Raw genomic sequence first — 1,079,143 nt, 5'->3', positions numbered from 1 at the left:
GGCCGCTGTCCGGTACACCCAATCTGATTTCTAGTTAGCTTGCTCATGTTTCTGACAAGAGTTCAAACTTACAATAAGATCAAACTTCTCCTCTCGTCCGTCTGAGAAAGTCAAGGTCGCTGATGTAGCCATATTCCCCTGTGGAGGAAGCTTGGGTCTCTCATTCAACAGAACGCGAATCTTCAGCTCATCTCGAAGTGCAGTCAAGGTATAGTCCTGCAACCTCTTTCCAAAGTAATTCATGAGCTGGCCGCGTGAGTGTATCAGCGTGACGTCCTTGTCTGGATAAAAGCCCTTGGTGTCACTGGCAATCTGAACGCCCACGGCTCCTCCGCCGACGATGGCAATCCTCTGGCTCGCTTTGATCTTTGCTTGTACCCCTCGCATCTCGCGGCAAGCATCTGGAAGTTCGGTTGCAGAGACTTGCACTGGGAGTGGCTGCGAGGAACCTGTGGCGATGGCAAGGTACGTGTAGTCGATTTTGTTCCCCGACGCCAGGATGATCTGATTCTCAGTGATGTCCACGACCGTATCCTGAATGCGTGTCAAAATTCCAGGAGGCCCTCCCCGGCAAATGGCATCGTAGGGGATGAAAGCTTCGTGTTCATGCCCCTCCATGACAGAAAAGCGAGGGAAGTTGAAGGAGTAGTTGAGATGAGAATTCTTCTCAATCAAAACAGCCTTATATCCCTTAGGGAGAGTCTCTGCCAGGCGTTTTGCCAGCTCGATGCCAGCAAAGGAACCCCCGATAATGACGACGTTCTGAGCATCGGGCGTGTCGTGCCATGTCCAGTTGTGATAAATAGCAGCCACGCGCTGAACAGCAAGTGTTCCGAGGTAGGGAATGAAGAAGTTCAATGCCTTGCCGACTAGCCTGATGCTATCCGGTACCATGGCGATGAATTGTGATTCGTTTTATAAGTGGCTTTGGGGAGTCTCGGTGAAGCTCAAGGTCGGGTTGGAGTTACAAGGGCAATGCAACGACGCATGGAGATGGTTCAATCAGATAATAAATCATTTATGGGTTGGGAGATAGCTGACAGGTAGTTTATATATGGTCTAGAGTTCTGTCCGGACTCTTCGAAGTCCGTCTCAGCTCCGCGGAAGCTCCGGTCAGCCTCCTGACTGTTGTTCTATTTACACGTGGAACAGTGATCAAAATTCTGAATATTATATTCACTATACGTAGAGAGGACCACCTCAAATAACGTTCAACTTGAATAGTTTTTCTTTCTTAACTCATATAATGCTGTTATCTGGTCAACGGAACTCTCCTCAATTTCCAAGTCGTGCTCACGGAGTTCCCGCGGAGCTTGGCGAGAATCTCACGATCACGATTGTTGGAGCATGATTGATAAGATTATCTTACACAAGTCTGCGTAACCCCTGCCAGCCCTCACATGTTCCCAAATAAGATTATTTTTCAGCCATCATCCAAGACAATAGAACTCTGATAAAGGGACCTTTGTATAGGAGCGGCGAATGGTCGGTGTTAGTACTCCAGAATCTTGAACTCTACATCATGCTTCCTTCGTGCCAACACGAGTAGAGAACTTTCATGGAAAATATGGGAATATTTCTTTCATCTCAAGTTATTACCCTTTAATTTATCATCTCTTGTCCAACACCGTGCATTCGTTCTGTTCGAGTGATCCTTTCAAGTGGATGCTCAAAGAGGAAATGGCCGAAGCGGTGACCAGATGTGGTTAGCAACACAGGGGTGGGAACAAAAATACACAGGGATTGAACCCCTAACATCAGCAGAACTCTCACTCGTTCTCGTCTTCTGCCTCTGTGAGCAGAGCAAGTCACTCTTTTTTTTTTAACTTTCTCGCTTCATCACTCTCATTAATGGTCTTAATATCACTCTTTCTCCGGGCGGTCGCCTTCACTCTCTTGGCGGCCACCTCCACCAACGCCGAGATTGGAATCGTCGTCCCCTGGAACATCACAGCCGGTCAGACCGAGGAGCTCACAATCAGAACAAGAATCGACGCGTCAGATCACGAAGCTCGGAAAAGATTCAACGCCTACCGCGTCTTCCTCGCGCTAGAGCCACCAGGATGGGGTGCGGGACCGGTATGCTGGCTTGTCTGGAGCGTGCCCCTGGACACGGATCGCGTCAACATCACCATCCCCGCCGACGTGGCGCCTGACAAGACCCGGATCCGCATCTCCGCTAGCCTCTACAAGACAGGCCAGTCCAGAGTCAATGGATATTCTTACAGCAGCCGGACGACACTGCTTGGGGCAAACGGGACTTGGAGCCAGAGAGAGTTGGACGGGTGGGACAGTAGCGATGAGAACGATATATCTTGCTGGGCCTTTGGGTGTACAAGACGGTGCCACATGAAGTATTACACTGGCGATAAGACGCGGTACAGTGATGGAAGCAGTGAGAAGGACTTGGACGCCTGCATTGGCCAGTGTATAAAGGATTTTGAGCCTCGAAGCGCGGGGTCTAGATCCACAACTGTCACGACGGCGATGTGCATGCTGGCGGCGGTTATAGCTGTTGGAGTTATTAATTTGGTCATATAAGGCTTGGTTGTCGTTACTTTATTCTCCTGCATTGGTCGGCGTGTGGGATACTACACTTATAGACATGGATACTTCTTCCTGAATAGAAAACTGACGGACCAGAGTTCTCCCAGCTCAGCGTATAGCTCCAGTTCGTTGGGATCATTTGCCGTGTTTTTTAACTCGTCAACCGTTTAGGTTAGAGAGCCGACTTTTATTGCACGACCTCGCTCAAGCCATGAAAGAACCTCCTGGGGCAAGCTGCATGCTCTGCTCTCCTCTAATCAAACAATACTTATTTTTCAAAGATCAACATCAAACTTTTCTGCAATATCAAACAAGAGCATATTGCAAAGTACAATCCATGGTGTTGAAAGAAAGGTGCAGTACTTATCCAAACTTCCCAAGACGGAGGGTAAAGCAACGATTTGAATCCCAAACTTGCTCAATACGAAAGGCCCGGCACTAGCCAAGGCATGGAGGCGGAGTAAACTCGGCCACCAGTCAAGGACCGTACAACTTGCTCATCTGAGAGACTTTGCTCTACTTTTGATACTGGGGGTCTTGGGGGCCAAGGCCTGCAGCTGATGCTGAGTCACTGTCATGACAGTGCTACGACCTTGGTTCGAGCGGGATGATTAGACTGAAAAGAAATCTTCAATTTTAAAGGAGAAATAATTTAGTCTTTGGTATCAAGGCCAGGCACTCTTTTTGCAGAGACATTATGGCAGGGTCCACGAGCCAAGCAGAACAACACTGTGGTGTCTTGGCGATGATATCTTCAGTTCTTCTCTTTTCTACATCAAGATGTATGTTTCAGAGATTCGACATTCGAGGGTAGGAAATCAGCCCCTCATGAACCAAAGTCTCAGATACACGGAACTCGAATGCAGTTGCTCAAGGCTGCAGCGAGTGGGGTTGGCATCATGTAAGACGAGACGGGCTGTTCGTTGAGAGCGAGATTACGCACGCAGAAAGGAGCCGGGATGGGGGTGCCAGGTGATAGGGCTATGCGAGAGATATTGAGCAGAATGAGACATGAAGAGACATAAGCCGTTCAAGAGGTTCAGCATGGGTAGTAGTCGAAGCCCGGAAATAGAGGGTCTGGACAATGGATCCATGGGAGATCTGGTGGCGTACTTGACAAGCAACTCTATTTCAGCCAGAGTCAACACGATTTAATCAAGCAGTAAATGCCCATCTTTCAGACGGAATTAATTATAATAAACAAGGATGATTAACTGTCAATATCATGTTCAACGTGTCATACCCGGATAATCCCTGCTTGCGGCAGTATGAGCAAGTTTCACCCCCAGCGCGTAAGAAAAAAAAATACAGTGGTTGTGGTGGCCGAGTCGGCGAGGTCAGTGGGCTCTCGGCGGCGAGACAATCAACCCACCGAGACACCTTCATGGCATCATCACCAGTCACGCATCTCAATCTCTTCCAGGAGACCACCTATTAAACGTCCACATGGGAAAAGCAATGCCCCCACTGCATGTCTCTCCTTCTTTCGGGGGATAGCTACTAGTTTTCTTTTCTGCGACACTCTATCCAAACCATGGCCGCCACAAAGGTACCCCTCAGCCTCTTGCTGGTCGAGTTGACCATCGCCCTCATGGCCGTCATCCTCTTTGGCCTCGCGTACCCGGATCGCTTCAGATCGAGACTCTGGGAGAACGGCGGAGAGGAAGGATGGAACTCGAATCCCAACACGCGCATCTACTTTTACGCCAACCATCGAGAGCCCCCCGAGGTTCCCTACCTCTGGCAGCAAAGGTGAGGAGAAACATCAACAAATCAATCACGAGACGATGAGCTGACGATGTCTCAAGACTGACAGAGTCCAACCTTGGCATCGCTATACTCGGCTTGTTCGTTTTTTTCGCCCGCGCACTCTTGTCTTATGTCGATTACCTCTCTCGATACATCAGCGCCTTCTACGACCTCCTCCTCTTGTGGCTTTGGAGCCTGAGCCTCGCGAACCAGGCTTCTGGCGACCTATCCGACCCTGAACATCCGAGCCCACGACCATGGTACCTCACTCGCAGCTGCTCTTTCGCCTGGGATAAGAACCGAGGATACTGCCGCATCGCACAGGCGAGCTTTGCCGTGTCCATCTTGGCGGCTGTGCTCTATGGGGCGAGATTGCTGCGAGAGGCTATGCTGGTGGCGTATGAGAGAGGAAGGAAGCACGAGCAACAGCTGTCGGTTCAAGATTTCGATGAAGAAATGGGAAACAAGTACACGGATAATGATCGCGAGATTGCCGTGGGTTTGACGGTTGAACAGGCGAGCTGGCAGGACCAGGCTCTAAGCCCAGTGTTGGCATTCTTTCCGTCGGGTCATGATCGCTGAGGAGCAGATCATTCAGGAACGGATCACCGAGGCGTCTAAGGAGTTTGAGGATTGTCAGAGTTCACTGATCACATCATAAGCAAACGTTGCAACATGGGCAACAAAGGTTGCATTTATTCATGATCAATCTGTATCTCATGTGCCATCATCATCGTGATTCCCCAGAGGCTGTTCAAAACGAGTGGATCCCATCCGCCCCCCAGTCGATCTCACGCCGCCCATCTCCAGAACAAATAACCCTCAAGGTTCTCATCGGCACCGTAGTTTATTTGTGCTTGATTGGCAACCGTCAGTCCTCGACTTTGCGTCTAAACCAAGAAGAAACAAGACACTTACAGGGCAGCCGGCGCAGGTGCAGCTGGAGCCGCAGCCACAGGAACCGGAGGAAGCGCAACCGCAGCCAGACATGGTGATGATGGTTTTAAGTTTGAAGTTGGTGTGTGTTTTGTGATGTGGAGTTTTTGGAAAAGTTGATGGTGGAGGTTTTTGGTGAAGAGGAAGAGAGAGAGAAGACCAAGAGTGGAGGAATACCTTCTTTTAAAGCCTAGTCAGTCAGCGGCGGCAGTGAATGGGCTTCCCCTTCCATTCCTCGTGGGGGGGGGAGACTACGGGTCCTATTTTTCCATCTCACGCACTACAACACAGCAAGAAGTACCATGACCATGCCCCGAGTGGCTCGTTCGTGTGGGCAAAAAGATAAACGCCCCCCTCATTGGGCACACCACGGCCTTTTGCCCAAGAGAGGAGGGATTCTCGTGCCCTCTTTTGGTCCTTCCAGATGAGGCGTGACGAATGACGTCTCGGGGGGAGGCGTTCAGGTTCATCGATTGGACCGTGATTGGCGCGGCGTGTCGGTGGGCGCTGGGCTGGTGTGCATGTGCATGGCATCATGTTGACCCGAGATCCGTACAGTGGGAATTTTATAACGGACAGTGTCAGATTGACAAGCATTTGGAGAGGGAAGGGTATCTCTGTGTTTGTATGAGGCTTCTCTACTATAGTAATGGCTTTTGTTGAACATCCATCTACAACTGTCCCTTCGTCTTCAAGGCGGGGTATCATGATGCCCTCGGCGGGGTTGAGGGGTAATTTATGGTTCCTCCCCAAGGGTCCAATGACGTCGGAATATTAGTAGGTAGGTACACGCACTGCATCCCCGTTACACCAACAAAATATCCCACGTCAAAAACACGTCAAAATCCGATCCATCCCACTCATTCTTGCTCAAATAAAGCTCCCCCATCCCATCCCGTCTCGTGGCAAGCGGGACTCCCGCGGCTTCCCGCCTTGAGGCGTGCCGGTCCGTAGCCTGTCACTATCCGCAGCCGCCTCACGCGCCCACCCGTGTTCCATGCCAGGGGTTTGGTCTTGTTTGAGTGAAGATTCGAGTTTCGTTGGTATGATGGATGTCGGCTCGTTTATGTAACGGCTCCGTAGAATAGTTACTTCTGTGGGACCGACAGTTGAGGTTCAGCGTAGACGAAGATGGAAGCTATTCGGAGACTCAAGCAACAGTCTAAGCAACAGTCTAAGCAACAGTCTAATAAATCACCACACTCCTTGACCTGCCAAGGCATCCACCCCTATCATCCCTTATTGTGAATCGACCTCCAGCAGCTATTAGGGATCTCGAAAGGGGAACTAGTTGTGGCTGGTCGTTGATCCAAGATGCGTTGGTGAATACGGCGTTGAGCCACATTTCCGACAACAAAGAAAGAGCCTTGACCACCCAGACATGACTACACGGAGGCTTTGTTCTCTATCTCCAGCATCCTTCTTTACTAACCGTAGCCCTCTAAAGGTAATTCCTAGTCTCTTAGTGAACTGCTGCCCTCGTCCATGCGTGTGTTCTGACTTGGCCCCTGGCTCGACCATATCCATCCCCGTCATCCGCCTAAACTGACTCCCAAATGCATCACCACGACTTCCGGAGGGCCCTTCTCCTTTCCTTATGCAAGAATCGTCACGAGAGCGTCTACGTATCACCGATGTGGCATCAGGGTGGCTTTAATGTCTTGGTTGGCGTGGAAATTGCAGAAACGACGACGAGTAAGACGTGTCTCAGACCCAGTACTTGGCAAACATTCCATTTTTACTCATGTCAACTCTGTGTGATGATGAGTCAGAGTTGAAAATCCCTCGAGCACATCTCCGAGCCCCCGTCTTTGGGTCACACCTCAGGGGTTGGCCTTTGACGTTTCGCCGATGACGCCCCAGCTTAGGAAGGCCGACAACTCCTCCGATCGCAGTTTGCACTAGTTCGATGGCTTGACATGGAGCCTTCCTTACAAGCTTTTATGCTGGATATTGAAGGAATTCCAATGGATAGCCTTGTCAACCCAAACTCTTTCTGCTTCGGACCAGCTTTATATCGTGACCTCCCACACTCCAACACCAATTAGGAGCGAGTTCATAGACAAGACCACGCATGTCCATTTCCGTTGCAGCTGAGTTTACATCCCATCTCGAATGGCTACACCTAAACTCGACCCCATCCCGGGCTTGGACGTGGGTGCTCTGGTACAAACCCGAGAGGACTCGAAGAGGACGTCGCTTCGGGCTCTTCGTCGAATAAGAGATGTCATAAAATCCACTCCTCAATATCTTCAACACCGTCTTCTCGCCAATGTGTTTAGCAGTCCAACGTGTGTCCATCGCGTTTGCGAACTCCCCCAGAGTCATCCGATCCACAAAGCGGGAACCCGACAACAAATCCTCAAAACTCGTTCGATACAACAGAGATATAAGAAAGTGCAAACTATGTCATTTCGAGTGCATTATACATATGAGCGTCACTCAAGGCTCAAGGAAGACTCCGCGTCGCAGGGCATCACCCTTGTGGGCTCTATTCAAGGCGAGCGGGAGCCACAGCTAAGACATAAGCCCAACTTACCAAACTCAGTCCTTGGCCATTTCTCACCAAATCTTCACATCGGAAAGGCGATCGGTCTCATATCTTTCTGTTTGACCAGTTCAACTTTTAAGGACGCAAGCTTCTCCATGTAAGACGCCAGTTACAGTTGGTCAGGAGTGGGTTAGGCACTGAAGATCAAGTAGATTCTCATCACTGGGCGAGAGCTCTATGCAGTTGACGCCATCTATCAGACACACCCATACCAAGTATGTTTTTGCAATCCAAGCGCTCTAATGATTTGACAAAATTTATACATGTACCACTACGAGAACCCAAATCCCCGCCCAGAATGAGGGCAAACGCCTACCATATCCAACAATCATTCCTGCTTCATACGGGCCGCCTCCTCGCGCACTTCTCGCACCACACCCATGAACTGACTGGCACCAACAGCCGTCAGGATATGCCACCAACCGTGAAACTCAAAGATCCACGCCCAGGGCAGTCCGACCCTCGCTCGAAGATCTCTGAGCTCGGCGCAAAACTCGAGGTCAATGTTCCAGATGAAGTATCCAAACAGGCAGATAAAGGTCGCCGTCCAGATTCTGACGGCCCACTCGTGTGTCTGCTTCTCAGAAAAGCCCGGCTTGAGCCAGTACAGGAGGTACCGTATGCGAAGGCCGATGAGGATGAGGCTAAACCAGAATCCAATCACCTGGTAGATGATCTTCGCCGACCAGACGTAGAAGACGGAGAATGAGATGAAGAAGACGGGGAGGATTGCTGTGATGAGGCGGACCATTGAGGGAGTCTGTCGCATTATGAGAATGGCCCGGAGCATGGACCAGGAGAGCAGTAGCATCGACAGCTCATCGACAAACTCGAGGGTTTGGCGGAGCGATGCGTGGAACAGAAACGATCCAATGCCAAGAACCAGCAGGGAGACGGACATGAAGTCCCATCTGGCGGGTAGAATCCCCCGTCTACCAGAACCGCCATACATATATCGCAGAGCAAAGTAGACTAATCAAGGTTACAGTCAGCGGAGCACGAAAGGTTACACACCAAGCTTCGAGGACATACCATAGGTGACGTTGGTCAAGGCGTTGACAAACTCTGCCAGATACAAGGTAATGACATAGTCCTCCTCGCAGAAACTAACCGCCAAGTCAGTAAACTCTTGCATAAAAAGGGCTTTCCCGAGGCTGCCGGTTTTACTTTGCCCTGCTGGTTGGCGGGCTCCAAGCTCCGCTGGACGAATAAGGATCGCCATCAAAGCGAAGGTTGTGATGTCCCATCTTTCCAGAATCCAATACTTGGCAATTAATTCCCGTCCGTCTTGGCGGTCTCTTTTTCGATACCTGCTTTCAAAGGGAGTTTGCTGGCATAAAATGGATTGGATTGCAGAGGCTGGAGGAATGTCTAGCAGCCTGGCCTTGTGTCACGTGGCGTTTCGTTTTGCTCCCTGGCTTTTTCGGTATCCTCGGCACGCCTGCTGCAAGGTACGGTGAAGGGCTGATGGGCCAAACCTGTTTAACCCTCGACCTGGTTTAAAAACAGGTTTCATTTTACAGCAAAGCATTCTCGTACAATTTATATCGCCTCGTGTTCAGTTCTCGTCCAATCTCACGTGCGAGAACTCGTAACATGCCCAGGAACAGTAACAGCACCAATCGAGAGTATTCGTCACCCAACGTGTTCAACGAACCATCCATGTCGTGTCAAACCCGCTACGCCTCACTTCTTAATCCATCATCAACATTCTCATTCGACAAACAGGCTGTGATACAGAGTGGACATTTGCTACGCGACAGTTAGCCATGTTCACCTTTTCTAGGCATTCACGATCCTCACTCACCAATTGAACTCGTCCAAGGACTCTCCTCACGCAATCCTTCAAGACGTCTCCTTCTCGACTCCGACAGGCGGCTGAAAGATCGGACGTGGCAACTGTCCAGCCAGCGAATACCAAATCTCGCGATGCGCAAACTGCAGCACCTCGCGGATCAACCCAGAGGTATCGAATCCAAGCTCACAAATTCCGCGCACCTTGGCGACGTGCTTCCTCGTCCGGCCGTAGACCGTCATCGCCCACATGACGCTCCGCTGCGCCTTCATGGCGGCTCTGGGTGCGAGCCAGTCGAGATAGGTCGTGATTTCAGGACCGGTCAAGTCGGTGATGCGCATGAGGCGGATGAGTCCGACGACGTGGTGGTGGAGGCGGGGAGACTGCCTCATCTCCATGCTCTTGAAGGGGTGCTTCATCTTGAGGCCAAGTTGGTAGGTGGGCAATTCAGGATCGCCGGCGCGGTGCATCATGTACCAGGTTCCGTCTTGGTGGCCTCGATGCCAGTAGATTCCCCATTCAAAGTTGTCGGCTCCTTCCATGGGTGCGGCCAGGGCGCCTTGGAGCCAGGTCATGTCGGCATCGTAGATGTGTGCGATGGCGCTCGCGGGCGCTTCAGGTGTTGAGATGGTCAGGTACAGGGTGTTTGGCTGCAAGACCTGCGCCGGGTAGGACATTTCGGCCTCGTTTTCTGAAGATTCGTGATTGATCGAGAGAAACGATGATTCTATCCCGTGTGTAGCAACTGAGAATGGTGGGTTGGTTGTCATGCAACGAACACTTGGTGAGGAAAAGTCATGATGAGGCCAAAGGCTCAATATCGCCATGACGGCTGCCAGTGCCTGCCTGCATGGTAGTCAGAATGATCAGTGTTGACAGCCAGGCCAGTGCCGACCAGCTGTCAGTGCAAATGTGAAGATTGTTTGCTACGAAGCAGTGTTGCATAGCCATTGCCGGTCTGTTTGCATCAACTTGATGATATTGTGAGTTGACTATTCGGGAGTCGGCGGAACTGGCCCCGATAGTTCACCCGCGCATCCCACCACTGGAACCAATTCCATCATTCCACCATTGCCTGACTGAAACCCCTTCCAATCATGAGTTCTTTTCACCTGATTCCCAAGGTATGCCGTTACAAAGAAATGTCATGCATCGGTCGGATCTAGAGCCGACCACAACGCCAACAACCAGCTCAATGACAAACAACCGCGGGACCTCCTCTGCCCATCAACAAGAGAAATCTCCACAGGCTCAAGACCACGCGCCATATTCCACCGAGCAGCGGACCGCGCGATACCTGTTACGGGGAACTGACCATAGGCAAAAAGACCCTGGGCGACACGCCGATAGGTGGGGATATACTCGGCGCAACAAGCTGAGGGGTTGACGAACGTTGAACACGGGGTACAAGATGTGTTGAGACCCGACGGCTCTTCCTGTTCCTTTTCCTGGTACATTTACACTTGATCTCTCAGCTGGACTTCTATTTCTATAGAATTGGCCAAGTATCGCGACGAGCTTCAAAATTGAGCTCTTCAAAACTACCTACGTCATCAATCACAAGCTGCAACCGCGACACATCCCACGAGGGGCAATAGCGGGGCATAGAAACGTTGCAACGCCTACAGCTTCCTCACGCGACGAAACGAACGACACTTGAGACCTTGCGGGTGACAATTCCCAAGATTCTCACAAGTCAAAGACAATTAGAGACAAGCAGCAATTGCCAAAATGTCTCGCTCCGTCCCCGTCGCAAACGCTCTCGCTGACATCTACCCTCCGGCCTCTCTCGCGACCGAAGCACCACGATGGAATCACCTCCTCACCAAGTTTGAGTCCGTATATGGACATCCAGCTACTTTTGTTGCTCGCTCACCTGGCCGAGTCAACATTATCGGCGAGCACATTGACTACTCCCTCTACTCGGTGCTCCCCATGGCCATCACCGCCGACGCCCTCCTGGCCGTGTCTCACACCCCCGTCGCCGACGACGCCAAGACATTCCGCATCCGCATCGCTAATGTGGAGGACAAGTTTGAGGCCAGGGACTTTGAGATTCCTATCGACGGAGACGTGACGATCGATGCGACAAAACTGGAGTGGACGAATTACTTCAAGAGTGGGCTTCGAGGTGTGCTTGGTTTGTTGAGGAAGAAGCATGGAGCTGGATTCAGACCTTGCAATATGGAGCTCCTCATGGACGGGACAGTTCCCGTCGGTGGAGGATTGAGCTCGAGTGCTGCTGTGGTGAGCACCAGTTCGTTGGCTATCTTGCTGGCCAACGGCGAGAAGGAGGTGGACAAGAAGGAATTGACAGAGCTCGCCATCGTCAACGAGCGTGCCGTAGGAGTCAACTCAGGAGGGTACGTGATATCAAGGCTGCACATATATGACAACACAGCTAACTCGGTTCTCATAGCATGGATCAGGCCGCCTCTGTTTTCTCTGAGAAAGGCGCAGCCCTCTTTGTCTCGTTCAGCCCAAGCCTCGAGGCTCGACCTGTCAAGTTTCCCCCTACACACCCAGAGCTCTGCTTTGTTATCGTGCAGTCCTTTGTCACATCCAACAAGCAGGTTACAGGTCCGATTCACTACAACCTGCGTGTAGTCGAGTGCAGCATGGCTGCGGCTTATCTTAATGCTGTCCTTAACCCTCCGGGCACTCAGCTACCAGAGGACGCGGGTCCCTTGGGTATTAGTCTGCAGGGTTTCCATGAGACCTTCTTCTACCATCTTAACGGCTCAGACTACGCAGCTGCCAAGAGTGTTACTAAGGAGGAGGAGCTTAAGAAGTTGATCGAGGTGACAAAGAACACTCTGACACAGGAGGAGGGTTATACGCGAGAGGAGGTGGCCAAGGTGCTCAACATCACGGTCGAAGAGCTTGAAGCCCGCTTCATGTCCCGCCTCCCAGTCCGGGCTGAACGCTTCAAGCTCCGTCAGCGTGCCCTGCACGTCTTCACAGAGGCCCTCCGTGTCCTCCACTTCATGGCTCTCCTCGAGAACCCCGTCCACACGGGCGCAACCGACACAACACCCTTCAACAAGGAACTCGGCCACCTCCTCAACGAAACGCATGTGTCTTGCCGTGACCTATTCCAGTGCAGCTGCCCCGAGCTTGACGAGATCTGCAACATCTCGCTGCGGTCCGGAGCTTACGGTGCACGGGTTACCGGCGCGGGATGGGGAGGTTGCAGCGTGCACCTCGTTCCGGCGGACAAGGTCGAGGCTGTTACAGAAGCGTTGGAGAAGGAGTACTTTTCCAAGCGGGAACTTACAGAGGAGCAGAGGAAGGGGGCCGTTGTCGTGAGCCGGCCCGCGACGGGAAGTGCAATTTACTATATTCAGGACGGTGTAAAGCCATAAGGAGAGATGGGATACAACAGTAAGCACCTTAGAGAAAAGTAGAGTACATACAGAATATCATATTTCTTGATGTTACATTCGCCAACAAGGTTCCAGAACATTGGTCTCCTCTACGAATAGCACCAGGCTTGACAGCTCGTGCTTCTTCGACTGGTTGGAATAGATCCTTCTGTTACGCCATGTCGAACCGAAATCTAGTGCAACACTGATGGGTTACACGACATACGTCTTTTCTTCCCGAGTTTCACCACGAGCCCGTCTTTCTGCGCTCGGGAGAAAGCCACGGTATACGTCCTTGTCGGGCCTACAATGTATACAACACGGCACGGCACGGCAAAGATTTCCTTTTTATTCCCCAAGTGCCGAAATTGAATCTAATCAATCACACCTCAAGTCCCGAGGTTGACGATCCGGAAGGTACGGGAGACAAGGGGGGGAGAGGAATTTCAGGGTCCATGGGGTCTTTGTTAGTTTGGTTATTTGAGTTTTGAAGGTTTACGTAGTATTTCTTGACCAAGAATGTAGTGGCGCAAAAGTTTACGTTGGAGAGTCCTTTTTTTATGCCGAGGTATGAAGGCGATGGACCCAGAAGATTGATCGGCCGACACGAGAAGAAAAAGACAAGGACAAGCAAGCAAACTGGGATCTATAGCGACCCGACCTTCCCCGGACAAAGCTTTCAGAGTTTAAAAAAAAAAAAAAAAAAAGCCAGGGCTAGCAAGCACGGATGACAGGCACAAGCCGGCGTCCCGGTAAAAAGGGGAGACGGAGGAGACACCGGAAGCAGACCGAGAACGAAGCGGACGATGTGTCAGCATCTTCAGTCATGGGTTTTCCTTGGGGTCGGGTTTGGGGTGATATTGAACGGACCTGGGGGTGTGGTGGCTAGAGGTGGAAAGAAAACAGGACACACATTTTCGCGGTGGCTATCACCAAAATCAGTCTCCTGTTATTTTTTTCCCCTTGCTGGGGGTGGGCTTTTTGTGGGCAGGGGTTGGACGATCGAATCAGGGGCAGGGGATGGAACGTGGGAGGGGAGCGGCCAGATGATGATAAGGGAAATCTGGTGTTTGGGGAAAAACCGATGGTTGTTCAAGTCTTTCACGTGTTGTTGTTTTGTGTTGTGTGTTCCCAAGTGCCGTGAGACCCGAGTTGAGAAAGCCATCTAGTGCCATTGCAGGACAAGAGTCGTAAAGAAACAGCCAACGGGGAGATGTGTTTTTTTTGTATAGTAATCTTTTTGTTGGTATCTCGACCCCCAATTGAGGGGGACGAAAGGCTTATCGGCGGGTTTCTTGGGGTTTTTGGTGATTAATGGCTCGACGATGATGACTGGCTGAATGGTGCGTCTCCTATTGGCTGACGAGGGATATGGGACCGGGCAGAGTTCAGGTTCATCCCGTTCCGGTTCCTGGGGGCGAGGAGGGGAGGTTGAAGCCATCATGGGGTTGGTTGACGAGACCGAGTCTTTTTGATCTTTGACTGTTGGTTTGTTATCTTGTCTCGGGTTGAAGGACAAGAATATATATCAATCTCACAGTTGATCCCCCAGAATCTTTCTTCCACCAACCCTCTTTCTCTATTTTCAAGCATCGACCACGCATCACATTTCTTCAAGTTACACAAGAACCACGATCCCATCATGTCTTCCCTCGAATAAGCACGCCAATTCTCATGACGAGATGGATTCACCTAAACCACCTTCCTGGGGTGGCACGGCGCGCCGGAGGCGCCCCACCAGGGGAGACTCGGGGGAAGAAGATCTTGGGGGTGAGTTTTTTTCTCTCCCACTTGGTCTGGGCTTTGGTCAAGAAGCCCTTCTTTTGAGTTTTTGCATCGTAAGTTGGCCAGTCAAGATTACTTGGCCATGTCCCAAGACTTTGGGATCGAATCGAATGCCTGGTTCAACGCTCGTCGGAAGGTCCCTTTTGGCAGGTAGATATTCTCAAATACCTAAGCCCAGGCGCGACGATGACCGGAAACGCTCTGGGGCCTGATCCGAAGCCTGGGGTAGTAGGTTCAAGGCTATTGACTCTTTGAAAAACATCCCATTCTCAATCCATCACAGCAATCCATTAGGTCAGCTCATGACGGGGACAACATGGTTTCAGTGGCGATCCCCAAGTCAGACTGGCTTGCAAGAGTTTGGCCCCCGTACTCTCTCCAGCGCATAAGGTTCTGGTCGAGCCTCGACGCACAAGCCCTTTCAGGGCCTAGATCTCAAACAAAAACTCCACAGCCTGTTCCCTCTGTCTCTCCACCCGGGATGGCTCATCCCACTTGCCGGCGTCTGCGATGCAGGAGAAACAGAAGCAAGACGAGCAGTGACAAATCTTGAATAGAGTTGTAGAGAGTGATTGACCATGGTGATGATCTCCAGGAACTCATGCTCACTCACACTCACTCAGCCCTAGAAAAAAAGGCCGTGGTGTCGAGCGCTGACGCAGATCCTCAAGTTCCAGCCACGTTGACCTCGGCCAAACCGTTGGTTAGTGTCCATCCCGTCATTTCTCGAGTCCCGTCGTCTCTCCTCTGCCTTGATCTCCATTTCTCAAGTCGCCGTCAATCCTGTGTGTCCATGAATTCTCCAACAAGAATACCCCGGCCAGGTTGGGTCTAGGGCCCGGGCGGTGCCCATTCCCCTCTCCCTCAAGAGATCGACCGTCATCCAACACTTGGTCGGTCGGCCTTTTACTCTCGCCTCTCCCCGCTGACGTTTGACCTGCTGCAGCTTTCCTTTTCATCTGCTTCTGCTTCTTCTTCCCTGTCAATCATATCCCATCCGTCTATCCGCCCCCTTGTCTGTGCCCCCTTGGTCTTGGGTCTCGGGGACTCTCTCCAAACTCCATACTACCCCAGAATGCCCGCGTCCTCTCGCATCGCGTAGCGCTATCTCTCCCACCCAGGCCGCTATCAGTACCAACCTAGTGATCCCTGTTCCTCCGGCTTGGCCCTTTCAGTTTCCTGCTTGTCATTTGCGATCCAAATCTCAAAACGACTTTCTTTTTTGGCTTGGCCTCTCTTTTAGTTGTCGCGCTGTCACTGCCACGCTTTTTTGCCTCCTTCTGGCCTTGATCTTCCCTTCTTCCCTCTCTCTCTCCCCTTCTCCCACCCTCGCACATTATCTATCTACTCTCTTCCAACTCCAACTCTCAGCCGCAACAAAAATTCCCCGAACTACCCTACCAACGGGGTCTGACCTGCACTACCAATAACCCAACCCAGGGCTGCTGCTTGGGGCATCGCCTCCCTGGGCTCCACTACTCCCTCGACCGCCCCAATCCCTCTCCCCGTCTCCTGCCAACTCCATCTTCCGACATCAACCATGGCTCCGGACTCGTGGTCCGAGGCCGATAGCATATCTCAACATTCTTCCATGTCGCATCAGGATGATTCGCTCGATCGTCAACTACTCCGCCATCTTATGCGCCGCTATGGTCGCGAAGGTGTCGCCCAGTTGATGGACGAGGAGGCAACCTCGCCTGCCATCTCTCGTGAGTGACCGCTTCTTTCTAGTCGCTAATCTCACCAAGTCGAGACTGCGTCTACCTGGGCCTCGTTGTCGCTAATTTTCCGTCTTCATCAGTCAACGATGGAGCCTCAGTCATCTCTTCAAGTACATATTCCTCGGTAAAGTCCGAGGATGCCGCCAGCCTCTTCGATACCGCCAGCGTGCGAACCTTTTCCTCCGATAACTCTTCTGTCCGTGGCAGCATCATCTCCAATGTGTCAGCACGCACTGCCAAGCTACTTGGTCGCAAATCAAATCAGTCTACTCGCCCTTCTACTTCGCAGTCAACACATCGAGAGGAAGAGGCCGCGACGACCCCGTCAGGTGATTCCGCAACTCCGGCTCCGCACGCACCCAAACAAAAGGGTTCCTTCACATGTGGCTTCTGCAGGGAAGAAGACATTCAAAAGACGTGTACGCGTAAAAATGACTTGAAGCGTCATATCGAGGACTTTCACAACACCAATGCCCAGTGGTTCTGTCGTCATTCGGATTGCAACATGGTTTTCGACTGGCAGACGGCGTACAAGACCCATCTGAAACAGGCCCACGGTGGCTCTCGCATGACTCTCGACGAGGCCAAGGTGAACTTGTGTCCTCAGACCGTTTTTGCCTGTGGCTTCGAAAACTGCCCTCAAGTTTTTGAGGCTCCCAGCGACGACGATGCCGACTCGACCTTTAAGGAGTTTGTGGCCCACGTGGTGAAGCATTTCGACGAAGGATCCAACAGTGGAGAGTGGACATATTCTGGAAGGATGCGAAATCTGTTGAAGCAGTCAGGATTGGTGCGAGCCTGGGCGAACTCTTCATGGCCCGAGGAAGAACGAAATCGTTTGCAATGGCATCCCCAGTCCAGTGGCATCCTGCGGAAACGACTCGAAACGCGGCATCTGGGCGACCTGCAACTCATGGTTCAATATGCCATTGCCCTCGGTTCGGAGCCGTCCTCCATCACCAAGTACCGCGAGGACTTTATCAACCCCGTCAAGGACCAGTGCCGCCAGCCAATTCCAGGACACAAGTCGCGGGCACCTCCTCTTCCACCTTCGGGTCCCTCTCCTGATGCCGATCAGTATCAGTTCCGCATTTCTCGGGGGACAAACCCCAACTTGGCAGCGTATCTGGCTTCTCAACGGCGTGTCTATGTACCACGTCCTGGTCCAGTTCGCTCCGGTCGTTCCGCCCGGCCACCTCGTCATACGATGCCTGCGACAACGGCAGCTCCGGCACCTATGCCGCATCACTTTCAGTATGCAAACATACCCCAGGCGCAGATGTACGACCCTCGGCAGCAGCAGCAATTTGCTATGATGCAGCAGGCCACAGGGGGTATTATCGCCGAGGATCTCCGAAGCCTTCGGTCTATCGCCAACAGCATGCCTGAGCAAGACATCGACATGAACGATGCCGACATGATGGACGCTGGATTCATGCAGGAGCCAGCCTTTTCGGCTCCTTATGACCCCCAGAGCATGACCACCTCGGCATCTGATGCTTCATGCCTTACTCCTACTACCCCTATAAGTCAGCAAATGTCATTTGGAGGCTATGATTCTGCATATGCCTAGATCACGGCGAGCGACGGATTTGGTTGCCTTCCAGATCTGAATGCTTGTTCTTCAGGCCGTCTATTGCCCTTGCAGTCATTCTGATATTGATACGCATGGCCAACGTGAGCCTTTACTTATAACTTGACCCACTCACTCAGGGACATGGTCAATGACAACTTGACCATCCTGCTCATTCCTTACTCGTTACTTTTCATACACGCAAGGTTCAAGATGGAAAAGGGGACCGTCGGAGCGATATATCTTTTGGGACTTTTCTTTGTTTGGTGGAGTCACTGCTGGGTAGTTTTACCCACGAGGCCTATACTTTGCATTGCAGCGGATATGGAAGTCTGGCAACCCTTATACATGATGGGATGGAAGAGCTCGTGGGAGTGCGTTGAGATTTGATACCCCGAATGTGAGAGTAAGAGATGCTGTTTCTGGTGCCTATGGGTGTTTTTGATGAATGGAAAATAAGGATATATGATCGAGTATACGACGACATTAATTTACATGTGACACTTTAGATGTGACAGTTGCTTTGACGCTGACGTTGGCTTTGATGGTGAGGCTATGATCCGAGACTGTCATTCGAACGAGCTGCATTCGTGTATCGGGTTGATAGATGAGGGCTGGCATGTCTGCATGCAGCGGCTGGGCCTGGAAAGCTGCTGCATTTCATGGTGCATTAATCGTGAAGGTCGTGTATCAACCTGCTGCTGATGATGAGTTACCTTAGAGTAGTATGTGGTTTGGAGTGGGAGTCCCTAAGTCCCAAGGCCATGAGATATCGGCAACGGGACGGATAGACGGATGGGGTATGATCGATACGGATAGGAGTAGTACTACGAGGGTGAGATCTTAGGAAGTCGAGAAAGAGGCCGTAGCCCCTGATAGTTCTCGTCGTTATGCCGCCAACGAAGTTTGCTCGATTAAGTTTATCTCATCGTGATTTATACAGCTCAACACAAAATCGCCGACAGATGGATTCCCCCCCAACGTGCCCTACTCGATTACAGCACGAATTGGTAAGAGGTGTGGTGTGTCAGCTTCAAATCTACATCATCACTCAATAACTATCACTTCAATGCCATGGGAGCCTGTGATGTCCAAATTCTCCAAGTCAGACGACAGTGTAGGGTAGCTACGGTTACTGATGGGAACTGTAATCTCCGCACTTCGCCACGGTCTCCCGAGGACGCGATCCTTCCCCATCCATCCAGTCAGATGCGAGCAAAAGAATGAGGCTTCCTGTGAGCTGATTCTCTGCTAGGGTAGCAAAGACCAGGACCAAAAAGAGGGAGATAGATGGTGCGGGGATTGGAGGGGGAACGGACGACTAGGATGACAGTTTTTGATAAGAAGGGCGTGATGGCATGTCCCGTCAGAGGAGAGACTTGCAGGCTTCCCCAAGATATCGACGTGAGAGGCTTGAATATGGCGCGGTTTAATCATCTCAAGTCTGGGGCACGATGGTTTGAGTTCTTTTGCGGTGCGGACAGGGGACGGACGGCATGGTCTCGACCTTGGCCAGATGGTGGCATGCGCTGGATCCATTACATAGCAACTCTGTCAACCTCGTGAGAAGTCGCTGTTTTTGGAGCAGCCTCAACAGCTGACGACAACCCCAAGCGAGTCAGACCTTGTCACGCGCTGGTTGGCTGAGAGCCAGAAAGAGGGTGACAGGATCTGGCATATCGTAACGACACAACCAACCATTTGCGATGGCGTGCGGAGAGGACGAGGCCTCCGCACTTGACTGGGCTTGCTCAAATGGCTCAAAGATTTGGCACGGCAAGGGTGGCCGGATAGCCAAGTAGAGATAAGGCCAGCTCGTTGGAGCCAAGCATTGCGATTGCTCATCACCCCCGCGAACCTAGATTGGGATAATGCCGAGAAAAGAGGCAGTGAAAGGATTACAGTAACAATACCATGCCTTGATCCTGGCTACGCGACTGGCTAGCCCCGGGTGTAGACTGGATGTAGCCAAGCTGGCTGAGTGGCTTTCATACTATGCAGTAGCACTGCGTCTGGCGGCCTGACACCCGAGAGGATGGAAAGGTGCTCTATTTGGTACGGTACTGCACTGTAGAGTTGGGGTGAGAAAGGATGAAATGGCTCGGGAGGATGAGCCATGGAAATGAGGGGATGGTGACATGGTCTGGAAAGGGAGGACCTGCATGACTTCCACGTGGAATGGATGAAGCAGAGTTGCCACCAGCAAGTTGAGAAACGGAGATCAACAGACTGGTGCACTGTGATGAGGGTGCTCTGACTCGTTCCAGAGACGGGAGACCGACACCTCCGTGTTGCCCGCGAGTTGCGATGTGTGTGTCCGTGTGCCTTTTGGGAACAAGGGGTGCTGGGCCGCTGACAAGGGGGGGATAAGAGACAACAAGAAGCTGACTTCGGTATGCTATATCTGGAGGTAGTAAGAAGAAGGGTTTCTGATGACAAGCAGCGACCAAGTTGCAAGTAATGCAGTCTGCAGTTTGCACATCGTTTTTGAGCCAACATCTCGAGATTGTTAACCGAAGAGCCATCGGTTACTCAAGGAACGTCAAGTATCCAGTTCAGTTGGGCCACAAGGATCGGCGAGCGGGTGGGCCACGTGGGAGGGCGTTGAAGAGAAGGTTTCACTTGACGTTGGGCTGCGTTTGATGTTGATCAGTGTGAGGTGATGGCAATGGCTTCCATTTGTGTGACGACTTTCTTCTGTGTTATCCAGGGTGTTGATGAACCCCAAGACACTTGCAGAACAGTAGACGATTGATAGCAAAAGTGGTGACGAGCATGTCATCTCTCCAACAGCGTTGTAGCGTGGCGTGACATTGGGCGGTCTCGACTCGTTTTGGTTTCCCGCCGCGGGGAAGCGATGGAGGAGGGGGAGGCACGGAGGATGGAAGTACGGATATGGATATGGGAGGCACTCTAGCCAACGGACATGATCCTTGATGGGTCTCTTGGTCTTGAGCCCTGGTTGGTCGCTTTGGAGTCGTGGGTTGCTGTGTTGTGCTGACGTGAAAAAAAGCCAAGGGAAAAAAAAACGAAGATCATGAGTGAGACATTGAGAGACTTGAAGCCTGAGCGAGCAACAAATCGGAAGTCATGGGGGGATGGGGAAAGGGAGGGGAAGGAGGGACCGGGGCCCCGGATAGAGGAAGATGCGTAGGAAGGACCACCCAACAAACGAGCAGCGCAGGTATAGGTGGGCAGGCACAGGCGGGCAGGCAGGCAGACAGCACCTACCTAGGTGGGCAAGGTAAGAAAGTCAAGGCAAGGCAAGGCAAGAGACAACCTTGACAACCTCCCGGTCGGCTTGAAAGGAAAAGGAAAGTGCATGGTACAGCCAGTGTCACCTACTCACCTCAGTAACCGCTCCAAAGCAAACTTGCAGGCTCCCTGAAAAGGAATGGGGTCACGCACTTTACGAGGGCGACGAATCAATGACCTCTGCCGTTACCATCTCCATCCATGTTTTTAGCAGGTCTGTTGCTCTGTTCTCTGCTCGCCCTTTCCCCAGCCTGGGACTGGGGTATCATCGTTTCATGCAGGCATGCCCGTCGTGTCAGAGGCCTTCATCCTTGGTGCGAAATGCAACCACAGACGCCGCAGCAGCCCAAGATACGAAGCGAGTGCCAATCCAGGTCCCGTGCCAGAGCGGGAGACCAAGAGATCCAAGCCGTCCAATGCATCTTGCAGTTCCTGTCGTGTGAGTGGGTGTTCGTTTGTCCATCCGGCAGAGCACTTTGAAAGATGATGGATGGATTGATTGATTTGCAGGTTGCAGAAGGAAGCTCAGCTCGCTCTCCGGACGGAAGCACCGTAATTAATTGCATTTCCATCAAATCTCATCACGGCGATCATCAGGATCAGGCGTGAGATGCATCTCGCAGCCAGCCACACTCGTCTCTTGTCAATCTGCGACACGAGATCCACCACTGGCGAAGCTGAAGAAAATTTCCAGAAAAAAAAGCAAAAAGCTTACAGCGGCAGTCATAGGTTGCTTCCGGCGGTGCAGAAGCCCCAAAGGAAAAAAAAAAAGAACAAGCAAAGAGGCGTCAGCCAGAAGCAACCTGCACGAAATAACACAAACAAGAAGCAATCAACCCGAGATGCATCTGGTAATCTGTCATTTCCCGACTCCGGGTCGTTCGGTTGTTTCTTTCTTTTTCTCGTCTTGCTAGCAGCGGATGGCGTTGCTTCCCACAAGATCCATTGACCGACTCATCAACGGCGCATCTCGAACGTGTCTCGTAACGGTTGTATTGGAGATGACCCGTAATCCGTCGAGTTAAATCAGCGAAACGTCGAGACCAACAGCCATTGTGCAGAAATAGCATAGCAGTTGTTTGCCGTGTCAAGCGAAGCGAGATGGGGCCAACAGAGAGAAGCCCTGCCAAGAACTCGCTCCTCTCTCACCGTCTTCTACACCACGACATGCGTCTTCAGTACATTGTACGTACGAGAATAACGCATAGCCAGCGCCACACGAACCACTCACGCACGCCAGCATCCACATTCACCGTCTCGAAGGAAAAAAGGCCACACTCGCCGTCGTTGCCAGGGTTTTGCAAGGGGACCTTGGAGTGGCTTGGAGTGGGCTTGGTCGACGCACCTGGCTGAGTGCTTCTGGCTTGGGTCGTGTCATGACCCTCTTACGCAGCCAATGCCGTGCATTGCTGGCCCTCCAGCTCCGCACCAGAGGTCTCGGCAGCGCCCTTTGTCCCCTCATGCTCACACCAACTCTCGTCTTGGTTCGCTCGACCCTCGATCCTCGCTGATTCGGCTCGCAAGCAGACCAAACAGACGTCGGGCCCTGGAGCAGAGGCCAGAGATTGGCCCATCGTCATTTCCCGCTGAAACAGGGTCGTCTGCTGGCCCGCGTCCAGCCAGAGAACTCGCTGATGCACTAGCAACACTAGCAGCGCTAGACCCTCTCGGGTTCACGTCGTCTTGGGCACATGTACCTGCTAGGCTTGCTCTAGGCTCTCGGGGCACTTGCTCTCCGTCCGCATTCTTGTTTCGTCGGCAGGGGTCAGTCCATTGTGGATGTCGTCGCTGCACCAGTGCGTGATGACCACGGTGGGCCCCTCTGTTCTGGTCTGCTCTGCGTTGCGTGCGCGCCTTTTTGATTCAGTTTCGATTTGGTCAGCGCAATCTGCCTCTGTCCCCAGTGTCAGACCCGGTACTCGGCAGAACCGATTCGATGCTGACTGGGGATTGGACGACGCCTGAAGAGAGATGCGACAAGGTGAAGAAATAGCGCTAGGCTGGGCGTGATGGGGTCGTTTCCCAGTTGCTCTGACTAAGTGACTGACTGATGATTGACTGTTTTTGACGTATTCGGGGTCACAGGTCACAGCGGAAGAGACGATACGGGGTGCTCAATCAATCCTTTGCGTTGCGTTGCGTTGCGTTGCGTCGTGCCGTGTCGTTCGGCACTTGGAAAGGGAGACAAGCAGGGCCATGCTTTCATGCTTCAATGCTGAACCACGCCGGCATCAGCACGGTTCGCCGCCAGCCAAACCCTATTGCTGAGAACCCCGAGATGCTGCGGCGCAACAAAACGACTGCGCACAGTACTAAAGCCTAATCGTCGCTCGGCTGTAACGTCTTCTAGAAGAACGGCAGAAGCAATCCAGGCCGTAGGGGTTACGGTCACGGTTGCTCACCGTCGCGACTCGTATGCTGGGGGCTGCAGGGGAACGAGGTTCAATTTGCGGGCGCAATCACGACTTGCCAGGGGGAAGGGGAAGGCTTGTTCTGTGGCCTATGAGTCGATCACTGAGAGTCGGGCATCACGGGTCAGAACTGTTCTGTTGGGAGGCTTATGCCATCAGTCACAGCTAGGACCTGTTCGTCCACTACGACACTGGCTGCTGGGCCACCACTGCCCAAACAAGGGACATGGCGACGGATTCACCTCACACTATCGAGGATCCAGCAAGGCGCCCCCGAGGAGGCTGCACGCCGCCTGCTGCGCTGGAGGGGAATGGCTGAGTGTTTGACCCTATTGCAGTGGGTGTGCGCGTGCGCTACGAGTGACTGTGGCATCGGTCATGATGGATCACTTCGTCCAAGGCAAGGCACGTCATCTGGACATCGTACTCGGGGCTCATGAGATTGCCGGCACCCGCACGATGAAGACAAACCCGCAGTGAGACCCTCCCCGAGCCGGCTTCGAAAAAACAGAGAGAAAAAAAAGCTTCTTCTGCAAATGACGTTCCTGAAACGGTGTTGGTCGTATACTGGGGTCCCCTGCCTGACGGAGCAACTAGTCGAGGAGCTAGCTAGGACATGGGTGAGCCAACGTGGGCCGACCAAGAGCGATTCACTCCGGCAAGCCCGTTATAATGTCTCACGCCGCGTCCAGGATTCGATGAAGGCTTCTAGAAGGGTTTCCTCTCTCGTGCGTCTCCCCTGTTCCCCTGCCTCTTGGTTGCTGCGCTGCGTACACTCGCCCCGTCCGTCTCCCCTCGCTTCTTCTCGCCCCTCCCATTGTCTCTGCCCTACCCTTTCCTGTCTTCCCGTCTTGGAGCAAGGGCCTGTGTCTTTGATTGACTCTTGTCTCTGGTTTAATCTGCCTCCTCCCGCTACCTACCCGCGCCTGCGCTCATACCTCGTCACACTCAAACCTGTCTCCTCCACATCCATTCACCACAAACCACCACCGACTGTGTCACGACTCTACGACTCGACTCGACTCGACTCGATCTTCACTAATCGTCGCGGGCTGGCGATTTCCTCTCGTTAAACTCACCTCACGCATTTCCTCTTGTAGCGTGCTTACGAGTTCGACTTCTGCAACGGCCTACTAGTCTCAGCCGCACAGCCATCCTCTTCGCTCTCTCCGAAGGACACTCCTGGGATCGATCCGCCACCGCGCACACGACGCTTCACTTTAGAGCGATTAATTCTCACCTGTACCGCCTGCTTCGAATAATACTCGCCTGGAGCCTCATGCGAGTCTCATCCCCGACGGCTGCCTCCCGCACTTGACACACACATCTAAGACGGCAGGCCCTCTGTTGCTGACAGCGACCCGACTCGCTGCAGATTTTACATAACAAGCGCTGAGCGCGCATCAACGTTCTGTCGATTGACACGGACGTTGTGCACTCTTGCTATAATGTTCCCCTTCCAGGTTCAAGACGACCAAGCCGTGAGGCCTTTGAGTGAAGAGGATCAGCAGATCCTTCTGGGTCTGGCTCGTCGCTATGGCGTCTCCAGTCTCGTCTGCGCTTTGAGCGGTCTGGGCACTTCATGTGAGTTTCTGTCGGATAGCTATGCTGTAACTGTACTGACACACGGTAGCCCGGGCCTCGACCTTCTCAGCGACCACGCTTCTTAGCAACACAAGTGCTCCCTCGTTGACATGGAGCAGCTCCGAGGCTTCTCACGGCCGATCCGATGCCGCTTCGATACGCACCCAGTCTACATGGCAAGACACTTCTACCGACGTGCCTTCGATTCATGATGGTGAAGTCGGCAAAATTCCTGACCGGACGTGGCTCGACTCGCCCAGCCTCATGCAGTCGCCTATTCCCTCATGCGATGTCACCTCCCACCCCTCGCCTCGACATGTCGCACCGACTTCCAAGAAATACCAGTGCCCTATGTGCTTTTTGGACAACAACCCCGTGGGTTTTGGTCGCAAGAGTGATTTTAAGAAGCATCTCTACAACTTCCACGGCGCTGATGTGACGTGGCTGTGCAAGACCAAGGGCTGCCACCTCTCTTTTGCTACTGAACGCGCCTACAGCACTCACGCCAAGGAGACACACCGCATGGACGCTCTCCCCAATAGCTCGGCCAAGACTGAGTTGTGCCCTCAGGTCGTGTTTGCGTGCGGTTTCGCCAACTGCAAGGACCGTATCTTCGAGGCCGCGACCAACGACCAGGCGTCGGGCAGCCGAGACAAGTACTTTGAGCATATTGCCAAGCACTTCGAGGACGGTTTCGATGTCAACAACTGGGAGTACAAGGCTCAGTTGCACAACCTCATGCGTCAGTCCAAGGTCAAGTCTATCTGGAAGACATGCATCTGGCCCAAGGAGAAGAGGCAACAGCTCACATGGCGCCCGCGATCCTCTGGTGACCTCAAGCGAATGCTCGAGGCGCGCCACCTCGGCCAGGATATCTCGACTCTTGTCCGCCTCGCCTTCATCCTCGGTACATCGCCCTTTACGAACCCCAATACGCCACCTCCTAGCGAGATCGATCTTCAGTTCTCTCTTCCCGTCCGATCCGAGTGCTTGATGGACACGGTTGGCCATGCTGATGGAGCGCAACCCAAGATGGAGAACAACGTCAACAACACACCGCCAGAACCCGTGGTTAAGCAGCAACCGCCTACACCTCAGGCGAACACGTTCCCCAACCGAAGGATTAAGCAGGAGACTCGACCTACGACACCAGTGGACGGTATCCCCGAGCCCATGATTCGAGACGACCTCGCAGCTGGCCCCCATCCCGGAACGCCATTTCCGATCCCCAATGAGCATGTCTGGCCCGTCGATGCACCCAAGTTCGCCCCTGACCAGATGAATACCTTTGCCGATGCTTCGATGACCTACATCCTGCCGGGACAGGAGCTTCCCCAGCAACAATGGACAGACATGAGCGGCATGCAGCAGTTCCCCCAACAAGACGAGGTCATGACCAATGTCTACATGACCCCTAACCACACCCAACCCCAGTCTGCTCGCCCTGCCACACCAATCCCCTCAAAACGACCTGGTTCCTGGGGCAAGCGACTCAGCCTCGAGAACCTTCGCCCCAAGAAGAAGACCAGCGTGTACGGCAGCCCAGCGTCCAGCACCGACGCTGTGCCCCCTGTGCCACAAATGTACGCTGAGATGATTCCCACATCCGTGCCCGCTGGTTACGAACTGCCAATGCGGATGGGCCACCCATCACAAGGCTACACATCAAACCCAGCTGGCTTCATGCAGCAAGCGCAGATGCAGCAACTCGGCTCACCGACGTCCTTTTACCTCGATGATGGGGACATGAGACTATAAGGCGTTTGTTTATCATGGGAAGGAAAAGCATTTAGCATCATGATTTCAACATTTTTACTTCAACGTTTTATAGCTGTACTAATATCTGCCCTTCATGGGACAAGAGGAGGACAGGAACGTTATGACGACGGGATACCCATCCTCTTGGATCTCTGAGAAGACCATCACTTGTATCTTTCTTTTTGTCCATGTTTTACTGTTTCGGATACATTACCAGCATGTGGGACCGACACATACACACCCCCTTTTCTTTATGTGTGTTTTCTCTAGTCTGCATTTCTTGTTTTTGAGATACCACGGTGTTGAAGAAGGGATGGAATGAGAGAGACGAGGCCAAGGCCTCTCTACGGGTCTTTCTTTTTTTTGCAGTACATTTTGGCTTGTGTTTCTGTGTGAATATTGGCATCTTTCGGGACATCATGTGAGGAGGATATACCGAGACGGGCAGATACCCTTGTGTGCCAGTTGAGGAGACATGTACGGGAAGGAATTGATACCTGTTAGATAGGTGGCGAGGAAGAGGCGGGATGGGAGAGCATTAATGCGAATCTTGATAAGATTATTTCTGGTGCATTCATGAGCGTGACTGAACTTGGACGTTTGATGGTAGAGCCAAACAATGAAGTATGAGATGGTGTGTCATGGATAGAACTTTGTCTGGAGGTGCGGAAGGCTGTTGGTCTGGCGTTGGTGAACTTTGTGTCATATTTATGGTGTTTCTATCTTCTCAACACCAACTCAGCGCTTTGTAACGTCACACGAACGCTTGATCTCGATTGACGTGAGCTTATCGCTGCAATTCCGTTCGAGTCGTCAATATATAGATATCGCTTCTTGTGTTATTATTATTATGTATGAACACTGCTTTACTAGTTGTCCCTGTTGATGAAGTCGTTCAACTACCTGGCAACCTTTCCCCGTGTGACTGACTACCGACCTTTGGGAGTATGGAGCTTGCTTCCCCTGGAAGGTAATACCATAGGAAACTGTAATCTAACAATACTCCAACCCCTTGTTCGGTAGCAAAGCCTACGGCCCAGACGGCCATGCCACCGAGTGTTTTGCGACACCCGAAGCACATCTGTCTGCTTAAAGTGAGAGGGCTTCCCTTGTAAAGTCAGATTTGAGACTCTTACCCCCTGTTTATGTATAGTAGTTCAGTATATGTCAAATGTCTGGTAGTTTGGTGCGGTTTGGTGAAACTCCCCGTTCATGATGCCATCCACATGGGCGTCCCCAACAAACGTATAGCCTCCTTCTTCGCGTGGCCGCAAGACAATTGGCACTTCGCACCCAGACAGGATAGTGACAATATCACCAGGCTTCACGAGAACATGCCCCCGTCCGAACATGGCCTTGTTCGTTTTGAACAGGGTCCTCCCTACGGTGTAGTAGAGGATGTCTTCTGGCCACTCTTGAACGATATGCGTGAGCTGCTTCTGTGGAGTGTCGAGATCTAGTCGGATGGTACTAAGATGTAATGGGCCGTTGTTGATAAACTCTTTCTGGGGCTCTGTGAGATGCTCTGGGTCAAACTGCCCCTGACGCATGATGCTGCGGACTAGGAGCCCTACATCACCATCCATCCAATGGTGGTAACGATCGTGAAAAGCAGGCTCTCCATACTGTCGACCCACGAGAGTGCGCCAGACGTAATCTTCGGCTGGGCCCGAGTCTGGTCCAAGGTTGGCGAACTTGAGAACTGATGCCATGAAATCCTCGACGAGTTCAGCGTAGGGGATGCCTTTTCGGAAGCTGTGTAGATCTTTCGGGATCTCCATGACGTCGGTTATCGTGGAGACGTAGCATCCAAAGCGTCTCAAGACCCAGGGACTCTCGTCGAGAGTCATGTTTTCCGATGTTGGCATACCAGAGGTGGCGTCGATATGAAGGCCGGCGTCCTCTATCAATGTGCCCTTTTCTCCAATCTCTCTCCAATCCGGGACCCAAGAAGGAAGACCATCGGGGTTTTCGGCTCTGGGGGTGACGTATTCTAAACGGAATGAACCTATACCGGCGTCTTGTTGAAGAAATGCCTTTGTCGCCGCGGTAAAGACCTCGGCCATGGACTTGGTATAGTCGGCCCGAAGACCCAACTCCTCACCGTCCTCGATGACACCCAGAAGCCCGAATACAATGTCGCGCGGGTCTGAGGCTGCGTATATTGTATGCTTCGCCCTGAACGAGGGACGTAAGATCTCGGAGAGCCGGAGCGGTCCCTCGCGCCAGTACTGTCTCCGTCGGCGGATGAGCAGCGGGAGGATCCAGTTCCAGGCCCACTCGAAGCCTATTCCCCCGTTCACGCGACTCCCATGACGTTTGTCGAAGACGCTGCAGTCCCAGAGAGTCATAAAGGTTGATTGGAAGTGCTCGAGGGAGGTGGCCTTAGTGCCGCACATGATGAGCCCGACTCTGGCGAGGGCAACTTCTTGGACGATCCATATACGGTGCCAGTTTTCCTTCTTGACAATTTCCGAGAGTCCATCGATTAGAACACCCCGAGGGACCTCGACACCGTCAACGTCCTTCGCAGCCTGTAGTCCTGGATGATCTAGTAGGCCATACATGTACTGGGCTAGCTTCACGGCCGGATCTTCATTAGGACGACCAAGGTCTTCACCTGATACGCGACTCCGAAAGTACGTGTTGACAATGCCGTTTTGATAAGAGCTTAGTATCTCCATGGCGTTCAATTCGACAAGCGTTGGACCGATCTCAGCCATGAACTCTATCGTCTTGTCGGTGGCATCGGAGCCTGGGCCGAGCCACATGTACACGCACTCGGCGCGACTGTAAACGGTCCGCATCTCTTGCACATGCCATCCTTTCTCCTCGAGATCGGTCTGCTGAATGCAGATGGAGTCGATCCAGATCCAAGAGGGGAGGCCATTCTCCCGCAGCTGCTTCAAAGCAGAGTGGAGACTGGGACCAACTGGGAAACTTTGGCCGTTGAGGGTGAGGTCGATTGTTTCGGAGCAGTCGCCCCAGACGTATGAGAGAGCGTTGAACGTGGTGTCGTTCATGGAGGCGTGGCGCAGTTCAAGCTCAAGCTTTGAAGCGTCACTCGGACACTCAACGAAGCGCACGAGACGGATCTCGGATTTGTGACGGTCGAGGGGTGAATAGGTAAACATAGTTTCATTGAATTGAAGCTATGGCGGCTTTAAGTCGTTGTGGTTGGTAAATTGAGCTGAGGATTTGGGTGCTGACGCTGCCTGGAGGTGGGTGATCCTCCAGACCCATGAAACCTCATGGTTTCTGGGCGCTTAGCCATTGTTTTTGCACCAAACTTGGCCCAGGTGGTAGGTGTTTACGTAATGAAAGCAATCTGAATCTCTCTATCTCCAAGACTGATTGCACTTATACCAGCACCAAGTAGATGAAGTTCCAGTTCTAGCCTGATGTCTTGAAAGGTGAACAGGCAGTCGGTTGTCCCCGCAAGATCTTGCACGTGCCAGTTTACAAGGCGGCCAATGAAAAGGCGGCAGCTGACTGGTAACTTCACGCCGTTGTGGTTGCTCTGTCAACACAAAACTATCGCGGGACTGCACTGCATTTCGTGGATAACTCTTCAGCGGCCAATTGCTGTTTCTTGTCGATTCCGAAAGTGTTGGGGCTTCGTGTCTGTGGACTGCTCTGGTATGATGAAGTTGGGATCGTGTCCTGGAAAGAGTCAATGGGTGGATGAATTTAGTGTAACTTGTTCCCCTTTCTTTCTCTTGCACTGACCAATTGGGACATTTCCCCTTCCTATTAGAAAAGATCCTTCTTGATACAAGAGAGTAGTTATCAACCCCGATTTTTCCTTGAATTTGTGATGTTCCATCTCGCCACCAATTGCTCCTCACTTCGGAGACTGACACGTCCAACATCCCAGCACAATCCCAGCCAAGAAGAGGATTACTCTGGGATGAACATTCTCGAAACATCTCATGGAACTGGCTTTGATGTGGTCTAGCTGCGCCTGAACTTTGACAGGGAATGATGACTTGTACGAAGATTATCTTGCATATCTCCGGCCTTTTCAAGGAGCACAGGGGTCACGCTGGACATTTTCTCCTCCTAACTTGGACCTCATATACGGGGATATGCAGTATTGGGTTTTATATCTTGCAGATTATTGTGCTCAGCAACCCCTATCCTATCCTTCTGCCTGCTACTTCCTGACGGTGAAGAGTCATGGAGGGAGTGTTGAGATTTCGGAATATCCATCAGTTTCTATAGAAGAAAACCTTGACCTCAGTTCGTCCTTATAATCCCTTCCTCCCTCCTCTCCTTCCCATGATTTCTCTTCTCTCCTTCACCATCAGTTCACACACACTTGATCGCGAGAGATTCAAACAACAGCTTCCAACAACAACTTCCAACAACAACTTCTCAATTCACATCAACAATTGTCATCAATCTCTCTCATCCTCTACAGATTCGAACCCTTCTCTTCTATTCTCTTCACTCAAACACCAATTGCGTCAACAATTGACAGCAGTCTGTCTTGAACTCTCAAGACTTACACTCTTCTCCTCCTCTTCACCCCAAACATTCATCACATCAATACTCGACAACAATCTCGTCAGCTTGTCGAGATTCACATCCTTCCCTCCTTCTTTCGACCCAACAACCAATCAAGATGCATTTCCGTTTCTCTTCCCGCCTGACCAAGAGTGTCAAGGCCAAGTACCGCACCATCTCGAACCAGTACGCCGACTACCGCCGCAATCGAAAGATTGCAAAGTCCACCAAGTCCCCGGTGGCACCAAGCCCCCAAACGCAACATGGGGCGGCCAACCCTTGGCAGGGCGAGCCATACCGGTTCGCCAACGACCCTGACGACTGGGAGAAAAACCTGGCGTCAGGCGCCGAGTCAGACTATGGCTCGGATTATGGCAGCGACGACGGCATCTCGGTCGAGGAGGAAGACTTGGGATGCGAATTTGATGTCGAGGCTTTTATCAAGTGGTGGTTTCACGAATCAACCCTTTTGAGGTCCTGGTAAGTTCAACCTGACTCCGGACTCTTCAATGAATCTATATTAATAGTTTTATAGATTTCCTCCTCTAGCATTTCAGTATGCTAGCCGGGAATTAAAACTCTTTGCTGAGAATCCCCGTTTGCACTGGGCACAGTCCCCTCTGAGTTTGAAAAATGTTTGTTGGGTAAGGAGTTTTGGCTGGCGGGGCAAAATCGAGGTTTATTCGATCATGGGCTGTTGACTTTTACTTTTATGATCCCATTGGAGTTGGGTGGCGTTTTAATGGTATACGTGTTTCTTCGTTTACTTGGTTTAAGCTGGGCCATCGGATGCATCAATATTCAACTTTGGGCATCGGCCTATTGAGATTCATTATTCTTCTGCTTTCCCCACTGTGATACCTGTAAACTTCCAAAGTCAACGTGAGAAGTCGGAGATGCTGAGATATCCAATCCCTCATTTTCTAACATCTCTACCATACAAAGCACTGCATGTCACAACGTTTGAAATGTTCGCAGTTAATACACTGAGAGCCATTCTATCTAGAAATACAGTCTCTCACCTACACAAGATAGCTAAGGTCTTCGGCTGGTCGATCCGCTCGAGGCGTCTCTGACACAACGGAGCGTGATGATTGACAGTGAGACTTCATTGCGATGTCTGTGCAACAAGCTCCCTCTGCTATGAGACGGCCCAGCCACGCGCGGTTGGCATGGGCGAAGAAGCCGTCTGGCGTGATGGTTCGTTCTTCGGACTTATCCAGCTTAGAATACTGGTATCAGGATATCGTAGTCTCCTTACAGCATCGTGGGGGACATGTGGTACTGAACCCAATCGTAGCCAAGGTAGATGGGCATTTACTAGTCAAGCTCGCACCCGTAGTGTTTTGCGATTAAGTTTTAATACTGGCACGTGTTGATAATTGTGCTCAGCTGGACCCAACCTATCTAGGTATCAAGCATGTAGTCGTTGCCAGGAGCTCCAAGCCAACCACGTGCGTGATGATTGGAGGAATCTGTAGCCCTCTATAACTGTGCCATGCAATTGCCTGAAGAATTGGGCAGCCATAGCATAGAGAGCTCAACTCACCGCTTGGGAAAGCAATACTGTCGTATCCAGTCAGATACAGGCACCTTACGAGAAACGCCGTCATCGGGCCTCAACGGGCGATGCGCATGTGGCTTGCAGATCCGTCAGAGGCAGGTGTGGCGCCGATAGTTGATGGCTGATGTGTGGATGGCGAGTGTAAGAGAAGAGACACCGATTGAGACACTCAACATTGGCGTCATGATGGTGGAGTACTCGTCGAGGGAAGCCCCTGGCCTCGCGTACCTTGAGTAGGGTCAATATGGACATGTTGAACGGACCAAATACGGGTCCTGCGCCGGGGATTAAAGCTAACCATGTCCAGGTTACATTGAGCTTTGCCTGCGCTGCGCCGGAATTGCGGGTTGGGATGCTTGCGAGGAGGGTCGCGAGGCGAGGGTGCCGTGGCGGGGTAATGTCGCAAGTTGTCGGGACGAGTCATAGAGGAATTGATGAACGGAGAGCAATCTACAAGCTTCTTATATCGTGCTGCTATCAGCCAGGGGCGTCGCTTCATGGATGACAGGTTGTCAGAGTTGAGTTTGTGGGGAGCATCGGGGCCAAAAATGATTGCCGAAAGGGGAATTCAGGGACGTGCTACTTTTATTTTCACTTTCACATGGTGACGGGCAAGATCCGAGAGAGCATCGAGGACAAGAGGAATTGCGGTAATTGCAAGGGTCCGTCGCTTGAGATGAGACACGTGATCCGGATGCGTCATAATGGACCGGGCCTCTACGGCATCGTAATGTCAATTGAGAGCGACCAGACGGAAATTTGATGGCCAGTCGGGAATTGCTTCAGCAGAGAGAGACACAGAAATGCCAGAAACAAGTCGCCGCATGCAAACATGTCTGAACTAAAGCAAGGAGGGTATGGAGCTGCTGCAGGAGGAGGTTCCCCGCCACATGTGCTCCGAGAGGCCAGCAGGGCATCACCATCAGCATCGCCAGCATCTTTCCGCGGGCAAATCAAGGTGAGTCAACAGGCTACATGTCAATTGACCTGAAATGACCTGAGCACGCACACAACTGTATAGTACATGTACGACTCATCCGACTTTTGTTCCCTTGGCCCAGCTAAATGCCAGCTAGACCAGCTTCTCTCACAATCCAGCCAATCCAGGCGTTCGTGCTAGTGGCGATATCGGCCATTCATCTGGGCCCTGATTGGTCCGCGCCCCCCGATCCGCCCCCTCACCAGTGGCTCTTCTGGCCGTTCTGGTCTGGCGCCTCCGCGACTGGCCCGTGCTCCTGGCGACTGCCCTGCGCAGTACCGCAAGCCGCCCATGTTTTCGCTGGGGAAAGGAGTCACCATCACCCAATCTGCGCGGCACCTACCCCACACCTACGCCGGTCCCACCCCGGCCACCGGCCGTCCGACTTGCTGTGATATTTTTTCCCGGGTCCCCTCTGCCTCTGCCTCTGTCTCTTTTTAGCGAAACAGACTTTTGACTCTTCACCTCTTTTTTCCCTTCGCCTCCCGGGTTGTTCCTCGTCATATATCTCCCTCTCCGCTTCTCGTTGGGCTCTCAATTGATTCTGCTCCTGAATCGTTGACCTCCTAGACCCCATCTCCCCTCTACCCTTTGAGCCCTCCTCGAGCCTCGTGGCTCCTCGACTCACCGAGCTCCAGCTCCTCCTCACAACCGTTCGCGATGCTCCGAACACGCCAGGCCGCAAAGGCCATCCGGGCTGTCGCCCACACCCGATCATTCACCACCACATCCGCCATCGCCGCTATCCAGGCTCCCAAGAAGATCACCACCGGTCAACGGAATCAGACTACTTCTGCTCCTGCGTGAGTCGCCAATTCCTGATTGCGCTGTTGCGATTGCCCCTCGTGTCCTGTTTGCCACTAGGACTGGGGTAATATTACCCCAATGCGCACATCGAGTTTCCACCTATTACAATATGCATATACTAACATTGCGACTGCAGACCAGCTCGCGATATTCCCAGCCCAGCTTTCAATGCCGAGAAGAACCAGAGCCATGTGCAACCCCTCGTCAACCCCCGGAAGAATGACATGGATGAGTCGTATGCTACCTACACCGTCCCTACATATCCCGAACGCAGTCTCACCAGGTTATAACAGGTTCATTGGAAAGACTGGTGGTGAAATCTTCCACGAGATGATGCTGCGCCATGGCGTGAAACACATCTGTGCGTGTAACCACTTCCAGACACCGCACATAGTACTGACATGAGTCACAGTTGGATACCCCGGTGGTGCTATTCTCCCTGTCTTCGATGCTATCTACAACTCAAAACACTTCGACTTTATTCTTCCCCGCCATGAGCAAGGCGCTGGCCACATGGCTGAGGGTTACGCCCGCGCTTCTGGCAAGCCTGGCGTTGTCCTCGTCACCTCTGGCCCTGGTGCTACCAACGTTATCACTCCCATGCAGGATGCTCTGTCCGACGGAACACCCATGGTTGTTTTCACCGGTCAGGTCGTCACCTCTGCCATTGGCAGTGACGCTTTCCAGGAGGCCGATGTCGTCGGTATCTCCCGAGCCTGCACCAAGTGGAACGTGATGGTTAAGAATGTCGCCGAGCTTCCCCGACGTATCAACGAGGCCTTCGAGATTGCCACCAGCGGACGCCCTGGTCCTGTCCTCGTCGATCTCCCCAAGGATGTCACCGCTGGTGTCCTCCGGAGAGCTATCCCCACCGAGACCGCTCTGCCTTCTCTGCCCAGCGCTGCTTCCCGCGCCGCTATGGAGGTGAGCAAGAAGCAGCTCGAGGCTTCCCTGAAGCGCGTGAGCAAGCTTGTCAACATTGCCAAGAAGCCCATCATCTATGCTGGTCAGGGCATCATCCTCTCCGAGGGCGGCCCCGAGCTGCTGAAGGAGCTGGCTGACAAGTGCTCCATCCCCGTCACCACCACCCTCCAGGGTCTGGGTGCCTACGACGAGCTCGATGAGAAGTCTCTGCACATGCTCGGCATGCACGGTGCTGCCTACGCCAACATGGCCATGCAGGAGGCTGATCTCATCATTGCTCTGGGTGCCCGATTCGACGACCGTGTCACTCTCAGCATCGCCAAGTTCGCCCCTGGCGCCAAGGCTGCTGCTGCTGAGGGCCGTGGTGGTATTGTCCACTTCGAGATTATGCCCAAGAACATCAACAAGGTCGTCCAGGCCACCGAGGCCATTGAGGGCGATGTTGCTACCAACCTGAAGCAGCTCATGCCCTTCGTTGATGCCAAGACCATGGAGGACCGAAAGGAGTGGTTTGCCAAGATCAACGAGTGGAAGAAGAAGTGGCCTCTGTCCGACTACGAGCGGGCTGAGCGCCAGGGTCTGATCAAGCCCCAGACTCTGATTGAGGAGCTTAGCAAGCTCACAGAGGACCGCAAGGATCAGACCTACATCTCCACCGGTGTCGGCCAGCACCAGATGTGGACTGCCCAGCACTTCCGATGGAGACACCCCCGATCTATGATCACCTCTGGTGGTCTGGGTACCATGGGTTATGGTCTGCCTGCTGCCATTGGCGCCAAGGTTGCCCAGCCTGATGCTCTCGTCATTGACATTGACGGTGATGCTTCCTTCAACATGACCCTGACTGAGCTCTCCACGGCTGCTCAGTTCAACATTGGTGTCAAGGTCATTGTCCTGAACAACGAGGAGCAGGGCATGGTGACACAATGGCAGAACATCTTCTACGAGGACCGATATGCCCACACCCACCAGACCAACCCTGACTTCATCAAGCTCGCCGACGCCATGCACATCCAGAGCCGTCGCGTGTCTAAGCCCGACGAGGTTGTGGACGCCCTGAAGTGGCTGATCAACACTGATGGCCCTGCTCTGCTGGAGGTCATCACCGATAAGAAGGTGCCTGTCCTGCCCATGGTGCCTGTCGGATCCGGTCTGCACGAGTTCCTTGTCTTTGACGGAAGTAAGTTAACCTGCTATCATATGATGAGATCAAATAGATGCTAACAGCCTCACAGCCAAGGAGAAGAAGCGACGCGAGCTGATGCGAGAGCGCACCTGTGGTCTGCACGGTTAAGACCCTAGGTTCTCATCAGGCTTCAATCCCGCCTGATCACTAGCCGCCACCTATCTGATACCATATTCCCTCATGTCCTTTTTTTATTCATTTCGTTCTGCTTGCGGAGTTTAGCTGCTTTGCCGGCGGGCAAGCCTACTTGGGTTCTACGAGGATCGACGCCAAAAAAGACCAAAAGTTGGGAAGGCTGGATTACACAGGGAAGAGGATATACATGTGCAAGACAAGACGAGGCACATGACGCACTGGAGCGTGCGACAAAGAGAGAGGGAAAAGACAGCAGCAGAGACGCATTGCACGCCAAGGGCCAGGAGGGCCGTGTTGTATATACCACGTAATGAATGCTGTGCACGACTCCATATTTGGTTCATTGACTGGTGTGCTTTTCGTGATCTCATCAGAGGTTACACTCTGCGACTCACCCATCCTCAGCCTAGAGGCTCATCTGGAGCTCACAGCTTCGACCCCAGATTCACATGAACCGCCTTGCTTTGGGTATACGCATCCAGCGCATACTGTCCAAGTTCCCTTCCGATGCCGGACGACTTATACCCACCGAATGGAATGCCAAAGTGCGAGTCTCCCGACGAATTGATCCACACCATTCCCGCCTGAAGTCTGCGAGCGACCGTATGAGCCCTCGCAACTTTCTCAGTGAAGAGGGCGGCTGCCAGGCCGTACGAGGTGTCATTCGCCTTGGCGACGACCTCATCGACGGTGCGGAACTTGGCGATTGCGACGACGGGGCCAAAGATTTCGTCGCGAACGATGGCCATATCTTCGGTGGTCTAAGCAGGTTAGCCATCGTCTACAATAAAAGGCTTCATGTAAACTTGCATCAGCGAAAACAGTGGGCTCAAGGTAGTAGCCCTTTGACCCCGTCTTTGCGCCGCCGTGCAGGAGACGTGCGCCCGAAGACTTGCCCTGGTCGATGTACGAGACAATCTTTTCGTACTGGGTGCGCGACACCTGGGGACCTTGCCAGGTATCTTTACCAAAGGGATCGCCAATCTTTTGGTTCTCCTTTGTCACTTCTACGAAGCGCTTGAGGAAGTCTTCATAGATGTTCTCGTGGACGTAAATCCTCGAGGTTGAGGTGCAGACCTGGGGTTGTTAGCTTTGGTGGATGATGAATGGGGTGGGTGATGGACTTGTCCCATATTGTCCATGATGCCGACGTGACACCATTTCACGGCCTGCTCTAAATCCGCATCCTCAAACACGATGCTAGGACTCTTTCCGCCGCACTCAAGAGTAATATTCTTGAGGTTATTAGCCGCCGCTTTCATGATGGCCCTACCTGTCGCCGTGCTTCCAGTGAAAGCGATCTTATCGACGCCCATATGGCCTGCGAGCGCCTTACCCGCCACGGAGCCCAGGCCCGGAATGATGTTAACGACGCCTGGGGGGAGGCCGGCTTCGATGACGAGGTTGCCAAAATACATTGCTGAGAGGGGCGTTTGCTCGGCGGGTTTGAGGACGACGGTGTTGCCGCATGCTAGGGCTGGGGCGACTTTCCAGGCTAGCATCATGAAGGGGAAGTTCCTAGGCTTGGTCAATACCCCGTCTTGTTCAATGGTATTGTATTGGGACGATTACCAGGGGATGATTTGACCGCATACTCCCAGAGGTTCTTGGAGTACGTATGCAAGCTTCGCCGGTGAAGTCTCAATCGTCCGACCGGTGATCTTATCAGCGGCACCAGCATAGTACCGAAAGACGTTGTAAGATTCATCGAGATCACCTTCAAGTGCCGCGGTATACGTCTACCAATTGTAAGCTCATGACTCTTTTCTTTTGTCAATTGGGAGTTCATACCTTGCCATTGTCAAATGCATCAATGCTGGCAAGAAGCTTGCGATCGCGGTCAATCAGCTCGGCAATCTTGTACAAGATAGCACCGCGATCGACGGCCGCAAGCTCTGACCATTCACCTTCGAAAGCACGGCGAGCTGCATCTACAGCTTTGTCGACGTCTTTTTCCGAGGCGCCCTTGATAGCGATGATTTTCTCATCGGTTCTTTGACTTGGTCAGCAAAAGCAAGAGAAATAGAGGTGGGGGACGCACGCTGGGTTGTACACGGTAAAGTCATCGCCCGTCGCATCGACAAACTTGTTGTCGATGAAGAGGCCGGTGGGCTGCTTGTACTTGAGGCCGTTGGGCAGAGAGATTTCGACGGTTGAAGCCATTGTTTATCGAGTCTACCTGTGTGTGAAAGGAAGAGTCTTCCCCGCTTCCACGGGCGCCTCTTTGTGAGGGAGGCTGATAAGACATTCTGACGTAGAGGTGTGTAACACGGCGAGGCGGGGTCGCAGACCGGAATGTCTCTTGATAAGTACGGTGCTGATAGGTTGAGAGGATGTTTAGGTTTGCTTCCTATATTGCAGGACTACCAACACAGACGGGGATCATTTATTGTATACTTTTGCCTCATCTTGCATAAGTAATGTTACGTATTGCGCTCAATGTCTTGGGAATACCTTCTCCTCTGCGCGCGGTGAGAGGATGACAGAACTGTAACCTCTCACTTATGATACTATTGCACGATCTAATACTTAGGATAGGTAGTCTCACGATAATATCTAGGAAAATAAAAACAGCCCTTATAAATGCATTATATCTTCCATGTATATGATGTCTATTAGACGATTTTACCTTATAAAAGCCCAAAATAATCACATCTTCATCGCGCAGTTCGGTACGAGCTGTACGGCCAAGTCTGGATGGATGGTTCGCACGCAAGGCGACCCTGCCAGCAACACGTCGGGGCTGAGGCCTCACCTGCAGGCGGTGGCTGCCACAGCCTGGTTCCAGACACATAAACCCGGCTCCGCCCCCTCCACCATCTTTCATCCTTTCTGACCTGTTCATCATCGTACCGAACGAAGCAACACCAAGCCCCGAGCGAACCCGAGCGCGAGACTCTGAGCGACTCGAAGCCAAGGGCACCGGCCGAAGCGAGCCCAACCGACTGAGACAAGATGGGAGACGCCCTCGCCATTGCGACCGCCACAACGCAATTCACCGAACAGACCATCAAGGTTGTTCGACTATGCAAGAAGATCTACGACAAAGTGCAAGATGGGCCTGAAGAGGTGCGAGCTTGGAGGTCAGAGCTTGAACAGCTTCAGACCCTCGTGGAAGAAATCCAATGGTCACCTGCCCGCGGGGCTCCGGCACACGGGGTTCCGGCTCTCGGGAGTGACCCGGCCGTCATCAAAACTATCCAAAGCTGCACATCTGTGACCACCGACCTATGTGCCATTTTCGATCGATTCGATTTCCACGACTCAGACCCTGTCGGTCAAAAAACGTGGAAGGCCATTGGAGGCCTCGCCAAAGAGTCAGACATCCGAGACTTGTTTACACAACTCGAACGCTTAAAGAGCACGCTGGCTCTGCAAATCCAGATAGCCAACTCGTAGGTTATTCCTAATTACCTATTATCCTAACCCAACTCAGAGGTAGTAGACACATGACTGACACAGAACAGGCGCGAAAACCACCAACAGTCGTCTCAACTGAGCCAAGTGCTTGAACAGGTTAGCCAGAGACCTGTCCAGACTGGCACCGAAGAGGAACGTTGTCTCCGGGAATTGTTTGTCACTGATCCGACAAATGACCGAAATGCCATAATCACTGCCAAAGGCAAGAGGACCGCCGGAACTTGCGAATGGATCATCTCGACCGAAGAATACAAGACCTGGGAAAACACACCTGAATCGAGCCTTCTCTGGATATCTGGCCCTCCTGGCAAGGGGAAAACATTCATTTCAATCTTTCTCACTCAGCATCTAGAGGCCAAGGTCGTCTCGTCTGGCTGCACCCTCATCTATTTCTTCTGCGACAACAAAGTATCAACAAGAAACACAGCAGTCAATATTCTTCGTGGTCTTATGTACCAGCTCATTCAACGTCATGAAAGATTACTGTCACTTCTGATGGAGCATTGGAAAGTCCAACAAGGCGGGCTGTTCTCCGAATCTTCTTTTGAGCGCTTATGGGCCATCTTTCAAGCAATGGTTTCAGTCCTGATTGATACACCAATCTACTGTGTACTTGATGCACTTGATGAGTGCTCCGAAGCTTCTCTGGAACCGCTGTTATGCAAACTCAAGGAGCTGTTCGACTTGGACAACAGGGCGAGACACAAGGTCAAACTCACTGTTCTGAGCAGACGACACCCTGTATGTCTTCCTGAGGCACTGAGCACCTTCAACCATGTTCTACTCGACGACGAGAGGCATGACATTGAGTTGTACATTCAGGACCAGGTCTCGGCGCTTGGTGCGAGAAAGGGAATCCACAATGGCGACTTTCTTAAACACATCGGGGCTGTTTTTCACGACCGTGCAGAAGGCACATTCCTTTGGGCCAGCTTCATGGTTGCAGATCTCAACAAGAAATCGGCTTGGGAGATTGAATCTTCCTTGCACCAGCTTCCTCGCGGTCTCGACGCAGTATATGAACGAATATTAGATCAAATCAAACCTGGAGATCAGGCAGTGGTAACCAAATTGCTGACCTGGATCACCCTAGCCCAGGTACCATTATCGGTCTCGGAGCTTTGTGAGGCGCTTCGGATCGAGGGCACGAAATTCATGAATCGAGAAGACGTGTGCAAGAGCTACATTGAAGCCTGTGGCCACCTACTTCAATTCACCGAGATGGATGATACCAGATATCTTGGCTTACGTCGGCTTTGGAATCCCAAGAAAATTCAATCACTACCACGAGTGACCGTTGTTGGTTTCGTTCACCAAAGTGCGAAGGACTTCATGCTTTCAAAGTCATCGCATCCTGGGATGATGAGACATCATATGGATGGGGATCAAGGGCACCTAGCCATTTGCAGACGTTTGATTCAACACCTCATCCAGCAAGTGCCCAGCCATGAGTTCTTGGAGGAGTACTTGCCGCTTGAGTCTTATGCTGCGCTATGGTGGTCTGACCACATGAAACAACTGGACAAGGCGTCAACCCTTGTCCTCATCAGAGAAACCAAGGAGTGGTTTGCCAAGAAATCTCATATCAGGGATCGTGTGCTAGATGACAGGCGTCGATTCCAATCGTATGACCCCGGGATGCCGCTTTTACATCTTGCCTGCTATTTGGGGCTGTACCACCTTGCAGAACATCTTCTTGATGGAAAATTGATCCTTTCTAAATTACCAAAGCAACTGGGAGTCGACAAAACATTCGGGCCATCATGGAGTGGAAACAAGCTGACTCCACTTCACTTGGCATCCGACGAGGGCCATGAACGAGTTGTGTCACTTCTCCTGGACCGTGGTGCGGATCCGATCAAGCCAACTGGGAACCCGTTCTTCAAGACCTCCTTTGAATATGCCCTGGAGAGGGGAAATATGGGCGTCTTTCGTCAATTAGCTAAAACGAAGAAGGGTCAAGGAATGATTCAAGACCTGGTGTCGCGACAGGCTGATGGGGGCCTGCTATATTGCGCTGCGAGGTCCGGGAACGAGGCTCTTTGCGATGAAATGATTGAGAAGTACAAGTTCAACGTCAATGCTACTGGAACTGCGGGGTGGACACCACTGGCCGTTGCCATTGGTGAGGGTAATGTCCATCTTGCGCAGAGGCTGATCCAACGGCACAAGGCTTCGACAGGCAATCACATGATGCTCCTTGAAGCTGCTTGCCACGGGTTTCGATTGCGCTCCGACACTTTCAGCTTTCTTGTTGAGGAATTGCAAGTAAACATCAACGCCGTGGACGACAATGGGGACACACTCTTTCATGCTAAGCCGTTTTTTTATTTCCCTGGAGCCAAGTGGCTGACACTGTTGGAAACCCTCCTTGCGCTGGGCTACAATTTCCGCGCCGTCAACAATGCGAATGAAACAACTCTTCACTATATGGTTTCAAACTGTGGACGTCTTTTTTTTTGGGAGAAGAAACTACCACGGGTTATTGCATTCCTAGTTGGAAGGGTGCGGATTAACGTCAACGCACAGGACCACGAGGGGCGAACTGCGTTGCATTTGGCTGCAAAAGTGATAGTAGAAACTACGTTCTTCGACAAGAAAACTAGGAATGGACTTCGGAGAATGACCAGGGCACTTCTGGATCATGGGGCAGACCGAACTCTCAGGGATAGACGTGGGAGGACGGCCCACGACTACCTCCTGGACTGCTCATCCAAGGGCCGCTACTTCGGCTTCCATGAGACACGAGAGGCAATGTCAGAGATTCTCCGAACCTACTCGACGGTCCCAGTGGACCTGAGGTAGGCACGAAGAGGGTCTAGAGGGTCTAAGACGCCGCAGCTCCGAAGCTACATGGCTATTACCGTGCAACAGTGCCGACATGAATACCTTATGGGGGATGAAGAACTGCGCCATCTATATAATAGTATCTCAAGCCACGATATGTGAAATTTGTCAATCTGTCTACAGCTGGTACTTCAAACCAAGCTCACATCGAGACTGCAACCTTGAGCATCGCGACTCAGACGGCATGACTTCTCTGGGAAGGCTCACCGCGATCCTATTCGTTACAGCGCCATCTGCATAGTGGCGGTACAAGAAGAAGCAGTACTTTGCGTGGCGTCGAGCTGACTGTCTTGGTGTCTCTTTTGATAATGGGCGCTGACGTCCACGCACCTCAAGGCACAAGCCGAGAGAAGCCCCTCTGTGCGGGAGGGGCACTCTCACACTTTACTTGTTACGAATTTGATCCTGCTATGTGGCGGATGTTGCTTGATTTTTGTGCTACCGAGGACGTCAACCGGCTGACTGATATAGGCTTCACGCCCCTGATGCTTCTGGCGACTGCAGTTAGCAATGGAGTTCTTAGGGAGACAGAGGCCAGATAAATGGAACAGCTACTTTTGGACGTTGGGGTTAGTTGAGGAGCCAAAAGGAGTGAAAATATCACAGTAACTAGACTAGAGCGGGATGTTGAGTAGAGAATAGTCAACCACTTTTTCAAAGCTTATCGAAATGTCATTGGTCGGCAGCTTGACCTGGCGAAAGCATGTTTGCAGGAGAAGCACTCACAAGAGCCATTGAAACAGGGCTCGGGAAACTCATGGTAGTGTGGGGAGGGCTGAAAGGGGGCTAAGTACAAGAGCAATCTTCCCATCTTGAGACCGTTGCGAGGACAACCAGAACTACTATTTATCGACTGATAACTCTTCCAATGTCTTCTATTAAAATCCAACAATGCCATGTTATCACCGTATTCTTAACCCCACCAATCACGTCCCAGGACGGAACCCAAGATCCACCAACAATGGTATATAAGACGGCGCTAGTCTCTGACAAACAAGTGATTCTTTGCCAATTGCAACTTTGTATCCAAATAACCGCAACCATGGCAGCCGCTCCTACTGCGCAGCCGCCGCTGCGAATCGGCACCCGAAGGTCTAACCTGGCCATGGTCCAGGCCGAGGGCATCCGTGACAGTCTGCAAAAGATTGCGCCCGACCGCACCTTTGAGATCGAGGCTCTGAAGACACTGGGCGACAAGGACAAGTCTACGGCGCTGTATAGCTTTGGGGCTAAGAACTTGTGGACAACTGAGCTGGAGGAGAAACTTACTTCTGGCGAGATCGACGTCGTTGTCCATTGTCTCAAAGGTATATCAACCATTCCTTCGTAGTGAGTGACGCTAAACTCCTGCTAGATATGCCAACCAAGCTGCCCGACACTTGCGATCTGACAGCCATCCCCCTACGGGATGATCCCCGTGATGCCCTCATCGTCAAGGCCAGCCTGCCATACAACAGCCTGAAGACACTACCCGAGGGTGCTGTAGTTGGCACATCATCGGTGCGACGATCAGCACAACTTCGACGCCTCTACCCTCACTTGCGCTTTGCCAACCTACGCGGCAACGTCGAAACTCGCCTGGCCAAGGTGGACGACCCCGAGAGTGAGTATACCTGCATGATCATGTCTGCATGCGGCCTGCAGCGAGTTGGTCTCGGACATCGCATCACTCAGTATCTGGGCTCCAAGGACGGGGGGATTTACCACGCAGTCGGCCAGGGAGCTCTCGGACTAGAGATTCGCAAGGGAGACACTAAAATTCTAGAACTTATCAACCGATTGGTCGATCAAAAGTCCACTCTGGCATGTCTTGCGGAGCGTGCCCTCCTACGCACCCTTGAAGGCGGCTGCACCGTTCCCATTGGCGTCGAGACGGAGTGGGTTGACGAGTCGCAACTTCTCCTAAGGATGAGAGCGATCGTTGTCAGTCTTGACGGTTCCCAGAGCGTTCAAGACACGATGGATGCAACGGTGCAGAATGACGATGAGGCCACGGCATTGGGGCGGGATCTGGCTGCGAGACTGGCGAAAGGAGGTGCAAGTGAAATCCTCAAAGAGATTAACGCCAATCGACCACCCAAGGACTAAAGTGGCCTAAGGGTTGGATAGAACCAGATCCTGACCCATAACAAGTCTTTGAACGCAGATACATGCGTCGGCATGTTGCTGCAGTCGAGGTGGTGTTGTCAAAGCTCTTAGTGTACTATATTATATAACAAATCATCCCTCTGAATAGAAAACAACACAATGTACTCTAACTTATGCCTTATACCATACTCTAGCAACTTGATCACCGACCAATCCGGCCACTTTAGATCCTCTTCGTACCAGCTATGTATATCTTAACCCCCTTTCTATGTCCCAACTTGCGTTGCTATTTAGTAGATAGCATAGTCTTCTTTCTCCTATTGGGTATTAATACTAGCACCGTGCCATAGCAATAGCTTGGTAGCTTCAGAGGTGTAGAGTTTTTGGTTCTCATGAGTATGGGAGGGGAGTTGGCTGAGTAGCGCCAGCGAAGTGTTGCCTTCAGAGTCTGGTTCGTTTGGATCAGCTCCGAGGTACAGAAGACGCACTAGAATACGGAGACCGATCACTGCATTGGTGCCTATATCGAAGAAGTTGTATCCCCTGGTGAAGAGAAGGTGGATGACCTGCCTCGTGACTGGGGCTTGGCCATGTGAGATTGGCACGCCTGCCAACTGATCAAGCAAGAATATGAATACTCGTTCAATGACTTCGGAAAAATCTTTCTCGCAGCTCAAGAAAATTTTGAGTAGCATGGAACTTTCTCGGTGGACGTCAGGGCTTGCTCCGTGATCGACAAGACTGGAGGCCATTGAGAGATACCGGTCAGCATCTTGGACTTCGTATCCGATTGGAGCATCCCTTGCGTTCAAGAGTAGGCCAATAAAGAGACTAGGTCTTTCTGGAAAGAGATTGAAAAAGGGAGTCCAGCTGTCCCGTGGGGATTTTGGATCATGGGCTGAGGTAGCCGGGGTTGGCTGTCGTGGGTTGTACTCTGGGCTTTTTCCTTTACCAGAGATCTCATGACCCATGAGAAGCCCAACGAGACGAAGGGAAAGATCAGGCGGGTCATTTTGACGACAATAAATTGCCTTGAATATAAGGGAGTTGTTCCCTAACAGCTAAGGGGAAACGTCAAGGCCAGCGTCCAGAAGGAGCTGCAACGCCTCGAGATTTCCCGTCTGAACCGCGACATCAGCAGCTGTGAACCCAAGCCACGTGGCAGCATTTGGGTCACATCCTAGTTTCAAAAAAAAAACATTGAATGGCGCTTAAGTGATATTTTATGGTGAGGACGTATGTCAATGGGGGCACTTCACTCTTCCCAAGAGGATGGAGCTTCCATGCCGAACAAGTGCCATGACGACACCTTCGTTCTTCGCAAAGTGAATCGGACGCAGATTTCCTGCCACGGTTGCTTCAACGTCCGCCCCGTACTCGATGAGAAGATCGACAACATCTGTATGGCCTCCATTGGCGGCAGCGTGGAGGGGTGTCGTGCCAAACGAGCCCAGAGATGTTCCGTGTCCGGAGCTGAAGATAGGCGTGTTGATCCATGGTCCCATATTTTGCATCGACAAGACGCTCCTCACCAATCGAAAATGTCCCTGAGAAGCGGCCCAGATCAGCACGGCGCCCCGGGGGAGTCGGGGTGTAGACTGTGACTCTCCTCCGCTGAGCTTCATAAAATAATGCCTACCCTGTGAGCTGAAAGAGGCTGTGAAGGGGACATCTTGATCCCACTCTTTCATAGGTAGGTACTGACATGGGGCCAGTTTGTGTAGGATGGCTCCTGTGAGTGTTTCATGGTGAACGCGACTGGCTTGCGCCCAGGCAAGAAGAGAGCTGAAGGACAAGTATTGCGAGATCTCGATAAGAATATCCTCTGGGTATTGGAGGGAACTCATGTTTCTTGCTGATGTTTTGGGGAGGATGCAATGGGAAGTCAATGGCTGGCTGATGAGCAAGGGAACTTTGCTCTTGCAGACTGACATGTCGGGAGATCGTGCAACAGGGACTAAATAAGCAAGCGCGCATGAGAGTTAAATAGAGTCTGGATAGCACAATGTTTGTGGAATGTCGACCTTTGTCCTAGCATCAGCACCCTGCCGCGGCTGACTGGGAAGACTCTTTTTGGGCATATAGGGACATTCTTTGAGCCTGCAAATCGCAATGGAAAGGATGACAACCTTTCAAAGCCTTGCTTGATTGCTCGACATGCCGGCCTATGGCAACTTCTATTTAAAGAGGGCACAATACAGATGCAACTGACCATTGAGAACAACGACTTATATCACCACCTAAGAAGCTTCAACTGCTACCCTTTCTAAAGCCCAAACTCTCTTCAAACTTCTTCCATTTCTTTCCAATCGGTTGAATCAGCGTGAACGCCGCCCCCGTCTGATTCATCTCCTGGACCCCATTCGTCATGTACAGCGGTGTCATCTCTCCATCATCACTGAAGAATAACTTGGGCCTCTCTCTGCGCTTAAAAACCTGCCATGAGCCATCCGTAAATGTGACGTTGGAACTGAACGCCTCCTGGAGCTTGAAATGCCACGGCCCTGTTAGCTTGCGAGAAAAGAGATGGGATCCAACTCGCGGCCACTGTTGCCCGTCGTGCTCGACGTAGTCTATCAGCCAGTGGTTGATCGAGTGCCAGTTTCCGCGCTTGTCACGCCAAAAGAAGGGATCTTCGGTCCACCAGGGGTTCTCCCGCTCCGACACGTTCCATGTTGATTGGTATTTGAGGTTGTAGTCACCATCCCACGACTTGGCTGTAAAGATGGAGTAGTCTTTCATGCCGAGAACAATCTCGCTTGTGGGGTTTTTAGGCGTCCAAAGGGGAAAGGCTGAGGGGTTTGTTGCGTGAATGCCGGCTGGGCGGTCGCTATTGACAACTACCTCGAAAGGAGACCAAGGACCGCGAATATCGTCTGCGGTGGAAACGGAGATGTTGTTTGGCCATCTCGTATAGCTGATGCTCTCGCACTTTGTGTACTCTTTGTCATAGTCGACACCTATGGCGTACAGCAGATATTTATCGTCTGCCGGGCTATAGACAACGTCTGGGTTGTGACGAAAGTTGGGAGATATCCCATCGGCGTAGTGATATGGACCTTGAGGGCCGTCGTGTGACTCGGCGCGGATGATATAGGAGTGAGGTCGCCAACCCCTGAGTCCACAGCCACGTGTGAACTGGACCGTTATGAGGTGGAAGATGGAAGCGTTGTCACGATCTTGAACGATTCGACCACCCCAGGAAGCATTGGGCCAGATGTTGAAGTCATCGGGACCTGGAGGCTCATAAGTGTTGTTGTAGCCAGTGTATCGTGTTGCAGGGGCAAGGTCGAGCCGACCGCAATCGTCACCAATCCAGCCAGGATCACAAAGACAGACTTTGGCGTGCCCCTTTGTATTGGATTGGGGTTTGCGTGATCGTGTGCAGATGCCGTTCAGGCTGCAGTCTTCATCCGTCTTACAAGGGCTGGCCAAGGCGATGAGGGAGGCAGCCCATAAGCTAAATACATAAAGAAGACGCATGGTTTCTCTACCAAGGCCCGGTTGACCTGTTCGCGGAGTTCAGAGAATCACAAGGACGGGATCAAGTTGCCTCATATACTTATAACTGGGAAGGATGCTGTTCTATGGCCGGAATATTTAATCCCGAGAAAACCTGGATGTGAATACCCGGGCATCGGAAAAAGGCCTTCATGCCATTTCTCGACATCCAGCATTCCACTTCAGGGTTCCCCGCAACAACCTCCCCACAGATCGGCGAGGCATCTCGGTTCAAGATTTACTGAGCAGGCTAAATGTGTTCTCGGAAGATAACTCAATCTATATAGGAGTATGATCTGTTAGCTCTATGATGGAAACTCTGGGGCTGTGTGAGGACGAGCAGGACTCAAGGGGCAAGCCACGCTTACACAGGGGAGATGGCCACGGAGATTACAGCTGAAAGCGCATGATATGTCTTCAAGATACTCATAGAGGGACTGAAAATCTGCTGTAGGCAATGAGTTACGCTTCTCGCCCACGTGCTGGTCTAGACATGCATTGGGAAATCTGGCAGTCCAAGTGTCTGGAGACTGAGCGATAAGGTCGGCTAGGTAGACCACTTTGGAATGATTTTAGCCTCAAAGAACAGGCACCGAAGGACATAAAAGACAGTCAAAGAATCAGAGGAAAGAATTAAGTCGAGTTTACGAAACAAGTCCATAGAAAAGACGATACCCAGACAGAGAGAAACGTGAGTGAAAAGGGGCAAATGGGATTAAACCTAGCGATACTTACCAAGACAAGAAACAAAAGTAAAATATGAGACATTAAAACTAACTAGAATAGCCAGATCTATCCAAATGATCCTCATACTGCACGCCAAGGTATCTTCGTATGCATCCATTCCCATCAAATCATGTTCTCGTAGCCACACATGCTCCAAATACCCATGTGCCATTGTCGATATCTGGGCACAAAGCTCACCAAGGCATCAGCAAGCCAGCTCCAGCAAGCATACCAACCGCCACCGCAAGAACCGGGGCAATTCTCCGAACTGATAACGTAGAGGCCGCATTTTCATCATCACCGCTCTTGTTGTCATCCTTGTCCTTGTCCTCGCCCTCGCTTCCACCTTGCTCCTTTGCCTTGGCAATGTCCGTTTCTTGATAGACAAGGACAACCGCAGGATACGCCGTGGCAACCACCCAATCGCCCCAAATCTCTTCCTCGCCCGTTACATCGGCAATGGCTACTGTCGTGGTGGTGTATTTCTCCGTCACTGGAGCCACAGAATAGATCCCTTGCGTTACCGGCGCGCCCTCGACTGTGTAGACCGTGGTGATGGCGCCTCTTGGGTAAAAGGCTCTACATACTGACTTGTAGTCGAATGATTCATGAGGGCCGAGGGCGGAATTGCAGGAGCCTCCGACAACACCCGTATATCCACTATGGTTGCATTAATTTAGTTGTAATATTGAAAGCATGATTTTGACTTACCTTGGACAACAGTATGCAAGAGTCTCAGATGGCTTCAAAGCATTGGACCAGACTTCTTCGGGGCCAACCCACGGCTGCACTCTGCCAGCATAGCCATCAAGCGGATCCTTGGTAAAGACACCACTCGCATCAACCGAACTGGTATTCCCAGCAAGAGCAAATGTGCCAACTGTGCTCCAGCCCTGAGGACACACCAATCCGGGTGAGAAGTAGGGGTACCATGCCTGGATGGGGCGCTCCCAGTACGAGGTCACATAGTCATCGTATACCGAACCAGAGGGCATGCAATCCCCCACGTACCCGCCTTTGCACTTGGGGTTTCCGAATTGGATGGCGAGGTTCGTTGCGTTTCCGTAAAATATACGGTCAGTCGTTTCGGTGGCGCATGATGACGGTGCTGTGAATGTTGTGGTGAGGGGGCCGAAGTTGGTGATGGTGTGGCCAAAGTATTCTGTGAGCGACGGCATTGTGGCGGTGGTTTTGGTGTTCCGCAGTTGAGCCAGAATTTGGGAGAAAGTTTGGGGCACTAGGGCTTAAATAAAGAGCCTTATGGCAAGGCCAAGCATTTATCGTACGCTCATGGTCTACTATACGATCCAGACGGTCTAGACGGTCCGAGTTGCCAGTGCTATTTCCAATGCCCAACTCGCCTCGCTGTGCAGGCACACTGCAGGGCTAAAAGGGCCTCGAACCCGGCGATTTCTTCTCAGAGTAAGGCGGAGGGCTTGGGCATTGACTTGGAGAGGCACAGTTGGAGAATATTGTGCTGCCAAGACGTTCGAGGCTCGCAGGGTTGCAGTAGGATTCACGGAGCTGTCACCGCTTTTAGAAGGGTCCGAAGATCATGACATGGGGTGACTGGGTATGAGAATCAAAGAATGGCAAGGTTGAATTTTAGAATCGAGAAAGAGTATCAAATGCAGGGTGTTTAAACTGATGTATCGTAACTTGAAGTAAATAACCTAATCGTGATATTACAAACTCATCAATTTATCCAACTCCTAACCATGCTCCCAAACGCTCCCAATCAATACCCTTGCAAATCAAGTCCGTTACGACCTCAAGTCGTCGCAGCAATTGCTGTCGTTGTCGACGATGTCATCATCAACGCTTGCCACTGGCACATGCAGCTCAAGAGAGCCATAAGTGCCCATTGTGTGCCCAGCTCTCCCGTAAGGCCGCTCCCTCGGAGCTCAAACGTTCCAATCTTTGTCTTGTTCTTCCAGCTAATACTGCCGTCGGCCCATACGGCGACAACCTCCTTCCCATCGCTCGTGAAGCCATCAAGGCGATCTGGTTCTTCGCCAGAAGCTTCAGCGTCGTCGTTCGGGTCGTCCACAATGTTACCAAGGCGTACCAGCTTCCATCCCCACTTAGACTCTCCTACGCTCTTGACTTCGCTGCCGTGGGAACGTCGCCACTCGAAGCGTTCAACATGTCGGTTCGCGCCCTCGCCAACCTGTAAACCGAACCAATATCTCTCAGACTTCTTGCTCGTGTGACGCAGGATCTCGACGCTCTCCCCGACGTCGGTGCCAGGGATGGCGGGGAGTTGAATATTGAAGTCGACCCTCCAGCCGTCTGGCTTTGCGCCGCCGAGGGCCGGGGAATCGGGATCGGGACCGTCATGCATAATCATCTGGCCGTAGAAGCCTTGAGGAAGAGAAAGGCAGTAGATAGGGTCCTTGTTAGGCTCGCCGAGGTGGACGATGATCTTTGTCCATGACTTTTTGTAGGCGGCGCGGATGACGGGAGGGACGCCCCTCTGAGCGGACTCGAGGGACATTTGCGGGGAGGGGATTTTTGAGTCGCCGTGGCCCATTGTGAAGGTGTTATATGTGTAGATAGGTCGAGTTTCTGGTGTTGACGATGGTGAGAAGAAGTCTTCGATATCAATATCTCGATGATGCAAACATACCTTCCTCTTGGCGGGGTCGTAAGCTCTTAAATACTGAGAGCTCGAGATAGCTCTTTAGCTTGAATTCCGATGGAGCGCTCCAAATGACCAGATGTGGTAGGAAGAGTGTCGATCGTCAGCAATGCCCCAGGATCCCAACTCCGCCCCAGGGGATTTTCAGCCCTGGGACAGGGGATGGTGCATTTTGATTGGTCGAGTCGGGGTACGCGCCATTATCCTGACCCTGGTCGATCGACCCAGTGTCTGAGCTCTGTGTGGCTGTGATAGCTTCACCAAGGCGAAGTTGGTTGGGCTGGAGGGTATGACCTCATCGAGCACGATAACGAACAAAAACATGCAGGTAGATGATCACTGTACTGAAGGGTCAGACACGTGAAAGAGGGATGGGCCACAGAGCAGTGGGCTTGATACTGTCATGTGCTGATTACTGTGTTCTTTGATATTGTGCCCGATGCCTTCTTTTGGAGACGTCATTGATAACAACAAATTGATAACAAAGAGCCCGGTTTGTTCGATGTTGGTGTCAAGACCCAGTTCTCCTTCCAAGTCGTGATCCGATACCGTTCAAATCGACAATGCAACAATAATGTGTTCTTTATTATAGTTGAAGCCCGGCCCTCGATGGGATAACTGAGCCGGAAGACCGACAATGTAACAAGTATCCAGTCCGTCAAAATATCCGTATCAACCACATATAGACTCCCGTCTTTAACACCAGGGCCCAACCCGCGAGAGTGACGTGGGAGGAAGAGGGGGCCCTGGGGTTAAGAACCACCCAACCCAAGACAAACCAAAACAAACCAAAAAAAAAAAAAAGAATATCCTCCCTCTCCCCCTTCATGGGCTCAAACTGGGGACCTTGGACATACCCCACCTCCTTGGAAGGTGTGGTCGAAGCTGAAGAGTACCTGGAAGCTGTTAGAGAAGTCATGCTCAAGAATCCCGGATGTACTCACCTCTCCTGAACAGTTTGATACAGAGCGGGTTCGTCCCCTAATGAATGGGGACGGCCGCAGGCAGAAAGAATGGGGGAGACCCGACATGTGAAGAATCGCCGAGCCTGCCATGGCCCTTCTCTTTCTGCCCGCAACCGTCCGAGGCCTGAACGTGAGGCCCTCCGGGGTGTCTATGGTAGAAAATACGGTTAGCTCTCACTAGCTTGGTCAGAGGGGTAGGAGTCATCCTTACCTGCTCACTAGGAGCTCTTGCAAGCTTGCAGAGGACCAAGAACGAGACTAGTGGAGTGAGCTTGATCCACGGGGTAGCTCAGAGACTTTCATGTCCCTTCTATTTTTTCCTGGAGCTGCCCCATGACTGAATGCGACGCTCGCAGGGACGTCTATTGCAGAACATGCGGTTAGTTATCGCTGAGTGAAAAAGGTGGGGGATGTTCTTACCTAGCTCACAGGGAGCGCTTGGCAACTGGTGTGATGCAGAAAACCTGGCTCGTAGAGAGCCTCTTGCAAGCCTGCAGAGGACCATGAGTGTAGAGTTCTTGCAAGCCTGCAGGGGACTATGAATGTGGAGTTCTTGCAAACCTGCAGAGGACCATGAATGCGGAGGTCTTGCAAGCGCGTCCGATGCGTCAAGGAAACGAGGAGTTTGGTGTTGCTCTGGGGGTGCAGCTCAGGATGATGCGGCCTATGAGGGCCATGTGGTTTTATGATGATGCATAGTGCGCGAAAGACAAAGAGAAGCAAATAATTAGAGAGGAAGAGAAGGCGGTGCAGAACTTGATGAGGCCATGTTGATGTTGGGTAGTGGTGCTTGTTTGTGGGGGGAGATGAAGGTGGAAGGAAGAGAGAGCGGGTGATGTTTTTGCAAAGGCAGAGAATTTTGTGTGCGTGGGAGATTGTAAGCGAGGATTTATGTCTGCCCGTATCAACGCTGATTCACTGCCCCTCGGACAGTTTGCTCCGTGCCCAGTTGTGCTGGCCGCTTGCTCAAACGCCAACCGTATTTGCCGATTCCATTTTCTGCCACTGGCCTCGTTTGCCTCTTGGTCCCGTTTTGGAATTATAGAGACTCGCATCATCCCTTTATTTGCCTTGCTCGACATTGAATCACTCATGATGCATTCTTATATACTCGCTTCTTTGCTCCTCTTGAGCTCTCTAGACTTGTCACCTCTTCACACACTCTCTACTTCCCACCGATCGATCAAGCTGCCAAGATGATGTCTTAGGGATGCAACATCTTGCACACAGACGATGCTGAGTACTTTGGCCAAGTCATTGACGATATTGCTCGAGAACTACTCGCCTACGCCGAGGGAGACGAAGACCGGACCTTTACCATCTGGCGCCCCTTAGTCGAGGACAGGGAGCTTGTCGCCGAGATGCTTGGCAATGGCTTGCTCGATGCCATCCTGGAAGAAATCGTTGCTCGCTACATGTCTTCCCCCTGCACTCTTGGAGCTGGACGCTACACTTACGTCCTGGCTGTCGTTGCTGCCATGAGGGTTGGCGCCGTCATTGCTCCTGTGCACTTCGAATTCGCCAAGGCATTCACCCCACACCTCGTCTCTCCCTTTCACCAACTTCAAGTCCTCACCGCCTGCGAGGAGTACAAGAACAACGGCAAACACTGGGTCTTTGAAGCCATGTACGCAAGAACCCTCTCTCGCCACAAGACACGGGGTGCAAGAGGAGATCCCAGACTTGGAAACGGCCTTGGGTAAGTATTCTCCCCCCTCTACTTCTCAAACATGAACGAATCCAAGTCTATGCAGACACTCAGTCGACGAACTTCCAACGAGACATTGTTGCAGCAAGACGTGCATCACCTGTGGGAGTCCGAAGCCCCGTATAATCTGCAAGGGCTGCAGGATCTTTCGGTACTGCAGTAAGGGCTGCCTCGAGCACGACAGGAAGCTTCACAAAGAGACTTGCCCTGCGAGGCCATACGACGGCTCTTTCGGGGCGCAGTGGTACATGGAATGATTCCTCTCGTTTTGTTGTCTGGCCCACTCTTCGGTATGTGATTGATTTTCTCCGATGAACCATGGCAGCCGCTGACAATCAAGTCTCAGCTTCCATCCTGACGAGTAGTTTCTAAAGTACTAAGTCGTGTCTCAGAGCATGAAGAAGGAACGTGGGCGGGATATCCTGAGCAGGCGTGGAGAAGAGGGAACAGACTCGCAAGTTGAGACTGAAAAGGCGGTTCTGGTGACGATATTACGTCCCTTTCCATATTTCAACAGAGCTTTAGGCATATGAGAAAATATCACAGGTTTCAAAATCGAGGTGTGTCAACCCCGATGTTTGATGGAAAGTAAAGGGGCCACATTTGGCACTTTGCGCATGACCCCCATCGCGCAAATCTTGCCATTATGGATGTGACCCAGATTCTCTCTAGCTGTGATAACCTCGACAGACCGCAGGTACTCGGGCGTGTTGCTCCTGGGCAGCTCGACAGATTGCCAGCTCAAACGTGTGCCAGATGATAGCAACCCGATCGACTGCCCACTCGCTATCAAAGAAAGAGGTGTTTCTTTTTAAGTTGAGATCAGCTTCCTAGGTTCAGTGTGCTGTTGGCAGGATTCGATTCTTGCTGTATCCTCCGCATGTGGCCAGGTCTTACATCTTCGGCTGACCAAACGAGGTGGCAAAAGTAGCATTCCGATCGTAGAACAAGGTTGGATCGGGCACGTGGTTTGGAAAATCAAGACAGTATTACTCTGAGAATAAGTCAATGGCTCAGATCATGTATCGATTTTCGACTGCAACGTGTGTGGATGGTTCTTCGATCGTCAATGCCTTGGTTGAAGCTGGTGAGAAAGCTGGATGTTGCGACTTGTGGTGTTTTTACATCACGTATGCAAGGGGGAAATACAGAGCTTGGGCATTTTCTGCCATTGGGTGACAGGGGAAAGGTTTTCCTCCAGCATTCGCACCAATCGTGTTTCAATTGTCCAGCCACCTTCAATTGCAAACTGCAGGGAAGCCGATCGCAGCACCCATTCATGATGTCGAAGAAACAGGGCACTCTTTGTGAATGCATGTCAGGCTGCAACAAAGTTCAACTGTCAAACCAAGATTCAACGCTTGTAACCGGTCAAAGAAACGGTTTCATGGACTCTAATTCGACGTCACCCGCTAACTAACGTCCTTTGTCATGCAGCCACATTCCAAACGATCCGAGCCGAGTCCAACGTGGTAGCATCAAGGCATGCCACCCATTCGCGTGCGTTCCATGCGGTCAATCTCAGACAAACAAGATGTATATCGGATACCGGCAGCGTCCGCATGAAATCTCCCCCCTCCCCTCCCTCACAAGCTTCAATTTAAAGGTCGAAAAGGAACCTCGGGACCAGGGGCACCATCACCAACTTGCGGGGTTACGGGGGCCACTAAACCTCCATTGGCGACTCATCCCGGATGGACCGGCCCAAAAGGTCTCCTTACCCATGCCAAGCTCCGGGGGAGCTTGGACGCGTGGACGAGGGCGAGACCAACAAATAAATAACGAACCCACCCAGGACAAGAACGGCAGCTCGTCTCTCAGCTGCATCTGATCTGCTCAGCTGGCCTCGTTCTGCAAAAGTCTCGTGTTGTCAACGTCTTCTCTCGCCCATCAAAAAGACACGTCCATCGCTCTCTCACGCGACACTTCCAGCCTCTCTCTTCAAAATGCGTCCCTTTACTCTTCCCTCGGCTTTATTTGTCGCCGCCGCTCTCGCCCAGAAAAGCAAAAATGTGGAATGTGCCGATGGCTTGTACATGGTTGTCGCGCGAGGCACAGGCGAGGAGAAAGGCGTTGGCATCACTGGAGAGGTCGCTGAGGATGTCGCCGACCGCGTCAAGGGTTCCATCGTCGAGCCTCTCGACTATCCAGCAACGTTCCTTGATCCAGCCTACGATGAGTCTGAGGCTGCCGGTGTCGAAGCCATGACCAAGCTCCTCACCAACTATCACAGCTCGTGCCCGGATGGAAAGATTGCAGTCTTTGGCTACTCTCAGGTCAGTTTTCTGCTCTTGGTACAACTCGAACGATGTCTAATGCCATGCAGGGTGGTCAAGTCGCTACAGACACATTCTGTGGCGGAAGCGGCGGCAGTTTTCCAGACAACAAGCCCATCTCTACGGATCTAGTCGAAGACAGCGGTGAGCACTCACGCCGAAAACCCGCATGCCGCAGTAACTAATTGAAGCAGTCGTTGCGATCATCATCTTCGGAGACCCGAGCCACGTGGCCAACGCGTCGTACAACCAGGGCACCGGCGAGAAGAACGGCGTAAGTTTGGCCGTGTGACACCATACCATAGTCTCCAATGGCTGACTGAATTACAGGTATTTGCCCGCACCAACATTACGCTGTGCGAGGATCAGTACACCCAGACTGGAATTATTCGCTCCTACTGCGATACGGGAGATACGTACTGCGATCGGGGTAGTGATGAGGATGTGCATGGGGAGTATGTGTCTAAGTATGGTGATGAGGTGGTCGAGTATGTCGTGGACCAGTATGAGAAGGCTGTTAGGGAGGGAACTAAGAGCACGAGCACGGCTACGGCTACTGGAACATCTACAGAAGCGTCTACGGGAACCGCGACTGGAACCGAGACTGGAACTGCCTCGACTGCTTCAGAGACCGAGTCAGCTGCGACTTCAACACCCACAGCCACAGCCGCTCCTGGCAATGGTGCTGCTGGCTTGGCCCCAGGTCTTGCTCTGGCAGCTGTCCCTGTGTTCTTGGCCATTTCAGAGCTGCTGTTTTAAAGTACAGGAGGGAGAATCTTTTGGATATAATAGATCTTTGATTTACATGGAGCACCTGCTAAGGCAACCGCCCCTGAAGGTCCCAATTGCAATGGAGAAGATGTCAAAGTATGGCCCCCGATGATTTCTTTGGTAGTTTCGATGCTGTTTGCGTAATACGGCGCGATGGCCGAGGAGAGGGCTGCTGCACGTTAGGTAGCCCCTGAATATCCGTTCGATCGCTGTTGACGCTAGAGGCTTCGACGAGACAGCGAATTCGTTCAGCGAAGTGCAGTGCAGTATTGATAGGAGGTTTGCGCGCCCCATCGGCAGTCGTTCTGCTTCGTGGTAGAGGTGGTGTCGGCACACCCGATGGATGCAAGGTGCCGCCAGCCTGACGACGTCTGGGCGGTACGGGAATGTTTTCGAAGCCTCTTTCGCATTTTAATTCGCGTCAAGGGGAGAATCTGGCAGTAGAAGAGAGGGGGAGACTCGAAAGCCAGTCAGCAGACAACTGTAGGGGGGTCACAGCGCACAGTAGACCTGGAGCAGCTTCTCCGGGGAATTACATCGGCGAGATACAGTCTGAGGCGCACATACGCCCATGAACAACCCTCAAGGATCGATCAAAGTCCTTCTGGTGACAATGAGGGACTAGCATTCAGGAACACAGTCGTGTTTGTCACGAGTGCGTGCTGAAATGGCATCCGGTGCCCGTACAATCGATCGTAGAAGCTTCGAGCACTTCGACCACAGGGACCAGAGCCTCAGACGAGCGTGGCCTCCCTCAATGTGTGCCCGTAGAGTCCTTCAGCCACTCGGCACATGACCTGCCACCCGTATGCCCCCCCTCTAGCCTCACCAGCCTCGCCGTCCCCTGAGAGGCTCGCCCAGAGAAGATGCCCCGAGGCAGCAGCCCTAATCGTGCGCTGGAGTTAGGGCTATATGACTGTAAACGAGGCCATACGGGTGCATCTCCCTCCTTCCTCCTTCTCACCCACACAAAAATCTTCCCACAAACCTCATTTTCGCACCTCTCACACCAACATCATGGTTTTCATCCTCGACGTGCTGCATTTCACGCTTCTCCTAAAGCCTGCTTCCTCTTCGCATCCTCCTCGCCTACTCCTCTCTCTCCGGCTCTGAATCACTGCGAACACCACGGCCCTGGACATCCTCTGCCAAAGCCAAGCTGGCCACCAGGTCAAGACGATGGTAAGTGCCCGTCTCTCCTTGCCTCGGTACCTCTTGTGACAACACAGGTAGCTAACAAGATAGAAGTAATAGAAATTCTCGTCGCTTGCGCTCATGAAGCGCAAGGGATTTACAGCCCGTTGAAAAGCCATAGCCATGGCTAGAGGCCCCCCCGAGAAGCTCCCTCACAAGGTTCGTCTCGCGATGCTCTCTCTACTCCCTCTGTACATACTCACACCCTATCGCATAGACGGCTGCCTCCGGGGAATGTTAGACGACTTCCCCGTTAGAAGGGTTACTGTGGCCCTTGCGACTGCTCGGCTGGTGTTTGCCCCTTCAAGTCAATCGGCAAGGTCTCCTCCGTTCTCGACCTCGGCAGACTGTCACCACTGAGAATCATCTGCCGTTCCCTCTGGGTCTTCCTTCTTTTTGGTTTGTTTTGGTTTGTCTTGGTTTATTTTGGTGTCGGCAAGGAGCCCCCTCCCATCTCCATCGATCACGATGGAAAACCTTGTGGCGCGCTCTTCTTCCATCCGCCCCTCGCCCATGGGGCCCAACCACCACTCGTTTCAGGGGGCTTCCGCCGGCTTCTTGGGGATCCTCCCCAGTTCAACAACGAGCCCCAGACGACTGGGCGTTTGCTTGCCTTTCGCTCTTCAGCCGCCGGCTTCTTGCCTACAAGCCAACAGGGCATTTCATGATACGGTAAGAGCTCCACGACGTGGAAAGAGTTCTACAGCATTAACTGACAGTCAAAAGCCATCGTCCACCCCCACATCATCTCCCCGCTTGGCACTCAGTGCCTCAGAACACCACCGCTCGGGGCCCGATGTTCCCATCACTGTTCCCAGGCCAGCCGGTTCAGATGACCGCGGCACAGATGGACGCCGCCTCATACGCTGGGAACCTTCCCCAGGCTTCTATGGGATATCCTTACTTCCCAGTTATGCCAGCTCAACAACCCATGGCTGTCCCCGGGTACTACCCCCAGTACGTCCCTATCGGTTATGCGCCACCCAGGGGCCCCAGCTCGGCTACTTTTCTTGGTTTGTTTTGGTTGTTTTGGTTTATTTTGATTTGTTTTGGTTTGTCTTGGTTCATCATGTGTTATATTTCCTGTTTTTTTCTTTCCCCTTTCCTGTCTCCTGTTTCCTGTTTCCTGTTTCCTGTTTTGTTTTGGTTCATCTTGGAGAGGGATCTGTTTCGACTGCATCCCGGCTACGGAGTCCGTGAGGGACTACATTTGGCCTCCTGGCACCGAGAGCGTGAAAGAACAACTGGGATTGCCGCGAATCCACACCTGCCTCGGATGTGGAAACGACAAGACGTTTGAGAAGACGTGTGAGGTCTGCTGGGGATACCAACCCCAGGAGGAAGACGGGCCTGTGATACACTACTCGAATGGGACTCTCGACCCGGACTAGGAAGCCGGGTCTTCCATTGAGACTCTCAACGGGGATCATCTTAGTGATGATATCCGGCCGCGATACCCCACGTCGTCTTTCGGCCCATACCTTCACCACATGGCCGTTCAGCCTGCGATCCCGTACGCAGCCTTCCCTCATCCAGGAATGATGCCCCAGGCTCCCTGGCCTCAGCCACTCATTTTCCCGAGCCGTTCTTATCTCAGTCTTCTGTTTCGATCTTCTGGCTCAGTTAACCCATCAAGGGCCGGGCTTCAGCTATAAAAAAGAACAAATTACCGTTCTCAGCTCGGCCAGTCCAGATGCCCGCGGCGCAGATGAACGCCAGGATCCCGCCACAGTATGCTGCCTCATCGTTCGTTCCCTATTTTTCTGGCAACCAAAGCCAACTTGGCTATCCTGGAGTTGCCACTTATCATAAGACGACTGAATCATCAACCATAACAGCAAAAGACACAGTCATCAATACATGATGGCATGTTCCCGGCCCAGTTCCTATCTCAGCCAGCCACCCTGCCCTGGCCATGTCAACCGACGGCGAAAAGGACGATCCAAGGAGGAAGCAGAATGATCCCTTTGTCAACAAAGACCTTCTCTATGTGCGGGTCAACGGTCAGGCTCAAGCCTACAGAGACAGATCGCAGTACCAGGCAGACCAGAAAGTGTGGCTGCTAGCCTCTTTTGAAGACATCATTGATACTGACGACAACAACAACAATCATTCCTCTCGCAACATCCGAACCGATCTAAAACCAGCCCTTCCTAGAATCTTGTCGGATTCCCTCAAGAAAGAGACACACAGAGATCCTTCTCGCACGGCTACAACAGAACATGAGCACAGTACACATTGCACATCTACCACAAACGCAAAAGGTGATGACCGGGAGCGATGGGCCAATTGCGTTGAAGAATTCAGGGACAGATTCACTGCTGGTCAGGGACAAATGTACATTGTTGGTTTGTCGGAATTGTTGAGTAGAGCACCTCCCTTGTCATGAAGACAGCGAGTGCCATGCATTATAGCGAAGGACACAGTTATCAGCACAAGATCAAAATCAAGTCTAACTGCATTGTACTAGATTGACTCATTATTTCGTTTGTGCTTGCTCGTGTTGGTACCCTTTTCGACCAAACCTTGCCGCAGGTCGGGGAAGTGGACAGGGATAGCTAAGATGCGTCGAGGATCCCGACTGAACCTGTATTCTCCAACTACCTTAGGTCTAGATCACATGGATTTAACAAGTTGGAATTGACCCAAGGTGAGTATCAGTACATTGTAGGGCAAGGCACCGATTGATCTACAACACTCCACCATCCATGATCCGTGGATGGTATCACGGGTCGCATGCTGCAGTGGCAACACTCTTCGATTCCCACCTCATCAAACTCTCTCTTGCAGCCAAAACGATACAAATGGCACTTTTTAATATTATTTATCCTTTCAAGTCCGGATAATTACCATGCAGAGTGATTTTCGGATCCCATCCCCTTGACGGTTATTGCTCAGGGCGAAGGGGCGCTGACACTGGCCAGAGTCTTCTCAGAAGGTCTTGCCCTAATCAAAAGGAAGCATATTTTGAAATTCAGGGTGTGAAAGAGAATGCAATTTGACCTCGGACTACTTTGCTAGTTCTTTTCAAGGTGTACGAGAGATAGAACGGTAGCTGTAGGTGAAAAAAAAAAGGCCAAGTTGTCACGGTGTAGGCTAGCTCGCGTCCAAAAAGAGACCAAGTCTCGGGCAACTTAAATAGACATTCTTTAGAGTCCGGCCATCACAAGTATCCAACTCGACAATCCTTTGACTTAGAGCAACTACATCAAGATGCTCTCTTGAGTCTCCCCTCTACACACCCACCAGGGACCCCGGGAACACGCCAGGTATGGACGAGTTCGAGACCAGCAGCCTCCAGAATCTTCTTGAAACCCTCTTCCGTTCGCTCCTTGCCTCCCATGGTCATAACAGCTTGGTCAAGGACAGCAGAAGCAAAGTCTGCTTCTCCCACGCGTGGAGGTAGGACCATCTCGCAGATGAGGACTCGGGAGTCGGGGGACATTGCTTCGGCAAGGCGGGAGAGTATTTGGGTACTGGTTGGGTCGGCGTAATCGTGAAGTATCATGCGCATGAAGTAGGCTTTAGCACCTGGAGTCTCGTGTTAGTGACGGGCTTGTGCAACTGGCTGGTGCTTCTACCTTTAATGGGCTGTTCTTCCATGAAGTCGTGTTCGACAAGCTGGACACTTTCAGGGAGGTTCTCGTTTCTCCTGGCAAGTTGGATAACCTCTTGGCGTTCCTGAAGTACACAATTCTTGGGTGTGAGGTCAGGGTGAGCCTCCAGAATCTTGTTAAGAACCACTCCCTCGCCGCCCCCGACATCGACAAGCTCCACGGCCCCCTTGGTCTCCTCTTCAGCAGTATTCTTGAGCGAGCTAAAGTCAAAGTGACCAGTAACCGGAATTGCAACGTCAATGCCTGACATACCAGTCTGAAAGGCCTGGAACCGCTCGGGGTGCTGCATCATGATGCTCCAAACAGGGGTTCCCTCTTGCTTGTAGTAGGCAGTGTACGGGTTGTATAGGGGGTCCTGAGGTTCTTGAAACTTGCCTTTCGAGACAAGGTAGTCGTCAAAGTTGTGCATGTGTTTGAACCATTCGTCGTACCTAGGAGGTTAGATGTCGACCATGATGCCCAGGTTTCAGGGGAAGCTTACATGGCGAGGAACAAGTGCCCAGGGGCAGGCTTGTCCAGGATGTATGCTAGGGAGAACTTGGTATGCTTGTACTCTCCGCCATCGGGCTCGGTCTGGTCGAGGAAGCCGGAAGCGACTGGAGTGGGCTGTCAGAACGGGCGGTGAAGAGAGGAGTTGGATAGGAACCGACCGAGGACGCGTCCCATACGCTCTAGAAGAGGGATGTTAGTCGAAGGAACAGTGGCATAGGTATTAAAGAAAATCAAACGCACCAAGGAGCGAATCTTGCACGCCGGTGGCCTGGGAGAGGTCTTTGAGGGATATGGAGCCACTTGCGGGGATAGCGTCGAGGACCTTGAGCCTCATGAAGGTTCGGATGGCGACCAGCTCTGCGATCTAGAGACGGTAAAAGCGATAGTATGCATGTAGGAGACATGTAAAAGAGTAGAATGGGCTCTGACTTACATTGAGGCCATGGTAGTTTGGTTTCTGGTCTGGCGTGATGAGGGCATTTGTGAGTGCCCTGGCTTTTTCCAGAACGTGCACGCGGGACATGTACCCATTAAGGTCCGGAGCATCAGAGTATGCCTGAGCAGCCTGTGCAAGGCCATTCACAAGGTCATTGACTTCCTGTTTGCTAGGGAGGGCCATAGTGACAAGGTAAACGCAGCGAGAATAAAGGCAATGCTTTGTACAGTACGCTCGTCGGTGTAACAATCAAGTACAGGCTGATTTTTTAGGAATTTTATAGGAGGAAAATGCATGGCTAGGGCCCTGCAGTTCACTGAAGCAGGGCTGCTGGGTTTGGCACTGGCAATACTACTGCGAGCGGGAGGGGTTTTCAAAACATCCCCTGCAGGCTGCAGCCCTGGACTCCTCCTCCATCCCGCACCATCTTCCGCCACAACACGCGGACAATAACAATAGCTTCGAAAGCCTCACCATTTCAACCTGATTCAAGGGGGAAATCGCTCGTGAAAACATGGAGCCGAAGAAGCAGCCCGGTGCCCTCCTCCGGAGCGTCTCGCGCATCTTCCGTCGCAAGCGCAAGGAAGATGACCCAAACAGCGACAACAAGAACGGAGAGGCGAGTTCTTCTGCACCTGCTAACGTTGTCTTTGATCGTCCCGCGCACATTCGGATCAGCGAGTTCATGTCGGTGATTCCTCTGACTGCTGAGGTCACCTACATCGAGCCGATCCACTGGGTTGACTACGAGCCTCGAGGCATGTACCCCAACAGCATCATGACACGTCACTTGGCCGAAATTGCTCAGGAAGTTCGCCTGGAGCTCCAGAAAGATGTCAATCATGGCGACACCTGGACTCAGAGCCAGGGATGGGCACTTTGCAACAACGTCGAGGTGAGTGCGCCCTCATTGTTTGTTGACATCGGCTAACCCTCTGGCAGCTGGTCAAGCATGACCTTGGCCACTGCAAATACACGATGCTTCTGGACAACAAGTTGCACCTGTCTCCCTTGCCCAAGTACCCCAAGACCATCCTCGATCTTGGTACTGGCACTGGAATCTGGGCTGTTGATATGGCCGAGCTCTACCCTTCTGCTCGGATCATCGGAGTCGATCTCTTCCCACTCCAGACCAAGATTGTTCCACCCAACGTTCGCTTTAAGGTACGCTGTCCGCCAAGCCCCAAGCCCCTTGTTGGCCCTCTTCATGCTGACCTGACCAAGATCGACAACGTAGAGGTCGAGTGGCGCTGGGGCGAGTCCATCTTTGACTTCATCCACGCCCGTGAGCTCACCATGACAATCTACGACTGGCCCAACCTCGTCCAAGAGGTCTACCGTGCCCTCAAGCCCGGTGCCTACTTTGAAATCTCTGGTTTCATCCCCGACTTTCGTTCCGACGACGGTACCCTTCCAAAGGACTCTGCTTACGTCAAGGTGGGCAAGCTCAACTTCGAGATTGCAGAGCAGCGAAACGTCTCGGGCTAGGAGCCCATCCGCTGGAAGAGATACCTCGAGGAGGCCGGATTCGACAACGTTGTCGAGCGTGCTCTCAAGCTCCCCATGGGTCCATGGCCCAGCAACCCTCATCTCCAGAAGATTGGAAACTTTGAGCTGCTCAACTGGCGTGATCAGGCCATGACCACTTTCAGAAACATGTGCCAGAACGCTCTTGGTGGTGATCAGACCTACTACCGTGAGATTCTCGCCCAGGCCGAGACAGAGGTCTTGAACCCCAACATGCACAGCTACATGCCCTTGTAAGTCACTTGCACTCCTTGCACCACAGAGCTGACCAGATGTCCAGCTACGTCGTCTATGGTAGAAAGCCTCTCGATGCTAAGCCATGCGGCCCACGACCCGAGAAGCCACCCGTCGCCCGCGAAAAAGTCTAGTGGATTGGTTGGGAAGATGGGGAGATCAAGGGGCTTTGCTGGCCACCAGGTGGTAATGACGATCCACCCATGATCTAATGGCAATCTCGCACGGTTGGTTCGGAGAGGCAGAGGCTGCAAGTTTGGCGTTGATCCCGAAAGGCGTCTACATTCACTGCGGACATGGACAGAGACTAACGATCTAACATCGAGGGTCTCCGCCAAGACTCGGGGACAAAGGATCTGATTTTTGGACGACAACTCCCGAATGGTTTCTGCATTCACTGCAGACACAGACAGATACTGACTGACCATCTACGGACGACGGTATCTGTATCTGACTCGGGTAGTATCAGGGGAGGATCTAAGTCTTGGACGGTAACTCCACTTGTTCCGGGAGGGACATGGTCTAGAAGTCCAGGTCGGACCTCGACTGCATTTGATTCCGAGGGAGGAATAGGGAAGTTGACCGGGACGGATTTAAGGCTCAAGGTTTTTGTGTTTGATACTTTTCGCGCCTCATCTGGTCTACGGCGCTCCATGTACGGTACTATATAGCTTGAGGAACAAGCTTTCGAGACCAGAAATGAGTGGCCCAAAAACTGCTCAAGGTGGCGTGAAGTCTTTATGCGGAAGTCGTGCCGAGGATTAAGGTCGTAAAGGAGAGTGGCCTTGACGATGGCTGGCGGAAGGGAGGAAGTAGGCGGGAAGGGTCTAGCCCCATGGCAGACGGAGCTCTGAGCACAGAAGGCTTGAGCTAGCCAGATTTTTAGCGTACAGTGTGGATTTAATGCTATCGATCTACGCGTATCCAGAGCGCCTGTCACCACTGGAGGCAGGCGTTGAAGACGCCAGAAGCAATGGATGCCGCCTACAATATTGGCACGGCAGGGCCACACACATCTCTCTATCCACTCACGGTGTCACTCTAGAAACTACATGGTAGAGCTAGTCGAAGAATATCTTTGATGCAACGGCGCCACGGTTGCACAAGCCGAGCAAACCCTGCAGCCTGCAGCCTGCAGTCTGCAGGCGCCCGGGACAAAGGGTCCAGTGGGGGCTTCGAGAAGCTTCACTTTTTCTTTGGCGCGACGTCGGGCAACCTGGGACTGTTTCAACAGCGAAATGAACTTTGACGACCTTAGATAATTGTAAAATGGGTTCAGGGCGATTCTAATCTTCACAGAGAATTTGGCAAGGCAGTGTCATGGAGTGGGAAAGAGTGCTATTCGGCTGCCTCCTGCAGCACAACGCTGTTCCTTTCGATTGTATTAAATACAGGAACCAATATCATTCCACACGTTCTCCTGAAGCTTCCAGAGGATTCATAGTCCGCCGCTGGGTGATAACAGTGCTCGTTCTGCTCGTGGTCGAGGCAGGGAAATAAAAAAAAACTCGAGAGGTCGAGCGACAATGACGAGGTTGGGGACGGTTTTCTCGTTCGAACCGCAACTTGAAGAAATCCCCTGAATCTCACCAGTTAGAAAATCTTCTTGTTCAACTTTTGAATGAGGTTTCATACCTTGAAGTGCCAGACCTAACGGTACATGGGTCTGGTCATGCGAATGGCTCGCAGGCATGGCAGCCACTCAGGCACATCCTAGATGCCCAGCCAGATCATCATGTAGCACACAAAGAGGAAAAGAGCCCAGGATCCAATACAAAAGTTCTTGGAGGTCCAGGCATACCATTCTTCGTTCTCCTCGGAAGTCATCTTGATTTTTTTTTTTTCGAGTGTTGGGTTGGATGCTATTGTTCTAGTGCTGATGGCAGTGTGGCGGTACTGTTGTGTAGAGGTGATCGCTGCAGGTCGCCCGGCCCCTCTAACAGATGGTACCTTGATTCCGCCTCAGCCACTACCAGCCCAAATTCTCAGGCCTCGACTTGACTCACCTTTTCTCTCCTCCAACGCTGAATCAGTCACGCCGCGAAACATTCTTCCCCTTCAGCGACCACATTCTTTTTCTTTCTGCAAACTCTTCATTCTTTCTCCTCTTCTATACTAGATACCACAACGTTCTGCTAGCGGCCATCTTCCCCGTCTGCTACAAGTCTCGTTGGTTGTTATCTTCCCCTCCTCGAGCATCATCGCGTTCGCAAAAACATCACTTGTTCTCCCTCACATTTCAATCACAAGCCCTCGCACCACCAAGCCCGTACCGTGTTCCTCTTCTGCTTGCCCTCTTTGTCCCGTCACACACTTCTCCCTCCCCCTTTGTTGTTTGCCTATCCGTCATCATGGGTGGCAAAGCCTTCGCAAACCACAATCCTCCCCTGCAGACGCCGCGGATGCCAGGTTCAGTCTACCATGAAGTCAAGAGACGCGTGGAACACCGACTCTCCAAGGCCTTCTCTGTTGTTCGCTTCCCCATCGAGGGACCGGCAAAGCAGGACTTTGGCGACGTCGACGTCTTCGTGACGGGTCCCAGATTCCAGAGCCAAGGAGACGAGTACACCAGAAGGGAGTACCTTGACCACATCAGCGCTGTCCTCGGAGCTACAGCCGTTATTGAAGATGCAGGAGTTCAGGAGCCGTCTGGTCACTTTGCTATCCCTTGGCCTCGCGACCTCGAACACCTTTCCGACTCGCCTAACCCTCAAGAGCCGACCTATGCCGTGGCCGGACCTTCGACTAGTCCCAGTACCTCTGCTCAAATCGACTCTCCAACTCCTCGCAGCTTCTCCGCGCAGATCGGCAATTCACCTTATCCCAGCTTCCCTGCTCAAGTCGGCACTTCTACTCATCCTGGCGCTTCTGCTCCCGCCGTTCGCTCTCCTTACGGCAGTGTTTCTACGCCTAGCAATGCTTCTCCTTCTACCCCTGTCACTGCTACCACTCCCACTCTCCCTTCTTTCCCTGCTGTTCCTTCTGCACACTCCAACGCTGTTACTCCTACCGAATTCCCCCTTCCAAGATCTCGTTTCGACGGAACTCATGCCAAACCGAATCAGCGTCCAGACGTAAGACCTCATGCCTCTCAGACTTGATTGCGTTGTACAGGAAGAACTGACAAGAATACTCGCAGTGGCCTCGTTCAACAGAGCTCGAGATGACCCTCCCTGATCGAGAGTTCAGACATGTCAGTGGTGCCCAGCAACGAGGCGGCAGATCTAGAAGTCTTCCTCCCGTTCGCCAAGACCCAGAACAGATTGCCCCCCGACAATCAAGACGCTCCCGGTCAGGTAATCTTTTGTCTAATTTGAACTCGTTTGTGAAACAGAAACTAATGACATCGGACAGGCTCCGCTCGCCCCTACTCCCGAAGAGGACCGCCGCGTTGGGAAGAACCCACCAATGAAAACAGCAACTCCCAAGAGGTTTGTTATTTCTACTGACAGACTAGACAAAAATAAATGCTGACTTTCACCTTAGGAGTCTGTTTCTGCCCCCTTCTCCCGACTCAGCTTCGCCCCTGATCTCCCGTCCAGCCGTCCCATCACCCCAGCACGAGAGCGTCGTCTTCACATCCAGGTCGACGTCCAAGTCTTCGACTCGTCAAGCCGGTTGCACTACATGCTCTTCCATCACGCCCATGGAGACATATGGCAACTCCTGGGAAACGTGATCAAGCCCTACGGTCTAACCGTAGACGACAAAGGACTCTGGCTGCGCATCCCGGAGATCGAGGACGCCGACAGGAAGAGGTCAAAGGTCTGGGTCACCGGGGACCCAGGCGAGATCCTAGACTTCCTTGGCCTGCCGTACACCCGGTATTGGGCAGGTCCCTTTAGGGACCTGTACCAGATGTACGAGTATGTGGCCAACTGCGTCACGTTCTGGGTTCCCTCCGCCGACGAGACCGAGTCGGCTCTCCGCGCCAACGACCGGCGACGGATGAAGCAGCGTCCCGCCTACCGAAAGTGGGTAGAGGAGTTCAAGCCTCTTTGCCGAGCGCAAGGCCGGTTCTCCGACGAGCCCATGACCCGCGACCAAGTTCGCGGTCGTGCCTTTGCGAGGTTCAATGTACGCCAGACCTACATGACCGAGCGCCGGGCCTTCTTGGTCGAAGACCAGAAGCGCCACATCCTCAAGACCATCATCGAGAGGATTGTTCCGCTCCCAGCGGAGGGCGCCGCAAAGGAGGACTTCCTGTACAGGACAGTCCTGGTCAGGGCTCTGAAGGAGATCGTCCTCGACTGGAACCGGGGGTTATATAGTATTATGGCCCCTGGGAACCTTCGGGATGACGAAGGTTTCTACCATCTTGGTAGAACCGAGTCATTCGTCCTTGAGTACAAGGACAGGATCGGCAAGGAGGCCATGGACCTCCACCACCGGAGGATGAGGGAGAAGAGGTCACATGAGCAGCCAAGCCGGGTTTAGAGATACCCAGGCATGTGTCCCATCCTGGAGGACGAGTAAGTTTACCTTGTTTGACTTGGTATGAAATCTTTCTAACTTGATGATAGCCATGAACAGTAAGTTCATGGAGACCCGACGGCACAGTCACCTTTCCACCTCGCAACTGGGGAGGCTGTGCCGTTGTGGTGCATTAGGAGTTGTCGGTCCGTTGCTGGTGGGCAGCCTGCAGCTCCCTTCCCTCATTGTTGTGAGGAGTTGGTACTGTTGGTGGTTAACTTGTAGCTATCACCCTCGCCCGTGTAGCGGGGGTCGGTTGGCTACTTGTTAACCATCCAACAGTACCTCTTCCTCACTCTAATGGGGTTGTGGGGTTGCTGGCTGCCCACATGAGAATACAACGATGGTGAAGAAGAGGGTGGCTGGAGGACAAGGGGCTACGGCCATCTAATTATATATGTTTGGTTTTTTACAGATAGAGCCAGAGGGAATGTAAAGGGTTGACGATTGCTGAATCATTGTTTTCTTTGCCTGACCGCATTGCCATGATGTTTTTTCAACTTCTTTATCCAAGGAAATTCGAAATTCTTATTCAAGACTTGGTTATGGGAGTGTTGTCTATTGTGCCACTATTAGGCCTCCTCACGCCTCATCACGATTCGCTACGACACACCCAATAACGAAAAGATGACCGTCAATCTTTCATGTCTGCACCGAGCTGGCAACAGGTTCTTTGACTGGCTGCATAGAAGCGAGGCAATGACACTTGGAGACTACAGCCGTCAGCTGCCCGACGTCAACTTCCTCGACATCGGTGTCCTCTATGCTGACGCGCCGTTGTGAAAAGCTCTCCGGCTCAGCAATTTCGAGCAGAAAGGTTCTTTATTTCAGGCCTTACCTTGACCTATTACCAAGCACTGCGACAACACACCAAGGGGTTGGCATGCCCGAAGACGTGGGTAGGGAATGACCCTGTCTGGAGTGTGCCCTTCTTAGGTATGAGTTTATGTAGAGAATTCCAAGAACAGCTCACTTCTTGCGTCTAATCCCCACGGCGTGTGTGCAAAATTACTAGCCTTCGCCCTGGCCGCACACTGAAGAAACTGGCTGCCGTGGAATGATAGCACGGCGGGGAACGACCTCCGGTGGAAAAGCAGTGAGGTATCGGCGGGATCAGGCATCCAGATAGCGGTATCACTGGGTGTTTGAGCACTCTAATGACCGGGCTCATGCAATGCGTAGCCGAGCAGGTTAGCGAGGACTCGGACAAACAATGGGATGTCAAACTGCTACCTACCTACCTATTGATTTCCAGGCACCTACATGCCATCAAGTTACTCATCTTCAACTGTTGAGGCCCCAACAGATTCCTAATGTGCTGTGTGGTGTCTCGATCGATCGTGCACCCCCCTTCGGCACAAGGCCACAGGCAGAGGCACTCTCCTCTCTCGGAAGGGTAGTGGCAAATTCTACGCACCTTCCTCCTCCTGCTTCCTCTGACAAAAACCTCCTCTCCCCTCCCCAACATCCTTTCGTTCCTCTTCTCTCTTCCATCAACAGCAGCTTGCAACAGCCTCCTTTTCGGCTGCGGCCTCCTGGCCGCCCCCCGACAAACCCCTCGTCGCACTTCTCCGAGGCGGCCCCCCTCTTACTCAGCGAAAATATGGGTGTTCAACAAGGGCCCTGCTCCCGTGGTGTTGTGTCCATGGGAGGGACGGGGCAGGGCCCTTCCACCAAGCGGGGGGCCGCCTCCTCGCCGAGTTCGCCTTTGGTGTTGTGAGTTTCTTCTGCTTTTTTTTTTATTTCCGTTGCTATCAGGAGCTGACCAAGACAGTGAAACATTCTGTTCAAACTCTGGCTCGGGGTGCTCCGGCCCAGCACCCTGGGCCCTCTCAATTCACACCCACCATCGGGAGGTGCTCCCTCCTTCCACTGGCCGGCGGCTCTGCTCCCTCCTCTACCGCTCGCGGATTACACTGTTGCGGCGTCGAAACCAACGCTATGGGATAATTCAGATGTCTTTCTTTGTCAGTACACTCCGCGGATGATGTTTGCCAGGAACATCCTGTCCCCTTTGACCACTCCTCCTCCCCTGTTTTGTTTCCTATCACTTCCTTTCCCCTTAGCACAAGGTTCTACAGACGTTCGATTCCATCGATGCATTCTTCACAACTATCCTAAGATCTTTGTTCACTTCCTTCGTTCCCCTGGCTGAGCTGAGCTGGCCGCATTGCAGCAGTCCTGCAACTGCATAGCAACCAGACACTCCCACCACAAGGAACATGCTCTTCGATCTTTCCCCTCCCTGTCTTTCTCCTTCAGGCCTTTGCATCATTGACTTACCAAGTTTGTTTTCAGTTATCCTCGATACCAGAAAGTGGAATTCTGCGTCTTCCCTTGCGGCTTCCTCTGCCTGGTTAGTCTCGATCCCCTTCCAACACTCCGGTCGTTTTGTTTCCCTAGACATCGGCTAACGTGGAGGAAAAGCGGGACATCCACCGGGCTCGCATGCTGCACTAGGCGGCGTGGCCATCGCCCGACGAAGAAGTGGCGAGTCTTCTACCCATGAGCGCAGCTGTTCCATCAAGGGCCGGGCTTCAACTATAACAAGAAACACAATACCAACACATCATAGCACCATATCCCAATGCTAGCACAGTGTTCCTCCCTATTCTGCAACGACGCCTGAGCCGTTACTCCCTGTCAACGCACGCACTGCCGAACACGAGAACCCCTGAGCCACTTGTCCGTCCACTCCCACCTCTCTCTATCCCTTTCTTCTCCCCTACCAAAAGTCACGTCGAATCTCTTCTTCTTGTCGGTCAGATTTCCGTCCTCTGAGGCTCGTCTATCACCTCGATTGTCAGAGTTGGCACCCCTAGCCTTGCTGTGGGGGTTATGGAGGATACCTTCTCCCAGCCTTGAGAAGCCCCCAATACAGTAAGTGTTATCCTCAACCCAGTAAATTCTTTGAGATCTTCCATCCCCTCATAGTTTCTCTTTCTTCAGTGTGCTGACATGAAATTAGATGTGTTCCTCGACGCCGTCCTTAAGAACTGAGAGTTAGTCTATATAACAGTTAGGTTTGTTGCCTGGAACTTGACTTACACCCAACCATGCTAACTTTATGTTAGGATCCCAGAGATCCATCCTGTTAGGCTTCACGAACAATCCTTCTCGTCGCTTGTCTACTTCCTCCCTTAGCACCACACCTTTATGTCGTCCCAAACGCGTTTCCCGCCATTCCTGAGACCTCCATAACTACGAACGACTTCCATCCTGTCGACCCTTCGTTTCTCCCAGAGACGGACCTCCGTCGCGAGATCGCGAGGCTCGATGACCATCAATCGATCAATAAATCAGCATGTGAGTTTTCCATCGGCGTTCTGGGCCTCGAGATTTGACAGAAGTGTGTTCTTTATTATAGTTGGAGCTCGGCCCTCGATGGGTTAACTGAGCCAGAGATTTGACAGGCCTATTTCGTCTACCGATCCAAGGAAATCGACCTCCCACGGGACCTGCTCGACAGTTGCCCTTCCACCAGAGCCCACTTCAGCCAGAACGACCTCGTCAACCCGCACCTTCACATTGTTGATCTCATTGCCGTCTCCAACAGAGGCCATCAGCCACAACAGCAAGAGAACACAGTTATCAGGAAGGCATCCATAGATGCAATATTCGGCCTTTCTTATAGTTGAAGCCCGGCCCTTGATGGGTTAACTGAGCCAGAAGATCGCAATATTCAGCCAAGGAGTACTGGGAGGGCTCCATCTCGCCCCAAGTGCTAAGCGCAGCAGCTCGGGGATTAGGGCGAGATAGAGCCCCCCGAAGTATTGTCGGTGTACAGAAAAGAGATGATGGATTGTCTGCGGAGCGTATTGTGTTCTTTGTTATAGTTGAAGCCCGGTCCTTGATGGGATAACTGAGCGGATAGATAATCTGCGGCCGGTCTTGTTGAGTATGAAGAGGCTATCAGTCACAATCACTAAAAACACGGTTATCAACCGCCTTCCGTCTTCCCCTTCAACTTTAGAACGGTGTCCCTGCCGAATTAATGGAGGCTGTCGTCCTCCTCTGCGACGGTCTCGTATGTGACAGCCTCCCATCCATTTGATCGAGCGATTGTGTTGTTCCCTTCTCGGTGCGCATCAAAAAGTCTCGTTGCTTTGAGCTCCAGTGTTACTTGTTATTCAATCATCCCCTAATCAAAGCAGATGTTATGTTTCAGGACTTTACCCAACATCCTCATGAGCCTACTCACCAGCGGCAAAGTACGCAAACCAACGTATGTCTACGTGAGGAAATGCGCCTCGCCAGCTCGATACATTGCCGCCTAGGAAATCCAAGTGAGGATGATATCGATGCGTTCTCCCAGCAGTCAGCAAAACCACAGCTAGCCACTCGCCCTCTATTGATCAGGAAAAAGCCCCTTTAACGACATAGTGCCTATCAGTTTGCAGTCAGGTCAAGACTTCCCCGGACAGCCCAGGTCATCAACTCGAAGACTCCAGGTTGAGATGACCCCTATTGCAGAGAACTTTGGTGTTTTGAAGGATCTTTTCAGTTATGCTTATTCTATGGGCCTTGATGGTTTCTTTTCCAGCATATTAAGGAGGCTTCGTGTCAGTTGAGACGCTTTCAGCAGCGTAAACTCTGCCTTCTTTCCTCACGCCTTCAAGCCACCCTTCGTCCAGGCTATCCATTATCTCAGGGCTCGGAGAAGCGACACACGAGTAAGTGCCCCGAAGCCTCGAATAGAGAAAAACGCAGTTTGTTGACAACTAACAATGGAAACCAGAGCGGAAACACCGAATCCGGTCAAATCTCGAAAGGCCAGAGAAGCAGCGACATGGGCATCATCGGACACGAATCAACCTTGGATACGGGGAGAACCAGACGGCCACAATCTCCATAATCAATTGCGCCCAAGAGTGAACGAAAACTAGAAGCCCTCCGTCGTAGGTGACCTTGACGAGGCCGCCAACTAGCCATGAACACCCTCCAGCAGAGCGACGACTTTTCACCTTTCCACCACGGTCCAACCCAAACTACTTTTTAACTTTAAAGCTCTTCTCACATAGTATAGAAATTTCTATACAACCCGACATCCGAAATTACAAAAGTATCCTCTTTCGCAGCTAGGAATTATTCCGCGCGCTTAAGGGGCTGGCGGGGCGTCTTCACGACGTTGTCTTTGCGCCGTGAATTTCTGGCAGCTAATCCCCCATCGCATTTCACGACGCCAATTGATAGCTCGAGGCTCAATAAGACGGGCATATTTGTGCAGCCATGGGGAGATCATTTTGGTCAGCCAAGGCTAGGAGTAGCCAGTCAAGGAGCCCCGCCAAGGACGCCTCCCCGTAAGAGATGCGTCAAAGGAGTTTGGTGCCGCCGACTGAGACACCAGTCACAAAGCTTGACTGAGTGTCTATATAACCAGCGGGCTGTCGCTGTTTGTTAATCTTCACAACAGTTCTGCCTGATCTACAACGACAAGATGCCTCTTCCTGACGACGCAAACACCGTCACTGGCGGCTGCTCATGCGGCGCCATCCGCTATCGCATCGCCATCCCCCGTCTTGAAGATCGGCCCTTGCACCCAATGGCACCTCCTTCTTCCAACACACGCCTCCCAAATGCGATTACATGCCACTGCAACGACTGCCGGAGATCAACTGGCGCATTCCTTTCACCTGCCATGGCCGACATTCCAGCCACTATGCTCACGGTATCTGCCATCTCTCCCTCTTCAGAGTCCACCATCGTGAGCGGCCGCTTCCTCGATGTCCTCGCGGAGGACTACGACGCTGAAAAGGCCGACGCGGACCGTCCCCCCTACGTCCCAGGCACACAAGCCTTCCTCGCAGCAGAAGAAAGCAAAACCTGGATCCGCTTCTACCACACCACAAGCTGCGGCAAAGCCTGGTCCCGCAGCTTCTGCGGTCGATGCGGAACACCCATCTGCTTCCACTTCAAGCTTCTCCCCGAGTACTGCCACGACGGAAACCTCCCCAAGGATTTCGAGGACGTGTTTCACATATATCTCGGTACGATGGATCGCGAGTTTCTGGAGAAGGACTGGTTCGCGCCTGGTTCAGAGGTCAACTTCAAGTTTGGCACACCGTTTAGCAAGAGTGTTTCTGCCACGGCCAAGGGGTTAAAGGAGCTTCCAAAGGTTCAGGAGTTCGATTGTGAAGTGGCCAAGGAGGAACTGGACAAATTGGCAGCCTGAGATGTGTACTCAGTGACTCTCTAAGTGGCACGGAAAGGTTGGGTTCGGTTCGGTCGAGGGCGTTGATGTGGCACAGGAGTGGATGGCTGGCATTAGCGGTTGTTTAGCTAGCTGTTGGGTGTGTTTTCAGGGGTATTCTCTTCTTTTCAATGTTGAATCCAGATTGGCTCAGTCCGTCGTGTTTCTCGGAGTGTAAGTCGGGTCACCAGGTAGATGGTTGAACAATGTGTATTCACCAAGCAATCTGCATTATGTACAAAGTACAGGTATCGTATCCATATCAAAATATTTTCATAATTCTATCATCCATGTACATATCTTCGTAACTGTCATGCAATGCCAGTTCTAAAGGACCGTAAATCTATCTAGTTCCAAACCAACTCTATCCAACCCCAATGCTCTTCTCCCAAACACCAGTCTATCCTGTGGAAGAAATTCTACTTCTGCACACTGTACTCGCAGCCAGTAGGCTTCAAGTTCTTGATGGCGCGGGCCGTGAAGGGAACGCAGCCCTTGTTGCCTCCGGGCTGGTTGATACCGACACTGACCCAAATAGACCAAGGGCCATTCTTCTTGCTGCTAGGGCAAGCAATGAGACCAGAGCCCTTGAAGTTCAGGTTTCCATTCTTGTCGACCTTCCAACCGGTCTGCTCAGCATTCTTTGGAAGAGGCTGAGCACCGGTGCTGTATCCAAGAATACCCTGTCCCATACCAGAGCGGTCAACCCACATCTGCTGGCGTCGAGGCTTGTCGTAGAGGAAGAGGTTCTCGCCGAGGAGCTCAAAGATGGCGTGGTTGTCGGCCGGGCCAGCGGTGCAAGAGGCGCCCTGCTTGGCCTTCTTCAGGGTGAGGCGGCTCTCGGAGGCCTGGACGCCCGAGAAGTGGATGGGGCTGCCGTTGCGGAGGGCGAGGAGCTCGAACGAGTTGGTGGACTGCTGGGGAGCGGCCGAGACGATGCCGGCGGCGAGGAGGGGAGTGAGGAGGAGGGCCTTGATCTGCATGGTGAAGGTGGGTTGTTTTGAAAGCGAGTGGAAAGGTTCGTTGTTGAGTGTAAGTTGGAGGCTTGTGGAGGAGTGGTAAGGAGTTGAAGATGCTATGAGTGATAATGAGTCTTGTTGAACATGTCGAACCAACCTTTATATACACGTTCCCATCCACGTCCCAGCCCAACGGAACCTCTTCTCTTGAATGCACTGACAACCCATCACGCGCGCATACCTTGACAGCGAAGCTTAACGGTGGCTGTGGGGAAATACGAGGTCTCGCATGTGGTCTGGACCTGGGGCTCGGGCAGCCCGAGCTGCGGCATTGGGCCAATGTGAGACAGGCGGCACTATTATTAGCACGAGCTATTGGTTTTCGTCTAGGGCTCTGCGATTGGACTATTTCTTTGAGGCCGCTGGTTCCTTGACTTTGTTTGACGGGACTGAGATCTGGTGAAGTGATGTCGGTCCCAGCGGTCTGGGACACGACGGCGTAGTATGACAGCATGTTGTAGGTATCAAGTTCGTCTTGAAGCATGAGTAGCTTTGCACATCTACTGGATTTCACAATGTAGGCAAAGCCACACCTCCAGCCACCTATCTTCCTCTGGGATGGTCATCGTATTCCCAACCGTCCAAGAAAAGAGTCTCATGTACGCTCCCGTCAATATCCATATCCAAATAATCTCTTCTACCAAGCACTCCTCCAAGTCTCGCTCCCACCGGAAAATCATCAGACCATGTCCTCAGCCGCTGCATCGGCTGCCCGTCAGAAAGTGGCGCTGAGGCGCTACGAGCCCAAGATTCAGCAAGCCACAGGTCCGCCTGTTTCATTAGAGACGACCTGCATGACCCAGTCAATGGCATTGCCAGTGGTTTGACAGTGTTGAATTTTTCAGCTTGATCTGGATTTATACGAGGGCGAAAACTGGCGCAAAAGGCCAAGGAAAGTCGGAGGGATATTTCAAGGATGCTTATATTGCCAAGACATGATATGCAGTGAGATCCTTTTTTTAGGTGTGTCTCGTTGGATGTTTATTCCAACTGCAGTCGACAAAAGCTCCAAGACATGGGCCACGAGTCGAGAGAAAATTTCCATCGTGATGTTCTCTGTGCCTACGCGAGAGATACGCCGAGACACTGGTATGCCTAGAGGGGCTTCATATTGCCGCCGGGCTAGAGAGAGCCCGGGGGTGAACTGATGCTTCGGAAGCTACGTAGTGAGGGTTGGGGCTTGAAATCACGGGACCTGGAGCAAGCAAACAGATGTCGAGTACGTGAACATGCTTTCATGTGTGTCTGGGCTCTTGGCATCTCACCGGCGGTCGAGCAGCCAGCTAGTTTCTACGCACGTGGACCAAGCAGACTCGCCAGCTTAGTACATAGAAACGTTGTGCTGCGCATGGGGACTAAGAGACGGCATGGTGATTCTCGGTCTACTGCGAGCACACTTGGGCCAGACAAGCCAGCCCTCACGATGCATTTTAGAACAACAAGGTTGGTGATTTCTTGATTCATTACCACCCGAATTTCGCATAGAGTTGTCAGCTTGTTCTCAAGCCCTTGAAGGCAGATACATGATCAACGTTGCCACCCATCCTCCCTCGTGTATCTCATGTCTCTCAAGTCTCGCTTAAGTTGCAAGCTCCTTGTTGTCGACCATGTCCCAAGTGGGAACCTCATCGTTCTCAAAGTCGCGGCAGAGTTCGAAGCGACCAGACTTGATCTTGGCGTCGACGTACTCCATAGCCTTGTCACGGATGGCGTCCCAGTCAGTGACTGCCTCTCCCAGAGCGTTGTCGTCCTGCATGATGGTCATGAAGGCGTCCTCGACCCATTTCACGCAGTTCCATCCCTCAGTGTCGTGCTTCAGAGGCGTGTTGTGGAAGATGAAGTTGACCCGGTCCATGGACTTCACCTCGCCGATGAGAACGCGAACAAGGAGCTGAGAAGTCCAGCCGGTGGGAATGTCCTGCTCGCAGTACTTCCACATCATCTGGGGCGTGCCGTCGATCATTTCGACACCGTGCGTGACGTGGTGACGAGTAGCACGAGTCTCAGGAGATTCATAGTCGGGACCAGTGATGAAAGCCCAGTGGAATCTGCTCATCGTTAGTATTCAAGTACGAGTGTAGTAGGAAGAGAGAAAGCTTACTTGTCCTCCTTCGTGGCCATTCTGGCTCTGCCTCCGCGGGCGTACAAGGCAACGTATAGACGACCCTCATCCGCCATGTTGATTCGTGTGCTGATGAAGTGTGGTGAATATTAGTTTGTGTGCGATGAGATGTGCGCGAGAAGATGATATTGGTGCTGCTTTCTAGAAATCGATGTGATCTCTAGAAGAAATCGAGCTCGTCTCAAGAACAGGTGTGTTTTTGTTCTGGAGAGGATGCGATTTCTAGAATCGATGCAGGTTTTAGAAATGAAAAAGCGAGAGGGGAGTAAAATAGAGAAGCCAAACGCCTGGGTGTGCGCGAACGGCCTACTGATTTCCGGCAAGAAGTGCCTGGCAGCTGGCAGACCGAGCTCACGAACAGTGGACGAACAATAACCTCTAATAGGGCTAGGCCAGTACGCTCTACAGCGCTGGATTAAACGAGAGCTTGGGTGTTTGAAATTTCCGAGTCCCCCCTCCAGCACAGAGGATGCTTGGAGAACGTGTAACTGAACGCTGAAGGATCTTCCCAAGCCCCATGTTGCCCCTGGTCTCCGTGAGGCTACCTGGGTATACTCTGATCTCCTTTCTTATATCTACATCTATCTTATGTCGACTTTACATAACTTCATGTCGTCATTCCAAACTACACCAAGCTCGCACTCTGATATTGGAGCAAAGGCAGGCATCGTAGCTGATGGGAGTCGTATACGCCAACATGTACCCCTTTGCAGGACGAGGTAAGGGGCCCTTGCAGAGAAAAATGTGTCTCACGATATATCAAGTTCAAAATGCTGCTAACGCGGCTTCTCATCCAGATCTAATCAAGTGTTCAAGTCCGTCAAAAGTATCCCTGATAACTGCACCTCCAAATCACCCACCCAACGAACCCGACCCCAGTGATCCAATGGCCCATAGCCCTCCATCTCAACTCCTCACCTCCCTTGAACCAGACAACGAGACCATCTCCGATCCTCACGACCGATAAGATGGCAGCAAAGGTCGTAACAGCGTCCTCGTTCCCCTGACGCTGCAGTACCATCAGCGTGAGACCATATGAGATCTCGCGGAGCCCCTTGAAGTACATGAGCGGCGATATTCCGCCGGCTTCATGGTCGGCTGGAGTTGCTAGAGATTCGAGCGGTAAACCGACATGGCCGTATTCTTTTCGTGGGGAGTAGATGGCCATCAGGCCTCGACCGACACAGGCGCCGCCGAGGATGTATGGAGGGATGGAAGAGAATGTGGTCATCCTAGCGAGACCTCAACGATTGGTTTGGCAGCTTCTGTTGTGTCTGGATGGATGTTCTATCCAATGGTAACAGGATCAATGGTGGAGGGAACGTAAGCAAAAGGCGCGAGACAAATCCCAGTAAGTGCAGAGGTCGACTAGTCTCAATACGAAACAGGTCCATGACTAATCTGACAGACTCCCAATATCATAGGTACTATAATACAACATCAAAGACAGATCTCAGTACCTACAACTTGACAAGCGGCTATATTCATCTCTCGGTCAGAAAATAGATGCTCTCGAGAGCATTCGTTTTGCCCCTAAACCAACCCATTCCACCATCCGAACCAGACCCTCAAGAATCACTCGGCTCCCATCCCTTCTCGGAGGGCGAACCACAGACGAGATCGAACCATAAGGAAACCTCAGCATGGTCCAGCGTGCTTACACTTTCCGAAACGCTCCCGCCAAAGAGATCACACAGGGGTTGGCCAAGGTGACCATAAGAGAAGGAGAAGGACTTGCAACTAGACTCGGCGTTGGCTCTGTCCTGAACATGCATGTCAGTACTATCAACGGGGCTGTGGGAGAGCTTGGCTTACCTTGCATCTCTGATAGCAACCCTCGATGGAAATTGGCACGCCCGGTCGCTCCTCGTTGAACTCGTCAACCGGCGAGATTGCTCTGGGCGAGCCGTTGACCTCGCAGTGGACATTTCTTCTGAGAGGAGGGCCATCCTGGAAGGATCTCTTGGCCATTGTGATGATAATCTCCTCCTCCGTAGTTGTGGTAGAAGTAGGCGCTGCAGTTGTCGAAGGCGTCTCGGTAGTGCTGAAGGAAGTAACCTTCTCTGTAGTAGAGGCAGTTTCGGTGGCGCTGGAGATGGTGGTTTCTGTGCTAGAGGCCACCTCAGTGGAAGAGACTGTTGTCAAGCTGGTTTCGGTGCCTGAACTTGTTACTGTCTCGGTTGTGACGGGTGACTGTGGGATGCATGGACCAGCAGAAGAGCCTGTCGCAAGGGACATGGCTGCAATGGCAACCAGGAACTTGTGGGATACCATCTCGAGAACCTAGTTAAGAACGAGTGTAGGATTTGTCGAAACCTAAGCGAGGGGGTCGAGGGGATAAGCAAACACTTGCTCAACAGCTGCAGCTGTAACTCTTATAAGGTCGTGCACCCCAACGACCCACAACGTCTCCCTGTGATCGTGGCGTGGACTACAGTCAATAGTCTCGGGACGCAAATTACTTCCAGATGTAACCTAAGCTGGAAGAAGCATGGCCAACCGATGCCAAGGTTCTGGGGACCAGGTTCAGCCACTCATAGAAAGGCTAGACCCGCATATTGCTTCTCTCATTGCTTTTATTAGCAGCAGAACCAACAAACATATCAGATCCGGGCAAATCACAATATCCAAAGGATGCTGATCCAGGAACTCATTTCTCTCCATGACGCAAACCCCGGCAACCAGTCAGGATACTATGAGGTTAAATTACTTTTCAATGAAGCAAACCCCTTTCTCGCGTTACTTCTCTGATATCCGTTCAAAAAGGCAGTCGTCCTGAGCTCCTTGCCACCCAGAAAGGCCTTTCTGTTCTGGAGCATAAGAAATCTGATTCCCCAGATACTAGTTGCCATGCGGTCGTCAACGCTACTGGAAGGGATCTAACTGAGAGAGCCCAGCTATGCAGTCTCTCAACTCTAGACTGCCAAGTTACCAGGCTTATAAGAGCGAAGTGCGACGGCCTGCGTTCTTCCTGAGGATTGATACATTCAAGATAGACTCCAGTTCTTCTATTATTGAAACTCACGTTATTTATCGCCGGTGCCTGCTCTAGATCGCCTACGTTTGTTTCTTGCTCTTGCTAGGCTCTCTACTTGACCTTTTTTCTTAAACTCAATATGGTCTCAAGTGTAATCATTGTGTCAGTTATCAAGTTTAGGGGGCCAACTGATATACACGTATGTTGAGCAGCATAAATGTCCTAATTGCCTCGGTGCCTGTTGAAAGGTATCTTTCACTTTTGCTCCTGGCATAGTGGTCCATTGTGTTCCACAGCGTAACATCACGCTTTATCAAAGTGGTCAGTGAACCTTTCGTCGTTCGACTCCTTCATGGAATTTGCAGAACCTCACGCGAGGTCTTGGCCCTTCTCAAAGGACTCTTTCAGGAGTTTTGTTTAATCGTATCTTTTTTTGTCAGAGATTCTCCCTACCATGCCTGTTCAAGACAAAGATTCAATTGTTCTTCTAACGGAGTAGTGACTAGTTAAGAACCCTACCCGATAGCCCCGTATGACGCCGCGGGTTCATCACACATATCAGTCAAAGGCCTGGCAAACTAGGGTCAGAAGTTCCCTCAAATATATGGAACTGGTTCATTTTACCTTCTTCACCATTTGGCCATGATATCTTCCGACTGGCTGGTCCAGAGGAGGCATGCACCCTTGCTTTGGTCCCCTCTCATCGCGCGAGGGGAGTATTTACCTCGTCAAACTCGACCCAGAGAACAAGCATATCTGTTGAAGATACATCAAGATCTATCCACAATGACTTTTTCAGTAGTTTGTGCCTGAAAATTTATCAATTGACTATGAATTCGGACCAAGATGTGCGCGAGGAGAGCAAGGAGACGCATTTACTCCCATCTATCTACCAACCGACAGACACTTGAACATACAACACCAAGCACGCTATCAAAGTAGCCATAGAAACTACTCTTACACCTTCTAAACACGTCGAGATGTTCCAAGTCTTGAATCTGCTTGGTCCGCTAGAACACAGCCCTCGTAGAGTCTGGACTACACGCTGAAGAGTGAGGATACATCCAGGGGCTTCCAAGATGATATTCTCTGATTAGCATGTTTGGAGTTTCCTATCATAGGATCAATTTCTGCTTAAAAGGTCAAAGAGGCCCCGAGTAGATGGCAGCCAGATCTCCGTCGAAACTTAAACCCAACTTGCCACAGTCTGGTCAAGACATGCGAGAGCTTTCAATACGCACCAGTTACAGGAAAGGCCTAAAATGTATCATATTCTTCTTTCCTCGTAGAGCGAACGGAGAAACTAGAGTTTTTATTCTCCCTTCGTGAAACGATCTGGTTGACCTACCTGTCACTGACTCAAAGACGGTGTTACAGCCCGACTATGTAAAAGGCTCCTTCAAGCCAGATGACGGGAGTGGGGTTTCTCGACGAAAGCAATAGCTACTGATTCATAAAGAGTCGGCCTTTGGACGGTACTTCGAATCTATCAAGCACTGCATCTACCAACGCTTCTGCAGGGGGTAAGTTTGAGGAGCTTTCATAATTCATTTTATTGGTAACCATGCCTAAACTAACATTACAAGATAGATCACATAATCGTTATTTCTAGTAAGCACCCATGGCCTATAGCTCCTTGACCTCGCCTGGGGGGGGCCCTAGAGGATCATGGACGGGTGCCCCGTCTTGAAGCACAGCGATGCCACTGGGGTTAGAGGGCCTCTTTCTCAAGCTATGAATAGTTAACCAATGTACCGACGGCATCAGTCATCTTGAGTAGCAACTTTAGAACTCATATATCCGCATTCTCGCTCACAAAGGTCCACTGGGAGACCGAGCATCGATCGAGTAACCCAGAGGCTTGCATTTACTGCAGAGACAGGGCCATTCGAGAGTCGCCATGCATCAATTCTTTTTAATGAACGACGAGCATCGACTTAATGAGATACTCTGGTTTCTCCAAGACAGTTTGACTTGGCCTCGACACATAACTAGAGGTTTGCCTGGCAAACTTCACAGAGACCTAATCTTCAAGGCGCTCTTAACCAAGATATTATTGTCTAAAATCTTTCCTCAGAAGCAACAAGGTGCCGATAAACAACGGCTGAATCGATATCCTAAGACGTCCTCGCTGCGTTTCAATATTCGGTCGATTTCGGGTGACACGACTCGGCCCTGACCCAGCCGAAGACCCCTGACACCATCTCTTGGCATGAGCTTTCCATCTCGACGTCTGTTTGGTATCACGATATCCCACTCCAATCCCAAAGCCAATGTTCCTCACTCGGTGTTCAGGTTCCATAGGCCGTCGCCCAGGAAGTGCGCGTCCTCAATCACGGGCCCCTTGCCCTTGGCCTTGACCTCCTTGGTCCCCGCCACCAGCGTCCCCACGGCGCAAGCCTCCACCTTGCCCTCAGCCATGACGACCACAGGCTCGCCCTTCTCGAGCTCCCGGCTCCATCTTCCATCCTCCTCTAGCTTCTGCTCCATCTCCTTGCCCTCTTCCAGCCTCTCGGGGACACCATCGGCCGGCAGCCTACCCCCGGGGGAGGTCAAACCAGGAGCCATAAGTGTAGCACCCGAGAGCACGAAGCGGATAGCACCACGATCTATGCGAATGCTCGGGAACGCGTCGGGGAAGCGGTGCACGAGGCGCAGGTGAGGGATAATAATCGACGAGATGTCCTGCTGGTAGAAGAGCGGCGTCGAGTCAAGGACGTACAGCGTGTTGCGGTCCGTCAGCTTCATGCTCGCCAGGGACGCCTTCTTGGGTAGGATCTCGTCGATGTGCGGCGTGAGGAGCGGGTACGTGGACAGGAGCGCCTGTCGGAGGGATCGCTGGACCGACGACTTGAGCTTTTGCTTCGGCGAGGATTGGATCCTAGAGAGGGAGAGATTAGCTTTTGGTGAGGGGCTTTGGATCGAGGAGGATGTACTCTTTCTTGAACATGGCGACGGCTTACGACAGTGCCGAGTGGTAGTCTATAAATACAAAAGAATTGAAATGGATTGAGACGCGTAGCAACGATTAAAGGGACTGGCTCTCGTGAGGGAGAAGCTTCGTCTCGTGTCTTGGTGGGGTGGGCTGTTTTGGTAGGGGGGAAAAGTCGATGCCCCGCGGATCGGAGTGGCGGGGTAAGTCTCGAGATGCAATACGGGGGGGTTTTTGAGCATCACCATGAACTGAATTCACGGCGTCTACGATGAACACGCGTCAGGGTAAGTATTTGTTTGTGATCCTGTTGTTCTCATTTATTCATGCTGTCGTGCCATCCCTTCGTTTATTCGTACAACCTCACACAGACGAACCACCAGCTCATCCCTTGACAACGTGCGACACGGTTCCGTCGTCCTTGAGGTGAACGTTGAGCCGGTTCTCCTTGAAGTCCTTTGTCACCATCATGCCGGGCTCAATGATGCGCGTCTCCTCGGGAAGATCCCGCTTGCAAAAGACCTTGCTGCTCGTCAGCTCATATGAACCGGTTCGTCAGAGTGAAGAGCTTACCGTCTCGTTGGACTCTGACTCGGAGAGCTTCTTGCCGACGAGCTTGTTCTGCCACTCCTCGGCGTTATCGCCAGAAGTAGAGTTGATACCGGGAACGACAAGAGGCATGGTGAAATTGTTGTTTTGTGTTGAAAATATTGTGAATAGTGTCAAATTATTTATCTCGTGTAGATTTAAAAAAGAGAATTAAAATATTGTTCTTGGAAACCTCCGTCGCAGCCTGGTTTTTATACCTTCCTGCTTTACTCGTACAATCAACTTACGAACGGGCTTCGGAAGCTTCTCGCGACGATGACGTAGCCTCACATGGCAATCGGCCGGATTGGCTGCGCGCCCGTTGCCCGGAAGGACTCAAAGCCCATGACGTGCACTTTGTGAGACAGGCAAGCTTGATCAAGATTCAAGGCATTTCTACCATTCAGTTTGTAAGAGAAAACGAGTGATGGATTAGATTGATCCTGTTGTCGGAGATTTTTTTTCGTATTTTTGATTGTTGTCCAGAGAAATGCACTGACCCATCAGGCCCCCTGAACATCCATGGCAAAAAATGATTGCGTGGACAAACCCAATGGTTGACGAGTCGGGAATACCTTACCTTGGAACCTGCCTTGGGAGTCGGCATGTTCCGACAGCAAAACTCGACAGAAGAAAAAAGAGTCTCGGTCTTCTCTTTGCGAGGCCTTGCTCTTTAAACCCCAAAGCGCTTGATGGCGTTCGGCGTGAGCGACAGGGGTGAAGAGACCAAGCTGTAAGCCGTAAGCATCCATCCTGACCGTCTTTCTCACCTCACTTTTGGGTTTCTATTGACAGGTCAAGCTATCCATATTCAGCCTCTCACCAAAGTCCCCCCCAAGAAATAAAGATCCAACAGCCGTAGACAAAAACCCAACCCGTAAAACAAAATGTCACTCCTCTCCACTCAAAGCCCGTTGTCGCACCAGCAGCCAAAAACCCAACAACCCCCGGTCAGACCCATGTGCCGCACCGCCATCCTTCCAAGCTGGATCCCCTCAGCCACTGAGCGCTTGCGGAGGCTTGTGCTTATGCGTGCATAAGGGGATGCCCGCTGCGTTGCCAGCTTCCATCCCAGCCCGAGATGGGTCAGTCCCTGTTTTTTGTCTGAAAACACACTCTCTGCCGAGATGCTCCCGTACGCAGTAAATATTATTAGACCCATTGCCGGACAGCTTCAATCTGTCTCTGATTGCCATGTGGCTAGGATAGTGTGTGGTTCTTGAAGAAAGCCTCCCACGGCTGAACCCATCCAAGCCACCACCATAGAATAGCTAGACTCGATTTGAACGCGGAGGTCATGTCTCACGCTCTCAGCCGCGCTCTCAACGTTAGTTCCACCCAGCGCCACACGCTCTGCCAGCTCATCCATGGGGATGGGGATGGGATAGTTGCAGTGTGCGGCAGTCCAGCCCGTAATTTCCAGCTACTCAGCGGCAACGACACAGTCTTACTGTACCAACAGGACAGCTGCAGAGACCCCCGGTCACCCCAAGGACCCTCCTCATCTCCAAGGCTGACTGCTCACTAGCTCATCTCCCTCCAGGGCTCCAGAGTGGGCGTCTCACTGTCTGTCTGTCTGCCGCCCATTCAGGGATCGATCATCTCCCCTTTTTTTAGCAGGCTGGTCCCCATAATAGTAAGCCCAGCCCCAAAGGCCGCCTCACACCCTGTCCTGTTTGTTCACGTCCAGTCCAGCCATCCATTCCCAGGCAAAGAAGTAATCCCTTCTCCTTTGGCTTTTTCGCTTCTTTTTTCTCTTTTTTTCCCCTTCCTCCATTCTTGCTCCTTCCCCCCCTTGCTGGGCCACATCCATCACCCATCATCGAAAACGCCAAACCCTTCTCCATCTCCGACTCCCACACACCGTCGTTTTCCTCCTCTCTCTCCCTTTGTTCTACTGCAAGGGATTGACGTGTCTTGATTTCCGACCATCAATCGCAATCGACAACTGGAGCTTGCGGGGCATCCTCTGGAGCAAGTCAGACCAAGCCATCCCATACCATCGCCAGCCGATCGTCCTCCCTTCTTTTTCTCGCCGAAAGTCTTCTAGGGTCGAACTCCCCCCCAAAACCCGCCAGCATGCGATTCTCATCCGCCGTCTTCTTCGCGGGCAACGCGCTCGCCATCGCCCAGCAAGAGTGTCTCGCCCAAAACAGTGCTGACCTGGCCGCTTACGCCGACTGCGCCGACCAGTCCGCCCTCGCTGGGTGCCTCTCCAAGCTCGAATCCCCCGAAGAGCCCGCCGTCCAAGGCTGCTACACCGACGCCGGCTGCTCCTCCCAGGAGGCTGTCGCCGAGGCCCGCCGCACATGGCAGCGATGCGAGGAGCTCGCCAAGGGTGAGGACCTCAAGAAGCGCTTCCCGGCCGCTCCTCTTCCCACCATCGCTCCCCGTGTCGCCGCCGCTGGTGAGCCCGGCTCCAAGCGCACCCTTTTCAAGCGAGAGACGGCCGACACCTCGTCTGGCAAGGACTGCTTGACCGCCAAGGTCAAGGACACGACAGCTTGCGACGTCAAGACCAAGAGCGGTACGGCCGAGACGGGATCCTGCTCCTCCATCACCACCACCACGAGCACCTGCCGTGACGATGTCATCTGCACCATGCTCGACAACAGCAACGAAACCATCTGCCTGGTCAAGAAGGAGATGGACACGGCCGGCATCATCATCGCCATCGTCTTTGCCGGCGCCCTCGCCCTCATGATGGGTTACCTGACCTTCATGTGCTGCAGAGACAAGAAGGAGCAGAAGCGTCTCGCCGCCAAGTCCGAGGCCGTCGCTCTCGCCCGTGCCGCCACCAAGAAGCAGCGCGCCGCCCAGCGCCAGCCCCTCATCCGCAACGCCTCTGGTCAGTCGAACCCATCAAACGCCGGAGCCAACCCCTTCCAGGACCAGACCCGAATCTAGGCGGAACGGTCCGTCCGAGGAAGGGAGTCGGGAAGGCTTTCCAGCGTCTGGGAGGAGCCTTCATGGGCACCACAACCCCAACGCTGAGCTGTGTCTTTTTGAACGCGTCGGGGGAGTCTTATACTTGACTCGGTTCAAGGCCATGGGGCGAGGGTTACGTCTTTTTTGATACCTTTTTGTCAGGCCAGGGAACAACATCAACAACAACTTCATGTTTGAGTATTTCGGAGCAATGGGAAAGGATAAAGTCTGCAACTTTGTGTGTGAATGTCATCTACGAAACCAAAGGGGGAGAGCCTAGACGTTGAATTAAAGTATTACCTGTACTTCCATGCCATCGCCACATAATTACTGCTTCTGTCTTTACGTGCTTCCATTGCCTTCCTCAAACGGCCCGGGTGCATCACAGAGGCATCGACGCTGGAGTTAGATTTGGACCCACCGTTGAAACTTGTCCCTTGGCCTCTACTCCACCATGGTCAAACAAATGTAAGCCAATTTTAGCCATGGGAATCACCTCATCCTTGCCATTCATATCCATCAACACCCTCGCACACATCCCAACCACATCAATGCCATCCCACAAGAACATCACCACTTCATTCACAGATACACATCACAAATAATTAGAGACAGACAAAATTGCCAATGCATCAAGCCCGCTTTGACTCATGTTTATTATCCGATACTCGAACAAGATTCCTTTCGGTAATAACAGCGATAATTTCACGCTGGTCCGCTGGTTCGCTTTCTCAACACCTTCCAAGTGGTACCGCTGAGCAGCATCCAGCATCAAAACCATCACCCATGCCTGTCCATTCCAGTCCAGTCCCTGTGAACCCTGCCATAGCCCAACCGAATATGTCCTCTTGTTATCCTGGCTCAGTCCATTCACTTCCGTCTACTCGGGAGAAAGAATCTCGATTGTGTCCGCTGTGACGGATTTTTTTCTTGTCCAGAAAACAAACAAGATTCTCCCAGTTGCGCCTCCAAGGTCGTGGTAGTGGATGACGATGGTGACGCATTTTGTCTCCACGAGTCTTCAAATAGGTTGAATGGTCTCTCTGGAGATGTTTCGGCTCGCAAATTCAAAGGTCTCGGCAAGCCGCGCGTCTCCAAGACTGATTGTGTATCGAACAAGCCAAGGTCGGTTTTGCGCATTTGCAATCCTCTGCTAGAGTTTGGAATCCCAGATAGACTACTATTGCTGTTCTCTTGTCTAGACGACCTGGTCGTGCCAATGCTGGACCACTGGGCGTCTTCATTCCCCGGCCTCTGGATGGGGCCTCCCTAGGACCCTCGCTGCGGCACATGCTGTGACACATGGCCCATCAATGGACTGCCAATTTCACCCGGTGCGCCAACGGCTCGATACTGAGGATTGAATCCGTCGCTTGGATCCGGCTGCCATCGTACCCGGTGTTTTCCAGAACCGTCAACATCCCGTTTGAGGTCAAAAGCACCACCTCCGTTGGACGGGCTTCCCTCCGTCTCGCACAAGTTCAGCAGATCAATTTCCGAGATATTGTCACCCGTCATATCATCAATCTGCGACTTGATGGTTGACAAATCAATGAAGCCTTCCGAGTCACCTGAGCCACCCAGAGCCTTACAGGCTTGGCAGAGCATCTGTCGAACAGCGACATGCCGAGCCGGAGCCGTACTGCGGATGGCACTCATCGAGGGAACCGGAGATCCCATGCCGAAACCCGGAGGCGCACTTGGCGCGCCCCAGCCCGGGTTTCCGAATCCAGGAGGAGGAAACGTGCCGCCAGCAGGAGGTCCCCAGGGGTTATGCGCCATGGGATACCCTGAGGGCATGAAGGGACCTGTGGGAAAGCCCGGAGGCTGGTTTCGCAGACTTGCCGGGTTCACATCAGAGGCAAGCGGTTCGTCGTCTTCAAGAAGCGCCCGACTTCCCAGATGAGTAGTCTCATCATCGAGATCATCAGGCATTCTTCCCATGCTGACACTCCCAGGACGTCCAATAGGAGCAGGCCGTCCAATAGGCTGCGCCGTTGGAGGCGGAATATCGAACTGTCCAGAGCTCTGGCGGGTGTGCACTGGCGGGGGGACGTCCTTGGGCATGGGGAAACCACCCATTCCGAACTGATCGCCGGCTTGGTGGAATCCCGGGGGCGGCATAGACGCTGGTGGGAATCCACGACCGGGCGCGCCGTGTATGCCAGGAGGAGGCATCATCACATTAGGACTATGTCTGAAACCTGGAGGGAACATGGCCTCGTGGGGTATACGGTTCGGGAAACCTGGTGGTGCATGAGTCAATCCTGGAGGAGGCTGAATTCCCATGGGAGGCATCTGGAAGCCAATGGGTTGACTAGCAATCCTAGACTGGGCATTCGTAGGCGATACCGAGTGGGAATGCTGCGACGTTGTTGCTGTCGTGCTTGCGCTACTCTTGCGCTGCCCTATCGGGCCCGGGCTCATGTGAGCTGGTGTCAATGAGTGAGGCGAAGGGTTCTGACTAGTAGCAGAAGCAGACTGAGACGCAGATGAGCTTGTCGGTGCCGTGTCCTGTTGCTGCGACATTGTCCTGGGTCGCATAGGAGTCGGCGCTTTGGGAATCACAGGTGTCGCAACCGGTATCTTAGGCGATGCGTAGCTGTTGGGGTTAGGAGGATGTTGCGGCAGGGCGGTCGGTATCGAGACTGGGTGTTGCTGTCCGCGCTTGGGGATTTGGAGAGGCTGTGATGCTTGGGTGGCCGCCTTGTGAGCTGCCGCCTTTTCCTCCTTAAGCTTCTCCTTGGCCTCACGAGCAGCTTGGGCTTCCTTCTGGGCCTTGGCAGCTCGGGCTTCCTTCTCCCGCTTGTCGCGGTCCTGCTTGTCCTTTCGCTCTTGGGCCTCGCGCTCCTTTTGCTCTCGAGCCTCTTTCTCCCGCTGTCGCTGTTCTTCCTTCAGCTTCTTCTCCTTTTCCTTAGCTTCACGGGCTTTGCGCTCTTGTTCGGCCTGCTTTTCGCGCTGCCGTTGTCGCTCCGCCTCTTTCCGTAGACGAGCCTCCTCTTCCGCCTTCTTGTAAGCCTCCTTTTGCTTTCGCTTCTCCTCGCTCCTTGCCTTCTGCTGAGCAATCCGTTGCTTCTCGGCTTCTTGTCGTGCAGCCTCTTCTGCAGCCTTCTCAGCTTCCTTGCGCGCCCGCTCCTCAGCCTGAGCCTGCTTCTTTTGAGCAGCCTTGTCCTTCTTCTTCTGGGCGTTCTTAGCTTTCTTGGCCTTTTGTTGTTCGACTAGGCGGTTCTCGTCCTCCAGCTCCTCGAGGAGTTTCTGCTGGCGTTCCTTGGCCACTTTTTCCTTGTAGGCTGAGAGCACGCGCTGCTCAAACATGCGAGCGGCAAAGATCTGGAACATCCGACGGCCTTCTTCCATCCGTTGCTCCTCCGTCATCTGGTCCTGGCAGCAACACTCAGTATGGGACTGGGGTGGCATCACAGAGGGGTTCGAGTATACCTCTTCATCCTCATACTCCTCGTCTTGGCTATCGTCATAGTCCTCTTCCTCGTCTTCTTCGTCATCATATTCGTCGTCGTCGGGAGGAGGATGGTTATGAGGATTGGAGTATGAGCCATTGGGGTGACCGCCATAGCCGCGAGAGAAGTGCTCGCGAGCATCCTCTTCCCTGGCCATCCGACGCTCCGCGAGCTGCTCCATCATCTCGATGAATCGCTTGCCGTCGTTCTTGAGGAGATCATCCGCCACGGTGAGAATGCCACCTAAGTCCATGTTACCATATCTGTGGAGAAGTGATTCAAGAAGCTGCGTACCCTTGACTTGAAGGCTGTTGCCAAACGTCAAGAAATCGGCGACGTCTCGATCGTGTGGATTGTGGAATTCTTCGGGAGGTTCGTCGTCGCTATAGTCATCGTCCTCCACTCCGTCTTCGCTATAAACCTCCTCTAGGTCGTCCTCATCCTCGTCATCGCCAACATGTTCAACTATCCGCCCGCGGGATGGCGGTGGATTGCCGTAGCTCGATGGCAGCCCTCGAGGTGGCCGTAGGGAGAAGTCGCGGGGTGTAGGCAGCATGGTAGGCGCCTCGCCTTGGTTCGCGAACTGCTCCAGCTCCAGGTAGTAGGCATCGTACAGACCCTCTAGCTCTTCCTCGATCGCGTTGCGCTTTCTACCGCAGACGGTACAACTGCAGGTGTGCTTCTGCTGTTCCTTCATCTTCTTCAGGACAGCGTCCTTCTCCACCTTGACCAAGGATTTCCGCTCATCTTCACCCAATCCAAGCCAGAACTCCTTGATGCGTTCTCGCTCCTCCTGGTTACTAGTGCTCCAAATCTTGTCGCGAGACATGCCAGAACCTCGCGACATGTTAGGCTGCGATGGAGGGTTTCGATCGGCCGCCAATTGTGGAGAGTCGTTGCTTGCTGCGCCTCCCTTCTTCTTCTTCTTGTTTTTCTTCTTGGACTTGGAATCCGGGAGCGGATGGCCGTTGCTAGTCGGCCCTGATACTTCGCTTGCCAGGACATACTCGTGCTCATCATCGCTCTCGACTTCTTCATGGTCAGCGGGGCCGCGGCCCAACGTCGATCCCGCAGCCGAACCAGCTCCAGATGCTGCATCGTGTCCATTAGCAGTCTGCTGCTGCAGGGCAAGTTTCGCAGCGGCCTTCTGCCGACGCTTCTGCTTCTTGCGGTTGATAGTAGGAGCAGGACCATTGCTAGCATCTGGTGGGGGGGCGCTGGCTTTGGTAGTTGTGGGGGTCGGGGGGAGCGACGACTCGGAGGGAGACCCTTTAGGTACGGTGATGAACTTGGAGCCATCCTTGTTGGTGTATTTTGCAGTATTTCGAGGCGATGCCGGCGTTTGGGAAGCCGGTTTCTGGTTGTTGGCCGGCATCGTAGGTTTACGGGAGCAGGGCAGTCGAGGGCATGAAGATGCTGTGCGCGACACGTGTCTGTCGAACTCGTGGGAGGATGGAGGGGGCGATGTCTGTTGTGCGCGGTGAGCGTGTCAGCAGGAGAGCAGCGTGAATTGCGCGTCGTAAGGCGACAAGGTGGTGGTCGCGAGGCGGCTGCGGAGCGAACGTTGAGAGTGGAGGGTCTGGGGGGCGGCTCAAAATGAGGCACTCACAGTCGGCGAGGCCAAGGTCAGGGTTAGGTCAGCGATGACGCCTGCGGGGGAGGGACCCAGGGCGGAATCGATAAGATGCTTCTGGCCTGCAGACGCGAGGGCAGTGCGAGGCGTGTAATGATGTTGTACGGTGAGGGAGTAAAAGAGTGAAGATGTTGCAAAGTCTTTGTTTGGTGGTTTGGCGTAGGTTGCTCGAGACTACAGTACTTCAAGACTCAAGGCTCAAGGCAAAGCGATGGAAGTCACTCTCTGGTGGAGTTACATGGCACCTGTACTTTCTCATGCAGCCGAACGAGCCAGGTCGCTGTGGCAGGCACGAATCTGATTGACGGAGACGGCCCCGCTCTTTGCCTCGCCTGGTGTGATCGCGCACGTGACGAGGGAGATCTAGCCTTCTGGTTCGTTTGTGCCTTAGGCAGGTGGGGGTGGGGAGCAAACGACCTTGATGTCAACGTCACTTTTCCGTTCCGCTGGCAAACCACCAAGATGCAATTTGGTTACCCTGAACCTGGGGCAAGCAAACATCCATTGGGACAATGGGAGGTGGTGGAATTGAGGAGGGGATTGACAGACAATTGATCAAACTGCAGTAGGTAATCTTGGCATTTTTGCGTCAATCATTGACTTATTTCCCTGGAATGCCAGTAGAAGGAAGCCTTGTGTAGTACTGTGTTTCGTAGTCATGATTGTATCAGCCGGATGTCGCGTGTTATTTCCTCTCAGGAACTGCGGTGCAACAACGACAATTGTAGTATTTTCAAATCAACCCAAATACGACTACAAATACAATAAGAGTCAATTCCCAACTCAATTGACTAACAACGTCATTCACTGGGACCCGATTACCCGAATAAGCCCGCCGTTTGCCCACTCCATCTTCTAGATTGCTGAAACAATCCACCACGCCTATCCGTCTCGACTTCGCGGATACTGTCAAGTCCTTCATTTCACCCATGTCAAGTTGAAACGGGGAACTACATCCTCATAGAGCTCCAAAAGGATTATCATCTCTCCGTTTTTCCACGCAGGACAACCGTTTTGGCTAGACGACCGAGGAAACGGGGTGTTCTTGGATTGTGATCTTCACTCTTGATGCTGATGTGCAAGCGACAAATTTCACTCTAGCCGCCGGCATCACGACAGCTGCCGGTCTCGTATGGCGTTGACATGGCAGGTTTAGCTTGGCACGAGGTGGAAAAATACAGAAATTGACTCGACTGCTGTGACCCCATCCGCCTGGAGTTGAACCAAGCCTCACGTTGTACGAGCGCACAGCCTATACGTCCACGTTGGCGCATGAAGTCGCCTGTGCGACTAGACGCAGAAATGAGACGACACCTTCTTTCGTCCCCCTGTCTTCAAGGTTGGACAAACGGAGAGGACAGTGTCGACGGCAGAGTGACGACAGTGAGATGCTTCGGCTGATTGACCAAACACGGATAGACGAGTCTCAGTTGCGAGAAGTGAGCTGCACAGAGGCCGTTTGCAGTGGCACTAACACGTGAGGGGACAGACGGCACAGGATGAGAGCAAACTCGCAAGGGCTGTTGCCACAATGAACCGGTTCATGTTAAGGTTCCTGCGTGTCTCGCCTGAAGATAAGTTGACACTCGGCCCATGGGAACAAAGAGTGTCGTCTAAAGAGACGTGGTTGTAGAGTTGTCAACATTGGCTGCAGCAAGATGGAGCGTCTATCGTCTATCAAGCATTGTGGTTGCAACCCAGTAAAAGCGAATAAGCGGGTGAGACACTTGACGGTGACGGATTTGGCTATCGGGGACCCCGATCTGCCGTCATCACCAGACGCAGGTAAGAAGCCTCTGTGGGGAGAGAACTGGCCATGTTCGTGTTTGCATGTTAAAATCCAGTGCCAGCCAGCCATGAAGCGTAAGCGAACCGGAGACGTACCGGCATTCCGCCGGGCCCGAGATCTGGGATGAGGCATGCTCATGGACCCGACGGGAGGGAGCCGGGAGAATGGTCAGAGTTGACGGCGGCGACGATCTCTGTGATATTCCGAGACACGGGGGTCTCTCCAAGGCATGGAGGCCGGCCGGCCCTTTCTCTTGCCAATCCAATGCAATTGCCAGGGTTCTTTTTTAGGGGGATCTCTAGTTCATCCTGGCGAGGTCCCTGTGCCTGTTTTTAGCTTACCGGCTGGCGGGTGGGTTTGGTTGGTGCATCTCCATAGTGCCCTTTTTCCTGCCTTGAGGTGCACAGCCTCAAAAGGCGCCCAAGCATTCGGCCAGTGACATGACATGGCATGACGGTGCGGCGCCAGCTAAGCAAAGACCGCGGAGTTTTGAAGTCGAGGATACAGTATAGTACCCAAACACAGTAAACCGAATGCGAAAACTCCGGGATAGGCAGTTAGGGGAGAATCTAGGCCACGAGAGGTGGATATGTCGGCATTTAGATGCCATGGATCTGATGTGACCGTCATCATCGTATTGACCTGTTTTTTTTTTTTTTTTTTTTTGTTTGTTTTGCAGCTAGGCTGTCGATGGTGGAGATTCCTCGCGGGGAACATAATTTATGCCGAAACAAAGGAGTGCGAGCGTGAGGTTTGCTATTCGCTGAGACGGATGACCATGTTTGAAAGGTTAAAAAGTCGATTGCTGGCGGATGTTGATGGGAGCCAACTCAGCTCCGTGGCGACGATACATACTGGCGATAACTAATTGGATCACCCGGAAGGAGCAAGCTTCGCGATGAGCATGTACATATGTGCCTGCAGATCAGCGCACCTAGCAATTTTTTTGCATCCTACTGCGTATTGCCGCGACTAAGAGAGTCAGCGTATCGAGATCGGTCTCTCTGACGCTGACGCTGGACCCTTTAGTTTTGCGGCTGGCTTCACATTGCCTGTTTGGGATAGAGGCCCAGGCTGGAGGATGGAGCCCTTGACGCACCGCCCCAGGGGCTGCTGTTAGTGAGATAGCTCGCCGGGTGAACTATTGCTGTTGCTTGCTTGGTAACCATTCTGCTTTGCAGGGTGGCATGCCCCTGGCTGGTATCAAAGGTGCTTACTGTTATGCAGTGAGCTGGTTGCTAATGCTTGCAATTGCTCAAATATGAATCTTCCAGAGCCGTGGAGATGTCTCTGGCACGTTGAGAATAGAGTGACATCAATGAACCCACAGGACACCTCCACTGCCTGCTCGACGGTTGTAACAGAAGCTGTCTGCGTCTTGCTGTCCACCCAACCTAGGTACCTCACCTCACCTCATCGTCAGCTAAAAAAGGTCCCGGGCCCGTTTTCTGTGTCCATGGCTTCTCCACCTCGAGCGCCAGGGGAGCCGAGCTGTTTCTCTCCACCACCACCACCACCTGCACCCACCGTCGCCGTCGTAAACAGCCCCAAGACAACGCCAACAATAGACCAGAGGCTGCCTCTGAGGCGCACGGAGCTGAAGTGATTGCTTTTCCCATCTGCTATATTGCTCTAGCATCCAAGTCGGGTTCGTCTAGCGCCGGAAACCTCGAACAACTCTCCAATTCCCGTCTCCATCCATCCCTCCTCCATCCCTCCATCCCATCAGCCCAGCCCAGCTGCTTAGCTGTACCTCTCTCAGCGCAGTTCGGCCCAAGCCCAAAATACAAGCCAACCAGCCGGCCCCAGCTCGCAGCGCAGGGACAAGCCGAAAAAAAACACAGCACGCACAGCACAGCACCTCACCACGCCCACGCACCCCCGACTTTACTGTGCCTTGTCTGCTTTACTGACTGGCTGGGCGACTTCTTCCTCAAAAAAGAAGCCCAGAGTCCTACCTACCTACATCCATACCTACATACGTACCTACCTTACCTTGGTACTCTGACGCTCGTATTCCCATTAAAAAGCCCATCTTCTCCTCTCTCCTCCTCCAACCACCGCCCTCACGCTCTCTTTTCCCTCTCTCTCTCCCGTCTTTCCCTGCGTCCCACCGCCAGAAAAAAACGCCCTGCGCACTACCCCCCGGGGCTGAACCGTATTCACTGCCCGCTCCTCGCTCCACGTCCGCGCTCCCCCGACGTCCCTTGCTCACTCATCCAACAACCATCCATCATCCAAAGCCCGTGAGAAAATAGGGGCCCAGACTCGACGACATTTCTCTCCTCTTGCCCAACGAAGCGAGCTCTCGAATCTATCCTGTCATCTTCGTCTGACTGCTCCCATCAACGTATCGCGACGACGCCTTCTTGCTACTGTACCTCGTCGCTGCTCGGCCCATAGCTCAATCCGACGACGAGAGCGGCCGATCCATCCTCCATCCCTAACGATCTGGGGCTCGTAATAGACTCCAGATCCAACATCGCCTCCGATTGCATTCGAACAAGCGTCGCTCGTATTCTTGACCCATATAATTGATTCACCATGAGCGCAAATCCCCAGAACGTTATCCGCAGGTACGACCTCTATTGCGCGCCTCGACCCCGTATTGCCGCTGCCTTGCCCACTCCCGGCGCCCGTCCACGCCCTCTATCAATCACAATACCGGCAATCTATATATCAACTTGATTTCTGACATTCATAATAGGAAGTTGGTCATTATCGGTGATGGTGCCTGCGGCAAGACTAGTCTGCTGAGCGTCTTTACGCTAGGATACTTCCCTACAGTAAGCTCCTCCTTCCACCCTCTGTATCAAGACTTTGCTAACATATATCTTTACAGCACTACGTGAGTCTCGATCGAAATTGCCTTGCGACGACAGCTATTGACCTCCGAACCAGATCCCTACAGTCTTCGAGAACTATGTGACGGATTGCAGAGTGGACGGCAAGTCGGTCCAGCTCGCCCTATGGGATACCGCCGGCCAGGAAGATTACGAGCGATTACGGCCTCTTGCATACTCAAAAGCCCATGTCATCCTGATAGGGTTCTCCATCGATACTCCAGATTCCCTCGACAACGTTAAACACAAGGTGCGGCTCCCCCGGAACGGGTGATGGAACCACCCCGAAGCTGACGTGTGCTCTTACAGTGGATCGAAGAGGCTACCCGCCTATGCAGCGGTGTCCCTATTATCCTCGTCGGTTTGAAGAAGGACCTCCGAGAAGACCCGGTCGCGATCGAGGAGATGCGCAAGAAGTCGCTGCGATTCGTTTCCGAGCACGACGGCGAGGCTATCTGCCGCGAGATTAACGCCAAGCGGTATCTGGAATGTTCTAGCTTGAGCGGCGAGGGCGTCGATGATGTCTTTGAGGCTGCCACTCGCGCCGCCCTCTTGACCTTTGAGAAGGGTGAGGGCGGTGGTTGCTGTGTCGTGCTGTAAACGACTGCAACCTAGCTCTTCGGAATGAGCATACGATGCGAATCCAACACCTGAGCCGAGGGGATCAAGCTCAATATCAGGACGAGTCAGACGAGGCTGACATACGATCCATGAATGCCCTCGTCGGCTCCACAGCCCACCCTCGCTCACCCGGCCGCGGCCATAATATCAGAACAAGTTGGATATCTGGAGATAATTGTAGGATTTGGGACATGGAATCAGAATCGGGATATAGAGGACTTGTTGCTCGGCGCTTTGGAGGGAGGACTTCTTTACTTGACATGCGCATACACACACGCACGCATGCTCATACTCACACTCACACACTCATACACCTCAGGCAGGCTTGAGACCAAAAGGTCCTTGCTTACAACCCCGTCAGCGTTTCGGTCGAAGCCCCGAAGCCATCACCGCCACCGACCGCTACCTATCACTGCGTTGTTTCAGGCGTTATTGCAAACAAAATGAATATTCACTCATTGGAGTTCCAACTCTCGGAGAAAGGAACGAACAACCCAGCCCCCGTCCTCCCTCAAGCCCCATTCTGCTATTTCTTCCCGTTTTCTGATCCTGCAATTTCGCATTCGTCTCATCGTTTTTTAATAATCAGTTGGCTTTTGTTTCAAGGGAGGATCTGGGTATTTCTTAATCTCTTGGCAAGCGAAACTTTCTTGCAACGCCGCGGCTGCGCGGCACGGCACAGCACAAAAAGGGGAAGAGGGGTATGGTATGGCAACGGAGTAGGATTCGAATCCAAGTTGGCGGCAAAATCACATTGACACTCTCTGCGTGTATTGCATATCATTTGACTTGGTAATAGAGCTTGAGTGGGGAGGAAAAAGTGTAGGATAGGATAGGAGATGAGATGTATGGAGGCGAGATTGGTAGTGACTGTCGTTTGCTAGGCTGATATTTGATAGAGAGTGATGACTTTGATGTTTCGCATGCTGTGCTTACGGTCTTGTCTTTGCTTCAAGTGAACATAAATCTCATACGTCTGGATGGCCATGCAGCATAACTTCGCTTCAAGACCCTTTTCACTTCTCATCATAGAGCTAGCCGTGCCTGCTTTTGACACTCACTCAGCCTTGTCATTCAGAACCCTTGAAACATTGGCTTGTTCTAACCCCCATCATATACCAGCTGCTTATAATACATACAGTACACATTGATGCTCATGAAGCTCCCAGCCGAACTCATACACTCAACACTTCATATTTTACCTCTTCCAATCGTGGTTCCACGCCTCCTTGGCGGGATACTCGGTCTGGAAGCGCGAATACTCGATCGGCACAGCCTCGGTGCCCCAGACACCCTTCTTCTCCATGGCCACCCTGTACAGGTACCCCTCATCTCTGTTTCCAGGACCAACCGTCTTGCGCAGCTCCTCGCAGGCATTGTACATGCCGCTGTACATGCGGTGACGCTCCTGCTCAATAGCCAGATGCTGCTGCCGACGGAACAACTGCCACGCGCGGTGAATAGTCCAGTGGCGGAGATATCTCAGACGAGCCATGCGGAGCGGCGGAGGAGCCGGGGAGAACATGTTCTGGCGGAGGGTGCGGATGCGGTAGAAGTTCTCCGACTTGGGGGCCTGGTGCTTGCGGCGGGGAGGCACCTTGCCGGCCGGCTTCTTGGCCGGGGGCTTGGGGGGCGTGCGGGCGAGGAGGCTCGTAGTGGTTGAGAAGAGGCGGGTTGTAGGCGCCGCGGGGGCGGTGGCCTGGCGGGTGAAGAGCCCGCCAAGGGAGAATATCGAGGCCATTGTGAGGAGTTGTGGTGGAAGCGGTTTAAGGATTTGAAGGGGGTTTAGGATCGATTCTTGGATCGCCTTGTTCTATCGTGAAGCGATTCAAGCACCGAGGTCGATTGGCTTTCGAGGGTCGCTAGAAGTTGCTCGTCCGAAGCTTGTCGTCGAAATATCTCGTCGTCTCGTTCGAATGCGCTTCCGAGGCTCGAGGGTGCCCAATTGCGCCGAGGAAGCTACCCGCCTACTCCAGCCGTCTGATTGATCCTATCAACAACGGCCCTGCGGCGACACTGAGCGGACTTTCGGGTTGAATGGGTCGATTCGATATTCGTCCTGCTTGAAGTGGGCGTGGATGCTGAGATGCAAATTGTTAGCCCAGGTTTCGGTCGAGCGGAGAAAGTTTTCTCCGAGGACCGACTTCACCTAGATGCTCCGACTGTGACAACTTTGATACCTATCATCTCACTACCTATTTCATAGACAGAAAGGATTTTCCCTTGACCTAACTAGGGAACTTATCTGCTGAAAGGAATTCATTTCAAAATACATTTTTCAGAAATCCTGAAATCCTACAGTGTTCAATTCTGACACTTCGGAAGAGTGACATCGGACCCTTAAGTAGCGGACTGTGAGTCTTGACGTAATTAGCAGACGCGGAAAGACACAGCTTCAGTAACATTTTAATCGTTATATCCAAGCCATTGTAATTTTTAGTCTAGCCCAATGTGAAGAGCTCCGGGCCTTACCCAAGACCGGCGGATGCTGTCGGAATCCTTCGAGTTGGCGCGCCATCAAAGTGTAGAATCTAGCATTTCCAACTTTGGGGCCTACCTAAGCCGTAGAAGCATCGAATAGGAACGCGTGACGTATTAATTATGAAGTAACTCCTGTGTTTCAAATCGAGGAATCTAGTTTTGATGCTCAAATGCATGCTGGCTATCACTTCCCTTGGTCATCTGTCTGACAGAAGCGATGTGCGTACAAGTATTAGGAACGGAGGTATGCCCAAGGTATAAAAACCTTGAAAAATTCATATGTGGATAGTATTTATGGGTTAGAGAGTTCTTGGGAAGAGTGCCTGCATTTCAACTTTGCTACCTGGAAGGGTGTCCCTTCTTCTCTCATCCAAGGATGAGTCTGAACCTGCGTAACTTCTAGCACTACTCTGGCAATCTAGGAGTGAAAGATGTTATCAATCCTGTGAGATTGCTCTGCCCCTCGGTTACGGAGGGAAACGATCTGTTGTAGCATATAGGTACAAGTAATGCCTCGGGGGTATATGTACGAGCGATTTCGTACTACACTTGAGGATTATATTCATTCCTTAAATTATGATATTCGGTCAGTATAACTATTCCTCGTCCTTCGTATTGGACAAGAGAAGGGCGTAGGTTGGCATCCGGCTGGGAGGATGGGCTGGCTGACGAGACTGATGAGTGTTGACTACCAGAAGAACTTCCGACTAGGGCCCATTTTCTGGTTCCCTGGCGGTTCTTCTTACATGCTTGCAAGATGATTGTATCCCTAGGGTTTTGAGAGTGCGTCTGTGGGAGAAGCGGAGGCTTCGACATCTGAAGGGGCTACGAACAACGAAAATGAAAAACAAACACTGCGATAAGCGCCATGGACTTTCAAAATACCTAGATAGTAGATAATAAACCTAGAACTGCTGCAAATTGCCTTCAAGTTAGCGTGTAAGGTAGGCTTGATTGGATTTTGTAGCCTCTATGATACGCGTTTGGTGCATCTCGGCAAGACACCTAGTACCACACTCAGGAGCTTTTGCCCTACGAGCCCGAGATCTTGCCAAGATTTTCTAATATGGCCCATGAGTTTTAACCATGAATGAGTGGCCATGATTAACCTTTGCAGGGGTGAGAGAGCATAGACCTGCGTTGCCAAAGTTAATCTTCAGCTCTACCGTTGCATGGAGCATCAGCAATTGCAAAGGCCATGTATGACTGGGACTAAACATGACCAGTAAGCCACCTCGTTGGTCCATGTTCAGGGCAAACAATTTCTTCATGAAAAGAAATTCGGCTGTATTGTGAAGCATACTTTGGGCGGCGGTCTATATCCATTCACAGAGAGCGTGAACAGGCATGACCATTCACAGATAGTGTTGAGAAATCAAGGTTCAGACTGTGATTCACCCATGCAGAATGCAACCTTTTTTATTCAAAAAGAGATCGTTTGATTCTATATATCTAGCTCTTTTGCCCAGTTCTTTCACTCAGTTCTTTCGCCTAGTTTTCATCCCTCCCTATGTCTTTCACCCAGACCACCCTTGACAACTTTGTTTCCAATCTTTATCACCCACCATCACAGCAGGCAAGCAAGCAAGCGATTCTTTCCCACTTCTAGTCCATCGTTTGTCATGTCTCGACCAAACCTTCCCGGGCAGGACCTTGTCTCAAGTCCTCAAACAAACCGCCGTAGCCGTCGAAACACGGTTGACAATCCGACCTTGAACGACTCGGAACTGTTTGCCCCTTCTTTGCCCCAGGACCCTCAGGAGGGTACGATTTCACGACTTCGATCCTGGACTGAGGAGCACCGTGAAAACAGCCCGGTCTTATCAAGAAATACAGAGCCCCTTGACCAAAGCATGCAAGATGTGGCTCTCGACGAGGAGGAGGAGGACGAAGAGTCTGACGACGACTGGGACATGGTGCTCGACTACCTAGCGGTAGAAGAATCCGAAGATTGGTATCCGAGGCCAACCACTATGAATCGGATAAGAAGATACCTTTGGTCAAGGGATGAGGACGAAGACCGACACCACAACCACCGACCGGGGCCTCTCGTCTTTGATGACGACGGTATGGTTAGCATCGACGAAGAGGATGAAGAGGAGGACGACCGCCCACATTGGCGAGACCCGGCGTGGGATTATAACATCCCGTTTGGACCCCGGGTCCAGTACGATTACACCTTTGAGCAGCTCTATCCTCGCACCGCCATGGCCCTTGACTTTGCTCAGGCACTCCCAGGCATGCGACGTCTCGCTGTGGCACGGGATGTAGTAGCAGCCTGGGCCCCGACCGTCCAGAACAACATTTCCAGGACGTGCAACACCATGGCCCCTCGAGCTGTGTACACGGCACAGCGCACTCAGGAGGCTCTCGCCATGTCGGCTCAGGTGGGGTGCCATCTTGCTGCAGAGGCGTGGACGGCTGGGCAGAACGCTGCTCAGATGATACAGGATACGTGGGAGGCGGCACAGCCTGCGGTGCGGATGCTGCGTGATGGAAGGGCTATGAGATTGTTGATGGAAGGCGATGTCATGATGATGCTGCTCCAGGATGCTGCGATGGCAGGGTTATCGGCGGTACCGCCATACGATCTTATCCTGCGATCCAGCGGAGGCCGACGCCGACTTTGAGGGATAGAGATCGCTGGAGTATTTGTTTGGGAAGTACACGAATCACTGGGATATGGGCTATAGCGTTTGGGATATTGATCATCTGGTTGGATGCGAAGCGTTTGGAGTTGGTGTTTACCCTGGTATAAGGATATACAGAGACAGGCTGAGTAAAGATAAAAGACGTTATAAACCCAATAAAATCTTTCTAACAACTGACAATTATCACGCGACTGATCTTGAAACAAATGCTTGCATAAACTCTATAAACACTATATATCGTTTGACTCATCTCACATAATTAACTCCGAGCCCGACGCCCTTTGCCTGAACCTTCTAAGTTTTAAACCCTTTTCCATAGTTTGTAACCAATACTCTAGTGCTCGTGCTTGACCGGGTTCAAGTCTCTAAACTCGCCGCGGAGGCTCTCGATGCCCTCCTTCTTGACCTCGTCGACCAGCTTGGCCACCTCGGGCGCGATGACGTTCTCGTCGAAGCCAAAGTACTTGTAGGCGTCCTTGCCAGGGAGACTCTTGCCGAAGGTGGCCATGGAGAAGCCGGCGTCGGCGTATCGCTCCCAGCCGTTGACGGCGTAGGCCTCGATGACGACGCGGGGGGCGTTGGATCGGTAGCGGAGGACGTCGCGCTTGTACTCGAGAGATTGCTTGTTGAAGATACGCTGGCAAGGGAACGACACGATGCGGGCCTTGATGCCGAACTTTTCCTTGAGAACCTCTCGGGTCTTGACGGCGAAGCACATCTCGGCACCGACACCAATGAGAGTAACATCGGCATCCTCCTCCTCGATAAAAACATACGCCCCCTTCTGAGCACCGTCACGGCTAGAGTACTGAGGGTACTGCTCGAGGTTCTGTCGGGAGAGGGAGATGATGGAGGGGGTGTCCTTGGCCTCGAGGGCTGAGATGAAGGCGCCGGCCGTCTCTTCGGTATCGCAAGGGCGGATGTAGAGGAGGTTGGGCATGGAGCGGTAGAGAGAGGGGAGGGCGATGGGCTGGTGGGTAGGACCATCTTCTCCGGTTCCGATGGAGTCGTGAGTAGCGATGTGGATGGCCTGGAGGTTCTGAAGGGCACCCATACGGACACCAGGGGCGGCGTACTGAGACTGTTAGTGAGGGGACTTGTGTTCAGGATGAGAAACTTACAATGTAGAACATGAAGAAGCTGGAGGTGATGGGGAGGATGGTGCCCTTGCTATAGGCGGCGAGACCGTTGGAGATGGAAGCCATGGCATGTTCACGGATACCCCAGTGGATGTATCGGCCGCCATAGTTGCCAGTGATGCCACAGGTGGTCTTGAGATCAGGCTGTTAAGAGTCAGCAAGTGTCACGTCACACTTGTCACTGAACTTACGTGTTGGAAATCAACCTTGTCCTTCCAGATCATGTTGACAGAGGGCGACAGATCAGCCGTGCCGACCATAAAGTTCTTGAGCTTAGCAGCAAGGGGGTTGCAGATGATGCCGGCAGACTTTCGCGAGGCAGTAGGGGCGGTAGGGAAGCTCTCCTTGGCGGGGATGATGCTTCGCCAGTCCTCAGTGAAGCGGCCCTCGACTCGCTTGATAAACTCCTCGTGAAGCTCAGGGTACTCCTTAGCGTAGGAGGCAACCAAAGCCTTCCAGTCCTCCTCCAGGCGCTCACCGCGGGTCTTGACGTCGCGGAAGAAGTTGTAGATCTCGTCGGTCACGACAAAGTGCTCCTCAGGGTTCATGCCAAAGTGCTCCTTGACGGCCTTGACACCGTCGGGAGAAAAGGCGGCGCCGTGGGCCTTGGCGTCGCCGGCGACCTTGCTGCCGACACCAATGACGGTGTGCACGTTGATGAAGGTGGGCTTGTCGGTGCTGGACTTGGCCTTGAGGAGGGCCTTGACGATGCCCTCGACGTCGTAGCAGCCGTCCTCGATCTCGATGACGTCCCAACCGCAGGCGCGCATCTTTGCGTTGACGTCCTCGGTGTTGCAGAGGTCGACGCTGCCGTCGCAGGTGATCTGGTTGTTGTCGTACATGACGACCAGGTTGTTGAGCTTCCAGTGGCCGGCCAGCTGGATGGCCTCGAGGGAGACGCCCTCCTGCAGACAAGCATCACCAATCATGCAGAAAGTAGTGTTGTTAACAAGCTCGTGGCCGGGCTTGTTGTAAGTCGCAGCGAGGTGCTTAGTAGCCATAGCAAGACCAACAGCATTGGCAATGCCCTGACCAAGAGGTCCGGTCGTAACCTCGATACCCTCGTGCTCGATCTCGGGGTGGCCCGGGGCGAACGAGTCGTAGCGGGCAGAGTGATACGACTTCAGCTGGTCGAAAGTCATCTGCTTGTATCCGGTGAGGTGCAGAAAGGTGTACTGGAAGAGACAGGTGTGGCCGTTGGAGAGGACGAAGCGGTCGCGGTTGAAGTAGTCGGGGTTGCTGGGCGAGTACTTCATGACGTACTTCCACAGGGCGAGGCCAATGGCGGCCATTCCCATGGCGCCGCTGCGAATATGTTAGTTAACGATGCCATTGATGTTTTTTGACTAGAGTTTCTCACCCTGGATGACCACCATTGAATTGCTGGCACAGATCGGCAATCAGACAGCGGAACTGGCGCAGAAAGAGGTCAATGGTCTGGGCATCATCGTTCTTGATGAGCTTGAGGACATTGGGCCCAGCCACGGGCTCCGCCTTGGGCTCTGGTGTAATTGCACTGGGCGCCATTCTGTCAAGACTTTTGTGTATAGGTAAGGATAGAGAGTGAGAGAGCAGTGTGCCAAAGACTCGGGGCAATGCCTTATATCACCGCTACCTCTCCCATCACCTTACGCGTAAAAAGTAGACGAAACCGTTAAACACTTCCAGATGCCGAAACAGGAAGTCCTACGCACGAGGGGTGTGGGATTGTGGGTTCGACCCCATTCATGATGATCACGAGGGGAGTCTGGAACCGGGGGAGGGCACATGAGAGCTAAGATTTGGTAGTGTCCCGCCACGTCGCAGAAACCCGAGGCGCTTAGGCTTGCTTAGTTGGTATGGATTATCTGTCAAGTGTTTCTAGGTCAGGTTGGGATTGTTTCTGGAAGAGGTGATTACCCAAGTGGGAGTATGGTGTTTATGCTTGGATAGAGGCTCTAGGGTTTTGTCGAATCATGCACTTTGTCTTTACAATGTTTGTTTCACAAGTAGTGCTTTTGGTGCTACGTAGCCTGTCAAAAATAGTCGATCACTAGACCCTAGTGCCAAGGTTCAGACAGTCTACTCATTTATGTCTACCACGTCGCCAATGACTGCCCGTTACACGAAAAGGTGTGAACACCACATCAAGACACTCCGGCTGCAATCACCATCTTGAACCTCTTTCAGAACATGAATGCTCATCAATTGATCGCATGCAACTTCCTCGAATACCATCACGTACATCCGAAGACAATTGCAATGCTGTCGCCTTCGGCATATCCCAAGATGGATATCCGTCGACAGTATATCTGAGAGATGTTCCTGATGTCGCCCTGATCATCCATACTCTGCACTATTGCACTCGGATCATCGCTTCATCATGACTCCCGCCATCGTCAGCGACATTGAGCTCCCGGCCCAAGTGCCAGAGACGAAAGCGACGCCTACCTCGAAGGCTTCAACTCCCAAGCTCTTCTCCCTCGAGGGAAAGACAGTCGCCATCACCGGCGGAGCTCGCGGTCTGGGCATCACCTTGGCCATCGCTGTTGTCGAGGCTGGTGGAAGCGTCGCTTGTCTCGATATCCTAGACGAGCCATCACCAGCCGAATGGGCACAGCTCAACAAGATCGCGACAGCCAATAATTCTTCCGTGTCATACCGGAAATGCGACGTCACTAATGAGACGTCGGTCGAGTCGGTGATGCAGGCCATCGCAGTGGATGCCGACAAGGCCGGAGCTCCGTTCTGGGGCGCCATTGCCTGTGCTGGCATTCAGCAGCAGATGCCAGCCATTGACTACCCAGCCGCTGATTTCGACCGGATATTGAGGGTCAATGTCACAGGCGTGTTCAACACTTGCAAGTACGCTGCAAGGGTGCTGCGGGAGAGGAAGAGTCCTGGCAGCATTGTCATTATCTCGAGCATGTCGGGTAACATTGCCAACCGAGTGAGTAGACAAGTCCAAGAAAAATTAAGTTTAAACTAATGATTTAAAAGGGATTGTCCTGCACGGCATACAACTCGAGCAAAGCCGCCGTCCAACAAATGGCCCGATCCATCGCCCAAGAATGGGGCCAATGGTCGATCCGCGTCAACACGCTATCTCCTGGTGTAAGTGATACCCCAATTGCCTTTAAACGGGATCTAATAGTACTGTAGTATATCCGAACCGCCATGACGGATCAATTGCTCGAAGAGAACCCCGAGGTTGAAAAGACGTGGATGGCGGGTGCTCTGCTGGGTCGTCTTGGTGCGCCCGAGGATTTCAAGGCCCCGGCCGTGTTTTTGTTGTCCGAGGGAGCGTCGTTTGTGCATGGGACGGATTTGAGAGTTGATGGAGGACATTGCGCATCGGCTTAAAAGAATTGCATAAATACGTGTCGGGTTGAGCAATAGATTGAGAACTGTAGGATCTGTTACAATAGAACATTGCATCAAAGACATAAACCACCTACAACTATTTCATTCCTTTTATTCCTCTATTCTAGCCTCTAAAATATTACTTCATCTTAAATCATGACTGTTTAAATTAAGCAGATAAAATAGCAAAACACGAGGCGCTCACGCTCCCAAACTTTTACTCCCGCCAACCAACGACACTTCCTACTGCTTCAACACCTCTTCGACACCCCTGAGAATGCTCACAACTCCAAGTGCACCAGGGTCAGGAATACCACCCTCCTCGTCGAACCGATCCTGTCCGACGTAGCTCGCCCGTCCAAGAGCAGCTGCCATCTTTCGCGTGCCCTCTGCTCCCTTGCGTGCCTCAGCGATGGCACCCTCGAGGGAACCTTCGCCGGCATAGGCATTGACAAAGGGGATGAGGGCATCCATGAGCGTTCGGTGTCCAACGCGGGCGGGAGTGTATCTGCAGAGCTCCTCAAGTCCGCCCTGCAGGGACTTCTTGATCAGCTCCGACACGGCGGGCGACTTTGAAGCTGTCGCAAGTTCCGAGAGCCTGTTTGCAACGGCGTTGAGGAAAATGGCGTAGATGGCACCTGATGTGCCACCCATGCTCCTCTCTGCGGTAGTCGCCGTTCTTCGGAAGATTTGCCCAATGTCGAGAGACTCGGCGTCGTCCTTCTGGAACTCCTTGACCAGACCTGCACGGATTAGATGGATGGAGCATTAATGATTTGAGGGGATCGTACCGTTTACGCCGTTGAGAAGTGTCTCTCCGCAGTCTCCGTCGCCAGCGAGCGTGTCGTACTCAGTGATCTTGGGCTCGTCTTGTGCTGTCGTCTTTGCTACCGAGTCGATGATGGACTTGACGAGCGCTGTCGGAACTAAATGAGGGGTTAGCTTCATCCACAGCATGTTTAAATACACTTCACTCACCCTTGACTCCCGTCTCCCGTCCATTCGGCTTGGCTGCTGCAACCTTTGTTTCCCTCTTCGACACAGACTCGGCATCTGTCGCCCATCCGTGAATCGAACGAGGCCAAGCGGGTGCAGTAGTAGGAGCATCGAGAAGCTCCTCCAGCTCCTCGTCGAGCTCCAGCAACGTCACCGAGAAACCAGGTCCATCGAGCGAAGTTACAAACGTTCCAACCAAACTCCTGGAAATCTTGATATCCCGCGAACCAAGCTGAGAAACAACCTCATCCGCAATGATATCCAGCTCAAGAACACTAAGGCCACCAAGGTTGTTGACCATGAGAGCCACGCGCTGACCCGTCTTGGGCTGCCACATGTTTGCCTTTTGCGTAAACATGATGTCGAGCGCCTTCTGAACCGTCGTCTCGAGGCTGGGAATCTTTTCGCGCTTGACACCTGGCTCGTTGTGGATGCCCATTCCGAACTCGAGCTGGTCGACGGGGAGGGACTCTTGGTTGGCTCGGCCGGGGACGTTGCACCTGTCGAGGCTCGCGGCGACGGTGGCCATTTGCGAAGCGGCCTTTTTAGCGACTGCGACGACGTCTTCGAGGGAGGCTCTGCAACAGATTCTTGTTAGACGATGTGAGGCAATGGGATTGTCTTACTTACCCCTTGGCTGCCTTGGCTCCAGCAATCTTGTGGCAAAAGACTGTTCCTGCGAGACCGCGCTGACCGACGAGAGTATTACCCTCAACAGAGACGTCGTCTCCTACAATCACCATTTCCACCTTTTGACCCTCTGCCTTTGCCTTTTCAGCAGCCAATCCAAAGTTGAGTTTATCGCCCGTGTAGTTCTTGACGATCAACAAGGAGCTGTATCCTAGTCAGCCAAAACCTCACCATGTCAATTCACAATACGTACCCCTTGGATGACTTTACAGTCTGCAGACCCGTCAAGATCTGCGAAGCAGAAGGAGAGGCAAAGATTTCGCCTGCAATGACAACATCGAGGGCACCCTCGCCGAGGTATCCTGCATGAGCTGGCTCATGGCCAGAGCCTCCGCCAGAGAGAAGTACAACCTTGTCATCCTTAGGATCGCGTCGTCGGTAAAGAACTAGAGAGTCAGCCCATTTACTTCCACCATACTTTCGTTGAACTCACCCTTTTCCGATGCAATGAGACTCAATGAGGGATCGTGGAGTATACAGCTCCGTAGACCTCGCTCGACGGGACTCGAGACCCCACTGATGAAACTCTTGCCTGCAAGCTGTTAGCAAGCAAGTTTCACCAACCAAACCATAATACTCATCATACCCAGAGTCATTGTTGATTAGTTTTCGTCTCTTGATGATAGATCTGACAGTAAAACACTCGCAAAGGCCTCAGACTGGGAATGCTCGTCTTCTTGATCTATCTCGCTGCCAGGCGGTCCAAACTTCCATCTTGGGATAGCTCGCTCACCTTGTGCTCAGGCACCTTTACCCTCGATTTTCCCGCGGTCCCGCGGCCCCGCGTCCATGATGGCTGAAGCGCGGGGGGCTAATCTTGCCCTTTTGCGGATAAAGGAAAAAAGTAAATGGGGGCTCCTGACCACTGTTCCTGTCGTACCACCCCTGAACCTCTAGGCGGGATGTGCTACCCCGGGGAGGGGCTTTGCCGGTGTCCACAGTGATTGCTGAGGGCGTGTGATTGAGAGAGGGATAACCTATTGCTGAGATTAAGCGGTTGTTTAGTGGGTGAAGAGTCGATATTTGGCGATTGGGCAACGATTGGATATGGGTAATGCGAGTCGCTCTCACCAGCTGAAATGGGTGATTGTGTGGTAGACTGATTGTCGCTTGAGCTTACTTGCCTACCCGAGACTCTCACGGGCAAACAGAAGCGCAATTGTTTGCCGTAGGTGCTGGGAAGAAAACATTGAGAATATTCCAAGTAGTGGACTTTTCTCTACGTGTAGTACCAATGAGAGTTTCGTGGTGTCAAGTCACCGATTTATTTACGATTGTTATGTTGAGTTTTACACAAAGTGAGACTTGTGCGCCTGTATTCCCAAGAAGCTCCTCACCTTGATTTCTTCATCGTAACTAACACTGTACATAAGCAAAACGAATTTCCTTTCCACACTGTATACATGTCTCCCACGAGTTACCCGGAAAACATCCCAGACTGCAATGACCTCCGGCCTTGTCGGTGAAGGCGTGATCTGTCTGCACCTCTTGGCCTGTACGGCATTTAGAAGCGGACCTCTCTACCCCGGTCCTTTTCAGCGCATGCAGCTTCCTGATGGACTGGCAAAATGCAACTCTGTCGGATCGGCTCCGTTCATCGGCGCATCTTTTAACGCCCGACTTGCTCGTTTCGGCAGTGCCCCGTAAACGTTTAGCGATTGGTTGGCTATGCTCCGCGGCGACCCACTTCTCCGCGAGCTCTCCTCCGGGTTACCGAGTTCCGACTCCCAGCATGCTGTGGCTTCCTGCGGGCGGAGGATCAATGAAGGGGTGTTTTTGTTTCTCGGCCGAGAAGAGATACGAATAATGTCATTATGCAAACTCGTCTACTTTAAGAGGATCCTGACTCTTCAATGTTTGCTCGTCTTGTCATGATCAGAGCTTCTCTCCCTCCATCTCTACCCGAGTCATACACACCCTCTCAAAGCCGGGGCCTCCTCGTCAGTGCGAAAAAACAAACGGGCAACCGAAGCCGGACCTTGGAAACAGAAGCGAATTCTACATCCTTGGAATCTTGCTGCCTGCGCATGCTTAGGCCCGGTAAATAACGCTTGCAGATGCCCTACAGCTTCTCGAAACCGCAATCGAAACATCTCGCATGGTTTCTTGCTGATCCCCAGACCCCAGAATTCGTTGCGTGATGTGATGGGTTCCCCGCCTGGGGGCTCCGCCCATGGGGAACCGCTGTTAAAAAAAAAAACCTTGATTATATGCGAGTCAAGCAAGTAATTATGTAGATCGCAAAGAGTATATGAAGACGCCATGATCCCGTCGTGAATAGCTTCAATCACACAACACCCACATCCTCTATCAAACTATCTGCCCATCATGTCCACCCTCCTCGTGGGAAAGCCCCTCGACTGGGCAATCACCGCAACCGCAGGCTCAGGCTTCCTACTCTTCGGGTACGACCAAGGGGTAATGTCAGGCCTGTTGACGGGCGAGGCCTTCACGAGGACGTTTCCCGAGATTGACACGACCAACGGCGGCGGCGGGAGTTCCTCTCTCCAAGGCACCGTCGTGGCAATTTACGAGATTGGGTGCTTCTTTGGCGCCATCTTTTGTCTCCTCGCTGGAGAGTATCTTGGAAGACGTAGGTCTATTATGATTGGGTGTGTTGTTTTGAGTATTGGGGCTGCGCTTCAGGCTTCTGCGTTTGGCATTCCGCAGATGATTGTTGGACGGATCGTTGCGGGATTGGGAAACGGCATGAACACGAGTACAATCCGTAAGTCCCCTTTACCCTCTGAAAGCTCAAGAAAACTGACATTTGGGCAGCCGTGTGGCACTCTGAACTCATGAAGGCCAAGAACCGAGGCCGCGGTCTCGCCGTCGAACTAGCCATCAACATCTTTGGCGTCATGCTCTCCTACTGGGTCGACTACGGCATGTCCTTCGTCTCCAACGACTCTCAATTCCGCTTCCCCCTCGCTCTTCAAATCCTGTTCGCCGTCATGACATTCTTCGGCATCCTCGTGCTCCCTGAGTCTCCTCGTTGGCTCATTGCGCACGACCGACATGACGAAGCCAGAGAGATTCTCTGGGCTGTGAGGAAGGATGCTAGGTCGATTAGCAAGGATGACGAGTCTATTAGTCGGAGTTTGGCAGAGATTCAGCATACCATCAAGGAGGAGCGAGAAGCTGCGCAGACGAGCAGTTTTAAGGCTATGCTGAAGAATGGAGAGCAAAAGTTCCTCTACAGAACTCTGCTGGGTGTCGGCGCTCAGTTTGCCCAGCAGCTTTCTGGCATCAACCTCATCACATATGTAAGTCAACCAGTCCCCAAAGCTTTGAGCCAGCTTGCTAACTGGAAACAGTATGCCCCCGTCATCTTTCAGGAGTCGGTCGGCATGTCTCACAACCTGAGTCTCCTCCTGGCAGGATTCAATGGCATCGCCTACTTCCTCTCGTCTCTGATTCCCATCTGGGTCATTGACCGGCTTGGTCGCCGTAAGCTGATGATGTTTGCGGCGGCTGGTCAGTGTGGATGTATGGCTATCCTTGCTGGGACTGTGTCTACTGGAAAGTCTGCACCTGGTATCGTTGCCATCGTGATGCTCTTCATGTTCAGTATGTATAATCTGCCATTAAATGTTGGAATTCTCCGTGCTAACATAGCCTAGACTTCTTCTTTGCCGTCGGTCTCCTCGCCATCCCCTGGCTCTGTAAGTTCCTCTCCTCAACCCTCACCACCACCACTAACCACCCCCAGTGCCCGCCGAATACGCCCCCCTCGCAATCCGAACCCGCGCCGCCGCTCTCGCCACAGCATCAAACTGGATCTTCACCTTCCTCGTCGTCGAGATCACCCCCGTCTCAATCTCGAGCATCGGCTGGAAGACGTACGTCTACTTCTGCATCTTCAACTTTGCCTTCATCCCCATGTTCTACTTCTTCTACCCCGAGACGAGACTCCTGTCGCTCGAGCAGATCGACAAGCTGTTTACTGGCGAAAAGATCATGCTGCACTGGGATCATAGCATGGGTGTGCCGGGTGAGGTTTCGGGCAAGAATTTGGAGGGTGAGAGTGCTGGGTTTGAGCATGAGGAGAAGACTACGCACGAGACCAAGACGGAGTCTCTGTAGGATCACATTCAATGATTGATCCCTGAGTGAGAAGGGGAGGTATTCATAACAGGGCAAGTGTATTCCGTTGTTCATAAGCTATTGCCATAGTGTCCCGTAATCCGGCAAAATGCAGATATCCAAACCCATCCATCAACTCCCGTCCACGACCCAAAGATACCCAGTGAAACTTAATTCCAAGCGAACCAACTTGGCTTCTTCTTCTCAGCCTCTTGTTTCCTCTTCCACTCTGTCTCTTCTTGCGCCATCCACGCTTGCATCATCATGCACTTCTCTTCCATCTGCGCATCCGTCAGGAAACCCCGTCCACCGTCTTCAGCTGTGTCTTTGTCCTGAGAGCCGGAGTAGGTGCCTTTTGTTACACCAAGAATCTCGCAAAGACCCTCAGACTTCTCCATCAACCAATCTCCGTGACGGAGACCATCGCGCCAGTGAGGTGGTAGTGCCTTGAAGCCAAGCAGAGCACCAAGGAGAGCGCCCGCAAAACAGGCGTTTGTGTCGGCGTCGCCACCCTCCATGATGAGGTCAGTGATGAGCTTCTCAAAGATTGCAAGCTGTGATCGCAGCTGGTTGTTGGACTCGAGTTGTCGCATAGCAAGACGAAGGAGCAAAATTCCAGAGCCAAACGTCTTGTAGACGTAACCAATCTTTGTGCTCTCATCAAGCTTCAAGTCCGCCAGAGTCTTGGCTGTGGTATGGTACTTGAAGTCGTCAATCTTCAACCGGGGCTCGTCCTTGCGATCCTGCTTCTTGAGCTCCTTCTCTCGACGAGCAGTGTACCATGCAAGACCCTTTTCAATCATGTCGTCGACGTGACGCTCTTTTCGGATATCGCCAAGGACAAGACCACGGACGAGGGCAGTGCCGATGACGCAAGAGACGACACATCGGGGGTCAGCATGTGTGACGACGGAGAATTTGGCGGCGATCTTGAAGGTGTCTTCGAGGGACTTGTTAAGGCACATGAGTCCTAGGGGATGTGTTCGCATCAAACTTCCATTGGGAGCGGCCTTGTATTTGCCTGTCGTCCAAAAGTTTCGTGCTGTCCCCTCAGGATCGTCCAGGTATGTCTTTGTCCGAACGATGCCTCCCACGGTGCGTCCTAGTCCAAGAGGCAATGTATCGAGTGCACGAAGTCCCATACGAACCCAAACAGACAGCCGCGAGGCAAAGTCTTTAGGATCAAGCTTCTTGCCATCGCTGTGAAGATAAGACATGAGAATCAGGACAGCATGATCAGTGTCGTCTGTCCAATCACCAGGCCGGTGAAAGTTGCGATGGTGATCGCGTCTAAAGGCGGTAGCCTGGTCCGCAGGCAGAAGGGTAAAGAAACGATCAGGATATGCCCCGGCCGACATCTCAGCAGAGAGAAACTCTGTATACAATCCGATCGCATCTCCAAGAGCTGAGCCAAAGAGGGTGCCGATAATGCGATCCTGAGCGACCGCCTTGGCCGACTCGGACGAGAAGGTAGTCGAAGCCATGCTGGGCGTGCTTTTCTTAGAAGACATGATGGGGGAAGCACAGTCGGCACGGGAGCCCAAGTTATATGCTTCTTTCAGGTTGTAGGCATCCAAATTGATTGACTGGTCGAGGCAATAGATCGCGAGACCATTTCTGCGGCTGAAGGGGGCGGTGGAGCACTGCCACACACGGGACTAACTAGCACCGAAGGGGAGATCAGCCGGGCGCATGTTAAAGCGGTTGCCTGATGACACGCAGGAGGATTTGCGAGCTGCATTTGCCCAATGAGATGGATGTTGTTGGAGATATGATTGTCCAGGGTGAGGAGTGGGCTTTGGTGAAGTACAGTGTGGCAGGGGACATTAGGCACACCAGATTCAGGAAACCTCGTCTGCCTGCTATGAACGTCTATCCGAATGTTAGTCTTGGAAAAGCCCTAAAATAATCCAAAATAGAGCACACACCTTATCAAGTCCCTTCTAGCCCCCTTTCCCTTACGCCGAGGCACATGTGCGCTAATGGCTCCCTACAGTATTCATCGAACTGCCTTGCGTTTCTGCACTGTACGGCTTGTCTGCCTCGCAGGGCTGAGGCCATGTCCAAGCGGTCAAGCTAATCAAAATGGCTTCTATTAGTTCAAGATAGCTACTTGGACATGCAGCTATTATTCTTATAGATGGTTCAAATATGCGCTGCTCAGTCTCCCAAGTCTCCCCAAAACTCCCTTAGATCCTCTGCCCTCCACCTCGTGCTCCATCCGCTCTCCCTCTCAATCCTCTCCAACAACTCTAGTATCGCCTTGTGCTCGCTGGGATGACTCATACATCGTCCAGCAATCCACAAAGGCTGAATCCCGTTTGTCCATGCCCCGTGGTGGTCGTTAGACAAGCTTATCCCGCAAGCCTGTCGCGCGTGCCAGAGGATGCTCCTCGGCTTGGCAGGGAGACTAAGTCGTATTTCTGACGGCTGGTTCTGAAGCATGAGAATCGACGCTGTATGGTGAAGTTGGTTGCCTGAAATAGCGGCGGGGTTGGAGAAGAGGATAGTCGGAAAGGGGGATTTGCCGCTGGGGATGGTCATGATGGGGTGTAATGGGGCTGGTCGTTGCTGATACCAGTCGTGGAGATACTCCCAGAGTTGGAGCCAGCGAGCGCGAAACTCGGAGTCGTTGCGGGCTGGAGCTTGGAGAGTATGTGAAGGGAGAGGGGCCAGAAGATCAAGAACCTGGGCTATTAAATAGACGGAATAATTTGCCCACTGTTCAAAGTCTGTCGCGTTTCGAAAGAGCTCGACATCGGCTTCAATCGACCCTGAAGCCCAGTGGGAGACGTCTATGAGCGTCTTGACCGATGATATCAGGCCACCGCAGACGTCCATCCGGGCAAAGCACCAAAAGAGCGCCTGCTCAGTGCCTCCAACGAAGCCATTGATCCCTACAGCCTCCATTAGACTGGCGCATCCATCGAGGTGCCTCCGCCACGCTTTGGGCGAGCAGCTAAGCATCTCCAATACGCAAAGTATGACGCATGTAGCTATAACGGCCGTCCCTCGAGTTGGCAGGTGGGGGAGTAGGAGGTGGATGGCTTCTTGGTATAAGGCGAGGCTTCGGTCGGTCGGGAGAGTCTTTTTGAGCTCGAGCTGTCGCGCCGAGAGGGCTAGCATCGAGTATCGTAGATGATCGTTATTTTTGGTCATTGTTGGGAGGATCTGTTGGAAATGTCTGTCTCTGTCGAACTTGTCCAGCCAAGGGGCAATCTCGTCAAAGTAGTTTTTCCACAGAGCGCATTCCTCCTCTTCTGAAAGGAGTGGTGTTGTGGATGGATGAAAATCGGGTATCTGGACAGTGACGTCTGTTTCGGCTATGGTAGAGCTCCCTTGAGTACTATTGACATCAAGTCGAGGCGTCGTTGACCTTGTTGGCGCGACAGATCTCGTTTCCTGTATTAGATGATTGCGTAGTGTGGAATGAAGTTCGTGGTATGCCGAGCCTGGTAGAAAGATGCCATCCTCGGACATGTCTCCTGGCGTGAATGCCTGTATTTGTTCCATATAAGGATACTCAATGTCCATTGAGACTTGCAGCGCAGGGTCTATTGCGACTCGCGAGTGGCTTTGGGTAGTTTGGCCGCTCTGGCTAAAGTAAAGGAGGTCTGCGACAGCGCTCTCAGTCTGTCGCTGGGACGAGGGCGAGCTCTCAACTGCAGGTGGAGTGAGATAGCTTCCCGGAGCATTGCTCAAGTGCCCCAAGCCTGTAGGTCTCGCATTTGATCCCACGTTTGTTGGTATTGAGCGGCCTGAATCCGAGTGTTAACAATCTCGTGATAGAATCGACACTCACAAACCTACCCATGGGCCTCGCATCAGCGTCGTCGTCTTCCGATTCTAGCAGCGACGACGGGGCATTGTAGTCGCGAATAACCTCGGATGTGACGTCGAGGATCTCAAACTCCCTGGGCCGTCTCCTGGCCATCTTGCGCATCGACGGATGTCGGCCATCCAGACCCTGTGCGTTCTCGGCGCGAAACGTAATCTTGAGCCCCCATTCGCAGTGCTCGCTCCGTCGGCGACATGTACCACAGGCTGGGCGTCCTTCGTCGCATTTTCTCTTCTTTCGGCGGCAGTTGAGGCATCCTGACCTCGTCCGGGTCTTCTTCTTGGGTACCTGCTGAGGACGCTCCATATTGGTCAGGTGTAGCCGCTGATTTTTTAGCGGAGATGAGAACCCGTCAGGGAATTGCAGCTCTTGGGGACCGTCAACCCTGGCGTCTCGGGCGCATAGCTGTGGGGAAAGGTCCAAGGAACTGGTTCGTGATGGGCAGAGGATAAGACAGGCAGAATCTCGAGCTGAAGGATCATGCCTGTCTCTGTTGATGATGCGGAAGACGAAGCCGAATGATCGGCTACGGAGCGGAAGGAGGTCGGTATTACCGCTTCAGGTTTGCCGAGGCAAGTCTAAGCGAAGCATGACGCTTGGACTGGCCCGATGATGGTTTCAGAGGGCAATCGAGTTCTTAAGGAGTGCCAGGTCGGTTGGATATCTATTATGGATAATATTGCCGTCTCCTTGATACTATCCTTTATAATTGAACTCAGGGTTCATTGACTATCGCCTTGTAGGGAATGCTGGCCATCCTGTCCTAGATCTGAAGATATTTTAATGTCGTGTAACCTACCTCTCACCCAGGGAAATGTGTGTGAATTAAAAAGACAGCGTGGTATAATAGGCCTTTGAATACTAGTAATTTTGGCAGAATCGAGCTTTATATGGTGTATTGCTTTCAACAGTGAAGATATCCATCACTGCACAAGTCGGCAGGAGCAAAATATCCGGTCTGTGCCTCGTGAGGCGGGGCAGCATCCAAAGCTGGAATGCTTCAAAATTAGCCCACTCTCAATTTCTTCTCCATACATCGCACGCGCTCCTTTCTCCGCCTCACATACATAGCACCATCGACGAGATACCCTCGTCGAAATCCACATCTCAAAGCCATGCCTAGACCTGCGTCCCTCCGTGACATCATCCGCCAACATCCACGTGAGCGGCTCCTAGTGCAACCTCTTGAGTGGACGGCGCGACATCTCGAGCTGCTGCATTGCTCCTTTGAAGAGGAAAAACCCGAAGAGGGAGACCCCGAGAAGGAGGAAGTGTTGGATAATAACGGAGAAGATGTTCAAGTTCCTGACGCAAACGAGTCAGGAAAAAAGAAGCCTGTTGATCGTTGGGCTCGCACTGCTGAGCGCCTAGCAACCTATGAGATGAAGACGGCGGCCATCAAGAAGCTCTTGGCAGAAGTCGACGGGCCTCTAAAATTCCTGCGGTATGAAAACACAAAGATTCAACTATCCAGTCATCTGACACCTTGACTTCATAGGCCCTTTGGATATTTCTGCTACGGCTTCGACCATGAATTTCGCCTCCACGGCGCCGTCTTTGCAGAACGCGCACCCAGCACACAGGCGCCCGTATTTGCATTTATGCAACGCGGCATGATTAGGATACAGCGTGAAGGTGTCTTTTCTCTGCCTCGACCAAGGAGACCTAACCCTCCCGCTGAGCTTATCAGGAAGATGAGGCTGAAGCAACTGGAGCCATCTGATCCATGGTGTGACCCGTACATCCTGGCCGTGCTCGTAGGATTGGCGCAATCACAGGCACAGAACCAGTCCTTGGAAAAAGACTCGGATGGTAAGGGCCGTTCTAATGTTTTCAAGGTTAGTTTTCTTCATCTTTGTGTAACGAGGCCATTGTGTTTTTTTGATATAGTTGAAGCCCGGCCCTTGATGGGATAACTGAACCAGAAGACCGTGTAACGAGGCCATGCTCGGCTGACAGAGTCTTAGGTTTGCGCTGTGCTTGTGGACGAGACAAACACAGACACGATGGGATTCTACACCGCAAAAATCTCTACCGAGTTTCTCAGCAAGTTTGAGTACCCAGATGGCCTGAAGCCCACGAAAGAGACGTTATCGTCTTCTTTGTCCATCAAACACAGAAAGATGACGTTTCAACCATATTCGACTTTAAGGAAAAGGCTGATCGAAGCAATGTCGCCTTGCTTTGATAATGCTGAGGCGATCCAGGAATAGTGGCGGGGTTGAACTCAAACACCATCCAAGATTTAAATTATGCCCAACAAAGAATGGTATAACCAATGTCCATTGGAGAGCTCGTCAAGGAATGAAGCGGCTCAAGATGAACTAAGCGTCAATATCAATAGAAAGCGAAATTGCAGTCCTATTCATTGCAGAGTTTGATTCAAGGTTGCTCTGCAATTCTTTCGGCTTTTCCTTGTTAACGAATGTTTGATTTGTTGTGAAGCTTAGAAATAGTAAGCAAAAGTCACATATCAAAGTCGACACAGAAGTGTTAGAAAACAGGCGGGGATCTAAGAATGTGAATGTGGTCAGTGGAGGTACCGTACCTGGGTGGTTATTCAGAGTCACAGAGCACGCCCCCACTTTTGCCAGAGACATTTGGCGCCAAACTCGTACATTCCAACTCCCTTCCTCCACATCCCTACACGCAGCCACAACACCTCAGCTTTCACCGCCAAAATGCCTGTCATCCATGTAGAGATTGATCCTGATGGAGACACTCTCATAATTCTCCCTCATCGTAAGTCCTTCTCCCTCGTCCCAGCGATGATATCGCCCTGGCCGTCACCCGACCGGCCACTCGAGGTTCAGTATACTCGAGATGACGGCCAAGAGCCTCTTGCTGACCATTTGACGCAAATTCCAACTTGAAGCTGAACCAGATCCTGATGCCGAAGAGTCTGAGGACGAAGAGGAAAATGACGAGGAACCAGATGCCGAAATGCCAGATGTCGAAGAGCCTTCCCAGTCGTGCTTTAAAGTCTCGATGAAGCATCTCGTCCTGGCTTCGCCACGAGCAAAGAAGATGTTTGCGGGAAACTACGCTGAAGCTCAACCGGGTACCGATGGACTACGTCGATGGACATTTGAACCAATCTTCGATGCCAAGGCCTTTCGGATCGTCATGAATGCAATCCACGGCCATACTCGCAAGATGCCACGGACTATGACACTCAGAAGGTTGGCCAAGATCTCTGCCATCGTTGACGATCTGGATTGCTCTCAATCCTTGTGGTTCTATGCCAAGACGTGGCTCGCTGAGTTGGATACATACATGGACGATGATAACTTTAGAAGGTGGATGCTCATTTCTTTCGTATTTGACGAGCCAGAGCTGTTCGAGTCAGCAACCACGTTTGCGATCCGTAGAGGGGACCGACCATTCGATGCATGTGGCCTCCCAATACGTCCCAAAATCATTGGTATGATAACTATCTGGGATTCTATGCGGTTCCGTCTAACGTCGCAAATAGACACAATAGACGCCGAGAGGGATAAGCACATCACAAGAATAGTCGATGGGGTCGCATCGCTCATCGAGGAAGTCAAAACGAAGGAGTGCGACCCTCAGTGCAAGTCCATGACGTTCGGTGCTTTGACACTATATCTTATATCGGCCAACCTTGTCCTTCCATCTCCATCTAAACCCTATCTTGACCTGAGATTGAGTAGGATCTGCCATCAGTTGAATGATTTTCGACTCCCACTCGCCTACCGCCCAGGCGAGTCGTTTAAGAAAAGTTGGAAGCGCTCCAAAGACTTGTGGGTTTTTCAAGAGGCCCCATTACGAGTGTCAGATCCTAGCCCGCCACAAGGCGTTAATAGTCACAGCTGCGATCTACGGGGTCTAGTCACCCGTTCGCTCTCGAGCTTATCAGCCGCTCCCTGGGGCCTGAATATCTCAGACTTTCGTTAGCGTGTCCAGGGAAACCGCACACTTTTCTCTCTTTTTACGGGACGGAGAGAGGAGAGAGGGGGGAGAGTTGTCTTGGTCGATAAGGAGCTAGTTGCTGGTTTGATAGCTGGAAAAGCCTTGGGGACCCTTCTTGTTCTTGGTAAATGCGGCCTTTATAGCAATATAAATGCCGAAACCCGAAACCCAACTTGAAGCCCAGGTATCTGCCACACTGATTACCCGCTCGGGCAAGATATTGATGATCATCGCCGAACATGTGAACGCAGCTGAGATTACAATCACGTAACAGCAATCTTGAGTGTAACGGGGAAACCGCAGGATGAAGGAAAATTCCTCGTCACAAGTGCCACCTTGGTCGCTACTCGAATCAGATAGCCAACCGGTAAGCATGTCCGATTTTCACTCCTTAACTCCAGGCCGAGGATTGCTACTCTGACGGTGAGCTGAAGACTGACGATTATCTTTCTGCTCGGTAAGCTGGTGTTGTCCGTGACCGAAAAGAGAAGCTCGGCCACAAAACCGGCCACCTCGACATCGGCATCACAGCCCATATGAGTATAGTATCTTGACTACATTCTCAATACAGAATAAACTCTAGGCCGTTCGTAAAATACGAGCAAACATAGCCCATGTCGGCATCACCGTCGGTCAGATATGAGGTGTTTCCCAAGCCGCATCCCCCGCCCATGTTGTCCCCGGAAGGACAGGATAAACAGGCATGGGTTAATCCCACCAATCGAGGCTCGGCCGCAGTACTATACGGGAAACTCAACGGTAGCGCGGAGCCGACTATTGAAACCTTCTCGGGTTTCGGTAACCCCATTAAACATGCTGGGCAAGACACCCTGGCTCCGGGTCGAGATGGTTCGACGGGCCGCGCGGGTTCATCGTCTGGTTTTCATGCAGGAGGGCGGGTGCAGCCACGGTGAACCAGCACTCTAGACGAAACTCTAAACATCTTCCTTCCATCCTCGGATTAAAACGGCCAGCAGGGTGGTCCTTTTGGTTTCAGGGGTTGGGGCGATATGCCGAAGGGTCATCCCTGGTTTCGGCTTTGGGCGACCCCTGCTAGCACCCGCTTGTCAGGCCAATGGGAGATTGGAGGGATTCCCGTGTGCATCAGCCCTAGCCGTGGTCGTCTCATCTCTCAGGTCCTTATTGTTTCAACGAGTTTTGCTATATAAGCCGTGCTCTGCTGAGGGAGTTTGGACTATTCATCCTCAATCATCTCAAGCATCTCACAGCCCAGTACAACTCACTCACCGCACTCTATCAACATGAAGTTCCTCTCTCTCCTCCTTGCCGCCCCGGCTCTTGTCTTTGCCAGAGACCTGAGCACCGAAGTCGTCAAGGGTACCTCTACCCACTATGGCGGTAACCTGAACGGAGGCACCTGCTCCTTCGTGTCTTACTCGCTTCCCGCCGGCATCTACGGAACCGCCTTTTCCGGCTCCAACTGGAACTTGGCTGCCAACTGTGGTGCCTGTATCGAGGTTACCGGTCCTAACGGCAAGAAGATCAAGACTATGGTAAGTTCTGATGAAGCGATTCCTCGGCGTGGGAATGGGTCTTGAGCGAGGCCATCTGAACTGCCCACTGTTCATTCTTATTCGTTGTCTAACACTCCCTAGATTGTTGACAAGTGCCCCGAGTGCGACAAGGGCCACCTGGATCTCTTCCAGAACACCTTTGATGCTGTTGGCGGATCCAACGGTCTTGTTTCCACCTCTTACAAGTGGGTGACTTGCGACATCACCACTCCTCTTGTTCTCCGCAACAAGGAGGGTAAGTTTGCTCACACTCGTCAAATTCAAGTTCAAATACTAACCATCTCCCAGGCACCAGCCAGTGGTGGTTCAGCATGCAGGTCCGCAACAGCAACGTTCCCGTCAAGAGCCTCGAGGTCAGCACCGACGGCGGCAAGTCGTGGAAGGGCACCACCCGCCGTGACTACAACTTCTTTGAGAACCCCAGCGGCTTCGGAACCCAGACCGTCGATGTCCGTGTTACTGGCTCTACCGGCGCCACCATCATTGTCAAGAACGTCAGCGTCGAGCCCATGAAGGAGACCAAGGCCGGCTCTAACTTCCCTTAAGCGAGGATTTGGCTTCTGACATGGTAACGGGTTCTGGATGTATCATGTGTCGGATGACTTGGATGTTATGGTTCATGTTGTATGTATTGAAACGATAAGCACTATAGTACATACCCATATACATTTTACATAAACCTTGATTTCGATTGCATTGCCCTCAACGATTCTGTTTTGCTTTAATAAAACAGAATCGTTTTATTTGCCTCGTTCAAGCGAACGTATAAGGCTGGGGCCGTTTCATGATCTACACTCGCTAGTTTCATCACCCGCCTATCATTTCCATGTTGGTGTTGGAGATGCTTCGCTAAGTAGCATCAACGTCGGGATGATCACCATCCGATAAGCGAATTAACCCTGGTATAGGGCACATTTATTAGCCAAGCCCAAGTGTCAGCATCTCGCCTACGCCGCAATGACATTCTTAGTGCTTATATACAACAGGATATATAACAGTTGTCTATCCCACTATCCAGTCAGACATGTCCTAACCTTTTAATTCATCCTATCCCATCTGTGTAGTTAACAACACATTTATCGACATGGCCTCTCCTGACACCTCAACAGCCAAGTCGGCCAAGTCGGCCAAGCCTACCGACCAAAACACCACCCTTCTCGACACGTTTGATCCTCGCAAGATTCGTGAGCTCTACAACCTCAAGCCTCACCCTGAGACGGGCCGTCTCATCGACTCTCACCCCGGAAAGCGCACAAAGCCTATGCGAGTTCTCTGCCTCGGCCAATCGCGCACAGGTACGATGGCCGTCTTTACTGCTCTCCAGCGACTCGGCTACACTCCATATCACATGACCGTTGCCATTGGAAGTCCCAAGACCAGTCTTGGCCTATGGTGCGAGGCCCTCGACGCCAAGTTCAATGGAAAGGGCAAGCCGTGGGGTCGAGAGGAATTTGACAAGATCCTGGGCGACTACGACGCCGTGGCCGATGTGCCCGCCATCTGCTTCGTTGAGGAGCTCGTCGCTGCGTATCCTGAAGCCAAAGTCGTCGTCACTCAGCGTGATGTAGATAGTTGGCTACGCAGTATGGACTCTACAGCCGGGCGTATCCTTCGATGGCCTCTCTGGGAGACTCTAGGAAAATGGGATCCTGCACTGGCTGGTCCCTTCTGGGAGCACGCACTGAAGGTCATGCCTGCCAACTTCCGTACCCTGAATGACTTTTCTCCTACTTCTCCCGCGCGTCAAGCCTTTATAGACCACTACGAGCTGGTCAAGAAAACGGTGCCTGCAGACCGGATGCTCGAGTTCCGCGTTCAGGAAGGATGGGAGCCGCTGTGCGAATTTTTGGATGAGCCGGTGCCAGAGACAGGCTTTCCTAGGCTTAATGATGCCTCGCAGTTTGTGTTTGCGCATGGCATGATGTGGTGGTTGGCCTTTGGCAAGATGGTGGGCAAGATTTCGCTGGGGGTTGGTGTTCTTGGGGGCGGAGTTGCAGCTGCTTTGTGGTGGAAGAGGTTCAGGTAGAGACTATACAATCTTGTATATATATCAGCTGAATATCTGATAAAGAATAATCGTGTTTGGCTCTGCGTCTCCAAGTTGTGCTCGAGTGTACATAGACATCATAGCGTCTCATAATAAAGATGCCACGTCAGTATGAAACCGCCTCGTTGATCTATCTCTTTATAACTTTGATACTACCTGGCCAGCATTCATCATCATGAAACAAGAAAACCACTTCATCAAACTCACAGTGAAGATCAATTGTTTGCCGAAAATGTTTCAACTCGTGGCCACTTCACTGTGTTACACAGGGCTCCGAGCCCTTGTGCAACGTATTCGAATGAGCTCGGTGCTTAATTTGTAGGAGAACCACAACCTCGTAGTCACGTTTATTCTCCAGGACATTTCAACTTGTGTGAACCCCCGGCTCTAAACACCCGTCTTGACTCAATCATCTATTCTAACTCGGGAGGCTAGATTTAGCCGGCCAGAGGGCTATTCAACTCTCGCCAACCTGGTTGTTTCTTCAAAATCATGCCGTTTCACTACAATTTCCCCTTATTTATGGTATGCGCCGTAAAACTTAACGGCAGAGTGACGAACGACCTGCTCGACGGACAAGTTCCCCCACGTTGGTCCAAAGATCTATGGAGAGGAGTAGCTGTCGCTTTCGAAGGCCCTCACTGGCCAAAGTACCACAAGGAACCCGAGTCACTATCTATACCGGATTCTGCCGTATCTATTCGCCTTGATGACGCTTTCTAGGGCCCTTCTCGGCCGGTCACCATGCCGGATGGTCAGGAGATTGTACCCCGAGCATTCAGCGGCAAGACGAGGCGAGGAAGCTTGGGGATATACTTTGCGTGCCTAGACCTTGCGCTCCGTGTTATGCAGACATCTTGGGTGGTCAAGATTCGCTCAATTGGCGATTTCTGGGTGACTCTGGAACGGCGTTGTACAGAGCGCGGAATCCCGCCGTATCCCGTTCCCCTTCCTCCTATGATCCACGAAGATTTCAACATCCTAGAGAATAATACTAGCTGCTCAGTGATTTTGGGCACTGAGAGATACTACCTCCCTCATTATTGTATGTATGAATACCGAAATTACTACCATTCTGGCAATATTTGGGTAAGCGTAACTGCCCTAAAGCCCCTGGTCACCAGACGACTAACCAGGATGACAGTGGGAAGCTGACCCTCTCTACATTCCAAACTTCACTTCTCACTTTGTTTACAACCTGAAGCCGCATGAACAACAAGACTCTGATCACATCCAATTCAGCAAGTTGTTTCGGGGCCTCCCTCGAGAAATCAAGGACCAAATCATCAATTTGCTCCCACAGAGGTCACTGCCCATAGACTGCACCTACTTGATGCCTCAGGACGAATGGAAACACGTATTCATCAACATCCCATTCCTATGGGATCTAGACCATGAGGCCATCCACAAAAAAACACACTCTGCACCACCAAACACCGAATGGGACTGGGAGAAGCTGACTCGGCAATCATGAGCCCCGTCACGGTAGTCAAGAGGTATTACTACCGCGGTTGGAGCTACAAGCGGGTAGGCCTGAAATGCATTCCCCATGGGTTGAACAATCGTCGGCGGATCTGGCAGATCCTGGAGGAGATGCGTCCCAACGACGTTCGGGTGCTGCACAATCCGTATTCTGACGACGAAGATGAAAACCCTACGTGACGGTTGTGGAACGAGACTGAGGCTGGATATCGAAAGGATGAGGTGTGAGTTCTAGAGTGTATTACTTACTGGAGATGATGGCTCTACCGGAGCTGTCACCATCCCGGTAGTCTTGCGTCTCGGCTCGGAGGCTGGTTCAGTAACAAATTTCTTCTCCATCTCGAGTATCAATAGAAATTGAAATCAAATTTTCGGAGATGATGATGCATTGGCTCAAAGAGCTTTGGTCAAAACATCCGTCCACGTTTTCCAGTTTGATAGAAAGCGCTAGAACCCCCCTTTTTATTTCCCGGATGTTCAGCTCATACGTATTACTCATTCTTCTCGCATCTCAAAGTCTGCAAGTTCTTGTAAATTTAATCTCTCTTTATCCATCCCCTGGGGTGCCAGTGTTGAGGTTCGGCAAAGTGACAAAGGCCGCGGCAAGGATAAACTTTGCCGAAGTGCAACGGCGAAAATGCCCACTTGCCGAGCACGTCAAGTTGGTTCGGCGTAGATTCAGGTTCATATTTAGTAATGGATTTGTATTCGGGATATCATGAATCAAGTCGGCTTCTTGGAATGACAGAATTAATAATTGAAAATTTTTCACGAGATGAGAGTCCATAAATAGCAATGAGAGGTGAAACTGGCCCCCCCGGAGAGGTTGAGTACCAACATCACCGCTACACTTCGACTCTTCCAACATGACGAAACCATCAGCTACTCAGCAACTCATCCGAGAAACATTAGAGCTCTCCATCAATGGCTTAACTATAAGACTCTCGACAGTCCGGCGTGATGGACCCTTGACGCCCATCCTCTTCCTCCATGGCTTTGGCAGCACCAAAGAAGACTATGTCGACATTTCGCTCGAGAAACAGTTTGCTGGTCGTCCATTCATAGCCTACGACACTCCCGGAACTGGAGAATCAACCATGTCGGATCTATCGCAGTTGTCTATGCCCCTCCTCGTCACCATCGCCGAGTCGGTCCTTGCCCACTTCAGTGTCGGTCAATTCCACCTCGTCGGCCACTCCATGGGCGGTCTAGTCTCGACTCTTCTTGCGAAGAAGCATCAACAGTCTGTTAGCAGCTTCGTCAACATCAAGGGCAACCTGGCGCCAGAAGACTGCTTCCTCAGCCGGCAGATTCTGGACTACCCAGCTGATGAGCCGGAGACGTTTGTCGACGAGTTCATCATCCGCACGCGCGAGTCATCACTGTATGGAAACGGGCTGTATGCATCTGCGTTCCGTGGGAGGGTGCAGACCGCAGCAGTGCGGCCTACGTTCGAGTCCATGGTGGAATGTACGGACAACGGTAACCTGTTGGAAGCGTTCGAGGGCTTTCCCTTTCCTAGGACGTACATGTTTGGAGAGCAATACGCCTCTCTGTCATATCTTCCAAGGCTGGTTAGGGCCGGGGTTGAGTTGGCCGAGATCCCCCGGAGTGGGCACTTCGTCATGTACTCTAACCCAGTGGCCATGTGGGAACGGATCGCGCAGTTTTTGAGCCGGGTTGAGCATTTTGACGGCAAGAAGAGTTCCAATTAGTTGCAATCATTTTTGTTAGCATTTATATCGTGGACAATAGAAGACTACTGAGACGTAGAGGCACCAGAGGCGTGTGGCGAGCGGGAAGCACATGTACATCAATTACACTAGGGATAGCGAAGACCTCGAAGTCTCCTCAGGGGCATAAGGCGTACAAAAGACATCATTCTTTTCATGCCATTATGAATAGGCAGCCCAGATTATGTCATCTAAGATCCAGACTCCATGCACTACTGAAACCATACGTCTCCCATTGACTCTTGATCTTTTCTTGGATCTCCTCTGGGTAGCTGTTCCTGAAAGAAGCTTCCCTCCACACCAACTCATCGTGTCCAGACTCGCTCGGGAACGGACAGCATCGCATCACCTTGCACGCATTCCGGCCAAACTTGACTCCATAGCCAACATATGGAATCAGAGGTATGTTGGGGTACTCGTCAAAGAAAAATTCGTTTGCGCGCGGTTGACAGCGCGTGGCAGCAGCCCAAACCACATCCTTAAAGTTGGTAGGATTAATGTCGTCTCCAACTAGGTACAACGTCGGGATATAGAAGCCAGGCTTGGATTCAAAGACGGCATAGCCGACCTTGTTGCAAAACTCTTCCATGGTTAACTTCATAGCTCGGAGTTCGTTTCTGTCGACCTGTAGGACCAACTAGATACAGTGAGACTCAAATGGGTTCCAGACCATCTTGATGGGAAGGCCTGTGTCTTGGCAGATTGTAAGAAATTCAGCCGCTTGCATGAGTCCCCATACAGTCTCATTCTCCTTGGATGCTCTGCCCGTTCTGCAGATGGGAAGAATTGGGTCGTTTCGGTACGTGATGGCGTTGACCTTGAGGATGGGGCATTGCTTGGACTCTACGAGGAAGACATGACTGTGGTACTTGGCAATCCGAATGAATCTCTTGCCGGGAATCTTGCTCGCTCCAACCGGTGCGCCCCAAGATGCCAAAGAGGCCGTTTCTTGGCGACCCTTGACGTTGTTGAAGAGTGGCGCCTTGTCCCCAGTCTCGTACACATTCGGACTATGGCTGCAAGCTCCAGGCGAGGATCAACCTCTGGATCAATGGCTACCAGGTCATATTCATCCTGGAGTTGTCGGGTGAAGCGACGGAAGCTCTGGGCTGAGGACTTGGAGTTTTCTTCTGGTGAGGTAGTGGCCATGTTGTACAGAAGAGATGCTGGGAATGGTTTTCAATATTGAGAGCGTCCTCAGGAGTTACTTCTTTCAAGGTGGTCATCTTATATATTGATTTGAGTATTCAGCTCGGACGATACAACACATACGCAACTAATCACATTAAGGATAAGTCCGTAATCTACGGTCTTCTGGCTCAATTATCCAATCAAGGGCCGGACTTCAACTACAACAAAGAACGCATTATAAACACATCACAGCATCATATCCCAATGCTAACACAGTGGCCCGTGATCTACACCTTCTCCACAATCAACGGGAGGCATTCCGAGATCAAGACGCATATTGTTTGTATACTCGACATCGATTCCGGTTCCAGCCAATGTAGTAAATTTGAAAATTCTGTCCCATTGCGCAATCCGCGTCATTTGAGTCAATATCAAAGTGTCAAAGATCGACGTTGAGTTGATCATAATTCGACCCTCGGCGTGAAGGGTCTCCGCAACATGTCCGCTTTATCTCCTAGATTCGTCGGCTCGATCCGAAACTGAAACTGGGCCTTGTGAACCAAGTTCTCGGATACACCCATCAACTATTTATCTTATGCCCTCTCGGACATTTGTGGATATGGCTAATGCGTCGCGGGATCCCATCCGTTGCCCAAAGCCCAGCAGAATCGAACCTGCTGACGAAACCTGAAAAAGGGAGTTTTTAGCAAATGTGACTTGCGCAGGGGCTAGTAAGCTTATCGGATGCTTCAGTAATAAAAGGGCGGCTATAATGCCCCAAAACCACATCGCTAAACGAACCTCGTATTCACCCACACAGAGCAGCCACCCTTGTCCCATGTCTTCCAACCCGCGGACCCCGAGACGCAAGAGGATCATCGTGGCGCTCACGGGCGCGACAGGTTTCATTCTCGGCATAAAGACGGTCATCGCGCAGCGTCGCTTGAACGTTGAGACGCTTCTGACTATCAGCAAGTGGGCGGAGAACACGCTCAAGTATGAGGCGGATTATGCTGTTGCCAATGTTCGCGCGCTGGCGGATACAGTCTACGGATGTCACGATATGGCGGCACCTATCGCCAGCGGGACTTTTCAAGTCGATGGCATGGCAGTTGTGCCGTGTAGCATGAAAACTCCGTCCGCCATCAGCACGGGGCACTGTGACGATCTCATCTCGCGTTCCGCGGACGTGATGCTCAAGGAACGGCATAGACTCGTGCTCGTAACGAGAGAGTGTCCCTTGAGTGGTATCCATCTCCAAAACATGTTGACTGCGACGCAAAACGGCGCAGTAATCTTTCCACCAGTGCCGGCGTCTTACATAAAGCCATCATCAGTGGACGATCTAGTAAACCACAGTGCTGGGGGGATGCTGGACTTGTTTGGCTTGGATACTGAGGAGTTTGATCGATGAAACGGGTTTCAAGAGTGATAGCTGGGCTCTCTTAGTGGTGGACGTTTAGGAGGGGTTTCAGTTCAGTCAACCGATGGTTGAAGGGGTGCATGTACATATGCTGTTGTTTGAGATTTACGGAGATTAGGCTGAGGTGGGAACAGCCTACAGGGAGTTTAACATACACTGCTTAACCACCCAGTTGGGGTTTCGGATGACGTTGTGACTTTACTTACAAGCCACCTGGACCCGATCAGATCAACTAGGTACCTTGGCTTGTCTTGGCACACGTATCCTCTACGATGGAGCCTATAGGATTACATGTTGAAGGCATCCACCTAGATGGAGACTGAACCGAGGCAAAAAGAATCAAACCATCCATTAAGGGGCTCACCAGTTCACGAGACACCAAAACTCTTAGCTACAATTAGCCTCTGTTTATTGCTATAATTATCAAAACTAGTCATCAAACCTCCCTTGCAATCCATCAGCTCGGCAGTTCTACCGCATTATCCCTGCCAAAGTGCGTGCTCCCCTGCATCTCCTGCGGTCCCCAGCCTGCCAGTTGTTTCGGTTCCTGGTGAGCCCATGTTTGCGACGGCTCTTGTGGAGGCGTGCCCTGCTCTGTCGTTTCTGGTTCGGTACCCTGGCTGCGGTTCCTCCGTAGTAGGTAGAGGGCGCCGAGGGCGGTGCTGCAGACTACCACGAGACCTCCAATGACACCCCCGACTATGGCGCCTGTGTTTGTTGGAGAACCACTTGAAGAGTCCCCTGAAGGCTCCTCGTTTGAAGCTTCAGGGGTGACCTCAGCTGTTGTCTCTGCGGAGGTCTCTGACTCGGTACTTGGCTCGGTGGCCTCAGAGACTCCCTCCGCCGTCTTGGCCGTTGCCTGTGTCGAAAAGACACTCACCGTCCTGGTCAGTTTCATTGTTGCGGTAGTAGTCCCATCGATAGTTGCTCCTTCGGTGGCATTCGGTGTTATTTGATAATAATCGGTAGCAGCTCTTGCGCCGCATTCGATGTTAGTGTAGGTGTGGCCCTTCTGGATAGTAAGAACAGCAAGGGAGCAATACTCCTTCTTTTCACTATCACGACGTCAATTGTTTAACCCACAGCACCAATAGACAGCAGCATACCAAGACACGGCCAGCAACTCTGATTGAGTCATCTTGCCACATCCCTTTTTACAATCATGTTGATCAAAGCACCTCCCAACCATGCCGCAGTGCTCCAGGTCAGCGTTGACGTCGCAGTACGCAAAGAGTTTGTTCTTGGGGTTCAGCAGGCACTTGTGCCCCGGCTCGGCGGTCCTCGGCTCGTCGGGGTCACCGTTCGCGTAGCCGCATGTCGAGTACTCGGTAGTTATGGCTCGCGCTAGCAGACGTTTGCCGATGGGCGGTGTCTCAGTTACTGATGGGGCGGCATGGCTGAGGGACAGGCTGAGGTGAAACACTGTGAGGAGAAGCCAGAACACGCGAGGCATGATTGGATTGAGTTTACCTCCCTTGATAGGAAGGGGATTTGGGTATCAGTATTTTTGAAAATGCGGTAACAACAAAGAATGGGAGTCGGAAGAGGACTCTGGCCATCGGATCTGTCACAGATAAAGCACCGCAACCGATGTCTCCATATATGCCCACTGCGGGTCGATAAATCATGCCTTCTGGTTACAGCCTCATTGTACAACTCATAAATCCTATGTCACGCACAGCCCGGCCAGGGATATTTCATCTGTTGGTAGCATCTTGAGATCAGCATCCTCGCTCTTGATGGTGTTTCAGACGTCGTCTGTCGGGCTTTGATTGGGCTTCCCGAATTGGATCTTCCTTGCAGTGAATCAATGACTTGCACGATCGTGATTGGTCTGTTGAAGCGGCCGATTGGACCCTGGTCAAGGACCCCGGGGACTCGGCACGATGCAGTTAGGACAGCCACCAATGGGTTGCCGCTAAAGTCTCACCTTGACTGCAGGATTGAGGCGGAGGTGGGCGGGCACCAGAAGGAAATGAGAAGAAGCAGGCAGGCTGCCCGATAAAAAGGTGCGTGCCCCTGACAGGCTCGTGTAGTATGCCTGGCTTGGGATGGCGTGGAGAGATACTCCGTAGGTACTAGAGCAAATCTCGTGTAGTGCTCAATAGCCTGTGATAGCGTCTTGGGCTGTGATCTCGCAATGGAACTTCCAAAACAGGTGGGCCTCGGCTGCTGGGAATACAACGCATCGCCTGCTGAAGGCCGCCCTCGTATGGCTGCCAGCCAGTGGCGTTGGGTGTCACTACCCGCCGCCACCCGCTGAGGATGACACCCTAGGAATTAGACACGGGGTTAAACACTACCACGTAGTATCGTATTTATATCGAGAGTCTGATGAGAGCAAGTGGATGGGCTGATCCATTCGTTTCCCGTACCCGTGGCTTATCCCTGCTGACGGGCTGTCACTGTCTGGGCTGTCATCCATTGATTGTCACTGTGGGGCTTCTGTTCGTTCTCATCTCATCTCATCTCAGCCGCTCGACTATACCTACCTCGAGTGCCCATCTTTTTTTTTTCTTTTCTATCGTCAGCAGAACTTCATTCTGTCTGTCCAGTCTTTTATTCTCTCCATGTCATGACTAGATCGAAATGCGTCAAAGGGTTATCCTCCTGTTCATACCGGCCTTGTGCTTCTTGCTGATCGCAACGAGCCTCTATCTTGGCCGCGAGCACCTCACTCGGCTGTCGAATCTTTATCTGCCAATACAGCATTCGACAGACTCGACTGAAGCCCAATCTTTAGAGTCGACTTCGTCTTCATACTCGACGACGACGACACGCCCATATTACATCTCGATTATACCTGATCCCCCAACCTCAACATCAATTTCTGTCGCGACCTCCACCTCATCCACTTCATCTTCTTTCTCAACTCCCACACCGACCCTGGTCGCTACCAAGACAGGCTCCAACAACACAATCGCGACACCTCTCTCTTCTGAACCCCCAAAACCTTCCATAAAAAATGGTGAGCACTGCCTCGTATCTTTCCCCTCGGTACCCGCTAACATCATTTCCAGGAGCCATCCTCTCCGCCAAGCGCATAAGACCGTACATCAACGCCATTCTCGACCCCGCTTCCAAAGAGCTCCCGCGCCTCGAATGTCCCGCCTTGGACACTGAGCGATACGCCAGCCTTCTGAAGAAACAAGACGAGCGGGATGACAAGCCGCACATTGACTACTTCTTCACCCTTAATTTGCGCAATGTCGTAGACTTGCTCCCCCGCCTGTTGGGCAGTGTGGTGGAGGCTATGCGCTTCCTCGGACCAGAGCGCTGCGCCCTGTCCATCGTCGAGGGTAATTCGCCAGACGGCACAGCGGATGTGCTCGTCGCACTGCGACCATTCCTCGAGGAAATTGGTGTCACCTACTTCTACAACAACTCGGCCATCAATCCCTCCGACGGCGCGCGCATCCGAAAGCTGGCGCAGCTACGCAACCTGGCCCTCCAGCCTCTCTTCAAGAAAAAGGCCCCAGTGTCCGATGAGACGACGGTTCTCTTCATCAACGATGTCGCCGCTTGCACCGAAGACCTTCTCGAGCTTGCGTTTCAGCGCAAGAACCTCAACGCCGACATGACGTGCGCCATGGATTGGACCTACGCATCTGATGATCCTACCTTCTACGACGTATGGGTCGCACGTGGGATAGACGGCGACCTCTTTTTCAACATCACCTCAGAGGGCAGATGGGACTTTGCGCAGAACCTCTTCTTTAGCGACCCCAAGACCAAGAGCCGCTACGAGGCCGCTCTCCCCTTCCAGGTGTTTGCCTGCTGGAACGGCGCGACCGTTTTCTCAGCTGCGCCGTTGCTCAACGGCCTGCGCTTCCGCGACTCGCGAAAGGACGAGTGCTTCCAGGGCGAACCGCAGCTCTTCTGCAAGGACCTGTGGTTCAAGGGCTACCGCAAGATCGCCGCCATCCCGAGCGTCAACCTCGAGTACTCGGACAAGAACGCCAGGAGGCTCAAGGAGCTCAAGGGCTATACGAGCCAGGTGGTGGCAGAGGAGGACGAAGCGAGTGTTGGGATCGAGTGGCAATACGAGCCGCCCCAAAAGGTCAAGTGCATGCCCGAGTTTCACAGGCAAAGCTGGCTGCCGTGGGATGAGCACCTGCGTTAATGAATCCTTGATTGTATTGATTATGTACAGTATACCCAAATAGATGATTTCAGGCGTCGGGTTTGGCGTATGGGAAATGGAATCTCGCAGTTTTCGCACTTTATTTCTTTATGGGCATGTTACATTGAGAGGTGGCGCCAGATTGATTCGACCAGGCGAAGCCATCATGAGACGCCGGGGCGCCTCCTCCGACAAGTCGCAACCGACACTTTGAAGGCTGGCGCTAAGAACGGCCAGATGAACTTAATCGGTGAGTCCGTATTTCTCTAACTTTAGCTCTTGGCTGACATATGGCTGAGCCTAGCAAGGCTGTTGCTTACATGAGAGCATCCACTCCGAACACTACAATGCCAAGTCGCCGAAGCTAAACACCAAAGGCTACCTACTTCACGATCATGAGCAAACACCACGACACATGCTTACAAGAGTTAAATTATTTTCGTCTAGTCCATCGTGACAATGTATCGCCTCAAACTTATTTGTGCTAGCAACATGACTGAGGCATATCCCATTCCCTCAACGAGCAATACTTTTCCGACTTGCGGCGATTACAATTGCCTTCCAGTGCGACATCGCTCAATCTTATCAATCAACCTCCACTGTCAAAATCCACTTTCGAAACTTTGACTCACATACCCTTGCCCTGGATGCGCTCCGCAGCGATCCCGTACGAAGCGAGAGTGTCGCCCACCTCGCAGGGGTCAGGACCAAAGTCGACCTTTTCGAAACCCTCAGGTCTGTCCTTCTCCAGAGCCATCTTGCCCATCTGGGCCTGGCACCGGAAGCTTCCAAACTTGTACTCGACGACGGAGCGCCCGCCCTTGTGACGATTGCCCTGGTTGATGAGCTCGATGATCTCGTCCACCTCGAAGACGAAGCGCGCCTTGAAGAACTCGGTCAGGCTCTCAGGGTTGACAAACGTCGTCTTACCAGTGACGATGAGGACGCGAGAGGCGTTACCCGTCAGCGTCTGCGCGCCGTACTTGACGCGGTTATGGGTGACCTTAACGGCGTAGCCGTTGACCTCGAGGCCCTGGGTGAGCGACTTCTGGAGGAGGCGCTGGGCAGGACCGGGCGTGAAGAAGACGACCTTGGCGGCGGCCGTGTTGTGGCGATCATAGTCGGGGGCGTTGATGACGGTGCACCAGATGCGGCCGACATTGCGGATCTGAGCCAGGAGCTGCTGGTAGGTGACGTCGGGGGGGAGGTTGGTCAGCCAGAGGGCGCAGTTCTGCTCGAAAGGCAGGTCGTCAACACTGGCGTTGCGGACGCTATGCTCTCCGCGGTAGTTGGTCGAGAAGGCTCGAGGATCGGCAGGGAGGACCTCACGAGGGTTGATGCGGGCGCCAAAGGCTCTGTCGTTGTGCGAGATGGCAGCCATGGGACGGAAACCACGAGGAGACGAAGGTGACTGCTGCTGACCTGGTGGGCTCTGGAGGATGACGGTCTCGGCCGAGTTGTGATTGTCGAAGCTCTGGTTGTTCCAGATGGGATGGTACTGAGGCTGCTGAGGTGTCTCGGGGGGTTGGACACGACGGGGAGCGGGAGACTCATTCATCGTCAGGTGAGAGAAACGAGAGAGGCCCTCCCAGATGGAAGCGTCAAACTCCTGACGAGTGTTGGTCGAGGTGGCATGGTCCGCGGGAGGAGCAGCTGGCTGACGAAGAGAGGCAGCGGGAGGAGTAGTTGGCTGACGAAGAGGGGCACCGGGAGGAGGGTTCTGGAGGAGGAACTGAGCGACACGAGACTGAAGAGCTGGTTCCTGCTGCTCGACGCTGCTGCCAGCTGGAGCGTAGCTGAGGACGTTGGTGCCAGAGGGATGAGATCGAGGTGGGACAACAGTGCTGGAAGATCCAGCCGACACCCGGTTCCAAGGAGAGTCAGACGCAGGAGGAGAAGATGACTGGTCCTGGCCACCGCTACGAGCATTGTTGGCAGCCCAGATCCGGGCTCCACGCAGGCTGGGGGATTCGTTATTCTGAGACATGATGGCGAGCTGCCTTCCGATGGCGAACCTCGAGGTCCCAGAGTCGGAGTCGAGGCCTCTGAGATCAGTCGGGGGAGTAGAGTGAGGTTGAGAGTCTGGTGTTGACATTCCTGGGCTTGAGCCCTGAGTATCAGGGGTCTCGGGGCGAGGCATCTTGAGAGGTTGTAAAGGGTTGACGACAATGGGTTATTGATGCTCCAAGTTGGTGTGTGATGTGACAATTGATGCCAAAAAGGGGCGTATCGATGCTCTGCCTGTCCAAGTCGGGAAGAAGAATGTGAGGTTGAAAAAGGTGAGTGAGGATCGCGAAATCTGAGGGGAGCAATTTATAGACGCGGCGGTCATTCAAGTTGCTATTGTCAATGCCAAAGAAGAAATCATTTATCCCATTTGGGACAAAGAGATATTCTTCTCAATGCACCAGCATTCTGGAAGCCGTGCCGCCGTCGTCGTCACTGGCAGAAAAACAACACTGCCATGCACGCTTGGGGTGGGAAGTGGGGATGAGAAACACGGGAAGGGGGAAAATGAAAACCACATGAAGAAGAAAAAAAGAGGTTGAAAGAGAAAAGAGGCAAGAGAAGAGAGGTTCATATATCTAGAGGAAAAAGTAGGTGTGTTTCTTTTTATCTTGTGTTGCCGGTGATGCTGCCAAACATGGACAGCTGCAAGTTTACTAACCGTTTGTTTTTAGTCTCGCACACCCCCTTCTCATCGGGTAGCTGCGCGATGGGCGTGAAGACGGTCAAGCAGAGAGGCGGCAAGCGACTTGACTGACGGGAAGTCTATTCTCTTTGGTATGGTTACAGTTGTATGTGCGCCTTCTTCTAGGCTGGTGGTGTTGATGTTTGAGTGCGGTCTGTCAGTGCCAGGCCGCCAGTGATGGGCTTGCACTGCGGGTGAATAGCACCGAACCATTCACTCGGCTCGAGGAAACAACTTGTCACAGTCTAAGTTGGAGCAAAATAACAGCTCTTTGTTCTATTTTACTGAATATGTGAATTGTCATGATGCAAGAGAGATGCCTGAAGCAGTGACGTGCACGTTGCCCCGACAGGTTACATCAGACATGACACTCGTCAAAGAACAAGAGGCTTTGAGCTCCAGAGATACAGACTTCTGTCTATCGGCTGATATTCAAGCAAAGAGATTCAAGGTCCTATGTCACAGTTGTGGTCCATCGAGAGTTTCCTCTTCCCTCCTCCCTCTTTGCCCCCATCTGCAAGTCGCCGTCGGGACGCATACCCGGACATGAAAGAAATTCACCAACATTCTAGAAGGACAGCCTAGAATCCTGTGACGCGACGCTCAAACCGGGGAATTTCCTTGGTAAACCTCTTCGGATCATCCCTCGCCCCGTCCTTCCAGTACTCATACTCGATCCACGCATTCTCGGGCATCTGCTCCTCCATGGCCGCCATCCACCGACCCAGCTCCGGGCTTAGAGGTATTACGCCCGTCTCTAGCACGTACTGGTCCCAGAGTTTGAGGAGCTCTCGCAGACGGTCGGGCTCAGAGTCGGCAAGGTCGTGCACTTCTCCAGGGTCGCGCGCGAGGTTGTACAGTTGCCAACGCTCAGGACCTTTGGGCTTTGGGATGAAGACGATTTTCCAGTCTCCCTTGCGGCAAGCTGCGCGACCACATGTTTCCCATCCGTTGATAAAGTCTTTGTCGTGGATACGGGAGGATGTGCCGGACAGGTAGGGAACCATAGATCTACCACGCATGGAGACGACCTCGCGGCCTTGATAGGCCGGGGCAGGGTGCTTTGCGCCAGCCATGTCGAGGATTGTCGGTGCGAGATCCATGACTGTGGCGAACTGATGCGTGATGTCGTTGGGCTTGAAAGTCTGGGAAAAGGAGGACGGGGGCTTCATCAGGAAGGGAACGCGGACACCTCCTTCGGTTGTGTATGCTTTGTAGAGTCTGCTTGGCGCCGTAGCAGCTTGAGCCCATCGCGGGCCGTACCAGATGAATGAGTTACCATTACCAAGGTTGTCCAGACTGTTGTCGTAGTACTTCTTGAGATGCTGCATCATGGATCCTTGAACAATGGGGTACGCCTCATAAGCCGCACCTTCAGCACCGTTGTCTGAAAGGAAGCACACAAAGGTATTGTCAAGCTCCCCAACCTCTTTCAGGTAGTCCACAACCTTTCCCACATTCACGTCGATGCATTCAACCATGGCGGCAAAAACCTCCATCGCGCGACAAGAGTTGGCGCGTTCCTCGTCACTCATGTCGCTCCACTCCTTGACTTCTTCCGCAACGACGGGGTGAGACTCGACATCTTTAGGTATGAGGCCGAGATCTTTGAGCTTTTGTAGGCGCTTGAGCCGAAGAGCGTCTGGGCCGTCGTCGTAGACACCTCGGTACTTTTTGATGTACTCCTGGGGAGCTTGGAGAGGCCAGTGAGGGGCGGTAAATGGCAGGTATGCGAAGAAAGGTCGCTCATCGCCGTCTTCTTTCCAATCTTTGAGGTATTGCAGCATCTTGTCGCCGTATCCATCAGAAGAGTACCACCCGTCGGGTAGTTTCCGGACGTATTCCCCATCCTCACTGTGCAAGGCAATGACGCTCATGGTCAGAAACTCGGGCGATTCCTCGCCCTTTTCTAGCTGTGGTTCGTATGCGTAGTGGTTACTGCATGCCGGCAAGTGGGCGAAGCTGCGACTGAACCCCCTGGCCTTGGGACTCCTCTCGGGCGTGAGACCAAGATGCCATTTGCCAGCCATGAGGGTCTGGTAACCAGCATCACGCAGAATCTCAGGCAGTGCAACAACCCTCTCGTTAAGGTACCCTTCGTACCCGGGCATGCCTCGCTGAACGTTAGTTGACATGGTCCCGCTGGGGTCATTCTGCCCCGACACATTGGTCCACTCGATGAGGTTGCCAAGGCCAGCAATGTGGTGGTCTGTTCCAGTCATGATCATGGCCCTAGACGGCGAACAAGCAGCCGCGGCATGGAAGTCTGTGAAGCGGATGCCATTATTAGCGAGTTTGTCGAGGTTTGGGGTGTTGATCTCGCCGCCAAAGGAGGCGATGTCTGAGAAGCCCAGATCATCGGCCACGATAACGAGGAAGTTGGGTCTCTTTGTAGCCATGTTCAACTTGATAGCCTTGAAGTGATTGAAAAGGTCAATTGAATCCTCATCATATTGACTCAATGCTGCCCTCTTATACCCGCCGCTCTGAGGAGGTTGACAGTTGGTGGGGTAGACACCGTCGGATTTGTCCTCCAGGCCGAGTTCCGACGTCGACGGTTACATGAGCAGCGACCTATCAATTCATCAACAAGGTCGCAAAGATGATGATCGAATGCGCCACGCGGAATCCTTTTGAGATCGGGTGTTGACTCGGCCCATTCGCATTGGTGCGGTTCCAGGGCTGCGGTCGTGGTGCATCGGATCTCGCTCGCCGATGACCAAGCATTGATGGCATTGCGATAGATGATGGTCGTTTCTTTATAACCCTTGGCTCTATGGTTCTCATGATGAATTGCAGTCCAGTGTCATGAGTGCACCATGCCAAGCAAGTGTCCGGCTGGTCCGAGGAGATGAGGCTACCTTGATGCTACGTAGGTAGATATCTCAATCACCAGTCAGTCACTTAACTCCCAAACAAGACGAGTCTTCAGCTCGAATTCTGTAATTCAAGACCATGTCACCGTTGTACAATGCCCGCTACTCCCAAACGTGGTGGTGACAGGGCTCGACAGATACCGCAGAGCTCAACAGCTCAGCCGTAACACGAGAAGCGATGGATTGAGCCAACAGGAAATTGGGTCATCAACCACATCGATGAGAAACCCAAGTCTTTGACAATGTACCCAGACATAACTTCCAGACAGGGCAGTAGTCGAGGTTCGCAGCGTTGGTTCATGACGACGTTCCATCAACAGTGGGGATGATGGATGGGTCCAGAGGCAAAAAGAGATGCTCCGCCGCGACTAGTCAAGAAGATCAAAAAAGAAACGCTTGCGGTTTGTGTGGATCGAACACACGACCTTCAGATATCGGATGATTGAAGTTTGACTTCAGTCTGACGCTCTCCCAACTGAGCTAAACCCGCTTGTTGGAAACCGTTGCGTTTACATCCGTACTTGAGCAGGAGCTGAGGGGAGCGGCCAGTACTGGAACGTCGTCAACCCGATCACACCAAGCCTACAGTACCACTCAGGTTAAACCCGTCTATGGTCAATTGTGAGTGTGTATATCAGCTTACGATATCTGTGGCAAGTCAATTGGAGGTTTGCATACGATGCACATGATCCTGGGCTCTCTGAATTCCCAATCATAGGAGAGTGGTCTTTCCTCCTCCCACGATGATTCCCCAAACCCGCCGCTGTGTTCTCAGAAGTCAAAACTTCGAGGTGCATGACAAGAGTACTCTTCAACGCGAAAAGTCTTATGCAAGAAGCATGTTAGAGAAGAATCAAACCCCCATTCCGCTATATTCTTCAGAGATGCCGCGATCTCCTGCTGCGACAGGCTCTCATCCAGGGTAAGATGGAGGGAGCGGGATTGAGTTCCTTCCTCCCCGCTTCCCATTGGCCCGTGCCCACAACTTCACCTCGACTCGAGTCGCCATTCAACAACTACAACAGAGCAAGAACATCCATGCTAACGCAAGCCAGTGAAGATGCTCTATCTTGCCCGCGCCTCACTTTCCTTTGCTGCCTAGCGATTTCGTCAGTTATGCCAGTGCGATCAATAAAATGGCTAGACGCCAGCCTCAGGTTGGTCGGCAATACCATGCTAGCTCCGTGATGTCGAGGGAAGCCCAATGTGTCATGACAACATTTAGCAAAGGACGCAGTTTCCAACACAATGCTAGAACTACACGACACTGGTTGAGTTTGGAAGTAACTACCTACTGCGCTATGATGCACTTCCTGTGGTAGGCGCACTACAGGTTGCCTTACTTTCATCTCGTGGCTCTCTACTAACCTCATGCCTCTTCCAGCACGAGACGTCGCGAAACCGAACTTATTCATCCATAATTCTTCATCCAGCATTTACCCACGCCCATTAACATCCATTGTTATTCAGGAAAGCCCCTCGCCATGTTTCACGGCAACTCCCACGATACTCGCCAACGCCTGCATGACGAGGTCCATCAGGAGGATTCGCCTTCGCGCCAGCCCGTTGATCTCGATAGCGACGAGGAAATGCAAGCCCCCGGGAGGAAAGACACCAGGGTACCCGGTTTTGGTGCAAACCCCATCATAAAGACCATGTACGAAGACAAAACTTCAGGCGGCGTCAATCAATGGACGGACGAGTCCCGGAGACAGATCTCGAAAGAGGCTGCCGACGATCAGGACAGTGCCGCCATCAAGCTTTTCAGGATCAAGGACCATGGCAAGGTCGGGCTCAATGGTGATTATCACTGGAAAATCTGCCGTGTCGATGTGCAAAATCTTCGACTGGTTTCTGCCCTCGCCCCCATCCTCAAAGAGGAGAACGTACACCTTGACCCTCGAAGCGTTGCCACTTTCAGGGAGCCCTTTCGTCCCCTTTGGTTTCAACAGAGGAAAATTGTGGACCTCTTCTGCGAAAAGCACGATGACCCGCTTGAGCCCTTCCTCAAGCTGTTTGTTGACATACTTAACGAACTATTCCGGGCCCTAAGTGCCAAGACAGCCAAGCTTCTCCAGAGTGAGCTAATCGACTTCAGCACAGCCTGGACACTGTTTCCTCGCAACTCCAGTGTCTACAGCTACTGCATGGGCTCCCATACTCTCAGAAAGGTTGATTCAGCCGAGTACCAGGGGAGCCGAGGTAACTGCCAGCTTGTCATCACCTGCAAGACCATTTCATTCTCCGGCGAGGGCTTCTACTGGAGCAAAAGGTATCTGGTCATCCCGGGCTTTACTGGCAATAAACCTATTCGCAAACTCGGTTGCTATCCCTTTGAGTTCCACAACGACAAAGACTCGATTACGGAGCGTCTCACTGCGCGAGGCAGAAAGGTTCTTGACCTGCAGGGCGTCGCGTACCGTACCTACAATGGCATCGCCATATATGAGGACGAGCGTGGCAGGCTGAGGCAACATGTCAACGGCCGCATCCTAATCGACGCATGGGGCTATCACAAGTATCACTTAAACATGGGACAGCGAGAGAAAAATGATCCTGCGAAGGAGTGGACGCGGGACCGACCAGAAGACAGCAATTCCAATGACCAGCAACAGAGACTCAGTGACGAGGACCAGGTCATCAACGAGAATGAGATGCTTCAGAAACCCGATGAACTTGTCTTCATGAATGAGATAATTAGTGGCTTTTCCCTGAAGATGAAACTGTGGTGTAGGTATTGTCTTTCTTAGATGCTCCAACGGCTAGCTGACGATTCATTTGTCCAGGCCAATTCTTCGTCGAAGACATTCAACCCATGACTTGGAACTGTGAGGCTTACTCACAACTCGTGCTTGATGAGCAGAAAAAAGACATGGTCCTTTCCGTTGTTCGGAGTCACAACATGACTAACGGCACTTCAACGACCATGCAAGATCTGGATATCATCGCCGACAAAGGACAAGGTCTTATTGTCCTGCTCTCGGGCCCCCCTGGCACAGGCAAGACTCTGATGGCCGAAGCCATTGCAGATCGTCTCCATCGGCCGCTCTATCACCTGCAAGCCGATGACTTAGGCACCGACGTCGCCTCCTTGGGTGCCAAATTTCAGCGCACCTCGAAGATTGCATCGGCGTGGAACGCGATAATCCTGCTAGACGAGGCAGATGTCTTTATTGCTCAGCGGGAGCCCCGCGATGTTGATCGCAACGGGCTGTTCTGCGCTCTTCTTCACGAGCTTGAGTATTTTAGCGGCATCATCTTTCTCACAACAAACTTGGTTTGCATCGATAGTGCGTTCCGCAGCAGGGTCACCATGCACCTCGTGTTCCCCCCTCTCACGCGGGAGGCGCGGGAGAAAATCTGGCACATGTTCCTCAACCGTCTGTCGCAGAAGAGAAGACGTATATCGGAGGGAGGGGTGTCGGACGAGCCCCACGATGAAACCTACGCCATATCGCTGGATGAAAAGGACATCGCCCAGCTAGCTTTATGGGAGCTTGACGGCAGAGAGATCAAGATAGCCACCCAGACAGTCAATACCTGGTGCCGGAACGAGAACTATGCCATGACGCTGGCTCGATTGGAACATGGAATCCGAATGGTGAAGCCAGACTCCAGAAAGAGTGAAGAGAAGAATCGGGAGCTGTACAGCACAGAAACTAACGTTAAGAGCTGGTTAGCGGGCCAGCAGCAGATTGGACAACTGTGACGGAGTTGCTTGAGCGAAGAGATAGCTTGGGGGACAGGAGTCTGTTGATAGTGATTTCGTAACAGCGATTCTGTAGAAGTAGCGTATCTGCTACATCTGGTTCGGTAGTCGGATATATATCAGCCTTTCTCGTTTTCTCGGCATGCCCTCAGGCACAAGTGAGATGGTCTTTAAAATGCGGGAGGGCGAGCGATGGTAGAGAGGAAGAAGCAGCAGAGTGAAGAATAGACATTGACAATTCTTCGGATGATAGATCGACCATGGATGATTGAGGTTAGAATGAGATCACCAGGTTCCGACTCTGAAGGCTTCTCTCTTGTGCGATGCGAGATCCAGGTTGCCCTCTCCACTGAGACACTCTTCACACTCGTTAGCATCTATGGATCCATGGATACCAAGATCGTGTTAGCTGAGCAAGCCGGGTTGCAGCACAAGCACATTACAACTTGAACAGATCATGTCATCTTGTACTCAAGTGTTTGTATTGATTGACCTCAAAGCATTGTTTCTCATGATGCTATTCCATTCCTTGCCATTCCGTTCCTCGTCCATGACAGAACCTTCATCTACCGTAACGCCAAGACAAAAAAGCCATGCCCCATCCAAGCCATATAACCATCCACTAAACAGGTTCCCGCCCAATTTTCAGATACGCATTCATCAATGTCTACTTCAACAGGTACTTAAGCCTTTGATCGAAGTCCCCTCCTCACACCTGTCTGAGCCGCCCTGCCCTTCTTGACAACACCCTTGGGGGAAGCAGCCTTGACAGCCGGCGCCTTTGCAGCTCGTCCTCGCTTTGTCGTAGGGGCATCCGAAGACTTTGTGCTGGGGAGCTCGCCCTTGCCGGACTTGGCCTTGGGTCTGCCACGGGTCTTGGACTTGGGCTCTTCCTCCTCGACGGTGGGCTCAGAGGCCTTCTTTGCTGCAGCGCGACCACGAGGCTTGGAAGCTGGCTTGGCCTGCTCCTCAACAGGCTCCAGTGCCTTCTTTGCAGCGGCGCGGCTACGGGCCTTGGTGGGCTTAACGGGCTCTTCCTCCTCGGTCGCAGGCTCTGCGGCCTTCTTCGCGGCACGGCCACGGGGTTTGACAGCTGGTTTAGCCTCCTCCTCTACAGGAGCAGCCTTGGCGCGGCCAGATCTGCCGCGTGTAGGAGCTGGTTCCTCAGCCGCGGGCTTGGTAGCCTTGGTGGAACGTCCGGTCCGTCGACGGGTGGCTGGTTCATCGTCCTTGACGACTGGCTCCTTGGCCTTTCGGGTGGCACGACCCTTCTTTGCTGGGGGCTCAGCTACCTTGGGCTCAGGCTCGGGCTCAGCGGCAGCCTTCTTGGATCGACCACGCTTCTTTGTAGGAGGCTCGGGAGATTCGGGCTCTGTTTCGAGCTCGGCAGCTGCTCGCTTAGAACCGCGCTTCTTGGTAGTATCAGCTGCAACACCATTAGTCGTGGTGGTTGTGCCAGCCGATCTTCCACGTCGCGTGGAAGTGAGCTCGGGCCCAATCTCAGCGTTCTTGGCCATCTTCTTGGAAACGGCGGCAACTCCACGCTTCTTGGCCGGTGCGGGTTCGGGCGCTGCCTCTTCGGTGGCCTTGGATGCCGCAGCACCCCGACGGGCTCGCTTGGGAGCTGGAGCTTCTTCCGGTGCAGCCTTGGCCGCGCGACCACGCTTCTTTGGCATGGGCTCCTCTGCAGGGGTGTCTTCAGTTGCAGCAGCACGACCGCGCTTCCTGGTCTTGGGCTCTGGGGCGGGTTCTTCGGGCGTTGCGACGTCGAGGTTCTTGGGTGGACGCCCGCGTCTCTTGGGAGCCTCTGCAACTGCAGCATCTGTGGGCTTCTCCTGCTCTTCAGGCTCGGCAGCGGCCCGGCGGCTCCTTCGTGTGGGAGCTTGAGGCTCGGCTTTGGTAGCAGGCGCAGCTGCTTTCCTGCTAGGTCGAGCTCGCTTGGCCGGGGAGGGAACAGCACGTGGCTTCACAGTTCGTGTGCTCTTGGCAGATCGGCTGGTGCTCTCAGGCACTTCAGCTTCAGGAGCCTCAGCCTCAGGATCGGTAGAGGTTGGCTGAGGAGTATTCCTTGGAGGCCGACCACGTCGCTTGGGGGTGGTGGCAGGTGTTGTGACTGGGGTGGCTGCATTTGAAACTCCACGAGAACGGACACTGGAAGTTCGCGCCGCCGCTGTTCGAGGCCTGGGTGCGGTCTTTGGGGATCGTGCGATGGTGACCCGTCGAGGAGTAGGTACGGCCTTGCTGGCGCTAGCAGCACGGCGACCTTGAGCAGATGGGACAGCAGCGCTTGGAACAGCGCTTGGGGTTGCATCCGATTTCCTTGGTCGGCCTCTCCTTCCAGTGCTCGGGGCTGTAGCTGGTGTGGCTGTGACATCGCTCTTTCGCGGACGTCCACGCTTCTTGGGGGTTTCAGTTGTAGCAACACTGGCAAGCATGGACTTGCGTGCCCTCTTTGCAGCAGATGAAGGAGCCTTCTTAACAGCAGGTGAGACAGGTGCAGAGGCAAGGCCACGACGCCCACGAACACCTTTCACGGCAGACCCAGCAGCGCTCGACAAAAGTTCCTGGGTAGTCCGTCGGCCTCGCCTGGAAGAAGGTGGCACGGCAGATTCGTCTACCTCCTCCTCTTCATCAGATGCAGGGATTTCAGCGCCGAAGGCGGCCTTCTCTGGTTCTGTCAAGGACTTGAGCTCGACAACCAGAGATGGAGTTGACAGTGCTCTACGCGCCTGAGGGCGATCTGGCTCGGCTGGTAGGACGACTCCCGGAGGCGCCGACATTCGCTTTGTGGAGTCTGCCTCGATGGAGGGCAGGGCGAGTTTGCTGCTGGCACCCTCCGCAGTGGCTGGTGCAGACTCTGGGGAATCCCGCAGCTCCTGAGAGATATCTTCATTATCGGCAGGCTCAGGCGGCGTTTCCTCGACACGTTCGCTTTCGCCACGTTGACCAGCCTCATCCTGTTGCTCAAATCCCGACTCGGGCTGCTTCTCGGACGACTGGATGACGGTTTCGGTGATTTCAATTCGCGTCTCGATTGTGGTGGGTTCAAGGGCAGTGTCGTCCGGCTCCTCGGCGGTGGTTTGGCGATTGACTACGTCATGTTCGGCCTGCGCAGCCGATTCTTGCAACGGCGACAACGGGGCACGTCCAGGCGACGAGGGGTTGGCGGGTTCAGGCGCATCGGCATCATGAGGAGCAGACTCTTCGGATGGAGTTGAGAGGTTTGCGGGTTGGACGAGTCCGGAAACTGTTGGCGACGCGAGATTATCGACACTGGCATCAAGAACCGACGAGTCGCGCTGCCAAGGCCAGCGACGAGCGGGAGGGTTTGGGCTGATTCCCAGGGAAGCGGCGGGCTCTGGGACGGTCGTGCGAGGCATAAACATGGGATTGAAGAGAGGTGAAGTCTCTGGGCGATAGGACTCGGCGAAAGAAGCATCATCGGCCTCAATGTCGTTAACGGGGCCTCCAATGGGGTTGGGCGCACCAGGCGACGATGATGCGACCATCACACGCTGGGATGAGCCGAAACCCAACCAGCCTGTGGACGATCCAGAGCCAGAGGCGCCATCCTGGCCAAAGTTGAAGTCCATTGCGATGATTGAAGCCGCGGGCGACAGCGCGGGAATATCGCGATGGAACTGTTGTTGTTTGTTGTCGGACCTGGCGACGACGGATGATGGCTATGATGTAGGAGCTAGGACGTGTTAATGGGCGGGCGACGCGCTTCCGGTTCCGTTTACGCGAGGCGCGTCTTTTGCTGGGAACAGTCTAAAAGAGCAGAATGACAGCTTCAACAGATGGGTCCCACTTTACCATCAGCCGAGCTTTAGCTGTCCGCGGAGTCGGCTTCGCGCTGTTCAATTGGTGACATAATTGTCCATTTCGGAAACGTCTCGGCGAACCAGGAACGGCCATTTTCAATGCTTCCAGGAGACCGAGGCTTGGCGCTTGGCATCGACAACGTCTAGTAGCATTCAACGCGGGGGTGGGTGTGATTGTTTAAAGAAATAGATGCGATTCACATTCTTATCAGGCATTTGCCATGTTTCTGCGCATCTTGTCTCTTCCCCCTTTTCGTTTTTTCCCCTCCTTTTTTTGGCTGTCTTTTTTATTTTCTTTCTTTTTTCTTACCTCATGAAATCTCTGCACATGGACCCATGTTACACGAAATGCGCAGGGCTTGCGTTTGCAGCCCCATCATATTGGTCAAAAGCATCAAGTTCTGTCTCCTCCCTTCCCTTGCATGAACTCATGATGCAGCCTGTGACTTGGAAAATACTTTACCAAGGTAGAGAAAAATAAGCAATGGCGCTAAATTCTTCGCTCCCGTACTCCCGAATGTTGGTTGTCTTCAACATGTGATATTCGTCTGCCACTGCCAGGTGATGCCCTCTCAATTCCGTCCTAGCACTGCCACCGCCAACAGGCCGTCAGATCACCCAATTCATCGCCCCTTGAATCACCCATTGTCATCAATATTCTAACCTGTCATGACGTCGAATGCCCCAAACGGGTATCGCGAGGCCTCCTAGGGTCCCCCATCCCCCCGTACCGATACCGCTATTTCCCTGGACGGCAAGCCCGAGCAGCACGCACTGCGCTTCTCATCGGCCGTGCCCAGCTCAAGTGCCGATCCAACCAAGGCCTTGGCTAGATCCTTGTCTCGTTCCCTGGTGTTTTCTCTTAACATGACCATGACAGTCCCTTGTTCTTTGACCTAGCCAGCCCTGCGGTGAGATACACCTTGGCTGTTAGACACGCCGCCCTCGTCTGTTGACGCACCACCTTTGTTGTGCAGATACCCTCAGACCAGGGTCCCGAGCGTAAGTCTTGGCACTAATTCGCTCATTACTGGAAGGTTTTCCTCCTTTTCCTCAATCAGTTAAACTCGCAAACCTCCTTCAGCGGAATCCGGCACCCCAGAGTCGTCTTTACCTCCATCTCTGCGCCCGCAACCTGCGGCGAAGCCCCCTTGCTCGACGTTGAAGCCAGTTTTGGCATCAGCAGCGCAACGCAACCATGTGGCGCCCAGAACTGAACTTTGTCAAGTTGCATTGTAAGTGCCAAGCGCGATCGATCGAGGCCTCGTTGATCCGGGGACCCTGTGGCTGAGATTGATTCTCTTGGCAGACTTGTACATCCTCTTGCTCGGCCTCCTCAGCTTTGTGGTCCTGTACCCTGAGGGCAATATCAGTGCCATCGATGCCTATTTTATGGGCGCCAGTGCCTCGACCGTCACAGGTCTAGCCACGTAAGTCATCCATCTACCCCGTCTTCAACGGTCGCCGAGGGTAAAGCTAATACGAGACCTCCTCTAGTGTCGACCTCAAGGAACTGCGGGTCTACCAGCAGCTGTACCTGTACTTTGTGCCCATGTTCGCGAACCTGGTATTTATCAACATTATTGTAGTCGTTGTGCGCCTGTTTTGGTTCAATCGCCACTTGAAAAAGGCTGGTTTGTCGCGCCTGTTTCTCCCAAACGATGAAACCGTTTGTACTGATACTTCTACCCCAAAGCTCCATTCCTTCTGCGACAGCGCCGCCGAAACGGTAACGGCGGCGGTGGTGTGGTCCAGAAAGAGAACGACCCCGAACTTGGTTCAGGGCTCCCGCGGCCAGAAACACCTAGCCCGCAGTCTAGTCCTGAAGCATCTGGCGGCCCTACACCACCAAGCCCGGCTCGAACGGTTATCGAGGACACCCTCCCTCGCATCGAGGAGAGGAGCCGGACAGAGCCTCCGCCCTCCAAGGCACCTCGTCTAGCTCCCCCGCGTGCGGCAGTAGATGATGAGAAACTCCCCGAAGATGATGATGAGGAGGAGGGAGAAGACTCTAAGCGGGCAAACCAGCTGGAGCCCAGGATCACGTTCGACCCGTCTACCGACCACCATCCCAGACATGAAGCCACACTTTATATCCCTGGCCCCCGTGATCGCGATCGAGGCAAGCTGCAATGAACCAACTTGTTGTGCCAATTACTGACTTTGCGTAGGAAAGCCACTGGTAGAGCTAAACGGGACAAACGGGGACGGTAGAGATGGTAGAGTAACTTGACGAGTACTTGGATTCCCAGACTAACTACTTCTTCAGACGACGAAATCGAGACAATCACTCGAACGTATTCGACGCCTGGCAGTAATCTCCGTCGCCGCCGCAGTGCTGGTCTCCGAATCAGTGAAGCCCGCTCTATGGAGCGCGTCGCCACCGTAGCCTCGTCCATGTTCGTTATTGGCGGTGGTCGAGACCCGCGTAGGGAGCGCCTGGCTACCGCACCGACAATGGCCGCAGGAGACTTTCCGCAGCTCTCGCGCGAGGTCACCATTGGTCGTAATTCCATGTTCCACAACTTGTCGTCCCAGGATCGCGAAGAACTCGGTGGCATCGAGTACAGAAGCTTAAAGTTGCTTCTCAAGATCATCTTGAGTAAGTCTAAGAGAGGTTACCTGCAGGTGAGATTCTGACGAGTCCAGCGTACTTCTTTGGTCTACACTTTATTGGAATGATCTGCCTTATTGGATGGATCCAGTATGCTCCTTCAAAGTACACCGATCACATCGAAGAAAGCGGGCAGAACAAGATCTGGTGGTAGGTTGTCTCCCCATTTCAGGGGCACTGATTCTCACCTTGTTCTTAGGGCCATATATTCCGCTCAAACGATGGTGGATAACTTGGGCTTCACCCTTACCCCTGACTCGATGATGACCTTCAGCGACGCCCCAGCCCCGATGCTCATTATGAGTGTCCTTGCCCTAGCTGGTCATACCTTTTACCCTGTGATCCTCCGATTCATTCTCTGGAGCACATCAAAGCTTCTGCCGGAAGACTCGTCGCTCCACGAGCCACTCTCATTCCTACTCAATCACCCGCGTCGGTGTTATACCCTCCTCTTCCCTAGTGGACCGACCTTGGCACTGTTGGGTATCTTGGCGCTGCTCAACATCGTCGATATCCTCTTCATTATTCTGCTCGATCTCGATAACCCAGCCGTGGCTAGTCTCCCTGGTTGGCCTCGCTTCGCTGCCTCTGTTTTTCAGGCTGTCAGCTCCCGGCACACTGGAACGACCAGTTTCAACTTGGCCGCAGTGAACCCCGCTGTGCAAATGAGCCTTCTGGTCATGATGTACGTGTCGGTGTACCCGATCTCTATTGCCGTTCGATCTTCGAACACGTACGAGGAGCGTTCGCTGGGACTTTACGAGCCCAGCATTCAGCCAGATGAGCAAAACGGCGGGTCCTACTTTGTCACTCACCTTAGGAACCAGCTGAGTTTTGACTTGTGGTACATCTGTCTTGGATTGTTTTGCGTTTGCATCGCAGAATCCAAGAGGATTATGAACGGCGACGATCCAGTTAGTGTTTCCCGGTCCTGGCTCGATTCAATTCTAACACGAGTGTAGGCTTTTACTACGTGGGCTATTCTATTTGAAGGTGTTTCAGCATAGTAGGTCAATCCCTTTATTTTGACGACCATTACTGACTGTTCCCAAGCTGCAATGTCGGCCTGAGTCTGGGCTACCCGACCATAGCATCATCGTTCTGCACCGAGTACTCCACGTTTAGCAAGCTCGTCATATGCGCCATGATGATCCGTGGACGACACCGAGGCCTGCCGTACGCCCTGGACCGCGCCATTGTTCTGCCGGACGAGAAGTCGTTGGGGACCGAAGTTGCAACCGAGGATCACGACCATGATGAATAACGGACTTTTCGACTCTTTTCTTTCTTCTTACTTCTTGACTGGTTGATTGCATACATGCCCGAGGATTCAGCGCGAGTTACAGGATTGCTTTCAAGACGATACAGGCGCTAGCCTTTGCTATATCAAGATTATAGATTTCTTAGATGGTACACGGTAATAAAAAGGGGGAAGATAGACGATGGTGACGAGAATTATGACCCATTCCTACATGTACGATGGTATGACGAAACTGCTCCTTCAAGATGCTAGATGATAGAGTATGTACGAGAATAGGAGAGGAGAATCGCTCGAATTTCAGGCACAGAGATAGACAATATGCGCATGCGAGATCATCTTTTTGTTTCTTTTCTGACACAATATTGCGATTGACTACTGGACGGCTCGGACTTAAAGTGTACTATTGAGCGCAGTCGTTACGCAACTGTGAACTGTTTACGCTATGAATCCCTATCCATCTCTTCTTCTCCCTCCAAGAGAATCTCATGTCCCGATCCCTCATGCATCGCCATGGCCGTGAAGCATCCCAGCACCGCGACTCCCGCAGTCCCCCACCAGCCCCAGGCCACCATCCCTATGTCAAGGCCATACCCATACCACCACCCACCAACAACAGGCCCGACAGTGCGGAAGCCTGCTGAAACGCTCTGACCCAGGCCGTGGATCGTTCCCAGTACGCTTGGATGCGGACTGCAGTTGTTGAGCAGGATGATGGTGGCGGGTAATGTGAATGTACGGGCCATGACTTGGAGGAGCAGTACTAGGATTATACCTCCCCAGATAAAGGGGCCTGATGCTGGTTCGGGGGGTTCTGTCGTCGATGGTAGGATAGATAGGTACGGGCCAACAAAGTAGGCCACGGGAAAGAGAATAAGGAACCATCGGAATGAGCGCATTGTTCCCAGACGACCTTGGACCTTGGGATAAAGGAAGATCTGCAAGAGTATACCAAGCAGACCGAGGAACGAAGTCGCAACACCCACTGTAGAAGCAGGCATACCCAGACCTCCCGTGAAGAGCAACGGCAGCGAACGAGCATAATTGCCTCCAGTCTCAGACGTCGACTTGGGAGTACCATACCTAGGCGTGGACAAGTACAATGACCAGATGTTCGTAAAAGCTCCCAGCTGAAAGTCGTAAAAGGCGCTGTTGATTAGGGTGAAGCAGACGTTGCGGGTCCAGATGCGGTGGAAGGGCAGATGGGCCAGAACCTTGCGCTTAGATGGCGTTGGCTTTTCCGTGACTGTCTTTTCGTCATGCTCGGAGGTAGGGATGTGGATGTAGCCGGCGTTGGACTTGCCGCCGGCGAACCAGTGCTTTATGGAGGAGGCGAGATGGAGGCCGGGGTCATATAGGTTCCGCCTTTCTTTTGATGTCTATTGAGGTTAGTGTACTCAGCTCACGGAATAGGAGGCTTAGCTTACTTCTTCTAGAAACAGGACAGTGATGATGGTGGAGACGGCCAGGAAGAAGGCGTTGAGCATGCTAGGCAGGGCAAAGGGATAATCCCGGATCCATTGAAAGTCAAAGATGGCAGCCTCGCCGAAGTAATTGGGGAGCGTCTTGGAAGGGTCTGCCAGAATGCCACCCAGTACTGGATTGATGTCAGCAATGATAGCTGAGAAGAGTACAGGGGAACAAACCTGGACCGAGCATACTGGCAGCGTTGAAGCTTAGAGGAAGAAGTAGAAATGCCCGAGACTGATACTTTTTCTCAATGGTGATTTCTGATATCATGGTACGGCTAGATATCATCAGTATAGTCCAACTTCTGCTTCAACAGCTCAAACTCACATAATCCCAACAGTGCCGTTAATAGCACCCCCAAACACCCTCCAAAAAGCCGCCCAAAAGAACGTGGTCGAAAACCCATAACCAACACACGAAAGTGCCGTGCCCCCAAGTCCAACCACCAAAGCCCACTTTCTCCCACACCAGCTCGCGTCCGCAATCTTTCCCCAGAGGATAGCAGTGCAGACCTGCGCGCCGGTGAAGCAGCCCTGTAGGATCCCCGCTCGCTCCGAGATGCGAGAGTCAGACAGGGATCCGTCCATGGCTTTGAGCTGGTAGAAGACGTAGGCTTGGAGGGAGGCTATTTGGAGAAAGTCGGCGAGGCGGCCTATGAAGAGGACGAGGAGTTGGTCTTTTCGGGGGAGGGACATCCATGACACGGGACCTTTTTGGATAGGTTTCTCTGTTACGGAAACTCTCTGTTCAATGTCTTCATTGTCGATGCCGTTAACTTGAATACTGGGTATGTCCGAGTTCCGGCGCTCATGGCGGGAGCGCCATCGGTGGTGGCCTCTAGGTTGGCCGATGCCGGGTTCATTGCTTAATATACCAGGCGGCATGATGGCTAGGTGACGAGGTATAAACATGTATAAGACTAGAAAAGAAGGTGTGTAGGGTTTCTTTTAAAGAGTAGGTGATCAGTGCAAAGATAGTCCGAGAGGAAACAAATGCTAGTGCGCCAGGCCAGCAGACGGCAGCAGAACTGGTATCGAAGAAACGTATACGATAAACAAAAGAAACAGGGATAGGGAAACTGAATAAAAGTCTAGCTAGGGGAGCATTAAGCGGGATCAAAAGTAGGGCACGCAGCAAGGTGGACAGCTTTTAGGTGATTGGGGGGTGAGGGAGAGAAGCAGCCGACGAGCCGGGCCGCGTGGCTAGAGGGTGAACGAATGCGTCTCAAAGGGAGCGGAAAGAATGAGAAGAAAAAGTGCCGAGGTTACGCGGTCGAGGACATGATTGTTCACTCGGTAGGACATTGATGTTGAGTTTTCAAGGTGGACGACGACAAGAGAAGGAACACCACAACCATCAGACGCACAATGAGTGTCTCTGATGGCTTGTGCTTTGGTGAGAAAAAAACTCGCCTCACTCCACGCAATCCAGGAACCACTTTTCAAGCCTGACAGGGGAGACACACAACAGCTCAAAGCTCCTGGGTCATGGATTTCTCTTTCATCGGGGAGTGGGAGGTTTTGATTCCGCGCCACTCCACCAGTATGAGATGAGGCGTGTTTCTTGAACACACACTATTCAATGTCTCGTTCGATCACATAAATCTCCTTCAAGACGACGACCTGTATTGGGAAACGGATGTACCGGTGTTTGATGGATTGGATGGATATAGCTTCGTCTGCCCACGCGTCAATCCCGGCCCCGAGATGCCCCAAGCCGGTCGAGTGATGGACCCCTGGACCGCTAAATTAGCGCCCTCCACTACATCCCGGGCGCTGGGCGCCTGTCCCTACAGGGGGTGGGGTGTGCTGAGGGAGCCACGCCATCCAGCTCCATCAATTGATGGTCTCGAGGGGCCAGAAGTTGATATGGTACCAATGTTGATTACAGATGCAGTGATAAAAATACCATCTTCGAGTTATTCGTGAATCGAGAGCTATAATGGAATCGGCCCTGACTGAAGAAACAACCAAGCCCGTGGTGTGGCTCATTCGCGTATAACGAAGATTCTCTCAAACCCCTTCTTCAGAACACTCTGGCGTCTCTCCGACATCCATCGTCAACAATGATTCCACCATTGACTGTATTCAAGCGCGCTATACCCGCTACATCCAGCGGAACATCGCTTCTGCCAAGGCGAGCACGTTTGTCCCGGCTTGTCGCTCGGCTGGTCGGGGATCGGAGCGAATTTCCCTTGTCCTGAGACGGTCTCAAGTTGATCACCATATACAGGCTCAAGGTTAAGGTGAATCCTTTAATTACTGGGGACGCGAACCATTTGCAAACTAATCTTCACTTTTTCTTCTAGCCATATCGCCTTATTCGGGCTTTGATGTTCGTGGCGTCCAAAGCTGACTTACATCCTCTCCCACAACCCGCCAAGGCTGAGCTGATACACGCATTCTACGCGCGGCAGACAAATCTCGGCCGCGTACTTGCAATCAATAGATTGAGTTTCTGCCATGATTAGCGCCGTCGATCAACGATTCATCCTCGTCCAGGAAAAAGACGAGACGGATACAGAGGTGTTTCACCCGTGCACGTCATCCCGCTTACATAGTACACCAATGTAACACTCGACAATATTTCCGTCGCCGTGTCTCGGATCTAGGTCGAGACACCACGCTGTTGACACGATGTTGGCATTTGTCCGGAGGCGGGGCCCATGGAGGTCATGATACGTGGAATAGCGATATTGTGCAAGGCAAGCAGTGCTTAGATGTACAACCATTCAGGGACCATCTCGCAACGATAAATACCGATCTGGTTTGTGTTCCAGGGACAGCTGTGGCTTGCTGCACCGCTCAGGGCAAGGATGGGATCCTCCGGCTGCAACTTGAGCGCTACATGATGCTGTGACGATGCATAGCTGGCACAGTACATCAATGGATTCCCTGCCCTAGACGCGCGTAATCCTCCCACTTATCCGCGCTCTCACGCCGCAGGGAGAATTGTGGTTGATGTCGGGATGTGGATTAGAGGGGCCGATGGTCCGGGCCTCCGACATCCGACACAGTTTGGATATCGTCGGTGGCCAACTATCTGCCGCCGAGACCTGTTTGTACCATGTTGCTTCTTTCTGTGTGCGTGTCCCTGATCAGAGTGTTCTGGATGGTTAAGCTGTAGATTTGTTCCATGAAAACAAAACCATGTACCGCTTGACACAAGATGGCAGTTGGTCCTCCAGTGACCGGTTGGGGTTCCCGACCAGATAACGGTCGACATGCAAGATCAAACACGACCTAGGCGGTTAAGATGTGGCGTTTCCATGAGCTCTGACTCTGCCCTTCTTTGGCTCAAAACCATCAACAGAGGTTGAATGGAGATGGATGAATGTCTGGGCCGCGTAAGCTTCTTATTTAAGTGAATGTGGAGAACATGCATTGATCCACATTCGAAGTCTTCTAATGTTAGCACAAGCTTGTTCGTGCCCGTGCTATCAATCGGAAGAGATGGACATGTGTTACTCGGGTAGGAGGCTCCAAGGGAAACAATCCGCGGTTCCCCTGAAGAGCCTTCCAGGAACTGCAAGGTACGGTTCATTCAAGGGACAGGGAAGATGGCAAGTTGAGTCGGACAATTTGGGTGCTTGGCTGCAGGGAATGAGGAGTGAGGAGTCAGGGCCTTTCAGAGAGGATGATTTACTGCCTGAATACTAAGAGGAGCAAGACGGCGATGACTTGGGATAGCCACTGGCCTGGATACAACGTAATTCCATCCACCTCGAGGCCCATCATGCGTCTCCAGACTGAAGCTGTTGACTTCAAGACTGGAGGCTCTTGCCCTCGCAATGTCTCACTCCTCTACATGGGTCCCTCGCTACAGCCCCACAAGAGCAGGAGCCTCAGGGGGCGTGTCATTAGCAGACGACTCACTTACAACGGTTCCCCACGCCTGGTTCCTTCTCCTGAAGAATCATGATGGGATCGATCAACAAGAGAAGGGCCCGGACTAAGAGAGTGAGGTTGGGTCGGTCTCTGAATTATGGAGACGTTGCTCATGTACACGCACCCAGAGGAGGGATGTGGGAGTTGGATTTGTGTATCTGGTGGCATTACATGTCCTGGGATGGAGGCTGTAAAAGACCATTGTCCTCTTGTTCTTCCGTGTTTCGTCTCGTTCTTTTATACTCGTTCTGTTTCCATCATCGCCGACCTCTTCCTCTTGGCAGAACCACCTCCCTTGATCGCTTCACCTGCAATCCTTCCCGTTTAGCATCTTGTTATCCCTATTGATACCCTATTCCCAACCGTCACAATGGCATACTCGTCCAAGTTCACCCCTCGTCCCGTTACCGACATCTTTACAAATGACACCTGCATCAACCGTCGCAACTGCACCCGCTCGGTGCCCATGAAGGTGCTCATCCTCGGCGTCGGACGCACCGGCACAGCTTGTATGTTCATCTCTCGCCTTTCCGGCTACAGCTAACACTCTCAGCCATGCGCGCCGCCATGAAGCAGCTCGGCTACGTCGACACATACCACATGATGAACTGCTCCATCGAGAACCCCCCCGACGCACTCATGTGGATGGACGCCCTCTGCGCAAAGTACGACAAGCAGGGCGAGCCCTTCACCCGCAAGGACTGGGACCAGCTCCTCGGCGGCGCCCAGGCCGTCTGCGACTGGCCCGCCATCGCTTTCGCGAAGGAGCTCATCGAGGCCTACCCCGAGGCAAAGGTCGTCCTCACCAACCGCGACGTCGACTCGTGGCACGCCTCCACTATGAGGACCGTCTACTGGCGCGTCACTGATCACGAGCTGCGATGGCTCTCACACTTCGACTGGGCTGCCTCCATGTACTACCCCATGCTCCGCAAGTTCTTCGATACCTTTTTCGAGGGCGACTTTCCCAACCGCGGCAAGGATGTCTTCCGCCGACACTACGCAGAGGTCCGCAGCCTGGTACCCAAGGAGAGACTGCTGGAATACAAGATCACCGACGGATGGGAGCCTCTCTGCGAGTTCCTCGGCGAGCCGGTGCCCAAGGGCTGCGAGTTCCCCCGCGTCAACGACAACTCGGATTTTGTCTCGCGATCGCGCCGCAGGAACCGTCACCAGATGTACAATGTCGCTCTTCGCTACGTCTGCACAACTGCTCTGGCTGTCATGATGATCTACGCCGTCGCGCACATGCTGTCCATGATCTAATCGGCCGAGGTGGGAGCATCGTTGGTGCTTAACGAGGGCCGCGATGGGGCGTGTGCGTGTACGATGAACCAAACCGAGGATCTAGTCCGAGAGCAAGAGGGTCCGTCAGTGGGACAATTCCCGCCCTCAGGGGCATTGTATGATGGCCAGGCGCCACTGGAAGTGGTGCCATGTTTGCTTCCAAAGAAAAGTCACAAGAAAGAGGTGACGTAAACTGTTAAGGCGATGTGCTGTGCACTGAGTCTAGTGGAGGCTCATAGTCAGGTTTAATGTGTTATCTCCTTGCCTGACGAAGCGTTGGCCAAAAAAGCAGGGCTTGGGGAATGAGTGATAGAAGGGTTTTCATCTCTTGTTTTCTCCTAATGGATTGGAGTTGCGGGCGTATGTTTATAGATAGGTTTCCAAATACGATTGTCTATTTCCTTCATATCCGAGGGCGAAGTGAGCCATCTTTGCTGTGTTGTGATGCCGATAGTCACCTAGAATATAGGAGAAATATGGCTTGAACCAACGAGCCTTGTAAAGATGTCGCAGATTTCGCCTTGAACTACGTTGCCATCAGCGTTTAGGCCGGTTTCTAACATTTTGACACCAGTACTGACTTGTTCTTCGTCAATGGCTGGTGAGGTTTGACAGCCAAGCTTCTACGGCACAGAATCTGTCAGTGAGGCTGCGTCGTGGGTTTCAATGGACCAGAGACAGCATGAACAGGGTCCAATTAGCGTCTCTAATTCCCTTCGTACGCCAGAGAAAAAGAGCAAAGGTTAGTCTCAAGTCTGAATAGCCGTCCTCAAGAACATGGGTGGCTCAAGTCCTCTGCCGTCCGAATAACCTCAAAGCACCCCAGCCAATCCTACAACACCGTATCTGCACACCCCCTCCCTGGCTCACTCAATCAGCCCTATGGGTCTACCCCAGAGCCCAAGAAAAGCTTCGTGGACACGATCTCGGGTCTGGTAGGATATTCTGCTGCCTGGCATGGATTGGCGCCGCCACGTCATCCAAAGAGGAGTGACGCGAGCGTAGGGGTCTTTCAAGAGCAAATTTTGACCTAATTTACAGATGGCTGATCTTTGGTGGCATTTATTCTTGCGTTCATGTGCACAAGCTTTAAGAATTTGGCGTTCTGGCCGGGTTCTTGTCTTCCATAGAGTTGGGCGGGTCTCTTTGAGGTTCGCCAAAGATGGACTACGATGTGTTTGAACCCTATTTCAAGTGTGTTCTATATTACCTACTTGTAGAATACGTCATGTCGTCAATCGGTGAGCTCATGGCCTCTATAATCACCGTTCCTGGCCTTCTTTCGCGGTCAAGGCATCTCTGCCAATTCCCCAAGGCTCTGCCAATTCGGGGTATTCCAGCCGTTCCGGTTCAGATGCTATTCACTTCCAATCCTGTCGATATTGTGCTCATTTTCGTTTTGTTTGATGACTCGAATCTCGAGTCCAGAGGACGTCGTCTCCGAGTGAATGTCGGCGGCTCCGTTCAATTCGATCACCCATCCCCCAGCCTTCACCGAATAAACTCTCTTTCTCCTGTATAGAGGTTCTATATCTCATAGAAAACCTCATGGGCCCAAAAATCTTTGCTCTTCCGCTGTTTGTTGAGGAATAATCGCCGAGTTCCAGTTTGCCGTATCCAGAGATTGGGATGGCTCACGGCCACAAGCATTGCTGATCTCCTTACCTGGCAATAGCGCCCAATGCAAACAGCTTGATCGTTTGAGGAGATCAGATTCTCTTGATTCTGCCTGCTCATTCACGGACATGCCCGCAAAAAGTGCTGCAGCTTTGCAACGGATGGGACGTACTAAGCTGATGCAGTAGTCATCTCGCCTTGGTCTTATGACCTATTGCGGCATACCGAAATCCACACTGCAAGAAGCCGTATGAGACGACCTCACCAGAGAGATCAAAGAACCAGAAGGCTTCTTGTCGAGGCATCGCCTCTTCTTATACGTGCCACAAACGCGGCGGAGTCGACGCGATCCGTGCCTTGATCCTCCACCCCAGCAAGCGACATGCAGAATACGAGGTGTCCAATCAATGGCGAATGCATACCTCTTTGGCTGTTCCGTAATTAGCTCCGCACTTTGACATTCTAGAGCTGGATGTGATTCGTCCTGTCGTACGTTTGAGAGTTGCGTCTGTATGGCAGCGTGGACCTGGTATTGTTTTTCGCAACTATGCAGATATCGCATGGTGTTGGGATGAAGAGCAACTATCTCATGTGCAGAAAAATTGATAGACAGTCATCATGCTCTTTAGGCCTTTATCCAGGAATACCCACGCCATTGTATCCATAGCTCACGCTCGCTCCGATTTCCCCCCCCCCAACAGGGACAAACAATAGATCACTACTACAAGCCGAAAGGACAATAACCGTTTAGGGACTTCACGTTACAGTAGAGGTCGATTTTATCCGAAATCAATAATCAGCTGGGATACAGTAACCAGATCAGGTCGGTAGGGCTAGATCGCTGTTCAACGTCCGGCCTGCCAAGAATACCCAGCCTTCCCCAAGCCTCAGACATATCTATTCATGTTGGCATTTCAAAATCTCACCAGGGCAAGATATGCTCCTTTGAACCAAGCCTTGCTCATCCGGTTGTACGTGTGAGAGGGATGTGGAACTCCAAACTGTTGCAAGCCGCTTATCAAGCATCGGCTGTCAGCCAAGGGTACACCAACTCCGCATCGTCTGCACTTCTTTACTCAGGAACATCCAAGTGTTTGCATTCTTGAGCTGGCGCAGCAGGAGAGTAGGCAATGACTGCACGACTTTCAGCAGGAGGCTAAACCCCAGCTGGCCATGGCCTCCCCGCCTTACGCTGCACGTTTCCGAGACAAACTTCATGATGAGAAGAGGTCTCTCGATCAAGCTGTGGCTGTGCCATTATCACAGCGAAAGAGATGGCCTTTAGAAAGACTCAAGAATCGCCACATCTCGAACCCTTGTGCTTGTGCTCTCCATCAATCCTCCCCATCCACAATGGCTGATATCGTACTCGGAACCGTCGGCGTCATCCCCGTCATCGGGGCTGCCATCGCAACGTACCGACAGCTCGACTCGCGCCTCAAGGTCTTCAACAACCACTCCGAAGCCCTGGACCGTATGGCCAAGAGTCTGGACCGCAACTATACCATGTTCCAGCTCGAGTTTTACCAGCTGCTACGGTTCGCCTTCTCGGACAGGACTATACAGCGGATGAAGACGGATCAGGGTTGCAAGGAGTGGAAGGAGTGCGAGGTGTATGAGGCACGGATGCGGAGGGGTCTTGGGGGCAGCTACAAGTCCTGCAAGATCTTGGTGGACGATATTGCGGCTGCCCTGAACAGCTTCGCCGAGAAGCTAAACACGTGTGTGACAGTGGAAGAGGAAGACGTGAGTACTATCTAAAGCTGTTCGAGTCCCCCAACAGCTGACACTTGTACGACAGCAGCAATCCAACAAGGGAAGCGAGACAATGACCAAGTTCCTGCTACGCTGCCGAGTGACGCTGCTCGCTCCAGCGCTCGATGGCATCAACAGCCGGCTCCGTGAGCTTCTTCAGGACCTGACGTCTCTGCGGGAGAAGATGGAAGCTCTTAGCAGAGCTCACCCGTCGGGTGGTGCTCTGCGGCTGCTCTCGTGGGTGGTTGCTGAGAGGTTTGATCGAGGTGCTGAGAAGAGCAGCGAGGGCACGGCAGCTTGATCAAGACGTTAAAGAGAGGAGGCGTGATTTCAGAGTTCTTTAACCTCATTCTATGTCCAATCCTCTGGATATGAATGAGGTTGAATGATCATTTAATCATGACCCCTTCCCTTTAGATTCTTGGATCGTAATGATGGAGAGGCTTCTAATTTGCCGGGAGCCATGGTCGTCCAGAGGACCATGCAGGGGGCCGAGAGTGTCGGGAAGCATGCCAACTTGGGTAATATACGGAGATTCGCAGAGGAACTGAGGAAAGGCGTTAACCTGGTATTTCATATGGGTTAGAAATGGTCGTCAGGCGTCAATTGTATCGAACAATTTAATCGAGTATCAACCCACGTGAGAAGCAAGTCAAGAGAGCCAACCCATACTGCTGCCACGTCCATTTACCCACAGGAACTAAAACTGCGTGGCTGGGCGGGCGGCCGATGGATCTCTTGGCGGGCGCCCCGAGGCATTATTTTTGACCAACTGGAAGATGACAGGGGTTTTCCTCATGTTTCAAGAATAGAAGCCAAGTGAGAAAAAGTGGCGCTTTTAGTTGGTTCGTGGATGCTGGTTCGTCGAGGAGAACGTTGCACCATCTGCGGGGACATGGGTTGTTATTTTCTTTTCTTGGGTACGACCGTGCATGTTGTTGACGGAGTTTAACTGTTGAAAGGATTCGTCCGTCCGTCTCCGAGAGGCGAGAGAATACGGGACGGAGATGTTCAGATGAGATAGGGGCTATGAGTGGTTCTCTATGTTTCTGTTGATTCCAAAGGATTGCTGACATCTACAGCATATGGCAACGACTGCGACCTCGGAATGCTCACTCTCCGTCTCTGAATTTGTCTTGTCTGGCGTGATAACAAACCCCTGTAGCTCTCCCCTCCCCGCGGATCAGGGCTGAGTAGGAGGCTGTACAGCTTCTAAGGTTAAATCGAGGTGCGATCTGCATCCGGTGACGGGTACCTGTCTCGGATATGACGAGCACTCCTAGAGGACATGTACCAGATACAGGCGCTAGCTGAGGCTGGTCTTCTACACTAACGCGCCAGTGAACTCGCGGGCCAATCGACGAGATGAAGAGTCCATCACGGGAGGCACCGTTGTGTCGAATGGCTCGAGAGCATAACGGCAGGGTTTTGCTTCCGCCGTAGTGGTTCTAACAGAGGAAACTTGCCCGTCTCGTATTGTTTGAGTGTTACTCTCGCGTACCCCTCGCTACGTCTCGTAATTCTCACTCATCCCCCCATCCTTGTGCCCCCCGTATCCTCCCCAATGCATCATCTATAAACAAGAGAGCTTACGGCCCCCAAAATGCAAGACCAGGGTTCAATGGCCTGACAGGGCTAGACGCGCCTTTGGGCTTACTACCCGAGAAATCAAAAGGGAGGACGACCGCCTGCCTACTGTGTCAGCCTTCTCCCCTCACATCAGGAATACCTTCTGTCGAATCTTACGGTCGGGGAGAGAGACGACGATAAACGAGTCCAACAACTTCAGAGTCGAATACCCTCGAAGCTCAGGGTCAAGATGCGTTCGATATTACTTTCCACCTTGCTACTAGCCGCGTCAGCCGTCAAGGTCCTAGGCGTCGACACATTGTTTACTCACCCGGGCACCTACGATGAAGGCGACGAAGCAATCAACAACCCTGTATACAAGGAGGGCGATACTATCCTCATCAATTGGGTGACGGACCTGAAGCAGATCACCGTCTACGTCTTCCAGCGTAACCCTGGCGACTTTTCCGGAACGACGCAGCTGGGAGAATATGTCCGAGGTAGGAGATCGAGGCACCCAACAACAGTAACATAGGTCTTACAAGAGTAGAAAACGTAACGAGCAAGAGCACTTTCTGGAAGGTCAACCTCGGCGAGGACTCGTTCAACCGTACCGTCCCCAAGGGCGAGATGCCCGTCCTGTACTTCGCCCTGTACAACCCCTCAGACGACGCCGTAAAGATCATCAAGTCGCAAGACTTCAACGTCTCCCTCTCCGACGCCGCCGAGACGTCTTCCACCACGACAAAGGGCTCCGCAGCTTCCACCATCGCCGACGGCCCCGCCAAGACGAGCTCCGAAGCCGACGACGACGACAGCCTCTCCGCCGGTGCCGGCGCGGGTATCGCGGTCGGCGCGACACTCGGTGTTCTCGCCCTCGCGGGAATAGGATTCTTCTTCTGGAGGAGAATGAGGAGACCTCAGCCGCAGTATCAACAACCCCAGCAGTATCAGCAGTATCAGCAATACAACGTCCCACCGCCAGACCCCAAACCTCAGCAGCCGACCGAGCTAGTTGGTCACTACCATCCTCAACAACAGCAGGGCCACATCTACGAGGCCCCCTAATCTTATAAGATCACCTGCAGGAGTAATCGGTAGAAAGGTTTATTGGAAAATAAGGGAGGTTTGGGGATACCCGGAGCAAAACCAAGGTATTTCATTTATTATTTATTTTCTTGTGTATTTTATCTTTTTGTATTAGAGCGTGCGTATGCATTTAGGCCCAATGAGGCCATTCCCATACAATCAAGATTAGCAAATCCTCGTTCTCTGATATATCCGTGAACCGCCGGAACAACGGCTTTTGGCCTCGGGGCTTCCCGTCGATAGGCAGTGGCGAAAACCGCTTTGAGGGTGGTCAGGCTGTGAGGGAGTCGCGCAAGCTTCTGCGCTAGACAGAAACTATTCCTTCAGCCACTTCTGGACAACTACGTGAGATGAATATTGCCATTGGATCAACAGACATTGGTTGGCGAAAGACGCGACGGGACCAACCGAGGAGACCAGGGAGAATCAAGGGCCCAATTAACGGGAATAGCTTGCTTTGTGTATGTCCAAGGGACCAACCGTTCTCGGGTTGAAGCTGTGACAGGTCGAATCTTCAGGGTCTGAGTTGCATACTGAGTTGACAGCCAGGTCAACAGATAGATATATGGCCCTTGCACGGCTCTATCGACGTATATACATTCGACCTGCCCAATCTAGATACTCCCTTCAGGGGATACCAACGGCTTCTTTATCCGCGTCTCATTACAATCTTCCCCATCTTTTGGCACTTCTAGAACGTTTAAACTTTTAGCAACCCAACAGCACTGGGAAAAACTCCACCACGCCATGATCAAAACAGCAACCATGTCCGCTACCATCGCGTTACCCATCGCTGACGGACCGATAGACCCTGGAGAATCCCCAATTGCACCATAGGCTCGAGCAATTGCGATGCTAATATGAATACGAGCCCCGAGAACATCATATCAACGCGGGTGCCTCTGCTCTCGAGTTCTCCTCTTCAGGCTCGACGACAGCAATTCGGAACCATGACCGCCTTTTTCAAGCCGAGTTCAGAGACAGACGTCTCACCCGAGCCGGTGCTCAATGATGCGAATGGCGACCTTGTTACCGCTACCGAGGAGCGCAGTCTGCAGCGCGGTCTCGCGGAGCGGCACCTTTCAATGCTTGGCATCGCCGGCGCCATCGGGACGGGCCTGTTTCTCGGCCTTGGCGGATCGGTGCAGACGGGCGGTCCCCTCGGTGCTCTCCTCGGCTACGCGACCGTCGGCCTCGTCGTGTGCGCCGTGCAGTTTGCCCTCGGAGAGGTTGCGGCGCTCCTCCCCGTGACGGGTGCCTTTGTCCGGCATGCAGAGTTTCTGGTAGATCCAGCTTGGGGATTCGCAATCGGTTGGAACCTCGTGTACGGCAATGTTCTATCTGTTCCCTCCGAGATCACGGCCATCTGCGTGCTGTTCGAGTTCTGGACCGACATCAACCCCTCCGTTTTCATCATCATCTTCATCATCCTAACCGCAGCAGTCGGCCTCGCCTTTATCCGCGTCTTTGGAGAAGTCGAATTCTGGTTCGCCCTGCTCAAGATCCTGCTCGTCGTCTTCCTCATCATCCTAGGTCTTGTCATCAACCTCGGAGGAGTTCCAGGAACCCCTCGGATCGGCTTCAGATACTGGAAGGATCCGGGTCCGTTTGTCGAGCACATCGCCACGGGGAACTGGGGCAAGTTTCTTGGATACTGGTCCGTCATGACGAGCGCCGTCTTCTCGTTTGCGGGTGTAGAGTCCATCGCCATGGCTGCTGCCGAGACGAGGAACCCTGCAAAGGCCATCCCCAAGGCTTGCAAGAATGTCTTTATCCGCATCATTGTCTTTTACATCCTGGCCATTCTCATTGTCGGCATGCTGGTTCCGAGCAACGATGAGCGTCTTAACGATTCGTCTGGACAAGCGGCTCAGAGCCCCTTTGTTATCGCCGCGTCTGCTGCTGGTATCCCCGCCATCCCTTCCGTCGTCAACGCCGTTGTCATCACCTCTGCCTGGTCAGCATCGAATCAGAGTCTTCTTGCGGGCACTCGTGTCCTGTATGGTCTTGCCCTTAAGCGTCAGGCACCTCAGATCTTTCTCCGAACGACTTCGTGGGGCACTCCCTACGTGTGTGTGCTCTTCTTTACCGCTTTCATGTTCCTCAGCTTCATGAGTCTCTCGAATGGAGCCATGACTGTCTTTTGGTGGCTCGTCGACCTGACTGCTGCTGGAGTTCTTGTCTCCTGGTCGGCCATCCTCCTGAACCATATCAGACTGCGACTCGCCATGAAGAAGCAGGGCATCCCCGTTACCAGCTTACCTTGGCACAACTCATGGACTCGTAAGTTCCCACTACCCAGATACTTAACGTGTTGCATTCTCTAACATCAGCAGCCTATTCCTCCATTGTTGCCCTCTGCATGTGCTTGATCATCCTCTTCACTGGCGGCTTCTCAGTCTTTACAAAAGGCAACTGGGACCCTGTTGGCTTTGTATCATCCTACTTGTGAGTGTCACGCACCATCTTATATCCAAGATCTGTTAGCTAACAATCTGGCAGAGACATCCCGCTCGTCATAGCTGCATACCTCATTTGGAAGTTTGTCAAGAAGACAAAGATTGTGTCATTATCCGAGATACCCCTTCAAGACGCAATTAAAAAGTCGGAACAGGACAGGGCCGCGGAGGTATAGACCCGACCCTGGGAACGCCATCCATAGAGTAGAGCATTGTTACAATGAATTAGAAGTTCAAATCACGTCTCGGTCCTGGCTCGCCTCCTACAACGTGAGTGGGGTGTAGGAGTGCCTCTCCTCATCTCAACTCCAACCAAACAGTAGCTCAACCACATGACTATACCACTTAAACCGATAAGCATACGGTTCACTCAACTCACTCAAGTATTCTGTGATGACGAAGAGGGATGGGCAGCCCTCGAGAAGCCGCCTTGGTCAAAGATGGTCTCCTCTTGGGCATGCAGGAGTGATGTGAGCTCAGAGTATCAAGAACCATGTCACAGTCTCGCCTTCTCTTCCCTTATGGCTCATCTACGACGAAACACTATCAATCCGACTCTCCTTCGTATATGTCCCACATAATCATGCTCATTCTGACCCGATGGTCAGGGGGGTGGCAGACAGAGGCGGCAATGAGGGATGGAACATGCAAGTTGTCCCCTAGCTATGGATACAGGCCACAGAAGCCATCTCAGAAGAGCTAAAGAATATAGATACTCGATATCAGCTCTTTTAGGCTATGAAGGCGCCTGTCTTTCAAGACTCTACCGGAGGGTATGCAATTACCTCAAACACGCCGAGAGAGGAACAAGGACCACCGACTCTGTTTAGCATATCCAAGCACCCCGAGTCCCCAATCTTCTCTTTTTTTGACACTCTCTCCGAGACGAAACCTAGCATCACCTTGGGTCAACTCGTGGCCAACTTGTGGTCAAGAACAGTGTCACCTTAGCACATCCTGTGGTCATTCTATGTCCAAGTTGACGTTGCCTTGGATCAGCCCCGGGCAAAGTCCTATAACATGCGCAACAACACCCAGAAGCATCCGTCCCTTCCTGTCCCTCTGCTAGGAGGTCAGAACTCATCCAAACTCACGATTCACGGGCATATCGTTAGCCTCGTCCATTATACACCTCGAACCATACTACAATACTAGTTATACCAGTCCACACATTGAACTATGCTGCTTGGCCGCCGGTCGAGGACTCTGCTTGGCAGGTTGAAACCACATAGCATACTCTCAAGAAGGGTTTTAAAGAGCTGAAGTGTTTCAATTAAGAGCCACGCAACTTCTTCACATCAGGAAGTATGGGTATCTTGAGGTCGACGTTCCCTCCAGCAACACTGTCACGGAATACAACAACTGGACACTCATGTCAAACGGCAACAGATGGCTCTTAAACACTGTAATCACAATAGAAACAGTCACTCATTCATTAGAGAAAACCCTTATCCAGCTCGTAAAGGTGCTTCGGCTTAATTCAACTTGTCAAACTCTACCCGCTTGACGAGGTCGGTGGCCATCAACCAAGCCAAGCACCCAGAAGGATAGCCCTGCCAATGAATGAAAGGGCATCTTTGAGAGATCATGCCTCTGTAACTCAGTATTTAATGAGATCTTAGGGAAATGATTCCCCTTGGTCATATCCTTGAGCAGGAGGTCCCCCTAGAATAGAGTGTTCGTATGATATTAGACAAGATGCCCCTTGAATACTGCGTTCAAGAGGATATGCCGCCTGAGCCCAGTGTCCAAGGCACATCAAGCAACAAGAGCACGCAAACTTCCGGTCAAACCAGCAAACACAAAGCTTCTAGGTTTAGAAACACCTTTGATCAAACTTCCCAAAGGTCCCTCGCTCTACGAGAGTTCAGCTTCAGCTCAAAGCCAAACACATTGCAGCCATCACGGCAGTTCCACAAGGTTACAACGTGTCCCATCTCTAACCATAACCTTTTCTTTCGAAACATATGCTACGTCGCATCTACCCGGAAATGCTGACCCGGTATCTCGGTCCTGGGAAGCAAGCAACACCCTCAAATGTCTAGTCCAGCCACCCAAAACACAATCTTCAGCTTTGTAATCGAACCGCTCGGAAATAATCATCCATGATAAAATAACGATAAACAAAGAAGAACATGACTAGCCAGAGGTTTGAGCTTGATGCTGTGATGACGCTCCCAATAGTTCAAACGTCATGACCAACATCTGTCTTGACTCGGACAACACTAAAACTATCCATCCCCCCCGCCGTGCCGCGATACTCTCCTAGTGAAAAAGCCGCCCCATGCGGCCGGGCTGCCACGCGCAGGGCCGAGAACAGATCCACGGTTCCCTTTCCCCCACCTACGTCAAGATGGTGTGGTCAAGAGAAAGCAATTCTGCGGAATGTTGTGTTATTCGGTGATATTCCTGTTTTTGCTTCTTACCGTTGAGAAGAAAGGAATCAAGTCTTTGACGTTATCGTACATGAGAAAGCTTCAAGGTTAGTTTGACAGCAAGCCCTGTGGCATCATGATTCCCGACGCCATCCGACGATATGGGCTTAGTTAGTTTAGTCACAGCTCGGACCGAGTCCATGGTAAAAAGGTCCCTTTGCTTTCCGTAGTGTTACGGAACTGGGAAAGTTTGGGAGAAGAGACGGGCCTCCAGGGGTGGTGGGTGTGTTGGTGAGTGTTTGCGACACTCATGCTAAACAAAGAAATCTGCGACACTGGGGATGGCACATCCTCTCAAAGTTCAGCCGCAGATGGACAAGACCAAAAATCCATCCTCCTTGGCAAGAAATCTCCCCCAACCCAACTCGCTTCCCCCCTCCGTCAGACCACGGGAGACTGTGCCGCTCACCCACATGCAACGCCGCCCGCCCCGAACTGTGATCGGCACGCTCCAGACCCCCCGGGAGATGAAATGGGCGTCCATTTTGGCGAGATTAGACTCAGAGTTTCTCGCTAAAGAGACAGAAGGACCTCGTGGCACCCCGTGCGGGATGGATGATCGATATTGACAGTCCCGGACATGCGGATTCAATAAAAGTCGCATTCGAAGGGTTCAGGAATGTTTGGCTATCCGTTGAAAACAGCGTTTTCGAAAGCATTCCAGTGTATTCTCGGAATCAGGTCATTCCATAGAAGAAGCATTTTCGCTCGCAGTTTCAGCCATGGACGAAACGCTGGTTCCGTCCATCGTTGCATGCGTGTTGCAGCGGTGAGCCAAGAAAAAGCGCCTGGCAGTTTGGCTATTCATTCTTACTTGTTTTTTCTTCTTCGTTGTAGAGCGGAGAGAATCACTAGCTTGTTCTCCGGCAGAGGAATCGTTCCATTGTCCATGCCTGTCTGTCTCACAAGCTTGTTCTTCATACTAGACGTATCTATCTTGGAGAGAGACAACTACGACGACAAGAGCAGCATCAACGGTCGACGATCCTAACCTCATGTGTATGTTTCGACTGGTCACATGCAGAAACGTCGACCTTGCTTGGCTGAGAATAGCTTCTCTTCCCTTAATAAAGACTTATCATTCAATATCACCTTGTCAACACCATCTTGTCCTGGTCACCAACACCAACACCAACACCAGAACCGTCACACTTCCCGTGCGGTCCATCGCCCCAATGATCGTCTCCGTCCCATCACGCTACCCTCCTCGAGCCCGCCTCACCTTTTTCTCTCTCTCGGCTTCCGGCTCTCCTGATTCGTCTTGAGGTCTCTCCACTCATCCATCTTCTTCATTCCAGACACACAATGCCGTTCGCCCTGCTCCACCCCCTGACCCCATTGGCCGCCACGTTTCCGCCTTGTTTTTGTGACCCTGTCCAACCAATCTCGTGAGCCAAGACTAGCATCTGCAGTAGCTTCCTCATTCTTTTTTCCCGCGTTATTATCGCTTTGCTTTTTTTCTTGTCTCTGCAGCTTCTGTGACGGGGGCCAATGGTGCAGATGCCGTAGCGTGACGCACCAGGATGGAGCACACCGTCGACGATGCCGTGATCCTAGACGATGAGTTCAGGAGTCGTGCATCACTAGACGCATCCCATCGAGGCGCTACTGGGAAGAAGGTGGTGCTGCCAGTTCCCGCCGCCGGTGATTCCGCGTCTTGGTGTTTCACTCCCCCGGGCTGTGTATGTACTGTAGACTTGTTTGAAGCTGTGACGCCAACATCGAGGCCTCTACATCACCGCCATGTACATGTCTGCATGTATCTGTGCCTGTTCACAAGTCAAGTTTCACCCAAGTTAAGGCCAGCCATTGAAGTGAGGTATCTCAAAGTCGTTGTTTGTCATTCATTTGGTTGATCGGCAGATGCACTGTTCTCTGCAGTGCGAGGTGCCGTCTTTCCCTCAGCTCAGCTCAGTAAAACGTATTTGCTTGCTTTGCTTTGCGCCATCTTTTGCGCGAAATGCTTTGGCTATCGAGCCATGTTCCTCTTCTCTAATCTCGATCGACCCTTGCCATTTTTCTTCTTCCCGTCGCGGAAACGAAAAAGCAAAACATAGTCCATCCCCATCTTCTTCCCCCATCCGTCATCAAATAAGAAAAGTGAATGTAGAAAATAAGAAAAAAGGTATCTTTGATCCAGACCAAGTGAATGTCTCGGCCATTCTTCCGTCTCTATCGAAAGAGGGCGCCTCCAGATGATGAAAGTAGTGATGAAAAAAAGTGGTGAGAAATTAGAAAGACATAGTCGTTTCCGTATCAGGCGTTCGTTGCGTCCCAGGAGGAATATTTTCCAGAAAAAGGGCCTTCCCAAGGCATAAGAGTATAAATCGCCGGGTACAAGACAAACAAAGGGGGGAAAGGGGGAATCAACAACTCCATCTCCAAGAAATCTCTTTGCAAAAACAACAGAGTGCCACCCCGTACAAGATTCGCTGCGCCAGACTTTCATGCTTCTACAAGAATTTGATATCTTGCCCCTTCCTCATAAGTTTCCTCAAGAAAATACAAAAACTCCTCGCTTTTTCGAAAAAAGGTGTTTTCCAAAAGTGTTAAAATAGACATAGAAAAAAGTGTAAACCAAACAAGATCTGGTGTCCAAAAGATACAGGGTCGAAAAGAACCAGTCCCGGACTCTCATTTCGTTGGGTCGTTAAACGTTGTTTTTGGTTGGCGTAATCCTTGCACGGCTTTTGGGGTGTTTTTTTTGGTGCATCCAAGTATGTAAAGGAGTCCCTGGGGATGGTAATGTGTTGCCAAGGGTCGATATTAAATGTCGAGTAATGTCCAAGGGAACCTGAAGAATCAAACAAGGGGGGTCCGGGGCTTGTTGGTGTTGGGCCTCGGGGGGTATCTCATCCAGTTTGTGTAAGGGGCGGCTGCGTCGATGCTCAGTCAGACAAAATCATGTCTTGATGACGAGATCTAATAGCAGCCTTGGAACGTAGGCATAAAGGGGACCTGCTGGTGGAAGGGTATGTGGTGCTGCAGGATGGGCACATGTTGAACGTATTTTACCATATCCCAGATAGGGAAGTAGGATTTGTGTTGTTGGCAAGGAGCCTGGATAGGAACGGGAGCCTGGATGGGTACAGGAACCGGCTGGCAGAGCATAGGCTGAGGGGGAACGGCCACCGGCACCTGCACGGGGACGGGGACAGGCCCAGAGTACTTCTGGGGCACAAACTCCTGGCTGTGGTAGATGAGCTGGTGTTCCTTGGGCTCCTCGGGGTCGAAAGCGTGGGGTGCATACTCCGGAGGAGTCTGCGGCATCTGGCGTTCCTGGTCAAAGTCATCGTCCAGGTCGTCAATGGTGGAGCCGCTCGATGTGAGCGAGCCCTCATCGTCAGAGGATGAAGCCGGCGACAGAGGCGAGTCGTAGTCGTAGTCGTCGATGATGGCATCCTCGGTAGAAACGTATTCGGTAGTGTGGTCTGGTGAGGCCGGTGGTGTCGGGAGAGAGACGGCCGGCATGGTAAACCTAGAGCAGGCCATGATCCTGGTTCGGAGCTCGTTGAGAGTGATCCGCTGCTCAGGGTTGGGTTCGAAGATCCGTCCCAGAATTTCGTTCAGTTCATCCGAGAGTGGGAGGATCGTCTTCAGGAAGTCCTTGGATCCGGCATAGGCCCGGTAGGTGGAGTCCTGGAAGGAAGCTTGTTTCCATGGGTTGCGTCCACAGGTGAGGTTGACGAGGATAACTCCAAGGCTCCAGACATCATTGGGGGCGCACATGTAGTAGGGCTTCCTAGCAGAGGGGTCCAGGCATTCTGAAGGAGGGGGAGGAATGTTAGTTGTCTGAAAGGTGAAGGGCATCAAGGGGATCAAAGGGGTCAATCAGTTCGAAGGGGAGGAAAGATATGTACCTGGACTCATGTAAAATGTTGAACCGCATCCGTAGTCCTCGGATCGATCATCTGAAGTAGCAAGGCCAAAGTCGGCCAGCTTGACAGTGTCTCCACGGTCTGTTACCAAGATGTTCTCCGGCTTGAGGTCCCGATGGTAGATTCCCAGGTTGTGGCAGTGCTCCACGGCATCCAGGATCTGGAGGAAAATGTTCCTGGACAGTTCATCCTTACCAACATATTGACCACGTTCAGTAATATTCAGGAAGAGATCGCCCTCGGGGCAATACTCGAGAATAACGTAGATGCAGTCGGGATCATTCACAATCTTGAGCATCTGTACCACGTTGGCGTGGTTGGATGCCTTCCAGTGAAGACGGATCTCTCGTTGTTGGTAGGCAAACTGGCGGGGCTCCAATTGGGTTCCATCAGGGTTGAACTTGCTGAGGCACTTGACGGCGTATTTACCTCCGGTCTTGAGGTCGACAGCGAGGTAGACAACGCCATACGCGCCAGTTCCCAGGATCTCAGTCAGCTGCAGAGTGCCCTCGAGCACCCGGCCTAGCCTCTCCTCCGGAGCAAGTGGCCGTGTCGGGTAGTGTCGCGGCACGGCAAAGGGTTGTTGGATGGTGCACTTGGGGTTGTCGAAACCAGGCGACGCCGGAGGGGTTTGGTAACCGAAGATGGCATGGTGCTGCATTGTTATCTGTTGATATCTAACAAGTCCTAGAACTGGGGAGTGGTGGTCCTGGGGCCAGAGATATATCCAAACGGGAGAGACAGAGAGAAAAGGAAAAAGCATAAAAGAGGATTCTCCAACGGCCAGAAAAGGATCCTGATCCAAAGTCCAACGGGTTGAGTTTAGCTCCTGCGGGTTGTTGTTGAGGGTGGTTGTTGTTGCGTGGTTGTTGTCGTGGGTTGTCCCGATGGCCGAATCAACGGGTCGAGATAGGCAGGGAGGCAAAAGAGGTGTTGAGTCTTTGGCCTGTCGCCTTCCAAGGAAAGTCGGTAGGTTGTCGTGGGGAGGATGGCAGAGAGGGAGGTTTTGACGGGACCGAGGAGGGCGACAAGAGGACCTAGTGGTCACGTCTGCGAGAGCAGGGCCGGTGATGGAAGAAGGAAGTCGGAAGGAATGTCGTGAAAGTGGTGATGGAGGTCCCTCTCAAGCTAGATCCGGGAAGAGGCCAGTATAACAGCTCGCGCAGGATGAACGAGGCGGACGAGCGACACACCAAGGCAGAGTACGTACCCAGCCGCAAGCCTCAGGCTTGGGATTGCGTGGATCACCCACACCAAGGGGGGTCCACCGGCTTCATCAGACCCTGGTCGGCTTGGAGAGATTAATGACATGGGGCCCTGTCTTGGCCTCGTTGTGCGTTAATGCTCTGCTCCGTCTATTCTTGTCGAGCGAGGCGTGGAGCCGGAGGGGGGCGCCATGTACTGCTTCAAGGTTCGCCTGGGATGCGGCGTGCTGGGGCGTCGACTAGCTCGACAGGGGTGGCGCCTTGGTGACGCTGAGCAATATACGAAGAGGCAAGGATCGTTAGCTCTGACACAACGAAATAAAGTGGTCCGCTGTGTGGTCCTCTGTGTCACTGCCTCCCCAGAGGCCAGGCCTCCTCTCATGCTGCCCCCCTCTTTCGGGCTCTCAGCACTAACGCCATCCATCGGCCCACTGCCAGGCCACCCATCCTCGTCCAGTCAGAGGCATCGATGGGGCTGCTGCTGGCTGGCAGATCGCTGGCGACCTGCCTGGGCGGAGTGGTCGGGTGCGTGTGCATGTTTGTGTGCACTGAGCTCTGTGGGCGCCCATCCGTCGGTACGCTCTGTGTTGTGTGCGCTGTGTGCTCTGCTGACACCCCTTCCCTCTCACTGTCTCCCCAGTGAGTGCCTGTGTTGCGTGTCCTTTCACTGTTCCCCCCCTGTTCCCCTCTTCCCTCTCCACTGTCGGGCGAATCGTCATAATCGACAGCCCCGTGACGGATCACAGTTTGGCTCAGCAGCCCGCACCCGCACCCCAAGCCCGCGCCCAGCTTCAGACTTTGCCTCCGTCTGTGACTGACCTGTCCGCCCCGGCCGGCGCGGCGAGGACGAGGCGAAGGAGGCGGCAGAGAGGAGAGCCTCCTCGGAGGCCGGCGTTGGACGAGACGAGACACACACGTTCGTTCTTTGTCTTTGATGGCCGCACACAGAGTTTGGGTGGAGTCAAGTCCGGCGGTGCTTTCGTTTCGTACCTACACATGCTTTTTGCCCGACCACTGGTCCCGCGAGAAGCAGCGCAGCTGGAACGGAGCTGCAAACCTTGGCTGGAATCCTCGATCGAACAGAAGGAAACCGGCCATGCAGCGAGCGATTGGCTCGTGGCAACCACAGGCAGGCGTCTGTGGCGCTTCGCCGACGTGTTTGCGGAAAGGAATGCATGAAGTCATGGAGTTGGGGACCATGCTGAGACCCTTCTGCATCTTTTCTGCGTGCAGTGCAGCATTCGTGCCTCAGGATGTTATCGAGCGCTCCTCTCTTTGGCTTCTTCGATCCAACCAGCCTCTCTCCTGCTGCACAAAGTGCCTCGTCGAGTCGCCCGCAAGGGGGGGCTGAAGGTGAACTGGCACCACTGCTGCAGCTGCCGATCACTACGGCAAATGGGCCGCCCATTCAGCGAGCACCAACGAGACGACGACGGGTCGGCAGCATGCATCTCTGTTCTGGGGCTAGAGCGCCTGCTGTAGGCGGATAGGCGCTGGCCAGGTCTGGGTGTCAAATGTGTGCTCGTCTTGTCTTACTCTGGCACGCGGTCTGAGAAAAAAGAGACTCCAGTACAAAGGCATCACTCTATGCCTGCCTCAAACGAGTCCTATTCGTAATAAAGAATCTCAGGTAATTTCTAGAGCATTTCTAGAGTATTGAGTCTTGTAATCATAATTTTTCCTAAACTTTAGTATATTTAAGCGGCATATTTCGTCACAGAGTAGTGGTATTTCCTAATGGTTAGAGGTACTCTGCCCTTTTGGTCTCATTTTTCTTGGACCACATGTCTGGCCTCGTTCAGGTGCAAGTTGTGCAGGGCACAGCCAGGACAGATCGACATGTCAAGAAAGCACCTGAGTGGCTGGATCCCGCACCCAGTTCGTTTTTGATGCTGAGTTGGTTCAACCAGTGCCGGGCCAGCTTTGAGCTGTGATTGGTGCACGCCGGAGATGATATCTAACTGCGATGTGTATCATTTCGCCTTTGTCAAGGCTGACAAGGAAGGATTTGCGCCTCTGTGAAGCAACTGTACGTTTCACTCGTAAGCGAAGTCGTGTTTGTGTGCTATGAGTGTGCTCTGCGTTGTAGGCGGCAACGTGAGGCTGTCCAGGACCCAGCACAGAGATCTCATCTATCAAACAGACGCCTGTGAAAAGAACGATATGTAGCCCTTGTCTAACACTGGAGCGAGGCCAGCCATCCATCTGGTAGCCATATGGCTTGTCTCTGCACGTATCCTTCTGACGGCGTTTCCTCAGAAGGCCTCAAACGTGGTGTCAAGTCATTGCTGAAGGGAAACGGTGGCAGGGCAGGCCGACCCGGACGGCTACTGGGCGCATGCCGGCATGGGCGACGCAGACCCTAGACCATGGGATTGCTCGAAGCAGACGGGTGCAGAACTGGAGTTGTTCTGATTGGGGTGACCATCCCGGGGTCCAACATGCCGACAACCCTGCCACGACAGCATCCAGTACAACCCCAGCGGTCCCAGAACTCTTGTCGACGATGCATCTCACCGCGAGGGCGAGGCCGTGTGTGTGTCTGTGCCCCCTGTTTGCGAGAGCTGCGTGTGAGCGTGGACAGTCGACGTGCCCCTTGGACAGGCCACTACAGGCCACGACGGGCCGGGTGGGACAAGTGAGGCTGTCAACAAGAAACGGGTTGCAGAGGAGGCGTCCAATCACGGACGGCCCTGGGCAGAGGGAATGCGCCCGTTGTCGTCCACTTTGCTGTCACGCTGCAATCTGGTTGCCCGTTGAAGGCATGGACATGATCCTGATCCTGATGCTAATTCTGATGATGGGTTGAGGGCGAGGATGAATCAATGTGTTGCTTGCTGTTGGTTCATTCACCTGCCCTTTGCCGGGAGGTGCCTCGCCTCCACGCGCATTCCATGATGGCTGGAGCCCCAGATCCGAGCCTTGACAGCTGGGGAGTCGAGTTGAACTCACAGGGCATGCCAGTTGGAGCGTGTCTGTTATTGACATTCGCTCTGTCCTCATGAGCAAGTGACTCTGCCTGTTGTCTCTGCTTCATCCGTCGGCCTCAGCCACGTATGTATTCCGCCGCGTGATGGATGTTATGACATTGAAAAGACGTGTTGGCAAAGGACATGTTGGGTGAAGCTCTCATTGTCGTCCTTCTCGAGCCTTGTCTCACTCGTGCCGCTACCCTATTCCATGTCAAAAGCCGCTGTCAACAGCGAGATCCCCCGGAATACCCCATCTCGCCCACTGAACTGTCGCTAAAAACGGGGACGAGACAATGTCCCATTACTGGCAGATGCCAGACAGGCGCTGGGGAACGGGTCATGATGCGAGAAATGCATGTCGCTGGGCTGCGATGGGGGAGAGAGGTCCCTGGTCTCAGCGATAGCCTGGCATGTTTTGCGCCTGGAGAAAAGGGCGGTCTGGCTTGTCTCGCTGCTGTTGCTCAACTTGACCGTGATGTTCTCAACATGCCTATGCATGGATGGCATGTCAAATCACGGGTGGATCTAGGCCGCGTTGAGACTAGCGCCAAGATCTCGTTCCCCCTTCCTTCCAACTATCTTGCTTGAGCTTCGTGTTCGCAACAACACAGACCAGACCAGCGAATAAACAATAGTTTCAAGAGGAACCTCCACCTGACGAGCATCGATACAGAATGGAGAACGGTTGACGGCAAGTCGCTTGATCCCTACAGTACGAATGCAGCCAGGCCAGGTCTTGCCTTGGGTGCCATGCGATGGCGCCCCCATGGCGCTGCCGTCCAGCAGGGATGTCCCCTGGAATCGACCCATTCTCGCCGCCCTTGCCAACGCCTTTCCAGGGCGTCGAGGCAGATGAGCGAGCACTGATTCCTCTGATGCCAGAGTGCCTCACTAAGGAACCTGTCTCGAATCTCCCCTAAGCGGCCAGTCTGGGGCGTCGATCATACACTCTAGTTGAGGCACGGCGCTCGCTCCAGACATTGCTCAGGACTGTCGGGAGGATCCATTTCACACTTCCCGCCTTTGACGATGGATACTACGTACTCTACAGTGCTCCCTACACTTATCACACCCGCTAAGCAAATCGACGAGGTCCAAGCAGCCCGCCAAACACGGGACAGATTCATCCAGTTCATGCATGAGCTGATTCTGGGCAGCTGGCTCTGACCGAAACCTGCTCTCCGTGACTTGACCGGCGGTGACCGTCACAGCTCTCACCTTTCTCCTGCACGGGAAGCACATCAAGCCGTTCTGATTCGACATGCCGCCCGTTATGCTTGGCCGATCCATCGGGGGCCGAAACTAGACTTGTCGACGTGCCACTATTGGTTGTGACTCGCATAAAGGACATGACAACTTGGGATAGTCGTTGATGATCCAGGAAAGAGGTGCAGATGCAAGCTCTCGAGCTGGTGGCATATCGGTCCAATAGGAAATATCCTCAACCTTGCCGTCACGCACTCACTTACAAGACGCACAACCGTCGATAGCTCCGAGTCATGATCGTGCGTCAATGCCCGCAGTGTGAGCAGCGAAAGACGTCAGCCGGCACTGGGGAAGCACCGTCCGCACGGCACAAGACCCAAGCCTCAACAGCTCGATCGGGAGATGGTCAGAGAAACAGGCACGGCGATGGACGGCGTCGCAGAGCGCACCATCACGTCCCCGCCAGGGCCACCTCCCCGGAGCCATGGCTGCGGTTGTTGAGTTATCACCAAGGCAGGGCTCCAATAGGGAGCAGAGACTGCCAGCATGACACCTGCTTTGAACACAGAATCGCCTGCTTCCCCCCGACCATTAGGCGTTTCTAGCCAGATCAAGCGATCCTTGCGTCTCGGCTGGGGATCTTGCAGAGGAAACAACCCGTAGTCGTTGAGCTTGGACTTGTCAGTGGTCCGAGGGGAGCAGGCAGGTATCCAGACTCGGCAGCAACAGGCTCACCGTCTTGTTCTGTCTCGGTCACTTCATGCACCTGGATCGAGAGGGCAACCTTCTTGCATTCAATTCGCCCACCGTCTTAAACGTCGGACGCAACAGCTGGGATGTCCCGGGACGTTTCGAGATGGGCCGATCGAGGTCGATGGCAGAGCAGATTCACCGCCAAAGGCAGGATGTCCGGGCCTTCCTTACGTAGCGGTTCGACGCAAGGGAGGACAATGCAACGGCGATTGGAGAGCCAGGGACATGATACTACGCCATCACGGGACGATGGAGCCACGGCGGCATGCGGAACCCCGCTGCCAGCCAGAGTCAAACCAAACCGTTGTCTGGGTCTGGCTCAGCGCAGATCTCGCTCGCCCGCTATCAATCTCATTTGGCGTTTCGCCACTTGACGGCATGTCATGGCGGCGGACGGCGATCAGCCATGGCTCGCTTGACCGTGGACCACATGTTCGTCGCATGGACTCTGGGCGTTGTGGTCCCCTACGCAGAAAACGCACTCGCCGTGGCCGAAGTCTAAATCAGCCAGGCAGGCGCAGAGTCGAGACCCCTCAACGGCGCAGGAGGCGAATCGGGCTGCCTGGATTGAGGACTAAGCAGTGGCCAGGCCAGTGTGGTAGGGGCGGCGACGATTGGATTGGGTGGTGTAGAGCTGGCGGGATGACATCCGCGGCGCCTCGAGGGCTCCAACTAACGGGCGGGACAGTGTGTGTGTGTGATGGTGGATGGATGATTTGCATCGAGAGCTTTCTTCAGCCGGAGATCTCTTGGTTCCTTCTTGGACGAGGTGGTTGGTTGGTGGACGGCCAGGAGACGTCTGCGGCATCAGATTCGTGGGACGATCCAAGCAGACCCAACGTCACTTCGACTCTCTTTTGCCCTTCCTAGATGTCAAACCACCGTCTCAGCCTCAGGGATCCGGGGGACCAAGTACCGACAATAGCCTGCGCCCGGGGCATGGGCATGGAGGGAGTGTCATGTGTTTCCACGCGAGCGCAGAGTTTGCTCGGGCACGAGGACGGCAGACAGATTCGGCCGTCTCCTGATCCGTCACCCGGTGTTGCTGCTGCAAGTGGAGATGCCGTCACGGAGCGGGGCCGGGCAAAACACGGAGGCCGGGTGACGGCTACCCTGTACGGACAGCTTGGTGATGCTGAATTGGCCTTTACTGACTGGTTAGGCCCAGGAGCCGGAGTTCTACTGCCGTTGAGCTTGAGATCACGATATGAGTGACGAGTCCAGTTCTACAGTGGATCAACTCGCCTTGAGTTTCTTTGATCGGCTATTCAGACGGGTGAGACACTCAACAAAGTCGTGAAGAACATCACGATCCCAGGCCTGACCCAGCATGATCAGTCATCGGAGCCAACCAGAGTCGAAACTACCCTACTTCATCCACCAGTGAGCGACTACGGACAAACTCAACGTCAAACCCCAAGGACTCGAAGGTCGTCATGGCATAGCACGCCCGAGACAAGACGAAACCACCAAGGCGAGGAGGGCGCACACGACAGTATGATCGCCAAACCAAGTCATGATGAACCTGGTTCCTGGAAAGGGTTCAGGTCTCGCTGGACGAGCAGGCACCCCAGCGAACCAACGCCCTCAGTGGCGCCGATCCTGACGACACACAAAGGCATCCCCGGTCAAGTCGTCCATATCATCCGATCGCTTCCCTTTGCCACGCCCGTCATCAATGTCTTGCCCTGCCTCGCACGTATCTCCCACAGGCCCCTTCGTCCCGCCCCCTGCCTCTCGAACAATTCCCCCAGGGCTTCCATCTCACTCACCGTTTCTGCTGCGCCCAATTGAGGATCCCTCTATCGCAGCCCAACAAGTGAGGCTGAGTCTAAACTAAGCGACCGAGCGACCCCCCCGTTCTTTTCTTTTTCCTTCGTTCGAACTCCACCCGTTGACTCTGCTGGGGCCGGGATGACACGGACGGGCCAAAGTTGCTCGTGCTGGGGGATGATCCATGGAGCAAGCAAGCAAGGCAAGGCAAGCCCTGGCGCTGTGATGTGATCGTCCGCCCTGGGGAGAACCCAAGGTTCGCAATTTCAATCTGACGGGGTCGCCGCAAGTTGCAGGATTGTTACAGGTGTGTATGAGACACGATGTTGCTCATTACCACCTGCTTACCAACAGTAACAACGGGCGCTTTGAATGAGAAGGCACACACAAATCGTCTCGTCTGTCTGCACATCATCACCTTGAGCAAAAAAAAAGAAAAAAAAAAGAAATAGAAAACCCCACATTTCCGGCTTCACCTTGTGGTTGGCACGACTGCTTGCCAGCACAGCACATTCAAGGTGGACCGTCCAACCCGCGAGGGTAATATCGCCGTGCAGGACCTGAAGATCGCTGCAAAATGAACCAGCCAAGTTCTCGGCCCTGACGATTGGCAGTCTCTCAGTGACGTGAATTTTCTTGCTCATTCAATATTAAGGGATTGATCGCCAACGCCTCTCGTGTTGCGCAGGATGAGATCTTTGCCTTCCACGTTGGGGAGGTTGACCTCATCATCGACAACTGATCCATGACATGACACACAGTGATGGGCAATTCAACCCTGGATCCTCAAGTCACACCCGTCAATCTCTTTTGATAACTGGGCCTCCTGGTCTTGCCTTGCAATTCACCGACGACATACGTGTCCAGGTTCTCGTCGCTTGTTCACCCGTGACACAAGTCCGCCGCGTCCTCTCCGAGACAGCAGGGCTACACTACCGTCCTCCCTCTAAAGCTGTCGTCCAACGGCGGATCCTGAGGAATACAGGCTCACACAGCGGTTCAAGATCTCGTCTTGTGCAACAGTGACTCCTCCGTGTGGCAAACGTCCAAACATCAAAAAGTTCCTCCTTATTGATCCTCGCCACGTTACGCCCCCCGGTTCTCGCACCCACAACATCCCCATCATCACCAGGCGCGCGGCTGGAGGCACTTCTGACTCCCCTTCACATGTCCACACGTCGAGGCAACAGGGAATTCTCTCTCGCCCGGCTTTGCAGCAAGATCTCGGCGTAGACCAACGCTCGTCTGCCTTGTCTGCCTATTCCCCACGCTCACGAGGAAGGCCAAGGCAACCGCGCCACCCCATCCATCGTTCCTGGAAGCCTTTTTTTTTTTTTTGCTTCTCAGCCAACGGGTTCCGTAGAAGCCGGGCGTTCGGACGTGCCGGGCGTGTGTCGAGGCTGACCCGATGTTTGATATTCAATCGCCGATTCAGACCGAGACAATATGAGATCAAAGGCCGTCCCTTGCCGTGAACCACCACACAGATCGGCTCGAGATCATGTGGATAGACCTTGCACCTTCTAGCATGCTTCCAAGTCTAGAACCTCCCTTCGGTTCAACTGCAAGACATGAAGCAAACATGTGAGACATAACGAGGCATGACATAAACGGTGGTGACACCTTTCAGAGAGCACTGACCAAGTTGTAACCATTCACTTGTGAACCAAAGAGCCTCCCTTTGTTCGTCTAATATTCTAGCCAAGTCTACCCACCCAGTCTTTGTTTTCCTACGATCCACATGTTTTACAATCGACTTCTCCAAAACAAGCCGTCTTCGTCATTCACGATTCCCCCGTCTGCTTCACCGCCGTACATGCCCCGCTCGCGAGGTAAAGAAGGGATGACGGAGCGCATCCGCAGGTTTGATCCTCTTGTCCGGGTTGAGCGTGAGACAGTGCTCAAGGAGGTCGATGAAATGGTTCAGATCCCTAGTCTCGGCGTCGTTCATCCCTCCCGAGGCGGCCATGAGCCTCGTCCGCAGGTCGCGTGTGGGTTTCACCACAGCCATGGTCCGAACGGTAGTCTGTAAGCGCGACATATGTTAGCCTACTGAATCCTAGCAAACAATAACAACAAACTTTCTAAATCGAGAAGTGACAGGAACCATGTGGGTGGGAATGGGACAATGGCTGAGCGCTTGGACTGAACCTTAGCAGCCGTTGAAACCTGCATGCAAGGGATGGAATGCTCATCGTGGCTGACGCTGAGGGAGTCCGATGTACCGAGACAAGAGGCTGACGATGCATGCGGCCGGATCAGAGACCTCGAAAGGATCATGATGCGTCTTGTCAACACGGCCAGCCATCTCATCTCGTCCCATCCATCCCTGACAGTAGTTATCGCCCGCAAGGAGTTCTAGATCCTAGATCCAACAGCCTCCAATGTCTCTCGATCCATCGACCGTTGGATGGATGGCTGACCAAGACTCATGGTGACGCTTCCCCACACGGACTGGGCGCTTCCGACTGCAAGGGGAGCCAAGCGCTTACGCCCACAGAGCTCCATAGCAAACGGCCCCCAAGCATGGATGTTTGCAAAAATAGAAGAGACATTGCGTGTAAAGACATGGCCGCTTCAAGCATGGCCTAGTGGCGCTTGGAATGGAGGCAAGGGGTAGGAATGGCAAAAACAACAACATGCGTGCATGCATGGGGAGTGAATCGAAATCATAACGTACCTTTCCGAGAACCTTGTCACGCTCGACGCTGATGAATTGGCCCTTGTCGTCAAAATGAACACCCGACAGTTGACCTCGCTTGAACAATTTCGGTGTGAACCTGCCTCGGATCTCCATAATGGCCTTGAGCATCTGGTTGTTGCTGTCTCCGGTGAACAGGATCTTGCCTGTGTACAACTCATACAGGGTGCAGCCGATGGACCACATATCAACCGAGTAGTCGTAAGGGATTCCCAAAATAATCTCTGGCGCTCGATAGAATCTACTGACAAGGTATGGCGTAATGTCCATATGCGCCGTTGCTGCGTCAGACTTGTCGATGGCTGTTCCCAAGTCACAGATCTTGAGCACGTTGCGGCTCTCGTTCACCTACTCAAGTCAGCATTATGTCCACTGAAATCAGTCAGGATAACTTACCAGAATGTTGTCGGGCTTGAGATCAGCATGGATGATGCTGCACTTCCGCATGTGTGCCAGAGCAACAAAGATCTGGTACGCATACGCTCGCGTCGCCCCGAGGTTGATGCCCACGTTGTTTCCAAACTTGCGCAGCACTTCTCGCAGGTTCATGCTCAAGTTCTCAAACACCATGCACAGATGACCCTTGTAGTCGAACTGACGCTCAAACTTGATGATGTGCTTTCGATTCTCAGGGTCGGCGTCGTTGAGCTTCTCGAGGATGGCAATCTCAGTGTAGCCTCCCTTTCGGAGGGCATCGTTGTTGCGCATCATCTTGATGGCGACAAGCTGCTTCGTGGTAATGTCGACAGCCCGGGCCACGCCCGAGAACATGCCCCTTCCTAGTGCAGATTGAATCTGATATCGACCGTTCAGGACCTCACCGATACGAATCTTGTAATATCCGTCCTTGTCGTCGCCTTCGAGAATACCCCCCTTGACAACGGCCTGGACATCAGGAGCTGCACCATCGCCCTGTGCGGGTGCGAGAGGCTCCACGGGCTTTGTTGCGTACTTGTCCTCGTCAAAGTCTTCGGCAAACATGTCAAAGTCGCCGTCCTCGTCTTCATCGGTAGCCTTTTCAGACGGCTTTTCCTGGACTTCTTCTTGTGGTTGTTCGGCTGCAATAGGATGATGCTCACCATGAAGTACGACATGTCCGTGTTTAAGTTCACCTCGTCGTTCATCCTCTTGCATGTCCCCGGTTGGGTCATAATCAGCCGCAGAGGGACCATCCTCGTCATCTAGTTGGGCCTTCCCATGGGTGTTCATCAACTCCTTGTCATCGAGGAGGTTGATACCGCCGGGCGATGGTTCATCGTGAGATCCGGGTGAGCGCGGTGACGCTAGGTCTGTAACATTGGTCAGTCGAATTCCCCTACTGGAACATGTTGACATACTCGATCGGGGAGTGCGAGGACTGGCAAGCTCTGACTGCGTTCTCATGGGCGTGTCGGGCAAAGTCGATGCGGGAGATGATGCGCGGGCCTTGTTCGCCGCAGCACCCACGGCATGAAGGAGAAGAGGAGTCGCCGAGCTGGACTTGGCCAGGATCTCCTCTCGTCGCTTGCGTCGTCGCTCGATCTCGGCCTCTTCGTCAATGGGCTCAGGCTCCTCGTAGTCAGGCTCAGGCTCCGGTTCGGGCTTCCGTTCGGGTTCCGGCCGAGCCAGGGGTTGCCTATTCGCAAGGTTGGCACCGTGCTGCGACTCGTACAGCACTTCAACGCACCTCTGGGAACTCCGGGAGGGGCCATTTCCATTTGAAAGGCCTTTGTCTGGTTTAGCATCATGTCGCTGGGCGCGTGAAGCCTCTCCTACAGTCGTCCTCTTGGACACAGAACCGCCATTCCGCGAGCTGCGGTCATCATCATACTTGAGCTCTCCGGGTGCGTCGTCTCGACGATCGTACTGGCCTTCTCTCACGAAGCGGTCGAACCTGCCCCTGTCGGCGCGGCGGGATCGATGGGGAGAACGGCTCCTGTTTCGCGGGCGCTTGTTCGCATACCAGTCCCGATCCTTGTCGCGATAGTGATCTCGTTCCCGACTCCGGTCGCGGCCATCGTAACTGTAATTGGATGCGCGTGATGCAGGTCGGTCGAGGTCGTCGTACAGGCCGCGAGGCCTTCGATTATCGTCGCGTCGAGAATCCTCGTAGTGAGAGCGATAGTGTCCCGAGTCATGCCTCGAACCGTAGGAGTCTCGGTCCCTCTCCCTTTCCCTGTCGTCGTAGGGTCGCTTGGAACCACGGGGCGAGTTGCTTCGTCGCGAGGTGTTGCTTTGCCTGGAAGCCGAGTCGTGGTCCGGAGTCGAAAGTCTACTTTTTTGTCTGTCTTGACGGTCAACACTGCTTCGTCCAGTGTGCTGCAGTGAAGTTGCCTTCAAATCTTCAGCGCCATTCTCGATGATCTCGCCTTCGTCCGAACTCGACGCCATGATGCTGAGTTTCGGCTGTTGAAGCAAGGACGAGCAGAGCAGAACAGTGTCAGCGAAGAGGACTGAGAAGAGCACAGTGCAATGGGAAAAGAGCCCAACCGGATCAGTAGGTAGTGACTCGTACAGGCTCAATATCGTTGGGGGTGGCTTGAGGGGGGAAATGGAGCCGGAGCGTAGTCCAGACGAGAAGCGACTGAGTATATAGAATCTGGTGGTATAAAGCTCCTCCTTTGAATGAGGGCTATCGGATCGGATCAGGTGCTGTGAAGCCTGGATGATTGTACCGTGTCGTTAGGCCTGGAATATGTCGCTCAACATCTCCAGACTTTGACGTAACTACGTAGTTGTCTGTGACTGCCCGTTTGAAGGCTAAAAAAGGTGGAGGAAAATGCGTGCAGCCAAGCAGACGCCGAGATTAGGTAAGCCCCGAGAGGCTCTTATCGAGGGTCCAGGCTAGGTGCTTATCCCCCCCGCGCTCAGTGGGCTCACCGCTGGAGGCCCAAGGGATGAAGGCCGGACCTGGCCTGGGCTGGCCTGGTCCAGGCGCTGGCTGGGCGAGTAAGCGGGAGGCAACTTTTCTCGCTCCCGTCTTGCGACGTTCAACTTGAACTCTACCACCGCAACTCAACTTTCTCGTCTTTATTCCCACAAGTTTCGCATCTTCTACATATATCAAAATGGGCGGCGGTAACCGAGAAGGTCAGTCCTCTCCTCCAGATCTCCCTCTTTAACCCCTCCAAGAGCGAAGAGCTGACCCCTCCGAATCATCACAGGCGGCAAGGCCAAGCCCTTGAAGCAGGCCAAGAAGGCCCAGAAGGACCTCGACGACGACGACAAGGCCTTCCTCGAGAAGAAGCGCGCTGGTACGAGACCTCTTCCGAACCCCACGAAATGCGCTGCAAGAAGATCATTCACTGACATGCCTCGACAACAGACGAGAAGGCCCGCAAGGAGCTTGCGGCCAAGGCTGGTGGCAAGAAGGGTCCCCTCAACACCGGCGGCCAGGGTATCAAGAAGAGCGGCAAGAAATAAGCGTTTCTCCTCGTTAAACTGAACACGAGACCGAGCGCCGTTGGGTACTCATTGGCGCGAGAGAGAGCATTTCACCAGCCGGCTTTGTTTTGGAGTTTTTAGAACATTTGGCGCCTGCGTGCTGAACGATACACCATGCGCGATGGCTAACGAGAGAAATGAATTCTATGCTGACAATCTACTCAAGACTGACTTTTTAGTTTGACTGTTTCCTGTGATGTTTCTGCTCGTATAGTTTGATTGCTGCGGTCAAGAGTCTCCTGCTTTGGACCCCTGTATTAGTACTCAAACCACTCAAATGCTCCAGCCAACACATTACCATTAAACCTCCAATACTCTTTAAATAAGCCATCATAACTTGCATCTTGAAAAATCAGGGTTTTGAATGACAAGAGTGGGCCTTCTACGACGATTCTAGACGCCTTCTTCCACGTCAGACTAGCCTCGGAAGCACGTTGCGCGTTCTTTCTTTTCCCATGTGCTCGTCCCAACAAATCCACCCCCTGGTCAACAACACAACAAGAAAGGCGGCTCCATCTTGAGGCGACAAGGTGGAACTCGTCACTTCGTCGTGTATAAGTAAAGAGCTGCGTCCCTCATAATCATTAGTATTTGAACCATCTCTCATATGGTCGACGGGTTCCTGCGGCACCTTGCATAAAAAGTCTGGATAGCTTCATCATGGCAGACAACACCGAACCCTCCGGCGTCCGTAACCGGCGCCCATCTTCAGCAGACTCCCTCCTATCCGCCGCCAAGAGCTTCGAGTCCAAGCTCGAGCACTCGCTGCTCATCCTCTGGGATGACCTCCCCGCCTGGCGTCGCGACAACGCCTTCATCCTCTCGGGCTACCGGCAGTCCCGCGGGTCCTACACGCACTCGCTGCGCTCCCTCTTCTACCTCCACAACGAGTCCGTCAACATCTGGTCGCACCTCCTCGGGGCCGCGGTGGCACTCATAGGCGCGGCGTACGTGGACCGAGTGGTCCGCCCGCGGTATGCGACCGCCAACGTCACCGATGTGGCCGTGTTTGCGTGCTTCTTTGGAGGAGCCGTGGTGTGTCTGGGTATGAGCGCTACCTTTCATACCTTGTCGAATCATAGTGAGATTGTGGCAAAGTGGGGGAACAAGTTGGATTACACGGGAATCGTGGCTTTGATCGTGGGGAGTTATGTTCCTGCGCTCTACTATGGATTCTTCTGTCATCCCTATCTGACGAGGGCATATCTTTCTTTGGTAAGTGGACATTACGGGACTGATGGAACAACGTTGCTGATGGGACCAGATTTGTATTCTTGGACTTGGCTGTGCTATTGTATCGTGGGTTGAGCGTTTCCGCACCCCTCGATGGAGGCCCTATCGAACTATGATGTTCGTTGGTCTCGGTCTTTCGGGTGTCGTCCCCATCATCCAGGGCGCTTTCGTCTACGGCATACAGGGTCTCGAGGACCGTATGAGTCTGAGCTGGACTGCCTTGCATGGTGCTATGTATATCTTCGGTGCCTTCCTTTATGCGGTATGTCTTCTCGTCCTGTTGGGTATACGGTTGACTAACTCTGACTAGACTCGCTGGCCCGAGAGAACCGCTCCCGGGATGTTTGATATCTGGGGAAGCTCGCATCAGATCTTCCACGTCTTTGTCATCCTTGCGGCTGCCACTCACTTCTATGGCATGGCCAAGGCGTTTGACTACCACCACACCGTTCTGGGATCTCAGTGCTTCGAGGACTGATTGACCTATTCCTCCGGTTCTGCTAGCCCGAGATCCATGACCCTGACGAGCCCCGATGCCATGGCTGCCGCCGCCCAGCACCCGTATTCTTCGTTTGGATTCCACTCGGCCACCGTCACCCTCGTCAACGGCTCATAAATAATGGCCCTCGTTGGATCCGTGGCTGCGCCTGCGTCATCATCGTCGGCCGCAGCCGCGTCGCTCTCCTTCTTCTTCGGCTTCTTTCCTTTCTTGACAGGTGGCTTGTAGTTTGACTGCTTGTTGAGGTTTCGCTCCAGGATGAACCCTTGTGCTACCCTGGCAACTCCTCGTGCCGCAGCAGGCGAGCCAGCAGGGAATAATTTGGCGGGTCGGTGTTCGTGATGGAAGACCCGGATGCGATCTGTGGGCTCGCGTCTGGTCGTAAAGAGCTCGACCTGGGGATTAATTGACCAGAGAGAACCGTCTAGGGAACCCACAAGGAGGTATGGATGTGTCCGCCCAACAGCGAGACAGGAGGGAAAACTCTCTCCCGTGAAGACACGACGGGCAACCGGAAATTGGGAGTGATGCATGAAGCCAATGTGCGTGTTGAGAACACCGGCCGAGGGATACATGGAGTAAAAGCCCAGCATGTGATCGCTGTAACCAAGCAGGTTTGGCTGCGTGCCAACTGTAAGACTTTGAACTTCGGTGGATTCGTGACTCGGAGCTCGGAGGTCAATGAGTCTGACGGTTCCTCCGACAGGGGTGGAGGCGATGAGATAGGGCATAGCTGGGTATCCTGACACGAGGTCAACGACGATGTTGTGGTGAACGGGATGTCGAGAGAGTAGGCGGTTGGGACGGATTGACCAGATAGATATAGAACCATCTGTGTAGCCAACTACAAGTCGGTTGAAGTTGATCCACGTTAGAGCCGTCGCTTTAATGTCTTCATCAGGGAACCCAAAACATGCCACAGGCTCTTGTACCTTCTCTGGAACTTAGTTAGCAGAGTTATAGTTGAGGGAGCAATAGACTTGCCATAGTCTCCCTCTCCATCGTCACCGGCGTCAACAACGTAAACATTCCCATCATCGCAAAGCACAGCCAAGAACCCACAGGCCGGACTCCATTTGACCCTCCGCGCACGCCCATACTCTAAACATATCGTCTTGCGCAAAGTCGGTTTCCGTGAAGATGGCCGAGCAAACCCGTCTTCTTGCCTTTCGCCCACAAATTCCCAAAGCTGAACGGCACCATACTTCTGAAAGTCGGGCTTCATGGATTCTTGCTCGTAGTCGTAGTGCTCTTGGTCAGAGTGTGGGATAACGCAGAGTGCAAGAAGCTGCGGCGCGTTGGCGCTGTGGAGAGGTGCCCAGTCCATGCTGGTGACGATGCCGCCGGTATCAAACATCCATCCCGCAGCCGCGCTGGATTCGTCTTCCTCTGATATGGGTAGTCCGTCTTGTGAGATTGGGTATGCGTCTCCGGGCTCGAATTTGACCTCTTGCTGAGACGTGAGCGGTCCCATCAACACCGGCATCGCCTCTCGTCGAAACTGATACAGCTGAGCTTCCTCCGGGGGTAGTCGTACTCGCGAATCGGCGTCCGGCAAACTCTCCCTGACACGTTCATACCAGTGTTCAGCGTTGTAAGCCTCTCTCTCAAAGAAGTTGGGCGACCAGACGCCCCTGTTCTTCTGACCGCCCTCGCCCTTCACCTTTGGAGGCAGCGCTGTCCAGTCCATCCACCGGTCCAACATACCCTGCACCATCTTGATGCCATCTTCATGTCGCCCGTACCATGCTTCGATGAGTGGGCGGCCCTTGACGCCGCGGTCATAAGGTCCCCAGTACGACCTCACGATGCGGCCATCCGCCACAGGCTCGACATCAAGATAACCGGTCAGGCCAGCAGCGCGCACATTGAACGGTCGAATGGGCTTTATCCGCTGGCGCGCGAACCTATCGGGGATGCCATCGGGCTCACTGACGAAGCCTTCAGACTCGAGAGCCTCCTCCTCAAGCGCGAGCTCTTCTTCTTCAGCGCTTTCCTCGGCGGCGGCAGTCACGTCAAAGTTGTCATCGTCCTCTGCGTTCGCGGCCCGCCTGAGGATTTCCTCATCGGAACTGCCTTCAAAGTCGTACTTTTCAACAGTGTACCGTTTGGTGCGATTGGATCTGCGGGTTTTCATTGTGAGGTTCGAGGAGGAGCTTGCAGTGTCAAAGTTGAGTTGCGCTGGTGAAGAAGGTTTAGTGGGGCTTGTGTTTTGGTATAAAAACTGCCCAACTTCGCACGACACTCTCGCATAGAGGACGTCGGTAAAGAGGAAGCATCGCCAATAAATTCAAGAATTAAATCTCGCTAAAAACTTGAAAAAATATGGTAGACAAGTATGTCTATTCATCCCGAATAATTCATGCATCATGCCGGCCTTGCAAGGTTACTTGTGGACTCCTCGGCAGTCAAAGTCCAACTTGTCAACCTCAAGACAGTCGAGACACAACCCGACAAAGTTCTCATTCAAGCCTCGCAACCGCCTCAATAACGCCATGTAAACTGGAATGGCATTTGGCGCAGTTCTGTTGTAGGAGCGCTCCGCTGGAAAACTAGTTTCGATTTTTAGGATCTGTGAGGTCAGGTCGCTGATCGAGTAGTCGTTGCCGACGCTGTGTAGGCCGGGGTTCCTCGAGTAGGAATCCAACACCCCTCTGAGTAGTCGATAGTATGGTATAATGTCCGAGGACATTTCATTATCCGAGTGGCCATTATTGAACCGGGCCATCAGTTCGGCATTGATGAACTTTGTAATCCTCCGCATCATAGTTGCTCGCATTTCTTCAAGGGCGCCTGGACAGATGGCACGGTTTAGCATGGAATGGAAAAGAGGAGCGCAAAACTTACATGCTAGCTTATAGATAGTTCCACGAGGAACCGAGTCGCAGATATGCTGCTCGTTCTCAGTAGCAAGGGACATGAATGACCCCCCATGGTTGAGGACGAGAGATCGACTGAAGAGTTGAAAGAGTTCTTGAGACTTAATTTGGTGGCATATGATCATGAGAAGAAAGTGGTTGAGAGTTGGATCGGGGACATATTTTCTGGCCCAAAATTCCATGGAAAGGAAAACCGAGTCGACAAGATTGTACTTGTCGGCGATCTGGAGGACTCGCATAAGCACTTCTTCGGATGGCCAGTACTGTGTGGTGCTGGCTTGGCGATGGATTGCGATGCAGATGAGCTTGAAGGCCTCGAAATCATCACCAGGAAGAGGAATCTCGACTGACTGGCCGCTAGCCGCAGCATCATGGAGCATCTGGCCTTCTCTGAAATGACCTGCCAACATGGCGGAAAAGACAGGAGAGGCACTCTTCATGATGCTCGATTGAACCTGGACCTTGCCGGTTCCCCCACCGAGGACAAAGACGACATCTCCATCGGGAGCGACACGCTCCAAGATAACTTCCTCTCTGCCGAGGCTTCTCCCGGGCGGCGAATCGTCGCCTCGCTTGCGCTTGTGGGCGGGACTAGGCGTGCTCATGTTTAAGAAGAGGTCGTGAAGCTGGGCGATGTAAGAGGTAGCATGAACGGATTGATTGAAGTGGGGGACTGTTAAGGCATTCACGTTGGGCGACGGGATGAAGACAGGTGACAGCTCTGTCAACACCCTGGCCGCTTACTTGCTAGAATTTCCTTCTGTAATCATTTTGACCATTTCACCAGGCAATATCTGTCCGTTTCATCCTTTAAATTATTTCCATAAGAACTGGGCCTTAGCAGTTACATGAAATATTTGTGCCTAGGTTCATAGAGCAGCCTGAAGAAACTAGGTAGACTGTCGGTTACCTGGTACGCAATTGAAGCGAAGTGATCCCTCCCCTTTGCACTTCTCTCTGTCTGAGGTCCAGTCGAAGCAAGGGAGACAAACTCCCTTCACTTCGTTTTGGAGCTTGACGCTGACCTGATGGATGCGCTCATATTCTCTCAATCGAAATTGAGCGCAGTCTTCGCAACGGACAGGGGTAAATGCCTTGAACAACACCCAAAATAGGATGTCAATGGTTCTTTTGATGGAGTGGCCATATTGGGCGGCTTGACTCTGAGCTTTAAGAGCGTGACCGTACTTGGGTTGCAGAGTGCTTGAATGGTACTGACAACAGCACCTTTCAAGGGCCTTGGGTAGGACCGTGTGAAGAACCTCGAGTATTTTAGAGAGCGCTTTGTTCCGTGACTCTTCAACAATTGCTAGACAGAAAGCGTGGGTTAGTATGTAACGTGGGCAAGCGGGAGGAATGGGCTGAGAGTAACGTCTTACCGGCGAGTCTGTATACAGTACGCCCTGCGTCTGGTCCGGGAATGACATTTTCTGTTTCCGCTGCGAGTTGGACGAACGATCCTGAGTGATTGATGATGAGACGGCGAGTGGCGGATTTGAAGGCCTCCGCGTCGTGGGCTCGACAGCAGGCAAGCGACAAAAGCCAGAGGTCATTGGTGTCAGAGTCCTCTTGCCGGTCAATCCAGACTTGGACAGAAATCTGGATTCCCTTCAGGAGGCCGTACTTCTCGGCGATGCCCAAGACCTGGATAATCTCCCTTGGGCTTGGGGACCAGAGGTTTGTGTCGGCCTGAGAATGCAGCACACGGCAAACCCATCCGAAAGCGACTGCGTCGTCCTCAGGCAATGGGACATCGACGGATGCACAATCGCCTGCGCTGAGAGCACGCCCTTCCTTGAAGTTGGGACCCAGCATGGCGGCAAACACGGGCGACGCGTTCTTCATGACTGCCGAGTTGACCCGGACTCTCGTGTTGCCCTCGTCGAGCACGAAGGTGACGTCTCCGTTTGGGGCGATCCTATCGAACTCGAGATCGTCGGCGAAGGCCTCCTCAGCCGGCCGCTTTTTGCCTCTGTTGTCTCCCATAGTGTTGAACGTTTAGTGTTGGGTATACGGTGTGCAAGTAAAAGATTGTAAGAAGGAAACCTAGGATGAAGAGGGAGAGAGAAGATGGAGGAGGTGACTGTTCTTGGGTGGACTTGTGTTTGTGTTTGCTACGGGCGAGGCAGTGACCTGTTTATGCTTCTGGAAAGATGACTTAGGTGGACGCACCTCTTACTTTCGAGGGACAAAGAATCCGCTGAAGAGAGATAACAACCAAAAAGAAAAGGTATTTATATAGAAAAGGGGGCATTACATGAGTAGAAAAGAAACTAATTAAGAGCGTGAATTCCGCCAACCCATCTCAGCCACACCAGAGTGGTCGGCCTTGTTGCTAATATCCAGCATCAATCACCAAACACTACAAACGAAACAGCTTGTTTGGAGGTCCAGAAAGACCACCAATTCTCCCCCTTTGCCGCGGAAGCTGCGGCAGAATCTCCGATAGCCATCCAATGATCTGCGAATGAGATGCGCAACGCACCGCCGCGGACCTCCATCTTCATCGACGAATCTTTGCTGTCCATCTTGAGCGAAGCTCCGCCGCTCAGACCCCATGGTCCGTAGTTGGCCTTGATGGAGCTGTCGGTTGAGAGGTGGGACATGAGCTCCTCGCTTTTGGACTCGGTGCTCTTGAACTCGAGGACTGTGTCGGCTGCCACGATGAAGCTGGTGCTCTCGCTTTTGGCCACAATAGTGAAGGCGATCTTGCTCCAGGCATTAGACCCGGGATTGCCATCCTCATCCGGAGCTTTTGGTGCTTGTTGAGCTCGCATATCGGACTCATCAGCATGGATGATGTTTCCGTTCGCATCGATGTCGATAATGGCTGACGGTAAGCGCCGAGCAGGAATAGAGCTGGCTCCGAGCTGTGCCTGGATAGCCTTGATCTGTCTGTCCAGCTGAGAGATGTGATTGTTGACCGAATTCGACATGTTTTCCCTCCCGGTAATCTCCATTTCTGCCATGGCCTTGCGGCTTTGAGCCGCTTGCAACACCCTCCTCTCCTCGATGGAGATTCTCGTCGGCCGCCTTCTCCTTCGGCGTAAACTCTGTCCTTTTCTGTTATAATTTCTCTTTGGCGCCATCGAGCTTTGCTTTGGCATCGCTCAATTCCTTTTCGCATGCTTCAACAACCTTCTTGGTCTCAGGATCCGTCTCGGAAACTGCAGCGTTTGCTTGATCAAGCTTAAGTTGAGTTCAGTAACCGTGTTATGGCAGTCGGTAACCTCATTCTGAAGGCGAGCAACTTCTCATTCTTCCCCATTCTTGAATCTCTGTGATTTGTGTTGGTACCACATGTTTGCAAAAGTAGTGCGAAGGGCGTGCTCACCGTCTCGTAGGTCGAGTATGCATGCTTCATACGCCTCAGGTTCTCCGGTTTCATGCGCAAGAGATCTGGGTCAATCGGGTTGCGGTTCTTGAAGTCCAGTGCCTTTGCACGGGAGAGATATGCCCTTTGCATGGAGTTGTTAGTGAAGTACACCAAGTGATGGTTGGGGTACCATCAAAACTAACCAGTTCTTAGGCTCGAGGGTAACTGATGCCCACTTTGTACCGTCGATGGCAAGGACCATGGCATCACGAGTCGCTTCCTGTTCTCATGTTATCATGTGGCCTTATTAGATTGTTTATCAGACAAACCTTAGCTTTTGCAATCCTAGCGATGATGGAGTCACGATCCACCAAAGCTATGCTGAATGTCAGTGACTGAGCCCAGGGATGACATTGTGGGTGTACAGACCAAAAGCGTAGTCGACCTTTTGAGCGGTAGCTTTAGCACAGAAAGGTCAATAGAGGCCATGGTCTTGTTATGTTGAACCATCTGAGTTGGCCAAGATATTGCAGTCTTGTATCAACGCTAGGGATAGGCTGTATCTTGAGGCCAGCTGAAAACGCTGGGTTTCATATTTGGCGTTGACTTGCCTCGTAACTTCCGGTTGGGCAATAAAGATTTTGTAAGGAATAGACGAGGACCTGGTACTGTGATATCCTATGATTTTCCGCTCGTCACAGTTTGCACGGTTACTTGAAGTCCATCCAACATTGGCTTCAATGCTGGCTGAGAGACACTATGCCAATCTTGAATCACTCTGCGACTAAATGCCTCAATATCTTAAGTGTCTCCTATCCATTAACTTCTCTGGTTTTTAGCGAGACTGGTTTACTTTGTTCTTCAATGATCCAGTGTTGAGGGTGCTAAATTCATCTGCTGCAGACGACGAGCTAGGGGGTCGGCGAGTGCAGAGTAGAGGTGAATGGTTGATTGTTTGCCAGCTGCCGACAGCTGGCCACCGTAAACTACCTAAGGATTAGCAAATAAAATGCATTCTGGAACCTTCGGGCTTCTCCTTTGTTTATTTTCCTATTGCTCGCAATCGCCAACACTCGCCCTTCACCACTGCACAACCCGAGCACAAGGAGAATACAGAAGACCAAGGTGCGCGGTTAACTACGCACAGGCTTCTTTGATACTAATTCACTCTTAAGGACTCATACTGCACGATGTATGTCGTCATCTCTGGCGGGGACCTGGTCCTCGTCGTCGGCCCCGAACAACGGTGTATTCAAGTTTCCGTGGATCTCCTCCGCACCTCTTCTCCAGTATTCGATGACATGATAAGCGCTGGCCTTGTCAAGACTCCAGATGGCGTTCAGGGTACGATGGAGTTACCCGATGACAACGCGCTAGCCCTTCTGCACGCTCTCAAGATCCTTTACGGTGCCGACCCAGTCATGGGGCAGCTCACGACCAAGGAGATACAGGAGGTGGCTGTCTTGGTGGACAAATACAGGATGGCCCCTCGCTTCCAGTTTATCGGCACCTTCTGGATGCGATCAGTTCCCGTCGATAACGAGGAATGCTGGCACTTGATGACGGCGGCATTCTGGCTTCGACTTCGCTGCTCCTTCTTTGAAATGAGCAAGGAGCTTGCCAGGGCAAGGGATCACATGCTCTTCAAGTATGCCAACGAGACGCCGGACAAGGTTCTTGGCCTTCGACTTGGCAGTAAGTTAAGCTAGAATCAGATGATTCGAGGCAAGGAGCTGACCAAGAACAGTGGCGATTCAACAGCTCCAGATCGAAGGAGGATCGATGGAGATGGGTCTCTGCCTCGACTGCTTCCTGAACGCCGACGAGAACCTGATCGAGCCACGGCCGAACTGCGATTTCCCGGACCGACATCTCTAGGGAGGATATTTGCATCGATGAGCTGTGTAAGAGCAAGCTGAATGAAGGAAGGGGGAGTGTTGGTGCCCTAGGAGGCAGATGAGCAGAGATCTGTTTTGGCATGTCATACTGTCTGAATCATCACATGATTCTTGTTGTACTCCGATTGTTGAGCCATGAAGGAATCATGAGGACATGGAATTCAAAAGGTGTATGGAGGCACTGGAGGAAGATAGGTAGTTGTTGAATGACGGCCCGTCCTATTTCCGTTAGCTCTTTGTTCACCCCTCTTGACTCCATTCCTCGCATATCTCGATCAACTTCAACTGTCTCGACCCCCTGACCTCAGCCAAGAAGAGACTTCTAAAGAGCTTGAAGGTGGACAAGGTTTATTTCTTTCAACTATCACCGAAAATGGCCTTGCCACGGCCTGAAAATATCCTTCTTTTGATACCACCCTCACCTAGTTTGAGCTAATCGAAAGATTGAGCGGTTCACACGCAAATAGAGGAACAAAACGACCGCGAGGAAGAACATTCACGGCAAGTTAATGTACTTTCTTCTAGAAGTTTTCCTGTTTCATCAGTGCTAACACGAAAAGGGATGTGTGACTTTTCGTGAGCGGAAAATCAAGGTAAGTGAAATCTGCGCCTTATTCTTGATCCGTGTTAATAAACTCTGTGTGATGGACGTCGTCCTATTTGCCACAACTGCCAAAGATCAAGACTTCATGTCTGTCGAGGTTTTATCGAGAACTCATGTCGCTTGATTGGAGGAGATGGCCACGATGTCTCAGAGCCACCTGCCAAGAGACGTCGGATCGAAAGTCGCACAGTTTCAGCAACACCCTCGTCCAAAGATGCAACATCCAGGGAACTTGAAATATTAGTCGATAACAGTACCTAAATGGTCCCAGATGCTTTGACTGAGCGTATTCAAGGAGACGGAGTAACTCCCGGTAATCCTTCTCATCGAGATCTCCTGGACTACTACCGCCACATGGTTACTGGTATCATGATGCCTACCATTGATCCTACAAGCAACCCATGACTTCAGATTTACTTTCCACTCGGCCTGGGAGAGCCATCGACCCCTAGTCAGCTTGCTCTACGACATGCTCCAATGTCCGTAGCAGCGTACCAATGTGCATATTGAGAGGGTAGGTCAAAACAAGAGGATATGAAAAAGGGGCTATACCCCCCCTGATCCATCCCCTTGAACACCTCACTTTTTTCCAATATGGCCCCCCAACACCTCAAAGAAACGGTTCCTTAAGTTGACCGTGGAATCAAACAACAAGGTTACCGAGATTGTCCAGGGCGTGGTCCGGGACATCAGAGCGAAGGGCGGCAAAGCAGTGAGGACTTACTCGGGCAAGTTTGACAAATGGCCTCCCGCATCCTTCAAGCTGTCCGACAGCCAGATCCGAGACTGTATTGCCCAAGTCCCCCTCCAGACCATCAAAGACATCAAGACGGCACAGGAGAATGTGCGCAAGTTCGCCGAAGTTCAGCGTGCCTCTACTCACATCTGCACATACGACCATTTCCGCAGCCAAAGTCGCCGGGGTGAAGCAAGCCATTGCCTGCACGCCACCCATCCAAGAGAAACTTCCAAATGCCACTATCGCCGCTGCTCATTTGTGGTAGCCGATGAGATCTTTGTCATTGGCGGCATGCAAGCTATCGCTGCCATGGCCACTGGCACAGAGACGATCAAAAAGGTTGACTTTATTGCCGGGCCTGAGAATGCCTTTGTCGCTGAGACGAAGCGACTCCTCTTTGGAGAGACTGGAATAGACCTGGTTGCTGGCCCGACTGAAGTGTTCATCGTGGCTGATGAAGCTGCTGACCTCTTCACGGTGGCGACTGGCATGCTGTCACAGGCTGAATATGGGCCCGATACTCCAGAGGTCTTGATCACAACGTCGGAAAAGATGGCACCCGAGACCATCAAGATTATCAACAAGCTTCTGGAGACCCTGCCTACTTCCGAGCTAGCTGGTACTTCCTAGAGAGACTACGGCGAGGCCATACTCGTGGACAACATCAACCAGGCGTACAAGCTTGCAGACGAGTTATCGAGCGAACACGTACAGGTCCTGACTCAAAACCCAAGAGAGGCGCTCGAAAAGATATCAAACTATGAATGGTGCGCTCTTCCTTGGCGAAAAGACGTGCATGTACTACGGCGATAAGGTAAGATCTCAGCGAAGGAAAGAAGAAACAGGTCCTGACTGGATGGCAGGGCATCGGTACCAACCACGTCCTGCCAACACGAAAGGCGGGCAACTACACCGGTGGTCTCTGGGTGGGCAAGTTCCTCAAGACACAGATGTACCAAGAGATTGTGGACGAAAAGGCAAGCGGCGAGATGGGCAGGCTCTGTGGGAGGTGTTCGAGGGCCGAGAACTTTGAAGGACTTGCCGGGTCTGGCGACCTGAGGGCGTAAAAGTATCTCGGGGATAATTACGATTTGCAGATCCAGTGTAGACAACAAGAAACCCAAATGTTGATCTGACACAGCGTTGCGCTCTTTCAATGTATGAAGTCTGTTGTTGTAGAAGGAAGGTAGGTATGGCTTTATGGGCGGCAGTGACTGACTCCAATGTCTCCAGAGCGCCTGGGCAAGCCTTCCTTACCTAGTTACACGGGCAAGTCATCAACAGACAGATTATGTCTGTGAGGAAGATGTCTTTCTCGTCAGATCAGTTCTGTTCTTCTCCATACCAACATCTATCCATCTCCCCAATCCACAACATTGATACACAATCACCATGTCAGCAGCTGAGCATAATACCAACTGCATCACTCTCCGTAAGAACCCGCATGCTTTGATAGCTGGTCTTTGCCATAGACGCTGACACTCTTCAGGGCCTGACAACCCGGTTCATCACAAAATCATCGAGAATGGCGACGTCATCCTCGTTATTGGCCGGGACAGGGTCAAAATTCAGCTCTCTTCGTCTTTCCTGTGCCTCGTCTCCCCAGTATTTAAGGCCATGCTCACCTCGCCGATGATCGAAGGCCAAAGGCTCAAGGAAAGAGGTGACAAGCCTGTCGAATACGTGCTGCTCGACGACTCTGCCGAGGCAGCTCTCCACGCCTTCAAATCCCTCTACGGATCAGACCCGCAAATGCTCAATCTCAGCCCGGACGAGATCCTCCAAGTCGCTGTGTTCGTGGACAAGTGGGGTTTGGCTGAGCGATTCCAGTTTGCGGCCATGCACTGGACCATGTCGCCCCGAGCAAACTCTTACAAGCCTTCTACTCGCGATGACGCCTGGAAGCTGTTGTTAGCATCATATTGGTTCAGATATGCCCCAGGATTCTCCAATCTGAGCTTTTGGATGGTAGTAGAATTGCCTGGGCATTCGCTGTGCGAACATGTCAACAAAATGGAAGACAGGGAACTCGGGCTGTCCATCGCGCGTAAGTGGCACCTGTTTGCTATCTCCACGGACGCAAGCTGATGACATAAACATAGTTGGAATCGAAGAGTTGCGCAGGGTAAGGGTGAATCGCATTACAGAGACCGGTAATGGGCTATGTTTGCACTGCTTCCTGACGAAGCCGGACGACTTTATCATGAGGCAACCCAACTGTCCGATTCCGCGCCAGCACATACTGTGATACATGGGTCATCGAGCTTTCAACTTCCCAGATACGAGCGGCCATTCTTGGGTAGCTATGTTCTCTTATCCATGAGGTCAGGGTCTTCTACTGTGGGCTGAGACACGGAGGCGCAACATCACCATGCTTGCAGTCACGAGCGTGTTGTAGGCAAAGTACTAGATCAGAATGAAACTAGTCACAAAAACGACTACTGAACCCGTTTCCGTCTTGAATAGCCAAGTGCCTGCGCATCATGCTTCAACTCTATGCAGAACGTGCTTGTCGTGTCCGAGTAGCCGGCTCAAGGCAGAAAGTGACTGCTGTACCTGGACATACAGTCGGGGTTCTTGATCCAGAATCTTTCCGCCTTGGGATCTTTAAAGCAGCCTAGGCAGATCCCTGATCCCGTCTTTCCATTTGCTCTGATTTGTTCAATCGCTACTGTAACCACCTCGCATTAGCCACGATATCTCGGAGGGACCAGTCTAATCACTTACAGCAGATCTTAAGCCCGAGGACCTGGTCTGACGTTTCCATCCCGTGCCTGTAGAATGACTCTACTTTCGCCTTGATCAATGTCTGGCTTAGGTTGCCAAACCCGAACTCATTATCAAGCCAATATGCTGCCATCATCATCTTCCAGGCCGTCTTAACTGAGCTAAAGAGCTCTTCGTTCGTATCTTCGAACCACAACTCGCAGATTGGCGAAAGCCGGCTTACCAGATCGTACTTGTGGGCTACGATTGATATGTTGTACAACTCGGCCGGCTTCAGATGATTCACGCGAGGATGAGCCCCGTAGAGGGTGCTATAAATATTCCAGAGTGCTTCGGCGTTGTCTTCCGGAAGGACAATTTCGGTGGGACCCTGACTCTCTCGAAGGAGGGTTCCCTCTTTGAAGCTGGGGCCGAGCATGGCAGCAAAGACGGGCGAAGTGGTGCGGAGGAGGTGGGAAGAGAGCTGGATCTTGCTTTTCTTTAGGCCGACGACGAGGATGACATCGCCATCTGGGATGATCTGCTGCGAGGACTGTGCTCCATCTCCCCTTGTGGCTGATTCGGGTCCTGGTAGATGTCAGTTTACAGTACTTAAATATATCAATCTTTCGTCTTGACCTAGTTCTTTCGTCTCGACCTAGTTCTTTTCGCTTTTTTCTCTTGGGGGTCTCGCTGGTCGACATGGCGGCGTGTTACGATTAGAGGGAGGTTGATGATGGAGGAGGAGATGAGGGAGAGAAGCAAGAGAGCAGTAGGTTTCTTAAGACTGAATCTCAGGAAGTGATTCAGTGTTGCAAGGCCAGGCTCAAAACTGGAGGTAAACAAGGTGCCCACCACCTGCCGTCAACTTGTGGAACAATCAAGGGAGACAGCTGCCTCCACTTGGCCTCCCAAGGCATAGAGTTCATCCACTTCCAGGTTGTGTTTAGAATGAATATCGGTTCGGCAAGTGCTACCACTGGTCATGCTCCGTTTGAGCTGTGAGGGTGCGGTGAGCTGGTGAAGTAAGACAGACACTCATTGTGAACATCATATCAATACTCACAAAAAGTTGAGAGAGAAGAGAATTCGAGGTATTCTGTGTACAATGCACATGCCAATAGTATTCACGAAACATGCATTCTCCCACACAAACTTTCACTCTTCACCACCCCCAACCCCGGATGCAGCATCCATGTTTGCTCAACCCTTTCCACAGCACTTTCGCAGAGAGAATAATACTACTTCCCCACGCCCAAGTTGCTATTTGACTCTGGATTGGCCTCCTTCATTTATGAAGCGGGAACGTGCAATTGGCATGTTTGTCCGCAAACCCAAGGTCACTCGCCTCAACCTTGTCGAAGCAGTAACGGCAGATTCCCATGCTGAGCATACCACGGTTTCGGAGCTCCTCTATTGCCACTGTTTGCTTTGATGTTAGCCATAACTCACTTTGTGTGTGTAGGTAGCGCAGTCGGAAGAAGAGGAGATGACTTACGGCATAGCTTCAGCCCAGTAACCCAACAGGACGTCTTGGAGGCGTATCTGACAAGGGAGGAGTTCTTCTTTGCGGCCAAAAGATTGCTGTAGTAAAACAGATCGCGGTCTGACTTGAACAGATACGCAGCTATCATCAAGTTCCACATGGCCTTGGCGGAGAACCCTCGATCCCGTCGGAGCCAGAAACTCTTGGCGAGCGTGAACCGCTCTACCATGCAATATTTGTTTGCCAGAACAGCGACGTCATAGACTTGTTCAGGTGTCAGATAATAGACCGTCTCGTCTCCGCCGTAGAGAGCACCGAAGGCATTCTAGACCGTTTCTGGGCTGTCATCCGGAAGCTTGATCTCGGCCGGGGCACCGTTTCTCTCGCGGAATGCTTTACCCTCCTCGAAATCGGAGTTCAGCATGGTCTTGAAAACTGGAGAGGTCTTGCAGAGCAGATGCGACGAGATCTGGATCTTTTTCTGCTCGGGACCAACGAGGAGCATGATATCGCCATCGGGGATGAGTTGCCGCAACGCGGGTTCAGCGGGTTCTGGGTGATTATTAGTGCTGGTCGCCCCAGAACGAACACGCAAGAATCTCACTGGAGCTTTCGTGTTTATGGTCTTTCAGGTCGTCTTTGGTGATGTCTTTGGAGGCCATCGTGAGCAGGCGCGGTTGCGGCTTTGGGGAGGCAGATTGGTGGGGGGAGTGAAGAGGCGAAGAGAAGCCTCCGACGCGAGGTTGTTGTTGATAAGTTCGAAACGTTTGATAGACGGAAAATGAGAGGGAAAAGAGCCGGAGGTGCGGTTGCGAGGGGAAAGGGCTTGACAGCGGGTGCCAGGTGACGGGCAGTGATTCACTGCACAGCCTGACCCCCCAGATGTCACAAACCCCCAACGAATGAATCAAAGCACTGTGCTAGAGCTTTTCTTTATGGTGGTGATTTCAAAAATTAAATCGTTTGACGGCATGCCGCATTTTGGCTGGCTCTGTGGGTGTCCATATAAGATGAATGTGTTACACTCACACTTATCGACTCGGGAATTAAAGCAAACGCCGGTAATGACACAGTCCCATACCAAATATGCTTCATTAATGAAGTGAAAATTGTCTGTAGCATGAAATATATCGGCTTCGGGCCTGGAAGATGTCACAAGTCTACACAAAGCCCCTGAGGCAACGATCGAGAACTGGCTCCTACGTTCCTCAGTGGTACTTTGGGGACTGAATTTGTAACAGATGTAAGATAGACACTTGGCACGATGCTTGCTATAATGCGACATACCGTGCAAAACTTGCATGCAGCCATGCCATGGATGTCAGTCTTGCCGTCGGGAGGGTGCCAGCTCCCGACGGCTACCAGCGTTGGCCCAGCCATGTAAGGTCTTAGCATATGGCCCTGTCATAGCAGACTTGAAGGAGCCTTGATTACACACCTTGGCTCTCGAGACCACTACCGCACTGTTGAGAGGGAGCTGTGTCCTGATGTGCCCCTGGTGGGAGGTAGGTACGCGGCTTTCTTGTCGCCTTGTCGCGAAAGGACCAACATTCCGGTGTTTTATTTCCAGGTATCAGTAGCTAAAGACTCCACACAAAGATAAACCATTTCCCTTCTTTGATGCGAAACAGCTGGCAAGTCTTGAATCCCATGTAGTCGCGGAGTTGAGGCCGGGAATGATAGCCGATGATTATCCGCCCTGCCCATCATCACACCAAGCTCACGGTTCCAACTCCATCTTCAACAAGATAATCCTCTAAAATCAAGATCATGGGCGAACCACAAAGGACAGGGAGTCAAGGGCACTCTCGGAATAAGTCTGTCACAAAGAGTACGTCCCCAAAATGTTCTCCGATATCGGGTGTTGTCGCCTTCAATCTCCCGCATATCAGGGGGCACGTCATCTCAATCGCCAACTACCCTTAACAGCTCGGCTGTGAAGCCATGCATCTCAGCTAACGCGGCTCAGCTCGGCCACGGTCCTCTACTAAAGGACCTCTCGATGTCGACGAGTGAGACTTATTCTTTAAATACTTGGGCGCCATCTAACTTCTTCAGTGACCCTCTAACATCTCACCAACCCGCGGCTGTCGCTGCTCACCGAGCATCAACCCATCGACCCAGGATCTCATCACCACTTCCTCGATCCTCCACAGGAACCCCTGTATCTCAACTCGGCGAGGCCAAAGCAAAGGATTTCTCTTTTCTCCTTCGGCCAGAGATCTACCACCCCCTCACTCCCCTCAACGTGCCGGTAGCATTCCGCAACTCGCAGAAGCAGCCCAGTCCAGAGGCGCCTCTCGAAGAGCTCCTCGCCAACGGCCACTTCAGAGCGGCTGCTATCGCTGCTGTCCAAGAACTGACAGGCTCAGGTGCCAGCGGAGGAATAGATCCTACGGATTCTGCCAAGATCTTTAGCCTGCTTTACACTCGCCTGGCATGTCTTACCCTGATCGATGCGACACCCTTGGCTGCTCAAGAGGTAAAGGCCTTGGAGGATCTCAACGACATCAGAAAGTATGTCGATGAGACAACAGGAGAACACCTGGTACCCTGGGAGCTCCGCGTCCTCAATGTGCGACTTCAGGCTCTTGGCTTCGGTGATGCTCGACGAGCCGTCATGAGCTACCACGATCTCGCCCGAGAAGCTCGCGACCGCATCGCCAAGGCAGCAGCCCAGCATGACAACTCGGTCACAGAGCTCTGGAAAGCCCGTCTCGGCGACCTCGGCATCCAAGTCGCCGGCGCACTAATCGAGCTGGAGGACCTCACAGGCGCAGCACACCACTTGAGCACCCTGCGGGACCGGGGCGATGGAAGGATGACGCTGTCAAAAGCGTTGTTGTGGCTTCACCTTGGAGACGCCGATAGCGCGAGGGCGTGTGCGCGCCAGGTTTCTGCGAGCGATGAGAATGTTGAGAAGCTTATCACCGCACTATGTGACATGGCAGACGCCGAGTATGAAAGTGCGTTGGAGAATTGGAGAGAGTTGAAGGAGACCATGGACGACGAGATGGTTGGCGTCAACACGGCTGTGTGTCTGTTGTATCTTGGCAGGATCCAGGAAGTAAGTTCTCTGGTGTCCATTGTATCTACCCGAGCTAATAATCCCCAGGGACGAGAGATACTCGAGGAGCTGGTTGAATTGGGGCTGTCATCACACACTCTCCTGTTCAACTTGTCGACCATGTACGAGTTATGTACAGAGAAGCACCGAAACCTCAAGCTGAAGTTGACGGAGAGGGTTGCAGCGATGGAGGTGTCGTCTGCTGGATGGGAGAAGACAAACAGCGACTTTAAGCTGTAGTGACGATTAATATGAAACACTGACTACCTGAGTTCTACACTGTGGTTGTGATGTTCTTGAAGGGGGGTCAGTGGCGAGCTAGACAAGCAGTAACGCTACATCTAGACTGCGGACCACACTGGTAGGCAAGTCGGGCTGTCATACCAACAACTCTTTGCTAACAGGTAATGACATGTACCTTTCATAATGCAATAATTGTAGTCAGTATCTTTACCGTGGTGCTGTAAGCCAGCGCCGTGTCCGAGGCTCCCTGTCCGGGGCTACCCCACATTCCGGGCCGAAGCCGTCTGGAGCCTCGGCACAGATGGTACAATACAACGTCACTCATCAGCTTGATCCAGAAGCTGCTCAGTATTTCATTAGATGCTTGCACGTTTCCCTTTCACAACTATCTTCAAGTCTTTGGAACCTCGTAAACTATATTCAAAATGTCGGATCGCGTCAACCAACTCGCTGGCCACCTCAACTACCCCAAGGGCATGTTGGCTGGCCAAGTGGCCATCATCACTGGTAGTGGACAAGGCATTGGCGCCGAAGCAGCGAGACTATTCGCAAACGAAGGCGCAAAGGTTGTTGTCGCAGACATTGATGCCGGTGAGGTTCTCGCAACATGCTATATTCCTTTGAAAACTAACAATCTCAGACAAGTGCAACGCTGTCGCTGAGAGTATCAAGTCCAATGGCGGCCAAGCCATCGCTGTCCCTGGAGACGTCCTCAAGGCAGACTATATAGACACTCTCATCAAGCGCGCCGCCGACTTTGGCGATGGAAAGATCAACATCATCGTCAACAACGCCGGCTACACTTGGGACGGCGTCATCCACAAGATGACGGACAAGCAGTGGGATACCATCATCGCCCTGCACTGCACCGCACCCTTCACCCTCGTCCGCGCCGCGGCTCCTTACTTCCGCGTGAAGGACGGAGCTCCGCGGTGCATTGTCAACATCTCGTCGACGTCTGGCGTGCATGGCAACGCTGGGCAGCTCAACTATGCACTTGCTAAGGCTGGTGTTACCGGCTTTACAAAGACTATTGCCAAGGAATGGGGCCCTATGTTTGGCGTGAGGGCGAATACCGTTGCCTTTGGGCACATCTCTACAAGGCTGACAGCGGCCAAGGAGGATGGAGCCTTTGTGAAAGGGCCAGATGGCGAGAAGATTGTTCTGGGAATTCCGACCAAACAGAAGCAGGCCGCGGGAGATGCTGCCCATGCAGACATCCCGCTGAGGAGACCAGGAACTGCGACAGAGGCGGCGAGCAGTATTCTAGCTGTAGCTAGTCCCCTGTTCTCGTACGTGACAGGACAGACCATCATGGTAACGGGAGGGAGAAACATGTAGATGAAAACATCCGGCCAGATATCACGACAACAAGAGCAGCTCACATGAAGGCGCTGAAGAAATGTGGTATTAGATTAAACGGTACTATTCTTCCCGCCGAAACGCCCCCATCCAACAAGATGTGCTCCTTTTGTAAATATCATCGATCCTCATCATATTCTTACACCTTGAGCCACAGGTTGAAGACACCCTGAGCGTACTGGACGATCTCGTCGCCGCCCAGCTTGCTCTCGCCGTACAGACGGTCGACGAACGAGATGGGCACCTCAGCGACGGTGCAGCCCATGGCCTTGGCGCGCACCATCATCTCCATCTGGAAGCTGTATCCCTTGCTCTCGGTACTGGAGATGACCTTCTCGAGGACGGATCGCTTGTACAGGCGGAAGCTGCCAGTCAGGTCGCTAACGCCGGGTCGGAGCACAGTATCGGCGAACAGGTTGGCGCCGCGGCTGACAAACTTGCGCTTGAGGTCCCAGCCGTAAACACCACCATCACCAGCATAGCGGGTGCCGGTGACAATGTCGTAGTTGCCCTTCTCCTGGAGGGCCACCATCTGGGGGATGAACTTGGGGTGGTGCGAGAAGTCGGCGTCCATGATGATGACAAAGTTGCCGGTAACGAACTGCAGGCCGTGGACGTAGGCCGTTCCGAGGCCGAGCTTGCCAGTTCGGGTCTTGAGGACGACGTGGGGGGAGTAGGCCTCGACGAGCTGAAGGGCGACTTCTTGGGTTCCGTCGGGGGAGCCGTCGTCGACGATGATGAGTTCCCATTCGAGGTTGCTAGAAGGGTTAGATTGCGCTCTTGCAAGTATAGAGATCATTAAGTGTACGTACTTCTCAGTGAACATGCGGTTCAACAACCAGGTCATAATGGGGAGGTTCTTGCGCTCATTGTAGGTCGGCAGGATAACCGAGTACTTGTTCGCTTTGGAGGCCATCGTGACGGTGGTGATGGGGTGATGAGGAGGATTATCTGATGGGGGAAAAAATTGGGATATTACAAAAGAAGTCTCACAAAGAGTCGAAAGGGTATCGCAAGCGAAAAAAGAGCGTGGAAAGTCGGTTGATCGCGTTGATGGCTCGTTTCTTCGCGTCGAGCCACTCTCTCAGGGGACACCTTGAAGCTGGCTGGCGATGGTGGAGCATGACTAAGCCGCCACGATCAGAGACAGATTGCAGATTCGGAGCCCCTGAGTTTAGATGTGGCTGGTGAGCATCAGCCCCAGATTCTTGTGGCGGTGCAGGTACCTCAGCTGCCCCGATGCCGCTTCGCTTCGCTAACACGGTCGTAACATTCACCATGCAAGCCATGGAACCACCAGCTTTTCCCATCAGAGATGGTCAGCTTGAGATCACACGGGATCATTTCCCGCTCAGCCGTGGCATTCAGCCCTCAATGACCAATACGAACTAACCTTGTCCATCAAACAGAATCTTGACCATCTCCCCAACACCTGGTTCATGTCTGCCAGAGCCGCGAATGCCCGTCATGCCCAGCTTCATCTGCAGCTCCCTCAGCAATTGGCAACAACAGCATAACAGCAGCACATCATCGACGCGTCTCCGTCTCTGACTGGTTCCGGCGCTCGCCCCTCCTCTTTTCCCAGATCGGTGGCTTGGGGTCTCGGGCTGCCGGCCCACCATGCTTTTCCCCGCAACTTCATAGCTCCATCCAACTCCGTCTCGATCGTCAGAGTTCACACCGTCCCTCTCAGCGAACACTCGGGCAGTTCTCACAGTCCGCGGCATCGCAGCTCCTCTGGCTCGTCTCGGTCACGGCACTGTGCCAGGGTTGTCCTCGTCCAGTGACGAAAAGGCGCTGCTTTAGCCCGATGCAGTCATGGAGCAACGAGGGGCCTTGCCTTGTCCGCCCGACTCGGAGAGCTACTCGAGCTGAGCACTCACTGGTAGGTTCCTCGCCCGCGAGTTTACCGTGACGAGGAACCTCTGGGGAGACGGGCTTGTGCCACCCTCCGCTTCGGAGCTCCCCAGAGCTACTGTACCTAGGTAGGTACTGTACAGTAATCTATCCCGGCGCGAGGGTCAAGCAAGTCTCGCCCTCTCGTCCCTTCCCAGCTGTGGAACCGTCGTGACCTCGTGCGCTCCCAGCCAACCTCACTCCCATCCTTTGTGGCTCATCCCAACTTGACCTCTCTTCCTCCATCTTCATCGTGAAGCATCGCCTAGCTCTTGCGACTCTAGAACATCATCCCAGGCATCATCAGTACCCATTGTTAGCTCCCTCGTGTCGCGCGCACTTCAGCTTGTAAGCCAGACTCGAGTTGCGACAACAGTCCTTACGTCATCATCATGTCGGACGGCATCGCTCCAGCTATAGACAAAGGTAGATCCCATCGCCAGCCATCGCAATGGCCTTGTTTCCATCGCGTATGCCTTGAGGCTATGCAATTGGCCTGTCCGCGATGCGACAAGTCCCCTTCATGCCCATCCGCGCTCACTCGAGACCACAACTGACCTCTCCCAGTCGGCGCGCCTGACCCCAAGGCTCCCGAGGCCGAGGCTGCTGCTCCCACCATGGATACCACAACAGCTCCTTCGGAGCCCGCCAAGTCGGAGGATAGCAAGCCTGCTGGCCTGAATGTCCCTGCGCCCAAGCCTGTCGAGGTAATGTCGGTCCCAGAGACGCCCATCAACAACCGGACTCCAGCGGGCGGCACACCGAGACCCGAGCTAAACATTGAGGAGGAACCCAAGGAACCGGCCAAGAACGAGGACGAAGTCGCCTTCATCACCACGGGTGTCGAGACGGGATCCGCCCCAGCTGTCTCGGCCCCGAAGGACACCACTATGACAGACAAGCCTGCCGATGACAAGCCCACCGAGGCGGCGACTAACGGCGCCAGCAAGCCCAGTGCTGACGACGTCACTGAGGCGGCCGCGGGAGAGAAACGCAAACTGGGTGAAGCGGCGCCGGCAACTAACGGTGCAGCCCCCGCCGAGGCAGAGAAGGCCGAGCCGGAGGAGCGCGCCAAGAAAGCCCGGGTCGAGGACGTCGCGGACGAGCCTACGGCCACCGAAACCGCTACAAACGGCAAGGGCACCAAGGCCAAGAAGGAGAAGAAGACTCCTCCTGCTGTCGGCAAGACGGCTCGAAAGACGCGGAGTCAGGGTCCCGTCGAGGCTGAATAAGTTTAGTTTCTTTCCTTCTGGAGCGTCATTGTACCTCAGCCTGTCATGGCTTCCACGTTTCTATGAGTGATGGCTTCATGTACGGTTGAGTTTGGGGAATGGTTGGCGAAAATGGCAGGGTTGGTTATGGGAACAGGGCAATTTCCCGAGGTCTGCCTGCATTTCGGTTTGGCTGTATATTTGCTTTGGTAGTAACCATTTGTTCCACGTTGTGTTTTCAGTCTATGTGGTATGTCGACATTTTTGGCATTGAAAGCGGTTCTGGCGACGACGGCTATTTTCCCTTCACCCTGACCGCGTTTATATGACGGCTACTAGATGAAAGCTCAAGGTTCACAGCCATGGACTAACGGAAATCGAAGGGAACCAAAACTTGGTGATCAGCAGGTGGACGGATCACTGGTATATGGATCTCTGGACCTCTGAAACGACGCAATGGCGGACTCTGCAGGCTACCCTGAGGCCTCAAGTCAGCAGCACCAAATCAATTGGAAACCGGCCACGCTGAACGCCAGATCTGGTTTCACCAAGCATGATGAACTTTGAATACGAAACCCGACCTAATAGATCGGTTCCGTCCACCAATCCGCCGTGTCCAATTCCTCCCGCCCAGGGGCCTCCGACCGGGTTTCTCGGGGCTGATCCAGCGGCCGATAATGCCGTCCCCAGCCCGGTTTCGCATGGAGAAGTGGAGGACCGTGTCGTCATGCTGCTCCCCCCTCCCTCCCTCCCTCCGCAACGGTCTTGTCGAAAAAGAAGTTGGAAGAAATCCTTGGGGTGGAGGAACGTTGCGTGGACACAGCCACGGGAAGAGTTCTACTACGTAGTAGATCACGTCTTGTAACGGAATCGCATCGTTCCGAAGATGTGTGTCATCGGGGTCATTTCACGTGGGAGGAATAATATCTAAGGAACCTGAGGTAAGCTGAGAATGAAGGGAAGCCGACCCTTGCTCAGACGATGTCTTATAGGGAGTTATGAGCTGACGAGGGAAACATCTGACACCGATTACTTATTACTTCCTATGTATAGGGTGTAGGAATGCCAGACTCACAAATACCGTACATGCTCGTCGGCACTTGTAATCATGGCAGAGCCAAACGAGACACCGAATACCAGTATTCTCCATCCTTTACCCACCAGTGTAAAACAGGGTGCAGACCGGCACGAAGAGCGAGACGCTGACGCCAGTCTCCACTGAGACGTAATGGCAGCGCGACTATACGGTTGTAGAGGAAGTGATGCATTCTTTGAGGCGGCTACGTGTGGAATCCTAGTCCTTGGTCCTCTAGTCCTCCACGCGTCGCTTGCTGGTTCGACCATGTCGCCCTGTTACCCCTGGGCCCGGACAGGCGGTCTTGTCAGATCGGTCGAGATTCTAGCGTGACACAGGAGAGACTGAAAAGAGAAAAAGAAAAGGGCCTGCCAAGCGCATCGTCCGAACATGTCCTGCAATTGCGAACCACTGAATGGCCAACGAGTCATGGCCAAGAAGAAAAAAAAGTCCTAGAGGTGTTTTCCCACTTTGATCGTGAGGGCTGTTTCAAGTTCCAACAAGCTTCAGTAGCTCGACGGGTCCCTCTTGGTTCAAACACCCAGAACGTACGAGAACATGGATGTTTCCCGATTTGTCTGGTCTTGTTTTTCTTGGGCGCGATCGATTGCGTGTCTAGGACTCTACTAGGAAAACCCGGACTGTTCTTGTCGGTATTGTGGGATGGTGGCGAAAAAAAAAAAGTGAACTACCTACGTAGTCTACGTCTTTGAAGCAATTGTCGATGCCTGAATGCTGAACCTCGAGGGATGGGGAATTGGAGGCGCTTTGGGCGTCAGCTTCGGAATAGTTTGGAATGAGACAAGTTGCTTTTTTACTCAGGTCCCGGACGGGTTGCGTCTTCCTTGTCTTGAAAGGGGTCTGCAGTCAAAGTTCGTCGTCTTAGACAACAGTTGAACACAAAGAAAAGGGTGCTTAAACCATCGATCGTCACTGTCGAGTCCAACCTCGATTTCCTTGCAAATGGATCTCTTTCTGAAAGAATCCAGAGACCATCCCATCACTTTCCTCATCTGGATTAACAACACTGCAACGCCGGTATGCCCCATGCATGTCTCGCATGGTAGGTCTTCGTATTTCTCAACAACAAAAACAGCGTTACAGCCAATTCACTCTCACCCAGCAGAGACCGAACAGAAAAAAAAAAGAACCATGCAGGGGTAAATGCGTCCAGGGCGTGGCGAGTCCAAGCCAGTGGAGGGCGACGACTGGCTGCGAGGCCATCCCAGAGACTTTCGGGCCCTGAAAGTGCTAAAAAAGGGTCCCCACAACAGCGGGTCTGAGGCGTCAAAAATAGCAATGGGACCCCCCGCCGCGGAGGCCGCGACAAAGAGGGTGAGCTGGCGGGTGTCCATGGGTTGTGTTGTACCTGTAGCTGGCTGGCTAGAAACCTGCTGGCAAGGGCCACAACTGCGCGTGCCGTATGGTGCGAGTAGCGCCGGGGGCGAATCAGGGCCTTGGTTTGCGTGCGAGTACCGGGGGAGCTTGCTAGAAAAATTTGGCGGGGGGTACAGGCTACAGTCCTTGGGCTTGAACCGTTGTGTTGTGTTGGTGGTCTCGGCGGCCCGCGGTTGAATGGCTGGAACTTTGTCCATGATTGAGGGTGTGCCTGAGAGTGAGATGCACTGTGTCATGCCGTGCAACGTGTGGTGCATTATTGGTGCGGGAAACGCCATCTGCACTGTACACCGGTCACGCCAAGCCATCCCGTTGATGGCTTCCCCCCAAAATGTCCCCATGATAACGGGATCCATCCATGGACCATGGGATCCAGATGGATCCATCCTGTCATGGCTCCTGAGAACCTTCCCCAGCCCTACCTTTTCCCTCCCGTCCCCGTATCATCGGACCCTATTCCTATCCATCCCATCCATTCCCTACCTTACCTATCCCATCTTGATCCTCTCGTTTTCCTCCCCTTTCCTTCTTTCATATCCCTTCTTTATACTCCCATCGCCTAACGTTATCCCCGGGTGCTGCCCCCTTTCGGCGCATCGACCTTCGCTCACGGGCCCTCCCCCGAACTTCTTTACAGCATAGCGACTCTCGTTTTCTGGGGACGACCGACAGTCTCTTTATTGTCAGCGAGCAAGTTTGTGTGGCGTATTCCTCCTGACCTGCTTGTCTGCTGCCGCGACGTCTTCTTCCTCTCGCTCATAGACTACGTGCTTCCTCGGCTTTTTGATCTTTCTCCGACCCCCTTCGACCTAGCGAATACGAGAAATACACCCCGGCGGTTTGCGCAAATCAATTCGATAGTCTGTTACGTGGCCAACGACTCCAAAGACAAGCCGAAATCTCCGACAACAATTGAGAGAGCTCTGGACGTGGCTGCGCGAGAAGAGGCTTCTGCAAGCCTACACTTCTTTTGAGTCAAGCCTCGACGTCTTCGCCCGTTGGCGAAGTACTCGCCCATGATGGACGTAGGCAATGTTGTCCGTCTGTTTAGCCGCCAACAAGGCGGAGGAAAGGATGCCGGCCAAGAGCTGCTCGATCTGCTCAAGAACCCATACAACGATCAGGTAAGTCTCTTCTGGCTGTTCCGGACGCGTACCGGCTACTGACGCCTCATGCGTAGCTTCAAGCAGCCTCGATGTACTCAGCGCTGGCGATTTCGCTCCCCGTAACAATCTTTATCGCCTTCTGCTTCTCCCTACTCCGACCATATCACCAGGCCATCTACGCCCCCAAGATGAAGCACGCCGACGAGAAGCACGCACCGCCGCCTATAGGAAAGGCCCCGTGGTCGTGGATCACAACGCTGTGGAAGACCAAGGAGGAGCAGCTTGTGTACTTGATCGGCATGGACGCCACCATCTTCCTGCGCTTCGTCCGCATGTGCCGCAACATGTTTCTCACCCTGTGCGTCACCGGCGTCGGAATTCTGCTTCCTGTCCATGTGTCGCATTGGAAGACTATTGGTGATGACAGCGGCAACACCTGGGTCTCCAAGATCACCCCCCTCCACGTCTGGGGCCAGGCCATCTGGGCGCAGGTTGTCATCGCCTGGGCATTCAACATCATCATCGCCATCTACCTATGGTTCAACTATAGAAAGGTGCTCCAGCTTAGGAGAAAGTACTTTGAGAGCGAGGAGTATCAGAAGAGTCTCCACTCCCGTACCCTGATGGTAAGGTCTATTGAGGTTGTTGATAGAATTCCTCACTCACACTAGCCCAGGTTTACGATATCCCCAAAAAGGGCTGCTCTGACGAAGGTATCGCGAGAATCATTGACACAGTTGCGCCCAATTCGTCCTTTGCCCGAACAGCTGTTGCTCGAAACGTCAAGGAACTTCCCTCCCTCATCTCCCAGCACGACCACGCTGTTCGCAAGCTCGAGAGTATCCTGGCCAAATATCTGAAGGATCCCAACAACGTTCCCGTCGCTCGCCCCATGTGCCGACCATCCAAGAAGGATCGATCGTACGGAACGTACCCCAAGGGCCAGAAGGTTGATGCCATTGAGTACTACACCCAGCGTATTCGAGACCTCGAGGTCCAGATCAAGGAGGTCCGCGCCAGTGTGGACAAGCGAGGCTCGATGCCCTACGGTTTTGCCAGTTACTCGGATATTGCAGAGGCCCATAGCATTGCCTATTCTTGCCGCAAGAAGAAGCCCGTTGGCGCCACTGTCAGACTTGCGCCCCGACCTAACGACATCATCTGGGAAAATATGCCGCTGTATAGTGCTACACGAAGTCGAAGACGCTGGATCAACAACTTCTGGATTACTCTTCTGACCTTCTTCTGGGTCATTCCTAACCTTGGCATTGCCATCTTCCTGGTCAACCTGCAAAACCTGGGATCTGTCTGGCCAGCCTTCAACCGAACACTGACCGCGAACCCCAAGAGCTGGGGTATTGTGCAGGGTATTGCTTCGCCGGCTCTCATGTCCCTCACCTACCTGGTTCTCCCCATCATCTTCCGTCGACTCTCCATCAAGGCCGGTGACCAGACCAAGACGGGCCGAGAGAGACACGTCCTTGCCAAGCTCTACTTCTTCTTTGTCTTCAACAACCTCATCATCTTCTCCGTCTTCAGCGTCATCTGGACTTTTGTGTCTGGCGTCGTCCGAGACACGTCAAGCCCGGGGGCGACCGACATTTGGAAGATCATTGTCAAGAACGATATTGCCAATTTGCTCTTCGGTGCGCTGTGCACCAACAGCCCCTTTTGGGTGACTTACTTGCTTCAGCGTCAGCTCGGTGCAGCCATCGATCTTGCTCAGCTTTGGCCTTTGGTTCAGGCCTTTTTCCTCAAGAAGTTGGGCAGCCCGACTCCGAGAGAGCTGATCGACCTCACGGCCCCTCCTCCTTTCGAGTACGCCAGTTACTACAACTACTTCCTCTTCTACGCCACTGTCACCATGTGCTTTGCCGGTATTCAGCCTCTGGTGCTCCCGGCTACCGCCATGTACTTTGTGATTGATTCCTGGCTGAAGAAGTACCTGCTTCTGTACCGCTTCGTTACGAAGACCGAGTCTGGCGGTATGTTCTGGCGTGTCATTTTCAACCGCTTCATCTTCGCGACGATGCTCTCGAACCTGGTTGTCATGCTTACTTGCTGGGTCCGTGGTGATGGAAATCACCTCCATTTCTACTGCATCGTACCGCTGCCGTTCCTCATGCTCTTTTTCAAGATCTACTGCAACCGGGCCTTTGACAACAAGATTCGATACTACACCACTCAAGATGTGACCAAGAATACCGAGAACGGAATGAACCCCAAGGAGTCCCGCGTACGCAGCGAGCGATTGGCAAACCGATTCGGCCACCCTGCGTTGTACAAGCCCCTCATCACCCCCATGGTGCACGCCAAAGCGCAGAACCTCCTGCCTGGAATCTACAAGGGACGACTGACGGACGGCCGAGAGGTGAACCAAGGCGACATGATGAGTGTCAGTGGCTACTCGGACATGTACGCCCTCGACCCTATGCAAGGTGGAAAGCCAGGCAAGACCGCCAACAGCATCCCTGGCTTCGAGTACGTGTCGGATACTCAGATGGACTTTGAATTCTACAAGAACCGAGCCGAGTTTGCAGAGGACCACGGTGGCGGCGAGATCTACGGCCGCCCTGGAGAAATTATGCGTCCTGATACTCCTGGATCCTGGGATGGAAGCGACACGGCGTCCCGACCTGGCACGCCCGTTGGCCGCTCCGCTTCTCCCTTTAACCCTGGACAGCAGCGTTTGATGTCCATGTCCAGCACCAGCGATACAAGTTACTCGGCATACCGACCAGCTGCCCCGGCGTATGGTGGATTCACCCAGCAAGCAACTATGGGCTCAGAGGTACCCAGCCGTGGCCGCAGCCCCTTGTATTCGCAGAACAACGGCAGCTCCTCTGGGCTTGGACTAATCCAAAATGCCCAGGCCCCTCCTGTGAGCAACCTCACACCAGGAGGTCGTATGACGCCTTCAGTCTCTCCTGGCCCTTCAGTAGGCGCCATGGGCGGCGGACCCCGTGGCTACAGCGGCCTCGCACAGAACGAGGAGATGGATGCGGGCGATCCTTCACAGTACGACTACTTCCGTGGCGGTAGCCGGACAAGACGGACCCCCGGAGAAGGCTGGTAGAACCGCCTCAGAAAAGGGCTTTTCTTTGCATGATAATTTGCGCGGCGTTTGGATAGATTGGGATGGATCTGCAGTTGCTGTGAAAGAGGCGGATTGTGTTGAATGCGAGACGACTCGTAGACCTTTGGAAACGTACGAGAAGAGAAGCAGACCATATTTGCAAATACAGCTTTTAATGCACATCATTCTGTTCAGATGCCTCTTTGGCCACGGTTCTGCTTGCAGATGCGTCAACTGTATGCCTATATCTATTTGGGCCTCCACCTTCAAGCGGTGATATGCGAAATAGCTAGTCTATCTATTTTTCTTTTATGTCATGACCCATAGCTCTTGTAATTCTCCTATCATAGCAAAGACTTAGTCCTTAGCAAACTTGCCCGTCTCGTGCAATCTCGCCGCAAACCCCTCGAGATCCTCGGCCAAACCTGCCATGATGACCTCTTCCACAACATCTTCATTCCATGATATTCCCAGCGTCAAGGCGCCTCCAGGAACACTGGCCACGCTGATGCTCATTGGACCGCCGGCGACCATGATACCATTGGTGAAGAGTACACGTGAGATGCTCCTCTTGCCCTCTTCAGGGGTAGGAATACTCAAACATCCAATGTTGCTAAGCTCCCATGAGTCATCCCGCTCCTTGCCGTCCTTCTTGCGCCAGTGAGATGCCCAGTCAGAGATGTAGGGGAGTAGGCTGGCGTCATCGTCGGCGGGAAGTGTTGCGGCTCTATCCTTGATTTGGGTCTTGAGTTCGCGGGCATGGTGCCAGATGAGGGCGTCTAGATCTGCCTTAGGACTGCGAAGGGCTGAGACATCGGATGAAGCGAATTGGTGTGTCATGGTGGTAATGAGCACGCGGTAGGTGTCTTTGAGGGCTGGGTTTGCCGTGGAAGACATGTATGGCCGCATGTTGATGGGTGTGGAAGATGCGAATGCTGGTGCATCTGGGATGCGGGCTGCAAGAGAGGCAAGGATGAGGGCGTGCAGTAGACCTGTGATGGATGTTCCATGAGATCGGGCTCCAGCAAGGAGGCTCGCTACTACTGGAGCTGAGATGTCGACCGCATGGACACGAGCCTTGTGTGGGTGGGCAAAGTCGATGGGTTTGCCAGCCCAGATAGCAGGTTTGGCAGACTTGAGAAATGAAGGACCGAGTTCGTTCCATAGTGTAGCGGCCCAGAAGGACATGCTATTCGTGTAGGCGAGGATGGCGTCTTGGGGCTCTGGCAAGGAAGGGGGCTCAGGGAATGAGAGGACTGTTTCAGCCTTGGAGGATGACACAGGGGAAAGAGCATTGAGTTCGACTAGGAGATGCTCGTGGAGCTGCTTAGAGCTAGTTCCATCCATCAGAGAGTGATGGAATGAAAAAATGACATCTTCGAAAGAAGGGTTCAAGCCTGGTCTGAGAACGATGATGCGCCAGGGAGGACGAGATTCAACATTGCTCCATAGCTGATCGTGACACCAGGCTTGGACTTCTTCAAGAGTCTTTTCATAGTTCTCTTCATCAGGGATTTCTCGAAACTCGACATGCTCATTGAGGTTAATCTCGCGGATGTGGGTGAAGTGAGCATTGTTGGTGTCTTCATCCGTAATGCCCACTCTGAGCATGGGATGCGTAGTTATGATGTTTGAAAGAGCCGCTAGGATAGCTGTGTTTGAAGGTGAAGAGTTTTGGGGTAGAGTGTATCTTCCGGTGACTGCCACACAGCGGTATAGGCCTAGGGGGTGGCGAGAAGATGAGTAGATCTCACTGAGAAGATGTTAGCAGTTGTAATTGACTGGGAGGGTTGTACACACATTGGGCCTAGGGGCCTGATAGCGTTGGAGAGAGAGTCGACAGTCATTGTGAATCAATTGGAGTTGAATTGACACAATTCGATGTGACTCAATGGCTCCTTGTTGTTGAGTGAAGTTGTCTAAGAGCACTAGTGTTGGTGTCTAGGTGCCTGGACCAGCCAGCTGAATTCACATATACGTTCAATAAGAACAAGGTGAAGGCAATTCTCGAATTGTTTTGAAAGCAAAGAAGAAAGTTTAAAGTAATTGGAAATTTTGCCTTAAATACTTGGCTATCCACTGCTTTCCTTTGGTGGCATAGTCGTTCTGCAAGTCTTGGATGTATGTGAGTCAGTGAGTGACTGGGTATAAGCGGTGGCGCCTCTATAGGAGCAGCACCATGGAGCGGATGATACCAGGAACTTGACAAAATAATTGACACAATGAATTTGACTTGCCAAATCAATGATTCCTTGAAAATGTACTTACAGCATGTAAATCTACGTGATCAATTGCTGCAGCCAAACTGTGGCGGCCGAGTCGGCGGGCCGGATGATTGGTTCTGCCGATGCCACCGTAACCGGCGAGGAAGGCACCATGGAAGGAAGCGGCCAGGTAGCTAAAGTTGACAGTCGCGGGTGCCAAGACGGCCCCATCAGACCCGGCCGCTTCTGCCAGCCTCCAACCTTCCATTCAACGCGTCCAGTTGAATCCACGACCCAGACAAAAACACCTGGTCACACTTTTGCGACTCTGTTTATTGTTGTTTATTTTTCCCTCTTTGCTGCATTGAGAACTTCCTGATACCCCAATCTGTCCACGACATTACCTGTACGACCTTTTTTTACTTGGTAACATCTTTTTTTTCGACCTGGCGCAACACTACTGTCGCGATGCTATGAAACGCGCTCTCGACCATGTACTATCGATCACACTCTAACCACCAATAATACCGCTTGGAATACTCACCCATGGATCGCGACAGGAGCTCGTTTGGAGACCGGTCATTCGGGAGACCGAGCCAGCTTGTGGTGAAGGAGTCTGGGAGGAAGCCTCTCTTTGGGGCACCTGCTTCGGACAGGAACAAAGAGAATGATGCGAGTCGCGCGCGGACAAACATCCCGACACTGCGCTCGAGCGTTTCCGTCAACGGCCTATCACGATCGACGAGCGCCGAAGCCGAGAGGAGAGGGAGCTTCGGCTCCCCTCGCGAGACAAGGATGCTGAAGCCTGGGTTTAGCGGTTCTGCTCGGAAGCGCTTGTCCATGAACGAAGCTTTTACTCTAGCCGCTCAAGAGAAGGACGATGATACCGAGGACCATGTTATGGATGCGTCGCCCAGTCCTGCCCCGCGGGTCTGGCGCGAGCGACGGGAAGGGGACGAGAACCGGATGAGGAAGCTATTGGGACAAGACCACCTGGACACGAAAGCGCCGAGTCGACCTTTTTCGCGACAATCGTTAGCCTCGTCGACAATACCTGACAAAAAGCCTTCTCCCGAAAAGAGCGAATCGCCACGACGGAGGTCTTTGTATGCGACGTCTAGGATAGGGCTTGGGTCTAGGTCGCCGGCCCCAGAGACCGCAACTACAACAAGTGATGTTGTCAAGGAGGATCGGCCAGCGAGTTCGCTTAGTGGGTTGCGCCCACCTTCTAACTGGCTAAGACATATGCCTTCGAAAGACGATCTTACGAACCAGGGTCGGATTCCGGCGCTGGTTCCTGGGATTGAGGATCCATTGCCTTCAATTGAGGGTGGGGGAGAGTCACAGCCAGCTCCCGAGCCCTCGCCTGCAAAGAGTTTTGCATGGGAGGTTGATGATGACTTTACGGCTGGAGATTTGCAAGTTTCCGACAGCCCGAGAATTCGGATGGGTGCCCGGCCGTTTGCGAACCGGATCCATTTCGATGAGGGGAGTGAAGTTGACATCAACTCACGGACGAGAGTGGCACCGCCTGGATCGCGCAACACGAAGCTGGACGAGATCCGGACGAGGGAGGTCAAGACAGGGAGCGATATTCCCCTCGAACTGCCCCGGCCACAGAATACCAAGCTGGATGAGATTAGAGACCGTGAGGAAAAGGTCGAGCACCAAATACCTATACCGGATCGCCACGCGGCGAGACCGAAGAACACGAAACTGGACGACATACGACAGCGTGAAATCAACGGTATTCCCAGGAGGTCTTTTGCTTCCATCAGGCTAGGGGAGATCCGGGAGCAAAATTCCATGATACGTTCGCTGTCGCCAGAAGAAAATCGACCACAGACGAGTGGCGGGATAGTGCCAGAGAAGAAACCATCGCCTGAGCCTGAGAAGAGGGAACTGCCTCGACCAAAGTCTGCATTTGAGATTGCGGGCGAGCAAATACCTGATACCCCTGTGACGATCTACAAGTCACGACGAGCCAGCATAGAGACGCACGAGAAGGACGGGAATGAATCAAACGACGTTAATGTTGTACGACCCAGCTTGTCACACAGACGCACGGATTCACGAGACCTGCTGCGACAGCTGGCCAGGGCTACAAGCTTAAGTCCTGCTCCGGAGGCGGAGCCTCGACGGCCGGCCGACAGTGACAAGCCGGTATCTCAACCGTTAGACCCGAAGCTTGACTCCAAACCTGACACTGCATCGGCGATTCCGTTACCCTCCGCTAACAATGGACTGCGGCATCGTTTCCATCGACCAAATCGCGATCCCGATAGCAAACCCACGGTTGGATTTGCTGGACTAGCCCGAAATCGTTCAACGGATTCTGTCAAGAGCAAGAAATCCATGAATTCGGAGGCGGACCCTACGGACCGGATCACGGCTGAGGCCAACCTGTTTGCGCCGGCAGACAACCAGTCGGAGAAGGGCTCTATGAGGGCTCCTTCACCGGTGCCAGAGTCGGACGATGAGAAGGATGTCGAGGCGACACCCCGGGCTCCCAAGCCAGACCCCTTGACGATGCCAACACCGAGGGTCACGGGCGCATACGTGGAAACACCAGCGACAGTCAAGGTGGAAAAGATCGAGATCAAGGAGGAGAAAGAAAAGGAGGAAAAGGAAGAGGTGCAGAAGGTGCAGGAGAAGGAGAAGCCATCGAAACGAGAAGAACGACCACTGCGACCAAGATCGACATCGCTCCGAAATAAGAGAACGGAGCTTGTGGCGACGAGTGGTAGTGACAGGGACACTGCATCAGATCCCGGGACAGATGAGAAACCCCGAACCAGAACCTCGTCGACGGGCGTGAGAAGACGGCGCCCTCGTTCACTGTCACGGCGCAGAGCACCACTAAAAAACTCGGCAAGGCTACCATCAGTCAAAGACGACCTCAAAGAGCTTCAGCGCGTGCATCACATTGATGACTCCACACTGGATGACCTCGAGGAGGTTCTTTTAGGCCGCAAAGCCCCGTCACAAGACCTGGAAGCTCTCCTCGACAACCTACCCCAGAATCCCTCCCTTGATGACGATTTCGACTTTGACTTGGAGCTTGATACAAAACTCAACACGAGGACCAACCAGATCGACCCGCAAAACGACAACTCTGACCTTGTCCGCCTCACGCGCATGAACAATACCCTCAAGAGCAGCCTCTACGGAATTCACACGGCGGCAAGGGGAATAGAGCGCCTCTCTGATCAGGTCAACATCAAGAACCGGGCAGACGAGAAGAAGGCGAACGAGGAGAAGAAGATCGAGGATAAGCCAGTCGAAGTCAAGGTCTCTGACGACGAGACGATCAAGCTAGAACCTTTGAAGACCGAGGAACTCAAGAAACCCGAGAAGGCTGAGAAGCCCGTGAAAGGTGTTGAAAGCATGGGTGTCCTCCCCGACAAACACATCGCCCCCGCTGTCTACACTACGCATCCCAGCACCGGCACCGTCTCCTACATCCACCTTCCCATCCCACGCCTCTACCATCGCAAGCCTTTCCGTCTATCTTGGCTTGGGCTCTTGGTCCTTGTGCTTTCGCTTTGGTATGCCGCCGAGTCGGCCATGTGCGCCATGTTCTGTCGACCAACTCGCTGCGGCAGCACACCTTGCGTGTGGTCTATCAACGACCCGACTTTTGGCACCGCGATCCCCGTCAAGCTGGACCAGTGGACTACTGGCGGTCGTGGTCGCGTGATGGCCGAGCACTTGGGCGAAGAGCTGCAGGACTGGATCGCCGACGCGATGGACGTGCTCTACGACCGAGACATCACCAAGGTCGACATCAGCGGGTTCTCGTTTGAGCAGAAGCGCCAACACCGCCGACGCCTACGCAAGAAGGGCCTCGTTCAGCGCCGCGTTCACTCGCCAGAGCAGCAGGCAAAGTTTGATGCCTGGCACCAGGCGAGGGTTCAAAGAGAGCGACAGGAGGAAGCCAGGGAGATGGGATATGACATCGGAGGTGATGAGGATGAGGCGATTGGAGGAGATGAAAGGGTTTGGTAGTTGTCACTGGCACGGTTGCTGAGATAATGTGTCCTGTCGTGGAAGCAAAAGGCAGTCTACGTTGCTTATGAAATGGATATCCCCAAGCGAGAGCGTTTGAACTTGGCACTCTTTGTGTAGTTATTTGCTCTGATTGATCATGGTGACATCTCTTCCAGTTGGTATCAACCTCTAAGCCCATGTAAAAAGCCAATACATTTTCCATCCCAACGCCGTACGCCCAATATCTGTTTCCCGTCTAATCATCGAAACCACCCCATTCCTCATCATCCTCGTCCATCGCATCACGATCGCTGCCAGCCTCGGCCCATGGGAGCCTCTCGTCCTCGTAGCTATCAGCCGCGCGCTCCCTCACGGGCTTGACGGGGCATCGCTTCAGAGCCTGCACCAGTTCTCCAACAGCCTTGACGAAATCCGCCGCGGCCTCGTCCTTGAGGGCTTGCTCGCGCTCCAGCTCGTCGACCCAGATGTCGAGCGCGTGCAGTCTAATTCCCACGGGTGACTTTCTCAAGTCTCCCTCAACGTCGAAGGGGTACTCGGCCAACACGCCGACAATGGCCTCGACGTCACCATCCTTCCATCCCCTCTCCCTCGCAAGCCTAACATGCGCAGCAAAAACCCTTCTCACGAGCAACAAAAACTTTTCCAGCCTCAAGACGTCGATATCAGTCCACCCCGCGCCAACCACGAACCAGAACCCTCGCAGCCAGGGGATGGCGCACGCGGGCTTTAGCGTGAAGAGGAGGTTGGCGAGGTCGGCTGCGAGACGTTGCTGAGGCACGGGACGGTCCGTCATCCAGAGCGCGTAGAAAAGGCCCTTCCAGAGCTTTTGGGCGTCTGTGTCGGAGAGGTTCGTGCGGGAGGAGAGGAATGTTGAGAGGGATTCGAGGGATGCGGTACGAAGTTTGCGGTCTGAAGAAGGAGTTAGTTTACGAATTGAAGGGGAGAATGGTGGTGGATGGACGGACCGCTTGAGGCGAGGTTGCGGATAAAGGGCATTTGGGATTCGTGGGCGGCCATTGTAGAGGCTAGAGCTTCGGTGGCTCTTTCAGAATTCAAGTTGTGTATGTTTACGCGACGATTTTCGTGTAGAGATTGTGTGGTGTTGATCGAGAGGTGGTGGTGATGGTTTGCGATTGGTGTTGAAGGTGTTGAAGAGCTCGACAACTTTTTTTTGTTAAAGGTCAAGGTGGGATGCAGGGGCCATGTGGGGGAGAGAGTCTTGACCGAGTTCACCGAGGGTGGGGCCGGGGACGGTGGATGTAAGTTGAATGTCTTGGTTGAAGAACAACACCATTTGATACAAACAGTAATTAAAAACGTTCAAGATTGAAGAATCATGTTCATTTTGAGATTATGCTAGAATTATATGTACAATAATTCCGGATGCACCTTGAGAAGGGTGGTTCAAGTCTCCAAGGGCAAGGGGAATTAGTTCAATAGCTAGGTTGAGCTCATTATGGGCCAAGCATCTACAATGATGCTCCAAAACACACTGCCTGTCCCTGAATTCAAGAGCTATCTAATATGCGGATTGTATAGCAGTAGAAAAAGCACTGAAAAAAAAAGGTCTCCCATCGCTTTACCTCTACGACGCAGCCCTCATAGGACCCCTCAGCTCGGCAGAGTCGGCCTTGCACACTCGAGCCACGACAGAATCGTGAAGCCAGCTCTCAGGTCACAGATATGTCGCCCAAAGCCTTTCTCACTATTGTGTGAAATGAGGGTGACGGTTGAGAAGTCCGAGGCTTTACCAGGGCGCGTGGATGTACCAGAGGTGGACGGAGTCAGAGTGGTCAAAGTCCCATTTTGCGGAGGACAGTGGCTACTGTAGCTAATACCCATTGACGGCGAATGTAATAAACAAGTCAGGACAAATGTAGCAGAGGGGAACGACAATGCTACAAAGGCCGCCAGTGATGGATGTTTGAGAAAACGAACAAGCTTGGTCAGTAGGCCAAAATGATGAGTCAGACTGGCGGGTTGCCATGAGGCGGCGGGCTCAAAGTGGAAGGCCATGGGAGCTGGATGCTTACAAGGGTGTTAGTCAATGGTTTGTCGATAGTCTGCGAAGCGGAGCATGTTCAGTTTGCTCGGCAGAAAGGGAGCTCTTGACAAACAAAGGGAGGATCAGGCTTTCTTCTTTTTTAGATGGTTGTATACATACATATGCCAAACAACTACCTAATGCATCATGGTGGTTGGGTTACCAGTTGTTGGACAAGATGCATCACATCCTTGTTCTTGACCTAAATAGGCAGCTTGACAGCAACTATCTCAACCAACAATACCGAGTGATTCATATGCCATCAGCAACATATTTATTAGCAAACATCAATATCCAATGACCCTTTAGTCACTCCCAGGCACCACTCGTTTCAGCGCTTCCTTCCAGGTCACAGCCGGCCCCACTGTTACTCACCTTGTGCCTAACACACCTACCCCACCATCGTCATAACTTCCCTTCCTTCTCCAACTCTTCTTCTTCTCTCTCTCTTAGCAGCTGAATACACACACCTTCTCAACGAATACGAAGCCAGCGTAGAACGAGACTGACTTAGGCTATTTAAGCACTGCGAGATACGTTCAGACGTTAAGGAAAGAGAGCGTTGATTTGCCTTCTTGAGCTCTTGATTTCTTTGCCCCGCCATCGGACGAGTCAACCCCAAAACCAACACCACACTCCAGAACCACCAACCGTCGCAATGTCTTCCACCAAGCGCATCACAAAGGTACCTTCCCCCTCTGAGTTTCTCCTATGCTGTTTCCGCTAACCATATCCCAGGAATTCGCCGAAATTTCCCAAGAACCCCCCGAGGGCTTCACCGTCTCCCTCCCCCCCAACGAGTCCATCCACACCTGGCACGTCACCCTCCAGCCCCCTCCCTCGACGCCCTACCACCCAGGCCGCTTCGGCATCGTGCTCTCCCTGCCCACCGACTACCCCTTCAAGCCCCCCGTCGTCAAGTTCTCCACACGCATCTACCACCCCAACGTCACAAACGACTCTCTCGGCAACATCTGCCTCGGCCTCCTCAAGCCCGACGCTTGGAAACCCAGCACAAAGATCCGCGCCGTTCTCGAGGCCCTCGCCAATCTTCTCGAGGAGCCTCAGCTTGATAGCCCGCTCGAGGAGCGCATTGCCCAGCAGTACCAGTCCGAGCGGGAGGCTTTTGACAAGACTGCCAAGCAGCAGGTTGAGAGGTATGCCATGGGGGAGCCCGTGTTTCCGCCCGTTGTGTGAGGTGTGAATCAAAACAATCATGGGAGATCAAAAAAGGGAGAGGATGGAACTTGGCATGACATTTGGATAGCTCAATGTGTTGGGCTTTGGCCTGGCATTGGGCATCATGGCTTACGAAGCATGCCTGACAACTTGCAAAATAACGACGAAAATGAAGACAGCACAATCATGAATGGGCGGATGGATTCATCAGGGACGCCTTTTCAGCTGGCTGTCTCGGCTTGTATTTATTTACTTGCACTCATGCACAACAAACAAACACTAGCACAAGAAAGACATACATAATTAGAGACACGCACGCACTCAATCGTTCACCGTGAAATCCATCTTCATTCCATTGGGGTATCAAAAAAGGGCCCCAAATTCTACTCCTCCCTAATAACCTCTATCCAGTCATATATGGCCCCCCTATCTATATCAATCAAAACAAACACCGCTTCGACGGGACTCTGCCACTCGCTCCCGTCCCCCTTCCTGCGGGAGCTCTCCCTCACCTGCCGAGGTGCTCTGGTGTGGTATAGTGCTTTTTTGGTCTTCTCGCAATGCAGCCGTAAGCCATCGTCATTAAGTATAAAACAAGGTTCCTTTTTTGGGGCTTTCCATTCCATCCCGTCCATTCCAAACCGCCCAACGCTGGTCCCTCCCCTCTTTTGTGAGACATAGTAAACACCCGAACAGGGTATTGCGGGTAATAACAGAACATGATGTGAATGAGAACAAGGTAGAATAGAAGCAAACATCAAGTGTGAAATGCAGACACTGTGCCGGCTAGGTCGAATCAAGAAGGAAGCAAACAATGAGTGCCATCCGTCCAACGCCATCCCATGATTAGATTCGGCGGCTCCGCCACCGTGTCTGGTGTGGGATGCAGGATGCCGAGGCAAAAAGGTTGATAAAGTCGTAGGAGAGATGAAGGAGTGTGAATGTGTGAGTAAGTGTAGAAGGGAGGGATCCCGAGTTGAAACATCATGCACCTGTCGGTGACCTCTTCTTCCCGAAAATGCTCCTCTTGCCGCCCTCTGTGTCTGATTGCGCCACGTTCCACGTGTTGAGGTTCTTCCCCTGTCGCACTCGGTCCAGCTGTGCCTTGGCTCGGCGTTCCTGGCGCTTCTCGTCGATCTGGACCTGGCTGAGATGCCCGAAGCCATTCCGCCGCTTGAAACAAGCCTCCATGAGCGCATTGGCGTCAATCAGTCGCCTTGGCATCGATTGCACCACCCCAAACATTTCCATAGGGTCAGCCACAGACTTGATCTCGTTCTCGCCCAGCTTGAAGATAGCCAAGGCGATGCGGAATAGCGTCTTAGAACCTTCGTAGAAGAAGACATCCCACACTCGGAGCGTGGTCTCGATCGGTAGAGTTCCGATGAAGCAGCTCATGAACCATGCCGTCATGCAGAGCGTAATTGGTGGGAGTCGGTCTGTTGGCGTTGACATTCGTAGCAGCTCCTTGCGTCGTGCCCGAGTAAGCCGCATTGACTTGCCAGTCGACGGCCGTGAGTTGGGGTCCGCCTCGAGCTCACCGCCAATCTTGTCCCAGATGGCGGGCATCGAGTTACGCATCTCAGTCATGAGCACGCCGAGATCGATCTTGGAGCCCTCCAAGCTCATCTCGTGTGTCCCTGGAAGGTAGACGACTGTGATGACGTTGAGGAGCCAGAAGCACTGCTCCTCCGTCTCAACAAAGAGGAGCAAGAGGCCAGCCAAAAAGTTTAAGCTCTGGCAGTAGCCGATTCGAGGGTTGTACACGGCAAAGGCGTGAAGCACCCGACGCAGCGACGTAATGATGGGTGGCTCTCCCTCGGTGTTGGGTGGACCCGAGCTTGAGCTGCGGGTGGAATCCGTCATAGTCGTCCGGCTCTCCCTGGCGCTGCTTGACGCCGTCGTCTCTGGTCCACCGGGAGGCTTGAACTTAATGTTGTCCGGGAATGTGCGGTGTAGATCCCGCTCAATAGCTTCGGCGTCAACATCCTTGGCCCTCTTAAAGGTCAGCTTGTCGTAGAGACCCGAGTGCTGAGAGAGGATCGCAGGTCCACCGGCATAGTAGAACCAGGCCGCACCGCGCCATTCCGGGGGAATGCCCTTGCGCACGAACCGCTTGGTCTTTGCGTTGGGAGCTGGAAACCGGTTGGGATGATCTGTCATAAGAGCATTGTCCTTCAGGTACGCGGCCCACTTCTTCCGACGGCGGGCCAGGTACTCGGTATAACCAGCATTCCAGTTGTCGTATTGCTCCCGGGTGACGTATTGGTTCGCCTTCTTGAAGCCGTAGCGATCACGGGAGTCGGGGTCTTCGGGCTCAACAGGTGCGGTAGGTGCGGCAGGTGCGGCGGCCACAGTGATGACAGGGGGTTCGGGTGAGGGTTCGGGGTCTTTGGTAGATTCAGGGGTGTCGGGACGTTCGGCTGGCTTGTGTGCCAGGATAGGTGGAGAGATGGGAGGAGAGATGGGTGTCGAAATGGATGGAGAGCGTGTAACAGAAGGTTCGGTAGCAGAGGGAGGTTGTTGAGAGTTGACCGAGGGTTCTGAGTCGATTGACTTGGCCGAGTCGCGCTTTTCAGCGATTCCCCGACTGTAGTGTTCTTTTTCTGCGATATGGGGTACGGATGATGTGAAGGCAGGAGAGGTAAAGATCATCTTGGACATTCGGATCTCGACATCCAATGTCGAGACGGACTCTGGAATCGGTCGCTTAGGGAAGTCCTCGTCATCGGTAGCATCCAAGACGCTCCGACGCGGCTCCCAGTCCGACGTCAAGGTAGCTGGGCGGGCGTTCATGGCGACGTTGTAGTCCGAGTAGTTGTCGTTGTTGTTGTCGTCGTCTTCGTCGTCGTCGAAGCCTTGCTCGTACATGCCCATAACATCCTCAAGGCTCGGCTCGTCGAGATCGGGGTCGAGCTCGTTGTCGGCGTCACCCTCTGGCTCAGCGTCCGCTTCCGGGCTGGGATAGAGCGAGGTGACGGAGCTGTCCTTTGTAAGAACGCTGCTTCGTTCTGTGACGGCGGTGCCAGGAGCAGTTGATTCTGTGAATTGGGAGCGGAAGCTCGAGCGAAGCTCTTCACCACTCATCCAAGGGGCGACGACAGGGCTCGGGGAAGCCGAGCCGCTGTTGGTGTAGCTCAAGGGCGGCCGTGCGGCGGATGATGTCGCACCATTGGTGGTCCTAGCACGGGGCGCTCGTGGCTCATATAAGTCGTTACCGGGAGGAGAGAGGACCGAGTGGTAGGTCGACGATGATTGACAAGACGAAACAGAAGGGCCGCGGGGGCGTGTCGGAGGCCAGAGAGGATGTTGGGGAGAGGTGACGAGCTCTAAGTACTGGTCGGCGGCATTGTAGCTGGGGGCATTTGAGGCGCTTGGGGCGCTGGGGGCGGCCCGGGTCTTAGCCGCGTCTGTGATTGGCTGACGAATGCTCTGTTTCCGCGGCCGCGAGAAGTTCTCCACGGCCGTTGGAGGGCTGTCGTAGGCGCGCAGATCAGCCAGTGACGAAGCAGATTTCAGAGGGAATGTCGGGGAGGCGTTTCGGGATTCGATAGGCGTGCTTGCGGCTGTGTCGTATGCAAAAGGTGAGGGAGAATGTGGCGGGGGTTCGAATGGCGATGCCGGGGTCGATGCTGAGGGCTGCAGGATAAATTTAGCTGGGTTGGACAACGAATCCCATCGCGGTGACATTGGCAGAGGCGGCAGTTGTGAGAGTGACTCGTCTGACGGAGCTCGTGCATGGCGGTAGGCAGCACCAAACGGCACGATATGCACGCGAGGTGATGCAAGAGGTGATCCGAGGGGCGAAGCCAACGGCGAAGCAAAAGGTGATGCATCGCCGGTCGAGGCACCCGGCACGGGGCTGTTGTCACTATCCCGTAACCGGTCCCCGTAGAGTGAAAACTTCCGACGTGTTGCGCTTGGCGAGCCCGAGCCATCGGGGACAGAAATGGCGAGGGGTGTCATGATGTCGGGGGCTTAGCCGGCGAAGGAACGGAATGCTGCTGCTGGGCGCCAGAGGATCACCAGAACTTTGGTCGCCCAGCGGGCAGAGGCAGGGATGCTCGTCAAGAGGCGTGACGGTTCGTATCGTTTGCGAAGGTGTCGTCGTCGTGGGTCGTCGTTTCGTAGATATTGACGGTGGTATGGTTGAAGATGGGCTGGTTAGTGGTTACCGCCTCATGCAGTGCGCGCTGACCGGTGCAGCGCCGAGGATGAGCGAAAGTAGCGAGGTCTGATTGGGAAAATAGCAACAACAGCTCTTGGCCATCGCCACTGAATCATAACCTGGGAGAAGAAGAGATGGTGCTCGTTTCCGAGGTCGAATCGAGGCGGCCGACGAGGCAGATCTTGACCGTCGGTCCGGGTCTGGAGTCGCAAGTGACGCACGCACGAGCAGTCTACTTTTTTTTCGGATTCGAAATCGGATAGCGCAAAGGACAGACAAGGCCACAGGCAGCGAGAACAGCTGTCGAGGCAATCGGAAGGCTAGGTGTTAAAAACGAAGCGAAAACCTTTCGCCCTTGGAAAGGATCGATTTTGCCCGTGTTGGTTACAGTTCCCTAGGGAAATGACAGGGCTCAGTCGAGGCCCAACGGTGCGGCGGTCGTCAAAGAATGGACGCCGAGTCTCGTCTCAGACAGACAAGACAACCCAGCCGGCAGCCCAAGAAGTGAGCAAGAGAATGAATGAATGACCTCAAACCGGTGCCCCAAAGTGAGAGCGAAAAATCGCACGTACGCAATCACGCACCCTGCACAGGACTCGACGGGGAAGCCGGATAGGTAGGCAGAGCGGGTAGGTTGATTTGACGACCAGGATGAGATGGGGTCCAGGTCATAAGCACCAGGGTCGACTACCAGGGAGCTCGGGGCGATGCTGTAATAAGCACAACACACGAGGCTCTCACGCGCAAAGGGAGTGTGTTTGTTGAATCCGAGGGTCGCCAAACGAGTCGAGTCGAGAGAAGGAAGCAAAGCCCAGGCTCGTGCTTGCAATGGATCGAATTGGAGTTGATGGGGTTATGTCGGCGCAGACGACAAGGAAGAAGAGAGCCTGGATGGGGATTCTTGAGAGGGGATCCAGGGAATGGAAATGAGACAAACAAGAGAGACCCAGGAGTCAAAAAAGTGGCAGGTGGCGGGGGAGAAAAGACAAGGCCAGACCAAACCGAAGGAAAAAGCACGTCAAAAAAGAAGTCGTCCAGGGGAAAGAGGGAGACAAAAAAGAGAGGCCTGCCAGTTTGCAGTAGTGGCTGTCAACGCAACGTCCAAGCGGCGAGCTTTCCGTTTGGCTGAAGTGTCTGTCGTCTCCCGTCTTTTTCGGATATGCTCTCGAGCCAGCAGGTCAGTCGATCAGAGACCACCAAAGAGAGCAAGCAGACGAGCTTGCGCGCCGCTATTGGCCGAATGAGCTCAAGTCGTGCCCGGGGAAGCCAGTTAGAATCAGTCGGTTCGTTTGCTCGCTGGGCCCTTCCTTCAGCTAACCTAGGAGTGCTGTGCCCTTTTTCGGACGGACGCTAGGCTGCTGGAGCAGGGGGGCAATTATTGAGTCAGTCGACCCCAGCCGGTGACAAGGGTATAGGATCTGGCCAAAGGGTTTGGTGGGAAAAAATAAGAGGCAAAGGAACAGAGGCTAGGGTAAATGGGAGAAGCAAAGAGAAAAGGACGCTCCGAGGAGGTGGTTCCAACCAGATGGAACGGTTGGTTGGCCTCTTGGTGTTTGATGCAGTACTGCAGCTCAGCGAGACAGGGGGCGATCTGATCTCGCCATGTATGTATTCGTATGGGGATGCTCGTGAATCCGAGGCTTGGAGTTTTGGATTGAATATGGACAAGGGAGAGGTTCTGGATCAGGTTCAAGAGAGACAGCACGAGCGCGTGTCTATGTCTGTGACGAGTCTCGCAGCCGCAGTCGCAGGGAAAGCGAAGCGGGAAGTGCAGGGGCATCAGAAAAGAGCTAGAGATCAACGGAAAAGCAAGTAAGAAAAAAAAGACTTTTTCATCCTCGCGATCACTCACTTTTCACAAACATCGGTCGAATAGTCTATTCAGACGATGCGCGCCATGATGGATCTCGTCTTTGCGGCCCTATCCTTGCCTCGAATAGGCCTCTTATTCGGTGCTAGTATACCTCCCTCCATCCAATCTAGAACCAGGCAAGCCTCGTTGGGACTTGGAGGAGCAGCCTTTTCCCCTCTCGACTATGGATGGGATGCAAATTAAACCTGCCCCTCTTGTCGTGGTCTCCTCCACAGCCTTTGACATAATTCATGCTCATATGGTGGTGTGTCTGGTTGCACCATTGTGGTACAGTAGCAGTGCAGTCACATGGCAACCCATCCGTCCATTCTCAACAGTTTTATTCTCAGGCCACGAGGAGAAGGGTTACCTTCAAAGTCAACTCGGAAGGACGAGCGAGATCTGAGAGGCACACTTGACAGCCTGCCAAAGGCACAGAAAAAGAAAGGAAACTAATATCAACCCCGTGAGCCTAGAGCTGCCACCATCTCCAGCGCCGCCTCCCCAGTTGGTCAGCTACCCTCGTAGCACATGGCTCCGGAAAGGGAGCCGACCCAGAGGCGCTCCAACGTTTGGGTCCCAGCGGGCTCCAGGGCGGGCTCCTCCCGCTAACGTTCGTTCCAAATGCACACAAGCGGCGCCGCCGTCATGGACGGGCTGGATGCCCGAATGCCATTACCCACATCGGGTAGTCATCTCCCCTTTCTTAGCGTTGCAAGGCCCCGTTAGGTTTCCTCTGCCCTGGACGAGGAAGGGAGAGACAGAGCGGAGGGTAAAAAGCTCAAGGCTTGATGGCGTCAAAAAAGACAGGCACACGTTGGCCAAGGTGGATGAACCCGCCAAGCCGGCCAATGGGATCCGTTCTGTGCCTGGATTATCTCATTCCAACCGTGTGGCTTCGGGCTTGCATCTGCAGGGACATAATGCAACCCTGTTTTATCCCCCATCACGGTCCAAACGCCTCGCAATTAATGAAGCTGCACCCGTATCCAGGATATTACGGCGTATGCTCGATGCATTACGTCGACGGGTCACGGCATTACCAAGGCACAGCAAACATTAGGACTCTGTGCTCCGGTTCTCCATATGTGTTCATGCTCCCCGTGTGTTCCGACTCGCTGGGCCGCATCGCGCGTTGCATCGCGTCGTGACGTACCGCAGCAATGCACTGCACTCACAAGGAGGCGCCTGGATGAGCTGGTCGCTGTTCAATCTCGATTGGTCACGATTCGATGCGTGCGGAGGGAGGAGGATCAGCAAGGCAGGATTCTCACCCTTGCCCTCCGAGGCTTCTGGTACAATTCCTGGATCTACAGTCGAGATGACAAGCAAGGATCATGGGACTGCCCGCTCTCTCGCTTGATGCTCCGTAATCATCTTGTTAACAACTCAACCTTGACAATAGCATCGGCCGCCTGGGACTCGGGCGAGTTCTTGCGCCCTCTCCACTTACCATGAGGCTCGCAAAGAAACACCAAGTTTCCAGAGTCACATCCCGGCAATATTACGCAAAGTAAAGCGAGAGTGACGTCCAGCTGGCAAGCTGACGTGCAAGGGGAAAAAGCTAATGCTCAACAACACGCAGGACTCTCAGCGCCGCCCGAAGGCGCATCAAGACTCCGTTTCAGCGCCTTAGCGCTCTCGATCGCGACCACTCACGCGGGGAATCAGAGGGCATCTCATCTCGTTTCCTCCGCAGCTGGTGGAAGTTTAAAAAAGCAAAAACAAGAATTGAAGCGCGAAAGATCGGCAATGAGAGCGTTGCCTTCTGGAAACTTTTGGCGGACTCATTTTCCGACCTGCAGGAAACCTGAGCTTGCTGCTCCCCCACTTTTGATGGAGACCTCGTGGCCCCCTGTCGGCTGGCTGTTGAGTGAGCCTTGGGAGGACATCAGCCTCGATGGAGCAAACATACGGACGCAGTAAGAAAGTAACAACTGGGCGGAATACTGGCTGGCTGGCTGACTTGCATGTGGGATGGAGATGATGTTTGTCAGCTCCGGTATGATCCAAGGCCGGCGGATCTGGGGCATCATACGGATATATGAGAATGCATCGTCTTTACTTGGCGCTGTCCGCTGATGCAATGGCTTCGCCTGGTCATGATATCAATCGAAATAGCCGAGTAAGTTGGCTAATTGTAACGGCACAGCATGGGGATTCCCATTCCAAACCTGCGAGACATGCACGAGACACCAGACAAACATACGGCACTTGATAGATCGGAGCATGTGAATATCGGAGCAAACAAACTGGCTGCATAACTCGGGCATCTCTGTATGCGGCCTAGGGTCAATGGATGATGGACGTGCATGCTCATCTCCGCAGCCCAGCAAGGATGCCATGAGTTATGCTGACTCCGACTCGCCGGGTCACGATGACATCGAGGTCCAAGGCTAGAATCTCATGCGCCCCGTCCCATCCCCATCTTCATTAGCCGTCACCCTGGAAAGCGGCGTTTTGTTTGTTTAAATGCCAACAAAACATTACAGAACGCGTCGAGATGGTAGAGGCGCGTGTCGACTTACACGGACCGAGGCACCAAAAAGCGCGACAGACCATCCAACGACCATCCCCACGGTTTAAACCTCATTTGATGCTAGCATCCCCCCAACATGAAGCGAGTTTCCTTGGTTGCAGAAACGGTCCGGCTCCCGTGTGCTGGCGGAGCGGCAGATCGGTGTGAAAAGCTTGAGCAGAAAAGGCTGGCCGAGGTGATGCTAGCGGGTTGGCGCCCAATATGCCGGGCTCGGACATGCCCTTTCATTAGCTTCATCTCGACGGGAAGCGATTCGCTCGTTGACTACCGTTTCAACCAAAAATCTGCCTGCCATCTCAACCTTGGTCATCAGTCTAGACTTGCAAGCGTTGGATCTGGTAATTTGCCCCGGTCTTTTGATGAGAGGACCGACAGTCGGAGCAGTCAAGGCATCACCATTGCAAGCCTCGAAAAAAAAGACATCATTGCCGAGCTGGCCTTGGGTCATCTTCCGACGAGGCAGACTGCGCCCCAGCTTCGCATCCGAACATGCATCGTGAGATTTGCAAGCGCTACTGCACCCTTTGGCATCGATCGTTTGTGCCTTGAAGCAGCCAAGAAGACTAAACGGTGAGCTGATGCAAGGCACAGACAACCTTGCGAAAGCGTGCTTGAGAATCGCCAATAGATATGAGCTGAGCCACGGGAGATTGAGACAATGATTCAAACCCCGCAGGACCTTTGCGCTTTCTTTTCTTTTCTTGCCTCTTTTTATCTCCTCTGTTCTCGCCTGAACCTCTCAGGAACTCGGAAGTCCTTGTCGCCTAGCCAGCGAGGAACGCGGAATCGAGCACATGCCCAGCACAGCCATTTGGACCGCGCCTCGAACATGCAGTTGAGAGGCGTTGAGAAGCACGCATCAGTTCAGGTGTTTGCATCGCCTGGTCAACCGAATAACGAACTGCATCGAATACGGAGAACACGAGAACAGCAATTGGGTTGCTCACCTAGCAATGGTCAATGGCCTGAATGCTGAAACTGAAGCTGAAGCTGAGTAAGTTGGGCTTTCATCTGCACCCTCGGCGCCATCGCACCTACCCGGAAGCTGAAGGTGAAGATGCCCGTTCACGTTTCCTCCACGTGATCGGCAAAGACCTTGCAGTTCAGCTCCCAGCTGAGTCCCCTCCAAGCATCTCATCACCACGCACCTATGACGCCAACCTTGGCCCGTCCCGTGCCATCCTCGTCCACAGCCATCTTGGCTTCCGGCTGTTTGTCGGATACGCTGCTCAGGAGTCGTCCAACCGCATCAGCTTCTCCAGCCCAGCACAACCCGGAGAAACTTGAGCCGAGTCATCCGTCCATCACATCCCTCCCGTCTCAGACGGGGGTCCGAGCTCCTAGAGCTCTCGCCTCATGGAGGTGAGATATTACAGAAAGCTCTTCTGTTCCCTTCGCCCTTGCCCTCGGCCACAAAAGTGCAGCTAACCGACACCACGTCTTCTTAACTGACAAGATGAATGGCGGTGCAACCAACGACATGCACGGCTTCCCATGGGGGATTTCATCTGCTCTACGGGATACCTAACATGGACCATGACGGTTCTCGACAGGGCATGACGGAGCTCCAGTGTCAGAGGACAAGCTGAAAGGGCGTCATTTTTCAGTGGATGAGAGCAACGGACTTGTCCCTGCGAGACAATTCCCCTCGAGTGCTAATGTGAAAGTCCTACGTCACCCGCCGTCGCCCGCAGAAGATGACCAAGCAGTCTGTTTGCTTGGTGACGGATTCCGAGTGGGCATTTCCAGCCACCTGGAACCCCAGGTCAGAGGCCCGCGGCCCCAGGCTCTCTGCTCTGTCCCTCTCCCTCGACATCGGGCCCCCGCCCTTCCCCTCTCCCAAGGTCCTCGTCTCGCCCATGCCATGTCATGCTGGCGAGGTCGCGAGGTACAATAAATGATGCGGCGAGAGCGGGAGAGGCGAAAGCAAGAGGCCACCTCGATGCTTTCCGGGGTACGAGCAGCTCTGCACCAGACAGACTAGCTCCGTCGGTAGCTCTGATTGGGCGCCGGCTTAATCTGGTCCATTGCGCGTCTCGAGTCGTCGGTCGCCCTGATCGACCTGGCCTGGCTGTTTGCAGGCAGTCAGTGTGTAAGCTTGCCTGAGCTTGCCCGCCAGCCCAGCCTACCCACCCAATCCATCCTTGGATGACGGGCTCGTGGGCCGGTACCTCTGGTTGTCGCGATGTTTGTTCGCATTCCTATGTATTCCTACCTGAGTCCTGTTAGTGATATCCCCCCTAGTGATCCTGGAGTGTATCCAGTGATGGGATGACTGTGACAGCCGCAATTGGCTGGACTCGAAGCTCCCTCACTTGAGCTCTTGTCTGTCGCCCTCCTCCTCTCGCCCACGCGCACGCAGTCTGCTCTCCCACCCTCTCTGCCGTTCCCACTCCCCCTGACTCTCCCTCTCTCCTCTCTTCTGTTCTGGTCCTGTCTAGCTTGCCTATCTCGTGCTGTGCCTTGGTCAACCTTTAAAACCCTCTCGTTCCCCTCGAGAGAAGCTTTTTATACTCCTGAACTTGTCAATCGCAACTCGCTAGTTCTATTACATCACTCCCATATCCGCAACCATGTCCCGCAAGAGAAAGCAAGACGAGGAGGAGGAGGAGCTCGTCTCCCTGCCTGAAGACGATGATGGCGAGGAGGAAGAGGAGTATGTTCCATTCTCTACTCTCTGCATCTTATCCCGAGTTGTTTTGTTGCGTTTTTGATTCCTCCTTTGACTTTTGGGGCGAGGTTTCAATTGCCCAATCGCGCATTCCCCTCGCGCTGCGCTATTCGTTGCGCCGCTCCCATGTATGCGCGTCGCGCAGTTGTCGCATGTAATGTGATGGGATGCGATCATGGTCATGGTCGATCCCGCCTGCATGCGCAGCTTGGGGTGCCGTGATCGCGATAGCTCACTATCCCCATTTCTTGCGTCGCCTTGCTTCTTTTTGTGGTGTCGCGACCAGGCTGATCCCGCTGTTTGCTTGATGGTGTTGTCTAGTTGATGACGTCGTGCTGACCTTGGTCCGAATCAGGTACATCTCGACCGGAGATGAGGAGGAGCAGAGCGAAGAGGACGAGGATGCCGAGGAGGAGGAAGAGGATGATGAAGAGGGCGACGAGGCTGAAGAGAAGGGTGAGTTTGCTTCGAAGTTGGTCGAGCTGAGCCAGCCCGGTCTATCCACTTCTTCCATCCATCATCACTATCACGGGCAACTGCCCCATCGCGAGTAGGACCAAGCTGATTCCTTCGACACAGTCGAGCCACCCGTAAAGAAGCGCAAGACGACCGAGGCTTCGGGCGAAGAGGTCCCCAATGGTGACGCTGCCGAGGAAGAAGAGGAGGAGGAGGAGCCAGAAGAAGAAGAGGAAGACGCTGAAGCAGAAGGCGAGGAGGACGCCGAGGCTGATGAGGACGCGGCCGACGTCCCTGCTCCGGCCAAGGAGACCATCAAGGCCCCCGAGGCGCCTGCTGCGACCGAGACTCCAGAGCCCAAGGCTGTCACGGCTGGTGGCGAGTAATGTCTCATGTTGTCGTTTTTATATAGCAACTCGCTCCTTTTGACGCGTCTTGGATCGTACTCGTCGGTCATGTACACTCGGACAGGTGCTTGGACAGCGTCGAGTTACCGAAAGGGGTCGCTCTTGATATCATGTTGTCGTCATTCGCGTGGTCGGATGGGATAGGTATAGGTATAGGGTGGGCATGTTGGTCTTGGATATCGTGTTGAGATATATATTGTTGAAGATTCCAAGAAGTGTTCATCCAGAGCAATACATCCATCTGGGTGCCAGGCCCCCTTTATACCGCAAGCATCGTCCATCACCCAAAAATCAGCAACTTTGCCAGGCCATGAAAAACAACGCAAGTCATCAAACGCACAGAGAGATCCGTGTTCCGATCAGATCTACCCGCGCGCACAGAAGAGCCCACTTACCGATCGCCCGAAACCACGTTTTGCCTAGACTGACGCAGGTTCATGTTTAAAATAATCATCAAAATGAGTGATGTATATATGTATGCCCCCCTTGACCCCGGGGTTGGGGGAGGGTAGATAGAAGGAAAAGGAAAAAAAGCCGCAGACGACATGTTCGTGACATGTCCCGTTCACCCCCTGCCCTGAACTTACCCTTGAGGGCCATGATAAATCATCATTGGCTGAGAGGGGGCGTGAAGAAACTCCGCAACGGGTAAGGCTGAAGACGTTGGGGAGATGGGAATATGGGGGAACTGGTGAAGGTCATGATGTTTTGGTATTGTACGTACTCTGTAGAGTTGGAGGGTGGAGAGAGATGCAAGTGTGTCCCGGGAGGATGGGATAGAGCGAGGGTGACCCTTCGGCAGGTGGTCGGCAGTAGAGGTTTGGACATGGTTCTGGATGTCCTGTAGGGAAACGTGGCAATGGCATGAGGTTTGGAGAGCATGGCACAGTTTCTTGTGTGTACATGGGCGATTTACACCGTTGACTCATACCTCAGGTTAGTCTACCTACTTGCCGCGCCGCTGGGCAAAGAGACGACACCAAGAAGCCCATCCATTCTTTCCATCGTATTTCCCAGCTGTTGACCGAACGGACGGAGGCCAATGTCCGCCAACTCGATTACCCCGGATTCGAAAACGGTGAGATCATCAAGTCACAAATGGTCCGATGCAAACACCATGGGGAGAGGAAGGGATCCCGAGCCAAGTCCGCAGTCTTTGGCCTGGGAGATGCAACTCCGGGGGCATGGGCCAACGCCTAGAAAAACAATTACCCTCGGATACAGGCAAAGATCCTATCTGGAGATTCGCGGGCGGGCGGATCGAGAGGTGTCCAACGATGGTAGGACGAGTATCCTACGATGATGCTACGATTTGTCTTGGGGCAGCAGATGGGGGGTGATGGTAACCCTAGGTGCCCTTCCCCTACTTCGGTCAAGAGTAAAGAAAAAAAAAGGTCTTTTCAGTTCGAAACTCTTCCAAGACAATCTCTGGTGCGCCAAGTCTTTCAAGCCCCAGAGATTTCTCATTACCGTTACCCAAGAACCTGAGAACCAACAGGCGGAACCGGACATGGATAGCTTCAAACCAACATCCTAGTGGGGAGACCTCATGTGACCCAGCAAGCATCAAAAAACCACAGGGCGGACATGGAAATCTTACATAGTTCCCACGCTCGTCATCGCCGATCCCCACGTCGGCAGTGAAAAAGGGCATCCATCACACACATCCCATCCCCACGAGGTAGCAAAAGGGCACGTTCCAAGGCAAACGAGATTGAGGTTAGTCAAAGGGGACCCATCCCTGGAGGAGCCGTTTCTGGGCTTGGGCTCGGGGAAAAAGGCCGGGGATAAACTCAGACCACCCACACTTTTCCGCCCCCTCCCTAACACTCTCCCCCAGACCGGTCGTGTTTTTTCATTTGTCCGCTGTCAGATGCGGTCTTGTTTAGACGACAAGCCTTGGGGTAAGGGTTGATGGGAGGGGGGGAATAATGGGGATGGGCAGTTCAAGATGCCGAAGCTGCAGAGTCGGATGAGACTACAAGAACATCCAACGAATTGCTCCTCCATAAGCACATCACGAGGCCAGCACACACAGGACCCCGAGAGGACCGCAGGCCGAGAGCGAGTTTACACACCTCATGAGTTGCTCTTACGTGGCTATTAGGTGTCCCGGGCCCGGATTTACTAAGAGAATGCCCAATCCTTGCCGCCCGCCAAGACTTTATTCCTTGGCTCTCTCTCTGCCTGTGCTTTTCGCGGAGGCGGGCGACGCCCTTGTGTAACTTGTTGCGATTTGTATTGGCCCGTTTGTTCTCTTCTTTTTGACTCTTACGGTATGCCCGTAGAGAAACTCTGTCCACACCCCAGGCTTAAGCGAAGCAACCGGCCGATGGCAGTTGTGATGCATCACATTGGACAGGACAGGTCCTGAAGCGGAGAGTGGTCTCTTTTTCCGGCTGCGCCTCGGCTACGGCTTGATGGATGGATGCCTCTCCTCTGGTGATGGTCCTGTCGTGTTGCTCTGCTGCACTCCGAGGAGCGGCCTGCCTATGGGGGGTGTGAAGGACGACCAACCCCAGTCCTGTCCTCTAGGAGAGGAGACCGTTCCGTCATGACCCCTTGTTTGCGCTCGTCTCTTTTCACATTCACACATTGGCACACCCCTTCCCCATTCGGTTTTGTGCTTGACTCGGTTTATGTGAAGGAGCCTGGTGTAAAAAAGAGAGAAAAGATGGCTTGGCGCTCCGTTCCCCGTGGTTGGGTTTTTGGGGCTTGGGCCTATTCGACACGACGGGCTGTTGTGTATAAAAGGGGACCTGTCCAACCCCGGGAGTCCTACATTTGCAAACGGGAACCTGGCTCTCTCTCTGTTGCCTCTCTCTCTCTCTCTTTTTGTCCTGTACAAGTCTCTTGCTCGATTTCTACAGAAAACAAAAACAGACGATAAAAACAAGAGCGCAGAATTCGAAGTTCCGTGATGGCTTGCGGCTTGTCAACAGTATCAGACATCCGAGCAGCCTCGAGACTACAAGTCTGCCGCCTACTTAACTGCCTATAACAAGAACCCCCCCTTCTTTTTAAACAAACAAGACACATACTGCGACACCAGATAAATCAGCAAAGCCATACTGATACACAAACACACACGACGACATACGTTTCACGCCCCATACGTGATGACGGGGTTCAAGGACAACCTCGTATTACTTTTGGTATTTGCGGATAACCGTTAAAACGGGTTCTACTCTATTACAATGATGAGCTCGACATATCTCGACGCCGCGGAGGGGGAGCGCGGAGGAGCACGCTTCGGCGGCGGCTTGTCTGACAACTGGATGAGCAGCATGGATGCCGCTGCCATGCCCTTCTCCGGTCTGGATGCTTCATACGAGGCTTCACCTGTAAGTTGTCTCCCCCGTCTCAAAAAGCAGGGAGGCATCGACTGACATATACATTCAGCAGACTTCTCTTCAGTCCCCAGAGACGCCCAGTCTCGACAACACCGTCTTCCCCTCCCCCATGGCTGACTTTGCCTACCTTGACCGGCCGTTTGGGGACTTTTCCTCGAGCGGCTACGCCATCCCGCCCGCCACCCCGGGCCAGTTCCCCGTCCGTGCCTCTACCTCGCTCTCCGACGGCTACGACCTGACCGGCGGCTCCTCGGTGAGCCCGTCCCTCGGTACCGTCTGGCCTGCCCACGTGTCCCCCGCGGCGACCTTCCTGCCCACCCCGCCTATGGCCGACGAGCTGTCTGCCGCCGAGTCAGGGGCCGAGGACGACAATCCGGACCGCGACGAGGACGAGGAGGAAGAGGAAGAGGAGGAGCCGGCGCCCAAGAAGCGTAAGCGAGGCGCCGACAAGACAAAGGGAGCCAAGCGGCCTCACACGCAGCTTCGCACTGCGTCTCGAGCTCCCAAGAAGCGAGGAGCCGCAGCCACCAAGCCGCGGCATCCGTCCGAGACTGTTGAAGAGGTCAAGGCTCGGGCAGCTCACAACCAAGTAGAGCAGCAGTACCGCAAGCGTCTCAACACGCACTTTGAGCGGCTACTCGCCGTCCTGCCCCCACCCGGCCGCGAAGGCGGCGTTGCGAGCGATCGCAGGGTCAGCAAGGCCGAGGTGCTCGACCTGGCTCGCGAGAGGATCCGCGCGCTGGAGAGGCAGACGGCTAGGCTGGAGAGGGAGCGGAGAGAACTCCGAGGGAGAATTGGTGGTCTGGAGGGGAGGATGGGTGGTAGATGTTTAGTTTAGAGGTTTCACGTAAAAAAAGGGTACAGGAATACAGAGTAAAGGGGGATGGGATGGAAACAAAAAGGGGATAAGGACAAGGGGCGTATTGGGAGGCAACAAGTGAATGACAAACTGCAAACAAAAAAGAGTAAAAAGCATAAAAAAAAGACTATCTGAAGGAAAAGGAAGTAGTTAATCTCAAGGAAGGGTGGGCGTACGCTTGGACTAGGGAGAAATGCGGTTGCTAGATTGCACCAGGAGTCATGGAATATGGGGTAATAACAAGGGTGGCTTTTGTTATGGGGGAAAAATCCATATTTCTCTTCTTGCTCCGCTTGAATGGTTGTCTGTGTATGGGCCTTCTTTTTTTCATTTGTCAGTTTACAGTAGGAATCTCAACTCTTTTGCCACTATTCAGGGTTGGCTTTGACTCTTTTTTTTTTTTCTTTTGTCTCGTATGTGATGATTGGGTGGCGAGTTTGTTAAAGAGGGGACATTGTGATTACTGAGGTTTGTATGCCTTGGGGTGCATGGGGTCTTTGTTGTGAAGCTTGTCTGTTGGACTTGACTTGGATGAAAGGGTTCACAATGGTATATGGCATCTATGTGACCTCGATATGTGACAAGATCGTGTTGAATGTACATGCTAGTGAAGTGCATGTACTCGGCTTGTGTAGGCCTATCTGGATTGCTAGATGCCTAGAGGATAAAAGGTAGATTGGCCAACAGGCAGTCGGTAGAGGTACTGAATAGCGGCATCATGGATAGTAGATGGGACGAAAGGGTGAATTATCGAGGAGGAAGTTTGGATATATAAACTGCCTTTTGGATCTATCAATAGTTTGAATCCGTCAACAACTTTGCAGCTAAGACTGAGAGCCTGCCACTTCAGTGTCCATCTTGATAGCGACAACATCGACTTCATACCGCACTGACAACTAACCCCATCACCGACCATGGTTCCCCTTCAGCCTGACACGCAAGTCTTCCCTGTATCCCCTCGTGATGGCCCTCAACATGCTAACACACTCTAGCCGCACCTTCACCCTCAACACCGGCGACGAGATCCCCGCCGTCGGCCTTGGAACCTGGCGCTCCAACCCCCGGCAAGTCTCAGCCGCCGTCGAGACAGCCCTCCGAGCGGGCTACCGCCACATCGACACGGCCCTCGCCTACGGCAACGAACGAGAAGTCGGCGTCGGGATCCGTGCCTCTGGCGTCCCCCGCGAGGACATCTGGGTGACGTCCAAGCTGCGCAACAACTGGCACAAGCATGTCCGCGAGGGCTTGGAGACGAGTCTGAACAATCTTGGACTTGATTATGTCGACTTGTACTTGATCCACTGGCCTTGCTCGAGAGATGCGGATGATCCGGCTAACTTGTACCGGGATTGGGATTTTGTTGATACTTGGGCTGAGATGCAGAAGTTGTTGGATGGGGTAAAGGTTCGCAACATTGGTGTGTCCAACTTTGGCATTAGACACCTCGAGGAGCTGCTGAACAGTCCTTCTACCAAGGTAGGTATCTTCCGCCAAGAGGACGAGAGTTCGTAGCTGACAATGCAGGTCGTTCCCGCTGTCAACCAGATCGAGCTGCATCCGTGCAACCCCTCCCCCAACCTCGTCGCCTACAACACCTCCAAGGGCATCCACACCGAAGGATACTCGTGCCTGGGTTCAGCCCACTTGGGCCTGTCCCGCAACAAGATCCTGGTTGACATCGCCAATGCAAAGGGCAAGACGCCACAGCAGGTGCTGCTGCAGTGGGGTCTGCAGAAGGGCTGGAGCGTCGTCCCCAAGAGCGTCACGTCTTCGCGGATCGAGTCCAACTTAGATCTGGACGGGTGGGAGCTGACGGGCGAAGAGATGGACATGTTGGATGGGATCGAGACCCGGTTCAAGGTTGTCGGGGATGGGTTCTTGCCCAGGAGAGTCTTCTTTGGAGATGATGAGTAAAGGTTGATGAAGGTGTGTACTGACAGGACTTACATGACATGGGTATTGGATAGAGATATGAGAATGTAATAAAGAGACCCCAAAATGGCACGCTGATCCGAAGAGTGACCAATGAGACAACAAGAAACTGCTGCTCAACCCGACTCTATAGTTTGGCCTTTCGACTCTCCTCCTCCTCTTCCTTCAGGACGGCGGCGACACTCTGCCTCAGCTCCTCGGCTAGCTGAGCCGCCTCATCGTCATCCAGCTCCTCCCGCTTCCCCCTTCCAAACATGGTGAAGCTCTCACTGAACCTGCCGCTGGCGCGAATTTCCGGTCTGGGGATGACGTGGAAGTGCATGTGCGGGACGACCTGGGCTGCAGCGGCGCCGTTGTTCTGCACCACGTTCCAGTCCTCGACACCTGTGGCGCGAGCTGTAGCCTTGGATAAGACGCGTAGATAGCGACCCAGCTCGGCGGACTCGGAGTCGGTCACGTCGGTGAGCTTGGGGCGATGAGGCCTTGGGCAGAGGAGGAGGTGACCGCGGCTGAGAGGTAGGATGTCGAGGAAGGCGATGAGCGTCGGGGTGGAGAGCACGATGAAAGATGCAGGTGAGACGAGCTCGGGGTCTATGGATGGTGATGATTGGGGAGGAGGGTTGAGAGGATCATAGGGCTTGAAGATGGTGCAGATTGTGCAGAAGGGGCAGCAAGCTGTTGGAGGAGTAGATGGATCGAACATGGTAGGATTGTGAGCTGCGAGTTGGATAGTTATTGAGTGAGAAGATATGAGATTAAGCGTCCGGAGAAGCGTGAGGTTGAAATAAAAGATAACAGGTCCAAGTCACGATGAGTAGAGGAATTGAAAAGGTTCAAGATCATGAGTGTGGAGAGAAACCGAGGTACTCCCCCCCGAGATTTGGGATCTGGGAGCTTGCGCCGACAGGGGTTTAGTGGAGTTTGGCAGCGTGGGGTGCTTGAACTGTTTCTCTTGCTAACCAGAGGCGTCTTAGTGGTTCATTGGTTGGGGAACGGTCGAGATAGGAAAGTGAGCGCGAGGTTTATTTAAAGAGAAGGAAGAAAGAGGTTGTAGAATTGGTCATGTAGGAATGGGTGTTTATCTGGTAGATGATGGAATTTTCTCACGTTGTTATTCTTGCCTCAGTTGCGCAATTACACCTGGAAGGGGAGCCGAGTCACCCCACGGGACGAGCTGTCACAAGGACGTCTACTAGTGTGGACGGGAAGCAATGGTGACTTAGGTGCTCAACTATGATGGACTGAGCCAAGAGATGAAATGCATTGATCGAGGCAGGGGTCACTTGAATAAGCTACCGTAGCTATGCTTTGAAATGATGCGTTCTGAATGTCGGCGTGGCGAGTCGCTGAATTGGGCCAAGAGACGGCTTGATAGTGAATTGGTTGATTGAGAACGAGTAAAACCCAAACACATCATGAGAACAAGCACGGCTCATAGCGGCAGTACAGGTACTGTAATATTGCCTGGCAATGCCGGTACAGCTTATGAATGGTTGCCTTGTCGCATCCATCCTTGACCCCAAGCTCCCTCCCGTGCTGATCAAGTGGTACGTCCCTACCCCCCAAATTCTTTCCTCTTCACCGCCTAAATTCTGCCGTACAAATTCCTTCACCGTCCTCCATGACCAAGCAACTCTTTGCGCATTTCTTTTCCCACCCCCCACCACAACGAGATCATCACCCGTCGTCGCATAAACCACAACAAACACACACTTTCAACATGCCTCGCGAAGAGTACCAGGTTCCTACCTCCGGTTCCGCCCAGCGCGGCGGCACCCGCGAGACGCACGAGACACGCTCCGTCATGACATATCTCTGTGGCGACTGCGGCGGCAGCGTCACTCTCGGCAAGGACGCCCTCGTCGCGTGCCCGCACTGCGCCGGCCGTGTTCTCTACAAGGAGCGCACCAAGCGGTAGGTTTTATTGCTGCTCTATACTTTAACCAAAGCTGTTGCTAACTTCCTGTAGAATGGTCCAGTTCGAGGCCCGATGAGCAGACGGCGTGTCGAAAGAAACAAAGAATGAAAGAAGGGTGTTGTGGCATTTTGACTTTGGAGATGGGAGTTTAGGGGTCTGGGACTTTTGGTTGAACGAAGCCGATAGACAAATACGACACATTTTTTTTGCAACAAGACAACTGCATCTCGATTATTCCATCTTTTTGCTTCAAAGTTGCCTTTGGTATCTAACTTAACTTTGCTAAGAAACCCCCCAGATCGTCCGTTCGGCAATCCATTTTTTGTGTTAAAAGAAACCCTTATCCCAACCCCCTAAACGCCGCCTATGTATGCTGCCTGCTTCTACTTCATTACCTCTGTGTGTGGAGGTACTTTGCGAAACTCGCGTCCGCCATGATAGAGTCTTCGTTGTCTCCCATGGCGGCTTGGTATCGCTCCTGGAGGCTCTGCTTCTTGGCCTCGTCGTCCGAGTCTGTGTCATCATCGTCGCTCGGAACGTCCACGTCGTCGTCGTCGTCCTTCTTGGGTGCGGGTTGTCCGCCAACCGTCATTCCCTGCATCATCTTGTCCAGCTCCTTCTCTCGGGTTGCCTTCTTTTGCTCGTCGCGCTCTGCCCTTCTCCGCTCCAGCTCAGGCAAGTAGTCACGTAGGAACTCTTGCTTCTTCTCCTCGACCGCCTCGAAGAACTCGTCCACTCCGGTACCCAGTCGCGAACTCACTCCAACCACACTCAAGTGTGCGTAAAACTCCTCCAGCATCAGGCTCATCGAGTTGAGCAGGCTGCCCATGTATCCGCTTCCTCCGTGACCACCACCCTCCACTCCGCCGAGCGCATCCGACTCCTCGTCTCGTCGCAGCGCCTCCTGGAAGGCTTCAAAGTCGGTCATCCACTCCTTGGCGAACTCGGCATCCTTGACATCGGTCTTGTTGAAGACGAGAATCATGGGCAGCTTGGTCTTGTAGAGAATGGAGCAGGCGTAGAGCATGTTGGACATGAATGTCGAAGTGGAAGCAGTTCGCGGGGTATCAATAACGTAGGCGATAACTGTAGGGAAAGACGACGCAAGAGACTCGAGAAGAATGGTTCCAGAGGCCGACCAGACAAACACCTCGATCTGGCCGGGTGTGTCAACCAAAATCCTGTCAATGGGCTTGCGCTCGGGCTTCTCGGGATCGGGCTGGGCGCGCTTCTCGAGCAGGTTGACAATCTGGTCAACCTTTGTGGCAAAGAGGTTTAGCGACGTTAGGATTCCGCCGTTGGGGCCGAGGTTGTACTGCTTCATGACCTCCTCGTAGTTGACCGAGTCGCGGATGTCGATGTTGGACTCGAAGGGCACGGAGAGGACGGCGGGGTCGAGGTTGATGACATAGGGAGGGGTCTCCTTCTGGTGGAGGTGAGCATTGATGCGGCGCATAAAGGTAGTCTTTCCAGATCCTGAGTAGCAGATTAGATGTGAAGAGCCAAAGGCATCTGGTGAGGATCTAGCTTGCCTGCCATTCCGACACAGACGATGGCGACGGGCGGCGAAGACGCCGCGGGAGCGTCAGCTGTGGAAGAGGAAGCCATCGCGTCGTGTATGTCGCTTGACTGAAATAGGATATGAGACCGGACAAGTTGTAGATCAAGTTGGCCAGTAAATCAACGGTCGGGGGATTGTGTATGGAAAAGATAGAGTGACGAAATGGGACCAAAAATTTGGGCGTGGTTGAAGGCTGCTATGGTGGATGCCCCGCGCGGGGTCATCCGCTGCGAGTTAGCGGTCGACAGTCACTTACAGAGGTTAGGTGCTGAGTCAGCGCATTTGCTCAACTAGCGAGCGTTACATACCCTACGGATCGGAGGCTTCCTCTTTCACCATATCCATTGCACCCGGAGAGCGCTCGCAATACTCCTGAAACGGGTTGTAGTACTTCCGCTGTCGCTTCGCAACTGGTTCGTCGGCCACGGGATTTCGTACAACCTGAAGGTAACGATATTCCCTCTCCCATATTTCCTGAACCATCTTCTTCGCCTTCGTGACCCATGCTAGGTTATCCTTCTACTCATTCTCAAAATATCCCCATCGGAAAGCCGGGTGCAACGATAGGGCCGCGTAATAGATCGGTGTCTCGTCCAACCTGCTGTAGTATTATTGAGCTTTCCCCAACCCAAATTGATGTTGATTCTGAAGTGCTCCGCATCGGGTAGCGGGGAATAACAATTCCTCCTCAACTCACCTCCTCTCATCCTGCCCTCCATCCTTTTAACTCGGCCACGTCTACACCATCCAATTTACAGAATCTTAGTTAGGTCTTGACATCATCTCTCGAGCCCAGCATGGTCCGAACAAAGACGCGGCCCAGGACCCTGGAGGAGAGGTACCCAAGGACAAGTACCCCAACGGCCCACCCCAGATTCGCTTGCCACCCAAACTCCCACTAGTATCCAACAACCGCATCTTCAACGATCACACCGGCAGACCAGCCTTGATGTCATGGGAGAGCTCGGGGGTCTGTCCCTTGCCTCCCCTTGCCTCCTGGGTCTTCTATATGGTCCATCCAGATGTGCCGCGTGACTTTGACGGGTGCGTATTCCAGCTTGGCCTTGAGGATGGTAAGTCCCAGGTGAGGGGTGGCAGGTTTCGGTGGGAGTTCTTCTTCCTCCCAGGTGCCACGACTGAAGAATGCCATAAGCACTACCGCGGGGAGCTAAAGGCTCGAGGCACCATATGGCGCCATATCCGCAAGGTCAAGAGAGCCATGGAGCTCGAGAAGCAAAAAAACCCCCAACCAGTGGAGGATAATCCGGCAGAGGAGTCCGGTTCTAGTCTGGGCTCCACGACATCCGAGTCCTCTTCTGATGAAGAAGCCACTGCCAACAATCAACAACTTCCTGGCTTGGTCTGGGCCAAATACGATCGCGATTGCTCTTCTGTGATGTACCGCGGCTGGTTTTTCGTGTATCCATATGCAAATATCGATTGCCGAGGTGCCGATGGTGCGGCGCGTGAGATAGATATCGTCACGTTTGACCCCATCGATCAGGAAGACGCATGGGGAGAAGATGAAGTTCGCAAGTTCGACCCGATGGAACACCCTGTTCACGTAACACGGAAGAAAGCCAGAGAAGACTATGAACAGGGGGTTAAGGAGTGGATGTACATGAGAATATGTTCACACTGGGAGCAATCGGCTGACGAAGCCACGGATGACGCGCTGAAGCTAGGCTGGAAGTCTTGGTAATGTCAGACAGAACAATGCATGGGCTGAACTTGTTCGCATGACAAAACAAAACAAACTTGATAACAAACACCCGTGAAGGGATCTAAGTAGCTCAGTATCTCAAGTCCAATAAGGTTATATATCCTATATCCATCACGATAGTGTCCATCAATGTCATTCCTTGCTACCTTAACTAACTCTAGTACAGTTCAGAACAAATTCCCTAAAACGGTCCTGCCGGACCCAAGTCAGACTTCCACAAGCCTTGATAGTTACTCTGTGTCCAAATGTCTGGGTTCGCTCGGTTCGGGCTTCTGTGTTTAACCGCCGCCTGGGGGAACTTGAGTTTTGATGCATTCTGCGTGTTTCCGCGTTCCCCGCTTCGTTCACGGAGGTCGGGTTCTGCCCCTGGAAAAAGACTGTCTTCCTCCCATTCACATCCTTGTGAGCCAGTGCCAAAGTCAGGGACCCAAGCCCTGAACAGAGCCTGGGCGCTTAGATGGAGATGAGGAAGTGTGCATTCTAGGAGCAAGAGGCCAGTCAAGCTATGAGTGATGCTCTGGAGTTGGGCTGGGAGTCCTGGTGATGTAGGGAATAGGATTGATTTCTTTCTACGATAAAACGGTGGGTTTCATATTCTAGGTAGGTTCAAGTGTCATTATTCTCACCAAATACATTCGTGGGTCCCTGAACAGCATCATCTCATCCAATTCCACTTCCAAGAACAAAGATGCAATAATCTAGTAAATCCTCCGCCTCCTACGAAGACTGGCAAAAAAATCTTCCAGCCTCCAATCTGGAATATATGCCGGTTTCTCCGACAGTCCTATCGGCCGTGGCTTACTCCTCGGCCACCTCTCGAAGCAGAAGCTCACACCCGCTGCCTCCATCATTGGCCCCATGGTCTCGTTCCCAAAGGGCCGTAATACAGCGACGCTGATGCTCTTGAGGTTGGGAAATCGCTCTGGATGATGCTGCTTGAGATTGGCTAGACCAATCAGTCCTGCTTCGATGGAGGCAGTGTGTCGTTGAGGGTCGGGACAGACGAGGCAGAACGTCTCGATGGCTTCGGGGAGAATATTTGCCAGCAGTGTCGACTTTTCTTCGCTATTCTCATTGTCTTGCCATCCAAATATCATGTTGGAGCTTAGCAGGACATGGCGTAGTGCCGAGAAGTGCCGGATGTTGACCTGGTCGCTGCCCCCAGTGCCGTAGTAACCAACGCGCATATCCAGGTGTAGAGTTTGTAGAGTTTCAATGTGCCCCGTTTCCAGATGCTCGACGATGTCCTTGGGCTGAGGTTTGGCGTGTTCATTGACGTTTTGGTCGATCGTCCCATCTGGTCCCAGCGTCTCATACACGAAAGTGTGTAGACTGCCCGTACAGCAAGACATTAACGTGTCGAGGTAGTCCTTGTTGATATCAACGTAAGAGACACGGAGTACCTTGAGAGCAGGCATCTTGGGACAACCGTAGAACTGCTGGCAGTGGTGGATGTTGAGCTCCTCAAGGCCAGTTGCCAACACTGGGACCATGCGGCGAGGAATTTCGGTATCGAGAACCCTGAGTGGGAGGTTCGATACGCCCAAGGCTTTAAACGCTGGGTTGGGGAAGCCTAGCTGAGGCCAATGGGTGCCATCTTCAAGTAGACTGAGATGCTCGAGGTTTGGGAGGAGGGCTATAAGCATCGCTACCATTTCGGCTGCCAGCACCCGATGTCCTTGGTCTTTCTGGCTTGACTCCAAGGCTTCCCTAAGACGTCTCCGATTCTTGCTGTTAGGGTTTAAAAATGCTGAGAGAAAGTCCTCACAAGGAAACACCAGTCTGAGTTGGTCCTCGGCCCAGCGTGGTTTCCAGACGGCAGCTAGATCAACGCCGAGGGCTGCAGCGGATCTCTTCAGAGCCATGCGCGCTTCACCAATGGCAGGAGCCCTCATAAGACGAGGGGACTTTGTGGTGTCTTTTGGCTTGTCGAAAGGTTCTAGGAGTAGCGGGTGGATGGAGACTCTTTGGACGCGGGTTGCGAGATCACGGCGCCGACTCATGGTCCTCATGAAAGAAGTCAACCGCCGGTCCCAGCTGTATCTCTTTGACTTCCACGAGTCTCCATATCCGAGAATGAATTCGTGATACAGGATCTCTTGAGCAACAACGTAGAGCCCTCGACAGGTTAAGCTGAGCGCAAAGAGGGCGTGTCGATCCAGTGAATACCAAGATGGAGCATCTGGGTCTTGGGACCCTTGTTGTTGCACTCGTCGATACTCATGTTGTTGCAATGTGCCAAAGGTCAAAGGTCGATCGCTATTCCCACTGCAGTGAACGCAAAAGCACTTGCAAATCTCAAGCAGCGTCTCCGTTCCAAGGCTCGCGAGTGTTGCCATTGCGTGGGTCGTGATGATGCTGACGAGAGATTCCACCATGGACAAATACGCTTACAGGGGAGTGAGATGGCCAAGGCTGGACTCGGTTACTACAAAGAGAAACATTCACATCAGCTGGATCGCCGCCGGGAACAGGGGTATCATTGAACTGAAACTTTTGAACCCTGCCTCGAGGTTTCTTAATAACAATTACCTATCGCTGCCCCTGCGAAACCTGCGACTAATACACCCATCCTACAAATATCTATCCATTCCCATGCCTACAATCGCTCATGAGTTCTACAAAACCCTTCCCTCAAGCTAGAGCCTTGACCTAACCGTCGGTTCCGCTGCTTCGGAACGTCGCGCACAGCGCAGCGTAGTGGTGTGTCAGGTCCAGCACATTCTGGGGCAGGCTGGTTGCCTGGATGATGCTTCGGACCTTGACTGCTCCCTCGTCCTCGATCAAGGTTCGTATCGTGTGTAGCAGCTCGGGGCTGAACTCGCTGTACCACCGGTACTGCCATGTCACGAGTCGGATCACGGATGCAACCGTCTCCCTCGTGCTCTTGGTCTTCTCAAAGACCCGTAGGATGCCCGATAGAGCCTTGGGACTGAATCGGATCGACAAACAAGCCCGGTAGGCCTCGACGGCCTCGTCAACGTGCTGGAGACGCTCAGCAAGAGAACCCAGAATCTCCCACTCCTCTGCCGACTTCTTGTACTGCATCTGCTGAGCGCGGTACTGGGCCATCTGGGTACGCCAGATTGTGTAGACACGCAGGTCTTCGTAGAGGACCATGAAAAGGCTGTCCAGCCAGCGCTCACACAGGCGCTTGGTGTTTAGCTTGGACAGATGGTCATCATTCTTGGCCGCCTGTGTCAATCATTAGTCTAGTTGGAGAAGGAATCTCGTCAAGTACTCACATCGCTGTCTGCCTTGGCCTCGCCAGGGTCAATAGTGTTGGAAGGCTTCTCAATGCCATTCTCTTCGCCGTTGGTGGCCGGGGCGTTGGCTCCCTCAGTGCCAGCTTCAGCACTGACCTCGGCAGACTTCTTTGGGGTTTCGCTCTCCAACTCCTCGCCTCCGTTGGTGGTTTGATCAGGTGTGCCACGCAGACCATCCATACTAGGGGTGCGTTTTGATGTAGCGGGCTGAGTAGCTTCTTGCTTCTCTGTGCGGTACTCATCCTCCATCACAAACACGTTGCTGCGGATCTTCAACAGCTGATCCCAACCAATCTTGGCCGTCATCTCAGTCAAGATGTCGTACGCCTGCTTAAAGGTGCCTCGGTACGACGCCGCTCGCAGGTTGAGTAGGCTGGGATCGACTTGCTCCGAGTATCTGGACTCGGGCTCGCTGTCAATCTCGTCGAGTCTCGTCTCGGGGAGGGTTGGCAGATGGACCTCCTTTGGCTCTGGCATCAAAGGAGTGTCCTTGTCTTGGTAGGTAAACATGGGGCACGAGTTGAGGATGGTGAGAGCGTTGTCCCAGTCCTCCATGGCCACGTAAACCTGCGCGAGTCTCGCCCAAGTGCTAAACTCGGTGGGAGCAGCAACCGTCGCCCGATCCGCACAGCCCAGAGCCATCTTCAATCTCTCTTCCCTGAGTTCAGGGGTGGGAGCGCTGTTGGCCTTGTGCATGAGGAATTCGGCCTGCGTGTCAAGCATGACATAGTCCATTGGGGTTTCTTGCAGGGACTGGTGAAGAGTCCTGACACCTGAAACCTCCTCATGTCCCATGAACATGACCTTTGCCAGCAAAGACGAAACTTCAACACTCTGCGTTCGGAGCTTCTCAAAGAGGTTGATGCCAGAAGCGTATCGGCCGGTCGTTTCGAGGTACTTGAGGAGACCTGTGGTCAAATGGTTGGAAACATTGGTAGGCACCTGAACCACCGAGTCCGAGCCCAATTGCCATCCTAGAGAGTCAGCGTGAGTTATACGTCTGGCGACCAAGAAACATACCTCTAAAGAAGAGCTGTTCGGCAGCATGGAGGAAACGGTGTTCGGTCTCGGTGTTGGTCACAGGGTTGAATCTTCGTACACCCATAATCTTTCGGATCGTATCGCCACTGCCATCGTCGGCGTATGAGTATGCTCGCAGGACGCTGCACAGGTACGTCTCCAACCACAGGTCCTCCGAGGCCTTCCTCTTCTCGCCTCGTTCGTCGACGCAATAGCTCTCCACGGTTCCAGGGATGGAAACATGCACGCGCATGTCTAGACGGGAAAAGGCATTGTAGCAGCTAGAAGGGTTAGTGCTTGGCTACGGAAGCTTGAGAAGCCATGCGACATACCAGAACAAGCCCTCAACAATTTTATTGGTCGCATTAGGTCCTGACTCCTTGTAGGTCAGGGTGTTGATGTATGCGGCAAGACTGGCCGAGGAAGACGCATCGACACCGGTAACATGGTGATAAACACCGGTCTTGGGGAGTCAGCACTTGGGTTCCCATGCGCCGCCTTTGTATTCATACCTGTTTCGCTGGGTTCCGGACGGCATGCTTCAGCAGGTGGACGAGATCAGGAGGACCAAGCTCTCGAAGACCGGCAAGCGATTCGGTTCGGGCGTCAATCGACTCGTGGAGAATCTCCTCGGTGATTCTATATCGGCGTAAGCTATCGCATTGCAAGTAGAGTATCGAATGGTGGGTGCGCTCACTCTGGCACAGCTGGCGCAACCATGGCGGCGACCTCGTTGGAATCGCTGGCAACCTAGGTGAGCAACGGCTAGTGGAGAAGTCGATTCGCCCGAAGCTCCTGAGTGCTGATAGATACGAGACTGTCGTGGGATGTCGGTCGCAACTCGATCGAAAGGTTGGTGGAGCTGGAGTGAGATGTTGAAGCCGACCGTTGCTGTGCCCCTAAGATCTGGCTTGATAGCTGGAGCTACAAGGATGGGCCACGTCTGGGAACGTGCAGCCTTATGCCTGCGCCACATCCCACGTGCTCATCACCAGCTCTTGATCTGGCGCTTGTGGCTTGGCGAGGCTGAGTGGGACCGCGTCTAGAACGCGGTACGGAGCTCGAGTTAATGACTGCCAAGAAAGATGAGCTGTGTTTAAACTCACAACTTTCAATGTCGGGTTTGGCCAGAATCATTTCTTAGCAAAGAATACGGATGTCGGCCACGGCTGCAGGACTATTGCGACCGCCAATATGGTGAGATTTCCGACCTTGTATTTGTTTCTGTGCTAATTCGAACCAGCCGGCATTCCAAGCTATCAACCTCGAGCCCGAGGAGAACGTTGACGAGCAAATCGACACCACCAAAGAGCTTCACGTAAGCCATATTGCGCAAGATTCGCGATAGCATTTGAAGACTGACTTGCTCCCAGGTCGACGAAGCACTCAAGCGCTTCCAACATGCCCTGAAGCTCCATGCGCAGGGAGCCCGATCGCGCGAAGCCGCAGCTGCCGCATACGACGAGCTTTTCGAATCCGAGATATTCAAATACCGTGAAGCGAGAACCGACTATGAAAAAGCCGAGCGACATGCGGAGGGCCAGCCAGAAGTGTCCAACGTAGACACCGTCGAAACAGATGGCGGACTCGACGTGGATGCCGGAGGAGCAGATGGTGTCGCAGCAAGCCTTGCCCAAGCGCTCTATCTTTCCTACAAGAACTATGGACAGTTCTTTGTGGACAAGTACAAGGATGAGCTGGCCTCGAACCCAACCTGGAAGGAGAAGCCTCGATTGAAATACTACGATGACGATGCACGCAAAGTCTTGGACAGCTGGACCACTGCCCTGGACCAAGACCCCTCGGATCCGGAGCTTTGGAGGCGGGCTGCTCGATTTGCTGCTGCTATGAACAGTAATCGTATCAAACGGTACTGTTTGGAGGCTGCGATCGAGCTGGATGACGACCCGGCTGTGATGGAGGTTGAACCCCCTTCGTTGGCAGAGGGCCTAGCGGGTGAGCAGCTGAAGGACCAATTGCAGCTTCTCGGCGACGACATGGCGTTGTCACATCCCGTGATGGCTCCATGGCTCAAGAAGAAGATGCCTGCCTTGCTCAAGCGCCACCTGGACCCTATCCCCTTTCTTCCCGACCCCACCAAATCGTTGACACCTCCCCCTGAACCTCTTATCGTCGAAGAGCAAGCACCAGAAGATGCTGAGGGGAGCAAATCACAAACACCGGGCCGAAAACGCGCCAGCAAGCCTGTGCTATCATGGGCTGACCTTGGAGCGGAACTCATGACTTGTCTGGAGAATGCAGCAGAAGCGCTTGACACGTGTGATGACATTGTTCAGAGCTCTCTCGAAGATGTCGTTATGGCAACACCACCTCCTGAGGTTCAAAACGAAAGCCCTGAAGCCCAGGCTGAGAGCGAAAAATCAGCTGAGCCAGAACAGACTACTGAGAAGGACACGACTGAGGAGGAACCTAAAGAGAAGAATGCAAAGCCTGATGGTAAAGAGGATGGTTCCCAAGGTAGCTCAGAGGGTGACAAAGCAACCGACCAGGCACAAAAGGATCGTAATGGAGCACCTACAAGGAAAAGATCGCAGTCTACAGCAGGCCTGCCAGATCCTGCGGATGAGGAGAACACGGCAGAGAAGCGCAGCAAGCGTGTCCGAAGAAGAGAGACTCTTCAAGCTGAGGAGGCGACTGACCCAAGCACACTCATTGCGAATCAGCTGCAGCCATACCAGGGTGCCGATCAGAACCTTTTCCAAATGACCAAGAGTGTCTTGGAGAACTTGGGCGTGGACGACAAATCGACATTGGACTTCATCACCGAGCTCATTGACTCGTGTGCTACCGAGGATCGACCCAGTAAGATCACCAACCTCGCAGCAAAGGATCTGAGCAGTGTCATTGTCGACTTTCGTGAGGAGGTTGCCAGAGCTCTTCTCAACAAAAACGAGCAAGCCAGTCTCGGACTGTCCTCTTTCTTGGAACACGCCAAGACGGGTTCGCAAGACCAGACATCATCACCACCATTCGACGAGGCACAAGGCCTTAAATCCTTTGCCAGGAAAATAGGGGATTGCAGATCGTGGATGACAGGCGAGGACATCGCATTCGAATGGGTTCGGGCTGTCAGCCAGAGCTACACAGCAGCGAAATGGTCTGACAAGATGAAGCTATCTGTGGTTCAAATGCTCAACCGTATGGACTCGGCACTATATCAGAGGGTCACGGACGAAATGGAGCTGGCCGTCGGTTCCCCCGAAAAGCTGGCTGAGCTTGAGACCATCGTGCCGATGCTTTTCGAGCTTCATATCGACATCTACGAACGAATCACCAACCCTAGCAGTGTTGTCGATTACGCGACTCGGATGGAGACCAAGTACCGACTTGGGAGATGGCTTGACGTCGCCTCAACATATGTTCAGTTGCTGGACCGCCCTTCAAACGATGCCCTCTCGGCCCGTTTCTTGTGGGCTTCTGTCTTTGTCTCATCTCTCTCTGACAATCCAGTGCGAGAGCACATTCTTCTGATGTGGACGTCACTCCGAGATCACTTGACCGACGAGAAGGTTCCGGTCATTTCGTTGCCAAACAACGTGGTCATGCCCACCATCTCACCGGCTGCTGCTGATCGAGAAATATCCAAGTTGACGACAATGGATTTCTTCCTCGGACTCTTTCAAGATGACATGGAGAATCCCGTTCACGTTATCGAGACACTGGAGCCAGTCCTCAACCCATCTTCCGTCTGTGCCCCGACCTCAGAAGCGAACTCGGATTCTGGGGACAAAGATGATGCAAGCTCGAGTGAAAAGCATCAGAAGTCGATTTCCGATTGCGCGAGCCAGGGGCTTCAAGATCTATGGAAATTCCTCCATAATAGTAGCACCGAGTTGAGGCTGTTCCTATGGTCTCGGCTGGGCGATGCGTATGATGCTATCAAGTACTCGACCAAGAAGTTTTCTTGTTGTCTCAAGAGCATCGAGCTGATTGTCTCCGACCTTGAAGGCGAGACATATGCCAAAACCTCACCAGAGTCCCGGAAGCTGTTGTTCATGCGAACTCTGAAGTCACTGGACGAGCTTCTGATCCAGGCGCTATTTTCTGCCCTGAACGAAAGCACAGCATTCGAAATCATTGATGATGAGCACATCAAGTCCACTTCAGCGGCTCTCGCCAAGGTCAACTGTTTGCTTCATGTCGCTTCTCTCTGTGAGGACGAATTCCGGATCGGAATCAAGCCAGAGCCATCAGGAAATGCAGCCACCAAGTCCGCTTTCCAGTCATTGAAGAATAAACTCAAAGAGATGCAAGTCCGAGCTTGGTGTTTGCAATACACCATGTTCAAAGCCGGGATCACCCAAGAAAACTGCATCATTGGGCCTGAGAACGACTTGGCCGATTACCTGGCTGCCATCCATCAAGTCATTGGTATTCGCAAGTTCTGCAAGGCATCAAACAAGATCTTCCTCAAGGTCATGCGGGTGGAGCTTCTCAAGCTCAAGAACATTGAGAACTGGGAAGACTACTTGGGCCAAGTACTCTACGACTTGCACGGCTTGAAGCTTGGTGCTGGTGTGTGGGATGTCCAGGATCACGCGTGCCCACCAGAGAAGCTGGAGAAGCGACAGACCATGCAGTTGGTTGAGAGAGTCACGATTCTTGCCAACCGTATGCCGATGAAGGATCTTCTCAAGTCAGACCTCAAGACGACGATCGACCACATGCAGCAGACTATTGGCCAGACCAAGTCAACACCTCAGATGTACCACAACCTGCGTAACTTTACAGAGTACCTCAAGAAGCCGATCCACCCTCTGCGTCTGTACCAGGCTCTCCTGGGAGACGTCTCTGTGGACGCGGTGTCTGTCAATATCCCTGAGACAGCCCTTGCAAGACATGGTTGGTTCTTCTTGCTTGGAATGATGGCCTTGACCAAATTCAAGGGAGTCGACTTGAACCGTCGCCAAACGCCCGGTGCAACTGACGACCTGCGAATTGGTGCGACCTTCTTGAGGCTTCAGTTGCAGTTCACTGCAGACAGATGGGACGCTTGGTTCCGTTTGGCTGAATGCTTCGACTATGAACTGGACGAAGCTGTTCTGTGGACTGCAGACAAGATGAATAAGGATCGCCCCGAATTGGTCAAGTTTCAGCGCAACGCCATTCATTGCTACACTCTCGCTCTCTCACATTCACGAAATGTGGACGTGGAGACACACGATGGCGACCCTCTTCACGACTTATACCACAAGTTCGCAATGCGACTTTATGCGTCAAGTCGCCAGCCTTTTGCCATGGAACCGTTCCAGCATTCTGACCAGGAACGATTCTTCATTGAAAGCATGGGGGCAGGCACCTTCAAGAGGATTCTTCATGATCAGATGAAGGAGTACAAGGTTTGGAAGTTTGCCGCCAAGCTGTTCAAGATGGCCATGAAGCGGAAGCCCAACGACTGGAAGTAAGTTTTTCGGCCTATATTTGCGATTCATGAGACTAATGTGTGATTAGAAACCCCTATATGCTCGCCAAATGCTACTGGAAAATGTACCAGACTCCTGACGACCAACTAGACGTCAAGGATATGCGTTCAAAGATCAGCCTTGAGCTGCTCGTGGACACTCTCAAGAAGGCAGTACAGGTTGCGCACAACGCTCGGAGATCCAGAAGCAGTGATCCCATCCTTGAGCCGCATTACAAGATTGTGTCTATTCTTCACAAGCTGGTGATGCGAGGTGACATGACTTCAGCTGATGCTGCAGCAATTCTGTCCGAGCAACCGTTTGGCTTGACAGTCCACCCTGACGATCATTTCGCGTCCTTCTCGGAGCCTGAGGATTGGGAAGAGTACATCATCCGCAACCTGACCAAGCTCAGAGACAAGGACAAGTCTAACTGGCACCACCGAATTATCATGAGGCATGCTAAGATCTTGTTCGACGAGGACAACCGGATGGAGGGAAGCGATAGTACCGTCGAAGCAAGGGCGGCATTTGGTATCCTGCGGGAGAGCATGGTCACAAAGACCATGGTCATGAACGTCTGGAAATGTGATGCGGAAAGACCAGGACGACACCATGTCTACACGGAACAATACGTGCGGTTTATGACGAAGCTTCTGATCATCATGGCCGACCGCAGCAACCTGGAGCAGCTTCTGAGGCGGCTGCGCAAGAAGGGTGCGGACTTTTATCACTTTACGGACCTGTGGCAATCATGCTGCATGGCTTATCTCAAACTCCTGCGGGAAGGCTACCACGTGTCCCCGGTCACAGATGATGCCTTCAAGTCGTTGTCGAGTGAGGAGTTTGAGGTGGTTGGCGAGAAGATTGCAGACTGGGCTGCCAACGATGGCGCCGAAGTGCCAGTGTTCAACTGCATGAAGGAAGCGATTGAGCTGAAGAAGCTCAATGCCAATCTGATGAAGGTGGCACCGATCGATGATCTCCTCAACGACTGCTACTCCAAGATCTACTCCGAGATCGTCAAGTCCATGCCAGGCTTCGAGCCAAGCAAGGTTGTTGAGGAACGGCACCATGCCAAGGAGGTGGCAGCCCAGCTCGAAGCAGCACAGGCAGAAGCCAAGGCCAGCAGCTCACTCACTAGTATACTGAACCCGCCCAACGGGATGGAGAGCATCACAGGCACTGTGACACCCCTTGACACAGAGAAGCAAGAAGCTGTACCTCGAGCCAGGAGAGCCGGCGTGAGAAGGCCGGACGTGCTTCGCAAGGCTGAGCAAGCAGTGATTCGCGCAATGGAGGCACCTAAGTCGAACAAGAGTCGGGTTGGCAGCGTGTCGAGCGGCAAGCGTGGTAGCCATACGCCTAATCCACCGGCGAGCGAAGCTGGCAGTGATGATGAGGAGGGACCTGACGCCCAAGTTCGACGCGAAGCTGAAGAAAATGTCGACGGCGACGTCAGCATGAAGGACGTTGGGGATCATGAAGAGGCGGCGGATGAGACAGCTGTTGAGGAGGAAGTGGCTGAGGAAGAGGTTGCCGAGGAGGACCTTGGCGAAGAGGCTGACGAAGTGGATGACAAGGGAGCCAAGGAAGAGGCTGAAAGTGAGCCTGGCAGCATCCACGACTCGGCAGATGACGAAAGCGATCTTAGCGATGTGCCGGAGGGTTATGACGAGGAGATCCCGCCTGGACTGATGTTCCCCAACTTGGGGCGGCACTCAGATGAGTCCAGCGGAGAGGATGCAGACAGCGAGAGTGAAGGCGAGGACGAGGCCGAAGAAAGCGACGGTGAGGAAGAAGCTGAAGAAGCCGAGGAGGCTGAGGAAGAAGAAGAAGAGGAAGAGGAACATGACGAAGCTGAGGAAACTCAAGACGAGGAGGATGATACAGAGATGGCGGATGTCACAGAAGACACTGTCCATGCGGCGTCAGTGCCAGTCATACCGCGACGTGATTCTGAGCGATAGGTCGTTGGGCAATCACTGCGGCTACGGAAACCTGGGGATCGTCCTGGCGTTGGGTATTGTAATATTTGGTAGGGGCAGCTGTGGGGGATTGGAGTTTGGTACTGTAGACATGACTTAAGTATAGCGGTATTGCTAATTGAGACGCGCTGAAGACATTTTATCTTGCTGTCTATTGCTTCTATGGTTCTAGCTCTATGTCTATCTATCCGTACATGGTTCTTTTCCCGGCTACTCGTCATTGGGAGCAATAACGGTGTAGTTTCTCCAGGCGCCATTCTTGGCTGCGTGCTCAATGGCCTCTTCATGCTGCTCTAGGCTGAAGATGGTCACCTCAGTGCCACTCTCGACGCCGACCTTGAGGTTTCCACTCTCCATCATGTTGATGAGTTTGTTGAGTGTCGATTTCTCGCACATCCACTTCCCCATGATCTGAAGGTCCTTATGGACAATGACGTGGTAAGGGATCTCGAGATGCCCTGGTGTGCCGCCACTGAGAACGACTCTGCCTTTTCTCTTGAGAGCGCCTGCCGCGGCTGTGAGGAAGGGAGCTGTTCTGAGAGCTCCTGGAGTCCAGTCATTGACTACATCTGCTCCCGCGCCGTTTGGTGTCTGCGCGAGGATGGCGGCTGTGTCGACTTCGTTGTCGCCTGTCATGACAACGTAGCTGAACCGTGGGTTGTTGAGCTTTTCCTTCATGGCTATGAGCTTGTCCTCTGAGCGGCCGAGGGCAATAACGTTTGCGCCCAATGTGAGGGCGACTTCTACAGCGAGACCACCGAATGAGCCGCCAGATGGACCGATGATGACTGTCTCTGCCACTTTAACGTCTGCTGCCTCAATGATGGCTCCGCCCGCAACGCTGTAGTGCGCAATGCTTTGGAGAATGGCGGGTGAATAGCCCCATCGCTTGAGTAGCTTTTGCTCGTCTAGCTTGTAGACGTTTTCGAGTGGTGCTCGCTGGTATTGCTGTAGTGAACCGTCACGCCATTCGCCTTGCATGAGCTTCTTTCCTTCCTCCCCTTCGCCGCCATGATGGCCCATCATGATCATGACATCAGGGTCATCACGCCCACGGATAGTGGCATCCACGTATACAAGGTCGCCGGGCTTTAGACGGACAGCATCGGGTCCAACGGCGTGTACGCGACCGACGGCATTGGGATTAGGGACAAGAGGAAGGGAGAGATTGAGTTGAGGGAGCTTTCCGGAGTGGACGAGCTGTGTGTAGGGGACAATTGGAGCTGCGAGGATGCGAACCACGACTGTGCCTGCTGTTGCGTCTGGGATGGGTAGGTCGATGAGTGTTGGGGGCTCATCAAAGCTGGAGAGCCAGAGAGCTCGGTTGGTAGGAGAGTAAGAGCCCATGATGTGAGTATTGGAGTGTTTAATGGTGATTTGACTCCATTGTGATGTGAGTGTTGGCATATATACTCGACCATCGGCGGTTCGGTGTATAAACAGCTACCGAACATGAACTGACGTTATATCTCGATTATACTGATCCCAGCAAAAGATCTCCCCGTTCTATCTAAAGTGGTCCCAGATGAAGTTCTGCCTCCAATCGCTTCAAGTATCAGCATCATACCGACAATTGGACCCTGGCGGTGGGGGTCAATCTGATCAATGCGTTGTGTTTAAAGTGGACCGGTGAGTTCTAACCTTATACCGCCTATGCCCCGAGAGTTCAAGTTCTGCGGTTCTCTTGTTTCTTTCGTTGTTGGTGATGTGTGAACTGCGACGGGACACGCCTTCATGATGGCCTGGACACTTGCATCTCTCGCCCCGACACGAAGCACTCGGGGATATCATGGATGCAGTAGTATTTCAATACGTTTAAATTTTATACCTGTCTTAAAAGTAGAATAAATGTCAAAGAGTATGTAGCATGTGTTGATATTATTGGTTATTCTCGATATCATTCGTCGAGTGATTACCGAAATGTCGTGCAGCAGATCCTCCCAGCCGAGACTTAAGAAGCCAACCAACAGGCTAACGCCCGATCGTATGGAATTAGGATCCGGTACATCTTTCCGGTAGTTGATGACATGTCGGCTCAAAAATACCCCTCGGGTTAAAGACTGCCGAGCTGATACGCCCACTGGGTGAAAGAGTAAACCAGCTACCATGAACTTGGCGTGCCACGCAGTGAAACCATGCTTCGAAGAGCAGCGAGGCTACATAGGAATATCAACCATCATGCAACGTTGTAACAAACAAGGCCGGGGTTGGCTTGTGCAAGGCACTTGCGGTAAACCGAACTTTTATGGCTTTTGTTGAATAAAGGGGCCAGATAGAGGCTTGGAGAATCAAAAAGACATTCCTTCCGGAGGGACATGCCATGCTATAGTACACTTTTCATACCCACCATCCCAAAGAATGGCAGGTTCACCAGCAACCGCTTCGTCTACTCAAAGATATCATCCTGAGCACCGTCCATGAAACCCATGCGCTGGTTGTACGTAGGAGTCTTGCCGTTGGGGGGAGAAACGTTGTTACCCTCAGCCTCTGCACGCAACATCAGTATTCATTCTATGCATTATTCCAGGTGCTTGCTTACGGTTCCAGGCCATCATCTGCTTGGGGCCCTTGACGCACTTGGTAGGGTCGTCGCGGCACCAGACGGGGGGCTTGGGCGTGCCGAGCTTCTTGGTGGACGTGCTGCCCGTGACCTTGCAGCGGTGGTTCTGCATGTACATGTTGGGCTGGCCACCTGTAATGTCGTTAGGTATTGTTATCAAATTTGGGCCGAGGGGGCTTACAGCCGTCGGGGATCCAGAGCCAGGCGCAGTAGCAGCCCTCTTCGGGACACGCGGGAAGATCGGCTGGGACGTCGTACCAGGTCTCGCGGAAGAAGGGAGAGCTGATGGAGTTAGTTTCAACTGCGGGTGAGTTAAGAGAGAGGCATACTAGTATCGAACAGAGAACACGACAAGGTTGTCCATGGTAACCTTCTTGATGTCGCTCTCATAGGAAATGGCCCAGGCCGTTCCACCAGTTGTCTCAATACTCCTGGTGTGCAACTCGCCACCAGATCCATCTCCACCGTCCATAAGACATCCGGGAGGGTTTCCAGGTCCCCTCCAAGGCATGGAGCGGTTCTTTCCATCCTGCCAGTCTGTGGTAAGAGTGCCGTCATACGACAGGGTCGTAAAGGCGCGGTTGTTGGCCAGCTCGGTCATAAAGGACTTTCCGGCGGGGAGCTCGAGGAATTCTCCATCCGGAGGAGGCACGAGGTCGCAGCCGCGGTCGGCTTGCATCCACCATTGGCTCTTTGGGAGGTCGTAGAGGGGGTTCACGGCGAGATTGGTATTGGGGCTGTCGACAGAGGAGTCGTTTCCACCCTAAAGATGTGTTAGATTTGATAGAGGTTGTTGGAGGAGGTGGTTTACCTTGCAATACATGCCTGGGTTCCACGAGGCGATGTGAGCGCTCGCAGAGGCGGCGAGGCCAAGTAGAACAGTAGAAGTGTACATGATGAATTTGAATCTAAATGTTTAAAGAGTGTGTTGAAGTTGTATCAATCAATGATGAAAGAATGAAGGGACGATGCAAACTAGGCACCCAAGAAACGAATGTAAAACTGCACAAACAAAAGATGATGTTTCTTCACTTCAAGTTAAAGACATCCTTTCAGTTATATACCTTTCTAATATGGTCTCAAATCGAGTAACACCAAGAGAGGGGATCCCCTCATTCTCCTCCCCCTTCATCTCAAATCGTCAAACAAAAACCCGGGAGCGGCCGCCACTAGGGACAGGGATCTAGATGAAACGAGCTGACCTGCCAAGAAACGGTCGAGGCGTCCATTCACAAAGGGGAGATCTTCGGCATCCCTGCTGAGGCGGCCGCTTTCCTGGGACGATTTCCTGCTGTTTGCCCAGAGTCTTGGGAATGTTTCAAGGTTGTGGGATGGTGATGCGGGCTAGTTTAGTCTGATGTGCTCCGTAGCGTGCAGGTTAAATTGAGGATTGACTCGGGGGCTTTGGTTTCGTCTCATAGATGCCTGATTCAGGAGAGTAGTAGGGCTGAGTTGGGAATTACTAACACGAGATGCCATTCTAGTGGCGATGATTCAGCATAGAGTGCGTGGTTCCCGTGTCCAGGTATCGTGAGATGGGTCAGCGTTGAGATTAAGATGGGCCTTGGTCAATGCGAATAGCGGCGTTACATCACGACTCTTGGACAAAGGCCATTGGCTCTTTATTACGGTCTTACTTCTCTAACACAGCTTCAAACATTGACATAACTTTTCTCAACATAACCTCCCTGGACCTAACGCCTTGAATCATCCCTGAGTCAACTCCCAAGTCATCCTCCAAGTTCAAAGTCTTTAACCCTCCTCCTTGTCCATGTCGTCACGGCGACGCTTGCCATCCCTCTTGCCCCGTTTTCCGTTAAGGGTGCCCTTGCTGCCCTTGGACTCGCTCATGGCCTTCATCTCAATCCTCGCGTGACGCTGCGCCTCTTGTATACGGCTTTGGAACGTCATGACCTCCTCCTTCTCGCTGGGGTACTCGGTCAACTTCTTTCCGAGCGCCGCCTCAATGCGTGCGTAGATCTCAAGGTCGTACTGAGTCACCAGGTTGATGGCGACACCAGACTTTCCGGCACGGGCAGTTCGGCCGACTCGGTGGATATAGGTCTTTGAGTCCTGCGGCATGTCGTAGTTGAGCACCACGTCGACCTTGGGAATGTCCAGACCTCGCGCCGCAACGTCAGTGGCTACGAGGATGTCGCGGGTGCCGGCGCGGAACTTGTTGAGCGCCCCCAGACGTGATGACTGCGAGAGTTGACCGTGCAGGGGAATTGCGCCGAAGCCAAGCGTCCTCAATAGAATAGCCACACGTTGGGTTTCCCACACAGTCCGGGTGAAGACGATGGTTGACTTTCCGGTGTGTTCGTTGACCAGGTAGATGAGATATGTGTCCTTTTGAGGGTGAGGGATGAACATGTAGTGCTGGATCAGGGTCGACACAGTCTGGTATTTGTTGGAGCTGATGCTCACACGGACGGGGTCCCTCAGACTGGCTCGCTGCAGGCTCTCGATCTTGGAGCTGAGAGTTGCGGAGAAGAGATATGTGCGTCGCTCTCGGGGGATGAACTTGAGGATCTTGTCGATGCTGGGACCAAAGTCCATGTCCAGGAGACGATCAGCCTCATCCATGATGAGGTACTTGAGTGTTCGTAGAGAGAACCCCTTGGTCTTCTCAAGATGGTCCACCAAGCGACCCGGAGTCGCAACAATGATATGAGGCTTCTTTCCAAGCGCAATCGCCTGAGGAACCATATCCAGACCTCCCACAATGACAGCGCATCGCAGCGAAATCAGCGATCCCAGCGCCTCAAAGGCTTGACCGATCTGGGTCGCCAACTCGCGGGTCGGGGCGAGAACGAGGCCGAACAGAGGCTGAGGCTTGTCGAGGAGAGCCTGGAGAACGGGGAGGGCGAAAGCAGCAGTCTTTCCACTACCGGTCTCTGCGAGGCCGATAATGTCGCGACCTTGGAGAGCGACGGGGATGGACTTTTCTTGGATCGGGGTCGGGTACTTGTAATTGAGGGCCTCGCAGGCTTCGCAGAGAGCGTCGTTGACACCCTAGGTCCATATTAGCATTCTGTAGTCAAGCGAATAGCCATATTTGTCCTACCAGGTCCTTGAACGTCTTCTTGGGAGCATCGGGTGTCTCCTCAGCGGAAGGTTCCTCTAGAGTAGCAGACTCCTCCTCAGACTCCTCATCCTCAGACTCGGGGGCTGGCTCAGCGGGAACCTCCTTGGCCACAGGCTTCTTAGCCTTGGGCGCATCGTGTGCGACCTTTCTTCGCTTTGCGCTCTTGACGTTGGCCATTTTGCGGTTGCGTAAAGATTATCTCGTCCTGGAAAGGTTCATCCAACCTTTAGCTTGACTTGAGAGCAAAAATTTAGTGGGTCCCTTATCGCACGTGCGCTAGTCTTATCGCGGGTCCCCTCCAACTTTTTTTTCTTTCCCTGCGATTTGCGACGAGATCCATTCGCAGCTCGCAGCTTCATTTCAGCAACTTTCTTTACAACATCAATTCGAAATGGCTCGTAAACGAACAAAGAAGAGAACCCACGTGGGGGCGAACAACCCCGAGGTCGACGCCCCCGGCCATGCCTCGGCACGCGACCCCAAGTCCATGGTGATTCGAATTGGCGCTGGCGAGGTCGGTTCCAGCGTTAGCCAGCTTGCGGCCGACGTGCGAAAAGTCATGGAGCCTGGTACTGCTAGTCGATTGAGGGAGCGGAGAGGAAACCGATTGAAGGATTATGCCGTCATGTGTGGTCCATTGGGAGTTACTCACCTGCTCCTGTTTTCGCGGTCAGAGAGCGGCAACACCAACCTTCGAGTTGCCTTGACGCCTCGAGGTCCTACCATGAACTTTCGCGTGGAAAAGTACTCGCTGTGCAAGGATGTGCAGCGAGCGCAGAAGCACCCCAAGGGTGGCGGCAAGGAGTTTATCACTCCTCCTCTGGTAAGAAGCTTCAGACTTCTGGTGATGCTTCCGCTAACAAATCTCAGTTAGTCATGAACAACTTTAGCCGTCCCGACTCGGATGCCAAGTCAAAAGTTCCTAAGCACCTCGAATCCCTCGCTACGACCGTATTCCAGTCCCTCTTCCCTCCCATCAACCCCCAAGCTACACCTCTCAAGTCGATCCGACGAGTATTGCTCCTGAACCGCGAACAATCAGAGGAGGACGATGGCAGTTTTATCCTCAACTTCCGACACTATGCTATTACAACAAAGTCGACAACGGTCTCGAAGCCCCTGCGAAGACTTAACGCCGCCGAGCAGTTTGTGTCTTCAAAGACCAGCCGAAAAGGCAAGATGCCCAATCTTGGAAAGCTAGAGGATGTCGCCGACTTTTTGATCGGAGGCGAGAATGGAGAGGGTTACATGACGGATGCGACGAGCGGTAGCGAAATGGATACAGACGCCGAGGTCGAGATCTTGGACTCTACAACCCGAAAGGTCTTGTCTGCCAAGGCCAGGCAACAAGCCGCTCAGGCTGAGGCTGAGGCCGGCGTCGAGGAGGAGAATGTGGAGCGCCGTGCTGTGAAGCTGGTTGAGCTGGGTCCTCGCATGCGCCTACGCCTTACCAAGGTGGAAGAGGGTCTATGCTCAGGCAAGGTCATGTGGCACGAGTATGTACACAAGTCCAAGGAGGAGATCAAGGAGCTAGAGAAGCGATGGGAGAAGAGACGGCAAGAGAAGGAGGCGCGAAAGAAGGAGCAAAAGGCCAACGTGGAGCGCAAAAAGGCTGCCAAGGCCAAGAACGGTAACAAGGATGATGAAGATGACGAGGATGAGTTCGAGTACGATAGCGACATGGATGTCGACGAGTTTGACAGTGAAGGCTTGGCTGGGGATGCCGAGTACAAGGTCAATGAGAAGATGGAGGAGGACGGTGAATGGGAGGATGAGGAGGAGGAGATTGCCAACAGCTGAACTGGCACTTCTTCTGGGCTCGTATCTTGGTTGTAATTCGGCGTTGTACATATCTCTGGGTCTCTGGGCAATGAATACCTTGTCGATTCTTTGTGGAATGCTCAGTATTAAGTGTACTGTGAGGACGGTCGCCATTGTGCTGACGAACATTTTGTCTCGAAATGAGGCTGACTACAACTCATTGAAACGGATGTATGGCATCCTAACTGTTGGCTGAGGTCACCATCGGTAAATCCTAGGGCAGGAGGGGCTGTAGAGTCTTTCAACTATTTATGTAATCCTTGCCTGGCCCCGTCAAATGTGAGGCTGTCGAGAGAATAGTGAGGCGACGTTCAATTTCTCACGCTCGCGTCTAGGGTAAACAACTCACACAGTTCATCTCCCTCTTCTATTCAATCTGTGACGAGCGACCGATTAACTCAACATCCTTTGAAAGGCCTAACGCTTATTCATCATCAATATTCTGCTCAGAACATCACTACTTGGGCAATACACTCTTTCTAGTCTCTCATCGATAGGACCTTGACACAAAACCCTGGATCGTGAGTTGTCCTGCCAACTGTGTAACTTGAGACTCCTTGCAGCTCACGCGACTCACCGACATCCCTTCAGGTTGACACGAGAGCACACATCATGTTTCGCATACACGTCAGAACTCTACGCACCTCTGGTCCGGCGCTCAAGCGAGTGTCGGCGCGTTGCACACAAGCACGCTTCTCGTCCACTGCGTCAAAAGCTGGCGGTGGGTATGCGTGGCCTGTAGCCGCCATTGTCGGCACCGGAGGGGCTGGTCTGTACATCTTCAGCGGCAAGGACGACAAGAAGCCCTCTACATCATCCAGATCGAGCGATGTCCTCTCTCTGCAGGACTTTGTTGCCGAAGACCAGATCTCGGTCGAGTCTCCCATCAAGGCATTGACTCTCACGACCGCGAATGCCAAACTGCGCCAAGATGTCCATACCTTTGCCTTTGAAGGACACGGAGGTGTCAAGGGTCGGGTAGATGTTGCGCGAGTATCAAGCAACAACCCCATCGAGGATGACTGGGACCTCAAGGTAGCCAAGGGTATCGGTGGTGCTGGTACGCTGTTCTCTGGCGTCTATGACGGACATGCGTGAGTAGCCCTCGAAACTGCAATCAGGGACAATTACTGATGCGTGAAAATAGCGGTTGGGCAACCTCGAAGGTACTGAGAGGGGCTCTTGTTCCGTATGTATCCGGTGCTCTGTCTAGCATCAAAGCCGGTAGCTCTAATGAGCTGGTCGACGACACCATCAAGAAGGCTTTTGAGCGGCTCGATGATCGCATCTACAGCAACGCCATCAAGGCCATGGAGGCAGGCCACGAGCCAGGTTCAGCTGAGGTCATTTCTGCCATCGCGCCCGCTATTGCAGGCTCATGCGCTCTTCTCTCCATCTACGAACCCCACACCTCAACCTTGCGAACTGCTGTCACTGGAGACTCTCGCGCCGTTCGCGGAGCTTGGTCGCAAGAAGGGCGCAAGTATGAGGCTGATGTCCTGAGCAAGGACCAGACTGGCTTCAACCAGGATGAGGTAGACCGTCTTGACCGTGAGCATCCCGGCGAGAAGGATGACATCCTTAATCCCGACTCTGGACGGCTCCTGGGTATGGCTGTCACCAGAGCTTTCGGCGATCACCGCTGGAAGTGGTCAGACGAATTCATTCGTACAGCGCGAGACAACTTTTACGGTACATCTCCACGACCCAACTTCAAGACACCCCCATACATGACTGCCCGCCCCGAAGTCACGACACGCAAGGTCCAAACCGAGGACTTTGTCATCCTCGCCTCAGACGGCCTCTGGGATGTGATCAGCAACGACGATGCCGTCACGTGCGTGTCACGCTGGCTCGCAGCCAAGAAGGCCGGCAAGCCGGAGCCCTTCAAGGAGACCAAGCTCAAGGGTAAGCCGAGGGATGGGTGGCAGGCTACGCCGGAGCACTTTGTGATCGAGGACCTGGACAGCGCGGCTGTGTGTCTTGTCAAGAATGCGCTTGGGGGGTCGAGGAGGGGGTTGTTTTTGGGGGCGCTCACGACGTATTCGCCCATGAGTCGGAATGTGAGGGACGATATGACGGTGCAGGTTATTTTCTTCAAGGATCCATATGAAAAGAAGTGAGACGGGGAGCCAACTTGATCGAGAAGAATCGCATTTCGATTGTGTATGCCTACACTCTGGGTGCCAATGGTCATTGGCTTTCGGCAGTTTTAGAGCTGCCAAGGTGGAATTAGCTTCTTGACCATTCTCCCAGCTCATTAAATTGCCTAGAGCTTGCTTTCAAAGATCACATGAGTGGCGGCGTTGCCACCCCCTTCGTACACTTGGGCAACACCGTAGCCTGATTCAATCAAAACAGAACTCGCCCGCTTGTCAGCTTCGCTGACTTATGGGACACTCCATACAAGTTATGACCCCAATATCAGCGTGTCACGAATTGATTTGGACCTGATGAACTGTACCTACAACACAACTGGTTGGAGGTCGTATCCCGGTGGACCACCATATCCGGAGCCGTACGACGACATCGAGGGCCTCGGAGTAAGTTCTGCATGATGGCGGTATCGCGCTAACTAATGGGCCGATCAACATTAGGTGCTTATAGGATTCCTTGGAACTGCATGGCTGATGATCGCCATGATTCTCGTCCACTATTTGGTCTTCTTCGACCCAGAACTCGACCCATTCGGCAACGCTGCTTGCCGAGGGCAGTCAGAAGAACCCGAGATGTCTTTCAGGCCGAACCCAATCGATACAATGCTCCTCGGTTTTGTTCGCAGGTGCGGGAGGAGCCGGTCTGGAAAGCGAGGGCACTCCTCCGATCTCTCCAGACTTCAGTGAAGCATGATACGGGTGAGTTCCAGCGAGTATTGTGTCGTTCTCCGGCCTGACTGGCCCTGTCCTTTTTCTATAGTGCATTCTAAACTTTGTCGATCTCCAGCTGATTGCTGGGCTTGGAATCCTTATCAGCGGGTTTCTCTCTCTCAACAACGACCTGTCCGCCTATCACTGGTCCATCCTTGTGTACCTCGCATGGCTGTCCAATATCGCACATCTTTCCGGACTGACAGCTCTCAGGGTCTATTTTCACTCTCGCCGATGGGAGCGAGGATGGCGGCTTGCCCTAGTGTTTATCTTTCTTGTACTTCTGCTTGTCGCCATGGGGCCAATGGCGTTCTTTAACTGGGAGGGCAATGATTCTGGCGATGGTGCCAGTTATACCGTTGCTCTTCCCATATTCCCAGCCAGGTGTTACTTCTCGCCTGGCGAGATTTTGAAATCCTATTACGAACTGACAGCGCCGTACTGCGCCGTGTTCTCTCGGTCGCGAAGTTTTCAGAGCATGGCTACGAGCATGACTTTGCTGGTACTCAACTTTTTTAGTAGGGTCTTGCGTATCTTTCGCTTCGTCTCCAAATTCTTCGTCGGACGCGTGCGTCGAGCGGTACGCGACCTGGCCAAACGAGCTCTCTGTAAACTGTCAACGCCTATATACCCTCTTGACCGGATGCTGAATGAGAGGCAATGGCATTTCATCGTGGTCAAACCCTGTCTAGCGATGTTCCTAAACATTCGCCTTTATGTTGATATCTTAGTTTCTACGCTTTCTGAGGTACGTTTTGTTTTCTAGGGTTGGTCTATTTGAGGCTTGAACAGGCTAACATGGCCCCTGAATAGATCTATTGGCTTCTCATTTCGAGCCTGTGGGCTACAACTCACCTTCATGTAGTGAGATCAGCCTCCTCAAAGCAGAGACCAAACGAGACGAGAACAGAGTGGACGTTTGGCCAAAAATTACCCGTACTGATGCTCCTTGGGCCGGCAATTATAGCCGTTGCAGCCTTTGTTAAAGATTCTGAGCATACCGATACTTCCTCGGGCCGCCACAGGTCAGTGGATTTGGAGTCCGTTGATAGACCTACAAGACAAGACTGCCAGTCTTCAAGTCGGGCCGGTGATTCGATTCCTCGACGAACAATTGCGCGGGGCCAATCTGGGGAGCAGCATCGCAATGATACCGATCGTAGGAGGTTTCCCCATCAACACAGAGAAAGAGTCTCGCCAACTCGAGTCACAATGCAGCTCGGCGTAGATCCAAACAGCCAAGAATTGGAGTGGCTTCAGCGAGATTACTACAAAAGTAATTGGGCCCCGACAATATGCTTCTGGTTTAGTCTCCAGATATGCACTGTGGGAAGCCTGATTGTCACATTGAGTGTTTTAGATGCCCACTATGACACATTCAGCCCTTCGAACAGTAGCCCCCTCACTGTGATACGTATGATGTGGGTTTGGGTTTTAGTTGCTCAGCCAGCAACTACATTCGCCTTGATTCTTTTCAATATCACCGGTCAGGACTTTCGAGGGGCGAGAAAGTTGCTCAACCACCCGCTAATCGGTCACGGGCTTGCTTTCACCCTTTATGGCCTTGGAATCTTGACCTTTCTTGCTTCAGTGTTCCAATATGAGTTGGTTTGGGATTCCGATGTCGGTAGACCTGCCTTGGTACTTTTTTGCGTCACGTTTGTACCGAGTATTCTTTTGTATGGGATCTTGATGTTTTTTGTTGCAAAGTGAAGAACGGGAGGTACACATCATCAAGTAAGGGTTGTCAGTTGTCCTCGCTCTTGTGGGCAGAGTGGAATCCGAAGGGTTGATGGCTGGACTTTTCCGCATTATTCGGCTTCTTGCTATATTCCAGGCGTAGATATTCAACAGACAGTAGAGCTACAGCTGATCTGATTTGGTGTGTCTACTGGTACCTATGCTAAATATTTAGGCCGGCTCACCCGTGTCTACTTCCTTCGCTCACAGTTAAGAATTTGGTGCATCTGCTGATACGAGAGGAGTGTTTCTCAGAGCTCTCTCCCCCTTTGACCCCTCCATGAGGCTATTCACAACCTCCTGTTCAGTTTTCTTCTCTCTCCATCGCCACGCCTTCACTGCCGGTCTATCCAGACCGACACCTTCTAGGATGTCGACAACCCAGTTTCCAATGTTTGGAAGGTACTTGAAGGCGTGTCCACTCCCAGCAGTTGCGACTACCAGACCCTCATGACCAGGCACGTGGCCGATCACATAGTGGTTGTCGAAGGAGTCATTGTACCAGCACAGTCTTGTTAACCAGATGTCAATGCCCTCAGCTTCTAGTTCGGGGAGATAATCAGACAGAAACTTGCGCAAGACACGCAGGGCCTGCTCTGGAATCTTGGTAATTTGGTCGCCCTCGGTCCATCTTGTGACAGGCTCACTGCGCTCTCGGCCGTCTGCCTGCACCTTTGGGTTCGTGTATTTGGTTCCGCGGTAGCCGATCTTGAGGTGACCATGCTCATCCACGGGGAAACCGTATATTCCGCCCTTGGCTCCTTCTCGCATGTTGAACGAAAACGATGGGAAACGTGAAGGTGAGAATCGATCACGGAGAGGTGAGGACTCGGGGATCTTGAGGATTATGACGGAGCCTGCGGTCGTTTCGGCGAGGTTGTCGAGGGATGGTACGAGGGTCGGTGTCCAGCCACCAGCGGCGATGATTGTAATGGCCGATGAGTGGGATTTACCGTCTGCTGTATGGATACCAGTGACTTTGCCACTGGAGTCTTGAATGGTGGATGCCAGACGGCCGGCAGCTGGGTCGAGAATAAAGCGCACGCCGAGAGACTTGGCCTTATGGAGAGCAAAGCGGCACGCTTTATCGGCCACTGCAATACCGCCTGTGGTGTCAAGCACCCCGAGCGCTTCCTTGCTGAAAGGTTGCATCGCCGAACTCCTGCCCTTCTCTGCCGCCAGTTTTAGATGGTTGTCGTCATTGTTGATGAGCTGTGTTCCTTTCTGGCCTGCAGCTTCCATGTTGTCCACGGTGGCTCTCTCAAAGTCCGGGAGGGTTGTTGCATCGGATAGTGAGAGGAAGCCATTGTTGATCCAGACGACGTCGTTGGACGTCATGCCTGGAGGGACTGATGAGCCGCCAGCTTTGAGCTCTGCGTTCCAGGCATCCCAAGCCTTGAGAGCTTCGGCGCTGAGGCCCTGGTACTCTGTTTGAGCTCCATATGCGGAGCGGATGATCTTGTTGATGTCTGTATAGCATTAGTTTCGGTTGTGATGCAGGTGAATCGTAGCACGAACCGGCAGACGCAGCATCACAGCCTTCAGTGTAAGAGTACAAGGTCTTTTCGTACGGCTGCTTGTCAAAGACGGTGACGTCTGTGTATCCTCGGCGAGCAAGATGGATTGCCGTGCTGAGGCCAAAGATGCCGGCGCCGACAATGATGATGGCGTCGGTCTTGGCGGGAGGGGTTGACATGTTGATATGAGTTGCCGGGTCGAGTTGAGGATGTAGAGTTTCCGCGACGGATATAGGTAAGTTTGATGGATAGTCTATCGAGCCTTTGCGGCATATATGGGAGTTTCCGATTCGACGGCGGATAAGCCACCCCGTTGAGGGAGCACGTAATATCAGGCTCGGCTTGCGCCGGACAACACCTCCGATCCCGCAGTTGATCAGCACTGGGATGTTGGATAGGCATAGTTGGACTTCAGCTACTTTTTGGGCTGAGGGTATGCAATGATTGCGAGGCACTGCTTCGTTGGTTTAATCGTCAACTTGAACATCTAGATTCTGAAAACCACGCCCACCGTTGTATATTACAGAGGTCTATCATGCACCCTACGAAGAGTTTATCTGGTTAACCGGCGAGAGCGGCTTTCCAGTCTTGAACAATGCTTTGATGTTATCAAATGCCTCCCTTTCGCCCTTCTGGAACGACAGATCCGTCAAACCCGCAATGTGCGGCTGGATCACTACCTTGTCGCTCGTTTTGAAGTAGTCATTGATGTTTGGCTCGCCCAAAAACACGTCCAGGCCAGCTCGCGTGATTTTACCGCTCTCCAAAGCTTCGATAAGAGCATCCTCGTTGATTATTGGGCCGCGGGCCGTGTTGACAATGAAAGCCCCATCCTTCATCATGGAAAACTCTTTTGTCGAGATCAAGTTTGTAGTCTCTTTGTTGAGAGGGCAGTTGACGGACACAACATCTGATTCAGCCAGCAACTCATTCAAGGACGAGCAATAAGACGCACTGTACTTTGCCTCGTCTTCTGCGCTGAGTTGTCGTCGGTTGTAATACTTGATCTTCATGTTGAAGACGGCTGCCCGCCTTGCGACATACTTGCCGATGGTGCCCATGCCGATGATCCCAAGCGTCATACCCGACGGATCTCTGCTCGGGACTACAACACGATTCCAGGTACCATTGCGGGCATCTCGCTCACCACGGTAAGCGTCTCTGATGACGGCCAGAGTCAAGAAGAAGGACATGTCGGCGGTGGCCTCCGCTACGGCGTCAATGGTGTTGGAGAGGTAGATGTTGTTCCGGGTCAACCAGTCGAGGTCAAAGTCGTCGTAGCCAGCCGAGGCCGAGGCGATGATGCGACAGTACGGAGTAAGCGGCCCGAAGAGCTCTTCGTTGAAGGGGCGGAAGGGAGGTCTTCCCATGCGGATGACAAATGCATCGATTGGGCCATGCTCTGCGATCATGAGAGGGAGCTGCTCCAGGGCTTGCTGGTGGTTGGTCACGTCTAGGGCCTGGGCATGGTTAGTTGTTTATGGTTCTAGAGTCTAAGAACTTGCGATGAGACTCTTGTTGAGGGCATTGACTTACATCGTAGTCGAAATCCTTTTGAAACTCTTCAAGGTAGTCATCCCCGATAAACTTGGGTTTTCCGAGGCAAACAACGCGGGGTTTCCTCTCGGACTTGGGGGCCGAAGACATTGTGGGATAGATGAGCTTGTCTGGGTAGAAAAGGTGCTGCTGCTGTGGTTGAAATATTTTATGAGGATACAAACAAGCAAGAAAGTGCTTGAAAAAGAAAAGATTGTGAAAGACGGGTGAGAGTTGTCGGATTACGATGTGTTTTCCGTTGTGGAGTCGAGGTGAAGCATGAGAATAGCTCCCATTTCGGAGGATGATTGCCGAAGGCGATGATCCTGGTCGTCAAACTACTTGTCGAAAAGGAAGCTATGTAAATCCACTGGTAGAACTATTCCCAATGTTAAATGTGCGTATCTTTCTCACCTTGACCTGGACGGCCAGGGACCTCCCCACGCCTGGCTTCTGCACACATGGATTTAGTGCAACCAGGCCAGTGCACAAGTGACATCAAGTAAGAAGGAGCCTGCAACAATAGAATCTCCGGTCTTGTATCATGGTGTAATCACCATCCCCGAAACAACCTTGCCACTTCAATTTTCAGCATCTCATCAAGGGACTCATTATGTCTGCCTCCGAGTTGGAGAAACATTATCTGCCACTTGACACATCCCGGAAAGAGATCAGGCTACTCGAGATTGTCTCCATCACACCGGGGATCGTCTGCGAGTTCCACACCGTGTCTCTCCTGGATAACCCCTCATTCTGCGCCCTTTCCTACGTCTGGGGAGACGAAAGCGACACCCAAGACATCACGGTCAATGATTCTTACCGCAGCATCACCTCAAGCCTTGGCAATGCCTTAGAATATGCCATCTTTCATTGGAGGGCCATCTTTCGTGACCGCGACGTCGGGTCTTGTCGACTGTGGGCTGACGCCATCTGCATCAATCAGGCTGACAGCAAAGAGAAGGGTGAGCAAGTACAACTCATGAAAGAAGTTTATTCCATGGCTGAAGTAGTCTTTTGCGCTCTTGATTTCAAGGCACCGGAGAAGGAGATGCAATGCGCCTTTTATGCGATTGGGTCTATTGCAACAGGCGCAGATGAAGACGGCTTCGTCTCAGCACCCAATGAGGAACCAAAGAGAGCCAAGATGCGTCGGGTGACGGAATATCTCGCCTTCTCTTGCCACCTGTCTCACCATCTCGGAGTGACAGTTGGCTCTGCTATCGATGTATTTTGCTGCCTGACGTACTGGAAGCGAGCATGGATATTCCAAGAAGTGGTGCTGGCTCGTCGACCCGTCTTTATCTATCGAACCTTGCTGATGGAACTGAGTACTCTTTTGCATGCGCATTCTTGGCTTTCCGCTGCTCAAGTACAGCCTACGCCCGAGGGAACCGACCAATCTGTTCGTGACGCAATAGATGAATTCGATGCCGCCATCTTCTTGTCTATCAATTGGGCGAGAACTCTTGTCGGGGCAGAAAAGGCGTCGGAGGATGCAAAACTAAGAAAAGAACATCAAATGGCACGCAGGGCTATCGTGTCTACTGGCGGGACTCTGGAAGCAAGAGACCCCAAGGACCATGTTTATGCCCTCCTTGGAGTTGCCGACCTCAAGCTCAAGCCAGACTATAGTCCAGAGAAGTCGCTCGAGTCAGTTTATATCGATCTCTGTGCCGAGCTTATCGACCTCCCGTCCGACTTCTCTTTCGAGTTTCTGTTTTTTCTTTATTATGCAGGGATTGCCATGCAAGACGAGCTTGAGCAATCATACGAATTCGCTTCTTGGGTTCCCAACCTCCGGCGGCGTATGTCATCTGGAAGTGATGCCAGCCCTCCTCGTCCTTTCGAACGATTGTGGAAAATTCCCTCAGATACAAGTCCGTGGATGGACTGCGGTCCATCACCCGATGTCTTTATACGAGAGCGGAGCTTATTTGTTCGCGCCGTCTTTGTTTCGACCATCCTGGATCTGGGTCCAGTCATATCCTTCAACGATGACACTTGGTTATCCTTTGTCATATTTGTATTCGAGATGCTCAACTCGCCGCCTTTTTACACACACCATATTCATCCTCTGGTGACCCTCGCAAAGACTCTAGGGGCCGAGTGTCAAGAAGAAAATGTTTGGGAGATGCCAGAGGTCTTGAGAGTCATCAGAGCACTTCAATACCTCCTGGTCAACGGGCAATCGACAAATGAGACAGACGATAGTCCCACCGAGTCAAACTACATGTATGCGTTTGGAGAGGAGTTTCTCTTAAATATAGGGCTTGGAGTATCATGGAGGTGTAGGGTTTTGGATGAACCCCCGAGGCCGATACTTGGCCACGAGCTGATTGACCAAGTCAACCAAGAACAACAATACATGCTGTATAGATCATCCATATCGAATTTCTTGACAAGAATCTCGGATCAGACACAGTTTGAAGTAGAGATGGCCCAAGCTGAGAAGGACGCGGAAAAGCTGTACCGGGGAAGATCAAGATTGGCTCGAGCACTAGATGGCGGGCTCATGTTTGTGCCCTGGAGCGCGGCGGAAGGTGACCACGTCGTTCTCCTCAAGGGCGTCGTGGAGTTTTTGTTGGTTCGCAAGGTGGATGATTTCTATCTCAATGTCGGGCGGTGTTCGTTCTCTACGCTTGAGAAGGAGATTGCACACGAGGTGGGCGTGGGTGAGAGGGAGCTTGTGGGAATAGAGCTCCGATAGGACAGGATATATCGACCATGGTGTAATTAGGCTCGAAGAACGATGGGCTGACCATTTTTAGTACTGAAGAAACGCACGAAGATCATGTCACTGCAAACATAGGCATCGTGGGAGCGGCTAGCATAAATTCTGGGGCGGAGATTACTCCTTAAAACACCTGGTCAAAAGAGGAGGAATACTAAGTCAACGAAAGGCTTTGTTTCCTCTCCAGCATTGTCTAGCTGCATGCCTCTATCTGCTTCACATGTGCTATCGGCCGCCATCTCAGCAGACACTCAGAACCGTAACAGCTTTTCATTCGCCATCATCCATGTGTAGCTCTCCCATCGAAAGTCATCCGTCAGTAGACTAGAGTTATCCCGGAACAAATGTAGTAGCTGTTTCTTGTCGCTCCACTTGGGCCAGTGAGGGTACTGGTCCCTTTTGTTGGAAGAGTCATTGGGATCTAGAGAGTATGCAAAGTTGAAGTAGTAGTGAAAAAGGCTCTGACTGGCGAAACTCTGGGGCCCACTGAAGAAGACCGGAAGAAGGTCAGAGCCATGGAATGTTCCCAGGACGGGTGTGTCGCGGTCGTAGCTTGCTTCGTAGCTCCAGATCGGAACGGTAGGATTTGCCTTTGACGCGTGGTAGAGCATGGAACGGCGAGCTAGTGTGAAGCCGATGTCGCCGAGGAGAGAGGACAGGCGTTTGAAACCTGGGTACACCTCACCGGTAAAGCCAGCGCCGTAAGGTGATCCAGCTGGGATAGATTCGTTGTATGTTTCGACCAAGGCTTTCAGTTGATGCTTGGTAGCTCCGTGAAAGTATAGTGAGGAGAGATACTCAACAATGGCAGAGGTATCGGATAAGTTGCTCTGGGCGAATGAGAATAATGTCCCTTCGTCTTCTTGGCCGCCAATGATCAGGGGCACAGCCGCGTAATTTCCAGATTGCACAATGACCTCGGCACTGTCGTTCAGTACCTCGCCATCAGGCCGCGGGAGGTAGGATAGTGCAATTGAGTTATATGAGATGAATCCGGGAACAGAGTTTGTTGCTTGCTCAAACGTGCCGTAGTCGACGTTACGCAGGCAGGCAAGGGTATCGTTCGCTGAGGAACAACCGGCGTTTTTGACAACTGTATCATAGACGGTCTGAGCCTTGGGACAATCGATAGGGTCTGCTCGGAAGAGGGAGCCAGAGTTCATGATTGCTCCGCGGAAAAGGGGTTTTCCGTTGTACGTGTGGTTGCCACCATATAGCCCCAGCTGATTGAAGACGGACAAAGACCCGGCTGACTCGCCCCAGATGTTGACCTTGTTTGGATCACCACCGAATGAAGCGATGTTGTCGGCAACCCACTCCAGGGCCATGCGTTGGTCACGGAGGCCGATGTTCGCGGAACCATCAGCGAGGATGTCTTTGCCGCCTAGGAAGCCATAGCCGGCGAGACGATAGTTAATGGCGACGTAGATGACGGGCTTGTGGGCTGTAACAGAACTGTTGACTACGAAAGAACCGTCGTACTGGGTAGCTGAGCCGACCTGTATCTGACGGTCAGTGACGGGGTGGATCGGGGTGGAAAAGGAGACACTGACCTGGAAGCCTCCACCGTGAATCCAGAGCAGCACAGGCAACTTGGCATCGGAGTTAGTCCCTGCAGGCCGAACGATGTTGAGTGTAAGACAGTCCTCACTCGAAGGGAGAGAGGTCTGGAAGAAGGTAGTGTTGATGGAGCTTGAGATGAGCTGCGTAAAGGCATCGCTAAAGGCAGGAGGTGCTCCACGGAACTGAGGACAAGTCGGTGCAATTTTGGTAGCATCGAGAGTACCGAAAGGTCCGTTAGATCTCTGAGGGGGCTTGAGGCGAAGTTGGCCTAAGGGTGGTTGAGCGTAGGGAATTCCGTTGAAGAGCTCTACGCCGTCGATGTTGGCTCTGGAAGTGCCGATGATGGTCGAGGCTGGGGCAAGAGTCATAGTCACTTGAGCTGATTGCTCTGCTATGACACCGCAGGTTATCAAAGAGAACCAGGCAACGTGGAGAAACTTCATGGCGGGAGGTGAGGGAGGTTCGTGTTTGGGAGAGTTTGGTGGTTGATGATTGCGAAGCAGAGGCTCTTTATAGCCCTGAAGCAACAGGGCAGCAAACTGATACCCACGATTATCTGCCACTCCTTAAATGGAGTGATCACCGAACGAACCAATGATTATAGTCCATTTTCCCCGAAAGCCTTAAAGTGATAGGGGATGCTGGGTTCGCAATCAGGTCTGTTGTGAGGCCAATTCCCAACATAGATTTCCTTGCGGATGCGCCAGTCAGAGGGCATTATCATTGTCAGCCCCTCTACCAACAAAGGCAACCCGCTAAACCAGCATTGTTTACCAGCTGTTTACGGGTTGGTTTTACTCTGTCTCCTGATGGTTGTTCCAATGTGGCTGCTGACTGGCAAGCTGTGACAAGTAAGCGTTGCGAGCCGGCCAGTAAGGTTCAAGCTATCGCAAACAGGGGCCATATCTCGACTTGCCATAGCTAAGCATACAGGATGAAGAGGGAAAAGTGACGGGTGGATGGGAACTTGAACTGGCTGAGCCCAAGTGTCGGAGAAATCTGTGACTGTCCCTCTCTGGAGCATCAATTGGGGTGTCAGCTAGCCTTTTCACGTGAGGCGACGTTGCTGTATGAGCATATCAGGTAGTGTACAGAGGAATCACTAGCATTTAGATATTCTGTAGGGTACTAGGCTCCAAGTTGTCTGTTGAAGCTGTCTGGAAAACTCGTACTCGGCCAAAGTTAGAGCCCGGCCCCGGCTAGCCCTAGGCCAACTTCTTCTACTAGGCACCTGTTTAGTAAGGTTTGTTCTCTCAAAGACTTAGTAACGAACAACTTGTATTCTGATACAAACCTATGCGTTGATTGCTCTGTTTCTGCTTCTTCAAACTCCTTAGATGGACCAAGGCTCGCCATATAAAAACAGAATCAGTAATGCCTCTTTGTCTCTCGACTCATGGCGATTAACATCGGAACGTTTAACACCTGGGACATCGTGGCTTTGAAAAAAATTCCCAGGATTAGGTATCTCTAACCCAATAACAACATCCTTGTAGCCGTCGAATTCGTCCCTGTGGCCACGGACCATCGCTAATCAATAGGCCGAGTTGGCGAGTGAAAGAGTCCTGTTGTTCAGGGTACCAGCCCATACCACCGTCCTCAACCGGGCCCTTGGAGTGACTTCTATCACTAAGACAAGTTCGGATCTATACCCCGTGGGGATGATCGGGGAAAGCCCCATGGGGTCGGTCCGCGAAGTAACCCTAGCGATGATGACCTCGTGAGCAGATGGGACGATGATACTACCTTGGAGTATGGCTGGGGGCTTTTCGAACAAGGGTTTTCCGACTCGTATTCCGCCGCTCTCTGACTGGTAACTCGAATGTGGAGAAGATCAGGACAGGCAACGTACCCCACGATTCCTCGGGTCATCTGCACCGAAGGAGGGATAGAGTTGTCGGCTAAATAGACTAACCGAAGAGGCGGTAGAGGTTTGCATGGCTATACAAGGTAGATGGCACATGTGGTAAGTTCAACGACGCTTGGCGTACGCCGTGAGCTCATGGCATATGCAAGAAGCTCGTCCGATGGGATACCGAGGGGGATCATGAACAGCGGCCGACTCGGTGCAAAGGAAGCCGAACATGTTCAGTCACGTATTATTCCCCCTCTGTTATGTATTTCACCTTTGTAAGCTTGCTGAATTGTCATCAGCGGTATCTTCCGCCTCACCATGATGGCATCTCCAATAGTTCATTCGGTAGTCTCTCCAGGACTTCTGATTCTCACTTGCTATGATAGATGACATAGGTCCAGAAATGAATAGCTCTCAGATAATGTCCTTCTGGCTGGCCTGTATGCCCTCAAGCCTCACATTCCGCAGGAGAACTGTATGGCAACGGGTCTAGAAGCCAGAGGCTTGGCACATAGACGGGATGGTCAGGCACAAAACCTCAGCTGCGAGTAAGCTATTGAGCGGGGGCTGATACTAAGTAAGGCAATAATAAGTCAGACCGGGCCTGACGTGGTGGAGTTAATGAGTATATAGCGTCGCTCTAGCAGGGGTTTTCCGAATCCCGACTCCTTGGGGTACGCGCTCTCGGATAGGAGCGAGGTATGCGAGGGTAGCATCATTTAGTTTCCGAAACGGGATGAACTATACCAACGATAGGCACGAAGAAGAAAATGTATATATACGAGTGAACAGTCATGTAAGTCGATGGATTAGACACTCGACAGGCCTCTCTCAAGTTCTGCAGGTCCTCTGTCTAGGGAACACTTTCAGCAAGATGCACTTCTTTGACAAAGCGACTGTCTACGCTATCCTCTGCGGTAGCGTGGGCCAGACTGCTCACGCTGCCGCCGTCACTACTCCTCCTGCTTCTGTTCCAAACCCTCCTTCTCCTGAGCCCATCACGCTCAAGCAACTGCCTCTTCCTCCCATCTCGCCCAGCGACGACGTCGGTGCTTGCACGAAGCAGATCAACTCTCGCGGAACAGGATGTCTGGCCAACGGCGTCTTTGAAACGTTCCAGTCTGGCGACTTTTTACCTGATGGAAAGCATGTTATCGCCATGGTCACCTTTACTGGTGCGCCTGCTGCTCCGGCTGCGGGAAGCATCTACTCTGGCCCGCAGGTCATCATCGTCAAGACGGATGGCAAGACGTTTCCTAACGGAGACCCGTGGAAGTGCATCACTTGTGGTGTTCCTGAGGAGAACGCCGTTGGAATCAGCGTCAAGTATGACTATCCTCAGGCCTTCAAGGATGGCAAACGTCTTCTCATCGGACACAACATCCTCGACTGCGGTACCAACCAGTTGACTAGCGAGGCTTGCAAGCCAGAGAACACTTACATCTACCCTCTCCGCTGGAATGTTGCTGCCGACGGTTCTGGCCCGAGCGGTGATATTCGTGAGCTGCGACTGCACCCGGATAATGTTCATCTCGAGTTTAGCTCCTTCACCTTTGCTAGTGGCAGTATTGGACAATATGCTTACTTTTCACGGCTTGTATTCAACCCTTCGCCAAAGACTGGAACCCCCCTGGCGCCGCGATATGACCTAGAAAAGGTTACCATTCTGCACAATCCCAAAGGAGTCGCCCCCATCACGGCCAAGGGCAAGGTTCTTTCTTTGAACCCTCAGGCTATCTCTGTTGGCGAGGCTCGTGGCTTCAATGGCGACGGAACAGAGCTCACCTATGTCGGAAGCAACATTGAGAGCTGCAACAACGATGTGTTTGCTGTTCATCTTCAAACTGGAGTTGTTCGCCGTCTTACCAACCACCCTGAGTATCCCGACCCTCTGGCTTTCTCGCCTGATAACAAGTGGATGGCTGTTATGGATACTCGGGGAAGTGGTCGCAACATGTTTATTGCTGGCATGCGAGGAATTCCGCCTCTGGTTGATATTGTTGGTGGTATTCTTCCAGCGTCGTCTCGCAACAACGGTCTTCGTCGGTTCTTCCAGCCGTATCTGATCGACTTTTACGGTGACCGTGGCAACTACTATGGCCAGAAGATCAACGGAGATAACAACGGCGTTCCCGGAAGTGGTGCCATCAACGACCCTGAGTGGAACGGCATGGCTGATCCGCGATGGTCTCCTGATAGCAGGCAGCTTGTCTTTTGGCAGACTCACACCGTCTCTCCTTCTTGTGGCGGTGCAAACCCTCTCCCTTGCTACCCGTCCAAGGAGCAAGGTGGCCGCAACTATCGCATGTATATTGCAACCTTTACTAGCCGCAGCCCAAGCCCTCCTGCCCCGGTGAAGGAGCACTCCGATACCATTCCCTGGGGCGTCCCGTACGTTCCAGGATCTCAGGTTACTCCTACGCCGGGCTTGGCGGGTGGTATCTACACACTCTACGGCAAGGCTTCCGGCGAGGCCAAGGTCAATATCACCTGGGGCCAGGCACCCGAGATCGGTACCGTCAGTGTCGTGTACAAGAACTATTCGCTCGACGGTAAGAGCTTCCTCAACGGAAACGAGAGTGTGACGGGGTCTGTTGAGAGACTAACCGACTTTTCCTTTGACTGGTATTCGGATATTCGTCAGACGGGAGCTGTCAAGGGAAGCAAGAAGACGAGCCCGGGTGGATACCATGCCAATATTGATGTTATGATCAATGATTTGACTTCGAATGGTACTCTTACTACGACTTTGGATGGTGTTGAGTGGCGTAGCCCTCAGAGCGGTACTTAAGTGAGGTGGAGATCTTGATGGTGAAGGGAACTCAAGAACTTAGTGGGTTAGATCTTTCAACTCACATGCCCATCCGACACCAGATATTTTATTGATTAATTGACTATCAAGTTATGGTGTTGCCTGCGTAATTTCACTCGTGCTCCCTTGTCTTTAGCTGTGTACGTTTGGTGGCATAGAGCTAAAGTGGCTGGCATGCAAGCTGCTACGATAAGTCGCCGACAATCCAATGGTCAATCCTCAGACAAAGACTAGGACTTGAGGACACCAAAGTACAAAACTAACATGATAGTTGCGTCATATGGATGACCTTGCATAGGCCGAAGTCGTCGGTGTCGTCTCACTCGTCGATGGCGATCCAGCCTCATTGGTCCAAACCGCCTCCTTTACGAAATACACAACAGCTGATGCCTAAAGTGAGCCGCCGAGACATTGGGCCGCCACAACAGCTGCAAGGCATGCCTTTGTTAATGTACAACATGCGCGTTTGCCTGTAAGCGCACGCTTCCCCGCAGAGTTGGTTCGCCCTGCTCGTGTGCTTGGGTAACTTGAGACCAGGCTCTGGGCATGAAGCCTACCTCTTTAGGCACGTGCATGCTGAGAGGTATAAAGAAGGAGAGGATCTCTGCTGCCGTGGGGGTTGAACTTCTCATCTTGAGTTGACAACGATACACAATCTTCAACCATCGGTCCACAAGGCTGACAGCAATCTCATTATGGCGAAGAGGAACGGCTCCCTCACATCGCGTCAGATTCGTCCCTGCAAGCCTCAGCCTGGCACGCACTGTATCTGTGCGCTGGCTGGATACGTTGCACCGAATTATGGTCAGATCAACGGAGATCGGCCTGGCGAGAGCAGCAAACCTGCAAAATGATGGAGCTTGGAGATCTGGGCCTTTATGAGGTAATTCTTGTCTAGCCTTTTTTCTATGATAGACACTTATTTGATCGAAAGAATCTTCAACAAGACGATGGCGAGACTGGTCATGCTGGTCATTACTTCTTGATATTTGGTGACTGATTCTCTCCATGCAGGAAAGGCATATGGGGTTGTTGCGTGCTGAATGCGAATGAAAGGATGAGTGAAACATATCAGGACGGTACCTACAACTCTTGGCGTATTTGATCATGCTTGTATCTATGATTCCCTGTCCTCTTTCTCACTTTTCCATTGTTCCGCAACTCATGTTTGTTGAGACATACGAGGTTATCAAGCAGGGACATTACGAGAAAACCAATGACTATCCTTAGAAAAATTGCCAGCTTGTTCAGATTCACCGTTGTATCTGCTAGTCATCCTCATCATGTGCCCATTCTAAATATCTCCCTGAATCCTCATAGTGAAGCTGAAATCCAACCTTGGCTAGACTCCCCCTCATAACCACCCCAATGGCACCCTCTTCGTCTTGAAACCACTTTGCCCGCCCCCAGTCTTGGTCAGGCTCGCCCTCTCGGCGCATTCTGCAATGGCCAAAATCGATCATGCAGACTCGGTACTCCCCGTTTCCTCGAGGCACAGCCATCATGTTGTCGGGTCGAGCGTCGGTGTTGAGAATATTGTTGTCTCCCAGAACATGGGCTATTCGAATTGCTTCATCAACAATGTTCTGCCATGAGGAACGTGGAGCGGATTCTTTGAGGGAAGATAGGGCGAAGCCTTCCAGATATTCGAGCAAAATGCCCTTCACCAGACATATATCCTGCTGCTGCTCGTCGAGAGAGGTGTTGGGTTGGACCACTTGGAGAGTGACTTGGGTAAAAAGGCGCGGAATCAAGTCTCCCTGGTGCTTTCGCAGAGCGGAATATGTTGAAACTTCGGCCCGAAAGTAGTTGAGCATCATATCGGCAAGGAAAGCCTCGTTCTCAGCTGCATCCCAGTTGTCCTCATCGTCATCTTCTTCAGAGTCTTCGGAGTCTTCCTCGGCCTGAAGCCTGCCAAGAAAATCCTGGAGATCTCCTGACTTGAGCTTGTGCAGAAATTCTTCCTCAATGTCGGCGGACCATGGATCGACCCTTTCACACTTGCGAAGCGAGTGTGCAAATCTTCGGTCAAAAAGCTTGAGGAACGCCTGCGTCCCTTCGTCTAGGCCTAGTTGTCGTGCCGAGTCGGGGAGGATTTCCACCACCATGCCACAGGAGAAGGTCCATTCTGGTTCCAATTTCTTGACTCTTACTTGCACCTCTGTTGGGCAATGAGAGGAAGAACCGTCATGGAGGGTTCTGAAGCAAAGAATTTGGTCAACAGAGTATAAGAGATGTTGCTTTTCTTGGGACTTGAAGTCGAGAGTTTCCATGCTTCATCGAACTGCCAGCAACGAGAGGGACAGAGAGCGACAGGTTCTCTAATGGAACGGAGGCAGACTGCAGACGTCTCTTTTGGAGTGGAATATTGACCGAGTTGTAATCTGCTGGAGTTGAGGAGAAAATAGACATATGACTCGCAAATATAAGCTGCGGGCAGCAAACGCTCATTGAGACATCATGAAGGAAAACTACTGCCTATCTAGGTATTCGCCCAGCTCGCTGCCTGGAACGCACGCAACAAAATGAGCCAACGATGCTGCCCTCGCCTTGCCGGTGACTCACACCACAACCAGCCTGGTAGAAATCAAGTCCACAACATAATGGTATGCGCTTGACCGCTGTACCACACAGAGAAATGTCGATTTAAATGTTTTGGGAGTAAAGGAGTGGAACTGATGGTTAAGAAGTGGTGATGGAATGCTTGTTTTGGGAACTCGGTTGTGGAGGCGCTGAAAACGAAACTATTGATTGTGGCGCGCCACTAACGGTTGTGGAAATTGCAATTTCTCGCAAGGTTTTGCGATCCCTAACCTGTCACAGGGTATTAGTCAGGGCCTCAGTGATGATTTGCAAAGGCAGAGCGGTGGACAGAGCTGGAAAAGGGGGAAAGTTGCCTGGAAGTGAATGCAACAATAGTAGCAGAAATAGTCCATCTCGTGGAGTGTTTATCCAGATAATGTAGTACAAATAAGGTAGGAACTAAGCTCGAAATAGGCGCTCACGCCACGCCGTGCTATCATGCAGCCCGTTTGCTGGAATTTCTCCTAGTTTCACCTTGACATCAAAAGCGTGAGGCTTGCAACACTCTGTGGAAGGTCCATTGAGAGAGCTTCCGGCCGGTAGTGAGCCCGGTGCTGGGCGTCCTGTCGCCCCATCCACAGCCAACTCTCTAGCGTTCGCCTGCCCCAGACGCAGCTGTTGGTTCAGCTCCGTACCCCCTGCTAGCTCACGAAGCTAACACCTGCAGACGATAAGGAGAAACGTGCAAGACGTGTTGAAAAAGAGAACCTGTCCGCTTCTTGTTCGACTTCTCTTTGTTCCACTCGATCCGTCACTGTCGCGTCCATCACTGTTACAATGGTTTCCTCCAAGCTCCTCACAAGTGCCTTGACCTTCCTGGTCATCGGCATCGCCCACGCGGCGAATTGTCGTCCATCCGACTCGAGTTCTTCAGCCACCATCACAGAATCCACTACCGCGTTACCTACCTCCGAAACCTCGACTTTGATCACCATCACGACTACTTCGGCAAGCAGCGAGGCATCTACGACATCTGTTGCTTCCACCACGACCTCGATTGTCCCCCCTGAGCCTAACTCGTGCTCCACCGATGCCGATTGTCAGGATAGACCTACCTGTTTCAGAGGCGCCATCTGTTCATGCCTAAATGGTATCTGTTCCTTTTACGTGTAGACCATTTTGCCTATACAGCTTGTTGAGGACACTGGGCTTTTGCGGTTGGGCAGGTTCGGGTTCAGGTTCGGGGATGGGTTTTCAGCACGCAAGGCGTTGGATCATCATTTGGATTCTTCAGGGTGATTTTGTTGGACTATTGGGAGACTTCTCTCTGCCCGCAACGTCTTGTTCTACACATTCTGTCAAGCCCAACTAAGACAGAAAGGGGTTAGGAAAAGGCTTAATAGTGACTGGCTAGTCCGGCTCGTTGAATGAGGATCGAGCACCCGGGCCACACAACAAGCACCAGCGCTGTCTTCTCCCGTCATCAAGAGCATTGACCGCTTAGTTCGGAGTTTATTTGAGCCATCCAGCTGCTGCATTCTCAAATATGAGAAACCAGGAAGTCATCTAAAACCCCATGGTTCAATCTTCCCATGCAGTTAGACAGTGCACTTGGGCTTGTGTGACTCCCAAGTCAGCTACGTCTTATCCGGCACCCCGACTATTTGGCAGACAGAGAGGGCCACTCTCTCTCTTGTCACAGACATTACATTCACCGATGGAATATTATATTGAGTCTTACTGTGTCAATGTCTTTAAGGACTGTCATTCTTGCCACTACGAGGAGAAAAGTGTTTGAGTTGCTCACAGCGTCAGTCTCGCCCTGGCGGAAACCGAGTCGGCGGATGTTCATCACCCAGCCCCAACTTATGGAGTGGAGTAATCATCAAAGAAGGCGGAAACTCACGAAAACGTTTGGCTTAAGCAATAGAGTTGCGGGTTCCTTAATGTTGAATATTTAAGACACTTGTCTAAATATTGAAAGGTGGCGTGCGACAAACATTTGTGGTTGCCGTTGTTTCTTTTTTCAGACGCTTTCAGGCTCTCCCCAAGAGATCAGCCCGGCCTGGCCATTTACTATCGGGTGTGTTATCTAAGAAGAAGGGGTGGTAAAGATCTCGAGAGAAGTCGACGTAATGCCAGGTTCCTGCCAATATATCAACTGAGCAACTCTGCCAATAAATATGCTGGGGAAAGAAACGAGATCATGTTCAGTCCCCGGAACAGGCTCTCGCGCCAAGCCGTCTCCCGTTACTACCATGCAGGTCCTCGGCATGTTTCCCATCCCGCAGCATGAAGATCACGGAGCCTTGAGAAACTTGCAGCGGCCCGGTGATGTTAGCAAGACACTTGCGTGTGGGATCGATCAACCGTGTCACCCTCGGCTCGCGGGTATCTCGCAGCAAAGGCCGCATCTTCACGCAGCCACATGCACCTAGGCCGAGCCCCTGTGCCCCTATCATAGGGAGATTGGCTTATGCAGCTGGATCCGAAGAGCGCGTCACTAACGATCGGAGAACAGGACAATATTGAACGAGTATTTAAGAGTGAGCCCAGCCGCATCTCTATGGACGAATTCGCCCTGCATCCTCCACCTCAATCTCCCACTCGTCTATCTGTCCACCGCTCTAAAGGTTTCGTCTAAGCTTCTCAAGAGCACCTTGACCTTGTTTGTTACTGGTCTTGCTCATGCGTCAAAGTGTTATTCTTATCCCGTTTCGTCTGCGGGGACCAGGCCCTCGGTCTCGCTGCCTACTTCTGATACTTCGACTCTCCTGACTGTCGCCTCTACCTCATCTACGACTAAGGATACCACATCATCCATCTCATCTCTCACCACCTCAGTGACCACAGAGGTGCCAACCTCGTCTTCAGATGTATCCACATCATCTGTCTCATCGTCCACCACTTCAGTTGCCCCTCCTGAGCCCCAATGCACAGATCATCCCGACTGTCTGGTGAACAGCGATGAGGTGTGCCGCATTACACGTCAATATGCCTACATCGACGGTTTCTGCATCTACCAGATGTAGACCGACATTGCCGGCATGGCCTCTCGAGAAGCCCAGGTTTTTGTGGCTGAGAAGATCCAGGTCTGGATCTACGACGGATAATGTTCCGGTGCCTTTGGACATGGTAGCTGTGACGGGTATTATAAGATTGTCCTCTATTCCACTGGGTTCTTGGAGCCTCTGGCTTCTTTCCCAGTATATCATACTTCATTGTTTTAGTTGTATTTACTTCCCTTCACCTGGAAAGATTTGGCTACTGTCCTTAGGCTCTAGCGTTGCTAGACCTTAACTCATATCTACTTCTCCTTGTCCAATCACGGCATATATGTAACGAAAACATGGCCAAAGTTAACAATCTTGAGGTTTCCACGCTTCTGCTCCACCAAGGGCAACTTGCTCTCCTGGAGCCCCCGCTGACCCACGATTAGTTCGCAATATCGAGGCCGAATCGCAAGCAAGGTCGCGTGGCCCAATGGCAAGGCGTCTGACTACGAATCAGAAGATTCTGGGTTCGATCCCCAGCGTGATCATGATCAATTCTTTTTTGGCGTTTTTACGTATTTTTGAGCGGTTTGATGGCTGTAGCTAAGCTTTAGGGCCCAGATGCGCGATGAGAGTATTTGAGATGCTAAACTTTTGCCAGATTCTGGTCTTCCACGCGGTATATCTGGCATGCATGCTTCAGAAACCGGTTGCATACAGGTTGAAGTAGCAGACTCCTTCTGGAAATGGGATGCAGTGTAGACCAGAGCTTGCTTGCGTATGTGCTCGCCGTTGTTCTGTTAGTCACCACCAAGGAATCCTCAGTATCATGATTTACAACGTCGATATGCCCAGGCCTCGGTGGTGTGGGTTAACGCTCAAACGCTTCCCATCAGCGGGCACATACAAATGTCTTGAGTCGAGACACATCAACAGGCACCTGCCATGAAGAAGGTCTCTATTTATAACCCAAAACAACATCAAGGATACCCTAGAACTGGTCAACACCATGTGTCACACGCATATGCCGCTTCCGCTCCTCCGTCTCTCACATACGACCATACCCACTGGAGAATTCGGGATCCCGTCCGCTCTCCCATAGACAAGCCAGTGAGGGGCGGATTAGTAGTTGGGTCGGTGACGACCAGCGAATCCCCGCTGTTGTATGTTTTTTGCTGTTTTTGCTGACCCTCTTACTATGAGGGTAGTTCTTTTTGGCGGACATCGCAGTTGACTTTCTTGGAATCTGCTGGTTGCAAGGATCACCACCCAGCTGAGCGTGAGATAACAAAATCACATAAAGACCGGAGGCTCTGAGAAGGTTAACACTGACTTGAAACTTATATCAAGAATCAAGATAACCATCAGATGACAGTGGGTATAAACTGGGTCGCCTTGGCGTGTAGTCAAAAGAGATGGCCTCAAGCCGGTGTTGTATTTCCAAGAAGTCTCAAATCATGTACTGTTCAGTGAAAATGAGGGCAGACTAAAATTCCCACCCTGAATAAAACGCCTCGACGTTTAGAAGCTGCCTCGGCGCTGATGCTGGTGAAGGTGATGTCTCACATGACCCTTCTCCAATCCCCTTGCAAACCCATCCCGTCTGTACCCCGAGCCTACAGAGAAGGTCGAGTTGATCTCTCCAATCTTGATGTTGCTGAAAGTCACCTCCGGGTTGGGCTGGATCTTGAGAATATTGGCTGGGCTGCCCTCGGTGGCATTGCAAGGTCCGGCCTCGCCCTGGTCAAGCCAGTTCATGAAGCCACCTTCGTCCCACCAGAGACTCATGACGAGAACCATGCCGCGGGTCATGGATTCACCCATTCCTTTCATGCCGCCGAGGCGTGTGAATGCGTTGGCGCCGGTAGCTACGCAGTATTCGTCGTTAATGAAGTTGACGTTGGGGACTCCGGGGAGAGTCACAACTGCGCTTTCAATAATCTTGTTGTCCTGCACATAGTGTCGGTGCAACTCTGTGAGGTGACCATTCTTGTCGGCTAGGAACTGGGTCACCACTGTGAACTTTCGGGTGCTATCGACCTTGAAAGAGCCGCCACGTCCATAGTAGTCAGTGTTATTGTGGCGGTTAGGGTTCCATCCACAGCCGGGCTTGTCGCATACACCCTCAGAACCGCACTCATCGCCGGTGCATTCATAGAGGCCGGTCTGGTTGCATGGGTGAGGCGCAATGTGAGTAGCTCGAGAGTTTGCTTCCCAAATATCGAGCTCATTGCAGCATGACCCATAGCCATCAATGTTACCCTTGTTGCATGTTAGTTATGATTGCACAATGGAAACATTTTACTTACCACTCCGTTGATGAATGGGGTCACAAAGCACTGGGCATCGCAGTAGCCAGTACCATAGTACGCACCAGCCTTGTTGTGTGGGCTGAGGCTCTTGCCACCATCCTTGAGCATCTCAGAGAAGTAAAGAGCGCTGTTCATGCCACACGGCAGCTTTGACATTTCGACATCAAAGGTCAATTCAGAGCCGGTGAGATACATGATGTCGTATTCTTGCTTGTTCTCATCAAGAAGGTAGACTCTGGGAGAAACTGTCAGGTTGTTGTGCATCTGCTGGAGGCGGAGCTCAGTGCCGGATGTGCTGATTCCCTGGACTTGATAATCCGGGACTCCCTCGATGATACAGTTCTTGGCGCAAGATGCAGCATCGGGGCACACGGTGCTGTTTGGCTTCTCTCCCCAGTTACCGCAGCCAAGATTGTTTGTGGCCTGGTGGATCGGGTGCTGGCTTGACTCGGCGACGATGTAATTTGTGTGCTTCTTGCAGCCACCGAGAACAGTGCATCGGAAGGTATCCAGCCTGGGATGCACCTCGGGTGTGTTGCCTGGTGTTTGGCCGGCGACGAGTTGGACGGCCAGGCCAAAGAGGAGAAACGAAAGTGAAGCCATGTTGGGCTATGGAACTTTGAGTCTCTGACTCGAAAAATGATTCTAAGGAGTGACTGCACACGAAATGCTTGCAAGATAGCAAAATAGTCGGTCGATGGCATGAGGTTATGTACTTTATCTTAGGTTACACGGCCGACGCCCAACGAAATAGGGATCGTCCCGTCCAGCAATAGGCTAAAACTCAAGGAAATTAATGCCAGCCAAACAAAGCAATCAACGTCGTTTCAAAACCCTGTCTGCTTACCAACTTAGGCAAGCTTTCAGGAGTTGACAGGCCGGTAAAAAGTTAAAATGGCTCTGCATCCCCCGTTAGGCCACGGAACCAGCGGAGAAGGCTTCTAGGCGCTCCGGGGTAGGCAAGTGGTAAGCGGCAGTTGCACAGAGGGCGGAGTCGCATGCGGCCCGATGGTCCGATGGCATATTGCTATCTCTAATATAGATGAAGAGAGTTTCCTAGAAAGTTTCGGAATGACACGCTCCGCTGTTTCACGGTCCTTGTTGAATCGCCAAGTTTCCACCAACCAGCATCTTGTTCAACCACATGAAACCACGACTTAATTAAAACAGCATCTCGGCATGCAGGTACAGCGCATTAGCAACTTGGAAACAGCGTCTTGAGGTTTGGAAAGACACGCGTTGTCATTATCACGAATGTTTCGGAGGCGGTAACACCACATCGGCATAATCGTTTCTTCGTCTGAGAACTTGCTGTTTGGCATTGCACCTACAACCGTTGAAAAAAAGACGTAGGCAAAAAACTCAACGACTGGGAAACCAAGCCTAGAGGCTATGTCCTGCTTGAGTTGGGAAAGTGCACATAACCTTTGCCAGCAACAAACGTCGCAAACCATGGGATATCCTGCTTCTTCTCCGCGAGCTCCCAGTAGAATTCACCAGCTCCTACACCTGAAAGCTTGTCCAATGGAACACCACCTCCCTCGGAGTTACGTTCGTCAGCGTAGTAGAAGCTGCAGAAATTAGTCACCCGAAAGAACATGGGATGTAAGCCAGACTCACTTGTAACCCTTTTCCTTGTAAAACCCAGAGGCTGAGCCAATCCAGTAGCTTGCCGCACTCTTGCCAGTTCCTAGGGTGACGAAGAGAGGAATAGGCGCCGTGGCGCCCGCAAGGCCATTACCGGTGTAGATGAAAGCCCTAGGGATGTCTGCTGAGATGGCTTCGAAACCAGAAACAGATTCCCTAGCAGCGACATAGGCGCTGGTGTTGAGAACGTTCAGATCCTGCTCAAAGCTTTCGAGCGGGACCGTGAAGGGATTCTGAAGGTCTGTTGGCGGAGTGAGAGCAGCCGCGTTGTAAACCACGACGTTTGGGGGTCCACCAAGCAGCTCTTTGACTGCCCCAAAGATGGCCGTAACTGAAGAGGGTTTGCTAAGGTCCGCCTTGAGGGTCAGGTCGCCATCTGGGTTTGTCTTTCGGTCCTCTGCGCTTCGAGATACAAGGGCGACTCGATAGCCGGCGGATCTGAACTTGTTCGCAACGCCATGGCCGATGTTTTTGCCGGCGCCGAGAATGAGTAGGATTTTGGCTGAGGAAGACATGATGCAGATGAAGTTGTTCAGTGTAGTGTTCGATGGAGTATTGGCAATGCATGCCGCCAGCTATCTATATAGACTCTGATAGCACGCAATCATGATGGTGTGCGTCGTGCAAGACCTTGCGAATATCACGTACTGACAAATAGGCTATCCCAGATGACAAATCAGTATAACGACTCTCAGCATAGTATCTCTGTATACTTTCCAGCCGCTTAATAACATGACCGGCGTTTGAGTGGGATATGCAGGAGGGGTCACATTGTCATGGTGAATTGAAGAGGCAGGATGCTTAAGGCTAGGAAATGGCACTACATGAGTCATCTTACAAACATCAAAGCCATAGTACTAGTTGTCCATATCGGGATTGCTGCTTATACAATACTCGGAGGTTCGGAAAACAGGAAAAGTCCGATAGGTCAGCAAACCGCTCGTTTCAGTTCCTAGCCAACACAATTCCCACTCAAAAACAGAGGCGATGTGTTACAACATTTTCTTATTGAAATACAACATCAGGATGCGGCGTTGTGAAAGGGTTAGCCTCGGATTGACCGCCAGATGAAAATCAACAGAGGCTTGTCGAAAGAGTCAGAGTGACTTCTATTCCTCTTGTTAACCTATTCTTGAGAAGAGCCGTAATGTGTTGATGTTGCAAAACATCTCTCTTACAAGCGGAGAAGTTGCTGCCTGTCTTGTGACATTGTTGGTTTGTGCTTTGCTGCCACTCTCGATACCCACAACGAGGTTGCGTTTGGCACCTTGCTTAACTGATGGTCGAGTGACGTTAGGCTAAATGATCAGACTCAAGTCTCGTGTCAACTTGTAGGCAACAGCGGTGGTGATGACGGAAAGGAATGAAAGCACAAAACGAAAACGTGTAAGTGAGATTGGATGGAGTTTGACAGAAACCAAGTTCCGTTGCTTTTGCGAAGCAAGAAGCCATCTTACGTAGGGTAGGCAGGAAGAATAATAAGACACAGCACGGAATGCAGACAAGGCAATAGGCCAGGCTGAGTTACGGACGTCGTGGTTAGGTGTTTTCGGACTCATAAGTAAGCTAGGCATGGCTATTTAGGCGATTGTTGTCTCTTGATACTAGAGTGACGGGTACTTGTCCATCCTTGGGTAGAAAGCGTGTCGTGGAGGCTCCCCCCCCCCCCCCCCCCCGTTATTCATGGATCTTGCCTTTTTCTTATATTGGCCTCCTGCCATTCAAATGGTTTTCAAAAGATGGGAATGGTTTTGTGAATATATTCAACATGTGGGAGCATGATGCATCCTTCATTGCACGAGAGGTAGTTCCAACGACGAATGACTACGAAAATGGAACAGATATTTCCCATACCAGCTTGCCTGTACAACATACCCTGAGGCCTATCCTGAGAAAGTCTAGATTCTGTCATAGTGTTCTCAAATCACGCCACGACTTAGTCAAATGCCTTGGAGGCACAAGTTATAGAAGCGTGTTGAAAAGCTAAGCTGGTGCGTGAGATATCGGTCCTGATGAAGAACATTCTCTGCATAAACTTATTTGCCAATGAAGGGTATGCCATGGTCTCTTTTCATTTGCTCAAGCTTTTGGAAGACGAATAATGACCTTGATTGAGCAGTTGTCACCAAAGCAATTTCATTTTCCATCCGCTCTCCGTCCATTTCTATTCTTAATGTCTCGGTCAGACTTAGTATCCTACCCGTACTTGCGCAATCTGGTTTCTTATTATTCTGACTGAATCTTTGATCTTTGCTCAAAAAAGTTGTCGCTTGCCCTCAGTCGGTTGTTATGCCGCACGGCTCGACTTTGGCTCAATATGCAGTCGTCTCTTTCATTTTTCAGCTCGCCGTTGCATTCTACTCATGGGTAAATGAATCAAAAGCAATGCTCTCGCAGTAAAAAAAAGATGTTACTACTCATCTGTGTTTGCTATCAGTAGCACAATAATGAGTTTGGGTGTGAGGCTCGTGGCAGGAAAATATTTCTGTTTGTCACAATTGCCTCACATGAGATGTAACTTCGGCCAAATATTGAAAGTAGATTTGGCTTGACTTATATAGTTTCTCTTCCCGTTTCACTGGAATGCGCCTCACCTCGCTTGAACGCGGCTTCTAGAAGACATCCAAGGGCACTGACCAAGACTCCCTGCGACAAGCTTTTCCCAGACAAGCAGCTGCATACGGAAAGTTTGTAGCTGAAATGGATCCTACGAGAATAATGCCGATTTTATCAATCCCATCAAACGCTAAGCAGCGACTCATTACGTTCTTGGGGCTGCGCCAAATCCATCGGGCGTTCTGCTAGCTCCTTGTGCCGGGTGTGCTAGCGATCATAGCGGCCACCACCAGTCTCGAAGGAGAAGTCAAATGGCTAGCGGCCGTGGATTGCCCGTTTGAGGAGGCAAGACTCGATTCATGGTGACTAAAAGATGCTTTGCTTCGCGGTATTCTAGACCGAGGAGAGGCTCGAGCGCGGAATCCACTTGGTAGGGCGAAGGAGACATTGGCCATGATTGACAGCCGGGAGGATTGGATCCATGGGTGGAGAGACTAGGGGTCGGATATGACTAGGGGGGATGTTGACGCGGTTTTTGATGTTTCTGGCACCGAGTGGATACAGGGATGAACCGAGCGATCCGGGGACCGAGGGCGAGACTCGAGATTTCACGTGGATTAAAGAATGGAGGATACGAAAAGAAAGGAAACGGAGACTGACGTGAGGCCAAGTGTTGAACCTGCGGCACAGCACAGTTGACAAGGACCGATATTCCGCTGATAAAGAGGGTGAGTCGACAAAAAGCAACAAATGCAACGGTCGTACATATGTGGCTTGCTTCAAGGTTTCATGGTCTTGAGGCGGCGATACGCAAACTCGAGTGACATGCAAAAAGATGGATGGCAGACGCTGACAGGAACCAAGCAACCGCGGGAAGCAAACCAACAGACCTGAATCCACTTTGTCTCCCAGCGGAATGGCACCGCTGGGGATGATCCTCCTTCGTACCTTGCGCCAATCGCCAGGGTTACCATGGCACTAGACAGGTTCAAGTGGGTAATGTGTCAAGGCGCTCATCATTGTCTGGCATGCAGCCCAGGGTTCTTTTGTTTGTGGGAATGGTCCTGTCAAAGAAGAAATAATGTCGAGCATGAAACGGCTCTTGATGTAACCCATACGGCCATGACCTGATAATCAGCTTGGCAAGCCTTGTACCGGAGAGCTTGTCTGTGCCTCCATCCCTGAGAACTATTGCCATTCTCGGCCTCGCACAGCCCACGGAACCAGTTTCCAATGCAGCGGGATGTTAGAGTTTGCGCCGTTTTTAATTTCCGACCGTCTCGCGCATCCGGGAGAGCGACCAGACAGGTCCTTCTCCTCCACTTACCGTGTGCCGTGACTGTCACTGGTGAAGAGTAAGACATTTTTCGTTCCGCTAGCACTGGTTAGGAAGAAAAAAAGAAGGACAGGCGAGGTGTGTGTGTGGTCCCCCCCTGGTCTTGAACTGATTCGGTACGGTGCGGGAAGCCGCCCATCGAGGGCGGCTTCTAGAGTCGGGTGTGTGTGGGCTCTTGTACCGATAGCCAGAAAAGAAAGGAAAAAAAACTGGACAGGTCAAGCTTGCATTGATAGTGCGCAGCTTGGCCTGACGCGGTGCATTCTGGGAGGTAGTAGTGTTTGAGTGGTCTTGGTATAAGGGTTTGGCGGTCCTGTGTCTCATCTCCTGGGCATTTGTCTCTTCCTGATGGAGACCTTTCTTGGAGTTGGTTGACTCTGAGCAAATATAACAACCATACGCTCGTTTTCTTTCCATCATGTCGGACTCTGATGTGGCTAGAGCCATTGCCGACGGGCGGGTTCCCAAGGGTATTACGGCTGATTATCTCAACCAGACCAAGGATGCTCCGGCCATTGCGGGAATTGTCTTTGTGACGGTGTTGACGAGTCTCGTTGTTCTTGGACGACTCATATCGAGAGCATTTCTCATCCGAAGATTTGGACTCGACGATACATTGACGTTGATATCATGGGTAAGTGTTTCTTCATGATGCTTAGAGGGAGTCGCTCTGGTCGACTTCCTCACCCTGGCTTGACCCACGACCGCCGATCTCTCGTGCCAGTCAAGATGGCTCAACTGACTCGGTCATAGCTTTGCTACATCCCCTTCGTGGGCATGTGTATCAAGCTCATCAATCTGGGATCTGGACGACACTTTGAATACATTCAATATGTTCTCGATATGCCAACGATCGAACTGACCGAAGTCCTCGACTTTGCCGCCCACATCATCTACACGACGACACTCCTCTTCTGCCGAATCTCCGGTCTCGCATTCTACTACCGACTATGCAGCATTCACGACCGACTTCTTCTTGCCATCAAGATTGTCATGGGTATCTTGATCGCCGGATACCTCCCACAGCTGTTCCTCCTCGTCTTCCACTGCATCCCCGTCACTGGACTGTGGCCGTACGAATTTCAGCCGGGATTCGACAAGTACACATGTCTGCAATGGGGACTCGTGTATAGCGTTAACTCGTCGGTTTCGCTGCTCTGCGACTTTCTGCTGTTTGGTATTCCGGTCGTTATGCTTCGGGTTCTTGAGATGCCTCGCAAGCGCAAGATCCAGCTTGCGTGTATTCTCTTGCCGGGTACATCGTGAGTCGCCTTGATGATGGTCTACTGTTGAGACTCTGGATGTTGACGATGGAACAGGGTCATTGCCATTTCGATCACACGTCTCGTTTTCGTTATCGAAGGCCAATGGAATGCCGACATGTCCTGGGCCTGTAAGTACCACCACCAACACTTTATACACAAAAGCTAACAGCTAAAGACAACCCCATGTTGGCAATCGAAGTCAGCGAGATCGGCGCAACACTCATCGCCCTATCCGTACCAGGCCTAAAACCCCTGGTCGACAAGTTCATCCTCCGACGAGACGTCACATCCGGAGACAGCAACGGCAACTCTCGATACGGAAAGCCCACGAGCAACAGCCGCAGCCACGCCCTCCGATCGCTCAACTTTCGACCCGAACACGACGTCCTGACGAGTAGAGATACTTCGGCCGAGGGGATAAATGCGTTTAGGACTAAGAACCAGAGGGATAATCAGAGCGAGAATAGTGCGGATGGTATCTTGGTCAGTGTGGATTTCCGCATAAAGGAGGATAGTCAGCGGGGACAGCAGAGTGACGGAGAGTCGTCGTGGAAAAGCCAGTGATATCTGAATAGAGAGCGATGTTTGTATGATTCATGAGCGTGGATTTGGGAAAATGGATGATCTATTTGTTTGATTGGCAGTCGATATCAACATGTTTACGAGCGTATCTTGACACTGTGCACCCTTCTGTTTGTGGTCCTTGGACGCTGATTGCACTGCGCCGCGATTAATGCGCAGAATAATTTGGCTTAATGCAAGATCAATCCGTACCTTGCAGAAAACATGGCCATTTATCCGGCATGGACAATCCCAAAGCATGCCGAGTCTTCCATCTCCATCACTGTTCGTCAGCTTTTGATCCCTGCAATCGCCACAACCCTTGTCCCTTCAGGCTGAGCAAAAGTTAAAAACCCCACTATCAAGAGTCGTAATGGCCTCATTCCCGATGAGCGCTTCCCGCTAGAGGGACCCTCATCGGCAAGCTCATCCGCTGCGGAAGGGCGTCCGTCAGCTGGCACTAGCTACGTCAGCTGACGGTAGGCAGCCTGTCTACCGACGGATCCTCAAGTTCCCCGACGGCAAGGGAAGGGAATCTCGAGAAGATGCCCCCTGTCCCTGGAATGGAACCCCCGGACGGCGAACCCTTGGCGTGGGTGGGCAAGGGTAGGGAAATCACTCGCTCTCGTAGTGGGAGTGGGTGCTACAAATTCTCTCTGGAACCCGCCGCCACCCGCGCCGACTGAACCTTGTTGTGTTCCTTTGCCAGGGAAGATCTTTAACATCGAACTTCCTTCTCTTTTTTGCATCTTTTGTCGCATCGCATCGTACTTCATCATGCTTCCCAAGTTGCAATTGGCCGCTGGCCTTCTTGCGGCGCAGGCTCTCGCAGCTAAGCCGTCCACTGAGCCTCTCTTCTCGTACGCGCCTAATTTGCTGCCTCTGCAGAAGAATGCTGGCTCTGCGGATTTGTTCCCCATGGGGAAGTGCAATGGCTTCAAGCTGGAGGAGGCTACCATTGATGATATGCAAAAGGCGATGCGATCAGGCAAGCTCACTTCTGTGCAGCTGGTGACTTGCTATCTCACCCGGACTTACCAGACCCAGGAGTACATCAAGTAAGTTTTGAGGTTTGCCATGATCGCCAATGACGTCGCATCTTTTACGTCGCGCAATATTGGTCTCTTTATGTGAAGCAATGCTAACGTCGCCTCAGCTCCGTGATGCAGGTCAACCCCGACGTCTTCGCCATCGCCGCCGAGCGCGATGCCGAGCGTTCTCGAGGCAAGGTCCGCGGTCCTCTCCACGGCATTCCCTTTACCGTCAAGGACAACATCGGAACCAAGGACAGCATGGAGACCACCGCCGGTAGCTGGGCTCTCCTCGGTAGCGTCGTGCCCCGCGATGCGCACGTCGTCAAGAAGCTCCGTGAAGCTGGCGCTGTGCTTTTCGGCAAGGCTGCTCTTAGTGAGTGGGCTGATATGCGTAGCAATGACTACTCTGAGGGTTACTCTGCTCGTGGTGGTCAGGTTCGCAGCGCGTACAACTTTACTGTGAACCCTGGTGGTAGCTCTTCTGGTAGCGGTGCCGGTGTTGCTGCCAACGCCATCGCCTTTTCTCTGGGCACTGAGACTGATGGCAGTGGTAAGTACAAGTAAAACGGATGCACGATCAAGACTAACACTTCTCAAGTCATCAACCCCGCCAACCGTAACGCCCTCGTCGGCTTCAAGCCTACTGTCGGCCTGACTTCCCGCGCTGGCGTCATCCCCGAGAGTGAGCACCAGGACTCCGTCGGCGCCTTTGCCCGCACCGTCAAGGACGCCACCCTCGTTCTCGACGGCATCTACGGAGTCGACAAGCGCGACAACTACACCCTTGCTCAGAAGGGCAAGACTCCCCGGGGCGGCTATGCGCAGTATCTTACTGACAAGAAGGCTCTCGAGGGCGCCGTCTTTGGTCTTCCTTGGGAGAGCTTTTGGGTGTACGCCGATGAGGATATGCAGAAGCAGCTTCTTGAGCTTGTCGATCTTATCAAATCTGCCGGCGCCACCGTCATCAACGGTACCGAGATTACCAACTACGAGACCCTCGTCAGCCCAGACGGCTGGAACTGGGACTACGGCACCGTCCGAGGTTTCCCCAACGAGTCCGAGTACACCTACATCAAGGTTGACTTTTACAACAACATCAAGACGTATCTGTCCGAGGTCAGCAACACCAACGTCAAGAGCCTGGAGGATATCGTCAAGTTCAACAAGGAGTTTGACGGCACTGAGGGTGGATATCCTTACAAGGATGGCAAGGGTCATCCCGCTTTTGCTTCTGGACAGGACGGATTCTTGGCTTCTCTCGAGACCAAGGGAAAGCAGGACGAGACTTACTTCCAGGCTCTCGAGTTCTGCGTGTCTTCTTGCCGCAAGGGTATTGACGACGCTCTGAACTACAATGGAAAGAAGCTCGCCGGTCTTCTCGTTCCTCCTCAGGTCGCTCAGGCTCCTCAGATCGCTGCCCAAGCTGGATACCCCGTCATCACCATCCCCGGTGGTTACTCTTCCGAGTCCGGCATGCCCTTTGGTCTGGCTATTATGCAGACTGCCTTTGCTGAGGCTGAGCTTGTCAAGTGGGCCAGTGCCATTGAGGATCTTCAGAAGAGTGCTGATGCTCCTTCTAAGCGCCAGAGGCCCACTTGGAGGGGATATCTTGAGCGCAATGTCCCTGTTCCTTTCTAAACGGTCCGGGAGAGTTGGAGCTCCTCGAGATCAGACAAGACATACATAATCCAGGCATGGATACTGCCATATTGTAATATACATAGAGAATTACACGTTTAATATCAACCTTTACGAGCAAGTTGGATTCGATCTTGCTTGGCTCGCAACATTTATCTTCTAATATCAACTGTGCATTTGCCTCTCTAAGGAACACGGGCTGACTAGACTGCCGTGAAGCCAGATTGAGAATTTCCTTGCAACATACTTCGACACTACATACAACGCTCCAAAAACCATGTTGCCTCATCAACAATGGTTCCCTTAAGCTGTCTTTCCCTTGCGTCCAGCTCCAAAGCCAGCCAAGAACAGACCTCTAATGACAGCCACTCCTCCCGTCCACAGAACATTCCCCCAATCCTGCCAACGCCACTTTTCCATCTCGAGTCTCCCCTGTCGTTGGAGACTGACATACACGCTAGCCAGGATAGAGACATCGATAAGCAAGACTCCTGCGACAATGATTCTCCACACCTTGATGTCAGATGTGACGCGCAGGATACCGCCGAGCATGATTCCCACGAACGCGTAGAGGGCTGAAAGCTGGTGGTAGAAGAAGCCTTCGATTGGGTTGTAGACGGCCATGCTGGGTGGAATGAGACCTTCGAGCATGAATTCGGGCGTGTAGATGAGCGCGTAGACGGTTGGGATCAGGGTGAGGGGGTCCACGCAGGTGAACCAGACGCGGTAGAAACTGTGGATGCTTTGCTGAGCCATTGTTCTTGATTTGAGCGGCGTTGTATTGTGTAGAGTTTGGGTATGGGATTGACTGAGGCAAGTTGAGTCTTTATCATTCTGCTGAATCAAACAGATCTGAGGGAAGCGGGGCGATTAAGCACGGCCTCGTCTTAGGTAATCTTGTAAGCTGACATCAAACAACAATAGACTCCAATTCGTCTCATCGGAATAGTTACTGGAAGAGGTCTAGCCAGCTCTTACACACAAACAACAGCCTCAATAGGTATCGGGATCAGAACCCAAGGATCGACACAACAAAGGTTGAGAGGGGCTTCACCTTTGCTCCTGCGTCATCAACCTGGTGTAAAAAGAAAGTCTTCCCCTTCGCTTTTAGGCGTGCCTTAGGAATCTGTCAAAGCGAGTTAAGTTGTTTCTTCTGATTTCATGCTAGGGATAGGTTTGTATATAGTTCGGATCCATGTACTAGGTCCACTAGAAGCATCGATTTGCAACGACACCGAATTATTATGCATCAATCCAAGACGTATTCCACTATTCACCAACAGCACCCAGCCGAGCATGGGCCAATCTAGAGCTACTCCTCTTCTTAAGCCTTGCTCTCTCAGGTGGAGGCGACTTTGAGGGGTTGTTCATATCAGTTTGACCAGAGGAATGACTCGACCCTTTGAAGAAATTTGCCAACTTGCTGCGGTGTGATGGTTCCCCTGTATCTGCTGTACTTGAACTCGCGACCACAGGTGGTTCATTGTGAGGACCTTGTACGTACGGGGCTTCATTCGTGTACGGCCGGCTCTCATGGTCTTGCTGCCAATATTCATTGGGGCGAAAGAATCGCATGTTCTCAATCTCGTACCGCCCTTTATCGATAGCTGCCTGGTTCTTTTCCATGGCTTGTGGATTTGAGCCAAAGCGCTTGTCGACGGTCGAGTTGAGTGTCCCACGAAGGGTTTCGCCGGCGCCCTGGAGTGATCAACGGATTAGCATGTTGCCCTCATTGTCTTTTGGGGAACTTACGTGGATACCGGCAGCTGCACATTTAAGATTCTGTATCGTCGACTTTGGTGACGGGTGGGAAAAGTTGACGGGGGATCTAGGACTGCTGAGGGGAGCTGGATACAGCCCTTCAGTGTTGTTTGGTTGGATCTCGGTGGACTTTCTTCTTGCATCGCGTTCTGGGATGACTGGGACGTTCTCGATGGGGCTCGGCACGGGAATTGGCTCGCGAGGAGGGATAACTCGACGTCCTGGTGTCTCGACACTCGGTCGTCGACCCGTTGGCGTCAACATTGTTTGGTCCTGGGGTGTTGGCTCTCGGTCTGGCTGCTGGTCTGGCTGCCTGGGAGTGGCTGTGCGTGGCAAATCCTGATTGCTGACTGTTGGCAGCTCGGAGGGTGGACGAGGCTCCTCGATCGTAGACACAGTCCCGTTGGCATTGCTAACCGTCGTAGTGGTGGTTGTCGTTGTTGTAGTCGTGGTTATTGTCTGCCCAGTGTTGGGATTCGTGTGAGTCTCTCGTCTGATGGTGGGGCTGGTATACGACGAGGGGTTCTGGATCTCCGCGTTGGTATTGCTGGCACTCCTTGGGGCACTCGTCTCGGCTTCTGTCGTGAGGGAGTTGTTGGGTTCACTGCTGCCGTAGGTAGAATCGCCCGAGTTTGCCTCCACGTCGGGTACCGGAGGCTCCAGGCTGGTGTGCTTTTCTTTGTCCTTGCTCTTATCTTTGTCCTTTGAGGAGGAGAAGATCTTCCATCTGGACTTCTTCTCCTTGTCTTTGTGGTTTGCTGATTCTTCATTAATGGACATGCTGGATTGATGATATCAATTGCGACCGTGGAAAGACAGTGATTGTGTATAGTTATGGGATGGGAAGCTGAAAAAAAGTGATGTTGTGATAAACAAGTTCTCGATCCTGAAATCAAGGTCGGTTAGGTGTGGTGTTTACGTAGGTAGGATGACGATGATGAGATCACCACAATGCAGGACCACGACCAATCAAGTTCAGGGGACGGCACTAACGCGCGATGATTGCAACATGACCCAATGTCAAACGGCCAATTACGTTGTAGAATTCTAGCGGAATGGGTGCTTCTATTGCTGAGATAAAATGATAACAGATTGCTGTGGCGTTGAGACCATGATCTGATAGACGTGAAACTACAACCTCAGAGCTCACTGTCCACCTAAGATGGAGGCCTCCGGGAGAAGCAACGGATCCTTGATCAACCGTTCCATATCTTCTGCCCTGATATGGATAGAGATATCGACGCCGTTGTCCGTCCAGTAAGACCCAGGCTTCCCAGGAGCCTCCTTGATGAGAATATTCCCATCCATCTCAGGGACCACACCCTCAGCGTAGCTGCATTCGGATCCTAGCCCGAAATCGATATCATAAATACCTGCCCGGCCCCAGGTCGTTACTAAAATGTGTCGTCGTCCCAGAAAAGCCTGCCATATCCGCTGGGGAGACTTTTCGTATGCTATGCTGTAAAGATGGGCGGCCATGTTGTCCTTGTCGGTAATCACTTTAAGCGTCTGGCGCACTTGAGTAGCGACAGCGCTCAAGTTCGATTCGTCTGCCACTTTGGAACCTGGCAATTCCACGTTCATCATCATGCATGGAGATCCTTGGAACTCGCTCCCCAGCTGGAAAGATGGACGCACCCCGTATACGAGATCGCAGTGTACGGGGCCATCGTCGGCTTGTAAGCCGCGAGCACGTGCGATGCAGGACCATATATGTCCCAGAACTGCATCGTGCCGGCTAAGCTTTTCCGAGGCATTTTTGTTGGCCTTGTTCCAGAGAAAGTCAACTTGGTCTCGGTTCAGATGAACGACGTAGTTGGATACTGGAGAGGCAAGATCCCATTCAACCCAGGGCATCACCTCGCCCGCTGGTGTTTGTTCCTCAGTATCAAACGGAGGTGGGATCTTGAATGGCCATGGGCAAGTTGCTGCCGAAGCCCACCAATCGTATCTATGTATTGGCAGACCCTTGGCCTTTTGAAGAATTCCCTCGTCTGGTTCTTCGGCGTCGATGTCACCGGCTGCTTGGTTGTCAAGCAGCGCTGGATCGAAAAGAGGTGTAAGAGCAGGAAGAGCGCTCTTCTCCAGGACTGATCGGCTGACGGCGGCCCAGTCCTTGAGTAGGGAGATGAAGCTTGTCGCATCTGCCAGAGGATGCGTGCCCTTGACAGTAACAACATAGCCCCCGCAAGCAAGTTCTGTGACCTGAACTGCCATGAGAGGGTTGAGCCGCCCAGCTTCATCCACAATATTAGGCTGAAGAGCATGCGCGAGAGTCGTGGCGGCCAAGAAACTGTGAAAAGTCGCCGTCTCGCACGACCACAAAGGCTGCTTCAAAGGTCGATCCGTAGGATAGATAGAGTCAAGAGTAGCAGAGCTTTTCGCATAGACAAATTCGACTCCAGGGTCCGTGGCCGTTCCAAAGTGCGCGTAGATACGTCCAAATCGTCGCGCATGAGGAGGAAGATGCTGCGCTTCAGGAGGACCAACGCCATCGGTCTTGTTCACGACTTTGAGATGACCTGACCATTGGGGGTAGGCTTGTAAGGTGAGGGCCAAAGACTCGCGGAGATGGTACCCGAGATTGAACTTGTCGGATTCGGGCAGCTTTGGGGGCTGGTATAGCCAAATGGCGCTGCCATAGGAAAAGTTGGCTGTCGTGCAGTCCAGAAGAGAGAGTGCGATGACTTTTTCTTCGCTGGACGAGTTGAGTCTCACCGACTCGATAACCGAGATGTCGATAGCCATGATAGAACAGTGAGTGTGAGGCGGTGGTGTTTTGGTCAAGAATTGAACCTGATGGTCTGGTCACAATGAATAATAGTCAGTTGAGATATGCCGCATTGGGAGAAGTGAAAGATATATAACATTGAAGAGGAAGAAGTTGACGTCGACCCATCCAAAAACCCACAGACGTTCCAAATAAAGGCGTGATTCACGATGAATCATTTTATCCGGCCCAATTGGGCAACCGGCCCATCGCCTCCACCAAAGCGATAAAATTGCGACTTGAGATATGAGCAGGAGGGTTTTTACCACTCTTGTTTCTCTTATTCTATTGGATTGAGTGGAGATACTGTTTCTAGACCTCTATCCGTTGTGGACTTTGTCTTTGGTTCTTGATCTCTATACTGCGATAGCTTCAACATGTGGTGTCTTCCAATCTCATCATGTGCCCTCTTCTCATTTGATGGGGACATCGTTTGTAAGCCATGCGATCAAGTTCTGCAGGGAATCGACCTTGACAACATCGTTCTCCTTGTAAAGCCTCTCGAGTGTGTGATCTGGGTGATCCTCTAGCCTGGGAATAGTGGCAGCTTCCTCTTCGCCATCGAGCAGAACCGATTTCCAACCGGCATTGGCGGCTCCGACGACGTCTTTTGCATGCTCATCACCGACATGAACCTTTTGCCATGATTCAGTGTCCGCCCTGGCTTCAGCTGGACTCTTGCCATTTCGCATGGCGATGATTTCGGCCAGCATGAGCTCAGCGGCATTAAAAATGAGCTTGTCTGGCTTCTCAACACCAACATCATATGACATGCAGTGGAAATCAATGTCATATTCTTGTCCTTCGACTTCTTTCGGATCCACCTCCGTGCCGTATCGCAGGGGGCTCACGTCGAGACCCAGTGATGAGAGAATGCTTGGAATGCGATCGTCAGAGTTTGTAACGACTCCAATTACGACTTCGTCGAAATGCAATTGCGACCTTTTTCGTCTGAGAGCCTTGAGGGCGGACACCAGGTTTGGCTCGGTATCGTAGCCGTCTTTGGTTGCGAATCGATGGAGAAGCGCTGGAGCCAGTTCTTTTGGCAGGGGTTGATTATTCCGAATTAGGGGTGTAAAGGTATTGTGGATGACCTGTTGAAGGAATCAGCTCTAATGACCTCGACCGGCAGAGTTGTGAACCTTTTAGGCACTTACATTGGTCCACCACTTGGTCGCGCCTAGACCAGTCGCCTTTCCATAGTTGGGATTCTTTGCAGCCTCCTTCTTGACGGCCGCCAACAGCGAAGACTGAAGTTCATGATCATCAAAATCAGTCACGCCACACTGCCTCGCAATCTCTGCGTACTGCTGCACAACAGGGCGAGCAGGTCTGATCAAGGTGCCGAAGGCATCAAAACACAAGAGAAGATTGCGTTTCGACATGTCTTCTCCGTTCATCGGGGGCCCGGGTTGGATGCACGAGAATTTGGGTTAGTGGGGAAAAAGAACTTTATTCAAACGTTTCTCGCCCCTTGATGCTTGAAATATGGGTTCGTGGATCCCCACGTGCCGGGTGCCTATTGGCTCGGTTCGGGGAGGGAGGAGGCTGCCGAGGTGGCAGCAGATATTGGCCTCGAAGCATTTTCTTTCATCTTTTTATGGTCCGAGGTTGAAGGCTTCTCTACCTGCCTGTGGGAGGGGCCTACAGGGAGGATCTACGCTGAAATCTGGAGATGGTGGACATCTGCCCCTGCCCCAATTCTCTAGTCGCGCTGATAGGATGAGAATGGGCTCATCCCGCATGTGTTGGGAGAAACCCTTGCACAACAACCAACAGGTCCTCCATCAGCCTCGACAATTAATCCGTTCCGCTCATGTGACTGGTCAGATGCCTGTTGCCTCGGATAGGCATCTCTTGCTGCTTCCTGTTACCGATCTACTTGTCCTCATAACCTCACAACTTCAGAGTATCGACCACCTATTCGCGCATACAATGAACGACCCAGTCGAAATTTATAAAAAAAGATGCCATTACTTATTTCTTTGCCGCTATAAACTACGCATAGACCTCCGTTGTCTGAAGCCGTACCCCGTCCCCCAAAACGCCTCGCACCCATTGGATCACCTTTTGCCATATCTTCTGAATGACAAAGAATTCTACCAAGGCCGACTATATGCCTGTAGCACCCCGCCAAATGCCTGGGATTTTAAGATAAGCGCTATGCTATGGGAAGCCTTGGGTACAGAACCTGATGATTTCATGGTGCTTTGTGACTCTTTGATCAACCCCAAGGGGCGGTTCTGGAACACGTACACCAGTCGGGCTCCACCGAGAGACAGGAACCACCCCAACATACGAATATCTTTGAATGATTTCATGGCGGAGATGAATAAGTGGCCGCCAACGGACCACAACCTGGTTCACAGTACTATTCTGAGCAGCCTGACGCGTTACCGTGTCTTTCTACAAAGACTCAACCTAGGTTCGTTTTGAAATTACTGCTGATGGACGAGTCATATTCTGATCACGATACTATAGAGGATTTATGGTTTATCAGGCTTCCGAAAGCCCAAAGCGCCTACCCACTGGAACTCGGGCTCATGGTATATATGGAAGAGCAATGGGAAAAGCTGGCATGGGCCTACCTGGACGCTGCGATCTCAGACATGCCCGAGATGGCTGACCTAAAGGAAGATTCCTCAAGCTTAGATTTTATCGAACGGTTGCAAAACGACAAGGTTAAGGATCGTGATGAGAAGAAGGAGATGACTCGCGCTGTCCATGTACTGTTTGCCGCTGCTGGCACGGGCAAGACTCGTCAGATATTTGAACTCTTGCAGCGACACTGGGGATTCTACATGCTGTCCCCAAATCTTGAGCCAACAAAGATTACTTCCACCGAGAAAAAAGGGCGAGAAGGCAGCGATATTCTGGGTGCACAGAGATACGCCGCGTCTAGGGATACTTACACCATGTTTGAGCACCATCCTCAGATTGACCCGAATTGGGATACTGAAGACGTCAACGTGTTTCAGCCAATCATAGTTGCTCGGAATGCCCTACTTTGCGAGTTTCTACTTCGCCGCCCCTCAGCAACGCCAACCGAGTGGCTCTGGCTGCAGATATCATGTGCTGCATTTGACCCGTTTGACGCCTTGTACAGGCTCTTCCGGCTCGCCGATACAGGGTACCTGGGAATAGACGCTAAAACCTTTCTCGACGCAGAAATACCCGGACATTTGGTACCAAGGTGTTATTCGCTTCTCGAAGAGCGATTTTGGAAGCCTTCTGGGCTTCCATTATGTTACTGTATTGACGAGGCCCAGACGACCATTGACAACCCCCAAGCCTCCGCAATGTTTGGCCACTTGTACAACTCTCTGACGTATTTTTACGCTCTATCAAGAGATGAACCGCTTGCTGCTAGAGTGGTTCCGGGGAAGCAACAGTCTGATCAGGATGAGGGTGATTCTACAGGCCAAGACGCACCATGGCAGATGGGTGACGATATGCCAACCATCAACCCGATTCTACTGATTTCAGGAACTTCTCTCAACCTGGAGAAGCTAAGAGAAATGCTTGCCCACTTTCTCACAGGTTCTTGGGGTGTCGATGAGCCTCCTGTGGACTGTTGGGAATCATATCTTGTACACAACATGTTTCCACTGGTGTCTTCTGACGAAGAGTTCTGGAGCCTTTACCAGAAACATTTGGCTGATACGATATCGGAAATTTCAAGGACTCAAGGCTCAGCGGATGCCCACAGGGCGTCTCGACTGCCCCTCTTGAGTCGAAGCGGCCGACCGCTACCTCTACAAGACTCTGGCGACGGGCTCGAGCTTGCGCAAGTTCACAAATGGCTCCAGAAACCATTGGACGTCGCTCCATTACTAGACATGTTAAAAATGTTTGGTCAAATTTGTCGGCTTGTTATGGACCGGAAGCCAAGAGAAAGCCCAAGCAAATATGTGCATTTGCTTGCCGACCTGGAGGCTGCTTTGGATTGTCCAGATTCAGAGATGATTGTTTCGGCCCTGGCACTTCAGCTTCTGACGGCTTCCTCTGGTAGCGATTCTGTATCTTTGCAACCATTCTTCCAGCAAGCGATTCGATTACTAGGGGAACCCGGAAAATTCAGTATCGATGAGGTGTCCAGTGCGGTCTTGAACGAAACGACCAATCCAGTGGCCTTGGATAGCAACTTTCATGGCCTGGCGTTGACTTTCCACGAGCACTTGAGAAATCTGTACATCCGGCAACTCATAACATCACGCAGCGTCGGCCATCGTGGCCGTTATCGATGATCGACTATCTACATCGAGGAAATCATGTTACTGTCTCAAAAATTGACTTCTGAGAACGCATCCCTGGCGGAGATTCGAGCCATGATAGACCAAGCAAGGAACAAGACCAACGGAGCAGCAGTGGAGGCGCTCAAGCAACAAATTCGCAAGATGAAGGCAGCTGGAAAAGCGCAACTGGTCCGGGATTTATTCCGGGCCGGTATTCGAGCCGAGATCATGAGCACACCGACAATATTCCAAGATCAAAGCTACGCTGAGCTGGTCACTTATGGATTTGCCTTGACTGAACGAGACGGGGAGACTATCAAGTACACACTCGCAGAGCCCATAGCAGTGCACGCTATTATGGAGTATCTCCGTACAGAAGGCGGAGAGGACTATCATAATCTCATGCGGCAGTGGCTAGTGGATACGCAAGATGACCATGAAGTCCAGGCCATGTTTGGAAAGGCTACTGAATGGTTTGTGGCAATGGTGAGCTTTCATCTCCCGAGATATACCTGAATAGATCTAGGTTTCTTTTTACTGACACTATACTCAGTCTCTCGACCACATGTTTCGATACCAAAAGGACCATGTGTCTACTTTGCCTGACCTCTTGAATGGATCTGCCCGTCGTGAGGCATTATTGAAGATCCTGGCTGGGTCGGTCTCACTCAATCCACAGCAAGGCACGCCCATATCGAAACTCGGGTCAGTCATCAGGACAGACAACCTTACGCTGCTACCCAGGGAGCCAACGGTATATACTTACCACACCCCAAGCACAATTTGGGACTGGATGAGGTTATACCGGACGGAGGGTCACCACTCAATCCCGACCTTCATGTTCCCTAACATCATGGCTGGACCTGATCTGGTGTTCATCTTGGAGAACCGGTCAGCAATAGGGAAAGAAGAGGAAGAGCCTCATGGAAAGTTACGGCAGCCTTTTAGCCCATCAGAAACGATTGTGGTAGCGGCACAGGTATGTTTTAACCTGCTCGATTTGGATTTTCTGAAGTTCAAGTGTTGCTCACACACCCTACCTAGGTCAAAACCGGTCGAAGTGCCAAGTTCGAGGCTGCCATGGAAACACTTATCGACTCAAACTGGCACCGCAGCACCAGGGAAAGCGGCCGAGACGAGGAACTGACTCATTGGACGGGCACTAAATTTCTCCTGCTCTTGATATGCACCGGTATTACAGTCACTCAGGAAAAGCTTGATCAATGGATGATGAAGAACTCGGGGCGGATACAAGGGGGGCGCTTCTTCTGCGTTCTGGATGAGACAGTCACGAGTGATGTATGGGGCCAAGACTTTGTTGCCTTGGCAGACGCTATCAAGACGAAAAAGGTTGAGATGCGAGGTGGAATGATGGCGCAGAGGCAGGGCGGTAATAGGGGCAACAGGAACCACCGTGATGGAAATACGTCGGAGAGTCAACTACCGGACAGGTCGAAAAAGCGTCCTCGGAACACTTAAATACATCTATCAGGATAGCGCATACGCCTAAGTTTATGAATCCATGTTTCCCTGGCGGATGAGACCCAGTTTCTGGCCTTTAGCCTCGCCCAAGGCGCCCTGGCAGCCTGTCTCTGCCTCAATGAACCAGACCATGGCCTCAATCATGTTCTCGGTGATCTCCCTGCTGATTTTCTACCCAATTTGACGGATATTAAGGACCTCCGAGACTTTGAGTGGGTGGCTAGACACTTTCTTCCTGCCAAGAAATATACCTTTTTCCGTAATGGTGCTGCCGGGGAGTGGTCAACCTCGAGTCGTACCAGCACTACCGGTTCCGTCCTCGCACTACGATGGACATGACTGAATTAGAGACTACTTTTCGGAAGTGAGAGCCCTCCGGTGTATCGATAGAGCTAAACCATTCTGGGATACAACATTTCTGCCCCATTCTTCAACAACCCCCTGGGGCAGGGCTGTCTTCAGCAACGATGATACAGAACTCGGTTTTGTCCAGGGAGCTGCTCAGACGGATATCATGTATATGGGCAGACCTTGAGATACCCGGGTATTCTCCTCTACGAGGCCAACTCTCCACAAGCGTCGTGGTACACCTCTCTGGCCCTGGAAGAAATCGCAGCAGCGAAGACAAAGGGTCAAGTCGTCTTCCGGCAGGTACATCATGTTGGCGACATTTTTCTCAACGCAGACTGGTCTCGCCAGCATGGGTTGAGGGATGACCGATTGTTTCGCCTCTCGGGCCGTGTCCTCGCCAAAAAGCTACGCGAGATCACAACCAAGCCCTTCTTCAGGGGAATGACGGACGCAGTGCCGTCTTTTCTGGCTGAGAATCTCGAGAGTCTCTCTGAAGGCGGAGTGAGACAGCGGGCTGAGCAGGGCGAGGACACGGAGAGAGATGAGTAAATGGGGCAGGGATGAAAGTCCTCCATCCCTTACTAGCTACTTAGACACGGAAAGGGCCATCTCGTCGATACTTGTGACCATCTGGATTATGGGTTTTGTTGTTTCATATGTGCTTCAAGAGTTGTATACAGAATTCTATTGGAGTATAGAAAACTCCTTTTGCGCACAACTCGCCCGTCACCTCTCACCCACTAGAGAAACGCCCACAACGCCATCACCAAATGGTGGACGAGCTTCACAATAGGCCTGATGTTGCAGAGGGACAGCTCTAAGCGCTTAAGCAGCACATGGCCAACCCCGCGTACTAGAAGTCTAGCGTTTTAGTCTAAAGATACCATCAAAGGCGTCATAAGCCTAGACTAACTTCTAATGCTTAGCTTTGCAACTTAAGTATGACATTAAGTCTAAGTCGCATAATATTTATGCAAGCCATAATGAGATTCTGCCATGCAAATAGAGTCAATATAAAGGCTGACTTATTTATTTATAACCCATTAAGGCATGTAAAATATTTAAGAACTCGAAATATATTAATATTTTTATGTATATCTACTTAGATATATAGTGAGCGATATATCCTACTTCCATCATAACCCCTACACACGGCTATCTTTAAACGACTTCATGATCGAGATTAACAAAGGGCCGCCAAAGGACCGGACTATAGTCTTCTGGGACGTTCTTAATAGCATGGCGCTTTGCTGTGTCTTGCTACCAAGACTCAATTTAGGTTCGTCCTGAAATTAGCGTTGATGGACGAGTCATATTTGAGTGACGAAATCATGGGAGATTAGTGGCTCATTAGTCCTCTAGTAGACAAAAGCGCCTATTCACTTGAACGCGGGCTCATCATATATATAGACGGGCAATATGAAAAGTTAGCGATCCTTAGCGTGCACAGAGATACGCCGCGTCCAGGGATACTCTCATGACGTTTGAGCACTATGCGCAGACTGACTCGGATTGGAAACTTGAAGGCATCAACTGCTCGGACTGCCCTCCTTTACGTCTTTCTACGCTTCTGCGGCTCCAAGGTCGCGGAACGTACCCAAATGACTGACTCTCCGCCAAGTCCGAGACTGAAGGCGCAGGAGGGGCACTCCCGATTCCTAGAGAAAGGCGGCAAGAGAAATAAAATGGGGTCGAGGCGGTCTCCAAAATACACATGTAACTCTCGGCCGTCTCCAACAAACCTTATATGCTCTTGTCGCACGTTCTCAAGCAACACAAAGCCAATTCCGCCACTATGTCCTCATAATTTTCGATTGAATACCATCACCCAGATGGCTAGATAGTTAGCAATGTTGAAATCGATGGCTGGGAGCTGAAAGCGTCCAGGGGAGCGCTTTGAACCTGCGGACTTAGTTGTATGGGCAGCTGATGCTTGATCTGCTCAAGACATAGATTGAGAAGGTGGATGCCTTTTACGAGCAGCTCGTCCGTGACTCTAATGGACAGTACAAGGTGAACCGCATTGACCTCGAGGCCAATATATATATATATATATAGCTGCTTCATGGAGCGGCAGAAACCGTTAGCAGAGATTATGAAGTCGCCAGAAATCAAGCAAGACTTCTTCCTCGAGAGCGTTGCCACGGCACTACGCGACGGTGCCACCCATCCAGCGAGTATCGTCGAGACAATTGGAGAACACGTAGCTCGCGTGCGGTCTCGCCTTTCACTTCTTTATTCAAGCCGTCTTTGTACTTCTTACTCTATAAAAAGTCATTAGAAGTTTGTTGTCAGATCTTTCGTGTTCCCTTCGTGGGCTTCAGTATAGATGTTTTCTAGTTGCTCCCAGTTGCCGCTACCCTGTGTTATGGCTGGCACAAGAAGTGGGGATTCTGCATACCCTTTGAACTGGGAAATCATGTCTATATTCATATCTAAATATGTCAAAATATTGTGCGCCCTGTTCCTCCCCCTTGTCCTATGCTCCAGTCAACCACACCTTGCAGTCAAGCCATCAACACGCAGAAAATCACCCCCACCACTACTCCAGATTGTCCGGCACAAATTGCAACACTAGGAAGCCCGACAATACTATCATCAAATTGTGTAACCCTCCACCCCATCAGCGACTAGAGGCGCTTCCACACTTTAGCCTCCTGCTCCGGGACCGGACCGCAGAGCAACTCCTTTAAACCATCGACGAACTCGGTAGTGCGCTGATTAGGGATATGATCTAGAGACTTAAGGTCCTTAGCGGGCTTAATAACCTATGTTAGCTAGCCTAGGATTTATATTAATAAAAAGATTATTATATTAATATCTTAAATATTATGTATAAAAATATTATATTTAATTAAGTATTATTTATTAGTAATACTTTTATTAAAATAAATATTTAATTTATAAAAAGCTAATGTTACGTATGCAGCTAGGCAGTGGCTACAGGGTAGCAAGGCCAATTGGCCACTTGACCAAAAGGTCACCTATGACCTCGATCCATCAAGGTCATGACTGCCGAACGCGGTATATCACGGCTACCGTGCACCTCTAGGAATCACGTCCTTAGAAGGCGCAACCGTAACAGCTAAAGTAATTACAATAATAATATAATTATGAGTTATAATTCTCTTTTTATAATAAATAAAAAAATAACTTATTATTAATTAACCCCCTAAGTACGGGATTTAATATAAATTATAAGTAATTTTTTATATAATAAGATATTTATATATTAGAGGTTAATTTAATATATTTTTATAATTTTTACCTTAAGGTTATTTTAAAAAATATAAGTAAATTTTATAATTAAATTATATATATTTCTATAACTTGTGTTAATAGCTATACTATGATAGCCTGTCTACCAGTCAGTTCCTATTTATATAGGAAACATATATAAAAGAGAAATCCCATCTAGGGATTAAGTAATAGATATACTGAGATGCAAGAGTTGGCTGGCTCGACTCAAGACTTAAATGGTGCCAAATCCAGCGCTAGTCGAGAGACCAGTGACAGTCGAGTAAGCAGCAGCAGAAGCGACATTCTTGCCCTTGAAGTTGGCCAAGAAGTCGGTGTCGCTGCCAGAAAGGGTGCCAGAGCTTCCGAAGCCGTTGACCTGGCAAGTGTGGCCGAGGTAAGAAGAGCAGACGGCGTTAGCAGAGGTGCTAGGGCTGGAGAAGAGCTTGCCGGCGAAGCTGGAGGTCTCGATAGGAGCAACGACGTTCTGGAAGACATTGCCCTCGGCGACGACCTGGCCACCGGAACCAATCTCGAAAGCGTGACCGGCGTTGTCGTACCAGTAGTTGTTGACGGCGTGGAGGAGGGTGTTTCCACCGACCTTGGGGGCACGGCCGGAGGTCTTGTAGATGTAGTTGTTCTTGAAGGTGACGGTCTAGTCGAGGAGTTAGCATTAGGTAGACAAGAGATAAGTAAGTATACATACATCAGCAGAGCCAGTGAAGTAAAGGCCCCAGTAGTGGTAACCGTTGCAAGTAGCAGACCAAGAGGTAGCACCGTCGATTTTGTTGTTGGAGATGGTCACTCGGTTGCTGGGACCGTTGCCGAGAACAATGTGCTGACGGCCAATCAGGGAGGTAGTGACGTGGTCGATCCAGACGAGGTCGGTGTTATCCAGGGCAATAGCATCGCCACCCCAGACGTACTGAGGGTTGAGGGTAGTGATGTGAATGTTCTGAATGATGACGTTCTTGGCACCCTTGGCAATGTAAAGACCCTTGCCCTTGATAACACCCTTGCTGCCGACACCAACAAGACTCTTGTTGGATCCAACGACAATAGGGTTCAACGCAGCCTTGTCATACTTGACGCTGACCTTGGGGGCGTTGGGCTGGTAGTTGTTGCACCAGCTGTCCTTGTTGATAGCGACCTGGCAGGCGGAAGCAGTACCGTAAGGAGCGCAACCAGTCTCGGTGGAGGTGCCCTCAGTGCCGGTGAAGTCAAAGGTTCGGTCCAAGATGATGACTCGGGCAGACGAGTCGGTAAGGTAGGAGACCAGCTGTGAAGTTGTCGTGGGGTAGACGGGGCTGGCTGAGCCACCACCGGTAACGCCCTTGGCAAAGCCCTCGGCGGCACCAGTGACGCCAGCGGCCGAAGCAGATTGAACAAAAGCCGCAAGTGCGGAAGTAAAAACGATTTCGAATCTCATTGTGGAACGTAATAAAGTAATCAAGTTGTTAGGAAGCCGTAGACTGATAGTGATCCTCTTGGCAGCTTGATGGTGGCTCGTTCGCTGGTTTTTGTATTAACTGTGCTGCATGGATCACGGAACACGGTATTGGGGCCCACAGCCATGATCGGATAATCGGTACTAAGAGAGCTTGGCGTGTAGATAGTTTCAGGGTCGCGCTCCAGACCCTGCACCACTAGCTTCGGGGTAGTATTTTGAGAAGGGCTAGATCGCCCCTTCTCGAAGATTTGCATCCATGGGAGTAATACCGAGGTTGACATGATAAATTAATAAGGACTGGGCTACGGAGTAGATGACGAGTCAAGACATGGATGCTCGAGCGTAGGTGTTATCTGATTGATGCATAATTAATCGGATATTTTAGTCCCTACGCACGGATCGGATGATTTGAAACATGACGGGATTAAAACCCAATATCGTACCAGTGAAGGGCTCCGAATAGAAAACCCAATCAATCTCAGGGGAGCCGACATTGGTCGGGTTTATACTTCGGGCCAGGCCCCGGCCGCTGCTTCACAAAGGTAAGCCTTGGGCACGCAAGGACAGGAAGACTGGTGAGGATATCGCAATGCCATATTCTAGGATGGATAATCATTGCCAAGGAAGTATCCTCGGTGACTTTCAGGCAGAGTGGCGGGTGACATGGAAACTCGATTCAAGACGACAGATGTAGGAGTTTTCTATATAAACTGTGACTACGAACATATAGATCTCATATCAGCATCGCGGCTACCATGTCGGCTGCCGTGCCCGAGGTGTCGCGTTGCCAGCTTAGCATCGCCTGAAGGCTATATGAGTAAAGCACTTTAGTAGTTAAGATGGGAAACACAGACGGCGTTTTGAACCACAATCCTGATGCCCTCTGGGCAACACAGAAGTATGTGGGACTTATTGCAAGACGATAGCACTATCAAGAGAAGCCCGATAATCGACTGGTTCGTTCTCTGCCGGTGGTCAGCCTAGGCGACCGCCTTCTCACCGGTAGGCTGAGGTGGCTTGGAGCACGAATGCAAGCTGCGCCATGTTGGTACCCGCTGATGGTTAACCTACTAAGAGGCGAGGCTATTTATTATTATAGACCTTCCTACCTAGGTTAATCGATAACTACTCGTCAAACCAAGTGATGCACCATGCTGCGCGATCTACACAAAAGCCTTGAGGACATTCATATCGGTCCCGTGAGCATGAAGGAGTGGATTTGGGAAATCCAGCCCTACATCATTCCTCAATCTTCAGCCCAACAGTGGGCACAGAATCTCCGCTTCATCACCTGCGGCGATAAACCAGCGTCAGAACCAATACAGTTGGACAGCCTTGTGGTTGGAAGGGACGTTTCGTATGATGAAGACTACGACGACGACGTCAACAACGACGAAAGATCCTCAGATGACGCCAAAATACGGCCCTGCGATTTTGTAAAAAGAATCCATTCCCCAGCGACCCAAAGCCGAATGGCCGACGCCAAGCACTGCACCTCACCGCGCCCGGGGATGTAAAGCGCTGCAATGATTATGTTGCAGTTTCATACCGCTGGCCTAAAAACGACGGTCTGCCGGACAAACCGTTGGACGAGTGCTTCACGGTCCATACAAAGACGGGTGCAGGTTCGCGGACAAACCTGGCCCCTACCAACGTCCTCGAACGCGCCATGTCTTTTGCCGGGCGCCACAACTACAAGCTGGTCTGGATCGATCAAGAATGTATTGAGCAACGCGATGACAGCCAAGATAAGGAGTTTGGAATTCAGTCAATGGATCAGGTCTTCCAGAACGCGTCGGCGAGTGTTGCTCTCCTCAGCGGCTGCATTGACGAGCAACGGCAGTTGGATGCGATCTTCTGGCTCAGTTAACCTATTAAGGGCCGGGCTTCAACTATAACAAAGAAGACAGTATCAACACATCATAGCATAATATCCCAATGCTAACACAGTGGCCTTTTTTAAACTTCTGCTGCCTACAGTAGAAGAGCCGGCAACCGCATCACCGAATGCTGGACGGGCTCCACGACAGGCCTGATGTCGCATCGGGACAGCTCCAAGCGCTTAAGCAGTTCATGTTAGGCAACCCCGTGTACCAGAAGTCTAGCGTTTTAGTTAAAAGATACCATCCAAGAGGTCACGAGCCTAGACCAACTTCCGTTGCATAGGTCTGCAACTTGGGGTGTGTCACGTCGAGCCGAAGTATTAGTGCAGACCATAACAGGTTTCTGCCATGCAAGTATGGTCAATATCAAGGCCGGCTTGTTTACTCGTAACCCTTCAAGGCATACAAAGTTTTCATGAACTTGAAACACATTAATATTTTTTTTGAATCCGTCTACTTGGATATATAATGAGCGACATATCCTACTTCCATCATACTACCCCTATCTCCATATGTGTATTTATTGGGGTTGCCGGGCTGTTAAAAACTCGTTAGCGGCTGTCTAACCTTGTCTGGCCGGGGAAGAGCTTACCCAGTCGCCCCCAACGGCGACGTTGAGGATGATGTACAATGGGCTGTAGGCGAGAGCCTTCCACGTCTTGGCGTCGTTGATCTTGGCACCAGTCACCTTGTGGAATACCCTGCCGTCCATGTACCATGTGATGGATTGTGACTTCCAGTTGCTGTTTCGGCGGTCAATTTGCACTCGCCAGACGTGATAGTTGGTGTCGGGTAGAGGAGTCTGAGCAGCAAGACCAGTGGGCTCGTTGCAGATACCACCAGGGGCCTTGTTGCAGTGAAGAGAGGCGTATCCGATGCTTTGGCCGTTGATGTTCTCCATAATGTCGATCTCTCCGCAGGCGGGCCACGCGACGCCTCGTCGGTTGGAGTCGCCGAGCATCCAGAAGGCAGGCCAGATGCCCTGCTTGCGCGTCGCCGAGTTGGTGCCAAATTTGATGCTAGCCTCGATTCTGGTGATCTTGCCGACGGCTGGAGTCAAGGTGTATTTGCTCTCGATACGAGCAGATGTCCAGTTGCTGATTGTTGAGGGAGTGTACTGAGGGACTAGCTGGAGGGTGCTTCTACCACTGAGGCGGAGATTGCGCTGATCTCCGGTGTATCGTTGAAGTTCGTTGTTATAGTTCTTGTCTTTCTTGATGACGTTCCATGTGTTTTGGTTCACTGAGACGCCCCAGTTTCCTCTGAACGGGTCGTACCAGACACGAGTGTAGCCGCTATATGCGGGAGCCTGCCAGGCTGCGGCGATGGTCACCAAGTAGGCGAGGGCTGCAATAATCCAGCGATAAGACATGGTGAAGGCTGAATGAAGGAAAGCGAATGATAAGGAATGAAGTGGGTGCTTGCGCACAAGAATATATAACAGAAAAAGGGTGCAAGATACACCCAAGACCTGCGATTGATGGCTTCAACAATGCTGAATCCTCTCTCCCTCAAGGGATCTGGTCGAGGGGACTCGTGGACCTAAATATTCCCTTCCATGACAGAAACTATCGACTTGGCAACCCCCGGAAGAGGATGGATTGAAGGCGTCAAACAGAAAGGGTCTGGATCATTTCTAACCGCAGCAGCCGCTATTGTCTCTCCCGCCCGATAAGACGGAGCTGAAAGCTGAATTGGAAGGCCTGGACAATTAAGCAAGCGCCCTATCGACGCCACGGGGCAGGTTAACAGTCAATAGCGCGTGCGTTCCTGGCATGGTGGCTGATTTTTATTGCTAGTCGGTTGACGCTATTCCCGTCTTGGGAGAGGGTGTTGGGGCCCTGATTGCGTGGACAGTGGATCTGGACTCTGTGATTCTTTGGCATGAGCAGGGCTTTTATTGAAGAATGACTGGAAGAATTAATTAATACCTGATTCCAGTTCTCGGGATGTGGCGCTGCATTCGTCAGATGCTTGATCCGGGAATGTGGCAATGTCTAAGACAAGGCTGTCACTGACGGAAGAGGGCTCGCTTCGGCTAACTGCAACTAACCCTAGTCAAAGCCGATAAGACGCCCACTTCACGGGAATACTTGGATCGTCGATGTGGCAGCCTCTCCGTTGCATGGCGTTGAAGCTATTCTGAAACCACAGAGGTCCAGAAGACAGGGGTTGTGTGATGCTCTCACAAAGTTGTGGGCTTAGTCATCGGACAGAAGACGTTAAGCGCCCAGGTTGATCCTTCTCAGGCAGCATCGTCTGACCTTTCATCACCCGTCATCACCATGTCTTCCTTCAGCTACGAGCCTCTCGCCTCGCCAGACGAAATCCGCGTCTTGGATTTACTGCCCGGGCCGGGTCCAATATCATGCCGAATCAGGAATGTTCGACTGTCTGACAAGCCACACTATGAGGCATTGTCTTACTGCTGGGGTACAGCAACCGGGCAGAAAAATATCTCTGTCAACGGGCATGACTTTCCTGTTGGACCAAACCTCTACTCGGCTTTGAAGAATCTGAGAGAGGCTAGTCAGTCCCGTTGCATGTGGATTGATGCGGTATGCATCAACCAGACGGACAATAACGAAAAGAACGTCCAGGTTCCTCTCATGCGGGAGATTTATGAGACATGTCAAAGAGCTGTTATATGGCTAGGGCCGTCGAACTTCCTGACTAGGAGAGCGCTTCGTGTGCTCAAGGTTCTTTTGGAATACTCCCATGCATGGCCTCTTGGATTTACCAGGGTTTCGGTGGATTGCTGGAGACATGCAGAGCATAACCTCGGTCAAACCACTGGACGAACAGCAGCGAGCGACAGAAGACTCGATGAGAACTGGTTCTGGGACAGAATCTATGATGCCTTGGCATTTGAGTATCTCTGGAAGAGGCAGTGGTTCTCTCGCGTGTGGATCTTGCAAGAGGCAACCGTTTCCCCGGATGCCATCGTCAAGTGTGGTGAAGACGAAATCAGCTGGTCGCACCTCACTGATTACTGGAGTTGGAACTCCAAGGCCGATATTATTCCAACTCATGCTGAAGCACCTTTCGTTAATCGGGTTTCTTGGAAGAGGGATCTTGCTATGGATCTATTTATTGCGTTTGCGCTGAACGAGGCTTCCTCGGCGACCAATCCTCGGGACAAGATCTATGGAGTCCTTGCCTTTGTTAGAAAAAGGGACTATATCGACATTACTGTGGACTATTCCAAAGACGCTGCCGATGTTTATCTCGATTTTACGACTGCGGTTCTGAAAGCACGGCCTGATCTCGGTGTTCTTGTCCGGAGTCGCGGCGTTCGACCCAACTCAAAGACCAATCTTCCGTCATGGTCACTCGATTGGGAACATGACCAGATGCAACAGTGGTGGTCCTGGACCTACTCTGGACATAACCACAGGGCCAGCATCCCCAGTCCGGCTCGTGCCACCAAAGATTCCAAGGCAGAGGTCGAGTTTATCGAGAACGACAAGGTTCTGGGACTTCTGGGAGCAGAGGTGGATGAAGTTGTGGCCGTGGGATTCGGCATGCCTGATGCTGATGAGTGGGCTTGGACACAAACGTTTCGAGCCTATATCACCTGGCGTGAAGTTGCTCAGCTCGACTCCCCGGGTGTCTACGAACCCACGGGGCAGCCTCGACGCGAGATGTTCTGGAGAACAATGAAGTGGTTCACTTTGTACAACCCTGTTCGTGTGGAAGACGAGAATGCACAGTTTGACGCCTTTGACAACCGTGTTGTCATGCTAACAAGCTTTCTTCCTAAGCGATTGTTTGGCAATCAAGTTGGAGCTGCCCTCCTCACCTTATGGGACACACTTCTTTCTATAGGAGCGACCGTTAGATTCTACACCACAGACCCGTCCTGGCTGTTTGACGCTTCTGCTGGATGGGGGAGAGTCATGTTCAGGACATCAAGTGGTTACGTGGGTCTTGGGCCGCCTAACCTCAAGCCTGGGGACAAGATCTTTCTGGTTAATGGCTGCAAGGCACCAATGGCCTTTAGACCTTCTGGGAAGCGGTGGAAGGTGGTTGGTGAGACGTATGTTCATGGCATCATGTCTGGGGAGGCATTTGATAGCAGCAAGTGTGAGAGGATGTGGGTAGAGTGACATAGAAATTGGACGAGCTATTTTAAGAGGAACCTTTGTGAGCTCGGGTGTTTTTTTTTGTCGATAATCGCGCTTCTCTCTCCAAAGAAAGAGGTGTTGGCTAAGGGCACCCTTTGCTCATATGCTCCGTGTTATTATAGTTAGCCTATTCTCTCTTGTTTCTCGTACGGAAGTTAGAGCAGTTAAATACCCCTGAGAGGTTTAACCTTTTATGAATGCAGATAAGTATAAGTCTTCTATTATAAGCAGTAAAAAAGCTTACAAAAAGCTACTATATTAGCATTAGGATATGATGCTATAAGGTATTAATAATATATTCATTATTATACTTGAAGCCTGGCCCTTGATGGGTTAACTGGGCCAGAAGATCGCGGTTGGCCATTTCCTTTAGAGACATCAACAAGCTCACAAAAAGAATCTTTAGCCATCATCGTGAGCCACAATAACCAAAAATACAGTTATCAACGGATGATGGAATACAAAACCAACTCTGTAAAATATCGTGGACCGTAACCTGCCAAGATGTCCATTACCTTCCAACCCTTCAGGTTTAAAAAGGTAACCGTAATATTGAAATATAAGACCCAACAGGCTTCTGAGTGCTAACCCTTTTTATTCTAACACGCAATCCCAATAGACTAGGTCAGCTAGACTTTTAGCCAATTACATACAGTAGTGTCTTGGTACTTTTTGTAAGCTGGGTAACGCGTCCAAAAGAAGCCGTCAGCCACAAAAACAAAGAACTCAGAGCGCCTTGGTATCATCCTCACGTGAGACAGGCAGGCTCTTTTTCAACCCTCGACCCCGCGTCTCCGCATTCCTGTGCTCAGTTGCCTCCTTCGACCTTCAACACTACCCGATTCTCCATCCTTGCGTTGCCCAGTACTGAGTATAGTGTATTGGTTAAGCTCACGGCTTGTGGATTATTAGACGAGACACGAACATCGTTTCCATCCGAGCCAAATGTCTCCCCAAGACCCACAGCGATTCAACCCACCTGCTGGGACTTTGGCTGGTGAGAGATGAGCAGATCCCATTCCACAGTTCACCATTTCCCATGCTAACGAACCCGGCTAGAGAGGAGTTGTTCAAAATGCTCCGCGACTATTATACCCAGTCCTCAGCGGCCCTGGACTTTAAGTATGGGGACAGTCGAACAGACCAAGAAATCCTCAGAATCAGGATGTCGCCTCTGTTCGGTGATTTTTCGTAGCATATATCCGAAAGTCTACCGCCACACCCGAATTGCAGAAGGCGAGGTCATTACTCTTGTGTATCAGCAGGGTACACTGACCTGCCGAGCGGGCTCGAGGATATCTAGCAAACTCGGCCTCGACTACTCTCCCTGTCAGTTCCCCTTTATCCTAAACCTCTTGAATTGCGCAACTAACAGGTGTTCGCAGCATACCGTCCTCATCACTGGCCTGCGTGGAGATGCAAGCGTCTCTTGGAGGCTTGTGCTGAAAATCATACCTGTGGCAGGATATCATCTCTCAACATTCCAACTAGACTCCTGGATATCAGTCTCCCTGGTGATATAGTAAAGCTCGTCACGTCGGTCAACGATCAAAAGGTCCAGGACATGAAACTCTCAGAGAGGGGCGTCAGATATGTTGCATTGTCGTATTGCTGGGGTTCCTACCTCAATTTCGCCACTACTCCAACCTCTTACAAAAATCGATGCGAAGGGTTCTCGATCAAAGAGATGCCCCCAACCTTGCGGGATTCAGTGCAAGTGGCCAGAGACCTCGGCTGCAGCCACCTGTGGATAGATGCACTTTGTATCTTGCAGGGCGATTGTCGGGAGGCTCGTCAAGATTGGGAGAGGGAGTCAGCAAGGATGGACAGCGTGTATGGAAATGCCTACTTCACAATCGTCGCGGGCAGTGCTCCAGACTGTGGCGGTGGTCTCTTCAAGCCACAGACAAGGTTCCGCCTCCCATTCATACACGAAGAAAATGAACAGGGGCAGAATGAGAGAAAAACCGCCGAAATTTTCTTGCTCCAGCCGGAAATGAGCTTCAAAGACTTGCCCATCAACTCGCGCGGGTGGGCACTCCAGGAGTGGCTGCTCTCCTCCAGGCTGTTGACCTTCTCTACGGACCACCTTCACTTCTACTGTACAAGCATGTCAAAAGAAAGAGGAGAATCGACGGTGGTCAGATGGACACCTACATCCTCGACTGAAGAGCAACTACCAATCGGCCATTTGGTGCTCAAATATAGGCTCCCCCTTCAGGAAGAGTTCGCCCCGCCCTCTCACTGGTTCATCATAGTTATGAGTTATTGCTGTCGCAATTTAACGAACCCGAGAGACAAGCTTCCAGCAATTGCAGGACTGGCGAGACGGTGGGACCTTCTCACAAAGCACAGTGGAGGGGAATACCTTGCCGGACTGTGGAGGAACCACCTGGTGCCAGGGCTTCTATGGAGGCGCGACGAGGGTTTCCATTCATTAATGTGGGGTGAAGCTGACGATGGTTATCATGATGACAGAGCGCCATCTTGGTCCTGGGCGTCAATCGATGGCAATGTCAGATGGCAGAGTACCAGCCTCAGTGGCGACGAAACGTATGTTGCGCAGATCATGGATTGTAAAATGACCCTGGCCACAGCAGACCGTTTCGGCATGGTCAAAGAAGGAAGGCTGGTTATCCGTGGACCAGCAACGGCAGCATATCTTGACCAGCACGATACGCATACTCTATACAGTACCTCTGCTGGGATGAACGACCCCCTTGGCACAATAATAGCAGATATCTGGTTTGACGATTGGGCCTCTTTCGGTGAAATGCAATCGAAGGGGAAAGGACTGGTATATTGCCTCTCCCTTTGTCGCTCGAGCGAAGGCCAAGTGGGGTTGGTATTACAAGAAGAAGATAAGTCACAATGCTTCAGGAGGATAGGGTTCTTTGAGAATCGCCACTCTCCGGACGCACACAAAGACCTTTCTCGAGAGTCAGATCGAGAATTTGTGATAGTGTAGACTGCTTGTCATCAGTCTAAGGTTGGGGTTTCGTCGCGAGATGTGTCTTGCTAAGTGCTGACTGAGCCTTTCGCCGTTTATCAAGACAGCGCAAGGGAATGAGCGGAAGCAACGCCTTGGATAGACGATGGTAGTCTCTGGGCTCGAGGTCTTCAATGTTGGGCTATTATAATATGGTAGACTTGACCCCGTCTCTGAGTTTCGTAGAGCAGAATCACTGAATCGGACATCCTTAACGGCAAACACGCAACTATATTCAAGATCTTGCATAACTTGATCGCCCTTTTCACGAGCCTTTCAATTCCCTTCTTGAACTGATTGTCCCATTTGCTTTCTAATTTGAAGACTTGATTCGAACATCATCCCTCTGCAACCGCAGCTCGAACCACAGCAAAGAACCCCCGCGTCCGGACCAAGAAAAGAACAAACACGAGCACTATAGGTAAAATAATCATGAGGGCACCCACAAACAACCAAGGGTTAGAAAAGACACGGGCAACCAACATTGCGAATAACATCCAGATGGCGACACCTATCATCTCCCTGTCCGAAAAGTCCCTCCCACTGACGTTCTTGAGATAGCCTCCGCCCTCAAAGTTCATCATAGCGATGCACATTATAAGCGATGTGAAGATGAACAGCGCGTCTATCACGAGAACACTCGTTGCCGGGAGGCCAAAGGCTGAGTCGGCAGCTGCGGCTACAATGACGGAGATGATGTTGAGGAAGATAGAGGCGATGATGAACGAGACCATGGCGATGCCTAGTTTTTCGGCTGTGCGGTGGTTGATTGGTTTGTCGATTGTTTTTCGACACTCCTTGATGATGTCGGATGACTCTGCCTCTGAAAGGTCTTCGAGAATGGCTCGAGCAAGGTTGAGAGACGGCGGAAATTTCGACTTGCAGGAAGTCTTGCCGTCTACGACTCTGCATATTCCTATAACAATGTCAACCAGGCCTCTACGGACCTAAAGGGTGCCTCCTACCAGATGTGCCAAGTCTGTATAGGTCAGGCATGTAGTCAGCCGTGGCATTGGTGCACTCTGTTCCCCAGATGAGCTCTATCGTTGACTGTGGCCAGTTGATAATAGGGTAGTTTTTCTCCATGTTGCTCCTGCAGCCCACGAGGACACAGATGGAGAGGGCAAAGATGCCTGTTCAAAAGACATGATTAGCTTGAAGCTTGTCAGAGCAAACGGAGGAGCAAATACCAAGATTTATCACACCCAAGTATGCCACGCTCTTCATTGTGTCTGGAGTTTGCTTTCACTGGGTGCAGGTAGACAAGCAACGCAAACACCCGAACAATTTACGAAAATTCTCTCATCAGCTAGTAGGCATCTATTTGTATCATCACCTTCGTCCAACAGGGTCCAGGCCCTGTGGCTGATAGCTGCAAGGCAGACAATGGGCTGACTTGTGCCAGAGACCCTCGTCACACTGAAGCGCCGCGGAAAACAAAATCCCACGATCCTCGCTTCGCAACGACCAGTTAAAACCCCCATTTCCGACGATCTTGAAGGGGTCAGAGAAACAATCAAGACCCTTCAATTTCACCGCGCATGCGAGTCCCGGTAGAGGCGTCTTGGCAGCGTCTTACCCCGGCCAGCTGAACTCACTGCCAAGCTGTGAGTGGACGGATGCAGGAGGGCGTCTTTAGCTGCTGCGCCAACGTTTGAGAGGCACATGAGAGCGGTAAAGAGGGTTGATCCTTTTGAGGGAATGAAGCCGTTGGCGGAATAAGCTTATCGGGGAAGCTTAATGGATGTCCACAGAAGTGAAGATGGGCTTTAATTTGAGCGCAACTTTCATACAACTCGGGAAGCGCTCAAGCTTGAGTTAGCCACATTCTTAGTGAGCATATTTTGTGGACAAGGCACACAGTCCAAGTGATAACAGGTTCAAGTCTCTGTCTTCGTCCAGTCCCGCAAATAACGCTCCCGCTTCAGACGCCAATAGTATATCAAATGCCGCATTCCCCTCTCCCCTTGATCCCCAATCAAAACCATGCTTGGACACATTTTTCAACCTAGTGATGCATCCTCTACAGTCGACACCTTCACTCCTTCACTCCCAACCACGAAGGCGCCTGCTGCCTATCGAATTTGTCCTGGTACGCAACCTGATGATCGTTCCAGTGCTCCTGTGGGTGGACAATATCGCAGTGCACGTAGAATCCGCCAACGGGCACGTACTTTTCGCAGAAGGGGCAAGCTCGGTGGCGCGTCTCGCTCACGTGCTGACGACGGGCGTCTTCGTCGGGGAGTGAGACCTCGCACTTTTCGCAGCGGTCTGGTGCATCGTAGCCGTTGATGTTGTAGGCTTTGAGGTTGACTGATGTCTCTTTGTCAGACATGTTGTGAATTTGGATTTCCTTCGTGTGAATGTTGGTTGTGTCTCTAAACGAGCCTGTTGTTTGTGGTGAATGTGGAACGCGGGTGGTTGAAGATGGCAATGTGGGTGGTGGGTTTGTTCTTGGAGCGTAGTAAACTCCCGAGGCGCAAAGTCCTTAATATATATACTACACCAGGTATTCGGCATTCTTCTCTTTCTTCCATTAAACTAAATTGCTAGTGATGGGGTTGACGGCCAGGGCGAAGCTAGTCTCGAGGCCTCCGATGCTGTCAGCTTATCTCAAAGGTACCATCGTAAGCGGGCATCAGCATTGCGCATATATCATTCACTATGCGTTCAGCTGAACCATTGTCCAATCAGGGTTCCCTGAGCCGTAATAACTTTAGACTTTTGAAGAACAATCGAGATGCCTGCCATCTCCCTCCCGCAAGCATTCTTCTTATTCCCACTAACCAAGTACGCGGCAAAGCTCCCTACAATACTTGTTAAAGCAGTTGTGTTGTTCAAAAAGCCGTGGATGGCGGGCATGATCTTTCAATCTCCAAGTGCCTAGCTTTCTTTACGAAAAATGAGGCCGCGTGGTTATGAGATAGGATCTGGCATAGATGGATAATGTCTGCCTTTTTACAGAAATGACTTCTAGCGCATCCTACATTCCAAGCCGTGAATGATTGAGTGTCCTCAAGATCGAGTAGCCTGCTTGGCAAACTCTCGCGCGAGCTGAACAACCTGGATTCCAATTATTATTTCCAACACTCTGGGTCCGCGAGGGGGCATACAAACCTGCTTGCAAGTCCCGGCAGCCTTCTCTAGCTTTGTCCCAACCACACCGTAACCTGCACGCTCCGGGCGGGCCTGGTCACTCAGGAGGGAGACAGCCCTGATCATGATTTCGGCAGTTGTATCCATCATGACCAGCGCGTCTATGAGGTGACAGATTAGCGAGTCGCTCAAGAGCAGTGATGGAGGTGTTGCCAACCGTGGATGTCAGCCAGGGCCTTCCTCATGGCGCTGATATGAGCAAGGGCAACCTTGCTGCTTGAAGCCAAGGTATTGACTTTTTCTAGAATGGCATCTTTTATCAGTATTTGTTAAGGATCGTATCTGGAATCGCCAGGCTTACCTATAGTTTGCAGGGCCTTCTGCTTCTCCCAATCATCAACGCCTGCATCCTTTGGCACCCGGTTACTCAATAGCTCATCTAGGGCCCTGAGGACCACTTCATCTTCCAGAATCGTGGTAGCAAACTAGACAACACAAGATTAGCTAGAGTACCTATGCAACCAGATGAGATACATACTATCTCGATCGCCTTAAGAACTAGGGTCGACCTCCTAGATGTCTCGCGGCTGTTATCTTGGAGGAGCTGCAGTATTCCTTTGATATTTTCTCTAGCATCCTCGGCCTCGAAACTGGAAAAGGGAATAGTGTAGTCAGAAATGATGCGGAGCGGGTCAAGTAGCACTTCAATTATGTTGACGGCAGAAGACGCATATTCCGCAATGTGGTGGGCTATCGAAAAGCTTTACCTACCTTCCAAGGCGAAGTTAGGGTATGGCAACTGACAGAGGCCGACAATGGGATAGATGGCTTCGTTGAGAGAGCTCCTACAATGCTGGCTGACGGTAGTGATCCCCTGCCACATTCTCTGGGTGAAAAGAATCAGTTAGCAGGATCTTGATCTCCAAGGTCATCCTCACTCTGTATTCTACATCCTCCTGGAGCCAGGTTTTGAAGTAGGTGGGCGGGTGGACCATCTCAAAGAGATGTTCATCATCGGGGAACTCCATGCCAGTCTTGACGTAAGTCTGCACATGGTAGAAGAAGTCGTCATCGAGGAAAAAACGGGTGATTGATTGCTCATCACCGTCTACCTTGCCCTTTGGGTTTCTAAGCAGTCGCTCGATTGGGGACGAAAGCTCGTCAAAGACCCTCGTGATGGAGAGAATATTAACCTCAACTGACGCCATTTCTGTCAATTTGAAAGAGAAGCAAGATGTATGAGATATAAAGTAGAGCTGAAGAGTTTCCAACCCAGTGCAAACAGAATGGAAATCCGTCTTTTGTATGGGCCATCATCATGAGTCTAGTCGATGGATCTACTATGTTGGTGGTGGCTAGTTGAACTCATTGCCCCATGTTCTAGATCAAAGCGCATGCTGCATTCTAGTCTGTTGAAGCGAGATGTTGAGTAGCAAAGAATATGATTGATCTATTGATATCTCTACCGGGTCAATAGTCATGTCAGATAGGCAATAAACTGCCAAATGAACTTATCCTTCTGGAGATGGTGTGACGAAGAAGAGGGTTTTTGTTGGGTGTCAGAAGTCGCGTTTACCTCTTCCCCTACCCTGCAGACAATAGCGCTGAACGAGGGGCTGTCGTCCCCCAGTTCGTTGAGGGCCGGCCTCGGTCTTTCGACCTGAAAAAGGAATGGGCGATTTTCTGTTGACGTTTAGGGGTGCTCAGGTGCCGTGGATGCCAAGGTCCTGCAGCTTCAACTACCGCACCGCCTTGGATAGACCTGCGATATCCGCCTTTCAAACGGCAGACAGCGGAATAGAGTAGGCCCGTACAAACTGTGAATACGACCTCCCGCAGACCCGGATGACGAATGCCTCGTACCCAGCTGCGATCATCAGGCTACTCCGCCTGATTAATCGCCAGTTAAAAATACCACAGGCGTGACTAAGCTGCGCCCGTGGCTCTTAATGGCCCCTCGTATGCAGGGAACACGCAAGGGGACACGAGACGTGGAGGTGGAATCTTTTTATAGCAGCTTTGACAAAGCAGCTCATGGGAGAAACATGTCGTGAAGATCATAATCTTTTTGATGCTGTTTGTTGGCCCTGGGCAGATGGCATGTTGTTGATCGCTGGCTGCCTATATCAAATGCCATCCCCGACAGAGTGCTACAGTCTTTACTGATCAGATCATTCATTACCTTCAAACATGCGGCTTCTTCCTGCGCTAGCACTGCTCGCTTGGGCAAATGCCCTTGCCGATGCCCGAGGGGAATACCTGGAACGCTACGACACCGATTCAATCAACTGCCATGATTCCAACAAAAACCACGAACCGAGAGGAGTCAGCGCCCTTTGGGACGACGACGTTTGCCCACACTCTTCCGCCGCCTGGAATGACGACGCACGCGACCATGGGCTAGTCAAACGCTTGCGACAATGGGTCCGACGGGCGGACGCTACCACCAACGCTGCGGCCGCCCAGGCGACAGAAGACGATTCCAAGGAATCGGACGACGCAAAGGCACCGGCTGAGACAAAAGATGCAGAGGAAACGAAGGAAGAACCTGCCGAGACGAAGGTCGCCGAAACGACCCAAGAGGAGAAGCCGACCGAAGCCGAAAAAACTACAGAAGTGAAGGAGACGAAGGAGCCCGAGACCACACAAAAAGAAGAGACCAAGGAGGAGTCGACCGTACCATCCGTCACCGTACCATCTCCAACGCTGCCTACCCAGACTCTCCCCACAGAGACAGAGTCTGAAGATTCGGCAACGACCGAACCCTCATCGAGCGATGAAATGACCGAGACTTCATACATCAGCAGCGACCAAGTCACATACTCGACATATTCTAGCGAAAAGATCGGTGCATCATGCTTCAGCACAACCGTCGAGCACACAACATTCTGCTCCACCCGAACACGCAATGGTAACATCGAAACCTACAGCTGCGCCCCCGCAAACATAACATCCAGCGCCTGCGCCCCGGGCATGATGTGCACGATCCACCCTGATTCCGGCAACGACGTGTGCATGAAGCTGCACAACGAGGTCGGCACCGCGGGCATTGTCATCGCTAGCATTTTCGGCTTTCTTGGTGCGGCGTGCACTTTTACCATGGTTTTTATTTGTTACAGTGATAAGAGGGCCGCGGCAAAGTTTAAGAATAGACGGCCGCCTAAGACGAGTGAGAGTACTAGACTTCTGGCAAAGGCTCCGACGCCTCCGACGCCGCCTGCTTTGGGGCACTAAAATGTGGACAGTGGAATTGTTCTGTCAATTTATGGGTTTGACTCTGGTTAGTTGGGGATATTTCGAATTTGTCGTGAGGTTCCATGAGCTATAGATAGGTACTGAGAGGGATTGGTTTAGTTTGCTAGCAAGGTATCATGGGACAAGGCTTGGGAGGTGTCATCTGTTCTTCCCATGCCTTTAATGAGGTAATGCATTTCTTATGTCTTTCTCACAACATTTCATCAAGGATAAAGGACTGCGGGAGTAAGGTGGACTAAAAATGAAGCATTATTAAATAAACTCGAGTCGTCATCCCCTAGGGCAGTGAGCCCTGCTGGTCTACTATTCTCCTTTCAATCTTTGTCTGCACTTCAAATGGCCTATCCAGACTCTCCTTCAAAGATATTGTGCCACTGCCCTTTTCTGATAGAATGGTAATACTCTCGACCTCTAGGCTAGAACGGTATCCGAACGTTCCGTTGGCGGTGAGGATGTTGTCCTCCAACACAAACTTGATCTCTGACGACTTGCCTTCTATACTCTCACCGTCATCGAGATACAAGGATCCTTCCGCATAACCATTTTCATCTTGCGCAACCACGAGATTAAAATTCTTCTTTCGAAGCTCTGCAGTCGTGTTGGCTGACTCATTCCTCAGCGGCACGATGCTTCCACCGCGGATGTATACGGGAATCTCATCGAAGCCGACATTATCCACTGTGACGTGCTCACCCTGACCACGGATAGGTTTGTGCGTCCAGAAATCGTAAAAGAGATCGTCTGGTAGATAGAAAGTAACAGACTGAGAGTCATCCTCGACAACGGGGGATACCAGCAGAGAGTCTCCTAGAAAGAACTGTGTGTCGATGCCAAACGTGTTGCTGTCGGACGTATAGATGAAGAATAATGGGTTGACGCTGGGCACGCCTGTAGAACTGGCGTGGTGTAGTGCCGTATAGATGTAATCCAACAGTCTATACCGAGCGTCAATGGCCTTTTGAGCCACCTTAGTGACAGACTCCCAGAGGTAAAACTCCTGGTTTGTGGAGGCAACATCGGCGTGGTTGCGGAAGAATGGCATAAAAGCTCCAAGCAGAACCCAGCGAGAGCACATGTTTTCCTCTGCCCGTCCGTTGAACCCACAGACATCTGATCCCACCATGGGATAGTTGTGTACAGCCGTGAAGCCGAGCATCTGGGCTATCGAGATACGGTAGTGAGCCCACGAAGACCGGTTGTCGCCGAACCAGTGGGCAGACCATGCACTGGAGTGTAGAAAGGTTGACCGAGTCAAGACAAAGGGTCTCTTGCCGGGTTTCCTCTTGATCATGCCGTCGTAAGTTGCTTTGACCATGGTTAGGCCGTAGAGGTTATGCGTGTCGTACTGCGCGGTGCCGTCGTGGTTGCTGATGTTGGTGTAAATGGTTCGATCGCTTAGCCTTCCCATCGCATTCTGGATAGAGTACGGTGGATTGAACAGATCTCTATGCGCAAGGGCCTTTTCCCATTCACTGCTTGCATCCTGCCGCTTCGCTAATGTGCTGTTGGGCTGAAAGCTGTCCGGGAATCCTGGGATTGGTCTCCCCGTGTTTGGTCGAGGCCTGTGATTCTCGGGAGGTTGAGGAGGCGTGTTTGTATCCTTTGCATGCTTTGCAGGATCGCAGTCAACGTTGGGACAAAAGTTGGACGCTTCGTTCATATCATTCCAAACACCATCAATATCAAGACCTGTCTCTGGGTCAAAGAATCTTTCCATCTCGTCAACCCACCAGTCATGGCCCTCTTTAGAGTGGTAGTCTGGCCAGACAACTTCGCCCGCCCATTGAACACCTCGGTAATTGGAACCATCAGCGGCTTTGAGAAAGGCACCTGCTTCTTGGCCTCGCTGGAAAGACTCGTAGCTGCTGTTGGTGCTGATTCCGGGGTCTAGCATCATGACCAGTTGCTGCTGTCGATTGTGCAGAGTATCGACGAGCTCTCGCATCTTGCTCATGGGAAAGCGCTCGGGGTCTGTGGTAAAGTCTTTGCGCATGTCCATGTAGTCAATGTCACTCCACAAGACCTCCAGTGGGATATTGGCCGTCGAGTAGTTCGCCACGACTTCTGCTAACACGTTGACGTCCCAGTAGCCATACTTGGCTTGGTGAAAACCCAGAGACCAGTATGGCATCATGGCTGCCAGACCAATCGCTTCAGCATGCTGTTTGCTGACTTCTGTCGGGGTGGGGCCAGCAAAGAAATAAAAGTCAAGAATGCCTCCAATCGTGTTGTACTCGAGGTAATGGTCGCCCTCGGGTGTGATATTAAGGTCAATATCCATCCCGTTCGAGTTCATCAACAAAACACCATGGCTGCCGGATTTTCGGTGCTCAAGATACATGGGGTGACTTCCATAAAGGTTCGTGTTTTGCGGGATCACGATTGCCTCTCGATTCCACATGGTCCTTCGGTAGGAGGAATTCGTAGGGAGTCGAAAAGAGTCGGAATGCTCACCAAGGCCATAGATGTTTGGGTCTTTGGGGAGATTTGTTCTCAGCCGAACATATTGAGACTCGAAAATCAGCTTTTCGGCGCTTGTATCAAACAAGACCTCCTTTGAGTCGCGCCGAGACACTGTAAAGGAGAAAGGTTCTGCCTTGAGGTCGAAAACCAAGTCGGATTGTTCGATCTTCTTGCCGCTTTTTGAAGGTCTAGGGATGATGGACTCGGGGATTTGGTAAACTTTTTCACCCGCATCGTAAATCTTCACATGTAGCCGCTTGTCTGTTCAAAATGAGCCTCATGCGCAAGAAGGGAACTGGTGATAAAAATCACCTGTCTGGTACTCAACCACAAGTTTCAACTCGGGCGCGTCTATGCCGTAGACATTGCACGGCTCACCAAGGAGTGTCAAATCAGCTGTGAGCCCATTGGTTGTCTCCTCGACATTCGAGGCGCTGTATCCTGGACAGGCATCGATTGATACCGCGACCGCAGTGGTAATGAACAGTGACAAATAAATTAACAACCCCATGGCCACGGCTGAGAATGTCTGCAGGTGCTCCATGTTGATGTCAACAGCGAGAATCTCAGCTGACTGGTTCCTTGCTGTTGGCTGCTCTGCTTCTGGGAAGGAAGTCTTTTAAGGGAACCACAGTGTTTGCCGTCTTTACTAGCGAACGGTAGGTCATAGAACGTCATGTAAGGCTGTGGGGAACTCCGGCCAGCGCGTCATGCTGCGACACGCTTGGCTGTAACTGACAACTCAGAGGGCAGGACATGGGTAGATATCTTCCAAGGAGGTTGCAATGACGCATGGTCAAGGGCAGAGATACGAATTTTTGAGCTGTAAATGGATTGAAAACAGGGCTCAAAGCTTACAGCGACATCGCGATCTGCCTGAAATCGAGCCTGCATTCATCCTTTAATCTTCAATGCAGGCACACAGCGAAGAGATCAACGCGGTGCCTGAATAATGCCCCTGATTTGATAACCAACGTACGGTGATCGGTTGGCATATGCATTAAAAGATCCACACTGAGTCTATCTATAGGTCGATCCTTCAGCTGAAACAAAACAGCGCTGGGCCTGCAGAGCAAGTGCACGGATTGCCACGGCGAATCGCAACAGGCCATAACCGCCAGCTCAGCAGGAGTTGTTTCAAGTTCTGGTAGGCTAAGAATTAAGGTTCTGCCAGTTGTATTTTTAGTCTTCTGTTTCTGCGTTGTCCTACAACCGAGAAATACTTAGGCCGATAAGGGGGCGGATATTTTGTCTGCAGTAGCAGTCAATTAATGGCCGAAAAACAGTCTCCTCTATATACTCCTAGATATATCCGTTAATCTAGATCACATAATGCTCCTTGTCCTCTGCGACCCGCTGCAAATGCTGCTTCGCCTTTTCCCACGCCTCATCAACATTCTCTTGCACCGAAAAGTCTGCTGGCCGTAAACCGTTTGCAATCTGGTTAATGAGCACAAAAACAAGGGCCATCGCTTGGAAACCCTCTTCATCATATGCCTGCTTCAAAACTCCGGTTGCGCCCTCGTTCTTGATCGCATTGGGAAGTCCAGGGTCCTGGCACGCTGCTCGTCCGAAACCCACGCCGTCGAGGGTGGCGAGGGAGTTGACAAGACCTTCGGTCGTCTTGAATCCTCCAGTTGAAAATACTCTGGTTTCTCCCTTGAGGGATTTGATGATTTCCTCTGCCTGGGTGAGGAAGTAATTCTCGCGTTTGCGGTTCTCCTCCTTAACGTGCTTGAATGCTAGCTTCTCATAGTTTCCACCGGAGATCTCGATAAAGTCGAAATGAGCATTCTCCAACGCGATGCTGAAGTTCTTGGCGTCGTCGAGTGTGATGCCTTCTGGTTGGTACTCGACCGAGTTGATCTTGATGCCTAGGATGAACTTGGGGCTCACGCGTTTTCGGATCTCGTTGGCAATCTCAAAGACGATTCGGGAACGGTTCTCGAGGCTGCCTCCGTACTCATCAGTTCGCTTGTTGGTACGGGGGCTGAGGAATTGAGCGATTAGATAGCCGTGAGCACCGTGAAGCTCAATGCCGTCAAAGCCAGCCTTTTCCAGGTACTCTGCGGCGTGAGCGAATCCCTCGATGATAGCAGAAATATCTTCCTTGGTGGCCTCTCGTGCTTCACCATAGGTACGGCCCGTGGCAGACTGCTTTAGAGGGACCGCAGAAGCGCTGATGGGGTTGGGTTGTATCCAGGATTCGACTTGACGACCTGCATGGGTGATTTGGCCGATCAAGAGGCTGCCTTTTTCCTTTCCAGCAGCTGCTAGTTCCTTGAAGGCTTCAAATCGGGGACCCTCAAAGGGATCGGTTGCCTTGACGATGGCGTTACCCGCTGCTTCGAGATGCACGGCGTCGGTGGCGATGTTGCCCGTGAGAATCTGGCCCCATCCGCCGGCACCCCAACTTCTGTATAGGGTGATCAGTTGCTTTGAGGGAATTCCTCGGGCTGATTCGTCCTTGGGGTCCCATGAAGATAGTCGTTCAGACGTAGCGGCTTTGAGGAAGCGGTTCGGTCCGGTGCGTCCAGAGGGTGTAAAGGTTAGGGGCTCAAAGAGTGGTGCAGGATCAACACCTGGTGAGCCGTATCTTGGTGCAGCCATTTTGAGTATTCTAAAGTTGAAAAGAGAAAACTAATATCAAAGCACCTGCAGTTCCATATGGCAATTGTATCATGACTCCAGGCCCTTTTTATACGAGCATCTCAGAACCCTTGCAACCTCTAGTCCCCACGACAATGCAACACAGACACCGTAAATCTCCCGATCGCCCCAGCGGTCTGTTAGATCGGCAACAGTTAGCCCACTCTTTATCTAATCCATGGCATGAACCTCGGCCCAGGGAAACCGCCAGATACTGACAAATCGAGGTTCGGCCGGTTGTTCGTCCGAAACGCGCGCGGTTTTCCGGGAGACTAGACCAGATCCGGGGAGGGTCCATGCTGGGATGAAACATATATCGATAGCAACATGGGCGATTCCGTGATTTTCTTGGCTTGTATTTCTAAGCGGAAGGGGAATAGCTTCGTGGAGTGGGTTGGAGCGGTGTAACTAAGGTCCGATCAGTAGCTAGCATGATCTAGTGTTTGATGATTCCAGAGCGTGATTTGTAAAAGTGGGAAGAGGATAAACTAGCTTAAGGGGTCTACAGCAAACTGGACCCCTGGGGGTTGCGTTCTGTACTATCTCTTACTTGGCTGAGCCTGGATAATCTTTTGCAGATTTCGATCCCTCTCAGCCAGCGAGTCCGCAGTTGGCCTTCCATAGGCCTCTTCTGTTTGCCTGGAAACCTTTTCTGTCCAGTCTTCACTCTCTGCCGAGATGCTCGGACGTGGAGCCGAGGCCCCGGCAGATGTTCCTTTAAAGGTTATATCTCCGACATCGTCCCAGCACGCCTCCATAGTTCCAGCTAAGTGATGCATAAATGCTCCTATACCGCCAGTTCCTCCGGCGCTGTTGTATGTCTTGAAAGGACCGGCCACGGCCCATCTCGGTGCTAGGCTGTTTTCCATGATGGTGTCTAAATCCTCGACCGAGACCACGTCGTTGGCAACGAGGTGGCAAGCTTCGCGGAAAAGAGCAAAGGCCAGACGGTTTCCAACGAAGCCTTGGGTTTCTTTGTTGATCTTGACGGGGCGATGGCCTGAGCCAAGACTGTTAAAGTAATCCATGGCAAACTGGGTTCTCTCGGGCGCGGTGTGGGGAGACGGCACCACCTCGATTAATGGCATGATATGCGGCTTGTCCCATGTCAGTATCCGATTTATAATCATCCTCGACTCGATAGTACTTACGGGGTTGAAAGGATGAACCACAAGAACTCTTGTCTTGTCCTCAAGATGTTCAACCTGCTTGGAAGCGCAAATACCAGATGTTGAGCTCCATAGGTGTGCATTTGCCGGAGCATGCTTGATGACGCTAGCCCAGTTTGACTGCTTGAATTCGATCTTGTCGGGGCCTTGCTCCTGAACGATAGTTGCGTTTGAGCATGCCTCTTCGATGGTAGAGCATATCGACAGCCGTCCGGTAGATATGAGTTGCTGGACAGAGAGGGTCTCTGTCGCTTCTTTCTTCACTGACTCTAAATATACCGGCAGAAGGGTAGAGATGTGATGCTCGAGGTCATCTCGTACGTCATATAGCCGAAGATTCGCGTTTGAATATCGGAGATGCAACGCGGCGAACGAGAGGCCAATGGTGCCGAGGCCGATGAGGGCAATGGTCTGCTGCTCTAGTGGCTCTGCCATATCGAGTTAAAGTTATGTTTCTAGGATATAAGACCAAACCTTTCTTCAACGTCCCTTTCAATGGTTGTAGAGGGTGATGAGATCATGAGAGCGGGACTTTGTGAGCCCCTCAGTTGAGCGAGTGGAGAAGAGGGGAAACACCCGAGGTTAAGGCTTGAGCTGAGTGCCTTCTTTTTCTTCCAATCCATACGAGCTAAGAATATCATTAAAATCCCAATAGTATTCTTGAATTTTTTTTTGCAACGAATTGTTCTACTTGCCATTCATTGTGCACAATTTCGTTGCTAGAATAAAGACAAACATAGATATTAACGTTGAAGCCAAACTGAAAACATCAAGTCCATTACCAAACAAAGAACATGTACCACACCATCAAACCTCCGGGCATTAATCCTCAGACACTTCCAATTCCGGCAGAGTAACCATGTCTTGGATAGTCTCCATCACAAGCATCCTGCATGAGCCGCAACCGCGCCAGCTCCCCCCATTCAAATGAGATTCCAGTTCCAAACACATTTCAGCAGTGCTCCATCCGTCGCCCGAATCAGGAGTCTTCTGGCCCGTAGATAAAAAAGAGCGAGAGTTGCTTTCACTACTCACTGTTTCCGAATAACCACCCTGATCGGGATCCTCGGGTTCCGAGGTGGGGGATTGATACCGTTCCACCGCAGCCTTCCTTTTTGCCATCGCTTCGAGTTTCTCGGAGTGGTACTTCTTGCGCATTGCCCGGAAGAAAATGATCTTTGTCAGGCTTGAGGAACCGTCGCGCCAAATTTCGCGAAACATTCCTTCTAGATATCCAGAAAAAGATGCCATTAGCAGTTATGTACAAAAGCCTTAGCATCATGACTTGAAACGGAACCACTTACGGTTGCTAATAGCATCCTTGAAAGCTGCGTCCGCCTTCTGTTGTTGGAGATCAATCCGATCCCAATCTCTTTTCGCATTCAAGACGTCAGCCCTTCTATGACTTTTCTGCTCAAGAAGGTTAAGGCATTTCTGGTCGGCCCAGGAAAACCCCAACGGGGTCTCCTCCCTGTCGAGGCTTTTGGACATGAGGGATCTCAGTTCGCATTGTTCCAAGACAGCTTCCTGCTCAATCTCTTTCACTCCTTTCTTTGGAGGCAGATCCGGCGTTTGGAGGAGGGTGACCTCAGGCATCTGAAGGCGTGGCTCGCCCTGCTGTTTGGGTGAGCTGCTTGGACCCGACTTCTCTTTAATCCCCTCCTGAAAGACTCCCACCGTCTTTAGCTCTGCAGCCAACTTCAACATCTTCTCATTCGCAATCTTTAGTTTCTCTACCATCTGGCTGTGAGGAGCCAAGTCTTCTTCAACACGACCTTCCGGGGTTTGCATATCTCTGATGGTCGATTCATGCTCCGGAAGCCATCTGGAAGAAGCCTTCATCTTCAGCAGCCCGCTGATTAGTATCTTATGTAGGTTTGAAGGGCCCAAGACATCAGACGTCATCTTGGTCGCCTGTTCGACCGTGGTGTTCTCCCAAAAGGAGACCATGCGAGACTGGACGTACTCGCCGATCCACGGAAAGTGTGCATGGAAGGGGTCCAAAAAGTGGACGTTGTCGACAACCTGAGGGAAGCTCAACTTGTCACCAGCCTTCTTGACTTCTTCTTGTGCAACGTTGAAGAGGTCCGTCAATCCGAGAGATTCGGCAGCCATGTACACGCGAAGTGCAGTTCTAAACTCCGAGGAGTACTTTCCAGCAGCGGTCGTTCCCCACGGCTCGAGGCACTGGTATTTGCCCGTCACGAGGAAGTTCACAATGACGTGGCCGGCATCGAACTGGATGGATCCCAGATCCAGCTCGTTTGGCGGTTCGCACCGCGCGAGACGAGCGGCAAGCGGGGTTTTCTCCAGGAACTGACGAGGGATGCGAAGTGTTTGGCTGGGACTGAATCTGAGGGCAACTATATCGCTCGCATATGGCCTCAGGATGTTGTTAGTCTGGATTACCGAGACATGGTAGGGGGATAGGACGACTAACGAGCGCTGTGGCCGGTTCTCCATGACCTCGACGTCTGAGTCCTGGCCCGGCTCTTCAGAGTCGGAAGACAAGAGGAAGGGTCTCTCATCATCTTGTGAGTCCGAATTGTCACCACAGGTGCTATCAGCAATAGAGTAGTCGATCTCAAGATCGGGTGCTATGTCGTCGAAAGGCATGCTTGCTGTCTTTGACAGTGAAAAACGCGGAATCGTGGTTAGATATGATCCAAAGGGAGGAAAAGAGGGGGAGAAGCAACATTAAAAGACGTTTAATGAATCATTACCAATGCACTGGTCGGCCTCGGACAAATGCGATGTCACCATGCAAGCCAAGAAAGCCTCATGCAGAGAGACGAACGGAACATAGGCAGAAACTTTGCCCGATGGCAACTTGAGGTAGTTGGTGGCCCATTATTTTGACACCATACATGTGAAACTCTACGGTGCTGAAATAAGCCACTTGAGGCTCAGGCAGAGTGTAAAAAGTGACACACCAACTGCCTACTTCACCAAAGTCCATAGCCTAGTCACCGAGTATGGCTCTACAGATTCAACATAGAGCGACGGGCTCTATGGTTAAACATCCTTGAAAGGTCCTGATGACCGTAGAATAGGCCCTAGACACGGCTTGGTGAGTAAAGTTGAATAGGTCAGTGCGATTCCCAAATAAAGGCCGTAGATGATGGGAGAGGCAAGCTATCTAGGCATCAACTAGGAACTCCAGGGCCATCACGATGGAGTCTCCCGAGTCCGAATTATCTGCATAAATATTCAGCGGCATTTGACAGATTAAAAGAGCGAGCGGACACTCCATGGGTATTTCACCACAGCGTTCCGAGATCAGACCCAAACATAAATACAAATACCCGCCAGTCCCTGCCCAAAACTCTCCCCGACCCAAACTAGCCAAAAACAAGACATCGCCGTCTCTTTAGACTTTCGAGAGCGTTCTACTAACAATCTGATACTATTCCATCTGTGTAAACGCACGGGTCTGAGCTCAGGGGATGTCTGCCTGGAATATGCCTCAGGAGCTTCCTAGAGACTCCAAGTTCCAGAGCTTCTCGACGAAGGCGTCTCCGAGGCTTTGGCCTCCTGAGCCTCCATCTCCACATTCAAGTCTTCAAATGTTTCGGAAGTCGGTGTTCCTTAGCCAGACAGTGCAGTTAGAGGTACAGTGTCAGATTAGCAGGGTGGACAATCACTTACCATCCATGGCCGGGAACGTAAACGACGGATCTACCGTGACCTGTCCTTCGGTAGGAACCACAAGGGCCTTAGGTCTAGGCTTGCAAGAACCTCGGGCTTCGGCTCTTCTTTCAGACCTTTTCACAAGCTCATCGAGGCGATTTTGATCCCTCCTAATGAGTTTGCCCCCCCTCTTATATTTCTTATTCCGAAGCGTTTGCAATTCCGCTTCTTCTTTCAACCACGCCTCCTTCTCTTTGGCCGCTTGAATGGCCTCCTCCTTCTCGAGCGCTCGAATGGCCCCCTCCTCCTCAGCCGCTCGAATGGTCTCCTCCGCTTTGGCCGCCCTAATGGCCTCCTTCTCAGCTTCCTGCTTGGCCATCGCTTCGGCCTTTGCCTCAGCGTCTTTCATAGCCTGCTCTGTGGGTGAAATCCTTTTCCTCGTCAGCTCCTCCTCCGAGACACTTTTAGCAGTCTCGCAAAAGCCTTGCCCCCCGTCCTCGTGGAATTTTTGCGTTTTTTTAGACAGTTCTGAACTTTTCAGGAGCACCATGGCTTTCAACAAAGCCCTGCTCAGAGTTTCGGGCCACCCAAGCTCGACAAGCATCTCGTCGACTCCCTCCGGCGTCGCTTCTTCGCCAAAGGAGAGAATGCGAGATTCAACGTACGCGACAACACCAGGGAGCGTCTTGAGAGATCGACCGGAGTCTTCTATGGCCGATATGATAGATGGGAGGGTAAGGTTGTCGCCCAGTCTGGTGATTTCCCGTCGTGCAAGGTCGCGGAGTCGAGGCAGCTGCAGTGATTCGGCCGCAACATACACATCAAGAGCAGTTCTGAACTCGGAGACGCGTCTCTCCTCTGGACTGTCACCCTGGGGCCTGAGACACTGGTAGACGCCGCACGTAAGGAAATGAACCAGAACATGGCCAGTCTCGGAAGACATTTCGTTAAAGCAAGGCTTGTACCCAGGGATCACGGTGAGACCCAAGGAGATGCTCTCGACTTGGTAGAGAAGTTCACGTGGAATGTGAAGGCTCTTGCCGTCCCCAAAGGAGACGGTGCAAATTTCACCAGCATAAGGTCTACCATAGTTGGTTACCCTCACAGCATTCGGCAAATGGGCTGCTTGATTCTTACGAGTGTTCTGGTCGGGTATCCTTCTCAAGATCCATGTCCGCCGCACCGTTGCGGGATGTCGCGCTGTTGTTGCTGGTCATGACGACAAAGGACATATCTGTGGTTGCAAGACTCGTATGCGTGCTGATGAAGAGGTGAGACGCCCGGCAGAGATGGTTTAGTAGGTAGTCATCAGATATAGACCATTGACCCCTCTATGACCAAGTCCAAGAGGTGTGCTACAATTGCAGGACGCCTGAAAGCGATTGGTCGGCCTCCCGCATAAGTCACTAGGCAATCAACTCCACGTAACTCATGAGGCGCCCGCTTGCGTTCATGGCTGGGCAGTGGCTGCGCTTGCCACGTCAGTACCTGTCTAGGCAGTTCCAGCGATCAGCATAGAATGAAGCCCAGTACCAACCATGAGTGTAGGGAGCCCCTGATCTGCAACCTGCCTGTCTGCCTCCCAGCCGTCGAGGCTAATGGTGAGTCGACCCCCAATAGCAAACGTGCAGCGTAACCTTGCTTTCTCGTTTTTCCGGTTTGTCCTTAGCTTTTTCCCAAAATTACTTTCGGCAGATCGATGCCGCTGGCCGGCTGGCCATACGTTTGATCGCGAACCCCTGCAAACAATTGATCTAATCCTGCGGGAGGCCGACCACCATTCCCAGCCTGACTGGTGTCGCAACCATGATCCAGAAGAACCAACCAAATCATTTTTACAGTTTCCATGGGATTCTACAGGTCTCCCTACGGGGGTGGTTGTCCCTTTCCTCGGCTGGTTGCCATCTGCTGAAACGCCGCCAGCGCTACTGTAGACGGGTAATTACTGCAGGATGAGGCGGTGTCGAGTTTGATCGTGGTGTTGGAAAATAGGCTTTCCGTCGGATAACAGCGCTTGTGATTGGTAAGTGTCGCCCGTGGAAGGGAGGCACAACCAATCTACAGCGATTGCAGGGGACCTCTTTGGGGACTGTTTGCGCTCCTTGATACTACATCATATGTTTGTCCATCCGTCGCAAGAGACTATCTATCCACTACCTGTGTGAGCTTGTGACCGAAAATGCACCAAAATACTCCCAATCACGAATACAGCCCTCAGGTGAGTACAATAGCCTTGGCAACAAGGCGGAGAGATGCCACTTCTTCCTCCATCGCCTCTGTCAGACATCTATCGTAGCGAGTCTCAACCTCCCATCGAGACTCTTCGATCCTCGTGTCAAGTTTATCCCTCGGCACAGAGAATAGAGCCGGAAGCAGGCACAGCTTCACAACACAGCCATCGCTCGACATATCGTCTTTTTCCATGCTTGTCTCGTCAAAGTCGTGCCCAGGCAAGAAAAAGTAGAACTTCAAACGCGTCATTGAAGTGGTCAGTGAGAATTTCAGGCTAAAAGCTTTTCTCAACGGGTTGTCGAGGTCGGGGGGCTCTTGCATGACCATGCCGCCGTCTGGTATCATGTCCTGGCTCTTTGCCGTGATGCAGAAGCTTAGACTCTGTAGCATAAACTCAGAAAGGTGCTCGACCTTTTCTTCAATCATCTGCTCCTTAAGTCTATCCTTGCCATCACTGTCTCTTTGTGTGAGAGACTCCAGGGCGGCGAGATCGGCCATATGGAGGGCCTCAGGTCCGTCTAGAGCATCTGTTAGCCTCGAGCTCCAGCAACATGCGACGCGCTCTTACCTTTGGCCAGGATGTGCCTTCTATAGCCATTCATGAGTGGACTCTCAACGCCCAAAACATCTGGAAAGGCGCGTTCAAAAACAAGGTCGAAGATCCCGGCCGCAACCAGGGCTGCAACAAGCCTTGAGCTAGGGATCTTCTCACTCATGTAGTGACATAAGAGAGGATGAAGGTCCCAGCCAGAGGCTTTGATTGCCCAACCTCTCGCTGGATGTGCATTTTCGTTATTGTTGCTAATCTTTGGGCTTTTGTCACCTCGGGAGAATGCTTGAGCTTCGTTTAGAATTCCGAGGTAAAGATCCTGAAGTTCTTGCATGATGGTGCTCTCCGGCAGGCCAGGCCTTCGTGCCTTGGAATATTCCAAGTTGCCAGAATGTGTAGACATGGCCTTATTTCGTTTCTCCAAGATGGACACCATTCGGTTGCAATAGTTAATGTCACCCTTCGACGACTTGCGGAGGTGACGCATCTCTTCGTGATCCGTTTCCAGCTCAGAGACCCGGTTCTGGAGGGTCAAATTATAGCCCTTGAGTTTCAACACCTCATCTTGAAGAGCTGATATGTCGTCTGAAGGTTGCTCAGTTGGACCGGGGCTTGATGTCAGGCTTGGGCTATGCGGAGCACTTTGAAGGCTAGGATAAAGGGACGAGAGTTCGCTAACTTCGCTTTCAGTATGAAGTACGTCGATCGAATTCACAGCGTTGTCCTCGTCGCCTTCATCATTGACGCTGTAATCCACGGGATAGAGGCTCGCCCCTGGACGTGTCTATCGCTAACTTAGATGCGACACCGACTCTTCAATCAGGCAAGACTTACTGGAGAATTCTTGTTGGTCACCTTCAGCCTGATGGCCGGTCTCTTGGTCGCGAACGTCCTGACCGTGTTCAGCGCAGCCCGAGACCGAGTCCGGGTCTCCCGGGTCTTGTTGCGCAACCCGTGTGGACCATGAAGAAGGCCGGTGAATATGGACTGAATCTCGCTTTGCTCTTCGTCGGATAGGTCGAGGCTGGGCGTCCCCTGGGTAAAGACGTCGTCGAAGTTGTCACATAGCCCATGATTCTTCCATTCGAGCCGGAGCTTCCGACGGATCTGCGTCTGCGTGAAGTCGTTGCCAGTGACTCGCTTCAGGTGATCTTCAGCCGTCGGGAGCAAGTTCTCTCTGTACGTGGCACACCAGTTGAGATAGGCCAGGAGTTGAAGGCGATTGCTGTCGCTCCAAACCCTCCCATTCTTCCGTGTCAGCGTCTTCTCCATGATGGCATGAGTCAAAACAACGGAAGCACATTGGCAGAATGAGAGGGGGGAGATCAGTTTCTTCACCGTCGCGTAACAAACACGCTTGTCCTCTTGGCTGTAAAGTGGCGCTCCCATGTTGCCGTCTCACCTCATGTCTCACAAATGACGGGCAACAATGATTGGTCGGTGGATGCAAACAGTGTGATTGCAATAACACTCTTGCTTTAGAAATGCACTTTGCCGTGATGAAAAAAATTTCATGCCTTGGGAGCCTGATTTCCCGGGGAAACACGCTTGAGGAAACAAGGTGACACCGTTGCAGACTGTTCGACGTAAAATGAGAGCCTTTTCGCCCTCGTGAATAACTCTTTCTCTTACGACTACATCTCTTTGTTCATAGGCAAGTCTATTCAAGCCTCGCTCACCAATATGCCCCTGCCCACCCCTGTCAGTCGTGACAGACCCGGGCGCCGCCCGCGTTGCTCGTTGGGCAAGCCAATCTCCTCCCAGAAATTGAACGAAGAGGATGTGGAGCGACTGTTTGAGTCGACTCATGATCTCACCCTGAATCGCTGTATCATCTCAGTCGATTTTGGCACCACGGCGTCAGCCGTCTCCGCCGTCAAGATACCCCGTGGCTGCTCCCCGGACTCCATAGATCCAAGCTCCATCCGGTCTATTGGGAACTTCCCAGACGTCGCCATGGTCTGTCGCCAGGACGACCCTATGTGGTACAAGGTTCCTACTGAGGTCATGTATCACGCCAATTCACGCTACTACAAGCAAGAAGCCATCGTCCCCCAAGAAGCGACTGACATTGGGGGCGACGTCCTCATGCGTGATCAAAACCATGGTGACTCCGATGAGAGCGATGACGAGGAGGAGGCCAATGACTCGCAGAGATTTCGCTGGGGATACCAAGTCGACCATCTGTGGTCCATCCCTACTGCTCACAGCAACAAGATGACCTGTCCGCTCGCACGCTTCAAGCTCTTGCTTGATAAGAACGCGACTACCAAGCCTGTTCGAGCCCACCTCGGAAAGACTCTGAGGCCACTTTGCAACAGCAAGGTCATCAGAAACCATTACCAGCCTATTACCGATTTCCTCTCCCATTTGCTAGCTCACGCCAAGTCTGAGCTCGCAAAGCAAGGCGTCGATGAGAGCTGGCAGTTTGAAGTCGTCCTCTGTGTCCCTGCCATATGGGACCCCAAGGCCCTTCGCATTATGCAGACTTGCCTGGCGCTTGCCATGGACCGTGCCAAGTTCCCAGGTGTTGACACTGAAAACAACAGCATTGAAAGATTGTTCATTGTTTCTGAGCCAGAGGCGGCAGCAACGTACATGGTCAGCCAGAACTGTGGCTTCAGAGTGAGTTCAGAACCCCTCTGTGAGTTCGAAGTTGGCTAACTCGACTACCTCTGCAGCGTGGGGATACGATTGTCCTCTTGGATGCAGGTATGAGTGTTAGAACCTGTGGGCCGCACATGGCTAACAAGTTCAGGCGGTGGCACCGTCGATGCCGTCACGTATCAAATCGAGAGTCAGCTCCCGCTAAGACTAAGCAAGGAGGTAGTCCCCCATGGTGGTAAGTAACCCCTCGCAGGTCCCTGACCCAAAGTCTCACAACAGCAGGCGGGCTCTGCGGGTCCAGCTACCTCAACGAGTACTTCCGAGAGCACCTGATCAAGCTTCTCAAGGATCAAACCCAGCTGGAAGTCAACGGAGTCACCATTCGGGGTCTTGTCGAGCATATCATGATCAAGATCGAGACCACCCACAAGCGGTGCTGGGACATTTACCTCAACAAAAAAAAGCTTTCTCTCTTTGTCTCCGGAAACCTCAAGCCAGGAAAAGGCCTCAAAGGCAACTGTGCCATTATTTCAGCGCAAGTTTCCTGTCTTTTTCTGATGAAGTGTTCTTTCAAGCTGATGGCTCGCAAAAAGGATATTGAGGCAATGTTTCTGAGACTTTTTGTGCAAATTGGGGATATCTTGGAGAATCAGATAATCCCTGCAAGCAACTATGGATATAATGTCGATGTGAGACAGAACCTCTTTCAAGTAATTGTAATCAAGCTTACACGGTGGTACACAGAGGGTCATCCTGATGGGAGGTTTCGCTGGCTCCCCTTCCCTGCAGAAATGGTTGGAAAGGTTTCTAGAGGGTCTGTGCGAGAGCCGCGGGCTTCGTCCCATCAAGCTATACCGGCTCGAAGAACAAGAGAGGTTCGCATATCTACCTACAGTCCCGCTCATGATACTGACGCGGAGATACAGGAGAATGGCAGTGAATGCCGTCTCCAAGGGCGCCATCCTTCGGGCCCTTGACAAGAAGAACGGGCCAGCGAGATTTGCCCGATCCAGCTACGGACTTTTGCGCTCGGAGCCTTGGGGTGATCACATCGAGCACAGTGGGCAGGGTTACTCTGTTAACAGGGCCACTGGGGACGACTTTATAATGCACACCATATACTGGGTGTTGAAGAAGGTGAGACCATCCCGTGACTCTTGCAAGATTCCTGTACTGATACAATGCCTTTAGGGAGACAAGATAGGGCCGAATTGGGTCAGCGAGAAGCCATTGGAAACGGTCCATTACATCGAGTATGGCAACCCTCTCATCTGCTGCGAGATAATATACGTCTCAGACACGGCTACCGAGTCCCACTATCGGTTGACACACAAAAAGAACAAAGGTACGGCCGATATATCCGGCAAACGCTGCACCACTAACGCAAGACTGTGACAGGTGCTCAAAAGGCTGGCACACTCGAGGTTGATTTCACCTTTCTCAAAGAGCAAGGTCTTATCAAACCCATCGAGCCAGAGATTGGCAAGAACGGCAAGCCGATCGGCAAGAGACACTGGAAGGTGGAATTCCTCATCTATTTCAAGATGATTGGTCGAGACCTGAGTTGTAGGTGTCCCTAAAACACCAAGACAAAGCCCAGAAGCTAAACATTGTGATAGGTATCGTCAAGAGAGACGGAAAGGTTATCAATAGCTGCCGGATCAACATCGCCCCTGGTTTTGACATGGGGACCATGTAGGGGGTATTTCTGTGTGAGCTGTTCTATTGTTTCAGTGGCGCTGTTTTCCGGGGAGAGGTATGAACAGAGCTATGGGAGTTTGTCAATACTCTAAGATGGAACTCAACTGGCGCATGGTACAGTGGGGGCCATGGTGTTTTGGGTCATTGGGCTCCTAAGTGGCCATGATATGGAAAAGTAATTTCTTTACTCCCTCTATGCCCAACACTTTCTTTAAGTCGATGTGAATAGGAATGGAATGGCAGCCAGTCTTCCTCTGATCGGGTTATAAGCCCCTTTCAACACTCACCAGCTTTGCCCCCTTTGGCTAATTGGCAGTCGGCTGTACTGGGTAGTATCCTGCGAAGTCACATTCCAGTTGCCATCAGCTTCCTGGAGCAATTGGTTTCAATTTCTGTAGTATAAGAAAGCCAGACCGTCGTGTTGAACAAAGGAAATCACACCAATCAATCCTAACCAAAAAGCCGAACTCTCCCTTCGAAATGTTCAGGTAGGTCCCCCCCAGATGCGTTCCTCCATTCTTTGAAACTCTTCTCGATCCAGCCGAACAAGTAGCTGGTGGGGGTAAAGTAGGTAACATCCTGAACGTCGAATTCATGGGATTTGTAGCCGTCAAGGTCGCCCCATATCACTTTATTCTGCGTTTTCTGAACGAACATCTCACGCCCTCCCCACATCATGCCTACCAATCGACCAGCTCTGTCCATGATCCACGATCCGCTGTCCCCTTTGGCTGAAAAGAACTGCGTAATAGGAGGCTTGGAAACGATTACAAACGCGCTCTTTATGCCACGGCCTAGGTTGATGACAGATCGGGCGCCGTTGACGACCCCTGCAGTGAGATCTGTGGTTCTCCCCCTTTTGGTGACGTCGATACGGATGGGCTCAGGAAGCTCCCTCACACCGGCGAACTGGTTCTCCGGGAAATTTGGTCGCAAAAGGTTTCTGAACCCGTTTCGGAACTCTTGGTTATCGTCGCGGAAGAGCTTAATCAGTGCCCAGTCCTCCTTCACGAGGAGAGGCGATTCGGGGTTCCATTCATAGTAATGAGTTCCACTTGAAGCCCACACGGTACCAATAAGTCTGTTAGGTGACGTCTTGTGTTCTTTCAGATCTATCAGGTGTTGACGTCGCTGCTCGGTATCTTCTTGGGGCATTGGGGGTTCTCCAGTGACGCTGAGAAGATCTCGCACGCTCCTGATGGCAAACTCCAGGTCCTTGTTTGCTGGGTGCTCGATGATCCTAGTGAGGCTTGGGGGGTTTCTCCAAAGCCGTCTGATATGGATGACATCCCTGAAGAGCGCCATGCCGTCCTGTCCCGTCTCTGTGGAGATCGTGATGATGGCCCGCAGAAGTATTTCCAACTCATAACAATGGAGGTTCAAGAAAGCTCTCATGTCTTCCAGCAAATCAGTTTCAAAGTCCTCCAGTCCGTTGTTTCCGATAGTCAGCCGGAATTGTTGACGATGATGAGTTCTTTGCCCAGGAACCCAGAATTGTGAAATCTCTTGCCGAATTGACTGACGCATTTGCCTTCGTCTCTGTTGGCCGATTTGATGGTCCGTGAGATGCTCGTTCCAATAGTTCAAGAACTGCCTAGCCAGGTGAATGAGGTAGGACTTGCGGTCGTTGCCATACGTTCTAGACACGTTTAGTTCATTATGACCAGTCGTAGATTTACTCATCTCGCTTCCAACCTTTGTGGTATGGGCTTCAAAGAGCCTAGACGTGATAGAATCGCATGAATGCCTGTCCTGTCATACCTATCGAGACCCAGATCCGCCAAGTCCTCACACTGTTGCTCAGTCAGGCCTAGATGCGACTCAATATTCTGTTCCGTCGTCCAGGGTATCTTCTCGTTGTTATCATCGCCTTTGACAACCACATGGTGATTGGTGACTGCGTAAACCGCGGCGGGGTCCGGGTCTCCATCGATGGTGATGAAACCACCGACTGTGCCCGCTCCCAGAACCCCATGTGGCGCGCAAGAGGAGCCGCAGACTAAGGGGGTCTGTGGCTCTAAGACTCCAAACGGGTTCGCGACGTATCTGACGACCTTTCCCTGGATAAGCTCGACGGGGAGACCATTGCCCTTCATGGCCATCTGAAGGTCCCTTCTGAGTTCCTCGGCCCGGTCGGGAAGTTCCGAGAAGCTAACCACTACTGTGGTCCTTATCTTGCTCTCCTTACTCTCTGAAGTCCACCTTCTCCCGAGACAGTCGATACTAATCCACCCGGTGTTGCTTCGCCCAAGGCATGCGACAAGATCTTGAAGGGACTCGTTAAAGCAATCACACTCGATGGATTTCTCAGAAACGGGAAAGCTTGCTTGGTTCGTGAACGGTTGCATCTTTTGAAACTCATCATACTGGGTGTTGTCATCTTCTTGGAGTTTGGTACTGTCGCTTTCGTCTCTGCGATTGCCCTTTTTCTCTTTGTGGTCTTGTTCGCTGTCCTCGGAGTCCGAGTTGTCGTTATCAGTTGGAGTGGTATCATTGCCGGTATCACTTCCAGGGTCCCCCATCACGTCTCGGGTTTTTGACAGAATACTAGACACTGTTGCCTAAAACACACAGTTAGATAGGACATGAAAGAAGGCTTCGTGGGGAGACGCACTTGGAGGGTGGTGCCTGAGAGAGATCCCAAGGGGTCCCTTTCTGTACCGGCACTAGCTCCGGCCTCAGTTGGTGTTGGCTTTGCGCCCTTCCTCTGCAAATGGTTAGTTAGATCTGACCCTTCTTTGACATCAATTCCCCATACCTTAGTTGACCTAGAACGCGGTGATCGGGCCTGGAGTCATTCAGTGACCTGCATCTGCAAAAATCTTCTTAGCTTTGTGTTACCCTTCCCGGTACTGGGGAACGACCACGTCCGATTTGCTACGCCATATTCGGTTAACAAAGCGCTTTGCAAAGCATGTTGAGACGGGTAGGATGAATACCTGCTGTATGCCCGACGAGGGTGTTCGTCCCCTATCCTTGGGTTCAGGACGTTCCGAGCTTTCCTCCATGTTGATGACTGATTATGACAGGAGCCTCAATGATTCTGTTCTGTATATGTAATCAACAGCATTATTTAGAGAAGAATACGGGATAGATCCAAGGCGGGGATACATATGGTTTTATTCTAGGGAGGCCGCATCGTAGACAAACATCAGGCAGCAACATGGTATCAAACAGCCGCCCGTCTCGTACATATGGATGTTTGCACATGCAGCGGGTACTCCACCCAGCTGTAACAACCTGCAGGTATCTATGAGCTGGCGGCAAGTTAATGGGCGTGGAGGTGGTGGTGTGGGGTATCATGTATGCAATCACCACCAGAGGCATACCGAAAGGGCTGGCTTTTGTCTAGCCGATGTAGTATCGTAATGTCAAAAGTGCAAAATATCTTACGAGAGGCACTGACGCAAAATGGTTCTTTATCCTGATGGTGTGTTTAGGTTAGCAATTGTATCCCCCCTCGACATGATATTGCAACATGCTCTGCAGGAAAACAGGCCGCCTTAAGCAATAGCTTTAATTAATTAACTTGTTTACAATGATCCTATTATAAGCATTGCCTTCCGGGGTTAGGAAACTTGAGTCACTTGTATACCTTCTGAGTTTATCTTTATATAACTTAAAATTAAGCAAGATATAGCTACTAACAAGTACTTAGTAAGTCGCAAGTAATAAAAAAGAACGGAAAAGTGCTTAAAGCTAAGTCTTGAAGAAACTTATACCACTTTACCTTCAAGGGTTTAAGTTCAAAGTCAACTCTGGGGACTCCGATGACAAAGCGGAGCTAGAGCGTGGATAGCGTCCGGGGTTTGCGTCCGTTCTATCCCCCTAAATACCGAGCAACGAAGCCGGATTTGCCTTTATGTCATTACTGAGCAATTTGTCATCCCGAACCCCGCCCACCCCTTCTTATAACATCCGAATTAACTACTTCGTGGTTGGCCAATCCGAGGGTATTTAAATGGAAGAAGAACAGTGTATCCTTGCCCGTCCAACTACCTGCAACCATACAGACAGCCTACTTCCCTTTCTCATTATCCAAAATGGACCGCACAACACGCCCCCTTTTAGACTTGACAATTGACAACATTACCGAAAATGTCAATGCCGTCAATTCAACGTGTGATGACGCACGCTTTCGTTTCCTGATGGAAAGGCTGGTCACGCACTTGCACGACTTTGCTCGCGAGACACGCCTCAGCACGAATGAATGGCAAGCGGCTATCCAGTTCCTGACACAGGTTGGGCAGATATGCACCGATGTGCGCCAGGAATTCATCCTTCTTTCTGACGTTCTCGGCCTGTCTCTCTTGGTCGACTCCATTGACCACCCAAAACCCCCAGCTTCGACTGAGGGAACCGTTTTAGGCCCTTTTCACACCCATGAAGCACCAAAGATTGAGAATGGGACACTAATTTCTCAGGACCCCGACGGTGAGCCAATGCTCGTCGTCTGTTCCGTCAAGGACACGCAGGGGAGGCCAATCCCCGGTGTGCTGGTTGATGTCTGGGAGACGGATTCAAAAGGGTTCTATGATGTCCAGCATGCAGACCGGACAGGACCGGATGGTCGCGCTATAGTGCAGAGCGATGATGACGGCATGTTTTACTTCTCAGCCATCACACCAGTCCCCTATCCGATCCCAGACGATGGACCTGTTGGGCGCCTCCTGGCTAAGCTGAACCGCCATCAATATCGCCCAAGTCATTTCCACTTCATGTTCAAAAAGCCTGGCTACGATCCTCTTATAACGCAAGTTCCATGCCCTTGTCTCTCATTTCTCACAACGCTAAACTTTGTCGCAGCGCCTTGTACATTCGCGACTCGCCGTACGAGAGGTCGGATGCTGTATTTGGAGTCAAAGAATCTCTCCTTGTGCGTTTAAAGTCTGTCTCCGACGTCCAAGGCTATGCAGACAAGTATGGTGTCTCACCCTCGACCCGGCTTATGCAATACGATTTTGTTCTGGTGACGGAGGACGAATCCAACCAAATCCGTACTGAGAAGGCACTCGAGGCCATTCAAAAGCAAGGGGTCACAGGAATGAAGGTAATTGATGGTCTTCCGGTGCCGGATGTTGACTAGTGAGCTCCATTGAAGAGTTCCAAAGCATAGAAATCAGCAAGTACATCTCAAATAAAAAGACCAACGGGGCCTTGTGTTCATTATTCTCCCTGGAAGATTTCTCCGTGAATGGGAGTAACATGTGGCTGATTGACTTATTGTGAGGAGTCATAGACAACCCATCGGTCGAATAGGATCCCATTACAACGCGAGCCGAGGAGGAGCGACGTAGTAGTAGAGGGATATTGACTCCAGACACCCGACGGGGCGCAAGTTGCAAAGGATATATGAGCTCCTTGAACTCTAGCATTCTGGTAGTGGCCAATGTATTCAAACAGGCAACATGAGACCCCTCACTCCCAGCTCAGAGTGTACCTTGACCGATGGGATCTTTCTTTTTCCCCGGCTTTTCCCCACACTTTCTTCCTGTAACCCCGCGTTTTTAAGGGTGGTGTAGCTAACCTTCCTCAGTTTAAACAAGCCAAGCCCGAGAACCACATCACGACCTGGCATCAAGAAAAGTCCCGTTGAGTAATCTCTATGAGTTCTACCTTGAGGAGTAAATGAGGTTTATACGGTGTTTTACAGCATTGGGTTAAGATGCTATCATGTGCTTCTAAGTGTGTTCTTTGATCTAGTGAACGACGAAGACGTCATTGAAAAAGAAGGAAGGAGGCTTGTGTGTGCATGAAGCGTTTAATGCAGTGTGAGTATACTAAGTCCGAACAGGGGGGGCCCGGTGTCTATACAAGGATCAAATAATGACCTGAAGTCTTGGGCGTGACACTCCTCCACCTCGTTGTTCACCCTTACCATCGCCTTCCCACTTCGCTCCCAGATTCTCACACGTGGGGAGTCTTACCAGCTTTAGAGGCGCCTACAAGGCCCTAGGAAAGCAAGAGATGGATGCAGATACATACTTGCCCGAGGCTGCAAGTGACTTACTTCTCGAGGTCTGCAGCATCCACCCAGTTACCGTGAAGTCCAGGGCGCAGCCGCAAAGGAAGCTTGACGGTTGCGACCGGCTCCTGGAACATGTTGACATCGATGATGACAAGCTTGCTCCTCATCGCTTCATAATCGTTCACCAATACAATCAGGAATCCGTCACCCTCAGGGGCACCCTTTGAGCGAGGGATGAATGCAGGCTCTTGGAATCCAGCGCGTGGGCCGGCAGACCACTTCTCCAGCTTGCCCGTCTCCAAGTCCAAATGTCCTATGCCGTTGAAGAAGGCACCGGGGTTTGCCTTCATGACGGCGGGATAGTCGGTCTGCAGACTCGGATCCATAAGAATGTTGAAGACGTGGCGATACCGTCTTGTGGCAAAACGATCATCAATCCTGCTGAGCTCGTTGCTGATGTCTAGTAAGATCTTTGCTGGTGGAAGCTCGGCTACGTCAGAATGGGGATTAATTGTGAACCGCTTGAGCGGCGCTTGGAGCTTGGTCATGTCTGGCTTGGTGCCATCCTTTTCAGGGAAGAAGTCAAAGGCATTTTCGCTGGGAATGCTTAGGTCCACCAAAAGATTACCGTTCGAGTCTTCGTAAGCGTTCGCAATATGGCCTGGGAAAGCGTTCGGTGCATGGAAATACTGTCAAACCCGTCAGCTCCTTTGCGCATGACCTTCAGACCGGCGCGACTCTCTACAGTACTTTGACATCCTCGGGCTTTCCGCCCCGTCTGGGCAACACGATGAAATAGATGGGCATGTTTGGATCCCAGTACCAATGTTCCCCTCCGTTCTTTAGCTGCTCCATGTCACAGATGTGAGGAATCAACGGAAGAACGACCTTGGCCGAGTTAGTCATGTAAGTGAGAGCCAGTAACGGCAAAATCGTGGATCATAGACACCTGGGGTTGCTTGAACCAGAGCTCCTCCGTCATGACTCCGTCCGATCTGATGGAGAAGCAGCAGATGTCAGTGGTGGCAAGGCCTTTAGCCTCATAACCAAAACCGATCAGCTCTCCGCTGACTGCGTCGATCTTGGGATGCGCAGTAAACGTCTCACTCTTGAGCTGGCCGTTGAACGTCTCGACTCCTAGTGTCTCCAGTGTCTCCGGGTCCATGGAGTAAGGAGGCGAGTCTTCTTTGCACGCCAGCAACTTTCCATTGAAGTAGATAATGTTAGTGTTTGTCGTTGACCGAATCTTGAAAGGCTCGGCGTCTGTGTACGGGTTTCGATACTTTCCTGTCCATTGTAAGCTGTATGTATTTATTTTCGCTCTCGCCTGAATAACTCACCGATCAACGCTCGCCTCGCTTCTCACTCCCTCTCAAACTTTTCTGTGAGCACGTACCGCTGCTTAAAGTCGACACGGCCATCCTTGATTCGAAAAGCACTAATGTTGCCATCGCCGTTGAACCACTGGCAGCACGTCAGCGTCACGTCTCCGCGACGGTTTGTGGGTTACGCTGGATTACAACGTCATCTCTGGCAAAGGGTGCCACCTGAGGATCCGGCATGTTGCGGTAGAAGGTGCCGTTGATCTCTTTGGGGATCTCTCCAATGACCTCCAAGTCATATACTTCACCCTCGAATCGGCAAGGCTCCATGAACCCCGTGAAGTACTGGGTTTCGGGAAACGTGTTTCCACTGGCTTGAGGAAAGTGGCCGGCCATGGTTGCGTTTGCAGGTGTAAAACGACAAGATTATTTGCGTAGTATGTGACAGGTGGGCAAGAAAACGAGATTATGCTTTGTTTGGTAACGAGTATTCATCTACATTTGCAAGCGATTCATGGGTTCCTTAAATATGCTGCAAGTACCGTATGTCTAGTCATTTGTAATACGCAATGAGGCACTGGATGTTTGACACGATGCGGCGTTTGTGAGCTTCCGCCGTGTCTTCGTATTTCCAGGACTCATGGCCTATACAACAACAGGGAAACCCGCTCAGTCTGCGGCGGCCCGCTTCACGGAGCCAAGTCTGGGCCATGTAGCTTGGCTTCGCTCGGACCCGAACTTTGAAGCGAGCCGTGGTATCGGCAGCGAAATTGGCCGGATCACAACGATATTGACAATTACAAAGGCTGGTCGCCAAGTCTAGTGCTGTGCTCCCATTGTGGAGAACACCAGGGCTTGGGGGGCATATCTTCTACGTCAAGGCGGAAGATAACTAAGTCAGAGGGTTACATTCAAAAGGGGATCTCACAAGGATCTAGAACCGTCGGGGATATCCCGGGCCGGACTCCCTTGCTCACTTGAAAGTCAATGGCCACAAGTTCAGTAAGTTGAACCTTCGATAACAGCACCTTTGCATATACGGGGTTGCCACTTCAGCCTCTGACATACTCTCGCTCATCCCTCTTAGAGGATTAGATGTGTAATTATCAAGTCATATATGTAGTTACATTCCAGTTAACGCTGTCTACTTAACAGAAGCAATAGTATTCAATTTATACAGCTATACAAATATCAGGGGACTATGTTAGAAAAACAATACATATTATGTGAACAGGGTATCGTCTCCGAAAGAAGCCATCACCTGGCCACTAAGCGTTATCGCCATGGGCGAAAGAACTTGCTCGGTGGTCCCCGCAGCAACGATTGCTAGGGTGCTTTTCCAACCGTCAAGTTAGTCGCACTTCCAGGAGGAGGTTACATCGACAAACTTGATGGGTAGCTCTCTGCCCTTCATAGCCATACGAAGCTCTCTTTTGAGGTCCTCCGCCTTGTTCTTGTCAGGGTATTGAAGGAACCCTACCACGAGGGTGTTTGTGATCATGCGCGTGCTCAGGTAGACCCATTTAAAACCACATCGGTCAAGACATGCTCCAAGCGAGCTTGAATGAAAGCATCCTTGATGGAGTCCTCGGAAGCAGGAAATTCTGTTTGGGTTGCGCATTCGTCGTTCCCTAGCTCATCACACTGTGAGGTGTCGTCTTGTTCGAACTCGATGCCGTCGACTTGGTTGCTCTGTTTGTTCCCCTCCTCGCCGTGATCCTGTTTCTCTTCCCTGCTGCTGGACTCATCTAAGTGGATATGGTCGCCGGGGTCGTTTGGCTTCATCGGCTGTTCTGGGGAGCATTGTCCTCCTCGACTCTCAGACTTGGTACAGCAACTATATTCGCACAGGTTGAAAGTTGATCAGAGGATACAAGTTGAATGGTACAGACTAAAGCAGATGCGAACGGGGAAGAGGGTGACGACAACACTCTATATAGTGTTTCTAGACAACCCAAAACCAACGCAATGTTCAGGTAATAACAAGGCATCAAACAGGCGAAGGACTTGTGCAACTGAGTTCACACCGAGCACAATGGATTAGTCCGCATGTGTCTCCGAGTCGGCAGCAAACTCAAAGGGCAAGTGAAGTGTGGGGCATGACTGTCACCAAAGAGAAGCTGAAAGGACTAACTTGTTACAGCCATTTCCTTTGTCCACCTATTCATGTGCTTTGATGGATATTGCGGTTGTTCTAATCTTTCCAAGTCACTCACTCATAGGGACATGTTCACTTGGTATCTATGGATCATTAGACAACGCCTGGTCCTTCACTCCACGACGACAGCCCATCTCCCATGCTGGCCATGGTTGGTACAGCGCTGAAAACCGGGCCCGGCTGCGTCTTCAATCCAATGCCATGAAAAATGCTCGAGATATGAGCTCGAACCATTTCCTCGGGCTGTAATGCGTTTGTTTGTTAGCTGGGGACTCTGATTAGGTTGGCCCTGGGGCATCAAGGGGTCATCAAGTACATGCTTGACCAGTTGTCAAATGAAAGATAAAAGAAGTAATTACCAATATCCTAAAGTATGATTCCTTTGATATGAAGCATTCGGTCATTCTTGGCTCCATTTTGGCCAAGATAATTACTGTAATACAAGCCTAATGCCTCAACATTCCCCCGTTCTCCTTATTCCGATAGTCTCAACTAACGTCACCTACGTTTCATTGGCTGGCTGACGGTACTCCTTGCCATTGATCGTAGTCGTCAAGTTCCCCGTAGCATGGAAGAAGTTGTACTGAATATCAATAGACAGATGAAATCCATCCGGACTCGTCATCTTGGTTCCGTTGTTGGGCCCTGTCTGCTTCAAGTTGGAAAACCAATGCAACTGCTCCATGAACGGTGTTGGGTTCTCTTTGGATACGCTTTCCGAGCCAACCAGTACATTCAGCCCGTCATCGGAAAAGTCGTGGTATTTTACCGAAATCGATGAGATCAAGCCGCGTTCTTTGTCGCCTCCAAGTGACACATCGGCCCATCCTGACACTTTTCCCCTCAGCGTGTAGTTTCCTGGCAGTACTCCTTCTCGCTCGGGGAATGATGACCCGGGAGGAAATGGCGTACCCCATGGGATAATGTCTGGTCTGGGATCCACGACGGGTAAGTCGAAGGGCTCCCGATCTATGAGCGGCGCAACCATGATGCGCTCGTTCCGCCCACCAGCTTCGGTCGACTCATAACAGGGTAAGGGGTTATTTCCTCCACATGCTGGAGACTCCGTTATAGCCTCGGTGTAAACAATGCGAGTGCCGTCTCTCGCCCATTTGGGGTCCGCTCTGCCATTCCATTCAGGATCGTTGATATCTCCGCTTCCAGGAACACCACTGCCGGCGGCATTTAGTTGCTGCCCGATATAAGATCCTCGATCTCCGTATTGGTCAATGAGCCACGGCTTGAAGAAGCGCCGTTGGCCGTTGTTCCGCACAGAAGCGACCGCGGCTGTAACGAGTAGATCGATGATAGGTGGAACTCCTCTGAGGCCTGAGAGGAACATTTGTCGCTCTGATGCACGTGTATCCATAACAACGGACCATTTGTCGTCGGGTGAGATGTCCACTGGATCAACATAGTCAGGATGGCTTGTCAACCGACGAACGGTCCCACCAGCGAGGTCGGCAGCGAAAACATCGATATTACACGATTCAGCTGGGTATCCGATCCATGTGACCTCGTTCCCGGAGCCGCTGAATCCTCTAAGTTCGCCCACAGTCAGCGATTGAGAGTTGATGATGAGCTGATTCGGGTCTTCTGGGTCCGTCGTAATAGCCCGCGAACGCTGTTCATGGTTCAAGATATTGACGTCGATAACATCGTAGCGTGGTGCGAGGGGCTCACCAGTGGTAGGCGACGGGTTGTAGCTGATCCTTCCAAAGAATGAAAACTGGGAAACGCCATTTCCCGTAGCAAATAGAGAGCTAAAGCCGATGTGCACATTGTCGGGGTGAAGGCGAAGCTCTCGCATACTGCCCCCAGACCCAGAGCCATCCACTGTATTATCCCATCGAAGAGGAATAACGCGCACGTTTTCAGGGCCACAGGCTTCACTGGTGAGTCCATCGGGACATTCAACAATGTCGGTACCAGTCAGGACCCTTTTTCCATCGATAAAGGCTTGCGGGTAATCCATGATCTTGCCCCGACCGCGCGAGTTTTCTTCTGACACGCCGCAAGTGATGCATTTCCACGCATCTCCGTTCTCGAATGTTTCGTTATTCGTCTTGATGATGATCAACTGTCGGCCTTCATAAATGCTCGCGGGGTCTGGGGCGGCCGGCGCGCCTGCAAAATCTGCAACGGCGACGACGTGGACATCGTCCGGCAGATAGTTTCCTGATTGCAATCCGCTTGTTTTTGCGATACACCCTGTTCCTCTAGGATTAATTGTAGAGTTGCATGATCCAAGATCGGAACTAGGAGCGACGGGTGGCAGAGGTAATCTGCTGACGGTTATTGGTTCGGGTTTCGGCGGCGGCGGGACCTCGATCGTGGGTTCTCGTTGGGTATCGTGTGGTCGAGGAGAGGGATCCGGTGTATGGCAGATCCTCGTCGCTGAGAAGAAAAGGACGGCAACAAATAAACAGACCAGTTTGGTCGTCGTCGTTGGCTTGGGGTTGGACTGAAAGTTGGATGCCTCTTGATGGTTGTACCCCTGGGGGCAGATCTGAAGTTGATTTCATCTGAGATGCACAGCTGTATGTTCAAGAGAAGATGAAAGAGCAAGATTAAAGCCATTAAAGTAAAGACAGGAGTCCTAGATCGCAAGGAGGTCGTCGGCTATAACGGATCCTGAATGCACGCAATCACACGTATCGACGGCGCTAGCAAGGATCAGCCGTGTTTAAGATTTCCGTATACTCGGACCAGCTCCCGAATACGCGTATGAGAGCGAAGCAAAGGTATGATTGGCTACGCAACACCACCGCCAAGGATATCAAGCGGGGAGCATGACCCATCTCCCTTGTCTGTGTCGTCAGCTCGCGCCTCATCTTTCTTGCAGAGGCTGAGGCAAAATGGGTTAGGATGAGATCATGAACCCTAGCACTCTCTCTTTTTTTTTTTTTTTTTTTTTTCGCAATATCCATGTCAATCCGCGCTTACTCGTTCTCATAGCCCTACACTCGTAATCGGAAACTCGCGGGTTCAAGGGGTGCTCTGTAATCTTGCCATGGGCACCCCATGTAAAGCCCAATAACTCTGGTGGTTATCGGCGGGATCTGACATTGCACTCGCTCTCAGTCGTCGTACATTATCAGAGGGGTGTGTAAGAGGAATCATGCTGGTTTGCGCAAACAAATGCCCAACACATTATCACAGCCACTTGTGTAACATGCATGTTTGAGCCACCCGTTGTGAGACACTCGCATCAACCATAGTCCGAGAAATCAGGCTGGGCCGACTCTCCTCGTTTTCTTCACGTATGCAAATATCCAGCGTTTTCCCGCTTCGTATCAAACAAACATTCATGCTCACTAGTAACATAGAGCCTCCTCACACCGGCAGACTATGTCACAAAACTCTGATATACCCTCTGGGTCAACTCTTTCCCCAATTCCGATAGATAATGGCTTCCTGGGCTCGACAGCCATATTTTTTAGAGTCAAGCCTGGAGTCGTCTTGAAAGCTCCGGTTTGCAGGCAAGAGGATCTAGTAATTCGGCTGAGGCCGAGTGTGGCAAGCGGATTCTCTAATGAAAAGGAGATTTTAGCCAGACTTGGCGATCATCCCAGAATCACAAAGTACAAAGAGGCCCTCTATAAGGCATGATGTTTACTAATAGAGGAGCAGGTATCTCGGGTGGCACGACGAGTTTCCCACGGGCTTGCTGTTTGTCGAGGCCAGTCCCGGCAGCCTTCAGAGTTTCCTAGATGATCCAAGCCGGGACATATCCCTATCTGTACGGAAAAAGTTATGCAGGCAAGCCACCGAGGCAATTGCCTACATCCATAGTCGAGGTGTCATCCACAGCGATCTCCGCCCTGAAAACTTTCTCGTCCACACTACAGGCTCTACAGACTTTGATCTCATGCTCTGCGATTTTGGTGGATCAGCTTGCGGAGAAATCGGAATCCCGGGTGAAAACCTCCCGGATGATGGCTTCTTTGACCCCAACTCGGGCTGGGCGACTACAGTGGCCACTGACATCTTTGCTCTCGGGTCAGTCCTGTACACCATAGTCTCTGGGCACTGGCCCTACAGAGAACCTCCCTGTGGGTTCTTCACCTCGCGAGAAGAAGTGGAAGAGTACGGAGCTCGTGTTAACGGCTTCTTCAAGGAGGGTATCTTCCCCGATACGGAAGGGTTGTACGGGGGAGCTATCATTCTGGGATGTTGGACGAAGCAATACTCGAGTGCCAATGACATCTTGCAAGCGCTGGATGCTTCAGAATCCTCGGCGTCTGATCCTGAGACTTAATAAAGCGGGCCAGTGCATTTTTCAGCTGATTACAAGGCGGGGGCATCTTAGGTAGTGCATCCCTTCGAGCAGTGGAGGGCATCGTAGTTGTCTACCATCTTTCGTCAAGGTCTCCAACAGAATGAGCTTTTATCCTAATACAATTACCCGCACGCGTCACGCCATCGATATAGCCTGCTCCGCGGCTATATCAGGACGGAGAGAAGTCCGAAGGGATTTTTGATTCTTGGTGCATTTAACCGGAGTCTGGGACAACAAGCTTTGTCAACTAGACGGAAACATGCTGGCCATGAACCAACACACTGGAACCTTCTGCTCGCCTGCGCCAATTAAATCCGCTTTCAAGGTATCTACTTGACAAGATGGAAATGTGGCTCGGGGATAAGGCAGCACTCTGAATGGCCAGGAAGGGAAGCTCCTGCGAGTGAGTGTCGGGATATACGGCGGAAAACCCCTGACATAAAATTTGGGGCCAAAAGTCTGCGAACACGCCACCCTAGCCCCCCCCATTACATTTTTACCACATAACTTCACTTGTACACAACTTTGCGAAATGAAGGTCAATTAAGAAGATAATTATACCAGCTTGTAGCCCTGCTTTCGTTCTTTAATATTTTGTATACCAACCCTTGGCTCGTCGCACAGCTGCGAGCCGACGAGGGATTGAGTCAATGAGGGTGGTAATTTGCTCTGGAGTTATTGCATCCCACGCCTTCTTCAGGCATTTGATCAATTCTTCCCTATCAGCCTCATTATCTTTCAATTCTTCTAAGTGAGGGAACATCTTCCTCATGTTGGCCTTGAGAGCTTTCCACACGTGCTCAATAGGGTTGAGATCCGGCGAGTGTGCCGGCCAGTCAATAAACTCAATGCCGTGCTCCATCAACCACGCCTGGGTTGATTGAGCTGTATGTATTCGGGCATTATCTTGCTGAAATCGTCGTGTGCCATCATAAACAGGAAGTAAACCCTCTAATAAAGCTTGTTGATAGCTAAGAGCTGAGTATCCTTTCCGCTTTGCCTGTTGATCGCGCTCCATGATAATAAGGTGCGATTTTCCGCCTCTCCAGATCGCTGCCCAAACCATGATCGATATTTTACTCTTCCCGTGGACCGTGATATTCACAAATCCCCTCAGGAACTTCTCGTGAGGTTTCCGGAAGAGCCAGCCGCGTTTATAGTTAGGTTGCGACTGTACGGTCGATTCATCTGAGAAGATTGTCTCGAAGGTGGGTTAGCTTGGTGAACTTTGACCAGACTAAAATAATACTCCATCTTTACACAGCCATACCTCCATCAATTCGTCTTCTTCGCCGGCCCAACCTTCTGCCCATTGTAGCCGCTGTTTTGCTGTTTCTTTTGATATAGGTATCCGCTGCATAGCTCTCCATTTGCGACCGTAAAATGTGCGGACAATTCGCTTGATTGTCGTACGCGATATTTGACCACCTAACGCGCCAACTAACGCGTCATATGTAATCCTGCGGTCCTTTTTAAGTAAGACAATAACGTACTTAATATCAGATGGCATAAGCTTCTTTGGCCGGCCTTCACGGGGTTTCTTTTTAATCGTGCCGTCTTCTTTCCAGCGCTTTACAATCTTATGCGTAGTCGATGGTGTCGTTTTGAACTCTTGCGCGACATCGCGGTGGGTTCTTCCCTTGCTGATCTCATTGATAATAAGAGCTCTTTCAACCTCATTAAATTCTTGGTTTCGTCGTCGATTTGCGCTTATAATGATACCAAAAGTAGGCTGAGAAGACATAATTTGAACGAATTGTGTAAGGTTGAAGATGCAAGGCGTGTCGGAGGGTGACGCGCCGGATGACGCGGTGTGGGGTTTTGTTCGCAGACTTTTGGCCCCAAATTTTAGTTGCGACCCCATAGTCTGGTTGCATTCGTGACCCATGTTAGTACTGAGCAGACCAACCACTTGAGGAAATGGCCAATTCTGTTCCCCAGATTCTTCGACTTGTACATGCATCAAGCTAAGCATTATGAGACGATAATGCGGGGGAGGGGCCGGTCGAGCCCAGTCTGCTCACCATCCTGACCCGACTTGTTCCATCCTAGCCCAGAAGTGAGACTCTGGGGCCCCGCAGTCTTGTCATGAGAGGCTCAAGGGTATATATATCTTGGCGAATTCCACTGTCCTGTCTTGGATCTCACCAAGGCTCTTCACCCACTTCGATCCAAGCAATTCCTTTACAGATTCCAAAGCCAAGAACTTCCCAAAATGTCTGCAAAGCACAACAACGCAGGCCAAGTCGCCGCTGCCTCCGAGGTCCGCCGTCTCCTCGAAGAGGACAAAACACCATGGTACAAGAAACCCAACCTCTTCAGGCTCTATCTGATGCTCGTCCCGGCTGCCCTCGGCGTCGAAATGACTACTGGGTACGATGGAAGCGTCCTCAACGCTCTCCAAGCTGTCGATTTGTGGAACAAACATTACGGTAATCCTACTGGCGCCACTCTTGGTGTCATCTCTGCTTCTCTAGCCATCGGAACAGCGGCTGGAGTCCCAATCATGCCGTACCTCAATGATCACTTTGGACGCAAGTTCTGCGTCATTTTGGGCTCTATAATAGTGGCTATCGGTGTGGTGCTTCAAACTTGTGCTCACAACGGTATGTTCAACCCCCTAACCCCAACTCTCAATCCCATATTAACATGACCAGTCGGAATGCTCATCGCCTCACGTATCGTCATGGGCCTCGGCTCTCCAGTTTCTCTCGCTGGTGCTGCTCAACTTGTCGTCGAACTCGCTTACCCTAAGGAACGATCTACCATTGTCGGCTTCTTCCAGGGGACTTGGTTTGCTGGAGCCATCCTCGCTGCAGGTGTCACTCTTGGAACGTATGACTGGACCAATAACTGGAGCTGGCGTCTTCCAACCCTCTTCCAGATTCTTCCCTCCTTGCTTACCATCATCTTCATCTGGTCAGTCCTCACTGCATGCTCCCTGCACTCAGACCTAACACGCAGCAGGTTCATCCCCGAGTCTCCTCGCTGGCTAGTAGCTCACGATCGCCACGAGGAAGCATTTCAGATCCTGATAAAGTACCACGCCGAAGGTGATGAGACGTCCGCCTTTGTAGCCGCCGAGTTCTATCAGATCCGAGAGACGCTCCGCAAAGAAAAGGAAGCAGCAAAACAACCCTGGAAAGAGCTTCTTACTGGCAAAGCCAACCGTCATCGAGTTTTTGTCGCCATCTGCGTCGGCTTTTTCACCCAGTGGAGTGGCAATGGTCTCATCAGCTACTACCTGGCCAAGATCCTCGCTCTGGTCGGCATCACCTCCCGAAGGATGCAGAACCAAATCAACCTCGGTCTCAGTTGCTGGAATCTCGTGACTGCGGTCTGTTCTAGCATAGCTGCCAGTTACTTGCTGCGCCGCAGACAGCTCATGGCGGGATATATCAGCATGACTGTCCTTTTTGCCTGCTACACTGCTGGTTCAGCCGTCTACGCCGAAGACAACGAGAACAAGGCAGCTGCCAAGGCCGTCATTGTGTTGATCTTCCTATACAGCGCCGGCTATAACCTTATGCAGCCTTTTCAGTATCTCTACATCGGCGAGATCTTTCCCTTCATCCAGCGATCCAAGGGTATTGCTGTCATGCAAATGTCGACGCGTATTGCATCCGCATTTAACCTATTAGTGAACCCGATTGGAATGGCTGATCTAGCTTGGAAGTTCTTCCTTGTCTACTGCGTCTGGCTCGTGATCGAGACTGTGGTGGTTTACTTCTTCTTCCCCGAGACTCAGGGACCTACGTTGGAGGAGATGGCATTGGTTCTAGAGGGAGACAACGCTGCCGTCGAGGTTGTCAACTCCAAGGCTGCCAGGCTAGAAGAGAAGGAGCATGCTTGAGGGGTGATTGACGATTCTACTTATATAATTCCATCGCAAAGATGTCATGTAGGCCTGTTCTCAACCGTTGCCACGCAGATGGGATGACTAGCAAGTCGAGTTTGGACATGGCCGCGAGGCTCCAAAATACATGGCATATACTGGTAGGGTCTCTTGCCTTTTGCAGGCCTTTGTGAAGCTGAAACACTGGCTTTAATTCGTGCAATTTTGCACAATGTTACGCCTGCATACAGGCTGCAGGCAAGGCACATTGCCAGGCTCTCGCCGCCTTGACGCAGCAAACACAAGGAGAGATCAAGCTGCACCTTTCCCAGCAAACAGATTTCCCCGCACCCAGGAATCTTTCTTCAATTCCCTCCATCTTATATTCCAGTTCTTTTAGCTCATACTCTTCCGGCGCCAAACCATCCTCTGTCTGTCCGAGAATAAGTTCTCGGCAGTGAAAACACCTCTTCCAACCAGCCTTTACTTTGTGAGTTATCCACCCTGGTTCTCGTAAATCTATTCCACCTTACTCATCGCATTGTCGGTAGCAATCATATCGACTTTACAATAAATTGAGTTCACGCAAGCTCAATGGCTCAGGGAGGCCAGATCGAAAAACTCCTTAGGGAGCTAGGCCTTCCCTTGAAGCAAGACGCAAAAGCCCGACAAACACAGTTGCTCACCCTTGACAGTCCGCACTCGTGCGAGCATTGCCGAGACGACTTCGTCCAGGTTGCTGAGGAGCACGACACAATAAACTGCTCCAAGTGCAGATGGTCAGGCACTGGCACCGCCACGAGCCCTGAGTACCGCTCGTGTGGTGGCTGCGGGAAACTCTACAGAAACAATGTGACGAGGAAATTCTCGGGTACACTCAAGGGCAGACTTAGAGATGCCGTAGCGGCCGCGGGATCAGGCTGCCTGCTCTATGCCTACTTTCTTGCCTCTGTTGATCATTTGCATTTGTTTGCTCACGACTTGGAGAGGCACTGTGGTGGAGATGCGGTAGAGTCTCTACTGAGTATCGCAACTCTCCATCTTTCTGGGATTTCTTTTGCCCAAGAAGGAGTCTCCGCTCCTTGTGTTTTCACCCTTCATCTGAGAGCCGGGTCATGTGAGTGTGACCTTAATCCACGGGAATTGCACGCTTGGACAATGCCTGGTGATGGAGCGTCCAGGTTCATCGAGTCTCGTCCCTTTGAGTGCGATGTCGACTCCAACGCCAGTTGGGATTTTGCTCGGCGATGCCTCCATACATGCCGAGCAAATCACGTCCGATGTCGCGAGCGTCTAACAGACACATTAGTTAAGAAACTTCAGCAAGCAGGCGGGGGTATTGGAAGTGAGCGGATCAACCTGGCCGATATCCCGTCTCGACTCCTGGATGTTCAAGCCGGAGCTGGACGTCACATCAAGCTCATAAAATTCGACACGCTATCAGACATTGAACAGGCAATGTTTTGCTCATCAGGCTTCGCAGCGCTTTCCTACTGCTGGGGAGGCCAGCAATCGTTCACCTTGACCAGGTCTCAAAGCCAACATCTTTACGATGGATTCTCACCTTCAGAGCTTCCGAAAACTATTCAGGATGCGATTCGTGTCACCCGAGAACTCGGGCTGCGATATCTATGGGTTGACGCACTTTGTATCCAACAGGACAGCGACCAAGACAAGGCAGCCGAGATATCTCGCATGGAAACGTACTACGGGAGTGCCACGGTCACAATCTGCGCCGCTGCCGCCTCGACTGCTGAACAAGGATTTCTATTCCGTCGGAAGAACCACCCATTCGATGCCGGGCCATTTCGGATTCGCCTAAGGAACAAAAACGGCATCGATGAGGGCTACATTTACTTGTTGAAGGAGGGTGACGGGCCACCGAACCCCACGACGACACGCGGGTGGACCATGCAAGAATCGTTTCTCTCTCGGCGCATACTGATCTACTCTGAAAGGCAATTATACTGGACCTGCACAACTTCCATGTGCGGTTGCGGCGGTAGTTTCATGTCCATGGCAGAGAGGGTATCTGGAAACTACATGTCCTTGGTCAAGTACATCCAGCCCATTGGGGACTTGATTTACCTCCCGACGGCAAACCAGTGGCAGGACCTCTTGATGAACTACACGACCCGTCACATAGGCGTTCCCGGCGACAAGCTCCTCGCAATCTCTGCCTTGGTAGCTCACCTCTGGAACATTTCCAAGGACCGGAGGGAGAAGCCAGCCTACATTGCAGGGCTGTTTGTAAACCTGGCAAAGAGCGCCTCTTTTCTTGAGCAGCTCCGCTGGAACGCAATTGACCCAGCAAAATCACGTCGCGCGAGCGTGTATAGGGCTCCTTCATGGTCGTGGGCAGCCATCGACGGTCCCATCCAGAACCACTTGAGCGGCGGCTACCCCCCTGTCATAAGGCAGCCAGACCAGGCGGTGATTCACAGCTACTCTGTCGACCTGGTGCATCAAAACTTGCCCTTTGGAAGTGTCAGAGATGCACACATAATCATCGAGGCCAAGAAGCGCCGCCTTTGCGAGTGTACCAACGTTCCAGGCCTACCGCTGATTATTCGACCCAGGAGGCCGGACGACGACAACCCAGACACCAGCATTGATCTACACCCCGACACAGAAGAAGACAGCCAAGCGATTAGGGAGATAATACAAAACAAGGGTACCTCTGGCGGCGATATTTTCCTGTTACTCCTCCGCAAATCTCGAGGCCTCATTGTCTCGCCAACCGCCTCAGGGGACATGGTAAGGATCGGGGTTTTTGAGATGTACAAGAAGGGTGAGGATGAGTTTGATCCGGGAATCGTTTTCGATAAATGCGTACCAACTTCTATGCGCTTGGTATGATCCTGGAGGTAGCGTATGCACCACGCAACCGTCGAGTGACGGATGACGAGAACATCAATAAAACAGAAGATGCAAAAAGAAATGACATACAACATTGGGGATTCGCTAGTCGTCACCGACCTAGCTACTAATCCAACTCTTGCCAGGTTATCGATGGGAGATCGGACGGGATCCCGAGTTTTCTAGCAGATGTGGTCGTATGTACTTGGGTTGGGGGCAAGCAGCCTTTTCTCTCACGAGCCCGACCACACTGAACCAGCCGACCGACATATTCTAAGGATTTGGTAGATATTTACAAGGTTATATAAAGATGAGTGATTCTTATGTCTAGGCTTGAATAAGACTTCGTCTTAAGTGTAGATTATATTTATTTAAGATTTGGAAAGGCATGTTCAAGCAATCTCCCAGTGTCGCTGGCCGACCTATTATGAAGGACATCAGTCACCAAAGAGAACTCCATCTCAAATGTTGAAATCTTTTTGAATTAACCATGTTGGGCGTGTGGTTTGCCTCTATCTCTCTAATCTGGGTATATCTCCAGCTCAAGCATACTCGTCGTCGAGTCCATACTCGGCATCCATATCTGGATCATCCTCATCGTAACCACCCTCAAACTCTCCACCTCCAAACTCTTCTCCATCGCCGTAATTTTGTGTCTCGTCGTACTGCTCCTCTTCTTCCTCTTCCTCTTCCTCCTGAGGAGCCTCTGTCTCATCGCCAACCACACTCTCGTTACCTGCTTCGCTTGCGTCGTCACCGCCCATGGTGCTGCCAGCGACGCTCGTCTTTTGGCTTGTGGCTTCTGATCCGGGTCCTCCAACGTTGGGCATGTCGAAAATGTTGCGGATGGCGTCGTAGTTGATCCTCTTGGACCACGCGCGATCCTTGGCAACGTTGACGGCCGCCTCAGCTGCTGAACTGGCTGGGCTGGTCTGTCCCTCGCCCATCCTGGCTCGCTTTCGTCGCTTTCGTGTCTGTTTTGGTCGCTCTGCTTCAACCTTCTTCCGGAACACCTTCTCTTGGTGCTTTCGTAGCCACTCCTTATTTTGGTTGACCCAGATCATCTCCTTGATCTGGGCCTCTTCTGGCGACAACAGACAATTGATGACCTCGGGATCGTCGGCAAATTCATCTTCTGTCACATCCGCCGACATGGAAACTTCCTTCTGGGGTCGCTGTTGTAATGCCCAGACGGTGTGGATCTGCGCTCGCTGCTCGGCATTCGAGTAGGCCATGGCGTGCTCGTATGTCAAAGGATCGTTAAAGATCTCTTCGATGACTCCCTCCAGTTCCTGTTCATCCTGCTCCCACTCCTCGTTAATGGGCAGTTGAGGTTTTCCCTTTTGCTTTCCGTTCGCTCGAGATTCCCCTTCCAACTCCTCTTCCAGCGCGTCGCCAAACTCTTCAACCAAGTTGTCGAGATTTTCCACGTTGGCTTCTTCGCTCTGGTCGTCTGTCGCGTTGTTTCCATTGAGTCTGTTAACCAGCGATGGGTCCTTCGCGATCTTTGAGGGGATGGGTGGAATGATAAATCCGTCGTCGTCGCGACGATACTCCACGACAGGAGCCTTGGACAAGTCGGCACCACCTTCAATCAGGCGGGGATCGATCTTGTCAGCCAGCGCGTCTTCACCCTCATCACCCTCCAAGTCCGCCGATGGTCGCTTGCGCTTTTTGCTCTTACCCTCCAAAGTCTTCTTGTACTCCTCAGTGTTTCTGTAGAATGAAGGTGGGTCGTGTGAGCTCTCCAGGAAATCCTGCTTCAAGAAGTCCTCGACCGACATTCGACTCGACTCGGTGACCTTGAACTCTTGCAGGCGGCTCTGAATGGTGTGATTGGTGACCTTGACGATGTAGACGACTTCTCGCACAGTCCGTCGAAAGTTGTGCATACGCGCAGCCATGAGAAGACAAGCACCACAAATACCAGAGGGTCGACGACCCATGACCATCCAATCCCGACTCATACGCTTCACCAAGCGAACGGCATCCTCGGCAACCTTGGCTGTCTCCTGGTGAAACTCCATCTTTGTCGCGAACCGCCAGATGAGATCTTCAGGGTACACAGGGATGAGACCGTCGTTGCCGATTGGAACCACCTCGTTGAGCTTCTTGAAGATGCGACCGAGCTTGAAGACGTTGAGCTGCACCAGATCGGCCAGATCAATAAGCATAACCTTACATGGCGGCTGTGCTCTGCAAGCGGCGTATAGGCAGACGGCGGCGACACTGGCGAGGGTGCGACCCTGTACAAAGTTGGCGCTCGAGGCGAGCTTGAAGACCTGCGTTCCAGCCGTGATCAAGCTCTCTCCGACGTTGAGCTGCTGTGCGTATCCCTGCATCAAACTCTTGGCCTCTCGAATGCTCTTTTCCCTGTCTTCTGATCCACCAACCCTCCGAAACGCAGGTCCCATACTTCGGACACCAGCCTGATCGGCTCCAATGTAAGAGCCATGAACGACCGCAGCGCCGTTGGAAGACTCTCCAAAGGTAATCTCGGAAACGATGTTGCTGTCGTCAGCGATGCGGCCACATGTCTGACATGTGCCGTCGACGACATTCGGGTTCGGACATGACTTGTTGGGACATTGCGGCCGGGAGGGAGCTGCGAGCGAGGCGTTGCGATTGACGGCGTTGATTCGAAGGGACTGTGAAGTGGTGGCGGCAGCAGCTCGACGTTCCTCTCGCTCGCGCATAGCCCGGACAGGATTTGGCTTCGCAAACCGAGGCTTCACGGTTGGCCGCAGGCCATTAGGCCCGGATTTTGGAGGCGTAAGAAAGGACGACATGTTGAAGATGTGAAGAAACCTAAAGGTTGAAAGATTCAAGATCGATCTCCGGCTGGGGGCTGTGAGCGGCGGTTAAACCGCGGCACATCTTCTACTCGTCACCAACCTCTGCAAAATCAACAGAACAAAAGCTTTTCTCTCTGTTGTTATTTTCTCCGCAATTTGAAACTCCTCAGTAATCAAAATACAGAAACGCCTCGATCAAAACGACTTCACTCGCAGCGCATGTGCGCGTCACGCGAAAAAACATCATCTTCCGGTGTTCGAACCATCATCGCCTCGTGAGTCAGGCCGGGGGGCGACCCACTCGACCATCGATTCCGATTTTCACCTAAAAATACCCCGCCATATGATCATAACCTCTCTGTCTCAGCGACCTCTGCCCGACGTTGCGACGTCGTGGTTGTCTGTTTGCTGGCCGTCTGGCGGCCATCAGACGAAAGGCTGTAGGTCATGATCAGTGAAGCAGCGACAAACAGGACTCATTTTTGTCCCTTCCGTGGTTATTTCAGTGAATATTGTAGTCATCCAAGAATTGGTTTAATATCCTATTCTGGAAGTTCACATTATTTCCCCATCCAGCACTCTGCTCAATCCTCCACATGCATGCCGGCGAAGACACCAAAGCCTAAGGCGCAGGCATGCAGGTCTAAGTCCTCTCAAATGTCACATAATTATTTGTGTAAAAATTCTGTAGTGATAGAAGAATCATCCTAATTGATGAAATTCTCAACCTCTATTCTACTTTTTTTGTGGTCTTTATTCTATCTTCATAAGAGGAGGATAAGCTAACAACCACGTATGTTTTGGTGTTCTGCACGCCGCCCCCCCCCCTCATCCATGTAACAGCGGCATTTCGGCCCGGCACCCGCATCCTCACTCGCTCTCATGTCCGCTCAAATAGACCCTTTAATGCATCGTATTCCTTCAAATGCCCGTGTCGTTACCAATCAATCTCAACATTCGTGGGCCGAGTCACGCAGTGCGGAGAAAGATGGCAGTCTGAGACTCAGTGCTATAATTACGTCAGACGCTGCCCCGCGACAAATCCTCCCGAGTAAAGCATTCACATCTGCACCTCCTCCGTAGACCAAAAGACATTATTGACCTTTTAACGAGACATACCTATAAACAAGGACCTACAAGATGGAATCCCCTTTTACTGTTTCTGCCAAGCCCGGAGGTGATATCTGGAAGCAGCCTCCTTCTCATGATGTTTTTACTGGTGAGTAGCCCCTCAATGCCCCTCACCACCAAGCCCAACATCACCACTCCAGCATTGTTCAATGCTAACATCTCAGCTCCCTCGCGCACTCACTCCTCTGGTCCCCTTCAAAGCCTCATCTCGGCAACTCTCACCTTCACCTTGACCTACACCCACCAGTACGACCAGGCCGGCCTCCTACTCACCCTCACAAAGCCCGGCGCCTCTCAGAAAAAGTGGATCAAGACGGGCATCGAGTACTTCAACAACCACCCCCGTTTCGCTACCGTCGGCTGCGATAATTTCAGCGATTGGAGTCTTGCGCCTGTGCCTGAAAAAGACGAGGCTGCTGTCAAGAGTGGTGACAAGAGTGCTACTATTGTTATTGAGAGGGAGAAGAGTGTGCTTGGGCTGTGTTGGTGGATCTCTCGGCTTGATGATGCTGGTGAAAAGGTGCCTTTGAGACAGCTCTGCTGGCCTTTCGGTGAGGATGGATGGGAGGTTGAGGTCGGTGCTGCTGTGGCACGACCTAACAAGGACGTTACGGAAGAGTTGGAAGCCAAGTTTGAGAACTTTGAGGTTAAGTGGGAGGCTGCTTAAGTAGTCCCCATCCATAGATGAACCTCACAATAGACATCGCACATCACGTATCAGAACAGGAAAACACCAAATTGAGGTGGCCGAATTTCTCATTACCTCGGACCCTGACGGAGCTAGCGCCAGGGAGGATCGCTCAACGATCCTATCAAGTATTGTTGTTTCTAATCATCAAGATCATAACTTCGTTTCTCGGCGAGTTTGTATTGTCCATCGCCCCCAAGACCATGCAGGAAGATCTTCTTTTTTTCTCCATCAAAAACAAAGGGAAAGCAAAAACAGGAGGTTTCATTCTGGATACCAGGACCAAGGGGAGCCCGTAAAAGACGTGCACACGCAATCAAGCGTGTGTGAGTAGAGTGATTATGCCTTTGGGCCCCCCATGCCTGGTGTGAGTAGGAGAGTTTGTATCCGTTTCGCGTCTAAGCATAATGAAACGCCCAACGCAAGAACCGCAATAAAACACGATTAAACTCCAAAAAGATCCATTCGTTTAGAAACCGAGATGGCGCAATCGTTTCAATCTTGGATAATTTGCTCGCGGGTTGAGAAAGGCAAGCAAAGCTCCGGTTCTTCCCAAGTACTCTAAAAGCGAATGTAGGGACCAGACAAACAATCAAGATGCCAGTCCCAGTCGTGTAAGACCGTAAAAACGCCAGAGTAGAAAAACATGTTCCAGTGCCGCAAATGTAATGGGTATCAAAGCAAAAGACGAGCGCAGAAGAAGCAACGCACAGTAAACCAAGGAGTTTAACACACAATAAAGGGAGCAGAGGATGGTGGGCTCGTTGTGTTGCCGGGCGTCATTAGATCCTCTCATGCTCTTGTACTTTCTCAAATCAGACAATTTCGGTCGGCCAACCTCGTGAAAAGAAGGGGAGTTCATGTAGTAAAACAAAAAGCTCCTTAGGACGTCAATCTGATGAGGAGGGAGCGTGAAAAGCAAAAGAATCCAAACGCCGGCTTGAGTAATTCCCATCGTGATACACTTTTTTTTTGGTGTTTTGTTTCCTTTTCGGTTCTCCGTGTTTTTTTGTTGTTTCCGCACTCATCCTCCAGCAGAGATCCAAGTTGGCGAGTTACACTCGCATCTGGAGGCCTGAGTGTTTTGTATGTGTACAGTGGTGGTTCGTTCGTTCGTTCTTGTCGTCACCTTCAGACAGTCTTTGGCGTCCGAGCATTGCTGACGTCAATGACATCGTCCAGGTGGTTGCACATGGCTACAAACAGGTCGAAGAAGAGCTTGCTGCCGCCCGCCTCCATCTCGGCCTGCATGGTCCCGCTCCGCTTGAAGGTCTTGCGACAGCGGATGATCAGGGCGAGGTAGTGAGCGCGCAGGCGGCTGTCCGAGTCTGGGGTGTGGGTGTAGGCGTACTGGGCGGATCGCAGGATGGTGGCGACGTCGATGCCGGCCTGGAGACCCTGCTTGCGCAGGGCCAGGCGCTTTAGCTCTTCGAGGCCGTAGCGGTCGGCGGCGCAGTAGATGACGGTGTCGCGGAGGATTTCGACGCCCAGGCTGGACAGGTAGACGGAGGCTTCGCCGGCGCGGCCACCTCCGGTTTCGGGGTTGGGGGATGACTGAGGTGTTCGACCGTAGTCCTCGAGCTCCCAAGAGTTTCGGTGCCTGTTGTGGAGCAGGCGTGGGTAGTAGTCACCCTTGTACAGGTACTCGAGGACGGCCGAGAAGACCTCGGGTTCTTCGTCGGGGAGGGAGATCCTCTTGCTCTGCGCATCAAAGGGGCTTCCGCGGCAGGCGGCCTCGAAGAAGGGCGACTGGCGGAGCACATCCTCGTGCGCTGCAAAGAGCCGGCCGTCACGGCCCACGGTGAGGGTCACGATGGGCGAGGGGGAGGGCGCGGCGGCGGGAGACTTTTGGTGTTGGTGCTGCTGGGGAGTCGTGTCCCGCTCGTTGAGCGATCTCTGCAGTTTCGACATCTTGACATGGTCCCGGTGGGAGCCCGATCTCTTTAGTCTCGCAGACTTGTCGACGCGGTTTGGGTCTTGCGACCGGACTGAGCGCTTGAACATGGCTGCGGTTTGTTTTCGGGTTCTGGTAATTAAAGAGTGAACTCGTGACGGGAGATTCGAGGAAAGAAAGGGGAGAACAAGGACACGTAAAAGAGTGAAGTTGTTTTTGTCTATTCTCCCGGCTGACTTTTTTTGATTCGATCGAACTTGGCTAGAGAGTGACGAAATGAGCGAAGAGAGGAGAGGAAGAGAGAGAGAAAGAGAGGGAAAAGAGAGTGAAGCGCAACAAAAAAAGATTGACAAAGGAGGGCCCGGGCGGAAGAATATGCCGTAAAACAATATCCTCGTGATGAAGCTTTGCGACCCTGATTTTAGTTGCGAGTGGGGGGGAGGAAGAAAGAGAGGAAGTCGGGGGTTTGGGGGAGGTGAGCTGTATTTAACTATTCTTGGTGGATGGATGGATCCATGGATGCCCTCACTCCCCAGCCATTCACATTGTCTAGTCCACCGCGGGGTTCCAGTAACAGGCAGCCCACTGCAACCACGTCAGTCTCGTCGATTACAGAGCCTCTCTGATAGGTCCAGCTGTTTCATTTTCAAGCCCAGTCAAGTCCCAAATCCCAAAGCTTGGGTTCGGCTCGTCTCGCTAAAATTAAGCGGCGCTGGCCTGGCTTCCTCTCCATCATGACTATCCCTGTAACTTGACCTCGAACGAATTCATGCCTTACTCGTCATCTTCTCTCTCTTACTGTAAAGACGCCCTTGACGCTTCCCAGTATCTATCCCAGTCATATCTGCACAGCCTCATCTCAAACCTGTCTCGTCTCGTCTCATCTCCAATCACCATGGCGGCCATCTTCTTGCCACTCTCTGCAGCCACCTTCAGTGTAACTCGACAGTCCAACTACTCGATAGAGCGCCCGTCCTGTCGCGTCACCGGCTCACCAGCCTGATACCCAATCGTCAGGCTCCGTGAAGACACTACCAAGCCAGATCATCTGTGCAAATCAGGGCCCCATTTCTGATTGGTGACTCGATCAATTCTACCCAACCTGCCGCCGCCCAAGATGGTGTAGACGAATCCCAAGCTCTTGCACATGCCTCACGCAGCCACCATTTTTGGTACAGATTCACGGTCGTCCAAGTACAGTGCACCCGAGCCCCGTCACGTTTGACGCTTCGTTTCGATATTTGACTCATTCCATAAACCTATCTCGGCCATATTCAGCACTCCATAAAGTCGAGCAAGGTTCAAGGATGCAGTAGCCGTTGCAACGGTCCGATTTCAACCGCCATTTCAACTGTCACTGCACGATGCTTCAACGTCTGCAAGAACCGAGTCAATTTCTAGGGGATCAAGAGGATTTGTAACATGCATGCATCCAACACCCTGGCTCATATTGAGCGTACCAGGCCGAGTCCATTAGTCTCCTCCAACAAGTCACCACTGACCATCGTGCATGGACATCCGCCTCTTCACCAGCTTTCCCCTCTCCAACCATCTACCCGTGCCGCACAACTATCAATTCTCAAGCGCCTCCTGCGCAGCAGCGATGGCGCGGGCCTCGGACAGTGATCGTGTCATGCTTTCCCGAATGCCGACCAAGCCTTGCATCAGGATGTACACTAACAGATCGTTAACATCAAGACATGGCTATTTTCAAGAACCACTTACTGATGGGAGCCAAGAATACAAACCCGATGGAGTACAGAGTCACTGCCTCATCCGAGCCAACCTCACTCTTGTCGAGCCAGAAGAAGGCATACCAGTTGGTGACGAGATGACCAAAGGCCGCCCACCCCAGGTAGATAGCCGCATTGACCATGAGACCCAGCAGATGCAATCCAATTGCCTGTTTCATCGCTGTCAGTACTGTCACTTGTCACGGAGGTCGAGGCTGAACGTACATATGGACGTCGAATGCTGTTGAGCCAAAGAATCTCGATCACCATGATGATAGGTGCGATCACGTACAGGGCCAGGATGACAAAGGCGCGAAGTGATCCTTCATCAAAGATGTCGCTCACTGCTCAAGGTTAGCACGAAGCAGAGAGATGCAATACATCATACTTACATGGTGCCTCCGGGGCAGCTCTCACGGCGCCTGCCCAGATCGTAGTGCCATTTGGAGGAGTGGGAGGCTGGGGTTCACCAGCGGCGTCATCGTCATCATGCTGACGGGTGATGAAGAAGTAGATGGCCGAGTTCGCGAAGGAAAAGACCACTGTCGTAGTGTAAAACATGGTGAAGTAGAATTGCTTCCGGAGGCTGGACATGTGCCTCGGCAACGACATGGCTCGGATGAGCATGCCCTCGAAACCATCGATGTGGTGAGAGTGGGGATAGTACAGGTGGGTGAAGGTCCATGACTGGGGTCAAAGGTCAGGAAGGAAGGAGGAAGTTGAGGGGGAAGACTCACAAAGGCGATCAGCTGGTACAGAAAGGCAAAGAAGAAGCTGATGTTGGCAAAGTCGAATACGATCCGCCAGTCGGAGAAGTCGCTCGGTTCATTGATCTCGTAGTCGAGGATCACGATGCCCATGGCAAGCAGAGCTGCCAGGGCTAGGCCTCGGAGGATGACGAGAACGTTCTGTGGAATGAACCGCCAGGGAGAATGGCATGCTCGGAGGAAGGCGGGCTGTCAAGATCATCGAGTCAGCGAAGCGGGCTGAGGTTCCATCATGTCATGGCTTACATGGTCCTGCATCACACCAGGGCCTGGAAGCCCGTTGGCGCCTTGGAGAAGAGGAGCCGAGTCCATGGTGAAGGCTCAACGACAAAGAGCAGGAGAGATGCGAAAGATGCTGCAAATGATGTAGACGAACAGTTGATGTTGATAGCGTGATGATGGATCCAAGAGGAACGACGAGGCCAAGATAGGTGGGTAGTGAGGCGTCAGAGAGGAGAAGACGGACAGTCGAAGAGAGGATGGATGTGTTGAAAGGAGAGAAAGGAAGAGAGTTGAGGTGGTGGTGAAGAGAGCACATGCTGAGGCTGAAGAGAGGGAAGGTGGTGAGTGTTGGTTTGGGAAGGTGCATCTCTGCCGTCCATGGTGCCTCAACTCCCGCCTCAAAATGTTTGGCAGTCGCGAAGGGCAGTCTGAGAAGAAGAAGAAGAATACAACAGAGAATAAAGGAACCCATTCATGATCGATAGCTGCTTGGTTCAGTTCGTGAGGCTGTTTGCGTGAACTCGTTCAAGCCTTTATTGGTTAGGTTGCGAAATGTCCAACTTCATTATCCGCGATGGCACAACAACTCATCACCATCGTCTCGTATCACTATTGTACATGCGTCCGCTTCATCTTCAGTCCTTCCAGCCTACTGCTTCTTGTGAGCGCTGGCGTGGCCTTCCCGCTCCATTCCCTGGCATCCAGTGACCCTGCCCGCAATCTCCTCGGCCCTGCCGTAGCCGTGCTCATGATTAGGGTCTTGCTGCTCCCTCATCTCTCCAACCTTCTTCAGCGCCGCCAGACCTGCTGCCTTGTCTTGTTCGCCTGAAGCCTTCCATGCCTGGGAGCCAGTGAGGACACCGACGGTGGCCTGGAGGTAAGTCAGCAAGAGGCAACACGGAAGAGACGATGGGCAAGTACCTCGGCTGCGCCCTTGGCGTATTGGTAGTGACTGCCAATGAGGCCAGGCTGAGAGCCCTGAGGCTGCTGCTGTTGCTGCTGGTTGTTGTTGTCGGACATTTTGGAGATGTTCAGGGCGATTCGTCAAGTAAAGCTGCTGTATTGATGCTAAGAGTAGATACCAAGTAAAAGAGTAAACAGGTCCCTCGATCACAAGACGTCCTTTAAATACCACACCTCTCACTCGCCAATTGCGCCGATGACATCGCTCTTGTGCTCCTTTTGCTGTCATGACATCACCTTTCTCCAGACGTGCCGTTCTCAAACGTCCCTGGAAATGTGGAGGCCTTTCACCAGCCACAGGATCAAGCCTCAAACGCCCCAGCTGTTCGCTCTCACCCTGGCCCGTGCACCCGAGCTCCCATGAGCCACATGTCCATTTCGCAGCGCCTGTCTGTCCCCATTCAACACGGAGTTGTCAAGCTCCCATCAACCTCACTCATTGACTTTTGCCCAATCGCTCTCCGACCGTCGCTATGCTTTCCAGTCTTGGTAATCCGCGGCAAGCTGCCGCGCAGCTCATGAACTTTGCGCTGATCCTGTCCACGGCCTTCATGGTGAGTCGTGACGATGCGCTTGGGTACACGTGCTAACAGTCGCAGATGTGGAAGGGTCTCTCCGTCATCACCGACTCGCCGTCCCCGATCGTCGTCGTCCTTTCTGGTTCTATGGAGCCTGCGTTCCAGCGCGGTGATCTTCTCTTCCTGTGGAATCGAAACCTGTTGCGCGAGACTGAGGTTGGAGAGGTGGTGGTCTACAACGTCAAGGACAAGGATATCCCCATTGTGCACCGTGTAGTGCGCAAGTTTGGCAATGGGTACGAGGGCACGAATACAAGACTAGCACGCAGCGACTGACGAGTTTACAGCGACACGGCCGAGCTTCTCACAAAGGGCGACAACAACCTTTCGGACGATACCGAGCTGTACGCAAAGGGACAAGACTACCTGGAGCGCAAGGACATTATTGGCAGCGTAGTGGGATACATGCCGTTTGTTGGATACGTGACGATCCTCCTGTCGGAGCACCCTTGGCTCAAGACGGTGATGCTGGGCATCATGGGTCTCTTGGTGGTGCTGCAGAGAGAATAGACGAGCGCATTGGATATGTATGTATTGGTCGTAAGCGAATATGCGCGAGAGCAAAAGATGGTCAAGCAAGCTAGGATTGGGGAGAAACTGCCGTAGATTTGATACCCACACGTCTGGCACTAGAAATCTCGTTACCGCCAGATATCGGCGATTTCCCGATAGGGAACCATCCAACCGTGACGGGATGTGGGAGGTGTTTTTTTATGCTGCGGTCGCCAAGTCGGCACAAAGGATGCGACCACGGCGTCCGTGAGCCGACATGGTTCCAGCTCTTGGCAAAGGCCATTTCATTTGGAGCTAAGAAGCAATCACAGCCACCGTCTAGAATAGAGTGATGAAGGATATTGGTGTTGGTGCTAACAAGACTTCGTATAAGCTGCAGGATGGTTTTGTGAGTCACCGTGGACATACGAGCAGGATCAAAGATGAAGTGAAAGATGCATAGCCCTACGGTCCTCGCCTCGGCGATTTCTCTTCCCAGCCCCTGGTCCAATTTTAGGCCAGCGTCGATCGTTTCCAAAAGAGCACGGGTCGATAGAGGTCTAGGCGATGGTCGGCCGCCGTGCAACCGTGGAAGGAAAAGCTCAGAGAGAGCCCTGTTGGTCTCTAATTGGGTCCTCTAACTGCGACTTGGACATTGTACGACTTTGTTGGTTACACGCTGCGGCTGTGAGTCTGGGACGTTTCAAGAGAGATCCTTCAAATGAGGCTTGTTTGAGCTGCCGCTCAGCAGATGATGTACTAACAACTACACGAGAGACCTCGAAATAGCAGAGAAGATGTCTTTTCTGTCCCGACTGCTCACCTCCTTTTAACAGTGTCATCCTATCATGCCTTAGACCGCGCCATTCCCGCAACCGACAAGCCCCTTGAACACCACCAAGACACCATCAAGCCCCCTTCGAAGCGCTGCGAGCCAATCAAGCACAACAACCAAGATACTAAAATCGCAGGGGGCAAGGGTCCCCGACGCGCATCTAGTTTAATCCTGCAGGTTGCAACACAACGCTAATATCGTCGAAGGATTTGCCTGGGGTTGAGAGGGAGGGGGGCGAGGAAGCATTAAATAAATCTCTGCTCCCGCTGTGTCTCGTGAGAGTTTCTTCTTTGATCACCTGCGTCAGTTGTTGGTCGTATAGTCTTTCGTTTCTAGTCATTCCTTAACTCTTTATCGCTGTGCGTGTTACTTTCCTCGCCCATATCGCGATCAACGTTTGTTTCACGAATCACCCCACGAAACTCTTGACTCCTACTTTTCTCCAGCATCGCTCAAGTCGCTTATCGCAGCTCACCATGGCGCCCGAATCTTCAACTCAGACTGATGATGCCATCGCATCCTCCTCCACTGCGGCTCCAACTCGACCTCCTCCCACGCAGCCACCACCCAACAACGCGCAAACCCAGACGCAGACAGGTTTCCAGCTGTACCCTGGCTCCTACGGTCAGGTCTTCACGCCTTATCAACAACAACCCGCGAACAATGGCCAGCAGCAGCCCATGTTTATGGGTCAGCAGCAGTGGACGCCTCCTCCGCTGGTGGAGACCAAGTATTGGATGGTGTCCAAGATGGGATTACACGGCACTTCCATGGTCTGCTGTGTTGTCGGCATGGGTCTCGCCTTCTCCCTCATCGGACAAGATGAGGATGACTTTATGGGTTTGGATGTCCTAGGCATCACTTCGGGTCCCATCGTGCGTCTCCCAACACTTTCTTACTCTTTATTTTCTTACACTAACCTCTACAGCTCGTCTTTGCTCTTGTTTGCGATATTGTCGAGGTCCTCACGCGCGCTCTGCGCAAGTTCAAGTCCGGAATTCACCCTGGTGTCCAGATCGCCCTCTCGCTCATCATCTGGATCATGACCTCCATCGTTGGCGGCATGCAGGCCACTTACAGCGCCATATTCAACGACGACTACAGCGAATGTTCCCCCAGTTCCACCCGCTATAGTCGTTACGACGACGAGTACGAGTCTTGCAAGACCCAGTACGGCGGTATCCGCCCCAAGATCATCGCCATGACCATCTTCACCTGCCTAGTCTTCATGGCCCACTTCATCCTGTTCGTCTTTGCCTGTATCGACATGTCCAGACGCAACCGCAACAACCGCGCCCCAGTCATGGTTTTCGCCGCTCCGCCTTACTGGGGACCCGCGGCCCAGGGCTTCCAGCAGATGCCGCAGAATGGTGGGCCGCCTGCTCAGAACCAGGGACAGCCCATTCCCATGCAGAACTGGGCGGTGCCTCAGATGAATGAGAAGGGCATCGCCCCGATGGCACCGGCTCAGGCTCCGACGGACCGTTATGCTTAGTGTGGGAAATGGGTCAGAGGCGTTGGGCCGTAATGGTAATCACGGGGAATATGTGTGCTACGTTAATAGATATCCCAAACATTCGATACCCGGAACATTGAGATGTAGTTGACTGCGTGGTGTCTTTCCGAGTTGAGCACAGATTCTGTGATCATTGCTTTTGTGTGCTTGTCGCCGAGTATTCGAGATCGAACGAGGAAGATGTCTTCAACATGAAGGTTCAACTTGCAGTGACTGACTGGATAACTGGGTGCCTGAGTTGTAGAGCATTGCCCAACTTGTTCAGCACGATCAAGAATTGGCAGACGCTGTACTAGACGAAACCAAAGGCAAAACCATAGCTTTCATGCCATAGTCACCACTCAATCAAGAATTGCCCTCTGTCCATTGTATTTAATGGTCAAAAAGTTGACCCTCACCGTGGACCAACCATACCCTAGAGGACTGCATACGCAAGGATCAACAGACCCGCCACAGTCGCAACAAGCCGAAATCCAGCATTCACTCTTATTCAGACTTTGCTCATCTCATCAACAGTCAACTAGGTACTTCAATTTAGTTAGTTTGGCTTAAGGTGGGTTGTCAAGCGCTGAGTGTGGGTTGCCATCCCCACAACACCAAGCAAAAAGATCACCAACCACCAAAAGGAAAGGATCGCGATGTACCCAGGACTCGAACCTGGAGCCTTTGCCACCGGAAAGCAACGCGCTGCCATTGCGCCAGCACACCCTCACGTGCTTTCCGGGCCTCTGAATTGTGCTCAAGAGGTGAGAGAGTTGTGGTGGTTGAGGTTGGTGATCTTGAGGAGGGTTTTGCGCGGGTGTGTCACGACAACTTTCTGGGGAATGGAGAGGATACTACGATTAGGATTAGGGTGAGGCTTAGCTAACTCTTCAGCCCAGGCCACTCAAATTCTGTATTATACTTGTATTGGGTGGTGGCTGTCATGTGTATGGGGAGGCGTCGATAAAGTTGCCATGGCTATAGGCAACGAGACTACGACACGCTATCTCTGTTCCCCTCTCAGACTCAAAGAACTGCTATGAAACGAGAAAGATGGATTCTTAGGCTCTAAGACCCAAATTCTGGTGTTGATGCTGAAAGAGGCTGCCTTTAGTGATGAGCCAACTTGGCCATCTACAACTTGATCAACACTACAACCACACATATTCAATAAGTCACAACAATCACAAATGAACACTTCAAAGAATAATGGAACAGTCAAATGAATCATGGCCGTGGATTTTTATCTATCCTCTAGACCCAAACATAAAAAAACTCCAGTAAACGAGAGACCATAGCTTTTGACCATCTTGAACCATCATTAGCGGCATTAAAACTCTTTTCCCTTCCTGCAGGGCGCTCACAGAGCAGCCAGCTGCGGACATCGATCCTCCAAAAAACACCATTGACCCAGGCTTTCCAGCCGGGATCGAGGCTTGGGGTATCATCTCCAAAAAAGAAGTCGTCCCTATCCCTTGCGGGAGGGGGCTTTACACAGGCACGCTAAGAACGAAGGCTGGTGCGATTCGCTGAAACGGAAGATAAGAAATCAATCAAGGAAAATGTTGTAAAAGAAAGTCCTGTCGAGGCCAGGGATAGCTGTGCCGCAAGGGCTATGCCGTCCTCGCACGTTTTTGGGTGTGTGTCTGTCGGAACCCTGCTCTGCATCATATGCGGAGAAGGTTCACGTCAGAGATGCTTCGGTGTCTCTTGTGGCCACCGCCAACCTCGCCCGATGCCTTGCGTTTCGCAGACACGGTCTCGAGGGGGCTTCGAGCGAGATCACTCAGCTGCTTCTTATGACGGCGGATGGGTGTTAGGGGTACGCGGGCTGTGTCGAAGCGGTCCGATTTGAGACCCTTAATCGCCGTGGCGTTGTAAGGACCGCTGAATGCAAGCGAGTCCTGGGTGGCTTGGTTGCTCAGGATGAGCTGCTGGTTGATCTGATTGCGTCGGAAAGCTCCGACGGTTTCAGAGTTGAGATGCGAGAGAACCTCCTTCTCGCTTCCAGCAGTGCTGGGTCGGGCAGGAGTTGAGGCTGGGCCCCAGTTGTTGTCTCCGTCCTCATCGTTGGAGTCATCGCTTCCCAGATCGATAAAGTCCTCAAACTCTAGCTGGAGGTTCGCCTCGCCATCCTCGTCAGGCAGGCTAGGCGCAGTCGAGCTCTCATCAGCCGTATTGGCATCCGAAGGAAAGGGAAAAAAGGCCTCGGCAGGTCCCATGACTTGGCTGTCATTAACAAAGTCGCCAAATGCTTCGCCAGAGAACATGGCACTGAGCATCAGGTTGGCCGAATTGCTCATGATCGGGGATGTTTGATCCTCAAATGGCCACCCCAAGTTGAACTGCTCTGGCGAGAGGTCAAGGTGTCGCCGGCGGTGGGGGGTAAAGATCATCATCTTCTTGGTCAAGGGGTTCAAAACCGCAATGGGCTTCTTGTCGGAACGATCAAGGTTGTAGCGGCCCACACGGGGCTGGCCACGCTCGGCCTTTACTGGGCTGTCGGTATCCGAGTCCGACATGTCACTCTGGGGGTTGGAAGGACGCCGTGTCTTTCTGCGAACAGGAGGCTCTGGCTCATCCTCTTCGGTAGTGTCACCATCAGCTGGAGGAGACATGTTAGCACTGGAAAGACAACGTGTCCCACATGGTGGCTGGACTCACTCTCATAGCCGTCCAGCTCCTGGGGCTCTTCAAAGGTGGGCGTAGGAGACGTGGGAGCAGAAAGGGCATGAGGTCCCCTTGGTGTAGCAGTAGGGGTCTCATCCCCATCCAAGTGACGGACGATCTCTTCAGCGTCCGAGTCCTCCTGGTCACCATATTGGTAAGTATAATCCCAGAACGACCCTGAGCCCGACGACTCATCAGGGTCGTGTTCTATCTCTCGACGGAATCCAGGGTCGAGAGTGTTTTGGTCAACAAAAATATCGGGAAACATGTCGGCATGGTCATCCTCAGTGTCAGTAGAATCAGACTCGCTGGGAGACATGTCAAAGTGAACATGTCGCTCTACAGGGGTGTCTGCGCCGAAGAAATCGGCTTCTTGGTAGAACTCTGGCAAATCTTGCTCATTCTCTGAGGGGATACCGCCCCAGCTGCCCTCGTCATCATCGACATCCGCGCCTCCCTGCTCGTCATCGTCATCTTCGTCATCGTCATCATCATCGTCGTCCTCTTCTTCAATGAGGGTTCGCGGCCGAGGAGCTGGCTGTGGGGTTGGAACGCTAGCTTCCTCCAGAATGTTTTCCTCCTCGGCCGCAGCGACATCATCCTCGTCGTCGTCCTCGGAGTCGCTAATGTCCTCGACGGCAGAGTAGCCACCGTCGTCAGAGAGGTCCAATGAGGAGGTAGAAGGGGTGTCGGAAACCCGGCGCCGACGGTTGACGGTCTTGGTCTTCTTGACCTTGACCGGGGCGGCGAACTTGCGCTTCAAGCTGCGAGACATGGCTTCTGTGTATATGTAGTAGAGAATCGGTGGTTGGTCTGGAATCTATTGCGTGGCGACTTTGTGATTGTCGCTGAGTATTCTTGGTTTGCAAGATCCAATTCGATGTGGTCCAAGAACCTGAAATTGACGTAGACTCAGAATCTAGGGGTGTGTAGAAATGCGTAGAAAATCTTGTATCCTTTCTGATAGTGACGTGTCGATACTCGGGGGAATGCTATCGAGGGTAAAGAGAAGTGGTACGAGGAGAGATAGAGGAGTCGAGGTAGGTGGAGGTTGGTGTATAACAAAGCCCTTGACAATCGGGCAAATCGCAGAATCGTTGGTTTCAGAGACAGACTCTCGGTTGAGCTTCAGCTCAAGAGCGGGAAAGGCTGTGGAAAACTAGGTCGAGCGAGGAAATTGACTGGTAACTCGGTGAACTGCTGGACTGCGGACCACGGGGGGAAACAGCCATGGCCCGCAGTGGGCGTTTACAGCTCAGCGACGGCCGAAGGCATGATGACTCGACTAAGTTTCGGTATGGGATGTTCTCTGGATGATGCTGGATAATGGCGACTTCGTTGTCTCGAGGGGATGTGGTTTGGGTTGGTGATGATGGAAAGGAAGGAGAGGAAGAGGAGGAGGAGCAGAAATATCCCAAACTTTTTCCGTCTACTAGTGGGGACAGCTCCTGATCGGGGCTAGCGCAAATCTACTGGAGCAGGGTGGAGTCACTGGAGTCTACTGGAGGGGAGTGCGCGGGAGGTGGCGCTAGGCTTGTTCTGGATAGGCCGGCACGCCGTCACCGCTTTTTGGAGCCTCAGATCAAGCTGGCTTATTTCATGGATGAGGCCCAACGAGAGGTCAGTCTCGAGACTGTCTGCAGCGCCAGCCGCTGATCCTGTTTCACTCGGTGCGATGCAGGGCGAAGATTTCATTCTACAAATGGTGTTGTTTGAAGGTGCAGAAGCGAGAGACTGGGGTCTGAATGCTGGCAATTAGGGCTTCGGTCTGTCCTGTCCGTCATCAACCCTACTGTATGGGAATGGATATCTGGAGGGATATACCCCATGCTCCCTGGTCCGTGAGGCGAGCAAACGAGCCATTAGGGGACCACTTAGACGCCCAGGCCAAGGGCATGACAAGGAGGATAAATCCAGACAGGCCGGGGGAGAGACACGGCAGAAGGCAGACGGGCCGCACAACCCCCAGGGAGATGAGGACAAGACGCCCGCCGCGAAGCAAGGAGACACAGAGAGAGGTGGCTTTACATGAGGTGGCTTCATGTTCCACGTCCGAGTTAAGGAGGTTGCATCTCACCAGCAGAAGATGCCAGCTGGTAGGCAGGCAGGCAACCTCCAGTGGTTCCTCTGTGCGGCATGTAATGTGCTTGGGTGCATGCCCGATGCGCCGGTACTTTGAGGGCCCTGACGGTGGCTCTGATATCCATTTCTTTTCTTTGCCGCTCCCTTGAGTCCCGTGTTGGCTCAGGCACTCGAGCCGGGATAGCCATGGTCAAAACGCAAAGCCAGAAAGGACCCCTCAATTCCTCTGTCCAAGCATTTCTTGGCTTCTGGTTCGAGGGCTCCGCAGTGACGGCAACTCCACTGACAAACAGGGGGTGTGTCTCCTCCCATCGGGGCCCTCCTATGTACGTATGTACGGGGCTCGAGATGGAGCCTGTCGAGACGAGGCGGCCGTGTCAGTGGCCAGGCATTGCTGGAACGAATGGTCCCCCCTCTCGCAGTTCAGGAGCTTCCATCAGACGAGGGGATCCAGAAGAGCTGAAGAACGAGAAGCTGCAGAGAATGAAGAGAGGATCCAGAATGGACCCAGATGATGGATCCATTATCCCCCTCTCCCCAAAGACGACGCCTCGGTTGAAAAGAAATGTCTCTTCTGGTTCCATCATCCATGTTACCATGGCCACTGGTGGAGTCTCGTCCTCGTCTTCGCAAAGGCTCTTTTTTATCCCTCTCCAACCGACAGCCGGGATTGACGAAGCAACTAAACTACTAGAGTCCGCAGTAGGCAAGTCTCGACGCCTCACCAACGCGGGCCGGGAGGAGAAACTGAAGAAAAAAAAACTGGTGAGGCAACATGGGAACTCACGCTAACTGTTTCGATTACGCCTCCGCCATACGTGCCTGGACTTTCTTAGTCGTATTCGCCCGGATAGTCGTTGTTGACTCTTTTTTCTCGGCCCCTCTTGAGTCGTTTCACGAGATCCGACGACGAGGTTTTTCTTCCTCTCGCCTCCGAGGCCTCGGGCCATGGTCGGATCCAACGGTTTATTAGGCTTCAGTTGGGGATGGCCTCTGCGTAGTTCAATCTCCAGAATCTGTCCATTCGTGCATAGCCTCTGCATCTCTCAATCTCTCCCAGGCTGAATCTATTCCCCTCCATCCATCCATCCCAGCCCCTCACTATCCCTCCCCTCCCTCTCAAACGGGTCCAACAGGCACTGCCGTCATCAGAGTCGTTAGCGCAAGATTTTAGAGTCAAAACTTTGTAGCGCAACTTGTCAGGTGGGTGGAGGTCATTCCCATTGCCCAGTGGACGCCCCTCTTCTAGATCGTCCTACTGAATTTTTTTTTCTTTCTTTTGCTTCTGCCAATGGCTGCCTCGGCATTACTGTTTGAAGCAGACGACAGACATCCCATCATGACGGAACAAATGACATTGCTGGCACTAGGGATTGACACTGAATGAACCTTCTGCAACATGAGCACATGCAGATGCACTTTTCTGACTCTTCATCAGCCTCTGAGTCAAATGAGGATCATCTCCCCGGCAGTCAGCTGCTCAAGACAGAAACCATTGGCCACATTCTTCCGCTGTCACACACCCATTGGCTTGAAATGCATTAGATGACTCCTCGTGTCTGCTCACGCTGTCACAAACCCCGGCTGCCACGGAGCTTCAATCTCAACTCCATGTCTTGGCTTCCCTTCTACACGCGAGGCCCCAGCTCAGCTCTGTGCTCTGACACCCTCCGCTTCGGTACTACGCAGCAAAGTCAAAACGGGAGGGGGAAATCCTGAGCTATACTACGTAGTAGAGCTTAGCAGAAGAGGACGGACCGACGCTCTGCGGAATCTTCCCACGCGGGGACCTGTGGCTGCATCTTTCCGCTGAAACCTTACGATGCACCACTTCTTGTGACACCACTCAATCGACGGGTTGCATCCTTGTCCCTGAGGTAATGCGAAATGAGGCCTGAGCAGGCATCATCTCCACATCCAACTTTTTTTTCTTGGTGGCGCGGCTGCGGCATGCGACAGCGTTGGCCCGTGCGCATACCCGCGCGCCAGCTGGCGCCTAGAATATCTCTATCTAATCTAATCTTATCGACGATAAAGGCTGGTTGCCATGCCAGCCAGGCTAAATCATTTCCGTAGTAGCAGTAAAGGTAAACATGGGCACCTATGCAACGCACCGAAAGCATCGTTAGCGACCATCTACGACCCATCCATGAACCCAGCCTGACCCGTTTCTACCTCCATATTACACACCCCATCTCGACTTTCGTTTGCTATCGAAGCGGTATCTATCGGCAATCATCATGGACGCCTCGCGCAAGGCATCACACAACCTCTTCGAGGTCTACCTGCGGCTGCGCCCGCCGCCCTCGCATAACACCAACACAGAGCGTATCCTCAATGTTGAGGAAGCGGAGCAGGACTCCCATGCGACGCACATCACACTGAATCCCCCGACGGACCGGCGGAGAGCCATCGAGAAGTTTGCTTTTACTCGAGTGTTTGAGGAGGAAGCGACCCAGCTCGATGTCTTCCACTGCACCGATATTGTGTCGTTTGTTGAGGGCGTGTTGGCTCCTCAGGGAGGAGAGGGAACAGATGCTGTTGTGGCCACATTGGGCGTCACTGGCTCGGGCAAGGTAATTGTTTTGATATTGACTTCAGAGATGCGAGACTGACAGCTACAGACTCACACTATCTTGGGCAACAAGACACAGCGAGGCTTGACCCAGCTGACGATGGATGTTTTGTTCCGATCGATTGGCGAAAACATGGTCGATTCCCACTCCGTCTATGCCGCCCAGGACTCCCTCCAGGCAAGCGACGCCTCCGAGTCGGCTCTGACTGTCGCGTCTCACTTCTTCGATCCTCCATATGCCGAATCTCTCGCGGCGTCAAGGGCAGGCTCGCGCGCCGGCACACCTATGTTTGTACGAACCCAGAACTCGATCCTTTCTTTTGTCAAGTCCCCAGGTCGCCAAGTCTCGAAGCTGGTGGGAAACATGCCCGGCGCGTTCCCATGCGATTCAGTTGCGACAAGTCCGAAAAGTGTACGACTTGTGAGCGAGGCCGAGGACACTCTGCGCCTCAAGGAGCAATAGGATCGCTCCCCAGAGCGCGAGAGACGACCTCTCGGCAGCCTCATCACTTCGACCAGCACTATGAACTGCCTTACTCCCAAGCGGGCTCGAACTAGGCATTTCATGTCCCTAACTGCCGCCAGCCGTGTTAAGAATGTTGCTAAACAAGATCTCAAGGGCGATCATAGTATGATGTCTCCTCCACCTCGACGAAACGCGGCCCGAACCTCGGCACTCCCTCAGTTACCCGACGTTAGCGGAATCAACGTGCCTTGTGACCCATCGGCCGAGTACGTGATTGTCATCTCCATGTATGAGGTGCACAACGACCGCATCTACGATCTTCTCACTCCCCCTAGCAAGTCCGGCGCCACCAAGGAGTTGCGTCGCCGTCCCTTGCTTTTCAAGTCTACTGAGCTGTCTCCGGACCGCAAGGTTGTTGCTGGCCTGCGAAAGGTCATTTGCACCACCTATGCCGAGGCTCTGACTGTTATTGAGACTGGTCTTCAAGAGCGCCGAGTTGCCGGCACTGGCAGCAACAGCGTCTCAAGCAGAAGTCATGGCTTCTTCTGTTTCGAGGTCAAGAAGAGGACTCGCAGCAGGAGACCTGGTCCTTGGGAGGGAAACCGGTTCACCATTGTTGATCTGGCGGGAAGTGAGCGAGCTCGAGAGGCCAAGACAGCTGGTGCCACGCTTGCAGAGGCTGGCAAGATCAACGAGAGTTTGATGTACCTTGGCCAATGTCTCCAGACACAAAGCGAGGCTGCCAGCTCGAGCAAGGTGAGTTACACTCCAAAGAGCGTTTGACATGTGCTAACATTCACAGCCCAACATTGTCCCATTCAGACAGTGCAAGCTCACCGAACTTCTCTTCTCCAACTCATTCCCATCCTCTTCTACTACTCCTCATGCTCATGCTCCTCGACGAAATCCTCAGAGAGGTGTCATGATCATCACAGCTGACCCTCGAGGTGACTTCAATGCCACCTCCCAGATCCTGCGATACAGTGCTCTTGCTCGCGAGGTTACGGTGCCACGCATCCCCTCTATCACGGCCACTATCCTGGCTCATCCACCCCCCAAAACGGCCACCCGTTCGCCCAGCCCAGTGCATCACCATACCCGGCCATTCATGCCTCCTGGTTCGGGTTCGTTTAGAAACTACACCCCTCCCATGAGCTCCGATGAGCGTCAGACCATGGAGATTGCTGCCCTGGAGATCGCCCGACTTAGTGATGAGACCGATCAGCTGCGGGAGGAGGTCGACCGCCAGACGGAAGCACGTATTTCTGCTGAGGCTCATCTGCTCAGCATGGAAGAACGCATGCTTGATATGGAAGCGGCTATTCGTGAAGACTGTGCTGCCGAGTTTGAGCAGCGCCTTGCCATGGAGATGGCCAGGTGGAAGGCTTCTATGGCACTTGAGCAGGAGCGTAATGAAGAGCACTGGGATCGCAAGGTTGAGATCCTTGAGCGTGGTCTTGCTCCTGACGATTCCGACTATGACAAGGAGAACGTTCTAATCGAGGATCTGGAGGAAGAGGTTGAGAGACTTCGCCATGAGAACGGCATCCTGAAGCGTGAGCTCGCCTCGCGCAGCCCCAGCAAGCGGAGACCCCTTGGGGAACGCGAGGACTTTGCCCCGGCCGCAAAGACGTCCAAGACAGACGGCGTCTCTAACCTTGGACGCAAGCTGGAGCGCATGCGCGTTAGCAACGACACTGCGCGCCCAGCAGCCGTCACGAACGGAAGTCCCACCAAGAAGATTCGCAAGTTGGGGGCGAAGCGGTGGGAGGACCACGACGAGCTGGAGTAGGACTTTTAAGCTTGAGCGTGTCTGTCTGTCTTGCAGCGGGTTGTTGTGTGTTACGCGTTTGTCAGGTTGGGTGAACGGTTATAGACTTTGGGATGGACGGCGGTTTCGGTGCCGTTGGGAACGGCTTGGAGTATACCCATTCGTGTGATGCTTTTTTACTCATCTTGTTTTCGGTTGCTTGTAATTGAGCTTTGTATCGAGCGCTTTGCATAATGTGGTTCAGTTTAACTCGTGAGTCCAGAAGCAATATCCATATGCGAGTCCCTTGCATTCCCTAGCTGCCTTCAGTTGACCTTTTCCCCTGAGAATAACGTCCCATCTGCCTTGAATGGCTGAACAGCAGTGACTTCGCGCCTCGATATGTTATCCCTTGGACGTGGGTATCGTAGACTTCGGCTTAATCCGGCTTCATTCCACCTACAGGGAACGAACGCCGGGATGGCTAAACTGCATGCAAGTGCCCTCGCGGTCGATGAAGGCATCGTGAACGCCTTCTCTCTTAGGTAAGGATACTTACAACTATTCTCAAAAGCTACGTCAAGAAATTACCTCTTCTTATGACGCTTTGAGATAATTTCATACTATCTTATTCACATTCAGTTATAATAAGATCCTAACATTTGGGCAGAGTCAGACGCATTCTGCAGTTCTGGTGTCTCGATGCCCTTGCATTGAGGCTTCGCAGTCGTCTGTCCCCCTTTATTGCCATTCAGATTCGAGGCCCCCTCAAGGAGCTCCCTGCAGTTGCTTTCATTCTCCAGATTCCTAAAGTTACTAGTCGTTTGATCCCTCCATGCTTAAGTGCGTCACCCAGAGAAGGTCTTTGTTCTCTTCCCATTCACCCAGCCACAGACCATGCGTCGAGCCCTCTACACCGACATTTCCCGCGATGCAGCTCACCAATAGTTTGTTCCTCCTTTGCACTTGCCTAAATTTCACGGATCTGGGCACCTGCCAAAAGACGTGGACGTTTCAGCCCTAAAACGTTGTGGTCCCCCACGTGGCGGATGAGCATTGCCAAAATAGGAAATTGGTGATACTGGCGAAAAAGATGCGAATGATGTTGCACAAAAACGTTAACCATTCAGCGGAAAGTTCTTGGAAGGTCTTTCCTACGAGTGTATTCAAGCTGTGGGAGTGCTCTTGTCGCCTGAAAATGGGTCACTACGGCCCCAAAAGATGTGCGGTGCGGGAGCCGAGTGAGGGTTGCATCCACCTCCACCACAAGCATCATATCATTTCAATTAACCCAACGAATTAGCATCTTCGCAGGGGTGTGCTGGCGCAATGGCAGCGCGTTGCTTTCCGGTGGCAAAGGCTCCAGGTTCGAGTCCTGGGTACATCGTCTCATTTTTTTGCGAATTTCCCCCATATTTCACCCCGATTTTGGTATTTTCTTTTTGCCAGGTGTTGGATGTTGATGTTCTTTTGCCCCCGCCAAGCTATGAAACCCCCGTTTACCTAAGGCTACGAAGAGGCTCTTGCTCAGGGGCAGGGAGGCGGAAGTTTATTCCCCACACCCTGGCCTGGCGCCCACCTACGCCAGGTCTAGGAGTCTAACAACAACAACTTTGTGTGTACAATGAAGGTCTCAGTTTGTCAAGGCATGGAAGAGCGATATGGTGCACTGTCTGTGCCCTCTCCTTCACACTAACGCTTGCTTTCTTCGTGAGCGAGGAATCGCCCATTGGAGAGCGTGTCAGGGCGGCTGAGCGGGCATAATCCCATGTTCAGCCAACAAGCTGTTGGTGTATGCTATGGCTCACATTGGTGCCTTACATGAACCCATAGAGTACTGTGGCTATTGACACCAATTGTCGTGTGATCTGTGTTTGTTTCACTGTCTGGCTCTCCTGATCCACTACGATGTCCATCATTCTCACACAGACCATACCCTCCGTTTAGCCCAAGTCGAAACGATTCATTTAAATGAGCGCCTTCTCCTGTAGCTCCTTGTAAAGTCACGAGAAAGTCAAACGCCAAGAATGGTTCAACATCAAGGCGTGTCAGTCCCTCTATCACGACCAGGGTGGTGTCACGTAATCACCCATGACCACCTCGAACCTGCCGACGGGAAGATCAGGCTGTAGCGGGCTTCAGCATAGCAAGCGCGCTCATAATGACAGTCAGAACTGATGCCTTCTTTGGAGGAGTCCCTGAGGAGGAGTGATGGTGCTGGCATGGCATGGAACAGTGCACAATAACACAACACCACCATTGAGATTACTGCAAGCCCATTCAAGGCAATTAACGTTAGGTGACGCAAATGGAAGTATTATTAAAAGCAGTGAATTAATCTCTTAATTGGAATATTTCTCGATTTGGAGGTTTTTCGCATTTGCAATCACCATTCTGCGTAAGGCTTGTTTCTGGTCCTACCCAAGTGAACAGTTGATTGGCACTGCCCGAACATGGAAAGGAGCATCAAGCGCACTTCATTGCAAACAGCGCACGGAATATAAGCCATTGAACCCAAACTTCTCGGGACACCTCGTGCAGTGCCTGAGCATCTTTTCCCTCCATCATCAACCATGACCATGTCGCCCATTCCCCTTGCGGACGGCACCATCGGGGTTTATACCCATGATATTGATCCCGATCCCCATATCTGGGATAACTTCGATCGTAAATTGGCTCAATTTGGCTAGTCTTGCTATGTAACATCAATGGGCTAACATGGTTTTCAGCATACATCTCCTTAATCCATACTTGATGCTGATACACTCAATAGTTGTAACCCTCTACGTCAGTGTTGACTCCGACTACCCTCGACTACTCGACGATACGAGCACCCACGACACAATCGAGTCGCTTCAGAGGAGCTCAAGCTAACAGTGTCTTATATCAGGCCGAAAGAACGTGGCTTGCCCGCATCCTGGATATAGAGCGGACCGTGAGGAGAAACAGGGCTCGCAAGGCAGGCATCCCCCGTGCCCGCCTGTGAGGTCGAGGGCAAGCCTAAGGTCAAATGAGAACTGTGTGAGAGGGGGAGAGCTCGAAAGAGCTGGGTTGAAAGATTGTGGTGGCGAAGGCTCTGGGTTCGAGTCCCAAGTAAATCGATTTTTCGCCTTATTTTGCAGTGTCTTCGTGGTGATTTTTTTACGTTTCATGGTTCGCGGTGCAGTTGACTTGTTGCCAAACAACTAGAGCTCTTGACATGCTTTCTGATCCATTGACAGCTATGAAACATCTCCGTTTGACGTCGGCGCCCTCGCCTTTCACTGGCGAATTATGTCAAGGCTGTGCTCCATCAGCGCGCCATTGCTAGACATGTAAGCGCCGTGTTAAAATCAGCATGCAGGGCCGTTCGAAACATTCGTGCATAAAGGATGAATTCTATTCTTTCCTAGAAACGGCTAGGCCACAATATGTGCAGTCGGCTTTTTCATTCTTGGATGTGGTGTGGCTTTTTAGGCATTCCTAGGTGGTTGCGATCGTCTTGGCCCGGTTGACGGCACGATGCTAAGACATCCTTCAAGCATTAACTACCACCTACAAAAGGAACAGGCTTGGCCTTTACACACTGGACTAGAAACTGTATAACATTTGTATGGTATAATACGACCTTTTTCTCTTGCTTTTTTTTTTTCCCTCTTTGGCCCAGAAATGCCTCAACGCCCAAAGATCTACGCCCACCTCTTCTGACATAGGGTAGATATGACACATTGCCTCGGGATTGGTAGCTGCTTTGACCATCCATCCTGGCAGTTTGTTAGGCGAATGGCTCCTACAGGGCTGACAAGCAAAAAACCATCACGGTACATCTAGCGAGCACGGATGGTGGCTCTGTCAAAAAACTTGATACACTGTTGGCTATGAATCCTTTGACTCAGCCTCAAACCAAGCCCGTCTTACACATCACTGTCGTCCAATACCAACACCGCATGGGGGCCACGATGCGACTGTGTTGTATTACCGGAGGATCTGTTGGCTATACCGTTGGGCCTTCCTTTTGGTCGTTGGTTGTATGTTTTGTAGCAGGTAGAGGGCACATTGACGGTGTCTCGGAGCCGGGGCGACTCCGTGAACCGCGGGACCCGGCCGGGATCCCCGGAGGATGATCCACAGCGGCAGGGTTGTCCTTGGGATCCATGGAGAAAGCAAGGGTGTCCGGTTTCGGGGAGGGGAAACAGAAGCCTGAACTTGAGAGAGTACAGTAGAAAACTGTAGGTTGCAGTACAGCAGCGCGGTGCTTTACGAGAAAGGTCTCGTCATGCCTTGTGTAAGAGGCTTGCAGGCAGAATGGCACAGTGTGGTAAAAGTGCATGAAGGCAAACCCAGTCGATGCCTGGCAGAAAGCGCCATGTCAAACGTGGAGAATGCGCTATCCCACACGGTGCGTATGCGGGAGGAGGTTACACTGTCGCCTCCAAGCGCTTGTGTTCTGCTGATGGAGCTGAAGGAGGAGGCTGGTCGCATGACTTGGCTTTCCATGACCCTTTGCCTTTTCGTTTCCCACTTTGTCTTTTCCATCTTTCTGCCCCATCTCGAATATCCTCGTTTTCTCCTGCATCATATCATTTCTCGCCGACATATTCGACCTCGTCTGAGCCAGCCAGAGTGTCCTCTCCGTCTCGCCAAGACCACAAGCCCAGTGTGCGCGCTGGAGCGCCGGACTGTCGTCATCACCGAATCCGCCCTTGACTCAAAGCCGAACACCCGCCTGCCATTCCTTTCGTCAGCGACTCAAACATATTTCGCCTCCTCCCTTTTCTTCCACGTTGCGACTTTACAAAAGCGAACGAGATCCCTTGGAAGCTATACCAGCTCAACATCGACATATTCAAGATGACGTGGGAACTCAACCAGAGGCGGTTCGTCCGCGCAATCAACTCGAAATACATCTATGGGCGCATCGTATGTATCCCATTTCCCTGATTCTTTTTTTGGGGTAGCTTTCGGGTGGCTCTTGTCATGTCCTATCTGCACCACCACCAACAGCCTGTCCTTCGATGATCCGTCGCCACCTAGACTATTTTCTTAACCGACATCATCGATCTTTTATCACCACCACGTTTTTTCTCTTTCAACGGCTCGACATCCTCACCCTTTGTCTGCTCCTTTTTGCATTGTCGTTGCCTACACTCATTTATACTTTTCAATGCAACTCGACGCTGACGACACTTGACTTGGTACAGCCTCTGTTGCACACCATCGTTTTCCTCGTCGAGATGGCCCTTATCGCGAGACTCACGGCTCGATTCAACTCTTACTATGACGAGCGACCACGTACGTACACTCTGCCGACTGCACTGCAGATCCAATTGTCGGCTTGAACAACCAATCAATACTGACTCTTCGCAAGTCATGACCATGATGGTCACCAACGCCATCCTCGGTGGTGTCGCCGATACAGTTGCCCAATCCATCACAGCCATCCGCGAGCGAGCCCTCCGCCAGCCCGGCGGCCTCAAGAAGAACGACGGCATCGCCATCGAGATCCACGAGCTCGACCGCAAGAACCCCTTCTACGACCGCGACCTGATCCCCGACTCGGAGAACCTTCCGCCGCCCTTCGACTTTGAGCGTCTGACCCGCTTCATGGCGTACGGCTTCTGCATGGCGCCCGTCCAGTTCAAGTGGTTCCGCTTCCTCGAGCACATCTTCCCGATCACCAAGACGAGCGCTTTTGCTCCCGCCATGAAGCGTGTTGCGTTTGATCAGCTCATCTTTGCGCCTTTTGGTCTGGGTGTCTTCTTTACTACCATGACCATTGCTGAGGGTGGAGGTCGTCGTGCTATCTCTAGCAAGCTTAGGGACATGTATCTTCCCTCGCTCAAGGCCAACTACTGTGTGTGGCCTGCTGTGCAGATTGTCAACTTTCGCTTGATGCCTGTTCAGTTCCAGCTGGTGAGTCGAGGTGCTGGTCAATACTGATGATGCATAGCTAACTTGTCATAGCCCTTCGTGTCGACGATCGGTATCGCCTGGACGGCGTATCTCTCGCTCACCAACTCGTCCAAGGACTAAGCGAACCTTGCACAACGAGGCGAATCATATAAAAGGCTGCGTGTAGTAGGAGAGATCCACTGCCGAGTAGTCAAGTAGATGCTTTCATGTTGGCCCGCTCTCGATTGAGGTCCGTGCTATCGAGATTAGCCAAGATTCGGGATCGGGCGATTGCATTCCCTCTGGCGTCGACGGGAGGACAATCTCGTCGTTATTTCATTTCTATAACGGCTGATCTGAGAAATGGTATGGCGTTTGAGGAGTGAGTGTTTTGGTAATGGGCATGATCTGGTCATCTGTTCGTCCATGGTCGACGGAATGGATTGGCGAGGGTCACAATGGACATCTTTTTTGTATCATGGGTGGGAGGAGATTATTTCAGGTCATGGTAATCTCATAGAGGTCGAATGCACCGAGGTTAAACAGACTTGGCGTGAATATCTTGTCAGTTGAGATGTGGTGATGCTCTAAACCAACAATGCTTGGCAATTGACCGTCTTGATGTTCCGATCATGTTCTTTCATCTTCCACTAGCCTCTCGCGTCCCACTCACGAATCTCCCTCCTCAGCCTACCACGGCTGCTGCCATTACATACATACTCGAGATCCCGATCGCTGTCATGGGCCGACAGGGTAGAGGACGCATAGTCTCGGTGGCCGGCCCGCATCTCTCCGGGAGGCCGCATCCGCATCGCCAGATCCCGGAGCATTCCCGTCTTCCCGCCCGTTTGGTTACCCGGGTCGACGGTGAGCAGGGCGGCGTGTAGGTAACGAGAGGAAACTAGGTAGGTAGGCTGCGGCTGAGGAAGCCCGTGCTGGCGTTGAGTGATTTTGCTGGGACTCGCTGTTTTTAGCCTGTAGATACAGTGGGCGTCACGTCAACAGGTCGGACCGACGCATCCTGGAATCTACGGATGGAATGAATGCTTGGTCAAAAATGTTCTGATTCTGATGATTGTCCAATGCCACGGCCGCATCACATACAGGTGCTTCCACCGCTAAAACGCGTGTGCCTCCAGGGGTCATCGCGGCCATCTCCCTCATCATCCCACCACCAGCTCCAGGTGCAGCCGCGAAAGCCCCGCCGCCGTCATCGTCTGGCCCCCCACCTTGAGACGGTGCTCCCCTCCTACATCTTCTTCTCCCCCTCCATCAGACCACGGAACTCTCCCTTCTTCCTCTTCTCCTCGACATCATCCGCCTATTCCATTCACTTCAATTTGAACCCTACAGAAGCCGTCAACATGTCGCTGTCTAGCAAGCTCTCCATCACTGACGTCGACGTCAAGGACAAGAGGGTCCTGATCCGAGTAAGTTGATGCCCCGCCATCCAGCTGAAGCTGAGAGCTCTTGTTGCCGCCATCGTCTTGATGATGGCATCATGAGTTGAGTGCTAGAGCTTCAATCCTGCAGCAATTCCCTCTCCAGACACTGACTGACCTCCCAGGTCGACTTCAACGTCCCTCTCGACGCCGACAAGAACATCACCAACAACCAGCGCATCGTCGGTGCCCTCCCCACCATCAAGTATGCCCTCGAGAACGGCGCCAAGGCCGTCATCCTCATGTCCCACCTCGGCCGCCCCAACGGCTCCCCCAACGAGAAGTACTCGCTCAAGCCCGTTGTCCCCGAGCTCGAGAAGCTCCTGGGCAAGCCCGTCACCTTTGCCCCCGACTCTGTCGGCCCCGAGGTCGAGGAGATTGTCAACAACGCCGAGGCTGGCTCCGTCATCCTCCTCGAGAACCTCCGCTTCCACATTGAGGAGGAGGGCAGCTCCAAGGACAAGGAGGGCAACAAGACCAAGGCCGACAAGGCCAAGGTCGAGGAGTTCCGAAAGGGCCTGACCGCTCTTGGTGATGTCTACATCAGTGAGTAAACCCATAATTCACCTCAACACGGACCACCTCGTCTCCTGTTTGATCGGTCCGTCTCGCCATGGCCGTATGATGCTGACGATTGTAGACGACGCCTTTGGCACCGCCCACCGTGCCCACTCTTCCATGGTCGGTGTCGACCTCCCCCAGAAGGCTGCTGGCTTCCTCATGAAGAAGGAGCTCGACTACTTCGCCAAGGCTCTCGAGTCTCCTCAGCGCCCCTTCCTTGCCATCCTCGGCGGTGCCAAGGTCTCGGACAAGATCCAGCTCATCGACAACCTGCTGGACAAGGTCAACACCCTCATCATCTGCGGTGGCATGGCCTTTACCTTCAAGAAGACCCTCGAGAACGTCTCCATTGGCAGCTCCCTCTTCGACGAGGCTGGCTCCAAGACTGTTGCTGAGCTGGTCGAGAAGGCCAAGGCCAAGAACGTCAAGGTCGTCCTGCCCGTCGACTACATCACCGCCGACAAGTTCGCCAAGGACGCCGAGACTGGCTACGCCACTGACGCTGACGGTATCCCCGACGGCTGGATGGGTCTCGACTGCGGCGAGAAGAGTGTCGCCCTCTACAAGGAGGCCATCGCCGAGGCCAAGACCATCCTCTGGAACGGCCCCGCTGGTGTCTTTGAGTTTGACAAGTTCGCCAACGGCACCAAGGCCACCCTCGACGCCGTCGTCGACGGTGTCCAGAAGGACGGCAAGATTGTCATCATCGGTGGTGGTGACACTGCCACCGTCGCCAAGAAGTACGGTGTCGAGGACAAGCTCAGCCACGTCTCGACCGGTGGTGGTGCCTCCCTGGAGCTCCTCGAGGGCAAGGAGCTGCCCGGTGTTGTTGCTCTGTCGAGTAAGTAAATGATGTCCACCATGTTTGGAATACGACGTACATGAACCTGTTGATGACGGGAATGAAAATGGTAAAAGGCCGGGTGGGGAGGGCTAGTCTGTAGGAAGCAAATATCCAAATACCAATAGATCGGCAGAAGCCGTCATGTCCAACCATCGGGGCGTCGTCAATCGTAGAACAGTGCTCGTGTAATTTGTTGATTCATTAACCGACCCAGTCTATGAGTTCTGATGCTCTAGTCCTGCATTCCATGCCATCCCGTCTTATTCGCTTTCCGCCTGGAGAAAGCTGAGTTCCTATCTCCGTTTCAACTCCTCGACCTTCTTGAGCTCCTCCCTGTTTCGAGGTTAGTGTCTGTCTTGTCCGGGAACGGGGGAGCTTGGGGGCACCCACTTGAGCTGTGTTGAAAAGTCGTCGCTCGTGTCGTCATCGTCCCAGCTTTCCTCCCACAGGTGCTTTGTCTCGCCGCTGTTCTTGGCCGCCTCGGTCTGGTCCTCTGGCCAGTCTGTGTTTTGTCAGCTACCTTGTCGTATTGTGTATTCTTGTCGGGGTGCAGGTGGAGGAGAGCTTGTTGGAAAGCTCGAGATGCGCAGTATCCAGTGCTTAGGAGAATCGTACCATCAACGGGAAAGTCCTCAAACTCGTCGTCCTCGCCCAGAGTCGCGGGCTTCTGCTCTGTCTTTTGCTCGAGGGGCTTGTCCTGCTCGGCCTTGGGGTCTGTGGAGGCCATGATGGCGGTGGGCTGTTTCGAGGGCGAGTTTCGCGGGGTATGATGATTCTGCGGACTCGTGGGGGTAAGGCGTTGCCGTGGGAAAGGAGAATTGGGTAATGGGCGATGATGGATGATGATGCGGTGTCTGTGATGAGGTCGGCAGCTGGAGCCTTGCGGGCGAGGCGGAGGATGGGGCGGGGCGGAACAAGGATCGGCCGGTGGTGTAGGGTAGTCAGATTGGCTCGTGCGGTGGAAAGAGATGGAAGTTGAATGATGAGACAACACCATACTGCGACTGTTGGTGAGATGGATGGAGTTGGTTTTCTCGTTATTCGAAATGGATTATTAACTACGTTGATAGAAGCTGCGTGACACAGGCGCATATTGATGTGGCTGACTGGGTAATATAGTGAACGATGAGCCCTGGGCCATGATCCGTTGTGCTTGAATCGACTGTCGGGGGCAACTGTCACCTCTTCCACTCTTAAATTGCCTATGTACCTATCTGCTCACGCACATCCAACTGGTGAGCCAAGGAGAGCCCAACACTTAATCAAGCCATCCCCTGTCATCATCGAGACGCAGACAGAGTCTGCAAAACAACGACCTGGAGATGTTTTGGATGCACCCTTGCGCAATAGACGCGCACCACCTTGTCCGACTCACTCCTTCTTTCGGTGCTCCTGAAGGCACTCCTTCATCAGGCGCAGGCCAATCTCGTCGTTGGACACGCTCGAATTCATTTCGAAACCATCGTTCCAGCCAGCTGTGCCGCCCTGATGGAGAAACTGGCCGAGTGGCATGGCAGCGCCCAGGTCGATGATGATGAGCCTGTCTTCTGCGTCGACCATGACGTTGTTGGGGTTCAAGTCGTTGTGCGCGAAGCCCAGAGAATGGAGATGCTCCAGGCCCGCTTCAATGTCGTTGTAGAATGCCGTCGCGTCATAAGGAGGCTGCGACCAGGCCTCGACTCGGAACTCGAGAGTCATCGGGTAGCGCTTCTGTAGAACCCCGACCACCAGGCCATCCTTCTCGAGACAGCCCTTGAACTTGACCAGATTTCGGTGTGGATGCTCCTCCACGAGCTGGTGCGCTTTGATCTCGTCAAGAAACAGCTCAGCGATCCAAGTTGAGGAATCCCCCTTACTGTAGGCGTGGATCAGCGGTCGCTTGAGCCAGGTCTCCTCGCCAGGAGTGTAGTCGGAAACCGCGATTGTTTGCATGTCTGGGGTGACAGGCGGGTAGATGGCCTTGTCTGGGACTCGACAAAGGCACTCCACGGCCTGTTTAAGCTTGACTTGGGCGTTGGGGGCGTCGACGGTGCCGAGCCAGGCTGCGTGGTTGTCCAGGTCGATCATCATGACAGAGGTACATATGGATATGCGCTCGCCCGCCTCATCAAATCGGCTACACTCGCTGTATCTGGTAAAGTCATTGAAATCATTCACCAGCGGGGGGTGAAGCTCAGTGATCGAGGGTGACTTGCAGTCCTCATCGCCGGTTTGTTGGTCCAGGAGCTTGGATTTCTTGTTTGGCAGGCGAGTATCATCGTCCCTATTATGCTTCGTGGCCAGTGGTTCAGTAGTCAATAGCAGCTCAATGACGACATCGTCTTTCGCAGCCACGGCCGAGTTGGACTTGTTGAGTGGGAGTGTATCATCGTCGCCGTCAAGCTTCGTGACCGGTGGTTCGGTAGTCAATAGCAGGTCAATGATAACATCGTCTTCCGCAGCCACGGCCGAGTTGGACTTGTTTGGCGAGAGGATGTCAGTGGCATTACCACGTCCCTCAGTGGGTGGTTCAGGAGTCGGCGGTTCAGAGGTCGGCGGTTCAGAAGTCGGTGGTTCAGCAGTCGGCGGTAGCTCGACAACTGCATCATCTCCCATACACACGGTAGATTTGGACTTGCTCAGCGAGAGGTTGCTGTCGTCTCCGCCTTCAGACCGTTTGTCCAGGCCTGTGTTTTCGTCTTGGGTGGTCATGATGGGGTCGAAACTATTGAATGACTGGTACTGTTTCTTGCAGGTTGAACCAAGCTTTCGATGAGGTGACCGACTTCAACTGGATACAAGACGTGGACAATCTTAAAAGCCCAATGCGCATTTTCAAACAACCACCAGAGCCTGCACAAAGCAACAAGGGAGGATGTCAGCAGGACTCACCAGGCCGTCTCTGCCAGTGCTGGCCAAGCCAATAAAGCGTGTGGCGCCTCCCTGTATGCACAGTCTACCTAAAAATAGGGCTATGATTGCTTGCCGGAAGTCATGGGTTGTCTAGACAAAGGGGTGCTGGAGGCTTGTGCTTGAATGCGTTTTGGGGCACTTGGAGATGTTGGGAAGCGTTGCCCTGACCCAATTCCCATGCCCAGCCCAAGCCCATCTCCCATCTTGGTAGTTTGCTAATCGTTCGGAAAGAGCGGGCCAAAGGGTGCAGACGACCGCTTCGGTAAAAAACCAAGGTTATTTGCAGTTCACGCCTTGGTTGCCACGTCGGATGAGATCTCGTTGGGCTTAGCCGTCCTGGGGCTGTTGTGTCGCATAACGGGAGGCTGCATGAAGGTGGCTTTAGCCACAGAACTCAAAAGGTACTGCGAGGCGGAGAAGCTGTGCATCCGTTTGGCTATCTACGGAGCAGTTCCTGACCTCAGACGTGGCCTTCCTTGCTTGCTTGCAAGACATGCGGTAGCGGGACAATGAGTAGATTTTGCCTAATGCGCGGACGGCGAATGGATTTCAAAAGATTCGAAGAACGTCGCACCTAACTTGGACATTTGTAATTCTCTAGCAGGTAGCAAGGGTCAAGAAATGCTTGTTGACAAGGTGATATAGCTCTAAAGGAGTTTGATTTGGTTGCAACTCCTTGGCCAACTATTCCAAGAACCCGATCATAGATGGGCATCCAAAGCTGTAGTGAGGAGAAAGGCCGGAGTCAGTGTTGGAAAACCTCACAAAAAGCAACATGCGTGTCGGCTGAAATGCAAGAGACAGGCAGGCATCCGCTGAATAAACATGACACGCTGCTTGGTGGGGAGGCTGCTGCGGGAGTGCAGCTCCGCGCTTGGTTGGGAATTTGGACGCATGGTGAAAGTTGCTGGCATTCATTGCAGCATGCTCAACGGGAGGCCTTGCCGGACCCAGAACTCCCCAAGCAGGACTTGTCACTGCTCAGGTCACCTATCATACAACCGTCTCACACGCACTTTCCGCAGCTTCCTCAAACAAACCCCTGTTGTGCAAAACAACCAAGATGTAAGTTCTTGGACGGATTGCTCCGGTTTGATCCTTCTTCTCTATATCTATTGACGTCTCCTCCACAGAAGAAAGCGCGCAGGTTGGATCGCAATGCCACTCCCGAAGTGGTGACGGCCTTCACGGAGAGGACGAGTGTCAACATGGCTCACCAGAGAGTTGCGGTGACCAAGACAACAAAGAGAATTCGGTTGTCTATGGCGCCCCCCTCCAGCCCACCACCAAGGTCGTGGTGCCAGAATTGCCGGGACATGGCGGCTCGCCGAGACAAAGAACACCACGAAAGCGTGTGCTCTACGTCCATGCGTGTTGGTATGCTTGCACATATTCTGAAGCCGTGTCTTGGACTGATTCCCATCTCAAGGGCTTATCCCTCTCTCCTTGCCAAGTAACGGTCCGGGACTGGAAAGCCGAACGGTGGAGGTGACCAAGTTGGTACCAACCTGTAGCCTATGTCCTTGTTAGATGGGCTTTGTTCTTTGAACTGGGGTGGCAACTCAGCCATCATGGGGCTGCCACGTCGCACAAAGGAGGCTGCACAAGGCGTTTGCGATGCAATCCAAACTGCATTACCGATTACAATGGGATGTGCATACTCAGGAAACAAAGAAAGCTAAGATGCCTACGTCTAGGGGCCGGCCAAAAGTGATGATCTAAGAACGGATTCCATCAACTTCCTCAGAGCCTGATCATCGTTGCGGGTGGAAAATTGCAACTACAAAGACCCGCCACAGATCTCTCTTTTCTGTTCACCATCAGAATATTTCGTACTCTACTACACAATCGCAATGAGTCGTTCGGTCTCACCAGTTGAGGGGGCCTCATCAGTTGATGAGGGCTCGCCAGCTCATGAAGCCACGCCTCACCCATCGACTCCACAGAACGACATTGTCCGGCCCATTCTTCTGTCTCTGGATGGGGGCGGTGTGAAGGGCTTGTCAACTCTCCTCATACTGCAGGAGCTGATGGAAAGGATCAGCCGTGAAAATCCACCCAAACCCTGCGATGTCTTTGACATGATTGGCGGCACGAACACTGGAGGGTAAGCATACTGAGCCTGGACTAAATAGAATGACTAACTGGGGTGTTATGAATAGGCTTATTGCCATCATGTTGGGCCGTCTTGAAATGTCTGTGGCCGACTGCATTGAGGCATACCGACATATCTCCAGGCAAGTCTTTCGACCAACCTTCTGCAGCAAGTACATGCCGCGAGTGATACGCACTATCACCGGTCGGTCAATGTATGATAGCCAGCACCTTGAAGATGCAATCAAAGACATCATCCAACTCTGTGGAGAAGCACCCAACGCGCCATTGGAGACCACGGATGATGGCCAGTGTAAAGTGTGGGGCACTCCTTGGGAGAGAGTGTTTGGAAATCTGTTTGGATGCTGACAACTTTTGCCCGGTCATTAGGTTTGTCTGCGCGACGCAGTGTTTGGACAGAAGCCAAGTTCAATTCCGCAACTACCACGATCCGGTACACCACAACCGTGTTAAGGGCATCAAGATTTGGGAAGCGGCTAGGTGAGACTCCCCTTACTTGGATCCTCTTATATTCCGCAACGCCATGTACTTACTCTCTTCCAGGGCAACGTCGGCCGCCCCGATCTATTTCGAGCCCATCAAAGTCGGCTCCCATTCCCTCGAGTTTGTTGATGGGGGCATCGGCGCCAACAGCCCCGTGTTTCGGACTCGAAGCTGTGCTCGAGATCTGTGGCAAGTACCGAACAACACGAGTTTCGATGAGCAGATTCACTGTCTGGTGTCCATTGGAACTGGGGCCGGACAAGGCTACAGTGCAAAAGTTCTGGATATGCTCAAAAACTTCTCATCTGTGTTGACGGATACAGAAGCGACAGCATCCAAATTTGCTTCCTCACATGAACATCTTGTGAAGACGAACAAGTACTTCAGATTGACTGTCCCAGCTGGGATCGGTAACATCGACCTTGCAGACACCTCAAAGCTCGAAGATATTTCAGGCCGGACCTTCACATACCTGAAGGACAACTGCAGCGAGCAGTTGGACCAGTGTGCCGAAGTCCTAAAGAGGAAGTACAGACCAGAGAGTAAGAAAAAGGCCGTTTCTTCCTGATTTGTCAGTGCTGACAGTACGATATAGAGAGTTCGCACAGCAAGCAATCTCGCATTGACCTCGTTTCTTTCAAGACAGCCGGATCCGGATCTGGATGCGGACGTGGATGTCGGTGGATCTTTCTCTGTTTGACCATCGTCGCCTTGATCATCGGTATCATCGCTGCTAATGTAGGCCCACCTCCGATCGATAGATCTGCTCCCATCGTTGCAGTTATGGGGCAGACTGGGGTGGGCAAGAGTGCCCTCATCAAAGTACTTGGGGGGCGGCACGTATCGACCGGCGATGTACCAGGAGTCGGGCGTGAGTTGGAGTCTGGTTAGTTCCCTTAAAAAGCTTACCCCCTCCAAACACTAACTCAAAGTGACCAAGAAACCTCAAAAGTCTCCTGGTACCTAGCTTCTATCGATGGCAGGAATGTCTACCTCATCGACACTCCGGGTTTCGACGATGATACGCTGTCCGACCTCCAAATTCTGCAGCACATATCAAAGGAACTCCTCAAAAACTACCAGAACGGTCGACTACTCAGCGGTATCATATACCTCCATGATATCTCCCATACGCGTATTCGAGGGACCGGTATACAGGTATGATACTACTCACCCCTTCTGATGGACTGGGAAGAATGCTTATTCATTCTCCAGCAACTGGACTATTTGAAGCTGCTACTGGGAAACGAGGCCTACAGTAATTGCGTTCTTGTCACAAACAGGTGGAATCTGGACTCTCCAGCAGTCCAGGCCGAACAACAGCATCGCCACAACGCACTGGAGCAAAAGTACTGGAAAGATATGATCTCTGGTGGCTCAATCGCCATGCAACACGACGGTAGTTTTTCTTCTGCAAGGCGAATCATTTATTACCTCATCGACAAATCAAAGATCCTTCTTTATCATCAACACGAGCGCGGGAATGAGAAGAAGTCATTCTGGCAGACCAAAGCTGGAACCAAGGCCCGCAGCGACCGGGAACTCAAAGACCCAACCATGGGCGATTTTGGCAAGTCGGAGCCTGGGTCGGGCCTGTGGGACAGGGCGCATGATTGGATCTGGAGGCTACAGTTGAAATGGACACATCCTGTAGAGTGGTGCTCTTTGGCGGAGATGGCCAGCCCTTTGGAAGAGGCTGCCAGAAGTCCGAGCCTGCGGCGAGAATGATGGCACCTGTCAGTTTGTCCTAGGTCAACGAGCGAAACTCAAAGTCTCCCCGGAGCTTTGATTCAGCTGGTGAATGAGATTCAGGGTGCAGATACTTCCTTTGTGTGCGAGCCTCGTCCCGTGAACATGAGCATCTCCTTGGTGATGTCTTGGGACCTCCCAACTGTAGACATGCGACACGAGAGCGGGCTTGTCTTTTCAGTTCCAATCGTCGTCTTGTTCGATTCTTCTCTTCTAGGTGACTTTGGCTTGGCTATTGGTCCTTGTTATACGGGCGCTGAGCCTGGCCAATGTGAGGCTGCCTTCTCATGTCAGATCTCTGTTGAATCTCGTGATCTCTGCTGCATCGAAGCAGAGCCGCGTACAGCTGTAGAGTGCGTAGTTGACAACGCAAAGTTAATAGCACGAGAAATAATATGGCGCCCTCTGTGAATTTTTATTTGTTTGACTCATCTCCATTGACTCTGCTACCCTCACAGCTCATCCTTGGAGGCGCCGGTGCGAGCGGCAAAGATCTTGTTCGTGAAGCTCCAAACTGCCTTGTCCACACCCCGTTCTCTCATCCCTCGCAATACCTTTTCGTTATCGATGGACTCGCCTTCTGGATCAACAATAAAGATTCCCCCACCCGTCTTCTTTGCTGCTTCGAGCCCCTCTGGTATCGACACGAGTCCTCCTTGGACGGAATACCGATCATTGGTGGCAACGAAGAGTGCACGAGCGCCGCTTTCGTCCTGGCTCATTTGGTTCGGCGGTGACATGCCAAACTTCTTGGCTCTGGCCAAACCCGGTGTAGCTACTGGTCCGGGGCACCAATGCACGAAGCTGATGTTGGGGTTCTGCTGGGCCAGAACCTCAAAGGCCAATGTACCCATGGTTGCAGAATGAAGCGAAGAGTTCCACGTCGTCCAGTTGTTGGGGTCGCGAAGGTCGAGGTCGCTCTCGTTTAGCGGGGCCTCAAATCCTCCGGCCAGAATCGAGATGACTCTTGGGCTTGAGGTGGTGGATTTATTGAGCAGGGGAAGAAGCTGCTCGGCTGCCCGGAGTCGTGAGTAGTAGCGTGTCGTCATAGATGGATCAAGACCCTCGCTGGTGTCCTTGCGGCCTTCAAATGCCATGAAGCCGGCTGACAGGAATAGCAAGTCAAGCTTCGTCTCAGACTGTTTGATGGCACTGACTACTCTATCGACCTCTGAGATGAGAGAAACATCGGCCGTGATCAGGTTATAGGTGCCATCTGGGTTGGCCTCCCGTAAAGAGGAGAGAAGTTTCTCGTGTGAGGCAACAGTCTGTGGCCGAGCGACAGTGTAGATGCGTGGAGCAGAGGCATCCTGGGCAAAATGTTCAAGGGCGCTCTGGCCGATGCCTGAAGTTGCACCGATGAACAGAGCCACTAGACCCTTGGGAAGAGTCGCCAGTCGGGCATTGGATTGCTGTACAATTTGAAGCGACACCATCTTTTGTCGTGTTGGAGGAGTTGTGAAGTGTGGTGGGAGGTTGCCGAGTCTGACCACCCTCCATGCTTATATAGTTTGGGAACTCTCAAACTACTTAGACTTCATATCAAGCAACATTGCGCAAGTCATTTCACGGACAATTTGAAAGAGCGAGAAGTCCGTTATTCCCACCCAAGTCGTCACAGACCCATTTGTCAGCTTCAGCGTCTGACCGGAGGCTTCGTCCGAATCTCGACCGAAAGAGCTTGATAAGCGTAAGAACTAGAAACTTGAGAGAAGGAATGCATAAGATTGTAAAAGATATGAGATCAGGGTTTAGTAAGTACCGTTGCTTTGTTTGTTGATGTGGCTGTTCAGGTGAAACGAGGAAACTCTTCGTCCTTCTATTCTATATATGATAGGCTTGTCAGTGGGAGGCTATGTACAAAGGAAAACATGAAGATATGTCTGAAAAGAAAAAGTCTGGAAATCTATCGGGATTCTAGCAAAACTTCATCCTTCATAAAGTCTGCCCGCTTGGCCTGCTTCACAAGCCTACCAGGATGCAAGACGATAATAATCACGGTAATACCCAGCATGAAGCATCCATCAAATATGTAGAGGAAAGCTTCGTTGGACAACAAGGGGCCATCGCCACCCTGATTGTACTCGACGATGCGGACAATGTTTCGGATCAGGAACAGCCCGCTCGTACAGTACAAGCCAACGAGATATCGGCGGTAGGACAAGACTCCTGCGAGGCAGTGGCTCGTGGGGCATGACTTGACTCTGACCTGCAGAACGAGGATGCAGACAAGGAACAAGGCAAAGGCAGCGATTTGGAGAATAAGACCGCAGATGATGATGGTCTTGCCTCGCTTTGCTTCATCGGCGACTTCACTTCCGGACATGATGGCGCCAGCGGTCTGGGTTACGAAGCAGGCGAGATCGACCAACACGAAGAGTTTTGTTATCCATCGGAGGCTGATGAGAGATAGTTCCTCTGCTCGGAGTGCTCGTGTAATTCGGCTGAGGGACATGTACAGCGTTGCGGCGAGGAATGGCGGGGCGACGAGCATGAGTAGATTCTGCAAGAGGAAGGGAAGCGTTTGTCGAAGGTTGTCGTGAGATCGCGATCGAAACCAATAAGCGGCGCATTCCACTGAGTGGGTTAGCTGATGTAAAATGCTTCTGCTGGAGGTTGCTTACTGCCGGATCCTATGATCATAGGGATGGGGAATGCCGCTCGGTAGGGAAACATGAGAATGAAGTGAGTGACAGCTGCTATTCCGAAGAGGGCCAGGAAAGCGTAGGCTGGCGGTTGAGCGGGATTGTAGGAATATAGATCGAAAGGAGCATAGCCTTCGGGTGTGTCTGTGCTGTTGGCCATGATTGCTGCTGCTGTGATGTAATGCCGGCTGCTAATGTGAATGGTTTGACTAAAGGTGGTGATGAGAGTGGCAGAAAGACTATGGTCGGTGGAAGTGTTTGTCGAAGCTGTTCAGATTGGTATGGCTTCGAGAACGCAAACGAAGGAAATTGCTCGGGCTTTTAACTGTTCGATCCTCATCCAACTTGGCGCACCAACCAACCAACCTCTACCAGATAGCGCCGACTGCATCTTTTGACGCGTCATGAGTGGACTCGAAAGGTGGAACTAGATTCAGATTGCTTGGATGTGTGGATTTTCGCATTGGTTTTCGTACTCTTCATACGAAGAAGGGTTTTTCGCTTGGGAATACGTAAAAGGGGGGTCCTCGTCGCGACTAGCAGTTTAGACCCGCTTGTTTTATCTATTTTCGGATAGCAGATGGCGAGAATGACGGAATGGAGTCTTTCGATTTGATGGTGACGGATATGGGTGGGCCGAAGACGGGGGTGCTGAGGCTGCTTTCATATGTTTTTCGGAACTCGGATTTCAAGTCAAGGTGTTTCTGGAAATGACGGAAGAACTTGAAGGCGGAGATGAGGCTTGATCTGACATGGAGCTAATGGGTAGATCTAAACATGCTGGTTCTGGTTGGTGTCATCATTCCAAGAATAGATGAAACGTTGGGTGTTGTCCACCATGACTCGATGCGACGTCTCACACTAGTAATGAAATCTTAACCGTCACTTGCAAGAAAACTTCGAGCTTATTGTTAGAAGTCGATTTCCTCGAGGTCCCTAGCATTTTCTTCTGACAAAGAGTGACTACCTATCGTAACCTTCAAGAACAAGCTACCATAGGTCAATGAAGCATTGCTAGTGAATGTCGTGTTATTGAGTAGAGATTGGTCTCGTCAAACACCCTGAAATAGAAGCACTCCCGTCAAATCTTTGATTCTTCAAACGCACCGTGCCGTCCAGCTCCTCCGCTGAACCTGGCAGCACCCCTTATACTCTCCGTCGTAATCACCTTGACACCATTCCGGAACTCATTACCCAACGCATCCTCGAAAGAAGAAGCATTGTAGGCAGAGTAGTAGCAATTGGCACGGTCGACATTCATGCACTCTTGTGGAAACGCTAGCAGCTGCTGCGCAATCTTTGTCGCCTCGACGAGAGCCTGGCCCTTGGGCACCACGCGGTTGGCGAGGCCCATCTGCAGAGCCTCTTGGGCGCCGACTCCCCGGCCGGTGAGGATCATGTCGAGAGCGCGACCGAGACCGACAATAGCCTGAAGACGGACTGTGCCACCGTCGATGAGAGGGACGCCGAATCGTCTGCAAAAGACGCCAAAGACTGCGTCTTCTTCTGCGACGCGCATGTCACCGATTAGGGATAGCTCTAGACCTCCTGCGACGGCGTAGCCTGAAACAGCACTGATGACGGGCTTCTTGACTTGCATCCTCGAGGGACCGATGGGACCTATGTTGCGACCATGAACTTCATGCTTGACATCGATGATGGGACCCTTGTACTCGTGGTCGCCGGGGTTGAACTTGGCTACCTCATGGAGGTCAAAGCCAGCGCAAAAGTTGCCGTTTGCACCGTAGAAAACGCAGACTTTTTGGGACGGGTCGTCTTCAAAGGCGAGGAATGCTTCTGTGAGCTTTCTGCCTGTTGGTCCGTCGATGGCATTTCTCTTGTGGTGGCGGTTGATTGTTATGGTTGTGATGCCTTCTGGGGTCTTGGTCACTTGAACGGCTTGGGGTTCGGAGTCTGTCATCTTGTTTGTGGATATGGGGTTTGGAGTGGAGGGTGGTTGATGGGATGTGTGAAGGATTGAGTTATGTTCACCAAGGGGATCGCATTTATATAGGCAACTCCCTGTAATAGGATGTGAGCTATCACTAATGTGGTATGTAGCCGAGGTCGGATATGGTTGGTGTTAGTCTTCAAGTTGGTGTAGTCATGTGGCATGTGTTGACAACACAAAATGTCTTGGTACAGCAGGCTAAGCATCACGTCAGGCATTGTTTGGTTACTTCTTCCTCGGCATATTCAATATTGAGCGGTATCGGGTTGGAGTCACAGCTTGGAGAGGATGGATTAATAATACGCAAATGAAGCATTGGACGTGATGTTAGTGATAGACGTCTGTTTTGATGCCAGATATTGGTGTCTTTCAACTGCTATATTTCAACTTAAACACTTGGCAGAAAGCACATCTAGTAGCATCAATCATCAAACTCTTGATAGCTTCTCCTTGATAATAACCACATGCCTTCATGGTGAGGCACTTATACCCCGCGCCGGGAGGTTCGGCCGGTTATGCTCGGATACGACGGGTAGAACGGACCTGGCTCACCATGTCCCAAAGCGGAAGATGCATGATTGCTTGGCGGTCCTTATTTCTACGACATCGAACACACGAGGCAAGCTTGTGTGGATGAAAGTGTGGGGAATAAGTGCCGAGCTTCAAGGATTGGCCTGGGGAAGCGACGTGTGATGTGTTGAGGCTTTTACTGTAAGCTGTGGGTAAACATTGCCCACTGCTAACTGCCCACTTACTCCGTACACCAACGGTTTTTTTCCCCCATCTTTCATACAACATTAAGCTCTCTGTTGGCAGGAGTTATTCCAATGTGAATTACCGGGCTTGTTGCAATTCATTGGCTTGGCTTTTGATGTTTGGCCAACCTTCCAGGTGCTTGTCCAACTTGGCAGCAAGCACGCAATCCTTCCTCTCGACTCTCACATCTTCTTCCATCTGCCTCCCCAATCGCACTCACTTCCGTATTTCAAGAGCAAACACTCAATTCTGCCTTGTACCCGTAGGGCTGACTTCAGCTGAGGTTGGGTGCAATCAGCTCCGCGCCACTGTTTGATCTCGCCGGTGACTCACTGTCAAACGAAGCCATCGTGATGGATAAAAAGTCTTGGCTTACCACTTCTTTTCCTCTTCTGCATCATAGTGCATCGGATTCAACCGCAATTTTCTGTATATGAGAAGCGTTCAAGTCAAATCCAGTAAATGCTCAACTCAAGATGGCAACTCCCGCCTTTGCCCTTGAGCACACACCGCTCAATTCGATCCGCTCTATCCCCTCTGATACCTACATCCTCCACGCCACCAACTGCCTCGCTCAATGGGGAGCCGGAATCGCGGCTGAGCTCGCCTCCGTATTCCCCGCCGCGTGCAGGGTGTACAAGAGATTCTGCAACAGCGCCAAAACCAACCCGTCGGAGCGATGGCCGCCAAGAAGCCTCGCCGGGCGCTGCCTCATCATCCCTCCTCAGCCGTCGGACGTGGCCGCAGGCGCACCGAGCGTCCATATAATCTGTCTCTTCACAAGCTACGGCTATGGAAGACCGAGTGCGGCGACTGGAAAGCCAGGGAGGGACAACGTGGGGAGAATCCTGGCGCAGACTGAGAGCGCTCTCAAGGACCTGCGAGCGCAACTTCCCGCCGAGGCTAGAACAATCATTTACTCGCCAAAATTCAACTCTGGCGCTTTCTGTGTCCCGTGGGAGAGCACAGCCGAGGTGATTGAGAAGGAGTTTGTGGACTGGGATGGAAGCTGGCTTATTATGGCGCCGTCATGAATTCGGGATATTTCAGTATTGGATGGTCTTATCATGGCCAAAAGAACAATTTCACAGCCTGTAGATATGAGAATATGAAACGTCATGATATTACGAGGTTGCCCTGGCATGTTTCAGATCGGTGACAAGGATAATTGACCCAACCTCTTGCATTCACCGCTCAAGCCACCTCTCATGATTCTTCATTTTGACGTCTGCATCATTCCTTTGTCTCAGCTCCATTCCTGGCCTAGCCACCAAAGCCACTTAGTTGACATCGTCTGCATCCTCTAAATTCAAGCCTGTTACATTGACGCGACATTTGCTCCCACTTCGGCTACTGTGATTGATGGCCAACCTCCGAGCATGTCATTCGACCCTCAGCAGCAATGCCTCTTGATCACGCGTCTTCCACGTGAACTCCGAGATGCCATTTACCTTGAAATTTGGCGCCCATATGGCCTTCGGCAGCACATCTTCTGGCATGGTCACCCTGCTGATCCAGCCAACTGGCATTACTGTCGGTGGCAATGCACTACAGACTTCGATGTCATAGATAAGCTGCAAGAGGATCTCGAGCTCCTGCGAATACAGCAGAACATGCCGTTTGGAGAACCCATACGCAGTACGAACTACGAGATGCGGCTCGTTTCACCGTGGCTTAATCACTGGGCATGTGGTGAGCTCTGTGAAAGGGTTTACGGGCAGACTGTCATACAAGGCACTTCAACTGGGCGATACCATTGTTGGAAAGACCCTCAGCGCCCTTTTACCAACAAGATGGCCAGAAGCCCGTATATGCCCAAAAGCCCATATATGTCCATGCTCCTTGCCTGTAAACTCATGTGTGTATGGACGTATTGAGTCGGAAAAGGCTGGTCACTGACTTTCAATCCAGATCTGAAGAGTGTCTCAAGTCCATATACGAGTCAATAACTTTCATATTCACCGACTTGCACAGCTGGCAATCCTTCATCGGCTTCTGCGATCAAGATGCTCGGATGAGGAACTGGCCTAAAGTCGACCTCCAACCACAGGCGTTCCCAAAGTATTGCAAACACTTGGAATTGTCAATGACTCCATTCTTCCCCTGCTTGATCACTTGTTCATCACCAATGCGAGCCCCCCAGACAGACCGCCCACATGATCCATACAATTTTCACTGGTTACGTCTCGGCAATTTTCAGAATCTTCAGAGCATCAAGATTTGGGTGACAGCTCGCTCAACAAAGGTTTTTAGGGGACCTGATGGAAGGGTTACTTACCCAAGCTTTACAAAGATTACCGATCTTGACATTGGTGAGCTGAGACAAGTCTTGTCTTGCTTTGCTGGCGTCAATGAGTTGGTTATCAGCACTCCCCTGAGCAACGACATTGGACCAGAGGACGGAATAGTCGAAGGCGTCACGACGCGGCCACACCACAGGGTTTGGAAAAGAGGGACCGGAGATTTCTTCCATCCTCGCCTTTCTCCCAACTTTGGGAGAGGAGGCCTCAGTGGTCTTATTTATACGAGTATAGTCAGGTATGAAATCACGACCCTTATCTAAGATTCAGTTTCTAACACACTGCACTGTAGACAAATCTTGCTCCCTCTGAACTTTGACTACGTTGCTGTCGATACTTTTCCACCCTCCCGACCCGAGCTGCTTGATCCTATGGATGATCCAGCTCCTGGGGCAGCTTTGATCAACGGCCCTCCACCCCCTGTTATCAAACGTCGAAGAAGGTTCCTCCGGTCAATTGTCAAGATATTGCGAAAGATGAAGCCATCTCGGAAAAGACGCAACAGATGATCAGAACTGCGATGCTGAGTTAACCACCGAAGAATTCTCAGTTGAACCTCGAGGCTGCAATGAACCCCATGCTGGACCAATGGATATAGTGATACTCAGACGACCGTTCTGGAAGTGGTGGTTGTTTATTGCAGCTCACCGCTATTGAGAAAAGACTCGCATGAGTTAGTTGGACGTTCTGATTGCCCCCTGACTTGAGAGAGCGCTTCTCTCGAGGATTTGAATACCCATCCAACCGCCTCTTGTGTCTACTTTGGAAGTTCCTTCAAGCTAACTATACCCTGCGGTAAGCAACCCGCCTCTCTAAGTATCATGGATCATATACTGATTAACGTAGAGGCGGGACCTGTTATGAAGGGACGGACTAAAAGTCCGCTCCACGGTCATCTCATGGGCACGGCAAAGAGTGCAGAGTCGATCCTCATGGGGACAATGAAGCCTCTTCTAGTTGGCAAGCTTCATTGTACGAATCATCATCGAGGTCTAGATCGGGCGGTCGAACCTATCGCCGCTAGGAAAAGCAGCCACCATGACATTCGTCTTAGAATCCAGCGGTGCTTTCGATATTTTCATTCCCATCGCACTGCCCCAGATTCTCTTTATCATCGTCAGGTGGCAGGTAGCTAGGTCTCTCTCCTGGATGGATATCACGTGTTTGGTTCTCGGGCTTCTGGGACACTCGTGGCTGCACTCTTGTATGGTCTGGCTTCTCGATGAGTTGACGAGACCAATGATGTATAAAATGCGGTTGGACTCCTTCAAACCGCAGTGGCCCGAAGATGCAACCTGGAGCTTGAGGCTGTGTTTATGGATTGGAAATAAAGGGTATACGGCCTTGAAGCGTTTAAATGAGTTTGGTTACTCATACTAGTTTGAGTGATGTAGTAAACGACTTGTGCTGAGTATCACGCTCGACTTCCCTTGGGAGGAGAATGTATTTACTGCAACAGTAGTTTTTAATAGTCTGTAGCAATGTATATGCCATACAGTCCAACCTTGAAATTAGCAAATGTCTAATATAGGGCGATACGAGCGAGAATAGGAGGAAAGGAAGAAATAAAGCATCTTGTGTTGAGTATCAAGGTCATGTTTTGCGTATAACCTCTGAACGGATTATCATTATTAAAGTATATGTTCATTGCGAAATTAAAGAGGTAAGGTAAGATATTTCTCTTCCATGGAGAAATGGCGTGCTTCAAAAGGCCTTCAGCGCTCTCAGTCTCGCATCCAGAGCCTTCTTGACAATGGTTGCCTCACTTGCCACTTCATATACATGTGGCAGGCCGGGCCACAAGTGAAGCTCAACCTCGATGTCCTCGGCGGCAATGCGGCTGGCATAAGAGAGATCCTCAGCACGGAAAAGATCCAGGCCTCCTACTTCGACGTATGTGGATGGTAGATCTCGCAGATCTTTGGCGCGACCGGGCGCTTCATAGATGGAGATGTCGGCATCCTCTTTCCCAGCGTCGTCGCCCAGAATGGCATTCCATGCTTGCTTGTTGTCGCCTGTCTTCCAGATGAGGAACGGCTCGAGAGGTGATCCTTTGGGCAACTTGGTTCGATCGTCAAGCATGGGATATACAAGAATCTGCTTGGCCAGAGGCGGGCTGAGGCGTTGATCGCGTGCCATTAGCGCTGCGCCAGCTGCAAGCCCACCACCAGCCGAGTCGCCCATAATGGCAATCCGTTTGGGATCAATGTTCAATTCGGAAGCGTGGCTTGAGATATACTTCAAGCCAGCGAATACGTCGTCGACGGCAGCGGGGGCCGGATCCTCCGGGGCGAGACGGTAGTCGATTGCGAAGAAAGTGATGCCCGTACCGGCGACATAACGGGCAATTTGGGGGGCGTAGACGTCCACGCTGCAGGATATTCCACCTCCTCCGTGGGCGAAGACGACGGCAGGTCCAGGCTTGGTAGCATCTGTGATTTCCTTGCTAGTGAAGCGGTAGAGGTTGACGGTGGTGTTGTCGAGACTTTTGTACTGAAATTTGGTCTCGGTGATGCCTGCGGGAGTCGGTAGCATGTGGATGATGTTGTACAGAGCAGCCTCGGTGAAGTTGCGTAACTCAAACACGTCCGCGAACGTGTCGGGCCGTTCCGTTGGGGGAAGGACCGAGACGGCCGCGAGGTATTCGGGGTCGTAGCTCAGAGCGGCGGCTGCCATGCCGAGCACTTGAGACAAGACAAGAGGTTGGAGTCTCATGGTGAAGAATATCTGCAGTCGGTAGGTAAGGGGGAGAGAGTATGTAGGTTTGGTGTGTGTGTCCGTGCAAGAGTAACTATTCCCCCGACACGAGAAGACACCTTGGCCTTTTTGAACATGTCTCAGTTTGATTGAGGCAACGCCAAGTGAGTTCATTCATACCGATGGGATCATGAAAGTCCTGCTGTATAACTAACTGTATACGGATGCTCGGTATCCCGCTCTCCCTGCCACCCTTGCTTATAAAATGGCGTGGGCCCTTGTTTCTGGGCAAACTTTAACTTTGTCGATGTGCGAATAGGAAGGTGACTACTCAGCTATAGGTCTAGGTTTGTATGCAGGCGATCGGAAATGGTATCCGTTGAGTGATGGGTTTGTCATGCGAGTGGACTCTGATCTTAAAGCACGTGTACGAAGGGACGAAGCCGAATATCCTATCTCGTCTTGGTGTTGATGGGAATGTGAATTGCTTACTACTGCGTTCATAGTGTCGGACCGACTGCACCCAGCTCAGAGTGGAAGTACTGGCTTTCCAGACTGAGTCGAAACTGGTCGTATTCCTTGTCTACCCCGAGCCGAATGAACTCAGTCTCTTCGGAGGAACCGCTTTAGCGACTTCTGCGCCAGAACAGACGTACGATTCCGACGGGGAACCAGTGTCATTGTGTATCAAAGCCAGCTTGAACAGGAATTTTAAATTATTTTTCACGGCACTGCAACGTTTAGAGGCTCCTCTCCCGGTCTATCTTTGCAACGGTCTGAAAGGTCTCGGTCTTGACCTTGATGCCTCGAATAGGCACATTTCGGACTGAACCTGGCTCAACAGCTGCAGCGTTGATAACATCAGCCGGCCACATAGCCACCAAGTCTTCATCTGACCGGTGTCTACTATAACCAATCCCGTCGCTGCTATACTGCCGCTGCATCTCGAAAGTTGCATTGTTATCGTTAAATAGCCGGTCTGCACCACGACCTGTAGACTTGGATGACTTCCCTGGAGTAGAATGAATTCTGCTCCCATGGCCTCCCCTATAACCACCACTAGATCTTGTAAACTTGGAGGCTAGACCTGGGAAGTAACGGACGACGAAGGGCCGTAGTGTTGGGAGACAGGCACAAATTAGGGCCGATGTAAGCTCAGCCATCGACCACAAGTTCGACTCTACGTGTTTCCACGTAAAGTCCTCAAAGTCTTGGAGGTACTCTATGCGAATGGCGGAGAGAATCACTGTGCTAGTGCAATCAGCAATGGTACTCGAGATAAAGGGGGAGACACGCACAAGAAGCCTAGACTGAAGATGCCAGCGAGGATGAACTTTTGAGTCCGAGGTAGTCTCAGGCTTCTAATGGCGGGTATCGGTAACAAAAACACCATGACGTCCGTCACGATGTTTCCGGCCGCGTTGATGTACCATTGTGGCTGATTCGGGATGCATTTCGCGTCCACCGTCTTGTCCCAGAACCCGTGGATCGGACGGCATACGAATATGCCAAGAAGAACCTGGGACAGGGCCCAGCTGCCGACAATGGCGATGGCAGCCTGGTAGACCTTCTTCATTCCCTGAATAGCTAGGAGTCGGTAGTAATGGAGGAGAAAAGTCAACTTGATGAATAAGAGGGAAGCCGCGTAGAGCACCACGGCGACGTAAAAGTTCTTTATTTCGGTCAGTGTCAAGGACTGGAGGCAGAATACTCGTTCTCACCTTCAAATAGAGGGAGGCGGTCTTGAGAATGTCTGGAGAAACATGTTTTCCGAGGCCATAGCGGGTTTCTGGTTTCAACCTGATCAGCCACTTGCTACGACGCCAGGAGACAGCGATCATAGATAGAACATACCTAGAATTATGGCTATTCCGCAGCCAATAACCACCAACTGTTGGATATCCAAGTTAGCTTCTGCCTAGAATAGCTTGAGGAAAGGCTCATGCACCAGAGAAATGAGAGCGAGAAAGTCGTCTGCTCCGAGCTGATTGAGGATGACATATCGAGTCCACAAGCGGAGTACAACAACCACCGTCGTGATGACCAGCAGCATCACAACAACACCGATCAGGGTGGCTGATCTGTCTTGCACTGAACCGGATTCCATGTTTGTAGGCTTGCTAGATGGCACTCGGCCATGCCTGGGTAGAGGGTTGATTCTTAATCACTTCAGACTGCGGAGGTACTTGTAGCAGTCTCAGGTCGGCTATCGGCTTGAAGCATCGACTGACCAACCGTAAGACTACGTGATTGCTCGTGCGCATATCCACATGCCTTTCGGCGAACCTGAACCCTAAATGTGTGACCGAGGCTGGCATTCCCGCGTACCCCCGGTTGTGGCGAACCCGCCATGTATAAGATAGGCGACTATCTTGGGTGGGTACGGGGAAACCGAGTAGCAGCTTATAACTGACAGGTAAGAATGCAACGCCGACGGCTATCCGATATTATCTGACGTGTTTGCTCTTCGTGTCTTCCTTTGATCTTGCCTTGGGCTGACCGGAAGAAGAAGGTCTTGTTTATCAACGCCTTCTTGATCAGCCCATTGTTCACTGGAATTTCATGCTTCCTGTTAACTCGAGCTATCGACAGGCTGAAATTGAACCCTTGACGCCACGATGAGTCTCTCTTACATGATTGGTGCCAAAACTCTGAGTTGGCCCATACATTAGAGTTTCTCTGAAGACACTTTTGAAACCGAGCGTTGAAACCCCTGTCACCGTGCTCACCTCAGGTCACTTCTTGGCCATCCCTGCGTGCTTAAACATAGCACGTGGAGTCCGAGCCCTCAACTAGGACAATAACCCGATGGGCACACCGGTCTTCGGTTGGCAGATCTGCTTTTTATCTCCGGCATGTCCGTCTTGGCTCCCGCTTTGATCCCTCCGGCGTTCTCCCGCAAACCCCCGAGGGGTTCGTCAAGGTGCGGGAATAGGAAGGAGAGAGTTTATGCCGATTGGATGAACCTGAAACTTTGCTGTTTTGGTCAACTACCGTGACCCTTCTCCCTGCGCTGTGAACCTTGTATATCTATTGGTTTGTCAGCCTATACGGCGAACCCGAGCCCGGGTGGCAAGATTTGGTGCAGGAACACGATTCTCACTGTTTTTGGGAATAGCCAAGGACTTATGTATGTCTAAATCGAGAAGGAGGAGAGCTGCCACTTTCTGTTCCTGCATATGATAGCTGGCCGTAATGAGAAATGTCTCCGTTTAGAGTTTAGAAAGACCCTGCAGATAACTATGCCAACCCACAATTCATTGCATGCCGCAGCCGTATGTTCATCGTCCAGGCCCAAGCATTACGTACTGTCCTGCAAAGCCTCCGGTTCCACCATGAAGTCATCGAATCTCGCCTGCATGGCGATTACAAATACTCACTCCAACCGTTCTTTTGAACTTGTTTCTCTAAATACCCGCTTTTGTATAAACTTCGCGGTGCGCCTCCAATCTGGTCTATGTTTTTTGTTCACCTCAAGTTTTTCCATGGTCTCACGCAAATCTATATAACATAGTAAAATGCTCTATTAGATCCCCATCTCAACAATGCGGAAGGTTCTCGTATCCCTTACAAGTCATCATTCGTCCTGGTAGTTGTTATGCCCTGAAAATGTACCCTCACCCCCGTCAAAAAAGTTTGAAGAAATGTCCGCCAGTTCAGACCAACCTTCATCCAAAGTAATAGACCCTTCCCCAGCACCCTGGACCTGCGGACCTAAGCTGGTAACTCCGGGTTGGAAGTTTCCACACATTGCCGGTTGCCCATAGTTAATAGGTAGCTCCATGCGACGCTGTTCGCACCTCTCGACGACTAGTCCTTTCGGGACGGAGATCTCCCATTTTAGAGGGCCGATGTGATCAGAATCTGTCCGCCCTTTCAACGCGATTTCAAAGGCAGGCGGCTCGATATAAAAGTTGGCACAGATCTGGGGCACTGAGGTCGTTCTCGTTTGTAATGGATTACTTGCGGCGGCGGCGCTCATAGCAGGGCCCAGGAGGGCCATGATGGGCGTCTCTAGACGAACATTTCCCGTCATCCCGTCGAATGCCCCGAGATGCTGTTGGTCTCCATTTGGGTCTGCAATGGGGTTTTGATGAAAAGTCCCAGGGAGTGGTGGTGCCGTGGTTGTTGGAGGCGATGGGCCCTGGCTGATGACATGATCGCGGCTCGGTGTTGCCGGTGTCGTAGATCGAGTATCTTTTGTCAATGTGGGCAGGCCGTCGGAGTTAGGCTGGGCCTGGAGTAGCTGTGGCTTCGTGTTGAAGAGTGTAGCAAGAGTGACGGCCATCATGTCAATGGCCTCCTTTCGGGATGGCCGATAGTCCTCAAGAGAGGTAACTTGCCCGGCTTGAATTGCTCGATTGGCCTTTTCGTCAAAGACGGGCTCGAGCATGCGGCGCGCCACCTCGATCAGTGGGTGCCCATCAACAGAGTCCTCGTAGACTATGACCAATAGGTTAGACGCCATCTCATTGTGTTTTGTGCGATCGAAAAGGCACTCACAAGGTGATTCTGGTATAGGTTGGTTGGGAAGGATGATCTTCCAGATCTCCTGATAGCAATCTCTTTCATTGTTGAGCCAATTCTCACTCCCAGGCGTGAAACGCTTCGAGGAGGCACTCTTAAATATGCCCGCGACCTTGTTCCACGAGTCTTTGTCCATGGAGTACTCGGGGTTGATATGCCCATCTGTGCCTTGAGTCTCATCCTTAGCCTTGGAATCCTGGCTGACTTGGGCTCCGACATGCACCCCCTCCAGGTGCCTCCTAGTACAGATGTTAGTGGAATTCGTCTGACAAGGCAGCCATTCACTTACTTCAAATCGTAGCGGTCTTTCAAATGTCCCGGTGGCTGGCATGATCTGAACTTATTTTGAGGAGTCATCACGTGGTAGATTCGGCGGTAGGGACACAGGTATAAAAAGTCGCTTGTCTTCGATTTCTTGCTCTGGCGGTGAGCACTGGCGGACCCGCTTCCAGGGCCAGATCCAGGGCTGTTGTCGGGAGCCTTGCCGAGGGGCTGTTGATTCACACTCGGAGCTCGAGAGGGGCTGCCTCGAGTGCGGTCCTTGGATGACCTGTTGTGTCATTGTTGATGAGACGAGGGACAAAGAGATGAATCGGATCGAGAAGGGCAAGGTGAACCAACAAGAGCGAAGGTGAGCAAGAAGAGGGAGGGCGGGCATTTTTGTGGATGCCCTGTTGGTCCAAAGTGGCTTGCTTTCTCGACGGCCGTAGAGTTAGGTCCCCTGAGGCTGAATGGGCATACACTTTCTTGAACTTGCCTTTTTTTCTGAAATATCGGATTGGCCAATGGAACTGGAAGTTGAATCGGCGTTTGGATACTGGGGAATTGCGTGCTACGTGCTGTCGATTAGATCCCATTCACCAAGCCGCTTCTGTGCAGCGTCGGCGTCCAACTCACCAATGGTAGGGAAATGGGATACAGTGGAGATGGCACAAGGGGATTTGGGAGCCCGTGAACGATTCCACTCAACTGCTTGCTGAGACACTGCGGTAAATTGTACACATACGATGCATTGAAGTACCTATTGAACACAATTACCTGGCCGCTCGTCGTGGACTCATGGACCAGTCGTGGACTCGTGGACCAGTCGTGGACTCGTGGACCAGTCGTGGACTCGTGGACCAGTCGTGGACTCGTGGACCAGTCGTGGACTCGTGGGCTTGTGGACTGGTGCATGCAGAGTGGTACCCTTATATTCTTTGGTAGACGAGGAGCTCTGGACTCTCTAAAATCCTATCGAGATTGATTCCCCCATCTTGCTTTTTCCTTCATCAAGCTCGCACTCACGTTTAAGGTTATAATTAAGGTGCGGCAATCTATGGATTCCAACGGCCTGGTGAACGGAACGGCTACGGCCACGGGTCTCCCCACTGTGGAGGCCCCCGCCATCAACTGCGCGATGGTGCAGATAAGCGAGCCTACGATGAGTAATTCCCCCTTCAACGGCCTTCGTTGGCTATCTCACTGGGGCCATGGGTCGAATTCCACGGCGATCGAGTAGCAGGCGAACGCGAGGCTGGTTCACTTGGCACCCGCCTCACATAACTCGGCCACTCGTTGGATGTGGTCAAGTATGTAAGCTGCCTTGATGGTTCGCGGGCCACGAACCCATTATGTATTCAGCCTCGGATGGTTTACATATTGCCTTGTTCTGACGCAATGCACTTCCAAACGGCGATTCCCACGCCCTCACAAGAGCAGCGATGCTGCCTCCTCATCATGCGTCTGCCCAGTGGGGTGTGTATGTCAGCATACCATCCCCGCCCTACCGGCTGCCTCCCTGCGGGTCTTGAGACACAGGACATTGGCTAGGGTGCATAGGATGTACTACCACGGTGTTCTTCTACAGATAGGTCTTACTATGATCAATATTTTCGAGTAGTTCTAGTGACTCGGTTCCCGAAACTTCCCTTTAACTACCGCCATTTCACCTAAATTTAGTAAGACTGCACTCTTTTCTGCTGGGCTCCTTTGGCCGCTCAGTAGGTCGGCAATAAAAGTGTCGTTATTATCAAAGTCATGATGAGGCGAACTTTTCTGGAATGGATGAGATTACAGACACTGTGGTTCCTTCTTTGGACTTCAGTTTACCCCTGCTTGTGAAGTAAGGAGTACTCACGGAATAATCTAGACTTCCTTGTCAAGAATAGGGCTATCTATCTATAGCTCGGTTATGGTCAGCACAGTGCCATCGTTCTTCATCGTAACTAAAATATCGAAGGTTCTATTATACGCTGTTGGTTGTGAAGTGCGCTTAGCTCGCCCCTGAAACCCAATCTGAATCGTAATGCCACTTCTCAGGGCTCGTGACATAGCGATTCGCTCTTCCGACACCGCCATAGGGGAGGGATCCCAAGCGATCTCACAGAGGCGTTCAATGGAATGTTCAGTATGGGCTTTGGGCCTCGTTTTGGCTGGGTCTAGACCGCATGGTGGACAGAGTAGAGACGCTATCGATGTTTAGGGCCCAGCCATTCGCTTGACGTTCCCCCTTGCGGCGAATCCAGCCCTACGGGGCCGTCGAAAAACGGAGATTTGACTAGGCTGATTCTTTCAGCCCATTGCAGCTATTTAAATCAGCATATAGCACCTGACAGTCCCTGTCGACAATTTCTTGGAGCCATAGTCACGAACGGATACTGCAAGATGCGGTATTCCCTTCTGTGTCTGCTGCCGTTTGTGCTGCTCGCACATGTGGTTATCGCTCAAGGCTCTATTACTGATGTTTGCGCCGGTATGAAAGGCGTTTCTGGCTGCAAAGTCTCCATCACCGTGCCCACCGGTGTCAAAGTGAACACCAAACGCAAGACGGTGAAAGTGGTAGGCTACCGGCAATAATGAGATGCGGCTACCACCAGTTAGCAGCTAACGGAGGCACAGTACAACAAGTGCAAGACCAAGAAGCAGGTCAAGTACAACTGCGGTACCAAGCAGAAGCCCAAAACTTGTACTAAGACCCAATGTGTGCCTGGTAAGCTGCACCCCTTTGCTATCAGGAGGAGGGATGTCTTGCTGACGCCCGTTTAGGTTACGACGACAAGATCCAAAATGTGCCCTCGAGTTTGACCGTCCTTACCAAAAAGATCAATCTTTGCAACCAGATACGCAGTATCCTTGGCAACACCATCGGGAACAAGTTCATCAACTCGAACAATGCACTCTGCTCATGCTTCCCCAAGGTGAAGCAGCTGGAGAGCAGCGGGAAGTTCACTTCTATCTCGTCCAAAGGCGAGCTAAAGTCGGAAAACAGCAATGTCATCAAGACTGCTGGCGAGTTACAGACGGTAAGCTGGCCCTAGCCCACAACTCGACGCCCTCTTCTAACTGATCAAAGTGCATCGCCAATGCCGGCTTCCCTGTCAAGGATAACAAGGCTGCCGTCCTTGCACCCTTGAAGCCCAAGGATGGTTGGGCTTTTGCCCCAGCTGCAGAGGTATAAGTACTTGCGGTCCACCAAGCTCGATCAGTACACTTACGCTCATTAGATTGATATGAACTTGTACAAGAACCTGATTGATCTTACGGTCCCCTGTCAGGCTGGCTCCTGCAACGTCAACCTCATCCGTGATACAATCAAGAGCTACGTGACAAAGTCATACGAAACGATGAAGCAGCCCATTACTAGCATCGTGGGTGACTGGTACGACAAGATATATGAGCTATTGGCAAGCATACTGGCCTATTCTCAAAGCTGCGACAACGTGCAGTTCACCATACAGGATGTCTATACTGAGATCTCCGACCTCGCAACCCAGATCTGCGAGACGCTTCACAAGTGCGACGGCCCAAAAGTTGACGAATTCCTACAAGAGAGTAAGGAAACAGTTCCTTCCTATGCTGGATGCCCAAAGTGTCTAACATGTAGTGCGTAGCCTACGACCTCGTTCAAATGGTTGGTGACCTCTGGGAAGCTCGAAACCCTCTCGGCACCGCCAACACTGCCCTGACGGGACTTTTGGGTCGCTCCAGCAAGCTGAAAGATGAGTGGCCGACAAATATCTTGACCACGAGTCAAATAGTCAACGCCATCCAGCAAGGCCAGTTCAAGACCGTCAACGACATCTTCAAGTTCATGCCCATCGCCACGGATCTTCCGGCGTTAGCCTCGGACATCCAGACAGCCTCATTTGCCCTCTTCGATATCCTTGATCAGTATCAACACGTCGCAGAAGAGGCCTTGGTCCTGGCCAACAAGCTTATCGCCATCGACTGGACAAAGGTCCCAGATGAGGTAACTTTTAACGACGGAACCTACAACCGGCTCGTAGTCATACAGATTTTGATCAACAGCAAGATAAAAACATCTGTCGAAGGCTATGTGGCATCGTGCAAAGCACTGCAAACGGCCCTGGACAACTTCTCCTTGACCAACGGCCGCTACAGTGTTGTCAAGTCGGTGGTTACCTACCAGCGATTCAGCACCGTTTCCATGGACATGCCCTGCTCCAAGATGATCAAGCAGGTTTTCAAGAAATCTGGACTGACTACCTCGTTTACTTATCGAACGTTTTGGAAGTGCAAGTTTAACCAGGCGGCACAATACCCTCGGAACCACATTCCATACATGCGGATCCGAGGCAACGCTTAAAACAAACACGGGCTTGGTTGCGTAACATAGAACTTTCCCCTTGAATAAATTTAAATGCCGTTTTAGTCTTTTCTTATATTGTCCCTCACTTGTCCCGACATATTCTAGACTGTACCTGCATAGAGGATAACTTGCCATTGTGGATATCCCCTGGACGTAATTTCGAGGTTTACGTTGCACATATCAAAGAAACCTTTCTACTCCTTGAAATGAGAACAGCTATTACTCCTGTAAAGAAATTATTCAACGATTTCCGGCGCCGTTTTGCGATGTTGGGGTTGAATGCTGGTCCGTGTTGATAACCATGTTCCCAAGTACTGTAGCAAGTGCCCTCTTCAGAGCTATGACGATTGCAACAAAAGGAATGATATAAATATCTACACTGTTTTCTAACGCTAATAGAAGCATCCAAAGCCGTGCAGTATTCTGGAATATATGGTGAGGATGCCCTACATTAACTAGTTTAATACCAGGTAAATGGCTCGAATCTATGGCTTTCGGTCACCAGGAGTTGCTCCTGCAGTGACTTTCTGAAATCAACAATGAATGAACATGTCAAGTAATTACCCCAACATACCTTACAGACCAAGTTTGGCGCCGGTGGTGGAGTAAGATGCGCTTGTCATGGAGAAATAAGGAATTTAAAAAAAAAAAAAAAAATGAACAATAAGATCAAAGCTGTGAGTGAGGATGGGTGTCGGACATTTTCCCCCGGGGTTTTTCTGGCTAATAGTTCAACTATATTTCTCTGACTGGGCTACCTCGATCTGCCCTCTGGGTATACAATGAGGTTAAATTACTTTAATAATCCAATTGTTTACACGCTAATCCTACTTATGAGATGCTTTGGGGGAGGGCGATCTCAGCTCTCTTTAACCCTCGGGAAGATGAGTAACATGAGACTAAACTTGATTGAAACGTGGTATGACTGGAGTGGCTGCTTTCACAGCCTCATTCACGGCCAGCCCAATTTTGGCTCAGGTGATTCCCACAATCGTGATATGGATCCTGTTTCTCAGAATCATTGATTCTAAGATGGATTGACACGGGCAAAGGAACTAGCTTTCTTCGATTCTCAGCCATATAGATATCTTCCAAGATAGATAAAAAAGAAATCGACAAGTTGATATATAAGGAAATGAACTAAGTAGTCTCGCTTCTCTGCACATTTGGCCAAGAATCAGCCACGTGAGTTGCGTTTCAACCCCTCACAGCCCCCTCTTAACGCACATTCCTTTCCTCTCTCTTTCCTTTAACTTTTTCATCCCGTTTTCACATTGAACCCTCTTCATCGATTCCCAAGTGGCCTGTAGCGCAAACCGACCAGAATGGCACCAAGCAGCGACCCTGCCTGCATCGCTGAGCAGAGGTGTACTCGATGTAGTCGCATCCCCTGGAAATTCGATATTTGGTTCCTGCTGGCAACATTCCGGAAGTCCAGAGACAGTGAACATTTCTCAAACCGGCTTGATGACGACTCTCTAGACGATCTCGACTTTGCGCTCGATGCCCTGCGCCGGGAACAGAACAATCCATTGGCCAATGAGCACAAAGACGAAGCAAAGAGAGGCATAGGGCTGGGTAACTTGAGCCAGAGCCAAGTGGACCGTCTGCATTTTCTCGTTCGACACCCTTGCGATAGTAATCAAGATGAAAGGATCAGCCCCGAACGAGGAATCGACCTCCGGGATACAAGTAAAGGCGACAAAGAACAAATCAAGATCGCTATTCACATGGGGTCCCGAAGAACAGGAATTACAGTCTACTTCAATCACCACCCAACCTTCGCCGCACTAAAACAGGCGGCCACCATGGGTTGCTACCTCTGTCGGACTCTTCAGGCCGGGCTAATTCCTGGGCCTCTGAAGAGGCCACTCATTGAATTGAAGACATGTCCGGGAACAAGGCGTTACGGGAAATCGGAATACGAACCGCCAGCTGGTTGGACGGTGCAGTTGAATGAGTCATCCCTGCCAGGAGAAACGGCAGAGGAAATGGGCTCGTTTTTATTCCCCAAATGTATTTGGACTAGAAATAACCCTCTACTCGTCCCCAAATTAATCATCTACACAGCACTTCGGCGAGAAACCCTCGATGTGGATCTCGAATGCCTTGTCCGTGACGTCGTTCGGCCCTGGGTCGATGATTGCGACGCCGGGAAGAGCGATCACCAACACTGCCAGTCCGTCACAGCAAGAAAACCTGACCACCTCCCCACGAGGCTCATAGACGTTAGGACTTGCCTAGAGGATCCTGTCCGCCTCGTTGTGACCAGCGAGGATATTCCTAAGGCCGCCGAGCTGCCTAAATACTTGACTCTCAGTTACTGTTGGGGCCAGTCTAATAACCCGGCAAAAACCACATCTCAAAACTTCAGGAAACGCCAGGAGAATATCGACACTGAGGATCTTCCACAGACTATTCAGGATGCTATTAGACTCACAAGGGCCATGAAGATTCGTTACCTCTGGGTAGATGCTCTGTGCATCATTCAAAACTTGGAAGACTTTTACCTGGAGGCCACGAAGATGGAATCATACTATGCCGGCGGATATTGTCTCATTTCGGCTACAGGCTTCTCGGACAGCTCTGAAGGGCTATTTCCTGATCGAAAAATCGGAAATTATCACACCAAGACGTGCACATTTGGTTACAGTAGTCGAAGCAAAAGTTACTATCTCCTAAAGAACCCGTCCGAAAAGCTCCTATGGGAGGCCTGTCGACATCAGCCTGTGCAGGAACGAGCCTGGTGTCTCCAGGAGCGCCTACTCTCTAAAAGGATTCTCCACATTACCGCTGAAGCCGTCTTTTGGCAATGTCCTAGCATACGCAAAACTCCTGAATTCTATCGAAATTCCGAATCATGGCCTTCAGAGATGGAGATAGAGAGAAAGATAGCTCATATGGCAGACGACTGGGGTCTCTCTCCCCGCGGCTGCTTGAGGAAGATCGAGCAAGTGAAGAGGAAAAAAAAGGTTCAGAAGGCAAGGAAGGATCTGTCGGGGAGCTATAGTGCTCCCCTGATTATTGGATGTCACAAAATTCTCAACCAGCCCTCTACGACGGACATGTGGCTGGCTTGGACAAGACTGATCCAAGATTATCTGTTCATGGAGCTGAGCTACGAGGACGACCGGCTGACCGCGATTCAGGGCCTTGGTCATCGGTTGGCCGAGCTCCATGAAGACAAATACTTTGGTGGCATATTTCTGTCTCATCTTGCCCATGGCCTCCTTTGGAGGGGCAAAAAGAGACCACAAGGCCGACGATCAACACGCTGTCCCACCTGGTCTTGGGGAGTTGCCAAGCCGATTGAATTTATTAGTTTGGAAAGTTCCCTGGTTTCTAACATTGAGGGTGACTCCATATTTCCGCTTTCAACTAGTATGATTCCGAGGATGGGCCGAGAAACGCGGAGCCTTCATCTAAGGGTGCCGCTGGTGCCAATGGCTAAGTTCACACTCCAAGGCTCACCAGCCCTCAAGACGTCCGCAATCTGGGTGTATCGGGATGTAGAGTTTACCCTCTACTTCGATGAAGAAAATTTGGTGCCTTGTGATTTGCGCCACGTCAAGGTCATCCTGCTTGGATATACACAAGGATGTGAATCTCTGGCTGGCTTGGTTGTTCGTAATAACATGGGGAGTTCTCAGTACGTGGAACGAACAGGATATGCCGAAGTGAAGGCAATAAATTCAGATATGATGGGCACGGCATGGGGATTGGATAAACTGTTCGAGCCTTGGATAGAGAGTGTCAACCTGGTCTAATAGGGTTTCGACTAGAAGCCTTGGTAACATAGCAATATCACAACTGGCTTCCTACATTTTCTCTACAACAACCGCTTCTCGTACAATGACAGCGAAGCCAGTAGGCAAGCACTGGCCAACCCAATGCAAAGTAGGAAAGACACCTGAAAGCTAGAAACATAGGCTCCGACAACTAAGCTGTGAGCCTCCCCCCTTAGGCTTTGGACATAGGTGATGTCAGATAATGCCTTCCGGATTACCTATGTTGATGTTAATTTTCTCCTCCAAAACTTTTATGTACCTTAAAGTAGGAGAACTAACCTCAAGGGTATTGTCAATACCGCCTCCAATAAGGGCCTTGCGCAGGGCTGATCTCAGAGCACTTTGGAAAGCGGCACTTGCAGAGCATAGTCCAGCTACGGCTCCTACACTGCCACTAAGATACAATCCCGAGCTTGCAATAGCCAAGTCGTGTTCTCCAACCCCAGCTGCGAGCGCAACAAAGGTGGTCGAGTGCGCAATGCCGGTTGCGAAACCACCCGGGAACACAAACAGTGACTGTAAAACAGAAGTGTGGCCACGCCAGAAGATGAGGAGAAGAGTAAAACAGAAAGCTGAGCTAAGGGCGGCAAAGACTGTCGGAAGCTTGTAACGGCCATATCGCTTGATGAGAAAGCCAGCAAGAAGACCTCCCGCTGTGTTACCAACGATTGACGGAACCATGTAGGCCCCTGCCTCTCCAGTTGTAGCATTTTTGGTAATTTGGAAATAAAGAGGGATGAAAAACATCAACTACAAGGAAGTTAGTATTTTGCTCGGGTAAAGGGGCGGGGAAAGCGAACAGCAACTTGAGAGGCATTTTGCATTGTGATAATGACAAATGGTGTCAGAACAGCGCGACTGGAAAGAAGGTGGAGAGGGAAAATAGGCTCCGCTACGCGGGACTCTACCATCACAAAGAGCAGCCCGCTCACCAACCCTACTCCCCCGAGAGAGTAGATGAGAATCGATGTCCAAGGGACTTTTTCGCCGCCAATGTCCACGATAAGCAAGAAAGACAAGATGGTCACGCTCATAAATAATGCGCCGGCAAAGTCTATCCTTCGTAGCTTTGAGGCGAGGCTGCTCTTGGTCGCGTCTTCTGAGTCCTGACTCCTCTGTGGGACCTTTAGGTTAAAGGCGACGAGAAGCATTGCAAAGATGGTCAGAGGAGCCTGGCCAGCAAGTGCCCTTGAGCGATATCTGTCAGTCTTATTGACCTCTGCGTCGCTTTGGGGCACTTACCACCGCCAACCTACTGCTTGTGCAAGGAAACCTCCAACAGCACCGCCTGAGGATCTGCCGACAGTTTGAACAACGTTGACGTAGCTTCGATATGTAGCAACGTCTCTGAGAGGTACAAGATCTGGTTCATGTTAGAAATTGCAACGAACAGGTTGTTTGAGGATGTTACCGGTAATGATGATTGAGACGAGGCACACCATTCCAGCACCACCCAGACCCTGTATGGAGCGGGCGACAATCAGCTGTGGCATGGATTGGCAGAAACCACTAAACTCCAAGTTAGGATACTTCAGGATTTTCGACAGTCAAGCGCACCAGAGTAGGCTGCCAGCAGCGAACAAGCCATATGAGAACTGAAGCATAAACTTGCGTCCAAAGATATCACTGAGTTTACCGTACTTATCGAAGTCAGCAACAATTCTTGACAGGCCTGATATAGGTCATACCAATGGCTGGCCCATGCACATGGCTAGCATATAGCTTGATAAAAGCCAACTGGCGTTTTGAAGATCATTGAACTCAGATGCAATGGCTCCATAGGTGGCTAGAACCAAAGAAGTGTCTGCTTGGGAGACAAAGACTCCTGCGGCGTGAAATTAATATTTGCATGGGAGCTACCAGCATCACACCAACCTATGAGAAGAACAGATAGGATCCCGAAAACGGATCTTTGCTCTTCATCTTTTGGTGTTTGTGTACCCGTAGGTGGCTCGGCTCGTTCATTTTCCTCCAATTCCTTTCCATGTAATTATTTAGTGTTTAAAACGTACTCCAGATAGATACAGATTGCCAAGGGGGTATCGATCAGGGCAAATAGGAGGCACTTACATCGTATCGGTCAGTTTCACCGGAAAGTAAGGGCGTTACTTCATCAGGATTCACTTCTGACACAGTCTGGACGGACCTATGCTTGGTTAGATCTTGAGACTTATGAGTCGCCATACTGCTAGGGAACAGAATTAGATAGCTCGAATAGTCATAACCGATTGAGAGCAACTGACAACCCTATCAAGCTTACCTTCATGCCGTGGCGTTTTATGCCCTTGTTTGACACGACGCTGAGCTTGGCGACGGAGTTAATCCACGGAAAAAACCCGACCCAGATGCCCGCGATAACGAGTTGATGCTCATACTTAGGGCCGATGACGTGCGAATATCTCCCCTGGCTAACCCCACAAAAGCTGCACCATCTGTCATGTTAGCTCGACAACTTAACAGCGGAAAATATCCAAGTGAGCTACGGGTTGTGGGGGCGAGATCCGATGTCCGAGGCTATTCTTTCCGTGGTATTCTCACGAGCATGCTCTTCTTCACGGGATAGGTCGTTGTGAGGATGCGGTGTTTGTTCCGCGAAAGTAGATCATCAGACCTAGCGGTTGCGTGCTAGATACAGTCAATTAGATGGCAATTCCAGCTTTTCCGAGTCTTGTACATGAGTCATGTTAGTTACACAACATCCACAACTCCCAAAAGTGACGGGTTGGCTGCGTTGCTCTCTCAGTTGAGCATGGTCCAGATTGCGTGACCAAGCAGGCGTCGATTAAAAGATGCCGAATGCTACGATGGCAAGTAATCATCACTTCTCTGCTCAAACCTGTTCACCCGAGTAACCGGCCAGTTAGCAGTTGAAATGTCAGAGAAGCAATCCAACAGTGTCATAATTGACAGCGATGATGTTGCACGAGACCAGATACCACCCGAGTGGTCGGCCAAGGAGGAGCGAAGCCTAGTTCGAAGGTACACGACCTTGAACCTTGCTTACACGGTGATTGAGGCTGATCTATTATTCAAGGATTGACTTTGCTGTCATGCCCCTGCTGATCATTGGTTTTTTCGTTCTTCAGCTCGATCGGTCAAACATGTAGGTGCTGCCGAGTTTGTTGTCGGGATCTTGGCTTACCAAAGAACAGAGGCAATGCAATGACTGATAACTTCATGGCAGAGGTTGGAATCAATCAGTTTCAGTATAATGTCGGCAACCAGCTCATGTATTTGGGCATTGTCATATTCGAGGTGTGTAGTGTTGTCGCCTACTGGCCGGGAGTCGAGCGAGGCTAACATCTGTCAAGATCCCCTCAAATCTCGTACTCTACCGTGTTGGACCGGCGGTTTGGATAGGATTCCAAATTTTGGCCTGGTAGGTGAATTGGATAGGATGAGTATCAACAGGGCATTAACAACTGTGAACGCAGGGGCCTGGTGGCTACGTTTCAAGCCTTTATCAAGGGCCAAGGGTACGGTGCCTATTTGGCAACTCGCTTCCTCCTCGGGTACGTATTTCCCCTTTTCAGACTCGTGCTCCATTGTCATTAATACATCTTGTAGTATTTGCGAGTGCGGGTACATCCCGGCAGCTTTGTTCACCATCACGAGATTCTACAAACAAGAAGAGACAAGCAAGCGATTTGGCATCTTCTTTGTCGGGAATATGGCTGCCAACGGCGCAGCTGGGCTTTTGGCCTTCGGGATGTGAGTCGTAAGTACTCGAAAAAGGCTTGAAACGATTTCTGACCTGTCGTAGCCTTCGAATGAGAGGTATTGGCGGCTTATCGGGATGGCAGTGGCTGTTTCTCGTAAGCTGATACCGTCTCGAGAACCTTTTCCGTAACTAACAACGCCACAGATTGAAGGAATGTTGACTTTGGTCGTTGCTGTTGCCTTCATCTTGTTCTTCCCCCGATCGACGGCCAAGCCAGTGTCACTTGTTGGACTACGGTACTTTAATGAGCACGAGGCAAAAATCCTCACTGCACGCGTTTTACGCGACGATTCCACCAAGGTCCAGGCCAGAACCAACGTCAGCCGAGAAGAGCTCAAGGCAGCTGTGAGTGAAGAGAGCCGGCGTCTTCATTTCCATGAGTACTAATAGTCTTTCCTAGTTGACAAACTGGAGACTGATCGGCCACGTCTTGACCACCATCCTCTGTCTTTCTGCCCAGGCTTCTCTCTTTGCTTTTGCACCTTCGATCGTGGCAACCTATGGATACGGAAAACTTCAAGCGAATGCAATGACATCAATTGGATACTGGATTCTCCTTGTCACTACGGTGACCTGGGGCTGGATTGCGTGAGTTCTATACCAACTAATCAAAGCTGGATGGAACTGATCGGTGATAGTGATAAATGGGGAAAACGAGGTCCCATGGTCCTCTTGGGGGTCGTTATCGGATGGGCTCTAATTGTAAGTGAATCTAACGCCACCGGTTAGGTCGAGAAGATACTAACACGGGGCCAGATTGCGAACCGAGTTCTTGTGAGAACAGACAAGGTGGATGCAAAGTTTGCTATCCTAACTCTCATCATTGCTTTCAGCTTCAACTGGCGTACGTGATCCTCACAGAAGCCTCTTTTCTCACATATGAACCCGAACAACAACTAACAACTATACAGACCCCGTTCACGCCTCCTGGGTATCACTGAATGCCAAAAGTGCAGGTGAGAGGTCCGTCACAATGGCCATCTTCATCATGGCAGCCAACACATCCGGCATCGTAAGCGGCCAGCTCTTCCAGGCAAAGGATGCGCCACGGTATCAGACTGCTTGGACGGCAACGGTAGCCCTGTCTTGTGCTGGGGTAGCGGTTTGTACTTGGACCAATCTCCAGTACTGGTGGCTCAACCGCAGGAATGCTAGAAAGGGCTACACTACCTTCGTATACTCCTACTAGATTTGATCAAGACAATAAATGGGAACGTTCAGTGCCATAAACGGTTGACGAATACCCTCAATTTTGATCTGTTGAGACACTTGGAAACCTAGAAGTCTCCCATAGCTGTATCGATAAGAACCCATTGGAGCTCATTTCTAAATTCTACAGCTACATGCTTGTCACTCTCTCCAATTAATAAACGGTTCCAAGAAAGGAAACGCCCTACACACTTCTTTACTAACTACCCAGTTCTCCCTCCTTCGAAGATGCGCCTCAAATGCAGGATGCAACATCAAACTCTGCTTATCCGGGGACTCTACAAACGCAGTCGAGTCTGGATACGGCCAGCTGACCGACAGCGATCCTCCGGCTAATCTTCTTATTTCCTCGAAGCGGCTCAGGTCCATGTGCTTGATGAGTGCATCCCGGGCGTCTGGCGAGGTAACGGTGCTGATCCATGCGGCATGGGGCACTGTCCTTTGTAGCTCCGTCGGTCTGAGAAATGGTGGCATTTTTTCGTATGTTTCCTTGGTGCGGCAGACGAGCCAGCGTATCAGATGAGACAAATTGTACATGAATCCAATGCGCTCGGGGAGTGTCTTTATCGGGGACCGCCAGACTTGAGCCGCCACAGTTTCGGAAAAGGTCCCAGGTAAGCCCTGTTCAACGTTGCTTGGGCGGTTGAGTAAAGAGTTGATGCTAGGGAAGGCGGGTTTTTCGAGTTCTTCGTCTTTGTGGAGACGTGCTCGCCAGGCTGCCGCCGTGCTGATGATGACCTCGTCCAACTTTGTTGTGGCCGGAATATAGAGAGGCATCATCTGCCATTCGGGTGTCTGGTTTTGGCTGCTCGTGCTGTCCCATGAGCCTAGGGTTGTGTCGTATGAAGGCAGATCCGTACTCGGTGCCTCCATCGGGGGCGACAGGTTGCCCATGACACCCGCGAGGTCCCAGTCCAGAAAGTTCAGATCTTGAGCTGCGCCGAAGGAGTGGATGGTCATGCCTGTGCCAAGATCCAGAGGGAGGGAGTCAAGATAGCTCTTGATGCTTTCTTCAGATAGGAGTGGCACTGACGTCGATGCCTCAACCTCGCCATCGGTGCTTGTCGGTTGCGTTGAAGCTGTCCAATCGGTCGCTGACGAATGTGACAATGATGGGAGTTGCTCATTGTCGCGTGCTCGATACTGCTCGAGCAAAGCCTCAGCCTCTGCAAGTCGGGCGGTCAGCTCAGCGACCTTTTCCTCAAGCGTCCGTATGTAGGCCTTGTTCTTGGCCCTGTGGTGCCTCTGGTTATCCCGGTCGATCGCCCGCTTCTTCTCGGCTTGCTCGGCCGTCAGGTTGCCCACCCGACGACTCATATTGGCGTTGCTTGCGTTCGTATCCATTTGTACAAGCTTTGTCCCCATCAGTTTGCAATGTGTCATGTTAGTGGACTTTATGGGATCATGTACATCTCCACTCGTCCGCATGGCATGCTGAGGTGCTGGAATGACACCATCGCGGATTGAGACGCAGTGTCATGTTAGCGCCCGATGGGGCCCGCACAGCGAAACCCTTGTCTTGAACTAGCTTGTTAGTCGTGGAAATGGTTACCGAGTATCAAATGATGATACGAATAAGTAGACACTGCCTTCATCTCTCGAAAAGTTTTTGCATCGATTGCTATGTTTGTTGCAGATCACATTCACAGCCATGAAGACTTCAATTGCCCTCTTGGCATGCCTCTCGTCCCTTTGGCGGGAGGCGGTAGCTTCACGTCAACCCAACATCCTCTTTATTCTCACGGATGATCAAGATTGGTGAGTCTCTTTCCAACAACATGTACGTCATCTAAGATTTCATCTGAAGGCACATGGAGTCTTTGAAACACATGCCACTCCTTCAAAAGTACCTCATCAACGAAGGAACACTGTACTCCAACCATTACTGCACTGTGGCCCTCTGCTGCCCTTCTCGGGTCAACCTCTGGACTGGAAGAGCCGCGCACAATACCAACGTAAGTGGAGCTCGAGAAGGTCCACCTAATGCCCAAATTAACTCGTACCCCTAGGTTACAGATGTCTGGGCTCCCTACGGAGGCTACCCAAAGATCGTGCGCGAGGGTATCAACGACAATTACCTTCCCCACTGGCTCCAAGCCGCTGGATACAACACATACTACAGCGGCAAGCTCTGGAATCATCACACTGTGGAGAACTACAACCAGCCATACGCCGGAGGCTTCAACGGTTCCGACTTTCTTCTGGATCCCCACACCTATCAGTACCTCAATGCAACCATGACTCGGAATGGAGCACCACCGGTTAACTACGCTGGACTCTACTCGCCAGATCTCACAGCCCAAAAGGCCTATGGGTTCCTGGACGAAGCCTTGTCGAACGAAGAGCCTTGGTTCCTGGTCCACGCTCCCATTGCCCCTCACGGGACTGTTGATCTGACCCCAAGCTTCTTCTCCGATGCGCCCAAGTACGCAAAACGGCATGCCCACCTGTTCAAGGACTACATCATTCCACGAGATGAAAGCTTCAATCCCGAGGTCCAAGGTGGAGTCAGCTGGGTCAAGGAATTGCCGCGTCTGAACGACACTGTCATTGCCTACAATGATGAATACCAGAGAGCAAGACTGAGGGCGCTGCAGTCTGTTGATGAGATGGTCGAGACTATGATTAAGAAGGTTGAAGCCGCCGGTCAACTTGATAATACGTACATCATCTACACCACCGACAACGGATATCACATCAGTCAGCATCGAATGCATCCAGGAAAAGAATGTGGCTTTGAGACGGATGTCCACATTCCTCTCATTATTGTGAGTCTGTAACAAACCCAGGATTGGTAGTAGCTAACCCATTGAAAGCGCGGTCCAGGTGTTCCCGCAGGACATATCTCCCAGGCGGTCACAGCTCATACCGACCTTGCATCGACCATCATGGGCCTCGCGGGTCGAGCCTTGCCCGATACCGACGGAACTCCCATTCCGCTCAGCATTGATGCTGAAGCCGAGTCAAAGCAGGAGCACGTTACCATCGAGTATTGGGGACTGGCTATTCCAGAGGGCATTTTCGGCTGGTATGGCGAAAACAACATGAGTGATCCAGGCTATGGCGCGCCAGGCCATGCCGCCGACAAAAACACATACAAGGCCATCCGCGTAATTGGAGAAGCCTACAACATCTATTACTCCGTCTGGTGCACAAACGAGAAGGAGTTTTATGATCTCAAGGTACTTGACCTCCTTTCTTCATAAACTTCGTGAGCTAACAAATTTCGCATAGACCGATCCTGGAGAGGTCAGAAACCTTCTCTCTGAAGAACATAGCTCAGCTAGCTACAGCCTTGGTGGACGATCACTCGATCAAATCCTTCCACGTCTCGATGCCTTGATGATGGTTCTCAAGAGCTGCAAGGGGCGCACCTGCGTTGAGCCATGGCGAGAACTTCATCCTTCTGGTGACGTCAACAGTCTCCTAGAGAGTCTTGAACCCGAGTTTGATGCATTTTACCAAGGCCAGCCCAAGGTCAGTTTCTCGGACTGCAAGGTTGCGTATTTTCCCGAGTTTGAGGGTCCAATGGAGGTCAACAAGTTTAAGAAGGACTCTGAGGATGCTTGGTGGTGGCCGAAGGAGCTAAAGAGAGATGTTTCGAATAGTGATCACAAATACCGAGGCCGATGGAGTCACTGGACTTGAAAAAGGTGTATCTGAAGGATTCGATTGAATATCCATGTTAAGGCAGTGACGCCGCGAAGTTGCTCACTAACCTCCAGGGTGAGAGAAAGACTTGGCGGGAGTTTTCAACAGAAAAATGGATGAGATCTTGGCATTCATAGCCTCACTCCTCTTCAATACCATTCCCTTAGCACCATCAGCAATCTCCCTTGTCTAGTTCGCCTTGTTAGTTCTACGTCGAACACAACCAACAACACGTATCATTGATTAATGTCAACGATTAATTGAGCATCTGAGATCTGATTGCGTGGGGAAACGGGTTAGCGAAAAATGCAAGGGTCGATGTTCTGAATCTGCCCAACCCATATCCATGTAAGTACTGTTCGCCTCGCTTGTGAGATACGAGATCGATAAGAGAAGTCCGCCAAATATTGTGTAATAAGCGATAGGTCGGTTCAACCCAGCTGGCAGCACGAGGAAGGACTGCGTCCTCTGGGGTGGCGCTTTGGAGATGTTGGGGCACAAATAATTAATACGACTACCCTACAAGTATGGTCATCCTTATTTCAAGGGGTAAGAGGGCATTCCCTGCCAGCATCGTCACTATGTAGGGTAGCCCGTTGTTGGGGCTGTCAAGCAAGTTATTCAAACGCTTCAGGTTCATTATTCTCTATCCAACTCCGAGCTAGTGTTACAGAAAAGTTGATTTGTTTGATTTGCCTTCAATCAAACATCTTGCTTTATCGACACATTGTTCAGCGAATTTCCATTGTCGTACGACACGCTGACTTCTTGGACCCTCATAATATTCTTTCCTTCACCTTGCAGCAAAATGGTTTCGTCGCTATCGTTCTTGATCGTAGTCGGATCTCGAGATGCCTCGGCGCTGGCAAAGTTGCTGCTGCCCTTGGGATATCCGAGGCCATTGTCCTTGCGTTTGTTCGCATACGAGCTCATGTGGAATGAGCCACCGGTGTTGTAGGCTGAGTCGTCGTGTTGCTGGTAGCCAGCCGAGCTCGACTCTTGGCCGCGGACCTTGTTGTATAGGGGACGAAGAGCGGGGAGGGTGACGCAGACGATGGTTGTGGTAACTTCGCTGGCGGTCCAGATAACCGAGTCCGAGGTGGCATCTGATGAATGCCGATTAGTAATTTGAAGTGGACGAAGCATGATGAGGTATACTTACAGAGATAATCGCGAGAGTTACTCAAAACCTCCAGTCCCGACGTCCTAATGACACCGCAAACACCAGCGCTGGGCATGGTTAGTTGTTGATCATGTGGGGCCTTGCCCTTCACGATGACTTACAAGACTCCAAGACTGAGCGAAACACAGATGGAAATGCGCTCCTTGCGCTTCATCTTCAGACCGCGAAGGGCGACCCAGGGGAAGGCAGCCAGTGCAAAGTCCATTGCCGCGGCGTATGCTGGTATGATAATTAGATACTGGCCAATATTTTTCAAACAAGCCGTTCCAATACTTACCACAGTCGATGAAGGCCACCACGGTGAGGCTGAGATAGCACACCTTCTGGTCTATCAACAAAGGGTTCCAGATGGATTCCACCGGAGTGCATTGCGCGAAAACGGCGATGGAAAGGAAGATGCTGAGTATCATCATGGACGCGATACAGAACCAAAGGAACCAACGGTGCCTGGTAGAGCTATCAGTTAGCGTCCATAGGGCTTCGTAAGCGAGATAGGACGTACCAAGATGCAGTAACAATGCGCAGCAAGAAGACGGCGACAGTCACCTTGCCCATGCCAATCGCCATCGAGACAACAGACTGGGCGCATAGGAGGTACAGCAAAGCATCTGAGAACTGATAAGTCTCAAGGTCATCAACATGCTGACCCATTCCATGAGCACAAGCGATTGTAGTCAAGATGGCAAAGACAGTCATGAGAAGCTGATAGATGTTAGAAACGTTAGACGGTTTCCAAGACATGACCAAGAAATACTAACCGAAGTGATAACCAGACAAAGGTCGTCCCAGCCAACCGAACCTCTGATGTATCGACGAGTGTATACTCGCGCTGCGACCAAGACATAAGTCAAGACATTCTCAAACCAGAGGACTCCAACCACGGTTCCTCCTTTACCCCCAATTCCTGCCATCACATGGGCCGCCATGGTGTTGGTTGACGCTCAAGATGAGATGTCCAAGAGTTGGAAAATTGTAAAGACACGGCAAGCAGGGAGGAACCAACGGCTCGACGGGGTGGCCAGGCCTAAAAGCCACTTCGGGAACACTTGCTGGGGGTGGACGGGAAGTGGAATTCGAAAAGGGGGGGTTTCGAAGAATATGACAGAAACGGGTCTCCCAGCATGGCGGTAGTTGGGCAATTTAAATTGCCAACGGTGTTCATGCGGCCCAAGTTTCATCCCCCTTTCCTTGATTGGGCTTCTCTTTGTGGTTCCCTCATCCGCAAGAATGGGGCTGGGAGAGACCGTTGTCTACCCGCACCTTGGAACTTTCTTTAGTGATGAAACGTGGAGTGCCGGGACCAGAATGGTTTCCTTTTTGGAACCTGCTTTGGAAACATCAACGGTTGCAGGATTTCTCGTCTGACTGATGTGATGAGCTGAACTACGGAGTGGCGTCGAGCCAGTTGAAGGAACGCCTTGCACCAACGAGTCAGACGATTTGTTCACTCATCAGTGAGCGGTACTTTACCGAGGCCTTCCATCACTCAGGGAAAAGGCCGCGTAGTTACTGCACTGGTCCCGGGACTTGCAGCAAATCTGCCAGGTCCATGATTGATGCCAATGGGTGCTTGCTCGGTGCCTGGTGCAACGGCAGATCCACTTGGCTCTGTGATGGGCATAGCAGGCCCATGATATTGCTCGGGATCGGGTAGACATGAGCCAATTTTCCAATGCCGAACCCCGGTGCGTGGAGATAATGGTCTAATTCAGGTTAGGGGATCGACAACAGATGTTACCCCGGCGCGGTTGTTAGTCTGCCGATCACGGGACGGATACGTACTATAGACTTTGCTCGTCTAACCCCCCTGAGATTTCGCAAACGATGATCGCGAAACCCTGGAGGATAGGGACCGGATGGTGGGACCTTGGTATGTCTGGTCCCCTGGCATACTGTTACACTGGACAGGAGGTTGGATGAAGTTGGTTCATGGGCAAAGATACGCAACTCGTATGATGGTGGCTTCAAGTGCATCCACCGCTTGATTCCAAGACGAAAGCCCTCACCCATGAGAACTGACAGCGGTGGATACCATGCAATGCGGAATCTCTTAAAGTTCCGCTCCCCTCGCAGCTCGTTGTAGTCATCAGAATTTCTGTACGCAGTAACCTTCCTTGTCCATCGATCACTATGGGTGGTACTTCCGACGCTAGAGTTCACGAAGGCAAGCTTGCCATTGTCACTGGGTCCGCCCGTGGTAGGTTCTCCCCTGTCGTCTCTTTACGCGATATACACAGATAACCTGATCGTCTTGCTTCATTCTTCTTTTGTAGGCATCGGATCCTACATTGCACGCGCTCTCGCTGCCAGAGGTGCCAACATTCTGGTCAACTACGCCACTGAATCCTCTGACGGTCCTGCTGCAACCCTGTGCAAGGAGCTCGAGGAGAAGCACTCGGTCAAGGCTGTGCCGTGTAGAGCCGACATTAGCAAGGCTGAGAACTGTGATAGCCTTATCGCTGTCTGCAAAGAGCACTTTGGTGGCGACGACTTGAAGATCAGCATCATTGTGCACAATGCAGCTGTGCTTTACCTCGGCCCAGTCGAGAGTGTGAAGCAAGATGAATTCGACCACATTTACCGTGTCAACGTCTTGGGCCCTGCACTGCTTACGGGCGTGTGCAAGCCCTACCTACCGACAGACCGGTCCGGCCGCATCGTCATGATGTCCAGCATCAACCCCAAAATCGGCACCCCTCAAACAACCCTCTACGCAGGTACCAAGGCGTCCATGGAGGCCATGGCAAGGGTCTGGGCCCGTGAGCTTGCAGAGAACTGCACGGTCAACACCATCAACCCGGGACCTGTCATGACTGACATGTACATGACGGCACCTGACGAGATCAAGCAGGCTTTGGCCTTGTGGAACCCTCTGACACCTCTTGTTCCTGTTAGAGAGACAGACGGGCCAGAGGTGCAGGAGCTGGGAAAGAAGTTTGGTGGCAGAGCCGCATATCCAGAGGAGATTGCGAATCTGGTCGCCATGATCTGCTCACCTGAATCTAGCTGGATGACTGGTAGCTTGGTGAGCGCCAACGGCGGCCTAACGTTCAGCACTTAGGCGAAGGAGGATAGTTTCCCCATGTATATAGGTGATAAGGGTTGTCGATCTCATTGACTGAGTCTCAATCACGCCTTGATGTCCCTCGGTGATTCGCAAGTGACTACGAACTTATGCCCTGAACTGGCTGATTGATCAACTGACCTCAGGATTGAGCTGGGTCTAACTGCCACTCTTTGCTTTTTTGCCTTTCGCCTAAATCCCCCAGCCGTTACACTATCCAAAACTCCACTAGGGGGGCCGGATGCTACAGAACTTCCCGGTTCACCCTTGCATCGGGCCGCATTAGAGCGGACTATCTCGAGTTGGATCCTGTCTACCAATCACCACTTGGGGTGATCTTGCTGAATCACGATTGGACGTCAAACGAGCGGGGAAGAGACGGGTTTCGTAGAGTCCCTAGTCGCGACCCATCTCAAACAAGAGATGATCGTCCCGAGGAAATTTGTTCGGCAGAGCTCGTCTAGGGCAAGCGGCCGCTGAGTGACCTTGTTGGGATGTCACCAACAGGGTCTTCTTGTTCCCCGGGTGGCACCCTGGCGCCGGCCATGGTTCCCCGGTCACGCCGGTAGTTGGGTTGTGGAAAAGATTATGCAAGGTTCACGCCGAGGAACACTGACGGTGAATAGTCCGATAGCGGAATTAAGAAATACAACTGGGGAAAAAAGCAAAGTTTCTCGTTTCGAAAACGCAAGGATATGTATGGATGTACAAAGTTCTACAGTTGTCGCGATACCAGCAAGGGCTCCTGCACGCGAGTCATGCTACATACAACATTACTTGGCCATGAAGCCACCGTCCACCGGGAGGGTGATTCCCGTCACATAGGAAGATGCCGGCGAAGACAGCCAGAGAGATCCCTGTGCCACCTCGTGGGGCATGCCGAACCGGCTCAGGTAGCTGACGGTTGGCGCGAACTCGTCGTGTGTCGTCCCCATAATCTCCAGAGCCTTTTCAGCCATGACAGTCTTGTTGGAGTCGGTTAGCTCTTACTCAGAATCGCCACAATTAGACTCATCAACTTACAAAGATGGCTCCTGGCGCCACGGCGTTTACTCGAATGCCATGCGGGCCACCCTCCATGCTCGCGTGCTTTGTCAGACCCACGAGGGCGTGCTTGGCAGCTGTGTAGGCCGGCATGTTGGGCTGTGGCTTGAAGGCGTTGATGCTGGCAATGTTGACAATGGAACCACCGCCTCCCTGGGCGATGAACTGCTTCATCTCGTGCTTGACGCACAGCGCCGTGCCAGTGAGGTTGATGCTGATCAGCTTATCCCAGTACGTCTCGTCAAAGTCGGTAAGCGGTGTCTTGTCAGGAGTCAGCGCAGCGTTATTCACTGCGCAGTCCAGACGACCAAACTTGTCCACTGTGAACTTGACGAGGGCAGCCACATCCTCAGAAGATGAGATGTCAGCCCTGGTGAAGTAGACCTCGCCTAGAGCAGACAGCTCCTTGGCCACCTCCTCGCCCTTGTCTTGCTGCACATCGCAGATGACGACCTTGGCGCCGGCCTTGAGAAAGACCTCTGCAGTGGCCTTGCCCATTCCCTGCGCACCACCAGTGATGAGTGCAACCTTGTCCTTGAGGACGGGAAAGATGGCGGCTTCAGGGACGTGCGGAGGAGCCATGGTGATTGAAGAATGGGGAATAGGTGTAGGATTGGAGAATAATGACTGGTTCGGGTGTGGAAAGAGATGTGCAGAAATGACTGGCCGAGGGAAGAACGAAGAAAAAAAGCAGTTAAATAGAGCTACTCAAGCGAAGATCAGAGACGCATTCGACTGAGGAGAGCTCATACCATGCCCGTTTTGCACCGTTGGGCATCAGACTACTCCTCGAACCATGCAGGTCTTAGCAAAACACGGCTATGACTATCAACGACAAGGATATACGACGAGATGGATGAAGGATCTACAAGACTAGGGTCCATCCTTGGGAGGGAATGTACCGCACGCTAGTCAAGTAATCCGCTGGTTTCGAACATGGGACAGCGATACATGGCAAGTGGAGCACGACCCGATTCGTTCTCAGGGGATAAGTTACATAGTCTCTGTAGGCACATACGATTCATGCCGGAAGCTGAAAGGATCCCCGTGGGCTTCGGTTGTATCGCACGGGTCTGCTATCTCTGTCAGCGCACATGGCAAATGCGGCATGCGGCAAGGTTGCATCGCATGCTGTCTTTCATTATCAGGGCTTCTTCTCTCCTCTTCCTCTAACCCCTCTGTTCTCCTCAAGGCATCTTGTGTCCCCGTCCTCGTCTGTTTTTTGTTCGTGGACGTCTCATTTTCACTTCTTTGAGTTTTTGAAAGCTTGACTGGCTAGAGGACGCAAAGATGGCTTCGGAAGCTGACAAGACTCAGCTCGAGACTAGCCAGGAGTTTACTGGCTCCGAGAACAATGACAACACTGCCAGCAAGTCTTCTTCCGACTCTGGCGATGCAGTCAAGGCTGTGACGCACTCTGTCAGCTGGATTACCTACCAGGTAAGCGATTCACATTTTGTTGAGACGAAGCATCTCTGACAGCTTCAAGGTCATCATCACAGCTGCTCTGGGCGGATATCTCTATGGCTTCAGCGCCAACGCCATTGCTGGAACATTGGCTCAGCCTTCTTTCATCGCCAAGTTCTTGTCGACCCCAGATGCCGCCCAAAGAACCGATGGACTCCTCGGAGGGTGAGTTCTTTACGAAAAATCATGAGAAACGTGCTGACCTCGTTCAGTTTCCTCGCCGGCGCCATGGTTGGCTCTCTGGCCCAGGCTCCCCTCGCGAAGCACTACGGTCGCCGTCTCTGTAACGCCGTAGCCGCCGGCATCGTCATCCTGTCCGGCGCTCTCCAAGCCGCCTCTGTCAACATTGCCATGCTCCTCGTCTTTCGCGTCATCTGCGGTATCGGAGCCGGCATGGTATTTGCCAACTCTCCTGTGTACATGAGCGAGGTGGCTCCTCCTCACGCTCGTGGATCTCTCGTCGGTATGCAGGGCGTCGGCGTTGTCACTGCCTACATCCTCTGCGCCGTCTTCAACCTTGCCTTCAGCTACGTCCACTCGGCTATCCAGTGGCGTCTCATCTTCATTGTCCTGACCGGCATGGGCGTTGTCCACCTCATCTCGCTCTACTTCCTCCCCGAGTCTCCTCGTTGGCTCATGGAGCAAGGCCGTGATGATGAAGCACTCGCCATTCTGGTCAAGCTGCACAAGACCAAGACGGACCCCAACGGCGTGCTTGCCCATGCTGAGGCGACTCAGATCAAGGCCCAGGTCGAGACTGAGAAGAATCTGCCCGGTGGTTTCTGGTACATCTTTACTACGCGACACCTCTTGAAGAGAGCCTACTGCTCTATCCTTCTTTGGGTCATGGCTCAGGGTACTGGTATCACTGCCATTGCCAACCTTGTCCCCGTCCTCATGGGTGGTCTTGGATTTGGCGTTACTCTGCAGATGGCTCTTGGAGTTGTCTGGACTGTGTGCGCCGTTATTGGATGCGGTTTCAACGTTCTCCTTCTCGACCGCGTCCCTCGTGTCAGGCTTCTTGGTAAGTTTCCACAACACACTCATCGCCAGGGACGCTTCTAACCTATCATTTCTATAGTCATCGGTGGCTTTGGATCTGCTGCTATCCTCAGCGTCATGGCCGCTCTTCAAAAGTTCTATCTCGGCACTGACGACGGCCCCGGTCTCAACGCTGCCGTGGCCATCTACTTCATCTTCGGTGCTTTCTTCACCACAACAATCGAGTGTACCGCCTATGCCTATGGATCCGAGATTTGGCCTACTCGTGAGTTCAACCGCCTTCGTCGATATGTAACCTCGCTGACATGTCGGTTTCTAGATCTCCGCAGCGAGGGCTCGACTCTCGTCTTTGCTTCCTTCTTCGGTAACTCCATTGCATACAGTGCCCCCGTGACTGTTGGCTTGAAGAACATTGGCTGGAAGTTCTACATGATCTTTGTTGTCGTCACCGTTATCAGCACCATTGCCATTTGGTTCACCTTCCCTGAGGTTAGTCCCGCCTTCAAGGCCTTGCAGCACACATTACTAACATCAACAAGACTATCGGTCTTCCCCTTGAGGAAATCAACGCCAAGTTCGGTGAAAAGGTTGAGGTCGACCTCAAGTCTGCTGTGGCCGCAGAGGTTGGACAGGAGAAGAGGGGCGAAAACATCACAAGCAAGGCCACGGCCTAAGTGGTACTGCAAACATGGCTCTTAAAACTAGTTTTAACCACCTAGCATCACCGAGACTATTAATGATCACGCGCAGTGATGACGATGGACTTTTAGATTCCTTTCTTTCAGCCAGAGGCAAAAGCAACCAGGCAGCAGCAAGTCTGTCAGACACTGTCATTATATCAAAAGATAACTTGTCTTCAATAGGTATAATCCTAATAAGCCTTAAAGATTAAATTTCTTCATGTGGTAAATCGGCTTAAGACAAGGCCCTGTCCAAATGTCAACATGGTGATACAGATGGCACGCTAGCTAAAATTCCAATGTCGGTAAGTAAGGATAGTGAGCGAGCGAGCGTGTTTGGTCCTGGATATTGGTTTATTCAGTAAGTGCCTCGTATCGGGGTGATCGGGGTGTTCCGGAACTTCTTTTCTTCGGTTCCAATGTGCAGAACCTCTGCCAATCCGCTTGAGCTGTGAGGCGCCCTCGCAGAAATGGCCTCATTTCCCCGCCCTCCGCGAAGGCTCGTACTCTTTTTAATCCCTACTAAGAAGCATCAGTATTCGCGTTAATGCTCTATCACAAAATATTCACTTTTAATTCAGTATTTTGTGCTCCTCGAATGCCAGAATACAGAGCCGCTGGCTTATCTACCGTTATCCCGCGCCTCTAGGGACAGAAGAGATGCCATGAATCAGCTCCCTCAGCCAGAAGAGTTGAAGGCAGTCCCCTCCCAAGACATAACGGTAGTCATATTTTGCGCCCTTGCTATCGAAATTACCGCTGTCAAGTTTACCTTGGATGAGCGATTGATAAGCCACCCAGTGATCTCCGGTGTAGACTCGTTTAACTACTCTTACGGCCGCATAAGGGATCACAATGTCGTTCTCGCTCGAGGAACACAGATGGGGCCCGTAAATGCCGCGGCATGCGCCGCCACCGTTATCCAACAGTTCCCAAACATTCGATTTGCCCTGATGATTGGTATTGGAGGCGGCATACCGAGTCAAACCCAGGATATACGGTTGGGCGATATCGCCGTCGGAATTCCTGGCGGCAGCCACCCTGGAGTGCTTCAGTACGACTTTGGCAAATACGAACAAGACGGGTCATTCATCCTCAAAGGTTGCTTGAACAAGCCCCCCTCGATCCTGATAAATGCATGCCACCGTCTGGAGGAATATGAGGAAGAGATGGGCTGGAGACCACACTATGTCACCCTGACAGCCATTGGCAAGAACCATGGACGCTATAAACGGCCAGCCAAAGATGATGTTCTCTTCAAGGATGAATTTCATCACGTCAATGCAAGCGGAGATTGCAGCGAGTGCGAGGCTTTGGGTAAAGAGAGTGTGGTTTTCCGCAAACCGCGAGATGAGATTGACCAGTCATTGGTCCATCTAGGCCTCATTTTGTCCGGAGGTGGGGTTGTGAAGAACCCAGAGGATCGTCGCCGTCTATGCAGGGGCAACGAAGACGCGATTTGCTTCGAGATGGAGGCAGCTGGCATCGTGGACCAGATCCCTTGCCTTGTCATTAGAGGAATATGCGATTACGCAGATACACACAAGAACGACGATTGGCATCGATATGCCGCAGCGGCCGCGGCGGCATACGGCAAGGCCGTCCTCACGGAGATCACTGGACAGGAAGTGAATGCGGCTATGAGTCTCCAAGATCTTATGCAAACACTCAAGAGCGGTAAGTAATAGAGCCCCCCGGCACCTCTTTGCAGGTTCTGAGCATGCCATGACAGTGGAGGGCAAGATTGGGGAAGTAGGTGAACATGTCGACAGCCTGAGGGAGGGGATTAAACAGCAAGAGGTCCTGGATTGGCTAGGACAGGAGGGCTGGCGACACCCGCAAGACAATTACTTCACAAGATGCGAGCCAGGAACAGGCAGATGGTTCCTCGACTCCCCTCAATTCAACGAATGGCTCACAGGAGCCGAGACAACGTTGTTCTGCCAAGGCCTACCTGGGGCTGGGAAGACTGTGATGGCTTCCCTTGCTATTGACCACTTACGGCGCACCTCACATGAGAAGACATTCGTCATTTTCATGTATTGCGACATTGGAAAACGAGAGCAACAGAAGGTGGTCCACGTCCTCGCAAGTTTACTGAGGCAGTTAATCGAAGCAAGCCCGAGCATGCCAGAATGCGTGCTACGTCTCTATTCAAAGAACAAAGGCAGGCAGCTTGGCTCGGTATCAGCCCAAGAGTTTACAGATGCCTTGATTGAGTCCACCCTTCTCTTCTCGCGCGTCTATGTCGTCATTGACGCACTCGATGAATGTGAAGAGGTCTCAAATCTCTTGCCCGAGATATTCAGAATGCAACAAGAGGTCAAGGTCAACGTGTTTGTGACTTCTCGGCCTGACAAGAGAATCGAGGCCATGTTTGGCCAGTACTTATCCCTCGAGATTCGCGCATCTGACGAGGACGTGGGCCGGTATCTAGAGAAACGCATAGCCCGGCACAGAGTCATCAAAGATGAGGGTGGAGAGTATGCGGCAGCAACAAAAGCAACGCTCCGAGAGGCCGTGAAGGAGAGGATCAGGCAGGTTTCCGATGGAATGTGAGTTGAAAATCCCCTTCCTCATGGCGTTTGCTAAGTCCTTTTTAGATTTCTTCTTGCTCGATTTCACATGGATTCCGTCTTGGAAATGACGTCTCCCAATCGGATGAGAGGCAGCATCGAAATGTTGCCCCAAGGCCCTGCCGCCTATCGAGAGATCTACCTGAAAACTGCCAAGCGAATCGATAATCAACCAGAGGAATATCGTACACTTGCTAAGAAGACTTTAATATGGCTTGTCTGCGCAATGCGGCCAATCACCGTGTCAGAACTTCGAGAGGCTCTGGCCATCAAGATCAATACCTCGCGCCTTGACCATGATGACTTCAGCAGCACCGAATCCATAGTCGAGGCGTGTAAAGGCCTGGTAGCTATCGGAAAGGATGGGGTTATTCAATTGCTTCATCACACAGCGCGGGAGTATCTGGATTCTAACTTTGGCTGGCTCGAGGGGTCAAGTATCAGGGAGCTTACCGTGACTGGTGGCAAAGCGAGGAGTCTTTCAGTTGAAGCAGTTGAAGCGGTTGAGAGACCAAGGGCCACGGCGCAACACGACATCACTTTGAAATTAATCACCTATATCTCATTCGACACTTTCGAAACGGGGCCCTGCACCGGATACCACCATTACCGGGAAAGAGAGAAGTCGAACAGACTCTACCGTTATGCCAGTTGTCACTGGGGCGACCATCTCAAGTCCTGTGGTCCTCATGTTTCTGACATTGTGGACCTTGGGACCGGCTCACTCTTAACTCGCCTGTTTGGAAGTAAGAAGAAGTCGGGATCTTTAATCCAAGCTTACTTCAATGGCGACTCTCCGTCCTCGAAACTGGCTGAGATGAATGGGGACTACCTAGAAGGGTTCACCAGCCTCCATCTCGCGGCATCTTGCGGTGTCGAACCCTTGGTTACCGCTATCCTCAAGAACCATCAAGTAAACGCCAAAGACAGTCTTGGTCGAGCTCCACTGTCTTACGCAGCCGAGAAAGGCCATGTTGAAGTAGTGATTCGTCTGCTTCAAGCTGGTGCGCACATCGAAACAAGTGACCAGGAAGCCCAGGCACCACTTGCCTATGCTGCACAGTGGGGCCAGAAGGAAGTGGTCCGATGTCTTCTAGAGGAGAATGCGGACACTGAAAGGAGGAACCTTGAGCGCAAGACCTCTCTGATGTTGGCCGTCATGGGAGGTCATCACGCAGTCGCGGACCTCCTGATTGAAGGAGGCGCCAACATTGAAGCAAGAGACTCTCGGTACATGACGCTGCTGAACTGGGCGGCCGAGAACGGCCGAGCCAACGCTGTGGAGTATTTGCTTCAAAGGAATGCGAGAACGGACACAAGAGATCTGCGTTATCGGACACCGCTGATTCAAGCAGCTGAAGGTGGCCATATCGACGCCGCGCGGCTGTTGTTCAACAGGGGTGTTGATATCGAAGCGAGGGACTCTAGGAAATACACGGCGCTCCTTGCAGCGGCCAATAAGGGACATACCAACTTAGTTGAGGGTCTTCGATCTTGGGAGCGTCACCAAGGTCGTGAAGGAAACACTTCTTCAGAAAGGGGATGACGATGTTGAGCCAAGGACTGAATCTGGAGAGACAACACTGATTTAGGGCGTTGCTCAGCGGGAACGCCGGCCAATAACTTGTTTAATTCTAATACGACAACGCTCGAGGAAGCGATGGTGATGGAGAGGTTGGGAACGCATCAATCTGGTCCTGCAGACCGGTGTCTATTACTGTACTGAACGCACGAGCCGACATACCCCAGCGTCTTTTGGGAGCGGAGGCGAACCCCAATCTGGGCTCTCACAAGCACCACGCGAGTTTAGACTCAGTCTGTATTTCGAGTCCAGATGCCTACTCAATCTTGTCCTTGGCTGCTACTTTTCCATGGTTTCTATCATAGCTTGCGGGAACCTCAGCCCTCGACGAGCCACCCTTTAGTGACAAAGTCCAGCGCCTCTGAGGCGAATGACTCCCAAGCACTTTCGTCAAAGTCAAACGCATGATCTTGGCCAGGGCAGACATCGAATCTCAAAATTGTCTGCGGGAGCTTCTCGCGGACAAGATTGATAAACTTGTAAGTTCCCCTAATTGGCACGGTCGCGTCATCATCCCCATGCATCAACCATCTGTGTTTATGTTAGCTCGAGTTGATTCGCAAAGTCCATAAGCTCACATCCTTGGAGGCAGCCTCTCGCTAGCCTCGATTCTCTCCAGTGGAAAGAATTCCCTCCTGTTCAGACCCTTGTTGTCAAAAATGTCTGACGCAAAGATGCCAGCATGACAAGCTGCAATTGGAAAGGGAATCCTGTCCAGCCCGTCTTTGGAATGAGGCGCCTTGCGGGTCTCCTCGATCCAAGCCAGTGTCTCTTCCTTGGATGGCATGTCCTTTAGGTCTGCCCGAAGAATGGTGGGCTCATCAGGTCCTGGGCCCTCGACGTACACCTTGTCCCTGGGATCCAAAAAGGGATAAACAATTGCGAGAGTTCGAAAATCGTCAGGGTGTGAGAGAGCGAGCTCTGTCGCACAGTAGCCACTACAATTGAGGTTAGACAATAATTACATGCTATTAATGAAAAGTCTTACCCAGCTGAGCCACCAGCGAGTAGTGTGTGCGAAAAGTCAAGAAAGTGGCCGGTAGCCTTGGTCTCGAGGATGCCGGGTAGCTTCAGCTTTGTCCACTGCCAGCAGTCTTCAAGATCCTCGAGCACATCGGCCACGCCATTTTCAGAGGGCAAGAGGCGGTGATCAGGCGATACAATAATAGCCGAGTGCTTGAGAGCTAGCTTGTCAACCCACTTCGGGAAGAAGGCAGGGAACAAGCCATACCCGGTGACGAGAAATCCACCGTGGAGGTGATAGATGACGGGGTGGGAGCCTGGCTTGAGAGTTTTGGGGATCAAGACAGCAGCCTTAATCTCATGGGACGAGACAATCTTGAAACTTCATGGTGTTAGCTGCGGTAAAGAATGCTCGAGAGTGTTGCTCACGTCTCTTCAAAAATGTTGTACGAGTCAAAGATTGACTCGTCAGTCCAGTGGGTGGCCATGTTGTTAGGGTTGAAGTGAGTTATGGGTAAGTGTGTATGATCTTGAGATTCATTTTCGTCAAATTTGGGATATAATAGAAGTATATATACAATTGTTTATCTCAAGAAACACTGGGCTTTGAGGCGGAACATGATGCTCCGCCTTAGAAATGTGTGGATTAATAAGGCGGATGATGATGATCCGCCACATGCAAGCATCTCTCCACTCAACTCCAACGGAATCCCATGTTCCGAGACACGGCACAGTCGATGAATAAGAGGGGTTCTGCAATAGGATTGAAGTATAAAATTTGGTAAATATTTCCTGTTCTCTCATCATTCAAACAATTCATTCAATCTCGTTTATCATCATGCATTTGGCTTCACACACTTGGATGCGCCCAGAACCTCTGGAAAAGACTCTCGAGCGGCTCAGTCGCCTTGGGTACACTAGCATCGAACTAGCTGGCGAGCCAGATCAGTTCCCCGTCGAAGAAACGCGCCGTCTCCTCAAAAAGTACAACATCAAGTGCTGGGGCACAGTCACCATCCAGCAGGGAAAGCGAAACTTGATCGCTGCCGATGCTCAGCAACGACGGGACACAATCAATTACATGAAAGATGTGGTGACACTGTCAGCAGAGCTGGGAGGACAGATCGTCACCATCGTCCCTGGAAATGTTGGCACAATTATCCCCACCTCAACTCCAGAGAATGAATGGAAATGGGCTGTTGAAGGCCTCCGCGAAGTGGCCGCATTCGCAAAGGAAAAAGGCATTCGAGTTGGACTGGAGCCTCTCAACAGATTCGAGACGTACTTCCTCAACAGGACAAACCAGGCTCTCGCTCTCGCTGACGAGGTTGGATACGATGTGGGAATCGCGTTTGATCCCTTCCACCTGGCGCTCGAGGAGAAGGACCTCTTCGCTGCCATTCGAGCCTGTCGATGTCGCATTGTAGATTTCCACGTGGGAGATAACAATCGCCTTGCTCCTGGCGATGGATCACTCGATTGGCCCAAGATCATGGAAGCTCTTGTCGACGCAGGATACGATGGAGCTTTGTCGGTCGAATTCATGCCGTCGATTGACCGTACGCCGGTTGGAAAGTTTGGTATAGCGCAACTGGAAACGAGCAACTTGGAGGTCACGGCGGATCATCTAAAGTTTATTATTGATCATGGATCTGGGTTGCTCTCGGAGAGCTATTACACTGAGCTGTTGAGACGATCTGCTGAGACTCTTTCCCCTTATATAAAGAAGTAGGCTTTTAGTATGGTAAAATTGACAATGTGGAAATACCTTCAGGTGAGCTGAGTTGAAAAGATACAAGAAGTGAAATTGGAGTTGTGAGTGCTTATATTGAGATCACTGTCATCAGATTACAAATTATTTCAAAGTAGTGATATATCTCTATAACGAAAGAATACTAAGACATTTGCATGGCTCTATTATGATTTTCTCTTGGCACCTTGCCTTATCCGAACACTCACTCTCCCCGCACTCGGCAACAAAGAACACTTACCACTGAGCAAAACTAAACCCGCCGCACCGCTTCTGCAATGTATACGGCTTTCCTATATTGTGCTACTACCCCGAAACGGCAGTTTTCTTCCTCTCTCTGGCAGGGTTCCAGGCTCGCCCGTGATATATTCTTAAACCGTTCGAAATGTCGTCAGCAAATCGATCCCTGGCCAACCATCAGGCGTCGTCACTTGTCCACAGGACAACCGACGGCTCAACAACGGCTTGCAATACCCCAGAATTCCCCGACTGGAGCCCACCTGCGATGCCGCCCTTGCTCTGAGCTCAGGATCAGCCGTCTAATCGAGCTTGCCCAGCAAGCGGACGAGGTTTCGCGGTACCCTTTTCCCGAGAAGAGCTATTACAATCATCACAACTCTTTTCCAGAACTCTACCACTCTGCCCAGTCTGGCTGTGACTTTTGCAAGTTCATCGTCGACTGCTATAAGGAAACCCTGATTGAAGAGGCTGGGCAAGCCGAGGGAACCCTACCCGAGAACGGGCCTACTGGCTGGATAGACACTGAAGATGCCGCTAATCAGTCACTGTTCGTGATGTCAAGGAGACCGGCAAGTTCTCCTGTTAAAATCGCCATTGGTGCGAGCCACTTGATTTTCAAGAACAAATTCAAAGATGCCGAGGTGTTTGATACGCTCATGGTTGAGGTTGATGATTTCCCTTTACTCCAGCTCAATCTAATCGCACCTCGAGGTAGGGCCAGGCCCTCAAGGACACCTGCAAACCCCTAACCAAAGCTTGCTAACACTTTCATGATAGACGAGGCTGCTACGATCAGGGGCTATCGGGTTGGTCGTCACCACATTGATCCTGATCTGGGATCCTCTGCCAATCTTAACATTGCCAAGGGCTGGTTGAACGATTGTCGACATTCCCACGCCGCCTGTCACTCTACTGAGACCTCTTACCTCCCGACGAGAGTCTTGGACGTAGGGACACCAGGGGAGCCACCGAGTTGCCGACTTGTTGAGACAGATGGGAGACGGGGGAGGTATGTGAGTCTCAGTCACTGCTGGGGTGGCGAGATATCGCCAAAACTGACGACGCATACATTGCCTGGCTTCCTCGCCTCAATTCCTATTAAGGCTCTTCCAGCCAGTTTTCAGGATGCAGTTAGAATCACAAGGAGTCTTGGGATGCGCCATCTCTGGATTGACGCTCTGTGCGTATTGCAAGACTCCCAAGAAGACGTGAGTAACCCTACGGGACAATCTGTGGTATGGTATCTGGGGATGCTAATTTAACGCGATATAGTGGGCACATGAGTCAAAAGTTATGGGTGATATCTATCGAGGCTCGGCAGTCACACTTTGCGCTATGACATCCACCGGGAGTCGTGACGGTATCCTCAAGAAGGCAAGCCAGCCTATTCCAACACCAATCTACCTCAGGGTCTTCCCAGACAGAGATGACGTTGCTACTGTTTCGGTAAGCAGAAGAAAAAGCAATGAAAACACGTTTCAGAATCTTTACTACACCTCTGCTTGGAGCCAACGTGGCTGGACCTTTCAAGAAAACGCCTTGTCTCTACGGTCACTCTTCTTTGATGATCGTCAAATTTACTGGAAATGTCCAACACACTTCCGCTCTCTTGACGGTCTCCCGAGCGGAGATGCGCTTTTTCCGTACCTCTCCCATCTCAAGCCCCTAGCACCGGTGTTGCAACCCAGCATACCAAGAAAAACAGACCTTGCCGATATCAACGAGATAAAATCAGGCTACTATCAGCTTGTACGCGACTACAGTGACCGGGTATTCACGTATGACTCAGATAAGCTACCAGCATTCGCCGGCTTGGCCCAAAGATTTCTTCCCGTCTTTTCTGGCGAATATCTTGCTGGCCTCTGGAGCTCTGACTTTGCCCGCGGGCTTGTCTGGCGAGCTAGCAGTGGTCTGAGCTGCCACCATGTCCGGCCATATCGTGCGCCGTCATGGAGCTGGGCTGCTATCAACGGTGCAATGATGTACAGCACAGTCGGTGGCGACTGGAAGGATTTGCTAAGCCTCATTAGCTGGGACATTCGACCCGTTAGCGGCTTCAATCCTTTCGGTGAGGTTTCTGGAGGGCATGCCACCGTGAGGGGTCCAACAAAGCCGTTTCTTAGAGGCTGGCAGGTTACGCATGGTGAAAAGCCACACGTTCAAATGGGCATTGCCATATTTGACGATCCCGTGTCCTCTGAATTCAATCGACGGCCTCTCACCTCCGTGCCAATCTATACCATTGACAGTTATACCATGTGTCCACTCCCCTACCCCAGGCGGCAGGAGATATGGGCAAGGGGATCTGCCGCCCACGGGCCATATGAGTATTTGGCTCTTGCAGTGGGCAGTAGTGATGGAATCATTCATCCTCATATCCATGGGCTAATACTGCGGGCGCCCGGTGGTGCGTTTGAAGACGGGGCAGAGAGAGTGGGGTACTGGGTGATATTTCCAAGCGAGAAGCAAGAGAGGTGGACAGATCGGACACTGAAGCTGATTTAGGAGGCTGAGAAGATAGTATGGATTGCTTTATTTATAGGAGAAACAAATATCCTAATTAACTGACTTCTCTAACCTTTTCGCACGTAGGTATGTGTATTTTGAAGAATCATCAGTCCTGGAGAATTTTGCACGTGCGTTTTTACGAAGCTTAACCTGCACCCTGGTCTCTCTCGCCAGCGGACCATCTTATTCCTTTCACCACACCCGACGGCACATCATTCTCCGCTTTCAAGTGCCAACCACTCTCATACTAATGGCCACAGTCCACAAGCGAGCTCAGCGGACTTCTAATGCCTGCGACTTTTGCCGAAGAAGAAAGGTAAGCCCAATTACTAAGCCCTGCCACCCTCCATTTCGGTCAATGCTAAGTGAGCGATGCTAGCTGGGATGTGACAATGCGAAGCCGAAGTGCGAGAATTGTCAAGGAAGAGCTATTGAGTGCACATACACCAAGAGGATCAAACAAGCTAGGTACGCGTTCTCTTGGTGTGGATTAGTTCATCCGCTGATACTGCTTTCTAGGCCCTCCAACGCTCGCATTCACACCCTTGAAGAGGAGAACGCTCAACTTCGCGAGTTGCTGAGGCTACAAAGCGTAAGCTTGAACAGGGAACAGCCATCGAGAACTTCTCAACCCTCCTTGGACGATCCTATCCTCGTCCCAAATCACCATGATTCCACTTCCGACACTACCCACGTGTCAGAGACTGTCGATGGTCCTCACCACGACGTATCTTTGTCTCATTCTGCAACTCCAGATGAAGCAAACCAAACTCCCTTCCACGGCCCTTCGAGCGTCGTTTTTGAGCCAGAATCTCCCATGCCTGCCCCCGGCGGCACAGTTGAGTCATTTAATCTTGTCGCGAAGAATCAGCTTTTAGCTGAAACGACGAGGCAACGTATGTCACCTGAGAATACAGTAGTGATTTTAGCTAACTCAGACCGTAGGCCAATATGAGATCATCAACTTGAAGTCGGGAAAGCTCGACTTTGGGGGCATCGATCCCGTCCTTGGCATACAGCTCCTTTCAAATTTCTGGAACCGCCAACACTACGCAGGTTCCATCGTTTATCGACCAGCCTTTATGAGAGACATGGTCTGCAAGGGTCCCTACTACTCAGGTTTATTACTCAATGCCATCTTGTTTGCAGGCTCAAAGTATTCAGATGACCCTGCAGTGCGAAGCAACGCCAGTGACAAGAACTCGGCAGGACGACCCTTTCGCGCCAAGTTTGAGAGGATTCTGCACGGTTCACAAGTTTTGTTCAAGAGCCGAGTAACTACCATCCAGGCTCTTCTTATTGTCGCTGATGCGCTCTTCTCTTGGTGTGATGAGACGAGTCTATCGTGGCATTACATGGGTCTCGCCATCAGCATGATTGTTGATCTTGGTATCCACATCGATGGCGCTGCGAGTGGCAAATCAGCAAACTACACACCAGAGGATACAGAAGTGCACCGGAGAGTGTTTTGGGCAACCTTTAGTATGTCATTGCAGTTTTGTGGGAATACCGTGTCACTGACCAGTCAATAGCCCTTGACAAAGTGCAATCGATATATCAAGGCCGACCTGCACGACTACGAGAGGCCGATAACCGCGTGCCAATTCAATTTCTTGACGAGTATGAAGAACTTGAAGAGTTCAACACCAATACTTACTCAGAACGTCCGGCACAGTTGGGTTGTCCAACATACAGCGTCTCGACCTTTAAGCAGCTTTGCAAACTCAGCATCATCATGGATCGAATTCTGTGCAACCTATATTCAGAAAAGAGTTGTTCTAGGGACCCTCAGGAACTTTTCGATGCTTCGAATTCCCTTCATAGTGAGTTGAAGCGCTGGAGGAGTGAGATGCCTGCACACTTGCTTGTGCATCTGAACAACCCTGGCAACTCAACAATCCTCCCCCACACGCTGTCCTTACTGTAAGATAGCCTCTGAAGCGCACATGACAGGTTTTCTAATAATTTTAGGGCCATGTACAACTCTCTGGTCATCTTGCTGCATCGACCCTTCGTCTCCGACGGCCACCTCCAATCTGTCTCATCGTCCGCAGCACGAGACGCGTTCTCTCACTGCGCAGTAGCAGCCCTGGAAATCCACCACATGCTCCAAGTCTACAGACAGCACTTTTGTCTCAAATCAGTGCCTTATTTCGTCTCGTATGCTACATACGTCAGCGCCACCATCCACGTGCGCATGGCCGCGCAAAGAGGCCCCGAGTCAGGGGCCCACAAGTACCTTCGAAGCTGCCTGGAGGTTCTGGGGGAGCATCAGGCTAAGTGCTTCGCTCCAAGACGGACAATGAGGGTCTTGCTTGCGATTATGGATCGTTTGAATGTCCATGTTGGAGACTTTTCGGCTCTCGCCACTTCAAGTTGTCAAGCTGTTGAAGCTGCCCAGCTTGTCGAACCCCCCTCTAGCCAACAGACACTTCAGGCTTTGGACCCCTCAGAACAGCTACTAAACGACCATCAGGGCGACTTGGACCTTATTCTGACAGATTTGGACATGGATGAGATTATGAAGACCTTCAATCTTGCCCCGGAAGTCCAGCCCGTGTCCATCAACGAGGATCTCAGAGCGGAAAGACTCCTTCCGAGCCAAGACGTACTCCCCCTTTCCGATGTATTATTCGGCTTTGATTTCAACACAATTTAACCATCTCAACAAAAGAACATGCCTAAAATAGGATCGCATTTTTGTCGCAGTCTAATCGCCCCTTGAACCCGTCGTCAGTCCCATACCCACACCAGACCAGGATCTGGCTGACATCCCGCCAACAGGGGTCCGATTTCTTGGCATTTCTATTATCCTAATCGGGAATGGCCTCATCCTGTGTTAGTGACGCTGTCGCCGTTCAGGAGTCGTAAATGACGCGTTGCCATGGCTATTTCTGGTTGCGAGCTGTTGCATTTTTGTCTTTAAAATGAGGGCTTGGTACTCTTTTCTTGGAATTTTCTTTAACTCTTTTTGTAGAGCAGACGCTGCGGTAGAAAGACTTCATTGTTTACATTTGGACACACCCGCTGCCATCCACCGTTCCCCTTGCACGCCCCTCACAAGACATCTCCTTTGTGTCACTCGAATTCAAGATGGCTGGTGCTGGAGAGCCTGGTAAGAACTACATTATACTTATCTAGGCTTCTGCTAATGGCCATAGTCCCGTACAGCCTATACGTGTACGCTCCCAACAAAGGAGCCCCAATCTTCTTCACTATTACCTATGCCATCTCGACCATCTTTCATATCTGGCAATGCCAGTGAGTACCTCATCTCCAAACCCTTCAATTCCAACCTCTGATACTTGCTGTCAGTCGCTACAAGGCTTGGAAGCTCGTCGGTCTACACTGCATTTGTGGTGTCATGTTCACGGCCGGCTATGCAATGCGCGAGTACGGCGCCTACAACTACTTGTACAAGACGACGACCAAGCTGCCTTTGGCCATTTTTATCACCAGTCAGGTTTGCATTTACGTGTGTCCGTGAGTGAACCCACCCTCCAAGTTCGAACCCCCTCACTAACAGGCGGTCCAGTCCCCTTCTTGAACTCGCCAACTACCACGTCCTCGGCCGAATCTTTTACTACGTGCCCTACTGCGCACCCATTGCTCCAGGCAAAGTTCTTGCCACTTTTGGAGGGCTCATGGGTCTCGTTGAACTTCTCAATTCTCTGGGAGTATCTCTATCCGCCAACACATCGTCGACACCTGAGAAGCAGGCCCTTGGTAGTCACTTGACCATCGCCGCCATTTCACTCCAGCTCATCATCATCGTCATTTTTGTATACCTCGCCTACTTATTCCAGCGCCGCTGCGCCAAGTCCAATGTCCAAGCCACGGCTGTCAAGACGCTGCTGACTACCTTGTACATGAGTATGGGGCTCATCCTCGTTCGTTGCATCTACCGACTAGTGGAGCACACTGGCAACACCAAGGTAGACATTGACAACGTCGACTCGCTCATGACGCTCAGCCCTATCCTGCGCTACGAAGTCTTCTTCTACATCTTCGAAGCAGTCCTCATGCTCATCAACTCAATCCTCTGGAACATCTGGCACCCTGGTCGTTTCCTACCCAAGGACTACCACATCTACCTGTCTCAAGATGGCACCGAGGTCGAAGGCGAAGAAGAGTCGGATGATCGGCCCCTGCTGGCCAAGGCTGGTAATGTCTTGACGTTTGGCATCTTTTGGCGCAAGAAGGAACAGGCTCAGCGGTTTCAGGAACTTGGCGAATATCCAAGTGCTCACCAACAGGAAGGTTCTAGACAATGTGTGCCCGAGGAGTCCAACTAACCGTGCTTTAGTCTCAAATCTGGCGGGATTAGTAGGCCTTTGATATAGTTGCTGTCCAAGTGATCGGTGAGGAAAGCGAAAAGCCATGTTTGCTTGATCCTGGATGACGGTTTAGGGACAAACCGTGTCGTGTTCCACTTGCCATGATTTCGTCATGTGTGAAGAGAATAGTCTAACTTGTGTTGAGGGGATGGTAATGTAAAGTAGCAAAAATGTGCGGAAGGATTCGGATAGGAGGGTTATCAGGACTCATATAATAATACATTTCCTTTGTTTGGGTATTATTCTAGGTCTAGAGCATGCATAGGGCCATATGACTTGCACACACAAAACTACATCATTCATCCAGAACCTGGCTTGGACTCGCTTCATCCAACAGACCGACATCCTTCTTGAACTGCTCCAACCAGTTGGGGTTATCAGCTGGTGTCTGATTCCATGGATCGCCACTACGAAAGTTAGCAACTATAGATAGCCATGTGCAAATACACTCACTCATCAAACATTATCCACCTTGCCTGGTGCTGCAGCTCCTCATCGGTCGGAACATGGCTCTTAGGGTTCCGCGTGGACATGGTGCTCATGACAAACCGTGTCAGCTCCCGCCCAAGGCGTCGATAGCAGTTGGCATCGAAGAGGTGATATGACGCCGGCACTTCGATACCGCTTGTCTTTAATTTTTCGGTTGGGCTGTCCGTCATATCCCACGCCTCGGTGGGACTCGGCTGCTCCGTGCTGAGAGGTAGTGGCTCCATGCTTGGAACTAAATCACCAACAACCGGTGACCCACCGCCTGCATCCCGGATCGCAGTTGAAGCCGAGTCATCAGCTGTTAAGCCAGCCCGTTGACGAAATGGAATAAGCCATTTAGTCGACCCAAAGATCAATCCGGTTAAGAAGTTGACAAACATGACCGATGGATGCGGCGACGACTCATTCATCGCTTGAACGACAGCACATGCCTCCCTCTGCAGTTCATCATCTTCAACCTTGAGTGCCAACAGCTTGGGAATCTCAGTATACCTCTGCAGCCTTTCCTCCATAGGGCATGCTTGAAAGATATCATCCTTGCCGTTGATCCTCAGCGCCGTGATTCTCGACTTGGCGGCGCTCTTCATCGGGCGTATCCGCGCTTGCTTGACGACCTCTTCGGAGGACATGAGCAAATCTCGCAGCCACGAGGGTTCCGGTATCGCTGACTCCTTGGATAATATCTCGGCGCCAAAGATGATGCAGCAGCTTTCGTATAATAGTTCCTCGTCTGGTGGTGGAGAATGCCTTGCGTTGGTGTAGTAGGCGTTGAAGTACTCCAGCTCCACCTTGATAAGCTCGAATGCGCTCGCTGGTGATCCGGTGAGGCCTTGTTGAGTTGTAAACGGCCAAGGTGAGTTTCTCTCGTAATGAATGAGATCTGAAATCGTCAGCCAGGATAATAATGTGTTATCCGCGTCAATACTCACACGGCGGCATCGAGTTCTCAACCATGTCAAGCATCTGACTCTCAAACCCCCAATCTCCCTTCCAATTCACCATGGTCTGCCCTGCCTTGAAATGCTCCGCCAGATGGTCAACACGGTCAGACCAAAACTTCATGACCATTCCGCAAAAGCCACAGCGTGACTTTATCTCCTCATTCGCTTCCTTCCACGAGTCCATCGGCCACTTCTGGTACTGTGCGTTGTGGACCAACTTGAGATGTTGCTGCAAGTGGTCTTTTCGGTAAAACGTCCTTTCTTCCAGCGCCCGGCCATGACAGGCTCCAAAGTTGTGGCTCTGCAGGTGGTTCATGTCAGGGCTGACAAGTCCACAGTAGACACACACAGTCTCAGACTTTTCGTTCAACACGGTTGGGCCCGACGGTGCGCACTCCCATCGTTCAAGTGACAGATGCAGCGACTTTTCGTGACGCTTCCAACTCCACTTCGTCTTGAACGTCTCTGTGCAAAATGTGCACTGGTAAGGATGGCAGCTATCAAGGACAACGGGTCGCTCGGCGGGCACGCGACGTCTCTTGCGTTTGATGGCTTTTCTGATTCGGTCGAGGGATCTGAGAGAGGTGCCGGACGTGTGAGAGTATGCAGAGCTAGATTTAGAAGCATTTGTGCTGCCGGCAGATGAACTACTCCGTAGAGATCTCCCGGGATCCGAATCTCCTGAGAATGCTCGGTCAGGGCTATATGTCGTCGACGGGAGGCCGCGCATCGCTTGTGCAATGGCCGAGGCAGTCGCGGGTTCGTGCTCGGGGGGTGAGTTCTGCCATCGCTGTAGAGGATCCATGTTCTCGAAGGAAGCCAAGTTATTGATTGATACCGGGGTTGATGATCGTACAAGAGGGGTAGGTGGTCGTTCAGGCTGGTTCTTTAATCGACGGCGCGCATTGGCTAGCCAGGTGGTGATCTGCTGTCTGTTGAGGCCAGTCTTTCTCTGCAGGGCTTCGACGTCGGCTGGTCCGGGGTACGGCTTCTGGATATTCGTAGCAAGCCATGATTTCAGGACTCTGATGGACTCTGAAGAGAAACGTTTCCCGATCTTTGGGGGTGGCCTCTTGTTAGTATTTGGTAGCAATGGTTCCTGAGTCGCTTCCGTACTGTCGAGGGACCAGGGGAGAGACTCTATTGGCCTGGTGTCTTGTAGCTGAAGACCGGGTTGGAAGGTATTCAGGGGATTGGCTTCTTGACCGAAGAAGCCGTTTCCGAGATTCTTGATGGGCTTGGGCTGATGGATCTGACCAGAGACGAGTGGTTCCCGGGGACCCGGACTAGGCTGAACGAGTTCCTTCGAGGTTGATATAGGTTGCAGAGAGTCATGATGCATCAATGATCTCGTCGGAAAGGTTTCGCCAATGTCAATGTCGTCGAGGTCGATATCCAAGAATCGAGTCGCATCCGGATCGTCAAGATACTCAGTAAAGGACTCATTCAGTCCAGCAAACACCTGCTCTCGTTCATCCCTAGGCGAGTCCATACCTTTGCCAAAACTGAAGATGTCGAAGCAAAGTCTCTGCCGCCGAAGTTCGGAGCATTATCATGGTCAAGAGTTGGAGTCATGGGCGCATGGTCTGGTAGAGTGGAGGGCGTGGACAAGGGCCCCACAAAAATCTTGTCGATTTCACCTTGTCATTGATAGCGCGTCATTGGATGGTCTAGATTTCTTACAAATGCTCATTCGGCATTTGTATGTAACTTATGCGAGTCATATGATCTTTTGCGGGGTTTCTTACCCCAATGGTTGCATGAAGCTAATCGCCGCGAGTTCTAGATAGGTGATGATAGATAATCAAGTCTGGTTAGCCATTCGTCCGAGTCAAGATCCCAGTATCAATTCTATCCTTATTGTTCATGCTTCTATTAGACAATTCTAGAAGAATTATATAGACCACATTAAGGCAGAGGCAGTTGAAAATGGCTGGACGCAGAATCCCAATTCCGCTTGGGGTTGCTCTATTCTCGCAATCAAGTCAACCTGAACTTCGGCATGTCTGCTTTCTCCTCATAAATCTCCCAAGTACCGTCAACAAAAGACATAGAAGTCATGTGAGATGATCACAGCTTTCTTCCTTCATCGACTTTCTCAATTGGAGCGAGTATCAATCCATACACCCCGGCTGTGGGAAATCGGAGATATTTCATAATTGCAAGTCCCTATAAGCGAACACAGTCGAGTACAGCATTTGGATTAACGATGCGACTCGAGTTTAACACTATGTAGCGGCTACAAGTGCGCTGTTTCTTACCCGAGACATGCTTCGCGGCGTCAACCACTCACAAGCAACTCGATAGCACTTTCCGATACTTCTGCATATAGCCGTGATGGGTCCCTACTTTCTTATGATTCCGATACCCTTTAATCTTGTAGAACTCATGGTCTCGATAATACCAGACCCGGTTCATTCGCTAATGCCTGCACCGGAAGCATGATGCATGTTTCTGCGAACCGGCCCTCCAGACGCATGCAAGACATGCATTTCCTCGATAGCTATATGAAACCACTGCAAGAGATGCGCTCAGTATATCTCCCCTTCCCGCAATCGATGACGGTTGACCATCTGGATTTGGGCACAAGAATGTAGAGGCGTCCATCGTAAACCGCCAAACAAGCCACACTGTCACGACTGTCTCAGATAGACTCGAGTTCGTCAAAGTCAATTTCTCCTTCCGGAGGAACCATTGCACGGCTTGGTAGGACGGGAGCGACACGGTGGTGCTATCATCTCACTTCAGGTACACTTCAGACTGAAATTCACCAGTACGATTCATTTTTCTATCTGTTTGAATCGTCCGGTTGTTCCCAAAGGCATACCAATGACCCTTAGGAGCTGTCGCCGTGAAAGACGACTGCGTTGCTCTGCGGCGTGCAGATGTTGAAAAAGCATGCTATTATCCAGCAATTACGCCCGCAGTAACCCAAACAAATAAAAAACATGACTGTTAAATCATTAAAATCCAGATGTTAAATCTCTTTCACTCCAACTCATAAGTCGTCAGCACAGCAGCGTGGTCAGAGAACCACTCGTTGTACTTGGTGTCGGGGATCGGCATGGGATGTCCGACAACCACTGTGTGCGAGTCCGTCACCTTGAGGCTCTTGCCCTTGTGCAGGATAAAGTCGATTCGGTCCTGGGGCTCTCGGCGGTTGGCGTTGTTCCAGATGGTGACGGGGGACCAGGTTGTGCCTTGGACCTTGACCGGGTCTGGATTGGCGACTCGGAAGGAGTCGATGAGGCCTGCCTCCTCAGGGAGGACAGAGGTTGGCCAGCGGAAGTTGGAGTAGCCGCAGTTCTTCTCCTTGAGACCGTCGACCCAGTCGAGGTGAGAAGGAGCGTTGAAGTCACCGACGAGGAACACGGGAGTCTCATCAGCCTGGTCAAGGTGGTTCTTCATGCCGCGGAGGGTAGCCTCCATCTGAGGTGTGCGACCAGACTGAGCCTCTCGCTGGATAACCTTGTCGGGGCTCATGTGGCTAAAGCAGGTGTCATAAGGTCCATAAGGAGTGTAGCCCAGGTGAGCAACGTAAAAGTTGAGCTGCTGTTGGTCACCGTCGAGAGCGATCCTCACACCTCCAGAACGGCTGGGTCTGCTGATGACGCCGTACTCCTCAACAATAGGGTACTTGCTGAGAATGCCGACATCGCCGCCGCTGGACCATCCCCACCAGCCCAGAGCATTGGCGAGACGAGGGATGTGACGGCCCCACTGATCTTCCTGGATGCCGATGATATCAGCGCCGGAAGATGCCATGAAGCGGACCTGCTTGTCGTGGTAGTTGGTGACTCCGGTGCCACCGTTCCACATGTTCAAGGACATGACCTTGAGCTCCTTAATCAGAGGCTCACCCTCGGGGACCACAGGAACAGTAAAGACACCAATGGCGGCAGAGTCGGTACCCGTCGCGCGAATGGTGACAACGGCATCCTTAGCCGTACCAGTAGGTGTACCAGCAAGGACGCCGCCTTCAGTGATCTTGAGCCAGCTGCCGTATCCTTGAGTGGAGAAAGTGACATGGTTGCCGCCCTTGACGAGGCCGCTAAGCCGATACGTGTACCTATCGCCGACACGCGCTTTGGGCAGGGTGACGTCAGAGACGATAAACGCGACATCCCCACCAGTCTCACGGGGCTTGACCACCTCGAGAGGCTCAGAAAGCGACTGGTAGCCGCCGCGGGCGAGGAAGAAGGCCGTGTAGTTGCCGGGTTCGAGGCTAGAGGCGGACAGCTGGACGGTTCCCTGGGACTTGGGCGTCCACTTCCACATTATGGAGTTGGACGAGCCCTTCTCCCCATCGACGGGGCCTCCGCCGGCGCTGTAGTAGAGACCGACCCAGTTGGAGCTGTCGGGTTGGGAGGTGGAGTACCGGAAGGTGAAGAGATCCTCGCCCTCAATCAGCGAGAGGGATCCCGAGGCTTCCGCAGACTGTGCCTGCACGGAAGGGAAGAGGGTGAGCCATAGAGCGGAAGTGACCGCTATCAGCGGTGATGCGAATCTCATTGCGGTGTTTTTCCAGGCCGCGCGTCAGAGTTTGAGGTTTAGAGTAAGCGTAGCGGTCACACAGGTCCTCGGAAGCGCAGGAAATGTCGACAAGGCCCGTGAGAGTAGAGACACTCTGAGGGAGAGCCGGGGAGGAATGTGGTACGTTGATATAGAGAGAAAAAGAGAGAGAGAAAGACAGAGTGAGATAGCGTTCGGTGGTGTCGCCAAAGCCGGTTGCGGGTGACGGCAGAAGGCTCCACTCTCCCGGAAGAACCAATACTCGGCGCCGCTCAAGCCACGCCGTGAAGCTCGCCTCGACAAGATCTGCAACACTAGTCACCAGCTACAGGCGGTAGATGAAACCTCGGAGCAGGGCACGTTCCCGAGGGCCCTTGTTCAAGAGGTGTCCGGGGTGGTTTGAGCGGTCAGAAGACGAGCTGACACAGTCTCAACGGTTTCTTTGTGGGGGGGTTCTTTTGCTAGTCACACGCTCGACTGATGCCTTGCAGATTGAGGTTCAAGCCACAGAGGTTCAAGCTTTTAAGCATGTGCGGGAGAAACACGTCTATCGAGCTGCTGCAGATCATGGCTTTTTGTTGATCGTGGGGGTAGAGACCATCTGCCGGGTCTCCACACCCTCAATGACAGCATCGGCCGCTATGAGCATCTTATCGGACTCTGGGTGGTCATGGGTTCATTGCCTGTCGGGAGTCACAGGGCCGAGATGGACGGAAGACGGGCCCTTCAATAAGTTCTCGCACCCAAAGTGAGGATATCTTGTTGCTCCGGTCGTCCGTGACTTGAGACCAGACCTATAACACATCTCATAATTTTGTCCATCTCCGACATGGCGATCTCAAGTCTAGCATGTCCTGTGCGCCTCCGATTCTCGTGATGGTGTGATTTTATTCCGTTGACGGCTATCTACCCAAAAACCAATCATCCTTTTCTGCCCGAGCCACGGCCATATGTCGCACCCCATGATTGGATCCTATGGTTTGTCCAGATAAACAACTCGAATATCCACAGCTCAACCTGTTGATCACTCTGGCCCCATCTTATCAATCCAACGTCTGTGGGGAAGCCCACTGCCGAGGCCACCTAGGAAATCTTTTGACCTGCCTTTTTCGGCTGCCTCGCAGCGAAAACCTGTGTTGCACGAGGTTGAATACAACATTGCCAGCAACATGTCTCTCACAGTCGGTCGATAGTAGCTGTGGGAATACTACAATTGAAACAAGTTTTAGTCCCATGATCCCGGCATATGGTCTGTTGGTGCTTTCTATGGAATTCGCTCATAGGTCTCGGTGTCCTTGAAGGGAAAGGCTTGCTTTTCATAGAATCGGAATCCATACCTTTGTGACTAGATACGAAGATGGCACACTGTTACACAAAGCGACAAGCAACGTGTTTTTCTGCAGAGAGCCGTCAACGACCTTGTTGGCCTCTGTGAAATGCCCGTCGCCCGAATTTCAGAAGAAAATAACCTTCAATTTTTGGTGGAATTATTAGAAATGTGCAAATGGCTCTCTAATTCTTGATCATGCGAACTTGTAGTGCCATAGAAATGCATCACCAACAGCCTCAATGATGATCGCCAGGATGCTCGGATTTAAGCCACGATCTGATATCTCCGGCCGCTGACGTACACTCTTGGCTGTGCCGCACGGCCATGCTCCCCTGACCTGACTTCTCCATACCAGCCGGGGCTTGTTGTACGCGTTTGCTTGCCCTCGTACTATCGCGGTAGGTCAACAGCTAGGGCATCGGCCTTGTGGCATCCGGAAGTATTTTTTAGGTGATAGCTGATGACGCGATTTTTAGTTCACTCAGATGGAGACACAGCACCGCCACTGCTGGGAGTGTCGCAGACGCTGCTTAGTCTGTGATTTCACAGAACCAGCCTGCAAAAGATGCTCGACTGCTGGAGTCGAATGTCCCGGATATAGCCATGTCAAACCTCAAAGGCTAAAATGGCTCGCACCTGGGAGAGTCACGTCTCGGAGCCGGAAACGAAAAGGGTCCCGTTCTCCTTTGGCTCCAGTGGAGAATAATCCCGGCAGCAAAACCAACAGCGCCATGACAGAACAGCCGGAGATGATTGTAGCTTTCAACATGACCATTCCTCGATTCGAGCTAAAGACCGATGTTTGCTCTTTGCCTGAGGCTGCAGAGTATTGTAAGTTTTATGGTCAAGCAGCCTATCTCATGCCATGATCTAACACGAGGCAGTCAACTCTTGTATATACAGAGAGCTGGCTCCTATCCAAGAGCTTGGCAAGAACCCTCACATATATCAACTATCAGTCATGCATATCCAAAGCGCAGCCAATAAGCCAGACTATCTCAACTTTGGCATGCTCTGCATGACCTTAAGTCACCGCATAAACCGCACCAGAAACGATCCTCGGTCCAAACCATTAGCTGAGAAATTCTACTTGTACTGGGGTCTTGCTGTTCGGTCTCTCAATGCGCAACTCGATGTACAGGAGAGGCAAACAAGTGACTTGGTCATGGCAGGAATCATGACTCTTCTTCTCGCTGATGTGAGTCCCGGTTCTTTCAGGTTGTGCTTCCTGCTAAACCGCCGTTGTAGGTTCAACAGGGGACTTCCCTCAACTGGAGATGTCACCTAGAGGGAATTCACAGGTTAATTTCACTACGAGGCGGTTTCCATGCGGTGGCCAGCTCACCAAGTTTGGAGCCCCTTCTCCTTTCCCTTTGGTTGTAGGTACTCCTATTAAAATGCCTAGCAGCACAGGACTGATCTCACAAACAGCGTCGCCGTCATTGGAAACACGACATGTGCTGTCTCGAATCTTATCATGACTGAATCATACTTCGATTCTCTTGAGTTTCTGCTTGAGAAATACGGCGCTGCAGTATCTCCCATCCACATGTGTCCGCTGGCGTTATTCGCTGAGATTATCAAGATCAATCACCTTCGCATGAGAACAATATCTTGCGATTCTGCCCTACTGGAGGATCTTTCGACAGAAGGGCTTGAAATACTTGAGCGCATTCATCTCTTTTCACCAGAGCAATGGGCCTTGTCAAAGCCGTTTCACCAGGAGGACTGGGTACTGATAGGCAAGGTCTACCAAGCCGCAGCAGCACTCTATTGCATTCTGTCGCTACAAAGCCTGTGTGTTATTCCCGAGACATCAGATCTCAGGGCTTGCTGCGCTGCACACGGTCAGACCCTGTGGCTCCTGCTGGATGTAGGTCTTGCATGCCCAAGGACCAGACGATCTCTCATCTGGCCGCTGGTCTTGCTCGGCGTGGAAGCTGTCCATGGGGGACCAAAAATGCGAGCGTTCATTTCAGAGAAGCTGCCCGAGCTAAGCTATGATGCTGGTACTTATGTGCCCTTGATGGCCAAGAGCGTTCTCGAGTCATTCTGGAACTCGGGAGAAACGCGGTGGGATGCCTGTTTTGATAGGCCATATGTTTTTACGAGTCAGATAGCTGTCGACACAAGTCGCTTATCACCAGACTGAACCTGGTGGGTTACGGGGCGGTGATGGCTTGGGTGAGAATCTATGTAATTTGAGCGAGCTTCTTGGAGAGGTGTAACGAAGCTCTGGACGCAATCAACCAGTTGACTATCCCGTGGAATAGAGGTTTCTTATCCTTCAAACTATCTATCTACTGGCGCAGTTATCCCTTCAAGGGCTGGGCTTCAACTATAACAAAGGACATAGGATTAACACATCATATCATTATATCTCAATGCTAACATAGTCCCTCAAACCATATTGGTCGGCAATAATATGCATAAGCTCCAATGCACTACCTCTGTGGTCATTGTCCTTCAACTCAATTTTATAGGAGTCTAAATTACGAGTATTGATTATTTTCGTCATAACGTCTAGTTTTATCATAACACCAACCGCAACACACAAGCTGGCACCGCTAGTATGGACATCGCTCTGAACCGTAATTCTCTTCATCTATCCCTCTCCGCGGGGAATCTAGCCACCTCTTCTCTCTCCCTCCATCTCTCAGACTGCCCCAGACTTCCACCAAGTCAAAGGCTTCACAGGCTTATCTTTGAACCATGTTTCTGCACTCCAACGGCGAGGCGGCGTCACCTGAATAACGCGCTGGAAAGGTGAATAAAGATCGCCAAAATCCACCAGTTTCCCCTGACGCCAATTATCTGGCTTGCAATACGCAAACTCGAAGTCAGTGAGGTAGAAGAAGTCAATGTTGGCCTGTGCGACATTGAGATCGTGTTCCTTGACTTTGGAGCTGACGTAGTCGTATACAATCGCCCAGCGGTAATCTGCTTCTTCAGGGGAGTAAGGGCGTTCTCGCCACTCACATTGGTCATAGTTCCTGGGCCAGTTTTTCTTGTCAAGCTTTAGCCAGCCGTGGCAGCGGTTGATATAGTCAGCTGAACACATGGGAGTAGAGGTCTCGAATTCTGGAGGGCTCCGTTGCCCTTCTTCTGAGAAGCAGTAAAGGTTCTCGAGTTTTTAACTCAGAAGATTTCAGAGACGAGTGTATCATGATCAGGTTCTCTGCATGTTCAATTGCCCTTTGTAATTATAAACGTTTATGGCCCCATCAGGGCGGGTTGAGGGGTCATAGACTTGTATCGAATCGTCTAGTGGGGGTGTTTCGTCTGCGAGTGAGACTGGAGGCTGCTCTAAGAGATGGGGAGAGATGGCTGCAGCCACCCTTGGCGCATCTTCTGTTCTCTCTGCCGGAATCATCTACAGATATCATCTGCTTCTGTAATGCTTATTCGGGAAAAGCTGGAGGCTTTCAAGGTAACAGGAATGAAGGGCTGGATTTTTTTTTTTTTTTCGTGGTGAGTGAGTTGAGGGGAAGAAGAAGGGAATGGTGACAATTGTCGGAGATGTGGACATATGATACATATCACGTGCGTCCTTGATTCCACACGCCTCCTTTATGATAACGAACTTCAGCAGTCGGATACGTGCACAATGGATTTTAGTCTCTGCAGAGCGCACACGCGCGCCGCCTGCAGTTCGTGGTGGTGAGAGCTCACGGCGTGGCGTCCACAGGCATCGGAAGTCGGGCAGCTCTTCCAAGGGCAATGACTCGAAGCGAAAGAAGCGTCGTCGATGAGGTGACATAAGACTAAGGCACACTGATCCGGCAAGCATCATAACTTAACACAGTTTGGGGGGGTAGTCTGAAAACACCATAGCAGCACACATCTTCCTATCTAAACATTCATCCAGCAATCCTTGGCATCAATCGCATAGCATCATCCTCGCGAAGCCTGTCACTCCACAACCTCGACAACCAACTTGGTACAGCTCACCCCTCGCATCAGCTCATCCAACCCATCGTTGATAGCCCCCAAGCCCTTTCCCACTACCTTTGGCTCCGGACTCGGTCTAACGTTCCCCTTAACTAGGTTCTCCCTCAGCCAGGTCCCCAGCCAATATCGAAGCTGAGTCAACCTCTCCTTTTCATCATTTGCCGGCATCACGAAGATGGCTTCCACTCCCTCCACCTTCTCTGCGTCCGAAGGGATAAGCGGCGCAGAACCAATCTTGGCCTTCTGGTTCTCGCTGTTGTCCTCGAGGAAAGCCTTGAGCACGCTTTGGCATGCCGCAAACTGCCCCATGGCAAGATAGCAGTGTCGAATCACCATGCCATCCTCTCTAGCTGCTGAAACAATCGCGTCCACCACCTCCGGGTCTTTATAATCAAAGACACGATCCGCGCCTAGGGAGCGTATGTACTCGTGATTAGCCGCGCTAGCCGTGGCGTACACGGCAGCAAAGGAAGAGTCAGCGTCGTCCCGCAGGAGCCGAGCGGATTGGACGCCCATGGTTCCCACGCTCGAGGAAGCACCCCAGACTAGGAGGGCTTCTCTCTTGTCCTTGTTATCTTTCTGCGTTGCTTCCCCGAGCCGTGGAATTCCCAATGCATCCCACGCGCTAAGAGCTACCTCGGTAGATACGGGCAAGGTCGCAGCCTGGTTCCAAGAGATATCATCTGGGAGAGGCATGGCGTGTTGCCAGGGGACGATGCACTTCTCCTGAAAGAAGCCATAGTCAGGGTTGTAAGACCTCCAGAAAGATGCGGCGTAGGCAGCAACTCGAGTGGCGCCCGGTTGAAAGTAGAGGTCCTCGTTGGGATCAATAGGGACGTTTTCGCCGACCTCGAGGACCAACCCGGACATGTCAAACCCAATGACAGTGGGATATTCGGGTATGAAGAGGCCCGAGGCACGCATGATGTGGTCTGCCGGGTTTAGGGCCACGGACTTGACCTCGATGAGGAGCTCGCCTGGGCCTGGTTTGGGCGTGGGACGGGTTTGGAGTTCAAAGGGCTCGCCTTTAGCGACGGAGACGGCGGCAAGATGGGTGGCCATGGTGGACTGGGAGGTATCAAGGGTTTGGGGATAGGGGATTGAGTGTGGTATTCAGGTTAAAGACTCGGTGGCTTTCCTTCCTAGAATATCGAGGAAAACGCTCCTCTTATAGTGCTCGTTCATCGCCATCTTGTGTCGTCTAGGTACGTAGTATAGGTAGATGACGGAGTTAGAGAGTAAAGCTCCTAGCCAATTAGAGACTCGTGCTCCCGAGCAAGAGCTAGCGTGGATCTGGATATCCGAAAATGGGTTAGCTTATGGGTCCCGATAGCTGTGGAATTCGGGAGGATACCTACATGATTGGCCAAAGCTCTTGTTTCTGGCACCCTGCTTCCGACTGTCATCATCACCTCGTCTCAACCTTTCCAGACAATCCAACCTCATTCATTCTCCGTTAAGTCCGCTCAAGCTCACTACATCTCTCGCATTCAGGCTTGCATATGTTCTGAGCACCCATTATCAGCCATGGCTTCAATCTGTACAACCGAAGTTCGAAAGCGCAGAACTCTGCGGCGGTCGAGATATGGCTGCCGAAATTGCAAGCTTCGAAAACTCAAGGTACCTAAAGCAACCCAACTGTATTTACACTGGGAGCCAATCAAACTAATTCTCATGTACTCGTAGTGTGATGAGAGCAAACCACAGTGCAAGAGATGTTGTTCATTCGGTGTGTTATGCAACTTCATGCCCAACATCCCTGACCTCCACCCTGTCGCCGCCGACACGGCAAAGCCAATGGTTGCTCGAGGAAGAGCAACGCTTCAGCCGGCTCTGACAAATGCTGTATGGACATCTGATGCTTCTTCATGCTATCAATTGAACGCACGGTGTCAGGATTTCATCACCCGCTACCTTGGACGAAGTCTCCTTACACCAGGTGACCCAAACATGTTACAAGTGAACCGCAAGCTCCTGGAACTGGCATTTACTGTAGGTCTTATTTCACTAATTCCACCTGACTCCTATTGAACGACATGCACGCCAGGTTGCCCTTTGTAAACCTGGACTCGACTGACGTGTGCTTATAGCACCCTTTTCTAATGCACGCCTCCCTCGCCGTGGCATTCACGTACGACCGCCATCTGAACAGCCCCTCAGATTATCACCGGACTCGAGAAGAGTGCTATCACTGGTCTCAAAGCGCAGGCCTCTTCCACAAGCGATTAAGTGAACCAATCACGGCCAAAGACAAGGATCCAATCTGGGGTACTGCGGCTGCTCTGGCTGTTCTGACCTTTTCATCTCCCGAAGCAACCTCACCTGAAGAGTCGTGGCCACTCAAGTCATCTGGCCCTTTAGATCTCAACTGGTTGCGTTTGAGCGAAGGGAAGATGGCATTGTGGCACACAGTCAACCCGCTGCGACCGGACAGTCTTTTCCATGTCATGGCGGCTACTTATGCTCAGATGTACGCGCCCTTTCCAGAGACAGGTACGAATGGCGTCCCCATAGACTTGGCTGCCTTGTGTCGGCTCGACGGCTCATCTACGTCGGAAAACAATCCGTATTTCGATGCCGTCCACGGAGTATCCCGGATCCTGGATATCCCAGACGACGAGCTTACAACTGGTCCAACTCAGCTCTTTTTCCGCAGTATTCGTGGCCAGTTCAAAAACCTTCTTTGGACAAGGGATCCTATAGCATTATTGCTACTCTATCTCTGGTATCGCAAGGGAAGTCGTAGTATATGGTGGATTGAACTCAGAGCAAGGGTGGAGTGTCCCTCCATCTATTCATATCTGCGGTTGTATCATGGAGACAATTGCGCTATACAGGCGTTTCTTCCGGGGGGAGCTCTCGCAGATAAATGGAACTAGCTGTTTCTTGTAATTTTGGGGTCGATATCTAGATAGCTACTCATGTTGAGGATGGGTTGTGTTTTTTGCAGCGTTGAGAGGCTCAAGGTGCCTCTCCAGGGTAACTTGCTAGGGACAATTGAAGTGGTCAACAAACCCATCCCATCTCGAAACGCAATGCCGACAGAGCCGAGAGAGGCCAAAGTCCTCGGATATAGAGCCTTCTAGCCTGATCAATGGATATCGGCGATGTTTCGGCTCTCATGGTACCGTATCGCGGCAAAGAACCCTTTGCGATAATGCACAAATCCCCACAGGGATCGTCACCCGCAAACTCCGATTGGAAGTGCCTCATGTGCGTAAGCCCGCCTAAACTCCGCAGGCGGACGGGCCTATGACATCTTTGCTCGGAGGCCCGGGGGTTGAAAGATGCATCTCCAATTTTCGGATACAAAGAGCGGTTTTTATTTCTTCTTCCCTTTATTTCTTCTCTTGTTTATCTCTGGATTCTCTGCGACACTTGTTGAGTGGTCGCGTGAGACAGGAGGATCGCTCTCTGCTTCGTTCTCGGTTTCGCAATCGTGTCGAGGGGAAACCGCCACAAAGAGGGGTCTATTTTTCACGGACATCCATTCCAATTCAGCCTAAGCAAAAGAGAGTAAGACGTCAGCATTTGGGGCTCAGCCTTGAACTTCATCATCGGACACGAACTCTATGAGCATAAAGAGGTCATCTTACGCTCAGATCTCTCTTCTTCCAGCTTCATACACTTTCCCATCGCCATCATGAGTCGTTTAGCGGGCTGGTTCCGCGGAGGCGCCGCCGCCAAGGCTGACGATGCGAGCGACACCAGCTCGACCAGGGACAATGTCGCTAAAGAGATGGAGGATATCGACGATGCCATGAACTCGGCCGGACTCATCATGAACGATGACATTGATGGAGCTTGGGAGCGACTGCAGACGGGCGATTCATCTTTTCATCAGCTGGGTCTTGCTGTGACTATCTTTATGCGATCGGTCCTCGGCTTTGAGAAGGCCGTCATGACGGAGACGACAACCAAGCTGGATGAATGTGAGGCCAGGGCTTGGGCTGACTATAAAAAGGCACAGAAGCATGGAAAGGCGAGGGCTGGAAGCAAGTTGTATCCCCCAGGAACCGAGTATGAGCTTGTGCGCGCTGAGACACAGCTCATGGGCGCCGTCGTTGGTGTTCTCCACGAGAGTCTCATCGACGCCATGAAGAGTTTCCTCAAACTCCGCAAGGCATTCATCACCCTCGACGCAATCATTGAAGCCGAGAACAAGACGCTGGGAAACAAACCCGAGGGACAATCGCAGGCGTCATTATCTGCCAAGGCAACGGATGACGGCTCTAGCAGCATGGAGAAGCTCGAGATTGAGTCCAAGAGCGGCGATGGATCTTCCGGAACGCAAACACCATCAAACCTGGAATCTTCCAGTTCTTCGACAACGACTCCAGGAACCAGCACTGAAGACGAGAAGCTCGACGAGGGAGCGCCGCTGAAGGAGGCTAGGTCAAAGCCCACTGAGTCCGACACTGTTCTTCTCGAGAACCCCCTCGACGTCTTTGTCCACTCGGGCGCAAACATGTGCTTTGGACTTATTCTTCTCATGCTGACCCTCGTTCCCCCCGCCTTTTCTCGAATTCTATCGGTTGTTGGGTTCCGAGGAGATCGCGAGCGAGGCGTTCGTATGCTCTGGCGGTCTACCGCTTACGCCAATGTGAACGGCGCTATTGCTGGTCTGGTTCTGCTGTCATACTACAACGCCCTTCTCGGAGCCGTGGATATCCTCCCTGATGAAAAGGATTTTGACGAAGGTGCTGAGATCGTTGGTCCTCCTCGAGAGAAATGCGATAAGCTCTTGGCATCCATGCGAGCGCGGTACCCAGACTCGAGACTGTGGAAGGTTGAGGAGGCTAGACAACACGGCAACGAGCAGGAACTCCCCAAGGCCATCGAGGTCCTCACGACGGGTGGCGAGTCCAAGATGAAGCAGGTTGCGGCACTCAACAACTTTGAGCTCTCCATCAACGCCATGGCTATCCAGAACTGGCCACTCATGCGAGACTCGTTCCTGCATTGTCTTGAGGTCAACGACTGGAGTCCCGCCCTGTACTACTATATGGCTGGTATCGCGTCCCTCGAACTGTACCGCAACGCGATTGAGGCGGGTGACGAGGGCGAAGCGAGAAGACAAAAGGTCAAGACAGAAGAGTTCTTCCGCAAAGCACCCGGCGTCGCCGGCAAGAAGCGTTTCATGGCGCGACAGCTACCCTTCGAAGTATTCATCCAGCGCAAGATCCAGAAGTGGGAGGACCGCGTAAAGGAGCACAAAGTCGACCTAGCCGATGCGATCGGCGTGAGTCCGGCGCTCGAGATGTGCTACCTGTGGAACATGGTCAAGCGCATGGCACCTGCGGAACTCGAGACTGCTAGACACGCCATGCGATGGGAGAGGTGTACGGCTAAGCCCGAGGTTGTGGAGAAGATGAAGGAGGAGCTTGATGAGATGGGGTCGTGGGCGCTTATTTGTGCGTCGCTGTTTAGACAGGGCAAGAGGTTTGAAGAGGCGAGAGAGCTTCTGGAGACGCATGTTCTCAAGCATGACCGGTAAGCAACACAGTTCTCACGATTCAGCACACCCGCTAATACAAGTACAGATCAGTATTCAAGGGCCCAACAAAAGACGACTACGTCCTCGCGGCGGGAACATACGAAAAGGGCGCCATCGCATGGGGAGAATGCTGCAACCCTCCCGAAGGCACCGTCGAAGAGGTCGCCAAGTACAGGAGGGAAAAGTACGACGAGTGTCTGCGGCAGATGGACGTTGCCAAGGTCTGGGAGGCGTTTGTACTTGATGCGAGAATTGGCATGAGGGTGCAGAGTGGACTGGAGACGTTGAGCTGGTTTGGCAAGAAGATGGGATACTCATAGATATTGTTTCTGGGATATTCACACTGGGATATGTTGGGGTGTGGCTGTTAGACCTGATAGAGATATGGCGGGCATGGAACGAGGCATTTTGGATACATAGGTAGGTATGGTCTCGTGTAAAAAGTCAACTTTTCAACTTCAAAGCTATGAACACTATACTACGAACGGCACAGCAGCTTAAGAAGCTCTCTTTGACCTCAACCTCGAACTCCTCCTCCTCCCATCTTCATTCCCATTCGTCAACTTGTCAATTCCATCCTGAATCGCTCCCATACCACCATCCACCTTTTTCGCAGACCTCTCCTTAACATGATGCTTCTCTGCTTCGGCCTTGACGTCCTCAAGCACATCCCGACCCCGTCCGGTGCCGTTAACCCAGTCGAGGAATCCCCAGGCGCCATAATTGCAATCCCCGCCACTAGCATAGTGTACCGCCGTTCGCCGCGTCATCCCGCCCATTATGATGCCCGGAACAATGCTGTAGCCGGACATGGATAGGGTTTCCTCGGCGGTGCAGAGGGAAAGGAACAGGAAGTAAGTCAAGAGGTGTGGTCGCAATGCCAGAGCAGGTAGGTAGATGGGGACGAAACGTTGGAGGAGAAGAGGAATTGGGTGGTCGGCAAAGAGGAGAAGGCTATAAGGCGCCGCAGCGCGAGCGTGAGCGAAGCGACGGTGGTATTTACCAATGGTCGACGAGGAATGCAGCGTGTAACGGTGGATGTAATACGTGAGCACCTCTCGCGCCGTGAGTAGCAAGACAATATGCTTCGCTAGCTGCCATGGTAGTGGAAGAGTCGACGTCGTCTTGAAGTCATTGTCTTTGAAGACGTAGGAAAACCCCAGACTTGAAGCGCCCTCGACACCCGTCACGAGGGCGAGGTTGAACATGACGAGTGCAACCTGCCGGGCTAGTGTACGGGCATCACGGGGCGGGAGTGATGCACGGCCGCCAAGCTTGATGGACTCAGCGAGGCTGGGGACCGCCGCATCGAACAGAAGCGTGAGTAGCGACGGTATTAGATAGAGGACTATTCGTATCGCGAGAGAGCCTAGGAGGCGGATTCGCAGCGGAGTGTGGGAGAGGACGAGAGTCGTCCATGTCATGTAAAAGAACAAGAGGTTAAGAGAAGTCGACCATGACGCCGAAGCAGGCGACAGGAGGTAGGAGAGTATGGGTAGAGAGAGGAGGACATCCATCTTGTGCTGACGATTGATGTGGTTGGTGATGATGTCGTGGTTGCTACACTCGCATCGCCAGCTCAAAACACGAGAGTGAAGTGTAAAGAAGCAGAATTCACAGAGAATAAACAACAGGATCTACGATTCTTCTACTCTTGAGGGGAAATTCACCACCTTTTCGCGACCATGACGTCGCAAACACATCCAGAAACCGGGAGCTGTGTGGTGGCATCAAGCAGGACTGTGGCTTGAACTCCGATGACGTAGTTTGTGGCTGGTGTGGACCAGTAGCGCTGGGGATGATTGTCGTCAGCAGCCCTACGAGGGGGATTTGGGTTTAAAAGGTGTATGCAGCTAAAGACGGAGAGCACCTTAGTAAACGGTTCAATAATGATCGATTAGATGCTGGAAAGGGGTCATTTGACTTGTTCTCACGAGACGAAGGCGTGTTTCGTCATGGCGTGAGAAGTGTCCCAGGCATTGGCGAATCTGCAGCTGTGAGACCAGACGCAGGAACACCAGACGAGAGCTGCAAGGAGGTCCAAGCTGACGTCTTGAGAGCAATCCATGCGAAATCCACGCGAGAATCTCCTCTTCTCATGGCACGTTGGAAACGCGCTACGCGTAGATCGTGGGCCTGTCAAAGAAAGCATTGGGTCAGGCAACGCAACAAGCACAGACACAGTCGACGGGAGAACCGGATAATGTTTCTTGATGACGGTTTCCAAGGCAAACAGATGCCCAACAAATAAAATTGAAGCTGCTTCCGCTGTGGAGACACCGTAATCAATAGACAACTGGTCCGCATGCAGGTTTAATCAGGTCCCTTGCTTTTCCGGGTCCTCTCCCCTCCACGAACCATCGCCGTCTCGAGTCGCGTGTACTCAGCGAGGAATACAGAGCCTTTTAAAGTTTCGCCATGGTTAAACTCTGACCTGAAAGTCCATTCCTCGTGTGGGCATTTAAATCGAATCACCGCTGGAATGCCAAAAGATGGAGAAACGTACCCCTGGGGGCGCGTGCCAAACGGGCAAGGATGCAAGCTCCAGGGGCAAAAAGCTCTTTTCAGGGGTCCCGCCCCGATTCTTCCTTCTTTTGGTCAGGGGTTCCCTGGACCTATCAATTGTTCTAGTGCGCAATCCCGCTAGGCTGGAGAGATTGTGAATGACGACTGACCCGGGCGGGAGATTGTACTAGAAGCACATGGCCTGCCTGGGGGTGCGCTTAGGCTTCGTCTTGACTCAAGGGGTTCTTGGATGAGGAGACGACGGAGAGAGGATGCAGGCTGCGCGTCGCGTGTGCATTGCATTGCATATCGTTGCATCGCCTTTCGAAACGGTTCTGGCCCCTGTTTGCTGAGAAATACATGTACATGCCTCCTGTCGTGTCCGCACCTTTAGGTACTCAAGCAGAAACACCCGGGAAAAAGAGACCAGAAGACCTGAAGCTCCTCTGGCTCGTATCTTCAGGTAGAGGTCATGCGCTGCCTGCTTGTGGTCGGGGAGCACAAACTTTCCGTGGCACACACAACACACCCCCTTACCATTCCTCTCCCCATACTCTTCCCGGGCACAACTCTTGTCTCTTTACACCTACCGCAAGAAAAAGGAAAGACGAGAGTTTATTTCTAACAATTGCATTTGTTCGTTGATTGCCTTGTCTCGGGGCGAACAAGGACGTGCTTTTTGCTTGTTGAGTCGACGCCACTGGCTGTCCTGGACACCCCCGACCCAGTCCGTCCCGCCCAATTCATCTCACAAATTGCTGGGCCTCGTCAATCAATCAATCAATCACGCCCGCGCGCACCCGCTTCCTTGAACCTCACTCAGCCAGCGTTTGCTTCTTCTTTTCCTCTTTTTTTCTTGCGTCCTTCTGTTTCTGTCTTGTTTGCTCCTCCTGCAGCGCACGTCCTCGCGCAGACGACCTGCATATCCCACCGCAGCCTCCACCATCACCACCGACAACCTAATATCCCCAATCCCCACGAAAAAAGCGACGGAGAGCGTTCCATCCCTTTAAGCCCAGAGCGAGCGCGCGCCAACGCCCGCGCCATCGCTGACGCTGCGAGACAACCCTCGAGACAAGCCCAGGACCGAGCCCACACCTACAGAGCTCGAGACATTCGCACCTGTTGAAGCTTGGCTGGTCGGCTGTTGCAACTCTCGACCTGTGGCTCCCCCCCTTTGACGAGACACCGCGCGCCGCCCATCCACTGTTTCCCACGTTTACGCCCTTCCATCCATCCATCCGTTCATCCCTCCCTCCCGTGGGATCAACTAACCTGCCTACCGTGCAATTCACAGCCCGCGGCACGCGGCGGCCCTCCCAGCCATGGAGTACGAGTCGGCTGACATCCCCCCTATCCCGACCCGCGCCCATCATCACCACGCCCGACGTCGCTCTCTTCAAGGTCCCTCCTCCGCCTCAAACAAGCGTGCCAGTCTCCCTCCCGCCAGCCCCGAAGTCATCTCCAACCTCATCACCAGCCTCAGCGTCATCTCCAAGCCCGCCAACAACCACTTCGAGGTCCCCCCGACCAGCCTCTCTTTGCCTTCTAGCCCGGGTCCCGGCCACGGCAGCTTCGGCGTCGACTACGGAGCCTTTCACCAGCCGAGCCTCGACGAACTGAGACAGGACCCCGTATCCCTCGACGAGCTCGCCGCCTGCCCCCCGGTCATCCGCACCTCGAAGCCCCCGAGCGGCTTCTCCCCCCTTACCGCCGCAAAGTCCCCCAAGAGCCCGAGAAGCCCCAGCCGTGAGAACTCGGGCGGCCTGCGCTCCTTTATACGCAACAGCACCTCGCGACCCTCGTCCAAGGGGTCATCGGCCTGCTCCAAGAATGACGACACCCAGAGCATAGGCAACCTCTCCATCGAACGCCGAAACGCGCCGACCCCCGAGCTGAACCACCAACGATCGCATGATAGCTGGGGCAAGAAGACGTCGAGGAGCCAAAAGGGGCTCATGTATATGAGTTCAAAGGAGCAGCTCCGCGAGAGGGAGGTTGAGAGGAAGCGCGCTTCCGGAGGTGTTTCTGCGTCGTCTTCTGGAGGACTTGCTGTTGAGAGCAGTATTCACAGCGGAGGACGAAGTGATCCCTTCTTTGCCGAGACGGCTATCCACGAGGAGCCGCCTGCACATCAGTTGCCTATTGAGCGTCCAAGCCCGATGGAGGGTCCTTGTGCTATCCCAGCGCGCGACTCGAGTCTAAGGAAGACAGGGCAGGTTAGACGATCGAGCGCGAGGAGATCAAGACGAGAGGATGGACCACTGAGTGATGTTATACCTGAAGCCGAGGAACACCACAAGCCACGGGGGGAAACCGGGAGAAGAAAGCAGGGACATACCGCACATGATCAATTACGGTCGTCTGCCAGGTCACCAGTCTATGGACTTCAAGAACCAGCTCCTTCCAAGACGACGAGCGTAGCTGGTAGGAGTTTCCTCGACGTTAGCCAAGATGACTACGGTTTTGGGGTCGACGACGATGATGACGACGGTGCGCCGTTCCCTGCTGTGTCGCAAAATCGGCGGCGAGAACCAAGCAACGACCGTCACAGTCGTCGTCGATCAGGTCATCAAAGCCCAATTCCTCCTGATGGTGTCAAGATGAAGCGGAGCAGTTCACGACTCAAGCGTTTATCTGGACCGCTGAGCCCTCGACCCGACGACCGAAGTCGCGAATCGCCAAGTCCTCAACCAGTTCAGAACCCAACCCCAGCAGGATATGAGCGTCCTCAGTCGGCTGATTCCGTTGACGATGCTGTCGAATCTTATCTCTGCTCTCCCCGCCTGTCACAAAAGATCCGGCATCCTCAGACTGGTCGCGTCATCTCCTTTTCTGAAGTCGGTGACTCGGAAGGATCGGCTGTGTTTTGCTGTGTCGGAATGGGACTTACTAGATACATCACTGCTTTCTACGATGAACTAGCGTTAACGTTGAAGCTGCGGCTGATCACTCCTGATCGTCCTGGTGTTGGAGACAGTGAGCCATACTCGGATGGGACTGCTACGCCGCTCAGCTGGCCAGGTAAGTTTGCCTTGATAACACTTGAGGGACTGTGACTAACTTGATTAGATGATGTCTATGCTATTTGCCAGGCTTTGAAGATTACAAAGTTCTCTATCTTGGCTCATTCCGCCGGCGCCATCTATGCCTTGGCCACGGCACTCCGTATGCCTCAGCACATCCGCGGTAGAATTCACCTCCTGGCGCCATGGATTCCTCCATCTCAGATGAACGTCTTTGGTACATCGCAAACCCTTCCCCCGACAAACGCTATTCCGACCTCGCAGCGAATCCTACGAGCCCTTCCTACCCCTATTCTCAAAGCCGCCAACAGCAGTTTCATGACCGCGACGAGCAGCTCTATTACAAGCTCATTACCCAAGAACCCTCGCCGGGCTAAGCGGAGGACAAATAACAACGGCGGAAGAGAGAGTACAGCGAGCAATCGGAATGTGACGCCTAGCTTGGACAAGGAGAATATTGGTCACGACATGTACGGCAAGTCCAACGGCCATGGTGATCCTGATCTGGAGCCCCCGAACGCATCAGAGAACATGGATAGGATGCAGGTGCCTCAGGGCACAAGGAGTCCTGATAACGCCATCTTGGCAGCAGCTGCAGATGCCATGGCAGACAAGGAACGCCAGATGACGTACGACCTGCGGTTAACACACGCTATTTGGGAACTGGCAACAACGGGAGCAAATCCAGCCGTGGACCTCCTAGTATGTCTCGAACGACGACACACAATCGGCTTCCGATACGTCGACATTACTCGACCAGTGGTTATCCACCACGGAAGCAGAGACACGCGTGTCCCCGTGGACAATGTCAAGTGGCTCGGCAAGACGATGCGGAGGTGCGAGGTCAGAGTCCTCGAGGGAGAGGGACACGGCCTCATGGCTAGCGCGAGCGTCATGGGCTCGGTGCTCATGGAGATGAGCAAGGAGTGGGAGGACTGGATGAAGGTTACTGGCGCTGACGGACGGAAAGAACGCGGTAGAGACCGGAGGGGGAGAGTTTAAACATTTCTGTGGGAGCATTCTATTCTTTTTGTTATTGGTAGGGATCTTTCAAGTCCCTCTTCTTTTTATTACTCCCCCCGAAAAGACCTGAGAGGTCTGTCTTGATACCCAGAGAGCGCAGCATGATGTGGAGTCGAAAGGAAGCGTCATTCTCGTCTGGTTCTTACTAGCCATTTGGATTGTATGGATAATCTTACGGACAAGCAAGCAGCACCCCGTACTAGTTAGTGTAATGTCTTGTATGTTTCTCTTTGTGAGATGAAATAAAAAAAAAAGTGATAAATCTCAACTCCTGGTCTCTATCCTTCTGCTAGCATCCTTGTCCAGTCAAACTTTCTCCATCCCTTCTTGAATCCTTCGACACGAGGATCGCCTCGTGTCCATCTTCCCTGCTTCTTGATTATGTGTGGTTCAGCATCTACAATACCACCGAGGACCTCACGAGCAAACAAATCTCCCTTAGGCCAACGGCCCGCGTCTTCTACAACATGGCCCAGTCCGCCATCAAGGGTGAACCATGCGTGAAAATAGGGCATCTCTTTTGCGATACAACGTCGGAAGGCGGACCGACCCATGCCCTCGCGCGCCTTGGCACCCGTATCGATGATCTTGCGGTGCTGACTCCACTCCTCGTCCGACGAGAGGAAGGCCTCGCGGAAGTAGGCCGGGGCCGTAGCGCCCTCTTCGTACGGGATCGGCACGGCCACCATCGCGGCGTGCATACGTCGGTGTGGTGCAGCCGCGTTCTCGTAAAAGACAACCTCGCGGCCTTGGTCGTGGTACATTCGTGTCAGGGACTTCATAAAGTTGCGAATCTCTTCCCACTCATCGTCGTCGCACTCGAGGAGGTTGGCGCGGTGTGCTATCGGAGCGAGCACGGCGCCGCCCGGTGACACCTCGGGCTCAGTAGCAAGGGTGAGGAAGACGCGAGTACCAAGGGCGATGATAGGTGCTAGGGGTGGCTGGTTTGTATCTTCGTGGTGGCACAGGGGACACGAGTCGAGGGCGCGCGACATCTTCTGGAACTCGGATACGGCCATATTCTTGAGGTTGAGGTCGGACTTGTGCATGCGACGGGCGAGCTTCTCGGCGTTTTCGTCCATGTATTCCAGGTCGTTGTCGAACTTGCCGTCCTTTGCGATGCGCTCTGCTAAGCGCAGGCCTTCTCCACCGGCCTGGTTCTTTGTGCGACGCTCCTCGCGGACCATGTCCTCGATTGTCATTTCGGTGTTTTCCTCGACGTTGCCGCGTTCACGGCCGCGCTTGGTGGTGATGGCCTTGGCTTCGGCGCGTGTACCGGCGAGTTGTCGGTTATCCATGACGCTGAGGACGACGGCCTCAGGATCCTGACGGCCTGATGCGAATGCGGCTGCGGCCTTGTTGTATTCTTCTTCGAGCTGTGCGGCGTTCGGTGCGCGACGGAGCTTGGCCTTCATCATCTGGGCGCGAAGTCGGTTCAGAGCGGACTGGTCCATAGCTGGCGCAGACGGAGGCTGCGGGTCGGGAATGATGGTTCCCTGCTCTGGCTCGGGAGCAGGTTCGTCTTTGCGCTGGTTCTTGATCCTCTCGCGGTAGAGGTCGCCAGTGGGCTTGTCGTGACCCTTGTAGCCCTTTCCGTAGAGCTTCCTCCGTTCCATCTCCTCCTTTTCTTCCCTTGCATCATCAAAGCCTCGCAAATCTCCAAAGCGCTCCATGGCGACTTCCTCCACTGGGCGACCACTCTCTTCAGCTGCTGTGTAGACGGCCTTGAGCTTGGTCATGCGCCAGGAAGAGCCAGCGTCGCCAAAGGTGTACTCGACATCTCGTTCCTTGGGAATGTCGAGCTCGTCAAGTGTCTTGCTTTCGTTGATATCGTTGATGTGGACGTTGATCTCTCTCTTGGAAACGACTCGCTTCGGCTCGACTTTTGGAGGGGGCGACTTGGCCTTGTCTGGTCGGTGGATGTAGTCGACTTCGAGGGCCGAGGGTGCCGTCATCCAGGAGTCTCGCGTCAGAGGCTCTGATCTATCGACAGTGTCTTCGCTTCGTGGCTTTTCTTCGTCAGGGATGGGAAGGTCTTCTTGAGGATCTGATGTCTTCTGATGTCGCTCGTCACGATGTCGATGCCGTGATCGATGTTCCTCATCGTCGCGCGAGTGTCGTGAGCGCTTGTGTCTGTGCCCATCGTCCTCATCATCGCGATGCCGACGATGCCGATGCCTGTCCCTATCTCTATCCTTCTCGCGATCTCGATCTCTGTCCGACTCGTGTCGATGGTGATGTCTGTGTTTGCGATGCTTCCTCTCCTCGCGGTCGCGTTCTGAACGTTCGCGCTCTGCCTTTTCGGCGGCAAGAGTCTTTTCGAATTCGTCGAGGCCGTCCATTGTGACTAGCACAAGAGGCTACGCGACAAAGAATGGAATGGGGGGGATTGAGTTGTGATTGGGATGTCAAGTTGAAGCTCAACTGTTACGTGAGGTTGGGAAAAGCTTCGTCCAATCATTACGGGGTCACCAAGTGGAGCCTCAATCGCTGAAGCTTGAGCTGGGTATCTCTTTGACTGCGCGGGGGCTACCATCGCGTACCAGACAGGGGCTTAATTTAATAAAAATGCGGCAAATAAAAGGTACTTCTTTTCTCACTTATTTTCTATAGTAATATAAGTCAAAGTAATACGATAAGTTATATAAAGTAATATCACATAGCCTATAACTATATCTTAATTTAAGTACTTCTTTCTTACCCTTATTTCTATTAATCTTAGCTAAGATATACTTTTATACTTATAATCTTATAATATTATAGTGATAACCTAGGTAGGTGTAATTTATTAGAGAAATAAAATATACTATATTATATAGCTAGATCTTCGCGAATTCTTTTTATAACCTTTTAAAAAAGGGATCTTATATATTATCTCGTAATCTTAATAATATAAAAAATAATAAGGGTAAATAATTAATTAATAGTAATACTAATTATGCCGAGGAAGAAAGCCTAAAGCTCTCTTTTCTTATTATAATTAATAAAGAAGATAATAATAATTAGAGGCTATAGCTTTTAATCTTTTTCTATATATAAGAAATTACCTAATAGCCTAAAATGGCTTAGTACTTATTTTCCCTAATTTAGTAATAGCGGCTATTCTTAGTATACCCTTTATAAATAAGCTAATAGTCTAAATAATTAATAGTATTATAACTTAATCTATAAAGTATTTTTTTTCTTTATAACTTAAGCTAAAAGTTATAATAAAAGTATTAATAATAATATACTTGATAAGTGAGCTATATAGATAAGTGAGCTGTATAAAAATCCCTTATCCTATATCTTCTCTATTTAATCAATTGATTCCTTACCACCTAGTATATCATAATCTAATAGAGAGGCTAGGGTCCTTCTTGCCCTTTAAGCCTATCAAAATAACCTAAAACTTAGTCTCCGATGCGCTATATTAATTTATTAAGTTAATTATAATACCCTCCGCGCCTAGCAGAATAGCATCTAAGCCCGAGCTAATATTATCCCTAAATCACGCAAGCTATTTAAACTAGAAAAAGAGATTCTTATTTACTTTATTCTTAATCTAGATTCGCGAGGATTTCCCCCTCGGCTTCGTAGTATAAAAGAAATAGCTAATTAATTACTTATCGACCGCGACGCGCTATTAGTTAGTACGCGTTAGGCTTATAACTTTATTAAGCGGTACCTAGACCTTAAGATATATTTCTTTCGTAAATATAATTATTAGAGAGCTAAGTGCAAAGATCTAACTATTATCTACGATTAGTTTTAGCTTATAGCGAATATAATCGCGAAGTATAGTATCTGATTAAATAATATCTATAACTTTGATGAGACTAGCTTTCTTATGGGCATGATTGCGAGCGGAATAGTTATTATAGGTGTAGAAAGGTATTTAAAGCCGAAATTAGTATAGCCTAGAAACTGGGAATAGATTATAGTTATTTAAGTAATTAATGCGGAAGGCTAGGCGATTTAGCTATTTATTATTAGTACGGGCTAATATTACCTCGCCAACTGGTACCGAGAAAGCAACCTCCCGGGTGATTAGGCTATTACGATGACCTAAAATGGCTAGACTAATAATAAGACTAGTCTTAAGTGGCTTAAGTACTTTGACCGGTATATAACTAATCGATTAATTAGTTCTTATCGTCTCTTAATCCTCGATAGCTATAAAAGTTACTACTTTATTAAATTTAAGAGATATTATAAGGAGAAGAAAATCATCCGGCTTTGTATGCTACCTTATTTATCTTATCTACTCTAGCCCCTTAATATTAGATGCTTTAGCGTGCTAAAGCGAGCTTATGGTTAAGAAATAGAGCGATTAATTAGATGCTTTATAACCTATGTTTTAAAGACCGAGTTCTTTCCGGCCTTTTATGCCACACATAAGGCTACTATGATGAAAAGAAATATTAGGGGGGCTTTTAAAGGAGCTAGCCTTATTCCTCTTAACCTAGAAACTATGGTCTCAAAGCTTGATGTTTAGCTGCGGATGCTAATGCCGGTTAAGGAAGTAGCTAAACTATTAACCCCTTGGGCTTCAAAGACCCTAAAGACTATGCTTAAGGCCTAATCTTAGTCTAAATACCTTGAAAGATAGATTAGAAGGTATTAAAGTAGCTCTTTAGAGTTAATTCTTAAAGTATTAAAGTCTCTTGCGAAGGGAACAAAGGTAGTTATATATGAGATAGTACTCGTGAGGGCAGAGGTCTAAGACCTTCGATAGGTAAATAAGATACTAAGCCGGCGCCGGAGGGCAAAAAGGATTAGATTATAGAAAAGAGGAGTAATAACGGTAGAGGAAGGAAGGTAAGTAATTAATTAGATAGATATAGATACGTAGGTAGTGGCCGAATCGTCGAGGAGTAGTAGTCGAGGAAGGTCGGTTAGGCCGGGCGTTCGGTGATATAGTGTCTATAGTAAGCCCGGGCATAATGTAAGGACCTGTCAGGTAGTGATTAAGATGTCTGGGGAAGAGTATAATAAGTAGATTTAATTAATTAAATAGTTTATAGTCTTTTTATAATGATTTTTATTCAGGGGGGTAAGGAAAAGTATATAGCTTACTTGTCTGTATAGCTCACTTATTAAGTACGTTATAACTTTTTTATATTACTTATAACTTATATCTTTTTTAACTTAGGTTATTATAAAGCTAAAAAAAAAATTATTAATAAGAGTTATTTTAAGAAGGAAAATCTAAGTTAAAGCTTATTAAGAGCTTTATAAAAAGGTATAAGCCTAATTAGTATAATTAAGGTAATATTAGAGATATAAGGTAAGTTTAATTTATTAATTAAATTTTAACTTATTAAAGCCTTTATAATTCTTTAGTAAGAAGAATATAATATAGCCTAAGGCCTATATAACTATCTAAGGATTTCTTAATCTCTTAGTAATAATTAATATATATTTTAATACTTAATATATATTTTAATACTTTTATATTTTAATATATATAATAATTATAACTTAGTAATACCTTTAGTTAGTCTCTTTAATTTATATAATTTATTTTATTATTATAAATAATAATTATTAAAAAAATAAAAAAATCTTTTATAATTTTATTATTAAAAAACTATTATAACGTATATCACAAGTGAGTGAAACACACAAGCGAGTGAAACAAAAATCCCTCAACCTACACCTTCTCTATTTGATTAATTAATTCTCAACCACCCAGCATGTCACAGTCAAATTATGAGGCTAGAATGCTTCTTGCCCTTCAGGCCCTTCAAAATGACCCAACCTTAAAGCTCCGACGCGCTGCAACAATCTATACAGTCAACCCAACAACGCTCTGGCGTCGGCAAAAAGGCATCCAATCTCAACGCGATATTACCCCAAAATCACGTCGACTATCTAATCTAGAGGAACAGATCCTTAAACACTTTATTCTTGACCTAGATTCGCGAGGATTTCCCCCCCGGCTACGTAGTGTGAAAGCAATGGCTGATCAATTGCTTGCCGACCGCGACGCACCACCAGTCGGCACAAACTGGGCCTCAAACTTCGTCAGGCGACACCCAGACCTCAAGACGCGTTTTTTTCGTAAATATGACTACCAGAGAGCCAAGTGCGAAGATCCAACTATTATCCGCAACTGGTTTATGCTTGTGGCGAACATAATCGCGAAGTACGGCATCCGATCAGAAGATATCTATAACTTTGACGAGACTGGCTTCCTTATGGGCATGATTGCAAGCGGAATGGTCGTCACGGGCTCAGAAAGGCGTTTAAAGCCAAAATCAGTGCAGCCTGGAAATCGGGAATGGATTACAGTGATCCAAGCGATCAATGCGGAAGGCTGGTCGATCCCGCCGTTTATCATCGGTGCGGGCCAATATCACCTCGCCAACTGGTACCGAGAAAGCAACCTCCCGGGCGATTGGGCTATTGCAACGACCCAAAATGGCTGGACCGATAATGAGACCGGTCTCGAGTGGCTCAAGCACTTTGACCGGCACACAACCAATCGATCAATTGGTTCCTATCGTCTCTTGATCCTTGATGGCCACGAAAGTCACCACTCCATCGAATTCGAGAGATATTGCGAGGAGAATAAGATTATCCGGCTTTGTATGCCACCTCATTCATCTCATCTACTCCAGCCCCTTGACGTCGGGTGCTTTAGCATACTAAAGAAGGCATATGGTCGAGAAATAGAGCATCTGATCAGATGCTCTATAACACACGTTTCAAAGACCGAGTTCTTTCCAGCCTTCTACGCAGCACACGAGGCCACTATGACGAAAAAAAAAACATCAAGGCATCATTCAAAGGGGCCGGGCTTATTCCTCTTGATCCAGAAAGTGTGGTCTCGAAGCTTGATGTGCAGCTACGGACGCCAACGCCGGTTGAGGAGGCATCTGATCAATTGACCTCTTGGGCATCAAGGACCCCGAAGACTGTGCTTGAGGCCCAATCTCAGTCTGAATACCTTGAGAGACGAATTAGAAGGCACCAAAGCAGCTCTCCAGAGTCAATTCTTGAAGCATTAAAGTCTCTTGCAAAGGGAACAAAGGCGGTTATGCATGAGATGGCTCTTGTTCGGGCAGAGGTTCAAGACCTTCGACAGGCAAATGAGATACTAAGCCGGCGCCGGAGAGCAAAAAAGGACCCGGCTACAGAAAAGAGGGGTGATGACGGTAGAGGAAGGAAGGCAAGCAATTGATCAAATGGATGCTGATGCGCGGGTAATGGCCGAATCGTCGCGGAGTGGTGGTCAAGGGAGGTCGGCGCGACCGGGTGTTCGACGTTGTGGTATCTGCGGCAAGCCCGGCCATAATGCAAGGACCTGTCAAGTAGTGATTGAGACGTCTGGGGAAGAGTATAGTGAGTAGTTTTAATTGATCAAATGGTTTGTGGTGTTTTTATTGCGATTTTTATAAAAGAGGTTGGGATTTTTGTTTCACTCGCTTGTGTGTTTCACTCACTTGTGATGTACGTTAAGTTATTTAATTAATATAATAAATTATATTAATAAAGCTATTTTAGCTATAATTATTTTTTTAATTAAGTTATAATTAATTATATTAATTAAATAACTTACTAAAATATAAAAAGAAATATAAGTTTAATAAGCTTAATTTTAATTAATTATAAAAATAAAAAAATTTTATAATATTTCTTTAAATTATATCTTTAAATTTTAATTCTTTAAGTAATTTTAATTAATAAAAAAGCCTTAAATTTATTTAATATTTCTAAAAAAATAAAAATATTTAAAATAAATAAATGAAAAGAAGAATTTAATTTAATAATTAATATTTTATTTTTAAAAAAAGGTTAATAACTTATAGCTTATTAATTAATTAATTTTAATTAAAAAATTAATATTTTTTATATATTATATTAAGGACTTAGCTATTTAAATTAAATTAAAATAAGTAAGTATTATACTTTTACCCTATAGTATAAATTTTATTTAAACATAAAATTACTTTAAAAAGCATTTTAAAATTTAATTTAAATCTTAATAACTAAAAAGCCTAAAGGAGAATTTTTATAAAATTTATATTATCTTAATAATTTTTTAAAACTTTTTAAAAATTAATAAGTAAGCTATTTTAAAAAATTTTATTTATATTATTTTTTTTAATTATAATTTTATAAAACTAAATAGATTTTTTTAAAAATTTAAAAAAGCTATAAACTTATAACTTTTTACTTAGATTTATAAAAATACTCTTTTTTAAGTATATAGCTAATTAATAATAGTTTTTAAAAGTTTAAAGTTTATTATTTTTAAATATAAAATATATTATAATACTTACTTAGTATATAAATTATAAAAAAGCTTAATAATTTTTTTTTAAATTAAATAAATATATAATTTTTTTCACTTTTTCTAGCTTTATAATTAATTAATTAATTAAATTAAATTATTATATTATAATATACTATTAATTTTTTTTATAAATAATATATTAGTTTTTAAGTAATTTTAATACATTAATTATATTAAAATATATATTTATTAGCTTTTTAAATTAAAAATATTTAAATAAAATAAAAAAGGCCTTAGTTATAGCTTTTTAATTAAATTAAGTTTTTTTTATAAGGATTATCTTTTATTAAAAAAGTAATAAAATTTTAATTTATTAATATATATTTTATTAATAGATTTCTTATTTTTAATTTATTAAAATCTCATATTAATTTAAAAAGCTTAAGCTTGTTATATAAAATATTACGGCTTAGTCCCCCGTAACAGTGCTGTAAGCCCTATAGGCAGATGTTACACCTTCTATAATTGCAATAATAACAATTATAGCCTAATCTTTTGCCCCGTGACGCAGCGGCTAAGGTGCCCGCAGCTATGACCGTGCCGTTATATAAAAGCTCTTTAAAAAAAATCTTAATAACTTAATTAAAAAGTTTTTTTTTTAAAAAAAAAAAAAAAAAAATATTTAATAAGTATAGCTTTTAATTAGCTTACTTAAAATATAAAAAAAAAATTATTATAATTAAGGATATTATTATCTAAAAAAATTAACTTAAATAAGTAAATAATTAAATTATTTTAAATAATTTCTTTAAAAAATAATAATTTTTAATAAGTATATAAGCTACTTATATTATATAGCTAAAAGGACTAAATCTTATATCTTTAAAAATAGCTATAAAATAACTAGAAACTTAGAAAGAGAGTTTTTAGCTATTTAACTAGTAATAAAACTATATAATATTTTTTTTTAAATATTATAAAATATTTTTTTTATATAAAAATAGCTATTTATATAATATGAATAGATTTTATTTAAACTAGCTTAGTAAGAATTTTTTTTAAAGATCTAGAAAAATTAGTATTACTTTTATAGTATATAATAAGCTTAACTTTTTAGACTAGCTATTTTAGGCCTAGTTTAAATTTTTAAAAATTTATTTAAAATCATCCTTTAAGGTAAAAATTTAAGTAGCTTATATACTTAAGTAGCTTATATACTTATTATATATACTATAAGAAATCTTAGCTAGGTATATATATATATTAAGTAATAAAAAGCCTATATTAAAACAAAAATAAGTAAAGGACCTATAAATATATTACTAACAGCTAATTAAATAACCTTCTTCCAAGGGGGGTCTAAAACCCCGAGTTAACTTACGATAGGATCATAATACAAGCGGACCCAGCCGGTCCCATGGCATGTCCCTCAACCGGGTCAATCGTCATACCTCTGCGTCTTTAAATAGACACATTGTTCACCTATCGACATGCTCGTTCCCTAGACTCCGATGCACACTTCTCATTATCTCTGTGCCCACAATGTTGCAGTATTCATTTGCAAACGCTTTGGATGTGCATAGACTCCTTGAATGGGCAAAGCTTCTGGGTGCGACGGTATCTGGAAGCATTCTATCTTTGGTAAGAGATCTTATGAACAATTTCTCTCCCTAGATATCCTTGGGCTGTATACTTACAATCAATTGAAAGATTATCTACACACTGATTTATCATGCCTTCTTCCACCCTCTGGCCAAATACCCAGGCCCCGTCCTCGCAAAGTTCACCAACCTGTACAGTGCCTACCATGCCTGGAAAGGTGATATACACACAGACATATTGAGATGTCACGAGAAGTATGGTTCGTGGCGCCGTTTCCCTGAATGAGTAGGGAACGAGTGGCTGAGTCTTTGGTGTGGTAGGGGTATGGGTGCGCTATGCACCGAACCGCGTCTTGATCAACACCGTGGGCGGTCTTCGAGGTAAGATATGCGAATGAGTCCAGCCGTTTCCCAGTGGAAGCTGAAGAGATGGTGAAATCACCAACAGATGTCTATGGCCACGGCGCACCTGTGACCAAAGGCCACTCCTACAAGGTCCTGTCGGCTAGGGCGCCCAACACCCTGACTATGCAAGACAAGGTCCAACACTCTCGTCGCAGACGGGTTCTCAGTCAGGCGTTCTCCGAGAGCAGCTTGCGAAAATTCGAGCCAGTCATGCAGGCCCGGATTGATAGGTTTCTACGGGTTGTACGTGGTGCCGACCTGCAGGCAGGGCAATGGTCAGAGCCTTCGAATATGGCCCATCGATGTGGGTGACGCACGCGGCCCCCCTGCCAGCAAAGATTTGTTTTCTCTAACTTCCCGCGGCAGTCACACATTTGGCATTCGACACGATGACTGCCCTCACATTCGACATCGACTACCGCACGATAGAAGACGGAGAGTACCGCTTCGTGATGGACACAATCGAGAAGTCAAATGTCCGGCTCGCCGCGCTGTGGCAAATGCCCAACCTGACCTTCGGGGGCCTGGATCGCAAGCTACTACCAGAGTCAGACAAGGCAGCCAAGAGATTTGTGCTGTTTCTCCGATCACTGATGAAGATCCGGCTAGGGGAGGACAAGGCGGACAACAACGACATTTTTTCGTTCCTGCAACAGTGCAAAGACTCAGACACGGGGCAGCATCTGACGCTGAAGGAGCTGAGCACGGAGACGGCAACATTCGTCGTGGCTGGTAATTTTGAGCGTCTTTCCGAGATCTGCTTGCAGGCTGGCTGACTTTTTGGTCGATGGTAGGTGTTGATACCTCATCGACGACGATGGCTGCGATGGCCCACTACCTTTCATGCACGGAAAAGGCCTACCGTCAAGCAGTGGGAGAGGTCCGCGCAGCGTTTGACTCGGTCGAGGAAATCCAACTCGGGAAGAAGCTCAACTCGTGCGTGTTCCTACGAGCCTGCATGGATGAAGCGTTACGCTTGTCCCCGCCGGGAGGAGGTCCGCCGTGGCGTGTCATCGACAACGACAAGGGCATGATGATCAATGGGCAGTTCGTGCCGCCCGGATGCGAGGTCGGCTCGGGGATCTACGCAATGCAGCGCAGTCCCGCGAACTGGGAACACCCCCATCGGTTCATGCCTGAGCGGTGGGCCGACGAGGTGGAGGGCCGGCGTCCGTATTTCCCCTTCAATATCGGTCCTAGAAGCTGCGTTGGGAAACCGCTAGCAATTGCGCAAATCATGCTGACGTTCGCTCGCCTGCTGTTTGAGTTCGACTTCGAGAGGGCAGAAGAGGCAACGAGGAGTAAAGCGAATCTCGACATGTTGGACTCGCAAACGATCCCGTATGTTCTGAGAGACCATGTGACGGGGCAGAAAGATGGACCGATGCTGCGATTCCGCCCGAGATTCTGATGGCTACCGAGGAACCATGGGAACATGTCTGAAGACAATGGTGTAAGAGTAATTAGGAAGAGATAGATAGCGTGTCGCCGTGGCTATCCCTAGCACCGGCATTGCAGACATACTACCTAGCAACAACGAACCAGACGATGACAAACCTAGAGATTATACAACATGGCGGGGCCAGAGTCAGCGAACGTGGACATTTTCGCATGCAACGATCAAGATACCAATACCGTGCAGATAGATGACCCAACCGGGGCCCAGGCATGATCTTCTCTATCGTTAGTCCTTTGTCTCGAAGCATCTGCTCCAGATTACACACGGGAGATGATCCAGCCACTGGACTTGGAAAGGGCCCTTGGCCGTTTGCGTGAGTACGTGCATGTGTAGAGAGAGAAATGGCCTAGTCCATGAGGCTCAATGGTAGCAAAAAGAACACTACTGGCGTTGGCTAGGCTTGAGAGGCAAAACTACATCGTCTCTATGTGCATGTCTCCGTGTGTATCTTATCTATCCTCTAGCACTACAGACGGCTGGGAGTGCTTCTGTCCGGGCCATGCTCCGTGACCTTCCAGCACCATCCTTCAGTGTCCTTCCGGTTGCCTCGTGCTATGTCTGACAGTGTACGAGCCAGTCCCAGCAGCTGGCTTTCGATCTTGTCCGGGTTCGAAGTACCGGGGAACGTGAACTTGTCGCTCGTGGACAAGCGAGAGATGCTTCGAATGGGAACAACAACTGCCACCGTACCAACCGCGACCACCTCTTGGATGGAAGAAAGCGTATGTAATGGGACCTTGAGTGGAAGGAGATTTCAGTATACTCGATCAAGGCTTCTTTTTTGGTTTGTGGGGTCGCGCGTAGCAAGTGACTCACATCATCACGCTGGATAATCCAGCCCTGCAGCTCTGCTATCCTGGTCAACGATGCGCTCGTGACACTCTGCACTGCATTCTCAGCAAGCGGGACGACAAGAGTCTTCTCGGAGCCATCAGACTTGAAGCCCAAGAAGCCGCTCGTGGAGAACTCGTCAATCTTGGTCCGGGTGGCGCTGTCCACGTGCAGCGTGATCCCGTAGCCCTTCTCCTTGGCGGCCGCAGCGTGCTTCCACACGGGCGCGTAGTTCCCGCCGACCTTGAATGGCCCAGTTCCGAAAGGCGCCGTGCGGTCAAAATCCTCCAAGATCAGCGCGTCGGTGGCGGCCGAGCCGTGGTAGGGCAGAAGAGGGTAGACGTAGACTGCTAGGATGGACTCCTCTGACGGTGCCAACGCCAGTTGCGCTGAAGACCCGAACAGCACGGGGCGGATGTACAACGCGCCGTTGGACGATGAGGGCGGGACCAGCTCGGCGTTGGCGGCCACCGCCGCGCGGACGCACTCGATGAACAGGTCCTTGGGAGGCGGTGGGAGGCACACGGCCGCAGCGGACTTGGCCATGCGTGCGGCGTGGACCTCGGGGCGGAAGATGACAATGTCGCCTGACGTCTGTCGGTAGGCCTTCATGCCCTCGAAGCATTGCTGCCCATAGTTCAAGGCGGGGGATATGCCGCTTACAGAGATGTTCGGGTTCGTCTCGAGGACGGGCACACTCCAGGTGCCGGTCGAGGCATTGTAGCGAGCCTCGACGTGACCCTTGACTGGGATCTTAAGGGAGAGGTCGACGCTTGACCAGTCTGGAGATACCGTGTTAGTGGTTGGCTCGAGGAGTTGAATTGACGTTCTGAGGGGGGGCTGCAGTGTTATTCTTACCGATATCAGAAGCTGGTGGAGGCGGAAACATGGTGTATGTAAGTCAGGTCTCTTGATGGTGAAGATCGTAGACGTGTTGTGAATGTGGATTCAGTGTAGTGAGGGCTTTCCGAGGAGAGGTTCCAAGAAACAGAGAGGATGGGATTCGTCGTGTTATAAGTACCACGGCGATAGGGAGCCTCGTGAGGGGGATCCTATACCCGACTATGTCTCCGCTGGAGCTTCAAGTGGGGGTTTATATAAATATGATAGACCTTGAATGAAAATCATGCTGACATATGCAATCCGAGTGAGTTTACCGAGCCGATAAGCATGAGCAGCCTTCCTATCTTCCGAAGAACAAGGGTGTGAATAGTGCTGGCCTAATCTCCACACCAGGGATAGTCGGAGGCAGGGCCCTTGATTACTGAAATCGACTTTCCGGTGCCATTGTGACTTGGCATTTGTCTATCTATAGAGAATGATACCGGAGTTGCGATGATGTGATGATGTTGGTGATCGCAGAGCATGAGAACAGGATACCTTTAATGGTTCTATAGGACAATGGCATGGTTTGTCGATTGTATATTGGATGGTGCAGATTGAATAACAACGTATCCTAACAAATGAATAGGCAGGATGGCCCGTTGTTTGATCGGCCCGATGGTGAGGCTGTATGGCCTTGTCGTCTAGGCAGGCCACCTGGTAGGACAGCCATCAATCCTACACATCACCAATAACAACACATCATTCATGTCATAAATAATAGAGGTCATGTAGTCAAAGGTAGGGTTCTGTTGTGTTCAAGACTGAAGTTTGCTTCCTTGAGCGCTGCCCTCCCAATATCCGCTCCCACGTGCTAGGTCACGTCCCCAAGGACTCTAGGGTTTTCCTTGTCTAGGGACCTGGCCTAGGCCTTGGGATCCGTTACACTCTTGATAGTCGAATGAGGGGGGTAATTTTATAGCCAAGTCGTTTGATTTATATTAGTTTAGCCTTTAGATGGCTGGAATACCTCAGGAGGTCGAGGGTCATGAAAAGCGCCATCACCCGGACGGGCATCGGAAACAGATTGACGAGAATTCTGGGACCATATTTTGGACTGATTCTCAAGGTCAGGATTTACTCGGCTCTCATAGCGGAGGCGTAATGGGACTCATATGTAACCACCACTATCGACAGCAAACCAGTTCTTGTTCTATCTTATATTGAGGGCACACACCTTTGGACGACCTAGATGATTCCTGCCTTGGAAGTCTCATCGACTTGCAGACGAAGGTACTCGACTTAATGCGCTGTCTTCGAGATTCTGGTGTCATTCTCGAGGATTACGCGCCGCGCAACTTTATCCTCAACGGTGAAGCACTATTCGTGGTTGACTTTGAGGCGTGGGAGGAGAGTCCAGCCGTTCAACACAGATGGCCAGATGACAAGAATCTAAAAGAGCTGCACCAGATTCGTGCAGAGACTATTATTGAGAAAGTCAAGGATCTCATAGAAAGCAGAATCAGGAATAGCTAAGTATACGGGACTAGAGAATCTCTTCACAACTCGAGCTCGTTCGATTGCCACTGTTTTTGAGGGAGGTGGTTGATCTACCACCGCTGAGCAAGTCCGAGGCTCCGGAGCTGCTGAAGTCGCTCGCCGACGGGCTACCCGGGAAGAGAGCGCTCGTGGCAGAGTTGATCAAGTCATGACCGACCTGCCACCGGCTGTCGCTCGGGAAGTGGCGTTCCTGAACGAGACGACAACATCAATCATGGAGTATCCTCGCCTCCTGCGGAATACAGAGCGCGCGACATGGGAGAGCTTTTAGAGACGGAGTTTGCGGGTGAGGACTGTGGCGAAGGCATTCTTATGCCCTTGCTCGTTAACTAATGCTCAGTTCATATATGAACAAGCTAATCTGGTATAACCTTTCTTAAGTATTAAAATATCTTCCTAGTGCTAGAATGCAATAGAGGGCATTAGATCTTACCTAACGTTTCTTTAAGTTCTACTACTTTATCTTATATATATATAACTATATCTTTATAAATATTCCTAATAGCTGCCCGCTGGGATTCCTTATTAATAGCATTAAGATACTCTAAGTAGTCACTACTAAATTTAGAGTAAATAAAGCTAATAAATGTATTAACCGCTGCGATTAGGAAGCTACTAGCTAATATTAGCATATCTGTCTGGATGTATGGATATGCCTCGTGAAGGGTGTTATACTCATCTTGAAGTGTCTCGCGGTTGGCCTTCTATAAAATAACAGTTTTGCCGAGGTACTATGCAAGGGTCTCATTCGTAATAACAGGTGCATACTCTCTTGACTCGGAGTTAAAGCCTACATATCTGAACGCCCTCTTAGCCTCTAGCAATGCTTGCTATGGGCGGTGTATTAACTAGCTGCCTTCGTGGTAGCGCACGCTGTAAATCTTCTTAACTACGCGGGGGCTACTATCGCGTACTGGACCTATCTTTTCTTATATAATAATAAGGGTATAAGCAGGGTATAGAAAGGTCTCTTAGAAAGGAATTATTATTAAAATATTATAAAAATTATTTTAAAGAGACCTATGACTTTTTAATTAATTCTTAGCAAGGTATTTAATACTTTTAATCTAAGTAGCTATATTATAGAGAAAAATAACTACTACAAGTAGCTTAATAATATTACATACTAACTAGTCTTTAACCTAGCTATAAGGTATAGCACTTATTTCCTCTCTATAGAGATATCCTTTTGCGAGTCTATTATTAAGTCTTTACCTTATATACCTTTTAAGCTTTTTAAGCTTTTTTTATTTTATTTCTTAATTAAAAAATATATTTAATATATTAATTACTAAGTTAAAAGCTTGCTCTAGGATTATTATTTAAAGCTAATAGCCTAGCTTAAAAGCTAAGTTAAGACTTTTATTATAGAGGTATATATATAGCTTATTATCTTAATTTATATAAGAATTTATAAAGAAGCTATAACTAATAGCTATTAAGAGACTTCTTATCTAGAGTATTATTATTATAGATCCCTTAGCTCTGGCAAGGGGTCGATATACTGCTAAAAGCAGAGGGTAGATAGCTAACTCTAGCAGCTATCTGGTCAAAAGAAACATAAGTCATAATATAAAGAAGGCACATATAAAGGTAATCTAAAGTCTAAGTTACTAATCCTATCTAATAGCTACTAGATCTAACTATTATAGAGTAAGAGTTATTACGTGGGGTACCCCTCTGACTAGGGTATGTAATAATTATATTTTAATTACTTAATTTATTAGCTTATAATCTATAATAAGTCTTAGCTTTTATAATAATATATATAAATCTTTAACTTATTTAATATTATTAATATATATTTTCTAAAAGTATTTTAAGTTATAAATAATTAATCTAAGTATATATAATATATATATCTTAATTTATAAACCTTAGGTATAAATCTCGCTATAAATAAATATATAACTTACTTTATAAAAAGATCTTATAAGATAATAAAAGTCTTAAATAAACCTATGCCTCTTAGCTTTAAGTCTTAGGTTATAGCTTAAGAAGGCTTTTTTTTATAATAAATTTAATATTAATTAAGAAAAAGATATAAGCTAGTTACCTTATTAAAAAAAAAGATTTTAATTAGCTTTTTTATTAATTATATAATTAAAAAAAAAGAGGTTTTATATATCTTTAAATTAAATATAAAGTATATTTATTATCTTAATTAATAAATTACTTAAAGCTAGATATTATATTTTATCAATAACTTATTTTCTTTTATAAATCTCTTTATATATTTATAAAAACTAAGTTATAAGGCTATAAGTATAACTTATTATAACTATAATATTTATAAGCCCTTTATATAACTTAAAGTTAATAATAATATTAATTAAATCCTTTTTTAATTTAAAAAGATATAAAAAGCTCTAATAATTAATTATAATATATATATATATATATATATTTATATTTATATTTATATTTATATATAATTCTCTTAAGTTAAATTATATAAAAAAAATAATATTTTTATATATTTTTTCTAATTTATATTTTTAAGAGAAATAAGTATATAAAATATAAAAAGAAATAAATTAATATACTAAAAGCTTATATATATTTAATAACGTACATCACAAGTGAGTGAAACACACAAGCGAGTGAAACAAAAATCCCAACCTCTTTTATAAAAATCGCAATAAAAACACCACAAACCATTTGATCAATTAAAACTACTCACTATACTCTTCCCCAGACGTCTCAATCACTACTTGACAGGTCCTTGCATTATGGCCGGGCTTGCCGCAGATACCACAACGTCGAACACCCGGTCGCGCCGACCTCCCTTGACCACCACTCCGCGACGATTCGGCCATTACCCGCGCATCAGCATCCATTTGATCAATTGCTTGCCTTCCTTCCTCTACCGTCATCACCCCTCTTTTCTGTAGCCGGGTCCTTTTTGCTCTCCGGCGCCGGCTTAGTATCTCATTTGCCTGTCGAAGGTCTTGAACCTCTGCCCGAACAAGAGCCATCTCATGCATAACCGCCTTTGTTCCCTTTGCAAGAGACTTTAATGCTTCAAGAATTGACTCTGGAGAGCTGCTTTGGTGCCTTCTAATTCGTCTCTCAAGGTATTCAGACTGAGATTGGGCCTCAAGCACAGTCTTCGGGGTCCTTGATGCCCAAGAGGTCAATTGATCAGATGCCTCCTCAACCGGCGTTGGCGTCCGTAGCTGCACATCAAGCTTCGAGACCACACTTTCTGGATCAAGAGGAATAAGCCCGGCCCCTTTGAATGATGCCTTGATGTTTTTTTTTTCGTCATAGTGGCCTCGTGTGCTGCGTAGAAGGCTGGAAAGAACTCGGTCTTTGAAACGTGTGTTATAGAGCATCTGATCAGATGCTCTATTTCTCGACCATATGCCTTCTTTAGTATGCTAAAGCACCCGACGTCAAGGGGCTGGAGTAGATGAGATGAATGAGGTGGCATACAAAGCCGGATAATCTTATTCTCCTCGCAATATCTCTCGAATTCGATGGAGTGGTGACTTTCGTGGCCATCAAGGATCAAGAGACGATAGGAACCAATTGATCGATTGGTTGTGTGCCGGTCAAAGTGCTTGAGCCACTCGAGACCGGTCTCATTATCGGTCCAGCCATTTTGGGTCGTTGCAATAGCCCAATCGCCCGGGAGGTTGCTTTCTCGGTACCAGTTGGCGAGGTGATATTGGCCCGCACCGATGATAAACGGCGGGATCGACCAGCCTTCCGCATTGATCGCTTGGATCACTGTAATCCATTCCCGATTTCCAGGCTGCACTGATTTTGGCTTTAAACGCCTTTCTGAGCCCGTGACGACCATTCCGCTTGCAATCATGCCCATAAGGAAGCCAGTCTCGTCAAAGTTATAGATATCTTCTGATCGGATGCCGTACTTCGCGATTATGTTCGCCACAAGCATAAACCAGTTGCGGATAATAGTTGGATCTTCGCACTTGGCTCTCTGGTAGTCATATTTACGAAAAAAAACGCGTCTTGAGGTCTGGGTGTCGCCTGACGAAGTTTGAGGCCCAGTTTGTGCCGACTGGTGGTGCGTCGCGGTCGGCAAGCAATTGATCAGCCATTGCTTTCACACTACGTAGCCGGGGGGGGAAATCCTCGCGAATCTAGGTCAAGAATAAAGTGTTTAAGGATCTGTTCCTCTAGATTAGATAGTCGACGTGATTTTGGGGTAATATCGCGTTGAGATTGGATGCCTTTTTGCCGACGCCAGAGCGTTGTTGGGTTGACTGTATAGATTGTTGCAGCGCGTCGGAGCTTTAAGGTTGGGTCATTTTGAAGGGCCTGAAGGGCAAGAAGCATTCTAGCCTCATAATTTGACTGTGACATGCTGGGTGGTTGAGAATTAATTAATCAAATAGAGAAGGTGTAGGTTGAGGGATTTTTGTTTCACTCGCTTGTGTGTTTCACTCACTTGTGATATACGTTACTAAAATATAAATAAATATAATTTTTTTTAAACTTATAAAAATTAAGTAATAAAGTATTTAATTTATATATAAATTAATACTAAGCTTAAAGTATATTAAGTTAAAATTTAATTTATAAGCTAAGTCTTTTAATAAATAAATAGCTTTTATTAAATATTAAAACTTATTTTTTTTTTTTATCTTATATTTAATATAATATATAAAAGTTATAAAAAGTATTTTCTATTAATTAATAGCTTAATATAAAATAAGCTGGTTATTAAAAACATTTTTAATAATAGCTATAAGCTATAATTAAGTATAAATAAATATAATAAATAAAATAAAATACTTAATTAAGGCTTAATTATAGCTTAAAAAGTATTAAAAATAAATTATTAAACTTTTAGCTCTTTTTTATATTAAAAAAAGGTAATTTTAGAAGTAGCTCTATAAGTATGTTAATTTAAGCACTTAAATCTAGCATAAGAGTAAGTCTATTACGAGGGGGGTAGCCAGGTCTAAAACCCACGACTTAACTTAATTAACAACCTCACTTAGTTCTATATTCCGGCCTGGGCCTGGGCCTGGGTTATGCTGATCGTTTATATAAGCCGTATGCTTGCCATCCTGGGATGGCGAACCGCTTATAGAACTCTATATATCCGTAAATGCAAGGCTTATGCATAGGTAGGGACGAATTCCTCCACAGTCATCCGTCGGCTTGTTCTTGACGTACCGACACGTTTACCATGACTCCGCCTCTTCTTCTTGTCTTTTCACTGAACACGCCGAGGCAATTTGATCGGATGTGTTTCGAGCTGAAGACTTGGCAACTTCGCTGTGCCGTTAACCACAGCCGGACGTTCTCTCTCCACCAATCCTGGTGCTACCGTTCCTCATCTATCGATGCAGCTACGAGCAGCTTTCGTTGCACGAGCTACTGCAAAGCTATTTAATGTCCGCGATCAAGTGGCATGATCCTACTTTGTCGGAATGCTTCCGAGTGAACAGGGTTAGGCGCGCTTGTAATGCAGGTACGGTATCTACAGAGACAAGTAAGCTCGGACCATGCGTCACGGCGAGATGGTCAGTGCTGGGCCGCAGCTGATCTAATTCCGTGTGGAGGGCAACCGACCTTGTACTTGTACTTACGACTCTCTGCGCATGAGGAGACAAAGTGTACTCTACACGGCTTGTGCATGTTGGCTGCAAGCTGCTCATTGTGTTGAGATAATAGTTTAATATAATATAAAGAGACCAGATACCCTTGTCTTGGTAAAAAATGTATTGGTTCGATCGTGCAGGGCTGTGGCAACGACGGACAGGGGGGTCCAAAGTCCATGCTTTGCGAAGTAGATCTGACACTATCGAGATGGTCTGTATATCAAGTGATCAAGATTCCTAGGTGCTCTGATGCGACCGAGATAGATACATATGCGGCTTGAACAAACATTTCCTCCACAACTACAACTGCTTGGCTGGGAGGAATCTTTTGTCATATCCCGCGGTCAAGTATGTTCAGGTCTAAGCTCATCTTCAACGTCCATTGAGTCAAGAGCCAGTAACTCGGTACCAAACTTGTCATTCTAGGGATAAGACCGATCTAGCCGAGAACAAATCTCCCCAGAACTCCATCCTCTCGTCCATCAAACAGGGAATGCCCAGCATCCAGTGCGGCGAAATGCTCAGCGAGCTCCATCCCCTTGCGACGCATCAGCTCTATCCGCTTCCAGCCCTCTACTGGCTCTTCCTCTCCCTCCAATGACTCGACCTTCTCACTCACATCACCAACCTCGAGCTCACCGCCGCGCCACCCACCACCGGGGCGCTCAGGCAAAAGACGGCTCTCCTCGAGTATGATGGACGGATGAATCGTGAAGCGCCCAAGCTTGAAGACATATTTGGAAACAGCCGTCGCGATGATGCGCTGCGACCAGTCCCGATCGGTGCCAACGCCTCCCGGCGACGCCTTGTCCTTCTTGCCCTTGTCTTTGGCCACAAAGTGCGTCACAAAGTATAGCCATTTACGGTCCCAGGTCAGAACGCGACTCCATAGCTCATAGCTCTCCAGCATCCCGACCTCGCGTTTGTAGCTGCAGAAGACAGAACCAAGCACGAGGCTGAACCCACCGCCCATGACCCTGCCGCTCCTGTCGCGGACTACCTGTGTCCTGGCATTGTCCGTGACGACCTGGATCCCAGGGGTCAAGAGATAGCTGACAAGGCGCGTGCGCGAGACATCGAGATCTGGAAAGTAGGTGCTGTTGCTCTTGTGTAGGTTGTAGTCGGTGTCGAGCGGTGAGTTGCGAGTAGTCGTGACGATATGGCCAAACAGCGCGTGGGGTGGGAGTTCGCCCCGCTTGATGAAGTCGTGGCAGACAAAGCTATAGAAGACGCGAGCCTAGGCGGAAAGGACAAACCACAGTGTCAGTTGCCGTGTCATTACTCCTCTCAGCTCCTCCTGTGTTCCTTGTCGGGGCAGTGTCGTACCGTCCATGCCAGCGGCAGGTTCTTCCAGTTCAAGGCGGCGAACACCAGCAGGCACAGACGAAGCGGCCATCCCGGCGATGTCAAGAAGTGGTAGATGCCTTGCCGTAATTCCGGTGAGGTGGCCACATAGGCAAGACCGCCAATGGTGACGGGCACAGAGGCCGCAACGGCGAATTTGATGAGAATGAGTGGCGTCAACATGGAAAAGACTATGTTCTTCCCGAACGTTTTATGTATCTGCTCGTTTCGTTTCCGTGTAGCTGAAGGAGATTGCGTCGACATCACTCACACCAGATCGCGCAAGGCTGGTATTAAATGGATTGCCTACGACCTGCTCCACCACGAATGGCTGCGTCACTCGACCTTCAGTACGGAGCAGGGGGCTTGTCAATCAAATGATAGATAAAAACGTATTCATTTATATCTGGTGTTTTCGAGCAACGCCTTTCTTGGGACAACACACCAACGTACCGTACCATACTCCCTGGCATTCGTGACTGAACACCAAGATGAGAATGTATCTTTGTATTCTCTTGAGAACAAGGTGGAGCTGACCTTTTTGAAACAAATCCCGTCAATGACAACAGCCAGAATGCTTCGCCGAGGTCTGTTTCCTGTTTCCTTTGGTCAGACAGGGGAACGGCTCCACCCCGAAGGCTTAATAGGCAGGTTGATGTGCTCGAGGAGCTTGAGCAGGATTCCCACCTGGCCCTTGACTAAAAGCTAGCTTGAGCAACAGATGACATGATCAGTGAGAGTTGTTTTCGCACTCTTCTTGTGCATGGAAACATCTATTTACGAGCCGAGGAAACGAGTGATTCCAACAAGATCGAACTTGAAAACCCGAGAGTCTTGGATGTCACTATAACCATAACAGCACCTCTTGAAGCTCAACTTCAACAACACGACCTCGTCTATCGTGCTTAACTTGTGCTTTTTGAACAGCAGGCTGAGAATATACCCCGAAGAATGGCTCCTCATCAAACATCACCCCCCAATGGGACGGCATCCCCAGAGGCCGGGACTCCAAGATATACGTACAGACCAGCTTCACCTGCACCAGAATCGCCGTGGGCAGACAGCGCGGAAGGGCCCGAGTTGGCCAAGCCCATGGCCATCATCGGCATGGCCATGCGCCTCCCGGGAAGCGTACGCTCGGGTGACGACCTCTGGGACCTCCTCTCGAACAAGAAGAGCGGACTCTGCGATATACCCAAGAACCGGTTCAACGCCGACGGGTTCTACGACCCGGCTCGGGGCCCCGGGACAATCCCAGTCAAGAAGGGATATTTCCTCCATGACGTGCAGATCGAGGAGTTTGACACCAACGTCTTCCCCATCCCCAAGATGGAGCTGGAGCGCCTGGATCCTGCCCAACGACAGCTGCTCCAGGTAGCCTACGAGTGCATAGAGAACGCAGGCGGGACCTCGTGGCGCGGGAGCAGAACCGGGTGCTACATCGGCGAGTTCGGCGAGGACTATGCCGACAGTTCTGCACGCGAGTCACAGCAAAGGGGCAACTTGCGGTACACCGGCCTTGCCGACTTCGCAATAGCCAACAGGGTCTCGTATGAGCTTGACCTTCGAGGTCCGAGGTAAGGGAGAACCCCTCAAGCCGGAGCAAGCTCTTGGCAGCAGCAAAAGATTGGGAAACTCACTGCTAGTCTTTCAGTATGGTGGTCAAGACGGCTTGCTCGTCCTCCCTCGTGTGCCTCGACCTAGCCTGCAAGGCCATCCAGAGCGGCGAATGCGACAGCGCCCTCGTCGGCGGTGTCAGCATGCTCTTCTCGCCCGCCACGTACATTAGCGTGACCGACCTGGGCGTCATCTCGCCCAATGGCCAGTGTCGGAGCTTCGACGCCGGCGCGGACGGCTACGCGCGAGGCGAGGCCGTCAACATGGTCATGATCAAGAGGCTGGATCACGCACTGAGGGACAAGGACCCCATTCGTGCCGTCATCCGTGGGACCGGTGTCAACACCGACGGCAGAACCAACGGCATGCTGACCCCAAGCTCCGCCGTGCAAGCGGATCTCATCCGGCACACATACGAGGTGGCTGGGATAGATGACCTGTCACAGACCGCCGTCGTTGAGTGTCACGGCACCGGAACTCCGGTCGGCGACCCCATCGAGACGGAGGCTGTCGGACGGTGCTTTGGCGAGGACGGCGTCATCATCACATCGGTATGCCCCCTAGAACGCCTCCCTACCGATACAGGCACAATCTCTGTCCGTCTGTCCTGATGTCTGACCGCGTGTCCAGGTCAAACCAAGTCTTGGACACGCTGAAGCCGCCGCCGGCCTGTCCAGCCTGATCAAGTGTGTCCTGAGCTTGGAGCACCGGCAAGTGCTGCCAAATATCAACTTCAAGACACCGAATCCAGACAGTAAGTGCAACAAGCCGCGGTTTGAATCATGAGAGATGCTATAGCCCAGGAAATTGACGTATATCCCTCCCACAAGTTCCGTTTGAGAAATACAAGCTCCACGTCCCGACCGAGGTTGAATCTTGGCCGCAGGGTCGAGCAGAGAGGATAAGCATCAACGCCTTCGGCATTGGAGGCGTCAACGCGCACGTTCGTCTTGTCTGAGGCCACGAGAGAGTGCCTCACTTGCTGATACGGTGCAGGCAATCATCGAATCCCCGGCGCAGTTTGGAATCAAGAAGCCTGCCAACGGCGTCGCCAGCCGCGGCGTGCACACAAACGGCGATTCTGTTCCCAATGGTTCTCAAAAGCAGCGTGAGCATGGTCACCGTCAAGACCAAAGCGCCTACGTGAACGGCGATTATATGAACGGCACTGCCGTCAACGGGGCGAACGGCAACGAAAAGTATGCTGAGGGCGGATCGAATCTCCTGGTCTTCTCCGCCTATAGCTCCGAGTCTCTCGATCGGCAGATCAGTGCTTACCGTGACCTGGCAGCAACTCACGAAGCCACCTCGCTCAAGGATCTGGCATATACCTTGTCGAGTCGGCGCGATCACAGGCCCTACCGGGCTTATGCCATCGCCGACGACGCATCCGGTGTGCAAGACGCCTCCGCCACCGTCAACGCCGTCGTGGATGGAGCACCTCCGCCGGTGGGCTGGATCTTCACCGGGCAGGGTGCGCAGTGGCCGGAGATGGGCGCCAGGCTGATCGATACCAATGCTGCGTTCAGGAACAGGATCCGTAAGCTGGACAAGTACCTGCAGACGCTGAAGCTGGAGCCACCGGTGAGCATTGAAGGTGAGAGGCTGGCCCGAGTCCCGCTCCCCTGGCCTCAATGTGGCGGACATGGGAAAAGCCTTTGACGCTATGCTGACACTGATCCGTAGCCGAGCTGCGCAAGACCAAGGAAGACAGTCGAGTGCACCGTCCCGAGATGGGCCATCTCGTATGCGTCGCCATGCAGGTAGCCCTGGTCGACGTCCTCCGCTCCTGGAACATCGTCCCAGACTTTGTCCTGGGCCACTCGTCGGGCGAAACGGCCGCCGCCTACGCCTGCGGAGCCATCACGGCGGAGGCTGCCGTGTACGCGGCAACGAGGCGAGGCATCGGCAACGCCTCTTCCCAGAGGAAAGGCTCCATGGCTGCCGTCGGGCTGGGCAGGGATGAGATACAGCCGTTCCTGCTCGAAGGGGTCAACATCGCATGCGAGAACAGCCAGAGCAACGTCACGCTGTCGGGAGATACGGAGCAGGTTGAGAGCATCGTAGCGACGCTCAAGGCTGAGAGACCGGGCGTCTTTGCTCGTTTGCTCCGGGTAGAGAAGGCGTATCACTCGCGTAAGTTCCAATACTGGCTGGTCGCTATCACTACCGTCGTCCCCGTCGTCGTTCCTGTCTGGAAGATTGTGCACCCGCTGACCGATGTACTCAAACAGATCACATGCATGAATACGGGCCGGTGTATGAGGAGCAGCTGAAGCCCGTGGTTCGCAGTGCTAACCCCGAGATCCCATTCTACTCCTCCGTCACCGGTGACCGCCTGACCGGTGAGGGACAGCTCGGGCCATCGTATTGGCGGGCGAACATGGAGAACACGGTTCTCTTCAACCCAGCGCTCCGCTCCGCCCTCCGAGATCGACCCGGAAAACTGGTCCTGATCGAGCTGGGACCTCATCCCGCCCTTGAAGGACCAGTCGGCCAGATTCTCCGAGATCTGGGTCGCACAGACGACATCTACCTCGGGACCTGTATCAGGGGCAGCGAATGCGATCGCAGCCTGCTCCACCTCGCCGGAAAGCTGTACCAGCAGTCGATACCGATGGACTTTGCAGCCATCTGCCCACCCGGCGCCGTCTTGACGAACCTGCCGCGCTATGCCTGGAGCCAGGACACGACGCACTGGGAAGAATCCAGGGTTGCGCGCGGCTGGAGGCTCCGGGAACATCCACCCCACGAGCTTCTCGGAAGCAGGGTGCTGGAGACGGAGGGCGAGCCGTGCTGGAGAAAGGTGATGGCTCTCGAGGACGCTCTCTGGTTGGATGGCCACGAGGTCAACGGCCAGGTCGTGTTCCCGGCTGCTGGGTACATCTCCATGGTGGGCGAGGCGCTTCGGCAGCTGACCGGCGACGCGACATTCACCGTCAGGAACGTCCGCATTATGTCGGGCCTGGTGCTGAGCTCGGACAAGCCGGTCGAGCTGGTCACTCTACTGAGGTCGACCCCGTCCGGCACCTCGGACGATTCGGAATGGTATGAGTTCACCATCACCTCGTTCGACGGCACGGCATGGGTCCGGAACTGCCACGGCGAGGCCATGGCGTCAAGTGACAAGTCGTTCCACCTCGACTCTGTCTCTCCTGCAGCGGGATCGTTCCCTCGCAAGCTTGACAGGAGGGACTCTTACGACATCCTGAGACGAGTTGGCTTCAACTACACCGGGGAGTTTGAAGGGATGGCGGACATCTCGGTCTCGCCGTCGTCGCTTCAAGCCCACGGTGTCACTTCCCCGGGTCGCCGCCAAGTGACCGATAGGTCGTCCAGGTGCGCCACGTACTCGGTGCACCCGGCGGTGATCGACCAATGCTTCCAGCTCTTCACGGTGGCCCTGTGCCGCGGACTCAGGCGCAGCAACAGGCGGCTGGCGGTCCCGACCTTCATCGAGGAGCTGGTCGTGTCGCCGAGCGCATCGCCCCTGAGCGTCACCGCCAAGATCAACCGCCTGGATGAGGTTGGATCCTGGACAGGCGATTTCGTTGCCCTCGCGGCCGAGGGTCCCGTCGTGAGGCTCAAGGGGATGAAGTCGGTCGTCCTCGCAACCCCGGCGCAGTCAGAGCCGCCTCTATCTACGGAGCTCGAGTGGAAGCCGCACAGCGACTTTGTCGGACTGGAGGCCGGCCTGCATCCGCGTGCACCAAGGAAGAGGGAGTGGGCTCTACTGGAGGAGCTCATCCTGCTGTGCAACCTTGACCATCTCGACCAGATCAAGCCCGATGACAGCACTGCGCCGTATCTTGTCAAGCTCCTGGACTGGATGCGCCTTGTTACGGACCGGTACAGGTCCGGCAAAAACCTGTTCGTGTCTGCAGGCGCTGGCCTCGAACATTTGGATCACGACGAGCGAGTCGCCAGGATTGACTTCCTCATGGCCCAGCTTGCTGACACGCAGGACGTTGTCTTCGCCAGGGCGATCCATCGCCTCTTCATCGAGGCACCCTCCATCTTCGCGGGAGAGGGCCATCCCTTGCACATTCTCATGCCCGACAATGTCCTGAGCGACTTTTACGACGCCACATCCTTCGACATGGCCGATGCCGTCCGCCTGGTGGCCAACACGAACCCTCACATGCGCGTGCTCGAGGTTGGCGCGGGAACTGGCAGCATGACGGCCAGGCTTCTCCGCGCCCTGACGTCCTCCCACGGCGAGCGCCTCTACAGCCAGTACGGGTACACTGATGTGTCGGCCGGCTTCATGGCCGTGGGGAAGCAGCGCTTTGCCGCCGTCGAGAACATCGATTACGATGTGCTGGACATATCCAAGGATCCTGAGGAGCAGGGATTCAAGCCCGGCAGCTACGATCTCATCATCGCTTCCAACGTAGGTCCAAGCAGCGGCGGGGAACTTCCATGGCCTACCGATTGTAGATTGAGAGTGCTAATGATGCGGTATTCTAGGTTCTGCACGCTACCCCTACTCTGGACAAGACGCTTCGCAACGTCTATAGTCTATTGAAGCCCAGTGGACGCTTGTTCCTGGAGGAACTCACTCCAGGTAGGTTGCTGCCCCTTTTGATCAATGCGTATATGCGGATAAAGTACTCACGGAAGCCAGATGCAATGTTCGTAAACTACGTCATGGTGAGTTTGGAATCCCTTTCACCCTCCTTGTTTCCCCAGAGTATGGCATCGCGTGGTCCAAGGTAGTATGTATATGGGCGTGCGAGGGGAGTCTACTCTCAACGACGCTACATCCACCAACGAAAGGATTGGCATCGTTGTTCTCTTGCCATGATGGCCCCTTTACGCAACTATCTGTATGACACGAGCTAACTGCAGTCTTTCCGAAGGGCTTCTTCTACGGCTGGTGGCTCGGTGCCGAGGACAATCGTGTGGAGCAGCCATGGGTCGCGCCCGAATGCTGGGCTGAGAAGTTGGTCGCCGCGGGATTCCAGAAGCCCGAGGCCATCGTTCTGGATAGCGACAAGCCATATCAGATCAGCGCGGGGATCATCGCTTCACGGGGGGTACGATCGACCTTGCCCTCCAAGGTGGCGGTTCTGTGCCATACCGCCGATGAGCCCCATGCGGTAGAGATGATCTCCCGTCTCGGTGCCATGGGCATAGACGTCGAGACATGCCTCTTGGGTCAGCCTCTCCCGTCTTGCGACATCATTTCCGTCCTCGAGCTCGAGAAGCCTCTATTGCATGAAATGTCCGAGGAGACCTTCAAGACCATCATTGCCTACTTCCAGAGCCACAAGGCAAGGGTGATCTGGGTGACGGAAGCTTGCCAGATAGACTGCGCGAACCCCGAGCCTGCAATGATGCTCGGCCTCGCCAGGACGGTCCGGAACGAGTACTCACTACAGATGTACACCGTCGAGCTCGACAAGAGGACGACCACGAGCAGGGCCACCGAGGCGATCATTGACATCTGGGGCCGGGTCGGCACTCCGGACCTAGATCCGGAGTCTATGGATCACGACTACGAATATGCCTTGGTCGACGGCAGGATCCTGATTCCGCGATTCCACTGGGAGACCATGTCGGGTGCGTTTTCAGGGGCCGCGCGCAAGGAGCCACACGATGTCGAGGTCGCTCTCAAGCACCTCAACATGTCGACTCCAGGTCTTCTACGCACAATGAAGTGGATCGACGGCGGCGTTCCGGCCGCTCCCGCCAAGGGCGAGGTGTTGGTCGAAGTGAAGGCCGTTGGTCTCAACTTCAGGGTTCGTGCTCCTCCCACCCCAAGCCCCAGCCTTTACTTTTACATGAACTCTTCTGACACGATCGCCAGGACGTTATTCTGGCTCTGGGCGTAGTCGAAGGGAATCCCAGCGGAATGGGCCACGAGGGCAGCGGTGTCATCCGCGCAGTCGGGCCAGATGTTCAAGACCTCTCCGTTGGCGACAGGGTCATGTTCATCCACGACGGCTGCTTCACCACGCAGCTGACGTTGTCCAAGGACATCTGCGTCAGACTCGACGACTCGACGAGCTTTGTCCAGGGTGCCGCTCTGCCCGCCGTGTATGCAACCGCTCTGGCGGCACTGGTCGATGTTTCCAGGCTTCAAAGAGGACAGGTAAGTATCGGCCGTTTTTTGTCTGTCTGTTCAATGACCAGCACGGTAACCTTTTGAACAAACAGTCCGTTCTCATCCATGCGGCATGTGGTGGCGTCGGTTTGGCCGCGATCCAGATTGCACAGAACATTGGCGCACAGGTAAACAACCCCAAGATACAAAGGCCTCCCCTTCTCTCCATCTCCATTGGATGACTGACGTGCTTGCATGCAGATATACTGCACGGTAGGGAGCGAGCCGAAGCGGAGGTATCTCGAGGACACGTACAATATCCCGGCGGACCACATCTTCAACTCCCGTGACGTGACGTTCCTTCCAGAGGTCATGCGCGCGACCAACGGACGCGGCGTTGACGTCGTTCTCAACTCGCTCTCCGGCGACCTCCTGCACGCGTCGTGGAAGTGCGTCGCCGAGTTCGGTCTGATGGTAGAGATTGGGAAGCGCGACTTCCAGCGCCGGTCAAAGCTCGCCATGGAGGTGTTCGAGGCGAACCGGAGCTTCGTGGGCCTGGACATTCGTGGGCTTTCCATCTCTCGCCCGCAGAGCGCCGCCGATCTGATGCGTCGATGCGTCGACATGATCCGGTCGACGGCCATCCAGGGTCCTGTCGCGTGCACGACCTTCCCGGCTGCCGAGATCCAGGATGCCTACAGGTACATGCAGAGCGCCAAGCATATCGGCAAGATCGTCATCGAGATGCCTGATGACCCGCAGGACCTTGGTGCAGGTGCACCTCCAGAGGGCGAGTCGACCGAGCTGGAAGTCTCTCCCAGGCCCAAGCCCAGCTTCCGCCCTGACCGTAGCTATCTCCTCGTGGGTGGTCTGGGAGGGCTGGGACGTGCCGTGGCGACGTGGATGGTGGAACACGGAGCGCGGGTCTTGGTCTTCCTCTCCAGATCGGCCCGGGAGAACGATGACAACCGAGACTTCCTCAACGACCTCCGCTCCGAAGGCTGCACTGTGATGCTGGTTCCCGGCAGCGTCAGCAACCTCGAGGACGTGCAGAGGGCGGTGGCAATTGCTACGGCTGACCAGCCACTCGGCGGCCTCATCAACATGTCCATGGTCCTCAGGGATGTCACGCTCAACAAGATGACATACTCGGACTGGACCACGGCTGTGGAGCCAAAGGTCAAGGGAACGTGGAATCTGCATCACGCCACTGCAGACTGTACTTCATTGGAGTTCTTCATACTGTTCTCTTCACAGAACGCTCAGATCGGCCAGTGGGGCCAGGCCAACTACGCGGCTGCCAACACTTTCCTCGACGCCTTTGCCCAGTACCGGCACGGGCGCAACCTCGTCGCTTCGGTCATCGATGTCGGCCTCATGGGCGATGTGGGCTTCGCGGCGGAGAACCGCGCGATCCTGAAGAAGCTGGGCAGGATCGGCATGTATATCCTGCAGGAGACGGACCTACTCGATGCCATCAACCTGGCTCTTCTGAAGTCACAGCCCATGCACGAGACGGAAGACAAGAAGACGAGTCGCTACGTCACGCCGGGCTACGTGGGCATCGGTCTCAACACCACGACGCCCATGTCTGCCGCCTCGACCCGCGTCCCGTGGAAGCGAGACCCGCGCATGAGCATCTACCACAACATGGACAGCTCCAGCGGAGACGTCAGGGGCGAGGGCTCCTCCAAGGGCAGCTCGCTCAAGGTCGTCCTGGCCGCCGAGCCATCTGAGGAGAAGAAAACCGAGATCATCGCCAGAGCCCTCGCCGGCACTCTCGGCAACTTCCTGATCAAAGACGGGAGCAGCTTCCCACTCGACAAGCCCCTCAAGATGCTCGGCATGGATTCCTTGATCGCCATGGAGGTGCGGAACTGGATCCGACAGAACATCGGCGCTGAAACAAGCACCTTCACTGTGCTGCAGAGCTCTTCCTTCATGCATCTTGCCGGCGAGATCAGGGCGGCGATGAATGCGGCGAGCGAGGAGTGATGGGGCGGCCTGTGTGTGATGATTCTCAACGGAGATGGATATATATACGATGCTGCTTACGCCACAAGATGTAGATACACGTTTGGAAAATGCTTCACAGACTTTGATAGTAACGCCGACGAGCCCATGTGAGGAATCACCAAATCTAGACAGGACGATGCGTTCAAGGGACATCATCCCCGAGCCCGGTAGGGTAGAAGATACTCTACTCTACTTCTACTTGGACTCTGGATATCAACTACCCAGCAATCGAGATAGTCTCAACAGCCCAGCAAGTGGTTGATTTCTTCTACCCTAAAACCCTGAACTAGCTATGCATTCCCAAGTCGTTTGTCTTTGATGATGGTGTATGGATACGGCAGCGTATTATACCGGTCTCTTGATTCTGTACTCCCGCTTACTCTCTGGTTTCCTCCTAACCGGTGAGAACTGTCAAATATATGCCTTGCCATTTGTTTCCTGCTAAATGTGCAATACATGGAATTGAAGACGACGAGGAAGTAATAGCTGAGTCAGGAGGCGTGGTGCGTGCACATACATGAATCTTGGTATGGATTCCAAACCCCATCCACAGGGGAAGCCGGATCCCTGATTCTTTTTCCTTGATTCCGAGATGATTATGTATCTGTTACGGATAGATCCTCTGCATTACTCCTGATCGCTCGGTGATTGACCAGCATTGAATACCAATACCTCGCGGCAGAATGACAGAGCCGATTTCGCGTGAAGAGCTCGGACAACACAACAAGGACGGCGATCTCTGGATCGCGCTGAACGGGAAGGTGTATGACTTTTCCGACTTCCCATCGAGCCACCCCGGCGGGCCTGAAGGTACGTCAAGATGACCAGCCAGCACCAAGCACGAGAGGCAGAATTCGTTTTAACGTGGGCGCTGAGTGACTGCAGTGATTTACCGCTACGCCGGACAAGATGCTTCGGAAGAGTACAACACGTTCCACGCACCAGAGCTGGTCAAGAGCACCCTTGGAGCTGACAAGATGGTGGGCTATCTCCTCGACGTCGCGACCGCTGGCTCGGATGCCGTCAAGCCAGCTTCCTCGGTCAAGGACCAGAAGCCGCTTCTCGATGAACTCATCAATCTCTACGACCTCGAGGAGGTGGCCAAGCGAACCCTCACGGCCAAAGCGTGGGCCTACATCGACGGCGCCTCCAACGACAACCTCACCTGTCGCTTCAACAACCGAGTCCTCAGGCACATCTGGTTCCGCCCGGCCGTCATGAGGGGCGTACGCTACGTCAACATGTCGACGACCCTGTTCGGCTGCAAGCTCGACGCCCCCATCTACATCTCGCCCACGGCCGCCGTCAGCGTCGCTGGAACGGACGGCGAGCTGGCGCAGGCCAGGGGGGCGGCGAGCAGCGGCATCATCGCGACGATCCCCAACATGGCGTCCCATCCCCTCGAGGACATCCTGGACGCCACTCCCGAGAGGGCCTTCTTCCAGCTCTACGTGAGCAACGACAGGCAGCAGTCCGAAGATATCGTCCACAAGGTGACCGCGTCCGGCAAGATCAAGGCTATATTCGTGACGGTAGACTCTCCCGTCGTGTCAAAGCGCGAAGCGGACGAGCGCACCAAGGGGAACTTGTCCTCGGTCAATCCGTATAAAGGCTCGTCGCCCGCCGCTGCCGCCACCGCCGCCTCCCGCAAGGGACCGCCGCGCGGTGGTTTCGCCCGGCAGTCGGGCCAACAGGTCGACCCCAGCATAAGCTGGAGCGACCTGGCCTGGCTTCGCAGCATCACCAATCTGCCCCTGGTCCTGAAAGGCGTCCAGCGGCACGAGGATGCCGTCAAGGCGATGGAGCTCGGGTTCGAGGGGATCGTTCTGAGCAACCACGGAGGGAGGGCAGCTGACAACGCTCTGCCGGCCATCTTGACCCTGTTGGAGCTGCACAGGAACTGCCCGCAGGTCTTCGGCGCCATGGAGATCCTCGTCGACGGGGGGTTCCGAAGAGGCTCGGACGTTGTCAAAGCCATATGCCTCGGCGCGTCGGCTGTAGGACTCGGACGACCATTCATGTACAGCGTCATGTATGGCCAGGAGGGGACTGAGCGTGTGGTCGACAGTAAGTTTCTCCGCCACTTTCTTCGGGTTGTTTTCCCTTCATTACTTCTCGGCCGCTTTGCTGATTCATTCATTCTTCAGTACTCAAGGACGAAATCAGAACCTGCATGCAGCTCATTGGTATATGCGATCTTTTCGCGGATGCAAGTCCCGATTACCTGGTCACTGGTGAGATTGACCACCTCGTTCGGAGCGGACAACATCCCTATGCGAAGAAGATAACCCGAAGATCCAGGATCTAGACTTGTTCCATCTAAATACAGACCTTCACCAAGTGTCAAGGTGGTTCCCCATTAACCAACGTCACTCACCATGAACCCTCTGAAGTCCTTGCCATGTGTTCTTTTGCAGCCACCGCCCGTGCCCATCATGTCCATGTCGAGCAGGTTGACAACTCCATAGTACGACCTCGACGCTGACCGCCGCTTCTCCCTCACAAACCAACAAGTGAACGATTGATCGCTCGACCGATAACCAGGCCAAGGAAAGTGCCATCATCTTTGTTCTTGGGAGTTCTTCAAGCTATCTGGAGGCTATCGAGCATGTTGAGACCCTCGTTAATGTGCTGCGTCATGGTGTCTGCCTGCAATGAAGGAAGAAGGTTAGCAACGGCGTTGTGGAAGCAGTTCCATGACTTGGTAAGCGGCCAACGAAGGAGACGTGCCCAAGTACGGCAGACCCGAGAGAGTCTTGCTGAGTTTTTGAGGACAAGCTTGGGGCATGGAGAAACACGCAGGAGGGGGAAAAAGGGGGCCAAGGACAAAACAAGAACATGCAACAACATGAGTATGAATACTGATGATGGTAGAGATGGAAGCGGTAACAAACTTGTCCGGCCAACTTACATTGGAAGGCTGGAAGACGTTAAAGTGGTGCTTGTCCACGTCGATGACGGCCTTGATGAAGCTCTGATGTCTCCCCTCCCAACCCAACAGGAGTTCATCACGATACCTGTCCACCTGGGACGGTCCCTGCGAGGGTGCATCGGTGGGTGTGCGTCTCAAGCACCTCACCAGCACCGCAGGTGGCGGCCCAGTGAACTGTTCCGTCACCTCCACACGACCCTCCTCCTGGGGAGTCTTGGTCAAAGAAGCTGTCGTCCAGCCACCGCCCAACGGTAAGTGCAGAACCTGATCCGTCTCCACGGTGAACGTCTTCCCGCCGGCAGCGAGGCGCACCGGCTTGCCCTGGCAGGCCGGGGAGTCCCACGCGGGCAGGTCGCACACGCTCAGCATGGCGTCGAACTTGTCGAACGACTTGCGCACCAGGTCTGGGAGATCGCTAAAGTCCGGGTCCGGCCCGCAAGGCGGCAGCGTAGACGTGGGGATCTGAACTGGAGAGTCGACCATGAGGATCCCCGTGACGTAGAACCTGCAGGGCTTCATGTGCAGCATCCGTTTGGCAATGGCGAGGGACACATAGGCGCCGAGTGACCATCCTTGAAGAGTTTTGCATGAGCGACTGACTAGTTGAATGTCGTAAAGGAGAGGGCCTTTTTTTCCCCCTCCTCTCCCCTTTTCCCATCTACGTACCTCCCAACAGGATCGGGCCTCTGATGCCGGCGCTCTCTATCAGCTGCTGGTAGTGCTCGGCCATCTCGTCGAAACCCCCGTCCCATGGCTTCACTGCCTCAAAGTACGGGTCTGAGATGGCCCAGACATCCCGTTTCAGGTCCCCCAGGCGCAGATAACTATAGACCGTCCCACCGGCGTCGTGGATGAGTACGAGGGGGGCGGCGCTTGGAAATCTTGCCGCCCTCGGGCGAAACTGTAGACGCAAGGGGTTTTCGTCCATTGTGTGGTGGTGGTGGTGGTGGTGGTCGTCGTCGTCGTCGGTCGTGGGGGATCTCGGCTAACTCTGGGGCGGTAAGAATGTGATCAAGACATGTCCAGAGTAATAAATATCTCCGGGAATCGACCGTTTCTTCTATATATTGAACTTTTCAAGTCGAGCAAGTTCAACGAATGATGTATATATGTGTATGTATGCATGTATTTTTACTAGCGAAACTTTTCCTCACCTGCAGGGACCGCATGTTGTCGCTGCTTTGATTCCCAGATACACGACATTACGTACGGGTCAGTGTCCCTGTCTCGGCATATTGTTGCTGCGAGATGATTCATTGAGTCAGCAACTGAATCAAGGAAATTCCGTGAAGAGGAATCGTGGATCAGTTGTTGGATCGATTCACTCCACCAAAAGCAACACAGCCAGTACGGTGTCTTTTTTGTACGTAGTACGGATGTACACACGCGGCACCAATAGCCTGAGAGCTTACGCATAATTCACGAGCCAGGGTCCTCGGATCATAAAAGTGTTAGATCCGATACGGTCAATTCGATCAGAATGATAGGCATCAATACGATGTGGAGCCTAAAGATGATGATTGTATTATATCGGATCCTCTTATTATGAGCCCGAATTCTCTGATGGGTTTAATTAGATGTGTAATTTTTTATAGTTTTAATATATCCCTGCTCTATATTCCTATATATCCTATATACTAGAGTAAGTAGAAGAATATTACTAGAATAGATATATACTTAATTATTTAAAATATATATTATAATATATTCTATTAGTTAAAACTATTTTAAAAGACTTAGCTATCCTTTAACTTATAGCTTTTTAAGTTTTTATAGTCCCTTTTTTAAATATTTAAGTTTTACTTTATTATTAAAATTATTATTATTCTTTTAATATATATAATAAGTAAATATAATAAATAAATAAATATAATAAAAATCTTAACCTTTTTAATAAAAATTATTATAAAAAAATTATAAATTATTTAATTAATAAAATTATTTATTATATTTTTCTTTAGATATTTTAATTATTACCTAATAAGTCTTTATATTATACTTAGGCTTATTATAAATATTATAATAAGCTAAAAGAAAAGTGCTAAGCTGTTTTAAGCTATTAGGTAATTTCCTATATATAGAAAAGGGTTAAAGGCTAGTTGCCTTTAGCTATTATTATTATTATCTTCGTCATGGTTAATAAGAAAAAAGCAGCTTTTAGGCTCTTTCTCTAATTAAATCTTTATTGCTATTAATTAATTAATTGCTCTTATTATTTTATATTATATTTGCCTTACTGAGAAGTATATAAGATCTCTCTTTAAAAGTCTTTAAAAAAAAAGTTATAAGGTATATAATTTAGCTATAATTAGTATATTATATTTCTCTAATAAAATAATACTAAATACCTAATTATATTAACTTTCTTTAGATTTTGAACTCTTTGAGTGGTCGAGAATTGCGATCGGAAGGTTGACGTTGGAGGGGGGAGCTGCTATGTGAAGGGGTTAGATTTTAACCTCTTCAGTTGGTCAAGATGCAAGCTGTTCATTATGAACAGAGCTGGCTTCAGCGTGTCATTGAAGCTATCGATGATTGCGTGGATAAACCTTATTGATTTGAGCCTATTGAGACCTCTGGCTTTGGGTATAGAGCTTTTACTGTTGAAATTACTGAGATATAGATTGAAATACTTTGATCCCCATTTTGGGTGGTATAAAGTCAAGTCATAATATATATTATAATAAGTTTAATTATAATATAAAGACTTATTAAGTAATAATTAAGATATTTAATAAAGAATATAATAAGCAATTTTAATTAATTAAATAATTTATAGTATTTTTATTATAATTTTTATAGAGGAGGGTAAAAAAAATGCAGGGCCTAATTTAACAGAACTTTTGCATGGCTACTGTAAGACTCAGCTTAACCCTACCTTCCGACATAACCAACAACCAACATCCACACGCGTGCATCATTCATTGCCTGCTTCTGCATGCATCAAGCAACTCGCCCCCAACTTCCCCGGGTCCTTGCTTAGGTAAATTTTGCCGAGTCGTAATTTCCTCGATCCGTTGCCTTTGCCACACCGTCCTCGTGCATTTTTCGCGTTTCAACTCCAAACAGCAACAGCCTTCGTGGCCCCCCCCAATTCCAAACGCTGTGATCCGAGAAAGGCGTCGCAACAATAGATCTGAGCTCAGTCCCCATCTTCCTTCCGTCGTCAGGGTCGAAAGACCAAGTGCACCCCCGAAAGACGGTGGAAGCTGCTCATCGTCACCTTGCCCTGGAGCGTTTCTGACCCTGCCTCTCATCACAACATCTCTGAATCACAAGCAGCAGCGTCAGCGCCATCAGTCAGCATGAGGACATTCAACAGGACCAAGGCTGGCCGCGGCGGTCCTCCCCTCGCTGACCCATCGCAAGGCCCCTCGCAAGATAGCGAGCTCAACTGTGTTCGCCTCAGTGGTGATGTCGCCTCTCCTGCGATTGAGGATCCGCCGCGCGAGAGGGAGGCGGGACTCAAGGACTACGTCCGTGTCTTCACCTACGCCAAGCGACAGGACATCATCTTCCTGGTGGCCGCTGCGCTATCCAGCATCGCCGCCGGTGTGACCATGCCTCTGATGGTCGCCGTCTTTGGCCAGTTGGTCGAGAACTTCAGCAGCTTTGATGCTCCGGATGGCAAGACGCAGGATGCCTTTGACGATACCATGAACAGGGGCTCGTTGTACATCACCGGCTTGTTCATCGCCCGCCTCGGGCTCAACTACATCAACAAGGTACGTAATTGTCTGGAATGTCGCATTAAGTCATACATGACCGTAGGACGGTGCCAGGGACTCCACAAACACCGAAACTAACCCGGATGCCAGTTCTGCTTCCGTATCATCGGCATCCGCATATCTGCGGCCATCCGCCTTGACTACATGCAGTGCCTCCTCGGCCAGACCATCCATGTGCTCGACTCCATGCCCCCCGGCGCGGCGGCCACCACCATCACGGCGACCTCCAACATCCTCCAGATCGGCGTCTCCGAGAAACTCGGCACCTTTCTCGAGTACACAGCCACCATCATATCGGCCATCATCATCGCCTTCGTCTACAGCTGGTCTGTAACTCTCGTCACCAGCTCCGTCCTGATCTTCATCCTCGTCGTCCTCGGCATCCTCCTGCCCATAATCATCAAGGGCCACGGGAGGCTCACCGCAGCCGAGACCAAGGCCGGCGCCGTCGCGGCCGAGGCCCTAGGCTCCGTCCGCATGATCACCTCCTGCGGCGCCGAGCACCGCATCGCTCTGAAGTATGCCGGATTGGTCGAGCAGGCTCGCCAGGCCGGTGTGTGGACCAGCCCATTCGTCGCTATCCAGACGGGGCTCGTGTTTTTCAGTTTCCAGGTCGCTTTCGCGCTGGCCTTTTGGTTTGGCAGCAGGGAGTATTCGAATGGCCGTATCAACACCGTCGGCACAGTCGTCATTGTCTTGATGAGCGTCATGCTCATGGTGTGCGTGGCCTCTTCTTCCTCTTCTCCCATGGATCTTTTCTTATTTTCAAGTTTCGTCTGTCATCACGGGCCTTGCTGACTGGCGTTGTGACCTACAGATCCTCCATATCCCAAGTGTCCACACCCCTCATCGTTATCTCAAAGGCCATCGTTGCAGCATCCGAGTTCTTCGCGGTCATCGATGCCCCCAGGCCGGTGGCTGGCACGCTCAGATATCCTTCCGTGAACCCTGGCACCGACATTGTCTTCAACGACGTCCAGTTCGCCTACCCTAGCCGCCCCAGCAAGAAGGTCCTGGATGGGCTTAACCTCCGTATCGTGGCCAACAAGAACACTGCCATCGTTGGCCCCAGTGGCTCTGGCAAAAGCACAATCGTTGGCCTTATCGAAGGCTGGTACACCCTGCAGAGGCAGCACATCATCGCCAAAACGGTAGAGAAGAAACCACCCGCGAAGAAACCGCAGCAAGGAGAAGAAAACGATGCAGAACCGCCGTCAGCAGCAGGTACTGGGCCCTCCATTGAGATGGACGATGTCAGCCCCCCTGTTGAGCTCTCAGGCTCCATCACTATCGACGGGAAAGACATGACGGATCTGGACATGAAATGGTGGCGATCGCAGATCGGGCTCGTCCAGCAAGAGCCATTCCTCTTCAACGACACCATATACAGCAACGTCGCCGCTGGGTTGACGGGAACCCAATGGGCAGACGAGCCGGAAGCAAAGAAGCGCCAGCTAGTCCAGGAAGCCTGCAAGGAGAGTTTTGCCGACGAGTTCATCGACCGCCTCCCAGAGGGGTACGACACCCAAGTGGGAGACTCGGGCATCAAGCTCAGCGGAGGCCAGCGCCAACGGATTGCCATCGCCCGCAGCATCATCGCCAACCCCAAGATCCTCATCCTCGACGAAGCCACGTCCGCGATCGACATCCGCAGCGAGCGGATCGTCCAGGCGGCTCTCGAGAGGGTCTCCAGAGGTCGCACTACCGTCACCATTGCCCACCGGCTTTCCACCATCAAGAATGCCGATCGGATCGTCGTGCTCCGCCACGGCAAGGTCGTCGAGGCGGGAACTCACGAGTCGCTCCTCGCGGATCCCGAGGGAGCCTACTATCGCTTGGTTCACGCCCAGAAACTCTCCCTCGGAGACGATGACGGAGCCGAGGGGCTGTCCGGGACGCAAGAGGAGAAGGTCAGCAGCGAGGAAGAGCGTACCAGGATCGCTTCGTCCTCGGTGGGGGACCTCCCTTCGGGTGCAAACCACGATGCGCAGTGGAAGGACAAGAACATCCTCAATGGATTCGGGAAGCTTCTGTACGAGCAGAGGAGCCGCTTCCCACTATACGTAATCGCCATCATCTTCTCCATGGGTGCGGCATCCGCCATCCCTCTCCAAGCATACTTCTTCGGCAATGTCATATCCATCTTCGGGAAGACCGGTCAGGAACTGAGGGACGATTCGTCGTTCTGGGCGTCTGTATGGGTCGGTCTCGCGATCGGTGTGGGCATCTGCTACTTCGTTGTCATCATAGTGGCCACCAACGTCGAGCACTTCATCGCCTCGGTATATCGGCGCGAGTACTTTGACTCCATGCTCATGCAGAAGACATCGTACTTTGACCAGGACGGCAACTCAACCGGTCAGCTCACGGCACGCCTTTCCAGCGATCCGACGTCCCTCAAGGAGCTTCTGGGGATCAACACGTGCATGGTCCTGGTGGGTATATTCTCACTCCTCGGCGCGGTCATCATATCCTTCATCTACGGCTGGAAGTTGGCGCTCGTTGCTCTTTGCGTCATCCTCCCGCTCACCTGCTTGGCTACATTTTACAAGCTTCGCTACGAGCTGCAGTTCGCTGCCATGAACGAGGCCGTGTTCTCGGAGAGCTCAAAGTTCGGAGCCGAGGCGGTCGGCGCGTTCCGCACGGTCACGGCCCTCGTCCTCGAGGACGCCATCTGCGAACGATATCAGAAACTGCTCCAAGGTCAATTGACCTCGGCGTACCAGAAATCCCCCTGGCCTACATTCATCTTTGCCTTCTCCGACAGTGTCGGACTCGCTTGCCAGGCCCTCATCCTTTGGTACGGCGGCCGGCTCGTTTCTTCGGGAGAGTACGGCATCATTGCTTTCTTCATCACCTACATGGCTGTAATTCAGGGCGGAGAGTCGGCCGGCCAGTGGCTCGGCTTCGGGCCTAACGCTGCCCAGGCTACGGCCGCTGCCAACAGGATCCTCAACCTCCGGAATACTCGACATCAAGACATGGCACTCGGGTCGAGGCCCGTTGTTCCTGAGACCCAGAACGGTATCAACATCCAGTTCCAGGATGTTCACTTCAAGTATCCCACTCGCGACGTTCCCATCTTCCAAGGAATCAACCTCACCATTGAAGAGGGTCAGTTCGCCGCCATCGTGGGAGCGTCCGGCTCCGGCAAGACGTCTATCGTGTCGCTTCTTGAGCGATTTTACGACGTCACCAAGGGCCGCATCCTTTTCAACGGCCAGGACATAAGCGAGACGAGCATCCCCGAACACCGCCGGTTGCTGTCCTTGGTATCTCAGGAGCCGGCCCTGTTCTCCGGCACCATGCGCGACAACATCCTCCTCGGCGTCGACCCCGACCAGACGACCGACGAGCAGCTCGAGCAGTGCTGTCGCGACGCCGACATCTACGACTTCATCAGCTCGCTCCCGGACGGATTCCAAACCGAGGTCGGCAACAAGGGCATTAGCCTCAGCGGCGGGCAGAAGCAGAGGATGTCGATCGCACGCGCCCTAATCAGGAACCCGCGCGTACTGCTGCTCGACGAGGCGACGAGCTCGCTAGACTCGGAGAGCGAGAAACAGGTGCAGGCTAGCTTGAGCCGGGTGACACAGGGTCGGACGACGATCGCCGTAGCGCACCGGCTGGCGACCATTCAGAACGCTGATGTCATCTACGTGCTGGGAGAAGGAAAGGTGCTCGAACACGGCAGCCATTCTGAGCTGCTCAGGCTGAGGGGCGCGTATTGGAGCATGGTAAGTCTCTACTTCTGCCTCTCACTCGCGACCAAGCCATCTCTTGCGTCTTCCTATACTAACACGGGAGTCTAGTGTCAAAGTCAAGCTCTGGATCAATAGAGAAAACGAGGCGCGCGCAATACAGAAAGAACATTTGGCGATGACTATGGGATTGACTTTGAACATCTTGTTAGTCAGACACAGTATCCTTTCGTCGATATGTGTACTGGTTTGGGTGTTGGCACAACACCTGCCTCCTTGCCTTGTCAACTCGTTCTCTTATAACTTGCACCTGGTGTGCTCCATGATGGTCCTCACTTCCCTAATAATAGAATAATCTGATCTACACGACCAAAGGATAGAGCATTTGAATGTGCTATTTTCTACTTCCATTTCTCATATGACTACAAGTATCTTGGATTGGACCAGCGAGGCCTGAGAGCCTGCGATGGAAAGTAGAGATAACACGAACACTGCATCCCCATTTTCCGCATTTCCGTCTTCCATATGAGGGAAATACACTTGGATTGAACTTACTCGATATGCTGCTGTAATGTATATATGGACTACTGTCTTCCCGTGTCCAGTCTGAGACCTCATGAAGCAAATCCTCCACAGTAGTCCTATGAACTGTCTCGAAGGTTTCTCTCCAAGGCTGCATGCACATCATATCATGACGCCGAAATGCGCCGAAACGACTTTCTTTTTCACGACTGACCGCACGCGACAATCAGGGGCCTCTTGCTGTACTGGACAGTACCACTCTCGGAGCCGGTCGCCTCAATAGCCCTGACAACAGCCATTGACTCCTCATCAGCAACCTCACCGAACACGACGTGCCGGCCGTCGAGCCAAGAAGTTTCAGCCGTGGTGATGACAAACTGGGATCCGTTTCTAATCGGGATCTATTAGAATGACGATCTCTTCCTTTTCCTCTTGCCTTACTGGCAGATTGCAGAGGGGGGGGAGCTTTACGTGTGAGGCCCGGCATTGGCCATGGTCAGCATGCCAGGCTTGTGGTGCTTCAGAGTAAAGTTCTCGTCCTTGAACTTAGGCCCATAGATGGATTTCCCGCCTGTGCCCTAAACCAGAGAAAAGAGTTTAGCTTCTTGACGAGAAGTATGTGGCCAGGTATTATCCGGTGGGTGTTTTCGTACATTGCCACGGGTGAAATCTCCGCCCTGCAATAGAAAGCCCGGGATGATGCGGTGTAGGTAGGAACCCTTGTACCCGAAGCCCTTCTCGCCGGTGCAGAGAGCACGGAAGTTCTCGGCCGTCATAGGGGTAACGTCATCGTACACGGTCAAGTTGATTTGGCCAGTCTGCACTGTAGAGAAGTCATCCGTCAGCGGAAGCGGTAGCAGGAGTTGACTAGGTATCGTATTTCATCGATGGTGCAAAAAGGAATCGCAACAGCAACCATGGGTTTGTTGCCGGGGAAGGGAATGAGAAAGGAAGAACGGACAGTAGGAGACACATACTCTTAATTGTTTCGGTGGGCTTGCCATCTTTCATAATAGGGCCTTCCCACTCGAGTTTGAGGTAACTATCATCCGTTTAGGAATCAGCCCTGGATTTTCCCATCACCATACATGACTGCAAAGAGGGCAGGGCGGTTTCAGCTTCACTTACGTGCTGATAACCATCTTGGCAAAAGAACAACAAGTTAGATGGGGATACTTGACATCAATTGGCAGCAGGAGAACGAGAGAAGCGGGTCGCGCAAGGCGGAGGAGAGACAGAGACGCTGGAGAATCTTGAGATGGCCTTTACATGTAAAGGTCAAGATCGTGGAGTCGCGAGAGGGTTGGAAGAGGTAAAACGAGGGCCAAGGAGGGGTATTTGAGGAGGGGTATTTATGGAGGGGTATTTCTGGAGGGGTATTTATGGAGGGGTATTTCAGGAGGGGTATATGAAGGTTGAGCTCGATCTGGCGGCATGCATGCAATCCTGGCCTCGAGGGTGCAGCGATGAGGCCGGGGAGGAGGCTGATGGCAGGTCCAACGCATCCATGCATATATCCGTATGCGCCCCATAGGCCCCGGGTGGCAGTGCTGACTTCAAGAATCATACTTGTAATAGGTAGTCTATAGCGTGGGGGATGGATGGTGCATTGGCTTTGGAGTATTCAATACGGATCTGCTGCTTTGGTTTTTCCACCTTGATCAAGGCTGCAGTTTCCTCATTTTGGCACATGTTCCTGGTTCACCGGGGTTCGATCCCCCGAAGTTGTCTGTCTCTCTGCAGAGAACGCTCTGCCCGTGACCGACCAACGAGAAATGGTGAAAGCCGCATGGGGATACCGTTTCTTACCGGCTGTGTGCACATGCACGCCGTGGAACACGAACTGGGCGCGGGGCAAACAAGATGAAATCATCGGTACCTATTGCACAGCGAAATGGAATGCTGCCTCGCTACGAGTAGTACAACAGATGGTAATACCAACAAGATTCTTGCCAACATGGAACTCTTGACATATGGCGACTTCGGGGGTAGAGTCAGTAACCTGATCAGCGAGGCCTCAGCTATCATGAATGTATGATGCTAGGGTGCTTGTTGCAAGCGACAGACGATAATGACTTCAATCTCAGTGGCTGTTGAACCTGATCCGATGCATCCAGTAGACAATCTTTTTTTTTTTTTTTTCGAAAAAGTCCCTCCCTATCCTTTCTTCAGCAAACGTAACCAAGTTGACGATGTGTCGATGGGCCTAAAACCAGTACTGGGAGGGTTGCAGAGTAGGGTTTGAATACATATCCTACCCTGTACCCATTCTCATTTAGGCCAACGCATATCAACTTGCTCAACGGGGTCGATGGATCAACAATTCATGACAATGTCATACAGGAAGATGCAGCTGTTTGATAAGATAAGTATTGAGTGCAAAATTTAGTGCATCTCAAGTCAGGTTGTGCAGTCTTTCAGTATTCTTGCCAACCAAGACAGTTCAGATACGGTGGGTGGGAATGGGCACACATTTGCCGCAGCTCGATGTAGTACCTTAGACATTTGAACTGTACAATGGTAAAGGTAGTGGCCAACTATTGTTTTTACTGGCCGAAATCTCGTCTACTCATTCGGTACTTCTAAATTATATCCGTTCATTCTATCTGACTTTCTCTTATTAACAACCATATGTGCAAGGAGTGGATGGAGGAGTTTCAGGCAGAGTCACCAGCCACTATCTGAGTTGTGGCTGCGCGTCGTGGCGCGTGCATGGTTGAACAATAGCTTTAGGCCCTGATCATGAACGGGGGTCAAAATGAATCACGTTTTGAAGACGGACATGCTGGCGCATAAAATTAGGTTGGCCAGCGTCTGGTACCAAAACCCCGTTCATTGCACGCGTGATTGGAATTGAATCACCCCCTCACGGCGGGTTCATTTTGAACCACAAGATCATCATCAATTGAGCCTCAAAGAGCAAGTCCGCAACGTGCGGGAGCTCGTGGCGAGATTGATACATATTGTTCTGGGCCGGTATGCACTTGCGACAGCTTATGCTCATGTCGGCTGCTGGAAGTGGTGCTGGATTAAGCCAAGCGCGTCCGATAGGCATCTAACCCGAAAACTCAAAGCAGGATTCATTTTGAACGCCGTTCATGATCAGGGCCTTAATAAGGCATCATTCCGATCCAACTCTGCTCCATCGAAACATCAGAACCTCCCCCTTTTTCTTCTTCTTCTTTTTCTTTTCTTCATTCTTTTCCTATCTTTATTTCTTCCTGCACCGGCAAGTTCCAAGCTCGCCAGAGGAGCGGTGGCTGACCATTCTGGACAAGTCTATTCCCGCGTGAGGCTTGCTGTCACTCCCAAGGGAAAAGGGATAAGTTACGAAAAGGTCGCCGCAAGCGCAACACAGCTTGATCCGTCTTGTGCTTAACGGATCATCCTATTCCTGAGCGCTCACTGCCCCTCGTGCAGATGACTACATGAGTACACATTCCGTCTGGCGAGACGGATGAGGCGCCGCGCTAGGTCCCCGGCGGCAGGGATGCTATGCCAGCCACAGATCAGACTAGTCCGGGAAAGGACAACTGGCCAAAAACTAGCAACATTCATATAACTACCTAGTCGATGGTGTTGACCCTAAAGAAACACCTCGCTGCGACATGTCTCCAGGGTTGCGCGAACTGGCCATCCGTAGAGCGGCTCTGTTCTGTTGTGGAATGAACCATTGTGTCTACCTCCGTACTCGGGGCAGAACCTGCGGTTGACTCTCGTCGATTCCAGACCAGTCAGTGATGAGTTCCACAGGGCGATTATTCCAGGAACCTCGCTGAGAGAGGCATGCACCACCCTCTGAAATGCACACAATAGATCAGCATAAGCGGAAGGCACCTTGTATTTACTCCATGTCTACGGATACACCCGACGCTAAAAAAGAGACAAGCAAAGAGGGACGGGTTCATTGGCGGGGTCTTGCTGATTTAGGCAATATGTTGTTAAGCACGGATCATGTCCCGTGGCGCGATGGTCTAAGCTTCCTGGCCCGATGGGAGCAGTGACTAAAAATAGAAACAAGACTAGGTTATAGCCAATCTTGCCCACAACCAAGGGCATTGAAGGATGGATGAACCCCAGATAGTCAGTAATTACCCCATTGATCCATGGAACATGGCCCAACAGCAATGACCCAACAACTCCAGGTATCTATTTTGACTAAAGGCGTTCTAGACCTGCTCGCTCCGCTCTTGACCGTAACGGACTTTGGCTTGCCTTTTTCTCCAAGACCTCCTCGAACACCGCCTCCAGTCGTCGCATAGCATCGGTTGATATCTGGTGATGCAGGACGATGCGTGGTGCCCTGATCCGTATGTCACGGTGCTGAGCAGCCGTGTCCAGTCTGGACTTGTCGAGACCAGCCCTCCTCAAGTCGAGCCAGACAAGGTTCGTCATGACCGGGCGGAGAAGCAGACCACCTCTGGAGGTCCACATGTTGGCCACCGCTCTCGCCAAGATATGTGTGCTCTGGATGATGCCCCGCGTGTCGACATCGCCGGGACCAAAATTCTCTATCATGGCCTGCCAAGCCGCAGCCACAATGGCCCCAGCCTTGCGGACGCCGCCGCCGATGCTCTGGCGCAGTCTTCTCGCCCTTGCTATAAGGTCCCTCGGGCCCACGATGACCGATCCTATCGGCGCTGCGAGCCCTTTGCCGAAGGAGAGGGTCATGGCGTCGCAGCAGGCCGAGATCTCCTTTAGAGTACCGCCCCCGGCTGCCACGGCGTGCCATACCCGCGCACCGTCGATGTGAATGGCGATCTCCTGCTCGTCGGCCCAAGCCTTCATCTTGCGGAGCTCTTGTAGCGGGATTACGCTGCCGTGAGCCGTGTTTTCGAGGCTGATGATGCTGGTGGGCAACCGTTCTATCATGTTGGTGGTCACTGCGTGTCGTTCCACATCACCAAGGGTGAGATAGTGCCCGTTTGCCGGCCGCACGGGCTGGATGGATGCCCCGGAGAGACCAGCAAGGCCACCGGCCTCAAAATGTACGATATGAGAGGTAGCATCTGCTAGTACACCCGTGCATCGTCGTGACAGTGCTCCCAAGGCAATCTGGTTGGCCATGGTCCCGGATACAACAAACAGAGCTGCTTCTTTGCCACAGATGCTCGCCATGTGCTCCTCGAAGGACCGTGTTAGCTGGTCCTCGCCGTAGACATCATCATTGAGCGTGGCCCCGGAGATTGCTTCCAGCATCCCGTGGGATGGTGTAGTAATAGCATCGCCTGCAACATCAGATAGCTGTCAGCTCTGGTAACAGGGAAGGATAGCATAGGACAACCACAAAGAATCGATTTGATAACTTACTCCTGAAGTCAAAGGCTGAGCCAGTGAGCGTGGGATCTCCCCAATGACCTGCCTTGGAATCCAGTATGGGGCAAGTCTTCATGGTGATGTGAATCTAGCGAGAAGAATGCAGGAGAATCGGCTGGGATGGCCTCCAGATATGAGCCACATGGTCTACACAGTCTGACCAAGTTTCGAATCCTTCATCAGGGATTACTAAAGAGGTAATACGGAGTAAAAGGAGTAGTATAGCTTGGAATTTGGGAAACCCCGACGAGGCGATCCCCTGGGCTGTCAGATTACCTTACAAGTCTCCATCTACTGACCGCAAACTCAACTCTGTTCCTTTCAGTCACTTCCTCTTTCCTGGAACATCTCTTCGAATTTGGAAAAAAAGAAAAAAGCACCAACACAAAATCAGGAGATACACTCTTTATCGGACACAAATAGCTACGTGCCCTCTGTGCCGTGCAACTATACTGTCCGAAAACTCGACCTAGGAGCCACTTACACCTCTGGTGGCAGCACAAAGCTGGACTCGCCGCAACTCAGCAACCAGCCACTCGAAATCGCAAACTACAGCAGCTACACGAACTTCACCAGGTGGTTTGTACATACTGACTACACTAGATTTACTAACAGATAGACAATCGTTGCCAGCTAACCGAGCCCTTTTGCTTTCTTGGTCAACATGGGCGCCATCGGGCAAGACAAGGCGTATGATCGCCTTGCCAACCCGTCTCGGGCGAGTACTATCTCTTCAAACCGGTACTCCGAACCTGTCGAGCAATCCTTTACCCAGGGCAGACTGTGGTTCCTGCACCAGCTGAAGCTCGGTGCGAGCTGGGACACTACGCCGGCCGCGATCCGACTCCGGGGCCATCTCGACATCGATGCGCTGAACGCTGCCTCGCGCGCTCTGACGCAGCGCCACGAGGCGCTCCGAACGACGTTCAAGGAGCAGGATGGCGTGGGCGTACAGGTTGTGCACGCCTCGGGTCTCGAAAAAGGGTTGAGGGTTGTTGATGCCTCGAGCCGCGATTTGGCCCAACTCCTGGCAAAGGAACAAACCATGAGGTTCGACCTAGAGTCTGAGCCAGCTTGGAGAGTTGCACTGTTCAAGGTGGCAGAGGATCACCATATTCTTTCCATTGTTGTACACCATATCATCTCGGACAGCCGGTCTCTCGACATTATTCAGCAGGAGCTTGGAGAACTCTACGCGGCCGCCTCGCAGGGGAAATCGATCTCGGCCTGTCCCTTGGGTCCAATTCCCATTCAATACCGCGACTTGACGACATGGCAGAACCAGGACGAGCAAGTCGCTGAGCAGGAAAGGCAGCTCGGATACTGGATCGAGCAGCTCGACAACAACACACCGGCCGAACTCCTCACAGAGCTTCCCCGGCCAGCTATCCTATCTGGCAAAACTGGCAAGATCTCCTTCCCGATCGAAGGATCGGTACACAAAGAACTCGTAGCCTTCTGCCGCTCCCAGCAAGTAACCGCCTACGCCGTGCTGCTGGCAGCGTTTCGTGTGGCGCACTTTCGCCTCACCGGAGCCGAGGATGCAACCATCGGTGCGCCCGTTGCCAACCGCGACCGGCCGGAGCTGGAGCACATGGTTGCTCCCTTGGCCACTCTACAGTGCATGCGAGTCGTGCTCGATGAGGACGACACCTTCGCGTCGGTGCTGCGGCAGATCATGTCTGTCATGACAGAGGCACATGCCAACCGCGACGTCCCCTTTGAGCGCATCGTGTCTGCGTTGCTGCCTGGGTCGACAGATACATCACGACACCCTCTTGTGCAGCTCATGTTTGCTCTACATCCCGCGGAGGATACGGGCCGAGCCCGGTGGGGGTTGCTCGAGGCTGAGACTCTGCAGAGTGCGGCCCCGACACGATTCGACATGGAGATGCACCTGTTTGAGGGAGATGGCCGGTTCGATGCAAACGTGCTGTTCTCCACGAACCTTTTCGACGCAGAAGCCATCTCCAGTGTGGTTTCTATCTTCCGGGAAGTCCTGCGCCGTGGCATCTCGGAGCCTGCGGTGAATGTGACGACGATGCCGCTCACCGATGGGCTTGCCGCGATCCGGGACATGGGCTTGCTGGATATCGGGACCACTGACTACCCCCGCGAGGCGAGCGTGATTGATATGTTCCAGGAGCAGGTGGCCTTGAATCCAAGCGCCACAGCCGTGGCCGACGCTTCGGCAAGATTGAGCTACTCTGAGCTGGATCACAAGTCAGATCAGCTGGCCGCGTGGCTGCGCAGACGGCAGCTCAAGCCGGAGACCTTGATTGGCGTCTTGTCTCCTCCGTCTTGCGAGACCATGGTTTCCTTCCTCGGTATCCTCAAGGCTAATCTGGCTTATCTGCCTCTCGATATCAACGTCCCCTTGGCACGCATCGAATCAATCCTCTCGGCCGTGGACGGGCACAAGCTCGTCCTGCTTGGGAGCAACGTGCCCCAACCCAAGGTGGATGTGCCCGATGTTGAGATGCTGCGGATCAGCGATGCCCTGAACGGGTCCCAGATGAATGGGCTTGCAGGGAAACAGGAGACTGCAAAACCCTCGGCGACTGACCTGGCCTACGTCATCTTCACCTCGGGATCGACTGGCAAGCCGAAGGGCGTCATGATCGAGCATCGGGGTATCGTACGCCTCGTGAAAGGAACAAACATTATTTCGCCCGTCCAGGCAGCAGTGCCGACAGCTCACCTGGCCAACATCGCTTTCGATCTCTCAACATGGGAGATCTATACCCCTATCCTTAATGGCGGCACTCTTGTCTGTATCGAACACTCTGTCACGCTGGATAGCAAGGCACTAGAAGCTGTGTTCACCAAGGAGGGTATTCGTGTGGCCTTCCTTGCTCCTGCTCTGATCAAGCAGTGTCTCGCCGACAGACCGGCCATCTTTGAGGGCCTGGATAGCCTGTACGCCATTGGCGATCGCTTCGACCGACGTGACGCCCTCCATGCAAAGTCCTTGGTGAAGCATGGTGTTTATAATGCCTACGGTCCAACCGAGAATTCCGTCGTCAGTACCATCTATAGCGTCTCCGAGGCTTCACCGTTTGTCACGGGGGTGCCCGTTGGCCGGGCCATCAGCAACTCGGGCGCCTACGTCATGGATCAGGATCAGCAACTGGTCTCTCCTGGAGTGATGGGGGAGCTTGTGGTTTCTGGAGATGGTCTAGCTCGAGGATATACCGATTCAGCTCTGGACAAGGACCGATTTGTCGTGATGCAGATCAACGGCGAGTCAATCCGGGGCTATCGTACGGGAGACCGGGCCCGATATAGCCTCAAAGGTGGCCAGATTGAGTTCTTTGGCCGCATGGATCAGCAGGTCAAGATTCGTGGCCACCGTATCGAGCCAGGCGAGGTAGAGCACGCTTTACTCAACAGCGACCAAGTACGCGATGCAGCAGTGGTTATCCGGAGACAGGAGGATGAAGAGCCTGAGATGATTGCCTTCGTTACCACGCAGGGTACGCTCCCTGATCACCTCCTCAACATCAACGGCAACGGCCACGGCCACGTTCCCGACGGCAGCAAGAACGACCAATTCGCCGTTCACGTCGAGAGTGAACTGCGCCGGCGTTTGCAGATGTTGCTGCCCTCCTACATGATACCGGCCCGCATCGTGGTGCTCGACCATCTCCCTCTCAACCCCAACGGCAAAGTCGATCGGAAGGCGCTGGGTCAGTCGGCCAAGACTGTGCAGAAGAGCAAGCTGGTCTCACAGCGCGTCGCCCCACGCAATGAGATCGAGGTCGTGCTGTGCGAGGAGTTCAGGAGTATGCTTGGTGTCGAGGTTGGCATCACCGATAACTTCTTCGACCTGGGTGGTCACTCCTTGACAGCCATGAAGCTCGCGGCACGCATCAGCCAGAAGCTCGACATTCAAGCATCCGTAGCAACTGTCTTTGAGCAGCCGATGCTCGCTGACCTCGCCGCCACGATCCATCGCGGCTCGACCGTGTATAGCATCATCCCTACGACAGAATACACTGGACCGGTGGAGCAGTCATTTGCCCAAGGCCGTCTGTGGTTCCTTGAGCAGCTGAACACCGGCGCCTCATGGTATAATGTGATGCTCACCGTACGACTACGAGGCCACCTCGACGTGAATGCGCTGGGAACGGCCCTGCTCGCCCTGGAGAAACGGCACGAGACTCTTCGGACAACCTTTGAGGAACGGGACGGGGTTGGCATGCAGGTCGTCCACGGCAGTCTTATGGGGGAGCTGCGGATGATTGATGTATCAGAGAAATCCGGCACTGCCGCGCATGAGGCATTGATGAAGGAGCAGTCAACACGCTTCGACCTGACTCGCGAGCCAGGTTGGAGAGTGGCGCTGCTGAAGTTGGCAGACCACCACATCTTGTCGATCGTCATGCACCACATTGTATCGGATGGATGGTCTCTCGACCTCCTACGACACGAGCTGGGCCAGTTCTACTCGGCAGCTCTACGCGGCCAGGACCCATTGTCGCGCGTCGAGCCACTCCCGATCCAATACCGCGACTTTGCGGCCTGGCAGAAGCAAGACAGCCAGCAGCAAGCAGCGCACCAGAGGCAATTGGAGTACTGGACCAAGCAGCTTGCAGACAGCACGCCGGCAGAGCTCCTAACAGACTTCCCGCGGCCTTCGATTCTATCCGGAAAGGCTGGAAAGGTCCCCGTTGCCATCGATGGATCTCTATACGACATGCTCCAAGTCTTCAGCCGCACCCATCAAGTCACGTCGTTTGCTGTCCTACTCGCAGCCTTCCGTGCAGCACATTTCCGGCTTACGGGATCTGATAACGCGACTATTGGTGTCCCTAGCGCGAACCGGAATCGGCCTGAGCTTGAGAACATGATCGGCTTCTTCGTCAACACACAATGTATACGTATCACGATCGATGAAAACGACAACTTTGAATCGTTGGTCCGGCAGGTCCGGTCGACGACTACAGCCGCACAGGACAATCAGGATGTCCCGTTCGAACAGGTCGTTTCCAGCCTCATGCCGAGCAGCTCGAGAGATGCATCCCGGAACCCTCTGGTGCAGCTCATGTTTGCACTACATGGCCAGCAGGATCTGTTCAAGATCCAACTGGAAGGGACCCAAGAGGAGGTAATCCCAACAGAAGAAGTGACAAGGTTCGACATCGAGTTCCATCTCCACCAAGGCGCCAGCAAGCTGAGCGGTGATATCATATTCGCTGCCGACTTGTTCGAAGCCGAAACTATTCGTGGTGTCGTCAGCGTCTTCCAGGAGGTCCTGAGGCGCGGATTGCAACAGCCACAGACCCCGATCATGACAATGCCACTCACCGACGGCATTCCCGAGCTGGACAGGATGGGCTTGCTGCACATGGTCAAGACCGACTACCCCCGCGACATGTCTGTGGTGGACGTATTCCAACAGCAAGTTCGTCTCAGCGCCGATGCTACAGCTGTTGTCGACTCATCTTCGCGGATGAGTTACGCCGAACTGGACCAGAGGTCTGATCAGGTGGCAGCGTGGCTTCGCCAGCGACAGCTGCCAGCCGAAACCCTTGTGGCAGTGCTCGCACCACGCTCGTGCGAGGCCGTCATCGCTCTCTTCGGCATCTTGAAGGCTGGTCATGCCTACCTACCGCTCGACGTCAATGTGCCAGCAGCGCGTCTTCGCGCCATCTTGGCCGAGGTGAAGGGCGAAAAGCTAGTTCTCCTAGGAGCAGGTGAGCCAACACCGGAAGGCCAGTCGCCAGAGGTCTCGATCGTGAGGATTGCCGATGCCACGAGCGCTGTCGGCCATGCCAGCTCGCGTGATGGCAAGCCCAAGCCAACCGCAGGCAGCCTCGCCTATGTCATCTTCACTTCCGGATCCACTGGTCAACCCAAGGGTGTGATGATCGAGCACCGCGGAGTCTTGCGCCTTGTGAAGCAGACCAACATTCTATCCAGTCTACCGCCGGCGCAGACCTTCCGAATGGCTCACATGTCCAACCTTGCGTTTGATGCATCGATATGGGAGGTCTTCACAGCCCTTCTCAACGGAGGCTCTCTTGTATGCGTCGACAGGTTTACCATCTTGGATGCTCAAGCGTTGGAGGCACTATTCCTCAGGGAGCACATCAACATTGCACTCTTCCCACCCGCCCTGTTGAAGCAATGCCTCACGGATGCAGCTGCTACCATCAAGTCTCTTGACCTCCTATACGTAGGAGGAGACCGGTTAGACACAGCGGACGCAGCTCTAGCCAAAGCCTTAGTCAAGTCAGAGGTCTACAATGCCTACGGCCCAACGGAAAACACGGTCATGAGCACTTTATACCCGATTGCTGACGCAGAACGATTTGTTAATGGTGTGCCAATTGGCAGAGCCGTTAGCAACTCTGGGGTGTACCTGATGGACCAGAATCAGGAGCTTGTGCCGTTGGGCGTGATAGGAGAGCTGGTAGTCACTGGAGATGGTTTGGCTCGTGGCTACACCAACCCGGCTCTTGATTCCGACCGGTTCGTTGATGTCACTGTTCGAGGCCAACTTCTCAGGGCCTATCGCACAGGTGACCGAGCTCGTTACCGGCCCAAGGATGGCCAGGTTGAGTTCTTTGGTCGGATGGATCACCAGGTCAAGGTCCGAGGGCACCGCATCGAGCTCGCCGAAGTAGAACACGCCTTGTTAAGCAGTGCCGGCGTGCACGATGCCGTTGTCGTTTCACACTCGCAGGAAGACAACCAGGGAGCCGAGATGGTGGCCTTCATCACCGCCCAAGACAACGAGACTCTCCAGGAAGCACAGTCGAGCAACCAAGTCCAGGAATGGGAGAGCCATTTCGAGACCACGGCGTACGCGGACATCACGGCGATTAATCAAGACACGCTCGGCCGAGACTTTACATCCTGGACCTCCATGTACGATGGAACGCTCATCGACAAGAGGGAGATGCAGGAATGGCTTGACGATACTATGCGCACTTTCCTTGACGGTCAAGCAGCTAGCCACGTGCTTGAAATCGGTACCGGCACCGGTATGGTTCTGTTTAATCTCGGTCAAGCTGGGCTGAAGAGCTACATTGGACTGGAACCTTCCCAATCCGCGGTTCAATTCGTCAACAAGGCAGCCCAAACGTTCCCAGGCCTTGAGGGAAAGGCTCAAGTACATGTCGGCACGGCGATGGATACGGGTCGGCTCAGCGCCTTGAGCCCGGATCTGATCGTCATCAACTCCGTGGCCCAGTATTTCCCGAGCCGAGAATACCTCGCCGAGGTGGTTGAGGCCCTGGTCCGGATTCCGGGTGTTCGCCGTATCTTCTTCGGAGACATGAGAACCTATGCCACCCACAAAGACTTCCTTGTTGCCCGGGCGGTCCACAGGCAAGGTGGCAAGGTGACGAGATCTAAAGTGCAACAGGAGGTGGCCCGGTTGGAAGAACTGGAGGAGGAATTGCTTGTCGACCCTGCCTTCTTCACAAGACTCAAGGAATCTCTGCCGGAAGAAATAGAGCATGTTGAGATCCTGCCGAAGAACATGAAGGTCAACAACGAGCTGAGCTCATACCGGTACGGCGCGGTTCTGCACATCCGTAACCACAACCAGAACCAAAGCAGGTCGATTCACAAGATCAATGCAGAGTCCTGGATCGACTTCGCCTCGAGCCAGATGGATAGACAGGGCCTTGCTCGACTGTTGAAGGAGAACAAAGATGCCGAAAGCATCGCTGTGTTCAACATCCCTTACAGCAAGACTATCGTGGAACGGCACATCGCCAAGTCTTTGGCCGATGACCACGACGGCGATGATGCACACCCCTCAATCGATGGAGTCGCCTGGATCTCAGCCGCGCGCGAGAAGGCGAGCCAGTGTACATCCCTTGATGTGCATGACCTCGTGCAGTTGGCCGAGGACGCTGGGTTCCGCGTCGAGGTCAGCTGGGCCCGCCAAAGGTCCCAGAACGGCGCTCTCGATGCTTGTTTCCATCACTTCCAGCCCACCGAGAACGAAAGCCGCGCGCTCGTCGATTTCCCCACCGACTACAAGGGCCAACAGGCTAGAAACCTGACGAACCGACCCCTGCAGCGGGTTGAGAGCCGTCGGATCGAAGCACAGGTCCGAGAGCAGCTCCAAGTATTGCTCCCGGCATACATGATCCCAGCCCGGATTGTGGTTCTCCAGAACATGCCGCTGAACACGAACGGCAAGGTAGATCGCAAGGAGCTCACCCTTCGAGCCAAGGTCACGCCGCAGGCTAAGCCGAGCTCCGAACTCGTGGCTCCTCGGGATGCTATTGAAGCCATCATCTGCAAGGAATTCAAGGATATTCTCGGCGTCGAAGTGGGTGTCACAGATAACTTCTTCAATGTCGGAGGACATTCTCTTTTGGCCACAAAGCTCGCAGCGCGCCTGAGCCGACAACTCAATGCCCAGATCGCAGTCAAAGACATCTTCGACCGGCCAGTTATCGCCGATCTGGCAGCCACAATCCAGCAGGATACCGCGGAGCACAACCCTATCCTACCGACCTCTTATGCCGGTCCAGTCCAACAATCATTCGCCCAAGGCCGACTCTGGTTCCTCGATCAACTGAATGTCGGCGCCACATGGTATCTCATGCCCTTCGCAGTCCGGCTGCGAGGGCCTCTAGTTGTTTCTGCTCTCGCTGCCGCTCTTCTGGCCCTAGAGGAGCGCCACGAGACACTGCGAACGACCTTTATCGAACAGGAAGGTATCGGCATGCAGGTCATCCATCCGTTTGCCCCCAAGGAACTGAGGGTGATCGATGTCTCGGGCGAGGAAGATAGCACTATCCAGAAGATACTAGAAAAGGAGCAGACGACACCCTTCAATCTTGCTTCTGAGCCCGGTTTCAGACTAGCATTACTGAAGACAGGAGAGGACGAGCACATTCTCTCGACAGTGATGCACCATGCAATCTCTGATGGCTGGTCTGTCGATATCTTCCAACAAGAAATCGGCCAGTTCTACTCGGCAATCCTTCGTGGACACGATCCTTTAGCCCAGATCGCACCGCTCTCGATCCAGTATCGCGACTTCGCTACTTGGCAGAGGCAGACATTCCAAGTCGCAGAGCACCGGCGGCAGCTTGCATACTGGGCTAAGCAGCTCGCCGATAATAAACCAGCCGAGCTGCTGACCGATTTCAAGCGACCGCCTATGCTCTCCAGCCGCGCGGGCGAGATCCTGGTGGTCGTCGACGGCTTGATCTACGAGAAGCTTCAGGACTTCTGTCGAGTCCGCCAGGTGACCGCCTTTACCGTGTTGCTAGCCGCTTTCCGCGCAGCGCATTATCGTATGACCGGGACTGAGGATGCGACGATTGGAACACCTATCGCGAACCGTAACCGGCCGGAGCTTGAGGGCTTGATCGGCTTCTTCGTCAACACACAGTGCATGCGTATCACCGTCGATGCAGAGGATTCGTTCGAAACGTTGGTTCACCAGGTTCGAGAAACGACGCTGGCTGCACATGCCAACCAAGATGTTCCTTTCGAACAGATTGTCTCAAACATCTTGCCCGGATCGAGCGACACTTCTCGGAATCCGCTGGTACAGCTCATATTTGCTCTGCATTCGCAGCAGAATCTTGGCAAGATCCGTCTGGAGGGTATCGAGGAGGAGATCATCCCCATTGCTGAGACCACGAGATTTGATATCGAGTTCCATCTGTACCAAGAGGCTGAGAGGCTGAAGGGTAGTATCGTCTATGCAGCTGATCTCTTCGTGCCCGAGACTATACAGAGCGTCATCACCATCTTCCAAGACATCCTGCAGAAAGGCCTCAGCGAGCCCGATATGCCCGTCGCCTCTATGGCGCTTGATGGTGGGCTGGAGTCCCTCCGAAGCACAGGACTGCTGCACCCTCAGCAAACTGATTATCCGTCCGATGCTTCAGTGGTGCAGATCTTCAAACAGCAGGTGATGGTTAACCCCGATGTCATCGCGGTGAGAGATGAATCAACACGGCTGAGCTATGCCGACTTGGATCGGAAGTCGGATCAGGTGGCCTGCTGGCTATCTCGGCGAGGTATCGCTCCTGAGACGTTCGTGGCGATCTTGGCACCACGCTCGTGCGAGACAGTCGTGGCCATCCTCGGTGTGTTGAAGGCCAACCTTGCATATCTGCCTCTTGATGTCAATGTTCCTGCGTCTCGGCTTGAGGCCATCCTTTCGGAGGTGTCGGGATCCATGCTAGTCCTTGTGGGCGCAGAGACCCCGATTCCAGAGGGGATGGCTGAAGCGGAGACGATCCGGATCACAGAGATTCTCGCCGACGCAAAGACCGACGACATCAGCGGGCTGGCCGCGACTCAGCCCACCGCAGCAAGCCTTGCGTATGTGATCTTTACATCTGGATCGACTGGTCGACCAAAGGGTGTCATGGTCGAGCATCGCGGAATCGTACGTCTTACAAAGCAGACCAACATCACATCCAAGCTGCCAGAGTCTTTCCACATGGCCCACATATCGAATCTTGCCTTCGATGCCTCCGTGTGGGAGGTATTCACCACGCTTCTCAATGGAGGCACATTGATGTGTATCGACTATTTCACTCTCTTGGAGAGCACGGCGCTCGAGAAGGTCTTCTTCGACCAACGCATCAATGTTGCCCTGCTCCCTCCAGCCTTGCTGAAACAGTGCCTCGATAACTCACCCGCTCTGATCAAAGCCCTCGACGTTCTCTATATTGGTGGTGATAGGCTAGATGCTTCTGATGCTGCCAAAGCAAGGGGGCTCGTCCAGACGCAAGCTTTCAATGCCTACGGCCCAACGGAAAACACAGTCATGAGCACTATCTATCCCATTGCCGAAGACCCCTTCATCAATGGTGTGCCCATCGGTCATGCTGTCAGCAACTCGGGAGCTTTTGTCATGGACCAGAACCAGCAAATCGTCCCCCTTGGTGCAATAGGAGAACTCATCGTGACTGGAGACGGCCTTGCTCGAGGCTACACCACTTCCTCTCTTAACGCTGGTCGATTTATCAACGTTGATATCGATGGCGAACAAGTCAGGGCATACCGCACAGGAGATCGAGTGCGCTACCGACCAAAAGACCTGCAGATCGAATTCTTCGGCCGTATCGATCACCAGGTCAAGATCCGCGGCCACCGCATCGAACCAGCTGAGGTCGAGTATGCTCTTCTGAGCCACGACCTGGTCACTGATGCGGCAGTCGTCACCCACTCTCAAGAAAATCAAGACCTGGAGATGGTTGGATTCGTGGCCGCCCGAGTCGCTAATGTTGGAGAGGATGAGTCTAGCAACCAGGTCCAAGAATGGCAGACTCACTTCGACAGCATCGCATACGCAGATATCACCACCATCGACCAGCAAAGCCTTGGACGGGACTTCATGTCATGGACCTCCATGTATGATGGCAGCTTGATCGAGAAGAGCCAGATGCAGGAGTGGCTTGATGATGCGATGCGGTCACTTCTGGATTCCCAGCCCCCTGGTCACGTACTCGAAGTTGGCACAGGAACTGGCATGGTTCTGTTCAACCTCGGCAGAGTAGGGGGTCTGCAAAGCTACGTTGGCCTAGAGCCATCGCCATCCGCAACCGCGTTTGTCAACAAAGCCGCCAAGTCATTCCCTGGGCTTGAGGATAGGGTCCGGGTTGAAGTTGGAACAGCAACTGATATCGACCGGCTGGGAGACGATCTGCACGCAGGCCTCGTCGTCATCAACTCGGTCGCTCAATACTTCCCGAGTCAAGAGTACCTCGCCCAGTTGGTCAGAGATCTTACCAAGGTCCCTGGCGTGGAGCGTATCTTCTTTGGTGATATGAGGTCGCACGCTATCAACAGGGATTTCCTTGTCGCTCGCGCAGTTCATGCACTGGGCGATAAGGCAACAAAGGCCGAGATTCAGCGAGAGGTTGCGCGAATGGAAGAGTCTGAAGACGAACTGCTCGTTGATCCGGCCTTTTTCACCTCCCTGGCGACGCAAGTAGAGAAGATCAAGCACGTGGAGATTCTCCCCAAGAGAATGCGAGCCACGAACGAGCTGAGCTCGTATCGATATGCTGCTGTTCTGCACGTCAATGAGCTGACGAAGCCGGCACACAAGGTCAGTCCTGGCGCCTGGGTCGACTTTGCCGCGACGAAGATGGATCGCGATGCCCTGATCCGTCTGCTCAAGGGCACCAAAAGTTCCGACCACATTGCGATCGCCAATATTCCCAACAGCAAGACAATCGTCGAGCGGACCATCCGCGAATCGGTTTACAACATTAGCGGAGGCGCCAAAGACTCGAACGACAGAGTCTCATGGCTTTCGGCTGCTCGATCGGATGCCGTGAAAGTGGCTTCCCTCTCCGCGATCGATCTCGTCGACGTTGCACAAGAGGCAGGCTTCCGGGTCGAGATCAGCTGCGCGCGGCAGTGGTCTCAGAATGGCGCGTTGGACGCCGTATTCCACCACCTTGACTCATCACCACGGTCGTCTCGTGTGTTGGTCGACTTCTTGACCGACCACCAGGGTCGACCAGAAGAAACCCTGACGAACCACCCGCTGCACCGAGCACAGTCTCGACGCGTCGAGCGGCAGATCCGCGAGAGACTCCAGACACTCCTGCCGGCCTACATGATCCCGGCCCAGATCATTGTTCTCGACAAGCTACCTCTAAGCGCGAATGGAAAGGTCGACCGGAAGCAGTTGGCGCAACGGGCTCAGACGGTACCCAAGGCGAAGCAAGTGTCTGCTCCTGTGGCCCCGCGCACAGAGATCGAAAGGGTGCTCTGCCAGGAGTTCTCAGACGTCCTAGGGGTTGATATCGGAATCATGGAAAACTTTTTCGACCTCGGTGGCCACTCGCTCATGGCAACAAAGCTAGCCGCACGCATTAGCCGCCGACTAGAGACTCACGTCTCCGTCAAGGAGATCTTCGACCATCCGCGAGTCTATGATCTTGTTCTCATAGTGCAGCAGGGATCAGCGCCTCATGATCCTATCGTCTCGACCAAATACACCGGGCCTGTGCCTCAGTCGTTTGCCCAGGGTCGTCTTTGGTTCCTCGACCAGCTCAACTTTGGTGCAACATGGTATCTCATGCCCCTTGCCGTTCGTCTTCGCGGTGCCTTGGACGTTCATGCTCTTACCGCGGCCTTGCTGGCCCTCGAGAGGCGTCATGAGCTCCTCCGCACCACGTTCTACGAACAAAACGGCGTCGGTATGCAAAAGGTCAATCCAGTTGTCACCGACACCCTGAGGATCATTGATCTCTCCGACGGCGACGGCGATTATCTCCCGACATTGAAGAAGGAGCAAACTGCTCCGTTCCATTTGGAAACCGAGCCCGGATGGCGCGTGGCTCTACTGCGCCTCGGGCCAGGCGACTACATCTTATCTATCGTCATGCATCACATTATTTCCGACGGCTGGTCTGTGGATGTTCTCTTCCAAGAGCTGGGCCAGTTCTATTCCGTGGCTGTCAAAGGCCACGATCCCCTATCGCAGACCACACCCCTCCCGATTCATTATCGCGATTTTGCTCTGTGGCAGAAGGAGCCAGCTCAAGAAAACGAACACGAGCGTCAGCTGCAATACTGGGTCGAGCAACTTGCAGATAGTGCCCCGGCTGAGCTGCTCACGGATCTGCCGCGGCCTTCGATCCTCTCTGGTGAGGCTGGGGAGATCTCGGTCACGATCGAGGGAACACTGTATAAGAACTTGGAGGAATTCTGCCGAGTCTATCGCGTCACCTCCTTCGTGGTGCTGCTTGCGGCCCTGCGCGCAGCCCACTATCGCCTCACAGGTTCCGAAGACGCAACTATCGGGACACCAATCGCCAATCGCAACCGACCTGAGCTTGAGCAGATAATCGGCTTCTTCGTCAATACACAATGTATACGCATTGCCGTCAACGAGGACGAGACCTTTGAGTCACTGGTGCAGCAGGTCCGGTCAACGGCGACAGCTGCATTCGCCCATCAGGACGTCCCGTTCGAGAAGATCGTCTCTACCCTTTTGCCCGGTTCCCGAGATGCATCCCGAAACCCACTTGTGCAGCTCATGTTCGCGGTGCATTCGCAGAAGAACCTCGGTGAGCTGAAGCTGGAAAACGCTCACAGCGAGGTTGTTCCCACGGAGATCACGACCCGGTTCGATTTGGAATTCCACCTGTTCCAGCAAGATGGCAAGCTTGAGGGCTCCATCCTCTATTCAACCGATCTCTTCGAAGCAGTCTCGGTCCAGAGTCTTCTCTCACTATTCCAGGAAATTCTGCGCCGAGGTTTGAACGGTCCGGATGTGCCCATCAGCACCCTACCACTTCAGGGTGGAATCGTCGACCTGCAAAGAGAGGGCCTGTTGGATGTCCAGAAGACAGAATATCCTCGTGATTCCTCTGTGATTGATGTATTCCATGAGCAAGTCTCGATCAACCCCGATTCCATTGCACTGATACATGGCTCGGAGAAGCTCAGCTACGCCCAGCTCGACAGGGAATCTGACAGGGTCGCCCGCTGGCTCCGTCACCGTTCCTTCAGCCCTGATACGTTGATTGCGGTGTTGGCGCCACGGTCTTGCGAGACGATCATCGCGTTCCTCGGAATCCTCAAGGCAAACCTTGCGTACCTACCTCTGGATGTCAAGGCTCCTGCTGCCCGCATCGATGCCATTGTATCGTCGCTACCCGAGAACAAGCTCATTCTGCTGGGCACAAACGTTACGCCGCCCAAGCTTCAGGAAGCGGGCATCGATTTCGTGCCCATCTGTGATACCTTGACTACACTCACCGACGGCACACTTCAAGATGGGCCTACCGTCGAGCGGCCCTCTGCGCAAAGCCTTGCGTACGCCATGTTCACGTCTGGTTCTACCGGACGACCGAAGGGTGTTATGGTCCAGCACCGCAACATTGTCCGCTTGGTGAAGAACAGTAACGTCGTTGCCAAGCAGCCCGCAGCAGCTCGCATAGCACACATCTCCAATTTGGCGTTTGACGCCTCGTCTTGGGAGATCTATGCCCCGCTGCTCAATGGCGGCGCAATTGTGTGTGTCGACTACTTCACAACGATTGATCCACAGGCTCTTCAAGAAGCCTTCCAGGAACACGAGATCCGCGGTGCCATGCTGCCGCCCTCGCTCCTCAAGCAGTGCCTGCTTCAAGCCCCAGACATGATCAGCAGGCTCGACATCTTATTTGCTGCTGGTGATCGCTTCAATAGCGTGGATGCTCTCCAGGCCCAACGTCTCGTTGGCTCGGGCGTCTTCAATGCGTATGGTCCTACGGAGAATACGATTCTGAGCACCATCTACAACGTTGCTGAAAACGACTCCTTCGTTAACGGCGTTCCCATAGGCAGTGCTGTGAGCAACTCCGGAGCCTACATCATGGACAAAAACCAGCAGCTCGTGCCAGCTGGAGTCATGGGAGAACTGGTTGTTACTGGTGACGGTCTCGCCCGCGGCTATATGGATCCAAAGCTAGATGCAGACCGCTTCATCCGACTGACAGTCAACGGCAGCGAGCAAATCAGGGCATATCGCACCGGCGACCGTGTGCGATACCGACCAAAGGACTTCCAGATCGAGTTCTTCGGTCGTATGGACCAGCAAATCAAGATCCGCGGCCACCGTATCGAGCCGGCCGAGGTGGAGCAGGCCTTCCTGCATGACAGCTTCGTCGAGGACGTTGCCATCGTTATTCGGACCCCAGAAAACCAAGAGCCTGAGATGGTCGCCTTTGTCACTGCCAAGGGCGAGAACTCGGCGAGAGAAGAAGAGGCTGCAACCCAGATCGAAGGTTGGGAGGCGCATTTCGAGGGTGGTGCGTACGCCGACATCGAGGAGATCGAAAGCGAGGCACTTGGCTACGACTTTATGGGCTGGACGTCTATGTACGATGGCACTGAGATCGACAAGGACGAGATGAGAGAGTGGCTGCATGACACGATGCGCTCTCTCCTCGATGGAAAGCCGGCTGGTCGAGTTCTTGAGGTTGGTGCCGGTACCGGTATGATCATGTTCAACCTTGGTAGGTCACAAGGGCTCGAAAGGTATATTGGCCTCGAACCTGCACCGTCGGCCGCCGAGTTTGTCAACAACGCTGCGAAGTCATTCCCGGGTCTCGCGGGCAGGGCCGAAGTCCACGTCGGCACCGCCGCAGATGTCGGTACCCTGCAAGGCCTGACCTCAGATATGGCCGTCATCAACTCGGTGGCGCAGTACTTCCCAACGCCAGAGTACCTGGCCGAGACGATCAAATCACTTGTCCAGGTCCCGGGCATGAAGCGCATATACCTCGGCGATATGCGGTCCTGGGCATTGAACAGGGACTTCGCTGCCGCTCGCGCCGCCTATTCACTAGCCGACAATGTCAGCAAAGACCGCGTGAGACAGAGGATGATGGAGTTAGAGGAGAAAGAGGAAGAATTACTCGTTGACCCGGCCTTCTTCACTGCCTTGGCGAGCCAGCTGCAAGATAGAATCCAACACGTCGAGATCCTACCCAAACGAATGAAGGCTACAAACGAGCTGAGCTCGTACCGATATGCTGCCGTGCTGCACATCGCCGACGAGCCCCTTCCTATCTACAAGATTGATCCCGAAGCTTGGATCAACTTTGAGGCGTCTCAACTGACCCGAGAGGCGCTTGCACAAGTACTCAAGGAGAATCAGAATGCTGAGAGTGTGGCGATCAGCAACATTCCTTACAGCAAGACCGCTGTGGAACGTCACATTGTGCGGTCGCTTGACCAGGAAGACGCCAATGCCCCCGAGGAATCGATGGATGGCACCGACTGGATCTCGGCCGTGCGCACAAGAGCTCAGCAGTGCCACACCCTCTCCGCAAGTGACCTATTCGATATTGCACAAGATGCTGGGTTTCATGTTGAGGTCAGCTGGGCCCGTCAACATTCGCAGCACGGTGCCCTGGATGCGGTGTTCCACCACCTGAAGCCCGCTACGGAGGACAGTCGCGTTTTGATCAAGTTCCCTACAGATCACCAAGGCCGGCCGCTCAAGAGCTTAACGAATCAACCGCTCCAGCGGGCCCAGAGTCGCCGAGCCGAGCTCTTGATCCGCGAGGCGCTGCAAACCCTGCTGCCACCCTACATGATCCCCTCGCAAATCACGCTTCTCGACCGGATGCCACTCAATGCCAACGGCAAAGTCGACCGGAGAGAACTCGCTCGTCGGGCCAAAATCACACAGAAGATCAAACCAGTTGAGGACATCGTTCCCCCTCGGAACAGCGTCGAGGCTACGGTCTGCAAGGGCTTCACTGACGTGCTGGGCGTTGAAGTTGGGATAACAGACAATTTCTTCAATCTAGGCGGCCATTCACTGATGGCAACGAAGTTGGCGGCGCGTCTAGGCCGTCAACTCAATACACGTATCTCAGTGAGAGACGTCTTCGATCAACCAGTCGTTGCTGATCTCGCCGCTGTGATCCAACGCAACTCGGCACCTCACGAGCCGATCAAGCCAGCAGACTACACAGGGCCCGTTCCCCAGTCATTCGCACAGGGACGTCTTTGGTTCCTCGATCAACTGAATGTCGGGGCGACGTGGTATCTTATGCCCCTTGGTATCCGCCTCCATGGATCTCTCCAGGTTGATGCCCTCGCTACCGCGATATCAGCCCTGGAGCAACGTCACGAGCCTCTCCGTACGACATTCCACGAGGAAGATGGCGTCGGTGTTCAGGTCGTACGAGATCACCGGCCCAAGGATCTGAGAATCATCGACCTGTCCACTCAGCCAGAGGACGCCTATCTTGCCGTGTTGAAGCATGAGCAGACCACGCTCTTCGACCTCGCAACCGAGCCTGGCTGGCGCGTCGCTCTGATCAGGCTTGGGGAAGAAGAGCATATACTTTCCATTGTTATGCACCATATCATATCCGACGGCTGGTCAGTAGAGGTTCTGTTTGATGAGTTGCGCCGGTTCTACTCGAGTGCTCTTAGGCAGCAGGATCCTCTGGAGCAAATCTTGCCTCTACCGATCCAGTACCGCGACTTTGCAGCATGGCAAAAGACTGAAGAGCAGGTTGCCGAGCATCAGCGGCAGTTGGACTACTGGACGGAGCACCTTGCTGACAGCACCCCTGCGGAGCTGTTAACTGACCTCCCTCGACCTTCTATCTTGTCCGGCCGTGCCAATGAGCTACCCCTTGCCATCGAGGGGCGTCTTCATGACAAGTTGCGCGCTTTCTGCCGAGTTCACCAAGCCACGCCGTTCGTCATTCTCCTTGCGGCCCTGAGGGCAACACATTACCGTCTTACAGGGGCTGAAGATGCCACGCTTGGAACGCCAATTGCTAACCGTAACCGACCGGAACTCGAGAACATGATCGGCTTCTTTGTTAATACGCAGTGTATGCGCATTGCTATTGAGGAGAATGATAACTTCGAGTCCCTTGTCCGCCGAGTACGATCGACTGCAACATCCGCTTTCGCGAACCAAGACGTTCCATTTGAATCCATTGTCTCGTCTCTTCTGCCTGGATCCAGGGACGCCTCGCGCAATCCATTAGTGCAGGTCATTCTGGCTGTTCACTCTCAGCAGGATCTGGGTAAACTCACCTTGGAAGGCCTCAGAGATGAAGCTGTGGACTCGGCTATTTCAACTCGCTTCGATGTGGAGTTCCATCTTTTCGAGCACGCAGACAGGCTCAGCGGCAGCGTGCTTTACGCAAAGGAACTGTTCGAGCTGCGCACGATCGAATCAGTCGTCTCCGTTTTCCTGGAGACTCTGCGGCGGGCTCTTGACCAGCCACTGACTCCCATCGCTGTCTTGCCGCTGACTGATGGAGTCGGGGAGATCGCAAGCAAGGGGCTCCTTGATGTGCCCAGGACAGACTATCCACGAGATGCAAATATCGTCGAGGTCTTCCAGCAGCACGTTCGCGCTACCCCAGACGCCATCGCCGTCAAGGACGCTACTTCCACACTGACGTATGCTCAGCTAGATCAGCAGTCTGATCGACTCGCTGTCTGGTTGAGTCGCCGGCACCTCGTGCCCGAAACGCTGGTGGGTACCCTTGCGCCGCGGTCATGCGAGACCATTATCGCAATGTTTGGCATTATGAAGGCCAACCTCGCCTACTTGCCTTTGGATATCAACTCGCCTGCTGCTCGACTCCGCAGCATTCTCTCAGCAGTAGATGGGAACAAGCTTGTTTTGCTCGGCAGTGGTGTCACAGCCCCCGAGCAAGAGAACCCCGAGGTGGAAGCTGTCGGTATTCAAGACATCTTGATCGGCACTAGACTGGACAAGACACAAGGCAGCAACGCCCGACCCTCGGCAACGAGCCTTGCCTATGTCATCTTCACCTCTGGTTCAACCGGCAAGCCCAAGGGCGTCATGGTCGAACATCGTAGCGTTACAAGATTGGCAAAGCCCAGCAACGTCATCTCCAAGCTACCACGAGGAGCCAGGGTGGCGCACCTCGCCAACATTGCCTTCGATGCCTCGATCTGGGAAATTGCCACAACTCTTCTGAACGGAGCCACGCTTGTTTGTCTCGACTATCACACAGTTCTCGACTGCAGGACTCTGAAAGAAGTCTTCGAAAGGGAAAGCATCACCGTTGTCACACTGATGCCTGCGCTCCTCAAGCAGTGCGTGGCCGAAATACCTGAGACCCTCGCAAATCTCGACCTCCTGTACACCGGTGGAGATCGAGTGCGTGGTCACGATGCTATGCGGGCTCGCTCGCTAGTCAAGATCGGCATGCTCAGCGGTTACGGTCCTACAGAGAACACCGTCATCAGCACCATCTACGAAGTTGAAGGAGACGAGATGTTTGTGAATGGTGTGCCCATCGGCAAGACTGTAAGCAACTCCGGGGCATATGTTATGGACAGGAATCAGCAGCTGGTGCCTAGTGGCGTGATTGGTGAGCTTGTGGTCACTGGCGATGGCCTTGCTCGCGGATACACTGATCCGTCCCTGAACAAGAACCGCTTCATTCACATCACTGTCAATGGAGAGAGTGTCAGGGCATATCGGACTGGCGATCGGGTGAGATACCGGCCTAAGGATCTGCAGCTTGAATTCTTTGGCCGCATGGACCAGCAGGTCAAGATCCGTGGCCATCGAATCGAGCCGGGCGAGGTGGAGAGCGCATTGCTCAGTCACAGCTCGGTACAAGACGCCGCGGTCGTCGTTTGCGCGCCAGCAGATCAAGACTCGGGCGCAGAAATGATCGGATTCGTTGTCGCCCGGAATACCGAAGACGAAGACGTCCAGGAGGAAGAAGCAGTCGATCAGGTTCAAGGGTGGGAGACGCACTTCGAAACGGCCGCATATTCAGAAGTCAAGGACATTCGACAGTCAGAAATCGGCAACGACTTCATGGGCTGGACTTCTATGTATGACGGCAGCGAGATCGACAAGACGGACATGCACGAGTGGCTCAATGACACTATGCGTATGATACTCGACGCCAGAGAGCCGGGCCATGTACTGGAGATCGGTACCGGCACCGGCATGATCATGTTCAACCTTGCCAAGTGTCCTGGCCTGCAGGGCTACGTCGGTTTCGAGCCTTCAAAGTCGGCGGCCCAATTCGTCAATGATGCAGCCCAATCATTCCCGGCTCTGAAGGATGGCCGGTCAATAGTCCATGTGGGCACGGCAACAGACATCAACAAGGCCGGGCCGATTCAACCACGCCTCGTCGTTATCAACTCGGTAGCGCAGTATTTCCCCACGCCAGAGTACCTCTTCAGTGTCGTGGAGGCCCTTGTACAGATCCCAAGCGTGGAACGCATCGTTTTTGGTGACATGAGAACCAACGCCATCAACAGAGACTTCGTCGCAAGCCGAGCATTGCACACCCTCGGCGAGAAAGCAAACAAGCGCCTGGTCCGCCAGATGATCTATGAGCTCGAAGCCAACGAAGAGGAACTTCTGACGGACCCTGCATTCTTTACATCCTTGCGTACGCGCTTGGGCGAGAAGATCAAGCACGTCGAAATTCTCCCCAAGACCATGAAGGCTATCAACGAGCTCAGCAAGTACCGATATGCCGCAGTACTACATGTGCGTGGCTCGAGAGAGCAATCGACTATACACCAAGTCTCTCCCAACGCCTGGATAGACTTTGCGGCAGACGGTCTCGATCGGCAGACCCTCATCAACTTGCTGAAGGAGCGCAAGGATACCGGGGCCATCGCTATCGGTAATATCCCGTACAGCAAGACCATTGTTGAGCGGTTCGTCAACAAGTCACTGAGCGAGGATGATATGGAGGAAGGCCAGAACTCACTGGATGGATCAGCTTGGGTTGCAGCCGTCCGGATAGCCGCTCAAAGCTGCCCATCACTCGATGCAATGGATATCAAGGACATCGCTCAAGAGGCGGGATACCAGGTCGAAGTCAGTTGGGCGCGTCAATGGTCCCAGAATGGCGCGCTCGATGCCATCTTCCATCACTTCGAACCGCCCAAGGATGGTTCCCGCACACTTATTGAGTTCCCGACGGATTACGAAGGCCGGAATGTGAACACCTTGACAAACCGTCCCCTGAACCGAATCCAAAGCCGCCGTCTTGGGACGCAGATCCGCGAGAAGCTGCAGACCCTCCTGCCGTCTTACATGATCCCATCGCGCATCATGGTCCTTGATCAGATGCCTGTCAACAACAACGGCAAGATTGACCGCAAGGAGCTTGTGCGGAGAGCTGTCGTGGCCCCGAAGCCAAGGTCAGCGGCTACTCGGGTAGCCCCCCGCAATGAGATCGAGGCTATTCTGAGAGATGAATTCGAGGACGTGCTCGGAACAGAAGTCAGCGTGCTGGATAACTTCTTTGATCTCGGTGGGCACTCACTTATGGCCACGAAGCTCGCGGCTCGCGTTAGCCGCCGCCTTGATGCCCATATTTCCATCAAAGATGTCTTTGATCAGCCGGTGCTGGCGGATCTTGCGGCGTCCATTCAGAGAGAATCAGCTCCTCATGACCCGATTCCGCAGAGGTCTTACACTGGGCCGGCTGAACAGTCATTTGCCCAAGGTCGCCTATGGTTCCTTGACCAGCTCAACCTTGGTGCGACCTGGTACCTGATGCCTTTAGCCATCCGTATCCGTGGCCAGTTGAGGGTAGCCGCGTTGTCTGCCGCGCTCTTCGCCCTGGAGAGACGGCATGAGACCTTGAGAACCACCTTTGAAGAAAGCGACGGCGTTGGCGTGCAAATTGTCCGAGAGCCTCGCAACTCAGACCTTCGAGTTCATGACGTTTCTACCAGAGACGACGGGGAGTACCTTGAGGTGCTCAGGAGGGAACAAACTGTGCCCTTCGACCTCTCGTCAGAGCCTGGCTGGAGGGTTTGCCTGATCAAGACGGGCGAAGAGGATCATGTGCTATCCATCGTCATGCACCATATTATTTACGATGGCTGGTCCGTGGACATTCTTCGTGGAGAGTTGGGTCAATTCTATTCCGCTGCCCTACGCGGCCAGGACCCCTTGCTGCACGCTAACCCCCTCCCTATTCAATACCGGGATTTCGCGGCATGGCAAAAGGAGGCAAAACAGGTCGAAGAGCATCAGCGTCAACTTGAGTACTGGTCGAGACAGCTCGTTGACAGCACTCCAGCTGAGCTCTTGACGGATCTGCCTCGCCCGTCTATCTTGTCCGGTCGTGCAGGGTCGGTGGATGTCACCATCGAAGGCTCTGTTTATGGCGCCCTTCAGTCATTCTGCCGCACGCGTTCGGTAACCACATTCGTTGTGCTTCTGACCGTGTTCCGGATCGCGCATTTCCATCTCACCGCTGTCGACGACGCGACTGTCGGCACGCCTATTGCAAACCGTAACCGTCCTGAGCTTGAAACGTTGGTTGGCTGCTTCGTAAACACGCAGTGTATGCGCATCAGCATAGCCGACGACGACAACTTTGAAGCTCTTGTGAGACAGGTGCGTAATGTTGCAACGGCAGCTTACGCGAACCAAGATGTTCCTTTCGAACGGATCGTGTCCGCCCTGGTTCCAGGGTCGAGAAACACATCGCGCAACCCCCTGGTTCAGCTCATGTTTGCTGTCCAGTCCGTGGAAGATTATGACCAGGTTCGACTCGAGGGCCTGGAGAGCGTCATGATGCCTGGAGAAGCCTCCACACGCTTTGATATGGAGTTCCACCTTGTCCCCGGCGATCAGAAGCTTACGGGCAGCGTTCTTTACTCGTCAGACCTTTTTGAGCAAGGGACCATTCAGAACTTCGTCGACATCTTCCAAGAATGTCTTCGCTCCGTCCTGGACCAGCCATTGACCCCGATCTCGGTTCTTCCCTTCAGCAACGCCATTTCAAACCTCGAGAGCTTGGATCTCCTGGAGATGCCGACCACAGACTACCCCCGGGATCGCACAGTCGTCGATCTCTTCCGAGAGCAAGCGGCAATCTGCCCCGACAGCATCGCCGTCAAAGACTCATCGTCGCAACTGACATATGCTCAACTGGATGAGCAATCTGACCGTGTTGCCGCCTGGCTGCACGAGCGCCACATGCCGGCCGAGTCTTTGGTCGGTGTACTGTCGCCACGGTCGTGCGAGACCATCATCGCGTACTTTGGCATCATGAAGGCAAACCTGGCTTACCTGCCGTTGGATGCTTATGCGCCAGATGCCCGTTTGGCGGCTATCCTGGATACAGTCGAAGGCGAAAGACTGCTTCTGTTGGGCGCAGGTATCCCTCAGCCCGGCATCCAGATCCCTCGCCTGTCAACAGCATACATCGCGGAGGCACTGAACCATGCCACGACCGTCGATGTTACTTCCATCCCACAGCCCTCGGCCACCAGCCTTGCGTACGTCATTTTCACTTCGGGATCTACTGGCAAGCCCAAGGGCGTCATGATCGAGCATCGCGGCATCGTGCGCCTGGTCAGAGATACCAACGTCAACGTGTTCCCGGAATCGGGATCAGCTTTGCCCGTCTCTCACTTCTCCAACCTCGCCTGGGATGCGGCGACTTGGGAGATCTACACTGCCGTGCTCAATGGAGGGACCGTTGTGTGCATTGACCGAGACACCATGCTGGACATAACCGCGTTGAACTCGACATTCCGGAAGGAGAACGTTCGGGCTGCCTTCTTCACCCCTGCCTTCCTAAAGCAATGCCTCGCCGAGACGCCAGAGCTGGTCGCCAACCTAGAGATCCTTCACACGGCAGGTGATCGTCTCGATCCTGCAGATGCCAACCTGGCTGGAAAGACAGCCAAGGGTGGTATCTTCAACGTCCTCGGTCACACAGAGAACACTGCCTATAGTACCTTCTACCCTGTAGTTGGTGAGGAGACGTTCGTCAATGGTGTCCCCGTCGGTCGCGGCATCAGCAACTCCCATGCATACATCATTGACCGACACCAGAAGCTCGTACCCGCAGGTGTCATGGGAGAGCTTGTTCTCACTGGCGACGGTGTCGGGAGAGGCTACACCGACTCTGCGCTGAACAAGGATCGATTCGTTTACATCAACATCAACGGCAAAAGCACATGGTCGTACCGCACAGGCGACAAGGCACGTTATCGACCAAAGGACGGCCAGCTGGAATTCTTTGGCCGCATGGACCAAATGGTCAAGATCCGCGGTGTTCGAATTGAACCCGGTGAAGTTGAGCTCACCCTGCTCGACCACAAGTCCGTGCTGGCCGCGACTGTGGTGGTTAGAAGACCACCCAACGGCGACCCAGAGATGATCGCCTTCATCACCATCGACGCCGAAGACGACGTGCAGACCCACAAGGCCATCTACAAGCACCTCCAGGGTATCTTGCCCGCGTACATGATTCCCTCACACCTTGTCATCCTTGACCAGATGCCGGTCACCGACAACGGCAAGGTCGATCGCAAGGATCTCGCACTCAGAGCACAGACAGTACAGAAGACCAGATCTACCGCTGCAAGGGTACCACCTCGTGACGAGGTAGAGGCTGTTCTTTGCGAAGAGTACAGCAACTTGCTTGAGGTTGAGGTTGGCATTACCGACGGATTCTTCGACCTGGGTGGACATTCGCTCCTCGCCACCAAGCTTGCGGCCCGCCTGAGCCGACAACTCAATACTCGCGTGTCTGTCAAGGATGTCTTTGACCAGCCAATACTCGCTGACCTCGCTGACATCATCCGCCGCGGTTCCCAACGCCACGATCCGATTCCTGCCACTCAATACACGGGCCCTGTTGAACAGTCGTTTGCTCAGGGTCGCCTGTGGTTCTTGGAACAACTGAACCTAGGTGCTAGCTGGTACTTGATGCCCTTCGCGATCCGGATGCGTGGGCCCCTCCAGACAAAGGCGCTGGCTGTCGCACTGAACGCCTTGGTGCACCGGCATGAGGCGTTGCGGACGACGTTTGAGGACCACGATGGGGTTGGTGTCCAGGTCATTCAACCAAAGTCAAGCCAAGACCTGCGGATCATCGATCTTTCAGACGCTGTAGATGACACTGTCTATCTCGCCGCGCTCGAGGGGGAACAGACAACAGCTTTCGACCTGACCTCTGAACCAGGGTGGAGAGTGTCACTCTTGCGCCTAGGTGGTGATGATTATATCCTTTCCATCGTCATGCACCATATCATCTCTGATGGCTGGACTGTTGATGTGCTACGACAAGAACTCGGCCAGTTCTATTCAGCTGCGATCAGGGGCCAGGAGCCTTTATCGCAGGCTAAGCCCCTCCCTATTCAATACCGCGACTTTGCTGTTTGGCAGAGGCAGGAGAAACAGATCAAGGAGCAAGCGAAGCAGCTCGAGTATTGGTCACAGCAGCTCGCAGATAGTACCCCCTGCGCGTTCCTGACGGACCTCCCTCGGCCCTCTATCCTGTCTGGTGAAGCTGACGCCGTTCCTATCGTGATCGATGGCGCGGTGTATCAGCTTCTTACTGATTTCTGCCGGACGCACCAAGTCACATCGTTCTCAGTCCTGCTCGCAGCCTTCCGCACTGCCCACTACCGCCTTACCGGGACACTCGATGCGACGGTTGGCACACCAATCGCTAACCGGAACCGGCCAGAGTTAGAAAGTCTGATTGGTTTCTTCGTCAACACGCAGTGTATGAGGATAACAGTCAGTGAGACTGAAACCTTTGAGTCACTAGTCCAGCAAGTCCGCTTGACTACGACAGAAGCCTTTGCGAACCAAGATGTGCCGTTTGAGCAGATTGTGTCAACCCTTCTTCCTGGATCACGAGACACGTCAAGGAACCCGCTTGTGCAGGTCATGTTTGCCCTGCAATCACAGCAAGACCTCGGAAGAATCCAGCTGGAAGGTATGACGGACGAAGCCATGGAAACCCCGCTGTCGACGAGGCTCGACCTTGAGGTTCACCTCTTCCAGGAGGCTGGAAAGCTGAGCGGCAGCCTCTTGTACTCGACAGACCTCTTCGAGGTCGAGACGATTCGTGGAATCGCTGATGTGTTCCTGGAGATCCTGCGCCGCGGCCTTGAGCAACCCAACCAGCGACTGATGTCCATGCCAATTACCGATGGCATCACAAAGCTACGAGACCAGGGTCTCCTAACAATGGCGAAACCAGCCTACGCTCGCGACTCGAGTGTCATAGATCTGTTCAGACAGCAGGTTGCCGCCGCACCGGATGCCATCGCTGTGTGGGATTCCTCCTCGACATTGACCTATGCCGACCTCGATGCGCAATCGAACAAGCTTGCCCACTGGCTGTGCCAGCGCAACATGGCCCCTGAGACCTTGGTACCTGTATTCGCGCCACGCTCATGCCTCACAATCGTCGCATTCCTCGGTGTTTTGAAGGCTAATCTGGCCTACCTACCCTTAGATGTCAATGCGCCTGCTGCTCGTATCGAGGCTATCCTGTCAGCAGTACCAGGCCACAAGCTGGTCCTGGTGCGGGCTGATGGACCCGAGCTTGTCCTGACGATGGCTGATACTGAACTGGTGCCGATCGACGAGGCACTTGCATCTAGTTCATCCGGTGACCATGAGCAGATCTCTGCGTCCGGCCCTTCTGCCACAAGTCTCGCCTACGTGATGTTCACGTCAGGGTCTACTGGGAAACCAAAGGGTGTCATGATCGACCACCGCTGCATCATTCGACTTGTCACGAACAGCGATGTTGTTGCCACTCTGCCTACGCCAGTCCGGATGGCGAATGTATCAAACCTTGCCTTCGACATCTCGGTACAAGAAATCTACACGGCGCTCCTAAACGGTGGCACCCTGGTCTGCTTGGACTATCTGACGCTGTTGGACAGCAAAAAGCTTTACAACGTTTTGGTAGAAGCACAGGTCAACGCCGCCATGTTCTCGCCGGTTCTCCTCAAGCAATGTCTTGGAAACATGCCCGCCATCATCAGCCGCCTGAGTGTTCTCTTTAACGTTGGTGATAGGCTGGATGCCCACGATGCTGTGGCTGCATCGGGCCTGATCCAAGACGCCGTATACAACGCCTACGGTCCCACGGAGAACGGCATGCAGAGCACGATGTACAAGGTTGACGTCAATGAGCATTTCGTCAACGGTGTCCCGATCGGTCGATCCGTCACCAACTCTGGGGCTTACGTCATGGACGGCAATCAACAGCTCGTATCTCCCGGTGTGATGGGAGAAATTGTCGTTACCGGCGATGGTCTTGCCCGTGGCTACACAGACTCAGCCCTAGACAAGGACCGGTTTGTTCGCGTCACGATCGATGGTGAGGAAAACATCAAGGCATACCGAACCGGTGATCGAGTGCGCTACCGGCCCAAGGACTTTGAGATCGAGTTCTTCGGCCGCATGGATCAACAGGTGAAGATTCGTGGTCACCGCATTGAGCCAGCAGAAGTGGAACATGCACTGCTCGGCCACGACTTGGTTCACGATGCAGCTGTCGTGCTTCGAAAGCCAGCAAATCAAGAACCCGAGATGATTGCTTTCATCACCAGCCAGGAAGACGAGACCATCGAGCAACATGAGTCAAACAAGCAGGTCCAAGGCTGGGGAGAGCATTTCGACGGAAGCAGGTATGCTGATATCAAGGATCTCGGCACTTCCACCTTTGGTCACGACTTTTTGGGATGGACATCTATGTATGACGGAGTCGACATTCCAGTCAACGAGATGAAAGAGTGGCTTGATGAAACCACAGCCTCCCTCCTAGACAACCGCCCACCTGGTCATATCCTCGAGATCGGAGCCGGAACTGGCATGATTCTATCTAACCTGGGCAAAGTCGACGGCCTGCAGAAGTACGTCGGTCTTGATCCGGCTCCCTCAGCCGCAATCTTTGTCAACGAAGCCGTCAAGTCTCTGCCAAGTCTAGCCGGCAAGGCCCGGGTACTTGTTGGAACTGCCCTGGATATCGGCTCTCTGGACAAGAATGAGATCCAACCTGAGCTTGTGGTTATCAACTCGGTGGCCCAGTACTTCCCCACATCAGAGTACTTGATCAAGGTGGTCAAGGCTGTTGTGGAAGTGCCCAGCGTCAAGCGTGTTTTCTTTGGCGACATCAGATCCCAGGCCCTCAACAGGGACTTCCTTGCTGCTCGCGCCGTTCGTGCGTTGGGTGATAACGCCAGCAAAGAGAAGATCCGAGAAAAGATCGCAGAGCTCGAAGAGAGCGAAGAAGAACTTCTCGTGGACCCAGCCTTCTTCGTGAGCTTGGGAAGCCAGCTGCCCAACATCAAGCACGTCGAGATCCTGCCCAAGCTGATGAAGGCCACCAACGAGCTGAGCTCGTACAGATACGCTGCCGTTCTACACATCAGCCACGACGAAGAGGAGCAGCTGCTCATACGGGATATCGATCCCACAGCATGGGTTGACTTTGCAGCAACGCAAAAGGACTCTCAAGGTCTGAGAAACCTTCTACAACAAAGACGAGATGCTGTGATGATCGCGGTCGGGAACATCCCGTACAGCAAGACCATAGTGGAGCGACACATTATGAACTCTCTTGACCAAGATCACGTCAGCTCACTCGACGGGACATCCTGGATCTCAGATGCTCGATCAGCCGCTGCAATCTGCACTTCATTCGACGCACTCACCCTCACGCAGTTGGCCAAGGAGGAGGGATTCCGGGTAGAGCTGAGCTGGGCGCGACAGGCATCCCAAAACGGCGCCCTCGATGCAGTTTTCCACCGTCTTGCAGCAACCGATGCAGATTGCGAGCGCAGTCGTGTCCTGGTACACTTCCCTACCGACCATCAAGGTCGACAACTTCGAACCCTGACGAACCGGCCACTCCAGCGAGCTCAGAGCCGCCGTATCGAGTCACAGGTCTTTGAGGCACTGCAGACAGCACTGCCGGCTTACATGGTCCCATCGCGCATCATCGTGCTCCCGCAGATGCCGACCAACGCCAACGGCAAAGTGGACAGGAAACAGCTCGCTCGCCGTGCGCAGGTTGTGGCCAAGAGAAAGGCAGTATCAGCGCGCGTTGCGCCTCGTAATGACACCGAGATGGTTCTTTGCGAGGAGTACGCAGATATCCTAGGAACTGAAGTTGGCATCACGGATAATTTCTTCGACATGGGCGGGCATTCACTCATGGCTACGAAGCTCGCAGCCCGACTAAGCCGTCGACTAGATACCCGGGTTACCGTCAAGGAGGTGTTCGACAAACCCGTCCTGGCTGACCTCGCTGCTTCTATCGAACAGGGCTCGACTCCTCATCTGCCCATTGTCTCATCGGTGTATTCCGGACCGGTGGAGCAGTCGTACGCCCAAGGTCGCTTGTGGTTCTTGGCTCAGTTCAACCTCAACTCGACGTGGTACCACATGTCGCTGGCGATGAGGCTGCTCGGGCCGCTCAACATGGACGCGCTGGACGTGGCCTTGCGGGCGCTGGAGCAGCGACACGAGACGCTCCGCACAACCTTTGAGGCTCAAGACGACATCGGCGTCCAGGTCGTTCATGAGGCCGGAACGAAGAGGCTCAAGGTCCTTGATCTATCAGACAAGAACGAGAAGGAGCACATGGCTGCGCTGGAGAAAGAACAGATGAGGCCGTTCAGTCTTGCTTCAGAGCCAGGTTGGAGGGTTATCCTGCTTCGCCTTGGCCCAACGGAGTATATCCTCTCCCTCGTCATGCATCACATCATCTCGGACGGCTGGTCCGTTGACATCCTGAGACAGGAGCTCGGCCAATTCTACTCAGCCGCATTACGTGGCAGGGATCCGTTATCTCAGGTCAAGCCCCTCCCAATACAATATCGTGACTTTGCGGCTTGGCAGAAGGAAGCTGCCCAAGTTGCCGAGCATGAGAGGCAGCTCGCGTACTGGGAGAATCAGTTAAATGACAGTACTCCCGGTGAGCTTCTGACCGACTTCCCCCGCCCACAGGTCCTGAGTGGGAAGGCTGGTGTCATCCCCGTCACCATTGAGGGGCCGGTCTACGAGAGGCTCCTGAAGTTCTCCAAGGAGCGCCAGGTAACTCTGTTCTCGGTCCTATTAGCAGCGTTCCGGGCCACGCACTATCGTCTCACTGGTGCAGAGGATGCTACCATCGGTACGCCAATCGCAAATCGCAACCGGCCAGAACTCGAGCATATCATTGGATTCTTCGTCAACTCCCAATGCATGCGTCTTCTCCTCGATACCAGCAGCACATTCGAATCCCTTGTCCAGCATGTCCGGTCCGTGGCTACAGATGCCTATTCGAATCAGGATATCCCCTTCGAACGCATCGTCTCGGCACTTCTCCCCGGCTCGAGAGATGCCTCACGAAGCCCACTAATCCAGCTCATGTTTGCCTTGCACTCACAGCCAGATCTCGGGAACATTACCCTCGAAGGACTCGAGCATGAGCGCCTGCCAACAAGCGTCGCAACACGGTTCGACATGGAGTTCCACCTGTTCCAAGAGCCTAACAAGCTGAGCGGTTCAATACTCTTTGCCGATGAGCTCTTCCAGCCTGAAACAATCAATAGCGTCGTTACTGTGTTCCAGGAGATACTTCGACGCGGCCTCGACCAACCACAAGTCTCCATTTCTACCATGCCCCTGACTGATGGGCTGATTGATCTCGAGAAACTGGGCTTGCTGGAGATCGAGAGCACCAACTTCCCTCGCGACTGCTCAGTTGTCGACGTCTTCCGACAGCAGGTGGCTGCCAATCCAGATGCGCCCGCTGTCGTGGATTCGGAGACATCCATGAGCTACACCTCGCTAGATCAGAAGTCTGACCAGATTGCTGCCTGGTTACACGCTCAAGGCCTCCGCCCTGAGTCATTGATCTGCGTCATGGCGCCACGATCTTGCGAAACGATCATCTCCTTATTCGGTGTCTTGAAGGCTGGCTACGCCTACCTGCCTCTGGATGTGAATGCCCCTGCGGCTCGAATCCAATCGATCCTATCCGAGGTTGAAGGAAAAAGACTAGTACTGCTAGGATCAGGGACAGACATGCCTCAAAGCGACCGGATGGATGTTGAAACCACCCGAATTCAGGACATCCTAACGAACACCAAGGTCGAGATCTCTGATCCCATCGGCAGGCCATCGGCAGCTAGCCTTGCCTATGTCATCTTCACATCCGGGTCAACTGGCCGTCCCAAGGGCGTGATGATCGAGCATCGCAGCATTCTGCGCCTTGTCAAGCAGTCCAATGTTACGTCTCGGCTGCCGCAGGATCTGCGCATGGCGCACATCTCTAACCTGGCCTTTGACGCGTCTATCTGGGAGATATTCACGGCAATTCTGAATGGCGGCGCCCTTATTTGCGTTGACTACTTCACTCTACTGGATAGTCATGCCCTTCGGACGACATTCGACAAAGCCAGGGTCAATGCTACCCTATTCGCGCCGGCCTTGCTCAAGGAATGCCTCAATCACGCGCCGACCTTGTTTGAGGGTCTCGAAGTGCTCTATATCGGTGGCGACCGACTCGATGCCACCGACGCAGCCAAGATACAAGCCCTTGTGAAGGGCACGGTCTACAACGCGTACGGGCCGACAGAGAACACAGTCATGAGCACTATCTACAGCCTCACAGATGAAGAGTCTTATGCCAACGGTGTTCCAATCGGCAATGCTGTGAGCAACTCTGGCGCTTATATCATGGACCAAGAGCAGCGCCTCGTTCCTCCCGGTGTTATGGGAGAGCTCGTTGTGAGCGGCGATGGTCTCGCCCGTGGCTACACCAACTCGACCCTCAATGCTGGTCGTTTTGTTGATATTGTCATCAACGATCAGAAAGCCCGCGCATACCGGACCGGAGATCGCACTCGTTGCCGACCCAAGGATGGTAGCATCGAGTTCTTCGGCCGTATGGATCAGCAAGTTAAAATCCGCGGTCATCGAGTTGAGCCGGCCGAGGTCGAGCAAGCCATGCTCGGCAACAAGGCTATCCGTGATGCAGCAGTGGTTGTTATTCAGGCGGTGGATGGCCAGGAAACGGAGATGATCGGCTTTGTTTCCATGGCCAGCGACAGATCCAGCGAAGAGGAGGATGAGGCCACCAACCAAGTGCAGGAGTGGGAAGACCACTTCGAAAGCACCGCCTACGCTGGCATTGAGGCCATCGACCAGGCTACCCTCGGACGCGACTTCACTTCATGGACCTCGATGTACAACGGCAACTTCATTGACAAGGCCGAAATGGAGGAGTGGCTTGACGATACAATGCAATCCCTCCTTGACAAAGAGGGCCCAGGTCGTGTGCTTGAGATCGGAACAGGTACCGGCATGGTTCTATTCAATTTGCCCAAGGACGATGGCCTCAAGAGCTATGTTGGTATAGAGCCTTCACGATCTGCAGTCTTGTTCGTCGAAAAAGCAGCCCAAGATTTCCCAGGTCTGCAAGGAAAGACGCAAATCCTTGTCGGCACAGCCGAGGACATCAAGCTGGTCAAGGACTTCCACCCTGACGTGGTTGTCATCAACTCGGTAGCCCAATATTTCCCGAGCCGGAACTACCTTGCACAGATAGCGAGCGAGCTGATCCACATGACTAGCGTTAGGACGATCTTCTTCGGAGATATGCGATCCTGGGCCACCAACAGGGATTTCCTCGTGTCCCGAGCTCTCTACAAGCTAGGTGACAAGGCTACAAAGGATCAGATTCGCCGGGAGGTTGCTCGACTGGAGGAGAACGAAGATGAGTTGCTTGTTGACCCTGCATTCTTCACCTCTTTGACCAGCCAATGGCCCGGCAAGGTCAAGCATGTCGAGATCTTGCCGAAGCGGATGAGGACGAGCAATGAACTGAGCTCGTACCGATATGCTGCGGTGCTACACATCTGCAGGGATGGGGAGGGTAGGAACAGACATGACAGACGTGTCCACTCAGTGGAAGAGAACGCCTGGATCGACTTTGCGTCGTCTGGCATGGATCGTCACGCCCTCGTTCAGATGCTCGATGAACGCAGAGACGCCAAGGCTGTCGCCATCGGCAACATCCCTCACAGCAACACGATCAACGAGCGACACTTTACGACATCTCTGGACACCGAGGGAGAAGGCATTGCCGAAGATTCACTGGATGGATCCGCCTGGCAATCGGCTACGAAGGCAATGGCCGCGCGCTGTCCTTGCCTATCCGTCACTGAACTGGTCGAGATCGGCCAAGCGGCAGGATTCAGGGTTGAGGTCAGCTGGGCTCGTCAGCGATCCCAGCATGGTGCACTGGACGCCGTCTTTCATCATCTTGAAGATGACAGAGCAGGCCGCGTCTTGATCAACTTCCCCACAGACTTCGAGCGTCTATCCCCTAGCACCAGCTTGACCAGTCGGCCACTGCAGCGCATCCAGAACCGTCGGTTCGAGTCGCAGATCCGCGAACAGCTGCAGACGCTGCTGCCACCTTATATGGTTCCACCACGGATTCTAGTGTTGGAGCGGATGCCTCTCAACGCAAACGGCAAAGTCGACCGTAAGGAATTGGCAAGGGAGGCGAGGACCCTGCAAACCATCAAGCCTTCTGCCACGCGCGTGGCTCCTCGCAACGATATTGAAGCCATCTTGTGCGACGAGTTCCAGGCAGTTCTTGGTGTTGCAGTCGGAGTCATGGATAACTTTTTCGAGCTGGGCGGACACTCCCTGATGGCTACGAAACTGGCCGCCCGTCTCAGTCGCCGCTTCGACACCCGCATCTCCGTCAAAGACATCTTCAACCAACCAATCCTGCAAGATCTCGCGAACGTGGTCCAGACTGGCTCCGCTCCTCATGAAGCTATTCCATCCACGCCCTTCTCTGGTCCCGTGGAGCAATCCTTCTCTCAGGGCCGTCTATGGTTCTTGGATCAGCTGAATCTCAATGCATCATGGTACCACATGCCGTTAGCGAGTCGCTTGCGAGGCCCGCTTCGGATCGAGGCGCTGCAGTCAGCCCTGGCAACGATTGAGGCGCGGCACGAATCCCTGCGCACCACATTCGAGGAGCAAGATGGTGTTCCCGTTCAGATTGTACACGCTGCGCGCAACAAGCACCTGAGAATCATTGACGTGTCGGGCACCGAGGATGCGTATCTCCCAGCATTGAAGCAGGAGCAAGACGCCGCATTCGACCTGACAGCTGAGCCAGGCTGGCGAGTAGCACTGTTGCGCCTAGGACCGGATGATCATATCCTATCCATCGTCATGCACCACATTATATCTGACGGATGGTCGGTTGATATCCTGCGACAAGAACTTGGGCAGCTCTACTCGAATGCCTCATCGCAGCCCGCTCCTCTTCCGATTCAATACCGAGACTTCGCCATCTGGCAGAAGCAGGAGAGTCAGATCGTTGAGCACCAGAAGCAGCTGAACTACTGGAAGAGACAACTGGTCAACAGCAAGCCGGCTGAGCTCCTGGCGGACTTCACTCGTCCGAAGGCGTTGTCTGGCGATGCTGATGTCATACCGATAGAGATTGACGACCAAGTATATCAGAGCCTCCGCTCGTTTTGTCGCGCTCGGCAGGTCACTAGCTTTGTTACACTCTTGGCAGCTTTCCGAGCTGCTCACTACCGCCTAACTGGGGCCGAAGATGCAACCATCGGCTCTCCAATCGCCAACAGAAATCGACCTGAGCTTGAAGGCCTCATTGGATGCTTTGTCAACACCCAGTGTCTCCGAATCCCTGTCAAGAGTGAGGACACATTTGACACGTTGGTTAAACAGGCACGAGAAGCGGCGACCGAGGCCCAGGACAACCAAGATGTCCCGTTCGAGAGGATCGTTTCTTCTATGGTTGCTAGCTCGCGAGATACCTCGCGAAATCCACTCGTCCAGGTCATGTTTGCTGTGCACTCTCAGCACGACCTTGGTAATATTCGTCTAGAAGGTGTTGAGGGAGAGCCCGTTTCGATGGCAGCGTCCACACGCTTTGACGCGGAAATGCACCTATTCGAGGATCAAGGGATGCTCGGCGGCAACGTCGTCTTTTCCAAGGATCTGTTTGAATCCGAGACGATCCTCAGCGTCGTGGCCGTGTTCCAGGAGACCCTGAGGCGTGGCCTAGCCAATCCTCACGCAAATCTCGCAACGCTTCCTCTTACCGATGGATTGCCCAGTCTTCGAAGCCTATGTCTTCAGGTCGATCAGCCTGACTACCCCCGAGATGCCTCCGTGATCGACGTTTTCAGAGAGCAGGTAGCATCGATGCCCAAGTCTATCGCCGTTATCGATGCTTCTTCGCAGCTCACCTACGCCGAGCTCGACGAGAGATCTAGCCAGCTCGCCACGTGGCTACGCCGACAAGATACAGTCCCCGAGGAGCTGGTCGGCGTCCTCGCTCCACGGTCCTGTGAAGCAATCATCGCTTTCCTCGGCATCCTCAAGGCGAATCTCGCTTATCTGCCACTTGACATCAACGCACCCGCTGGTCGCATCGAGACAATCCTGTCATCTCTACCAGGAAACAGGCTTATCTTACTGGGATCAGATACTGAGGTGGTCAAGCTTCACGCAAACAACGTTCGATTCACCCGGATCAGCGACGCCCTCGTCAAGAGCGGCAGCCCCCCTACCGAAGAACTTTCCACGCGGCCAACTGCACAAAGCCTTGCCTATGTCATGTTCACATCAGGCTCAACTGGCGTCCCGAAGGGTGTCATGGTAGAGCACCGAGGTATCACACGTCTCGTGAAAAACAGCAACGTGGTCGCAAAGCAACCGGCAGCAGCTGCCATCGCTCATCTTTCGAACCTTGCTTTCGACGCCTCTACCTGGGAGATCTACGCTCCTCTCCTCAACGGTGGTACAGTCGTCTGCATTGATTACTACACCACGGTCGATATCAAAGCCCTCGAGGCGGCATTCAACCACCACCACATCCGCGGAGCAATGCTTCCACCGGCACTTCTGAAGCAGTGTTTGGTCTCTGCCCCTACTATGATCAGTTCTCTGGAGATACTTTTCGCCGCCGGCGATCGGTTGAGCAGTCAAGATGCCATCCTGGCGCAACGTGCCGTTGGTTCGGGCCTTTACAACGCTTACGGCCCTACAGAGAACACGGTCCTAAGTACGATACACAACATCGGCGAGAATGAGGCATTTGCGAATGGCGTTCCCATTGGCAACGCTGTTAGTAACTCCGGTGCACTTATCATGGATCAAAATCAGCAGCAAGTCTCCGCCGGGGTGATGGGAGAGCTTGTTGTAACCGGAGATGGCCTTGCTCGCGGATACATAGATTCCAAGCTTGGGGTGGATCGATTCATCTACATTACCCTTGATGGGAACCGGGTCAGAGCTTACCGCACGGGCGATCGTGTCAGGTACCGACCTAAAGATGTACAAATCGAGTTCTTCGGCCGAATGGATCAGCAGATCAAGATCCGTGGTCATCGCATCGAGCCAGCAGAGGTGGAGCATGCTCTCGCCCGTGACCCGGCCATCAGCGATTCGGCTGTCATCACTCAGCTCACGGATGAAGAGGAGCCGGAGCTGGTGGCTTTCTTCTCATTGAAGGGGAATGCCAACGGCACCAACGGTGTCAACGGTGTGAGCGATCAAGACAAGATGGACGATGAGCAACATGCTCTGCTGATGGAGAGCAAGATCCGTCACAACCTACAGGCGCTGCTGCCCACTTACATGATCCCCTCGCGGATCATCCATGTCGATCAGCTACCAGTCAATGCCAACGGCAAGGTTGACCGCAATGAGCTTGCTGTTCGAGCACAGGCAACGCCAAGGACCAGTTCAGTATCAACCTACGTGGCCCCTCGCAACGATGTCGAAACCATTATCTGTGAGGAATTCGCAGATATCCTCAGCGTTCGAGTCGGAATCACAGATAACTTATTCGACCTAGGTGGACACTCGCTTATAGCCACCAAGCTAGCCGCCCGCCTCAGCCGTCGACTAGATACTCGCGTGTCTGTCAGGGAGGTCTTTGACACTCCCGTGGTGGGCCAATTAGCGGCTTCTATCCAGCAAGGCTCGACCCCTCATGAAGCTATTCCGGCGTTATCACACTCGGGACCTGTGCAGCAGTCCTTTGCTCAAGGCCGTCTTTGGTTCCTGGACCGTTTCAACCTCAACGCTGCCTGGTACATCATGCCATTCGGCGTTCGTCTTCGCGGACCTCTGCGAGTCGATGCACTTCAGACTGCATTGAGGGCTCTCGAAGAACGGCACGAGTTGCTACGCACCACGTTCGAAGAACAGGATGGCGTTGGTATGCAAATCGTTCACCCGCCCCGAATGAGGGACATCTGCGTCATAGACATCTCTGGCGCTGATGAGGATCTTGCGAAGCTGAAGGAGGAGCAGCAAGCTCCTTTCAATCTCTCTACTGACGTCGCTTGGAGGGTAGCACTCTTCAAGGCTGGAGAGAACCACCACATCCTCTCCATCGTCATGCATCACATAATCTCAGATGGCTGGTCAGTTGACATCTTCCAGCAGGAGCTTGCCCAATTCTACTCGGCAGCTGTGCGAGGGCATGACCCCCTTTCCCAGGTCAACCCGCTCCCCATTCGCTACCGCGATTTTGCTGTCTGGCAGAGACAAGATGAGCAAGTTGCCGTTCACGAAAGCCAACTTCAGTACTGGACAGAGCAGCTCGCGGATAGCACGCCAGCCGAGATCCTAACTGATTTCAACCGGCCGAAGGTCTTGTCCGGCGAAGCTGGCACAGTCCCCATCGTGATCGAGGACGAGGTTTACGAGAAGCTCTCCCTCTTCTGCCGCAATCATCACGTCACCAGCTTCGTCGTACTTCTGGCTGCTTTCCGCGTTGCCCATTATCGCCTAGCCGGGGCAGAGGATGCGACCATCGGCACGCCAATCGCGAACCGCAACCGCCCCGAGCTTGAGGACTTGATCGGTTTCTTTGTCAATACACAATGCATGAGAATCACGCTCGAAGAACACGACAACTTCCTGTCAGTGGTGCAAAGAGTTCGCTCAACAGCAGCCAGCGCCTTCGAAAACCAGGATGTGCCATTCGAGCGCCTTGTATCTGCACTTCTGCCCGGCTCCAGAGATGCCTCCCGGAATCCCCTCGTTCAACTCATGTTTGTCGTCCACTCCCAGCGAAATCTCGGTAAACTGCAGCTGGAGGGCTTGGAAGGCGAACCAACCCCGATCACCACGACGACCCGCTTCGATGTTGAGTTCCACCTCTTCGAACAAGACAAGGGCCTCGCCGGAAATGTCATCTTCGCAGCAGACTTGTTCGAGGCTGCCACTATCCGCAACGTTGTTGACGTCTTCCACGAGATCCTCCGTCGTGGTCTCGACCAGCCAGACATCGCAATTTCCACCATGCCACTTGTCGATGGCCTGGCGGCGCTCAACAGCCGTAACTTGCCCGCAGCTGAGGACATCGAACCTGACTCCGCCGCCGAGGCCTCGGTGGTTGATGTCTTTCAGGCACAAGTGGTCGCTAACCCAGATGCCCTGGCTGTGACCGACACATCCACAAAGCTTACCTATGCGGAGCTGGATCAACAATCCGACCATGTCGCGGCTTGGCTGTCCAAACAGAAGCTACCAGCAGAGAGCATGGTCGTTGTTCTTGCGCCACGATCCTCCGAGACCATCGTAGCGTGCATTGGCATCCTCAAAGCGAACCTCGCATATCTCCCCATGGATTTCAACGTCCCCGAAGCCCGCCGCCAAGCAATGCTTTCGGAGATTTCAGGGGAGAAGTTCGTCTTGCTTGGAGCAGGAGTGCCTATTCCTGATAACAAGACACCTGATGTCAGGATAGTCCTCATCAGCGATATCGTCGCCACCAAGACGGGCAAGTCCTACTTACCCAGCACTCGGCCATCTGCATCAAGCCTTGCCTATGTCATCTTCACATCAGGCTCGACAGGCCGACCAAAGGGTGTCATGGTCGAGCATCGGGGTGTTCTTTCTTTGGTGAAGCAGAACGCTTCAAGAACACCACAGAGTCTGCGGATGGCACATGTTTCCAATCTCGCCTTCGATGCTTCCGTGTGGGAGATATTCACCACGCTGCTGAATGGAGGAACGCTTTTCTGCATCAGCTACTTTACTGTCCTGGACAGCAAAGCACTTTGCGCCGCCTTCACCGATCATCGCATCAACATCACCCTGCTCCCACCGGCCTTGCTCAAGCAATGTCTTGCAGACGCACCATCTGTCCTGAGCTCCCTCGAGGCTCTATACATTGGAGGCGACCGCCTTGATGGAGCTGATGCAACCAAGGTCAAGGACCTCGTCAAAGGCAAGGCCTACAATGCCTACGGTCCCACCGAGAATTCCGTCATGAGCACGATCTATACCATCGAGCACGAGACTTTTGCGAATGGCGTCCCCATCGGCACTTCTCTAGGCCCTAAGTCCAGAGCCTACATCATGGACCAGGATCAGCAGCTCGTACCAGCAGGTGTGATGGGAGAGCTTGTCGTTACCGGCGGCGGTCTCGCACGGGGGTATACCGATCCATCACTGAACACTGGCCGGTTTATCCACATCACGATCGATGGCAGACAAGTTCAGGCATACCGGACCGGCGATCGAGTCAGATACCGGCCTAGGGACTACCAAATCGAGTTTTTTGGCCGTTTAGACCAGCAGATCAAGATCCGCGGTCATCGCATCGAACCAGCTGAAGTGGAGCAGGCTCTTCTCAGCGACTCATCGATCAACGATGCCGTTGTTGTGTCGGCGCAAAACAAGGAGGAACTCGAAATGGTTGGCTACATCACGACCCAGGCTGCACAATCCGTCGACAAGGAGGAAGCCAGCAACAAGGTGCAGGAGTGGGAGGCTCATTTCGACTCGACTGCATATGCCAACATTGGGGCCATTGATCGCGATGCCCTCGGACAGGACTTCTTATCCTGGACATCCATGTACGACGGCTCATTAATTCCCCGGGAGGAGATGCAGGAATGGCTCAGCGACACTATGCACTCACTCCTCGACAACCAGCCGCCCGGAAGAGTGCTCGAGATCGGAACTGGTACCGGTATGGTGCTTTTCAATCTCGGCAAGGTTGAGGGACTACAGAGCTATGTCGGTCTTGAGCCCTCGCGCTCCGTCACTGCCTGGGTTAACAAGGCAATCGAAACTTTCCCAAGCCTGGCAGGAAGCGCCCGAGTCCACGTTGGAACCGCCGAGGATGTCAACTCCATCAATGGACTGCGTGCCGATCTCGTTGTGATCAACTCGGTCGCCCAATACTTCCCAAGTCGAGAATATCTCGCTGAGCTGACGGCCAACTTGACTCGACTGCCCGGTGTCAAGCGTATTTTCTTCGGCGACATGAGAACCTATGCCACCAATAAGGACTTCTTGGTGGCACGAGCAGTCCATACCCTAGGGCCCAATGCATCTAAGGCCATGGTTCGACAACAAGTGGCCAAGCTTGAAGATGACGAGGAAGAGTTGCTTATTGACCCTGCCTTCTTCACCAGCCTGAGCGACCAGTTCCCTGACGAAATCAAGCACGTCGAGATTCTGCCAAAGAGGATGGCCGCGACCAACGAACTCAGCTCTTACCGATATGCTGCTGTCATTCATGTGGGAGGCCACGAGATGCCGAATGGGGAGGATGAGGATCAGCAATGGGCTGTCAAGGATATCGATCCGAAGGCCTGGGTGGACTTCGCCGGCACGGGGATGGACCGTCAGGCTCTCTTGCAGCTCCTCCAGGACCGCCAACGTGGCGATGACGTTGTTGCCGTCAGTAACGTGCCATACAGCAAGACCATCATGGAGCGCCATCTGTCTCAGTCACTTGACGATGACGAGGACGGCACTTCAGATGCAGACGGAACGGCCTGGATATCGGCCACTCAATCACGGGCGAAGGAACGCCCTGCTCTCTCAGTGGCCGACCTGATTGAGATTGGTAAGGGGATCGGCTTCCAAGTTGAGACCAGCTGGGCTCGACAACACTCCCAGCGCGGCGGACTCGATGCTGTTTTCCACCGATTCGAAAAGCCAAGACACTCGGGTCATGTCATGTTCAGGTTCCCAACTGAACACAAGGGCCGGTCCTCGAGCAGTCTCACGAATCGCCCGCTACACCTGGTTCAGAGCCGCCGGCTGGAGGCAAAGGTCCGCGAGCGGCTGCAATCGCTGCTTCCATCGTACATGATTCCCTCTCGGATCATGTTGCTCGATCAGATGCCTCTCACGTCCAACGGCAAGGTGGATCGCAAGAAGCTCGCTCGACAAGCCCGGGTCATCCCAACAATTGCCGCAAGCACGTTGGACTTTGTGGCGCCACGCACGGAAATCGAGGTCGTCCTCTGCGAAGAATTTACCGATCTACTAGGCGTTAAGGTCGGCATTACAGACAACTTCTTCGAGTTGGGCGGCCATTCGCTGTTGGCCACGAAACTGAGCGCACGTCTAAGTCGCAGACTGGACGCCGGTGTCACTGTGAAGCAGGTCTTTGACCAGCCAGTACTTGCTGATCTTGCTGCTTCTATTCGTCAAGGCTCGTCCCGTCACAGGCCTATCCCGTCTTTACCCTACGAAGGGCCCGTGGAGCAGTCCTTTGCCCAGGGGCGCCTGTGGTTCCTCGACCAGTTCAACATCGATGCCTTGTGGTACCTTATGCCACTTGCACTTCGCATCCGCGGGCCGCTGCAAGTTGACGCCCTCGCTGCTGCCCTGGTGGCGCTTGAAGAGCGTCATGAATCTCTGCGCACAACGTTTGAGGAACGAGACGGAGTCGGCATCCAAGTGGTGCAACCCCTCCGCATGACCAAGGATATCCGGATCATCGACGTGTCCGGCATGCGGGACAACGACGCCTACCTCGAGCCATTGCAGAAAGAACAGCAGACTCCTTTCGACCTTGCTTCAGAGCCTGGCTGGAGGGTAGCGCTGCTGAAACTTAGAAAGGATGACCACATCCTCTCTATTGTCATGCACCACATTATCTCCGACGGGTGGTCTACTGAAGTCTTGCAAAAGGAACTCAGTCAATTCTACTCAGCAGCGAAATCCGGGAAAGCCCCCTTATCGCAGGTTGCCCCGCTTCCTATCCAGTATCGCGATTTTGCTGTCTGGCAGAGACAAGAGGAACAGGTCGCCGAGAGTCAAAGGCAGCTCGGCTACTGGAAGAAGCAGCTTGCAGACAGCAGCCCGGCCGAGCTCTTGGCCGACTACACCAGGCCGAGCGTACTGTCTGGAGAGGCGGGCAGCGTGTCCTTCATCATCAACGATTCAGTTTACAAGAACCTCCTCTCCTTCTGCCGGTCTCGCCAAGTAACCACCTTTGCGACTCTACTAGCAGCGTTCCGCGCCGCTCACTATCGAATGACCGGGTCAGACGACGCAACCATCGGCACGCCAATTGCCAATCGCAACAGGCCTGAGCTTGAAAATCTGATCGGCTGCTTCGTCAATACCCAGTGCATGCGCATCACCATCGGCGACGATGAGACATTTGAATCACTGGTACAGCAGGTACGGTCTACCACCGCGACAGCCTTCGAGAATCAAGACGTTCCGTTTGAACGAATCGTTTCTGCCCTCAGCGCCGGGTCCAGGGATACGTCCCGAAACCCCCTGGTACAGCTTCTCTTTGCGGTTCATTCTCAACAAGGCCTAGGCAGGATCCAGCTCGACGGCGTAGTCGATGAGCCGGTTCCGTCGACCGTTTCGACTCGGTTCGATCTCGAATTCCACGCCTTCCAAGAGGCCGACCGGCTAAATGGAAGCGTTATGTTTGCCACGGACCTGTTCCAGCCCGAGACCATCCAAGGCTTCGTTGCGGTTGTCGAAGAGGTCCTACAGCGTGGCCTGGAACAGCCACAGAGCCCCATCGCAACCATGCCGCTGGCCGAAGGCATCGCCCAGCTCCGAGATGCCGGCGCGCTGCAGACGCCAAAGTCCGGTTACCCTCGCAACGCATCCCTCGTCGATGTCTTCCAGCAGCAGGCTGCTGCCAGCCCGTCAACTATCGCCGTCACTGACTCGACCTCCAAGCTGACGTATGCCGAGCTGGATCGACTCTCCGACCAAGTTGCTTCCTATCTGCGTCGGCAGCAACTCCCGGCGGAGACGATGGTGGCCGTTCTCGCACCACGCTCGTGCGAGACCATCATCGCGTTCCTGGCTATTCTAAAAGCAAACCTTGCCTACATGCCTCTCGACGTCAACACGCCGTCTGCTCGCATGGAAGTCATCCTATCGTCCGTCCCAGGGCGTAGTGGGCTCATCTTGGTCGGCTCGGGTGTCCGCCATGCTGATGTCAAAGTACCCAACGCAAAGACGATGCTGATCAGCGACGCGGTTACCGGGACTGATGCTATTGGCACTCCCGAACCTCCGGTTGTCCGACCCGGTGCCACAAGTCTCGCATATGTCATCTTCACCTCAGGGTCAACGGGCAAGCCAAAGGGTGTCATGGTGGAGCACCGTGCCATCATGCGCCTTGTGAAGGACAGCAACGTCGTGGCTCACATGCCAGCGGCGACACGGATGGCCCACCTCACGAACATCGCATTCGACGTTTCACTGTTCGAGATGTGCGCAACGCTCCTCAACGGCGGAACTCTAGTCTGCATTGACTACCTGACCCTTCTTGACAGCACCATGCTCCGCGAGACCTTTGAGCGTGAGCAGATTCGCGCAGCCATCTTCCCGCCAGCACTCCTGCAACAGTGCTTGGTCAACATGCCCGATGCGATCGGCATGTTGGAGGCCGTTTACGTTGCCGGTGATCGCTTCCACTCCCGCGACGCCCACGCAACCCAAGCGCTGGCCGGGCCCTGTGTGTACAACGCGTATGGCCCAACTGAGAACGCAATCCTTAGCACGATATATAACATCGATAAGCACGACCCGTATGTGAACGGTGTTCCTATCGGTAGCGCTGTCAGCAATTCAGGGGCCTACGTCATGGATCGCAATCAGCAGCTTCTCCCACCCGGTGTGATGGGAGAGCTGGTTGTTACAGGAGAGGGAGTAGCTCGCGGCTATACCGACCCAAGTCTCGATACGGACCGCTTCGTCACCGTCACTATCGATGGCCAGCGCCAGAGAGCGTACCGCACGGGTGACCGGGTGCGATATCGACCAAAGGGATTCCAGATCGAGTTCTTCGGCCGCCTGGACCAGCAGGCCAAGATTCGCGGCCACCGTGTTGAACTGGGCGAGGTCGAACATGCTCTGCTCAGCCAGAAGTCAGTCAGTGATGCAGCTGTCGTGCTCCGCACCATGGAAGAGCAAGACCCGCAGCTGGTTGCCTTTGTGACTACTGATCACGAATATCGCTCGGGTTCGAGCAACGAAGAGGAGGAGGATCCGTACGCCACACAAGCAGCAAGCGATATGCGCAAGCGACTCCAGTCACTTCTGCCATACTACATGGTCCCGTCCCGGGTCACGATACTCAGGCAAATGCCTCTCAACGTCAACGGCAAGGTTGACCGAAAAGACCTCGCTCGGCGGGCCCAGATTACTCCGACAGCAAGCAGCTCGGGCCCCGTGCATGTGGCTCCTCGCAACGAGACCGAGGCAGCAATCTGCGACGAGTTCGAGACCATACTCGGAACCAAGGTGGGAATCACGGACAACTTCTTCGAACTGGGCGGGCACTCACTCCTGGCCACCAAACTCGCTGCTCGGCTCAGCCGCCGGATGGGCCTTCGCATATCCGTCAAGGATCTGTTTGATGATCCCGTTCCTGTTTCTCTCGCCGGCAAGCTGGAACAGCAGCAGAGGTTCTCGGGAGAAGATGATGAAAGCTCGGCAGTTGGCATTGTCCCCTTCCAACTCCTCCCCGCGGAAATGTCGAGAGACATCATCCAGCGCGATGTTGTACCTCAGATTGAGAACGGTCACAGCACACCCCTGGACATGTATCCAGCCACGCAGACGCAGATCTTCTTCCTGCACGACAAAGCAACGGGCCACCCACCCACGCCGCCACTGTTCTCCTTGGACTTCCCCGAGAACGCCGACTGCTGTCGTCTGGCAAGCGCCTGCGCCGCTCTCGTCCAGCACTTTGACATATTCAGAACCGTGTTCGTGTCAAGGGGCGGCCGCTTCTACCAAGTTGTTCTTGCTCACCTCGATGTACCTGTCGAGGTCATCGAGACCGAGCAAGAGTTGGACGAGGCTGCCCTCGCGCTGCATGAAGCAGACAAGCAGCAGCCCCTGCGTCTGGGACGTGTGATGCTGCGGATCGCCATCCTCAAGAGACCGGGAGCCAAGGTGCGACTTGTTCTCCGAATGTCTCATGCCCTGTACGACGGCCTGAGTCTTGAACACATCGTCAACGCTCTGCATGCCTTGTACAGTGGTAAGCACCTTGCGCAAGCGCCCAAGTTTGGTCTCTACATGCATCACATGGCTAGCCGACGTGCGGAGGGCTACAATTTCTGGCGATCTATTCTTCAGGGCTCTTCAATGACATCGCTTAAGCGCTCTCCCGGCGCCCTCGAGGCCATGACGCCGTCCGCTGCCGGTACATGGCAGACGTCAAAGTCCATCAGGATTCCTCCTTCGGCACTCAAGAACGGCATTACGCAGGCGACCCTCTTCACCGCCGCCGTCTCTCTCTTGCTCGCCAAGCATACCAAGTCGAGAGACGTCGTCTTCGGCCGCGTCGTATCTGGACGACAGGATCTATCCGCAAACTGCCAAGACATGGTGGGACCTTGCATCAACGAGGTGCCTGTGCGCGTCCGGATCGACGAGGGCGACGACATGGGTGGTCTGCTGCGCGCCATTCAGGACCAGTACACCAGCAGCTTCCGGCACGAGACTCTGGGCTTCCAAGAAGTGAAGGAGAACTGCACGGATTGGCCTGATGCGACCAACGAATTCGGCTGCTGCATTGCCTTCCAGAACTTCAACCTGCATCCCGAGGCCGAGGTCGAAGGGCAGCAGATTCGCCTGGAGGGTTTGCCAGCAAAGCCAGCAAAGGATCAAGCACGCCAGGCCAATGGTCATGGCACGAACGGCACGAATGGCAAGAATGGCACTAATGGTACCCATGCCAACGGTACCAATGGCAGCAACGGTGTCAATGGTCGCGACAGCAACGTGGTTTCAGCCGCTGGCGATCAACCTCCTGTTCACGATCTGGACATTGTTGGCATGCCGGAGCCCAACGGCAGCGTCATGATTGGCATTGGTGCGAGCCGGCGGATCTTTGGAGACAAGGTCGTGGGCAGCATTCTCAATGACCTTTGCGAGACAATGCTCGCTTTGAGCAGAACATAGCAGTTTTTCCAGCAAGATTGACTGGTTGGATGGACAAGATTCTCTTTCAAATTCCGCCGATGTTGGCATGAGGCAACAGGAGGACTACTGGCTTTTCATGTTTTTGCTTTCTTTTTTCCTTTCATCTTTACTTGATGCGCAATGTCTGTTTTTCCTCTAGAATTCTTTTATTCCATAGTTGCTCTTGATTAATTTTGAATCTGCATACTTCACGAACCTGACTTGGGCTCACTTGCAAGACCGTATGGACTCGGGACAGCACGTTCGTAACGGGATCGAGGCATGGCCCGGGCGACATGCATCATTTCGTCGAGGACATGTCCTCACAGTGACGGACCAATTCTTTGACATTTTTCCCCTGGCCTCAGCAGCGGTCTGTCTACGCGTAGTTAGAGGGTGGGAAATGAATGGTCAGCTAGAACCTAAGCGCGACCGCCCACGATTCCATACCAACGCAGTCGACGCGTTTACTAACTACCGTATGCCGCGTGGATAATCCGCCGACATGTTGCGGCAGAGGTGGCTGTAGCCTCGGGCTGAATATAATGCCAGTTGGTTTGTACCCTCAGGATGATTTGAGCTGACAACTTGACTCATTCAGGTAGGGAAGGCCAAGGAAAACCCAACATTTTACGTGAAGCACTTCATTTCAACACACATCATGAAAATACAAGTTAAGTACTTATGCATTCTAATAGTTGCGAGAATTGCGAAACGAACCAATATTCCCAAAAAGCACAAACGCTACTAGCCCTCTATGGAGTCCACACGAGCGGCTCCCAGAGCTCATACTCGTCATTGGCCGGCACTTGGTGTTCGGCGTCGTCGTCGAGACCTTGGATCCACGCCTGTCCACCGAAAACGGGCTTGGCAGCCTCCTCACACCTGAAAACGCTCCGAGTCGCCTCCATAGAAAAGGGTCCGTAGTGGCTGGAGTTGAAGTACGCGTCGTCCCAGAACTCGGCAACTAGGTTTGTGCTTTCGCGGGCGCTTTCATCCTCTCCGGCACCGACGCCGCTCTCGCTGCTTGGTCTCTCACAGGTCAGATCCCACCGGACGCGGAAGAATAAACCGGGTTTCTCCTGCTGCATGGTAAATGACTGTATCGTATCATAAAGCTGTCCCATTGTGACGCCCGTGTCCAAGTCACCAGCATCATTCTGCGGAGGCGTGACCGAGTCGACGAGGAAGCGGTGGCCCGCCGCGGTGGTGGTGAAACAATCCAGCCAAGTGAATCCGAGGAAAGGCGGCGGGGGCTGCGAGACAAGCATGCGTCTCCAACTCGCACCAGCCCTGGTGAAGCTGCGCTGACGACAGGTTGGGTCGACGTCGAGCACGCTGCCGGTACTTGCTTTGAGGTGAGGCAAGGCTTGCGACGACCAGGGTAGCTTCCAGAAGTATTCGGCACGCCGGAAAGGGTACTTATCCACCTGACAGTCACTCAGGTTGAAGAATTGGTCGCCAAAGGCCTCCCGAAGAAGAGGGTTGATACAGGGTCGTTCACCAGGCTTCGTGTGGAGGCTTCGGTCGACCTGGAAGAAAGACGCTTTTCGGAGCATAGACGAGCGACTCAGGGTCTCCAACCAGAAGCTGCAAACTCGTGGAGCAGAGGTGATGCGAGACTTCAGGTCGAGATGAAGCAGAATGAGCTCAAGGAGCTCGGGGGTCCTTAGCACGGACGCCGTCGCTTGCAACTGCGATTGCGACTCGGATTGGGATGGGGATAGTGACTTGGTTGATCGAGGTGCCGAGGCCGAGGCTGATCCCGCCTCGCTCGAGGAGAGACGACATTCCATAGCGTCGCATGTTTGGGCATGATTCAGGGAGCGCGGAGGGTAAGCAGCCTGTATGAGGGTGAGAACCCTTCGGGATGGCAGCTGCTCACCATGCAGGACCACGATGGGACCATCCTCGACGATTGCTCTCTCTAGCAGGAGCGAGTAATTCGCAGCGGTGAGCTCAAACACCTCAATGGCTTGCGCGTCCGGCTTCTCTTCTTCTTCCTTGTTCTTCTTCGAGGCCGTCTCCGGGGCCGTGGTTGTCCGCACCGACTTGGGCGACTGCTCTAGGCATAGAAGCCCTCGAAGTTGATCGGCTTGGTAGATGGCGCTTTCTGGGTCCGACAAGATTGGGAACGTCTCCGCGCGTGACCCCTCCATAGTAGGCGCCATGCCAGCCGTTAGGTCGGACAGACTGTGCGGGGTATAAAGGCCATGCTGCCGATGCGCATCGTTGGCCATGGCCATGGTGAGTCCCGTTTGCAATCCAGGTAAGGGAGATCTCGTAGGGTCGAATCAAGGTAGGATACGAATAAGCAAAAGGGTTCGTCGTGCAGCGAGCGAGCGGTTGCAAGGCGGCACAAACCCGATCAGAAGCATCTGTTGGAACAAAACAGTCACCTGATTTGATGACTAAGGAAGGACGGGACCTTGATCGGGTAGATCTCCCGACTGTGCATAGGCTGCAGTGGGGTCCAGTCAGAGTAAAATGACTGCTCGATACGCCGTACCTCTTTCAGCACTGATTCTCGCTGGAGTGGCGCGTTTCTCAATCATCAGATCCTATTATAGGCATAACAGTGCGTCAGATACCCCACTGCAGCCTACGTAAAATGTCTCAAGGACCCAACAGATAGACAGAACAAGAACAACCTGACAAGATAAGTAAGGGGGAAACGCGCCCCCCCTAGAGGTCCACGCCCAGTCGCAGCGGCAAAAGGTGGCTATACAGAGAGAGTACTTTTGCATAGCTCACTCACTTAGTCAGGCTCTCATAAGGCTGTCACTTTGCCGGATGCTCCTTCTTCAATTGGCTTAGCCTATCTGGTCCCTATTGATTCCACATTTTGATTCAAATCCTACATACCCGTTTACCCGGCCGCCGCTGGTCACGAATCTGACAGGATCAATGCCAGTACCGCAGCGCCATGCAGGTCGCAGCGCCCCACCGCTTAAGAATTCCACCCCATCTCCGCACGGATACAAGGGTTGCCCCTGAGCTCTACTCTCCTCGGCACATTGTCACCCCTGCAGTCCGTCGGGCCGACCCGTGTTAGTCGGTTCGTAAATGCGCCTATCGCGACCAGCCCCAGAGGTCGCGTACAGTGCGGGGTGATAAGTATTCGCAGGTATGCGAAAAAACCCGATCTGCTTCTTACCTTATTCGGTAAGGGCTAAACTGATAATTAGTACTAGGCACTTTAAAATAGGTCATATTAATACTGGTGATTATGTATTCTCGACCTTTAAAGCTGCCCCTTGCTAGCGTTCGGCATGCTCAAGGCTGCGAATACTTATTTCCCCCCACTGTATCATCGAAACACAGAAGTGCCAAGTGTCTTTCGGCCGAGACGATTCTGAGTCGGGCGGATTGGAGGGGGTCGTGCTGGGAACAGACAGCGGTGGAAACCACAGGTTGGCAGAGTGTACGGATACGGATACTTGGGAAGGAGGATGGTAGACAAAAACGGAAGGCTGCGAGAGGGGTAATTCGCTCAGCGGACGGGGGTCACCGGGACCCAACGCGAGAGTCTCCAGATACGGACAGTCTCGCAGTCGCTTAACGTCCGCAGAAGTCGCACGCCGGGAAGCAAGGGGAATGAGACCCTATCCTGAAGAACTGGAAGAGGATTTCGGAGAGGCCCCAGGACCCGGGGGTCCTGCGAGGTCGGTGGGGGGCGTCGACTGCCAGGGCTGGATGGCAGACTCCCGACACTGGGGGAGGGCCTGACTTGGTAGATGAGGTGGGAGGGTAACGATCAAGCTTCAAGGGACCAGAAATAATAAGGGAATGGGAATAGGCCAGTCTGGAAAGGACCAGACTGTGAATAAATACGGGTCGGGATCTCAAGAAAAGGCAGGGCGGCCTAGATTTGTTAAATAAAAGCGAGCTCCCCATCTCACAACACCGAGCCTTGTTCTCTCCTCAACTGAACCCCTACCCCCCCCGTTGAGACATGCCACGATCGTCATGTTACGGGGCTTGAAACTGACTTAACATTTGTAATCCTTACGGCCTGTACGACCAGGGGAGCTACTCCCCGTCTGACCAAGACCGAGCGTACATGGAAGAAGATCCTTGCCATTCGTCATGGCACTGCCACGAAGCGGGAATACGACCACCGTACTCCGTACTCTGTATAAGTAACCAGATGGAGGCCCCGCACACCACGCCGCAGAGGGCGTTTCCACCTGCCTCTATACCTTCCTCAAGCTTCTGGGGTGCCCACCACTAAGTTATGTCCAGCTTGTTACTCAACCAACAACAGGTCGGCCAATAATCGTTCAGACCTAGTGTGTGACCTACCGCCATGTCGTTCAAGAGGCCTTGTCCCGACCCAGACCACGAGTCGCCGCTTGGCCATCAAAGAGGAAAGAAGACAGAGCACGGTCTTTTTCCTCAACGAGCCTATCGTACGTACAGAGAGCTTGTCTTTCACCTCCCGTTCAAGCCCATTTTCCCTTTTTATTGTTTTTTTTTTTTTTTATTTTTTTTTTTTTTTTTTTTTTTCTTTATAAATATTGATAATATCATCCTTAGGTGAACGCCTCAAGGCCAAACTTGAAGGCCTTGAAGATGAAGTGCCGGCCCCGCAAGAGCTCTTCATTGATGCTGCACCAACACCGAGGTCGGAGATCACCAACCCTCCTCTTGACTCCAAGGCGGCTTCGACTACATATCCAGATGTTGCGACACCAGCAGCTCATCACGATCTCATGACTAGCGCTGCTTTCGACCTTGGTGCGTCTGCAGCTTCACATTTTCTGCTTTAGGAGGAGCGGTCTGCTGACATGCGTGAATTGTGTTAGCAAGTATAGACGCAGCATATCCCTCAGAAGGATGTCTTGGCAGCCATCACCTGGACTTTCCGACCGCCTCAGACTTTCACGCTTCATTGTCTCCGCACGGCACCTCTCTCTCGTTGGACCCGCAAAATGTTCTACGGAGACTACAGGACGACTGCTCCGTCATAAACATGCCATCATATTTCGAGCGCAGCAAACCTGGTCCTCTCGAATATGTCCGTCCTGAGATACCTAGCCATTCCGCTACAAACCCGCACCCGCGTGGCGGAAGAAGCATTGACCGTGCTGCTCCCGTCCAGGACCGAATACGCCACATCGTGGATTCAGCCATCGAGGCCGGCTTCACGAATTTTGATGAAGCTATAGAGGCCTACTATACGGAAACCTTTGATGAGACCTCGCCACTAGATCGGGACCAGAGACTGAGCCGCAATCGGCGGCTACCCCGGCTGCTGGGTGCTCTGCGCGATGCTTCCAAGGACTGGAGTCATTGGGAGCGGCGAGGCTTTCAAGAACAGATCACTCAAGGCGCCGAGGATATTCTCGTCGACGAGCTTGAGCTCTTCAGGAAGGAGTACCCAGACACTGCTTTTCTCCGAGAAATGACCAGCTCGGAGCTGGGAGGAGGCCAGACCGCTGGAACAAGTCGAGGGTCGAGAAACAGGCGAACATTCCAAGACAATGTGTGTGCTTCCCCCGTCCTCCCGCCCTCACAGTTCCCATCTCTTTTCCTCCTTGAAGCCTCTTTCCCCGCCCCGAGGGCGATCGCACAAAAGGTAACCTTTAGAACGGCCTGATACTGAACAATATCGCAGCTCCCAAACCTATGGGCTTTGGCTACGACGCTTGTAGCGAGGACAAATGCATCAAGGCATGATTCCGACTGCGAAGCAGTCCTGCGTATCATAGAGGCTTTGTGCGCTTCGCGAAGTAATGGGTCCTGAACAACAGGTCAATGGTGTAATAACAGGAGACGCATCCCACACAGAGGGCCTCTGTAGCCAACGCAGCACGCAATTTTGAAGACTGAAGAACCTACGGCCACACTGCTTGGTTCCAAAGCGGCCAAAGGATCAATTGTGAGTCCAAGGCCTCCGAAGCAGGCAGCCAGCCCCAGCAGAAGAGCATGCCGCGCAAATATCTTGAGAACGGGGTGGTCACTCTCCCAGCGTTACTCTCGGTGTTGCTTGGCAGCCTCCCGGCAATTTTACGTAAACACTCCTACCGCTCGATGCACCTCTCAACATTCAGATCATCGAATCCAAGCAGAAGCATTGCGTTGCCTTGCACACAAGGCCTTGCCCTCATTACGAACGTCAGTCGATCTGTCTCGTATGCTTTGTAGTATGCTCAGATCGGTCTCACATTGAAGCAGCAAATATGCCCATCGGCCCAACCTTCAAGGCTAGCGCTTTTATGATCGACCTATTGTTATCAATCTTCAGGATGCGCAATGATGGCCCCTGCTGCAGGGAGGGACTTGGTTGCTCCAACAGCTCAGGGGAAAGCTATTTAGTCAGTACAGCTTGAGGAAGAACATGTCTTGGAACATGCAACCTGGCTCTCTCACGGGCTAGAACGAGCCGAGAAAATCAATAAAGATACATCACGCTGTTCCCCGATTACATGTGCATCTATATGCGGCAACACGGCCCCTTGGTCTCTGTGAGAACGCAATTCATAGCTCCTCGTTTTTTTGGACAGTTGTCATAGCTTCACTTTTCTTGTAGAATGAGGCGGTGGCCTCATTGCTCCGTCCTCGATCTCCGTGTAGAAGGCTTTCCTTGGGAGAAACTAGTCTTGACGCGGCTGGGCATGCTTCCAGACGAGGGAAGGCTTGAGGGCATTGACGCACGCCTGTCACGTCTGCCTCGGACTTGGGTCTGGATTACTTGTGATAGATGTTAAGCAGGCGAATGACATGGTTCTTGGGTATCGCATGAGTCACACTGTGAGTAGCGGTCTAATCAGTCCTCTCTTTTAGCCTGATAGGTAGGATTTTTCCATGACAGTATGCGTCTAAGCTTCCGAGGATTACATCCTGCAGTCTGATATTGTTGCCTTTTTGAGCTTGCTTAGATGTGGAACCGGCAATTTCTCAACGCATCAAGGGACCTATATAACTGGGCATTGCGTCGCTACCCACCCCCTTTCCCCCATCCCTAATCCCCCTAGCGGCGTTTTCACTAATCCACACGCAGTCAGGGCACAAGCACTTATATTTGATACCGGGTGCAGCTCTTGAAGGATTTCCCATTTACAACTCAATTCCCTCTCTACATCTCAACGCGACTTTACCCTTTACCCAACTGCTGTAGCCCGGGCAATGGAGTTGCAAGATGGCCCCTCCACGAGTACGTTGGTCGGGACCGATGCTATGGACCACACCACATCGCCCGCCACGGCTGCCATGAATATGGCGGCCAACTTTTACCGCGATGTCCAGGCGTGTGCCAACAAGCACGAGCGGCAGCAGTTGCACAGACAGTACCGCGACAAGATCCTCACAATCGATCAGCTCGGTGCCAACATAGCGGCGGCTTTCCTGCCCTTCCTCGGCCCCTCGGGCAGCCGTGAAGGCGGCGCTGATGCTGAGCAATGGTCCGAATTTGACCGCCTCGCCCAGCGCGGCAAGAATATGCGGGACCGGCAGAGCCAGCACATCAGACACCAGTCGGGCGTGATCGCCGCTTGGGGAGGTGAGAGGTTCCACTACTACGGCTGGGAGGCCCTGCCGCTGCCTCTCCTGCGACAGTTGCACGAGCTTGCGGTCCTGGTCCCGTGCTGGACCGACGTCGTCGACCTGCTGAATTCCAAGATGCTTGCCCGGCATGAGCTTCGCATGTTGCACGGCAATAACAAGGCGCTCCTGATCGGGGAGCACTCGGCGGCTTCCAAGGTGCAGAACCGCCACTCCCCTGTTGAACGCTCCGATATCATCTCGGCTCTGGAAGCTGCTCGCCAGAGGGCAACCCCTCTGGACCTTCGGCAGCAGATGGACCTTGCGGCGGAGAAGGTGAAGGGGGCTAGTCTAGGGGCATTCGGCCTCGAGCGAGATCTCTACAGCATGATTGTGCCATCAGTCAATGGTGATGGCTCGGATGAAACCCCCTCCTCCTCCTCCTTCTCCTTCTCCCCCACTTCGCAGCCCCCTGGCGGCAGTGCACCGTTAAAGGTACCTAAGCGAATCAGGTCGGTGCCGAGCTCGGCGCAACCCACGAAGCGTTTGGCTGCTTCTTCGGAACGCCGCTTGACGAGAGTCGCCGTTATCCATAGTGATGGGGAATTCTCTAGTCAAAGAGGCTTGGGATCGCGAGTCCAGGCTGAGCCCCCTTCATACCCCGCCGAGGCTGGTCCTCCTGAGCATGCAGACTCGGATTCTTGTTCGGGCGATGCTGTTGAGGTGACGGAAACCCTGGATGAAGCTGCTGGCGATAAAGGCGCGGACGAGCCAGACTGCAGGCCGAGAAGAGTACAAGAGCCGGAATCAAGAATTGAGGGCAGGCATGAGAGCGACAACGGGGATGATGAAGGAACTACTAGTGACAACGTTGGGAGTAATATGGAAGATGATGGGGCCAACGACAACATAACAGCACAAGGCGAAGAGATGGACATAGAGCCGGCAAATGAGCCAGATCTTGAGGACATGAGACGAGTCGAGCCAGAAAGTCATGGTGCTTTGCAAGACATGGCCGCGCTGTCAGAGGGGTCATATACTGTGGAAGTGGAGGCGCTTGATGCTCTATTCCACATGAGCCGAGAGAACATCTCTGGTCAGATGCAGACACAAGCACACCTTGACGTTACAAGCCCCGACATTCCAGCGCCTCAAGCTATGGGGTCCAGCCCAGGCACCTCGGATCGCAGCAGTGTCGAGATGCCGGATGCTTCTGTCGTCCAAGCCCATCCCGGTGTTGTCGACGAGCCTGGGCCATCGAGGGCCTTTCCAACGCTGCTGCAGACATTGCGAGCGCGGTATGACCCTGAAATCAGCCGGTTCATTGGCAAACTACGAGAGTCTCACACTTCAGATGATGCGGCACCACACCGTCTCTTACAGCTCGAATGGATCGAGGCACAACGCTGGGCCAGCATCTACGTTGAGCCAGAGCATGTCTTGGGCCGGAGCTGTGTGGCTTCCCAGCAGGAGGCGGATGTTTGGTACCTTGACTGGGATACCTTCCGCTCCTACGGCGAGAGTGGCTTTGCCTTCGAGCGTCCTGTTGTCTTCAAGCAAAGGTTCCAGGACAGAGGCATGTATAATATCGCAGAGTACATCGACATGCTATGGCAGCGCTTCCCCGAGCAGGAGGTGCTCATACAGAACAGCATGATGGGCACGCGCAATTCCATGAGCGTCAAGGACTATTGCATTACCGTTGCCGAGGTTGACCTCAGCTCGCCCGAGTCAGCTGCCCCCGTCAGCAACGTCATCAACCTCGGCCGTCTAGCCCAAGCCGACGAACCATTGCTGACCAGGCTGCCTCGATTTGGGCTCCTCTACATGCTGGCTGATCGCGTGGCAGGCGACATGGGCCGGAGCAGTCAGCTCAAGCTCAGTGGGGTCAAGGGCAGCCTTGGCTTTGACATGTTGGGCTTCTCGGGGGCCTTCTCTGGCTCCCGCATGGACCCTCTGGTTGGCAGCTGGGTACGTTGCCTTGCCGGCTTCAGCATCTGGGCCATCGCCACCGACTTGGACGCTGGGGACTGGCAAAGATTCTCGAGAGATGGCCGTGATTGGTCTCCCGAGGGCAAGAGTCGCCTCATCGTCCTGGAGCAAGACGATGTTCTGTTGATGCCGCCGGGCTTGCTCGCTGTCCATGCAAACCTTGTGCCGCGGCGCTGTCTCGCAGAAGGCGGCATGCTCTGGGACGAGTGCAGAATTCCAGAGATCATAGAAGGGCTGCTCTATATTGTCAAAAATCAGCAATGTGTCGACATGCCGCCTGGCATCGAGTTGGGGGCTCTTGTCGATTCATTGGAAGCATGGTTGGATGCTGACGATTGCATCTACCCATCGCCTCACGGCAGCAACACTAGTGAATATGATCAGGCAGTGAGAGCTAACATCCAGTCACTCAGAGAAATGTTATGAGAGCATTTGAATCCGATACTATCCTTTTTCTCTGCGAGTGTGGGTGGCCCACCGAAGAAGCATGTTGAGTGAGCATACTGTAAAGGAGAACCTGGGGTTGTAAACTTTAACATTTGCAACAAGTATGTCCATCTCATCTAATGCGAACCTCCCATATTTCAAAACGAATTTGAGGATAATAAATAGTAAGGATGATGGGTGCACAATGCGAACAAGGTGTATGTAGTAACTATTGGCTCAGGCCGACTCTGTAGTATATATAGGTCGCCGTGTGATGTCAAGCGAAGCCTTCAGGTGACTTGACAGAACTTATTCTCAAGGGTCAATTCCAATTGTAAGGATTATGGTAGTACTTGCTGTGGAGCTACAGCAGCGCGAGTGTACGAGAACACAGAAACACTACTGTGAGTCTTACCAACTAAGATTGGTTGTTATGAGAAGGCTTGGGTTACCAAGGCTAGCCAAGTTCGATACGTATCCTGTCCTAAGAAATGGGCTAGGCAGGGTATATACTATCCCGAAGCGTGGGCTGGCCAATCATGTACTGTCCTTCGGAAAAAGGCTGGCATATAATAAGATACCCCCACACAATGGCACAGTACTCTGTGGCCCCGATCCTGGGACCACCACCAGAGGACAGGAACTGGGACTAAACTACATATAAAAAAGAACCAAAGCCACTCCCGGATGCTGTATAAACTGGTTTCCGTCTATACAACAATTGCTTGCTTATGCCAGCACACAGTTCTGACACGCAAGGCAATACTGTGCCAGTACCCCTGGCACACGGCCCCGCTCCGGGCTCTGGCAGACAGCGTTGGTTGACACCAGTGCCAGCTCTTTCGGTTCCCTGGGCTGATGGCGACGTGCTCGAAGAACGAAAACTGGTCGTGAGGGAATGAACTACTAGCTATTCCTAGCCTCACTCCTGGTCATGCAGTATTGCTTTGCCTGGTAGCACCCCAATGCCCAAAGAGCTCTCGGCCGTCCTTGACATGTTCCTTGGGGCCTTTATCAGATTGGACACAAAGTGCTCATTTCAAAGCAACATCGTCTCGATAGGGGTACTCCTTGAAAAAGAAAGAAAAAAAAAGGAAAGAAAGAAATTAGCCCCAAGGTAGGAGTGTTTTTTCCCAGTTTCACGGCTGAAATCCTAAGGGGAGGATGCCATCCAGAAGCGTGGCATCAGCGGAGGGGGCCAGATCCCTGGGACGGGAAGCAGATACACAAGCTTGAGGTGGCCAGTCCAAAGGACTCATTGCCTTTAACATAGGACGTCATAGTCAACCAAACTGTAAAGGTTTATCGAACTCCCTCTTCGTTTAATTAAACCCAAAATGGCGCCTATTCGCCAATAGCAATGCGGAACGACGCCGAAGACGAGATGAGTGACGCGAGGAACTCGCCCAACATATCAGTAAGCTAGGCCTGACTCTATTCTTAGTAACAGGCTGATGGGCTTACTATGTAGATCACAGGCTAGGCATTATCATAAAGCCTTCTGAAGTTCGCCTCACGCCTCGAGCGACCGACGTTTACTCGTGGCAACCTTTGCAAGGCAAAGAGGAGATATTCTCGGAAGCGGTTTAAGGCCGCGCAGAACAAGTTTCGCAAGGCGGCTAAGAAGGCTAGCCATCCTGTCCCAGATGCATCTAAACATTGGATATCGTTTCATTCGGAGGTGCCAATAAAATTCCATCACGAGTTCCGCCTCAAGCACGAGTGTCACGACCCGACATACACCCTGTCACGTGACATATCCCTCCCCCGCTTTTCCCACCAATGGCTAGGGATCACCTCCTGCATCGTAATCTAAGCTAATAGATTACTTTTCTAATCAGCTCTGCTCACCCCCTTTGGCTGAGCAGTAGCCCAATGGCCTCTCTTATTCCCATTTCTGGGCCCTTAAGCTCTGGAGCATTCCCGACGCCCCGTCTAACTCTCACGAACGTAATAGCAGCCCTAACTAAGAAGTCAGCCTCAGGCCTCCTTTTGGGACCAGGATCCTAGTTTTTAATCCTTTGATTAAAGTCCTAACACTTGGCCGTAATTAAATCCTTCCGCGTCTAGAAGCAGTGGGCTCTAATAAAAGGCTTCTCGCTTCTGAGAACTTACCGCATCGCGTGCTGCACCTTGGGATATAATATATTAGGATATATAATATCCTAGGATATAATGTCCTGGAATATGCTATGTCCTGGGATATGCTACGTCCCGGGATATATAATATCCTAGGATATAATGTCCTAGGATATATGATGTACTAGGATAAAGCATGTTTATTCGTTTATGTTATTTGTCGGATAGAAATATGCCCGACCGTTCGGGCTAATAAGATGTTAGCGTTAGTATCATTGGTTAGTATTAAGGACCTTACTGTGCGAATATTAGCTATCGTGTAAAGGCGCTTTAGAAGCTCTAGTTTATCTAGGCATGTCAAAGTCAACGGGGAGGTATTACATAGAGCCCAAGGAGAGAAACTAGATGACAAACTCGCTAATATGTCCAAGCCTACATCAGAAGCCTTTACTTGGATACTTTCGCGCCAGGAGCGGACCCAAATGATATGCAAACTCGCCGGCTAACTTCGAGGCATCTGGCTGACGTGCTAACTGTTTGAATAACGCCTGCCTCTGTGCACTGCTGCAAGGCGGAGCTGACCTAAACACAGAAGTGAAAGTCATCGATAACATGCATGCGTCTGAGACTTTTCAGCAAGCTCTAGCCTCTAAAGTATCCACCTAATAGAATAGCCTAGCTCAATGGAGGAATATAACGAATTAGAGAAGCTACTGATTATGAAGATGTTGCTCTCCTTCAGCAAAGAATAACAACTCGTATCAAGTAATTAATAGCGACTGAGCCATATTAAACATCTTTTTTCTAAAACTCTATTAAATGACTTTGGAGAATCGTCGGTGTTATTCCTAATGTAAAAGGTTCGTGAATTAGAATAAATTAATACGCCTTTTCCCGGCAGCTATTAATCGCAAGGCTTAATACTTATCTATATCTTCGCTGTAGCCCGTGTCCGACGAAGCGTCTAGTCGGAGTGGCGACTTATCGTTGAAAATAAAATCCATCATCCTCTCCATGCCTTGCATGTCACCCTCTAGTGTACCACCCATATCGTGATCGACCCATCCTCTAGTCGTCCCTCCCTCTAGATCAATAACCGTAGCATTGTTGTATTATTGATGAGCACATTGTCAGATTTTTTGTCGCCCCAGATAACACCCAGTTCGTGAGGTAGGTCGTGACCTTTGTGAGATACGATGTAGGGTGTATCCGAGGCTGACAAGTGGAGGGGTTGCCTGGATGACCCCAAGAACCCCCCTTCAGGTCATCAGCAACTGGCCCGGTGACGGTGGGCAAAACGAGCGCAAAGTGCCAACAGCCCTCATCTACAACCACGACGGCATTACAGTCTCTTCGTGGGGATTTCTCTGTGCAGAAGACAAAGACGTACCGGGCAAGGTGCGTCGCGAATGCTTCAAGGTCTTCCTCGATGACCCAACGTTGGCCGCTGTGCGGCAGAAGGGGTTGGTGAATGCCCCAAGAAGCATGGCCGAAGCTCGGCGCTTTGTAACCGACTATCTTGGCAAGATATACATGCATGTGAAAGAGACGGTGGAATCAAAAATGGGGCGGCAACCCTGGAAAGACAAGACGGTCACCTTCCTCTTCAGCGTGCCGACGACGTGGGAAAATCTGGACGTTGTCAATATCTTCAAGGGCTGTATACGGGACGCCGGGTTTGAATCCGGTGGTTCTAATCACTCTGCACTGGTTGACCTGACGGAAGCCGAGGCTGCCGTCGTTGCGACCCTCAAGACCAGCCCCATCCCCTTTGATATTGGTAACCTGTTTCTGACCGTGGACGCAGGCGGCGGCACGACAGACCTGGCCCTGATGCGAATCACGTCAATGAATGGCGTTTTCCCGCAAATGTCACAGGTTACTGCAGTCAATGGTTGGGGCGTAGGGGGTTCTCTCATCGACTTGTCATTTATGAGATTGGTGCAGCAGCGACTGGCAGCATATCCCGATGCCCATTTCCAGCTCCTACGAGACCTTGCGGCTCGAATGTCGAGAAGTCCCTATTTTCTAAACCTAAAGCACAAATTTGGCCAGCGTGTATGGATGCAGTCCCCCGTAATTAGGATCCACATGGAGGGTGTCTCGCACGATTTTAGCCATGCCGGCCTCGGTATACACAACGGGTGCATGCTATTTGCAAGGTGAGCTGGATTATCGTAGCAACCATAGATAGTCAGGCTGACGGGGAGGCAGAGAGGAAATACAGTTGCTATTTGACGTCCAAGTTCAAAGTATCATTTTGCGCATCGACGAGCAGCTAGGCTGGGTGACGCAGAATGCTCCGAGTGAACAAGTGGTAAGAGTCGCACCTCGCTAGCTAGCATGAACTAAGCCAGCACATCAGAAGTACATGATCCTATCCGGGGGGTTAGGTAGCTCTGTCTATGTGAGGGAGACAATGCAGCGGAGGTATACGAACCACCCACATCACAACGCCACCGAAGTCGTCATAGTACCGTGTAGGGATCCCCAGCTTGCTGTTGCTCGCGGACTTCTTTTGATCACCAGCAGAAGTGGGAGACTGGTAGTATGCCAGTGCTAGCGTCACGCATCGCTCGAGCGAGCTACGGCGTCGTCGTGCAGCAGATATACTCGCCAGCTTACCATTTCGGCGAGGATATCATACATGACCTATATGAGCGCAAAAAGAAGTGGGCGATAAATCAGATCCAATGGCTTATCAAAAAGGTGCGAAATAACCAGTCATGCAAGTGGTTGCTCATCTTGGCAGGGCGATGTCGTCTACCCGGATACGCCGCTGGTGAAGGGGTTTGAGATTCGACTCTCTGAGGGAGAGACGACGAGGTCGTGGAATGCTGAGATTGTTACATCTCAGAACGAGGTATCGTTCCTCCCGCGCAGTTTAAAGCAAAGTGCGTCAAACAAATGATGGAGATGTTGGCAATAAGAGAACCTATATAGCTGATAAGGTGCTCGGCAGCTGGGGCAGTGAAGCTGTGCGATGTGAAGAGCAACCTCGACGTGGTGCAGCAGACGCAGCTGGTGTTCAAGCATAAGAGAGGTACCTGCTTGTCACGGGGCTACACGTTTTATCTCTGCGAGTTTGAGATTCGGGTCATTATAGCGCCGGCAGACTTGCGGTTTGAGCTGTGGTTTGGAGGGCGGAGGTCTTCTGGAAACCATGAGCTGATTAAAGTTACATGGGGCTCGGCTTAGAATACTAAGTTAATAATCACGTTAACATAACGTAAGGAATAAGCAAATGTTGCGGATAGACAAATGTAGCACCTAACCACTAGCTAGAGATAACACTCCTTCTACAATCCACCCTACTGCACAATAACTCTATCAACTTCAGTAGAGATAATTTAAGTGACTGCGGTAAAGTTGATGCCTGGTCCGCTAATGATAGTTCACGTCACTGGACAGGGTTGAGGAACCAGAGGAGGGTTCAAGGAACGGCCACCTACTCACACAGGGTGTGTCTGCATTCTTCCATCCTGTCACAATCCGCTTTACGAAATGGCTAATGTACTCCGTGTATTGATGCAGTATCGGTTAATACTGGGCCGGGTCACTAATTTGCTTAGATTCTGCTTAAATATTTATGGCGGGAACGGGGCCTGCTCCTGCTTTTGTGCCAAACCTGGCTCCAAGAATTTTACCCTCGTTCCGTGGCTTGGCACGGGCCCAGTCCCCAAACTGGATTATGTTTACTAACGCCACGGTGAAATTGATGTGATGTCCTATATGGTTCCTTCTTTCATCTTAATAGGCATGGTTGAGACATGAGCAAAAAGAACGAGCGATGAAACCCATCCTCGAGAGGTTCCTGTAAGCATCTATATCCCGCGAATGACTTTTCCATAAGGACAACTACGAAGGCTTGAACGTCTCGTTTTGTGCTAAAATGGCGTTATCTGCGCTAGCTGGGAATTCCCGTTGAAAGTGGCTGGCGAACCGTGTTGCAGGCCATTTGGGAGAAACACGACGTTCGCAAGTTAACTCGCCGAGGTCCTAGTTCTTCACCTTGTGCCTCCCATATCTCGCCAACCTAGATCTCCTCTTTGGTGGTAATGGGGCAATCTCAAGTAGGCTATGTTTCTACTAGATGTAGACGGGGATAATGTGTTTCCTGATGTACTCGATAATGGAAGGGAAGCTACGAGAGATGGGGCTGGTACTGGGGAGAGAGAAAAAGCCGAGGCTAAAGAATATGGCCCTATTATTATCCGCAGGATTATTTGGGAGAGTCAGCCTGCGGGAAGCTTTACTCTATTCGCTTGATACCTATATATAATACAGTAATATCGTATAAATATAGCAGAAGTATATCGGTCCTTTTGAAAGGGAAAAGAGGCCTTTGTAAAACAAATATTATTACCTCAAAGAGATTACTACCTATTACAAGTCGAGCTAAACAAGACATAAGAAAGCAGTTTGGCAAACTAGTTATCAATAGGGAGATCGACACAGCGGGCATCCATTGATTACACTTGCGGCTGAGGCTGTATAGGATTGACACCTTCTTGGCCGGCTTCCACAGCGGTAGAATCCCTATTACGGCCACTCGGAGGATAGCTGCTGCTGGACAGTTGGAAAACGCAAAGGTTTAGTATGTATTACAATATTTCTAGGTCTTGAATTCACTTACTACGACATTTTTCTCATCTGCTGCCTGGCAGATGCCACCGTGTCCTTGACTCGGATATAGTTATGGAAGACGTATATACCCTGTTCACTAATTAGCTTCCGGTCATTGATTCACAAGGGATATCGGTGTCTTACAAGAATACCGCTGGTTAAGTGAAGAAACCAAGCGATGAATGAAAAGGCGAGAACCGTCCGCCACTGCGCACATCCAGCCCCGTTGATAGTGACTCTACCAACCGGTCCCACGGTCCAATAGCGGCCCCAGTAGTAACCCCAGTAGTCATAATACCAGTTTGCTGAGCAGGTATGGGTTTTTGTTTGCTATCGTTCCACGCATTTAGTTCTTATCCAGAAGATAGCAGAAGGGGTTCTCACCGTCTGAAGCAAGCCAGCTGCCACTATCCACATAATAAAGAGAACGAAGTCGAATGGAAAGCTTAAAAATAGAGAATCAAAAGGTGGGCAGAAGACAATAGAATAGATAATACCTATGCCTGCAACGACCATGGCATAGACAATATCTCCATCTAAATGAACCCCGGCAATACTGATCATGTATGCAAATCGGGAGAGGATGCCAAGGACGATCACGGCAGAGGAAAGCTCTAGAAATCGCAGAATCACCGAGGCGGTCTTATGTGCAGCACCACTGTGCGCCATGTTGGGTAGAAAATAAAGCTCCCTGGCAGTCGGTGGTGAGTAGTAAAAAGACTTGTGACTTGGTTGATACTGGGGATTTTTTCCACTCGAGCGAGGGCGAGGCCGGCATGCGTTTCAATACGGATGCCCGATATATATAGACTGTCAGCAGGTAACTCCCCCCATAGCGTTGAGTAATCGGATATTGCCGCTAGGCCGATTAAGAACATGTCGCGCCAGTTTAGCTTTCCTGCAACGTCATTGTCATTCAGAGGCGTCACGAAAGCTTGTCTAGTGCTCTACTGGCCAAGGAGGGTGACAGCGGCAAGCCATGAAATTGCATGGATAAAGCCGTTAAGAGTGTGGCTAAACGTGCCAACATCAAAACCGCAATCATTTTCTTTCACCTCTCCTCATGCCCATAGATGATATATCAGAGGATCACACCAAGAAAAAGGACACGGTATTCTTCAAACGATTTAGGCATTCTCAATCATCCCATTGCTGTGTAGCACATCAACCTAACAAACCTTCTAGTTGCACGGCCAAGGTTTCATCCCAACAGCATTAACTTTATCCATGACCCCTCCCCCCCCTTGTGCGCTTAGAGTTCAACTTTAGCTCCTCTCTTTATTTTATCCTTATTTCATGGGATCCCATGACTTGTGACTTTCGGCTAAAAGGTGGAATCCTGCTCTCCGACTTTGCTGGTTTAACGCATAAAACACGGGTGCGTGATGCTGCGTGATGCTGCATGATGTTGTCGGCAAAGAGTAAGCTTCCAAGTGGAAGAGCTCTGATAAAAACGATTTGACCATGTTCGGCGCCACTCGGCCGTCCGCGGGCATCCCAAAGGGCAGCCTGCCATGCGCTTGCATCCCGCGCGGTACGGAAGGCATGAGAAGCGCCTCTAGGCTTTGGCACGTATCCGACTCCATCAGTCCCATCGATCTGGAGAGCCAGGCCGCGTATCCCGATCGAATACGTATTCGGCGCCTAAGCAGTGACCCCGGCCAATGGAGTCATTGAGGGTCATAACCTTGGGGTGCATGGCGAATTTACCAACACACCCGACTTGTTAAGCAAAGAGTGAATGCGTCATGTACAGAAGCCTTCGGATTATTACGACCACCAGTACTAGCAGGGCCAGCAGCATCCGGCCCGTTGGCCAGTCGACGTAGCTCCCGAGTTGCCTCCTCAACCTCGGAGTGAGTGAAGACGTTTTCAAGGGTCATCCCCGTGCTGACTAACAGAGTTAATCAGCTCCTGTACGTCAGGGTCGGCCGGTTTTCGGAATTGTTTCTTGTCCGACCTGACGTAATAACGATTGTGTTGTCAAGGGGTTCTTCTAGCTAGTATGACTTGCTGCTTCAGTAGATAGATATTTCTACTTTGAAAGTACGCTAAATAGATAAACATTAGAATCCTTATAAACTTATTTTACTAAGTTTAGGGGATTTAACTTGGAATGAAAGTTCGGGGTGGGAGAGAGATTTAAAGCCTTAATATATAAAGCATGCGTTTTCCCATTCCAGCCTTCAGACCTTCTAGTCTCACGGCTTTTACGGTCTAGTATCTCCGTGATTCAGACCAAACGGGGTCATATATGGCTGCCGAAGCAGTTTAAAATATTAACTATTAGGAAAGTGCACAGGAATAGATTCAATTTACACTACGTGTTTCCTAACCTAACCCCCCTTCATGCCAGTATTCCAGCCAGCCAACCAGTCTACACCTGAACAAGTAAAAGATCTAGGGTGGCCCGAGATTTTAGACTTGCCAGACCCTGGCTTAATAAATTGTTCATACTATGAAAACAGATGAATGAGTGCGAGTCATGCTGGCAGTTGACTGAGTGGCAGACAACAAAGTCAAGGAGAGGTAAAGAGGGAGGCGGTAGGTTACAAGTTCAGATCTTTAATAATGCATTACGCGTTAGAATGCCGTAATTGGACTAATGCACTTAAAGTGGCCGAGTACGTCAGAACTTACCACAATTCATTCATCAAGAGTATGCCCTTGTCGTGGCGGTCAACGTCATCGCATGCAAGATGGCCTTGCAGGCCATAGCGATGGCAAGTGCGTTTGCGACGATGAGGATAGTGTAGGTCTCCACGATCAGCATCGATGGGTTGTCTGGAAGGTATTCGTAGCTGTCAGCGCCGCGGGCCGCATCAGTGAAGGCCGCTGCAGCGAGTAACTCTCTAGGCATTGCATAGGGTGATTTTGCCACTCCTAGTGAGAGAGCCCGCACCTCCAAGACCCGAAAGATTGGTGCAGAAGTATTGAGTCGTTCGCTGATCCTTTCGACCCTGATATATGAGCCGCTTGGGGCTGAGAGCTTGAACTTTTCTTCTACAACTTAGACCTATGCATATTTGCTGACGCATGAACTGGGTTTTCTCCTGGCATATCGGTAATATGGTCTAGGGCAGAAGGGTAATCTATGAAAGTGGCTATATCATTAGAGCCTGGATAGAAGATATTTGGAAGGAAAGGTTCTTTGGAGTCTTTAATCTTCTTTAGATCAAGCCAGGGGTTTACATCTCATAACATTAGCATAAGCAGTTTACAGAACTGAACTGAGTTGCGTAGGCTTTATATAAGGCCAATAGCCTATAATAAGGGTTCTCACGGGGCCGAAAACAGTGCGTTATCCCAGATCTAGGGCCTCACAGGCGCATAGAACCCAAAAGTGGGCTCACGCAGGCACCTCATCCCAAGCTCAGCCTAAACTCAGCCCTCCTCAGTCCGAGCTCAGCACCAACTCGCCTCAGAGCGGCATGAGCTTAGCTCTGGAAATGGAAATGGATTCCAGTCTGCTTGAGTTTCGTCTCCGAGTTAATCGGTATCCTGAGACGAAAATCAAGCGACACGTGAGTCGGCATAGATGACCGCTTTGACGCCCTCTTCGCTAGGGAGGTTGGAAACGAAAGAGAAGCTATATTAAGTCCCTCTCTAAGTGGTTTACATATACAGGGTTTTAAACCTAGTTTCCTTGTATTTTCTCATAGCTACTGCTAGCACATTAGCGGCCAAGAACTTTAAAAAGGTGCCTCCTTCTTATAGTGAGGTCATTATATAGTCAAAGTAGGGCACGGTCCTTAGGCAGTCAAGGGATACGATGGGAACAAGATAAAATAATATAAGTAAAATAACCTATATATTTACTGCGTCATGGTTTCCCTCAGAGCTCAAAGAGCAGCCATCACGTCCTCTCAAACAGCCTATCTAGAGAAAAAGGGCAAGCACTGATAGGCTCAGCCTTGTAGCTATCATCGTCTAACGCAAAGTTGATCTCCATGGCCGAACCAGGCGCCTCGATCTCGATAGGTAGCCTGTAGACCCCGTGGCTCTCCATGCGGGAGATGACGGCATCATCGATAGACCAGCGATCGAGTCTTGGGCTGATGAGCTCGATGCGAGGGTTGCGCAGCTTCCGGATAACCCGGCCCAGGCCCTTGACCGTGTCTGAGCCGTTTGGAAACCGGCACAAAATTTCCCCTGTTTGGTATATCGTCAGGACATGCCTTCTACTTGGGTTTCTTTGCCTGCTTACCTTGAATGACGAAATTGCCGTCTTCGTCCTGGCGAGGCCGTTGAGCAGGTTCGAAGTAGAATGAGGTCGCTACTAGAACGCGGCAAACCTCGGCGATGCGGTCCTTGGTGCTCGGCTCCCGTAGGTAATTGGATGCGATCATCTCGATGGAGCCATTTTCCAGGGCTTCCATGTGATCTTGCGTAGGTAGGGCTTTCGATACCTCTGGATTCAGCCGCGTATACCATTTGGGTTGCATCCCTGAAACGCCCAGGCTTTTATCCCACTTGTCGCCTGAGTCCATGTTCTCACGGAGGTGGTTATGGAGGTCCGGGATCTTGCCACTTGGTAACCAGGTCTTCCTGGAAGCCGCTCCTGGGCTCCAACCGTTGCCTACTGAGAGCAGAAGATCTGGGTAAGTTTTCTCTTTCGTTGGCCAGATACGTTGCCTTTCAGAGACAGCGACTGGCGCAGGGTTATTCAAGGACACACCACCATCCCAGTATTCGACACGTCGCCGATGCAAAGGAGCAAAATAAGACGGAGTTGCGCACGTCGCCCTTGCTGCCTCTCGGACTGTGAAGTCTCGGCCGACCTCTGATATTACTTCATGCGCGTACCGTACAGAGCCGTATTGTTCCTCTAGATAAAATCTCAAGTCAGCATGATCAATGTTGGCGTATTTGGCATGACCAGACTAACCTTCCTCTCCTGATGGCACGTAGTTTGCTATAATGGTTGTCTGTCCATCGTTGCCTATGGTCGCTGTGACAAACACCCTCGTCGACATCTCTGATGATCCGTGTGCCTGCTACGATCGTCTACGTCAGTCCTGACATCTCCCTGACGAGAGCCTCTGAGCTACTACTTACTCTGCTTGTAATCATCCGCTGGTTGCTGAGATCCCCATACGCTGCTTTCACAGCCGCATCGAACGCCTCCGGGCTGTAGAGGCTACTGGTTCTCCACCATTCCCAGAGATTCGTAACAGTCCACTCACTATGGTTGGTGAAGCCCTTGGTCAGTAAGTCCCTTAGACGGGTCTCTGCCTCCTCTAGGCCCCAGCTGCCCATGCCTAGCCCCATGGCGAGCAGTCCGCCGCTGCTGGTGCCCCCTATCAAATCGAAGAAGCGCCGAACTGGGACCTCACAGCCCAGCTCTTCCTCGATGGCGGAAAGGATCCTGATCCCGACGAAGCTGCGTACGCCACCCCCGTCCAGGGAAAGGATGCGGCGACCGACATGATCGGGAAGATCGAGGAACTCGGCCGGTGGCTCAAAGGTATGGGGTAGGTGATGTAGGCCGCAAGAATGAACCACTATCAACCTGTGATCCACGCTCGAGTCTCGCCCGCCAACGACGGCTAGGCAGGCACTGCAGATTCCGTGTCCACAGGTCAGCTGCTCCGAAGGGACGTTGCTGAAACACCAGGCGCATGTGACGAGGTCGAACATCTTCAGGCTAGGAATAGACCTGTAAAGATTCTCCATAGCTGCCTTGTGAATAAGCCAAGCGGCGCCGAGCCTCGCTTTCGGACTGTGCTCGCTCCCGGTGGCTGTGATAACTTCATCCACCTTTTGGTCCAGATTGTTCAATGTTTCCACAAGCTCGTTCTCCCATGTGACGATGAGCTTATCGAGAAGCTCCGATTCGTGCGAACCTAGGCCGATCTTGTCACCTTGGCTGTTCTGGTGACAGAGATGAGCCCATCGCTTGTTCACGCATTGTGTGTTGGTCTCGGGATGTACGAATTGGCACTGCAGTGTGATGCAGGCGAATTGGTCAAAGGCCTGACTGATTCGGGCCTTGTAGGAATGTTTCGCCATGTTCCATGTGTTCCCAGCGGATTGGTTGCCCTCGCCGCTGAATATGTCTACCAGGCTGCCTGGAAGAGTGTTAAATGCCCGCGCCGCATCGAGGACCACAATCGAGCAGACGAGCGGCGCCAGGATGTCGCAGAACCTGACATCTATGTCGGGGCTTTCGTCTTGGACACCCAAAACCTTGAAAGTTTCAATCATCAGCAGCGACAAGCTCGCAACGAGCTTATCAGACGGCGGGTGTAGGGTCATGATCCTCCCGAGGAAGTCGAACGGCTCCCTGACCTGGTTTGAGTAGTGGTCGAAAGCGAGCCTGAAGAATTCGTCCATATCTGGGGCCGAGAGACGCATCTTTCTATCATCCTTCTCTCTTTGTGACTCCTCGCTGGCTTCGCAGATCATCCCGTGCAGCTTCTGCAGCTGCTCAATCAGCCGTGGAGATGGTTGTCCTCGTGGAAGACGGATGAAACGAACTGACGAGTACGACGTCAGGAGAAGATCATGGAGGCTGCTGATCTGAATTCCTGACTTGTGGAACCTGGCTATCAGCGCTTTCACACGGTCGTTTTGCGTTAGAATATTTTTCTGTTGGTCGAATATATCCTGTGTGGTCTTGGCGGGATCCCATTCGGAGTCATCGTCAGATTGGTTCAGCACGATGATCAGATGAGGCAGGCTAATCCGGCACGTGGCAGCCGCATGAGACTCTTCGGCCCATTCCAGAACCTTTTCCAAGTCGACCTCCATCTGACGAGCTGCCTGGCTGAGCATGACATTGACGACAACGTCTGAGGAGTTGTAAAGAAGCTTCGGGAAGAGTTTTATCACGGCATGCTCGCGTTGACCGTCAAACGCCAGGGGTCTCTTGAACCCAGACTGGAGGTAGCTAAAGCCCATTCTCGCCCATCTATTGATCTCGGCAAGTCCCTCGGTGAGTCTACTGACCTTGGCGGCTGAAGTTGGCGAATAGACGTGCGCCGTGGGGCTCTGGCTCCCACCGTCGAAGCCCTCGCAGTCCGCATATAGCAATGGTCTTTCCGCTTCGGTATCATCGAGCATTGCGTCGCGGTAGAGATGGACATCGGCCGAGGTTGGGACGGAGTAATTGCGCTGTCCTACGACAGGCGCCACTGTGGCTATGCCTCGTGCTTTCGCTTTGCGTCGGGTAGTATCATCCCACACGTGTTCGAGGAGCAGTCGGATGATAGCGCTCTTCCCTACCCCGGATTTGCCAGTAAAGGATACCAGCCGAGGAAACGACGAAGCTTTCAGTGCAAACTGCTTGTGGTGCTCGGCGAGGACGATGCTGAAGCGTGGAAACTCCTCGAACTCGAGTGAGCCAGGTCGGCCGCCAATGGAGAACCACAAAGTGTCGTGGTCGTTCTGGTGCAACTCCTTCCGAGCGTCTTCGGAGAGATGGGAGTATAAGGCGCTCTTGATTAATTTACTACATAGGTTAGCTGTGAATCCCTTCTGTGTACATCTCCAGCTTCCTACTGCCCATCACTGAGAGGAGTTCTCTTATGCTTTGTATTCTGTCGCTTGTGTGGCAGGCGGTCCGTGTCGCAAGTGTCACAAAGCCCCCCGCACTTTGTACAATACCAGTCGGGGGGATTCTCTTCACACTCGTTACAGACTGCTTCATCTTCTATCGTCGATAGAGGCTCCTCAGGCTCCCCCGGATGCCCTGAAGACCTGCCTTCGTTGCTGTGGCGTTCTGGTGAAGGCTGGTACGTTGCAGGTGTTGCTGGCTCGCTGGATATGCCCCAAGGAGATTCCTCCTCGGACCCGAAGGCGAGATGATCTAAATGATCCATCTCGTTGTCTTGTTGCGATGGTTCGGCTGAGCGCCGGAGAGTCAAGACTCGGGAGATGCTCTGGAGTCTCGCGGGTGAGGAGTTTGAGTCAGACCCGACTGAACCTCTCAGGTCTGTCCAGAGTATCGGTTGGTTGGGCACCAACGTGCAAAATTGGGCAGATTTGGAGGTTTAGTTGTTGGTTGGTTCGTTCCTCCCGCTGAGTGGTGTAGCCTGCAGCCTGCAGGTAGGTAGTGATGTAACTACCTGGTAGCTCCACGCTGCAAACGGTGGTGGTTTTTGGCATTAATTAGTAGTCAGGTCTGGTATAGAATTTTATCGAATCATCCTCCTGGTCTCCCTCGTTCATTTCTTTCATTGTCTATTGTTTTGAGAAGCGCCTAACTGGTGCTCTTTTATTGTAAATGAACGGATCTAACATCACCCCTGACAACGACTTTGTTAACACTCATGGAGAAGTACTCATCCAAACCGTCCCTAAACTTCCGAGTCCATCTTTGCTATAAGCTTGCCGCTGCTGTTCTCCAGACGCAACTCCTTGGCTTGGTGCGCAAGAACACCCGATCTGAAAACATCCTCATCCGCCCGCTTGAGGCGGTTCAGCCACCAACAGCGAAACCTGGAGAAAACATACCTGCTCTGAGTCTATGTGGATGGCAGTACGACCGAGAGGTAGAACAGGGAGTGACACGTCTAACAGGAGACGTCACGTTTTAGGGCAAGACCTACTAGCATCTAGAACGTTAGTTCCCAACGGCAGATCGCGAGTACTCAAGGCACACGACGTCTACAGCTTGGGCGTCTGCATGCAAATACTACGGTGGGATAGTATTGCGACCTTCTCCTCCATTCGTCTCCCCCGCGTTTGTCGAGACCTTCACACGGCTTGGCTTTCCACCAAAGGAGGCCGACCCTGGGGACTACTACACCAAGTTTCCAAAAAAGAACAAAGCCATCCTTCTTTCCATGAGCGAAAGTCTGATCCCTGCTGAAGCGGTGACAAAGATGACCCGCGTTGTGTGCGAGTTCTTGACGTGTCTAGACCGCAAGGGGCAGGATTTGGATGAAGAGCCGAATGAGTACGTGATCAATGATGAGGCTGATAGGATCAAGGTGGCTATGAACTTTGTCGATACGGCTTTGAGGGACCTGCGGAACATCCAGGCATCCATCTAATATGAGTTCGCATGGGCATGGATTATCAGTGGTTGCGAGCCAGTTAAGCAATGGTGATGGGCCTGGAATTTAAACAGAAGTCGGGGACACTGAAGCAGAGATCTTCACAGTATGACTGGGGGATTGTTTTTATTTTCTCATATGTATTCGAAACTAAATTGTCTTCCAAGTGATGTAAACCATACATTCCAGAAGTGATACCATTGGCGTGGCCGAGATGCCTCTCCCCCAAATCATCGTTTACTCAACAGGAAGCCATTGGCATGCCAGCGCTTTAACATCCCGAGGGAAGTGATCTTCCTTGACCTGAGCACTCTCCCTCTTTTCAAACGCTCCATAGAACCGTTGCAGATTGGGCAAATCATCCACCAAATGAAGGCCGTATAGATCCTTTGCAAAGTGCAACATCGAGTACAAGACGCAATCTGCGATGGTGGCTTGTCGGCCATCCTCCAGAGAATCCCCCTCGTAGTAGTCGCTCAAGAGTCTCAGGTTCTTCTTGCAATACTCGAGGGACAATTTGGCCGCCAGAGCATTGGTGGTTTCCATCGCGGTAAAAAGCGCCGTTCCCTTATGGCAAGCGAATCCAAACTGACTGCATGCTTCATCTGAAAGACAAAGCATGTCGCGGATCCGCGCCTTTTGTTCAGGTGTCTCTCCGCGCATGCTGGACTTTGCCCCCTTGGCTAGTTCTTTCTGCCAGTCATTCTGAGGGTCGGCGCAAATATCCTCGAAATACTCGAGAATAGCGACGGATTGCTTGATGAATGTTCCGTCGGGGAGTTTAAGCATGGGGACAGTTCCCGGAGGCTTCCCTTCGGGGGTGGACATGCCTTGCTGGGTGATGGTTACGGGGGTGATTTTGATGAGTGGCGACGAGAGGATGCCTTTCTCAGAAAGGTAGAGGAGAATTCGGCGAGGATAAACTCCCCAGGGGAGAACAAACAGTTCAAGAGGTGCGGTCATGATGGTGGTGGTTCTGTGCTTTGTGATGTATGTGCTATGTGTGTATTGATTCGGCTGCTGGCTGTGTTGTCCAAAACATTTCCTACTCCCTTTCTTTCAATGTGTCCTTTATATCTCTTAACTCGACGGAACCTTGTTGGTTAATGGGGATTAACGGATACTTCTTTCTATGGTCCCCGAAGTGTGGAGACAAGGCGAATTATTCACGATCCTGGTTTCTCTCCGAGGTGAATATCGGGGACATTCGTCAGGTTCGGACACTTTGCCTACATCAGTCGCCGATGAGAAAATTTGTTACAAATCAAGCTTGGGCTAAAACGGTTGCTCTTTTAAGACCGTCAAATTCCAGTATAGAGACGGATATGCCAACTTTCAAGTAGTCTCCGCCGTTCTTTCACTGGCTTAGTGGTCAGGCACTCGAGCTCTCGATAGAGTGCCCTGGGCTGGTCCGGGTGAGATCTACTATATTACCATCAGCCAATAAGCTCTAGATCTTTGAGAAATCCCCCAAGATGGATCTTTGCGGAGTCTCCAATGTCCGAATATCTTCTCGAAGCGCCTAGTTTCTGGAACCACCCCATCAGGGGCAGAGAATAGACGTTGAAATGCAGTGCCTTCTTAGACCTGTCTTCTAGCCGTTGACGGCAAGCCATCCCGAACTACGTGGTCTGCCCAATGATCACTCTCAAGAGGACGAGAAAGGCAATTGACCCCGGCCGTTCTTTGGAATTACTGTATTAGGTTAGCGCTGAATGCCCTGCTCTGTGGGGTCTTGGCTGCCACTACTCCCATTATAGTATCTTATACCGACTCCTCCCAAGATGCTCAACTTCTCCTCTGCCAACCCTCCAAGGAGCAGTAGATAGTCCTCAATGAAACATGAGATCCATGGGTTCTTCTTACGTCACGGTCGGCTGGCCTTCCGGTATCTAAAGAGTTTTCACTCGGACATGCAATGACCGACCCCGATCTCCTCCTTCATCTTTACACATCACCTGCCTGTCTCCCGTTTTCGTTACTCTCACGCCCCGACACGAGGGACCTTTCTTCTTTATTTAACACCAAGCTAGGGGCTTATGCAGGTTCTTCAACTTCCTGCATTGGTCATCCAACTCAGACCCAGAACCATCGACCAGACAGCCCGAAGGAGAACACGACTTGCATCATGACTTCCGAAACGAGCGAAAAGGAACAAAAGGCGGCATTTCCACCAGACATGACGGAGGAGAATACAGCCGATGATCTTCTAGCCAATCTTGGGTACAAGCCAGAGCTGAACAGGAACCGATCCACCCTGCAGGTGGCGTTCATGTCGTTTGTGCTGGCTTCGATCCCATGGGGCTTGTCCACGACGGTAACCTATCCAATCATTGGAGGAGGACCTGTCAACATTATCTGGGGGTGGCTTGCAGTGTCTCTGATTATCTTGTGCGTTGCTGCATCTCTTGGCGAGATCACTAGTGTGTATCCTACTGCAGGAGGTATGTCGTGATCATTGTTTCTGGTGTCTCAATCTTATATCTCTCCTAGGGGTCTACTACCAAGCTTTCATCATTACTCCTGCAAGGTGGCGTCGCGTCGCTAGCTGGATCTGCGGCTGGCTCTATGTCGTCGGTAACATCACCATCACGCTCTCTGTCACCTTTGGCAGCACAACCTTTATTATTTCCTGCATCAACGTCTTCGAGACTAAGGCTGGTGAGCCTGTGTTCGGAGACGAACCATACAAGACGATCCTCCTTTTCATCGGCATAACTCTGCTGTGCAACGCAGTTTCTGCCCTCGGTAACCGATGGCTTCCCATTCTCGACGTAGGCCGTACTCTCCTACAACTGCCTGGCAGGCACAGCTGACACTCAGCAGACCGCAGCCATCTTCTGGACCTTTGCTGGTGTGATTGCCATAGTCTCTACTATCCTCGCCCTGTCCAAGAATGGTCGCCGCGATCCTAGCTGGGTCTTTACCCACTTTGAAAACAACTCAGGTTGGCCAGATGGATGGTCATTTTGTGTTGGCCTTCTTCATGCCGCCTATGCCACCTCGTCAACCGGCATGATCATTTCGTGGGTGCAGTCCCATTGCTTTCTGATATTTAGCTAATCGTGGCTTGTAGGATGTGCGAAGAAGTTCGCAAGCCAGAAACACAAGTACCCAAGGCCATGGTCGCTACCATTGTTATCAACCTCTGTGCAGGGCTGCTTTTCTTGATCCCCCTTGTCTTCGTTATGCCAGACATTAGCGAACTACTTGCTCTTCCACAACCTGTTCCCTACATCATCAAAACGGCTGTAGGGTCTTCAGGCGGTGCCTTCGGTTTGCTCTTCCCACTCATGGTCTTGTCTGTTTTGTGCGGCATTAGTTGTACGACAGCAACATCTCGCTGCGTGTGGTCCTTTGCCCGCGATGGCGGTATCCCAGGCGCGGTTTGGTGGTCCAAGGTTAACAAGAGTCTCGATCTCCCCCTGAACGCGATGATGTTGGCCATGGTCTGCGAAATTCTACTTGGCTTTATCTACTTCGGATCCTCTGCCGCCTTCAACGCCTTCGGAGGTGTGGGCGTCATTTGTTTAACAGCAGCTTATGCTACGCCTATCGGTATCAGCTTATTTACCGGTCGAAAGCAGGTGAAGAAGGGTTCATTTTACCTTGGGAAGTTTGGAATTTTTACCAACGTTGTTGCCATCGGTATGTGCCTATCCGTTCCCAGCTCCCAAAAGTTCACCGACTCATCTAATCTTCTAGCCTGGTCCATGCTTGCACTCCCTCTCTTTTGCATGCCCTCGATGCTTCCCGTGGACCAAACCACTGTCAACTATGCCCCTGTTGTCTTCGTCGCGGCAACTGCGATTTCGGGCATCTGGTACTGGGTTTGGGGTTACGAGAACTACGTCGGGCCTCCTGATGCAGGAGATCACAACTAAAATCTTTATATTATCCCCCAATACTCCATAGGCACGGCTCTCACCCATTCGCCTTCTGTATATGGCTTGTCTGGCTGAGGCCAAATTACAACGGCCAAAGAGGCTAAAATTGTATCCTCCTCGTAGTTTTAGTCTGTCATGACTTTCTCGATTCAGCCTCAAGGAATGCCTCGCACTCAGCTACGAGCATCGACGAAAACTCTTCATCGATACCCGAGCAGTCATTCTGCGCCTCCTCTAAGCCCAGCTGGCTGAGAATGTCTTGTTCAACCTCACGCATCGAATCGTACTTTCCAAACCAACACTTTTGAATAATCTCTCCAAATAACTCGTCCCCTGAAGCATCGGGAAACCCATTCCTGATGAGCTTGAGGATCTTTTGAGGCTCATCGATCTCGTGCCAGGGCTCATGGCCAAACTGGATAGTGAAGATGCAGGACCCAAGAGAGTACTGTTCGGTCATTGGGCCGGCGTCGGGGAACTGGTGGTTTTCGTACAGTTTGCCGTAAGAACCGCCTCCAGCCTTCAACTTCTCCCCGGTCTTAACTGTGCAGTCGAAATCACCCAGTCTAATGTCTTCTTCCTGGCTCAGAAAGATATTGGCAGGCCTGAGATCCCCGTGGGCGAAACCGAGATGCTCAAGCCAGGATAGCGCGCTTGAAAGCTGTCTGATTCATTTGTTCTTCAAACACTGAGGGATGCCGGGGTTTTCCAAACGAGCATCAAGGCTCATGGCTTGGCGATGCATAAAGATGCCTTCAGGCGCGCACAAGACGGCATGGATAATATGGGGATGTCGGTTCTCCATCAAGACCTTGTAGACCGACTTTTCGCAGTCGATCTGAACTTGACTCATTCCTCCATCTTTACTGCTTGTGTTGGGTGAGGGTTATCGAAAATAATTGGACATTTCAGAACGAGATGCTGGCTGATGGCAAAAACGTGGCCCGCACTTCCCGAGGAGATGGAATCATCAGCTGAAAGCGAAGGGAATGGATGTCGGAGAGTCGTGGCCATTGTGGTATAGCTCAAGACCGCAGCGGGATGGATGTGATTGATTATCGATTAAAGTAGCAGAGAAAGGCTTGCCTCTGGCGTTGAGACTGTTGGTGCAAGTTTGTGCCTTAAATGGGGGACGAGACTTCAAGGTAGTCCCCTTTCTAGAAACTCACGTGAGCTGCGGCAGATCATTTTTGCCATTTCCTCAGTTATTATTGGTGCTCTCTGAAACCAGGCTGTGAACGTTGCTTTGTGCGACTCGCCTGACCTGGGTGAGGCTGAGGACCCTCATACTGTCATCGCTCGGTTCCATAGCTGAGACATCGAGCAGAAAGTGCAACGAGGTTCAGAAAATGCTCTCAACAATTTCACGAAAGTGGTGTAAACGTAGAATTGATTCCCAAACATAACTCCAGGGCAGCTAACACTAACCTATTTCACTCTATAACAATCTACCACGGATGTTGTAATGCAGCAAAATTAAGCCATTAGGCCACCCAAAAGTAGGGGGCCCCCATACTAGGTGAGGTACCAAATTGGGGCTATATTTCTTGTACGACAGATGTAATGTAGATTGGAATAACCGGAATAGTACCTAGGGGTCGAAAGGCATGGGGTCACCTAGCGGGAATACCTGAGGCGGTCTCGGATAGTCGTGCTCGGATAAATCCTCGAAAGAGAGCCTATTGTACACCTCGGGAATAGCCCTAAGGCTTGTGTACAGCTATCTAGTGTCCATCTTGGCACAACCCTCTACAGAGGGGTATCCATTTCGTCCTCGTCCTTTCGGTTTGGCGGTTCTGTCGATTATGGCGCAAACAACATTCTTGAGGGGGCCAGGGGCTCCTTGGTCGACCCAGGTTTCGTATTGATCGACTGTATCCAGACAACGCTGGTCGACGTAGATGCAGTATTTGAATCTAGGCCTGTTCTGGAGCCATAGATCGTCGACGACTGGGCCATCTCTCTCGACAGATCTAGCTGCAGCCCAGTCCGAGAATCTCTCTCGGACGTGTTGCTCGGAGGCGCCGTCGAGATCTGAGGGATCCTCGATAATTGTCCACTCCAAGTGCTTCCAGAGAAGGGTCTCGAGTTCAACAAATTGAAGATATTCTCTGACTGCCTCCTTCAAGAATTCGAGATAACTCGCCCACTGCGAGTCGCTGGCATATGCGCAGCGATACACAACAAAGCCCCAGGTGCGAAACCCGTCTTCTTGCATGTATCGGATTATGGTTGAGAGTGGCTGGTTCTTGAGCATGGACTCGTTGACTTGCGGAATACTATCTAACGTGGGTTCAACTCCGGGGGGGTGCTGCCGAATGCTGGATACGAGGGCGGGAATAGTGCCGAGATAGCTAGCCATCCAGGCCGGGCGAGGGATGGGTCGCATGTTAATTGACTGGAGGTGTTTGTGAACAGGTGGAAAACGGAGGGGATGTCGTGCTTTTCAAGTCCGGAAGAGAACACGGTTTAACGTCTTCCCAAGTGAGGTGAGTTTAACGGTTAAGCTTACATCAGCTCGTCAAGGCCTTGTTAGAACTTTATTAATAGCTAGAAGAAATTTTTAAAAATTGTTCTATAGTTTAGACTTTTTAATCTCACTTTGAGAAGATTATCATCTGATTAAGTGAAGAGATGCTGATAAGGGTTTGCTAAGGATAGCAAGCCTCAGGGACCAAGGCGCAAAAGGGCGAAGCACGCGCGATATTCCCACCATAGCTTCACATCACGTATATAGGAAATTCTACTCTGTGATAAATTTTCTTCTCTTTTTACCTCTAAGTTTCATAAGCCGTCCGTCGGCGCCACGCAGAACTACATCATGAGTTACTCCGAGCCGGGCTGCATGGCATGTTGACACCTAATTATTCAGTCCACGGCATTTTTGGAGCCACGAACCTTATGGAGCTCTTTATGCCGAGTCTGAGCCTTCTGTAGAGTCTAAATTTGGCTTTCGACACGTTACGCAAGGTAGACCTCAGTCGTCTGTGAATGTCTATATATGACCATCATCTCTGCCCATCATCTCCACCAACACCAAGCAACAAGCCATGCCCTTCTCCTCTATACCATCCTATTCACAATGAAGGAATCTCTTCTCTCCAAAGCTGGTATGGCCATGTTGGCCTACCCCCTTATCGTCTCTGCTCAGCAGCTTGAGCCCATCTTGTATCCTTTCGACATTTTTAACGTCACCGATACTTGTTTTATGATGCTTAACACAACTGTCACGGAATGCTCAGGCCTGTTAGATCTGTATCTAGCAACCCCGTGAGTAAATTCACATTCAAAATGTCGTGACAGTTAAATCTAATAAGGCTAATGTAGGGAGGGAGCGTTTGAGCCTGCGAGAAAAGTGCATTTGGATCACATATGCGTCCCAACATGTCGTAAAGCACTTGTCAACTTTAGACCCAAGGTCGAGGCAGCCTGCAACACGACAAAGGATGCAGTTGCATTTCATTACGGTGACATGGTCTTTGCTCGTAAGTGTGCTTCTTCGCTGAGTCGTCATAAACTTCGCCTGACTAGCTCGCCCATCAGCTACCTATCAGACTGATCTGTTGATTGTGGCATATGACGTCCACTGCTACAAAGACCGGTAGGGAATCTCATTCAAGTCTTTATGTGTCTAGCACAGGGCAGCTGACCATCAACAGAGACACTGGGAAATTCTGCGATCAGCTATTAACAGAATGGAGAACTGGTCGTGACACAAATTTCCCCATAGAGTGTGAGGACTGCACTCTCGGACAGTGGATGAAACAACTCCAGGCTCCTATCCGGTACCATGACGAGGGAGCTTCCAAATTCTCCAAGGCGACATCGGCTTGTGGCGCAACTGGGTACGAGTACGTGAAGCCGACGACATCATATATAAGTACAATGGACCTCTACATGGAAACATGGTTGGATAGCTTCACCCCGCCTACGCCTACGCCTACGCCTTGAACATGTGGGTGCTGACTGAGGGACTTGGGATGCGTGTGTGGGATCTCGCGGAGCGGTGGATCGTAGCAACGACGGAATTCAGGATTCATGGTCTCATCACGTTGATGGGAGCAGCCAGCAGATCCTAGAGCTTTGGATCTCAGGTCACTTGGCATCATCAGATGGTAGAAGTAAGTCTTTCTCGCCAGGGGTTGCAGATTGTATGCGAAGCGTTTCCGCTCGAAATTATCTCTCTTCCTCTACAGAGTTTCCCCATCTATCTTCTTTCAATTCATATGGACTCTGTTTCACGCATGCTCGACTTCCTTGGTAAGGGGAACCGACTTTTCCTGTGCCTGAAGCTTTGCGATACCTGCGGCCGAATCGTCGCCGTCGAACAGAACAGCAATCTCTTCCAGAGTAGGGCCCTTTGTCTCGACGAAGAAGAAGTAGATAGTCAAACACTCGATGACCAAGCTGTGAGATGTGTTAGCAAATTCATCACAAAGAACATCCTCTGATACGTACACAGCGATGTAGACAAAGTAGAAGCGCCACTCTAGCTGCTGAAGACCAAGAGGGTTCACCCATTGGTTAAACACCCCGCTCAGAGCAGTGAAGCAGAAGCACAGAGTCAATCCCTTAGCTCTGATGCTATATGGCAGAATCTCAACTGTGTAAGAAACAGTCAAGCCGGGCCAAGCCGCTCCCGCAACACCGTAGAAGAGGAAGATCATGGCCACGACAGCAATGCCGGCAGAAGCAGACTCGGTCTTTGCGTATACGGCGCTGCAAGCTGTCCAGACGCTGAAGGATATGAGCATGCCTACTCCTGCAAAGAGGAAGAGGAAGCGGCGTCCGATTCGGTCGACGAAGAAGGCGGCGAAGAGGGAGACAAGCCAGCACCAGATGGTCAGGCCGCCGTTGATCAGGGATTGGGTGGTCGAACTATATTTGTTAGATAAGCAGATCTGGATGTTTTATCGCTTGACTTACTCGGTAATGCCGATAGTTTCAAGAATAGCAGCGAGCTGAGGACGGTTAGCCAGACGCCCCAACAACGTCAAGAAGAGACTTACATAATATGACACCAATCCATTTCCACTGCACTGAGAAAAGATGGCAGTAGCAATGATCAGGGCACACCTCTTTCGGTTACCCTTCGTTCGCCAAAGCTCAGACCATCCGTTGCCAGATGCCTCGCGCTCAAGCCTAAGAGTGTTGAGGATCTCGGCATACTCCCACCTCACAAACTCATCATCGGGGTCGTTGTTTCCGTGATACTTGACAAGCACCTGGCGTGCTTCCTCTTCTCTTCCCTTGCTGATGAGCCATCGGGGACTTTCGGGGACGAACCAGATAGATAGGAGTTGGATTCCGGGCATCAGGCACTGGAGACCGGTAGGGAGAACCCATTGGAGGTTACCAGTCTGGTTTTTGAGAGTTCCGAAACAAGTCCATGCGGCTACAATGCTTCCAAGGTACCAGAGCGTGTTGTAAATAGTCGTGACGCGCCCGCGGTGCCTCGGGTGTGCAACTTCGGTGATCAACAACGGGCAAGTTCCGTTGGAGATATTCGACCCAAAGCCCATGATAAAGCGGCCAATCAGATATAGAGCGTCTCGGGAGCTGTGATTCTTCTGAGGAAAGCACTGCATCAGAGCTCCAGCAACGACAAAGACGCAGCCGATTGCTGTTCCCTTCTTTCTGCCGAGTCCGTCTGCGATATAAGGAGCGAATATGAGGACGAAGAGACCACCGAAACCGGGCATGGCGCCAAAGATACCGAGTCGGCTACCGGCGGGATGATCGAAGACTATTTCAACATTAACCAAAGGTCGTCGTTGTAATCGAATCACGTACAATTCTGCCAAGAATCCATTGTCTGAAGCCCGTTGAGTAAACTTCCGTCGTATCCAAGGGTTGTAGACCCCAGGAAGAGGAAGAACATCATGCCGTAGAGTTTCCGAAGCTCGGTCTGCTTCCAGAAGGGTAGGGTTGAACCTTGGGGGACATGGTCCTCTAGGGGGAAGTCATGGTCGACCACGTCGGACTGAGTCTCTTTCTGGCCCATTGTTGCAGCTCAGATTCTCAGGACGGCAGAAGTAATGTTGATTATTGTTGTGTTGCCTCGGTATGATGGCCAAGTTGACTGTTCGTGCCTCGACATCAAGGGGATCTCGATACCTTATATCCTCATGACGATGGCGTAACTCGACCCGCACCAACCTGCAAAGACATCAGCCAACAGTTCACAACCGGCTTCTCTCACCCATGACGGCCACTCTGCCCACGCGAGTCTCACCATCAAGCTTCCGAGGCTACTCTTTCATTGGCGCGCGTTTGGCAGACTGTCAAGTCCCATCCCCATGGGGAAGACAGGAGAAATGGAGCCATGCAGGTCACGGGGAGGGTTGCAACAGCAGACGAGCAGAGGCTAGAATCCGATCGGGATAGGCATGGCTCTGGGCTGAGGAGGTTGACCCACCGTGGTGATGGCTTCAATTGGATAGACTGACTCGTCTAGCGGGGATGGATGCCACCTCCTGGTCAAAGCGGAAGGGTAGAGTATATCCGACATTTCTGCGGATCGGCCCATATAGTCGGTACGATGTCTCCGAGGATTCTCCTCGGATGTTTGAGTTTTGCATAGCTTCACGTCTTCCATCAAAGCTTCCACACCGGCGGAGCAAGTTGATGTGAATCATGGAGCATCCGATGCCTCCCGTGACTGAGCGAGAGCCTCATCCCCGCAGGACGACTCCATCAGGCGACAAGACTCGGAATCAGAAGGCCTGCGATGTCTGTCGATCTAGGAAAGTCAGGGTACGTAGTTTAACGCCCTTCTCCAGATTCTCCGTAGCTAACAGCACTTCAGTGTGTGTATGATGTAGGACATCAACGATGTCAAGGCTGCGTCTTTCTTGATGTGAACTGTACACATCAAAGGCCAAGAAGAAAACGAGGGCCTCCAAACAAGTCAGCCGTCATACCAACATGTATAATTCAAAGTGACTAACATGATCAGACATGCCCAACGCCGCCAGATACTACATCCCACCGCCATGGGGTCCCCAGATCCTGGGGTTCAACTGACGCCCTTAGCTCAAAATCATGAGCCTCAGTCACCGCTCCAGAGCCCCGGATTCTCAGACCATGCCGCCGGGACACCATCTGATACCCCATCCTTCCTCCGGAGCCATTGGCTTTCGGCCTTCGCCACCGATGCGGTTATATCCCGCCTCCTCAACGACTGGTTCGACAAGATCCACCCCCTTGCTCCGATCCTCCTCCGTCGGCGGTTCCTACGTCGTCTCCGCAACCGGGAGGCAGACGGAGACGCCATGTTCTGCGGGCTAGTCATAAGCGTGTGCGCAGCAACCAAGGCGACGTTTCCGCGTGGGGAATACGGGTCTGTGACTGTGGAACACTGCGTCGAGTTTCTGGATACTCACGGGTTGCTGAAGAGCCAGTTCGCTCAGGGGTCTTTCTGCTTGGATTGGTGCATTGCCATGTACAACATGGGCATGGCTATAGGCGCAGTGTCCGAGTTGGGGCCGAGCAATATGCGTGCCTATCACGCTTTGAATGAGGCAGCCACGGGGGCTAGGTACCTGGCGTACTACTGCATGCATGAACTGGATGAGGCTGAACAGCAGCTGCTAAGACGGCTATTCTGGCTACTCTTTGCCGCTTCATGGTACGTCCAAGACTCTCGGCTGACCTTCCCGGCGCGTGCATTAACGGTGATCTATAGCAGCGCCGACATACTGGGTAGACTGTCTGTCAGTCTGCTTGCTCAAGACAGGATCGAAAACTTTCCCCGACCTCTTCCATTGTCCGATGATCAGATGGAGCCACGACCACCCTCAGAGCATCACGAGCCACATTGGCACGGAGACGATACGAGTTATGTCCCGGGACTCAACTCTCTAATTGACTTGTTTTTCATCTGGTCAGAGGTTCAACAGGTTCGAAATAACAACGATCCACCTGCTTTGATCTCAAAGTATTTAGGAAAAATCCAGTCCGTCATCAATGGCCTTCCACCAGAACTACGATGGCGTGGTGGCATGTCTCGACCACCAAACGTCACTCAAAGCCACGATGTCCAGATCGCAAATCTCTTTGTAACAAGTCTCGAGATTCGATCAAATATTCTTCAAAAATTCGGTCCAACGGAGACAAGTGGTCTAGAACACCAAAAGATCGTGGATGATCTCCTAGAGGTTCTATACCATCTCCCACAAGCCGTTTTCGACGCCAACGGCAGTAGCTTGGTCCCCAAGATCCGAGACATTGGCGCTGCATATCTTGAACAAACTCAGCTGAGAAATGGTTCGAGCACTGATGCAAGTGATGTCGCCAGGAACAAGCTCGAGCGGCTACTGCGGAAACTAGACGATCTAGACTGTTGGCAGGGGATTGGTGTCATGGACAGTCCACCTGTGAGAAAGTAGAAGGCGTTATTAATATAGCTTATACTCCTCGAAGGATATGTATAAAATTTGATCAATTTTATGATAATGTATTATAACTTTCATTTAAATCTAGGTTTTGTAAAGTTAGAGTATTTGAGAGAAGTTAGAAGACTACTGTCATTCTGGTGTCTCTTCGCCCGCGTGCCCGAAAAAGGAGGAGATGCGTCAATATACGACAAGGATACCACATCAAGACTTGTTTCGTAAACGAGATCTCCAAAGTGCCGAGGAAAAAACGAAGAGGCACATGGCCCGGCATCCAACGAGTTCATCGGCAGATTCCCCGCATGGAAAACAAGAGCCGAGAGAGCGATTATCGTGTAGATGCGACATTTCGCCGGATGGTATATGCGAAGAAAGTCCGATGATCCTTGCGCTGGGGATGGTGGAGTGACGTGGGCCGGCTCTCCTCCGCATGAGCTTGGCCTACATACGAAGAATCTCCGTCATGACACGTCTGAACCACTTCTTCGTCTCATGTGGTCTTGAGACCATATGATCGACGTGGTTTTGACCCATTGTGTTGCTTACTGAGCCACGCGCAGTAGCTATTTCAACTGTGAAGCTCTCCCTCCGACACAATGGCACAACCACCTCAATCCCCCATCCTTCACGCATCTTCTGTCATTCGCAATCGTTCATCATGACAGCAATCGAGATTCCCGCGACCCAAGCCAAGCACGCCCTTCCTCACCTCCGTCGATCCGAGAATGGCCAGATCCAGCTCATCGTCAAGGGCAAGCCCTTCCTCATGCTCTCCGGCGAGCTGCACAACTCGTCGCTGAGCTCGGCGAGGTTCATGAGCGAGGTCTGGCCCAATATGAAGGAGAATCACATCAATACCCTCCTTGGTTCAGTAACATGGGAGACCATTGAGCCTCGCGAAGGTCAGTTCGACTTTAGCGAGCTCGACCGCGTGCTCGCGGGCGCCCGTGAGCATGACATGCATCTGGTGCTGCTCTGGTTTGGCACGTACAAGAACGGCATCTCAACTTATGCTCCCGGCTGGGTCAAGAAAGACCACAAGAGATTCCCCCGCGTTCAGTGCCTTGAGGCCGGGGGCGTCAAGCGAACCATCGAGATGGTCACTCCGCTGAGCGAGGAGGCCTGCCAAGCAGACTCGCGTGCATTCGCAGCCCTCATGCGACATCTCGCCGAGGTTGATTCAGAGCATAACACTGTGCTCATGGTACAGGTTGAGAATGAGACCGGACTACTGGGAGATTCCCGAGACCGATCCCGCAGAGCTGAAAAGGCCTTTGCGGAGCCAATCCCCAGCCAGCTTCTAGAGCATCTCGGCAAGGTCGAGACACACTCGCAATTCAAGAAGCGTTTCCCCAATGCTCCCAAGTCTGGGTCACACTCATGGGACTCGGTCTTCGGTGCTGGACCTTCTGCCAACGAGGCCTTCATGGCCTACCACATCTCATCCTTTGTCGGTCGCGTCGCCGCCGCTGGCAAGAAAGAATACCCCATCCCACTATACACAAACACATGGCTCAACTTTGATGACCCCTCCCAACTAGACTTGCGAGGAGTTCCTATCGTTGTTGGAGGCGGTGCCGACCCTGGTGTCTATCCTTCAGGAGGCCCTTGTCCACATGTTCTCGATATCTGGAGATTTAATACCCCATCGCTCGACTTTTTGTCACCCGACTTGTACTTCCACGATTACGAGACCGTGTGCAAAAACTACACCGAGCAGGGCAACCCTCTGTTCATCCCCGAGCAGCGACGAGACGAGAACGGTGCCCGAAGAGTCTGGCTCTCATACGCCACATACGGAGCCCTCGGCGCGAGTCCCTTTGGCATCGACACGGGCGCCGAAGTTGTCGGTCGCGAATTCAAGCTTCTCGCTCAGACGTCATCATACCTATTAAACGCCGCTCCCGAAGACCGATTCGGCTTCTTCTTTGATGAGGAGCCCTGCGACAAGTTCCCCGAACAATGGACCCGTGTATTCGGCGACATCAAGGTCATTGTCGAACGTTGCTTCGTCTTTGGCAAGCCCGGCCCCGGTGGCGGTATGGTGATCCATCTCGGTGACTCCAAGTTCCTTCTTGTCGGACGGGGCTTCCACGTGCGCTTCGAGAGTGTACGCAAGGAGGCGACGTTCGCTGGCATTCTGTGGGCAGAGGAGAAGGAAGTCGATGCTGAGGGCAAACTTCAGACGTTGAGAATCTTTAACGGAGATGAGACGAGGAGTGGAGAGTTCCTCATGATGCCCAACGATGACCCGGACTATGGTGGTTTCCCAATTGCAGTTACTGTTCCAGCACGAACATGTATCGCAGAAGTCGAGGCTTACTGGATTGCTGAAGATGAAGAAGACAGGTAAAGGGCAAATAGATAGAGGCATTTCATTAGAAAAGTCTGGTAAAGGACGATTTTGTTATGGCATTTGACTAGAATAGAGCACTCTCAATCAACGAGTTCATGAAGCCATTCCCATCGACGATAGGTACATACGACCATAGCTCTTAGAAAATACGGGATCCCGTCCGCTCTCCCATAGTCAAGCTGAGAAGCGGTGAATTAGTACTCGGGTCGGTGACGACCGGGGAATCCTCACTGTTGTATGTTTTTTGCCTTTTGTTTCTTTTTGGCCCTCTGCCATTTTAAAACCGTAGTCATCGTGGTTGTGATGATGGTCAAGGGCACGGTGTGCCAAGGCATGTGGCAATGCTGTTTTGGCGAGCATCACCAATTTCAAGATCGGCCTCAAGGACCCCAGCGTAATGCGCAACTACAAGTATGTGAGACAAACGAATATAGATAGCTATGCTGTTTAATGTGTTTTTTGCAGTAAAAATCCCATCAAGAGAAGCTCAAACTGAAATGCATCAAGCCTCCAAATAGCACATTTCATCCCCAACTCTTCTCTCATGCTGGTATAGGGTAGGTTGAGATCAAAGAACAGTCGGACTTCAACGCAATTCAGCACGGAAAAAGCGGCTCAATTCGATAAGCGGTCCCATAGAAAATGGATCTCCATCCCTTAATCCAATAGTTCGCTCGTCACAATTGGTGCCTGGACCGGCGGCCCCTGGACTGAAGCTGATTGCGGCTCTGCTTCCGATGGTCGGGGTCAACAACCATGTCCAAGGGGCGAGCTATCATGATCAACTGGGTCAGTAATCCATAAAACAACCAGTGAGATGCTCAAAATGCCCCCGTTCAAGAATACTAGAATACCACTGCTCTCCTAGCATGACCGCGGAGCCGCAATTGTCTACGTACGCTGGATGATCGCGCCGCAGTTGCCGCTCGTCAGTGGAATGCCGCAGGTCACTTTACACGTACTGACAACCCAAGCGAAGGATTAGCCAAGACTGGACGAGATGATCCCCTCCATAGCCGGCCGGCTCTTGAACTGCTGACTTTGGAGGCTGTCCTGTTGGTTCATACCAGACAAACCAGGTCTAGCCCTTCCCGGCTGACGGGTGCGCCGAACATCGGCCCAAGCTTGACTCGCACGAGGCTTGCAGGATAATCTTCTAGAAGCCCAGCAGCATGCAGGAGCGGCAGCAACAATTGCTGGTGGAAAAGTAAACCTAACCCAAATCCTGACGCCGACGAACGGTTGGGGTTGCATCCCCTCATCAAAGTTGTACATGGACGGATCAACCACCCCGCGAAAACCTTCATGAGGATTGAGATCCTGCTTGACCACACGAGGAGAAGATCGTCGTGACCGTGCTGCAGGGAGCTAAGGATGCAACATGAGGTAGGGCTGAGGGCTTGAAGCAATCTTGTCGGCGCGATGCGATGTCCATGGGCCCATTCTGTTAGGGTTTCTCTCCGGCTCAAGGCTAGAGGCTGGTGATGAGTTAGTCTTGAGTCTGGGCCAAGACCTTGTCAACACCCATCGTGACCTGTGGCTGGAATGATTGAACTCTGGAGCAAAACTCCGGGACGACACCGGCTCGACATGCCTGACCAGTTGGATTAGCTTTCTGTTAGTTAGCTTTCCCTCCGTTGAAGGCATGGACGACAAGCTTCTTGGATCAAGCGCGGTACATAGGTAAGCGCGGCAGCTCCGTAATCAGGTGAATCAGAACAATGACAGCTCAGGAAGCTAGCAGCCCGCTATCCATCTCCCTAACGCGTCGCCTCTGGACATGGTTTCAACGGTCTGGTTTGGGAACGCCAGGGTTCCGGAGTATTTGTCCAAAACTGCCTACCTGAATGAAGCTTAGCGGGATGTAAGGACCGGCCCGGGATAGGAAGGTAGAGAGTGATGCCATATCTGATGGTGTCGTGGTGGAAAGCCACAGAAGCATGAATGAGGCCGAGATAATGCAGAGTTTGTTATCAGCGCATTCTGGTCGGCAGTGGTGTAGATGAGATGCAGGAACAGCTGATGGGGTGCATCAACCGCTTCCTCTCACATTCAACAATTGAGTCGAATCACATCACCGGAGCATTGCGTCCATCTCATTGGCGGCTTCAAGTTCTTGGGGTGTTCCGGGGCCGGGCTTAGTAGCGGTGGCACCATCGCATCTAGACCCTCTGGGCTGGAGATTTACGTTGCATTCCGGAAAAGGGCTATTAATGGTAGGCAAGTCGATAGCAGACGAGTCAATGGAAGAAAGTGGGTAGGTCAAAACGAAGGGATCAGGGTCTGTGGTGAGATGAGATGAACAAGTTGATGATGGAAGAATGGTCCACGATCCATGGCATCCAGCCAGATGGTGGAGGCGCGTTACCCCTGAGGCACAGGGGACGCGACGACATGGCTAGGGTATGACCCCCCTGGACGACAGGCCTCCAATCCCCTGAGAGACACTTGACCCGACGGGGCCGGGACCACTTTAACGGCCCACCGACGACCGGCGCCAATAGAACAGCGGGGGCAGTCCCCATGTGAGCTCGTGCTTTCGGGTGGCGACGGTCAAAACAACACCACGCATTTTTATCGATTCTGGGGAGAAATGTGTCAGAAGAAACCGTTACGTTGGATTTAGGTAACAGCTTCACCTTTCTATGGCTCGCCTCGTGTTGAATTCCACAATACCCCAGAGTTCACGACACGTCAAAACCTTGCCCCGGATTTGTCTGTCAAAAGATGACACCAGAGATCCATTTTCCCCAGACTGGAGAAATAAGAAAAAAACGTGGCATCTGAGATCGTGATGGATCAAGAAAAGCAACGACATGCGTAAAGCTTCGAGAACCGCTAGAACAATCTGCGCAAAGGATGCGCCGTCGCTTGCTGGGAAACGTGGCATGGGCTACTTCGGGACTGGATCTTGAGCTCATGATTAGAGCCTGTCTCTCAAGAATCCATCCCACGTGCAAACCAACAACACCAAGACCTTGCAGTTAATGAGCGTATCCTCTCTCCTGTAGACGAATTGCCAGGATCATGCGACGCCGACAATGGGCTCTAGACACTTCATTGGCCCAGTCTACCGAGCCTGTCAGCAATATTACCAGTCGACTCGTCGCCTCGGACACGGCTCCGATAAACCTCGAGTTCTACGAGTCAGTGCACGCATGTCGTCTTGCCCACTAACCACACGCAAAACCCAGCTGAAGGTTTCTGAGGGGGAGCCAAGACGGCCAAGATTCTCCAACAGACTCCACGTCCATGCCTCGTCCATCTCCCATGGGACAGGACCCCTGCCGCCACTTTTGCAGCTGTAGTTCCTCAACTGGCAAGACTGGCCGTGTTCGGACTCTACCAAGAATATGCGTCCCCCCTCTACGGTTTCTCCTGTAAGGTTCAGGATACGCTACGGTGCCTGTCTCGGCCATGAACCGACCCATCACACCTGGACCCGCGTGAGCTGTACGCTTTGACGGTCCCCAAGCGCGACAATGGCAGATGGCATCAACTTCATGATACGATATCGCACAAACCACCGAAATGCAGTCCGACTCAATCCCCCAAAGCTAAGCTAAAGCTAGACCTTCGCGAAGCCTTCTCTGCGCAGCGCCACCGCGCCATTTTGTCTGTGAAGCATTCGCGGTTGGCTTGAACCCCTGGCGCGCTTCAAACCATGTCGTTTCTTGACGTGCAGCAATAGCTACACCAGAAGGGAACGGCTCCGAGTAGGCCAAGCTGTGCCTCCCCCCCTCCCGCCATCTCCAATGTCTGGACCTGTCCATTGAACAGGGGCATTGCCCCTCCATCCATCACCCCTTGTCGGTTATGATAAGCTCGCATCGACGACAGCTTGTGCTTTGCCCCAGCTCTCACTGATCCGGGTTGTCCTATCCACCAAGGTCCCGCATGTTTTGTTCTTTGATGAAAAAACTTGGGTCTTTCGTTCTTTTTTCAAGTGTCATACTCTTGTCATTCTTATTGTCGATCCCACTGCTCTCGTGGTTGAACCTCCATACCGAATTGCCTCGACATCTCACTTAGACGGAAGGGCTCATCGCCCAAACGCTTCCCACCATGGGCTTTTACACAGAAGCACCCGACCTACGGCCGTTCAGCGAAGATAAGCCCACGCTGCTGGTGTCGTGGTGGGTGACGGCCTTTTGCTTCGCTGTCATCCTCATCCGCATGTCAGGTCGCTATGTTCGAGTCGAGAAGCTTCTCAAGGAGGACAAGATTGTCGCAGTTGCGCTGCTCCCGCTGGTTCTGCGAGCTGTCTGCGTTCACTTTGTCCTCCGTTACGGCACCAACAATGTGAACCTTGAGGGCGTGAAGCTCACGCAGGATGAGATTGACAAGAGGGTTATGGGAAGTCGGATGGTCCTGGCCAGCCGAATCTTTTACGCCGCCACGTATGTATTCACACCAACACTCGACGGATTATAGCTAACATGATCAAGATTGTGGATCATCAAGTTTACAACACTCGAGTTCTTTGAGCGTCTCGCTGGCGCAACTAGGCGCAGGTCGCACGCTCTTATGATCATCGGCATGCGTGTTGTCTTGATCGCAACCTTTGTCGCCGTCCTCGTCAGCGACCTGGCCGAGTGCCAGCCCTTTCCTCACTATTGGCAGGTCACGCCCGATCCTGGAGGTAAATGCCGTCAGGGCTTTGCCCATATGATCACCATGGGCGCCTGTAACGTCATCACCGACCTCGTCCTGATTGCTTTCCCTATCCCCATTATTCTCTCGACACAGATCGCCACCAAGCGCAAGGTGCTGCTCATCATGCTCTTCAGTCTGGGTCTTCTCACCGTCGGCATTACTCTTTATCGCATGCCTCGTATTATCCAGGCGCAGGGAAGCCAGGTGGTGCGCACCATGTGGGCATCTGTCGAGATCCTCGCTGCCACTGGTGTGGGTAACACCGTCGCCCTCGGATCATTCCTGCGTGACAGCGGTGTCAAGCGCAAGAAGTTCAAGGGCTCCAACAGCTACGAGTACTCCAACTCGCGATCGCAGTCGCAACCTACCAAGCTCACTCGCACAGCGGGTCACAGCAATTGGGAAGAGGAGAGTGAAGATGGACAACCCGTCAAGACAACCGAGGGTATCTGGACAGGCAGCGGGGCGTCGCATACGACTACCGGCTCCATCTCTATCAGCAAAGACGACGACCTGCGCAAGTCTAGCGAGCGACCTGTCAGTCCTACACAGAGCCACGACTCGCTTATCACGCGAGATCAGCTGCAACACTCGGTCGAGATTGGCCGCAACGAGTTCCCCTACAGACCGCCGTCTGCCGTCATCGCGGGTAACTCGAAAGAGGTGCAGCGCAGCCAACGAAGCAATTGATATGTCATGGAAGGAATTTTTTTTATTTAATTCAGGATACCATATACCATAATTCTTGCACAACATGTATTATTAGTTTGAGGGCTACATGACGGACGTCAAAGGGCATGACGAATTTCCTTAGATGTTGTATACACATACCACGTTTTACTTTGTCTCAACAATGACCTTCCACGCCCTTTGCTTACATCTTGGCTTGGCTTACATGTTGAACACACCGGCTGTCTGCCTTCCGCGGTCGGAGATGAGACAAGACGTCTCAGACACTGACGGATGGGACCCTCCTCTCCGCGTTCCCACAATACGTCGAGTACGACATCATCTCCAAAAACCTCCACAACTCGGACCACGTCCACGTCGCGATGGGTCTCCCCTAAATCTGCCATTCACTCAATCACAACGGTCGAGCCAATCTACAATCTCCCCTCGCCTACAGTCACAAGTCTGAGCAATGGGCAGTAAGGCGGACCGCCATCCACATTGGAACATGTTTGTACGTAATGGCAAAGCATGGCGGCTCCAGGGGAGCGTGCCCCGGACCCATTCCCCTCTCTCACCTGTGTGGTCTTCCCCGCGGCTTGGGGAAGCCCCCTTTTTTGCTTTTCTGTTCGAAATGGGAAGTTGAGGTGCATCTCGCCGAGTCTATAGTTTCAACAGTGTACCTGGGTTGAGTGGCTGGCAAGACAAGACACATGTGAGGCTTGACGAAACATTGCAGTGCGACAAGGGTGTTAATGGACCTACCTATTTGAGCCTCGTCGATGGCGTCTGCTTGTCCCGCCGCGCGACAACGACCGGGTCGCCGGTTGTTTTCTGGCGCAAAGCTGGTCCCTGGAATGGATGGTCTGTGACCCTTGCGGGGACCTGAGAAGGCATCATTCAGCAGGGACCACACCCCCAATCATGCGTTGAGCGGATCCTCCCCTGTCAGCCGCGTCTGTCTATTCCCATCGCCACACCCCGGTTGCTGAATGAGCAGCTGCTTGATCCGCTGGTAGCCATGAGCATGAGGGCACATGAGGTGAGGGTATGAGGTAATGGGTAAACTATTACTGTTACTACTGATCTCGAGTGGTTCTAGATGCTCACGCATGTTCTGTTACCTACTCTCTTTCGCTTGGCCTTGTCAGACAGAAAAAGAGTCCGAGTGTCTGAAGTGGAGAGCGCCTCGGTTGCTGATCACCCCGTCATTCAAGGTACATAGACGTGCGGCTCCCTCTCTGCGCTGTCTTTCCTGTACTGGGCATTTCCCATCATCACCAGCTGCTGTTATTGGGAAACAGAACTCTGTAAGGAGGTTTCTGTCCTTCCCCTCTCTTTTTATATACCCATCTCCTCATATACCTGCCAGCCTTTCCCCAACATCTTCTCCAACTGCCGATTGATCACCCGCCGCAAGATTCCGCCGATTCGGCTGTGTGATGATCCCATCCCAATCCTCCGGGACCAAAACGCCACCCGCCGGGTAAAAAAAAATAACGCCCTCGGCGCGATTCTTTCGCAGAGTTTTCTAGAAGACTTTTCGAAACGACCCTTGTCTTGAATTGAACGAACGGGTTTTCGATCTGCATACATACACAATCTATCCGACAGAGAAACAAACTGATGGTGTCTTCTGCACGTCATTTATCAATCCTGGGGGAATAACTGGTCATTCTTTTTCTTTTCTTTTTCTTGTTCTTCTGCAGATCCCCATATTTTCCTTGGTTGCTTTTTGCGTAAGCAAACCTCGGCCGATTCATCCGCCTTTTAAAAAAACCTAGCGCATCCCCGCCACCATGAAGGGCGACATCGTCCTAACACGCGACGTCGAAGTCGTAGAGATGAAGGATCTCGGCAGCGGCTCCGGCGGCGAAGGGCAAGGCACGACATGGAACATCTCAGCAAAGCAACCTCCGCCGTCAAAAGAACCCGCGGACTGGATGGATGGGTTCCGCCGCGCCGAGCGCCGGTCTCTCAAGAGCCGCGACGGGGGTGGTTACCAGCCTACAGACGGACCGGTGTACCCCGGGGATAGGCACTATGACTTGAAGGCTGCGAATGCAAAGACGGCGAATACGGCTTTGGCGAGGGAGTTGAAGGGGAGGCATTTGCAGATGATTGCCTTTGGTGGTGCTATTGGTGAGTTGAGAGTCTCGGATGTCTCCCGGCGTTGGTCGGCATCGTCGGATGTGGCCTGTTTTTGGTCGCGATGCCTTCAAATGTGTTCGGGAGGTTGTAATGAGCTTGATGCTAATGAGTGCGCGTAGGAACTGGTCTCTTTGTCGCTTCAGGCGCTTCCCTGTATAGAGGCGGCCCAGCAAGTGTCCTCATTTCGTACCTCATCATCGGCGCGATGCAGTATTGCACCATGCAGTCTCTCGGCGAGCTCTGCGTCGTATTTCCCATCGCTGGCTCATTTTCTGCCTTTTCGACACGGTTTTTGGATCCATCTTGGGGCTTTGCTATGGGTTGGAAGTAAGTGTCTTGGCGAATACTCGATATACCTCGGTCGCTGACTGGTTGTAGCTACTGTCTACAATGGCTCTTCATCCTCCCTCTAGAAATCATCGCCGGCGCATTCACAATATCGTACTGGAACGAAAACCTCAGCAAATCCATCTTTGTCGCCATCTTTCTCCTCTCGATTGTCATCATCAACCTGTTTGGCGTCAAAGCCTACGGTGAGGCGGAATTCGTCTTTTCCATCATCAAGGTTACGGCTGTCATTGGCTTTATGTATGTTGTACCAATGTCACATCTGGAACTCGGCATCTAACATGTGTAGTCTCCTCGCTATCGTAATTAACATCGGCGGAGAACCCGAAAGCGGCTATATCGGCGGCATGTACTGGCGCAATCCGGGGCCGTTTAATAACGGCTTCAAAGGTTTCTGCAGCGTCCTTGTCACCTCCGCGTTCTCATTTACCGGTACCGAGCTGATTGGTCTTGCTGCTGCCGAGACTGCCAACCCCCGCAAGTCGCTTCCCACCGCGATCAAGCAGGTCTTTTGGCGTATCACCATCTTCTACATCGTCGCCCTCATGCTCGTCGGTCTTCTGGTTCCCTCCAACGACAGTCGTCTCATGAGTGGCTCCAGCGTCGCCGACGCCAGCGCCAGCCCATTCGTCATTGCCATCGAAAAGGCCGGCACCACTATCCTCCCGAGTGTCATGAACGCCATCATCCTCGTCGCCGTCATTAGCGTCGGTAACTCGGCCGTTTTTGGCTCTTCGCGAACCCTTGCAGCTTTGGCCGAGCAGTCTCACGCCCCTCAAATCTTTGCTTATGTTGATAAGCAGGGCCGTCCTCTTATGGCTATTATCTTTGCGTCTTGCATTGGCCTGCTCGCTTTCCTTGCTGATCTGAGCTTCCACGATGCCATCTTTAACTGGCTGCTCTCCATCAGTGCTCTTAGTACCCTCTTCACCTGGGCTAGTATCTGCCTGTGCTATATCCGCTTTCGCAAGGCCTGGGCCTACACATCTCACACGCTGGAGCAGCTCCCCTTTAGGTCACACGTCGGCGTCGTGGGCGCGTGGTTCGCCTTTGCCGGCTACGTTCTCGTCCTCATCTCTCAGATCTGGATCGCGGTGTCACCCGTGCACGAGCCCGACATGGACACGAGCGCTCCCGCGCTGGTGCAGAACTTCTTCCTCAAGGTCATGGCCCTCCCCATCATCCTCCTGTTCTACGGCCTCCACAAGCTCTGGTACCGCACAAAGATTGTCCGCGTCGACGAGATGGATGTCGAGACTGGACGGCGGTACTTCCGTATCCACATCATGACGGAGCAGGAGCGTGAGGAGAGGCTGGGATGGCCCATGTGGAAGAAGCTGTATCGACTTCTCTGCTAAACATTTTCTTGCGTTTTTGACAATTGGATATTGCATAGACCATTGATGGGCGTGTACATTGGATGTCGGCCATGTATATAAGAACTATGCAAAAAGAAATGGCGTTGCAGGAAGAGATATCAGGATTCATGTGTTAGATTAATACCATTGCCGTTCACCGGCTGTTAATGTTGACGATACAGCATTGTTATTGATCTCACTGTGTTGAAGTGTGGCTGCTAACAATTTAGCGCGTTGACGCCATCGCGACCCTTATCTCAGCGCGGGGAAGCACCCGGATTATTCGGCCCTCCACTGCCTGTTCATGTGGCGAACAAGACTGAGGGAATTGCTCAACCTCTGATTGGCGACTCTCAATGATGCCCATCTCAGGTCTTATTCGTTCATCACCGGTGTGATGGAGACTTCTTCGACTGGTCGCAAGCGGACGAGCGTTCGCCGCGCCAATGTCACGGCCTGTCAGCGGTGCAAGTCGCGAAAACAGAGGTGCGACCAGAACATCCCGGCCTGTTCCTCTTGCGCTCGGGCTGGTGTACCATGTGTAAGTGTAGATGCAGATGGTCGATCTGCTCCCCGGAGGTATGGCCCTGATGTTCGGTCCGATTGAATAGCAATGCTGACACACGAGGGCAGTTACATCAAGAGTCTCGAGGACCGCGTCGCTCAGCTTGAGCTTGCATTACGGAGTCATGGAGTCGAGACCGAATCTGTTTCCGATGTTCAGACCCCTCAAGAACCTGGCACAGCCATCGAAGCACCCTCGGAGCAGCCCCAGACAGCTGGAGGGTTAATGCTGTTGAACCTGCTGGTTCCCGACCCAGGTGATATCCAGGACGGAGCAGCAGCTGGCTACCATGGCTTGCTTGAGAACATTACTGTCCCGACCGTGGTAAAGTTTCCACCCAAGCCGACCGCGTTACAGCTTACTGCCACGTACTTTGAGCACTCCAACTTCTTCTCACCGATCCTCGATGAGGGTCGGTTCCGGGCAACGGTTGAGAGGCTGTACGATGCCGAGTCTGGGCCGAGCCAGGGGACATTGAATGAGAGGTTTCAACTCCTTATGGTTCTAGCGATTGCTATCCGGCTGCTCAACAGGACCGACGCCGCGGTTCCCACGACGGGATCAGATTCCTTCTTTGCGTCGGCCATCCACGTCTTCACGGAACGCCCACATGCCATCTGGAAAGGCGACCTGGAACATTTGCAAAATTTGCTACTGATTGTGCAATACACCATTTTCGCGTCCAATCTCCCCGCTGCCTGGCACTTTATCGGTCTGGCGACGCGACTTGCCATCGACCTTGACCTTCTCAACGAGACACAGCGAGGTCTTCCCCATGGTGATGAAACCCCCATCGCTCAGGCTCAAACGAATAAGAGGAGGCGTGTTTTCTGGTCGACATATATACTCGAAACGAATCTCTGTGTTGTTCTCAACCGACCACGGTCTATACCCGATGAGGCCATCTTCATTCCTCTCCCATCGACAAGCGGCCCTGAGGCGTCAACACCGCTGGCCAATCACTGCATCATCTTTCGTCAGGCTGAATACGAGATATTCCATACATTGAACTACAAGCCTCGAATACATGACTCTCTGTTTGACTTTCACCGATGGAAGATTAGCATGAGGGATCGTCTTGTTGAGTGGCACCAGACCGTCCCACCTCTTGATGCCACATCCAAACTGGCACCTCAAAACTTCTTTGACGGCGCGTTATATATGACGCTCGTCTATTTATTCTCACCTTCACCTCATTTCCCCAGTCCTCCGGAAGCAGAATTGAGAGACCTCGCCCAATATGCTTCGCGCAGCATTGAACTATACAGGGCAGGCTTCAAGGAAGGCCAACTGCGATTTTACTGGCGAACCATACCCAATCTCTTTCGGTCAGGCGCGGCGCTCGTTCACTGCATCAAGACTCTGCGACTGAATGGCGCGGTATTTGATGCGAACGAGTTGGAGAAGCGGGTGACCATGTGCTCGACTGTTCTCTGGGGAATGGCTGAGCGATATCCTCCGGGAGCGTCGTATCGCGATCGGTTCGAAGAGCTGGCGGCTTCCATGTCTGAGGTATCTTCTCCGACGAATGGGATGCCTTCGGTTATTTCGCACGAGTTTCTACTTGCTCACGACGTGATTGCGCCGTTGGACTTGGATGATACGGCTACGTTGTGGACTACGACTCCACCGAACCTTGATCCGTGGATCTTTGATCAGTCCTAGGGGCGAGCACTGGGTGCAAGCATAGATAGTTGAGTATTGAATGAACTGGATATGATTGACAAGGTTGTACATTAAACGAAGCGAAATCAATTGGAAGTGACATTGGCAATACACATTTTGCAACTACTAATATATTTTAAAGACCCTTAAGAGGATCCGGAGGCGCGGGATCACTCTTCAAACTCTTCTCAAACTCTGCCCTCAACTTCATGACCGGCTGCATGACCCAAGTATTGTACGCCAGGATATCGGTCTCCTCCTTGGGATCCCGCACAACGTTGAACAAATACGGCGACTCTAGCTTCCCGGACGACTGGTTCACCTTGGGCTCCCAGATTAGATGCAGCTTCCAGTCCTTCCACTTGACGGCGCGTAGCTCGTCCTTGATGTAGAAGAGGAATCCTTCGCGCTGGGATTTTGTGGTTGATGGGTCTTTGAAGAAGGCAACTTGGCTGATTCCGTCTATGGGACGGTCGGAGGGGACTTCTGCCCCGGCGATTTCGAGGATTGTGGTGAAGATGTCGGTTACGTGGACTGTCTCGTTGGAGGTGACGCCGGTAGGAACGTGGCCTGGCCATCTGATGATGAAGGGGACTCTGAGGCTGCCCTCCATGGCGGTGTGATAGGTGCCCGACCATGGTCCGGCAGTGCCCTTGTATGGTGGCCGGAACTCGGGACCGTTGTCTGAGGCAAAGATAAGGACCGTGTTCTCGCGGACGCCGAGTTGGTCGAGGTGGTCGATGAGTTGGCCGACACGATAGTCCATTTCGGCCATTGAGTCGGCAAACTCGCCTTGTCCAGTCTTGCCCTCAAAGTCACGATGGGGAAGAGTTGGGAAGTGCAAATGCACAAGAGGGTGGTAGAGAAAGAAGGGCTTCTCAGCCTTGACTTGACGCGACAGCCAGTCCTTGGACTGGTCAACGAGCATCTCGTCAATTAGCCGCCTCTTTTCTAGGTCGTAGATGCAGATGTTCTCCGAGTCTTGGCCTGCGATGCCCTTCATGATGTATGGGAGCTCGGCGACTTCAGGCGTGTAACCCAGTGCAGAAGTAAACTGGCTCTCGTCGGTCGTTCGTGGGATTCCAAGCCATTCATCAAAGCCACGATCTGAAGGATACCGACCGGGAATGTCACCCAGGTGCCACTTGCCGTGATGCGCAGTAGCATACCCTTGAGGCTTGAGACATTCCGGCAGCGTACGCTCCCACCGCGTCAGTCCCTGAGGGAACCCAGCAGGCACAGATTGGCGGCATCCCGTGCGAATGGGATGACGACCAGTCATCAGGGCCGAGCGGGTAGGTACGCAATCGCTCTCGACGTTGAAGTTGTGTAGAAGGAGACCCTCGGTCGCAAGCTTGTCGATGCGAGGGGTCGCAGCGCCACGGAGAATACCGCCTCCGTAGCAGCCTAGCTCACCCCAGCCGAGATTGTCGGCGAGGATGAGCACGATGTTGGGCTTGGTGGGATCTTTGGACATTGTGTGATGAGACGGGAATGAGGTCGAGATTGAGGTTGCGCGCTCTGCTCATACGACAGAAAGAATGAAAGACGACAAAACACAAGGGAATAAAATACCAAGAATGACGTGCTCGTTCCTATCATGACCTGGACCCTGCATCTTCTCTATCGCCCTCTCATGAAGCTATCGGCGACACCTCCGAAACCCCACATTTCGCCCATCGCCGACGCTCACCTCCGACATTTTGACTTCGCTTCCCCATGATCTAGTCACGATCACCACGCAACAACTCCCTACGGGTAAAGATACGCGATAACGACACTAGATTGCGTGCGAGGGCGTTCATGGTTGTCGATTGATGGTCTGGGAGCTATCTTTGGTGGTGATGGGGATATAAAGAGCTTGGAGGAACTCTGACTGGGGAGCAATTCAGCAGCTGGATACATCAACTTCAGCTACAAACATGTCTTTGGAAGAGAAGTCTACCATGGAGCCTAGCCATGATGCAAAGACTGCGCAGGACTTTGGAGATGGTCAGGTCTCTGAAATCACTTGGACCGAGGCCGAAGAGAGGGCCGTTGTCTGGAAGTAAGTCAAGGAAAGGGAGTCACCAGAATCATCACACTGACAATCACAGACTCGACTTTACACTGATTCCCCTTCTCGTTCTCGGATTCTTCGCTCTTCAGCTCGATCGAAGCAACATTGGCAATGCCCTGACCGACACCCTAACGACCGACCTTGGAATCACAAAGGACGATGTCAACCTCGGAGACCAGCTGATGAGCGCCGGCATCATCATCGCCGAGATTCCTTCCAACCTCGTTCTGCAGAAACTGGGAGCCCCAATCTGGCTGACGGGCCAAGTCCTCGTCTGGGGAACCATCGCCCTGACGCAGGCTTGGATCACGGATATGCCATCGTTCTTGGCAACGCGCTTTCTGTTGGGGTTCTTCGAGGCTGGCTTCATCCCCGGTGGCCAGTATATGCTGGCCTTGTTCTACCGGGAACAGGAGCTAGCTTTGAGGACTTCCATCTTCTACTTTGGAAACTACTTTGCTACTGCCACGGGCTCGTTGATTGCTGCGGGCGTTCTTCAGATGGGAGGCATTGCCGGCTACGCCGGTTGGCAATGGCTATTTATCAGTACGTGCTTCTTCTTAATGTGGTATCTACCTGGCTAACCGATTACTAGTCGAGGGTGCCTTTACCCTTCTAGTGTTTCTCGTCTTCGTCTTGCTCCTCCCCCGATCACCCGCCCACACGAAACCCATTCACGGTCGATTCGATATATTCACGGATCGACAGCGCGAAATCATGCACGGCCGAATTCTCAGAGAAGACGCATCCAAGACCGAAGCAAAAGCTCAAGTCACCTTCCGCGGTGTCTTCCGGGCTCTTACAGACTACAGGCTGTGGCTCCATCTGGTTCTCAACCTAGCAGCTCTTGCTCCCAAGGGTGGTCTCCAGCTTTACGGACCGACTATCATTCGAAGCTTGGGATTTAGCAAGATTCATGCGAACTTGCTCAACTCCGTCAGCAGTTTTCTAGTTGTGTTCCTTAGTTTTGCCATTGCTTGGGCGTCGGATAAGACGAAGCAACGTGGACTATGGTGCATGGTCGCTTTCGTCTGGAGCATCACCTTCGGAGGCGCCTTATTCGGATCTGTGAGCAAAGGGAAGTGGACCAGGTACTCCCTCTTCACCATGTTGAGCAGTGGAAATGCCCTATCTCAAGGTCTCAACGATGCTTGGCTGAGCATCAACGTTCGATCTGCCGAGAAACGCAGCATTGGTCTCGCACTGGCCGTGATTGGAAGCAACGCTGGTGGATTGGCAGGAAAACAACTTTTCCGGGAGAGTGATGCGCCCAAGTATACCCGTGGATTCTTGGCGATTGTGCTTCTTTACGTTGCGTGTTTACCTATTACTGGTGTCATTATGTGGGTGTATCGGCGACAGAATAAGAAGCTTGACAGACAGCAGAGTGAGGTTGCCGAGGAGAGGCCTGCGAGTATCCAGCGATATCAGCTGTAACCCTTAGTAGCAGTATATGATGAGTCGAATGGTGACCTTATTTAAAGGCTATCATGGTTGGGTCTCCTACTCTCCAAGGAATGGAATCAATGGATGCTACCGCCAATCGTTTCCTGCCTTAAGCAACTAGATTGAGACAGTGAACGCTAGCAGACCCTTTCTTGTCTTATAACTTCTTGTCTTTTACAAGGCCACATCTTCAGTTTTCTGCTGAGGCCGCTTGACGGGTCTCAAGATGACGATCGCACACGGGGCATGGAAAAAAGATGACAATAGCACCAGGGTATTTTACCTTATCTTCTTCAAGGTAGCTCATCATATTTCACGATATCTTATTTACGTTTACCCGCAATTATGAGGGCTTGTAGATCTTACTCTTTGCCGCTCTGGTGCATCGTTTGTTGCTTGATCCACCCGACGATAACTACCCATGGGACCATGAAAGGAGATTTCGGCATGTCGTCAAGGCTTAACTAGCCCCGTGAAGACGACCGGCTTATGCAGCTATTTCGAAATGAAAGGACTGTGCAATCACAGGGTTTGTTGGCATCTATGCAAGTCTCTTGGTTGAACAGCAGGCTGTGGGATGGTAGATTCTATTGGTGTTTCAACCACACATTGCAGCCACCACAGGTGCAACCCAATCAGCCCAAACGACACAGCCGCGTAGCTGCATGGTCCTGAAGTGGTGCCTAAAGAGATAAGGGCGCCTCTCACTCCACGCTTTGGCTGCCCAAAAGGTTGTCTTCTACAACCGCAAAAAATTACTTCATCACACTGCTCTAGCCTAAAAAGCGTGGTCTCTGGACCGTTTTGTCTGTTTTTCTGGTGTAACAAAATTCAGAATCAACTAGAACATGCCCAATCATCGGAAATGGATCGGTCTCATTCTCGTCTGCATGGTGGGAGTTGCCCACGCGGACCCTTGGGATGACTTTGCCAATAACCTATTCACGGATCTAGCACCGTGAGTACTTACCCATTTGTCTTTAAAATCATATTGGTTATCTAACCTGGTCACTTACAGGCTTCTTGCTCTGTTCGGCGAACGCGTAACTATGCAATTCATGAGCCAAGCGCTGGGCTGGGAAGACTGTGTTTTGCTTGCCATGGCCCCTCTGGGAATCATCACCATCCTCGTCAGCGCGATCCGGGTCGGTGGGCCAGCTTGGCTGAAAGCCGTCGTCGGAAGGGCTAGGGAGAACATATCGGCCGCCGAAATGGACCTGATGTCATCGACATCCAAAGAAGTCTGCGAGTTGTACAATGGCCAGACAATCGTGCGGTGTCAGGGATCAAGCCCGGTGTGGGAGTTCATCTATCTCATCCCTGCTACTCCGAAAAAGCAGGTCCCGAACAAGAAACTCGACATCAAGGTGGTTACTCTGGAGGAGGCGTGCAAGGTGGACAAGAAGCTGCTGCATAAATTGGATAGTGACTCACCCCAGGGCAAAGCTCCGCCTTCTCAAAGCCCGCCTCCGAGTTCAAGCAAGATGGCGAGAATCTTCCACAAGGGTAAGCCACCCATCTTCAACATCGATGAGAAGCGAGGTAGGATTATAACTAATATCTAAGATGCAGTATTTGCAGGCTCACCGTCGTCGAGCACCAGAGATATCTCCATCGAGCATGGTATCGAGCTGGAGACCATCTCTGAACAGCCTTCCGATGAAGCCATCTATGTCATTCGAAACATGGGCTCTGATGCCCCAAACATCATCTTGAATCTGCAGAACCAGAACAGCAACCGCAAAGAACTACGGGCATTCGCTCTGGTGGGAGTCATCTTACAGTTGTGTGTCTTGCTCTTCTTTGTCATTATCACATACCATCCGACTATCAGGCATAGCTTCCGAAAGGGTGACCAGCGCGTCGACGATTATGCGTGTCCCTTGGCTATTACTGGCACAATCGTGCTTGCTATTGGTGTTTTTCTTTGTGGCACCGTGGTCGAACACAGCACGCGAGAAACGCGCTACAAGAAGAATGAAAAGTACGAAATGCGAATCGTCTGGATCCAACAGAAGCAGACCGTTGGCGACCAAGTGTTCGAGCCCTTTGCGACCTTCCCAGACGCGCCTCGGGAAGTCGTCACCGTGTCTCGACGTTGTGATAAGTCCAAAGCTCGAGCGCTGGAGCCCCTAACGATCACTGGCATCTGCATCGGCTTGGCTGGCTTTTTCATTCAATTCATCGGACTCAGAGGAATGAACTCAGCGGCAACCCTGACTCAACTTGCCGTTATCGGAATCATGGTGTCGATCCGAGCATGGGTGCGAAGAGGGCTTGCGCTTCCTCCTCGACAAGAGAAGCTGACATCAGGCTTCGAGCTTGATATATTGGCTTGGTCACTCACGCTCTTGAATCATTCACAGAACCAAAGATTGGGCCCAGAGGTATCTCCCACAGGCCTCGAACAAGGCGTCGCCTCTACTAACAATGCTAAAAACGGAGAAACACGTCAACGGGCAGAGCGAGGTTCTCGAGATCTGGCACAGATGGGAAGTATGGGAACGTTTATGAATCTTGGAAACCGAAAGCATTGTTCATGGAGTCTCTGGACTGGAGGCAATGTCGACTACCGGCCTTTCCTGAAAACCCGTCTATCATCCGACTCTAGAGCTCAGCAAGTGTTGGGAACGCGACGGGGCCTCAACAGACTTGCACAGCTTAAAGGACCAAGAACTACCGAGGCAATCAATCTTGTCACGGCCATGGAGAAGGTGTTGAATGTCCTCTTTCCCTCCAGATTGGAGAGTGGGGTATTAGTTTGGACATGGCCACTCCCGGTTATTTACAGTGACCACGAGTCGGCTGAATGCTCTAAATGTTACGTTCACATCTATCTCATTCTGAAAGATAGATCCTGGGTAGTGCTGACTGACCAGCTTGAATCGGTTCTGTCGCTCTGCTTGTTCACTGTCCATAAGCAAAAAGAGAGTCAACGGGAAGAGGAACCCTCTGGATCTGACCTGAGTGATGAAAATCACGACTGGCTTCGCCAGGAAGCGATGGACTCAGACATGTGTATCAGACTTTTTGGCTCAACAGACGCAAAAAAGATGAACCAGTTGTTTCGAGACCTTCACATGTGGGCGCCCGACACTTTCGATGCTCTTGCCGAGCTTGAAGAGGTGTTGGATTTCGATGACGAGCGCGAGCTAGAAGAAACATTGGGTGTTCAAGACGGACATTCTAGACTTCTGGCAGAACACAAAATCAGACCAAAGTTCCCTCCAATCTGCGTTGAGAGCCATAGAGTTGTCGGTTGTGGCCCTACTAGCCTGCCGTCTCCACAGCACCAAAGGCAATGGGGGTTTCGCGACGTTTCCATCGACTCCAGGCCGGGGAAACGAAGAGGAATTCTATACACATCAACCAATGACTCTTTGGAAAAGCTCTATGCCAAAGATATTCTCTTCTCCTTCCTCTTCTCGGCTGCAAAAACCCTGCGAAAGCCCCTTCAGAGCGAAGTCACAACAAGGGAAACAACTGTCAAGCGCAGCATGAATCAGCAGTCGATCTCACTCGCAACAAAGGAAATTACCTCTGTAGCTACAGAACTTGTCCGTCTTGGCTACGGGACTGAACAAGAGGTCTGGACTTGCATAATCACACCGATGAGCCTTGCCGGGAAGCTTCCTTTCCCAGAACCCCTGTTCGACTTGGCAAGGGGCAGAGCCGAAAAGATGCGTCGAGAACACAATTGGCGAGACCTAACCAGCGAGTGCTTGAAGTTATGGGAACAGACTCAGTCCCATACTTTGAACTCTTACATCCATGGCTATGGTACTGCGTTGTTTATGGAGCGTTTTCGCGAAGTGGATGACAAGAGGAAATTGGCCGACTTTGAAAACGATTCCATGCGGTTTCATGTTTGCAGGGCTTCACGAAAGCTCCAGTCCGTATCAAGAGGTTCCAAGCATCAGCCAGACTTTTTTGCACACCTCTTCAGACTCTACGAAAAACAAGGGCGCCCAATACAGCGAGAGCGGATTCCCCATCTGACAAGTACAACTCCACAGGACATCTTTCCAGATTATTTTGGCATCACCAAACTGCACCTCAAGGTCATGGAATCCCACGAGGTCGACCGAATCAGAATCCGTGACAGGGAAGTGTGGGACGCTCGGAATCAAAGAGACATTTGCGGCTGGACACCTCTGCACTATTGTTCAGTAAAGGGAAACCTGGAATCCCTCAGCGCTGTGCTGAAATTGGGTGCTGATCCGAATCACAAGGATCTTCGTGGGTTTACTCCAGTACATTACGCCTTTCAGAATGGAGGAAAAGGGCCTATCAAGATGCTTCTGAAGCACGGAGGGCAACTTGAGGCCCAAGGTTTCGACGGAGCAACTCCAATGCACCTTGCGGCAAAACATGGCAACCTCGAGGCTATCAGGATGGGGAAAGGTCCGGAAGAGGCGCCTTTCAAGCTGAGGGACCACGATGGACGCCTGCCCGTTCATTGGGCAGTGATTTATGGCCGTGAAAGAGTGGTGCAAGAGCTCAAGAGCACTGTTGATGAGCCAGACATGTTCGGTTGGACCTCGCTTCACCTCGCTGCCCTGTTTCGTGAAAGCGGCTCAAGCTTGTTACAGACAGTATTCAAGCTATCGGCCAAAAGGGAGATGACAGATGAAGAGGGTCGCACAGCTCTTATTCTGGCATGTGACAGGGGGAATATACAGGCTGCCCAGCAGCTTATAGAAGCAGGTGCAGATGTCAATGCCACGACGCCGAATGGCGCAACAGCTCTCTATTACGCCATGACAAATTCGTTTCGTGGGGACCGCACAACACTGATTCAGGCCCTTGTCGATCAAGGTGCAAAGATCGACGCCCCGCTCAGGGCCGCGCACGATTCAACCGCCCTGCATCTCGCTGTGCACAGCAGAAACATTACCATTGTGGATATTTTTTTAGGCGCACTCAATAGTCTGCAGTCTGAGGCTCGTTCCTTGGCTATCAACATGAGCGACAACAACGGTGAAACGGCGCTACATGTGGCAGCGTCGTTGAGGGTGGTTGGAACCATGGGGCTGCTTCTCTTGGCGGGAGCAGACCCTAACAAGAAAGACAAGAAAAACGAAACTCCCTTGCACTATGTTTTAAGGCCAGGTGAACATAAAAAGGGTGACTGTCTGGAGATGGTCAAAATGCTGGTGGAGAAACATGCGAACATTCGGGCGCAGGACAGACTTGGGAGATTGCCACTGGACATTGCCAAAGAAAATCGGCATACAGATGCCGCAGAGTATCTCAAGGGGATGTCAAGATCTTGACAGACATGAGAATATCTGACTCAGCATGCTGTAGGAAACCGTCAACGGACATGTCTCACACTCCGGGATCTGGGAAGCAGATGATTCAGGACGGGGGGCATATGTCGCCAGCGATGCCAATCAGGAATAATTTATAGGATGGGAGTAATTTACACCGCTAAGATTCAACCATGTCTATCGAGAGGTTGTGTTTCTTTATTATCACGAATTAAGTTTCGGGGGTCGCAAATTATAGTCGCTGTGTGTTCTTGGTCACTCCGAAACGTCTTTCCTGTTATTCAATCTTGCTCAATTCAGAATCAAAGCATCATGTATATGTGTCACTTCGATGCAACTTCCTCTTCCACACTTCTCGTCGCTAAAAGTCCATTCCCTCACTCGTGAAACTCCAAGGATAGGGATGAAGTTTGAAGGCCTTAGGTGTTACAAAGAGTTGTATATGCATTTGATATTGGTATTCAGGTAGTCACGCATACGTAGGTGGGCATAGTTGACAGAGACTGGCTAGCTACACCGAGTCAGCTATTCGTCTTGGTATGCGTACGGGCAAAACGGTCAAGCTTCGTGGCCAAGTATAACCCTTAACTAGCTGCCGTTGCGCCTGGGGATTTCTTGAAAGACATTGCGTTATTAAGTATGATTGAGTAAACGTATCAGCCAGCTATCTTTGCCAGGGGCTTCTGTTGTGGTGCACCGTTGGCTAGCACGAGAGTTGTCGCTCCCCTTCAGATTTCCCTTGGGCAGTGCGCATCTCTTTGATCATGGCAAGCTCAAGTATTGTGTGGTCTGATCCGACGTGAACCATGTCAAACCCAGCATCGATATACTCTTTGGCTCGTTCTCCTGAACCTGAGTAGATACCGCACTTCTTGCCTGCCTTGTGACTCAATTCGAGAACCTTGTAGACGGCTTCACGCAGCTCTGGCCTGATCTCGCCATTGATGATGGGATGGCCGATGCTGTTGCCTATAGAATGTTAGTAAAGCGGATATCATAACACGGGAGTCTGCTAACCGAGATCGAATGGCCCTACGAACAAGAGGTCGATGCCCTCAACAGCAGCAATCTCTTCCAGGTTGTCGAGTGCTGACTGAGTCTCGATTTGAACTAGAGTCAATAGGCTGTCATTGGCCTGTTGCAGGTATTCGTCTGATGTCGGCATGGGGTTGAATCGATCCATGGCGTATGGTGAGCCAAACCCTCTGATACCCATCGGTGGGAACTTCGCTGCCTTGACAATGTCTCTTGCTTCTTGCGCAGTTCGAAGCAGAGGAACCAGTATCTGCGAAGATCATGAGCCACATTTTGCGCATACTAGAGGCGGAAATATTCTTACACCGTGTGCACCGGCATCAAGGGCGCCTGGGAGTTGTTAACAGACGTGGGAGTTAGAAGAGAGCTCGAGTGTCATCTCACGCTTGATAAGCCACGGTTCAGTGCTGGGGATCCGAACAATTGGTGATGCTCCAGCAGAGGCAATAGCAGGAACGCATTCGCGCATGTCTCTGTCTGTAACTTGTCAGTTCAATATTGTATTATTGCTGAACCGATCTTACCGTCAAGATCACCGTGTTCACAGTCGAGCAAGATCCAATCACATCCGGGGACGCGAGCCAGCATCCGTGAGATGTTGGCACTCGGTGTCATTTGCCAGTATCCAAGACTTGACCCCGCACCCTTGTCGAGGGCCATTTTGAACGTGTTTCCGGATGCCATAGCCGCCATGATTGCAGAGTTGGGCCGGATAGAAGGCAAGAGAACAGGATCGTGAATGGCGCAGGGCACGGATGTGGAGGGTGAGGATCGGTAGATTACTCGGGATCTGGTGAAAAATGACAAGGCAGTAGGCTTTAGAGGTGGGAGTAGTCAATCTATTAAAATAGAGTTGCTTGGTTGTTGTTTCGGGTTTGAGGAGTAGAGCTGGTTCATGAGGTCCAAACAGACTTGAGGGGGCCTTTTAAAGAAGCCAGAGGTCAAGAAACACAAGTGGGAACCACATGATTGTAACCGCACATGAAAGCCCAGGGCCATGGTCCTAATTAAGACAAGAGAAGAGAGAAAAGGACACAGATGGAGGCGACTGTTTGAGGGGTCATCCCAAATGCAAGGTTCGTTCAACGTGACTGTGGTTGGTTGACGTATAATACCCCTGACCTGTCTCGGCTTCCTCTCACGTGTGTGCGGTTTGGGTATTTTCCGCTCGTTTGAGGTCCAGAAAGTCCTGTGTTGTTTTTTGCTTTTTGACCAGGAAATCTGGGTGGTCTTGATGCCTATCCCAGGTAGACTGCCCGTAAACCACCCACGAGGTCCCCTTCACATTGAGATCTGAAAACACGTCCACCTTCTCCTCTTGATGTTCTCAGCCAACTCTATGATCTTGGTGATGCGAACTTCCCCGCTTCCCCCGCGTTCTAGGATTAGGAAGTGACGGCAAGTGGACCGAGAGGAACGCCATAAAGCCCACCACAGGCGCGTTATGCGCACGCGGGCAAGAGTCCGTCGGCCCGTGAGTCGGTTATTTCTTCTCGGGAACCAAATTCCATATCAAGGGTCTTGCCTGACGTCAGAGGCTAGACTAAAGGTGGCCAAGTGAGGCTATCTGGGCCGATGTCTCGGGTTCTATTCCCGATGTACAGTGACGTTTTGAGATGAGTCCCGAGACTCGGCCCCCGTTTGGCAGTGACCGAATTGCTTGAGATACTGCCAAAAAGACTTCTCTTAGCAGCGATAAGCGAGGCAATCATGAATATTTATGGATGGTTAATCGGTTTCAGGAATGGTACAAAGTTCATTCAGTTGGGAGAGTGTGCAAGCTCAGTGTCTCCACCCCACCAACAGAACATTGAAAACCGGCAAGCGCAGAGTCTTGGCAGTGGTTTTTGAGAGCAAAAGCTGTGATGCATAGCTTAGTTGAATATTTGCGAGCATTGCCTGGAGTCGAAACTGCTGGTATATGGACCATGGCATTGGAGTGCTACCGCTAATAACCAAAGGACGACAACACCGGCTTATTCTGACTACTTCAACAGCAGCCACTAGGTTGGAACAATTAACAGAGGGATAAAGTATAATTATGTATTAGATAGGTCAGACTAGCATCCGGCATCAACTACATTAGCTTATCAATATGCCCTTGATGCAGAAACTTAGAATAGCAGTCCCTTGGTCTGCTCCCTTTCACTCAGACGGTGGTTCTTCATCAAAGTAATCCATGCAATCGGACCAGCGAGAGCAACCACTGAGGCAATCAACATGACCTTTTGAGTCTCTCCGTAAGCCTTGACAATTGCCTCTCGCTCGGGGCTTCCCCAAGGGAAGGCCAGCTGCTGGGTAATATCGCCGTAGATGGTGAGGGCATCAGCCTGTAGCTCCTCAGGGAGGTACTTGGAGAGCTTGCTGGGCATGAGGTTCGTCCAGATGGCTCCACTAATAGACTGTCCGATGGCACCACCGACGCTAGTGATCAAGTTGAGAAGGGCAATACCGACAGCGACGTCTCGGTGAGGGACAGAAGCCATGACTGCGATTTGCTCGATCATGACAAAGGTACCTCCGGCGACGGAGCCGAGGACTTCGCACATGATGATATAGCCAACGTGGGTATCAGGCATGCGGAACTTGATCATCAGACCTGTCATGAGGATCTGTAGGGGCAGCATGACCATGGCGAGCCACTTGTATCTGTCGGTAAGTCGCATGAGGCTGTGTGTTGTTAGTATTTCAACAAAAGAACTCTTGAGCCGGAAATAGTTACTCACATTCCGACTGGGACGCCCCATCCGCAAGAGACGATGTTGTAGATGTTGGTGATGTATCCAGCCTTGGAAACGCTAAGGTTGTAGACGACCTGAAGGTAGGAAGAGAACTGCAACTTGTAGCAACTATTGCGATTTAGTAACATGGCACAAGGTAATTAAGAGTGTAGTAACTTACTAGAAGCTGATCCACATGTTACCTCCCAGGAGACAAGCAGCAAGGACAGTCCTGTTCTTGAAGAGCTCGAAAGGGATGAAGGACTTGGGCGCGATGTACTTCTCGAAGAAGGGGAAGGCAATGATGCAAAGACAACCAATGACGAGCATCGCAATCACGGAGGGCTCCTTCCATTTGTGCTCCTTTAGGGATATTAGCATGCCTGCTATATGTTATTGACGATCTGTTCCTCTCACCTGGTACCCGGCAAGACTGAATGGCAGAAGAAGAAGAGAGAAACCTGCGACGATGATGATCATTCCTGCGAGGTCAAGTTCAATGGCCCAGTACTTGATGCTCTCCCACACAGTGCGGTTGCTCTTCTCCTTGACGTAGTAGCCCTTCTCCTCTGCACGTCGAAGTTGGATGGTGAAGATGGCGATGAGGGGAGACAGAATGACGGGGATGATGATGGTAAAGGCACCATAGCCCCATCGCCAGGTACTACCCTTGAGGAACGCTTCGGCCGCGGCTGGACCAGCGAACGTGTTGGAGATGTAAGGCGTGTTCGCGAAGCCGAAGAGGATCATTCGGTTCTTGAGAGTCGTCGTGTCAGCCATGAAGATGTTGAGGACATAGCCGATACCGTTCATGCCGGTCCAGAAGAAGACTTGAGCAGCAGCGTAGGTCTGGACGTTATTGCAGACAGCCATGAGAATGAGTGCTAAACAATAGTCAGTTCAAAGCTACAGAATGTTGGTTCAAGGCGACACTTACCCATGACAACACAGAACAGCATGATCAAAAGACCCTGCACTCGGCCGATAACATCAATGATTCGAGCAAGTGGCAGCTTGCTCACACCAGCAACCAAGTTGGACACGATACCGGTAGCGCTCATGAGGCCGTGCAGGCCAAAGCTACTGACTACATACGGCAGTAGAGAGTTGGAGATCTGCTGCTGAAGCGAGTCGGTGAAGAAGACGAGCCAGATGCTATCACAACGTTAGAAGCCATCATTGCACATCAAACCAAGTGAACATACAGGAGATACGCAGCAATGAGCCATGGCTTGGTCCACGCCTGAGTCAAAGCCTGCATCTTCTCAATACCCCTGTAACCTCCAGTATTGGAGTCGACCTCGGTGTCAGACTCCTTCTCGTCATATTGAGGGCGCTTCTCATTGTCGTTCGTCTCAGGGACGACCCTGGGGCCGGATTCGACCTCGTCTCGATTCGCCATGGTGTTTTGAGGCTGAGGCTTGACTTTGAGCAGAAGCAAAGAGGAATGGAGAGCCCTAAAGAGATCGACATTGTCGACAAGTGAGAGAATTTTATACCCGTGGGCTCAGTGTAACGTCTCACCGTCTTGGCCATGTTAATCATTGCCCTACGCATGGCATCCCGAGTGTACAGTAACATTAAGACCATTCGCAAGGACATGGGCCACCCACTAACATGGACAAGACAAAAAGCGCTTTTCCTTCGCGAAGCCCGTTAGTGGTTCGATGTTAGTGAGTGTGGGCCATCGCTTGAATGGGTGGAGCGTCGCTAAGACTGATTGATAAGATGTGATTGGAATCGCCGTATGCTGGAGGAGCCGCAACCTTGTCCATCTGGAGCTTCTTCGGTGCTTGGCGTGGGATGTCTCTGGTCGCGTGGGCTCGTTGGGAGTTCATCGCACCAGCTGCAAAGGGGAACGTGCTCCGCTGGAGAAATGCGGGTGCCTAGTTATGGATACAGTTATACTGATTTTGGACCAGTTTTCCGGATCCCCCCTGGTTAAAAAATCCCCGAGGCTTGTCATGTCCGTAGGAGTTGCCCAAGTTGACCCTGTTACGAGGGCGGGGAGAACACCCCTTGTCCTAGCAAGTTGGTCGAATTGGGTTTAATATTTTAGATTCTCTTACGAATGAATCATGAGTTTTCAGCCTTGTATGATGTCTTGACTCTTGTCCCTGGGTTTAAGTCTAATACCCCTGAGCCAACACCAGCATGGATTGCGGTAAGCTTATTTGCGGACGGTTTCCTCCGTGACATGTGATGGGTACGTGCGTGATTACCTGATTGGATCGGGTATTTAACTGATTATCAGATTATCAAGACCATTAACCCATTCTGGAACTTGCTCAGTAGGATGAATACCCTCGCGAGGATCAGCAAGGATCATAACCGAGAGGAAAGCAGCCGTCGTCTAACAATGAATCCAAAGAGCCAGGGGAATACTGACTAACGAAGGATTCTCGAGCACTAAAAAAAACTCTCCTGCCACTGCTGGGCCAAACGTAAAATGACCACCGCCATGGTCAGATCATCCAACCCCTCACTCAGTCTTGGGCTTCACGTAGCCAAGGTCAATGTCACTCAGTAAGTTGACATGCCTAATGGCATCCCCTGCGCCATCCCACGCCTTCCTCTTGCCCGTCTCGAACACCCGGTAGAGATGCGGCGAGTTGACACCCCACGCCATGAGCGAGCACAGCTTAGGCTCACGCAGCCAGAACCAAATTCCTTTTAGCGTCCAGCTAAGATGCTCATACATGCCGGTTCCAGCCTTGTCGTCAATAAACTTGAGCCAGTCGTGGGCCTCCAGTTGACCCTCATACTGGGGGAGTGGGTTCGTAAGGCATAGGTTCGCAAACCATGCTTGGTGCTGACGAATCCAATCTTGCATGGTGGAGTCTGGCGGGAGAGTGGACTTTCCAGCCCAGACTTGCGCGATGGCCATGCCGGCGAGTTCACGGGCCACAGAAGCGCTTTCCATGATGACGATGTAGTTGAGACAGGCCAGGGAGTCGCTGTAGCCCAGGGGGAACAGACCCTGGTAGAGGTCGGGGATGGGGCGCACGTCGGGATGTGGGCGGGAGTAGTTGATGATGCCATCAAGGACTTGAAGCGAGTTGTTGTATCCTGTGCAAGCGATTATGGCATCGACGTCTTCGAGGATGGTATCGTCATCGAGCTCAACAGATCGAGGACCCAAGATTCGCCGGACACCTGCTGTTGAGGTGACTTTTCCATCACGCAGCGCAGGAACAAGGTGATCGTTAATGACCAGCCCAGAGATGGTCGTCGCATAGAACGCGTTCCTCTCAAGACGCCACTGAGGGTCGAGTTTACCCCAGGACTTGGACACGACCCAGTTGAAGAAGGAGTCAAACATTTTGCGATGGAATGAGGGGAGATGTTTGGCGATCCAAAATCCAATGCGCGTCTTCTTCCATGATGCGAAGGCGTCAAAGCGCTGGCCGTTGACGACTCGCGGGAAGACGAGTGCGCCGCGGCGATGGGACCAGTAGACTTTGGAAGAGGAGGGTGAGAGTTCCTGGACATGTGAGTTGCGGGACTTTGAGGTCTTGTTCAAGTGACTTACAACGGCGCAGTCTCCTGCTGTGTTTCCTTGCCCAATCACAACCACGTTCTTGTCCGCAAAGTCCTCGGGCCTAGCCTTGCTATTAGCAGTTGCGTATGAGTCGGAAAGGTTGGGTCATACTTCTTGAAGGCTTGGCTATGTAGGAATTTGCCCTGGAACAGGTCCAGGCCCTCAATTACTGGAATCACCGGTGTCACCTCTGATCCAGAGGCTATGATGACTTTGTCAAAGGGGCGGGGCGTCTCTTCGCCTGTTAGATGAAGAGCCCACTGTGTATCATCTCCAGTTCTTGTGATAGATGATACGGTCACGTTGAAGACGATCTTATCGAGTAATCCAAAGTGAGCTGCGTAGGACTGGTAGTACTTGCGCAAGTCCTCACCGCCAGGATGCAGAGGGAAGTCTGCGTCAAGGTAAGCCCAGAACAAGCAGAGGGTTTCAGGAAGCTGTTACCATCAGGTACCGGATAATCGGAGAAGGGGATCTGGGAGAACTGTTAGTTATGCTCCGGGTGACCCACAGGCCAATAACTCACAAGAAACTTGCTGAACTGTGCGCGCGTTCCCCTCGTCACAGACGTAAACTGCGGATTTTCTGAGAAGGCCCAGATTCCACCGGCCTCCGATCGTCTCTCGAAGCACGTCACTTGAAATCCCTCTTCCACCAGAGATTTGATGGCTGCGAGCCCAGCCGGGCCTTGGAGATCGGTCAGCAACAGATCTCAAGATGAGATCTGGACTCACCTGCGCCGATCACAGCGATGTGGATCTTTGAAGTATCCATCAAACGTCCTTACAGCAGTGGCCAAACTCAAAGCTGCAGCAAGAAATGAATCGAGTTCCTGCGTGAATATAAGATCTCGTGAGGGTAAGCCACGGAGAGGCACGCGACGCGTCAGCCGCATGATTACGGGCCAATGTGCAATTAAGCCCAATGTCGTGGAATGTTGGCGTCAATGCCCCGAGGGGGGCTTGGGCCCTCTAGTACAACCACCTATTGGCCACACTCAGAGGAGGCTTATTGACTTATCGCATTGTGCGACCCTGGCTAGATTGCACTTGTGAAGCCTTTTTGCTGGCTAGGCTCGAATATGGTCATCTTGAATATGTTGATCGGGGTTTGGCGTGAGTGATGGCGGCCTGGGCCCTTGGCATCGCCGTCGATTGGCGGAGATGCGGCAAACTCGACGGGAGTACCTCCTCTGTGGGAATGGCATTGAAGTTTAAAGACTTGGTTCCTGGTTGATCCATACCATTAGAAATGATGCCCTGAATGTTTAAGAAGTCATTAACCGCCAAGTCTTGGTTCTCCTAGTTTTGTCTCGCCCAGGTTCGTCGGTCTCGCCTTGGTCATTCATTTATTGACGTCCTGATCCCTCTACAAAATGTCCAACTCCAACATCAGCCCGCCCGCACCTGTATATGCCATCGTCTGGTCCATTCAAGGCGAATACGATGTTCCGCCACCCCAAGCCTTCTCTCCGGTCGGAAGTTGTCATACTCAGGGCTGTTATGTGGGTGGTCTTAGGCGAGGGTCCGCACACTGCCTTCAACGTCAGTACCCTTAATAAACATCTCGAGGTCCGTTTTAGCTAACTAAATATTGCAGATACATGCCAAACCACAAAGTGTACCGGATGGAAGAGTCGGACAGACTCGTACTGCAATAATTGCGCCAGAAGCAGTGAGTAACAAACCCCCATGCGTGAAGGAAAGGTTCAACATTGTTGCTGACGAAATAAAGGGTTTCCCAAGGCGACACATATCCGACAGCTCCTCTCCAAGGCCAGAAGGAACACATTGACTTGACAAGTTGCATACGGCCTGCGCAGTGGTGAGGACAATGATGGTTTAAATAGCAGTAATGGGGTTTGCATCATTCGGCGCTGGTGGTTAGACGGCTCGGGGGGCAGTTTTGCGTCCAGCCAGTTAAATTCTTTTATAGAGTGGCATAGACTGCTTTCGTAACATGTAGCTTCCTATCAGGCTTTTGATGTTGACCGAAATCCTGCTCCTCGAGTGGCCCATCTCATCAAACTTGTAGCCTCTCCTTGAACTCGGCGATGCGCGAGGCCACCCTTGCCCCGTTCCACCTCTCAGCAGAAAGGGTTGATGCCGCAACATGTTTTGGGAGACCTATCTGCTCCAGAGCAAAGCTAGCAGCAACAGTTCCAAGAACAGCTGCCTCTCTGAGGTCACACGTTGCCTGAAGCCCAACAGTAAACCCGCCCAGGAAAGCGTTTCCGGCACCAGTCGTATCCACTATTTGGGGAGAGGCGGAAGCGTAGAAAGAAGGAAGCCAGAATGACACATCTTTGGTCATGGTCAAGCAGCCATGCTCTCCGCAACGCACAACAATGACACCTCGGCCTTCTCTTCCAATGCCAGCATTTAAGAAGACCTGGGCGTACTCTTGTATGAGTTCTCTAGAGAATGGTGATGTAGTCTCGGATTTTCCATGCACTAGGGCTTTCAGCTCGAGGTGGTTCGGCGAGAAGACGTCGATGAAGCAACACGCCTGAAGATGTGACTCGAGGTGTTCCTTGTTGCAAAATAGTGGAGCGGGCTCCCATACAATAAGATGCTGCCTCTGCAATCCATGATCCTTTCGAAGGGAGGATAACAACCTAACATGCTTCACCAGGTTATCAGGGGCTGCTAGGAAATGGAAACTTTGGGCGTTGAGTGTCGAGGTGTCGAGAACTGATGGCCACGGTTGCAGAGGTGGCGCAACGTACTGGAAGTCTTTTACTACATAAGGAATTAGCTTGTTCCATCTTGATAGCCAGAGCACTTACGTCCAAAGTTGTCGTCCTTGTATTGTAACAAGCCCTTTGTCGATGGCTTGTCGGGCAGCCTCATCACCTGTAGAGCGAGTCCCCAAGTGTTAAGCGTCTCGACCACGGATTCCGGAAAGTCATATCCTGCGAGAATTAGGCACCCGATTGATGTTGAGGTAAACTGAGACCGAATAATTCGGGCTCCCAGTGTTGCTTTGGCCTCATTAGCATCTACTGTAGAGTTTGGGTTCAACGCCGCGCACCGTAGAGGCCAGATCCCCCGGGCACATTATAGAGGGTTTCTCGTGACGAGAATCTTATTTCGTCTAATACAACCATTCCCAGAGAGACAAAAGTCGGGCTGCTGCTCTGTGGCTGCACACTGCCAGACTCGGCCATGGTGTTCACGTTGTCTCAGGCAGGTGCGGGATTTTAAGGAAAGGTTGGTTCTGAGCCGAGATGAATGGCAGACACACTATTGAGATATAGCCCAAACCAGAGTATTCATCCTAGATGCCGCGAGCTGACATTTTGAACTCTTGCTCTCCCGGTTGATGGCAGAGTCGATGTGACCGGGTATGCAGTGCAAGTCACCTGAGCTGAGCTGCATCTGCCGCTGCACGAGCTGGGGTTGGGCAAGGCGTGTCGCACCTGCTTCAGCCTGATTCTGTGAGACGCCCAGTGAAGCTGACACGTGCCCCGCGCTTCTCATTTTCAACCCTTCAATCTCTTCCACCTCGAAAACTTTCCCTCTTCATTGGAGTCGTCTAGTCGCTTCGCCCCATGTCCAATCCCAGCGACTACACGGTGGGCTGGGTATGCGCCCTTACATGCGAGTATGTCGCCGCCCAAGAGTTTCTCGACGAAGAGCATGACCCTCCGGACTCGCTGCAGCCTAACGACAGCAACGACTATACGCTTGGGCGGATTGGGCGACACAACGTCGTGATAGCTGTCCTCCCAGACGGCGAATACGGAACAGCTACGGCGGCCAGTGTGGCTACGAGCATGCTCAATAGTTTCCCCAATGTCAGGATTGGGTTGATGGTCGGCATCGGTGGCGGCGCTCCCAGTCCCACGAACGATGTCCGTCTTGGTGATATCGTTGTCAGCGCACCCCGCGAGGCCAATGGTGTCACGTATGGCGGCGTATTTGAATACGACTTTGGTAAGACCATACAAGACCAGGCCTTCCAGGAAACACGATTCTTAAACCAGCCTCCCACGACCCTTCGAGCAGCTGTCCGGGGCCTTCAAGCCCAGTACGCGAGGAAGGGTCACCAGCTCGGACAAGCCGTTAGCAACGTCATCAGTAAGAACCCCATGCTACAAGACGAATACTCGCGGCCAAATTCAAGCACGGATTTTCTGTTCCGATCCGACTTTACGCACGGCTCGAGAGGTTGTGCAGAGTTTTGTGCCAAAGATCCATCCAGCCTGGTCACACGACGCCTAAGGACTGTCTATCACGATAAACCGGCCATTCATTACGGCATCATCGCGTCAGCCAACCAGCTAATGAAGAATGCTATCACTCGGGACAGGCTGGCAAAGGAGAGGAATGTCTTGTGTTTTGAGATGGAGGCTGCAGGCCTGATGAACGACTTTCCTTGCCTCGTCATCCGGGGCATTTGCGACTACTCGGATTCGCATAAGAACAAAAAATGGCAAGGTTATGCTGCCATGGCTGCGGCTGCATACGCCAAGGATCTTCTCAATCGCATCGTTCCCAGCAGAATCGAGAATGAACAGAGAATGAGCGAGCTGTTCTCAACTGGTCAGTCAAGTCTCTCATTTGGTGCAATATCTAACAATTTCCAGCACTTCATGCACTTGAAAACACAGGAGAAAATGTTAATGTAATAAAGTCACGCTCAGACAGGGAAATTGAGCTCGAGATATTGAACTGGTTGACGGCTATCGACTACGGCCCACAACAGAGCGACATCTTCAGAAGCCACCAACCCGGAACTGGACAATGGGTGTTGGACTCTGATCAATATCAAACATGGATCGCCACCAAAGGCAAGACCTTATTTTGCCCAGGAATTCCTGGAGCGGGCAAGACGATCGTGGCATCCGTTGTCATCAACCATCTGATGGAGAAGTTGCGAGAAGACCCAGGCAGTGGGCTTGCGTATATATACTGCGATTTCAGGAGGAGGAACGAGCAAACAGTCGAGCATTTTGCTTCGAGTTTGTTGAAACAACTGGCAGAGAAACAACCTACGCTTCCAGATGCTGTGCGGCAGCTCCATAAACGTCACAAAAAGTCAAGAACGGAACCCTCACTGAAAGAGCTAGTTGAATCTCTTCGCTCCGTCGCGCAACTATTCGATCATGTCTTCGTCGTCGTTGACGCTCTCGACGAGTGCCAAGAATCCAACCACTGCCTACCAAGGTTTCTCTCGGAGCTCTTTGACCTTCAGAAGCAACTTGGAGTGAACGTTTTTGCAACAGCCAGACCTCTCGGGCACATCAAGTCGAATTTCGAAAGGGCCATCTCGATCGAAATCCGCGCCCATAGCGGGGACGTAAGAAAGTATGTCAGTGGCAGGCTGGGAGAATTGCCCATGATTGTTCAGAGGAATACAAAACTTCAAGAAGACATCACGGATAACATTTCTCGTGTCGTCGATGGGATGTGCGTGAGCATTCACATATTAACCATTATCCATTTATAGCTGACATTGGCAGGTTTCTCCTCGCGAAATTGCACTTCGAGTCTTTGATAGGAAAGATGACGGGCAAAGCCATCCGAAGAGCTTTGGAATCTCTGCCAACTGGTTCCAGCGCTTATGACAGCGCATACGAGGAGGCTATGAATCGCATCGAGGATCAGAACAGAGACAAGAGAGACATGGCAAAAAAGACTCTGCTCTGGATCACCTGCGCCAAGGAACGTCTCACAAAATCAGAGCTTCAAGAAGCTCTAGCGGTAGAAATCGGCGAACCGAAGCTCGATCAAGACAACCTACCCAACATGGATGATGTGGCGTCGGTTTGCGCCGGACTCGTTACCATTGATGAGGAGAGCGACGTTGTGCGGCTAGTTCACTACACGACGCAGGACTTCTTCGAAAGAACGCGCGACAAATGGTTCGAAGGCGCGGAATCTCATATCGCTGAGGTTTGCCTCACCTATCTTCTATTCGAACAGTTCCGAGGGGGCATGAAGGGTGTTCTACAGTCTGGCCAGATCCCATCTCTCCATCCTGTCACAAGGAAAATAGGGAAGCTTATCATCAAGCAAGTGGAACCCTTTCGTCTCTGGACTAGGTGGAAGGATCATCACCTCCCTTTCTACCATTATGCTGCGGGAAACTGGGCCAGTCACGTGCGTAATGCTTCAATGCAAACGCACGATCAAGTGATTGCATTCTTGGAAAGCGGCGGCCCTTTGCAAATGTCGGTAATGCATACAAGGGAGATACCGGGCTCAATTTCAAATATGACGGGACTTTACCTTGCTGCGTACCTTGAACTGGACCAAACAGTCGAGGCCTTGCTGCGACGAGGCCATAACCCAAACATCGCGTCCGACAGTCGGTGGTTCATCCGTGAGAAGGAAATTCCATTGATTTCCGCAAGTCAACGCGGCAATGGAAAAGTTGTCAAGGTCCTCCTCTCGGGTCAAGCCAACCCAAACCTTTCAGATCACCAAGGAAGGACGGCCCTCTGGTGGGCCGCATCTAAGGGCTACGACGACATCGTGAAGCTACTAATAGATAAAGGCGCGAATCCGGACTACCAAGGCTTTGACGGGGCAACAGCTCTCGGAGCAGCTTGTGCACGTCGCGACTACAAAGTCGCCAAGGTCCTCCTTGATGGTCGAGCCAACCCAAACCTTCAAGATGGCCAAAAAGGAACAGCCCTCTGGTGGGCTGCGTTTAACGGCTACGATGACATCGTGAAGTTACTAATAGACAAGGGCGCGGATCCAGACCACCGAGACCTTCTCGGAAGAACAGCGCTTGGGGTAGCCTGTGAACATGGTTACACGTCTGTAGTGAAAGCGCTACTTCCTGGCGCCCGGATCGACCTTGAATCCTTAGTTTCGACCACATTTACCACGCCGCTACTCATCGCTATTAGGGGAGGCAAGGTTAGACTGGTTGAGGCTCTACTGAAAAGAGGCGACACTGCAAGCCTGGGGAAGGACTGGTCTCAGAGTGCACTGTCTCTTGCAGTGAGCAAGGGCCATACCAAAGTTGTCCAACTGCTGCTGCGTATGGGTGCTAACGCACACCGAGGTTCACCACCACTCGTCACGGTTGCAGCTAGGAAAGGATACACTGACATTGTCGAGATATTGCTGGGGGCGGGTGTTGATCCGGATGATATAAAGGACTGGGGGTATATTTTGTTCCAAAGGGCTCTCAACCGGCGCTGAGGCTCAGCTCGTGTGTAAATAGCCTGTAGAAAAAGCCAAGCTCTCATAACCCCTCTTGCGTGTGCCTCGTTTAGGTCTATCATAGCTGGCAAGCTGCTAACGGCATATATCTAGATCGCACAGGAAGTATCTGAATTCCAATCATCATAAGCCCACTGTTCTCCATTGGCCATACAACTGTATAGATTCCCGAGGAAATTTCTATTCTTCAGGGCCCATCCACATGTCTTAAGTCATCCAAGCCAAATATGCAGCTTTTTTAACTACCTACCTAGAGATGCCCCATGCCCCAACAAACTTTCTCCCCCGAGAGGAAACCTACTTCGCTCGATTCAATACTCTGAATTACCTACTTTCACGTAACATCCCAATTTCGGCTCAGAACAACATCACAGCAACAGACGTAAGTGGCTGTGTCCTCCTCCGCTAGCCCACGGATCTCGAGTCGTCGAGGTAGCATCAGCGCCCACGACTCCTTTTGACTTTTTGCCATGTGCCGAGTTTAATACTGACACCTGTCAATGAAGTACAATCCACCTCGGAGATTTCGAATCTTCCACGACGAGCGCTAGAAGAGGAGCTTGGACAAAAGCCACTGAATCACGCACGTTGCACTAACGACCACGATCATCATGGTGGAACCTAAGCTTATTCCGACCTCTGAGAAACTGATCCTCATTGGGATGTTGGGAGGGCCTGGGTCGGGAAAGAGCTCGCAGTGTCGGTTGTTGGCGCAGACGTTCAAGGTTGAACATGTCAGTGTTGGGGATTTGCTGCGGGCGGAGATGAATCGCGAAGGGAGCTCCCATGCTGTGACCATTAGGGGCAACATGATAGAGGGGACGATTGGGCCGAAGGAGCTTACCATTGGGCTTTTGAAGTCGCATATTTGTCAACGCTTCGAGCAGGGAATGCGGGTTTTTATCATCGACGGTAAGTGCGCCCCCTCGCAGGATTCCCTAGAAACGTTCTTCAGCTGCAACACTTTGAAGTCGAAGTCGGGGCTTTGGACTGGCTCCTTTATCTCGACTTCCCTGAAGAGACTTTGATGCACCGACTGCTGCCTCGGGGTCGGTTCGATGATCACGCTGAGACGATTCAAGGGAGGCTAAGGACCTTCAACATGAGCACATCAGAGGTTATCGAGTACTTTCGAGGACAAGGCAAATTGAAGGTCTTGAACGGAGAGCAGACGATGGCGACGATTCACGAACAATTGAAGGGGGTTATCTCAGAGGTGGCAGAGCTGCGGCAAACGCCGGAACTTGTTCAAGGAGAACTCTGATGAGGTTTGGTTAGACCTTGAGAGGGAATAGAAAATTTGATTCTTTGGATTTAGATGAGATTTTGAAGTTAGCTTCTCGAGTCCCCAGGTAGGTAGTCTGACAAGGAGGCCATCACGTGCCCTCTCCAACGCCTTGGCTTTGGTGTTTAATCACCAACTCCATGGACTTGTACTCCATCTTGAACAGAACCCAAACTCAGTCACCTATTGAGGAAGCCATGTCAGTATCATGGTGGTCAGCGGAAAATAGGAATGCTTACCTCCTCCGCCACCTCCGCCACCTCCGCCACCTCCATCACCACCGCCGCTGTCACCACTGCCACTGGAATCTCCGAACCCGCCATGACTCTCGTCAGCAGTCAATGCATCGCCAAGATCTGAGAAAGCATTCAAGATATCATCCGCTTCTATACTGCATGGTTTGGAATGCTTCGAGTACAGCTCAGCGGTCATGCAATCTGTCGAACGGTACGGCACAGCTCCTACCAGGCATTAGCTCACGTTCAAACGACGTCGACAGAACATACCGTCATCCACATGCCCCCAATGATTACGGGGCATTTTTCGAGATGGAACCGGTCTACCATTCTTTTTGGCCCGTCGACAAAGCTTGTCGTAGCCCTTGTTGAGACGATTAGTACGGTTATCGCGTGCCCATTCGTAATTATATTTCCATCGCCAGTCTTTTTCGGTTGGTGCTTGTATCTTGACCGAGTTGTGTGAAGATATGTGAGGGGATCTGTTGGCTGGGCATGCTTTAGCAAGCCCTGACTCGTGAAACTTGTCATCGACTTGTATCTTGTTAGACTGTAAAATTTGCGAGGTGTGATGAACTTACTTTCGCAGTGAACAGTTGGCAAGCCCATAATTCGGTATAGTTTCTCGAGGCTCGGTGTCAACATTGTTCGGAGAGCTACCAAAGTCAGCAAGTAACAAGGGATCACATATCAATACTCACTCTCACAATACCAGCAGGAGCATTCAGTATAAACCTCCCCATACTTTCTCTGGTACTCCTTGTTTGACCACTCAAACCCTCTACAAAACCTGACCTCGTCGATTTTGTCGGCGTGATCAATCAGCTTCTCAGTCACCTGATATGAATATCGATAATAGGCGAAAGGGCTGAGTAGATGGGTATGCCATGCCAAGTCGATATCAAGAGTCGGTACTGCAAGGTGCTCTGGGTTTTCTTTAACCATGTCAAAGAAACGATTGTACTTGGTGAGAAGCTTGTCCATAATGCTTGTGTTCGATAGTTGGTGGATCCAGTCCAGCCGTGTCATGTCGTCGATAAAAATGCCCTGCCGTAGAACAGCCCCTTCCAACGCGATACCAAAGGGGCTGGAATTATTTTGATACTTGAAAAGTATTATTCGGCAGCCTAGGGAAGACTTTTCGTAGAGCTCCTGAAGTCTCACTTGTTCCCTAAAACGCAACTTCTTCTTTTGGATGCTCTCTTTTCGATGGGCTTCGTCATCTTGGATCAGGGTTTGGATTGTTTCCATGTCCAGTGGAGATGAAGAGCTTCCAGATAGCTGGAGGAGTTGTTTCCCGAGGCCGGCTTTCAATGCGTCATTTGCTAGCACGCGAGGATTTGGAGTGTCGTCCTCTTCGGGTTGTGCTTTCTGAGGGCATCCAGTCTCAATGTCGAGAATGGTTCCCCGAATTGGACAGTCGCTCTCGAGAAGGTGGGCGCAATCCTTTAGGAACCGATCCACGCACAGGACATTATGGTTGATGTTGATGCCGCAGACCGTGCAGTCAAAAGAAAAGTTTCCGTCAGCATAGCCTATACCGACAAGCCCGTCTCGGCTACAAATCGTGAGTACGTTTATGTGTTGTACTATTCGAGGAACTTACTCATTGTCAGTTGGCGCCCCATCCTCCCCGCAAGTCGTCCACGGGATGGCATTGGAAGCTCGGCAAGATGGGCAGTCCATCAACTTGTGCATCGTGTCTTGGGTATTGTCCCAATTTCGAGTACACATGGCACTCCAGATGGATTTTCTCTCTTCAGACTGGATATAGTTGAAGTTTTTATCGATTGCGGCGTTGATCCTTTCCCACGGCATGCCAGCTGCCCAGAACTCTCGGGCGCCGTAACGCATGCAGTCTTCTAGGAACAGCCTGGGGTTGAGCATATGTGTATGCAGAACCATGAGAACGTCTAACGAGGGGGTCAATGACAAAGTACTAGGTGATATTAATGCGATGCTTACCAAGTGGTGGGAGAACCATGTTGTTCCAGTCAAGAACATCGCCCGCAACGGGAAACGCTTCGTGTGCCGGGGAAAGAGCCTCAGACAATTGACTTGTCTTCAATGACAGCTGAAACATGGATGACCACCAAGCTTCATACCTATCAACGGCGCGAGCGACGTAGATGGCCCATCGCTTCTCACGAAGTTTGCTCAGTGCAAGGCTCTTACCGTTGTCGGTAACAATACTAAAGCCCGGCCCTTGATGGGATAACTGATCGAATAGATAGTTTGAGGTAACGGCCCCAAACTCGGCAGTACCGTTTTTGGCCTTGAAGCGATTGTAGCGAGCTCGGCTGTCCCAGATTCCGAATAATCCATCCGTGTAGCCGATGGACTCTTTGAGTTTTGCGATGGCATGGATGAACTTGAGGTGGGCTAAACAAGTGATGGCACTGGGATCTTGGATGGAGGTTTGAATTCCGAGGTTGCTGAGGGTTGATGATAATTCATTCTCAGTTTTATCACCAAGCTGGGAGAAGGGAGAATTTGGTGTAGGATCACCTGACATGGTGGTGCGAGTTGGATTCGAACGTGTGGTGTTGTGGCTGACACTGAAATTTGGGCTTCTGCTGGTATATATCCTGATTTCAGGCCAACTATCCTTCCCTGTACACGTGCCATCATCAAGCTTCCTACTGGCCAAATATTGAAGGATTTGACACAGACGAAATCGCTCAGCTATGTCGGGCGTCTGAGTGTGGTCAGACGCCTTGCCTTGGTGTGGCTGCGCACATCAGCACCGCCACTCGGTGAGAGAAAAGGAACCGTGAGGTGACAGCAGATGCTACTCTGCCAACAAGGCGCAAATAAAAAGCGCACAGATGATGTTGGATGAGTTGAATCCGATCGAGGCGTAATGGCTGAATGTATATCTTTGACAGCATAGCGTGGCTGCGGTTGTGGCGGCAGCATGGTTGATGCCATACACGACGGGGATGCTATTGGCCTCACCTAACAGGCCCTGCCTCTATTGTATTCTATTTCGGACGTTCTTACGTGTGCATCCTCAATTACTATCTACTAAGCAACTAAACTGGATCTATACAACGTCCTAGTAGCAAAATTTGGTCGCATCTGCGTCTGTAGCTATGCGGCTCTGGCAGTTGTCGTTGTGGTGCTGATAAGGCTGCTCGGCTATGCATGTTGTTCAGATACCATGTAACCTCATATTGATAACATATATACAGGCTATATACTACGATAAGAAACGCACCCCAGACCAAAGAAAAAGAAGTCTCAGCTGCCAAGCGTCTATCAAACTGGGCGTATGCACCCTTACCCAAACACTCGGGACCACACCATCACACCATTCCAGCCATGAATCTCGCCACTCAGCGTTCGGTGAGACCAAGGTAAGCTCGGTGAGCTTCCTCCCAATGTTCGCAGATCTATTGCATCTGTCATTATGCACCTTTACCGGCAGTTTGGTTCAAGAACACATGGGCAGTGGGCTTCTTAGACGCGGGTCTGAAACTGAAAGCATGCATCGTCGGCAAGTGGGAGCCGTGGTTGTCGTCAGCGCGGGTGGTTGATGACGCGGCCTGCGGCTCGACATTGGTTGGTATATTTCCCCTCTTGGAGGCCTCTGTCGACGACGACTCAACTTGGAGGGAGTTGTAGAATAAACTCCAGAAAACATCAAATACGCTTGGTGACGGTATCGTCTAGTTCACGGACAAGGAGGCAGGAGTTGGGTAATCCTATTCCATATGAATTATCGAGGAATACGACAGAGCTGCACGTTGATAGCAGTTGATAACGGCCGATAGCGGTTGAATTTCTTGATTCGCCAGTCTTGTTGCCGGTCGTTTCTCAGCGAGCACGACATCCAGCCTCATCACCTAAAGCTGCAAGTAAATGACACCATCGACACAAAACGGTAGCAGCGCAGCAACGGCTTGCGCAAGATGTACCTGATGCTTTTCTGCAAGCCAAATCTGATGAAATCCCGTCCCAGATCTACGGTTGAGGGTGTAGGACAATGCAAAGGCACAAGAAGCTTTCTGCAAACCACGCGTGCAGAGATCTCGGGGCGTGGTGCTTTTTACATACACCATCTACACCAACTTCTCTTTTGAACACCCCCAGGGAATGTGATATGCAAGGTACGCGCGGCAGTGCTGGGTCTCAGCCCTGCTGTGGAAGAAGCATAGGTGCAGACGAGTTTAATAGTTTATTTCAACGTGAGAAGCTTATCTTGACTTGGTGATGGTCTTGGAGGATGGGAATGGTATGGCCAAGACTTTGACAGCAGAGCCTCAATCGGAAAATAGGAATAATCTTTTGTATTGGGTTACACTAATAAGACCAAGAGATACTAAGCGACTGGGCATCTGGATGTTAGTGGTGGTTTTGTGGTGGAAGACTCCGTAGTGATGCAGGCCTGAGGCGAGGCTCCAGTATTACTCGACACAATTCACATCAGCACTTTATCAGCAACAACAATGTCACAAATGGTCTAAGATACATTCATTGACTGTTCATTAATTTCATTGAAACTGCAATCAATTTTTCTTGGCAATGTGATTCTTCCCCGGAACCCACCGATGATTCAGGTGACAAGCAGTCGATCTCAGCATCACCGACGAACCGAAGATCACATCGCGACTCACGCTCACCGACGTCACAGTAATCACCGCCCCTATCCCTCGCAAACCATCCAGTCACTTAGTCAAGATCTACATCCGAAACATTGCGGACTCGGCACACACGGGAGGGAAATCACCCCTTCCCTCCTGATCGACGCAGCCGCCCGAAAAGACACGGCTCGGCAAGACGGAAGTGGGAACCGGACGTTGAGGATTAACGAGCTGAAAAGACAGAACAAAGGGCTCCTACGTCTTTACAGACCCAGATTAGAAGTGATCTGAGCGCCGTGGCTTGAGCGTTTGCGAAGCGCCCGAACCTCGACGCTAATCAAGTTCTAGCCAGGGGGCACACTTTCTTTGTTGATCTTGAGAGTCTAGAATCCACGGATTTACAAGCGCCCGTGAATTATTGATTTCGGATCTTGGGCGGTTAGATTTGAGGCGCTGAATCAATTGAGAGACAATCATTGTGAAAAGTGGCGGATGAGTTTTTTCAGACCCAACCCACATGCAAGGGCGAATTTCGAGAAGGCTTCGGGAGGGGTTTTTTGGACATTGACGGTCTACAAACGTCACTAAGCTGAGTTTGAAAAGTCTCCATGGCAAGCCCTTTTCGGGACAGAGACGGTAAAGTCAAAAGCCGCAGCGTCATGACCATGTGTCCAAACGGCCATCTTCCAACTGATTCTACTGATTCGATTACGTCCATCTCGCAGCCATCATTGACTCGAAGAAAATCAACCGTTGTAGGGTAGCATTTTGGGCATCTACACGAGTCCTCAACGGGACTCTCCCACGGGCAAACATCCTCAAAACCTCTCGGGACCTTGCTTTGGCTTGCTTTTGAGGCTTGCTAATGATACCCAAACAGCAAATGCCAACTCACGATGGCTTATCCTCATGACCTACGCCTGACATGATGATATTACTCTTCTCAATGCATTTTACTGACTGTCCTCAATGTATTGAGGGTGGCATGCTTACCCGACATGACACAGCCTGTATGTACGGGTCGCAGTATTTTTCCCCTCTCGAATGGCTTTCCCGGTGCCTCCGCGGTTGGTCGGTAACCCGGTCTCGTGGCTGTTCCTTATTTTTTCAGCTGTCGTTCTTTTTTGGCGAGGCGACCGGGATTGTTCTCTAGGTGAAAAGCCCTGCAAGCCTCATAATGCTGTCCCTTCCGTCGCGGACCGGAAGTCGGGAATGACGTCCATGAGGTGTTTGCTGTCGCTGTCACTGCCTGAATGAGTGCTCCGTGCCAATGCTAGTAAGACGCCTACAGCACGTGGGGCGAGTCAATGCAGAACAACAGAGTTGCGATCTCACTGCAGACAGACCGTACCTCAGAAAGCATGTTGATCATATCCCTCTGCACGAGTCTACAACAGGTTGGGAGAATCTCACTTGCGCTCTGCACTGCAAGAGGCAGACCACATTCTCTCGTGAGGTGTACATCAAACATGGGCATTACATTACATTACATCCCATGTGGGAATTTTAGAGTTGCACAACGTCCGACGAGAAAGAGTGAGATGAGAGAAAAGCTAAGTGCCACCATGATCTGACCAGGGTCAGGAACTGGGGGAGGAAACAAGAAAAAAGAAAAAGAGGGGGCGTGGTCGGTCCGTCGGATGAGGCAAGGAACTCGCTGACACTGCAAGAACAGCAAATACGGGTTGGCTGCTGCTGGGCTGTCCACGATCCTGCCATGGCTTTTTCCCCTCCTCAGCTGAATGCCAGGCCCTGGTCCTGCAATATTTCCCACAGAGCCGACAGCTGCCAATCCAACCCGCCCAATGCCGTTCAAAAGCCAAGACCCAATCCAAGAGTGCACGTCTGGTGTGGAAATCAGCTGACCGCACACTCCTCACTCTCACTCTCACCCCCTGTGCATCTCCCCAGTTGTGGCATCACAATCACCCCAACAAGCGTCCTTCTTCTCCAGCTCTTAATCGATCTGCCGATCGTGCCAAGCGCCCAGAGACCAGACCCCCCCTTGTCCTAACCCAATCGAATGCCTGCCCTGGCCACCAGGGTCATCCTGGGATTGGACCTTTCCCCTCTCTCTAGACCCGCAGGGCGTAAAAAAACATGGTCGAAACGGTCAACCTTAAGCTGACCCTGTTAACCCGCGTCGCTCGCCTCTTCTGCCGTGTCTCTGGGGATGCAAGGTAAGCAGCCCGGACAATGCAATAATGCGGCATGATTCCCCTTCAGGACTGGAGGATTGGACTCATGCATCGGCTCTCGCATCGTCGTTACCAAGAAAGTGCAGAACGTCACGATTATGAAATGGAATCGGCTGGTTTTGGCTTGGCGAGGACATGGCGATGAAAAAAAGGGTGAGACTACGCAAACTCAATGGGTTATACGGGCCATCAGCACATAGGTTCCTTGCTTCCTGCTGTAGACTTCTGCGATGCCCAATGAGGCATGCCAAGGTCTTGTAATAGCATCATAACCACGTCTTTTTTCCTTCAACTTTGTTGTAGGACGTGCAGGACTTGTTGGATGCTCAAGTGTGTGTGGGACCAGAGAGATCTGCCTTGTTCCCCTTTGCCGACCCTCCCACCCCTGAGGCTCCCCAATCATCTACCGACTTGCCCAGAACCCGTCCACTGGGCTAACGACACGACCGTGAACCTGGGTTCGGGCCCTCGGACACGGGTCAGCGAGAGGAGGATCGCCGGGAGGGTCGGAGAATGGGCGCCTTGTCAATTGTGTGTGTGGCTGCTCTATATTTACCCGATTAGTGGCTCTGACTGGTGCCAACCCCTCACAGACAGGTGTGTGGCTGCAGCCTTCAAGCTGCTATATTTACCAATTAGTGTGTTTCACTCACCAAGAAACGCTGTGCAGGCCCATCGCCAGCGGTACCTTGGCGCGTGGATGAGGGTGCCAATCACTTCCCTTCTCGTATCGCCCGACTTCCCCCATGCGTTCTCCCCGCCCTCGTATTTTCTGTTTCTCCTTTTTTTATTCCGTTTCTTTTTTATGGTACAGTACTCATGCCCAGCTGAAACAGTCGACCAATCACATATCACTCTCAACTTCACTGTATCTCGTGCAAGAAGCAATCCTCAGGTTCCGGTAGTGGCGGTGGCTCCGCACCTTTTTTTTTGGCCAAGAATACTGTGCCGTCATTGGCAATCATGCTGTCTCACTTGAGCACGGCCTGTTGTTCCTGACGGAGAGGCGCCTCCCCCTGAAAAGCCCAGAAGCTGGGCGACCTCCCGAGACCAAAAGTAGAAGCCCGGGTCTCTAGGTCTTGCATTAGCCAGCCTTACCGTTCGGTTAGAGCATCCACCTTGTTTTGTTTTGTTTCTCTTGAGAGGATGCGGGGATGCCCGACTTTGAGCCTCTTTTCCACCACGCGGACCTCGTCCAACGAGATGTTGCATGTTCAACACCATCTCGACCACCAAGCAGCGCAGAGAAAAGAGTGAACTGCATCAAATCTCGTATTCCAGGCCCGGTGTGATGCCTCATGCTTTCACTCCTGCAGCCAGAGTATCAATTGGCTTGAAGCCTTCGCGTCACCGACTGTCAGCTTGGCGAGAAGTAGCAGACACCCACAACGACTGTGTGTGTTACAAGGCTCTCCCGTTGAATGACGGCTTTGAAGACTCTTGACCGCCCGTTGACGGAGCTTCCGGTACGCCATTCAAGCCATATCTCCCCAAAACGAGCTCTTTCACTGTAAATATAGCAGACCTAGACCGTAACCAGCACGTCCTCGTGGCAGTGACATCCTTCCTAGGACGGAACTCGCTCGCATCTCGCTCGTCAATGTAAGCTGTCCGCCTCCTATGATGCCCACTTCTGTCCCGTGCTCCCTTGTGCCGTTTTGGTTTGTCCCGGTGAACCAACGACCAACCAACCTCCCTCTACCTTGCCGGGCCCATGTCTTCTGTCCCTTTGTCCACTTCTTTACTTTGACACCCCCCTGTCTCCGGTAAAGCATGGTTGTCTGCACATCCTGGGAGGGCAGCTGGCATCCACAGTTGGCATCCACAGTTGAGGCTGCTATAGCGCATGCATGTCACACTGCCATGGACAAGCAAGAGGGTGACGCTCAATGGGCAATTAGCTTTCAGACTATTGCCTCGAGCACCATGCGGCCCAAAGCAGTATGAGCTGACTTCCTTTTCGGAAGTGGGAGAGGTGTTGTTGTGTGTCTTACACCAAACCTCAACATCACAACTTTCCTTACTTAAAGCCCATCCCATCCCCCCCTTGAGTCAAACTTTTTCTCGATCACTCCCAAGTCAAGAAAGGCCTTGGGCTCTCTCACCAACAACCTTCCTTCTTCATTCGCTTCCCCCCTCACCAATATCAAACAACCTCACAAGCCCTTCGTTTTTCACAACTCCACCCTCTCTGCTCCAGGGCACTCCCCCAACAGCCCACGATGCAGATCAAGCATCTGCTCTTCAACTTCCTCGCCCTGGCCGTCACGGTCAAGGCTCTCCCTCACGCTGAGGCCGAGGACTTTAGTCTCGAGGCCCGGGAGGATACCCTCGTTGAGCGCGGTGGCTACGGATGTGGCCCCGATGCTACCGAGCAGTACGGTGCCTGCGTCTGCAAGGACTCCAAGGCCAAGTGGGACGATAGCAAGAAGAAGTGCATCTGTCCCTATGGCCTGACCCTCAAGAACAGCAAGTGTGTCTGCCCTGACGGACAGACATACAAGGACGGAAAGTGTCAGCCCAACTGCCCCGACGGCCAAGTCTACAAGGACGGCAAATGTCAATGTCCTCCTGGCAAGGTCTCTGGCCCCTACGGAAAGTGCGTCTGCCCCGAAGGCAAGGTCGAGAAGAACGGAAAGTGTGTCTGCCCTGATGGTCAAGTCGAGAAGTACGGCAAGTGTGCTTGCCCCGACGGCCAAGTCTACAAGGACGGCAAATGCCAATGCCCTCCTGGACAGACGCTCAAGTATGGAAAGTGCACATGCCCCGATGGACAGACATACAAGGACGGCAAATGCCAGTGCCCTCCCGGCAAGGTCCCCGGAAAGTACGGAAAGTGCGTCTGCCCTGAGGGACAGGTCGAGAAGTACGGCAAGTGCACATGCCCCGACGGCCAGACTCTCAAGGATGGCAAGTGTGTGTGCCCCCCCGGCCAGAGCCTGAAGTACGGAAAGTGTGTCTGCCCCAAGGGACAGGAGTACAAGAACGGGAAGTGCCAATGCCCGCACGGCAAGGTCCCCGGCAAGTACGGAAAGTGTGTGTGCCCCGAAGGCCAGGTTGAGAAGTACGGCAAGTGTGTCTGTCCCGATGGTCAGATCTTCAAGGACGGCAAATGCCAGTGCCCTCCCGGTCAGACCCTCAAGTACGGCAAGTGTGTCTGCCCTGACGGCCAGGTCTACAACAAGGAGTCCAAGAAGTGCGAATGCCCCAAGGGACAGGTCTGGAAGTACGGAAAGTGCGTCTGCCCTGATGGCCTCATCTTCAAGGACGGAAAGTGTCAGTGCCCTGAGGGTCAGACTCTGAAGTACGGCAAGTGTGTCTGCCCTGACGGCCAGAACTACAACAAGCACACCAAGAAGTGCGAGTGCCCTGAGGGTCAGATCTTCAAGTACGGAAAGTGTGTCTGCCCCGACGGCCAGGTTTACAACAAGCACTCCAAGAAGTGTGAATGCCCCTCTGGTCAGATCTTCCGCTACGGCAAGTGTGTCTGCCCCGACGGCCTCGAGTGGAACAAGCACAGCAACAAGTGCGAGTGCCCCGCCGGTCAGACTCTCAAGTACGGCAAGTGTGTCTGCCCTGATGGTCAGGTTTACAACAAGCACGCCAAGAAGTGCGAGTGTCCTCGCGGCCAGATCTTCCAGTACGGCAAGTGTGTCTGCCCCAACGACAAGGTTTGGAACAAGTGGCACAAGAAGTGCGAGTGTCCTGCCGGCCAGGTTGAGAAGTATGGCAAGTGTTCGTGCCCCGATGGCAAGGTCTGGAACAAGCACGAGAACAAGTGCAAGTGTCCCGACGGCCAGATCGAGAAGTACGGAAAGTGCACTTGCCCCGACGGTCAGGTCTGGAACAAGCACTCCAACAAGTGCGAATGCCCTAAGGGTCAGGTCTTTGAGTACGGCAAGTGTGTCTGCCCCAAGGGCAAGGTTTGGAACAAGTGGAACAAGAAGTGCGAGTGCCCCAAGGGTCAGGTCGAGAAGTACGGCAAGTGTGTCTGCCCTGATGGTCAGGTCTGGAAGCACGGAAAGTGCCAGTGCCCTGACGGTCAGTACTACGACCGCTGGTCCAAGTCCTGCAAGTGCCCCAAGGGCCTGAGCTGGAACGGACACAAGTGCCAGAACAACTGCGGCCCCGATGCTGAGTACAAGAACGGCGGCTGCGTCTGCAAGAAGAACGGCCAAGTCTTTGACAAGCACACCAAGAAGTGCAGCTGCAAGGGCGGCATGACCTGGGACGACTGGAAGAAGCAGTGCCGATGCCCCAAGGGCACCAGCTGGAACTCTTACGCCAACGAGTGCCGCAAGGGTGGCTACGGCTACGGATACTAAAGGGTGAAGACTCGGTGAGGACGAGTAGTACATGGACTGAGAGAGCGGCCTGAGTTGGTGGCAACTCGGGGGGAGCTATCATGAATATTGAGAATGGTTTGGACATGGATCTTGCGTCTTTTCTTCGCTCAGAACAAATTCTTGTCACTCCTTACATACCTTTTTACTGTTGATAATTTCTAAAATCTGCGAATAAACTTGATGCTTGTCATGAACTTTTTTGCAACCTGAGTCAAAGAGTGAAGTAAGCCATCTTGAAGTGAACCATCACCGAGTTGATCACTTGAAAGAACTAAATGCATATTGATTGTAAATATATTTGTACAGTAATGGCTGTAGCACTATGTACCAAGAATAAATGTACGTTGAAATTTGTACAGATCCATCATTCCACCACAAAAGAACCACTCGTCTCCCTCTCTTTCACATCATCATTTAAGCAGAACGCTTAGCGGCGCGCTTGGCAGCAGCTCGCTTGGCGGCAGCACGGCGAGCACGGCGGCGGCGAGAGCAGTTGCTGCCGGGAGCCTTGGTGGCAACAGGGGCAGCGGTGTTGGCAGTGGGAACAGGGGCAGTGCCGTTGGAGGGAGCGGTGGCAGAGGGGACCAGAGTGGCAAAGGTAGGGGTTCCAGCAGCGGGTGCAGTAGCAGCAGGGGCCTCGGAAGCAGGGCTACCGCTGCTGGCAGCGGGAGCCTCGCCAGAGTTGTCAGACGCATCGCTGCCAGTGCAGTCACCGTCGGAAGCCTGGCCAGCAAAGTTGGCAGTATGGTCCTCGCAGCCGCTGGGCCAGACCTTGGGGCCGGCAGCGGTGTAGCTGGTGGGAGCAGGGTAGTAGAGGTTGATGAGAAGACCGGGCTCAGATCCGTCGTAAGCACCGGGGAACTTGACGGTGTCGGTAGGAGTGCCGGAACCAGAGCCCTCAACGGTGAGCTGGGCGCAGCCGATGTAGAACTGAGCACCACCCTTGCTTCCGGCGGCGTGGAGAGCGACGTGCTCGGCTCGCATGAGGTAAGTACCGGAGGCAAGCTCGTCGGGGAGGGTGAAGGTGAAGTTGTGGATGCCCTGGTTGTTGACGTAGGTAGCCCACTGGAGACCGGCATCGGTGATGGAGCTAGTGGTCAGTTCATAGACCTTGAACCAGTCACCGTCACCAAGGTAGTCAGAAGCCTCAGTGCCGGCGGGAGCCTTGCTCATGTAGACGGCAAGGGGACCGGGGTGACCAATCTCGACGTTGACGGTGAAGCCAACCTCGTCACCGGGAGCGACGGCGTGGGTCTTGGTCTTGGCCCGGATGTCGGCATCGAGACCACCGGCGTTGCAGACAATGTTCTTGGAGGTGACATCCTCGATGGGAGAGTTGGAGTTGGTCGTCTGACGGACGTACTCGTAGGGCTCGGTGGCCTTGCCGTTGACGATGAGGGCCTCGAAGTTGTAGTGGGCAAAGACGCTGGGGAGGGCGGCAGCGACGGCCAGGACGGAGGAGAGAGAGGCACGCATGTTGCTTGTTTATAAAAGGAGTGTTGGATAGTTTGGAGTTGTTTGTTTTAAAGATGGACAGGTATAGTGAATGAAGCTAACCACCAGGGTTTGCAATGAATGTAATGACTCTTAGAGACGAAGAAAAGAAGGACGCAAGCAACAGCTGCAGAACAAGACGTGAACCTGAAAGTGGAAGAATGGGATGAGGAGAGAAGGAAAAGAATCTGAGGAGGGCAGACGGCATCTATAAATCCATCTTGGTCGAGATTGCCACCGCTCTTGGCTCCATGGCATGTTGATGTTCATTGCTGGAATTTCCTGTCTAGACAAGGGGAGTTTGCCGCGATGAGCCTGAAACTGGGTCAACCTAGGCGCCCAGGGTTCAAAGATCGGGCCCTGGGCGCAAGATGGACCACCAATGTACGGACCAAGGGTTGCTGCAAGGGGCAGAGTTGACTGCGGCTCTGGTGTTGATGCCCCTGTCTGTCAGCTACGCGAGACGTCTCAAAGCTCGGGGGAACTAGACTCTTTCGGAACCTCGGCTGGGGGTTTGCATGATGTGATGGTTGGAGTTGTCGTCAATTGGGTTATTTCTAGGCATTGGCTTTCGCTCTTGTTTGTTCAAGACATTGCGATAACTGTACATACAACCACGTCGATTTTTCCATCTTCAAGATGCCACTCAATTGACGATCTGACAGATTTTTCACCCATCGATGGTTCCCAAATGTCGTCTCGTCGACTCAAGCGATTGGTGGAATTAGGCTTCACAGGGGTTGTTGGAGCAAGGGTTGTTTATTGTAACAGGTGAGTGGACCCCGAGATCTGGGCGGGCGCCAAAAACGCTTGGTCAGAACGGAATATGAGCCGAAAGGGAAGAAGGGAGAATTGCTAGAGGGATTGAGTCTTGAATTGGACCTGGTAGGTTATGTCGAGTGCTGTAGGGTTAGGAGGAACATGTATCATTCTGCAAAGAAGAACACCAACGCACATGAATAGATTCGAGTTGAGAGCATATACAGGTTCGAGAAACATCAATGTTGATGTATTCGTCATCATGAGGTGATTCTCAAACAAACATAAACAGCCCCTGACGATCTGACCCTCGTGGTGGTGGTAGATGTTTCAACACGTTCGAGATACCCGATGGCCTGACAGTGACAGCTAAAACACAACATCGGATGATTCTTCAATGTCTTGTTTCATCGAGTGTAAAAAGCTTGGTATTATTGAAACGTTTATTGTACAGGTAATGAAATGCATGGGTGTATCCTTTCGGATATTTGTGTCAAAAAAAAAAAACTAGAGGCAACAATATATCCCCCCTTTTTCTTCTCGCAGGATCTAATCAGTCTTTGGGTTCTCGGTCTTTGGGTCTTCAGTCTTTTCCTCCTTCTTCACTTGCTTGATCAAACTGACACCCGCCGTCTCACTGGCGCCTGCTTCAACCTGCTTCGTCCAAAAGGCGTCGCGTCCGGTTGCGAGGATTGACCTTCTGCGCTCTCTTTGCGCCTCGCTGACGCCAAGACCGGCCCTCTTGTTGGATTCGATCTCCTCTAGGTGTTTCACACGGTTTGCGTATCGTTGGTTGTAGTCTTCTCGGATACGCTCTGATCCAATCTGCTGGAGAACGAAGCGCACAAGGGTTCGGAGGAGGAGGAGGACGTGTTCGCTGATGAAGACGGTGATTGGAAGTGTGACCCATTTGTTGGTTCCGTCTCCAAAGGTTTGGAAACTGAAGAGATGGACAATGGCCGCCGTGCAGATACTTCCAAGCCAGGTCAGTGCCTCAAGTGAGTAGATCCACGGGCCGATACCGTCTGATCGAACCGGGGCAGGTCGCTGATGCTCAAGAGAAATCTTAGCAAAGTCTGAGCGCAGTTCGATCCAGTTGTTGATAAGGAAACCCATGGGAATGATGGGCCAGACCGGGGAGAAGAGAGCCAAGTAACCAAACTGCAGGACGATTTCCGAAATATCGTCTTGGACATTGTAGCCTGGGAGAGTTGCCTGGTTGCGACATTGGGCGAGAAATTTGGCCTCTTGAGGATCATCCTGGACCACGGAGAGAAGCATGTCGCCTTTTGAATAAGCTCGACGGTAGTCTCGATACCAGCCCGAGAGCCTGTGCTTCAACATGGGCACAATGTTTTCTTCAAAGAAACTCGAAATTTGACCAGTGACAGTCAACGCAATGACTTCGTTCCGCAGTCTGTCGGCATCGAGGGTGAATGGTTGATGGACAAACTCCTTTCCAAGGCTACCCAGTGCTTTTCGGAGGATGTTCTCGAGTCGGGGGACGACGTCGTCGCCAAAGGGAATGTAAATGAACGCTGTTAGGAGTATTGGAAGGTAGTTTGTAAATACGTTGAGAAGGAAAATCTTTTGAGTGAGTGACATTTCATGGTGATCGGCTGTTCGATGGTTTTCAAATTCCGTCATCCAAGTTGCTGCGTCCTCGAGAGCAGAAGTGATGTAAGGTAGAGAGACGGCAAGGAGAATAGTAGGAAGGTATTCCTGATATCGTTAGCACAGTTTTAGTGAAAACATGATGACACTCACCAGGTAGTACTTGTATGGCCCAGCATAGGTTTCTGAGATGAGAACCTCGATCCCAAAAACCGCAATGATAATAACCCCCAACGCAAAAAATGCAAAAAGCAAAAAGGGAATCTGCAAGAGCTGCCTCGTGACCTTCTTCCACCTCGGAAAGTAATAGTGTTTACGCCCGCCGCCGTCGATGAACACGCTGTCGTACTTGAACTGCGGCCGGTTGACCTTGACGCCCTGGATGCCCTTGACGTTCCATCGCAAGGAGAGGTCGACCTCTTGGATCTTCCAGTACTCGAGAAAGACGGTGCACCAGATACTGGTGAGGATTGCGTACGCTAGGGAGTAGCGTGGGAGCCAGAGCCAGGCTATTACGCCGGTTATAGCGGGGAAGGTCAGGAAGAGGAGGTAGGTTTGGATAAAGGCAAAGTAGAAGGCGACCTAAGCAGTCAGTAAGTGTTGGTAGCATGTCATGGATGCACTCACCTTTGAACCAAGAATATCTCGAATAGAATCAATGTCTTCTGGGGTAAGGAAAATCCTCTTGCTCAGATGTCGAAGAAGCGCTTGATTGACGCGAGGGTTGTGCAAAGGAAAGATGGCCTTGACATTCTCCCACTTTCCAAGACCTGGAGTGATGCCTGCACCACCGAGGCTCTTTGACCAGTTGATAAGATGATACAAGGAGAGGATGTCTTCGGCTTCATAGGCTCCATCGACGACTGTGTTTTTGTCACCTCCAGGGTGGTTTGGCGTGATTCCATACAGCCAGTCTTTGACCCTAGATTTGTTAGCGGCGGTGTAAAATCTGGTGCGGAGAAGGAATACCTCGACTTGTAAACCGTGTTTCCAAGAAGTTCCCGAGGGGCCTTGACGAAAATCAAGAGGGTCTGCTCATAGCCAGCTCGCACCTCAACATCAAGACCGGCTTCCTCCAGGTCAACCAGTAGTGTCTTGAACTCTTCGACGGCGGTATCACGATCTGAAAGGGTTAATCTCTATCCAAGGCCTTATACTTTTGACACTCACCTATCTCGCCAAAGTCGTAGAGGACGACATACTTGTCATTGTATGTCGTCACATCATCCAGCAAATCCCGGTGAAGCATCCTGGCGGAGCACGCAGCGGGTGCGGGGTGCGTGCCTTTGTTGGTCTAGCCTGGACTCCCCCCTGTTTAGCGAATCACACCCACAGAGCAATGTCGCGATCGAGTGCGGCTGTGTGGTGATGGATGCTCAAGACGGAGAAAAAGATGATGAAGAGAAGAATGTTCGTTCTCGAAAACAAGAGGAACAGCTCGTGTCATCCACGTCAGCAGCTCCACTTGGCCAAGAGAGGCAGTGGCGGCTACGTCGGCACGCATTCGCCTTGGTGTCTCCATCTTGGCAGAGACAGCCGAGTCCCGAAGACGAGGATTAATTGTGGCTGTGAAGCATATGCCAAGATGAGTTCAATTTGTTTCTTGAGAGATAAGATAAGGATTTGCTTGTTTCTTATGCGCGTAAGAAAAGGTGCTTGTTTTTTAGAGCTGTTATATCGGCTCTGGTTTTGAATGTTGTATGTGTTCTGCATCCGGAAATATCCTTTGTCGCTTGGGATTAACCTTTGAGGTCACATTCCAACTATTCGAGTTGGACAGGGAAATTATCAGGCCATATGGGGAAGGATGATCCCGTAAACTAATCATCTGTGCATGCATTTGTGGTGTTGGATCCTCAGGTATCCATTACTGAATGATTGAAAATGAAGATCGCCAGCTACCCTAGCCTTCCGTCTCGGCGGTATACATCCAAGACGCCCAAGGAAGAGGACAAAATTGATCGCAGTCCCTCAAGTCGAACTTGATGCTTGAATCGTTCCCCTTTGGCACTCCTTTTCCATCTGCTGGTGAATTAGGACGTGCGAGAAAGGAGATGTGTGTATTTTGCTGAGAGGAGTTGACGATGGCTGTCGTCAACACCGGGTCCAAAATTGAGATTGTATTCTCGACTCGGCCTCAATATATCAAAAATGTGTTGCCAATATGCCTAGATTTGTCTAATAACTCGGGACCCTAATTGCAACGTGGCACCCGAACGGCCCCCAAGTTGGAGTGAGCTTGGTATGCACTGCAAGGTTGAAGGCCTTGTCATATTGGCAGCAGGGTTCTTCACAACTGCATCACTCATTTGGTTTAATTGACAGACAAGTCTTGATATGAAACGCCAAAGTCCAATCAACCGAATCTTAAAGTAAGATGGAGACGGTATCGTCAAGATAGCAAGTTTAGTTCCGTTGTTAAGAACTTTGGGGGAGTGAGCCCTTGGCCTCCCTCTGAACACGGAGAGGTTCGGTTACGGCCCCGGTGCCTCTTAGTTACGACATTAGTTAGAAATTATGATCATTAGCCTAGAGAGAAGCTTGGATTGAGTTTACAGCTTGGCTTCCATGACGTTGGTATGAGTTGGGTAGGTTGATGGCGAAGAACCGCAGTCAACAGCCCGTCAACAGGAAACGAGAGGATTGGCCTTGCACAGTAATAAATTGAACATGACCATCAGAATTCATTCAAGTCGTCAAGCTCTCGATCATGACAGGGTTCTTCTCCCAGCTTCTCAAAACTAATCCAGGAACGCTGCCTCGGAATGTGCATCCCTGCTCTTCGGGAGCTCGGTTCATCACACCACCAGTTGGCTCACCTCGAATGAGAGTGAGGTTGTGACTCGCGACCCGGAATGTACCTGACGGAGCTTGACATTGACTTTGATCTCAAACAAAAGCTTGAATTTGTTTTAACTTGCGTCAGAGAGCATTAGCGATCCATGCCCTCTGAGTGTCTGCAATGAGGTTGATATTCCATCTGCGGCAGCATGTTCCTCCTTCCGTTGGACCTTGGTTCTGCCTTCATACTTTTGACACTCCCATCGATTGCTGACTTCTCTATGAAGCTCAATGTGCCGAGCTCACGCAATGGAACGGATCGTGGTGAGACGGCAAACATCCTTGATTGCGATTCCTGATGCAACACCGAACTGAAATGTGATATCATGGTCGGCGGGTGCCAGCCAATCGCCAACAGCAGCGATCAGCTCGTCATGTCATTTTTCTCAGCAGACAAACAATGACCTGTCGCATCACGACAATCAAGCTCCAGTTAGCTCCCATCATCCCGTACTCTGACTTTTGTGTGTGGTTGCCAGCACGGTATGGGTGTACACCCGAGACCATGGCGTTGACTGCTGTCAAGATGTTTCTTGTGCGCCACTTGCACTGTGGTGATGAGGGGTCTTGCGATTGTCGTCGGACGCTACCTCTGGAACCCCGCGGATGCTCGGGACCATGACGTTGGAGCAGCATCATCCCATCACGGGGACTGAGGGGTGACGACAGAAGGCACGCGAGCTCACAGATATATCAAGCTTGCCCCGACGTCTGTGGCCCTCTCTTTCTTTTCGCCGCAGAAAACACCAAGACAAACAGCATACACCAGACAAGAATCAATTCACAAGACCATCCATTAGCAACCATGAAGGGCAAGAAGGAAGACCCCAACGCGCAGCCGAGACGGGGCTCGCAACCCAAGGCGCCCACCGGGCTCAGTGACGAGACGGCCGTCGAGACTCACGACCTGATCCACAGGGCCGAGGAGGAGGAGCAGAAGGTGAGAATGGGATGCAGATTCTTGACTACTACGGATCAACTAACACACTTCTAGATGCACGGCTCTCATGCTCTGACGCAGCCCGACTCTGGACCTAGCGAGGGCAAGACTGCCGGCCAGCAGCACCAGTCAACAATGGAAAAGGTCAAGAAAGCATTGCACATGGAAAAATAAATGAGAACGTAGCTGCCCGTGGTTTTTGTTAGGATAATCGGTACCAAATTGTTAAATGAATGAACTGGTTCAATAATAATTACTTGACCAAGATACGTGACTTAGACAATGTCTCAGCCAAATGTCTCGGCTTGTAGTATGTCGTTAAAAATATGTAGCAGCGAAGGATAGTAGGGTATCATCAAGAACAGCAATTCCAGCCTCCCAAGTCATCAAGCGTCCACACAAGCAACCATTGAACTCCGGATATCGCCCACCGTCATCAAGACACCAGTGCCTAGGTAGAGTGCTCAGGTCTATCAACCTGGCTAGACCCCAAAGGCAAGGCAGGTTGTAAGCAAAATGACCAACGCCAACGTCTTCCCGCTCGGTTGGGAGAGACTGGTTCCGAGATCCTCTTCGTCATCTGTTGGTGCTGGCTGCCCGTCCGACGCGCTCACTTTTTCACCGCTCGGATATCTGATGTTGTATACGGGCATGTTTTCGAGCTTGTCTGGGAGTCCGAGCTGGTGTGGGCAGGCAGCTTGGTTCGCGTTCGGGTAGTCGAGGTCGCACGTTTCGTCGCGACCGAGAGTACACAGAGAATCGAGGATGTTGTAGAGGACGTAGTTCTGGCCGACCCAGGTATTGTTCTGCTCGAGACAGCTGGTGAGGAAGTTCATGCTGTTGGCAGCGCTGAGCGGGAGGTGGCCATGCTTCGTATCGATGAGGTCCTTGCAGTTGGAAGCGTCAACGTCTTTGTAGGTCATCTCGACGGGGCCACCAGCGGCGGGCTTGTCGGTGGCAGAGTAGCCGGTGTAGAGGTAGTTCCAGGCATCGTAGCTGACGTCGTAGGCGCCTTCGGACTGGTCGATGCGGAGGAGGTGGAGGGTGCGGTCTTGGTAGGTGAGGGCGATGCAGATGTTTGTGCAGTCGACCGAGTTGGGCCAGTAGGCGACGCGATTAGTGTTGACCTGAGGAGTCAGTACAGAGTCAAAGACAGGTGAGACATATGTCTACCTTGCATCCCAAGACGCCTATCGAAGAAGAAAAGGCATCGTGGGGCGTGGCCCAGACGGTTCCGCTGTCGCGCTGGCGATTGCGCCCGACAGGCGAGGCGGTGGAGACGAGCGAGATGAGTAGAGAGTGGATGAGCAGCGACAAAAGACTTGGCTGCAGCATGACGAAAAGAGAGAGAGAATGACGACGCCTGATTCGAGCTCAGACGTGAAAAAGCGACTTAAAAACCAAGACAATGAGTGACGACCAACCGCATCCTCGCGGTGCCTGAATGAGTGTTTGAGTGTTTGCAGGGTGAAGGAATGTGCGCAAAAAACCTGGGGAGAGAGAAATTGGGAAAGGGGCGCGCGTTGTTTCTTGATGCGGTTGCCTATTGGGGATTAGTGTCAACGGTCGCCATGCTGTTTGTGGGATGATGCTGCGAGAATTACAGGGGTTGCATTAGTTTAGGCAGAGGTCACGAGGAGGGTTAGAGTGGTTTTTGTCACTTTTTGATGAGAATTTTCACAGTCATTGACAAGGCGGCTCTAGATACTGTCGCAGACAGTCGTGGTGAGCGAGACACGGCTCCCAATAAGACATTACCATCCGCTACAACACGAAGTAATAGACATAAAATTACAGAAACATCGGCCTACCAATTAACTAGGTACACATGCATACACTGCCGACGTCAATTCCCCGTATCCCTCGCTTTCATCCGTAGACACGTAAATTCTCCACTCTGCCTCCCAGATTGTGTCGATCCCTCGCAGGGCTGAGCCATCTACAAGCTCAAGTACGAAGAATACGGTCACTCTGCCGTGACATCAATGGCTGCCCCCAAGCCACAGTCGCACCCACAAAATTCTTAGTCTCGGGACATGATGCCCCCTCGAGTGATGTCGGTAGTAAGATGCCTTGCATCCCGAGATACGATACACTCAAGTATGCCGTCCTTCAGTAGTATAAAATGGCGACTTGCACCACGATAGATGGTCCTGTTCTGTATCTCATACGTTACACAACACCAACCTCGCAATGACTCGACTACACCAATCTATCCTTTCTGCACTCTCTCTATTGCCCTCTTCGCAGGGCTCCTATATTCCTGAAAAGTCCTGCAAGGCATACCCAGGATCTCACGACTGGCCTTCTCACCAGACATGGTCCCGTCTCAATGAGTCCCTTGCCGGCAGGCTCCTTGCGCCTCCTCCTCCTGGAGCTGTCTGTCATCCAGGCTGGCCAACTTATGACCGCGATACTTGTCCGCAGGTTCAGAAGAACTGGAGTGTCTATGAGTTCCACGCTGATAATCCCATCTCGGTCATGTGGGATCACTATACCAACTGGACATGCCTTCCAAACGAGACATATCCGTGTAGCACCAGTGGCTATCCTGCATATGTTGTCAATGCAACCAAGCCAGAGCATGTGAAGCTGGGCATTGACTTTGGTAAGCATCAGCATTCTTCCGTTTAAGACAGCTATTAACACTCTACAGCCAGAAAGCACGATATTAGGGTCGCCGTCAAAAATACCGGCCACGACTACCTCGGCCGCTCCATCGCCCCAGGCTCCCTCTCAATCTGGACCCATCACATGAACGAAATCGTCTACCATCAAGGGAAGTTCAAGCTCGACAACACAGACATCACCATCCCTGGAGATGCCGTCACTATCGGTGCTGGAGCCCAAATGTACGACGTCTACTCGGCCACGGACAAGTTCAACCACACCATCGTCGGCGGAGGAGCCAAATCTGTAGGTGCTGGTGGTTACATCACTGGCGGTGGACACTCTTTGTTATCTGCTAGGTTTGGTCTTGCGGCGGATCAGGTCCTGCAGATGACCTTGGTCACTCCTGGTGGCAAGATTCTGACTGTCAATGAGCGAAATCATCCTGATCTCTTCTGGGCCATGCGAGGAGTAAGTGGCCCGCTCTCTCAGGAACATGGATTGTTTACTGACATATCTATCTCAGGGCGGCGGCTCAACCTTTGGCGTACTCACTTCCCTCACTCTCAAGACGCACAAAACGCCCAAGATCACGACTTCATCGCTGATGCTTTTCACCGATGCCAAGTCCAAGTTCGTCTACGACGTCATCGCGTACGGCTTGTCTCTGTTCCCCTCCCTTGGAGACGCAGGCCTTTCAGGATACACCCTGATTTCCCCAGGTATCGAAAACCCGGTGCCCATTCCTGGTGCACCAAAGGAAGTGGCTGGTATCTTGGGCCAGTTTATCGTCCAAGACGTTGAAGATCCCGAGTATACGGAAAAGATCTGGAAGCCCATCAACGAGACCATCCAGAAGCGTTGGTCCGGTGCCGTTCAGCTGCTGGTCGGGAAGGAGGAGTATCCTTCATTCTTGAAGTGGTTTGACGTTCACTACGATCAGGATACAGCAGGAAACAGCTCTTATCTGGTTTCTAGGCTGTTGAGCAAGGAGGCTTTGGATGGAGACCAAGATGCTCTGAAGGGAGCTCTTAAGTCTGCTATGGGGCCATCGGGGGGAATGGGAGCCTTCCTGGTTGCTGGAAAGGGTGTGCGTGATGCTAAGCCAAGGGGAGGAAGCGACGCGGTGAATCCCGGCTGGAGAAAGTCTTACGTGCATGCCCGTAAGTTGATGCGTGTCTTCATCTTGGTTTGGGAATGCTAACATCTATTTCAGTCTCTGGAAAAGGATTCCCGGCTTTCAATTACACGGCCAAGGCTCAAGCAGTTGAAGAACTCATCGAGACGTGGGAGCCCATGCGAAAGCTGTCTCCTGACACGGGAGCGTACATTAATGAGGTGAGTTCTTATGCCCTGGTTTCTGGACAGTGCTAATAGCCTGCAACAGGCGCTCAAATATGAGCCAAATTGGCAAAAGACGTTCTGGGGGGGCAACTACAAGAAACTGCTATCCATCAAGAAGTCTGTGGACCCCAAGGACGTGCTCTGGTGTGTGCCCTGTGTGGGCAATGAAGGATGGGAGGAACACCAAGATGGTCGTCTCTGCAGAGTTTAAGGGCAAAGGCTAGGGAGTATGGTTTCTACTAGGTAGTTAAACCCGTCTTGGACTGCCTTGTCATCTTACCACCTCTTGGTGGTCTTGGCAAAGCTAACCACGGAGGTTATATCCCTGGGAAGTTGGGTTACTTAAAGCATAAAGAACATGATTGTTTTAATTTGTTTCTGCAACATAGATAAGCCAACTTGTCAAGCCGTAGCCACATCGTGAAAGCGACTGGAATTACAAAATCCAGGCGCCCACTTGAATCAGGCTGTGCACTGCCTCTTTTCAAGTCCCCCGATGCGCCTTGGGGGTTGTCTCTCTGCAATCCCGGCCTCTCACAGCGCAGCTTTCAAGCCTGCGCCCCACCAACTCATGCGGCCTCACAGCCAAAGTAAAGATGGGAACAGGGGAGCTGAACCTATGAATAGCCCGTAAGGCGGCGGCAGAGACTCGGGCCCCCGTTCGCCTTCTTTCTCATTTTCTCCGTGCTTCTACATCGGACACATACTGCCTCTGCGCTCATCTTTTAAAACTCACTCAACACTCGGAATCGCTCACTCGCGATGGCCGAATCGTCCAGCTCGAAAGAGCTTCCGCCAGATATTTACAAGCCCCTCGATAAAGACACCCGAGAAATTCGCCTCTTTGAGATCCTCCCGTCGGAAGACATCAACGCAACAGTTGAGATCCGGCTGTTCCCTCATCGGCTGGGGGACATGTCAGGACAGTTCATCCCTTTCTCCTATGTCTGGGGGGATCCAACGGACACGGAGCCAATCAAGGTCAATGGAATGTCGACAGCGGTCACTCGCAATCTCGCCGATTTCTTAAAGCAGACCCGCGCTTTGCTTCTCGATATCCTCACCAAGGGCTCCTGGGATAAACCCGCCATTTTTTGGGCCGATGCCATCTGCATAAACCAGCAGGACATGGAAGAGCGGAACCATCAAGTCCAGCTCCTAAAGCCCATCTACTCGTCCGCTCCTCTGGCTCTCGCCTGGCTCGGGCATTTCAGTGACGCACATCTCGCCGTTAGCCTTGCCGAGAGTCTTGGTCCACCACACGGCCTCGGTTTCATCTCGAACTTGCCAAATCTGGATTACAGCTCCTGGATGCATGCGCATCCGCACCTGTGGGCCGTTTCCGAGGGCCGCAACGCATATTGGGAAGCCTACAAAGCGCTGGTTCAGTCGCCATACTGGACTCGTACATGGACCTTTCAGGAAATGGTTCTGCCAACTGATGTCCTCTTCATGTGCGGGTCATCACTTATAAAGTGGCAATCCATCATGGCAGTCCAAGAACTATTGATAACGCTAGTCTCTATGGACAGAGATTCCGGGCTTCCGATAACAGAAGCCCACCAAACCCTGTATTCAGCCCTGATATCCTTTTTAGGTGTCGTTAATGCTTCACTCAATGACATTCATCAAACACGACTGAATACAGTTTCTACATCAGAATATCCGAACCTAACCTTGGTGCCACGACTAGCCAACCACGAGGCGACTGACCCTCGCGATAGGGTGTATGGCCTTCTTGGCATCATAGAAACCCACCTAGAGGCGGACTACACAAAGGATATTGCCCAAGTCTACAGAGAGTTCGCCTCGACGTGGATTGATGAGGTCAAGGACCTCAATCTTCTCCTCTATTCCCAAGAACACTATCGCATCGCCCGACGTAGCCCAAACCCGATTCCTTCTTGGACACCAGACTGGGAAGGAATCTCGCAGAAGGAGTACGATGGTTCACCCTACCCCAATTTGGGGGTTGTAATGGCTACCTTATCTATCCCTCATTATGCGTCTGAGCAGTTGCCTGCCAGCAATCCGCACCTGTGTGACGACCTGAGCACTCTGGTTGTTCCTGGGGTAGTGGCTGGTAAGGTGGAAGGGGTCTATCCTTGCTGGCTCTCCGATACAAGTGATTCTGATTTCGCTCTTCACATCGTTCAGCTTGCAATCAAGTGTAAAAGTCACCGTGATTCGCAGCTGAGGCCGAGCGGTTGGCCCCCTGGACCAAGGCTACACGTATTCCAAGCCCTTTTTCGAACGATAATCCCCAACGCAAGGGTACATTCCTTGTCACAAAACAGAGATGCCAGCTTGAAGCGAAGCATGGCTCTTTGCTTTCTCGTAGGCGTCCTTGCTTGGGCTGCTGACTCGGAGTGTCTGGATTGGTACAGCATTGCGGCAACTTACCTACCGCAGCTCTGTATTCCCCTTGGCCAAGATTTCTCAAGGGCGTGGAAAGAAGAGATTTTCAAGGGCTACAGTGCCGAAGACCATATGACGGACTGGGAGAATGCTGCTGCGGCCATGGAGTGGACCTGGGAAAATGTCAGGGAGGATGTTGAGGCCGTGAGACGGTATACAAGAGCGTATCTCGGAGCCCCTCTGAAATTTGTCACAAACAACGGCTACCTCGGAACTGTCACCGCCGCTCAGGCGGGGGACTTGGTGGTTGTGCTCGCTGGTTGTAATGCCCCTGTGATTCTCAGAAGGAAGGGATCTCATTACGAGCATGTCGGGCCCTGCTTCGTGGTAGGGCTTATGAAAGGTGAGGCCAAGCAGATGGTGGACCGAGGAGAGGCAAAGATTGAGACGTTTGAGATTCGTTAGTAGAGGGCATGAGTTTAGAGTTGATTTGGTAAGAGAGGAGGTGACAGGTTGGTTCGTAAGGAACGAGAAGTGCTGGCACCGAGAAACTAGGTAGGTAGGTATTGGGCTCGTATCCATGTTTCTTGCCCGGACTTCGATACCTCGATTGTGTTGAGAGCTATCTTCTAAGGATTGTACTGAACCCCGCCTATGTCTCTCTTAAAAGTTAAACAGATCGAGAGGGCGATCTGACTTGACAATGGGTAGTTAGACGTATTACGGTCGTGAGCAGCCAAAGGAATGAGAATGATGCATTCTGGTACGAGGTTTTATTTGGATTTATTGTTTCATTTGTCATCATCATGAGCCTCATTATTGTTTCTCCAGTGTCAGACATTTTGTTCCTATTAGAGGGGAGATGTGTATATTATCAGCAACCCAAACGTTGCTTTGTGCTCTTCCTTTTCATACCGTCCATGCTTGTGGCCTTTTCCGCCCGCGTACGTTGTTTAGTTCTGAGCCTTTGGCTCGCACACGGAGATGAAAGGCGAAATGACACCTATTTCTATTAGCCACACTTCAACAAGGAACTCGCAGATCACTTACTGCTAAAAAACAGCCGACCAGTTTTGGCATCGTGCACAACGGTCGTAGCAGCAGGAAGAAACTCGCCCTCTCCATCCTCAATAACCTTATCAACAACATACTTTCCATCCACCTTTCTAACCCTCAGAGCAGTAGCAGGAAGAAAAGAATTATACGGATCCTCATATGCTTTGAAAATAGCAACTCCAACGGGAAAAGCAGCTGCCCATATGTCCCCGTTGGCGTCGACAGAGAGGTTGTCCATACTGTACCCGGTCTTTACCTCGTCGACTTTTTCGAGGGTATTGTCGGGGAGGACGCGGTAGATGGAGATTGTTCCGGATAACGAACAGGGGATGTAGATCAAGTTGTTCTTGTCACGGGTTATGCCGTTGGGCCATTTGAAGTTTTGAGCGACGGTTTTGCAACCGGTTTCGGCATCACAGAAGATGGCGTCTCCGTTTCTGAGTAAGGGGGAGAGATTGTATTTCTGGTCTTTGTCAGTATCATGTTGGAGCATGTTCTTATGTGACTTACCAAGCCAACTTTGCTTTGGCCATGATCATTAACGACATAGAAAGCACTTCTGCTCAGAGCCGCAACACGGTTGGGAGTGGCGATCTTTCTGTCAGCATAAGTCCGAACAAACTTGAGCTCAGTCGCCTCAGGCCCCGTCTCAAAAAGATCAATCGTGGAATTAGCTCCATGAGCATACTGATCAACAAACTTTCCCTGGGCGTCCACTGAAGGTCCGTTGTTGATGACGAGCAGCTCGATGGAGCCGGATTCGGGATTATCGATCCCTGTAAAGCCTACCAGCTGGAGCTTGCCGTCTCCGGCTGTCCCGGGGAATCCCGGCGTCTTGAGGGTTCGGAACTCGAAGCTGTTTTTGACGGGCTTGTCGATGTCTAGAGCTACGATTGAGTCTCTTTGAGAACGTGCTGAGACGTTGAGATGTGCGACGCTGTGTGTGTGAGCTTTTGGTGAACAGTCAAGGATCTTGGAAACGTACTTTGGCATCCAGTGAGGTCGTGCAAGAGGATCAGAACAAGCAAGAAACAATTGCCTCGTAGACTCTGACAACCACATATCCTCACAAGCCTCCATCCGCGGGTCGACAATCTTGCGGCAAGTGTAGGGAAAGTCGGATATCGGCTGCGTCACCCTCCCGATGCCAAAAGCCAACCAGATAGTTTCTTTGAGGGTGACCTGGAAGATGACGGCAAGCGCTACAGCCACAAGGCCTGCTTTGAACAAAATTCCAGCCATTTTGAGAACTCAATGGGTGCAAAAAAGCTGGGAAGAGGAGAGCGGTAAGCTGAGGGTTTTGAGGCGCGGTTTTGAAGGAATCGTTCCCCTGTTAAAGAGGGTGGACATCTTACATAATCTCCGAGTCACATTGAGCTTTTTAGTCGATTGTCAGCATCCCAAACAGAGGCATGATAGACAAGATGGAGAGTTACGTGATGCAGACTTCTCAGATTGATGTAAGCTCGGCATGAGGCCATCTCGAGCGTTGGTTCGCCAGCTCGCATCGACTGCTTCACTAGACAATGCTTGCTTCCCATCATTGGTTGACGCAGCGCAACATACATCCCCATTCGGATACAAGATCCGGCACTAATAATAACAATACAAGAGGCGGAAGATCAAAAGAGGGACACATAAAATGTAATCGTGCCTCATCATAAATTGTTGAGTAGGTAAATACAACCAAGAATCTAACAATGCAAGTGTGAATGTGTAGAAAAGACCTCTATGAAGGAAAAAAAAAAAAACGTCATGCCCCGTATCTACCCATGGTTGTGTAACCATTTCAAGCCGCCGCCCGTTATTAAAAAAGAATAATTATGTTTTTCAAGCATGTACCCTTTAGAATTATTGCTCATCGTTTAGAGCATTGCGGCGAAGAGAGCGCCAGCAATAACTGCCAATAGGCCGGGGGCGTTCCATGCGGCGCCGCCTGTCACGAGGGCAGGGCTGGTGCCCGTGGGCTCGGATGGCTCCTCGCCGCTGGGCTTGACGACCGTTGCGACGGTGCTGGCGGGAGGTTGAGGGTAGCCATAGCCTGAGGATTGGGTCTGGGCGGGCTTGGTGTAGATCTGGGTGCCGCCAGGCTGAGTGTACACCTGAGTAGGCTTGCTAGGGTGGGTGTAGACCTCAGTGATGGTACCGTTGGCATTGCCGGGAGGACCGCAGGTGGTGCAGACACCGGGGACGGGTGTGGGCTCGGGAGCCTTGGTTGCGGGGGTGATGGTGACGACGCGGACAGCCTTGGTCGTGGCCTCCTTGCAGTGGGCGTTACCAGGACCACAGCGGATAGCCTCAGGAACGGTGTAGATGGCGGTAACCTGGGGGTGGACAAGCTGGGTGGTGGCAACGAACTCGGTGGTGACCTCGCCCTTGTTGCAGGGACCCTCACCGGGGCAGTCAGTAATGGTGTAGACGTGGGTGTTGGTGACGACCGAGGTGTCGCTGATGACGGGAGGGTTGGTAGGCTTGGGGGCCTTGGTCTCGCCGGGGCAGTAGGTCGTGTACGAGGTGATGATCTCGGTGGTGACGGAGCCGACAGGGCAGTTGGTCACGCTGGGAGGGCACGCGGTGATGGTGTAGACCTTGCTGGTGGTGATGGTCGACGTGATGGTGGTAGGAGCCGCAGTGGTAGGTCCCGAGTAGGTCGGGTCCAGGTAAGAGGGGTCCAAGTAGGTAGAGCCAGACAGAGTAGGAAGCGAGTCGGAGAGAGACTGGGTCTTGGAGGATCCGAGCTTGTTGGGGATGACGGAAGAGGTGTTGTGGAAGCGGGTGGTGGAGAAGGAGAGAGTAGACTCGGTGGTGGCGGTGGCAGTCGAATCGCTGGTGATGGAACCGGAAGAGGTCTCGGACTCGGTCGAAGTAACAGACTCAGTAGAGGCGGTAGATCCAGTCGAGGCCTCGGTGGAAGTGGGCAGCTCAGAAGTGTTGGTAGAGTCAGAAGAAGCGCACTCGCCGACGATATCGGGAACAGAGTCAGCACCGCTTCCGATGGCAACCAGGTTAGTACCGCAGTCCTCGTTGTTAGCCAACCAGACGTTCTCGTTGTCCCAGTCGTAGACGACGTAAGCAGCTCGCAAGAAAGTATCACCAAGGACGGGGAATTCTACAACCTGTTAGCTCACTTTTACTCAAGACTGCAGTCCAGATACTTACCATCGTCCTGGAAAGCACCCAGGTAGCATGATCCCTTGTTGTGCCAGACAAAGTCGGCATAAGGCACCTTGATGGTGGTCTTGCCGAAAGTGAAGTCAACGGTGCCCTTAAGCTTGGCAACATCGCAGTCCACGGGGTGGTAGGAACCAATTCCAGGCTGGACAGTAGGGAAAGTGGCCAGGAGCTTCTCAAAGATGGGACCGGGCAGGGCGCTGATGGTGTAGCCGCTGTCGAGAACCACAGCATAGCCGTTGGTCTTTGAAAAGATGGCGTCCTTGGAGCCGTCGTCCTGGGTGAGGCTCATGCCGTCGAGATGGACCCAGTATCTGGAATACAATTAGAGGCAACTCTCTACGCAACCACGAATCTCAAACTTACCGGGTTTGGCCGTCAGGGGAAGACGAAGCTGGGATGATGGGACGCTTCTCAAGGTGACCAGAGTACTTGCGGGTGTCGATACCTCCAAAGATGACGGCGCCTCGGTCGCTGTCCATGGTGCGGATATCAAGAGAGAAGGCTCGGCTCTTAATGAGGTTTTGTTTGGCCATGCTATCAATGACGAGAGGATAAGGGGCGTTCCAGCCGTGCAGGTCAGGAGCAACACCCATGATACCAACACTCACGACAGAGGTGTCGTAGGCAACGCCAAAGAGCTGCTGCTTGATATGGGCAGCTGAGTAAGGTCAGTAGGGTGTCTCGATTTACAGGATGGCATACTCACAGCCGATGGTGATAAAGTCGTAGCCATAGTTATAGTAGGCATATCCAGTTCCATAAACAAGACCGCCGGTAACATTAATCGAAGTGAAGGTGCTACTCTCTCCAAAATGACCAAAAGACTCGCAAAACGAGACATCATTCGACTTGTCGCAGACGGGGTTGACCCAAAGCTCCTGAGATCCAGTGTCGAGGTTGACGGTAATGGTCTGGCCGGGAGTACCCATGGTGACGTCGATGCTGTAGAAAAGACCCGTGTTCTGGGACTGAAGAGCAACCTCATTCTGTCGTCGGGTGACGCCCTTGACGATGGGGGCGCCGGGAGAGGCCCTAATGGGATAGCGGATGATGCCGTCGTCCAAGGCGTGAGCCAAGGCGGGCAAAGCCGCAAGGAAAAGAGCGGACAACATGGTCAATGTCAAATAATGTTTAACGTAAATAAAAATGAGAAGATTGTATTGTTACCCCGGCATAAGGAATGACCGGGAAACGGACAGGAATAAAAACAAATGAAAATGCACACACAAAAAAGAAATCGCCGAGGTTGGTTCGACGAGGTTGGATGGTTGGTGAACAAGAGGGAAAATGGAGATGGCCGGGTTTTTGTGTTTCTATTCTAAACCTGCAAGCGCAACCCACCACGCACCTGCCGTGCGCACCCCCTGGCCCACCACACTTTAGGGGCAAAGCCCAATCAATGTCTTAGCGCAGGTCCCTGGCGCTAATACGAGAGGGGTCTCGTGTAGCGTCTTAGCGTCCCTCCACCAGCCTCTGGCCGTGCGACCGGCGTCATGGTTTGGTGCCACTGGCGTCAATAGCCCATGCTGTGCGGGAAATGAGAGCGGTTGGCCATTTCCAGGTGAAGCGACGATTGCGACAATTAATTGTCATGCCTTATTGTACTGTGCCATCTTGACGAAGGTTTGAAGTCATGAGAGATACTTCAACCTCCCAGTTAATTGTCTTGTTTCAACATCACCTTGAGCATCAACATCTCCCTCAACACATCCCTCAACGGATCCATCCATCCCCCCTCCTGCATACAGAATACGAAGCCCTCCTCTTCCTCCCTCATGCAGGCAGGGACAACAGACAATTGGCTCCTCTATCGCAAACAGATTGCCGATCTGTGTTTTAGCGCTCCTTACCGCACGATCCTCTCCCTGCGACCAGCTTCCCCTTTGAAGGATCATCTCACTGACCATCACACATGTCAGCGAGACAAGCATAATCCCACAAGATTCACAGATTCCCGAAACGCTTCTCCTCCCACCTGAAGCTGCTTCTCTCCGAGACCAACGCGTGTCATGGCTTGCGCCGTCGCCGGGCTAGGGTCCGGGGGTGGCTCAACACCAAGACGGGAGACGCCTGCCGTGGAACCGGGGGGTGGTAACCCATCCCTCCACGCATTTCGATCTTCAATGATTCTGACTCTCTCACTCTCTTCCGAAACCTGTGCTCACTGCCCGGAATCCGAGTTTTTGCCTCGTCATCGCATGTCTCATCTGATATCTGCACTTAACCGCTGACCGTCATCGCTTCTTCCGTGATCCATTCGCTCTCGCGCGGCTTCTTTGATCCCCACAGCCCGTCAATCAACCCATGGATCCATCCTTGCCGACCCGACCTTGACGCCGTCAGGACGCCAGCGAATAGTGCCAGCGCCATCAATTGTGCATGACGGACAAGACGTGGCGACGCCAATTCAAGGCTCGCTTATAGAAATCGACCCAGAAGTTCCATCCAAGAATAAATTCGACATCTTCCGTTCGGGGTTCGCTTGTCCAGAGAATTCGGCGACCCGACGTTCCCGTGCCGCAGCCACCGTCAGCCAGCTCCAACGGCGCCCGCCAATGCAAATGCAGACCTCACAAGAAGAGGCCTTGACAGCTGCAGACGTGCCACCTCTCACTGGTTCTCGTGCGCTGCAGCCCTCCGAGGCACACGTCCGATTCCACGCGACGCGACGCAGAGCCTGGGCTGATAAGATTGCGACGTAGCACCGACACACACCCTCAGGTCCAACCAGCGGCCGTTTTCCGGCACGTCACGTGTCTAGGGAGCCTACCGTAGCATCAAAGAGTGACATCGCCGTCTCCCTTAATCACCGTCTTAATCACCATATTTCGCCCTTGACATCCTTGACGTGTCGGTCGATAAGGCAGCAGATGGGTTATTCGCGTAGGTACGCGAAATTCAGTGACTATACTTTGTGTCTCCTGGAACGCTTAGATGCGGGGCTGAGTGTGCTTTGCCTAAGCTTAGGGTAGCTTTATGAGCAACTTTGAAGATTGCACCCACCGCGATCCATTCTTCAAAGAAATAGGCAACGCATGGGACGCCAGGATACAGTAACCAAGCATTGGATTAAAGTGTTTCCCTGGCGTTTCTGCTTCTTCTAGCACTGGGTAATTTAATGAGCTGTTCTCGCAAAACCTATTCTTGCAACTGCAGGCCCTTAGTTGTCATACTACTCACGTGAAGCTGAACAGAGAAACGAAAAGAAACAGATTATCTATATGTCTATTCAACCGGTTGTATTTTCCACAAAGGTACTTGAACGAGTCTAAGAAAAAGAATGAAAAATGATTGAGGGGAGATGCACAGCAGAGTAGTTATCTGGCGGCTGAGTTCAACCCAGCATAATTGACTGGACTAGAGTCACCCCAGAGACTCAAAGATTCTAGCTCGACACACATGAGCTTAACCCTTAGCTTAGGTGGCGAACTTGCTGAGAGCTCGGAGTTTGGCACCATACAAGTACAGCAGCCACATCCCTATGATACCAGTAGCGCTCAAACCACCGAGGACACTCGTGCCTTTAGCGATCCCAAGATTCGCATATAGCGGATGCGCGAAGAGAATGCTGCCGCTAGCAAAGGCACTGCGGAACAAGTCGTTGGCTGCGAATAAAGAGGCAGCGTACTGAGGGTAGCTGAGCGGGATATAAAGGAACATACACTGCAGCACAGTGTATATCGAGCCAGCGTAGATGGTGATGCCGATAGTTGGGACAATCCAGTGGATAGAAGCCCGGGCCGTCCAAGCAAATATAAACAGGCCGATGGTAGGACCGAATGATGTAGGTAAACCAGCCAAGAGAACGTTCTCCTGTGGACCCATGCCGACCTTCTTTATCCGCGGCGTGACCACAAAGTATAGGAATGCGCCATAACCAATGATGGCGATGATGCATCCAATGGCGATGCAGAGGAAGACGAGACCAACTTGGCCTAGGTTCATTCCGTAGTAAACAGGATAGACGAGCGGAAACACCTCAAAGACTGTACTGTCAGTAAAAGACTATGTCGAGTCACAGGACACTTACAGGAATAGTATATGCCATAGACGATAGCCGAGTAGACCTGGACAAACAAAACGGCTGGGTCTTTAATGGTGATTTCCAACGGCTTGATTAAGGCATCTATAGCAATGCCAGAGACTGTCAAGTGAGCTTGGTCAATCTCACTTTGGGACATCAACTTTTGGTTGCCGGTAAGCTTGCGCAGGCGTTGAGCGCGGCGTAGGAGGATATTCGGGGTACTCGTTTCGGGTAGGAAGATAAAGAGAGCGATAAGCAACGGTGCCGATACCCAGATGGACTCGTATAAGGACCAACGCCAGTTTTTCGCTGTCACGGCGAATCCACTGAGGAGAGGACCGAGAGAGGCTGTTATGGAGTTAGCGGGAGAGTCTCCATAGTCAGGAGAAAATCTTACGTCCACAGGACATGGCGCCAACCCAGGCAATCATTGCAAAAGGCAAATTCACCAAGCTGTACAGGTCGCTCATCGAAGCACCACCGGCGGCTAAGCAAGGTGACCCGAAGAACCCCTGCAAGAAGCGCAAGACAATGAGGCCTGGAAAGTTACCCACGAGGGCTGTTGGAATAGAGAGGATAACAAACAGGGCATAAGTTATGATGTAGATGGGGTTGCGACCGATGCGAGGGATCTCGCTGAGAGGCGAAAAGAGCAGTGGGCCGACACCGTAGCCTAGGACGTACATGGCGAGGCCGAGGGTTGCTTCCAGATTGCTGACGCCAAACTTTTTCATGACGCCTTCGGTTGATGAGGAGTAGATTGCTGAACTTAGGTAGACGACAGATGTATAGAAGCATATGAGAAAGGCGACGAACCCACGGCGCGAGTTGGACCAGTTGTGTGGGTTGGCGGTGTCTTTTTCGCTGTACCAATCGACCAAAATGGTGCCGTCTGAGGTTGTCTTGGGTGTTAGACGGGTCGATTTGTCTTGAGGAAATTCCTTCTTCTCGAGATCCAGTTCGGCCGCGTTGCTGACGTGCTCCTCTATCGTCTCTTGCTCGCGGCTCGAGTTGGAGAGGGTTGAGGATGAAGCTGTGTCAGGTATCCTATCGGGCTCTGCGTTGCTCATCATACGGACCCATTGCTCAGGAATTTTGAAGTTTGGCTGTTCTTCTGGGTATTTGAAGAGGCGATTGTTGGTGAAGTAGCGCACAAGCTGTCCGAAGGGGGCGTCTCGAACGACATCGTGAACCGACTCTCCAAAAGCCATCTTGACTCAATTACTGCTGAATTGAGTTTTCTGAGAAGGCGTCTGCACCGGGATATGCAGCGGAAGAGTAATGAGTGTCTGAATGTCAGAGAGCAGATGACATGGGGGGACGCTCTCTAAACTTATACAGCATCCGCGGGTGCAAACACCGCCAGGTCCCCGTAGCAACATTTCCGGTACATGTCGTGCTCATTTCGATATTCTAGTCGTTATCCGAAGAGATGAGGATAAAAAACTCTGAGTAAGTTGTCTCAAGCTGCAACAACGTTGAAGTTCGCTCGGCTCTTTAGACAAGAGACTGCCCGATTGGGTAATCCCCACAGGCTACATCCGCGTGGCTGTCGGATGTCGCTCACAAGCGCTATTTGATCGACCGGGGAGTTATCCCGGGCTCCGGGCCGTTCATAAGCAGGAGAATGACAAATCAAAATATCACAGGCATCGTTTGACCGCTTTGCCCGAGGTTCCGTCTGCGTTTCTTTTCTTAACTATCTTCCGCCGACTTCGGCACTTGATTGACACTACCATCGGTAGAGCTCAAGCTCGGTTTTGAGTGCAGATTCGATTAGATCTATCGGACTTGCTGAATATGAAGTCGGACACACGAAGCCGCAGTTCGAAACGAAACCCGACAGCGTGTGAGCATTGTCGGGCGGCCAGAATTAAATGCCAAGCCAGTGAGAAGCCAGGGGTGTGTGAAAGGTAATGCATTAAACAATTTGCATCTTTTCATTTTATGCTCATTGATCTCTATCAGATGTCTCGCCCTGAAAAGAGAGTGCATCTCCCGTACTAGGCCACGGCCTCGCCGATGGGAGCGCAAATGGGGGTAAGAACCATGTTTCGCTGACCTCTGAATCACTTCTAACATGATTTTCCCACTCAGAACGGGAGATACTGGACCTTCGAGGCAGTCAACTGCCACCTTTAGCATCAACTACACCGTGCCAGGTAAAGCAGATCTCACCGATAACCTACAAACCCTGCGGGAGATGCATGATCAGGCTCTTGACGCCTTGCTCGATGATGAAGATTCTGTTGATGGCTTGCAAAGCGCAAGCCAATCAGCCAGCCCCCGAAGTTTGATAAGTCAACCTCATCTCATCTCCGACATCTGGCGTCAACCTTTATTCGACATGGCATCCGCGGAATCTCTCCTACACACCTTCAAGTCCATGGTTACCTACCTACCGTTTATAGTCTTCCCTGACGACTGCAACGTCTCGCATCTCGCTGCTACAAAACCTTTTACTCTACTATCCATCTTGACGGTAGCTTCGGGGCCCCAGATGGTACAGAAACACGCATTATACGATGACGAGTTTCGAAAGGCTCTAGGTCTCAAGTATGTCTCTGGTGGGGAGAAGAGTCTTGAGCTACTTCAGGGCGTATTAATATACTGCGCATGGTATGTCTGGTTGTCGAACAAGTTATATGCATCTCCGTCTGACATTGGCAAGGTACCCTTTTCACTTGCGGCCCAAGAACGGACAGCTGGTCCAGTGTTTGCGCATCGCCGCTGATCTCATCCATGATCTTGACTTGGATCAAGAGTTGCTTACGATGCCTGACCCGCTGGGTCGGCAAGTGACAGACGATGAACTTGACAAGATCCGAGCGTGTCTCGCTTATCTATATCTTGTTTCTACGTAAGTTTCAATGTCCTAATTCAATATGAAAACCCTTCTTACTCTGGGCTCCTTTAGATATATCGTTGCATGGAGAGGGGAGAGAGATTTACCGACCAATCGTCCGACTTGGGCCAGTACCGCCATCGACACCCTGCAACATAACGCCCAGGTCGACGGTGACTACACGCTCGTAGCCCTAGTCCGTCAGTCTAACCTCTTTTCCGATGCATCCAAGGTCATCAATAAGGAGGGGCAGACCGTGGAAAATAGTCGACTGGTTTTGACCGATCTTGACCAACAACGTCAGGAATTGCAGCAAAGCATGGATAATCTCACCATGGGATCGGGTACGTCGAGCTGCGTGACTGTGAATGTGCGGGAGAGTGACTAATGCTATGATAAGGAGCGACACGAATGCAGGCCATGTTTATCGATGTATTTCTTGACTGCGGGAGCTTGCTTGCCTTCCCCGTAGCCAAGACCTTCTTGTCGGCCAAAACAAGTTGCTTTCCTCCGCCATTATCCAACATGTGCAGCGCCACAAAAAAGATACGAAATTTCCTGGACTACGTGAGCGAACTCGAAGATTCGTCGCTCCTTTCATTCACAGTCAACGACTGGACTCGGTTCATCGTCATCCTTACACTATCGTTTCGCTTGTCATTCCCGCTCTCGCTATGTCCTGATTTTGATTCGGCTTCTGCCCGCTCCGAACTTCAACTGGATCAATTCCTATCTAAAATGTCTCGTGGTGCAGATGTTACAGCTTCACATGATCTTTTGTCGGCCAGTCGTGCCATGCTAGGCCTTGCCAAGTCAAAATACGACCGTCGAGTTGGCTTGCTTGGAGGACCACCACCCGTAACCCCAGTGAGCAGGGTTTTTGGGTGTCCTGTGATGGATGGGAGCTTGAGGAAATCCGTGGAACAATGGGGTTCTAACTTGACGAATTTATCGGGTTGGGCCGAGCCGAAGAACCCTCCCCTATTTCATGATGTATGGGCAACGATGACTATGGGATGGGGAAACGGCAGTGACATATCTTGGGATACAGTAAATGAGGGTTTATACACATCCTGAAAGGGGGCTTGACCCTGGAAATTGAGGCGAGAGGACCACATTTTGCATGTCACTTGCCGGAAAGCTCAGAAACGACTTTGGGTAGTCAATAGAGTACTTCGCCTCTGATTACATTTTCGAATGCTAAGCGTCTGGTTGAAAAGCCTCAAAGTATATTCCTTGACTATACTAGTATAATGCTCTAGTGATGTCGTGTGTTTATTATTGTGTTCTCTAATTCTGTGGCCGACGGAGACGTCATTGATACTAACAACAATTCTGACTACGCTCTTGGGTCACTTATAGAATCAATGCCCAAACACGCTTGTTCCTGAAACTTCCTTGTCCCCGAACCATGACCAGATATCCTTGAGCAGTAGGCCAGGAACCTCATAGGCGGCAAAGTGACCGCCGTGGTGGTTCACGGTTCTCTTGACAACATTTCCTCCTCTCTTAGCCCAGTCCAGTGGCATGCGGTAACAAATGTCGTAAGGAAACTGGCTGATGGCGACTGGAACCTCAACCAGCGGCAGAGTGCCAAAGTCGAGCAGGGAGAAGCCCCCGTCATTGAGCACCTCCTTGTAAAAGCGCATGCCGCCGTAGGGGCCTTGGATGTAATACATCATTGACCAAGTAATGATCTGCTCAGGAGTCCAGGTTGTAATGGCTGGATCGACGACCTTGGCCATCAGATCATACATCCACATGGCATTGCCCAATGGGGAGTCTGCCATGCCGATTGCCAGGGTGAGCGGTTCCGTTGATTGCATCAGGCGGTATCCAGAGTTATGATTGATGTAGGTCTCGAGAATGTTGATGTATGCAACTTCATCAGGGGTTGCTACCCCCTCTGCGAGTCTGCGCATGTCATCCTCGTTTGGTTGAATGACCCAGAAGTTGCTGAGTGCTGAGACGACATGGTCCGGAAACAGATGAGACTGGTAACGAAGGGTAACACCGCCGAAATCTCCACCTTGGATGACGTATTTAGAATAGCCGAGCTGGAGCATCAGTGCATTGAAGGAGTGAGCCGCTTCGACGGGACCGAAGCCAGGTTGCCGAGGTGCAGGAGAGAATCCAAAACCCGGGATCGACGGAGCAACAACGTGAAATGCCGGGACGGATGCATTGGGAGGGTTTGTCAAGTTTCCGATGATATTGCTGACCTCTAGGAACGAGCCTGGCCACCCATGGATGAATAGCAGAGGAATAGCATCGTCCCGGGGTGAACGATGATGAACAAAGTGGAGGGGCACTGGGTAAGTGGCATTGTCAATCACAGGCTCGACAATGGTTGTGAACTGTTCCAGCCTTGAAAAACTGTTAGTATCTCAACGAAAACCGTATTTGTGTCACTTACTTTTGGTTGATGGCTGCTTCAGTTGCATTCCAGCTGTATTCATTGACCCAGTAATCCCGAACAGTGGTGAATATCTCAGCACTCGGACCGTCGCCTTTCACACCCATAAACACAGGAGCCCTTGCGTGTGCGACTCGCTGCCGAGTGTCCTCAATAAACTTCTGATCAACGTTGATTTCAAAGGGCTTGGGCGATGTGTCAAAGGTGGCATCAGTATTCGGCACAGAAAACTTGGCCGCAGCAGCAGCGCAAAGGGCAGGGACAAAGCCCAACGTAAACAAGTGAAGAAGCATTTGAGCGTTTAAAAACGAGTTCAAGTTAGAGTGACTTGGTCTTCTGCTTTCAAGGCGGCCTTTGTTATCGTATTTATACCACTTATTGCTGCCCTTGTGTTGTCGACAACCTGCCTAGGTCATGCCATTCTGGTTGCATGATCTGAATTGATGAGCCCCGGCAATTACATTTTCGCTCATCATGCCCCCGGAAACACCTCATGAAGGTGCTCTTCAAAGACCCGAACAATGCCGGCAGGCGGAAGTTTTATTGCAATGATCCACTTGCAAATCCGAACGGGTACTGGAAGGTGAAGCATACTCTAACCCACTTCTATATCCAGGTGGAAAATCTCATTCAACGTTGTTGATTATCAAGATCCAATTTATGTCGAAGCGTCCTTTGCTGGATATATTCAGGCACGCTTACAAACTCGGTAAATGGTGCTTACAAAGTCGGGGAGACTCAAACTCGGGACGTCGGGGGTCCCGCAGCTACATCCGGGTGGGTTCCGGATATTGATGCCACGGATCGTCGTGACCACCGACCGGATCTCGGGATGATGTGCAGCTACTGAACTCTGTAATTATTTAAATAAAGAATTTTCGAGAATAAATAATCCGGCCTGAAACTTCTCTGCCGCTTCCATTTATAGCCAACATCTGCCGGCATCCGTTTCGCATCACAACCCCAACCTACTCTTCCTCTTCCACATCGGCCTACAATCTGGCCTGCGCCCCCTCCCCATCGTCATTCGCCGCAAAAATGGCTCCTATCCAATTTGGCATTCTCAGCTTCGCCTACCAAGTAGTCGACACAGCCGGGCCTGCCGATCTTCTCTGCTCCGCCAGCAAAGGCGCCCTCCAAACCATTCGGGAATACGTCCCCATCGACGACGATGTCATTTCCCGAGCACCAGAATTCGTCTTTCACCACATCAGTCCAACCATAGATCCTGTCGACCTAGGTACTCTTCGGATGAAGATTGTCCCCACAACGACTGTGGATGAGTGTCCCGAGCTGGATATTTTGCTCGTTGCAGGGCCACACCTGGGTAGCTTTAATCTAAGCCCTAAGCACGCTGATCTGATCCGGAAACACGTTGCGGCTGGAAAGCTTCTCTTTACAACTTGTACCGGTGCGAGCGTCGTTGCATCTACAGGCGTTCTGGACGGGAGGAAGGCCACGGTTAACAACATCGAGTACGAGTATTCGAGGAAACTCTGGCCAAAAGTCAACTGGACACGGGAGAAGAAGTGGATCATCGACGGCAATATCTGGACTGGATCTGGGGCAGTTGCTGCAATGGACATGGTGGCCCATTGGCTGAAGGAAAACCATGGGCTGGATGTGCTTATCCAGGCTGCTGCCACTTTGGACTATGAGCCACGAGATGATGATGGTTTGTTCACCGTGTTTCCACAGAGATTTGATTCCAAGGGAGACAAGATTTCTACTCATGTCTTTAGATATCATGAAGAGTACTAGATAATCTGCATGTGGACCACGTTCGTAGAACGCATTAAAAGGGGACTCGGAGCCTAAGAGGAATACATGTGTGTTTAATAAACTGTGTGATTTATTTCAATTCTAGGATATACTTGGCTTTATGCCCCTCACGGTCTATCACGACAAAGGGTCAGTATCTTAATAAAGAACCATAGTCGTCGAGTTAGGTGTTGTCATAAAGGAAAAGGTAGGGTTGAGCTGTGTTGCCTGTCGAACAACCAGGACGCTCAGGATATTAGCTCTGCGTCAAGGCATACTGTTAATAGAACTTAACCCTTGATCGACGCTGCTGTAGTTGCTGCAGTAGGTCGTCGTCAACAAAGACAGCAACCAGGCCCACCAGTAGCAGTGCCCATAGGCACGGATATATCAAGCAGCAGCAGACCCTCTTGGCACATTTCATTACCTGCCAACAACAGCAGAGAGTCAGAATGACAATCAAGGTTGCCGTGAGTGCAATATCGAAAAGAGGGAGAAAGATAAACATCGTTCTTGCTGCACGAGTCCCGATCTTGTTCTTGATTGTGGTAGTTCACAGTTGGCCAGACTGTCAACGAATCCTTTGGTGTTGCTGGGTCAGTATTGATGTGTGGATGTGAACTTGGTGGTCATCGGATCTTTTTATAGCCACGAGACTTGACGAAAAATGAAGCCAATGTTCATATGTTCTATAACAGGCACCATACTTTGCCCACCTTTTTCTTTGTTTTGACTGATGGACTTGCAGGCGGCTGAGTCAAGAACAATGAAAGTTGCCACGCAAAGTCCTATTGCCTTTGTTCATACCCATACTGCATAAAAAAACGGAAGAAACGAACTTATAATCGGAAAGTTGGATTGAGTCTCAGTCAACTAACCTTCACGCACAGTCCAACTTGGTCTGTTCACGTAGGTGAGCATGTGATCTTATTAGACCCTCAAAGCATTTCTTCTTGAGAATACGGAGATGGCGTCCATGGTAGGAGTTTAGGAGAGTTTATACCCCGTTTCTACCAAAGGCCTATGACACCGCTCATGTTTCTCTTGCAAAGGAGTTCCCTTCTCGCGCATCATTCTAAACCGAGTTCGCGTTTGGCCACTACTCGAGGCACAGCCCTGGATTTTGCTCGTCTAAACAGATACATTTAGCCACGAGATGGATAGGTTCATGGCATTGAAGATGACGTGAACCTGAGCAAGCGACAGCCACAATGGAACATTAGACCTATCCCGAGCTAAGCAAGACACTTGTGTAGACAAAATGTAACTGGCCGTGTTGATCATGTCTCAAGGGTTGCCCTGCTGCACCCACCATGAACTATTGACCGTCAATTTACTTTCGTTGAACAGGGGGAGATTGAGGGCTATTTGCGCAACATCATGTCATGGGCTGGGACCAAGGTCCATTCTGACGCCACGCGGAAATCGAATCTCGGGGTGAATGTCACATCCCAAGACAAACGGAGGAATCGCGTAATGGCAGGGGTTGGGCGAGGTTGGGGTTTGATTAGGCTTAAAACTTTAATTGAGAAGCAGACGGTGACATCAATTGTGACGGAGGTGCATAGTGTGGCGATAGTGGCAACCCGCCCCCTGATATTTCCTTTTTATGCCATGTGAGAGTTTAGAGTATATGGTGATACACTGCACGACATTGTGTGATTGTATATGTAATTAAAAGGACCTCTGTTTGGACCCGAAACTCAAGGCTTGCATCATATTACACAACGCTCTGACTCTGACTGTCGATCTAAATATCGACCATGTTTCACCATGCGACCATCCGGCAATACATAACCCAAAAAACATTCCCGCTCATTCGTACCACGGATAGAAGGCACTAAGGTCTCATCATCTTGACAGACTATCGGCCCCCAACCCACCACTGCCTGGGAAACTCCATCCCCCATTTCGTCGTCAAACTCCGAAGCTCCTCTTCCGTTCCCGGCACGACGTTTATAAAGATTCTCCCGTGTTCTCCATCGCTCATACTCGGCTCTGAATGCACGGCGCCAGAATCCCTTCCGACTCGAAACACTGAACACTCTCCCGGCATGGCTGCCTCGACGCCCAAGGGCTTCATGGTCTGAGTGAGCTCCTCCCTGACGGCTTCGGCAGCAGATGCGCACCCGACGCAGCGGATGCTTAGGCATTCATGTTCTGTGCTAGCTGCTACTCGCGCATCTTCTTGTCTTTTTCGGGCAGATGCTTGGTGCTCCAAAGGGATGAATAGAGTTGATGGGCCAAGAACTGTTGTGCATATCTTCCAGTTGGTTCCCGAGTTTCGTTCTCCATTCTTGTACTGTGACTTGAGTCCTAACCGTGTCCCAGGTAGGTTTCCCTTTGAAAGGTTGGAAAAGAAGAGCTCATCAGTGTGCCATCTCGGACGGTCGTACTCATGAGTCGGCGTCGTGGCACGAATAGTGAGCATGTAATGCTTCAGACCTTTGCTGACGAGCAGAGAGTTGATGTACTTCAGAAAAGGGAGAAACCTCGAGTGAACAGGGCCCGTAAAAGTCGCCTCGGTGAACTCGTAAAAGTTGGCAGGGAGCGCTAAGTCTGGATCAGACGATGAGAATGGGTCGAGCAGGGGACCGCAGTAGCACCAATACGCGGTGCGCTTGACCGTGACCGTCTCCTCTTGGTCGTCGACGGCGCGGTACTTGAGGAAGCTAAACTCTTTGTTGAACGCTTCTGCTACGGCTGCTGCCATGATTGTTTCTGGATGAGTTGGGGATATAAACAAACATCGGTGACGGCCATGTCAGGCCACTTTTGTCGGTTAAATAGCAAGGCTGAATCCTTCCGCACGCCCGTCGCGTGACTAAGCAGATCTGTTGGCTGTGATGCTTTGAGGGCAGGTTTAAAATAAGAAGCGCAAAAAATCCAGAGTTCTATTGTTTATGAAATGTTGCTACGCTTTTTCTCGGTGAGAGATAGGCTGGAAACCTGTTCATGGTGTAGGTGTATAGGTCGGCCTCGACAAGTCCGATCGGCTCCGCTTTTACTCCTTTCTCTAGGCAAAAGCAGCCCATGTTGACATTGATCATGCCATCTACCATGACTGCGTGGCCATGGATCTGCGTTTGGAGATAAGCTTAAGCGTCCCTCGCGATCTATCAGATATGACCCGCTTGAGGACGAATATGGCCAAGATCTCACTGAACGCGAGTGAACTTGCAATACATAACCACTCTTGGTAGACACACTAACATGGCCATTTGGCACATTGACATCGAGAAGGGCTGCCCAGATATTCTTTTTGAATGCTTATAATAAAATGAACTAAAATATCAGAAAATTAGCGTGTGCTTACATATCTTTTTCGATCTTGCTAGTTGAGCAATCTGTCGCTCTAACAGTTTCGCCCACTCGTAGGAGTTACAGGTGGCTCTACGGCTTGTAGTGGATGGCAAACATCTGCGGCATTCGGAGTTACCAAGTAAAAGATGTCACAAATATCCAAGGACTTTCGTCACCAGCTTCACCTCTCTACTCGGCCTCAGTTTCACAACGAATCGACAGCCAACCTCGTCATTCGTCGTAAAGTAGCTTGGAGTCTTGGGTGAAGCAATAACGGGACCGGTTAGATCATATACACAAGGTTTTGAGACTTCGCCTTTTGCCCAATAGTGGCGTCTGCCTCTGCATTGGTTGCGCTTCCAATGACGCGTCGAACCACGAACCTCGACCTCCTGAGGTGGTCTCGTCTGAGGGTATGGAACCTGCGAGCTCGGCCTTGGCTACTATGCATCCGTCCGAATAAGAACCTGTTTTCCATCAACAAATCCTCGCAACTGATGAGTCATTTTCATCCTTGAGGCTGACAGTTCAAACGCCGGTCAAGCTCCGTAGAAGCGGATGGTTCCACTTGCCAGCATGAACGACATCTGCCTCCTCGTTGGACTGACCGAGTGGCGCTCTAGTATTCGCCAAGGATTATCTGTGGTATCAGCTCGTTGTTTATGACCTTTCAGTGCAAGGCGAGGGCGGTCAGGCAGGTAGACCGAGCTTGAAGCTCCTCATGATCCCATGTTTCAACCAGGAGTAGCCTTGTTCAATTTACCTGATCAGAGATAAAACCTCAGCTTGTGTAATCTTTAGTCCCGGTTCAAATGGCCTTGCCAAGCCGTCGGTGCCTGCCAAACGCCTTGTGTGCTTGCACCCTGGTATTGGCGTCATCGTCTCCACGTGGCAGCCATCTCGTCCTACGGGCCGTCTCGTACGCCAGAACGGAAGATTGGCGTCTCCCACTCGGGTTGTGGGGCCGCAGTCGGCCATCGGTCGGTGAGGAATTATACGGGTGGGATAATGGGCGGGATCTGGATCTATGAGCGTTGCAGGGTGGTTGTCTTCTGTCTTTGCGGAGGAAGTCCAAGATGGTTTAGTGGGCTATGCTCAAGATTCTTGACGCTCCAGATCTGAACTACGCCATTCATTCCACCAGAGACCAAGCTCATTGATACCTCATGAGAGATATGATAAGACATCGAACCATCTTAATATGGTTGCAGGTGTCATGATAGTTGCTTATTGATGTCGTGCATCTTTCCGGACTCGGCGTCTTAAATCCGAACAAAACGCTATCTTGGCAAATCTCCTAGTGCCGATACTGGCTCCCGAGCAGACACTTTTAACGGCCGCAGAAAGACGTTTATCCCACAATCTGTACCCCATACTCTGGTGTTTGATGGGTTGCCGGTGACGTGATGCGGTGGGATAATTATGCGTCCCTATTCGACCCCGGCTTCTGCCCCACGGACGCATAGGACACAAGTGTTGACTATAATTGCGTGATGGCACCAAACACCGTCGGGGCCGCTCCGATCAAGGCGGTTTCACGGATACGATTAACCTCTGTTGGGTATTGAACAGGCCATGGGAGTGCGTCTGCTCCGATTGAGTGGGCACATGTGTGGGACAGCTTTGAGAGACCTTGTTGCCCCGTACTTGTATCTCTACTTTCGTGCCTTTGATCTGGTAGCCGAAGGATCGGGGGATCCAGAAAATTAAGCATATTTTTTCTCGCTTGGTGTCTGATCCTTCCGTCACGTCATGGAGGCCAGACTGCTTTGACCACTTGGACAGTATCAGTAACTACTTATAAGTTCATGAACTGCAGTTTTTTACATCGACAAGAAATTCCAAGACCGCCACTTCTTCTAGCCAAGACTTGTCCAACGGCTGCCCAGCCTTGCCCAGCCTTAGCCCACCATGTCTGCGCCCTACGACGACAAAGACGCTGGGCGTGACAATGCCTCGTCTAAGTCAGAGCCCTCTGCCACTGTTGTCGTCAGAGGGAATGAATCTGACAGTGACGATGGTCTGCCGCCCAAGACTTGGCGATCCTACATCTGGGATACACTCGACAAGTCCCCTGAGGAGCGCAAGTTCTTGTTCAAGCTTGACGCTGTCATTCTCACGTTTGCTTCCCTTGGGTACTTTATCAAGAACTTGAACCAGATCAACATCAACAATGCTTTTGTATCTGGCATGAAGGAGGATCTCAACATGAATGGCAATGAACTCAATTACATGCAGACGCTGTGGACTGTCGGCTACGTCATTGGAGAGATTCCCAGGTATGTTGGCATGATAGGAAAAAGCAATTGAGCTTTATACTTACGTGATCTAGCAACCTGTTGCTCACAAGAGTTCGACCTTCCATCTGGATCCCCGCTTGCGAGGTGACCTGGTCCGTTCTGACCATCATCATGGCCAAGTGCACCAACGTCCAACAGCTCTACGCACTCCGCTTCTTCATCGGCTTGGCAGAGAGTACCTTCTACCCAGGTATGCAGTATTATCTATCAGCGCAGGTATCCCATCAAGGGCCGGGCTTCCTTCCTTATTTCTCAATGACGTCTCCGTCGTACATAAGGGCTGGGCTTCAACTATAATAACGAACACAATATCAACACATCACATCATCATGTCCCAACGCTAACACAATGGCCTCTCAGGGATGCAATATATTATCGGATCATGGTACAGAAAAGATGAGCTTGCGAAGCGTTCATGTATCTTCCATGCCACCGGCAACATCGGCAGCATGTTCTCGGGATACCTCATGGCGTCTGTGTACCGCCTCGATGGGGTTCACGGCTTTCACGGCTGGCAGTGGCTTTTCATCATTGACACTGTTATCTCGCTTCCTATCGCTGTGGCGGGCTTCTTTTTCTTTCCCGACGTGCCTGAAATCACCAAATCTTGGTATTTCACCAAGGACGATATCGCCCTCGCGAAGCGACGCATGGAGCTAGAAGGAAGAGCGAACCGCGCCCCTTTCACTTGGGACAAGGTCAAGAAGATCTTTGCCAGCTGGCATATTTACCTTCTTACCCTCTTGTACATTCTTTTCAACAATGGCTGTGGTGGCATGGCCCAGCCTGCCTTCCAGCTCTGGTTGAAGGGTGAGGGATACAGCATTTCTCATGTCAACACTTACCCGACGATTCAGTCCGCCGTGGCAGTCATTACGACTCTGATGTATGCTTGGTTTTCTGATTCCGTCTTCCGAGGCAGCAGATGGCAGCCGATTCTGTTCTCGGGTACATTGCTCACAGTCTTTTACTCGAGTCTGGCGGCGTGGAATATCCCCGACGGATGGAAGTGGGCTTGCTTCATTCTCATCGGTATTGGTGGAGGCATCAGTGGATTGACCTTTGCCTGGGCCCATGAAATCTGCAAGGATGATAACGAAGAAAGGGCGTTGGTGGTTGGAAGCATGAATGAGATGGCCTACGTCTTCCAGGCTTGGCTGCCTCTTCTTATCTGGAAGACAACTGAGGCGCCGCAGTATCCCAAGGGTTATGCTACCATGGTTGCTTTGGCTATTGCGATGGCTGCTACGGCGATTGCTATTCGGTACCTGCATAGAAGGGAGTTGGTGGCGAAGAGGGTTGCGGCTGCTGTGGGTGAGAGCTGAGTTGATGACCTGGTACATAGATTGTACACAGAGAGACCCCAAGGTGGACAGGACGGTTCAATAGTTGAAGAAATCGAATCTTTCTTGACTTGGGCAGGGTTGAAATGTCTTAAATAAATCGTGAATTAGGCTGAATCTTCGAAACTAGTCAATACGAATGAGTGCACAAGGATTGCGTGCTGCTGGACAGTCAAGGTAAACAGACACCTAGCCTGACTATAACGTTAAACCAACTACGGCCCCATAAACACCATCCCTCAACTCGCCTTATCAGTATTCATCATACCCTAGAGCCAAGGCGTCAGTCGGCGTCGAGTTGGGATAGCCCGTTTTGTGACATAATCCTCGAGATGACGTGCTCAACGCGGTCCCATCTTTCGCCCTCTTGGATGCGCGAGAGCGCACACAATAGACAGCTCGAATGACCCATCGGGAACAAACGCGGATGAAAGAGGCGAGTCATTTTCGACATCGTAAGAGAATGGGGCCTGCCTGCTTACAATTAGTATTTCCGGGTCGGTTGTTTATATGGGTGGTGTGCCCGCGTTGAGTCCACTTGGAACTACTCACAAGTATTGCTTGAGCCAATTCTAGCTTTGTCCTTCGAAATGAGTCCTTATCTTACAAACGGACGCTCGCCGTCACCCGATGAGCCTGTCAAGTTTGGGCCTGGCACCAAGGTTGCCGTCGTCGGCGCTGGAGTGAGCGGCATCTGCACAGCCGCTTATCTCCTCAAGAACGGAGCCGATGTAACCGTCTTTGAACGATCTGGGGTCACGTCCGGGGTATGGCACTACGACGACAGGGCACCGACGACTACAAAGTACCCCAGCGAGAAGCCTTCGGCCGGCGACTATGTGACTTCACTGCCTGGGCAGTTCCTACCAAAGACTGCCGACTTGAAAGCCAAGAACGGGGACAGTGCTCATCCCCTCGAAAGCGAGGACTCTGAGACTCGTGAAGTCTCCTTTTCTCCACCGGGTCCGGCCTACTTTGGCCTACGAAACAACGTCCCTACAAGTCTACTCTACAGCAACCTTGGACCTTGGCCGAAAGGAACCGAGGATATTACCAGCCACGTCAACATCCAAGACTATCTTCAAGGACTCAGCAAGGAACACGGTGTTGATGACGTGACGATCTTCAACACTCGAGTCGAGGACGCCCAAAAGAGTGAGGATGGATCCCACTGGGCGATAAGGACGATAACCCACCTCAAAGGTGACGGCCAACCCCGATTCCTCGAGAGAAACTGGAAATTCGACGCTTTGGTCGTGGCATCCGGTCACTACAACCTCCCTCGTATCCCTGATACACCTGGCCTTGCTGAGTGGAAGGCTCACTTTGGCGATGCTATCATCCACACTAAGCAATATCGTCGCCCGGAAAAATACGCCGGCAAGACGGTGCTCGTCATTGGCGGTGGTGCTTCGGCATATGATGTTTGTCGGGAGACGAGCGAGACTGCCAAGCGCGTGATTCAGTCAACAAGGGGTGGTGATTTCGATTTGCCGCCTGCCATGTTCCCAGAGTCTGTTGAACATGTCGGTGGTATTGAAAAGTTTGTCCTGGAGAAGGATGAGTCTGATGCTTCGGCGCCTGTGAAGAGCTACATCTTGCTGAAGAACGGTGAGAAACTAGAGGGCGTCGATGGTATCGTCTTGGCGACTGGGTATCTCACCTCTTATCCTTTCCTCTCGCAATACCATGGAGATGATGTGCCTACGGACGAAGCAACGGATGATATTCTCATCACTTCAGAAGGAAACATGGTGCACAACCTACACAAGGACATCTTTTACATTGAAGATCCCTCACTCTCCTTCATCGGTGTTCCTTACTACACGGCAACATTCTCCCTCTTTGACTTTCAAGCCCAGGCTCTCGCACGAGTGCTGACAGGAAAGGTAACACTCCCAAGCCGTGCGTCAATGAGGAAGGAATACGAGAACCGCGTTGCACTCAAGGGACGTGGGCGGAAATTCCACAGTTTGGCCGACGACGGTCTCGAGGTCGACTATGTGAACGATTTGCTGGAGTGGGTCAACTCGAGCCTTGTAGATGACAAGACTGAGCCTCTGCTGGGGCATTCCAAGGAGTGGCTTGATACGTATAGGACGGCGAGGGAGCAGAGAAAGTTGTTGCGTGTGGCCAAGGGTGTCGAGCCAGAGGGACTTTGGGCGAGGCCGAGTGACCTAGCGCAGGCTTAAGTATGTAGAAATTTGATAGAGAAATAAGAATTTTTTTAAGCGCTGAATCACACAATTGGGCCTAGTTTTGAGGTGGTGTCAACCTGCTACAGTCGCCAAGGTCTAGATCTAATGCTACCGCCTCATGCAGGGGACGGGATCTATCTTTGGGCTGTTTAATGGCTTGCATGCTCAGTTGTGGGTGTGCTCCTGCAGGGGGAACGGGAAACAGAGCCGCTATGCAAGAAGAGAGATCTTGGGTTCTGTGTGTTTGGTACCAGCTTGGCATATCTCATGCACAGGTAATTCCGGAGGCGTGGTTAAGGGAATATGAACTGGTGGAGATGAGTAGAGGAGGTTGACCGGGAGGTCGGGTCTGGCCTGGTCTTTTATGTAGGGTAGCTTTAGGATTTACATTTACATTGATGCTTCTAGATGCTGTGTTTTGGGTCCGGTGATATTGCCATCCCCAGTGAAGCCATGTTTGTACTCAGATGTTTTCACGAGGGGAAGAGTCAGCGCATCTCAGATAAAAGGCACTCCCATCTTCACTGTTGAATAAACATTCAAATCATGAAATGACGCTTCATATCTTCTCCCATCACTAGGCAGCCATTGTTGGGCATCTTGGTCAGCTCACGAACCCGCCAAGCCATGACAAAACAATTGCTTCGCCAACGACGTCATGTTACTAAAGATCCGCTCTCACCAACGTTGACCTTGATGAATTTACCCTGATGTCTCTCGTGAACTCGCCACGCCAAGCCCGTGAGAGCCGTACCCGAGAACATGGATGAGACTTGGACGCGGGATGAAAAAAGCGTGGCTTGCGTGGGACAACGGGATTGACGACGATCTGTGAAGAAACCAAGGTCAACCATCGGAGAAAGACTCGATCGGGCTAGTCATGCACAATCGAGTCCTTCAAGGTGTTGTCCCCTCAGTAGAGTGCATATGCCAAGAGGCCGAGGCAAGTCTATCGAGGCGAGTCAGCACGAGGACGAGGACGAGGATTTTGACTAACGAGAAAAACCAGAGATTCTATTTGGTAAATGCCTCACTGGGGATCCATACATGGTCCAGCTCGTGGATGGGCTCGTGGGGGACAATAGCTGCCCAAACAAGCATAACTTAGAGTCAAACGAGCCAGGGCGTTGGATTTGCTAATGGCTCACTTTAGGATTGGTACGACCCTCACGCCACTAAAGGCATCTAACTCATGAATTAAGCATATTATTTAACTTGAAGTGGCCTGCGTGGTGGGGTTGCACTCGACCGCGGATAGTCCAGGCACCTTGATGGTTTGCATGTAGTGGGTTCTCTGAGAACCCGGATAGTCATGGTGTGACGTGGAGAATAACACTCTCTAGACCACTTTCTTTTCTCTTCTCTATGATAATGTGTTTTCATTTGTCCAGCCTCCGGAGATGCCGCGGTCAGAGTAAACCAACATGCATCTCCCCGCTCTGCAGGCGAGGCTCTTTTGCCATGCGTGATGGGGTCAACCCCCACGAACGGATTCAACGCCGAGAATCCATGAGGGATGCTAGCTAGTCAGTAGAGACGGCGTAAGCAATGTTGGTCCATGAAAAGTCATATCCTTGTCTCTAAGCTCTCGCAAGGTTGTCATCTATACTCTATAAATACCCCGAAACACCTCTTGCATGAACTCTTGTTTCCTCAGCCACTCAGCCCTCATCATCAAGCCAAACAAACAGCCGACAACTCACTGAACCAATCAAGTTCATGCCGACAAGTTTCACTTCAAAATGATGTTCAAGTCCACCACCGTCGCGGCCCTCCTCTTTGGAGCCGCCATCGCCTCCCCCATCGTCCCCCGTGAGGAGGCCGCCACCCAGACCGCCGAGGCCCCCAAGGCCACCGAGTCTGCCGGGGCCTACGACTGGGCTGAGGGCTGGAAGAAGACGTACCCCATTCACCAGTCCTGCAACTCTACCCTGCACCGTCAGCTCGCCAACGGCCTCGACGAGGCTGTTCAGCTGGCTCAGCACGCCAAGGACCATATCCTGCGCTTCGGCCACAAGTCTGAGTTTGTCCAGAAGTACTTTGGCAACGCTTCGACTTCTCAGCCTATTGGCTGGTACGAGCGCATCATCAACGCCGACAAGACCGGCATGCTCTTCCGTTGCGACGACCCTGACCGCAACTGCGCTACCCAGGACGGTAAGTCACTATCTCCTCACATGAGAACACAGCTAACAAAGTACAGAGTGGGCTGGCCACTGGAGAGGTGACAACGCCACCACTGAGACCGTCATCTGCCCTCTCTCCTTCGAGATCCGCCGCAACCTCGACCAGGTCTGCAACCGGGGCTACACCGTCGCCGCTTCCAAGCTCAACACATACTGGGCCACTGACCTGATGCACCGCATCCTCCACGTTCCCACCGTCAGCGAGGAGGTTGTCGACCACTTCGCCTCGGCCTACACCGAGGTCACTGCCCTCGCCAAGAAGGACCCCTCCCAGAGCGTCATCGACAGCAACACCCTCCAGTTCTTTGCCATTGACGTCTACGCCTACGACATTGCCGCCCCTGGTGTCGGCTGCACTGGTGAGCCCGTGGAGGAGGAGAAGAAGGAGGCTAGCAAGACCACTGGTGCTGCTACCCCCTCTGCTACTAAGGAGGCTCCCAAGGAGTGCCACACTCACGACGACGGTGTTGTCCACTGCTCTTAGGTTTCGACCTAGCCTCGTGGGACCCGGTTCCACTCCTCGACAGTTGACTTCATCTCGCAACCACTTATATAATAGACATTTAGATGATAAATGAGCGATGCCCGCATGAGCATGGCGCACATTGTTTCACTTACGTTTCTCTGATGCACTATGTGATTTTATATGACTTAAGGTAAAATAATCAATCTGTGCCACCCTCTTTGATTTTATGAGAAGGAAAATTGGATCATCATCATCAACATCAACATGGCGTAACCCTGATATCAGTTCCCAATCACTCAAGCTTCAGGCTTCCTAGCATAGACAGCGCAACTGCAAAGACGTTAGCACAAACAACATAGAAACGCATGGGGCCACATACATTGGCCAATAAGCGTGGATCTTGGGGTTGTTCCAGTCCCTTCTCAAGTCGGTCAAGAAGACCTCGACCTCCTCACGGCTCCATCCCAGACCTCTCGTGAACGGGGCCATAGTCAGAGCCTCGAGGGCAGAGCTGGCATTTTCATTGTTCCAAGCACCGAGCTCCTTGAACTTCTTGTCCTTGGGCCAGCGGTTGGATGGCCACTTGAATCGCGTCTCGACAATGTCGACGAAGCCGGCTTCCTTGAGAAGATCCTTGAACTTGGTGGTCCTTTCAAAGGAACGGTTAAATTTTCCGGCAGCCTCGTCCAGAAGTCTGCACCACTTGTACATAGTGGTGTCCTCGGTCAGGGTTCCGTCATCGCTACCCATGATAACGTCTACGTCTTGCAGCTCAACATAACCACCGGGGGCGAGGTTCCTAGTTACGTTAAAAACCAATGAGCGAGGTGAGTAGGCGGGGGCCCTACTTGAAGATCTTTTCCAGATAGGATTGCCAGTTCTGAACGCTAAAGTTCATGAATCTACTGTGGATGTAATCAAATGGTTCACTGTAAGTCCACTCCTCGTCGATATCATCAATCTCGAACTGAACGTTGGGGGGGACGCTGACACTTGGTTAGCAGTGTTCCGGATTGGAGCTCAGGTCAACTCGTACAAGCTCGGCTGGATCGGGGAAAGGTCGACGCCAATGACGGTCGCATCGGGATGCTCGTCACCAAAGTCAATGGCCCAGATACCAGTGCCGGTGCCTACATCAAGGACACGCTTGACCCTTGAGCCAGGGAGGTTTGGGGGGCTCAGCCCGAGCTTGTTGTCAAACGTCAGGAGGCAAAGGTTATGCTGGAGATCTGGTCCGTGTCAGCGAGAAACAGCACTCGTGCAATTTATAAATGGCTCTTACCAAGTCTTTCGCTTTCCTCATCATCGTTGGGGAGGTTGTATTCTGTAGTTCATGTGTGAGCAAGCATTGTCTCAACCAACAAGCCATGGCGTCGTGGCTGCATGCGAGTGTGGGTGCACAACGTACTGCCATCCTTGTATTTGTGGTATGTTCTTCCGTTCTCCTGTCTATAATCGAGAATGGAGCTTCTCAAGCTTTCAGTAGACGAGGAGGCATCCTATTAATCATAAATAATGCATCCTCATGGCGAAGGAAAGTCCTCGTACCAGACCAAGGGCAGAGTCAGTATCACTGGCCTTCACCCACTGTTAGCAAGGGTCCATGCAAGGGGTAACTAGACCAACATCGTCTGCGGGAGCGATAACGGGAGCCCCAACGGTAGTCATGTTGCTAAATCGGGAATACCTAGGACGGGATAGTTGGTTCGCCGAATCGTGACAAAGAGTTCGAGAAGGATTGAGGTTCACAAATTAGCTTCCCCTCATTTACGAAGCAAACAACATGCTAATAAATACCGCAAGAGATGCCCCCTCTCTTGTGATCCCTACAGGGGTCTTTATCACCAGCTCTCGGGGCCTCGGGGTTTTGGTAGGAGCTCTGATTGGTGGTTCAACTGGCAACGCCCACCTCGCGTAATACACCCTGGAAGGTTTTGGAGTCTAAGCCGAGGCAAGAGTAATCATAATTCAAGCATTGGATCACTCGGCTTCTTCCCTTGATGATACATTCAATTGCCTTCGTCCATTCGTGATAGAGGAGTTGCTCGGCGCACCACTGGCACTATCCTCGCCAAATCCTCACCAGAGTCTCTCCATTCCATTTGATCATGGTAGTCTTGGCATAAAGAAGGCTTTCTACAGTAATCTTCCAGGTTAACTAGAGTTCTCACAAAGTTCCCTCTCACTGGGCTATGGCATTAAGTTTAACATAGCGCCAAACAGACTAGTTAGCTAAAGAATGCCTAAATAAGTCTCCTTATAAGTATCACTTGGGAAAAGAGTCATAAGTGTAGGAGCCCAGCTATTTTATAGCTATTCTCTTTTGTTATATATGCGTTAAAAATGGACCTGTCTCCTCTAATGCCCAAAACCCGACTTGAGTGAATGACTAAAACAGTGCAGTGGCTTTGGATGACAGCGTAGAGTTCAAGCGAATAAGACCCATATTGCTGACCCCTTCGGTCGACTTTCCGGCAGCCAATATGATGCTGCGATGCGGAAGGTATATAAGGAGGATGGCTCCAACTAAAGGAGATATGTGAGAAACTATGGTTGTTTCTAAGACGTGGACATCAGTCAAAGTAGCATCCTCCAAGCGTTGGTGGTTAATCAATTGGCCGTTGCCTCATTTCTAACGTGAACTCGTTACATGCTTGATACCAAACTCCAAAACTCCATTCGCAATACAAACAACAAAGGATCAACTCTAAACCACACCTTCTTGCCCCTCTAGTTTTTTTGATCTGCAAAATCCTCCTCTACCAGGCGAATACCCTCCAAAATCTTGCCCATGTGCGTCTTCTCAATCAGCTCACAGTCCTGTCGGATCTTTGACATGAGGACCTTGAGGAACCTGACTGGACTCCTTGTAAATCCTGACTTGTTGACCAATTTCCCGACGCTGGTGCCTGGTGGAATGAAGCCGTCTGGTCCAAGGGTCACAGAGTCGTCTGAAGGACCCCAAGCTAGACCAAGTGCCTCACACACGTCAACGTACTCGTCAAAAGAGAGCAGGTAAAGCTGTCCTGCGAAAAGGTTGAGCTGGACAATGATATCCTCCGGTATCGGTGCGTTCTGGACCTTCTTAGAGACCGTGTACAGCCTCAAGTGGTCGAGAGGCTGGAACCCAAGGTTGGTTCGTGGAGCGTAGAGTCGCAGCGTGACATGTCGAGACGCCTCGATGACCGACAGAAGTTCCTGGGCCTCGAATGGGCTGATGATCACGAGGCGCATGTCATCAACGGTACTGTTGCTCGTGAGGATCCACTGGACAGGACGTTGGAAAGAGTCTGAATAGTTCTTCTTCCCAAAGCGAGCCTTGACCGTCGTGGCGAAGTCGTGTGTCACCCAGATGTTGCTCGGGAATTCGTTCACGTCGAAGCATGCCGCAGCAGAAGTCTGACTGAGAGCCTTGAAGGCGGGCTTGAAGGCAGCACACTCGCCTGGGAACTGGCCGTCGACAATGAACTCGCGCAGACCAGAGTGAACACGATGGGTTTCTGGCTCGACTCTGGGCGGCTTCTCGACTTGTCGTTCTTGTTGGGCCTCGGGCGAAAGCTCTCTCTCTTGCTCCTCGTTGAGCGAGCTTGTTTGAAGTTCAATGAGGCCAAACTCCTCGCAGCGAGAGCGGAACTGTTCGCTTGCACGGGGGCCGACGTGGCCGAGGATGGTATCCAGGCTGGCGTCGGGTCTTCGTGGGCGATACCGTTGATCAAGACTCTGGGCTTCGGCCTCCATGAACTGCTGGGCCCACGAGAATCTGGTCTTAGCACTTGATACCCCGATCCAGAAGGCCTGTTGTTCAAAGAACCGGAGGCCTTGAGTGAGCCACAGGGGCATCGCTCGTCGTAGGTCCAGGCAGGTCTCGGTGATGACCCAGGAGATAACATCGGATATCGTGATCTGTCCAGAAGACGGCTTCTGGCCTCGTTGAAGTAGGATCTTCTGTTCGATCTCGCGTGGAATGCAGAACACCACGGTCTGCCCCTTTCCAAGTTTTCGCATTCGCATGCATGCTATAGAAATGTTAGCAACCGTTTAAAAGGGAAGGGATCGTTGAGGGCGAATACATACCTTGAACCAAGCGGTCCTTCGTCAAACCCGCGCCCAAAGTCACGACGGCTTGGTAGTTCACGGGAAGCTTCAGATCCGTGCCTCTCGTGTGCGCCTCGTCGAGGAAGACCAGACATTGATCCATCTGATTAGCAAATGGCGAAGTCTGAAGTTCCTCAACCTTTCCGGACCGATCAACGACGATAATATCGTCAAGCTCGCTGAAGCAAATGACCGCCTGTGTGTTCTCGTCGTCATAGCGGCTCAACCAAGCCTTTGCAAACTCGATATTTGTCAGGTCGATGACTTGGGCACCGACATCGAGGATAACGCGGGTGTTGGAGCTCATCTTGGAGACCATCTCCAGAAGGGTTTGGCTGTCAAAAGTTGCCCCCTTCATCTCCGGTGGCATCAGGGCAATGCCATTCTCCGGGCGAAGAAGATACTCGAGCACCAGAGCGTTGGTGTGCTTCTGTTCGACAAGGTCCAGCTGCTTGATGGCCATCGGGAGGAGATACCGAGAGTCATTGGTACCACTGAATCCTGTCGTCGGGTTGGTCTTGATCTTGGCCAAGTCCCATCCAGAAGCCGAAAGCTTGTGGGGGAACTCCTTGCACTCCTTCGCAAAAACCAAACGACAAAGGTAGTAGTCGATAGCAGCCTTGGAATACCGAAGATGGGGGAACACCTCCGTTGTGCTTTGGAGGCGATCCCGAAGATTGATGCCTTCCAGGTGTCGGAAGTGCTCTGGCAGAGTCGGAGCAGTCTTGACCCAGACCTGATACTCAAGATCAGCATTATCGGAATTGGTGAGCAGATCAAAGGCGGAGTAGAGAGCCTCGTCGTCAAGGCCACTGTAGTAGTAGCTCAGGCAGGTAAGTACAATGACCACATCAGGATGGCTGAACTCGGATCGAGGCGTCGGGTTATCCTTGGCTCGGTAGGGGACGGCGAGCAGTGTCTTGGTCTCTCTGTGGGGATCAGTGCCGTAGTTGACTCTCCATCGCTTTTGTCCAAGAGCAAAAGAAAGGATTCCGCCAGACAGGAGTCCACGTAGAAGCAGTATGTGATTCATTGTCGTCTCGCCCCAAAACAGGCTCTGTTCAACCGACTCGACCTCCTCGGGGGAAAGTTCCCACTGGGTGATGTATCGTCGGACTGCTTCCCGGATCTTCGGAGGCTGATGGGCGATAGGGAATCCGCTCATACCAGTCTCGCAGATGTACTCAGCAACACGGTTGAGGATAGCCTCTTGGGCATCGGGTCGAAGAAGTCGAATCCTTGGAAACCTCTCAACATGTCGATCGTCAAAGTCAATCGACCGAGGAAACTCGAACCTCGATTCGCCACAGAACTTGGCAATCAGTCCCAAGACCTCCTGGACGACGATCCACCGGTCAGGGCTGTGCTCGATTGATCGCTGCTGTCCAAGGGTGTAGATAAGCTCAAACTTGACGCTGAAGTTCTCGTCACTCTCGTCGACAATGTCCCTCGAGAACTTGTCAAAGAAGGTTCTGGTCTTCATCATTTGCTCGGAAGCTGTGCCATTCCCGTTAAGCTGACATTCCGGCTCCATCAGCTGGAATGACAAGAGATGCTCCGGTTGGACCATCAAGACACCGCCCTCCTCCATGCACTTGACCATCAGTCGGTGGATTGCCCCTGCTCGCAGTGTGTCCATTCGAATCTCTCTCGAGAACGGCAGCTGATAAACGGGGCGGTCGAGCAAGCCGGAGAGTTTCGAGACCAGCATCTGATTCATTTGCTTCGCTTGTGGCTTGGCCACGATGACTCGAACGAGCTTCGAACCATCGCCAAGTGCTGACGAGACGATGGGGACGATGACGGTAGACTTTCCTTCACCCATGTTCAACTGCATCACGGCATTCTGTTTGTCGGGAGGTGCCATCATCTGTTGCGCAATCTGCTCCTGGACCTCTCGGATCATGATCTCACTCTCACACTCCAGCAGCAGCCATTCAGGATGTTCGTGGGCGTTCCATCCCTTATGACCGGTGTTTTCGAGTTCCCGGAGCAGATCAACGGGCGAATCCTGGAACCTGAGGAAGCGTCTCGCCTGCTGAAGAGCAGTGATGGCAAGTGCGTACTCGATAATGGCGTTCCTCCATTGATCAGAGAGTCTCCGCCATCGAAGCATTCTCAGCTGCTGCAGGAAGAGTATCGGTGAGACTCTGGGAAGGAAATCTGCCTTTCTAAGGGTAGACAGCACGGTCTCGGGAGCGTTGGTCGAAGCTTGAGATATCGACGACATGACCGCGCGCAACAACGAGTCGTAGATGGACTTGACTCGGCTGTCGCATTGTTCGAGGTGCTGCTGGAAAAGAGAAGCATGCTTTGAGAGTCTGTCTGCATCCAACTCGTTTTCGACATGATCTCTCAGACTTGCCAAGCTCTGCCTCAACTCCCGCACATAATGATGCTCGTACACCAGCGTTGTCTTGTTGTCAAGGCTGTCGAGCACCTTAGTCAACTTCTGACTTGTCTCAGCACTAGTTGTCGTTGTCCGGAGGAGGCCGTTCAGCGTAGGATCTTGAATAGGGACTGGAATCTGAGCCTCGATAGAGCCTTGAGAAAACAGCTCATCGATGGGGACGAATCCTTGGGTGCTTATCTTGGGGATGAATGTCAAGGGTACAGGCCCTGGCACGGGTCTGACTTCCTTCAAGGGCAGATCCCCTAAGCCAGAGACAAAGTTCATCAGATACACCTTGAACATGAGATTCCGGTACCATGGCCTCCACTTGTCCATAACCGCGTCCATTGCATGCGGGACGTTGATGTATGTTTCCACTTCATCCCCCTTAGGGGCAGTTGGGGTCTCGCAAGGCCACTGTTGTCCAACATGGCGTCTAAAATGGTCGACGGCTCGACTCTTCGCGTCAGCAAAAGATCTTTGACGTCGCTTAACCGTCGCTTTGAGTGATTCACGCTGCTTCTGCGGGAGGTTGGCGTCAGGCGACTGCTTAAAGGAGATAGCTGCGTCGGTCGCTATTCTTGACAGCTCGGTCGTCACCGGTTTGTGACCCTTGGACAGATCGTAGGTGGCATCTTCAGGCAAGGAAACAGCGGACAAAGTGGGAGATGTTGCAAGCATCAGGAAGGACTGGACGATCTGAGCGTCGTAGTCAGTCGCGAAGGACATGGTTGCAATCCAGACCATCAACTCAAACTTGTTAAGCAAGGCGTTGTTGTTCTGAAAGGCGTAATGAATCCCACACCAGTCGGACGAAAGAAATGTCTTGGGGTTCTCAAGCCACCTAGAGTCGTAGTTAAGCTTGGATTTGGGTGGCTCTTGGGTGAACAGACCAATCTGCTCAGTCTCGAGGAGGCTGTACAGGTGAGCCTCCAGGTGATGTGCGACAGGCTGGAAGCGAGCGGTTTCGTTGTGGTAGATCCGGAAAGCCATCTCACCAGCACGAGTTGCGGGGCGCGACTCCTGTCCCTTGTCTCTTGCCTGGTACTCAACATCGTATTGCGTGCTGTAGGTCTCGGCGCCAAAGCCTGAGACCTTGTGTCGCGATGATTGCAGAATCGCCCGGTTGACCAGTTCCATCTCAGCATGGTTCGGTTCAGTCGGCTCAAAATCACCCTTCGGAAAGAGGAACTCAACGTCTTTAGTCCTCTTCAGAATCTCGTGGACGACCGTGTAGAAGCGGTCGTCCTGAGTCAGACAGCTCAACTCAGGATACCAGTCCACAACTTGCATGCTCCTCTCGCCATAAAATGAGCGAGCTGGGGAAATGTCTGCAATGAGGCCCAGTCTTTCATGTGCGATCTTGGTCAATTGAGACGGTGCTCGCACCGATGCGGATGTGAGAATGTCAAGAGCCTGCTCAGTTCCTGTCCGGCCGAGGAAGGGGTCCGGAAGACAGAATGAAGTGAGTGCATGGATGTAGGCGAGGAATAGCTTGCTGTCGACCTTGTTGTTGGCGACGAGGCGGCCGAGTAAGTTGTCGATCCGATAGGCCTGTACACGCTGTGCAGTTCCGTGGACAACAAATGCATCCACATGTTCGTCGAAGCCATTGGCAACTGACTTCTCAAATCTAACTTCGCCTTCAGGGAGGATCATCAGCCTGCTCGGTGGACTATGGTTGCTCCGGAGGATGAGTTTGCTGTTGAATCCAACCAGAGTACCGAGAGATTGGTCTGTATCAATCTGCATTCCACGGAATTGTCGAGAGCTGATGGATGACTCTCCAGACCTCAAGACGAAGTCGAGCTGAAGTCGAGGAGCATGCATATCGAGCAGATTAGCTTGCACATCGTACAGCATGTGAAGATCCAAGGAAGCCTCCAAGGGACGCAGAATCGTGGCAATGCGTTCACCCAGCTTGCTAGAAGGGGCCAACAAGAACGTCTTCTCACGTCGGCTAAGCCTCCAGCTCGCGCCGTGTCGAGCCAATTTCCAGGTGTCGTCGTTTGTCTCCCAGAAGTTGGTACGTGGTCGAAGCTCGATAACACCGGTGTCGCCATGATGCCAGTGTGCGTACTCCTCGACAAACACATGAGGGAGTACTCCCTTGAAGGCTCTCGATGGTACCAGATCCAGACTTGAGCCATCCTTCTCCATGCGCACGACGAGATCCTGTTTCCATCTACCCTCAGTAATATCCTGCATCCCAAAGTGTACGGCATAGCCCTGGATGGGTCTGGTGGCGCAGAATTGCATGCCTGGGAGCGTGCTAGGCATGACGTCCAAGGACAGGGAGCCAAAGAGCCTGTTGTAATCGGGATGTAGCTCAAACTCTCGGGGAAGACGCGACAGAGGAAGGCCATTGACCAACAACTCTCCTGTGAGAATGCTAAAGTGTACCCCGATGCGGGAAGAGGTTGTCTCGAGCCAGTAGCATGTAGAGGGGGTCACAGTCCATTCGCTATCTGCGATAAAGGCGGGCCAAGATCGATGGATAGCGATGTCGAGACATGAGTTTCCGTTCTTGACGATGTCGCGGATCAGGACTGGACGAGCGCGATGCAGAGTATACATCCATCTGTTATACAGGATGTCGAGGACAACCTCTTCTGTCGTATTCTTGATCTTCGAATTGTTGCAGATGCCGATAGAAGCCTCGAGTAGGATGGATGCTTCTTGCGGATCTGCCAGAATCTTGGGTAGGAATCTATCATCCACGTTGAACGTGTCGGCGCAGATCAAGGCAATCTTGAAGGCAGTCTCCAGGAACTCTTGCCGCTGGGCATCGTCGGTGGTCTCTTGGACTCTCGTCATCAGTCGGCACAACCACTTGTACGAAATCTTTCGGCACTGGGCGAGCAAACTGAGGAGTGGCTTCGACAGATGTTCAGCCCCGACCGACAGAAGTCGAGACGTTAGGAACGTAAAGCACCACAAAGACGTGTGAGACTCCCAGTTCTCATGAACCCGAGACACGCACTGGGTGAGGCTTTCCAACATCTGCGAGCCAAACTGCGGGTCCGACAATCTCGTGTGGGTGCATCGTGTGACGGTTGACAGGGCGTTCGGTCCAGCTTGTAGACTCATCTGAAGCAAGAAAGTGGCTGTCTCGGCTTTGTTGAAGTCTATCGAGGGCATGGCAAGCTGTGTCAGAACATTCATCCACTGAATGCGGTACCCGATTGGCAGGGCAGCCAAGGCCTTGTATTCGCCCAACGACATGTAGCTTGGACAGTCGGACAGACTCGAGATGACGGTGTTGGGTGTCTGTCCATTCGGCTGGTCCCACGGGCGCTTGAGGAAGTCTTGTAAGACCTGAGCACGCGGAGGAAGCTTGAACGTGCATAGATCCACTAGGTCGTAGGAAGGACTAAAGGTGGACAGGAAGGCATGTCGCTCTTCGTCGAAATACTGGAAGATGAGGCCGTTCTTAACACACACCTCGGATTCCGTGGTATGTGCAATACGTTTGGATCGTCGATGGGTAACAGCATGAGGCTTGGCTTCCGACAGAAGATGAATTCGACCTTGCAGACCGGATTGTCGGAATCCAGCCAGTGCTCGATATGTCCTCAGCGGGTGAGCGGATCGGGGACGAACGGTCTGTGAAGGCTTGCATCCCAGGACATCGTCGACAAGATAGATTGTCGCATCCCGCCACTCGGCAAATTCCGAGGGAACGGCCAGTTCAAACACGACAGCTTGAGCTTGAAGGTGTCTGTTCGGCAAGGGCCACTCGTAAACCTCGATCTCCAGGTTCTTAGCATCTTTCAAGGCAGTGCACTTGCGACAGTGGGCTGCGACATGTTCCATGGAGTAGTCGACCTCAACTTTTTCGCAGGATCGCTGCTCATGCTGTCGCATCAACCTGTCGTGTTCCTCTCGCAGTTTGGCAAACTCTACCAGCTTGGCGCGCTTCTGTGCCTCGGCTTGATTTTCGATTTGAGACTTGAGATGTTTAAGCTTGGCGGACTGCTCAAAGTACTGCACCGGGAACGACAGTCTCTCGCCATAAGAGCGAAAGATAGACGGTCTGTCCTTCAAGGAGAGCTCTTGTCGCTTCCTAAAGTAGGTCTCGACGCGATGGAGTCTCGCCATGTCCTCCATGGATGCCACCAAGAGCACTTGCCACACCTGTGCCGGCACCTCCGGGTCGTATTCCCGCAACATAGGAATGGCGTGAAGGGCTGACTTGTCTATCGCAACCCATAATTCACCGATAGCAAGGAACATTCGTGATATACCCTCGGGACGTGTCTTATACCAGTGTACAGCTGCTGAATGGTACCGCTGGAGCAACAACTTCAGGTCTCGACATGTCGTATCATCTCCGATGTGTTTCTCTAACCAGGGGCCGAGATGTGTCGCCACCCATAATTCGACCATTGCAAGGTTGTAGAGCAAGTGCTCATTGCTGCCGAGTACATAGGCTGGTGGCAGGTGATCCGGGTCGGGGGGTGGAATGTAAGACGTCGGAATAAAGCTAGAGGAGCCGCTCTCTCTACGTCGTTGAGGGATCGTGGCAAGGAAGTCGTCCATCAGCGGAAGAGAAAGATCGATGTTATCTTTCATGTCGAGCTCAGACACTGATTCTAGGTCAAGGGGGGTCTCGAACCGGCCACGGATTCGCTGCCACCTTTGTGTAAGGCATTTAGAAGTGTCCGACACGATCTTCTCGATGGTCTCTAACCAGAGCCCTTGTCCTGGGTTGTCGAGCTTACAGAGTCTACCCGACACCTTGGTCATCATGGTGTGGAGGGTATAGGTGGGTGTGGACGGTTGGTCCGCCGCGTTGAGGACTTGAGCCATCAGGTACACCATGAAAGCCTTGTAGGTGCGGTCGGAATCATCGGATTGTCGGCCCATGGTCAGCTGTAGGGCAACACGGATGAGAAGCCATACAGCAGATCGTCTCCATGGGAGCCTGCTCTGCCGCCAGGAGATCTCTTGTCGGGTATTCTTGCAAATGCCCTTGACGCTGACATGCGTGCCAACTGCTCCAACGATGCTTGTCAGTAGTTCAGTAACGATGCGAGGATTTGTTGTGTCTCGCTCTTCGGTGTGATCCTGTCCAGCTTTTCGAGCTGTCGGTCTTGTATCGGGTGCGGTCTGAAAGCTCATCTTGACCAACGTCTTTGTCAAGGCGGACTGGAAACCTTCGTCCTTGAAGTCATCCAGGGAGATTTCGGTGGCCGTTGCTGGGAAGTGACGGACAAGGCGCCCTTTTGTTGACATTACGGCTTCATTTGTCGGGGACAGCTCAAAAGTTTCAAAGCAAACCGCGGTGTCTGTCCGTCGGATGAGAATACCTGCGTTCTGCGCAGCGACGTGAAACGCAGCGACGGAGTCTGAAATTGTTGTAAGCAAATCTTGTGAGAGGGGGTTCAGATGGCACCTACCGCTGACGGAGAGATCTCGAAGAACTTGTCGAAGTCCATCTTCATCCAGGAATCCGTAGTTGTCGGACGACTTCTGCATCATCTCCAGCATGGAGATGCAACTTCGAGTGGCGACCTGATCGGCTGGACGGGACTCGATGAGAAAGCGCTGCAGCGAACGCAGCACAAAGGAAATGAGGGTGGCGACATTTGACGCGGAATCATCTTCATGACCTGGTAGCTTTTGGGGTAGGAAAATGTGATGAAAGAGATAATCGAACGCTTCGCTCTGGATGGGTGCCATGGTGGCGACGAGGCTGCGGGAACGCAGATGTGGGCAATGGGTCGATGCGGCAAGAGGGTGAGGGTGAAGAATGAAGAAGCGGGGGTAGGGAAGAAGAGGAAGATAGAGGAGACGGAGAAGATGAAGGATTTGTTGTTTTCATTCGGGCGAGAGGTGAAGGTTCCGGCGAGAAAAGTGAGTGACCGTTTGGCTCTGCCGTCAGTGACTGCGAGGTTGAACTTTGGCTGGCAATCGACTGGACCGGCGAGGTCAGTTGCCCCCACGCAGCAACCACGTTGACTTCAGCCTTGCAGCAGGTTATGGAGTGAACGCCTTCGGCCAATCAGGCTCTAAACCGGGCTGCATAATGCCTCACAGGTTCCCATTTCTCGCCTATCTTCCATCGAGGTCGCGAGGTGACAATTAATCCGGCCTCGAGTATGACTTGCAGGAATTGAACGGTGAATGCCGGAACAAGGACGGATACTGATGACGTCATACTGGCATCTGGCGCTGTGCACCTGTGTGTGGCGGTGCATAGCAAACGCGGGAACGTTTATGGCGCCAGGCAGCCCAAGATTCAAGTTTAGAGATGTGCCGAAAACTTAGGGCACGCAGCCTCACAAGCACAGCTGGAAGTGTACCTACATAAACACTGTCGCCGGGCTTCATGTTGGACGGGGACTCAGATTGCGCACAGTTTCCGAAAGGGAAGTTAGAATGAGCGATTGTGGCTCTTGACTCTTGATAAGATAAGAGCCACAGCTGACGGCATCACGCCATCGGCACCAGTCTTTGCCAGTGTGGGAATTGCATTTGTTGCATGCAAACAACCCGCTTCTTTTTGTGTTTCGGTGCTGAATGTAAGAGATGCATAAGGTGGCTTCTCAAACATGGAGAGCTTGAACAAATCTATGCATTTACTAGGCACCCATCCAATGTCCATTGTCATCAAAGATAAGGGTTTCCGAGATTCGCAATTTGACTACCCTGCAGCTTGACTCGATCCACAGTAAACGTGGCTGCAGCCAACAGGCATCAAAGCACACGACACTCGGATTATTCATGGTCCCCGTCCTCCTTGTTTTTCACGTGAAGACAATTTCACCGCCGATCAAAATGCTCGCCTCGAGCTAGGACCCTTGCCCTTTGACATGGCCCAATTCCCCACACAGGGCAAGGCCCCCTGCAGGGGCATCCAAAAACACCGGAGCAAAACAAGCGGCCACGCAGGTGATGCTTTCAGGCGTCTTTTTTGGGACCTGACCCCCCTTGAGTGAAACGGCCGTACATAGCTCGTCGGGTGCTCCCGCGGGCTCTAGCTCAGGTCGTAGCGCTGCTCTTGGGCACCAGAGCGTGGCATCATTATGGGCCGGCAGCAGGCTCCAACATACGGCCTGGGAAATCAATCAACATGGCCCCGGCCAATTGCGTGGCGACCCATCACGAGAAGCAATTTACAGCTGGCAATCCATGACAGCTGTTGAGCTGTTCCCGCAGCCTACGTACGCCCTGACCTTGGCCGCATTACGCCATGCCACGGCAGCAGCTGTCTCACTGGCCGCTCCAGGGCCTTGCCCCGCCCGTGCCTCGCTGTACCTGTAGGCCTGTGCCTGCTGGAGCTCCCACTGGAGCTCCCTCAGGTGGTTGAGGGGGACGGGAGGTGACGGGCAGAAGCAAGAAAGCACAGCAAAACAAGCACCCTTGCCTTGACCGCTTGTCCCGTCCCGGCTCGGACTGGAACTCAGCATCTTCATCCTCTCTCCACGTCGTGTCGAGTCCTGCTCTTGCCTTCCCAGCAGCAGCATCTCAAGCTTCGTTGCCCAAGATGGCGTTGAAACAGAACGGAGGGGCTCACCTCGTCGCTGACATCGACTTTATCGAGACCCCCGAACCTCCCGCCGAGACGATCGTTACTGGCAAGGACTGCGGCGTCCGCTTGACCAAGGTGCGAAGCCATTCCCCAGTTGCACCATACACTATCTACGACGTCTACGCATCTACACATCTACTGCGTCTACAGCTATCCAACGCCTACTGACACCTCTCGCAGTCTCCCGCCATCAAGAACGCCCCGCTGCCCGCCGACGGTCCCGGATATGAACAATGGTCCAACGTCCTCCTCTTCGGCGCCCTCGTGGGCATCCCGACCTGGCTGTCGTGGAAGGTTGGAGGAGGCCTGAAGACGACCCTCTTCTTCAGCCTGTTCACCTCCATCCCCATCCTCATCGTCATCTGGACCGTCATGTCCAAGCTGAGCCCCCGCATCAACGACAAGGTGGAGCTTCCCGGCCGTCCCGTCGAGTTCTACCTCAACTTCAAGAGCGACCTACACCGTGCCCGATGGAATGGAAGACACAAGATCCCCATGAACACCTTCTTTGAGCTGTACTTTACGGGCCAGGTCGACCTCAACGCCGATGCTCTCGAGGTCTTCGAGTACCGTCACGAGTGGGCTACCTTCAACTTCACGTCCGAGACCTTCCGCTACCTCCTGTTCGGCTTCTTCCCCGACGTCATTCTCCACCTCCGCTCGCAGGATGAGGCCCAGGTCGGCACCAACTACAACCACGGCAATGACCACTACGCCTGGTTCTTGGGTCCCCGCATGATCTACACGTCGGGCATCATCTCCGACCCCACCCGAGAGGAGACTCTCGAGGAGATGCAGGACAACAAGCTGGCAATTGTTTGCGAAAAGATTGATCTCAAGCAGGGCGAGACCGTCTTGGATATCGGCTGCGGTTGGGGAACCCTGGCCAAGTTCGCCAGTGTCAACTATGGCGCCAAGGTCACCGGTGTCACTCTTGCAAGCAACCAGGCTCAATGGGGTAACGACGGCCTTCGCAAGGCTGGCATCCCCGAGGAACAGAGCAAGCTCCTCGTCTGCGACTACCGCGACATCCCCGACGACACCAAGTTCAACAAGATCACGCAGCTGGAGATGGCCGAGCACGTTGGTGTCCGAAGACTCACCACCTTTTTCCGACAGTGCTACGAGATGCTCGAGGATGACGGCTCCATGTACGTCCAGCTGTCGGGCCTGAGAAAGGCATGGCAGTACGAGGACTTTATCTGGGGACTGTTTCTGAACAAGTACATCTTCCCCGGTGCCGACGCCTCCACGCCGCTCTCCTTCTACATTGGCTGCCTCGAGGCTGCCGGATTCGAGGTCAAGAGGTAAGTTATTCTACCATCAACTCAAAGAGACCTGTCTAACAATCGCGCTAGTGTTGACACTGTTGGCGTCCACTACTCTGGCACTCTCTGGCGATGGTACAGGAACTGGCTCGGAAATGCTGAAAAGGTCAAGGCCAAGTATGGCGAGCGCTGGTTCAGGGTACGTTCCACACTACATTTGACGAAGACAGACACTGACAGGCTTAGATCTGGGAAATCTTCCTGGCCTACTCGACCATCGCCTCTCGACAGGGCTCCGCCACCTGCTTCCAGATCGTCGTCGTCAAGAACCTCAACTCCACACACCGCGTCGATGGCATCCAATCCCAGTACGGCCTCCAGGGCGCCCTGGCCGCTGCCAAGGCTGCTGGCAAGGCTTTCCTGCCAAAGTAATGTACAAACGATGTCATGATATAATGCGCATGACTTATGTCTTGACAACCGGCGCTGGTTCAAGGTGGTGCCTTATGCTTTCTTTGTCAATTGCCGACTCTTTGTGGCGTGATCTGTAGCTGACCACGCCGCGGATCGTGTCATTATCAAAATCTTTCTGGAGCTATTTGTGGTGTAGGTAGTCGAGCAACGGATCGAGGTCCTGCTTGATAATGTATGGATTAAGGGACAGTGAGTGGATTTGTATATGATAATAGTATATGAAGCACATGACGAGAATCGAGGAGATAATGGGGGAGGCTCTGACTCGTGCGAGATGTGTGTGACTCTAGGTAGTTAGCTGATAGATGGGAGACGTTCAAATTGAGATGCTGGGGTAGCATTCCGGCCTTGTTTCACCATGTCAAAGCAGCCTAGCTCAGCCTCGAGATCCACACGCACGATCCGGTCTTCTGGGACAGATAGTGTCGATCTCACTGTGGGGAGGTTGTTGCTTTCGGCCGAGAGATCCAAGACTGGATGTGACGCCGAGGCGTGCCTTTGTTCTGGGCAGCTTGTCTCTGCAACTGCTACCCGCTCCGCAGGTCGAGGAATAAACAACACATCAGGAGCATTCAAGAGAGTTACCCAACTCCTCTCAACCATTAGAATTAAATGCATGTAAAATAATGAAGGATGAAGGTAATACTTTAGAGCTCCCTTGCCTATCCTTGTTATACTTTATTTACTATCCTTCCCTAAGGGAGGATACGCCAAAGTGTTTATTGTACTGGCATCTCTTTTTCTCCTCGACCTGCGTGCCCGCCCATCACTGACATTGCTTGGGCCCGGCAACTACCCGATGCCTTTCGACAAACGCAGGACAAGATGTTTGTTTTCCTGTTGTCTGTCAATGGCCTTGACAAGCATGCGATACTATCAAGCAGCCCCATGTCACGTCACCTTGATCATGTGAAACCAAGCAGTAGTGACTTCGCCCACCTCCATTCACGCCTACCTACCTAGCCCAGCTAATTTCCACGCTTCTCCTACTCTGATACCATAGGTAGTGAAATATCTTTGCCACACAGGTCAGAGTCAAGATGCTGGGCCCGATATTTTCAGCTTTGCGTGCAGCCGCACAAGCACGGCTTAAGCCATACCCTGTAGAGCGACTGGTAAGTAACGGTGTACTGGGCGATGGTGTTCAGGAGAGAACTAACAACACGTACCATAGACTCAAGTCTATTGTATTCGTAGCGCTTACCGATCGTTCACACATACACCCACGCTCCAGCGGCAGCGAAAGAAGGCGCCGTTCACCCCATCCAGGGAACAGAAGAGGGTCGCAAAACTCTGCCGTACGAAGAATGTCGTCGTTTCGGCCCGACCTGGCTCAGGCAAAACCACTACAGCTGAAGCCATCATCGCGGCCCACCCGGATTTGAGAGTACTTGTACTCACTTACTCAAAGCGACTTCAGCTGGAAACCCTTCGACGCCTTCGACGCTACCCCAACTGCGAGGTCTACACTTTTCACGCCATGGCCGGCAAGCTTTTTGGGACCGTTATACGCGACGACGCTGCTCTGTCAGAGGAGAGACGACGAGTCCTGGGTCGTAACGAACTTCCCAGATGGAGCCCTGCGCCTTTCGACATCATTGTGTTGGACGAGTTCCAGGACTGCACCGAGCTCCTCTTTTGGTTGGCGAACTGCTTCATACTGGCCAACAATCAGAAGATGGGTGGCGAACCCGCCCGTATTGTCGTCCTGGGTGACGAAAGACAGTCCATCTACGGATTCCGCGGTGCTGACGACCGCTACCTTACTTTGGCTTCTGAACTACTGCGTCCTATCAGTCCATATCCGTTTTCCAAGGCTCAGTTGAGCGAAAGCTTTCGCTTGTCGATACAGTCAGTTCGGTTCATAAACGAAGTTTTCCTTGGAGGCGAATCATGCATCACAAGTACCAAGACAGGCCCCAAACCCATTGTTCTGAGATGCCACTCCTATGACACCCATGCATTGGCGAAGCAGCTGTGGGCGTTAGTCAAGCGCCATGGGGCTCAGAATACTGCCATCCTAGCGCCTGCTGTGCGAAAGCGAGGACCAGTTCAAGACGTGGTCAACGTCTTGTCCAAGAAGTACGGTGTACCAATCGCCGTATCAATCGACGACGAAGTCCCTTTGGATGACAGAGTCATCGAAGGGAAGATGTGTGTTTCCACCATCCACCAGTTCAAAGGCAGCGAACGTGATCTCGTGATCTTGTTTGGGATGGATTCCTCGTTCTTTGAGTTTTTCGGTCGCAACCTCCCGGATGATCGATGCCCCAACGAGGTTTTTGTTGCTTTGACCCGTGCCAGGGAACAGCTCGTCTTGGTTCACCACAACAGCCAGAAGTTGATGCCTTTTGTCTCTGCTCAAGCTCTATATGAGACAGCGGATGTCATTGACATGACAACAGAGCAGGGTAGAATACGGCCTGTCATTATCGCCAAGTAGGCAGAACTGAGATAGGCAATGTATATTATGTCTTCGGGATAGAAAGTGTCGGCCTCGTTATGGGGACTCTATCGCTCTCGGTCGAGAGATCCAGGACTAGATGTGACAGCGTCATGCTGGTCCATGACTGGTACAAGGCAGGATACCAGTGGAGACAAACACATAACTAAGCACCAAGAACCCACCCTCTCTCTCGTGAGAGAAAACAGCTGCGGGGAGGAAGAGAGAGGGATTTGGCGATAGAGCAGGGATTCCCGCCACTGAGAAAAGGAGGAGCACTGCCATAGAGCACAGAGACATAGACCCACTTTGACTAAGGCTTATGATGATGTGGATAGCGACCTAATATAAATCACACTCAACCACTTTATCAACGATCCTCCTTTCTTCCTCCCCCTCACCTCATCGCCTCTTCTAAACTCCCTCACACCTGCCTCACATCAGGACGCGCAAAGCACACGCAATCATGCTTGGCAAGGGCAGATCGAAGGATGAGATCTAGCGCTTGAAGGATCTCTACAAAGGCCACGCGAACCCGATCGACAAAGCCATTTATCGACAACTACAAGGGGATCAAAGAGACATTCCTCGCCGTCAAGATGCTCTAAGATGAGGAAAGCCGCCTCCGGATGATCGAGATCGAGACCAATGGCGAGACGGAAAATGCATTCGGCAACCCCGACCTCCTCCAGGAGATGGCCAGCCGATGGGACGCCCGTCAGCAGGCCGTCCAGGCAAAGCGGCAGCTAGATGAGACACTGGGACCGCTCCCAACGAACGTTGCCTTCGCCTGCATGGATCCAGAGCATGGCCGTTACCCCAAGCAGCCGTATGTCGAGACGGCAGACGGCGAGTTTACAATCGACCCCGAGTACGCCCGCTTTGACCCGCCGGGTACGATCAAGAAGGGGAACTCAAGCATGGCTGAGAACTGGAATCGATACGCCGGAGCAGGCTGTGAGCGGGCAAAGTGGGGATATACGCTCGACGACAAAGAGAGGAAGATTTGGAAGAAGTATGCTGGCAACCCATCCATCACACCCAGCACAAGCCTTCCCGGAAACAACAAACTCTCCAAGCAGAAGGGGCCATCCGATGGCACCTGGGCCCACTGGACGCTGCTCCAGGTTGTCTACCGACAGAAGGAGATGATGGGCAAATCTGTGGCCATTACCGCCCAGAAGCGATACCCCAGAGCCGACCTGACGAAGTGGCCTCTCAACACGAACGGGCCAACAACCGACTCGGACTTCCTCGAGATTTGGGATGCGGAGACGGCGTCTCTCATACCCCTTCTCTCAAGAAGCAGGAGAAGGGCAAGAAGGCGAAAGAAAGCCTCGAAGCAGACGGGCAAGAAGGACGCAAACGCCCACCGATCCATGGAAGTTGGCACAGAGCTTCTGGACGATTTGCGCAACACTGTCGCAGGAGCCACAGCCGAAAAGTTGCTCGTTCGGTAATTGGTCGAGGACAATGTGCACTTGACGGGCGCGAACCGCAACCTGTCGCACACCGTCTCCAACATGGCAATCAGGCTTTGGTGGCTGGCTTAGGACAACCTAGTTTGACAGCGTGTGGACTGGGTGACTGGTTAGGTTGATGGTCTAAAGATGGCAATAAGAAGCAATGAAACATCTAAATAATGATAGAAATCTTCCTAAATATTACCTTGCTTTAGGATAGTGTTTTACTAATTTTACATAAGACTCCTTATTGTAATTGTAGAGCCTTTGAGAGGAGTTAGATAACGTATGTGATAAGTGAGTGGGCCAGACAAGCGAGTGGGCCAAAAATCCCTCAACCTCTCTTCTTCTCAATTGATCAATTGATTCTCAACCACCTAAGATGTCTCGATCAAATAAAGAGGCAAATATCCTTCTTGCTCTTCGAGCCCTCCAAAATGACCTAAAATTAAGTATCTGGAAAGCCGCAGAGATCTATGATATACACCGTAATACCCTAGGTCGCCGGCAGAAAGGCATATAGTCTCAATGCGATACTATTCCTAAATTATGTAAGCTATTTGATCTAGAGGAATAGATTATTATTTAGTTTATTCTTAACTTAGATTCGCGAGGGTTTTCCCCGCGACTGCGTGGCGTTGAAGAAATGGCGAACTGGCTGCTTGCTGACCGCGATGTATTACCTATTGGTAAGCGATGGGCTGCTAACTTCGTTAAGCGGCATCTAGACCTTAAGACTTATTTCTTTCGTAAGTATGACTATTAGAGGGCTAAATGCGAAGACCCGACTATTATTTGTAATTGGTTTGCGCTCGTAGCGAATATAATTGCGAAATATGGTATTACCCTCGCCGATATCTATAACTTTGATGAGACTGGCTTTATGATGGGTATGATTATAAGCGGAATAGTTGTTATAGGCGCGGAGAGGCGTGGAAAGCCGAAATTAGTCTAGCCTGGAAACCGGGAATGGGCTATGGTTATTTAGGCGATTAATGCAGAAGGGTGGGTGATCTAGCCGTTTATTATAGTTACAGGCTAATATCACCTCGCTAGCTGGTATTAAGAAAGTAACCTCCCGGGCGATTAGGCTATTACTATGACTTATAATGGCTGGACCGATAATGAGATGGGTCTTAAGTGGCTTAAGCACTTTAATTAGTATATGACTATTCGATTAAATGGTCGCTATTGTCTTTTGATCCTTAATGGGTATAAAAGTCACTATTTAGTCGAATTCGAGAAGTACTGCGAGGAAAATAAGATTATTACGCTTTGTATGCCGCCTTATTCGTCTTACTTACTTTAGCCTCTTGATGTTGGGTGCTTTGGGCCGCTAAAAAAGGCATATGGTCGAGAGATTAAGTAATTGATTAGATGCTCTATTACCTATATTTCGAAGACTGAGTTCTTCCTAGCCTTTTACGCCGCCTACTAGGCTACTATGACGATAAGTAATATCAAGGGAGGTTTTAGAGGAGCCGGGCTTGTTCCTTTGGACCCCGAAAGTGTTATATTAAAGCTTGATGTGTATCTATGGACCCTAACGCCCCTTGAGGAGGAGACCAGCTAGCCTAACCCTTGGGTCTCAAAGACCCCAAGGATAGCCCTTGAAGCTAGCTCCTAGTCTAAATACCTCGAAAGACGAATCAGAAGGCATTAAAGTAGCTCTCTGGAATCTATTCTTGAGGCTCTAAAGTCATTAATAAAGGGGATAAAGGTAATAATGTATGAGATGACCTTATTAAAGTCTGAGGTTAAGAACCTTTGATAGTCAAATGAGGCCCTTAGCAGGCGGCGCAAAGCGAAAAGAACCCGCCTATAAGATAGAGGGAAGATGACTATAGATGAGGCAAGGGAAGTAATTGATCAAATGGATATTGATATACAGATATAGGCTGAATCGTCGAGAAGTGGTGGTCGAGGTAGGTTAGCGCGACCGAAGGAAAGCTGCTGTGGAATATGCGGCAAGGCCGGTCATAACAGAAGAACATGTCAAATTATTATTGAGCTATCTGAGGAAGAAGAAAGTAGTTTAATTTAATTAACTAAATGCTTTATTATGTTTTTATCTTGAATCCTATCTTGAAGGTTGAGATTTTTGGCCTACTCGCTTGTCTGGCCCACTCACTTATCACATACGTTAGGTATTTAGGGCGCGAATGCGTTCGATATGCCACCACACTTGACCAGGAATTCACTAGACTGTCTTGACAACCCGTCACCTCGTTGTCAGAAGTGCCCTTAGCCTTGATTATATCCTTGGTCCAGACGAAATCGATCTGGAAAGCGACCTGGCCCTCGTCCTTGTCCTCGGTTATCTTGGGGAGTAGATGAAGACACTTGTTTGTGGACTTTGAAATGTCCCACCGGACCTGGCCATGAGACGTGGAAACGCGGTTTTTGACATGGATACATGCAAAAAACCTCATCAGAAAAAATGATCATACTACCCAGGCCAGGCAACTAGCCAGAAAAGTGTGGTGATATCTGTCTTCTTGGCAACCTCCTTACGGCGCTTCGCCATTGCCTCTGCGGGAGGGAATACAACATTGGTGGGACATTTTCGGTTGAAAAGTTGACGGTTCCTCCATATTAAATCAATGAAATGCTTCCCTTGCTTACCAGAATACTAAGTAGATTATTAGGACCTCACTTCTGGCGGTACTTGCAAGCCCCCCTATGATATTACCATTCGGTCTTGTCCGACTCGGTGGTGACCCAAACTCCAGTTTCAAGCAGCTTCATGGAACCTTTTGTCGGCCCAGAATAAACCAACAGAGATGTCTCCTCGCATCGCGACAGAAGGTGGTACGAAACGTCGAAGGTCTTGAAGTTGAAGATGTTGGGGGAGCTGCCCGTCCGGCACCGACGAAACCTTCAGCGAGAAAGATGTACAACATCTTATCAGAGAAAGTCAGAGTTTGGGCAATTTCTGAGGAATGAGAGGATCTGATAGGAGGTTTTCCATCTTCGCACCTGAGAGGGTTGACTTGGGGGCCTTCACGTACTCCCTAAACGTGTTGTTCTGCCATTCAAGTAGGAACTTGACCATCTGTGCGGGCTATCAATGAACTTATGCAGCCAGAAGGTCTTAAAGGCATCGTGTTTGACGTCCATAGTGCCGTGAAGGAGAAGCGTGGTGTTGAGGTTAATGTTCGGAAGAGAAGAAGTCAAGGTGCAGGGAATAATCAGAGGTTTGCTCTAAGAATACTGAGGAGACAAAGTAAAATTTGTAAAGAATGTTAAAAAATTACTTATTTTTATGATAAGACTTTGAAAACTTCTATCTAACATCACCCATTATTATACCATAGCCTTAAAGTGTAGCAAGAGGCGCTTTGGCGTTCTAGTGTCTTGGGTATTTATTGATATTCGTGCAATATAGGTAGGCCATATAGTTCACGAACACATAGAACTTGAATGTTTTATTGAAAATTCCAAAGAGATTAAATTGCCTTCCACTGGCTGCAGATATTCAGGGTGCAGCTAAAAGCACCCAGGAGGCCAACGGGGCCGCCGTTGAGATTGATTGAGCCCACTGCCGCGCTAGAAACAATCATGTCACAAAGATCGCGAATTGTTTGCCTTCTGGTGATGCAGTGCTGGCTGAAGATGACATTAGAAAGAATTTAGATGAGAGATAGGCTGATGGCTGTATGTTTTTGGACAATGCTGCATGCTGTAGTGGAGGCTGGGCTGCCATTGGAGCGGCAAGGTACCAGGCATAGAAGTGCGCAAGGTGGTATAGAAGTCGGACCGTCTTGCTACGTCCAGCTGATGCAGATAAACAGCCAAGAAGAGAAAGAACGTCATTCGCCATGACAAGGGGACATGAGAGTTGAAGTAGTGGATGCTGGTAATAATAGGGTTTCGATAGGTTGAGATGAGACGAAAAACCCGCTGAGTCTCCTCGTGGATGACGGGACGTGTTGTATCTGTTGAATCAATGCTAAATCACTTGGACGCGGGATAGGGGCGCACCACGAAAAACTCGAAACCTTGGTAATTGGCAAGCAATGGAAAGGAGGCGCGTATTGTTGCTACGGATGCTTGCAAGTCTTGTTAACATGCATCCCACGAGGCTTCACCCTGCAGTTTGGCTAGACCCCAGACAGAACTCATTGTCCCTTATTTAGCATCATACTTCAAAGACTGGGGCCCGGGGAAGTTGGGGGGAACCTGAGAATCATGAGCTTGGATTTTACCCCTGACACCATGGCTTATCCGCACATCCCGCCGGGCCCGACGCGGAGCTCCCCCTCCAGTCTCACACCGGCTACGTTCATGTGCGTAACCTGGGATGTTCAAGTTGATCACGTTAGCAGCTTGGGAGTACGGACTCTGGGACAAGGCAGACTACAAGGCCCCATTCTTGATGGCAAACGGCAGAGCTAAAAAAGAGATCGATTTCGTCTATCTTTAGGAAAAGGAAATTGAAGAGGGATATAGTAGCTAGTCGAAAGTCAGCACGCCGCGGAATCGAACAGCGCCCGATGTCATGCGTTCCAATGCCTCTGGAGCCTCCTCAAAGGGGAAGCGCTCAATCATGCACTTGACGTCAAGGTGTTTGGCAAAGTCAATGCTATCCTCGGCATCCTGTGCGTTTCCAGTGAGCCATCCTTGAATCGCCGAATTCCCAAAGATGAGATCGTTGGTGTTGAACTCGACGGGCCCCCCGGCGGCGACGAGGACCATCTTTCCACCAGCCTGCATAGCTCCCGTGAGAGCAGACACAGACTTGCTGTTGGATGCAGTGGCGAGGATGAGAGCTGCGCCTCCCAGCTCCCGGATCTTCTTGACCGCGTCCTCGGAGCTGGTATCGATGTATGCGTGGGCACCGAGCTGCAGCGCCAGGTCCTTCTTGGAGGCGCTGGAGCTGACGACGGCGACCTTGTAACCCATCTTTCGAGCGTACTGAATAGCCATGTGGCCCAGGCCCCCGATACCCTGAACGACCATGAGGTTGCCTTGCTCGATGTGTGCCTTGCGGATGGCGTTGAAGACAGTCAGGCCTGCGCAGAGCAACGGCGCTGCCTCGGCAGGGTCCATGTCTTCGGGAACTGAAACAGCTGCCTCGGAGCGAAGCAGGACGTATTCAGCGTAGCCACCATCTCTGCTGGCTCCATTGTAGACGGCGTTGCTGCAGGACTGGAAGAGACCGCGGCGGCATGACTTGCAGACGTTGTCGTGGCCTGTATTTCGTTAGTTAGTGCACCTTCACTTGAAAGGGGGTAGATTTATGCTCACCTCCAAGCCAAGCACCGCCGACTCGTTGGCCAAGAGAGAAGCCATCAACTCCCTCACCAATGGCGACGACATCGCCAACAATCTCGTGACCGGGGACTCTGGGGAACACGTCGCCCATTCCACCCTGTTGGACAGCCACATCGGTGAAGCACACACCACAGGCGCGGACCTTGACAAGGATCTCTCCGGAGCCGGGCTGCTTTAGCTCGACGTCTCGAAGCTCAAGGGGTGCGCCTGCGGAGGGGATGACCCAGGCTTTGTATGTGCTTGGAAGACCAGACATTTTTTTCGTTGGAAGAGTTGATAGTATTTTTTAGTGAGAAATGATTGAAGATGCTGATTGAAATGATGTAGATTTATTCTTTGATCAAGCGCGTCTTTTATAACCGTGATTTGAGGGAACGGAGGTCCGTCACTTGGAAGTTTGCCAAGCATGCGGGCCATCCCGCGTATCTTGGGGGCTGGACGGAGACGTCCCGTTGACCCATCTTTCCCAACACCTTCTTTTACCAGTTTATCCAGTCTGATAAATCAAGCATTATTAATTAACCAGATACTTTTAGAAAGCCTGGTAGGTCTTGGTAGTACATGTCACTGTCAGATTTGGAGCAATTGACTCATGGTTTGTCACACGGCTGTCTGCATAGGTGCAGTGAGTTATGTTAACCAACATCATCATGATTCTTGCTACTGTCTCGCTTAAGTCTCCCATTTGGTAGATACATACTGCCTCTTAGCCGCGGAGCTCTCTCGCAGCTGTGGCCGCAAACCCCAAGTCATCTCTCAGAAACTGGATCAACGAGGATCCAATCGATGCTGAGAACGCCGCAGTGACTAACATCGCGTGCGTATTTGGCTCTGCCAGCGGCTGCACGTCGGCCGCGATTACAAGATTGCCAATTCTATCTAGCCCAGCCAGCTCCCGTATCCAGTCAATAACCTCGTGGCGTGTCGAGTACAGCAGACGGAGATCAGACACGGCGAGCTCTTGGGGACCGTCCCATGACTTCTGGGGCCGTCCACATCCAACAATGATAGTGAGTCTAGTAAGACGCGTAAGGCGACTGAGAGATTGGCATATGGTTTCCCAATCGTGAAGATCGTGAGCAATGGAACGGGTAGGGATTTGCTTGTAGAGGGTGATGGACCGAATGAGATCCCTGGTCGATGGCATCCTGTCAGCAAGGAATGGAGCCACAGCGTCAAGATCTTGGCCAAAATGGAAGTCATGTCTGCCATAGAGATAGTGGGATCCTTCCTCATGGATCATGCGGTTGACGCTCAAAATAGCAGGGTGAATTGGAATGCTGCCTTGTCTGGTGTACGTGGCTGTGCAGGCGGGTTGCCCTCTTGACTGGCCGAGTATTGGGTAGACAGAACGGAGAGGCTTCGACGTGCGGTTGGGGGCATTCTGCAGCGGTTGGCTGCGAATAACAATGTCTTTGGAACCATCACCACCGAGAAGATGCTCGTAGATCATCATTCGGATCTCGAGCGGCATCCCAACAAAGCTGCGTTCGTTACCGTCATTCATTCTTGGGGTTGGTGAAATGATACGCCAGCCTCATTCCTGGCAAAAATGGTTTGCTCTCAAGCACATCTAGAGCTACAGATACCAACTTTTCAACACTTCATTTTCGCCAGGCTGGTTTTCAATTGGCTCTCATCGAAGCACGTTTCGATGTGGAAACTGGTGGTAAATGCGGATCCGACCCTGGTACGGACGTAAGCAGTCTCTCCGTGGAGGTCGGAGCACTCCGGTCGCTAAGACGGAACACCCGTGAGCCGTTGATTACGAAGCGCGGAATACCCGTCAATGGCGGACACCCGTTAGAATTTTAGAACCACAGTTGTCTACCTGGCAGCTCGCAACACGTCATTTACGACGCCATGTAGATGCCTAATTATTTGACCTGGCTGCTTTGGGTTGCATCTAATGACTCAGTCACTTCTCAGTGCCGCATTGAACTCAGGCTTCTTTTCCAACTCTTCGACGTAGTCCACAAAGTCTTCGTCACCCAACGCTGCCCTCTCCTTGAAAGACTCAAAATGCTCCTTGGCCCACGCAATCTCAGTTCCCGCAGCCGGAACTGGGAACCCAACCTTCATGCCCGCGACGAGCTCGCTCGTGATGAAAATGGCAGCCAGCTCGAGCTCCCTCGGTGGGAGTTCTGAGGCTGAGAGCTCGGGGTGTACAATGCGGTGCCAGGCAGAGTTGATCTCGCTGCAGAGCTCATTAAATGACTCGCGGCTTCGAGTAGGACCGCTCCGGACGCGGGCGGTTATGTGATTCACGAGACGCTTTCCCATGGATGATCAGCATGGGCTTGTGTCAAGGTGGAGAGATGATGGGACAAGCTTACCCGGCGACCACCGACAAAAACTGTTTGGGCAGAAGCGTCTGTGAAGATAACGTTTATGTACCAGCGAGGAGTCTTGAATCTGCCTGCGTGAAGATGAGTGATGGCTTCTGCGAGTGCCTCTTTCTGCCCCAGGCTTAGAGGCGCGGCGTGTGAGACTGTGTACAGAGGCATGTCTGGGTCTACTAATGACTTGTTAATACTGTTTGATCGACGAAAGAGTGCTTGATGTAATGATAGAAGGTGGCCAGCAGTCATAGAAGGGAAAAGAGTGGTTTCATATAGCGAGTCGTCACCACACAAACACACGCGGGGAAATACGCCGATCAGCCTCGGCTTTCGCCCCGGATAGCGTCATCCGAATTAGCAATCATTCCATTCTATCTAGATCTGTTATTTGATGACGAAGCCATCACCTACGGACCAGAGAGGGCTTTCACCAAGTCTTCTCTGTCCTGCATCTCGTCCAAGAGTTGAACAAAGTAGTTGTCTCCTGCCTGGGCGAGTTGCCCAAACTTGGGCCTGTTCTCATTCAACCAAGCGGCATCGCCTCCAGTCTGTGAGAGATTAGTAGAATTGTCTGGGTTGCTTTTGGGATAATTTCAACCTACCCGAGGGAGAAGGAGGCCGCTCTCAACTCCGGCAGTCATGGACCCCTGGATCGAGACGACCTTCATCTCCTTGCCGCCGTGACCTTTCTTGCCGCAATTGACGGCGGCATCCGACGTTGGGGTGCGTATTCCGCCCGCTCAGCCTAGACTTTAGCTGGCTAACACAATCCAGGATGTTACGGAGAGGAAGTCATGTTACTAGGCAGGTTTGGACCTGTGACAGGCACTAATGTTGTGCTTGATACCGGATTTTTCATGCAGCTGCAGGAGCAGGTTCAAGGATCGTGAATAGTACAATGTTGTCATGTGTCAGTAAGTCCATCAAGTTACTGCTGTAGCCCCAAACCCCGTAATCATGTGCTAGTAAGGATGTCCAAAATCCTGCAGACGCTCGCCAAATGAATCGTCCGCGTCTCTGTCCCTAGCATGTTCAAAGTCATAAGCTCCTCCCATCATCACATCCGCACCGGAGCCAAAGAAATGAGACAATATGTCTGCAGACGTGAAGGACTGTTCCAGGGCCTCATAGCCAAGACCAAAGGGAACATCGACCACGTTGGTGTCCTCAAACTGGAGAGAGGGAACACTATTTGAGGAAAGGTCGATGCTGTTCCAATCAGCGGCGTGGTTGGAGGCGAGAAGTGACGACGGGTTCACGGGTGCCTGTGAATCTGGGGCTATTGAGTTGTTTCGTGTCGCCTTCAAGTTCTGAGTGAACCGTCGTATTGTGGCTGTTGAAACACGGTCGAGCACATCCCGGCTTTTCTTTGCCTCTGGCCAGTACTCTCCCATGGCGCTGAGAATGTCTGACGACACCTTCAAGGCCCTCATCAGCGAGTCGAAATCTGCTTCATCGGCGATCCCTCGAGGTGTGCAGACGCAGTAAAACATGACCATGACGCACAAGAAGAGTGAATGGACGCTCATCCAACCGTAATGGAGCATGTTGGTCATGTATAGTCGGTGGTAGAGCTCGCTGCAGGCCATGGCGCTGGAGAAGCACTCGCGAAGGGTCGCCTTGTCGGGATTGTGGAAGCGCGGGTTCGGTCGGAGAACGAGCATGAGTAGCTCGTGATACTTGATTTCGCACGAGAGGTTGAGATAGTGCCGTGGACTCGCTTCCCCATGCCGCGGTATGTCTTGTCTCCATTGTCGCAGCCGGCTCAAAAAGTCGTCTCTCCAGCTCTCAGTATCAGTGATTACGGGCTGTGTGTATGGGGGATATTCCCGGTCGGCGCAGTACAGGACGCACTTGATCTCGCTGTTGAGCCTCGCAAGTTTGAAGAGATGGATGGCACTGCTCATGTTGGTTAGTGGTTCGTCGCCTTGGCGGGGTTTGGGGTGCTCTGTCTTGAGCTGGCTATCGTCGACGTCTAAGGGGTACTAGGTCTTGTTAGCTGTAGGTTGAAAGGGGGTTTGGCATATGCATGCTACTTACATTGAGGTCGCACTGCTCATCAACCATACCCATAGGACGTCCCATCAAAGTGCTCAACAGCCGGTCAATCGTGTATGTGGACCAAAAGATCCGACGGCGAATCTCTCTTTCAAAGGGGGTAAAGGTGCTCCCCGGGACATTCCGATGAAGGCCAAGCTCGATTACTATCGCAAGTCCGTGATGATGAAGTGTCCATAGACCCAGGCCAGATGTCGGGTTGTTAAGAGTGTACATTTGGAGAAGTAGGATGCATTGCACACAGCTCACTGATGGCATCTTGATGGCACCAGCTACAAGGTTCATGGCCGAGGCATAGTAGCCCTCAGGCGATAGCGCGACTCTTGTCCGGCGCGAGAGTATGGTTGCCCCTATTGCGAGGACCATAAAGACCTGGAACTCTGCCGCCACTCCCACCTCGACATCGTCGTAGATCTTGTCAATGATTTCCCAATATGTGGGCTCGTGTAGAAACGGAAACTGAAGATGAACCACATTGAAGTAGGTTTGGGATAGCCACCTCGCATGCTTGTGATCGGAGGGCAGTTCTTTTGGTTGTGGAACTAGGAGATCAGAAGGGATGGCCAGATTATCGGTTGCCGTGTCTGGAGCAGACTCCTTGTCGACATGGAGCCGCTTCCCAAGCCCAGCCAGGACAAACTTGGTGAAGAACAGGCCGCTAGACGGGCCCAGGAAACGAAGATCTGTACCGCTGGTGAGGGATATGAGGCCAAGTTGATCTGTTATCTTGCCGGGAGATTGGGTGTCCCCGGCTTGCTGACTCTGCCGCGTGGTCTGCAGATCTCTGGATGGATTGCCGCCTTCGGTGCTAGGTGAACGACCGGGCCCGGCGCTTAAGTCGACATCTGGGGCGTGCTCCTGAACGATGGACTCCAACCACCTGATTCGAGCTTCTAGGTCGTTGACATAGCTGCGAGTGTGATTAGCGAATGGTTTGCCTTGCAAGTGGATACCACGGTGCGGTGACTACTCTACCTACCTGCGTGGGAACTCTCTCGATGTCCCTCCACCTACACATGGCACACCTGCTCGCTGGCAAGCGCTGCATGCGGGGGACAGGGCATCACACTATTGATGGATGTTAGCATGGACCCCATCGCCTCGGAGATGGGCCCGCTCGATGGAGCCATTCGGGTCTAGCCTCTGATCAAGGCAGGGTAGGGCAACCAAAGGACACAACTGGTGGGAAAGGCTTACACGGATTTTCCGCTTCTGACACCTGGTGCAGGCTGTTGTGATTCGCGTTCGGGTCTTTGGTGGTCTCTGGCCACCTTGAGGCGCGGCTGAGGATGCAGGTCTCCTCTCCATGTCCGTCTCCATCGGCTGCGGTTCAGATCGTCGCTGGTAGACAAAGAAAGACGGCCGAGTCCGATTTATCGCGGATCGTGACCGATAATGGTTGTTCGTTCATCGCTGAGAGTCATCCCTCTCGTCGTCAGCAACCTTATGTGTGATTACTAATCCACGGGTATCCCGTTATCATGCGGATTTTCTGCCACGGAATTTGCCGTCTTAATCCCTGGGCTGGATTACGTTAGCGAACATGGTCTCGGCTACTGTATCCGTTGTTAGTAGCGGTAAGTGTTCCCTATCAGGCTAACAATGGAGTTTGAAACAAGGATAAAACCAAGGAAAGATAGACGAACCAGTTATAAGCTCAGGTTTCCGAATTGCCTATTCTGATACGTGCCTATGCTGACAGCCAAGGCCGATGTGCTGACCACGAATCATAACCGAGATATCGATGCGGAAATTCCTTCCGGTTAAGCGATGCATTATCCCGTTCTAATTCTTGGAAAAGAGGACCGTATGGAGTAACGCAAAAACAAGTGCCGGGAAACAGCGTAGCGTCTAACAAGGACCCTGGCTTTATATAATGACTAATGTGAGCTCACCACGAAGTCCCTTCTCAAAGTTCTGTCTTCAATGCCAGCTTGGGTTTGTAAAAGTGCCACAACGTGCCCGGAGACATCAACTCGAGATGTGCCTCCTATTTTGGAACCCTATGCTACAAACAATGATATGTGAACAGTATGTTAACGAGTATATCCTGTGCCATCAGACCTTTATTGAACACATCCTTGAGGGAAACCCAGAGTTCCGAAAAGTCAAGACGGCAGTAAGCGCCCTCATGAGCTCGCTTCATATTGTGACAGTGATGTGACTAGAGTAGCCCTACAGATGGTCCAGTTATAAGCGAGCATCCCAGATGGGCAATATTTCTCACTGCCCCCTGTCAACGGTGCCATCATGTAGCTGGTCTCAAGCTGACAGTTGGCCGGGGGCTACGCGTTGCCGAGTCGAAAAGGGGCCAAATGGATCTTTTGTATCTCCACTTCATCGGATGGTTTAAAATCGCTCCGACACGGTCATTTCACTTTGTCCTTTAATTCTCGTCCGTGTTTTTTCCTACTGACCCGTTCTGCCATGACGAATTTCACGAACAAGGCTCAGTCCAAGCTTTGATTATGGTCTGGAACGGTGAGAGACCTGTGTGTATTGGATGAACACTTGCTCACTCTAGCAGCAAACTCTTATGATTCCTATGCTGAGAAGCAACCGACGGCCGGGCCAACCGATATCAACTCACCAGAAGTGGTCCATCCCGATCAGATACATCGAGCAAGCAACTACTTGGAGGAGCGATTTCCGAAATACTATTACGAACCCGAAAGGACCCAACAAGTACCGTACCCGATGCCTCTTTCAGTCGACAGCCAAAACGAGAAGCGGGAAGGCAACGTAGAGGGTGCCCCGAAAAAGAAGATCTGGGGGATCCGACGTGGTCTGTTCATTGCTGCGGTTGTCATCGCCCTGATCATAATTGGGGCGGCAGTGGGCGGTGGTGTTGGAGGGTCTTTGGCTTCGAAGAAGAGTACACCCAAGGAGGCTGCTGTGACGAGTTCCGCAGATCAGGAAGATGCTACACAATCTTTGGAAGTAACTTCCACTCCGACACCCGTCCCAACCACCAAGTCGCGAACGACTACCAAGCCCTCATCGACTCCAAGAGTTGATGCTTCTGCCGGGGCCGACAGGTGAGATATGCAACTGACTGTTTCAAAACTCCAGATAACTGACTCTTTCACGAAAAGGAAATCGATGATGACGACCATGACAACAATAGCAGAGACGACAAGTGCAGCCCCAAGTTCAACCGCGGTTTGTGCAGAAGGAACAGTGGCAGACGGTGAAACGCAGAATTACCTCGGTCTCTGCAAGTTCTGTTGCGGCTATGGATACTGCCCTCCAGGTCCTTGCACATGCACGGCTTACGGCAAGCCGAAGCAGGCTCCTGATGTGATAAATGTCCGTGGGTGTCCGTTACCAGAGTTGAGTGACGGTTATCTAGGGCTATGTTCTTTTGCTTGTAACCATGGTTACTGCCCCGAAACTGCATGTACAACACAGTGTGAGGATACGACTTAGTTTCTAGCTAGTATATATTATAGCTTAATTATGCTCTTGTTATTCTCTCTAGAGATACTTGGAATTTTTATTCAAGTTTATCTTCCTTAGATTTCACCTGGAATTCTTTCCTAGTTTTAAGCTATATATAAATATCTCTTAATATTTCTTTTTATTATTGCTAAAAATGTCTCATAAGGCAGTGACTTATAGTTGCGAGAACAAGGCCTCTAGGCAGATATATAAATAACAGTGCTTGATATTAGTGACAACTCACAACTTGAGAGTATGAAATAATATGTCCAGTATAGAATTTTTATCGTGATTGCGTTGCAGCCAGTTGATGTATTTGCAAGGATTCAAGGTTTTTCATTTCATCAATAGTCCCCTTGACTTAGCCGCCGAACGAAGCAACGCCTCCCATTGCGACTCTAAGCTTGTTGCAGCTTGCCTCACTGCATCCCACATGCCGACATCTATTTCTTGACTGGGCCTCCTGGTGAAGGATTCCGACTCTTCAACCACGCCTTGGAGCTCTTGCTCGCCGTCGTTGGTATAGTCGCGTGACCGGTTCCCCATTGCTTCTTTATGATTCTCTGCACTTTCTCGGAGGCCTGATCCCATCTAGTGGATTAGGTGGTAACGTGTACATCGTGTGCTCTGGCATAGCTCTGTCACTTGGAGGATCGAGTTCAAGATGTCTTGCTGTTCAATGCCCAAACGGCTATGATTGTTACTAGTAAGCCTGAGAAGAAAGGGGCGGGCGTAGGCAATCATTGTATGGTAATAAGGGGGCATGGCGGGGAAACCTGCCCTGATGCTCAAGTCCTATGTAATGAGGTCCACGATTCCTTTGGCACTTTTGATGGCAACTTGAGCAATTTCATGTTACTCTGCCGGAAAGGGGTTCTCCCCGGGCTTCCCCGCCCTCGCGGCTTTTCCGTCTCTGCGGGCCTGCCTCTTGCACTCCCGACAGCTGTTGGTAGCCTGAAAACGCCCTTGGCAGGGATGCTTTGGGACATCGTGTTTGCAATTTGACTCTCTATGGTGCCCTGGGTGGCCCAGAATCTTATTGAATACTCTAGCCACACCGAGTGCTACCGTCTGTGGTCGCAGATGATATCTCTAAAACATTTTAGGTGGATTTACCAAGACCAGAAGGTACCCAGTAAGGATAGCGCCGGCTAGAATTATCTACCATGCGCCTATCATTGTCCTCGTGTACTGTAGTCAAGCTTATGAAAAAGGGCGCTAGCCAATGGCGACAGCAATCATGTCTGTAGCGATGTATTTGTATCCGTCATCAAGTCGCCTCTAAAGATGTAGGGTTAACGATGCAAACAGCACACGGGTCCTCAGAAGCCCAAGACAATCCTCATAGCAAAACTGGGCTGTACTTTCAGGGGTTATGTGATGAAATTCCTAATATAGATAGGACACTTATGCGGAGAGCTCTACCTACGTCAATGTTAGTTTCTACGCGCTGAAATATGCAGTTGTTGCCGACCACGGCGTCGGAAAATACGACGATTCATCGGAATACATATGCGGATTTCTCAAAATCAAAGGCTGGATTGTAATATACACGCTGGTGTGTCTAGCCACAGAGCTGTCAAGTAATCTATTCATACAATCTCTTCCGATCCAGCGGAGCAGCAAACTTTTCATCATCCTCCATTGTCGGAATAGACCTCACCGCAACATAGCCCGTGGCGCCCTGAGGACGCACATCAGCGAGCTGCAGTCGTAGGTGCTTGAGCTGCCTCGCCCTATCGGGACCGTCGAGGTAGGATCCACCTGGCGGCACAGGCACGTTGGGATTGTCCCGTGTCAGTGTACTCGCGTATCCCAGCACGTCTGGACCCCGGATGAAGGCCTGCAGCGCAAGACCGCAGATGGCGAGGACCATGAGGATCATGGTTGTGAGCAGCAACAGACCAATCCAGAGGCGGTTCGCGATATACAAGTCCTTGGTCACCTTGACTGTGCCTGTTGTCGAATTCATAAATGGAGATAGATTAGAGTGCTCAACCGAGACGGTGTTGATGCTGGGGTCGGTCTGGAACGAGACGTTGGTGTGGCCATTGGGGTTCAAGGTTGAATCCCAATACGTGTTGAAGGCCGTCGTGAACCGCCTCGAGAAGACATTCTCGAACTTGGACGTGTCGACCTTGGTCCAGTTTCTCGCCGGCTGTCCTGAGTACGGGAACGTCTCGTCGATGAAGTAGTTCTCAATTGGCGAAGCGAGGCCGAGGGCCAGGCTACCAGTCGAGTTGGCCCAGAGCGAGAAGGCGTTGGACAGCTTCATCGCCTTCTGGAGCATGAGGTCGGGAAACCGGTTGCCCGGCCTCTGTTTGTTCTTGAGCCGCCGCTGCCGGTGTGCCGCGCAGCTCGTCCCGCTGCACTGCATGTCCGTCTCGAGCGTGACGCTCTCCATACTACAGTCCACCACGATCAGCTGCGTTGTCATCCACGGCATGAAGTCCGCCCAGCGGGACATGTACCGCATGGACAGTGGTGGCGGGTCCTCGAGGCTCATCCAGTCATCCCACTTGGCCGGAAGTGAAACGTTGACGACAAACGGCGCGTCGTCGACCGCCAGGGGATATCTAGTTGAGTTTACATCGGCATGCCACATGTTGAGGACAGCAGTCTCGTTATCCCTCGGCTTCAACCGTAGGTCGATCGAGTGCGTGTGTTTGCAGTCAAAGTCGAGGTATGACGTCTCGACGGTGAAGGCGTACTCGGCGTGGCCGCTCGGGAGGTCCAGCCCGTGCATCTTGATACCCAGGAGGGATGCGTAGTAGCTGCCACCCTTGAGGAGGGCATCGCTGTCGACGTTGTGCGTCTGGGCGTCGAGGCCTTGTGGCCACTGGGGAATCTTGGGCAGGCCCCAGAGGTCTCTCGGCGAGCGCTTCTGCTCGAGAGACGACATGAGGCTCGACGAGTACAGCGCCTCCACGCTTGACATGCTGGCTACGGCCGAGTCCCAGAGAAGAAAGTTGGACTTCTGATAGGCAGGGTCGGCGTAGTAGATGACGGCATCCGCAGAGACGCTGCTGTTTCCGAAGGACAGGAGTCTCGAGGCGCTCTGGCCGCCAAGGGGAGACATTGCCCATGTGAGTATGATGGCCATGCCGATGAGGACCTTGGTCCGGACGAAGCAGAGCCGCTCAAAGGCTGCGGCAAAGCTCTGGCTGCCGAAGATCTGCTCGAGGACTGCGAGGCCGACGCCGTTTGGTCTTTCCAGGCACCAACGGGCGAGATTCTTATAGAATCTGCTAGCGACGGCGGCAAAGATGATGGGATACACGGTCGGGCTAAGACGCGTCCATTCCATAGCTCTTTGGCCAAAGGCCGACTTGGGTTGGCGGTCGAGACTCATGGCAATGATGGCGAGGACTGCCGAGATGAGCATCGGCGGGAGCAACCAGGAAGATGGAAAGGCTTACCTATGAAAATAATTGGAATGAGAGTGAGGAAGGTATCTCCTAACCAACCCGAAACCTTGTTAGCGCTCCACGAATGCAGCTGCTTTGGACCATCGCCCCAGCTCCCAGAGGCTGTGAGAGCCACTGCAGAACCATGCTGGGGTGCAGGACCATCCTGTAGAGACACTTCAGACACGGCAGGTATATACGGCTTGTCGGTTCTCTGCGCCTGGCTAATGGGGCTCATAGAAAAGGACTGGCTCCTCTTGGCCTCTGGCTTTGACAGCCTGTTGATGTTAGAGCTGAGATGCCTTACTCTAGCTGCGACAGACATACCAGTACTTCCAGGCCACACCCAGGAGGAGAACAACGGCGGCCAGGGCACCGAACGAGGCTCCAGCTACAGCCGCGTACCCAATAAGACCATCCTGTGTCTCCTCGACCCTGATGTTGCCGTTCTCGGTGGGCAGATTGTTCGGATCCGTGAGAGAAACATTGTACGTCTTGTCGTACGCGTTGACGAGATACCGGTACTCGTTGTCCCGCAGCACAGCTATCTGCAGATCCTTGTTTGCACACTGGGGCGGCTTCTCGAACTTGGTGAAGCAGGGATCCGTCTTGCAGCAGCCAAAGAAGGACACGCCCTTGTTCGAGCACGCGTACCTGTTCAACCAACCCTGCTCGCCGTAGCACGTCACGGGGAACTTGTACAGCTTTTCGGTCACCGACTCGCCCGAGATGTTGGCCGTGGCCGCGGCCAGACGGGCTGCGTCATAGCCTGCCGGTCGGTGGTCCTTGGTCGGGCACATGCCTGAGCCGTCCGCACACGGATCGCTGGTGCAGCAACCCATGAACTCGACCCAGCTGCCGGCGCAGATGTAGTATTTACCGCCATTGGGGCAGTTGAGGCCAAAGAAGTCGATAACCTCGGTAAAGTTGGTCGTCATATTGGAAGCAGCGGCTGTGGCACAGCCGAGCCAGCCCAGTAAGAATAGAGTCGAATGTGCAGGAAGAGGCAAAAAAAACACACGATGGAGGAATCTTGACAGTTGAAGAAAGTGTGGGTGAGTTGGTCCCTTAAAACAAGGTTGGAAGAGGGAGCTCCTCTCCGGAGACGGGCTGACAGCCATGGGTTAGCTGGCGCGACGCGGGCCTGTTGTTGGTCTGGGCTGGGTAATCTTATTTCAGCTTCTGGCTCCTTTCTCGTTAATGCTCCAGGGCTCTACTTTCTATCGGCTGATAATGTCGACAATGGGTGGGCATGATGCAGCCCAAGGGGGAAAGGAGTCATCCTTTGACTGCCGAACTAAGCAAGGGTTTTGCGAGTTGCCGCAAAATCTGGGGCGAAAGGATGCGAAGGCCTGCTGATTTGCTAGGTCGCACTCGACAGACCTTCTGATTTGCTGGCTCGCACCGAACATCCTTGGCTGGCTATGGGCCGTTTCAGATACAAGTTGGGTCTGGTCCAGCCTTACGACTGGACGTTTAGTCCGATTCTACAGGGGTAGCACGTCCCCTGCCATAAGCCTCCGAGGTGGTCACTACAGGGGGCATAATTTAATCACATTCATTTAGGTATGTTGAGGATGTATGATCGCACACTAAGCTGCGCCCATCGATGAAGTACTTATTATTACGATTTGATATTTGGGTAGGGTATTTAACTTAGGGTAAGGATTAGCTAAGCGATGCCTAAGATAAGCCTAAGCTACCTTCTATAAAAGTAGCGATGCGTTATGTTAATATTCTCTTTGTAAAATACTGCTTTCCTTTCCCGCCAAACTAGGTTACGTTGACATAATTCGCATGGCCTCAAGGAAAGATGGCCCCTTGGATTCTAATTCACGGCTGAGACAAACCTCGGATTTGATAGGAAAAGATCTACACTTCCTGGCTGGGCAGATAGTACGATGATGCCCGTCTCTCATCAGCGTCGAGTAACAGGCCCTAACTATAGAAGCAGGATTTCATCTCCCATGCAGTCTTTTGTTGCTAAAATTCAACCTTCAGCTCTTCTGTCGATTCTATCAGTTCTTGGAAGCGAGTTGGCACCATTCCTGACTGGCGCCCTTCACCGACGTTATTGAGCTTATCACGGCCATTACTTTGGGTTTCCCCAACACTGGCACTGACCCAGCTGTGCAACCCTAGTGCAGCAATAAACAGTGATCTTCCAGAACCTGAAGTCTGATTCTTGGTTTCATTGGACCTATTATATGCGCCATTACCGGCTGCGAAGGTAATTCGTGGTCATCGCAGACCCCGGATTCGCTTGTTTGGCGGGCCTATTTTTCGGTGCGTCTTGCCCGGGCTTGCCAGCGGCGGGAGCGATGAGACTGGAGAATACCTTGCTGGTAGTGATCGTTTGGTAGAAGGTGGCTTTGTCCAAAGGTCTGAGAGTCTCAACAACGGCTCAACAGTATGCCCCACTCTAACACGGCCAGAAGTCGCCCCAAGTCACTGTCAATGCCAGATCCTTGAGTGCTGACTATCAGGCACTGCCGCACCATGCCTTGTGGGAGGGTATTATAAGCTTAGTACCACCGTATTACTCAAATTCTCTTGTTCAGTGGTTCAGACGGCAGTTCCCATGTTGTTGATCAGCATTCGAGGGCTGGAGCTAGCAACACCAGCAGCAATCAAATGTTGCAAGGGAGCCTAGTGCAAACAAAAGTGCGTCAGTGGTGTCCTAGGTCTGACAGATCATCACCGAGTGTCGGAATGTTCCATGTGACGTGGTATAACTACCCGCGTTTCCCCCAGTTCTGATGAATCGTCTGAAAAGAAGTCTGCTTGCGAATTCAACCCTTTCATCTTTACAACTCTGTCAGTCAAGACACTATCCTCGTTCATCATGGCTCAAGAGAAGAGAGCTTCAGGCTCGCCCCAGAGAGCTGAACAGTACGTTCTTGCCCAATAGCTGGCCTCCTTGTGCACCACCTGTTGCAAGATTTTGAAGCCCAGTTCTAACCGTTTGGTAGGGCTACCCAAACATTCCACGACGAGATAGCAAAGCTCACTGAGAACATCGCCGGCGAAATCCGCAACCCCCCCAAAGGCATTTCCCGCGACCAGCTCCTCAAGGATGTTGCCGAGTTTCAGCGGGACAAGGGCTTACCCGACGACACCTTGCCTCTTCTTAGGAAGGGTGCGCTCGTGGCCCAGAGCCCGGCGGACTTTGAGGCTCTTGAGGAGCTTGATGAGGTGGAGAAGGAGGCTTTACGACAGGAGGTTACTCACAAGTGGAGGCATCCTCGGTCGTTGTATTATACCATTTTTCTGAATTCGATTGCTGCTGCGATCCAGGGATGGGATCAGGCCCGTTCTTTATTAATTGTTTCGTGTGTTATCGCTAACGGATGGGCATAGACTGGCTCGAATGGTGCTAATCTGACCTTCCACGAAGCACTCGGCATCCCCGACGCGGCGGGATCATCCTGTGGGCCTGTTGCAAACGAGGGAGAATGCGCAAAGAATAGTTGGATCATCGGTTTTGTCAATGCCATGCCCTACATCACCATCTGTCTCTTGTAAGAATTTCTTCCTGCTGTCAAACAAGAGGTTAACACTTGCCAGTGCTGGTTGGATCTCGGACTCTCTCAACGACTCGATGTGCCGTCGGGGCGTCATCTTTGTAGCGGCCATCTTTTCTCTTCTCGCGCCTTTTGGCATGGCCGTCTCGCAAACTTGGGGACAGCTGGCTGCGTGTCGGTAAGCCGGAACATGCCTTTACCAACAGAGCCCGCAACTGACTGATCGAACAGCATGCTGCTCGGCATTGGCATGGGTCTCAAGGAAGTAACCGTGCCAGTCTTTTCTGCTGAAAACTCTCCCGCTATCATCCGCGGTGGCTTGGTCATGTCCTGGCAGATCTGGACAGCCTTTGGTGCGTCTCTCACCGGCAATGAAACAGAGCCTGAGCTAACACGTTTCGAAGGAATCTTTCTAGGTACCTGCTCCAACCTGGCAGTTGGGAGAACAGGTGACATTTCGTGGAGGCTGCAGTTCGGCTCTGCCTTTATCCCAGCCGTTCCGCTTGTCATTGGCACGTGGTTCTGCCCGGAGAGTCCGCGATGGTATCTCAAGAAGGGGAAGCACTTCAAGGCCTGGCAGTCACTCTTGAGGCTGCGAAATACCCCTGTGCAGGCGGCCAGGGATCTTTACTATATCTACTGCCTCTTGGAGCAGGAAAAGGCTCTGGTCCATGAGTCGGGCTTGAAGGTGACGAGCAATGTCCTTACTCGGTTTGTCGAACTCTTCACCATTCCTAGAATCAGACGAGCTACATGGGCTTCTGGAATTGTCATGATTGCCCAGCAGATGTGTGGTAGGTTTTTTTTTTTTTTTTTTTGGTAAGGTCCATCGATAAGACTAACTCTTGAAGGCATCAACATAATTGCCTTCTATAGTGCAACCATCTTTAAAGAGAGTGGTATCAGCGACTACACAGCTCTTTGGGCCAGCTTCGGGTTTGGCATCGTCAACTTTCTCTTCGCATGGCCTGCCGTGTGGACGATTGATACTTTTGGGCGACGAACCCTGCTGTTGTTTACCTTTCCAAACATGGTTTGGACTCTGCTGGGTAAGTCTTCCTTGCCTCTGGTCAGCCTTCGATGGCTAACGTCAACACAGCTGCTGGTCTTTGTTACTTGATCGAGCCGAGCGTGGAAAGTAGTGCTCGAGTCGCTGCCGTGGCGACTTTTGTGTATCTCTTTTGTGCCTTTTACTCGCCAGGTGGGTTTCCTCTAGGGCTAGTATTAACCCTCACTGACTGATGGATCTAGGAGAGGGACCTGTCCCGTTCATGTACTCGGCAAAAGTATTTCCTTTGTCCCATCGGGAAGTCGGCATGTCCTGGGCCGTGGCGACAAACAACTTCTGGGCTGCCGTCCTGTCGTTGACCTTTCCACGGATGCTTATCGCTGTGACGGCCACGGGAGCCTTTGGGTTCTATGCGGGTCTGAACTTAGTCGCACTAGTCCTAATCTTCCTCTTTGTGCCTGAGACGAAGCAGAAGACTCTTGAGGAGCTTGACTATGTCTTTGGGGTGCCTGATCGGACCCATGCAAAGTATCAGCTCAAGACGGTGTTGCCGTGGTGGTTCAAGAGGTGGATTCTGCAACGCAAGGGTGAGGTCTGTCCCGATTTGTATGATGAGACGTTGCATCAGACTCGTCCTGGACAGGCGTAGTATCTGCGTGCATGGTGAGCCACAAGGTGCCGACAGGGAGGATCACGAAAATCGATATGAAGGGTTTCAGCTATGAGGCAGTCCCATGTCTTTATACACTGAAATAGCAGTCAAACCTGCATGAACTCAACAAATTCTTCACCGTTTAACTTTGTGGGGGTGAAATCTTTTTGCCCGTCTCTGCCCGTGAGTAAGCGGCCAACGGCGTCATTCAGAAATTGATAAGCGCAGTGGATTCGTCCCTTTCCTTGTCACTCTCTCCACCGCCAAGTCCCTGTTACATTGGGAGTTTGGAGTATGACAATACTGACGACATGACGACTCCCAAATCCGCTCAACGGGCCAGGAAAAAAGACCCAGCTATGACTGAAGAGGAAAGAGAACGAGAGAAGGAGGAGAAGTATATTATATATGAGACTTTTAGCAGGAGAAGTGCTGACTTGGTTTGATAGAAAAACGCGCAACCGCCTCTCGCAGCAGGCGTTTCGTCGCAGGACCAAAGAACAAATCAGAGAATTAGCAAGCCTTCGTAATGAGCTGCAGAAAGAGGAGAGCGAGCGTGTCAAGGCTTACCAGCGGGAAAATCGTCTTCTGCGGCAGAAGCTTGTGCAGGTCCAGGCTGACCTGTCGAGGCATCTTGCATCGATAAAGTCCATATGCAATTCGGTTTCGGCGACGCTTGATGGTACTGGCGATCAAGTTGGTGAGGCTTTGGAAGATGCTGAGGGCGAAGAGGATGACGACAGGGAAGAATACGAAGAGGCAGATGAGGATGTTGTCCCCATGACGGGGCCCTTCTCCAGCACACCGACTCAGGGCCTTTCTGTTTCCGGGCCATCATCTTTTACGCCTCAGGTGTTTGGTCCTGCTCCTCCTCTCGATTCTACCCCTTTTACCATGCAGAATGCTGTCCCAGGTTAGTACCACTAACATCCTTCTCAAGTCATTTCTGCTTCTTACTAACTTTCATCTTAGACGCACAATGCCCAACGTCTGCCGAACTTGTTAACGGCGCCGGCACCAGTCCTTTCTACGCTCAACTACCGGGTATCTGGAGTCATCGGTACCAAATGGGACCGGAGCCCTATTTTGAGGCCATGAGTGCGACTCAAGAAGCGAGCATGATCCTGGGGAAAGACTTTAACTGGAGTAACTCGCCCTTTTCGGACCACATTCAACTTCTTCAGCGTCTTTTACTGTCAAAACTAAACGGCCTTGGCTTTGCGGCAGGTGGTCAGTACCCGGTCCAGAGGTAACTACACCAGTCAAAGTTTCCACCGAATGTCAGTGGCTAACGGTGATAGCATCTATCAACCCGTCCTTATGGCCTTGTCCCTGTTCAACAGCATGACAAGGCCTGACGTCATGGCCTGGTACGCCAAAACACGCTTCTATCACATCATCGAACTCACGGCTTGGCAACTATTCCCTTCCATCGCCACATACAACAAACTGCACCCAAGATATCAGCCCACACCGATCCAGCTGGAGCATCAACACCCATTAGTCATCGACTGGATCCCCTTCCCGGCGCTGCGAGACCAGCTCGTGCAGCATCACTCGGCCAATCCTGACATTGATCAGATCTTTTGTGATGCCGTCACGGGATACGTGGTTGAGACACCTATGGCTAGTCTTGTACAAGGAGCTCCCCTGGCCACGGCGTACATCCGCGTTACGGACCTGATCACGGCCATGGATGCTAGCATGCCTGGAAATGATACGGATATGGCGACACTGCCCGCCCCGAGCGTCGCGATGCTGTTCTCTTCTCCGGCATATGCCCGCGCTGCCTTTCGGAAACTCAACATGGACAAGGGAGCTGGATATTACAAAATCGATCCCGCGTTCTTTCAGAAATACCCAGAACTGCGTCCTGGATCAGGTGACCTTGTAGCAATGGGCATACCTCTCAAGCCGAAGCAGCAAAACATCTTGACGTACCCCAAGCCTCTGGATCCGACAACAGTCCAGACGTACCGCAGCTTCATCGACTTTTCCATCGACGCCGCCAACACAATCTCATCAGCAAACATCCCGGCTGTTTAGCCCAGCTTAATCTCGATGCACTTAACCGGCCCGGTCCCACGGGTAGATAGAGAATGAAAGCTCCGCTTCAACCCCGAGTCTCCGCCGCGTTCACCGTGAAGCTATCCAATCGCAACCACACGAGGGGCTCACATGGCACGATTATCTCGGAATTCTATACTTCCACGCGTGGCTTTAGTCATCTTCGGCCGCATTAGCTCGACATGCTTTGGGCGAGGTGTCATCGATTGTTGAGTAACGACCCACAGGGTTCCATTGACTAAGAGCCCTCTTAGTAACGACGCCTGTGTTGCAATCAAGTGATGCGTTGGTGGATCATTGTGTGGAGATTGTTGTTGGTATATAGAAATGGTGATGGGAAAGGTTTGGAGAGGCAAGCAACTCTGAGACATCAAGGTTATCGTCCAACAAGATGCCGTCCGAAGTCGCTACAACAGCTTTCCGATACAGCTTCACCGATGACTACAGCGAGGGAGCCCATCCGGCGTTGCTCAAGGCGTTGATAGCCAGCAACGAGTCTCAAGAGACAGGATACGGCCGCGACACATACTGCGACCTCGCGCGACAAAGGATCCGCTTTCATCTTGGTCGTGACGATGTTGGAGTCTTTTTCGTACCAAGCGGAACGTCAGCTAATGCCATCTCCATCGCCGCGTGCCTGCGACCGCACGAAGCTGTTATAGCTGCAAGTTCAGGACACATCGTCACGAGAGAGACGGGTGCGGTCGAGGCCAGCGGGCACAAGATCATCAACGTCGAGCCGCGCAACGGAAAGTTGACGCCCGAGTCGATCGAACGAGCCCTCGAAGATAACTGGCACTTTCCCCACATGGCCAAGCCCCGACTTGTATACATCTCCAATGCCACCGAGTTTGGGACGATATATACCAGGAGGGAGCTTGCTGCCATCAAGTTGGTCTGCGAGGAGCGTGGGCTCATCTTGTTCCTCGATGGTGCACGCATTGGGGCTGCCCTTACATCTAAAAGCAACGATATGACACTACAGGATGTTATGGAGTTGACGGACATCTTTTGGATCGGAGGTACCAAGAATGGTGCGCTTCTCGGTGAAGCTGTGGTGGTTAAAGATGCTCAACTGGCAACCGACTTTGAGTTCTACGTCAAGCAACATGGCTCTCTACTCGCCAAGGGTCGCATAATCGGTGCGCAGTTTGCCGAGCTATTCAAGGAGAACCTGTACTTTGATCTCGCACGGGGAGCGAACCTGGCAGCCGAGAGACTTTCCAGGGGCATCTCCAAAGCGGGATACTCGGTGCACGCTGTGACGGAGACCAACCAGGTGTTTGCGGTGCTTCCTCTTGGCCTGATCAAGATGCTGCAGAAGCACTTTACTTTTTACGTGTGGGAGAAATGGGGAGATGATGAGGCTATTATTCGGCTGTTGACGACGTGGGCGACGGACTCGACACAGGTGGAGATATTCGTTGGGCTTGTGAATGACTGGGCAAAATGAGGCTGCATTGGGCGTGGGCACTTAATATGGTGACGAAGAAAAGTTATGATAGATTCACGAATAGAAAATGACTAATTGATTTGCTTTGCTTGTGCCATGTGACCAGTCCTTGGCGCGCCCTTCCAGTGATCAACTATCTGCAGGCAACAGTTGAAGAAGCAGCATCTTCTCGCCAACAGTTCTTTGATCAATTCCAACAACGACCGGCAAGAAATCCAGCCAAAATGACACAGCCATCACCCAAAGTCCTCGAAGCCTTCTCCATCTCAGGTGAACCAGTCCCAATCGATGGCGGCAGGGGCTTGTGCTTCCAGGCGGGGAATGTCGTCTTAAAGCCCTCAGATGACGACCAAGAAGCGGGATGGGTCGCAGAGTTGTGCGAATCCATTATGGCAAAAGCCCCATCAGGGTACCGCATATCACGACCGATACGGTCACCACGTGGTTTCGTCTTTGAAGGCTGGACGGCTTGGGCATTGGTGCCAGGCAGATCAGCCCCAGCATCCAACTTCGAGGCGATTTTGAAGGCCTGTCGCGCTTTTCACACAGATATTGCTACCATCTGTACCGAAAGGCCTCCCTTTCTGGTCGAGAGACGAAATCGATGGACCGAAGCAGACCTGGTGACCTGGGGTGAGAAGTCGATTTGTGATGTGGCAGATGTCAACGCCGACATACTTTCGCTTGTCAACCCAGTTCTTCAGCAGCTCTCACAACTTCGAAAAGAGCTCCCGTCAGATATCAGGAGTCAACTGATCCACGGAGACCTCACTGGAAACGTGCTCTTCGACGATAACAACCCAGCGGCCCCTCCGGGCATCATCGACATCACTCCCTACTGGCGACCCGCCTTGTTTGCAGAGGCCATAATTGTCGCGGACGGGCTTGCGTGGCATGGTCAGGGTGAAGATTTGATCGAGATGTATGGTGCGGAAGAGGTGCATTTACAATTACTCGTCAGGGCGCTGTACTGGCGATGTTTGACATTTGCGATTGATTCGGATGAGGCTTGGGTTAGGGACAACTGGCCACATACAGATTATGGCCGAGCGGTAGAGATTGTGCAAAAGATTATGGGCAAGTAAATCGTGGTGGAAAGGTCATTTCAAGCTTGCGGGACGTGGGACAGCGGGAATAAGCCAACCCTGTATTCAACACGCCCATTGATATGCGACAGGGACTGCTATGGAATTTTATTCGAGGGTCGCAGAGTGTTAAAGGGAAACCCTAAGTGGCTATATCAGCTTCTCACGAAATCCAATGCCATACCCATATGCCCAAAGGCCACCATCTAAGTACCAGATGGAATCAAAGGCCTTAGAGAACACGTCTTATCAGACTAAAAGTATTACGCAACTTTTCATGTTTAGATACGATAAAGAGTAGAGAAACTAGTTGCAATATCAGACGCATAAACCCCTTCGTGTGCAGCCATTATCCAGATCCAAGTGTCGTATTCTCCTGTCCAACTACTTCTCCTACTTCGATATGATGCATGGCCTTCTACTTCTGCTCAATCTTTCCAATCTCCCCATGTCCCTCAAGTCCCTTGCGTGCCTCGTCCCACGCCTTGTCACCAGGATACAACTGGCTCTTGAGATACGCCCAAGTGACCCTCTGCACAGCCGCCAGCCTCTCTGGGCTCTCATCCTGGCACTCAAGTGCATCCCAGCCGCTAATTCCACCGAATCCGTGACGACCCTCCTTGATACAGAAGGAGGCCTTGGGTCCTGGAGCAAGATTGTAGGGATCGGCGTGCCAGTCAGCACCTCGAACGGTCAGGTGAGGACTGACATCCGAGTCGCCCCAGACGATGAGAGAGGGCGTGCTCATGGTGCTGAAATCGGGGTTGTGGAAGGGGATCAACTTGGTTCTTCCATTTTCAGAGAGGTCTGATCCACCAGTTCCAGTACCGCCAATGACCACACCAGCCTTGATGCGCTTGTCAGCAAGCTGGGTCTTGGTCCCATCACGGGTATCTGTGTTGACAGCCCCCAGAAGAATGGTAGCAGTCATTCCACCCAGTGAGTGGCCCGCAACTGCAACCTTGGACTTGTCAAGTCGGCCCTTGAGAAGAGGAACAGTCTCCCCGATGGTGTCGAGATTATCAAGGATCCGAGTCATGTCCTTGGCTCGTGACTCCAAGAAGAGCTCCCGAATGCTCTCAGCGTTGAGCTCAAAGCCAAGCTGCCTAGAGCTCAAGTGTGTAGGTTGAATGACGACAAAGCCATGCGAAGCCCAGAAGTCGACGATGGGCCCGTAACCCTTGAACGAGGAGAGGTAGTTACTAGGACCATGGCCGTGAGAGAGGAGGATGATGGGGAGAGAATCTCCAGTAGCCGGAGCCGTGACCTTGAGCTCCAAGTCAACTCGGCGGTCTGTGCTGGGAATGACGACAGGACTGAAAGTCAGGATGGGAGTGGGAGAGTTGACGGGGATGTCGGCAGCGCCACCGATGAGAGAGGTGTTGGGGAACTCCATTTTGAAGAGTGGTGAATGTTGTAAGGCTGTTTATTGAGGTAGTGTGAGATGCTTGAGATGATTGAATATTTTGAAGTGTCGTTGCTATGAAGAACTGTTGGAGAGTTATATACATCTTGAACTTGTCAGAGGAGAGATGGACCAATAAGAGATCAGATACCAGAAACGGCATAGTGTCTGAATCCTCGAGGTGTGATTGGCCCCGTCTTAACTCCGAAGCAGTTCTCACTTCCGGACATCTCAAATTGTCCGGCACAGCCTGACGATCAAGCAAGCATGTGTGTAAAACTCGGATGTAGTGGCTTAGGACCGCAATGATTACTCGAGCTGACAAATAGTATTATTGTCATATCCTTTTCATATGGTTCCAATTTTATACCTAATTCAGGTAGGGAATCACGTTATTCGTTACCAGGAACGAGCTTGTTGATTTTGGTCTGGTTGCCGTGCCATCCCATAACAAGTCCAGCTTGGTCGAATCGGATCTTCGCATCCGGGGAATCACAATCGCCCAGCCCGGCTGAAACACAGGTGGTTGAACGGCCGGATAAATAGCAAGAAGAGACGCTCTAGTGGAAATTACTGCATTCAACGGCAACCACTAGTCTTTCACAGCTGGACCAACAAACCACCTGGCTGACGTCAAAACATTTGCTAACATCTTTGTCGTGGCTGTCCGGCCGATATTTAATGGTAGGGGGAACCTATGACTTCCAAGTTGATGCCAGCTTGATAACAGTTTGATGATAGGTGCACTTGTGGGAGTGTAAATCACAAGCCAGAGCACAACGAGACTTCGTAGGCAGCGTTTAAAGAATGAAGATATGAATGGAGTGAAAATTTTACAAATTGATATGAGAGAGGGCAGACAAGCCATGCATGGATGTGCCGTTGTAGCCCCCTCGCAATAGATATAGCTTCAAATCAGTGCTGTGGGGTTGTAGGTGGGATAGGCAGACGTGACCCCTAAACGACAAAAGTTGAATGCCATGAAAACGAACCACAGAGTTCCAATGATGGCGTGGAGGAGGCTGTAGCTTCTCGACTTGCATGGCTTTGGGGGTGTTTGATCACGTCGCGTGACCTCAGGACACCACCCAGGGCCTTCGGGCAAAAGGCAAAGAAAAAGACATGGACGTAATGACCCATAACTATACGGCCAGGCCCTCAAGTTGGCACATAGCATCGAGATCGTGGCCCTTGTGAGCGGTTCGGGCACGGATATGCCCGTGAATGCCCACTTCGGGCTAATATGGATACGCGTATAGAGAAGAAGCCCCTTGTTGGAGTACCGTGAGGCTGGAAAAGGCGGAGAAGTGTGATACGTCATCTGGCGAGATTGAGCGAGGAGCATTCATCCGCGGAATAATAAAATAAATATCGTGTGTTGTTCTCTTGTAGCATCTCTATGGTTCCTCGTGCTCAACATTTCATGCATTCACGCCAAAAATGAGAGCACTTGCGCTTCTTTCGGGGCTTTCCTTCTACCCCTCTCGTGCTTTTCCGTCTCCAGTCGATGTTAGTCATGTGTCTCCAAGACAAATCGACACAGGCAGCTTTCTCAATCCCTCGTCGCTGTTCAAGCCAACTTTCCGATACTGGCTTCCGGATGCCAGTGTTGACGCCAAGATACTGGCAAATGACATCAAGCAATCGGCGGCTATCGGTTCTGGCGGAGTAGAGCTTGTTGGCTTCTACGAATATGGTGGCGAGCTGGGCGTGATGCCCGCGGGAGCAAATTGGTCAACGTATGGATTCGGGACACCGGCATATCGTCACCTCTTCAAGACGGCATTGCAAACCCATTTACAGGAAGGGAATTTGATGGATTTCATCCTAGGACCTAATCAGGGTCAAGGCGTGCCAGCGGATGCAACAAACCCTGGGCTGCAGTGGGACATGGTGGGTCAGGTGAATTACTACTCTATCTTTCAACACAACTGATAGCTTTCACAGATCCCATACACTGCCGAGGTGCCTCAGAACGGCTCATTCGAAGGAATTCTTCCTGGCTGGGCTGATGGAACACTCGTTTCCCTGGTAACTGCGTCGGTGTCCTCTACTCGCAACGCCTCTGCTCAAGTTGTTGGCACTGCAGGGGCATCAAACATCACCTACCAGGAGTACACCCTCATGGCCGATAGCCTGAAGCGGCATCTGCAAGGTTTCGACGAAAACACGGGTCATTTCAAGATTTCTCTGCCTCGGGCGTCAACTGGAACACACTACCGCATTTTTGCCTTTTACGAGCGGTTATCAGGCTACAGAAACCTGCACTTCGAGTCGTCTCGGCACGAGACCATCTTCGACAATGGATCATATGCCGTCGACCACTTTGACCGCGCGGGAGCTCAAGTGGTGATAGATTTCTGGCAGCAGCATATGCTTGTGGATGGCATTCCAGAACTCCTACACAAGGCTGGTCGATATGGTGAGTGACCTCGGAAGCTGTTTTGACTTGTCAACTAACCAAGCCTTTTTAGCGTGGGAAGACAGCCTTGAACTTCCATCCAACGTGACCTGGTCTCGAACCCTGGCATCCCGTTTTGAGAAGCTGTTCGGATATCAACTAGAGCTCTACATGCCCCTTATCACCTTCAAGCAGAACAATCTGGCGGTTCAGGGGGATTCTCCCGGGTCTTTCCACTGCATCTTGGACACACCGGACCAGGGCCAGGGATATGTCAACGACTACCGAGCGGCACTGGTGGACGGGTATAGGGAGTATCTTGAGACTTTGGGCCAGTGGGTTCGACAAGCCCTCGGGCTGCAGCTCTCAGTCCAGCCTGCCTACGGAATGCCCATGGATATGCAAGCCGTTATTCCTTACGTGGATGTACCCGAATGCGAGAGTTTGAGCTTTGTTGACTCGGTTGACTCTTATCGCCAGTTTACAGGTCCCGCGCACCTATCCGGGAAACGCATCATCTCGAATGAGATGGGCGCAGTCAGGGGCTTGGCATTCAGCCTTCATATCCCAGACCTTCTTTTCTCGATCAACCGCGCTCTTGTCGGAGGCGTCAATCGTGTCGTGATTCATGGCCAGACTTACTCGGGCAGCTACTTTGGCACGACGTGGCCAGGCTACACCCCCTTTAGGTACCTGTTCTCGGACCCCTGGTCTGCAAAACTCCCTTCGTGGGAGCACACTCTGCAGTCTGTCCTGGGGTACATTGGAAGAGCACAGTATATTCAACAGCAGGGAGTTGCGAAGACGGATGTCGCTATTTACAACAAGCAGTCGGCAACAGCTTTTGCCACAGTCTATGATCAGGCAGACCTGCTCAAGAAGGGTAAATTGGCTGAACAAACTTGGTTCCTAAATTCGCAGAAGCTCACTTTGAATAGGATGGTCATATAGTTATCTTAGCCCCGACAACCTTCTCGGTCCCCATGCCACAGTCCAGGATGGAGTTCTCGCCCCCGACGGTCCAGCATGGAAGGCTTTAGTTGTCCCTAGCAGCCAGAACATTACCTGTGCCGCCTTAGAGACACTCTCCCTTTTCGCCCGCAGAGGTCTCCCGATTTTGCTCGCCGGTGGCCTCCCTGGCGAATACGCTACCGGATCCAAGGGACATCACGCCGACTTCACCAGTCAACTACAGAGCCTTGTCAGAACCGAGAACGTCCATCAGGTTAAGGCTGGGCGAGTTGCCAACAAACTATCATCGCTCAATATACGCCCCAATGTCGGAGCAGATGTCAATGGCACTCTTTACACCACCTGGAGAGAAGACAAGACCTCGCGCTACGCCATGTTGTATGCAGATTTGGATCCCTTGCGTGGATCCATCGCCGTCAAAAGTTCAGCAAAGCCCTACTTCCTCGACCCCTGGACTGGTGAAACATTTCCAGTGGCAGTTTACCAACGCGACAATGACTATACCACCATTCCAATCAGTTTATCTGGGAATCAGACGCTGTTTTTGGCATTTGGCGATGCCTCTGAACAGCGTGGATCAATTCCTCCCGTCCATATCAACACGACGAGCGCCAGCCTTGTAGCGGCCAAAGTCGATGATGATGACGAGGATGTTTTCGTGGTTTCATTCAAGCAGTCCAAGGATGTTTCCAAGGTTGTTTTATCAAATGGAACAGATTACGGTGTCAACACGGCAAACATACCCGAGCCTTTCCAACTAGTTGATTGGAACTTGACGGTTGAGCACTGGGAAGCGCCTGATAACTTCTCCGACTTGGCTGGGACTTTCAAGTACAACACTTCTCATCAACTCGGCACTCCCACATCATGGACGGAAATCCCTGCGCTAGTCAACACGTCCGGCATCGGTTTCTATAGCACCTCTTTTGAGTGGCCGCCCCTTACGGAACTCAATTATAGTCTCGGGGCTTATCTGCATATCCCAAACGTTAAAGACGCAGTTATTGTCTCTATCAACGAAGTTTCCTTGCCTCCACTGGACCCTGCTCATGCCCATATCGACATTACTGAACATCTGGTAAACGGCCACAATCTTGTTCAGGTTCTTGTCCCAACAACCATGTGGAATTATGTTCGGTCTGTCATCGGCAACTTGTCAACTGCAGGAAGTCGACCTCTCCCCGTTACATTGCAGAAACACATGGGAGTACCCATCAGTGAGCGTGTGGCGACGGGTTTACTTAGTCCTGTCACTATCATCCCGACCGTTTCTATGAAACTTCACTTCTGAATCGACGCTCCCGGGGCTTACGATTGTTTGTATTTAGATTGGGAACATTTTTTGCATGTTAAATTTATCCATATTCTAATACATTCGGCTTTTACAATGGTACAGCCACGTGATATACGTTCCGTCTTCCGAATGGGAGTGGCCTGCCTGACGTGTTCGCATTTTGCCAATCACTCCTGCCTTCGATCCTGGCTTGAGAAAGCGGTGTGGATCTTGGGTATCCAAGCCCATGGTCTAGTAAGACAGGCATTACTACTACGACAACCTCCATGCCAACCCAAGTCCTTGTTCCAAGTCGATCGTCACTTCGATGACGCCACGTCAACATCTCTAACCAGCCTGTCGGTATACGTAGCTAATCATAGCCGGCGCTAAACCCCGCAAACATAAATGATCCCTGCTGGTCGCACGCTATTATACGCGTATCTTTCTTGTGATCAGTGACGTCTCCAAAAGAGCCAGGCAACCACGACAAAACACAGTTATTATACGCGTATAGGGTGACTTGGTTATGGTAAATTAGCCGGCCTACGAGTATTATAATGCGTCCTTGGCCTAGGAGCGACGACCAATGACGCGGCCTTCACAGACCTCTTCCTGCTTGCTGACATTCACGTATAAACGGGTTGCCGTCAGTCCCTGACAGTAAACCAATCTAGGCAAATCATTAAACACGGCGTATCTGCTATTGGTCAACTCGATAGCATGAAGGCATCTGCCTTCTTTGCTCTCGGCACATCCGCTGAGGCACTGCCTTTGTCGCCCGCTTCTATCGCTTCCGGCGTAGCTGGGACAGCTGGAAGCATTTTTCAGCTTCTGTCAATCATTAACACCTAAAAAATATATCTAGGACAGTACAGGACACCATATTCAACCTCACGGAGCTAGTATCACCAAGGAAAACGGGACATATTATGTGATAGGTGAGGATAGAACCTCCGGGCTTGATTTCTAGACTATCAACTGCTACTCAACACAAAACTTCGTGGAGTGGACTTTCGAATGAAAACTGCGTTCCCTTCAGTCCTCAGGCGACCTAGGGCCCAATTGCGTTGTTGAGAGACCCAAGGTTATCTACAATGACCTCACTGAGAAGTTCGTCATGTAGTTTGCATATTGACGACTTTTCTCAGCGCACATCACTAGGCATCTTGACATTTACTTGCAGCGTGACGTCGGTCTCTCCCTTTACAATCTGACTGATGATCAAAGTCTTCAACAGTCCGCCTTTTCTCTCGAGAAGCAGAATCCCCTGCTCTAGTCAAAAGGCACAACACATGCTTCCTTTTTGGCAGCGGGCAGGTTTTATCCAAAGATAATGTCTACTCGACTACCAACTCCCTCTCTAGTCCTTGATCTTAGCGGAAGACATTTGCAACTCCCAAGGCACGCAATACTAGCGCCTATAAGCATGGTTGGCAAGACAGTTCGGACAGCATCGTCCCAAGGCAAAGCCTGTCTAGAGAAATGGGAGGAACAACTTCAGCTGAGACATAAATGGTAACGCTAAACAGTATACATTCTATCATTTGCTCATTGTGGTATTTGACACGTTTTCCAGACCCCAACCCAGTGAATCAACCAACTCTATAGGTTACGCCTTTTCACATTTAGTTCTTTCCAAGCTCCTCGGCACGAGAGGTAGCAGCCTTGACAGCTCCGTCGACGATGGCCTTGAGGCCGGAGTTCTCAAAGCTCACCAGGGCGGCATGGGTGGTACCGTTGGGGCTGGTGACGTTCTTGCGCAGCTGGGCGGGCTCCTCTGACGACTCGACAAGCATCTTGCCGGCTCCGAAGCAGGTCTGCTTGGCCAGGCGGGTAGCCTGCTCCTCAGAAAGACCGAGGCTGGTGGCACTGGCGATCAAGTGCTCGACAAAGGCGAAGAAGTAAGCAGGGCCGGAGCCTTATCATGTCAGTTACAGCATTGATAGAGGTGATGTGAAGACTCACCTGAAAGACCAGTGACAACATCCAGAAGCTCCTCCTTCTCAACCCACTCAGTGGCCTTGCTGACAGTGCCCAGGAGAGCAGAGGTCAAGTCCCTCTCGGCCTCTGTCACGTCCTCGCCGGCGTACAGGCCAGAAGCTCCCTCTCCAACCAGGGCGGGGGTGTTGGGCATGACGCGCACAATGTGAGGGGCACGACCGCTGGACTGCTTGAACCACTCGGCGATGCTGGTCAATGTGATACCGGCGGCGATAGAAATGACAACCGGCAGGCTCTCGCGGTCAGACCAGGCGGCACCGAGCTCCTCACAGACCGTCTTGGCGACTTGGGGCTTGACGGCGAGGATGACGATGTCGGCGTCGGCAGAGGCTTCCTTGGTGTCGGCAGTGGTCTTGACGCCAGTTTCGGCCATCTTGTTTCGGTTCACCTCCCACGGCTCCGAGACGTAGATGTTCTGCTTGGAGATGTTCTTGGCGAGGAGACCTCCGATAATGGCGGCGGCCATGTTACCACCGCCGACGAAGCAGACCTTGGCATCTTGTAGTGAAGGAGTCATTTTGGCTGTGTTTTTGTGAGTGTGATTCTCGAAATTGAGGAGACTGTGAGATTCGCGAGGTGAGGAAAGGGTCTTTAAAGGCAAAACACCCAAGAATGACTCTGACGATGCGAACCGAGATACGTGGGGTTGCCTGTGTTGGCGCCTTACGTAAAACAGTTTGGGGTGCGTAGACCCCGCATCGGATTAACTCGAGTGATGGATTTTGGGTCGACTTTTCAAGCACCGATCAAGAGACGGAATGGACATCCGCTCATTCAGGCGAATCAACGTTGATGGATATCTCATGCGATTCCTTTAGCGGCACCGAGGCGGCTTCGGCATCCGCCGAGCGGAAGCGGCGGAGATGGCGGGACAGGATCCGATATCGCAGCGGTGAACGATCTCGGTCACGTGCCTCTCCTCAAACAGATGTCTTCCAGAATCAGCCCATCTGCGCATCCCATTGCTCGATAAATCCCCAGATTTACATATTATGAGACAATCCAATTGCCTATCTCTAATAAAATGGCGGCATTCCACGCCCCATTTCCCACCTTGACGTCTTGGAGTGACAGGAGTTGTCCAAGCACGCCGGCCGGCGGCCAACTCCACTATCCGCTTACCTTCGGCACTAACAAATCACACCAAGATAAGAGGCCAACAAATACTGAGCTGAGTTAGGTACACCATGGATCATCCCCGGTTATTACGTACATGGTCAATGGGAATAATCAGGCTCGATTCATTGACCTGTTTATCGACTTAAACATTGGCTTCATAGATGCTCCCGGCCTTGCCAGTGTTGGCGTTCATGCAGGTATCGAATTGATCTTGATCTCGACCCACTGAGAAACTTACCCTATAGCGAAAATGATCTGAGGTGGCTTAAACATTGCAACCAGCCTACATAAACACCAAGCTCGATCAGGATACCTTCGATAGTCCCTATGCGTCCAAGGATGTTTGAATCGGGATCTAAAAGTCAGCCATTGCTATGCTTAATCCATGTCATGCGAGCCATACCACCAAAACATCTGTTCCGGACGGTTTTCATAAAGTATAAAAAGCGATAAGCTTCTTGTCTGAGAAACGGAAGGGAAGAAATAGCAGATTAAGAATCCCTTTTCGTTCAATCTAGCAACAGACTATTTATGAGCCACTTCTCACGAGCCTAGTTAGACAAAATCTCGACATTGAGAATCTCAAGTCGCCTCACAATCGGCGCTGTCTTGCGCGAGTTCATGCTAGTAAGACTCAAAACCTACGCCGTCGGGGCCCTGGCGTGGTAAAGCGGAGTCTTGGAGGCTGATGAGCTGTTTTAGAGATGTCATAGGAACTAGGAATTTCCAAAGGAAATGGACTAGAAAGTGACCTGAAGATCGCACAGGCGTCAAAGCTTGCTCATTGGGGACAGGTAGTCGATATGTGCATGGTAGGCTGGTATTCATGGGTGGGCTCGGCCCTCCTGATAAGATTACTGAAGCATTTACCTCAAGTCCTTTCTATCCTGCAACCCTTGAAGCAGGCCTGTAAAGTCTTCTAGCCCCTGTTCACTCATAATTCTCATGTAAGGGAGCTGTTGTTTCAGCCATCCACCCTCCTGACCAGCTTCTGGGATTGCCATGCCTCCTTCGCGAATCGTCACCATTGGCAGAAACGCAACCATCGGCAATCTTTGTGTCTCGGTAGAGTGGTTCTTCCCTTCAGGCCTGTCAGGATTGAGCGCTTTGTACCAGGCATCTTCAATGTTGGCAGCAAGGGTATCAAAGTCCGACTTGGTAGGGGAAGGAGATGTGCGGACGACTCCAATGATGCGTTTTGAGTTGTCGGTTCTTGGTTTTCCAGCCATTTAATACGTTCGGTCGTTTATATCGTGCGCAACAAACTGTACGTGCACGAAAAACGACGGGGTTGTAAATGCGGTGCAGTGGAGGTCGGTGATGGAGCGAGCGATGGACTGACGCTCGTCATCGCTCAGAGGGTATGAATGATGGACCTCGTAGAAGGGCATGGTGGAACATAGAGAGAGATGGGCATGGCCAAGGGCGAATGGAGGTCTCAAGGGGCTGGATCATACGGGTTGAGCTTGGGGTGTGGCCATGTGGATGTGTTCAGCAAAATATATGGCCTTATTACCTCGGTACCTGTTGAAAGGTACTGCATCTTTCACTTTTGCTGTTGGTATACCTACGTATTGTGTTTGGCATGGTGTCCTTGTCTTACAAAGCATCAAGACGGAATACGCGGGGGCGGGGATGGAGTCGACACCGGAGTCCTCCGAGTGGCTCGGCTCAGGGGAGGAGATCATCCCCGGATTGCGGAGCCGCGAACTGCGGGGCCCCCTACTTCAAACTTGACGGCTGTTGTGTAAGCCAGGTTGCGGAGGTGGCCTTTTCTTGATTACTGGACTCAATCTTGTGCCGGATAGAATGCCTACGTACGGGAGCATTACGTGAAGTGACCGAGGCTGGTTCTTCGTACGCATCATGTTGACAATTGCGAGCTCGGGTATAAATGTGGCTATTCCTGCTGGCTTCAACAACAGCGGTAATCACACCGACCAGAGAATTGAACCTTACCAATAAGAAAATCCATCTATTTCTGTTCTTTCGGTCTTCTTCCTCTTCCATTTTACAACGTTTCCCGCTCCTGAGGCATCATGGCTTTGACCGTCAAGCTCGAGACACCCGTCACTGGCGCTTACGAGCAGCCCATCGGCCTGTAAGTTGCACTGAATGCATCATATCTCTGCGAAGAAAGATACCCGCTTTCTGGAATCATAAGTTAATGGATCTCAGGTTCATCAACGGACAGTGGGTGGAGAGCGTCGACAAGAAGAAACTCGAAGTTGTGAACCCTTCCACCGAGGAAGTCATTACTTCGGTTTTCGAGGGAACTGAAAAGGATGTCGATCTGGCTGTTTCTGCAGCCCGGACTGCCTTTGAAACCACTTGGAAACGCTCCACGCCTGAGGACCGTGGTCGTCTGCTCTACAAGCTCGCAGATCTTGCCGAAGAGAACAAGGAGTTGCTGGCCGCTGTTGAGTCCCTTGATAACGGAAAATCCATCAACAATGCGCGAGGCGACGTTGCTGCAGTTATTGGATGCCTTCGGTATTATGCTGGATGGGCTGATAAGATTGAGGGAAAGACGATTGACATCGCTCCCGACATGTTCCATTACACCAGATCGGAGCCGGTATGCTATCTCCCTTTACTTAAACACTGGCCAAAGACTAACCCACGATGAAATAGCTCGGAGTTTGCGGGCAGATCATTCCCTGGAACTTTCCGCTCTTGATGTTCGCCTGGAAGATTGGGCCCGCTCTTGCTACCGGAAATACAGTGGTGATGAAAACGGCGGAACAAACCCCCCTATCTGGCCTCGTGTTCACTCAGTTCATCCAACAAGCCGGATTTCCTCCCGGCGTGTTCAACCTCGTTACCGGAACCGGCAAGGTTGCCGGCGCAGCTATAACCTCCCACATGGATGTGGACAAGGTCGCCTTTACCGGTTCGACAGTCGTTGGACGGCAGGTTATGAAGGCCGCGGCCGCGTCCAACCTCAAGAAGGTTACGCTTGAACTCGGTGGAAAGTCTCCAAACATCGTTTTTAACGACGCTAATCTTGAGGAAGCCGTGGATTGGGTCAACTTTGGCATCTACTACAACCATGGTCAGATTTGCTGTGCAGGAAGTCGTGTCTTTGTTCAAGAGGGCATCTATGATAGATTCCTCGAAGCTTTCAAGAAGCGCGCTCAGCAGAACAGGGTTGGTGATCCCTTTCAAGAAGACACGTTTCAGGGACCTCAAGTCAGCAAGCTGCAGTATGACCGTGTTATGAGTTATATCGACTCTGGCAAGTCTGAAGGAGCAACCGTGGTTACTGGTGGTTCTCGCCACGGCGAGAAGGGCTACTTCATCCAACCTACGATCTTTTCAGACGTGCGACCTGATATGAAGATCATGCAGGAGGAGATTTTCGGACCAGTCTGCTCCATCGCCAAGTTCAAGGATGAGGAAGAAGCTCTTCAGATGGCGCACGATACCACCTATGGCCTGGCTGCCGCCGTCCACACACAGGACTTGACAACAGCTATCAGGATGTCCAATGCCCTACAGGCCGGTACAGTTTGGGTCAATTGTTTTAACCTTCTTCATCATGCTCTGCCATTCGGAGGATACAAAGAATCAGGCATTGGACGAGAGCTTGGGGAGGCTGCTCTAGCCAACTATACCCAGAATAAGTCGGTTGCTATCCGCCTGGGCGAGTAGGAGGCAATGCAGGCTGCATGCATGACAGTTACGCTCTTTGTATTTTGAAGCAGACGCTGCTGCCGTAGTAGATAGTTCAACGAGTATCAAGTAAGAAACATCTCTCGTGTAATGTCCAATGAAAATAGCCTTGAAAGAAATCGATTCCCAACGACTTTGATCCCAAGAAGGTTTGATGAAACCATAGTACCATTCTTCACCTGCTCCACTCGGGATTACAAGCCAAATCTCTTAGAGTCGCAACTGATTAATGATACGTGCGGTTGGACCACTCATTCAAACGTCCCAGCATACCTAAGATGATGGCATGCTTCAAGCTATGTACAACCCCAGTTGGATTCATGTCAAAGAAGGCAACGACTGAATACGTACATCCATGCAGTGTTGACATGCCATCTATGAAATACCTCACGAGTGTCCGCCACAGCCTCCGGATCCGTTACCCACCAGGACGCGAATCTGGCCGTGGAAGCAACGATACTTGATCCAAAGTCGAGTTGATCTCACAGTCCCGACCCATCTCCATTCGGCCAGAGCATATAAGGCTCGGCCCATTGGTCGACGTCAAAGGCCATGTTCAGAATGGCCTGCAGAGACGTCGAACTCATGTCGCCAATGTCGATTCCGTTTTCCGCCAGCGGTAGTCCGTCAGTGGTCTCGCCCGGAGCATTTTCATAAGCCCCTGATGATGCGTCAGCAGGGACAGCCTGGGCCATTTCAATTCCCCCAGTCTGTCTCGTCAAGACCTGCACACCTGAGTTTTGACGCGTGATGACGGCGACACGATCAACCTCAGCGCGAAGCCGGCGAACAACATCAGCAGCCTTTGCTGCCACCGCAAAGCTGGTGCTATAAATATCCAATACTTCCAAGGAGGTGTTGACCCCCTTCCTAGCCTCAGCTGTGGACGTAGCTTGGGGGTAAGCCAGAACAAAGCCTACAAGTGTCATGGCCGCATTCCACTGCCACTGGAATGTTTCATGCCAGCCATTCAAGATATCTGTAGAGAAAAGGACTTGATGCATAATTCTGGTAAAAGTTGCAGCGTGTTGAGCACACCTAACCCCCAACTGCTCTACGCCACCAGATGTTGACGCTGAACAAGCAAAGATAAATGGACGACAGAGGTTGATGCAAAGGTTGTGATACATGAGTTCCAGCAAGAGGCGTTGCCGTTGAAGCCAGAGGGGCGCAAAGAGTTCCAAGTCGAGAGGACAAGAGTCTGTCGAAAGGGGGCGTCCATTGTTGAGTCGCGAGGTCTTGAGAGCATCGGGCACGGATTGGGCCCAATTATCAACCTCTCTAAGGCTTTTGCGGAAAGCTTCTGCATGGGCTTCAAAAGCGTCTATGTTTTCCGAGGCAGAATTGCCTGTGAATGCCCCTGATGCGTCGTCGAAGAAGGATGTGTAGACGGTCCTTGCAGCTAGGAATAACTCCGTTTGAAGACGATGAAAAGTCAACCAACTGAGGTTGGAGCCGAGGGGACTGAATCTGGATCCTGCCTCCATGGCAGCCTCGAGGCTATGCTCCGGGAGTTGTGGGAGAAACCTAGTCTGGTTCAGGAGGAAGGGTCGGCCATATTTCATGCCAATCTTGCTATCCAGGATATAGATGGCCCACCATAGTCGCCTTCGCATCTCCCTGTCTTTCAACGGCAGGCTTTCTGGTGGATCTAAATGAAGGCCGAGCATGTGTGCAGATCTGATAACCGGGCTGCAAGCACTGTCTGACATGTTCTGAAAGTTTGCGCAGCAGAGATACACGGAGCACAGTATCTGACTTTGCAGAGTTGAGATGACAGGGCTCTCCAGCTCGTATGCCAGAAGCTTCTGGCAGCGAAGATAGTATCTCCGGCCAACAACTGTAGCATCGCCTTCTTGCTTGGCGAAATTCCGCCGAGCCGCTGGAGTTGCCGAGATGCCAAGCTGCATTGACACTGCAATCACGATATCAACAAGGGGGGAGGGTTTCCTAACGTTGCCCTCAGCGGTCCATAAGGATCTGTAGTGCTCACGAAACTCGGCCTCATCTATGATCGGAAAGACAGCTGCATGGTGAGATTGCCAGTATAGCTCAATAAAGAACTCTTCTTGCATCAAAGACAGGTATTCCTCTGCTAGAGTCGATGTGGGACCGGCTTGGTCAGGCCGGCGACCATCATCCATAGGCGAAACCGTGTTCCCTGGTTCGTCCAACAAGGAACTTGCTGATACAGAGCCCGGAAGTTTGTCCTGGCTGGCTGATTGAAGTCCAGGTGGGCCGAGCAGGTCTAGAACTCGCGTAATGAAGTAGAAAAGTGACGACGGTCCATACCACGTCTTGTTCGTCGACTGCCCAGTGCTGATGTGAACCCCCTTTTGCAACCACGTCGGGCTCCCATAACTGTAACGAGCAGGACTTTGGGAAGGGCGTGAAAGGAACGGGTCAATGTTTGCTTCTCGCGACGCGGAGACTACGACGTCGATATTGTTTTCGTTCTTTTGTTGCTGAAGCTCTGATTCGAGCTCATGAATCTTTCGCCTCAAGCGCTCAATCTCCCGATATGCCTGGGGTAGCGTGGTTGACTTGATAACCGCATTGCTGCATTGGCTGCCCCTAGCTTGACAAGGCGTACAAGGAATACGGTTGTCACATTTGATACGTTGACGACGACAATAATCACAGGCTCTGACCACCTGTGCCCGTTTTCTGCGATCGTGGGGGGTTTGCAACGCGGGAAGCGCGCGACTAGCCTGCGAGTCACCCTCGAGGAATGGGTAATCGGACATTTGCACGTGTGTTTTGGCGCTGAAAGCGAACGGAAAGGTAGTAGTGAACAAGGATCGAATCGTAACGTACACTGGTGGACAGGGAGAGGCAGGAAATAGAAGGGCGCTGAAGACAAGAATGACCCCTGTGGATTGGTAATCTCATAGCCCCCGGAGTACTCCTGATTGGTTAAAACCACTGCAGTACAGTGCCGACGCCCAGGAAATACAGTATGAGCCCTAGTTTAACTCCCGACCGCCACCCCCAAGGCTGGCAGTTAGCTGAGGCTACTTCCATAATTCGACAACGAATGAAACAGCCGCCGGGTCCTCCAAAAACATCCCTATTGAACCAGCCGCTCAAGGGAACTGGGCCTGGCAGCCCAACCACAAGACAAGTTTCCCAATCCGGTCCGGGTAAGCGTGAAGCATGCTGTCGTACAACTGTTTGGCCGATTTGGACTCCTTCACAAGTCTGCTAAATGTTTTTATGTACTCCCTCGAAGCACCTATGTTGAAGGCTCCATCAACGCCACCAGGGCGGTGATGAGAGCCAATGACGATGGCGGGGTTGTAAGGTTCCAACTTGTCGAGACACTCGATCCAGGCATCTCGATGTTTCTCAGACGGAGACTCGGCCATCCACATGTGTACATCGTTGTAGACAATGTCACCAGCGACCGTCAAGTTTAGCGAAGGAACGTAAAGAAACGTCGTTGCGTCCGTGTCAGAGTGACCAGCGTGGACCGCCTCAAAGGTGTGACCCTCGAGTGTGAATTTGTTATCCTTCAAAGGTTTCGCCACAATCTCAAAAGACTCTTCATTGATCTGTCCTGGGAAGAGGTCGTGCCACACAGCGCGGTATTCGGGCGTCAGCTGAGTCGACATGTGGTCAATCGATTCCTGAGTTGAAACGACCTCAACCCCTGGAAATCGCTTGACCAGATAATGGAGATTGAACCAGTGGTCACCATGGCCATGGGTGATATAGATGGTTGACAGTTTCTTGCCGTTTAGCGTGTCCTGGATCCAGTCGCCGAGGGAGACGCCTTGCTCAGAGGTGAAGAGAGTGTCAACGAGGACGGCTTCAGACTTGCCCGAGATGAGAGTCACAACCGTGGGCTGCCATAGACCGACTGAACCATCTGGCAAGGATTTATTGGTCGGAATGGCAGAGGCATTGTAAAGATCAGCCCTGAGGGAAGACGTGGCGGTCATGACTGCGAAAGTTTGAAGAACAAGGTATACGAAATTAACTGTTACCGGAGATGGTTTGAAGAGTAACCGGGGGGTGCCATGCACGTTAAATGCGTATACCTGTTCTCTAATACCTGCGAATCATCTTCTAGGCACCGAATCTGAGGACGTATTACGACGGGGATATTGGTAATCCAAAGAAGCTTTGCTTCAGTACTTAAAGCGATGTTCAACGCCACCGAAGGCTGCAGTGCTGGCACGTCAAGGGTAGAGGAAGAGGTCTCCGGTTTGATCAGTAAACTCAGTGAGCTGATGGTATCGGTCCAGTAGGCAGGCCTGAGGCCAGGGTACTGCACTGCACCATACTAATCATCGGGCGGGATCATGTAACTTTACCGACGGCTTATGCATAAGTACCTGCAGTTTGTGTCAAAAGCTAGCTGATGGAGCTACGGAGCACTCCGTGACCCACTTGGACGCGATTGGCCTCCCAGGATATCTGCAGAACAATCTTGATTGTTGACAGGATAGGTAGTGATTTTCGGCTGCCTGAATGTTGTGGCTGGTACTCAGCTGGCACGTGAGTTAGACGCGGGCAAGAGGGTGGTGATAGTCGCTTATGATAATGGCCTCAAATATATTTTTCTTCGCAGACTGTTGAAGCTGCCATCTTATAAACGAGGGGCTCTTGACTTACAGGTAGCTCTGTTGGATTCCTTGTACATGGTGCTCAGAAAAGAACTGCCTAGAGCATAAACTGTTTGAATGGAGCTGGATTATTATATAGCGATCAGGCCAGCAAGACGAACCTGTATATTAGAGCCAAAGCTATTTCCCCGATTATGTGATAACATAAACGGACGATACCCGTCTATGAGATTATAGATAACAACCCTTAATACCATTAACCGGCTACTAAGCCCAAGCTTAAAGTAAAGAATCACCGCCATGGAGATGATCACAGGCAGAACGTACGTAGAGTTGGTCTGGAACTTGATGTGTCAAGGCGAGAACCACAATCACCATGAATAAGGTAGTTCTTGACAGGCATGGTGAACGTTGTATGATAATCAAAGCGCTTATTCAATCCCCTGGTGTCTAGCAACCTTTTCGCTATTTGATACACCTCCTTCACACTATAATTCTAATCCGTCCAATTCAAAGAGTACCTTCCAACTCTCTCTCTTAGCAACTTGACCTTTTTCTCACCTCTTGCCTCTGACGCTGAAGATATGTTGGTCAGCTCATTCTCGACTCCATCGAGCAACGGGGAACAATCGGTAACAAGCGCAGCCACTGGCCCATCCTCGACAATTTTCCGAGACGAATATTTCTGACCCAGCACAAGCAACACCCATGACAAGGTCAAGGCCAGGGAAGCTCCAAGCCATCCAAAAGTCCGAGGACGGGAGACTTGAGCAACCTGCCTCTGCTCGTATCGCCTAACAGATAGAAGGTTGTCATCCGGCTCAAACGAACGTGAAAGCATGTCCCACGAGCCTTGGTATGAGTATCGGACGAGCCTTGTGACGTATTCCTCCAAGTTCATCCAGGTTGACAGGCCGGAAGAGTTCATCATACTGAACACACTCATGACATCCGGCATGAGGTACATGGCTTCTTTGACCCAGGGAGCAGGCTCTATCGGTAATTTCGAGTCGGCTGCATCGCCTTGGATCACGCGGCTCGAGAGGTAGGTGCTAGTTGGGCTTCTGACGACGCCGGCAGTGAGATTAACGACTGCGTAAGTGAAACACCGGTAGTAGTTGCCCTTTTCGTTCGGCGTAAAGATATTGTTGAAGCTTTTCATGCCGAAGATGCTCTCTTTCAAGTCGGTACAGTTGTTTCCGTTGAGCGAGACGGTCCCGTTGATCAGAACCATGGCGTGGAAGATCCCGGATTGCAAGTAAGCAGATGGAACATCCATCCGGAACGCATTGTCACTCTTGTTCGGGAAGTTGCCCAGCATCCCAGGTCTGTCGTCCTTATCGAAGAGAACTGCGTTTCCATCTATGCCATAGGATAACGGAGGGTCTTTGACGCGAGTCAGATCGTCCTCCCAGGTCGAAGCATGCACTGAGCCATTGACGATCTGGAAAACATCATCTGGAGGGTATTCAGTTGGGAATGTAATTGAATTGATCCGAAGACAGGGAATCGTGGCATCTAGGATGCTAGAGTTGACGGGGAATCCATCGTCATTCATGATGTGACGACAATGGCCCTCGTCAATCGTCGTGCCGTCCCATGCAATAGAGGCGTAGGCAGCAGCTCTGCGGACGTAGGAACGACGGTCCTCGCTAGAGTAGTAATACCAGAACCAGAGCAAGGGGCTAGCTCCAGGATACCCAGCTTGCGTCTGCTCGAGGTCCGGACTGTATCTGAAGCCGACATCCCAGTCCACAGCACCAGATATGAGGGGTCCAATAAGCGGCTGTGGAACGACCAAGAGCAAAAGTGCCACAACGAAGAGGCCGGACTTATTCCCACGGATTGCATGCCATGGTGGTACTTTATAGGTGAAAGTTTGGGTGACTTCAGAGAGGTGCAACCCGGACGTCCCCAGCAGAATGAAAACGACGTTCCAGAGGACCACGCCCATCCATGCGCCAACAAGAAGCCTTGTGACCACCAAAGCGACCGAAATAATGGTGGTGACGTCGCTAACGCGAAGCCTTAGCTGTCTGTCGACGTAGCGGGGCGCGTCGGGGAGGATGGCGTGATATCCATCGAGGAGGAAGACCATGCATAGGACGAGCAGGATGCACCAGAGGATATGCAGTATAGGGAAGAGATATGTGGTTCGCAGACGGCTCGAGATGTTTGCAGGCCCTTTCGGGTTGGACTCTGTTTGCTGGACGTCTGCATCTGTCCTCTCAGAAGGAGAAACAGGTGTATAAGAATGAACAGGAGGAAAATCTTTGGAGGTAGCCATGCTAACTTGAGATCGCAAAGAAGTGTTTTGCTTGCGGTCAGCCCAGCACACCCAGGTTGGATTTATCTGGCACAGAGTGGAAACGTGCGGCTCTGCATCTGACCCTTGCGGGAGAATGAGGAATGAATGACTTTTGATAAAGAATGGGGGGGAATCCCCTTAAGCGGCCTTGGCGAGGACCCTGGTGACAACGAGACCAGAAGCTGCATATCAACAACCAATAGTCAATGCAGTCCACGTCTGACAATTGACAAGCTGAAAGTTGCGTCTGCACCTTGGCCAGCCCAAAGCCCATTGTTTTGCTAACCCCTGCCCAAAGCTGAAGTGACATGTAGTTTTCAACCCCCTTGTCTATAAAGCCACTTCCGTTTCGGCCAGTAATTTTTCATCTGTTCACTTGGCATGTAGCTCGAGGCTGTCAGCAATTCCACACTGCGGTGGTCCTGGCTGCTGCAATATTCAGCCGCAGACATAACGAGAAACGATTGGCCATTGGAAGCTGTCAACTTTATGCCTCAGGAGCCTGCAGCATCCACTTCCCGAACGCCACTATGCCTTTTGAGAGCCGAGAATGTTGTCATGGATGCTACATAGTTGGTCCAGGCTCTCACCCCGGCACTTGGCGTAGCTCCCGGAGGCTTGGCTTTTGTCGGCATTACGAGATACCCATGAATGCGTCGCAATTGCCGACGAACGTCGATGGCTACTGAGGTGGGTTGCTGAGGCAGGGGTATTTCGCGGCCGGGGGTGTGTTGGGGGCACAGTTCCCGCCAGGAGGCGGAGATTGCTGGCGCTATTCTTGCTGATGATGGACTGGGACTCCTTGACGCTCAGGGCTACACTAGGGAGGCGAGACCTGCAGCCATCGCAAGAAGTGTTAAAGAGGGAGGGGAGGCCCGGAGAAGGGCAAGGGATTGGTCAAGTCCGGCACACTTAATATCGGGGGAGACAGGCATCTTCAGATAGTTTTATTCCACTATCTATAGAGTATAATCTACCAGCATTAAGCCTTTTCCAAAGGAAAAACTGCTCCAACACCGATCGCTGTGGGATCAACATCGAGAAAGGGATTACCACATTCTTAGATAATCCTTCGCGCTTCTCCGGGCTTCAGCCAGCAGACACGATCCAGAATACCTTCAGCCTCAAATACCTTCTCGAGGTCCTCGCCATGCTGAGTAAAGTGGTGCCAAGACTCGAAATGAATGGGGACGAGGTGATCGGCATTGAGATGGCGGACGAGGGTCGCAGCCTCCTTGCCGCCCATTGTGATTTGAAGTGGCTCTTCGCGTCCACCAATCTTGAATCTCGCATCGCCGAGGTTCATGAGCGCAACTACAATATGGAAGCGCTGCTTGATGTCGAAGTGATCGGGAAGAAGAACGGTGTCGCCAGTAAAGTAGATGGCGTTGGGTAAGCCTTCTTCGCTGTAGCCGAACTTGTCGTTTCGTAGGATAAAGCCAATGACCTCTCCTCCAGGCATATGAACACATGGGACCCCGGTAATCTCCCACTTGATGCCGTGCAGTGTCAGAGTCACAGTCTCCCAAGGCTTAAGGGCCTGAACCGCAGGTCGTGGGGCCAGATTCTTTGCACCATCAGGAGTAGTGAGGACTGGGCGGCCGTTCAAAAGGGTGCGACCAGCATCATCCAAGTTATCGATATGATCCTCATGACTCAGCAGAATTGCGTCAATGACTGGAAGCTGATGCAGTCCCAAGGCCGGCGGTTCATCAAACTTCAAGACTGTTTTCTCGGTTCCTTTGGGCATCAGGCTGGTAATGTCGTACTCAACAGGGGCGTCCCCAAAGACGGGGTCGGTGAGGAAGCTCACTCCATCGATTTCCAAGATGGAAGTGGCAGTGGTGATGTGGGTGATGCGGACCTCGCTCTGAAAGTTGGTGGGAGCCATGATTGTGTGTTAAAGATGTGGTTATTTCTGGCTGTGAGGTCTGAGATAATTGATGTGTTGAAAGGTAGAAGACTGTTGGAAAAGAAGTATATATATATGTGTACCCTCAATGATTCCAGGGATGACCCTGATTCTGCGGGAGAAGGGTTTGTCAGTAAGCTCCCATTTGTAATCCCTTGGCCGAAATACATGAGGCACATTATGAATCAAGCAATATCACAGCAACTCAGGGCATTTTAGAGTCAGCATTTGTAATCACTCGTCATATATCTATGCAGCAAGATGGAAAAGCAGGCGTTATCATGACGCCAACCCTTGGCTCTCCAGTCTACACCGTGCCATTGGTGATGTTTCATGTTACAGAAAATCTCGACTCGTCAAGCCCCGCGGGGTGCGATTGGCGTGAAGAGCGGGTATGAATGGGCTTAGGTACGAATCAAGGCCGGGTCTAGAAGCCATGAGATCTATGAATAGAATGGCAAGGAATGAAGAGAGCAGATTAGCAAAGGGGGTGTAATGACTGACTCTAGGTAAGCCAAACTCGATGCTCGAGCAGAAAGAAGTCAATAGCCTCGTAGAATCATTGAGAGGACCAGCTTAGACGCCATAGATGCCAATATCTTACAACCGAGTTCAAAATTCATACAAATTTAGTCACCCCGGGACACTGTTTTGGGGGCTAGTAAGGATAGTCATGTTGGGGAGGTAGCAACATGGTTGATCTTGGGCTACGAAAGACATCTTGAATCGATTTCAAGGCTGGATTAGTCTGCAAGGCGGAATAAATGAAGTCCTGTAGCTCGCCCCCTATCTAACGTTAAGCACAGTGAGGGTCTCGGGTTATGATGCCGCTTTGGGTAACAAAACGCGCCAAGGCACACCAGCTTCAACATACGCTCTTTTCATACCCGAGCAAAAAATTACCAGAAACAGAGAGAATTAGTAATTGGACCTGTATAGTCATGCCTGAGGCCTTGTAGTTTCCCCTGGGTGCATATTTAGTCGAAAGAATTGTGGCATGTCCCTGACCAGGTTCTCTGGAAACATCAGCCAACCGAGTCAACGAAACATTGAAACAACCTCAAGTTTACTCTCCTTCACTAAATCATCCTTCGCCATGTTTTGTCAGAAACTCACCGGCAGAGCCAAGGTCAATGTGCCTAGCCGAGAGGATGCCTCTATGGGAGGCTTTCAGGTCGAGGATTCGCAGACCCTTCGAGGAGACGATGATGCATCCATCAGGGACAAAGAAGAGGAGCCAAAATACGGCTGGTGATTGCCCCATGAACACTCAGAGCCTTAGGGTCCTATCAATTCTGACTTCATCCTAGGGTCATTGTCGCTTCGGTGTTCTTCACCAATGCCCATACGTGGGGTTTGATCGGCGTGAGTTGGAAGACGAGCCTCTCAGTTGCTGGGACTTCCCCCATGCGGCAGTTTGCTGACGCCGTGACAGTCTTACTCAGTATTCTTAGCCCATTTCCTACATTCGGGGCAGTTTTCTAATCCGGACCCTCTGACCTTGGCATTTGTCGCTGGACTGTCATTTTCCGTCGGTGAGTAATGGTGAAAGTGTCAACCGCACATGTACTGATACGAAGTAGCGTTGCTTGTTGCTCCAGTTGTAACTTGCTTGAATTCTTATATCGGTCCACGACCAACAGTCTTTATCGGTATCCTTGTCCAAACGTGAGTCTCTGGTCTGATGTGCATTTACTTCCTCTGTCTGACTGGGACCAAGAGGGGGTCTTATTGCTGCTTCATTCAGCACTCGTATCTGGCATCTTGTCCTCTCGCAAGGTCTGGTCTTTGGTGCTGGCGTAGGCTTCATCGTCAACACTACCGTCAGCATCGTTCCTCAATGGTTTCATGCCAGGCGGTCCTTCGCTGTGGCTGTAACTACGGCTGGCTCTGGAACAGGAGGCTTGCTCTACTCGCTCACGACCCGCACCATGATCGACAATCTAGGACTCGCGTGGGCATTCCGGATTCTTTCAATCGTATCCTTAACCGTCAACGGCATCAGCAACCTTTTTCTCAAGAGTCGAAGCACCTCGGTAGGTGCTGTCCACCTCGGCTTTGATGTTAGCTTCTTCAAACGACCCGACTTTTGCTTGTTCTTGGCATGGGGCTTCTTTTCTCAATTTGGGTTTGGAATCACGGTCTTTTCCATGGCGGACTTTGCTGAGACGATGGGGTTCACGCCGCGGCAAGGATCCATTGCCAGTGCAATCTTCAACCGTTGGCCACCCGAACATCAAGGATACGCTGAAACTAATTGTTGGAATAGTGTCACAGGCGATTGGCCGTCCCTTGATAGGGCTAGCCAGTGATCGCTACGGTAGGCTGAACGTGGGCACCGTCTGCACTCTTACTGCAGCCCTGTCGACGCTTCTTATCTGGATTCTAGCCGGCAAGTCCTTTGCGGGTACCATTATCTACACACTCTTTGGGGCGTTTGCTAGCAATATGTGGACAACAGTTGCTCCGATCGGTGTAGAGGTTATGGGACTACAGTTGCTTCCATCAGGTGCGCATTTTCTTCATTGTGCCACCGACCATATCTAATTCTGTATAAGCCCTGTCCATCTTTTGGTTCGTACTTGTCCTTCCTACTACGTTTGCAATGCCAATTGCGCTGTCTTTGAAAGGCCAAGGAGACTATCCTTATCTCGGAGTGCAGTTATTTACGGGATTTTCCTACATGGCAGCTTTCATTTCAGGTATTGGATGTTGCCGCCTCTCTTTCTCCAGCAAGACTGACCGTTACTAGTTTGGTTTCTTCGAGCTCTGAAGCTGTATCGCATCGACTCGCTTCAGCCATTCTCAGAGTTGGGGGACCGGGCAAGTATTTGTCATGGCGAAGGTGTGACAAGTTCAACGAACAGGTTGACAAAGCTCTATGAGGGACTCGTTTCGAGACGCAAGGTGTAGGAATAACTTGAAGTATCTACCTGTAGAGAAACGATTGCTGTCAGTTGATCTTTCATTTATAACTCTAGGTCCTATTCGGAACATTGTAATAAGTAGATTCGATCACAAAGGTATTGGGTCATGTGGTTTTAATAGTTCATCTCAATTTAGACTTATTTCCAATACTAAAAACACCAAAGGACAAAAAACATTCGCTTCTTTCATCAAACAGTTTACAAATCGTTGTACTCATAAAGACCCTCCTCAAGACCCTTGATCTGGAGCGCCAGCAACTTCGAGTAGTACCGGCAGATGGCCAGGTTACCGCCGTGGAACCAGAAGCCAGGGTGGCCACTCTTCTGCCACATGATTCTCATCTCGCCCTCATTGTTGAAGCCCCAGACATCACCGACCTGGTCGGCAATTTCGTCACCGAACATGACCCGAGTCTGGGTTCGCATGTTCTGGTAGCCTGTGGCAAAGATGATCTCGTCGGCTTCGAGCTCACTGCCGTCGGCGAAGCGGAGGCCGTGGGGGAGAACGGTGTCGATCTCTTGGCCGTGCTTGACCTTGATCTTGCCCTCGGCGATCAGCTTGGAAGCGCCGACGTCGATATAGTAGCCTCCGCCGCGCTGGAAGTACTTGAAGAAGAGACCAGCGCCATCGGGGCCGCGGTCGACCTTGAAGCCGGCCTTGTCAAGACCATCGAGAATCTCCTTATCGTGCTCGGCCTGCTTCTCACAGACGGTGACCTGGATGGCCTTGAGGACGGGGGTGGGCAGGCCGTGAATGAGAAGGTCGGCGTCGTCAACCTCGGGTCCGTCTTCAGAGTAGATGCCCTTGAGAGCGATGTCAGTGATGGCCTTGGAGGAGACGACGTGAGTGCTGGATCGCTGGACAATGGTGACGTCGTAGCCCTTCTCGAGGTAGTCTTGAGCAATGTCGTGTCCCGAGTTGCAAGATCCAACAACGATGGCCTTCTTGCCCTTGCTGTTCTCCTGAGCGCCGGGGAACTCGGAAGAGTGGCACAGACGGTCGCCCTTGAAGTTCTCGATACCCTTCATCGTGGGCATGTTCTTCTTTCCGGAGTGACCAGTCGCCTGGATGATGTGGCGAGGGTGGAAGGTTCGCTTCTCGACGGAGCCGTCCTCCTTCTTTCGCTCGACAGCGACGGTCCAAGACTTGGTGGTGTCATCCCACTTGGTGTCGACGATGGAAGTCCTCGTCCAGACGTTGAGCTCCAGCAGCGTTGCGTAGGCCTCAAAGAATTGGGCGAGCTTGTCCTTGGGGGTGAAGATGGGCCACTGGGGCGGGAACTTGAGGTAAGGCATGTGGTCATACCAGACAGGGTCGTGGAGAACCAGCTGGTGGTATCGCTTCCTCCAGTTGTCGCCGACACGGTCGTTCTGGTCGACGGCGATGGCCTCGATGCCCAGCATCTTAAGTCGGGCAGCGGCGGTCAGACCAGCTTGGCCAGCACCTGAAGAAATGTTAGCATGGAATTTTTAACTCCGAGCATGTGATTGGGCTCACCAATGATCAGCACAGCAGGCTCGCTTCCATCTTCAAAGTTGGCGGCCGCAGCCCTTCGCTGGGCCCAGTTCTTGCGGCCAGGCTTTCCACCGTGCTCGACACCCTTGGGTCTGTGCTCGTTGATGGACTCCTCATAGCCCTTGAACTCTTGAAGACGGGTGTAGAGGGTGAAGATCTTCCACTCTCCGTTGTGCTCAACAGCGCGCGCAAGGCCCTGGCCAGTGCCCAAAGCGGTCTCAATGGTGAAGAAAAACTGGACACCAAAAACTGTGGCGGGTCCATCGATGGGGATAGTCTTGGGGGATCGGACGGCAGAGCTGTTGTCGATGGAGATGCTCTTCAATCGGAAACCGTCCTTGGAGCCAGCAGCGCTCTTCAGGAAGTCAAGAATGGCACTAGGACCCTGGACTGTTCGGAACACCCAAGACAGAGCCAGGTGATCTCTCCAGTAGCCATCATCTGTGAATAGTCTGGCCAAAGCGGGGTAGTCGTGCTTCTGGACAGCCTGGTTGATGTTCTCAACCAGGGCCGCGGCAACTTCTTGGGGGTCGGAGCTGGCGGGAGTCTTGGAAGGGGCGGGGAACTTGGCGACGGGAATGTTGATGGAACCAGGCACGGTCCGCATGTACGAGGGGACGTCAATCGCAGCTGCAGCCATTGTGAAGTGTGTGTGTGAGTGTATGAGATGTGGTAGAGAAGGTTGGGTATCTGAGAGGAGAAGAGGAGAAGGTTGATGCTAGTGACAAACTCAAGGCCACGGCCACGACCTTAAGTAACCATTTTTTTTCTGTTGTGAAACATACAGAACAGGCCGCCAATCGGCTCGGCACTCGTTGGCTGTCCCTCCGCAGTGATCGGCAGAGAGAAGCATTAACACTCATACCATTGGACGCATCACTCAGCCATTGTTCCCCCGCGTTTGACAAGCCCAACCAGACACAAAGCGGATCCTCTCCCCGAGATGCTCCCCGCTTCTAGCCTCGATATCCCCCCGCCTCTTTTCCCAATCCCCCGCACTGCGGTTCCGACCGCGGCGGAGCCGATTCGGGAGCTGGGCCAACTGATCACGGAGGATTCAAGGGTTGACGAGTCTCATGATGGAGATTCCATGCGGATTGACGTTTAATCCACGTGGAGAAGACAAGTCTGGGGGTCTTGATTGCGGAGCGGTGCCGAAAAGGTAGCGCCTCTCCGCACATCCGTCTCCTTTGATGCGAATCATTGACACTGACAGGCCGCTATCACCGATTGAGTTTACTTGGCCATGTGATTTCCCTGAATATCCTCTTTTCTGATCCTAGTCAATTGGCTCGTGGTCTGTCACTTGCCGCTGAGCCTCAAAGACGCGTGCGTGAAAACACGGCACGTTTGGGACTTGACGCGACATGGGCACGATGGTACATGGAGGCAGAGCTAATTGTTGGGTTTCTTCATGTTGTTTGCTGCTTCTTGACTCTTCTTATATTCTGTTGTAAAGCTCGTAACCAGGGACCACATGCGTAGCTCTTCTGCATCACTAAGCCCATCTCACAGATAACAGCCCTCCACTTGTGACAGTTTTGTTTTCTCAAGTACATCATTTGCTAGGTTTGTGAGAGTAAAGTTGCAAGCGCCTTGAAGTATTCAAATCAAATGAAGGAGCGCTTTTGTATAGGGTGAAGATTTATGTGTGAATGGATGATGATGCAGACATGAAGTCTTGGCCAGGCTTACTGGATGAGGACATCTTACTAGGGGTGTAACCAGTCATCTTTCACGAGCTACCAGAATAGGAAATCGGGCGCAAATCATTATAATTGGTGTGCTGTTTAAATAGACTCACTTTTATATGAGATCGTGAGTCTCAAGTCATGCTATCGTACTCAGAAGCCCTTTCTGGCGTCATGTGAAATCTCACTCTCATCACACCGCAGCAAAAGCGATGTCACAATAAACGATTTGCACTCATTGGTGAGACTTTCGAGAACCATTTTCACGTGAAAGCTCATATTCTTACCGCCTCCAGATTGATAAGATCGAAACGGCCCTTCTCAGGCCTTCTCGTGTTTCAGCCGCAGCCAACAGTCGATGAGAGCCTTGGCATCAGGCCAACACACATCAGTTATTTTGAGAGCGCAGGGCATCTCGGTACTGTCAGCAGCTGAGATTCACCATCTGAATCTTTAATCGGCACCCAGATCGCCAGCTATGGCATGTCGGCCAAACTCGGAGTGAGCTCACCATGGCTTTGGAATCATTCAAGTCTCGGGTCATTTCTGAGAAGAACATCGTAAAATCCATGATTTGTAATTTCTGTGGAGACTTCAACTCGCCGAGTGCAGTTTCGAGTCTCCGTTTTGGTTGAAAAACGTGTGTAATCATTCATGCGGCGTCGTGAAGCAAACATGGTGTTTCCGCGGAGATCTCGACGCGTCACGAGAAAATGGTCAGCATTCCGCCTTTTATAGAACCATTTGTGAATATCGCCCCTGTTTACCGTGCACACGATAATTGTGATTCGCTGATAACCTGGTCATGTCTTGCTACGGCTCACATCATCCCATTCTCGTCGGACACTTCGGCCTCCGATGAGCGCACATGGTAAACGCGTGATGGGCCGATTTCGCACAAGTCGGAATACCGAGGACGAGATTCACGATGAATAGTGAGAGAAAAGATGTATAAAAGTTGATGTTTGCCTATTGTCGATATCGTCTTTACCATCAACAGCACCAGATTGAGACGCACCACCAAAAACAACATGCACGCTACCGAAGACGAGACCATCACCATCCCCCGATTCCCTTTCCAGCGGGCCTCGGCATTTGAACCCCCTGCAGAGTTTGCTCGCCTCCGAGCCAATGAACCTATCTCTCGAGTGGAACTCTTTGATGGGAGCTTGGCATGGTTGGTGGTCAAACATGAGGATGTATGCAGGGTAGCTACGGACGAGAGACTCTCCAAGGTACGGCAGAGAAAATCTCACGCTCATATCATCGATCTGACAGATGCAGGAGAGAATTAGACTTGGCTTCCCCGAGCTGAGTGCCGGTGGTAAGGCTGCAGCCAAGAATAAGCCCACGTTTGTCGACATGGATGCTCCCGCACACATGAACCAGAGGTAAGACGGCCCCCAACAGTGACATCAAACATCGCTCATTGGCATATAGAAGCATGGTGGAACCCTTCTTCACTGAGGATCACGTGGAGAGTTTAAGACCTTATATCAAAGAGACTGTTCAAGGTCTTTTGAATGATATGGTGGCTAAGGGATGCGAGGAGCCCGTCGACCTGGTCGAGAAGTTTGCCCTTCCCGTTCCATCTTACGTGAGTAAATCCTTGAGCTATCACCCAAGCAGAGCCCCGCTGATAATTGTTCGAAGATCATCTACACTATCTTGGGAGTTCCATTTGAGGATCTCGAATACTTGACTGAACAGAACGCCATCCGCAGCAACGGCAGTGGCACTGCTCAAGAGGCGGCGGCCGCCAACCAGTACGACAATGAACAAGACATTACTTCATCACTTAAAGCTAACACTTATTAGGCAGCTGCTCAAGTATCTTGCAAAGCTTGTGGATCAACGCCTCCAAGAGCCCAAGGACGACCTCATCGGCCGCCTAGTTGCCGAGCAACTCGTACCCGGGCACATTGAAAAGTCCGACGCTGTGCAGATCGCCTTTCTGCTGCTTGTGGCGGGAAATGCGACCATGGTCAACACGATTGCTCTGGTAAGACATTTTAGACCGGTTTCAGATATTTCATTAAGGCGTGCTTTGTGCTGATTACGAATTACAATTCCCGCAGGGCGTCGTCACGCTGATGCAGAACCCCAGTCAACTCGACGAGCTGAAGGCCGACCCGACCCTTGTCCCTGGCTTTGTGGAGGAACTATGCCGCTACCACACCGGCTCCTCCATGGCCATGAAGAGAGTGGCCAAGGAAGATATGGAGCTCGGTGGACAAGTAAGTATTATGCGAGAATGCGTCAGGAATTGCATAGGCGAAGGGGGGGCGATTTTGTTGACGAGATAATAGCTCATACGTGCTGGAGAGGGTATCATTGCCTCGAATCAGTCCGCCAATCGGGACGAAGACGTGTTCCCCAACCCCGACGTATTCGACATGCACCGTGATTTCGACTCTCGCGACGGGCTCGGGTTTGGATTCGGCCCACATCGTTGCATCGCAGAGTTGCTAGCCAAGGCCGAGCTAGAGACCGTTTTCGGTATGCATAAACGTTGAGGCTAGTATCAAGGGCCGACGGTTGCTAATGTGCGCCTCTAGAAACCTTGTTCGCTACCCTGCCAGACTTGAGAGTGTCGATCCCTCTTGATGAGATTGAGTGCACGCCGCGGCACAAGGATGTTGGCATTGTGAGACTGCCCGTTGTTTGGTAGATGGATGGCAGATAACGGCCGTTGCACACACCCACGAGGCTAATCTCCCTATCTACCGGCAAAAACGACCCTTGCAGTAGTACCGAGACCAGGGTAGCCAACAGCCATAGAGTGCTGAGCAAGCTGGTGACAGAGGCTGACTGAAGGTGAGGGGCGAGCGTCCAAGTGGGGATCCATTTCGCTGAGTCGAGAGGGCTGCATGATGACAAACCCGCGTAGAGGCTTACATAGACATTACCATTCACCCAACTCATCCATGTTCATGCAGACCTGCCCTACCCGCAATGCACAATGAGATCTGGCCGAGGCGGTATTTGCCGTTGTGAATTGTCATGTTTACGTGCCGCTTGCCGATTAACCTTCAAGCCTCTTGTGTAGTTTCCAGTGCATGTGAATACTTTGGCCTCTCAATATGCGGCCGACCCGTCCCACTTGGTCAGTCGGGCGCGATTCCCGCTCGTGCAGCAGCTGTGGATGTCTACGCTACGGCTCGGGGGCTTCAATGTCGGTTGCTACATTGACGAGGTTGGGCAAAGGTGCTGAACCTTGAGCATCGCGGCCGACAGTTGTCAAGAATCAAGTATATAAACCTCGACGACTTCCCCGAGTTCAGAGTTGTTTCTCCAGGCTCAGACAACCATCAAGGAGTTTCAGCATCTTCAAAGAGAGTTCCCGAACACTTTCAAGTCTTTTCAAGAATCTCAATTCTTCAACTTCCAAGATGAAGGTTCCCTCTTTCCTCAGCGTTGGCCTGATGGCCACTGCTGCCCTCGCCAACAAGGTCTCTCAGAACACCTTCAAGTACGAGCGCCTTGACAAGAACGATGCTGTAAGTGTCTCCTCCGAGATATACAGTATACTATTACTCACACATCACAGCTTCTCCTCGTTGTCGACATCCAGGAGGGTCTCTACCAGATCGCTCGGGACTTTGACCCTACCCTCTACCGCGACCAGGCTCTCGCCCACGCGGCTCTTGGTGAGGTCTTTGACCTTCCCGTCATCCTGACCACCTCTGCCGACCAGGGTAAGTTGCCGTCTCTGAATTAGATAGTTTACACCTTGTACTGACCAATCAACAGGCCCCAACGGCCCTCTCATGCGCGAGATCACCCAGAAGTACCCTAAGGCTCCCTTCATCCAGCGCCAGGGTGAGGTCAACGCCTGGGACAACGCTGAGTTCCGCGACGCCGTTCGTGCCGCCAACAAGAGCCAGATCATCATGGCTGGTATCACCACCGATGTCTGCACCACCTTCCTGGCTCTCTCTCTCCGCGAGGAGGGCTACTCCGTCTGGGCCAACGTCGAGGCCTCTGGTACCAACTCTGCTCTCGTCCGTGACATCTCCAACGACCGCATGGCCCGCGCTGGTGTCCAGACCGTCAGCCTCTTCTCCATCGTCTGCGACCTCATGCGCGACTGGCGAAACACCCCTGGCTCCAAGGAGCTCATCCCCTGGCTCGACAAGTACTACCCCGTCTGGGGCTGGCTCGCTCGCACTCACGCTGCTGCTGTCACCAACGGCACCATCCTTCCCGGCGAGGATGCCCTCATCGCCTAAGTAGACGGAGCCCTATAAAAGAGGAGGAACCTGCCTGGTCAAGTTTAAACTGGTCTCCTCACCCGCTCACGCGTTCCCATACAAAATATGATTCAGATACTAGTCAATTTACATCAATCATTTTTCTATAATCGGTTCCAATCTTTTCTCAGTTCGAGGCTATTATGATAAAACTGACTACTTGCATGTTTCTTTTACCTCTGGTGCATAGTCTCGTGGCGGTTGGTGTGCCCATCCCAGCGGTGACGGTTAATCAGCGACTGACATAGATTTAGGCAGATTTCATTGACTTCAACTCCTAATTTTTTTGAGATGCAAACACATGAAATTCTAGAAACTCACAAGATCTGGTCGAATCTGATTGATTGCGACGGTTTTGAGCTCAAAAATCACAGATTTCCTGACCCAAGCCCGGTTTGGCCAACCTTCTTCCCTCGAAGCCGTGACAATGCATCGACTAGAAGTGTTTACTTTCGACAAACCGATAGATATTGGGGAATTTGTTTGATAGGTATCACCATGTAAGACGCATGATAGCCTAGAAACTCACTAACCCTATGGCCGATAGGGCATTGCTTGTCAGCAGTGTCAGCAGAGACTGGCGGATATGGCGCATCTAGTTGAATTTCACTGGGACAAGATTTAGGACCAAACATTTCATGAATTACCAAGCCTTGTTCAATATTCAAGCAATAGGGACCGAATGCAACGTCTTAAGCAACTCCTGTCGATCAGCACCTCTAGACGCCTATCACCCCGGCTGTCTATCCGGTCCGGGACACTCGCCCAGCAACACCACCATGCATGTTCCCGGGCCGGCCATACACAACAAAAAGCAATAATCGTCAAAGGGCCATTAAGATCGCGAATTGTAGCTGCATCATGCAGCTCTCATCACGTGGCTTAACAGCCCATCGAAACACCACATATTCTCCGTCTTCCTTCCATCCGGTGTCTCGTTCGACAATCATTTTTTTTTTCATGTCAGATGAGCGGTAAAAGCCATGGCTACTGATCGAATCTCGAATCTCCCAAACGAGATTTTGTTGCAAATCTTTGGGTATTTTTGCCTACATTGTCAGGATGAGTACAATCAGTCCTGGAACAGCCGGCCACTTCGCCACAAGCCTCATCGTACGAGACAAAGAGGGGATCTCAAGTCATGGTATTCCCTTGACCGACATACACTCTACGCGGCTTCACTGGTATCAAGACGCCTCCGGGACATTGCCCAGTCTGTCTTGTATCATGAGTTTGCACTTGGCCACGGCGACTCTTGGGTTTCCAAGTTGTATACTTGGCAAGGCCGACTTGCGTCTTTTATGAGATGTTTGACACAGAGACCTGATCTTGCTCACTCAGTCAGAGTTTGCTACGTTTCTACGTCCCTATTTGAGACAAGTTGTCAGGAGGAAAATCGAGCTGTCATCCTGGAGGCGGCTCGTGCTCTTGATATCGATTTACCAGCTGCGTGGAGACAGCGGGTCTCGAAAGCATCCACCCATGAGAAGTGCGATTGGCCTGACACTTATGAAGCATTCCTGCACTCTCATTTGGATGGGAGTGGTAGCCTGGATGAAACACGACTCCGGAATCTACACAATGCCTTTCGCGAGGGCTCCGAGCCTGGCCGGCGCTGGATGAACGCCGAGCTGGTGGCCATGCTGATCGCCCTTATGCCGAATCTCGACTACATCAGCCTTCAAGGAAACTGCAGATGGCCAACTCATGGACTTCCGCACTCTGCACTTCCGGCTCTTGGGGTCTCGAACCTGCCTTTGAAGACACTGGACCTTGCAATCGGTGGAAATCCAATCATTCAACTGGCTTCCGGTTTGGAGACCCTGAACCTACATCAACACTCTTTTCATGGGTCTCCAATTCCAAAGATGCCCAAGCTCAAGACTCTTAGAGTGACAGATTGCTTGGTCTCGGCCAAGAGTCTTCAGGAGCTCTTGGCTGCCTGTACAGGGAGTTTGACAGCCTTTGAGTTTGAAGCCAAGATCGACCCTGGGTCTTTCAACCCGTTCGCATCAGGCAATTCTTCAGATCATTTCCAGTTTTCAGAGGCCATTGAATATCTCGAGGGGCACAAAGATACACTCAAGGTGTTGCATCTTGACCTTGCGAATCGAGGTTTTGAGATGAGCAAGATCCCCGATGACCTTGATCTTAAACATTTCTCGGTCTTGGAGCACGTGTTTCTTAACTCCACAGTACTTTTTGGTCACGTTCCTATCGCGAGGGAGCATGAAGTTGACCACCAGGTACTGATGCGCCTTCTTCCTGCTTCAATTATCTCACTCACGGCAAGGAATGACTCTCGATGGACTAGTTGTCTTGAGGAAGCGCTCCTGACTTTGGCGGGCTGGAAGAGCCAAGACCCTCAGCAATTTCCCAATCTGAGGTCTATCCAGAGTGATATTATATCCACGGGGACAAAGAGTCTTGTGTCCTTGTTTGGAGCGGTTGGGGTAGAGTTTGATATCAAGGTCTGCTTGCTGAGTGAGGTGAAGCCTTATTTGAACGGCATGAATGGGAGGTCTGATCTTCTTCTGCCTAACATCGAGTCTCACGGTGATGCTCAATGATGGATAATGAGGAAAACAAAAATGGGAAATTGTCATTGGGTTCTTTGGTCGGGACGAGTCTTCAAAGGGAACACAGAACAGTTTGAAAAGTTACGAAGCGTGGATTTAGGACTATCATTTCGCAAAGGACACAATAGGATATACAGGGGGTTCATTTACTATGCAAATTCAATCAGAAATAAGGCATTTTTGAGAGTGTGATGTGGGATTCGGTATGCAGACATTCACAGCAGGGTCAGAGTCGCATTCGCTCGTCCTCACCAATTCGACTTCACTTCTGATCAATGTATAGTTGTTGTGAATTATAATCCATCAGTCATTGCGCAAATCTATCTAATCGTGATAAACTCTGATCATGCTATCCGTCTATCTATACTTTTCAACTTTTTCATGACCGCGTTCTATCAGATCCATATTCATTATAACATCAAAGGCTGTAATACAATCTATGCATGCCGTCTAGTCGACATACTTGGGCATAGTGGCCATGACTCCATCCTTGGCAATGAGCTGCATGGCAGTGGTGAGCTCGTCGACGAAACGCTTGTCGTCTCGCAAGTCGTCGCCGAAGAGCATCTTGATGCTGAGAAGCTCGCGGGGGTCATCACCACCGGCCTTGGCAAGGGTCTCCAGCTGCTCGAGCATGGGGTCCTCAACTTCGAACTTCTCGCCCTTGTCGGTCACGCCGTGGATGTAGCGGAACCAGGCGCCGACGACAAAGGACAAGCGGCGGAGGGGACCCTTGGCCCAGATCTCCTCGGCGATGGAAGGCATAATGAACTGAGGAATCTTGCCCGAGGCATTAAGGGCAAGACGGGGAATTCGATCCATAATAGTGGGGTTGGAGAAGCGCTCCATAAGGGTGTTGCAGTACTGGTCAATGTCGACGCCGGGAATCTCGGGAAGCAGGGGCTTGACCTCCTCCTGCATCATCTGCCAGATGAACTTGCGGTAAAGAGGGTGCTCCATGACCTCGTGGACGTACTGGAATCCAGCGAGCTGGCCGGGGTAAGCCATGGCGGAGTGGCTGGCATTGAGAAGACGGAGCTTGTGCTTCTCAAACTGCTCGACATCGTGCGTGTCGTGGACGACCTGGACACCGACCTTCTCAAAGGGAGGGCGGCCATCGCAGAAGTGGTCCTCAACAACCCACTGCATAAAGGGCTCAGTGACAACGGGCCAGGCGTCCTCGATGCCGAAAGTCTCTGCGAGCGAGTCGATGTCGGTCTGGTGGGTAACGGGAGTGATGCGGTCAACCATGGAGTTGGGGAAAGCTCCCTCCTCGTCAATCCACTTGGCGAGCTCTGGGTTGCGCAGACCAGCAAACGTCTTGAGCATGTTGCGGGTGATTGTACCGTTGTGCTGCATGTTGTCGCAGGACAGGACGGTGAAGGGCTTCAGACCCTGCTCGTGGCGCTTGGCCAGAGCGGCGTAGAGGAAGCCAAAGGTGCTGATGGGGGTGTTTGCGTTCTCCTCCTTCAGATCGTGCTGAATGTCGGGGTGGTCGGCTTGCAGCTGGTGGGTGTTTTCGTTGTAGTAGTAGCCACTCTCGGTGATGGTCAGAGACACAATGTGGGTGTCTGGGTGAGCCATCTTGTCGATAACGGCCTGACGGTTGTCGGGCGCAAAAACGAAATTGTTGATGCTGCCGACGACCTTGGCGTCGCTGCCCTTGGCAGACCGCTCAATGACGGTGTACAGGTGGTCTTGAGACTCCAAGACATCGCGCATGGCAGAGTCATTGGGTCGAAGACCGACGCCGCAGATGCCCCATTCGTTCTGGTTGTGCTTCTGGATCAAATGGTTGATATAGACAGCAAGGTGAGCTCTGTGGAAGCCACCAACACCGACATGGACGATTCCATCCTTGACGGCAGTTCTGTCGTAGGTAGGAATTTCCACAGTACGGTTCTCTTGCTGTGAAGAGATTGTAGAGAGGTTCGCCGAGTTGAGCTTGAGAGGCATTGTGATGTGACGTAGGTAGGTTGGTTGTGAAAGAAAGGTGAAGATCAGGAACTCACCGCTCACCGCTGACCGTTGACGACAGGTGTTTTGTTCTTGTTGGGGTTTTTCTAGGCAGCACCGTAATCCCGGAATAAGTTCGGCCACAGGCGGTCAGAGATTTTTCCTGGCACGTTCCCCGTTGTTTGGTGGCTAGGGAGGCAAGCTTGGGATCCAAATAATATGGGGCCCGGTGACGTTTGTCTTTGTTGTCTAGGCAAGGAAAAGCTTGGAAAAAGTAAAAAATTTCTTGATGACGTGTGACCAAAGATAACAGGAGATTATGATTACCGAGCGGAAGCCGAGGAAAAAGATGTCCATGATATGATGTTGTGCCGAGACAGTTGACAACTATTTCCGTGCTGCAGTTGTTCTCCAGTACAGCCCTGTCCGCCCGCAGCGCTAACTAACTGGCTGTACCTAATGACATCAAGCGATTCAAGCTGTTGAAGCTGTCGTGAACGTCACTACTCAGGTACAAAGTTAAACACAAACACTGTTCCTGGTTGAGTCGCAAAATGAGGGTATTGTCAATAATCGCAACAAACTCAAATGGTCAACTGACTGAAATCAATATAGAATTGTCTGGAGATATATAAATTCAGCCACGTAGCCCCTGGCCCGCACAGGGGACCCTTTCCCTACAGGGCTTCACGATCCTCCAAAGGGGTCCCGTGGCTAAGGCGCCTCACCCCCAACTGGCACCTGACTCGACCCTACATCTAGGTTTGCACGATCCCACCATCCCATTGGGCTGCAACCATCATAGTTAAGCTCTAAAAGTGTAACCGGATCAGACGCTGGCTGTTCCGGTGCCGGGCGGGCGGCATCAAGAGCCGCAGCAGGGGCCCTGGTACCTGGGCTCTGACTCGCGTGATGATTCAGCCCAGTTCGTATGCGCACTGTCTCCTGCTCCCAAATATCCATCCATCAAGGGTATCATCTGACTGTCGGAACTGGTCAGCAGTGTTCAGTTGTCGCACCACCTTTTACCTACGCCCGCTCGGCATCCGCGGAGTATTGGGATCCCAGTCAAGTCCGCGTATACAGAGGCGTGCCGAGGCTTCACATGAAGTTATGCAGATAATAAGAAGGCGCGAAAGTCGTATTGATGATGAATGCGGGAGTTCTCATCCAAAGTTTACGGATAAACCCAGAAAACTTGACACCAACCGAGACTTGACAAGCTCTAATGCACAAAGGTCATGCTGCGACCATCAAAAGCCAAAATCCGCCCGAAAAATGATTCACCCAAGATCGATTCTATCAAACGAAAAAGCACTGCCATCTTGAAATATGAAATTCGGCATCGAGTTGGGTAAAGGCGCCCCCTGGGCTCCAGGTTCCACGATCCATCCCTCCAAGTCACCAATCGGACTCAGCCTTCCTCCAAACACGCCATCAAACGAACCTAAAGACGACGAATTGATTGATTCTGACACTGTGGGAAGCGAGACCGGCTCTGTATCCGAAGTTGGATGCATCGGTTGAGCAAACCCCGAGATCGGTGTGGAAGTGCTACGAGAGGAGGAAGCGACAGAGTCCCCTCCGTATGGGTGAACTATCGGGACCATGTTTCCGGGGATTGGCTCCAAGGTATGTATGTAAGCCTGGCCGACTGATGCAGGCCGACTCTCGTGTCGCCTTGATGACTTCTCTTCTCGATATGCGTCGATCAAGTGCAGCATGATGTCGCAGAACTTCAGCAGTCTCTTCATAAGGGAGTCTTCTTCAGCCCACTCCGCGAACATTTGAATCATGCTTGAGAACGAATGCAGAAGTTCCCAGTCCTCGTCAGAGGCCTGCTGGTCGGTCAAGACATGCCTAGAGAGCTCGAAGAAGGGTACTGGAGGGTACGAAGCGACGAGTCTAGTGCATAGTCAGCATTCGTGAGGAACGGCAAGAGAACATTGCAGAGTATCCTAAAAGCCACTGGAGTACTCACAGAGCCAAGTCCAGATGGTGTCCTCTTTCCGAGGTCGTCGTCCACAACCTTCGGAAGAATCGGAGAGAACGGCGAGCAACGTGGAGTATCGACAGAGACATTGATGCATCCCCCGGAATAGGCCATAAGACCAATGCCTGGATGGAGTAAAACCTCACAGAGAGATCATGGCAGAGTTCGCCGCTCAGGGTGCCAGAATATTGGCCTTCGTCGAGTTCCTCCGGGTGGCTTGCTGCCCAATCTTCCAGTTTCCGACCCTGACTGAGAGCCACCTTTCCAGTGGCACTAGGCCCTTGGTCAGTAGCATCATCGGAGTATAGGCCACTATATACCTGCTCTTCGAGCCGCAAAAGAGCGACCCGAGTGGCGAGATGGCTTGTGGTTGACGAGATCGAGAGGCTGCGCTCAAGGAGATCAACGCTGGGCAGATTGAAGGACAAACCAGAAGTCCAGGCCAAGGCCCTGCTTAGGCACACCATGCAGTACATGATTTGCTGTTTTTCCTGGCACTCCTCGGCATTGGCTCTTTCGGTAGTATTGGCTGGGCTCCAGTGGCGAAGTCCGATAGACTTGGCTACGTGGACGGCGAAACTAAATACTAACGCAGCAACATCCTCCGAAAGAGATGTTTGCGCTACTAGGCACTGTCTGTTATCAGAATCAACCCTTCAAAGTCTACGGGAGAAAGAGAGGGACGCACGAGAGACAACAGAGCCTGCAAAGTCAGAAGACTAGGATTCAGGAGCAGCAACTCGACATTCTCCAAAGCCCGCTTTGCGTTGGTGATGAAGGATCTTATGAGATCCATATCTATCGAAGATGCCACAGAAGCTTCTGTGCTGGTTCGACTCGAAACCGCTCTGGAATGAAGGGATTTGGCCTGCAATGTCAACAGCACCAGATTGTTCGCGCACACATCATATGCGCGCTTATCTGATGCATTGGAAGACTCTGGGGCAGAGTCCATCAGACGACGAAAGCTTCCCTTTGACCAGAGAGGAATATGCGGATTTACCATCTCAAAGTATGGCTCGATCATAGCCTCGACGATGACCAAAGGAGGGCCGGTCAGGGCGGAACCGTCAGAGACATGTGCGTACATTTGATGCGGCTCTGCTAGTTTGAGAATCTCTTCTCGTGCAGCTGTTGCACGAGTCGAGTTGGTCTGGGTATTCTCCATTTCGCATATGTTGGTTTGCAAGATAGCTGCCATATCTTGCATCAGCGAGACCAAGGACGTGGATCCGTAATATCGTTCGCGGCCACCGACATTTCGAACAACGCAGCTTCGGCCCCAAGAGGGACTTGTTATTGTACTTGGTGAGCCAGGCATTGGGGGAGGTGTCGTCTCGGAGTCCTGGGTATCTTTGGAACTTTGCAGCCCTGAAACGGCATCTTCTAGCTTCTGGAGTCGATCGCCGAGGCGGTTTACTGCATGGCTTCTAAATCGGTAAAAGTGAGTTTCGAAGTCCAGACATAGTAGTTTCTGGGCCTATCAAATGCTTACAACCAAGTTGTCTGGTTAGGCTTCTTTCCCTGCCCCAACCACTCACAGTCAAGGCCGAGACGGACGCAGTTGGAACAATGAGGCCGCTCTCTCCCACATCGGATCTTTCGTGACCTGCACTGATCGCATACTATTGCAAAACACGCCCAAGTTAGCCACTGGTTCTTCCATAAAGCGGCAAAAGGACGTCGCACAACACACCTGGGTAGTCTTTCGAAGTTCCCTTCTACATCACTGGTCAGCAACCTGATCAACACAGGACGTGGGACCAAAACCTAAACGAAAATACGAGAGGGTGAATGCGTGCCTCGGTATCCTCAGATGCATCCCAACTTCTCTTCCCGTGCGACGGCATTATGACTCTGTTTGGAAGTGCTCCGAAGTAGTATCTGAGTGCATATCGATCGGCTCTGACGGCGAGAACCAACACGAACTGCCAGCGACTAGGGCTGATATTTGCCCCATCTTATTTAAGGCTGAGGTACATCAAGACCACCTCCCATACAGATACCCCGGGGCTGAGACCTTCTCTTACTGGCCTAGGCACGCGGTTCGGCCCGAGCTAACGGCTCCCCCGTGGCTGTTGGTCGTGTCCAGAGAGGTTGATCAACGCCTCATTGCCGCGTTGGCTAAAAGACATCGGCACATTTGCATCCTTCCTGTGCTGATGTTGGCCCACAAGGTCCTCCAGTCCGTGCAGACCTCCCTCCAGACTGCGCATGTCGCACTCCGCGACCTGAGTGGCGCGGGGAGATAATGCCGTCGGATGGATCAGGAGATCTACGACAGGAGCCGGAGTTAGACAACGGTCGTTCATGTAAGACCGCCTCGAAACGACCCTCGGTGAATGTAACTTGATCATGGCGCAGACGCCAGCTGCAAGGATGTCGTTGTAACAATGCTTGGATCCCCCTACCAGATCTTTGTTGGTTGCCTATTTTCCCCCACGGTTCGTGACTCCATCATCTGGTTGGCCCCTGAGCAATGCCGGAAGAGATTCGTGAATGCACGGTAGCATGAATTCAGCCGATTTGTGAGATGAGGCCTGTTGATTAACGCTAAGCAACACGTCAGACGGGATGGCGCCACCTGACAGGGGCCGGTTGGTTGGTTTGATACGATCGAGGGCCGATCTTGCTCAAAGTGACATGACACTGTACTACCTGCTTGTTTGGGTTTCTCCTTCTTTCATTGGAAATTAGTCGTGAGGACTGTTGCTCTTTGGGGCATCGTACATGAAGGTCCCTGGCAGGGATGGTGTCAAGATAAGGTCAGCATGGGCAATTGCCGGAGTGAGGGCACTGCCAATTCCACTCGAGACATGAATCTTCTGCAGATTCATCAATCCAAAGGTTGATCACTCTTTGGCCCACGTTCAGAAGTAGTGAATCTACCAAGGTACTCCATCAAACTGCATCCGTCTACTCCTCAACCGGACACCGAGACTAAGCGCCAAGGCGGCTCGGCCGATCACCCGTTGAATCTGACAGGGCTACGTAGCACCACTCTCGATGGGGAAGGTATCTCATTCGGGTCCGATGGTTGTCCGTAGGGCTAAGAAAGCTGTCTCCACGTGAGGGTGGTTATCGCAGGCAACTGGCTATAAAGGTGAATTTACTAACCCCCTGTGTCCACGTTTCAACAGGGTTTTCTCGCTTCTACCGAAGTTACCTTTTGCATGCTGTTAAGCATAGGGATGACCCTTGTTACTTTTGTCATTCCTTGTCACTTAGACCATAGGATTGGTGCTTTAAGTAAATCCACGCGTCTATTTACTAATTTCCGGGTTCAGTACCCATGCTGTTAAGCGAAGGACCAAGTCTGGGTACAAAAGAATGGCAAGTGTAAGGAGTGTCTGCCTTGGCACTCCCTCCCCTGGTCCCCGTACAACACAACCAATCAGGCCTCCTATCCTCCTCCAGAATATCGCAATATCTACCTATGCCTTCACGCCATTCCCATTGGTCTCTCCTTCCGCAGTCCAGGTAAAGGCCTGGCGAGCTGCTACCGGGATCTTGGAGGAAACCTTTCCATCCTCAATGTCAAGCATCTCCTGGGCCCACTCGTACAGGGTGTGGGCCAGACCTTCGACCTCAGCGTCGGTGTTGTGGTTGTGGAACACACAACGGACACGCGGCGCGCCCTTGGGAACGACAGGGAAGTCAATGGGGTACGCGCAGTACTTGGCCATCTGAAGATGGAAGACCAGGAAGAGATTCTGATGGGGACGAGTCCAGACAGGCACCACCTGGGTAACAAAAGGCCTGGTCTCATACCCATCGGCAAGTGGGACACGGAGAATTCCAGTCTCCGCAGCCCTCTCGTAGGCAGGATGCGCCTGAATGGTCTTGAAGAAGAGCTTGACAAGGTACTGGACCCGTTCTTGAGCCTGGTACGTGCATATAAGCGTCAGCCCTCTGCATCAAGGATGTTGCTGGGGTCCACTCCTTACCTTCACAGTCATATCTGCCTTGAGCAGGTTGTAACCAGCGCGAATACCAGCCAGCACAAGGAAGCTAGGGGCAGTCGTGTAGATAATCCCACGCGCAAAGTTGATGAGCATGGTCTTGACTGTTGAGTTTGAAAGAATGACAGCTGGGCGATATTAGCACGGCCAAGAACCCGATTTTCCGCCGACAACTCACCTCCATTGGAAGCCAGGGCCTTTCCAAAGGTGTGCATTCGAATTGCAATCTCTTTTTCGAGGCCAAGCTCTTGAACAAGGCCACCTCCCTGTTTTCCAACAACGCCAGTGCCATGGGCCTCGTCGACGACAAACTGAGCGTTGCCTAGGGGGAAGACTTCCTTGGCAACATCCACAAACTCCTTCAGAGGGCAGACATCTCCATCCATGCTATAGATTGACTCTACAGAGATGATGACAGACCTCTCGCCTTTTTGAATGAGGGGTTGGGTGTCGCGGATATAGGCCAGGGTCTCCTCCAGGGAGTCAACATCATTGTGGCGGAAAGACACCCTGGTTAGAGCCACAGAGTTCTTCATGCCATCGTGCGTACTGGCGTGTACAAGCTCATCATAGACTATCGCGTCGCCTGGACGAGGAATGGCAGTGTAAATGGCGCCGTTCGCTTCATAGCCAGAGTTGACGATGATGGCATCTTCGGCGTTGTGGAACTCGGCGATCTCCTTCTCGATGGTCTCCATGTAACTGCTATTTCCGTCAAGAAGCCGAGAGCTTGTAGCTCCAAGACGGAAGTTGGGGTGGCGTTCAAGTTCCTCAAAGAATTCCGTTCGGAGTTGGCCAGTGGTTGCCAGAGACAGGAAGTCGTTGGATGAAAAGTCCACACCCTCTTTGAAGTCACGGAAGACAATGAGGTTCTGGTCTACTCGGCGCGTGTCGAGAGCCTCCTCCAGATTGCGGTAAAAGACGGGTGCATCCTTCATGCGAGGAGCTTGCGGCTCCTGGGCCTGCAAGTATTCCTTGATGTGAGGGACAACCTTGGGCATCTTGGCTGAGTAATTGATGTAGTAGAATAGAGTGAGACTTAAAGATTTAAACGTTCAAAAGAGTTGGCTTTGTAAAAGGCCTCGATGGACAAAGTGGCTGGCTTTGCAAGAGGTCGATGGAGGTTGGGTAGAACTGTGAGGTGAAAGTCGAGTTGTGATAGAAACATGCAGCGAAACAGCCAGTATTTGAGTTCATACTAACAGGAGACTAGCCTGTCTCATTCTACTGCCCATCAGATGTTGTCAAATCGGCCTGTCGACTGTGGTTTGACTTCCGAATGAGTTGTTGCACAGCTGCTCTACGCTATCGCTCAACTCAAGTCTCAGATCTTTTCCGGGATCCGATATTCAATCAAATCTCGATTCACTTTCTTCTGCCACGGCTCTGAAGTTTGGTGTCATATCCATGTCAGTGTAAAGCCAGCTCATTCGATCTTCCAAGGTGCGGGTTCCGGGCATATCGGCCGACTGCGGGTTCCGATAAGAGTTGCATCGAGGGGAAAAAAGCTAGGCCACTGGTATCTCGCAGAGAACAGGCGGTGGCCGGGTGGTCAGAGAAATGCAGGGGAGATGCCAAAGTGCCTCCTTAGGTGGGCTAGGTCGCATCGCAGGGGGCCAAGCCGTGGGGTGTGGCCACACGCCATGTCCAATAGCTATCCCACGTTTGTTCACCATCGATAATCCCAACATACAAGTCTACCTTCCTGTTTCAGCTGTCGAGATGGTATCAAATGTCATGTTCCAAATATCTCTTGGCGCATCGAAGCGAGGGCGGAACCCGTCCTTGAGGTTGGCCAAGCCACGGGAACTCCGTCCTCTCGAACCACGCATGATTGTTCTGGGATGGCGAGAAAGGTTTTGACAAACGCAACGGTTTGCGGATTCCGTTTCTTGGGAGTTTCTGCATTGAACGAAGAAGGGAGACAGACCCAGGGCTGGGATCTAAGCATGCACTGTATTCCTTTAGTCGACCGAGATACATACCAACGAAAGCTATAAGCTGCTGGTATCCTCGAGACTTCAGAGCGAATTCCACTAAGTTGAGTCCAAACAGCTTCTCTAAGACTTCTTCATCACACATCTTTCAAACTTAGAATTCATTCTTCCTTCGCGGGACCGGAGAATTATCATTATACATTACACTCCACAGCTTGACTACCTACATCATGACGGCCGACGCCCACAACATCACTGCTACTAATGGCACACAGGCCAACGGTACCAACGGTACCAATGGTGCTAATGGTGCTAATGGTGCTAATGGTGCCAATGGTGCCAACGGCCACACCAATGGCAACGGAGTCAACGGCAACGGTGTCAATCGCACAAACGGCACAAACGGTGTGCATACCAACGGTGCTTCTACAAATGGAGCTCATGTCAACGGAGCAAACACAGCCAAGGGCTCTGGTCCAGTCTCAATCGCCATCTGCGGAATGGCATGTCGTCTTCCCGGCGGCTTGCACACTCCTGAGCAGCTATGGGAGTTTCTTGTGGCCAAGGGAGATGCTCGAGCACGCGTTCCCGAATCTCGATACAACGTCGATGCCTACTATTCTCCCCACGTCAAGCCTGGATCAGTCAAGTCCGAGTACGGCTATTTCCTCGACGAGAGCATCAACCTAGGCAGCTTGGACGGATCTTTCTTCAACCTAGGCCGGACTGAGGCAGAACGCGCCGATCCTCACCAGAGGCAGATGCTCGAGGTTGTCCGAGAGGCTATCGATGATGCAGGTGAGACAAGCCTCAGAGGGGGCCTGGTAGGTTGCTATATGGGCAGCTTCGGTGAGGATTGGATTGAGATGTGGGCAAAGGAACCTCAGCAGTGGGGAATGCACCGTGTTGGAGGCTATGGAGACTTTCTCCTGTCGAATCGAATCTCGTACGAGATGGATCTTCATGGGCCCAGGTATGTATACTCTATTTTGCCTACCCGTCGTATACTAACTGAGAACTAGTATGACGGTCCGCACTGGATGCTCGGCCGCTCTTGTATGTCTCCATGAAGCATGTGTCGCTATTCAGCGAGGCGACTGTTCTTCCGCCATTGTTGGAGGTGCCAACCTCATCTTGGCCCCCAACATGACCACTGCCATGACTGAGCAGGGTGTTCTTTCTCCCGATGGCTCTTGCAAGAGTTTCTCGGCTGATGCTGATGGTTATGGTCGTGGAGAGGCCATTACGGCCATCTACATCAAGCCTCTAGAAGCAGCCTTGAAAGACAACAACCCGATCCGGGCTGTCATTCGGGCAACTGCTACAAACCACGACGGCAAAACACCAGGTCTGACTCATCCTAACACGTTGAGTCACGAGTCAATGATGAGAAAGGCATACAAAGATGCTGGCTTCGATGTCTCACAAACCGGATTCGTTGAGTGCCATGGCACAGGTACTCCTGTCGGTGATCCGATCGAGGCTAATGCTGTCGCACGAGTCTTTGGCGACAAAGGTGTCCATATTGGCTCAGTCAAACCCAACCTCGGTCACTCAGAGGGAGCATCTGGCCTCACCTCGCTTCTCAAGGTTGTCATGGCTCTTCAGCACCGTATCATTCCACCTAACATCAAGTTCAACACCCCAAACCCAAACATTCCTTTTGAGTCTAGGAAGTTGACTGTTCCTGTCGAGCCTACTCCTTGGCCTGAGGATCGATACGAGAGAGCTAGCGTCAACTCTTTCGGCATCGGAGGTGCCAATGCCCACGTTATCATTGACTCTGCCCGAAGCTTCAATATTGAGACCAAGACCAAGAATACTTCGCGCACACCTCAACTTCTTGTCTACTCCGCTAATTCGGCTGATTCTCTCAAGAGAATGGCTGAAGGTTATGGGGAGTTCTTTGGCCGTCACCCCGAGAGTCTTGGGGATCTGGCATACACCCTTGCCAATCGTCGTCAGCATCTTACGCACCGAGCCTTCGTGGTGGCTTCCCGAGAGAGAGCTGGTCTCGTCTCTCCCACTTCACGAATTGGTCAGACACCTAGTGTCGTCATGGTCTTCACTGGTCAGGGAGCCCAATGGCCTCTGATGGCCAAGGAGATGCTATACTCCAACGACACCTTTAGGGGTACCATCCGATCTCTTGACGAGCACCTTCGGTCTATCCCTGGTGGTCCGGACTGGGGTCTTGAGGAGGAATTGCTGAAGCCTCCTAGGTCCAGCAGGGTGGAAACTGCACAGCTTTCTCAACCCGCCTGCACCGCCATCCAGCTGGCCATGATCGACGCCCTCGCTACCATTGGCATCAGGCCCAAGGCTGTAGTTGGTCACTCTAGTGGTGAGATTGCTGCTGCTTATGCCACCGGTGCTCTGACCGCCCAGGAGGCAATCACCGCAGCATGGCTCAGAGGTGATGTCACACTCCAACAAAAGAGAAAGGGTGCCATGGCAGCCATTGGACTGGGTTGGGGTGAGGTTGAGACCTTCCTTGTTCCCGGAGTTGTCAGGGCATGTGAGAACTCTCCCAAGAGTGTCACCTTGTCTGGAGACACCGACAAGCTCGAGACGGTTGTCGCCGAAATCCACAAGGCCTATCCTGATGCCCTCGCCAGAATGCTCAAGGTCGACAAGGCTTACCACTCTTATCACATGGCAGAGATTGGCGGCGAGTATAACTCACGAATGAAGGAACACAAGGTCCTTGGCCGCGCCCCTACCAGCTGTTCCTTCTTCAGCAGTGTTACCGGCAAACTCCTCGACACCAAGGCCTCTCTCGGACCCAAGTACTGGCAGACCAACCTTGAGTCTCCAGTCATGTTCTCCACTGCAGTTACCAGCATTCTCGACGACCCTATCGGCAAGAACATCTTCTTCCTCGAGATTGGCCCTCACTCTGCTCTGTCGGGCCCACTCCGACAGATTGCAGCCGACAAGTCGATGACAGTGCCTTATGCTGCTGCCATGATCCGCAAGCAGAATTGCATCGAGTCATTCCTGACAGCTGTCGGAAAACTCTTCTGTCAGAACGTTCCCGTCGACTTTGCGGCTCTTGTGCCTTATGGTGCCTGCTTGCCTGATCTCCCGAGATACCCTTGGAACCATGAGGAGAGCTACTGGTACGAGTCAAGGATCTCCAAGGAGTGGCGTCATCGTGGACATCCATACCACGATCTTCTCGGCTTCCGTGTGGCAGAGAGCACTGATATGGAGCCCACCTGGCGTAACCTCCTCCACTTGGACAATGTCCCCTGGGTTCGAGATCACATCATCGGAGAGAACGCAGTCTTCCCCTTTGCCGGTTACGTTGCCATGGTTGGCGAGGCAATCCGACAAACCACGGGCGTCCAGGAAGCCTATGCCCTCCGCCATGTTCTTGTCAACTCAGCACTGCTACTAACTGAGGGTCATCCTGTCGAAGTGATGACAACCTTCCGCCCTTATCGTCTGACGGACTCACTCGACAGCTCCTGGTGGGAGTTTACCATTGCTTCGCACAATGGCCACGCCTGGACGAAGCACTGTACCGGCCAAGTCAAGGCCGTATCAGAGAGCCCGGAGGAGAGTCAGGCTCAAGAGCCCCTGCCCCGAAGGTTGGGCTCACGTAAGTGCTATGAGACGATGCACAAGGCTGGCCTCTGCTATGGCCGTCAGTTCCAGCGCCTCGAAGACATTTCTTCAGGAACATTGCAACAGGTCGCCGCGGCCAAGGTTCTCAACAACAAGGTTGGCGATGAGGCCAACTATCATCTTCACCCTGTTATCGTCGATGCTTGCTTGCAGCTACTCAGTGTCGCCGCCACAAAGGGCTTCACTACCAAGCCTGTCATGTCCGTCCCCACCACCATTGAGAAGCTTGACATCTACCGTTCTGTCGGAGACGTTAGCCTTGACGTTTCGGCCACCATGAGCCGCTTTGGATCGATCGCGGGTGAAGGCAAGGGAGTTGCGGATGGACAGACAGTCCTGAAAATGGCCGGAGTACGACTCGCTGCTCTAGAGGACGGCAGTGCCGGAGAAGGGCGAACCGACCAAGCCACTACTCGATATGAATGGGGTCCTCATTTGGACTTTATGGATGCTGCGACTCTCATGAAGCCTGATTTCGACCGAGCTAGATACACGCCAGAGCTCGAAGAGATGACACGCCTTTGCCTGCTGTACTCTAACCGGCAACTGGCTGGAGCCGAGACAACTGTACCGCACATGCAAAGATACCGAGAATGGATTCATGACCAGCTTCGTTCCACAGAGAGCTCTACGTTTGGAGATGGAACAGACGAGGACATCATGGAGAGGATTACCGATCTTACCCAGGAACTGTCTACAACTGCCGCCGCCGACGTTGCCAATGCCATGTTCAAGATCTGCTCCGACATCAATGGAATCTTCGACGGACAGATCGACGCTATGGAAGTGATCCTCGCTGGAGATACTCTTTCCAAGGTTTTTGCATTCCGAGACTACTTTGACCGGTCCATGTTCCTTCGTCACCTAGCACACAGCAAGCCCAGCCTCAAGGTTCTTGAGGTCGGAGCCGGCACTGGCGCTCCGACAGTCGACGCCTGGACGGATCTCAGCTTCCCGGACGGCCGCATCTACTATTCGGAGTACACAATCACAGATGTCAGCTCTAGTTTGCTCCTTGACAACAAGGAGCGAACCAAGGGTCTCGCCAACATCCGCCATGCTGTTCTGAACCTTAGTCAGGATCCCGCCGAGCAGGACTTCAAGGAAGGGGACTACGATCTCGTCATCGCAACCAATGCCGTCCATGCTACAAGGTCCATCTCCGAGACTCTGAAGAATATCAGGAAGCTTCTTCGACCCAACGGCAGGCTCTTGTTGCAGGAACTGAGTCCCTCGTCCAAGTGGCCCAACTACATCTTCGGTGTCTTGAAGTGGTGGTGGTGTGGTGCCGCCGATGGCCGTGTCCAGGAGCCGTACGTGTCTACTGAGGTATGGGAGGCCGCACTCGTCGCTGCAGGGTTCAATGAGACAGCCGTTGCTCCGGGCTCAGACACGCCTCTCCAAGAGAACACCATCATCATTGCCAAGCCACTCGTTGAAGAGAAGGCTGTGGGTCAGGAAGTGACCCTCCTTTGTCCTTCTGGTGACAGCTCTGCGCAACAACTCTCTGAGATTCTGACCAAGCAAGGTCATGTTGTCAACCAGTGCAGCCCTGACGAGATTCCCGCTCCGGGCCAAGAGGTGCTCGTTCTCCTGGAAAGGGACGAGCCGTTCTTCGAGAACATTACCGACATCCAGTTTGAGAACTTCAAGAAGCTTGTCGATAGAGCTGGTGATGCTGGCATTTTCTGGGTCACCCGCCCCAGCCAGACCCAATGCGTGAGCCCTGCCTACGCCCAGGTTGTCGGTGCTGCCCGTACCATCCGCAGCGAGATGGCTGTCAACTTTGCAACATGCGAGGTGGACGATATCGACGGCTCCCTTGAGCAGATTGCAAGTGTCTTTATCAGATTCTTGGCTCGAGATAACGAACGATGCGAGTGGCTACACCCCGACTACGAGTACGCAATTAAGGACGGCATGGTCCAGATTGGACGATACTATCCTTTTTCGCTGAGCCAAGAGTTGTTGACAGCCAACCCAACAGAGCCCATCGTTCTCGATAGCAAGAAGCCCGGCCTTCTCAATGCTCTTACTTGGTCCCGCCGAGTGGCGAAACCCCTGCTAGGCGATGATGTGGAGGTTGATGTGTATGCCGGCGGCCTCAACTTCAGAGTAAGTAACTCCTCTAAGAGCAGGATATTACATAGATGTTACAGGACTAAGGCCACTAACCATTCTCCCCTAAAATTAGGATGTCCTCAGCGCCAATGGTATCATCGATATTCCTGAGGAGGGGTTCGGTCTAGAGGCAACCGGAGTTGTCACTCGTCTCGGCCCCGACGTCAAAGACCTGCGCGTGGGCGACCGCGTTATTCTCTTCAGCAGGGGTTCCTTTTCTACTTCCATCATTACTTCGGAGAAGCTCTGCGAGGTTATCCCCGATGAGCTGAGCTTTGAGGAGGGCGCAACAATGCCTTGCGTTTACGCTACAGCCATCTACTCTCTGATCGACATTGGCGGCCTCAAGCGCGGACAGGTATGTGCTTGATATTCGATGACCTAAGACTCACTATTTATTACCACAATCTCATACTAACCTTTACCTCAGTCTGTTCTCATCCACAGTGCCTGTGGTGGCGTAGGCATCGCGGCCATCCAAGTCACACGAATGCTTGGAGCCGAGATCTACGTCACAGTTGGCAGCGAGGTAAAGGTCAACTACCTCATGGACACCTTTGGCATCCCGCGAAATAGGATCTTCAACTCCCGCAACGACACATTTGTCGAAGGAGTCTTCCGAGAGACTGGCGGTGTTGGAGTTGACCTTGTCCTCAACTCCCTTTCGGGCGAGCTGCTTCACGCAACTTGGAGATGTGTTGCCGAGTTTGGCAAGATGGTTGAGATTGGCAAGCGAGACCTCTTGGGGTCTGGAAAGCTTGACATGGACGTCTTCATGGCCAACCGAAGCTACTGCTGTGTCGATATGGACCAGATGTGCTCCAAGAGGCGACCCATCTGCAAAGAGTGAGTCCATTGATCCCATAACGACTTAGAGCTATGACTAAATGTTGTCCAGACTTCTTAAGGCTGTTGTTCGCTATTACAAGGAAGGTCACATTGTTCCTATCAACCCCAACAAGGTCTTCGATGCCGACGCGGTGCAAGATGCTTTCCGCTATATGCAACGGGGTCTGCACATCGGCAAGATCGTCATCTCGATTCGCGATTCAGACGGTACGCTCAAGTTTGATAGCGACAGCGCGACCAGACCCAAGGTGGTCGAACTTGACGAGTCGGCCTCTTATCTTCTAATCGGAGGCCTGGGTGGCATTGGACGCTCGGTATCGCGATGGATGGTTGAGCATGGCGCTCGCCACCTTGTCTACCTCTCACGAAGCGCTGGATCACGTCCTGGAGAGCAAGCCATTGTTCATGAGCTGGAGAGTATGGGATGTCAAGTTCAGCTGATCCAAGGAAGCGTCTCCGTCTTGGAGGACGTCAACAGAGCCATCGAGGCCGCACCAAAGCTGAAGGGCGTTTTGCAAATGTCCATGGTTCTCCGAGATAATGCCGTGTCTCGCATGTCTTATGAAGATTGGACAACTGCTGTTGAGCCCAAGATCAAGGGCACTTGGAACCTTCACAAGGCTACTGTGTCCGCTGGCTGCGAGTTGGACTTTTTCCTCCTCTTTTCTTCCATCTCGGGCATCATCGGACAACCAGGTCAGGCCAACTACGCCAGTGCCAGCGCATTTCTGGACAGCTTTGTTCAGTACCGCGCCGGCCTAGGCCTCCCCGCCTCTACCGTTGACATTGGCGATGTCACTGATATTGGTGTCATCTCTGGCGACGACGGCCTCAAGCGTGTCATGAAGCTGACGGGAGCCTACGGAATCAACGAGCAGGAACTCCTGGACGCCATCGCCATGTCGATGACCTTCCCCGCTGTTACTCCTCCTCCCAGTATGCGTGGCCCAGCCTCGACTTTTGTGACTCACAACAACTTCGTTGTTGGTCTTGCTTCAGCTACTCCTCTCGAGAGCGCAGACAACCGGTCTATTTGGCGTAAGGATATGCGAATGGCTATGTACCACAACACCAGTCTTGGAGCAAGCGCGCGTTCCGGTTCGTCCAACGATAGTCTGAATGCCTTCCTCGGTAGTGTTCGTCGTGATGCGGGAAGGCTGAGAGAGGGGGCGACTGCCGCCACTCTTGCAAGGGAGATTGGAAAGAAGCTGCTGAGTCTGATCATGAAGCCCGAGGAGGACTTGGTAACTTCAACGCCTTTGGCTAATCTGGGCATGGACTCACTGGTCGCTATTGAGATGAGAACCTGGTGGAGGCAAACTTTTGGGTTTGACATTAGTGTGTTGGAGATAATGGGCATGGCCAGCCTAGACGCCCTTGGCACGCATGCTGCAGCGGGTATGTTGAAGGCTTTGGAGGATGGACAGTGAGAAATGGTTGTTGGCCAAATGGTTTCTTCGAGAGTGGTTTTGCTTGTACTGTTTGACCTTGGTGTCTTCAAGATTTTATTTCCTATCTTGCATTATATTTACAAAGACAGTCAACTCCCGTTTCGCCGATGTCTTCCTGGCCCGTACCTCCCTCTTCGCAATACTCACCTCAATGCGTGCATCATGATAAATGCCTGAACGTAGTTTCAGCTGATATTCTTGTTCACCGTAATGTCCTTCCACTAACAGTTTCGCAACACTCCAGCTGTACAGTCATAAGCTCTGGCTGACAGTGGACCGACTACGACTTGGCAAAACACCAGTCACTGGAAATAATCACTTGATGGCCGAATGTTACCCAACGACACGTCAAAAATGAGCCTTCCACTGACGAAGAGTAAAAAAGGATGGCACACGTCGCACCACAGCGCCTCCATCGCTTAAACAAAAACATTCAGGGAACCAACAAAGGCGACGTATGTGACGCGTTGTGCTCATAAGCTTAACAGGCCACCCCCAAGCACGGGATCCGGAACCCGGTCCAGGATTGGTCGATCCATCACACGGTCGATCGAGATTTTAGCGAATCCGAGTCGCTTTGCGAATTTTAATAAGCATGCTTGCGTTTTGAGTTGGCTTGGGATGGCACCACTTTATTTCACGCCACCCTGTCCGTCATTTGTTTGCAGGATGATAAAACCACGGTGAAGCATCAACAGTTAGCGACATGTTTCTGTAAAGTCATCTCGTTGATATCGTTTCATCATTGTAAACTGAACTCTACAGATTCGTTCATCATGACTACACCCACTGAGCTTCCGTCAACCATGCGAGCCGCCCAATGGCGCTCCATCGCTGGTGGCATCGAGAAGAACCTCACGCTCAACGCTGAGGCCAAACTACCAAAGAACGCCCATTCCCTACCAAAAGACCACACTCTTGTCAAAGTCGCCTACGCGTCGCTCAACCATCTCGACTACAAGCCAGCCGAGATGCCATTCGGCAGCACCCTCATCAAGAAACCGGCCACACCTGGACTGGACTTTTCTGGTACTGTTGTTGCCCGCTCGCTGTCCGATCTCAAGCCTGGTCAGCGTGTTTTTGGAAGAACTGAGCCCCCAGTCGGTGGCACCTTGGCAGAGTACGTCGAAGTCAGAAAGGCGGGTGTTGCACCTGTTCCTGACGGTGTATCTCTGAGAGATGCCGCCTGTGTGGGCATCTGCGGCACAGCACCTCTTCAATCCTTTGCCCCGTACCTAGAACCCGGACAGAAGGTCCTCATCAATGGTGGCAGCGGTGGCGTCGGTGTCTTTGCCATCCAGATCGCCAAAGCTCTAGGCTGTTCTCAGGTCACCGCGGTCTGCTCAGGTGCCAACGCGGACCTATGCCGAAACCTTGGTGCTGACGAAGTGATTGACTACAAAGCCGAAGATATCGTCACGGCACTCAAGCGAACCGGTCACCAATACGACCATATCCTGGATACCATCTTTGCCAAGCCTGAACTGTACTGGCAATGTCACCACTACCTCAAACCCCAGGGGACGTATGTAGCTGTTGGCCTGCCGCCCCAATTCAAGACCTTCAAGACACTATTCGCCATTCACGTACTCCCCAAGTGGCTCGGAGGCGGGCAGAGAAAATTCGTTTTCCACTCGGTGAGTGCAAACACAAAGGATTTCGGGCAAGTTGCACGGTGGATCGAGGAGGGCAAGGTCAAGCCAGTGATTGAGGATGAGTACAGCTTGGAGGACGCTGCCAAAGCATATGCAAAGCTGAAGTCGGGGACGGCTAAGGGGAAGTTGGTTATCCGTGTGTGTGGTGAGCCTACTTCGAATTCAGATTGAGCCCTTGTGTGCTTGGAAGGGCACAACGGACGGGGTTGAGGAACGCGGGCAAACGATGTTTTAATAGCTAATACCCAGTTTTATTCTCTTATTTAAAGCAATGATATTTTCGTACGCCCTTGTAAGTTCTATTGCCCTCCCCATGCAACCTCTGCCACACGCTCTGCCATGAGCTGATGAATCCTCTTTCCCGGGTGTAAAATATCATACCATAACTAGAACGAGTCAGTGGCCAAATATTCCATCTTCCAAATGATGACTTACACATTTCTCTCCCCTCCGATCAGTACAGTGGTTATTACGCGATCCGAGAGACTTGGGGTCAAGCATGGCGTTCATATAGATATCCCATATTTGCACAACGGAGGCCTTGGAGTCAGGATGGTCTTGCCTGAAACGCTCTATATGCTCAACAAGAAAATCATTCCACACCCTGATAGCATAGGTAAGCGTCACATACTTCTTTCCTGGCTTCCTCGGCTGAAATATTGGCAAGAATTCAAGCGCTAGGTCTATGGTTAGTATGTCCATCCAGAAGACGTATGGTAGAACTTACGAGGCACTTCCAGGAAGACAAATTGCCGAAGCCCCAGCTTGTGTAATTCATGAGTAAACTCGACTAGTCGCTTCACAGTTGCTTTCATGAGCTTTTTGATGCCATTCTCGGTAAAAGACAGTCGAACATCGTTGACACCGAACCAGATGGCCGCGACGGCGTTGTCAGCATTCCACGGGGCATAGTCAGGTTTGTGACCGATGCTCATGTTGAAATGTTTGATCTGATCTTGAAAACAGTAGGCGTAGTAAGGATTTGGCTTAACCAGTCGAGGGTCCACCACAGCACCAGAGCTTGCGAAGCCATAGGCAAGAGTGAGCGTGTGGTTGAAATCGGATATCATGTAACCTATCCAGTTCTTGCCTCCTGTCGACGTCTCGCCCGGCCATTTGGGATTTCCAATCGGGTTCGCTGCACGGGGGCCAGGCTTGCGCCACCTGCTTATATTATGTTGGGTTCCGATCCTTGAAAAAGAGTCGCCGCTGGTTTCCGTCAGCAGACGAGGACTTATATGTGTGTCGGGGGACGTACAAGATCATGACAAATTGCGGGCTGTCTTTGTTTTGAGAGCCATCCTGAATTACTTCTCTGGCAGCGCCCGAAACTTTTGTCTCTACGATTCCATACGCTCCAATCGAAAGAGGAGTTGTCAAAACGAGAGAGAGTGCCAAGATGATGGAGGTTATCCCGGTGGACTGGAACTTCATGGTTGCGAGTTGTGCGGAAACTCGTCAAGATCCTCTTCAGTTGAGGTTGCAAAAATCTAAAACGTGTCCATCCCACCGTCTGAGGCGGTGCAACATGCTTGGGTGCGGCGACACTTCACGGGGAGACTCTGAATAGACTCGGTGAGCCTGGAGGAACTTCAGCTTCACCACTTGTCACCTGTGCCCTCGACTTTGGGGTATTCCGCCATACTTCGGCTCCATACATGACTACTACGAAAATCCGAGATCAAGTAAGTTTTGGGCCTTCTTTCGGAAAGGTAAGGCCGCTGCCTCGGGCTGTTTGGGAGGATTTGTAGAGTACGTGTCTGTGGTCACATGACACTTCATGAATCGTCTGAGAGATTTCTGGTGTCACGTGCCAGGCCGCTCGCTTGGGCGTGTTCGGTAGGTAAGGTGGAACTTGCCCCAGACTACGCTACCCTATAGAAGGGAGAAAAACTTTAATAAATACTAAGATAATAATTTTTTAATAAAAAAAATAGAAAAGTATTACTAGTATTAAATAAGTCTATTTAGTATTATTTTATATAATTTTTTATGAATACTTACTAATTTCTAGACTGCGATTATGTTATACTTAACACATATTTATATGCATTTTATACACATTTTAGGGTCGCCCATGTTTTTCCTCACGCGCCTCCCAGACCCACTAACGCGTTCGTTTCGTCAATAATCAATGGAATGGTCATGACGACAACACACTCGACCACACGACGCAGCTTTCGGTCGGCTCCTCCACGAATGGGCCACATAGATGGAGTCAGAAGTGCAGAGACTGCAAAGGCTCCTACAGGAAGCCGAACAACGCGCCAAGGAGGCTGAACAACGCATCAAAGATGCCGAGGAGTAGCGGCAACAAGAGCATGAACGAGCCGATCGGGAACGCGACCACGCCGAGCGAGAACGTCAACGCGCCGACAAAGCAGAAGAAGAAAGCCGACCAACGACGCTAGACGAATACATAGAAGCCTGTCGTGGCCTCGTTTTCACCAAGTTTTCTGTCCAAACGAACAAGAGCTTGACATCCAAGGGATCGATAACAAACCCGCGAAACAAGTTCTGCCCGACGCGCCTCGAGCCCTGGGTAGAATTTTTGGAAGAGCAGAGGATAACATTCGGCGCAGTCTATTCTACGCTCACCAACGATGACCGATCCTTCGAGAGTCAGGCCTTCCTACGTGGCCTCGGCGCTAGAGTATCCCGTAGAGCGATTTCGAACGAGAAGGACTTGGAGCATTTCCAGCATAATAGTGTGGAAGATCCGGTGCGTTCGATCGTGCAGCGTCTGATGGAGGAGGAGGCATTCCGCGACGAGTTCGACGTCGGAGACGGCATCATCTTCGAGAACCATCCGAGCGCCATCAGCGATGTCGCAGAAGAGGTCGTTGAGCGACAGGGGCCGCCGGTGACACCGCCGAGAACACCAGGCCCAGACGGACTAGACCGCAGCCAACTTCGGCCAGACCAGATTTGCGTTTATACGGCCGACGAGCAGTCGTCTCTGCGGAACATGGCGTATGTTATGGAGTATAAGGCACCCCACGAACTCACGCCTGTGCACATGCGAGTCGGTCTGCACTCCATGGACATCCACAAACAAGTCGTCAATCGAGCCACAGTGCCCACGGCGGACGACCAGGAGGCATTGTTCCAGTATCACGCTGAGAGACTAGCCACGGCTGCGATCACCCAGACCTGTCACTACATGATCGAGAGCGGGCTCGAGTACGGATTGTTGACGACAGGCGAGACGATCGTCTTTCTCAAGATTGATTGGCAGAAGGATCCCGGGATGCTCTACTTTCACCTGGCCGAACCCGGGCCCGAGGTCTTGGCCCACCCCGACAACCTCCGTTCATGCACGGCTGTGAGCCAGACATTGACCTTCAGTTTGATGGCTGTTGGCTCACCGAGAAGAAGGCGCCAACACGGGCAGGATGTGCGTCGGCAAGCTATGGAACACCTCAAGACATGGTCTGAGGACTATGAGATCATGCTACGATCCATCCTGGTCAGTGAGAGAACAGCCCCGGCCGACTCACCGGCATACGAGCCTCGGACGTACCGCAATGTTGACCGGTCCCCCTACCTCCTACGGAGAAGAAGACGCATCGCGGCCGATGTGCCGCCAAAAGATCAGCTTCGGAAGGAACGATCTCCAGAATCCTCCGATGACGAGCCCGAGCGACCGTTGCCGAGCACTCCCACGCCAGCTCCACGCGCCGACGACCAAGGCACCCGACGTAGCCAGCGAATTCTGGCTCGTCGGCCACGTGGGGGCGGCAGCAGCAGCAACAGCGGCACCGGCACCGGCGCCGGCGAGGGCAGCTCAGGCCGTCCGGGCCGTTCAGTTCGTCAGTATTGTTCGCAAAAGTGCCTCCGCGGATTGATGACGCGAAGTCCCATGGATAATGCCTGCCCCAACGTGATGCTTCATCGAGAGCACGATGGACAGACCCACCACCCTGTCGACCATGACGAGTGGCTCCAGCTTCTTCGTAAGCAACTCAAGCGATCACTGGACGAGGGAATGGTCCGCCTAGGCAAGGAAGGGTCGCGGGGAGTGCTATTTCAGCTCACGCTGCTTAAGTACGGCTACACCTTTGTCAGCAAGGGCACCGTGGCGGCGTTCATCGAGGATCTGGAGCATGAGGCGGCAGTGTATCAGCATTTACACAGACTGCAAGGCATCAGTGTGCCCGTCTTCATGGGCGCTATTGACCTCCGCGATCTTGGGAGAACTTATTATTACGACCTGCGGGTTTACATCGTACACCTGTCATTTCTTGTGGGGAGGAGACAGCCTAGACTGTGCCGGGAACTTGGGCACGATGAACAAGTCCCTCGAGGGAGAGGTGTTACGCTCCCTCAGAGAATTGCATATGGAAGGGGTGATGCATCTTGACGTGAGGAAGGCAAACGCACTGATTAACCGCGAGACTGGCCGGGTGATGATTATAGACTTTGAGAGAGCACCCATCCTCGAGAAAACGCGGCGACCGCCTGCGCTAGTGGTGCCAAACAAGCGATCGTGGGGACAGGGGGGTGTTGAAGATTGTAGAGCTGTGCCCCAACCGCGCCCTCGGCAGGCTAATGACATACTGGCGGCAAGGTCAATGTTTGCATCCGTGGCGAGATAGATTGATGCTGCTTAGATACCCTTGATAGAACTCCTCGATCTCTTAGCGTGCTTAAAGGGGTCGCCAATCTGCCTATACCCCTCACCAGGACTAACAGTATCGCCTGCCATAGATGCCTTGTGCGATGAAGTCATTCACAATCAGATCCTGGCTCTATTGCTTCACAACCGCCTCTCGAACCGTTTTTGATGATAAAAAGAAGGGGTATTCTGATTATTATATACAAAGTGGCTAGAGGATAATGGCCTCCGGGTTCAAGTGTGAAAACATTTCAGTCCAAGTCAAGCTCTCCTCCGGCGTTCTCTTCCAGATGGCTTCCAAAGCCGCAACGACCGAGTTGACGGACGCAAACCGAATCTCATCATATATAAATGTCGCCATACTGCGAACTGCCCGCTGCTGCTTTGGGCATTGGGCATGAGCCCCGGCAATACAAAGAGGCAGGACTGAACAGTTGAGGATCTTGGAGGGCCGTTTGATGCTGGAGATACAGTCAAGACATGATTGAGTATGTTGTTGGACCAATGCGTGGTTGGAGGGCAGGCCGCATATTGCCCGGTAGAGATAGATGAGTGCTGAGTGTTGGAAGATGCGGACGAGACTGTACGCTTGCGCTGATTCTTTGTCGGACTCTGTCGATTCCTTTGAACTTGAACCAGGCGAAGGTAGGTCTTCTAGAGCCAGGGGTGCGTATGTCGGCCTCAGAGATACCTCAAAGGTTCGGATTCGTTCGATTGAGAACTCCTGGCGCATCTGCGCCACATCTTCGAGATAGAAGGCCATGCTTGATATCTCCTGAAAGACAGACGAGAGCGAACAGTATCCCATTGTGTCTCTCCCCCACCAGACAGGGCCCCTGTCGACAACATCCCACAAGGCAGGTGAAAAGGAAGGAGCTTGACCTGTGAGCATAGCTCTGGTGAGATCTGTTGTCGCAAACTCTGATAAGAGCATGTGAAGAGGGTCTTGACCACTACCCAGGACAGTTTCTATGCCCCCGAGGCGTTGGAGAATGGCCAGCACCCCATCCCGATGGCTTGAAGTAGACATTGAGGACTGCGCGCACTCGAGGAAACCGTCATGGAAGTAGAGTAGCAACACGGCAAACAGGAGTGTCTGCAGTGGGCCATCGTCCTTTGCACAATAGTCGTTGACCTTTTCACGTAGGGCGGCGAGACATTCCGCCCGCTTGACGTTCATGATGCTGCGACTATTGCGTCCATCTTGCAGCCATCGATGTGAGTCGGCTAGGACACAGGTGGCAAGCAATACGACGCGATGCTCTAAAGCGATGAGGGTCGGAGGTGCGCATGGTTCTGAAGCAGTTGTGAGTAACGGCCAGAAACGGCCGTGGAAGTAGTCGAGGGAGCGCTTCTCGTAGACGGCGAGAGAGGAAGCCAGCTGTTCATCACGACTCGTTACTTGATAGATGGCGGGTACTGTAACAGCTGGTCGCGTGCTCCATCTGATCAACCGGGTATTGTAATCGCAAGAGGCGCCGACTTTGGCGCATCTCGAACAGATGGGTTTGGCTAGGTCGCACTTGATTCGACGTTTCTTGCAGGGCCAGCAAGAGCCTTCGACGACGCGAACTCTTGTCTTGCCCATGGTGTTCTGGGTTTGGGAGGGTGTCGATGCTAGGCCGCTCTGGGATATTGCTTGCAAGGGTGTAAAGGGAGACAGAATGCGGAGTCCAATGCTCGACAATCGGGAACCCCTGGATTTGGATCTTGCTCCGATCGTCTCGTCTGCAGTTGCCACGGATGAACTGATCCGAGTTTGCAAACTTGTGCCCGGATATGGATGAGTGAGGAGCGTAAACGTGGAGGTGGAGATTCAAGAAGGCGAGCGATCCACCTGGCCGGCAGATATAAGATGTCTGGTTCCTGCACAAGCAATTGACGTTGATGTCGGCACCAGCCAGGAGATGTCCCCTGCGAGATATCGCTTCCTCGGGTTGCAAACATCGATAAGCGTTGGCGCGGCATGGCCAGGCCTCCGAGTCCGCGCGGGGAACCTGGGTTGAAAGACGAGACCTTACAGGCTGAGATCTCTAGACCAAGGGATCCACTTAAGAATGGGCAATCAACTTTCCTCTTTGAGCTTAGCTGACGGCCTCGGGCTTGAGCCTGGGGGCCGATAACGATGCGGGGGTGGCGGTGGCCAGGATCTCGGCCAAGATTGTGAGGACGGGAGTTGGTTTTGTCCGAGTAGCTGACAACTTGGGTTTCCTGATAGAGATGGCCGTTTCATTGGGTCTCTCGGTATCTGAGTTGATGCAGATGGTTCAACTCTATTCTGACCACTTGCCTCGTTTATATACATCGAACATGTGAATCCCACCACAACCAACACGTTGGATCGAAAACATGTTAGCAACCTCTAGGACCAATGGCCCAGTTGACAATCTCGGGCTTGGGCCTGGACGTTTCCCACTCCCACTCAAATTAGCAGGGCGCAAATGCCCATCTCCTTCATGACACTGCCACAGTCCCATTGGACATCTGGCTGATCTCCCTGGTATCTCCAACTATGTTGTATAATATCCAGAATTGTTCCGCAATTTCCAATCATGCCGCCTCCTTGGGAGAGCGTCTCCTCCAGCAGCTGCTCGAAGAATAGTCTTTGATCTGGATCAGCCACACACCCAGCGACGCATATAGGCCAGCTTATTTGTCGAGGGGAAATTGTGTCCTGGGCCATCTGAATCTCCAGTATCGTCCGGCTCACTGCTCTCCGTATCCTGGTTGATGAAGGACGCGGCAAAATCCTCTGGCCGACAAGCTGAAGTTGAACCAATGCTGCAGCGGCAAATATGCGAGTGACACAGCCTTGACCAGATCGCATTCGTGCCTTCCTTTGTGTTAGCAATGAAGAATCATTGGTAAAGAATGACGCTTGGCAAACCTCTGCTGAAGTTATGGGAATAGCTTCCATACAATCCTCCAAGTCGTCCTCTATGTGTTGCTTTCTTCTCCTGAGTTGCTCTACTTCAAGCTGGTCTGAGTTGGTGACCTCGACCGTCCACTCGTTGAGGGTCCCCAGGTCGCCTATGGACTTCATGACTGAGTTATGGCATCCCATTAGACGTACAAGGTCAAAGCTACAACTGGGACCTAACCATTCCTCATAGGGCAACTTTGGCTTTTGCTGTGTCGCTATGCAGGCTAAAATGTCCATCCATAACAATACCGGAATGTGGAACGAAATCGCTGCTGTGGCTTTGTTTTCGAAGAGAAGAGGCAGCACTCGGTTTGGTGACTGTTGAAGTTGATGCCGGCCGTGTATTGCGGTAGCGATTGAAGCCATAGCACACAAATGTGGCTGCCAGTTATTCGTGCTTCCCCTCAGGACCTTTCAGCTGTCAGGAGACTCAGCACTCGAGCTGATGATTGAATCTCACCTCAAAGCTAATTAGAGCCACGCCACAGGCTATTATCTCGACGAGGTTCTCATCATCAGGCCGAAGCTCATCAGTGTTGAAGGAAACGATAAAATCGTGGAGCTGACTCAGAGCGTTGGTGTGAAACTCAAGCTCAAGGTGGTGAGTCTCTGTATCCCCCAGCAGTGCCCGACGGTGTAGCGCTGCGAGGCCTAGAGACGCTCGATAAAGGGGTCCGTTTTTGCTCAAGAGCCAAAGGAGCCAACCACGAGACCACTCACCCTTTCTGCAGAATGGGTATTGGTAGGGGAAAACATGGTCGAGATAGTGCATCAAAAGACTGGCTTCGTCATACTGCAGGGGTTTTGGAAACGAACAGCCAGAGAGAATGCGGCTTTGCCAGGGTCGCCGGTCTAATGACGAGGTGGTATCTTGACAAGTAACTACAGGTTGTGGAGTAAGTATACATTTATCCATCCTAGGAAAAACAATGACATGCAAGCAGAGCGTATTCGACTCACCTTCAAGGGTGTCAGTGCACTGTTCAGGCTGCGAGGGGGACCTCGATGCGTGTGGGCTTTGCACTCGTGGCTGTGCATGACCCTGGTTTTTGGCGAGACGACGCTTCTTCTTCTGTTTGAAATTCTTCATGACTGCGCGTTTAATGCGTTGTCTTTCCTGCTCTTCCTCCGTCCCTCCATCCATCCATGCTGGCTTCTGGCCATATCCGTGGCAGTCTATGTGCCGACTCGTACATTGGAGACAGGCTGTTTCTCCTCCGTCACACTTGACATGCCTTAGCTTACATGTCCAGCAGCAATCAGTTTTCCTCGGGCCCGCCATTGTGGAGAATCTAGACGAAGGGTGCTACGGGTTGAGTCGGAGATAGGGAGAGGTGATGCATGGGAGAACAGAGTCGAGGGAGTAGGGACTGCTAACTTGCTGAGTCCGGTGTGCGGCGTAACTAACGCTTCCGAAGTTCGCTTCGAACTTCCAACACAGGATTCGCCACGACCTTCCCGATTAGTATACACATAACTTCGGAGATGATGTTCACACAACGAGCAAGCATGCAAAATGCAATAAATCTGTGGTATTAGCAGAGAATGGACTGGACTGGTTGCTTGTAGGTACACGTGTGGTCAACTAGCTAGAAAGGAAGGTCGAAACGGGCGAGTTTTGCTTCGGAGAGTATGTCGAGCCAGGGTTGTGCATGAACACCACAATTGCCCTTATAAATACCTTGTATTGTCCCAGGAAGAATCTTATCTCTCGCAACCGACACGGCATCGACATCCATTCTTTCTCAAGGCTCGCTTTTGCTTCCACCTCCACACAACTTTACCTTCCTTCATCATGGACAAGACCACATTCAACCTGCTGGATGCCAGTATCAGCGACCTCAAACAGTTGCTCAGCGCTCGAGTCATCACCAGTGTTGAGCTTGTATCTCTTTACCTTCATCGCATCGGAAAATATGATTGTCGAGGCCCACGTCTCAATTCGATTTGCGTCCTCAACCCCAATGCCTTTGCTGAAGCCCAAGCCTCGGATGACTACCGCGCTTCTGGAAAGACGCCCCGACCTCTTGAAGGCATCCCTTTCACGGTGAAGGATAGCTACAGAGTCCAAGGAATGACTGTCGCTGCTGCATCGCCTGCTTTTGCCAACCTTAAAGCATCAGAGGATGCGGCTATTGTGGAGTTGCTCCGCAAGGCCGGTGCGGTTGTCCTAGGAAAGACAAACATGCCCCCAATGGCGGATGGTGGTTGTCAACGCGGACTCTATGGTCGCTCTGAGAGCCCGTATAACCAGAAGTACATGTGCACTGCTTATGCTTCTGGTTCCTCCTACGGCTGCGGAGTCGCCACGGCGGCAAGCCTGGCTGCCTTTGGGTTCGCTGGAGAAGCCGTCACGTCAGGCCGCTCTCCAGCATCCAATAATGCACTAGTGGCCTACACCTCTTCGCGCAGTGTCATTCCTCCCCGGGGGTTATGGCCGCTGTATCCGACTTGCGATCAGGCCGTCCCGCACACGAAAACCATGACGGACTTGTTCCACGTACTCAATGTTGTCGTTGCAGATGATGCTGCTGCAGGTGACGCTGATTTCTGGCGGTCACAGCCCTATGTGTCACTCCCAAAGGCGAGTGAAGTTCGGCCGGACGACTATCTCTCTTTGGCTGATCCGGACGCCCTTCGACACAAACGAATCGCAGTTCCGAAATGCTTCATTGGAGTTGAGGGCGCTAGGCCAACGAATGCCTGCTCCGCTGGGGTTAGGGCTCTCTGGGACCGCGCAAGGAAAGACCTCGAGTCTCTAGGAGCGACTGTTCTCGAGACCGACTTTCCTCTCTTTGAGAATTACACTCGACAACACTTCCCTGGCCAGGGAATGAACGTTCCTGGCCTATCTCAGGAATGGGCGGCGCGTGAACGCTGTGACATGATTGCTTTGAGCTGGGACAACTTCCTTCGTAGCAATGGGGATGACAAGATACCAAACTTCACCTTTGCTGAGCTTGAGAAGATTCACCCACACATTGCCCCGATGGACGACCCATCCCAACACACTGAGTCGCAGAATCAGGTCCGCTATGAAGACATGGTGGCTGTTGTGAAACAACGGGGAGAGACCGGTCTTACTGACCTCCCAGGATGCGAGGATGCACTAAAAGCCCTGGAGGCAATGAGGAAGAGGGACTTGGAGGACTGGATGACTGAGAATGAGTATGATGTTGTGGTGTTTCCAACGAACGGCGATGTCGCGTCGGCTGATTCCGATGAGAATTACGAATCGATGCTTGGCGCTTTGCGAGACGGAGTCAAATACGCAAACGGAGGTCGATCGTTGAAGCACCTCGGAGTCCCTTGCATTACAGTTCCCATGGGGAATCTAGAGGAGGAGAAGATGCCTGTCGGCCTCTCGTTCTGCGGCAAGGCGTACCAGGATCAGGACCTCTTGAGATATGCATTTGCTTATGAGACCGTGTCGAAGCGCCGGCAAAACCCACCTCTCACACCATCATTGCCCTCAGACCAGATTACGCTCTCGAGAGCGAGTTGTCGACCAGCTTCTCTTGTCAAGCCGATATTGAAGATTGCATCGATCAAGTCAATCAGCGAGGATAGCTCTGAACAGGAGGTCCGCCTGGTCACCGTGACTGGAACTTGTCACCTGACAAGCTCTGGTGAGTCAAGCTCGCTGAGCGTCGTTGTCAATGGGGAGCCATCTTCCCAGGTGTCATGGGAAGGGAACGGATGGACTTGGACAGCTCGTCTTACTCGGCCCAAAGTCAGCGAGAAATACCCGCCACCGGCGAAGGTGCCGAGGGATCAATTTATGGTTGTGTTTGTCGCAAAGGCCGACAACGGTCGGTCAGCAGGCTCGATGATTTTACTAGATTAGATCTTAGCATATGTAGTTGTGCTTCTTAGTTGGTAGGCCAGGCAAAGTCACAAAAACATAGATCCAACAGCCTACAGCCTTCAAGTCAGTTTCATATAGCGCTGTGACCTCTGTACAGACATTTTGAAGGCGACGGCTGTTGCCTTACCTGTGGGATGTCAGTATTGATCAACTTGAAGAACAAGATAGAATAATCAAGCGACTTCATACCTGAGTTTAAAATTCCAAGACCTCATTCCCTACGAAACCCACCGTTTCTCTCAGCTGAATGTGACATCAACCCTATGCCGTTGGGAATAACCTAAACGTTGTACTTCTAGTTTTGCTCATGATTATAGTTAAGGGTAGCTTATTAATAAGGTAGTCGTGATTGCCTAAGGTAGGACACCAACCAAAGCACTAGGAGATATATTGCAGTGAAGGAGGAAGTTTTGTCAATCATTCATTAATCATGTGAAAGTCAATATGCTACTGATGGAGTTTTAAGGCCCAGAGCACGATGCTAGACTTTTGCCAACTAGTCCAGTCGAGGGAGGTCTCCCTTCTCCTGAGCTTCCTCCACAAGCTTGTTGTAAATAGCCACCTTCTCCTCATACTCCTTCACCAACTCGCTGTCACTCCTCTTGCCGGGAGTGGCATCGTCACCGCCAAAGGCACGGACGGCGGCATAGTAGACATCGGCCAAAGCCCTGCATACACCCGATACGCTGACAGACTCGCACTGATAGTACAGGCTTGAGATAGCATGTCAGTAATTATTCAAAAGCATTGAAGGGATGCGCGAGGAACTCACTCGGTCTTGAAGTTGCTATCAATGCGAGCCTTTCCGCTCACGGTGAATCGGCTCTGGGCACGGTAGTTGTGATAACCAAAGTCGTGGCGGTTGCAGGCTGGGACAAAGGGGAAGCCAAAGGGGTTGTCGGGAGATGAAGTGCAACCATCAGAGTCCCAGATGAGGGTTGGGGGGTCTCGCGCGTTACGTCGCGCAGTGAAGGTGGGCAACGAGACACTGAAGAGCAGCTGATCCGTCACCGTGTTGGCACTTTGGCGCTTAGAGACGGACTCGTCCTTGGTGCCAGCTGGCAGGGCAAATGCCACTGGCAAAAGAGAGACGAGGCAAAGGCTGAACTTCATGATGTCGACGTTGCTCTTGGTGATTGGCTTGTGATGGATGCTGAGTATCACAGACTTTGCGGTGCAGACTTAACGGCCTATTTATTCTTTACTGAAGGCATTCACAGGGATACGCGGAATAATACCGCAAAGGCCGATGCGGCCATTCATGCTGGTATATGTCGAGTTGTTGATCGTCCCGGCTGATACCTGCCTTTTTGAGCAATGATCACTGCCTTCAAGGTGGTCACGCTCTCTAATTCTGTCTACTGATTTGCCATGTCTCGCCAAGCTTTCAAAAAGGCCGGCAATGTCGCAGGTCGGGCTGCGGGCTTGAGTAACTTTCCTGTTTTTCACTATGAGACATGGGTTACGACTTCGACATAGGCGCATGGTCTGGCCGCGAACTTGGATTGGAAGCTTGGTCTGAAATGGGTCGATCGCCGTGCGGGGACGGAACCATCGCGGTCAACTAAACGAGTTAGGCGCCCGGGTCCCCTTGGCAAGAATGGCTGGGGTTGCAGTGAATATGTTTTGGGAAATCTATGGCCGTTGAATGGTGACATGCATGGCAAGGGGTAGATGCCCGTGGTACGTACGAGGCTGCGGGTTATAGAACAAGGTAGCTGTTTAGCACGTGGTGGTACGAAAGGAAAGGAAGGTCGTAAGACAATGTTTTGTCGATTGATGAATAATAGTAGCTTTGTCATGTAGTGAGGGACTAGATTTGGTACAAGATACTCACGATGCCGTGCGCAGTGGTTGGCAAGGAGTGAGGGAAGCCCCAGACCAGGTGGGGAGCAAAAGAGGACACGGTGACACCCATGTCCCTAAACATTAATCAAGTTGGGTTGGATGGCAGGACTAACGATAAGTAATCTAGTCCAAATTTCGGCATTCTGAGCTTCACTTACTGCCTCTTGTTCTCCGCATAGATGAAATTGGCAGCTGTGACATGTGAGCTTATGGCTTTGACATCCGACATCCAGGCTACTCACCAAAGGGAACAAGTCCGTTCACATTTGCCCAATCACGAACACCAGTTCTCTCGGTATCCGAACCCCAGCGAACTCTAGCGCTGGGCGTGGTAAGATGTAGTCTTTTCCTTGTTCCGTTGGCTGGGATAAAGGCTAGGAACACGTAGCGATGCGGTCCGGTTCCGGCAGGGGGTGCTGGTGGCGTATATTCCACCAGATCTCTCCTCCGGCGCCCAGTGACTGAATCCAAAGCCAGATATGAGGCCCTGATCCAGTGACAGAACTCGGACCACTTGGGATCCTGTCGCGATGGAGCATCGGGGTCGGTCATGACGATGACATAGGTCATGCTGGAATCCGTCATGATGTCGGAAGGGACTTTAGCCCCGGCATGGTCAAGGTGAATTGATGGGGCGACTTGAAGGTATGAAGGAGGGAGTATGTTTCCAAGGTTTGCACGGAGGTGCTTCCAAGCAACTGTCAATTCAAGGATGGGTATGAAGTCGTCGATAACGGTAGGAATGATTCGGGATCGTATAAGCCTTTCGAAGTTAGTTGAGAGTCTCAGAATTAGGGAGTACCTACTCTTCATGAACACGGTTCATTTCCTTATTTGGTGGGCTCATCATACGCTGTTCCGCAGCTACACCGAGGTAACCTTCTTCAGCAGCGAGGTCCGCGCTGACCAGCCCTGCTGTGGGCAGCAGCGCCAGGGTTTTGCATAGGGTGGAAAAGAGCACCATAGGGGCGGTAGAAGGTCATTGACCCTTAAAATCAAGGATTGAATAGATTAGTGACAGGAAGAAGAATCAGGTGCGGTTGCCGGATGGTTTTATCACTCGTGAATCTCCCCGCAATTGGAGAGAAGGTTCCTGAGAATGCGCCATGATGTCACAAAAGAGTCTATCTGACGTTTTGCTGAGCCTATCGATGTTTTGCGTCTCGACTTGATCTACCATGGGGATTTCAAGCACTTTATAGGCCGGCTCAATTCATCGGGCCATCCAACAGCTTCTTGTTCTACCTACTGTGGAGAAAGACAACGAGTGCCAGCGATTGGAGCGCTTCTACAACCAAACTAGATCCTGCTGCCTTCTTCACCGTATGGAGCATGCCGTCACATGTCCTCCACAAGAGGCTTTTTAGAGGGCTGGCGACGAGGCCGTGAGGGGGTCCTCGAGGGAGATTGAACTCTACGGTTCTGAGTCGTGTAAGTAATCCAGTGCTTGTGGTAGTCAAGAGACACGCTAGAACCTGAGTGAATGTCTCAACTCACAATAGATAGAAGCGAAACCTGCTCCTAGTGTAGCTGAAACCAGCAAAGTCCAGGTCCAACGACGTTGACGAGAAAGTATCTCACTACTGGTTGGGGTGGAGGGGACCCAAAGCGGGACCCCGCTGCTCATGCAGCAGCTCGTCATCAAATATCAACTCTCAATTCCCCATCATGAACCTCGTTCATCTTTTAATTTACTCATTATTACTATAAAAAAACCGTCAAAATGTCCATGTCCACGCAAGACGCTGCTACCGTGAGGGACGGCTTTCCTCGCCCATTTCCCAACACCCCGAACAATGTCCTGGAGCAGCTTCGTCTTGATGGCAAGGTCGTTGTCGTAACTGGCGCCGCAGGTGGAATTGGCTTCGCGGTGGCTGAAGCTATGGCTGAGGCAGGCGCAAATGTCGCTTTGTGGTACAACTCGTGCGTGTCATTGCCTCCTCGTATTCTTCTACTGCCGATATCTAATCATCGGACAGTAACGACACGGCTATCGAAAAGGCCGAGACCTTGGCCAAGGAACACAACATCACGACCCGTCCTTACAAGGTCGATGGTGGGTGATGAATAGATGTTCCAAGGTCAAGACAACTAGCTAACGCTGCCTCTAGTGTCCAACTCTGATCAAGTCCAGAGCATGATCACCAAAGTGGTAGAGGACTTTGGGAAAATTGATGTCTTTGTGGCCAATGCTGGCAAGTTGACTCTTATCCCCATGATTCATATCTGCGCTGACAACACATGGTAGGAATGGCTATCTCAAAGCCTATCCTTGAGCAAACCCTGGACGAATACAAGAAGCAGATGTCGGTAAATGGTAAGAAACATGAACCCTAACTACAGAACCAATACTGAAAACGAAGCGCAGTTGATGGCGTAGTATTCTCCGCCAAATATGTCGGCGAGGTTTTCCGTCGCCAAGGCTTTGGAAACCTGATTATCACCTCGAGCATGAGCGGCCATATCGTCAATGTTCCTACCGACCAGCCCGTCTACAACGCCAGCAAGGCCTTTGTGACCCATTTTGGAAAGTCCATTGCCAGAGAGTGGCGCGAATTTGCTAGAGTCAATATCGTGTCGCCAGGATTCTTCGATACCAACATGGGCGCTAGTCCCGAATGTCTCAGCGAGGCGTACCGTATGTCCGTCTTTGGCAGGCAGGGTCATGTTAAGGAGATCAAGGGCCTCTATCTCTATCTGGCTAGCGATGCTTCTACCTACATGACCGGAAGCGATCTCCTTATTGACGGAGGATACGTGTTGCCCTAAGGGGGCTGGAGTCACAGGTCATCGAGGGTGGGGGATAGAAATCGGACTAGACACATAGGAGAGGATATGCTTGGGCTCAAGTTTCCGCAAGTCATGAGACAGAGAAAAAGAAGAGACTCTGGAAGAAGAAGAACTGACATGCGAAACAAACGCTATATCCCTATGTGCAATGTCTACCCTCACTGAACTGTAGGTCAACCAAATACAAACTCCCGATAATTTGAGGCAATCCTCCCAACGCCTTCCTCTAGAGTCCACCCCTTTATCTCGCAAATTGCTCTGTACATGTCTTCAAGTTCGCCATCCATTCTATCACCCGCTGTATGAAGGTCGCTCTCAACGAGTACCCGATTGTCTGGCACTGTCCTGACGGCGTCTTCCGTTTTGGCTCTTGCCGCCTCTGAGGCGAGGTTATTAGTCTTTGAGAAGGAAAAGAAAATCTTGGCAGGGATCGATGGTTTGAGGTACTGCTTCACTGCGTCCGACTTTCCGCTAAACGAGTGAAGGCAGATGCGTGGGGGATATGGCTTGCCGTTGTTTTCCTTAGTCACAGACTTTGTGTCCGTCTGATAGCCGTTTTCTTTTGCCTCCTTCTGTTGGGCACGCCGTCCCTTTATTTCGTGGCCTTTCCAGCATGAAGTCAAGACGTCATAGAGGAGCCCGTGAACCTGAACTCCATGAACACTGACGGCCCTACCGAGTTCTCCGGCAAGACTCAGATGGGCCAGTAGGACAGTTTTCTGATGCGAAATCTGGATCCGAAACTGACTGAGAGGCCTCCTCTGCCTCCCACCACCCGTGCGGGCTGGATCTCGTGAAGGCCCCGCCTCATCTTGCCATTGCATCGGCAACCGAAAGGCCTTGTCCAGACCAATTTCTCCGACCATCGCATGGGGGTCGGCCAATAACCTCGCTCTTGTCTCGGAAAGGAAGGTTGATAACGGTACCGGTGTCGGTAGATCTCTCCAGAAGGCCGGATCTTCTGGACTTGGGGACAGGACTGCCTTGTAATGTCTCTCCTTTGCAGTTTCAGCATCTTCGTGGTGTATGAAGGTAGGGTTCTCCTGGGAATCATCATAAAGCTCATGGGAGAACCAAGGATGCCGCCCGTAGCCCGCAATGACCGCAGTTGTGTCTCGTGAGAAGCACTCTGGGCTAATCACGCCGTGTGCTTTTGCAATTTCAGTCACGAGTGGTTGGTCTTGTGTTCGGGTTGCCATAATTGCTATAGCTCGAGCCTTCATTGTTGGTAAATCAGCAACAGACAACATCCTCTCGGCGACATGGTTGTGGGCGTCAAAGACACCAAGATGCCACGGAAACGGGTCTTGATAGGGGCGTGGCGGCTCCAGGGCCACCCCCGGCTCTTCGTCTGGCGCACACATCGTGAATAGTGTTAGGCTTGAGTTGAAGATGAATGTTATAAGTTCATATCATCAATTCAAATAACAGACGGCCACTATAAAGAGATGGCTGTGCAGCTGAGTCAGGGTATCTTATGAGTCATCTTCCACCAGTCAGAGTCGGAAGATTCGCAGAGCATGCCCCTTTCCGATGGATTTACTAGCCCGTCAAATTTTAGGCACCAGCTTATGCTTTCCTGCTTTCTCTTTTCTAGATTTACTCAAACTGCAAGGTGCTTGCAAGTGTCTGATTGCTAGATGGTGATGGAAATGACTCCGATCAATAGAGCCTTGTGATGCTTTGCGTAAGGAACGAAGAGTAGACCAGACCAGAAGTTATTTAGATGCAATTGGCTTCAAGAGATTGTAATTATTGCTAGCTACTGATCCAAGCTGGTGACACTGCTTGGATCAAATTGATCATCTTACCATGACCCTCTTCTCTGCGATGGTGGGACACAACTTGGCGAACGGTACACAAAACACCTCATCAACCTGTCCTCAGCTTAAACAAGCCTCTTTCATCATAACACTGAGACCTGCGAACTAAACAGCTGGTCGAGTCTCGCCTTGGTGTTGCTAACTGCACAATGCCATGCCAAGCCCCTAAAGCGATCCTTTCCGCCTCTGATCTGCAAATGTGATGACGCCCAGAAGAGGCCATGCCAAAAGAGGCTCGATGAGGCGCTTTCTTGCCCTGAATTATCCTTAGACATTGGTCAATGTGTGTTTTCTCTGGTACGTCTGGTACGGCATGAAATAACCGATTGGCGAAAGTACTGGAGAGGATAACTCGCTGTAACGAAGCCCTGCATGACCGCATCAATCCGCCTCGTTGGGAATGTGAAAAACAGGGTTGTTGCAAGCATGCACTTGGAACCGAATGTGACATTCGGCATTCACATAAAGATGAGAAGGGACCCATTGCTAGGCCGACGTTATTGATCAAGCCCTAGTCCAGCGTTCTCAGTCTTTAACCCATTGTGAACCCATTCTTACCTTGACGATATCCGGCCAAGTAGAAGCTCGCTGGCAAGCACAATGACTTCAAACGTGGCACCCACTGTTGATCTCTTCAAGAGCATATTTCCTGGGAAAGTCACCACTCCAGACAGCGCCGAGTATGAAGCCGCGAAAACACACCCATGGTCTCAAACATGCTGGACACCGGCCGCTGCGTACATCAAACCGAGCTCTGCGGAAGAAGTAGCACAGTCTCTTCAGACGATCCAGCAACACAAATGCAGATTCGCCGTCCGAACCACCGGCCACAACCCCAATCTTGGATTCAGCAGCACCGATGAGACTGGCATTGTTCTTGACCTTTGCCTGCTCAAGTCTAAAGAATTGATCCAAGGGAATGTCGCGCGAGTTGGACAAGGGAATACCTGGGGCGAGGTGTACTCCTGGCTCGAGGATCATCAACTCTCAGCAGTTGGTGGCAGAGATCAACAAGTTGGCCTGCCTGGCTTCCTTCTTGGAGGTATTTCATCACTCACAGCCTTTGGGCTATAACGGACCTTACTGGTTTGACCAGGAGCTGACTTGATAAAGGCGGCCTAGGAGCCTTCCCAAACCTTCATGGAGTTGGAGCGGATAACGTCAAGAACTTCGAGGTAAGATCGTCCCTCTCCACCTGACCTGTTCTCACTAACAGGCTGGATTCTTTCTCCCAGGTTGCCCTGGCGGATGGCACAGTGGTGAACGCCAATTCTGCTGAAAACACCGACTTGTACAAAGCCCTGAAGGGAGGCGGTTCAAACTTTGGTCCGTAAACACTTAACGCTTGAAGGAAGCGGTTCACCATAAATCCTAACTATGTAGGCAATAGGCATCATCACAAGCGTCGATCTCGAGACGCAGCCATTGTTGAAGGTCCAATACACCATCAACATTTACAACCCGGAAGACTATACTGGCATCATCAACGCGACAATTAAAGTCCAGAATTCTATGGAATCAGACCCCAAGATTGGACTGTTCACAAACTTCAATCCTGGATTCGTGGCTGTTGGACTTCTGTACGCCGATCAACCAAACGAGGAGGTCAAAGCCTTTGAGCCCTTTTACAAGCTTGGTAGTCTTTTGTCAACTGCCGTTCCCCAAACCAACGGTACCTTGCTATCACTCGCTCAGGCTATGGGCCATAAACAGGAGCCCAAAAAGTGAGCCCTCCTATCCTGACTCCCTCCCAATCAAAGAGGACTTACTGACATCTTTACAGTCGAGCTATTGGCACAGTCACCACCACAGTGTCAGAGAGTCTCTATGTTGAAGTGTACAATGCGTGGATTGAGACCATTCAAGACCTCCCGGCCAGTGCTGTTCTACACTACACTATCCAGCCCGTAGGCAAGGCATGCATTCAAGCTGGCAAGGCTAAAGGAGGCAACGTGATGGGACTGCAAGAGATCCCGCAGTGCTGTAAGTGAACACGTCGAACTCGAGATCATAGTCCTTTTCCCAGCCGATAAGGATGCTGACAAGGGTATCTGATTGACAGGGTGGGTGTTTACCTGCGAATGGCCCAAAGGCGAATGCGAGGATGCTGCGGCACAAAAGGCTATGGCCTCGATTGTTAAAAAGGTGCAGTCAATGGCACAGGAGAAGGGTCTATTTCTCGACTTCTTACTCCCAAACTTTGCGAGTTCCTCTCAAAAGGTATTGCGCAGCTACGGTGATGGATCAGTGAAGTTGATGAAGGAGCTTGCCGCAAAGTACGATCCCGAGAGTGTCTTCCAGAACTTGCAGCATGACGGTTTCTTGCTACGTAATAGTGTATAGTGCTTTTGGTGCTGGGTGGGCGAGAGTGGCATCTTGTAACCCCGGAGGAGCATAGTTCTATTGGATGATAGCAGGTAGCTACGTGATGCGGCCTTCAATCCTGGCGTCCGCCCGTATATACTCAACAGATTGCTTAGCAATTCATATACACCGCTGGAGAAAGTTAGTATATGGCTATCATGCAGATTAGAGAACTTACCATTGGCATACAGCGAGTAGCTGTCCGCATTGTACATGGCCTCCTCCGATGTCAAAGCAGTGCTGTTTTCATAACCATATGCCCGGTCAGCCGTAGCAGGGGCCTTATCCTCATAAACAGCCCTAGCATGCGTCATCTCGTGAATCGTCGTAGTAGCATGGTCCTGCTTGTGGCATTTCTGGGGCAGCGGGGGCAGGGTGTCGTAGAACAGGGGACACATGACGATGTAACCGTTGACCCAAGTTGTGTAAGCGATCAGAGGACCATCAGTTTCGCAAACGTTGAGGTCGTCTCGGCACAGGAGTCTCGTATCGCCGCTGTCGGTCGTGGAGCACTCCTTGGCAACAGCCAACAGACGACCTGAAACATGCTCCCGAGCTTCAGTCTCGTTCGACTTGAAGTATTCGACAAATCTTGCTGAGTGAACATCGGCAGCATCGGCAGCGGCAGCTCGGGCCAGAGTCTCGCAGTTTCGCACTCCGTCGAGGTTTGCTTTGAGCTTATCGGCTGGGCAGTCCTCCGTTTCCACAATCGACCGTCGAGACAGAATTTGCTTCACCTCGGCCGCGGAACTTTCCTTGACTGTGATTGATAGAGCCTTGGACTTGAAAGAGATCGAATTCGGTTTCTTGGAAGCGCTAGAAACGGAGGGGAACGTTCCTTCGGCAAAGATGGAGTAGGTTCCAGGCTTGAAGTCGTAGACCGAGGACAGGTCCACCAGTCGAGTGACGGATGATCCGGCAGTCAACTTCTCATAATGCTTGGATTCCAAGCCCTCATAGTAGATACTCAATTCAATGCCCTGGAAGGGAAGCTGCTCTCCTATGGCCATGGGTCAGATTTCTTTGTCTCATGTTCTCAAAACCATGCTTACCAGCATCGTCCACCACCACCATCTTCTGGACAGGTCTTTCATCCAGGATAGTTCCTACTCTTAGAAGACTCAAGTCATGAGACCCGTCGTTCTTGATGGTAACCTCAACTTCGGTTGCCTTTCCTGACGAAGGAGACAGGGTGACAGCCAATCCGGCGGCCTCCGCTGATCGTGCATTGAGGGGTGAGTGCGACTCAGCGCCAATCGCGAGGAAGACGGCCGAAGCCAAGGCTTGGGAGAACAACATGATGAAAATGGCGAGTTTGTCCACTCTGGAAACTAGGGCGGTAAAGTCTCATGTTGGCAAGACAGCTCAGGTCCTTATATAGAACAGGACGGCTCGGAAATTAGTCGAAGAACATGCATTATCGGCCAAGCGGCTATAGTACCTATCCAAGAAATATGGTCCCTTGTCGAACCAATACGAGGTGGGGACGGGCGTGATCATTACTTTTTCCAGCGTAGCAATGGCTCAATACACCCCGGACTTCTACCAGACACCGGATGCCAAGATCTATTTTGAGTTGTGAGGGCCGGTTCAACTACGACCTTCCCGGATCAAACGAAGAAATACGAGGCGGCCAACCCACGCTCCTGGCATCCCCCTGCTTGGTGCCGGGCAGTAGATCACACCGCACAGGAAGTGCCGGAGGAACTGTTGAAGCATAGCATAGCTGCATAGGTCTTGCACCAGAAAATAGTAACGTGACAAATAGCCTTCAAGCGCTTGAACAGTGGCAGCTCGGCCATAACCTTGGGGGGCCATCGTCGTTTCAAGCTTCGCTGTGATTGAGAGTTGTGATGAATTCTTTATCAGTGTGGTGCACCTTTCCCAGTCACTAGGAGAAGGAGGATGGGAATCAACATGTCGATGACAAGCAACGCCCGACTATGTTTCTAACCATATCGCATCCCGATTCACAATCAACCTCGGCTCGCATCAGCCTCATCTACATCTTCTTGGCTTCTGAACTGCCGAAGCCCTTGGTATCTCCAGTTGGAGATGTACGTCTCAAATGCCTGCTCGCCATGCTTTCCGTTTGTTGTTGCGTAAACGCCCAAGATTGCCCCTAGCAAGTGTCAATAGACCAGTAAAATTGGAGGCCTTCTGACAGTAAGAAAGTATGAAGGAGGAACACAACTAACCGGAATAATATGGGACCACGTCAGTTCCACGACAATGACCAAGTACCCTGACCTCTTCTTGGCCTGTTGAGCCAGCCAGGCCGGCCCTGAACTCGAAATGGGTACTGTTTTTTGTTTCGATTTCCAGCCGAAGCTGCTTTCCAACCCACTGGGCCGGAATACGTGTCAAGTTCTCTGGGATTACACTCCTACCGCGGTAGGGGGTTTCCGAGTGTCCACGGAAGCGTAGATAAGGCTGCAACAAATCGCTCCCCTTTGGCTTGAGCATCACAATACCCAGGTCAATATGTTGAGATTGGTCTTGGAACAATGAAACACCAACTTCCATTTCTTCTTTCTTTAAGGATTGGGCCCAGTCGATTTCCACGCTGTACTTGAACATGGAGTGCGCCATTCGTCGACCAATGAACGTCTGGCCTCGTCCTAGTGCAAAGTCGCCGTCGAAGGCAGTAAGGTTGAGTACAGAAGATTTCAGAGAAAGGCTGTTAGCGTGGCCAGGAGGAGAGATCTTGTAATTTCTGCTCTTCGGTAGTCGCAAGTGGACGAAATGAATCGGTAGGTTGCTTCCAGGAGGAAAAGTGACCAGGTCGTCAGCGCCATTCAGCTGACCCTCCCCTTCATCCACATATGACTCCGGAGGTAACTTCCATCCAGACATGGTTCCAGTAACATTGGAAAAGACGGGAAACTCGCCATCCTCCCACGTGACGGGAGTAAGCACTGTTTCTCTCCCCATTGGCAGATTTCCAAAGTATGGGCCAGGCTTTTGGCCATACGAGCCCCCAGCTCGAACAGCCAAGGCAGATGCCCACCACTGACCGTCGGCATCCTGGAAGAGATCTGCGTGTCCAACAGCCTGGAAGTAGGAACTCGTGTCATTGGCAGCTGTGAGAAGAGGGTTTTGAGGCGCCGGCTCATAAGGCCCCTTGATGCTGCGTGCCCGTGCCATGGTGACCATGTGATTTTCTCGAGTTCCTCCCTCGGCCAGGAGGAGGTAATACCAGCCATTGCGCTTCCAAACATGAGGTGCTTCAGGAGAGGCTCCACCAGTTCCATTCCATGGCATTATGATGTCGCCAATTTCTCCCGTCTCAAAGTTCAGTGGTGCATGCATCACTCCAGGATAGTACGCCGCTGTGTGTGCGCCTGCAACCCATGTAGACCCATCATCGTCCCAGAATGGCGAGGGGTCAAAGCCAGGGAAGCTGAAATGGACGGGATCAGACCACGCATTTGAGCTATAAGGGTCCGTGGTGGTCATGATGAAATTGTCCCATCGAGAGTCATTAACACGGGGAAGTTGTTGGTTGACCAGGGTTGACATTAAGTAGAAAGTGCCTTGATGAAACCGCAGCGTCGGTGCATATATGCCGCTGGTGGCTTTTGGGAGAAACGCCATACCAGGCAGCTGGTCTGGGCGACTGAAAGCATTTGAAACATGCTTCCAGTTCACCAGATCGTGACTTGAATGAATTGGAAGGCCAGGAAAGGCGAGAAAACTTGATGTAACACAGAAGAATGTGTCATTGAACTCGGGTACGAAGACACAACTGGGATCCGGGTTGAAACCACTGAGAATCGGGTTGTGAAATGTTGAGTTTGTGGCAGCACCAAGTGCCAAGAATCCCATGGCGGGTACAAGTAAGCAAGTCTTCATATTTGCTATAGAATGGATATGAAGTCCCCGGACCTCTTGCGCAATGTTTGTACGGCAAACGACGTTCTATATATGTTGATAATTATGATGGATCCGCCGTCCATGGCTACCTACCTTGGTAAACTAAAGTAAGTTTTCCGATGTCGGGACTTATATCATATCTGCCTAAAGAATATCCGATTTAGCCTGAATCCTTTGGCTGTCATGATGCACAGTTGAAGCTCAAGAATGCGGGGGATCGTCGTTATTGATGGCCATTTCACGGAAAATGGAGATGGTTATTTGCCGACTCGCGGATTTGAACGGGTGGCCGAGCACGTTGATCAGTCAAGGACGGCAATACCGCAGCTTCAAATCACGTACATGAGTTGCGGGTTACACCAATTGCCTGGAAATATGCCCATGTCAATGGTAATGTGAATATCCCGGAGGAACGCGCTAGCAGAAGCGACTCCTCCTGGCACGCACAACATCCGTACACTCCAGTCAAACTTAGATGATGGGCCCAATCGATTCCCTAAGTTACATGAGAGAATTCAAATTGGGGACTTATTATTATTGGGTATGAGGCGTCGTTGCCCTGCTTCCAGGTCTAGCGAGTGGCGGCCCAGTCATGGTGATAATTGACGGTGATGGTGGACAAGCCAAGTTCTAAACAGCAGGAGCATCTCAATTGGCCGAGAGCAATAAAATCGGGCGAGAAATTCCTTCATTCTCGACTATAGGTGAGTTCTAGTCTCTAAATCAAGCCATTATTCGTGCTTCGAAAACCCGTACCGAGGTTAATGGGTCTGGTTAACAGCGATGCTGAGCCACGCGACTTCCGGTTCGGTTAATGATCCGACGGCCCATGAAATGGTGATCTCGCATGAATTAAAAGGCTGTCATATATGGTTGCAAACCAGTGCCAGACGCGAGTTGTTTCAGGCTTGTCCGGGGGTTGTTGTTTCATCTTCAGATTGATGGCACAGTGATTTACCCACCAATGCCCTCTTTGACAGGAAACAAATGGGTCCACCGGACGCTGGGCCTACGGAAAATAGTTAAATAAACGAGATGTGTCTGCTGATTTGTTTGGGAACGTTCTATGCACCATCCCAGTCACGAACGATTAGGTTCCGAAATAACCGCTCGGGTCTCAGATCCAGGCCCTGCAATTTGCCGTTCTAGAACTTGATGCTCAGGCTTTAAATACTTGGAGAACTGGAGAGTGGATTTAGATCTGGAAACAAACACTCTCAGACATCAAGTGCATTTCAATCCATCAACATGCGAACCTCTCTGGATCAGACCCTTCTCTTTGTCTTGGCGCAAGCCCTCGTCGCCAAGGCGCAGTCATGCCCTGACATTCAAATTTTTGGCGCCCGCGAGACCACTGTGTCTCCGGGCTTTGGATCCGCTGGTGCACTGATCGACATGATCAAGGCCGATCATTCAGGTGCTACCGCGGAGGCTATCGAATACCCGGCCTGTGGAGGCCAGTCCTCCTGCGGTGGTGTTCAGTACGGCGATTCTGCGCGACAAGGCACCGAGGCTGTGGCCACAGCTGTTAACGACTTTCACTCTCGCTGCCCCGATTCGCAGATCGTTTTGGTTGGATATTCACAGGTTTGTTGCCAAGTTTCACCTTTAATACCTACCTCAAAGTGCTCACCATGCCATTCTTAGGGCGGCCACATCATGCACAACGCCATCTGCGGAGGAGGAGACTCTGGAGCCGGCATCTCTGACACGGCTGTTCCTATCACAGCCAGCGCAGTAGCCCAGGTCAAGGCAGCCATCCTGCTTGGTGACCCTCGTTATGTCAGTGGGCTCGCATATGGAGTTGGAACCTGCACTTCTGGAGGCGTAAGTGAATTGAGAGAAAATCTAATGAGTATCATCTCACTCTAACAATCTTGGGATAGTTTGATGCTCGACCATCGGGTTTTGTATGCCCAAACGCTGGTAAGGTTCAGTTGTACTGTGATGCTGAGGATCCATACTGCTGCAACGGAAACGACGCCAACCACCATCAGCAATACGTTACTCTCTACGGAACGGAGGCTTTGGCTTTCGTCAACAGCAAGCTTGGCGCTTCTGGCGAAGCTGGTGGATCCAACGATGACACTCCCGCTGTGCCATCAACCGGTAACTCCAATGAGGGTACAGCTCCCGTTCAACTCTCTACTGGCTCCGGCGATAGCGCTGGCAGTAGCCCGAGTGCGACCCTTCTACCCCAGGAGACAACCACGGGGGGCAGCAGTGAAGGAGGAAACGGACAGGAACAGGGAAATGGCCAGGAGCAAGGCACTAACTGCGCCGCTCTATGGGGACAATGCGGTGGTCAGGCATGGACCGGGGCGACCTGTTGCTCGGAGGGAACTTGCAAGCAGTTCAACCAGTATTACTCGCAGTGCTTGAATTAAGTTTATAGATACCAATAAATGGCGTTGTGGGGTAAAATTCTTTTCCTCTATTCCTCTATTTCACTCGCATAAACCAAATCGCTCGTTGACAGAGTAAGCATCAGTACCCGCTGACAACAACGGGGAGTTGAACTGCTATTGATTGAAAGGGTCAAGGCACAAACCGCCAAGCCTATTTACGTAGCAACATCCGTGATTTTCTTTGCGAAGTACATTGCTCCCTGCAGTGGATTGTACGTGTATGCTTCAACCTCGACGAAACCCTCCGATTTGTAAAGGTTGATGGCCGATGTCATCTTGGACAGCGTATCCAGAAGTGCCACGTCGTAGCCCTCGGCTTCCGCCCGCTTCAACACCTCCCTGACAAGTTTTCTTCCGACTTGGCGACCTCGAGCGCTTGGGTACAGAAAGAGTCGTTTAATTTCGCAGTACCGTTTGTCGACAGGGTGATGTTGACGATATTCGGCTTGCACTATGAGTGGACGCAAGGCGATGCACCCGAGGACTTGATCTTGTGCGTCATCCACGGCAAGTAGAAGGGCTCCAAATGGAGGTGCGTATTTCCCTGGGAGCCCTTCTAACTCTGTGCTGTAGTCTTGAAAAGAAATATCTTCGTCAAGCCATTGCGTGTAAGCCTGGAAACACTCGGTCACAGATGCCAAGTCCGTGGGGCTTGTTGCTTGACGAATTGAGACAGATGCGGATGGTAATTGCATGTTTTCAATTGCGAAAGAAAGTTGTAGATTCTAATAAGGGGTAGCTATTAATTTCACCTTTCTGACAGTTCTGACAGCAGAAATATTTGTCATTAGAGCCTCCGTTATCGGTACGCCCATTGATAAGTTGATAAAGGTGTAATCACGGCATCGGAAGGCTAAAACCGGATCAAAGAGTTAATTCCGCCCTGTTTCCGCTCACCGTGGTACAGGGTATTCAGCATCATGGCGCCCAGGTTTCAACACAGATGCAATGAGGCAAATGGGGAGACAGCAATATATTTGGTAATAATGTTCTAGCACAGTGGCGGGCTTTTAATACTATCGTAGTCAGCCAGGAGTATTTTTTCTCAGATTTTTATATATTTTACCACACATTTCTATTTTTCGTGGCAGCTCAAGCCCGGACACTAACACAATGGTGACTTTTGAGATTGCTCAATGTAGGCCAAAGTAATACATCCTTTGCGAGTGGATGATAAAATAGTCTTCCAGGTGCTTAATTCCTTCTCTCACATAGCTTTATTGGAGATACTTTGGGCTCCAATTTGCGTGATTATTGCTTGGGAGTTCGAAAACCAAATCACGCTCTTCTTGGAGTGTTGACGTGCAGCCTTTTGGTAGTAGAAATGAAGCCTTCTGAACATAAACTTGTGCCCTGTCTGTTCTTTCGGTAGTCTATTGGCTAAACCCGTCATATGTTGCTGGCTCTATCTATTCCGTGCCAATAAGGGCCAGTATCATACCATGCCTGGCCATGCTCACGACTCTTGTGTTTGTGCTGAGCTAAAATTTGCATGAATTTGAAATGAATTCCCTGGATAGCTATTACGGATAGTCTTAATCGCGGGTTAAAAGATACCCGTTATGTGCCATAAAAACATGGCTGAGTATGGCAACGGGTGTTTATTCAAAGCCGCTTGCTACGTTGAATGTGTCTCGTAACCTCGGTCCACCAAGAGACCCGCTGTAAGCGCTACCTTTGATAGGAAGCTCCATGGGTCAGTGCTGCTTTTTCTCGTGTACTGATCAGCAAAGGGCCCATTAAACCATGTCCTTAATCTATCATGTCGCATTCACTGTCAGCAAGCCCGACCAAAACGTGCGAGGTCGACCGCCTTGAGACACCGAAACAAATAGGAATCGCATGAACATCAGAATGGAACGTGATAACAAAAAGCTATGACCCGTATAATCCACTCCGTCTCCGGTGATCCCGCCTCACGTAGGAAGGACTCGAGGGTATAAATGTCGTTCCGTTTCCATCTTGACTTCATCCAAACAACTTTTCATCCATTAACCTTCAGACACCACGACTTCAACATGGCTCCCAGTTTTGTTCAAATTCTCTCGGCTGGCCTTCTGGCCTCTTCTTTCAACATTATCAAACTCTCACAGGTTTCCGCACTCGACCCCAAATGCGCCCCAGGTGGAAACTTTGACCTCTCCCACTGGAAGCTGCAGCTGCCTATCGGAAGCCCTGGGAAGCCCAAGACCATCTCCAGCGCCGATCTTCAAGGATGCAACGGCTTTGAGAACTTTGACTATTTCTTCACCAATAGCAAGGACGGAGCTCTTGCCATGAAGGTCCCGGCCAAGTCCCAGTGTGTTACGACTCCCAACAGTAAGCACTGTCGCACCGAGCTGCGGGAGGCCAACCCCAGCAAATGGAGCCCCTTCAATGCTCGCAACCGTCTCTACGCTGATCTCGTCGTCAACCAGAATGACGATGAGATCGTCGTGGGCCAGATTCACATCGACGACTCCATCTCCACCAAGCCAGTCATGGAACTCTACTACAACTCCAAGGGCGAGTTCACCGTCGGTGTTCAGAAGTGCCGCACTTGCAGCCAAGCCAGAACTGGTGTCCTCGCCAAGGTTCCCAAGGGTCAGAGGTTCCACTACGAAATTCGATACGAGAAGAACAAGCTTTCCGTTAGCATCAACGATAGCCCCTACAAGGAGCTGGACACTTTCGACCTCAATGGACCGGATAGCTACTTCAAGGCTGGCAACTACAACCAGGGCGAAGGACCTACCAACACCCACTTTTTCAGCATCATCGTGACTCATTAGATGCTGTATTCTGAATGGTTCTTTCCGAAGAGTTCAAGGTATGAATGCACTGGAGTCTTTGACGGCGAGGGGAGTTCGCTTGCATGGGATCGTTGGCAACCCTTACCCACCGGTGGTAGACTAGCAGTTAGGTAGCGCAGAGTTCAATTACACGTTTACCTATAAAAAGCTGAGACGAAAATTGTACAGCCAGATCATCCTAATACCCCAAAATGTGGTGGCCTTAAGGACCACCAGACAAAGTGCTGGTCAAGGATAGGGATCATCGCAGAATTAGGTGGTAGGTAAAACTGGGTGAAAGGCGTCTTATTGGCTTGTTGTTCAAGTCTTCATCTGCTAAGACCGTGGATAATTGCTGAGACAGAGCAGCGTGCGGCATGGTCAGGATGAGGGGCTGGAGTATGAGCCATTGAGTTATCAAGATCGAGAAGCAAAATCTTGACGGGATCAGAGCCCACTATCAGTTCGACACGACAACCGCCTTCAATGAGACTACGGACACGGGACTTTCCTACTGTAGCAGGTTGCAGATCGCGGGGCCATCTCTTGCGGGGAAGTGGGTTCTCGGTCAAGTTTGATCGGCTCCGATTATCATCTCTCCCACCCCCTCAATCGGGTCCGCATCATGAACCTGGGGAAGAAGATGCGGGGAGCATGTTCAAGAACCCGTTTATACTTCGCGACAGAGGAAAAAGGTGGGGTTGTTATGCAATATGAACCGGATCAAGGTCACAAGATGAAGTCGGCATGAAACTAGGAACCCTCGTCTTTACTTCCACCAAGAACGAAGCTTCCCGCTTCCGTTGACCCGCCCTGATGCATCATCTTTATGAGGCCCCCAGAATCATGTTGTAACTGCCGAAATCAAGGCTGATGCATGCTGCTGGCATCGATTTGCTGCAGACAGAAGGTATAAATACTGCCACAGCCTTTCCCGCCAGCCCCATTCTTTTATCCGCTCTAGTTCTTGCTCTACAAGCCATCTTGAAAACACCCCAACCACGTTTCCCCGGCTACTACAGATCACGAAGACAATGACTTCGCAGCCACGAACGGTGATTGTTACTGGTTCGGCGCGGGGCATGTGTGTTTATGCCCTCTGATTCTTCCGAAAGGACCAACTGACGCGTATTCGCTAGAGGAAAGGCGATTGCTCTTCGCCTTGCCGAGGATGGCTATGACGTCTGCATCAATGGTAAGACACCCATGCATCACCTGGCGATCACCTCGGTCTTAACCCCACCCTACAGACATTCAGGCGAACAAGGCCGGAATCGACGAAGCAGTCTCTGAGATCCAAAAGCTTGGTCGTCGAGCATACGGACATGCCGCTGATGTATCTGACCTTGCCCAAGTCGAAGAGCTGGTTGCAGCCTCAGTTCGAGAGCTCGGTCCACTAACAACCATGGTGGCCAACGCTGGAATTGCCCAAGTCAAGCCCATTCTCGATGTCACGACAGATGATCTCCGTCGCATGTTTGATATCAACGTCTTTGGCACATTCAACTGTTATTCAGTTGCCGCCAAGCAAATGATCAAGCAGGGCTCCCCCGGTAAGCTCATCGGGGCTGCATCCATCGCCGCTATGAAGTCCTTTCCCATGCTGTCCCACTACTCGGCAAGCAAGTTTGCAGTCCGTGGTTTTACACAGGCATTTGCCATGGAAATGGCGCCCCACAAGATCACTGTAAATGCCTATGCACCGGGAATCGTGGGCACGGCCATGTGGGATCTTATTGATGAGGAGTTGGCAAAGGTGCATGGCGCCAAGAAGGGCGACATGATCAAGAAGCATAGTGGTGACCTGATTTCATTGGGACGTACGAGTGTCCCGGAGGACGTGGCGAAGATGGTTAGTTTCTTGAGTGGGCCAGACTCCGACTACGTGACAGGGCAGACTCTCGTCGTTGACGGTGGTATTATCTTTACTTGATTTATATAGCACCAAAGCCTTCTTGATCACTCATGCAAGCCTCATGCTGTCTAAATAAGCTAGATAGGTGTCACAGCTATGAATTCACTACTGCTTGCCCCATCCCGCTTCTAGTACCTCCTTGACGGTTCGGGCATGAATTTTGGGGAACACCTCGTTCAGCGTCTTATTCGTTGGCTTCAGCTCGAACAAGCCCTTCTCGAACCATACCCCGAACGTGGCAAAGAGGGTTTGGATCTGGTCCTTGGGCATCTGAGAATACAGCGATGGATGCGATGGCAACTCGGTGATTTGTCCAGATAGGAGCAAATCCAGGCTGTCGTGGGTGACTTCGAATTTCTCGCCTATGAGGGTGGGTTAGCAGGGCCGATTGTAGGGTCTCGTGATGGCATACCTTTGACTTCTTCCGCAAGGCGAAGAAACTCGTTCCATGTAATCGACTCCCCGATTACATAGCTCTCTTTCTCCCAACTAGGCAGGTCGAGGCTGGCGGCAACAAACTCGGCAACGTCAAAAGTATGCGTGAAGGTGACGGGGGTATTGCCATCGCCAGGGATGGCGGCCCTGTTATACTCGATATCAACGACGATGAGGTTCTGGCGCTGGTACGACTGGACGCGAGGGTACCCCCAGAAGTCGAGGAAGTATCCCACGTAAAATAGGGTATACTCTAGAGTGCTCTTCTCCAAAGCCTCAACCGCATCGAGCTTAGACTGCCCAATCGTCATCTGCCTCTCGCCCACTTGTCTGTTTGTAAAACCATTGGTGAGCTTATGCCTGTTGTTGGAGAAGTGCTTAAGGAATGTGGTGAGGGCTGGGAAAGTGGCTATAAGCTTATCTTACTCTCTCGAATATGGGATACCCCAGATGCTGGGAATGAAGCGCCTGGTGTGTTTGGAAGCCTCAGCAGCATGGATCAAGTTCACTTGCGGCTTGCCATCAAAGGTGACAAACAAAGTCGAGATGACAGTATCGATCTTATTGTCTTCTAGAACCTTGGTCATGGAGTCGACATCGGTGTAGTCGATGGCGATGATGGGGATGCCATTCTCGGCCTCGAGGGCGGGATTGGGCTGTGAAGATTAACAAAGCCTCACAGCAGACACAGGATGCGGCTCATGCAGGGCGACTTACTGATCGACTGAATACCTTGACGTCGTAATTCTCCTTGCCATTGATGGCTTCGGCGATGGCACGGCCAATGCCTCGGGTGCCTCCTGCGACTGCGATAGTGGTCACCATTGTGATTGTGACAGTGATTGGTGTTCAGGTGGCGTGGACTGATGCGTAGTTTCCCGTCTTATTCTGCCCAAATCTTGGCCTGGGTTAACACCGGAGCGGAAATGGCCCTGCTTTTTAAAAACAATGCTCTCTCGTACGTATAAACTGTTGGGGCCCTTGCCTATCATCGTAGTCTTGAACTTTAGCAGCTCGTCCGCTGACGGCCTAACATCGACCCGATTCTTAACCCCACAACGGTCCCCGAGTGTAGATCACGGCCGAAACTCGGACGAAGATGTTTTGTTGGTCCTTGATACGGAATACATGGCGGTGAATTCGGATCGATCAATAATCTCATAATACAAATGTAAACTATGTATACTTCCTGTCGCCAGTCAGTCTCATCATACTTATATTTACCGAAGTAGCATACACGCATTCCAGTCATTCGTCCTGTGTCGTGTCGGCTTCGCATCTTTTCGGTACACTTGAAGCACTTATATTTCCCTTTCATCGCTTCTACAACGCTGTCAAGACAACTTCCTTCTCCAATATGGTCAACATAGCAGTTGCTGGAGGCACCGGAGGTGTTGGTCGCACCATCATCGACGCCCTCAAGGACAACCCGAAACACAAGGCCATCATCTTATCGCGTACCGTAAGTCTCCCCGATCCGAGCCAAGAACTAGCCTTCGGACAAGCTAACCCCCTGCGTGCAAGTCCCCGATGGTGTTGACCTTGGCGCGCCCGTCATCGCTGTCGATTATGACGATGTCGACGCGCTTCAAGCTGTCCTAGAAAAGCATGAGATTAACACCATTATCTCGGCACTGGCTCTCCATATTATTGGCGTGGGCCAGGCCCAGATTAATCTCATCAAGGCCGCCGACAAGAGCGAGCCCACCAAGCGATTCGTTACAAGCACTTGGGCAGTTCGACCTGAGCTCAAGTGCGTCAACTTGTATCACCTGAGACTCATGATCCGGTATGCTGACAGCGTTGGGCAGGTGGTTCGATCTTCTTCCCCACGGCTTCCAGCACGTGGCGTCGTACACGGAACTAGATAAGACCCAGCTGGAATGGACAGCCTTCAATGTTGGGTGGTTCCTCGAGTACTATGCTATGCCGAACGTCGAAACATACATCCCACAGACCACGTTCGTCGTCGACATGGCTAATAGGCATGCCTCGATCCCCGGTGACGGCAAGCAGAAAATGTCATTCACCTACACCAAAGACGTGGCCAAGTTTGTGGTTGCGGCGCTCGACCTCCCCAAGTGGGAACAAAACACCTATGCAATTGGTGAAAAGTACACGTGGGAGGAATTTGTCAAGATTGCTGAGGAAGCTCGAGGAGGTAAGATCGACCATCTGGCCGAGAACTGCAGAGATCTAACCACACATGGGATTAGGAGAGAAGTTCACTGTCACCTATGACAGCGTGGAGAAGCTTAAGGCCGGCAGCATCACTGAACTTCCAGGTCAGGTTGCCGCATACTCGTATTTCCCCAAAGAATGGGCGCAGAAACTCTTCTCGGCCTTTGGAATCTGGGTGACCGAGAGCATCTTTGACTTTCCCGATGAAAAGTTGCTGAACAAGCAGTTCCCTGACATCAAAGTCACCACTGTGCGGGAAATGCTTCAGAGTGCATGGAAGGGCCAATAAAGTAGTTGAAGGGAAAGCGGATGTTTGAGCTGAAGTGAGGGATAAGACCCGAATTCCGGTGAAGCCAGCTCGCATTTTCCGCCATGATGTTCTACGGTAGTCCGTAATACTATAGCTGTGTGTTGATAACTGTTTTTGTTACTGTGGCTCATATTTAATCTGTGACTACCTAATATCAGAACTCCCGTCGTGTTGAGCAGTATAACTTGCCTTACCTGTTGAATGGTATCTTTCACTTTTGCCAATGGCGTTGTGGTTTGTGGTCATTGTATTCCACACACCTGCATCGATACTGGCAGGGAAATATGGACCCTCGTGAAATCACTGTTTTCTGCCAAGGCCAGCCACCCAATGGTCGAGGACGCCAAGGCTAGCAACAAGGATCAAGGAATAGACGCCTTAACAATGGGTACGCGTATAGAATACGCATTCGCGTCGCTGAAGCTGAGTCACCTATGCGATGAAGTTCTACCCAACCGCATCCAGCAAAGAAGCTGAAAGCGCTCAGTTTGCATCATGGAATGATTGAATAATAGTTAAAGTACATATTTAACCTAATGATACATCTCTCTATTTCTTTCCAAACTTTTCTAAGTTCTCAGGGCCTGTTTCCCTTGCCACCTTTTTAACTTCCTCTTCTCCTAGCTCTTGGAAAATATCATAACCCCATCTCGTCTGCCAGTTGTATCGCTTGTTCCTCTCAAGATCATTCAGCTGCTTGAAGGCATCTTGAGGCAGCTCGGCAACTTGGAGGTTGGACTCGATGCGGCTAGGAGTGACACTCTTCGGCAATACAACAGACCCTCGCTGGACACCCCACGAGTACAAGACTTGGCCGATATCCAATCCCAGCTTCTTACCGAGCTCAGCGACAAGAGGGTCGTCAACCGTTCGAGGCTCACCGGTTTGGTTGTTTCCAAGGGGGGAGTAAGCAGCGATTTGGATACCCTTGGACTTGCAGTAGTCAAAGAGCTCAGGTTGCTGAAGGTAAGGATGGGCCTCGATTTGATTGACTGCAGGCACCGTTGTAGTCTTGGACAGAAGCTTGTCTAGGCGGTCCTTTGTGAAGTTTGACACGCCAATGGCGCGGACCTTGCCAGTTTCGAGGAGCTTCTCCATGGCTGCATAGGTGACAGCAGGATCAATATCGGCCAACTGAAAGACACCATCTGAGTCGATAGGGAACCAGTCATCGCCGGATTTAAACGCACTACAAACTATCAGTACCCGGACGAGAGAAGGATACATGCGGGGGGACTTACACAGGCCAGTGCATGAGGAATAGATCTAGGTAGTCGGTACCAAGATCCTTTAGTGTCTTGTCAAGACCCTTTTCCACATCCTCAGGAGCATGCTTGGTGTTCCACAGTTTGCCAGTGATGAAGATGTCTGAACGGGGAACACTGCTTTTCCGGATACCATCGCCGACTTCAACTTCGTTTCGATAAATCGAAGCGCAATCAATGTGGCGATAGCCGCTGCGGAGAGCAATCTCGACGGCTTTCTCAACCTGGCCAGGGGGAGCCTGCCATGTTCCGAAGCCGACAGCTGGGATCTTTGCCCCAGTATTGAGGGTAAAGTGAGTTTGAAGAGGCATTGTGTTGAGGGAAGATGTTGTGAGGATGGTTCGATGCTGAGATGAGTGAGAGTCGGGATATTTGCCCTTTTAGAGACATCGTGATGCTCTTTAAACCAAGTGTTATAGCGATTTCCTTGCGTAAAATCCGTAGATCCATAATGACTCGGTCCTAACTCAGGTGCGGCATGAATCGGGTTTGCGGATTAGCGACGTTGGCGGATATTAATCCGCCCACGCTGTGGGCCGAGCCCATGAAATAGCATTTGCACACCGTCACTCATCATATCCGTCATCAACAAACACGACTCGGAATCATAGATAGTGATTCCGACTAGTAATTCACTGTATAGGGTACGGATTTACTTTGGAGCATGGAGAGTCCCTACGAAGGCGGAAATCTAAGTATTTGCGCTCTTTTTTCCCTAGTGAAATCCGGTAAGAACTATACTCATTCTCACAGTGATGCCTATCAGTGGGGCGAGACGGGCAAGATATGACGTTTAACGTAGGATGTGGAGTGTAGATTTGATGGTTTGCCATGTCTCAACACTGAACCTTTGAATGAACAATCTCTGCGGCCTTCCCTCACACAAATGAACATCTTTAAGATGAACTAGTTCGTAAAGCAGTTGGTGAATGCGAGACTTCTCGTTGTGTTACTACTGCCATTTTCGCTGGGCTGCTCTCAAGACCCCTTATGGGCCCTCATCGAGTCTTGTTGCCTAAGTGAATGTGAAACACGAGATCCTCCCCGGTGGGACAGCTTGGAAGACAACCGTTGGAGACACAGACAAGGTCAATTTTGATGGAGAAGAGTGAAAGCTTAAGTCACTCACTTATTATGATGCGACTACAATTCGACCCCAGCCTGAAGGTACTAGTCTAATTGTTTCTAGTCGCCGTTTGTGAGATGAACAAGGTATTGCGACCGCTTTGGCATTACTTATGAGACCAGTGACTATATACGTGCCGACGTTGAAGGGTTACTCAAGTACTTCGTCGCAATTCTTTACAGGGTGTACTTGAAGAGAGGACTCTTATCGCCCAGCTTCAGAAGCTCCTCCTCGGTGTATCGAGATCGAATATCCTCCTCAGACAACTTCGCCTTTGTCTTGTTTCCCCACTTGTAGCTCAGCTCGAGGAGCAGCGCAACAAGCATTCCAGAGGCGCCAAAAGCAAGTGACAGGCCGAAACCAGTCTGGTAGCGGGGAGCTTCCTTGTCCAGGTACATGTAGGAGCCGATGATGCCTCCAATGTTACCGACGCAGATGTTGAAGGCGACACCAATGGCTCTTCGGCTCGAAGGTGCAAGGTTGTTGGCGGCCCAACTGCTGCCAGCGGGCTGAACAGGGTAGATACCGATGCAGGTGAGCACAAGGGCAAAGTATCCTGGTCCGGTATGGCTGCCAGTCATATCACCCTGGAAGCCCATGACAACGGAGTATCCAATGGCAATGAGGGCCAGAGGAATAGCAACGAAGGGCATTCGCCAGTGGAAGTGATCGGAAATCTTGGCGAAGCAGACAGAAGAGATACCGCCAGCAACGTACGCGGGAACTGTCATAAGCTGGGCGTTGGTGTTGGTGAAGCCCATGGCCTTGACGATGGAAGGAAGAGTAAACTTGGTTCCGTAGGAGCAAGCTGAAATGCAGAGGAGAATGTAGGCCTGAAGATAGAGTCGCCAGTTGCAGAGAATCATCTTCATGTCATGCCAGTCGAACTTCTTGTCATCGGACTCCTGAGAAAATCGGCCACCTTGCTTGATGAAGCTCTGGAGTTCGAGAAAGCGGATCTCATCGGGAGTCAACCACTTTCCAGATAAGGCCGGGGAGTCAATGAGGAGGAAATAGCACATGACTCCGAGGACAATAGTTGCGAGGCCTTCAAGGATAAAGATCCATCGCCAGCCTTCATACCCGCCGACTCCATCCATCTGAGCAATACCAGCAGCAAGAAGGCCGGAGAAGGCACCAGATAGCGCACTTGTGCAGTAAAAGTAGGCAATACGAGTAGCCAGGTCCTTGGGCATGTACCAAAATGTGCATAGGTACACGGCACCCGGATAAAATCCTGCCTCGAAGACACCGAGAAGGATGCGGACAGCGAGAAGACTGCCAAAGCCCTTGACGACGCCATGGAGAGTCATGATGACACCCCAGATCGTGACCAGACTGCCAAGATAGACGGATGGCCTCGTGAACTTCTTCAAGAGAATGTTGCTGGGGATCTCGAGGAGAATGTAAGGGATGAAGAAGAGACTCAGAACAATGTTGTACTGGTTGCCAACAAGGTTCAGGTCCTCAACCAGTCCTTCAATCTTGGCATTGCCGATGTTTGCTCGGTCGAGATGTGAGATGAGGTACAGAACGGCGAGAAGGGGAACCAATCGGCGGTCAACCTGTGGTAGGGCAAGTTAGAAGTTTGCTATCAAATCTTGTTGATGCTCTGAAGTACCTTCTTGATGATCTTCTTGCGTTGTTCAGGGGTAGTGTTGTTGTAAAAGTCGGCATCCTCGTCGGTGAGACCCAGGACGCGTATGTTGTCAATCGTCCTGGCCTGAGGAGCCTTCTCATGGTCAGGAACTGTGCGATCCATGTCCATGTCGTCAACCATGACAACGTCAGGTTTCTCAAGAGCAATGCTATGCGCAGTCATGTTGCGATAGAAGGCGATGGTGATGTTTGTCAAAATCTAAGCTCTGAGCAGAGGAATCTTGAAGGGATGGTGAGGATGAGGAGACAAGAAGTGAATGATGAGGGTAGATGCCAGCTCATATTATAAGAAATCGGAGGTTGCATCAAGATCGGGTCGAGGGCGCTATTTACCATGTGCCGTGTCGTGCAACTAGACCTATGCCAAAGACTTTTCGTGTCGGGCACGCACGGGGAAACCGAGGGCCGGCTCCTTTACCCCGTACCCCGCATGGTCCCATCTCCATCATGACTCCATAGTCGAGATGAGTTAGATCCGGGGGATAGTCGCAAGAGTTTAGCGGACTAATATCCGCTTAATCCGTCCACCGTGTTCGTCAAAGTCACCCCATCAAAGGGACATGCTGCCGCACATTTATTGGCTCGGCATCAGTGCACGGTTGGAGAAACATCCACTTGGGGGAGTCTCGACCAGGTTTTGGGTTAACAACCCCAGAAATTTCCGGGGAACTTTTGGGTTATCTTGACGGACACTTGTCCGTCTGGTTTGGACAATGTCCTCGACCGGAAAAAGCCAACACAGGAATTGACGTTTTGCGAAGAGAGAAATTGCTACGTTGACGGATTGACATGATCATGAATCCGAACTTCTTGATTTAAGACTAGAAGGATCTTCCCATTTCCTTCAGTCAGCATCACCACAAACACTCATACCTTCAACCATCAAGATGCCCGCCACAATCTACGTTCCGAGTCCGCTCGAGAATCTGCCAAACGACACAGACGTGGTCGGCCATGACAAGCCCGTTGTGCGAGCTCATATCAGAGAACATGATGACTCTCAGCTCCGCACTATCGACGGCCTCATTCGTCACCGCGCCTCTTTGTACCCTCATGATCATGTCGTTTCATACCCTTCCTCGGGCATCAACTATGTCGACTATACCCTTCAGCAACTGGACGTTTTTGCTTGGAGAGTAGCCAAGTACTATGAACCTGAGCTACCAATTCGAGCATCGTCAAGCCAGAAGCCTACAGTTGTTGCTATGCTAGGCCCCTCAAATTTCGAATACCTCATCACCATGCTAGCGCTGAACAAACTGGGCCACACAGCGCTGCTACTGTCAACAAGAATTCCCCAAATTGCCGTTGAGTCATTGGTCAACGCGACAGGAGCTACGGCCATCATCGCCGATGGGCGCTTCATTGAACTTGCGGACAATGTCAGCAAGACTATCCCAACTCTACAGTCTCTTCGGATTGCTGGCAGAGAGACGTTCGAATACCCCATTGAAGCTCATGGAGACACGCAATTGGACGGACACTTGAGTCCAGAGGTTGAAACCGAGAATATTGCATGGATTATCCATTCGAGTGGTATGTTTACTGGCCTGGTTCCCATGCCGCCTCCAACTAATTGTGCTGTCAGGTTCAACCGGCCTTCCCAAGCCAATCTACCAGACGCAAAAGTCATGTTTGCCAAATTACGCCATTCACATGGACATGAAGTCCTTCATCACCTTGCCCTTATTCCACAACCACGGCATCTGCAACATGTTCCGTGCTATCCACTCACGCAAAGCTATACACCTATACAACGCCGACCTGCCACTTACCCAAGACCACCTTGTCAGCATTATGCGGGAACACAACTTTGAGATCTTTTATGGTGTGCCATATGCTCTCAAGCTTCTTTGTGAGACAGAAGAAGGCATCAAGCTTTTACAAAACCTCAAGGTTGTCATGTACGGAGGCTCAGCATGCCCCGATGACCTTGGTAACTTGCTGGTTGACAATGGAGTGAATCTCGTTGGACATTACGGAGCGTGAGTATGCTAGGCCCAACTGAAGATCTCGGCTAACATATCCATAGAACCGAGGTCGGACAGCTCATGACCTCCTTCCGACCCGAGGGGGACAAGGCTTGGAACTATGTCAGAGAAAGCGACAAGATCTCTCCGTTCCTCAAGTGGGTGCCGCGAGGGACAAACCTGTACGAGTGCTGCGTCACAGATGGTTGGCCAGCCAAGGTGCAATCCAATCAGCCCGACAATTCGTACGCAACCAAAGACCTCTTCGAGCCGCACCCTACGATTCCTCGAGCTTGGAAGTACATCGCCAGAATGGACGACACCATCGTCTTGGTCAATGGCGAGAAGTTCAATCCAGTTGCGATGGAGGGTTCCATTCGATCCAACAAAAATGTGAAGGAAGCTGTCGTGTTTGGAGCTGGCCGTCCTTACCTCGGAGTTCTCATCGTCCCCTCAGAGATCTGGGCTGGCAAGCCAGAGTCCGACGTTCTCGAAGCTGTCTGGCCTATTGTTGAACTCAGCAATCAGTCTGCAGACTCTTTCGCTCGCATCTCAAAGTCCATGGTCAAATTACTCCCCTGGGACTGTGAGTATCCCCGGACTGATAAGGGCAGCGTTATTCGTCAGGCTTGCTACAAGAATTTCAAGAAGACGATTGACGAAGCGTACGACTCTGAGGATGTACAAGGAGGGGATTTGAAAGAACTTGATCTTCCCGAATTGCAGACCTTCCTTCGAGAACTTCTTGTTCGGACTCTTTCTCTCAAGGATGCGCCCGCGGATGATGTGGACTTCTTCACTCTGGGCTTGGACTCTCTTCAGGCAATCCAGATGAGAAGCGAGATCCTCAAGACAGTACAATTGGGAACCAACAAACTTGGCCAGAATGTCGTCTTTGAGCACCCTTCTATCGAAAAATTGAGTCAGTTCTTACTCGGGCTTCGCCTTGGCCAGGATGCAATCAAGACTGGCTCAATTGAGCAAGAGATGGGACAGCTGCTTGAGAAGTATGGAAAGTTTACCGAACAGGAGCCTTCGTCAGTGGTATGTTTGAGCCCTCTTGCCTCGAGAATAGCTTCTAACATTTTACAGGTCATCACAGGTGCTACTGGCTCACTCGGCGCTCACGTCGTCGCAAAGCTCGCCACAGATCCCTCGATTGGCAAGATTTACTGTCTTGTTCGAGCTTCTGATGATGCTCAAGCGCTCTACAGAGTTAAGGAGTCTATGCTCCAGCGCAAGGTTTACCACAAACTCCCACTCGAGGCTCGTCGCAAGATTGTCGCACTGCCCTCGGACCTTTCGGATCCTCATCTCGGTCTCCCGAGCGAGACTTATGCATCCGTCACTACAAACCTTCGGTCTGTCATTCACTGCGCGTGGTCCGTGAACTTCAACATGCAACTCTCGAGTTTTGAGAAGGGAAATATTGCGGGTGTCAAGCATCTTATCGACCTGTGCCAAGCCGCGGGACCTACAGCCTCGATGAACTTTTGCTCTTCAGTCAGCACATGTTCCCGAGCCACCGTTGTTCCGGTACCTGAATCAGCTCCGCCATTTGAGTGGGCGCAGGGCATGGGATACGCCCAGTCCAAGTCGGTCTCTGAAAACCTCTGCGCCAAAGCGGCTAAGGCGGGTCTCACCACTCGCGTTCTCAGAGTCGGCCAAATTGTCGCTGATACTCGCCACGGAATCTGGAACGCCCAGGAAGGCGTCCCCATGATGATGCAGACAGCAGTGACCATTGGTGCTCTTCCTAAGCTTAAAGAGACGCCATCATGGCTACCAGTTGATGTCGTGGCCGAAGCTGTTGTTGACATTTCCCTCTCCGACTCGGGCAGCGTGTTTACCAACATTGCCAACCCCAAGACGTTTGACTGGACACAAGACCTTCTTCCTGCCCTACGAAACGCTGGTCTGACATTTGATGAGCTGGAGCCAAAGGAATGGGTGCAGCGTCTTAGGGCGTCAAACCCCGACCCTACGGCTAATCCCCCCATCAAGCTGGTTGACTTCTTCGCATCCAAGTACGACAAGGACGAGTTTACACCTTCAAAGGCTTTTGCTACCGAGAAAGCTTGCGAACTATCACCGGCCTTAGCCAATGCTAGTGTATTGGATCAAGATTTCGTCAACAAGTTTGTTTCGTATTTCCTCGGCACATCTTGGAAGACAGAAGCCAAGAACCACGCTACCAAGACTGCCATCGTCATCGCCGGTCCATGTGGCTCTGGCAAGTCGACTCTTAGCTTGGCCCTGTCATCCTCTCTCAAAGTTCCTTTCGTCGAGGGTGATTCACTCCATACCCGATCAGCGGTGGAGAAGATGGAGTCGGGCACGGCGCTTGTTGATGAGGATAGATCGCCATGGTTGAAGAGGCTGTGTATCCGCGCTCAAGAGACCCTCTTTGATCTCGGCTATGACTCAGTTGTCATCAGTTGCTCTGCTTTGACAACTGCTTACAGAGGTACGATGCGCCAGCAGTTGCAAAAGCAAGGCGTTAAGGTGTTGTTCATAGACCTGCAGGCTAGTGCAGACGTCTTGGCTCAACGCTTGGAAACACGTGCAGGACACTACATGAGCACAGCTATGGTCAACGGACAAGTTGATCTGCATGAGGATGCGGCTGTGGAGGAAGTGGACGTGTTCCCCATAGATACGGAGGCTGGGAAAGCAAAGGTTGTAGAAGAGGCTTTTTGGTTTTTGGCAAAGAATGTTCATTAGGGTTGGCGTTTTATCACTGTAGACCTTAGCCGACAACAATGAAACAGTACGAGAAGTATAGAAGAAGAGTGATGCTATTTGTACAGCCCTCATGTGCCGGTCCGTTTGACTATAGCAAAATGAGCCCGCTATTAACTTCCTCTTCCTTTTCCATCACTATCAGGCCAGCCTCATCATAGCACCCATTGAGGCATTAATTACGGCGCAATAAGGGCCCTCATCGTTGCCATAATAATTGTGCTTATGTGCGCTGAAAATGACCTTTCTTATGACGCAGCTTAGACCTCATTTGCGCCACGATTCGCGCTGGAATTAATGCCGGAAATGGCGCCGCAATTGGCGCGTTGATAAGGCTATTGCGAGATGGGTTTTAGCTGTGCGGGCTCAAAATTGCGGAGTTTGGACTGATTATGTAATTACGCTCCATGAGCTCATCTGGCGCACGTGACCATGCACGTGATAGAACTGTGCGTGCACAAATCGCACAACTCTAGGTGAATGCTGCCGACAAACTAAACGAAGCTTCCGATCATACTCGTATTAAAGTAAATGCGATTGAAAATTATGAAACCAAGGTTATATATAACGATTAAAGGATGATTTACTTACTCTATATTTTATGTATTTCCTTTTTGTCTAAAGAGTACATTACGTCTTTATAGCTCGACCACGTTCTCATACCCTGTAGGGTGCTTTTCTTCGTCTGTCTGACAACCGACCCTCTCTTACGAGTTAGTGGCCTCTTGGCTCGTGCATAACCATGATGTATAAAGGACAGTCTAACCTTTGGCAGTCTAGTGTCTTTCTCAAGGCTGTTTCGGTGACACGAGGACGCGCATCGCGGCGCGTGTCAGGCGCGTGCCAACCGCGCAATGGCCATCCTGACTGGACTTGTCTCGCATGGAGCTCGATGGCTGGCTCAGGCCTAGGATTTGTGCTCCCATGCCTTAACAACATTCGCTGCGGGACTCCCCATCATCTCCGACATTGGCCTTCGGCAAGGGCTCTCGGACCTGTTCATCCTGGCTGAGGAACCAAGAGACCCCTAGCATGGCTGTTAGTTATAGGTCTAAATAGCAAGACTCATTGAATGTTGCTTAAAATCTCAAGAGCTTTATTTAATTACACATCTGGGGAGTCTGTTAAGACTTGTTGCATCACTGTAGCAACTTCTATCGGGATGAGCTTAACCAAGATGTATTATATATTATTAAATACAAGCTATAGATAGATAATAAACATTTGTCTTTTAACGAAAAAAATAATCACCAGGCTTCCCTAAACCTAGATTGATATGTTACTATTAATACCAAGGGCTTGATAGTTTCTAGAATTCTGGACCTTTCCCAGTTCCTGTTGAATTCTCTGTACCTCACCATAGCCCAGCCGTTCCCGCATCTGACCTAGGATGCCCTGGATTAACGCCATGTCTTCATCCGAATTCACGGCATATCCAAGAATCAGCAAGGGCCAAAGCCCGAGAAACATCCCTGTCCATTTTTCAACCTCCTGAGGCTGCCGCAAAATCTCTAAACAACTTTCCACCTGCCATCGGGGAGAATTGTTGGTATTCAAGAGACTTAGAAGGTCGATTGGTAGTTGGTAGGTAAAACATTCTGTCACTAGGTCGAGCAGTAGTGATGTAGCAAGGATCACGAGATCGAACGTGTGCGCAGCGGAGGCGGATGTGAGGTGAGGCGCAGCTCTGGGTACTACCAATGCTACCCAGTAATCCATCTCAGATCGTAGCCGAGCAAGATTCTCGGGGCTTTGCTGTGCGGGTGCGTTGTGGAAATTGATGATTCTTAGTTTCAAACGGTACAGCGTTGTAGGAATACCCAAGACGGGACTGCAAGCCGCATATGAGGCGTCTTGCGAATTTGGCGGTGCGAGCAATCTCTCCACATTTGTGACAAACTGTGGATCGATGTGGAAGTAAGGCGCAAAGGGTCTCCGCGTGGACAGGAGAAATGCTTGGTAGAGAATGCTCTCTGCAATGATGCGGTCGAAGCCTTGGGTCATAGACCCGGGCGAGGCCCCGTTCTTGGACACAAGGTCAAGCAGCATCACGGCACCGGCGACGTGGTTTCTAGGATCGACCGAGTCGTCGAGGCACCATAACTATAAGAAACCTCAGCCCTAGTGAAAACCATATAAGAGCGAGGAGCACATACGTCGTGAACGTATAAGAAGACTACTGTCGTTAGTAGTGAAGAATCAGGTTGTTTACCCGTCGGCTGAAAATTGGCCAGCGTCTGATTAAGCTTGTGGACTGCTTTAGAGTAGTAATGAAGAGCAGCATTCTTATGCCGATTGTCATTTAGTAGGACGTGCTTGTTGCAGGCGCAACAAGCAAAAACAGCATCTCTGACGCTTGGGTAATGAAGCATCATGTCAACGAGCTCCAATCGGCTTCGTCTGACGTGCTCCTGGCTGCTTGTGGGGAGCACAATAACGGAGAAGTAGTAATTGAGGAGGTGATGGATGAGCTCACTCTCGATGCCTGGTTTAAAGAGAGAGCGTCCCGGAGAAGGCGATCTGCCGCGATAGGGGACGATGGCTGTGCGGCTTGAGTCAGGGGATTTCGACTCTTCTGATGCAGAACTGGAACTTGAGGGCGATGGCCTGGCAAAGGATAGATCTGGACTCGCCCGAGAGCGGTGCCGACGATCGCAAAGGTCTGTTGAAGTTGGCCAGGCACATTGGCGGCCAAAGGCAGAACAATTCCGACAAGATGGCTTCTCCTCGCCGCACTTGACCTTCCGTTTCCTGCCTACGGGGTTGTCAGTATTCAAGGGCAGCCTGTGCGAAAGAACTCACAAGTAAAGCATCCAGTCTTGGCACGCAGCATTGCCTTGGTCATTGCTAATTATGTCTAAATGCTGAAAGTATTGATGTGATGAAGCTGAGTTCCTCCAGGTTGCCAGTGGCTGTTCCGGGAGACAGGGACGGCTATCAAAAGCGGGGTTCCATCGGTCGAGATGCTTTGGGGTCTGCAAGGGGCTAAGACGTGTTTGGCCATCTCACGTCACGTTAGCCGCTGATACGTGAACGGAACGGCGGAAGTAAAGGATTGTTAGTGCGCTCTTATCGATCATAATCCAGCATAACATTGAACCGGGGTAAGGCTCGGGTGATCTGATTGGAGAAGCGTATTTGACGCTTCGAGACCCATGCCGCTCAAGACGATAATTGCCCCTCTACGGTAGATCTTGTATAAACTGTCGAGCTTATTGGAGGCTTTTAAGGCACTACACGCGGATTGTTGATAGCTACAAGAGATATTACCAAGTTTATTCAACTACTGGCTCGAGCATACACAGTACAGTCATAGAATCTCTTATCGAGTGTTGGATCTCAGGCTTGCTTTCTATGATGCACGAGAAGTAACGGCTTGAGCTGATGAAAAATGGCTGCTCTGCCCAAAACCCGGCCAGTTGAAACGGCTTCGCTAAAACCCACGACCTCACGACTGCACAATCTTGGATACCAATTCAGTTGCTGCCACTGTCTCTTCATCTCGGAAGTGTTTTCCCACAAGTTGGAGTGCAATGGGGGCATTTGCAAACGTTTCCGGCACATCTAGAAAAGCGTCAGGATGGAATTGAGAGCTGTGAAGGGAAATCGGACTGACACTTTCTGTATTCTCTGTCGTCTTCTTGAGAACAAGGCTTGTAGTCCTCGACGACGTCAATAGCTGGATCGACTTTTAGGCCAGTAGGGAACGCCACGCAAGGCTGATCGAGGATATTCCAAATGGCTGTATACAGCCAATATTGTCCAGAACCCAACGTCGCAGCAGCCCCGACATATGCAGGGCAGAGGATGACGTCGACGCCTCTTTCCTTCATGACGCGATGATACCTGGAGATATTAGTTAGCAACGTGAGGCAGCGGTTGGCTCAAATGTATATACTCTTCCCGATAGGCATCTCTCCGGACGTTCAGTGCCCAGTTCTCAGGTATGGAGAGGGGCTCTGGCTGGGAGCAGCTAAAAGCCCATTCTGTCAAAGCCGCGATCGGCTCTCCACCTTGTGCCAAGATATCCCTCTGTGTGCGCGCGGCATCTGGGAAATAGAGGGACGTGATGATGTCGAATCCTTCTTGATGCTTATACGGCTCGAAATCAACCACCTCCACGCCAGCTTCCCTGAGCTTGGTAACGGCATGGTGCAAGGCGCGTGTAACAGGAGGATGTGGGCGCACCAAACTGGTGAGAATGTTAGTTGCATCCGAACATGTATTATCGGCTTCTTCTTGTGACACTTACCCGTCATCCCAAATAACCCCAACAGTAATCTGGTTAGGACTGAATGGTCCAACATTCTTCCAAGGCAGAGGTACCAAGGATGTCTCAACCTCCCAAGGCGCTTGATCAAGAACTGCCCTTTGAAAGAGGTTCAGATCCTCGACGGTATTGGCCAGCGGCCCGATGACGCAGCGAACGCTCTCTTGTCCAGCTCCGGCCAGACATATTCCATTGTATGGGTTTCGCAATGACGTCGGTCGAAGGCCGTATGCGCCGCAAAATGCTGCCGGGACTCTAATTGAGCCGCCAATGTCGGTACCGATGCCGAGTGCGGCGCAGCGAAGGCCGAGAGAGGCTCCTTCACCACCGCTGGAGCCGCCACAGGTGAGTGCGCGATTGTGAGGGTTGACAGTAGTGCCATAGATGGGGTTGCTGCAGTCGATGTGCTGATGACTTAGCTTGAGCATCAATAAAGCAATAGTGGGCTTACCATGACACTTTGAGGCTCGTTTGTGCGTACGTGAAAGACTGCGCCGGCTTCCTTGAGCAGCTGAACCATAAGTGCGTCTTCTTCTGCAATGTTGTCAATCCATGCAACATATGCGGAGTGAACAATGCGACCCTTGAACCCGATGTGTTCTTTGGCAGAGATAGGAAGGCCGTGCAACGGTCCCTTGAGATTTCCGGTTCTCTTGAAGTAGGCATCGAGTTCAGCCGAAGCACTCAGAGCTTCTTCAACCATGAACTCGGTTGCGAAGTTGGTCAACTGGTGGGCAATGTGTGCCCTCTTAAGAAAGGCGGTGGTAGTCTCCAGAGCCGTAAGCGAGCCGGAAGCCATTTGCTGAACCAGTCCAGTAGCGCTGGTTGCTGTGATCTTCAGCTCTCGTGCCGTGAGCAAGCTGCATGTCTCTATGAAGGTAGAAACGTTCAGCTGACTGGCGGGTGCTAGCTCCTTGGGTGACAGAAGCCAGGCTGGGTTCATCGAGTCTCTGAGAATTTTGCGACACTTCTCTGCCTGGGTCTCCCAGGAGACTGCGGTTAAAGAACCCATTGCTGGAGGATCTTGAAGAAACTTCTGATTTGAATTGAGAGATAAAAGGTAGGTGTCTGGCCAGATTCGCTTTGCGCGGAGAAGGAGTATGAGCTGTGGGAGATAACGAACTTAAGGTACCATCTTTATAGCGATATCTCGGTATCCTACCATCTCGGGGGGATTGGATCTTATCTGGCGGACCGAGTCCGGACCGTCAAGGGCAGCTGCTGACTCTCAATAGCCGTGTCATGTGCCGTTTCGCTGCCGTATCCAAGAGCTGGAACCGATCTATAGCGTGGCCATTCAGCCCTGGATGACCACTCTAGCCAAATACCTCTTGCAGATAGCTTGACCTGTCTCGCAATTCCAGGCCATTGGCTAGACCTCGCAATTGTTGCGGATTGGCCAGGATAGCCGTGTTAGGGTCATACCCCGGATTTCGCTATCTTCCTCCGAGTTTAGCCCCTGTCCGAGCTAAATCTCGCAATCGTTAGCCATTGGCTGCTCTTCCGCAAAATAACCCTCCACCAAGTTGCCGACAATCTCCAACCTGGACTTTGGTACAAGATAACGGGCGTCGGTAGGGAGAGAGCATAATGAGGCGTCTGGAGGGGATAGCCTCCTGATAGTGCCATGCTCGGCAAAGTCCACCTGTTCGTACAGCAGTGATACGCCGCCATCTAGTGGAAAAGTCTAACGATCATGAATCTCGGTCCGCCTGTCATCATCGAATCATTATATATACTCATTGAGTGTGGAAGGAAATCCCAAGTCCTCATCTGTGCCTCCATCTGCAGAACAGCACAGCTACAACCAATTTCCATTGTTTCTTCAAGTATTGTTACGTATTTCTCCCTCTGCTCTACATTTCATACCGGAGCATCGTCATGGCTTCACCCGTCTCTTCGGCAACTCCCTCGCCGGACTTCATACCGGGCACTATCCACCTCGTTGATCTTGATGGTACCATGCACTCCCGTCATGCTCAGGGCGCGACTCGCGACGTTGTCCTTGTTCCAGCACCTTCGGATGATCCAGACGACCCATTGAACTGGAGCCACCGAAGGAAGACGCTCCTTCTAACCTGCGTCTGCGTGTAAGTTGCCTTCTAACTGCCCTCTTTCTAAGCAGAATCAATACTAATTTCGTAGGTACTGTCTTGCGGTTGGTATCGCGTCGGCCGCTATCTACTCGGTCCTTGTTCCCATCTCCGCTGCTACCAATCTCACTGTCGGCGACTTGAATACCGGAACCGGCTACATGTTCTTGGCATTTGGCTGGGGATGTCTGATCTGGCAGCCGCTGGCTCAGAAGATTGGCAAGCGGCCAGTATATCTTTTGTCACTGCTGGGCACCCTGGTAAGTTAACTAGTCCATCTTTCTAGATGTGAACGTTGGCTGAAGTGTTAATAGGGAATGATGCTATGGGCTCCTCACGCCAAAACTAATGGCCAGTGGATCGCCAACAAAGTCATCCAAGGAATGTTTGGCGCACCCATTGAGTCTCTGTGCGAAATCTCTGTTGCCGATGTCGTAAGTGATGAGAACTCCAAGGCTAGCCCAATTCTTCTGTCTAACACGTTACATAGTACTTTACTCACGAGCGTGGAACCTACATGGGACTCTATGCTTTGTTCCTTGCTGGGTCTAATTTCCTAGCCCCTGTCATCTCGGGATTCATCAATGACGGGCAAGGATGGCAATGGGTTTTGGTATGTTCAACTGCTTACTCGATACTTGAATCTAATACCGCGAACAGCACTGGTGTTCTATCTTCAACGGAATCGCATTCGTAATCATCTTTTTCTGCATGGAAGAAACCAATTACCACCGCTCTGCTACTACACCGATGATCGACTCAGACCAGGACCGCCCACAGCCGGATAAGTTGGCCGACAACTGCTCCGATGAAGAGAAGGCTACAAGGGTACAGAGTACTGCTAACACTGACGTTGATCATGGCACCGTTATATCTTCTACCAAGAAGACGTACCTTGAGAAACTCAAGATCATCCGTCGAGAAGACCTCCGGAGCAAGGTTCCATTGACGAATATGGTCATTCGAACATTTGCGTACTTCTCATTCCCTGTTGTTGTGTTCTCTGGATTTATGTATGGCGCAGTTGTGTGCTACTTCAATGTGCTGAATGCTACAGCGTCGCTTATCCTTTCCGGGCACCCTTACAACTTCTCTTCGAGCATTGTAGGGCTTTCATACGTATCAACTCTTATCGGAGTGTGCTTGGGGTATGTAAATTCGCTCATCCTACGGAATCTTTGCTGAGAAAGAGTCGCAGGACATATTACTGCGGACCATTGGGCGACAAGTTTGTCCTTTGGAAGGCCCGCCGAAACAATGGGATCATGGAACCTGAGTACCGTCTCTGGCTATATACTGCCCTGGTAATCACGGTACCTGGTGGCATGCTTCTCTGGGGCGTCGGTGCTGCCCATCAGATTCATTGGGTTGGGATGATGTTTGCCATGGGTGCGCTCGGAGCGGCCATTACAATCGGCTGTCAACTGCCCATCAGCTATTGTATTGATTGCTACAGAGATCTTGGATCCGATGCCATTGTCACTGTGATTCTGATCAGAAACACTATGAGTTTTGCCATTGGTTACGGGTAGGTTGTTCTGTCTCAACTTGACGAGCCGTTGCTAATGCAGCCGATTTAGAGTTACGCCTTGGGTTACGAACATGGGCTATCAGAATGCTTTCCTTGTTGCGGCCTTCGCAGCTTTGGCCCAGCTGTCTTTATTTCTCGTCTTCATCAGATGGGGCCGCCATTTTCGCAGGGCCAGTGTCGCTCGTTATTGGAAGTATGTCCAGCAGGTCAAAGACGATGGCTTGCTGCATTAGGAGAATGTGGCACAAGCCCTAATTACTTAGCAGGCATCGATTATGTAGGGGTATGGAAATGGAACGGCATGGCAAGAACATGATGAACAAGGTCCTCAAAGGTGCTTCATATGAAAGAGGGCGCCTCCTATACTAGACTCACTTCGACTTCTCTGATGTTGTCAAGCCACGTCTTGTTATCCAAAATAAACCATCCCAAACGCGCAAACTTGCCGTCCTGTGTTTCGCGGAGCATTAGACCTTCTTCGGCCGTGAGCTGTAAACACCATATTTCCTGAACCTTCTCAGTAGCGAAATCAAACGCTCCAAGGGCAACAAAGAGTGAGAGATCCGTCTTAGCAGTGCCTTGCTTTGCATCCTTACGCCCAAGCAGCGATCCGTGCCAAGTCATTGTGGGCACGTACCAGTACCGCTTGCTGAGGTTCTTGAGGTATTCAGAGTCAGTTGTTTCCAGAACAATGGCTTCTGCCATGCGCCCCCAAAGTTGGATCTCACAGTATGGCATATGAAGGGTATTGGGGCTGAAATGAACGTCTGGTGACCATCGATCGGGGTTTCGCAACTTTGGCTTGACTTTTATGAAGCCTTGGCTCTGATACTTGGCCAACTTGCGTTTGAACGCATCACGGCTCACGTACAAGACAGAGCCTTGGATAGCAGCCCAGGACCATGAAGGTGCCCGAACCACAGGTGCAGCAGCAAATCTTGTTGGTAAGGGTCTTGTCCCTGGACCAAAACGGGATCCCATCAGATGACCGGGTCTCCATAATAAGCCGCGAACAAGATCGCATTCCCATAGACCAGCCAGATATCGCGACCCTAAGACCTCCGAAATAGGGAAGGCGATCGAGGCGATGGCGGCAAAAATGTCATGGGGATTTGACAGCTGTCGCTTAGTGTAAGTGAAAATAATCCAGTCCCACTGCTTGAGAAGCTTCTCCCTCCTTACTGAGAGATCCGCATCTACCCCGTGGAGAACAGCTTGGAGAGATGTAGTGCTACTATCATCCCCAACATGACCATCCTCATAGTAAGTGCGACTGCGGCACGAGAAAACGAGCTGTTCTGGCGCGAAGATGACGGTACGACGGCTGAGCAGCTTTTCTTGAAAGCACCAACCCCGGGTCTCGGTTTGACCAAGGTCACGCGACCTTCTCACTCCTATAAATGCGCTTTCCGAGCCTGATTCATCCATCGGTATTTTGCAAGGAGGGGCCCGCTGTTGAAGATGGTTGACAATAAAAGAGTTGCGGGCATCTGAAGACCTCGCGGCAATAACCGTGAGGAACGCGTTGCCGTATACTCTTGCCATGAGTTTAGACTCGTGTTCCCAGTCTTGGATATCGCCCTGAATTATGCATAACGCATCGATCCAAACAAACTGAATGCCGAGTGTACGAGCCAGAGCAAATGTATCGCGATGTGCTGCCACGACGCGAGATTCATCGATACCGATGAGCATTCCTTCCATGGTTGAGCCGTTGAGAGTGAAAGTATCCGTTGCAGGACCCCAGCAGTATGATAAAGCAAGATATTTCTCCTGCATTGTCGGTGTCGTAATCACAAGTCGCGGAGCCTGGCCCTTTTGGGGATTGCCGACATTGATGAGCCTGGTAGGCATCTCTATTGTGCCACTTAAGTCGCACGATCTGTGTAACCTCTCGCATCGACTGAGCCATGTGTAGATCATATCAACGTAAAGATGAGGGTCATGATCCGATGTACAGAGCCGGCCCAAGATATAGCGGCTCCCCTTTTCGCTATGGTAGGTCAGCTTGAATCACAGAAGAATGGCGAACAGAACATATATACTGACGCATAGACGGCGAGTGTCACCCAGTTCAGGACATCATTCCTCTCTTGACCTCCAGTGATGGCAGATATCTCTCCACATGCCACCTTTACCTGTGGCTGGGAGAGATTTGCGGAAAAGTCTTGAAAATGACCGTATATCCAGATCGTAGGATCAAAGTCTTCAACTCCCTCTGGGGCTTCATCGTTGAGTGCAGAGTCAATTTCCGACGTGCTCCATTCCCATTTGAAGCCTTCCCAGCAAAGGAAACAGAAGTCGCAACCATTGTCGGCACTCTTCTTGAGAGACGCGAGGTTGGGATGAAAGGCTAGGCGCCCTCGTAGCTTTTCGAGAGTGAGCAGGCGGCAAAAGTCACACCGAGCCATGATTCATATCGCTAGTGTCTGTTGAAACAAATAACTCAACTGTTGAAGCTTCGTAGGAGGGGTCATTCTTGTGTCCAATTAGAATCTACCCTGGCCGTCTGAGGTGACGTGGCCGAGGCCTGCAGCCTTGTGGCCATCTACCTAACACAACCCAAAAGCTACTCCCAACTGCAAAGCACTCAAGTGTAACATAGGCTCCACATCAGTTTTCACTTGCCCTCGAGGCCGAGGCCGTTTCTCTTCACTCAATCAGCTTGACGGCAGAATCGAAGGTGCACTGCGATAAACACAAGAACAAAATTCTACTTAGCCCCTCCTTGAATGCTAAACAACTGAGACAACAACTCGGGCAGTACATCAGGCAACCCCTGCCACTTAATTCCCAAGACCCTCTCAGTCTCACTAGCATCAACACCAAAATGCGTATCAGCCTGCCTCACCCCAGGAGACCCTCGCGGAATTTTGGCCTTGTGCTCCCCCGCTATCTTTCGAGCAACATCGGCGATCTCTTGATTGCAGTATACTCCTGCAGCTAAAAGATATCGCTCCCCACCGGCTTCGGGAACTTGAAGAGCTTTGAGATGCGCGAGCGCGACGTCCTTGACGCTGACCCAGACTGGGCCTCGTGTATCAGGTATCGTGCCATGCACTCCGGCAGACACAACATCGTAGACGATTTGGTTGGATGTGTTGAGCTTCTCTGAACTGTTTGGGATTGCGCCGGGCAGAAACGGTCCAAATACCATGGCTGGGTTGAGGCTCACAAGGTCGAACTCTGCCGATGGGTTGTCGTCCATCCACTTCCATGCAGCCCTTTCGGCGACAGTCTTGCTGGCTCGATATGCGATGGCTGCAGCAGGGGCATTTACGCCGTCCTCATAGGTCAGTGGTGACCAATCTTTCGCGGTGTAAATCTTGCCCGGTTGTGGCCCTTTTGAGGCGTCATAGATGCCGGCGAATGAGTTGGTATGAACAATGCGCTTTACACCTCCGAGTTGTTTGGCTGCACCGAGAACGGCTGTTGCACCCTTGATGGTAGGTATCATAAGATCATTTTCCAGATCAGTCGTGTCGTAGTGAAAAGGGGCGGCGAGATGCAAGATTGCGCTCGGCCGAACTGACTCCAGGGCAGAGACATAGGATTCGATAGACGTAATATCCTCGACTACCACAACACAAAGGTTGGGATGTCTTTCGTGAATAGCGTGGACTTGCTCAATCTTGGACAGAGACCGAACAGTACCAACAACTTTGTATCCCACAGAGAGAAGTAGAGCAATGCAATGCTGGGCTATGAAGCCATTGGCTCCTGTGACGGCGACCACAGAGGGGGGCAAGATGGGGTTTGGAAGCGCTGACGGCATTTTCAGAGTAAGTACGAGTTACTGTAGAAATTTGACAAGAATACCGACAAATGATTGTAGGACGGACGAACGGGTCTGAGATGACAGGATAACGGAGCTCGATGGCCATAATGATTAAAAGATACAAACCATCTGGCCATGGCAGCTCCAACCCTGTCCAAGCACGGCCCTCCCAGCTCTGTCATTTTTTCGCCCCAGTACGGTAAAATTGGGCAGTCCGTCGGAAAGACCACGATGCGACGGGTGCAGCAGGGTCATAATCAATCAGCTCTCTATCTCAAAGTGGAGAAGAGCGCGGTCCGGCGCGCAGTCACAGGGTGGCGCGTCCCACCGACATCCGACATCCATTTTCCGGACATCCCCGATTGGCTCGGGGATAATCCAGAGGAACCATTAGCGTGGTCCCCCATGGCCAAACAATACTTTTAGCCTAGCATGAGCCTGAACTTGATGGCGCCCAGACGTATGCCGTAGAGAAACTGGTGGGTATGCTACCCTAGACACATGAGAACTCCACCAGTGACGACATGGTTGTGGCTACAGAATGATGAGATGGATCACATCTTTCGCAATCGATAAGGATGTCAGCTGGTCAATTATGAAAGCTCCTTTACCAAGCTTTTGTAATTGACGGCGAGACTGGGATTGACTGTGCCTTCTAGGCCTTATTGAGCGGGACCGAAACCGGCATGGGCGCAGCACATCAGCGTCGACGTCATTTCGACAAGTGCCAAATTGAGAACAGCGCGACCTGTTAAGCATCTGTGCCGAAACAGATATCGACTTTCATTTTGACAGAAATTGCGACTCTGGGCCTTGACTCTACCGGGTGATATTTACACACTGATTGGTTTAGAAAGTGATCAGAGGGTGAACAACTAGTGATCGAAATGGCTTCAACGGAGTAAAACTAAACACCAGCAACTGCCCTTTTCTTCAGCACAGCTGAATTTTCATTCAACCCCGCCCAGTCATGTGCATCCAAGCAAGCTTGTCTACTCAACAAGACGGCAACACTCGTTCTCTCTCTGAGCTCCGTCTCGTACTCTCCAATAGCTTCCTCAAGGTCCTTTCCTTGGCGATACACCGCTTCTAATGCTTTGCATAAGCGATACGCATCGAGAATGCCATGGTTCGCAGCCTCGCCTCGATACATGGTCATTGCGTGAGCGGCGTCACCAGCAAGAGTAATTTTGCCATGGTGGTTATCCCAGTGAGGACATGGCCAATCTTGAAGGACGATCTCAATCACCTCAGACCCTTCGGGGATTCTGTGCACAACATCCCGTAACACGGGATTGAATTCTGTTGCTCGTCGCTTCATGTTTGCTAAGCGTTCCGTGTCTGTAACGCCTACCTCGTCGTCTGGTGTCTTCAAAGGCCATGATATCATGACTTGGACGCGATAGTGTTCATCATCTGTTCCTGCCGTACCGTTGACTTTTGGTGTTTCGAGCATGCTGAACCAGAAAAAGGTCCCTGTGACGGGATGGCATCCCTGGAAGAGTAAAGGATCGATGTCTTTCAACGGCTTCACTTGCTCTGGCGTGAGATCGAGAGCGGCACCTGTGAATCGTATGGGCAGCCGAATATTTCGGTAGGATTCCGGCGCCAAGAATTTTCGTGTGCTTGAGTTGCTGCCTTCGACGCCTACTATCAGAGACCCTTCGGCTTGGGTTCCGTCGTCGAACATCGCCACCACCCCATCGTCTTTATCACGGATCGAGGTGAGGCGCTTGCTCCACATGACTTGATCGCTCACGCTCTTGAGAAGAACATTCCGTAGCTTCTCCCTGTTGACTCGTCGTCGATCACCCGGTGGAATGAGGAACTTTGGCTCTAGGGTTTCAAGATTGATAAAGACGAATTTTCCGAGTCCTTGACGGTCTGCCTCTGGATCGACTTGGACGGATTCGACGTCCTTGAAAGTGTCGTCCGATAAAAGCTCCTTCAGAAATGGGAGGACCCAATGAAGTGTTATGGCCCAGCCCTGACCACGAGAGCTGATATGAGCATCACGCTCGTAGATTCGGTATGGTATGCCAAGCTTGCAAAATGTCAGCAAATTTGGTCGATATGCGTGATGGTGAAGGGATGTCGTGTGGAGCGTGTTCAGGTGGAACACAACCCGTAGGTTGAGGAAGAGCTCTCACCATTTTGAGGCCATGGGCAAGTGCAAGACCAACAACTCCGGCACCGATGATGAGAATTGGCTTGCGGTCGTGTGACATTGTGCTGATTCTATTGGGCTTCAAGCTAGGGTTTGTTTCTTGGGAACTACGACAGATCCGCCAGAGACAGTGCAGGTAAGAGGTGGTGGTTATAATGTCTTGACCGACTGGTTCGCTGAAGTGTTCGGGCGAGGGTTTGGGAAGCTAATCAGGATACGATATCGGAAGAGTAATGATAGCTGAACGGAACGAACCCCGCATGGGCTGAGAGTACCTGGAGGACGCCACGACTGCGTCATATAGCTCTTGATCGAATCGAGGTATGTTGTATCGCTATGATCAACACAGGGACTTGCTCAGCATCTCCTGATCCGACTGAGAAAAACGTTTCCTTGATTGGACCAGGCAACCCAGCACAATGGTTCATCCCGACGTGACCCGACTGCGAAGCGTGGAGGTGTCCTGCATTCGCTTCCGTCGGGTCCTCGGCGTTATGCAGCCGTCGGAAAATGACAATCGCTCCACGCGAAGGGTACCGCCGGACCGCCAGCTGTGGCGGGGAATCCGATCCGCCGCAGTCGGTCTCAAGCCCCAAGGAGAGTCGTGGGATGGGACTTGTTTGAGAGACTGTGATTGCGGAAACACCGCACGCAAAGTTTTGAACAACACAGCAGCCCATTGAATATACAGTCTATTTCTTCCTTCATTCTTCGTTTCACTGACATCCAAGTCCTCATAACCGCCATTTTCTGATTGCTTCTCGTGGGCTCGTAACTTCCCGACACAAACGCATCACGCACACCGCTGCCACCATCACAACCATCATGACCCAAGACCAGAAACACGAGGCTCTTCAGCCCATCCACCCCTCCATGAAGGGCAAGCTCGACCCCGTTTTTGAGAAGCTCTACAACGATAACGTTGCCAACACGCCGCTCAAGCCCATTGACCTCTCTGTCTTGCGATCAAAATACTCAGTCCTCTATTCTTATGGCACTGGTCCTGCGCCAGATGTTGCCCGTCAATATGAGACCCAAATCACCACTCACGAGGGTGTCGCTCTGGACGTGAGGGTTTATGAGCCCAATACCACCGGGCCATGGCCTGTCCATATCGACTACCATGGTGGGGGTTGGGGTCTTGGTGATCTCGACACGGAGAGTCATATCTGCAAGCACATTTGCAAGCTGGCCGGAGTTGCTGTGATAGACGTGGCATACCGTCTCGTGCCGGAAAATGCGTTTCCGTGTGGCGTCACAGACAGCTTCGCTGCCCTCAAGTACATCTACGAGAAAGGTGCTGAGAGGTTCAATATCGACCCTACGAGCATTTCTGTTGGCGGCGTGTCAGCTGGGGGGTTCATTAGTCTGGCACTGGGACACATGGCGCGCGATGCAGGGATTCCTCTCAAACTCATCGCAGTCGGAACCCCGGTGGTTGACGATTTGTCCCAGTACTCATCTGCGTCCGACTCACCTTTTCCATCCATGCAGGAGAACGAACATGCGCCAACGCTCAACTGGGGCCGCCTGACCTGGTTTGACAAGCTAAAATGGAGCTCCCTCGGCTCGACCCCAGAACAAATCGCAGAGAAGCGGCAACAAGTTCCTGAAATGTTTGCCAACCTCTTCAAGGCTAAAGATTTCACCAATCTTCCGAAAACAGTTATCTACACGGCTGGGGCTGACCCATTGAGAGATGAAGGTGAAGCATATGGAATGAAGCTAATAGAGCATGGGAACGAGGTGACGATCAAGCGGTTTCCTGGGGTGCCGCACCCATTCATGCACATGGATAAGGATCTTTGGCAGGCAAAGGATTTTATACTGCAAACGGCTGCTGCTATCCGGGTTGCACTGCATGGGCTATAACTTGATGTTGGGAGGGAGCGAGGAATGCCGAGAACCTGGGTCTTTGTGGGCGGAGTAGGATAGGAGGCATATCATTTACAGCGCTCTGGGTTTCATGTTGATGAAGCTGAGAAAATTCCCACTCAAAGTTGAATACCGCAAGTGCTCTTGAATGTCAAATCAGCACGTACCAGAGCACGAGTCAATGGACATCAATCAAGTTTGCCACTTTGGAAGCCCCGTCAGTAACCAGATCGCACCCTATCTAGCCTAGCTGGTCACTGATAACGGACCGCGCCCTTTCCCCTCAATCATAGCCGATGATAAGAAGCAAGCCACCCCCCCAACAATGGTCTAGCTAAGCTTTGGTAAGCTAGCGAGGGTACTTGATCGGTCCATTCCCACCTCAGATAATCCCCAGCCTCCTCACACGTCGTCTGCTTCCAACTGCCCAAGCCACGTCAATCAACCTGAACGCGCTTCCCCACGGTTGACGGGTGATGAACATGGCGTTTTGCGCTCGACCAAGTGGGACATGCCTGCGATGCGCTGAGATCAAACAAGGCTGCAAAGGTGGCATCCCTTGCGACCGATGCACCCGGTTGAGTCTTCCCTGCCGTCCCAAGAACCCGGTGGCCTCTCAACCACGTGTGCATATCTTGGACGATTTCGACAACATTTTGCTCGAGAAGCCAAAGGCAAAGATACGAAGAGTCCAGACTGGCTGCTTGACATGCAAAGCACGCAAGAAAAAATGCGATGAAAGGTTTGTTGGCACGCCGTCTTCCCCCGGCCCATCACACTGATCAGGATTGTAGGAAGCCTCATTGTGGCGACTGTAGGAGGCTTTGCCTGCAGTGCTCGTGGCCTGCTGAAAGGCCGGGACGGAGGAGAGTTGGAGACCGGGATAATGAAATATGGTCAGATGCAGATCAAATCCTTGGCCTATCGACGGAAAGATCGCGAAGTTTAAGTCACTCGACTGACTCGGCCGAATCGAATCTCGAATCGAATCTTGACGTAAGCATCGCGGACTTGCTCTGTCAAATGTCATCTGCCTCTGCCTTCGATGCACCGGTCATCGACGAAGCCGCTCCAACCCAGGAGCCATACTGGAGCTTATCACCCGATGCAGCCTGGCTTGAGATACTTCCGAAAACACCCCCTGCCAGCGCGAGCCCACCAGTAAGCATGAAAGATACATCACTCAGCTTGTACACACCAAGCTTAGTTCCAGACATGACGTCTCCCCATGACAAGGCCTTACTCAATCACTATTCGACCATTGTCGCCTCCGTATTGTCGAGGCGTACGAACACAGCATCCAATCCCTATGTTGGCTATATTCTGCCAATGGCCATGTCAAACCAACTTATCCTTCATTGCGTACTAGCCTTGAGTGCCACACATTGGCAAAGGCTTCAGCCATGCATGCGGGACCGGGCATTGTTTCACCAAGGTCAAGCAACACAATCGCTGGCTCGTCTGCTTCCGCATGTTGATGCCAACTCAGTCGACATTGCTCTGGCATCATGTCTATTGCTCTGCATGACGGAGCTTTTTGACGGCACTTCACAAGGGTGGAAACTTCATCTCCAAGGAGCGAAGCGTCTCTTATCAACACTCAAGTTTCAGCATGGCGATATGTTGACCGGGCATTTCAAGTTCTCTGTCAAGTTGGCTCGATTTCTGGATAGTGCAGCTACGACAAGCACATGCAAACCTCCTCTGATTGACAATGAAACGGTGACATCCTCACTTGAGCTGACTGAGGATGTCAACGGCGAGGACACAGCAGTGTACGGGATACCAAAGGAGTTGTTCCATTTAGTTGATCGCATCAACAATCTGGCTAGCAAGCGAGGAACGAGGGTCGATGATCGTTCAGAGGCCTTGTTCCGTCACGAAGCGGGAAAGATTCAAGAGCAACTAGATAACTGGGCCTATGACTACGGAGGAATTGCCGGCGCTGTTGCCTCCCTTTCCTCAAGCAACGATGACGTTCTTCACGCAACAATTGCATACGAATGGGCACTTCGGCTCCGACTACACCAGATCACAGAAGGCTACTCACTTGGCGATAAGGTATCCGAATGTGTAGAACGCATTATCGAGTCAGCTCAAAAGGTCCGTTACGGTAGCTCTGTGGAGAGCTGTCTGTTGTTTCCACTTGTTATGGCTGGTGGTTCTTGTGACTGTCTTGGGCAGAGATTGATCGTGCAGGATAGGCTGATGGTTATGGAGCGGACTTGTGGCTTTGGGTACATTCATCAGAGCAGGGAACTAGTGGAAAAGGTATGGAAGAGAAGAGAAACTGAGCCCATAGTCAACTGGGCGAGGATCCGATACGAGGAGATGGGCGGCTTGGCTCTTTACTAATCCTTGGTTGGCTGCACTGCGTATCACCTTATAATCAAGCCTGGCAAGTGCGAATAGTTTTTTATTCCATAATAAAAAGTTGGGGCTTACTTACGGAGTTTGGGTTCGTATAAATGCTAGCATAAGCTGAGGGCGTTCATTGTATTGAGTTCAGTCCCATAACAGTGAGCCGGCGGAGATGCACATGAGGCTACGGCGAAGGAGAGAGCATGGGTTCAAAACTGTACTGACGGCAACCCGGTCAATCTATAGAATCCTAGAGTAAGGTGTACCTGATAAATTTACACCATGAATCTCATATTAGGAGCTGGCTTCAAACTTGGTTGCAGAGGCATTCAGATCGGCGACCAATCCAGCAATGTGAGAATGCATGTCATAACCGCATACCTCATCAATCGTCAACATGCCAGGCTTGGTGTTCTTACTCGACCATCCAATTCTCTCATTGAGGTTTTCTCTGGCGCGCTTGCTAGCCTCTTGAATTCTTGTTGCCCGTGGTTTTCTTTCCGCTTCGTAAAGCTTCAAACGCTCCTCAACAGTCAGATCAGAGTACTTTTCCGAGAAAAGAATGCCCAGCGCACCGGCATCCTCGATGGCCATGCATGCGCCTTGGCTTTGGTCAGGCATCATGGGATGGGCAGCGTCTCCTAGCAGAGTGCATCGACCCTTGGTCCAGTAGGGATAAGGATCATGGTTGTACAGTCGCCACATCTTGATATCCTCAGCGTTGAGGAACAGGGTAATGAGCTTGGGATCCAACCCTGGGAACGTAGCCGCAAGGTTTTCCCCCGTAGTCGAGATGTTCCATCCGTCTTCTTTAAGGTCGTTCTTCTCGGCAGGGTAAAAGCAGTAGCATGAAACAACATTGTTGTCGCTACATGCGGAGAGGACGATCTTGGTCTTTGTGTCACCACCCCAGAACTCAATGGCATCGTTGTTTATGAATTCTTCAAGTCCCAACTCGCGAAGCTTATCAGCGTAAATGATGCAGCGATAACAGCAAGACGTGCTTGGCACAAATTGTGGACTGATGCCAAGTTGCTGACGCATTATGCTTCGAATACCGTCAGCGCAGATTATCGCGTCGTGCTTTGCCTCTGTGCCATTCTCAAACGTGATTCGTCCCGTTTCGGGTTCCAGCTTGGACGCCTTGTGCCATGTCTTCAGAACAGCAGGGCGCCCTTTCCCACTGTTGGACAGCGCCACTTCTTTAAGATGGTTGTGTAAATCGATGCGGTGAAAGTTGTTGTAGTCGGTGCCAAAGCGCTCGCGATAGTCCCCTAGGGGATATGTGCCTTCGACTTGCCCAGTCGAGTAATCGTGACGGATGAGGTTTCTCAGAATGACGGGCTTGGCCGCAGGGATGTTGATATCCCATTCTTCCAAGAAGCGAGAGCCATTCGAAGCGACAGACAGAGACGCCCCAACTTCACCGCCGAAGTCGTAACGTTCGTACAGGGTGACCTGGTGACCGGCTCGACGGAGAGAAATGGCGGCAGAGAGGCCGCCGAGGCCAGACCCAACGATGCCGATCGAGAGAGATGTTTCAGTGCGTGCAGGCATATTGGTCTGAAAGTGAATATTTCGTTGGTGAATGGAAAGGGGAATATTTCAGGTTGATGCAGAGATTTTCGAAGAGCGTGTCGAGACACGGAAGTCAAACAATTCTTGTAGTGAAATCACTGAAATGAAAGTCTGTCGAGAAATCCGAGAGTAAAATCCTCAACTTGACGTCGAAAGGTGATTTACCACAAGGCACTTGGCGACCATGTCATCCATCGGCCCCTCTTAAGCTTTCTAGCCGTGTTGGCTTTCTGGTTTCTTAGCAATTATCCATCCACTCTCGATTCGATTAGCTGAAGATGGTGGCCTCCTTGACGCCCGAGATTCCTTCATGGCGTGACTCTCGTTAATTCCGCGTGAATGTCGGTTGGCCACACCGCATCCGCCAACCGCGCGGATCGTTATCGTCATGACAAACTCAAAACCCCTATCGGCAACGCTTGAAGCGACGGACTAAACATTGGCTCCACCTCGATCCGACGGCTGCAGTAGCGGAGCGACGGTCGGCCACTCAGTCTTTACCCCGCAAACAGGTGAGATTGATTCTGGTCTGGGCGCTGGCTTGGAGACACAAGCACGAGACAAGAGCTTATCTTGGTCTAGCCCGTTTGGGGAGAGCCTCCCGTCTTCTCTCTCAAGGCCTTTTGCCTGGGAATTGACCAGGTCAGACCTGGTTGAGCTCGGCAATTCCAACACACCGTGTTATCACTGGAAGATATCCTGACATCCCGGGATCTGAGGGTCGCATCGCTATTCTCAAGTACTTAAGTTGACGAACGACTCATTCCTTGTGGCATCATCTAGTCACACCAGGCCTACAATCACCTCTCATTGTCAGACATTTGTCTTGCCACCGGTTGCCAGCCTCATTCATCAAAGCCCGTTACTCTCTCCGAAATTCCAGTGAGCACTCACAGGTAAGTGGACATAGTCCCTCGACCATCCTCATCGGATAATACTGACACCTCCACAATAGTCCAACATTCGAGGTCATCAGCACCTGAGGAGCGTCAGAATGTCTCTCAACGAAATGGAAAAGACTCGAACGAACAAGGACCCCCCATCCATCGTCATGGGGTCGGTGCGGGACATGACGACCAACGAATCCTTGAAAAACATCACTCGCAAAGTTGACTACCATCTTGTACCTTTGATGCTCGTCTGTTACTTCCTCCAGTTCCTCGACAAAGTTCTCATCAACTATGCCAATATCATGGGTCTTTCTACGACGCTCAACTTCAAGGGAAATGACTTCTCGTGGATGGCAACGGCTTTCTTCATCGGTTTCGCAGTGGCCGAGTTTCCCCAAGGCTTCCTCATTCAGAAGTTTCCCGTCAGCAAAGTCCTTGGCGTCAATGTGATTCTCTGGGGCGCAGTCATCTGTTGCTCTGCCGCGGCTCAGAACTTCCCTGGGATGACAGCTGCGAGGACGTTACTCGGCATGTTTGAGGCTGTGATCTCTCCTGCTCTTATCATGATAACATCGCAATGGTATACCAGAAGCCAAGCCACCCCCAGAACTGGCATCTGGTACTGTGGTCTTGGCATTGGGCAAACCGTCGGAGGTCTCATCTCCTTTGCCGCTCAACATGGTAGCCGAGTCGGCAGCTTTGAGGGCTGGCGTATCATGTTTGTATCGGTTGGGGCCTTCAATATGCTGGTCGGCCTTCTTGTCGTCTTCTGGATGCCCTCGGGTATTAAAGAGGCCAAGTTCCTCACCGAACACGAGCGGCTCGTGCTTCAAGAGGCTCTGAGCGCTGACCAGGGAGGAAACGGCGCCAAGGTCTTTCACGCTTCTGGTATCTGGGATTCCCTCAAGGATCTACAGGTCTGGCTTCTCTTCCTCAACACTATCCTCATTGTCATCCCATCTGGGATCATCACAACATTTTCCGCCACACTCATCCGCAGTTTTGGATACAACCCGAAACAAGCAGCTTTGCTGAACATGCCCTCTGGCCTAGTATCGGTAGCTGCCACTTTGCTCAGCACATTCGCCATCCTGTACCGCTTTCCACGTTGGCTTGGCCTTTGTCTTCTCATGATCCCCACTCTTATTGGGGCAGGACTGATGTCATTCTACCCGGACAGCCAAGCTGGCTCCCTCGCTGGTATCTATTTGATCAACTTTGACGTGGCACCACTGGCACTGATCTATGCCTTGGTGGGAGCCAATATTCAGGGATACACGAAGAAGGTCACTACTAATGCCATTATTGCAATCGGGTTTTCCATTGCTAATATTATTGGCCCTCAAACATTTCAGGCCAGGGATGCACCAGGCTATATTCCAGCCAAAGTCACCGTGTTCTGTGTTTGTGGTGGATCCGTCGTTGTCAGTATTTTAACTAGGATTCTCTACGGCGTACGAAACAGGAAGGTCATGGTGGTGCGAGACAGTGGTGAGGTTGTCCAGGAACAGGCTCCGGAGCTTCTCACTGATAGGAATAACCCCGACTTTTTCTATGTATATTAGCGCAGTCAAATCTAGTTTGTTGATCTCCAAACTTCATTCCACGTCGGTCTCGATTGTTGTTCACCAATAAGCATAATCAAGTAGCAAAGCGTGACTAGTTTCTACAGTATTCTCAGGTATGCCGTTCAAGGCTCCAATGATGGTGCGCCGAGACCTCATGAGGGATACATCTTTCTCCATCATGATGCGGATCTCGCCCAGCCATCAGGTAAGCTATCTTGTCAATAGTTGCCAATGAACTTGTCTATCGTGCCGAGCGAAATAGGCTGCTGGTCCGATCAGGGTCCACTGTGATTGGCTCGCTCGGATCTCTCGCACTCGTTTCGACTCCCCCTGGACTCGTTTATAATCACTTATCCTATTAAGATATAGTGTTCTGCTATGCTTCATAGCCTTAGCCCCGTCATAGTCGTGACAAGCGCCATGTGGCCAGTATATCTTGCTCTTTTCCCTGGCTGCTTCCCTCGGGGCGGCCGTCGCGCATCCATTTCCATAACCGCAGAGTGATACACACTCTCTCACAGTACCTTTCGGTGAGCCAACTTCGATTGACGGTTCGGGCCAGCTTGGTTCACGTTGGTTGGGTTGCGTGCAAGAACAGTGTCCATGATAATTCCCGCTTGAATCACAGCGAGACCACAACTGGCGACGCCGCAAAGTTCGGTGACAAGTGGGGAGTAGTCTGCCTGGACGGCATACATGGTAGGGAGGCCTGCGAGGACTTGAGGACCAGCGTAGCAGATTGGTAGGATGGGGGGAACCAGAAGGCTCTTCCATCCTTGAAGCAAGTGGCTATACCGATAGGTGATGGAGATGCCGAGAAAGATGCTTGAAACGTTACAAAAGGCCCACCAACAAGGGAATGTGTTGAAGACCAGCGGCTGGTGACCGTAGTAGATGTAGATGCCGCCGTAGATGAGCATGCATTCTTCGAGAACGATGTCCAGGAATCCTGCAAAAGCCAGAAGTGCCCATAGCCAGCCGGTTCGGATGTTTCGGTTCAAAGCAGCAAAAATCCCGCAGCTCAGAACTGCGCCATAGGACCACCAGATGATACCGACGTATATATCAAAATCACTTCCGAGTAGGGTGAACATGAGCTTCTTAGGGTCGTGGGATGTGCTCTAGTAGACGTTGCCAAGGAAGCAATTTACTGCCTCGACCAAGACAAATGACGCAGACCCAATTGTCAGGGCCGCAGGCACCGTCGAACCCCATCGCTTGCTTTCCCAGAGACTAAGGCCTACGCAGGTGAGTGATATGGGCAATAGAATGCATTGAATAACCCATATGTGGCTTCGGTCCTGGGGGAAGTCGTCGTTGGGCGGAGGCACTGTCCGGTAGGTAGGATCCAGCGTGACTTTAATGTAGGCATCTTGGGCTGCTGAGTATGTTGCTAAGCCGAGACAAAGGAGTAAAACAGAAAGACGTTGTAGGGCCATGTGGAAGATTGCGAGAGGTAAACGTGAATTAGGGGAGATGGCAGAAATGAAAGGTTGCTTGCAACACCAGCATTTTATAATGAGGCTATACTAACTTAGCTTCACTTGACTACCCATGCTTTGGGTAGTTCGGGACCGATAAATTCTCAGATGACGTGGATTTATCATCAACTGTCCTCGGGTGGCTCGGAAAAGCCCCCTTGACCAAGCATGGGCATCTGGTTTAGGTAGGTCGGCGCCGACAAGTTCTCAGATGACGCTCGCAAACTCGACAAGTGGGTACAAGGTCTTCCCGGCGCGCACTTTATCCCTCTTAACGCCTCGAGATAAAATCCAAATCCAAGCCGGAGGCCTCCGGTTTGGTGAAGAATGTTACGAAGACGAGCAAAGATGTCTTCAATCGCCAAATCAATGTCTAAACCGTCGATGATTTCATCCTGGGGATCTAAGCTGCAAAGGCAACTGCAGAATTGGCCGGGCTCCGGTTGTGGGTTCCAAGTCGTCTTGGACTGGAAATTAGAGAGCTCTTGTTTTAATTATTGATCCCCGAGCAAACTGTCATTTATCGATGTCTTTTCTCTAGTTATACACGTCTTATCATCACGACGAAGGCTAGGTTCTGGTTCAAGGAGATATCCAGGACACACGTAGGACCACTCTCGCAATATCGTGCAGTCCAAAACCATATTAGAACTCCAGAGAGGTATCCTACCAATCACAAATCGCCGTACTTTCTGCGCCCAAGCTTCTGCCATTCCGGAGCACCAAGAGAAGTACCCACTGGACTGACTTGTAATACCGCAAGAGATGGGACGCCTCATATCATCTCCTTGCAGCTTTAGAATCCCTTGTAAACTTGTTGAGGCCAGGTCAGTGCTAGACTGCCCCCCTCCGTGGAAGATAATGGCGCCCTTCGATCCCAAGTCTAAAATAGTTTATTAATTTAATTAATAAGAATTAATATAAGATAAACATAAGTCATATGTTAAAATTATAGTTTAAAATTAGAAATAAAAATAACGTATATCACAAGTGAGTGAAACACACAAGCGAGTGAAACAAAAATCCCTCAACCTACACCTTCTCTATTTGATTAATTAATTCTCAACCACCCAGCATGTCACAGTCAAATTATGAGGCTAGAATGCTTCTTGCCCTTCAGGCCCTTCAAAATGACCCAACCTTAAAGCTCCGACGCGCTGCAACAATCTATACAGTCAACCCAACAACGCTCTGGCGTCGGCAAAAAGGCATCCAATCTCAACGCGATATTACCCCAAAATCACGTCGACTATCTAATCTAGAGGAACAGATCCTTAAACACTTTATTCTTGACCTAGATTCGCGAGGATTTCCCCCCCGGCTACGTAGTGTGAAAGCAATGGCTGATCAATTGCTTGCCGACCGCGACGCACCACCAGTCGGCACAAACTGGGCCTCAAACTTCGTCAGGCGACACCCAGACCTCAAGACGCGTTTTTTTCGTAAATATGACTACCAGAGAGCCAAGTGCGAAGATCCAACTATTATCCGCAACTGGTTTATGCTTGTGGCGAACATAATCGCGAAGTACGGCATCCGATCAGAAGATATCTATAACTTTGACGAGACTGGCTTCCTTATGGGCATGATTGCAAGCGGAATGGTCGTCACGGGCTCAGAAAGGCGTTTAAAGCCAAAATCAGTGCAGCCTGGAAATCGGGAATGGATTACAGTGATCCAAGCGATCAATGCGGAAGGCTGGTCGATCCCGCCGTTTATCATCGGTGCGGGCCAATATCACCTCGCCAACTGGTACCGAGAAAGCAACCTCCCGGGCGATTGGGCTATTGCAACGACCCAAAATGGCTGGACCGATAATGAGACCGGTCTCGAGTGGCTCAAGCACTTTGACCGGCACACAACCAATCGATCAATTGGTTCCTATCGTCTCTTGATCCTTGATGGCCACGAAAGTCACCACTCCATCGAATTCGAGAGATATTGCGAGGAGAATAAGATTATCCGGCTTTGTATGCCACCTCATTCATCTCATCTACTCCAGCCCCTTGACGTCGGGTGCTTTAGCATACTAAAGAAGGCATATGGTCGAGAAATAGAGCATCTGATCAGATGCTCTATAACACACGTTTCAAAGACCGAGTTCTTTCCAGCCTTCTACGCAGCACACGAGGCCACTATGACGAAAAAAAAAACATCAAGGCATCATTCAAAGGGGCCGGGCTTATTCCTCTTGATCCAGAAAGTGTGGTCTCGAAGCTTGATGTGCAGCTACGGACGCCAACGCCGGTTGAGGAGGCATCTGATCAATTGACCTCTTGGGCATCAAGGACCCCGAAGACTGTGCTTGAGGCCCAATCTCAGTCTGAATACCTTGAGAGACGAATTAGAAGGCACCAAAGCAGCTCTCCAGAGTCAATTCTTGAAGCATTAAAGTCTCTTGCAAAGGGAACAAAGGCGGTTATGCATGAGATGGCTCTTGTTCGGGCAGAGGTTCAAGACCTTCGACAGGCAAATGAGATACTAAGCCGGCGCCGGAGAGCAAAAAAGGACCCGGCTACAGAAAAGAGGGGTGATGACGGTAGAGGAAGGAAGGCAAGCAATTGATCAAATGGATGCTGATGCGCGGGTAATGGCCGAATCGTCGCGGAGTGGTGGTCAAGGGAGGTCGGCGCGACCGGGTGTTCGACGTTGTGGTATCTGCGGCAAGCCCGGCCATAATGCAAGGACCTGTCAAGTAGTGATTGAGACGTCTGGGGAAGAGTATAGTGAGTAGTTTTAATTGATCAAATGGTTTGTGGTGTTTTTATTGCGATTTTTATAAAAGAGGTTGGGATTTTTGTTTCACTCGCTTGTGTGTTTCACTCACTTGTGATGTACGTTAAGCCTTATTTCAAAATAAAATAACTGTTATAATAATAAAGATACATAATTACTGTAAAACCAGGAACAGGCCCCATTTCAGTCTGTAATCCCTAAGTAAGATAGCATAGGCCCAAGGTTGGCTTAGTCCAAGAAACAAGCCAAGAGCCCTTACTATTATATAATTGGCATCTCTACACTGCTCGACTCGGCTCGATACACGTCGCTAGAATCCGGGTTAAGCATTAGGAATGCCGCGTAGAAAATAGTGCGCAGCTGCAGCAAGTTTGCGAGTTTGCGTAGCCTCTCCTGGCGCACCTCACTCTGCAGTGTGCGGAACAGATTGGGCTGCTTTTCGAGGCTGCCGACGAGGTCCCAAACGATCGTGGGTTCCACTGGATGAGTATCTGTATGTTGGTGACGGCCCGCATTATCGGTTGTGCCATCACTTCCTGACCCATGTTGCCCTGCTGCTGCTACACTCCCATGCACAGTCCCCTGTTGGCGTTCTTGGTTCCCTCCTTTGTAGCTCTGCCTCTCACCGGCCGGATCGGAAATGGTAGCAAGCGGCACGGCTGGGGTTTCGGATTCTGCCTCTGTGTCGGTCCCTTGCCAGGAGTCGACTACAGCTGCGACGACAGCAGCAACCTCGTCGGTGGCGACGTTATACCCCTCGGTAGGACCCTCGTACCAGCCACCCCTAACCAAGAAATGGATAGCTACGTCAAGGATCAGAATCTGGGCCCAGACCATGTTGACAGGGCGATATTTGACCATGGACAGAGCAATGATCCTCTCGATCTTGGCAGACCAGTCGCGGGGCTTGAAGTTGTGGAGGAGGGAGTCGCAGTCGGAAAAGAGGACAATGTTGACATCGCCGGTGTGCTGCCCGTCTTGCCGAATAATGATCTTGTCCTGCTCCTTCTCGTCGAGCGAGTCGAAAACTTCCTTCGTCTCCTGGAACATCCAGCTCCACAGGAAGTACCGTGGTGACATGCCGACATAGTTGAATGAGTACCAAAATGTATCTTTGGACCGAACAAATTGCAGCCTGTCCAGGGCAAAGAGCCGCGTGATTTCCGAGTCAGCATTGAGGGACCGCAGCGTCGACCCGACTTGCTGAGCGATAGCGTTGAGGAAAGCAGCAAAGGGGTAAAGGATGATGCCCGATGGAAATCCTACCTCACAACTTCCCAGGGAAGCGATGGTCAAAGCCGCCAGGATGGTAGGTAAATCGAGGCCAGTAGCTCTTTGCCATTGAACAAAGGCTGCCTAAAGCGTCCGTTAGATGACCAAGATTGGAACAGCTTCATCGCTATTATCAAATGAGAGTTGGAACATACCCTTTCTTTGGCCCGGTTTTTCTGTGGCCAGGCCCCGAGTAGATTCCCGAGGTGTTTTGCACTGAGACCCGTTGTCGTTTTTTGTAGCTCCTTGGGCTCAAAGTCTTCCGAATCTTCCGATCTCTCCTCCGACAAGTCGTCCGATGCTTGGTCGTTACCAAGACCGGCAGGCTGATCCACTTCAAAGTCAGCATCGGCCAGAAGGGTCTCGAGCAGCGACGCCTCTGCAGAAACCTCCCCCTTGATAATGCACTCTTTGTGCTCCTCAAGGCCCCTAACAATGAATTCCGTTTGCTCCTCATCAAATCTGTTCTGGTCCCATCGTTGAGATAAGGCTGTGCTAATTAGCTTCAGTGGATAGAACATTCCATTGGTAGTATATTTTAAGCCGAAAGATAGCCGTCCATTGCTGGCCGATCCGGTGCCTCCGATCACGTTTGAAACAAATGAACCTTTGCTTATTTGGTGATAGATGGCAAGGATATCCCCTTCGAACCGGATTACTTTGCCAAGCTCATCTAGTTTCAATGTCTTGATAGTGCCAAAGTCACTTACAGCGGTAAACTTTCGATTGCGGGTATCGATAGTCACCTTCTTGAACCCAAGTTGCAACGCTATGATGCCCAGATCGAAAAGCTTCACCCTCTGTATCGGCGCACCGATCGAGCTCGGGATCACATCGGCGTCGGCATGTCGATATATCAGGCTGCTCGTGTCTCGGATCCCAAAGGCCGTCAGGAGCTGGGCCCACGAGGCTCTAGGACGGACCATAGGCTTCCAAGTGTGGGTAATTTTCCACAAGACGAGAATAAAGTACAGTCTCCATGTGAGGTCTTTGCTAGTGACTGTAATATTCTGATCGCGAGTCATCTTTTGGAATCCATCCCTGGCCGCGCATCAGTAAACATCGTCGCAAATGTATCTGATCAACGCTGGGCAATAGAAACTTACGACACCATGTTGAAAGAAAGGTTGTCCGTTTCCTGCATAACTTGCCAACCCCAGTGCGGCTTGTTCTCGCACACCCGTCGCAGTGGCGACTTTAGCGAGTCAATAGCCAACAGCTCGGAAGTGCAAGCGGCCGTAAAAACCTTGCCGAAGGATAGGTCAAGTAAGGGATACTTGACACGAAGTTTGAAGAAACGCCAGTTGGGGCGGAACTTGACGTGTTTTGCTGACGGCCCGATTGCTTCGTAGGTGCATTTGCTACGGGCTTCGGAAGACGCGAAATATTCGAGCAGAAATTGCAGGAAGGCTACGATAAAAGCCACTGAAGCGATGACGATAGCCCCCAAGGCCAGCCGGTTGGCCTTATCTTCGGCACTCGGGCCGCTGGAGCCCTCTTCGCCAGAAGACATAGCAGGTGGATTCTGGAAGTAATAATGTAATTCTCTGAAGAAAGGAGACGGTGCGCGGATGAGAAAACCATGGCACGCATTTAAAGATGGCGGGAGTAGAGCACCTTTAAAGCGCTGCAAGGGAAAAGCCTCACGATCAACCAAACATGATGGATTCCCACCTTGATTCAAAAACGAAAAAAAAAATCACCTAATATTAGTGGCCGCTATCTCTCAAATTCATGAGGAATGCGAGTAAAGAGGGTGTACCTATGGGTTGGCTGAATGGTACCTATGTCATTGGTGACACAGACAGCCTCACTTTTTCCTAATCTGGCTAAGCGAACCAATATTAGAAAGCCTCCCTGCGGCTGATAAGTCACGAGGGTGTTGGCGAATATATTGGCGCAGGTATTGACGAGGGGGCGGAGGCAGATCTCTGCGATTCGACATGCAGTAGGCTTCTGGCCTTGTAATTCGCTCCCTGGAACGCACGACAATCGTGTGATCAAGTAAGCCACCATCTTCGCAACGAGGACTGATGCGTAATATAACTCTGCCCACAAAGAGGCTTCAGCTCAAATCGAGGAGTCATAATAGTAAAACAGATTATTAGTACTAAGTACCTAGAAAAGCGCAGGGCCTCCGCTGCGAGAAAGGGCCCTAGTAGCAAGGCAAAAGGTGCTTTGCATATAAGCTACCTTATAGAGTACTTTATAATTAATATAAGTTTATAATCTTAACTTAAATGGCTTCTTTTAGCTATGCCTTCTGAGCTGTTTATTATAAAATAATAAGTTTTAATAATTAACATATATAATAAGTAAGTAAAATAAAGACCGTACCACATCCACTGTTCGCTGTACCGGCCACTCAAGATAAGGTAACACCAAATGATAATTCATCCACCTTTCAAGCACCAAGGCTGCATTCCAGGTGCCCTGGTCTCGCGCCCAGGCCTGCGCTTTGACACAATGGGCAACCAAAGGTAGATGCCCTCGAAATATACGTTAGCATTTTCCTCCATTTCCGCGGCTGAACCCAGTTCATCGAGAAGCCTCTACGCTATGGACACGAATGCGAGAGTCAGAAAATATTACCTCTGCCGAAACACGGGATTGTCGAGAAAGAAAGCGGAGCACGGCAGAGAAGCTCCCGGGTGGGGCATAGACGATTCGCGGGGAGACCAAGTGGCGATCCCCATGTCCAGATCTTCTTCCTCCACAGGCGACGAGACTGGCCGCGAGTTGCTTGAACTCGTCGTGGCAAGGTTACTGGCTGAGTTGCGTGTGGTCGTAACTGAAGAGCCGCTCCGAAGGGCCGTTTCAAGGGAAGCGACGCGCGTCCATAGCCAGTTGAGCTCGTCATTTTTCTCAGCAACGGACGAGTAGTCGTGCTCCCTGCCGCTTCGGCGACAGGTGCCGAGTTGTGGAAGCCCCTTGTCACATCTCCGCTTCTGTTTACGGCAAACCTACTGTGGCTGCTCTAGACCGGAAATAGCTTGCGCGGAGTGAGACAATGTCCAAGGGGATAAAATCGATAAAAGGTCAATAGTCATGGGCTAGCGGAGGTACGGGTGGGCACTTAAAAAGGCACGGCCGAATGTGTCGAAGTGCGGCCACATGTCGGCCGCATCAACCGCATGCTTACCATCTGGACGAACGCCAAGAATAAGCAATGAGGGGCTCCATGATCCTTTACCACACTTTGGGGAATCAATGTCACAGAGATTGTGTGCCAGAGCTTTGGGATTACCTGGCACAACTATGTTTGATGCATAAGCCTTTTATGCATTTCTTCGATGCGAGCTTGCACAAGATAAGTCTGGTGGAGTATGGCTAGCTAGCTGAAAGGCTGTGGCTGGCTGATGGTCTGTGGCTTGGTATGGACACGAGTGAATGTGAATGGTAGGGCTGGTCTGGGCCGTTCCTAGACTCAGCCATGTCTAAGACGGGATACACTCCAGGAGGGCCAAAATGCCATCTGAAAGCCTATCAAGTCAAGGATAATACTAATCTTCAGCATATGGCTCAGATGCATGTGAAAATGGCCCCCCAGCTCGAACTTTACATGCTAAATGATAACAAGCTTGGGCTCAAAAAGGTATAAAAAGACTCACATGGCCCTCACCCAACTACTCCTCTGACAGGCATCGACAGCCTTGACAAATCTTTCACATAAAACCGATGACTTCTAAAATTATCGAAGGTGGCCTTGCGGCCTCCAAGTCGTTTTTTGCCATATTGAGTGCCTTCTTCCTCACAATGGTTTCTTTCCTTGAGCCTATCTTTAAATCTCTTTTTATTGGTTTCTGGAAGATCGTCAACACTTTCATTCACTGGCACAAACTCCCCGCCTGGATTGGCATCTTCAACCTCCTCGCTTTGCGCTACGAGCTTCGCAAAAAGAACTTGTACGACACTTATCCTGACGCCGGGTCTCAGGGTACCGTTGCATCATGCCCAATGAAGGACTCAAAGTTCATTTCTTCGCGAAATTCGAATGGCTATTTCAATGATCTTAGTGCACCCAAGATGGGATGCGTTGGAATGAGGTTCGGTCGCAATGTGCCGAGAGATCAAACCAAACCACCCAGCCAGAAGGAGCTTCTCACACCAAATCCGAGAGTCATCTCCGAGAGAATCCTTGCGCGGCCCGATGGCGAGTTCAAGCCTGCCGTCATTGTGAACTTGCTCGCTGCTGCTTGGATCCAGTTCCAGGTGCACGATTGGGCGCAGCACATGTTCGACACAAGAAGAGAGACTCACATTGACATTCCCTTGAACCCAGATGATGGATGGTCTGACAAGAAGATGGCCGTTCCACGTACTAAAAAGGCCGATGATCTCTCTGAGCAGGATGCCGAAACACCAGCGTACGACAACGAGAACACACACTGGTGGGACGCCTCCCAGATCTATGGGTCTACCGAGGCCGAAACGAGAGAACTGCGGGCCAAGTGTGACAAGACTCATCCCGGGCAGCTTGCAGTTACTGTTGGCGATGGAGAGCAGTTCTTACCCCGTGGAGAGGACAACATTCCCCTCACAGGGTTTCGTCAGAATTGGTGGCTTGGGCTTGAACTTTTGCACACCCTCTTCGCCCTCGAGCATAACGCCATCGCTAAGCAGCTTCACATTTCAAATCCTACCTGGCCGAGCGATCGGATCTTCGACACTGCCAGACTGGTCAACTGTGCGCTAATGGCTAAGATCCATACTGTTGAGTGGACGCCTGGTATTCTGCAACACCCCACCCTACAGATCGCCATGGATGCGAACTGGTGGGGGCTTCTAGGTGAAAAGGTGAGTCTGATAAGTCTTTGTTCAAATACGTCGTATTCAGTAGATGGAAAACTAACCGGGCTATACTAGCTCTGGCACGTCTTTGGAAGGCCTTTTGGAAACAAGTCCGAAGTTCTTTCCGGCATTCCAGGCTCGGATGTCAACCACGATAATATTCCATACTCTCTCACCGAGGAGTTTGTGTCTGTCTACCGTCTCCACCCTCTCATCCCGGATAACATCGCCTTCTTCAACGTCAAGGACGGCCAGCACGAGGGCACACTCCCAATCAAGGAAGTTGCTTTCGAGTCCGCCCGCAAACCTCTGGAGGCAAAGGCTGAAGATAATCAGGGAGATAACGGACGCTTGGGACTGGACTTTGCAGACGTTTTTTACTCCTTCGGCGTTAACTACCCAGGTGCGATACGTGCCCGCAACATGCCTAACTTCCTTCGTGACTTGGCTATCCCGAAAGACAAGGACTTCCCCGAGGGCCGTCACTTGGACTTGGGTGCTATCGACATCCTTCGGGATCGTGAACGCGGCGTCCCTCGCTACAATGCCTTCCGTCGTCTGTTTCACATGCCCCCCGCCCGCACCTTTATCGAGCTCACCGGTGGCGATGAGAAGCTGGCTGCTGATCTGGATGAGGTCTACAACGGTGACATCGAGGCCGTGGACCTCCTTGTCGGCACTCTCAGCGAGCCTCTGCCTGAAGGTTTCGGCTTCAGTGACACTGCCTTCCGTGTGTTCATTCTGATGGCCAGTCGCCGTATCAAGTCTGACCGTTTCCTTGCCGGCGATGGTTGGTGCCCAGAGATTTACACCCATGAAGGCATCAACTGGGTGCAGAATAATACCATGAAAGATGTGCTCTGCAGGCATTTCCCTGAACTTGCTGGGCCACTGCATAATGTTAAGAATGTGAGCTACGTTTCAAGTCTAACAAGATGCGTACCATTGCTAACTTGTATGGCAGGCTTTTGCTCCCTGGGCCAAAATTGGTCAGACTGACAAATACATGGGCGTGGAGACAAACAAACCAGAGGACCTGGCTGCCGCGAGGGCCTCAGACAGGGTTTATTAACCAGATACAAAACCCTAAGCGGGCTATTTTGGGAAGACAGCACGACCATGCGGAAAGACATGATAGAAGGAGAGCGACAACTGACCCCGACTCATTCGCATCTCTTGATGCATTTACGCATGGTCTAGACACTTACAAACAGAATAGTCACAGCAATACAGAATGAGATTCCTACCCTAGTTTTCCATCAGTTGTCCTTGCTTCATAGTAAGAGCTGCTTAGAAACTGCTACTCTGACTTTGTTATAGACCGAGAGTTTTGTTGACTATGCCTATCAAAATAAATCCGGTCGTTACAACATTCTGCATCCGATCAGCACCGACGTCCATCTTTTCCAGTGTCTGGACCCACCGTATAATACTTGACTCATTTTGATCATTGCAGGTTGCATGAAAGTGTTGCGAAATCTGGAAAGAGCCTCCGCAAGCCTCGCCAGGCTATGGGCAGTCCTAAGTGTCGTGTCGTTGGTATTATTGAAAAGTGCGATTGAGGGGTCCCACAAGATAAATATCAGAGGCGGCTCGCGATCAGGCTCATAACGGTGACCTGCGTTGGTACTTGTGGCGGCGCCCAGTTTCTTATCCCTCTCTATGACATTGGTTGAAGCTCCTCCAGGATCTAGCCTCGGGCTCCGTTCAATTGACAAATTTTGCTGGCTCTTTGTTTTTCCAACTAACTCCACGACCAAGCTTTGCACTTGTCTTGTCTCGGTGGATCGGAGAGTGCTGGCAATCAGTGATCACGGAGCCCGCGGGGGCCCGCGGGAGCCCGTGGAAGGGCGACCACGCGATGACGCACCAGTGTTAGGGCCATCCCTGGCCGTAATTCGGTTAATGTCACTAGTGAGATCATAAGGCAACAGCGATCTCTTTAGTACTCTGGTGCCTTTGCGTCGGATTAGAGTTTAGACTCTCGTATTGCCAGGGTCAAAGTGCGACGCAGCCACGCGGTTCATGCGCGTACCAGCAAACCTAGGGACCGGACTTGAGCCTCAAAACCCTCTTCCGGGGACGGAGATTAGCCAAAACCTCCACAGCCGTATCACAGCAATCAGGGGTAAAGAACCGTATATAAGCGGCCGTCTTGGCTGTTTTATCGCAAAAGTCTTAAACATAAACCACCTCATTATATCTATTTCATCATGGCCGGATTGGATTCTACTGTTCAATTGCCTGGAGCTAAGACTCGCCTACGCCGACTTGGTTGCCTGTACTGTCTTATTCCCCTGCTCACTTGTATGAGAAGTGTTAACAAGTCTTAGTGAACTGTATCAATCCGCCCTGCACAATGTCCGACACTACTGCGGCACCACTGTCACTTGCCGCTATCTACTCCCTCCATCATTGGCAAGTTTCGACATGCAAAAGGAAGTAGTGCGAAGGTTTGAAAATGCCGTCGCACAGACTATACTCCAGTTTCCGATGCTGCAAGTTGGGCTTGTTGGAGAGAGCTCGAGAAGGCCCTCTTGGGTCTCGCTTCCGACGATTGATCTGGCCGATCACATCCAGTGGCATGTTCTCGCCGACTCAACGGGCTACGACGAGCAGTACAACGCAAATCTTCTATATCAGCTTGATGCCAAATTCGAACACCTGGAGACTAAACCCGGCTGGAGGCTTGTTCTCATGCGCACTGAAACAGACGGCTTCGTTGACGTCATGTTCATCTGGAATCACGCAAACTGCGATGGAATGAGCGGCAAAATTTTTCATCTCTCACTCTTGCAAAGTCTCAATCAACCTACCAACTGGGGTTCCTTTCTTCCGGACTCGAGCGCAATCCCGACTGCGTTGACCGCGCAAGATCTCCCTCTTCCTCAAGAGAAGTTGGCCAAACACCCCATAACTCTCGGGTTTGCTTTTTCACAAGTATGGCATACCTTCGGCCCATCGTTGCTCTCCTCCAAGTCGGCAAAGGCCACGTGGGCTCCTCTTCAACTCGGGTCATATGCTTCCCAAACAACTTCGTTCAACATCCAAAATGCAGCCCTTTGTCGTATTCTTGCCGCCTGTCGCCAGCATGATACCACTTTAACCGGTCTCCTTCACGGCATCATACTGGCATGTTTGGCCTGCTACGTCCCTGAAAACAAGGCCCGCGCTTTCACCGCCGCCACTGCAATGGACCAGCGGAGATTCATGTACCCCAGACAAGATAATGCAGCTGATTCCCAGCGGAGCGTACAGAACTGTGTGTCGACTATCCACCATACGTTTGATTGCGACCTGGTGTCGGATATTCGGGCCAAAGCCCGAGCCAACAATTGGGAAACCCAGCCTGTCTGTGATCTTGAGAAGGAGATATGGTCAGCATCATGGATCGCCCGTGGGGATATCGAGGAAAGGCTGAACGCCGGCCTGAAAAACAACATTGTTGGCTTGATGAAGCTGGTGCATGACTGGCAGGAGTATCACGGAGATCAAGCGAAGAGGGATCGCGAGTTATCCTGGATTGTAACCAATCTCGGTGTTATTGATGGGGGAAGCGAGTCCGGGACAGATGTGCATGATGGGAATGAGAGGTGGTCTATAAATCAGGCGAACTTCGCCTTGAGCGCACACCTGGCGGGACCATTCGTGCAGGTAAGTGCCCTGTCTGTCAAAGGCCATGATTTGTCTGTTAGCCTTTCCTGGCAAGATTCAAACGAGAGCAATGAAACTTGTGCTCGGCTGGCTCAAGGTATGGAAGCCTGGCTGAGGTTTCTTGGGCAAAGCGATATGTAGATCATCTTTCATTGCTTCTTTAATTTGAAACATGGGCATTGTAATAGATTGAGTGTTGAACCAATCTATCTTTGCTATTCCACAGAAAAACAAAAATTGAAACCTCGTAACAATTAACAGGCCCGCCTGTTAAAAATTTCGTCCTCCTCAAGCAGAACCACGGACAGCCCGAACCTTCTCGATGAGGAACTCAGGGGCAGGGCCACGAGCATCAGGACCATAAGCCAGGTGAGGTGCAGCAACGATCAAGCTACCTGTGCATACGAGGTCGCCTACGTTGCAGAAGACCTTGGTCCTGTCCGCAGGATAGTTTGGAATTCGGCCACGGTTCTGCAGGTTCTTGGTGTAGCCGAACAGAACAGTTCCGGCGATCTTGTCACGGATGGCCGAGTCGAGGTCCTCGATGGAGGCAGCTGCAAGTGCAGCACCCTGGCTGTAACCGCCGGCGATCAGAGTCGCGTCGGGGCACTTGGTGTTGGCCTGCTGGAAGAGACCGAGCATCTCCCTGATTGCGGCGCTAGAGGTTCCGCGGGGGAGGGCATTATCCCCAAGAGTGGCTCGGTAGGCACCGCCAACGCCCTGGATCCAGACACCATCCTCGCCGAAGGCGGACTCAAGATTGGAGGCGATGCTAGGACCGAGAGTTCCCTAATGTATGTGTAAGAAGAGTGATGTTGTCATCAAAACAAATTCTACGAACCAAGTTGCCCGTCTCTGTTGAACCTCGGGCATAAATGAAGATGACATCGGCGCAGGAAGCGCTGTTGCCGTCGATCAGATCGTTACGAGTTGTTCTACCAAGCTGGCGCGCCTCAAGCTCCTGGGCAGAGTTAGAGGTGGGCAGAGCCGAGGCCGTGGCGACGAGAAGTGTGGTGAGAGCGAAGAACTTCATGGTGAGGCTGGTAAAGAGCGAAAAGTAAGGGGTGAAGAGTAGAAGTGATTGTCGGCGAAGTGAAGGTATGTGTGGTTGTCTGGTTCCGTTCCCAGTGGTCTGGCACAACGATATTTAAGCTTGAACAGATGAAACTATCATCGTCCGAGCTCTGAAGTCGAGCCTCGGCTCGCGATCCATTTCCTCGGTTTCTAACGTCGAGAGAGGGGCAGTTTTCATCAAAGGATGTCAAAACTCTTGATACTGGACCATGCGCTCGCAGCTATGAGTCGTGATAGTTTCAGGCAAACTGCTCGCATCAGGAAACCTCCTCCGTGCCCCTCCCCGCAAGCTCTTCCGCTTCTAGTTGCAACCCGCGCCGATCGCTAAACCGGCAGGATGGAACGTTCCCCGCAAACATGAAAGAGCCCAATCAGCGAATCCGACTGTAAGCTGTCACTTTGACAAGCGTGGTTTTGGTTTTAGAGATGAAACCCCGGAAAACCCGCCTTGCCTATTCTGTCACACCTTGCGAAGAGTGTCAGAGCGCGCATAGACACCACCTACATGATGGTGGAGAGGAATCAGGAGCTTTTACGAGTGCCTCTTTACGGCGATTGGAGGGACTCGAGATCAACAGATCATGCCAAGCTTGGACTCGTTCATCCGCAAATCAGCGGCTCGGACATGTACCGACCTACCTGGCCCTGCCGCTCATCACGGGTGGGTCAACCTACCTAACCTAGAGAAACACGGAGCATAGTTGGATCTGCTCAAATGGGAATTTCATTCGAGCAGTGCTTTTAGTGGGCGGAACTGTCTTTTTTGATGCAAGGCATGATGGGATTGGGACGATGGTGTCAGAATGAGGCCCAAGGTTTCATCCCGTTTCTATCTCATTTCAGTAATAGAAAAGCATTCAGACTAATCATATTGCCTTTGGTTTTGGCTTTTTGGACCTCTGCACTGCCCCTTTCGCAATGGAACAAATTTTGTGACGTTTATGCCTTTGATTTCAGTCAGAGTGTTTTTTCCCCTTCCCCTTTTGTCCTGTGACTGTTTGTCGAGGCGACAAGAAAAACTCTCAAAGAAGTACACATGACCTTGAATGGAAAGATTTACACTCTCATCGGGTAAAAACCCGAACAAAGTGAGCAACATGATGCAGGAAGCATGATCAAATTAATCAATACACGGAATAAAGGGATAGTCATCTTATTGTCTGACATCCTGATGAGAGAGCCGGACAGAAGGGGTATAGATTTCGCACTTGTGACATGTTGCTTGATGTAGAGAGGCTTCGTCTGTCAGCTCGAACCGGCTTCTCGGTTGGCTATGAGCCATATAACGCGTTGGAGAACGCCCTCTCACTGCTCTAGACGTTCAAGGCGTGACTGGGGTCTTCTTGGAAATACCAAGGCGAGGTAACTAGTTATCGCGCCGCACGACTCTGCCGAGGCCTAACAGCACCGTGCCAATGGCATGGCCGCTCTCAAACCCAGTTTGCCTCGGATGGTGTCGGTGTGCGACTTCCGCCGTGGAAGTGAATGACCGGGGCACACATTAGGAGGCCGTGTGAATGTCTACATGTATTCGTGACTTCTCGCCTGAAACGGCTTCCACGCTCGCTGGTCAAACTGGAGGAAGAAGGGCTGAATGATTGGGCCCCAATGAACCTGTTGACTGACTCGACGTTCTTCACCTCAAATGTTGCTATAGAATTCTCTCTGTGACTTGATGACGCTTCTGAAAGAAATCATGAGCCACAGTAACAAAGGACGCATGCATTGACACGTGCCAGCATTAGCCCCAGTCGAAAAACGCGATAACCTAGAATAACCTTCTTTGGTTGCTGCTGTAGATCTCATCTCTCATCTTTGGGGGGACTGAGACATAAGTTATCGTACACACTCGTGGCAAAGCCCAACCCCTGAGGAACGGTTATTTTAAACCTGGGCTTTTTGCTCAGGGCGGCTCATGCCTCTGTGGCGGCTCACCGCTCCACGATTAGGGGTTCTTACAAACAAAGTGCGCGCTGAGGATGCCGGATTTAATCGTATGTCTAAGGTTATTCAAGCAAACCCGCTCTTCAGCAGTGCTCATTTCGAGAGTCGCTTGGCGTTAGACATCATTCGCTATCTGGGTTCTTGCGGGCTAGCTTTACCTGTTTGGTTAGGGCTACTGCAAGCACCAATCGATATTTTGTCCAGAAACTGCCACGGCTGAGGAAGAGGCGCACCTGGAACTCCTTGGCATGCCTTGGAATTAAATTAGAGACTGCGCGTAATCTCAGGGACTTCGAGCGGGACTGGATCAGTGACATCGACCAAGGCTGAGACAAGCAGCAACGCGTATTCATCTAGTATCTGGATTTCTGATACTACTACCGGCACTGCCACCGCTTCTTATTCCGCCTCTAAAATCTCGACCGACAGCCTCAGCCACATGACTTCATCATTCAGTACAACGACCGACAGCAGTACTTCTGCTGCCACCTCGGCCGACATCAGCACTTCAAAAAGCACCACAACATCCACCAGTCCTCCACCAGTGCTCAAAACTCGAACGCCGAGGGGAGGCCTTCCCCCTAGGACACCGATGGATTGGTGCACCATGCCCAGCGTCGTGTCCCTCACCTTCAACGAGGGTCCCACCCAGTACACGGCCGCTATTCTGAACAAGCTGAACGCTGCCGGCATGAAGGCCACTTTCTTCGTGAATGGATTAAATCATGGGTCCATACACGACCACGCGTCCATTATCCAGCGCATAGTTAATGGAGGCCACCAGCTTGCCTCTCTTAGGTGAGTCCTTAAGGCGCAGATGGCAATTGATCACTCCTAACGGCGTTGATAGCTGGCGCTATCTCGATCTTACACAGCAGACCCCCATCGAGATACAGGATAACATGATCAAGCTGGAAGACGCTCTCATCTCCATCGCCAACGTGCAGCCCAGCTACGATCTTCTGGCTCAGTTAACCCATCGAGGGCCGGGCTCCAACTATAATAAAGAACACATTTGCAGCCCAGCTACATGCGGCCGCCTTACCTACGCTACAATACCGAGTCGATGAGAGTTCCTAGAGATCTTGGTTATGTAACCATATTTTCCTCCATCACTGTAGACGACGAGAACCTACAGCAAAATCCTCAACAGGCCACTAACAACTTCGTAAACGGCCTAGACGCTGGAGGGACGATTGCATTGCTGCATGACACGCACCCCAAAATGGCGGACGATATGCTTCCCGGAATTATTTCCGCGATTCAGGCAAGGGGCATGAGAGGTGTGACTGTGGGAGAGTGTTTTGGTATACCCTCGTCCAGCTGGCATCCCATTAACCCTTGAAGAATGCATTACCCAATTGAGCACGTTGCATTATGGTAGTAATACGAAGATGGTGAACATAGCCTTTTCTTCGATGAAGTTAAGCATTAAAATAACTTTTTTGTTCATAATGAGTAAGGATTAGCTGTATAGTTGCCCGAAAATGAGATCTCCTTGTGGGCGAGTTCCCAACCAACCTCTGTTGTCAAGCCGGTATTCAAGACCATTTGGAGAAAGGTAACAAAGAAAGATAGCGCTGGGTGAGACGTCCCCTTGGACATTCTTATTAGAGCTTGTTATCCCAAGTTTTGGAGGACCACGCCTGGTGAGCCTCTTCGCTGACGAAAATTGCGTTCCCTCCACTATTTTGGGAATAACTGGGGTTCGAGCTACGAAGTTCACAACGCTGATTGTTGCAAGAGCCGGTAATGTTCAGTTGGCCGGCTGGTTCGTTGATTTTACTTGATTTGATCATACCATCCCTTACCTTGTTATTAGGTGTTGGCCTGCAGCCTGCCTTGGAGGCCAAGTTTGAGGCCAAGTCTGAGGAAGCCCGGGCTGTGAGGTCATTGGGTGCGGATGCAGTATGACGAAACGTGGTGCAGATTGGAAGGCGCCATGCTGGCATGGTTGGGGAAGGCTGAAATGTGCAGCTTTTGGCGCCTAATGTCTCGGCGTCTGACCATGGACAGGAGGTAGCAGACGCATCTGCTACCTACTTAAGTCCGCCACTCTTCCCTTGAGTTTGAACTGCCATCCGTCAGCGACCAATAGCTCACGCAGAGGAAATGACAGAACCGACCCACGGAAATCCGTCGTGCGATGTTTGCTTCGACTTCAAGTTCTCACCGCAGCGTAGCCGTCACAAATTCGGCCGGCGGTGGAGAGATACACCAGGCTTGAACTTTTCTTCGAGGCAAATTCAACACCTTGAGCGGTCGGGTGCTGAGGCGTGTCGGTTATGTGCGTTTATCGTCAAGGCAGTATCATACTCTGGGATGCTCCCTGCCGACGATTCGACAGTTCACCTCTCCATCACCGAAGCGGGCGCAGTTGCAGTATTTTCTCCATCCTTGTCTATCACGATACAGATTTACACACTAATCGGTCAGTTTAGTGCAATAATTCTTAGTGACCTTCTGACATGTATCTCAAAGACCAACCGGCCACTTGGGAAGGACTCGTCAACAACCACGAAATGATTTTATATGCGGGCTCTCAGGAGGCGTATAATTTCATCGAGTCCTGCCTTGCAAGATGTGCTCGGCATTCATCGTGCTATCCTCCTATACGCGACATTCCAACCAGACTTATCGATGTCGGCTCGCTCAACGATACTGAGGTACGACTTGTGGAAACCACGCCCACGGCGGAATACCGTTATGTTGCCCTTAGCTATTGTTGAGGAAAGTCCGAGGTAGTCAAGACTATATCAACAAACTACCAAATCATGCAACAGGGAATAAAAGTGTGCCGCCTTCCGAGAACGATCCAGGACGCGATTGAGGTGACCAGGAAACTCAAACAGTGGCATCTGTGGGTCGATGCTATCTGCATCATCCAAGACTCATTATCAGACTGGGAGTATGAGTCAGCCAGGATGGCTTCTGTGTACCGAGATGCCTACTTAACCATTGCCATTGGGACTGCAAGTTCAGCAACAGAAGGATTTCTACACCATCGGCATCTCGCTGCAAGCCAGAAGCCTCCCTTCAGGGCTGAGTGCCAGTACGGAAAAAGCGAAATATTCATTCTGGGTGCAAGGGTCATTCCTGATAAGGCGGCGCATACCCAGCAGAGAGACGGGGGAGAGGAGTTACCTCTATATCTCCGAGGATGGACCCTTCAGGAGAGCCAGCTATCGAGGCGAGTGTTAACATACACCAAGGAGGAACTCTGGTGGATGTGCTTGGAGGAGTCACGTTGCGAGTGTGATACTCTTAGCAAGGCGGAAGAACGATCCTGGGGAGTGAGTAGTGGATTTAAGTCACTGCTGTCCATCGACAATTCGAATCAAGCTTTCCAGCATTGGCATCTTACAGTCGACAGGTACCTGAGTCGCGAGCTGACTAACTCGATGGACAAGTTACCTGCCATCTCAGGAATTGCACGAGTTATTCAAGACATCACTCACTCTGGATATCTTGCAGGGATATGGTCAGATAATCTCAGCTATGACTTAGCTTGGGCTGCCGCATCAGCGGCAATACTCTCGTGGAGTTCTGAAAGGTTTGTCCTTTCCCAATATCGCGGGCCAACCTTCTCTTGGGTCTCGATCGACGAAAAGGTACTGTGGGAAAGATTATGGGGTTGGGTGCCTCTAAGCCCCTTTGCCCTTATCCAGGCTGAATCGACGGTCGTGGGCAAGAACCCCCTTGGTGTTGTCAAGAGCGCCCACATCACTCTACACGGCCTGACATTGGCCACGACGCTTCGACTAGCCCCGATGCGAAACAGGGAACAATCACTCACTTACTATGTACGGAGAGGAGCCCGAGATCTCCACATGTACGCAGACACAGCTTTAGAGACATTCGAACTGGTAACCCCAAGGTGTTGTTGAAAGATCTGTTCGGCGGTCACCTGTTGGCTCGAGCAAACATCCAGCTGCGTCTGAGAGCCCTGTCCTTCTTCTGCTTCTAGGGCACGGCCAGGGCCTATGGGCAGATGATGAAGGGGAGGGCATTGAGAAGAGAAAAGCACTGCGGATATATTTGGTTCTAGGGAAGTCGCCAGTGGATACAACAAGGTATGAGAGACTTGGCAGAGTAAGGGAGTCCTACAGAGATGTGAAGGGGTTAGAGTCTCTTGAGGGTTTGGAGGACTTGGGACAATTTATGGAAAAAACTATTACTATAATCTAGATACTAGCCAGAGGCGTCTCGATGTATTCGATGCGGCACCAGGTGCGGTTGGTCGAGGAACCCTTGAAGAATAGATTGAGAGGTCAGTGGTACCTTTAGGGAGTTAACATTGAGATGGGATGCTACGATGTGTTGATAATGTGTTCTTTGTTATAGCTGAAGCCCGCCCCTTAATGGGAGAACTGAGCCAGAACGGCGCATGAGTAGGCCAATGGTAATGAAACTACGATATGGACTATTTGAGGCCAAGTGACGAAGAGATTTGGGGACGTTGGGCTCTGAGAGACCGGAAGCTGAGGTTGCCCAACGCCAGCATGATGTGGTGGGCGCGTCCGCCCAGTTGCCGCATTAGGGGTACGCGCGAGAGGAAGAGATAATCAACAAGATCTTTCAGCTTGACCCGACCCTCCGACAAGTCTCGGATGTGTTTCTCTTCTATCCTATCTCAATTGGTTTACTACCCGACAACAGAGATACGGCCCAAGATAGCGCTGAGTTTTTAATCATAATTGGCGTGGTTTCCGACGTCGAAAGATGTCTATCTAATGATCTCCATGGTCGGATATCAATTATCCCTACCCCACAACCAACATTGATAACTCTGTTTAACATATAATAAGACGGACATCGCGAGCCTGGTCTGGTGGAATTTGCCTTGCAGACATTCATTTATATCTTGAACCTCATCTTGAACTTCATGATTGACTTTACTCTTACCCAATCTCAGGCAGATGCCCAGCAGAACGCTCGGGAATTTGCGTCAACTGTCCTTAAGAAGGCTGCTACTGAATACAGCCCTCATCAGGACCAGAAGTCCCGCTTCCAGGCGACTCGCCCATTTTACAGGCAAGCAGTGCAGCATGGCCTGGTCAAGGGCCAAATTCCTGTCCCATTGGGGGGCACCATGGAGAGTCTAACTCACTCCGCCATCATTCTCGAAGAGTTGTTCGCGGTTGAACCCGCTGCCTCCATTACAATCGTCGCAACGGCCCTGGGACTGATGCCACTCATTCTGGGCGGCACACCTGCTCTACAGGAAAAGTACTTGAAGCCTTTCCTGTCTGGGCACGGTGAGCCCCTTGCCAGTTTGATGCATTCGGAGCCGAATGGAACTGCAAATTGGCTCGAGAAGGGAGGACGAGGCCTCCAGACAACAGCCAGAAAGGTTGGAAATGAATGGATTATCAATGGCGAGAAGGTTTGTGGCCTTTGACCCCAACCGGATATATACTAATCAATATCCAGCTTTGGACCTCGAACAGCGCCGGTTGGGGTGAAGAGGGAGCAGATCTTGCGTGCGTCGTGTGCAGGCTTTCCGATGATGCCTCCAAGACCCAAGACCCCAACATTGACCCTGCTTCACTCATTATGATCCTCCTCGTTACACCGGAGGTCATCGCAAACAATCCGAAAGAAGCATACCAGGTTCTAGGGGAGCCGGAGCTTGCGGGCCACATCACCACCTCTGGCCCGCACACTCGCTTCACCGAGTTCCGTGTCCCTCACGAAAATCTGCTCTGTCCTCCTGGAGAGGGTGCACCTATCGTCGAGACAGCTTTCACTATGTCCGCAGCCCTCGTTGGTGCGATGGCTGTTGGTACAATGCGCGCAGCCTTTGATGAAGCCCTTGCCTTCGCCAAGTCTGACACGCGCGGTGGCTCCAAGCCTATCATTCAACACCAGAGTGTGGCTGACAAGCTCATCGACTGCAAGATGCGGATCGAAACGAGCCGTCTTCTGGTGTGGAAAGCGGTTTGTAAGCTTGATGACCCTGCGGTTGATTGGAAGGTGAAGCTCGAGATCTCGATGCAGGCCAAGATTTATTCGACAGATTGCGCTGTCGACTGTGTTGTGGATGCGATGAAGGCGGTTGGCATGAAGTCGTATGCAAAGGACATGTCGTTCCCCAGATTGCTGAACGAGGCTATGTGCTACCCTTTGTTTGATGGGGGTAATATTGGGCTTCGTCGGCGGCAAATTCAGCGTCTCATGACTGAAGAGGAATACAAGCCATGGGAGGCAACCTACAGCTCTCGGGGAGTAGAGAAAGGGCGCTTGTAGAAGCAACCATCTATGCTTATGATATCTTTCCTAATGGAACAGGCTTACCAAGATCTGACGCTACTCTTGTAAAACAATCCGGTATTTACATTTGTTAAGTCATAGTCTTGCTATTTCTCAGAAACTTTCCAAGAATCTTATAAACATAATTTTTTAAAGTAAAGAAGCTTTCATCTATACTAGCGGTGACCTCGCCTAAACACGTAAATACAAATGCTTAGCCTGAGCCAAACACATTATTAGGGGTAACTCCGATGCTAAAAATGCAGTGCGCACTGCTTTAGGCAGCAGTACTTGCCTTATTGCTCGCTATGACCGGCCGCAGCAGCTGCACCTCAAACGCTTCAAACGGATATAAGACCCACCATGGTGGAAAACAGCAGGTGCGCTTTCCATACCTCAAAAAAATCCCGCCATTTTCGCTGCCAGCAATGAACCCAACCGAGCAGCTCTTCAAGCATACCGCCCTGGACACGAGTGGAAATGGAATTCGCCTGGTCCGTGTCTCTCCGTCAATCTCCCAGACCATATGTTGCACTATGGAGCAATTCAACGTTGATAGCTGCCCACCATACCGAGCATTGTCGTACACCTGGGGTCCCCCAAGCCCAACACGAACTATTGCCGTCAATGGCAAGCAGTTCCAAGTCCGCCACAATCTTTGGAAATTTCTTTGCATTTTGCAATCGAGGTCAGAATGCGAGGATTTTCTTTAGGTCGACCAGCGGTGCATCGACCAAGCGAACATCCATGAGCGAAACCATCAGGTCAGACTGATGGAGGAGATCTACAGGGGTGCGAGAGAGGTTGTGGTTTGGCTCGGCATTTCAGATGCGTATACCGAAGAAGCCATCGGGTTCATCAACAGTGACGCCGAAGACACGCCGATATCACCTGACATTCTACACTCTCTACGATCCCTCTTCAAAAGGTCGTATTGGAACCGTCTCTGGATTGTCCAAGAAATCCTGCTCGCGCCGGCCATTGTTGTACTTTGTGGAGGGGACAAAATAAACTGGATGAGGCTGGAAGAATTTGTCGAGGGCGGAAGGAATCAGAGCGGATGGTGGACCCAGTGCAGTGGGATCGAGTACGGAAACACCATTCCCTCCCACGTTTCATCCCTCATGCTTTCCTCTGGCCTTAATGCTGCTTACAGTAAAGTCAAGGACAACTACAGCCTTACGACGGCAATGTTTCTCTTCAGCAATAACATTTGCGCAGACAGTCACGACAAGGTTTACGGCCTAATGGGTATTGTACGTCAAGAGCAGCGGTTAGCTATTGACTATAATAAACCCCGGCAAGACGTCTTTCGAGAGGCGTTCAAAGTGATAATAGCACGAGCTAATAGCTGGGCGGCCTATCTCGAGCTGAGGGGTTTAGGGACGAAAGAGTTTATAGATACATTTGAGCAGCTCGGGAGGGGAATGAATATAGAAGAGAGTAAGTTAAAGAAGATACTAAGGCTACTTAAGAGGTGGTTCAAAAGGCGAAAAAGAATTAGTAGTTTCTATTAGTGGTGTATTTCGGGTCAGTATTAGCCCGTATTTGTAGGTGCGGCCGCGGGTCTTTATGAAAACTTCCTCGGTTTAAAAAATCAGCTTTGAATTATTTTTATTTTTTATTTTTTATTTTTAATAAATTTAGCTTTATAATACGTAGGAGTAGACTAATGCTTCTTAACCCCCCCTAGGCATTTCTCTATATATTTACCGGCGCTCTAATAGGTGGTAGATAAGGCTCTCTATTAACTCTTCTATTTCTCATATATTTTGGGGTGACGTGGCTCGGTCTCCTGTTAGGTAGATGGCCATAAGGCTGCAGACCTCGGATCGATCCAGCCATCGATTTACAGCCCATGGAGCCAGAGTTCCTACAGATAGTTGACGGTACCATACACTTCCTTCATCCACCCTCTTGCTGTGACATCCACTGGTGTAAATACAGAGTCTGCAAGCATCTTGAGCTTTCGCCGTCTTGAAAAGTTGTAACCCACCGGAATACGGTTTCGCTCTTCTGGTTTCAAGAAGCCCAAGACTTCGTAGATCTTACCTCGAGGATCCAGGCATTCGTGGTGTGAAGTCAACTGGATAGCATACCCTAGGCCGATGCCCAGCTTGATGTGACCATGTCGGAATACTTGGGGACCGTGGGACCCGATGCAACCGAAATGATGATTCCTCTCTTCGTGGCATGAGTCCGGGAAGAGAATGCGGAATCCAAATGATGTTGTTGGTGCTGGAGAGCCGAAGATGTGAGAGTGGGCGCAGAGAGCGGAAACTCAGCGGGTCCGCAAGACACATCGACGGTTCGACCGTTGCACACCTCTTCGATAGTCCATAGGCAGAGTCTTCTAAAACTCGGAACGTCGGCTCGGATCTCGGGGCCGTGGGGCAGTATAGGCAACATGGCCGAGTAAATGATAAAGCTCAATGATGCAAGACATGCACCTATGGCGATTATAACTAGGGTCAATTTCTCTGGCCAACCCAGATCCCAGTATCGATGACGCGACCGCCTGGGTCGGAGATTCGACCGGTCCAGAGAGAAGTCCATCTCCATTTATGGCAGTACACCCGAGGAATGAACCATAGCAATTGGAGCGCAAAATATTTACAAAGGAACAACATTCAATTATTCCAGCTATCACACTTAGGTGTCGTCAATCCCGTCATCGTTGACCCATCTGCGGCATGGCTGTCACCATCTCGTTTCGGCCTGGTGTGATGGGGCATGATTCTACTCTAGGCCTGCCTCCATTAGTATATAAAAGCTTAGGATCTGCGTCGCAATATTGTAGAACAGTCGAAACCATAGATGATACCTTTCGTGATGCGGCTCCAACTACTTTCCCTCTTGACGTTTCTCAGCCCTCTTGTGGGTGCGAGTAGAGGCCCGTTCTTGGAAGAGACAGGTGATGGCTCTTGGGTCATTGGCAATGATCTATGGAATGTCACCCAAGGACCTGTTTATGCCAAGAAACTCTTTTGGCAAGGGATCCCCGGGGCAGACTTGGTCGGGTCTGCCTCTGGCCACTATGTCGGATATGGTACGTCGTCTTGTTCTTCGGGAGTCTAAAGCTAATCTTGTTTCTGTAGACGGAGAGAGCAACCTTGTTTTCACTGACGCCAGAGTGGCAGTGAAAGGGACGCACTTTATTGACATCAGCTTTGAAAGTACCGCTGGAGACCTTCACTGGGTCATCTTTGACGACCTCTCCGGAGCATATCAATACTTTGTCAACCGCGCCTTGCCTGATATCAGCATCTTCCGTACTCTTTGGAGGCTATCCCCAGACTACTTCACTCACGGGCGAACCCATCTCAAGGATGAGCCACTCCCCGACTTCTCGCTCTTTTCCACGGGCACCAACGTGCAAGATGAGACCTGGCAACTCGCCGATGGGTCATACATCACGAAGTATGACTGGTCCAATGCTGTCAGGGACCGCGACTTTTATGGGGTTTACGGCTCAAAAGTCGGTTCCTGGTGGATTCATCCTTCGACTGAGTACTACAACAGCGACCACCTCAGTCAAACCTTGACTGTTCACCGGGAGAGCAAGACTGGCGATGCAGTGCAGCTCAACGTCGTGCAAGACACTTCTCACTTCCGAGTTGGTCAAAAGACGTTCCAACCAGCCGGAAAGATCTGGGGTCCTTGGCTATGGTACCTGGTGAGTCTCCATTCTGCTGGCTCTAATGGACCAGTAAGATAACCCTAAGCAGAACAATGGCAGTCGAGTCGACGCTGCACACAAACGGCAGAAGGAGCTTCGGCACTTCCCATACAACTGGTTTGACAACAAGGCCTATAGTGCGAGAGGCGGCGTGCAAGGAACCCTCCGCCTTTCTGACGGCCGCCCAGCTTCCAATGCAGCCGTCTTCCTCGGCGACACTGACACTTCTATTCGGCCATCTGTTCAGGGAAGCAACTACTACTATACTACTTACACCAACGATAAAGGTCGATTCTCTTTCGATGACATCCGAACCGGGTCCTACGGTCTTTATGCCTGGTCAGACGGAGGAAAGCTCGCTGATGTCTACACCAACTTCACCAAGTCAGATATCACTATCACCAAGGACAAGACCCTGAACTTGGGCCAGTTGAACTGGGAAGTGAAAGATAGAGCCAAGCGGATCTGGCAAATCGGGGCCTTTGACAAAACGGCGCGAGGATTCAAGAACGGAGGGGTTCCATACCAACATGGCGTGGCCGAGGATAGCCCTGCCAACTTGACATTTACCATCGGCAAATCCCAAGACTCAGACTGGTACTACGCATCCTCCGCGATCGGAACGTGGACCATCGAGTTCGAGATCTCAAAGGAGGACCTTGCAGCCAACAAGGCAGCGCTGCTGAGCGTTTCACTCGCTGGATACTCACAAAGCGCAGCACTTGATATAGACGTCAACGGGAAAGTCTACGGCTCGTTGAGCAAGAACGTCTTGACGAGTGACCCTGCCCTCTACCGATCCGGCAAGACTAGTGGCGAATGGCGCTTCTTTCAGTACGAGATTGAGCCAGACGCGTTGAGGGAGGGCGTCAATACGGCTGGGTTTACTGTCACGCGGTATACCAAGTGGAGAGGCTTTCTGTGGGATAGCATTATCTTGGAGTGGGCGTGAGAAGATAAGGTCAGAGTGGACGTCAAGATGAGAGTTAAGGGGCGCGTAAATCACATCTCTCCAAAAGACATTCTTGGGCCTCTTTCAACTTCAGAACTAGATAAAGCCGACTATAGTGATGACTAGAGTCATCTAAGGCCTTTTCTCAAGAACATGACGCTTTAAGAGTGTCTTATTCCCATTTCATACCTCGTCGTGCTACCAGCTTCCCATGATAGTCCATGCGCTGGAACGATGACAAGCCAGCTTATCAGGGAGCGTTACACCCCGGTTAATCCTGCGCTACACCCATGCCTGAAAACTTGGGACGTAGCTAATCCCACTCGGTTTTGGCGGTAACGCTGGCCGAGGGCTAATCCACGAAGGGCATCGCGGTAACGCGCCCCATTATTTATCTAAAAGACGTGCCCAGCTGGTACCAAACCGAGCAGCAAAGGCCAAATCAGAGCTTGAGGTTATATTAGGAACGAACGTTGATCTATTTCCAAGGTAGGCTAAGTAACAATCTCGGTCTCCAGAAAGCTTAAAATGAAGCAGCAATATGTGAAGTATCCCATTTATTCCCAGCATTTACCTTGCCCCATCACGCCCCGACACTCTTCACTTTAGAACGAATTGTTGCAGCCTCATGGTTAAGGCCCTCCGCTGCGCAATCAACTCCCCAAACATACACCCAGGAACATAACACTCCCCTACAAAGTGATACATACCATTACGCAATGGCCGCAGGACGTACGGCACCGGCCCACCCAAGAGTAAACACACGATATCCCCGTGCCCGAGAATCTGAGGCCCCAAGCCAACCCGACCACCCGTCGTGGCGAACAACTTACGCCCCCGGCCGACTGTCCGTACCGTTTGACCGTATTGCCTAGCATCGTCTGCGGTCTGTCGAGCCGGCGCTCCACATAAGAGGTTCATGTTTCCGTACTCCTGAGGTGCCCAGGTTGCAAAACACCTCGCGTGCCGATCTAGGGCGGACTTCCCTTGGATGATGGAGCCATACCAGTCTTGTCCGGCAGTCAACGTTAGACTCAGCATTGACCGACCCTCTTCTCCTCCTGGAACATGCTCGTTGACCTACGTTGCCACCTCTTGTTTGAAGTGATTTCGTTGCCTGGCTCGTTTTCTTTTATTCATGGAAAGCACCTCTGAGAATATTTGTTGAGATGATGTGATGGTGCCGAGCACAAAGCCCTCAAGCGTCAAGCTCCGTTGGTCGAGCCTCCACGAGACATGTAGCAGGGGCTTCGAGGGCCACCCAGCGGAAGCATCAAACTTCATTCCCTTCCGGTGCGAGGCCCCTATGCTTCGAATCGGATCAATGTGCCATTCAGGTATCCATGTGGGGAAATCCGGAAATAGCAACGTTGTGTGACGGACGGCAGACAGGATCTCCAGAGGGGTCTCGTGAGTCGTCACGACCCAGTGGAACACTCGGGTGTATAGCCCTTGTCGCAAAAGCCGATAATCGGGTGTGATGAAATGTCGTTCTGGTCCAGTCTGTTGACTGGGTAGGCCAAGAATGGCGTATATACGATCCAGAGGCTCAGTGACATTGAACCGCCTTGTCAGACGAATCAGGTCCAGAAAGGACATCGAACTGCTCCTGAACCGAGCTGACGGTAGCCGATACATGAGATAAGCGTTCATAAGACCGGCTCTGGCACTGCCTGATCTTTTGATAGACGTAAACATGTTCCATAGCCGCTTGTTGTTTCTGATCAACGTTGTAGCCAGCCCAACAAGGGTCCAAGATATGACCTCGCCGTTCCAATGAACAATAGCGAGGCGCGACGAGACAATTTCTTGCACTACCCATAAGCGGGTCCAGTAACAGTTCTCAAATATCTGTGCTATCCTCGACATTTCGGAGTGGCCAACGACCTCATTGAGTATCCTGTCGAGGGAGTGTTGAGCATCTCTTGTCTGATGAAACGTAATCCACGCAGAAGTGAGATCTTTCACAGCTTTAAAGCACAAATTTGTATGCAGATTGTCTCCTTGGAGATAGATGATGACCCTGGAGGCTTGCGAGTAAATCCGCTGCATCTTTGAGACTTGCTGTCGCCGCTCCAACATGTCGGCCTGGTTGATGCAGAGAGCGTCAGCCCACACAACTCTGGCGCAGTTTCTTCGCCGAAGACGAATTAAAATCTCTTTTAGTTCGTTATTGATGTGCAAGAATCGTCCCGATAGAAAGATGGGCTGTTTGGAGAGAGCTGGAGGGCCCCAGCGGTATGAGATGGCCTCGTACTCGATGTTGGGATTATCAAGGTCCAATACGTCCAACGTAGCTGAGAGAACGTCATCCTGCCGGCCTGCATGAAGAGAGATGACACGAATAGACGAAACCGTCGGCAGAGGTGTATACTTGGGTGTTGAGGATAGTCCGGCCGGGAGAACAGCGTGGATGCAGTTGTAAAACCAGTCCTCATCGTCACTTTCTGTGGATATTGGTTGGATCCCTGGTGAAACATCACGCTGGATCCTATGTTCAAGAGCTCGGATCTGCCTCATTACGTCAAGCTCCGAAGATGCTGGTAGCCTATTACGCGTTTCGTAATCGGCGTTATTGAAGCCTCTGCGCCCCGGCTGGAGCTGATCCCCACTGATTTCATCAACAGACGATAGAAAAAGATGGGAATCGTCTTGGTTAGCATCAGTGAAGTCTTCATGAGCCATGATCCGGTTTTCATCTGGCGTTTAGGTTAATTAAGTCAAGATACTAGAATGACCAGAGTATTGCTTCACTAACAGCGTATATGATGTCTGTCAGGGCTTGTATCAGAATCGGAATGATCGCCGTAAAAATTGCCTGCATTGAGTGTGAGCTATGAACCAATGACATAATGAAAGAGAGGTGCTCACGATCATGGTCACTTTCGGCTCCATCGAGCTCGACATATGTGCCCACCTCTCCCCCCTCAGGGAGCAGCCCATCGATGTCATTGAACTCGGCCTCCTCACCGTCGGCTACGTCGCTAGAGTTGCTGTCATCAGATGTGAGGTCCCACTCAGAGTTGGAATCAGCACTATTGTCCCAGGAATCGTCGCTAGACGACATGATGAGCTTCGATTGTGTTGAGGGGAAAAGAGCTCAATGGTTCCATCGTCGATCGGATGCGGTGAGCCCGGAGCTGAGCCAGCCACTCAACAGGGGTTTTATTGGTTGTGGCTTTCCAAGTTTGAAAGAGGCAGCGGTTGCCTTGTCGCTGTGGTTCGCCCTGAGGCTGATATTGTTGAACTGGGCGCTGCACAATAGCTCCAAGGGTGGTCACGTGCCTTTAATGGCTGGCCGGGAGAACTCCGGCTCGTCGGATAGATTAGTGCTATCTCTCATTGTGGAAGATACCCACCGGACACTAGGAGTCCACCAATCTACAGAGCCGAAAGGGATCACTTCCCCGCCCCAATCCTGAAATTAGATAATGTGATTGGTCCACTTTCGGACCACAGAGCTCCGACAGTTCAGGGACCTTTACTACCCGATGCTATGAGCAAGCCTGATGATTGGTAGAACCTTTCGGCCGGAAGATAGACGTCCGCCTAGGTAGGCTTGATCATATGTGTGACCTCACTGATGCTGAATATCAACCGGAAAGCTGTCATCCGGGCCATTGGAAGGCACTTGTTTGGGATCAACCCCGGCCAACTGTCAGCCAGGCTCAGATCTACCAGAAGCCCCAAGGCTTCACTCTATGAAGTTAAGGCGTAAATGAGTTATAAGCTAGCTTTCACCCCTGGTTGACGTTACGCTTTACTTCCATAGACGACGCTGATTTAAATCTATCCCCATTTCACTCCAACCGTCGTTAAAATGATGTCCTCCAAGCCGCGCGCCGAGAAGCAGGAGGGGAGCGTAAATTCAAAAGCCTTTCTGTATAGTCGTCAAGGGGATACTGATGCACTACTCAGATTGGTAACTCGTTTGCCTCACTCGCAGGAGAGAAGCAGACGTTGCTCCTGCAAGATACCTGGATCTCAAGCGGTGAGCATGGTCCCTTGGTACATGCGTCCAACAGACTGACTGAACCTCCCCCTGTGAGCTCATTGGTGACGAAGCCAACCAGGCGGCTCTCATTGCAGCCTGGGCACGATTGACCTCTCGACTTGCCTGAGCTGTCGGCGGAAATTGAGTAAAAGCGGCAACGCGTACGTTCGATCTTAGCTCATACTTACATTACTATCGCGTCTTCCATCGCTTACTGATCATCATGATTAGACAATCCCGAAAGCTACCTACGATGAACTCGTCGACAACCCCTCATCTGAGCTTATCAACCGTATCAGGGAATGCGGGTCCGTAGTGATCCATGGGACCGTCTCAAAGGCCCAGGTTAGAAACCTAAACTTGCCGCGTTGCGTGCTCAGTCCACTCGCTAACGCCGCATAGGCATTGAAATGGCTTGATGATGTTCGGGACTACATCAATGACTGACCCGGTTACCTTTTCAAGACGTCATTCATGCCGTAGAATCACAACATCGTGTGCAGAACGCTGCGGCAGTTTTCTAATTACTTAGACTATACTTGGCACTCTCTGGTAATATAAACCTAATATAATCGGTTTATCCCTTAGGAAACACACGATCGTCACAGCTAATCGGCTCTCCCTGTTGGGATCCGTTTTGACGGATCAATGACTATTCCGATCCATTGGTGGCTGAGATGTGGATGTCTTCTTGTCCATGCTTACCCTGGTTAGGGCTAGTCTTTCTTCGATTAACATCACATGCTCATTTCAACACACCCCTCCTCGTGCTTCTATCTACGCTATCGGTGCTTGATTCGCCAGCAGTGACTGGAAAATGGTCTCTGATATAGACATTGACAGAGACGGTCAGGAAATTCTTGACGTCTGTTCATACCATCGAACCGACTATGACCTGTGTCTGATCCGCACACGTCCACATGAACTCCAAGCAATCGCACCATGCCTTCAAACATGCTTCGACACACAACCTAGTTCCGAACTTGGTCTCTTGGATCGCCTCTCCCCGGAGCTCCTATTTGAAATCCTCCTCCAAATCGATATCGCGTCCTATCTCCGTTTCCGCCAGGTCAACCGGCGCGCTCGAGCCGTCGCAACGCAGCTCCGCGAATACGAGCTCGTTTCTACGCATGGACTCGAGGGCCTGACAGCACTGATGCGCACCGGACTGACGGCCAACTTCACAATCCGGGATCTGTATGAACCCCTTGTGACGTACAGTTGCAAATTCTGCCCTCGTTTCGGAGGCTTCCTGCACCTCTTTGACTGCACGCGGTGCTGCTTTGCCTGCCTCATTCATGCCCCCGAGTTGCGCGGAACGGACCATAGTTTGACGGACAAACTTTGCCAAACTCTGGATATATCCAAACCCCAGCCTGGTATGGAACTGGGACCTGTGCTGCATACCGTGCCTGGGAGGTTCTGCCTAGAGTATTACAAAAAGGCCTATTTCCTCCCTCAAGAACTCCTCTCGACGCCTCAAGTTGTCTCGGCACTCGCCTCGCTCGGTGTACCTCACGAGGCCGTTGGCTCGGCCTTGGAGGAGCAGAGAGACATTTGGAGTCACCGATTTGCAGCAGCTACAGCGTACCCCTGGTACGACGTGGAAAATGCAGAAGCTGACCGCGGCGTCAACTGCAAAGCCATCCATCTCTACCTCGAAAAGAATTCACCCTATGGCTCACGCCTGGCAGCTGGGCGCAATCTCCCAATGATCACCACACCCGAGTTTCAGCACAGCAGGTTGGTGTTTTCAAGGGCTGGCTTCTTGGAGCACTTCAAGACCTGCAGTTTTGCACAGAAACTATGGAGGGGGAGGGAGGATGGGGAGCTGCCGGCGACCGAGTCTCGGTTTATGCGCTTGAGGGGTGGTCTTGACACGGAAGACGAGGATGGGGTGCCTTTGTGATGCTGTGAACATGTTCCAAGAGCCAAGAGAGTTGAAATATGGTGACACCCTCACCGGAGGTCAGGAGGGCGTAATAAAGTCCGAAGGATGTATCTCTATGCTGTGGAGGATCATCTGAGATGAAATTTTATTAAGTCCGGGGGAGCTCTATGCCTTAAGGAACAAAAGAACCTTATACCCTATTGGAATAAGAAGATGTAGGTTACTTAATTTATCCTAGAAGTGCAGGAGGGGAACCATTATTTATGTATAGGCACGATCTCTTATAGAATGTTCCTCTTTCTTCTATCCTTTGCCACCGCCTTGGTCGCCTCACACTTGTGATCTCCAACATAAAGATGCCTATCCTTCTTCTTCCTTTCTTTGAGGATCTCTTGAATAACGCAAGTATCCTTCTCACGTTCTTCTCACGGTCTAAATTACAATTGCAAAGCTTGAGGACATGCCATCGCACAAGGTGAAACGGAGTAACTCGCGCAGTGATCAGAAGGTACCGATGAATCACCAACTAGTAGCCTTCTCTACTTCTGTCACGAAACTCCATGACGTTTTTGTTTTGCCCCCCAGTGCTTGGTATCTCTCACCGGAAAACGTCGCGTCTGCAAGATCGACGTAGGCTAAAATCGCCATGGCTTTCTTGGACCGGCTGCAGATAGACAGGAACGAAACCACAAGGAAGGGTCTGCGAGTTGGGTGAAAGGAAAGGCAACAAGGGCCAACCGACTCTCACTTGGCGTGGCACTGAAAGAAGAAAGGGGCGGACACGAACGAAGAAGCGACATGAATTCCAATACCGTTTATCTGTGCTATATTCTAGGACTCTATAGAACAGTGCTTGAGCAACGTGATGGGTGGCAAGTCAGGCCAGCTTGGGGAATGCCAAATCAGGGTGCTCGGATCAAGCAACCTCGGGAGAAAATAGGGTTTCAACCGGGCAGGATTTCATCATGGTGCGATAATCCTGGGGCACAGACTCATCTCTGCAGCACTCGTCCGACGCATAGACGGGGTCAGGAATATCGGACCGCCGAGAATCATGCAGGTCGCCTTATTCAGATACATGCTCGAGAACGAGGCCAACTTGTTTTGGCCACACGGATGTGAACGCAGCGTGTATCGACCGGGGCGGAAGATGCGGATATGTGCATAATGAGTGGCGGAGATCTGAACAGGGCGTCTGAGCATAGTGTGGTCAATGGGTGGATGCCTTGCATCTGAGAGATGATGAGGAATATGAAGTTTCTCTTTTTAAGGACATTTATCTATATATAGTCTACTGGTTAGGTGCTTGACCTCTCGTTATTATATTAGTCAAGCTCTAGTATTAATACCTATTAGGCATACTTGGAAGGCCTTACATGTATATAAATAGAGCTCCCTATCCTAGCTACGTGGTAGAATTACTAGTGATTTTATTTAAATTCTTATATTAAAAAAAGCACTAATAATAAATAAAGTAATTTTACCCTGGCGTTACCTAAGAGGAGCAGAGATCTCTGTTGCACATCGCTATCATCGGTGGGGGGTCTACGGGGGCTGAGATGTCTGGCCTCTTCAGCAATGACTTCTTTACCATATATCCCCACTTGAAAGGCAAGATGACCATTGCCATCTAGGATGCAGCGCATGCCATCTTAGGCGCCTTCAATGAGTCGTTGAGAGAAGATGCTGTGGCTAGCTTCTCGAGGCGGGATGTCGAAGTCAACACTGACGTCAAGATTCAGGAGGTAGCCAGTGACCGCATCATCGTCAAAGGGCAAGGAGACATTAGATGTGGAATGGCGATATGAGTCACGGGTAACAAGCAGTGCCCGCTAGTGACCAACCTGGGGGTTGCCAAGACGGGGTGTCTTCCTCAGATTCTGACGGACCAGTGCCTTCGTGTACTCTCCGATGACAAGGAAATTGTGCCAGGCGTTTTCGACTGGGAGATGCGGCCGATATCGAGTGCGGCACCCTACCGACGACTGCTGAGGCGGCTGTGCAGAAGGCAAAATATCCTGCCACGGCTCTCAGCAAGCACGATTTTGGCCCTCCCTTTGAGCATCGGCAGAAAACCCTTGTGGCATACATAGGTGGTCACGACGGCGTGGTGCAAGGGAAGGCAGGCTGGTCGGGGACCAGGGCCTGGGCAGCCTAGCTAGTCTCTCAAGGTGAGCTGAGAAGCTACCTCATTCAGCTGAAAGATGAGAAGAGCTATTCCCTGACTTGGGTTAGTTAAACCTAGTCATTGGCTGTGTTTCGCCTTGAGCAGCTGAAACGGTGAAGATCAGCAAGCCGGAATGGGCCTGGTCCACCGCACATACAAACCCCTGGATACGCGGACCGACGACCCATTCACGCAGTGAAGTCGATCCAATGGCGCTACCTGCAAGTTCCTCGCTTTGTTTTCACACTATCCTTAGCGTCTTCCAGTTTCTCCACGCCAGTTTGTCTCTCGTTCTCGGGGTCGTTCTCTGACCGCCCGCTCGCCTAGTGAAGCTTCTTTCTCTTCGATAAAATTGTCCTCATCTCCCTCGAGCCGTGAATGCATGGGTCCAACTGACGTACCTCAAGCAATTGGTATCAGGGCCATGGGCCTTACAAGAGTCTAGTTCTTAACTTTCTTCCCGCTCACGTTCACATATGTTCCTATACCCGCGAATTTGCCGCTGACCCTACCCTAAAACACCGTGGGCCAACACTGGCCACGGGAGCTAAAAATGAAATACCATACCATAGGGGATAAGGCTCAAACATGACCAACCCTATGCCTGAACTCTGGGAGTATTTGACGAGTACGGGTCCAAGCTAGGTTTTCTGCTCTAGACGTCTTTTTCACAGCTTTCTCTATGATATGCTGTCTCTTTGGCCTAAGACCACTTGCACTGACAGTATATATTACAATAGATTCCCCATCTCTCGCATGTCTATTTGGGTTACCATTCTTTCGTATTTATGACTATTGCGAACCCAAAGCTTCTGTTGCTAACCAGTCAGCAACCCAGAAATATAGAGAGTACGGGAATACCCTTCACGAGAATGGTCTAACATTTGAAGGACCATAAGATGCCCAATTTAATAAATAATCTAACCTAGGCTACATTTCAAGTTCATATTATTGTCTTGCAGATTCAACCGTACATGTAGCTTTGATTCCCCTGTCACACGACACCATTGCTGACCCAACTTCCAACCCCAGATAAGCACCAAGTCTCCGTTGGCAGTAGTACCATTAGCAAGCTGTGGACCGCTTGGCGCTCGAATAAAGGCTTAAGCAGCGACGCCAACGGGCTTCTGGCAAAGGAGACCAAGGTCGGCCTAAAAGGAGAATTACAGCATGTCAGCCATCAAACTCGAAACACGCGGCTCAACGGGGCTCACTTACAACCTCAGCGGCGCCGCAGCAGCGAGCGCGCTGGCCAGACTTGGCACATATAGCCGCGAAATGGGCAGCGTCCTTTGGAACCTCGACAGCTGCACCTTGTTAGCTAGTCCGGGTTGAAAAGTCTGAAGGAGTGATGCTTACGGGATCGACAATCGAAGGCGACTAGGCTGACGAGATCAACACCGCAGCACTGAGGGTTACCGAAGAGACCACCATCAGGGCAGGCATCGTAGTCGGCCACGGCAGCGGCAGGCATGGCGGAAGCGCCAGCGAAGAGAAGGGAGAGGACAGTGAAGAACTTCATGATGTTTGAGGCGTAGATGGGTGTTGTGTGAAGGATGTTTACTTGCTGAAGTGGTAGTTGTTCTGATGATGATTCTGAAAATCTGTTTCTCTCTGGGGGACCTACCGTTGGTTTTATACTTGCCAAAGCCACCGTCCCCCGTGTGTCTTTCCCAAAAACTCATCATCTCGCTCTCGTACTTTGAGTATGTCCTACTCAGCTCTCGACACCTAGAGTTACGCCGATGTCGACGAAGCTTACCTAGACTTGGAGTTTGGAATGCTCTTCAGCTCTACACGTATGCTCTTGACGTAATTGTAAAGCTTGCAAAGCTCCTATTGTGGCTGATCCTAGGTTTTGGAAATATCCCGTCCCGCTCAAGCCTTGCCCACCTGTAATTTCAGACAAAACTCAGAGCCAATTCATCCGGAACAGACTTGGCAGTTGATAGCTGAACAGTCACAAATGTCATAGATCAGCCGGACTGCCCAATTAGTGAGCGGGATGCAGACATCTGGTGGATCCTGTGGATGTACAAGGCACGGGAAGACGGCATGCCATCAGGGGTCATCCCAGAAACCCGGCTAGCCGGCCACACCAGATTATGATACATCATGATAGACATGTAGACTAATTAACATGTGCGGCAAGGGCGTCCTCCAACCGTCGATCGATGCCTGACGATGTCTTAGACATAACTCAATTAAGACGACAACCACGTTTTATTCAGCTCTGGCACAACGAGGACAGAGTGATCATCAACTTTCTAACTAAAACAGCGATCGGTAGGGAGACAAGAGCTTAATGCCCCTCCAAACCTTGGAACTATTTACGTTAAATGGTCTCTGGTAGAAACGACTCTTTGCTTGATGACCGACTCCCCGACACAGCATGTTCAGACTACAACGCCAAGCATAACTAAGGCCAGCCCAAAGATCACACCAAACCCGAAACGACTATTAACATAATTTGTTGCAGTGCCTGTAACCACGGCTGGACCAGTTGTCTCGGGGCCTACAGCAGGAGACGTCGGGTGGTCGGCAGATGGGTGTGACGAGACGGATACTGTCCAAGATGAGGGATGACTGGGGATGTCTCCTGAGCCCTGGCAGGTTTTGCAGGAGCTGGACCCTGAGACAATGGAATCATGAACCTCGCTTTTGGGTGCGGTTCTGGAGCTGCCAGCCGTAGGAGCAGGCTGCTTGGGAAATGGCTGTGAGAAGCCGGATGGCGGCTCGTCGGGAAGATTGTTGGCGGCGCCGCATGCGGAACAGGGACTCGGCTCTGATGGGAGAGGCATGTCTGTCTGACTTCCGGGGGCAGCTCCAGGACCGCCGGTTACAGCAGCAGGGTGCTTGACAGATGGCTGCGAAGACCCAGATCCCATCACAAATGACGGCTCTTCGGGACGGTTCCCTTGGGCGCCACCATTAGCCCCTGGCGGGGCAGCCACCTCTCCCTCGTTGCCAGTGATAATTTCGGAGCCACCAGCCCCGGGGTTGGGGTGTTTAATAGACTGATTCGAGGGCATAGGCATTGTCTTGGGTGACGACCCATGGGAAGTGTCCTCTTGGGCGCCGCATGTGGTGCAAGCATCAGGCCCGGACGGAATCGGTATGTTCTTCTGGCTTCCAGCGAATCCTCCGTGGGCAACCTCCCCGGTCGGGGCGGCTTCGGCAATCGGCACAGTGAGGGTCGCGGTGATGGGCTCATGACCGCAGGACGAGCAGACAGCCACTGTCGAGGTGAAACCGGGCGGGGCACCGGTATGAGGTGAGCACTCGGCCTTAGAGCAGTACGCAGTTATGGCGTAGGTACGCATACGCAGCCCAGTAGGGCAAAACTCAGGGTACTGAGTAGTGTACACGATGCTCGTCTGGCGATCAAGACCAGGAGTGTCTCCAGACCAGGTTCTGGTGCTTCCAGTAATGGTGCTGGTGATGGTGGGAAGAGTATTGACCGAAGTAACACATGAAGTCGTGTCGGCTCTGACGGTACACCCGGCGGCGGCCAGAAAGAAAGCGAGGGCAAAGGGCCTGAAAGTCTGCATGTTGAAGCGAGTGAAGGGGCAATATTAGTGTAGAAACGAGTGTATCTTGTGCGACGATGTGTACTATGTCAAGCAAACAAGAGCGGCGAGAGAGGAAGCTGTCCGCTAGGTTATATAGACGCAGTGCTTCGTCGCTTTCTGCCCAAGTGTTGTTCCATGGCTTAACATGTTGAACACCACTCAGCTGAGCTAGAATTACAACGGGAAATTAAGAATGCCAGTAGTCCTTATCCAAACATCAGAGCTGAAGTAGAGGCGAAGCAAAGAGAATCAATAGTCGGACAGCCCAATCTAATCGGGCCGAAGCCGCCAACTACGCAAGCGCTGCTGCCGGGATAGAATTGTCTCGATAGCCTCCACCCTGTAGGGTTATCACTCCTCATTTCAGTCGAGTAGCTCTATTAAGCTGCCGGTTAACATTCCATCGACATTAATTTCTTCTGTCGAGGGCAAGGGAAGCTAGGTGAGCCAATTTTCCACAGGAATATCTTCAGCTCAGGAGTCATTCGGGACATTCCTTCAGGAGAAAAGGAGAAGTGCCGTTAGAGCCATTCACGCATTGTCAAGGCCAGAGCGGACTCTCAACCCCTAGTTCCACCTTCAAGTATATATATATACAGGCTCTATCACCTGTTCTGGTGCCCTTCCCCATCATCAAGCAGACTACAGTCATCTCGAAATCATTAGTTCTCCTCCTGCTAAACACATTCTTTTATCACCATGCGCCCTGAAAGAATTGTCACAGCCGCTGCGCTTCTGGCGCACATAGGCTCTGTGCTTGCCCAAGCAATGGGGCCTCCTCTGGTTGACGAGATATGCCCCATCGGCCTCAACGTTCAACCATTCGAGTTCCAAGTCCTGCAGCCCATTCTGGTCGACACTTTCGTTCCTGTCAACACCGACCTTGTCATCAATGACGATCTGGTCATTCACGTTACGGATGCTCCCGTGTCCCTCCGCACCGTTTTAACTGAGACCTCTACGAGTGTAACCCAGCTCACAAGGTACGTGCAAGTCGGACTCTCGCGTCGTTGGATACTCTGATATATCATAAGCAGTGCCTTCAGCGGGGATCCATTTGAGGGGCCATTCATCACTGTCACTTCAACCGCTGGTCCAGGTGATGCCAATGATGGTCCAACTACGATAACTTATCCTCCGAAGGACCCCAACGGCCCGGGCACTGTGATCATCCAGGTACCGCCAACGACCGGAGCCTCCACACCTTCCGAGATCGAGGACGATGTCGAAGTCGCTGGGCTTTATACTACCGTAACCCGGAGTGTTGATACCAACGGCAACGAAGGTCCCGTTACGAGGACATATCCTCCGACAGGCCCTGATGGCCTTGGCACGGTTGTCATCGAACTGGCTTCAAACCCTGATGATACCAGCAGCAGCGGAAATACTGAAACCCCCTCCTCATCTACTGAGGCGTATACCACCGTCACTACCACTGGAGGCACTAACAATGGCCCTGTTACGAGAACCCACCCCCCAAGCGACGGTGGAGGCTTAGGTACCGTTGTTATCGAAGTGCCGCCAGTTACTGCTGCAACCAGCGGGGACGGCACAACGGGACCCCAATCTCCATCAACTACGCACTACACCACCATCACTACAACCTCGGAAGGAATTACTGATGGTATTGTTACAAAGACATACCAACCGACCGACGGTGGTGACCTAGGCACTGTCATCGTTCAGGTGTTTTCAGTGGAGGATGCTTCCACGATTGCCACAGGCGATAACAACGGGAGCTCAGAATCAGTTGAAAACACGCAAGGGCCCACAGACTCTTTTGCCACCAACTTGGATGAGAAAACTGCTTCGACAAGCCAAGGACAGGCCGCTCAGACTGATTCCCCTAGTAGCACTGACGCGTCTGGTGACGGGGACGAGACTGACTCGACCGAAGCCATGACTGAGACTGGGGCTCCAGCCAACACTGGCGTCAATATCTCGACAAGCTCCAATGGCGGCTCTAATACGTCTACTGATGACCTCGGCGACCCCAGGACAGACACGTCGACTGACACCAACACGTCGACTGACACCAACACGTCGACTGACACCAACACGTCGACTGACACCAGCACGTCGACTGACACCAACACGTCAGCCGAGTACATTGAAACGGAATCCACTTCCCTCCAAGCCTCAGTTGAAGGCACCCAGCCGGCAGAGTCTCCTTCACTTCCGACATCGGCTGGAGGCACTGAACCAGCCGAATCGACTGAGGCAGAATCTACTAGTCTTCCAGCCTCTACCGTAAACACCGAGACAACTGAACCAACCGAAATGACGTCAATTCCTAACCCAACCTCCATCGACCCCGGCGAGCCAAGTGACTCGACTGGGGCACTGTCGGACAGCTTGGTGTCGACTAACGCTCCAGCTGAAACGGGTACTTCCTATGAGCCTTGCCCGGATAGTTTATACGGAAACCCTCAATGCTGTTCGGTCAATGGCCTAGGAGTGGTTGATGCGGAGTGCGATTCCCGTAAGTTGTGCTTCGCCTTCGTGGTTGGGAGTTTAAGACTGATCAAGATATTAGCAACCGAGACCCCGACAGACCCAGACTCGTTTAGTCAGATATGTGCGGCCACTGGTCAGCGAGCCCGCTGCTGTGTTCTACCCGTGGTATGTAAACTGGAGCATCTTGTACAGAACGACTTAGGCTGATACATCTACCTTAAATAGCTTGGTCAGGCACTTGTGTGTATGACTCCTGTGGGGGTGGCTAACTAGAACGTAATATTACGGGCAAATACTTGGAGGACATATTTGTCAGAAAGCGAGGCTGCCAAAGATGTATGGCTTCTATTGTGTTATCATTAGGTTGAGGGGATCTCGGCCTTCATCCGAGGTCTCCGAGATAATGTTCCTAATTGGGACTAGTGCTTCCTATGATTCGCCGAGCGACCAACGATTACCGGATCAACCGGACGGCTCACGTGATACCCCTTGTGCTCTACATAAGGCTATTCGAACAGCTGAGCGATAGACGAGAACCCACGTATCTATTGGCAAACCGTAACTTATATACTTTGCTAGGGTATATATAAGAATAGGCACCCTAGCACTTGACCGCAAATGATATAAGATAGGCTATACTAAAAATATTTATATATACTTAAGTAACATATATGATAAGCAAGTGTTACAGTCATGCAAGTGTCACAGCTAGACTGTGCACTAAAACTAGGATTTTTAAACTTTAATAAAAACTTAAATAAAATAGCTAAAAACTTAAAAAGAATAATTTTAGCTATTTAACTTATAAATAAACTATATTTAATTTTTATAGATTTTTAAAAAATTCCCTTTATAGAGAAATAGCTATTTATACAGTGCGAATATACTTTTTTCTAAACTACCCTATAAGGCATTTTTCTAATAATCTAGAAAAATTAGGATTAGTAATATATTATATAATTAAGCTCCCTCCCAATTTTAAGCTAATTTAGGCTAAGGTTGAATTTTCTAGAATTATTTTAAAAAACCTAGTTTTAAGACCTAAATTAAAACTGTGACACTCGCATGACTGTGACACTTGCTATATATATATGTTAACTTTAAATTGTTTTTAAAGAAATGTTAAGATATTTAGTAACGTATATGTATAGCTTGCGTGACAAATAAATATACATAACAAATGTACTTATACCTAAAAGTAAGGTATTTAAAAATTTCTAAAAAATCTAATTTAAACTTAAATTAGCTAAGAATTTAAAGTTAAGCCTATTAAATAGTAAGAGAGCTATATTAAATTTTATAGATTTTTAATAAAATAATTAATTAATTAGTTTAGAAAAAATATATTTATACTATTTTGTTGGAGAAACAGAACACACCACACCACACAGCCAGATCTTCGCGAATTCCTTTCGTGACCTTTCAAAAGAGGGATCTCACATACTGTCTCGTGATCTCAATAACATAGAAAATAGTAAGGGCAAATGATCAATTGATAGCAATAATGATTACGCCGAGGAAGAAAGCCTGAAGCTCCCCTTTCTCGTCATGATCGATGAAGATGATGATGATGATCAGAGGCCGCGGCCTCTGACCTTTTTCTACGTACAAGAAATTGCCCAACGGCCCAAAACGGCTTAGCACTCATTTTCCCCAACTCACAGCTCCCCACGAGGCTTTGACACCTGTCCTCACGGTCCCAAAAGCCTCGTCAAACTTATCCCCCCCTACTTCACGTGTTGTTCCCATTGCGCCTCACCCAGCGCCGCGCCCGCCACATGACCATTCCAGATCAATTGATCAAGTGTCCCTGCTCTTCTGCCGTTTCTTCATCCTCTCGTCTCGGCTCTCTTTTGACACCGCAGCAGGTGTCCAAGGCTGGGCGGCAGTGGCCAGAATCTCGTCCCACTGCGAGGGTCTCACCATCCCGCCAGGGAGGTGAGTAGCGTAATTGCCGGTCAGCAATCGTTGCGTAGGCCGGCCACGCACCATACCGAGCCAACTCTTTTCCCCTGGGTTGACTGATATGATCTTTGTCCCCGCCCTAATTGCCTTCCGCTTTGATGTAGCTTCCTTATCGGTCTCGTAGTCTGAGCAAATGAAATCTTCGGCTCCGCGGACGTAAGGTCCTTCTTCGACAACAAAGGGACGCCCGTCTCTAGTTTAACCCTATCCGTAGTTAATTATTATTTGATTAGACGGACCTGGTGGCTTCTGTCCCGTAGTCGTGTCTTCCACACCCTCAGATGAGGAGGGGCTCCCGGTCTGCTGGTACTCGGAGCTACTGTTCGACGAAGGTCGTGGCCGCTTCGGAGTCCCCAGGGATAGATTACTGAGGGGCTTGCTTGGGGTCTAAGGCTGATCCTTCTGATTAGGAGGTGTAGGAGTCGAGGATTTATCGGCTTGCTTCTGAACCCTGGGTCTTGGGCCGACTGACTTCTTTATCGGCTTCTTCGTCTTTAGGTCGGGCTCATCATCGTCAGTCGGGACGACTACCCCCTCTTAGTAGATAGGGAAATTGTCCGTGATCTCTACGCCTCGGTTGGTATACCATTTGATTAGTTGCGCAGGGAGGTTAGGAAATGCGACTCCGGAGTTAAGGACTATAAATGGCCCTGGCCCTTGGGGAATTTCTACCGTATTGCCTAGACCAGCCCGGGGAATTAAGATTAGTCGGTGGGATTACTAGTTACTAATATGGCTGATATCCCTTATATCTGCCGGCATATATCCTCCCTAGTCGGTATAAAGCTAGTCTCGGGATACCGTCTAAGCGAACTCGACCGGACTGTAATTAATTATATCTGCGTAGAGGGATTGCCGCTTTATAAAGACCTTGCTGCGGGTGCTCTTGCGCTAGAAGTAACCGTCCTTAATCCCTAGCTCGTCAAAGATCATAGTCTAGTAGATGCCCTAAATCCTATCTAAGTTATCATTATATAGGATATCTCTGGGCTTTCCCCCTTTAGTCCATGAGTCCGGTAGCTAATCACGGACCAATAGATTAAATAATTGCGAGGGTACTACCTCGTTCCCGTTAATATTTAAGGCTATAGGGGGACAAATCATGGCTAACTCGCTTGAAGTTACTCCCACGAGCCCTCTAAGGGTTTAAAAGAGGCAGAATATGCTGAGGAGACCGCATTCCTATCCCCCTCTCTATGGAGTTAAGGGAATAGAATAGAAGTTAAAGTGGTATAGTTAACCGGCGCTTATAAGGTATTCTCGCTAGGCGATGGAGGCGAGCTTTACACGGAGCTTCTAATCAGTTGATATAGTATCGAAGTAATAGAAGTCGCCCCTGACCCTATCCTATATAAATGTAGTAAAGTACTTATTATACCTGAACCTAAAAAATCCCATAAAGAATCTTTTCCCTCTATAGGCTTTACGCTACCTCCGAATCCCTCTAAAACCTATGTTATAGTTTATTGGGACTCTCTCGTAGTCATCGGGGAGGAATAGCGAAAGCTCCTCCTAGTCGGAGTTATATTTTGGCTTCTTTGCTTAGATATCGATTTCGTATCGTATAACTATAATAACCTTTTCGAGGCTATTCCTAAGTATTCGCAATACCGCTAAGATCGAGTTATTTAGGAGTATCTCTCCGTCCTTCTCTAGGTCTTAGTATAAGCGCCACAGAGCTAGCGCATATTCCCCCCATGACACATTATAGGTGGGATTATTAAAGTAGTTCCTCTAGAGCTTATCCTTTCCGAGCTTTGATTTGATTAATTGGCGATCGTCTGTTATACTAGGGTATTCAAAGGTAGCAGAGTCCCAGTGGTCCCATTCCTATCGTGGCTGAAAGAAGGGCAGCTGCTCAGATTCATATAACTTCTCGATCATATTAGGGCTAGTCTTATTCTTCTCGAGGAAGCTTCCTGCTCCTCTAAAGTAATTAACCCGAGCCACTAGGTAGGCTATCTTCCCTTTCTTTATGAACCGCGAGTAGTTAATAGGGGCGAAGAAGACGGTTAGTTGCGTGAGTAGAGGTATCTTAAAGGTTTAAAGTATACTCGAGGGTATAGAGTTATCGCTATAGGAAGGTCTTTTTGTTGATTTGTGTGTGGTATACGTAGTGTATGGTTCTCGTGTAGTTGCGCTTCGTATGATCAAATGGAAAGGCGGTCAATCGGTCTTTTAAGCTCATCGGTTCCGGGGTGCGAAGGGCTAATCCCAAGGTCGGTCACTAGTCTGCGCTAATCTCGCTATTATTAGATAAAGAATATTATTTTATTAGGGGAGTAGATACGTGCTCTTGAATAGGCGGAAAGGAGGCTTTATGTTCTGATTAAATGGTCGGCGCGGGTGATTATGAATAAGGAGCGGGATATGTCTTTGTGTCTCGAGGAAAGTGAATGAAGGGTTAGTTTATATGCGAGGTATGAAAGAAGGCTAGTGTGTTATTTTCCTCTTGTGAGGCTGTCTAGCTCTTTTGTTATGTATAGAGGGCGACTATGAATTATAGCCTTCCACTCAGAGGTCACCTAAATACGCCGCTCCTCTTACTTCACACATTTTAACCTTACACGCATATAACTCTTATGTACTCCTTATTTTCTCATTCTCCTCTCTTTTAACTTCACTACTCTTACCTGCGCTTTTGATCAATCGATTCACCATGTCTACACAGACTCCTTACGAGATCCTCGCTAATAAGCGACGGAACGTCCTTCCCAATATTCAGACTCTCGCTCGGCCTCAGCTCTCTCATACTAACTTCCAGAGAGGCACCTCCTCTCAGTAGAGTGACCGTAGCGGTTTCAAGGTGACTCCTGCAGAGGCCCAGACGGCTAACCTCCCCAGGGCTAGTTCCCATATCCTCTCTGCTCTCGATAGCCTTTCTGACCAAATGATCAAACAGGTCCACGAGTGCCTCAGGGTCTGGATCTGTTCTCGCTTCGCCCTTGACCGAGATGGCTTCCCTCTATATGTCGAGCTCGCTTTTGACGACACGGGCCGTGAGAACCCAAAGGCCATCGCGAAATGTTTCTTTGAGCGCTACGGCGCTCCCGATGCTATTATGAGAGAGCTCATTTCGCTGATACCGAATCGTTCCCTCTAGACCATCTACATCCCTGCCGACTTTGCCCATCCCCGTGGATGGTTCTTCAAGCAATTGATCACTCGCCCAGAGCACCGGAAAGCTCTTAGGATCGCCCTCCTCGGGTTCCATAACCCCATCTTCTATCGACACTGCTGCCAGTCCTACTTAACCAACATCAGCTGGAACAAGGAGCATATCCTTTACCCCTTCTCATCTTGCGTCTCGATCAAGGGTTTCATGGGCGGGAAGTGTGCCAACTGCGTTTAGCACCAGAAGCCTTGCGAGTGGGAGTTTCTGCCTAGGTACCAGCCAAAATCCGCCACTGAGGGTCCTTTGGACTGGCCTCTGCAGGGGAAGGATACTCCAAAGGATTCGTCCGATGAGGTTAGAATTAATCAATTGAATCGGGTGTCTTGTCCTCGCATTTCCTGCCTATACCCTTCCGAGGATAGGAATCAAGAGCAGGACTATTAGCTTCTCTAGGGGATGCGCCAACTAGCTCTTAATGAGAAGGCTGACCCTTCTGGGTTCTAGAAGGGGTTGGATTTTGGGTCCTAGGAGCTTTCCCGCTAAGGGATGAATTTTAAGCGTAGTAAGGAGTTGTCGTTTTTGCTTGACTAATAGTAGGGTCTAGCTTTATATCTATAGTTACTTTCAATTAATCATTTGCCTCTATCTATTCCTAATCTCCCTATCGAGTCCTTTGTCTAGTTTTGGTTATCTTCTGCGGGCTTTATATTAAGCTTATTTCTTAATAAATAATAAATTTAAGTATTGCGTCTGAATTATCGTGGACTATGTCGCGGTTATCTCTTGTAGTATCCCGCCTATCCTAGATAGCGTCCTCTATGTCTTGGGCGGTGTCTCTAGTATCTAATCAAATAATCTATATATCTCTCGTAAAATAAATGCCCGGATTTATTGAAAATTCCGGTGGTTGTGTTGTGGTACTAAAATTTTCTCCTCCGTCTCGTCCTTCCCTACTAGAAACCTAAGGATCCTCATAGGTTTCTAGTGCTACCCCTTTTTCCTCTTCGTTTCATTTCAGAGGCTTTCATACTAAGCAGCTTACTTAGCAATAAGGCCTAGAAGTTGCATTTCTATGCGTACTGGAGTGTTTCTCCTCGGGTATGGCATCTCACTTTTTTCGCTAAGATCCTCCTCCCCACTATCTTCCTCCTCACTTCCATCATCGCTTGCTTGATCAACCATTTAATCATTCGCTGCTTTCTTACTTCTCGTTACCCGCATATTCTCTTTATCTCCGCTTCCCTCTGAACTTTCTTTCTCCTCTTTGAGCTTCTTAAGGACTTCCTCTTTATCTAACTCCCCTTCCCACTAGCTATTTTCGTCCTTCACGAATTTCTTTAGGTAATCCCCATAGATAGATTTTATGATCTCATAACTATCAAGTATCTCGAGCTTATAGTAATTCGCCCCGTCATAATATTTAAAGATACGAAATGGGCCATACCACTTGCGTGCTATCTTCATTTTTATCGATATATTATTTAATCGGGGAACATCGAATCTCAATACCAAATCCCCAACCTTCAGAGGGGTCTTTCTCAACCTATGGACGTTCTTCTCGTTCTACTTCTTCGCAACTTTCGCCCTAAATACACCAATCTTTTGCCGCGCTGCTTCTACGTCTTTACCTTTTCTTTTAAGGATTCTAACCCTCGCAAGGATGAGGTCGTCTGCCATAGACACTTCATCCCAATTGATCAATCGCCAAGTGGGAAGATCAACCTCCAGGGGGTACGCTGGCTCCCATCCATAGATGAGATAGAAAGGAGAGTATCCGTGTGGTGCTTTCGCAGCTATTCTATCGGCGAAAAGCGCTCTCTCTAGGTTATCGTACCATCTTAGCTTCCCTTTTCTTTCTATCTTCCTTAAAGCCATCGAAATAGAGTAGTGCCCTCTCTCATTAATGCCATTAGCTTTGGGGTTATACGGAGACGTAACGATCTGCCGTATTCCCAATTCCTCGAGCAAGGGTGGAAATTCCTTCTTAAATTCGGGCCCACTATCCACTACTGCCACAGAAATCATGCCAAATCGGTAGATAAGGTTAGCCGCAAAGCGCCTTAGTGCTTTGGCCGTGATCTTCTTCAGAGGGATCGCTTCTACCTATCCTGTCATATCGCATCTTGCCTCCGCGAGGTACTTAAACCCTTGGTCTAGTGGCATATACTGGCAGTCGAAATAAACCTTGATTATGGGATTAAATAGTTTAGTGTGCTGGACGGCCTCTAATGGCCTCTAAGGAGCGTGGGCTTAATAGGTGGGGCAGCACCGTACTGCTTCGGAGACCTAGTTCCATATGCCATTCTAGAAATATCTCCTCTTCGCAAGGTTATAGGTCACTTCCCTGCCCTTATGACCGCTGTCGAAGTAATACGATTTAATTAACTTCTTCTGTATCTCCGGGTCATCTACCACTAGTAGAGGTAAATCGTAGTCCCGTTTTGCTCGCTTCTAAAGTCGTCGTCCTTGAATAAAGAAAGAAAGAGCCTTTCTTTTGAACCATTATAGTTATGAACGAGTTAGCCCCTTAGGCTTCTCAAAGGTACATAGGTATTTAGCTATATCCCTATGCTCTTGAGAGTAGATGCCATCTAGGACGTTAGGTTCCCCGTTGACGTAAACTATGTTGAGGTGGAGGTTAACGAAGTCTTTAATATCTCCTTTAACTTACGCGTCTAGTTAATCAGATGGTCCCGTATGCTTTCGTGATAATCCATTAGCCACGCGGTTCTTCTTTCTGGGTATGTGTCTGACTGTAAAATCAAAGAGAAGAAGGTAACTGATCTATCTCAAGACGAGGGAACCGGGCACGTCGTCTGCTTTGCCGTTGATTTAGTGGACTAATACTTGCGAATTAGTCTCAAGGACAAAGGGAATGCCATAGATTATGCCCCTAAGGCGGCGGAAGGCATAGAGGACCGCCCTGCACTCTCTCTTTATCGCGTCATACTTAGTTTCGGCTGGGTTCTATAATCCGGATTCGAATCGAATTAGTTTCCTTTTCCTATCGATTACTTGCATTAAAACGTATCCCCAGCCTAAAAGGCTTGCGTCGACTATAAGGATTACCTCCCTAGCTTCCTCGGAGTAGTTAAGAGTGATAAGGATCGGCGGTGCCGTGATCCTCTTCTTTAATGTCTCCATGGCCTCTTTTTGGTTTGCTCCCCAGATAAACTCGGCGTCTTTCTTTAGTAGATCCATCAAAGCCTTCGTAATCTATGCGAACTATTTGATCCATTGGCGATAGTATCCCATAATGCCAAGGAAGGACCTTACCTCCCCTACGTCGAAGTAGTCTTCCTACTCTAAAATTTTCATAACCTTCCTCTCTTCTGGCTTCCTCCCGTAGGTCCCATAGAGGTAGCTAGTAACTACTGCCGTTTTTCTGTAAAACTGAGACTTCTGGCCTGTAACCGTGTAGCCTGATAGCTCAATGTTTACTAGCACTTTATCGAGGTTGATTAAGTGCTCTAGAACAAAGCGGCGTATTCCTGGGGCTGCCTCCTCCCCACCGTAGTCCATTATAGGTCCCCTGACGTAGATATCGTCTAGGAAGGACTGATAGACGTTAGGGATTAGGTCTTTTAAGATTCGGAGGATATTTCGGGTGAACTAGGCGACTAAGTTTATGGCTCCTTGCGGCAGCGTGTATATTCTTAGTAATCTAATTGGCGTTATGAAACTAGTCAAGTCTCTGCTGACCTCTGCTAGTTCTATCTGATTATATCCTGAAAAGAAATCCAGGAGTGATAGTATCCTGTATATGGCAAAGTCTGCAGAGAACTCATCGCAGCCTAGAGGGATAAGGCTATCCCGTATTGTGTGTTTGTTCATTAATGTAGCCGAATTGATTAATCGAAACTGACCGTCTTTTTTCTAAATAAGGAAGAATGGGTTCCTATAGGGGCTATGACCTTCTTCGAGGATTCCTCTCTCTATCCGGGTTCTCAGGAGTTTGATAACCTCCTTCTCGCACCCTTTGGGGATAGGTATGCCTTTTGCTTGCTAGGCCTTGTGCTTAACTACCCTGATGACCTGCGGCGGTGCGACGAGTGGGTTAAGTTTTTCGCACTTTGAAAATTCCCATATAAGTGCCGCTTCTCTATTGTATATGATCTCGAGGAATATATCTAATTCTTCGCGCGTAAGGGTACTATCCACTTAATTAATTAGTCCTTAGAGTCGCTCTTTATAGATCTGGGTTCCTCGTTTAATATCTGAGAATTTTGGCGTGATCTAATCTCGGTATTTCGAATCCTCTTATAACTTCTCCTTTGCCTTTTCCTACTTTTTGGCTTTCTATTCTAGGTTACCTTCTGGGGTAGATCTATCTAACGGAACGTTATCTCTCGGGTAGATCTTAATACCTTTCTTTTTATAGAGAGTATTAACTAAGATTTCTTCTAACTTACTCCGGTTAGGCGGGTCTTTTCCTTTTTATATTTTATACTTCTTTCTTACCTATTTTCTAATTAAATGGTTTGCATCCTTAAGGGCCATATAATATTGCCTAATCGTCTCTGCTTTGATAATACTAATTACCTCCTCCCCCGACTCCTAACTTAATCACCATAGTGACATCGGGACGTCATCTGGTTCTAAACCACTCTCCTAATTAACCTCAGGTTTAGAGAGAAGGTTAATGTTTATTTTAGCGGCACGCTATTGTCTACGCCGTAAGTTAGGGCCTCCCACTTGATGGACCCTATAGCCGGGGTGACGACACGGGTGTTGCCTAGTTGGCATCGGAGGAGCATAGAACCGTCTCTTATCGAATGATTAAATAATACTCTCGCCGAGCGGATAAATAGCATACCGAGGATAAAGGGAATTAAGATTCCCTTTGAGGGCGCCACGTATATCCTCTGCTGGATCTATACATTGCCGAGGTATAGTCGAATAGTAGTCTGGCCTAGTATGGTGATTTGGTCCTAGGAGAAAGACATGGTTGAGGCATAGGCTGGAGTAACTTTGAGGCCGCAGGCTTTTGTAAGCTCCTGCGAAATAATGTTCCCTTCGGAGCCTATATCCACCATGGCTTCGATGACCTTGCCCTCCGGATTATCGAGTCTCATAAGAATGCGAGGTAGTTCCTGGGACTGGGCGACTCTCTTGCTTTGGCCCTCGTCTATTAGTTCGATGTTATTAACCATCTGATCAGTCGGTTCTCTTTCCTTAGCTATGGGCGTGGTCTTCCCTGAGGTCTCCGTCTTATTCTAATAAACCTCTACCGTCTTTATCTCTTCATCCATTATGCCCGCGTCGGTTGTGACGATATAGTCTCCGGGCTAAAGGTCCTTCGTATTATTATCGGTTCGGTTGGTTTGGCTTACTTCGTCGATGAGAATTACGTTTATGCCGGCTCTCTCGCTAATCGCTGTCTAGTAGGCCTCTCCCTAGTCTTATTCACTAACTTGGACCGCATTGGCGCCGTTGGCCTTTTGATCAGATGGTCCCCGCCCTTCTCCGGTGGTATACGGCGCGGGTTCGATGTAGGTGATCTGTTCCACGCTGTTAGCAATATCTTGGCAATCTTCCGCTACCTCTCTGCCTAGTTGGGGCAGCAATGTGAATAGCTTATCAGCTGGAATCGAGATCTTCTTCGTTCGAAAGTTATCTCTTAGCTCCTGTATGATTGAAGCCTGCTTTTCCTTAAGCGTTTGAAACCTCTGGCTCTTCTCTTTGCCTGTAGCGGCTGGTTTCTTAATTAGAGTCGACTTCCTGATCGGCTGAGTAGCTTCTTGCACTTTAGTGATATCTTCGACATGGACCCTCTTCCTTGCATTGGCGTTGACGGCGATAGTCGTAGTGGTAAGCGTCTGAGGCGCCCCTGCTTGATCAAATGGTGTGGGGTCTTCGTTGACTAAGATCACATTAGTGGAGGTTCTAGGCGGCGGGTTCTGGCTGTCTAGGATATCTCGGTCCCTACGCGTAATTTCCTTAGGCAATCGATTAAACCCTTCTGGGGACTTATACTTCGGGCGGTAGAGATCTAAGGCCTCGGGGTTCTTCCGTATGAAATCGTTAATGATGTTGTTCTCGGGCTGGGTTGGTGTGAACCTGAGCCCGGCTTTATTATGTTGTTCAAGCCGCCTCACCAGTGGGTATAAATCTGATTCCGGGAAGCGTATTAATTAGTTATAGACGAGCTTTTAGACTCCGAACTTCTTGAATTGGTACACAAGATTCGGCGGCAGCATTGCATCACCCCTTCCGAGGAGGGCCGCTCCACCTTGAGGGTCGTAACTCGCGATACCGGCGCTTTTATCATAGGCCAGGTTAGCATAGGTATCAGGAAAATGGTTTCTTCCTGCGCAATACTAACACGCCATGTTGTTTTGGTAGCCACCTCGCCCCGATCCGTAGGCCGCGTATGTATAGAGATTCTCGTGGTTCTGAGGTTGATTAATTGATACGGCGTTTGTCCTGAAGGGTTGGCTCGTCCCCGTGGCAGCCTGCCTGTCGTTCTCCCTCTGGATGATCTGAGCGAGCTGTAGCTGTGTCTCCTGCCCTTTCGCCAGATTGATCGAGAGCTGGGTCAATTGCGCGGTAAGGTCGTCGATCTTCGAGTTGATCACTTCGTTGGGCTCCTTTCTTAGGATCCTAGGGGTCTTGGTGCTTTTCGTGGAGGGGCTGGAGTTCCTTAGAGGGGTCGGGGCCCAGGTGACCTTGCGAGTATCATCTTCGTTTCTAGAGCGGTGGGTCTTCCTGATCTCGATCTTGTTCTCGTAGTACTATTTAATCATATCCGTAAGGTCATAGTAGTTTATGATGGTGAGTTCCCTGACGCCTTTGTTGTGCCTTTCGTAGATCCCATCAATGACCTCCTTAGGCAGTGCTTTATAGATAGCTCGGGACTACGTGCGGGAGTCCATCTAATTCTTATCGGTCTATTTGAAGAGATACTAATATTCATTTAACTATTTAATAATAGCGTAAAAGTTAACCTTTAGTCGGACCTCATTAAGTATTTTAAGCTTCTCTTTAACTATTTCGGTTTAATCAGAGTTATTATTTACAAAGGACTCCTTCAGTTTCTCTTAGGCCTCTTTCTAATCGAAGCCTTCTATAGCTTACCAGACTTCTCTCTTTATCTCGGGGTCGGTATATGATTCAAAGAGTCCCGGCTTTTTGTCTTCAGAAATATTTATGAGTTCTACTTACTAATTAAAGTTTCATAGGTACTTAGTCATATCTTTCCCTTTGAAGGCAGGGAGTGGGTGGAGCGGGATCGCAAATGAAGGACCATTTGATCCTTTGGTTATGAGTTCCTGGAATAGGTTGAAGAGGGCCTTGTTGACCGTCGCCTCGGTGTCGTTCTTGGCCTCCATGCTTTAGCTAGTATCGCTCTTTGGCATGGTATCAAGGCTTTTGTCATTCTGAGCCATCGGTACGATATCTGTGGTTGTCGTTGTTTGATCAGATGATTCCGAGTCGTTGCAATGTTTTTCCTTGCAATTCGCGCCTTTGAGAGGGTCGGGGGATCCCGTCCTGGGGGTTTCCTCGAATGCCGTCAGGATCAGGATGAGAGCAGTGAGTATTTCGCTTCTCGTAAGCCACCAGGCAAGCATTCCGATGATGAGGGCCTTCCATTGTCGCGTCGTAAGCGTCTTCATGAGCAGTTCCGGTGGAGGTGGCCTGCTAGCTCCGGTGAAGGGAGGTCCCTTCTGCGCTAGCCATGGGTTCACGATGTCTTCCTTTTCCGTATCCGTAGTAGGTGGGTCCCTTCTGCAACCGGCATTTGCTTTGTGTGGGGCACGGGAAGGGTCCATGTTGACTTCGATTGTCCGGGGTAATCTGATCAAATGATTCTAATCTTTTGGCGGTCAGGGGAAAGGCGGAATCGAGCCGTGGCTAATTTCGATACCGGCTGGGCGATTTTCAGGGTCCTCCTAATCGCCCGCTTCGTCTTTTTCGTCGCAATTCTTCAATATCTCGCGTTTCTTGATCTCGTGGAGGTGGTTGTGTTTATAGTCCATTGATTGGCAGCGTAGGAGTGCGCTCTCTTGTCTGATCAATCGGTTTTAACCAACTCTGGTATATACCAATCGTCAGAAAAGCAAGAGTATCAAAAATCCTGTGTGGGGGCACCAGATTTGTTGGAGAAACAGAACACACCACACCACACAGCCAGATCTTCGCGAATTCCTTTCGTGACCTTTCAAAAGAGGGATCTCACACACTGTCTCGTGATCTCAATAACATAGAAAATAGTAAGGGCAAATGATTAATTAATAGTAATAATAATTACGCCGAGGAAGAAAGCCTGAAGCTCCCCTTTCTCGTCATGATCGATGAAGATAATAATAATGATCAGAGGCCGCGGCCTCTGACCTTTTTCTACATATAAGAAATTGCCCAACGGCCCAAAACGGCTTAGCACTCATTTTCCCCAACTCACTATGTACTTAGCTATTTATATATAAATAATATTTTTTAAAAACCTAAGAAAATTATATATAGTTTTATTACTTATTAAATAACTAAAAATACTTTTTTTTTATTCATAGCTAATTTCTAGCTATTTTTATAGACCTAAGGTTTAGCGCTTTTAGGTACACAATATATATAACGAGAGGGTATTTCCCAAGGGATAAACCGGTCGTACTGGGTTTATATTAGCAGAGGATTAGGAGGCATACTCTAAGGCAGAGGATATAAGTCACGTCTAGTAATATACTCAAGGGTATTAAGTATAACCAAGTTATATTAATAGCTAAGGTAGCTACTATATAGGAAAGTATAATAAATATATCTATATACTTTTTAGTGATATGCTAGATTATAAGGATCACCTAGTGATCCTATTGATCTAGATTATTAGGATCACAGCGCGATCTAAGTAATCTATCCTTAATTAGTTAGTCTAGGGCCCGCTTATATTACGTGCTAGCGACCTTTCTTAAGGCCATAATACGAGACTTCCCCTCTATTAGTCTTATCCTCAAGGCTATATCTATAGCCTATTATCGGTGAGTGACTAACTTAATTCCTTAAAAATTCTTACTAATAAGATATTAGGTTATATTTCTAAATTAAAGAAATCCATATAGTATTCCCTTCTAGTTTCTCGTTTTAATACTAAGGGGTTTAATACTATGCCTTACTTATCGTATTTTTAGGCCTAGAAGGTCTATCGGATAATAGCGGGTTCTACTCATTACTAAGAGTATATTTATCGCGGTTAGTCTTATAACGGTACTAATATATTGTCTTTTCGTAAGTTATGCTTCCCTACCGGTTAACTCTATATTTAGCTAATTCCCGGGGTCCTAGTTTCTAAAAACCTTAATACTTAGCGCAAGGTAGATATAGATATCGAGAAGGCTAAGGATAAGTTATAAGAGACCCTGGCTCATTTAGCTCGTCTAAGGAAGTAGCATTATTTACTTCGTGAGCGGGGTTCCTAGCTTTTTTCTCGGGGGATACGGGAATTAGACAAGGAGGATAGGGTTTATTCCTAGGAGGAGGTACTTATCGCCGAGTAGTAGGCGGTGGGCAACTTATAGGCGAGTGGCGCGTTTAGTATTATTAATTAGTCTGCCTTAGGTTTAGATAAGTTAGATCTCGTCGTCGTTAGTAGAAGTCCTTTAAAAGGCATTATGTATTAGTGAGGTGCTCTAGGGGTTCCTAGGTATTTTCTAAGTCTAGGTAGTTTTTCTATTTAATAAAATATATTATTTTATTATTGACTTTGTTTATATCGAGGATAGCTTCTATAATATATTCTTCTAGTCTGTTAACTTTGGTTTTTAGTTTATTACTAGTTTTGACTTAGATAGTATTTTATACTAATTTAAGTAATAAAATATAAAAGATTAGGTAGAGCTTAACCTTAGGTAGTAAGTCTAGTTTATAGTTATATTTTAAGATTTTCTACTTAATTTTATATAGTCTAATATATTTATAGTTAAGTTTTTTATTTTATTATTTTATTTTAATGTTTTTTATCGCGAGGTAGATTATATCCCCCTCCGAGAAGGTTAGTCCCTTAATCCTTTTCTTATTAATATAACTTATTATTCTATTTCTAATAAACTCGAGTTCTATCTATATTTCTTTATATAGATTTTTTAGCTAGTCACTAGTAAGGATAGCTTTAAGGTTAATAATAATATCTCGTATTTATTAGTATATATCTAGCGTAAATCTAAAATTAGTATAGGCTAATATAATCTTTATGCTTTTATTTATAGCTATATTATAAGCTAGTTATATAACTAGTAGTTTTTTAACCTAATTAATTTATTTATGGTTAATATAGTATCGGAGGTATTATTCTAGTATTTAGTTTATATGTTCTATCTATCTATCTATCTCCTTATAGTATATAATAGAGAGTTTATAGTTAATTCCTAAGTATCCTATTAGGCTTTACTAGAATTTTAAAGTAAATAGTAATCCTTAGTCTATAATAATTTCGAGTAGTATGCTATATATCTTAGTAATATAAAAGTAAAATAGGTAGGCGAATTCTTTAGCTATTATTAACTCTTTATAGGGTATAAAATAGGAAAATTTCATAAGTCTATCTATAATAATAAAAATACTATTATAGAAGTTTCTAATAGCTAGTTCTTCTAATAGGGGTAATTTAGTAATAAAATCTATAGTAATTAAATCCTATAGTTATTTTATAACCGGGAGTAGTTATAGTTTTCCGTAGGGTTTATAGCGTTATATCTTAGTTTTTATATAGAGGTCGCATTAATTAATAATTATTAAAATAATTTTCTTTATATTAGGGAAAGTAAATATTATCTTAATTTATTCTAGGGTTCTATTAATTCCTTAGTGGCTATATAGTTAGTATTTATAGATTTCGCGTATAAGGTCATATTATAGCTCGTTTAGGACTTATTATTTATCTATTTTCTTATTATCTAGGAGTTATTTATTATATTATTAAATTTATTTTAGGAGTAGATTACCTTATTCTATTGCATAGGTTATTTTAATAACTCGGTGAGGTATTCCCGTGATCTTACTTTATTCGTAGGTAATAGGTTTAATATTAGGGTTATATTTTATATATTTCCGCATCTATTATTTAATTTTTTATTTAAACTAATAGTCGTTATAGATATGGTTTATTTATTTAAATATTAGCTAGTAATTTCTATCATAGGGGAATAAGTCGTGATAATATCTAAAGATTAGTTTAAATACTTCGTTAGGAATAGTGATTCCTCCTTAGTATATAAGGAGTCTATCTTCCCTTTGGTCATAGCCCCTAGCATAATCTATAAAGTCAATGATTTATTTCTTATAGCTATGGATGAGCTGGAGGTATTCTAGTAGGGGTATTAGCCCATCGCTCTGTTTGGTGTTTGTATTTATCTTTCGTTAGGTTAGCTATTAGTTTTCTCGGCAGGTTTTATAGTATATATAACTGCTTGGTCCCGCGTTAAGGTCTTCCTAATTAAAGTAGCGATATATTATTTCCTAGAAATCTCTATTATTAAGCTTCTTATTATATTTCATAGTCTAATAATAGTATTCGATGAATTCTTCTATATATTTCTATAGTATAAAGATGCGTTTCTAGTAGGTAATTATCTCTTATTAGCTTCCTACCTAGTCTGCTTATCGGATAATAAGTCTCCTAAGTTCTTTAATAGTAATATCGGCGATGATTTTATTTTTCTATTTATTTATTAAGTAGTATAGGAGTGCCTATTATCTAAGGTAGGTAATTATCTATTATTTAAGGTATCCTTCTTATATAAATTATAGGAGTTATTCTTTTGCCTTAATCTTTCTAGTATTAAGGTTAGGTCATCGGCTAATAGTATTAGCTCGTCTATTCTCTATTCCTTTAATATAGATAATAATATAGTTAAATTCTAATAGGTATTTAGCGTATTATAATTATTATCTATTGAGTTCTTAGGTTCTCGCGAAGTAGGTAATATTCTTATAGTCTATATATATCTTAATCTAGTGCTTACTCCCTAGTAGGTAGTATTAGAATTCCTTAAAGGTATTAATTATTATAAGGAATTCTTTATTATAGATAAGGTAGTTAAGTTCTGCCCTGTATAACTTATGGGAGTAGAATATAATAGGGTATAGAAGTCCTTTATTATCTTGCTATCTGATCTAGGTACCTAGCGCGAAGTCTAAGGTATTTATTTTAAGTTCGATTTATCGAGATAGGTCGAATATCTTAAGTACTAGTTCGCTTAGGATAAGCTCCTTGATTTTATTAAAGGCTTCTTTAGCTCTAGTCCTAAATATAAATATTTTATCTTTCTTTATAAGGTTAATTAATAATATAGTAATCTTCCTAAATCGCTTAAGAAACTTATAGTAATAATTAGTGAAACCTAGGAAGGCTTATATTTCCTTAATGTTTATTAGTTCCTTTTATTTTTTAATTACTAAGACCTTCTTAGGGTCTATATATATTTTATTATGGGAGATAATATATCTAAGGAATTCTACTTCTAAGGCATAGAACTTACTTTTTTTAGGTTTTATTAGTAACTTAGTATCTTATAGTATTTATAATACCTTATAGATATATTTTATATATTTTTCCTTTATTTTAGAGAAGATAAGGATATTATCTAGGTAATATATAATAAATATATCTAGATGTTTTTATAGCATATTATTAATTATTTATTAAAATGCCATAGGTGTATTAATAAGTCTAAAAGGCATAATAAGGTACTTAAATAGTCTATATTTAGTATAAAAAGTAGTTTTTTATTTATGCCCTTCTTTAATACGGATGAGGTTATAGGCTCCTTTGAGGTTAAGTATAGTAAAATACTTTATTCTAAATAGTTAGTCCTTTAGCTCGCTAATAAGTAATAGCGGCGTATAGTCTTTAATAGTTATAGTATTAAGTATTTGAAAGTCGACGTAGAGTTAAAGCTTATTATTCTTTTTTAGAATAAATATAACGGGGTATCTAATAGGTAACTTACTTTCCCTAATATATCCTTTTTATAATATATCTTTGATATATTCTTTTAATATTAGTAGTTATGCTTCGTTAAGTAGGTAGAGTTTATTAAAGCTAGGTTACTTCCTATCTATAAACTTAATTTCTAAGTTATAATATATATATTTAGGTAATCCTATCTTGAGTTCTTTTGCGAAGAGTTTCTTATAGATATAGTATTATAGTGAGATATTCTTAAGTTATTTTTCTTCTAGTATCTCCTTAATTTATTCTAGGTTCTCTTCTAATTTACGAAATTATTTTATAATATATATAATTATTTGCTAATTCTATTGTTTTTATCTATTATAGTATTTATATTATATTCCTTTAGGTAGAGAGGTATCTCGGGTTTGCCTTTACCTAACTTCTCTAATATCTTTAGTAGGAGTTTAAGATCTTATATTATATCCTAAGTTATTATTTATTATGAAGAGTACCTTATTATTAAAAGAGAATACCTAGCTAGTTCTTTAGTCAAAATATAAGTTATAATATTATAACTATAGGTACCTAAGTATAAGGTCATAGTACTTATTTAGTATTATATTAAATAAAATCCCTTAGTTTTTTTTTTTAATAAAGACCTTAAGGTAATTAATCTTATATTAGATAACTCTATTATTATAATTAAAAAGGGTTCCCTCTAAGTTAGTAATTATATAGGGCGCCTACTTATGCTTCTATAGTAGCTTAAGCCTATTCGCCGTGGTCGGGTTAAAGTAATTTTACTTAGCTTTACTATCTATTAAAGTATTTAATTATTCTCCCTTGACTTATACTTTTAATTCTAGGTATTATCGCCTATATACTCTGTTCATAGAGTAAAGGGCCTTCTAGGGTAGCTTTTTCCCATATTTATCTATCTATTACCCTATGCCGGATAGGGTATCTAGTTTTTTAACTTCTCGATAGCATAGCTAAGGTAATTGAATTTATACTCGCTATTCGCGTATACTTCGTAGTTATAGTTATTTACTTAGCTATTAACCTATTCCTAGTAGCTTTATTCTATTATCTTATTTCTTTTATCTTAATAGGTATAGTCTTCTCGTGGTGGCTCTAGGTGGACCTTATTGAGGTCTCCTCGCCTAATATAATTAGCATATTCTTATAGAACCTTATCGGTGGGTCTATAGTCTTTCTAGAGGTATAATTAGATGCCTTTATATTATTTTTTATTAATAGCATTTCCTTAGTGAGTAAGGAAATTAAATCCTTCTTTTGCTATATATTCTAGTCGGTTATATATAGCTAGTACCTCTTATCCGTATTGTGGATATATTTCTTCGCAATAGAGGGTTACTTCTGTATTAGGGTAGCTTCTATTTAGTGCTTCCTCTTACTCTATAATAATTCGCTATATAGCGATAATAATCTATTATTCTAGGCTAATAGTCCCTTCCTTAGTGGGATAAAAACATAGCGTAGCGATACTAAGTCCTTTGTATTACTTATTGACCTTATATTAATAGGTTTCATAGGCTAAGTAAGGCCTAGTATTTAGCTATAGTAGTAGGACTAGAAAATAGTCGTTTTATTATTTATCGGCGATATATATGCTATAAAGGTAGTCCCTATATAATACCTAAGAGATTTCTTTGTATTATAGGTATATAGGTATAATATATAGGTCGTCTAATAAGTTAAGCCGTGGTTCTAGCTATTAAGGGTTTATAGCTAGTTCCTTATAATATACTCGGATATAGATATCTTTTATATTATTAATATTTTATTATTTTTTAGCTAGCTAGATATGCTATTGAGTTGGGGAAAATGAGTGCTAAGCCGTTTTGGGCCGTTGGGCAATTTCTTGTACGTAGAAAAAGGTCAGAGGCCGCGGCCTCTGATCATCATCATCATCTTCATCGATCATGACGAGAAAGGGGAGCTTCAGGCTTTCTTCCTCGGCGTAATCATTATTGCTATCAATTGATCATTTGCCCTTACTATTTTCTATGTTATTGAGATCACGAGACAGTGTGTGAGATCCCTCTTTTGAAAGGTCACGAAAGGAATTCGCGAAGATCTGGCTGTGTGGTGTGGTGTGTTCTGTTTCTCCAACAAATCTGGTGCCCCCACACAGGATTTTTGATACTCTTGCTTTTCTGACGATTGGTATATACCAGAGTTGGTTAAAACCGATTGATCAGACAAGAGAGCGCACTCCTACGCTGCCAATCAATGGACTATAAACACAACCACCTCCACGAGATCAAGAAACGCGAGATATTGAAGAATTGCGACGAAAAAGACGAAGCGGGCGATTAGGAGGACCCTGAAAATCGCCCAGCCGGTATCGAAATTAGCCACGGCTCGATTCCGCCTTTCCCCTGACCGCCAAAAGATTAGAATCATTTGATCAGATTACCCCGGACAATCGAAGTCAACATGGACCCTTCCCGTGCCCCACACAAAGCAAATGCCGGTTGCAGAAGGGACCCACCTACTACGGATACGGAAAAGGAAGACATCGTGAACCCATGGCTAGCGCAGAAGGGACCTCCCTTCACCGGAGCTAGCAGGCCACCTCCACCGGAACTGCTCATGAAGACGCTTACGACGCGACAATGGAAGGCCCTCATCATCGGAATGCTTGCCTGGTGGCTTACGAGAAGCGAAATACTCACTGCTCTCATCCTGATCCTGACGGCATTCGAGGAAACCCCCAGGACGGGATCCCCCGACCCTCTCAAAGGCGCGAATTGCAAGGAAAAACATTGCAACGACTCGGAATCATCTGATCAAACAACGACAACCACAGATATCGTACCGATGGCTCAGAACGACAAAAGCCTTGATACCGTGCCAAAGAGCGACACTGGCCAAAGCACGGAGGCCAAGAACGACACCGAGGCGACGGTCAACAAGGCCCTCTTCAACCTGTTCCAGGAACTCATGACCAAAGGATCAAATGGTCCTTCGTTTGCGATCCCGCTCCACCCACTCCCTGCCTTCAAAGGGAAAGATGTGACTGAGTACCTGCGAAACTTCAACCAGCAAGCAGAACTCATGAATATTTCTGAAGACAAAAAGCCGGGACTCTTTGAATCATACACCGACCCCGAGATGAAGAGAGAAGTCCGGCAAGCTATGGAAGGCTTCGACTGGAAAGAGGCCCAAGAGAAACTGAAGGAGTCCTTTGCGAACGATGACTCCGATCAAACCGAAACGGTCGAAGAGAAGCTTGAAATACTCAATGAGGTCCGACTGAAGGTTGACTTTCACGCCATTATTAAATGGTTGAATGAACATCAGTATCTCTTCAAACAGACCGATAAGAATTGGATGGACTCCCGCACGCAGTCCCGAGCCATCTACAAAGCACTGCCTGAGGAGGTCATTGATGGGATCTGCGAAAGGCACAACAAAGGCGTCAGGGAACTCACCATCATGAACTACCATGACCTTACGGATATGATCAAACGGTACTGCGAGAACAAGATCGAGATCAGGAAGACCCACCGCTCTAGAAACGAAGATGATACTCGCAAGGTCACCTGGGCCCCGACCCCTCCAAGGAACTCCAGCCCCTCCACGAAAAGCACCAAGACCCCTAGGATCCTGAGAAAGGAGCCCGACGAAGTGACCAACTCGAAGATCGACGACCTTACCGCGCAATTGACCCAGCTCTCGATCAATCTGGCGAAAGGGCAGGAGACACAGCTACAGCTCGCTCAGATCATCCAGAGGGAGAACGACAGGCAGGCTGCCACGGGGACGAGCCAACCCTTCAGGACAAACGCCGTATCAATTGATCAACCTCAGAACCACGAGAATCTCTACACATACGCGGCCTACGGATCGGGGCGAGGTGGCTACCAAAACAACATGGCGTGTTGGTATTGCGCAGGAAGAAACCATTTTCCCGACACCTGTGCTGACCTGGCCTATGATAAAAGCGCCGGTATCGCGAGTTACGACCCTCAAGGTGGAGCGGCCCTCCTCGGAAGGGGTGATGCAATGCTGCCGCCGAATCTTGTGTACCAATTCAAGAAGTTCGAGTCCGAAAGCTCGTCCACAACTGGTTGATGCGCTTCCCGGAATCAGATTTACACCCACTGGTGAGGCGGCTTGAACAACATAACAAAGCCGGGCTCAGGTTCACACCAACCCAGCCGAGAACAACATCATTGACGATTTCATACGGAAGAACCCCGAGGCCTTGGATCTCTACCGCCCGAAGTATAAGTCCCCAGAAGGGTTTGATCGATTGCCTAAGGAAATTACGCGTGGGGACCGAGATATCCTGGACAGCCAGAACCCGCCGCCTGGAACCTCCACTAATGTGATCTTGGTCAACGAAGACCCCACACCATTTGATCAAGCAGGGGGCGCCTCAGACGCTTACCACTACGACTGTCGCCGTCAACGCCAATGCAAGGAAGAGGGTCCATGTCGAAGATATCACTGAAGTGCAAGAAGCTGCTCAGCCGATCAGGAAGTCGACTCCAATTGAGAAACCAGCCGCTACAGGCAAAGAGAAGAGCCAGAGGTTTCAAACGCTTGAGGAAAAGCAGGCTTCAATCATACAGGAGCTGAGAGATGACTTTCGAACGAAGAAGATCTCGATTCCAGCTGATAAGCTATTCACATTGCTGCCCCAACTAGGCAGAGAGGTAGCGGAAGATTGCCAAGACATTGCTAACAGCGTGGAACAGATCACCTACATCGAACCCGCGCCGTATACCACCGGAGAAGGGCGGGGACCATCTGATCAAAAGGCCAACGGCGCCAATGCGGTCCAAGTTGGTGAACAAGACTGGGGAGAGGCCTACTGGACAGCGATCAGCGAGAGAGCCGGCGTGAACGTAATTCTCATCGACGAAGTAAGCCAAACCGACCGAACCGATGATAATACGAAGGACCTTCAGCCCGGAGACTATATCGTCACAACCGACGCGGGCACAACGGACGAAGAGACAAAGACGGTGGAGGTTCGTCAGAACAAGACGGAGACCTCAGGGAAGACCACGCCCACAGCCAAGGAAAGAGAACCGACTGATCAGATGGTTAATAACATCGAACTGATGGACGAGGGCCAAAGCAAGAGAGTCGCCCAGTCCCAGGAACTACCTCGCATTCTTGTGAGACTCGATAATCCGGAGGGCAAGGTCATCGAAGCCATGGTGGATACAGGCTCCGAAGGGAACATCATTTCGCAGGAGCTTGCAAAAAAGCCTGCGGCCTCAAAGTTGCTCCAGCCCGTGCCTCAACCACGTCTTTCTCCCAGGACCAAATCACCATGCTAGGCCAGACTACTGTTCGACTGTACCTCGGCAATGTATGGATCCAGCAGAGGATGTACGTGGCGCCCTCAAAGGGAATCTCAATTCCCTTCATCCTCGGCATGCCATTCGTCCGCTCGGCGAGTATCATTTGATCATTCGACAAGAGACGGTTCTATGCTCCTCCGATGCCAACTAGGCAACACCCGTGTCGTCACCCCGGCTGCAGGGTCCATCAAGTGGGAGGCCCCAACTTACGGCGTGGACAACAGCGTGCCGCTAAAATAAACGTCAACCTTCTCTCCAAACCTGAGGTTGACTGGGAGAGTGGTTTGGAACCGGACGACGTCCCGACGTCACTACGGTGGTTGAGTCGGGAGTCGGGGGAGGAGGTGATCGGTATTGTCAAAGCAGAGACGATCAGGCAATATCATGTGGCCCTTGAGGATGCAAACCATTTGATCAGAAAATGGGCAAGAAAGAAGTATGAAATACGGAAAGGAAAAGACCCGCCTGACCGGAGCAAGTTGGAAGAAATCTTGGTCAATACTCTCTACAAAAAGAAAGGCGTCAAGATCCACCGAGAGATGACGTTCCGTCAGATGGATCTACCCCAGAAGGTGACCCAGAATGGAAAGCCAAAAAGTGGGAGAAGGCAAAGGAGAAGTTGCAAGAGGATTCGAAATACCGAGATTGGATCACGCCAAAATTCTCAGACATCAAACGAGGAACCCGGATCTACAAAGAGCGACTCCAAGGACTAATTGATCAAGTGGATGGCACCCTCACGCGCGAAGAATTGGATGTATTCCTCGAGATCATGTACAACAGAGAAGCGGCACTTGCATGGGAATTTTCAGAGTGCGGAAAACTTGACCCACTCGTCGCACCGCCGCAGGTCATCAGGGTGGTTGAGCACAAGGCCTGGCAAGCAAAAGGCATACCTATCCCCAAAGGGTGCGAGAAGGAGGTTATCAAACTCCTGAGAACCCGGATGGAGAGAGGAATCCTCGAAGAAGGTCATGGCCCCTATAGGAACCCATTCTTCCTTGTTCAGAAAAAGGACGGTCAGTTTCGATTGATCAATTCGGCTACATTGATGAACAAACACACAATACGGGACAGCCTTATCCCTCCAGGCTGCGATGAGTTCTCTGCAGACTTTGCCATGTGCAGGATGCTGTCACTCCTGGATTTCTTTTCAGGATATGATCAGATGGAACTAGCGGAGGTCAGCAGAGACTTGACTAGTTTCATGACGCCAATTGGATTACTAAGAATGTGCACGCTGCCGCAAGGAGCCACAAACTCAGTCGCCCAGTTCACCCGAAACATCCTCCGAATCTTGAGAGACCTGATCCCTGACGTCTGTCGGTCCTTCCTAGACGATATCTGCGTCAGGGGACCTACAACGGACTACGGTGGGGAGGAGGCAGCCCCAGGAATACGCCGCTTTGTTCTGGAGCACTTGATCAACCTCGATAAAGTGCTAGTGAACATTGAGCTATCAGGCTGCACGGTTGCAGGCCAGAAGTCTCAGTTTTGCAGAAAAAACGGCAGTGGTTACTGGCTACCTCTGTGGGACCTACGGGAGGAAGCCAGAAGAGAGGAAGGTTGTGAAAATTTTGGAGTGGGAAGACTGCTTCGACGTAGGGGGAGGTAAGGTCCTTCCTTGGCATTGTGGGATACTATCGCCAATGGATCAAATGGTTCGCATGGATTGCGAAGGCTTTGACGGATCTGCTGAAGAAAGACGCCGAGTTTGTCTGGGGAGCAGACCAAAAAAGAGGCCATGGAGACATTGAAGAAGAGGATCACGGCACCGCCGATCCTTATCACTCTTAACTACTCCGAGGAAGCTGGGGAGGTGATCCTCATGGTCGACGCAAGCCTTTTAGGCTGGGGGATGCGTTTTAATGCAGGTGATCGATGGGAAAAAGGAAACCAATTCGATTCGAATCCGGATTATGGAACCCAGCCGAAACTAAGTACGACGCGACAAAGAGAGAGTGCAGGGCGGTCCTCTATGCCTTCCGCCGCCTTAGGGGCATGATCTATGGCATTCCCTTTGTCCTTGAGACTGATTCGCAAGTATTGGTCCACCAAATCAACGGCAAAGCAGACGACGTGCCCGGTTCCCTCGTCTTGAGATGGATCAGTTACCTTCTTCTCTTTGATTTTACAGTCAGACACGTACCCGGAAAGAAGAACCGCGTGGCTGACGGATTGTCACGAAAGCATGCGGGACCATCTGATCAACTGGACGCGCAAGTTGAAGGAGATATTGAAGACTTCGTTGACCTCCACCTCAACATAGTTCACGTCAACGGGGAACCTGACGTCCTGGATGGCGTCTACTCTCAAGAGCATAGGGATATAGCCAAATACCTGTGCACCTTTGAGAAGCCTGAGGGGCTGACTCGTTCACAACTACAATGGTTCAAAAAGAAAGGCTCTTTCTTTCTTTGTTCAAGGACGACGACTTTGGAAGCGAGCAAAACGGGACTACGATTCACCTCTGCTGGTGGTAGATGACCCGGAGATGCAGAAGAAGTTGATCAAATCGTATCACTTCGACAGCGGTCACAAGGGCAGGGAAGTGACCTACAACCTTGCGAAGAGGAGATATTTCTGGAATGGCATGTGGAACCAGGTCTCCGAAGCAGTACGGTGCTGCCCCACCTGTCAAGCCCACGCTCCTTGGAGGCCATTAGAGGCCGTCCAGCACACTAAACCATTTGATCCCATGATCAAGGTTCATTTCGACTGCCAGTATATGCCACTAGACCAAGGGTTTAAGTACCTCGCGGAGGCAAGATGCGATATGACAGGATGGGTGGAAGCGATCCCTCTGAAGAAGATCACGGCCAAAGCACTGAGGCGCTTTGCGGCCAACCTTGTCTACCGATTTGGCATGATTTCTGTGGCAGTAGTGGATGGTGGGCCCGAATTCAAGAAGGAATTTCCACCCTTGCTCGAGGAATTGGGAATACGGCAGATCGTCACGTCTCCGTATAACCCCAAAGCTAATGGCATCAATGAGAGAGGGCACTACTCTATTTCGATGGCTTTAAGGAAGATGGAAAGAAAAGGGAAGCCAAGATGGTACGACAACCTAGAGAGAGCGCTTTTCGCCGACAGAACAGCTGCGAAAGCACCACACGGACACTCTCCTTTCTATCTCATCCACGGATGGGAGCCAGCGTACCCCCTGGAGGTTGATCTTCCCACTTGGCGATTGATCAATTGGGATGAAGTGTCTACGGCAGACGACCTCATCCTTGCGAGGGTCAGAATCCTTGAAAGAAAAGGTGAAGACGTAGAAGCAGCGCGGCAAAAAGATTGGTGCATTCAGGGCGAAAGTTGCGAAGAAGCAGAACGAGAAGAACGTCCACAGGTTGAGAAAGACCCCTCTGAAGGTTGGGGATTTGGTATTGAGATTCGACGTTCCCCGATCAAATGATATGTCGACAAAAAATGAAGATGGCACGCAAGTGGTATGGCCCATTTCGTATCTTTAAACATTATGACGGGGCGAATCACTACAAGCTCGAGACACTTGATGGTTACGAGATCACAAAATCTATCCATGGGGATCACCTGAAGAAATTCGTGAAGGACGAAAATGGCTGGTGGGAAGGGGAGTCAGATGAAGAGGAAGTCCTCAAGAAGCTCAAAGAGGAGAAAGAAAGTTCAGAGGGAAGCGGAGACAAAGAGAACATGCGGGTAACGAGAAGCAAGAAAGCAGCGAATGATCAAATGGTTGATCAAGCAAGCGATGATGGAAGTGAGGAGGAAGATAGTGGGGGAGGAGGATCTTGGCGAAAAAAAGTGAGATGCCATACCCGAGGAGAAACACTCCAGTACGCATAGAAGTGCAACTTCCAGGCCTCACTGCTGAGCAAGCTGCTCAGTATGAAAGCCTCTGAAATGAAACGAAGAGGAAAGAGGGGTGGCACTAGAAACCTGTGAGGATCCTTAGGTTTCTAGTGGGGGGAAGGACGAGACGGAGGAGAAAGTTTTAGTACCACAACACAACCACCGGAATTTTCAACAAATCCGGGCATTCATTTTACGAGAGACACACAGATCATTTGATCAGACACCAGAGACACCGCCCAAGACACAGAGGACGCTGTCCAGGACAGGCGGGACACTGCAAGAGACAACCGCGACACAGTCCACGACAATTCAGACGCAACACTCGAATTTATTGTTCATTGAGAAATAAGCTCGACACAAAGCCCGCAGAAGACAACCAAAACTAGACAAAGGACTCGATAGGGAGATTAGGAACAGATGGAGGCAAATGATCAATTGAAAGCAACTATGGACACAAAGCCAGACCCTACCATTGGTCAAGCAAAAACGACAACTCCTTACCACGCTCAAAATTCATCCCTCAGCGGGAAAGCTCCTAGGACCCAAAATCCAACCCCTTCCAGAACCCAGAAGGGTCAGCCTTCTCATCAAGAGCCAGTTGGCGCATCCCCTGGAGAAGCTGACGGTCCTGCTCTTGATTCCCATCCTCGGAAGGGTACAGGCAGGAAATGCGAGGACAAGACACCCGATTCAATTGATCAATTCCAACCTCATCGGACGAATCCTTTGGAGTATCCTTCCCCTGCAGAGGCCAGTCCAAAGGACCCTCAGTGGCGGATTTTGGCTGGTACCCAGGCAGAAACTCCCACTCGCAAGGCTTCTGGTGCCAAACGCAGTTGGCACACTTCCCGCCCATGAAACCCTTGATCGAGACGCAAGATGAGAAGGGGTAAAGGATATGCTCCTTGTTCCAGCTGATGTTGGTCAAGTAGGACTGGCAGCAGTGTCGACAGAAGATGGGGTTGCGGAACCCGAGGAGGGCGATCCCAAGAGCTTTCCGGTGCTCTGGGCGAGTGATCAATTGCTTGAAGAACCATCCACGGGGATGGGCAAAGTCGGCAGGGATGTAGATGGTCTGGAGGGAACGATTCGGTATCAGCGAAATGAGCTCTCTCATGACAGCATCGGGAGCGCCGCAGCGCTCAAAGAAACGTTTCGCGATGGCCTTTGGGTTCTCACGGCCCGTGTCGTCAAAAAGCGAGCTCGACATACAGAGGGAAGCCATCTCGGTCAAGGGCGAAGCGAGAACAGATCCAGACCCTGAGGCACTCGTGGACCTGTTTGATCATTTGGTCAGAAAGGCTATCGAGAGCAGAGAGGATACGGGAACTAGCCCTGGGGAGGTTGGCCGTCTGGGCCTCTGCAGGAGTCACCTTGAAACCGCCACGGTCACTCCACTGAGAGGAGGTGCCCCTCTGGAAGTCAGTGTGAGAGAGCTGAGGCCGAGCGAGAGTCCGAATGTTGGGAAGGACGTTCCGTCGCTTGTTGGCGAGGATCTCGTGAGGAGTCTGTGCAGACATGGTGAATCGATTGATCAAAAGCGCAGGCAAGAGTGGTGAAGTTGAAAGAGAGGAGAATGAGAAAATGAGGAGCACACAAGAGTTATATGCGTGTAAGGTCAAAATGTGTGAAGTAAGAGGAGCGGCGTGTTCAGGTGACCTCTGAGTGGAAGGCTGTGATTCACAGTCGCCCTCTGCACACAACAAAAGAGCTGGACAGCCTCACAAGAGGAGAACAACACACCAGCCTTCTTTCACACCTCGCACACAAACCGACCCTTCATTCACTTTCCTCGAGACACAAAGACACATCCGCTCCTTGTTCACAATCACCCGCGCCGACCATTTGATCAGAACACAAAGCCTCCTTTCCGCCTGTTCAAGAGCACGCATCTACTCCCCTGACAAAACAACATTCTTTATCCAACAACAGCGAGATCAGCGCAGACCAGTGACCGACCTTGGGATTAGCCCTTCGCACCCCGGAACCGACGAGCTTAAAAGACCGATCGACCGCCTTTCCATTTGATCATACGAAGCGCAACTACACGAGAACCATACACTGCGCATACCACACACGAATCAACGAAAAGACCTTCCCACAGCGACAACTCTACACCCTCGAGTACACTTTGAACCTTCAAGATGCCTCCACTCACGCAACCAACCGTCTTCTTCGCCCCCGTTGACCACTCGCGGTTCATGAAGAAAGGGAAGATGGCCTACCTAGTGGCTCGGGTCAATCACTTTGGAGGAGCAGGAAGCTTCCTCGAGAAGAATGAGACCAGCCCTGATACGATCGAGAAGTTGTATGAATCTGAGCAGCCGCCCTTCTTTCAGCCACGACAGGAATGGGACCACTGGGACTCTGCCACCTTCGAATACCCCAGTACAACAGACGATCGCCAATTGATCAAATCAAAGCTCGGAAAGGATGAGCTCCAGAGGAACTACTTCAATAATCCCACCTACAATGTGTCATGGGGGGGAACATGCGCTAGCTCTGTGGCGCTTACACCAGGACCTGGAGAAGGACGGAGAGATGCTCCTGAATGACTCGATCTCAGCGGTACTGCGAATGCTTGGGAATGGCCTCGAAAAGGTCGTTACAGTTGCACGATACGAAATCGACATCCAAGCGAAGAAGCCAGAATACAACTCCGACTGGGAGGAGCCTTCGCCATTCCTCCCCGATGACTACAGAGAGAGTGCCAACAAACCATGACATGGGTTTTGGAGGGATTCGGAGGTGGCGTGAAGCCTGCAGAGGGAAAAAGATTCTTTGTGGGATTTTTTCAGGTTCAGGTACAACAAGCACTTCACCACATTCATATGGGACAGGGTCAGGGGGCGACTTCTATCACTTCGATACTGTATCAACTGATCAGAAGCTCCGTGCAAAGCTCGCCTCCATCGCCTGGCGAGAACACCTTGCAAGCGCCGGTCAACCATACCACTTCAACTTCCATTCTATTCCCTTGACTCCACAGAGAGGGGGATGGGAATGCGGTCTCCTCAGCACGTTCTGCCTCTTTCAAACCCTTAGAGGGCTCGTGGGAGTGACTTCAAGCGAGTTGGCCACGATTTGTCCCCCCCACAGCCTTGAACATTGACGGGAACGAGGTAGTACCCTCGCAACCATTTGATCTATTGGTCCGTGACTGGCTACCGGACTCGTGGACTAAGGGGGAAAGCCCAGAGACATCCTATACAATGACAACTTGGATGGGATTCAGGGCATCTACCAGACTATGATCTTTGACGAGCTGGGGATCAAGGACGGTTACTTCTGGCGCAAGAGCACCCGCAGCAAGGTCTTTGTAAAGCGGCAATCCCTCTACGCGGATGTGATCAATTACAGTCCGGTCGAGTTCGCTCAGACGGTGTCCCGAGACCAGCTTTACACCGACTGGGGAGGATATGTGCCGGCAGATGTGAGGGGATATCAGCCACATTAGCAACTGGCAATCCCACCGACTGATCTCAATTCCCCGGGCCGGTCTAGGCAATACGGTGGAAATTCCCCAAGGGCCAGGGCCATTTGCAGTCCTCAACTCCGGAGTCGCATTTCCTGACCTCCCTGCGCAACTGATCAAATGGTATACCGACCGAGGCGTGGAGATCACGGACAATTTCCCTATCTACCAAGAGGGGGTAGTCGTCCCGACTGACGACGATGAGCCCGACCCAAAGACGAAGAAGCCGATGAAGAAGTCGGTCGGCCCAAGACCCAGGGTTCAGAAGCAAGCCGACAAATCCTCGACTCCTGCACCTCCTGATCAGAAGGATCAGCCTTGGACCCCAAGCAAGCCCCTCAGTAATCTATCCCTGGGGACTCCGAAGCGGCCACGACCTTCGTCGAACAGTGGCTCCGAGTACCAGCAGACCGGGAGCCCCTCCTCATCTGAGGGTGTGGAAGACACGACTACGGGACAGAAGCCACCAGGTCCGTCTGATCAAATGATAATTGACTACGGATGGGGCCAAACTAGAGACGGGCGTCCCTTTGTTGTCGAAGAAGGACCTTACGTCCGCGGAGCCGAAGATTTCATTTGCTCAGACTACGAGACCGATGAGGAAGCTGCATCAAAGCGGAAGGCGATTGGGGCGGGGACAAAGATCATGTCAGTCAACCCAGGGGAAAAGAGTTGGCTCGGCATGGTGCGTGGCCGGCCTACGCAACGATTGCTGACCGGCAATTACGCTACTCACCTCCCTGGCGGGATGGTGAGACCCTCGCAGTGGGACGAGATTCTGGCCACTGCCGCCCAGCCTTGGACACCTGCTGCGGTGTCAAAAGAGAGCCGAGACGAGAGGATGAAGAAACGGCAGAAGAGCAGGGACACTTGATCAATTGATCTGGAATGGTCATGTGGCGGGCGCGGCGCTGGGTGAGGCGCAATGGGAACAACACGTGAAGTAGGGGGGGATAAGTTTGACGAGGCTTTTGGGACCGTGAGGACAGGTGTCAAAGCCTCGTGGGGAGCTGTGAGTTGGGGAAAATGAGTGCTAAGCCGTTTTGGGCCGTTGGGCAATTTCTTGTACGTAGAAAAAGGTCAGAGGCCGCGGCCTCTGATCATCATCATCATCTTCATCGATCATGACGAGAAAGGGGAGCTTCAGGCTTTCTTCCTCGGCGTAATCATTATTGCTATCAATTGATCATTTGCCCTTACTATTTTCTATGTTATTGAGATCACGAGACAGTGTGTGAGATCCCTCTTTTGAAAGGTCACGAAAGGAATTCGCGAAGATCTGGCTGTGTGGTGTGGTGTGTTCTGTTTCTCCAACAAACTATGCGGCTAAGCTAGTCTAGTAATACTAATTGGTTTCTTCTTTAAGGAGGATTTTATAATTATCTTCCTATAGCACTATATATTAGTCGCGCTTATATTAGCGGGTTTAGATAGCATTAAGTTCCTATTATGCCTATGCTCCCATAGAGTAGTTATTATGGTTACTGGGTTCGTAGTATCTATTTATTTTCTCGGCCTAGTTATTATATAGTATTCTATTATATTAGCTTTCCGCGGGTTACTGAGCCGAGGTTAGCGCTATGGGTTCCTGCTTAGGTTTAATATATCTAGTTATAGTGATAGTTTACTATTATAGTAAAATTCCTTATTAGCCCCTTTCCCTATAGGGTTTTAGTAGTAGTTCCTAAACTATTAGGTCTATAAGGTATAATTATCTGGCCTTTAGGGGTAATACTAGTTTATAAAGTTATTAGCCTATAGTATTACTAATTATATAATTACCTTTGGCTTATTCCCTTATTAAGTAGGCGGATTAGTAAGGTATAGTGATTTCTTTAGGTTATAAGCCTATTTTATTATATCCTATCCGTGCTATTCTAAGTATCCTAGTAATCCAGATAGCTATCTAGGGTTCTATATTTGCCTAGGTAGTTCTTACCTATTTCTTACCTTTGGGGAGTGCTTGCTATTCGCGGGGCTTATAATATCCTTCTTAGATATTATGTTACTTCTTCTTATACTTATTAGCCTTATGGCCTCTTTTATAGTAGTAATAGCACTTAATATCCCTCGGTCCTTACTAGGCTACTCCTAGTTCTATAGGTCTAGCGTGCGTCTTATAGGAGGTTCTTCGCGGTTATTATTAGTTTCTGTAGTTATTTTATTATTAATATTAGTTTGGGAAATAGGGGTTAAAACTCGCCCCTCTTAGCTTATTCTATTCTATGGTCTTCTCCTTGCGTCTCTCATACTATCATTCGTCGATCTTAATAGCTATTGCGATATATTTATTAAGGTTATTAGGTCGGTCTATCTTATATAGTTCGTCCTTAACCTCTGACTTTAATCCTTGGTAGAATACTTCTATAAGGGATTCGTCGTCGAATTTAGTCTTTGAGGCTAATTACCTAAATAGGGCTACGTAGGCGGCGTAGGACTTAGTCTAGTTAAGGGTAAATAGCTGCGCGGCTGCCTATCGTTCCTTATTTATAAGTCTAAACGCGTCCTTTAGGGCGGCTTCGAAGTTATTCTAATCCGCGAAAATATTAATAGTATCCTAGTCTTAGTCTACTTCTTCGTGGGAAAGGAAGTCCCTAGTAATAGGCTCTATCTATGCGGCTGCAGTGCCTTCTATAAGTTATCCCGCGAATAAGGCCCTTGCCTTAGCGCTTATAAGTTTAGTTAGAAAGAGTTTAAAGTACCCCTTATAGCGAGTTAGGAATAAAATAATATCCCTAGCATCTCTATTAAATAATACTAGCTTAGGTAGTTTAATCGCTTCTCTAATATCCCTAGCGGGCATAGGGTTAATTACTAGTAGCGGCGGTAGTAATATAGCCTACTGCTATACCTATCCCCTAAGTTGGTTAATTATAGCGCGGAGCTAATAGATCTCGGTGATTATCTCCGCGGTACTAGGAGGTATATTATATATAGGTAGCTAACCTTGGCTAGTGCTTAGGGTGCTAAGAGTATTATTATTAGATATATTAGCGATAGTATAGTATTGCTTAGGGTAATGCTAGGTAATCCACTGAATAAGAGCTATTAATATGTGACAAGAGGGTATTTCCTAAGGGATAAACTAGTTATACTAGGTTTATATTAGCAGAGGATTAGGAGGCATACTCTAAGGCAGAGGGTATAAGTCACGTCTAGTAATATGCTTAAGGGTATTAAGTATAACTAAGTTATATTGATAGCTAAGGTAGCTACTATATAGGAAAGTGCAATAAATATATCTATATACTTTTTAGTGATATGCTAGATCATAAGGATTACCTAGTGATCCTATTGATCTAGATTATTGGGATCATGGCGCGATCTGAGTAATCTATCCTTGATTGGTTAGTCTGGGGCCCGCTTATGTCACGTGCTGGCGACCTTTCTTAAGGCCGTGACAGTATAGGTGTCACGCATACTTGTTTGTCACGCAAGCTATATATATATGTTATTAAAATTAATATATAATATAATATATAATATAAAAGTAATTAATTAAATAAAAATAATATAAATAAAGAACTATTTTTAAAACTTAGTTATATATTATATTTATTAATATAATATAATATAATAATAATAATAATACTTATAGATATTACTTATACTATAAAGTCTAAGTAATTAAGACTTGTAATATTAAACCCCTCAACTAGCAAGTCATTCCAAGGCATATCTATGCTTGGTGTGAGTTGCTGCCCTATTTGGCTAGTAAGCTGTCCGGGGCCTGACGGCTGTAGTTTCAGCCCGAACCATGACATAAACTCTCTATCAACCTCGTCATCAGACAATGAAGGTCGATCAAAAACATCCAATGTGGCCTTTCCGAGCCTCCCGACAATAACTGCACAGCGTTCACCAACAGAACGCCCATTCGACACGCCTCGCAAAAGTCTCTGGCACATGTCAATGTTTGCCTCGGCAATACTTTTACTCAGCTCGCTGCGTATCACTGAGCTAGATCGCAGGGAATGGAGCATAGTAACCGCTGCCATAAACAACGAATTCAAAGCTACAAAGGTGTAGCTAATTCGATTTTTGGCATAGAGAGTATTGTAGCAGGAGATGAGGCTTATGGCAGAATCGGCACAAAGTCTGAGCGCGGAGATTGTACCGACGGGGAATACTCTTGATGGGCGATAAAGAGAAAGCACCGCATAATGGTATGCGATTTGGAACCACTCTGCCGCTTGCAACATGGCTAGACAGCTACCTGGTCCGTAGCGCGGTGCTGTTACCAGCCATGTGTTGAGACTGGTGTAATGAGCCTGTCGGACGGCATCTAGACTGTCGTAATCTTTGGTGGTGTTGCCCGACGCTGCATGCAGCGAAACATAGATGGCAGCATTGATCTGTCGGAGCTTGATGACATGCAAGAAGGTCGACATGTCTCTAGGATCTTGCACCATGTTGGGGGCCGCCTCCGGGTGACAGAGTTGCTCATCGGTAAGCTGCAGTGGGAAAGGCACAGTGATATCCGAGTCGTTGATGCTCAGAGGTCTACCCATTGCTATAGACATGCTTCGATCCATAGTGTAGATGCACCAGAAGAGACGCCGAGCCATTTGCTGGGATAGCAGACTCTGGCTGGCATTTGAGCTTTCCTCCCGATGAAGGTCGATTCCCAGCCCAATGCGAAGGGCCAGCCCAAGCGTATACCACATATTGACTGACTGGGGTTCATTTGCTCCATAAAGACAGAGGAGGAGCAAGCACTGGATGCAATCCAGGTCATCAGCTCCCAACACCAAATCAAGGTCCCTGATGGCTGTCTGGAAGAAACTATTGTGCGAATTATGCTGCTGCTGTGCTCCCCTGAAGTTGCTTGTCTCGGCACTTGCTATCGCAAGCACCATGTAGACTCGGAAAGGTGACAGTGGACGGCCCGGCTCGCCTTTTGTCAGGGGAAGGAAATCATTTTCGATAAAACTTGGCTTGTGAAGAACTGGTAGCTGCGGCCATCGATTTGTAAAGAATATCTCGACTAGACCTTCAGACTGGACAGCAGGAAGACCGCCGATGAGGTCCACCGGGGTGGGGGACGATTGACTGTCTTGGTCGGCGGCCCAGAGCTGCCAGGGGCTGCCTCGCAAGGCGGGTTCCAAGATCGAGCCTGAGAAGGTAGGACGAAGTATGCGACCGCGGTACACATGATCGTCATGGTCGACGACAGACGAGCCGCACTCTTGGGGAAAGTCTTGAGATGGTTCCAGGCAGCCGCGGGATTCATTGCTTCTCTCGGCGCGCAATGCCTCCAACTGACCCTCAAGGTCCTGCACCTTTTGCTTCAGCGCTTCACATTGACAATTAGGATCCGGGCGGATGACTAGTCTATCGGAGGGGATGCATCTAGCTTGGACCAAGAGACAGGGTCCGCAAGACGGCAATCTCCCATCACACTTTTACGCTGGTCAGCACGGCTCCGATGCTCACACAAAGCAAGGCAGGGAGGGGAGAGGGTGAACCTTTTGCTTCCGCCTTCGGCAGCGTTCGCATGCTGCCGAATTCCTCTTCAGATGCCGTCGCGGAGTTGCCGACGGGATTGAGGCGATGTTGTCCGAAGGAGATCGGGGAGCTCCAGCTTCGATTGGGTCCATATCTGGCTGATGCAAGGATAGTGAAAGATGGAGAATCGGGAGGGGGACATTTAGAAACACGCGTCAGTGCTGGTTACGAAGTGGCGGGGATGTCCATCGGATTCCTCCGATCACGTGGTACTTTGATGATCCCCGACACACCCCCGACCTACATCAGCCACTGATTATCTATGAGGATGGGGTTCTGCAATCGTAGTTACTTCTCAGATTAAACGGAGCTCATGTCATTTTTTGCATATTTGCAACACCACTCGACATGCCCCATTCAACAAGTCTATTACCTGCAGGGAGCTTCGACACCCATGTTCACGTTTTTGATCCCAACGTTGGACCGTATGACGGATCTCGAGCCTACACTCCCGCCGATGCGCCTCTAAAGGACCTGGTCGCTTTTTCCTCGACGCTCAACAGCTCTGACAGCCCGCTGAACTTGGTCCTCGTTCAGCCATCGCCTTACGGCAATGATAACCGAGTTTTGTTGCAGTCACTGTGTCAACTTCAAAAGAACCCCAAGATTGTAGCCCGGGGGATTGCAGTAGTTGACGTGCTGCAAGTCACCGATGCCGACTTGGCGCAAATGCACCAGGTTGGCGTGCGTGGGCTGCGGGTAAATCTCCAGTCAGCGGGCAAAGGTGTAAACTTGGAACAGCTGAAGCTCACCCTTCTTACTGCATCCCAGAAGATACAGCATCTTCCAGGATGGCGGCTTCAGGTATTTGCCCCTGCTGCTGTATGGTCAGGTAAGGCCCCCGTGTCAATGTCTATGGCTAGCCCCCACTGAAACTCTTCTGCTAGAACTCTACGATTTCATCTTGCAGTTACCTGTTGAGATTATTGTCGATCATATTGGCGGTCTTTTAGGCGCTTCCAGAATTGCCAGCGGTAATGCTGACCCAAACGTGGCACTATCGCAGGCGGGATTCGACAGTCTTGTGAAGCTGGCGCGCAGTCGCCGAGCCTGGATTAAAGTGTCGGGTCTATACCGTGCTTCGCTGCGGACCGACTCTTGCTACGATGATCTAGAGGGAATAGTCCGCCGATTGTTCCGCGAAGTCCCCGAGCGTTTGATCTGGGCCAGTGACTGGCCGCACACCGGAGAAGGCAAAGCTCGAGCAGGCAAAGACAACGCTGCGCTACTCGCTGAAATCGAAGAGTTCCGCACTATAGATAATGCTGAAATCCTGCAATCACTACGGAATTGGTCAGAGAGTGAGGATACTTGGAGGAAAATCATGGTCGACAACCCTAGAGAGCTATTTGCTTCCCCTAGATAATATAGATACGAGCAGAAACAATCCCAATCATTACTTATTATATTATAAAAGGATATTCTACCTCTTAAGTGGTATTTAACTCCTCTAACCTTCCGTACTAGACCTATGCTGTTACGCTAATGTGTTAGAACCTTGAGTCTTGATGCTACTGAGGTGTAAAAAGGTGATGAATGTCTTCTTTGCAATAGTGGGGGCGACTTCCCTTTGGAGACAACAAGAGAAGTCTAGGCAGTAGTTGTTACACCCCCGTTGCCAGTCCATGAGGATTTGATCGCACCGAAGAAATCACTACAGAAAGAATTCATCTGAAACCGAGCACAACGACACCGACGGATCAAACATTGTCTGCATCATCAACGAGCCAGCTCCATTCCCCAAAACACCTCGTTCACGTCAAATCTAACCCTTATGGGTTTCACCTCTTAGCATTCTCCACATGACCAGAGTCGGCTGAAATATGATCCTTTTCACCAACACTCCTTTAGAGTTAGCTATTTACTCAGATATTCTGTAAGAGGCTGCCAACTCACTTTTCGATATCATTGCCCGAAGCGGAAAGAGGGTGACGCATCTTATAGATGGGACGCGAGAAGATAATATCCATGTCGTCAAGGCTAAGTCCACTTGTCTCGGGCACGAAGAAGAAGGTATACACTAGAGCTATGATGCACCAACCAACGAAGAACATGAACGCTCCCCAGACGTCCATGCTTCTCAAGAGGCTGGGTGTCGCTTTTGTGATGGCAAAGTAGAAGAGCCAGTGGAAACATTGAGATAGTGCACCACCGAACGATCGAATGCGGTTCGGCCACAGTTCGGCTCCGAAGAGGTAAGGCAAGGTGTACAATCCGACAGCCCAACCAAAAGCGTGGACGTAGATAGCAGCGATAGCTGCATCAGATGCGCTTTTGGGTATGGAGTTTCCCTCGGAACGGAACACGTTGAGGTAGCCTGTGAGGTAGGAGTGGCAGAACATCTGGACAGTGACACCAATCAGAAGTGACTTTCTGCGTCCCATCATGTCGACAAAGAAGAGCGAGGCAGCTATGGTGCAAACCAGCTTCGCGACGGCGTAGAGCCCTGAAGAATAGATCTTGGTATTCCGGCCTGTTACTCCAATCAACCCAAAGATTGTGGGAAGGTAGTTGGTAACAGAGTTTGCGCCAGAGAATTGGGCTAGGATATAGGCGATAACAGTGAGCTGAACACGGCGGAAGTTGGAGCGCACAAGGAACGTTTCTTTCACGACGGCAAGGAACCCGTTGGATCCGATATGTCTGCCTTCATCCTCCACGGTATGGACAATGTGGCTGTGCTCCTCCAAGATTGTCGGGTGATCGGCAGGTAGGCCTCGTAGAGTGCACAATGCGGCGAGAGCCTCCCCTTCGCGACATCGAATTGCAAGCCACCGTGGTGACTCGACGATGAAGAAGGAGCAGACGATGCCGATGAACGGGGCAAAGGTCTGGACGAACCAGGGGACTTGGTACTGGAGGTCCAATGCTCCCGAGATGTGCACGCTGCAGCCGTACACCACAAAGATGCCCAGTCCTTGGCCAAGCAGCATGGCCATGTTGAACCAAAGAGTCATGAAGCCGCGGATGGTCTTCGGTGCAATCTCTGCCAGCGTCATGGGGCCGACAACAGTGCAGGCGCCGATTCCAAGTCCCGCAAAGATTCTACCGAAATAGAGCGCACCAACACTGCCGTAGGAGAAGCAGGAGACCAGGGCCCCGATGATGTAGATGGTCTGATAGAGCCTCATTGACTGCTTCCGACCGAGCTTGTCGTTGAGGAAGAAGGATAGGAACGCTCCGCCACCAGCGCCGATGTTGACAAAGGATACCAGGTTTTCAATCGTCTCGCTGTCGAGTTCGCTGTCGAGGTCATATTGCCTCTTGAAAGACTGAAGCTGAGTAATGGATGCCGCGGAGCCTTCATCCCAACCTGAACAGGACAGTGGCATCAGTAAACATGTATCGGAGAGCTGGCGAACAATATGAACTTACCCTTTGGACACCCGCACAAGGCAAACGTGAAGGCGGTCAAGAATAGTTGCCGGTTGAAAACTTCTCGAGGAAGTGCCTTGATGGCGTTTTTGTATTTGGTAAAGCTTGTTTCCTTCATAGTGACGGTGTTTGAGAGTGAAAGAGAGCGTTGACAAGGTATGACAAGTACTTCAAACCATGTCTTTCCCAGAAGCTAGCATCGCAGTTTTATATATCACAACACCACCAAAGGCAACGCGTCCCCGCACTCACTTCAACCCCATACCCCGCATGTGCTTAGACCAAGCTTGTTCACTGACCCCGTGGGGACCTGACGGGCCATGACTTGGAGTCAAACCAATTCTAGGGAAAGAATTAGAAATTCTGCGGATCGGACGCATCCGACTATCGTACGATGGTCTGGAATGATCTAACGTAGGTAGTCCCCGGCCCAGCACGGTTGATTATCCTTCTATCGGACCGATCCGACGTGGTTAGGAGAATATCAGGGGTCAAGCCGCAAGGGGGACTGACCTACTTGACATGTTGACCATTCGTGACAATTGCATTTTACTGAATCATTTGTAGCCCCGTCTTCTTTATCCCAGGCATCATGGCTCGTCTTGCCTATTTTCATGTCTTGTCCGGATCCTCAGCAACATGGCTGCACCCAAGCATCCTGCCGGTCCCTTCCCGCGCCATCAGCACCGTTTCCCGCCAAAATCGCCTAGCTGCAGCCTACTACAGGGGAGGCTCCTCAAGGGCTGTTTTCTTCAACAGTCAGGACCTCCCCTCGGAAAGTTCCCGCGATGACATGTTCCGTGGCGTCATCGGCAGCCCCGACCCGTATGGACGGCAGCTTGACGGTATGGGCGGAGGCATCTCCAGTCTTTCCAAAGTTTGCATCGTCGGACCCTCTACGCATGCCGATGCCGACGTGGACTACACTTTTGTGTCCATAGGAATCAAGAATGACAAGGTCGATTACTCGAGCAACTGTGGCAACATGTCGGCCGCCGTGGGACCTTATGCAGTAGACTCTGGTCTTATCCCTGTGCCCAGCGAGTCGCAAGACCGGTTCACTGTCCGCATCCACAATACAAACACTGGCAAGCTCATCAATGCCTCATTCCCAATCGCGGACGGCGAGGCTGTGGCTTCGGGCGATTTCACCATCGATGGGGTCACGGGCGCTGCAGCCCCTGTTCAGCTCGATTTTGTCAGGCCAGCTGGATCACGGACAGGAAAGTTACTTCCTACTGGCAACGTCTTGGATATATTGGATGGCTATCATGCAACGTGCATCGATGTTGGCAATCCTTGTGTCTTTGTATATGCGTCCGAGCTGGGCGTCGATGGTGAACTATCTTCAGATGATATCGAAGCAAACACGGCACTGAAAGAAAAGCTCGAGTCCATCCGTCGCCAGGCTGCCGTCACCATGGGTCTCGCGGAGAATGTCGACAGCGTCCCCGGGAGTGTCCCTAAGATATCCATCGCCTCGCCGAGGAAGGGCCCGGCAGGCGACGAGATCAATATCCGCGCCATGTCAGTTGGCCAGGCACACAAGGCCGTTCCAGTGACTGTAGCTCTAGCCACAGCGGCGGCGGCCAAGATACCGGGCAGCACAATTGCTAATTGCCTGAAGGGTAGCCAAAGTGGACAGGGCCTGGATATTTGTCATTCAAGCGGCCGGCTGCGAGTTGACGCTTCTTTTGACGATGCAGGAGAGCTGGTCAAGGCTACAGTGTTCCGTACAGCCAGGCGCTTGATGGATGGGACCGTTTACTGGAAATAGTGACACCATTCCACACAATCAGTTTACATGTAGTGCAGAGATCTTTTTGTTCCACTGATTCCCAACTGTTCAAGAAACAAGAATGACGTGAAACAACATTGTTGGCTCCAAATCCATTGGGGAAAAAAATAGATAGAAATTTGAGTAATATAATTGAAGTTTATTCCCAGACCACACAAGCCTACGAAGAGGCCGTCGGGGAGGATCTGTCCGACAACCGACTAGCCATGACGTTTAGCGCACTTCCGGCCCTGAAATACTCGACTTGTTCGCGAGTAAACGTATGGTTCGCCTCCGTATCCCAGCTCTTGCCATCCTTTGAGGTTATTTTCAACCTCACGGTCTGCCCAGGTTCCAAGTCTGCCAATCCAACAATGCTGACACGATCAGAAGCCTTGATTCTGTCGTATGCAGTGTCATCGGCAAAAGTCAGCGCCAGCATGCCCTGCTTCTTGAGGTTGGCCTCGTGGATGCGGGCAAATGACCTGGCGATGATGGCGACACCACCGAGGTATCGCGGTTGTAGAGCCGCGTGCTCACGCGAGGAGCCCTCGCCGTAATTGTGATCAGCCACTACAACCCAGGGAAGTCCTCGCTGCTGATAGTCTCGCGCTGTGTCAGGAACACCCCCCTGCTCTCCCGTAATTTGGTTGACAACCTTGTTGACCTGATTGTTATCTGCGTTGACGGCTCCAATAAGAGTGTTGTTGGAGATGTTCTCGAGGTGGCCACGGAAACGCATCCACGGGCCAGCCGTGGTGATGTGATCCGTTGTGCATTTGCCCGCCGTCTTGATCAGGATGGGACACTCATGGAAGTCTTTTCCAGACCAGGGGCGGAACGGCGCTAGCCTCTGCAGGCGCTGAGAGTCTGGTGATATCTGGACAGTCACGGTCTGTCGGAATTGGGCATCGGTCGAAGGCGCCTCGTAGACGTGGTCCGCATTCTCATACGCATCTGCCGGTAGTGCGTCGCCCCTAGGAGGTTGAAAACGGAATTCGTCACCTGATTCCGTTACGAGGCTATCCCTGACCGGATCGAAGCCGAGGTCGTCAGAGAAGACCTTGGCCATGACCATCTCGGGGGAAGAAAGGAATGCATGGGTAGCAGGGTTTCCGTCCAGACGTCCCGTAAAGTTTCTGTTGTATGATGCTAGGATGGAATTTGGAGTGCCCTGTTCATGCGTTAACAAATTGCCTTGAGGCGCCTGACAGTCTAGACATTCGACTTGCCTTTTTCATCTCGGTTCTATCCCAAGACCCGCAGCATGGGCCACAAGCGTTAGATAAGACCTTGCTTCCCAGGCGCTCAAAGACATCGATGACGCCTTCGCGTTTCAGCGTCTGATTAGTTTGCTCACTTCCGGGGGAAAGGAGCAACGGCATTTTGGGCTTCAATCCCGCGTCGAGAGCTTGCTGGGCCAAGCTAGCGGCACGAGACAGGTCCTCGAATGAGGAATTTGTGCAAGACCCGATAAGTCCTGCTGTGAGCTTCTCTGGCCACTGATTCTCCCGCGCAGCTTGGCCAAACTTGGAGATTGGCGTCGATAAATCTGGTGTAAAGGGTCCATTGATGCGAGGCTCCAGCGTGGACAAGTCAATCTCGATGATGCGGTCGTACTCTGCGCCTTCGTCTGCTCGCAGCTCGTGCTTAGCTACCTGCACAGCTTCAGCCAGCTCTGGCCGGCGAGTCGCCCGCAAATAGGCAGACATAGCGTCGGAATAGGGGAATAGTGACGTTGTTGCTCCGGTCTCGGCGCCCATATTCGTGATGGAAGCCATCCCTGAGGCTGATATCGTAGCCGCACCTGGGCCAAAGTACTCGATGATGTTGCCAGTACCACCTTTAACCCCCAGAATCCCTGCTACTTTGTTTATAACATCTAAACTGTTAGTAGCATTCAGCAACCATAGACTGCGCTTGACGTACCTTTTGGACTAGCCCAACCACTCAACTGTCCCATCAGTTTCACGCCGACCACGTTGGGGGCTGTGATCTCCAGGGGAAGCCCAGACATAACATCGACTGCGTCTGCACCGCCGACACCGACCGCAATCATGCCCATGCCTCCGGCATTTGGCGTATGAGAGTCAGTGCCAATTAACATGCCACCAGGGTATGCATAGTTCTCCAGCACAATCTGATGGATAATGCCCGCATTTGGCTTCCAGAATCCCATATTGTAGCGCTGGCAGGCACTTGACATGAACTCGTAGACCTCACCATGACTAGCAAGTGCACCAGCAAGGTCCTTCTGGCTGCCATCTCGGCCTACGATCAGATGGTCGCAGTGCACTGTGGTGGGTACTGCTGTCTTGTCTAGGCCGGCAGTCATGAATTGAATGATTGCCATTTGCGCTGTGGCGTCTTGGCAAGCAATTCGCCGGGGCCTCAGTTTCAGCTGGGTTGAGCCCCGGATTACTTTGCCCTCATGGCCCTCATCAAGGTGTGCAAGGAGAACCTTCTCAGCATACGTGAGAGGCCGGTCAAGACTTTCAAAAAAAAAAAGTAAGAGGCATGTATAATTGCAGGGTTATGGGGTATTCTCACATTTCGCGTAGGCGGGGAAGTTTGTCCAAAAACCCAACGTAGTCAACGCTGTGGTCAGGCTCGAATCGACTCAGCGGTGCTTGCCCTCTGGCCCGGTTCACCGTGGCGAAAGATCGGACGGCGGAGCCTGCACGTGTTCGACTAGCCCTCAACATTGTGCTTGTAGTTTGGATCAGTAAGTAACAGGGTGCTGAGGTCAGTCAAGTGCAGGTTGTGCAACGACCATGATATGCTGAAGACTGTCTGCAGGATTATGGCCACTCGCGTGGGTCGGATTTACAATCAGATGGAGACCCCAGGAACTGTGGACCGCCCATCGGACATTCCCTCGGATGTGTCCGAACGACGGGAGGGGCTGATTCATGCAGTGTTTCGGACATCTCCGATGACGGTAGCTTCTGTGCAAAGCAACAGCATTGTGTAACATGTCGGGTAGCAACCTTAGACTCCTTCAAGTATCCTTGGCTCGGTGATGCAAGTCCAAGTTCCTTTACACTCAACGGACAATCAACTAAAGATGTCGACCGCAGTCACAGTATCACCAACACTTGGAAATGCCCAAGCGACACGCAAACAGAGCTCATGGAGCAATCTACTAGTCGGGGCGGCTATGAACCTCTTCCAAGGTCACTAACCTCCGAAGTGAACCGCTTGGGGGCAAAACTAACAGGTCGTAGTAACTTCCCTGGGTCAACCAATGGAGGTCCTGAAAACACATGTATGTTGGCCATGCAAGAGGAAAGAGGGACGCGAGACTAACAAAGACAATGACCAGGTTGCAGCTAATAGAGGCGATAATCTGCGCACTGCGATCAGCAAAACATGGTCTCGTGGGGGTGCTCCAGCCTTCTATCAAGGGCTCATTCCCTGGGTAAGTGGATCGCTGCTCGGTTCGCAAGCTCGACTAACACGCCCTCTCAAGGCATGGATTGAGTGCTCAACGAAAGGGTCAATCCTATTCTTCACCTCGAATGAAGTAGAGGCCTATTCAAAAACACTACTCGGTGCGAGTCCGGCCATTGCGGGGACATTGGGCGGCATTGCCGGTGGTGCTGCTCAGGCATACTTGACCATGGGTGAGTACAAGGAGAGTGGACTCTGGAGAATGCATGCATGTTGACGTAGATTATATCAGGCATGACAACTTGCATGAAGACTGTCGAAGTGACACGGCCAAAAAACCTTCAGCCGGGGGTCCGGGTCCCGGGAACTATCGAGATCTTTATTGGCATCTTGCGCAAAGAAGGCATTCGCGGCGTCAATCGCGGCGTCAACGCGGTTGCTCTGCGGCAAATCAGTGGATGGGCATCTCGCATTGGAATTGCAAGGTTTGCCGAGGCTCAGATCCGCGCTATGCACTCAAAGCCAGCAGAAGCGAAGCTCAGCGTGTGGGAGAAGATTGGCGCGTCAACGGTCGGAGGAGCGCTGAGCTGCTGGAACCAGCCTTTTGAAGTAAGTTGCGGCAATTCTTGTTAGTTTATACCAATGCTGATCGCAGTGCGGGTCCTTCGTGTGGAAATGCAGTCACTGGCGTCGGGCAAAGATGTGTCGTCGAAGCCAACCATGGCGTCTGCAGCGAGGCGCATCCTGGCCAACTCAGGCCCCTTGGGTTTCTTCCGAGGCATTGTTCCTCGCATTGGGGTAGCAGCATGGGCTACTATCTGTATGGTAGGGTTTGGTGACATGGCCAAGGAGTATGTCCGAGGTCCGACTGCTTGAGTGTTGCGTCGCACCATGGTTGGCCAAAGCAGTCGTTTGTAGAAATAGATATGTCACTGTGTGAACATTGGGATGTGATGCTACGATGTGCCAAAAATGTGTTCTTTATTGTAGTTGAAGCCTCATTCTTGAGGGATAACTGAGCCAGAAGGCCGAAATAAATATATCAATGTATGGCAACTGTACATCATGTTCAATGAGAAGTCCCAGATTCACAGGGATTGCCAACACACATACCAACTAGCAGCCCATGGTATAACCCGACCATGATCTCAATCCGACTAGGCGTATTAGCGCAAAACGCAATGCATGAGATCGTCAATAAAATCCTACTCTTGTGTAGGGAGTGGGCACCGAGTATGTCCCCGCATATGCCGGGTGGATCCGTCATGTAACTATATATTCTCCCCCTCCACTGCTGAAAATAGTTTCACTCGCGGCCAGCACCCTGAACGAATATGACATCCACTGGCTTACTGAAGCGCCTGCGCGCTTTCTCCACCTGTGATGTGAGAGTTCCCCCTTCCCTGGCTAGCCATATGTTAACAACGGTATGCATAGATTGGCGATGCCCTTGTCAAACTCGACTATCCATATGGTGGTTTCCTTGATGGAATAACCATGTGGTCGCCGCATATGCGCTCTGGCTCAACCAAGATCATGGGGCCAGCTGTGACGGTCAAGATGGTAGATGCCAACAACACAATCGCTCCCAAACCGCCGCGTCACTTTGCCGATTGCAATACGGTAGGTGGCATAATGTACATCCAGCAGCCCAAGGGTCTTTATTCGGCGTGCTGGGGGGGCTTGATGTCCACCCGGGCCAAGTACCTCGGCGCTGGTGGTGTGATTGTCGACGGTCGTGTAAGAGACATTGGAGAGCATCAAAACATGCAGTTCCCAGTGAGTCGCTTCTTGTTCCATGGATGAATCCGATGCACTAACATTATCCACTTCAAAGGTATTCGCGCGGGGCACCTCTATCTTGGGGTCCAACACATTCACCAGATCCTCCGAGATCAATATCCCGCTTCAATTCAAGAATGACTTGTGGATCAACCCAGGCGACATTTTGGTCGGCGATGCGGAAGGAGTAGTGGTTGTACCTCCAACCCTTATGGAGAAGGCCATCGACCTATGCCAGGAGCGCGCTGACATCGATGAAAAGACCTTGGCAGCACTCCGAAAGGGTGATGAGATGGGGCCAACCATAGTTAGACTACGAAAGTAAGCGGCAGGCGGAAGAATCCGGTCGGTACTGTCACAGCCATAACATGAACTGGTCGCCACGATCTTCAGGCTCAGTTAACCCATCGAGGACCGGGCGTCAACTATAATAAAGAACACATTTTTAACACATCATAGCATCATAATCCCGATGCTAAGAACCGGTCGCCACGTTATCCTTGACTGGTCCGGAAGCATGCCGATGTTGTCGGTCTGATTCCGTCGACAGCCCACTCTGTATTGAATGGTCTGGAAGCATGCCGATGATGTCAGGTTGATCTCTGGAGACCCATAAAAACCGGGACGGTCCCGACTGCGCTACATCGTTCTAATTTCCTGTCTACTATTAGCAATTGAGATCCTAGTCCTGGTCCTGGTCCAAGGTACTTCGGTAGACTAAGGAGGCCTGTCTATTAATTATTGCAGAGAGCTATTATTTCATACGTGTAACGCGGCAGCTAGGCAGTGGCTGCAGGGTAGCAAGCCTCGTGGCTACTCGGCCAAAAGGTTACCTATGACCTCGATCGATCGAGGTCCTGCCTAACGCGGTAAATCACGGCTACCCTGCACCTCTAGGAATTACGTCCTTAGACGGCGCAACCGTAACAATACCCTTCCTTATTTATAATAAGAGACATTTATTAGATTAGGACTTATATAATAGCTTAGAAGGTAGTTATATACCTTTAATAGCTACCTGGGTAATCCCTAGCTTTATAATAAACTAAGCCTAATTAAAAAAGCTATTATAGCTTAAAAAAAAATATCTTTTAATTATCTTAGTTATATAGTCTTAATACCTCTTATAATAAGGTAATTCTACTGTCTTATTACTCTTATTACCTATGGAAAATATTAACCCCGCGGTTCTCACATAGAAACAGATAAAGGTAGAGATATATAATAAGTTACAAGGGGCACTTTAAATAGCCAAGCGATAGACAAGAACCCACATATCCATCCGCAAACTCTCACTCATATACTTGCCAGGGTACATATAAGAATAGGCACCTTCGTACTTAACCGCAAATGACATAGCATAGGCCATGCCAAGAATACCCACATGTGCTGTATCGACGGCGTACGCTGGTGAAATCCATGGCATCTCTGTAGTTTTCAGATCGCGCAGGAAGATGTAAACCGAGATTAAAATAGTAACAGGATCCTAATATACACAAACAATCAAGCAGCTATCAGGGAGGTAGCAAAGCTCAGGCGCAGACCAGGGTTGTGCCTTCTCCAACACATAACACGGGGGGTACAAGATCTGAGGATAAAAGGCTTGACTGCCAAGCGTTGATGGATCCCAACCCATACGGGGGCATATGGCAATGAAGCGGCAGACCGAGCCATCAAAGAAGATACCGGATAGAGACAGAGAGGGTCACCACGACGAAGGGCATCTCAGCCCCCCGCACTGCATTCACCGAGGACTACAATGAAATTGTAGTCGCGCCGAGTTGTCTACGAAAGATGGAAAACACGGCGGCATCAGGAAACCAAAGGCCCTACAGCCACACACGCCTCAGCAAGAGGCATAGCGCCATTTACGCCCAACTTCGGACGAAAAAGATATGGAAAAACGACTTCCTCTTCAACCGAAGAGTGCCGGGGATTACAGGCCAAGATGCGATTGCGCCAGAGTCCGTCGTCGTGACTTGGTGGTTAACTATGTTTCGGAGGTTCCGTCTGAAATATCAGTGACACTGTTATTCCATATTCGCGATGCTAGCTGGCGTGGATTGTGTTCTGCCCCTCGGCTGGGATCAAGCTTCCCCTTTCATCAAACCCCATGACTCTGGGGCTGGCCTGTGTTGATATCGCTATACAACCTTGCACGAAGGTACATACAGTACCATTTTTAGCTACTCTAAACTTCAGCGAGGAGCTGAAAATCGAGCGGCGCGAACTAGCATGAAGGCAGCCTCGGAACGGTATCCAACTGGACCCCGTTGACACCACCGGGCCCCTCGGTGGGTGTCTGTTCCCCATAGAGACAGGGATATTCGATCCCTTGGCCTCAGCTCTTGCCAACGCCACCTAAGTTGATCCGGGGATGGCTTGTGCTGGTATTTCCCATACTACCCGGCTTCGTTATTTGCTTTTTTCGTATCATCGAGGTCGCCTGCTTGGGCTCTGGATCCCCAGGGTCGGACGAGATGTCTTGTCAGCTCCGACGTACCGAGTTCCCATGGGACCAATCGACGAGCTCTCCGATCAGCTTGTCCACATTGTTGCGGGTTTTCCGATCATCCATGACGTATATGGAAATTCGTGACCTGATGTTCGATCGCCCTCACCCCTCCGCCCCCCTTTTTTTTTCGTTCTTGTTTCTTTGCAATTGCGCCCCACATGTCGATGACTGGATCTGATTAAAAAAAAAAAAAAAAAAAAAGAAAAGAAAAGAAAAACCAATGCGCATGGAACTGAATCTGATGTTCTTCTTGATCGCTTAGGATGGACGTCAGTGCTAGACATATCGGGGCGGACTGTCCCTTGCCGTTCCATTTCGCTCCGGGAGCAATCTGTAGACCAGCTGTGGCCCTCCAGTCTGCGAACTCACCGAGTCAGTTATATATATACCGTCTTTCCATTCCCTCTGCAGCGTGAGTTCAATGCGCTCGTTCTAAGTACATCGGGTTATCCCTTGGGACTACTGACCTGGGCCCAACCCTTTGGCATGACACGTCAATTCATTTAGAGAATGAAATCTTTTCATCCAGCTCTTTTTGCGCCTCCTAGTTTCATCTTGCCCCTTCACTTTGCAAAACCCACAGCAGCTATAATCCGGCTCTAGATATCCCAGACGCCAACCCGTGAGCCTACTGTTCGCAATCATTCCCCCACCTTCCCCCAGCCCTCACCCCTGGTGGCCTCTGGAAACACTCCTATATGACCTCCTGCCTGCCGTTGATTAAAACACGGTACACCATCATGGCCCACTCATCTGCAGTCCCTGCAGTTGTCCCAGTGAACACCGTCGCCCGCATTCATCGGGCCACGCGAGAGAACCGAAGTCTGTGGTACCACCTGATGGTTCTTCAGGAGCCTGTGCAAGCTCGAGCTTGTACTCCTGGAGAGGTAGGTAAGTGCTCAACAACAGCCTCGGCTCACCTGTGAGAGCCGCATCAGACCCTGGGGTGCTGACGTCAACCAGCCAAAGGCCATAAACGTTGCATTGATCCGCCGCCCATTATTAGCCTTCGGGTCATTGAGGGCCCTACTATTGAGCAAGGCAATGACATCACGTCGGACTACAATGCGAGTTTCTTCCTACAGGCGAACATCGAAGATGCTCTGCCTCCCGTCGCCCGTAAAGGTGCCCAGACTCTCACCAGCGCCGACCCTCGTCCATTATTTGGTGCTCGCACTTCTGGAATGATGTATCTAGATCATCCGACGAAGGCAGGCTACTTTATTTTCCCCACACTCGCTGTCGACGAGAAGGGCTGGTATCGTCTATCATTCAGCCTGTTTGAGATTACCAAAGAGGAAAGAGATCTCGACATGGAGTCCCCTTATAGAGATTTTGCCTGTGGTGCAAATTATCGGATGAAGATCGAGACCGCTTCCTTCAATGTTTATACGCCCAAATCGTTTCCTGGTTTGATGGAAAGCACCGAGCTCACCAGAACCATATCAGACCAGGGAGGTCGACTCAGGATCCGACGACATGCTCGCTCGAAGAGGCCAGGTGGCAAGAAGGCCGGTTGCACCCGTAATGATATGTCCAACATCCCAACAAATCCTCAATATACAACATCTTTGAGTATACAGCTAGGGCATGGCTTGCTCACAGAACCTAGAATGCAGCCCCTCAGGGTATCATCAGAGGCAACGGGTTTCGTGGAGCAAACTGCTCTGTCTCGAGCTACCAGCGGACATATTCCACTACCAACACCAACCTCATTGGATCGGTTAATAAATTCGAGAGGCCTGCCTAGTGGTCCCTTGTGTTCAGATGACTGCATCCGGATCAATGCTCATCTGCCCCCCTTATCGGCTCCCGCGAAGGTTCGGGCCCTGGCATCTCGGGCACCCCTCAAGATACCCTCTCTGCTGTCGCCAGCACTGCCGGAGGGGACATCTGGCAACCCTTCCCCCGTGCCTCGCTTAGCCCCGACATATGACTAAGGCTTTCAGTTAGCCCTGATGGCTTGCAAAACGGCTTGTACCGTTCTATGTCTACTGTTTCGAAAATACTACCGATCCATTATCTTGTTGAATATGTGGTAGAAGAAAGCTATTGGAAGCTGCTGGAAAGGAAGGAATTTGCCACAGGAACATCGTCACAGGCTGACGATGCAGCTATTCTAGTTGATTCCACCAAAAGGCATCAATAGCCTGCCTTGACCCTATAGGAGGGCGAGGAGAGCAACGAATACACATAATTCACCTCAAAATCCAACACTATTGGTCTGTGATAGGTGAAAGGGGTACATTCCAATCATCCCTTCTGTCCCCACCCATGTTGCACGCTTCAAACTTCTGAGGTTTAGTCAACTGGTAGTCTAGCAAACCCGCTGGACAAAGACACAGGGAACGGTCCGTTCCGATGATACACAGCAAGGAATATCTACACCGCCTCCGTCAATGTCCAACTCGGAACTAAAGAGAGGTCAGAACCCCGTCAGTAAATCAACTGGTTGAGCGGTATTGAGCAGCATAACCATCTTATTCCCATGTGAGATCATCTCAGACACCCATCCTACAATGAGAAGTGCCATGACAACTCATTATCCGCGTGTACCCTAATGGTTCCGCCTCCCCGCTCAACTGCGGGGTGCATCAGCTGCCAGACTGAGCCTCTGTTACGGGGAGCCGAGCCGGAAGCATGTACTGCATCGTGGCGGAGTCCACCCCTTGTCGTAGATCGACCATCCGCGTGGCGCCGAAATTGTATTATAACGGGGTCGACACACTCTTGGTACGGCATGGCGGTGCCTCTACCCTTCAGTTGGTCGAGAAAGATCCGCACAGGGGTCCGGCCTTTTCGATAACCTTGCCTCGGCCATCCCGAGTTGGCTACGTCCTAATGCCATGGCCCTCTTCACGTAGGTCTTGGCCCTGGCCAGCTGAGCAATCATAAGTTTCCCCATCTATATTCCCCATCCTTATTCCCCATCCTTATCATCGCCGCCCCCGGACTCCATCCTTCCACAGCTCAGCTCAGAAGAATGTCCATCGTCCACTGGCTTGTTTCGGCTGAACGTAGTTACGGCCCGCTGGGCGGGGCGGGGGGTAGTGCTTTGCTCGCTGCGACATGGCAAGCTCGATGCGCGATATTATCCAAGTCCTTGGCTTGATGATTTACAAGACGCGCTATTCTACCTTCCCGTAGGTCGACAGGTGCTGAGGAAAGTATTCGTGGAAGTGTCAGGATCTCGAGGTTGAAGCTGATCTCCGATTGTGGTTAGCGTCGCTCTTCCATGTGAGATGTGAGACATGGGCCTCTCTTTTCTTCTTTTCCTCCCTCGAACTGATTCGCCCTGACCGTCGGGCCGACCGTGTCCCTGGTAGATACGTCCTTCCTTATTCCCATCCCAATCCCAACTGTATCATCGTCGACTCCCTTAATGAGGTTCTCCTCGGTCAACTGAAATCCCGAGTGCCGAATTACCTCCACAAGCGGCGTTGTGTGTATTTTCTAGATATTCTACCCTTGATCTAATGCCTGGTGGTGTTGTGCCGTGTCATCTCCAGTGCTAAACCTTGCTGATTTAATGTATGAGGCTAGTTGCTTGTCCGGTTCTCTCCTCGTAGGTGCCTCGATTCTCAATTGTGACTGACAGACCAGCCGAGAATATCCGACAGAGCTGCCTGCGAAGCAGCGACCGACTCCCGATACGCTTGGGAGGGACGGCAATATGGCTGAAGCAGACGACTGCAGGGAGAAGAGTTTTGATCCGTGGAAACCACGTCGAAGATTGCGAGGGGCTGTCTGCTCTCAAAATGGCAAGGATTAGATCCCAAACTAGCCCCAGGATGGTGAGGCCTGTCACGGCTTGCTACACGGATCCACGGCGGTGACGCCGATGTGGCGTTGCGGCTCTCGGAATTGCCGTGACTGCTAATGGCCTAACGCTGTGGCCCCTGTCGCATGGGGAGGGTTCGTTGTTTCCGAATCGTCTGATGATTGCTAAATGTTGTTCCGGCAGCACACGCTTGCCTGTTGTTTACAACCTGAACATCGGGATCTGGCTAATAGGGTTGGTTAACGAACGGCCAACTGGACAAAGAGCATCATCTCACAGTCCCTGTTGCCGAAATGCCTGCCGAGTTTATTGCAATTGTGTGGGTGAAGAGCTTTATCCCACCCAGGGAGAGCCAAGTGCTCAACGAACAGTTTCTCCAACCCAGGAGAGCCGCACGGGAGGACCCGGATTCCACCGTACGACAGTGTCTGCAATCTTTCTGTTAGTTCGTATTTTGCCTGATACCTACGTGTCACATTCAAAATTTTAATGTGCAGTTGTACACCTACCCGCCGATCACCTTATATGCTGAACTAGAAACCCGCATGGAAGGTTTATGTAGCTAGTTTTCGGTTTCCTTTGGGTGAGACAAATAGACACCTTATCTCCAGCCATTTATCTGCCACAAGGCCGCGCTCACCCCTCCTCGTACCACTTGAATGTGTCGTTCCATCCGCCAGTCCTCCATCACCCAGGGCAAACCCTCACTTGAATGTGCCCCGATAGAGGGCCGACAACGGTCGCTAAGGAGGATGAAGCGATTTCAGAAAAGAGTTATAACCCCCGAGCCTGGCATTGGTTGCTCTGGATCTCGAGAACTGACGTCTGCATCGACAGATCTCACGAGGCAAGCCCCTCACCAAATCCAACAAGACGAACAAGCCATCCAGAGATGAATCAGTGTCTCTACCAACCGGAGCTTCATCCAGCCAGTCATCTCTATTGGAAGTTCCATCTCCCAGCCCACTTTTGAACGATACCCGTATCAAACGGTCACCCCCGAGTCCTGCTCGCCCTCTGCCTTTGACCCTGGCAAGCATCGAACAGCCGAGCGAAATCAGGGATGAAGTTGCTTCGACAGGCGGTATTGAAAATACTGACTGCGATAATTCGGACCCGGGAGTACCTGAAACCGTCAGTATTAGCCTGGCACCTGTCGTAAGCGGCTTGAGAACTTGATAAACGGGCATGTTACTAAATCTAACCTTAGCATTTCTCCCCATCGGATACCACGGAAGCGATACATCATCACCTGACACTGCCGGGAAGAAGCCAGGGGTTGCCCTCAACCCAGAAGGCAATAGACTGCCTGGATGCGATACCGACGGTGTTTCTGATGCCCCAACAACGGCGAAACTCGTCCGGTTTTAATATACCCACTAGCAAAGAGCTAGAGCGTCTTCCGAGCATCTACGACGTGCCCCCGAGCCAACGGTACGTCCTTGTCATGCAGAAGATCGACCAGTGCAATATTATCTTCGACTTCAACGACGCGAGCAGCCATGTGGAATCCAAGGAGATCAAGAGACTTGTACTTCACGAGCTCCTTGACAGCATTACTTCTAACACGCAATTCATGAGGCCATACATGTACTCGAAAGTATTCGACATGTTGGCGAGAAATCTTTTTCGACCCTTACGACCACCCATGTCGAATACCCCGTCTGGGGTCTTCGACCTCGAGCTGGACGCACCAGTTTTCGAGGTTGCCTGGCCCCACATCCAGATCATCTACGAGCTCTTCTTGTGCTTCGTAAGGAGCGACGATTTCGAGGCAGATGTTGCCAAGGATTTTGTCCAACAGGGCTTCATTCTCCAGCTTCTAGAGCTCCTCGACTCTGAAGATCCCCGCGAGCGAGACTATGTGAAGAACATCCTTCACTCCATTTATGTCAAATTTTCTACTCTACGATCTTTTATTCGGCGGTCTATTAACCACATTTTCCTCCAATTTACATACGAGACACAAAGGTTCAACGGCATAGCTGAACTACTGGAAATCATGGGCTCTATTATTGCCGGCTTCTCCATACCCCTGAAAGAGGAGCATAAGACACTCCTGACTTGTGTCTTACTCCCCCTCCACAAACCTACGATCCTTGGCAGGTACCATCCCCAGCTGTCCTTCTGCATCGTTGGATTTCTGCAAAAGGATGCAACACTTGCTGAGTCTGTAAGACAACGAAGATTATTACCTTTTCGTTACAGCATTCTGACTAGTACAGGTAATCCTCAGACTGCTACGTTTCTGGCCCAAAGTCAGCAGCACAAAGGAGATCCTCCTCTTGAATGAAGTCGAAGACATCTTCAAAGTCCTGGATTCTGCCGAATTCTTCAAAGTCCAAGTACCTCTCTTCCGCCAACTTGCCAAATCCATGACTAGTCCACACTACCAAGTTGTCGAGCGTACATTGTGCTTATGGAACAGCGCACATTTCTGCGAGCTCGTCACCGATAGTGCGGAGGTTATCCTTCCAATCATGTTTGGGCCTCTTTTTGAAACCTGCGAGTTTTATTGGAACAGGTATAGTAGACTCAACTCGAGGTGTTGGCAGACTTGTTGCTTACATGACCAGAGGGATTTGCAGTAGGGTGTGTGATATCCTGGACGCATTCAAGGAGGTCAGACCGAAACTATATAACGACTGTGCGGTCTTCTACGATCGGCAGAGAAACGGAGCGGCCATGCACCAAGCAATAAGGAAGCGGAAATGGGCAATTCTGACTGAGAAAGCCAACCAGAGAAGTGAATCATTAAAAAGAACCGGATCTTGACTATACGAAGCCATTCTAATTCTTACCACGAATTGGCGTTATGCTGTACCGGTCAGATTGAGCAATGAGATTGGTTGTTTAGTGAGCCCAATTTAGAGACCTGGCGAAAGTACATGAACACGTGAAAAACAATTCTTGAAACCGCGGACTCGGTAGTAGTGAGCGTCTCAACGATAGATACCATGGACTTTGTGACTTAGGAAGTGGCGAGTGCTTCAGATGTATAGACTAAAACCGAGTTCCCTCAAACCAGTACTCATTGCCTTGTCTATCCCTGACAACTGAAACGTCTGGCTTGCAGTAGTGCAGCTCGTCGGTTGGGGTGCACATTCTATGCCGCACAAGCGAAAGACTTCTCAGTACAATCTCCCAAGCTAAAATTCACCTGCCTTTGTCCTAATGTATATATCCGTGGCGCTACGAGCTATATCCTTTTTTATGACCTGAGAATCCAGTACAGAACCACGGTAAATTGAAGTACGTGGGGGGTAGAGCATGAACCACCACCTACTCAGGCGTATAGATATGTTCATTCTGCTTGAGTGTCGTGAAGGCCGTTCCCGTTCATCCCCGGTCCCCTCTTCTTTTCCTACTCAGGGCCATGCTCGGACATCGAAGCAACCTCGGCAATGATCCAGTCAATCCTGCTGTGTACGAGGAACTTTGGAGAGCTTTCCACAAACCAGCCTACCAACAGTGGACGATGACCCCTACGATTCCAACGCGCACGGAATCGTTGCGACCGTTTTGTACACTATCTTCGCTATCGTCGGCATCATTCTCTCTTTCCTCATCTCTGCTGGTAACATGAACACTCCAATCGCACGGTCGGAATTTACCCCGGGGTGCCTCGCATCCGACAAACTCCAGCAGCATTCAGACGATATCATGTTTAGAGCTCTCATGGCCGGCAGTGTCTATGACACCCGATCAACAATTACGGGATGAACTGTGATTAGAAATATTTTCTTATTGAGGCTAGTATTGAAGTTGTACGGGTGAAATGCCCCTTTGACGGCAGGTTATGCCTATCCGATGTCCTTGGACTCCAGATAACAAGAACATCACTTTTCTCCAGGCAGGCGTCAATTCTCCTTACCATCTGACCATGAGCCACCACCTTTCTTGCCGTACGGCTTCTTTAGATTCCCTGACGCACCCATTTAACAACCAGACAAGGCGAGGGGGTCATTGATAACTTTAAAACAGCTTAATTTTGATGACCCTTCCGGTAGGGTGGCCGAAGCTCTGCGGCATGCCCGGTGCAAACGGCCCCGCATTAAATGGCCGGTCGCCGGCTTGGCGGACATGTTTGCTCCGCGGCACCCCGGCGGTGGCAAAGCACCACACGTGACAGACACCGTTTCGCCGCCACCAGCAGGGATTGGGGACTTTGCCCTCTTGAGCTCGGCCGCCAACCTCGGCAAAACACAACCAAGCTGAACGCTGGGCGCAACGGTCCATCCGGCGATAGCCTCAAATGGCACCGAAAGGCAAAGCCAAGGACAATGCATACACTGTGTACCACCACAAAGCAAAACGTCGACGCAAAATTGTTGAATTAATTATTACTTGTAAATGGATTTCTGTAATTGTGCGAAACATGTGCACATAGTAAAGGCAGGATTTTAAGAGATAGATTGCTGCTGAAGGGGAGAGTCAATCATGGAAACGGGACACTCTGCGTAACAGGCTTTATTCCACGCGGTGCTCTTTGCTATTCTCGGAAAAAGTGCGTGTAGATCCTCGAGTTTTCATGAACTTCCATCTCCTAGGTGCACAGTCAGTCAGCTCCTGAACTCACTGCCATCACAGCGGGACTGAGCGTACCATCTTGAAAGCGTTCATCTCCTCCTTGATTTGCTTGGCCAACATGGGAGTCATCAGGTTCCATGTCACTACCTCACTGCGGCGGTCGTACTCTTCGCTAGGCCAAGTATCGTAGAACACGATGCGTGGTAAGAAGGTTGCGTTGCGCTTAACCGATTTATGAGGCGTGTTCTGGTGCAGCTTGAGAGCAGCCATAGAGTAGTTCTTGCTGCTAATCACAGCTGAGACTATTGTTCGGTGCCCCTGAGACTCATCGTTCGGGGGGCTTGGAGGGCTTGGGTTGATCAGGATGGCGGGGACACTGGTGTGATCAAGTTCAAGTGAAGCATCTACTGGACAAGTAGAAGGGCGTGGGGAACCTGGGCCTAGCATCAATATTGGTTTGAGAAATGCTCTGACATAGAGGCTGTACGTACGTTTCAACATTCTTTCGCAGACTGCAACCAAGAATTTCGTTCGTTCCCTGCCGCCGCCAACAATACCCCTATGGGGCTTGGAGCCAATGCCGGAGCTGCCCAGACGTCGAGAAACCTTATCACCCAGATTCATGTCGATCGGGCTACTCTCAGGGTAGGGGAAGTCGTCCGTCGCCTTGAGTCTTACTGTGATATTAACTCGCTGGGTTTCTTCCTCAACAGTGATCATCGGTGTGGCAGCCTGGTCGGCTTTAGGGGCAGGCCAATCAGCAAAAGCAACACCAACAACCGATTTGGGCTGGAAAATCCTGGCCAATGAGCGACTGCTCTTCTTCATGCCATGGCTCATTTTGCGGAGCATGATAGAAGCCGAAGATGCTGTAGACGAGATGGAACAAGCATCAGCTGAATCGCCGAAATATCCACCGTCATGTGTACTGCGTCCAGCACCTACTGCCTCGGGTGTAGTATTCGCAAACTCGGCGCCATTGGGCGATGCAACAGGGTTATAAGTCACCTGGGATGGGTAGGAGAGGCCGCTGCGGCTCGGTGTATTGCCCTGGGAGGTGTTTAGGTGTGAGTGCGCAGCGGGGTTGCTAATGACGGTGAGAGTTTGTGAGCTCCCAGCCTTGTCATGAGGCGATTTGGGGGAGTCGGCACCGTACGTGCTTTGCCGCTCTGGCGGGCTGCGGTCGTTTACAGGCGGCTGAGGGGGCAGCTTTCTGTTCGTCATGGGCCCCACGGTATTGTAGGGGTTGTTGGATCGCGTTGGAGCTGCAGAATGCTGAGATAGTGCCGTGTAATAGCCCTGCCTCGCCGTTGGCATTCTTTTGTTGGGAAGAACGGTATCCCGAAAGTGGCTATGCTGGCTCGGCTGGGGGCTGGCAGCCCGCCTATACCTGTCATGGGTAGCCTCGCTCTGAGAAGTTGGAGAGAAGGACTGCCGGGCAGGGACAGCGAGAAAAGCGGGCTCAGTTCGGGGGGAGGTAACATGGCGCGGATCCTTCTGGACGGTTCCCATGTCATTGTTGTATGCCAAACCCCCCACAAAGGAGCCGGGTCGACGGCCATCATAGTTTGCGTCGGGATCATGCACTCGGACAAGGCTCTCCGACTGCCAGGACTTTCTATGTTTCAATGTCAGGGTGCCTGCGGAAGCGGATAGCTGGACGGGGGCCAAGTCGTCGCGGTATCCAGTGGGAGTACCCGCGCGATATCGAGGAGCTAGAGGCTGTCCTCTAACGTACTGCTGGCCATTCTGGCCTCGCCTTGTGGACAGCATACCTGTAGCCGGCGTCGGTCGAGTCGGGAGCATCACATCCGCTTCACTCTGCTGGGAGTAGGTATGTGCCAGGACGGCCGCACTTTGCACCGGCATACCCTTCGATGTTGGGAGGGTGCCGGGGGCCATCTTCACGAAAGTTGTGCGTGGATTCGCGTCATTAGTTGATGGTTCGGGGGCTGATATATCATAGAGGGAAGAAATTTGGAGCGCGACCGACTCGGGCAAGGTAGGGCAGAAGCAACGGCTATATTAATATTAGCACACCATGTCCCGGAGAAATTTGACTGAGAGCAAGCCATAAATAAGGCAACGATGAATAGCAAATACTGGAGGGGGGTTGAGTAAAATGCTGAGCGCACACCTGGACCCTCCCAGCAACATGGGTGCACACGACAACGTCCCCTAAGAAACCCGCTGAAGTTAGTGCCGGCAACACGCACTACATGTCAACCACATCAACTTTAGAGGTTAAAGCTGGTTTGCTTGATCGTTTCCAAGGTTGAGGTTGATCTAGTTGAGCAGATGAATGATAGCTGTTAAAAGCCTTGGCTAGAAACAGCGCTACCCAGACGGGAATTGAGGTTGTATCGGTGGCTTCTTGAGTAACAAGGCGCGCTTTGTCCCGGCAGGGTTGAGGATGGGTTGGTTGTTTGAGAAAATACGTACCGCGGAGGGCATGAGGGAGATTGGGTACGGGCCAAAGGGGTGCAACTGAAGCTGGGAGGTAGGCCGAGGTGAGCTGAAGGTGGATGAATGAGAGGTGTAAAAAGACGTGGAACCAAAAAGGCGAGACGAAGTCGCGGGTCATGTGCTTGATGCTGTTCGATCTCCTCCGTGCTCGACGACGTCCCCGTACGGGATGGTTCCTAGTGGACTGTCTATCGCAGCATTGTGATCCCCTCTCCAAAAAGCGCAAGGCTGACCAAAGCCAATAACAACATGGCCGCTAAGGCCCTGAGCCCTACAGGGAGTGGCCCACGCAGAGGAGCACCATCGTGTGTCATAGCAGGGGCCGCAAGGCTCCATCCGCTTGAATACAGCGTGAGTATCTCGCCAACAAGATTTAGAGAGGCAGTTGTGGCAGATGGAAAACACCAAGATGAGCTAGAAGTGGGCCATCAGGCCATGGCAGCGAAGAGGATAAGATTAGGTCGGGATGCGCCGAATAATCCAGATGGCCTACCAAAGAAAAGCATCGAATTCAGTGCAGGACGAAGCCACAAACACATCAGAACCTCGCTACAGTTCCTCGTCTTTAGTGGCCCCTGGCCAGTACAATTGCTTGGCGGCATTGGTGAGGACCAAGCTCAATATTCTGTTTAATTCGGAACATAATCACCCAGTGACATTGAGCTTTACACTGGGCCCACCGAACTCCAGGCTGCCCCAATTTCTTCATGCGGGGATTACACCCCTGTAACCTGCATAATGATTGATCCCTGTTCAGCTGAAGCAGGGCGGGTTTGTCACGTAGGAAACGTTGCGACTATGGCCGTTGACAAGCGTTTTGAGCACTGCTGCATCTTGCCTGCGCCTCCCGATGATGCAGGAATGGCCGCATACTGAATTTGACCAAGAGCCTAAAAGGAATTCCCGGGGAGGCGGGGAGAACCTGTGGCTGGCTGAACTGGGCAGCGCATCACCTTCCGGCTTAGTATGCCGCCGGAGTCGGGTACGATACAATGGGCGGGCAACTTTTTCGCTCTGCCAGTTCATCGATGTTGGGAAGAAATCAGCAACCTGGGGAGCATCCAAGCCCTAACGGAGCTGGTTGCTGACATTTGACCATGTCCTCCAGGGCAACCCCATTCTGTGGGCTGTTCTTCAACGGTCACCAACGGACCCGCCAGGAAAGCTTATCTACCTCCCTTGTCTCGCCGTCGTCCCTGGTCCACCCTCCCGACACATCGGACGCAACAAACACCATGGACCGATCATTTTTCTCGGCCTGGAAAGTCCGAGCTAAACAATGCGTTTATGTTTCCGTTTGGTAGCCCCCCCCCCCCCCCCCCCCTCTCAAACCAAGACTAACCGATACGCATTACTATAATAAGAACTGAATGCCCTCCATTTGAGAAAGAGGCTGGCTGAGGCATCACTATATCACTTGAGGGACGGACAAGCCTCAGGGAGATTGGTTGCGGAACTCGCTCCACCCACGCCAGCAGCAGCAGCAGCAGCAGCAGCAGTGGGATGGGCCCCATGCCTCATCGGCGGTCTGCTACAGCCACCAACCGCCATCTGACGGTGACAAAGAAACAATCGATGAGAGTATTTCGTACCAATTCCCCTATCGTCAGCTGGGCCGGCCTCTTTGACTTTTCCGGTAGCTGCACAAGAAGAGGGGTCGCGACTGTAGACGCGCGAAATTCGTTGACACCCTCCACTTCCTCTCATGCCCCTCTGAAATACGGTTCGATCTCGACCCCATGTCTCCTCTGTGCAGAAGCGACCATCCCCTTTCTGCCAGATTCACTCCAGTCGTGATTCGTGGCACTGCATGCTCTTGACAGCGGGCCAGGTGGTACGAAGCCCTGCTCCCTACGCCAAGAGGCCGCCTCTCTTCGGTACGGTACCTGTCACTCAAGATCAACTTCGGCGTCATCATCCTTCCCTTCAACCATCGTTTTTTATCTTGCCCCTCTTGGTTACCGGAACTCTTGGCAGTGTCGGGTTTCCGCCAGCCCGCATCTTCTAGAAAGGCCTCGGACTTCAGGGGTAAGCTTAGACGCTGATTCGAAGAATAATACAACTGCATCTCGTTTGGTCCCGCAGAACACCACTCAACTATAAGACAGGCGACCGGGATTGTTTATTCTCCTTCTATAGCCAGATACATGCTAAGCAGCACCTCCCTATCGTCCCTTGTCTTCCCTTTATCAGCATGAGCATCAGCGAGAGGCGCAACGCGCCGGTACCCGCAGTTCTTTTATGCGGTACCGAATTCTCAGTTTCGAAGGGCCAACAAGTCGACGATAGCCGCTATCCCAGAGGCAGCTCTAACCTCGCCTCTTCACCAAATTCCGCGGGCTCAAACAGCTATATGAGCATCCTCGGCTCTCCCGTTGCTCCAAGGAATAACAGCGAGCCTTCATCTCCGGCCCCAACTATCTATTCAAGCATCACTGCCGACATACATGCCCGCGCTGATTTCGATGAGATTACCTTCAATGAGCATTATCTTGCCTTCCGCGTCGTCCTTGATACCGGCGATCCCAAGGACAAACAGCAGCTCAACAAGCTCCACAATAAGCTGCTACGTCTTACTCCCGCCCAAATCTATGAACTTAGCACCGATGTGTTCGACGAGTTGATGCGAAGGCAGACTCCCGCAGGACCCAATGGCCCTCCCGCCTTTCTACTCCCCAACAGTGCCTTCAGTGGTAGGCGAAACCAGGCTCGGCAGAGGCTGTCAGCTGTCGACCAACCCCGATTCAGAGACCTTGTGGCGGACGTTTGTTGCGAAATCAAACGAAGATTCCCTCATTTTGCGAGACCGTACCTCCAGCATACGGGAAATCGCACGTCGACCCAATGTGACCTACTCAGCCCTCGATCGAGCACTCCGTTCAACGGATTTGCCCCAAGGCGTCAAGGTCGCATGAGGGAATCTCCCCAAGCGCCATCTATGATAGATCCTAGACGGACAGACGTCCACGGACCCTCCGCATCACCAAGTGCCTCCAATTTCCCCAGGAGCCCTGGTACCAACGGCGATTATAGTCCGACGCCGAAGCAGCCCGACCGAGATAACGCCAACGTTCCGAGGAGGCTTTCTATGGTAGAAGAGGATGATGAGAGCGGAAGCGAAAGCGAAGCGTTTTCCCTTGAGCAGACTGCGAGCAGCCGTGAGAGCACACGAAGCGCTGGCAGCGGCGTGACCACGAAAGTAGGTGCCCCAGATGCCTCTACCATGAGCGCTAGATGACTAACAGACCATAGACCAACAACAAGCTCGTTGAAGAGTATAAAGGCCAGTTGCGGCAAGTGGGCGACAGACTTCGTAGAATAGACGATGCCATGAAGAATAGGGAGGAAGAAATCGGCGGCGTTCTGGACGAAGGACGTTCAAGAGCTACTGCACACGACATCGAGAAACAGGAATGGGATGATATGCGACTCGATCTCGAAAACAAGCTAGCCGAAGCGCAAGCCTTGAACGATTCGATGAGGCTGAAACTACAACGGGTACGGGAAGGCAACGACGCCGAGATGGAGAGGCTCAGAGATGAGGTGGCCTTGGCTCAAACGGAAGCTCGGGAAGCCCAGCAAGTGGCCGCCCAGTATGCTGCTGCTCAGCAGGCCCCGAGAGGTATCGAGCCAGTCGCGTCGGACTCTTCACTTGAGCGGGTCAATAAGCACCTTCGCCATTCGCTCCTGGAGCAGCAGCGGGCGCAACAGCAGGCGATGGAAGAGGTACGGAAGGAGACCAAAGAGCTTTTGCGTGAGGTGCGGGCGCTCTCACAGCAAAACAGTTCGATATACGAGCGACAAACAGAAGAGCTCCGGCAGACCATCAAGCGGCTCGAGCAAGAAGTGCATGAGTGGAGAGTTCGCTGCGTCCGTGTCAAGACGCAGCTTCGATCTATATGCGCATCCTCCGTTGAACTAGGGCCGGAGCACGATGCGATGAAACTCGACCGCGGCAAGGGTTTCGTCGACGGCCACGGCCTCGTTAAAGATATCCACGTCACCGAGTTCCAGACAGCCATTGACGAGCTTTTGCGCAAGGCACGCGCCAATGACTCCGAGTCCGTGATTGACGCTGCGAAATTGGTCGTAGTCAGTGTGCGTCGTATTACCCACGACGCCAAGGTGCCACGGAGCGACGACGAAGACTCTGCCCGGCAGCGGGCGAAGCTGAGGGGCGAGGTCTCATCGGCCACCAACAGCCTGATCACGACGTCCATGAACTATGCCGCTGGCGCTGGGATATATCCGCTCTCCCTGCTTGATGCTGCGGTAAAATTTGGGGCCAAAAGTCTGCGAACAGATAACAGTGCGCCACATAAAACCCACTAATTTGTATAATATAAAAAGATAACTAAGAAAAGATTCTTATATAAATAAAATAAATAAAAAATCTTTTCTTATAAATAAATACTAAATCTAACTTTCTGCTTATTTACTTTTTTTATATATAGTATAATTAAGCCTAGATAAATTATTAAAGATAAAAAGTATATTTTTTAGTGCGAAAATGCCCTAAAAGAGTTCCGTCGCACTGTATTAAGCCCCCTATAAGTCACTAAAGTCCTCTATATTTCCCACTATATTATAGAGCCTTAAAATGTATATTATTTCCTCTATTTTCTTACCTTTATATCTTATCTAATAATAATAATAAAATTATTTTAAAACTACTATAAGTATTTTAAGCTATTTATATAATATATATTATAATTTTAATATTCCAACTAATTTATTGAGGCTTTTATCATGGTTTTAAAATGTTAAAAAATAGTGATTTAAGGTGATGCACTGCAGGTTGTTCGTAGACTTTTGGCCCTTAATTTTATCACGCCTCGCAGGTGCCATTGCCGACCTCCTCCGGCTGGTCAAGGTCCAAACTACCCCGGCAGAGGACTTAGAGGACGATGATGGAACCGTGAATCCTGTGGATTCTAGCAGCTCCCTGCCTCCCGTAGGCACCGAACACGGTTCTACTACCCAGCACACGGGGCCTCCGGAGAGTGCACACTCACCGACCTTGAGTGCTACAACTCTTTCCGACCACCCACAGAGCCCTACGCTCGCAACAAGTCAATGCCCGAGGTCAGCACTGCACCAAACGGAGTCGTCCTCGGGCATGCCGGTGGGGACAAAAACGTGATCAGCCGACGAGGACCGTGCTGGCCAGACGCCTCGGCCGCTGGGGATTGTCAAAGTTAGTCATTGGATATGGTCTACGCATGACGATTCACTCTAATCAATGATATAGGCCTACCTCGAGGATCAACGCGCTCACCTCGTCGGAGCGCTTGCTGCATCGCTTAGAGTCTGTCTCGGCCCATTGCCCTGTCTAGTAGTCTAGGTAAATGGCCACACGAAATGGGTGTTGACACGCCTGATGAGAAGCTGGCCGGGTGATAGTTTGAGTCCACGTGCTCCCGTGGCCGGCCAGAATCTTAATGTAACTACATCAACAGTGAGCGGATCAAAAATCCCTCAATCTCTCTTCTTTCTATTCGATCACATAACGTACTTTATCTGTGTGCTTGTGATGGCCTCAATTGTCATCGTTGCCGGGGAACAGAGGCGCCAGCCCACCTGATGATACTAAGTTCACATCCTCAGGCATATCATCGCGATATGCATCGCAAGTTGCCAGCTTACGGCGGGCTGCTAAGAAAGCCGCGGCTTCAGGAAATAGCTTCCAGGGTGCCGTAAGGCTAAATTCGATAGTAGAAGTCGTGTTCTTTCTCGTTGGCCTCTTTTCAAGTGCGTCGGCGACGCTCACAGACCTCAATTCCCTCCTCAGCTAGCTGTCTGACCTGGTCAGCCTCTTGTAAAGCCGTCGCGGCTGCTTCTGCAGCTGCCCTTTCTCTTTTAGCCCTCACAGCTGCGCCTCCCCGAAGGCGCGGCCTGCCGTAGTCTCGAAGCTTGCGAGACGGCATAGCCTTTTCGGCTCTTGCTTACGCTCTTCTTCCCCCTGAGGGCCTCCCTTTGCTACATTCTTGGGTATTGATAGACGTCAACGTCGAGAGGCTGCGTCATATGGGTTGTATTACTAGGAAGGCGGAAAGGGATGACATCAAACGTTCTACAATACCAGATAAATTCGGGCTTCTCATAAGCCTTAAATTGATCCACTAGGAGAAGCCTAGGTTTCGTCGGCGCCTTCTTTGCTTGGAATCGCGGTTTGAAGGCGTATTCATCGTCGTAAGGAGGCATGGTGTTGAACTGCCAGGCGGCGACGTCGTGGTTGGGACGGAGAACAAGGCGTGTTTCCATTGGGGTGTGAAGAGGTGCCGAGCTCTATGACCCAGCCATCCTTCGTAATGGCGTAATATCGGACCGACCACTGCAGCCCTGGTCTCCGAGAATTTCGGGTCGAGACACCCGAAATACACAGTATTCTCCATTTTGACCGGGCTTTTACTCATCTGGTAGAAGTGCAAGTGCTCCTAAAGAGTAAAGCTCCGGTTATGCTTGGCGTGCTGTTCCCGGCCGCCAACCGCGTGGATGCTGAGACCGAGCCGACCACCGCTTGGCACAGCATTGTAGACTTGCTTCTAAAGTCGGAGGTTGAGCTGACGAGGCCTCCTCTTCCCGGATCTTTGGCGGCCCTATCCGCAAGCTGAGAGATAGCAGCACTTCCGGCGCCTCCGCTTGATAACGCCAGTTGCCCGGCTGCCTTTTGCGCGTCGGTTACTCCGCCCCTGTCAAGGCTCAATCGCCCATTCCCAACCAGGCACCTCGTGCTTGTTGCTCAGTAGGCCACATCTCCATACAAGTAAATCAGTCACATATCGGGGAAAACACCTTGTGGATTTAGCTTTGGGCTGTCCCGAGCTCCTGTGAGGAGGGTGTTGTGACAGAGGCGGGCAAGGGCTGATCGCGTAGGGATAGCGGTACGGGTCCTGGGATTTACACGCGACAAACTCGGTCTTCATGTGAATTATGGTCCATGATGAGCGCGCTAACTCCAAACAAGAAGGCCGAACGACGATGAAAGCATGGTGACGTTTAGTCTCTTGAGAAACACGGATCCAACGCGGAGGGACCGAAATGCGATCCGGCGGGACCCAGGACCCCTATTACCCCAGCATCACGAATTGCCCATGTGGGGTAAGCTAGAGAAAAGAGAGACAGAAAAAGAAAGAAAAAAAGCAATATCTGAGGTTCAAGTTGGTCACCACAACAGAGAGACAGTGGCAAATTAATTCCTTGGTAGAGACCACTCCACCGGCCAAGAAACTTTTATGGCTCCCCGGCAACCGCAAAGGTTCTTGCAATAATTCCCCCCGCCGGGAATAACCATAATGGCTCTTTCTGGGTCGCCTGGCTCGTAAATCTGGCTTGGTTGATTTGCCATCGAATTATCGCGGGGCCCCCCTAGTCGCTGACAGGCGCAGAGCGGACGGATCGACTTCTAAGCAGGGGGTTTGGTGACAAGATTTTAGAGGAGCTGAAATGGGTCAGTGTTAGGAGGGGCGACCTGTTCCTGCAGGCTCTTGGCGTCTCGCAGGTCCGAAATAAGCGTGAATTTAGTCCCTTCGCTGGTGAGGCCCAGCTCCCTCGATCGTCATGTCTGGCAAGGGTCACCGGGCCCCGCTGGGTCGTGCGATTGCGCCATGGTAAAAGGAAAACACAACGTACACACTCTGATGAGAATCTCTTGAAGCTTTTCCATAATACTGTAAAGAAAGTAGTAGCTCTGATAGCGATATCCGCGTGGCCTGAGCAGTTGTGCAATTGGTCTCCCGCCTTCTGCGTATTTATTCCTCCTCCTAATATGATCATTTCTTGTACATGCTCCAGAATTCGCCCAGTATACCTTTGAATAGCTTCCAGCCGCAGGCCATCCCGAGCAGCCCGCCACATAGCAAGAACTTGAGGATAGGAAAGTGAGAGGAACAAGGAATTGCTGAGTGAAGGGCTTTTGAAGACAAGTTTCATAATAGAACCCCTCCCTTTCCTCCACACGAAGAAGAGCGAGGGCTGGCTTCCCTACTAGTGCCTCGGCATGAGAAGCCCTCGGTAGCGAGCGGCGTAGAACACAGAATGTAGAAGTGGAGTAGCAGTGTGGGTTGTACAACCCCTGCGGTGTGCTTCTGCTTATAAGAAAGTCCAACTTGCCGAACGAGAGGAGATCCGAAACCCGGGACGTAACTTATTGCAAGACTTGGTGACACTCGTCCTTCTATCACCCAATGACCAAGACAATCGTACGCCATGGCTGACGTTCCTACCCAGGAAGAGTTGATGTCCTTGTCGCCAGAGTATCTGGCGGAGGACAACAGCCAGAAGCTTATAGACGCCAGCATTGCCTTTATCGTTCTGCCCTCTGTCGTATTCGCCCTGTTTATCGTCTCTCGGATCTTCTTTGCAGAGCACAACGGCTGGGACACCTGGACCCTGTACCCGTTCTCATACCTGTGCTCGCTTGCGCTTTCCATCATGTGTGTCTGTAGGTACTTTCCTGACTCCTCCCCCACGATTCTCTTCATATCATTCGTGCCAGAAGAGAAACTATACCGAAAATTATACTGACGCTGCCCTCCCATCACCTGTAGTTTATGTCCAAAGTGGAGGGGCCGGCCGGCACAAAAGTTATTGGTACATCAACAACCCGACTATTATTACAACGTTTTGGAAGCTTCAAACGGCGAGCGAGTTCGTGTATATGGCCGGTATAACGTTCCCCAAGGTCTCGATGCTGCTTCTCTATCTCAGGGTGTGCATCGATCGCAGAGTTCGCATCATCAGTTGGGTTGTTTTAGCCCTCGTCCTCGGTCACTTTGTCTGTTATGGCATTATTGTCTACTTCGCCATTTGCCGACCATTTGCTTTCAGATGGGACAAGACAATCCCTGGAGGGCATTGCGGCAACCAAGAGGCTAGCTACAAATACGTCAGCATTCCTAACATTGTCACCGACCTGGCCATCCTCGCCCTTCCCTTGTCCACCCTCCTGCGGCTCCAGATGAGCACGGTACGAAAAGTCGGTATTGTTGCTACATTCTTAGCGGGAAGTTTGTAAGTAATCCCCTGCCGGACTAATCTATAGTCTGTCGTCTAGGTCTTATCTGGTATAGCAATACTGACAGTGTTCGTGCCCGCCTAAGGGGTATTATCACGGCTACTATTCGCTTCGTTGGCTTCTATACAGTTGACTTACAGTCAGACTTTACCTATCTGAGCGTCAATACCCTAATCTATACCTCCCTCGAACCCAGTGCTTATTTCATCTGCTCCTGTCTCCCAGGCATTCGACCTCTTCTACGCGCCATGTGCATCAAGTCGGGGCTCGGCACTGCCATCAGTAGCCGCTATGGAAACGGAGGAGGCTCAAGGTCCAAAGACAGCTATGGTCTTCATGCTCTCAGCAACATCGAGGATAGCTACGTTTTCTCGGTATCGGCGTCCAAGAGAGCTACTCGAAGCGACGACGACGAAATCGGCATCATTCATCTACACGAGTCGGTCCATGTGGACAGCACTTCAACCCGAAGCTCTAAGAATAGTATGGGCTGATCAAAAAGATCAGGGGTCTGGCTCTGTCGGTGATCGGCCTTGTTAGGCTAGCTATTGGGCCATTTCCAGAGAACAAGGAGCGACAAACAGTGATACCACGCAGTTCAACGTTCCTGTACATAGCTTTCCATGGCTCGGCCTCGTTGAATTTGATGAAATTCTTACCTTGCCGCAAACCTCCACAGGCTCTTTGGGAATGCCTCAAGGATAGTAGACATGGAATGGAAATTTTGAAGTCTTCTTAGCTGTCACAGACAACGGCTTGCCCAGAACCTATCCGCCTGGTAGCACGGTATGCCCCATTTTACGGTTCCGGACCGATTAAGGGGCCTGCCGTCAAAGCCTGGAGCTATTCATCCTGCCCAACTGTCGCTCTACAAGTCTCAGGAGTCCACATCAAACACCCGGATGCTCCGATATGGGGCCCACGGATTATATTCCCTCTCACGGTCGAGTCTAGTACCTCCATGAACGAGGTCAGTACTGGCGTCTAAACAATACCTCAAGTTCTCATCGCCCGATCATTGCAACTGGGCAAAAGGGAGGGATTAATATCCCTTTAGGCTGGCATACCACACCCTCAACAAGCAGGCAAACTTGTGGCGCGGACAGGCTCAGTTTGTGGGGAGGATGCCTCGCAATGATGATTCCCTACCTTGGACCAATGATTGGCTGATTGGCGTGGGCGAGCCTGGTATGCTGGCCATGCTGCGCTCAAGAAGCAGCCAGGGCGTTACGCCGACCGGGTGCTTCAAGGGGTGAATATTGACGTATGCATCTAATCATGTAGCGCGGCTGACCCACCTGGTCATCAACTTATTGACTGGAAGTGGTAGGGAAAAAGATTTACGGGCTCGGCCACTCTTGGCCGAAGCTTGGAGCCTGGGGGGAAACGGGGAGGCGCCAATGGCGGTCGACATGGTATCTGCAGGGCCTACCCGGCACACCAACAACGAAACCACGCCGACATCAGAGCGTAGGCAACCCTTCCGATGAGCGTGAGTTCGCTCAGCTGCTGGGGCGCTCCGTTGTCCGAGGCCCAGGTCGGCCACCTCATTCCAACAGCGCGTACCATTAAGCTTAAAAGTGTCTAAGCCGTCCTTTGAAAGGCAACGAGGATCCCAGGGAGGGAACCAAACCACGGCAAAACCAAGCGAGAAATTCAAGCGGGAACTCCAAATGTACTTACTTCTAGGGCACCAACGGCCAAATACACAAGCCAATCGGGTAGATTCCGAATCTCACATCCCATTTGGCGCACAAATGCTTCGGTGAGCCGGAGCAACGCGAGATAGCCTGTCATTCTTCACTTTCTCAATCTTTCAGTTCCCATCACCCGTCTCCCCATCACCCATTGTTTGAGACATTGATAGGACTGAGGACCACGCATCATCGCAATGCCTTGAAATGGTAACGACCCTGTAGATGAGAACGGACGGTGGGTGGAGAGCGGCGGCTTCCGAGAGCAGGCGATATCGCACGGCGGTCTTGGGTCAGCATCGGAGAGCATGTCTGTTATTTTATGTTTCTCGCGAGTTTCCGGTGTGCTTGCGGCGGCTCCGTACTCCGGCCTCGCCGACCACGCCTCACAAAATAAGCCGTCCCTCTACGACCCGCGTTCTCTCTCGGCTCCGGTTACCCGGGCATTCGCTGGTAGTCCCGGACTAGCTGAAGGAGCGGCTCAATCAGTACCCAAGCCGAGCTCTGCCCAAACTAGTCAGCCAAAGCAATTGTTAGCTCTAGCAATGAATATCTCCCTCTTGCTTTTCTCATATTACGAGCTCCCTACGCTCTCCGACGGCAGAAGCCCCCGAATATCGACCATCACCATCACCACTTGCTCCGCTGATATCTGCCATATCAGCATCCGTCAACCCCGTGAGCCCTCTGGGAGAGTCATCCTAGGGAGCCCTTGCTTTGGGGGCAGCAACCCTTCTCATGGATGTGCTCTCGTTGTCTACCCAACCGACCCTCCGGGATCCGGTTTCGGCTGCTTGGATCCGCAACATGATGCCCTTACTGGAACCCCGAAAACTGGCTGACGGCGTGAAACCCTCCATTCGCCAGTCTCTGCCACCCATTTCTGAAGTCATCCCAGACGCCAGGCCCGGCCCCATTCGTCTCCGGCTGTCTGCCAACCAGCAACTTCAGTCAAGTCGGCCTGCGCATTGTACATATACTCCTCCGTACCCCGAAGCCCCGAAGCAATTGTCTTTTGACGCTGTACCGCCGTTTCTCCCACCGCCGATAGCCCCGTCCCCCTCAAACTTGGGGAGGCTGGCCTGCGAGAGCCGGCCATCTCAGCTACGAGCCTCAAACGGCCCGAAACCATATGTTCAGCCGGGCATACCTCCTCATTTCCAAGGGATGTATAGGCGCGTTCCAGCGTCACAGCCCTCTCTGGCGGCCTGTCAGCCGGGTCAATCACATCACGATCTGCCATTACTACCGGTCGACCCTGTATCTCCTCAGCCTGGTGGCCCATCACCTACCCGTGCATCGCATGGTCCAAAGCGAGGGCCAACTCTCGAATGGGCACGTTCCTCGGCTCCAACTAGGCGGTATGACGAAACAGAAAGGAACTGGAAGTACTATAGGGACTCGCTGGCTCAGGTAAAAATCCTCCCCATTCAAACTACGAATAAAAGTCAGTGACAGTTTCCAGATTCAAGACTTATCCCGCTCGGCGATCAATTTCGCAGAGACCTACCGCAAAGTCGCCTGGGAAGAGCCCCGAGTGCGCCACGTCTCTCACAGATTACCGACGGAACAAGAGGTCAGCGGCATGCTTGGGAATGTCGACAATATCGTGCATTGGCTTGAGTACATGAAGGTTCTGGCGCTGGCGTTGAACCAGAGCAACAGATCTAGTTGGGTGACTAAAGGAGGAGGCCTATGCAGCGAAAAGTATAACACACCAACAACGGACGCAGGCGATGTGAAACACAAGCACGGGGCCGCTTATATTAAGAGGTCGAGGAGGGTGAGTTTGATGTGCTGCACTGAGGAGGGCAAAACTCACGATTTTTCTAGCGAGCTGCAGCCTGGGGCAGATGCCACCGCTGTGGTAGGACCGACACACCTGAGTGGAGGCGTGGCCCGGACGGTGCCAGGACGCTCTGCAATGCCTGCGGCTTGGTTCACGCCAAGTTAGAGAGGAAACTGCGGCGGCTTAAAGAGTGATAGATTTACTCGCCTTCCAATTGTTGTGTTCTTTGTTATAGTTGAAGCCCGGCCCTTGATGGGATAACCGCGTACGATAGAGAATACTCGCCTTCCAAAGATGGAGTTGGGTTATGAAAACTGCAGCCTCCGTCCTGGATGCCAATCGGTATGGGCTCTAGATCTTCTGCCACCAATAGCCTGTACAATAACCTGTGTAGCCTAATCTTCCACCTTACCGGCTCCGTTTCCCCTTGGATTACAAGCGCATGCTCACCCTGTTAGCTGAGTCAAGCATATCACTGCAGCCGGACCCTTACAGTAAATTTAGGCGATCTGCCGCCTGCCGGCCCCAGCGTGTCTGAAAGTGGAGGACGCCGTTGTTTTTAGGAACTGATATGTAACCCTTTCGCCCACACCCAGAGAGCTCCCATGCTTCCACTTCCATCTCCTGGCGAAGCAGCCAACCACTTGTTACCATTATCTGAACCCATACGCGGGGACGTTCATGGCATGCATGGCATGTCAGCCATTGCGAATTCATTAGATCAATTCCGTATAAGCAGCACTGCTAGGAACCGGATATGGCGTTAGAGAAAGAAACCGTGGGATCAGGGCAACTCACGCAACCCCAGAATTGATGGACGGCCATCTTCCCAATGACGACCAGTGACAAGTTTCTCAGTGAGATACCGCGGTGGGGGTTCCCTAGAGTGGAGAGTGAGAGATCGAAAAGGCAGGATGACGTGTGCGACGCATCCCAGGGGCGGCTACGGCGAGCGGGCAGACCTCTCAATTTATGGTTCCCTGAACCCATTGAGGACGATCTAGAGTGGCATCCAGGTGAGAAACTGCTAGTCAAACGGCATATTACCTCTAGATACTAGGCCAGGTGTAGAGACTCTCGTCTGAACAGACTACCTAGGCCCCTGAGAACAAGTCGAGGCCTGCGGTACGTCCGGGCGTGGCCGAGTCGCGGAACCCGGCATTTGCACCCGACGCAGAGCCTTGAGGCCCTCCCCGGTTTCCTTCGGAGATTAGTTCGATGGCTGTTGCCCTGGCATCCTCGTACCCCCATGCTCACACTCTTCCGAGGTTCGCAGAGTCTGAAAATGTGGCATCTAGATGGCCTTCATCGTCTGGTGCGTGCAATAGCAGAGGTGCCCGGTGTCAACTACCACCCTCGTCATCTTGTCTCGTAAAAAGCCACAATGCTCAGTCACGATGCTCTACGATAAGACACAACAGTTGTGTCCATGGCTGGTTTCTAAGGTCGCGAAGACATCATTCGTTGGTACAGTTCAGTACACCCAATTCAGCTTACGTGCAATCATCTGTTTTGAGGTCCAAGGTTCGCGCCTTTATGGTTCTACTATATGGGCCTAGACAGCAGTTATAGCATCAGCTTCCTGCCATCCTAAACCGGATCCCACACTCTTTACGGCCGAGGTTGATCACATTTCCGGCCCGAGGCGATAAGGCATACTGGTATTATGCCTCAGGCAGCAACACATCATTAGTGATCATCATGAACCCCATTCTTATTCTCAGCAATCGAGACTTACAACAGACAGATCTTGGTTGTGATTCTCCGAGACGCTCGGAACGCTGGGGCTACGCACCGGTAGACAACTAACCCTGCTTTTTAGCCTTGGTATGCGACAAGCAGCGGGCAACTCCCTGATGGCCCTCTTTGTCACCTGCAGTGGGTGATGGGATTGGGGGGGGGGGGGGGATATTTTTACTTCGGCCATATGCATGTGAGACGCTTATCACAGCCTTCCCGCAACACACGCGTCAAGTAATGGCTGACTGCTTCCCAGGAGCTTTGCCACACAAACGAGTTTTCACCGTCGATAAATCAAAATTCATGCTAAGAAGGGGATTGCATTAAGACCTGGCTCTAACCCTCCCTACTGGAGAGTTCGCCTAAAATCCTGTTTGCTAGTCGGTAGAGGGGAGAGCATATCTTGACAATGAGGGCGCACCGTGCTAGACCAACAATCATAACAACCATGCTACTAGAGGAGAGGGCTACGAGGCCACACTTCTGGCTTCATTCCCATGTTCCGAATCCACATTCGCCAGTACATACATCACCCGCTAATCTGCCGAGGCTTTCTTTGCACCGGATCAGACAGTAACAGGCGAGCCACTCAGTATCGCCCACTCGATCGGAGGATCAGAGCATAGGGAATTAGCACTCGGCGAGTCGCCAGGGGCAGACGCGGCGCCGCCGGGCATTGCGACAAGGACGGGGACGAAGCACGAGCGGCACTCGGTGGCGACGATGACGTTGCCGATCGTCTTGCTGCCTTCAGAGAAGCTGTATGCCGTCTGGGGTTTGGAATCGCCAACTGTTTTCCTGTCAAGGAAGTACTGCGCGACGCCATCGTGCTTCAGGAAGATGATCGGCCAGCTGGTCAGACGGTACAACCCCTGGCCAAGATTAAAGGCATCTGTCCCCTTTGCTCACCGATGGCATTGACCTCTATGTCGATCTGGCATACGTTGGCCGGGTGAAATATATAAGGACCTACCTGCAGTCGTGGCAGATAATGAGTTTTCTCCCGCCTTGCAGTTTTCCAGCAGATCGGTCAAGTCATCGACATCACTAGTGTCAACCCGCCCCTTGCTTGCATACTCAGTCGTATCGAAGTTGTAGTAGATGGTGGTGACGAAGCGCGGGACAATGGCCAGATCGTCTCGTCGTAGCCGTTACTGTCAACAGCGTCGATGAGTGGCCAGAACTAGCTCCCCTAATTACTCGGCACGGAACGAGTGTTGTCGCGCACGACATTCAAGACCTCGTTATCAGATCAGCTGCCACGGCACGGAGAGGTTGCAGGGGTGACCATTGGCGTCACGGAACAATTCATGGAAAGCCGACCGCTCTGGAAAAGCCTACAATGATCGAATTCTCGAGGACCCTGCCGATTGTCGTACACCACGGTAATGTATCGTGTAGGTAGCCGACTGAGGGCCGTTGGGCGCTTGAGGGCGAAGGTGAGAGAGCGGGGGTTATTCATGGAAATGCGAGATACGACGAGGTCGCTACCGAGCTGGGATAAGTCATGAACCCTTATATTTGCTCCAGGAACTCTATTATTCCTGCCACTACTAGTACATCTGCTGCTCCTGGACAAGAGTCGAATTGCAAGCTGGATTAGGCTGCTGCGGTATGAGGTACGACTGGGTCGCCCTCGCGTGGGTCATATCATATGGAACTTTATGATGGCCATAGGCGAAGCATTGCTTTCCTGCGTCGCTAGATTGAGAGAACCGGCAAACAGCTGGTGAGTCGTGAACCCATTCCATGTCTTCGGGGAGGGGCTGTAGGGGGCCGATGGCGCCATTCACCCCATCAGTCGTAACTAAGCAATCCAAGGCGGCAATTTTTGCTGTCATAGCCCTAATCTCGTCGAGCAGCCGGTTGTTTTGCTTCTCAAGGTGTTGGATGTATTCTGTTGCTTTACTCAGAACCTAAACGCAGAGTTACCTCACATCATCCCAGATCCATCGACCTCTAGAGGAGCCTACAGTGGCCTTGCTCAACTTGTGAGGCAAGATCAGACTGCCCAATTGCTTGCGCTCCTCAGTTACATCCTCGCCCTTGGCGGACTTGGACATAATGCGCAGACTTGGGACGCATTCTCTCAAGACAGCCATCTTATCGTTAAGGCTAGCTCGGTACCGCTTCTCAATCAAATTGTGGTCCATCTTCCCGGCACTCTGATTTCTATTCTCCTCCTCTCCGTTATCTTCAGGGCCAGCAGAGGCCCCTCGCTTTCGAGATTCTTCAGAGAATATTTCAGCAAGATCAGGCGCGAAGGAAACAGCGACTTATTCTTACTTATTTCCGAATCAGGCCTTGAGACGCCTTCGGAGGAATGGCACGGTAGATGCGGCGGGATATCGATGCTGTGAGGCATTTGCTGCGCGGGATTAGTCACGGAGCTGTGTGTATCCAGCTTGTAGAAGTCATCTGGAGGAAGGTCCTGTTGCGTGAGTGGATAGTGCAATGGGACAGGGCCAGCGCAAATGGAGCCCGCGATGAAGGTCGTGGGTGCAATGTTGCATTGGCCAGGAGGGATGGGCAGCTGTTGGAGTTGCTGTTGTTGATCGTTGGCCCAAGGGAAGCCACAATGGAGCATATGACGGTTTGGGCAGGTGCAAGGAGCTGTGGCTGATGAGGTGTACGAGTCGTAAGGAGGCATGGTGTTGAACTGCTTGGCGACGGCGATGTGATACACCGGGGATGGAGGGATGGATGTATTTCTATCAAGGTTTAATGATGCGTCAAGCTTCATTGCCCAGTTATATTTAATGATGCCAAGGTTTAGTTGACCGATCTCAAACAGGTCGGCAATACTAGAGATGATTGAGATAGACAATGTAGGTTCGGGACAAACCAGTCATGGTCCGACACAAACACCACAGGAGGAATCAAGCGATCCGGACGACCCGATGGAGCCACCAGCAGCGGCGGCGTCGGCCGACGATGGATGCGAAAATTTGCGACAGATGAAGGGGCTGAGCAAAACCTGGCCACAGGAGCCGCATCCCATCTTCTCCACGGCAAGGCATGTCCAGAGATGAAAATCAGCCTTAGCGGCGGGCCCCATGGGCGCAACTCGGCGTCTCCGCTCCCTCCATAACCCCTTGTCTAGAATGGTCTCTGGTAATTGCTGCTTGTGGATATTTCTCGTTACCCGGTTCTCGGACGTTCGCTATCGCGTTGAGCTTCTTGGATGGGCTATTGTCCTCTGCTATTCCCAAAACGGCCGCTCGTGTATGCGTTTGCCTGATTACTGTAAATATGATTGGTTCTTTTCTTGAATGCTCCACTAATACCGACAGAACGGTTGACGCTAACCAAGCTAGCCTTGGCCACCAACGAGAAACGTCATCCATTATGGGGCAGCTGGCCCAATGCGGGGATGATTGGCGTCATGGGTAAATTACTCGGCTTTCTGCCTCATCTTGCGACCCGCACCTGCTTTCGTCAATACCGCGGTTGAGCTCATCACCAACCAGCACACCGGAGTCACGGGGGCTAGTTCAGGTGTTTGGCGAGTTCCTGCCAAGATGTATCGTCCCCTACTCTTTCAGACTCTAATGAACACATGCTTGAAGATCTGGCAACTAATTGTCGAGAATGTTTTGCGCACATATTTAACACTTACTACACCCCATACCCCAGCTCTGTTGATTGCTTAGCGTCGTCTTGGCACGGGCGGCTCATATCGCGGACAACAGCCGGCGGCCCGGCCGGCCAGGATCGCTGCTACAGTGGGATGCAAAAAGTTTGAATCTTGTATCTTGTACCCGCTAGCTAATTTGGCGTCTTTGATCCTGGCAGCTCAGGGGGCTGAGCAAATCAGAATATTCGCCAGAGCGAGATAGCTACCTATTCAGGTTAGATATTTTGAGCTCGATACAAGAAAAAAGCTTCAAACTTATTGCATGCCACTGTACCATCACGGTTCTTGTCGGAGCGACACCGAAGCTAAAACAAAGCACATTCGACCGAGCATTTCTGGCCAAGCTTGCCACCAAATTCATCGGCCGCTCGAGAAACGATGGTGCAAATTTTCAAGATTGAGCTGAAGCAGATTCGTTTAACTATATCCTCTAGCAATCCATGCGAAATTGGCAAGTCCATCAACAAAGTGGTGCTGTCACCAGATACGTACGCAAGAGTAGATGCAAGTTGAAGAGGGGTGAGCATCTCCAGGCCTTCGGGTAGTCAATGAGAAGTTTAACGATAGCATTCACGCCCGAGAAATGAATCGGTCTATAGAATTATATTTTTCGTTCCACTCTCTTCCAAATCTCTTCTACACCTCTTCTCTTGTTTGTTAGGGGACTGTCACCCATCTCCTTCGCGACCTAGGCTTCGATACATTCATCCTCAGCGGCAACACAACGGGCAGCTCTCAGGCAACACAACATAGCGCTCATGGGGGCTTTCTGGACATGAATATTGTTGCCTCCCATCCGTGGACACTTTGCAGAAATGTGTTCCAGGGTCCATACAAGATGAGTAGATGTAATAGATGTTGGCGAAGTCGCACATGGCGGCGGAAGATGGACTCGGTAGGGGACTATGATGAGCATGTTAGGATTGTGCTTTGCCATATCAGCGTCCCTCAGGTTACCATAACCTTTGTGTTTCTGTCAGGCAGTTCGGGCCGAGGCTGTATTGATTCTGGGGACGGAGGAAGGACTGATTGTGCGACGATGGATGCTGGTTCAAATCTTGGTGGTAAAAAGGCCAAAGCACTTACCGTAGCGCGCTTTGTTTGCTAAACTAAGCAATAGAGTAATATGTAGTTATAGATGGGATGTACTAAGGTAGTGAGGGAGTGGCGGCGTTTTGTTGGTGGCCTTAGTGTTGCGTGACGCTCATGGAGAGCGAGGACGAGGATCGAGAAACTGGACCCACGCGCCACGATAGCAACTCTATCGTCGCGTTGGAACTGACACCCAGGTGACACTAGAGTGGCATAAAGATAAACTCTATCCCATTTGCAAGCTGTGGTCAATGTGGAGGGAAGGAAGAACTCAAAGCGGAACTTCCTCACATAGCCGAGCTGATCGTTGCTCCCCATCCAACCATCCAACCATCCAGTCGAGTTACTTCGTGCTTCGGCCACTGACAAGGTCAAGTTTGCGCAAACAGCGAGAAGTTTCAGGGCAGGGCACACACGTAAGCCCATGTGGACAGGCATGATAGGAGACAGCTTAAGCGGGCCCGCCTTGGGCTTACCCACACAAGAACCGCGGCATAGTCTGCCGGACTGCGTCACCGTACAGCGGGTTTTGAGGAGGGGTTCCGCCGGCCATCGTATTCATCTCGGCCGCAAATCATTGTCGAGGCACTTTGCGTGGTCTAGATAGGAGCCGAAGCTTCCTCGTGGTGCTTGTTTTGGTTGGGGGGACGCGGAATATGGGCGGCGTGTTCGCCGGGAGATGCGTGACGGGAGAACCGACAGGTTCTTCACAAGGGTGCACAAAAAGCCCCACTCTGCTCTCGGTATTGCCGACTTTTGTTGCTGAGTCCCGAGATTCGTAGCCGTAAAGGGCAAACTAGGAAGGCCGATATGCCGAACCACTGACCCCGGATAGTCGATGTCGAAATGCCCACGACCGATCGGTGTCTAAGAACGCCGACCCGATCTGCTCAGGGTTTCCTCCTCGAGTGGAAACTTCTGGCATTCTAGCTCTGTAAGTTCGTCCTGATCGATTGATAGCCATGCTTTGATCCTGAAGCCGTTTGTAAGATGCTTCTCCCTGCCAGGATGGTCTCGGTAGACACGCGAAAGAGTGTAGCACCCTTCAGGTTGAGCATGATACACCCAATGTGATAAGCCTATGGTTCTAAAAACTCGGCAAGGGTTCAATGATACTGCTAGTGCACCACCCAGCCCGGGCTCACTGTTGGATTTCCATTCGCTGACACCCAAGAGGGGATAAAGACTGTCGGCTTGTGTTGTGCAAGGCAGAGACATGGCTTTGGCCATAATGCGACTGACGCATTCAACGGGAGATTTTGGCTGTGCATTGAAACTCTTGAGATCGGGCTAAATGAATGACTGAAGTTGATCGCCTTGTTCATCCTTCCTTGGATAAGGTCGTAATCATCAGCTATGATGGGATTTTCCTCGCTCTCTGTTTCATCCAAGTTGGATTCTTCTAATTCAGATAGCCCATGTGTCAGAGAAACCTTGGTGATAACATGTGACAGTTACTTTCTTCTATTCCCACCTCGGGCTTGTTGTCCTGCCTCCCCACGGGCTCGTCCAAACCGCATACGACACATGGCCACGTCGTGTGTTGAATGATGTCTTCATCTCCGGAATGGCATGCTTCGGCTGCCCTTCCCAGGTAGGCAACTTCATTCAAGTATTTACAAGAGGAGGCTCGTCTGGACAGGCCTCTAGCGCATTACAGTATCTGTCCATCAGTGCTTTCCATCCGGGGCCGTCCTGGTTCAACAGGCGAAAACCGCTCTCATCACCCATAGTCCTACACAGAACAAAGCTGTGCCTACCAACCCGGCCACCCTGTGCGAAGCCTCCGTAAGCAATCGCTTCCAGCGTTACCAGTCCCTGCGGGCCAAATGCCCACTTCGCGAATCGGTAAAATTGATCTCGTAATCCATGGTTCGTAGCCTCTCCAGCTCTGGCAACCTCGGCTTCCGAGACAGCGGTGTCGACGTTGTCTAAGTGACTGGATTTCCAAATGCTGGCTGAGATGGCACTGCTGGTGTCGGCGTCAGAGGTACCCGTAACAACCGAGGTCGGTACACCCTCGTCTACAGCCCAACAAGGATACTGCTGGAGATCGCAGCCTGACTGACGGATGTGAATGATCTTTAGTGAAGGTCTATGCGTGAATGGCAGGAGAATAGGTCCCTAATAATGTATATGTTAGCACTGGAGTATGGGAGCAGTCATGTAGCATCGAAACACTCGTACCAGTGGCTCCGGAATATAGTTCACGCCTATGAATTCAAGATCAAGTCCCATCAGCGGATTGTTCCAAGGCTTTTCCTTGTTGTTGGAAAGATCGTGCCAGTGCAATCCTCGATCTAGCAAGTCAACTCCTTCAAAGGAAGCGAGCTCGCCAGCGCGGCCAACTACCGTATGATGCTGCACAAACCTTTTGAGAGTGGCTTGATGAATAGCAACGCAGTTCCAGAGCTCAAGAGTTGAGGTAGGTCTGGGGATATCCAAGAAGAGTTCTTCAAGACCCTTGAAGGCCTCAAGAAAAACCTCAAGAGCGTATTCGCCCATGGTGCCTGAGACGTACTCGCAGTCCTGGATCTCTAAAGCTTTGAGTCGTATCGGATGCCCCAGTCGCACAACTCGTTCGATGAACCTATGCCAGTCGGGGCACTTCCGAAGTGTGAGGGACCGGAGTGTGTCAAACTTGATTGTGCGGGCCATTACAGCACTAAGCGGCACTTGGCAGAGTGAAAGGTCTCGGAGAGATACGAACACGGGGCCGGGCACGGGCTCGCCCAGTTGTAGCATGCTGCCCACAAAAAAGCCGAGCCCCTCACCCTCGTCATCACTATCGTAGCCTAAGTCTCCTCGAAGAGTTTGCCAGTTCACGAAATCCAATTCTAGTTCGTATAAATGTTTCGCGTTGTTTCGGATGGCACCGGCAAGGGTCTCGAGGTCGTCGGCGTGGGGGGATCGCCAGCAAAGACTATCCAGGTAGTGGAAAGCTAATAGACCCCTCTCGCGTTCATTGTCGTTGAAGTATCGATATCGAGGACAGGTGCAGTCTGTTGTCAATCTTAATGATCGAATGAACGGTTGTTGCTTAGAAAGGACACCCTGTTGCCCAAGGATTTCACTTGGTATACATGTTCCTAGATCCCAACTGCTCCGGTGTCAGGAAAGTTATTTACCAATGCGTTTCGTTGCGTTACTTTGGATGAACAGTTACCTGAAGCTGCGCAGTTGACCATACTCGAACAGGCTCACGAGTGACTTCGCCGTTTGAGTGAGGCTCTCGAAGTGTCTATGACCTCCGTCGGTGTCGCATTCACTCTCAAATCCATTCTCATCGTCACGTTTACTATGACCATGACAATGATAGCTAGCAACGCGCTGAAAATCGGAAACAAAATGAAGATGCGAGGTATGACGAAGAGGTGACTGCGTCAAGGGCGTGGCGACGACATGATCCAAGCTGAACTTGGTTGACAACGGGATCGTGATGGATCGCCAGAGTACCTCGACCGCAACCGCACTCACGACCGTTGATACATGGCAAAGCGATTTCAACTCGTACTTGGACAACTGTGGAAGACTATTAGCAACTGGCAACCGAACTTGTGTCGAATAATGGTCGTCAGACCTTCTCAAACACCTTAGACAGCACCTCTGGTGGCAGTGTGGTTAACATAGTGGTCAGCCAGCGAAAGTGATAACAATGGACGACGATAGCTCTTGCCGAACCAGCTGACATATAGCAGAAGGCAATACAGAGCGGGGTTTAATTCGTAAACGCGAGGCCGGGGCAGGACGGTAGGTCATACTAGAAATTGCTGCCACCGATCAGCTCACGCCAACATTGTCGCCGAATACCTTGCTCCCATTCATATAGTGACCCATGGAATTATGCTTCTGTCCAGGGCAATATATTTTTTTTTAAAAAAAAAAAAAATCCCTCGCGTCGTTTTCTTTTTATGAACGCAAGTTGGCTCCGGGTTTGTGGAGCCCAACGATCGGGCTCGCCGAGTTACGGTAAAACATAATGACGGCATGTTTTCTATGAAATCCTTGCTTGCCCACCTCGGCCGGCCACTGTAATAAAAGAAACTGCCTCATAAAGGGTGCTAGGCTTACTAATGGGCTTATTTAACTTTTTTTTTTTAGTTTCTGCGTAGAAGTAGCTATCCTATCTTAAAAAAAAACTAATTAATAAAGGAAGCTAACTTATATTACTTAAACTAATTTATAATAAGCTATAATTAAAATATTAAGATTTTATTTAAAATTATTTTAATATAATTCTTATTAATTTTTTATTTTATTTTTATTTTTAATTTATTTAATAAATTTCTAAATTATTTTTTTTTATAAATTTATTATTTATATTTATTTTAAGTATTAAAAATTTCTTATAATTATATTTTTTTTTAATTTAATTAATTAAGAATTATTTTTTAAGCTTATAATATATTATAAATAAATTATTTTATTAGGTATTTAAGTTTATTTTAATATTTTAATAAAAAAATTTTTAATATTATTTTTAAAATTTTATTTTTAATTAATATAAAATACTTAATATTAATTTAATTAATTTTTTAAAAATTTAATAAAAATTTATAAATTATTAAAAATCTTTTTAAATTTAATAATTTTAATAAATTAATATTTTTATTAAATTTAATTTTAATATAATTAATAAATTATAAAAATATTATATTATATTATAATATTATAATATTAATATATTTATATTTTTAAAAAATAATTTTTTTAATTATAATACATATAATATACTTAATAAGCGAGTATCTTAGATAAGTAAGTATCTTAAGAAATCTTAACCCTTATAATAAAAATTATTAGAAAACTACTATTAACTATTTAATTAATTAAAATTACTTATTATATTCTTCCCTAGATATCTTAATTATTACCTAATAGGTCCTTATATTATAGCCGGGCTAGCTATAGATACTATAATGCCAAACCCCTAGTCGCGCTAACCTTCCTTAATTATTATATCTCGATAATTTAGCTATTACCTATATATTAGTATTTATTTAATTAATTACCTACTTTCCTTCCTTTACTATTATAACCCCTTTTTTCTATAGCTAGGTTCTTTTTGCCCTTTAGCGCCGACTAAGTATCTTATTTGCCTCCCGAAGGTCTTTATTCTTAGTAGCTAGTAAGGTAACCTAATATATAATTACTTTTATCCCCTTCTTAAGAGACCTTAGGGCTTTAAGGATTAACTCTGGGGAGCTACTTTAGTGCCTTTTGATTTATCTTTTAAGGTATTTAGATTAAGATCTAGCCTTAAGTATAGTCCTTGGGGTCCTTAAGACCTAAGAGGTTAAGGGCTTAGATCCCTCCTTAGTAGGCGTTAGAGTCTATAGCTATATATTAAGCTTCGAGATTATAGTTTCTGGGTTAAGGGGAATAAGGCTAGCTCCTTTAAAAGCCCCCTTAATATTTTTTTCTATTATAATAGCCTTATATATAATATAAAAGGCTAAAAAGAACTTAGTCTTTAAAATATAGGTTATAGAGTATCTAATTAGATATTTTATTTCTTAATTATAGGCCTTTTTTAATAGCCTAAAATACTTAATATTAAGAAGCTAGAATAAATAAGAGGAATAAGGTAATATATAAAACTAAATAATTTTTTTTTTCTTATAATATTTCTTAAATTTAATTAATTAGTAACTTTTATAGCTATTAAGGATTAAGAGATAATAAGAATTAATTAATTAATTAATTATATATTAATTAAAGTACTTTAGTTACTTAAGGCTAATCTTATTATTAATCTAGCTATTTTAGGTTATTATAATTACTTAATTACCTAGAAGGTTACTTTCTTAGTATTAATTAGCGAGGTAATATTAGCTTATATTAATAATAAATAATTAGATTACCTAGTCTTTTATATTAATCGCTTTAATAACTATAATCTATTCCTAGTTTTTAGGCTATATTAATTTTAGCTTTAAATACCTTTCTAAGCCTATAATAACTATTCCGCTTATAATTATATTTATAAGAAAGCCTATCTTATTAAAGTTATAGATATTATTTAATTAGATATTATACTTCGCGATTATATTCGCTATAAGCTTAAATTAGTTACGGATAATAGCTAGATCTTTATACTTAGCTCTCTAGTAATTATATTTTTAAAAAAAATATATTTTAAGCTCTAGGTATCGCTTAATAAAGTTATAAGCCTAGCGTATACTAACTAGTAGTATATTACGGTCGGTAAGTAATTAATTAGTTATTTCTTTAATACTATAAAGCCGGGGGGGAAATCCTTATAAATCTAGGTCGAAAATAAAATAAATAAGGATCTATTCCTCTAGATCTAATAGCTTATGTGATTTTATAGTGGTTTCTTATATAAAAAGAATACCCTTTTATCGGCGACTTAGGGTCTTCTAAGAGACTATATATATTAATACGGCGCGTCAGAGACTTAACCTTAGGTTATTCTAAAGGGCCTAAAGGGTAAGAAGTATTCTAGCCTTATAATTCATCTATGATATATTAGGTAGTTATGAATTAATTAATTAAGTAGGAATAATATAGGTTAAGGGATTTTTAAGATACTTGCTTATCTAAGATACTCGCTTATTAAGTATATTATTTATATAATATTATTTATATTTATTTTAATATATTAAAAAAATTAATAATATATATATATAGCGAGTGTACTAGATAAGCAAGTGCACTACTATATTATGCTATAAAAAATAAATTACCCTAGACTTCCTAACTTTTTCTATAAAATAGCTATAAATATAAAAAAAGTATTTGTATAAACCTAAAATTTTAAAAAGTCTTAAAATAAATTTTTTAGACTTTTAGAAAAATCCCTTTATAAAGAAATAGCTAGGTATATAGTATAAATAAGATTATTTCTAAACTACCTTATAAAGGATTTCCTTAGAATTTTTTAGAGAATTATATAAAATTATATAATATATAAATAGTATTTTACTAAAATCTTATTAATTTTAAGTAAGATCTTAAATTTTAAGATATTTTTTAATTTTCTCTTTTTAGGTAATAATACAAGTAGTGCACTCACTTGCCTAGTGCACTCGCTATATATATACATTATATATATATATAATATTAATAAATATATTAAATAAATAAATATATTAAAAATCTTAATTTTTTAAATAAGAATTATAATAAAAATATTATAAATTATTTAATTAATTAAAATTACTTATTATATTCTTCCTTAAATATCTTAATTATTACTTAATAGCTCTTTATATTATAGCTAAGCTAATTATAAATACTATAATATTAAACCCTTAGTTATATTAATTTTCCTTAATTATTATATCTTAATTATTTAGCGATTATTTATATATTAATATTTATTTAATTAATTACTTATTTTTCTTTTTTTATTATTATAACCCTTCTTTTTTATAGCTAGGTTCTTTTTGCCCTTTAGCGCTAACTAAGTATTTTATTTACCTCTTAAAGGTCTTTATTCTTAGTAGCTAATAAGGTAACCTAATATATAATTACTTTTATTCCTTTTATAAGAGACCTTAAGGCTTTAAGGATTAACTCTAGGGAGTTATTTTAGTGCCTTTTAATTTATTTTTTAAGGTATTTAGATTAAGATCTAGCCTTAAGTATAATCCTTAGGGTCCTTAAGACCTAAGAGGTTAAGGGCTTAGATCCCTTCTTAATAGGTATTAAAATCTATAGCTATATATTAAGCTTTAAGATTATAATTTCTAGGTTAAGGGGAATAAAGCTAGCTTTTTTAAAAGCCCTCTTAATATTTCTTTTTATTATAATAGTCTTATATATAATATAAAAAGCTAAAAAAAACTTAGTCTTTAAAATATAAGTTATAAAGTATTTAATTAATTATTTTATTTCTTAATTATAAATATATTTTAATATATTAAAATATTTAATATTAAGAGATTAAAGTAAATAAAATAAATAAAATAATATATAAAATTAAATATTTCTTTTTTATAATATTTTTTAAATTTAATAAAATAATAATTTTATAATTATTAAGAATTAAAAAATAATAAAAATTAATAAATTAATTAATTATATATTAATTAAAGTATTTAAGTTAATTAAGATTAATCTTATTATTAATTTAATTATTTTAAGTTATTATAATTACTTAATTACCTAAGAAGTTATTATTTTAGTATTAATTAATAAAGTAATATTAATTTATATTAATAATAAATAACTAAATTACTTAACTTTTTATATTAATTACTTAAATAATTATAATTTATTTTTAATTTTTAAGTTAAATTAATTTTAGCTTTAAATACCTTTTTAAGCCTATAATAATTATTTTATTTATAATTATATTTATAAAGAAATTAATTTTATTAAAGTTATAGATATTATTTAATTAAATATTATACTTTATAATTATATTTATTATAAGCTAAAATTAATTATAAATAATAATTAAATCTTTATATTTAGCTCTTTAGTAATTATATTTTAAAAAAAATATATCTTAAGGTCTAGGTATTACTTAATAAAGTTTAAAGCCTAATATATACTAATAAGAAGTATATTATAATTAATAAGTAATTAATTAGTTATTTCTTTTATATTATAAAGCTAAGAGAGAAATTCTTATAAATCTAAGTTAAAAATAAATTAAATAAAGATCTATTTTTTTAAATCTAAGAGTTTATATAATTTTAGGATTATATCGCATTTAGACTAGATATTATTATAGCGATAATATAAGGTATAATAGCTAACCTAATAAAGCCTTATAATTAATTAGAGCTTTAAACTTAGGTTATTTTAAAGGGCCTAAAGTATAAGAAGTAATCTAGCCTTATTATTATTAGATAATATACTAAGTAATTAAGAATTAATTAATTAAATAAAAAAGATATAGGTTAAGGGATTTTTAATATACTTGCTTATTTAGTATATTTATTATATATATATATATTATTTAAATAAAATATTAAATATAAAATATTTATTAAGTTTAAATAATATTAATTTTTTTATTAAAAAATATTAAATATAATAACTTAATTATATATAATTTTTTTTAATTTAATTATTTTAATTTAGTTTTTTATATATTATATAATTAATTTATTTTTTATTTATTTATTTTCTTATCTTAGCTTAATATTAGTCTTATTATATATTTTTTTTATATATTATTATTTTTAATTTAACTTAACCTCTTAAAATTAATTTTTAAAAAGTTATATAATTAACTTATTATAAGTAAATACTTAATTCTCCTTTAGGTATATAATTAAAAATAAGTCTAAAATAAGTATATAGTTCATAGTTATTTACTATACCTATAACTAGACTAACCGGCCTAATAGACCCTCCTAATATCAACTACAACTTAATAGACATTATTAAGGAAATTTAGAGCCGGATCATGCAAGTCCGTCCACTGATACATCGGTGCTCCCGTGCTTGTGTTGCTCATCAACTCACACCACGTATCATAACCGCTGATGATGGACGCCGCCTCACTATCTGCCGTACCAGTCAGAAACGGCGCGCTATCACAGTAGGTGTGCGCGCCTTCCTCGTCGAGGTGTGGCCAGCAAAGCTTGAGGCTGATATCGCGGCATTTGGAGCTGTTGGGGTTCAGTTCCGCCATGGCGCCCATGATGGCCGACGACGTCGTGATTTGTGAGCGCCAGTCAGGCGCGAGTGAGTGACGAGGGTTTTGCCTTAGGCAATGGACAGGAATCAAAGTTGCGTGGAATAGAAAGTACCTGACGTATTGTCTAAGCAAACAGCGCACGCGAGTCACGAGTGAGTGGCAACTTACAAGATATACCACGCCGCGAGCCTGGAGTGAGACCGAGACGCCCAATAGCCTTGGATCGACGTGATGGTTTCCTTGGCGGCATCAAGACACCTAAAGACGGCTAGGTTTTCGATACTTAATGAGCTCTGCTGGGTGTTTGAGGATGAGGCTCGCGCCCATCGGACAAGAAAGGGGCGGTACATGACGATTCTGAGGTTTCTGTATCGCCATTTCGAGATGCCAATGCCGAGCGCGTGTTCAGATTTAGGCGGAGGCGAGGCAAAGTAGTAGTGGGGCACTTGAGCGAGCCAAGAGCCGATGCATACGTCGTCCAGAGCAATCAGCTCCGCAGCTGACGGGAAGGGACTCGTGATGAGGCGATTGTAGACGCTCATTGTGCTGAGGTGATAGGCGGATTGAACCCGGATGTAGGTGTATTCCGTCACGCCATCCACCTCTGGTGGGCAACAAGTTGAGGCCGATGTCAGATCCTAACAGAAATCAGTGAAAAATATAAAAATATAAAAAATCGCCGACGGTGTAGCCACCCACTGACCTTCTCGTGGATATTCTGAGGGAGGGCTGCCTCAACACCGGCCTGCGGCCAGCTTAGTGGTCTGCCATAGGTGATGGTGGCACCCACATCGAGGACACAGAGGCACCACCATGCTCTGCGCCGGATTTCCCTCTGCAGAGGCGAGATGCTGTCCCCTTCAAACTCCTTGTGAAGGCCCAATCCAATGGCCAGCCGGAGTGCCAGGCCGCCATAGTTATACCCGCTGTTGGGCTTGTTCCTCTTTTGCAGATAGTTTGCTGATAGGCCAAATGCCTGGACAAGGGTCAAGTTCCCAACCTCGAGGTTGTCTGATAGCAGGCTCTTCTGCGCCGCCTGGAAGATGGGCAAATCGGTGGCGTCGGCGGCGTTGCTGCTTGCAAACGACCCGAGCGCCGCAAGAATGTTTGAGAGAATATTCCAGTGGTCCTTGTTGGTGCAAGGCAAGGTGCCCGCGTACTGCGCCCGGAAGGTGGGCTCGTGTACGATTGGGAACGTGGAATGATAGAGGGCGAAAAAGGCGTCAATGAGATTCTCTACTGCCACCCGGGTCAGCATGGCCTGGGTGCGAAACCAGCGGGAGTGATCTGAGTGCTGTTGGAACAGAGACTCGATCTGATGCAGTGCAACTTCCACATCAACTTCTTCTCCGTCTGGGTGGGCTGAGAGGATTTGACGTAGCAAAGCGGCCCCGGAAACCGCACCCAGGTAACCTCTGTTGTGGTCGCCCACAGTCAGGGCAGCCATGCCATCCATGATGGTTTGAGTAGAGTCCCCATTGAGAGAATCCATACTCGACAAACGAGATGGATCGTACGTGCCCCATGATACCTCTTGCTCGTTCCACTCGAAGCTGTCGGCTAGAGTCGGGGCAATCTCATATGCGGTGGCCTGAGATCCGGGCAAAGGGCCTGCGTTGACTCCCAAGTCGGTGCATGGTGCTAGCTGCGAGATGTCAGAGGCAAGAGTCACCACGCTCGCTGTTGTTGACATGGAAGGCCGAGCGTCCGGTGCCGGGGCTGGTGGTTGGGCGAGGCTTTGGGGTGGCGACGTGGCAGAACAACTCGGAGTTACAGTAGGCAAGCTAGCTGGCCCCGGTACTGCAGCCTCATCTCCGTCCATCAGCTCCGCGATCTGGCTGTCGGTGTAGTGGCGTCTCAAGAGGGCCTCGGCCTTTTCAAGACGTTCCTCCAAGATGGTGACATGCCTGCAGCCGTCTCAGTAACTAGCCGACACCTGAACACTTCTCGTGGGCAAAGGCGACAATAGAGACCTACCTTCGTGTCAAGCGAGTCCTGCTGTGCTTGTCATATAGGCAGTGGCGTCTATACTTCCGACAAATGGAGCACACGGGCATGACGCCGTCGCACTTCATCCTTCGCCGGCGGCATTCACGACACGGGGTTGGCTCCTCCGCCGTGGATCCACTAGGCGGGCCTGCATGCAGAAGAGAGGCCTCGGGGAGCTTACCTTCCATGTCTGACTGGATGCAGGATACCCGGTCGGAATATTTCAGTACCAGGTCTTGGGAGGATGATGAACAATGAAAGAATTTCAACTCGATGGAACCCTGGATATTGGAGGTGTGCCCCCACGGCCGGATAATTTGGCGTTACGATTTAAGCGGGGCGCCTCCACTAGCGCACGGGGTAACGTTAGCGAGTTAGGTCGTAAGCCCCTTTCATTGTTGGGGATGTTGGAGGCTTGACGTGGTTGAGTGGGATAATTCTAACCTCTATTCTTTTTTGGTTGTCTTGAATCCAGCAATGTGTACGGCACTTGATCTTTATGAAACGCCTTTAAAATGAAGATACTCTGTCTTGGTACGACTGTGGTCTGGGCTGGCTCTGACAAGAGATCACAACATCCAACTAACAGTGCGGAGGTTCGTATAGATTGACCGAGCACGACTGTTGACGGTCTAGCGCAAAGGCTAATAGAGTAAGTGGGTGATGATGTACACTTCGCCACCCACTCCCATGCCTGGGAAATTTGTCATGTTTCATGATGTTCCGCGCGTGATTGTTCTAGATTTGACCTAAAGGTTGGACGTTGGAGAGCACATGGTACTATGGGGCTTCTCCAACGCCTTGCAGGCAATTCTGCATCATGTACTAACTCAGATGGGGCTAACACGCCTGTTCCCGGAAATCCTCACATCTAATCACCTCGGATAGTGAAGCCTTGGGTCAACGTGAAAGAGGAGCGATGGCTGCCTATCATCTCCACGACGGGCTCAAAGAAGGTATCTGAAGCCCTTCTGCATCCTTAGCGCCTCATCTGCCTCGTCTCTCATCTGCTGGGCAACATCACGTTGCGTCTCCCAGGCTTCCTCCTGCTCCTCGAGCTGCTTGTTCATCCTCACAAGCATCATGCGGAGGGCCAGTGCTCCGACGACGGTGGCGCCGAACATGGCTGTGACAATGCCGTAGCTCCCGCGGAACCCGTTGTCCTTTAGGCCCCAGACGTACGAGCCGGCGATGTTGCCCAGCTGGGCGAACGCGTTGATCAATGCGATAGCGACGGCACGTTTGGCTGGGGGACGGGGAAAGGTTGAGCTGATCCAAGAGTAGAAGACGATGTAACTGAGGGTCGGGGCCAGTTAGTAGAAGTTGGGCGACATCGCGAGTGTTTGTGAACTCACCCGGCATAAGAGGCTGCTTGTAAAAAGAGAGCAACGTAGCGAGCAGCAACGTTCCCTGTACACATGCTAATAATGAAGCCAACTAAGCCGATACCAATTGGGCCTACAATATGCCAAAACTGGTAAAGAGTATCAGTCAGCTGGCAGAAGGCATTGGATATATGTCAGAATCGGAGACGTACCTTCTCCTGGGATCGATCGGAGCTCCATGCAACGATGAGAGAAACGATACACGAGAACAGCCACGGCGGCGAGCTCATGAGCAGGGTTGGAACGTAGTCGAGACCAAGCGTGCCGGTGAGAGTGGGCTGCGTCAAAGGTAAGTATGTGCCGACTAGTATGGGAGGGATGGGATGGAGAGGAATCCCTACAAAGAAAGCGTTGAACGACAGACCAACCACGTATGCGGCGAAAGTTATCATCATGACATAGATCTTGGGGTCCGCGAGAGCCATGTACAAGCCGTCAAAGGGCCCCTGACCTTCAGCATCCACATCAGCCTCGCCAACATCCTCGATTATTCGGAGTTGGGCCACTTCAAGCTCTTCCCTGGAGAAGCCCTTGGTGTTGTGTGGAAGATCAGGAAGGATAAAAGCTGCGGCGATAGCAATACCCATGGTTATGGCACCCTCAACTAGAACAAAATTGTCAGCCGCGTCGCATTCGCCGATAAGAAGGTAGAAAGCTTACTCCAGAAGAGCCAGCGCCAAGAAGCATGCCCCAGAACCCCGTCCATTTTCGACAGCACACCAGCTGCAATAAGAGCTGAGAATGCGTTGGAAATAAGGTTACCGCAAAATAGGATTGCGTTCCTCTTGGTAAGTTCCCGACGCGTATACCACTTAGAGAGAATAAGCAACGCGCCAGGAAGGAAAGCGGCCTCAGTAAAGCCCAAGAAGAAGCGGACAGTGACCATTCCCGCGAAATTATGGGTATTGCCTGAAAGAGTGGAAATCAGGCCCCAGATAAGCATAATGGCTGCCAGATATAGCGAGGGTCGTTGGATCCGGTTGATGAAGATATTCGAAGGGACCTGCATAAGGATATAGCCCACGTAGAGAATACTGAGGCAGGTCGCATATTCGTTATCATCCAGCTTCAAATCCTCCTGCAGACCTCTGAGGCGGGCAGCGGCGATGTTGTTGCGGTCGAGATAGTTCATAATGTAGATGAGAACGAAGAGGCCGCAGCGAGCATCGAGCTTGAGCTTCAGGCGCTTCTCGACGCGCGCACGAGTTGCTGGATCCATTGTCGAAGCAGCATTGATGCGCTCACTGAGCGGCAACATCTTATCCGAGTTTTCCATTGTCTCGATGGTCGGCTTATCAGGTCTGCCCGACGTGTTTATGTTGTCGGCCATGGTGGTGTGTCCCGGATAGGTCTTGCACAGCTGAGAGTCACCACGACGGTCGGCACCTTTGGAGTAAAGATTATGATAGAAAGTCTGGAGACTCCGGGGTTGTTATCTGGGGTAGATGAGTTCTAAAAATCCGGGGTATGGGGAATGAACGAAGACTTTTATCTGAAAGGACATGGTGTTCACGTGCTCCTACTACGTAGTAGTCTCGAAAACCTGGTTTCAATGACTTTGTCGTCGAAATCCTTCATTGGGCCTAGGAGAGTGCCGTCGATCGTGGAGAAGGGTGATTGTCCACCACCAATCGGAACGCAGAATCCTCCATGGCCAATGTTCCAGCATGGCGCTCGGCGCTTCTGTGGGGGGCTGACAGTCAGCCAAGCTAAGTGAGTGGGGATAGTACACCGCTGTTGGCTGAGCCCGTCACTAGTGCGGGTCTCTTGAGGCTCTGGGAAGCACCAGGGTGATCTCTTTGTGGAGTCCCGTAAGCAGTCTGCATGACTCGCATCATGCCCCGTTGCACGCTGCTGAAGCACACCGGTTGATGCCGAGCAGGCCAGCCGAGGGTAGACTGTCAACCTCAACTCGTGGGAGGACAGGGGATGGCAGGCTGAGAAACGGCCTACCAGAGTTCAGAGACATCGAGATGGACTTCAGGAGAGTGGGAGTATTTATCTTCAGTACGAATCCAATGTAAGCAGCATTTTATGTAGAGGAACTTCAACGGCCACAAGTTGATACTGCTTAGAACCTCATTCTCTTTACCCAGCACATCTTTTGCAGAAGCTTTACTCGGCAATGGAGATTACGAAAGTAAGTTAGTCAAGTTGCGGCCCCTCCAACTTGCATTGGCAGTTACTGACCCGCGTCAATTACAAGGTCGGCATCATTGGTGCGGGTACCATGGGTGGCGCCGTGGCCCTTCTCTTCGCAGACAACGGCCTAGATGTATACGTCCACGACACTTCACACTCGAGTCTCGAGAAGGTGGCCAGCAATGCACAAGCGGCCGGCCTATCGGAGCGAGTTCACATTTGCAAGGACTACGATGTCTTATGCCAAGGACTCGGTACACCCAAAGTCTTCATGATCAGCCTCCCCAACGGCCGTCCAGGAGATGCTGTAGTCAAACAGCTCCAGCCTCATCTGACAAAAGGAGATATCTTAATTGACGCCTCGAACGAATACTACGAACGCACCCAATCGAGGCAGGATATTCTCCGCCCCCTCGGCGTCGCATACATCGGTCTGGGGATATCTGGGGGCAGCTTCGGTGCACGAAATGGCCCTTCACTTATGCCCGGCGGCGAGAAGTGGGCTGTGGAGCAGGTTCTGCCCCTCCTGGCAAGAATTGCGGCCAAGGACGATCATGGCCGTCCTTGTGTGACCAACATTGGCCCCAGGGGAAGCGGCCATTTCGTCAAGATGATACACAACGGCATCGAGCACGGTATAATGTCTAGCCTCTGCGAGGCATGGGAGTTGATGGACAAGTGTCTGAAGATGACTGGTGATGAGATTGGCCAGGTCTTCGACTCTTGGCACGCTGAGGGAGAGCTAGTATGACTCCTCGGAAAAGACTTGATCCAGAGGTTTGAGCTGACTCGGGCAACAGAGGGGCAACTTTCTCGTGTCAATCAGCGGGCCTATCTGCAGGACCAAAAGCCGTATCGATGGCGGTTCCCTTCTACACCAAATCAGGGACGCTGTTGTCCAAGATGCCAACGACTCTGAGGGCACTGGCGTTTGGGCCAACGTCGAAGCTGTGGCATCCCATGTGCCTGCACCGAGTTTGACCACGGCCCATTATCTACGACTTGCCTCAGCCGATGTGCATCAGAGAAGTGTTGTCAATGCCTCGATAGGCAGCTTCTCTCCCCAGCCGTTTGAAGTTGCGCCTGATCAACGAGCCAGCATTCTTGAACAACTACGACAGGCTGTCTACGTCACAAGTCTTGTCTGCTTTATCCAAGGATTTGACGTGCTGGAACACAAGAACCGACAAGAGGATTGGGGTGTTGACATGACGCGCGTGTTGGCCGTCTGGAGAGCCGGCTGCATCATCAAGTCTGATTACTTGTTCGACCTCCTAGACGCGGCTTACGCTCAGGATTTCAGCACGCACCTTCTGTGCAGGCAAGAAATAGCGGATGAGATCAAGAAGTTCTGGCCTTCGCTAAAGGCTATTGTGCTTGAAGGTCTCAAGGCCGATGCGCATGTGCCTTGCCTGAGCGCTACATTGGAATACCTCAAGTACATTGGCGGCACCGACCTTCCAACCTGCTTCTCGGAGGCTCAGCTTGACAGCTTTGGAGCGCACGGGTTTGATCTTAAAACAGAGCCTCTCAGGCATTTGCTAAAGGGTAAGATATACTCCTAATAACACAAGTCTCTTTAGATACTAATATAATCCTTCTAGGAAATTATCACGAAACTTGGTCCGGCGTCTAAGTATAACAATTATAAGTGTTTACAAGGGATAAACTAGTTATACTAGGTTTATATTAGTAAAGGAGATATTGGTATAAAGTCATTCATCAGATGGATAATTATATCCGCCTCACCCTGTCTCTCCATTGACACCTCGTCTCCGCCCCATAGTTAGTTGTGGCGATTAAAGTCGCCAGCAATGGCCACTTCCACTGCCCTCCCTGATCCCCGTCTGACGTCCATAATAATTTTGCGGAGGTTAACGCACGTGTCTCGCAAGAGCTTGGATCTCTCCTCTCGGTACATAGTCCGATACTGCTAGGGATAGCCGCTCCGGGGGCCGTGCGATCGGTGCTGCCATGTCCGGGGACTCTGTCGACACCTGCCCTGATTGATGTTGTTGTCGCATTTCTACCGCCAATTTCAGCGATGGGCTCAGGTGGCATCAAATCATGCGTCTCTTTGCAGTGCTCTATTCCGTTGCGACTTACGTCAATGGCCCCTGTTGGGTTTCGCTACCCACACTCGATTGACTGTCAACGTTTTCATGAGGCCCCGTTCGCAGCCCCTGACGTACTGCTTGGTGTTTTCGGCCGTGTGGGGGTGTCATGGAAAGACGCGCTCTGGTTTGGGTTAGGGCTGAGGCAGTAGTTTGGGCCAAACTACCAGCGGCCTCAGTTAGGTGCTGTTATAACTAATAATCAATGTCGTGTAATGTTGACAATTTGGTAGTACTGCTGAACCGGGATGGGCGAGTATGAGACATAACTTATAATTTAAATTTTAAATTAACATAATACTACCCTGGCGCAAGATATAACGCCTGAAAGATAGCTGGATACATCGTTCGACATGTTGCGCGTCTCCTAACCCGGTTGCTCAGCCTACAATATCAGAAGCAAAATGTAAATTTAGCCAGTTTATTGTAACGTCATTCCGGCTGGTGCTAATAAATGTACACAAACTCGTTGTTCTTCGAGTCAGTAAGATCTTTGAACGCATTCTCTCCCAACTGAGGACCTTCACTAGAATCTTGCCTACTATTAATATACCGGTGCTCCATACTAAGATCGTGAATCTTAGCTGGCTTGCCATCTGCGACTCGCTTGTGCTCCTGCATCTTATTGAGAAAGAACAGGTTCACAGCCTGGAGAATAATAGTAGCAATCATTGCACCGGTGATACCCATTGTCTTGGTCAATCCGGGCTTGTACATCGGCGCGTCGTTTGAGTTAAACAGGAGAGGACCAATAATGTTCCCGGCTGAGGAACCAATGTTGTATAGGGACATGATGACGGACTTCTTTGTGGTGCCAGCGATGTTTGAGATCATCCAGGATACGATCAAGGGGTTTCCGGCGAAAAGGAAGGCGAGCATATAGTAGGCCGCCAGGAGAGGGGCAATGTGGTCGCGGGGAAGAATGTAGAGCATGATGGCACCAGCCAGGACCGGGAGCATAGCTGCAATGAGGAAGGCCGATTTGATGCGGAAACGGTGTGCGAGATATGAGGCAGGAAGGATCACAATAAGCTGCACAAATCCAAATGGAATGTTGAGGAGTGAGGAAATGTGCTTATCAAGACCGAAACCAGCAATGATTAGAGGGCCAAAAGTGTTGGTGACTGCTGCAGTGACGTTGAGGCAAAGCGACATGGCAATGAAAAGCCAGCTCTTGATCTCAATCAAGGCTTCGAAAGCCTGATCCCACTTGAAATTGCGACTACCCGTACCGGTTTGGTTGGCACGAAGGCGCTCGATCGCTTGCAGTTTCTCCCAGTCATTGAGAAACCGGGCGGAGGGGATGTCGCTATCCATGAGCCAATAAACGATGGGCGCTGTGACGACGGTAACAAGACCAACAAAGAGGAAGAGGATCTTCCACGGAGGGAGGTGGCTCTCGATCTGGGCCAGACCATATGATAAGGCCGCTGCAATCATAGTCGCAAAACCATTGGTGCCGTACCAGCAGGCGACTCGCATGGGCTGTTCCGCGCGGCGATACCACTGGGAGGTGATGACGGAGAACAGTGGCAGGCACGCCGCCTCGAACAGCCCAAGGAGGAATCGCGTCGCGAGCAGACCGCCATAATCGTTGCACACGGCCATGCACGCCTGTGCGACTCCCCAGCCGAAGATGAGTACGGCCATGAGGATTCGGTGCGGTACGCGTACGATGAGCCATGACGAAAAGGGCAGCCAAACCAGTTGTGCGATGGGGGCCATGGAGCTGACGAGGGAGTATTGGTTGCCGGTAAGGTTGCAGTCTTGGCGGAGGCCATAGATGGCGCCGTAGCCGAGAACGGACTTGTCGAGGATCTGGAGGAAGTAGACCCAGACGAGGATGGAGAGAATGTGCTTGTCGGTTTTGCGGCGAATATGCTTGTCCTATAGACATTGTTAGATTCGTAAATGCCTGGGCCTAGAGTGATTGGACTGACATCTTCCTCGGTCAGCTCAACTTGCTGGTCGCCGATAAGATTTGCGGCTCGATCTCCATCCTTGGAATTGTTCCGATACTTGAGATCCTCTACATCTGCGACCTCAATACGGTGTTGAGTGACATCATCAATGTGCTCTGATGCGGCCATATCTGTCGCTGTGCGGGCTGGCTCTCTAAAAAAGAATTGAAGTCTAAGTGAGAATGGATGAAGAGGATGCTCAAAGTCGCTTGCAACCGGTCAATCTCAACGGCGCTCATCAACGCGTTACTTATAGAACAATTTCTACACCTCCACGGGAGCACTGTGGTTACCACTTGGTATGGCTATGAACCAACCCCCGCGGGGGTGGCGATCCTAGAGCGCCCCGCACCATTGCCGAATTACCGAATCTCTGCTCTCTGCGAGGTCATTCTTCGAGAACTTAGATACCGTACAGCGCATCCGTAGTGTTGAAAATCTGACGTTGGCCCCCACGGAGAAGCCCTCGGCTAGCTCCCTCTCCCCTCTCACATCATTCCCTCTCTTGCTTTGCCTTCTCCGCTCTAAGATCCTGAGTTATGCAGCTAATGAGCCGGGTTTGGTGGAGTTAGGCACATCTGTACCCCCACGTCGCTGTTCCTCTGTCTGGGGCTTCAGAGGTTACATATCGAAATGCGGGGTGCCCGTGTCTAAACCTGGGCAAACTTTATCAAGAATGCATGTCCATAAGCCTATCGGACTGTGTTCCGCTGTGGATCAAGACTCGACTCAGGAGCCATCCTCCCCCACGCAACCCCCGGGAACTTGTAGGAGACGGTGCGGGGATTAGCTTCAAATGTGGGCAAAGGTAATGCTAAGGCCACTCTCCTCACCAAGAGAATGCGTCATAGAGGCCGGTGCCATTTAGGCTCTCCTCATATAATTCTCCCTTGCAGTTTTGATACCGACTTTCCCCCTCAGATGGAATCAGAGGCTGGGGAGAAAAATCTCTGCGACCAGCGTCGTTGTTTGGAGGGCCTTGCGCGCCCTCCAATATCTCGGTCTGCCTTGGCTCTGAAGGCAGTCACGAGGTCCGGCTGCGTGTCGAGACCAGCTTTTGCAGAGGAAGATGAACTCTCCTAAGGTCTTCTCAGTGCCTGTTAAGGCCCCGATGGGGCCTCAAAGGCAAATGCGTGGTTGGGTGGCCTGAAAAATGCCTCTCCACTAGCAAATTGCTGCTACCAGCTGCGGGGAAGAATGACTTTTTGCGGGGAGTTGTGCGCATGTGATATCTCCACCTTTCAATTCCAGTCTAGGGTAATCGCAAAGGGTGTTTGCACTGAGGTCGGTGATGCTCGCTAGTTTTTGGCAATACCTCCGTTGAATTACATGCCCGGTTGCCTGTTCTCCGTCTGTTAGAGCCTCTGCCTGTTTCCTTCCCACATTACCTACATGAAGATGTGGATGTATATCCTGCGTATCTGAAGTGTGTTTAGATAAGAGTCACAGAAATTGACTACGGACTCCTGAGTTCCACCGCACACGCCTTTATCAGTGACCTGATCACGCCATCAATGGATCATAAACCAGCAACCGTCCAATGAGGCTGATTTATTGGGGCCTACTAGCGACGGGGATGAAGGGTTGTGGCTATTGAACCAATTTGGCGTTGCCCGGCTAAATCTGGGTAGCATGATACTGCCATACTGGACCGGTCAGCATCAAGAGTCTGGTGGCTTCTCTGGCTTCCTTAATGATGACATGTCGTCAATCTTGGCTGATTGGATCAATGGACAGCCTCTAGCAACGGACATGTTTGGTATGGACTTTGGCGAGTAGTTCGTTGCCCGGGCGCGTGGGGGCTGTGATTGACGCACAAGGCTGGTATACGAGATATTGAAATAATGAATGAAACCCATGCTCTTTGGATTTTGACATTGATATAGCTTATGCTCCCATTGAAGCTTTACTTAAGGCGCAATTATACTCAAAGCTTGTGGTGGCTATGAGGTTGAGGGAGAATTCAGGTTGTGTCGGTTGAAATGCAACGCATTGTAGATCAAGAAATGGGCCAAGTGTGCTTCGTACAAACGAAAATTAGGCAATAATCCCCAGTCGCTACCTGGAAACGCCGTAACAGGTGGGTTGTGTAATTATTGACAAATGATCAAGGCGTCGGAACCGGTGCCCGTCTCGTACCTCCAGAGAATAAGAAGACAGAAAGTTGAGAATATAAGAGAGGGGCAGGAGGTTGGCCACTTTAACCTCACCGAGGGCTTCATGTTCGTATGATTTGGTATGTTCCCCCGAGGGATGCAGCTCCTAAGGCTGAGAGTGGAAGTCGTGGCGTTGTACTGGAAAAAGCCCCATCAGGGATCAAAAGACTTGAACCCAACGAGCGTGCATGAATAGAAAGAATAATTTCATGAAGGTATGAAGACAGGGGGTTCGGCGCACGGGCGAAAAGTGTGTAATTTATTGAATTACAAGCAACCCTTGGTACAGTAGTACAAGATATTTTCCAGCCTTTGAAACCCGTCTCCGTGCCGTAGCACTGGCCCTCGAGAATGGTCTGCTTCCCGGTGGTGCACTTACCGTAGCAAGCATTTCAGAGACGTGTCTGGGTTGTCAGGGCCGGCTTGTACGGGCTCCAGAACGCGCTATGCGGGTCCCAATGCTCCCTCACCCTTTGCAACTCCTCCAACTTCTCCTCCTGAAACAGCTCGTCCAAGTTCACACCAAGTCTCATCGTATTCGCAAATGTCTTCGGCGGAACTCCGCCTGAACATCGACAAGTGTTGAGAAACTCGTCTACAAAGTCGACTAGCCTGTCTCTCGACGCCGGAGCTACGCACCACGTCAAGGCCATCGCTGTTGAGCCCCTATCTCGCCCCTCAAGGAACCTGTTCTCAATATCCTTCATATTTCCCTTGGCGCGGAGTTTATCTGGGTTGAACTTGTAAAACACGACTGACGTGCGAGCCGCGCCGGGAGGCTGTTCCATGACTTGAGGCCATTTCGCAAAGCTCTCCTTGATGGCCTGGGGAGTCAAGCTTTTGATTCGCGCGGCATTCATGCTCTTGAATCCGCCATGTGCATTGAACGGCTCGAAGCCGTCGTTGATGTTGGAAAAAGACACGAGCGCGTGTACGCCTTGAGGGCCTTTCCGACAAGAATCACTTCGAACAACTTGGTAGCGGCCTTTTCAGCATCCTCAGAAGGACCGTAGTATGTCGCTGAGAGAACGATGATGGGTGAGCCAGCCGCGGGAGCACCAGGCGGACTGTATAGAAAGGTGATTTGGACGTTGAGAGGCACGGCTGGTGGGTCAAAGGAGGAAAATGCTTCAACCATATCGTTGAGGGCGGCGGGAGGAAACATCAGCACACGAGTCCACACCCTGTTCTCGGTTAGACGCAGAGAAGAGATGGGGTAGGCCTTCACCGTTGCGGCCATGACAACTCCGAGGCCATGCCCGGCACTGCACAAAGGGTAGAACAAGGCGAGATCCTCTCCAGTCGACGACGACTCAACTTTAATGGCCCTGCCCTTCGCGGTGATGATGCGAAACGAGAGGGCATGTCGACCATGAAGCCATGCAGGTTATTCTGCGACATATTCCCCCCACCGAGAACTGCACCCACGGCACCCACGGCATTTGAGTTGGGAATGGTGGTGTAGTAACCCTACCACATAGTGTAACCGGGGGTTAGCTTGTTACGACCCTCGAGAACATCGATCCTACCCTGGACCGAACTTAGAGAATATCAGTCTAAGAACCAACCACAAGTATTTAGAACACTCTCATTTGCACTTTCTTATATACCAGCTACCTCAGCTATCAATATAACGTAGCTACACTTAATACCCTTGAGCATATTACCAGACGTGATATATACCACTTAGTGTATGCTTCCTGATCCTCTGCCAACACAAATCCAGTACGACAGGTTTATCTCTTGGGAAACACCATACCGTCACACAAAGTACCGATACGAGCATGCACAGCCATCCTCTAGTGCAGTCATTGTCCAGACACACGAGCGGAACTTGCATCGCTTGAAATGACTAGCAGTAATTGTGCGGAGAGTTATGTCTCCCCGGACTCGTGCTGCCCACGGTGCAACCCCATGCCCCAAAATCAGGAGAAAATCATGGAAAGCCAGACTCCTCCCCACAGCTCTGGGGTACGCGAACCCTCCAGTTGGAATAACAAGAGTAGTAGCTGGATTTCTGCTCATTCGTCATTTGACGTCTAGGTTGCTCCCTCGGCTGTCAATCCACCGATTGTGGCGTCTCAATCTCGAGGCATGTTGGGGAGTTGGCTATGAGATCATGCATGGCACCTAGCCACCGTCGATCCAAGACAGGCTTCAATTTTCTTGCCTGACGCATGCTTCTGCAGCTGATCTGCACATTACCCCTTAATATTTTGCATCTCGTTCCGTCCTGTCAACATGTCGCCTGCTCTGGACCAGGAAGGGCTCCAGCACGCCATTCAGGACTCTCAGCCATGGCACAAGACCGCCAGCTTAATTCATCTCTACCTCGGGCTGATTGCACCTCTACTCACATCGGCGGCTTGGAGATTTGACCTAAGCTTAACAGATGGGTTACAATCTATCAAAGTAGTCATGGATAACTTCGGTAACCCGACCGGCGCGAAACTTGGCTTCTACGGAGCCTCCATGTCTGTAGGTGGGCTCGTCGCTTACATAGTCGGCGGCCCTCTTAACGATTACCTGGGCCGTCACACTCTTGTCTTTGTCGGTGCAGCCCTGGTAGCTGGCATGGTTATCATGGAAACTTTCTCAACCTCGTTGGAGATGTTCTCTGGGGCCAAGCTCATCCTTGGTTTCGGCAGTAATCTCCAACAACTAGCCGCCCCAGTACTTGTCACCGAGCTCGCCTACCCAAAGCAGCGTGAGGCCATCACATCGATTTACAAGACTTGCATTTTTATTGGCCTTATTATTGGCTCTTGGATCACTTTTGCTACGTTTCGCATGGAGTCGCAGTGGGCTTGGAAGCTGCCGTGCATCTTGCAACTGGCCCTACCAAGCTACCAAACCCCCACCGCCTAGTTTTGCGCCGAGAGCCCGCGTTGGCTAGTCGCCAAGGGGCGTATTGAAGAAGCGAGGCAGATTCTGATCAAGTATCATGGCAATGGCGTCGAGGATGATGTCGTCAAGGCGGAGCTACAGGAGATCATTGCAGGCCTGGACGCTGACAAGACCATGCTGAAGCCTAATAAGGAAGGCATCAAAACGATTCTTGGCTCCAAGGGCAACCGTCACCGTCTGTGGCTGGGCTTCTGGACTGCAGTCGGTTCTCAATGCCTCGGCAGCAACTTTGTCTCGACTTACTTGCCTCTTATTCTGGACCAGGTCGGCACGACTACCTCCAAGGACAAAACGCTCATCAACGGTTTGGTCAACATCTGGCAGTGGGTCTGTGCCGTTACCGCAGCCTTGGTCATTCCTCGTGTTGGACAACGCACCATTTTCCTGACGACCACCACTGGTAACACTGTCACATTCATTATTTGGACTGCTTTGACCGCTACATACCTCCGTGACCCTAAAAATAGCTATGGTATTGGTACCATTCTCGTTATCTTCGCCTTCTCCTTCTTCACAGCCATCTGCTGGATCCCGCTGCTCATCATGTACCCACTTGAGATGGTTACCACTAAGCAGCGAGGTATTTTCTTCTCTTGGACAATGTTTTGCGTCAACGCATCCAGCTTCATCGCCAGTTACCTGAATCCGGTAGCCCTGGAGAACATTCAATGGCGGTACTATATCGTACAGTGCGTCTTCAACGCTTTGGTTCTGGCAATTGTCTACTTTACCTTTGTGGAGACGCGTGGTCTTACCTTGGAGGAGGTGGCAGTTATTTTCGATGGAAGTGAGGGCTTCGACTACTCAAATGCCATGATCAGTGCCGGAATGGGGAAGGAAGTTGAGTTGGCTGAGACGACGCAGGAGGATGATGCCACCACCAAGGGCACAGCCACAAAGACAGTCTAAGCTTACATTAATGTAAAGAGCTAATAAACAAGGGCAACTTCTCGATTTTTGAAAGTTTGATCTTTAATAACGATTATTCAGAGTAGTGCTATTCGTATGACCACTTTTTGCTGGCTAGCCCCAAGACTTGTTCATACGAACTTTCCCTACGACAAACTTTCTTCAGCTAGCTTTTTGCCCTTCTCAAGTTGGGATAACCTCAATCCAGATCTAGGATTTGCCCCTTACTATAGATTAGAGCAGCCCGCAACAGCTTAGGATAGCACGACTCAATATGCAATATTGTGAAAAGCCCCTACTGAGGGCCAAATTGATATGTAGCGCCGTCCCATGGACCATGAATCAGCCATAAACTCGTCTCTTGGTCATCATAAAACCCATCACCTGTTCGAAATCAACATCGAGTTCCCAATTGCCTTCGTTTTTCTAGGTCCAACTTCCTCGATAGGAGGTGCAACCATTTAGGCGTACAACGCCGCCAATCTGTCTGAAACCTTCGAGTCCAGCCGAGCCAGAACATCCAGTAAAGCCAAAAAATGGGATTTCGCTCTTTCAATAACCAGTTCCATGTTCTGTCCTTGTGTTACCTCAAGAAGGGTAGCGCATATAAATCGCAGCTTCTCAACCTGCAAGTAAATCAGCATGGCTTGTTCAAAGAGCTTAGGTAGTTAGGATTCCTACAACAGGCTCTCCATTGCGCTTTACAGACTCAAGTGGGACACTATTGACCTCTTGCAAGACTTCGTGAGCGATCTCAATTTTCCTCCAGGCAAGAGATGTCGAATCGTCACCGAGCCCGAGAAGGCTTGCGTAGCCCAAGGACGCAAATCGACACAGAATCGTCATATTCAGGTAGCGGTATGTGATGAAAATATTGGCTCTTTGCATCCAGAGACCATTTTCTTGATAGTCGTTGCGGACTAGGTTTTGGAGGCCAGTGGTGGGCTGCGAGTAGTATATGCATTGGGGCATGTCATCCTTAACACTTGCAAAACGCATATACGATTCACACAGACTCCGACGTTGTGTATCGCTCATCGTAGCACCAATACGATTGTTGGCGGCCACGAATAGTCCTAGTTCAGCCAGTGTGGAAGATCCGCGATCCCATACCTCAAGATCTTTTTTGAAGCATTCTAAGATAAATTCCTCGGACAGACCACGGTTTGTGTTCCGATCAGCGTCAAGCAGGGGTGGGCTCAAGTCGATCAGCCGAGATGTAGTTATTGGTTGCTGCAGGACGAATTCGTTGAGTTGCTGAGGGCGGTTGTTCAATAGCCCAGCCGACTTATCCGAGATAAAACAGTGCCAGAAAATAATGCGCCGAAGCTTTGCCTCAACTGGATCCAGTCCTCTGTATGAATCCTCGTCCCAGAGACGCATCTGATGCACAAGGGCAGCCGCTTGGTCCTTGTAGTACCAAGCACGCAAGCCATTCCCGTTCAAATGATGATGAGCTGACAGAATAAGGCGAATAGATATGCTGGTGGAGCTTGGCCATGCCACGTCGTGTACCATGTACGGGCCCAGAACACTTTCTGAGGACCTCGCAAAATGGTCAGAAAGTGCTTTGCCGTAAGTGGCGCCGGTTGAAAGCGGTACCTGGGACATGCAGGCACAGATTGCAGTCATCAAGCAATACGCTCGTGCTTTCTCAACCATCACCAACGTAACTGCTTCATTACAGTTGTCCAGTCTAGGAGGCGGGACTAATGTGGTCTGGGCGCGCAAGGTTGGCTCATGAAAGATGGGTACTATCGTGAAGGTAGTATACATGAGTTCATCAATCCAACCATCCACTTCCGTTCGTATAGAATGGTCGGTGTGTTTGGCGATCTCTGCAAGTAAGGCATGGTGAGCAGAGAATCCAGTCTCGGGCTCAACTAGAGTGGCCTGGGGCTGGGAGACGGGAGAGAACGTATCCACGAGGATTGGTGATGATTCTGCCCCATCAGGATGAGTCCTCACACAAGCTGGGCCACGATTTTCTGGGGATGGCAGGGACCCCAGGATCCTCGGGGAGACAGTGTTCGATCCTGGGGTAGCCAAGGGTGACGGCGTCGCTCCCTGTGGGACGCCGCTGGTGTCAGGCTCCGTGGCCTGCCAGGTACTAGCGTCGGGCGCATATTTCGGCTTCGGGCCTCTTCTTCGCTGGGGCACTGCATAAGTGCAGGGCACGTCATAAAGTCTGCAATGGCTGCATGCTGGCGCGTGTTGATCGCACTACAAGACCATCAGAACAACTCACTTTATTACACGCAATGATGCTGCAGTGTACCTTGACTTTTCGCTGCCGGCATGCATCGCATGCCCGCTTAGGCATGATGAGATGTCACGAGCAGGGTTCGATGGGTCTCTGCTGTGTGGTTCGGATAATCGCCTGAGTGCCGTCGTGTGCTTGAATACGGAAGAATCCAGGTCTGAGTTTCGTCGCGGAGTTTCTCATGCGGGGATTCTTAGTCGCTAATGAACATTGAAGGTGTGGATTCCGCAAGGTCCCATTCCTACTCGAGTTAGCAATTTGGCCGTCAAACTGGCGCTAGTCATCCGCGGGGTCTCCGCGGGGATGGTTCTGCAAGGATACGAAGGGGGTGTATTCGGAATATTGCGGAGAACATGTTGTACTGAGCCTATCGGAGAGCGGTACCGATATCAAAGAATGGACAGGTCAATGTGTACGTGAGTTGGTTATTTTGGAGGTATTTCACCGGTCGCCAGAATCCGCAATGGAAAGGAAACATGCAGCACGCATTCTCTACTATATATAGCGGGGGGGAGAAAGGGCGGATGCTTTCAAAGTGAAGTGTTTTGCTTCATTAAACATTGATGTCATGTGGCAATACGTGGACAGGCGGCAGCCGAAATAGCGGATGCGATGTATCTGTCTATCTAGGCAGAATCCGCCCCCTACTTCTCAACATCAGGACTAGTCTTATTGAACATGGCATCAACTTCCTCAAGGGTACGGTTCCTCGTTTCGGGCAGAGCCCACCAGAGGTAGACAGTAAGAGGAGTTGCGAGCCCCACGAAGATAATAAGCAAGCGAGCACCAAGATTAGCCCGGTCCCGGTTGAACTGCAGAAATTGTTTAGCCAACAAAGATTGCCTGACAGCAACTAGAAGGAATAACACTTACCAGGTATGGGATAGCAAAAGCAATACCCCAGCCGACAATATTGGCTACAATTGTAGCAAAAGACTGAGTCTTAGCCCTGAGTCGCTGGGTCGGCATTTCAGGCGCGACGACGAAGCCTATCGTGCCAATAGTGAGCTGGTAGAAAAAGGCCCAGGATGCCACGAAAGCCACAGACGCCATGATAGCGGACTTGTTGGCTGTACCAGCGAATCCAGCCCCGGAAATGACGAGATCCCAGATTATCAATAGGGCAGATCCATACAACATGACATTTCGCTGGCCAACGAACTCAGGCAAGATCAAGGCACCAATGTTGCCAGCTAACATGAGAGCGAAAGATCCTAACGTAATAGCGAATGCATTGCCGACACCGGACAGCTGAAAGAAGTAGGCCTGGTATGAGAGGATAAAGGGCATGCCACTGCAGTGGTGCAGAGTATAGATGGTAGTCATCAGGAGAGTGCGGCGCAGGTTTCCGCCCTTGAAGATTTCGAGATAGCTACTGTCCTTCTCTGTCTAGTTCTGTTGCGTGGATGACTTGACGATGGATAGGATGTCTGCCATTTTTTCTTCAACAAGCTGGGGGTCGGAAATGTTGTGAAGTTTCACAATAGCCTTGCGAGTATCGGCATTCCGTCCCTTCATCGCGTACCACACCGGCGACTCAGGCATAAAGGGGAAAATAAACAACAGAATCGCAGGGATCAAAAACGTTAGGCAAAAGGTGCCCTTATACGACCAAGATCCCTGGACGGTCGACAGCGGATTTGCAACGACAACAGCGAGAAACTGTCCAAAAACGACAAAGGTGTTGAACATGGACATAAGAGCGCCGCGGACCTCTGTAGGGGCGTTCTCGACCACGTAGAGCGGTGCTGTAGTGTAGGCCATGCCGATAGCAATACCAAAGATAAGCTTTGCAGCGAAGAGCGTTTGCAGGTTCGGGGCGAAGACGAGCGCAAAGCTGCTGCCAATAGATGTCGCAATGTGCATCCAGAACGCAAGCTTGCGGCCGTATCTGTCGTTGGTGAAGCCGGACACGAAGCTGCCAATGATGGCTCCGAGTGTGTTTGCGGCCGCCCAGAGGGATTGCCATGTAGCATCAACAACGTAGTCGCTGGCCGGCTCGTAGTATTTGCCATAGTCTTTTCGGAATTGGGGGAAGGCAAGGGCTTGGCCGGAGATGATGCCATCGAAACCGAAGTTGACGAGCAGCAGGAGGGCGATGAGACACCACATTGAGACGCGCTTGTGATCCTTGAAGGACTTTAGGTTCTCTTTCCACTGCTGGAAGCCGAAGTTCGACTCATTGGCTTCGGCTGCGCCCCTGGTAACATGGAGGTCTTCGTGATGGTTGGTCTCCTACAACCCCTGTCAGCCGTCCTGTTGTTGCTATTAGAACGTGATATTAATGGAGAAACGTACCGCGCCAACCTTCTCCATGGAGTGCTTTGCTTCGGACGACATGGTGAAAGTCTGTAGGGTTGCTACGTCGTAAGATTCAATGTTCGAGTTTGATAGTGAGGGTGGAAGATGAGATGGTGATGGCCTCCCTGTCGTACTTATAATCCTGAGGTCTTTTCGATGAGAGCCTAGACTGGCTAGCGCATAACCGTCAAGGGAGCCATGAGAACCCGTCCGCTCTCGAGTCCATCCAGCGTTGCATGCGGGGCGATGGTGAAGACTTGTCAAACTCTAGCAACCGCTCCCCAGTCTTGGGCAGCTGGACAGCCTGGGGAGGGTGAATTTGCCGGCGCCTTCTCCAGTCTCTCCTCGCTTAACCGCTCGTCACATGGAGAAAATACGGGGCCCGGCAGCTTCAATTGTTGCAATGCACACTTCGTCCGGCACAAAGGATTCATCACACCAAGATGCCAGAGTTCGGGCATTCCTGAGTCAATCCACATTATGTGGGGCCAATTCCCCGGGGAGAATTATAAGTGGGGACGTAGAGCCTCAGCATCGGTAGTGTGGGCCGAGGATAGGATTACCGCAATATACGACGCGTGACCGTCCTACTGGGTCTTGGAGGTGTGGCACGGTTGTTTAGAAATCGCCGCACTTTCAACTGAATGGCATCAAGCGATAGAAGTCATCAAGGAACACAGATAGACTTGTCGGCAGTCGATAGTGGAGGAAGCGCAAAGGCCCATTTTCATATTGCTATAACTAAGTTAGATGTTAAAGACATAACGTACGTGATAAGCGAGTGGATCAGACAAGCGAGTGGATCACTTATAATGTGTACTGAAAAGAGCTAAACCTTAAATTTCTAAACCTAGCTATATAATTATTAAAAATCTTTAAAGAATATTGTTTGCTATTGAAGTAAAAAGAAAACTATATAATATTTTTTATATAATTTTGATTAATTTATACAATTTTTAAATAATAAAAAACTAAAAAAAAAAAACATATAAATAAGCTTTTCTTAACTAGCTTATTAATTAATTTATTTTATAAAAATTTAAAAAATAATTTATTCTTATTATATAAATATACTAAATATTATATAAGATTTAAGGCTATTTTAAGTTTAGTTTAAATTTTCTAGAATTATTTAAAGATATTTTTAAATAAGGTCTAAATCCTATGAAATTTCAAATCGGTCAACTCGCTTAGCATGTACGTTACTGCTCAACCATATCATAAAATCTCTAATGTGTTCAAAATAGCTCCTCCGGCTCCTCAATCGCATACACTGCACATTCTGCAACCATGGTTCTTGCTGCCGGCGTCAGCATGTCCAAATCTGTGGCACAGAATCGGTAGATATCCATAGTGTGAGAGCAGGGACCTCCAGAAGGAAATAAACCAGGCTTTGTGCCTCCTCCAACCATCATAGATTTGCCAATAGCCGCTGGGAGATCATGGCCATCGAATATAGACTCACTATCGGTGTTCAGCCAAACGTTGGCAAACATGTGAAGCGGATACTCCTTCTTGCCAGCCTTGGCCACCTTGCCCAAGAAGTTGGCATATACTCGCACCATGAGCAACCCATTAGCGAAAACTCTTTTTCCAAAAGCATGTTCCCACGTCTTAGGCCCCCGAGCAGACACGGCCGTGCGGAAGTTGGGGAATTTCCTTTCAAATTCTGGGTACAGCTTGTCTTTCAAGGTCAAATACTCGAGCAAATCAGCGGGGATAGGCTAAGCGAACGCCTCGTCTGCCAGCTTACTTCGGTCCTGGGAGTCGCCCAAGATGCCGCACTCGTTCTCAACTTGAACCATCATGACGGTGCTGAAGCTCTTGTCTACCTCCTTGATATGCCGTAGTAGGGCGGTAAAGGCCCGAGCATCGGCCTCCCAGGTAGCTTGGCTAAGTGGCGAGAGTACTTCAATTGACTTCAGGCGCAGGTTTTCGTCATTGATGTGAACCCGCGGAAAGCGCTTATAGTCTTTCTTCACCCAAGCAGGGGCATAGCTGCTCATTCCATTCTTGTAAGAGCCAAACCAAAGAATGACGAGATGCAGACCATGCTTTCGGGCTCCCAATACGACCTTGTCGAGTTCTGAGAAATCGAAAACACCCTCTTGAGGCTCGATGCTCTCCCACGAGACGCTTCCGAGCATAGTATTAAAATTGCATCGTTTTAAGTTGGCCCAGAGGGAATCCATATACTCGGCAGATGAAAAGGATGAGTTGTGAGTCTCACATGGCAGCATCAAGAAGGGTTTTCCCTTAACAATTCACTGTGCCGAGGTTTTTGTGCGCTGCAGATGGGGGGTTTCAACAATTGTCATGATGACTAGGCTGAATCAATATTCTTGGATGTTGCAGTCGGCGTTGAGATTGGGCTGAAGAGGCTCCATGGCGACTGTCATATCATTCAATAAGGATCAGACACGCTATTGAATGCTCCCTTGTCGCTGTCTCCTCTTCACTTTCGCTTGATTCTGTGGCCACCTGACTAACAATGGTTGTGCCTCTTCAGCCCGCATTTGAAGAATTACGCCGCGGAGAAATAGAGCCCCACCTGAGCTGGCTACTTGCCCATGGGGAGGTAATTCATGACCTGCGCCGGCATGGGCTGCATCCACTGATGACAGAACGAGAAGCAACGATTGGTAGAAGTGTAGTCTATTCTCTGTGCTTCTATACGCTAGAGTCATCTAGTCTTAATTCTGTACATTGAATTCAACAAACTTCACAGCGCTGCTGGCATCAGCCTGGGCTGTTACCGCATGGGCAAACACTCCGTAGATCGGGCCAGTCATTTCGCGCACCGACAATCGGAAAGAGGGCACATCTCCAAACTCGTGCCAGTTGCCCTCGCCAACTTGAGCGGATAGGGACCACTTCGTAGGGTAGGCTGTGATTCGCAGCTCGACCGACTTGGATCCCTCAACGGCAAGCTCCCCTCCCACTGTCTCCAGATCCTCGACAGATCTCAAGCGGCAGGACACTCTGCCGCTGTCCGCCGCGTAGACCAACGACACATGCCGCAGATGGTCTTTGTACATGGTCAGGCCTGCCTCGGCACCGCCCTGTACGCTTGAAATATCGACAATTGCGGTGGCAACGGAAGTCAGCGACCGCTGTCGCTGGCCAATGAAGGTGCTGGTGCCGTTAGGCGCATCGAGGTTCGTGGTGCTCGGGAACAGGCCGATTTCCCCACCATCTTGCTCGGAAATTTGGTACTTGCTCAGGTCAGGAGTCCTTATGTAGCAGTCTTCAACCCGTGGAGGTGCGGTAAACGGAGCACCGCCGGTAGGGTTAATCGATGTGGCGGAAAATTCCATCTTGAATCGCTGCACCTTGGGCCATCCATCCTCGGGCCACTCAACCGGCGATAGAAAGCTCTCACGTCCCAGGGGAGCCAGGAAGGCGTCCTTGCTATCGGCATTCTCGTTGCGCACCGCAAGACCAGCTGCCCACCAGTTGTCATCACCATCCTGGAAGATATCGCCGTGCCCAGTATTCTGGATGTACTCCTCAGTGCCGTCAGCCGTTAGGATCGGGTTCTGCTTGTTGTCTTCGTAGGGGCCCCAGATATTGTCGGAGCGTCCAATGCACAGCATATGGTGCTCAAAAGTGCCGCCTTCTGCCACCATGAGGTAGTACGTCTTGCCGCGCTTGTAAATATGCGGCGCTTCCGTATCGTACTTGGCATGTCCACCCCAGATGGTCTTGGTCTCGGAGAGATGCTTGCCAGTCTTGATATCTAGCTCAAACTGCTGAATAACAGAGGTGGGCTGTGTCTTCTGGAAGTAGTGGGCTCCCTGAAAGTAGACCTTTCCGTCGTCGTCGAAAAATAGGTCAGGGTCGATGCCCATAAATGGGATATAGATAGGGTCGCTCCATTCGCCCTTGAGAGGATCGGTAGATGTCACAATGAAGTTGTCTGTCCTAAAACTGTCGGTCGTAATAGCAGCATTTGTGCAGATGATATAGAATGTTCCGTTGTGGTATCGGATCGAGGGAGCGAACAGGCCACCCGAGGCGACAATAATCTTGCCAGTATCCAGCGTGGACTTGTTCGTCGTCGCATCCTTCAGGCTCATCTGCTCGATCCTATTGAAGGCATTGCCTAAGTTACATAGTCAGTGTACCATTTCTTTTATCCAGACGATTATTAAAGTTGGGTGCATACCAATATGTGTCCATTCCTTGAGGTCCCGAGAAGCATAGATGGGCAGGCCCGGGAAGATGTGGAAGGACGAGGTGCAGAGGTAGAAAACGCCATCCACGAACAGCACAGACGGATCAGGGGCAAATCCCGGCACTATGGGGTTCTGGTACGTGGTTTTCGCCATTTTCCTTTATGTATGATGCAAAGAAACGCTGTTGAGCAGGCGGGAACACTGAGACACTACGAGTGGGAGATCGAAGCACCTAAAGTACAGAAGCTCACCCATTCGCCCATTGAACGCGACTGGGCGCCTGAACATACGTACTGATATATGCGCTGCTCGGCCCTAGACAGCGGCCCGCGCCGAGAACCTGGACTGAGCGGGGAAATTGGCACCGAAGCAACCTTTGCACGTTCGAGTTTCCCCGAGCCCTCGGAGAAATAAGAAAGACCAGCATCCTCACATCACACCACACCAAGAGCAGCTCCACAAAGATTGAGGAGCTACATGCACCAGCACCTGTCATTCACATGCGAACACCGGCATCCCCGCAAACCCACCTGGAGACCCTGTGTGGAGTAGCTGTGGTCCTGAGCTTTTCCCCCTTCGCCCTATGCCAACTTAGCTGATCTTGCCATGGATCTAGACCTAAGCCACTGGGTTCGTGGACGTGTAGCTCATCTGTCGTGGTTGGCCTGCGGCCCTACGCCGGCAATATTCGGCACCTCAAGCTAAGACTAGGTGAAAACGATTCCCAGGCCACAAACGTAAGCACTATGGTGGCGGTTTCTTGCATCTTTCCAGCTGTTTCTGGGCTAAGAGCTCATCCAGCCAATGAAACAATAGATTCTGAATCTGTCACCGACGAATTAGCTGTTGGGACACTACGACAGATGGCCCTCCTTTGTCCAAATCATTCACATAACACCTAAGTAGCACACGCATTACTAAACGCAAGACTTCGCTGAAATTGAGAATCTATTCGCTCTATTTACTTTGCTTTAATCACTAGGCTTTTCCTAAGGAGTGTACTCCTTGGCAGCGACATTAACGGTAGCGCTCTGGACAACCTCACCGGCGCTCTTGGCGACGCTGAAGTTGTAGGCACCGCCTTCGACAATCCACTTGCCGTCCTTCTCGCTGAAGAAGGCGATGTCGCGGGCGCTGACGGGAAGCTCCACGACCTGGGAGGCGCCGGCCTCGAGGGTGACCTTCTTGAAAGCAGCGAGGGTCTTGATGGGGTTCTCCGACGACTGCTTCTTGTTGCCGACGTAGACTTGGACGGCAATGGCACCCTTGATGGCACCGGTGTTGGCAACCATGATGCTGACCTTCCACTCCTCGGAAGAGGTCTCCGCGACGGAGAGGTCGGAGAAGTCGAAGAAGGTGTAGGACAGACCGAAACCGAAGGGGAAGTTGACTTTGTCAGCGGACAGGCGGTCGAAGTGACGGTAACCGACGAAGACGCCCTCCTCGTACTTGACGACAAGCTGCTTGCCCTCGTAGGTACCGGGGAAGTTGCCATAGGCAGGGCAGTCCTCGAGCCTCTTGGGGAAGGTGCAGGTAAGGTGGCCTTCGGGGGTGACGGCGCCGGTCAGCACGTCGGTGATGGAGTTACCGGCCTCCTGACCAGGGAACCAGGTCTGGACCAGGGCCTTGATGTTGTCGAGCCAGGGCATGGCGACGGCCACACCAGTGGAGTTGACGACAATAGTGTTGGAGTTGACGGCAGCAACGCCAGAAACGAGGGCATCCAGGCTACCCTCCTTAGGGAGGTTGAAGCTGTACTGGTCCTGACCCTCGGTCTCCCAGTCGGGGGTGTGGCCGGCGAAGACGATAGCGTAGTCAGCAGCCTTGGCAAGCTCGACGGCCTCAGTCAGGATATCCTTGTCGTGCTCGGCAGCATGAATGGCGCCCAGTCGCACACCAAGCTTGCCCTCGAGAATGCCGAACTCGCCGTCGTTTCCAGGCACGGGAGGAGCGCTCTGGATAAGGATCTTGTACTGCTTGCCGGCCTCGACATCAAACTTGACCATGGGGACGGGGACGCCGCCAAGGAGGAAACCCATGGGGTCGGAGCAGTCCTCGGGCTGGTCGGAAAGAACGGTACCGTTGATGGAGACCGTGCTACGACCCAGGCCCATCAGGGTGAAGTAGTAGGTTCCAGAGCTAGAAGGGGTCCAGGTGCCGTCGACCTGGACGTTCTTGTTGTTGATATCACCGAGGTCCATAACGTGAACCTCAGACGTAGCCTTGCCGTTCTGAACAACGGAGGGCTCTGAGCTACCGGCGTCGTAGAATCGCCAAGTAAAGCCGGCGTTGCCTTCAGCATCCGTAACATTGGAGGAAATAGTGGGAAGTTGCTTGTTCATGTGAGCGCCTATAGACATCATCGGTCAGTTCATGTTTCCATATGTTCGCTATGAAGGATGATAGATACTCACCCTGAGAGTAGGTAAAGGTGACATCTTCGCCCTTGAAAGCCTCGGTGAGGGCATCATAAGGGTTAATCTTATAGTGGGCGTTTAGGGAAGCACTGCCACCACCGTGGGCGAGGCACTCCTTAGCCAGACCAAAGAGACCGATGGTCTTGCCACGGGCCTTCTCCTTGGTCAGGGGAAGAGTGGCGTTCTCATTCTTAAGCAGAACCATGCCCTTAGCTCCAACCTCACGGATAAGGGCTTGGTGCTCAGGCTTATTGATGGCCTGCTCCTTGGGGATTTCGGGGTTCTTAAAGCAGTTCTCGCGCTCCAGGAAGTTCAGAATGTGCAGGGCACGGTCGTCAATGACCTGCTCGGTGACCTTGCCCTCCTTGATAGCCTCGAGGACCTGGTCGACCTTACGCCAGCGGGTAGGGCCGGGCATCTCAAGGTCGAGACCAGCGTTGAGAGCACCAGCGGTGGAGTTGACACCACCCCAGTCGCTCATAACGAGGCCATCCCAGCCCCAGTCGCCTCGAAGGACCTTCTGCAGCAGGAAAGGCTGAGAATCGGCGTGGATGCCGTTGACCTTGTTGTAGGCGGTCATAATAGCGCCGGGCTTGGCCTCCTTGACGGCGATCTCGAAAGGCTTAAGGTAGATCTCACGGAGGGCTCGCTCGCCCACAATGGTGTCCACAGACAATCGCTGGGTCTCCTGCTCGTTAACGGCATAGTGCTTGACGGTCGCAGAGACACCAGTGCTCTGGATGCCCTGCACGTTCTGGGAGGCCATCTTTCCAGCCAGGTAGGGGTCCTCGGAGAAGGACTCGAAGTTGCGACCACCGAGAGGGTGGCGGTGGGTGCAGACGGTAGGGCCCAGCAGGCAGCGGGCGCCCTTGGTCAGGGTCTCCTCACCCAGGCCGACACCGATCTTGCGGGCTAGGTCGACATCAAAGGTGGAGGCGACGCTGGAAGCGGCGGGAAAGCAAGCAGCAGTGGTGCCGCCGGCGAAGGTCTCACCTCGAGCACCGTTGGGGCCATCGCTGGTCTGAAGTTGGTTAGTCGTAATTTCTCTTGTCGCGACTTGATGAAGGCCAATGTCAGCGTCCGCTGTTTTGCCAATTGCTCACCTTGAGAGCAGGAACGCCCTTTGCGGGGACGGGGACAGTCTCCCAGAAGTTGGCACCGGCGAGGAGGCTGATCTACAAACTGGTTAGCAATCACCCATTGGTTGCCCGCTATCGTGGGTACAGACCTTCTCCTCGAGTGTTAGCGAGGCCAGAATGGCCTTGGTATCAGTGACAGCCATTGTGAGTCAGGACAGGCGAACGACAAAGGCAAAGAAGAATACAAAAGCAAGAGCTGCTGCTACGCATCGTGACATCCCACGTCCCGGCTGCTTCCCCTCTCTTATACACGACATGACAGAGGCCTAGCAACGCGAGTGTGGGGTGAAAGCCTGGGGTGAGACAAAGGCCCGGAACACCGATGAGCGTCGGGGAGTATCCCCAGGAGTAACTCATGGTGGGGCACACCAAGAGCGGGTCGGTGAGGCCATTCTCACTCCAATCCGATGAAGAGCCTAGTTTTTGCCGGACATTTGCCGAGCCCACGCCGGCCTTCAGCCTTGGAATACCGCCCTTGGACACACTTTCACGGCGCTACGTGCACTGAGTGGATTTGGCCGAAACGCATACTGCAGCTGGATTGGTCATGCGCGTGAGTTGGAATGCGACCGACCATGACCCGGGCTGTCCGGCGGGTAGGCTTCCCCTCGCTTGCCCCTCCCATTTCGCCGGGTAAATATAGAAATCCTTGAATTATAATATTATAATATAACCTTGAGTAATATCTATAATATTTTTGTAAATTATAAGATAATTATATATATAATTAATATTTATAAGGGTCTTTTATACTTATAGTAACTATAATTTATTTATTTAATTCTTTCTTAAGAGGTAAATATATTATTAATATCTTACCTCTAGCTAATATTACTTTTTTCTAAAGTTATATTTATTAATATAATATCTTATTAAACATAAACTTTCTTAGCCTTCTTTTAAAAGACTAAGAATTTAGCTAAAATAAATAACCTTAATATATTAAAAGCAGTTAAAATAATTAATTAAATACTTTAATACCTTAGATTAAAGTATAAATATTACTAATATATTAAAAAAATAACAACTTTATCTATAAGTTATAAATCATTTACTAGAGGTTATTAGCCTATTACTTAGGAATTTTACTTTTTTAAATACTCTACAAGCGCCGAGCTTTGTGAAGAACAGTATTCTTAGCCGAGGCTATGAACATGGAAACCCCTTTGGCGCATCGTACCCGACCTGGATGCCCTCGTGGGGAAGCTCTCAAAATGGCACTGTGCCGAAGGTCTCTGTTGTGGAAGAGGTCCAGGGGCTTTCACCCCTCACGTTCCGACGCCTAATTCCGAAAGCTGAATCCGATATCCTCCCCGAGGCCATCACGAGTTATGAGGAGCGCCTTGCGGACACTGGTCATGAGCAAAAGGCGGTGCTGCTTGTCGACCTCGCTGACTCAAAGACAAGGGCGCTGGATCAGAAGAAGTTGAATCAGCACTTCATCGACGACATGGAGACTCGGACCGTCGTCCAGTACCGCCGTCTGCAAGCCCTGGTTGCAAGCGTTGACCTTGTTCTAGGGTAGCTCTCGGGCACCATCGCCCGAGGGACAGCCGCCGAGGGGGCGCACGAGTGGCAGTGGTGGTGGGATTCCAAAGATACAGCTCGCCAAGAGACGCTGCAACGTCACCTCGACCGGTTCCAGAGCATCATCGACAGCATCAGCGAGGCATGTTTCACTGAGCACAAAGAGATTGTGGGCATGCTGGAGCAGGATGCGCCTGTGAGCGGCCCCAAGAAGCAGAGCCACGCTTTTTGCCGGGTAAAGGAGATTCTGCGCAACTCCAAAGAAGCTGAGTCCCGTGATATCGAGTCTGCTTCCAAGATCATCTGCTCGTCCGAGAGGCGGACGAGCGAGAGATGGCGCCACATGCTCGCGGCCATCAAAAAGGTTTCCGCTCCTTGCCCACGACTTGAGGCCGTATGTTAACCTTGCGTTCAGTTCCAGAGAGTCCAACAGCAGATTGCGCAGATGGTTAGCGATCTGTCCACGAACCCTGGGGCTCTGGAGAAGGCGTACGATGAGATTAAGTGGTTCGCAACGGCACTGATGGGCGCGCTGGAAGAGTTTACTCTCCTGCCTGAGGAGGAGGAGCGGTGAGACAGTGAAGTCTTTGCTCTGAAAAGTGGGTTAGATGGGTTGGAGATTATGGGGCCGGTGATTCTTTCGGTGTTGGGCGAATATCATGCATCTCGCGTCATGACGATCTTCTGCCTCAGTTAACCCATCGAGGGCCGGGCTTCAACTACAATAAAGAACACATTTTCAATACATCATAGCATCATAATCCCGATGCTAACACAGTGGCCTTTTTTTTTTTTTTTTTTTTTTTTTTAACCTTCTGCTGCCTGCAGTCAAAGAGTCATGCCTAGCTGCAACATCATGAAAGGTTCAGCCTCTCATGGGGTATTTAACTGCTCTAACCTCCGTACGAGAAACAAGAGAATTAGGATCGGGTAGATTAGAGCTTGAATGCAACATCTCGGCAAATTGCCAAACTTTGGCTCGTACACATCAACTTTGAACACAATGTCGCGTCATGACGTGGGCTTTCTTTGAGCAATGCAGACGCCAACACGCAATAGCTCTAGTTGGTGCCCACACTACTACAAGTCCTACAGTTCTCTATCCAATGCAACTTTTTGGTCCACCTGTGAGTTCCTTGCCTTGTGTAGGCTTGCCTCTCTCTTGGTCGCGTACAAGAGTCGAAGGCTACCTCTACCTGTGGGCTCTCCTCAATCTCAACCCCTCTACCGTTCTCAACACTTTGTCAACACTTGGCAGCCTTGTCTTCCTCACGGCACTCTCTTCCATCATGTTCAACGCCACTTGGCAAGCCCGTGCCACCTGCATCAACATAGGGACCTGGGGATGACGGATGCTCCTCCCATCGGCAGCCCCCCCGCCACCCTGATGATGCCCCCGATGAAGCCCAGTGTGACTACAAAGTCGCGCATCCGCAATGAGAAACACACTGACTACCTGTTATGATGGCCTGACTATGAAGAGTTCTCTCCCGCTTACACTATGCAGCATATTCGCGGCGTTGCCGTCACCAACGTCATGAAGGACAACACCATCAGGATCCCCCGGTCTTCAACCGACAAGATTGCCATGTCGGCCCACTGCGCTCGCCATGAGCTCCACCTCGGCAATCATGATACGCTCCTTATGGATGACCTTATCGAGCGCCTTCGTATGAGTGAGTATTGTAGCGACTCCACCTACCGCGACGTTCTCACCAAAAACTGCGCTCTGCCTTGACCTGGCGTCTTCGGGCACTCCACACGGCGGGCCATGCCGACCTGACCCTCTGCAAGTCTTACACTGCCAAGTGGAAGGCTCATACCAAAGCCTGGGCTGAGGATGACTGGAGTGGGCAGGAAGAGCATCCTCGTTCTGATTGTGAAGGTACATTGTCTGGGGCAAACGGTGAGTTTGTTCCCGCTGGGTATGAGATTGCCTGGCCACCTGCAGCGTTTCAAGCCACGACCATGAACCACGAGCCCGGCTCTCCGTTGGTGATTATGCCGACGCAGAACGTCAACCGGAGCCAAACGGTCCAGCATGCGCCACCGAGGTTCCAGGAACCAGTCCCTACAGCCGGTGCAACCACCTCGTCAGGCATTCCAGCAAACTGTGCAGGCTGCTCAGCCTCTGCACCAAAGCCTGGCCCTAGCAGCAACAGCCCCTTCAGCAGCTAGTTCAGCCTGCTCAGCTTTCCCAGCGACAATGCCAGCAACCCATGCCATCGCCTGAACCGCCATGGCAACCTTCTCCTCCTCTCTGGCAAGACGTTCAGCCGGCAGCTCACCAATTTCAGCAGCCGATACAACTTGCACATTCTTCTCAGGAGATCCTGTCACCCGCCCAGCTCTCTTCCGGGGGCGTTCGGCCGGCCTTGCTCCGCCAGAGGCCATTGACTCCACCCCATCCCGCCTCCCCCCAGCCCAACAGTGCCTCTCATACCGCTCCCAGGCCGCAGACTACGCCAATCCAGTCATCCCAAATGACTCAGTCTCTGTTTGAGTAAGCACTGTCCACAACTCGGAGCGTAAACTATCAAATCTGCATCCTAATTCGCCATTTATAACCTCACATCATACCAATACTGCCATGAGCCAAAAGCAATCTTGGGTACAGGACTCCAATACCTGTAAATCTAACTCTATAGCAACGGCCCACCCATGAGATGCTTTATATTTTCTCATATGTCTGCATTCAGCCGTTTCATCGCCCATACTAACGGCTGAACCTCATTTTCCTGTTTGGCTATAGCCTCGATGGCTTGAACTAGGTGATTTAATAAATCTGCACTCTCTGATGACGGGACAGGGTCGGTAGTGTCCAATAATCTACGAGCCAGATAGATATAAGGCAGATGGAGGTTGAAACACCCTAGAAAGACGCAGAAAATGTCCAGTCGAGCGTCCATCTTGAAGATGGTGCGTGCTGCTTCGAGCATTCTCCTAGATATGGTCTGCGCCAAGGGCATGTCCGAGACAAGATCATCCGTCTGATCAAGGGTCGGAAAGTTATGGACGCTGGCAATTGCGCGGCGGAGCATATAAATGATACAGTGGTATCCAGTGAAAGCGATGGAAGACACTGTCCACAATAGAAGAGAGTCACCGGTCACTTCCTGGACCCATTTATCCTTGTGCCCGTTATGTTAGGCCGTTTTCCCTTGCAAAGTTGAGACCACTTACAATATTCCACTCGTCGTAGAGGTCCTTGATCTGTATGCAAATAGCTTCAACCCGGGAAATGAGTTCGTCGTCTCTGTTGTCCTTCCGCCCTTCCATGATGTGAAAGTAGTCGTAGAGAGCGAACGTAAGACGTGACCTGAGGAGAAATTGTATCGCCGCAGTGTGATCCTCTATGGTGTCTCCCTGAGACATCAACTTGGGGAGGTTAACCTTCCAAGCATCCAGGTCACCAGTTAATGTGGGGGGCTTATCGAAGACAAGTCGATATAGAAGATCTGTCTGTACAAGATCCCAGAGCCCCTCACGGTCTCGGTCCAGAATGGGCTTTCCAATCGCAGGCGATCCTGTACTGTCTAGTCGATCTAGTTGATGGAGCTGAAGAGTCTGGGCGTACCTGCAGGCCATCTTGAATAAGATCCACGCCAGGTCTTGATCAAAGTTCTCCAGGGCGATTCTTCTCTGAAGATTGGCAAGTTAGGAAATGGCGAAGGGCATGGGTAAGATACCGGTATGGCCAACGTACCATGAGATTTGCGGCATAAAAGTCTTCTAGAGAGCCTGTAGTCTTGTGTTGCCAACGGGCCAAGGCGCGGATGCAGCAGGTGTAGAGTTTCCTGAGCCAATTACCTTCCATATGTGCCTTGTCACGGCCCATAGAAGCTCCTTGGTGGAGGACACAGTGATATGTCAACATGATCGCCGGGTCCACGTGGATTTGTTGGAAATCGAGAATGTCAGGCAGTAATCGGAGCAATTTGGGGTCCACGAGACTTGGAAATGGCTCTCCCATGGTGCATTTCAGATAGTCTAGGCACCAGTTGATGTTAGTAGATGTCCATTCTGTAGGTGAGTAGGAAGTAGAAGGATTAAATTTCACCATTGACCCAGGACTTTGCCAAGTCTTTAGGAATGACAATATCTTCTCCATTGACCGTATCATGCATAGAACCCCGGACAATCCGTTTCCGGACCTCATCAACAGCGCTCTTCAAGACATCAAATTTATCCGTTGGTGATAGTGCCGTCGTAGTCAAGGCTGGGGATGGGCAGGAGATCGTGTCTTCGGGAACATTTTGGTCCGCTGGCGATGAAAATGCTGGGCTGAGCGAGATTGCCATTGACTCGACGGTTGGAGAATCGCTGGTGATTGAGGCTGGTTGGCTTCCACGGGCGGTCGAGCTTGACATAGAAGAGCAAACTTGTTCAAGTCGCTCCAAGCGCTCTAGAATTGCATGAGAGGCTGTAATATTTGAGGTTCTATGAGGGGTAGAGGAAAAGCAGTTAGAGCGAGGTCGGTAAGAAAAAAGATAAAAGAAAAGAAAAACATTTGGATGGACATGGCCTCAGATAGCCAAGTGTAATGGATGGTCCCAGCTTACTTTGGATTTTTGGAATTTCTTGACCTCGCTGCATTTTTCGCGCGTTCTGCATAGACACACGCGTCGCCTAGTCTCTGGCAACGGCTACATTGAGGGAGGGTTCTATTGCATCGGACCTTCAAGAGGACTATGTGAGTATCTGCTCCGAGCCAGTGCACGTCAATCATCAAGAACCAACCTTTCTCTGCCTACAACGGCGGCACTGACGGAAAAAAGGCTTTTCAGCATTTCTCAGACGTAGGACTGCCACAGCAGGCATTACTTACTGCAATAGGGTGGATGTTAAGTGTCTCATCCATGTTCCTTGGCTTGACGTTTTGAGAGGCGGACATTTGCCAGGGGCAAAAGACCGAGGGCCGCAGGGCGCAAACACATATATAAAGGCCCTTCCCCATGGTGTGGGTCCCAACTTATCATCGGTCCCCAGAATAGCCCATTCACATGATGACGTGAGTCAAAGTTTAGCTCCTTAGTGCGTGTGGTGGTTGATCTAGGGCGTTTATGCATGTGTGGTCGGAAACTGCGGGACCCGAGGACAGGGGGCGGACAAGCGGACTCCGACAAGCAACCCCATACCGATCAAGGTGGATCCGGGAGGTCTAGTTGGATCTAGAAATCCCGGCACAACGGACGCCGGAGGCTGCGAAGGGGCGGCCTTCTGCTGACCGGAGCATGGCCAAACAGGGGTCGGGGACGCAGATTGCAGATGAGAGTGGAAGAAGCCATGATCTTGAATGTTGGGTCTCTGAATTTGTCAAGAACGAAGAGGGTTAGTTGCCACGCCCTTTCTCCCTGTCCTCAGTACCTATATATTCTGGATCCTCTAACCTTGATCGTATCACTCATTGCTCGCATCATCGATCTCGCTTTCACACTTCTAAGTTGCTGTCTATTTGTTTACCATTTCCATTTCTTGTCCCCCCTTAATCAACGCACTTTCCATTGCCCAAGCGACCAACCCGGCCTTGTCGTCAACAACAACCCCCATGAGTGACAAGGTCGACGATGACCCCAACGGGGGCAGGACCCGAGGGCCTCACTCTGTTGACAACCATTCCTCGACAACGTTTGGTGAGAATAACATGACCGTCGATTACGGAGAGCATCAAGACGCGCACCTGGAACGCGAACAGCATATGGGCGAGGAGATTTACGAACTGGCGCGACGTATCACGACCAGACAATCAGAATACCACGACAGCCCGCTATTCACCGTCAACGATGGCGGTGTCACCGACCCCTCCAGCCCCAAGTTCGATGCGAGAGCATGGGCCAAGGCTTTCTACCGAGCCAGGGTCACAGCTGCCAAAGGAACTGCCCCTCGCACGAGTGGTATCGCCTTCAAAGACCTTGACGTATATGGCTACGGGACTGCAACCGACTATCAGAAGACGGTCGGCAACGTCATCTGGAGCTTGTCAAGTCTCTTTCGAAAAGTGACTGGCAACAAGGGCGACCGCATTGACATCCTGCAGAACTTGGAAGGGGTGGTTCGCAGCGGCGAGATGCTCTGCGTTCTTGGCCCCCCAGGATCAGGCTGCTCGACTGCTCTGAAAACCATCGCGGGCGATACACATGGCTTCTACATAGGTGAAAACGCGACGGTCAACTATGAAGGCATCCGATCCGAACAGATGACTACGGCATATCGTGGAGAAGCTATCTACACTGCTGAAGTGGATGCTCACTTTGCCCACCTAACAGTTGGGGATACGCTCTACTTCGCAGCGCGATCTCGGTGTCCAAAGCATATCCCAAACGGCATCAGCCGACGAGAATACGCCGAACATCTACGTGATGTCATCATGGCTATCTTTGGTATCTCACACACGAAGAACACACGCGTCGGTGATGACTTTGTGCGCGGTGTTAGTGGTGGAGAAAGGAAACGTGTCACTATCGCGGAAGCCGCACTTGGCTATGCCCCCTTGCAGTGCTGGGATAATAGCACTCGAGGCCTTGATAGTGCCAACGCCATCGAATTCTGCCGGACCTTGAGGACCCAAGCCGATATCATGAGGCATACAGCATGCGTCGCCATCTATCAAGCACCGCAAGCGGCGTACGATGTAAGTGTCAAAACAGACCCTAGCCGGTGGTATCTAGCACTAACGGGATTGAATAGGTATTTGACAAGGTACTCGTCTTGTACGAAGGCCGACAAATCTTCTTTGGGCCCGCTCACGAAGCCCAATCTTACTTTGAGGACCTCGGCTTCGTGTGCCCTGAGCAGCAGACTACTGCTGATTTTTTGACATCCATGACGAGCCCAGCCGAGCGACTGATTCGACCTGGTTTCAATGGCAAGATACCTGTCACGGCCGATGACTTTGCTCTGGCCTGGAAGAACAGCTCTGCTCGGGCCAGGTTGAGCATCGAGATCGAAGACTACCTCCGACAGCATTCATTTGATGGGCAACACCATGAGAACTTTCTTGCCTCGAGGCGAATCGATCAGTCGAGAATGACGCGAGCTAAATCCCCCTTTACCTTGTCATACATGGAGCAGTTCAACCTGACGTTGTGGAGGTCCTGGACCATGCTTCGAAGCGACCCATCCATCACGGTCACTATGCTTGTCAGCAATCTCTTTGAAGCTCTCATCATCAGCAGCATCTTCTACAACTTACCCGAGAACACAACTAGCTTCTTCCGACGCACTCTTTTACTCTTCTTTATCATTCTCATCAACGGCTTCGGCAGTATTTTGGAGATTATGACGCTCTATACCAAGAGAAAGATCGTCGAAAAACACGCCCGTTACGCCTTCTATCACCCAAGTGCTGAAGCCCTGTCAGCCATGGTTACGGATCTGCCGTACAAGATGGTCAACGCCCTCTTACTCAACCTCACGCTCTATTTCATGTGTAACCTACGCCGGGAAGCAGGGGCTTTCTTCTTTTTCTTATTGCTCTCTTTCACTCTCACTCTCACAATGTCCATGATGTTCCGCTTCATCGGCTCTGTCACCAAGTCCATCTCTCAAGCCCTAGCCCCCAGCTCTATCATCCTTCTGGCCCTTGTATTATATACCGGCTTTACCATTCCGCCAGCGTATATGCAAGACTGGCTTGGCTGGCTGCGATGGGTCAATCCTGTCTTCTATGGGCTAGAGAGCGTCTTCATCAACGAATTTGTCGGCCGGAGGTTCCCCTGTTCTGACTTGGTTCCATCTGGGCCTGGCTATGACTCAGTCCACGGTTCGACGACTGTCTGTTCAGTGCCTGGGGCCGTTCCAGGAGAAGGCACTGTGGACGGCGAGGGTTATCTCAGAATCGCCTTTGGCTTCCTGGCAAGCCACAAGTGGCGCAACTTTGGCGTTCTGATCGCATTCATGATCTTATTCCTCAGTTTACATCTTATCGCTACCGAGTATGTTGCTTCTGAACGTTCAAAGGGCGAGGTCCTCGTCTTTACTCGTGCCGCCATCAAAAAGATGAAGACCGGGTCAAAGGACATCGAAGACGGCGGCGGTTCCCAACCTGGTCAGGCTCGTGGCTCGTCAAAGACAACGGCCAAGGTCGAGAAGCAAACATCTATTCTCCATTGGAGAAACGTGTGTTATGACATCAAGATCAAAGGCGAACCTCGAAGGATTCTCGATCATGTTGACGGCTGGGTCAAGCCGGGTACACTTACGGCTCTGATGGTGAGTTAACATTCCAGCAGAAGGGGTGTATTGCTAATTAGCCATAGGGTGTTTCTGGCGCTGGGAAAACCACTCTCCTAGATGTTTTGGCAAGCCGAGTCACGATGGGAGTTATAACTGGTGAAATGCTTGTCGATGGCCATCAGCGTGACTCTTCCTTCCAGAGGAAAACCGGCTACGTTCAGCAACAAGACCTTCACCTACCTACTTCAACTGTGCGGGAGGCCCTTCTCTTCAGTGCCTTTCTTCGGCAACCCTCCCGCTATAGCAAGGAGGAGAAGCTGGCGTATGTTGATGAAGTGATTGACCTTCTTGATATGACCGACTATGCCGATGCTCTAGTTGGTATTCCAGGATCAGGCCTAAACGTCGAACAACGAAAGCGTTTGACTATCGGCGTTGAATTAGCTGCTCGCCCTCAACTACTTCTTTTCCTTGATGAGCCTACATCGGGCCTCGATAGTCAAACATCCTGGTCTATCTGCGATCTCATGGAGAAGCTGACCAAAAGTGGCCAAGCGATTCTATGCACTATCCACCAGCCTTCCGCTATGCTTTTCCAGCGATTCGATCGTCTTCTTCTTCTCGCCAAGGGCGGAAAGACGGTATACTTCGGCAAGGTCGGAAAGAACTCGTCGATTCTCATGGATTACTTTGTGCGCAACGGAGGTCTTCCGCTACATGAAGGCGCCAATCCTGCCGAACACATGTTGAACGTCATTGGCGCAGCTCCGGGTGCCTCTACTGACATTGACTGGCCAGCTATCTGGAGAAGCTCACCAGAATACCAAGGAGTTCAGGATGAACTGGCGAGATTGAGCGGACCCGATGCCAAACCTCGTCCAGCGGCCGATGCCGTCGATCCGTCTCAATATGACGAATTCGCTGCACCATTCACTACCCAGTTGTTTGAGGTCACCAAGCGTATCTATCATCAGTTCTGGCGAAGCCCCTCATACATATATTCCAAGTTTGTCCTTTCAGCTGGCACGGTGAGTACAGCCCATCCCACAAGGACGTTCTGAATGAGCAACAGAGACTGATGAAAGAGTAGGCGTTGTTCATTGGTCTCTCTGTGCTGAACAGTGAAAACACGGTCCGCGGCTTACAGAATCAGATGTTTGGTGTTTTCTTATTCCTTACTATCTTCGCACAGATCATTGACCAAATGATGCCCGCTTTCGTGGAACAGCGTACACTGTACGAGGCCCGTGAACGTCCAGCCAAGACGTATTCGTGGCAGACCTTCTTGTTCGGCAATATCGTCATCGAAATGGCGTGGAACTCGGTAAGTAACCTAGTAAAGTCAATCACCTCGTCTGAGATGTTTGGCCTAACGCGCTATAGATCGTCGCGGTCTTGAGCTTCATCGTCTGGTATTTCCCTATTGGACTCTATCGCAACGCTGAATGGACTGACCAAGTACATTCGCGTGGCATCACCATCTTCCTCCTTGTATGGGCCTTCTTCCTGCTTACCAGCTCATTCGGACACATGGTCATTGCTGGACTGCCCAACGCTGATATCGCCGGCGCTGTCGTGAATCTTCTCTTCATTATGATGTTTGCATTCAATGGGTATGTGCATCACAACCTATCATCTCACCATACTAACAAACCTCAGTGTTCTTGCAGGACCAAAGGACCTCCCTGGCTTTTGGATCTTCATGTATCGCGTCAATCCCTTCACGTACATTGTTGAAGGCTTCCTCGGGACGACTCTTGCCAATGCCCCTGTCACGTGTGCAGACAGTGAGATCCTCACCTTCAGTTCACCAGAGGGCAGCACTTGTGCCGAGTACATGACCGCCTATATCAACAGGGTTGGAGGGCAGCTGGTCAATTTTAGCCAGGATGGCTATGAATGCTCCTTCTGTCCCATTACCGACACAAACGCCTTTCTAGCCAGCATTAGCGTTGACTGGGAAAACAGGTGGAGGGACTTTGGACTGTTGTGGGTGTACATTGGTTTCAACATCGTCGCCACTGCTGTCTTTTACTGGTCAGCGCGTGTGCCCAAGAACAGCAGGATCAAGAAGGAGTAGCTTTGACTTGCTTCTTCTCTTCTTTTCATGTCTTTACCTTTGAGCTACCCAAACTATCTGTCCCGTTCTTTCTCTGTTGACGAAAGCATATCTGGTCTCACCTAGAGAAGTCAGCTTTTGCCTCCTTAACATCTCATTTCATGTTTTCCTAGTTAACTATTTCCTTCAGTCACTATTCATTACACGTGTCTAATTATATGCCCGTTGGATTTCTCATTTCTCACTTTAGATAGCTAGACAGATTCTTTAGAAGTCCTCCAGCCCTCAAATTCTTATCAACCCATAGACGCCTTTCAAATTCTCCTCATTTGCAATTTTCCCTGCACTTGTAACGACGATGAGATGGTAGTTAGTGCCTTCACTGTTTCATTCACCTCGAAGAATCTGCAATGCTCACCTGTGGTTAATCCCATGGAAAGCGTCTTGACCCCATGTCCTCTTTTGGCAATTTTAACTAGAGCAGGTCTCTCGTTATAGTAGATCAAGAAGCTTTTCACGGAACAATCCATATATCGAAGCTCTCTGGTATCAGACGATGGTGCATGTTTCTCTGTGGGTAGTAAGGACTCATCAAAATCCTCCAAGGCACCCGAGTCTGCTGCAATAGCCCCTCCGATGCTCACTCCAGCTCCTAAGTAAACTGCACCAGTGAGGGGAGAGTCCTCGGGATAACAAAGATAGAAGAGGAAACCATTAACATAAATTGACCCGCCGCATCTGTGGCGGCAAATCGGACGCGGAACGTTCGAAACCAATTACAGACGGAGAGTACAATATACATTGCATTCTCAACATAACTTGGAAGTCCCGAAGGCTTCATGTGAAACCCAGCCTACCTATAACAAAGATAGCGAAGATGGGGAAGCCTTGGAGCGGATCAGTGTCTATAGGACCTTGATAGAGAAGGAATCAGTAGGCCTTACAAGGCGCTAAGATAAGGCAATGACATAAGCTCAGATTGGGGACTCCTAGCTCACGCAGTTTACTAGTATTATGCTAATTAGATAACCTTAACCCTCGCTAAAATTAAAGCCCCCTATTTAGCTATAAAGCTATTTTATTAATATTAGGCTATATTTTTCTTAAATAATTAGGTCTTAATATTTATTAAAAAAGTCTTTAATTTTAATTTAATAAAATAATATAAGTAATAATAACTTTATATATTAATAAGATTTAATAATAATTCTAATTTCTTTTTTATTTTTTATTTATATTATTAATTAAGTCTTAGGCTAAGAATTAAGTTTTATTTTTTCTTATTAAAATATAAATTTAATAAATAATAATAATAATATTAATTTTTAATATATATAATTATATTAAAATAATAAATATATATAATATATACTTTAATTAAATAAATATCTTAAAAATTTTAATTTTTATAAAAGGAATTATAATAAAAATATTATAAATTATTTAATTAATTTAAACTATTTCTTATATTTTTTTTTAATTATTTTAATTATTACTTAAAATATTTTTATATTAATATACTTAATAAGCGAGTATCTTAGATAAGCGAGTATCTTAAAAATCCCTTAATTTATATTATTCCTACTTAATTAATTAATTTATAACTACCTAGTATATTATAGACGAATTATAAGGCTAGAATGCTTCTTGCCCTTTAGGCCCTTTAGAATAACCTAAGGTTAAGTCTCTAATGCGCCGCATCGATATATATAGTCTCTTAGAAGACCCTAGGTCGCCGATAAAAGGGCATTCTTTCTATATAAGAAACCACTATAAAATCACATAAGCTATTAGATCTAGAGGAATAGATCCTTATTTACTTTATTCTTAACCTAGATTCGCGAGGATTTCCCCCCCGGCTTTATAATATTAAAGAAATAGCTGATTAATTACTTACCGACCGCGATGCGCTACTAGTTAATATACGCTAGGCTTATAACTTTATTAAGTAATACTTAGAGCTTAAGACGCGTTTTTTTTAGAAATATAATTACTAGAGAGCTAAGTATAAAGATTTAGTTATTATCTATAATTAGTTTAAGCTTATAGCGAATATAATCGCGAAGTATAGTATCTAATTAAATAATATTTATAACTTTAATAAGATAGGCTTTTTTATAGGTATAATTATAAGCGGAATAGTTATTATAGGCTTAGAAAGGTATTTAAAGCCGAAATTAGTATAACTTAGAAACCGGGAATAGATTATAGTTATTAAAGTAATTAATGCGGAAGGCTAGGCGATCTAGCTATTTATTATTAATGCGGGCTAATATTACCTCGCTAACTAGTACTAAGAAAGTAACCTTCTAGGTAATTAGGTAATTATAATAACCTAAAATAGCTAGATTAATAATAAGATTAGCCTTAAATAGCTAAAGTATTTTAACTAATATATAACTAATTAATTAATTAGTTCTTATTATCTCTTAATCCTTAATAGCTATAAAAATTACTAATTAATTAAATTTAAGAGATATTATAAAAAAAAGAAAATTATCTAGCTTTATATATTACCTTATTCCTCTTATCTACTCTAGCCTCTTAATATTAGATACTTTAGGCTATTAAAAAAGGCCTATGGTTAAGAAATAAAATATCTAATTAGATACTCTATAACCTATATTTTAAAGACTAAGTTCTTTTTAGCCTTTTATGCTATATATAAGGCTACTATAACGGAAAGAAATATTAAGGAGGCTTTTAAAGGAGCTAGCCTTATTCCCCTTAACCTAGAAACTATAGTCTTAAAGCTTAATATATAGCTATAGACTCTAATGCCTACTAAAGAGGGATCTAAGCCCTTAATCTCTTAGGTCTTAAGGACCCTAAGGATTATACTTAAGGCCGGATCTTAATCTAAATACCTTAAAAGATGAATTAGAAGGTACTAAAGTAGCTCCCTAGAGTTAATCCTTAAAGCCCTAAGGTCTCTTAAGAAGGGGATAAAGGCAATTATATATTAGATTACCTTATTAGCTACTAAGAATAAAGACCTTCGGGAGGCAAATAAGATACTTAGTCAGCGCCGGAGGGCAAAAAGAACTTAGCTATAGAAAAAAGGGGTCATAATAGTAGAGGAAGGAAGGTAGGTAATTAATTAAATAAATGCTAATATATAGGTAGTAGCTAAATTATTAAGATATAATAATTAAGGAAGGTTAGCGCGACTAGGGGTTTAGCGTTATAATATCTATGGCTAGCCTAGCTATAATATAAGGACCTATTAGGTAATAATTAAGATATCTAGGGAAGAGTATAGTAAGTAATTTTAATTAATTAAATAGTTAATAGTAGTTTTTTAATAATTTCTATTATAAGGGTTAAGATTTCTTAAGATACTTACTTATCTAAGATACTCGCTTATTAAGTATATTATAACTAGGCTTATTATATATAATATAATATTAAATACTTAATTATATTAAACTTTCTTAATTATTTTTTTTTAATAATTTTATTATTACTTATATAATATATTTAATAAGTAAGTATCTTAGATAAATAAGTATCTTAGTATATTATATACTTAAAAATAATAAGTATTAATTTTTTAAAAAATACTTTAAGATAGCTATAGAAATAAAATATATACTTTTATAAATCTAACCTTTTATAAAACTTAAAAATAATTTTTTAAGGTTTTTAAAAAAAAATCTATTAAAGAAAAATAGTTATTTATATACTATATATATATATTTTTAAAACTACCTTATAAGAAAGTTTTTTAAAAATTTTAAAAAATTAAAGTATAGTTTATATCTTATTATAAGCTTATATATAGGTCTTTTAGTATTTTAATACTTAATTTAAATTTTTTTTAAATTTTTTAAAATATTTTTAAAATTAGTAGAAATTTTACTATAGGGTAATTTAAGATCCTTACTTTTCTAAAATACTTACTTATTAAGCCTAGTATATATTTTTATAAATATTATTAATTAAGATAACTAACTTATAATATATATTATAAGCTATAGCTCTAGCTTATAAGTAAGCTTATAATTTATTATAAATTATTATAAAATATATAAAATATTATTATAACATATATGTATAGTGAGTGCACCGGACAAGCGAGTGCACTAGTATATTGTATAATTAAAAATAGCTATATTTTAGATTTCTAAAACCAGCTATTTAATTATTAAAAATATATAAAAAATATTGTTGATTATATAACTATATATAAAGCTTAAAAATAATTTTTATATAATTTTATAAAACTCCCTTTATATAGAAATACTAAATTATACAGTATAAATAGATTTTCTAAATACTACCCTTAATAAGATTTTTTAAAATTATAAGAAAATTACTATAGCTTTTTTAGTATATAATAGACCTAACTTTCTTAATTTAGCTAATTTAAGTATAATTTGGATTTTTTAGAATTTTCTTAAAATCGTCTTTAAGGTAAGAATATAAATAGTGCACTCGCTTAACCGGTGCACTCACTATACATATACGTTAATATTTTTTATATAATAATTACCTAAGCTAATAATATAGCTTAATTATATTTTATATCCTTAATTATAATAATAAATATAACTTATAACTTATTATTTAAATTATATCTAATATTTTTTATTAATATAAACTTAATATTTAATATTTTTTAAAGTTTTATTAAAATACTCTATAACGTACATGATAAGCGAGTGCACCGGACAAGTGAGTGCACCAAAAATCCCTCAACCTACATCACTTCCATTTGATCAATTAATTCTCAACAACCAAACATGCCTCAATCAAATAAAGAAGCTAGATTGCTTCTTGCACTTCACGCCCTTCAAAATAACCCAAAATTAAAGCTGCGACCTACTGCAAGACTCTATCAGGTTGACTATTATGCCTTGCGTCGTCGGCACAATGGCATTTAGTCTCAGCGCGATACTACTCCCAAATCACGCAAATTATCCGATCTAGAGGAACAGATCATAGTTCAGTTCATTCTCGACCTAGATTCGCGAGGGTTTCCCCCGCGACTACGTGGTGTAGAAGAAATGGCCAACCGACTGCTCGCTGACCGCGACGCGCCACCCGTCGGCAAGCGCTGGGCTTCTAACTTCGTCAAGCGACACGATGAACTCAAGACGCGTTTTTTTCGTAGATACGACTACCAGAGGGCCAAATGCGAAGATCCAGCCGAGATTCGAAAGTGGTTCAAGCTCGTGGAGAACACAATCGCCAAATATGGTATCAACCTTGCCGATATCTACAACTTTGATGAGGTTGGCTTTCTAATGGGCGTCATTGCAAGCGGAATGGTCGTCACGGGCTCCGAAAGACGTGAAAAACCGAAATCAGTGCAGCCTGGAAACAGGGAATGGATTACTGTCATCCAGGCGATCAATGCGGAAGGCCGAGCGATCCCGCCGTTCATCATAGGTGCGGGCCAATATCACCTCGCCAACTGGTACCGAGACAGCAACCTCCCGGACGACTGGGCTATTGCAACGTCTCCCAATGGCTGGACCGATAATGAGCTAGGGCTTGAGTGGCTGAAGCACTTTGATCGGTGCACAAAGACGCGATCAGTTGGTCGCTATCGTCTTCTGATCCTCGATGGTCACGAAAGTCACCATTCTCTCGAGTTTGAGAAATATTGCCAGGCAAACAAGATTGTTACACTCTGTATGCCGCCTCATTCGTCTCACCTGCTTCAGCCCCTTGATGTCGGGTACTTTAGCCTACTCAAGAAGGCATATGGTCGAGAAATCGAGCATCTGATCCGATGCTCGATAACCCACGTTTCCAAGACCGAGTTCTTTCCCGCCTTTTACGCCGCATTCCGGGCCACTATGACGGAGAAAGACATCAAGGCGGCTTTTAGAGGGGCCGGGCTTGTTCCACTTGACGCGGAAAGCGTGATTTCGAAGCTTGATGTGCAGCTACGGACCCCGACGCCGGTCGAGGAGGAGACCGGCCCCTCTACTACTTGGGTTTCAAAGACGCCAAAGACCGTCCTTGAGGCCGAATCTCAGTCTGAATACCTCGATAGACGAATCAGAAGGCATAAAAGTAGCTCTCCAGAGTCAATTCTGGAGGCATTAAAGTCTCTTTCTAAGGGAACAAAGGCAATGATGCATGAGAATGCCTTATTGAGGGCAGAGAACCGCGACCTTCGACAGGCAAATGACCTACTAAGTCGACGCCGGAGGGCAAAAAGGACCCGATTACAAAAAGGAGGAGTGATGACAGTAGGGGAAGCAAGGAGAGCAATTGATCAGATTAGTGTAGATGGGCAGGTAGAGGGCGAATCGTCGAGAGGTGGTGGTCAAGGAGGGTCAGCGAGACCGAGGGAAAGGCGCTGTGGAGGATGCGGAAAGACAGGACATAATGTAAGAACATGTCAGATAGTTATGGAAATATCTGAAGAAGAGTGCAGCGATTAATTTTAATTAATTAGGTGACTTGTTGTGTTTTTCTGGTGATTCCTATTTTAAAGGTTAAGATTTTTGGTGCACTCACTTGTCCGGTGCACTCGCTTATCATGTACGTTAATTATAATTATAAAGTTTTTTAATTATAAAGTTTTTTTTTTATAACCCTAATTATAATTAACTTATCCTAACCCTAGTATTAAAAATTTTTAAACTACTTAATAACCTAGCTTAAGTCTAAGTAATATAACTCTAAAGTACTAATAATAAAATATAATATATATAACTAGTTTTAATTAAATTACTAGAAAATAATACCTAGAGTATTATATATTAGAAAAGCCTCTAAAAGAATTTACCGCTCTCTAAGAGATATATTAAGTCTTTTCTCCTAGTTAAAAAAAGAGTAATAGCAAGTTAATCCTCCCTAAAGTGCTAACTAGTAGATCATAAAATATCCTATAATAAGAACAAAACGTGAGGAATGCTTTATAGTAGGAATCGGCTCTGATTGTAAATGATAATTAATCTATCTTATAAAACTCTCTAGGCATCAAATTTCGAGAAAACCTTTTGGGCTTCGTTGAATTCCCTCATAATCGTCTCCCGTCGAGCTTCAGATCTTGGCGTGATCTTGCAAGGGAAGTCCTTTACACAGAGGAGAAAGCCTTCCCCGTACCCAGTCTGAGGGTTGATGTCAAGCTCGACCTCCTTGCCCTGCTCATCTACTGCTGGCTTAATAGAGAACGCCCAGATTATCTTGGCAATAGCCAAAAACAAGTTTCGCTCGGCCAAGTGAATGCCAGGACAAATCCTCCGACCCGAGCCATAACCATAATGGTCGCGACTTCCATAGTCTGCCGAAGCTGCGAGCTCTGGGGCAAGGGTGGTCTGGCCTTTGTAGTGGTCAGGGTCAAAGGTGTCGGGGTCTGGGAATCGCTTCTGGTCATGATGCATTCCCCAGGCGTTCAGGATGACAACAGTTCCCTTGGGGATAAACTGGCCGTCAATCCAATCATCTTTCAATCTGGTCAGCTTCGAGTCCACCGATAATAGCATGAAGAACGGCGATGGATGACTTACCTTCAGCAGCAGCGTGTGGGAATGCAAGCGGCACGGCTGGCCTCCACCTCTGAGCCTCTTTGACAATCGTCGCCACGTACGGCAACTTGGTGTAGTCTGCCCACACTGGGGTCCGGTCTTCGCCTACAACGCTATCAATCTCCCCTTGGGCTTTGACAAGCACATGACCCCATTTAGTCATAGCTTGAATAAACGCAAGGATGATGGAACTCGAGGTATCCGATCCACCTTCCATCAAAACACCGCCAAGGAAGTAGAGCTGATGGTTGGTAAGACCTAGCTTGTCTTCCTGCTCAAGTAGAGAGTCCATCAAGGAATCTTTGCTTCCCTTGGATCGTCTACGCTCTCGAACGCGGTCGAGAGCAGACCCGTACAATTTGTTCATTTCGGCGCCCACATCATTTGATCTGGATACCCAGTTGCCAAATAAGCTCTGAGGGACCCAGTGCAGGAATGGGTAAATATCAACCGGGGGAGTGTTGCCAGGCTCCATCACCTTAGACCAGTTCTCCTGCAATACCGAGGTACCTTAGCAACATGCTAGTGTCAAAAAGGTGTCCTCTCACCATTAAGTCGTATAGTTGAGTCATGTGGGGGGTGTCCACAGATGGCGTCCGAAAACCGAAGACTATCATCCAAATGAGCATGACTAGAAGAGCAGGCCATGTGGCTTGACTTGAGTCCATGGCAGACTAACCTAAGCTCATGATGATGCTATTACTGTATCTCTTCGGATGTCGCATGTGCTGGTCTGGACGCACACACATGTCACGCAGCATCTGTGTCGCTTCGGCGTTCTGGACCTCAACGTGACGTTTCTCCACCATGGATTCCATGAAATACTGATGGACCAGCTTCCGAAAGGTCCGCCACTGTTGGCCATACTGCATGACCAATAGGTGGTCGCCCGATGTTATCAGGTCGTGGGAAACGTATGAGGGGGGTCGGTTGCTGTATTTGCTGCTCTTCTTGTCTATGAGTTCTTTGACGATACGTCGATCCGTGACAACGACGGCTGTTCCGGTGCCTAACTTCAGCGAGTAGAGACCGCCATATTGCTTGGCCCATTTGGTGAATCTGCGTTCCCGTGTCAGACCTGGTCTGGGGCTTTAAGCTGTGGCAAATTGGGTCTTGCATACGTCAAGTACGAGCCCTTCTGGGGGATTTGATGAAGGTTACCAAGTATTGGCAATGTTGGAGGGCCTGCAGCAAGCACGATTAGAACACGCAACCGAAGGAATGGTATCTCTATACCCACCAGGTGGAAGATGCTTAGCCCTTCTCCCCATGGTCATGACCATGTACAACAGCCCGCAAAGCGCGAGCGGGAGAACAATGACAGCGAGCATAGTGACAGATTCAACTGATGGATTGTGGAGGTATGATGATTGCCCAAAGATTGATACCCTTTGACTGGTGTGGGAGGCCGCTTATTATAGCAGATACACGAGTGGCCTTCCCCGGATTGCACCCCAGGTTTGCGGGGTCGGGTTTCGGGGGTTGCTCACCACTTGCGACGACTACCTACTCCGTATTATCACGGACCAATTTCGTGTCAATCTCGCACCAACATGGGGTCGAATCGTGCGACGAACCAACCCCGCAAATCTCCCCAGGTTCCTTTCATCCGTGCGCCACAGAGGAAATGATGTCACTGGCACGGCGTCATTGAGGGTTTAGTTGTGAACTCGGTCTGCTAATACACCATGTGACAGAGCTACGTAGCTGATTTCGCGCTCAGTTGGGTTTGGCGGGCCCAGCTCGCAGCCCAAACTGGAACACGTGCCGTCATTGGCGGAACTGGGCAGCGGTCAAGGATATCAGTTTCGGAGGCAGTTGGCTTCTACCTGTCGAGTTTGCCCTCATGCTCAAGCTTTCCGACATTCTCTTGACTGGAAACTCGGTCCTACAACGGATACCCCAGCCTCCTCCGTTATGCATAACCCGAAGAAGTGCGAAAGAACAGAGGTCGGGACCCTAGCCCCTCTGAAAACAAGGAGATTCACTTCATTTAACCCGGTTTTCCTTTTGTATGCTTGTCGTTTACTATGGTCACTCCCCCTTCTCTCATACGGGGATTCAGGTTTCTAGAGCAACTCAGTCTCAGCTATTTAACGTGCGACCGCGTGTGAGATTTGGAATCGTCCTTCAAGATGCAAGACAGCGACATTCCCTCCTCCGCGTAATTTTTCATCTCCCGCCTCTCAGAAGTCAGAACACCAGCCTTCGTTGAGGGATGAAGCATTCCATAAATTCCTGTAATCCTTGTATTGACAAATACTACCATTTCTAATTTACACCGTAGAGGAGCAGCTCCTTTAGTCAAAAAGGAGCACGACAGATCAGTCTCATCAGCAACAAGTTTCGGGACGCCCAGTAGCGAACAGGCTGTTTCCCGCCGTGCGACTATTCTAGGAAGTCTGGAGGCAAATCGGGTCCTGTTCACAGGAACTGTTAGCTCATCTCCTTAAAAGACTTTGTGGCAATGCGGCATACCCCAAACATGGAGACTATCCTTGGAAGCGAGGCTTCGATGCGTTGTATGCTCGTTGTTGACCAAATCCCCGTCAATATAATGCTCCATGATAAATCGGGATGTATCAAACCTAACAGCATATCAGCAAAAAGTGTGACTCGATAGCAAAGGACCAGAAATACCAGTAGTCAAAGATCTGGCTACCCATTACATGCCGACCGACCCCCCAGCAGTTCTCATATCCCTTCTCGCGCAGCCAATGATGGCCCAGAAGTTGAGTGTCAAAGTCATGAGTTTCGTAGGATGAATGGTGGACGTGAGACTTGGGACCCTCAAAAAAGAAGAAACAGTGGTGGTCAACGAGCTCTGCACCGCGGTCGAGGTGAAGAAACGTGGTGATGTCTTTCCCACTGGGATCATGAACGAGCTAGGAGGGGTAAAATTAGCATTGCTGGACCCAAGAGCCCTCTTGGTACTCTGCAAGGTCTTACATCGCTGGGGACAAAGTTGAATCTCGTCGTGTAAAAGTCAAAGGCCTTCGCAAAGTCGGTCACGCACATTCCAAAGTGCCCCAATTTGTGAACCGGCGCTGGCGCTGCGAGGTACCCGATCAACATTAGTAACGTCATCGCCTTTGTCATAGATGCTTGTGGAAATATCACTCACCATTTTTGAACCTCTGCGTAGCATTCCCTGGCCTGTGCTTCTCCATGGGCTGAATAGCCGAGTCAGCGGCAAGTGGCAGCCGCGGAGGAGAGTGATAAGACGTACGAAATTGTACCTAAGTTGCGGAAGAGCGCTGGCGGTGTTTGCATCCTGACCACAGACTAGATGGAATGGGAAGCCATCCACTGGGTCCTTGAATGTCACGCAGTAGCCACCGCCAGGGGCTTCGTCAAGTTTGTATACCTCTGTGGCATCTGGCAGTGTCTTGGACGCGTATTCGAGTTCCTCGATGGATTCAACGACAAAGGCAGCTCCGCCAAACTCATCCTCATCGCCTTCCCTTGCGCAGTACACAAAAGGATCGGGCCCTGTTCCGCTATAGTACGTCGACTTGCCAACCCGCCGCGCCTCTTGGAAGCCGAAGTCTTGGAGGAATTCTCGTGCCTTCTCGATATCCTTGTGAGTGTAGTACACATGTGCAATTCGCACCAGTCGAATGGGACGAAGTGCAGAATCACCGGCACCGCGAAGAGCCATTGTATATATTCAAAGAGAAGATGAGAAGAAAATTGGCAAAGAGACCTAAGGTCAGGTCTGGTCTGGTTTGGTCTGGTCTGGTTTAATTTGCACAAGATTAGATGTCATGCCGAACGGTCGACTCTTTGTATTTGCAGTTTTAAGTAGCTGAAGCACTTTTTTTTTCCGTGACCCGCGAAGCAGCGCCCCACTACCCCGCAAGTGCGAAATCCACCCGACGAGCCCAAAGAACTTCGCCCAGACTTCGTGCCATCTTCGGACCAACTCGAATGTCTTAGACATGCCGAGTGGCAGGCGCGGAAGTAGGGATCTGGGGAACTGGGGGACTGACTACTGGAGTCTAAGGCAATCTATGGAACCATTCCGGGCTGTCGGGGGACCTCGGCATTTGAATGGTTGCGCATTTCCTTCTACCCCAAAGGTTTTAAAAGACCGCTGGGTTCATGCGTTGAACAGGAAAAGCAGCAAGTTAATCTATAGATCAAGGAGGCACACAGTCTTCCGATTGCAAGCTCTACGCACGATGCCTTCTGTTCTGACGCCCAGTCCTGACCAGATCGTCCTGAACGGGTTCGGTCAGTCTCAAGGTCCATTGACAAATGGCCCGCCGGTAACCGCCCAGCAAAGCCATCCTCACGAAGCCAAGGACGATGTGATCGACACAGAATTCCTCATTGTCGGTGCAGGACCTGCTGGAGCAGCCTTGGCTTGTTTTCTCGGCTCTTATGGTTGGCCCCCAAGTCCATGTAGTCCACGCGCTGTTGGCTAACGACTTGAAGGACTGAAAGGAATCATGATAAGCGCCGCTCCTGGAACAGCAGACACTCCTCGTGCGCACATTACCAACATGGCAGCTCTGGGTTAGTGATTTTAGGTATTTTATTTCTTGGCTTCAGTGTTGACCATTCTTCATAGAATGCCTGCGAGATGTCGGGCTCTATGAGGAGCTAGAAAACGTGGCCTCCAAGGGTGATGCTCATATGCAGCACACGAGATGGTGTCACAGCATGGCAGGGGTGGAGTATGCTCGACTTTACTCATGGGGCAACGATCCGAAAAGAAAGGTATCATTGATTGCCCTCCTCTCTTGCCCCGTTGCCCTACACTGGGCAAGGCTTTCCATGAGCAGTCGCTAATTTCATCCCACTATAGGGCGACTACGACAGGGCTAGCCCATGCTCGCCGTTCGACCTGCCACAGACTATTTTGGAGCCAGTGTTGGTGCATCATGCGACATTGAAGGGCTTCACGACGCGTTTTGACACGACGCTCCATTCGTTTGTGGAGAACCCCAAGACGGGCCGAATCACGGCAACAGTCCACGACAAGCTTTCAAACAAGCAATACCAGATCTCCACCCGCTACCTATTTGGGGCCGATGGCGCCCGAAGCCAGGTTGTGAAGCAGCTTGACTTGCCCTTGTCCGTCAAGCCCGGCCAAGGTCTTGCGATAAACGTGTTGGTAAAGGCCGACCTGTCCCATCTCGTCAAGAACCGCCAGGGTAATCTCCACTGGGTTATGCAACCAGATCGCGAACATCCTGAGTTCGCTTGGATGGGCATTGTGCGCATGGTGAAGCCATGGAATGAATGGATGTTCATATTGTTTCCAAGCCCCGGCTACGACTATAAGAGAGAGGCTCAACCATCCAAGGACGAGTATTTGAGGCGAGTCCAAGAGTTCATCGGCGATGACACGCCTGCAGAGATCTTGAATATATCTAAATGGTATATCAATGAGATCGTCGCCGAGAAATATTCTCAAGGCAACGTGTAAGTTTTCTCCCCGCCCACCACCCAACCGTTATCTCAGCAAGAACTTCCTCTAATCGCCTTCTCACACCTAGATTCTGCCTCGGGGACGCCGTGCATCGCCACCCACCTTTGAATGGGCTAGGCTCGAATACATGTATACAAGATGCCTTCAATCTCGCCTGGAAGGTCGCCTATGTCCACAAGGGCCTGGCATCGCCATCCCTTCTATCAAGCTATTCGGTTGAGAGGCAGCCTGTGGGTTACTCCATCGTCACCAGGGCAAATCAAGCATTCCGTGATCACCACCGCGTATGGGACGCCCTCGGAATGCTTCCAAAGGAACTCCATGAGCGTAAGGCAATCCTACAGGAATTGGAAGACGCGACACCGGAAGGTCAGAGGCGGCGTCTTGCTTTCCACGACGCAATCAGGCACACAACCCACGAGTTCAATGGACTGGGTGTCGAGATGAATCAGCATTATGACAGCCAAGGTATTTATGTCGCGGATGAGCCTTATCCCTTTGCGCGCACGGGACGGGCGGCCGATAATGAGGTTCTTTATCACGAACCAAGCTCATACCCTGGCTGCCGCTTGCCACATGCCTGGCTTAACACAGCGATTCCGGGACAAAACATTTCAACAATCGACATCGCTGGCCACGGAGCCTTTGCCTTGCTCACTGGCATTGGGGGCGGTGCCTGGAAGCAAGCAGCTGAGCATGTCGCTGAAAAACTCCGGGTCCCCCTCAAGGTTTATTCAATCGGGTTCAGACAGGACTGGGAGGACGAGTATTTTGACTGGGAGAACCTCAGCGGCGTGGAGGAATCGGGTGCTGTATTGGTACGACCAGATCTTTTTGTCGCATGGAGAGCACCAAGGGTCTTGCCTGACGCCGCAGCCTGCGAGCTCAAGCTGATGACAGTAATGAGGTCCATTCTGGGACATGCATCAGAGTCATAGGTGGCTTAGCACCTTCAATGAGCCTGTGTTTATTTACTGGATTGATATATGAATGTACCTTCACCTTCAATGTCCACGCCGAATCAAGATCGAATAGCAGGTAATGTAACTGCCAGTCGTTTCTGAAGACGGAAACAGAATGGCCTGCTTGAGATCACCGCCGGAAATAAATCATATATTCGCGACTACTTGGCTGCTTGAAAGAAAGGATCCTCGGAGCAGGCACTAGCCGGGTAGAGGCCAGTAAAGGTAGACACAAAGCGGGCAGCATTAAGGCCCCACGAGTCACCAAACAATTTCACCTGGGAACTCCATATGCAGGATACCCAGCGAGCAAGTTCTGTATGTCATACAAGATCGCAGAATGCCTCCAGTCAGCATCCATCCCAGTGCCTCCAGGGCTGAATCCATCGAACGAATAGGCGGAAGCCTGAGTTGCATTCAGAGGGAGCAATGGATCTACCAGCAGAGAGGGGGGCGTCTGCATGTGATCTACGGTTGAAAATTGGGTATCTTCATGGTGCGTTGAAAGACACATATTGTCAAGGGTCGATATGTCGGAGGGCTGGAATGGTAGAGCTTCTCGTTGTGCCGTAGCACTGTCGATGTTAGACGGAATTGGAAGATTCGTAGGTGCGCTCCCCATTTGAGGCTCACTATTCTCGTTCGTGCCTTGTGACCGTGAATCAGAAATCCCTTTGGGTACATAAAGGTTAATTCACTCGTCAATGCAAACGAGATTAGATGATGCACTTACGACTCTCAGAGTCCAAACCACGCGGCTCCTTAAACGTATCCCGCGATGCGGACATGGCCGTGTCTTCCTCGTCAAGGTGTGGACCGGGTGCCACCTTGTCAACCCCATAAGCAGCAGGGCCACTGGCCGGTTGAACACCACTGTTCCTGGTCTGACAAGCTTCCAACTGTGCCTCCAAGGTTTCCAGATTCTGTTGAACAGCCGGCTTTATGTCCCAGAACTCGATGCACTGCTTGTATGTCAAGTTTAAGACTTCGAACTTTGATTTGACAAGAGATTGGCTCGCTCCGGGGTGGCAGAATCCTCGACGAACCAGTTGCACGGCTGAAGCTAGCCAGATGGTGAAGGAAAGAAAGGGATTGATGTGTTGGATATGGTCGTCACAACTCCGATTCACAATTGTGAGGATATTGTCTGCCGCTTCAAGATATTGCCGCATGGCTATGTCATCCAACCTGTTATTTGAGCGGCCCCATTCTTTCTCAGCTAAAGCGCTCATGGCATGTCGTGTTTTCCGCCCGGAGTGGCTTGCAGCGTTTCCAAAGACATTGTATCGATGGATCATGAGCTTAGCAAGCTGAGTCATGACGTAGATATTGTAGATAGAACAGTGCAGTTGGCGAGCCGAAACTGACTGGCCAGGAACCCGAGCCTCGAAACCGAGGTACTGGTTTCGGTATCGGAGATGGCTTGGTAACGCCAGCGAAAAGCATTGCACTATATTTCCCAGGCTCTCCAGCTTTTGTCGGGCATGGTCGATTACGGCTGACTGGGCCTGTGGCGTAGCCCCCGCTAACTGTCCGTCGGGTGCCTGGCTTTGGCTCGGTATACCATAGGGGCTAGATATCTTCTGCGCGTCCTTCATGAACGAATTGATGACAATATACCATGCTTTGGGAGACTGGTTCCTGGAATTCTGCAGAGTCCGCCAGCGGGAGATGGGATCCATCTCCAGATAGCAACTGGGCCCAACTCGACCCTGGAACCAATATTCGTCCTCGGCAGGAAGCATTGTCTCGATCTGGCTCCAGTCTATTGCAGTTGGAGTACGTCGAATTGTCGTTGCAAACACATCCATCTCCCAAATAGCCCACCAGGCTCGACGCTTCTCTTCATCCTCACACCAAGTCTTCGCGTCTATCCCAGGGGACCTATCGGCACATTTCATGTCGATTAGATGCAGATTGAGCTCGTATGCAAGCCTCACGCAAGTTCCCAAAGTTCTCCAAGCGGTACCGAGGACTCCCTGGGCCAGCTGACAGTGGGCCGTGATGACGAATGCTTGAAGAATACACAACGGAGGTGACTCGTCTCCACAGTCCTTGAGCGCCTCCTCTGTATAACTGGAGGCTAGGTCGAGAAAATAGGCCGCGTTTCCGTGCGTATCCGGGACATTAGACGGTCCAATGCGGTGGGCACCACAGGCATCGCTTGGTCGATAAAATCGGGATGCAAATGCAAACATGGCTGCGAGCAACGCATGTACCTCCGTGGCAGATTTCATGTTGCTAATCTTGTCCATAAACGTGGGTTCATGGAACAAACTGATGGAAACCATGTTGTCAAAATACACTTTGATCCTATGATGTTTAGAGAAGGAAGCCTACGACCAAGCATGGGCAATCAAAGCTTACATCTGATCGAGACAGCTCCGTGTTACCCCCAGGGCTGTGGTAGCTCTGTCTAAACACGATAGTCCATACTGATCGCTCATAGACGCTCGAGGTTGGGATACACGTTCCTTTCCTGGGCTCGATGATTCGTGTGAAGGATGCAGGATGAAAGATAGGTCATGGAGGGTTGAACGCGGTTCGTGCTTGTCAGTGTCTGATTTGTCCACCTGCGCCGAGCCGGACAATTGTTGCAAAGTATCCATGGCTGATGCCACCTCGTCGTGGGGTGAGGGGACGTAAGTGTTCGAGCTGACAGACACCGGTGAGCGTGTGCTCTGCCCATAGTATGACTGTATGGAACCTTCCGTGTCACCATCATTGATATCGCAACTCTCGCGGCGTCGCTTCCGTTGACGTTGCGAAGAGCCTGTTCGACTTAGAATCTCATCTTAAGGTGTCCTAGCTCTTGGGTCGAAGCGACCATACCTATCTTCGGACCGGGCTTTCGAGGTCCAACCGGGTAACAGCAGGCTTGCGATGTCTGCTCGCAAACCGCACATTTCGGCACTGCACGATCGCTACGCTATACGTTAATACCCGCTTAATGACCATACTTGAGGCACAAGGGCCGAAGACAATAACACACCACTTTACTTTACGCCTAGGTAACAGACGTAGGCGTTAGTGGATGTACTTGATAAATTGATGTGAGTCGGGACTCGGGACCTACTTCCGACAGGAATGGCAGGCGAGTTCGGATTTCCGGGGATTATCTTGCAAGCTACTCATCATAGAGTGGACGTCTTGAGCCCTGTTTTGTCGACTTGGCTAGATTTGCAGTCTGTACGAACGTACTCGCGGAGTGAAAGAATCACGGCAGTGACTGTGGGGGTTCTCGTGGAGCCTGGTATATGATTTGAAAGCGGGTAAACTTTACTCCTAGTCGCTGCCACGCACCATTGCGGGGGTAAAGTTGTTGCGTATTCTTCCCCATAAGTTCCAACGAAGTTGGGCCGTCCGAGCCTCAGGCAAGTTTTCGGCATCCAGTTGCGGCAAGTCATCTGCACCCCAGACTTGTACTACCACTTCGTCTCCACCCCCAGATCTCTTCTTGGCAGGCCCCCGGTTGATCTTTGCCTGTTCTGCTTGCCATAATCTCCCTGCTCCCTTGCAGATTTTGCCCGAAACCTGCTCTTTGTTCCCCTGATGCTGGCCCGAACCGGGGACCATGGTCGTCTCGATAATCGCGTCGCATCAGTTAATGTGGTCAATTGATGCCTAGCCTTCCTGACATCCGCAATTGGCGATGTGGGTAGCTATAGGTGGTCAAATCAGATTAGTCCTGGGGACGAATGCACTCCATTCAACTCAGACCTCCCCGCAGACGGGCGAATCGATCAGCAGTTCAAGGTAGTCTCCCTACTTCTCCACACAACACTAGGACGTTTTCGGCGGATCACCAGAATATCGCCTTCAAGGGCGTCATGTTTTACGTAAATAGGCCGAGGCACCTGAAGATAGGCCGAAGTTGGTCCTGGTGCCAACGTTTGCTGCCGCGCGCTCCGAAATCGCAATCGTACTTGCCGCCAGTTAGGGTACGTACTATTACTACATTAGATTTAAGACCCTTTTGTTCAGATCCTCAAAATCCTCGAACGCAGCTCACTCTACATCAATAACCATCTTCCATCAATAACCATCACGCATCATGGCTCCTAACTGGACACATCTCATCAGGTTTATCAGCGAGGAGGACGGACAGATCCATCTAGGGGAAGTTGACGCCCAACAGTTCCCAGATGTCGGACTTGCCACTTTGAAAGGAGAGAAGATCACTGCCAAATTGATCCAAGGATCAGTTTATGATGGTGTGGTGACAGATAAGACCATGCACGTTTCTCGGGTATGTTGTCCACATCCTCAACTGCTTTTATTGGCATTTAACAATGGTTATTCATAGCTTCTCTCGCCTATCGGGATTGAGGATGTGCCCATCATCCGCTGCCTGGGCCTCAACTACCGCGACCATGCCAAAGAAGCCAATATGCCTATCCCGGATGTGCCAGTTCTCTTCATAAAGCCTCGCACGGCGCTTAACGGCCCGTATCCCGCCAAGATCATCGTGCCAAAAATTGCGCAGGATGGTTCCAGCGATTATGAGGCGGAGCTATCCATAATCCTATCTAAGACCGGCCGGGATATCCCCTTGGAACAGGCCATGGACTATGTCCTAGGATATACTTGCAGCAATGACGTGAGTGCTCGCACTCAACAGTTCAAGAACAGCCAATGGTCTTTCTCAAAAGGTTCGTAAACTTGATCTAGAGGGCTTCTGGCCCAACCCCGGGCAGTGGAAAATATTGGGAGCTAACTTACAACCTCAAGGCCTCGACGGATCTTGCCCACTTGGACCAACTCTGGTGTCGCCATCAGCCATTGGCAACCCGCATAAGCTTGGGGTCAAGGCCACCCATAACGGCAATGTGGTACAAGATACAAATACTAGGTGCGATGCCATCAATAATTTGCCATGATTTATTTGGGTTTCCAGACTGCTAACATGCTCCGATCTTTCTTGCCACAGAGAAATGATCTTTGATATCGCGCACACAATTGCTTTCCTCTCTCAAGGCACCACATTGGAAAAGGGCACCGTTATCATGACCGGCACTGGTCCTGGTATAGGAGCGATGCGCAACCCAAAGGTGGTCCTCAACAATGGCGATGACATGCGCGTAGAGATTGAGGGAATTGGCACTTTAATTAATGAAGTTTACTACGAGTGAGAAATTATAGATATAGGTATATGCTATAATAAAAACCTGGATATTACGATCCTAGCTATATTAATTGCGTGTTTCCAACCAAGCTGTATGAAGAAGCTTAGACCTATTCTAATGAGCTTTATTCTTCTTAAGGGAAATAAACAGACTGATCTAGCGGCGATCTTACCGTGTGGCGATCGTATATTTCCTAAGGGATAAACCGGTCGTGCTGGGTTTATGTTTGGCAGAGGTGCGTACGCTGAGGCAGGGGTGTAAGTCACGTCTGGTAATGTGCTCAAAGGTACTGAGTGTAACTGAGTTATGTTGATAGCTGATCTCATTCTGGAGAGCAGCAGATGGGTCGAAGCTTTCTGAGACCTGGGACTACCACCAAGTGGTCGAGGCATCAAACGGTGCATTTTATCGGGCTTTTCCTGGTGGGTTAGACCCTGTGTAGTATGATAGCGGTGCTACTGTTTGGGATACCGCTCCCCTTTAGGCCCTGATCAGGGTCAGCAATCTGGGAGATACCTAGATTTGGGCTTTCGGGATAAGTGCCTAGCCAGACGCGTTTGCCTCAATCTAGTACCACTCCCAGCTGGCGAATTGAGGCGAATTATCATACGAGCACATTTGCATATAATGAAAAGTCTCCTTCTTGCCACTATCTCCCGCACGTTGCGGAGTTGCTCTGTGAGGGCAAAGGGATGAAGATCATACCTGAAATTCTGACCCAAACTGATACAGCCGTGAAAGGGTATAACAGACTGATGCACACTGATTCACACAACGGGGTTTTGGTACGAGACGCTGGCCAAGCTAATTTTATGCGCTGGCTTGTCCCTTCTTGCAACGGGGATCTGTCAGAACCCAGTTCCTGATCAGGGCCTTAGGGATCTCAGGAACAAGTGGAAGAGGAAGAGGGCCTATGTAGTGCGAATTAGCTCTCGCTTACCCTAGAGGGAGGAAGGGTACTCTTTGAGGCTGACGTCACCTCCGAACTCCACCTATTCGATCACCCGACCTCGAGCACGCCTGGAGTTCCGTGGCCAATCATTAAACACAGAAACCTTCGCCTCATGCCATATTACAGCTTCCGACGGTGAATTATGACTCATCTGCTCGATGCGAGCACTTGCGCTGCGGGATTCATCGATGGTGAGGATACAGGAGTGATAGCCCCACAAGCACGTCTCACCTAGCGGTCGAGGATGTGGATTGATGGATGGCTCAGAATGCAACTTGAATCTGGGGTATGCTACAGCAGCAAAGCTCATTTGCGTTGGAGCAGACGTTATTTATGCGGATTGGTTCTTTTTTGTGAAATTGCAACCGTATCGTTACTACATGGCAAATGTTATGACTTCTCATGTGTGTGAATTGGGAGAATCTGTGGGTTTAATTGCCTATTCCCGAATCAGCTCAACGCCGCTGCTTTAACCACCCGTTAAGACGATATATTTTTCAAGATTTACTAGGATAGGTGTAGTACCCTGCCAATAATGCTCGCGAAAGAGCAGTGCCTAGAAAAGATGTAAGTTGTCACTCGAACCAACAAGGGTCTGAAGTTCGAGTGCGCGCGACATCTCGTCCTCTTGAGATGCAAACGTGGCACCATCGCGGCACCATCTCTCAAAATGAGAGTTGGGGCCAGACTAGGGGGTGATGCCGGTGGCTGGTTGACAATGGGTTGTCATGAGAGTGACCCAAACTTCAGCTCCTTCTGGCCGGTCTCTCTACAGACCAAGGGAACGTGGCAGCGAGGCACAGTCCAGAGCTGAACCGACTGCTTGTATTACATTTATAACTCTATTCCTGGTGACGTCTATTCTTTGGGGCAGCTGCTACTATGGGAGTTGTCTCGGCAGGCATGGTCGCGACAAGTACCGAATGACGTTCTGGCGCAAAGCTGGCCCAGCCGCAAAATCGGGGGGGCCACGGTGGCTGAGAGCCGTGCAGGTGGTGATTTTAGAGAACCTTATTTCAAAGCTGGGACTCGGTGTTCATTACATTAGCTTTTTTTCCTGGTCTATCATACACAAGGATGGAGATGAAAAAGGTTCTCAAGGAAAGATGGTCTATAATCGTCGCATGCCACGGGGGGTCCTTCATAATTCGGAATATTAAGATGTGCAGGGTGTGTCTCCCGTAGCCTCTGGAGCCGTTGCCGTAAGCGCATCAAGGAGCTCGATCTCATTTCCAAACATTCCATCAGGCCTAGAGCAAGGGCGATTTCAACCTTGGAACTTTCCCAGAACGTAGAGCCACCGTTGGTCACGGCCAATAAAAGGTTTCCTGCAGCAGCAACCAACGAGTGCTTGAAAGAAACCGGATCCTTCCGGACTAGAGGACTTTTGTCGTTCAGATCCGCCAACATCTGGACCGTCTCTTTGGCAATTTCTACAGCACGGTGGGTATGCGCGCCGTATCGGGTGATTAGGGCTGTAGATTTCAACATGGGCCGGTAGATCAGATTGCGGAGTTGAGCTTTTTGGCAATACAAATCACCGCGGACGTATGTTGGATCATGCTGTTCGTAGTGCTGCCGCTGCCCGGCGGGGCTCATACTCAAGTCCTCGGGGACTTTCTCGTACCACCGAACAACTTGATAGTCGATATAGTCCAGATCGTCCAGTCGGATTTCGGAATTAGTTTCGCCTGGGTTGTTCAGAACGTGCCATGCCTTCCCAGATAGCTTTGACCACTCTAGCTGAGCAAACAGAGCTAGACTTGAGCCATCTCGCAGAGGTGGCTGCGCAGATAGTGCTGCTTGGTTACTCATGTGGCGCAGCAACGAGACAAGTGACGGGTCCGCGTAAGGGTCTGGGATTATGAAGGGGATGCCTTGGCTAAGGCTCGTCCTTCTTTCCAACATGAAGACTGACCAAAACGTCCGGAGTGCAGTTAATCGTTCCTCGACATCTGGAAATTTCGCTTCCAGAACCGTTCGACGATGCAGTCCCATTTCCATGCATAACCTTGCTGCTAGTGTAGTAATTCGACCCGTGAAGACTTCTTCGTCGAGGTAATAATGGTACAGTGCCTTTTCTGTTATCAGCATCGCACGAGAGCCTCTTCGCTTGGGTATAGTCACGTACAAGGAGGGTAAGGACCTCAACGCTCTCGATGCCGGCGGAGGTCCAAATTAATCCGTCCAACGTTTCTGTTGCGCTCTGAAAAAGTCTCTGAGCTTCATGATTCCTGCTTCCTCCTTCAAGCGTACGGCTGATGGCAAGGATAAGCTTCAGCTTATTCGTCTCGTGGTTGAACAGCGTCTGTGTCAAATTCGGCCTATGAATACCACCCTTTTGGGCGTATTCTAGAAATGTGAAGACACTGTAGATTTTGTCGAGCATCTTCTGTCTATCCACAATGGGATATAGCAAACCCGGGCCGGAGCACCATTGATCGATGAGGTCGATGGCGTGCTCCCTTGTGATATCATAGAGAGGGTCGGATGTGAAAGGCAGCAGACATGAGTCAAATCGCGCCAGTCCGGATGATGCGTCCGATGAGAAATCAGACCCGGTGCTTGAACCGTCAAGGATATCTGCTGGTATCCCCGCCGCCTTGAGATTCGCTCTGACCACATCAAGGTTGTGATCTACTCGAGCAAGACCGCAAAGCTCAGGGGGTGGCGATGCCAAGCCAGCCATGAGCTCTAAGCACTGTAAGTCCTCCGTTGAGCAAGGGGAGAGGCCAGGTGTTGTAGCATAGGTCTTGGGATTCTCGGCTATTGTCGTGGATACTGCCTCGGGGCATATGGGCTTCCCTTTTCGAAGCGCCTCTTCCGGAGGGTGATGTTTTGATCTAGGTTTTTTTACACTATGTTCTGGTTAGGCTATACCATCAAGGGTGACGCGCGGTGAGGGGGGCAGACATTCTTGATTGGGTACCAGACCGCGGCTTCTGGGCGTACGTGCAACAAACAGATTGTGCCTTGCATCTCCAACAAGGAAGGTGACCATCACATCTGGTCTTCCGCCTCTTGCATTCAACGCTGTGTGTCTTAGCAACAAGATTAGGCTTGGCCGTGGCTGTTTTGTCAACGTACCAAGCTTGGCGGACATAGGGTTGTCTTGGGGATTTTGCCGGGGGCGACTTCTGGGGATCCATATTGGCGGAGAGAGTGACCGTTGCTGGAGGCTTCTGTTTTGCGGAGGTCGGAAATATAACTAGATCAATGTATGCCAGGCTTCACAGGTACGCCCTGCGATCTTGTAACCTGCAAGATCGGCGGTTAGTGGACGTGGGCTAGGGAGCAACTAAAGTTTGTGGGGAGGGTTAGGTCGGACTAACTTCGCTCATGCGCTATAACGCAGACTCGCATCGGCGAAAGAGGATCCCTGCTTGGACACATCGGCATCTGACTGTTGAAGCGGTGGACTAATGTTGGCTGGTGCATGAGATGCACCGAAATTACCCCTCGACATGGAGAGGCAGCGACACACAATAAAGATAATACCTCTTACGTTGTCAATCAATCAGATGTGTCTTCTCATGTTTAAAACTAGCAACAGCATGGCACCGAATGGGACTCATCTCATTCGTTTCCTAGCCGAGGAAGATGGTCAAACTCACATCGGACAACTCGATTCTCAAAAATGGCTCGACGCTGGTCCAAGTTTGGATCGCAGTGAATGGGTTCCAGCCAATCTTGACCGAGGGTGTGCCTTTGACGGAGTACTCACGGACGAGCGGAGGACGGTGAAATGGGTAAGGTTCATGTCATGGTAGGTGTCATAATCTGGAGACAGAGCTGACCTAGCACACAAGTTGCTATCTCCTCTCCCCATGGACGAGGTTCCCATTATCCGCTGCATAGGGTTTAACTACCGCGACCATGCGAGGGAAGCCAGCATGTCGATTTCTAACGTGCTAGTCCTCTTTATCAAGCCGCGAACCGCATTTAACGATCCTGATCCAGTAAAGATCAATATACCTAAGATTGCTCAGGACGGAACAAGCGACTATGAGGCAGAATTATTGGTGATAATATCTAAGACGAGTCGCGACATCCCCAAGGAGAAAGCCCTAGACTATGTTTTGGGATACACGATGATGCTGGAGCTCGTGCCCAGCAATTCAAGAACGGCCGGTGGTGTTTCTCGAAAGGTGGGCGGGCCCGTCATTCAGAACAGACCCTGATTCTTGAGGATTGATGATGAAACTGACCGTGAACATCCGACGGCTCTTGTCCAATCGGTCGTGTAATCGCGCATCCCTCGGTCATCCCCGATGCCCACAAGCTCCGCATCACAACGACAGCCAACAGCCAAATCGTCCAATCCTCCAGCCGTCAGGCTGGTTACCCTTGGGGCTCAAACCAGGCCCTGTTCAAACTGTTGTGCTTACTCATTCACGGCTGCAGCGAGATGATCTTCGATATCCCAAGCATGATTTCCTTCCTCTCACAAGGCACCACGCGGGAACGAGGCACCGTCGTCATGACGGGGACAGGCCCAGGCATCGGAGCGATGTGAAGGCTGCCAGTAGCGCTCAACGATGGCGATCATGTACGGGTGGAGGGCGAGCGGATCGGCACTTTGATCAACACTGATGACTTTGGGGAGTGAAGCTGCGCACAGCTTGGTTTGGCTAGACTAGACTCGGCCTCCTCTCAACCCAAGGTGCCTACCAATCAAGCACCTCCTATTGCCAAGTTAATCGGGCGATTAGCCGATATCGCATCTCCACTCCACCAGCCCTGAGACAGGCTCGGGCCTTTCAGTCTTGCACCGAAGATGGTCCGTGATAAAGATGCACCGAAGATGGTCCGGTAGTGCCCCCTTCGCCCGTTGGACGGTTGGACCTTGCCAAAACCCCAGTATGGCTCGATGATCTTGCCCAAACCCGTATGTATACGTGTCCACGTCCTGGGGGGGCTAAGTATGGGGTATGGGGTCGGGGGCAACGAACTGGGGAAGAATGCGGGGGTTGACTCGGCTAGTCCAAAACCGTGGCCAACGTTCTCGCCTGAAAAGTAATGGTGAACCTCGAAATATGAGGAGCAGCATCTTCAATCCGTCTTGCTCATACAGCCTGCTTCCCAGCTTAGGAAAGCTTTGATCAATCACATTGCGTCATCTCCAGAGCTCGGGAAATTTCCACGATGTGGTCTAACCAGGAACAAGGTGACCAGGGCAAACGCAAGGCTGTCATGACATGTCTGTCTTGTCGACGGTACGTTGGGTCATGTCACGATGCAGAAATGTGTTCTTTATTATAGTTGAAGCCCGGCCCTCGATGGGTTAACTGAGCCTGAAGATCGTCACGATGCAGTTGTTGAGAGAAGTGCTCACGGCTATTGAACTCTAGATGGAAGATCAAATGGTATGCCCTCAATGATCTGTGGATGACAAGCAACTGGAGTAAAAATATTAGCATCAAGATTCTCCGTTTAGCCTGAGACAATGAGCTGACGCACATAAAGAGAAGAGCCGAGACCATTCAGAGCTTGGCCCGCGATGATGACTTCTGTGGACTTGGCAAAGCCAGCGACAACGTTGCCGATGACGTCTGCAACACCACCCGACAAGATGAACCACTTCTTACCGAAGCGATCGGCGAGAGATCCCTAGAAGGATTCTTCAGTAAAGTAGATACAAGTGTTTCCTTCCGTGACTTGTACTCGCCCAGATCGTCTGGAGTCCGATGATAGGGAAGAGGCTTGCATTTGGAATCCAAGTCGAGATTGACTCGCCGCCCAGGGCCTTGACAGCGTAGCTGTAGGTGGTTGCAGGGCCAATGTTCGCCATTGTGCAAGTACCCCAAGCAAAAGCCATGGTAATCAAGACCATGTAGGTGCGGATGGACATCCTATAGGAGTCATGGAAGCTCGAAGAGTCGCCAGCGTCGTGATCCGCTGCTCCCGAGGGGTGAGTCGTGCTCGGGGCATGCTCAAGCTGAATGTCATCAGCCTTGATGTCGCTCATGCTTGGTAGTTGTGCTTCGTGGGTGGCGATGATGGTAATGTGAGAAGAATAAAACGGGGACGACCTGGAGACTAATCTTATACAGACAAGAACCCCGGGATAGGGGTCACCCATCTTTCCCCAGACTGTACCCCAGAATCTGATCAAGCCGTAGTCCGATATGAAATCGTGGGAAACAAGTCCCCATGGGGTCGAGGTTGGCTTCCGTAGCTCACGATCCGATTGGCTATCAAAGTCGACCTCTCTCCTCGTCATGGCCGTCACAGGTTAATAATGTGATAAAACCCACCACCGCCGACATGATAACCCCCTATCAACGACTTGCACTGTAATCTCGCTCACTATGGCTGCCAATACCTACTCTTATTCTCCTTATTACCGAAAGGCTGTGCCACCCAACCAGGTTTGTAATGCTTCCTAGCATTATCTCTCTCTCATGCTAACCAACAGGTAAACAGGTCTCACCACCTCTCCAGCCAGCTCCTCCCCTCAAGCATGAAACCATTCTCCTCGAAGATAGAAAAACCCTATTCCAGAAGGATGTAGCCATCCCGATGCGGGACGGTGTCTTGCTCTATGCCGACGTGTACCGTCCCGATCCCAGCCTCAGAGCCAAGACCCCCACCCTGGTGCTGTTCGCGCCATTCGGAAAGCACGGGGCCGTTCCTAGAGAGAGGTTTCAGAACATGGGAGTCGATATTGAGAAGCTGAGCCAGCATACTCATTGGGAGCTGCCTGACCCTCTTCCTTGGTGTGGAGAATGGGGTTATTCCTTCTTGTTGGTCGACCCAAGGGGCATCTGGTGGTCCGAAGGCGATGGCTCGAACCACATCTCGCCAGAGCAAGGTAGGGATGGGTCTGACATTGTTGAGTGGGCATCGCAGCAAGAATGGTAAGTCGCTAGCGTGGCACGATTAATCGTGGATATCACCAAGTGGACGTCGATCTGGGTCTACCGGCGACATTGGCTGGGGCGGCGGCGTATCCTACTACGCAATGTCCGCAAACCAGACCGCCGTGCTGAAGCCACCTCACTTGAAGGCCATCATGATCTGGGAAGGCATCTCGGACATCTACCGCGAGGTCAACGCGCCCGGCGGCATCCCCAACGTCCCCTTTCAGCACTTCTGGATGAACATGACTGGGAACGGCCTCGGCATGACCGAAGATCATGGCGCAGCCAGCATCGAGCATCCATTGTTTGACGAGTATTGGCAATCCAAAGTGGTTGACTGGAACCTGATTAATGTCCCCGTGTTAGCGGTGACAGGATGGTCATCGCTTGGCCTTCATCTTCGTGGGACAATCGAGGGTTGGAAGCAAATGTCTTCGCCAGACAAGTACCTCATCATTCACGTGAGTCTGCATTGCTCATACAACTAAGAAGTTTACCTAAACTTCTCTGCAGGCCGGCCGAGAGTGGTCTGAATTTTACAAGGACGAAAACATCAACAAGCAACGCCTATTTTGGGACCGCTACTTACAACACGTTGCGAACGATGTGGAAAAATGGCCTAGAGTTGAGCTGGCTGTCAGGACGTCGGCCACAGAGAGTTTGCGGCGCTTGGAATCCGATTTCCCTCCCAAAGCACAACTCATCAAGTATCGACTAACGACGGATGGCAAGCTCGTCCTTAACGACGGAAGTGCCAGCAACAGTCCTCCAAGATACGTCGCTTTCATAGCACACAAGTCCAGTTCCGTCGCTTTGTTCGATTTCAAAATTGACCGGCGTATCGAGATTACCGGGTACTCGTCAGTCAAGTTATTCATCCAGGGGCTCTCTTTCCCCGACGTGGACTTGTTTGTCGCGTTGCAAAAAATCGACAAGGATGGTCAGACTGTCAAATATTACAACTCTACACAGAAGTTGGAAGCCGACGCAAGTTTTGGTTGGTTGCGCGCCTCTCACTGGGAACTTGAGACGGCCAAGAGCACCCCTGAGAGGCTAGTTCACCTTCACCAGAGACGTCTCTGGCTGCGGCCCCAGGACATTGTTGAAGTTAACGTTGAGTTATGGCCTAGTAGCACCATTTGGGAAGCTGGCGAAACGCTCCGCCTTGCAGTCAAAGGGACGACCTTTACCGACCAAGAAAACATGACACAGTTCAAAGGGCCGAGCCACAGTTTCGGGGAGGTGAGGATCTGGACGGGTGGAGACTATGAGAGCGAGCTACTTGTTCTAGATGTTGCGCCCTCTAAATAATAACGAGACAGCTAGATCGGAGGTAGGAGTTTCGCCGGCTGGGGGTTAGTATGACCGAGGAATTCATGGGGACAAGTCTACGCGTCTTGATGATCAATTGCGAAGCCATACACATTCCTCTCACTTTCGGTAATCCGTACGTAGGCACTCAAATGCAGAATCTCGTCTTGTCATTACTTTCTCTCAACTTTGAGACTGACGAGAGAGTGTAAAGGTCAAGCAGTTCACTAGAGAAACATTTGAAGACCTGGGGTGAAAGAGCCGAGGACACCGACATACACGATAGGCGATAAGCAGCTGATGTATCCACCTCTACTTCACGAGCTCTTCTAGTCTTGAAAATTAAATAAGATTAAATGATTGCCGGCTTCAACTGCAATGGCCCTCACAAGGGTCATGAGGTCAATTTTCCAAGTGTTCATCCCTCCCAAATGAATCCCTGCTCTTGCCCCTTTATCAAAGGCCTCAGCGCCATCCCATAGTCTCCCCCATTCGGCATTCGCAGCAGTGTATGGATATGAAATTTAGCTGGCTTCGAGTTGGCCAAGAAGACGCCGGAATGGTGATCAAACTCGATAATGATGACTGGGCTCTGAATGCGATAGTAGAACGGATCCTCATCACTAAATCCCCCGATCCAACACCAATAAGTCTCATAGAAAAAGCTCTTGACTTGATCTAGCCGGATCTGACGGGCTCGCTCTGGTAGATAAAGAAGGAACTCATCCGCAATAGCTAGAACCATGTCTTGTTGTGTGTCTGTCATCTCAGACACCAATATTCCCTCGTAGGGAACCACTCGATTATCGCGGTACGCTCCGCATAGATGTCGTTGGTCATCATGGTTCCATCGACCATGGGGCATGGCAGGGTCTTTCATAAGCTTATACACCTGTGCTCTGGCCTGTTTGTCCTTTGGCAGGTCCTGCATCAGCCGTAAACCAAGTGATTCTTCCTTGTCCAAGATCCGGATCCCTTTGTAGGGTCCCTGATCGATGAGGTTGGGCTCTGCTCCGGTGAACCAAGGAGAGATGGTGACTTGAGTCTGGTGGAGGAAAACGTTCAAACAGAGGTGATGGCCATAGAAGGAGAAGCCCCATGGTCGGATTACCGATGGCTGACCGAAAAGAACAAAGTTGTATGAATACTCATTCATGATGGCTGGCGACTCAATGAGTTCTCCCAGAAAGTGATTAACTCTCATCGCGCCTACTGCCTTGTCATACCCTTCAGATGAGAGTGTTGCTTTGAGCACTTTGAGCACATCCTCTCTCAGCTCGGCGGTGATCTCGTCAAGGCGGATGCCTTTATCGCTGAGAAGAAATTCTGGATTCGACCAGGATCGCCATTCTGGGGAGTCGATGTGATAGCAAGTCGCATTCCTCTGGCTCTCAGATAGCCCATCGAGCACAGCATTTGCCGCTGAGGTAATAGCCTCTATCGGAACTCCTTCGTCTTGGAGTTGGTAAAGACCATCGCGGACCTTGCCTGTACTGTGTCAGCTTGACCACAACTTGACCAACGAGGAGTGATAATTACCATCGTTGGTGATGCCTTTACAAGGCTCCTCGAAGAGCTTCCTCCAGTGCAGGAAGAGGCCATGAAGCCAAGGTGGCTGGCCACTGGCCTTGAATACCTGGGCATACTCGTGAGCATTTTGCTTCTGCATGGCGGTGAATCTCGGGGTGCTCAAGTCGGGAAGATGCTCCCGAAAAGCACTGCCATGAGACTGCTGGGTCTTTGTGTCACTACCCATCGCGTCGATCATGATGTTTGATGATGACTGGTTGTGGGGACTGAAGGTTATAGTCTCTTTGCCTTGTTCCTTTCCAGGCTCAAACAGGTGATCTAAAGGGTACGATGTGAAGGCTTCTTAGGCCAGCACAGAAGTCGTACCTGAATCACCAGGTCAGTCACGCATATTTCCTCGGTTCTCGGCGCGTGGTTCCATTCCGACCACCCGGCATGCTTGTGACAGTTTCTCCGATATGGGCAATCCGATTGGTGGTGGTCCATCCACCCAGTCGCAAGCACTCCATGGCCTTACCAACCATCTCCCCCCCCCGGGGCTATTCCGTCACGAAAGAAAGCAAAAGCGAAACCCTTCAGCTTGCCTACCCAGTCAGATTTCAACGCCATTTGCCACAATGGCCTCCCTCCCAGAATTCTCTCGTAAGTTCATATCGCTTACATCTTGGATAGCAGGCGGATAACACTACCCGTTAGGTATTGTGCGATTTGTGCCTAAGTCTAGTCCTTCACGGGTTCTTATCGGCCAGCCGCTGCAGAAAGCCTTGGACGTTGGCGTCGCGATACGCAGGGGCGAACCTGTCTTGGTGGACATCTTCTCTGGCATCTCGATCCTGTCGCCAGGGAAAGCAACGGGCGTGATCGAAATTATTGACCGCATCCTATCACCTTTGGCTCAGGAAGAAGTTGGAACCATCAGATGCATTGGGTTGAATGTAATTTCCCAGCAGCATCAAGTCACACAAGATACGGTATTGACCTTTGTTGCAGTACAAACAGCACGCAGCTGAAGTGCAAATGGACATCCCCTCCACCCCTACAGTCTTCCTGTGAGTATCCAACCAACCACGTGCTCCTTGCTGCATGACAGATTAACTCATACGGAATAATAACAGGAAGCCCGCTACAGCCATCGGAGACCCTTGGCCTGCTCCAACAATCCTACCTAAGCTCACGCAGCTCGATGATTGTGGCGATTACGAGTCGGAGTTGGCAGTCATCATTGGCAAGACAGCCAAGAACGTCAGTGAGGCCGAAGCTCTTGACTACATCCTGGGCTACACAGCTGCAAACGACATATCAAGCCGGACCTCTCAGCTGAACCAGTCGCAATGGTCATTCTCCAAGGGCTTCGATGGAACATGCCCTCTAGGTACGTATACACTCTCTAAGCCAGCACGAAAACAACGGCCTAATACTGGGCGCAGGTCCCGTCGTTGTTTCCACGTCTATGATTCCCGACATATCAACTCTTTGGCTTCGGGGAATAAAGAACGGCAAGGTTCTTCAAGATTGTGGCATCAAGTAAGCAACAGCTATTCAACCGCCGCCTGCAAGGAAACTTGTCTGATATTGTCTACTCGCAGTGATCTTATCTTCAGCGTTCCGAAGCTAGTTAGCTTTCTCTCGCAGAGCACTACCCTCCCCGCTGGTACTGTCATCATTACCGGAACCCCAGCTGGAGTTGGCTGGGGTCGGACACCTAAGGAGACACTGAGACATGGTGATGAGTTTGCAGTTGAGATTTTGCCACACATTGGAACGCTCTTTAATGTCTTTGAGAATGAAGAGTAGACTAGAATAGGGTTCTATAATAGATACCAAACCAACCGCGTCCTCAAAAGGGTTCTAAGCAAGTTGCAATGAGTCTTTTGCAAGTAGGTGTGTTTTCGAATCGATCAAGACCGTAAGATTTAGTCTTCTCACTGGACATTTTCTCAGGGTTCCCTGTGTTTCGAACAACACTTGTGAAAGGCAAGCAACTGCAACATGTTTTCAAGTCCCAAAACACTCCATACTCCGGAAAATTCACTCCTTATCCATTCATTACAGTCGATGCTGGTAAACATTCATTTACTCGTATTCCCCCCGCCGCCGTGTGTAATTACTCATGTATCCATCCGTCCAAATGATATGCTCCCTTAAAAAAACGCACCGCCCCTTCTTTAAGAATCTAGCAACATGGGAACCTTCTCAACCAGATATTCGACAATTGCATCGGGTCCTTTCTCAACCTGCAAGCCAGTGGGAATGGCGTGTAACTTGATGTCCGGCACTATAGACTTTGCAAGTGAATGGATCTTCCGGGCCTCTTCCTCTGTCCACATAGATGCAGAGAACTAGTTACCGTCAGTTGGATATGTGCAAGAGAGTCTGCCTCACCAAGCTTACCAGGACGTTGGGCTTGTGCTGGGTGACCTTGG

General features: G+C 51.3%; 320 protein-coding genes and 14 pseudogenes across 334 annotated transcripts in view, besides 14 other annotated features; 165 read left to right on the top strand and 169 right to left on the bottom strand.

Annotated features, from left to right (window-relative positions):
- The window catches only part of NCS57_00830800 (Pyr-redox-2 domain-containing protein), a gene marked incomplete at both ends in the record, with an annotated part of 1,327 nt that extends 433 nt beyond the window's left edge, over nt 1-894 (bottom strand). Inside the window, 2 exons of the mRNA XM_053058128.1 lie at nt 1-23; nt 73-894. The exon at nt 1-23 is cut by the window's left edge and continues 433 nt beyond it. Of these exons, the coding sequence (XP_052911959.1) occupies nt 1-23; nt 73-894 (845 nt within the window). The remainder of the gene's footprint in view (nt 24-72) is intronic.
- A 957-nt stretch (nt 895-1,851) lies between these two features.
- NCS57_00830700 (uncharacterized protein) lies at nt 1,852-2,541 on the top strand (the record flags this gene model as incomplete). Its single annotated transcript, XM_053058127.1, has 1 exon — nt 1,852-2,541. One exon carries the CDS (start codon nt 1,852-1,854, stop codon nt 2,539-2,541), a length of 690 nt encoding a protein of 229 aa, XP_052911958.1.
- A 1,540-nt stretch (nt 2,542-4,081) lies between these two features.
- Nucleotides 4,082-4,878, top strand: NCS57_00830600 (uncharacterized protein; the record flags this gene model as incomplete). The annotated part of the gene is made up of 2 exons (XM_053058126.1): nt 4,082-4,299; nt 4,356-4,878. The coding sequence occupies 2 exons, from the start codon at nt 4,082-4,084 to the stop codon at nt 4,876-4,878; spliced, it is 741 nt and encodes a 246-aa protein (XP_052911957.1).
- A 3,233-nt stretch (nt 4,879-8,111) lies between these two features.
- On the bottom strand, nt 8,112-9,030 carry NCS57_00830500 (uncharacterized protein; the record flags this gene model as incomplete). Its single annotated transcript, XM_053058125.1, has 3 exons — nt 8,112-8,755; nt 8,816-8,889; nt 8,951-9,030. The coding sequence occupies 3 exons, from the start codon at nt 9,028-9,030 to the stop codon at nt 8,112-8,114; spliced, it is 798 nt and encodes a 265-aa protein (XP_052911956.1).
- A 598-nt stretch (nt 9,031-9,628) lies between these two features.
- On the bottom strand, nt 9,629-10,414 carry NCS57_00830400 (uncharacterized protein; the record flags this gene model as incomplete). Its single annotated transcript, XM_053058124.1, has 1 exon — nt 9,629-10,414. Exon 1 carries the CDS (start codon nt 10,403-10,405, stop codon nt 9,629-9,631), a length of 777 nt encoding a protein of 258 aa, XP_052911955.1. The 5' UTR covers nt 10,406-10,414.
- An 895-nt stretch (nt 10,415-11,309) lies between these two features.
- NCS57_00830300 (Galactokinase) lies at nt 11,310-12,943 on the top strand (the record flags this gene model as incomplete). Its single annotated transcript, XM_053058123.1, has 2 exons — nt 11,310-11,941; nt 11,998-12,943. 2 exons carry the CDS (start codon nt 11,310-11,312, stop codon nt 12,941-12,943), a joined length of 1,578 nt encoding a protein of 525 aa, XP_052911954.1.
- Nucleotides 12,944-16,268: 3,325 nt separating this feature from the next.
- Nucleotides 16,269-18,022, top strand: NCS57_00830200 (C2H2-type domain-containing protein; the record flags this gene model as incomplete). Its single annotated transcript, XM_053058122.1, has 2 exons — nt 16,269-16,437; nt 16,482-18,022. The coding sequence occupies 2 exons, from the start codon at nt 16,269-16,271 to the stop codon at nt 18,020-18,022; spliced, it is 1,710 nt and encodes a 569-aa protein (XP_052911953.1).
- A 7,114-nt stretch (nt 18,023-25,136) lies between these two features.
- On the top strand, nt 25,137-27,030 carry NCS57_00830100 (C2H2-type domain-containing protein; the record flags this gene model as incomplete). Its single annotated transcript, XM_053058121.1, has 2 exons — nt 25,137-25,272; nt 25,322-27,030. 2 exons carry the CDS (start codon nt 25,137-25,139, stop codon nt 27,028-27,030), a joined length of 1,845 nt encoding a protein of 614 aa, XP_052911952.1.
- A 1,157-nt stretch (nt 27,031-28,187) lies between these two features.
- On the bottom strand, nt 28,188-30,164 carry NCS57_00830000 (HET domain-containing protein; the record flags this gene model as incomplete). Its single annotated transcript, XM_053058120.1, has 1 exon — nt 28,188-30,164. One exon carries the CDS (start codon nt 30,162-30,164, stop codon nt 28,188-28,190), a length of 1,977 nt encoding a protein of 658 aa, XP_052911951.1.
- A 1,493-nt stretch (nt 30,165-31,657) lies between these two features.
- Nucleotides 31,658-32,023, top strand: NCS57_00829900 (uncharacterized protein; the record flags this gene model as incomplete). The annotated part of the gene is made up of 1 exon (XM_053058119.1): nt 31,658-32,023. The coding sequence occupies one exon, from the start codon at nt 31,658-31,660 to the stop codon at nt 32,021-32,023; it is 366 nt and encodes a 121-aa protein (XP_052911950.1).
- Nucleotides 32,024-34,742: 2,719 nt separating this feature from the next.
- NCS57_00829800 (Acetolactate synthase) lies at nt 34,743-37,107 on the top strand (the record flags this gene model as incomplete). The annotated part of the gene is made up of 5 exons (XM_053058118.1): nt 34,743-34,885; nt 35,026-35,124; nt 35,183-35,250; nt 35,302-36,993; nt 37,049-37,107. The coding sequence occupies 5 exons, from the start codon at nt 34,743-34,745 to the stop codon at nt 37,105-37,107; spliced, it is 2,061 nt and encodes a 686-aa protein (XP_052911949.1).
- Nucleotides 37,108-37,559: 452 nt separating this feature from the next.
- Nucleotides 37,560-39,297, bottom strand: NCS57_00829700 (uncharacterized protein; the record flags this gene model as incomplete). The annotated part of the gene is made up of 6 exons (XM_053058117.1): nt 37,560-37,895; nt 37,945-38,211; nt 38,259-38,652; nt 38,707-38,873; nt 38,926-39,127; nt 39,176-39,297. 6 exons carry the CDS (start codon nt 39,295-39,297, stop codon nt 37,560-37,562), a joined length of 1,488 nt encoding a protein of 495 aa, XP_052911948.1.
- Nucleotides 39,298-40,089: 792 nt separating this feature from the next.
- NCS57_00829600 (NACHT domain-containing protein) lies at nt 40,090-43,359 on the top strand (the record flags this gene model as incomplete). Its single annotated transcript, XM_053058116.1, has 2 exons — nt 40,090-40,529; nt 40,602-43,359. The coding sequence occupies 2 exons, from the start codon at nt 40,090-40,092 to the stop codon at nt 43,357-43,359; spliced, it is 3,198 nt and encodes a 1,065-aa protein (XP_052911947.1).
- Nucleotides 43,360-44,443: 1,084 nt separating this feature from the next.
- NCS57_00829500 (Porphobilinogen deaminase) lies at nt 44,444-45,489 on the top strand (the record flags this gene model as incomplete). Its single annotated transcript, XM_053058115.1, has 2 exons — nt 44,444-44,708; nt 44,756-45,489. 2 exons carry the CDS (start codon nt 44,444-44,446, stop codon nt 45,487-45,489), a joined length of 999 nt encoding a protein of 332 aa, XP_052911946.1.
- A 1,241-nt stretch (nt 45,490-46,730) lies between these two features.
- NCS57_00829400 (uncharacterized protein) lies at nt 46,731-47,336 on the bottom strand (the record flags this gene model as incomplete). Its single annotated transcript, XM_053058114.1, has 1 exon — nt 46,731-47,336. One exon carries the CDS (start codon nt 47,334-47,336, stop codon nt 46,731-46,733), a length of 606 nt encoding a protein of 201 aa, XP_052911945.1.
- Nucleotides 47,337-47,739: 403 nt separating this feature from the next.
- On the bottom strand, nt 47,740-48,972 carry NCS57_00829300 (uncharacterized protein; the record flags this gene model as incomplete). The annotated part of the gene is made up of 1 exon (XM_053058113.1): nt 47,740-48,972. The coding sequence occupies one exon, from the start codon at nt 48,970-48,972 to the stop codon at nt 47,740-47,742; it is 1,233 nt and encodes a 410-aa protein (XP_052911944.1).
- Nucleotides 48,973-49,910: 938 nt separating this feature from the next.
- On the bottom strand, nt 49,911-50,894 carry NCS57_00829200 (uncharacterized protein; the record flags this gene model as incomplete). Its single annotated transcript, XM_053058112.1, has 2 exons — nt 49,911-50,376; nt 50,428-50,894. 2 exons carry the CDS (start codon nt 50,892-50,894, stop codon nt 49,911-49,913), a joined length of 933 nt encoding a protein of 310 aa, XP_052911943.1.
- Nucleotides 50,895-51,487: 593 nt separating this feature from the next.
- NCS57_00829100 (uncharacterized protein) lies at nt 51,488-52,249 on the bottom strand (the record flags this gene model as incomplete). The annotated part of the gene is made up of 1 exon (XM_053058111.1): nt 51,488-52,249. The coding sequence occupies one exon, from the start codon at nt 52,247-52,249 to the stop codon at nt 51,488-51,490; it is 762 nt and encodes a 253-aa protein (XP_052911942.1).
- Nucleotides 52,250-54,554: 2,305 nt separating this feature from the next.
- On the top strand, nt 54,555-55,287 carry NCS57_00829000 (annotated as a pseudogene). The gene is made up of 2 exons: nt 54,555-55,021; nt 55,077-55,287.
- Nucleotides 54,555-55,287: a sequence feature.
- A 1,689-nt stretch (nt 55,288-56,976) lies between these two features.
- On the top strand, nt 56,977-58,065 carry NCS57_00828900 (uncharacterized protein; the record flags this gene model as incomplete). The annotated part of the gene is made up of 4 exons (XM_053058110.1): nt 56,977-57,306; nt 57,357-57,450; nt 57,501-57,580; nt 57,637-58,065. 4 exons carry the CDS (start codon nt 56,977-56,979, stop codon nt 58,063-58,065), a joined length of 933 nt encoding a protein of 310 aa, XP_052911941.1.
- Nucleotides 58,066-62,479: 4,414 nt separating this feature from the next.
- NCS57_00828800 (Methyltransf-2 domain-containing protein) lies at nt 62,480-63,999 on the bottom strand (the record flags this gene model as incomplete). Its single annotated transcript, XM_053058109.1, has 6 exons — nt 62,480-62,802; nt 62,853-63,319; nt 63,370-63,484; nt 63,539-63,559; nt 63,621-63,744; nt 63,814-63,999. The coding sequence occupies 6 exons, from the start codon at nt 63,997-63,999 to the stop codon at nt 62,480-62,482; spliced, it is 1,236 nt and encodes a 411-aa protein (XP_052911940.1).
- Nucleotides 64,000-64,330: 331 nt separating this feature from the next.
- NCS57_00828700 (uncharacterized protein) lies at nt 64,331-65,711 on the top strand (the record flags this gene model as incomplete). The annotated part of the gene is made up of 5 exons (XM_053058108.1): nt 64,331-64,711; nt 64,759-64,980; nt 65,041-65,253; nt 65,305-65,576; nt 65,624-65,711. The coding sequence occupies 5 exons, from the start codon at nt 64,331-64,333 to the stop codon at nt 65,709-65,711; spliced, it is 1,176 nt and encodes a 391-aa protein (XP_052911939.1).
- A 2,217-nt stretch (nt 65,712-67,928) lies between these two features.
- NCS57_00828600 (uncharacterized protein) lies at nt 67,929-70,014 on the top strand (the record flags this gene model as incomplete). The annotated part of the gene is made up of 4 exons (XM_053058107.1): nt 67,929-68,651; nt 68,717-68,873; nt 68,932-69,008; nt 69,064-70,014. 4 exons carry the CDS (start codon nt 67,929-67,931, stop codon nt 70,012-70,014), a joined length of 1,908 nt encoding a protein of 635 aa, XP_052911938.1.
- A 5,455-nt stretch (nt 70,015-75,469) lies between these two features.
- On the top strand, nt 75,470-76,222 carry NCS57_00828500 (uncharacterized protein; the record flags this gene model as incomplete). Its single annotated transcript, XM_053058106.1, has 1 exon — nt 75,470-76,222. The coding sequence occupies exon 1, from the start codon at nt 75,488-75,490 to the stop codon at nt 76,220-76,222; it is 735 nt and encodes a 244-aa protein (XP_052911937.1). The 5' UTR covers nt 75,470-75,487.
- Nucleotides 76,223-76,659: 437 nt separating this feature from the next.
- Nucleotides 76,660-77,223, bottom strand: NCS57_00828400 (uncharacterized protein; the record flags this gene model as incomplete). Its single annotated transcript, XM_053058105.1, has 1 exon — nt 76,660-77,223. One exon carries the CDS (start codon nt 77,221-77,223, stop codon nt 76,660-76,662), a length of 564 nt encoding a protein of 187 aa, XP_052911936.1.
- Nucleotides 77,224-78,838: 1,615 nt separating this feature from the next.
- On the bottom strand, nt 78,839-79,437 carry NCS57_00828300 (uncharacterized protein; the record flags this gene model as incomplete). Its single annotated transcript, XM_053058104.1, has 2 exons — nt 78,839-79,307; nt 79,361-79,437. The coding sequence occupies 2 exons, from the start codon at nt 79,435-79,437 to the stop codon at nt 78,839-78,841; spliced, it is 546 nt and encodes a 181-aa protein (XP_052911935.1).
- Nucleotides 79,438-80,201: 764 nt separating this feature from the next.
- NCS57_00828200 (uncharacterized protein) lies at nt 80,202-80,612 on the bottom strand (the record flags this gene model as incomplete). Its single annotated transcript, XM_053058103.1, has 1 exon — nt 80,202-80,612. One exon carries the CDS (start codon nt 80,610-80,612, stop codon nt 80,202-80,204), a length of 411 nt encoding a protein of 136 aa, XP_052911934.1.
- Nucleotides 80,613-80,949: 337 nt separating this feature from the next.
- NCS57_00828100 (Apple domain-containing protein) lies at nt 80,950-81,655 on the bottom strand (the record flags this gene model as incomplete). The annotated part of the gene is made up of 2 exons (XM_053058102.1): nt 80,950-81,144; nt 81,197-81,655. The coding sequence occupies 2 exons, from the start codon at nt 81,653-81,655 to the stop codon at nt 80,950-80,952; spliced, it is 654 nt and encodes a 217-aa protein (XP_052911933.1).
- Nucleotides 81,656-84,638: 2,983 nt separating this feature from the next.
- NCS57_00828000 (Translation machinery-associated protein 20) lies at nt 84,639-85,308 on the bottom strand (the record flags this gene model as incomplete). The annotated part of the gene is made up of 2 exons (XM_053058101.1): nt 84,639-85,239; nt 85,295-85,308. The coding sequence occupies 2 exons, from the start codon at nt 85,306-85,308 to the stop codon at nt 84,639-84,641; spliced, it is 615 nt and encodes a 204-aa protein (XP_052911932.1).
- Nucleotides 85,309-85,674: 366 nt separating this feature from the next.
- NCS57_00827900 (uncharacterized protein) lies at nt 85,675-86,040 on the bottom strand (the record flags this gene model as incomplete). Its single annotated transcript, XM_053058100.1, has 2 exons — nt 85,864-86,040; nt 85,675-85,812 (listed from the first exon to the last, which is right to left on the bottom strand). The coding sequence occupies exons 1-2, from the start codon at nt 85,969-85,971 to the stop codon at nt 85,675-85,677; spliced, it is 246 nt and encodes an 81-aa protein (XP_052911931.1). The 5' UTR covers nt 85,972-86,040.
- Nucleotides 86,041-87,957: 1,917 nt separating this feature from the next.
- Nucleotides 87,958-88,785, top strand: NCS57_00827800 (uncharacterized protein; the record flags this gene model as incomplete). The annotated part of the gene is made up of 1 exon (XM_053058099.1): nt 87,958-88,785. The coding sequence occupies one exon, from the start codon at nt 87,958-87,960 to the stop codon at nt 88,783-88,785; it is 828 nt and encodes a 275-aa protein (XP_052911930.1).
- Nucleotides 88,786-90,075: 1,290 nt separating this feature from the next.
- NCS57_00827700 (Stress response protein NST1) lies at nt 90,076-93,639 on the bottom strand (the record flags this gene model as incomplete). The annotated part of the gene is made up of 1 exon (XM_053058098.1): nt 90,076-93,639. One exon carries the CDS (start codon nt 93,637-93,639, stop codon nt 90,076-90,078), a length of 3,564 nt encoding a protein of 1,187 aa, XP_052911929.1.
- A 4,591-nt stretch (nt 93,640-98,230) lies between these two features.
- On the top strand, nt 98,231-99,129 carry NCS57_00827600 (GTP-binding protein rho2; the record flags this gene model as incomplete). Its single annotated transcript, XM_053058097.1, has 5 exons — nt 98,231-98,262; nt 98,394-98,472; nt 98,529-98,534; nt 98,588-98,779; nt 98,839-99,129. The coding sequence occupies 5 exons, from the start codon at nt 98,231-98,233 to the stop codon at nt 99,127-99,129; spliced, it is 600 nt and encodes a 199-aa protein (XP_052911928.1).
- A 1,219-nt stretch (nt 99,130-100,348) lies between these two features.
- Nucleotides 100,349-100,891, bottom strand: NCS57_00827500 (uncharacterized protein; the record flags this gene model as incomplete). Its single annotated transcript, XM_053058096.1, has 1 exon — nt 100,349-100,891. The coding sequence occupies one exon, from the start codon at nt 100,889-100,891 to the stop codon at nt 100,349-100,351; it is 543 nt and encodes a 180-aa protein (XP_052911927.1).
- Nucleotides 100,892-103,253: 2,362 nt separating this feature from the next.
- Nucleotides 103,254-104,261, top strand: NCS57_00827400 (uncharacterized protein; the record flags this gene model as incomplete). Its single annotated transcript, XM_053058095.1, has 1 exon — nt 103,254-104,261. The coding sequence occupies one exon, from the start codon at nt 103,254-103,256 to the stop codon at nt 104,259-104,261; it is 1,008 nt and encodes a 335-aa protein (XP_052911926.1).
- A 355-nt stretch (nt 104,262-104,616) lies between these two features.
- On the bottom strand, nt 104,617-106,948 carry NCS57_00827300 (Transketolase; the record flags this gene model as incomplete). Its single annotated transcript, XM_053058094.1, has 4 exons — nt 104,617-105,357; nt 105,404-105,565; nt 105,613-106,726; nt 106,782-106,948. The coding sequence occupies 4 exons, from the start codon at nt 106,946-106,948 to the stop codon at nt 104,617-104,619; spliced, it is 2,184 nt and encodes a 727-aa protein (XP_052911925.1).
- An 817-nt stretch (nt 106,949-107,765) lies between these two features.
- NCS57_00827200 (uncharacterized protein) lies at nt 107,766-108,763 on the top strand (the record flags this gene model as incomplete). The annotated part of the gene is made up of 3 exons (XM_053058093.1): nt 107,766-108,350; nt 108,401-108,514; nt 108,563-108,763. Exons 1-3 carry the CDS (start codon nt 107,784-107,786, stop codon nt 108,761-108,763), a joined length of 882 nt encoding a protein of 293 aa, XP_052911924.1. The 5' UTR covers nt 107,766-107,783.
- Nucleotides 108,764-109,006: 243 nt separating this feature from the next.
- NCS57_00827100 lies at nt 109,007-110,988 on the bottom strand (annotated as a pseudogene). Its single transcript has 6 exons — nt 110,883-110,988; nt 110,643-110,835; nt 110,390-110,593; nt 109,742-110,337; nt 109,555-109,689; nt 109,007-109,506 (listed from the first exon to the last, which is right to left on the bottom strand).
- Nucleotides 109,007-110,988: a sequence feature.
- A 1,744-nt stretch (nt 110,989-112,732) lies between these two features.
- Nucleotides 112,733-114,535, top strand: NCS57_00827000 (annotated as a pseudogene). Its single transcript has 5 exons — nt 112,733-113,177; nt 113,228-113,715; nt 113,767-114,019; nt 114,073-114,114; nt 114,162-114,535.
- Nucleotides 112,733-114,535: a sequence feature.
- Nucleotides 114,536-114,705: 170 nt separating this feature from the next.
- Nucleotides 114,706-116,046, bottom strand: NCS57_00826900 (uncharacterized protein; the record flags this gene model as incomplete). Its single annotated transcript, XM_053058092.1, has 1 exon — nt 114,706-116,046. One exon carries the CDS (start codon nt 116,044-116,046, stop codon nt 114,706-114,708), a length of 1,341 nt encoding a protein of 446 aa, XP_052911923.1.
- A 649-nt stretch (nt 116,047-116,695) lies between these two features.
- NCS57_00826800 (Zn(2)-C6 fungal-type domain-containing protein) lies at nt 116,696-118,679 on the bottom strand (the record flags this gene model as incomplete). Its single annotated transcript, XM_053058091.1, has 2 exons — nt 116,696-118,293; nt 118,346-118,679. The coding sequence occupies 2 exons, from the start codon at nt 118,677-118,679 to the stop codon at nt 116,696-116,698; spliced, it is 1,932 nt and encodes a 643-aa protein (XP_052911922.1).
- Nucleotides 118,680-119,488: 809 nt separating this feature from the next.
- NCS57_00826700 (uncharacterized protein) lies at nt 119,489-120,586 on the top strand (the record flags this gene model as incomplete). The annotated part of the gene is made up of 3 exons (XM_053058090.1): nt 119,489-119,817; nt 119,872-120,211; nt 120,341-120,586. 3 exons carry the CDS (start codon nt 119,489-119,491, stop codon nt 120,584-120,586), a joined length of 915 nt encoding a protein of 304 aa, XP_052911921.1.
- Nucleotides 120,587-121,054: 468 nt separating this feature from the next.
- Nucleotides 121,055-122,291, top strand: NCS57_00826600 (uncharacterized protein; the record flags this gene model as incomplete). The annotated part of the gene is made up of 3 exons (XM_053058089.1): nt 121,055-121,115; nt 121,249-121,797; nt 121,849-122,291. The coding sequence occupies 3 exons, from the start codon at nt 121,055-121,057 to the stop codon at nt 122,289-122,291; spliced, it is 1,053 nt and encodes a 350-aa protein (XP_052911920.1).
- Nucleotides 122,292-123,568: 1,277 nt separating this feature from the next.
- NCS57_00826500 (uncharacterized protein) lies at nt 123,569-124,386 on the top strand (the record flags this gene model as incomplete). Its single annotated transcript, XM_053058088.1, has 3 exons — nt 123,569-123,820; nt 123,923-124,076; nt 124,130-124,386. The coding sequence occupies 3 exons, from the start codon at nt 123,569-123,571 to the stop codon at nt 124,384-124,386; spliced, it is 663 nt and encodes a 220-aa protein (XP_052911919.1).
- A 539-nt stretch (nt 124,387-124,925) lies between these two features.
- Nucleotides 124,926-125,867, top strand: NCS57_00826400 (uncharacterized protein; the record flags this gene model as incomplete). The annotated part of the gene is made up of 1 exon (XM_053058087.1): nt 124,926-125,867. The coding sequence occupies one exon, from the start codon at nt 124,926-124,928 to the stop codon at nt 125,865-125,867; it is 942 nt and encodes a 313-aa protein (XP_052911918.1).
- A 765-nt stretch (nt 125,868-126,632) lies between these two features.
- Nucleotides 126,633-127,362, top strand: NCS57_00826300 (uncharacterized protein; the record flags this gene model as incomplete). Its single annotated transcript, XM_053058086.1, has 2 exons — nt 126,633-126,977; nt 127,033-127,362. The coding sequence occupies 2 exons, from the start codon at nt 126,633-126,635 to the stop codon at nt 127,360-127,362; spliced, it is 675 nt and encodes a 224-aa protein (XP_052911917.1).
- An 874-nt stretch (nt 127,363-128,236) lies between these two features.
- NCS57_00826200 (AB hydrolase-1 domain-containing protein) lies at nt 128,237-129,085 on the top strand (the record flags this gene model as incomplete). Its single annotated transcript, XM_053058085.1, has 1 exon — nt 128,237-129,085. The coding sequence occupies one exon, from the start codon at nt 128,237-128,239 to the stop codon at nt 129,083-129,085; it is 849 nt and encodes a 282-aa protein (XP_052911916.1).
- Nucleotides 129,086-129,290: 205 nt separating this feature from the next.
- Nucleotides 129,291-130,252, bottom strand: NCS57_00826100 (Ferulic acid decarboxylase 1; the record flags this gene model as incomplete). The annotated part of the gene is made up of 3 exons (XM_053058084.1): nt 129,291-129,740; nt 129,843-130,061; nt 130,115-130,252. The coding sequence occupies 3 exons, from the start codon at nt 130,250-130,252 to the stop codon at nt 129,291-129,293; spliced, it is 807 nt and encodes a 268-aa protein (XP_052911915.1).
- An 820-nt stretch (nt 130,253-131,072) lies between these two features.
- On the top strand, nt 131,073-131,648 carry NCS57_00826000 (Flavin prenyltransferase PAD1, mitochondrial; the record flags this gene model as incomplete). Its single annotated transcript, XM_053058083.1, has 1 exon — nt 131,073-131,648. One exon carries the CDS (start codon nt 131,073-131,075, stop codon nt 131,646-131,648), a length of 576 nt encoding a protein of 191 aa, XP_052911914.1.
- A 466-nt stretch (nt 131,649-132,114) lies between these two features.
- NCS57_00825900 (uncharacterized protein) lies at nt 132,115-133,110 on the bottom strand (the record flags this gene model as incomplete). Its single annotated transcript, XM_053058082.1, has 2 exons — nt 132,115-132,712; nt 132,764-133,110. The coding sequence occupies 2 exons, from the start codon at nt 133,108-133,110 to the stop codon at nt 132,115-132,117; spliced, it is 945 nt and encodes a 314-aa protein (XP_052911913.1).
- A 1,136-nt stretch (nt 133,111-134,246) lies between these two features.
- Nucleotides 134,247-135,780, top strand: NCS57_00825800 (uncharacterized protein; the record flags this gene model as incomplete). Its single annotated transcript, XM_053058081.1, has 2 exons — nt 134,247-134,625; nt 134,678-135,780. 2 exons carry the CDS (start codon nt 134,247-134,249, stop codon nt 135,778-135,780), a joined length of 1,482 nt encoding a protein of 493 aa, XP_052911912.1.
- A 628-nt stretch (nt 135,781-136,408) lies between these two features.
- NCS57_00825700 (uncharacterized protein) lies at nt 136,409-137,920 on the bottom strand (the record flags this gene model as incomplete). Its single annotated transcript, XM_053058080.1, has 1 exon — nt 136,409-137,920. One exon carries the CDS (start codon nt 137,918-137,920, stop codon nt 136,409-136,411), a length of 1,512 nt encoding a protein of 503 aa, XP_052911911.1.
- A 1,133-nt stretch (nt 137,921-139,053) lies between these two features.
- On the bottom strand, nt 139,054-140,871 carry NCS57_00825600 (Sulfatase domain-containing protein; the record flags this gene model as incomplete). The annotated part of the gene is made up of 1 exon (XM_053058079.1): nt 139,054-140,871. The coding sequence occupies one exon, from the start codon at nt 140,869-140,871 to the stop codon at nt 139,054-139,056; it is 1,818 nt and encodes a 605-aa protein (XP_052911910.1).
- Nucleotides 140,872-142,832: 1,961 nt separating this feature from the next.
- NCS57_00825500 (AAA domain-containing protein) lies at nt 142,833-145,057 on the top strand (the record flags this gene model as incomplete). Its single annotated transcript, XM_053058078.1, has 2 exons — nt 142,833-144,078; nt 144,135-145,057. 2 exons carry the CDS (start codon nt 142,833-142,835, stop codon nt 145,055-145,057), a joined length of 2,169 nt encoding a protein of 722 aa, XP_052911909.1.
- Nucleotides 145,058-145,740: 683 nt separating this feature from the next.
- On the bottom strand, nt 145,741-148,650 carry NCS57_00825400 (uncharacterized protein; the record flags this gene model as incomplete). Its single annotated transcript, XM_053058077.1, has 1 exon — nt 145,741-148,650. The coding sequence occupies one exon, from the start codon at nt 148,648-148,650 to the stop codon at nt 145,741-145,743; it is 2,910 nt and encodes a 969-aa protein (XP_052911908.1).
- Nucleotides 148,651-150,079: 1,429 nt separating this feature from the next.
- Nucleotides 150,080-152,759, top strand: NCS57_00825300 (Potassium transport protein; the record flags this gene model as incomplete). Its single annotated transcript, XM_053058076.1, has 10 exons — nt 150,080-150,116; nt 150,191-150,311; nt 150,379-150,515; nt 150,578-151,003; nt 151,053-151,100; nt 151,151-151,483; nt 151,531-151,645; nt 151,695-152,409; nt 152,458-152,501; nt 152,549-152,759. The coding sequence occupies 10 exons, from the start codon at nt 150,080-150,082 to the stop codon at nt 152,757-152,759; spliced, it is 2,187 nt and encodes a 728-aa protein (XP_052911907.1).
- Nucleotides 152,760-153,196: 437 nt separating this feature from the next.
- Nucleotides 153,197-155,107, bottom strand: NCS57_00825200 (uncharacterized protein; the record flags this gene model as incomplete). Its single annotated transcript, XM_053058075.1, has 4 exons — nt 153,197-154,132; nt 154,181-154,350; nt 154,400-154,500; nt 154,551-155,107. 4 exons carry the CDS (start codon nt 155,105-155,107, stop codon nt 153,197-153,199), a joined length of 1,764 nt encoding a protein of 587 aa, XP_052911906.1.
- A 3,373-nt stretch (nt 155,108-158,480) lies between these two features.
- NCS57_00825100 (uncharacterized protein) lies at nt 158,481-159,376 on the top strand (the record flags this gene model as incomplete). Its single annotated transcript, XM_053058074.1, has 2 exons — nt 158,481-158,619; nt 158,664-159,376. 2 exons carry the CDS (start codon nt 158,481-158,483, stop codon nt 159,374-159,376), a joined length of 852 nt encoding a protein of 283 aa, XP_052911905.1.
- A 2,811-nt stretch (nt 159,377-162,187) lies between these two features.
- Nucleotides 162,188-163,070, top strand: NCS57_00825000 (uncharacterized protein; the record flags this gene model as incomplete). The annotated part of the gene is made up of 2 exons (XM_053058073.1): nt 162,188-162,760; nt 162,816-163,070. The coding sequence occupies 2 exons, from the start codon at nt 162,188-162,190 to the stop codon at nt 163,068-163,070; spliced, it is 828 nt and encodes a 275-aa protein (XP_052911904.1).
- A 1,518-nt stretch (nt 163,071-164,588) lies between these two features.
- Nucleotides 164,589-165,406, top strand: NCS57_00824900 (uncharacterized protein; the record flags this gene model as incomplete). Its single annotated transcript, XM_053058072.1, has 2 exons — nt 164,589-164,838; nt 164,889-165,406. The coding sequence occupies 2 exons, from the start codon at nt 164,589-164,591 to the stop codon at nt 165,404-165,406; spliced, it is 768 nt and encodes a 255-aa protein (XP_052911903.1).
- An 881-nt stretch (nt 165,407-166,287) lies between these two features.
- NCS57_00824800 (AA-permease domain-containing protein) lies at nt 166,288-168,062 on the top strand (the record flags this gene model as incomplete). Its single annotated transcript, XM_053058071.1, has 3 exons — nt 166,288-167,710; nt 167,764-167,875; nt 167,930-168,062. The coding sequence occupies 3 exons, from the start codon at nt 166,288-166,290 to the stop codon at nt 168,060-168,062; spliced, it is 1,668 nt and encodes a 555-aa protein (XP_052911902.1).
- A 5,181-nt stretch (nt 168,063-173,243) lies between these two features.
- Nucleotides 173,244-175,298, bottom strand: NCS57_00824700 (uncharacterized protein; the record flags this gene model as incomplete). Its single annotated transcript, XM_053058070.1, has 2 exons — nt 174,182-175,298; nt 173,244-174,085 (listed from the first exon to the last, which is right to left on the bottom strand). The coding sequence occupies exons 1-2, from the start codon at nt 174,960-174,962 to the stop codon at nt 173,244-173,246; spliced, it is 1,623 nt and encodes a 540-aa protein (XP_052911901.1). The 5' UTR covers nt 174,963-175,298.
- An 8,614-nt stretch (nt 175,299-183,912) lies between these two features.
- On the bottom strand, nt 183,913-187,179 carry NCS57_00824600 (Non-specific serine/threonine protein kinase; the record flags this gene model as incomplete). Its single annotated transcript, XM_053058069.1, has 4 exons — nt 183,913-184,134; nt 184,789-185,157; nt 185,206-186,098; nt 186,147-187,179. 4 exons carry the CDS (start codon nt 187,177-187,179, stop codon nt 183,913-183,915), a joined length of 2,517 nt encoding a protein of 838 aa, XP_052911900.1.
- Nucleotides 187,180-187,856: 677 nt separating this feature from the next.
- On the top strand, nt 187,857-188,211 carry NCS57_00824500 (Translation machinery-associated protein 7; the record flags this gene model as incomplete). Its single annotated transcript, XM_053058068.1, has 3 exons — nt 187,857-187,878; nt 187,953-188,042; nt 188,114-188,211. The coding sequence occupies 3 exons, from the start codon at nt 187,857-187,859 to the stop codon at nt 188,209-188,211; spliced, it is 210 nt and encodes a 69-aa protein (XP_052911899.1).
- Nucleotides 188,212-188,892: 681 nt separating this feature from the next.
- On the top strand, nt 188,893-189,943 carry NCS57_00824400 (uncharacterized protein; the record flags this gene model as incomplete). Its single annotated transcript, XM_053058067.1, has 3 exons — nt 188,893-189,447; nt 189,497-189,727; nt 189,776-189,943. 3 exons carry the CDS (start codon nt 188,893-188,895, stop codon nt 189,941-189,943), a joined length of 954 nt encoding a protein of 317 aa, XP_052911898.1.
- Nucleotides 189,944-189,965: 22 nt separating this feature from the next.
- Nucleotides 189,966-192,101, bottom strand: NCS57_00824300 (uncharacterized protein; the record flags this gene model as incomplete). The annotated part of the gene is made up of 3 exons (XM_053058066.1): nt 189,966-190,007; nt 190,063-190,901; nt 190,949-192,101. The coding sequence occupies 3 exons, from the start codon at nt 192,099-192,101 to the stop codon at nt 189,966-189,968; spliced, it is 2,034 nt and encodes a 677-aa protein (XP_052911897.1).
- A 249-nt stretch (nt 192,102-192,350) lies between these two features.
- NCS57_00824200 (BTB domain-containing protein) lies at nt 192,351-193,448 on the bottom strand (the record flags this gene model as incomplete). Its single annotated transcript, XM_053058065.1, has 2 exons — nt 192,351-192,757; nt 192,812-193,448. 2 exons carry the CDS (start codon nt 193,446-193,448, stop codon nt 192,351-192,353), a joined length of 1,044 nt encoding a protein of 347 aa, XP_052911896.1.
- A 285-nt stretch (nt 193,449-193,733) lies between these two features.
- On the bottom strand, nt 193,734-194,829 carry NCS57_00824100 (uncharacterized protein; the record flags this gene model as incomplete). Its single annotated transcript, XM_053058064.1, has 2 exons — nt 193,734-194,152; nt 194,223-194,829. 2 exons carry the CDS (start codon nt 194,827-194,829, stop codon nt 193,734-193,736), a joined length of 1,026 nt encoding a protein of 341 aa, XP_052911895.1.
- A 2,520-nt stretch (nt 194,830-197,349) lies between these two features.
- NCS57_00824000 (uncharacterized protein) lies at nt 197,350-198,037 on the top strand (the record flags this gene model as incomplete). Its single annotated transcript, XM_053058063.1, has 2 exons — nt 197,350-197,854; nt 197,907-198,037. The coding sequence occupies 2 exons, from the start codon at nt 197,350-197,352 to the stop codon at nt 198,035-198,037; spliced, it is 636 nt and encodes a 211-aa protein (XP_052911894.1).
- Nucleotides 198,038-199,255: 1,218 nt separating this feature from the next.
- Nucleotides 199,256-200,467, top strand: NCS57_00823900 (Histidinol dehydrogenase; the record flags this gene model as incomplete). Its single annotated transcript, XM_053058062.1, has 4 exons — nt 199,256-199,282; nt 199,335-200,019; nt 200,135-200,214; nt 200,264-200,467. The coding sequence occupies 4 exons, from the start codon at nt 199,256-199,258 to the stop codon at nt 200,465-200,467; spliced, it is 996 nt and encodes a 331-aa protein (XP_052911893.1).
- A 325-nt stretch (nt 200,468-200,792) lies between these two features.
- NCS57_00823800 (uncharacterized protein) lies at nt 200,793-201,648 on the top strand (the record flags this gene model as incomplete). Its single annotated transcript, XM_053058061.1, has 3 exons — nt 200,793-200,832; nt 200,890-201,447; nt 201,503-201,648. 3 exons carry the CDS (start codon nt 200,793-200,795, stop codon nt 201,646-201,648), a joined length of 744 nt encoding a protein of 247 aa, XP_052911892.1.
- Nucleotides 201,649-202,119: 471 nt separating this feature from the next.
- NCS57_00823700 (BTB domain-containing protein) lies at nt 202,120-203,821 on the bottom strand (the record flags this gene model as incomplete). The annotated part of the gene is made up of 3 exons (XM_053058060.1): nt 202,120-202,694; nt 203,502-203,528; nt 203,605-203,821. 3 exons carry the CDS (start codon nt 203,819-203,821, stop codon nt 202,120-202,122), a joined length of 819 nt encoding a protein of 272 aa, XP_052911891.1.
- A 96-nt stretch (nt 203,822-203,917) lies between these two features.
- Nucleotides 203,918-204,254, bottom strand: NCS57_00823600 (BTB domain-containing protein; the record flags this gene model as incomplete). The annotated part of the gene is made up of 2 exons (XM_053058059.1): nt 203,918-204,144; nt 204,197-204,254. 2 exons carry the CDS (start codon nt 204,252-204,254, stop codon nt 203,918-203,920), a joined length of 285 nt encoding a protein of 94 aa, XP_052911890.1.
- Nucleotides 204,255-205,350: 1,096 nt separating this feature from the next.
- NCS57_00823500 (uncharacterized protein) lies at nt 205,351-206,899 on the top strand (the record flags this gene model as incomplete). The annotated part of the gene is made up of 4 exons (XM_053058058.1): nt 205,351-205,423; nt 205,562-205,604; nt 205,651-206,659; nt 206,708-206,899. Exons 1-4 carry the CDS (start codon nt 205,363-205,365, stop codon nt 206,897-206,899), a joined length of 1,305 nt encoding a protein of 434 aa, XP_052911889.1. The 5' UTR covers nt 205,351-205,362.
- Nucleotides 206,900-207,327: 428 nt separating this feature from the next.
- NCS57_00823400 (uncharacterized protein) lies at nt 207,328-208,243 on the top strand (the record flags this gene model as incomplete). The annotated part of the gene is made up of 2 exons (XM_053058057.1): nt 207,328-207,493; nt 207,543-208,243. 2 exons carry the CDS (start codon nt 207,328-207,330, stop codon nt 208,241-208,243), a joined length of 867 nt encoding a protein of 288 aa, XP_052911888.1.
- Nucleotides 208,244-208,403: 160 nt separating this feature from the next.
- Nucleotides 208,404-209,180, bottom strand: NCS57_00823300 (Dolichol-phosphate mannosyltransferase subunit 1; the record flags this gene model as incomplete). Its single annotated transcript, XM_053058056.1, has 2 exons — nt 208,404-209,022; nt 209,077-209,180. 2 exons carry the CDS (start codon nt 209,178-209,180, stop codon nt 208,404-208,406), a joined length of 723 nt encoding a protein of 240 aa, XP_052911887.1.
- A 1,372-nt stretch (nt 209,181-210,552) lies between these two features.
- Nucleotides 210,553-211,392, top strand: NCS57_00823200 (uncharacterized protein; the record flags this gene model as incomplete). Its single annotated transcript, XM_053058055.1, has 2 exons — nt 210,553-210,586; nt 210,728-211,392. The coding sequence occupies 2 exons, from the start codon at nt 210,553-210,555 to the stop codon at nt 211,390-211,392; spliced, it is 699 nt and encodes a 232-aa protein (XP_052911886.1).
- Nucleotides 211,393-214,863: 3,471 nt separating this feature from the next.
- Nucleotides 214,864-218,026, top strand: NCS57_00823100 (uncharacterized protein; the record flags this gene model as incomplete). The annotated part of the gene is made up of 3 exons (XM_053058054.1): nt 214,864-214,968; nt 215,025-215,576; nt 215,627-218,026. 3 exons carry the CDS (start codon nt 214,864-214,866, stop codon nt 218,024-218,026), a joined length of 3,057 nt encoding a protein of 1,018 aa, XP_052911885.1.
- A 357-nt stretch (nt 218,027-218,383) lies between these two features.
- Nucleotides 218,384-219,873, bottom strand: NCS57_00823000 (uncharacterized protein; the record flags this gene model as incomplete). The annotated part of the gene is made up of 2 exons (XM_053058053.1): nt 218,384-219,779; nt 219,827-219,873. The coding sequence occupies 2 exons, from the start codon at nt 219,871-219,873 to the stop codon at nt 218,384-218,386; spliced, it is 1,443 nt and encodes a 480-aa protein (XP_052911884.1).
- A 903-nt stretch (nt 219,874-220,776) lies between these two features.
- NCS57_00822900 (uncharacterized protein) lies at nt 220,777-224,238 on the top strand (the record flags this gene model as incomplete). The annotated part of the gene is made up of 1 exon (XM_053058052.1): nt 220,777-224,238. One exon carries the CDS (start codon nt 220,777-220,779, stop codon nt 224,236-224,238), a length of 3,462 nt encoding a protein of 1,153 aa, XP_052911883.1.
- A 238-nt stretch (nt 224,239-224,476) lies between these two features.
- Nucleotides 224,477-225,387, bottom strand: NCS57_00822800 (uncharacterized protein; the record flags this gene model as incomplete). Its single annotated transcript, XM_053058051.1, has 2 exons — nt 225,207-225,387; nt 224,477-225,150 (listed from the first exon to the last, which is right to left on the bottom strand). Exons 1-2 carry the CDS (start codon nt 225,256-225,258, stop codon nt 224,477-224,479), a joined length of 726 nt encoding a protein of 241 aa, XP_052911882.1. The 5' UTR covers nt 225,259-225,387.
- A 1,556-nt stretch (nt 225,388-226,943) lies between these two features.
- On the top strand, nt 226,944-227,482 carry NCS57_00822700 (uncharacterized protein; the record flags this gene model as incomplete). The annotated part of the gene is made up of 2 exons (XM_053058050.1): nt 226,944-226,970; nt 227,024-227,482. The coding sequence occupies 2 exons, from the start codon at nt 226,944-226,946 to the stop codon at nt 227,480-227,482; spliced, it is 486 nt and encodes a 161-aa protein (XP_052911881.1).
- Nucleotides 227,483-228,448: 966 nt separating this feature from the next.
- On the bottom strand, nt 228,449-231,430 carry NCS57_00822600 (Rab-GAP TBC domain-containing protein; the record flags this gene model as incomplete). Its single annotated transcript, XM_053058049.1, has 1 exon — nt 228,449-231,430. The coding sequence occupies one exon, from the start codon at nt 231,428-231,430 to the stop codon at nt 228,449-228,451; it is 2,982 nt and encodes a 993-aa protein (XP_052911880.1).
- Nucleotides 231,431-238,596: 7,166 nt separating this feature from the next.
- NCS57_00822500 (uncharacterized protein) lies at nt 238,597-239,536 on the top strand (the record flags this gene model as incomplete). The annotated part of the gene is made up of 3 exons (XM_053058048.1): nt 238,597-238,679; nt 239,050-239,150; nt 239,274-239,536. 3 exons carry the CDS (start codon nt 238,597-238,599, stop codon nt 239,534-239,536), a joined length of 447 nt encoding a protein of 148 aa, XP_052911879.1.
- A 3,218-nt stretch (nt 239,537-242,754) lies between these two features.
- NCS57_00822400 (BHLH domain-containing protein) lies at nt 242,755-243,748 on the top strand (the record flags this gene model as incomplete). The annotated part of the gene is made up of 2 exons (XM_053058047.1): nt 242,755-242,901; nt 242,960-243,748. The coding sequence occupies 2 exons, from the start codon at nt 242,755-242,757 to the stop codon at nt 243,746-243,748; spliced, it is 936 nt and encodes a 311-aa protein (XP_052911878.1).
- Nucleotides 243,749-244,732: 984 nt separating this feature from the next.
- On the top strand, nt 244,733-245,683 carry NCS57_00822300 (Aldo-ket-red domain-containing protein; the record flags this gene model as incomplete). The annotated part of the gene is made up of 2 exons (XM_053058046.1): nt 244,733-245,245; nt 245,294-245,683. 2 exons carry the CDS (start codon nt 244,733-244,735, stop codon nt 245,681-245,683), a joined length of 903 nt encoding a protein of 300 aa, XP_052911877.1.
- Nucleotides 245,684-245,828: 145 nt separating this feature from the next.
- NCS57_00822200 (HIT domain-containing protein) lies at nt 245,829-246,404 on the bottom strand (the record flags this gene model as incomplete). Its single annotated transcript, XM_053058045.1, has 1 exon — nt 245,829-246,404. One exon carries the CDS (start codon nt 246,402-246,404, stop codon nt 245,829-245,831), a length of 576 nt encoding a protein of 191 aa, XP_052911876.1.
- A 1,017-nt stretch (nt 246,405-247,421) lies between these two features.
- Nucleotides 247,422-247,695, top strand: NCS57_00822100 (uncharacterized protein; the record flags this gene model as incomplete). Its single annotated transcript, XM_053058044.1, has 2 exons — nt 247,422-247,615; nt 247,671-247,695. 2 exons carry the CDS (start codon nt 247,422-247,424, stop codon nt 247,693-247,695), a joined length of 219 nt encoding a protein of 72 aa, XP_052911875.1.
- Nucleotides 247,696-248,010: 315 nt separating this feature from the next.
- Nucleotides 248,011-249,227, bottom strand: NCS57_00822000 (GPN-loop GTPase; the record flags this gene model as incomplete). The annotated part of the gene is made up of 2 exons (XM_053058043.1): nt 248,011-249,095; nt 249,152-249,227. 2 exons carry the CDS (start codon nt 249,225-249,227, stop codon nt 248,011-248,013), a joined length of 1,161 nt encoding a protein of 386 aa, XP_052911874.1.
- Nucleotides 249,228-250,189: 962 nt separating this feature from the next.
- NCS57_00821900 (uncharacterized protein) lies at nt 250,190-250,882 on the top strand (the record flags this gene model as incomplete). Its single annotated transcript, XM_053058042.1, has 2 exons — nt 250,190-250,253; nt 250,308-250,882. 2 exons carry the CDS (start codon nt 250,190-250,192, stop codon nt 250,880-250,882), a joined length of 639 nt encoding a protein of 212 aa, XP_052911873.1.
- Nucleotides 250,883-253,555: 2,673 nt separating this feature from the next.
- On the bottom strand, nt 253,556-255,909 carry NCS57_00821800 (uncharacterized protein; the record flags this gene model as incomplete). Its single annotated transcript, XM_053058041.1, has 6 exons — nt 253,556-254,098; nt 254,149-255,143; nt 255,190-255,470; nt 255,522-255,652; nt 255,702-255,828; nt 255,887-255,909. The coding sequence occupies 6 exons, from the start codon at nt 255,907-255,909 to the stop codon at nt 253,556-253,558; spliced, it is 2,100 nt and encodes a 699-aa protein (XP_052911872.1).
- Nucleotides 255,910-256,317: 408 nt separating this feature from the next.
- Nucleotides 256,318-262,582, top strand: NCS57_00821700 (Histone transcription regulator 3-like protein; the record flags this gene model as incomplete). Its single annotated transcript, XM_053058040.1, has 4 exons — nt 256,318-256,386; nt 256,433-256,507; nt 256,563-260,611; nt 260,662-262,582. Exons 1-4 carry the CDS (start codon nt 256,384-256,386, stop codon nt 262,580-262,582), a joined length of 6,048 nt encoding a protein of 2,015 aa, XP_052911871.1. The 5' UTR covers nt 256,318-256,383.
- Nucleotides 262,583-262,810: 228 nt separating this feature from the next.
- Nucleotides 262,811-263,947, bottom strand: NCS57_00821600 (ADH-zinc-N domain-containing protein; the record flags this gene model as incomplete). The annotated part of the gene is made up of 1 exon (XM_053058039.1): nt 262,811-263,947. The coding sequence occupies one exon, from the start codon at nt 263,945-263,947 to the stop codon at nt 262,811-262,813; it is 1,137 nt and encodes a 378-aa protein (XP_052911870.1).
- Nucleotides 263,948-264,986: 1,039 nt separating this feature from the next.
- Nucleotides 264,987-266,055, bottom strand: NCS57_00821500 (uncharacterized protein; the record flags this gene model as incomplete). Its single annotated transcript, XM_053058038.1, has 5 exons — nt 264,987-265,087; nt 265,140-265,292; nt 265,342-265,442; nt 265,490-265,923; nt 265,972-266,055. 5 exons carry the CDS (start codon nt 266,053-266,055, stop codon nt 264,987-264,989), a joined length of 873 nt encoding a protein of 290 aa, XP_052911869.1.
- Nucleotides 266,056-266,912: 857 nt separating this feature from the next.
- On the bottom strand, nt 266,913-268,425 carry NCS57_00821400 (ATP-dependent rRNA helicase RRP3; the record flags this gene model as incomplete). The annotated part of the gene is made up of 2 exons (XM_053058037.1): nt 266,913-268,175; nt 268,228-268,425. 2 exons carry the CDS (start codon nt 268,423-268,425, stop codon nt 266,913-266,915), a joined length of 1,461 nt encoding a protein of 486 aa, XP_052911868.1.
- A 214-nt stretch (nt 268,426-268,639) lies between these two features.
- On the top strand, nt 268,640-270,048 carry NCS57_00821300 (Brix domain-containing protein; the record flags this gene model as incomplete). Its single annotated transcript, XM_053058036.1, has 2 exons — nt 268,640-269,071; nt 269,119-270,048. 2 exons carry the CDS (start codon nt 268,640-268,642, stop codon nt 270,046-270,048), a joined length of 1,362 nt encoding a protein of 453 aa, XP_052911867.1.
- A 633-nt stretch (nt 270,049-270,681) lies between these two features.
- Nucleotides 270,682-272,192, top strand: NCS57_00821200 (PPM-type phosphatase domain-containing protein; the record flags this gene model as incomplete). Its single annotated transcript, XM_053058035.1, has 2 exons — nt 270,682-271,163; nt 271,217-272,192. The coding sequence occupies 2 exons, from the start codon at nt 270,682-270,684 to the stop codon at nt 272,190-272,192; spliced, it is 1,458 nt and encodes a 485-aa protein (XP_052911866.1).
- Nucleotides 272,193-274,886: 2,694 nt separating this feature from the next.
- NCS57_00821100 (DAO domain-containing protein) lies at nt 274,887-276,372 on the bottom strand (the record flags this gene model as incomplete). The annotated part of the gene is made up of 2 exons (XM_053058034.1): nt 274,887-276,145; nt 276,195-276,372. The coding sequence occupies 2 exons, from the start codon at nt 276,370-276,372 to the stop codon at nt 274,887-274,889; spliced, it is 1,437 nt and encodes a 478-aa protein (XP_052911865.1).
- Nucleotides 276,373-276,735: 363 nt separating this feature from the next.
- NCS57_00821000 (uncharacterized protein) lies at nt 276,736-277,840 on the bottom strand (the record flags this gene model as incomplete). The annotated part of the gene is made up of 2 exons (XM_053058033.1): nt 276,736-277,653; nt 277,730-277,840. 2 exons carry the CDS (start codon nt 277,838-277,840, stop codon nt 276,736-276,738), a joined length of 1,029 nt encoding a protein of 342 aa, XP_052911864.1.
- Nucleotides 277,841-278,342: 502 nt separating this feature from the next.
- On the top strand, nt 278,343-280,436 carry NCS57_00820900 (HET domain-containing protein; the record flags this gene model as incomplete). The annotated part of the gene is made up of 1 exon (XM_053058032.1): nt 278,343-280,436. One exon carries the CDS (start codon nt 278,343-278,345, stop codon nt 280,434-280,436), a length of 2,094 nt encoding a protein of 697 aa, XP_052911863.1.
- Nucleotides 280,437-280,711: 275 nt separating this feature from the next.
- Nucleotides 280,712-282,466, bottom strand: NCS57_00820800 (Carboxylic ester hydrolase; the record flags this gene model as incomplete). The annotated part of the gene is made up of 1 exon (XM_053058031.1): nt 280,712-282,466. One exon carries the CDS (start codon nt 282,464-282,466, stop codon nt 280,712-280,714), a length of 1,755 nt encoding a protein of 584 aa, XP_052911862.1.
- Nucleotides 282,467-284,752: 2,286 nt separating this feature from the next.
- Nucleotides 284,753-286,669, top strand: NCS57_00820700 (Saponin hydrolase; the record flags this gene model as incomplete). The annotated part of the gene is made up of 1 exon (XM_053058030.1): nt 284,753-286,669. One exon carries the CDS (start codon nt 284,753-284,755, stop codon nt 286,667-286,669), a length of 1,917 nt encoding a protein of 638 aa, XP_052911861.1.
- Nucleotides 286,670-287,958: 1,289 nt separating this feature from the next.
- On the bottom strand, nt 287,959-288,798 carry NCS57_00820600 (uncharacterized protein; the record flags this gene model as incomplete). The annotated part of the gene is made up of 1 exon (XM_053058029.1): nt 287,959-288,798. The coding sequence occupies one exon, from the start codon at nt 288,796-288,798 to the stop codon at nt 287,959-287,961; it is 840 nt and encodes a 279-aa protein (XP_052911860.1).
- A 4,929-nt stretch (nt 288,799-293,727) lies between these two features.
- Nucleotides 293,728-295,121, bottom strand: NCS57_00820500 (Glucanase; the record flags this gene model as incomplete). Its single annotated transcript, XM_053058028.1, has 2 exons — nt 293,728-294,468; nt 294,516-295,121. The coding sequence occupies 2 exons, from the start codon at nt 295,119-295,121 to the stop codon at nt 293,728-293,730; spliced, it is 1,347 nt and encodes a 448-aa protein (XP_052911859.1).
- Nucleotides 295,122-295,908: 787 nt separating this feature from the next.
- On the bottom strand, nt 295,909-296,680 carry NCS57_00820400 (uncharacterized protein; the record flags this gene model as incomplete). Its single annotated transcript, XM_053058027.1, has 2 exons — nt 295,909-296,089; nt 296,139-296,680. 2 exons carry the CDS (start codon nt 296,678-296,680, stop codon nt 295,909-295,911), a joined length of 723 nt encoding a protein of 240 aa, XP_052911858.1.
- Nucleotides 296,681-300,475: 3,795 nt separating this feature from the next.
- On the top strand, nt 300,476-301,886 carry NCS57_00820300 (uncharacterized protein; the record flags this gene model as incomplete). Its single annotated transcript, XM_053058026.1, has 4 exons — nt 300,476-300,691; nt 300,811-301,319; nt 301,377-301,450; nt 301,498-301,886. The coding sequence occupies 4 exons, from the start codon at nt 300,476-300,478 to the stop codon at nt 301,884-301,886; spliced, it is 1,188 nt and encodes a 395-aa protein (XP_052911857.1).
- A 708-nt stretch (nt 301,887-302,594) lies between these two features.
- Nucleotides 302,595-304,555, top strand: NCS57_00820200 (annotated as a pseudogene). The gene is made up of 3 exons: nt 302,595-302,941; nt 303,040-303,467; nt 303,516-304,555.
- Nucleotides 302,595-304,555: a sequence feature.
- A 303-nt stretch (nt 304,556-304,858) lies between these two features.
- NCS57_00820100 (uncharacterized protein) lies at nt 304,859-305,311 on the bottom strand (the record flags this gene model as incomplete). Its single annotated transcript, XM_053058025.1, has 1 exon — nt 304,859-305,311. The coding sequence occupies one exon, from the start codon at nt 305,309-305,311 to the stop codon at nt 304,859-304,861; it is 453 nt and encodes a 150-aa protein (XP_052911856.1).
- Nucleotides 305,312-305,824: 513 nt separating this feature from the next.
- On the bottom strand, nt 305,825-307,096 carry NCS57_00820000 (uncharacterized protein; the record flags this gene model as incomplete). The annotated part of the gene is made up of 2 exons (XM_053058024.1): nt 305,825-306,253; nt 306,308-307,096. The coding sequence occupies 2 exons, from the start codon at nt 307,094-307,096 to the stop codon at nt 305,825-305,827; spliced, it is 1,218 nt and encodes a 405-aa protein (XP_052911855.1).
- Nucleotides 307,097-307,462: 366 nt separating this feature from the next.
- On the bottom strand, nt 307,463-309,064 carry NCS57_00819900 (uncharacterized protein; the record flags this gene model as incomplete). The annotated part of the gene is made up of 1 exon (XM_053058023.1): nt 307,463-309,064. One exon carries the CDS (start codon nt 309,062-309,064, stop codon nt 307,463-307,465), a length of 1,602 nt encoding a protein of 533 aa, XP_052911854.1.
- Nucleotides 309,065-309,499: 435 nt separating this feature from the next.
- On the bottom strand, nt 309,500-310,519 carry NCS57_00819800 (uncharacterized protein; the record flags this gene model as incomplete). Its single annotated transcript, XM_053058022.1, has 2 exons — nt 310,244-310,519; nt 309,500-310,180 (listed from the first exon to the last, which is right to left on the bottom strand). Exons 1-2 carry the CDS (start codon nt 310,484-310,486, stop codon nt 309,500-309,502), a joined length of 924 nt encoding a protein of 307 aa, XP_052911853.1. The 5' UTR covers nt 310,487-310,519.
- An 886-nt stretch (nt 310,520-311,405) lies between these two features.
- Nucleotides 311,406-313,333, top strand: NCS57_00819700 (uncharacterized protein; the record flags this gene model as incomplete). The annotated part of the gene is made up of 2 exons (XM_053058021.1): nt 311,406-311,511; nt 311,568-313,333. The coding sequence occupies 2 exons, from the start codon at nt 311,406-311,408 to the stop codon at nt 313,331-313,333; spliced, it is 1,872 nt and encodes a 623-aa protein (XP_052911852.1).
- A 24-nt stretch (nt 313,334-313,357) lies between these two features.
- Nucleotides 313,358-314,800, top strand: NCS57_00819600 (uncharacterized protein; the record flags this gene model as incomplete). The annotated part of the gene is made up of 3 exons (XM_053058020.1): nt 313,358-313,807; nt 313,875-314,300; nt 314,366-314,800. The coding sequence occupies 3 exons, from the start codon at nt 313,358-313,360 to the stop codon at nt 314,798-314,800; spliced, it is 1,311 nt and encodes a 436-aa protein (XP_052911851.1).
- A 3,826-nt stretch (nt 314,801-318,626) lies between these two features.
- NCS57_00819500 (Amb-all domain-containing protein) lies at nt 318,627-319,820 on the bottom strand (the record flags this gene model as incomplete). Its single annotated transcript, XM_053058019.1, has 2 exons — nt 318,627-319,046; nt 319,098-319,820. The coding sequence occupies 2 exons, from the start codon at nt 319,818-319,820 to the stop codon at nt 318,627-318,629; spliced, it is 1,143 nt and encodes a 380-aa protein (XP_052911850.1).
- Nucleotides 319,821-322,177: 2,357 nt separating this feature from the next.
- On the bottom strand, nt 322,178-323,096 carry NCS57_00819400 (GH16 domain-containing protein; the record flags this gene model as incomplete). The annotated part of the gene is made up of 2 exons (XM_053058018.1): nt 322,178-322,261; nt 322,317-323,096. 2 exons carry the CDS (start codon nt 323,094-323,096, stop codon nt 322,178-322,180), a joined length of 864 nt encoding a protein of 287 aa, XP_052911849.1.
- A 913-nt stretch (nt 323,097-324,009) lies between these two features.
- Nucleotides 324,010-325,833, top strand: NCS57_00819300 (HET domain-containing protein; the record flags this gene model as incomplete). Its single annotated transcript, XM_053058017.1, has 1 exon — nt 324,010-325,833. One exon carries the CDS (start codon nt 324,010-324,012, stop codon nt 325,831-325,833), a length of 1,824 nt encoding a protein of 607 aa, XP_052911848.1.
- A 3,345-nt stretch (nt 325,834-329,178) lies between these two features.
- On the bottom strand, nt 329,179-329,971 carry NCS57_00819200 (annotated as a pseudogene). Its single transcript has 2 exons — nt 329,806-329,971; nt 329,179-329,756 (listed from the first exon to the last, which is right to left on the bottom strand).
- Nucleotides 329,179-329,971: a sequence feature.
- A 4,155-nt stretch (nt 329,972-334,126) lies between these two features.
- On the top strand, nt 334,127-335,170 carry NCS57_00819100 (uncharacterized protein; the record flags this gene model as incomplete). Its single annotated transcript, XM_053058016.1, has 1 exon — nt 334,127-335,170. One exon carries the CDS (start codon nt 334,127-334,129, stop codon nt 335,168-335,170), a length of 1,044 nt encoding a protein of 347 aa, XP_052911847.1.
- A 298-nt stretch (nt 335,171-335,468) lies between these two features.
- Nucleotides 335,469-338,198, bottom strand: NCS57_00819000 (putative alpha/beta-glucosidase agdC; the record flags this gene model as incomplete). The annotated part of the gene is made up of 2 exons (XM_053058015.1): nt 335,469-337,915; nt 337,967-338,198. 2 exons carry the CDS (start codon nt 338,196-338,198, stop codon nt 335,469-335,471), a joined length of 2,679 nt encoding a protein of 892 aa, XP_052911846.1.
- A 776-nt stretch (nt 338,199-338,974) lies between these two features.
- NCS57_00818900 (Oxidored-FMN domain-containing protein) lies at nt 338,975-340,264 on the bottom strand (the record flags this gene model as incomplete). The annotated part of the gene is made up of 1 exon (XM_053058014.1): nt 338,975-340,264. One exon carries the CDS (start codon nt 340,262-340,264, stop codon nt 338,975-338,977), a length of 1,290 nt encoding a protein of 429 aa, XP_052911845.1.
- A 578-nt stretch (nt 340,265-340,842) lies between these two features.
- NCS57_00818800 (uncharacterized protein) lies at nt 340,843-344,088 on the bottom strand (the record flags this gene model as incomplete). The annotated part of the gene is made up of 4 exons (XM_053058013.1): nt 340,843-341,400; nt 341,455-341,900; nt 342,777-343,855; nt 343,913-344,088. The coding sequence occupies 4 exons, from the start codon at nt 344,086-344,088 to the stop codon at nt 340,843-340,845; spliced, it is 2,259 nt and encodes a 752-aa protein (XP_052911844.1).
- Nucleotides 344,089-344,949: 861 nt separating this feature from the next.
- NCS57_00818700 lies at nt 344,950-346,361 on the bottom strand (annotated as a pseudogene). The gene is made up of 3 exons: nt 346,240-346,361; nt 345,121-346,184; nt 344,950-345,059 (listed from the first exon to the last, which is right to left on the bottom strand).
- Nucleotides 344,950-346,361: a sequence feature.
- A 955-nt stretch (nt 346,362-347,316) lies between these two features.
- Nucleotides 347,317-349,195, bottom strand: NCS57_00818600 (uncharacterized protein; the record flags this gene model as incomplete). The annotated part of the gene is made up of 3 exons (XM_053058012.1): nt 348,719-349,195; nt 347,903-348,668; nt 347,317-347,852 (listed from the first exon to the last, which is right to left on the bottom strand). Exons 1-3 carry the CDS (start codon nt 349,154-349,156, stop codon nt 347,317-347,319), a joined length of 1,740 nt encoding a protein of 579 aa, XP_052911843.1. The 5' UTR covers nt 349,157-349,195.
- A 372-nt stretch (nt 349,196-349,567) lies between these two features.
- NCS57_00818500 (uncharacterized protein) lies at nt 349,568-352,190 on the top strand (the record flags this gene model as incomplete). The annotated part of the gene is made up of 9 exons (XM_053058011.1): nt 349,568-350,509; nt 350,566-350,596; nt 350,643-350,726; nt 350,774-351,180; nt 351,236-351,366; nt 351,418-351,628; nt 351,683-351,836; nt 351,890-352,057; nt 352,111-352,190. The coding sequence occupies 9 exons, from the start codon at nt 349,568-349,570 to the stop codon at nt 352,188-352,190; spliced, it is 2,208 nt and encodes a 735-aa protein (XP_052911842.1).
- Nucleotides 352,191-352,642: 452 nt separating this feature from the next.
- On the bottom strand, nt 352,643-355,200 carry NCS57_00818400 (uncharacterized protein; the record flags this gene model as incomplete). Its single annotated transcript, XM_053058010.1, has 6 exons — nt 352,643-353,831; nt 353,888-354,753; nt 354,807-354,899; nt 354,951-354,980; nt 355,034-355,069; nt 355,132-355,200. The coding sequence occupies 6 exons, from the start codon at nt 355,198-355,200 to the stop codon at nt 352,643-352,645; spliced, it is 2,283 nt and encodes a 760-aa protein (XP_052911841.1).
- Nucleotides 355,201-356,235: 1,035 nt separating this feature from the next.
- NCS57_00818300 (uncharacterized protein) lies at nt 356,236-357,278 on the top strand (the record flags this gene model as incomplete). Its single annotated transcript, XM_053058009.1, has 2 exons — nt 356,236-356,945; nt 356,999-357,278. 2 exons carry the CDS (start codon nt 356,236-356,238, stop codon nt 357,276-357,278), a joined length of 990 nt encoding a protein of 329 aa, XP_052911840.1.
- Nucleotides 357,279-358,198: 920 nt separating this feature from the next.
- On the bottom strand, nt 358,199-359,878 carry NCS57_00818200 (uncharacterized protein; the record flags this gene model as incomplete). The annotated part of the gene is made up of 5 exons (XM_053058008.1): nt 358,199-358,849; nt 358,911-359,048; nt 359,110-359,461; nt 359,527-359,624; nt 359,681-359,878. The coding sequence occupies 5 exons, from the start codon at nt 359,876-359,878 to the stop codon at nt 358,199-358,201; spliced, it is 1,437 nt and encodes a 478-aa protein (XP_052911839.1).
- A 2,264-nt stretch (nt 359,879-362,142) lies between these two features.
- On the bottom strand, nt 362,143-363,615 carry NCS57_00818100 (uncharacterized protein; the record flags this gene model as incomplete). The annotated part of the gene is made up of 1 exon (XM_053058007.1): nt 362,143-363,615. The coding sequence occupies one exon, from the start codon at nt 363,613-363,615 to the stop codon at nt 362,143-362,145; it is 1,473 nt and encodes a 490-aa protein (XP_052911838.1).
- A 1,376-nt stretch (nt 363,616-364,991) lies between these two features.
- Nucleotides 364,992-365,901, top strand: NCS57_00818000 (EKC/KEOPS complex subunit BUD32; the record flags this gene model as incomplete). The annotated part of the gene is made up of 2 exons (XM_053058006.1): nt 364,992-365,224; nt 365,274-365,901. The coding sequence occupies 2 exons, from the start codon at nt 364,992-364,994 to the stop codon at nt 365,899-365,901; spliced, it is 861 nt and encodes a 286-aa protein (XP_052911837.1).
- Nucleotides 365,902-368,137: 2,236 nt separating this feature from the next.
- Nucleotides 368,138-369,775, top strand: NCS57_00817900 (MFS domain-containing protein; the record flags this gene model as incomplete). The annotated part of the gene is made up of 3 exons (XM_053058005.1): nt 368,138-368,528; nt 368,580-368,841; nt 368,890-369,775. 3 exons carry the CDS (start codon nt 368,138-368,140, stop codon nt 369,773-369,775), a joined length of 1,539 nt encoding a protein of 512 aa, XP_052911836.1.
- Nucleotides 369,776-370,351: 576 nt separating this feature from the next.
- On the top strand, nt 370,352-372,616 carry NCS57_00817800 (HET domain-containing protein; the record flags this gene model as incomplete). The annotated part of the gene is made up of 2 exons (XM_053058004.1): nt 370,352-370,874; nt 371,067-372,616. The coding sequence occupies 2 exons, from the start codon at nt 370,352-370,354 to the stop codon at nt 372,614-372,616; spliced, it is 2,073 nt and encodes a 690-aa protein (XP_052911835.1).
- Nucleotides 372,617-373,158: 542 nt separating this feature from the next.
- NCS57_00817700 (uncharacterized protein) lies at nt 373,159-375,405 on the bottom strand (the record flags this gene model as incomplete). The annotated part of the gene is made up of 1 exon (XM_053058003.1): nt 373,159-375,405. The coding sequence occupies one exon, from the start codon at nt 375,403-375,405 to the stop codon at nt 373,159-373,161; it is 2,247 nt and encodes a 748-aa protein (XP_052911834.1).
- Nucleotides 375,406-376,551: 1,146 nt separating this feature from the next.
- On the top strand, nt 376,552-377,209 carry NCS57_00817600 (uncharacterized protein; the record flags this gene model as incomplete). The annotated part of the gene is made up of 2 exons (XM_053058002.1): nt 376,552-376,630; nt 376,707-377,209. 2 exons carry the CDS (start codon nt 376,552-376,554, stop codon nt 377,207-377,209), a joined length of 582 nt encoding a protein of 193 aa, XP_052911833.1.
- Nucleotides 377,210-378,361: 1,152 nt separating this feature from the next.
- On the bottom strand, nt 378,362-379,561 carry NCS57_00817500 (BTB domain-containing protein; the record flags this gene model as incomplete). Its single annotated transcript, XM_053058001.1, has 1 exon — nt 378,362-379,561. The coding sequence occupies exon 1, from the start codon at nt 379,232-379,234 to the stop codon at nt 378,362-378,364; it is 873 nt and encodes a 290-aa protein (XP_052911832.1). The 5' UTR covers nt 379,235-379,561.
- Nucleotides 379,562-380,696: 1,135 nt separating this feature from the next.
- Nucleotides 380,697-381,936, bottom strand: NCS57_00817400 (uncharacterized protein; the record flags this gene model as incomplete). Its single annotated transcript, XM_053058000.1, has 6 exons — nt 380,697-380,800; nt 380,850-381,027; nt 381,083-381,201; nt 381,250-381,544; nt 381,595-381,813; nt 381,871-381,936. The coding sequence occupies 6 exons, from the start codon at nt 381,934-381,936 to the stop codon at nt 380,697-380,699; spliced, it is 981 nt and encodes a 326-aa protein (XP_052911831.1).
- Nucleotides 381,937-382,495: 559 nt separating this feature from the next.
- NCS57_00817300 (uncharacterized protein) lies at nt 382,496-382,866 on the bottom strand (the record flags this gene model as incomplete). Its single annotated transcript, XM_053057999.1, has 2 exons — nt 382,496-382,717; nt 382,768-382,866. The coding sequence occupies 2 exons, from the start codon at nt 382,864-382,866 to the stop codon at nt 382,496-382,498; spliced, it is 321 nt and encodes a 106-aa protein (XP_052911830.1).
- Nucleotides 382,867-383,282: 416 nt separating this feature from the next.
- Nucleotides 383,283-383,897, top strand: NCS57_00817200 (Signal peptidase complex catalytic subunit SEC11; the record flags this gene model as incomplete). Its single annotated transcript, XM_053057998.1, has 3 exons — nt 383,283-383,363; nt 383,409-383,623; nt 383,675-383,897. 3 exons carry the CDS (start codon nt 383,283-383,285, stop codon nt 383,895-383,897), a joined length of 519 nt encoding a protein of 172 aa, XP_052911829.1.
- Nucleotides 383,898-385,190: 1,293 nt separating this feature from the next.
- NCS57_00817100 (uncharacterized protein) lies at nt 385,191-386,209 on the top strand (the record flags this gene model as incomplete). Its single annotated transcript, XM_053057997.1, has 2 exons — nt 385,191-385,589; nt 385,643-386,209. The coding sequence occupies 2 exons, from the start codon at nt 385,191-385,193 to the stop codon at nt 386,207-386,209; spliced, it is 966 nt and encodes a 321-aa protein (XP_052911828.1).
- A 1,670-nt stretch (nt 386,210-387,879) lies between these two features.
- Nucleotides 387,880-389,657, bottom strand: NCS57_00817000 (uncharacterized protein; the record flags this gene model as incomplete). Its single annotated transcript, XM_053057996.1, has 2 exons — nt 387,880-388,817; nt 388,877-389,657. 2 exons carry the CDS (start codon nt 389,655-389,657, stop codon nt 387,880-387,882), a joined length of 1,719 nt encoding a protein of 572 aa, XP_052911827.1.
- Nucleotides 389,658-393,204: 3,547 nt separating this feature from the next.
- Nucleotides 393,205-395,797, top strand: NCS57_00816900 (Kinesin motor domain-containing protein; the record flags this gene model as incomplete). Its single annotated transcript, XM_053057995.1, has 4 exons — nt 393,205-393,540; nt 393,589-393,951; nt 394,003-394,761; nt 394,808-395,797. 4 exons carry the CDS (start codon nt 393,205-393,207, stop codon nt 395,795-395,797), a joined length of 2,448 nt encoding a protein of 815 aa, XP_052911826.1.
- A 4,788-nt stretch (nt 395,798-400,585) lies between these two features.
- NCS57_00816800 (uncharacterized protein) lies at nt 400,586-401,767 on the top strand (the record flags this gene model as incomplete). The annotated part of the gene is made up of 4 exons (XM_053057994.1): nt 400,586-400,654; nt 400,936-401,026; nt 401,103-401,647; nt 401,699-401,767. 4 exons carry the CDS (start codon nt 400,586-400,588, stop codon nt 401,765-401,767), a joined length of 774 nt encoding a protein of 257 aa, XP_052911825.1.
- Nucleotides 401,768-402,669: 902 nt separating this feature from the next.
- On the top strand, nt 402,670-404,478 carry NCS57_00816700 (Phosphoglycerate kinase; the record flags this gene model as incomplete). The annotated part of the gene is made up of 3 exons (XM_053057993.1): nt 402,670-403,056; nt 403,194-403,614; nt 403,709-404,478. The coding sequence occupies 3 exons, from the start codon at nt 402,670-402,672 to the stop codon at nt 404,476-404,478; spliced, it is 1,578 nt and encodes a 525-aa protein (XP_052911824.1).
- Nucleotides 404,479-404,766: 288 nt separating this feature from the next.
- NCS57_00816600 (putative 26S proteasome complex subunit sem-1) lies at nt 404,767-405,320 on the bottom strand (the record flags this gene model as incomplete). The annotated part of the gene is made up of 3 exons (XM_053057992.1): nt 405,089-405,320; nt 404,864-404,975; nt 404,767-404,806 (listed from the first exon to the last, which is right to left on the bottom strand). Exons 1-3 carry the CDS (start codon nt 405,198-405,200, stop codon nt 404,767-404,769), a joined length of 264 nt encoding a protein of 87 aa, XP_052911823.1. The 5' UTR covers nt 405,201-405,320.
- Nucleotides 405,321-409,218: 3,898 nt separating this feature from the next.
- On the top strand, nt 409,219-411,691 carry NCS57_00816500 (PNPLA domain-containing protein; the record flags this gene model as incomplete). The annotated part of the gene is made up of 7 exons (XM_053057991.1): nt 409,219-409,472; nt 409,528-409,803; nt 409,850-409,960; nt 410,024-410,505; nt 410,559-410,834; nt 410,904-411,121; nt 411,179-411,691. The coding sequence occupies 7 exons, from the start codon at nt 409,219-409,221 to the stop codon at nt 411,689-411,691; spliced, it is 2,130 nt and encodes a 709-aa protein (XP_052911822.1).
- A 473-nt stretch (nt 411,692-412,164) lies between these two features.
- NCS57_00816400 (uncharacterized protein) lies at nt 412,165-413,148 on the bottom strand (the record flags this gene model as incomplete). Its single annotated transcript, XM_053057990.1, has 1 exon — nt 412,165-413,148. The coding sequence occupies one exon, from the start codon at nt 413,146-413,148 to the stop codon at nt 412,165-412,167; it is 984 nt and encodes a 327-aa protein (XP_052911821.1).
- Nucleotides 413,149-413,618: 470 nt separating this feature from the next.
- On the bottom strand, nt 413,619-414,517 carry NCS57_00816300 (uncharacterized protein; the record flags this gene model as incomplete). Its single annotated transcript, XM_053057989.1, has 2 exons — nt 413,619-414,289; nt 414,337-414,517. The coding sequence occupies 2 exons, from the start codon at nt 414,515-414,517 to the stop codon at nt 413,619-413,621; spliced, it is 852 nt and encodes a 283-aa protein (XP_052911820.1).
- A 921-nt stretch (nt 414,518-415,438) lies between these two features.
- Nucleotides 415,439-416,278, bottom strand: NCS57_00816200 (uncharacterized protein; the record flags this gene model as incomplete). Its single annotated transcript, XM_053057988.1, has 1 exon — nt 415,439-416,278. One exon carries the CDS (start codon nt 416,276-416,278, stop codon nt 415,439-415,441), a length of 840 nt encoding a protein of 279 aa, XP_052911819.1.
- A 1,262-nt stretch (nt 416,279-417,540) lies between these two features.
- NCS57_00816100 (ADP-ribose 1''-phosphate phosphatase) lies at nt 417,541-418,098 on the top strand (the record flags this gene model as incomplete). Its single annotated transcript, XM_053057987.1, has 1 exon — nt 417,541-418,098. The coding sequence occupies one exon, from the start codon at nt 417,541-417,543 to the stop codon at nt 418,096-418,098; it is 558 nt and encodes a 185-aa protein (XP_052911818.1).
- Nucleotides 418,099-418,443: 345 nt separating this feature from the next.
- NCS57_00816000 (uncharacterized protein) lies at nt 418,444-418,981 on the top strand (the record flags this gene model as incomplete). The annotated part of the gene is made up of 2 exons (XM_053057986.1): nt 418,444-418,926; nt 418,976-418,981. 2 exons carry the CDS (start codon nt 418,444-418,446, stop codon nt 418,979-418,981), a joined length of 489 nt encoding a protein of 162 aa, XP_052911817.1.
- A 2,087-nt stretch (nt 418,982-421,068) lies between these two features.
- NCS57_00815900 (Abhydrolase-3 domain-containing protein) lies at nt 421,069-422,079 on the bottom strand (the record flags this gene model as incomplete). Its single annotated transcript, XM_053057985.1, has 1 exon — nt 421,069-422,079. The coding sequence occupies one exon, from the start codon at nt 422,077-422,079 to the stop codon at nt 421,069-421,071; it is 1,011 nt and encodes a 336-aa protein (XP_052911816.1).
- A 722-nt stretch (nt 422,080-422,801) lies between these two features.
- NCS57_00815800 (uncharacterized protein) lies at nt 422,802-424,168 on the bottom strand (the record flags this gene model as incomplete). Its single annotated transcript, XM_053057984.1, has 5 exons — nt 422,802-423,312; nt 423,360-423,733; nt 423,783-423,850; nt 423,916-423,952; nt 424,010-424,168. 5 exons carry the CDS (start codon nt 424,166-424,168, stop codon nt 422,802-422,804), a joined length of 1,149 nt encoding a protein of 382 aa, XP_052911815.1.
- A 1,470-nt stretch (nt 424,169-425,638) lies between these two features.
- Nucleotides 425,639-427,137, bottom strand: NCS57_00815700 (annotated as a pseudogene). Its single transcript has 3 exons — nt 426,878-427,137; nt 426,565-426,827; nt 425,639-426,504 (listed from the first exon to the last, which is right to left on the bottom strand).
- Nucleotides 425,639-427,137: a sequence feature.
- A 2,097-nt stretch (nt 427,138-429,234) lies between these two features.
- On the top strand, nt 429,235-431,176 carry NCS57_00815600 (uncharacterized protein; the record flags this gene model as incomplete). Its single annotated transcript, XM_053057983.1, has 6 exons — nt 429,235-429,408; nt 429,469-429,559; nt 429,616-429,872; nt 429,923-430,021; nt 430,074-430,401; nt 430,461-431,176. The coding sequence occupies 6 exons, from the start codon at nt 429,235-429,237 to the stop codon at nt 431,174-431,176; spliced, it is 1,665 nt and encodes a 554-aa protein (XP_052911814.1).
- Nucleotides 431,177-432,504: 1,328 nt separating this feature from the next.
- On the top strand, nt 432,505-434,946 carry NCS57_00815500 (HET domain-containing protein; the record flags this gene model as incomplete). Its single annotated transcript, XM_053057982.1, has 1 exon — nt 432,505-434,946. One exon carries the CDS (start codon nt 432,505-432,507, stop codon nt 434,944-434,946), a length of 2,442 nt encoding a protein of 813 aa, XP_052911813.1.
- A 62-nt stretch (nt 434,947-435,008) lies between these two features.
- NCS57_00815400 (MFS domain-containing protein) lies at nt 435,009-437,151 on the bottom strand (the record flags this gene model as incomplete). The annotated part of the gene is made up of 9 exons (XM_053057981.1): nt 435,009-435,185; nt 435,247-435,717; nt 435,768-436,155; nt 436,210-436,330; nt 436,379-436,476; nt 436,525-436,607; nt 436,656-436,792; nt 436,843-436,945; nt 437,038-437,151. 9 exons carry the CDS (start codon nt 437,149-437,151, stop codon nt 435,009-435,011), a joined length of 1,692 nt encoding a protein of 563 aa, XP_052911812.1.
- A 688-nt stretch (nt 437,152-437,839) lies between these two features.
- Nucleotides 437,840-439,877, top strand: NCS57_00815300 (MFS domain-containing protein; the record flags this gene model as incomplete). The annotated part of the gene is made up of 12 exons (XM_053057980.1): nt 437,840-437,946; nt 438,002-438,070; nt 438,120-438,222; nt 438,279-438,346; nt 438,402-438,479; nt 438,535-438,678; nt 438,731-438,782; nt 438,833-439,033; nt 439,089-439,276; nt 439,327-439,390; nt 439,445-439,532; nt 439,600-439,877. 12 exons carry the CDS (start codon nt 437,840-437,842, stop codon nt 439,875-439,877), a joined length of 1,440 nt encoding a protein of 479 aa, XP_052911811.1.
- Nucleotides 439,878-440,038: 161 nt separating this feature from the next.
- On the bottom strand, nt 440,039-441,214 carry NCS57_00815200 (uncharacterized protein; the record flags this gene model as incomplete). The annotated part of the gene is made up of 1 exon (XM_053057979.1): nt 440,039-441,214. One exon carries the CDS (start codon nt 441,212-441,214, stop codon nt 440,039-440,041), a length of 1,176 nt encoding a protein of 391 aa, XP_052911810.1.
- Nucleotides 441,215-441,548: 334 nt separating this feature from the next.
- Nucleotides 441,549-443,545, top strand: NCS57_00815100 (Arylsulfatase; the record flags this gene model as incomplete). The annotated part of the gene is made up of 5 exons (XM_053057978.1): nt 441,549-441,655; nt 441,705-441,852; nt 441,907-442,665; nt 442,714-443,079; nt 443,132-443,545. 5 exons carry the CDS (start codon nt 441,549-441,551, stop codon nt 443,543-443,545), a joined length of 1,794 nt encoding a protein of 597 aa, XP_052911809.1.
- A 705-nt stretch (nt 443,546-444,250) lies between these two features.
- On the bottom strand, nt 444,251-445,657 carry NCS57_00815000 (uncharacterized protein; the record flags this gene model as incomplete). The annotated part of the gene is made up of 6 exons (XM_053057977.1): nt 444,251-444,654; nt 444,711-444,778; nt 444,833-444,950; nt 445,009-445,178; nt 445,234-445,433; nt 445,490-445,657. 6 exons carry the CDS (start codon nt 445,655-445,657, stop codon nt 444,251-444,253), a joined length of 1,128 nt encoding a protein of 375 aa, XP_052911808.1.
- Nucleotides 445,658-446,819: 1,162 nt separating this feature from the next.
- NCS57_00814900 (uncharacterized protein) lies at nt 446,820-447,792 on the top strand (the record flags this gene model as incomplete). The annotated part of the gene is made up of 2 exons (XM_053057976.1): nt 446,820-446,928; nt 447,005-447,792. Exons 1-2 carry the CDS (start codon nt 446,862-446,864, stop codon nt 447,790-447,792), a joined length of 855 nt encoding a protein of 284 aa, XP_052911807.1. The 5' UTR covers nt 446,820-446,861.
- Nucleotides 447,793-448,568: 776 nt separating this feature from the next.
- Nucleotides 448,569-449,421, bottom strand: NCS57_00814800 (uncharacterized protein; the record flags this gene model as incomplete). Its single annotated transcript, XM_053057975.1, has 2 exons — nt 448,569-448,760; nt 448,819-449,421. 2 exons carry the CDS (start codon nt 449,419-449,421, stop codon nt 448,569-448,571), a joined length of 795 nt encoding a protein of 264 aa, XP_052911806.1.
- Nucleotides 449,422-450,129: 708 nt separating this feature from the next.
- On the top strand, nt 450,130-451,982 carry NCS57_00814700 (MFS domain-containing protein; the record flags this gene model as incomplete). The annotated part of the gene is made up of 6 exons (XM_053057974.1): nt 450,130-450,279; nt 450,329-450,471; nt 450,519-451,330; nt 451,388-451,573; nt 451,628-451,797; nt 451,848-451,982. 6 exons carry the CDS (start codon nt 450,130-450,132, stop codon nt 451,980-451,982), a joined length of 1,596 nt encoding a protein of 531 aa, XP_052911805.1.
- A 671-nt stretch (nt 451,983-452,653) lies between these two features.
- Nucleotides 452,654-456,110, top strand: NCS57_00814600 (NACHT domain-containing protein; the record flags this gene model as incomplete). Its single annotated transcript, XM_053057973.1, has 3 exons — nt 452,654-453,665; nt 453,721-454,543; nt 454,592-456,110. 3 exons carry the CDS (start codon nt 452,654-452,656, stop codon nt 456,108-456,110), a joined length of 3,354 nt encoding a protein of 1,117 aa, XP_052911804.1.
- A 353-nt stretch (nt 456,111-456,463) lies between these two features.
- Nucleotides 456,464-457,597, bottom strand: NCS57_00814500 (Abhydrolase-3 domain-containing protein; the record flags this gene model as incomplete). The annotated part of the gene is made up of 4 exons (XM_053057972.1): nt 456,464-456,677; nt 456,725-457,084; nt 457,135-457,491; nt 457,539-457,597. The coding sequence occupies 4 exons, from the start codon at nt 457,595-457,597 to the stop codon at nt 456,464-456,466; spliced, it is 990 nt and encodes a 329-aa protein (XP_052911803.1).
- A 350-nt stretch (nt 457,598-457,947) lies between these two features.
- On the top strand, nt 457,948-464,266 carry NCS57_00814400 (Fungal-trans domain-containing protein; the record flags this gene model as incomplete). Its single annotated transcript, XM_053057971.1, has 10 exons — nt 457,948-458,689; nt 459,487-459,810; nt 459,877-460,307; nt 460,372-460,545; nt 460,582-461,193; nt 461,868-461,923; nt 462,127-462,503; nt 462,553-463,089; nt 463,140-463,530; nt 463,579-464,266. 10 exons carry the CDS (start codon nt 457,948-457,950, stop codon nt 464,264-464,266), a joined length of 4,332 nt encoding a protein of 1,443 aa, XP_052911802.1.
- A 434-nt stretch (nt 464,267-464,700) lies between these two features.
- On the top strand, nt 464,701-465,902 carry NCS57_00814300 (uncharacterized protein; the record flags this gene model as incomplete). Its single annotated transcript, XM_053057970.1, has 4 exons — nt 464,701-464,722; nt 464,769-464,868; nt 464,923-465,090; nt 465,143-465,902. 4 exons carry the CDS (start codon nt 464,701-464,703, stop codon nt 465,900-465,902), a joined length of 1,050 nt encoding a protein of 349 aa, XP_052911801.1.
- A 337-nt stretch (nt 465,903-466,239) lies between these two features.
- Nucleotides 466,240-468,866, bottom strand: NCS57_00814200 (uncharacterized protein; the record flags this gene model as incomplete). Its single annotated transcript, XM_053057969.1, has 3 exons — nt 466,240-466,351; nt 466,398-467,313; nt 467,363-468,866. 3 exons carry the CDS (start codon nt 468,864-468,866, stop codon nt 466,240-466,242), a joined length of 2,532 nt encoding a protein of 843 aa, XP_052911800.1.
- Nucleotides 468,867-470,362: 1,496 nt separating this feature from the next.
- NCS57_00814100 (Endo/exonuclease/phosphatase domain-containing protein) lies at nt 470,363-471,886 on the bottom strand (the record flags this gene model as incomplete). The annotated part of the gene is made up of 1 exon (XM_053057968.1): nt 470,363-471,886. The coding sequence occupies one exon, from the start codon at nt 471,884-471,886 to the stop codon at nt 470,363-470,365; it is 1,524 nt and encodes a 507-aa protein (XP_052911799.1).
- A 1,815-nt stretch (nt 471,887-473,701) lies between these two features.
- NCS57_00814000 (Zn(2)-C6 fungal-type domain-containing protein) lies at nt 473,702-475,368 on the top strand (the record flags this gene model as incomplete). The annotated part of the gene is made up of 4 exons (XM_053057967.1): nt 473,702-474,047; nt 474,101-474,414; nt 474,465-474,595; nt 474,648-475,368. The coding sequence occupies 4 exons, from the start codon at nt 473,702-473,704 to the stop codon at nt 475,366-475,368; spliced, it is 1,512 nt and encodes a 503-aa protein (XP_052911798.1).
- Nucleotides 475,369-477,128: 1,760 nt separating this feature from the next.
- NCS57_00813900 (PKS-ER domain-containing protein) lies at nt 477,129-478,229 on the bottom strand (the record flags this gene model as incomplete). The annotated part of the gene is made up of 1 exon (XM_053057966.1): nt 477,129-478,229. One exon carries the CDS (start codon nt 478,227-478,229, stop codon nt 477,129-477,131), a length of 1,101 nt encoding a protein of 366 aa, XP_052911797.1.
- An 888-nt stretch (nt 478,230-479,117) lies between these two features.
- NCS57_00813800 (uncharacterized protein) lies at nt 479,118-480,046 on the top strand (the record flags this gene model as incomplete). The annotated part of the gene is made up of 2 exons (XM_053057965.1): nt 479,118-479,159; nt 479,258-480,046. The coding sequence occupies 2 exons, from the start codon at nt 479,118-479,120 to the stop codon at nt 480,044-480,046; spliced, it is 831 nt and encodes a 276-aa protein (XP_052911796.1).
- A 764-nt stretch (nt 480,047-480,810) lies between these two features.
- Nucleotides 480,811-482,984, top strand: NCS57_00813700 (Inclusion body clearance protein IML2; the record flags this gene model as incomplete). The annotated part of the gene is made up of 2 exons (XM_053057964.1): nt 480,811-482,660; nt 482,711-482,984. The coding sequence occupies 2 exons, from the start codon at nt 480,811-480,813 to the stop codon at nt 482,982-482,984; spliced, it is 2,124 nt and encodes a 707-aa protein (XP_052911795.1).
- Nucleotides 482,985-483,161: 177 nt separating this feature from the next.
- On the bottom strand, nt 483,162-484,223 carry NCS57_00813600 (Fatty acid hydroxylase domain-containing protein; the record flags this gene model as incomplete). The annotated part of the gene is made up of 1 exon (XM_053057963.1): nt 483,162-484,223. Exon 1 carries the CDS (start codon nt 484,179-484,181, stop codon nt 483,162-483,164), a length of 1,020 nt encoding a protein of 339 aa, XP_052911794.1. The 5' UTR covers nt 484,182-484,223.
- Nucleotides 484,224-486,494: 2,271 nt separating this feature from the next.
- NCS57_00813500 (AB hydrolase-1 domain-containing protein) lies at nt 486,495-489,197 on the top strand (the record flags this gene model as incomplete). Its single annotated transcript, XM_053057962.1, has 2 exons — nt 486,495-488,193; nt 488,242-489,197. 2 exons carry the CDS (start codon nt 486,495-486,497, stop codon nt 489,195-489,197), a joined length of 2,655 nt encoding a protein of 884 aa, XP_052911793.1.
- Nucleotides 489,198-489,496: 299 nt separating this feature from the next.
- NCS57_00813400 (uncharacterized protein) lies at nt 489,497-491,560 on the bottom strand (the record flags this gene model as incomplete). The annotated part of the gene is made up of 1 exon (XM_053057961.1): nt 489,497-491,560. One exon carries the CDS (start codon nt 491,558-491,560, stop codon nt 489,497-489,499), a length of 2,064 nt encoding a protein of 687 aa, XP_052911792.1.
- Nucleotides 491,561-498,885: 7,325 nt separating this feature from the next.
- On the top strand, nt 498,886-500,859 carry NCS57_00813300 (Cytochrome P450; the record flags this gene model as incomplete). Its single annotated transcript, XM_053057960.1, has 6 exons — nt 498,886-499,083; nt 499,153-499,303; nt 499,365-499,424; nt 499,492-499,752; nt 499,815-500,180; nt 500,243-500,859. Exons 1-6 carry the CDS (start codon nt 498,985-498,987, stop codon nt 500,857-500,859), a joined length of 1,554 nt encoding a protein of 517 aa, XP_052911791.1. The 5' UTR covers nt 498,886-498,984.
- A 514-nt stretch (nt 500,860-501,373) lies between these two features.
- On the bottom strand, nt 501,374-502,627 carry NCS57_00813200 (Aminotransferase; the record flags this gene model as incomplete). The annotated part of the gene is made up of 3 exons (XM_053057959.1): nt 501,374-501,643; nt 501,724-502,520; nt 502,597-502,627. The coding sequence occupies 3 exons, from the start codon at nt 502,625-502,627 to the stop codon at nt 501,374-501,376; spliced, it is 1,098 nt and encodes a 365-aa protein (XP_052911790.1).
- Nucleotides 502,628-510,141: 7,514 nt separating this feature from the next.
- Nucleotides 510,142-511,310, bottom strand: NCS57_00813100 (uncharacterized protein; the record flags this gene model as incomplete). Its single annotated transcript, XM_053057958.1, has 2 exons — nt 510,142-510,939; nt 511,029-511,310. The coding sequence occupies 2 exons, from the start codon at nt 511,308-511,310 to the stop codon at nt 510,142-510,144; spliced, it is 1,080 nt and encodes a 359-aa protein (XP_052911789.1).
- A 687-nt stretch (nt 511,311-511,997) lies between these two features.
- Nucleotides 511,998-520,707, top strand: NCS57_00813000 (uncharacterized protein; the record flags this gene model as incomplete). Its single annotated transcript, XM_053057957.1, has 13 exons — nt 511,998-512,623; nt 512,701-513,214; nt 513,294-513,417; nt 513,494-513,606; nt 513,660-514,260; nt 514,350-514,799; nt 514,898-517,056; nt 517,134-517,230; nt 517,291-517,316; nt 517,526-518,407; nt 518,476-518,760; nt 518,826-518,900; nt 518,974-520,707. The coding sequence occupies 13 exons, from the start codon at nt 511,998-512,000 to the stop codon at nt 520,705-520,707; spliced, it is 7,686 nt and encodes a 2,561-aa protein (XP_052911788.1).
- Nucleotides 520,708-521,411: 704 nt separating this feature from the next.
- NCS57_00812900 (Cytochrome b2-like protein) lies at nt 521,412-523,036 on the top strand (the record flags this gene model as incomplete). The annotated part of the gene is made up of 3 exons (XM_053057956.1): nt 521,412-521,538; nt 521,614-522,795; nt 522,876-523,036. 3 exons carry the CDS (start codon nt 521,412-521,414, stop codon nt 523,034-523,036), a joined length of 1,470 nt encoding a protein of 489 aa, XP_052911787.1.
- Nucleotides 523,037-523,311: 275 nt separating this feature from the next.
- Nucleotides 523,312-524,588, bottom strand: NCS57_00812800 (Esterase-like protein; the record flags this gene model as incomplete). Its single annotated transcript, XM_053057955.1, has 3 exons — nt 523,312-523,377; nt 523,640-524,232; nt 524,327-524,588. 3 exons carry the CDS (start codon nt 524,586-524,588, stop codon nt 523,312-523,314), a joined length of 921 nt encoding a protein of 306 aa, XP_052911786.1.
- A 2,377-nt stretch (nt 524,589-526,965) lies between these two features.
- Nucleotides 526,966-531,227, top strand: NCS57_00812700 (ABC transporter; the record flags this gene model as incomplete). Its single annotated transcript, XM_053057954.1, has 4 exons — nt 526,966-527,385; nt 527,479-528,107; nt 528,206-531,125; nt 531,201-531,227. The coding sequence occupies 4 exons, from the start codon at nt 526,966-526,968 to the stop codon at nt 531,225-531,227; spliced, it is 3,996 nt and encodes a 1,331-aa protein (XP_052911785.1).
- Nucleotides 531,228-531,814: 587 nt separating this feature from the next.
- NCS57_00812600 (Peptidyl-prolyl cis-trans isomerase) lies at nt 531,815-532,753 on the bottom strand (the record flags this gene model as incomplete). Its single annotated transcript, XM_053057953.1, has 5 exons — nt 531,815-532,001; nt 532,083-532,189; nt 532,265-532,434; nt 532,589-532,653; nt 532,740-532,753. The coding sequence occupies 5 exons, from the start codon at nt 532,751-532,753 to the stop codon at nt 531,815-531,817; spliced, it is 543 nt and encodes a 180-aa protein (XP_052911784.1).
- A 3,016-nt stretch (nt 532,754-535,769) lies between these two features.
- NCS57_00812500 (Alanine racemase) lies at nt 535,770-537,003 on the bottom strand (the record flags this gene model as incomplete). The annotated part of the gene is made up of 2 exons (XM_053057952.1): nt 535,770-536,839; nt 536,922-537,003. The coding sequence occupies 2 exons, from the start codon at nt 537,001-537,003 to the stop codon at nt 535,770-535,772; spliced, it is 1,152 nt and encodes a 383-aa protein (XP_052911783.1).
- Nucleotides 537,004-537,591: 588 nt separating this feature from the next.
- NCS57_00812400 (Cyclosporine synthetase) lies at nt 537,592-583,416 on the top strand (the record flags this gene model as incomplete). The annotated part of the gene is made up of 4 exons (XM_053057951.1): nt 537,592-550,866; nt 550,921-562,909; nt 562,955-574,423; nt 574,472-583,416. The coding sequence occupies 4 exons, from the start codon at nt 537,592-537,594 to the stop codon at nt 583,414-583,416; spliced, it is 45,678 nt and encodes a 15,225-aa protein (XP_052911782.1).
- Nucleotides 583,417-584,171: 755 nt separating this feature from the next.
- NCS57_00812300 (uncharacterized protein) lies at nt 584,172-585,662 on the bottom strand (the record flags this gene model as incomplete). The annotated part of the gene is made up of 1 exon (XM_053057950.1): nt 584,172-585,662. The coding sequence occupies one exon, from the start codon at nt 585,660-585,662 to the stop codon at nt 584,172-584,174; it is 1,491 nt and encodes a 496-aa protein (XP_052911781.1).
- A 2,063-nt stretch (nt 585,663-587,725) lies between these two features.
- NCS57_00812200 (BZIP transcription factor) lies at nt 587,726-589,165 on the top strand (the record flags this gene model as incomplete). Its single annotated transcript, XM_053057949.1, has 4 exons — nt 587,726-587,828; nt 587,956-588,156; nt 588,225-588,904; nt 589,037-589,165. The coding sequence occupies 4 exons, from the start codon at nt 587,726-587,728 to the stop codon at nt 589,163-589,165; spliced, it is 1,113 nt and encodes a 370-aa protein (XP_052911780.1).
- A 7,472-nt stretch (nt 589,166-596,637) lies between these two features.
- NCS57_00812100 (uncharacterized protein) lies at nt 596,638-598,596 on the top strand (the record flags this gene model as incomplete). The annotated part of the gene is made up of 5 exons (XM_053057948.1): nt 596,638-597,560; nt 597,613-597,715; nt 597,931-598,107; nt 598,151-598,292; nt 598,361-598,596. The coding sequence occupies 5 exons, from the start codon at nt 596,638-596,640 to the stop codon at nt 598,594-598,596; spliced, it is 1,581 nt and encodes a 526-aa protein (XP_052911779.1).
- Nucleotides 598,597-599,870: 1,274 nt separating this feature from the next.
- On the bottom strand, nt 599,871-600,693 carry NCS57_00812000 (MARVEL domain-containing protein; the record flags this gene model as incomplete). Its single annotated transcript, XM_053057947.1, has 4 exons — nt 599,871-599,967; nt 600,035-600,114; nt 600,169-600,354; nt 600,409-600,693. 4 exons carry the CDS (start codon nt 600,691-600,693, stop codon nt 599,871-599,873), a joined length of 648 nt encoding a protein of 215 aa, XP_052911778.1.
- A 3,187-nt stretch (nt 600,694-603,880) lies between these two features.
- NCS57_00811900 lies at nt 603,881-607,476 on the bottom strand (annotated as a pseudogene). Its single transcript has 4 exons — nt 605,083-607,476; nt 604,913-605,021; nt 604,232-604,852; nt 603,881-604,176 (listed from the first exon to the last, which is right to left on the bottom strand).
- Nucleotides 603,881-607,476: a sequence feature.
- An 821-nt stretch (nt 607,477-608,297) lies between these two features.
- Nucleotides 608,298-609,023, top strand: NCS57_00811800 (Protein kinase domain-containing protein; the record flags this gene model as incomplete). Its single annotated transcript, XM_053057946.1, has 2 exons — nt 608,298-608,519; nt 608,595-609,023. 2 exons carry the CDS (start codon nt 608,298-608,300, stop codon nt 609,021-609,023), a joined length of 651 nt encoding a protein of 216 aa, XP_052911777.1.
- Nucleotides 609,024-609,263: 240 nt separating this feature from the next.
- NCS57_00811700 (uncharacterized protein) lies at nt 609,264-609,989 on the bottom strand (the record flags this gene model as incomplete). The annotated part of the gene is made up of 1 exon (XM_053057945.1): nt 609,264-609,989. One exon carries the CDS (start codon nt 609,987-609,989, stop codon nt 609,264-609,266), a length of 726 nt encoding a protein of 241 aa, XP_052911776.1.
- Nucleotides 609,990-610,944: 955 nt separating this feature from the next.
- NCS57_00811600 (uncharacterized protein) lies at nt 610,945-612,910 on the top strand (the record flags this gene model as incomplete). The annotated part of the gene is made up of 5 exons (XM_053057944.1): nt 610,945-611,470; nt 611,520-611,800; nt 611,853-612,052; nt 612,103-612,674; nt 612,732-612,910. 5 exons carry the CDS (start codon nt 610,945-610,947, stop codon nt 612,908-612,910), a joined length of 1,758 nt encoding a protein of 585 aa, XP_052911775.1.
- Nucleotides 612,911-613,046: 136 nt separating this feature from the next.
- NCS57_00811500 (Protein kinase domain-containing protein) lies at nt 613,047-613,766 on the bottom strand (the record flags this gene model as incomplete). Its single annotated transcript, XM_053057943.1, has 2 exons — nt 613,047-613,578; nt 613,681-613,766. The coding sequence occupies 2 exons, from the start codon at nt 613,764-613,766 to the stop codon at nt 613,047-613,049; spliced, it is 618 nt and encodes a 205-aa protein (XP_052911774.1).
- An 867-nt stretch (nt 613,767-614,633) lies between these two features.
- Nucleotides 614,634-615,302, bottom strand: NCS57_00811400 (uncharacterized protein; the record flags this gene model as incomplete). The annotated part of the gene is made up of 1 exon (XM_053057942.1): nt 614,634-615,302. The coding sequence occupies one exon, from the start codon at nt 615,300-615,302 to the stop codon at nt 614,634-614,636; it is 669 nt and encodes a 222-aa protein (XP_052911773.1).
- Nucleotides 615,303-615,995: 693 nt separating this feature from the next.
- NCS57_00811300 (uncharacterized protein) lies at nt 615,996-616,864 on the top strand (the record flags this gene model as incomplete). Its single annotated transcript, XM_053057941.1, has 4 exons — nt 615,996-616,183; nt 616,241-616,398; nt 616,445-616,514; nt 616,573-616,864. The coding sequence occupies 4 exons, from the start codon at nt 615,996-615,998 to the stop codon at nt 616,862-616,864; spliced, it is 708 nt and encodes a 235-aa protein (XP_052911772.1).
- A 287-nt stretch (nt 616,865-617,151) lies between these two features.
- On the bottom strand, nt 617,152-618,917 carry NCS57_00811200 (uncharacterized protein; the record flags this gene model as incomplete). The annotated part of the gene is made up of 5 exons (XM_053057940.1): nt 617,152-617,320; nt 617,372-617,791; nt 617,840-617,874; nt 617,923-618,659; nt 618,707-618,917. The coding sequence occupies 5 exons, from the start codon at nt 618,915-618,917 to the stop codon at nt 617,152-617,154; spliced, it is 1,572 nt and encodes a 523-aa protein (XP_052911771.1).
- Nucleotides 618,918-619,549: 632 nt separating this feature from the next.
- On the top strand, nt 619,550-621,303 carry NCS57_00811100 (uncharacterized protein; the record flags this gene model as incomplete). The annotated part of the gene is made up of 4 exons (XM_053057939.1): nt 619,550-619,669; nt 619,738-619,772; nt 619,872-620,543; nt 620,601-621,303. The coding sequence occupies 4 exons, from the start codon at nt 619,550-619,552 to the stop codon at nt 621,301-621,303; spliced, it is 1,530 nt and encodes a 509-aa protein (XP_052911770.1).
- Nucleotides 621,304-621,967: 664 nt separating this feature from the next.
- On the top strand, nt 621,968-623,662 carry NCS57_00811000 (uncharacterized protein; the record flags this gene model as incomplete). Its single annotated transcript, XM_053057938.1, has 1 exon — nt 621,968-623,662. One exon carries the CDS (start codon nt 621,968-621,970, stop codon nt 623,660-623,662), a length of 1,695 nt encoding a protein of 564 aa, XP_052911769.1.
- A 4,068-nt stretch (nt 623,663-627,730) lies between these two features.
- NCS57_00810900 (uncharacterized protein) lies at nt 627,731-629,011 on the top strand (the record flags this gene model as incomplete). Its single annotated transcript, XM_053057937.1, has 2 exons — nt 627,731-628,065; nt 628,114-629,011. 2 exons carry the CDS (start codon nt 627,731-627,733, stop codon nt 629,009-629,011), a joined length of 1,233 nt encoding a protein of 410 aa, XP_052911768.1.
- Nucleotides 629,012-630,789: 1,778 nt separating this feature from the next.
- Nucleotides 630,790-632,847, top strand: NCS57_00810800 (AA-permease domain-containing protein; the record flags this gene model as incomplete). The annotated part of the gene is made up of 4 exons (XM_053057936.1): nt 630,790-631,132; nt 631,261-631,468; nt 631,520-631,729; nt 631,779-632,847. The coding sequence occupies 4 exons, from the start codon at nt 630,790-630,792 to the stop codon at nt 632,845-632,847; spliced, it is 1,830 nt and encodes a 609-aa protein (XP_052911767.1).
- Nucleotides 632,848-633,244: 397 nt separating this feature from the next.
- Nucleotides 633,245-635,077, top strand: NCS57_00810700 (Zn(2)-C6 fungal-type domain-containing protein; the record flags this gene model as incomplete). Its single annotated transcript, XM_053057935.1, has 2 exons — nt 633,245-633,426; nt 633,481-635,077. The coding sequence occupies 2 exons, from the start codon at nt 633,245-633,247 to the stop codon at nt 635,075-635,077; spliced, it is 1,779 nt and encodes a 592-aa protein (XP_052911766.1).
- Nucleotides 635,078-635,213: 136 nt separating this feature from the next.
- Nucleotides 635,214-636,554, bottom strand: NCS57_00810600 (Sulfatase domain-containing protein; the record flags this gene model as incomplete). The annotated part of the gene is made up of 1 exon (XM_053057934.1): nt 635,214-636,554. The coding sequence occupies one exon, from the start codon at nt 636,552-636,554 to the stop codon at nt 635,214-635,216; it is 1,341 nt and encodes a 446-aa protein (XP_052911765.1).
- A 445-nt stretch (nt 636,555-636,999) lies between these two features.
- On the top strand, nt 637,000-638,573 carry NCS57_00810500 (MFS domain-containing protein; the record flags this gene model as incomplete). Its single annotated transcript, XM_053057933.1, has 3 exons — nt 637,000-637,124; nt 637,174-637,682; nt 637,732-638,573. 3 exons carry the CDS (start codon nt 637,000-637,002, stop codon nt 638,571-638,573), a joined length of 1,476 nt encoding a protein of 491 aa, XP_052911764.1.
- Nucleotides 638,574-639,430: 857 nt separating this feature from the next.
- On the top strand, nt 639,431-643,858 carry NCS57_00810400 (uncharacterized protein; the record flags this gene model as incomplete). The annotated part of the gene is made up of 3 exons (XM_053057932.1): nt 639,431-639,540; nt 639,601-640,088; nt 640,155-643,858. 3 exons carry the CDS (start codon nt 639,431-639,433, stop codon nt 643,856-643,858), a joined length of 4,302 nt encoding a protein of 1,433 aa, XP_052911763.1.
- A 700-nt stretch (nt 643,859-644,558) lies between these two features.
- On the bottom strand, nt 644,559-645,679 carry NCS57_00810300 (annotated as a pseudogene). The gene is made up of 5 exons: nt 645,415-645,679; nt 645,275-645,367; nt 645,195-645,220; nt 644,873-645,140; nt 644,559-644,824 (listed from the first exon to the last, which is right to left on the bottom strand).
- Nucleotides 644,559-645,679: a sequence feature.
- Nucleotides 645,680-647,004: 1,325 nt separating this feature from the next.
- Nucleotides 647,005-649,012, bottom strand: NCS57_00810200 (MFS domain-containing protein; the record flags this gene model as incomplete). The annotated part of the gene is made up of 6 exons (XM_053057931.1): nt 647,005-647,560; nt 647,617-647,739; nt 647,792-647,973; nt 648,028-648,494; nt 648,548-648,765; nt 648,816-649,012. The coding sequence occupies 6 exons, from the start codon at nt 649,010-649,012 to the stop codon at nt 647,005-647,007; spliced, it is 1,743 nt and encodes a 580-aa protein (XP_052911762.1).
- A 1,080-nt stretch (nt 649,013-650,092) lies between these two features.
- On the bottom strand, nt 650,093-651,925 carry NCS57_00810100 (uncharacterized protein; the record flags this gene model as incomplete). Its single annotated transcript, XM_053057930.1, has 6 exons — nt 650,093-651,094; nt 651,143-651,212; nt 651,263-651,545; nt 651,596-651,626; nt 651,678-651,838; nt 651,886-651,925. The coding sequence occupies 6 exons, from the start codon at nt 651,923-651,925 to the stop codon at nt 650,093-650,095; spliced, it is 1,587 nt and encodes a 528-aa protein (XP_052911761.1).
- A 1,248-nt stretch (nt 651,926-653,173) lies between these two features.
- Nucleotides 653,174-654,320, bottom strand: NCS57_00810000 (PfkB domain-containing protein; the record flags this gene model as incomplete). The annotated part of the gene is made up of 3 exons (XM_053057929.1): nt 653,174-653,892; nt 653,940-654,134; nt 654,185-654,320. The coding sequence occupies 3 exons, from the start codon at nt 654,318-654,320 to the stop codon at nt 653,174-653,176; spliced, it is 1,050 nt and encodes a 349-aa protein (XP_052911760.1).
- A 384-nt stretch (nt 654,321-654,704) lies between these two features.
- Nucleotides 654,705-658,314, top strand: NCS57_00809900 (NACHT domain-containing protein; the record flags this gene model as incomplete). Its single annotated transcript, XM_053057928.1, has 3 exons — nt 654,705-655,698; nt 655,743-656,565; nt 656,619-658,314. 3 exons carry the CDS (start codon nt 654,705-654,707, stop codon nt 658,312-658,314), a joined length of 3,513 nt encoding a protein of 1,170 aa, XP_052911759.1.
- Nucleotides 658,315-659,795: 1,481 nt separating this feature from the next.
- Nucleotides 659,796-662,371, bottom strand: NCS57_00809800 (uncharacterized protein; the record flags this gene model as incomplete). The annotated part of the gene is made up of 7 exons (XM_053057927.1): nt 659,796-659,803; nt 659,860-660,081; nt 660,127-660,390; nt 660,438-660,512; nt 660,558-661,414; nt 661,463-661,769; nt 661,822-662,371. The coding sequence occupies 7 exons, from the start codon at nt 662,369-662,371 to the stop codon at nt 659,796-659,798; spliced, it is 2,283 nt and encodes a 760-aa protein (XP_052911758.1).
- A 6,491-nt stretch (nt 662,372-668,862) lies between these two features.
- Nucleotides 668,863-670,965, top strand: NCS57_00809700 (uncharacterized protein; the record flags this gene model as incomplete). The annotated part of the gene is made up of 1 exon (XM_053057926.1): nt 668,863-670,965. The coding sequence occupies one exon, from the start codon at nt 668,863-668,865 to the stop codon at nt 670,963-670,965; it is 2,103 nt and encodes a 700-aa protein (XP_052911757.1).
- A 435-nt stretch (nt 670,966-671,400) lies between these two features.
- Nucleotides 671,401-672,462, bottom strand: NCS57_00809600 (uncharacterized protein; the record flags this gene model as incomplete). The annotated part of the gene is made up of 1 exon (XM_053057925.1): nt 671,401-672,462. One exon carries the CDS (start codon nt 672,460-672,462, stop codon nt 671,401-671,403), a length of 1,062 nt encoding a protein of 353 aa, XP_052911756.1.
- Nucleotides 672,463-673,788: 1,326 nt separating this feature from the next.
- NCS57_00809500 (uncharacterized protein) lies at nt 673,789-676,102 on the bottom strand (the record flags this gene model as incomplete). Its single annotated transcript, XM_053057924.1, has 5 exons — nt 673,789-674,961; nt 675,007-675,435; nt 675,481-675,775; nt 675,823-675,976; nt 676,024-676,102. 5 exons carry the CDS (start codon nt 676,100-676,102, stop codon nt 673,789-673,791), a joined length of 2,130 nt encoding a protein of 709 aa, XP_052911755.1.
- A 2,328-nt stretch (nt 676,103-678,430) lies between these two features.
- NCS57_00809400 (uncharacterized protein) lies at nt 678,431-678,808 on the top strand (the record flags this gene model as incomplete). The annotated part of the gene is made up of 2 exons (XM_053057923.1): nt 678,431-678,634; nt 678,689-678,808. Exons 1-2 carry the CDS (start codon nt 678,500-678,502, stop codon nt 678,806-678,808), a joined length of 255 nt encoding a protein of 84 aa, XP_052911754.1. The 5' UTR covers nt 678,431-678,499.
- Nucleotides 678,809-679,116: 308 nt separating this feature from the next.
- On the bottom strand, nt 679,117-679,969 carry NCS57_00809300 (uncharacterized protein; the record flags this gene model as incomplete). The annotated part of the gene is made up of 2 exons (XM_053057922.1): nt 679,117-679,761; nt 679,808-679,969. 2 exons carry the CDS (start codon nt 679,967-679,969, stop codon nt 679,117-679,119), a joined length of 807 nt encoding a protein of 268 aa, XP_052911753.1.
- Nucleotides 679,970-680,827: 858 nt separating this feature from the next.
- NCS57_00809200 (FAD-binding PCMH-type domain-containing protein) lies at nt 680,828-682,799 on the top strand (the record flags this gene model as incomplete). Its single annotated transcript, XM_053057921.1, has 5 exons — nt 680,828-681,242; nt 681,291-681,715; nt 681,771-682,407; nt 682,461-682,582; nt 682,632-682,799. The coding sequence occupies 5 exons, from the start codon at nt 680,828-680,830 to the stop codon at nt 682,797-682,799; spliced, it is 1,767 nt and encodes a 588-aa protein (XP_052911752.1).
- Nucleotides 682,800-683,350: 551 nt separating this feature from the next.
- NCS57_00809100 (HET domain-containing protein) lies at nt 683,351-685,411 on the top strand (the record flags this gene model as incomplete). Its single annotated transcript, XM_053057920.1, has 2 exons — nt 683,351-684,042; nt 684,313-685,411. 2 exons carry the CDS (start codon nt 683,351-683,353, stop codon nt 685,409-685,411), a joined length of 1,791 nt encoding a protein of 596 aa, XP_052911751.1.
- Nucleotides 685,412-685,899: 488 nt separating this feature from the next.
- Nucleotides 685,900-687,244, bottom strand: NCS57_00809000 (uncharacterized protein; the record flags this gene model as incomplete). The annotated part of the gene is made up of 4 exons (XM_053057919.1): nt 685,900-685,949; nt 685,997-686,465; nt 686,513-686,939; nt 686,988-687,244. 4 exons carry the CDS (start codon nt 687,242-687,244, stop codon nt 685,900-685,902), a joined length of 1,203 nt encoding a protein of 400 aa, XP_052911750.1.
- A 623-nt stretch (nt 687,245-687,867) lies between these two features.
- On the bottom strand, nt 687,868-690,288 carry NCS57_00808900 (Peptidase A1 domain-containing protein; the record flags this gene model as incomplete). The annotated part of the gene is made up of 4 exons (XM_053057918.1): nt 687,868-689,111; nt 689,162-689,487; nt 689,540-689,834; nt 689,883-690,288. The coding sequence occupies 4 exons, from the start codon at nt 690,286-690,288 to the stop codon at nt 687,868-687,870; spliced, it is 2,271 nt and encodes a 756-aa protein (XP_052911749.1).
- A 2,305-nt stretch (nt 690,289-692,593) lies between these two features.
- NCS57_00808800 (MFS domain-containing protein) lies at nt 692,594-694,411 on the bottom strand (the record flags this gene model as incomplete). Its single annotated transcript, XM_053057917.1, has 3 exons — nt 692,594-693,162; nt 693,207-693,548; nt 693,598-694,411. The coding sequence occupies 3 exons, from the start codon at nt 694,409-694,411 to the stop codon at nt 692,594-692,596; spliced, it is 1,725 nt and encodes a 574-aa protein (XP_052911748.1).
- Nucleotides 694,412-695,280: 869 nt separating this feature from the next.
- On the top strand, nt 695,281-697,122 carry NCS57_00808700 (uncharacterized protein; the record flags this gene model as incomplete). Its single annotated transcript, XM_053057916.1, has 4 exons — nt 695,281-695,819; nt 695,872-696,060; nt 696,118-696,389; nt 696,446-697,122. 4 exons carry the CDS (start codon nt 695,281-695,283, stop codon nt 697,120-697,122), a joined length of 1,677 nt encoding a protein of 558 aa, XP_052911747.1.
- A 287-nt stretch (nt 697,123-697,409) lies between these two features.
- Nucleotides 697,410-698,754, bottom strand: NCS57_00808600 (EHN domain-containing protein; the record flags this gene model as incomplete). The annotated part of the gene is made up of 2 exons (XM_053057915.1): nt 697,410-698,412; nt 698,462-698,754. The coding sequence occupies 2 exons, from the start codon at nt 698,752-698,754 to the stop codon at nt 697,410-697,412; spliced, it is 1,296 nt and encodes a 431-aa protein (XP_052911746.1).
- Nucleotides 698,755-699,499: 745 nt separating this feature from the next.
- On the top strand, nt 699,500-700,222 carry NCS57_00808500 (DJ-1 protein-PfpI domain-containing protein; the record flags this gene model as incomplete). The annotated part of the gene is made up of 1 exon (XM_053057914.1): nt 699,500-700,222. One exon carries the CDS (start codon nt 699,500-699,502, stop codon nt 700,220-700,222), a length of 723 nt encoding a protein of 240 aa, XP_052911745.1.
- Nucleotides 700,223-702,086: 1,864 nt separating this feature from the next.
- Nucleotides 702,087-702,938, bottom strand: NCS57_00808400 (uncharacterized protein; the record flags this gene model as incomplete). Its single annotated transcript, XM_053057913.1, has 1 exon — nt 702,087-702,938. Exon 1 carries the CDS (start codon nt 702,933-702,935, stop codon nt 702,087-702,089), a length of 849 nt encoding a protein of 282 aa, XP_052911744.1. The 5' UTR covers nt 702,936-702,938.
- A 2,498-nt stretch (nt 702,939-705,436) lies between these two features.
- On the top strand, nt 705,437-707,150 carry NCS57_00808300 (MFS domain-containing protein; the record flags this gene model as incomplete). The annotated part of the gene is made up of 3 exons (XM_053057912.1): nt 705,437-705,804; nt 705,858-706,015; nt 706,186-707,150. The coding sequence occupies 3 exons, from the start codon at nt 705,437-705,439 to the stop codon at nt 707,148-707,150; spliced, it is 1,491 nt and encodes a 496-aa protein (XP_052911743.1).
- Nucleotides 707,151-707,758: 608 nt separating this feature from the next.
- On the top strand, nt 707,759-709,360 carry NCS57_00808200 (DAO domain-containing protein; the record flags this gene model as incomplete). The annotated part of the gene is made up of 1 exon (XM_053057911.1): nt 707,759-709,360. The coding sequence occupies one exon, from the start codon at nt 707,759-707,761 to the stop codon at nt 709,358-709,360; it is 1,602 nt and encodes a 533-aa protein (XP_052911742.1).
- Nucleotides 709,361-711,108: 1,748 nt separating this feature from the next.
- NCS57_00808100 (HRXXH domain-containing protein) lies at nt 711,109-712,036 on the top strand (the record flags this gene model as incomplete). The annotated part of the gene is made up of 2 exons (XM_053057910.1): nt 711,109-711,523; nt 711,570-712,036. The coding sequence occupies 2 exons, from the start codon at nt 711,109-711,111 to the stop codon at nt 712,034-712,036; spliced, it is 882 nt and encodes a 293-aa protein (XP_052911741.1).
- Nucleotides 712,037-712,314: 278 nt separating this feature from the next.
- Nucleotides 712,315-713,758, bottom strand: NCS57_00808000 (uncharacterized protein; the record flags this gene model as incomplete). The annotated part of the gene is made up of 8 exons (XM_053057909.1): nt 713,645-713,758; nt 713,567-713,596; nt 713,427-713,517; nt 713,301-713,342; nt 713,055-713,247; nt 712,867-713,004; nt 712,398-712,817; nt 712,315-712,348 (listed from the first exon to the last, which is right to left on the bottom strand). The coding sequence occupies exons 1-8, from the start codon at nt 713,684-713,686 to the stop codon at nt 712,315-712,317; spliced, it is 990 nt and encodes a 329-aa protein (XP_052911740.1). The 5' UTR covers nt 713,687-713,758.
- Nucleotides 713,759-714,748: 990 nt separating this feature from the next.
- NCS57_00807900 (uncharacterized protein) lies at nt 714,749-724,190 on the bottom strand (the record flags this gene model as incomplete). Its single annotated transcript, XM_053057908.1, has 3 exons — nt 714,749-716,034; nt 716,093-723,856; nt 723,908-724,190. The coding sequence occupies 3 exons, from the start codon at nt 724,188-724,190 to the stop codon at nt 714,749-714,751; spliced, it is 9,333 nt and encodes a 3,110-aa protein (XP_052911739.1).
- Nucleotides 724,191-725,907: 1,717 nt separating this feature from the next.
- NCS57_00807800 (Sphingolipid C9-methyltransferase 1) lies at nt 725,908-727,742 on the top strand (the record flags this gene model as incomplete). Its single annotated transcript, XM_053057907.1, has 4 exons — nt 725,908-726,117; nt 726,223-727,349; nt 727,401-727,509; nt 727,557-727,742. Exons 1-4 carry the CDS (start codon nt 725,998-726,000, stop codon nt 727,740-727,742), a joined length of 1,542 nt encoding a protein of 513 aa, XP_052911738.1. The 5' UTR covers nt 725,908-725,997.
- A 1,082-nt stretch (nt 727,743-728,824) lies between these two features.
- On the top strand, nt 728,825-730,227 carry NCS57_00807700 (DNA helicase; the record flags this gene model as incomplete). The annotated part of the gene is made up of 2 exons (XM_053057906.1): nt 728,825-728,899; nt 728,959-730,227. The coding sequence occupies 2 exons, from the start codon at nt 728,825-728,827 to the stop codon at nt 730,225-730,227; spliced, it is 1,344 nt and encodes a 447-aa protein (XP_052911737.1).
- A 629-nt stretch (nt 730,228-730,856) lies between these two features.
- Nucleotides 730,857-731,687, top strand: NCS57_00807600 (uncharacterized protein; the record flags this gene model as incomplete). Its single annotated transcript, XM_053057905.1, has 1 exon — nt 730,857-731,687. One exon carries the CDS (start codon nt 730,857-730,859, stop codon nt 731,685-731,687), a length of 831 nt encoding a protein of 276 aa, XP_052911736.1.
- A 4,458-nt stretch (nt 731,688-736,145) lies between these two features.
- On the bottom strand, nt 736,146-737,223 carry NCS57_00807500 (PKS-ER domain-containing protein; the record flags this gene model as incomplete). The annotated part of the gene is made up of 2 exons (XM_053057904.1): nt 736,146-736,885; nt 736,941-737,223. The coding sequence occupies 2 exons, from the start codon at nt 737,221-737,223 to the stop codon at nt 736,146-736,148; spliced, it is 1,023 nt and encodes a 340-aa protein (XP_052911735.1).
- A 450-nt stretch (nt 737,224-737,673) lies between these two features.
- Nucleotides 737,674-738,474, bottom strand: NCS57_00807400 (uncharacterized protein; the record flags this gene model as incomplete). The annotated part of the gene is made up of 1 exon (XM_053057903.1): nt 737,674-738,474. The coding sequence occupies one exon, from the start codon at nt 738,472-738,474 to the stop codon at nt 737,674-737,676; it is 801 nt and encodes a 266-aa protein (XP_052911734.1).
- Nucleotides 738,475-738,881: 407 nt separating this feature from the next.
- Nucleotides 738,882-739,950, bottom strand: NCS57_00807300 (Tautomerase-3 domain-containing protein; the record flags this gene model as incomplete). Its single annotated transcript, XM_053057902.1, has 4 exons — nt 738,882-739,241; nt 739,304-739,485; nt 739,725-739,857; nt 739,912-739,950. 4 exons carry the CDS (start codon nt 739,948-739,950, stop codon nt 738,882-738,884), a joined length of 714 nt encoding a protein of 237 aa, XP_052911733.1.
- A 321-nt stretch (nt 739,951-740,271) lies between these two features.
- On the bottom strand, nt 740,272-742,756 carry NCS57_00807200 (Zn(2)-C6 fungal-type domain-containing protein; the record flags this gene model as incomplete). The annotated part of the gene is made up of 4 exons (XM_053057901.1): nt 742,565-742,756; nt 742,347-742,435; nt 741,350-742,277; nt 740,272-741,294 (listed from the first exon to the last, which is right to left on the bottom strand). Exons 1-4 carry the CDS (start codon nt 742,685-742,687, stop codon nt 740,272-740,274), a joined length of 2,163 nt encoding a protein of 720 aa, XP_052911732.1. The 5' UTR covers nt 742,688-742,756.
- A 1,079-nt stretch (nt 742,757-743,835) lies between these two features.
- On the top strand, nt 743,836-744,409 carry NCS57_00807100 (uncharacterized protein; the record flags this gene model as incomplete). Its single annotated transcript, XM_053057900.1, has 2 exons — nt 743,836-743,848; nt 743,895-744,409. 2 exons carry the CDS (start codon nt 743,836-743,838, stop codon nt 744,407-744,409), a joined length of 528 nt encoding a protein of 175 aa, XP_052911731.1.
- Nucleotides 744,410-746,396: 1,987 nt separating this feature from the next.
- On the bottom strand, nt 746,397-749,153 carry NCS57_00807000 (uncharacterized protein; the record flags this gene model as incomplete). The annotated part of the gene is made up of 3 exons (XM_053057899.1): nt 746,397-748,177; nt 748,228-748,493; nt 748,543-749,153. The coding sequence occupies 3 exons, from the start codon at nt 749,151-749,153 to the stop codon at nt 746,397-746,399; spliced, it is 2,658 nt and encodes an 885-aa protein (XP_052911730.1).
- A 1,907-nt stretch (nt 749,154-751,060) lies between these two features.
- NCS57_00806900 (MFS domain-containing protein) lies at nt 751,061-753,397 on the top strand (the record flags this gene model as incomplete). The annotated part of the gene is made up of 9 exons (XM_053057898.1): nt 751,061-751,107; nt 751,188-751,524; nt 751,576-751,736; nt 751,783-751,917; nt 751,971-752,092; nt 752,144-752,533; nt 752,591-752,788; nt 752,839-752,940; nt 752,991-753,397. 9 exons carry the CDS (start codon nt 751,061-751,063, stop codon nt 753,395-753,397), a joined length of 1,899 nt encoding a protein of 632 aa, XP_052911729.1.
- A 362-nt stretch (nt 753,398-753,759) lies between these two features.
- NCS57_00806800 (BZIP domain-containing protein) lies at nt 753,760-755,446 on the top strand (the record flags this gene model as incomplete). The annotated part of the gene is made up of 4 exons (XM_053057897.1): nt 753,760-753,797; nt 753,850-754,313; nt 754,373-754,649; nt 754,702-755,446. 4 exons carry the CDS (start codon nt 753,760-753,762, stop codon nt 755,444-755,446), a joined length of 1,524 nt encoding a protein of 507 aa, XP_052911728.1.
- A 412-nt stretch (nt 755,447-755,858) lies between these two features.
- On the top strand, nt 755,859-756,920 carry NCS57_00806700 (Beta-elim-lyase domain-containing protein; the record flags this gene model as incomplete). The annotated part of the gene is made up of 1 exon (XM_053057896.1): nt 755,859-756,920. The coding sequence occupies one exon, from the start codon at nt 755,859-755,861 to the stop codon at nt 756,918-756,920; it is 1,062 nt and encodes a 353-aa protein (XP_052911727.1).
- A 224-nt stretch (nt 756,921-757,144) lies between these two features.
- On the top strand, nt 757,145-758,005 carry NCS57_00806600 (uncharacterized protein; the record flags this gene model as incomplete). The annotated part of the gene is made up of 1 exon (XM_053057895.1): nt 757,145-758,005. The coding sequence occupies one exon, from the start codon at nt 757,145-757,147 to the stop codon at nt 758,003-758,005; it is 861 nt and encodes a 286-aa protein (XP_052911726.1).
- Nucleotides 758,006-758,423: 418 nt separating this feature from the next.
- Nucleotides 758,424-759,401, bottom strand: NCS57_00806500 (uncharacterized protein; the record flags this gene model as incomplete). The annotated part of the gene is made up of 1 exon (XM_053057894.1): nt 758,424-759,401. The coding sequence occupies one exon, from the start codon at nt 759,399-759,401 to the stop codon at nt 758,424-758,426; it is 978 nt and encodes a 325-aa protein (XP_052911725.1).
- A 1,449-nt stretch (nt 759,402-760,850) lies between these two features.
- Nucleotides 760,851-764,074, top strand: NCS57_00806400 (uncharacterized protein; the record flags this gene model as incomplete). Its single annotated transcript, XM_053057893.1, has 4 exons — nt 760,851-761,303; nt 761,358-761,832; nt 761,885-762,694; nt 762,750-764,074. The coding sequence occupies 4 exons, from the start codon at nt 760,851-760,853 to the stop codon at nt 764,072-764,074; spliced, it is 3,063 nt and encodes a 1,020-aa protein (XP_052911724.1).
- A 1,610-nt stretch (nt 764,075-765,684) lies between these two features.
- Nucleotides 765,685-766,745, bottom strand: NCS57_00806300 (Pyrroline-5-carboxylate reductase; the record flags this gene model as incomplete). The annotated part of the gene is made up of 2 exons (XM_053057892.1): nt 766,025-766,745; nt 765,685-765,977 (listed from the first exon to the last, which is right to left on the bottom strand). The coding sequence occupies exons 1-2, from the start codon at nt 766,575-766,577 to the stop codon at nt 765,685-765,687; spliced, it is 846 nt and encodes a 281-aa protein (XP_052911723.1). The 5' UTR covers nt 766,578-766,745.
- A 1,300-nt stretch (nt 766,746-768,045) lies between these two features.
- NCS57_00806200 (Tautomerase-3 domain-containing protein) lies at nt 768,046-768,570 on the bottom strand (the record flags this gene model as incomplete). The annotated part of the gene is made up of 2 exons (XM_053057891.1): nt 768,046-768,391; nt 768,446-768,570. The coding sequence occupies 2 exons, from the start codon at nt 768,568-768,570 to the stop codon at nt 768,046-768,048; spliced, it is 471 nt and encodes a 156-aa protein (XP_052911722.1).
- A 648-nt stretch (nt 768,571-769,218) lies between these two features.
- On the top strand, nt 769,219-770,833 carry NCS57_00806100 (uncharacterized protein; the record flags this gene model as incomplete). The annotated part of the gene is made up of 3 exons (XM_053057890.1): nt 769,219-769,280; nt 769,358-769,757; nt 769,814-770,833. The coding sequence occupies 3 exons, from the start codon at nt 769,219-769,221 to the stop codon at nt 770,831-770,833; spliced, it is 1,482 nt and encodes a 493-aa protein (XP_052911721.1).
- A 503-nt stretch (nt 770,834-771,336) lies between these two features.
- On the bottom strand, nt 771,337-772,998 carry NCS57_00806000 (Fungal-trans domain-containing protein; the record flags this gene model as incomplete). The annotated part of the gene is made up of 1 exon (XM_053057889.1): nt 771,337-772,998. One exon carries the CDS (start codon nt 772,996-772,998, stop codon nt 771,337-771,339), a length of 1,662 nt encoding a protein of 553 aa, XP_052911720.1.
- Nucleotides 772,999-773,940: 942 nt separating this feature from the next.
- On the bottom strand, nt 773,941-774,798 carry NCS57_00805900 (Lactamase-B domain-containing protein; the record flags this gene model as incomplete). Its single annotated transcript, XM_053057888.1, has 1 exon — nt 773,941-774,798. The coding sequence occupies one exon, from the start codon at nt 774,796-774,798 to the stop codon at nt 773,941-773,943; it is 858 nt and encodes a 285-aa protein (XP_052911719.1).
- Nucleotides 774,799-775,921: 1,123 nt separating this feature from the next.
- Nucleotides 775,922-777,712, bottom strand: NCS57_00805800 (uncharacterized protein; the record flags this gene model as incomplete). Its single annotated transcript, XM_053057887.1, has 1 exon — nt 775,922-777,712. One exon carries the CDS (start codon nt 777,710-777,712, stop codon nt 775,922-775,924), a length of 1,791 nt encoding a protein of 596 aa, XP_052911718.1.
- A 1,081-nt stretch (nt 777,713-778,793) lies between these two features.
- NCS57_00805700 (beta-lactamase fold metallohydrolase family protein) lies at nt 778,794-779,624 on the bottom strand (the record flags this gene model as incomplete). The annotated part of the gene is made up of 1 exon (XM_053057886.1): nt 778,794-779,624. One exon carries the CDS (start codon nt 779,622-779,624, stop codon nt 778,794-778,796), a length of 831 nt encoding a protein of 276 aa, XP_052911717.1.
- Nucleotides 779,625-780,741: 1,117 nt separating this feature from the next.
- Nucleotides 780,742-782,558, top strand: NCS57_00805600 (uncharacterized protein; the record flags this gene model as incomplete). Its single annotated transcript, XM_053057885.1, has 8 exons — nt 780,742-780,896; nt 780,956-781,010; nt 781,081-781,180; nt 781,229-781,313; nt 781,366-781,865; nt 781,915-782,154; nt 782,204-782,347; nt 782,398-782,558. 8 exons carry the CDS (start codon nt 780,742-780,744, stop codon nt 782,556-782,558), a joined length of 1,440 nt encoding a protein of 479 aa, XP_052911716.1.
- Nucleotides 782,559-782,770: 212 nt separating this feature from the next.
- Nucleotides 782,771-784,728, bottom strand: NCS57_00805500 (uncharacterized protein; the record flags this gene model as incomplete). Its single annotated transcript, XM_053057884.1, has 2 exons — nt 782,771-784,017; nt 784,071-784,728. The coding sequence occupies 2 exons, from the start codon at nt 784,726-784,728 to the stop codon at nt 782,771-782,773; spliced, it is 1,905 nt and encodes a 634-aa protein (XP_052911715.1).
- Nucleotides 784,729-786,661: 1,933 nt separating this feature from the next.
- On the top strand, nt 786,662-788,450 carry NCS57_00805400 (uncharacterized protein; the record flags this gene model as incomplete). The annotated part of the gene is made up of 9 exons (XM_053057883.1): nt 786,662-786,714; nt 786,780-787,014; nt 787,064-787,170; nt 787,220-787,376; nt 787,433-787,545; nt 787,598-787,781; nt 787,858-788,016; nt 788,089-788,278; nt 788,338-788,450. The coding sequence occupies 9 exons, from the start codon at nt 786,662-786,664 to the stop codon at nt 788,448-788,450; spliced, it is 1,311 nt and encodes a 436-aa protein (XP_052911714.1).
- Nucleotides 788,451-789,090: 640 nt separating this feature from the next.
- On the top strand, nt 789,091-790,011 carry NCS57_00805300 (Isochorismatase domain-containing protein; the record flags this gene model as incomplete). Its single annotated transcript, XM_053057882.1, has 3 exons — nt 789,091-789,279; nt 789,330-789,477; nt 789,533-790,011. Exons 1-3 carry the CDS (start codon nt 789,172-789,174, stop codon nt 790,009-790,011), a joined length of 735 nt encoding a protein of 244 aa, XP_052911713.1. The 5' UTR covers nt 789,091-789,171.
- Nucleotides 790,012-791,015: 1,004 nt separating this feature from the next.
- On the top strand, nt 791,016-792,602 carry NCS57_00805200 (F-box domain-containing protein; the record flags this gene model as incomplete). The annotated part of the gene is made up of 1 exon (XM_053057881.1): nt 791,016-792,602. One exon carries the CDS (start codon nt 791,016-791,018, stop codon nt 792,600-792,602), a length of 1,587 nt encoding a protein of 528 aa, XP_052911712.1.
- A 459-nt stretch (nt 792,603-793,061) lies between these two features.
- NCS57_00805100 (Mannitol 2-dehydrogenase) lies at nt 793,062-794,567 on the bottom strand (the record flags this gene model as incomplete). The annotated part of the gene is made up of 1 exon (XM_053057880.1): nt 793,062-794,567. One exon carries the CDS (start codon nt 794,565-794,567, stop codon nt 793,062-793,064), a length of 1,506 nt encoding a protein of 501 aa, XP_052911711.1.
- A 1,283-nt stretch (nt 794,568-795,850) lies between these two features.
- On the bottom strand, nt 795,851-798,281 carry NCS57_00805000 (annotated as a pseudogene). Its single transcript has 5 exons — nt 798,257-798,281; nt 798,102-798,169; nt 797,249-798,040; nt 796,549-797,192; nt 795,851-796,472 (listed from the first exon to the last, which is right to left on the bottom strand).
- Nucleotides 795,851-798,281: a sequence feature.
- Nucleotides 798,282-799,994: 1,713 nt separating this feature from the next.
- NCS57_00804900 (Aminotran-1-2 domain-containing protein) lies at nt 799,995-801,523 on the bottom strand (the record flags this gene model as incomplete). The annotated part of the gene is made up of 3 exons (XM_053057879.1): nt 799,995-800,444; nt 800,508-800,650; nt 800,701-801,523. The coding sequence occupies 3 exons, from the start codon at nt 801,521-801,523 to the stop codon at nt 799,995-799,997; spliced, it is 1,416 nt and encodes a 471-aa protein (XP_052911710.1).
- Nucleotides 801,524-802,674: 1,151 nt separating this feature from the next.
- Nucleotides 802,675-810,492, top strand: NCS57_00804800 (Carrier domain-containing protein; the record flags this gene model as incomplete). Its single annotated transcript, XM_053057878.1, has 5 exons — nt 802,675-803,432; nt 803,482-808,207; nt 808,287-808,571; nt 808,644-809,059; nt 809,112-810,492. The coding sequence occupies 5 exons, from the start codon at nt 802,675-802,677 to the stop codon at nt 810,490-810,492; spliced, it is 7,566 nt and encodes a 2,521-aa protein (XP_052911709.1).
- Nucleotides 810,493-811,289: 797 nt separating this feature from the next.
- Nucleotides 811,290-812,339, top strand: NCS57_00804700 (PKS-ER domain-containing protein; the record flags this gene model as incomplete). Its single annotated transcript, XM_053057877.1, has 1 exon — nt 811,290-812,339. The coding sequence occupies one exon, from the start codon at nt 811,290-811,292 to the stop codon at nt 812,337-812,339; it is 1,050 nt and encodes a 349-aa protein (XP_052911708.1).
- A 128-nt stretch (nt 812,340-812,467) lies between these two features.
- Nucleotides 812,468-813,602, bottom strand: NCS57_00804600 (uncharacterized protein; the record flags this gene model as incomplete). Its single annotated transcript, XM_053057876.1, has 4 exons — nt 812,468-812,554; nt 812,604-812,845; nt 812,896-813,377; nt 813,427-813,602. The coding sequence occupies 4 exons, from the start codon at nt 813,600-813,602 to the stop codon at nt 812,468-812,470; spliced, it is 987 nt and encodes a 328-aa protein (XP_052911707.1).
- An 860-nt stretch (nt 813,603-814,462) lies between these two features.
- Nucleotides 814,463-816,531, top strand: NCS57_00804500 (Protein kinase domain-containing protein; the record flags this gene model as incomplete). Its single annotated transcript, XM_053057875.1, has 2 exons — nt 814,463-814,531; nt 814,657-816,531. 2 exons carry the CDS (start codon nt 814,463-814,465, stop codon nt 816,529-816,531), a joined length of 1,944 nt encoding a protein of 647 aa, XP_052911706.1.
- A 466-nt stretch (nt 816,532-816,997) lies between these two features.
- On the bottom strand, nt 816,998-818,374 carry NCS57_00804400 (Zn(2)-C6 fungal-type domain-containing protein; the record flags this gene model as incomplete). Its single annotated transcript, XM_053057874.1, has 1 exon — nt 816,998-818,374. The coding sequence occupies one exon, from the start codon at nt 818,372-818,374 to the stop codon at nt 816,998-817,000; it is 1,377 nt and encodes a 458-aa protein (XP_052911705.1).
- Nucleotides 818,375-821,504: 3,130 nt separating this feature from the next.
- Nucleotides 821,505-823,556, top strand: NCS57_00804300 (Amidase domain-containing protein; the record flags this gene model as incomplete). Its single annotated transcript, XM_053057873.1, has 1 exon — nt 821,505-823,556. One exon carries the CDS (start codon nt 821,505-821,507, stop codon nt 823,554-823,556), a length of 2,052 nt encoding a protein of 683 aa, XP_052911704.1.
- A 517-nt stretch (nt 823,557-824,073) lies between these two features.
- NCS57_00804200 (uncharacterized protein) lies at nt 824,074-824,690 on the bottom strand (the record flags this gene model as incomplete). Its single annotated transcript, XM_053057872.1, has 2 exons — nt 824,074-824,290; nt 824,350-824,690. The coding sequence occupies 2 exons, from the start codon at nt 824,688-824,690 to the stop codon at nt 824,074-824,076; spliced, it is 558 nt and encodes a 185-aa protein (XP_052911703.1).
- An 889-nt stretch (nt 824,691-825,579) lies between these two features.
- Nucleotides 825,580-826,389, bottom strand: NCS57_00804100 (uncharacterized protein; the record flags this gene model as incomplete). Its single annotated transcript, XM_053057871.1, has 3 exons — nt 825,580-825,617; nt 825,668-826,188; nt 826,232-826,389. 3 exons carry the CDS (start codon nt 826,387-826,389, stop codon nt 825,580-825,582), a joined length of 717 nt encoding a protein of 238 aa, XP_052911702.1.
- A 759-nt stretch (nt 826,390-827,148) lies between these two features.
- NCS57_00804000 (uncharacterized protein) lies at nt 827,149-828,194 on the top strand (the record flags this gene model as incomplete). Its single annotated transcript, XM_053057870.1, has 5 exons — nt 827,149-827,348; nt 827,405-827,481; nt 827,537-827,620; nt 827,674-827,742; nt 827,794-828,194. The coding sequence occupies 5 exons, from the start codon at nt 827,149-827,151 to the stop codon at nt 828,192-828,194; spliced, it is 831 nt and encodes a 276-aa protein (XP_052911701.1).
- A 2,444-nt stretch (nt 828,195-830,638) lies between these two features.
- Nucleotides 830,639-832,381, top strand: NCS57_00803900 (FAD-binding PCMH-type domain-containing protein; the record flags this gene model as incomplete). The annotated part of the gene is made up of 6 exons (XM_053057869.1): nt 830,639-831,080; nt 831,152-831,213; nt 831,274-831,364; nt 831,429-831,762; nt 831,822-832,021; nt 832,101-832,381. The coding sequence occupies 6 exons, from the start codon at nt 830,639-830,641 to the stop codon at nt 832,379-832,381; spliced, it is 1,410 nt and encodes a 469-aa protein (XP_052911700.1).
- A 133-nt stretch (nt 832,382-832,514) lies between these two features.
- NCS57_00803800 (Neutral protease 2) lies at nt 832,515-833,701 on the bottom strand (the record flags this gene model as incomplete). The annotated part of the gene is made up of 3 exons (XM_053057868.1): nt 832,515-832,534; nt 832,581-833,402; nt 833,455-833,701. 3 exons carry the CDS (start codon nt 833,699-833,701, stop codon nt 832,515-832,517), a joined length of 1,089 nt encoding a protein of 362 aa, XP_052911699.1.
- A 677-nt stretch (nt 833,702-834,378) lies between these two features.
- On the bottom strand, nt 834,379-836,230 carry NCS57_00803700 (GH43-C2 domain-containing protein; the record flags this gene model as incomplete). Its single annotated transcript, XM_053057867.1, has 2 exons — nt 834,379-834,524; nt 834,601-836,230. The coding sequence occupies 2 exons, from the start codon at nt 836,228-836,230 to the stop codon at nt 834,379-834,381; spliced, it is 1,776 nt and encodes a 591-aa protein (XP_052911698.1).
- A 1,296-nt stretch (nt 836,231-837,526) lies between these two features.
- Nucleotides 837,527-838,665, top strand: NCS57_00803600 (CBM1 domain-containing protein; the record flags this gene model as incomplete). The annotated part of the gene is made up of 3 exons (XM_053057866.1): nt 837,527-837,865; nt 837,926-838,105; nt 838,165-838,665. The coding sequence occupies 3 exons, from the start codon at nt 837,527-837,529 to the stop codon at nt 838,663-838,665; spliced, it is 1,020 nt and encodes a 339-aa protein (XP_052911697.1).
- Nucleotides 838,666-840,704: 2,039 nt separating this feature from the next.
- NCS57_00803500 (Alginate-lyase2 domain-containing protein) lies at nt 840,705-841,457 on the top strand (the record flags this gene model as incomplete). The annotated part of the gene is made up of 1 exon (XM_053057865.1): nt 840,705-841,457. One exon carries the CDS (start codon nt 840,705-840,707, stop codon nt 841,455-841,457), a length of 753 nt encoding a protein of 250 aa, XP_052911696.1.
- Nucleotides 841,458-842,437: 980 nt separating this feature from the next.
- Nucleotides 842,438-843,390, top strand: NCS57_00803400 (uncharacterized protein; the record flags this gene model as incomplete). Its single annotated transcript, XM_053057864.1, has 3 exons — nt 842,438-842,541; nt 842,597-842,652; nt 842,708-843,390. The coding sequence occupies exons 1-3, from the start codon at nt 842,492-842,494 to the stop codon at nt 843,388-843,390; spliced, it is 789 nt and encodes a 262-aa protein (XP_052911695.1). The 5' UTR covers nt 842,438-842,491.
- Nucleotides 843,391-843,477: 87 nt separating this feature from the next.
- On the bottom strand, nt 843,478-844,632 carry NCS57_00803300 (NmrA domain-containing protein; the record flags this gene model as incomplete). Its single annotated transcript, XM_053057863.1, has 4 exons — nt 843,478-843,734; nt 843,785-844,204; nt 844,253-844,463; nt 844,525-844,632. The coding sequence occupies 4 exons, from the start codon at nt 844,630-844,632 to the stop codon at nt 843,478-843,480; spliced, it is 996 nt and encodes a 331-aa protein (XP_052911694.1).
- A 532-nt stretch (nt 844,633-845,164) lies between these two features.
- On the top strand, nt 845,165-846,277 carry NCS57_00803200 (NAD(P)-bd-dom domain-containing protein; the record flags this gene model as incomplete). Its single annotated transcript, XM_053057862.1, has 4 exons — nt 845,165-845,273; nt 845,332-845,560; nt 845,619-845,968; nt 846,024-846,277. 4 exons carry the CDS (start codon nt 845,165-845,167, stop codon nt 846,275-846,277), a joined length of 942 nt encoding a protein of 313 aa, XP_052911693.1.
- Nucleotides 846,278-846,847: 570 nt separating this feature from the next.
- Nucleotides 846,848-847,874, bottom strand: NCS57_00803100 (Aldo-ket-red domain-containing protein; the record flags this gene model as incomplete). Its single annotated transcript, XM_053057861.1, has 2 exons — nt 846,848-847,487; nt 847,540-847,874. The coding sequence occupies 2 exons, from the start codon at nt 847,872-847,874 to the stop codon at nt 846,848-846,850; spliced, it is 975 nt and encodes a 324-aa protein (XP_052911692.1).
- Nucleotides 847,875-848,865: 991 nt separating this feature from the next.
- Nucleotides 848,866-850,511, bottom strand: NCS57_00803000 (MFS domain-containing protein; the record flags this gene model as incomplete). The annotated part of the gene is made up of 2 exons (XM_053057860.1): nt 848,866-850,254; nt 850,311-850,511. 2 exons carry the CDS (start codon nt 850,509-850,511, stop codon nt 848,866-848,868), a joined length of 1,590 nt encoding a protein of 529 aa, XP_052911691.1.
- Nucleotides 850,512-851,235: 724 nt separating this feature from the next.
- NCS57_00802900 (Gluconokinase) lies at nt 851,236-855,042 on the top strand (the record flags this gene model as incomplete). The annotated part of the gene is made up of 3 exons (XM_053057859.1): nt 851,236-851,884; nt 851,937-852,333; nt 852,381-855,042. The coding sequence occupies 3 exons, from the start codon at nt 851,236-851,238 to the stop codon at nt 855,040-855,042; spliced, it is 3,708 nt and encodes a 1,235-aa protein (XP_052911690.1).
- Nucleotides 855,043-855,989: 947 nt separating this feature from the next.
- On the bottom strand, nt 855,990-857,905 carry NCS57_00802800 (uncharacterized protein; the record flags this gene model as incomplete). Its single annotated transcript, XM_053057858.1, has 4 exons — nt 855,990-856,087; nt 856,419-857,163; nt 857,217-857,815; nt 857,863-857,905. The coding sequence occupies 4 exons, from the start codon at nt 857,903-857,905 to the stop codon at nt 855,990-855,992; spliced, it is 1,485 nt and encodes a 494-aa protein (XP_052911689.1).
- A 603-nt stretch (nt 857,906-858,508) lies between these two features.
- NCS57_00802700 (Amidase) lies at nt 858,509-860,342 on the bottom strand (the record flags this gene model as incomplete). Its single annotated transcript, XM_053057857.1, has 5 exons — nt 858,509-858,624; nt 858,677-858,906; nt 858,959-859,252; nt 859,313-859,737; nt 859,782-860,342. 5 exons carry the CDS (start codon nt 860,340-860,342, stop codon nt 858,509-858,511), a joined length of 1,626 nt encoding a protein of 541 aa, XP_052911688.1.
- Nucleotides 860,343-861,211: 869 nt separating this feature from the next.
- NCS57_00802600 (uncharacterized protein) lies at nt 861,212-863,187 on the top strand (the record flags this gene model as incomplete). The annotated part of the gene is made up of 7 exons (XM_053057856.1): nt 861,212-861,420; nt 861,476-861,683; nt 861,738-861,857; nt 861,914-862,036; nt 862,084-862,571; nt 862,622-862,951; nt 863,004-863,187. 7 exons carry the CDS (start codon nt 861,212-861,214, stop codon nt 863,185-863,187), a joined length of 1,662 nt encoding a protein of 553 aa, XP_052911687.1.
- A 127-nt stretch (nt 863,188-863,314) lies between these two features.
- NCS57_00802500 (HET domain-containing protein) lies at nt 863,315-865,365 on the bottom strand (the record flags this gene model as incomplete). The annotated part of the gene is made up of 2 exons (XM_053057855.1): nt 863,315-864,947; nt 865,004-865,365. The coding sequence occupies 2 exons, from the start codon at nt 865,363-865,365 to the stop codon at nt 863,315-863,317; spliced, it is 1,995 nt and encodes a 664-aa protein (XP_052911686.1).
- A 302-nt stretch (nt 865,366-865,667) lies between these two features.
- On the bottom strand, nt 865,668-866,729 carry NCS57_00802400 (Epimerase domain-containing protein; the record flags this gene model as incomplete). The annotated part of the gene is made up of 1 exon (XM_053057854.1): nt 865,668-866,729. One exon carries the CDS (start codon nt 866,727-866,729, stop codon nt 865,668-865,670), a length of 1,062 nt encoding a protein of 353 aa, XP_052911685.1.
- A 910-nt stretch (nt 866,730-867,639) lies between these two features.
- Nucleotides 867,640-868,960, bottom strand: NCS57_00802300 (FAD-binding-3 domain-containing protein; the record flags this gene model as incomplete). Its single annotated transcript, XM_053057853.1, has 2 exons — nt 867,640-868,776; nt 868,883-868,960. The coding sequence occupies 2 exons, from the start codon at nt 868,958-868,960 to the stop codon at nt 867,640-867,642; spliced, it is 1,215 nt and encodes a 404-aa protein (XP_052911684.1).
- A 764-nt stretch (nt 868,961-869,724) lies between these two features.
- On the top strand, nt 869,725-870,771 carry NCS57_00802200 (Abhydrolase-3 domain-containing protein; the record flags this gene model as incomplete). Its single annotated transcript, XM_053057852.1, has 1 exon — nt 869,725-870,771. One exon carries the CDS (start codon nt 869,725-869,727, stop codon nt 870,769-870,771), a length of 1,047 nt encoding a protein of 348 aa, XP_052911683.1.
- A 479-nt stretch (nt 870,772-871,250) lies between these two features.
- Nucleotides 871,251-873,129, top strand: NCS57_00802100 (uncharacterized protein; the record flags this gene model as incomplete). Its single annotated transcript, XM_053057851.1, has 2 exons — nt 871,251-871,516; nt 871,569-873,129. 2 exons carry the CDS (start codon nt 871,251-871,253, stop codon nt 873,127-873,129), a joined length of 1,827 nt encoding a protein of 608 aa, XP_052911682.1.
- A 300-nt stretch (nt 873,130-873,429) lies between these two features.
- Nucleotides 873,430-874,692, bottom strand: NCS57_00802000 (uncharacterized protein; the record flags this gene model as incomplete). The annotated part of the gene is made up of 1 exon (XM_053057850.1): nt 873,430-874,692. The coding sequence occupies one exon, from the start codon at nt 874,690-874,692 to the stop codon at nt 873,430-873,432; it is 1,263 nt and encodes a 420-aa protein (XP_052911681.1).
- Nucleotides 874,693-875,707: 1,015 nt separating this feature from the next.
- Nucleotides 875,708-877,168, top strand: NCS57_00801900 (MFS domain-containing protein; the record flags this gene model as incomplete). The annotated part of the gene is made up of 1 exon (XM_053057849.1): nt 875,708-877,168. The coding sequence occupies one exon, from the start codon at nt 875,708-875,710 to the stop codon at nt 877,166-877,168; it is 1,461 nt and encodes a 486-aa protein (XP_052911680.1).
- A 9,170-nt stretch (nt 877,169-886,338) lies between these two features.
- Nucleotides 886,339-888,523, top strand: NCS57_00801800 (uncharacterized protein; the record flags this gene model as incomplete). Its single annotated transcript, XM_053057848.1, has 3 exons — nt 886,339-887,457; nt 887,527-888,360; nt 888,416-888,523. 3 exons carry the CDS (start codon nt 886,339-886,341, stop codon nt 888,521-888,523), a joined length of 2,061 nt encoding a protein of 686 aa, XP_052911679.1.
- Nucleotides 888,524-889,664: 1,141 nt separating this feature from the next.
- On the top strand, nt 889,665-891,220 carry NCS57_00801700 (uncharacterized protein; the record flags this gene model as incomplete). The annotated part of the gene is made up of 3 exons (XM_053057847.1): nt 889,665-889,732; nt 889,785-891,105; nt 891,161-891,220. 3 exons carry the CDS (start codon nt 889,665-889,667, stop codon nt 891,218-891,220), a joined length of 1,449 nt encoding a protein of 482 aa, XP_052911678.1.
- Nucleotides 891,221-891,393: 173 nt separating this feature from the next.
- NCS57_00801600 (Cutinase) lies at nt 891,394-892,138 on the bottom strand (the record flags this gene model as incomplete). The annotated part of the gene is made up of 2 exons (XM_053057846.1): nt 891,394-891,894; nt 891,947-892,138. The coding sequence occupies 2 exons, from the start codon at nt 892,136-892,138 to the stop codon at nt 891,394-891,396; spliced, it is 693 nt and encodes a 230-aa protein (XP_052911677.1).
- A 6,870-nt stretch (nt 892,139-899,008) lies between these two features.
- NCS57_00801500 (Nitroalkane oxidase) lies at nt 899,009-900,372 on the top strand (the record flags this gene model as incomplete). Its single annotated transcript, XM_053057845.1, has 2 exons — nt 899,009-899,509; nt 899,557-900,372. 2 exons carry the CDS (start codon nt 899,009-899,011, stop codon nt 900,370-900,372), a joined length of 1,317 nt encoding a protein of 438 aa, XP_052911676.1.
- Nucleotides 900,373-903,207: 2,835 nt separating this feature from the next.
- On the top strand, nt 903,208-905,006 carry NCS57_00801400 (Rhamnogalacturonan endolyase; the record flags this gene model as incomplete). Its single annotated transcript, XM_053057844.1, has 3 exons — nt 903,208-903,424; nt 903,474-904,051; nt 904,104-905,006. The coding sequence occupies 3 exons, from the start codon at nt 903,208-903,210 to the stop codon at nt 905,004-905,006; spliced, it is 1,698 nt and encodes a 565-aa protein (XP_052911675.1).
- A 1,080-nt stretch (nt 905,007-906,086) lies between these two features.
- NCS57_00801300 (HET domain-containing protein) lies at nt 906,087-908,073 on the bottom strand (the record flags this gene model as incomplete). Its single annotated transcript, XM_053057843.1, has 3 exons — nt 906,087-907,705; nt 907,765-907,824; nt 907,878-908,073. 3 exons carry the CDS (start codon nt 908,071-908,073, stop codon nt 906,087-906,089), a joined length of 1,875 nt encoding a protein of 624 aa, XP_052911674.1.
- A 1,744-nt stretch (nt 908,074-909,817) lies between these two features.
- NCS57_00801200 (uncharacterized protein) lies at nt 909,818-910,909 on the top strand (the record flags this gene model as incomplete). Its single annotated transcript, XM_053057842.1, has 1 exon — nt 909,818-910,909. One exon carries the CDS (start codon nt 909,818-909,820, stop codon nt 910,907-910,909), a length of 1,092 nt encoding a protein of 363 aa, XP_052911673.1.
- Nucleotides 910,910-914,161: 3,252 nt separating this feature from the next.
- On the bottom strand, nt 914,162-914,580 carry NCS57_00801100 (uncharacterized protein; the record flags this gene model as incomplete). Its single annotated transcript, XM_053057841.1, has 3 exons — nt 914,162-914,209; nt 914,277-914,365; nt 914,418-914,580. 3 exons carry the CDS (start codon nt 914,578-914,580, stop codon nt 914,162-914,164), a joined length of 300 nt encoding a protein of 99 aa, XP_052911672.1.
- Nucleotides 914,581-915,454: 874 nt separating this feature from the next.
- NCS57_00801000 (uncharacterized protein) lies at nt 915,455-916,609 on the bottom strand (the record flags this gene model as incomplete). Its single annotated transcript, XM_053057840.1, has 1 exon — nt 915,455-916,609. One exon carries the CDS (start codon nt 916,607-916,609, stop codon nt 915,455-915,457), a length of 1,155 nt encoding a protein of 384 aa, XP_052911671.1.
- Nucleotides 916,610-917,329: 720 nt separating this feature from the next.
- NCS57_00800900 (uncharacterized protein) lies at nt 917,330-919,360 on the top strand (the record flags this gene model as incomplete). The annotated part of the gene is made up of 4 exons (XM_053057839.1): nt 917,330-917,613; nt 917,668-919,112; nt 919,167-919,252; nt 919,313-919,360. 4 exons carry the CDS (start codon nt 917,330-917,332, stop codon nt 919,358-919,360), a joined length of 1,863 nt encoding a protein of 620 aa, XP_052911670.1.
- A 20,153-nt stretch (nt 919,361-939,513) lies between these two features.
- On the top strand, nt 939,514-942,374 carry NCS57_00800800 (uncharacterized protein; the record flags this gene model as incomplete). The annotated part of the gene is made up of 3 exons (XM_053057838.1): nt 939,514-941,149; nt 941,241-941,410; nt 941,454-942,374. 3 exons carry the CDS (start codon nt 939,514-939,516, stop codon nt 942,372-942,374), a joined length of 2,727 nt encoding a protein of 908 aa, XP_052911669.1.
- Nucleotides 942,375-953,565: 11,191 nt separating this feature from the next.
- Nucleotides 953,566-955,307, bottom strand: NCS57_00800700 (uncharacterized protein; the record flags this gene model as incomplete). The annotated part of the gene is made up of 3 exons (XM_053057837.1): nt 953,566-953,606; nt 953,924-955,109; nt 955,176-955,307. 3 exons carry the CDS (start codon nt 955,305-955,307, stop codon nt 953,566-953,568), a joined length of 1,359 nt encoding a protein of 452 aa, XP_052911668.1.
- Nucleotides 955,308-955,563: 256 nt separating this feature from the next.
- On the top strand, nt 955,564-956,515 carry NCS57_00800600 (annotated as a pseudogene). The gene is made up of 2 exons: nt 955,564-956,047; nt 956,103-956,515.
- Nucleotides 955,564-956,515: a sequence feature.
- Nucleotides 956,516-956,996: 481 nt separating this feature from the next.
- On the bottom strand, nt 956,997-958,708 carry NCS57_00800500 (putative transporter; the record flags this gene model as incomplete). Its single annotated transcript, XM_053057836.1, has 3 exons — nt 956,997-957,060; nt 957,112-958,528; nt 958,591-958,708. 3 exons carry the CDS (start codon nt 958,706-958,708, stop codon nt 956,997-956,999), a joined length of 1,599 nt encoding a protein of 532 aa, XP_052911667.1.
- Nucleotides 958,709-958,984: 276 nt separating this feature from the next.
- Nucleotides 958,985-960,367, top strand: NCS57_00800400 (uncharacterized protein; the record flags this gene model as incomplete). Its single annotated transcript, XM_053057835.1, has 2 exons — nt 958,985-959,004; nt 959,158-960,367. 2 exons carry the CDS (start codon nt 958,985-958,987, stop codon nt 960,365-960,367), a joined length of 1,230 nt encoding a protein of 409 aa, XP_052911666.1.
- Nucleotides 960,368-960,548: 181 nt separating this feature from the next.
- NCS57_00800300 (Aconitate hydratase, mitochondrial) lies at nt 960,549-963,072 on the bottom strand (the record flags this gene model as incomplete). Its single annotated transcript, XM_053057834.1, has 4 exons — nt 960,549-961,541; nt 961,600-962,249; nt 962,297-962,859; nt 962,918-963,072. The coding sequence occupies 4 exons, from the start codon at nt 963,070-963,072 to the stop codon at nt 960,549-960,551; spliced, it is 2,361 nt and encodes a 786-aa protein (XP_052911665.1).
- Nucleotides 963,073-963,434: 362 nt separating this feature from the next.
- NCS57_00800200 (uncharacterized protein) lies at nt 963,435-964,636 on the top strand (the record flags this gene model as incomplete). Its single annotated transcript, XM_053057833.1, has 6 exons — nt 963,435-963,543; nt 963,595-963,635; nt 963,693-963,788; nt 963,840-963,993; nt 964,053-964,369; nt 964,442-964,636. 6 exons carry the CDS (start codon nt 963,435-963,437, stop codon nt 964,634-964,636), a joined length of 912 nt encoding a protein of 303 aa, XP_052911664.1.
- A 458-nt stretch (nt 964,637-965,094) lies between these two features.
- NCS57_00800100 (uncharacterized protein) lies at nt 965,095-965,867 on the top strand (the record flags this gene model as incomplete). Its single annotated transcript, XM_053057832.1, has 3 exons — nt 965,095-965,145; nt 965,198-965,539; nt 965,598-965,867. 3 exons carry the CDS (start codon nt 965,095-965,097, stop codon nt 965,865-965,867), a joined length of 663 nt encoding a protein of 220 aa, XP_052911663.1.
- Nucleotides 965,868-973,285: 7,418 nt separating this feature from the next.
- On the top strand, nt 973,286-974,429 carry NCS57_00800000 (Serine/threonine-protein phosphatase 2A 56 kDa regulatory subunit; the record flags this gene model as incomplete). Its single annotated transcript, XM_053057831.1, has 2 exons — nt 973,286-974,011; nt 974,064-974,429. The coding sequence occupies 2 exons, from the start codon at nt 973,286-973,288 to the stop codon at nt 974,427-974,429; spliced, it is 1,092 nt and encodes a 363-aa protein (XP_052911662.1).
- A 1,901-nt stretch (nt 974,430-976,330) lies between these two features.
- NCS57_00799900 (uncharacterized protein) lies at nt 976,331-978,270 on the bottom strand (the record flags this gene model as incomplete). Its single annotated transcript, XM_053057830.1, has 3 exons — nt 976,331-976,384; nt 976,444-976,802; nt 976,860-978,270. The coding sequence occupies 3 exons, from the start codon at nt 978,268-978,270 to the stop codon at nt 976,331-976,333; spliced, it is 1,824 nt and encodes a 607-aa protein (XP_052911661.1).
- Nucleotides 978,271-981,028: 2,758 nt separating this feature from the next.
- On the top strand, nt 981,029-983,166 carry NCS57_00799800 (uncharacterized protein; the record flags this gene model as incomplete). Its single annotated transcript, XM_053057829.1, has 2 exons — nt 981,029-982,033; nt 982,087-983,166. 2 exons carry the CDS (start codon nt 981,029-981,031, stop codon nt 983,164-983,166), a joined length of 2,085 nt encoding a protein of 694 aa, XP_052911660.1.
- Nucleotides 983,167-990,711: 7,545 nt separating this feature from the next.
- Nucleotides 990,712-991,527, top strand: NCS57_00799700 (GATA-type domain-containing protein; the record flags this gene model as incomplete). The annotated part of the gene is made up of 3 exons (XM_053057828.1): nt 990,712-990,957; nt 991,010-991,327; nt 991,378-991,527. The coding sequence occupies 3 exons, from the start codon at nt 990,712-990,714 to the stop codon at nt 991,525-991,527; spliced, it is 714 nt and encodes a 237-aa protein (XP_052911659.1).
- A 3,099-nt stretch (nt 991,528-994,626) lies between these two features.
- Nucleotides 994,627-995,723, bottom strand: NCS57_00799600 (BHLH domain-containing protein; the record flags this gene model as incomplete). The annotated part of the gene is made up of 3 exons (XM_053057827.1): nt 994,627-994,989; nt 995,047-995,303; nt 995,360-995,723. 3 exons carry the CDS (start codon nt 995,721-995,723, stop codon nt 994,627-994,629), a joined length of 984 nt encoding a protein of 327 aa, XP_052911658.1.
- Nucleotides 995,724-999,410: 3,687 nt separating this feature from the next.
- Nucleotides 999,411-1,001,406, bottom strand: NCS57_00799500 (annotated as a pseudogene). Its single transcript has 4 exons — nt 1,001,383-1,001,406; nt 1,000,969-1,001,324; nt 999,990-1,000,902; nt 999,411-999,926 (listed from the first exon to the last, which is right to left on the bottom strand).
- Nucleotides 999,411-1,001,406: a sequence feature.
- A 5,748-nt stretch (nt 1,001,407-1,007,154) lies between these two features.
- On the bottom strand, nt 1,007,155-1,009,117 carry NCS57_00799400 (uncharacterized protein; the record flags this gene model as incomplete). Its single annotated transcript, XM_053057826.1, has 3 exons — nt 1,007,155-1,007,536; nt 1,007,593-1,008,062; nt 1,008,128-1,009,117. The coding sequence occupies 3 exons, from the start codon at nt 1,009,115-1,009,117 to the stop codon at nt 1,007,155-1,007,157; spliced, it is 1,842 nt and encodes a 613-aa protein (XP_052911657.1).
- Nucleotides 1,009,118-1,010,360: 1,243 nt separating this feature from the next.
- On the bottom strand, nt 1,010,361-1,012,128 carry NCS57_00799300 (MFS domain-containing protein; the record flags this gene model as incomplete). The annotated part of the gene is made up of 4 exons (XM_053057825.1): nt 1,010,361-1,010,709; nt 1,010,769-1,010,887; nt 1,010,951-1,011,402; nt 1,011,459-1,012,128. 4 exons carry the CDS (start codon nt 1,012,126-1,012,128, stop codon nt 1,010,361-1,010,363), a joined length of 1,590 nt encoding a protein of 529 aa, XP_052911656.1.
- A 795-nt stretch (nt 1,012,129-1,012,923) lies between these two features.
- Nucleotides 1,012,924-1,014,576, top strand: NCS57_00799200 (6-phosphogluconate dehydrogenase, decarboxylating; the record flags this gene model as incomplete). Its single annotated transcript, XM_053057824.1, has 4 exons — nt 1,012,924-1,012,938; nt 1,012,981-1,013,685; nt 1,013,741-1,014,488; nt 1,014,545-1,014,576. The coding sequence occupies 4 exons, from the start codon at nt 1,012,924-1,012,926 to the stop codon at nt 1,014,574-1,014,576; spliced, it is 1,500 nt and encodes a 499-aa protein (XP_052911655.1).
- A 925-nt stretch (nt 1,014,577-1,015,501) lies between these two features.
- NCS57_00799100 (uncharacterized protein) lies at nt 1,015,502-1,017,144 on the bottom strand (the record flags this gene model as incomplete). Its single annotated transcript, XM_053057823.1, has 2 exons — nt 1,015,502-1,016,941; nt 1,016,995-1,017,144. 2 exons carry the CDS (start codon nt 1,017,142-1,017,144, stop codon nt 1,015,502-1,015,504), a joined length of 1,590 nt encoding a protein of 529 aa, XP_052911654.1.
- Nucleotides 1,017,145-1,019,563: 2,419 nt separating this feature from the next.
- On the bottom strand, nt 1,019,564-1,020,411 carry NCS57_00799000 (FAD linked oxidase; the record flags this gene model as incomplete). Its single annotated transcript, XM_053057822.1, has 2 exons — nt 1,019,564-1,020,008; nt 1,020,107-1,020,411. 2 exons carry the CDS (start codon nt 1,020,409-1,020,411, stop codon nt 1,019,564-1,019,566), a joined length of 750 nt encoding a protein of 249 aa, XP_052911653.1.
- A 1,001-nt stretch (nt 1,020,412-1,021,412) lies between these two features.
- Nucleotides 1,021,413-1,022,987, top strand: NCS57_00798900 (putative MFS hexose transporter; the record flags this gene model as incomplete). The annotated part of the gene is made up of 2 exons (XM_053057821.1): nt 1,021,413-1,021,976; nt 1,022,040-1,022,987. 2 exons carry the CDS (start codon nt 1,021,413-1,021,415, stop codon nt 1,022,985-1,022,987), a joined length of 1,512 nt encoding a protein of 503 aa, XP_052911652.1.
- A 5,802-nt stretch (nt 1,022,988-1,028,789) lies between these two features.
- Nucleotides 1,028,790-1,029,698, bottom strand: NCS57_00798800 (uncharacterized protein; the record flags this gene model as incomplete). Its single annotated transcript, XM_053057820.1, has 2 exons — nt 1,028,790-1,029,235; nt 1,029,305-1,029,698. The coding sequence occupies 2 exons, from the start codon at nt 1,029,696-1,029,698 to the stop codon at nt 1,028,790-1,028,792; spliced, it is 840 nt and encodes a 279-aa protein (XP_052911651.1).
- Nucleotides 1,029,699-1,030,244: 546 nt separating this feature from the next.
- On the bottom strand, nt 1,030,245-1,031,882 carry NCS57_00798700 (GH43-C2 domain-containing protein; the record flags this gene model as incomplete). The annotated part of the gene is made up of 2 exons (XM_053057819.1): nt 1,030,245-1,031,656; nt 1,031,720-1,031,882. The coding sequence occupies 2 exons, from the start codon at nt 1,031,880-1,031,882 to the stop codon at nt 1,030,245-1,030,247; spliced, it is 1,575 nt and encodes a 524-aa protein (XP_052911650.1).
- An 836-nt stretch (nt 1,031,883-1,032,718) lies between these two features.
- Nucleotides 1,032,719-1,035,428, bottom strand: NCS57_00798600 (Beta-glucosidase; the record flags this gene model as incomplete). Its single annotated transcript, XM_053057818.1, has 4 exons — nt 1,032,719-1,034,079; nt 1,034,144-1,035,167; nt 1,035,250-1,035,321; nt 1,035,375-1,035,428. 4 exons carry the CDS (start codon nt 1,035,426-1,035,428, stop codon nt 1,032,719-1,032,721), a joined length of 2,511 nt encoding a protein of 836 aa, XP_052911649.1.
- A 6,830-nt stretch (nt 1,035,429-1,042,258) lies between these two features.
- Nucleotides 1,042,259-1,047,067, top strand: NCS57_00798500 (annotated as a pseudogene). The gene is made up of 6 exons: nt 1,042,259-1,043,443; nt 1,043,500-1,045,023; nt 1,045,071-1,046,015; nt 1,046,078-1,046,311; nt 1,046,371-1,046,600; nt 1,046,647-1,047,067.
- Nucleotides 1,042,259-1,047,067: a sequence feature.
- A 6,914-nt stretch (nt 1,047,068-1,053,981) lies between these two features.
- Nucleotides 1,053,982-1,055,867, bottom strand: NCS57_00798400 (Fumitremorgin C synthase; the record flags this gene model as incomplete). Its single annotated transcript, XM_053057817.1, has 6 exons — nt 1,053,982-1,054,454; nt 1,054,519-1,055,029; nt 1,055,085-1,055,146; nt 1,055,216-1,055,595; nt 1,055,658-1,055,721; nt 1,055,777-1,055,867. The coding sequence occupies 6 exons, from the start codon at nt 1,055,865-1,055,867 to the stop codon at nt 1,053,982-1,053,984; spliced, it is 1,581 nt and encodes a 526-aa protein (XP_052911648.1).
- Nucleotides 1,055,868-1,056,985: 1,118 nt separating this feature from the next.
- On the bottom strand, nt 1,056,986-1,058,197 carry NCS57_00798300 (Metapyrocatechase 2; the record flags this gene model as incomplete). Its single annotated transcript, XM_053057816.1, has 4 exons — nt 1,056,986-1,057,124; nt 1,057,177-1,057,421; nt 1,057,486-1,057,626; nt 1,057,766-1,058,197. 4 exons carry the CDS (start codon nt 1,058,195-1,058,197, stop codon nt 1,056,986-1,056,988), a joined length of 957 nt encoding a protein of 318 aa, XP_052911647.1.
- A 523-nt stretch (nt 1,058,198-1,058,720) lies between these two features.
- Nucleotides 1,058,721-1,060,914, top strand: NCS57_00798200 (2,4-dichlorophenol 6-monooxygenase; the record flags this gene model as incomplete). Its single annotated transcript, XM_053057815.1, has 5 exons — nt 1,058,721-1,058,925; nt 1,058,977-1,059,057; nt 1,059,113-1,059,261; nt 1,059,350-1,059,969; nt 1,060,044-1,060,914. The coding sequence occupies 5 exons, from the start codon at nt 1,058,721-1,058,723 to the stop codon at nt 1,060,912-1,060,914; spliced, it is 1,926 nt and encodes a 641-aa protein (XP_052911646.1).
- Nucleotides 1,060,915-1,064,992: 4,078 nt separating this feature from the next.
- Nucleotides 1,064,993-1,066,070, top strand: NCS57_00798100 (Fumarylacetoacetate hydrolase; the record flags this gene model as incomplete). Its single annotated transcript, XM_053057814.1, has 4 exons — nt 1,064,993-1,065,187; nt 1,065,245-1,065,590; nt 1,065,670-1,065,790; nt 1,065,869-1,066,070. The coding sequence occupies 4 exons, from the start codon at nt 1,064,993-1,064,995 to the stop codon at nt 1,066,068-1,066,070; spliced, it is 864 nt and encodes a 287-aa protein (XP_052911645.1).
- Nucleotides 1,066,071-1,068,081: 2,011 nt separating this feature from the next.
- On the bottom strand, nt 1,068,082-1,070,119 carry NCS57_00798000 (uncharacterized protein; the record flags this gene model as incomplete). The annotated part of the gene is made up of 4 exons (XM_053057813.1): nt 1,068,082-1,069,092; nt 1,069,148-1,069,710; nt 1,069,969-1,070,049; nt 1,070,104-1,070,119. 4 exons carry the CDS (start codon nt 1,070,117-1,070,119, stop codon nt 1,068,082-1,068,084), a joined length of 1,671 nt encoding a protein of 556 aa, XP_052911644.1.
- Nucleotides 1,070,120-1,070,570: 451 nt separating this feature from the next.
- NCS57_00797900 (FAA-hydrolase domain-containing protein) lies at nt 1,070,571-1,071,197 on the top strand (the record flags this gene model as incomplete). Its single annotated transcript, XM_053057812.1, has 2 exons — nt 1,070,571-1,070,765; nt 1,070,826-1,071,197. 2 exons carry the CDS (start codon nt 1,070,571-1,070,573, stop codon nt 1,071,195-1,071,197), a joined length of 567 nt encoding a protein of 188 aa, XP_052911643.1.
- Nucleotides 1,071,198-1,073,327: 2,130 nt separating this feature from the next.
- On the top strand, nt 1,073,328-1,075,190 carry NCS57_00797800 (PepX-C domain-containing protein; the record flags this gene model as incomplete). The annotated part of the gene is made up of 4 exons (XM_053057811.1): nt 1,073,328-1,073,387; nt 1,073,443-1,073,876; nt 1,073,920-1,074,340; nt 1,074,393-1,075,190. 4 exons carry the CDS (start codon nt 1,073,328-1,073,330, stop codon nt 1,075,188-1,075,190), a joined length of 1,713 nt encoding a protein of 570 aa, XP_052911642.1.
- Nucleotides 1,075,191-1,075,608: 418 nt separating this feature from the next.
- On the bottom strand, nt 1,075,609-1,076,946 carry NCS57_00797700 (uncharacterized protein; the record flags this gene model as incomplete). The annotated part of the gene is made up of 2 exons (XM_053057810.1): nt 1,075,609-1,076,678; nt 1,076,730-1,076,946. 2 exons carry the CDS (start codon nt 1,076,944-1,076,946, stop codon nt 1,075,609-1,075,611), a joined length of 1,287 nt encoding a protein of 428 aa, XP_052911641.1.
- A 391-nt stretch (nt 1,076,947-1,077,337) lies between these two features.
- NCS57_00797600 (uncharacterized protein) lies at nt 1,077,338-1,078,514 on the top strand (the record flags this gene model as incomplete). Its single annotated transcript, XM_053057809.1, has 6 exons — nt 1,077,338-1,077,362; nt 1,077,417-1,077,655; nt 1,077,711-1,077,769; nt 1,077,836-1,078,092; nt 1,078,148-1,078,244; nt 1,078,307-1,078,514. 6 exons carry the CDS (start codon nt 1,077,338-1,077,340, stop codon nt 1,078,512-1,078,514), a joined length of 885 nt encoding a protein of 294 aa, XP_052911640.1.
- A 371-nt stretch (nt 1,078,515-1,078,885) lies between these two features.
- NCS57_00797500 lies at nt 1,078,886-1,079,141 on the bottom strand (annotated as a pseudogene). Its single transcript has 2 exons — nt 1,079,112-1,079,141; nt 1,078,886-1,079,059 (listed from the first exon to the last, which is right to left on the bottom strand).
- Nucleotides 1,078,886-1,079,141: a sequence feature.
- Nucleotides 1,079,142-1,079,143: the final 2 nt, after the last annotated feature.

Source organism: Fusarium keratoplasticum, chromosome 6, assembly GCF_025433545.1.
Source record: "Fusarium keratoplasticum isolate Fu6.1 chromosome 6, whole genome shotgun sequence".
NCBI classification, from domain to species: Eukaryota; Fungi; Ascomycota; class Sordariomycetes; order Hypocreales; family Nectriaceae; genus Fusarium; species Fusarium keratoplasticum.
The sequence above is the reverse complement of the archived record's forward strand: the minus strand, read 5'-3'. Positions and strand labels throughout refer to the sequence as shown.